Here is a 1,153,433-nt window from a genome sequence, read left to right as displayed (position 1 = left end):
CATTACATCCCACTGTACCTGTTAAATTGAGACATATGGCCGCTGTAGACATTTTTGGTCCGATTCCCAGAACTAATAGAGGTTTTTGCTACATCTTTGTCGCTGTTGAACTCACTTCAAAATTTGTTACCTTCACTCCGTTACGCAAAGCTACTGCTAAATCTGTTTCGAAAGCATTTATAAAACATTTTCTATTTCATGTAGGACATGTATTGGAAGTAATTTCCGACAATGGATCACAGTTTCGATCTGCTATATGGACACGTATGTTACGAACAAGAAACATTTATCCGATTTATATATCCAAGTATCACGCTTCTTCGAACCCTTGTGAACGACTAATGAAAGAAATTGGTAAACTGTGTAGAATATATTGCCATAAAAGGCATATTGATTGGGACACACACATACTGTCATTCCAGGATGTAATTAATTCCATACCAAATGAATCTACTATGCTATCTCCGACTGTTAAACTGAAAAATGTTGAACCACGTAACAAAATTAAAGAATTAGTAACCTTTCCTACATCTCGTCGACTACGACACCATGAAATAATTGACATTGCGCTGAACAACATCAAACGTGCCGCAGAGCGCCGAAGAAGACAGCAAAAACAGGTTTGTACACGCCGTGACTTTCACATTGGACAGAAGATATTAGTACGCTCACATTATTTATCTAACAGAGGAAAGAGTAGATGTAGTAAATTTGAGCTTCTATACGCAGGTCCACATCGAATTCGCAGCATTCCTCACCCCAATGTAGTACACGTCGAAACTCTGAGAACCAGAAAAAGCAAAGGCAATCACCATGTCTCCAATATTAAACCCTTTATTGAATGACCATACTTTATGATTTATCACACTGTAATGCCATTTCCTGATTTTTATATGACCAATGATGCAATTATATCTATGTGACTACTTACTGATGATTATCGTATTTTTTCTTGGCTAGTGCCCGGCAAGGTAAGGTTAGCAGGTCGCTTTTCTTGTCGTTACACATCAGACCGTACACATTTTCCATTTTTCATGTATGTATGATTGTTTTCCTGTTTGTTTGTATGCACTATGAAATGTTTAAGATATAACAAACACCAGTTGACTTTGAAATTTTGCCTTATGATATCTCAACAGCGTGACTATTTTACATTTTTTTTTGCTGCTACATTATGATATTCTGTGTACGTTTTTGCACCTGAACACTGTCTATGTTTTTGACATAATACGTTTTCTGTCATGCTATGCTGTATGCTTAATTATATCACTAGAATCCAGTTTTTATTTAATGGGTATATGATTTAAATGCAAGATATTAATCCTTATTCATCATTTTCAGAAAGCAATAACGTGTAAAAGAAATAAATTGAACAAACCACAGTGGATTACTATGAAATGGGAATTTCACCTTCGGAATGAACGAAAGAAGATGCAATACCTCGTCACGAAGAGTAAATGGATCAGAATTAACAAGCATTAACAAGAATACACTATACACATCGTATGATAGCAGTCTTAACTAATTATTTTCTTTCAGGATACGAGGCGATTGATGCAGGCTGTCAGACAGAACTACACATCTTAGTTTTAGTGATGAAACATGCTAGAAATAAGAAACTCTATACTATGAATAGTTGTATGAAGTAAATGGTAATATGAATAATGAAGAATGAAGTGTCTTTTTTGCAGATGATAATGAATGGTGATGAATAGTTGTATGAAGAATATGCTAATATGAATAATGAAGTTTTTCTTTGCAGGTGATGATAGTTATGAAGTTATGGTAATATGAATAATGAAGTTTTTCTTTGCAGATGAGAACAATGATGAAGTTTATATATTTACTGTTAGTTAAGAAATGCTATGTAGTTATTTAAGTATTTGTTGCAGTTCGTTTTGACGGTGTGTCTTATGTCGCATGGTATAACGACTGAATGGTTTGGAAAGGACAGCTAGAGTAAATACATATTGAGTACACATTTCATTAACTGTTAATTCGAAGTTCACTACTTTTCAGCATAATATGCGTTTCTTCTTTCAGCTTAATAATCCATTTTGTATTTTTTCTTGGAGAAGCTATTCATGAAATTAATGTGCTATAAGCAGTTAGTCATTAAACCTGTTCTAGTACTTGCACTTTCTTTTATGCATTTGTGTGTGTCATTCATGAATGTGATCACATATACTCTACTTGTTTCATAACCTTGTTACAGCTGACTCATGACGAATCACGTTACTAATCGTTATTTGCAGCAATAAGTCAAAAGCAAATATTTTCATGCCCCAGAAATTAATTATCGATTCCAACGCAATGCATTGAAGCACAAAAATAAAAAAAAATGTGTTACCTGTTCCAAATAATGCTACCAGTTTAAGAGAGTTCTGAGTAATACTGAATGATGTTTTCTAACCACAGACCTTGAGTAATAGTTATAGTGTGTTGCATTTTAAATATGTCCTGTCACTTGAATGATGAGTTCTGAGTAACACTGAATGATGTTTTGTAATAATGCATAAATACTATGCCAATAATTTCTGTAAATAATATTTTTGTTATACTCTATAAATGCTATGCTAATAATTAACTCTCATTTTGAATGATGACTTCTGATGGTTTGTAACTGGCCAATGAGTGCCAATATTCACTGTAATCAGATGATTTATGAACATTATTGTGTAATACTTCATACATAGTACAGAAATGTTTAGTAACTAGGCGACGAGTGCCACCAATTACTCAAATCGGTTGATAGACTAGTGTAATTCTCAATGATGACTAGCATAAGACTTAATGCCCTTCACCTTCTGACCTAATTACCAGAAATTACTGCAATATCCGTTTGTCCTGTCCATCCTTATGATCATGGAGCACCATATTTGGTTTTTGCACTAATTCTACGTTGATGAAAGAGTGTGGTGTTGACACATCATGCTGTCCACCACCTTGAACAATGGAGATGTTATTATGGTTATACTATTTGGTGTAACTAATGTACTACCAAAATGATAACATACAATATTAATACAACATTTCAGTGTCTTGGCTACACTGATAAATACTTCAGGAAGAGAACTTCAGATTGTCTCACTTGGTGTTGTGCTTCTGTAGAAAGATATGGACTTTCAGTGCAGCTACGTGCAACCTACTGTGCTACAACCATGATGCAATCCTTCCCATTCCTTTCCTAGTTCTTGTAAAATGGTAAAGACTTATACAGTGTGTTTAAATTCTTGTAAAATGGTAAAGACTTATACAGTGTGTTTAAATTCTTGTAAAATGATAAAGACTTCTACAGTGCGTGTGCACTTTATTTCACTCCATGATATGTTATGTAAAAATGCTAAAGACTTCTACAGTGCGTGTGCACTTTATTTCACTCCATGATATGTTATGTAAAAATGCTAAAGACTTCTACAGTGCGTGTGCGCTTTATTTCACTCCTTGATATGTTTATTAGTTGTAAAAATGCTAAAGAGTTTTGCAGCGCGTGTGCACTTTATGTCATTTGTTAATATATTTTGTATTTATTGCGTATACATTTTGTCATTGCTTGATATGTTCTGTACTCAGTGCATGTGCACTATATTTCATTTCATGTTCTGCACTTATATATATGTATATACTCTGTGACTGTCAACTTAGTTAATTAAGAAAAATTTGTTGCTCATGGCAAGTCCAATTGACTCACCATCACCGACAAATTTTTGTCCCCCCAGTGGAGGGTTATGTAAGAGGTATGCGCTGCCTGCGATATGTAAGCTATAAGAGAATCTGAGACCAAAGAGCAGTGTTGTATGCAGTAGGAACTGTGTAGCAGTAAGTTGTTGCTAGCGAGCAGTCTGGTGTATCGTGTTGGCTGGGCCGGTCGTGGTGCACCGATGGCGGAGCCTGAGCGTTATAGTATAAGGTAAAAGCAGCCTCGCGCATATCTAGTAATGTTATGTGAACTCCCATGTAAATCTTTTTAAAATGTCCTAATAATAATCTTTGTCATATAAAGTAATTTCTAACAAGCATTCATTTCAATTTAAAGAATTTACTAATTTTTCCAATCCATGATCATTCCGATTGTTGCAAAAGAAAAATCAGTTGCTTCCTTTCATAAATGACAAATTTATAGGCCAGCATTGCACAGAGCTGTGCCAGAAAAAGCTATTGTAAGAGCAGATAGTTGCCGACTTTATCGAGGTAAGAATTTTTCCTTTTTTATTCAGAATGATCTTACAGGGCCATGACGCAGCACTGCTGTCGTCCAAAATTTACCAGGTTACTGAATTTATTTTTTTTGTTTTTTTATTACGAGGGTTAGGAATTTTTCTGTTTCGAGCCTACAGTAAATGAGAAAAGAATTTTGTGGGTATGTTAAATGGGAAACAAATTTTGTGTAGAGGTTAAATGTGAATGAATTTCTGTAGAGAGGTTACACTAAATTAGAATCACATTCATTATTCACATTATTATTTAATAATTTTTGTGGGGAGGTTACTGAAGTGTCGGCAGAAGTGCCAACACCGTGTTGTTTGACGAAGCCGAAATGCACGCTATAAACTCACGCAGGCTGGCGTGAGGTCTGAAACAGGATACGTAATGAATGCTATAAAGGAAAGTACGTAGCTTCTGGAATACTTAACTTTAATCCATAATTGGTGAACATTGGTCTTGTTACTGTACAAGCTTCGTTAGATACATAGCAAAGGAGAAATGGCGCCTTGCTGGGTCGTAGCAATTGACTTAGCTGAAGGCTATGCTAACTATCGTCTCGGCAAATGAGAGCGTAATTCTCAGTGAACCTTTCCTAGCAACGTCGGCTGTACAACTGGGGCGAGTACTAGTAAGTCTCTCGAGACCTGCCGTGTGGTGGCGCTCGGTCTGCGATCACTGACAGTGGCGACACGCGGGTCCGACATGTACTAATGGACCGCGGCCGATTTAAAGCTACCACCTAGCAAGTGTGGTGTCTGGCGGTGACACCACAGTTACAAGGGAAAGTTCTGTTTACTGCAGTTATCTGAATGCATTTTTTCCACGTAACAGCGTTCTATTAACTCATACGTGAGGCGCTCTCATTTCACGACTACATTTCTCACTAGCAAGAAGGCGTCACGGCGATCGAATTTTTGTAATTTTTTGTGTTTATGGTACGTGAGGTTCACAACTGAAATATCAGTTTCAAAGCATTTTTATGCAACTCTCAAAAATTCTCGAGAAAACCGAATTTGTAGTTTTCCTAGTGGTGTGGGTTCGATTCCCTGCCGTAGCAAATTCTTAAACGAAAGCGAGCATTTCCGTCAGCTGTTAAATAAATAAAGATGAAAAAAACATTAATTTGTAATGTTGTTTTCTAATTCAAACAAGATCGTTGGTAAAGAATTTATATTTTCAATAGAAATAGAAATTTTATGCGCAATACATGATGTTTATAAATTATTTATGCAAAAGTAACCTTTAATTGTGAAAAGAGTCAATAATTTACAGAAATGATTGATACAACGCTGAATTAAGTATATCTTCAAGCTTCGTTGTCACCTGAAACTGTTAGTTCTCGATGTTCCCGCTAGGTGGCACGCACTAATGCGTTATTCCAACAGTCATCCTGGAGTCGTATAGCGGTGTAGCTTTTTATGGTTTCATGAATCCAAATCCGCTAGTATAGTTCAGAGACAACTAAGGACTAAATAGCACAAGCCACCACCTTAAAGACAAACTGTTATTAATTTTCACCAAAACGAATGATAACACAAGCGGTTGCCACCACACCTCAAGACCTGCCGCATAGTACTTGGCAGTAAGTTGATTAGAGAGAGGACATTCGTCGTATTACAAAAGGTAGCCACATTGAATATTTGTAAATGATACTTGAAGCCGTACTGCATACAGTGCTGTATGAAACATTCCTCTAAGTTACTTTTCACAATTAAAGGTTAATTTTGTATAACTAATTTATAAACACCCTGTATGGGATTAATAATTAAAGGACGTGAATTTTTCATAAAAATGACAGTTACGTATATTGATGGGCCAGGAGATTATGACCACCGGCCTATTAAACCCATCCAGGCAGTAAAAGCGTCATCCGTCGAGGAAAGGCTGCTAGTCAGACAAACACACGATGCGTGTAGAGTCAGTGAGCGTTTTTTCCGTATGTAGAATAGGGGAGGCGGGCGATCTGTCTGAGTCTGAGCAGACTGTAATGCCCCGGAGGCTCTGACTTGTCGGGTATTCAATGAGTGCTGTGGTCTGTGTCTTCAGCACGTAATGAAACCAAGGCGAAACCCCGTCCAGACATCGTGGGGTTGGACGGCCACCCCTCACTACATAAGTCGGACGTCGTAGTCTGGGCAGACAGAAAAACAATGCAGACAGTGAACTGTGGCGTAACTGGCATCAGACTTTAATTATGGGCACAGCATAAGTGTGTCAGAAAACGTAGCGCAACGAGCACTCCTAACGATGGGCATCCGCAGCGGACGACCCATGCATGTGCGAATGTTAACACCACGACATCGGCAACTACTATTGAAATGGGCAAGTGATCCTCGGCACTGGACTTTGACACAGTGCAGAGAGTGGCAACGTATGATTAATCCTGATACCTTGTTCATCATGCCGATGGGAGGGCATGAATCCGTCGTCTTCCAGGCGAACAGCTCCTTGACACCTGTACCGCAGGGCGGAAACAAGATGGCGGCGGTCCCGTTATACTCTGGGGAACATTCGCATGGGCATCCATGGCTCCAGAGCAGCTCGTGCAAGACACCATGACGGTCAAGGAGTATCGTATGCTGGCTGCAGACCACGTACACCCCTTAATGACGATCATATTTCCCAACGGCAGTGGCATTTTCAGCAATATAATGCACCATGTCACCAAGGCAAGAGTGTGATGGATTGGTTCGATGAACACAGCGCTGGCTCCACAAATTGCCAGATCTGAACCCGATCGAACACACCCAGGATATGCTGAAAGTGGCATCCTTCCATCGACCTACCAAGGCCTCATTGCTTCCATGCCACCACGCTTCGCCGTTGTTATCCATGCCAAAGGTGGACATACCGGCTATCAAGTCGCTGCTCAGACTGTTCTAGCTGATCAGTGTATTTGTGCATGGAATATGTTCGAAAATATAGAACTTCCGAAACGATTGAATAATTTAAAATAGCGCTGTACAGTCAATTCTGTCAATTCAGTCAGTCCTTCCTTCAGTTTAATTTTTACAATAATTTACTTCCTGTCGTGTATGGAATCGAAAGAGCAGTGATAGTTGAAAGGATGGAATTAGCACATAATAGCATAAAAATAATTAAAAACAAGGGCAGTAACATTAGGAGTGCAATGGAAATTCCACTGTCAAATCCAGAGGGGAGGGAGGACAGGTGGAAAGCATACACTGAAGGCCACTCTGAACGAGAGAACTTATCTGATGACGGGATAGAAGGAGAAATAGGAATCGATAGGGAAGAGATGGCGGATCGGGTAACGATATGGTGATTTAAGAGAGCTCTGAAAGACTTAAGATCAAATGAGCCAGAAGGGATGGATAAAACTCGATTGGAATTTCTAAAATCAAGGGGTGAATTGGCAACAAAACGACTATTGACTTTGGTGTGTGGAACGTTTGAGAATAGCGACATGCCATGAGACTTAGGGAAAAACATCTTCCACACAACTCCAAGATTCCAAGAGCCGAAAAGTGCAAAAATTATCAAACATTCAGCTTAATAACTCATGCATCCAAGTTGCTGGTAAGAAAAATATACAGAAGAATGGGAAAGGAAATTGAGAATCTGTCAGATGACGACAGTTTGGGTTTGGGGAAGGTAAAGGCACCAGAGAGGTAGTTCTGACGTTGTGGGTGATTACGGAAGCAACACTGAAGGAAACTCAAGACTCGTTCACAATCTCAAATGGTGCAAGATGTTTGAGGTTCTGAGAAAATTAAGAAAAAGCTCTAGAAAAAGACGGTTAATACACAATTTGTACAAGAACCAAGAGGGAACAACACGACTGGAAGACCAAGAAAGAAGTGCTCGGATTAAAAAGGGTATGAGACACGAGTGTAGCCTTTCGTCTTTGCTGTTCAGCTTGTACGTCGATGAGGCATTGACGCAAATAAAGGAAAACTTCAAGAGTGTGATTAAGATTCAAGATGAAAGACATCAATTATAAAAGTCGCTCGTGAAATTGCTATCCTAAGTGAATGAAGAGCTGTTCCAGAGGTTCGACAGGCAGTAGACCGCTCCATTCGCACCATCGACAGAACAGGCTCTGCTAACGGTGTACTACGCCTTCCACATAGCTGGCAACAGGTTCTACACAACGCTGGTGGCTACGCTGAAGGACAGTAACAGGTGCAAACATGTAACTCTTCTGTATCGGTTGTGAATAAATAGTTGCCACTATTTAAGTTCGAACCCTCGTTCACATTCATCACACAAGTTCAACGTTTCCATGTAATTGATGACTAAAGCCTCTGTTACGTGTACCTGTTGTGTTTACGAAACTTATGTAAAAACGCTACGGACTTATGCACCAACCCAGTAGGGCAGATTTTTCTATGGAATTAAGATCATGTGGTTTAGGGGTAGGGTAGGGTGACTTAGTGTTTGTCAAACAACGAAAGTATGCCTGCAGCCCTGTAACAAAGGCTATTGCAATCTTCGAAGACGACGCTTTCCGCAGCATACACATAATGATGATGTTGAAAAAAGGGCGACACAGTCACTGAGCACGTTGAATTTAACGTCCTGGTTCATATTCATAGTGACCTGAAAGAACGGCCACAAGTCGCGGTACGGGAAAAAATCCAGTAGGACCTCCGACGTGAACTACACTCTCCACCCATCGCTGGTTAACCGAGTCGTGGAGCCCTCGGGGACTCGACACCTTGCTTCTTTTGAAAGTAGGATGAATTGAAATTCGTCAGCGCACACTACACGATTTCAGTCCAGTTACTGGTTTGTTTACCCCAATGCAGATTTACTGTATGTGCCGCTGTGAGCAAGGGTATTTAGCGAAGTACTTATTAGACACCCATAGCATGCACTTCTCGACTGATGACCTTGCTGTTTGGTCCTTTCAACCCCAATCAACCATGCACTTCTCTTCAAAATCTTCGCTCGGAAAATTATTGAGATGGAACTGCATTCACTGACTGCAGCAGTCCATGTAGAGTTTGAGACCGATTGTCACTGAAAAAGCCTAACACTCTTGGCCCCTATGGATCAGAATCTTTGTTTCGACTACTATTCATATGTCACATTACATAGGTGTAAGCTGTACATTATACTTTGCAGGTACATCGTACAGCCCCCGTTGCTATATTAGCAAATCAGGGAACTTAGTTCTGGGTGTGGTCACGAGCAAGTCCAGGCACGATAGCTCCTTTCTGCATCTCTGTTACGTCTCCCCGTCTTACAGTGGAGATCCCTTAAAACCGACTGGCCGACACATATCTCTTCATGGTCAAGACTCATCCGTCAGTGGAGGGTCATATGGCAACAAGCTAGCAGTTCTGTACCGTCTACAGCACTTCAAACGACCTGTGTGACCCTTTATGGGAGTAACTTATTTTGTCTGGTGAACTTTTGGTAGGAAATGTGTTTCTATATTATGTACTCATGATCGGTGAGACGAGAGCAACGAGTCCGCAGCTCGTGGTCGTGCGGTAGCGTTCTCGCTTCCCGCGCCCGAGTTCTCGGTTTCGATTCCCGGCGGGGTCAGGGATTTTCTCTGCCTCGTGATGACTGGGTGTTGTGTGATGTCCTTAAGTTAGTTAGGTTTAAGTAGTTCTAAGTTCTAGGGGACTGATGACCATAGATGTTAAGTCCCATAGTGCTCAGAACCATTTGAACCATTTGAACGAGAGCAACGAAGTCAAAGACTGTTGAGACTTTTTGTGGTTACAGTGCACGAAGCCGTGTTTTTTATTCTTGGAATACACGCAAGCAATGTAGCTGCGAGATATATGGCAGCGTTGTACAAACTACGGCGAGAAGACATAAAATTACAGGTTCCAGAATCAAGGTCAAGTCAAGCCTAAACTCTGGAAGATAAATGAATGACAGAATGAGTGGATAGATTATACAAAAACTACAAGAATTCTTGGCATATTTCCTGATATTGGGGAAAGACTACAGTAGAAACACTTGAACCTAATTCAGAGTAAAGTATAGTTTATTAATGGTGTAAGTAGGCTGTTTAGGTTTTCATGTTGGTAACGCCACTTAGCGCTCTGTATGCAAATCACTGACTGTGCTGTGCAGTCTGTGGCTGGTTTGCATTGTTGGAATATATGCTATTGTAGTGTTGGGCAGTTGGATGTGAACAGCGCGTAGCGTTGCGCAGTTGGAGGTGAGCCGCAGGGAGTGGTGGATGTAGTTAGGTTTAAGTAGTTCTAAGTCTAGGGGACTGATGACCTCATATGTTAAGTCCCATAGTGCTCAGAGCCATTTGAACCATGGGCTAGCTGCTCAACGAAGTCACGTGCTCGCATCGTAGTACCGCAGAAGGCAGACTGCTGCATGACCCACCCAAGGTCGACTCACGGCCCATCCTCACAGCTTTACATCTGCCAGTACCTCACCTCCTATCTTGCAAACTTCACAGAAATTCTCCTACGGAACTTGCATCACTAGCAGCGAAACTTGCAGGACCAGCACTCTCGGGAGAAAAGATATTGCGGGGGCATAGTTAAGTCATAGCCTGTGGGATGTTTCCAGAACGAATTTGTCACTCTGTAACGGACCGTGAACTGATATGGAACTTCCTGGAAGATTAAAACTGTGAGCCTCGGACATTTTCCTTTGAAGGACAAGTTGTCTCCAAAAAAATGGTTCAAATGGCTCTGAGCACTATGGGACTTAACTTATGAGGTCATCAGTCTCCTAACTAACCCAAGGACATCACACACATTCATGCCCGAGGCAGGATTCGAACCTGCGACCGTAGCGGTCGCTCGGTTCCAGACTGTAGCGCCTAGAACCGCTCGGCCACCTCGGCCGGCCAAGTTATCTTCAACTGAGCTACCCAAGCACGACTTACAGCATGCTCTGGAGTCCTGAATTGTCTACTATCACTTACGTCCTTGCGCTGTTTCTCAATTTTAAGCAAATATTGCTGGACAGGAAACTGACCATTGAAACATCCCCTTAAAATTTTTTTTATAAATGACAGTGCTGGAAAGCCACTACGTTATTTGATTTTCAAACAGCTGAGCAAAACTGAATGTACTCAGACATTTCTCTCTTTACTTATTCTGATCATCACTAAACTGACACACAATATTTTTTTTAGCGCAACGTAATCTGACTTTCAATAATCCATACTAAAGAATGGCCCTGACTAACAGTAACCTATACCTTTCATGAATAATTTACCTCACAAAAATCGTTGTTACTCAAACTACTGCAAGACAGCGTGCGCCAATTCTGCCAGCTGAATAAAAGATTCTAACTACTGAAGGCACTAACTACTGATAGGCATAGTTAGCAAATGAAAGATTTTGATAGAGAACATATATTTACCTTAATAGTGTTCAAAAGTCATCATATGTATATCAGTTCATGATATCCAATATTACAAATTCACTCTTTCTGATGGACACACGTCCAGATCGTCCGCTCTCAAAATTCTGCCATCTCTCCTAGACATATCCATACCAGAGGCAGGATTCGAATCTGCGACCGTAGCAGCAGCGCGGTTCCGGACTGAAGCGCTTAGAACCGCTCGGCCACAGCAGCCGGCAGCTAGCTCATATTTGTATTAACCGCGCCCATAAACTCGTGCCGCTGTTCCTAACGATGCATCATGGAGTACAACCACTGCAAAGCGACATTGCGATTCACTTTTGTACTGTTTTCGTCTGTCCCAAGGGGCTCCATTCCTGCGCGACGAAGCGAAGGCACCCCCGAGCGACATCGTAGTGGTCGTGGTCAGCAATACTGTCTATGTGAAAATGGTTCATAACGCGGCATGTTACAAAATTATACCAGTGGCCAACCTTAGACTATGCTTCTGTCACTGTGATGACGAAGTAGAACCCGTCTCCACGGACAATGCTGATCCGCCCCCAGCGGGCGTTGTGACAGAGGCCCTTCGACTCTGCGGTATGGTTAACAAAGACGTTGCGGAAAAGTGGGCACAAATCCTGTCCTGAACGGTGTGTGGTAAGTTCGTACCGAACTTCGGAGCCATGTACCCTCTTACCTCCGGATCGGAGGTGGCTGGTCGGTAATATTGTGCGATGATCAACCAAGCACATGCTCTGGACGCGGGAAAGAGCGTCGTCTACAGTAAGAATTGTTCAACGACGTATTGCGCAGCTTCCTCTTACGGACGTGCCACCCCTAGCCGCCACGACAGCCCTGCCAGTGACGTATGCAATGGCACTCACCACTACTACGACATCCCAAAGTCTGTCCGATGGTCATCTCGATCAGCGACAAGAGTTTTCCCACCATCACTAGAGCGTTGTTGCAGCCACTAACAACAACAAGGCCACCTGAAGGCCATCATCACCAGTCCACAACGGAAGGAGAAAAAAATGTGTGTGAATTCCTAAGGGACCAAACTACTTAGGTCATTGGTCCCTAGACTTACACACTACTTAAGCTTACTTAAACAAACTTATGTTAAGAACAACATATGCACCCATTCCCGAGGGAGGACTCGAACATCCAGCGGGAGACAACGGAAGGAGACTTCACCCCATCTACACTACTGGCCATTAAAATAGATACACCACGAAGATGACGTGCTACAAACGCGAAATTTAACCGACTGGAAGAAGACGCTGTGAAATGCAAATGATTAGCTTTTCAGGGCATTCACACAAGTTTGGCGCCGGTAGCGACACCTAGAACGTGCTGACATGAGGAAAGTTTCCAACTGATTTCTCATACAGAAACAGCATTTGACCGGCGTTGCCTGGTGAAACGTTGTTGTGATGCCTCGTGTAAGGAGGAGAAATGCGTACCATCACGTTTCCGACTTTGATAAAGGTCGGATTGTAGCCTATCGCAATTGCGGTTTATTGTAACGCGACATTGCTGCTCGCGTTGGTCGAGATCCAATGACTGTTAGCAGAATATGGAATCGGTGGGTTCAGGAGGGTAATACGGAACGCCGTGCTGGATGCCAACGGCCTCGTATCTCTAGCAGTCGAGATGACAGGCATCTTATCCGCATGGTTGTAGCGGATCGTGCAGCCACGTCTCGATCCCTGAGTCAACAGATGGGGACGTTTGCAAGACAACAACCATCTGCACAGACAGTTCGACGACGTTTGCAGCAGCATGGACTATCTGCTCGGAGACCATGGCTGCGGTTAACCTTGACGCTGCATCACAGACAGGAGTGCCTTCGATGGTGTACTCAACGACGAACCTGGGTGCACGAATGGCAAAACGTCATTTTTTTGGATGAATCCAGGTTCTGTTTATAGCATCGTGATGGTCGCATCCATGTTTGGAGACATCGTGGTGAACGCACGTTGGAAGCGTGTATTCGTCATCGCCATACTGGCGTATCACCCGGCGTGATGGAATGGGTTGGCGTTGGTTACACGTCTCGGTCACCTCTTGTTCGCATTGATGGCACTTTGAACAGTGGACGTTACATTTCAGATATGTTACGACCCGTGGCTCTACCCTTCATTCGATCCCTGCGAAACCCTACATTTCAGCAGGATAATGCACGATCGCATGTTGCAGGTACTGTACAGACCTTTCTGGATACAGAAAATGTTTGACCGCTGCCCTGGCCAGCACATTCTCCAGATCTCTCACCCATTGAAAACGTCTGGTGAATGGTGGCCGAGCAACTGGCTCGTCACAATACGCCAGTCACTATTCTTGCTGAACTGTGGTATCGTGTTGAAGCTGCATGGGCAGCTGTACCTGTACACGCCATCCAAGCTCTGTTTGACCCAATGCCCAGGCGTTTAAAGGCCGTTATTACGGCCAGAGGTGCTTGTTCTGGGTACTGGTTTCTCAGGATCTATGCAGCCAAATTGCGTGAAAATGTAATCACATGTCAGTTCTAGTAAAATATATTTGTCCAATGAATACCCGTTTATCATCTGCATTTCTTCTTAGTGTAGCAATTTTAATGGCCAGTAGTGTGTTATACCCTACGGCGGCCTTCTTGTCGGAACGTCGTACCTCGTTGCCGTCGTTCGATGTGCACGAACACGTTCGTAAACAACGAGCACCACGCCGACCTGACGCAGACGTCGCTGTCGATCACTCACAGGGCCCGGCGTCCTCCCCCCCCCCCCCTCCCGCCCCATCCCTCCAGCTGCCTGCACCATGACCTTGATCCCTTCCAGCAGGAATACACACAACGAGGCCAGCCGACGGCGACAGCGACTGAAATCTTTGCTCGACGATTGCCATGGCGCCATCGGTTACTACGGATGTAACCCTGTCGGACTCGCGAGTTGAGACCACAGTCGTCACACAACTCTCCTTCCTTCAGGGAAGACCATATGGATGCCACATAGGGGCATGGAATGGCGACATCGAGGATGAATCGGTTGCCGCCACCATCCTGCACCGATGCCTAACAGAGCTTCCATCCACAGTGTGGAACACAGAGTACTGACGTCCGTAGACTTCCCCCTACCCCGCACCTCATCCGCAAACACATAGCTTCTGCTATGGTATACACGTTTCCAGCACAACAAGGCCACATATTTTATTATTTATTTATTTCTTTATTTATTTTAAGTCGTTAGTCCTGTCTGGTTAGATGAGACTCACCAAGGATTTCTCTCTCGTGCTATTCTGAGGTGATCTTTATCGCAGTATTTATAGCCTCAGGAAACTTCAAGCGTATCTCTTCATTCCTTAGAACTTCTGTATCCCACTTCATAGCACATTGATTCTTCCTGACTAGTCTCTTGAACTTCAGCCTATTTCCTCGTTACTAAATTGTGATCTGAGTTTATATCTGCTCCTGGGTACTCCTTACAATCGAGTAATTGGTTTCGGAACCTCAGTCTGACTATGACGTAACCTAATTGGAATCTTCCCTTATCTCCTGGCCTTTTCCAAATACATCTCCTCCTCTTGTGATTCTTGAACTGAGTATTCGCTATCACTAACTGAAATCTTTTGCAGAACTCATTTAGACTTTCTCCTCTCGTAGTACCAAGTGCATATTCTCCCATAGTCCTTTCTCCCGCTTCTTGTCCTACAACCGCACTCTAGCTCACCATGACTATTAGATTCCCATCTCCCTCTACGTACTGAATTACCCGTCCAACAACCTCATATACGTCTCTTGTCTTATCATCTTCAGCTTGGGACGTCGGAATGTATACCTGAACTATCGCTGTCGGTGTTGGTTTGCTGTCGATTCTTAGAAAAACAACCCTATCACTGAACTGTTCACAGTAACATACCTCTGCCCTACCTTCCTACTCATAACGAATCCTGTTCCCATTATACCATTTCTGCTGCTGTTGATATTAGCCTATACTCATCTCACCAGAAATCCTTGTTTCACTTCACTGATCCCCGTAATATCTAGATTGAGTCTTTGCATCTCCCCTTTAAGATTTTCTAGCTTCCTTACCGCGTTCAAACATCCTTCACGTCCCGACTCGTAGAACGTTACCCTTTCGTTTGTTATTCAATCTTTTTCTCATGGTCACCTCCCCCCTGGCAGTCCCGTCCTAGAGATCCAAATGGGGTACTACTCTGGAATCTTTTGCCAATGGAGAGATCATCGTGATATTTTTTTTCAATTACAGGCCACATGTCCTGTGGATACACATTATGTGTCGTTAATGCAGTGGTTTCCAGTGCCTTCTCATTCTCATACCGCTGATCATTACCGATTCTTCCACGCCTATAGGAGGAGTTTCCCACCCAAAAGGTAAAAAAGTGCCCTGAAGCTCTGCCCACTCCCCTGCCCACTTGGCCGGCCGAAGTGGCCGTGCGGTTAAAGGCGCTGCAGTCTGGAACCGCAGGACCGCTACGGTCGCAGGTTCGAATCCTGCCTCGGGCATGGATGTTTGTGATGTCCTTAGGTTAGTTAGGTTTAACTAGTTCTAAGTTCTAGGGGACTAATGACCTCAGCAGTTGAGTCCCATAGTGCTCAGAGCCATTTGAACCATTTTGAACCCTGCCCACTTGACGAGGCCATTGGTTGAATGAGAGTTATTCTTATGCTGGAAGTCATCAGCTGCCAAAGTAGATAATTTTTGTTCAAAATCTAAGCGGTGACGAGGTTCAAACGCGGAACTGACATCGTTTCGATTTCTAACCAAAGACACTGAGAGGCACCCACACGCCTTGCTCATACTGTGGCATCAAGCAGTCAGGCCTGCAAGATGAGTGGTCTGCCAAGCGAGTGGATTCATTCTTATTTATCGAGTAACATGAACTCTAGTACTCACAATTAAGTTACAAGTTATCCTCCTATATGATTAATACGCAACGGAAACACGCATCTGACTATCAGTAATTTACAGAACTCTTGACTGTTCACTACGCACTGGCAATACCACAGTTTCTTTTTGTCTTTTATTTAACGGCTTTTATCAACACGTGGCCATCGCACTGAATATGAGTGGCGCGCACATTATAAATTCTGGATATCATGACAACATACAATTCGAAGGTAAAGTCCACCAATCTTTTTCTTTTCACTATCTTATTTATTCCGATAAATGCTATAACCTAAACACACAAATTCTATAACCTACAACAATAACACATGAGAAATTCCGCCCAGTGGGCATGGCTTTACATTGGTGAATCTCTATCTTATGGTCTCGTAATTATTTAACGCTACAGTGCACTTTCTGGATAAGATGGTGGATCTTTTATTATATCTCACACTTCGACTCTCACAATCATCATCACGAAACTTTCCTCCAGATCGAGCGGTACAGAAGGAACAAGCATAACCCACTAATCTTTTGAAACTACCTTGCTACTCTCCCATGCAAACCACACATACCCAAATTACATGACATACACCACACTACAACATCGAATACAATACAATAACTAGTCACAACACTATCACTTTCAGCTTTCCCACTTCAATTAGTATTTATCCCAGTTTCACACGACACTGCCCCACTTTGTAATTCTACTTTCCTACTATGAACTCTGGAGATATATGCACGTCTTCCTGTGCAATGCAAGCCAAGTGGCGTTGCTGGATAGACGGCTGACTCACCTTGTTTCTCTCTCAGAGTGTTATAGTTTGATCAAGTGTCACACGGAAACATATCTCGCAAAGTAATATTAAGAACATATTCATCACACACACGAGTGCTCAACTGATACCATGGATGAGTACTTCTCTTTATCCTTTGTCTCATACACAGATTGAGACTCACACAGTACTCACCACGTGGAAGTACTCGCCTCTAATTTCAAATCCTGCACACGCTATTTCTTAAATATTTCAACTTATGGTACACACGCTATTTCTTAAATATTTCAACTTATTGTACACACGCTAGTAATTCAGCTTAACTTAAGCACACGGAAGTATTTCAACTTATTGTTACACGTGGTTTCATTGTGACCGTTGGTCACTTCCGAGATTACTACGATCCCATTAATATTACCTGCCTGACATTTAATTCTCCCCACAAAAGTTCCTGAAGTAGAGAAATTATTATTTCAAACTACTCTTAAATATTCCACATGCATACCATGTCTCCACTCTTTTGTCTTAACGGAGCACAACTAAGACAGGTCTTAACAGCACAAGATCCAGCGGCAGAGTGCTGAAACATGGCCGTTCTTCAGGTCCTCTCGCACCTCTGCTGAAGTGGGGGAGCCCCTTGCTACCGTATTGGTCAGCCACATTTCAGGCGCTCAAAGCTCAGGTAAATTTCATCTCTTTGGTCTCACCAAAGGTGGCCAAAGGATCGACTCAAAGATGATGATATATTCACATTCACTATCTGCGGTTAGCAAACGACCATACATTCATTCATTTCACAGATCTCACCAAACTGGATGTAGGGATTTATTTTGTGGGAGTGCACATGTGATCAATTAAATAAATAAATTGTCATTCTTTCCCACACTGGTATCCGGCTTCGCTGTATTGATTGAAATTGAGTTATTTTACAAAAAAATGTATTGTTCTGACAAGAATAATGAAGTATGTTGTACCTATTTTCGATGTCGGGCGGTACTGTACCCTTTCAACACTACCTGTAGACCACAAGTGCAACACTCAGTACCTATACGTTCAGCCGCATAGCGAAGCTGCAAATCCCCCATGACGTGCTCAGGCCGCAGAAGTCGACGCCGCGCTTTTAGAAGAGGTGTGTCTTGCTACCATTCCGACTCTTTAAGGATTCTAGTTTTTTCGTCAGTCAGCTACCAGACTACAGGATTTAGTGTGGCCCTATACGTCTGGGCATGTATTCCTCACACTGTTTGATACCCAAGTCATCAATATATATGCCCCACCAGACTTGACACAATGATGTCAACGAAATATGTTCCACGCAGAAGAGATAGCCCCATTACTTGTGGGTCGATATGACCGTTACGTCGTAGGAGGTGATCTCTACTTTGGCCCCCAACCGAAGGACCAGACTCCTGGCTACTCACCATGTCAGGCATAACGTATGTCGGTGGATAATTTTTATCTCGTTGACGCATGAGAGATCGTATACGTGGCACTCCTTGTTACACCTACCGCATAAGCCATACAGCAAGCAGACGCAATCGGATTTGTGTTTCTGCAACTCTTTGGGCGGGTTTGTCCTCAGCAGGAACGTGATCTCTAGCCTTTTCCTAACATTACGTGTTTAGCTGCGCTCCTTTCCTGCCCGCACAACCAGTCTGGCGCGGTCGAGGTCCCTGGAAGCTCAATACATCACTTCTTCATGACCCAGTTTTCGATAACGCATGACTACTATATGGACATCCAGCAAGCAACGTCTTCCTCGGTAGCCCTTCACGCTTTTGTGATGAATCTCTTGTGCACGCCGGCGATCAAGAGGGAGTTTATCCAATGCGGCAGAGATGCGGCTTGGCACCGGGTACTATGCACTGTCATTACACCGTCTTACACGAACATGATGTCCTCCTACCGTTGTCGGATGTCCATCGCGACCGCCAACGAATTAAAGTCAAATGTCTGGCGCTTCAACGTAATAAACTACGAGGCATAGTGCTGCAGTCATGCCGTCAAGATACCACCGACAATGAGCCTCCATCCATGCTTCCTGTCACATCCGACCTCCGTCGTCAACGAAGTTCCCTTGTCTCCAGCTTTACCAAGCAGAATGTCAGCCTTGTCAACACTCAAGCAGCGGTCGTTTCAGCCTTCGCTGATCAACGATTTTACAAAGACGAACCGGCGACGGCGGGGCTGGTTTCTGACTATGATCTCCTACTCCTCACCCACACGCTTACCAACATGGAGGTTGCGTCCTTAGCGATAGCGATATCAAAGGACGGGGTGGCGGACGCGATCACCGAAAGCAGGAAGAACAAATCTCCAGGCTCTGACGCCCTTCCAGTTGAATTTTATCGGGCTTTCAGCGCACAGATGCTTCCACGTTGGACCAACATGTCCCAACAGTTGCTCAATCCTTCCTTCCCCGAACCACCAGGTTTTGTCAACGGCAGTCTTATACTGGTGCCCAAACTGAGAAGGGCCATGCACATCACCAACTCTCTCCCCCCCCCCCCCCCCACATTACTCAACGCAGTTCGTGAACACTACTTGCGTGTCTTGGCGGTGCGCATGTGTGCGGTGCTACTCGCACTACTTTCTCCAGAATAAACATCGTGAGTGTTGGGACCTTATGGCGCTCTATGCATTCTGCTGCCTCTGTGTGGCACGGGTATCGACAGATTTCAGCAGCACCTTTGTCAGAATCCGCCACCATTTCCTTCTCTCGATGGTGGTATGCATGGGATTCCTCCACCAACCAGAAACGTCATTCGCCACTTACTTTGCAGCCCCAAGTCAATGGTCTGCGTGAATGGACAGTTGGCTGGACTGACTCCTGACCAGTGTTTGGTCAGGCAGGGATGCCCTCTGTCCACTATTCTGTTCGCCGTCACCCTCGTGCCTCTGATCAAAGGCCTCCTACCCCAATGTACGGGACTCACATTGTGTCGCCACACTTACCGCCGCCAGGCTCATGCAGACGATCTCCTGCTTCCTTTAACACTTGCCCGCAGAAATACACAATGTCATAGCATAGATCCAATATTACGAATATGTACAAATGTCAGGTATTCACTTCAGTGATCATGAACACTGGAAGCGGACTCCAAGACGAGGGACTACTACCATTGCCCACTGCAAAAACACTTCGTTACTAGGGTATTTGCTTTACCGTCTCCACTCAGCGTACCACAGCGAAAACATACCATCGACGACTGATGCAGACCATCTGTTACCACATTCGCCACAACCTCCTGTGCAGCGTATACCCAGTACAGAGAGTGACTTATGTCAACAGATACGTGGCACCTAAATTGGTCCATGACTCCCAAGTACTTCCTCTACCAACGTCCTGGGACATCAACAGGGCCTTGGGTACTTCGTTTCAGGTGACACCATCTACAAAGTCCGATACGGGACTCTCACCCTCCCTTTTACAAAAGGTGGCCACGGTCTTGTCCATGTTTGTGCCAGAGCCATCGCATTATGTACACACACACCATGCTGGGACGTTGGCAGGGATTTTCACCATCCCTTATGAACTGCAGCTTGAAAATCCTCAAACTAAACTCACCTCCCCCACCAATCAACACAGCTGAAATTGCTCCAATGCTGTCTCAAATTTCCACCCATTCCAGCGAACTTAGTTACATACATGGCGCTCTTCCAACAAAGTGGCCACCGCAGGTGAAGTACACTACTGGCCATTAAAATTGCTACACTAAGAAGAAATGCAGATGATAAACGGGTATTCATTGGACAAATATATTATACTAGAACTGACATGTGATTACATTTTCACGCAATTTGGGTGCATAGATCCTGAGAAACCTGTACCCAGAACTACCCACTGGCCGTAGTAACGGCCTTCAAACGCCTGGGCATTGAGTCAAACAGAGCTTGGATGGTGTGTACAGGTACAGCTGTCCATCCATTGTCAAAACGATACCACAGTTCTTCAAGAGTAGTGACTGGCGTATTGTGACGAACCAGTTGCTCGGCCACCATTGACCAGACGTGTTCACTTAGTGAGAGATCTGGAGAATGTGCTGGCCAGGGGGGCAGTAGAACATTTTCTGTATCCAGAAAGGCCCGAACAGGACCTGCAACATGCGGTATTGCATTATCCTGCTGAAATGTAGGGTTTCGCAGGGATCCATTGAAGGGTAGGGCTACGGGCCGTAACACATCTCAAATATAACGTCCACTGTACAAAGTGCCGTAAATGCGAACAAGAGGTAACCGAGACGTGTAACCAATGGCACCCCATACCATCACGCCGGGTGATACGCCAGTATGGTGATGACGAATACACGCTCCCAACGTGCGTTCATCGCTATATCGCCAAACACGGATGTGACCATCATGACGCTGTAAACAGAACCTGGATTCATCCGAAAAAATGAAATTTCGCCAGTCGTACACCCAGGTTCGTCGTTGAGCACACCATCGCAGGCGCTTCTGTCTGTGATGCAGCGTCAAGGGTAACCGCAGCCATGGTCTCCAAGCTGATAGTCTATGCTGATCCAAACGTCGTCGAACTGTTCGTGCAGATGGTTGTTGTCTTGCGAACGTCCCCATCTGTTGACTCAGGGATCGAGACGTGGCTGCACGATCCGTTGCAGCCATGTGGATAAAATGCCTGTCATCTCGACTGCTAGTGATACGCGGCCGTTGGGATTCAGCATGGCGTTCCGTATTACCCTCCTGAACCCACCGATTCCATATTCTGCTAACAGTCATTGGATCTCGACCAACGCGAGCAGCAATGTCGCGATACAATAAACCGTAATTGCGGTAGGCTACAATCCGACCTTTATCAAAGTCGGAAACGTGATGGTACGCATTTCTCCTCCTTACACGAGGCATCACAACAACGTTTCAACAGGCAACGCCGGTCAACTGCTGTTTCTGTATGAGAAATCAGTTGGAAACTTTCCTCATGTCAGCACGTTCTAGGTGTCGCCACCGGCGCCAACCTTGTGTGAATGCTCTGAAAAACTAATCATTTGCATATCATAGCATCATCTTCCTGTCAGTTAAATTTCACGTCTGTAGCACGTCATCTTCGAGGTGTAGCAATTTTAATGGCCAGCAATGTATTTTTATAAATTGTTGTTGACGCACACCCACCTGTAACGTGTTGGAAGCACAATGGCAGGACATCCAATGGTCGACGGCATGGAAGAGTGTCCATGCTTCTTTCCTTCCATCTGACATCACAGAGTTTTGGTACCACATTCTCAATGCAAGTTTCCAACAGCCAATGACTACAGCATGCCACTCGTTCTGCGTCCGCAGTGGCCGATCGGTTCTACGCGCTTCAGTGTGGAACCGCTTGACCCCTACGGAAGCAGGTTCGAATCCTTCCTCGGGCATGTATGTGTGTGATGTCCTTAGGTTAGCTAGGTTTAAGTAGTTCTAAGTTCTAGGGGACTGTTGACCTCAGGTGTTAAGTCCCATAGTGCTCAGAGCCACTTGAACCAGGCTGCGTCGCCATTTTGCACTATTTGCCTATGCGAGGACACCGACGAGCACCACCTTACATGGACTACGAAACGCGATGTCTGGTTCCTAATGCAATGTATTTACCACCGAACTCCACCAGCAGCGGTCCAACTCAACCTCCTGCTCCTGCCACACATTTATCATTTTGCCCCAGCTAAGCACCCTGCTGTCACGTGGTTCGAGGTCAGGCGATCGCCTGCCTTTCTCGTGATTCGCCACACTCTCCATCCACCTACGTTCTTGACAAGTGTATGATCTTTCTGGAATGGCGTGGCATATCATGTTGAGGCCAGTGACCTGAATGTGAGCAGGGAGAATGGCACAATCGAATGCAACCTTTTGAAATTTTTATCTGAATTTAAATTGTCTGCCCATCATGTTATGAGCGTCGCCCCATACAGATCCCCTGCCCCTCTACCGCCATAGGAATGGACTAATACGCTGAACCTCTCCCTTCTTGTAGATATATATCACAAAAATACAAAAAAATTAATGAAATAAAAATAAAAATTTAAAAAAAAAGCATTTTGATCAGTTACCTTGATCTAATCCCTTTCCCATCCCATGCATTGTAGCAAGGGAGTGAAGGGGGGGGGGGGGGGCGTCGCGGCTAGGCCACGGATTGCGACCCTGCTCGCTTCGTCCTCATGCTCTCCCTGTCACGATTCAGTTATGTGTGATCAGATGAAACAAAATGGTCGACAGAACAGTTGCTCACCAAATGTAAGGGTCCTGTTTTGAGTCTGAGTCCAGCACAAGTTTCATATCAGTGCCTGCTACGCTCCAGAGTTAGAAATTCCTTCTGTAAACGTGCGGTATTGGTTTGTTCACTTTTTCGGAAAAGTTTGGGAGTAAGTTGCTTCTAAAGAGTTGTATAAACTTCTAAGGGACCAACAACGATGTTCATCGGTGGGCACAGATTCAAATTATTACTTAAATAAAATAAATTTTAATATACACCGTTTTCAGGTCAGTTTAAAAAGTGTAATACCATTTCTCGTAGTCCTTTACATATTCTTAACCCCTCTGGATAGTTACGAAAATTTTTGATAGTGAACTTTTAATAGCTATCAAAATACTTGTAAGATTATAATGAAAAACGTGGGATGCATTCAATATGCAATAGTTGAGAGGTGAACTTGTCATGCATCTTTTATGTATTGCATACAGGCTAGGTTTTTATGTTATAAAAATGGTTCAAATGGCTCTGAGCACTATGGGACTCAACTTCTGAGGTCATCAGTCCCCTAGAACTTAGAACTACTTGATCCTAACTAACCTAAGGACATCACACACATCCATGCCCGAGGAAAGATTCGAACCCGCGACCGCAGCGGTCTCGCGGTTCCAGACTGTAGCGCCTAGAACCGCACGGCCACTCAGGCCGGCTTTTTGTTAAAGACCTACCAAGTGTTTTCATAGCTATTAAAAATTCACAATCACAGATTTTCAGAACTATCTATTTGGGGACAGAAATCAGTATGGGTCCAGGTGAAATTGTGTTATACGTTTTAGTTCGATTTAAAAACGCGTTATATTCAAAATTATTTTGATTTAAATAATTATTTTACATTTTTAGTCTGAGTTAAAAACGTGGGATTTTACAATTTATTTTTATGTAAATACTTTATTCTGCTTGTATATGAAATTTTTCATTGAACTTTAAACATATTAATGAGATTATGAGAGAAATGTGTTAAATTTCAGGTATATTTCGTTATCTTTTCATCTAGTACTATCTGACATAGAATAATGTCTTATCTACCTAGTAACAGTATTATTTTTCTAAAAACTAAAATAAAGATGCAAAATTAATTTTATAAATTTTATTTCATTTCTAGCTCTATGCTCGCGGCTTCGTCCTTGTATGTGTGTGTCACATATATTGCTCACATCACCTCCTGACCCCTCTCTGTCCATCTCCACCTCCCATGCTCTCAGTCCATCTCCTATGCCCTTTCTTTGTCCATCTTCTTTTCTCCCCTCTCTATGTCAATCACTTCTTCCCCCACCTCTGTGACCACCTTCCCCTCCATCTCTTTCTGTCCATCTCCACCACCACCTCTCTCTGTCCATCCCCTCCTCCTGCATCACTCTGGCTACCTGCTCCTGCCCTCTCTCTGTCCATCTGCTCCTCGTCCTTCTCTCTGCTCAGCCATGCCTGTTTGTACATACACCCCTGTAACGCATTCCGATACTACCCATGCAACATTCCAGGCATGCAGGGCAGTGCAGATGTCAGGCATTACTAAGCCTTTTCATCCCCTCCTCCACCCCTATCGAACAGAAGAAAAAGAAAACGAGATAATATTGCACTGCCAACCATTTCGGAGATATATATAAAATTTCAAGTCTCTAGCCCGTTGAGAAATTAGTTTAAAACAAATTGCAAAATTTGTACCGAAAGGGCAGACGGACAAGACGGCAACGTAATAAAAGTGGTAAAATAAATCTCCATGTCTTCCTTGCATGGCCTCTTTCCTGGTGCATATGTTACTTGACACAGTATTCAATTGTTACCAGTACTTGACTGGTAATTCTGTACCTTTCTACCTTACATAGTGCTGCACAGAATTCAGTAGACACTTTAGAACAGGAGTAACCCACGTACACTTATGAAGGCTCGAGCAGAGCTGACGCTAGCAACAGCCATAAGGCACCAAATAGATTAAATATAGTCTAGTCACTTAGATTAGCATTTATGACAAAGGCTTAGCAAGCTCTGAAGTCATTCTGTAGCAGGCATGAAACCATTAAGATTTAGTACATTAACAAAAGAGTCTTTCATAGCTAGAGTTCAGATTTTTAAAGTTGATGTTTGGATCATACCACTTTCATTTCCAGTCATTTCATTTTATTGTACTCTTTAGATTACGGTAAAAGTTTTGTTTCGTTATGCATAATTTTACGATTGGAGTTTGAGCAATAATGGACTGTAAGAGTGTGCCAGTTGCGTGGCAAATGGGTTTCAACAGAAATCCAAGAGAGTAAGAAAACAAGTTATGTTAATGGTTGACGTTCACCTCCTGAAAGACGTCTACTACTGCTGTACCTCAAGAGCGTGTTGTATGCCACTGGCTGCGCTATAAGAGACTACTGCAGACGCTGGAAAAATATTATAAAAATGATCGCAATTGCGTCTCGTATGAGATTTCCTGTAAAGATGCATTGCATTTCTCAAGAACTGTTGCAACAAATATGTACTTCCAAAAAAAAATGGTTCAAACGGCTCTGAGCACTATGGGACTTAACTGCTGAGGTAATCAGTCCCCTAGAACTTAGAACCACTTAAACCTAACTAACCTAAGCACATCACACACATCCATGTCCGAGGCAGGATTCGAACCTGCGACCGTAGCGGTCTCGTGGTTCCAGACTGTAGCGCCTAGAACCGCTCGGCCACAACGGCCGGCCTATGTACGTCCATTCGCCTCTCTTAACGCTGATTTTACGTGGTCGCCCCCTTTCATACCACTTGTTCGTATTACTGCTAAATTCTTTTACAATCTGACTTGCTTAAGATTTTGTAATCAGGTACTATTAGCTGCCTGTCAGCATTAGAAATAGTAAATAACACACAGAAACCTTGTACGTGAATTACTCTGTCTATTAATGAAAACCTTATTAAAATACCTGTGGTTTTTCCTGAGTTTACCTTTCATTTACAGACGTAAAAAGCAACAGGAAACTTTAACTGAGCAGTACTTCGACGTATAGATTGAACGGTAGGGGCGAAAGATTACATCCCTGTTCTACACTCTTTTTAATCCGAGCATTTCATTCTTTGTCTCTAACTGTTCCCTCTTGATTCTTGTACGTACTGTATATTACCCATCTTTCCCTGTAGCTTACCCCTATTTTTATCAAAATTTCCAACATTTTGCACCATTTTATACGTCAAACGCTTTTACCATGTTGACAAATCCCATGAACGTGTTTTGATTTTTCTTCAGACTTGCTTCCATTAGGAACCACGACGTCAGGAGTGCGTTTCTTGTGCCTTCACCTTTCCTAAAACCAAACTGTTCGTTACCACATCCTTAATTTTCATTTCCATTTTGTCAGTATATTATTCTTGTCAGCAACTTGGATGGATGAGCCGTTGTGCTGATTGTGCGATACTTTATTACGTTTCGGAAAAAACAATGGGGTGTAGCTCCAGAGTTGGAAGCAGCAGGGTCCACCTTGTCCTATAACACAGAGTCGCCTGTGATAAGTCCATCGTTCACAGACAATAAATCATTGTGTAAGATGGTGCGTTATTCGTTACAGAAAAACGCAGACAAGCTTTTAATGCAAGGTGCAGCAGGAAGCAGTGCCAGGAAAGAAGAATGGATGTTCACATAAATGTATTGCCATGTAGAGAGACATGTAAAAAATTCTGGTCATTCAACCCAATGAGATATATTCGACACAGAAGTGATTGGCACAATGGAATCTGAGGTGATGATATTGGATTATAAAGGAGAGAATTCTGCAATAAGCAGATGTCACTGCAAAGAATAAAGCGTGTAAAGTACTGGTGTTCTACAGTTACACCCAAATTTGAACTTCAGCTCCTTTCTATCAGTAGATTACATTGTAATACATGTAAGGAGACAGGCAGACGTCACTCTGGAAATTGCTGTGATCTTGACATATATCTACTGTTTATTATAGTAAATACTAACACGAGTCCCCAGTAATAACTCATAATCCGCAACTCCCGTGAATAACCTGAGCTTATAGTCATTTGTTGTCCAGAGTGCAGGACCACGGCTTCAAATGAATGTTTGATGTGCTTTTCAAGTTTTATAAATAATGAAAGATATAGTGTGAATAATCGTGATTTATTTTTGTTCTGTTTATCAACAGCATGATATCGATGCAGTGAACGACTTCTGGGTCAATGCTGCCGCCTTCACTCTAGGCAGCCGGCCGAAGTGGCCGAGCGGTTTTAGGCGCTACAGTCTGGAACCGCGCGACCGCTACGGTCGCAGGTTCGAATCTTGCCTCGGGCATGGATGTGTGTGATGTCCTTAGGTTAGTTAGGTTTAAGTATTTCTAAGTTCTAGGGGACTGACGACCTCAGCAGTTAAGTCCCATAGTGTTCAGAGCCATTTGAACCATTTTTCACTCTAGGCGAAAACAATGCAGCGCCTCCCTGTCCACAAACACAGCCCTGTCACTGACCACAACCACCTCTCACGCAAGCGCTGCTGCCAAAAACGAGTCCCCTTCAACTGAGGCTGCTGTTTATGTTCCAGGCGCTACTGACGTCATTCCCCCGGCGTTAGAAAAGTCTTACATCAGAATTACGAGTGTCTAATGATTTAAATTAAATATTGTTTAAATCTAAATTATGTGCTTGACTAATAATAGAGATGGTTCAGCGCATCCAAATGACACTGGGATTTCCTCACAAACTGCGGGTTCTCGGAGCACGCAAATTGGGTTTATGTTGTTTTGTTTGAACTGGGTTCAAATGGATGGAAAGGGCTACAAATGTACAGAACAAAATTCACTAAAAATGCCAAAATAAAAATATAACAATGTTATCGTGATACACATTAAACTATTCCATTAAATTAGAGGATTACAAAACTTTATTGGATTCCATCTAGATGAGATATGATGAATAAACATTAATACATGTCTATCGATGTTTCAATTAAGTATTACAAATCAGTAAATCATCTTTTATGTGAAACCAATTATCTGAAGGGAGGTATTTTGACCTCCTACTTCGATTGAAATACGTCTACTCTTTCAAAAGGCATTTCTAAAAAAGTACCAAAATTAAGATGAGCAGTGGTCTCGTATGAGGCTTTGGGAGATTACTTGTATGAGATCGTCACTCAGAAAATTTATTGTGACACTGCGAGTAAGAGGTGGTTCTAGCATCAGTTACATGTTAATAACGCTGCGGATAATTTCTAAAAGGAAACCAAATAAAGAAACTTTAACGAAACTAAGAATGCCGATAAAGTAAAAGTAAGTAAAAGGATCGATATGAAAAGGGACGGATAATTTCAATCAGTTTTGCGTAGAGGCCGAAGATAAGCAACAAGAACCGGTAGTTTGTGAGAAATTCCCAGTATGCGCTGAACTATCTGTGTTGTTAGTCATCAACGTAGTTTAAATTTATACAATGCTTAATTTGAATCATTAGACATGTCGTAGTTCTGACATAGGGCTTGTTTGACGCCATGGGAATGACGTCACTAGCGCCTAGAACATCAACATTCTTCATGTCGTTGAAGTTTCCTTATTTGATTTCTCTTTCAGAAATTATCCCCAGCTTTACTAACATGTAACTTAAGCCAGAACCACCTCTTACGTAGGAAAAAAATTTAAAAAATGAGAAAATGAAAAACGTTTTTCGTTTACGGTAGTCTAATATGCAAAGGAAAACATCGTTTAGTCGTAATCGATCTCGGAGTTACGAAAAGCGCCTCGAGTTAAATAGATTTGTCACAAACTTAAGTCGTCACTATTATTTGTTTCAGTCAATTAAAAACCAAACAGTCACTCCCGGTTATTAGTTCCTTTCTCAAAGTACTCAGCTCTCCATCCGTTTAAGTTTTTATTTATCTTTTGGGACATCATGTATACTCCGCAAACCATTGTGGAACGACACGAGCAAAATTCTCTTACTGCTATTTTGTAATACAGTGATTTGTTTTCAAAATATTTTTTCTGTTTTGGACGCCGTGAGAGATCTAGAAAAATCACAGTCTTTTTCTATATTAGAGAACGGTTAATCGTCCAGCTCATGCCACAATAGTAATTTCTTCCGTATACTTGCCCAAACTTCTTATACTCTCGCTACATTCGCTCCCCCCATTTCCCCCTTTTTTTATACAGACAATTCTGTATAGTCTGCTGATTCTTAACAATCAACGTCTTTTAACTGTCTTCTGTGTTACAAATTATTGTTCCTGTGGTCATCTTTCCAGTCACCGCGCCTTGCGCTGCGTCATTTACTATGCAGTCTCTCTTCATCAGATTAATCGTATCCAGTACTTGACATTTTCATGTATTCTTTCTTAATATAAACTCATTCCTTAATGTATCCATTTCACACCTTCCGCCCTTCCACAAATCCACATCTCAGAAGTCTAACCATTTCTTCTCTCTCAGTTGCACCGCACATACTTCATAATCGTACGGAGCGTCACTACATACAAAACATTTGACTAACATATTCGTTAACTGATTTTAATGAACCAAAGAAAGCACTCCTCTTTCTGTAAAACATTTTTTTTCAATAACTGTCCTTGTTTTTATTTCTAGTTTGCATGTCTTGTTAATAGTTATTTTCCATAAAGATGGCTTGAAGTTAGCAAATTGTTTCACTAACTTAATTATATCTATACCTGAAGCGCATGGCCGAGGTTTCTTCCCGTTCCATTCGCGTAAGGAGCACGGGAAGAACGATCGTTTGGACGTATTTGTGCGTGCTGTAATTGTTCTAATCTTATCCTCATGATACCGATGTGAGCTAAGTGCGTTGGGTTGTAGTATATCCCTAGAGTCATTATTTAAAGCCAGTTCCTGAAACTTAGTTAGTAAACTTTCTCGGGATAGTTTACGGCTGTCTTCATGAGTGTGCCAGTTCAGTTTCTTCAGCATCTCTGTTACACACTCCCACGGCTCAAACAAATCTGTGACTATTCGTGCTGCCCTTCTCTGTATTCGTTCAATATCCCTTGTTAGTTGTATTTGGTACGGATCCCAGTTACTTCAGCAGTATTGCAGAATGGGTCGTACGAGTGATCTTGTAAGCAATCTCCTTTGTAACCTGATTGCTCTTCAATAGTATTCTATCAGTAAACCAAAGTCAACGATCTGCTTTATCCACGACTGAGTCTTTGTGACCAATCCATTGCATATCCCCACAAAGTGCTACAACCAGGCATTTCTATCAGTTCGCCGCTTCCAGATGTGATTCGTTGATACTACACTTTTTCATTTTGTGGAGTGCGCAGTCTTACATTTCTGAACCTTAAATGCAGTTTACCAATCTCTGCACCACTCTGAAATCCTATGAAGATCTGACTGAATATTTATGTAGCTTCTTTCAGACAGCATTTCATTACTGATAACGGCATCATCTCCTGAAACTCTGAGGTTACTATTCAAAAAATGGCTCTGAGCACTATGCGACTTAACTTCTGAGGTCATCAGTCGCCTAGAACTGAGAACTAATTAAACCTAACTAACCTAAGGACATCACACACATCCATGTCCGAGGCAGGATTCGAACCTGCGACCGTAGCGGTCGCTCGGCTCCAGACTGTAGCGCCTAGAACCGCACGGCCACTCCGGCCGGCTGAGGTTACTATTAATGTTGTTCGCAAGATCATTAATATACAACCTGAACAGCAAGTATCCCAACACACTTCACTGGGGCACTCCCGAAGTCACTTCTACATGTGACGATGGCTCTCCATCCAAGATAACATGCTTCGTCCTCCCTATCGAAATCTCGTCAGTCCTGTCACAAATTTCGCTTGGTACTCCATATGATCATGCTTTTGACAACAAGCGCTCATGTTCTCAAATGCTTTTCGCAAATCAAAAATTACTGCTTCTACTTGACAGTGTTGATCCAGAGATTTCAGCATGTCGTGTTAGGAAAGTGAGAGTTTGCTTTCACATGATCGCTGTGTTCGGAATCCATGCTTAGTTGGATGAAGGAGGTCATTCTATTCGAGATACCTCGTTATGTTTGTGTTCAGAATAAGTTGTAAAATTCTGCAACACATCGATGTGAAGGATATTGGACAGTTCAAAAAAAAAAAAAAAAAAGTGTGTGAAATCTTACGGGACTTAACTGCTAAGGTCATCAGTCCCTAAGTTTACACGCTACTTAATCTAAATTATCCTAAGGACAAACACACACACCCATGCCCGAGGGAGGACTCGAACCTCCTCCGGGACCAGCCGCACAGTCCATGACTGCAGCGCCCAAGACCGCTCGGCTAATCCCGCGCGGCATTGGACAGTAGTTTTGTGGCTCGCTTCTCACAAATCTTCACTTTTATCTGCATTCTTTGCCTTATAAGAACCACTGCGTATGTCGTTTTCACATTGTGTCCACTCTATGTTCCTCACAGCTGGTATTCACTTTATTAAGATAATGTTAATTACCTTTTCTTTTTCACTTAGTAATGCCGTATCAGCAGCAAATCATATGCAATTGATTATCCTTCCTCCTATTGTCTTTCCACACTTTCGCTGGCATCGTGTTAAACTAAATCATCTACATAAGTACATGATATGCAACAGTCCTTTGTAACATCCTGCTATCCTGTCTCCTATCCTTTTTTTGCTTCTTGTATCGTATACGGATTATAATGAGTATAAATGCAGATGTTTCTGTTGGTGACTGATAACGGTGCACTGAACAACATTACATCAGTATTTATGTCATCTGCAGACTCATAAATATATCTATTGCATATCGTATGCTCTTATGTTGGGCAGTAACTCCCAGTACATGCGTAACAGCAAGCCATTAATGCTTATTTACCTAGGACAGCAGGTCAGATGTTGAAGTATGGATGCGTGGACGGAAAACACTTAGTCTATACTGACAAGGGTAGCTCACTTCGTGGTGCAGTTACGGCTGTGCAGAGAACATCAGGTCGTGAAGTTCGTGACGTATGTTTGGGAAGACCTTTGGATGCAGAGAAGAAACAACCTACACATTGCCAAAATATCTCGGGAACTAAAGTAGATGATAGAATGGCGTTGGTTGCATCGCATCACATTAGTTACATCCCGAGAAATGGCAAAGCGAAGTTGACGCTTGAAATAAACGAAGTGCCCCGGTATTGCACATCTCGAGATACAAGCATGAGCCCCACAATGCTCATAATTGCGATATGATTGACGTATATAATCTTACTTTCACTGCTGTCACGAGGGTCGAAAGAAATAATAGGGTTTCCTGCCACAAACACTGATATGTACGGATTACACTTGCATTTTGGGATGTGCGATAGTGGCGCGTTTCTTTTATTCCAAGCGTCAGCCTCGCTTTGCAGTTTATCGTGATGTAAATGAAATATTGCGATGCAGCCAACGTCATTGCTTTTCTGATTTTTCATGTTATTGATTGCGTAAGAAATAATACTGGGCGTCAGATTAAAAAAGACGTAAGTTTGGGTGGAAACTTATACTTGTTTCCGTTTTAGAACGACTCATAATGTTTATTTTCATGAGCACCTGTCGTACATTCATACCAATGAAAGTCGTTTTTCAGTATCAATTTTCATTCCAGAGATATTTGGGCCTCTATGTATATACACATTGTTTCAAAGTCTTTCCATCAAACGTCTAAGGGTTTTAGATATCGCGTCATAGGGATCATTTTTTGTTAGAAACAAAATTTTTGCTGACTCTTTCCTGTGATGCTAGGCGTTTTCTTATCGAATTAGCCGGCTCTGGGATTTCACCGAAATTCCAGGGTCTACTAACCACGTGTGCTACATGTGCATACCACCTACCCTAGTAAATTGGTAAGCTGATGGCATGATTTTCTATAATAAAACATTAGGAATGACTTCTCTAAGCAGAGAAGGACATTTTAAAAGCTCGTCTTAATACCCTTCACGGGAAGAAAATGACTGTGTTATAAGCAACACACACTGCACACGAATGCGCAGAGTGCCTGTGCTTTGCTACTTGTCAGTGGCACAGGAAAAAGAAGAGAAAAGTATCCAGTAAACGTGGGCTTTAAAACGCAAACCTTAAGAACTAGCAACAGTTGCTCATCTTCGATATTGTAAAACACATCTTTTCTACTGCACGCTCTTACCTCTAATGAATGTGAATGTCGTGTGGCTAGGGCCTCCCGTCGGGTTGACCGTTCGCCGGGTGCAAATCTTTCTATTGACGCCACTTCGGTGACTTTCGCGTCGATGGGGATGAAATGATGATGACTAGGACAACACAACACCCAATCCCTGAGCGGAGAAAATCTCCGACCCAGCCGGGAATCGAACCCGGGACCTTATAACTGACATGCTGTCGCTCTGACCACTCAGCTACCGGGGACGGACACCTCTGATCAACAACCTACAGAATCCAGTAACCAAATGAGGACACATTCCTGTATTATTGTTCATGGATACAGCACGCAGTAAACATCTGTTAGTGCTATTACTGTAAACCTTATTCACATTCTGTTTCAGCGAAGGGCATACATTAGCTCTAATGGAACCAGATTGTGTTGTGATAAGTTTGTGAAATGCTTTTACATTGTAATTTTATCTTTGCACTTACCAGCGCAATGGAAGGCTGTATTTCCGCACGAGGAATTGCAGACCCAGTCCTCCGTTACGATCTGGCAAATGGAATAACTGTCGATCCCGTGTCCTATATGCTCACAAAATATCCAGAATGCACAATTATTCAGCCGTATTTTGCAGTGACTATCAGGCTCTGTTAGCTGCATTCTGCATGCCGTTCGTAATAATAAATAATTTGCGGTAGAAGAGATGTGTTTCACAATACACATTTTAGAGTTTTAGTTTGTTGGAATTTTTCTCTTGTTTTGACCTTGTCCTGTATATACGAGGGTTAATCGGAAACTAATGGCCCTCTATGTCTCGAAAAATTTAGTACTAAACATACAGTATGTCCCATGAGGAGTGGTCAATATTCAGGGAAGTGACGGGAATGATCATTCGAAACAAAGAAGTTTAATGAACATGGTCTCTAAAATGCGTACCTTAAGGGCAGTGAGTACTTCTTCGTCTCCGATACTGTGAAATAAATCTATTTAACTTCAAGATCTTTGCTTTCCATATTTTGAGACGAAAACAAGAAAAAATGTCTATGTATACATAGACTCGAAAATGCATACCTTAAGAACCATGTTAATGATCACTTCGTGAAATACAGCTACTTGGCAAGAGCACGTAACTCTTGAGGTATGCATTACAGAACCAACATTTACCAGACATTTTATTTTTCTGGTTTTGGTCTATTCCACCTCCTCGCAAAAAACGGAAAGCAAAGAGCTGACAGAACAAGAAATTTGTTTCACACTATCGAAGATGAAGACGTACTCATTCCTCCTCAGGTATGCCTGTTAGAAGCTAAGATTACTTGTCTTTTTTGTTTCGAATGGAAGTTCCTGTCATAATCAGGCACATAATTCATTCCTCCTGGGACACCCTGAATAACAGCTAGATAGTGCAGATCATCGTCTGAACTGCCCTCTTCATAATATAACTGTTCAACATAGTCAGCGTGTATTTTACACATTTGCACCATCCTTAAACATATATCTCAAAAGCATTTTGGAAAAATTCAGTGTTTTGCTTCCCAACCCATAATTTTTAAGTTGTTATAGCCTCATCCAAGTCACGTACGGTAAAAGTCAGACGGGGCCGAATCGGGGATGTAGCGTGGATGAGGCACCACTGAAAAGTCCATTTTTGCAATCGCTTTAGTTGTGAAAAAATGACATATGCTAAAGCTTGCTTGTGAATCCCGTTAGCTGGAGATATCACTTCGGATATCACAAAATCTGGAGCAAAACCCTGAATTTTTCCAAACTGATACTGATGGCTGAATTTAACAATGGCGTAAATCCTTATAAATTAATGGTGACTGTGTTGAAATGTAGAGTTGTGTAGAGGGCAGTACAGGCTATGATCTATCGTAATTCCGCTCTTATATGTTCATTATTAAATTTTTATGACTCATAAGGAGTTACTTTTTTATCTGCCTTCGTACCTTATTTTCACTTTACTGATTTCAAGCTGGTCATTACTTTGCAACTTATATACATTGTCTTTAGTTGTGTCACTCTTCAGTTTTAGTAATAGCAATGTCCCACAATTTGCGACTTATAACTACTAGTTAATAGTGAACAACCTGTTAAAGAATCACAAGAGGATGAATTATGCTTGGAAAAGGCAGGGAGATATAGGAAGAATTCTGTTAGATTACATCATGGTCAGGCGGAGATTATGATATCAGATATTGGATTTTAAGGTGTACCCAGGAGCAGATACAGACTCGTATCACAATTTAATAACTATGAACTGTAGGCTGAAGTTTAAGAGACTAGTCAGGAATTAATGAGCAAAGAAGTGGGACACGGAAATACTAAGGAATGTAGGAACACGCTTCATGTTGTCTGAGGCAATAGATACTACGATAATGAATAGCCCAGTCGGCAGTGCAGTTGAAGAGCAATGGAAATCTCTAAAAAGGGCAATCGCAGAAGTTTGAAAGAAAAACTTAGGAACGAGGAAGGTAACTGGGAGTAAAACATGACTAACAGAAGAAATATTTCAGTTGATCGACGAAAGAAGAAAGAACAAAAACGTTCAGGGAAACCCAGGAATACAGAAATACAAGTCACTTAGGAATGAAATAAATAGGAGGTGCAGAGAAGCTAAGCAAAACGCCTGTAAGAAAAATGTGAAGAAGTCGAAAAAGAATTGATAGTCTGACGTTAAAAATAAAGGCGGTAACATTAGGACTGAAGAAGGAAATCCACTGTTAAATGCAGAGAACAGAGCATATAGCTGAAAAGAGTACATTGAAGGCCTCTATGAGACGGACGACTTTCTAAAATGATTATGGGAAGTGTAAACAAAACGACTACTCACAATGTTGTGTAGAATGTGTGACACTGGTGATATACCATCGAACTTTCGGAGAAAACATCATCCACACAATTCCGAATACTGCACTAGCCGACAAGTGCGAGAGTTAACGCACAGTCAGTTTAACAGTTCATGAATCCAAGTTACTGACATGAATAATATGAAGAAGAATGGACAAGAAAGTTGGGAATGTGTTAGATGACGATCAGTTTGGCTTTAGGGAAGGTGAAGGCACCAGTTAGGCAGTTCTGACGTTGTGACTGATAATGAAAGCAAGATTGATGAAAACTCAAGATAAGTTCATAGGATTTGTCGACCTAGAAAAAGTATTGGAAAATGTAAAAGGGTTCAACATGTTCGAAATTCTGACAAAAATGCGGGTGAGCTAAAGACGGGTAATATACAATATTTACAAGAATCAAGAGGCAACTATGGGAGCTCGCATTAAAAAGGGTGAAAGATAGGATTGTAGTCTGTCGCTCCTACTGTTTAATCTAGACATTGAAGAAGCAATGAGGGATATAAAGGAAAGGCTCTAGACTGGTATTAAAATTCAGGGTGAGAGGATATCAATGACAAGATTTGCTGACGAAACTGCTATTCTCAGTGAACGTGAAAAAGAATTACATGATCCCTTGACTGCAATGATCCGTCTAATGACTAAACAATATGGGTTGAGAGTAAATCAAAGAAAGACGAAAGTAATGAGAAGTAGCGAGAAACTTCAGCAACAAAAGAGGTGATCACGAAGTAGATGAAGTGAAGGAATTCTACTACCTAGGCAGCAAAATTACACATAATTAACGTAGCAAGAAGGACATGAGAAACAGGCTGACACTTGGCAACAGGGGCATTCCCTGCCAAGAGAAGTCTTCCTTAATTTGAGGAAGCAATTTCTAAGAGTTTGTGTTTGGATCACAACATAGTACGGCAGTGAAAAATGGAGAGTGGAAAAACCGGAACAGAAGAGAATCAAACCATTTGAGATGTGGTGCTACAGACGACTTTTGAAAATTAGGTGGACTGATGAGGTGAGGAATGAGGAAGTTCTGCACAAAATCGTAGAGGACAGGAATATACCAAAAACACTGACAAGAAGAAGGGACAGGATGATAGGACAACTGTTGAGACATCAGGGAATAATGTCCGTGGTACTGGAGGGAGTAGTAGAGGGTAAAAAATGTAGGCGAATACAGAGACTGGAATACATTCAGGAAATATACTGACAGAAAAAAATGGCAACACCAAAAAACGATTAATGTACAGTACTGGGATTTCGGGAATACATTCGTCTAGGTAAGATATCCACCTCACGGACCATGGACCTTCCCGTTGGTGGAGACTGATGCGTGCTTGAGCGATTCCAATAGCCGTCATTAAGTGCAACCACAACAGAGGGGTATCTGTTGAGATGCTAGACAAACGGGTGGTTACTGAAGAAGGGCAGCAGCCTTTTAAGTAGTTGCAGGGGCAACAGTCTGGATGGTTGACTGATCTGGTCTTTTAACACCAACCAACAGGGCCTTACCGTGCTGGTACTGCGGACAGCTGAAAGCAAGGGCAAACTACAGCCACAATTTTTCACGAGGGCATGCAACTCTACTGTTTGCTTAACTGATGGTGGCATTCTCTTGGGCAAAATATTCCGGCGGTGAAATAATCCCCCATTCGGAACTCCAGGCGGGAACTACTAAGGATGCTGTCGTCATCAGAAGAAACAAAACTAGCAGCCTACGGATCTGAGGGTGGAAATTTAGACCTCTTAATCGGGCAGGTAGGTTAGAAAATTTGAAAGGGAAATTGGATAGGTTAAAGTTTGATACAGTGGGAGTTATCGATGTTAGATGGCAGGAGGAACAGGGGACTAATGCAGGAGTAGCTTTATACTGAATAAGAAAATAGGAATGAACAGCATAGTGAACGCATTATTTTAGCCAAGATAGACTCGAAGCCTACACTCACCATAATAGTACAAGATTATATGCGAACTAGCTCCGCAGATGATGCAGAGATTGTGAAATGTATGATGAGATGAAATAAATTACTCAGGTAATCTTGGGAAGTGAAAATTTAATAGTGATTGGGGGACTGGAATTTGATAGTAGGAGAAGGAACAGAAGGAAAAACAGTAGGTGAATGTTTACTGGGGAAAGGAATGAAAGAGGAAGCCACCCGGTAGATTTGCACACAGAGAGTAATTTAATCATCACTAATACTTGGTTTAAGAATCCTGAAAGAAGGCTGTTCACGTGCAAGAGATCTGGAGACTGCGGATGGTGTCAGACTGATTAAGTAATGGTAAGGTAGAGATTTCGGAACCGGACTTTAAATAGTAAAACACTTCCAGGGGCAGATGTGGAGAACAATTTATTGGTTATGAACTGTAGTAGATTAAAGCTGAAGAAGCTGCATGAAGGTTGGATTTTAAAGAGAAGAGATCTGGATAATTTGAAGGTACCAGAAGTTGTTGAGAGTTTCAGAGGGAGCATTACGCAACGACTGACAAGGGCAGGACAGGGAATACAGTAGAACACGAATGGATAGCTTTGAGAAATGAAGTAGTGAAGGCAGCAGAGTATGAAGTAGGTAAAAAGACAAGGTCTAGTAGAAATCCTTGGATAGCACAGGAGATACTGAATTTAATTGTAGAAAGGAGAAAATACAAAAAATCACCAAATGAAACTTGTGGAAGACAATAAGAACGTCTAAAAAATGAGACTGAACTGCAAAACGGCTAAGCGGGAATGGCTAGCGGACAAATGCAAGGATTGAGAAGCAGATATCATGGGGTAATTAAAGACCTTTGGCGAATAGAGAAGCAGCTTTATGAATCTCAAGAGTTGAGATGGAAAATCGGTCCTACGCAAATCAGGGAAAGCTGAAAGGTGGAAGGAATATACTGAGGTTTTATGCGAGGGAGATGTACTTGTGGTGAGTATTACAGAAACGAAAGAGGAAGTAGATGAAGGTGAAATGAGAGATACGATACTGTGAGAAGAATTTGACAGAGCACTCAGAGACCAAGTCGAAACAGGGCCCTGTGAGTTGAGGACATTCCGCCAGATCTATGATAGCCTTGGTAGATATAACAATGACAAAACTCTTCCATCTGGTGTGCAAGACGTATGATACAGGCGAAACACCCTCAGACATCAAGATGAATATAATAATTACAATTCCAAAGAGAGCAGGTGCGCACAGGTGTGAATATTACCGAAGTATTAGTTTAATAATTCATTCTTGCAAATTACTAACACAAATTCCTTTCAGAAGAATTGAAAAATTGGTAGAAGTCGACCTCCGGGAAAATCAGTTTGGATTCTGGAGTAATGTAGGATCTATCTTCTAGAAGATATCGTAAAGAAACGGCAACCTACGTTTGTACCACTGTAGACTTAGAGAAAGCTTTTTAGAATGGTGACTGGAATACTCTCGTCGAAATTTTGAAGGTAGCAGCGCTAAAATACAGGAGCGAAAGGCTAGATACAACTTGTACAGAAACCAGATGGCAGTTATAAGTGTGGAGGGGCACGAAAGAGAAACATTGGTTGAGAAGGGAGTGTGACATGGTTGTAGCCTGTCCGCTATGTTATTCGATCTGTGCATTGAGGAAACAGTAAATGATACCTAAGAAAAATTTACATTAGGAATTAAAGTCCAGGGAGAAGAATCAAAAACTTTGAGGTTTTCGGATAACACTGTAATTTTCTCAGAGAAAACAAAAGACTTGGAATAGCAGTTAAACGGAATGGGCATATTCCTGAAAGGAGGATATAAAATGAACACCGACAAAACAAAAACAATGATAATGGAATGTCGTCGAATTAAATCAAGCGATGCTGAGGGAATTAGATTAAGAAATGAGACACTTACAGTGGTAGACGAGTTTTACTATTTGGGCAGAAAAATAACTGATGATGGCCGAAGTAGAGAGGATATAAACTGAAGAATGGTGACGGGCAGAAAAATTTTTCTGAAGAAGAGAAGTTTGTTGACATCAAGTTTACATTTGAGCGTCAAGAGTTCTTATCTGAAAGTATTTGTGTGGATTGTAGCCACGTATGTGTCTGAAACATGGACTATAAACAGTTTAGACAAGAAGAGAATAAAAGATTTTGAAATGTGGTGCTGCAGAGGAATGTTGAAGATTAGATGGGTAACTAATGAGGAGATACTGAATAGAATCGGGGAGAAGAGAAATTTGTGTCACAACGTGACTAGAAGAAGGGATCGATTGATTGGACTCATTCTGAGAAACCGTGGGAGAAGCAATTTAGTACTGGAGGAAAGTGTGGGGAGCAAAACACGTAGTGGGAGACCGAGAGATGAATACAGAACCAGATTCAGTAGAATCGGAGATGAAGATGCTGTCACAGGATGGAGTGGCGTGGAAACCTGCATCAAACCAGTTTACAGACTGAAGATCTCAGCAACAGGTAATGTATTTCAGTAATTAACATGGTACTATCACAGGTTAATGTAAGCTTGAGAAGCCATTGAAGATGTGGAAAGCTTGTACATTAATAACCGGTATCATCGCAAGAGTGGAATGAGAGCATACAAACATGCATACATTGTGTTGTGCAACTTCCGGATGTCAGTTGGTGGAATGGAGTTCCACGCCTGTTGCGCCTGGTCGATCAACAGGTGTTTATGAATGACGCTGGAGTTGTCGTCCAATGATGTCCCATATGTGCTCGATTGAAGATATATCTGGTAATCGAGCAGGCCAAGACAACATGTCGACTATGTGCAGAGCATGTTGGGTTACAAGGGCGGTAAGTGGGCGACCGTTAGCCTGTTGGAAAACACCCACTTGGAATGCTATTCAAGAATGGCAGCACAGTAGTTCGAATCACCAGATCGACGTAGGAATTTTCAGTCGGCACCTGCTGTCACACAAAAAATTGCACCCCAGACCGTAACTCCAGCTGTAGGTCTGGCGTGTCTAGCACGGAGACAGGTTGGCTGCAGCGACCCAACTGGCCGCCTTCTAACCAATACACTGCCATCAAGGTTTAACTAGCTTTCATCAAAAAACACAGCAGATCTTCTCCCTGCCCTCCAATTAGCTCGCGCTTGACACCACTGAAGTATGAAATGGCGGTGGTTTGGAGTCAGTGGAATGTACGCTACAGGGCGTCTGGCTTAAAGTCGTCCTTGAAGTAACCGATCTGTAACAGTTCGAAGTATCACTATGGACCCAGCTACTGCTCAAATTACTGCTGCAGATGCGCTACGATGCGCCAGAGAGCACGATGGTCGCCCTCTCTATAGTGCTGCGTGGCCATCTACAGCCAGGTCTTGCTGCCACAGTTCATCCTCGTGACCATCGTTGCCTACAATCATGTACAGTCGCTACATTCCTGCGAGGTCTTTCTGCAATATCGCAGAAGTGCATCCATTTTCTCGTAGCCGTATTATATGACCTCGTTAATACTTAGTGAGTTGTCGATAATAGAGTTTTTATTGCCTTAAAGGCACTCTTAACTGAAATCAACTGCCGGCCCGTGTGGCCGTGCGGTTCTAGGCGCGTCAGTCTGGAACCGCGTGACCGCTACGGTCGCAGGTTCGAATCCTGCCTCGGGCATGGATGTGTCTGATGTCCTTAGGTTAGTTAGGTTTAAGTAGTTCTAAGTTCTAGGGGTCTTATGACCACAGATGTTGAGTCCCATAGTGCTCAGAGCCATTTTCTGAACTGAAATCAACTCACCAATTCCAATCTCAAAGATAACTAGCGCTCATGAGCGTTACAGCGTGTATCTAAGGTGAACCTGATTTGCATCCTCATTGTGGCGTTACTAGTGCCACTCTTATGCTACTGGCGCCAAATCTGAATAGGCATCATGTTTCACGTGTAGAACACACCTGCCAACTTGGCGTTTATATCGCTCGGCTCCTTCTTGGTGTTGCGATTTTTTTCCGTTAATTTAGTACGTAGGGTGCAACCGCTATAATGAAATGAAAAAGATGGCACAAGTAAGGAATTTGTGGCGGGCCGGATCAGACCAGTGAGAAGACTGATGACCCAAATAAATAAATAAAATACTTAGTCCAAAGCCACAAATGCCAGCAAAACTCTGCCGTGTTATGTCATGTCTCATGTACACATCGCTTCCACTTCTTAAAAATTAAAAAGACTCTTTATCGCAACTTTTTATTTTTATTGGAGTGAGCGGTTTCGATTCTATTTAAGAACCATCTTCAGACTCCAGAACGGTGGGTGGACTCCGCTGAGCGCCGACTCTTGAGCAGTTATTCCAGCGTCGAGGGTCGGCGCAACTTGCTCAGCGGTGTCCACCCACCGTTCTGGAGTCTGAAGATGGTTCTTAAATAGAATCGAAACCGGTCACTCCAATAAAAATAAAAAGTTGCGATCAAAATTGTTTTTAAGTTTTAAAATTTCATTTTAAAGATCGCTGATAATGTTTTCAAAAATTCTAGTTTCACTTCTGGCCTTACAATGATTTCTTGCATTCTGTTAAGGTTTTAGTCTATTTCATCGTTCCACAGTGAAGGATTTTCTTTTAAATCTCTGATTTCTTGAACTCCTCTTTCTGGCATTTCACTACTGAATTATAGTCAGTTGTTACTTGACGATAGTCTCGTAACCATAAATCTGCTTAATAGGAGAAGTACTTTACTGTAGAACATTCGAGAGTAGATCCTATCCTTTAATAGACCAAATATTTAACTCTGGGGAATGACTGGTGTAAATGTTTGGTATACACAATTTGTGTTCTTGTATTTTATTGGCTGCCGTGTACCATACTGTCCCGGTGTACAGCGCGAGGCACGTGAGCTTCCTTCAGCCAGAGCAACCACGGGGCGGCCAAGTTCGTCGCTGTCAGTGCGGAGCAGATCGCTGCACTTCTGTGATTACATGGCCAGCTACTTCTCCCCCGCTCTTCCTTGAACGCAGCAACAGCAGCAGCGTCTTCCCCAGACCCCCACTCCCCTGCAGATGGCCATTTGTGAGTGCTCCTATGCATCCAGTTCGGCCTGCAGGAAGGATGCACTCAGCTTACTCGCGGGTAAAAATGGCGCGCGACGCGCCTGCGCTGCATTCAGTGTTTTAATTACTCAAAGTGCGGCACAATTTTAGATAATTACAGGGGAAGAGCGAGCTCTGAACGGAAGGGTTGGCACTTTTCTCCATTGGCGTCTCCCTCCTTTTCCCCTCCCCTCCCCGTTCCTTCTCCCCACCCACCCCCCTCCTCCCCGTCTCACGTAACACTTAGCCCCACCCCACCGTCGGCTCCTGGTTCTTTTCTTGGCGCTGAGCGGCGAGCGCTCGGTGGTATAAGGGTTCTCCCTGGCCGCTCTCCAGACAGGATAGCCCCTACAGCAGGTGAGCTCCAGGCCTATCCACCCGGACGGTAGTTTTACAACTTAATATGCGCTTCGGGCGCCTGCTTTCTGCGAGTTGGGAGCCGAGCAATGACGAGATTAAGGGGCGCGTAATTAACCTCGCAGCGGGAGAGGCGCCAAGATTTCTGAAATATTCCGCCACCCCCGCCGGGACGCACGATTAGCAGTGTACAAGAGGTGCCAGAGTGCCTCACAGAAGTTGGGTCATAACTTTCTGAGACCTGGCATTCAGTGCGTCAAAATTCACACCTGGCGGACATGTGGCAGATATTAGGTGCCGTGCGGAGATTGCATGGATTGGAGGGTAATTATTACGTGAAGTGCTACATTATTTTATTCGAATGGAATTAGTAAACAGGGTTGTCGTGGCGACAGTGTCCACCCAAAGGGAACGATGCACTCACTCACTTCATAAGCACTCCGTCTTCAGGCCACAAGTGGCCCATCGGGACCATCCGACCGCCGTGTCATCCTCAGGAGAGGATGCGGATAGGAGGGGCGTGTGGTCAGCACACCGCTCTCCCGGTCGTTATGATGGTTTTCTTTGACCGAAGCCGCTACTATTCGGTCGAGTAGCTCCTCAATTGGCATCACGAGGCTGAGTGCACCCCGAAAAATGGCAACAGCACATGGCGGCTGGATGGTCACCCATCCAAGTGCCAGTCACGCCCGACAGCGCTTAACTTCGGTGATCACACGGGAACCGGTGTATTCACTGCGGCAAGGCCGTTGCCCACTCACTTCATAGTGAGCTATAACTTGAAAGCGGTATAATAAACCGATTCGCGATCATAGTGCTCATCTTGCAAAAATACGACAAGGGTATGGACACAAGCAAACAGAAAATAATAGTTTATTATTATGTAAAAGGTGAAGATGAACGTTTTGGGCTGGCCACGAGATGGGTCAGATGTTAATGGTTTCTGTTGGTTGTCACATGATAACTTAACAGTTCTATTTGCTAACAAAAGAAGACACAATCTGTATTTCTTGGTGTCTCGTATTAGAATAACCGGTTTCGATCTTCAGTATTCCCTATCGTCGGCTCCATACATCTAATAAAGAAGAAAACTGATCGTAAGTCGAAAAACATACGTACACTATCTGATCAAAAGCATACGGCCATCTATAAGCGGGCATTAATCTGGTGTTTGTACATCCTCGGCGTTCATGACAGCTTGAAGTCTGCTGAGGGCACTTTCAATGGGGTGTGTGAATGTCTGTGGAGGAATGTCGGACCATTCTTCCTCAAGAGAACCAGAAAGCTAGTGATGTCCGATTCTGGGGTCTTCAGCGAAGTCGAAGTTCTGACCCATCTCAGAGGTGTTCCTCTAGGCAAGCCAGTCAGTTTCAAGCCTCACATATGCTGCTTTGTCACAGAGTGCATTGCCATGCTGATGCAAACAGTCATTGTGTCCGAATTGTTGCTATACTGTATGCAGTACACAATACTGTAAAATATGTTCACATATAGCGTATTTTTAAGCAAAATAAGGGAACCTCACCCTAACCATCAAAAACACCCCATACACTAATATCAACACCTTTTGTATTTTACTGTTGGCAACACCTTTAATGGCAGGTAACGTGCTCCGGGCAATCAGCAAATCCAAACACTTGCACCGGATTGCCACAGGTTACAACACGAATCAGCACTGCAATCACTACCTGTTCCTGACAAAAAGGGATATTCCAAGTCAGACAAAAAGACAGAAAGCCAGACGGCCATCAACGTGATCCTAAAGGATTTCAATTTTACTGACTGAGGTACAGACGTCAGAAAGGGAAACAATGTTGTAATAATGAGTAGTAGGGCACTGCGAGTTCTGGCGGAAACAGCTGACACATTATCTGTCAGCACTTATTTTTCTGGTGTCATATTACAGGTTGTAGACAATTGCGACTGTCTTGTTTTGCTGGTGTCAGCATCAGTACTTCCTTATTTCCAAGGTCATTCCAGGAACCCTCCAAGCACTTCTGCAAATTCTACATGAAGCACCTCCTGCCCCTAGCGCTAATTGCATTCGTGGAAGTGAGACTCGACTGCAGTTTACATGCATATCATATTTAACTGACATCAACACCCCCCACCTCCTTTGCAGCGCCCTGCACATCTGCCAATTTCGTGTGAAGCACCCCACCCCACTTCTACTTTCCTGTGTGCATGAATGCATGAGCTAGAGAACATATGGGGTCAGCAGGACAAAACCTCATATGTTAGGTATGCACCAATACATCTAAGCGAGTGTGCAGTAAGAGTCTGAGATATGGAATTTGTAAGAATATGTCTACCAATTCTACAGGACATTGTGGAGTGATCTACTGGAGTTAGCCCGCCAAACTCTCTGCTGATCAGAAGACACCATAGCTCAGCTCTTCGATGCATGCTGTTCATCGATGGAGGTGGAAGAGTATGATTCAACATTACCAGATGTGCTCACTGAACTATGATCTTAATTTAGTTTGTTTATATACCCAGCAATATTTGAGAGTTTATAAAAACAGCTGCACTTCAATGTAAACAAACTGTTATCACCCAGATTGCATGGATGAAACAATCTCACCACAAGGGTCTGGTAGTAAGCAACAGGTTCTACAATGATGAAGCTGTAAACCAGATCAAGGCGATAGATCACCACCAGCAGTCGCAAAGTATATATAATATCTCTAAAACTGCTTATGATGCAGCAACATGTCGTCGATGAAGTGTAAAGATACTTAGTCATGGAAGGCTGTTCGACAGAAGTTAAGATTGTTGGAGCTAGAACAGTTGCAAGGAGATCAGCATATCTGAGAAACGTTTAAGCCAGTAACCGGCAGTCTGAAAAGGCTGTCATTTACTATGGAAAGAGGCCGAAAAAAGCCGAAGAAGTAGTTGAAGAAGTAAAAGATGAGCGAGTAAATTCTATTACTGACTTCATTAATAATTACAGTAATGTTGAGATAGACAGAACATATGGGGTCAGCAGGACAAAAGCACAAATGTTAGGTGTGCACCAATACATTTAAGCGAGTGTGCAGTAAGAGTCTGAGATATGGAATTTGTAAGAATGCCTGTTTTATTAGACGTAATATTCTTAAAAACTTCGAACATCAAAAATTAGACACCAATAGATATGAAAGCATATGGTCAAAATTTGTGCATGAACAATGCGTGTGACAAATGAAAGCTTCAAAGAGTGATAAAACAATAATATATCTGAACAGCCAAAAAAACTGGTACACCTTCCTATCGTGTAGGGCCCTCAGGACCATGCGGAAGTACCGCAACACAACGTGGCATGGACTCGACTAATGTCTGAAGTATTGCTGGAGGGAAATGGCACCATGAATCCGGCAGGGCTGTCCATAAATGCGTAACAGTACGAGGGGGTGGCGATCTCTTCTGAACAGCAATTTGCAAGGCATTACAGATATTCTCAATAATGTTCATGTCTTGGGATTTTGTTGGGCAGTGGAAGTGTTTAAACTCGGAAGAGTCTTCCTGGAGTCACTCTGTAGCAATTATGGACATGTGGCGTGTCGCATTGACCTGCTGGAATTGCCCAAGTCTGTCGGAATGCACAATGGACATGAACGGATTCAGGTGATCAGACAGGATGTTTACGTACGTGTCACCTGTCAGAGTCATATCTACACTTATCAGGGGTCCCATATCACTCCAACAACACACGCCCCACACCATTACAGAGCCTCCACCACCTTGAACAGTCCCCTGCTGACATGCAGGATCCATGGATTCATGAGGTTGGCTCCATACTAGTACACGCCAATCTACTTGATACAATTTGAAACGAGACTCGTTCGACGAGGCAACATGTTTCCAGTCTTCAACAGTCCAATGTCGGAGTTAACAGGCCCAGGCGAGGCTTAAAGCTTCTTGTCGTGCATTCATGAAGGGTGCACGAGTGGGCCTTCGGCTCCAAGAGCCCTTAAACCAGCTACATCCAGCACGGGTAAAAAAGACTGAACAAACTGTCTCTATGGTATAAACATTACGATGGCTTGAATGAAAACATAGATCGATTATGACTACTTACAGCATCCGCTGCCTTAAGGAATACAGGTCATACAAACTAAATATTATCAGCCATGTCTGAGCTTTGAGAAAGATGCATCATCGAGTAATCACGGAGACAGTTGTTTTTGAACTTCACGCACGTGCACGTAGAAAGTTTCTGCGCAGACTTGTGATAAAGCAAGTATTGGAAATGAATCACGATTCATACCTGCCAATACAGGTGTTAAACTTCTGTAAAGACAATGGTTTGCTGTCTTTCCCTCCCCATATCTCTCACCGCCTCCAGCCCCTTGGCATATTTGTTTATGGACCATTCAAGAAATACTACTTTACAGCTGTGGACAACTGGCTCATTAGCAACACTGTAACAATTTATGACATTCATAATCTAGCAAATAGTGTCTCTGGAAATGCCATGACACCAAATAATATTGTGGCAGGATTCAAAGCTTCAGGGATCATGCCATATAACCCAGATATTTTTAAGGACGAAGATTTTTTGTCTAGTTTTGTAACTAATTGTCGGCTTTCTACAACACCAGAAGACCAACAACCTTCTATGTCAGTAGGAGACCAACAGCTTCTACATCTGCAGAAGTCCATCAGCCTTCTACATCCACGGAAGTCGCTCAGCCTTCTACAACAGGAGGCGTTCAACATCCTTCTACATCGATATTAGCCAACATCACTGAAAAGGAATCATCACTTGTTATTGCTGGCCTTGAAGCTATCTCTCCCATTGTTACGCCAGAAGAAATTCGCCCTCTACCAAGAGCAGGAGAACATAAAACAAGTGGTAAAGGCAAGCAACCTTTAAAGTCCTTTATTCTTAAAGATACTCCTAGAAAAAATAAAATAGAGCAAGACACAAAGGAGAGGGAAAGAAGGAAGTCCATTAAGACAGAGAAAGGCAAATTAAAACTACTGAAGTCATTTGGTTGCGAACAAAATAAGCAGCTCGACAAACCAAGGAAACAAGACGAAAAAACTGTGAAGCCTAAAAAAAAAAGAAACATGAATCAGTCTCTGACGACGACTCATTTTGTTTGGTGTGTCTTGAAACTTATTCTTCATCCAAACCGGGTCATGATTGGGCAGAGGACAGCCTTTTTTACACTTGTGTTAACTGCCAATCAGACCCATGTTTCTCTTCAGAATCGGAGTGACTTGCGTCAACTAAGGGCCTGTGAGGCTATCTATTTTTTTTATAATCTTATGTTTAAACGTTGTTTAACAAATGTTAATTTTTCTAAAACTAAGAAATTTATTAGAACAATGTAAAAATACATTATATTCATTTTTTAATTTAACTTAAACATATTATTTTTTCGTTTAAATATGTTTGTATACTTTGAAACAACAAAACACTTTCAAAATATATGTTTTGGTTACTATTATCCTGAATTCCCGCACCGTACCAGCTGCTCAAAGGCGTCTCAACTTGACCCATAACTGATCAGTTTTATCCAGACTGTGTTAAATTGATACATGTGGCAAAGTTTACAAAGTATTTTTCAGACACCATAAATTTATTTTTATAAAGCTTTGAAATGTACTAACTTAGAACCATATAGTTATATTACATTACTACGTTGCATTTCTTTCAGTACAATTATAGAGAAAACGTACAGAAACCAGAAAGTAAAAACCGTATCAACCAGACCTATCTGGTGATGAATCTCCTCATACAGTTCAGGAAGTAGTGTTTCGGTCCCTTGACCATGTGGTGCATTCTGCATTCAAGTCATGTCATGATGAAAAATGCTTCATCTGTGCAGATGGGATGGAAACCCTCCCATTCTCATACTATTCACTTGAGTGATTTGTGTGTGTGTGTGTGTGTGTGTGTTGGTGGTTGGGTGGGTGTATGTGTGTGCGTCTGTGAACTGTATATATTATTATGTGTACCATGTACTTGACTAAACACTGTGTGTGCTAGTAAAAAACTTGTATATACTTTGTGTGTGTTTGTGTGTGCATATGTGGTTCTTTACCTGCTGCTGCTAGTCCACATACAGTGTAAATATTGTAATTAATTTAAAAAGTCATCTTACTACAATTATCTATGCTAGATGATCAGTTGCTGCTAGTTAATAAAACCATTCTGCATTTATGCAATCTCTTTTTACAAAAACAAAAGCATCGTTGCTGCTATAATTTATCTCTCCTATTATCATAATTACTATATAATTGCTCAGTAGCTGTTGCGCAAAAACAAATCAGTCCTCATGTATGCAGTCTCTTTTTTGAAGAAAATGGTATTATTTCTGTTCATATACCGTATACTGGCGCACTATCGGGGAAAATAGGACGAATATTGAGGAAACGCCGAGTGGGAACTGTCTTTGGCCCACCAAATAAAACACAAGTATTATTGGGAAGTGTCAAAGACTATCTCGGTTTGCGGAAGGTCGGCATATACAAGATTCCGTGTCAATGTGAGAAGACTTATATTGGACAGACAGTGTGCACCATCAAAGATCGTTGCCGAGAACATCAGAGGCACACTCGTCTTGGGTACCCTAACAAATCGGTGGTCGCAGAGCACTGTTTGTCCGAAAATCACGAAATGGACTACCAACATACCAGGGTCTTGGCACAGACATCTGAATACTGGGACAGCGTCTTTAGAGAGGCTATCGAAATTCGTGCCAGGGACGGACTCAACAACCGAAATTGCGGCTACAACCTCAGCAGGGCATGGTAACCAGCATTGAGTCTAATTAAAAAGGCGCTCAGCAAAGGAAACGAACGGGCGACCAGGACCGATGAGGCAATTACATCGAGGCCACCACAGACGCAGACGTCAGCGTCTCAGGGACCGCTGACGCGCGGGCGCGGACCGCGGAGAGAACGCCTCGCGAGGGGAGGGGATTTAATACGACCATCCCCTCCCCCCCTCCCCGCCCCGTCAACGCACCTGCCGATGGCGACGTCTGATCGTCGAAATATTGTGCCCGTTGGACACTATGGACTGGCAGTACACCCGTGGACTGTTCGAGCATGAAATATGCCGGGGGCAACTGAATAATCATGTAAATAAATGTGTTTCATTATTCCATTACAGAACTGTCTGTTGATATTCTGAAGTTTGCCCAGGTACCCTGATTGTCTCCTGCTCCTAGCCTACGAATTACTGTTGTGACCATCCCAGATATAGGGTGACACAGGAAAACGGGAACATTTCCACACTCCAACAAAACTAGAAGTGATGAAGGAAAGAAATTGCATTCATACTAATTGAAACCTTACAACTTTGCCATTTATGAAACACTGATTTATCATTTTTTAAAAATTACGTCCTTTAGATGGCGTCCTCATGCCCGAACACATTCGTGAAATCTACTGTTGAGTTTCCTCATTGACCGCTGCAACATCTCAGCTGGGATACTCATCCAGGGTTCTCGGTCGAGTCGTGTAGACTTTGCTCTGAGGTAGCCCCACAAGAAAAAATCACAAATGGATAAATCTGGCGATCTAGGGGGCCAGGGAACGTTACCGAATCGTGAGATCACACGGTTGCCAAACAATTCTCGCACATATGCCGTTGATTGCCGTGTAGTGTGTGATGTCACTCTGTCCTGTTGAAATCCGGCCTCTTGAACGTTTGGAAACTTGTTCACTGCAGGTGTAACGAAAGTTCGTAAGACCTCCACGTAATAATCAGCGTAAGTACGTTCCGATAATCCCGTGTGATGAAACACCACACCATACTGTCACTTCACTAGCATTTAAAGGGCGCTCACGAACGTCATTAGGATTTGTTTTTGCCCAGTAATGGTAGTTCTGTTTATTCACATGGCCTGTGAGATGAAAATTTGTCTCATCTGACATTTACAACTTGTTTAGAAATTCATCGTCATTGTTTATCTTTGTTATCAATTGTTGACAGAATCCTAACCGTAACCGTTAATCGTTGTCCTTCAATTGTTGCACCACCTGTAGTTTGTATGGATGAAATTTTAAATCAAGATGAAGAATTCTGCGAACACTCTCACGGGACTTTCCAACCCTACTGCTTACTTACGAATTGAATGCCGTGGGCTACGTAAGATAGACTCGCGTACAACATCAATGTTCGCTGAAGAAGGCACACTTCTTGGTCGCCCTGTTTGTTTCTACTTGAAGGCAGATACAGTCCCTTCAAAGTTATTAATGCAATATTTTATCACGTGTTTCGACGGAGCGGCATCATGACGTCCTAAATTATAAAAACGTCGAAACTCCCTCTGTGCCGCTACCAAACTACAATTGTTTTTATAAAACATTTTTATGGCTAACGCACGCTGTTGTCCGTTCCACTGATCCATGGTTACTGAAATGGCGGACTGTTTACTCGCTGTCACAGAGCCGCAGTGCTGCCACCTGCCCATGGCTTCCACTACTCATTTCAAACATTCCCGTTATTCTGTGTCACCCTGTACGATAAATACCAGCCCACACATTTGTGGTAAATCTCCGTTGATAGTGGAATACAGGAGCTGCCTTAGAATTTTCCAGCTTCCAGACATGGCTATGATGGCTGCTGAGCTGTGAGCGTTGGACTAAGCCAAATCCAGCGTCAGACAAGGAACTATACCCTGGAAATGGTGCGCCTGTCATATTTGTGTCACATATTAAAAGTGTTTCTTTCACCACCCCAAATAAAGCCACAAATTTTTATACATGTTTCAAGCGTTCTCTCTCTCTTTCTCTCTCTAAAGCGTAAATTTTTTTCCTAAATGAATGTAGGAATTGTAGCTACAAAGCTAATTATACTTACTGTTGACTCATTTTTAACGTATTGCAGGTCGGTAACCGCGATTATCACCGCAACAATCAGCGTATGCTGTGCATTGTAAGACATTCAATAATGTGAGCAGCAGCATTTAGGAACGTACTCAGTGCCAGATTTGACAGATGTTCTGTTAGTCGTAGCCGTATCGAGTTGGAATACTGAATAAAAACTACAGTTACAACCGGTACCGTAGCACGCGAAAATGGCAAAGAGGAAACAGACAGCTCGAAATCTACAGTTAAAGCTTAAGATTCTAGATGAAGTGGACCGTGGTAGCAAGAAAACAGCAGTTGCAGAGCAGTTTGGAATACCTAAATCTACTTTATCTAAGATTATTAAGAATAGAGAAAAAATTATTAATGCTGCGGCATCAGGTTCTGGAAACAAATCTAAACGACTTCGTACCGCCAAGTATGAAGACATCGAGACGTTACTGCTAGATTGGTTCAATCATATGCGTGCATCTAGCATAGCTTTAACTGGTCCTGTGATTCAGTCAAAAGCAAATGATATTGCTAAAGATATGGGCATCGAAGACTTCCGTTGTTCTGCTGGTTGGTTGTATCGGTTCCATAAGAGACATTCAATTTCATCTGTACAAATTTGTGGTGAGGCAAATAAAGTTGATGAAGAAAGTGCGAACAGCTGGTTGCATGAATTCAACCGAGTGAGGGAAAAGTATTCCTCGTGTGATGTGTTTAACATGGATGAAACTGGATTTTTCTACAATATTTTTCCAAATCATACCCTGGGGATAAAAGGTGACAAGTGTCACGTTGGAGCACGAAGCAAGCAACGTATGACTGTTGTACTGTACTGTAATGCTGACGGCAGTGAGAAGTTTCGTCCCTGGGTTATAGGTAAATCCGAGAAACCACGTTGTTTTAAAAACATAAATATGGACACTTTACCTTGCATCTACTCACACCAGAAGAAAGCTTCAATCGATGGCACATCATTTCGCAAGTGGCTTCTTCGTTTCAACAGTCGAATGGTTGCTCAAAATAGACATGTTCTTCATACATTGGACAGATGTACTGCCCATAACGTTCATGATCTGAACCTATCCAACATAAAGGTTAAGTTTTTTCCACCCAACACCATAAGCCGCCTTCAGCCTTTGGCATGGCCAAGGCATAATCTCTCTCATAAAGAGAGCTTATCGTAAGCGACTTGTAAGAGCTACAAATCGTGCTGCTGAAAACAATAGTGCAACCCCAAATTGGATTCTGCTTGACGCAATAAAAGCCATCGCAGCAACCTGGAACTCATCATATAGGGAAGTGCTTTAACAGAGCTTGGAGACACAACAACACTGAAGATGTCCACGAGTTAGAAGATGCCACTTCACCTGATGAACGGACAGTTCTGCAGGACGTTGCGAACCCTGGGATTAGTTTCGAAGAATTCATTAGTGGAGACGACGATGTTCCCGTATGTGCTTTTGTGGAATCGGATGTGCCAGAAGCTGTGAACGAGGTGCAAGAAGGGCCATCAGAAGAAAGTGAAGAGGAAGAGAAAACAGATACCATGTCACCTACCCGTCATGAGATGTTTACAGCCTTGGACTGTTTAGAACGGTTCGCTTCAACATCCGACGTCACTGCTGGGTTTATGGACGCTATCGTTACAAATGGTTGTGAAATTACAAGATATTATCGTTCCCATGAACGTCAGCCAACCATGACCAAATTTTTTCCAAGAAAGTAACGTACATAATTTCTGAGTAGTTGGATTTTACAATCACTTTATAGTGTTATAAGTCTACAATAGCGTGATTGATAGTGTTGTGTATTACACATTAGTGTACTGCTGTACATGTATACTTATTAAGATCTGTGTTTTTCGCTTAACACGAATTTTTTTTAACACGAACTCCTGATTTTTCGGTCCCTTCTGATACGTGTTAACGAAGTTTTACTATATATATATATATATATATATATATATATATATATATATATGGTGGAATGATACTGTTTCGCTCGCATCTCGTGGTCGTGTGGTAGCGTTCTCGCTTCCCACGCCCGGGTTCCCGGGTTCGATTCCCGGCGGGGTCAGGGATTTTCTCTGCCTCGTGATGGCTGGGTGTTGTGTGATGTCTTTAGGTTAGTTAGGTTTAAGTAGTTCTAAGTTCTAGGGGACTGATGAACATAGATGTTAAGTCCCATAGTGCTCAGAGCCATTTGAACCATTTGATACTGTTTCCTTAGCTACCTCTACGAAATCGTCAATCATAGAGAACACGTATTATAGTTCGCATACTCTGTTAAAGCACTTCCCTATATGATGTGGCGATACTGAGTTCCAGGCTGCTGCGATGGCTTTTATTTCGCCAAGCAGATTCCAATTTGGGGTCGCACTATTGTTTTCAGCAGCACGATTTGTAGCTCTTACAAGTCGCTTACGATAAGCTCTCTTTATGAGAGAGATTATGCCTTGGATCCAAAGGCTGAAGGCGGCTTATGGTGTTGGGTGGAAAAAAAAAAAAAAATATATATATATATATATATATATATATATATATATATGTGTGTGTGTGTGTGTGTGTGTGTGTGTGTGTGTGTGCTCGTGACACAAATGGTGGAATGATACTGTTTCCTTAGCTACCTCTACGAAATCGTCAATCATGGAGAACACGTATTATAGTTGGCATACTTGCGGGGTAATTCGTGAAATACTTCGTACGGAGGTCCGAAATATCTACACCAGTAAATTATAACTGTCATCTCTATCCGAATATCTCGAAGTTAACAAATAACCTAACATCAAGCACTATTACCTCACGACAGTTTGTGCTGCCTTTTTAATCGTTGGGAGAGTAGTCTAAACTCATTCGTGTCGTTTGTTTTTTTAACAAAGCTTCACCATTTTCCATTAGTTTCCTTAAAAAAAACATTGCGAAGTTTTTGACCGCCAAGGAAATATTCTGATTATTTTCGTTTTGTTTTCCTTTTCTTGATCAAGGCTATAACCAGGTACGTAGTGGCTGCTACCGTATACCGATGCATGATGCACTGTTTTGATATGGCTTCACTGGAACTGACTAAGGTAAAAGCTACACACGAAGGTAACTTGTAGCATGCAACTTCAGATAACATATATTTCAAGGGGTGAGCAACTTTCTAGTGAGGTTTCACGTCACACACCAAAACTGGGCTACACTAGAGAGTATGTGGCATGGGACTTGTGAACGAAAGCAACATGTGTGTGATCAACTAGAAATACGCCCGAAACACCGTACCGCTGCTTGTGACTGCGCAGGCTGTTCTGTCTACTGCTTTCTACCGAACGAAACGAATTAATGGAATGAAATTCAGTAGAACAAAATGAAATATCTACGAGCACGCTCTGAAAAGTTATGCTTCCTAAGTTTTTTGTGAAAACTCTTAATATTTTATATAAAACTGAACTCCTCCAGAACCAGCCGTGAAGGCCCAACGGTACCGACCGGCCGCCGTGTCGTCCTCGGCCCATAAGCGTCACTGGATGCGGATATGGAGGCGCATGTGTTCTGCACACCGCTCTCCCGGCTGTATGTCAGTTTCCGAGACCGGACCCGCTACTTCTCAATCAAGCAGCAGCTCAGTTTATCTCACAAGGGCTGAATGCACCCCGCTTGCCAACAGCGCTCGGCAGACCGGATGTTAGACTTGGCCACTGTTTCTATGTTTCGATACAGTGTATCGATACGTGGAATTGTTTCAGTGTTTCGGAACGGCTGTGGTTCACTGTTTCGAAACAGTGGTGTTTCATTTCGCCCCTGTCTCAGACAACCGGACCAGATTCGATCTCGAGCCAGACACAGAAACTGTATCGTTGTTTCAAAATAAGGCTGTTTCAGTCCACCTGTGCTTGGAACGGACTAATTGTATCGAAACAGTGATGTTTCATTCCGCTCTGTGTCGGACGAGATTCGGGCTCGGCACAGGTACTGAAACACAACATAACACTTCATGGAACACTTTCAAGAGTGTCGAAATCTTTTTGACAAGCAATAGCATGAAGCTTAAGATATCCGAAAATAAAGCTTCGTTTCTAGCTGACTGTCCTATTACGAAATGGCGTAACATCTGCTTTATAAACACTAACCAAACAATAAAACAACGCATACTATTCACATTCAAAATAATAAATATGTGAAAATCATTCAGTTAAATTACACTTTTTTATAACATACGCTTCTCTTTTCATGTACAGTAATCACATTAAGAAACGCAAGTAAGCCTACAACATATTGAATAAAAAAAGGCGTAGGGTGACATATATTAGACATATACATAAATTTGATGTAGGTATAATTGCAAGCAATCTGTTTGACGTATCACTGATAGTGGAATGGTGAACGGGAAGGGCTGGGAAGCATGGTGAATTTATAGTAACGGTTCGAAACACCTTGAAAGACAAAATTTTTTTCTGTTATATTTTGTTATTTATTCGAATTATTTAGCGTTATTTGTGAGTCTATAGTCACTGTGCCTATTATCCACAATGATTCCCTTTTTGTGAATGGAAATTAGCAGGATGGGTATATTACCCATACTAACAGAATATGGGAATCCCAGTAGCATATCCGTTGTTTCTGCAGTTTGCTCCCACCTCCAGTTCCGTTCGTGGTGGTTCTTCTGTCTTCAGCTATGGCTGTCCTCATCCAATTGAAAAGTATGAAAGTCACACGACACGAAAGCAGCGCATTTGCTGCAGGAAATACGAAACTGCCAAGACTTTCTGCGATATGATTAGCGCTCTCGCACCTCATTTGTATTTATATGTACTTATAGAGTAGACATTCATGATGATAAAATGTGTAGGTTTATTAGATTACAAAACACAAACTGTTTCACTGTTTCGAAACAGCGTATCGAAACATTACATTGTGCTGTTTCATTTGTTACGAAACAGTTACGTGTTTCTGTTTGCCCATCTCTACCGGATGTACACCCATCCAAGTCCGGTTGGGCTAGCCCAACCGGACAGCGCTTAACTCATATGACAGGAACGGGAGTTTCCCCTGCGGCAGGGCCATTGGCTTATCAATAATACAAACGTAATTGACATATTACACTTTGCTCTTCATGTCGAAGACACCAGAACCAATGGTGCACATGAAAAGGCGACGCTGATTTTGATCCGATGGCGGCATATGCCATCTGCAAGAGAGTAGTTGTTCTGATAATAGTTTCAACTTCGTCCACCAACAGATAGCGTGGCGGTGTAGCTAAAACCCAGACCGCCAACTGTGTCTATCCTTTAATAGGGAATGTTCAAAGCCAAACATTTCAGTGCCATGCAAATGTGTGAAACAGGGGGACAGTCACGCTACCGAGACACACTCGTGCCTCCAACAGCCAACCGAGTGAATTTGTAAATGATCAAATGGTGGCCTTCCCAGTGGCAGGATGATCCTTTTGGGCAAATGCCACACAAGTTAGGTGCGCTGCGCCAGTTGCGAAACGATGCTGGTATCAGTGGTCAGTAAACGTTCTCGGGCCCGTAGGCGATGATCTGGACGTGCACGCAGCACAGACGCCAGCGTGGGTCGTAGTATTCCAGCGACAGCAGTGGCAGATCGTACAGCCACCACAGCACAGGTAAGAGGGCTTGTGAGCGCACGCCTGTCGGCACCCACTGTTGCCAACTGGTTATTAGCAATGTGACTACGAGCTGCACACCTCTAGCCCGTCTTCATCTCAGGCCACAGCATCGACGTGCACTGCTCGACTGGTTCCGCCAGAGGCTAACTTTCAAGATGGAATGGCGTGCTGTTGTCTTCAGCGATGAAAACAGATTCTGCCTGCACGGAAATCATGGTCGTTTGCGCGTACGATGTAGACTTGGCGAGCGCTGTCTCATAGAATGCATTCGTCGAAGACACACTGGCCCCGCCTCAACCTTACGGTCTACAGTTGAGATAAAACACGAGGCGTGTTTTTTAAGTAAGAACCGTTTTGAAATTTAAAAAAGACGTGCTAAGATATCTCAATAATTTTATTTTTACATGAAAGCCTGTACCTTAATCTACGCAGTGACGCCATTGCAGTCCGATTCTTCCTTGTTTACGTTGTGTACAGAGTGTTTAAGATGCCTCCGATAATCGTGAGTCTCGCTGACTGTGAAGTACGGGGTGTTATAAGATTTCTTAGTGCTAAAGGCCTAAAAGCGACCGATATTCGTTGTGAGATCTGTGCAGTTTACGTGGAAAACATTATGAGTGATGGAATGGTAAGAAAGTGGGTGAGAGCATTTAAAGATGGCCGCACAAATGTGCATGGTGAACAACGGAGTGGGCATCCTTCGGTCGTTAATGAAAGTTTGGTGCAGGAAGTGGACAATAAGGTGAGAGAAAACAGACGCTTTACGATTTCCTCCTTGCGGGATGACTTTCCTAATGTTTCTCGTAGTGTTTTTATGGCATTGTGACCGAGAATTACCGAAAATTGTGCGCACTTTGGGTACCGAAAATGTTGATGGATGTGCACAAAACCTAACGTTAGGCAGTGCATTGACTTTCCTTGAGCGGTACCACAACGATGGTGATGATTTCTTAAGCCAAACTGTTACTGGCGATGAAACATGGGTGGCCTACGTCACACCAGAATCAAAGCAATATTCCATGGAAGTTGAGCAAGGGCATCGTTTTGCTGCAAGATAATGTCCGTCCGCATGTGGCGAATCAGACCAAAGATCTCATCACATCCTTTCGATGGGAAACTCTAGATCATCCTCCGTACAGCCCCTATCTTGTGCCCAGTGACTACCATCTGTTCCTGCACTTTAAGGAACACCTGGGCGGTCAGCGTCTTCAAGACGATGACGAAGTCAAAACAGTGGTGATGCAATGGTTAACAAGTCAGGCGGCAGATTTCTATGAGGAGGGTATTCAAAAACTGGTACAACGTTATGCAAAGTGCCCCAGTATTGACGGAAATTATGTAGAAAAGTAGATTAAGGTACAGGCTTTCACGTAAAAATAAAACTATCGAGATATCTTACCAAGTCTTCTTTTTTTTAATTTCAAAACGGTACTTACTTAAAAAACACTCCTCGTATAACTCCTGTTCACATTTGCTGTTCTAGATGGGACGCTAACCTGCACTCGGTACGAGCAGAATGTTGTTAGACCCATTCATCTTGCGTTCTTGCAATAGGAAGGAGATGTGTTGTTCCAGCAGGATAATGCTTCCTCACGCACTGTCCGTGAAACTCTACGTGCTCTGCAAGATGTGCGACAACTTTCCTGTGCAGCAGAGCTTTCGGACTTGTAAGCAATCGAGTAAGTGTGGTCCATGACGAGATAAGAAGTAACTCGGCGACTCGTTCACCAACAGCACTTGCGGAACTACGAGGAAAGGTCGAGCAGGCATGACATATGTGAGAGTCCGCCCATGCATTGACGCCCGTGAAAGCTACAGTACGTACTAATGTGTTTCACCATGGATCGGTACGTGGCACCTTAGAATCGCTTGTGCCATTGACCTGTAAATGTGATCATTTCATGTACTCCGTATGCAGTGTTGCAACAAAAATCTTGAGTGAGCTGGAAACATCTAAAAGGGCGTACTAATTTTTTCCGGCAACGTACTTCTCACACAGTCACCCTGATGACGAACACATTTCTCCCAACGAAGACCAGTTGTAACAGTGTCACTAAAGAGTGTTTGTTATTTTTGAAGGAGCCACAATCTTACCTCTGCTTGTACCGCTTCATCATTACCAAACTGAAGTTCTCGAAGGCGATCTTTAAATTCTGGAGGCCGGCCGGGGTGGCCGAGCGGTTCTAGGCGCTACAGTCTGGAACCGCGCGACCGGTACGGTTCGAATCCTGCCTCGGGCATGGGTGTGTGTGATGTCCTTAGGTTAGTTAGGTTTAAGTAGTTCTAAGTTCTAGGGGACTGATGACCTTAGAAGTTAAGTCCCATAGTGCTCAGAGCCATTTGATCCATTTAACTTCTGGAAACAGATGAAAATAACGTGGAACGAAAGCAGGAATGTAACGAAGATTATCTATGACACTGAACCAGAGCGTCGGATTGTTGCATATGTCTCAGCGCTCATGTGTGGTCTGGTACTGCCAAGCTGAAGGAGTGCTCCATGAGTGGACGGACTTTTCTCATAGTTAACATTAAACACCGCCATATTCCACGCTACGCTTCGGAGTCCTTTAGCGCCAGAGGGTTGGAAATATGTAGAAATGAAGAATAAAGACGTAAAATGCTAATAACATTTGTTTTATTGAAAAATCTTCAAGAGTTTTCACATAAAGTATTCGTAGGCTTAAATTTTCAGCATGTCCTCGTATAATGACATGACCTATCATAACGGCCATAGTTTTTTAACTATTCTTTTGAATTAACGCTGTTCGTGAGAGTCCTTAGTTGAATTACTTCAGGACGGCAACGAAACCTAGTGCCCGATGAAAACTGTGTGCAGGATCGGGAGTCGAACTCTGTACCTTGGCTTTAGCAGAAAATGCTCTTACTAATGCGACATTCAGCCGTGACTCACCAGTCACCTTCACAACATTACTTCTGTCATTTCTTCTCACCTACTTCCCAAACATGATGAGTTCAGATACGCGTCCGCAGCCACACTTCCAGTAATTACAATACCTACTTCAAAATATTAACTCCTATTGCTGAAAGTTGGGCAAAATTAAACAAAGTGGTTCACTGTGGCAGAGCAGGCTTCTTTGTATTTTTCGATCATTATTGCACCATACTGCAGTAAACAGAATGGAGAGAGAAATGACATGATTCCTCGTTGGGTGCCAAAATTGTGATAAATAAGAATGAAATGACATGGCCCTATGTTGGACACTAAAAGCTAATACAATGGAAATGAGAAGACATGCGTTGGGTGTTAAAATTTCATAAAAATTCAAATTATTAAAGCAGGGAAAAATTTACATTTCTTACTATTATTAAGCAGAAATCATAAACGCGGAACTCTGAGGGCAGATTTGACTGGTGTAGGGTACAGACACAACTCGACAATCGGGCGTGTAGGGGAAATTACCCGTTGTATCTCACCACATGACATAATCAGTGGTGCATGAACGTGTGGTCGGCTTATATGATAGCAATGCAGTTGGTCGCTCTCCAGGTGAGACAGCGTTGTTTTGTGTGACCATTGATCGACAATCGACAGTTTTTACCTTCGCATCTCATTGTAACCGTGATTCTGAAAGATACACTCGCAGTGCAACTTAACGTACATCTTGTGCCTCACCTTCTTCTTTATAGCTCTCCACGTAAAAGCAGTACCCGGTGGCCGACACAGCTCCATTTGGCTGGTTGGTGTGGCCACTGACTTGTCCCCGATGCACATGTAGCATCCATCACCTGCAGTAATTGAACTGCAGAAGTGGAATCCAAATCATGTTCGGAACTGAAGGTCAGATGGTGGGACCACAGTCATCATCTGCAACCAGGACAGAGAATATAAGTTGGATAGCCTGTCTTAGGGTGCACGAAATTTTTTTGTTGGTTGTTTGGGGAAGGAGACCAGACAGCGTGGTCATCGGTCTCATCGGATTAGGATAGGATGGGGAAGGAAGCTGGCCGTGCCCTTTCAGAGGAACCATCCCGGCATTTGCCTGGAATGATTTAGGGAAATCACGGAAAACCTAAATCAGGATGGCCGGACGCGGGTTTGAACCGTCATCCTCCCGAATGCGAGTCCAGTGTCTAACCACTGCGCCACCTCGCTCGGTTACGAAATTTTTGAGAGCTAGTGGTAGTTTGCTCACCCTGCATTTCCAGTGGCGAAACCACGAACACCAGTTACTGCAATGACTCGAGAGTATTTAGCTAATGTAGGCATCGGCCTGATAAACAGTTCATATAATTTTACAAATCCAACATTCACGATTTTGTGCAGAAACTAACAGTCTCTCATCTTTCTAAGGTGTAAGAGTTACTAAGACTGAGTGCCAATTTTCTTCGCTTTCGTCTATTAATGGTTTTATACCTTTGGTTAATTTCGGATATTATACTTTTAGTGACAAAAAGGAACGCACAGACGAACAAAAAGAGCCATTTCGCTATACTTACATCAGTTGTTTCTAGAAGAGGTAAACTGTAAATATTATTTCACTGTACAACACAGTTTGTATGTGACATTTTCTACTAAAGTAATAACATTCCCGGAAGTACTTAGCATTAAATATGGTTGCCATAATACTACTTTCACCAGCAGTAATAACAATAATGATATGCCCCAAAGATATATGTTGTGATGTGAAGGTGAATAAAAAAATAGCTGTGAGATAAAGCAGTCTAAGTACACCACTATGCAACTTGTACATACAACAGATAAATTTGATCACAATACGACAGTGTTAAAAAAAATTATTACACCCTCAGACAGAAAATGATAGAGAACTGCCCACATGCAGTGCAACTATATTTACTTAATTACTATCCAGAAAAAAGTAGATTCTTCTCTGACAAGCACTTTATGAAACTTCTGTTAAAAATAAAAGGATGAAAGTCACCATTCACTAAATTTTGATTAGAACTGAAAAGAATTCCTATTGCGTACTTCTTTTGTTCCCTACAGGAATTTCCCAACTTCTTTCACAATGCTTTTTGCTTCTAACTTTCATGCATTACTTCGTACGTCTCTAGAAAAAGACTAAATGAACATGTATCTTATGCTATCCATCTTCGAAATAATAACTGTGTAATTCATTCTATGAATTTTACGAAAAACACACTGGCTTATATTAGCTTGCTGCATGTTATCAAAAGTGTAAAAAAAAAGAGTGAAAAACTGTTCAACATTATTATACTTCACTGATAGTGTTACATACGAAGTCAAAGTTTCCCTCACACGTATCGGTAGAAGCTTTATCTGAATACAGCTCATGCCAAAATAGGCAGCGTAGTTGATGAGAACTTCATCTTCCTAGCCCCCACATTAGATCACATTTGGCAGAACCGACCACGTGTCTTCGATTAAGTACTGGTTTTTTTTTCTTTTTTTTCTTTTACTTCTTTGTTTTACCTGTGGACCAAGATGTTTTGTTTGTACTGTGGTGTTATCGTCTGCCACTTCTGGTGCTCTTGGTGAAGTTTAGAAGTAGTTTTCTTATTAGTAGCTTGAGCTTTGCTGTTCGACCAGTATTCCTTCATTTTACTGCTGAAATCTATCTTGCATCCCTCTGATAATTTCCTGGTCTCATTGTGGTTAAGTTCTGTAAGGGATGTTAGGAAGGATCTGGTCCCGATAGCTAAATGTAATCGTCACAGTCAGCTATACATTTTTGTCTGAAATGAAGTTCTTTAAGGTGTTTCTCTACTAGTTTGTTCCACAAGGACCCAGTAACTTTACCCTTGATTCCTACGCAGAAAATCTTACACGATGGCCTCCAGGGGTCCATTCTGTACAGGTGCCTGTAGACAGCTGATTATGGCATGGATGAGTTTTCTTGGTACTGGTAGAGTTCACGATTAGGTCTATGCAATCGTTTGCGTTTATCACCTCATTTATGTTTAAGCTATATCGGAAATATAAGTACATTGTTACTGACGACGTAAAGTCTGCAGCCGGCCGCGGTGGTCTAGTGGTTCTAGGCGCGCAGTCCGGAACCGCGGGACTGCTACGGTCGCAGGTTCTAATCCTGCCTCGGGCATGGATGTGTGTGATGTCTTTAGGTTAGTTAGGTTTAAGTAGTTCTAAGTTCTAGGGGACTGATGACCACAGAAGTTAAGTCCCATAGTGCTCAGAGCCATTTGAACCATTTTTGAAAGTCTGCAGGACACACTGCATTGTTGTAAAACGAAAAAAAGTTATCTGTCTGAAGTAGGTGTTCTCTCAAGTATGAAGTTTTATGCGTAACGTAATATGTCTACCGACAGACTTTCTTGAACAATCATCACCGTATCTCATATAACCTCTGATCTCTTCAATGCAGTCCTCCAAGCGAGCACAGATACTGTTTTGCTACGCCCAAAAGAGATGCAGACAGCAAAGAAATTGTGCTTTCGTTGCAGAAAGACGCAAGAAGAAAACCGCGTAGAATGTAATTTATTTGATAAGTCATTAATTAAGAACCCCGCAGAAATACATATAATACGAGGGGCGTTCAGAAAGTAAGCTCCGATCGGTCGCGAAATGGAAACGACTATGAAAATCCGATAAAGCTTTGCACAGATGTGTTGGGTAGTGTCTCTAGTATAACCCCAGTTAGCATCACGTCGCTCTTCTCATTTCTGAGCTCGCAGTGAGTGCGTAAAGATGTCTAGAAAATAGTGTCTGCCGCCAAGTACGAGGGCCTGGTGAGAAATTTCGCCTGAAGCTATGCAGCTAACATTACATAACTGTCGTGCTGTTTCTTCTTCAAGACAATTCTCAGCCGCATTCTGCAGGGGCAATGAAGATGCTCCTGCATCGTTTTCAAATGGAAATGTGAGATTACCCACAATACAGTCCGCAATTGTCTCCCCCTGAGTTTCATCTCTGGTCACATGAACCGCTGTCTTTGAAGACAACATTTTGACACAGACAACGAGGTGTAGGCCAGCGTGGAGAATTGGCGGAAAGCACTGGCGGCTGCCTTCTATGATGAGGCTATTGAAAAGTTGGTACAACGCTATGACAAAAGTCTAAGTCAGAACGGCGACTACGTAGAGAAGTAGCTGAAAGGTGTAGCTAATTGTTACAAGTAAAACATTTCTGATGTTCACTGTGGTTTCAATTTGGCAATCAATCGGAGCTTACTTTCTGAACAGGCCTCGTATTTCAGTGTGTTCCCGAGTTAAACGAGAGCTGGGAGTTTTCTTATTGCGTTCTGTAAGTAGAGAAACGTTTTAGATAATTTTAAGTACCCTGTACCATTCCAGTATTAGGAAATATTAAATTCCTCTAAAATTGCCTGTGGTCAGATTCCTGTCCTTCTGAGGTGAAACTCTCCCTCCATCATGCATTGCACTATATGAAACTCAATTTCACACAAGGTTCTGACACAAAACAGATTATTCATGCAGGACAACTAACGACATTTCTGTATGTGAGCTAAGTTTTTATACTGCTGTCAGCTCTGTTATACTATTTTCTGGTCACAATTCTGAAATATTCAGATGTGAATTCGATCCCATCACCTTATTAACATTTATAATTTTCTTACAAACAAGCTGCATCGTTCTCGGAAATAGTTGCTACCTTTGTATTTGACATTTGAGGATGAGACTATTTGCTGCATTCTCTGGTTTGTTCCTCGTCCATTACGCAATTTATGTGTGTAAATAGCGTTGGCGTAGCGATATTTGTTTGACATGTGTTTATGCTCCACTGTCCCTTTGTGAATATGGTATTGCCCTGCAATGCACTTAATTTGATTGGTTTAATCTTTGTGCTCTAACATTGCTCCGTAAATTTGCTGATTCGTAACTTTGTTCTCACAGACACAATGAAAATGTCAAGCGTTATTTTCCCGTTGCAATATGCGTAATCTTTGAAATCAAAAGATGTTCTCAGTGTATGTGCATCGAGTCTAGATTTCATAAAATATCATTAGAATGACAAGTTTTTCAATGAAAGCAAGTGAGAGAGAGACAGAGACTTTGTAGTAAAGGTGATATGTAAGTTTCTCATTGTGTCAGAACATAGTTTAAAACTGAACGACTACACTTGCTTTGACCGCAATACTTTTTTAACCTGTTGGTTCGTATCCTTGGGGAACATTTATTTTATTTAGTTATTAATACATCTAAGGTTTCCATTCAAATAAATTTTTGATACATCAGGTTTGAAAGAACGATAGTCATCCCAAGGATTTCAAATTGTTTTTCGTTCATTCCGTTCCTCAGTCAAATAGAACAACCCAACGAAACTAGTATTTGTGGCCTCGTCATATGGCTGGTTTCCCCTTACTGTTCGGGTTTGAATTGCTTCACTGAACGTGAGGCAACCGAGTGACACAAATCTCTGGCAGTTATGACTATTATATAAAAGTTTTCATTTTGCCTCTGGTAGGAGTGGTTTCATTTACATACCAGTGTAGCCTTTACAGCTATACATGAAGTATGACAAGGTTTTTCAACTCATTTCAATAAAAATAATATTACTGAAAAAATTTACAAAACTGAAGAACTAATTTAATTAAATACGAACTTTTAGTATTCTGAGACTGAATATCAGTTTTTTGTTTGTTTTAAAAGTTCGACCTATTCAGTTATGAAAGATGAGTTTCCATTTCTTTATACAACTTTTCTTTTTTCAAATAGACAAGTGGATGTGTATTTGGTTTTTTGAGCTGTAGAAAGCTCCTGCTCCTGCTACAGGCCGTAAAATGTAATCTTCCAGTAGATACTGTGGTGTCAACGTTCGATACCACACTTGTTAGGGGTTGCAGTTATCGACCGCGGTCCGTACTAGTATATGCTGGACCTGCGAGTCGAGACTAGCGCCGCTCCGCGGCTTGCGACAAGTCTCTAGCGTGCGCTCGCCCACTCTTGCTCGGGACGTCAAGTAGGAAAGTAGCATAGCCTTCAGCTGATAAGAAGCAACCTCCAACAAGGCTCTTAGTTAAAGTATGGCCTCGGTGATGCCTCTATATCTCACTTTTTGTAATTATATTCCTCCTGACTATGAAGTTAAGTACAATATATTATTTTTTACCAACGACTTCTAATTATTTTAGTCGTTGTTGACCCAGACCACGCAGCCAGCTCCTTATTGATTTCACTGACAAACCTGCTGTATATGCAAAGAAGAGATTTGTATGTTTCTATTTAGCATTGGCCACCGGTCATTCACATTGGCCACGATTCGTTCGTCGTCATCATAACAGATATGCTCTTGGGTTTGTTTTCTAAATGGCTCAAATTTTCAATATCTTGGTAGACCAGTTGAGGGAGAAGCTTTTTCGAAAATTGTCTTACGTTTACAAATTCTAAAAAAAATCGTTGACTTTGAATTTATCTTTTTTTCGATCTTCACCTCTATATTATTGTACAGAATAGACATCGACAGGGCTCACATTCCATGATGTCTGTTCTTGAGGACATGTCCGAAAGAATAGACTCCACGCAGAATCTGCAACTGTGATACATATTATGTAAATTGAATGTGCTTGGGGGAGAAAGGAAAGAAAGGTATGGAATGCTGACATCAACTGCATCGAATGCGGAATGCGTGTCGACGAGTGAAGATGTGTACCAGACCGGGATTCGAGCCTGGGATCTCCTGTGAACTAAGGAATTGCGTTAACCACTGCTCCGCCGGCCGCGGTGGTCTCGCGGTTCTAGGCGCGCAGTCCGGAGCCGTGCGACTGCTGCGATCGCAGGTTCGAATCCTGCCTCGGGCATGGATGTGTGTGATGTCCTTAGGTTAGTTAGGTTTAAGTAGTTCTAAGTTCTAGGGGACTGATAACCACAGCAGTTGAGTCCCATAGTGCTCAGAGCCATTTGAACCATTTGAACCACTGCTCCATCCGGAGACAGCGTTTATCGTAATTGCAGAAACTATCTCGGCACACTTCTCAGCCGACCCACATCACCATTAAATGAAATCCGTCCGCAGTCCTCATCCATTTCCTCGCTATTCTGAGATTCCTGCAGGAGGTCGAACGTAATTGTGCATCTGCACTGAAGGTGATGGTTTCATTGTCCATCGAGGCGAACCAGATATGAGAATACGTGTTGTCTGTTCTTTCGGATAGTGTACATCCTACTGTGATTAGAAGAAATTTGAGATGTGAGCCTATTCAGCTCCCGTATACAACTCCCAGATGCCTCTGTGATCAAGACATGGCAAGAAATGCATTATCAGCATGAATGACTGTCACTGCATTTAAAGTTTGAGAAGAAAAACCGCACCTTGGATACTTACTACACAATCCTGCTGCTACAATATGTACGTTTCGTTACTGCTATGCCTTTGATTCATCAGCTCCAAATGTATAATGTTACTTACAGCATTAAATTTTCGGTATATGGGTATATACGTTTACCCAGTTGGATGAAGTCATATGTATAACAGAATCCTGAACAGTGAGACGGTATGCAGTCACATTTCTTGGGTATGGAGTTTTTGTTTGTATTTCATTTTTGGTATCAGTGGCAGCTGATTTCAGTCTTTCTGCATATTGACGTTAACAGTTAAAGGTATGGGACACTTCTGGAACCCTGTACGACGCGAGTTTCTCATTAGTCCTCTCTCCATAATATAACGGTTCAAAACTGCAGCACTTTTCATACGCTTGCACACTATTCTTTGTGTTAAAATAGTTTTCTTCACGGTACTTAGACGAAATCAGGTATAGCATCATCTCTGTTACGTTTATTGCATCGTGTATGCCGCAATCATCGAAAATCGAATTCCTCTTTGACTGGAAAGCTAAAATTGCGTATATTGCTGTCTCCAGCGCTGTATTTTATTTAACTTATGACGTCCACATATTAATTGCAGGTGAAACACACTCAATTAAATTCCAATGACAAAATATCAGGCTCAGACTTAGATCATTTTTAAGACGTTCTGTGATATTTGCTCTTTTTGTATTTCTGACAATTCCGAGTAAATTTTTTCGAACACAGTTTTTCTTTATCTCAGGCAACGCAATTAGTGTTTTGACTGCTGTGAATCAGATCTATTTCATGGCGAACGTTTAAAATAATCTTTCACTAGTCCTTCGCAAATCCAAGTACGATAATCAACGCAACGAAGAATCAGAAACGTTCACAGGTATCAACAAATTTCCCGTTACCCGCCCAGCATTCTACAATTATATTGTGTCACTTGTCATAAATTATGCATATCCTTTCAGTAGCTTTGCACTTTCCAGATTAAGCACATGATCAATAACTTCGTTATTCAAATGATACTGGATTTCTGAAAACTTTTCATTCTGCAGCACAATCGACATGGAATCATTGGGAGTGAAGTGTGTTTGACCGAATATTTCATATCTATGATATTCGAAGCGAATAACAGTTTCGTCAAGCAGAATTTGTTTTTCTGACATTCTATATGAATTTACCTCCTCCTTTCCTTTTTCACTTTCTAAACTGTCAAACAGACAATCATAACGTGTGATGTCAGTATTTATAGCACTAGTGGTGATTCGTCAACTGCGTGAATTTAACACATTTTTAACTTCCTGATTCTTCTTTGCTGTATTTGTCTTTTCTTCAGACATAGCATGCTATCTGTATACGACACCAGTTACATTTCCTTAATTTTAATGGAACAGTTATTTCTTCGCTGTCGAAATCAACGACATTTCTGTCTTCATTTCTAACTGATGCACTAAATTATGATATATATCTTACCGCAGTTGGCAAGTAGATAATCGAACCTGGTGATTCTACAATCTGATATCCAGGTGTTACAGCAGACCTGAACTGATATAACGCTTGTGTAGGATCCACAATGCGGAATTAACCTCCAAAAAATTTTACGATCAGCGCATAAGAGTTAGCATTCTGATTATGTAGTTTCTTTTTCAATTATGTTTCTTTCTAAAGCTAAAACTGACCCTATATTATTTCCAGCTCGAATACATATATTTTTCTACATTCTGCATAATTCGACAGACTGATCATAACTTATTGTGTTTTTCATTCTTTTCCTTTTTCTCCACATCATTTTTTAGTCATTCTTGATGTTGTATGTCTCTGTCTCTCTCAACAAGACGTAAATAATCTCATGGAGTTAGTGGAACGGTTTTAAAGTATTTCTATCCAGAATTTCCTGATCGCCTTTCTGATAAATGAAGTAAAAGTTAGTGTTTCTCGACGTAATATTCGATATGAAACTGTTGGTAAATAAGTTAAGTAACGTAATTTCGTACAAATGATGAGACACATTTAGCATGGGCTTATAGGTTAAACATTACATCATGTTCGACTACATCCATTGCGGTATTGTTAGAATGTGCTAAAAGACGTACGAATTTATCTAGAGTTCATAAAATTCACACAAAGGAGGCCACACCTCTGACTTTTAGGAGACTAAAATGTTTCCTAGTTTCATTTTTTATGTACGTTTTGAAATGCCTCGCTATTTTTGGACGAGGTGCCAAATTGCCAAGACTGTCGAAGTAATTTACAACGGTTACCCTTATTCTTGTAACATACATAATGTGAACCATGTTCATTTTCTGTGTTGAGGTTAAAAATCTCATTCTCATACGTCTTATGCGTTTTAGGTAAAGTATCCGTCATAAACACACCCTAAAAATTCAATACTTCGGTTTTTTAGCGTAATATCTTAATTGAACATTAGTACATTGGCCATGTTCAATGGAATAAAGCAAATGAAGTGGTAGAACAAGTAATTTTCTCGCTAGCCTCAAAATCAGCATGACAATGAAATGTTATCTGTTGACGAATAACTTTCAGGAGCAGTGACTGACGCTTGAAGTTTACAATTGCTGTCGAAAACCAAGTGAAAGACTCAGTTATGGAACAGGATTTTGTGTATGTAAACATTCTGCCAGTTGAAAGACAGCTACAAAAGTTAAGATTTGATAATGCGAAAGCTCTGGAAACAGTTCACAGAATTATTTTGTGGGATTTCACATATCAAATAGCACACTTTGGGTCTTGGTAACAGATGGCGACAGACTGTGTTCGATGTCAAAAGCAAACTGAACATACATGTAGAATTATAATGCTGGTATAACAAACTTATCATCATAGAACATGAGAGCTTAGCAGGCATTATCTAAAGTTAAGTGATACCTACCCAGTAGTTGTTGCTATGAAGCTAATTAATTTTTTACTAACCATTTCATGAATGTAGTTTGCTAAGCAACTCGGAGATGATGAGGCAAAAACCTCTGTCGTGCGTATTTGATTTTTCTCAGCGAAATATGACATGCTTGGGTACTGCATCTCCTGTTACTAGACTATGGAAGTCCTGAGTTGTGTAAGAACGCACACATGCATTTCAGTTGGCTCTTCGAATGCACATGTGTAGATGTCAACAACTTTCAACTAGCTGTCTATGAATTTTTGCTTGTTGTAACAAGCTCTGACTTGTTGGATCAAATCTTAACTTACTGACTCAGCAAGAAGACAGTTAATAAAAGGAAGGTACCCACTAAGAGCAGCATGTTATTGAGTTTGTGCTATCACAATCACTGTTCAGTGCATTCTTCAGACATAGGTACAAATACATACAACTCACCAGAATACAAGTTTGACATGCGTATGTAGTACTACCACTAATTAAATTTATATGTGGCTTTTCAGTTACCTGTTGAAATTAAAGAACACTTGGATTCTTCTACTTCCACGCTGCTGAACGTGAAGATTTTGGGTGAAGGTGGAAGCACAAAATGTACCAAAAGACTATCCGCTTAGGAAGAGGGAGTAAGACATCTAAACTTGATCGCAAGGCATACTGCCACGAAATGTGGAGCAGCATTGCTGGTTTATTTGAAGACGTGTAAAGTATATCTACAGAAAGGTTTTCAGCTAGCTGTACTGAGGAACTTGACTTGCTGAACAGTGGTAATGTGTGAATGATTGATCATGGTAAAATAAATCACATGGACTCAGTTAGTTTCGAGAATAGTTATGAGAACTAACGTTATCGATGTGCAATTTCTTTTTGCATATACATCTAGTAATAACTGTGAACATATTCTAAGGATGTAAAATGTTAATTCCTGTATCATGTAGTTTAACATAAATTAATGTTAGCTCACTAAAGTGTTTATTTTATAAGAGAGATTAGTTCTCACATACAAAATCATTGGTGTTGGCTAAGCCCTAAACACATTTTCAGAGCTGAATGTGGAACCAGTACAGCCACATCAGAAAGACTGCCGTACTGAATTTGAGCACCTTGTTGCCTTTGAAGTGTACCATAGATATGAATGTCTTGATTACACTGGAATATTTCTGATTCAGTACAACAAACAGTTAAATTAATAAAATATTATTCATTGTGTACAATGTTTGCCCACAAACATATTTCAGTGTCGGATTGATTTTATTAAGGTTCTCTATCATATGGCATTGAAAGTTAAGAAAGAGTGAAGTATTTGTTGATCAGCCTGTCAATGTCTAGACTCCATACATGGAACTGTAACTGTGTCATTCTAATTTTGTACCTTACAGTAAGCATTACAGAGAGACATGAAATTTACTATGAGGCAAATGTATTTTTCATGAAGTATGAAGCAGAGACAGATGAAATTTACTGATGACAAAATTTTTTTGGTGAAACAAAGAGAGAGACTATGTAGGCCAAATTGTTAATAAATATTATAGATATGGAAATATGTGAGTTTTTGAAGATTTCGTATATGTGACATGGAATTTACTGATGAGGCAGAATTCTAGATGAAATATTTGAGATACACTTTTTTGATAAATAATACAAAAATAGAACATTACACAAAGTGTGTGTGTGTGTGTGTGTGTGTGTGTGTGTGTGTGTGTGTGTGTGTGTGCACGTGCGTGCGTGTGTGTGTGCAAGAGGGCATGCCCTCCCGTGCACGCGCATGCATGCTTACATGCAAGATGAAATTTATGATGCAGAATTAAGATGTTAATGTGGAAATAGTGTAAGTTACAGCCATTACGTATTTTTTTTATGGTTTGTGTGCACATGTAAAACATATTGGTGTGGCAGTACAGTATTTGATACAAAAAATGATTTGATAAAGAGTAGAGGTACTTTGTTACCTTTTAACATGGCCTAGACTGTGGCTCTAAACTTGTTGGTCTCTTTCATTTTAATATTTGAACTGTAAATGTAAATCTAAATATTGCTGTGTTGTCTGAATCTAAATATCGCTGTGTTGTCTTAATGTAAATATGACTGTGTTGTCTTAAAAACTCTCTGGTTGTACCGTTCCCAAGAAATGGTATATTGCATTCTACATCACAGACAGGAGGCATGGCTTGTGAGGTCATGGTTATGATGTCGCAGAAAGGGATTGTGGATTTTGACATCGTAGGTGCAGACCTGTGCAAGTGACGTCGTGAGAGTCAAGGTCGATCAATTGTGCCACATTGGCCATAGCCGTATTACTGTGGTCTTACGCCAGTTGAAATAAATCTGCATATTAATTTTACTACATACATATGTTTCCACTTCATATTTTTGTGTTGTGTAACTGATGCAGAAATGGCTAACCAACCCAGTATTCGACTGTACAAGTGTGGGGGACTACCTAAAAATCATACTTACGTTGTCCATCAGAACTGACTCAAAACGACAGTGATAGAGAGTTGAATATTTGTGCGGGTCTACAAGTACCATCCAGACAGAACAGATTGTATAAACCATATTTGGATATTGCAGCCACAAGTATAGTTACACCAGTATTCAGACAAATACATACAGTAGTGGAAATCAGTATGAGTTGATGGATATTTCCTGGAAAATTAAGGTGGTCGGTTGGAATAAGTGTCGACAGTGAATGTTCAATAGTATGAGATCCAGTACACCGACAAATGCAGCCAAATGGTATCGCATTTGAGGTCATAGTACAGCATGTAACGAGAAATCAACGATTCAGGTCTTAGAGAGTGCAACTTGGTCTAAAGGCAGTTGGTTCTGTGCAGTGTTAACGTGTGCTTACGTGCTTTTACTGCAGGTAGGAAGGAAGTACCCTTAGTAACGGTGTGTGTTGTGTACATAAACGACGAATGTGATGAAGAAGCAAAAATTGATGAACACAAGGAAATGGGACTATCTAATCGTTAAGTCGCCAGGAATTTCAACCATACAAGTAGAGTGACTGATTATTTTATTAGATTGGGGCCACTATACGAGCAAAATATAAAGTTACCTGGGGGATCCAAACGGTTACGTTTGGGCATACCAAGGGTCAGAAAATGTTATTCTTCTCAGCTTGTTCCTGATTCACAGTTGCACAGTATATGCTAGATGGGTAGGACAAAGTTGTCGAATGACAAACATCTTACATTGAAGAAAGAAATGCAGGAACCCGCTCTAACACCCAGACATAGACAGGCTAGTCGGGAGTTGACTGAAAAACGTATCTCATGGGCTTCAGAATGGTACAAGGCGATTCTCAATGAAGAGGAAAAACTTTAAGTTAGGTGGTCCAGATTGATTTCATTATTATAGGCATGATCTGAGAACAGACCAGTAGACAAAAAGAGCTGAAATTTTGGTGGTGGTAGAGTTATGATTTGGGCAGCCTTCTGCGCTAACGGTAAATCAAGCACTGCTTGGCTGAACACTAGAATTAACTGTAACAAGCACACTGAAATGCTAGAGATCGAATTGATTAGAATATACGAGGATCCAGGGGACGAAAGTCTAACGTTTCAACAAGATAATGCATTAGTACTTTTTTCTCCTACATGCAAAAAGTACTTTGAAGATAAAGATATCGATGTCGTTCTCTGGCCTGCTTGTTTCACTGCAAGAACTACAAATCCTAACAAAATCAATGCCGAAGAAAATTTTTGAGGTAATTAGCAAGAATGGGGTTGGACAATCTGCTGTAATACAAATAACACAACAGGACCGTAAGTACCTCTATACCAATTTCCATCTGGAAAATGCAAATGCCTTGTTTTGTTACTCGTGCTATAAAAGAAACTACGTAATTTAATCATGATTGTTTACGTCTTATACGGGGTGGAAACAAATTGTGTCACGTAATTTTAACCTGGGATAGTTGATGTCAGTAGCCAAAATTACTAATGTTGTGTAGGTCGGCAACGCACCATTTGTAAAGGACAAAAACTTGGCACCACGCGCTCCGATTGGCCGTGGGATTGCCCCATTGTCGTTCGTCGGTTGACGAGTATCGATGCGGTTGTCGGTTCACACATTACAAATGTCCCTCGCCCCGTCACTGTCCAAACGTGATACGCACACGTGTCGAATATGTCTTGCTGTTTGTCTCCACCACACGTCAGAGGCAGTCAAACGTAAGCTTCTCTTCGAAGCGCACACATGTCATCCGCGATTTAATCATACAGTAGGCATGGAGGCACAGTATTTGTTTGAAAACCAACGAGATATGCTTTTTGTTTATGGGCTAGCCGATGGTAATACGCATGAAGCTCGACGGTTGTACGAGGAACGGTACCCAACACGATGCCACCCACACCCGCGAACGTTTACAGTAATTCATCGGCGACTTGACGAAACAGGCTCGTTAACTGGATATCATGGAGATGCTGGAAGACCTCGAGCACGGTGGGATGATGCATTTGAAGAGACTGTTCTCAAGCGCTTCGAGGAAGCACATATAACAAGTTCAAATAGTTCAAATAGTTCTGAGCACTATGGGACATAACATCTGAGGTCATCAGTCCCATAGAACTTAGAACTACTTAAACCTAACCTAAGGACATCACACACATCCATGCCCGAGGGAGGATTCGAGCCTGCGACCGTAGCAGTCGCGCGGTTCCGGACTGAAGCGCCTAGAACCGCTCGGCCACCGGGGCCGGCCATACAACAAGTACTCGAGCGGTTGGACACGACATAAGGATCACTCATCGATTAGTCTGGGAGGTTTTGAGGGATGACGACCAGCATGCATTTAGTTTTTACTCTGTCCAAGACATAAATCCTGTGGCGGACTTTTTCCTGTGGTTTCTGCGACGTGTTGCTCGAGATCTCGACTTCCCCGCCATTGTGTTGTTTACCGACGAGTGCACCTTCCATCGGGATGGCGTTTACAACACTCGAAACGATCATTACTGGGCAAGGGGAAGTCCTCGCGTCACGTACGTCCATGGACACCAGGAATCATCAACTGTTGGGCAGGCATTGTGGGTGACCATCTGACTGGGCGGTCCGTCGCTCTCCTTGACTTACCGGGGCAAATTAGCTTGACTTTTTGCAAGAAACTCTACCCGGCCTGCTGGAAGATGTTCTCCTGGACATACGGCTACATATGTGGTTGCAACATGATGGGGCGCCAGCACATAACAGTCGTGGTGTGCGCGGATATTTAAATGAACTCTTCGACGGCCGAATGACTGGCATAGGTGCCCGTAGAACACGGCCCCCGCGACCACCAGACCTCACGCCTCCGGAATTTTTCCTGTGGGGATTCTTCATGGTTCTAGTTCACCCAACCGGATGCAAAGCACATAGAAACTAAGAGGAATTAATGGGTCGCATCCAACATTCCACCAATTACGTCAGGGCAGTTCCAGGAATCTTTGAAAGAGTTCGGCAAAACACTGTTCCACGTTACAAGCTTGTGCCGCGTCAGAGGGTGCCAGTTCGTGCACCTGCTTTAAGTACACAATGTCCTAGGTACAAAAAAAGGCCCTTTTCAGGCTCCATACAATTTGTAAAAGATTTTCTGTACGCGAACTAACAGTTGTTGAGGGATTTGTTCTCGGTACGTCTTATCCTGAAACTACAATGGATGTGCCGGGATCACGGCGGATTCTCCCCCAGGCCCTCAGAGTGGAAATTTGGCGCGCTACCACCGAGCGTGCGGACCACCTTGTATAGATCGCGATCTCCTGCAGGCAAAGAATTCACGGTCGTGCGTTGTCCAGAGCATCCGGCAACAGGACAATCCCGCGGTCAGTCGGAGCGCGTGGCGCCAAGTTTCCGTAGTTTAAAAATTGTGCGTTGGAGCTACACAACACTTGTAATTTTGGATCCTATTGGCATCAGCTGTCCAGGGTTAAAATTTCGTGACACAGTTTTTCTCCCCCTTTATGTATCTATTACCTTCATAATAATTTCGATACAATATGCTTCAGAAACTGTGCTACAACTTTCGTAGGAACCCTGCCTTTATACTGATTTCCACTACTGAATAGGAGGCACATACATGTATGACATACCTTTCTGCAGACTAACACGGGGGAATGTAGTCAGCTAATTGAACTTAGGTCTGCCCCTGGCATTCAATTACCAAGAGCTTTAGATTGGCAGCGCAGGGGCCTGTGTCTTGATGTTGGTACTATTGAAGAAATCATACAGTAGTTTATGCGTACTGTATATTGGGATGGTAACAAGGGTTGGAGACTGCTTGGAAACTGATGACCAAGAGCCCGAAGAATACTTGCAACTACGTTTATGTGATACGTGTCCCGACGATATTGTAGAAATGTAAAGTTTAGAGCTTTTTCCTTCCCGAAAACACAGTGATGGATAACGCTTAGGCTGAGCCGGTAGAGGTGTTTGCTGAACTTCCAATGATCAAATTTCATCCGTCCGATAACTTTAGTGAAGCTCCTTGATGTTTGTCCCTTATAGTACTCTTGGAATCGTGGGATGAATTAATGCGTAGTGACTGCCTCAGATTTTAGATGACCGCTACCATTCCTCTTGCCAGTCCGAGGACAACTGCTTTCTGAGCGAGGCTGAGTGCACTACTTTGCCAGCGTCCTGAACAACACTAACAGGATAACAGTCACAGACACATCAGCTCCAATAAAATTCTAGAATTTGTTTGCTGGTATACACCGACGAATCCAGAAAACCTTGAGTAGACACAATGGCATACGGAATACTTTTCACAGTTTACAGATACGTGCTCGACAATATGCATTGCCAAAAGCTGTTTCCACATACACAGCAAAACGTGTACAAATAAGGGTAGCTTATTTGTTTAACCAACATCCGGCCGGGATAGCCGAGCGGTTCTAGTCGCTACAGTCTGGAACCGCGCGACCGCTACTGTCGCAGGTTCGAATCCTGCCTCGGGCATGAATGTGTGTGATGTCCTTAGGTTAGTTAGGTTTAAGTAGTTCTAAGTTCTAGGGGACTGATGACCTCAGAAGTTAAGTCCCATAGTGCTCAGACCCATTTGAACCATTTCTAACCAACAATTCAGCGTAACATATCAGTCATCACAAACGCCAGGAGCGTTCTGACATCATTTACAGTTTTTAATAATAATAATAAATTAATGAGCCGTATTCCACTTGATACTGTTCATGTCGTAATTTGACTGGAACTCAACAGACGTTCTAAATGGTTGTGCCGCGTTAGTATTGCAAATCAGTTAGAAACACTTCTAGAAAGAACTCATTAAATTCGACATTTACGAGCTAGATCAAACCACTCCATCGAAGCCTGCCGAATGCTACGACATTCTAAAGCCAGTGACTGTCTAAAGCCAGTGAGTATTGCAAGGCTGCAGTGTCGAAGGACGCCTCCTGAGTAGGTGATTCGTCTGCTATATACTCTCTGCAGTGTCTTATTGCCTGTGACAATACTGGACGAAAACATGTTTTGTGCACGAGAAGGTGCTGATTACTGAGAAATAATATATGATGGATTTTATAAGATGCATAGGTAGAAGCTGATGAATTGTGGACGCAGAAAGGAAACGCTGATAAACTAAGAGAAAATAAGAATCAAGTCGAGTTATTATTATAATTGTGTCTCTCACTGCTGAACAGCCTTACCTTACGTCATCAAATAATTCGAGACGTCCGCGAGCATCTTTGGACGGTCTTCCCCAGCTGATTCATTTCAGCTATTCAGTGGCACCATCAGTGGACACGTACTACATTGAGAAATCGAGTGCTATGGGGAGCCGGCCGCGGTGGCTGAGCGGTTCTAGGTGCTTCAGTCCGGAACCGTGCGACTGCTACGGTCGCAAGTTCGAATCCTGCCTCGGGCGTGGATGTGTATGATGTCTTTAGGTTCGTTAGGTTTAAGTACTAAGTTCTAGGGGACTGATGATCTCAGATGTTAAGTCCCATAGTGCTCAGAGCCATTTGTTATGGGGAGGAGGTGTGGGTATTCACTTAACAACCGAGAACAGCGGCGTTTCCGTAGAGTTGTCAGTGCCAATAGATAAACAGTACTGCGTGAAATAACCACATAAGTTAATGTGGGACGTACGACGAACGCATACGATAGGACAGTGCCTTGAAATTTGGCATTAATGGTCTATGACAGCAGGTGACCTCCAAATCGGGTGCCTTTACTAACAGCACGACATCGCTGCAGGGCCACTCCTTGCCTCGTGATCGTATCGGTTGGACCCTAGATTACTACACTACTGGCCATTAAAATTGCTACACCACGAAGATGACGTGCTACAGAAGCGAAATTTAACCGACAGGAAGACGATGCTGTGATATGCGAATGATTAGCTTTTCAGAGCATTCACACACGGTCGGCGCCGGTGGCGAAACCTACAACTTGCTGACATGAGGAAAGTTTCCAACCGATTTCTCATACACAAACAGCAGTTGACCGGCGTTGCCTGATGAAACGTTGTTGTAATGCCTCGTGTAAGGAGGAGAAATGCGTACCATCACGTTTCCGACTTTGATAAAGGTCGGATTGTAGCCTATCGCGATTACGGTTTATCGTATTGCGACATAGCTGCTCGCGTTGGTCGAGATCCAATGACTGTTAGCAGAATATGGAATCAGTGGGTTAAGAAAGGTAATACGGAACGCCGTGCTGGATTCCAACGGCCTCGTATCACTAGCAGTCGAGATGACAGGCATCTTATCCGCATGGCTGTAACGGATCGTGCAGACACGTGTCGATCCCTGAGTCAACAGATGGGGACATTTGCAAGACAAAAACCATCTGCGCGAACAGTTCGACGACGTTTGCAGCAGCATGGACTAGCAGCTTGGAGACCATGGCTGCGGTTACCCTTGACGCTGCATCAAAGACAGGAGCGCCAGCGATGGTGTACTCAACGACGAACCCGGGTGCACAAACGTCATTTTTTCGGATGAATCCAGGTTCTGTTAACAGAATCATGATGGTCGCATCCGTGTTTGGCGACATCGCGGTGAACGCACATTGGAAGCGTGTATTCGTCATCGCCATACTGGCGTATCACCCGGCGTGATGGTATGCGGTGCTATTGGTTACACGTCTCGGTCACCTCTTGTTCGTATTGACGGCACTTTGGACAGTGGACGTTACATTTCAGATGTGTTACGACCCGTGGCTCTACGCTTCATTCGATCCCTGTGAAACCCTACATTTCAGCAGGATAACGCACGACCTCATGTTGCAGGTCCTGTACGGGCCTTTCTGGATACACAAAATGTTCGACTGCTGCTCTGGCCAGCACATTCTCCAGATCTCTCACCAATTGAAAACGTCTGGTCAGTGGTGGCCGAGCAACTGGCTCGTCACAGTACGCCAGTCACTACTCTTGATGAACTATGGTATCGTGTTGAAGCTGCATGGGCAGCTGTACCTGTACACGCCATCCAAGCTCTGTTTGACTCAATGCCCAAGCGTATCAAGGCCGTTATTACGGCCGGAGGTGGTTGTTCTGGGTACTGATTTCTCAGTATCCATGCACCCAAATTGCGTGACAATTAATCACATGTCAGTTCTAGTATAATATATTTGTCCAATGAATACCCGTTTATCATCTGTATCTCTTCTTGGTGTAGCAATTTTAATGGCCAGTTGTGTATATACCCTACTATGTGTGTACGTGTGCGAAGTTACGTACATTGATGTCCGATCACGTCTTCTGGGTTATTCATTTCTTTTACTGTCGCGCTGCGTATATATGAAGTTTTAATGCCACTCCTTGCTTGTGTGGCGTCACAAGTGCTACCGATGGTGATCCTGATAGAGTGTATGGAAGAACAGTGAGTATTACGCCACCTCGAAAGGCTTCCAGCTCCCCACGAAAACACACTGTGTAGACTTTACGGCAGCATCCACAGGTTTGCAGCAGAGATAAGGTGGCTGGCAGGCGTGCTGCACTTGCCACATCAGTCTGGACGCCAGACAAAGCCTCTGGCTGCTCCGGGGAACGATTACGAGATCCGCGCGTTCTTTCCCGGTCGCAATCTGCGAAACAAACGAATTACGTCACTTCCACTACTTATCCGAAAATTGCCGCCGACCCCCGCGGCCAGCTCCCCCCTCCCCTCCACACCCGCGCCTTCCGGCCGCCGTGCTGGAAATATTATCCAATTTCCAGGAGCAACGCACGGTCCGAGGGCGTGGGCGGGGGGCAGGGGCGGAACGAGGATTGTTTTTTACGAGGGTGTAATTGTTTTCGCCGGCGACGGGAAATATATTATTTGGCTGCCACAGCCGCCGCCGCCGCCGCCGTCGCCGTCGGCGGTGCGTCCGCGAGGTCGCGCTCGGGGGCGCTGGGAAGTGTCCACCGGCAGGTGTGTGAGGCCCGGGCCATAATACGCGATTTATGCGATCACCCTCTGCGTCAGCTCTGTCCCGCCCCGTTTTACCTCCGCTCCTCGTAAACCTCATTAAGCGGATATTTAGGTGCGAGGTGAGGTCGCCCGTAATGACTCCGGCGCGGAAAGCGTTCTTTGCAGGCTCCTGATTGGTGCAACCTGCGCGCCAGTGCGACACTGCTTCGTCTCATTTACCCCTACTGCTGAGACGATGCTAATTTTGCGCCGTTGTTCTCTCTGTTTCTGCGGTAACCTCATTTGCTTTTTTTTTCCCGTTTTTTAACCTTTAGGCCAAATTGGTGACCCTGTGGCTACAAAATGATTTCAGATGAAGAGTGCAGGAGGAAAAGGAGGCGTTTCCAATTTTTTTTTTTCGAAGTCATTTTACACTCATTTTGCGTAGGTTAAGTTCTGTATGTTACTGTGCACACATGCTTTAGAGACAACAGAGGTTAGTCACGGAAACAATGACTGCTTTAAAACACAAATACACGGGATACTGAGGCACGTTGAGCGCCTACTGGCTAAAAAGTGTCGGATTGTGCCATACTAAAATTGAAGATTTATTTTGGTTTGGTTAAGAGGGACAGCGAGTCAACTTCTGTTGTAACGTTAAACCATAAACCATATTCTCAGTATCAATGTGTTTACTATTGCCGGCCGCGGTGGTCTAGCGGTTCTAGGCGCTCAGTCCGAAACCGCGCGACTGCTACGGTCGCAGGTTCGAATCCTGCCTCGGGCATGGATGTGTGTGATGTCCTTAGGTTAGTTAGGTTTAAGTAGCTTTAAGTTCTAGGGGACTGATGACCACAGCAGTTAAGTCCCATAGTGCTCAGAGCCATTTGAACCATTTTTTGTTTACTATTGTTTTGGAAGCAATGTACTTGTGTACATTGCATTTTTATTAGAGGATTTGGGTAGATTTTACTTTTGTTTTTGTCTCTTTTTTTTTTGCCTTGCCTGAAAGATATTGACCGACGTCAACATTGATATATCTACATTTACGAACGACATTAAAGAACATGAGTCACATGGAAGCTTAAAAGATGCAAACAAGAGCCTCACATGCGCAAAAGTATGCCCTGCACAGCAAATTGACGTGTTCTCACATTACTCGGACACCAGAAATGTTGAAGATAACTGAAAATTTTTAATATTTTTTGCCCTACAAACACCAAACGGCCAGTACTCCTTTCTCTAACACGTTATTTATATATTATTAATTTAAAACATAGACTGATGTTAATCAGTTTACATTTAAGCAATAAATTAATTCATTAAATGTTTTAAAGCCCCATAATGTTCAAAATGTGGTTTGTATACGTAATTTGGTATTATATTAGTTTCCACTGCACTTTTTTTAATCATTATGAAATCGTCGGATGACAACTAAAAGATGTGTTGTTAGTCCCATAGATATCGTCACCTATTATAAATTATATTCCCCACCACTTTTTTCGTTTCCAAATGGTTGCTACTCTCACGAACTTTTGTAGCTCTTTTGATACAGTGTTCTCTGATAGATAACCTGGTCCAGGATTAAGGTTTATGTATATAAGGCATAAATATTTTGCGCAATTCCGCTGAAATATGATGATTTAAAGTTTCCTGCCGTATTTTTTGTCTGTATGTGGGGGCAATCTATGGAACTGCTGCAGAGGTGTTGTAAGAAATGCAAAAACATTGAGTACAAAGGCAATGAATGAAAAGAAATTGTACAACTTAAACTCTTCTGGTTTATTGTAGAAAATATATATATATATATATATATAAATACAAAATTTTATATAAGTTTTGTATTTAGAATACTTTTGTTAGAGTTCTTTTTCTTCACACCCCATCTGTCATAACATTTTTGGGCTTCATGAAATAGAGGGAACGAGAGAGAGAGAAAGAAAGATGGAAGTTGACATAACATCAGTGGAGTTAACATGGATCACCTGACATGAGGAACACTCTGCCTCTCTCTCTCTCTCTCTCTCTCTCTCTCTCTCCCCAGCATTCCAACTTCAAAACGTAATAAGCATCTCAGGTGTGTGTGTGTGTGTGTGTGTGTGTGTTTACACGGTTGATGTGAAGATGCTTTCGTAATTTTTTTTGCAGCAATTAAAGTGACGCCTACGAATTTTTTAACACGGAAATGCTGTAGTATTGGCAATTATCTTTGACCTGATGCCATTTTACCCAATTCAGAGGCAAATATCTTTGAACACGAGAGTTTTTATGCAATTAAATTGAAGTTTATGTAATTTAACACCTACGTTTTAGCTGGTTATGAATCTTTGATGTGTGATCATGCCAATATGATTAGTATCACTATTTGTCGTCATCAATACGACCAGAAGAAGGTCACTGTAACCGTGACCGAAACGTTGGTTTCCCAGTCCAGTTTTTTACATTTTTACACGGTAAGATACTCAGAAAAGTTTTCTTTCAATTGACTTTGGCCGCAGAAGCCTATTCAATTAAAAAACTTTGGTTAATATTACTGGCAACAACACCCTGTTCAAAACATAAGACACGTATGCAACGTCCGTAAAAGTGGCCCTTATAAGTGAAGTTTGTAATTTCACTTTGTCATTCTATATTTAGTTTAATAATCAGTTATGAGTTTGAGTGATATGTATCTTAATGCCCGTAAGCGTAGTGCATATTTTCTTCAGATAATGGTATTATCGGTATGCACGCTACAACTTGAATACCTAATATGCTCCAAAACGCCGGTATATTTCGGTGCTCATACCTCCGGTTCTATTGATTATAAATAGGTAGCTCTAGGAACAGGGGCCATTTGTATACTAAACAGAAAGATCGTCTAAGTGACACTATCCTACAGTACAGATCAAATTTTAAAATGACCCACTTTCTCCTGCTTAAGCAAATGGAACAAATCGGTTGCTTCATTTTGCATTTACTGTGTCATACATTGGGCTAGCTGGGACTTACAGAGGCACCATTATTTCATGGTCAGTTCCTCGGAAAACTTCATAGAAGGTGGCGTTTTACTACATTTTCGCCGCAACCAACGCAACAAAACCCAGCCGGCGATTCGGAGAAGCCATGCACCGCTGTAATTTTTTTTAATGTATTCCTAAGATCCCGACCACGAACAGCTTTCATATCTTCATCAGTTTATGAGATACAGAGGTTCACGGTCCATCTACGTGTACCCGTAAACTATGCATGTATAATCTGGGATGAGGTGAGAACATAGCTTATAAAGTGACATAGCACTGAGATATATGCTGTAAAATGTCCCCGTTATCTTCTTAAAATTTCTTTTTCTAGTACTGGAACACATGCAAGTTTTTTTGCACATAAAATCTGGTTTGAAGTGTGAAAATAGTTTTGCGTTATTTCAGTTTCATATACGTAAACTATCTAAATTTTGCTGTCCAAGATATTTCTTTTCATATGAGTTAGAAGGGAACCAGTGGAAAATGCCCTTATTGTTTATTTAAAAGACTCTGAGAAGTGGGGTACCAGTTGCCTAATTCTACCTTCCCTAGCACCTTTCAAAAATTTCCCCAAAACTTTCCACGTGAAATGAATTCGCACTTTTTCATACTGAATGAGAAGAAGACAGTGGCAGTGGCAAAGAGACGGAAAAGTAAAAAATACTGGAAAACAGTAGACAGTGTGAAACGTCCCCTTTTGAAAAATTATATACAACTGTGCTTAACCTGACACACAATATTTTTAGCGCAACGCAATCTGACTTTCAAAAATCCCTACAAAAGAATGGCCCTGACTAACATTAACCTATACGTTTCACAAATCACTTACCTCACCAAAAATCTTCGTTACTCGAACTACTGCAAAACAGCGAGCGCCACTACTGCCAGCTAAATAAAAGATTCAAACTACGGAAGGCACTAACTACTGATAGGCATAGTTAGGAAATGAAAGATTTTAGTAGAGAACAAACAATGTATTTACCTTAATAGTCATCAAAAGTCATAATATATATATAAGAGTTCATAACATCCATTCTTACAAATATCAAAACTCCGCCATTTCTCTCCCCACATCCACCACTGCTGGCGGCTCACCTCCAACTGCGCAACGCTACGCGCTGTTCACATCCAGCTGCCGCTGCCCAACACTACAATGGCAGACAACAATGCAAACTAGCCACAGACTGCACACAGAACAGCCAGTGATTTTCATACAGAGCGCTATGTAACGTTGCCAATAAGAAAACATAAACAGCCTACTTACAAGTGGTTGTGTTCTAGAAAGAGCGAAGGAGACAATGGCGCTGAGAGAGAAAGATAAGGACAAGTGTCAGTGGAACATAATTTTCATTAACATACAGTGCTAGGACAAGAATGAAGAAGACAGAGGCTGGAAGGGGGGAGGGGGGGAGGAGAAGGAATAAAGAGAAAGAGAAAGTGCGAGTGGGTGAGAGCCAGTGATAATGAGAGACAAATTATATGAGAATGAGAAAGAGAGAGATAGTGACAGTAAGAAGATGTAGCAGCAATAGGAAGGAAGGAATGAGATATTTGCAGTTAGAGAGAGTAACAGGGTGACAATGACATTGAGTGGAGATTGTGGTAGTAGGACAGAACGAAGGGCACTGTGGCTGTGACACAGGAGATAGTGACAGAGAGACACAAATAGGTAATGACAATGAGTTGTGCTGAATGAGTGAGCCAGGAAGTTCAACTGGGAGTGGGTGGATATGGGCGCTTAAAACTATTGACTAGAGTTGTGAGAGATTTACAGTCAGTGGAGCTTGTGGGAGGTAGAGGTAAATCGCATGTTAAAAAAAAAAGCGAAAGTGAGTTCATGTGCCAAAATATTTGGGAAACATTTTAAAGGTGCTGAGGAAGGTAGAATGAGGCAGCTGGTACCCCACTTTTCAGTCAGAGCCTTCTGAAAAAACAGGAAGGTGTTCGCGTTTTTTGTTCTCTGATAGGACCATTTTTCCACTGGTAGTATCATATTCTGTCATACATTGTACGAGACTTAATGATCATCTCAAGCCGACGTTTGTTTGTTTTTGACTCATTTGTCTTCTGACTGGTTTGATGCGGCCCACCACGAATTCATCTCCTGTGCCAAACTGTTCATATCAGAATACCACTTGGAATCTACGTTCTCAATCATTTGTCGGATGTATTCCAATCTCTGTCTTTCTCTACTGTTTTTGCTCTCTGCAGCTCCGTCTCGTACCATGGAAGTTATTCTCTGGTGTGTTAAGAGATGCCCTATCATCCTGTCCCTTCTTTTTGTCAACGTTTCCCATGTTTTCATTTTCTCTCCGATTCTGTGCAGGATCTCCTCATTCTTTACCATTCAGTCATCCCAATTTTCGACATTCATCTGTAGCACCACATCTCCAATGCTTCTAATCTCTTCTGTTCTTATTTTCCATAGTCCATGTTTCAGTATTATACAATTCTGTGCTCCAAACGCACATTCTCATAAACTTCTTCCTAAAATTAGGGTCTATGTTTGATACCAATAGAATTCTCTAGGAAATGTCTTTTTTGCCAGTGCTGGTCTGCTTTTGATGTCCTCCTTGCGCCGACCGTCATGGGTTATTTTGCTATCGACGTAGCAGGTTCCTTAACTTCGTGACCACCAATAATAATGTTAAGTTTCTCGCTGTTTTCATTTCTGCTACTTCTCATTACTTTTGTCTCAACGTACGATTTTACAATAAATTGGAATGAGGAGATGTAAAATGTCGTTTGACCAAATGAGAGGCAGAACCTCACGTGCACGTACGATCTCGGTACTTACTCTATTTTCTTGACAGGTGAAAGATTAATGTACGAAAGTAGCATGCCAACTTATGGTAACTACTCTATCATCTTGATAATGTAACAAGTAGACTATTAAATAAAGTACTGACAAGATTTTCTCTACTGCAACATTTTTAGGTTTGAATACAATATCGCCGGCCACTGTGGCCGAGTGGTTCTAGGGGCTTCAGTCCGGAACCCCGCTGCTGCTACGGTCGCAGGTTCGAATCCTGCCTCGGGCATGGATGTGTGTGATGTCCTTATGTTAGCTAGGTTTAAGTGGTTCTAAATCTAGGGGACTGATGCCCTCAGATGTTAAAGTCCCATAGTGCTTAGAGCGATTTGAACCATTTGAATACAATATCTGTCCCTAGGTACATAACCATGATGTATCTTAGAACTGTTTCTCACACTTGGAAAAAACCTTACTTTTCTGGAGTGCTTTTTGCAGTTTCAGAAACGGACTACATTTGGCAGACAGTCATGCGCTTGTCCAGGTAGGTGGGCGTGGGGTGGTTTCGTTGTAAAGAGACTGGGGTCCGGGTCATCTAGCCTTTCTATCCGAAAGAGGAAGATCTCCACAAACCCCTCTCGCATCCCACGCTGCCACAAAGAGAGATTTATCAGTTCAGTGTCATTTTCGAGAAAGCCAGGACTTGAAATCGATACTGACTAGCAGCGAATCATTGTTGTGAAATCTTAAAACTGTTTCGCCATATCTCGCGGAAACTAATATGAGTTGATGAACGCTTTCATTTCAAAATGGAGCGATAAAGTATATTTAACTTGCGTTACAAGGCTGGCTGGAGGCAAATGTTTGCAAAGCGCTACAAGTAGAACACTCACCCATACTTATCACACGTGACCTTAGCAGATCGAAGGGCTAATTCAACATTATGTGGCCTCTGCTGACGCTTCTTTAGAACTGACAGCTACAGTTACAATATCTTACACACTTGGCGCCCTCAGAAGCTCTTAGATACACATACGCAAGAACTACACACAGGTGTACGCACCTTTCTGCAGGCCGTACTATCGTGGTTTGTCGAGCGGTGGCGCTGAGCTGCCATTAAAAATCAAGCAGCACTTCCTCTGGCCGCCCCCACCACTCTCCTCCCTCCACCCTCGGGATGTAACTACTCCCATCCCTCCTGCCTCCAGCACGAGGTACGTAGATACACACGTTTGTTGGTGAGACTCTCCTGGGGCAAACGTGTGCACACAAAACCGCTCCACGTACCATACACGTGGCGGCGCGCCGTGCTCGCGCGTTCGTTTATATTTTTCCTCCCTTTTTTTTTTTTTTTTTTTGTCGAGACGGTAATTTACACCTTGGCGGTTGTTTCGCATGTCCGCAGCGGTGCCACCCCCTCCAGGCGCCGTTGTGGCGCACCCCCGCGGGCTGACGAACAACACGCGACAGCACTAAAGGGAAGTTTTACTGCGCGCGGCGGCGGCAGCGGCCCCGGGAATACACACAGGTGTATACTGAGTAATGCATGACGGCTTGCTTGCATGTCTGTCTGTTGGCTGGCGGGCCGCAGCGTCACCCGCCGGGCCCCACTTCAGTTTTAAGGCCGCCGTTTTAAATTTAACGCTTATTAAAACTGCAACGAAGTTTTTGCGACCGGCCCGCGAGGAAGAGGCGCCGGGGAAAGTTTCCTTGCGTCAGTCAGCTCCCGCGAGGGACTGCGTGTCGACTTGAGGACTCTCTCTCTTTGGGACTTCTGTTTTAGTGCCATGTCATTTCGACACCCTGGCACCTGTTCATTCTTATGTGTTCCGGTGGAGCTCCGGGCTGCCAGCACCGTCTGAGTCACGAGCTAGGGCGGCGCTGTCTGTGAAAGTCACACGAAATCGGCTGCGTCTGTGACAGAAACTAAGGGAACAAGCACAAGAGACGATAAGTCATTGAAAATGAACTACTAACCGAAGTCTGGCGCTGTCAAACGTTCTAAGAACCAAATCTCACATTTATCAAGAGTATAAAGAAAAGCCGAACAGGTGCGAGTGGGACCCGCGTTATGTGAGTTTCCTTCAAACTTAATTACCAAATAGATAATAATAATTATTTCGCGTGGCTCAATTCCCTGGTTCAATTCTTTCTATTGGACACCACTTCGGTGACTTGCTTGCCCATAACCTACTCCAGTTACCTAACCAGGAAAAACAGGACCTACAGTTTCAAGTAGAATCCGAGTCACATGTACCTTCTGGCGATTCGTCACAATGTTGAGAGGTGAAGGTTAGGTTAGAACAAAGATTAAAAAATCTGTAGTTCGACAGAGATTCGAGCCCATGACCTTCCAGCTTGCAGGCACACGCTTTACTGCTGGACCACTAAGCCCAACATGTATATAAATAGTTCATCTACAGGTTTTAACGACAGAGTTTGCAGCAAAGTACGTGATATGAATATCCAGATCTTTTGAAAACATAGACCTAAGAGCTTAAATTTTTTACGCCGCAAAGGACTGTAAGCTTTAGTATATGACGTAAATTTCTGCTTGATACGTACACTTGTTACTGAGAATAATATGTCCTAACAGACGGACAAACATACGGTCGGACAAAAAATGTCAAAATAATTATGTGATATAATTACAAATTAACGATTTTCGGATTTTTTTCCTTTACTTGTACTATGAAACCTTGTTTCTTGGCAAGTACCCTGTAGGTTTTAGTGAGTGAGTTAGCGAGTATCCACATATGTGGCATAAATGGCCGTATCTACTGACTGGATTGTCTTAGAAGCTAAAGTTTTGTGCACCGCCAGGGGACCACAGAACTTAGCATCTGACATAAATATCAACCTTGTACCTGCAGTCGTTCCTGGGAAAAAGGAATCTTAACAGTAGAACAGACAGACAGACAACCAACAAAGTGACACTATAAGGGTTCCGTTTTTACCGACTGGGGTACGGAATCGCAGCAATGTGCCTCTTATTTTTCACAAAGTATTTGTATTCAAAAAACTGAGAAGTCTTATTGATATCATAAAACTATTTTGTCCACTTGAAGAATACAAAAAGTAATCAGAACAATTTAGAAATACATAATCAGTTAAAAACCTTCTAGTTATCATATTGCGGGACTGGCTCTTTCCACGTGCCAAAAAGAAGGGCTTACGTTTGAAGTGTCATGAATACCCAGACACTACGTTTTATTTGCGATAATATAGCTACTGAAGTACAGCATTAATGTTTTAACCAGTGGAGCTGTAGTCGACAAAATCCATTTCTCACATATATTTATTTATTTATTTATTTATTTTTACATGTTAGTAACAAAATTCAGTCCAAGGAAAACATCTTTCAATATTGACTTCTGCTTCTTATATATCCACATTCTTAGAATCAGATGTTGCAAACTGTAGGACTCTCTGTGCGTAGGAGAAAAAGTGGCTACTAATAGAATTTTTCTTACAATCACTGTTTTCTGTGTAGCTTTTAACAATATAAAATTTACTCTGTTCCATTCCAGTCGGCTCGTACAGCAACCGGTTTGAATTATTTTCGTTCTAAAGAAAATAAAAATAAAAAAAAGCTGAGTAAACTTGGCGGGCATGGTAGCGGGCTCCCTTCACAAAACAATGTTCAAGATTATGAAGGCTTCTAGCACCAAACGGACTCACTGAGCCATGCACCGCGTTTACACATTTGTCAGGTGTGGTGCTATGACGGTGTCTGTTGGGGTGCTTACGGTCCACATCTCATTCTTTATGACTCTACGACGGACGAGTTTCGTGTCCAGTTAATTCTGCACAGTCTGATAATGCCTCCAAACAGCAATTACTTTGCAATACAGGCCGTTTCTCAGTTTGATGTTTTTACTATTTTTGGAACCCAGATTATCTCCATCTATTACAAAGACGTTTCATTGATATAAACAAAAAATTACAAGCACTCTCTAAACACACAAACTATGCATTATATAAGTGGAGGAGACTTTGATGCATGGTACTTGGAACTCCAGAGGGAAGCGCTGCTTGGCACAAAGGCTATGCACCATCTATTAAAGATAAAGTAGTGTGACATGACTGGCAAGGAGACCAAGAGTGGCAGGTCCAGCCGCCTACCTGGAAAGGTTTCTCCTATCCTTCGCGTACACTGGCACCTTTCCTTCGCCAAGTGTGAGATTTGTGTGTTAACTGTACCGGATACATGTATACGATTTTAATGTGTGTGTGTGTGTGTGTGTGTGTGTGTGTGTGTGTGTGTGTGTGTGTGTGTGTGTGTGTGTAATGTGTTACCACGTTTTTCTTGTATGAAGATGAGAGGAGGGAAAGGGTGAAACCTGATGTCGCCACATGGACTACTCCTCTTGAGCAACACTAAGGTGACTGCCGTGCTTAACTTCTTCATCTGAATAACAGTTACCTTGGCGCGCAGCAACAGTGTCGCATGCCCTCACTTCTTGAGACACTGCGAAGAGGTTTCAAATTTAATTCAGGACTTTATGTGGTATCAAATGTTGACATCAACCTACCGGCGCCAAAGTAAGCAGCGGAATTGTAAGTCTCCGTCAGACGCCTACAGCAGTCGTGTGGGATCCAGCAGAGCCAATGGAACATACCCGCTGAGCCACGCCTCCAGTGGCTCGGTTCCATGAGTGCCCTCTGCCGCCGAAATATAGGACGGTCGGCGGCAGCCAGAAGGCGCACTCGGCATTGGAGTCTCTTCGCTACTCGTCGCTAAGCAGACGCCGCCTAATCACGGCTCCGACGCCGTCTTTCGTGTTATAGTTCGGAGGGCCTCATCCGTGTTCACATTGAGAGATGGACTAATTTCTTTTTCCATTATTTGTAAGGAGTCTCCGTAGACTTGGAGAAATATAAGTTAAGTAAATCTTCTGTTTGTTTTGTTAACTTACTCGCTAAGCATTTCTACTCCCATTCAGCTTTCCTAGGACGACTGCTGCCACACCACCCTGGACCTCACTTCTCCTTACCATTGTGTACAAAGATGTGCACAACACACTGGCGTGAAGTCTGGTGGTCTGGAACTTTACCCCACCACCCGTCCTGCCCTTTGCCGTAAAGACAAAGTAAAAATTGCCAGCAGCATGTGCGGTCAACCATCTAAATACTGGCCACACACGGCGTTGATTAAAGGTGGTGATCTAATGGGAACCGATGTATTCTACGAGGCAAGGCTGTTAGTCGACATCTACTAATGAATACTATAAACATTTTGGCCGGCCGGAGTGGCCGTGCGGTTCTAGGCGCTTCAGTCTGGAGCCGAGCGACCGCTACGGTCGCAGGTTCGAATCCTGGCTCGGGCATGGATGTGTGTGATGTCCTTAGGTTAGTTAGGTTTAATTAGTTCTAAGTTCTAGGCGACTGATGACCTCAGAAGTTAAGTCGCATAGTGCTCAGAGGCATTCGAACCATTTTTTTATAAACATTTCGTCTATGATTTGACACTTGGACTAGTCTAGGGAAATGTAAAGGAATACCTTGAACACAATAGCACTGCATACTCGTGTTGAGAAAAAAATTAGGACGTTTGACATTTCCACTGTTCTACTGTTTGCAGGAGCGTACCCAAGATCTAATTTGAAGAAAAAAAAAAGAAAACGGGGGGAGGGATGGGAATCGTTAACTCATATTAGTTTCCGCGGGATATGGTGATTTAGTTTTAAGATTTCACGACAATGATTCTGCGTATACTCGCTGCTAGTCAGTATCGATTTCATGTCTTGGCTTTCTCCAAAATGACACTGAACTGATACATCCCTCTCTATGGCAGCGTGGGATGCGAACTGGGTTTCTGGAGATCTTTCTCTTTCGTCCCAATTAACCCACCCCACGCCCACCTGCCCGGACAAGTCCATGACTGTCTGCTAAATGCTTAATGGCTTCCAAGTGGAATCACACAGTTGGGTTGTGTATTATTACATAGGATGTCCTACAGCTGTAGGGTCAAACATTATGCAAATATTAGGGGATTCTAAAATGAGTACAGCGTATTTGGGATAGATTCATCTGATTCCTTATGAAATGACATAACAATTATATTATAGATATTATCTGTATTACAGAAACATTCAGCACGAATCAAGATAGACACGTGGCGTACAATTTAACTTCTTCGTAGGACTTCAAATGCTGAGTGTGCCCTCCACCAGATGTAACACAAACAAACGACCATATGCCAGTCAGACTAGTCCCATAGTTTAGCGAGCATTTCTGGAGTTACTCCATCCACTACTGTTGCTATACGACATCCCACGTCGCACACAGTTGTTGGAAGGGGAGTCAAAAACCTCGTCCAGTCAGCAAAGGAAAAATATGAGAAATATCGTGTAGTCGCAAATTTTTGTACAGCGGTACGAGGAAGTATCACGAACAGTATACTAAAAATTCCCACCGGTAGGGTGTGAGCGTGGGTTGGAGTGGAGATGGAACGTTTAAAGGACATTTTCTTAGGTTTTTGTTGTATAACTCAAAAACCGGCATTCTAATGAAAAATTTTGCTCAGTACAAAATTAAAATTCACTACATTTTATGCAAAAAAGGTCCTATTCATTTTTCTGTACGACTAATACTTCCGACGTTGGAGGGGTGGAAAAATCACAGATTGTTAAAAACAGTGTGTTTACTGGTATAAAATTAACGTGTACTGTAAAATGAAGTGGGTGAAGAACAAATATTAAATGTGTGTACCACGTCTAAATGTAATAGAAAAGTATTAAAAGGGATCAATTGTGTTCTCGGGATTTAACAGCATGGAAATTAAAACTTCTTTAGTAAACTAAAAATAGCTGCACTATATGAACACGGGATCGTCTTCACTAGTAAGAGAAGTGCTCTGGAAATGCTGGGGAGATATAGGCGGTTTCCAAAATAAAAAGCGAGCAGCAGTCTAGATGGTGGAAGTCGCCTTTCCCGGAAAACTGCTACACCTGCCATACGGGATGACTAAGAATCAATTTCTACATCTTGCAGTGTAGAACAGTGCACAGAAGTTTGCGTAGATTCTGTTCATGTATATTTCTTGTGTTAGTATTATCAGTAACTCACATCTATATTCCGTCTAGTGTTAACTCACTTTGCGGTAAATAAACGCCCTCAGGCACGTCCATTCACTGCGTCGCTAGTAGTTCATAACATGTGCTGCCGACTATCCGTATAGCTTCGTAAAACACTCCGCAGTTTCTATTTGTGAAGTAACGGGGCACATAGAGCAGGTAATAACCTGCTCGCTCTTCAGTTTGCAGACCTATGAAGGCAACCCACGTTTGCTCGGGTTTCTGCCCTCGAACCCATGCCATTTCCATCCTATTTCATCCCGAGAACACAGTTTATCCGTTACTACGGCCCTACTGCGCTTAGAGTGGTACACACATTTCATATGTTTTCTAACCCACTTCATTTAACAATAAAAATTAATTTAAAACCATTAAAACACTTCTTTTAATAATCTGCGATATTTCTTTGCACTGCAACAAGGAAACCATCAGTCCTAGAGAAAAAATGAATATGGCTTTTAACAGAAAATTTAATGTAGTTCAATTGTCTACATGGAAATGTTTTCACTACAAAACCGTGGTTCTCAGTTTATTTAATAACACTTTCAATAGTCCCCTCTCCCCCCTCCCCACCTCCTCCGCCTAACAAGTTTACACCCCCCTGGTGGGGATTTTTAGTACGTTTTGCATGACAATCCCTCCTAGCACGCTACGGTCGCAGGTTCGAATCCTGCCTCGGGCATGGATGTGTGTGATGTCCTTAGGTTAGTAAAGTTTAAGTAGTTCTAAGTTCTAGGGGACTGATGACCTCAGATGGTTCAAAATGGCTCTGAGCACTATGGGACTTAACATCTATGGTCACCAGTCCCCTAGAACTTAGAACCACTTAAACCTAACTAACCTAAGGACATCACACACATCCATGCCCGAGGCAGGATTCGAACCTGCGACCGTAGCAGTCGCGCGGCTCCGGACTGAGCGCCTAGAACCGCTAGACCACCGCGGCCGGCTGACCTCAGATGTTAAGTCCCATAGCGCTCAGAGCCATTTGAACCATTTGAACCTCCTAGCACTAGACAAAAATTAGCGACTATACGATTTATTTCGCCTATTCGAACTTCTCTGGTTTTCGTTGACTGCCCTGAAAACTCACATAGTTTGGAGGGCAATGGTGCAGTGCGAGATGCGTACGCCCCTTTCGCTATTAGATGTGCAGTGTCCTACTGTTGACGAAATCTTGCTGCAGCCGTTAACAGAACTGTACTTGTAAAAATGGACATGGTAAAACGGCTTTTGTTGCTGCTTTGTCATCATGTCCACTCCACACACATTGGGTAATCATCGAAGCAACTATACCAGAGAGCCGTTACCGCCAACCTTGTGAACTGGCAACTTGAAACAGGCGCAAAGGTAAACATTCAATTTCGATGAATAACGTTTTATCCTAAGGTGGACTTTGGACAAGGTACATAAGTTGTGGAATTTGGCAAAAATTTTCCCCATATTTTCGAAAGGCAACAGAAGCGACCCAAAAAGTCGCAGAGGAATTAAGATGGTTAACACAGGCTACAAAATGTACAGCTCTATCTTAAATAACAAACTCCGTAATGTCTCTGGTACAGTTTTATTACAGAAACAAACTGGATTTAGGAAAAGACGACTCTGCACTGACAGTATTTTTAGTATAAAACAACTGGTAGTGAAAAGGAAATAATTTGAGTTAGAAACACGCATCACTTTTGCAGATTATGAAAAAGATTTTAACACAGTTACTAGACACCTACTGTGGCGGATTATGGAAAAAATATTCTTTCCGACACATCAAGTTAGCTCTGCAAACGCTCTTTGCAAATAGTCAAAAATTACAAGCGAGGACGGAGACAATTTATCTGGACAGTTAACAACAACACAGAGATTTCAACAATGATTTGGCTTCTTTCCAGTTTTATTCGACATCTGCATAGATGACCTAGTCAGATCTTCAAAGCAAAACATCACCTACAATATAAAGATCAACAGAGAGAAAGGTTTTAAATATTCTCCTGAACTTAAGGGATGCGACAATAATTCAAGGAAATGAAGATACTCTTCCAAGAGTCGCTTACACCTTAATTCGTTGGCTTTCAAATATAACATGAATTTCTTCTCTAATAAACAAAGGTTGTATGTATTTAACCGAAAATCACGTACAAGATCTAAAATTATGATAAATAATATAATACTTGGAAAGGTCGCCATCTTTCACTATAGCGAGACGAAAGGTCGACAGTGCAATTCGTAACATGATTGTAAAATTTAACGTAATCTATGTGACAAGCTACAGATAAAGTTTTTACAAAGCTATGGGAGTAGTACCAATTACGCTTCATGAATAGGGAACCTGTGTTCCAAAGCAAAAGGATATGAGCAAGATCCAGGCTGCGGCAGTGAGATTTCTCCGTAATGATAAATGGTGCACAACGAAAGATTGCTTCAGAAAAGAAGACATTGGAAATGAATTACAAGTTGGTTCGATGAAAGGAATTACATTCAAACAGAAACCGAAGGTGGGAACATGTAGGTATAATACTTGGAAGTAGACTTACTAAACAAATTCTGACTAAAACATAGAGTAACATGACACAGGGTAATACTAGGGAAGATACTTCTTACCTTGTTGACCAGAACAGGTGAAATCACCTAATCTATGAAGGAAGAAGAAGTTAAAAATTTACTCCAAGTGTTTGTCTTCATTAATAGTCTCTGCGAACTGGCGAATATTTTTGAAACATTTTGCACGTAGAGATGCTCAGAAGTGATTATTTAGTTTTATCATTAACTTAAACAGTTTACACATTACACAGCCCACTTAATCTCATAGCAACCGTTCGAAGTGACGACCACCAAGTTCGCCTGTGCTTGTTGATGACTCTCGCCCCCACACCATCTCCTCAAATTCTCCCGTGCAAACAATTCATAGCCGAGAACCTTTCCTGCCATTATGTTGCTTGAACGAGAGAGTTATTCGTAAGACGCTATCGAGATGGAGTTGTCTCCAGTTCCTATGTCTTGAAATTCAGTTTCTCTGAATTTACACAATATAGTTTCGTGAGTAATGATATCCATATCAGTTCCAAGAGCATGGGCTATTACAAGGTTGTTACGATCCTACATTCGTTCGATTCCTGTTGCCAAGCCTACTTGAGAAGGATCTGAAACGTTGGAATAGGAGCCTATAAATGGCCGCAATAGCGCCTTGCACGCGATTCCTTTTCCTAGACACCTTCCGGCAAATGTAAGGCTTCCATTAATCATTCCTGCCATTGGTTTCAATGCTTCTTAGAATTACCCGTAAATACTTAAACGTCATAACGTGTTCAAGATGTGCACTGCTAAATTTGTAATTAGATAACTTCGCGCTTGGTCTCTTTCTTGTATTTTTTTACCCTGATTTAAGGATTTGCACCAAATGCAAATTTATTTCAAGTCTTTCTGCAGTTACTTACGACTGTCTCACGATGATACTTCCCTGTAGGCAACAGAATCGGCTTCGAGCAACGTGACAGCGCGGCTGACACGGTCTCGTAAGCACATAAAGAATGAGCGTCATATTACGCATGCTTGGGGCACACTTGAGGTTACTTTTATCTGTGCTAAACATTCGCCTTCCAGTATAGGGTACTGGATTTTATTATTCAAAAGTTCGTCGAGCCATTCACATCCCAGCAAAAGTACTCCGTACGATTGTATCTTGGTCAGAACTCACCGTCAAGCGACATCGGAAATCTAGGATGACGAAGTCTGCCTCTCTACCTTCCACTGCTGTTCGCAACGTATCCCATAGCAAAAAAAGTGAAGCACCCAGAACGTGAGTGGGTGACGAAATGAAACTTCAAGGGTTGAGAGGATATGTGAAGTTATTGCAACGATTACAAAGTCGAGTCAAATTCATAGAGAACTTGACAGTATGAGCCCAGTTACCACTATGACGTTGCATCCTCTGTGGCCTGGATGCATCCACTGATTTTGGTGGGAAGGGCGTCATAGACCGTTGTATACTATACTGAGACAAGTACCCCCCACAACTGTGGTAACTGATTCTAGATGCCCTGGGTACTGGGGCTTGGGCGCAGTTCACGTCCCATCTCGCGTCAGGCATGTTCTGTCGTAAACAGACGTGGGGATACTGTTGGCTACGTGAGTACCTCAACGTCAAGAACGTAGATCATACAGACATGTGTCACTTCTGGATGGGCATTGTCCAGTACAAAATGCCACGTTGATACTGTCGCATGAGAGATAACACATGAGTACACAGGATGCACGTGACATAATGCTGCGGTTTCAGAGTTCCCTTAATGACTACCACCCGTGACCTGAGGTTATGTCCTAAGGCGCTATGGCATGACATGAAGCCAGAAGTAACGTCACTGAGTGTGTCTCCATAACATTGGAAGGATGGAACCTTGCCCAGGTCCCCACCACACAAGCCGAAGATGGTCATACGGGGTAGTGCAGAACTGCAATTAATCATTTAACACAATGTGATATCATTCATCGGCAGTCTGTGCTTCCCAGTCGTGGTATCACTTCTAAAAACAGCTGTTTGTATGCGTGTAGACTGAAGCGGTGAGTGAAAATTTGTACCAAGGACGGGAATCGAACCTGGTTCACATGCTTACTAGGCAGGTGCTTTAGCCACTAAGCCACCTTGGCATAGCTGTTCACACAACTGTATGAATTACCTTGGCATGCCTCCCTACTCGATCCATATTCTTATTTCCGCCCAAGTCCATGAAACCAGTAAAGTCTCTGAAATCGTGTCATTTCATTTATGTAAGAACCTGGATCCTCTGTTTACGTTCGATGCTGAGGTGCTATTCCAGAACATGGAGAACATTGGCAATTCTGTTGGTGTGTAAGGAGGAATTTAAAGTAGACTGGGGGGGGGGGGGCTGTGAGAATTTGGATCAAGGAGGGAGGTGTGGCAGGGTGATTTGTGCAGTTGTGTGAACTGATGTGCCAAGGTGGTGTAGTGGCTAATGGGCATACCAAGTAAGCAAGAGGCCCGGGTTCGATTCCTGTCCTCGGTACAAATTTTAACTCACCACTTCCGTTAATAAACATAAAATCATATCCGTAAGAGACTAACAAAGTCTCTGAAATTCTGTCACTTCATTTGTACAGCCGTTTTGTGTCGTGGTGTTACTGCCAGCCTACAAATGGGATGGTAATTCCCTAGTCTGGCTGATGCTAGTCTCTGACCAATGGCATGGGATGACAAAATGTTGAAGAAAGAACATTAGATGTTCTCAGATAGCAGTCACAGATGTGAAGAGCTCACAGAGTGATTGATGCGCATTATGTAATGGTCAGACGTGGTCTACTGGAACCATGATGGCGAGTATGCCTATTCTCCCATCCATACTAGCATCATATCGCTGTTGTTGTACCAAGGCTTAACGCCTGTGGTGCAAGCAAACAACATCACATCAGTGCACAGGGGGCAAGTTTGTGGAAGACACATGGTCATTCTCCGACCATCCAACGGGAGAAGACGCAAATGCCACTACAGGCGACAGGCTACACAGACAAGATTAATGATCGAAACTATTGCACATCCTGCATGACGGTCTTAGCACTAATCTCTTGAAACTCAAAGACACATGTCTAGAAACTTGTCTTCCCATGATCAGGTTATTCGAATAATGTATTTGGTCCTTAGTTACCCTACATGACTCGTCACAAGGTTTTGCAACTCGGCTAACATGCCATACTCTGACTAAATTATGGGAGCCTGCCTTACTTGACTTACAAAGTTCAGGCAAAGACACTGTACCTAGGTTCTGTCTCCAACAGCTTCCTTACTGCAATCAGTGTTTCCTCAGTGACTAGTGATACCAGTGCCGTGACCAGCAAGCAAGGTGCATCTCTTGTGGGAAATTTTGACAAAGATCTGAAGTGTGTCAACTGGCTTTGAAGGTCTCAGTGGACTGGACCCATATGGACCCTCAGACATTGGAGTAGTCAACATGAAAAACCTGTTTTCAGACACACTTTACATACAGTCAATGTTCCCACACTCTACAGAATGTCCCTCATTAACTGTCAAAATCAATAGTGTAGCCATTTCCTTGCAGGTAGAGACTGGGACAGCCTCAGTCCTTATCAACTGGGAATCTTATTGTAGCGGTGGGTCTCCTTCCCTAAAGCCCTTCGATACCCTAATGCGATATTACAGGAATCACGTTATAAAAATTAATCGACAATCCACAGCCCAAGTACAGTTTTGGGCACTCAACATCAGTGCTGGGTTTTTATTGGCGGATGTCCCAAGAGCAGTCAGTCTCTTAGGCATGGACCTTTTTAATGCACTTCGGTTAATGCAGCCCCCCCCCCCCCCCACACACACACAGAGTCAAATCCCTGGATTCAAAACTGTGCCACCAAGATGTTTATAAAATACAACTCCATATCTCCGCAACCCTTTTCGGGAGTTAGAGACTTTAAAACCCATATGGTCCTCTTCCTGTTGGCAATGCTGAAGTTTTTGAAGGCTAGAAATGTTCCTTTTGCACTCAGGAACAAGCTTCAGGAGAAATTACAACGCCTACAAGATGAGAGCATTCTCACCAGTCCCCAACAGCCAATAGGTCAAGCCTATTGGCATTGTTGAAACACCAAATGGTGCCTTATTCGTTTGTGGATATTTCCTGACTTTCATCAATGATTAATCACTTATTTCTGTGTACCTGATACCTAAGGCAGAGGACACCATAGCCCATCTAGCAGGTGGGAAAACTGTTTCCAACAATTAACATGAGAGATGCATACTTCCAACTGCCATTGTACAAAGAATTTCAACATATCCGAATCATCAATATTACTTTCCTGATGTTCCAATATCATACACTTCCCTTTTGGTATAGCCAGTACTCCAGTAGAATTTCCACATTATCTGGAGCATCTCACTTGCAATGCACAGGGAACAGCAAATTACTTAGACGATATTCTCATCACAGGCAAAGACACCTAGGACCTGGCTAACAATGGGATACTCTGTTCACAAACCTCCAAAAGTTCTATTGCGTTTTTCTTTGTTAATCAAACTGAATATCTTGGAGACATTTTCAGTGCTTCTGTCATCTGCCCTACTCCTCAGTACGTTAGATATTTGAACTGCTGTAATCCAAGTATGAGTTCAGTATCTTTCCACCATGCCACTTCATTCAGGGGAAGCTATAGGGCAATTATTCATAGTTATTAATTGGGCTATTCATAGTAATTAAGTGATAAAAAGATCAAAGATGGAAATAAGATTTAGCTCAAAGGGGAAATGTGACTTGGTTCACTGTGTGCTGTACCGAGGTTTCACGTCTGCGGTGTCAGCAGCCAACATCACATCAGTGCTTCGAAAGTGCCGAACACACAGGGGGAAAGTTTCTGGATAACAGATGGCCAAGCTCGAACTGCCCACAAGGAGGCGACCCAAGAACCGCTGGGGGCCGCAAGCCGCACAAACCCATATAGTATGGAAGACACAATCGGAAAGAAGCCCAGCTGTATAGCGCTGAGTATTTTTAGGGCATTGCTCGAGCTAGACCAGACCAGACCAGTTCACTCTTAGTGAGCTTACTGAGCCAGGCGCTGATTCCACAAGGATTCCATTACTTAGGATTCTCACTCGAGAGCCGATCCTGTGATGTTGCAGCCATTAATGACTGACTTCGTGACACTGGGAGCTGCCCATTGTGGACTTTGAGCGTTCTTTGTGGCCTCCCTGTCAAAGAAGACGGGGACTCTGTTCTGTCATCGTGGCAGACTTGTGGACTTGTAAATTTATTCCAGTTGACTTGCAAACAGCTATACAGCACACTACACAAGTTTGCTCGCTATGGGAGTTTAACTTTTATCAAGTGTGTGTTTTAACTGAACTTAGACTCATTGATAATCTAATCAGCCACCAGAACTATTATTGTTCTGTTTCAAAAAGTGACTCACTTTATGTTTTGTTTCAATCCATATCAGAGTATACAAACCATTAACCTTTGATAAATAAACTTGTTCAATCATTGCTACCTGCCCTCAGTGGACTTACGAACTGCCACGTCCCACTGCTCCACAAATTTGGATATTGCACGATTCTGTCAGCTGGCCAAATGAAGACACTAAGTGAGGGCCCTTTCAAACTCTGTCAGGCCCTGATAACGCTGTCTCAAACGAGTATGGAGCACCTCCATATTCTTCACAGTGTTCAATCAACATCGGACGCTGTTCACACTTCATTCTACCACCATGCTAGACCTGATACCAGTACTAAACATGAAGAGTTCTAACGTATTCTGTTGACCATTCCACATGTAGCAGGGAATTACTAATCTAAACATTTACTTTCATGCTAATCGTGTGCTCTTGTACAAAGTTAAATTGATATCCTACTATGTCTTCAAGTTTTTTTTCTTTTTTTGCAGTATACAGGAAGTGATGGGTACAAGTGCAGACTGTTGGTAGATGGGGATGGTGTACTGAATAACAATACATCATTTGTAGATTAATAGCTATAGCTGCTACAAGTTGTTTGTTTTTAGGTTGGTTAGTACCGCCAAGCGTGCGTGACAAGAGCAAGCCATTAATGTCTATTTTCCCCTGAACAGCAAATCAGGTGTTGAAGTGTGGACATGTGGACGCAAAGGGGGTTAGTCTGTGATGACAGGCGTAGTCCAGTTAATATCACAACTATGACCATGCAGGAAACATCAGGTTGTTATGTTTGTGATGTGTTTGTGAGAAGACTGTATAATGGAGAGAAAAATCAACCAACACACTGATGTATGTATATATTAAGCACCACATATAAAAATATCTGTACTTATACCAGTTTCATCCTGTACAGCATGCTGTGGTTTACATCAGTGACTTTTCCTGAATCCATACCGACTCTTTGGGAGAAGCTTATTTCCTCTATGAACATCACAGTATTTGAACTTAGCATCCTGCAACAGCCAATTGTCAGCCGTACTGGTCTGTAAGTACAAGTAGCCTATTTTGTTCCTTTTTTATAAACAGGAGTGACCTGTGCTCGTTTTCATTCATGCAGATTATTCACTGCATAAGTGATTGTCGATAAATACGAGGAAGTGAAAATACCTACATACTAAAGACGAGTAATGAGCATAGCCCTGCAGTAAGGAAATACGAACTACAAACAACAAGTCACTGCCTGAAAAAACGTCAGAACACAAACAAAACCAACATGGTAGCTTATTTCTAACTGGCTCTGAGCGTCTTCCAAGAACCTTCAGTACATCAGTCGAGGAGAATACATTGGGAGGGAGGGGGGTGACCAAGGAACGAAGTGGAATTACAGGGCCTGCACGCTTAATGCATAGAGCAGATGACCAGAGTAACGACAGATTCCAGATCTTCGTTAGCCTTCTCCAAAGCCACATTTCCTCCGCTTCTAATCGTTCTTTGTCAACTTTCACAGCCACATGATGAATATGTTGAGATAAGCATTTTCTCTTTTATCTGTTTATTCATTTTTTCACTTCCATACTAAACGATTTGTTCAACAATAGTTTTCTTCAGTGACAGAAAGAACGTTTAGCCATTACAGTTCTCTTTCTGATTTTCATACTGCATCTATTGTCTTCCAAATAACAATATTTATTCGCTTTTTCTGTTTCATTTCTTTCAGTTTAGAGGTCAGGATTCCTTCATATTTTTCACTTGTTCACAACAATAAATTTGTAATTTTAACTATCAGTTTTATGTTCAAACTTTATCAGTATTAACGAAAATTAGAAGAGTGTATTCTGAATATGTTTTTTACTGTCAGCTACTCGGGGAATCTCATCTGCAAATTTTATGCAGTGAATGGTGATTCTGTTCATTTTAGTTTAAAAATGGTTCAAATGGCTCTGAGCACTATGGGACTTAACAGCTATGGTCATCAGTCCCCTAGAACTTAGAACTACTTAAACCTAACTAACCTAAGGACATCACACAACACCCAGCCATCACGAGGCAGAGAAAATCCCTGACCCCGCCGGGAATCGAACCCGGGAACCCGGGCGTGGGAAGCGAGAACGCCACCGCACGACCACGAGATGCGGGCACATTTTAGTGCCACATATTTTTTTTCTTTTGAAGAGTCTCATAGCTGTTTCAGTGAAATTATTAAATCAATGAAGTAATATTAAGCATCCAGGTATTACCCTTTTGCTGTAATTAGCTTGCAAGCTTTACTTGCATCTTGCGTTTCGAATGTGTTCAAAAGCATTCTTACGTCTTTCCAGTCTAAATGTGTATCTGTCAAGATCTTGAAGAGCTTCTTCCAGCAAATACTTCAAATTCCTATTGTAGATCAAAAGAGGCTACATAATTGTGTCATATAATTTCAAATTCTCTAGCAACCTCTTGTCGGTTGTGGTGGCTTCTTTCGTACTTCTTTTCGGTTGAAAACTAAATTTATCCTCTTCAAGCTCTAGCTTAGGTTTGCATGTCATTTATTTTTTTTTTAATTATGCGTGAGAATGTTTTTGCAGTATATTACATTAGTCTTATCTTTCAGAAATGGAACAATCTGTTTTAGCCCCTCTTTTATGGTTGAGTATTGTTACACTTTCTACAAAATCATCTTAAAGAGATATGTAGCACAACAGTGATTTAGAATTTAGAAAAGTTCAGTTTTACTTTTGTCTATAAAATTGTGTCAGAGCTCAGCTGGTATTTCCTCTGGACCAGGAGCTTTCTCTGGTCTCATTTCTTTCAGTGATGCTTCTGATTCAATTTTTGTAGTTGGAGGTCCAGCCTCATCTGTTGGTACTCCTCTTCCTTCGATACATTTTTCCTCCATGGTGATCTCTTTTCCTTTGTTCACTTTTTCAAAATATTGCTTCCCTCTTTTTAGCTATTTCATCTGCATACACCAATATATTTGCTTGTTTATCTCCGACCACAGACGATCTTATCACTGTCTTGAACTGTAATTACTTAGTTTTTCTATATACTTTATCACTCACTCATTTTTTGTCTGCTTTTGTATACCTTAAAGCACAGTTCGTCTTGCATTCCCTACCCACTCTGTATATTTGTGTGAAAATGTTGCTTATGAGTGTACCTTTCCTGGCATTCTGTTCTGTTTCTTGTCCTTATTTACGCTTTCCTCATCTTGTTAATTCTATTATCTGTCTTTCATGGTTTTCTATATTCCATTGGTCTTTTCTCCCAATAGTTCTGTTTTTATTACAATTAACCCCTACTTAATAGCGCGCTGATCCAGCTACGGAAGCTAATAAAGCAGTATTCCGTGTTGCAAGGATTAGACAAGTCCTTCCTAAGTGTTCACAGGTATATTATCTGACCAAAAGTATCTGGACAGCTATTAATGAATGTTAACAGTGGGGCGTCCACTCTCCGCCTGGAGCTCTTCTGGGGACAGTTTCAACGTGACATGGAGAAATGGCAACCCATTCTCCCTCAAGCGCTGAAACCAGAGAAGGTAGTGATGTTGGGCGCTGGGGTCTGGAGAGAGATCGACTTATTTATTCATCCCAAAAGTGTTCCATTAGGTTCAGGTGAGGACTCTCGGTAGGCCAATGCGATTCAGGAATGCTGTTGTCCACAAACCATTACCTCACAGATGTTTCATGACAGGGTACATTGTCATACCGATACAGTCATCGTCTCTCAATTATTCTTCTAATGCACAAAGTACACAATGCTGTAAAATGTGTTAATATTCTTCTGCATTTATAGTTTAGCGCAGTGAGGCGACAATTCTCAAATTACAAAAAGTACTCCCATAACCTAACACCATCTTTCTATACTTCGCTGTTGACACTTCACATGATGGTAATGCCACAGGGTATATTGTGATTCACAGCTCCAATATCAGATTGCCACAGGATGTATCGTGATTGATAACTCAAAAACAATCGTTCCCAGTTACTCACTGTCCAGTGGCGCAGTTCTTTAAATCACCTCAAAAGTCGCTTAAGACTGAGTGCAGAGATGTGTGGCGTATGAGGAGCTGCACGACCGTTGTACCCTACACTTTTTAACCCTCTGCGAAAAGTCATTGTGGTAGCTCGAATGCTTGTAGCAACTAGCGAGTGGTTCCTTCCGTTGATTTTATGCCATTTTTTTACAAATATCCTCCGCAATGCTCGACGGTGTCTGTCCGTCAGTACACGTTGTCTGCCTGGTTTAGCTGTGGTTTAGCTTCGCGTTTCCATTTTACAATTACATCACTAGCAGTACTCTCGGGCAGCTTTAGAAGTGTTGAAATGTTCCTGATGGATTTGTTACTGAGGAGACAACCAATGACTAGTCCTCGTTCGAAGTCACTGAGCTCTTTTGACAGACCCATTCTGCTGTTACTCTTCTCTACCCACAGCACATGTACTCCCCGTATCATTTCACACTGATGGGTCAGGCTCACAGAGCATATAGTGGTCATTTTCACATTACATACTAGTTTCCACATACAGCTGATAAGATAGTGTTCTTTCCTTGCCGTGTCCCGTGCCCGTGATGCTACCAGGCGACATCCAGTTGCGATGTGCAACAATCGTAATATTGTGGTTCATTAAGTTTTATACTTAACGTCTATGTTTTCGTCTGTAATTTGCTAAATACGACTACTAAATGTATGTTTATTGCCTATATCAGCAATATATACAGCGTGTAGTATCAAATAAAGCCACCACCAAATTTTTGTAAGCGGTTCAGGGTAATGGGTGAAGATTTATGACAAAACACAAAGACGAGTATGTGTTAAGTGTTTATGCTTGTAACTCTAGTGTCTGCTTCACTGCAGGAGCTAATATGGCTTTTTTAAATTGAACACTGTAGTCTTTCGTTTGCATTTGAAAGTTCATTGAAAGACACTGCAGTGAATAGTCCGTAATATATATATATATATATATATATATATATATATATATATATATATATATATATATGTGTGTGTGTGTGTGTGTGTGTGTGCGGGCTAGAAATGTACTAACTACGAATGCATTATACAATATTCAGGTAATAATAGTCCTGAAACCGCGCTTTAATTGCGATCTTGGCCTTTGCAGTACGGTTCTGTACGAAAGATTGTTGATATTGAGCCTGTTTCATTACAAGATGTTGACTACGCATTGTGTACTTTAAGTTCATAAATTGTACTGACCCATCTTAACGTTTTGTGTCTGCTGCTACGCTAACAAGACCCACTTAGGAGTTACACTTTTTTCATTCTGCATACATAATTTCATATCTCTGAAAGTTATGCCCACATGTATACTATGGTTGTGACGGGCTCTTATTAGGGACACCATTACAAGTTTCCATAGCACTTTGTCGATCATAAGGTGCTGTAAGCATACAACATAATTTTTGGTGAGATGCAGCATGACAATGCCCGCGATGGAGAAATTACCTAATTGCCAGTGAAAAATGTAAAAAACCAAAGACTCACGTAAAACACTACCTTTTTTAAGAGTTTTTAGTCGCTATTGATCCTAGAATAAGGAAAACATAAAAAAAACTTTTCGCCGCTTTCGTATGTTATCATTTTTCGAAACCCACTGTGTCTTGAAACGCTTGTCAAATGTTAGGACAGAGGAGCTCTTCAGTGGTGACTGTCACAGTGAACAAGGGACAGTTTTTATATCAAATACGTGTGCTACGGGACACAGTCTGTTTTAATAATGTGGCAAATGTGGTAATGGGTTATAATGAAAGTGAATCTAGTTTTGGGTGGTCTAATTGGGACTGGGAAGCTGGTCAGATATTTTCTTCTACTTTTCTCTGTGCTAGGACCTTCCAGAGACACATTCCAATTTCTGTTTCCCATCTTTCGTTGTTCCTTTTCTTTCAGTATTCGTTTATTGTTTCATTGTGTTTACATTTTCTTTCATCAGACTACTGTGTGCCTGTTTCCGTTTCTTCGCCCTTTGAAACCCTCCATTTTTGAAACTTTCCTCCTAAACATTTGTTTCTCCATTACTTCCCGTTATTTTAATTTGTTTATTTCCAAGTCTTTCTTAATTTCTTCAATCTAGATGGCTGCTGATATCTTATCTCAAATAAATCTGCAGATCTCGGTTAGTCTACTGTCATCCACGCTACAAGTATGTCCAAACAATAGCATCTCCACTTCCTCATTGTTTTTACAGTTTTATATGTCCTGATAAATTTCATTCATATTTTTTAATTTCCAGATTTCTTGTTCTGTTTGAGATCCTAATATTTCCCTGATATTATTCTTTCTAATTTTTATGCTAATAATCACTTTCTGAGGCATCGCTGACATATAAAGATTCTGGGTTCAGTAGTGCATTGAAGTGTTATATGTTAAGCTTTTCAAATGAGCATTACTTGTTGCAGGTGGTTTTAGTTATATCATACACTCTTTTAATCTTGTAATATCCTTTTCTCTACGGCAGACTTTTCTCCAGTCCAGTTTCTTGGGTTTTTTCCTTCAAATACGTTAATTTCTTTAACTTTTATATTTCTATTTTTGATTTAATTTCTTTTTTTCTACATAGTTCTCCATTATTCTGGTCGCTTCATTTTGTTCTCCACTATTTGTTATCCTACACATTCTCTTCATCTTACCAAATGCATTCATTTTATGACTGTTTGCTCCAAATAATGTCAATCTTCGTCTGCCCTTCCGATTTTTCCATTGAGCAGCTCGTTCCAGTCCAAAGCTAATTCTTTCTATTTTTGTTATGTACTTTTCCTTTCCCTTCGTGAAGTAAAGGACTCTCACAGACTTCTTTTTTATGAGCATCGTTCTGCATTTTCTTTGAGTAGTTTTCCGGAAACAACCTTCCACGAAAACACAAGTAATATCTCTCCATCACCTGACAATTTCCTAATTTGGTCATTAACAGTTCACTGTTCTCCTTTAAAGATCTGTTTTTATTTGGTTAATCGATACTGTAAATTCTCCAAGATTTTCATTTAACGCAACAAAAGTAGCCCCTCAATCGTTTCATCCACAATGGTTACACCATTTTCGAGGTTTACCAGTGATAGCTTTCCCTCTTGCACGAATGTGTTTGATACATTTTCTTCATTGTTTCTAGGACACACTGGAAACACGCAAGTGGTCGTTCAGCTCTAACCTGGCTTACATTTTTTCAACATTAATTTGACCTAGTTTTCCTTATCTATTAGCAGACCTCTTTCAAGGCATTCTAAAGTATTCAATAATTTATATATTTTATCCCCTTTCTTAGAAATACTTCAAGCAGTTTTTCACGCCTTACACTGGCAAATGCGATGAAGTCCTGCTTCTTATTTATTTCCCATTCATTAGTCAGTGCAAACCAAAGTCCCTTCTCTGGTATTTTCCCTAGGGACGAACTCGTCTTCCTTTGAGTACCTTCCAAGTTTTCCTTCTCTATCGCTCTGTATACCGTTCTGGTCGGCGACTGACAAGCATGAGGTGTCAGAGTGATCGTTCACGGTCAGTCGTTTCTTCTTCGGTGGTGATATCGCTTTTCTGGAACGTCTGGCAGTATCACTAAGCGCGGTTGTTCATTTATTAACTTGTCTGATGCGACACTGGACTCGCCTTCCGGAGGACGCTGGTTGAAATCCCCATCTAGACATTCAGATTTAGGTTATCCGCGATTTTCTTACACCGCTCCAGGTAAATGCCAGAATGATTCGTTTGAAAAGAGCACATCGGATTTCCTTCTCTGTCCATTCGCAGTCCAAGTTTGTGCTCCGTCTCTAACGATCTAGCTGCCGACTGAACTTTAAACCTCAATCTTCCTTCTCAGCACATCTGATTCGATTTGGAAGTTACAGGATCACCCTGACGTACTTTTTCAGCGGTTTCTTTGAATTATTTCGAGGAATATTCCTTCCGTTTCTCTTCCCTCAAGCAAAATATCTTATCTTCACTTCGAATATCCACAACTTTTACTTTCGCAATCTTATCGTGTTACCTTCCTAAAACCGCTGTTAAATCTTCTTACAGTCTTCATTGTTTCGATGTCATGACTTCTTTTTCTTAGTACTTCTGATTTCTTTTTCGTTAGATTTACCGTTTAATTCGAAGAAACAACTGCCACTGGCTATCTGTTACATGATTTGCGTTAATGGTTTCCTCATTTCAAATGTTTACAACAAAGTGAAGCTGTAGTTGAAACATTCGATTATTATTATTAGGAAGGAACGGCATTCGATTCCCATTGTGGTCACTTTGAAGAAGACTTCCCATAGTTTCCCATAATACCATCAGGTGAATAGTAAAACTTCCCCTCCAACTAGATGACAGTCGCTGTCTTCTGTCATTCTTGTACAGTTGACATTATGCTCCATGTTTAGTAACCCTGTACCTATTAAATATTATTCACTATCAATCTTGCTATAAGCTGGTTATTTCTTCAGTTGTCTATGAATTTTAATGTGTCTCACACTGCTGCGTGTATTGTGAACTCTACTGTTGCAATTTCTTCTCTTCTATATTACTCCTTTTATGCTTAATTCTTTGTTCATCAGATCAGAGATTTTGAAATGAGTCTAATATTTTCCCATTTTGTCAGCGTACCACACTCTTCCTTTTTTGTCGTTTTGAATTTGAGTTTAAACTGGCGTCGTAGTCCTAATCCAGATGAAGTTACATTATTAGACCCTTAGCTGTCTAACAATGATATAGTGTGTTTCATATCTTACAATTTCTCTGGGTCGTTTCCAGATATGCCAATTTCTCTTCACTAATTTAAACAATATGTTCACTGAAACTGTACTCTTTTACAGTAGCTCATATTCTCGAATAACTTTCTAATCGTTTATCAAGCCTAGAATAGAAATTCACTGTTCCATTATTATCTTCTCACGTTCTTTGAATAATTCTGTTAATTGTGTCATCATCGCTAGCTTGTAATGTGAACATATGAGGTAGAAGGTGGGTGGTTAATGTTGCCTTTGTTATTGGACAGTGTGGTGCAGAAACATGAGGTGTGCAATGTAACAGGGCAAATGAAAAGGGAATGGAGTTGGAAAAGGATCCAGATTTATACAGAGCGCCACTTATTAACGTTTAAAACTCTCTAAGCGACGTAGATTACGCTAAGACAAGCAATTTAATGTAATTTGCATGGCCTAAACGCCAGAAAATACTCGAAAAGTGGATCACAAAGGAATATGCGACGTCACTAGATGACGTACTTCGCCTCAGATGCAGCTGCTGAGCTTATTGGTCTGTCGCACCTGATCATCTCAACCCAAGTCAAATCAAGCGATCACGTCGGAGTGGTTCTGGAGCTACGTGCGTGACTACATTGCCTGAGGGTCAGGGTTCGAATCTTGCGTGCGCAAGGAAATATTTTTTCATTCAATTCGACTGCTATGTTTACATTAGATAAAATTACTGTTGCAGGCCGTGTGGCCGAGCGGTTCTGGGCGCTTCAGTCTGGAACCGCGCTGCTGCTACGGTCGCAAGTTCGAATCCTGCCTCGGGCATGGATGTGCGTGATGTCCTTAGCTTAGTTAGGTTTAAGTAGTTCTAAGTCTAGGTGACTGACGACCTGAGATGTTAAGTCCCATAGCACCTAGAGCCATTAGAACCATTAAAATTACTATTTCATTTCCAGGTCTCGCGGACTCTGCTGGTTTGTTGAAAAGCACGTACAACAAAAAACTAGCGTATCGCGTCACAGGAATATGAGTATAAGCTTGCGACTGGCGTCGCTACCAGTAAACGATCTACGTTTTCTTTGCTACATGACGTCTGTAAACAAAAAAAGAAGGGACAGAAGAAAAGAAACAATAAATAAGTACAGCTTTCACTTGGTTACAGCGAGTACAATAATTTTGTAACTCCCACGTTTACAACAGATCACATTCACAAAAAGTATTGGAGAAAAGAGTAGCCTAGCGGAGCGATGTGCAGTAGTACCCACAAAGAGCGAGGGTAGGATCGACAAGCCCAACCACTGCACAGGCGGTGAGGTACGTCATCTGCTCACGTCACATTTTCAACATTTGTCATCCATTTTTCGAGTGTTTCCCAGTACTTATGGCCACGTGTGTCTTATATTAAATAACTTGTCTCAGTGTTACCTACATTCTTTCGGATTTTTTGTGCGTTATTAAAAACTACTTCACAGGACGATTTTGTTTTAGTCAGCCCGTTTAAATGACATTCTTTATGTTGCCTAGTACAAGAGGTCACAGAACACACCTCGGAGTGTCAATAGTTCACTGTGTCTGTTTCAACGGCCGAAAATAAACATTTGGCGCATGCATGAAGTAAAAAATCAGTAACTAACAGGTTTGGACTGATCTATCTTTCTCGGGGAGGTACGTATCCGAAAGGAAGCGCTCCTCGTTGTAACATTAAAAATGACGACCAAATTAACTCTATTAATTTCATCTATAGGAAAGACGAAAGACCACGATTTAATGTTTCGTCGATGACGAAATTATTAGAGACGGAGCACCCTGGGTCATATGGGGCAGAGGTGGTAATGAAATTTCCATGTCTTTTCCGGAATTATCATCCAGATATCTGCCTTACATGGTTCATGGAACTTAACTTTGGATAGTCGGACAGCAATCGAACCCAGTCTCCTGTGTTTTATCACAGTCCCACTTACCTCGTTCGGAGTTTCTTAAGATTCTCAAAGAAACCATCCTGCTCATGTAGGTGCAAAGAAGCACGTAATCATCAGTGATGAAAAATAGTTCGTGGGCTTAACCTTTCTCTCCAATACGTCGAGGCTGTTAAATAAGTGGAATAGGTCGCAAAAAGAAAAGGATCTTTAGATCATGAACATGGGTGTATTTCACCACAGAGGTGATGCTGTGATGTTTTGGGGGCTTCTCATATACAGACTTGGGCCCGCCATTCAAGTCCGCATCAATTTGAACCAGGATGTTCATTTCAATATTATCGGTGACCAAGCGTTACCTTTTCCTCTACAAATGAATGATGACATGTTTTGGACACTCCCGTCCTCCAAGACGGAAACAGTATTGTTTATAGGGCTACCCCATATTCCTATGTTCCTGCATTGACGAACTCTCACAGAGCGTATTGCACCTCGTCTGACCTGCTAAATCAATCTCTCTTAATCCTGCAAGTAGTACCTGGGACTATTCTGAGCGTCGCGTGAAACGCAGCAATCAATATCCATCCGATGTGGTAGCCCCATGGAATCTAAATGCACGTATCAAATTTCGATTTTACCTTGATATAGCATACCTCAAGAAACTTGTACATTTTTATCGTAGAATCAAAGACATTATTAGGTGCAGAATCGATGTTATACGATGATAGCGTGATATCTCCTGTTTGTCTGGTGTGCTCATTTCATCGCTGAAAGCACTGCACACGTCACTTTCGTTGTTTATCTTTAAAATGTTGTGCAAGTTTCCAAGGTTTCAAAAACTGCTTGGCATAAAAAATGAAGGGAAATTATTCAACTGTCCATCATAGTTGCAACAACTACAATATTTTTGGAAATTCCACTACACGTAATTAATTTACAAAGTTATACTCAATTAAAGGGCATATATTACAGTATAATGAAAGCGTTAATCTCGGGTTGTTGTGTTGTACAACGGCAAGGAAAATGATGGTAGTTTTCGTTATTATTGTAATCAGCAAAAAATGATGGTAGTTTTCGTTATTATTGTAATCAGCAAAAGATGGACACGAGATTTTAATGGGTTGGTCATGTACTACGGAAAGCTGAGTACTGTTTTCGCTAGCTGATGCACTCTCGCAAGCCGTGGGCCAGCGTAGTTCTTTTCTCCGAAGGCATATTATCTGTGTCTTCCGGCTTATTTGATCCCAAGTCTTCTCAGGCTCTATCAATAATGGGTCTCCTATGTCTTCCACATTGACACCCTTTACTTCTTCTGCCACGTCAGCAGACAGTTCCTTGCCGTAATAAAGGCCTTTAGTGTAGTCCTCCTAGCTGCCCACCATCTATTCTGAGTTTTACATTTGTCTTTCTCTTGCAATATGAATGTTGACCCTTTCCCTTTTAATTACACCAAAGATTGTCTTAATTTTTCTATGTACTGAATCTCTCTTTCCGACGACCATTTCTTTCTCGATTACTTTACATGTTTGCTGTTGCCATTTCGCTTAAGTACTCTTTCATTGTACATGCCTACATTTTAACGTTTAAAGAAACAAAAGTCTCTAGAAGTGAAACGAACTTTCCCTTACAATTTTTTCTGCATTTCTTACTTACCTATTTTATTTATCTAGAATTTAATAATCTGTCTTCAGAAGTATGCAAACTTGTAACAATACTTACCGATTTAGGCTGATTGCTGCATGTCGCGAAGAGGGTGTTGCGACTTGACAGGTTGGCGTACCCCGAGGCGTTTGTCCTCATACGGCCGTTGCCAAGCAGCGTTAATGGATGACATGCCTTCTCACCTTCAGTTGTTTTCTCCAGTTCCTCAATGTTTTCTACTGTTTTTTTATATTGCTTTAATATTTCCTTCTTGTTCACGTCAAAAAGTTTCATCGAATAAGTAATGCTGTGTTCTGTTATTTTGTTAACAGTGACACCGACAGTAATGAGATACTCTTGATATAATGTCACACAAATATTTCTCCTTTTAGACATAATGTTATAGGGCGTGCCTATAGTAACGGTTTTTAATGAAATAAGCATATTGAAATATCATTAAGATTTTCAGAAATAAAGGATATCATGAACTTGAATGCAGAACTGTCCTTGATTGTCATTTTGCATTGTACTTACTTGTAAAGTGTTAGTTTCGTTCCATTGACTCTTCTGTCTCTTAAACTCGGTACCGTATATACAGACATTGCCCAAATTCAGTTATAATTTTACCTAGACCTTGTAATGAAGTTGGTCAGTGGTACGATCTTCCTGATTAATAAAGAACACTGTACGCTCATTTAACTCACTTCACAATTCAGTAGAATTTCGTGCACAATTGTTTTTTTAACAACGCAACTGTTATTACTGGAACATTCATACATGAACTAACCGAAACCATGTAATAAGAAAGACTTCCATTCAGATAATGTAATTTTAAAATTGTCACACATATTTTGTGTTTTCATGTAACCAGAAATATTGACGATTCGCTATCACGATTATTACCAGTATTAATGTTGAGTATTGAAATATTAAAATTAAAATTAAATTGTAGGTGATATAGGTGCGAAGCTGCTTTTGTTTACGATGTTTTACAACATATAAAATCTTTGGACGTTCTGGCCTGTTGGTGGGAAGTATTTGGTTGAATCGGACACGTTCAGACAGGTTTTCGAAGTAGATGTGTACGCATTATAGAGACTTGTTGTATTGTACTGAATATAATTATTACTGAAAATTATTTTTTAAAAAAATGGAGAAAAGTGTAAAAGTCCTATACATTTCATTAAATAGTGTTTATAAATTTAAATTTAAATATGAACGCTAAGCTCTAATTTAAAAGCATAAATTCATCTCCACGCCTACTGTGGCAACGACAACAATGAAACTTAATAATGAATGGATTCGAACAGAAGATGAGAAAAAGAGAAATCATTTCGTTCAACATTGACTTAAAAATGTTTCTAATGTTATCTCTCCCCCTCTCAGAGCACTAAGGAGTAATAACGTAAACACATATCTGTGAGAGTTAGTGAGGTTCTCCAAGTGTTAACGTTCTACAGTTCGATTATTTCTGCAGTGCAGTAGTATTAAGAGAGAGGATAGAACGTCCATCATCAGCGATCTATCATGTACAATATAAAAGAGGCTAATTTGTTGTTTTCTTCTAACTAAATCACACACAAAAAGTATCAGTTCCAAAACGTATCCTTGGCCATCGACTTACCTCTGTATAAACATGTATTCCTCCTTTGTTTCTTTTCAGATACTAGCATCGCTGATAACAATAAGTGTTCTCATCTTGGCATGTTGTCGATATTGTTGAGTTCAGAATTCCGCATTGTTCCTTACCTTAAAGAACAGTATTGTTTATCGACACCTTATTAGGTATCAGCAGAGGTAAATATTTTCTTTAAGTTCAGCAGCTATTTTGAGGACGAGGATGTGCTGAAAGTGCTGCTAGTAATCTTGTAGAATAATCGTTTGAATACTTACATACACCGCAGATTTTGTATAATGTTGTGTATCTATATTTCATTTCATTTCTTCCAAAGAAACATTTTCGACATGAAACACATCAATTGTGGCAGTGTTGTTGCGCAAGCAGAAAGAATCTGCAAAGGAAGGACTTCTGTAACCTTTTTGAGCGCTATAGAGGAACACTGTTATGTAACTGAGGAACTAGTATTTATGTAAGGTTTTACAGTGTTCTTTCTTGATTATCTTCCACACTCACTCACTCATTCACACTCACACACACACAGACACGCGCGCGCGCGCCCTTTTGGAAGGGTCACAGTGATTCATATATTTTAACTCAGTCGTTAACACTGCTGAAGAAATTAATTTCTCTCTAACATCTTGCGGCAGTGATTACTGCACTGAGTCTACACTTCTAACATTTCAGATATGCACTGTATAAAATTAGGAAAAATTGTCAATGATACACAAAATATGATTTCGGAATATTGTAGGGACCGCTCATACTGTGTTCCATTTTAATCAGTAGTAATATTGTTCCCGTGCAAAAATGTAGTCTGGGATAAGTTTTTCTAGCCGTTTACGTGAACTAATACGTAGCAGTGTAAGAGGAGTAACGTCTAATAAAGTATTAATTAATGGTTCATGAAAATATAAACGTTTATTTACAACGAATTGTTCCAAAAAATCAATTGTAGACATACACTGGTTTGCTGCAACTCCCCACACTAATCTATTCTGTGCAAATCTCTTCGTCTTCGAGTAACTGCTGCAAGTTACCTCCATCTGAATCTGCTTACCTCTTCGTCTCCGTCCGCAACATTTACCCCACACAGTTCCCTCCAGTACCATATTGAAAATTCCTGACGTTTCAGAATATGTCATATCAACTGATCCCTTCTTTTAGTGAGGCTTTGTCAGAAATTTAGTGTCTCTCGAGTTCATTTCAGTACCTCTTCGTAAGTTAGGAGATCTGCGAACGTGATCTTCAGAATTCTTCTACAGCATCTCATTTCAAGAGCTTCTATTCTATTTTTGTCTGAACTTTTCATTTCCATATATGTCTTCAATCCATACAAATATCTTCACAAATTATTTCCTGTTGATGTTGTTGTTGTTGTGGTCTTCAGTCCTGAGACTGGTTTGATGCAGCTCTCCATGCTACTCTATCCAGTGCAAGCTTCTTCATCTCCCAGTACCTACTGCAACCTACATCCTTCTGAATCTGCTTAGTGTATTGATCTCTTGGTCTCCCTCTACGATTTTTCCCCTCCACACTGCCCTCCAATGCTAAATTTGTGATCCCTTGATGCCTCAAAACATGTCCTACCAACCGATCCCTTCTTCTAGTCAAGTTGTGCCACAAACTTCTCTTCTCCCCAATCCTATTCGATACCTCCTCATTAGTTACGCGATCTACCCACCTTATCTTCAGCATTCTTCTGTAGCACCACATTTCGAAAGCTTCTATTCTCTTCTTGTCCAAACTGGTTATCGTCCATGTTTCACTTCCATACATGGCTACACTCCATACAAATACTTTCAGAAACGACTTCCTGACACTTAAATCTATACTCGATGTTAACAAATTTCTCTTCTTCAGAAACGATTTCCTTGCCATTGCCAGTCTACATTTTATATCCTCTCTACTTCGACCATCATCAGTTATTTTACTCCCTAAATAGCAAAACTCCTTTACTACTTTAAGTGTCTCATTTCCTAATCTAATCCCCTCAGCATCACCTGTTTTAATTTGACTACATTCCATTATCCTCGTTTTGCTTTTGTTGATGTTCATCTTATATCCTCCTTTCAAGACACTGTCCATTCCGTTCAACTGCTCTTCCAAGTCCTTTGCTGTCTCTGACAGAATTACAATGTCATCGGCGAACCTCTAATTGTTGGACGTTTAGAATTACCTGTTTTCCGACTACGCATTCCTTGCTATAGCCGGTCGAACCGTCCTCAGTTAATTTAATGCTCAAATAGCAAAACTTATTTCCTACTTTTAGTGTGTCATTTCCTATTGTAAGCCCGCATCATCGCCTGATTTATTTCAACTAGATGCCATTACCCTCGTTTTGCTTTTATTGATGCACATCTTATAACCTCTTTTTCAAGACACTATCCATTCCTTTCAGCTCCTTCCCCTTGTCCTTTGTTGTCTCTGACAGAATTACTGTGTCATGACCGAACACCAAAGTTTTTAATTTTGTGTCATCCTGAACTTTAATTCGTTCACAAAATTTCCCGTTGCTTTTATTTACTGCTAGCTCAGGGTGCATATTCATTAAAATTCTGGATACGCTACAACACTGTATCACTCCATTCTCAAATACGGCTTCTCATTCATGCCCTTCGACATTTATGACTACAGTCTTGTTTCTGTACAAGCTGTACATAACCTTTCGCTCCCTCTATCTTATCCATGCAACCCTCTGTTCTTTATCTTATGAATTCGCTAAAATCGTGCAAGTAAAAAAAGTCATACCAAAACGTCTACCTCACTTGATATCCGTTCTAAGTGTAAGTTTGTAGCAAAGAATTGGCTAAAATTGTATAAGTAAAAAAAGAGTCATACCACAATGTCTGCCTAACTTAGTATCCGTTCTTAGTGTGCGTTTGCAGCAAATTTGAAATATGAGTGAATTATTACTGTATATTAAAGGTAATTCCATATCAACAGTCGGTAATATGATTATCTGTTTCATATATTTTATTAAAAAACAAGACGAGATGTCAGTTCAGTGCAGAAATTAATAACTCAAAGCGAAAATTGGTGTATTTTCTTCAGTAGATAAAATCCACTAATTATTATGCTGCAGCCACAAGTGGATATGCGAATAAGAAATAAAAAAAAAAGGCCTTTAAGAAGTTAGAATAGGAAAAAGGACACATTTGTGCAGGATATTGCTAGCTGGAAACACATGCAATATGAGAGACTTTAGCATGGTCGTGGAAGGGGGTTCATAACTTGTTCCTGTGGAAACTTTACACGGTAAGAGGCGTATTTTGATGTTGATCGATTACTAGTGCAATTTCACAGGGAAAGGTGAAACACTGAAATAAATGGGAGTTCTTGTCCTCTTATATATTTTGTGGGCGTTGATCCATTAATAGAGGTATTCTATCCGTAACAAATCGCAATTAAGCAGCTTAAGGATCCACTGCGATGAAATTCGTAGTACACAAACCGCTGTGAGGTGGGGAAACATTTCCGTCTTGCCACTTCAGAGCGAACTATCCCGGATGCGTCATGTAGCGTTTTGGGAGACAACAGAAAATGTAAATCAGGATGACAGAGGAATGGTTTGAACACCACTTCTTCTGAACAGGTGTCCAATCTATGGGCACCGACCCGCGTTGGATGTTTGTTCACTCATAATAACAGTCACAATCTGGATTATTGGGTTTCCACACTGTATGAATGGAGGAGTCTTCGGGCCCTCCAAGGTGATTCCGACTATGGTGCTCAGTGTAACCGAATGCATTTCGAATAGTAACGCTCGTTGTTGCGATGGTGGTGTCAGCAAAAGATCCTGTTAGAAGGTGAAGGCAAGTGTTAGCAAATAAATCGTTAGCGGCTGAATGCGATATCAGGTGTCAAAAGTGGTCGCTGAACATGCATATCATTGTACAACAGTGCAGTTACGCACAAGGTTAAATTACCAGTTTAATGCGGAACTGCAGTTCAGACATGTGTTCTTGTACTGTATAATACAACTTATAACACATCAGTAGGCGTTGGTACCTGGGCTAGTTTCGCACTCGCTACCCTTCCTATAATTCCTTACCATCGTGGACTCCGCTCTCAACAGCGTCAAGAAAAATTGCTGCACGATAATGGGTAATTGTTTGATAGTGAAAATATCTTGTACCCATGGGCTTTACTTTATTCATTGGTCAGGTGCCGTGGTACCATGCTGCTCAAAATTACTTTGTATGGAAATAGTAAATAGTTCACAGAATGCTGATTAGCAAAAGTAAAATATATAATGTTGTTGTTGTTGTTGTGGTCTTCAGTCCTGAGACTGGTTTGATGCAGCTCTCCATGCTACTCTATCCTGTGCAAGCTTCTTCATCTCCCAGTACCTACTGCAACCTACATCCTTCTGAATCTGCTTAGTGTATTGATCTCTTGGTCTCCCTCTACGATTTTTACCCTCCACGCTGCCCTCCAATGCTAAATTTGTGATCCCTTGATGCCTCAAAACATGTCCTACCAACCGATCCCTTCTTCTAGTCAAGTTATGCCACAAACTTCTCTTCTCCCCAATCCTATTCAATACCTCCTCATTAGTTACGTGATCTACCCACCTTATCTTCAGCATTCTTCTGTAGCACCACATTTCGAAAGCTTCTATTCTCTTCTTGTCCAAACTGGTTATCGTCCATGTTTCACTTCCATACATGGCTACACTCCATACAAATACTTTCAGAAACGACTTCCTGACACTTAAATCTATACTCGATGTTAACAAATTTCTCTTCTTCAGAAACGATTTCCTTGCCATTGCCAGTCTACATTTTATATCCTCTCTACTTCGACCATCATCAGTTATTTTACTCCCTAAATAGCAAAACTCCTTTACATTTCCTAATCTAATCCCCTCAGCATCACCCGATTTAATTTGACTACATTTCATTATCCTCGTTTTGCTTTTGTTGATGTTCATCTTATATCCTCCTTTCAAGACACTGTCCATTCCGTTCAACTGCTCTTCCAAGTCCTTTGCTGTCTCTGACAGAATTACAATGTCATCGGCGAACCTCAAAGTTTTTACTCCTTCTCCATGAATTTTAATACCTACTCCGTATTTTTCTTTTGTTTCCTTTACTGCTTGCTCAATATACAGATTGAATAACATCGGGGAGAGGCTACAACCCCGTCTCACTCCTTTCCCAACCACTGCTTCCCTTTCATGCCCCTCGACTCTTATAACTGCCATCTGGTTTCTGTACAAATTGTAAATAGCCTTTCGCTCCCTGTATTTTACCCCTGCCACCTTCAGAATTTGAAAGAGAGTATTCCAGTTAACGTTGTCAAAAGCTTTCTCTAAGTCTACAAATGCTAGAAACGTAGGTTTGCCTTTTCTTAATCTTTCTTCTAAGATATGTCGTAAGGTTAGTATTGCCTCACGTGTTCCAACATTTCTACGGAATCCAAACTGATCTTCCCCGAGGTCCGCTTCTACCAGTTTTTCCATTCGTCTGTAAAGAATTCGCGTTAGTATTTTGCAGCTGTGACTTATTAAACTGATAGTTCGGTAATTTTCACATCTGTCAACACCTGCTTTCTTTGGTATTGGAATTATTATATTCTTATTGAAGTCTGTGGGTATTTCGCCTGTCTCATACATCTTGCTCACCAGATGGTAGAGTTTTGTCATTACTGGCTCTCCCAAGGCCATCAGTAGTTCTAATGGAATGTTGTCTACTCCCGGGGCCTTGTTTCGACTCAGGTCTTTCAGTGCTCTGTCAAACTCTTCACGCAGTATAATATCTCCCATTTCATCTTCATCTACATCCTCTTCCATTTCCATAATATTGTCCTCAAGTACATCGCCCTTGTATAAACCCTCTATATACTCCTTCCACCTTTCTGCTTTCCCTTCTTTGCTTAGAACTGGGTTGCCATCTGAGCTCTTGATATTCATACAAGTGGTTCTCTTCTCTCCAAAGGTCTCTTTAATTTTCCTGTAGGCAGTATCTATCTTACCCCTAGTGAGACAAGCCTCTACATCCTTACATTTGTCCTCTAGCCATCCCTGCTTAGCCATTTTGCACTTTCTGTCGATCTCATTTTTGAGACGTTTGTATTCCCTTTTGCCTGCTTCATTTAATGCATTTTTATATTTTCTCCTTTCATCAATTAAATTCAATATTTCTTCTGTTACCCAAGGATTTCTATTAGCCCTCGTCTTTTTACCTACTTGATCCTCTGCTGCCTTCACTACTTCATCCCTCAGAGCTACCCATTCTTCTTCTACTGTATTTCTTTCCCCCATTCCTGTCAATTGTTCCCTTATGCTCTCCCTGAAACTCTCTACAACCTCTGGTTCTTTCAGTTTATCCAGGTCCCATCTCCTTAAATTCCCACCTTTTTGCAGTTTCTTCAGTTTCAATCTGCAGTTCATAACCAACAGATTGTGGTCAGAATCCACATCTGCCCCTGGAAATGTCTTACAATTTAAAACCTGGTTCCTAAATCTCTGTCTTACCATTATATAATCTATCTGATACCTATTAGTATCTCCAGGATTCTTCCAGGTATACAACCTTCTTTTATGATTCTTGAACCAAGTGTTAGCTATGATTAAGCTATGCTCTGTGCAAAATTCTACAAGGCGGCTTCCTCTTTCATTTCTTCCCCCCAATCCATATTCACCTACTATGTTTCCTTCTCTCCCTTTTCCTACCGACGAATTCCAGTCACCCATGACTATTAAATTTTCGTCTCCCTTCACTACCTGAATAATTTCTTTTATCTCGTCATACATTTCATCAATTTCTTCATCATCTGCAGAGCTAGTTGGCATATAAACTTGTACTACTGTAGTAGGCATGGGCTTTGTGTCTATCTTGGCCACAATAATGCGTTCACTATGCTGTTTGTAGTAGCTAACCCGCACTCCTATTTTTTTATTCATTATTAAACCTACTCCTGCATTACCCCTATTTGATTTTGTATTTATAACCCTGTAATCACCTGACCAAAAGTCTTGTTCCTCCTGCCACCGAACTTCACTAATTCCCACTATATCTAACTTTAACCTATCCATTTCCGTTTTTAAATTTTCTAACCTACCTGCCCGATTAAGGGATCTGACATTCCACGCTCCGATCCGTAGAATGCCAGTTTTCTTTCTCCTGATAACGACGTCCTCTTGAGTAGTCCCCGCCCGGAGATCCGATTGGGGGACTATTTTACCTCCGGAATATTTTACCCAAGAGGACGCCATCATCATTTAATCATACAGTAAAGCTGCATGTCCTCGGGAAAAATTACGGCTGTAGTTTCCCCTTGCTTTCAGCCGTTCGCAGTACCAGCACAGCAAGGCCGTTTTGGTTAATGTTACAAGGCCAGATCAGTCAATCATCCAGACTGTTGCCCCTGCAACTACTGAAAAGGCTGCTGCCCCTCTTCAGGAACCACATGTTTGTCTGGCCTCTCAACAGATACCCCTCCGTTGTGGTTGCACCTACGGTACGGCCATCTGTATCGCTGAGGCACGCAAGCCTCCCCACCAACGGCAAGGTCCATGGTTCATGGGGGAAGAAAATATATAATAAAACACAAAAAGAATTGTAAGAGTGTGTGAATAAATATCATACAATACAGAAAAGTTGTCAACTACTGCGACAAACTCCTGTACAGAACAGAAGGATGATGTACCGCAAGGTAGTCTTTGAGCTTGTATTTGAAGACTTCGTGTATACCTTTTTTTTTAGTTCTGGTGGAAGTCTATTGAAAATGAAAACTGTTGAATACCATTCTGTACAATTCTTACGGAAGTGTACTCAGTATTAAATACTTTTTCCCCTCTAGTGGTCACTGAATGAATGTTGCAGCTGAGTCATCACTGTCAGCATTAAAACATCCCATGATAGAGTATTTGTACAGGTATGGCAGAGCTACAATTCCAAAAGTCCTGAACACGCTTGTTGGGAAGCTAGAAATATATGTTGCTCAGTATTCAAGAACAAATGTAGAGAAGCAAGTATCGAACTGAACGAGACAGAAAAGTAAAGAAATTGGCAAACAGATCGAGAGATAATCGTAAAAAACAGTGACGTTTTGTTCAAGAAAAGTAAATAAATTTTCTAGGAAGTGAAAATGTGAGCGAATTAACATACCAGGAGCGGAAGGTAATGAACAAGTGCAAGAAGTTGGCAACAGAGTACCGAAGGCGTCTGGCACTGAGGAAATATTTGCCAAAACTTGATGTGATAGCTACATATAACGTTTTATGATCGGAATCTGACAGGCGGCGAAATGATTTGTGCCCAAAAAAATGAGCTGAAGAATAACTCAAATTATCGATAAATGTGTTGAATAACTGTATACTTTATCTGTTGCGCTGAAACTGTAAAAGACGAGAGATTCCGTCAGACTTCCAAATAAGATTCCACCAAAAAGGATGAACAGACTGACAAGAAACGATTGTGTACCCTCTGCAGAAAATCATAGAGCATCGGAGAAAGGAAATTTATGAAACTTTGCACTCAATAATGGAAAAAAAGGAAAGTTACATATATCTGTTTACCACCATAGGCGAAACTAGGGAAAATCTACCGCAGTGTCGAATACGAGGTTCGAAATCTAAGAAGAACTATGAGTGGTCGAGTGCGTGTATGTATAGAATTTGTGTGTGGCCCCTGTTGGATCACACTGTGCTCCCAGATCCGTTTTTCTGATCTTCAATATGGCTACCGTCTCTCTTGATGAACTATTTTTCATTCTTCAGTCCATTTGGTTCCTGGTTTTTCTGGAACCCGAATCTCTGGCTGTCCTACCGAGCTGTTCACTTGCTGACTGAATAGATTCCTGTCTACTAGCTCAACTACGTTTATTCGAACTTTGTTTACGTCATTTTTAACCAGTAGGATCTGTGGTATATTCTTCAGTCCTCCGACGTATCTCATAATTTTGTATGTGAGCATTATTGTGAATGTCTTTGAACACGCCGTCATTTTCTAATGTCTGCTATACCGGTCTCAAGCCGAGGTCTTATGAAACAAATGGTGAGGAAGGAGGAGAGAGAGTAGTAAAAATCTCGTAAAGATAACGTGGGTTCAGCTGGCCTGGCTGATAGTACCACTGGAAGGTCATGAAGGCGGAGAGAATGGATCGGTACGGCGGAATTAGCGGAGGAGACAACTCTGTCAACAAAATTAAATTTGTTTCCAACTTTCAGCAAGTGGAAGTGTGATCTGTATCAGTCTACGCAGAGTGTACGGCTGCAATCTTCATGCTCCATAAACTTACAATCACTGGTCCTAGATCCCCAGTGGATGCACTGGACAAAATTTTGATTACAAGCAATCGAATCTTGATTACATTCAATAGTAATTCGTTAGCGTGTGGGATTCTTTGTTTGTGACAGAGGGAGAGAGAGACAGAGAGAGAGAGAGAGAGACAGCAAGTATCAGGTCGGGTATCAATCGCGTCTTCCACAGTTTCCCCACGGAAAAAACCTCTGTCTGAATGGCTGAATGATGATCTGAACCGCCTTCCTATCGACTGAGTTCAATACCTTACTGCCTCGCAGCCTCACTCGGGGGAAAACATAGATGAATCATCGATGGTAATGAATGTACAAAACAGAATTACAGATGTGGACAAGTAAATAAAAGATGAAAACGATAAATTTTAGCACAAAAGTAGCTTGAGATTTGGTGCTCTGCGAACATGCAAACGTTGAACAAAAATACTGAAACACCGCGAGAAACTCAAGCTTCAACATAAATGCAGATGCTGCTGGTTGCTCTATTATATTTGACCAAGAACGGCACCTGAGCAATGTCCTCAATACGTTGCAAGTGTCAATCGTGGACAGAGCCGTGTTCCGTGTAGTTGTGAGTGCGTTATGTCGGAGCTAAGTGACGAATGGAAAAACTGGTAGAAGCCGACCTCGGGGAAGATCAGTTTGGATTCCGTAGAAATATGGGAACACGGGAAGCAATACTGACCCTATGACTTATTTTAGAAGCTAGATTAAGAAATGGCGAACCTACGTTTCTAGCATTTGTAGTCTTAGAGAAAGCTTTCGACACTGTTGACTGGAATACTCTCTTTCAAATTCTAAAGGTGGCAGGGGTAAAGTACAAGGCTATTTACAATTTGTACAGAAACCAGATGGCAGTTATAAGAGTCGAGGGGCATGAAAGGGAAGCAGTGGTAGGGAAGGGAGTGAGACAGGTTTGTAGGCTCTCCCCGATGTTATTCAATCTGTATATTGAGCAAGCAGTAAAGGAAACAAAAGAACAATTCAGAGTAGGTATTAAAATCCATGGAGAAGAAATAAAAACTTTGAGGTTCGCCGATGACATTCTAATTCTGTCAGAGACAGCAAAGGACTTGGCAGAGCAGTTGAACGGAATGAACAGTGTCTTGAAAGGAGGATATAAGATGAACATAAACAAAAGCAAAACGAGGATAAAGGAATGTAATCAAATTAAGTCGGGTGATGCTGACGGAATTAGATTAGGAAATGAGACACTTAAAGTAGTAAAGGAGTTTTGCTATTTGGGGAGCAAAATGACTGATGATGGTCGAAGTAGAGAGGATATAAAATGTAGACTGGCAATGGCAAGGAAAGCGTTTCTGAAGAAGAGAAATTAGTTAACATCGATATAGATTTAAGTGTCAGGAAGTCGTTTCTGAAAGTATATGTATGGAGTGTAGCCATGTATGGAAGTGAAACATGGACGATAAATGGTTTAGACAAGAAAAGAATAGAAGCTTTCGAAATGTGGTGCTGCAGAAGAATGCTGAAGATTAGATGGGTAGATAACATAACTAATGAGGTGGTATTGAATAGAATTGGGGAGAAGAGGAGTTTGTGGCACAATTTGTCAAGAAGAAGGGACCGGTTGGTAGGACATGTTCTGAGGCATCAAGGGATCACAAATTTAGCATTGGAGGGCAGCGTGGAGGGTAAAAATCGTAGAAGAGGGAGACCAAGAGATTAATACACTAAGCAGATTCCGAAGGATGTAGGTTGCAGTAAGTAGTGGGAGATGAAGAAGCTTGCACAGGATAGAGTAGCATGGAGAGCTGCATCAAACCAGTCTCAGGACTGAAGACCACAACAACAACAACAACAACAACAACAAGTGAATTCGAACGTGAGAAATCGTTGGTGGTCATATGGTGGATGCTTCCGTAAATAAGGTAGTCGAAGTGGCTCAAATGGTTCAAATGGCTCTGAGCACTATGCGACTTAACTCCTGAGGTCATCAGTCGCCTAGAACTTAGAACTAATTAAACCTAACTAACCTAAGGACATCACACACATCCATGCCCGAGGCAGGATTCGAACCTGCGACCGTAGCGGTCACGCGGTTCCAGACTAAAGCGCCTTTAACCGCACGGCCACACCGGCCGGCTGTAATCGAAGTATTTGGTGTTTTATGAGGTATCATATCGAAGATTTATACCACATACAGGGAGAGAGGGAAAACATCATCAGCTAAGTCACCAAATCGGACGAATGTTTGTGTAGAGTGATAGAGACAAATAGTTACTGAAGAGGATTGTGCGAAAAATGAGAGGGCGACAGCTGCAAAAGTCACTGCGAAACTGAATATCTCTGTTTCTAATACTGTCAACATCGAACCGACCAGAAGAGAGCTCCATAATATGGAAATTGCGGGGCGAGCTGGATTTCGAAACCCATTTGTCAATGATGCCAATGACCGTAATAGGAAAACATGGTGCTGAAGCCACAAAACCTGGACTACGGAGCAATGGATGAATCGTCTTGAACACTGTTTAAAACTTCTGGCCCAGTTTATGTCCCCAGAGTGACACACATGGCGGGCTCGGTGATGTTTTGGGTGGCCATTCCGTGGTATTCCATGTACTCCTTCGGTACTGTGCAAGGTAACATTACTGCCGAAGATTATGTGACCATTTTGTCTGATCAGATCCATCCCACGGTACAATACTTGTTCCTCATTGGTGATGCTGTGTTCCAAGACGACAGCGCTCCTCTTCACACAGCTCACGTCGTCCAGGACTGGTTTTGTGAGTACTAGGATGAATTGTTGAATCCTCCATGACCACCATAGTCACCAGATCGCATTGTTGTTGACCCGTTGTGATGTACTTTGGAGAGAACAGTGCGTGATCGCTATCTACCTCCATCACTGGCTCCTGAATCTGCCACTATTTTGCAATAAGAATAGAATAAGATGTCATTGAAAACCATGCAGGACCTGTAGTTACGCATCACGAGACAACAGGAGGCTGTTATGAACCTCATCGGTTTCCTACACGGCATTGGGGAAGGAGTTTTTCGCGTTTCCATATGTTTTTCCACACCCTATATAGGACCTACAATGAAAGTAGGCTACACACGACACAGGAGTAAATCTGGGGGGCAGAGGAAGAAGGAAGGCTGTAAGTGTCACTTTCGAAACCACAGTCCCCACCCCCCTGTCTCACAATAGCTCCCCATCTTAGCAGCAGTGCAGTTGATGTTCTGTCAACACGTCTACTGCCAGTAAACGGCAGTAAAGAACTCAATTAATTTTGAAACTGTGCAACTAATGTAGAGAAATTATATTTAATTAGTACAGGTGCTAATAGTTAATCATACAAGCATAATCTCACAGCATCTGCAATATATTTCTACAGAAAGACATTACGAGATAAGATGACAAGTAAGTTACGAATTAAAGAGGTACTACGTAGTATGAGCGCGGCAAAAGACATAATGTATGACAGAGACAGAGAGAGAGAGAGAGAGAGAGCACAAACTGAGATATGAATCTTGTCCTTTTCAAATAATGATCCCACTGTTTCAATGGATGACAAATTCAGAGATAGTTAATCTAGCATTCGACGTTGGATGTAGGAGGTAATAAAGTTGTAGAACTGAAGGATTCTCACGAGACTGGACAGGACAAACGATGGTAACACATCAATTTATAGAATTATGATTACAAAATTGTAGTGTGGGTGACCAGTGGTCTTTGTGAGGAAGCCGCACATTTGCATCGAAGTCAAGCATACTAAGTGGATGAATTTGCTCTTGTAATTGTGACTCGCCTGTAACGATAATCAGCTTACTGCAACAAACCAAATGTTTTACAGTTTATTTCAGCGAATTCATACAGCAGCTACATGATAATGCCACCCACATACTGTCACTGTTACGCAGTGTGTTCTGCAAGACACCTCTTAACTTACCCGGTCATAGCAGACACCGAAGTTGTGCTCACTGTACCCATGTGGGACAGTATTCGATACCTGGTTGGTCTCCAAGCCATGTGGCCACGTTGACTTCGTCATCAAGAGGATGCAGCGTGGATCAAGCTATCACATGCACAGTCACGTCGATATGTGAACGGAAGCTGAAACTGCAGCTAGAAGGACCAGCATTGTACTGGCAGGAGCTTTTGACATAGTGTATTGCCGCTGTACAAATGTGAAGAATTTTATACACATTATGATGTACGACGGACAGTAGCTAGACACCCCTCCTCCGCATTTTACAGAGTGTCTTCTGAAACAGTCTGTCTGCCTCTCACTCCGCTTACTTACCTATACTTTCTCACGATTCGTCGAGCTCAGATGACACTATCGCAGTTTTAAAAGTAGGCCTAAGTGAATTATTGCTTTTAATATTGTTCTGAATGTTTGCTATTAGCATCACCTGGTATTATTCTGTTTGTTCTTATTTCTGTTATCATCCACGTGGTTCTTTATATTGGATGGATGGATTTCATTTTGGGCTCTGTTGTCTAAATAACTGAATAATAAGGACATATGGAAATTGATGGGCTTCAGACAAAAAACTGCAAAAAATGTTTATCGTTGGTCCTGATTGCCAGAAAGCTCAAATTTGTTCACTTTAAATAACAAGGTTAAGTTTCTTTGGATGTAGCTGTTTTCGTACTTGTAACTGTGATGGTACTTGAATTTGTAACAGTACCCATTCGTCCAGTTTCTGGTGATGACTGCAGCTTCAGGGCGTAAATCCTGTTGTTCTGGGGAAAGACAATCTGGATTATAAATTGAAGAGGAAATCGAGGAATCGTAATAAGAAATAAAAACGTACACTATTTTGCGGGTTGCTTTTCCATTTTTATTTCGTGGAATGCACACAGGTCAAAAGTATTTATGTAATCTCACACAAGTTTGTAAACATGTTTGTTGAGCAAATACGTTCAGTGTGAAAAAGTGCGTAAGGAGATGTTTTAGTACTAATATTTAAATAGAATGTTTATTAAAGGTGGACGTGATATTGGCGCAATTACTTCTTTGCGAAACAAACACATCTTCGAATAATTTGTCTCGTTTTTTTTTTTTTTTATTTGGATAAAGTGTGCTGCTTGCCATGAAAAAATTGAGGTAAAGGCATTGTTTTAACATTAAGGGGTTTTCCAACAATCACATGAATTCTTCATATGTTTCGGTTTACTGGAGGAAAAGTTGGAAATACTATACTTAGGTGAAGCCTAGTAATAAAAATGAGCTGTATCATGTAGGAAATAATTATTGTTGCGACAGCAATCCTATCTTACAGGTTAACACTTGATGGCACCACAGTTGTGTAGAGATAAGATTCGTGTCACATTTTACGTCGACGAAGCAGTTAAAGTCCTCCATGGTACGGATATTATCTTTGAGTCAATCTGGGGTATTATTTTAGCGAGTGATGAGTTTCATACACGCCATTTACAGTATCGGTGCGTCTAGCAGAATATAATGCAGTGGCGACTGCTTGTCATTTCACCTCAGGCCCTGATGCTAAGTTTATGTTTTACTTTGAACGTTCGAGTGGTATGCTCGTAAAATGGATCTGAAAAACCTCGAAGACGTCTCTGAAAAACCTTGAGGATGTCAATGTTTACATACAAAATCGAAGTTCTGGTGACTTTGTGCCTGCTACGTGATCGCACGTTTTCGGTAAATCCAATAATGACGTCACGAACTGAGGATAAATAAAGCATTTTCTGCTGGTACAGCGTGACGTAAAACTGGGTCTACAGGCTTGAACTAAAAGTTTGGAAGTATCTAATCTGACGCGAACGGGCACTTTTCCTCCAGCGAAGACCGAGTAAAAAAAGACAGGTATATCAAGAACACAGAGTCATGCTTTTCACACAACAGTTAACAACTATAGAATTAAGGGTGAGGTTTTATCAATATACTTTTTTTTGTTGCTTTACTTTACGTATCTGTGATTCTTTCCAGAAATCAAGGGTAGTCACGGGACACATTTCGTATAGAAATTAGAAAGTGTTTCACGACTAAAAATATGAACAATTAACAACAATAGAAACGAGAAATATATAACTAAGTAACATTAATTACAATCAGACATGTAGAGTATCGTTGTCTTTCTGAACATGTTATGTGTATGTGAGTACTTGTTCTCTTTTTTTTTTATTTTTGTAAATACCAATCACACTTGTTGTCTGCAAGGGACTCGATTTCAGGCGCCTGGACGCTCGAGTGAACAGACACAACATCGTCAGCTCGTGTATGTGTGTGTGTGTGTGTGTGTGTGTGTGTGTGTGTGTGTGTGTGGACGCGCGAGGAGCGGCCAGTCCTGGATAGCGCACCAGACCCCGTCTACCCCGGCGAATCTCTTCGAACACGGATTACAATAATTATAATAATAATAATATTATAATAATAATAATAACTATATACATGTACGTAGGTTATTCACAGTGTCCGTAACCTGTTCCATTTCATTTCTTTTTTGCACCATATACAATTTGAAAAGTTCTGAAAAAGAGAAACAACACAATCGCTATGAGGCGGCAATAACTTGTTTGTCCGATAATCCACAGCTGTAGTTAACCGTTTACTTTAAATGAAAAGAAAAGAAATACACTCGTTTTTTTAGGAGAGGGGAATAATGTCGTGGGAGAAGGGAGAGGGGGTGCAGGTGGAGAAGAAGAGGAGGGGAAACACTTGTGATGAATCGTTTCTAGACGCAAGTAGCAGACTACGAGAGTTGCCGTACACTAATCTGCTCGTGGCACACCTGGCAATACCGAACACCACGGACGCTCACACAATGTCTGCAGATTCGCGGTTTCTCTTACGTTTCTTCTTACGCCGTTGCTTTTCGTGGCGTGTAGAAGGACGGGGGGGGGGAGGAGAGGGGAGGGGAGGGGGGGTGCTGAGGGAGGGGGAGACATAAATAGGGCCGCACGCGGCGGCCAGAGTCTGTGTGTCTGTGAGTGTGTGGCAGGGAGTGCCTTGCCGTTGGTCCCGCGGGCGCAGGAGTGCAGATTCGGCCTGTGAGGCGCTGGAACGATGTCGCGGCTGGCGGGACGCGGCTAGCGCTCGTCCATGGCGGCGGCGCTAACGGCCGCCGGGATGGAGCGCGATGCGCCGCGTCCGCGGGGGCGGCCCCTTCCCCGCCCCCGCCCCCGGGTCACGGGGCCCGGTCCGCCGCCGCCGTCCAGCTGGTGCCCCCCAGGCCAGTCTGCAACAATAAGCCGACGTCAGCCACCCGCCAGCCACCGGCAGTCGCTCAGCCGCGCCCTCTCTGTCAGCGGCTGCTTCGCTCACCCTGAAACCACACGCGACAAAATGAACACTGACGGACGTGGAAAGGCTTAAGGCGCTATCACAGCCGCGACCCGTCCGACTGACAAACAACCCCTTCAGTGCGATGTCGCAAAAGTCCTATAATGTTTACGGTATTCGACGCCCCACGTATTGTCTACCATGCAACCATAACAGTGTCTGCCAATGGCAACAGGGGGAGTGATCTGGAGGTATCCAATGGAGAGCCGGCCGCTGTGGCCGAGCGGTTCTAGGCGCTTCAGTCTGGAACCGCGCATCCGCCACGGTTGGGTTTAAGTAGTTCTAAGTTCTAGGGGACTGATGACCTCAGAAGTTAAGTCCCATAATGCTCAGAGCCATTTGGCCCATTTTTATCCAATGGAGCCCAGCATGAGGCTACAGTGCGTAGACGACGAGTAACTCACAACAGTGCTACAGTGATAGTGGTGTCTAGAATTGGAAAGGAGAATCAGCATTGGCCGTATTTTTTTTTTTTGTTTTATTATCCGCAAAATCCATTTTCGGTCAGTTAGTGACCATCCTCAGTACTGTAATATACAATTAAAATTGGTAGGCACTGGTATCAACAAGCTTAGGGCGATTACATAAAGACCTACAATGTTTACGGCATTCGACGCCCGACGTATTGTCTACCATGCAACCGATGGGAACAGGGGTAGTGAACTGGAGGTTTATGTAATCGCTCTAAACTTGTTGATACCAGTGCCTACCAATTTTAATTGTATATTACAGCACTGAGGATGGTTACTAAGTGACCGACAATCGATTTTGCGGATAATAAAACAAAAAAATACGGCCAATGCTGATTCTCCTTCCAGTTCTATCCACTATTTGGTCGTGGTGCACAGAACACTCCATGGAGTCGCCAATTGCTAGTGGTGTCGATACAAAGCAGAGCAATGACAACGGCAAACAAAGCAAACGCTACAACAGTTGCCGAAATTGACAAAAAAAAATGGTTCAAATGGCTCAAAGCGCTATGGGACTCAACATCTGAGGTCATCATTCCCCTCGACTTAGAACTACTTGAACCTGACTAACCTAAGGACATTACACACATCCATGCCCGAAGCAGGATTCGACCGTGCGACCGTAGCGGTCGCGCGGCTCCAGACTGTAGCGCCTAGAAGCGCTCGGCCACCCTGGCCGGCAGGAAGGATTCAGAATTCACACTCTTAGCAGTGGAAGTTGTAAAACATAACGAAATATTTTTTTTTACATGTGAAATTTCATCATTTTTTCACTTACTAATGACAGTGTTTGTTGCTATAGGTACACTATTCTTCGCAAGGAAGACAGATTTTTCGATGAATGTTGCACAGCATACAAACCATACTTAACGGTGTATAGAACTCTGGAATTTTCCAAATCTATTAAAAACTGTGGTTAAAGTTGAGGTAATTAACTACAAAATTTGTGTTTCTTCAAAACATGAAGTTTAAAATACAACAGCTCATTCGTTTTTTCATAAATTAAATAAATTCTAGAGTTTCATACACCTGTAAGTATGGCATGTATGCTGTGCAAAATTCATCGAAGAATCTCTCTAACTTAAGAAAAGTGTACCTATAGCAACAAATGCAGCCATTAGTAAGTGAAAAAATGATGAAATATCACAAGTAAAAAAAATTAGTTCGTTATGTTTTCGAACTTTCACTGCAATCAGTGGGAATCATGAATCCTTCCTGGTCATGCTGACAAAGTTTTATGAATTTATTTGTACAAGTATAGACACTGGAAATTAAAATGTCCTGTGATGCCCCTCTTGCTCCAAGTCGGCCCGTTTGACGTCCTACCCCCCTTAAGGCGCTCATTCACAGCCCGACCTGGCGGGAGGTCGCTCGCTATCACAGCCGCGACCCGTCCGACTGACAAAGAACCCCTTGAGTGCGACGTCGCAAAACGCCTACAATGTTTACAACATTCGACGCCCCACATATTGTCTACCATGCAACCATAACAGTGTCTGCTAATTGCAACAGGCGGAGTGAACTGGAGGTATCCATGGAGCCCAGCGTGAGGCTACAGTGCGTAGTCGACGAGTAACTCAAAAGAATGGTTCAAATGGCTCTGAGCACTATGGGACTTAACTTCTGAGGTCATCAGAACTACTTAAACCTAACTAACGTAAGGAGGTCACACACATCCATGAGCGAGGCAGGATTCGAACCTGCGACCGTAGCAGCAGCGCGGTTCCGGACTGAAGCGCCTAGAACCGCTCGGTCACAACGGTCGGCCGAAATTGACATTTTGTCAGAAAGGAAACCAAGGAATTTTGCAGAGTAGGAAAGAAGTTGTAGACGAAATATTAGCGTTTTTTCAAGACGAGCTAGTGGAATGTGTGATGTACACACTCGACTGTGCGGACAATCTAAATGGGGAAACAATGATGACGATACGTGCTTAACAGGTGAAACTGATACTGAAAACATGTCAAGCCATGTAGTTCATCATTCTTGTAGAGCAGGGAGTCACAAATACCGTCTCTAGTGAAACATAGTAAAGGACAATCCTTGCCCAAGGAGCGGAACGTACACGAAAGATCATCCGCAGCATGGTAAAAAAAAAAGAACAATTACGAACAGATTTCGAATAAATCCTCAGCAATATGACCGTGCAGTGCGTAAGGAAAACTGAAGATATTCATGGGAGGACAAGGCGCACTTGTTACGAAAACTGGTGTTTGCGCATTTCGAGGCTCTTCCGTATAATTTACAGGATGTGAATCACAATGACCTACTACGAGATGAACATCGAACTGCGCACAACGTAGACCACAGCGATTTCGAGGGAAGGAGTGGATGGTTACGTAGCTCCAAACAGTGCTACAGAACTGGAATACGTAAGATAATGAAATTCCGAAGAAGTGTCAACTTGAGGAAGCGCAGCAAACTGCGGAATCGGCCTGAAAATTTGTAGATGAAATACTCAAGCTGATCCCATCGTTCAGTAAGGAATTTGTTTTCGGTTCCGACCAGTCAGCAATTGAAGAGGAAGAGCGAATGAAAGAAACTCTGGGAATTGGAGGTACCAAGAGAGTTATATCAAGATCAACTGACATCAATGCCTTAATGCATTCTTATACAATTACGCTGACTGTTTATCTGGATGGTAAATTGGCACCACGAAAAGTTGTACATGGTCCGCCCTCTACGATTGTTTCTCGTGTGCATAATCTAGCAAGGGCAGTAGGGAATATTTACCTCACAGTAACCAAGAGTGGGGAAAATGGGCGTAAGAGAACTACAACAGTAGTATGAGCACTGCTTTTGGCCAATAACTGGTCAAAACAAGTTGCTTTTGCTTGACTCATGGTTTGCATAGATAAACCTTATTCCTTTAGAGGAAACTATCCCTTCTGAAAAGCAAGTGACGTTGCAGTTCATGTAACATAGAACCACTGAACAAATTCAACCTTTGGATGTTTCTTTTTCCGTGCCTATGAAACATATTGTCGCACTATCGGCAGCTACTCCTTAAAGGATGATAATCTCCACGAGAGATTGGTTTGCTTTCGGCTGCATGCCATCACATTCCATCAGTTTTCATCATCCCGTTACACCAATACGATTCTATACGCGTTCATTAAGAATGGAAACCCAGCTGAACGTCCTGTATGGCTTTTAACTCCCCAGGAGTTTGCCTTCGATGCTGATGGTGTCAACTTTTGCGATTAATGTGGCAGGCCATTTTTCATTCGATATACCTTGTGCATGTTAATGATTTCTTTTAAACATTTCTCGAATGCTGACGATGTCCATTTTGCGAAGTGTAATACATACATCCCATAGAATGTTGATCTCTGCGCCTCCAAGACACTCGCTTTCTGTCGCCCTCTTAATACCGTTGGTGATTCGTTACAGCTAATACTTTTTCTGCCGTAACTGTTAACACATCACTTTCGAATGTGTCCCACTAAAGATTGAACCTTTGACCCCACACTCTAGGGTTTCTTTGCGGGTGTGCATACTAACAGGTATAAGTTCGCCAGTGGAACCGACCCACAACAACCGCGGGCCCGGTACATTCATTGGTGGAACGCTACCTGTTTGCTCCGTTTTCTCTTTCAGCCCACACTCCATCAGTAGAGACAGGCAGTGTCCGGCAAGCGGCCACCAGTGTCCACCACACAGTGGGACGGGTCGCGGATGAGGCTGCCGATTGATCTGGGCTGTGTGTGGGCACCTTTACCCGAAGGATCACCAATCCGATACTTTTCAGAGTTTGTCGACACTGCAAGCTAGTGAGATGGCTACAGTTTCCAAGCTAACTGTAACGGTACCAGCAGCCAACCAAAACATCCAAAAATGGAAGGTATCGTTGCTTTCCGATTTACATTGTAAACTTAAGTTTTTGTGAATGGAATTTAAATGGTTTAAAACTTTTTAGGACACGAAGTTTATCGAAAAGCAGCTCATACGGATTTATATTCACACGAAAATACAGGGTGGCGCACGAAATGTGTTACCGATTGTTTCTTTCACTATTTACGACGCACATTAGATATCCCGCTGGGATCTCCACAGCAGTACCAGCAGAGCTTGGAAAAACAAATGAGTTACGAAATGACGTGTAATTCACGATACTGCCGCTAGGAGACTACTAAGCAGCAATGGCTGACAATAGAAGACTGACGACACAGCAACGATCGGCACTTGTGTTACTTTTTCATGAAACGAAAAGCCTTGTTGTGACTCAGAGGCGTCTTCGACAACAGTTTAACACACGATGGGTCCCTTGCAAGAAGAGCATCCACAGGTTGTACGATAAATTTGTACAGGAAGGAACAGTATTGGAAGCGAAGCTACCTCGGCCTAAGCCTGTTTGTTCGCCGGAGAATAATGAATCGGTACGAGTTGCTGTACAGAGATGTCCCGGGAAAGGCAGCAGTGCAACTGGGAATATCCAGACGCTCCGTTCAACGCATTCTTAAAAGTGACCTCCATATGTACCCATACAAGATGACCTGTGCACAGAAGCTCACTGAAGAACACAAGCAGCAGAGATTACTGTTTGCTCAGTGGGCGGAGGATAGGGAAGAAACTCTCAACAACGTTTGGTTTTCAGACGAGGCGCATTTTCATTTAGACGGTGTGGTTAACAAACAAAATGTACGCTTTTGGGCCACTGAAAACCCACAAGTGCTTTATGAACGACAACATTATGCTCCGAGGATTACAGCGTGAGCAGCAATTTCCAGTCACGGAATTATTGGAACCTTTTTCTTTGAAGAAACTGTGAGCAGCGAGCGTTATTTGAGCATGCTTCGCAATAGCTTCACTCCACAGCTTCCTCCTACTGCTTTGCCCTTCAACACGCAGTGGTTCATGCAAGATGGAGCAAGGCCACATACTGCTAACACTGTGTTGGAGTTTTTACACGAGCATTTCGACATGCGGATCATTTCACTCACGTTTCCAGGTCGCTTCAATGACGGACAAAATTGGCCCCCCAAAAGTCCAGACCTCAATCCATGTGACTTTTTTCTTTGTGGGTACCTAAAGAAAAAATTTTCCTGAAACGTCCACGTGATTTAATGGAGCTCAGAAGACTTATTCTTCAAGCTTGGAGTGAAATTACGGAAGACATGTGCCGTAGGGTAATCACTAACTTCAGTGTTCGTTTGAAGGAAGTTAGGGGACGAAATTGTGGACATATTGAGCATGTGCTCAGTTAGAACAAATCTCCATGGACGGCTCTTCATTGTAGTATATGTTCCTTTCAGACTGTATTGACAATAAAGTTTATATTCAAAAACAAAATGGTAACACGTTTCGTGCGCCACCCTGTAGACGGTATCACTCTTCCCAGGTGATGGGTGTCGTCACAACTTCGGTTCACAGAGCAGGCAACATTGCTGATGAAAATGTTCTGCAGGTTGAGCTTCTGCACTTAAACTCAGTTTTCGAAGCTAATGGGTATTCTACACAGCAAATACGCAAGGTGCTAGGAATAAAACCTAAGGTGGGCATAACGAATGCATAAGAAGATAGAAAGATTTCAGTCCATGGGTGTCTTAGCGTATGTAGGAAACCTACAGTGAAAAATGTGTCAGATCCTGACCAAGCACAAAATTAATGTTATTTTTTCTCTCTCCACCGAAGGCAGCAACACGTCTGGGTTCCGTCAAAGATGACTTAATTCTCTGCAACACAGTGTTTACTAGACCATCTGGGTGTACGGCCTTTCGTGTATCAGGCAGACGACTCGTAGAAACCAAGAGCACTGTAGGTACAACCGACCATTACAGCAAAATAAATCGGCTGTGGTACAGCGCTGCATGCATACCGGTCACACAACCCATTATCAGAATCTCTACATTTTAGCGTCGACTTCACCTTTTGTGAGTCGGTGACGCAACAAGCAGTTCACACTAGTTTGAAGAAGAATTTAATTAACAACCACAGCCATTTCAACCTAGACAAATCATGAAGTCTTGCGTTCTCTCTAATAATCTGGCAATGGCGTCGCTAAAGTACAGCTAATAACAACACATCAATATCCCATCAAGCATCAAAAGTGTAGTCACAGATGCAATTTATGCACATACTCTTTACCGCCGCTCAACGTCTCTGGCACTGGTGCTTGCTGTGATTTAACCGACAGAGCAAGTACTCTAACTTCAGACTGTGGGCTCCCTCTGAAGATGGCCGGGAGGTATACGGCCGAAATATTAGAAGAAGAAGAAATATAGTTTTTACGACTGTACTCCCTGAATTTAATGGAAATGTGTGTACCGGTATTTTTATCATAACGAGCAAACCAACAACGCATTGGAGTTTTCTCACTTTCGACACAGACTTTTCCAGACCATGACTCCCTATCTCAAACTGATAAACGTGCTCCAGTCTATCTCACCTATATTCTGTATCGTCATCACAGAAATCCAGAGAACCTACCTGCAAAATGCCGGTGATATGGACTTCAGATTGAGGAGGCTTCCTAGGTCTCATTTACAGCGCGGCAAAGAAAGAGAATACAGGCGTCAATGGCCAAAACGACAGATAAAGAGACCATCCAAGACAACGAAAGTAACAACGCAGTGGATGAAACGATGGGACTGGAGTAGCGATTCAGTGGAACTAGAGAAGCAGGATAGTAACGAAGCAGGGCAGCAACGGGAACAGGAGAGACATGGGAGCAGGGAAACTACGGAAGTAACGATAGCGGTACAACAGAGGTACTGATACAAGGAGAGTAGCGAATCAGTGAAGACGGCGAAGCAGCAGAGCCATTAGAGCACCAGCGCATAGACAAACTTGGGTAAAAGTGTCAAAGATGGGCTACCATGTTTTCTGCCAACCCCAAAGATGCGAAGTAGTGGGCCTTTTACCAGTTCTGCTACATCGACTTCTGTAGTCGATGTGACATCAGCACAACCAGTGCTGGATGCTACACCTTGCTAAGGATGTATAGTGTCTTTATTAATCAAATTTATAACTTTGCCCCTTCATATTCTACAGTCCCGGACGCTCTACATTCTTCATTTTTTAAGACTGTGCCTTTCTCTAGGTGGTGGTGCTGAAGACCAAGTCTCAGCGATCTCCGATTTTTCGTGGCTCTTCTCAGATGACAGCAGCATGCTCTGTACCACTACATAAAAACACCCTTTGCTGGTTTTCCTCCAACCCCAATCTCCATCCCCTGAAGGTAACACAGTACAACTACTGTGTTCCTATTGGCTGTGCTGCAGGAAATCGTACAATCCCCCTTACACAAAGTACGTAACCTGCAGGGTACACTGCTAGACACAGTTCTTAACAGTAGCACACACATTACCTGATCATATAATAAACATACATAACAAAATTTTAAGAAAACGGAAATTATGCATCAATTACACACAATATACACACACACACACATAATTAGTAATTGTTACAGTGTATTAGCCATTCCACTCACCACAAATCCCTCATCCCGTTGGTAGTAAATAAGCTTGATATTAATGGTTATTTGCTGCTTATCGAAATGCCGAGGCGCAGCCCGAAACTAGACAGTATGAAAAGTGGAGCAATAAAACCGGATCCATTGTAGTCACGTAATGGACTTCACTGGCCAATACTTAGAGTTGTTACATCTCATTAACCTAACTTAGTGGGAAATAACTTGTAAGTCTAATCACTCTGCGTGGATTCCGTTTTGTCTGCTGTTACTACTGAAATAAACATGGAATTCAAACATTGACAGCATCTTCATAGTGTTCTTTTCCTGTTAATAATGAATACAGAGTCACAAAATTCCTCACATGTTCACGTAAGAGAAACGAAATTTAATATCAAAAACTCCCCTGACTCATCAGGAATAATTCTAAATTACTGAAAATTTATAGAACTGGTGTAACATCAGGAAATTTTGTCCGACTGCCGATTAGTTCTCCATATCTAACTTAGTTTTCTGAGTTTCAAGGAATTAACAGTCACGAAAGTTAAAATGAAGACAAGCTTTTGGGATGTGGAATGAAAATGTTATAACGCTCACTGGCCTTCCATTTTCACATTTTACAAACTGACGTCTTGCAGAATTCGTTATAGTTAGGTTTTTTATTTACTGTTTTCAGTTTCCTCCTGATCCTTGAGTCTAGATAAAACCAGCAACAGACTAGTGTGTTATCGCACTGTCGCTAGTGGTGTGGTGGCGAGCGTTGCTGCCTCTGGATCAAGGGGTCCCCGGGTTCGATTCCCGGCCGGGTTGGGGATTTTCCCTGCCCGGGGAATGGGTGTTTGTGTTGTCCTCATCATTTCATCATCATCATTCGTGACAGTGGCTGGATTGGATTGGTTAAAAAAATTAGACTGAGTTGGACTGAGTGAAAAAAAAAAAAAAAAAAACTTGGGACTTTCTACGGGCGCTGATGTCCACGCAGTTGAGCGCCCCACAAACCAATCACCATCATAAACTGTTGCTACCTATTCTAGTTTTGGACATAGAAGGGAGGGATCTGTACACTACTTTTACTGCCACGTTTCAAACGAAGAGCATGTTCGTCTGTTTTAGCAGAGTACAGATTGCGGGAGTGTAAAATTATTTGAATGTTAAATCTCAGATGAAGAACCAATATCGGAGAGATTGAAGGAATAGCAAAAAAATTGAACGTATTTTCTAGTTAAGTGTTACTGCTTAGCAGAAATGCAGAGGGACCGAAAAAGAGAAATAAGCTAGTGAAGGAACCTCGGAGCAAATTGGATAGTTTCGGTGTCTATTCTGGAGACGCTTCGGTTGGCCGGTTAGAAGGCTACAGATCGACGTACAATTTACGCCAAACACATTAGAGACTGAACACACTTATAGACGGGACAAGAATGTGGAATAAAACTGGTCTTGTTTTGTTCAAGGGAACCACCCAGGAACTCATCTTAAGTTATTTAAGGGCAATAAACTTAACACGTAAATCAGTCATATGAACAAACGAGTAAAGTTCCTCGGAAAAAACTGTTGTATTTATTGGGTGAGATATCATATTTCGTTCCAGTGTACACAGCTTTGTAAGCCCGAACGGTGAATTGAAGGGCGTGTGAAGTATGTCGCATGTAGCAGAAACAAATTAAATTATAACCCATGAGGCATGGCATAATGTGCCGGCTGTGATAGCGGGAATTTTTTGATGTTTCATGGCAACCGTCTCACAGTAACACGAAAAAAACTCTCCTGTCAGCTAATTTCCTCTTACAATACATCACTGTCATCGAGGGATAGCAGCACGTGACGAAGAAACATCGATATAGTTACGTTTCGTGGCATTTTTGTTAAGTTATTTTGGTGGACGACAAAAATACATTATTGCAGAAATTACAGAATTCGTATACGTAGTTCACCCGATAGTTTATACCCATTTTATTTCTTCTTTTCATGGTAAGCAAATCTGCTAGACGCTTGATTTGAAGTCAGTGTCACCGTCCATTTCCTAAGAAACCGTTTGAAAGTTGTCAAACGCCGTTCCTTGAACTGTAATACAGATAGTGATATGTTAACCTAAAATTATGTATCACCTAAATTTCCAGAATGCAAATTGTTTTTCTATAACGTGGTTTCTTGTAGGCGATTTCTCACCTAGTCAGGCTCTCGACAAGTCTATACGTATTTTGGAACATTCCTTAATTCACACAATACGCGAAACCGCAAAATTTATGTGCAATGAAAAATCAAGCAAATAACAAATTAAAGAATAAATAAAACGTTGGCATAAAAAATCTTTAGCTGTTTCCCAAACTTTGGTAGCCTACAACAAATAACCAATTTATAGACACTTATTTTGTTAAGATACTTGATTATCTGTAGATATGGAGAGCTTTTGGCAATTCCATGACGCAGTGGCTTTAATTCCTCCAATAGTCGAGTTGGCCCATCAGGCACCCCGTACCAACAAGACCAGGTACGGATTAACCAGCTGTTCCAACGCAGGCAGCGCAGGGCGACGCAAATTAGTGCAAATATTTTTACTCTAGGATAGGAGGACGGCAGCTAAGACAACAGCGCCGCGCGGCGGAGACTGGCGCAGCTGGCACGTCTGTTATCGCAGACCAGAGATGTTGTTTGCGGTCGGCGCACGCCGCCGATCATTGTTTGCTGTTCTTAGCGGGCGGCGCTGTGACACAGCCTAATCCCGCTAATGGGTAATGACTGGCGACCGCCGTGCCGTCCCCTCAGCTCAATCAAACGCGGCCGGCCGAGCACGGCGCTTCTTAATGCTCCTGTCAGGACGCGCTGTTTCCATTAACGGATGCTCGCCCGTTAATTACTGCTGATGGCCACCCGGAGCAATTTCGCATGGAAGGTGCTGCACGCCCTGACTCTTGCTCCGGGCCCCCAGCTGAAACGCAGGGAGGTCGCTTGGTAGAGACCTGTCGGCAGTTCAAGCAAATGTCTCACCAGCACGGATTATAAATGTAAGTAGAACTTTTTTTTTTTCAGATGAGCGTTTTAAGTCCAGATCCGTTCACGGCCAACATCTATATCGACATGACTACTCTGCAATTCGCATCTCTGGCTTTGGGAGAGGGTTCATGTAACCACTTTCAGTCTGTATCTCTATCCCTTCTTGAATAATAGGAAGGAAAAATAAACACCTAAATCTTTCCTTAAGAGCAAAGATTTCTCTTATTTCGTAACGATGGCTGTTCCTCCCTATGAATGAAAGTAAATATTTTGGCATTCAGAGGATAAAGCGTGGGATTGTAATTTCGTGTAAATATCCTACCGAAACGAGAATCGTCTTCTTTTCAACTCGCGTATCATATCCGTAACACTTGGTTACTGCATTCTGTAGATAGTTCGCAACAGCAAAGAGCTTGCACTGTGAGATGTTTTTCACAATAGCGCAGATGAACAAGGACATAAATAGTAGAGCCCATATTCAATTGACGTTTTTTGTTGTTTTGGTCTAGAATATATATATATTGGACGACAAATGTTGAAAATGTGACGTACCTCACCGTATGTGCACCTATGTGCATTGCTGGGGTCTTTAGGTATGTCGAATTTCATCATCCCAATTAAAGCAAAGTATTCGCGTCGGTGTGGCTCCGGGCCTATGTGCGCTACTTTAGCGCGAGAGGCTCAGAGTTCGAGTCCTGTGTCTGGAAGGCAGTTTTTTTGCGTTGCATTAGACAATTGTGTGTTCACACTGAGGTAATATTGCATATTTTATTTACCGGGGTGGCCGAGCGGTTCTAGACGCTAGAGTCTGGAACCGCGCGACCGCTACGGTCGTAGGTTCGAATCCTGCCTCGGGCATTGATGTGTGTGATGTCCTTAGGTTAGTTAGGTTTAACTAGTTCTAAGTTAAAGTGGACTGATGACCTCAGAAGTTAAGCCCCATAGTGCTCAGAGCCATTTACCGGCCTCGCTGCCTAACCTGGATAACTGCAAAGTACAGTACAACAGCCGGCCGCGGTGGTCTAGCGGTTCCAGGCGCTCGGTCCGGAACCGCGCGACTGCTACGGTCGCAGCTTCGAATCCTGCCCCGGGCATGGATGTGTGTGATGTCCTTAGGTTAGTTAGGTTTAAGTAGTTCTAAGTTCTAGGGGACTGATGACCACAGATGTTAAGTCCCATAGTGCTCAGAGCCATTTGAACCATACAGTACAACAAAAACTTACCGTGTTGCTTCACAAGTAAATAAGTATAAGCCTCCGTATTGCATCGCTATCAGTAATTGGCCTACGTGCTCTTTGCCAAATAAAGTTTGTAAACAAGAACAGAAGGGATAAAAAGAAAGAAAAAAAGAGAACAGTTTTGGTTTTGTTACAGCCAGGACAATTATTCTCTAACTTCTACATTTACAACAGATCACATGTACGGAAGGTGTTCTAAAATAGAGTAGCCTAGTGGAACGATGTGTAGCAGTATCCTCCTACCGGCGAGGGTGGGCTAGACAACCCCAATCGCTACACGTGCGGTGAGGTACAGCATCTGATGATGTCAAATGTTCAACATTTGTCGTCCACTTTCAGGATATTTCCCAACATTTGCGGCCACATGTGTCTTGTATTACGTCACTTGTCTCTATGTCGCATCGAGGGTTTCTAAACGTTAATAAGAATAATGCTGCATAAGTCTCTTGCTTCATATTCGTTTGAACACTGAGCAAAACGTTTTTGTTAATAACTGGTTACCCGAAAAATCAGTTATCCAAACACCCCTGATACCAACTGTTTTTATAATCGATACTTGATGCTTTACTCTACGGGCGAGGCATGTATTTAAGAGCACATGAAGAATAGCTCTCGCATGGTCGTGAAGCCGTGGGAGAATTACCGAAGCCGGCAGTACGCCACGCCGTGGTAACAGCTGCGGGTGTACACAATGCGACCGGCCGGCCAGCACGTGGCGTTTATGGATCCACGCTACAGTACGGACCCTGCAGCCGGCACGTAATTCCAGAAGGGTTGGGGCCGCGGAAGGCGACGGCGCTATACCGACCGACAATGGGGCGCGTGCATCGGGCCGCTCTGTCAAAGTCAAACAACAATAAAAAGAAAGGGCAGGTGCGCGGCATTATTTGGTGGAGTGGCGAGGTGGCAGGCTGACCGCCGGGAGATGGATGGCGCAGCCGATAGCGATCTGGCCTCGGCGCAGCACGGGCCGCACCACCCGTGCTGGCTGCCTTCCACTACGATCAGCGGCGCGTCTCGCAACGCACAAGAGACCTCGAAGACAAAGCTGTGGCCGATACAGACAGCGATGATGTGCTGCAGCTGTGGTGTGGGAGTCGGCCGCACAGATTTGGACGAACATTGTAACATCGCTTATTGATTGGCTGTCTGCTGGCATTTCTCGGTATCTTTAATCTTACACCAGCACGTGTGGCTGGCGTTCTCGAAAAACATCCTCCATTACGCGAGAGATGCTAGTTTCACTCGAATATTACTGGGAAGTGACGTCAAAATGACGTCTACTTGGTCCAACACTTTTGTTGACTGCTGTGGAGTTCACCGAAGTTAATCGCTGTCTGGCTGGGCTTGCACTTGGATGGGTGACCATTTGGTCTGCCGAGCGCTGTTGGCAAGTGGGGTGCACTCAGCCCTTGTGAGGCAAACTGAGCAGCAGCTACTTGATCGAGAAGTAACGGCGCCGGTCTCGTAAACTACATACGGCTGGGAGAGCGGTGTGCTGACCACACGCCCCTCCATATCTGCATCCAGTGACGCCTGTAGACTAAGGATGACACGGCGACCGGTCGGTACGGTAGGCCTTCGTCACCGGTTTGAGGGGAGTTTCGTTTAATTACAAAATGGCAGTGCCTTTGTTATCAAGAAGTACGTTGTAATGATCCTTCGGACATCCATCCAAGTCTGAAGGAACAGTCACTGCAGCGACTACAGCCGTCGAGAAATAAAGGAAATGTATTCGCAAATGCGAATGTGAACCACCACAGGCCATATGTTGGAACGACACCAGTGAAAATCGGTGCCAAACCATGACTCGCTTTTTGCGAGCGGTCGCCTTACGCGCTTCGGCTATCTGTGCACGAATCAGTGCCAGATCCAAACTTCCGTATGTTATCGTCCATGTGTGACAACTTGCGCTCATACATTACGTATTTACTTGCGCTCATACATTAGGTATTTACTGAGAGTAAAGGGTTTAGTATTAGTGAGTAAATACAAAACAGTGGTGCCTGTGCTATTAAAAAGTACAGGGCAATGTTCCTTTTGACATGCACACATACGAGGGACGTTTGAAAAGTCCGTGCAAAGTCCGAGAGATGGCACCATTGGCGCGTATTGAGGTGATGTTTAGTTAGTAGCATCTTTGGAAAGAACGCACACCAACTTTCAGCCATACTGTGAATCAAGGAAGTCGAGTGATTGTCAAAAATGGACGAAAAAGAATTTCGTGTGGTAATTAAACATTACTTTATGAAAGGCAAAACGCCACAGGAGACTAAAGAGAAGCTTGATAAACATTACGGTGACTCTGCACCTTCGATTAGAACTGTTTATAAGTGGTTTCAAAATTTTCGGAGTGGCCATATGGGCACAAGTGATGCTGAACGTTCTGGACGCCCTGTGGACGTTACGACTCCAGAAATCATTGATGAAGTCCATGATATGGTGATGGATGACTGAAGAGTTAAGGTGCGTGAGATTGCTAGTGATGTGTGCATCTCGAATGAACGCGTACATAATATTTTGCACGAACATTTGGACATGAGAAAGCTACCCGGAAGATGGGTTCCGCTGCCAACCTAAGTCGTTTACCAATGTGTGATGGTGCAGTAGTCATTTATTAGTCAACAGTTTATTGTTTTTATTGTCAGTTTGGCTCAAATGGCTCTGAGCACTATGGGACTCAACTGCTGTGGTCATAAGTCCCCTAGAACTTAGAACTACTTAAACCTAACTAACCTAAGGACAGCACACAACACCCAGCCATCACGAGGCAGAGAAAATCCCTGACCCCGCCGGGAATCGAACCCGGGAACCCGGGCGTGGGAAGCGAGAACGCTACCGCACGACCACGAGATGCGGGCTATTGTCAGTTTCTTGGACGTCATGTTAAACAGGCTCGTGATACGAAGAAGCTTGCGTCGACGCTCAACCTTCTGTACCCGTCCCCTCCCCCACCCTTCCCCCCCTCCCACACGGTTCATTAAAAACTGAACAAGCTGTAGTGATAATCCCAGATATCTGAAAATGTCAAGCAGTACGCAGTGACAAAAAGTCTGGGAGCACCTGCAGTAGATTTTCCAATCTTTCGTGCATGACCATCAGCTAGAAATACTTTTTCTCAAACATTCTAATCTTGCTTCATGGTAGATTGTTTTATGGTGTATCCAGGTTACTCTTTTTTTTCTTTTTATTTTTGGTCAAATGTTTGGGCGGAGCGAAAAGAAGACTCCCCATAAATTACGCTTTGAATTTTGTCCGAATTTTCATAATCAAACTAAGGATGGGAAATGGACAGATGTGGGAACAGATTCATCACCGTGAGGTCTCGTCTTGCAAAAGAAGATGTAATTGCTTGAAAATAATCATGATGTTTGAGAAAAAATTAATTAGTTTTTTGAGGGTAGATGTAATATTTCATGAACAGCTGCTTCTAGCTCTGTCAATCAAGTGTCAAAAAATATAAAAAATAAGCATAAATAGAAACTTCCCTGCTTTCTCGCGATCTACACTATATCACTCTTACTAATAACAGAATACCGGTACATAAGTAAATATATGATAGATCGTGTTTTCTATACAAAACTTGAAAATAAAAATAAATTTAAAAGACCGTTTAAATTTTTAGAAAAATGATTTTCTAAAAGTAATAAATGAAACAGACTAGAGAAACATATGACGCGACTTTGAATGATGATCGAAATTATGTAGAGCAAATGAGGTGCCGATTGAGAATTTAAAATCTTTTATTTAACTCAGAATCTTAGAATTTTAAAGAGTTCTAGGCGATATCTGTGTGGTAAAATTTCAATCAGTGGTCTCCTTAAGACACTAAAGTATGAACATCTCAGCTGCTTTACACGATTTCGAGCATCAATCAAAAAACATTTCTCTAATTTACACTCCTGGAAATGGAAAAAAGAACACATTGACACCGGTGTGTCAGACCCACCATACTTGCTCCGGACACTGCGAGAGGGCTGTACAAGCAATGATCACACGCACGGCACAGCGGACACACCAGGAACCGCGGTGTTGGCCGTCGAATGGCGCTAGCTGCGCAGCATTTGTGCACCGCCGCCGTCAGTGTCAGCCAGTTTGCCGTGGCATACGGAGCTCCATCGCAGTCTTTAACACTGGTGGCATGCCGCGACAGCGTGGACGTGAACCGTATGTGCAGTTGACGGACTTTGAGCGAGGGCGTATAGTGGGCATGCGGGAGGCCGGGTGGACGTACCGCCGAATTGCTCAACACGTGGGGCGTGAGGTCTCCACAGTACATCGATGTTGTCGCCAGTGGTCGGCGGAAGGTGCACGTGCCCGTCGACCTGGGACCGGACCGCAGCGACGCACGGATGCACGCCAAGACCGTAGGATCCTACGCAGTGCCGTAGGGGACCGCACCGCCACTTCCCAGCAAATTAGGGACACTGTTGCTCCTGGGGTATCGGCGAGGACCATTCGCAACCGTCTCCATGAAGCTGGGCTACGGTCCCGCACACCGTTAGGCCGTCTTCCGCTCACGCCCCAACATCGTGCAGCCCGCCTCCAGTGGTGTCGCGACAGGCGTGAATGGAGGGACGAATGGAGATGTGTCGTCTTCAGCGATGAGAGTCGCTTCTGCCTTGGTGCCAATGATGGTCGTATGCGTGTTTGGCGCCGTGCAGGTGAGCGCCACAATCAGGACTGCATACGACCGAGGCACACAGGGCCAACATCCGGCATCATGGTGTGGGGAGCGATCTCCTACACTGGCCGTACACCACTGGTGATCGTCGAGGGGACACTGAATAGTGCACGGTACATCCAAACCGTCATCGAACCCATCGTTCTACCATTCCTAGACCGGCAAAAGAACTTGCTGTTCCAACAGGACAATGCACGTCCGCATGTATCCCGTGCCACCCAACGTGCTCTAGAAGGTGTAAGTCAACTACCCTGGCCAGCAAGATCTCCGGATCTGTCCCCCATTGAGCATGTTTGGGACTGGATGAAGCGTCGTCTCACGCGGTCTGCACGTCCAGCACGAACGCTGGTCCAACTGAGGCGCCAGGTGGAAATGGCATGGCAAGCCGTTCCACAGGACTACATCCAGCATCTCTACGATCGTCTCCATGGGAGAATAGCAGCCTGCATTGCTGCGAAAGGTGGATATACACTGTACTAGTGCCGACATTGTGCATGCTCTGTTGCCTGTGTCTATGTGCCTGTGGTTCTGTCAGTGTGATCATGTGATGTATCTGACCCCAGGAATGTGTCAATAAAGTTTCCCCTTCCTGGGACAATGAATTCACGGTGTTCTTATTTCAATTTCCAGGAGTGTATTTTATTTCTTACTTTTAGACAAATCATTTCTCGACAAACTCGCCCGACCTTTTTATTTAGGTTTATTTTATTACTAAATTCAAGGATGCAAGTGTATACGGTCCATCGATACAACTTCGCCTGTGCTTCATTTCACAACGCACGCGTAACCACGCCCTCGGAAAGCAGTGCTGTGACGTGGCAACAAAACGAACCAAAATGAGGCTAGTTGAGCGTATTTCCAGTCTGAATAAGTGCCAAAAAAAATTAGTCTTCCCTTAGCAGGAAGAGGCTGTAAGCTGTCAGCGTGGCTGGCGAGGGTGGTCGGTTGTGGGGGAAGAAGGGAAGGCGTCGCGACGTCACGGCGACGCGACCCCACCACCACCGCCACCCCCACTCGACGCCTGTCGCGCCATCCTTCACGGGACGCCGCTGCCAACATAATCATCGTCTTCGCAGGCCCTTTCCTCGCCCTCACCAAGCCCATAATTCGTCCCGCGCGAGCGCAGAAAAAAATATGCGGAATTCCGTTGCGTTAAAATCTGCGCGGCGAATTATTTCCCAGCGAGTACAGTGCGCGTTTTATAGCTACACTTCTTCTTCTAGCCGGGAGAACGCAGAGGCGTCATTATAAGGGCGGAGGCACCCCGCGGCGAAAGACGTTGGCGGTAGACCAACCCGCAGCGTTATGTGAGGCAGATACCAACCAGAGGGCGCCGAGCGTGGGACTGTTTAATAATCCGTGGCGGCCCGGCGAAAACGTACTGCTCTCTCGCGAGTTAAGTATTGCGGCGCGAGCGATGGCAACCCGTTAGGTCTTTGCACAGTTCCGGTTTCGGAGATCGGAAAGAAAAAGAAAAGATCTGCTAAGCTCCTCGCGTTTCGAGTAGGACTGTTGCAAATCGTACCTATTCCTTGATCAGTGTCAGCAGCTCATCTTAGAGTTGCTACTACGCCGAAAGTTCTCGATTATTTGCGGGATAAACACCGATAAGCCAAAACGTAATGACCACTGTCCACTGCGAGGTTGGATGCCGCCTTGTGGCACGTAACGCTGTAGCAAAAGTATGTAAGCGGAGCATACACGGATGGGGTATAACCCTAGCGAAGATATGGCTGCAAATGGTGAAATTCATTGAGATAAGCGACTTTGAGAAAGGTCAGATTATTATTACGCAGAGACTGTGAAGGAATATCTCGAAAACGGCGAAGCTGGCCGAATCATTACGTGCTACTGTCGTGAGCTTCTACGGAAAGGGGTGAAAGGCCAGTGAAACTATCACTAGGCGCTAAATGGTTGGACTCCACGACTCTTCACAGAACGTGGGGTTCGGAGGCTCTTTTGCTCTGTGAAGTGGGATAGATGGTGATACAAGGCACCTCTGCCGAAAGAGCACAATGCAGGTGCACGCACAAGTGTTTTCGTAGCACAGCGTTCATCGTAGATTGTTGAACATGGAGCTCCGCAGCAGACCACCCCTACGTTGCACGACTACAGTGGGCACGAGACCGTAGGGATTCGACCGTCGATCAGTGCAAACGTGTGGTCTCGTTGGATGAATGACACTTTTGCTACACTAGGTTGATGGGCGTATCCACAAACGCCGTCATCGAAGTAAACGGCGGTTCGAAACGTGCAACACGCCACGGGCGCAAGCTGGTGGAGCAGTATTATGATGTGGGAGACATTCTCCTGTGCTTGCATGGGACCTGTGGTAGTAATCGGAAGACACGCTGACAGCTGTAAATAGGGAGTTTATATTTATGTATCAATGAATATTTTCCGGTCATACAACTGTATTCCATTCAACACGTCTTGTAACTTTCATTGAGGGCAGCAGTGTTTCAGCAAATCGTTGCTCTCCTTCCACTCTTAATTTTAGTCCCACCCTTGAATGTTTCTTTTATATCCGTCATTGGTTCTTCGATGAACAGTTTCAACAGTATGGGAGGACTACTGCATCCCATCTTGATCCATACATATAAGGAAGAGGTACTGCATCGAACTAGGGAGTAAATATTTTTATGGCGCAACGTGGCAAGAGCCGAGAGCATATGTACTAAATGATAAACAGTCTATTTCAATAAGAAATTCATGAAGTATTCGGTATTTGGAGCATAGCATTGTTTACAAGTGAATCATGGACTGCGTAAGACCGTGAAAGAAGAGAAGCCAATCGTTTGAAATGTAGTGAAAATAAATAAGGAGTTTCTTCGCAATTTAGAAAGTACTAGAGGACGTGACAGGTTGATAGGACATATATTAAGACGTTGAGGTGTAACTTCCGTGGTACTGGAGCGAACGGTAGGCAGCAAAAACTGTTGTAAAAGAAATCTACGTCGGCTTTGTGGCGCAGACGACCAAGTTTATTGCGACACGATCGCAGTTACTTATTCATTTAATCGTATGGCTAGGGCCTCCCGCCGAGCAGGCCGTTCGCCGGGTGCCGGTCTTTCAATTTGACATCACTTCGGCGACCTGCAGTCGATGAGGATGATAGGATGATGATGAGGACAGCACAACACCTAGTCCCTGGGTGGAGAAAATTCCCCGACCCAGACGGGAATCGAACCCGGGCCCAGAGGATTGACAATCAGTCACGCTGTCCCCTTTTTTTTTTTTTTTTTTTTTTTTTTGCATTTTGTTCATTATTGTTCGTTGCATTTGATCGTAGCGGACGTCACACGAATTCCGTTAAAGTTCGTTATTGGTTTACTCAGTGTTTTTTAATTACAGAGACCAGTCAACTCTCTGACCGAACACGCTGAGCTACCGTGCCGGCACCATTCAGCTACCGGGGGCGGACACGATCGCAGTGTGAAGGTCTTAATGCAGCGGTGGCGCTGGGAAATATCGGAACACCCTCCGTACTCAGCAGAAACGACTCCTTGTAATTTACACCCGTTTCCAAAGTTGAACGAGCGCCTACGAGGTCGCCGACTTGCTGACGTAGCATCTGTACTCCAAGCAGTAGGGCGTTCCGTGGCTCCTCGTCAACAAAGAACGCCAGTCAGTCGTTCCCAACGGCTCCCGACATTTACCGAAAAGTAATACGCTTTCCTGGTGACTCCTCTGAAGTAACGTAATGCAAATAGTGCTTGTTATTTCATTAAATATTACGTGAAATCAATGTTGCCACTACTTTTTTTATAGCCGTCGTAGAGCTTCGTATGTGAAGAAGAGTCTCCTTCTGTTTATTTGTTTTTAATTTTTTTAAATCTACAGTTTAATTCCGATCGTGATCAAATTATGCGCACTTTACTTTCAAGACTAGACGAAGATTACTGTTTACATAAGATATCGTAATCTGACTTGAAACATACTTGTATGTAATATATAACGGATTTTACCAAAATATCTTAAAGTTCTTGGCCGATTCACTTCAGATTTCGACATGAATATCTCGGCGGACATAAGCTACACATTTTTACATACCTTCCCCACTGCATGTAAATGTCGCACATGATAGAATTATCACAGTTCATCACATTTACCAGTTCTCGAGTACACTAGGGGTGATGATTGTGAAGTAATACGTGTAAACGATCTTCATCAAACCCAAAAGTCTAAAACTGAAACAAATGAGCCTTCGGTCACAATTTTTTAGTCTCATTAACCAGGTTTCAACGCTGCTAAGAGAGCCCTCATCAGAATTTAGACATTTAAAGTGGTCTATAACATAATTACAAATTTATGGGAAAAATTTATGTAAAAATTGTAAGTACTGATTAACAATACAAGTCAGAGACAGTACTTATATGTCACATAAAATAAATAACAGGCCAGAAGGGCTTTAGTCACAAAATATTTAAAAGGAATGTGTGACGCCGAGCCTCTAAGGGCTCCTTATGTTATAGACCACTTTAAATGTCTAAATTATGATGAAGGCACGCTTAGAAGTGTTGAAACCTGGTTAATAAGGCTAAAAAGTTGTGAAAGAGGGCTCATTTGTTTCAATTTTAATTTATAAACGGTCACTGAACCTAGCAGCCATGTTTAAAACTTTGTCCGAAAAGTCTTCCTGAACGTGGTGAGTCACTAACGTCAAAACGATCCTCTTTAAAACGGGACAACAATTTTCTTGCCGTGATCTGTCCAGTGGCGTTATCCACACACATGACGCAAATGTTTCTGCGTGTCTCCGCTGCTATCACCCGTTTATTGACCACAAACAGAAGAATATGTTGGAAATGTTCTGATTTCTCCACTTGCCACTCCATTTCCTAGCGTCCACAGCTCCACTCACTAACTCAAAATAACAGTATGTAAACTCAAATTGTAACAGTGAACTACGGATTAAAAATTACAGTCGATAAATAAACCCATAGCAAGCGAAATACCGACATGCAAAGCATAAACGCTACGGAATTATGCATCAACCTAATTCAGTAAGCTGTGTTACAATTACTTGCCAGTAATTCCAGTTATGCAAAATGGAGTCATGCCGTTTGTAACACAATGTGTATTTTTTGTGTAGGCTAAGATGCCAGAAACAGGCGAAATCTGTCTTTAAAACTAAACTCCTCCCGAACAGGCCATGAAGGACGAGCGAAACCGGCCGGCAGCCGTGTCATCCTCATCCCACAGGATGAGGATATGGAGGGGCATGTGGTCAATACACCGCTATCTCTGCCGAAAGTCAGTTTACGAGACCGGAGCAGCTACATCTCAATTAAGTAGCTCCTTAGTTTGCCTCACAAGGGCTGAGTGCACCCCACTTGCCAACAGTGCTCGGCAGACCAAAAGGTCATCCATCTACGTGCTAGCCCATCCAGACAGCGCTTAACTGCGGTGATCTGACGGAAACCGGCATTAGCACTGCGGCAAGGCCGTTGTCTGAAATGCGTCGTGGTAAATAAATAATAATTACACTCGTCCAACCAAGGCTTCACGGTATATTGCAGGTTGCTGTACCATCCATGGAATGTGTTGGAAAAAGATATTGTACTTGTCATTTCATTAAATATTGCATGCTATCAATGCTGCCTCTACTTTATTTACAGCCCTCAAGGATTAGCAATAGAAATACCGCGTGATCAAAAAGTCAGTATAAATTTGAAAACTGAATAAATCACGGAATAATGTAGATAGAGAGGTACAAATTGAAACACATGCTTGGAATGGCATGGGGTTTTATTAGAACCAAAAAAATACAAACGTTCAAAAAATGCCCGACAGATGGCGCTTCATCTGATCAGAATAGCAATAATTAGCATAACAAAATAAGACAATGCAAAGATTATGTTCTTTACAGGAAATGCTCAATATGTCCACCATCATTCCTCAGCAATAGCTGTAGTCGAGGAATAATGTTGTGAATAGCACTGTAAAGCATGTCCGGTGTTATGGTGAGGCATTGGCGTCGGATGTGGTCTTTCACCATCCCTAGAGATGTCGGTTGATCACGATACACTTGCGACTCCAGGTAACCCCAAAGCCAATAATCGCACGGACTGAGGTCTGGGGACCTGGGAGGCCAAGAATGACGAAAGTGGCGGCTGAGCACACGGTCATCACCAAATGACGCGCGCAAGAGATCTTTCACGCGTCTAACAATACTTTGTTTCTTTGTTTTGGTTCTAATAAAACCCCATGTCATTCCAAGCATGTGTGTCAATTTTTACCTCTTTTTTAAGTATCAGGAAGTCGTTTCTGAAAGTATTTGTATGTAGTGTAGCCATGTATGGAAGTGAAACATGGACGATAAATAGTTTGGACAAGAAGAGAATAGAAGCTGTCGAAATGTGGTGCTTCAGAAGAATGCTGAAGATTAGATGGGTAGATCACATAACTAATGAGGAGGTATTGAATAGAATTAGGGAGAAGAGGAGTTTGTGGCACAACTTGACAAGAAGAAAGGACCTGTTGGTAGGACATGCTCTGAGGCATCAAGGGATCACAAATTTAGCATTGGAGGGCAGCGTGGTGTGTAAAAATCGTAGAGGGAGACCAAGAGATGAATACACTAAGCAGATTCAGAAGCATGTAGGTTGCTGGGGAGATGAAGAAGCTTTCACAGGATAGAGTAGCATGGAGAGCTGCATCAAACCAGTCTCAGGACTGAAGACAACAACAACATCAACATCTACATTATTCCGTGGTTTATTAAGTTTTAAAATTTATACTGACTTTTTGATCACCCGATGCATACGTTTTATACAAATACGTCCATTATTTCTTAGAAATGGATAGAGACTTTATGACCATCTTGTACAAGTTGGGCAAAATAAAAATATGCGAAAATGTGTTTCATGCGCCTTAGGATATGCAACGAAACTTACATTGTCTCTCTCGCTTGCAGATGATGTAAGCTTGGTTCCATACCTTAGGGTGCGTGAGATTTTTATTTTGCCCGGCTTGCACAGCGGCACACTCCAAAGACTTGTAAATAGAGCGGTACAGAATTAGAGGTGCTAAAAACGTATGGCGTTCGGTCGTTAGGTGTACCAGAGATCCTCGGGCGGGCGGAGCAGCTAACACCGTGCTGGCTGCGGTACAGATTTGGAGGGCTGCGCGTCAGCAGAAAGTGACACGTCGGGCGCTCCGCGCGTTGTAATCGACCTTTCGGCGGGGCGGGTGCGGGCCGGCTGTGTGTTGGCAGCCCTGGGGCAGGGTGCCGGCGCGCCGTGTTTATCAGTCATTAGCGCATATCGCGGCGGGCCCTCAAAGGAAGGGCAGGTCGGCCAGGTAACCCGCCGCGGGCAGCGCGGCCCGCTAACAAAACACGCGCGGGCCGGTTTCCTGCGTGTGCGTGTGCGTGGGCGCGTGCGTGCGCGCGCAGACAAAGCGGAGAAACTTGCACAGGCCCGCCACTGGCCGTCCAGCCGGCCGACCGCCCGCTCAAACAATTCCCTTAGAACGCGAATTAACTGGCCTGTGTAGTTTAGTGCACTCGACAATGCTGTGATGAATGATAATTAGCGGAAGGAGCGCCGGGCAGCGCCCTCTCGTGCCCGCAGGTCCTTCCATTGTTGCCCTCCTCGCTCTGCCCACCACCTCCTCCACCTCTCTCTCTCTCTCTCTCTCTCTCTTTCTTCTCCATCCCCCTCCCTGCGCCGGTTCAAGGGTCAGGAGCGGCGCGCGGCCGCGTCTGCTAGTTAGACCGCCAGGCAGAAAAGTAAGCGTCCTTCTGCCGCCGTCACAGCGTGCATTTCCGGCTCCCGTGTCTGCAAGCCCAAAGAGCTCGTTGTGAAAATTTTCATAAAGGTCATCTTTCATCGTAAATACAAAAAAGTCGGGGAAACAGTCGGTCGTGGCGAGTTTCAGTGGATGTTGGTAGAAACACGAGGGCATCTGCATACGACTTCACATAGAAATTTCTGTCCGTGCCCTCAGACTTCAAACCAACAGTCAACCGATCAACCATGTTACAAGAGCGTACTCACGATCTGAAGACCAAAGCTACGGAGAGGCACTCGAGCGGAGCGTGGCAGGTAGGGGTGGGGTTGGACATCTAAATAGTTTTGGGGAAAATGCGCAGGAAAGAGAGCATTAAGGTAGGAGGCCCAAATTTCGTCATTTTAGCACTTTAGGACCTGTATAAATCCTGAGATTTTACGGAAAATTCTATAAATTGTTATGTATTTCCCTGAATTCATGCTCAATGTGAAGGCAACTTGGTTCAAATGGCTCTGAGCACTATGCGACTTAACTTCTGAGGTCATCAGTCGCCTAGAACTTAGAACTAATTAAACCTAAGTAACCTAAGGACATCACACACATCCATGCGCGAGGCAGGATTCGAACCCGCGACCGTAGCGGTCGCTCGGTTCCAGACTGCAGCGCCTAGAACCGCACGGCCACTCCGGCCGGCGAAGGTAACTTAAGACTGAATTGTTGTAGTACACTGAAGTCAGTATTTGACATAAACATGAACACTGCAAAACCAGAAATACACAAATGTCTTCCTAATTTCGTCCCCACAAAAATTTTACGAAGTACAATCAATTTAAATATAACTTTCTTGTCTAACTGTGCCAAGCACTTTCACTACTATGAATCATTTGAATATCATGAACGAACTGTTTTCGTAGTTTTTTCTTACTTCTAAATATGTGTACCCTATGAACTTCTGTCTCCGTGAATAAACTGCACGTTTCGTCGCATCGAACTATGCATTTCGTGCAATGAATTCATTTCTCCCCCCTTGCGTTTTCCCATATCCAAAAATTAAAATAATTTGTATAAACAGCAAATAAAATCAGTATTTACTTACACTTTCAAATTTCGTCCCCTGGACGATGGGAAATGCACGGGGGACGAAATTACGAAAATCCCCAGATTTATTACATTGTCCGCTACAGCAACGTAGGTCAAACCCTTGACTGTAACGATTACACATGATAAACAACATACGACCGAAATACGGCCCAATATTTGAACACAAATATTGCTCACACTAGGAGCTGCAGGATGTTAATCTGTCAGCTACACTAACTCACTTCAGCATAAAAAAAATTAATTTCTTTAATATTACGTACAACGGATAGAATTCACGCATGCACGCGCAACTAAAGATTTGTTACCAACTGTGGAAACCGAAAATTCCTAGAGGGACGAAATTAGGAACACGACTCAAACCTATTGAAACATAAGGTATATAGGGCGTAGCGTTAATAAACCTTGCTCTTGAATCAGTGTATCTATTACTGAAAACCGTATCAAAATCCCTAGAACAGTTACTGAGATTAACTTTCACATACAGACAGAGAAAGAAGTTCAGGGGTACTGTATAATACGCCTTACACAGATGTGTGTCGAGGAAACGTCTGAGGTTCGTTCGACATCAAAGTCAGAAAACTGCTTCAAATGCAAACAGAGCTTTACTACAGACATAAAAGTATCCAAAGCCTCATAGACAAAGAAAAACAAAGCTAAAATTAGCGTAAGGAGATGCGTGACTCGTTCAACCATTACGGAAGTCCTCACAATCGACAGAAAATTTGTCTATCGTATTGGTCTTATTTTAGATCAGTAAGCAGATCGAAGCTATCTGCCCAGACGCTCCACTATAGTTTTGACATCTCAACGGAGGATGACAGGGAGAAAGCTGAAATACTAAACGTCTTTTCCTAAAACCTATTATACTGAGTAAGATCGTATTGTGGTTCCCCCTTTCGATCGTCACACGGAACGTCAAAATGAATGACCATGGGATAGGAAATCATATGAAATCGCGCAACAGAGGAATGGCCGCTGCACCTGATCCGATACCTGTACAGTACTGCTTAGAGTGTGCAAAAGAATTTACTCCTCTTTTGCGTCAATGCAGCGCCGACCGCTTGAAGAGTAAAGTGTTCCAACTGGTCGGGAAAAAGCTCCGATCATTGCCGTTCTCAAGAAAGGTCGTCGAACAGACGCACAATACCATAGGCCTATATCGTGTGTTGAATAATTTTGGAACACGTTTTATGCTCACGCATAATGACATTTATGGAGACATAAAATCTCCACAAACAACAGTCGCGTAAGAATTAGCTCGCTCTCTTCACCAAGAGACCCAAGGTTGATGCCGTATTCCTTGGTTGCCAAAAGGCGTTCCATACAACTCCACGCAGCCGCTTAGTGAACAATATAAAGCGAACGGAATGTCTGGGTTAAAGGATTCCGAGGACACAAAACTCAGCATGTCATTCTTAAAGAGGAGAAATTATCAGATGTAAAAATAACTTTTGGCGTATTCCAAGGAACTGTCACAGGACCACTACTTTTCACAATGTATATAAATGACCTAGCTGGAAGTTCCATAAAGCTTTTCGCGGATGATGATGTTGCATACAGAGCAACGTCTGAAAATTGCTACGAAGTGCTGGAAGAACGACGCTTGGCGGATTGGAGCAAGGAGTGATAGCTGACGTCAAAAAAAAAAAAAAAAAAAAAAAAATATATATATATATATATATATATATATATATATATATATATATATATATATATATTCGGATGTATTCACACGGATCTATTTATAATGGCACGACTACATAAAACAGATCGTAGACAAGGCTCATACCAGACTGAGAGTTATTGGAAGAAGTCTATGGAACGTGGTGCACCCAGAAAGGAAGTATCATAGAAAACCCTCGTTCAACCAATATTTCAACATTGGTCGTCAGCTTGGGCTCCCTACAGGAAAGACTCAAAGGAAAGCATCATATTTTGGTACAGTTTCATTCAGTTTAATAGTGCACTAGAAGCACTTCCTTTCCGTAACTTTTATCCCGTCTAACACGATGTCTGGTTTTTAAGGAAGTGACCTAAGGGAAGGAACCCGTGTGCGGGATCTGTATGTGAGAGGCGTGAACTTCGTTCTGCATGTCACCGTATTTTAACTGTTTGTGTATCGCATTGTATGAGTAATGACAACATCCTGAGCACGTCAATTTTGGCTCTGTCCCACAGATCTGGCGATGAATATTGAGCACATATCTGTACGTATTGTGCACATGTCAAGAAGACAAGCATGTAGCTTACCTGGGAGCAATAGAAACGGAGCATTGAGATGAGAAACAGGTAGTGGAGAGAAAACATTTATTTATTTGGAGTACTGTGGAAAAGTCCCGTATAACAATCAAGATGGTTGTTCCACCTGTTCTAAAGTACCACTGCGGGATTTTACGTATTACAGCAACGAATATGAGGGAGAATTCGTGATGCCCATGGGATTGATAAGTGTATGATAAACAGGTCGTTAGTGACCGTACTAAAATATGACAAAGGAGATTTGAGCATTTACAGATAAATACAAGAAGACATTCTGTCCACACTCAAGGACTGAATTCCTACTACCATGCACTTCACAGTCCCTTTAGTGGTGTATATGTAGATGGATCCTCTTGAGTGAACTGTTCTTAGTGGGTGTCCCCATAAGTTTGAAGACACCCAAAGTAGAATAACTTTGTTATGAGACTGAAAAATTTTATTCAACGCAATCTTATATGGAATTGTTTTAAGGGAGAACCAGGTAGCATCTTCAACATCATTAACAAACCTCCTGTCTACACTGCGAAATGTTCTATTGCTTGGTCCCAAATGGTTCGCTGAATGAACAAATATCATGAACAAAAAGGAGGACTTTTTTTAAAAAAAAATCTATCTGACGAGTCTGTTCGGTGGAAAAACGACACGTGGCAATTAATCCCTCGTCCGGTAGCACATTATAGCAGTAGAGGTGGGGATGGTGCCGCGGAAAAAAAAGAGGGCATGGCGACGGTGTAGAGGAGAGGGCGGTAGAGAGAGGTAGCGACAGAGTGCAAAAATTTTTGCGGGTTATCAAAAACTACAGATGACAGGGCGGGCACAATTAACAGGAAATCATTATATCGGCGGGCGCCAGGACGCGGCGTATCGCGAGACGCCCTGATTGGCGCAATTTGCACTCGTCCGCGCAGTGCGGCCGCCATTAGCGGCGGCCGGGGACTCCCCGCGCAGACACACAGAGGTTGGGGGTTCCCCCCGCGCCGTGCCGCGCAGTGCTGCCACTGTGCTAGTTAGGCCCGCGGGGCCAGGCCGGCCGCCTGGGCTGCGCTGCCCCCGACATCCGAGCAGGGACGTGCCGGGACTGGGGCCGTAATGGGCGGCTTGTTTTGCTAACAACAAAGCGGCATTCATCGGCGCGAGCGGTATTGCCTTACAGCTGTCTGCCGCGCCCCCCTTTACGGCCGTCACGAATTCCCCAAGAGCTCCAGCCAGCACTGCCAGGAGCTTGCAGCGCAATACCCAAAAGTTCCCGCACAGCTTTGTGCGGGTCACGTTTCCGTCGCAGCCCGCTAACAACAGACAGCTCTGTAGGCGTAATTTGGAAGCGTTTACATGACTTAATCAACCCCCTTATTAGCCAGATTTAACGATAGGAGAGTTGGTTGCGAAATGTTCTTACCGCTTCTAGCTACTTCATCTTCATTTTTCAGCGAGGCACAATTTTGTAGAAGTGCATTTGTAGTTGTTATCTTGTACGATGGTTAGTCGTACCTAGTTGACTTCCTCTGGACTGGCAAGGTAAATCATTAACAAAACTCCAACTTTTTATAGTTGAAAGTTGGTGACTAATGACACGATCCGTCTTAAGGGGAATGTATGTAAAATTGATCCAACATGTTGAATTATTTTTCGCCACCAGATAGTTCTGTAGCATGTTTGAAATACTAGTTAGAAATACTATCTTCAGTTTTCAGAGTTTAATTCTGCTGCATATCTTGTTTCAACCAATTCGTAGTACCACGTCACGTTTCCTACACGACTGTCTCTTTGTTTCCGATATTTTATTACTTGCTGCTGTCAGAGATGACATTTGTAGAGTACAGACGGCTATACGATTGACTGCGATTTATTACAGAAATGCAAACACGGTGAAACACATAACCCGAACAAAAGCATTAATAACCTCATTTAGAAGAGACTCCCGAAGACAACATTTGGCTCATTATTATTCTTAAAATTTCTTCTACTGATGCTTCTTTGGGCATGAATGACGATAACGCTGAAAGAATCGCGACTCTTATGAGATTATAAATTCGATGCAGGATGCTTCACTGAACACTAACTAAAGAAGATTTTGATAGTTCGGAAATTTAAGTGAAGGTTATTGCGAAAAGTGCACCTCAGAAGTGTCAGGCTATCAGAAGAGGACGAAACGAGGACCACAAAGACCAAATGTACGCTTATGGTCAACATTAAGGTACTTGTTTCTGGCGTTTCTGGAAGAAAACATATTACGGAGACATGGCTTAGCCACAGCTTCCTCTCTTCAAGGAGCGCCAGTCCCACAAGGTATGCTGAACTCCTGAGGATTTCGGAAGTCTGGAGAAGAGGTACGGGCGGAGGTAAGACTGTAAAGGCGGGTCGAGAGTCGTGCTTGGATAGCTCAGTCAGTAGAGCACCTGCCTGCGTAAGGCAAAGGTGCAGTGATCGAGTCCCGGTCCGACACACGGATTTATCTGCCAGGAAGTTTCGTATCACTGCACATTTCGCTGCTGAATGAAAGTCCATTCCGTAAACAAAAAAATTAATTATGTACCTGGAGTTTTGCGAGGTGATCATAAAAATTTTATAACTATTCTTTGTTTTCGCAGAGTTTTACTGTGCCTTTATTGTGTGGCTGTCGTAATTGAAAAGACAGTAATTGTATACCCCATAAGTTACTGCTTTGCACACAATTTCAGTCATAACACATCATCATCAAGCAAGAAAATATTTCATGGTGTAAATATTTTTGTGTTGTGCAACTGAAATGTCTAAAAAGCTTTGATGTATTTGCTACTAGAACGACTACAGTCGCGCCCTTCGAAAGAGTTGCATTCAGTTACATTAGACCAGTGCCATTAGAGAAGCGTATCGATATTGTCACACGGCAAGTGTCTCCAAAGCTGCCACACTAAAATCGTACTTTCAGTCTTGTGTGGAGTATGAAACAAACAACGCCACATACTGCTCCGAAGATATCCTAAGAAACGTTTATTGGCGGATCCGGACAAATTATTTCACTGCTACACAGTTAAAAGTAATCAAACTAAGTGTCGCCAGCTTAGCTTTGCCCGACGAAAGAGGGTTGAACGTGTCTCTACTCCAAAACCTGAATTTATTGATCCGTAGCTAACTGAAGCCAACAAGATTCCGATATCCGATCACTGGACTGTCAGACGTACACCAGTAACAGTCAGTACGCTGCTTCCGGCTTCTCCCTAGCTAGTTCCGACGAAAACCCTCACAAAAACAAAGCACGATTGTTCGAAGTAAACAGCTCCAAGGAGATACAAATATTTTCTTCTTCTGCTTCTTCTTTGTCTTTAAGTGTTCCGTCTTCACCGTTCGCTACTACCTCGTTCTAGGTCTCCCTACTACTTTTCTTCCTCTTCGCTGGTAAATCGTTGCCTGGTATGAAATCATTTCTACGCTCATTCTTTTTAGGTGATCTTCTCATAATGTTTTATTTTCTTCAATTTTTCATTAATAGTATTATAATTTTCTAACTAAGATCCACATTTCCTATAAATTTTTCCTCGCAAACACCTCTTCCTGAGAAGTGTCATTTCTGCTGCTTGAAGTTTAGTTGTATCACTTTCTTTAGGCATCTATGACTCACTTCCTTTTAGCAATAGGGAGATGCACGCATTGTTTTATAAAATTTTAATTTTCTTTCTTTCCGTATTTTATTTTGTAATGTTTTGTTTGTCATCCTACACAGCAACTGATATTTGTAAATTTTATGATCTCTATCCTTGTCCAGATCATAGCTAAAAAATTAAAGCTTGAGTCCTCCTCGAGTGGCATATTAATTATCATTATTTCTGATCGCGGGGAGTATTTTTCATGATGATCCACTATCTTAGTTTTCTTTATTCACACACGAAGGTTATATTCTCTTTCCTGTAACTGATGCGGTTCTCACACTGCTTGTTGTAGCTTATCTCCGTTTTCTTCCGAAATTGTTACATCACCTGCATACTTTGAGATATTAAAATATTTATTTGTATTACTTTGCCTTCCCAGACTTACTGTCACCAGTTTGTAATCAAATAAATCACACACAGATTAAATGAAGTTGGTGACAGAACGACAGAAAGCAATCGGTCGCCCTCTTCCACTAACACTGCCAAATACAGATTTACACGCCGACCCCGTGAAGGCAAAAGATAATGCTAGGAAGAAGAAAGGAGGAACAAGGCTGGTGCCTGGCTGCAGGCTAATTCAAGTCCCTTCAGTTTTAATATCGCCAACTTTTATTTTATTACTGTGTTGCGCTGTAAGCTTTTCATAGGTGCAGTAAGTTGTACAAGACATCAAACTTCAGTCATTATGTCCAATATTTTCTTTCAGTTTAAACTGTCAAAGGCTTTTTCGAAGTGAATAAAAACTATATACACTATGTGATCACCAGTATCGGGACACCCCCAAAAACATACGTTTCTCATATTAGGTGCATTGTGCTATCATATAATCCCAGGTACTCCATACCAGCCACCTCAGTAGTCATTAGACATCGTGAGAGATCAGAAAGTAGGCTCCGCGGAACGCACGGACTTCGAAGGTGGTCACGTGATTGGGTGTCACTTGTGTCATACGTCTCAACGCGAGATTTCCACACTTCTAAACATCCCTTGGTCCACTGTTTCCGATGTGATAGTGAAGTGCCGGCCGAAGTGGCCGTGCGGTTAAAGGCGCTGCAGTCTGGAACCGCGCGACCGCTACGGTCGCAGGTTCGAATCCTGCCTCGGGCATGGATGTTTGTGATGTCCTTAGGTTAGTTAGGTTTAACTAGTTCTAAGTTCTAGGGGACTAATGACCTCAGCAGTTGAGTCCCATAGTGCTCAGAGCCATTTGAACCATTTTTTGATAGTGAAGTGCAAACGTGAAGGGACACGTACGGCACAAAAGCGTATGGGTCGACTTCGTCTGTTGACTGACAGAGACCGCCGACAGTTGAAGAGTGTCGTAATGTGTAATAGGCAGACATCTATCCAGACCGTCACACACGAATTCCAAAGTGCATCAGGATCCACTGCAAGTACTATGACAGTTAGGCGGGAGGTGAGAAAATTTAGATTTCATGTTCGGGTGGCTGCTCATAAGACACACATCACGCCGGCAAATGGCAAACGACGTCTCGCTTGGCATAAGGAGCGTAAATATTGGACGGTTGAACAGTGGAAGAACGTTGTGTGGGTGACGAATGACGTTACACAATGTGGCAATCCGATGGCAGGGTGTGGGTATGGCGAATGCCCAGTGAACGTCATCTGCCAGCGTGTGCAGTGCTACCAATAAAATTCGGAGGCGGTGGTGTTATGGTGTGGGCGTGTTTTTCATGGAGGCGGCATGCACCCCTTGTTTTGCGTGGCACTATCACAGCACAGGCCTACATTGATGTTTTAAGCACCTTCTTGCTTCCCATTGTTGAAGAGCAATTCGGGGATGGCGATGGCATCTTTCAACACATCGAGCACCTGTTCATAATGCACGGCCTGTGGCGGAGTGGTTACACATCCCTGTATTCGACTGGCCTGCACAGAGTCCTGACCTGTTTCCTAAAGAACGCCATTGAGATGTTGTGGAACGCCGACTTCGTGCCAGGCATCACCGGACGACATCGATACCTCTCCTCAGTGCAGCACTCCGTGAAGAATGGGCTGTCATTTCCCAAGAAACCTTCCGGCACGTGCCTGCGAGAGTGGAAGGTGTCATCAAGGCTAAGGGTGGGCCAACACCATACTGAATTGCAGCATTACCGATGGAAGGCGCTACGAACATGTAAGTCATTTTCAAACAGGTGTGCGGATACTTTTGAACATATAGTGTACGTTTCTAAACTGACTTCTTGTCGTTTCTCTAGAAATTTTTTCTGGTGAAAGTATTATCACCGCGTGAACGGTCATTCCTGAGACCACTTTGTTCTTCTAATCGAAGAGCCTGTGCTACAGTTTTTTACGATTATTAATTTTTTTACGAATATTTCGTAGAGTGAGATTAGGGGGCAAACTCCTCTATAATTTTCATAGTTGTTTCTTTGACCTCTTTTCTTTAAAAAAAGAATTGGTATAATAGATACTGTATCTCTGCACAGTACATACATAAATAGTACGCTTAATTAAAATTTCATGACTATTCTTGATACACTCGAAGCCGAAGTGAGACCAGTCATCTCCACGTATCTATGGAGTGGTGGCACGCCAAGTAATTGCTCAAAAAATGTTCAAATGTGTGTGAAATCTCATGGGACTTAACTGCTAAAGTCATCAGTCCCTAAGTTTACACACTACTTAACCTAAATTATCCTAAGGACAAATACACACACCCATGCCCGAGGGAGGACTCGAACCTCCGCCGGCACCAGCCGCACAGTCCACGACTGCAGCGCCTTAGACCGCTCGGCTAATCCGTAATTGTTGAAACGACAAAAAAAGTGAGGATCTAACTGTGGTTTTCGGTACGTACTACAGTGCACGCAGACGGTGTGGCCTGTGACAGGTCCACCCCCGCAGGTATCTCGCTCCGCCACTGACCTTCTATCAGAGTAGCGCGGCTGCGCGCCGGCAGATAAGGCGTCCGCTCGCGACAATTAGCACTGTGCGCTATCGAGCGCGCGCTATTGCCGCCGCCATGATTTACGACGGCTATTAAAGGCCCGGCCGGCGGACCCATAGCCACAGCGCGGACTGCGCAATCAATACGCCGCGGCCGAGACGGCGCCGTGCGGGGGCACAGCTGGAAAACGCTCCTGCCGATAATTTATTCAGCCGAGCCGCGTGCGGCGACCAGTCGCGTCGCGGCGTGTCTTGCGGGGCGCGCTGACCACAGGGGCACACAGCGGCCGGCGCCACGCCACCGCCGCAAGCGTATCGATTGCCACGGCGACGGCGACAAAACCCCGCCGACGCCAAACCGGTAACCGCCAGCCCGTGCCGCCGCTTTACGTTTCGGCACCGCTCCGAAACCGGCCGACACCCCGCTGCTAGGTACCTCTTCTTTTTAGGATTCCCTACATCGAAGTGAAAGGACATGATCGTATGGCACTGATAGCCCGAAGTACCCACTTGGGGTAGCCGAGCGGTCTAAGGCACGGCTTTCCGGAGAGGGAAGGAGCGCCTGGTCCCTGGATGATTTTTAGGCGGTTTTCCATCTGCCTCTGCGAATGCTGGCTGGTTTCCCTTATTTCGCCTCAACTACACTATGTCGGCGATTGCTGCGCAAACAAGTTCTCCACGTACGCGTACACCACCGTTACTCTACCACGCAAACATAGGCCTTACACTCGTCTGGTGTGAGACGTTCCCTGGGGGGGGGGGGGGTGTCCACCGGGGGCCGAACCGCACAATAACCCTGGGTACTGTGTGGGGCGGCGGAGGGGTAAAGTGGACTGCGAAAGTCGTCGTGGGGTTGTCGACCACTGCGGCTGCGGCGGGGTTGGAGCCTCTCCGTCGTTTCTAGGACCCCGGTTAACATAGAACATACGTACACCAACACACTTGGGGAAGTTCGGCTGCCGGCTGGCCGGCCGCGGTGGTCTAGCGGTTCTAGGCGCGCAGTCCGGAACCGCGCGACTGCTACAGTCGCACGTTCGAATCCTGCCTCCTGCAGGGATGTGTGTGATGTCCTTAGGTTAGTTAGGTTTAAGTAGTTCTGCCGGCTGCAGAGTTGCAATTTTTTTCAGTCGACGCCTCAATGGACGACTTGTTTGTCAATAATGATGACATGATGATGTGGCCAACACAAGACCGATTTCCCGAGCGGAGAAAATCTCCGACCCGGCCCGGAATGGAACCAGGGGCAGTTGCATGGCAGCCACACGCGCTGACGACTCAGCTAAGGGGGTTTCGTAGATCAGTCGCTGAACACCTTTCCGTCTTGTCTGCCTGGCTGTCTGTCCATCCGACTGATAAAAATCCTTTTTCTCAGGAACGGGCAAAAGTACCAAGCAGAAATTTATGCCACATATTAACGTCTACGGTCGCTTGGTTACTTAATAGAGTGAAGCTTTTATGTGAATTCAATCGAAAGATTCCACCATTTATGTCACATTTTGACAGTCGCAAACTCACTCATCGAAGCCTATAGGGTACTTCCCCTTGACCTACACTCATGAAATTTGACAAGAAGCAAAGTTTCACACCAGAACGAAACGAAAAACGAAACCGTTAATTTGTAATTATATCGAACAAGAAAAATGTCATTTTTTATCTGAATGTGTCTGTCCGACGGTCTGTTAAGTCCTCTATTTATCAGGAACGAGTACAAGAACCAAGTTAAAATTTATATCACATACTATGTCCCTTTGGCGATATAACAAACATCATCTTCTAAGTCAATGCAGTCAAGAGATACGGCCATTTATGTCATATATTTTGATACTTACAAACTCACTCCTCAAAACCTACACTGGTATTTCCCTTTGGCGTAGAATTACAAAATTTGGCCAGGAGAAAAGTTTCACAGCACGAGTACATGGAAAAATCGGAAAATCGTTAATCTTTAGGTACATCACACGAAAAAAAGTTTTTTGTCATTAGTTATCAGACTGCCAGCCTGTCCGTCCGTTCGTCTGTTAACACCCATTTTTCTCAGGAATGGGTGGACGTACCAAGTTCAAATTTATGTCACGTAGTAAGGTCTATGGTCCCTTGGCAGCATAACAAGCGCCAGCTCCAAAGTCAATGTAGTCAAAAGGCAGGCTTATTTGCGTCACACAGAGCAGTTGCGGGAAGATCTCCAGAAGAACGACACTTGGTGGATTGGTGCAAGAAATGATAACTGACACCCAACATAAAAAGTATGTTGTAATGCTATGTCTATATAAAACAAATCGCAGATAAGGGGGACGCAAATTCACTCATCAGAATCTGTAGAGTACTTCCTGCTGGCCTATAATAATGAAATTTGGCAAGAAGCAAGGTTTCGTAGTACAAGTAACGGAAAAAATACGAAAATTGTTAATTTATAATTATATAACATGAAAAAAAATTGCCCTTTGTTATCTGACTGTCCGTTCTGTCCGTTTGTTAAGCCTCCTTATTTTCTCAGGAGCGGGTACACTAGTCAAGTTGACATTTACGTCACATACTGAGGTCTGCAGCCCTTTGAAGTTGTAAAAATATTAAACTTCCAACTCAATGTAATCACAAAGTACGGCCATTTATGTAACACGTTTTCATACTCACAAACTTACTCATTAAAACCTACCGGATACCTGCCCTTGAAGTAGAATCGTAGAATTTCGCAAGAAGGAATTTTCCACAGTACAAGTAAAAGAAAAAAATCGTAAAATTGCTAAGGTGTAATTATACCTTTTGTCGTTTGTTATCTGCCTTCAAACTTGAAATTAAAACAATCTCGAAACTCTTGGAATCGCCGGGATCTGTATCTTGCCGATATCAATGTTGAAAACAGACAAAAATCGTCAAGATCTTCGAATCCGGAAATGGATGAACTGTCTGTATTCGTAATTAAATTTGTGCTGAACCCTCAATGCGCGAGTCCTCAGCGCGTTTCGTATTATTTGGCTTGAGTTTATTGAACCACACTGCCAACAGCTTGGTGTATACGGGATCTTCATATATCTACTATAGACAGAATACAATATAGGAAAGAAAGTAACAGAAATTGGGAAGCATGCACCGAGTGTTTATGCAACCACAGATAGTAAACCAAATTTCGCATATACACGTTACTGCCTTGTATAAGGTCAGCAAAAAAAGACTACTACGGAAATTATTTCATCTGTTTTAAGCTAGTTAACCGAACTTACACGATCTGCCCTGGCTGCCTAGCTTCAGGTGTGTGGAATATTTTTCTTTTCCATGATGTGTATTTCGGGATCACAATACAACAGGAGCACTTGTTGAAATTGGCCTCTTCAGTTTCACAAGGTTTTGCAGTAAGAAACTGCCTCTTCCACCATATGCTTCACTTTTATTGTGTAGCGAAGTATTCAAGTATACAAAGCTCGTTTTTATTTTATGCGAAGTACTAACTTGTGTTTATGAAATCTAATGCACTATAATTGGTAACATTAACGTTTTTATCTATGGTCGCTAATCTCTGTAAGTTCTTTTCCATATCCTATTTCGCCCACAGCTGTAACAATTCAACAATGTTTGGCTATGTGTATTGTGGCAATATGAATGCTGTAAAATGATGTTAGATAATTGTTCAAACGCATTATATTGTGATTTCTCTCAATAGATATTTTTGTATTTGGACTAAGCTGTTAGCAGTATTATTCAATAAAACCTAAGCAAAATAAATAACGCATTCCACTGCCGCGTTATTATGGATATTGGAAACGTAACTTCACGGTACATAAAACTATGGCCAGACTAGCACTCGATGGCAATTGTTACATTCTAGAGCAACATCCTTATCTGCTGAGCTATCTGACCTTCCCTTCCATCTCCCCCGGGCCCAATTCAAATTTTCAACATGGCAAATGTGAATATAAGCCTGATATTAACTGGTGTCTGTCTTTGAAGCTCTAAAACTGTGACGTTATCGCAAAAGGTACTGTCTGCAGGCAGTTACACAGCAGTCTGCTCTCATCTCCACAGAAAATCGCTTTAAGGACTCTGTCTCCTCAAAAATCACGTAATAAGTATGAAGTTCAGGTACTCTATTAAATTCTGGAGTGCATCTAAGCATGTCCAAAATATGTTATTACTATTAATTAGGGACAGAGTTAATGTTTTTGAAATAGGTAAAACAGTTTCAAACTTGGCATGTCACGTCGTGCCATAGGCCTTTCTCGGCAGCTGATCATCTCCCTGAAATTCTTTTTTCTTAAACAAAAATACTGCACTGGGCAAACGATCCTTCCAATGTTGCCTTCCACAATTGATTTGATATGAAGAACTTTCTCGAAAGAAGTTTTTCTCCAGTTTAGTAAACATACGAATTATTTTGTGAATTTAAAACGTATTATGTTTAAAGCCTTCGTCTCCATCAAAGATCCTGTAAAGTCCCTAAATTCACTGTGGATCAGATATCTATAGTGTCTCCCCCATGGTCCTCTTTCGACTACTTTCATGACACACTGTAAGGCACATGGAACTAATTTTTAAGTGAGCATCCTACAACAACAACTCCCTGCTTTGCACAGTGGATGGGGCAATGCAATGAGAGAAGGCAATGGCCAGTAAAGCTGCCATTTCTGTATTGGTGGCGGGAGCAGCCAGCGCACACACTGTGAAATTACTTCCTGAATTTGTTGCGCAGTATAAGCAGGGCTATTAGTGGGAGGTTCAATAGGTCAGATAAGTTATGGCAGGCAGCAATGGAACCAGGGGAATGTCTTCAAAAAGACGCGAAACGAACATTTCCAAAATGGTATTCCTTTACTCCTGGAGGAGTGTCCACTGTGTTGATTTTTTCGTAACAAGTAACGGGCTAAAAGAGAGAGAGATTTGCACTCAACTTGAGACACGCCTTCCGAGATAAAGGTTTTCCTATGAGCCAGTTCCACAAGGCTCTGGGCTGATACGAAGCCAGCGGAACAGGAAATAACAACTGCCTGCTCCTGGAGAACATATGCAACCACATATTTCGGCGTCTCGATAGCGAAGCGGTCAGGTGCCCGTCGCGTACGGCCAATCTGCGAGCCAATAACGCGATGCGCACTGCCAATTGGTTCCGAATGGCGGACAGGGCGCCCAGCTATTAGCTGGCTCCACGGTGCCGGAAAACTGGCAACACCGCACCGGTTAAAGCAATTATGGCATTATTTAGGTTGGCAATGGGCTAGGTGTCAGCGCCGGCCGGGCAGTCCCCGCTCGCTACTAGCCGTTCAGAAAACGTGCTGGCGCCGGCAGCTTTTCCCCTCTATTTACCTTCTACTATTTCTCTCGTTCTACCTTGTGCTTTCCAACAGTTTGCGCGAATACGTGAACACGGCGAGACTTTCTCGAACTGAAACGCCAGCATACCGCTAGTCGAATAGCCTTTGATTGTGCGTAAACAGCGTAATTACCCCTGGCTGCAGCCTCTCTGTCGAAACGAAGCTAACGTGGGGGGGGCGTCTGGCGGACAAAAGCCGCCTATTGACCGTCAGATTAGCTTCAAAGGCGTGATGGTGGAATGTGAATGCAACTCAGAGACTTTCTCGATCAGCAGTGAACGGTCACTAAGAGGAACATTATTGAGCTTAGCGCACTTTAAGAACAAGGGACAGAGACCAGAGTTTACTATTCCACATACTACATTTCCGCAGTACCACTTTCTAATAAATACCGACTTTTATTTGGACTTACACTCATAAACTCCATGTCCATAAAACCTTACCTCTTGTTTATGTTTGCGAAATTCTCCACCCATCGATCGAGGTATTATAAAATCGCTAGAATGGAGTTTAAATATGTAGTTGCCATCACAACGATTGCAACGTAATCAGACACACAGGTGTGGCGGCTGATCAGGCATTACGGCATCATTTAGGTAGGCAATGGGCTAGGCCTGAGGATTACCTGTGGTCTCCAAAGGCTCGCCACCGTGTGTTAAAGTACTTTGATTTATTCGGTTTGCTACCCACAATTATCTTTGTTTCTGTGAAAACATTTTCACAACACTGAGAAAGGCTAATATATAGCATCACCAATATGTACAATACAGAACATAGAATATTGCAATCAGCCTCAGCCTTCAATACGGTTGCCGTCTTTGTGGAAACGGTTGGACGCAGCTTAACTATGTCGCTCTTCCCTTGCATTTAGTGTACCCATACACGAGGTGCATATTGGCCAACCTATCTATACAGCTGTGTATCATTGTTAACATATAAGAGGCAGTATAACGAAAGCGAGACAGATGGAAAAAAGTAAGTGTGGTGTCACCGCCAGACACCACACTTGCTAGGTGGTAGCCTTTAAATCGGCCGCGGTCCGTTAGTATACGTCGGACCCGAGTGTCGCCACTATCAGTGATTGCAGACCGAGCGCCGCCACACGGCAGGTCTAGAGAGACTTCCTAGCACTCGCCCCAGTTGTACAGCCGACTTTGCTAGCGATTGTTCACTGACAAAATGCGCTCTCATTTGCCGAGACGATAGTTAGCATATTCAGCTACGTCATTTGCTACGACCTAGCAAGGCGCCATGTTCAGTTACTATTGATATTGTAAATAATGTACAGACAAGAGCTACGTTCAACATTAATGGATTAAAGTTAAGTATTACACCAGTTACCTCCTTTTTTCTGAAGTCTAAATTCCTTGTCCTGTTCCAAACCTCACGCCAGCCTGCGTGAGCTTAAACGCGTGCCTTTCGGATTCCTCTAACATTCGTGGGTTGGCTCTCCTGCCAATCCACAACAGCAAGTAAACTGTTTACATGAAATGTAACCTCCATAACTGTTGAAACACTTATCCCTCTGTGAGACAAGACAGCGATCATGAAAAAATGTTTGTGACTGCCTATGGAAGACTCGTGTGTCAGTCACAAGAAGTTGTCTTATAATTCAGTGAATAGAGCACGTCCCAGAGAGCACCTAACAGCTTCGCACATTCACCATCCCATATCCCTTCCTAAGAAGCGCCGCAAGGACAGACGTCTCACCCTTCCTGGGGATGCTACAAGGGGAAAATAAATTAAACTATCCCTCATAGTTGCAACTGAAATGAAGTACCTCATTCCTAGTGACGTATTAGCTGCATTAACGCCTTACTAGACATGCAAAATACTCGAGGTTGCTGGATGAGATTTTCGGAAAAAATCAAACTACGAAGAAAACATTCCTTTCTAACCATAGACTGCAAATATTTGTAGTGTAACCTAACAGATAATTGGCAATAGATGCCAAACACGCACGGGACACAGAAGAAAAAAAGTGAGAAAAGAACTTGTATAGAGGAATTACGGAGTGGAAGGTGCGGTAACATTTAATTGGTCTAATCTAAGAGAAAGTAATCGTCAAGATACTACAAATGGCAATCACTAATTTACTTACAACACTTCTTCGAACTCTAAGGGTAAAATAATATTGGCTGATCAAACAAATAAGTCCTAAGTTTTCTCATCCTAACAAAAACATTACTGGGACATAGCTTTCGATAAAACAAAATTAAATATTTGTGATTTTCTTAAAAGGGAGAGCCACTTCAGAAACAAATTTACCCATGAAGGATAAATATTTATATGTGTGGGAGATAGTGGATAAAACGTAAGTTTTATAGTACAGTAAACAAACTTATTCGAATAATTTGCAGGCAGAACAGTAAGCGCAATAGACAGACTGTCCGTCATGTGACCATGTGTTGCAGACGAGACGCATCATAATATCACGTAGATCGTAAAAACTCTCAGTCATATGACTCTCAAGCGAAAATACAATGCTATTTGTAATTTTAGGAACATCAATTAGAAGTATTAATCTCGTTGTGTTCAGACGTCTTAAACAATGCAAAATTGTGACATATATGACTTTTTATAATGCATACAGTTGCAGAACTGACGAAATATATCGATTTGCTTGAATAAAGTTTAAAAAATATTAATTTCACTATCGATTATTAAAGTGTATGTCATCCTTCGCAATGACCGAAAAAGCAATTACTATAATGATAATGTAGCGCTACACAAAGTTAAAAACGATATTGTTTTCCTTTTCTTTTCTCCTCTTGTAGTCGTCCCTCGCAATGTCTCCGAGCTACGTCATCTGAGGGAAAAAGGTCTAACAGCGTAATTAGGATAACTTTATGTGTACGAATCCAATTAGAGCAAAATTACCGTGTAGTAACAAAAGCACTTTGCGGGGGTTACGGCGGGAATTCATTTCTGCGCCGGTACACGGCGGCGCGATTTACACCCGAAGTTATCATCAAACGTGTCGTTAATTAATCCAAGTTCTTATTAAATTCAGTGGCGCAGATAAGCAAACTCTTTCCTGGGCGTCGGCGCGCGGGCCAACTTGCTGCCAAAGTGCCTATCGCGGGAGCCATTAAATGGAAACGGCACCAGTCGCCTTAATAGCTCTCGGCGGATCCGTAGGCGCCCGTGTTAATGTCGCCAGCCGCGTCAGCTCCCCCAGTAGGACGGGCAGGACGGCCGGACTGGTGCGACTGGCCCCAGACAGTTTCCTGATCGAAGCAAGTCAACGGTATCGCCAATCACAGTATACTTCTGTCACTTAAAGAAATGGTCCCGTTACCCTTGAAAGAGCTGCATCATAACGCGGTGCTGTAGCGTGGGGTGTTCCTTGGGGTTCCACACTAGGACTCTCACGCACGTAGCGACTTTTCGACAGGACATTGTATTTCTGTCAGAGACTGCAGAGGACTCGGAATATCATTTGAACGGAGTACATAGTACTTTGAAAAGAAATTATGAGATGAACGTTAACAAGGATAGATTATTTGCATAGCAACTTTTCGATGTGTGTTGAAATTTCGATAAATTTATGTTCTAATTCTGTCAGACTCGGAATATCATTTGAACGGAGTACACAGTACCTTGAAAAAGAAATTATGAGATGAGCGTTAACAAAGGTGAAACGGTCGAACTAAATCAGGCGACGCTGAAGGAATTAGATCTGGAAAAGGGCCAAAAATAAGTGGATGAGTTTTTCTGTAGGTAACATCAGACACAAACCTATGAGTTAAGAAGTCATTTCTGAAAGAATTCTTGTATGAAATTAAACGATAAATGACATACAGTATGGACATGAAGAGAGTACAAGTTTTTTTCAAATGAGGTTCTACAGAAGAATGTTGTAGATTAATTGGGTAGATAAGTTAATTAATGGAAAGGTATTGAATCAAACTGGGGGAGAACGACGTTTAATTTGCGGATAAATTAAGTAATGGGAAGTTACTGCATGCATTACTAAAAGAAGGGATCAGTTGGTAGGACATATCCTGAGACGTCATATGGGTATGAGGGAAGAGAAGAAAACAGAAATTTCTAGAGGGTTGTTTACAGTAAACAGGTTGAACTAAATCAGGCGACGCTGAAGGAATTAGATCTGGAAAAGGGCCAAAAATAAGTGGATGAGTTTTTCTGTAGGTAACATCAGACACAAACTACTCTCATACCGGGCGCCTCCCCAGGTGGCGGATAGGGGAACGCTCATCAGATATGATGGGCACTGAGGAAATAAAATACTCAGGGCGGACCAAAAGTAGCAAAACAAGTCCAGGAGCGACAGTTCCCAGAATGGGCGACTTCCAGGACAGCCAAAATCCACCAAGCGACTGCCTTGGATCAAGCGGCTTGGCGGTCAGCGTCTGTTCACAGATTGTGCGGCTGAATCACCTTCCTCTACAAATCACATTTGTAGTTGTAATCTCGGAGACTTGTCTCCACACAGGAAAGATACATCCTTGAAAGTTCAAAACATGGAAAGTTCTTTTAGTCAAAATTCCCCGCCTGCCAAAATAAGACAGGAAAGATTGCCATCGGATCCGGGGGGCAATCAACCAAAGGAACTTACGGATGAATCGGAGCATCTGAATACACCGAAGCAAACACTGAGAACCAACACCTTTACAAACTTCGCCACGATAAACATAAACTCACTAGCTAAGGTTGGAAAACTCAAAACTCTACTGGACACTGCCATAGAGCAAAGGATAACAATACTCGCCATACAGGAGATGAGAAACACAATGCGGGAACCATACGAATCACAGGGATTCAGAATCTACCAAGGAATCCCTGGAAAGAGAGTAATGAAAAATGTACCACAATTCGGAACAGGTTTCATAGTGAAAAACACAATAATAAATTCTGTCAAGGAGTTCAAGGCCTACACGGATAGAATAGCAACTCTGACCATCAGGTCCGCAAACAAGACGTACACGTTAGTCAACGTGCACGCACCCACAAACGAGAAGAATAGAACTGACCCGAAACATGTAGAGGGATTCTGGAATCTGCTAGACCAAGTCCTCACTAATGTTCCATCAAACCACACTAAAATCGTAATGGGAGACTTCAATGCGCAGATAGGAAGAGAGAAAAGGTTCAGGAACATTGTTGGGGACTGGCCGGCACAAAAGAAAACTAGCACGAATGGCAGAAGATTGATAGAAATTTGCAGAGAACACAGAATGGTGATTAAATCGACCAGATTCAAAAGAAGACCACACAAGAAGAAAACGTGGAAACACACTGATTGGAAAAAGGGCGAATACCAACTTGACCATGTCTGTATGGACAAAGACCATCACAGAGAAATCTACAACGTTAAAGTTCTGAGGGGAAAGGACCTGGGCTCTGATCACTACCTGTCCAAAATAAAAATCAAGATAACACCGGCTGGAAAAAAGAAAAAAAGAACCAACCGGTTGAGACGAACCCACGACCAAGCAAAAATACAAAACAACACACAATACGCAATGAAAACAAACACAGTCCAATCAGACACGGAACTGGAAGAACTGACAGAGAAGTTGAAAACAATAGCCGCAGAAATAGCACAACCCGAAAAGAGAAAAAAACACCAGTGGTGGGACAGAGTGTGTGAGGAGGCAGTCGACAAGAGACATGAAGCGTGGAAGAAATTCCAAAATAACAAAACTGACGAAAATTTTGCAACGCTGACCCAACAGAGGAAAATAACTCAAAGAACGTTAAGAAATAGCAAAAGAAAGTATCATCACGGACTGCTGGACCAAATAGAAGATAGCTTTGCCAAAAACAACTCACGGCAATACTATAGAACATTTAGGGAAAAAACCAAAACCTTTACACCACCAACCCTCATGCTCAAAAACAAAGAAGGAGTAACGGCACACAACGATGAAGAAAATGCCAATATTATGGCGGAAAGCTTCCGAAATCTTCTGAACTGCGAAGACCCGATCAATATACTCGACATAAATACTAACACAGAAGTCAGGACACCGGAAGAGAACATACAAGCACCATCAATATCAGAAGTGGAAATAGCAATTAAACAATTAAAAAACAACAAAGCTAGCGGAGAAGACCAACTAACGGCAGAGCTATGGAAGTACGCCGGAGAAAACGCAGTGGCCAGCCTCCACAAGAACATTCAAAAGATCTGGAAAGAGGAGAAATTACCGACAAGATGGACAACAGCGATAATATGTCCCATCCACAAAAAAGGGAGTAAGACAGACCCAGGCAATTATAGAGGGATCTCCCTACTGGACTGTACGCACAAGATTCTCTCCAAAATAATTTATAACAGGGTCAGAGACCAACTAGAAAAAGAACTGGGAGAGTATCAGGCGGGATTTAGACCGGGAAGAAGCTGCCCAGAACAAATATTAAACCTAAAGCTAATCATCGACTACTACAAATCAAGAAACAAACAACTAGTGATCTCTTTCATCGATTTCCAAAAAGCCTACGACAGCATACATAGAGAATCTTTGAAGAAGATACTGAGAAATTTAGGCTTACACCCCAAACTGATCAAAATGATTGGGCTTACACTGGAGAACACAACCTCTAAAGTCAAATTCAGAGGAGCAACCTCAGACGCGTTCGAAATTAAAACAGGATTAAGACAGGGGGACGGGCTGTCCCCAATTCTGTTTAACTGTGCACTGGAATATCTGATGAGAGAATGGAGGAAGATTAATCCAGAACTAATAAAAGTAGGAACAAAAATCAAAGTAAACTGTTTAGGTTTTGCGGACGACTTAGCGCTATTAGCAAACAACATAAAAGAGGCAAGAACGCAAATTGAGACACTAGAAGAGATAGCTGGGAAAATTGGACTAAAAATCTCGTTCCAAAAGACCAAAATCATGGTCAGGGATCCTCTCTGCGTTGATCACATATCAATTTTCAACACTAAAGTAGAACTGGTGAAAAAATTCAAGTATCTAGGGGAAACAATAACACACAACAATAACGAGAAAATAAACTGGAAAGAAAGAACTGACAAACTGAAGAAGTCTCTATTCACAACTCAGAACATATACAATAAGAGATGCCTATCAACAAAAACCAAAATCAGACATTACCAGACGGTGATTCTCCCGGAAATACAATACGCATGCGAGACAATCTCCGGACCGTATAAAATAGGAGAGATAGAAGCAATAGAAAAAATAGAAAGAAGGATAGTAAGAAAGTGTATAAACAAGAAGAACCTAGTGGAAGGCCAATGGAGAATAATCCCAAACGAAACCGTCTACAAAACAATCACTCCACTAACAGAATTCTTCAGAAGGAAAAGGATATCATTCCTGGGACACATACTGAGAACGGAAGACACTAGACTAGCTAAACGACTGATCGACTTTTATTGGAATAAAAAAATCAAGTCAAACTGGGTGAGAGAAGTGCAGAAGGACATGGAAGAACTAGGAATCTCGAAGGAGGATCTTGTAACAAAATCACAGAAATACAGCGAATGGGTAAAAACAAACACAATAACACTCACGCACAAACCAAGGCAGAGACGAAATGTGGTGTATTCAGAGGAGGAAAGAAAACGAAGATCGGAACGGCTCAAAAAAATATGGGCTAAAAAGAAAGAAGAAACAGCCAAACAAATGAAACGGCTAAGGACGACTACAAGATTTGAACTAAAGTGATCCAATAGGGTCGTAAAAGCAATAAATAAATAAATAAACAGGTTGAAATGGATGTTTGTTGCAGTAGTTATGCAGAGATCGAGAGACTTGCCATCGGTTTAGTCAATATATAAGCAACAACCTTCGGAAACCTCCACCACGTGGTGCAGATGTCAGCAAGCAGCTGCTCCGGACACTTCGCAGTCTGCGTTGACAATACGAGATACGCAGAAGGAAAATTCCCCACACTCGCTCGATAGATGACACTTGTCAAGAAGCTAACACCATTTTTCGACTGTCACTCTAAACAAACACGCTTTATTTCAATTTTGCTTCACAGAGAGGAGGAATCTTCTTACAGAGATACCGGAAAGATTCGTCATATGTATACATACTATAAATTCAAGTCCCCTGCTGCATTTTTCTGTCTGTATGTGAAGGATAATACCAGGAATTTCAGAAACAGTTTCGTTCAACACAACTTACAGTGTAGATGCAGTTATGTGTTTTTTTATTTCGAATCCACGAAGTTCATAGGTACGTAAAAGAGGAGTCGTTGTGTCGTAGGTTGTGTTTCGAAAATGAACAGCATAGAGACAGGAGTGATGACACTTTCTGCAGAACCTGACCATCATTTTGCAGGACAATGCTCAAGCACGTACAGTGCAAGGTGTTACTGATTTGTTTGACTGATGGGCTTGCTAAGTGCTATACCACCTACTGCATTCCCCTGACTTAAGCACTCGTGAGTTCAGCTCTATTTCTAAACTGAAGGAAACACTTCGCGGCATTCGCTTCAGAACTGCTACAAATTCGTCTGACAATAGACCGCGCCACTCGAACTGTCAACAGAACTGGCGCTGCTTAGAGTGTCCTACGATTTCCACATCGCTGGCAACGGGTTATTCACAATGCTGGTAACTACTTTCAAGATCATTAAAACTTTGAAACACGTATCTATTTTGTACGAGCTGTAAATAAATAGTTTCCACTATTAACGTTCCAACCCTCGTATAAATGTTGCCTTTTCTCACCGAAGCGAAAGATGAAGATTTCGTAGCTCAAAGAAGTAAGTCATTAATAACACATTTACCTCATCTGATTAATTTTTTAGGGATTATAAATAAGTAACTCGTTGATTTCTTCCTAGGTGATAAACTGAAGCAATTGTAATCTCTAAAACGTCAATGTAGTGCAAGCGAGTACTGCTAATTCGATCTTCAATGAATAAGATTTCTCAATAAATCAGAAAAATTTTTCACTCTTTTGGAATTAGGTCGATAATCGAAAGAATACAATTCGTTTCAGCACATTCGCAACATCGAAGCGATATTCATGACGTTCGACCAACAAACAGATTTGCAACCGTCTCATACTTTCATTTGAACGTTTCGTCAATTGTTTCGTTGTTTCATCTGTTTGTCACACTCCTATATTTAATCAACAATGGATAACGTACTTCGGTATATAAAGGGTTATTGTGCGGTTCGGCCCCCAGTGGAACCCCCCATCCCCCCCCCCCCCCCCCTCGGGAACGTCCCACACCAGACAAGTGCAACCCCAATGTAGAAATGACTTCAGCGAAGCAAAATGTTTGACTTATCTTCCTGATTTCGGAGAAAATCTGACATTCGATGATTTTACGTTATGAAGATCATGTGTAATTCTGCTGTGCTCTGCCTGCCGTAGTAATTTAGGCCGTTCTGGGGGACAAAATATTATCCGATAAAAAAGCAAAAGAGGAAGAAGAGCCAATTTTATCTGCGACTGAGAAAGAAGAAAAATTTGTTGTCCATGCGCATTGTAAGAACAAAATTAATGAGGTATTTTTGACTTCCGCCACTACAGAAAATGCGATTGACCAAACTTGATGGAAGTCACTGAAGTAGAAAAAGATCTTCGATTTCTCTGCAAAATAAAATTGAAGTCTTGTTACATACATTTTTGAAAATTTTTATGTATATTCACAAGCTGCGATATCGTCGCGAAAAAACACAGTGACCCGTATATGTTATTTTAACATGTCAGACGAAATATACATAAAATAAGTTTCCTTTAATTTACGTCTATGGTCACAATCTTTTTTCTTTAACAGATTACCGGTTTCGGTCTTTAATGACCATCATCAGATCTGTTTCATAAAAACAAAGTCCTCATGTACTGCAGCCATAGTGGCATCGTGATTCCGCATTTAACATTTGACGATGCCACTATGGCTGCAGTACATTAGGACTTTGTTTTTATGAGACAGATCTGATTGTGGTCATTAAAGACCAAAACTGGTAATGTCTTAAACAAAAAAGATTGTGACCATAGACGTAAATTAAAGGAAACTTATTTTATGTGTATTTCTTCTGACATGTTAAAATAAATGATAATTAATGAAACATGTAAAAACAATGTTTTCTTTTAATTTCCGCTCTTGCTGATAGTTTATTCCTTCCCTTTGTAAATAAATTCGAATGTTACTCAACTTGCAGTGTTATGGTTCAACTTTCTGTTCGCAGAGGACGCCCTTATTTAGATTTATTTCTGATTCCACTTAATTAGTCAAACTGTTGTTAAATCGTGTTCTCTGTCATTCGAACTTTTTCTGAGATCTGTAGAATTCGAGCTGTCGAGAGTCGGCTGAATGCAGGGTGTAATAGGTATAACTACAGATATTTTTATTGGTGACTGAGGACAGTGTATTGTATGGAACTGGGGACCTAGAAACGACGGAGAGGCTTCGTCCCTGCCGTAGCCTGCAGTGGTACACAACCCCACAATAGGATACAGCAGTCCACTCACCCCACCGCCACCCCACACAGAACCCAGGGTTATTGTGCAGTTCGGCCCCCCAGTGCCCCCCCTCCTCCCCCCTCCTCGGGAACGTCTCATACCAGACGAGTGTAACCCCAATGTTATGGTAGAGTAATTATGGTGTACGCATACGTGGAGAAGTGTTTGCGCAGCAATCGCCGACGAAGTGTAACTGAGGTGGAATAAGGGGAACCAGCCCGCATTCGCCGAGACAGATGGAAAACCGCCTTAAAAACCATCCACAGACTGGTCGGCACACCGGACCTCAACACTAATCCCCCGGGGACCGGCACGCTTTGCCGCCCAGAAAGTACCGTGTTAGATCGCATGGTTAACCAGGCGGGCGAGGACATTGTACTGAACAACATTACGTCAATATTTACTTTATCTGCAGGCAAATATTTATAGTTATTAAGAGTAGTATGTTTTTAAGTTGGTTAGTAGCTCCAACTACATGTGGCAACAGCAAGCCATTAATTGTTATGTTACCCTGGGCAGCAGCTCGGCAGGTGTTGAAGTGTGGGCGCGACAACGCAACATGGATGGTCTATAGAGCAGGCGTAGTCAACTTACGGCTGCAGCTACGACCGTGCAGAAAACATTAGGTAGTAAATTATGCGATGTGACACGTAGAGAAAAAACAGCCAACACACTGATATGTGAACATTTTAAGGTGTCACATATAAAAATATCTGGACTTGTACCAGTTACAACCTACACTGTGACTGAAGACGGCATATTACCAACAAAAATATTCCTAAGTTCTTTGTAGAAAGCAGGTAGAGGTCGCCAACTGTGGAAACTCTGCCGCGAAGCTAAATAATGAATGCGTTTAGGACTGTTAAATAAGTTATTACAAGAGGCTGCGATGTATTTGGGATAATTATGGGGTGACGTGTGAAGCGTGTGAGTGGACTGGAGCAGCGCGGTGGACTAGCGGCTAGCGACTGGGGTGGCAGGGCCCGCCATCTGATGGCGAATATATGAACCCGTGTCGAGACATCTCTTATCCATTAGGTTCGTTAGCGGCGGGTGCGGGCGCGGGTGCGGGCGGCAGCAGAGCCGAGTGGAGTGGTGGGGCCATTAGCCGCCGCTAATGTAACTCATACCGCTCGTCAATACGGCAGCCATGGCCGCGCCAAGATGGCTACGGCGCGCCGCGGCGTCTGTGGCAAGGGTCCGCGTGCGCACAGCTGCTGGCGGCGCCGGCAGCCGGCCCAGTCGAGACCAGCTCCCCAGGTTGCAGTATTGTTATCGTACACCAGAACTCGGTTACCTGACACAATAACTTTCTTTGAAGTCTTACAATAACGAGCCAGAACGTTATGACCAATGAACACCGCAAGGTTGGGTGATGCCTCCTCGTGGTGCTGCGGACAACGATACGGGCTGCAAATGGGGAAATCCACTGACATTGGCGGCTCATCGCTACGAACAGGGGTCTAACAACAAACATCTCGGAAAGGTCGATTCTTCGCGTGCTACTGTCGTGAGCATCTATGGAAGTGGCTGAAGCACGGCGAACTCCCGAGTAGGAGCCAAAATCTTCAACGTCCACTCGTCATCGTACAAAGTGCAAGTCAAAGACTAGCCCGCTCTGTAAAGCAGGATAGGTGTCGATGTGTCACAGATCTAAGACAATCCTGTGCTGGAGCAAGCCACGAGTGTTTCGGAGCACACCGTTCATTATGCAATGTTCAACACAGGACTTCGCAGCAGACGGCCTCTATGAGTACAAATATTGGCCCAAAGAGACATTTACGATTGCTCTAGGGACGGGATCATCGACATCGGATAGTGGATCATTGATAACCTGTTGTCGCTTGGTCGGATGAATCGCGTTTCTTGTCACACCAGGTCGATGGTCTTATCTGGATACGCCGTCATCTAGGCGAACGGCTGCTCGAGACACATCGGGCCACGGACTAACGCTAATGTGAGCCCTATAACGGGAGGAAAACAACAACAACATACCACGGAGAAATTATCAGAATGGGACGGAATACGGTAGATGTGACGTACATGTACACAGAAACAAATTATTACATTTCAGAAAAAACTGGGTGATTTATTCCAGAGAAAGAGCTCCACAAACTGAGAAAATCAGCTATGCATTGGTCCACCTCTGACCTTTATAAGGCAATTCTTATCCTTGGCATTGATTGATAGAGTTTCTGGATGTCCTCCTTTGGGATATCGTGCCTAATACCGCCCAATTGGAGTGTTAGATCGTCAAAATCTTGAGCTAGTTGAAAGGTCCTCCCCGTAATGTTCCAAACACTCTCACTGGGGAGAGGTCCGGCGACCTACCTGGCCAAGGTAGAGTTTGGCAAGCACGAAGATAAGCAACAGAGAACCGTCGACGCAACGCAGTGCTCAAAGGGTGCCGCGGATGATTACCAAAGGGGTTGTGCTGTGAAAGGAAATGTCACCCCAGAGCAGCACTTCTGGTTCTCGGTCCTTATGGTGGGCGACAGTAAGGGTGATATCCCATTGTTGTCAGGGGCTTATCCAGGCATATCTTCGTAGGTCATCGAGGCTCAATTCCACTCGGGACTCATGACTGAAGACATTCTACTCCATATGTAAACTGAAGGTGGAGGGGGGGGGGGGAAGAAAGGAAAGGGAAGAGATTGCAGATGTCAGCTGCATCGGGACATTACGCGGTATCAGCGGCGACGAACGAAAATGTATGGCGGACCGGTGTTCGAACCCGAGACCGCCTGTTTACTAGACAGGTACGTCAACTACTGCGCCATCTGGTACACAGTGGTATGGCAAGTGCGCGGGCTGTTTCGGCATTCCTCGTGGCCGATCCACCTTCCCACCGGGTGCCACCTATCCGCAGACCCTACCCTTCTCCTCCGTGCTCGCAACTCTGAGATTGCCAAAGGATCTCGGGCGTACTTGTGCATCCACACGGAAGAACGTGGATTCATTGCCTATCTAGGCGAATCAGTTATGTGAATGCGTCGTGTCCGTTCTTTCGGACATATCAGAAAGAACAGGCACCACACATTCATAAAATTCTACTCCGTGAATGAGATTCCAGGAGAAACAAGTGTCTAGCGGCCCTTTGCTTGTCATCTGCGACATTTATTGCCCTGTATGGCAAGCCATCCCGGGCTTTCATTTCAGCAAGTAGTTTCTACTGCTTGTCTTGGTGCTTGGCAGTCGTGTCTTCGGCAGCAAGATCGCCGGATTTTTTCCCAATTGGGAACGTTTGGAGCATAATGGGCAGCACCCACCAAGCAGTTCGGTAATTTGACGATCTAACGCACTTACTTGACAGAATCTGGCACGCTATCTCACAGGACACAACATCACTTGCAGCGCCCCTCCTGGGCTATTAACCGTATCGGTTCGACCCTACATGACTGGAAAACTGTGGTCTGGTCAGATGCATCCTGATGTCAGTTGGTGAGAGCTGATAGTAGGGTTCGAGTGTGGTGCAGACCTCATGAAGCCGTAAGCCCTGGATGTCGAAAAGGCACAGTGCAAGCCGGTGGTGACTCCATAATGGTGTGGGCTGTGTTTACATTGATGGATTGGGTCCTCTAGTCCAACCGAAGCGATCATTGAATGGAAATGGTTATGTTCGGCTACTTCGAGACCATTTGCAGCCATTCGTGGACTCCATGTTCCCAAACGACGGTGGAATTTTTATGGATGACATTGCGCCATGCCATCGGGCCACACTCATTCGCGTTTGGTTTGAAGAACGTTCTGGAGAATTCGAGTGAATGACACCCCGAGATGAATTCCATAAAACATTTATGGGATATAATCGTGTGGTAAGTTCGCGCACTAACTCCTTAACCGGCAACACTTTCGCAGTTATGTACTTCTATAGAGGCACCATAGTTTATTATTCCTGCAGGGAGCTTCCAACGACTTGTTAAATCCATGCCACGTCTAGCTGCTGCAGTACGCTTGGCACAAGGAGGTTCGAAACGGTATTGGGAGGCATAAAATGGTTCAAATGGATATGAGCACTATGGGCCTTGCAGCAGCGCGGTTCCGGACTGAAGCGAATAGAACCGCTAGGCCACAGCGGGCGGCTAGGATGTATACCACGACTTTTCCCTTCTCATTGTAATTGTGTATGTGGCCTTTTATTGAATATACTAATGTATTAAACGGCAGTACACTTTCATTTATCGTCGTAGTTCCTGATTCCTGCGGATTGTACGTAGAGAGTTAGAAAATTTTATTTCAGTTTTGGAGAGCTGCGTTGTGTACTTGTAGAATGAAGATTTTAAGCAGCGCGTTCTCCATCGTTTTCTGCGTATCCGTACAAATAATTTTCAGACCCATGTGATCGGCAGAGGTTTTCAGACCCAGGTGATCGGCAGGGGTGTTTAAAAAATTTCACAGAATTTCAGCAAACAGCAATTAGAAACAAACCGGCAACAAAATTTCTGAATAGTAAAAGTAATAGTAACCCGCCGCCCCGCAACTCGACACGTGGTCAAAGGTCCTGGATGGGCTTGTCGTACCGCAGGGTGGGTCTACTGACGAGTGGCGCGGGGGAGGAGGGGGGGAGGGGAGGGGAAGGGCGGAGGAGACACCGGCTGGGACGGGCAGACGCTTCAGCCGCCGCCGTTCCCTCGACAAAGGCCGCACCGACCCTCATTTAGCCCTGCGAGCCCAAAAACTTGTGTAATTGCCGCGTTAATTTGCATGCGGCAAGACCCATTAAAGTAATTAGTCCCCGCCGGTCGATCATCGCGCCATTAGAGCGGCACAGAACTACTTTTAATGGCCGCTAATTCGATTTCAAATAAGACGGCTAAATATAAAACAATTTCTTATACGTAATTCTGGGAGCGACTAAGCGGCACGTTAATTTTCCGAGTCGTTGCGGCACTGTCGGAACGCGCGGACCGAACTCGCAGGCCGGCCGCGTTCTCTCAGATCTGGGAAGTGATAACGCCGCTGCTGCAAGTTGCGAAGGTAATCGCTGCGCAAGTTAATTACAGCTATTTGGGTCCGTACCGCTGAATCACGTCCGTGGATTTGTTCTCTTACTGCGCCTCCGTGTATTATTGCTAAGCGTTCACGAAATTACAAACATTTTTCCAAGTTCTTGGGAATCGTTGTACCGACAATACCTCTGCAGGGCGTATTTAAAAGAGGACATATATAAAAGGGTCCTTTGCAGGGTGTTTTGCAGGTGGTTTCCCATGTACACGTACATGACAAACGGGTTTCAGCTTTAAAGACAAGCAGTGTCATTAAATCCAGCTATTTACTTTTTGCTGTAATATTAGTACCATACATTGCATTCATCACTATACAGTATCCATTACGGATTAGCAGAGTAGGCTTCTAACGTCTTTTCGCTGTTGGTTCCATAAATGTATGAAAACAACCGTATTGTACCACACTGTACGTTCTACACCTAATAGCATCAGAAGCCTCAGAGATAGCCATATAGCATTTAAAAGGAAATTAAAAGCTGCGAGGACGGGGCGTGAGTTGTGCTTGGGTAGCTCTGTTGGTAGAGCACTTGCCCGCGAAAGGCAAAGGTCCCGAATTCGAGTCTCGATCCGGCACACAGTTTCAATGTGCCAGGAATTTTCGAAATTAAAGGAATTTCTGAATGTTAACTCCTTCTACTCATTAGATGAATTTTTTGATATAGTAAGTGGGTAATTTCCCCCACCCCACCCCACCCACAAAAAAAGTATTAATTGTCATGTAATATTTTGTGTAATGTAATGTCTTGTATAGACACCTTTTATTAACCTGACACGTCCCACATCATTACGAAGTGTCGTATTCATGATCAATGGAACAAGTACTAATCTGATCTAATCTAATCTACACGACGAATTCAGTTATACTTTCGTTACTTCAGCCAATGTATACGGAAAACTATTTGCCGTATGCGTTCCCAGATTTATAGGAATGATGCTCAGACTGTGCGCTGGAGTATTTGCGCTGTCAGTAATGTTGGTGCCATGACTTGCCGTTAGGCGCCGGTACTGGTCGGCAACATACGGTTGAAACGCAAGCATCAGCGCGCATTGCAGCTGCAGTCGGCAACAAGGTTCTGGACAAAGTGGGAAAGGCTTTACTCGTACGGCACTTTTATCAAAACAACAGCAGTGATGCTGCTGCTCTTCGCGGGTATCGACACCTTAAAGGAATAAGGAGGGGTCTTCTTTTTTGCATCCGGGTTGAAGAACTTGATAGTTCCGAATTAACTGGCGATTCAGGAATTGCTGTTTGGGAGTGGCCGACGGCCAGTTCCGCCACAAATTTGTATTTTACAAGGGACTGGCACGAGTCTGACCTGACCGATTTGATTCGTGTTGACAGGGTACGTAGGACGAAACTAGGACTTCAACAAATGGAAACAGGAAGTCCTAAATCTCAACAATATTCGAGAAAATTGAGTTTGAAAAGGAAGATTCCTTGCAGAGAATAAAGTCGGAAAGGATATGGCACAAAAATTGTCTTTTATTGAGTTGTGATTATAAGGTCAAAAGCAAAATGTATTAATATGCCTTAATGGTCAGCAGTGTTTCAAGACGTTCTGAACTGAGCTAGTAAGTGCTTCGTTTTTTAGGCACGAGATGTCTGGATCGAATTTCATTTCTACGTAATTCTAACAACAGATTTATTTTGTGGAAATTCCCAATACTTAGTTATTCATTTATTATTTTCATAAACTTTATCCTGAGTAAATGGGAAAAAATTTCGCTGGAACGAATAAAATGATAAAGGAGACCTCTTAATGAAATCAGTACAGTTATTTTATTTGTATTATTCTATCTGCGTATGTGACAAGTGTAAAGTGTACTGGTCGTAGAAATATGAAAAAGGTAACAATTGTGACATACAGCACATGTAATGGACGCCAAATTTTAGCATGTGCATAGCTTTTTCAGAGTGTCTTGCAAAAAAAAAAAATACCCTTGGTTTACTTTCATAAAGATTCCCGGCCATCACATAGTTTCGCGGCGAATATTGGTGCAGACAACTGATGCCGTACGATTGACTGAATTTTTATACAATCTTCTCGAGACGATATCTTTCTAATTTGTTCGTTTGTACGTGCAATATTGTAGTATTTTTGGTAGGTTCTTCATTTGCCCGTAAAAATAAACGTCGCAAGGCTGCACCAGCTGAGTTCATTTTGGAGGAATTACATTAATACTGCATGTTGGCAGAGTCTCTCCAGCCTGAAAAGTTCCGTCATACAAACTTGCGTTCGCTTGCCCTTCCCACGAGTCGTGGAGCAAAATAAACGATTCTTGTCTCACATATGGCTTGAAGCCGTCGGCTAGAAAACTCTTGTATAATGCTGTTATGAGTTCGCCGGACTTTGAAGACGTTATCATAACGTCTTTCTGTTAGCATGAGTATTCATCAACTGATGTTATCACCCTTTGTTCAGATGAGCCAGTGTTCTCTTGGAAGCCTTCTTTCAGGATAAGGATTACGTAAGCAATAAAATATCAATTATTTGCACAATAATAATAAATTTCTGTTAGAATTATGTGTGAATGAAAAGAAATAAAAGATCAAATCCAGACATCTCATGCTCACGAAACATAGTGACCATAAAAAGTATATCAGCACGGCTAAAATTTACAGACTCAATTTTCTTGGGAAGGTCGAAAGTTACATGTTCCTGTTTACCTACGATGAAGTCCTAGTCGTGCCCTATGCATTCTGTCAGTATGAAAGAACCTTACGTATGCCTTGCCTAGTGCATTTTTTAGTTAGTTTGGATCATATAGTGACGTTACTAGACCATAAACGATAGCATCGTCTGCAAACACTCTAAGAGGACTGCTCAGAATGTCTGCTAAAGAGTTGACATAGATTAGGAACAGTAGATAGCACTTAACACGTTCTTGGAGAACCTCAGATATCACTTCTGTGTCACTCTAACGACTACCCGTCAGTTACTACTAACCTCGATCTTTCTGACAGGGAATCACGAACCTAGCCGCCACAGGCACGCAGTTTTATTAGAAGCCGCTTGCGAGGAACGGAATCCTGTTCCCTACGGGTACAGCCAGCCTGAAAACCGCTGCAGCACCTTGCTGCGTGTTGCCAGGCATAACATTTTCGGCGCCGCGCCTGTCTGGCATGACCATCGGAACGAGTGCCACATGGCAGGTGCGGGCGACAGTTGGCGCCTGTTGGATAGGCAACCCTTCAGCTCGCGACGTATGACTTGGCGGCGAGCGCGGCAGGCGCAGACGCCTGTGTACATAATTGAGGCGAGGTTAGAGGTTAGCTATGCGGGCGGACACGGGACGGCACTAGGGCGGCCGCCACTTCATTGCAGCCTCCCTGCGACCGCAACACGCCGCCATTCGCGACGGCTGTCCCGTCGCCCCTGCAGTGACCACGGCCACCCTCGCTGCGACAGCCGGGATTGGCTGGCTGCTCCGATATTCCGGACTCAACTCCCCGGCCGCGGCCGTGGCGTGTTCGCTCTCCCTGCCCCAAAGACGCGGTGTCGACTCCCGCTGCGGTCGCAGGGTAGATTGTAAGTCATTAGCCCTGCGCTCCCACGCCATGTCGGAACCGCTACATCGGTTTGCGCGTCATCCGACGTACCTCTTGGAGCTTATAAATACAACCCAATTCATATACGTAGTGTTCCAGAGGAAAATTAATCATTTTAAGAGATGTAGTATAGACTCATTTGAATAAAAAAATCCGTATAAAATGTGTCGAAGTTTTATTTGTTACAGAGATACAGAGTCCTCGTTTGTCTGTTGGTGCTTGCGTTGCTATTGGTGTATATAATCACTGTCATTGTTTTAAAATTCAAGTTGTGAAGTCGTTCCTGAGTTTACGTAACAGAATTTTTTTATGGTGATCGTGGTCTGTTGGTCAATGTTATTGCAGTGTGTAAGCACGCACAACGTGTTTACAAATGCTGAGTACGTCGTTATGATACTTAGTACATGTTTCGTAATGGAAACGCTGCTGATGCTCGTAGAAAACTCGGCAGACCAATTTTTTTTTCAAACTCTTTGGTTTCACGACTTCCATGAACTAAACATAAACGTCCGCGGCTCCTTTTGCACTAGACATCCTATTCAACGTGTGGAGTAAATAAATTTAAGATTAGATGAAAATGAAAATGAAGAAAAGTAGTTATTTCTTTATTTACTACAGACAAAGCATTTTAATCAGCTTTTAATGTTATTACAACTTATTCTTGCAACGAAATCAATGGGAAGGATAAGCTCGCTCTTTCGTGATCATTTCTTCAAATCCCGCCACAAGATTTAAAACTGCGACTCTCATCTCTTTCTCCACATTCATTCGAGATTTGTATTACGTGTTGATGACTGCCGAAGCTGAATAACAACCTCATGTAAGTATAATGTTGCAAGAGGTATAAAAACTCGCAGCGTCTTGTTTTTTACTTTTGCATACTCCTGTTCCACCAAGCTAAAGAACTCAGGGATTGATGAGGAAATGAGCTACGATTTCAGTTTTGAGTTTCAAGAAATATCAATAAATGTTCCTTCTGTTCAGTGTAAGTGTTGATACAAGTACTGAACTGAAAGGATCTTTTACCCATTTGCTTCGGTCAATTTATTTTGAAAACTACTTCAATAAGTAATCTCTGAGTTCATTTCAGTGATTCACACGTAAAATCGAAATTCAAATAAGTGTCGTCATATTTTCTATATTTTCGTTTATTCTTATCTTCAGAACTGCATGATACATTTGAGCTATGGTCGCAGGTTCGAATCCTGCCTCTGGCATGGATATGTGTGATATTCTTAGTTTAGTTAGGTTTAAGTAGTTCTACGTTCTAGGGGACTGATGACCTCAGAAGTTAAGTCCCATAGTGCTCAGAGACATTTGAACCATTTGAAACATTTGAAATATCACGTTTTGTACTTGCATTTAAGGATGTGTCTATGCTAACAGAGAAATATAAGTTACAAAAATCCAAACAACAATTTTAAACGGTCACATTCCACAAACCTAACCTCGGTGAATAAAGAAAACCAAGTGAACCATGTAGTACGTTTAGACTGTTATCTGTCACGCTGCCAAGTACCAACACTTGCTTGCCGACGTGCTAGATGTAACTACTGGAACACACATTGTCCCTTTACTTGGAAAGCAAATAAATCAATTTTTTTATGAAACCACTGGGAGCCGCGACGCACAGTTTGAACATCTTTGACCAAGTACCAGATACAAGAGTGTGTACGCGTGTTTTTTCCGCAAATGTTTAGTGTGCCATGGTAGATAAACAGTTCATTGGGCGTATGGTGTTACCGTACATAGTTACAGGGCCACAGTACCTGGACTGTAAACAGGCCGCACCCATTACTGGAAGATGTTACTTCGGTTGCAAGGATGGGTGTGTTCTTCCGGCATGACGGGACCCCTGCACATTTAACTCGTCAGGTGTCACATAATCAAAACTTAGCATTCACGCGAGGATGACTCGGCTAAAATAGGCACGCCAAGGTACCTGGATCTTACCTCTTTAGATTTTATCCTGTCACGATGGTTAAAAGGCGAATCTACAAAGAAAGTAACACAAGAGTTGAATTGATCGTTTGGGTTATGAGCAGTGCTGCCACTATAAAAGAACGTAAAGACGGCCTTAGAAGAGCTAAACGTAGTGTTCATTGTGTCGTACGCTTTTTCAAGTAGAATGGATACGGTTTGTAAATCTCGTGTTTCTAATATGGTTTTTACGTTTTTCTTTGTAGTTTCTGAAGATCCTGTTATAGGCAAAAAAGTATGATTTTGTCAGACAGTAATAAAATAAATTATGATCACATCCGATAGTAAAAACTTTGGCATTACTGTTCTTGTTCCAGGATCTCCTGTCCCATTCACCATGTACACTACGTGATAGCCCTCGACTCTTCTGCCCGCCGGACAAGTTACGTAGTTCAGATCGTGGACATGTCCTGGAGCTTTTCTGGGCGCTAATTTCACTGGGCGCAGGGTATACAACACCTTTCCCTCAAATATGACAGCTTCTTTAAACCTCTGTCAAGACAGACAAAACTGTAGTGAACGTAAAGATTAAGTAAACAGTGATGTGTTGGTGGCAGAGTTTGTGACTGTGTGCCCGGACTGCAGACGGAACAGTCAGTGCTAGCTGACCGGCTGTACTGTAGAGGGCAGTGCAGCCACAGGGCTCTGCGCTCACCTCGCGGCGTCCACAGTGGCGTGTGCGCCGGCCACGTCTTGTTCACACTGGTTGCGGTGATTCCCCTAGCGCCGCGGCCGCAGCCAGCTACTGCTACTACTCAAGTCGCTCGGCTGGCCTTCCTGCGGCTGCGTTCATCAATGGAAAGGAGAAGAAGAAGAAAAACTTTTTTAGTATTTCTAGCGGGGGGCGGGGGACAGGGAAGCACTTCCGGAATGAGAGCGTCGTCGGCGCAGCGCACTCCCTCAGATTGGTCCGCGGCGGCGGCGGCGGAGGCGGCGGCGACGAGGAGGAGGCGGCGTACGGCCCGTGCGGGCGACGTCCGCCCCCAGCCGCCTCCGCCTCTGCCGCCGCCGACGCTGTCCTGACATGTTTAGCGCGGTCGGCCTCACGCCGCCCTAAATCGGAGGCCGCCTTATCGGAACATTTGCCTGAGCACTCTTCCCACGCTCCGCATTGTGAGCTACTACACTCTGATTAAGATTTTAAAACAAAAATAAGGAGGAGGAGGAGGAGATTAGTGTTTAACGTCCCGTCGACAACGAGGTCATTAGAGACGGAGCGCAAGCTCGGGGGAGGGAAGGATGGGGAAGGAAATCGGCCGTGCCCTTTCAAAGGAACCATCCCGGCATTTGCCTGAAGCGATTTAGGGAAATCACGGAAAACCTAAATCAGGATGGCCGGAGACGGGATTGAACCGTCGTCCTCCCGAATGCGAGTCCAGTGTGCTAACCACTGCGCCACCTCGCTCGGTAACAAAAATAATATTATTTTATTATTTTCGTCGTATAGAAAGCAAATGGGATAAAAACAACTATCCAGGAATCCACTTACACTAAATCTGCAACAAAATTCTCTCCAAGTTCCTACTGAATAGCTAATATCTACATACAGGGTGTCCCAGGAGAATTGCTCGGTGTCCAGCGATATGACAGGAAAGATCATTTGAAGCAAAAATTCTAGTAACGCTAACCTTGAGAGCTATAAGCACTCCGTCATCGATACTGTGAAAGATCTCCACTGCAAGCTCTTTGCTTTCCAAATTTTGAGAGATGATGATATGCACCAAAATAAGCAAAATATGTCGAGAAAATGCGCCTCTAAAGTGTATACATTAAAAGCTATGAGCACTCGTTGATCTTGGCTACTGTGAAACACGGCTGTCGTACTGAACAAGTGCTCATAGTTGCTAAGGTATGCTGCGAGGTCTAGGGCGTCTTGTCATGGTTCGCGCGGTTTCCCCCGTCGAAGGTTCGAGTCCTCCCTCTGGCACAGGTGTCTGTGTTGTCCTTAAAGTAATTTAGTTTTAGGTAGACTAAGTAGTGAGTAAGCCTCGGGGCTGATGACCTCAGCAGTTTGTTTCCGTAAGACCTTATCACAAATTTCCAAATTTTTCCATTTTAGAGCCCATGTTTACTCAACTTTGACTCGAATGATCGTTCCAGTCATATCCCTCAAAATTTATCGTTTCTCCTTGGAAGTCCTCTATACATTATACTCTGCGAGGTGCCTTATGGTTTGCGGTGGAGTTTACTTTCTGTACCATTACTACTTTACCCCTCTTCTGTTCCATTCACGAATGATGCATGGGAATTATATCTGTTGGTAAGCCTCCAAGTGAGTTTCAGTCTAATTGTAGCTGTCTTCATCTCCATTAATATTCCTTTTCCTCTTCCTATGTATGGTTAACGGTTTGTCTCCAGACAATGTCCGAGATAGATTGTTCTGAAATAACGCTGTTGTCTCTGATATCGCAAATGTCTTTCATGCCATACTATCTCTACACACGAATGCTTCTAAACGTCCAGAGCCTCTTGTAATATGGAAGTATACGATATATTCATTAGCGTATTTTAGTATCCTTCATGTTGTTCAGAATGCTTAACTGGACTTGTATATATCTTGACGAATCTGAACCGGTAATATGAACACTGTACTTTTTAAGCATTCCTAGACGTAATAAATTATTACATAGGTGTATGTGAAACGAAGCAATAGATTGCTTACTCTTCTAGGAACTTACGCACTCAGAATTTTAATAGTTAACCACATCGTGATACAGAATGCCACTGTTGTAGCGTCTGCCGCTCGATCTGCATGATTATTTCCGTGATGCTTTTGCGCTCACTAAACTAAGCTGTGATCAAACGCTCTGCTCCTCTTTTGGACCTTCCCTAATTCTGCTATCAGTCCGATCCGGTAATGCTTCCAGACTGGCGAGCAATACTCAGGAACCCGTCTCTTTGCGAAACTACCAACAACATACAAAATTCTTGTATGTTATAACAAAAAGTGTCTATTACAAAAGGAAAAACTACGTTATACTACAGTTATTTCAAAAGAAGCCATTTACCCTACTGAAACTACAATAATTGCTGACAGACCCAAGACAGTGAAAAATAAGAACTGAAACTTCTAAGGGCCGGCCGGGTGGCCGTGCGGTTCTAGGCGCCACAGTCTGGAGCCGAGCGACCGCTGCGGTCTCAGGTTCGAATCCTGCCTCGGGCCTGGATGTGTCTGATGTCCTTAGGTTAGTTAGGTTTAATTAGTTCTAAGTTCTAGGCGACTGAAAACCTCAGAAGTTAAGTCGCATAGTGCTCACAGCGATTTTTTTGTTTTTTGTTTTTGGAAACTTCTAACGCAAGTCCCATAGCCAAAATACGAAAATGGAATTTTGACAAAGACTTAATTAAAGGTAAGTTGTCGTGTTTAGGGAGAACATTGCAGACACTACCTCGATTTATAATATTAAAATTGTATGCTTACTTGCACATAATGTATAACAAAAGTCTCGCCGATAGACTTTTGATCGATGAAGAACGGAAACATTTGGCTAATTGAAATTAATGAAGACCTGAAGCGAAGTGGTACAGATGGAGCAGTCCTTCAAGATAGGATGAAACTTATGACCATACTTAAAAAGAACAAATTTCGAATCAAAATATAGCACTATAGTGGGAGGAAAAGAAATGTGCTCCTCAGTTCGGCCCAGAAACTCAGAAAGAAAAATGTTGGGTTGAAGTTTAACACCTTGCCTACGCGGTGATCATTAAAGATGGAGCAGTGATCCATAAGTATGGGGACATTAAGCGCCCACAGCGTGCTTACATGAAATCCCAGACATTGGTTTGCGTTCATTTACGGAACTCGAGGAAATATTTAACCAAGATTGCCACACGAGAGGTGTAAACCTGTTCCACCCAAAACACAAGCAACGTTGACGAACCTTTATGATAAGCGACACTCCACAGCTGTTTTACAAATGATAAGATATTGTATCACCTACAGCTGCTGAAGCAAAAAAATTTATTCAGTATTAGTCTCTACCTTCGTCAAAGTTTTCAGCCAGAAAACTTTGAAATTTATATCTGCGTGTCGTTAGTAAATCATTGTCATACGGTAGTTACAATTCATTTGCAAGCTTCAATATATCAGACACTAATGTCCTGACTGTATTACGTGGATGTATGCAGAACAATCAATGTACACAAAATCTAATTAATCCATTGTAGTCATCCTGTGACAATGATATACTGCTGACACTCACATAGGATTTTCAAAGTTTGTAACTAAAGACGGTAACGTAGACTGCAACCCATAGAGAAAACAGTTGCTTAATTCAGTTGCTGAATATGTTAGTCACAAAGTCATTCCTGCAAGTAACGTTGTGATGTTTGTGGTACATTGACAAACCGTGTGTCTCCCCCCTTTCAGTTGCTTCCAAAATAGTGTGTGCACGAAAGCGGTGGCCGGAGGACGGACAACAGAATAAAAAAATGAAGTACTGAGAAATTTTTTCCCACGGTTAATAACGTTGGCTCATGACTGTGTAATTACAGGAATCTCACTGCGAGATTCCTATTCCAAAGTACCGTATTATTTATATCGAAGGCGTTGAGATTATTTTGTAGGCGAGAATTAGCTGAGAGGTTTTAGAAGTGCCACAGAAACTTGTGAGCCGCTATAACGAGGTAAGGCGTGTGCGCAGTACAGTAACCTTCCCGTTTCGAGCACCCTGAGGAAGCGGTGTATAGAAAGACACCCCACAGACTTCGGCAGCGCACTCAGTTATCGGTAATAATGAGGTTTTTCTGATAGAACAGACCAAGGCTGTAGATAGTTTTGATGCGATGGATGTTGTTAATAGATCCATTACATTAGTTAAGTCTTACTTGAAAGACAGGGCAGCTAGTATGTGTCCAATCTCTACTCACTTTCAGTACCGCCTTTTACAAACGCTACTTGCAAGTATATGCAAGCAAGTATATGAATGAGTGGAGTCTGCTCTTTCGGATACGTCAGAAAGAACAGACACCACATGGAATCCGCAGCTGTGGTACATTATATGTAAATGAAGGTGGATGGGGGGCACAAATGAAAGAAAAGGGACGGGATTACTGATGTCAGTTGCATCGGGGCATTACAAGGGATCAACAGCGACGAGTCAAAATGTGTACCGGATTGAGATTCGAACCGCGATCTCCTTTTTCCTAGGCAGGTGGATTAACCACTGCGCCGTGCCGGACACAGTGTTACCGCAATTGCGCGGACTATCTCGGTACGTCTCACGGCCAGTGAGGATGGCGTGGTGGTTAATGGTTAATGCACCTGCTTGATAAGGAGGAGATCCCGGGTTAGAATCCTGGTCGTGTACACATTCTCATTCTTCGCCGCTGTTTCCGCGTAATGTCCCAATGCAGCTGACACCAGTAATCCTTTCCCTTTCCTTTCCTCCCCCCCCCCCCTCCCCACCCCATCTTCAGTTTATATTAAGTGCATCAAGGGCACCAATAGGAAAGCAGTAATGCAGGTGAGGCAACTGGCCCAAAGTGATGACTGCCCAGCGTTGGTTGAGCTATTGATTAATCGATCCTGCCAACAATGCGCCCACCGACCAATAAGTTGGTGTGACATCCGTCAACACTCGTGACGACAAGTAAGACAGGTTACCGGGCAGGGACATCACCTAGCGTCCAGCAGACTTAATGGCCGTCTTAGGAGCTCATCTCTTCCTTTCACTCATGAGGTGCGGGGTCCTTAACGCATCACGTTAGCCGATACGAACGTATAATTAAGCAGTTTACTATCGTCATTTAGGGGAGAGTGGTCAGTATATCTCACTCAGCTGTAGTCTCCTGCTCCCCCCCCCCTAACCCCCTTTGATATGTGGAAAAGTTATGAGAGCTGCGTCTGGAATATGACAGACAATCTGGAGCGCGATCTAGAACTTGGTCCATTAGGCATGGTTTGGCTACTCATATGCTATCAATTTGCCTATAGACGGCAGAGGTATCTGTGTGAATATATAACAAACGACTCCACTATATTGTTTTACGGCCTTTTTAATATTCTTACAAGTGCTACATGTTTTACGTGTCGTGCCCATTTGGAAGCACATTCATTTGAACAGGACAACGTATATAACGTGACAGTAAAAGCAGGCTCCAGTACTTTCAAAGATTCTCAAACAAAACATCGGTCATATGAAAACACCACCTGAAATACTAATTTCCGACCACTAGTACATCATCACCAAATTTCAGTTTATGACGCTCTACCGTCAGTATAATTTCGCTCCGGAATATTTGACGTATTGTTGCAGGTCTGATTGTATATCGCCAAAAACGCCATGTCACAGGCAATTGGCATTTGATTAATGACTGCCCTCGCCTTATTTGTTAAAGCTGAACACACAGACATTTTTGCATAAACGCTTGGTAGCACAAATGTCAATACTTCTGAGACTTCAAACATCGTAACTGGCTCATGCTGTTTTTCTCTAAAAATATGGTTAAAATGGCTCTAAGCACTATTGGACGTAACATTTGAGGTCACTAGTCCCCCAGACTTAGATCTACGTAAACCTAACTAACATAAGGACATCAAAAACATCCATGGCCGAGACAGGCAACTTGCAACCGTAGCAGCAGCGCGGTTCCGGACTGAAGCGCCCAGAACCGCTCGTCCACAGCGGCCGGCTGTCTCTCTCTCTCTTATCTCCAATCGGTTGCGAAACAGAAAGCATAGAAACTATCATAATTGTATTATTTGCAACGTTTAGCTAAAGTATCCACCCACAACTCAGCATAGTCGCCGCTGCGGCTTAGAAATTTGTCGTAGCGTGTACCAATTTTCTAGTAACCTCGTCACTGAAGGCAGCCTTCTGTGATATCCGACAATTCTCTACACTTGTCTGCAGCTCGTTGTCTGTGCCAGAATGCTGTCATAGCCAGCGATTCACGTAGGTGAAGAGATGAAAATCAGAGAGAGCCAAGGCCGGATGGTGGATGATGAAAAACGTCCCATCGAAAACGGTACCAAAGCGTCATCGTTTTCATCTGCAGTATGTGGCCAAGGATATTCATGAAGGAAACGCGTGGCAGTTACTTTCTGCGGGCTGCATGAAATCAGGCGAAACACTCAGAGGGGCTTCACACTTGGGGGAGACGCTATTTTCTACTGATCTTTACGCGCTCACTGTGCCCTCAGAACTGAAAATTGCGCCGTGATGCATTAGATTTGGCATACTAGAGACACTGCGCAACTCATCTGCTGAATGGTCCACCGAATTTTGACTGCGCCGGCCGGGGTGGCCGTGCGGTTCCAGGCGCTACAGTCTGGAACCGTGCGACCACTACGGTCGCAGGTTCGAATCCTGCCTCGGGCATGGATGTGTGTGATGTCGTTAGGTTAGTTAGGTTTAAGTAGTTCTAAGTTCTAGGGGACTGATGACCTCAGAAGTTAAGTCCCATAGTGCTCAGAGCCATTTGAACCTTTTATGAATTTTGACTGAGGTTTCAATTTCACGCCTGATCCGAGGTTGAAAAAAAAAATTGCACTCTTATAATACTTTTTCCCAGGCCACTTACGAGTGGGACACTTGTTACAAATGGAGTGATATCCAAAAGACTACAAAAATATCTACCGTATCGAAGGCATCATCCTAAGATTGAGCTTTTCTTCCTGCGAGACAAAGCTGTACAGGGCAGAGTGGTGCCGACTGGAAGTGGCCGGGATGTCGCAGGGCGCAGCCTCCTCGGCGTGCTGCCCGGATGTTTGCGCGACAGGTAGTAGCGGCCCCTCCCCACCCCTTCCCGCCGCTGCCCTCCTCTTCTCTTGGCGCCCGGCAGCGCCGCCGCAACCCGCCGGCTGCCTGTTTGCCCGGCTGATAGAGTAATGGCTCTTCCATTCCGCGCAATGCTAACAAGCAGCCGGAGCCGTGGTTCGCCGGCGCTGGCCTCAGTTCGCTCCTCGTCTCCGGGCAGGGTGTGCGGCGCGCCCTCATTCCCAAATTGGGCGGCGTTTACAAGAGCCGTCGGGTAATGTATCGGCGTAATCAGCCGCGGGCGCCGTCGCCGCATGTGCGCCTCTCGCCTGATTACTCGCGTTTCGTGGAACTGGCTCAAAAACCGCAGCGGAAGCGCCCAATCCCGCCGACATCACCAGCACCCCGTAACCTTCCTACCATTCCACTCACCACTCTGACCTACGGACGATCCCACACCGCCACCTCCAATCACTGGCCGATGAAAGGATCCCCCTGGTCATGGTCAGTCGGCGTCAGTGCTCATACCGGTGGTTCACAATGCTGCCCTTAACACAGCTGTAGACTCACTCCACTCCCCAGACCTTATTGTCTCTCTCCCCTCCCCCCCATGCCACGTGCTGTCTTCCACCTCGTAGATCTCCAATTTTGCTTGATACAGATTTGTTTGATTCTCACGACAATCCATGAAAATTGCTTTATATTACGTTTCTTGTAATATGAGTCCGCAGCTGATATGAATTGTTTGAAAGCCGCTATATTCCACCAGTGATGAACCTGCATCCAAACTAAATCCCACCTACTGGCGTTGCGCACTATCGACGCTGTCAGGAAGGTATACTGGTTGTTGTGTTGCCAGAAGAGCCAAAACCGTGTTACTAGTGGAGGCCGAAATGCACGCGTTTTAGCTCACGTAGGCTGGCGTGAGGAGGGAAGAACTATACTGACTTTAGGTCTGCAACATGACAAGGAATTACAATTCAGAAAGTGGACGTAATTAATTTGATACTTAACTTTAATCAATTAATGATGAACGTCGCTCTTGACGGTACATGATTCACAATATTATCTGTTCAGGATACATTCATAGTAACTGAATATGGCGGCGCTCGGTCTACAATCACTGATAGTGGCGACACGCGGATCCGACGTATACTAACGGACCGCGGCCGATTTAACGGCTACCACCTAGCAAGTGTGGTGTCTGTGTGTGACACCACACTGGTGTGAAAAACTGAAGGACGAAAAAGTAACACAGCACAATGAATGTCAAAATATTTAGTTGCTTCCTAGCCACCTAGGGAGAAAGACCATCGTAATAAAATTTTAATGTGAACTCAAGTACAATCATGCACAAGGAATTTTTTTTCCAAAGCCCGATCGGTCGCGAAATGAAAAGCACAGTGAGAATCAAAAATGTTTTATTTGCATCATTTAGCTACACCTTCCAGCTACTATATTCGACATAGTCACCGACCTGACTTACAACGCCGTAGCGTTGTACCAACTTCCCAATACCCTCGTCATAAAAGGTAGCCGCCTGTGCTTTTACTCATCTCTCTACGCTGGCCTGCTGCTCGTTTTCTGTGCCAAAATGCTGTCCTCAGAGCCAGTGGCTTCATTGCAGGAGCGTCTTTGGTGCCGCTGCAATTGGCGACCGAGCACTGTCATGCAGAAGGATAATGCGTGATGATAACGTTCCTCTTCGCTTGTTCTGATTTGCCCTTCATAAACGATTTTCTCGACTCATCTGATCCGCTCGCTAAACAGGACCATTAATGGGCACTTGTTTCCTTTCTTAACCACCAGCATCGTGAACGTAAGTACGTCCTGCTTCAAATTTCCTGCATCATTGCTGCTCTTTGCTGGCACGCATGACGGTCACGTTATGTGGGCTGCATACAAACAGGCGAAACTCCTCAGAATGAAGGAACCGAAGGACAGTTCTCACTTCACACTTGGCCAGAGACTCTTTTTACGTGTTCGTTGCCCGATGAGAACTAAAAAGTGCGAGGTGACGCGATCGATGCGCATACTAGACTCTCCATGCAACTCATTTACCCAAAGTTTCATCGGAGTTTCACTGTGGTTATGAATTCGCGGCCGACATTGAAATAATAATAATAATAATAATAATAATAATAATAGCCTTCTTAGACGTTGCTGCCGAAATATTTCCACTTGCATGCGCGTATTTTTAACTTGCGTTGTGATTTACACTGCCGCAAAAGGAAATTAGTACACCTGGAGAGACGACGTCTGTTACGATCCGCTGACGGCGTATGCCACTTGCGAGATAGTACGTGTACTGATAATAGTTTGATCGTCGTCCGCTGCAGATCGCATAATGGTATAGCTACCAGAGAGCCATCGAATGTTCGGTGTGGTGCAAACGCGTGAAGTAAGCAGGCAACCATGCCACCGAGACGCACTCGTGCTTCATACAGCCAGATGAACAAGTTTGAAATGGGGGAGACTGTGGCCTTCCGAGTGCCGCGATGGTCCTTTCGGGGAACCGTCACAAGTTGGACGTGTTGCTTCAGTTGTGCAAAGACGCTGGTATCAGTGATCATTGGAACATTCTTACACCTTTAGAAGAGGTTCTGGACGTCCAGGCGACCGCCAGGATCGTCGTACTGTAATGGCGGCAGTGGCAGATTATACAGATAGCACAGCACACATAAGAGTGATCGTGAGGCCAGACGTGTCAACAGGAACTCTTGCGAACTGGTTATTAGGAGTGGCAATACAGGTAAGAGTGCCTCAAGCCCATTTGGCACCCACGTCACAGCATCGACGTACACAAATCGACTGGTGCCGTCAATAATCACTTGGAAGATGGAATGACGCATCGTGGTCTTCAGCGATGAAAGCAGATTATGCCTGCATGCTAGTGATGGTCGCATGCGCGTACGACGTAGACTTGGTGAGCGCTGTCTCGGAGAGAGCATCCTTCCAGGACACCTCCTCCCCCCCCCCTGCCCAAGTCCTTATCGTCTAGGGTGTGACAAGCTACAATTCTCGTTCACCTTTGGTGTTTCTGGAGGGGACGCTAACCAGTGCTCAGTACTGTAGTATTTTGTTAGACCCGTTCTTCAGCCATCCATGATACAAGAAGGTTATGTGGTATTCCAACAGGATAATGCTCTACCACACACTCCTCGTGAAACTGAGCTTGACGTGCAGCAACTTCCCTGGCCAGAATCATCTCCAGACTTGTCCCCAATCGAGGAAGTGTGGGATACGATGGGTGAGAAGTGACTCATGAGACCCGTTAACCAACATCTCTTACAGAACTACGTGAACAGCTGGAGCAAGAGTGGCATAACGTATGCCACAAGAGTATTCATCATCTGTACGTCTAAGTGGATGCTAGAGTCAGCGTCTGCGTTGCCGCCCGTGCAGGCCACACCACGCACTAATATGGGTTTTCAGCATGGGTCGATACTTGGTACCTAAGAACTGCCTGTGCTATTGATCTGTAAATGTAATCATTTAATCTACTCCCACATGCATGTTGCAACAATAAATCCTGAGTGGACTGGTAACCTCATAAAGGGTGTACTTCAAATGGTTCAAATGGCTCTGAGCACTATGAGACTTAACATCTGTGGTCATCAGTCCCCTATAACTTAGAACTACTTGAACCTAACTAACCTAAGGACATCACACACATCCATGCTCGAGGCAGGATTCGAACCTGCGACCGTTGCGGTCACGCGGTTCAAGACTGAAGCGTCTAGAACCGCACGGCCACACCGGCCGGCTAAAGGGTGTACTATTTTTTTCCGGCAAGGTAGGGAGGGTTGGGTGATCACAGGGGAGTGGACCCAACAGCGAAGTGATCCGTCCCATCGGATTAGGGAAGGTTGGGGAAGTCAGTCGGCCATGCCCCTTCAAAGGGACTACCCGGATATTTGCCTGAAGCGATTTAGGGTAACCACGGAAAACCTAGATCCGTATAGCCGGACGTGGTTTCGAACCTTCATCCAGCAGAACAAGAGTCCAGTGTGCTAACCACGGCACCACCTCGCTCTGTTCCAGCAGTGTAGATACATATCATTTCACAGAATTTTAAAAACCATCGTTTATCTTGTCACTGAATCGCCGCATGTTCCTGTTTTGCTGTCTCCTCCAGCCTGCGTATGCACGTGTACACGCGTCGTGTGTGTGTGTGTGTGTGTGTGTGTGTGTGTGTGTGTGTGTGTGTGTCAGGGTGCGAGCAAGAGCAGGGGAGAGCTGAGGGCGCCGGGCTGCACTGGCGGTGCTTGCCGGGAAGAGGCGCTAATGAAGAGGCCGCGAGCAGCCGGTGCGTTTAAATGTTGCCCGTCTTCATTACGGGCGGCGCCTTGGCGCACCACGCGTGCTGCTCGCCTCACCGCTCGGCTCACCTCACAGCCTGGCTCACCTCACAGCTCACGGGACCCCTCCTCGCTCACAGCAAACGAGTGCCGTTTACAGCAAACGCCGGGCCGCGTCGCGCTACGCCGACGAGAATTAGTCCGCAACGGGGTTTGCGCGCGTCTACCGGCTCGCGGCAGAGCGTCTGCAACGTTCCGGATTCCGCGCCGAGTTGATCGGGAGGAAGCCAATCAGGATTTGTGGAAGCGTGCGAGACGTTTCACAGATAAACACGGGACTGCGACACGAATGCCGGAAATACAGAGGACTGACGGAAATATGGATACACCACAAACACAACTAGAGTTGCGCTCTACCAAAACTACGGCTCGGTTGTTTTGCTACAATACATAAATGACGCGGTAAATGGTAGGCCTGCAGATAGGAAAAAAAAATACAAATGAATATGTGAGACAGGAACTACGAGCCTACGATTTCTGTATGCTCTTGTTGGTTTGTTTGTTTTGCACGTAATTAGAACCACACATCGTTCAGTATTAGTGCGTTGTGTACGTATTGTATACCTCCACTAAATATAAATCCCATTGTATAAGTAATAAAAATTATACTCTCACATACTTCTGCGTTTCAATGTAACCAAAGCTATCAAAGCTATTACCACTGTGCAAGTACAGTTTGCATATGTTGTTGTTGTTGTTGTGGTCTTCAGTCCTGAGACTGGTTTGATGCAGCTCTCCATGCTATTCTATCCTGTGCAAGCTTCTTCATCTCTCAGTACGTACTGCAACCTACATCCTTCTGCTTCTGAATCTGCTTGGTGTATTCATCTCTTGGTCTCCCTCTACGATTTTTACCCTCAGTTTGTATATATGGCAACGGTCTTGCCACAGTGGATACGCCGGTTCCCGTGAGATCACCGAAGTTAAGCGCTGTCGGGCGTGGTCGGCACTTGGATGGGTTATCATCCAGGCCGCCATATGCTGTTGCCATTTTTCGGGTGCAATCAGCCTCGTGATGCCAATTGAGGAGCTACTCGACCAAATAATAGCGGCTTCGGCCAAGAATACCATCATAACGACCGGGAGAGCGGTGTGGTGACCCCACGTCCCTCCTACCCGCATCCTCCATGAGGATGACACGGCGGTCGGATGGTCCCGGTAGGCCACTCGTGGCCTGAAGACGGAGTGCTTTATAATTGTTATTGTTATTTTGTACTCAATAGAACGTTCTTCATCATGGTCAAAGGCAAAAATTTCCTTTTATTGCTGATAAGTTCGAAAGTTGTTCAGCAAAAACAGAAACTTGTTTGGTACATGCTCGACGAAGTATTGAAACGATATTTTTTTATTATTTATTGATAAAAATGCGTTTTTGGCGCTATACGATAAGCCGATATTTTTCTTAATTTTTGCTACGATATCCAACTGTTTTCGGTTAATGATAAACAATTTCCTAATAAAACCTGAATTGAACACCGAATATTTCAATTTCGCTAAAAATATTTTAAAATAAGAAACAAGAGGATAACTACGTAGAACAAAAATATTGCATAGGTTACATGGCTATTTATACACTGAAGAGCCAAAGAAACTGGTATACTTGCCTGATATCGTGAGGGCCCATGCGGTCACATCGAAGTGCCGCAACACGATGTGTCATGGACTCGACTAATGTCTGGAGTAGTGCTGGTGGGAACTGACACCATGAATCCTGTAGGGCTGTCCATAAATCCGTAAGAATACTAGCGGGTGGAGCGCTCTTCTGATAAGCACGTTGCAAGGCATGCTAGATAATCTCAATAATGTTCATGCCTGGAGAGTTTGGTAGCCAGCGAAAGTTTTTAAACTCAGAAGAGTCTTCCTGGAACCATTCTGTAGCAATTCTGGACGTGTGGGGTGTCGCATTCTCTTGCTGGAATTGCCCGAGTCCGTCGGAGTGCGCAATGGACATGATCAAACGGGACGCTTACAGTCGTATCTAGAAGTATTAGGGATCCCATATCACTCCAACGGCACACACCTCACTCCATTACACAACTCCACCAGATTGAACAGCCCCCTGCTGAAATGCAGGGTCCATGGATTCATGAGGTTGTCTCCATACCCGCACACGTCCATCCGATCGATACAATTTGAAACGAGACTCGACCGACCAAGCAACATATTTCCACTCATCAACACTCGAAGGTCGATGTTGACGGGCTCAGGCGAGGCGTAAACTTTGTATCGTGCAGTCATTAAGGGCAGACGAGTATGCCTTCTGCTCCGAAAGCTCATATCGGTGATGCTTCGTTCAGTGGTTCGGCGCTGCCACTTGTTGATGGCCCAACATTGAAATCCGCAGAAATTTACGGAAGGGTTGCACTTCTGTCATCTTGAACGTTTCTCTTGAGTCGTCGTTGGTATCGTTCTTGCAGAATCTGTTTCCGGCCGCAGCGATGTTGGAGATTTGATGTTTTACCGAATTCCTGATATTCAAGGTGCACTCGTGGAATACTCGTACGGGAAAATTCCCACTTCATTGCTACCTCGGAGACGCTGTGTCCCATCGCTCGTGAGCTGACTGTAACACCACGTTCAAACTCACTCAAATCTTGATAACCTTCCATTGTAGCAGCAGTAAGCCGTCGAAACACAACTGCGCCAGACACTTGTTGTTTTATAAAGGCATTGCCGACCGCAGCGCCGTATTCTGCGTAATTACATATCTCTGTATTTGAATACACATGCCTCTACCAGTTTCTTTGACGCTCCACTGTATATCCTCACTCAGTTTCTAGACAGTTCACAGCTCCCCGTTTCTGGGAGAATCTAGTAAAAAACAGATCGTACAGGGAAACAAAGGTACCGTAACGCGCGATAGTTAAAAAATGGTTCAAATGGCTCTGAGCACTATGGGACTCAACTGCTGTGGTCATAAGTCCCCTAGAACTTAGAACTACTTAAACCTAACTAACCTAAGGACAGCACACAACACCCAGCCATCACGAGGCAGAGAAAATCCCTGACCCCGCCGGGAATCGAACCCGGGAACCCGGGCGTGGGAAGCGAGAACGCTACCGCACGACCACGAGATGCGGGCGCGATAGTTATCAACACACCTAACATACAGTTGAGATCTTAACTGCCCAAAGCTACTAGGAGAACTACCGAAGTCTTCGCTTACGCCGGCCGAAGTGGCCGTGCGGTTAAAGGCGCTGCAGTCTGGAACCGCAAGACCGCTACGGTCGCAGGTTCGAATCCTGCCTCGGGCATGGATGTTTGTGACGTCCTTAGGTTAGTTAGGTTTAACTAGTTCTAAGTTCTAGGGGACTAATGACCTCAGCAGTTGAGTCCCATAGTGCTCAGAGCCATTTTTTTTCTTCGCTTACTTGCGATAGTTTGCGATAGCCTACTGTAGTTTTACGAATCTAAAACACAACGCACTACCAAGCTTAATACGGCTACGAAATTCTCTGGCATTCACAACAGCTTTTACTTGTCGCGAAATGCATAAACACACATCCTGTATGGCTTTCAGTGGAATCTTATACTTCTCACAAAACAGTGGCGACATCAGATAACGTTAATGAAGGTGGACAGCAATTACGCACCCTTCTCTCCAAATCATCAATAACATTGAGATCTAGTGAGTAGGGTAGCGGGGTAGGCTGCGACATTTCATCCACGTGCTCACAAAGCCAGTCCGGGACGATGCGAGTTGTATGAACAGGAACTCTCTCGTCCTGGAATAGAGCATCACCACCGGTGAACAAACAGTGTACAATGGGAAGGCGATCAGTAAGAATGGTCACGTTATCCTTGTGCGGCTCTGCGCAGTAACAGTAAGACCCACGCAATACCACGGTATGGCTGTCCAAATCTATACCGAACACCAGCTGTGTTTCATTCTTGGAACGTAAACACGGTTAAAAGTTAATAACCAGTGTGCAACAACACTCATCCGACCCATTCTTCTGTTGCTCCGTAGTCCTGGTTTTTATGGCTTTAGCCGCACGTTTCCCTGTCACGGGCATTTGCATCACTGTTGACTAGTTTTGGAATTCCAGTTCGCCTTGCAATTCATTACTTCTGAAGTGAAGCCCCCTTTTGTGTTGTTTTGCTGCTGACAGAATTCGCCACATTCAGTTCTGCAGTGCCTTTTGCGCCTATCGTCGTCCTGTTCTTCGTGAGACGATCGCTCGGTGCACACTTTCGTTCTCATTGTAACTTAGGGGACGATATTTTATCGACTTTCCCTGTATGTGACGTAAATCTTGGATAGCATGCCGCTTGAGACACCAAAAATACTTCGCCTACCTTTGTTACTGAAGCACTCATCATACGAGCACCAATAATTTACCCACCGAACCTGTTAGGAAATATCGGGTGATCAAAAAGTCAGTATAAATTTGAAAACTTAATAAACCACGGAATAACGTAGGTAGAGAGGCAAAAATTGACACACATGCTTGGAATGACATGGGATTTTATAAGAACAAAAAAAAAAAAAGTTCACAAAATGTCCGACAGATGGCGCTGGACAGCAAAACGTCAGTAACTGCTACCATGACGGGTAATCAGTACGCCGATGTGTTACAGAATCGCATCATCCCCAGCGTGGCTGATAAACACCTGCTGGAACGTACGATGTTTATGCAGGATGGCGCTCAACCCCATATTGCTGTGCTCAGCCGCCACTTTCGCCATGCTTGGCCTCCCAGGTCCCCAGACCTCAGTCCGTGCGATTATTGGCTTTGGGGTTACCTGAAGTCGCAAGTGTATCGTGATCGACCGACATCTCTAGGGATGCTGAAAGACAACATCCGACGCCAATGCCTCACCATAACTCCGGACTTGCTTTACAGTGCTGTTCGCAACATTATTCCTCGACTACAGCTATTGTTGAGGAATGATGGTGGACATATTGAACATTTCCTGTAAAGAACATCATCTTTGCTTTGTCTTACATTGTTATGCTAATTATTGCTATTCTGATCAGATGAAGCGCCATCTGTCGGACGTTTTTGAACTTTTATATTTTTTTGGTTCTAATAAAACCCCATGTCATTCCAAGCATGTGTGTCAATTTGTACCTCTCTATCTACATTATTCCGTGATTTATTCAGTTTTGAGATTTAAACTGACTTTTTGATCACCCGGTATATCACCTGCAATGGCAATAAACTTAATTTCAGTATTAATTACTGGACCCTTAACTCGGATGTAAGGCATTCACAAATACAGACAACACTCTTGTGGCCACAAAAGACACTTGTATCGTATTGGGACATTGTAGAGGCGCCGCTCGTGGTCAAATAAGCCGGCCGCTGTGGACGAGCGGTTCTACGCGCTTCAGTCCCGAACCACGCTGCTGCTACGGTCGCAGGTTCGAATCCTGCCTCGGGCATGGATGTGTGTGTTGTCCTTACTCATTAGTATGAAGATGACCACAGTAGTGGCCGAAACCGGTCGCCGAAATAAATAATTTGATAGTAAATATTTGTAATAACATTGATCACTGTATACTCCCACAGTGTATCGAAAAGTAATTAATTTATTGCCAAGTAAGGTACTGGGAGATTACAAGAAGTTTAGAGTGTTACGTGAGTAGTGATTTACCTCCACAGTGAGGTTCTTACTCATTGGTCTGAAGATGACCACAGTTGTGGTCGAAACCGGTCACTGGAATAAATAATTTGTGATCAAGACTGTTTTTATAGTCAATATTTACACCATATTTAATCTTTTCTTTGGTTAGCCAGTCCTTGCTTCTAAACATACCAAAGTGCTATGCTGCGTTAACGTCTTTGATATTTTTCTGATTTACTGGACAACGAGCTAATAACCATACATAGGCTAAAGAGAAGTGCGTGCTAGAGAAAAGACTTAGTTTCTTCGAGAAGTGCTAAATATCGAAGAGAAGAGCGTTAGCCTAAAGCGAAATAGTCGCACTGATGCCTACTGTGCTCGTACATATCGGAAAACTTGTTTAGATAGCTTGAAACGTTTATAAAATATTACGGGTGTCGTAGTTAACATGGGAGAGCCGTTCATAACGCCTGTTTAGGAGACTAGGGAGAACGAAATTTGAGTCGCTCGGCGTTGCCTACCCCATTATGCGGATCTAGTGACGCTGTTGAAATCAGGCCGTGTGCTGGGAGGCGGCGCGTTAATAGGAGTTGCGGGCACACCCGAAGGACGCGTGAAGTTTCCAATTACCATCCATCAGGCGGCGAGTGACGTCACACGACAGCCGTAACGCCCCTTCGGCCCCCTACCTCCACGACCCCCCGTACTCAGGCCCGCTCTAATATATTACGCGGAATTAATACATCTTCCGGGCGCTGCCGCAATAACTTAAGGTGATGCTTTTAGCCGAATTGAGTTGTCACGTTGAATAAGTTTCTTTTATGAAATCATAACACAGATTAATCTTAGCGATCGCGTCAGTACTCGTCGCAAACGGGAAAGCAGAAAGGCGGGTCTGGCGGGAGAAAAAGGAGGGAGGGAGGGATGAAGGGGAAAGCAAGTTAGAAAATGACGCGACCGTCGTTACTTTTCCGTATTAGACGCTGCATATTAGATGCAGGCAATTAGCTAAAGTAAGCAGCCAGACAAAAGACGACGAAATATATATGTAGGCGGCGGCAGAAGGGGGGGGGGACCAGGAATGCAAATGTTCAATTAGGTTAATTGAACATTAGGTGAAATGAACATTTTGGAACCTCCATTAGCGATGAGGTGAAAACGTGATTAATTAGAAGCGCTATGAGACTAGGCACACACACACACACACACACACACACACACACACACACACGTAAGCGTGGATACAGGACCGTATACACACACACACACACACACACACACAAGTATTCACGCAGACGGTGACACGCGTGTACAAAGAGTATTTTATAGTATTAAGTGCATTAAGCAGTATAAATTAAATGGAACTTCGAGGTTAAACTTCTACGGAGTTTTTCTGCCCCTCTAATGAAATTGGAAGTAAATCACTATGGTTGACACGAAGCAGGACAACCGGGATCGAGCAGCCGAAGGAGGGACGGTGTGCGTAAGAGAGGACGAGGAGAGGGGGTGGAGAAAGGGAGGTTGGTACTGGAGAGGTGGGGAGGGGATGTGACGAGGCGGACGAACTGGGGGAGGGTGTAGGCAGCAAGACAAGCAGCCAAGTCTTCGCCGGCTCCTCTGACCGCTACACCCAAATATCCACATGGTACGTTTCACGTAATACGTACACCACGTCTCGTGTCCCGCCAGTTTATGTAAATATGCCTGATGATGCAGGTATAATACTCCGAAAGGCGGTCTGGAAATATAATTACAAGCAACTGGTTACAGTTATCCGTCTATTTCCACAGGTATGCATTTTACAAATCGACGGCGTTACTTGCCCAAAACAAAAACAAAAAACATTCAGATCACAAAATAATGAAAATTTAGTTTTGGACAAGAGGCAGAATACAAGAGGGGTGGTATTTTACTAAGCAGTCAATGCTGCAACTGTTTTTACCGATAGAATTTCTGAATCAGATAACCACACTTCTAAACGCAGTACGGCATTCGTCGAAAACAGGAGTGATAGTAGCAACCGTTTTCGGAGAACAGTCGTGCTAAAGAGAGTGGTGTGGGACTGTTTCTCAAATCGAAGACGATTATCGTTGTCTCGGTCATATCTGGTTACAGGTAACGGGACCAAGAAAGCAAATACCCTGATCAAGTCGTATTAGCAAGGATTCCGTCTACGATCAGAGCTTTAGAGGCAGAGCACATACTCGGGTTTGCTGAAGATTATGAAGGAAATCGTTCGTGCACCTTTTAAAGAAAGCATCAAGCAATTCGCTTTGAGAACTTTGAAGAACCAATGAAAAACTCAAGATAGCTGGGCCAACAGAGAGTTGGATGTCACTGCTTTGAGTCTAGCACTTTAACCACTTTGTCGCCTCGTTACTTAGTACGTTCTACGCCTGTCTTCGCGGAACATTCGATTGTGAACCGCATCAGACTAACATGACTGTGGTCTTGTTTTCAAGGCCTCTTGAACGTCGTTAAAAAGATATAGGTGAAATGTGATGACAGATTTTGAAACAAGGGATAGTGAAGTAGGAAAGCAATCAGAGACCCTTAATAACGCGAAGATATCAGGTCCGGATGAGTAACCAATGTGATCATACAAAGATCATTCGAAACAACAGGCCCCTCTTCTACCGCTGTTTTTTGTAGACCGCCAGAGTAACGAAGGGTACGTAACTACTGGAGAAAAGTAGGGTCGCAACATAACTGCAAATAACTATAGGTCTTTATCGCTGACGGAAAGTAGTTTTAGGATGTGGAACGTATGCTCACGTATTATGACGTTTTTGGAGAGCGGAGCGGAAATCTCCTCTATAAAAAACACGTTACATTCCACAAACAGAGATTCATCGGAATTCGGCTCGCTCTGTTCCTCCAATAGATCCACAGCGGTGTACACATCGGCGCTCGGGCTGATGTGTTCCTTGAGTGTAGGAGGGCATTTTGATTCAGTTCCACACTGCCATTTAGTGAAAAAAATACGAGCTTACCGAGTATTTGACCAAATCTGCGTCTACCTGAATAACGATAGTTGAAATCAACAGCTGAATTGTAATACAACGTCGTTTATTCGAAATATACTACCGGTTTATACGCCAAAAAGCATCATCTTTAGGCCCCAAGCGCGATCTGACATCAACGTATGAACCACAAGTGACGAAGACCAACGGATTCTTCAAATGGAAGTAGTACAACTTACCAAGCAACCAACAAAGTCGAGTGCAGCGCGGCCAAAATCAACTGGATTCCGTTATTTTCGTAGGAATAACGAGACCACTGAGGGTCTTCCGTTATTTTCGTAGCAGTAACAAAACACCAATGGTCTAATAATTGGTGGTCTTATTACTGCTGCGAAAATAACGGAGTGCAATTGACTTTGGCCACGCTGCACTCGGCTTTTTTGGCTCCACATGCTGGCGAAACATGCGTAATAAGTTGTACTGTTTCCGTTTGAGGACTTCGTTGGCCTCTATCACTGAGGTACGTAAGTTGATGGCAGATCACGCTAGGGGCCTGAAGGTCACGCTTTTTGACATCTAATCTGGTAGCAAATTTCGAATAATCGGCGTTGGATTGCAAAACAGCTGTTGGTTTCAGTTATCATTATTCAAGTACATCATGTCCGGCTGCTGTCCCACTGATGGATTACCAGAGAAATTTGCGACTGGAGTCAGGACCTCCTTGCAAGCAGAAACGGGACACAATCGTGGCAAGTAAAGGTAATTTCACGAGTGCGATTGGGCGTTGCTGTTTACAGTTTACGCAGAAGATCTAGTAGACGATGTCGGAAACTCAAAGAGACTGCTGGTGGATGATGTTGTTGTCTATAAGAAAGCAGCAACGTGAGAAGATTGTAACAAACTGCAGGAAGGCCGGAAGAGCATCGATGATTCGTAGTAGAACCTGAACTTAAATAAATGTAACTTAGTGTGCGTAAATAGGCAAATAAATCCGCTACTGTACGATTAAACTACTGTCGACAACTGAATGGTTACAGAAATTACCACAGAATACCTAGGCATAACCATCCAGTGCGACCTAAACTGGGAAGATCAATCAAACAAAACTGTGCGAAAAGCAGATACCAGAATTTTAAGCAAATATAACTCATATACAAAGGAAGCGGCTTACAAAACACTTGTTCCATCGATTCCCGAGTACTGCTCGTCGGTCTGGGAGTCATACCAGGCTGGATTAATACGAACAGAAGAGAGAGAAGACATCCAACGAAGAGTGGAGCGTTTCGTAACGGGATCGTTCAGTCGGTGCGAGACCATTACTGAAACAAATTCCAGTAGCGGACGCTACGAAATTGGCGTTGTGCATCACCAAGAAGTTCCTAGAGAGCTAGTTCCGTGAAGAGGCGGACAACAAATTACTCCCTCCCACACAGGTCTTACGGAATGATCGCGATTAGGAAACCATAGAAATTAGATGCCACCCGGAGCTTTTACCGACAATCGTTCGTCCCACGCCCCATTCATGAGTGGAGCAGGGATGTGAGGAGATGGTAGCGGTGCAGAGACGCCCTGCGCTACACGCTATCAGGTAACTTGTGAAGTGTAGCTGTAGACGAATAGAAACATACCTGAAACAACTGTGATGAATTACGTAATACGTTCATGATAAAAATAAATAAATCTGCTACTTTCCTGGTATAGACAGGAAGTTTCTTTGCGTTGCAGTGTAACCTAGTACTGCACTTTTTCAGTTAGGTGGTAGGTATTAAATGTCTCCTTGGATGAGAAGAACAAGTAATTGAGATTCTTCATATACTGATAATATATCGCTTAGTCTTCGCTGGCCCTGCCTGTTCTTCTTCTTCTGTCACCAAAGAGGCGAGAGTCAAGTCTCTTCATGACGGTTCGCTAACTGGCAGATACGTCTTGTAAGGCTTTCCAATAGTTTGCAGTCGTCGGAACGGTAGGGTAAGATTTTTACAACATTTATGTAGTAATTTTCAACAGTTAGTTACTCTTTCGCCGCTTGTTTGACTTTTTAAAGAAGTTTATTATTAAAATAGTTATGTGATGGAAGTGAAAATTAGTTTTCAAATGTTTCGTGCCTCATAAACCAGAGTTGCGACGCCAATAAGTGCCCTTGCCGTTGTTGAATGAGTCAAAGAATTCATGTAGAACGAAACTGGGATAAAGATACGGTAGCGAATGTTATAAATTTACAGACTATACGGCTATTTACGACACTCTGTTTGAATACTGTCCGTAAACGATAAATGACATTAAAATAATAACTAGCGACATGGACATAGTAGTTCACTGCAGTGCAGTCGAAATACACACGGATACAAATCGGTATGAAAAGATTCGAATCGAGTAGCGCTGATAAGGATGTCAATGAGAAGTCCTGCCGGACGTTCACAGAATTACAAATTTTCTCTTAGAATCACCATTAGAAACTGCATTACGTAAACTTAACAGGACGTCATAACCAACCTACAAAGTAAATAATTTATGCTACATAGTCGCGTCCTGTCACCATGAAGACAAGTAAAGAGGGTGGAGATAGTCAAATGCAGAGAACATAACACGGGTCTTACCGGCGTATTTTACCTAAGTGAAGGCGCTAGAGAAATTCTGAATAATGCATGACTCAACAGCCTAAAATGTGAATGCCGTTGCCCTCGGTAAAGCAAACACTTTCAAGTTTGTATCTCATATAGCGGACTCGAAGTTTACGAACAAGCTATCGGAAATCTGTATGTTATTAGCTTCATGGAGGTATACAACAGCTCAGGACATTACATTTTACTTTCACTGCATTATCATACTAATCCTATGATAAGGCGTGAGATGCTCGTTGACAAGTTTATTCACATCTGTGCAACAATATTTCGTCAGTGATCATACATAATTCGCTGCTTCCTCTTTGCTCTGAGTTCCTCAGACAGCTTTTATAATCTTCAATGTCCGCCCGTACTGCATAACGAGAGGGACAAACATGCAGTTAATGCTAGTTTTCATTAAAAGAAAACCAGAAAAAGAGAGAACTGAAGAGTCTCCGATATGATGTTGCATAGGATGCAGGGAATTATGTGGATTGAGAAGACAAGACATGAACAGACTCATCCAGGATATTAAGTGAATAGAAATGTTCGGTCTTGTTTGGAACCACAAGATTTAATAAGTTACTCGTACGAATGATAGTCGGTAGGCTTGCGACAGCATGCTGCATCTAATATAGTGCACAACGCCGCGCACAGAACGAAATTCTTCCGGGGTCCACACGTCGGGCTTTATTTTTGGTAGAAGGTATTGTCGAGTATTTTGGATAGGCCTTGAGTTGGGGACCATTTGTATAACCAAGAGAAGGATAGTCTTAATGTCACTGTCCTACGGCAGAGAGTCAAAGTCTGAACATTACACACTTCCTTCTACTTAAGAAAATGGAGGAAATCGGTTGGATCTTTTGCATTTGTTGTAGTCTGTGATGGGCATTAAGGGGCTTATAGAGGCATCATTAATTCATGGCCGGTTCGTTAGAAAGCGCACCATCCCCCCCCCCCCCCCCCAAAATGTATTACCATTTTTTCCTACCAAAACCGAGTCGCACGTTCCAAGACGGCTATGCATAGACAATGGATATAATTTTTACAATATATTCCTAAGATCCCGATTGCTAATAACCCTGAAAATTTACTTGATATCTTTATCCATTTCCGAGATACAGACGTTCAAAATTACCCTACTTGTATTCGCAAAATATGTATGTAAAATAAGGTGTGAGGCGAAAACGGAGTTTATTACTAGACGTAGCGTGGAGGAGAAGGTTGTAAAGTGTCTCCGTTATCATCAGAAGGGTTCTGGGAACTCCAGGCTGTAGTACTAAAGCACATGCAAAACTTCCGTGCAGGCGAAGTCCGGTTCTAGGTGCAAAATTAGTTTTGCATTATTTCAATTTCACGTGAGTAAACTATCTGAATTTTACTTACCAATAAAGTTCTTTTCATTTGAATTATATACTGCGGAAAATAAGGGAACCAGCGGAAAAGTTTTTCTATCGATGCACAAGAAAAGCTAAGATGCTCCTGCTTTAAAAGACTCTGACTGAGAAGTGGGGTACCAGCTGCCTTGTTCAACACTCCTCAGCATATTTTAATTTTTGCAAGAATTCTAGCATGTGAACATACTCGCGCTTTTCTGTGCCGAGAGAGAAGACAGTGGCAGTGGGAAAAAGACGGAAAAGAAATAAATACTGGGCGGTAGTATACAATGGCTGTTGGTATAGAAAGAGCGTGGAAGACAACGGCAGTGTGTGTGAGAGAGAGAGAGGGACGCAGTGGCAGTGGAACATAGATGACAGTGACAGAACGGTGCTAGGAGAAGACGGAAGGAGACAGTGGCCGTGGGAGTGGAGTAAAAAAAAAAAAGACAAAGTGACAATAGGTGAGAGCCAGTGTGGATGAGAGACAGACTACTACAATGACAACGAGGAGACAGTGAGCGAAGACAGCACTAGTGCGAAATAGGAATGAGATATTAACAGTAATAGAGACCAAATAGGACACAGTGACAGAACGAAGGAAACTGTGGCTGTGAGACGGGGCAGCGGCAGTTAGAGAGATACAAAGAGGTAATGAACAATGAGTCGGACTGAATTACTGATTGAGTTTGGGAAAGTGTGAGTTAGTCTTTTTTGTGCGTCGATAGAAGTATTTTTACGATAGTCTTTCTAATTACGACTTTGGCTTTTTTTCCAGTAAATTTCTGCAGTGGTTGGACAGTCTTAACCCCCGTGCTTCATAACGGTAGCACGCTGCTGGCGGGCCCAAACGAAATGGCACATCCCGTCGATAAGGTGGAAGATCGTGCGGTAATTGAAGGGGAATATCACTTCACAGACGTCGCTAACCTGGAGGAAGTGAACAGTAACAATGCACCGTCGTAAAACACACCGTTTAGTTGGCGCAAACGCTTCCATGGTCGTCAGATAAGTCAGAATCACGAAGTGGCTCTCCACCTGTGCAGAAAAGGGAAACGGGAGAGAAGTGCTGGCTCTAAGGCTCTAAGAGCGGCGTATAACACTTGAAGCGACAGTGGAGAAGAGAAAATTAGTCACATATCAGTTTCGAAGATGTTGCAAGACACCTGACCGTGACAGAGGTCGCTGCCCGCTAGGTTCCGCGACTGCTCAATCAAACGGAAAAAGCTCGTCTAACAGAGGTAGTTGCGGAAACGTTGCAACCATGTCACGTCAGTTCAGATGACGTTTTTATCCGAGTAATCACTATTACCGAATCGTTATGACCCCGATAGGAAGGATCAAAGCAAGTGGTGCACATGTATGGATTCACCGCAGCCAAAAAAGACGGAAGGTGACGCTGTTTACTGAAACTTCCATAGTGCGACGCTCAGCAGTCTGCCATAGGAGCTTACCATAGATATCTGCTGACGAAGATAAGGGTAACTATCAAGACTAAACGTGGCGGGAAGCTGTGCAAGTGAGTGTTTTTCTCCAAACCAACTGTCGTTCTCATTATGATCAGGAAACCATCACGCAGGATTTTTTTTTTTTTTGGGGGGGGGGGGGCAGGGCATTCAGTTTTTGCCTCGTCTTCTATATTCTCCTGAAATGGCATCCAGTGACTTGTTACTCTTTCCTCGGATCCGGAAACAACCGCGTGAAATACATTTCCAGAATGACTACGAGGTGATTTGTGACGCGGAACGTTTCATGAACACAAAAAATGCAGACTTGTGCAATCCAGGCCTCTATCATATCATCCATAGTTTGGGAATATGTGTCTCATTGAAGAGTGACATCTAGGTAAGTGGTAACACTATCAAATTTCGTGGTCAATGCTAAATTTACACAGCCTGACAAAAAATGAAGCCCCAAAAGACACGATCGGTTGTCAATTTAACTTCAGTCTTTTAGACTGAAGTTGCCAAGGGTAGAACGGCTGCCAGAGTGTATTAGTGTTGTTAGTGTTTCGTGTTGTTTCCAGGCCCAGTGGGATACTATAAGGGTCGTGAATTGCATCAGATGACTGATCGATGTGAAGAACGTGGAGATGTCGCGGAAACGTGAGATAATAGCCTTATCAGGACCTGACAGAATTTGAAATGTGCCTTCTTGTGGGTCTCCATTTGGCCGACTGGTCGAATCGTGGAATGTCCACATTTAGGGGCATTCTGATGTGACAGGGGCCCGATGTTGGAGTGCGTGGGAACGTCAGGGAAGCAATATTCGTCATCAAAGATGTGTCAGTATATTGTGCAACAACCAAATCGTAATCCCTTTACATCTGCATCTGCCTACCAAGAACAAGTCTTGGAGTCCCTGCAACTTTTTGCGTCATCCCGCAAAATTGAACCGAGATCACCTACAGCCGAAATAGGGAGTCACCGTCCACTTGCCGTTAATACCGAAACATAAATGGCTGCGATCGGTGTGGAGCCATGAACGCGGAGAATGGACCGCTGATGAATAGTGTCCCACTGTGTTCACCGATGAGTAGTGGTTCTGCACTACCTCGCGATTATGGAAGCGATCTGGAGAGACGTCCCAACCTTCCAAAGTTTTGGAGCGGCACAGCAGTGTTACTTTGGACGTCATGGTGTGAGGGTCTATGGGGTACAGATTCAGATCATTGCTGGTAGTGGTTGAGGGAACTCTCACGACACAGTGGCACGTCATGGACATCCTGTGTCCTAATGTGTTGTCTCTCATGCGACAGTATCGTGGTGCCATTTTTCAATAGAACAATGCTCGTCCACACATGGTACTTGTCTCTATGAACTGTCTGCGTTATGATGAGATACTCCCGTAGCAAAGCAAGATCTCCAGTTCTGTTCCCTAGAGAACGTGTGTGGACCCAGCTCGGAGGTCAACGCCGTCCCAATGCACAGTATCCGGGATGTCAAGGACCATTTACAACAGTGGTGCGCCAGTGTACCTCAGGAGAGGATACATTTGGTTTATGACACCATTCCCAATCGAATCAGCGTTTGTAACAATGCCGGAGAGGGTGCAGTGTCATATTGGTATGTGGGCTCATACTGCCAAGTCCTGCCTAAATTTGACTCGATTTTGCAGTCACTGAAAAAACGACACATATACTCTCCCTCCTCGTAAAGTTTCATTCCGCTTCCTTCTCCCCTTCCAAATGCTTTACTTATTTGTCAGGTAGTCTATTTGAAGCCAACGACAAGTGGTAACACCGGTTACTGTCAGATCATCCAAGTTAAGCGCTATTGGGCTCCGCTAGCACTTGGATGGGTAACCATCTGGGTCTGCCGAGTGCTGTAGGCAAGCGGTGCGCACTCAGCCCCTGTGAGGCTAATTGAGGAGCTACTTGACCTATAAGTAGCGGCTCCTGTCAACTGGCAAAAGTCGGGAAAACAATGTGGTGAGGACACCATATTATGCCCTCCCATATCCGGATCAAAATGGTTCAAATGGCTCTGAGCACTATGAGACTTAACTTCTGAGGTCATCAGTCTCCTAGAACTTAGAACTACTTAAACCTAACTAACCTAAGGACACCACACACATCCATGCCCGAGGCAGGATTCGAACCTGCGACGCTAGTGGTCGCGCGGTGCCAGACTGTAGTGCCTAGAACCGTTCGCCACTCCGGCCGGCCATATCCGGATCCAGTGACTCCTGTCGGCTGAAGATGACACGGCTGTTTGTCGGTACGGTTGGGCCTTTCGAGGCCTGTTCGGACGGACTGTCTTTGGAGATGATAGTTTTACGAGTGTCAGTCGTAGGAAAGTACAAGCATAAACTGCAGTCTCGTAAAAACAGTAGAGAACGTTATGTAAGTTAACGTCGATTAGGTAGGTCTGAATAAATCGTCTACGTTAGGAGGATGGCGTCAGTTCAGTCCAAGGTCTGATGGTCATTACAGGAAAATTTGAGCAATAAAAGTAAGTGACAGACGCATTGGCCGAGCAGCTTATTCCGCCGCTCACCTTGTGGGGGCGAGCGGTACGTCTCGTCAAAGACGCTCCGGGCAAAGAAGGTTCCGGAGCGCCGCACAGAACAAAGGTGCGTGAACACGACCCTGCGGCTGCGTCGCAACAGCTTCAGCGGCAGTGGGCGAGTAAGGACGTGTCGGCGCGCCGATAAACACAATGATTAAAGGGATGCAAATACAGACGCCGCTGCGCTCCGCTCCGCTCCGGACGGCTATTCCAATCACAAACATCATTAGTGTATAAACGACGCAATTACTGCAGTCCTGTTTGTTCGAGTAATGCCTTGTAATGTCAATAATTCGGTCTATAATATAACAAGCAATTAAGCAGGGCTGACTCGTGTCTGTGCCCATGCAGCCGTCCCATCCCCACTCCTCCTCCTCCTCCCCCCCACCCCGCCCCTTCTCTCGCCAGCAACGCCCCCTCCCCCTTCCACCCCACACGCCGTCTCTTGCAGCGTGCCCCCCCAGGCGTCGCTGCGGGCTTTAGATAGTCATTACGCACTGTTAGCGCGCGACTCGCCAAGTCGATCTGCGAACGGCCATTTGCAATGGATGTGCGCTTTCTCCCGGTACCGGCAGTCTGTATCCAGAAACGAGATATAATCGACAGGCCTGTATGAAAACGTCATTAATATCACATAAGAGCTACCCCTGAACATTCAAACCATTAGATACACGTAATGTATGATACAACTTACTCCGCGGTTACTAGTTATTTTTCCTTATGATGGGAATCGAATAACCGAAAGTACGACGTGCATCTCAAAATTTGATACTGATTTTTTTGGATCAACCGAAGCATTCGATACCACATCCCCAATTCACATCCAAACTGTTGCCTTGCAACGTAACATAGACCTCGGGTTACGTCAGAGTGCAGCATGTCACCACATCTAACATTTCGCAGATAAATTCGTAGGGTTCGCGAACTCTCAACTGAAATGTCAGATTACAGTGTAACTTGGACCTCGGGCTACGCAACGGATTAGTCTGTCAGCACAGTTCCCAAAAGTAATACAAACGCAAAAGAAATCCTGTCAGTGCTGTATTATCATTACATTACGAGGCGAAGCCAACAATCTGTGTCACTAGTTTCTGTTCACCCATTTCTTTTTAATAACCGTGAATTTTATTCTTAGTTTCTCACTTCAAAGCTGTCCTATTCAAGGTCAGAGTGGCGACTTTATTTCATCGGAAGACCTGCCTGGGGTTTACTGATTTTTCCAGGTTGAAATTCCCAATTTCCCTCACCGTGTTTTTGCTGGAAGTGACAGTAACATCTAATGTATTAGTTTTAATGGTCGCAAATGAGATTTTCAATTGGTAACGTCTTTTATTGGGTATTATTCCAAATTCAAATAGTATTTATAGTTTTATCAACGATTGTATGAGTTTTTGGCCCTTGTCCCTTCTGGAAATTGGTTCGTTACCGTCCTCCGTCACCATTCTGTACCTCGCCATGGATGTGTGCGATACTTTCAACTACATATGAAATCCTCGCCGGAACTCGCTTCGAACTGTTGTAACTGGGACTGATGACCTCAGCAGTTAAGTCCCATAGTGCTCAGAGCCATTTTGTTGTAACTGGAATGTAATATCAATACTGATAGACTCCGACAGGAACAACGCATCGTGTTTCAAGTTGGAGCATGTTCACTCTGTAGGCATTGTTTTCTTGAAACGTGGCACTGCCCGCAAGCCAGCAAAATACTAATTAGCACGGGAAGTAGCTAGGAAAACAAGCTAAGACAGGATGTTCAATACAGATATACAAAACATGTGTGTTCAGTTTTCGATCCATATTTACATATTTATGAAATTAAGAAGAAGCGCCTGTGCTTTTCTGTTAATGACTAGTTCTCAGTTACGTGACAGATTTTCACGAGGAAGCTACACTCCGTCGCACTCTCTATCACACGAGGTAAAGTGACCTACGATCCGAGAACCCACACGCAATAACGAAGATCCCAGAGGTCTACTAGAGCGCCGAAGCCACGATCGAGCAACGAACATTGCAACAATTCAACGCGAGTCCTCATCTTTACTTACGCGACTCCACAATCGAATGGCTCCAAAGCAGAATCTCAGAGTGATTTGAAACAAATTGTTCGGTACGGATTCTTTCAGTCAACGAACAGCTCAGTTCAGAGTCCCTTAGGATTGCTTTAGTTTCTCAGGATTCCCTGAGAATTCCCTGACTTTTCCGATAAATTACACTGCCCTGAGAATTCCAGACTAGTCCACACTTTGAAAATAGTTGTTTTTGGCCGTTACACAGCGACTAAGAAGCTGTTCCCGCCTTCGCAGCAGTTGTGGAAGTATTCAGCTGGAATACCCTTCAGCCCATCATTTACGCTCCTCCGTTTATTATCCAGAGTACCAAAGTGACGTCCTTACAAGTGGTACGCGAGCCGAGGTAACGGAGTCACGAACATTCGACATATTTTAAGTCATAAAAGGCATTATATTGACTTATGACGTAGTAGTTATTAATGCAAATCGACATGAACCCCAGTATGGAAGTAATTTTTATTTCCAGAATGAGATTTTCACTCTGCAGCGGAGTGTGCACTGATATGAAACTTCCTGGCAGATTAAAACTGTGTGCCCGACCGAGACTCGAACTCGGGACCTTTGCCTTTCGCGGGCAAGTGCTCTACCACTGAGCTACCGAAGCACGACTCACGACCGGTACTCACAGCTTTACTTCTGCCAGTACCTCGTCTCCTACCTTCCAAACTTTACAGAAGCTCTCCTACAAACCTTGCAGAACTAGCACTCCTGAAAGAAAGGATATTGCGGAGACATGGCTTAGCCACAGCCTGGGGGATGTTTCCAGAATGAGATTTTCACTCTGCAGCGGAGTGTGCACTGATATGAAACTTCCTGGCAGATTAAAACTGTGTGCCCGACCGAGACTCGAACTCGGGACCTTCTGTAAAGTTTGGAAGGTAGGAGACGAGGTACTGGCAGAAGTAAAGCTGTGAGTACCGGTCGTGAGTCGTGCTTCGGTAGCTCAGTGGTAGAGCACTTGCCCGCGAAAGGCAAAGGTCCCGAGTTCGAGTCTCGGTCAGGCACACAGTTTTAATCTGCCAGGAAGTTTCATATCAGTGCACACTCCGCTGCAGAGTGAAAATCTCATTCTGGAAACATCCCCCAGGCTGTGGCTAAGCCATGTCTCCGCAATATCCTTTCTTTCAGGAGTGCTAGTTCTGCAAGGTTTGTAGGAGAGCTTCTGTAAAGTTTGGAAGGAAGGAGACGAGGTACTGGCAGAAGTAAAGCTGTGAGTACCGGTCGTGAGTCGTGCTTCGGTAGCTCAGTGGTAGAGCACTTGCCCGCGAAAGGCAAAGGTCCCGAGTTCGAGTCTCGGTCGGGCACACAGTTTTAATCTGCCAGGAAGTTTAATTTTTATTTGTTTTATTTTTATTTATTTACATTATTTGTCCGTGAGCGGTAGCATCTATCCTTTTTTTCTACGATTTTTAAACAGATCCGAGCAAACTAGTCATTCCAAGACGGAAATCATGGAGACTGGGGATGATTAGAAACGACAGGAATGCTATTTCGCTTCAAAAATTCATTGATGTAGATTACTATATGACAAGAAACACGCTCATGCTGCAGCGTCTAAGTGCGTGTAACGCTTGGTTACAAACACGCCGAAATTTTCTTGGGTCTTTTAAGGGGTAACAGATAAATATTTTCCTTGTAAATTTCTTGTAGAGGCGAGAAAAGGTTTTCAGTTTGCTCGTTTTCGATTCCTATGAACAAATTGTTTCCGTTGCACGACTCCCGAATTCGCGTTTTATTTGCGGACCGTATTTGAAAATTCGTGAGTCCTCAACTGTGACAGTACAGCTGAAGAGCCATGACTCGCTGTGAAATCAAGCCGGTAGGTCGAGACACGCCAACGTATCTTTCCGACTGTTGTTCTGCTCGCAAGGGGACCGCGCTTACACGTCATCACCGATTTCGCTAAATTTGTGGTGTATGCAGGGCTCAGCCAGATATGAAAGCGACAGAAGTCGGAATTTCAGGTGGCGAGGAGTTTAGAAAAAAAAAAAAAGAATTTTTGGCGCGGATCGGGTAGGACAACGTTGTTTTCAGGCTGTGGGTGGCGCAGCGGAAAGATTGCAGAACTGCTATCCGATGACCACAGGGTTGAGTCTCTAGGCAAATACTTTTTTATTTTCAAATTTTGCGTTACTTACGAAGCAAATAAACCTAAATAACGCTCACAGTGTTATATTCTTAATATTTTCATAAAAGGCACGAAGAGGAAACGCAAAGGAAAATCTGGGAAAGCAAATAAACTTCCAAGAAAGAACTTTAATTACAGAGTCCACTGGGACTCTGCAAATAACTTACCAAGAAGTGATTGTAATTAAAGCGTGTAGGACTTCGTCTTCCGTTAGTTCCATTTTGACCTTAGAGCAGCTTTACGCGTGAATTGCTGCCAATCTGTTATGAATGTAAGCCAAGTTTGCTTTTCTATAGAAACTTTAAAATAACCGTGTAATTGTAAAACTGCGGCGTTTATAACGTGTGCAAGATACCGAGAAAATTACTGCTCCCCTAGTTTCTTCGAAGAATGTAATCGCAGGACGCGTAAGTCATCAGCTGTAAAATAATAAAGTCATGTACTTTTATATACAATGTTCGTGTCTTCGCCTTACGATCTTTTCCTGGAAGTTTACTTAAAATAAATTTGTGGTAAGGTCTTATGGGACCAAATTGCTGAGGTCATCGGTCCCTAAGCTTACACACTGTCTAACATAACACAAACTAACTTACGCTAAAGACAAAACACACAGCGATGTCCGAGGGAGGACTCGAACCTCCGACGGGGGGAGCCGCGCGGACCGTGACAAGGTGACTCAAACAATTCGGCTACCCAGCGCTGCAGAAGTTTACTTGTAGAGCCCTTGTTGATGGGTTGGGGTTGTTTCGGGGAGGAGACCAGACAGCGAAGTCATCGGTCTCATCGGATTAGGGAAGGACAGGGAAGGAAGTCGGCCGTGCCCTTTCAAAGGAACCATCCCGGCATTTGCCTGGAGCGATTTAGGGAAATCACGGAAAACCTAAATCAGGATGGCCGGACGTTGGATTGAACCGTCGTCCTCCCGAATGCGAGTCCAGTGTGCTAGCCACTGCGCCACCTCGCTCGGTCCTTGTTGATGAAGTAAGTACAACTTTTCTTGGAAGTTTATTTGCTATTGCAAATTTACCTTTGGTTTTCCTTTTCAAGCCTTGTATGGAATTATTATTAAATAGTATATAAAGAGGAACGCCACTGGCAAACAAAATTAGAATTGGAGAACACGAAATAGAAATTGTTGAAAAGTTTAAATACTTTGGAGAAATAATAGCACGCAACCTGAACGAGAAATCATCAGGCAGATAAGAATAAACAAATTGATTGAAACACATCATGTTACCAACAACATACACTCCTGGAAATGGAAAAAAGAACACATTGACACCGGTGTGTCAGACCCACCATACTTGCTCCGGACACTGCGAGAGGGCTGTACAAGCAATGATCACACGCACGGCACAGCGGACACACCAGGAACTGCGGTGTTGGCCGTCGAATGGCGCTAGCTGCGCAGCATTTGTGCACCGCCGCCGTCAGTGTCAGCCAGTTTGCCGTGGCATACGGAGCTCCATCGCAGTCTTTAACACTGGTAGCATGCCGCGACAGCGTGGACGTGAACCGTATGTGCAGTTGACGGACTTTGAGCGAGGGCGTATAGTGGGCATGCGGGAGGCCGGGTGGACGTACCGCCGAATTGCTCAACACGTGGGGCGTGAGGTCTCCACAGTACATCGATGTTGTCGCCAGTGGTCGGCGGAAGGTGCACGTGCCCGTCGACCTGGGACCGGACCGCAGCGACGCACGGATGCACGCCAAGACCGTAGGATCCTACGCAGTGCCGTAGGGGACCGCACCGCCACTTCCCAGCAAATTAGGGACACTGTTGCTCCTGGGGTATCGGCGAGGACCATTCGCAACCGTCTCCATGAAGCTGGGCTACGGTCCCGCACACCGTTAGGCCGTCTTCCGCTCACGCCCCAACATCGTGCAGCCCGCCTCCAGTGGTGTCGCGACAGGCGTGAATGGAGGGACGAATGGAGACGTGTCGTCTTCAGCGATGAGAGTCGCTTCTGCCTTGATGCCAATGATGGTCGTATGCGTGTTTGGCGCCGTGCAGGTGAGCGCCACAATCAGGACTGCATACGACCGAGGCACACAGGGCCAACACCCGGCATCATGGTGTGGGGAGCGATCTCCTACACTGGCCGTACACCACTGGTGATCGTCGAGGGGACACTGAATAGTGCACGGTACATCCAAACCGTCATCGAACCCATCGTTCTACCATTCCTAGACCGGCAAGGGAACTTGCTGTTCCAACAGGACAATGCACGTCCGCATGTATCCCGTGCCACCCAACGTGCTCTAGAAGGTGTAAGTCAACTACCCTGGCCAGCAAGATCTCCGGATCTGTCCCCCATTGACCATGTTTGGGACTGGATGAAGCGTCGTCTCACGCGGTCTGCACATCCAGCACGAACGCTGGTCCAACTGAGGCGCCAGGTGGAAATGGCATGGCAAGCCGTTCCACAGGACTACATCCAGCATCTCTACGACCGTCTCCATGGGAGAATAGCAGCCTGAATTGCTGCGAAAGGTGGATATACACTGTACTAGTGCCGACATTGTGCATGCTCTGTTGCCTGTGTCTATGTGCCTGTGGTTCTGTCAGTGTGATCATGTGATGTATCTGACCCCAGGAATGTGTCAATAAAGTTTCCCCTTCCTGGGACAATGAATTCACGGTGTTCTTATTTCAATTTCCAGGAGTGTATATAACAAAAAATGCCTCTCAGTAGCCACAAAACTGAAACGCTACAAAATAGTCACACAGCCGCAAATAACGTATGCTATCGAAACTACTGTATATTTGAAACAACCAACACTGTAGCAATAGACAGATTGCTCAAAATAGAAAGAAGAATAATCGGAACATGTGTAAATAAAACACAGAAAATAGGTGGTGTTTGGAGAAAAGCTTCAAATGAAACAGTTTATAAAGTAATAGAACCAGTGACAACTCCAATGAAAAAGAAACTAATCTCTTTTCTAGGACATTTGATGAGGACAACAGAAAATAGAATTAGCCGGAAAATAATTCAGAAGCTATGGAATAGTAAGAGCGGCATTAGATGGATCTCAGTGCTCAAGGAGGACATGATGAAATTAAAGATTACGACGGAGGATTTGAAAGGCAAGACAGACGCGCTCAAGATACTTAAGGGCAAACATATCACACTACCAATAAAAATTAACAAACAGAGAATGGGTAGGGTAATTTCGCATGAGGAGAGAAAGGTAAGATCTGAAAGAATTTTTTATGAGATTTTTAACAATATTATGTGTTCAACGACTGCTTATAGATCTCGCCGTGCTCGTGGCATTAAATGGTACAGACAACACCTTCGTCTGAAACATTTTTGTTCTGTAGATGTTCCACTATTACGTTAAACATGCTGTAGTAATCTTTATAAAATGTTAAAATGTGTGTGAATTCCTAAGGGACCAAACTGCTGAGGTCATCGGTCCCTAGACTTACACACTACTTAAACTAACTTAACGCTAAGGACAACACTCACACCCATGCGCACGATTAGTGACATGGCGCCTCTAAACATTCGGCCACTCCGCGAAGATAATCATTGTAACGCAGTTAAAAAAGCACCAGTAAACCTTTCATTCTGATTCTTTAAATAATGTAACTACCATGTATAAAACTTCTTGAAACGTCTGATTAATTTATATATGAGTTAATTTCTCACATACTTGAGAAAAAGTTTAGAATAGGTTGAAATAATGTTGTAAGTTTGTTGTAAGTCGTTAGGTGCTCTTAGTACCAAACATTGCCTGAGTATGGTCTGGGTAATTTACCCTCTGTTTTAATAAAAAGAATTTTTTCACGTACCTCAATGTTTATGACGTCTTTTGTTGTCAACTAAGTTTTCAACAACGACATAATTTTGCAGGTGCTCTCAGTGCTGTATTTGGATACTGTCTGTAGAATGTATTGCGAATGGAGTTCATATTAAAAAAGAAATAAATTAAAACATTATCCCTCATGCAGAGGTTTTATTGTAGGAACAGCGATAACGCAGTAAGCAATAAACTTTTTTCATTTATTTGTTTTGTGGGGTACGTCAGCGAGGAAAGGTTTCGTGAAGATTTGAAGATATGTTTAAAGTTTGTTGTAAATCAGCAACTGCTCTCATTCTCAAACCCTGGATGAATGTATGAGGTGTTCTGAAATTCCCGTTACAAACTTCTAGGACTTGTAGAGGGCAGTGCGTAGATAATATTTTGAGTTAGAACCCATGACCGGAAACGTAACGTTTCGTGTTACAGTCGTTTCAAAACATGTCTGCTAGGTAGGTATGCAACAGGGTAGTCATTACGAGGAGTGATTACGTCGGATCGGTTGATGTCACTGAACGTCTATCCTACCTCTCTGACCTGGTTCGAGCATCATCACATGTCTCTGAGTGTTGGAGCAACATGGCTGGGTACACTTTTGCAAAATACACCGACATGAACCTTCTCTACGGTGGAGCTCATGGTAACGGAAGAGCTTCTCGTCGCCTTTTTCCAGATCGTTACTCACAACTTCAGACTCCATCGCATACCCTTCCCACCACAATTACGCAACGGCTTCGAGAAAGGGGCGCCTTCACCATTAGCAACGTGACTTTGGTGCCCCGAGGAGACGCCACATACTCGAACTGGAAGAGTTTCTGTGTTGCTTGTGAAAATTGATTAGTTTTTTTCGTTTCTTTGGTTATCGATGAGTGGAACCGTAAGACAAGTGATGCACTGGGGTCACGCCTAATAAATTACTCGTACAAGTGGTCGCGCTATCAACATGTTTTCAGATGGTTGTAACATGGAATTCGTGCATTTCCGGATATGAATTCCAATTCAAAATATTATGCACTCATTCCCCTCTACAACTTCTAGAGGACTGTAGTGGGAATTTCCGAACATCGTGTATTTTAGGTAATTTGGTAGTCGTAAGTTACGCTACCTCATTACACACGCAGTTTCTAACCGTAATACTTTACTTACTGTGTTAAACATCTAACGTAAGATTATACCCCTTAATGAGTAGATAATTAGTGTATTTAAAATTATAAAATCAATTTTTTGTTACCCCTGGAAGCCATTAGATAGGGAACATGCAGCTGTGATTGGTGCTTCATGAAGTGAGTTAGTCGTTTATTAGTATAGATTATCTGCCGTCTCTTGACGAGTATAACGGAGATTTCCGTTCAGCGGTAAACGTACCTTCAACTCGAAAGCTGTTTTGAACACTCAGTGCTTTACTAGGCATGTTCTTATTAGAGGCTGTACGCCGTTTCCTCCCTGCGATCTTTGAATTGCCTAACCCAACTAGTTATATGGGGACATACGCACATTTAGAAACATTTTTCACACATATAAGATTGAAATACGGTCATAAATGGATGCTTGCTGTCCCCGATCAACAAAAAGTCAGTTTTATGACAATTTGGAACAGCAATTAGTATCTCATCAGTAAAAAAAAATTCTTTTGTGACGTGTAAGATGTGTCGACTGTGGGTGATTTTATTCATGTGCTCGTTGCGACAATAAAGAACAAAAATGACATTAAACTTCGGAAATTTTTTCCTCATTTTTTTGTCCCCGCCCGAGAGAAATTGCTAGAGACGTGGCGGCGACATCTGACTGCCAGTGTCCATAAAACATTATTTTGCCTCCGGCGCGCGCGCACAGAAGGCGAAGTAGCGCGTAACTCGTTAATCCGTTTATCCTCGCGGCGATCGATGACAATTTGACAAGCCCGCAAACGACCGAAATTTGTTCGAGGACTTGCGTCCGAAATTGCTCGGCAAACAGACGTTGCCGCCGCCGTGGGCACACGAAACGAGTGTGCGGCACCGCCTGCTCCGCCGACCAACCAAATTACAGGCGCCGGCGAGACTAATTGCCGGCAAATAATTATGCATACAACCGAACGCGTAATTTACTTGTGTGGCGCTTATCTGCGCGCCGGCACCAGCACGTCACAGCGGATTCGCGCTCTCTTCCCGGCCCTGGCCATTCGTTTTCGTTTTTTAATTCTGCTTCATTAACATAGCGGCACAGGAAATCGGAGAATTCTCTAATGGGTCTATTAGACGGCTGCCACGCGAACCGATCCGACGGGCGCGCTGTTCAGTATGCATAGCTCATTACGACTGGCGCCCGCTCGCGCGCGTTTGATCGGCAGCCGTTCTGACGTCCGCGTCTTCTCATCGGCCGATCATTACAGACGGAGCTATTTTGTCCCGTTAATTAGGAGGCGGCAGACTCGCCGAATGAAAGGTACAACCGACGTTCGTCCCGAGAGGGTGTCAGCACTGTAAATCCCTACTAAGTACTTGTGTTACAAATTGGAGTAACATGACAGTTTTTTTTTGGACAAACTGAAGCGTTCGATACCGCATCGCCAACTCACAACCAAACTGCCACCGTTCAATCTAACGTAGACCTAGGGAAACGGTAGCACATCTAAGATTTCGTATTCACATTCACTGACTTCGACAAGTTACAAGTAAACTGTCATCTCCCATCCTTACCCAAACCTCGATCTATGGTACAATCCAGTCTCTCATCGCGACCTAGATTCCAAACACTAATGCAAACGCAAATGTAATCCTGTCGGTCTCCTGTTCTCTGGTTGTTTGAGCACGTATGACATAACCCGCTATATCTTCATTACGGTATGGGACTAAAAGGAAATCCACATTCTTACTGCCCATTTGAAGTAGCTACCATTTCTTTTCGAACAGCGCCAATCATTTCGTCTCAGATTAGTCATCTGTAAAATTTATTTTAGAACGACGTATTGCCTGACCACTTCCGTCATGTGGTCTTCGGATGACGTTTGTTACACGCCTTTTCTTATGTTTCGCCAGCATCCTTCATTGCTGATGGCCAACTGGAGTCGAGCCCCAGGCCGGTTATACGGCGGTTGTCCAGAAAGTAAATTCCGATCGGTCGCGAAATGGAAACCACAGCGAAAACCAGAAACCTTTTATTTACAACTGTTAGGTACACCTTTCACCTACTTCTCTACATAGTCCCCGCTCCGACTAATGTCCTAATGTTGTATCAACTTTCCAATATCCTCGTCATAGAAAGCAGCCGCCTGTGCTTTCGGCCAGTTATCTGCACGGGTCTGCAGCTCGTTGTCTGTGGAAAAATTTTCTCTTCATAGCCAGTGGTTCTTGTGAGCAGTGATGAGACTCAGTGTGAGTCAATTACGGACTGTATTGCGGGTGATCAAACACTTCTCATGGGAAACGCTGCAGCAGCGTCTCCATTGCCCCTGCGGTGTGAGGCCGAGAACTGGCATGGAAAAGGAACTGCTCGACAGTTGTGTTATGTGGGCTGCATGACACAGGCGAAATCTCTAACCAGGTCTTCATACTTGGTGGGAGACGCTATCCCATAGGCAATTTACGTGCTCACTGGTCACTCAAAACTGGAAAGAGCGACGCGACACGATTGACGGGCATACTAAAGACACTGCCCAACACGTACGTGCAAAGCTTTATCGGATTTTCCCAGTGGTTTCCATTTCGCGAGCGATCGGAACTTACCTTCTGGGCAACTCTCGTATGTAGCTGTCGCACCAACAACGGAGGGACCTTCCCTGGTCATTTTTACCTGTTGTTATCTGCAACGGCCGCTTGCGGCAGTACAGGAATCCAGGACCGGTTTACCAGGGAAAGGCACTCGGACGTCTGTGTGACACGTACAGTCGTTGGACAAAAATATGGAAAACCTGCGAGAAATGCATTCTTGAACATAAATTCATACGCCAGCCGAGCTTGAAGGTCCCGCTGTTGTATTTGGCCACGAATGACAGCAATGCAATGCCCTCACCTACGTTGTGTCAGTCACAGTCAGAACAGTGTTGTGTATAGACGTGAGCGTGTGATGTCGGAGCTCAGTACATTCGAACGTGGGCAAATTGTTCCTACTCGTATGACGGGTGATCCGTAACCGAGGAAGATTTGTACCGCGTACAGGGAAAGCAGAGAAACATCATCCGCTAAGCTATAACACGAACGAAAATATGTGTTGACTGATCGTGATGGACGGGCACTGAAAAAGATTGTGACGAAAAATAAGAGGATTAGAGATGCAAAAGTCACTGCACAACGACCGAGCGATTCTAGACGCTTCAGTCTGGAACTGCGCGACCGCTACGGTCGCAGGTTCAAATCCTGCCTCGGGCATGGATGTGTGTGATGTCCTTAGGTTAGTTAGGTTTTAGTTCTAAGTTCTAGGGGACTAATGACCTCAGATGTTCAGTCCATAGCGTTGGTTCAAAATGGTGCAAACGGCTTTGAGCACTATGGGACTTAACTGCTAAGGTCATCAGTCCCCTAGAACTTAGAACTACTTAAACCTAACTAACCTAAGGACATCACACACATCCATGCCCGAGGTAGGATTCGAACCTGCGACCGTAGTGGTCGCGCGGTTCCAGATTGTAGCGCCTAGAACTGCTCGGCCACTCAGGCCGGCCCTATAGTGTTCAGAGACATTTGAACCATTACTGCACAACTGAATGTCACACTTTCAAATCATGTCAGCAACAAAACAAGGTGAAGGCAGCTGTAAAAGCAGGGAATTTCAGGGCGAGCTCCAATTCCAAAACGAGTCATCAGTGATGCAAATGCCCGTAACAGGAAAGGTGGTGTCGAAGTCCTAGCACCTGGACTGGGGAGCATTTAACCAAGTTATCTGGTAAGATGAATTTTGTTTCACACTGTTTTCGCACTTCTGGTTCAGTTTACGTCCCATAAATGAAATATGACGGGGGTTCTGTGTTGATTTGAGTAGCCATATTGAGGTGTTTCAGGGTCGCCGTGCTTACTCTGCAAGGTTGCGTTACTGATAAGGATCAAATGATAATTAAATCAAAACCCTAAGCTGTCGACAGGCGTTGACATACATCAACGGGGACAGCTGAAAATGTGAGCCCCGACCGGGACTCGAACCCGGGATTTCCTGCTTACCTGGCAAATGCTGTATCCATCTGAGCCACCGAAGGCACAGAGGTTAGTGCGACTGCAGGGATTTATCCCTTTAATGCTGTCCGTGAGACCCACGTTCCCAACTTAATGTCCACACACTACATTCGTAGTGCCCCTGCCCACTACACACTATCTCCATATATGATAAGGATCGTGTCACCATTTTGGCCTATTAGGTCCATACAATGATACAGTATTTGTTCAGCGGTGGCGATGCTGTGTCCCCAGACGACAAGGCCTCTGTTTACACAGCTCGTATCGTACAGGACTGGTTTTGTGGGTACGAGGGTCACTACAGTGACTAAAGAGTCCCTTGAAAACCATACAGGACAGAGACGAATGGAAGCTGTTTTGAATGCCAACAGTTTTCATATACCGTATTAGACGTTGTAATGTCTTGTGGTTTTGGTGTTTCCATACTTTCTCATTTTCATTTACGTATTCCAGTCTCGATCCGCGTGCTCGTCTACCGCTGGCCACAAACAATTGGGAGGGCATTTTTCACAATGCCTGTCACTAGTGCTGACGAAATGTTAAAAAAATGTTAAGCAAACGTCAGTCGAAGATCCCACAGCGGAAGCCAACACACAGCACGTCAACAGGTGGCCATTAAAGCCTCAACAATTCTGCAGCATTTTAAGACGTTGTTTCCTGGAGATTTTCGCCCGTCTACTTCACCTTCAAAGATAGACTAAATGAAAAAGTTCCAGAATGCTGCTCTAAGACAATTATTCCATTAACTCCCGAATTCACCTGCCACATCTGAATACGAGGGATAAAATAAAGTCACGTAATTAGGTAAATGGCGGCCACTTGAGACAAAACTGGTGTAAATTTTTTATCATTGTTTTGAAATAAACTGTGTAAAACCTTTACTTGAACATTTGTTTTGGTGGAAATGGTGAAAAACAGATTTCCTCCAAAATGACAAACAGCAAGAAAAGATTTTTTAAGACATACAGTTCGAGATGTTTTTGTGGTCGACAAGCAAATTAATCTGTTTATGTATCAAAGGACAAGATAATGGAAAGACAGTTGGTTAAAAATATTTCAGTGAGTGGTCGATTGAACCTGTCAACGCATTACTCTTTTGGAGTGAGGGTTTCCTGTAAGACAGTTTTGTAGCTTCTTCATAAACTTTTGTTATAAATCATTGCCTTCCAATTTCTTTTCTCTGTTAAATCTGTGAAGCAGTTTTAAATTTTCTGCCAAATCGTAAGCCAGCTTTTGATACTCACCCCTAGCCCTAGCTAGTGGTGGTTTGAACACTCCCATTCGAAGTGTCTGGTCGCCTGCCGTTTGCCTACAATGATTTTAATACTGTTTCCAGTGTAGTTCTAGTATCGTGAAAACGATCGCCAGCAGCTCTTTCGGTCAAATCAAATGAAACCACACGATCCACTCATCGGCGCGCTTCTTGTTTTGCCCTGGCACCGTGCCATTAAAAAAAAAAGTTCTTATATGGCTTATAGCACACGCCTAACACTGCAAATTAAAGCGTGGGAGAAACAGAAACCGCCTTGAATCAGTGGTATTTTGTTATTACGATGCAATCGACAGTAGACTAGTTAAATGTTAATGCTAGTATGATACTTTCACTTTTTATCTTTCAAAGTATAAGGGGAAATCACAAATTTTCCGATCGAAGGCCACACTAATTCCATGCCTATATGTCGGTACTTATATACCTGCATCGGAATCGTTCTTGGTTGTATATACGCTGAAATAACTTTTTGATCGCCCCCCTTACTTAAAAAAATGCTAAAGATTACGTCGTTCACCAGCTTCGACACTCAAAAACAAATAAAATTTACTTGTGACGCAAATTCAACTGCAACATCACTCAAGTTCTAAGAAATGGCGAAATGATGTCTGAAATTTATTCGAAGTACTGCACGCGTCCGCTGTTTAGCGGCAAAACCGTGAAATACCAAGCGGCCCATACTGCCCACCGGCTCTTACAAACCGCCGCTCCTCAAATATTTTGGTTATTTACAGGTACATGTCTTCAGAGCTGGAACTCGTTGAAATCCCAGTGCCACAGTAAAGTATCACACCCCTAGAGGCGCAAAAAATTGAGTAACCTTTTGATAACGTGGAGTATTGTGTGGTAATTAGTTTTCTAGTTTCAAAGGATTCCAAACCGGCTCTTCCTGCATTGTTACAAGCAACGAAAGCGACAGTTACCCATCCGTTACCCAAACTGGAAGAAGAAGAAACTTTCATTAACGAAAAATTTAACCTCGCACCACAAAATAAAGTAGGTCCATGAATAAGAACAAATTGAGTAGTTTTACCTACTCCTCTTATTTCGTTCTTTTTACCCTTCGCAGAAGATGTCGAAGCACCAAGAGTGCCGTCCACATTGACAAGTGATTTGTAAATCAGCATTCGCCGGCGGTTTGAGCAACACGCCACTGGTATTACTTGATGGTGTGTTGCTGGAAAATTCACTTCCGGTGCGTTTGCGTAAGCTGATAAGAGTCCACATCCGCTGCGTGCGCCAGGACTGATGCTATAAATAGCACACTGTCCTGTCTAGCGCATTCACTCGGTTTGAGTGAATAGCCACTGAGGCACTGCTTACTACAATGATGCGTAACCGTTGTTTTCGTCGTCGCCGGCGAATGCTGATTTACAAATCACTTGTCAATGTGGACGGCACTCTTGGTGCTTCGACATCTTCTGCGAAGGGTAAAAAGAATGAAATAAGAGGAGTAGGTAAAACTACTCAATTTGTTCTTATTCATGGACCTACTTTATTTTGTGGTGCGAGGTTAAATTTTTCGTTAATGAAAGTTTCTTCTTCTTCCAGTTTGGGTAACGGATGGGTAACTGTAGCTTTCGTTGCTTGTAACCATGCAGGAAGAGCCGATTTGGAATCCTTTGAAACTCGGGAAATCTTAGCTTACCGTACTATACCTGTTTCTGAGGTTATTATTGCTAGTGAGGGTTCCTACCTTCTTCCGCACGGGAGTTTGTCTTTGTCATGTCGTAGACGTTGTAAGATAAATTCCGATTGTAGTATTCACTTATGGGTGAAGGCTAGTGGTCCTTCTTCTTTGGAAGATTGTCGCATTGTGGGTGATTGTACTTTATATAATCATTGAAAGCAGTTCTCAATAAACGGCCCTTTTAAGGGCCACAAATACCACACATTGATCTTGCCAAAAGCCGAGAGGCGATTCTTCTTGGTGTTTTAGCTCTCTGGGGCACTCTGGGATGCTCTCTGGGGCACTCTGGGATGCTCAATAGATGTCGAGCACAGTCTCTGATTGGTTGTTGTATTTTTGGAGCGCGATTCAACAGCCCTTGCTGACTTATTGGAACTGTATGGCAATAACGCACCACCATAGCAGAGTGTCGTTAGGACACGAAGTGGCTTCCACAGTGGTCACAAAAGTTTGAATGACGAGTAACAAAATTGCAGGCGGAGAACGGGGAATCGCAACAGGGGCCTTCCTCTTGCTCGAAGACCAGCGTATTGCAGCTGAGGCGGCAGTGGTTAAAACTCAGTCTTGGACCAGGATATAATATCTAAGACGACATTCTGAATGTGATAAACGTTGCTACCTGCTGGGTTCCGGAGTCAAGTCTTTTGCGACCGACAAGCGGACCATACGAATTTCCCCCAACTGATTTGATTCACGTTGTCAGTGTGTGTCGAGCACGATTAGCGCTTGAACATGAGTAAACAGGAACATCGAACCCTAAACAGTCTTCGAGAAAATCGTGTTTACATATTTTAGGCGTGCTTGTATACTTTGTATACTCGCTAGCGTTCAAGGAGTTTGCAGCCGAGCAAGTAAGCGTGTGGTTGCATAAACGCGAGGTCTGTGGCTCGAAACTCGCAGCCGCTGCTTCGTTTCTTTTTAAATTCCCACATAATTCCAACAATAGATTTACTATTTTCATAATCTTTAACCTGAAAAATGAGAAAAAACTTTTTGATACGAGGACTGAAAATAAAACGTCTGTTCAGAAGAACTTTCAATCAAATCAGTACAGTCATTTTACTTATACTGTTCTGTTTACATTTGCGACAACTGTAATGTTGATCCTACGGGGAACTATACGAATCAGGATGACATTGATCATAATAACAAGGAAAATAATACTTAATGCGACATACAGCACAAGTAATAAATGCCACATTTTTGCAAGTGCATGGTTCTTCCAGTGTGTCTATTGCCATAAACGGTTCATAGTCATCACACAATTTCGTGGCGTATTGCACTAATCTGTTCTTAGAATTACGTGGGTGTAAAGAAAATGCATTACCGACAGCGAGGTTCGATCTAGAGATCTCATGGTTAAGAAAGTATTTGGTTACTCGCTCGGTTGTGAACTCGTTGATTAGTAGCGACCATACAAATCATTCAAGCATGCTTACAATTTTCAAACTTGATTTTCTCGAAAGCGGTTGATAGTTGCGTCTTCATGTTTACTTCTATTGAAGTCCTAGACATACTCTGCGCACGCTGTCAATATGAATCAATTCGGTAAGGGGATGTTCGTATGGTCCTCTTGTGAGCTAAGCAGGCACGAGTCACGACCAGGTCACATAACTCAACTTCTGTCACTGCCTCGCCGCTACTTTCTAAATCTCATAGAAGATTTCCTGCATACCTTGCAGGACCAGTACTTCTTAACGGCTGTGGCAAAGCAGTTTCTTCATAATATTCTACGGTCTACAAGTGCTAATCCCGCAAGGTATGCAATGTCGGCGTGACAGTTCAGTCGGTAATAAAAGTCCTCACGAAAGGTAAGACTACAGGTTCGAGTTCTAGTCGGGCACACAACTTATAATCTGCCAATTACATAAAACTGCATTTTGAGGGAATATTGAATGTTATCTGTAAAATAACAGTGTTTAGACGCCTTTTCGTATTAGGAGCAGCATGTTAAGAGAGCATCAGAATAAACTGTTTTCATTAAAAATGTTCTTTCATGGTTAGCCTATATCGATATTGCTACATGCAGATTTCGGACGCACACTTGACACATGTTTTGGTTATAAATACAGTGTGAATCCTTGGGAATTTCTGGTCAACATCTAAACTGAAATGTTGCAGATTATCTTCAGCAAAAATTACGCAATAAACAGTTTTGTTCTCCGACAGGTAGAAGCGCGCCAGTAGTAGTCCGCGTAATGGTGGTCCCCTTAGAGCAGCTGCGAGGCCACCCGCACGACAGGCGCGCTGTGCGGGTCTGCGTGGCGGTGGTCCGCGGGCGCCTGCGGCGTCGTTGCCAGCGGCGGCAGCGGCGTCGGCACTGGCTGGTTATTTCTGAGCGGGCGCTGCTCGCTTGTTAGTGTCCGGCAGCGAGCGGCGAGCAGCCAGCGGTGCCTCTAATTAGCCGCAGCTCGCCATAAATTCCGCTCGCAGCCAATTTATACATCTCACGACTACCAAACAGACGCAGACGCGGACACAAAACGCTCCTCTTTTTACTTCCCTTCCACCCTCCCCAAAAAAACCTTGCCACCCTTTCTGATTTTCGCCTCTTAAATAAGGATTTCTCTCTCTCTCTCTCTCTCTCTCTCTCTCTCTCTCTCTCTCTGCTTCCACTCCTCTCCTCGGGGCGAGAATTAAATATAAAGGAGAAGGCTCTGAAAATCACTTTAATTAACGTTAACGAGATGAGACGGTTGATTGAATGGAAGGACAAGGACAAGTATGCGGTCCGAAATTAAAACAAAGTATTTAATTATGTGGAGTTGGGGAAGGAGGGCGACAATAATGGATGGGCGCCCCGTCAAAGCCGCGGGCCGCGCTCGCTACCTTTTGCAATGCGTCTTAGTTAAGCCCCCGCCTAATTCCTCGTGCTCCTCCTCCTACCGCCTCCTTCCTTCTGCTCGCCAAGTCCCTCTTGTCTTCCACTCAGCGCCAATTAAATATTCTCCTTGTGTTTTGCTCAAATTCTCCTCGTGACACTGCCTACTCAGACACCAACTTTTTAATAGCGGCGTCTTTCCGACATCCTTCCTGCAGGCAGCGAGACTCGCAACGGCCGCTACACAGCGTTGAATGTCAGCGCTCCGAATTAGAGGGTCACATTTTTTCTTCATCTAGTAACTAAAACTACGGGATGAAAGAAAGTGGTTTAAGATCCCATCTATACCGAAGCCATTAGAGTCGATCCAGTAGGCCAGTTGGACGCGGATAGGAATTCTTTTCGATCGTTACCGTCTTGAAAGAACCATCCTGAGATGTCAAGTGACCTTCGGAAAAAAGTAAAATGTATCTCAAAACATTCATTGGTGGACTATAACGGTCCAGCAGTATGAGAACATTGTGCTCCTCCAACTACATGCAGTGCGACCTAAGGATGGGAAAAACCAACCGGTGAAACCCGATACCGGCATTTTAGTTCCAAATAACCGGTAGTTTTCAGTGATTTTATGACCTCGTTTACAGTAGATTTTAACTAACAATGGGTTAAAAACCGTTTTATCAATTTGCCGTAGCAGTGGTGCAAAAATGTTTGGTTTTAAAGAAAACCTGTTTTAAAAACTAAAAGTGTTCGTTGGTAAAATTACCATATCTTTGAAACATTGGCTTATTATAGAAAATGGGAAACGATATCAGTGTTATCTTAGTAACCATGACGATATGTAGATAGTTAGAAACCGGCAACAAACACATAAGAATGGGTACAGCATTGCTCAGACAGTAACGTACCGCAGCCGCGGGGCGTGGACTATTAGACGGTGGTTGTAGCCCTTGGAAGACAGACAACACGAAAAACACGTTTTCTCCAACCTCAGTTTTCACCCTTTTGCACTGATTGTTCGTAATGCTCAAACAGTGCTACAATCCTCGGTTACAACGTTATTTCTGAGCAGAGTTTTAAGAAAACAATTTTTTGGGTTCCCTACTTCCATCGATAAAGGCGGGACCCTTTTACGATCACTATGTTGTTGTCTATTAAGACTCCTTTTTCTCAAGAATGGGTAGACGTATCAAGTCGAAATTTATGCAAATACTCATGTCTGCAGCACCTAGGCGGTATAAAAATTTAAGCTTCCAAGCCAATGCAATAAAAAATACGGCCATTTATGAAGTATGTACGTGTATACATAACCAAGTATGAACGGAACCCTCACAATGCGAGTTATATTCGCACTTGTCCGTTTTTTTGTAGTATTCAACCCCTCATTTCTTTTCGACAAATGCAGCGAACCGTTGGAGACAATGTTTTGATTTATTTACTTATTTTATCTGATAGTTTGATTTTTGAAACGTATAATGCATATGTGTGAGGGAGTCTTAAAATTTTTCAGTCTTTGTTCGCTTTCTACGTCTATTACTTAAAATAACAGCAGCAAAAGACCGAAAATTGATTATTTCAGAAACAGGTTATTTTGTGCGGTTTTAACAGTCAAATTAAACTGGAGATGAAAAAAACTGGTAAACACGAAAACCGGTTGTTTCAGAGATAAGCGCCATCCGTAGGGCGACGTCGAACTGCAGTGACAAATTTCACACGTTGTTCAGGGATATTTTCTAATTATTTGTGTACAAGGTACCTGTGGTCAATACTGGTGAGTATCGCTGTCAACGATTGGAGAACACTGCCGGAAAAGTAATGCCGATACATAAGCGAACAATACTGAACGCAGGCGCGAGTGCAACGACATTACTGAGACGCCAACGTAGAACACGCTCTCTTGTACCAAGATGCCTGAATAACATCAGAAATTTTGTCAATGGATTTCGTTGTCGCCCTGTACACACAAAAAACCACTGTATAGTCCACGGCAACGGCAGTTGTGTGCAAATGCCAGGGACTTTCGATCCCACTGCATACACGATTTTGTTTTACTGTGAGTACTTTCGACTTATCATCATCATCATCTGTGAACCACTTCAGTTTAAATTATACTAACCACGTGCCAATGACTGAAATGTATGTTAACTATACATATACACTGAAGAACCAAAGAAACTGGTACGCCTGCCTAATATCGTGTAGGGCCCCCGTGAGCACGCAGAATTGCCGCAACACGACGTGGCATGGACTCGGCTAATGTCTCAAGCAGTGCTGGAGGGCACTGACACCATGCATCCTGCAGGGCTGTCAATAAATCCGTATGAGTACCACGGGGTGGATATTTCTTCTGGACTGCACTTTGCAAGGCATCCTAGATGTGCTCAATAATGTTCATGTATGAAAAGTTTGGTGGCCAGCGGAAGTATTTGAACTCATAAGAATGTACCTGCAGCCACTCTGTAGTAATTCTGGACGTGTGGGATGTCGCATTGTCCTGTTGGAATTATCCAGAATGCATTGTGGACATGAATGGGCAGACAAGATGCTTACATACGTGTCACCTGTCAGAGTAGTGTCTAGAGGTATCAAGGATCCCATAGCACTTAAACTGCATACGCCCCACAATATTTCAGAGCTTCCATCAGCTTGAACAGATTCCTGCTGACATGCAAGGTCCATGGATTCATGAGGTTGTCTCCATACCCATAAGCGTCCATCTGATCGATAAAATTTGTAACGAGATCGTCCAGTGTCTGTGTTGATAGGCCCAGGCGAGGCGTAAAGTTTTGTGTCGTGCAGTCATCAAGGATAGACGAGTGGGCCTTCGGCTCCGAAAGCCCATATCCATGATGTTTCGTTGAATGGTTCGCACGCTGAAAATTGTTGACGGTCCAGAACTGAAATCTGCGGCAATTTGCCGAAGCGTTGCACTTCTGTCACTTTGAAAGATTCTCTTCTGTCGTTGTTTGACCCGTTCTTGCAGGACCTTTTTCCGATCGCAGATATGTAGGAGACGTAATGTTTTATCGGATTCCTGATGTTCACTGTTCACCCGTGAAATTATCGTACGGGAAAATCCCTACTTCGTCGCTACCTCGTGCTCCGACTATAACACCACGTTCGGACTCACTTAAATTTTGATAAGATGCCATTGTAGCAGCAGTAACCGATCTAACAACTGCAGCAGACACTTGTTCTCTTATATAGGCGTTGCCGGCCACAGCGCCGTATTCTGCCTGGTTACATATATCTGTGTATGAATACGCATACCTATACCAGTTTCTTTGACGCTTCAGTGTATAATTAATGTGACATACAACGAACTCACGGATACGTGGTTTGTACCACTTTGACCTGCAGCTGCTGTTATTGGAATATATAAAAATGTATTTTATTGAACACACGGCGCCAAACTTAAGCCCTTTAGCCTTGTCACATGACGGACCTACTAAAGCATTCCTCGAGAAGAGGTGAAACAAATTTTTCGCTATTCGTTTTGGTGTTACAAAATGTAACCTGACGAGTCAGTTTCAGTTCTTTTTTTTTAATATTTTCATTTTTTAAAGATTTTTTAAGGGAACTCTACAGAACCACTTTATGAAAATCCTCAGGTGCTAGGGTACCCGCGAGTCTGAGATGGTGTCGACCATACACCCTCTTCTCAGTTACTAGAAAAACCAGACTGTTTTTACGAACAATATATGAGCCGAATAGAAAAATTTCTTTTTATATACTAGAGATACTTAAAAGCAAGCTTACGAGTACTAAACACAATTTCAAATAAATCCAGCAAAACAGATGCATGTCAATTAGTCTTCAATGACAGTCATTTAGAAAATGTGTAAAAGAGAAACTTAAATTTTACAGTAAGATACTCTGAACACCTAAAGCACTAAACGTGAAAAGACATACGTCATATCTGTAATGGCAGACAGCTAATGACATCCTACTACAAATTAAAAAAGATCCACTATAAAAACTTCAAGTATCAACACCGACATCCGCCACTTTTCTCGCTTTCATGTATAATTTTTTAACGTTAAAATGTTGGCCTAAAATTTACGGTATATATTTCTCCCGTGTTGCACATGAAATACAGTATTAACCATACACATGAGGTTGATGTGGCTAGACAGCCACAGAAGTTGTATTACTCGTATGTAGTTTAAGGTACCGTAAGCCTCAACTAATTGTTGTTATTAAATTTTGTTCGAAACTTGTGGCTTCCAATAAAGTAGCGATTTCAAACCATGGATTTCAGGACATATACGTGCTATGACATTTCTCATCTTCAGAATGCCGCAAACTCCTTCTTTCGTGTACCGTAAAAGTGGGCGACTTTGTGACCGAGATCTTACTTTGCGAGAACAGCGCGCTGTAGCTTTTTATTCTTAAATATTGTAATTCGGTTCAGTATTTAGTATACAGTTCTGCTTCAGTGTGTACTTGCATAGTGCTGCTATTAGTGATGGAAACTGCAAAAAATATGCATTACACTTAAGCTGGCCACAAAAAAATGGCTCTGAGCACTATGGGACTTAACTTCTGTGGCCATCAGTCCCCTAGAACTTAGAACTACTTAAACCTAACCAACCTAAGGACATCACACACATCCATGCCCGAGGCAGGATTCGAAGCTGCGACCGTAGCGGTCACGCGGTTCCAGACTGAAGCGCCTAGAACCGTACGGCCACACCGGCCGGCAAGCTGGCCACAAAACCGTATTATTTGCAGGTGGAAGGGGCGTGTTTGTAGATTTCTTGGAAAGTTTCTGCTGCTGCCGATAAATTTGAAGAGCTGAATAAGTGAAGGTAAGTCTGTATAGACAAGTGCTATATTTTACAATAATTTTTTTCAGCGATTCGAAAGTGAAAAATGTTATTTCTGTATATTATACACGTAATTTTGTGGCAGCACACATACCTGCAGAAACGTATGACAGCTGAGATTGTAGAAAACAAGTCTCATTAATAATATTACGGACACTTGTAAATGGTTTAGTAAAAATGCAAAAGTTTCATTTTGCTTTATAACTTTGTTTCTAGATACGAGGTTTTGTTTTTGAGAATATTGTTTTAAAGTGACGCGAATGTTTTTTTTTTTTTTTTTGTCATACCAGTAAAATTGTAGCTAGGTGTCTAACAGCCTGATCTAATTACCTTGCTTAGAGGATACAGTGTTGTGACCTATGTTTTTCTGACACGGCTCCATTGAACAGATGTCTAAACAAGTGTGTAAAAATTTTATTTAATTAACTTTCTTAGTGTAGTTTGCATTTTTTTGCTTCAGTGGAGGTAGACCTATAATTATTTGGATCTTAAGAATATTACAAAAATAAATCTCACAAGTGGCAAAATTTTCGACAAATGTTCTTCTGGTGATCGATGAAATAAATCTAATAAAACTGTACAAATCTGTATCGAAGTTATAACTGTATGTCATAAAAAGTAGTAGGTATTCCCAGCTCCCCCTGCCTTAGACTTCATGTCAGAAAGTTGTCCTGACCCAAGGGGGTGAGGGAGTGTAATTTTGTTACAATTAATATTCTGAATGCGTCATTGCACATAAAAACATTATTGCCAGCGAAATCACAGGATAAATGTCATAAAATTCCATGGCTGGCTCTGAGCACTATGGGACTCAACATCTTAGGTCATAAGTCCCCTAGAACTTAGAACTACTTAAACCTAACTAACCTAAGGACATCACAAACATCCATGCCCGAGGCAGGATTCGAACCTGCGACCGTAGCAGTCCCGCGGTTCCGGACTGCAGCGCCAGAACCGCTAGACCACCGCGGCCGGCTAAAATTCCATATATGTGGAAATTATTACAGGGCATATTTATGTAAGCTATGTTACAAAAGCTTTAAAAGTGACGCAAAGTTGCCCACTTTTTCGGTACTAAAAGTAAAACCTTTTCGAAATCCATGTTTTGTGTATGTCCGACTCCGGAGCTGAATTGTGACCGCGACCAACTGTCATGTGAGCTGGGGGATACGGGTACTAGCAGGGAGTTCTCCATGGTAGGGTGATTGGAACGAGGGGCACCGAGCCGGCCGCTTTGGCCGAGCGGTTCTAGGCGCTTCAGTCAGGAACCGCGCTGCTGCTACGGTCATAGGTTCGAATCCTGCCTCGGGCATGGATGTTTGTGATGTCCTTATGTTAGTTAGGTTTAAGTAGTTCTAAGTTCTAGGGGACTGATGACCTCAGATGTTAAGTCCCATAGTGCTCAGAGCCATTTATTTTTGAGGCGCACCGAGCCTCGTGAGGCCAACTCAGGACCTACTCGACCGGACAGCAGCGATATCAAAGTCAAGAAACCCAACAACGACCGGGAGAGCTGTGTTGACGGTCGGTCAGAGCCGATTGGACAGTAAAAGGCCAGATCGTGGAACTTCATCTTTAACTTAAATATTTTCCGTGTCAGAACGTCGCCTGATTCGAAGGAAGAAAACAAACTGACTCGATTCCGCCGAGCGTCGTACGAGGTTCGGGCGTTTAGATCAGTTGCACCGTGACCACGACCGTACTGGAGTTCCACTTTGAAAACTTCAGCTGTCTTCAGCCGACGTCGGTTGTCGGCGGAGCGGCCCGCCGTCGGTGCCCCCGTGACCGCAGCCTTAAGACGGCAGCTCAGTACCTGGCCGCTACACAGTCCGCCGCCCACGCGCGAGGCCGCCCGCTGCAGGTCACCGCGAATCCTCGAGCTGCGCCATCGAACGCGCCGCAGGCTCTAAATGAATATTAAAACGGAACGGCACGGCGCCGGGATGCGGACGGATTAGCCGTTTCATCAGGCAGAGTGCCTGGCCAGCCGGTGCCCGTCTAATCCACCCGCCGCCACCCGCCTACATAGCGCTGCTCAAGGAACGCGACTTGACTCTACCCGCTCCGCTCCGATCCTCCCTCCCTAATCAGCGCCACAATACGTCGACTCCTACAACGCTGTTCTCGTAGACGGTCACACTATCGGGGGCTTCCGGCAGTAAGTCGATGGAAACAATGTGCGTGATGCTCGGAACTTACCCCACCGACATTCGGGTAATTATTAGGTATAGGACTGGGAGATACTGGGTAAAAACACGGAGCGAGGACAGAATAATGGAAATTACTACTCCACATATTACTGAGAACTAGCAACTCATCCACTGCCGGACGGATTGCTGCCAAAAGGAATGGGAAACAAGTGATATGGACAGCCACAATTTCACCTTTTTCGCGGCCATGAACACACCTCTGAAGATGCACTATATCAATACTAACCGGGATATGGTTTGCACTCAGGTGACAAAAGTCATGTGACACCTCTTAATATCACGTCGGACTTCCTTCCGCTCGTTGTAGTGCAGCATCTGAACGTAGTACGGACTCCAGAAGTGGTTGGAGGTCACCTGCAGGAATTTTAAGCCATGCTGCCTCTATAGCTACCCACAATCGTGAAATCTCTGGCTAAAGTTCTCGCGATGCAGTTGCGTAGGTAGCAGCTGTGACCTGTGAGAAAATACACTGAAGTGACAGAGGTCATGAGATAGCGATATGTACATACGCAAATGGCGGTAGTCTCACGTACAAAAGGTATGAAAGGGCAGTGCATTGGCGGAGCTGTCATTTGTACTCCGGCGATTCATGTGAAACGGTTTCCGACGTGATTATGGTCGCAAGACGGAAATTAACAGCTCTTGGACGCGGAATGGTAGTTGGAGCGAGACGCATGGTACGTTTCATTTCGGAATACTTTAGATAATTTATTATTCAGAGACTCACAGTGTCAAGAGCGTGCCGAGAACACCAAACATCGGATCTTACCTTTGACGACGAACGACACAATGGCCGACGGCATTCACTTAACGATCGACAGCAGCGGCGTTGGCGTCTAGTTATCAGTGATAACATACAAGCAACACTGCCTGAAGTAACCGCAGAAATCAACGTGGGACGTACGGTAAACGTACCCGTAAGGAGAGTGCGTCGAAATTTGGCGTTAATAGGCTTTGGCAGCAGACGACGTACGCGAGTGCATTTTATAATAGCACAACACGGCCTGCAGCACCTCTCCTGGGCTCGTCGGCACATCGGTTAAATCTTAGACGACTGGAAAACCGTGGCCTGGTCAGATGAGTCCCTACTTCAGTTGGTTAGAAATGATGATAGGGTTTGAGATGGTGCGGACTCCACGAAGCATGGACCCAAGTTGTCAACAAGCTACTGTGCAAGCTGGCTGTGGCCTCAAAATGGTGTGGACCATGTTTACATGGAAGCGACTTGGTTCTCTTGTCCAACTGAACAAATCAGTGACTGGAAATGGTCATGTTCGGCTACTTTGAGACCATTTGCAGTCGTTCATGGACTTTGTTTCCAAACAACGACGGAATTTTTGTGGATGACAATGCGACGTGTCACCGGACCACAGTTGGTCGCGATTGGTTTGATGAACATTCTGGTCAATTCGTACGAATGATTTTGCCATCCAGATCGACCGACATTAACCCCATAAACCCTGCTGCTTCTGAGCCAAATTCGGTTGAAATCGACTTACAGGTTTGGGAGGAGATCCCAAGCGTACACACATATACTCTGCTCTATATATACAGAGATATCAGATCGCTTATCTCCATCCTAACTACATCAAGAATGTACACTCTTTTAATCTGCTGTCCATCAGAAGATAGCCACTGGCTGCACAAAACCAGTAATTGTTGTTGTTGTGGTCTTCAGTCCTGAGACTGGTTTGATGCAGCTCTCCATGCTACTCTATCCTGTGCAAGCTTTTTCATCTCCCAGTACCTACTGCAACCTACATCCTTCTGAATCTGCTTAGTGTATTGACCTCTTGGTCTCCCTCTACGTTTTTTACCCTCCACGCTGCCCTCCAATGCTAAATTTGTGATCCCTTGATGCCTCAAAACATGTCCTACCAACCGATCCCTTCTTCTAGTCAAGTTTTGCCACAAACTTCTCTTCACCCCAATCCTATTCAATACCTCCTCATTAGTTACGTGATCTACCCACCTTATCTTCGGCATTCTTCTGTAGCACCACATTTCGAAAGCTTCTATTCTCTTCTTGTCCAAACTGGTTATCGTCCATGTTTCACTTCCATACATGGCTACACTCCATACAAATACTTTCAGAAACGACTTCCTGACACTTAAATCTATACTCGATGTTAACAAATTTCTCTTCTTCAGAAATGATTTCCTTGCCATTGCCAGTCTACATTTTATATCCTCTCTGCTTCGACCATCATCAGTTATTTTGCTCCCTAAATAGCAAAACTCCTTTGCTACTTTAAGTGTCTCATTTCCTAATCTAATCCCCTCGTTTTGCTTTTGTTGATGTTCATCTTATATCCTCCTTTCAAGACACTGTCCATTCCGTTCAACTGCTCTTCCAAGTCCTTTGCTGTCTCTGACAGAATTACAATGTCATCGGCGAACCTCAAAGTTTTTACTTCTTCTCCATGAGACCAGTAACGGCACTCTGAAATAATGATGTGATGGTGTCGTAACAAATATAAGAAAATGGAAGAACCTAATTTATGATTCTGCACCGGCCGCGGTGGTCGAGCGATTCTAGGCGCTTCAGTCCGGAATCGCGCGACCACAACGGTCGCAGATTCGAACCCTGCTTCGGTCATGGATGTGTGTGATGTCGAGGTTAGTTAGGTTACAATTACACACAATGTCTTGCATTGATACAAACCGTTTCAACTCCTCGGAACCATATAGGACTTTTCTTCATTTCAGCATTCAAAGCACGTATCGAAGTACAGACGGAATTCAGACTAAAGCAACTTAACAATTCGCCGTCCATGTGAACATCACTGCAAAATTCGCATTGATATTAATGTTCGAAAGTATAATTTCCAGCCCCCTGAACGGCAGAGCAAACTGCTTCAATGCCATACACTGAAAAGAAGCGGCCTGCTTTACTTTAAGTTACACATCAAGTTCTGAACAGCTAAATGCTCTGTGGCCAGAATCCCTGTGGTGTTTTTCGTAAAACGATTCCACCAGGAAAAAGTTTATCAAACTGGGTCTTGCCGGCCGCGGTGGTCTAGCGGTTCTAGGTGCTCAGTCCGGAACCGCGCGACTACTACGGTCGCAGGTTCGAATCCTGCCTCGGGCATGGATGTGTGTGATTTCCTTAGGTTAGTTAGGTTAAAGTAATTCTAAGTTCTAGCGAACTTTTTTATGATTCTGCTTATTACTAAATGGGCCTGCATGAACAGTGTAACGCTCAAAATGGCAGCCTGCAATACAGGAAGGTGATCCAGACCTCGATTGAATCGGCGTGGGTAATTTACGACCATGACTGGAGGAATGGCCAGCCTGAGAGTGCTTTTTAGGCCGTTTCCCACGTTTTCTTGGTCAAATGCTGGGCTGGTCCCAATTTTTCTCCTCAGAAAATACGCACACTCAGAGCAAAGTTTACTTGTTACACGGATAAGTGGTGCACGACTCCCGTCCCTTAGGTAACTGGGAAGTGCATCTTACTGAGAATTAAACTTAAATTTACGAAATCCTGGAGTAAAAGTTAGCCTGTACTAGGAGGAATCAACGTCAAGTAAATGAAGTACTAGTTCATTATCAAATGACAATGGCGGTAGAATAATGTTCGGATGAGTCAGGTACCTTATTACCTACAAGAGCTGTCTGACACTACGGTCTTTTATTTCCTGGTCACCTGTAATTATTACGCAAGCAAAACATTTTCATTTCTTCAGCTGGTCGTGAAATGGCATTCCAGCGAACGCGAGTGAGAGAATAGAAACGCGAGGCTGTTCTTTTGATTCAGCTGGAGGAAGCAGCAGCGGCCGTAATTAAATTAAACCGGTTAAGAGGGCCCGTGGCGCGGCTGTTCCTCTTGTTTAGCGCTGCCGCCGCCGCCGCCGCCAAGTTATTCGCCACAACAGCGGCCGTGGAGGTAATTATACCGGCGCAATGCGCGCGCGATGGCGTGCGGTGCGACGCGTTGCGATGACGGCGACTCCGCTGCTGCGACCCGGACCCGGCTGAGTCGGGCGACAATAATGATAAAAGTAATTGGAACGGCAGATTCATCACGCATTACGCGATTAGTTCTGAGCAGGCGTTTGCGCCGGCCAGGAAGGACATTATACGACTGCCCCCTCCATTAGACAGACAGTGGATTTAATTAATACAGGTGCCGGCATGCACATTCAATTATACGGCGCGCGGGGCTAAACTCTTAATGCCTGCCCGTGTGCGCGCCCGAGAGAGAGAGAGAGAGAGAGAGAGAGAGAGCGGACGGACGCTCGCGCATGCGCACTGCGGAGACGGCGGCGCCCCGGGGTGGTCGACGGTGTGTTAGGGGTAAGGGTGGAGGGGGGACACAAGGGGGGAGGGAGAGCGCAGACGAGGCGCCGTCTTTTGCGAGGCGGCGTGCACTAAACTTTAATACAACTATGCCGTAATAACAGAGGAAGCCTTTTCTGCCAAATTGACCCCGAGGCAATTAATTATACCTTTGCCCGCCCGGCCTTCCCAGAGAGAGAGAGAGAGAGAGAGAGAGAGAGACTACAAAAGGGCCCGGTCGGCTGCGCTCGCGGAGGTTTTGCCATTACTAGAGGGGAGGCGGGAGGGGGGAGGGGGGGAGGCTAACTTAATAAACAGGATTTGTTCAGCGGCCGGCGAGCGGCGCCTCTGTGCGCGTATGTGTCCATGTCAGCGAGTGTATCTGTACGTGTGGGCGTGCGTGTGAGGGCGCGCTTGAAGCCGGCGCGGTCCTAACACAACAAAAGATCAGCGCATTACACAGGGCACGATACGGGCCCGGGCCGGTCTGTAGCTGACAAAGTCTCGCCGCCGGGACTCAGCTGGCCGACTGGCTACGCCTTTGGCCCGGCCGCCGAGCCTCGGGGCAGCCAGTAGCGGGCAGTAGCTGGGAGCCAGTAGGCGGTTGCCCGAGGCCGGCGCACGCCGCTTCCCTTTGTCCCAGATGGCCGCCAGGCGCCACAGAGGCCAGTGTTAAAACGCGGCCCCACCGTGTCAGCCTCGCTTCTCAGTTATCTGACGCTTTATTTTTTTCCCCTCTTCCAAAAACGGTCGTCGACTTTACCATCACAACGATCAGCAACTAGAAGCAATGCGAAAGTGTTCTCCTCTAACTCAGAGATGCAGAAAAAGATCATCGCTCTCTAACGCCGCGAGTTCAGGCAACAGCACTCGACGTCGTAAAAAGGACAGGTAGTAATACCCTGGGGCAGCATTATGCCACAGTGTCCGCTGGGGGATGCCGTTCTGACTACCAGTAACCAGTGCTCGCTACTTACCAAAAGCGGGTACACTTCGGCCCGCGCCGTACGTGACATTTGTGTTACGGTGCCCGCTTATTTCCAAGTCCGTATCGATCCTAATGCTGAGTTTTCACTCAGACGGCGCTTTGGCGTTAGGCGGTTATTTCCGTGTGTGGTCGCTGGCCGGAGCTTAGCTGGACGCGTGTAAGGAGGTAAGAGGTGGCTGCCTTGGCGCGAAGACAGTTCGGCTCGGCTGGGGTTGTTTGCGTCTGGGCGCCGAGTGGGGCCCGATGGGAAGACCGGACCGTGATTTTACGGTTAATAGTGTGGACAGCGGAGTGTGCCGTTTAACTTGATTCGCAAGGGGAGCAAAATCTCGTCTGTTGTAGTTTGTCGAGCCTGAGTTGGAAATACCTTCTATGTGCGGCGGGATGTCATTTCGTCCTCCTGTCTCTCCGTCGCTGGGATTGCTATCCTCGTTTACCGTCCCATGCATGTACTCGTATATCGATATGCTACGCTGCTCTCCGTACTCTACTAGACGCTGGTGATGGAAGTGCGTCGTTCAGCGGCACTTTAGTCTGGGTGCTTTATGTTTGATATTCAAGTGCATAGTGATGACTGGGTGTTGTGTGATGTCCTTACGTTAGTTAGGTTTAAGTAGTTCTAAGTTCTAGGGGACTGATGACCATAGATGTTAAGTCCCATAGTCCTCAGAGCCATTTTTCAAGTGCATAGTCTTCGAGTGGCACTCCTTAGAGTCTACCTTGCGCAGTTAGATTGGAGTTTATTTTGTCTTGTGGTGGTTCCGCTTTCCGTCAACGAAGGTTATTGGTATTAAGTTGGCTGAGGTTTGGGATTTGGTCTGTTGTCCGGCCCGGGCTACGTCTCGTTATTTTGAAGGTCGGTCCTTGTTTTGGGTTAGTATGATTTTGGTTTACTCCCTGGTGGTTCTGGTAGCAGGCCGGGTCGCTGTGGTTGTGTTGCATTTTGATATGGGGCTGTGTGCTCGGAGCCGTGGAGTACCATTTGTGTGAACTGCTTCACTGGGGAGTACTGATCGGGTCATTCTTGGTCCTCTGCTGTATGAAATGATTTTATTATTATTTTAAAGTAACATTATCATTTAAATGATTTAATTCTTGTTGCGTTAATTGCAAATTGGGTACTGAGAAATTTAGTAGTGTAATTACGCAAGATTTAATAGTGGTACATGCCCCTTTGCCTGTTTCGTAATCTGTTAATCTGTTAATTACCGAAATACCATAAGCTCATACTCATATAATGTGATTTTTTTAAATTATTATATTTTTATGTCATGTTATTGTTTTTTTTTTAATTTGCTGATCACTGGTGTACTGTTCAAATGGTTCAAATGGCTCTGAGCACTATGGGACTCAACATCTTAGGTCATAAGTCCCCTAGAACTTAGAATTACTTAAACCTAACTAACCTAAGGACATCACATACAACCATGCCCGAGGCAGGATTCGAACCTGCGACCGTAGCAGCCCCGCGGTTCCGGACTGCAGCGCCAGAACCGCATGGTCACCGCGGCCGGCGGTGTACTGTTCCAAGTATTAAAATGTTTCAGGTAACTATTACTTGGGTGGAACGCGCGGAACCGCAACGGAGAGAGTAGTTGCGTGCCTTACGTGTCCGTTGTTGGCGTGGCCTGGTGTCCGTTGTTTGTTTTGGTGCACCTGAGTTAAGTATTGTGTTGCCTCCTCCCTTGCGGCCCCGTCGTGTTCTTCTCATAAACATTTCTTCAAGGTATTTTAGTTAATTTTATGCTAGTATTGTTTTAATTTCTTACATTGGTAAAATTGTGCGGCCTTCATTATGCACACTGTTTGTCATAGCGGAGTTGATGTGCCATTGTAATTTCTTAAACTCCATTGTGTGTCCCCTTCCTGATACATATTGTGTCTCATAGATTTGAGTATGACAATTATAATGTCTCACATAACATGATGTGTGTGTCTGTAATGGTGCAATAAATGGATGATTGTTATTTCTGTTTTGGCGCCCTTCATGCCTCCTTCCTTGTCCCTATTGGTACGCTATCCTTGTACTTGTGTTGGTAGCCCACATCATTTGCAGAAGCAACGAAACCGATTTGGTGCATAGAAATACTGTTCAATCGGCCAGGCAGGTCATCGAATCGGCAAGTCATTGAGTCACCGTGTGTCACTGGTCATCGTGACAGGATCGCCTTCCAGGGGGTCCAGTCATACCATTCATAGACTGGGTGTCGAACTGAGAGCCTCCTAGCCACCGAACAACCAAATGTTCCCCAGCTACAAACGCCGCCAAGCCGGGGTTAGGTTTCCAGATGTCTAAGCCCCATTCCACTGGCCGCCAATGTGGCCATGCGCTATTAATATGAAGTGTTGGAAAGTAATAAAGGGATTAAGCTGTGATCGAGCGCGTTTTGACACACCTTCATCCACCAAATTCCACCACGGCACATCCACATACTGTGTGCTTTAGGAGTTCACCGAAGAAGAATAACAGTCACACCGAGCAGGCATGTTAAAACGTTATTCCCCTTCTATCCTTCAAGATGACCTCAATTTGGTAAGGGAGAGAGTCCACAAATTTGTTCAGGTATGCCATATCTGGCTGTAACCGCTCATTAATGATTACATCTCATAGAGCAACAGATTGCAGGGATGTTGACTTATATGTTGCATCCACTGTTCCAAAGAGTCCCAAACATTTTTATGGCGTTAAGGCTGGGTGATCTAGCGGGGCAGTTGAGGGGCGATAGGTTGCGTAGGTGCTTTTCAGGCCAGAAGCGTATGCATACAGCCATTTGAATACAGCTGTTGACGTCTGCGGAAGACAGGACTGTAGAAAGCATGCTCATCATGAAGATGAATGAGAAGGGGGCAACAGTTGTCACCGAAAACGTTGAAATAAAGATTCTCGTTGGCATTCACCATAACCTCAATGAGTGGGACCAAGCCATTGTATGAAACTATGGAACACTCCCACCATCACACCAACAACATCAATAACAACAAAAAAATTTCACAGAATTACTCCAGCCTGACCTACGAGGTGTGGCTGGAAAAAAACCGGACTAGTACTGGTGAAACAATAAAACGAATGCAATAAGGCTGAAAGTCGCGTGGCCTGTCACGTGACTCTCGCTCCGCATACTGCTCGAGTTTCATCTGCCTCCTGCACTCAGTCTGCCCGTGGCGTCTGTTTTAAGTAGTTGACGTTTTGTCTGTGCGTCGGAAAATGTTGAGTGTACAGAAAGAACAGCGTGTTAACATCAAATTTTGTTTCAAACTAGGAAAATCTGCAAGTGAAACGTTTGTAATGTTACAACAAGTGTACGGCGATGATTGTTTATCGCGAACACAAGTGTTTGAGTGGTTTAAACGATTTAAAGATGGCTGCGAAGACACCAGTGATGACACTCGCACTGGCAGACCATTGTCAGCAAAAACTAATGCAAACATTGAAAAAATCGGTAAACTTGTTCGACAAGATCGCCGTTTAACAGTCAGAGCAGTGTCTGAGTTAACAGGAGTTGACAAGGAAAGTGTTAGGCAGATTCTTCATGAAAGTTTCAACATGAACAAAGTGTGTTCAAAAATGGTTCCAAAGTGTCTCACAATTGAACAGAAGGAACGCCGAAGAATGATTTGTTCTGACATCCTGGAAAACATTGAAAGTGATCCCACCTTCTTACAAAATGTTATTACTTGCGATGAATCGTGGTTTTTTACTTACGATCCCGAAACTAAACGCCAATCGATGCATTGGAAAACTCCTGGTTCTCCACGACAAAAAAAAGCACGAATGTCAAAATCGAAATTCAAGGCAATGATGATTGTTTTTTTTTGACATCAAAGGGATTGTGCACATTGATTGGGTACCAGAGGGACAAACAGTGAATCAGCATTACTACATTAGCGTCCTGGCTACCCTACGTGAGCGAGTACGGAGAAAACGGAACGATTTGTGGAGAAAAAAGTCATGGATCCTTCACCAAGCTCACAGTGCGTTGTCAGTGAAGACGTTTTTGGCAAAACACAACATTCCCATCTTAGATCATCCACCCTACTCACCTGATTTGGCCCCCTGTGACTTTTTTCTTTTCCCTAACGTCAAGTCAGCTTTGAAAGGAACTAGATTTGAGACTGTTGAAGCAGTAAAAGAAAAAGCGACGGAAGTAATGTATGGACTTACCGAAAATGATCTGCAGCATTGCTATGAACAGTGGAAAATTGGTATGGAGCGGTGTAGAGACCGAGGAGGAGAGTACATTGAAGGAGATAACATGAAATTGTAAATAATTGTAAATAAATGTTTTTTCCAGCATCAGTCCGGTTTTTTTCTAGCCGCACCTCGTATATACTGCAGCTTAAAGGTCTCATTTCTACTTAAGGTTCATGGCAACATCAATAAGTGGACCCAAGTCTCTGTCCAAAGCCCCCCCCCCCCACACACACACACCTGCCTTACTGAAATCTCACAGAACTGCCCCCAGCCTGATACAAAATCTCCACAACCTACAACTTAAACACCTCAGCTCTCCTACCTCGGTCCGTCACACAGTTTTAATCTGCCAGGAAGTTTCATCTAGTGGGTAGTTTCTGACTCCCGTTGTAGAAGTGTAGCCTTATATGATACTGTTAGCAACCACGTTTTGCAAGGCCCCCGAGTCAAAAATCTTAATTTCTTGGAATTTCCTTGGCAGAGTCCACTCGGGCAGTGGTTGGAATGGGTCTTCATTCACCAATAGCAGCCTTATCTGTTGGATTTGAAACTGTCAATGAGAAGGCATCATACTGTAATAAGTCCCTGTCAGTCAGCACCTTTTAAGATCTCTGCTCTTACATCGCGTTGCATGGCTGCGAGTGGTACACCGTTCCTTGTAGAGAAATTGGAGAGCACAGCACACCGACAAGTTCGACAATCTCACTCAAGGTATGTCAATTGGATGTTAAACTACAACAGCTGCTTTCTGCCATACTGTCCCGTTTCCACGTTGACCAATCCTATTGTGTTGATTGCATACCACTGTCACATCCTGGACGATTCAACTGCCCCTATCTGTGGGCTTTATGCAACCCGCAACACATCCAAAAATCGTGAGCGAGATTTTCGTATTCTCTCACTCGCTCTACAGGAAATGAACATGAACATTTTTGTTGGAAATTTAATAATTTTGCATTGGGATACGTTTTGGCTGGAGGCCACGGTTTTCGAGTTAGTCAAGAAAAACGCGTTTGAAGGTCACTTTTGGAGGTTTTTTCTTTAATAATTCGAAAAATATGGCCTAAAGTGAAAACGTATCCCAGCGTAAAATTTAATTACATTAAATTTCCCACATAAAGGTGCTGTTCATTTTTTCTGTACGACTAATAGTTTCCTCATAGTTAAGAGGAGAATATGAAAATCTCGCTCGTGGTATTTGAAGGTGTCGCGCTTTGCATAAAACCCATAGGTGGGGTCTGCTGACTCACTTTGTATACACCACCGCCTGGTACCAGTCCTGTAGCAACTACAGCGCTCTAAAGTGACCACTGCGCTCTTTTAATGGGATTGACTAATATTTTGTCGGGTAGGCGCAGAAATTGCGCCTAGTATCAGCTTTGGACAGTAGTGGGGCCTTGCCAAGGGTAGTGGCGATGTTCTGCGACCCTGCCTTGTGTAGCAGGCAGCCAGCGTGAGCAGCGAGCGACAGGGCTCCCTCCGGCGCCTGCGCCTGCTAGCAGAGCAGCTACTGGCTCTCAGAGGACGGCGGCTCTGCACGCCGCCGCCGGCGTGTTGGCGCTGCCTCTGCCTGCCCTTTGTGGACGCGGGACACGGCAGGTGCCTACTGTCTACCCTCCCCCCTCCCCCTCCCCCTCCCCCACCAACATGCAACGCTATTCCTCCCAGACGCTTGCTTTGCCTGTTCCTACCTGTCCAGCCCTCCCGTCTGCATCGTCGGGTTGCGTCTTCCACCGCTGGATGTTTCATGGTTACCATTGCAACTGCCAGCTTTCAGCCAATGTCCGCACATCGGACGCCATATTTGTCGGAAGAAAACTCTACAACCGCTGTTTGCAGCTACCACAGTGGCAATGCTGCGCGTCTAATCGGAAATTGCCAGCTATCTCCTACGGCTGCGCAAATCAAAATATCTCACTCATATGCACTGTTCCTATTTTTTGGTTCTTCATGTGCCATTTCGTGGCGGTGTGGGAGAGCATCTTTCTGGATAAATCTTGTACTTCTTCATTTACATCCAGACAACTCCTACTCACCACACCCTGTCCCCTCCCCCCGCCCCACCACAGTGGCACCGTCTGTGCACTTGTATTCGCAATCACCTGTGCATGCCATAAGTGTGTATGCGTCTGTGGAGAAAGGGGGGGGGGGGAGAGGGGCGTGCGTTACAAAGGCCATAACACCCCTGCCCCGAAAGAATACTTATTAAACAGTTACGCCAAGGTATGTGGCTGGCCTCCCTCATTCTGTTTGATGATCGAGTGGCTGGAGATGTGTCGCGACTGCAGGCCTCTTTTGTGCAGTAGATAACAGTGGGATGAGTTGAACTTCGTCGTTTCGCACCATCTTTACAATTCTGACAGTTTTGCAGTCTCCTAATATTCACCGTATGACTTCGTCCACTTGTGAAAACCGCAGTATCATCGTCGAAGTGCTTGAGGATAAGATTGTTCTTGGTCGGGTTATCTCTCACATATACAGGGTGAATCAGAAGGAAAGGTACATGCTTTGATAGGAGTAGGTGTTAATGACGCACCCAACATTCTGGAAAAAAATTTTGGTTCTTGAGGCGACTGTTTAACAATGGTCCGAAAACCTTAAGGAAGAGATAGATAAAGTAATATAATATATTAACTACTTGGTGGAAATGAGTGGAGGTGCGGCAGCATGTAGCCAGACTCGTGTGGAGCACATGGCATGAGGTCAGTGTGACTGTAGTACCAAACTGAGCTGGAACAACGAGAAGTGGGACTGCGCGCTCTTCGCGGAAAAGAGCAGATGTAGAGTAGTGAGTCAGGACGCACACTCATATGGCGAGAGCTGGAAACACGTAATAGACCTGGCACAATGTCGAACATGATCTTTTCGGTGGTCCAGGTGTTATGGTATAGAGAGTGTGACGCCCCTTCCCTCCGTCTTCACTCACCGGGAGGAGACGCGACTCGTAACGACGTTCGTCCCCGTCGGTGTGACGTGGAACAGCACCTGTAACTCTCGTAAGAACACAACTCCTCGCGTGGTTTAGAAATATTCTGTTATCTGTCAGCAACAGTCTTCTCGGCTTGTGCGAACTGGTAAACTGCAATCGTTTATTTTTATTTTTATGCCCTGTTAGTTCCGTGATGAAATAAAATATTGATTCTTGATTTCATCATTACGGTCATTTTCCACATCATACATAGCGAGGATGCAATTTTGCTGTCTACTATTCCGTTGCTATGCCGTTGCTACGTCCAATTATTAATCGTGTGAGACCCAACTCGCTTTATTTGTTCATGAGACCCAGAAAATATTAGATACAGGCTCCCAGGTAGATGCTATTTTTCTTGACTTCCGGAAGGCGTTCGATACAGTTCCGCACTGTCGCCTGATAAACAAAGTAAGAGCCTATCAGACCAGCTGTGTGGCTGGATTGAAGAGTTTTTAGCAAACAGAACACAGCATGTTGTTATCAATGGAGAGACGTCTACAGACGTTAAAGTAACCTCTGGCGTGCCACAGGGGAGTGTTATGGGACCATTGCTTTTCACAATATATATAAATGACCTAGTAGATAGTGTCGGAAGTTCCATGCGGCTTTTCGCGGATGATGCTGTAGTATACAGAGAAGTTGCAGCATTAGAAAATTGTAGCGAAATGCAGGAAGATCTGCAGCGGATAGGCACTTGGTGCAGGGAGTGGCAACTGTCCCTTAACATAGACAAATGTAATGTATTGCGAATACATAGAAAGAAGGACCCTTTATTGTATGATTATATGATAGCGGAACAAACACTGGTAGCAGTTACTTCTGTAAAATATCTGGGAGTATGCGTGCGGAACGATTTGAAGTGGAATGATCATATAAAATTAATTGTTGGTAAGGCGGGTACCAGGTTGAGATTTATTGGAAGAGTGCTTAGAAAATGTAGTCCATCAACAAAGGAGGTGGCTTACAAAACACTCGTTCGACCTATACTTGAGTATTGCTCATCAGTGTGGGATCCGCACCAGATCGGGTTGACGGAGGAGATAGAGAAGATCCAAAGAAGAGCGGCGCGTTTCGTCACAGGGTTATTTGGTAACCGTGATAGCGTTACGGAGATGTTTAATAAACTCAAGTGGCAGACTCTGCAAGAGAGGCGCTCTGCATCGCGGTGTAGCTTGCTCGCCAGGTTTCGAGAGGGTGTTTTTCTGGATGAGGTATCGAATATATTGCTTCCCCCTACTTATACCTCCCGAGGAGATCACGAATGTAAAATTAGAGAGATTCGAGCGCACACGGAGGCTTTCAGACAGTCGTTCTTCCCGCGAACCATACGCGACTGGAACAGGAAAGGGAGGTAATGACAGTGGCACGTAAAGTGCCCTCCGCCACACACCGTTGGGTGGCTTGCGGAGTATAAATGTAGATGTAGATGTAGATTAATAATGGTCCGACGTAACTCCAGAGATAACTTACGTTGGAGTAAGTGTTTTCTTAAGACGCCGTAATACTGGTTTAAACTAATCACTTTTCACTGTCCATTATTCATGTACTCACGTAGTCACTTAAAATGTTTAAGGAATCAGTCAACTTGCATTAATACACATTGTATTGTCCGTTTAATGAGTTAGGCGACATGTAAGATCTACCTTTTGATTCAGATTTTATTGTTCTTTCTGTAATTAATTGTTTGTCCCTACAACACACGCACACCGATATGTCATTCAAGATAACTTTTGTTCAGTTCAGTAATCGTGACGCTGACGACAACTTTTGACTAATCAGTGTACTTGTCTTTCTTCGTGTCTTCGTTTTATTGTGTCCTACTCAACAGTACGTATTGTTTTTCTCTCGTTGATCCATTGCTCTCAAGGTTTGTAACTGTTCATCAGTAAGAAGTTTAAGTCCGATAAACCAAAATCACTCAATTGAAGTCTAACACTCGTCTTACTATACCGTCGCATTCAGAACGGTAAAGATTAACTTTCTTCAGTCGAATGACTGAGCAATACTTCAATCTCCATCTCATGAATTATCATACTTCGAAAACTGAAACAATCTAATAGCGTTTGCATCCAGGCAACTATCGCAAAAGTACTCTAGAGCGACTCAAGAGCAACTAACTAACTGAACATTTCCATATCCGAGTTGCACTGTAGTCGCATTGAATTTCCATTTCCATGCGGCTACAACTCTGGTAAATGTTATCTTTCACTGAATTACTTTCTTGCATTTAACCTTCGTTCATATGATCTTGAATTTATTCTACAGATGTTTGATAAAGAATCTATGATAATCCTTTCCTTTTATCTCCCGTTTTTGTATGCTATTATCAATATTTGAAAGATATAGGTGTTAATCAAGATATTGCCAGTGTAGATTTTATCGTCAATAGTTGCCGTCACTGTCAATATGACTCACTTCCCTACTTTAATGTTCGTACATCCATAGTTGAAATGGAGGACAGTGGGACGTCAGCTGGTATAGATTTATATTAAAAATGACGAAATTCCTCCAGCTGTATTTAAGGCGTCGATTTTATTTTGGCCACTAGTTTCAAGGTTGTAACAACGTCATCTTCAGGCCCATACACTTGTTGACGTCTACTGCGTGTAGCTGATACTACAAGTCAGTGGTCACCCACTGACTTCAGTTTTATTCCGAGAATGTTCCGTGAGGAGCAGGGAACAATATTGTTCGGTCAGAGAAGACTTACAAGAAGACTGGATTCACTGCCGCATTTCTGAATGTTGGATCCGTGAGAACTTCAAAAATGGTTCAAATGGCTCTGAGCACTATGGGACTCAACTTCTGAGGTCATTAGTCCCCTAGAACTTAGAACTAGTTAAACCTAACTAACCTAAGGACATCACAAATATCCATGCCCGAGGCAGGATTCGAACCTGCGACTGTAGCGGTCTTGCGGTTCCAGACTGCAGCGCCTTTAACCGCACGGCCACTTCGGCCGGCGCCGTGAGAACTATATTCATGTAGCGCTGAAGCAGTAATCCCAGACCCCCAAAACGGATTCTTTAAATAATCGAAATCACCTCTACAAAACATCTTCAACTTTGAAAATGAGTTAATATATTAAATATTTGACGTTAAGCATGCAAAATATTTATGACTAAAGACGCAAAACCCTAATTATATTGATTTTATTTCTTTCAAATTACCCACACGTGGACTAAATGAAAAACTCAAAACCAAATCCATAAGAGAGAAGAATTCAGAAAAGGTATGAAATGGTTTTAAGCTTGTTGGAAGTGCTAAGAGCTCTCATAATCAAAGACTGGACGAGTGTAGTCTGGGTAATAAAGGCTAGTTTTTCATGGATTTCAGTGTTGATCAGCCGTATCTCATGAACTGTGTGTCGTACAATGATATAATTCTGCAAGTACCATCGTTAGCATATGTGGATACTGTCTGCAAAATGAGTTCCGAATAGGTGTTTGAAGTAAAGAAATAATAAATTGAAACGTCATACTTGTTGCTGAAATTTTACTGCATGAACAGCGGGAACCTATTAAGTGGTAAACTTCTTCCTCTTTATTATTTTGCGGGGAGTGTCAGCCAGGAAGAGTTTCGGAAAGGTTAGAAATGGTGTGTAAAGGTCATTGGATGTCACAAAGTATCCTCATCCTCAACTTCTGGACGAATATAATCTGGGTAATCTGAGCGCCATGGTTTACACTGCCTCGAGAGGTATGTACAGTTTCTAACTGTAATACAATTGAAAGAAAACAGCCCTCGGTCACTATTTTTAACGAATTAACCGGGTTTCAACACTGCTAGGAGTGTCTTCCTCAGAATTTAAATCATAGAATGGTCTATAACATGGTCACAGAATTATGACTAAAAACTTACGATACAGAGTATAAGCACAGAATCATCGTGAAAGACTGGCAGTAGTTATACGTCATTTACAAAATAATAAATATGCCAAAAGGGCATTAGTCACAAAGATATTTAAGATAAAGAATTGTGATGGCGAGCCACTAAGGGCTGCTCGTTACTTACGCGGTTGCAGGTTGCAAATGGAACGTTTGATGATTCTGTACTTACACTCTGTATCATAAGTTTTTACTCATAATTCTGTGACCATGTTATAGACCATTCTATGATTTAAATTCTGAGGAAGACACTCCTAGCAGTGTTGAAGCCCGATTAATTCGTTAAAAATAGTGACCGAGGGCTGTTTTCTTTCAACTGTAACTATTCACTGTCTCTGAACATGCAGCCATGAACAAAATTTTGCTAACTTTAATACTTGACTTATTGAGTTAATACCTCAAAGTAAGATTTTACCTCTTAACGAGCTGGATTATAACAGCATTTTAAAATTTTAAATTCGGTCAATATTCGTAAGAAATACTGAAAATCAAATTTTTGTGGCCCCTGTAAACCATTAAACAGATAGTGTGTAACTGCTGTGAGTGACTGTTTACCAATGTGGGTAGCCATCACTATAAGTGTGATAAGTGTTTTACTGAAAATGCAACATATTCTGCTTTAGGCTATTCTCTTCAATACTTTCAAGGTAATAGCTCTATCACGATTTTTTCCTCATTTTTGCCAACTTCCCCCCCCCTTCCCCCACCCTTCCGACGTAAGATGTGCGACTACTATTTAGTTTAGCCTAATAGTTATAACTATTTACGGCCCAATTACAACTTTTTGTAACAATACTTACTCATTTACGCATTACAATTTCAGTGTCGATACAACCGTCCAAAATCTATCAAAATGCAAAGTGTTAGAAATACCGGGTGATCAAAAAGTCAGCATAAATTTGAAAACTGAATAAATCACGGAATGTAGGTAGAGAGGTACAAATTGACACGCATGCTTGGAATGACATGGGGTTTTATTAGAACGAAAAAAATACAAAACTTCAGAAAATGTCTGATCAGAATAGCAACAATTAGCATAACAATGTAAGACAAAGCAAAGATAATGTTCTTTACAGGAAATACTCAACATGTCCACCATCATTCCTCAACAATAGCTGTAGTCGAGGAATAATGTTGTGAACAGCACTGTAAAGCATGTCCGGAGTTATGGTGAGGCATTGGCGTCGGATGTTGTCTTTCAGCATCCCTAGAGATGTCGGTCGATCACGATACACTTGCGACTTCAGGTAACCCCAAAGCCAATAATCGCACGGACTGAGGTCTGGGGACCTGGGAGGCCAAGCATGACGAAAGTGGCGGCTGAGCACACGATCATCCCCAAACGACGCGCGCAAGAGATCTTTTACGCGTCTAGCAATATGGGGTGGTTCTAATGAAACCCCATGTCATTCCAAGCATATGTCTCAATTTTTACCTCTCTATCTACGTTATTCCGCGGTTTATTAATTTTTCAAATTTATACTGACTTTCTGATCACCCGCTCTTATGAGTTTGAACTTTGTAATTGTATTAAGTAGCGGGTCATAGTGTAGTTTGGCGTGAAGAGCGTTCCAGTACCGCCTTCAGAAAATATTGTAATTCCGAAAAAGCTTATGTTTCCGATACTATCCATTTTCCTCCTTTGTACTGGCCAGGCCACAAGCGCTGAGCGGAGCCGAGAGAGAGAGAGAGAGAGAGACAGAGAAAGAGAGACAGAGAGGTGGGGGCGCAGTGGAGTGGAAGGGAGCGGCCAGTGTTGTGATAATTCGGTAACACGATATGAGCGGCCCCAGCATAATGCCGGCCACCTGTCAATAGCAGCGCGGAGCGTAGGGAAGCAGCAGCGAGGCTAGTGCAGCCACGGCCGGCCGTCTGGACAGAAGCGGCCAGCGTCCGAGGCCGCCCCCGCCGCCCGGGGAAAGAGACGCTGCGGTATACAACAACACAGTTAGGAAAACTCGAGTTGGTTAATTATCTCCCCGCATGTAACATCAAAGCGGTTTTAGCAGGAGCCGGTGGCTGCCGCCGCCGCTACAACACTAACTCGGCGTGTTAGGTTTACAATGGCCGCGTCGGCGGCGGCGGCGGCGGCGCCCAGCCCCAGCACCGGCGCCCGGCGGGCGTACACTCAGGTGCAGGCGCCGTGCCCCTACCCTCTCTGCAGGGCTCCTCTCTCTGTGTGCGTCTCGCCGGCAACGCATTTCCTCCCACTGTCCGCGGCGCGCGCTTTGAACACTTGCCGCGCCGCTGCCGGGCTGAGCGCGCCACGGCCCGGCCGCCCCTCCTGTTTTATTAGCGTTTCTCGCTCCGGCCGTTCCTTAAATGAGATACATTTCGCAGTCCAGTTGGATTACTGTCACGCGAGCAACATTTTTCTTTTCGCAGTCGGGTTGTTATACTTGCGAAATGCATGTAATCCGGAGACAAGACACAAGTCAGCTTCGATTACCGCCACTCCTCGTAGAATTACGACACCAGGAAAGGAGAGAAGAGGAACTGAAATCTTAGATGAGACGAATCGAATGTGAATTCATGCCACGACTTCGCAAATACACTAATGGCCATTAAAATTGCTACACCACGAAGTTGACGTGATACAGACGCGCAATTTAACCGACAGGAAGAAGATGCTGTGATATGCAAATGATTAGCGTTTCAGAGCATTCACACAAGGTTGGCGCCGGTGGCGACACCTACAACGTGCTGACTTGAAGAAAGTTTCCAACCGATTTCTCATACACAAACAGCAGTTGACCAGCGCTGCCTGGTGAAACGTTGTTGTGATGCCTCGTGTAAGGAGCAGAAATGCGTACCATCACGTTTCCGATTTTGATAAAGGTCGGATTGTACCCTATCGCGACTGCGGTTTATCGTGTCGCGACATTGCTGCTCGCGTTGGTCGAGATTTAATTACTGTTAGCAGAATATGGAGTCGGTGGGTTCAGGAGGGGAATACGGAACGCCGTGCTGGGTCCCAACGGCCTCGTATCACTAGGCATCTTATCCGCATGGGTGTAACGGATCGTGCAGCCACGTCTCGATCCCTGAGTCAACAGATGGGGACGTTTGTAAGACAACAACCATCTGCACGAACAGTTCGACGACGTTTGCAGCAGCATGGACTATCAGCTCGGAGACCATGGCTGTGGTTACCCTTGACGCTGCATCACAGACAGGAGCGCCTGCGATGGTATACTCAACGACGAACCTCGGGGCACGAATGGCAAAACGTCATTTTTTCGGATGAATCCAGGTTCTGTTTACAGCATCATGATGGTAGCATCCGTGTTTGGGGAAATCGCGGTGAACGCACATTGGAAGCGTGTATTCGTCATCGCCTACTGGCGTATCACCCGGCGTTATTGTATGGGGTGTCATTGGTAACACGTGTCGGTCACCTCTTGTTCGCATTGACGGCACTTTGAACAGTGGACGTTACATTCAGATCTGTTACGACCCGTGGCTCTACCCTCCATTCGATCCCTTCGAAACCCTACATTTCAGCAGGATAATGCGCGACCGCATGTTGCAGGTCCTGTACGAGCCTTTCTGGATACAGAAAATGTTAGACTGCTGTCCTGGCCAGCACATTCTCCAGATCTCTCTCCAATTGAAAACGTCTGGTCAATGGTGGCCGAACAATTGGCTCGTCACAATACGCCAGTCACTACTCTTGATGAACTGTGGTACCGTGTTGAAGCTGCATGGGCAGCTGTACTTGTACACGCCATCCAAGCTCTGTTTGACTCAATGCCCAGGCGTATCAACGCCGTTATTAAGGCCAGAGGTGGTTGTTCTGGGTACTGATTTCTCAAGACCTATGCACCCATATTGCGTGAAAATGTAATCATATGTCAGTTCTAGTATAATATATTTGTCCAATGAATATCCGTTTATCATCTGCATTTCTTCCTGGTGTAGCAATTTCAAGACCATTTCCATATTTTACCGTGAAGCTTTAAGGCTATCATCTAACGTACTTCCTGGAACTGAACATTTCCCACTCGCTCACCTGACAGTTGTAAGTAGGCTGTTTAGGTTTTTTATTGGTAACGCCACCTCTGTATGAAAATCACTGGCTGTGCTGTGTGCAGTCTATGGCTGCTTTGCATTGTTGTAATACTCGCCATTGTAGTGTTAGGCAGCTGGCTGTGAACAGCGCGTAGCGTTGCGCAGTTGGAGGTGAGCTGCCAGCAGTGGTGGATGTGGGGAGAGAGATGGCGGAGTTTTGAAATTTGTCATGAACTGCTATATATATTATGACCATTGAGGTAAATACATTGGTTGTTCTCTATCAAAATCTTTCATTTGCTAACTATCAGTAGTTAGTGCCTTCAGTACTTTGAATCTTTTATTTAGCTGGCAGTAGTGGCGCTCGCTGTATTGCAGTAGCTTGAGTAGCGAAGATTTTTGTGAGGTAAGTGATTTGTGAAAGGTATAGTTTAATGTTAGTCAGGGCCATTCTTTTGTAGGGATTTTTTGAAAGTCAGATTGCGTTGCGCTAAAAATACTGTGTGTCAGTTTAAGCACAGTCGTGTATAATTGTTATAAGGGGACGTTTAACAGTGCTTTCAAGAAGTCTGAGTATTTCTATCACCTCTTCCGTCTTATTTTCATTTCATCTATGTCCTAACTTCATCGCTATATTTTCTTGATACGTAAAAAAACTAAAAGTTCAAGTGTTTATGGTAACTTTTATGTCCGGTACAACTCGAAATTACTTGTTCGATAAGACCCGAACCTAGCGCTCTGGTAGTTTAACATTTCCATTGTTTTGGGAGACACTGCCACAACCCAGAGTAGAGATAGAACATAATTAGTATCTACAGGCAGAACAAAAATGTTATATTCCTTTTTTGTGAACAAGGCATAACACTCCAAAGTTAAGTTAGTTCATGAAAAAAACTCCCAAAAGGCAAGTAACTTTTTGCCACGCTAAAACGTACTGTTGTTTTGATTCAGAAATGCGTGATTGGTCCTGTTCCTCCATAGTTCAAACTGCAGTGGCTAGACAGATGCTGTCATTAGCGCTACAAGTTAGAAACATATCCTGTTGTCCGATACTGTGCGACCTTCCCTTACTTGCTACCAGTAACGCCATGGTCTATCGGTGAAGTTTATCGAGAAACATCATAAACCATTCTCAAAGAAGAAGCCTGCTACTACTAAGAGTTCGTACAGAAACAAATAAATTGCCACTGTCGAAAACTAAGATAGAAAAGAGGAAATAGATTTAAACGTGCCACAAGTGTGCCTTTCGTCTCTAACACTTTTTAATTACACAGACTGAATCAACTAAAACTTACATCCCTTTTATTTCGTCTTAAGCAACTCGCCCTATACAGGGTGAGTCACCTAACGTTACCGCTGGATATATTTCGTAAACCACATCAAATACTGACGAACCGATTCCACAGACCGAACGTGAGGAGAGGGGCTAGTGTAATTGGTTAATACAAACCATACAAAAATGCACGGAAGTATGTTTTTTAATACAAACCTACGTTTTTATAAATGGAACCACGTTAGTTTTGTTAGCACATCTGAACATATAAACAAATACGTAATCAGTGCAATTTGTTGCATTGTAAAATGTTAATTACATCCGGAGATATTGTAACCTAAAGTTGACGCTTGAAACCTCCTACGTTCAGTTGCGTGTTGTAACAAACACGGGCCACGGTCGGCGAGCAGCATCAGCAGGGACATGTTTACGATGATGACCGTGTTTACGAGTGTGGCTGTAGTGCACTGTTGTGGTTTGGTCTATCTGCCGCAGTGTCCGCATGTAGCGCTTGCTGCTATTGTTATTCTGCATTCGTCTCCGCACGCAGACCAACTGTAGTACACCGTGTTACCAGTCGTCTGTGATAGTGTAGCGTTGTAGGAACTGTGACCATGGTGTATTCGAACTCTGAAAAGGCGGAGATGATACTCATCTATGGCGAGTGTCGACGAAATGCAGCTGAAGCCTGCAGGGGGTATGCAGAACGGTACCCGGACAGAGAGCATCCAACGTGCCGCACATTGCAAAACATCATCCGCCAACTGTACGCAACAGGTATGGTCGTAGCACGCAATCGGGTCCGTAACAGGCCCGTCACAGGAGAAGCGGGTGCCGTTGGTGTGTTAGCTGCTGTTGCCATGAACACACACATGAGTACATGGGACGTTGCGAGAGCCGGTGGACTGAGTCAAAGTAGTGTCATGCGCATACTGCATCGTCACCGCTTTCACCCGTTTCATGTGTCGCTACATCAGCAATTACATGGTGATGACTTTAATCATCGAGTGCAATTCTGTCAATGGGCATTAACAGAGAATGCGTTGCAGTTCTACCTGTTTACCGATGAAGCGGGTTTCACAAACCACGGGGCAGTGAATCTACGGAACATGCATTACTGGTCCGTGGACAATCCTCGCTGGCTCAGACAGGTAGAGCAACAGCGACCGTGGACTGTAAATGTATGGTGCGTAATCATTGGCGACCACCTCATTGGTCCTCACTTCATTGCAGGGGCCCAAACAGCTGCAACATACGTCGCGTTTCTACAGAATGATCTGCCAACGTTGTTCGAAAATGTCCCACTGGAAAAGCGTCGACGTATGTGGTATCAGCATGATGGTGCACCTGCACATTCCGCAATTAACACTAGGCTGACCCTTGGCAGGATGTTCGACGGGCGTTTCATAGGACGTGGAGGACGCATAAATTGTCCAGCCCGTTCTCCTGATCTTACACCTCTGGACGTCTTTCTGTGGGGTACGTTAAAGGAGAATGTGTACCGTGATGTGCCTACAACCCCAGAGGATATGAAACAACGTATTGTGGCAGCCTGCGGCGACATTACACCAGATGTACTGCGGCGTGTACGACATTCATTACGCCAGAGATTGCAATTGTGTGCAGCAAATGATGGCCACCACATTGAACATCTATTGGCCTGACATGTCGGGACACACTCTATTCCACTCCGTAATTGAAAACGGAAACCAAATGTGTACGTGTACCTCACTCCTCATGGTAATGTACATGTGTGTCAGTGAAAAAGACCAATAAATAGGTGTTAGCATGTGGACGTAATGTGCTCTGTACCTAAGGTCCATCACCGTTCCCTTTGGATCCCTACGTAATTCGGTGCTCTCCGATACACACGATCGAACAGCGGAGGAGTGGTACTCAAGCGTCAACTTTAGGTTACATTTACAATGCAACAAACGGCACTGATTACGTATTTGTTTATATGTTCAGATGCGCTAACAAAACTAACGGGATTCCATTAAAAAAAAACGTAGGTTTGTGTTAAAAAACATACTTCCGTGCATTTTTTTATGGTTTGTATTAACCAATTAAACTAGCCCCTCTCCTCACGTTCTGTCTGTGGAATCGATTCGTCAGTATTTGTTGTGGTTTACGAAATATATCCAGCGGTAACGTTAAGTGACTCACCCTGTATACTGACGAATGATATTACACCGCTAGTGGACCACGGAAGGTTCTTCCATAGTTCACAACCTTTCTCGGCACAGTTCACTCCACTTCGCATTACCTCATAGTGTTAATCACTAAAAAATTATTACTATATTACATTTCTTCTCCTATTTAACTGGTAAATTCCGATTGAACTTATTGAGGAGAGTACTCGTCCACGTCACTTGGTCGTATTAAATTTTAAGTAGCTTCATTACCCTTAAATTACACCCCTCTGTATATTGAACGATTATTTACGTAGCAATTAGAGTAAAATTTCTCTTGGCACGCGTCTTGGGGCACATCTGACATCACAATTGTTTCTGTAAAAATCTACGAGGGGCGTTCAGAAAGTAAGCTCCGATCGGTCGCGAAATGGAAACGACTATGAAAATCCGATAAAGCTTTGCACAGATGTGTTGGGTAGTGTCTCTAGTATAACCCCAGTTAGCATCACGTCGCTCTTCTCATTTCTGAGCTCGCAGTGAGTGCGTAAAGATGTCTAGAAAATAGTGTCTGCCGCCAAGTACGAGGGCCTGGTGAGAAATTTCGCCTGAAGCTATGCAGCTAACATTACATAACTGTCGTGCTGTTTCTTCTTCAAGACAATTCTCAGCCGCATTCTGCAGGGGCAATGAAGATGCTCCTGCATCGTTTTCAAATGGAAATGTGAGATTACCCGCAATACAGTCCGCAATTGTCTCCCCCTGAGTTTCATCTCTGGTCACATGAACCGCTGTCTTTGAAGACAACATTTTGACACAGACAACGAGGTGTAGGCCAGCGTGGAGAATTGGCGGAAAGCACTGGCGGCTGCCTTCTATGATGAGGCTATTGAAAAGTTGGTACAACGCTATGACAAAAGTCTAAGTCAGAACGGCGACTACGTAGAGAAGTAGCTGAAAGGTGTAGCTAATTGTTACAAGTAAAACATTTCTGATGTTCACTGTGGTTTCAATTTGGCAATCAATCGGAGCTTACTTTCTGAACAGGCCTCGTATAACTGAGCCTGCCAGCTTCCAACACGCATATACGAGGAGTACCGAGCAGCAGTGGTACAAATGACAGTTATGGACTCGCGTTTGTGCTGTAACACGCCAACAGCGCCCCTCTGTGACGTCACAGAAACACCTCACGTGCGACAACGGTGGTCGCCGGCACGCGGACCGCACGTGCGCGAACTAGCGGTAAAAAGTCGTTAATTTAACAGTGTGGTAAACATATCTATCCGGCGGTATAAATTGCCACTCCATTGGCATGCGCATTTATTAGTAATGGTTCGCGAGATATACTACAGTAATTACCGAGCTCGATAAATTAGTGGGAGGGCGGGGTAGCCCAGGGAAATTACATCCCTCTGCATACAGCCCAAACAAATGGCTGCAATAGTTGTAACACACTGTGCGTCCGCCAAATATTTACTACAAGAGAACAAAATGTTTCCTCGCGTTTGTGTATTCAAGATTCCGAACGAAAATAGGCTGTAATATGTTATGAAATATTACCGGGGGTCGACGAAGTTCAAACAAAAGAAAATTAATGTTTTCTCATTCAGAGAACATTACCAGTACGTTCGCAACGAAATAACCACTGCGAGTGAAAAGGCTGCGCGTAATTACTATATGACAATTACACACAATGTCTTGCATTGATACAAACCGTTTGAACTCCTCGGAACCATATAGGATTTTTCTTCATTTCAACATTCAAAGCGTGCATCGAAGTACAGACGGAATTCAGACTAAAGCAACTTAACAACTCGCCGTCCATGTGAATATCACTGCAATATTCGCAGTGATATTAATGTTCTAAAATATAATTTCCAGCCCCCTGAACAGCAAAAAAAGCGTCTTCAATTCCATACACTGAAAAAGAAGCCGTCTGCTGTACTTTAAGTTTCACATCAAGTTCTGAACAGCTAAATGCTCTGTGACCAAACTCCTTGTGTTTTTCGTAAGACGATTCCACCAGGAGAAAATTTATTAACCTGGATCTTCACAACATATTGCTCTATACGATTGTCAGAAAACTGCGTTTGCTGTAACAGCTACATTACATTTTACTTATAAATCTCTGATTGGATGTACGTTATCTTTCGGATATTTAGCATGTTAGTCGATGTCCTGAACAAATTTCGAATTGAGGCATAAGACAGAAGATTCTTTAGGGACCCAAAGTAAGAAAATAAATGACACTACAGCAGTTACGTTCACAACAGAACACTGAAAACAGCATTTAGGAATCAAAGAATGCTGATGCGGATACTCACCAGCAAGAAAACACTATTATTAGTAACTTGCTGAATTCCGCAACTCAGCAGCACAACTTGGCTGTGATAGCTTTCCACGATGCCTAATATTGGTCTCCATGCGTTTTTTATGTGAAATAGTTATCACGAATTTTCGCAGAATACGTAGAATTTGCTCTAGAAGAAGTGTTAGACCAAACCAAATTACTTCCACGAATAATCTGTTGATGCTGCAGAGATGCTTTGAAGCGCCACTGGTTCAGTCAACACATTTCATTAATAAAAATAGAACTATTCGACCGAAGATGAACGAAGACTAATATTACTAATTGTAATCGATAAGAGAGTCTTCTTTTATCAACGTTAGCGGAATGCAGCTGGACTTATGCTGCCCACTGTTGACGAAAGCCGGTTATTATTCCTTTTGCTGCACTAATTTGTGTTAATTTTACGCATTATACATTGCGAAGCTACGTACTTTCATCTTTGAGCGCCTTGATGGGACGTATGGGTCACTCAAGATCTCCATACCTTCCCAATCTGCATGCACTAACTTTATTTGAAAGACGGTATACCTGTACAATATCTGGACAAAACACTGGCAGATTTTCTATAGTGAGCTTTTATTTTTCGTCAGTAAGTGTTGAGTTCGGTCAGCATTTGACTTAAGGAGAACGGGACGAAACCTTAGGATCAATATTCTCTCCTGTTGTTTTTATGGCACCGTTCACACTCATAATAGTCGGAATTTGGGTAGCATTCTAGAAGTGAATATTTTGACAGTAACTCTGATAGACGCTTGTGAATCCATCGCTGTTCGTGTGAACGACCTGCTAATCTTAGACCAGATCTTAGCAATGCTTAAGTCAACGGATATTTCGTTTGCGTTGTTGTTTTGCCTTATACGTCTTCGTATATCGTTTCAGATATAACTGGCATCTTCTGATCTTTAAACATGTCCATTGTGATGTAGACCCTCGTACCATATTCTCATTATGGAGTGTAAAATGTAGCACTTGATAGAAAGGTTTGTCAGAAATAAAATGTTTATAGTTACAAAGCACCTTGTGCACTTGGCGATGTCCGTATACGTAGCACTTAAAAATCACAGTATACAGTAATTAAGACTCATCTATGAGCAAGACTTATCCATACATGGCCATGTGGACACGGTGCTTTTCAACAGTAAAAGTTTAACTTCTGACAAACCTTTATGAAGTACTATATTTTATCCACCATAATCACAACATGGCATGAGGATCTAACTGACAATCAACACGTTTAGTAACAAAAACTGTGCGAAGACTAGAAGACGACAGTTATATCTGTCGAAACCGTCTGTGAAAAATAAAGATGAATTTATACGATTTTGGATACTGAAAGTTTTTTACCTAGTGAAACAGATCGGTCGTTTTAATTTCTCAAAAAATTTAGTAGAATGGTATCCCCCGCCGCACAGTTTTTGCAACAAACCACGCATAGCGGACCATCTCGCCAAATATTGGGGAGGATAGTCGGTGATTTACAATGTAACGTATTTTCAAGCAGTCGTCTCCAATGTGAAAATGAAACTAAGGAAATAAGAAGTCGCTTATGACTTAACTACCATTTTTTTAATGTTATCTGCAGAGTTTTCGCGGACAGTGTGAGTACAATCCTTTCTACGAAATTTCTTTGTAGTCGCAATTTTTCATTTGCCTTTCCTTTTCATGCCTTTCACGAAAATATTAATAAGTACCACATATTCAGCGTTATTTCGGCTCATTTGCAGTGTAAGTAACGTAAAAACTGAAAATAAAGAAAATAAAAAAAGGTTTCCATGTAAGAGCTCAACCACACGACCCTCGGATTACCGGTCTGTAATCTTCCCGCCGCGCCAGCAACTGCCTGGAAACTACGTTAACATAAATGACTCATGTCTCGTACGACTCACGCCAAAAATGCAATTCTCTTCGAAGCGCGTGGCAGTCTTGCACTCCTTCTCCTCTTATTTCCATTTCTGCGCAGACCTGCATGTACCACAAATTTGGACGAAATGTGTGATGAGGAGGCGTGGTTCCCTTGTATGTCACGACAAGCCTTGCACTTTTGCACGCTTCGGTAAGAGGAAATAAGTCTCTGAGTAGAAAGTTCCGGTAGCGCTACGTAGCCAGTTTACAAAGGCCATATTTTTTTTAACCTCCGATCGGTGGCGAACTGAAAACCACAGTGAAAATCCGGGAGGGTTGGTGCAGATACATTGCGCAGTGTCTCGAGTACGCCGGTCTATAGCGTCAAAAATAGTTTCCTGCGAAGTGTGAAGCCCTGCTGAGAGCTTTCCCCTGATTTCATGCACCCCACATAACGTAACTGCCATGCGTTTCCTTTTTCATGACTATTCTCGGCGGCATAGTGCAGGTGCAACGAAGAAGTTCCTGCAGTGTTTTGGAAGGGAAATGTTTGATCATCTACCAGACATCACGGACTTTGATCCCTCTGATTTTCATCTTTACGCTCACATGAAACTGTGTACAGCATTTTGGCACAGACGAAGAGCTGCAGACCAATGTATAGATTTGGCGGAAAGCACAGGCGGCTGCATTACATGACGAGGCTGTTTGAAACTTTGCACGATACTACGACGGATGTCTAACAAGGAGACCTTAAGAGTCTCGGAAATTCAAGTCGGGATGAGCCTTCATAGGTTAGTAGTATACCTCAAGGGTGTCCATCCACAAAATCTGTAAAGCCCACTAGCCAGAAGATACCCAGAAAGAGGGCTCTAAAGTTTTACGAGTACCTCATATACTGATCAATTTATACGTTATGGCAGCACAACGACATGGCAGCGTTTGTAGCGGAATCACTTGTAACGTGGGCGATCCACGATCGATCCTAAATTCCGTAACTTTCTATTTTGATTTTTAATTGTTTTCAACATTATGAAAACTCTTACGTAAATTTAATGACCGAAAGTATTATCAGTCAAATGATAAGGAATTTTGTGTTATTTGTGATGACAGAAAGAAGCGTGAACAAACGTGCCAATTCACCCTTGACTTTTGCGGGGCTGGAGCGTTCCGCACTGTGTAATATCATCGAACATTTTAGAATATTGTGAATTAAACACGTCTATTAATGATGACATGACGGAAGTATCAAGGACTTGCAGATGAAATCAATTAAGATTTGTTATGCACGTCGAGGGCGAATTAAAATACGCGATCGTTTATTACGAAAGCTTGCTTGTTGGAAACAATTTGATGGATTCAGGATCTTTAACGTCAATTTCTCGTGAAGCGGTGTTGCCGGGTGAAGGTATTTACGAGCGTAATATGGACATGCTGAGTGAAAATGTACTTAAGACTGATGATAAATTTGCTCATGAAAATGAAAGCTGTGACGAGGAACCATTTGAAAATGTCGAAGACCAGCCGCCATCAGACGAATATGAACCAGCAGAGGAAAAAAAAGAAGAGAAGTAGGCCATTTTCTCTGGATTACAAAATTAAAATTGTTGATACCGCATAGGATCACCTTACGTGGATGAGGTCAGAAATGCTATTTAAGAGTTGTTATAATTTTCAAAATAATTGCTCTAAAAAAATAAAAATATTCCCGAAGGTAGGGTGAATCTTGATCGTTCACGCGGCGATCGAGTCTGCTACAGGTGCAGCCATCTGGCTGTGCTGACTTAGTATATAAATTGACTGCTATATAGGCTGCACATAAAACTACAGAGCCCATTTTCTCGGTATATTCTGGCCAGTGCGCCTTACAACTTTTATTGACGGACACCTTTGAGGTAATTACAATGAAATGAACACCCTTAGCTGCTTACAGGCGTTGACATACGTAAACGGGGACAGATGAAAGTGTGTGCTCCGACCGGGACTCGAACCCGGGATCTCCTGCTTACATGGCAAACGCTCTATCCATCTGAGCCACCGAGGACACAGAGGATAGCGCGACTGCAGGGATTTATCTCTGGCACGCCTCCCGCGAAACCCACATTCTCAACGTATTGTCCCGCACTAAATTCGTACCTTTGAGGTAAACTACTAACCTGAACTGAATTTCCGAGACTGTAAGGTCCCCTTGTAAGTCGGAACGGCAGCTACGTAGAGACGTAGCTGGAGCATGTAGCTAAATGCTGAAAAGTAAACTTTTTTTTTTAATTGTTAAGGCTTTCGTGGCCACTTGTTGACAAACTGCCTATTGGCTTCTGTCTCGGGTTCTTCGGCCGACGTTCATCTAATGATTTTTCTGACGTTTCGCCAGCACGAGTGGCTGGCATTGTCAAAGCTTCACCCTCCATTGCCGGTGGTGAACTGGAGGCGAGCTCGCGGCCGCAGACTATATGTACCCGGCGCGCCAACGTCCGAGGGCTTCTCCGCGGTCATTTCCGGTGCGGTTCTCCTCTTGCTACCTGCGACGGTCCTTCGCTGCAGTACGGGAAGCCAGGATCCATTTACCTCAAGGCTTTTTTTTTAATTTTCACTATGGCTTCAATTTCGCAATCAGAGCCTCAAAAAGTATAGCCCTCGGTAACAGCCCTGGCGTAATAGTGGCGCCTTGATTTCTAATGTATGCAACCCTCAACACACAACTCGTGCTCGCTCCGTTACTGATCCCTAGAAAGCAGCTTTGAATTCGCCAGAAGTAACACCGACTGGTGTTCTAAAACGAAACGAGTTTTTGCTACTGTCGAGTAGGTCACGCCCAATCCCGCGACCCGTTTCAGTTAGTTTCTCGGAGTGACGGAATGGCGAAGAGCGATTCTGCTACAGGTGCAGACATTTTGCTGTGCTGCCTTAGTATATAAATTGACTGCTATATAGGCTGCACATAAAACTATAGAGCCCTTTTTCTCGGTATATTCTGACTAGTGCGCTTCACAACTTTTATGGACAGACACCTTTGAGGTAAACTGAACTGAATTTCCGAGACTGTAAGGTCCCCTTGTTAAGTCCGAACGGCAGCTATGTAGAGAAGTAGCTGGAGCATGGAACTAAATGCTGAAAATTAAACATTTTTCTTTTATTTTCACTGTGGCTTAAATTTCGCAAGCAGAGCCTCCAAAAATATAGCCCTCGCTAATAGCCCTGGCGTAATAGTGGCGCCTTGATTTCTAATGTATGCAACCCTCAACACAACTCGTTCTCGCTCCGTTACTGATCCCTAGAAGGCAACAGAGATAACACCGACAGCCGTTCTAAAACGAAATGAGTTTTTCCTATCGTCGAGTAGGGCACGCCCGTTCCCGCGACCCGTTTCAGTCGGTTTCTCGGAGTGAAGGAATGGCGAGTGGTGTGCCGGAAGGGCGTTGGCGGCAGCAGTGGCGGGCTTGCCTGGCGGCCGGCGGCGCCGCCTGGAGCCGTGCGGCCGTGCGGCCGTGCGGGTACCGACCTGCTCAGTCCCGGCTGCGCCTCGGCCTGCCGACCTTGCCCTTGCGCGCTGGCGCGCCTGCCGCTCCCGCACCTGCCGCCGCCGCCGCCGCCGCCGCCGCAGCCGCCGCCGCCGACGCCACCGCCGAGCCCTTGAGCAGCTTGTGCCAGTCCTGCTCGCACACCAGGCTGCCGGCCAGCAGGCAGTAGCGGTCCCCGGGCACCAGCTGCCCGCCGCACTTGGAGCACGCGAAGCACTTGAGGTGGAACACGTGGTGCTGCGGCCCGGCGCGCATCACGAACTCCGACGCGGGGATCGTCTGGCCGCACGCCGAGCACGCCCCGCTGCTGCCGAACAGCCTGCAACCACACAAACAGGGCCGCCGTCAGCACACCGCCGCTGCTACCTGCAATACACTCTACACACTACACGTAATTGCAACGCAGCAGCATGTGACCATTCGATAGAAGAAAGTTCCGTAAACTTTATTCCCCTCCCCAAAGTGGATCCGTTGGTTCAAATCGCTCTGAGCACTATGGGACTTAACAAAAATGGTTCAAATGGCTCTGAGCACTATGGGGCATAGCGACCTTCAAACGCGTTTTTCTTGAATTACTCGAAAACCGTGGCCTGCAGTGAAACCTATCCCATTGCAAAATTATTAAATTTCCAACAAAAATGTTCATGTCCATTTTCTTTAGGACTAATAGTTTGCGTGTAGCGAGTGAGAGAATACGAATATCTCGAGCATGATTTTTGGAGGTGTTGCGGGTTGCATAAAACCCACAGATAGGGGCCTCTTAAAATGGCTCTCAGCACTATGGGACTTAACTTCTAAGGTCATCAGTCCGCTAGAACTTAGAACTACTTACACCTAACTAACCTAAGGACATCACACACATCCATGCTCGAGGCAGGATTCGAACCTGCGACCGTAGCGGTCGCGCGGTTCCGGACTGAAGCACCTAGAAACGCTCGGCCACATCGGCTGGCGATCCGTTTTTCTCTTGGTTCAGCACTCTTCCGAACTTTTGTGGACCCAAGGGAAAATACTCTTCAGCGCCAAAGAAACTGGTATAGGCATGAGTATTCAAATACAGAGACATGTAAAGAGGCATGATATGGCGCTACGGTCGACATCGCCTATATAAGACAACAAGTGTCTGGCGGAGTTGTTGGATCCATCACTATTGCTACAGTGGACAGTTGTCAAGATTTAAGTGAGTTTGATCGTGGTGTTGCGGTCGGCGCACTAGCGATGGGTCACAACGTCTCTGCGACAGCGATGAAGCAGGGACTTTGCAGTACATCTTCATCTACATGATTACTCTGCAATTCACATTTAAGTACTTGCCAGAGGGTTCCTCGAACCACAATCATACTATCTCTCTACCATTCTACTCCCGAACAGCACGCGGGAAAAACGAACACCTAAACCTTTCTGTTCGAGCTCTGATTTCTCTTATTTTATTTTGATGATCATTCCGACCTATGTAGGTTGCGCTCAACAAAATATTTTCGCATCCGGAAGAGAAAGTTGGTGACTGAAATTTCGTAAATAGATCTCGCCGCGACGAAAAACGTCTTTGCTTTAATGACTTCCATCCCAACTCGCGTATCATATCTGCCACACTCTCTCCCCTATTACGTGATAATAAAAACGAGCTGCCCTTTTTTGCACCCTTTCGATGTCCTCCGTCAATCCCACCTGGTAAGGATCCCACACTGCGCAGCAACATTCTAAAGGAGGACGAACGAGTGTAGTGTAAGCTGTCTCTTTAGTGGACTTGTTGCATCATCTAAGTGACCTGCCAATGTAACGCAACCTTTGGCCCGCCTTCCCCACAATATTATCTATGTGGTCTTTCCAACTGAAGTTGTTCGTAATTTTAACACCCAGGTTCAAATGGTTCAAATGGCTCTGAGCACTATACGACTTAACTTCTGATGTCATCAATCGCCTAGAACTTAGAACTAATTAAACCTAACTAACCTAAGGACATCACACACATCCATGCCCGGGGCAGGATCGAACCTGCGACCGTAGCGGTCTCTCGGCTCCCGACTGCAGCGCCTAGAACCGATAGCCACTCCGGGCGGCAACACCCAGGTACTTAGTTGAATTGACAGCCTTGAGAATTGTACTATTTATCGAGTAATCGAATTCCAACGGATTTCTTTTGGAACTCATGTGGATCACCTCACACTTTTCGTTATTTAGCGTTAACTGCCACCTGCCACACCATACAGCAATCTTTTCTAAATCGCTTTGCAACTGATACTGGTCTTCGGATGACCTCACTAGACGGTAAATTACAGCATCATCTGCGAACAACCTAAGAGAACTGCTCAGATTGTCACCCAGGTCATTTATATAGATCAGGAACAGCAGAGGTCCCAGGACGCTTCCCTGGGGAACACCTGATATCGCTTCAGTTTTACCCGATGATTTGCCGTCTATTACTACGAACTGAGACCTTCCTGACAGTAAATCACGAATCCAGTAGCACAACTGAGACGATTCCCCATAGGCTCACAGCTTGATTAAAAGTCGCTTGTGAGGAACGGTGTCAAAAGCTTTCCGGAAATCTAGAAATACGGAATCAACTTGAGATCCCCTGTCGATAGCGGCCATTACTTCGTGCGAATAAAGAGCTACCTGCGTTGCACAAGAACGATGTTTTCTGAAACCATGCTGATTACGTATCAATAGATCGTTCCCTTTGAGGTGATTCATAGTGTTTGAATACAATATATGCTCCAAAACCCTACTGCAAACCGACGACCATTTCACGAGTGTACCGTGTGCTGTGGCCTTCTCCACCAGACATCACGGCGGCTAGAGTATCAGCAACCAAACTGACAGCCTGCAGCCGAGGGTTGCCCGCTTCGCAGGCACACCGAAGCACAACACAACCGACAGGCAATATTGATGAATGGCCACAACAACAAACAACAACAACAACACCCCAGCAAAGACACCAGCGGCCACCAGGGGCCACTACCGGCACACATAAACATAAGGAAGAGGTCGCTGCAGATCCCGAAACTATTTTCACACGTCAAACCACGTGATGGAAAATAGATCTGAGGTACTCATCCGCCGAGGCGCTATAAAGGCCGGCTCTCGGCCGCACATCGGCAGTTCATCGACCGCCAGCAGACGTGGTTAGCTGCCGACCCGGCAGCTCGGCTTGGATCTTGTCGCTGATCTCTAGATATATTCTGGTATATCGGAAAAGTCTCCGGCGGAGACTAGTAGGAAATTATTTCAGTTGTTTTCTGTATTATTCTGGTATGTAGTTGTGATTTGAAGACGGATCACTGCTTTGGGTTGGTGACATTCTTGGAGAATTTGTTTTGGTTAATTGAACAGTCCAATAAATTGTTTTCGGACTTTGATCGTTAGTTTCTTCTGCGTACGCAGACATATCACCATGGATATGAGGAATCCGGAAAAACATCAAATATCGCTGCAGCCAGAGAAAGATCCTGCAAGAACGGGACCAACAACTTTCTTTCTTTTGCTTGTGCCTTTTTCCTACAGTGACGCAGGGTCGGCATGGTTAATCGGATTTGGCAAGGTTAAGTTAAAGGGTGGCCGGATGCCCTTCCTGCCGCCACCCTGTACCCCCAGGACGGAAATAGTGTACCCCAACTGTCCGCGTCTAGTGTCATCCACAGAATAGTGTGAATGTGCTCAGATGTCTGCGAGCCGTGGAACTGAGGCAGGAAGTGGGGACCAGCCCAGTATTCACTTAGTGGGATGTGGAAAACCGCCTAAAAACCACATCCAGGCTAGCCGGCACTCCGGCGTTAATACGCCGGGCGGATTCGATCCAGGGCCAGCGCGCCTACCCAAGTTCAGGAAGCAGCGCATTAGCGCTCTCGGCTAACCCGTGAGGGTAAGAACGGGACCAACAACAACCGAAGAGAATCGTACAACGTGACAGCAGTGCAAACCTTCCGCAAATTGCTGCAGATTTCAGTGCTGGGCCATCAACAAGTGTCAGCGTGCGCACCACTCAACGAAACATCATCGATTTGGGCTTTCGGAGTCGAAGGCCTTCTCGCGGACCCTTGGTCACTTCACGACACAAAGCTTTACGCCTCGCCTGTGCCCGTCAACACCGACATTGGATTGTTGCTGACTGGAAACGTGCTGCTTGCTCGGATGAGTCTCGTTTCAGATTGTATTCCTACACGATATTAGGCGGGTGTAGCAATTTCTTTGGCTCTTCAGTGAAGTACAAGGTGTGTGAGGAAATAAATGACGCCGGCCGAAGTGGCCGTGCGGTTAAAGGCGCTGCAGTCTGGAACCGCGAGACCGCTACGGTCGCAGGTTCGAATCCTGCCTCGGGCATGGATGTTTGTGATGTTCTTAGGTTAGTTAGGTTTAACTAGTTCTAAGTTCTAGGGGACTAATGACCTCAGCAGTTGAGTCCCATAGTGCTCAGAGCCATTTGAACCATTTTTTGAAATAAATGACACTGACAAGACTGCGACCGATCTGACAACGCTGTTTTGTTCTACTTGTGTCGACCGGCGTGTTCATCCATTCCAGATGTTCAGTTCGAGTTTCATTTCTATACAGCCATTACGTGTTTTTTGAGAGTGCCGTGAGTGTAGTTGTGTTTCTGTTGTGTGTTACTAAAATGGAACAAAGGAATTTAGACCAATGTTACGAGTACAAGTTTTACATTAAATTAGGAAATTCCGCGATTTTTACCTTTGAAAATTTGAAACAGGCCTACGGGTAATATTCTTCGTTAAGGGTAGAAGTTTTCCGTGGATACAAATCTTTTTGGAAGGTCCAGAACACGTTGAATACAAACGTCTCTCAGGGAGACGTTCTAAAATCAACCAAAACGTCGAACGTGTGCGTGATCTTGTGACACCAGCCCGACGTTTAAGAAAGTGACTTATTCATCTCTCTCGCCGTACATCAAATTTTGACAGAAAATTTGCACATGTGAAAGGTTTGTGGCAAAATGATCCCCTAAAATCGCACAACTAAGCAGAAGGACAATCGAAGAAACGTGTGCGTTGAGCTTGTTGAGAGGACTGCCAGTGACTGGTTCAGTCGTGTGATCACAGGTGACAAATCCTGGATTTTTGAGTACGATGCGAAGAGAAAGCGGCGACGTGAGGAGTGTCACACTGAGACATCTCCTAGACTAAAAAAAAATAACGAATGAGCAAATGAAAGAGTAAAACAATGCTCATCCGCTGTTTTGACAGAAGGGGTATCGTGCATAAAGAATTTGTTCCTCCACAACAAACTGTCAGTCAAGTTTTTTGCAAAGACCTTCTTGAAAGGCTCAGGAAGAAGTAAATCTAGTGGACCTGACACTGCAGACAAACAGCAGCTGCGTGATGGCAGTGCCCCAGATCACTCAGCCAATTCCATCACAGAATTGTTGGCCCCAAAAGGCAATCCTGTTGTTGCACAACCCCTTATGAACCTGACCTGAAATCTTGTGACTTTTTTTTCTTTTCCATAAATTGAAAAATTCTAAAAGGACGTCATTTTGGGACTCTGGAGAACATTCAAAAGAATGTGAGAGACATGCTTAAAGGTCCTGCCATTTGAAGCCTTTCAGCGGTGCTACCAAGACTGGGAACAATGATTCCGCCGGTGTATGGCTACCGAAGGGAACTACTTTGAAGGGGACAATACTGTAGTTTGAAGAAAATAAAAACTTTGGTAGATAAAAAAAATCAATTTCATTATTTTTCTCACACACGTCGTACACTGCACAAAAGAATGAAAGCGTCACTGTCTTGAAACCACACCATTCCCTCCCCTCCCCCCCCCCCCCAGCACTATGACACGGAAGCCAGAAGTTTTATTCAGTGTAGCGCCACTCGTCTGTATTGTGTTGAAGCGGTCGCCTAGGCAGTCGTCAAGGCTAGTCTATGTACAAGTACATTTTTCTTACAATGAATTCAATTTTGTGAACAATTTTTCAAAATCACCAAGTGTCAGGTTTTACAGAACATCCTCTTGTAATAACTGTTACATTTTCCAAGGGTAAAATGAAAATGGCGCACAAATTATAAAGCAAATAATACATGCTTTTAATTATAAGCAAATGGGGCCAGTTTCGGGCGCTTTCCTCTGACATGTTTGGTTTCTTTATTATTTACCAGCTGTGGCTGAATGCGGTGCAAGGTTTCTTTCTAAGTAGATACAGATATGCAAAGCAATACATTTACATGTACAAAATAAAAGAAAGAACAACTTTTTGTTCATTAAATTAAATTTGAAAATTTTTAAGTGCTTTTGATATGCAGTATTTTTAGTCTTTCTGTCTCCTGTAAAAACAAATTTTTCGACTGTTACGTTCCTGAGAAAAATAACAGACAGATTGTGCTTCATACTTTTAAGTATGCCAAGTCGACTAATTACGGAAATGAAATACCAACAGGCCGTTTCCGGGCGTTTCTGAATGTCACATCTTCTCATTCTCAGCATTACGCGCAAAGACAGTGGGGGTATCTTACTTCCAAAGCATTCTTATGTAGGTAATGTGTCATGCATATACCACATTTGGTTTTAATTCGTTCCTGAGTTTCGTCATTATCTAACCCCCCTTCACCCGAAATACTCTGCCATAGGGGCATTATGGGTGTCTTATTGTCAGAGTAAATTTTTCCAGATACAAATGATATGACAGTCAATTTTGGTAGAAATGCCTGCAGGCAATACAGAAATATGCTGATATGTCACTTCTTTGAACCCCCCCCCCCCACTCCTCTTCTAACCTCCAGCTCTGGGAATGAAATATCACCGTGACTATCACCATCATGAAGTCTAGCGACAACGAAAACTAAGGATTTAATACCAATATAGGCGGTTATTAAATATTCTTACATGGGATGTCTGCTCATCCCCACCCCTATCTGTAAGGATGTTAAGGAATATTATCGCACAATATTTTTGTAGAAATAAATATAAAGCAATGTGTCATGTAGATACAAAACTAAATGAAACTGCTGCAGACATTACTCAGCTAAGCTTCTATTTACCCACTTTTTCACCCTTACCCCCGTTCATGGCGGGTGGTTCTTACCCCCACAGAAACATTCAATGATGCGCATGCAGCAACTCACCACTGTGAAGTGGTTTGCACTACAGGAATTATACCTGCTTGACGATGTCAAGCTAATTATTATGTTTTTACACGATTACACTTTTGCTTAACCGTATTATGATCATATAAGAGTTCTTCTGTGTCAGGTACGTATGTTTCGTCACATTTAAACTGCGTTTTAATGACTTTATAACGCCGGCCGATGTGGCCGAGCGGCTCTAGGCGCTTCAGTCTGCAGTCGCCTGACCGCTACGGTCGCAGGTTCGAATCCTGCCTCGGGCATGGATGTGTGTGATGTCCTTAGGTGAGTTAGGTTTAAGTAGTTCTAAGTTCTAGGGTACTGATGACCTCAGATGTTAAGTCCCATAGTGCTCAGAACCATTTGAACCATTTTGACTTTATAATTTATTGTTTATACGGTACAGACTGGACAACGGTTGTGATTGGTTCCCCTTTTGCTGACGGTCAGACATGTTCATTATGGACTGGAGTTGATAGACAATTTTTCCACGCTCATTCACTGGAATTGAAGACAAAAAATTTTTCATAATAGATACGCAAAATGTACACACAGATCAGGGTTTTACTTTCCGTCGACACAGAAGTTATTAGAAATGGAAGACAAGTTCGTACTGCGGAGCAATAGAGAAGAGAATCGCCTGTGCCCTTTCGATGTAACCGTTGTGATATTACCCTTAAGCGATTGTGGTGAAAGTACAGAAACCGCAAATCTGGGCGGCCACAGAGGTATTTGAATCGCCATCCTCCAGAATACGGATCCAGTGTCATTGCTTGGAAACGGTGTTGGCGGATGACCACTGCCGAGTTCCACCGTCTGCCAGGTGGAATGCTTTTGCCTCCTTCAATGTGGAAATGCGTTAACCGAATGTTTTTCTTGCTGTTGGGTGTGTGCCAACGCGCTTACATGATGTTCATACGCTGTCCTGCAGTTTAGAATCAAATGAACACTTCCGCAAGATAAGATAAGATAATTCTGCTGTAATCGCCGGCCAGACACAGAGGTAAAGGTGTGGAGAAACTAAAACAATAACGAAGGCTTACCTTCAGAGAAGGCGAATGTATGTGCATGTGTTTTAGGGTATGGAAACCAGGGGCTAACAGAACTGTTACAAAAGTTGTTCCTAAGTAATTAGATTCACGAGAAGAACCTTAACTCACTAGTCCGTTTCATACACATCCGCAGAAAACACTGGGAAATGTTAGGGAAGAATCTTCCTGCTGTAGAGACTTTGATCCAAGCCTTCATGAAAGACACTTTGCTATAGCTCAGAGGTCGCTCAGTATTTTGGTTCTGAGCAGTATGGTTATCAGTTAGAGCCATAGCCAGTAGAAGCCCGTCCTTGTCCGGCCCAGGGTCACATTCGAAACACACTAGCCACCTGCCGCCTTCACACTGCCACTCCTAGAGGCTGCCTTTCGCCAGTGCACATCGTGGACGTAACGCAGCACCCACGCTGTGACAGACCGATGAGCGCTAGGTAATGACATGCAATTATGCAGTCCCATCACAGTCCATCTGCCAATGTTCTATTTGTCTAGGGGTAACAATAACAAATCACGGAGAGCAATCATGACACCTTTTAATTAACATATTGGACATGTTATTGTCTTCTTAATGTAATCATACTGACAAAGATTTTATTTTATAGCATTGTGTTGTACACGATAGCTGAAATTCTGCAAATCAGTGGCGGTGCAAACATAGATTTTTGTGGAAAAATATGATTGCGTCGTACTCTATCTACATTCCTGCAGCTGGCACAACTAATTCCTTTATTTGTTATTAATTTGCATATTCTGTAAATAAGTGCAAGTGTGTCACAGTTGATGAACGTAATAAACTTTAATTGAACTGATTCACCAAGTATCTTTCTAACTAAATCACATCAGCGCAGAGCTGGCACCCAACATGCGGAGTTAACGCAATAAATTACATCATTACATTGTTGTTGATGTGAACACAGGAGTTCCTGAAATAGCAGTGTTATTAACATCGTGTTACATAATTTATTTATAAACACAACGTTCGAGTCAGATGGCAATAATGATATGCTAACAGAAGCCATGTCGACAGTACAGAAGAAATAAAATGTGGAGAAGTTGTTGACAGACCTGGGGAAGAACTAGAAATAACAGTATCAAGTTAGCAGAGTTAGTAGATTAAGATACAAAGAAAGTGAACTGTGTGGAGTTGAGCTAATCTGGAACAGTGCCATCGGTGTGACAGAAATATTGGTCCGTTGTTGGACAGTGGGATAGAGAGGGATGCAACGTAGATCATAATGGACAAATATGATTCTTGATCCTGATTCTGGTAGCATATGACTTGTTATGGACCTAATGACTTAGTTTATAGACTTTTTCTAGGTTATCTTCATTTTTGGCAGTTGAATGATGTTTCAGTTTAATTGTTTTATCGAAACTTATTACTTTCTCGTTTATGGAGACCTATTATTTACTTTTTAAGGGGGGGTGCTGGAAAATGGGGCTTCGACCTTGAAATATTAGCCACTGAATAAATAAATGCGTATTTCAGCTACTGGAGAGTGTAATTTTTTTTTTTCAGGTAAGAAGAATCGGATAAAGATTTAACTTCCTGTACAAGCAGCAAGTTTTGGATTACTGGGTACTTCGTTCCAGTGTCGTATGGTCGAAATGCAAAACAATATGGAGGGATGTTTAGTGCTGTGTACAGGCACAACCAGGATGCTGGAAGTATCAGACGTAATATTGCAGCTATGGTATGATGGTACATATTTGATACGCGAGGAAAGGCACTGAGGACATCAGTGAATAGGAAGCCAATAAAACGTGCGGGGCGTCCTAACTTAGCTTAGGGAGACTCAAGACGTGTGTTGAACACACGTTTCGGACATGAATTCAAGGCTGGAGTCATCTGGAGTTTCCACTGTTTGTGCACCACAAGAGTATAGATCCGCGCTTGACCGTAATTCATCATAGATCGCTTGAGATAAAGTCTTTCCCTGAGTGGAAAAGGGCAACTGTCACATCCATCTGAAAAGAATGTAGAGCTACCGTCCTAAATCACTCATACGTATTCGTAGCAGAATCCTAAATCATACTGTAAGATCGAACACAATAGCCTTCTCCCTAAAAGTAAACACTGGTTCCGAAAACACTCTGCGAAACACAGCTGGCGCTCTTCACAAATGGTTCAAATGGCTCTGAGCACTATGGGACTCAACATCTTAGGTCATAAGTCCCCTAGAACTTAGAACTACTTTAAACCTAACTAACCTAAGGACATCACACACACCCATGCCCGAGGCAGGATTCGAACCTGCGACCGTAGCAGTCCCGCGGTTCCGGACTGCAGCGCCAGAACCGCTAGACCACCGCGGCCGGCCGCTGTTCACACTCTATGACAACATTACTGTGGATGAAGGTCATGCGAAAATAAAATTCTGTGAAACAAGGCAAAAAAGTGCTTCGTTTAGTCCATGCAATAAATAGACAGTCTTGATGGAGATAGAGCCGGCTGGGTTGGCCTAGCGGTTCTAGGCGCTTCAATCTGGAACCGCACGACCGCAACGGTCGCAGGTTCGAATCCTGCCTCGGGCATGGATGTGTGTGATGTCCATAGGTTAGTTAGTTAAGTAGTTCTAAGTTCTATGGGACTGATGACCTCAGAAGTTAAGTCCCATAGTGCTCAGAGCCACTTGAACCATTTGATGGAGATAGATTTATACGGAAATGACAAGACAAAACTTTATTATAATTTGTAAAACGGTGTAATATGCAGCTTGTCATAGAAAAAAGAGGAAAACTCGTGTTTGAAGGCAGCGTTTAATTGAAGCAATACACGCCTAAAAGTAAACGTATTTTAATCTATATAGCAAGGAGAATGTAGAACTACGTCATGGAAGGGAAGCAGAGGGAATCATTTTTTAAGAGCACTGTCAATCTTTTAAAAGAAATATTTCGTATGCCGAGACAACGATAAAACCGCGGACTTGGGGGAAGCCGTGAATAGCTTTGCCAATTGGATTTATAAACGCCAAGAATGGAAGAAGTTTACATAAGCTTGCAAAGAGTGTGTGAGGAATAAAAAGATATGTTAAATTAGTGAAAAGCACTTTTCCTCGTTATCTAGAGCATTTTAGGTGCATGATGTATTCGATAAATGAGATAATACTTCAGTAATGGACAAAAAACAGTCATTTTTATTATTTTCATTTATGTAATCGAGGATGGAAATAAAACACAAGATGTCAGGAAATCGTTGGAAGCACGTTTTGTTACGCGAGAGCGAACGGCGTTAGCGTACCCAGCGAAGTAGCCAATATCGCAGAGTTGTCGCCGTTCTTTTGTCAAATTGACTATCCCGCTTTTATTAATATAATAATGGAGGTGGGCCATCTGTTCCGGTTTTAAACGGGGCGCTCCCGTAATCCATATGCAGCTCCATGTTCAAATTAGCAGCCAGCTCTCGTCTCTCTCCCCCCCCCCCCATACCGTCGCCATCACCCCGTGTCACTACCTACCACCACCCCCTCCCCCCCATTCAACGCCCTCCTCTCCTCCCCCTCCCCCACCTCACATCCACGTCCATCAGCCACACAACCCCGCAGACGAGATCCGCTCGACTCTCGTACGGCGAATACTTAATATTATACACGTCAATCATTCCAACCAATTTTAAAATTAAAAATTATCCCCACACCATCAAATATATTGAAAGCATCAAAGTGTAACGCGGTATAATTTAATTGGTAGTCGATTTAATTAGTACAGATAGGTCGGCTGCCGGCAACGCCACCGCAGCGGGAGCAAGCGCGCGCCAGCCATGGATGATGGAATCCAAATAATAAGTGATCTATACGGGTACAACAAAATGACGTAATAAATTTAGCTCGTGTAATATCTAGTCAAAAGGGCGACCGGCGCCGGGTTCGTCGTGTGCCGAGATTGTTGCGATACACAATGCAGCGGCAGCGCGCTCGCTCGCTCGCTCACACACACACACACACACACACACACACACACACACACACACACACACAAAGACTAGCGCACACGCCCGTACGGCAGGTCCCCCGCCTATCCTTTCCACCGGCGCGCCATCTTGATTTAACGACGATAAAATTAATTTTGTCGGTTGTTATAATAAACGTGGTATTAATATTGGAGCAAGTACGTACTGCTTGCAATATGTTTACTGCTCCGTTAATAAATTTTCGACGCGGCGGCTGAATTCCTTATGAGCTATAAATATGACGGCAGAATGCAATCGCATTGCCCCGCGACAGGTCGGAGCAGTATCACTAAAATTGTTGCCGCAGGCGTATTATGCTGAGGTAGGCCTGCAGTAGCTGAGCGGTACATGGTTCACAAACGGCATGATAGCTATACGATAGAACTCAAAGCTTTCACTGAGACTGCAGGCCGACAGACGGAGGGATTGTCTCTGTGGAAACTGGTCTGCTCAGTACTGTCAGTTTTCGAACGTTAGGAACGCCCCTTATGAGACTGTAAACTAGGACCATTTAACACGCTTCTGGTGTACGTCTGACTTATCTACATCAGAAGTTAGTATTTTTTGTAATTTTCACTTTGCGAAGGGTGTATCTCAACTTCGTATTTTGTACCCTTTCATTCTCATATTTGAGGTTTATGAGTTACCAGCTTTATACAGTTTCCGGCTCTGGCTCTGAGCACTATGGGACTCAACTGCTGAGGTCATTAGTCCCCTAGAACTTAGAACTAGTTAAACCTAACTAACCTAAGGACATCACACACATCCATGCCCGAGGCAGGATTCGAACCTGCGACCGGAGCGGTCTCGCGGTTCCAGACTGCAGCGCCAGAACCGCGCGGCCACTTCGGCCGGCTACAGTTTCCGTGAAAAACGTTTAATACTAAAGCGTTTTTTTTTTTACACTAAAAAGGTGTTAACACGAAACAATACTGCCATCCCGACAAAATTCTATCTAATAACATACTTTCTTTTAACACAAGAGAAATATCGTTTAATACGAACAGATTTCCTTTATCAGACGACAGTAGCAAAGTCACACAAATTTTTTTCCGCTCCACCAAATAAAGTGAGAAATAGATGCTACTGTTGCTGTGATACCCCTTGTCTTTGGGAACTTCCACTGTCGATGATACTGTACATTGTTTTATCTGTAATGGCAGAGACATCAGAAAATTTTCTATATTTTTAGAATGGCCTACAGTATCACCGGATGGATTTGTTACAACCGATGTTGTTTGTTTGTACAAAGCCGATTATGACCAAAAAAAGACATTTTGGAGATGATTCAGAGTACAAAAGATCGCATCGGTGTAGACGGCCAAGACGACGACAACGACTGTGAATTTGACAACGAAATCAACACTGAAGCAGCTGTCCCGATTACCACAGAAATTTCGAAACATAAAAAGTATGCGCAGCTATTCAAATGCGCATACGAACGGCGAAAAGAATAAATCGATGGACGCTGTCGAAAAAAGAGTCGACCTTCTGATGTTGAACAAGACAACATAAAAGTAAAAATAACTACAAGAGTATATCTTAAAAGTGAACGGAATTACTGCACTGTAATAAAATTCGACTAGTTCGAATATACAATTTTTTAGTATGCATCGTTCAACACGAAATTATTTTACCACGAAAAGAATATTTCAGTCCCCTCAGAACCGTGTTAAAAATTTGTCACTGTATATAACTGACTGAAAGTGCCAGGTGCCTCTCCTGGCCTATTCAGCTGTAAGTTTACGGGTTGCTAGTAACGCAAATGTATTGAGCAAGTGAACAGCGTTTGATCTTGTAATTTAATTTCCTAGAACTTTTTAGTAACCCTTCTTCTATCTTTCTAAACATATTATTTTACAATCACTTACTGAGGAGTGAGGAGTGGAAACAGCTTATTATGCCATTGCCTGACAGAGATGCATTGGGAGAATCCTCAGGGAGTACAGTCTAAGCACGAAGGAGTTTAGAAAACCAGCGTTTGACAGATACTTAAGTACTGCTCATCACTACGACACCCTTATACACAGGATTGGCAGAGGAAATAGGGACGATACCAAAGAAGAGCAGCGCATTTGGTCACAGTTCATTTACTAAGCGCGAAAGCAACGAGTAGACGCTGATCCAAGTCCAGTTTCAGACGCTAAAATAGAGGCGCTGTGCTTTACGGTATGGTGTTCTGCTAAAGTTTCGAGAGCATACGTTCCTAGAAGACTCCGCCAGTATATTGCTTCCTCTGACGTACATCTCGTGAAAAAGAGCACAAAGGAAAAAGAAACAGAAAGAGATTGTAGCTCACACGGAGGGCCAGAGGGTTACCAACAATCGTTCTTTGCGTCCACCATTCGCGACTGGAACAGGAAGTAAAATTACGATATTTCTGTGCCTGTGTTATTCCGAATTACGATGCAATGTTTCTTCGGACGTGCATGCAGGCCGACATCGGGCAAGCGACTTTCAAGAAAATATCTCCTCCTGTACGGGAATATACGTAATGGATGTACGAATATTGGTCGTAGACAAGTGGTTGACGACATATCGAAGTTTGCTCGGATAGCACAAAGTTTCGCTGTTGTCATTCCACTATACAGCTATTGTCCATATTCGCAACTACGAATATATTTCTTGGAAAGGAGAGAAGTGACTGGTACACGACGTATCCTCCACCACACACCAGAAGGTGGCTTGCAGAGGATAGATGTAAATGTTGCGTGACCCCAGGCTGAAAGATACAGTAAAATAATTATATTCATTTTTACTTAGCCCAAATTCTCTCAGTCTCCAACAATTTTAGAATGAAGCCCCGCTCGGAAGTACCGTTATTGTCGCTTTGTCGGTGCAGGCCGCAACTATCGTGGAAAGTTTGAAGACTTACTGGAAAATCAGTCCTTCATATCAAGTGAATGCTGGCGGTAAATGTTTCGAACACGATATTACGTGAATAACGAGGATAAAGAATCGCAAAACGGTTAGAGTGTAACTTCAGTGACACGTCACAGCATTTAGTGCCACGGATGAACGTTAGTCTGGTACAGTCATCGGTTCAGAAGCGACCACTATTCCCTATACTCACTTAGGTGAATGTTGGATCGATGTCTCCGTCTCGCAAATAAAAACATATTTGTTTAAACAAGTGAACACTGACCGTGGCACTCTCAAGCGATGTTGTAAGCTCATGAAGGATTTTCGATTACAGAAACAAGTTTTAAATTTACGTCCAGCATTGCCTCTTCAGTTCAAAGGAGACAACGAAGGAGAAAAGTTATATGAGATACTACACTCCATGAGAACCTGAATAATTTAGTAGACAAGCCCAAATTCATGTGAGGGAAATCACCCCGAAACTCTGGCTTATGGCTCGCGCCTATCGAGATGGAGGCTGAATAGTTTTCGACATGTGCTGGGCTTATCAGTTTCTAGCCTCTGTAGTGTCAACGGCGAGACAAGCATTACGAAGATAGTCTAAAAACAGAAAACAGGAATGAGATAGAGAATGGGCAAATGATCAACGGCTGAGCAGACGCAAACTTATACCATTCACTGCAGAACCTTGTTTCTCACAAGAATTTTCGCTTGTATCATCCCTCTACAAACGTGTGCGAGAATCATTCCACTCACTGCATTTCCACAGAAACAATGTAATCACATAAGATGGGAAAACCATGCTTTTGAATATTAATCTCCTTTCCGAAGATTTACGAGAAGTTCGAAGCCTCACTGAGGGGAAAAAAAGATACAATACTGCAGCAAATCCATTGCTTAATTCCTTGTTTCACTTGCTTTGGACTCCAGTGAAGAGACACTACATCATTTTGTGTACTGTACTTCATTACACGACCGTGATTAGGTAAAACCGACTACAGTGATAATAATGTTTTATAGGTTTTATACTACAATTGCGCAGAAGAAAAAGTTTGCAAGATAGATAGTGATGAAAAAGGTAAGATTGAGTGCCAAGAACACGATGAAACTTCCTACAATTTTAAACAGTGCGTTGGACTGCATCATAATGAATTTTTATCGGGTTATCAGGTGAACGTTCTTAAAGATTCACCTTTAACATCGATGAGCAACAGTATGAAACCAAAAATATATAATTTTTAACTTTTTCACGGCCTGTAGAATTGAGAAAAGAAAAGTTGCATCGTAATTCAGAGTCAACTGTACATCCTCCACCCTCTCACTCGCTCCCATAGCCAGCTGAGTGCTTTTTACAGGACAAAAAGTAAGCACATACTACGTCCCAAGCAGCGCCAATCATAGTACATTATTCCTATGCTGAAAACATTTCTCGCGTTGATAACTGATTTACTCGTCTTTTCTACTTTTCTTACATTTCAATAACCACGCTAAAAGCCTGTTCGATCTTCATTCTTGCTCTCTTTTTCAGAACCTACTAACGTTTCTTTTCCCACGTGATATGGATTTCATCATTTGCTTGAACAACTGTTCGTCAGTCTGTATTTTGATATATTGTTTCCGCTGCTGCGAACTTCCTTGAAGCCCCTCGTTTAAATAAGGTGGTTTCAATTTGGCCCTTATGTCATTTGCTTTTATTTTGTCTTTTAAGAGACAGCCTTAATTTTCTGCTAAGTATTTCATCTGTGGCTGATGAAATTCTCTGTCTGTCTGGTTTATACATGTCCATTATTCACTGTCGTCTATAACAGAATGGCCAGTATTATGTCGGCTTTTTTCTCTGGCTTCGTATTTTTCTTTTGAATTTTATGTATTGAATGCTCCACCTCATTAGATACTTCTGTGGTCTTATCGCTATTATCATGAAATAAACATAAGACAAATAATTAAAAATCGCGTTCGTACTACGTAACTGCTGCAATGACTATTGTATATCTTTTGAGTTTTTTGTAATATTAGACTGCATATTTCTCCCGATATATATATATATATATATATATATATATATATATATATATATATATATATATATATATATATATATATCGGGAGAAATATGCAGTATATATATATAGTCTGAATTATGTTGAAGTTTATCTGTTCCTTTTCTTTTTTTTCCAAGCAGAGTAAGGGTTACTTTTCCTTATTGCGAACGTTCACTTCAAATTTCTACACGGTATGCTGCACCATATCGAGATATTACCCAAGTACTTTGAAGAAATTTCTCTGATCGTTTGCTGGGACAGTATGATATCGCACGTTTTTAGGGTTCAACTCACAGTATTGAAACAGAACGAGATAAATAGAATTTGTAACTTTCTGTATGTAATGTATGTCTTGTGTATTTGTGTAGATAGTTGTGTGCCTTGTGCAGCATGTTCGGGAGGTAGCGGCGGCAAAGATCACATCCGTCAGACCAGAAACAACCACAGGGTGCTGGAGTCAGAGACCACCGTACACCGGCTGGCCGCTGGAATAAAGACTGATGGCTATATGTTGCTCATTGATAATTGTTAAGGAGTAATTGTGGCTCCGTACTTCTGTTAACTAAATGCTTGAGTTATGCTCTTCATGCTCGAGGAAAGGGCAGTTACTATCGAGGAGCAGTGAGAGACACTTAAGAGGAACTAAGTTTGCACGTAGAGGGTCGGAAGGACGGGATATTTAATTTCTGTTTGTTCGCTATCTTGAGATAATGCGGTTAGCTATCGATATTAATTAATCAGACTGTTGTATCGATTTACTGTGCAGCTGAAAGTTTTGGAAATTTTAGAAATATGGTTGAAAGTGTCTGTATTTCGGTAAAAGGTTGCAGCAACGGGTATAGGGCTGCATATCAGAAACTCGAAATAATTTAATTTTATTGCACTCCTCGATTTATTTTGAAGAATTATCGCTGTGACGCATTTTTCAATTAGCTGAGTGTGGATTCAAGTATTGTACTTGTAACGCGCTTACGAGTTCTCTGAGGATTGTGAATCATGAATCGAAGAAGTGGTGTTTGACTTCAGCGATTGAGTCGGGGCCCCGGTTATGGTGTATTTGTAGCACGCCTATAAAGTGGGTATTATGATTAATTATAAAAGTTGACGAAGGCGTTCTCTGAGGCACAGAGTAAAGGCTCTGATTGTATTGTATAGACTTGGTACTCTAGGTGTTATGCGAGTAGGATTTTGCGGATACTGAATTATTTTATTGCCGAACGGAGTTCTCGATTATTGTAGGGATTTGAAGACTGTTACCGGAATATCCAGACCTGTGCTTTCTTTTTTTTTAATTTGGAGAAAGTTTACCCCACTCAGAGTTGCGATAGTAACGTTTGGTGTTGATCCAGATCGTAGCTGAACCATATTGTAGCGGAATTGCGCTGCAACCATTATTGCTGCAGTTAATACTGACGAGCGACAATTTCATTGAAGTTTTGTTCGTGCGGTCGCGGATCGTTATACCTGAAGGGGCTGAGAATTTTGTAATTTGTGTTTTAAATTGAGTTAAAGGCGGTGGTGGCACCTAGGGTTTTTGCTTGATTTTTTCTGTTAATTCATTTCGCTTAGAGTGAGGATTTTGTTCTGTTTCTTACTCGATCACTCTTTGACGTCTGTCTCTGCAAGTAAATGGAAAATAAAAGGAAACAAATTGTCATTTCGTTTAAAAGTCGGAACCTAGTCCCCGTGTTCTAATTTCGCGCGAAGTCACTAAATAATTGGCATTTGAAAGAAATCGTTCATTATGATAGAAACAAGCGAGACTTTAAACTTCAGAATATTAAAAAGCAAAAAAGAGCTGTCAGAGTCAAGAGATTCTTGAGTGACAAACGCAAGATAAATAATCCAGTGTACTTACGAGCTACAGAATTTTCACTTCATCATTTAACTGATTAAATCATAACAAAATAATTAGGGCTGTAGTTGGTGTCTAAAAGTACTTAAGAGCGAGTTATCTATTTACAAATACAGAAAATACGAAGGTTGGTTTATTTTGGTTCAGAAGTTGAAAGCTTACGATCGTAGCTTCGTAGCGTAAAGACAGAGATATTACTTACTTTACTGACGAGCGTTGCCGTAGAAACAAAACAGATCGGTGACTGCTTCTGTCAAAATTCGTACATTTGAAATATACTTTGCATTTTTGGTGAAGGTAGTACGCGTAAGTAAGAAGGTAGCAAAATATATCAACTTTTACAGTGATTTTACTAAAAGCTCAACAGGAAAGCGAGTGCATTCAAGGTCTTACGTTAAACAGCGGTCTGACGTGTGTTTTGATAATAGTGATTCTTGGCCACTCTGAAAGATTATGAGTAAGAAAATTAAACTATTTCTGTTATGGGAAAAGCTATAGAGCTTACGTACATAATTAGACAGAATAAATGCAGATTAATTTCGACCAGTTTCTGGTATTTAATCTTTATTATTACTGGCCAAGATACGATGCGCAATTTCATTTTTCCGTTAAGGTGTTGCTGCCATTACAGGAGGAGCTACCTATTAAAAGTCACTGCTATTGACCTTAATGTAATAATAAATAACGGAAAGGTATTTAAAAACTGCACCGATAAAAATCTACGCAAACAGCTGCCGCTTAATTACATTTCCCCAGAACCTGAAATTCCGTGTAGTGAGTGTTTTGTCCCTGCGTTCCTTCACATTAAAAATCATAAATCATAAGACTATTTAAATTTTTTTCTCAACTTCTTCTCTTTCTTGGGCGGGGTTGTATCTGCTACTAACAGGGCTTGCTATGTGAAGTTACAAGCGGCAATTCCGGCACCTTTGCACTTACGCATGCGCAGCCGTCGTAGCACAACAGCCGCAGATGTATTTTAATACTTTTTGCTAGTACTGTAATTAGTGCGGCGTTCTGACTTTATTATATTTGTCGTGTCTATAATGTTTTTCATACTTTCTGTCTTCCTTAATGGAAAAAATATTGATTGTCATTTAGTACTTGAAGCAGCAAGAGTTTTCAGTATGAAAAGGTATATGACTATTGGTCTGAGGAAGTGGTCCAACCGGGCGGAGTTGGTAACGTCCGAAGTATATGGTAGCGGCACACGCCCGTGATTGCGTAACAGTCAGCGTGGATTGCCACTTGCTGTTGCCGGTCAGGGGATAGATTTCAGTTGTAATAGTTGACCATTCCTTCCAGTTATGAAAAATCTGAATAATATTTGAACCGCTAACATAAAAAACAAGCCGTGTTCACATAAAACTGAATTACTCAGTTCGACAAATAGTTCTTCTGTCCTGATCAGTTATTTTAAAATTAATAAATTGTGTAAAAGACATCATTAAAATCACTGTTAAAAATACTTCGTGCTGCATTGCACCGCGGAGCTGTGAAGATGGGAAGTGAACCATCAGTGTTGTAATAATCGCTGCTAATTTTTAAATAGATTGATTAAGACTATGATGTTTTGTAATTGCTATGTGAGAGTATGAATAATAATGAGTCACTGCGTAAATAGATTAGCTTTTTTTAAATAATGCTGCAGTTCTATTCCATAGAAACAGTGGTCTGAATCAAAGTAGTTTCCATAGCGTAGCACGAACATAAGGCTTTGGTACTTAAATGAAGTGTGTCGTATATCCTTGCCCATGAAACTATCTTCAGTTATTCTAGACATCTTGCTAGTACAGGGTGGTTACAATTAAGCTTTCGCTACTTCAGTCAGTGTAGACGTAAGGCTATTTACCATATCAGTGTCCAGCTTTATAGGAATGATGTACCGACTATGCGCTGTAGCATCTTCTTTATTAGCAGTGTTAACGTCATGGTTTGCTGTTAGACGCCGGTACTGGTACGGCGACGTAGGATTGAAACACGAACTTCAAGTGTGTGTTACAGTTGCAGATAGTCAACTTGGGTCTGGACAAGATGAGCAAGGCTTCAATCGGAAAGCTGTTTTATGAAAACAACAGCATTAGTACCGCTGCTCTTCGCGAATACCGACGCGTTAAAGGAATGCGGAGTGGTCTTCTTTCAGTACCGAGGTTGAAGAACATGATTCTGAAGTTCAAATTATCTGGCGATTCGGAAATTTTTCCTGGTAGAGGCCGACGGCTAATTGCACTAAAGATTGTTGAAGAAGTTACTGTTGTCATGGTTGGGCATGCTGGACACAATGTCACATCTTGAAATAGCGCACGAGCTGCGTCATGGCAGCTGAACATTCCACGGTCCACCGTTGTCTAGGGGAGCAGTAGAGCAATCTCTAGTGTGTTTCCAGACTGTCGTGGATGCAGATGCCGTCACAATGAGCAACGTTTGCAGACTGGAAAGCAAACATGGTACGCAATTAACAAATGTTACCCTCACACGTGGAAATTAAAATGTGTCTCTTTCAGTGGTTTGTTCGTTATTTCTGTCCCGCATGTCCTTACAAATGTTGCCACGAAGTTTCATGGTTTGATGTGTAAAGACACAAAATACTTTATAATGTGCGCCTACAACAAGACGCGGGTCCAGCGTTAAAGTTTTTCAAATAAACACTATGACCCGCTGGGCCCAGACATTTAAATCATTGCCACAGCGCTCGATAGCAATAAACTGTGAAAAATTGGAAGGAACAATCCAACATTTGTTAATAAATGTTCTAGACACTTCATTACCTACTTACGTTTGGTCGCCGACTTGTTAAGACGTGTTGTGTAGCACCGCTACAAGTTATATTTTATATAGTGTCAAAACTATGCATTCGCCAAACAAAACACTTCGGTAAACCGTGTGACTCTGAGAAGTACGTACGCGCACTCCAGAACATTTAATTTTTTTAAAATCTTGGACTGACAAAAGCAGTGATTGTTGGACTGCTCCATGTATGAGAGAAACATAAAAATGTAAGTTCTGTATTCATTATATATTTGTTAATGTCTATAAGTTAAAGCTCTTTTCTTTGAGAATATATTGATGCTTCACTTTACAGAAAATCTCTGCTTATTCTTTTCTTTAAACTCACAATGATTTTTCAATGTATGTAAGTTTTGTGACAGGTTCGCTCTTCATCGCAGTATCTCGATTATATTCGGGAGGACATTATGTGTTAAATTTCCAATCTGATAACTTTTTACAAAATTTCACTGTTTTGCATTCATTTCCATTTTTCTATTATTCAGATAGATGCCTTAGGTATTTTCATCGAAGATTCTGATTGCGTGCAGGCAATCCGGGTCAAAGCTCAGTCACGAAACCACCTTCGCGTAATCAAACCTTACGTCTCCTGAGCACAATCGAGAACCAACGCATCGGCGGTCATACATTAATTTTTCTCCCTTTCCAAGTCGTACCAAAACCGGCAAAGCACACCTGCCGTGAGTACGCAATCTAGTGTTATAGGTTGCAATCTTTATCTTGTCGCCATACATTGCCAGACATTATCAGCATAACTTTTATTTGATTAAATGTGTGTGAATAGCAAAAATATATTTGTGGTGCATTATGCTTACTACCTGAGCTCCCATCTTACTCTGTTACTCGCTCCTGTGAACGGGAACGCGTTATTCTGATCTTGCTGCCTCTCGCATCCATCTAGAAAATATAACCTGAAGATGCCTAAATAAGGCGAAACGCGTCGTTGAAAAATAAAAAACTAAAATTGCAACCGAGACTGTTTTTAACCAATACCAAAAATGTATTCTTCGGCAAAACAAGTAGTGAATACAATTTCCAATATGCCTATTTCAGCACTGTTTCGACTAATAATTTTACTGTTGTCTTTTTTAAGTTACATGGACTGTGCCTATGTCATAGTTCGCAAATAAATTTTAGAACTGCAAATTCGCTTACACATAGTCCGGAAACAGCTTTTCGTCGCAACCCCAACGGAACAGCAGCCACGTATTTCTCTATATTACGTGGGTAACATTTAATTAGTAACGTTTCTTTCACTCGACAACATTGCACTTTCATTTCGCGCATTTCGGGGGCAGCAGTGCGGTTGGTGTAAGAAATCCGACCACTTAGAGCAGTTCTTACTACGTAAATTTTGCAGTTTCGGGAAGTACACCAAGGCAGCGGCGAGGTCGCAAAATTATTATTCCCGTCAGACGGTCTCTAACTCGCGTACACCTAAACTAAACCCACATTTTATTTTGCTCGCTAACTCGATAATCTCATTCCTTTATTCGCGCCCGAATCGATTGGAAGGGGCTTCCCCTCGGAAAGGGCGGTATTCTGAGCACGTGCATCCCCAATCATAGCCCCATTCGTAATTTCAAAAAATCATATTTAGTCTTTAAATTCCTCCGCTCGACCGGAATACTGACGAAGTGCTGGCGCTCGGGAACGATTAACGAACGACCAGGTTTCGAGCTCTGACTGCCAGATTAGAAGAGCCTCAGAAAATCAGACTGCAGCCGTCGCTTCTTCCGGGAACTGAATCAGTTCCCCGTGTTCTTTTACGAACGATGGGGACGCACGGTCTTCTCCATGTTAAGAGTTATCCGAGCAGCTAATATCATCTGTCACTGTTTCGCTGTAAAAGAAACTCTCTGAAAGAGTGAGTGATTGGCTGTAAATTGCATGAAGTTATTCAATTAGAATTCAAAATCTCATTGTTATGGCTAAAATATTTCGTCTCGGCTCAACGTTTATAGGAAATGGCCCTTTGTGGATAATGTTAAAGAACTGATATTCAAATACAAATCGTCGGGATGTGGCCATAGCTTACGCACTAGTGAATGCTCGATTACCTACTGAGATGTCGGGCACTTTCTTGTTTGCGTATATTCCAATAAAGCTTCCTGGAATATGGAGATGTTCAACGTCAATCATTCATTATTTGGTCATTCAAAGACAGCAACTCACGCCATTCTTGAAAAATGGCAGTGCACTTTGGAACTGAATTTGAAGAGCAACGCATAGGACAAACTGTGACTAACAAAAGCGTTTTCCAGCTAAGAATCCATGAAAGAGAGAGAGAGATGCGTCTACGAGAAACAGTGGTACACAGGGTGTGTGACTGATAACTGTTTACAACGTATCACAGTGGTGCAGAGGAAGTCAAGACGAATAGTTTGATACAGGACACCTGCAGGCTTTGAAGTCGTGAAATAAACTCAAACTGGCCTCAAAAACCTATCTAAGTTACCACGCATGCGCGTCTCGCGATATTTTGAATATTTTTCCGCTCTCTTCACCAAAGTATTTGTCCGAGAGAAAAAATGAACATGACCTTTTTTGTAGAAAATGTAATGTAGGGTACTTTTTTACTGGTTGTTGGTTTTCGCTAGACTCCTGTTCTCGACTTTTTCGATAAAAATGTACAAAAGAGGCCTTCTAACGAACACCCACACCATCACATTCATGCCACCACCGGTCACGATCTTCAGTACGTTGTTCATTGCACTCCATCCTACCACTGTACAAACATTTGTGACTCCACGAAGTGTTTCCCGTATTCGACCTTTTATGGTCTCCCTCGACTTGGCTTTTAAGCCTCCAGCTTAGTCGGTTATTTCGTTCACACTGTTAATTCAAACCATCCCGCGAGGCTAGCGAAATTAAAAGGCCATTTGTAAACATAATGCAAAGACGAATTAAGTTTTTAATTCCATATCAATTTAATCCTTACAAACAAGTAGTTTCGTAGTAAGAAGGCCAGACGAACAAAAAACGATTTAACCCTCAACTTTGTGCTATTAAAATTCACAGAACTGTGTGGCACAAGATACACTACAGTCAATTTTACGTTTTGTAAGTGAGCGACAATTAAGATCCTGTGCCGGCCGGGGTGGCCGAGCGGCTCTAGGCGCTAATATCTGGAACCGCGCGACCGCTACGGTCGCTGGTTCGAGTCCTGCCTCGGGCGTGGATATGTGTGCCGTCCTTAGGTTAGTTAGGTTTAAGTAGTTCTAAGTTCTAGGGGACTGATGACCTCAGAAGTTAAGTCCCATAGTGCTCAGAGCCATTTGAAACATTTAAGATCCTGTGTATTTCTTTTTTTTTTTTTTTTCTTTTTTGACTAATAGTTTGCACGAAGCCTCGCACGAAGTGCATGCATTGGAGCTTAGATAGTTTTCGTAAACCAATTTGAGGCAGTTTTCCAAGTTGATGGACCACTAGTGTCCTTTGTAAAACTGTTAGTCTCGACTTTCTGTACACCAGCGTGATACATCGTAAACAAGGATCATTTACACCCCGTAAAGTGTATGGAAGTTCTTGACTGGACTGAAAACTTGACACTAGAATAGAGAACGTAATCCTAGTTGTAATTTAACCACAGATACTGAAGCCGTATGGCGTATACTTATTGTAATGGATTTCTGACAATGCAACAGTATTTCGTCTGCAGTGTCTCTGCGAGCATGTGTAAAATGTTTAGGCATGTTAGCACTTTTTATTGCATTTCTTGATACACGCTCCCTCTTAAGAAACCGCATGGAATACATCCAGAGACGAAGATGTGGTGACCCAATCCTTTAACCACTGTAATTGCGATCTAAACCCTCCCATGCCTTTGGTGGGTAATTCGACACTCTTAAACACCAGCATCTTCCATTAATAATGCTAATACATTCTCCTTAAGGTTTTTATATGTGTGTCAAATCAAAATCCCCTCAAAATGGTAAGTATTAACAAGCTTGCCTCCTGTTGCCCAAAAAAGGTGTTAAATAACAATGGATACTGATGTTAAAATCTTCTGCGTTATTAGGCCGCGTCATGTTTCTTCTAAAATGTTCGACGTTTCGACCCCTCTGCTGGGATCTTCCTCAGGATCTTTTGGTGTCCACTACTGCTAGAACAGTGTTCTAGTAGTAGTGGACAACAAAAGATCCTGAGGAAGATCCCAGCAGAGGGGTCGAAACGTCGAACATTTTAGAAGAAACATGACGCGGCCTAATAACCCAGAAGAATTTAACTTCCGTGACAACGGCCACGAAAGCCTGCAGACTTACATAATGGACACTGATGTAGAAGTGCTCGCAGCAGGTGATGTTCTTGCGTATAAGTTTCATTGCAAGTGACATTGGATGCTGTTCGTGAATATTGATTCACACAGGAACAAAAACGTATTTTATTCTCATTCGATTAAATGCCTGTTAACCAAATATGAGGCGATCATGAGTGTCATCGCAATCAAGTTCTTAACGCATATCGGTGATCTGGTTTTGCCCTGCAGTCTCGAAATATGTGGATGGCTCCTGAAGCGAGGGGTCACTTCCGATGTCCTTCCCTGTTCTCGTTCAGTTCGAGATTTTGATCTGTCTTCATTGATGTTGTCGTCTACGAGATACTTAACTGTAATCTTCCTTTCTTTGACGCTCGTACGAGACCTGCTTCAGAGAAAGCGTTATTGACGATGGATGTGCTGTGCGCGGATACATTACAGGCATTCAAGAAAAAAGAAGTCAAATCTGGACGCAGGTGGGTGGGTAGAAGTGTGTATTGGGAACCCGTAATGGGGTGGGAGGGGGTAAAGTATCGAAGGGTGGAGCGTGGACAGAGTAGGAGGCGGGATGGAGGGGGTGGGGAGCAGCGCTTTGTGGTGCGCACAAGCGGCCGATGCTGAAAGCAGTAATAACAAGGCCAGCCGGGCGGGCGCGGCCATTAGCCGCCGGTCGCACTCTCTTCATTAAGGACGTGACCCCTCGCGCGGCCAACATGGCGGCCGGTGACGTCACCGGCAGGCCAGCCCGGCCGGAGCGCGGGGCTCTCCGCCAGCTCTGGAGCGCAGAACAACATCGGCCTGTAAACACCGGGGCACCACACGGAGCACCGTGCTGACACTCAAGTTTAAATGGTTCAAATGGTTCTGAGCACTATGGGACTTAACATCTGTGGTCATCAGTCCCCTAGAACTTAGAACTACTTAAACCTAACGACATCACACACATCCATGCCCGAGGTAGGATTCGAACCTGCGACCGTAGCAGTCGCGCGGTTCCGGACTGCGCGCCTAGAACCGCTAGACCACCGCGGCCGGCTGACACTCGCGTGGTGTTCCGTAAGTATCCAATACACCGTTTCTGGAAAATAATTCGCTCTTTCCAAAACACTATCACGTAGTTTCTAGTTCCTTTGTGTACACACCGACAGGTCGATAAATTTCCAGTACGGAATTGCAGTGATAATCGATAAGTAACGTTTTATCCGGAGCTTACTAAGTATGCTCACGAAACTCTTAACGTGAGGCTTCTAAATTTTATAGAAATCTGTGCTGGAAGATAGCCATGTTCCGGATGGCTCAGTAGCCGCACCTACATTTAAGAAAGGTGACAAAATTTTTTCCGTAACTACAGAGGCGTAAGCCAACGAAACTGTGGGCATAAGATATACGCCAAGAAAGATTAAATGCTTTAACACAGACTTTAATCAAAGAAGAAGAAAATATTTTCGACAGGGAAGATCTTATAAACTCACTTTTTATTGCAGATGACCAGATAACGCTGGCGAATATGGATCACAGCCTGCAACGTGCTGTATAGTCCTTACGTATAATGACAAAACAATATAACTTAAACGTATCCAAAAAGATGACTAAAATTACGGCGTTTTATGGAATACCTTACAGCTAAAATTATATTCAAGACTAACATTCTGGAACAAGTCCATATAGTCAGCAGCTTGCACTGTGATGTCTCTTATGCTTACGATAATGAACCTGAAAATGAACTACAAAGGTTTGTTTACACTTGTTGGGTATGATTACGGGAAGCTTCCTGAATAAAACCAAGAAAGAGACAGTACTTAGTTTCTATAATACTTCGACTTAGCATTGCTGCTCTAACGATGCGAAGTATGGACTTCATTGACCAAACAATTACCCAGAATTGAAATGGCAGAAATGAGACTTCAGACGCTTTTGCGAGAATATAAATTAGAATATCATGGTATGGTATGGTGTGATGGTTCAAATGGCTCTGAGCACTATGGGACTTAACATCTGTGGTCATCAGTCCCCTAGAACTTAGAACTACTTAAACCTAACTAGCCTAAGGACATCACACACATCCATGCCCGAGGCAGGATTCGAACCTGCGACCGTAGCAGTCGCGCGGTTCCGGGCTGAGGGCCTACAACCGCTAGACCACAGCGGCCGGCGTTATGGTATGAGAAGAACTCCATGTTCTAGGAATATTCGAAAATATCCAACATTATAAAAAGCAATAGCATGATCATCTACAACGTATGGTTCAAAGCCGGATATCAAGGTCAACCCATGACTACAGCCTCAAAGGTGTGAGAAGGATAGAACGACTTCAATGAACACGGTGCGATCAGTTTTAAATTGCTTAAATTTGGGAACGGGCGAAGATGTCTATTCTGAAAATTAAAATGATAATAAATATTTTATCCAGTGATTTTCAATCTCTTAGCTGCTTAACTTTCCTTCTAGTTTCATTCTGACCATCATATCTTTCTCTCTTACACAATGTTGACACGTCCTGGGAAATTGAAACAGTGTACCGGACCGAGTCTAGAACGCAAACCCTTAGATTGTTTTTATCCCGGGCAGTTGCTCTACCCACTGAGCGTTTTAGCCGCGAATCACGCTTGCCTTCACACCTCTACTTTCTCCTGTACTTCTCTCGTGCCTTTCGAATTTTGGAAAACTATATAATTCATACATATTCAGTGTCTAGGCACCTCGCCGCTGTAATAGCCAAGCCGGCCGAAGTGGCCGTGCGGTTAAAGGCGCTGCAGTCTGGAACCGCAAGACCGCTACGGTCGCAGGTTCGAATCCTGCCTCGGGCATTGATGTTTGTGATGTCCTTAGGTTAGTTAGGTTTAACTAGTTCTAAGTTCTAGGGGACTAATGACCTCGGCAGTTGAGTCCCATAGTGCTCAGAGCCATTTTCAAGCTATAGCACATTAACTAATGACAAGCGTGATACGTCATATAACACTCGTGAACCTTCTGCGTGGCATAATTTAATGTCAATCTGCAACCACACGGTATCTATTTATGCTAATCTGTCTATAACCCCTTACCTGCTAGAAACTAATTGTAACCTATTTTTAATTTGGTTTTATCATGGCCGAACTAAGCAGCTGCCAAGGACGTGGAGTTATGGAGAACTCTAGATTTTGGGTGCAAATCCAAAATATTTCAAAAAATTGTGTTTGCTGTCCGTTTGCGTTGTTAGACGATTTGACCCAATGTCAGCTCTAAATAGCAAGTACTGCTTTTGTGGAGACACAAAAATCAACCACGTGCATCTCCACTCGCTTAAAACATAATAGAAACACCAGAAAACATTAAAAGTGTATTCATGTTACGAGCACATTTTATTGTTTCCCTTGTCTAAGGTTTAATGTGAAACTACGCCTCAAAAATCCGTTCCATCTATATGTTTAGTCGGTAGTTCCCACTGGTTTAATTGGTATAACGGGGCGGGTTAGTTAGTTACGTGTTCCAGAGATAATTTGAACGATTCTTGTATCAAAGTGATGGGGAACGAGTTAGTTTGTAGGATATGATCAGTGGTAGCATTAATGAACACATTATTTAGCCCGACTTATGCAGTTACACTTTTTTATGCTTTTTCTCTTTTTCTTTCAAAAAGTTTCTTTTCGAAGGCCGTATACCAATCATGCTGAATTGCACCTGAGCATCGAGACAGTCATCCCACCGACGTATCAGGTTGAAGATCCCCGTTTGGTAGAACAGTGTGTCCTGCTGGGTGAATGAATCCGTAACTGTCTGCCGCATATGGTCATCCGACAAGAATCGTCGACCCTTCAAAGCCATTTTTAAGGGATCTAAGGCGTGACAATCGCATGGGCCGAGATCACAACTATAGGGCGGGTGCTTGAGTACCTCCCACTTAAAAGTTGGCGCAACTTCTGCGTTACGACGTATGCGATGTGGGACGTGCGTTATCATGAAGGAGCCGCACCCCTTGGCGTACCATTTCACAACGGCAGTTTTTGACGGATATGCTGCCCCATACCCGTTCTCCATTCTGCCATCGATGTCTACCGGTGGTTGTCGTTCGGCAGCCAAGGAAAGAGTAAGAGCACGTTGCTCCCGTTAGGACGTGTTTCATAACAACGTCGTCACAGTTCACGATTCAGCATTTACCGCACGCACATTGGAAATCCACGAATGCCACGATGATGCTTTGGCTGTATGTCGGTGCTCATATACCCGCACAGGTCGCGCTAAGTTGCATTTATGCCGCAGCAACGCCCTCAGACGGAGAATTTTTGATCGCCCCCTTAATATTATATACTTTAGTGCAATCGTATTACTATCGCCGTTTCTGCTGGATGAGTGGTTAGTGAGTCATCTCGTAACTAAATCTGCGGTTTCAATTTTGACACTGCGGTGTGAGCTCATTTGCTACTTTCTAGCAGATTAAAACTGAGCGGTGGACCTTCACTCAAAAGGTCACAGGTACAAGTTAGCACGTTTGTTGTATGGACATCACATACGCACATACGGATCTCCCTCAACGGGAAAACACACACTTTCATACACAACACGAAATGTTTTGCAGTAACATACCAATTAAATTTTACCCCTGACACCTTCAGAATTTGAAAGAGAGGTAAAATAAAGGGAGCGAAAGGCTATTTACAATTTATACAGAAACTAGGTGGCAGTTATAAGAGTCGAGTGGCTTGAAATGGAAGTAGTGATTGGGAAAGGAGTGAGGCAGGGTTGTAGCCTATCCCCGATGTTATTCAATCTGTACATTGAGCAAGCAGAAAAGGAAACAAAAGAAAAGTTCGGAGTAGGAATTAAAATCCATGGAGAAGAAATAAAAACTTTGAGGTTCGCCGATGACATTGCAATTCTGTCAGAGACAGCAAAGGACCTGGAAGAGCAGCTGAACGGAATGGAGAGTGTCTTGAAAGGAGGATATAAGATGAACATCAACAAAAGCAAAACGAGGATAATGGAATGTAGTCGAATTAAATCGGGTGATGCTGCGGGAATTAGATTAGGAAGTAGTAAATGAATTTTGCTATTTGGGGAGCAAAATAACTGATGATGGTCGAAGTAGAGAGGATATAAAATGTAGACTGGCAATGGGAAGGAAAGCGTTTCTGAAGAAGAGAAATTTGTTAACATCGAGTATAGAGTTAAGTGTCACGACGTCGTTTCTGAAAGTATTTGTATGGAGTGTAGCCATGTTGGGATGTGAAACGAGGACGATAAATAGTTTAGACAAGAAGAAAATAGAAGCTTTGGAAATTTGGTGCTACAGAAGAATGCTGAAGATTAAATGGGTAGATCACATAACTAATGAGGGGATATTGAATAGAACTGGAGGGAAGAGAAATTTGTGGCACAACTTGTCTAGAAGAAGGGATCGGTTGGTAAGGCATATTCTGAGGCATCAAGGGATCACCAATTTAGTATTGGAGGGCAGCGTGGAGGGTAAAAATCGTAGAGGGAGACCAAGAGATGAATACACTGAACAGATTCAGAAGGATGTAGGTTGCAGTAGGTACTGGGAGATGATGAAGCTTGCACAGGATAGAGTAGGATGGAGAGCTGTATGAAATTAGTCTCTGGACTGAAGACCTCAACAACAACAACAACACCAAATGAATTACTTATAAGTGGATATTTGCATTCTTCTGGGGCAACTAAATCTTAAATGTAAATCAACGGGAGATCGAACCTGGCATCTACCTAATGCCAGCTAGCATCTCTAATCATTACACCACGACAAGCAACACTCAGACTGCTGATTACTATTTTTCCCATCTCTAACACTTTTATTTGCATCGTTACTTTGATTCCAGTTACCTGCACTATTGATACTTTTTGCTTTTTATTTAAAACTAGTTTGGAGATATACCATGAAAAGTTTCACTATCACGTATGATGGACACAGAAGTCTAAAATTAAACATAAAATAAAACAATATGAAATAAAAAATTAATACGGTTAGTAAGTTAAGTAAGGCAAGGGTCCAATTATCGGCAGTCTTTCCCAATCGGAACGAGTACTGTACAAGCATTTCTTATCAACGTAAAAAACCAAAACTACTTTCCCTCCGTCTCTGAATCTCTCTCATTTCCGTTGGTATCAGAAAGTGGCAATATCAGTGTTCTCAACGGTTCTTCAGTTTGTCCAATTTGGCCTCTTGTCATTTTAAGAGAGGCCGCGTGTTAAATCTAAGGAGCGGTGAAACGTCCAATTTAGCGAAAGAACGACTTGGATTGTAGAACGCGCTTCGTATTGGAGGAAAACTCTTACACAACCCCGCAGGTATTCTTGTCCAATATCTGTCGCCGTTCCACCATTCACCCTCGCCCTCTAAAGCAATGCTGTTTAAGAACGAGCGACATTTCTTTCTCAAAGTTAACCAATTTCCGACAACATGTCAAGTGCGGGGAGAGAGAGAGAGAGAGAGGGAGATCGTCTTTTTCTCTTCCGGTGCCCTTGTGCACCCTCCCCACCTCCTCACCCTCCCCTCCCCCCCCCCAGCCTCTCGGCAGCCGTCGTCTCCTGTTCCCTTATAACCGATATAATAACGCAAAGCAATAAAATTAAGATATGAGACATCAATTATTTTTAACGTAGCAGCACGAGATGAAAGGGGAACGGAAAGCGGACAAGGCAACAAGCCCGACAGGAAAGCGTGGGGGGCAGAGAGTAGGTGGGGAACTGGAGTGGTAGTGGGGAGAGGTGGAGAGAGGGGGGGGGTGTAGCCTTGCAGGCGAGCCATTGATTGTGCGGCCTAATGAGGCTTCGTTATATTGCGCGCACGTAAATTGTTTCTGCCTGCGGATTAAGATTATACAGGCGAGCGGGCGGACAGGGCCGTACGCCGTGGCCCTAATGGACGTTTCCTTTTCAGATGGCACCCGCCTACACAATCACGCTCACTAATTGCTCGCCCGTTTGTTTGTCCCGGGGCTGGCGAGGTCCCATTCAGCGACCAAGGAGCACGCCGTGCCGCTAGCACAGTGGCGACAAACGCTTCGAGGTGGTCGCCCGGGTGCACCACAACCACGTCACGCCACGCGTTACTGGAACGGCCGAACCCATCTTTGGACCATTACTGTACATACTATCCTCCTCCCCACATCCCGAAAGAAAAGAGAATCCGCAGGCGGAGACGCCACGAAAAAATATGAATTCCGGCGGCCAGATTAATAATTAATGCAATACTGTTTTCAAAGCGATCTGCGTTATCTTCAGGTGCATACCACCTACGCTGCAGTAGTAAAAATGTCATTTTCAGAGTTTACCGACAGAGGCTCGTAATTTGTTACACGATTCTCGACATATGTTCCAATCTCGTACTTTAGATGTTACGAGTCTCGTAATTAGCGGTTAACAGTTTAAAGCCTGTTATTCTCCCTCTGCTCTGTAAGTGTCCTTCGTTTGCTGTGCACGTTCCTTGGAGCTAATGCCCATATTCTGAGACCCACAATCTTATCTCTATTATACTCTGTCGCTGAATACTGCTGTTCAGCCTCGATCAAAAGTGCTTACCGTAATAACATAGGCGTGCAGCTCAAGCAGGTAGTGCGAATAATAACGGGTTATTTTCTAAGTACTAACATCAGATGTCTTCCTGCTCCCATCAGAAGCTTACTCACGTGCAGCTGTTAGAAGATCAGGACTTCTCCTGAAGGCCTGGCGACAACATTCAGAGAATACTCAGCTAGCCATTCATCGAGATATTGCACAAGCAGAACACTAACGCCTGAAATACAGGAAACTGTCGTGGCGCAGAGCAAACAACCTTGCTTCCAGTGTCAACCGTTCGTGACAGAAAAAAAGGAAAAAAAAGTTCAAATGTGTGTAAATCTTATGGGACTTAACTGGTAAGGTCATCAGTCCCTAAGCTTACACACTACTTAACAACCTACATTATCCTAAGAACAAACACACACACACATGCACCGAAGGAGGACTCGAACCTCCGCCGGGACCAGCCGTTCGTGGAAAATCCGTTAGGAACAATCATCAAAAGTCAACAAATATCTAGTTGAGGACCTTCCTATTCGAGTAGAACGGTTCGATATCAGCAGACGTTGATGAATGTTCATGAACCGGATTCGAGCAGGACAAGGCAGATACGTTCGAAGCAATTTTGGTCTTGCAGCCGGTCGTCGTCAACCTCACTCCACTGTATTTCGACTGGGCGACTGTCAGTCATAGCTGAGTCTTCGATGGCTCACCTGATTCTGACTGGCAGGTGCCCAGTCGAGATATAGTGGAGCGTAGTTGACGATGACCGGGTGCAAGCCCGAAATTCGTCAGAAAAATTTTAAAATTCACACAAGGCGGGGATGGTTGTCTACTGCACAAGCAGAAATAGGCTAGTCCTGATAATTATGAGTTTGGTGCACCATTACGGTAAATCCACTATATCGTTGCTGAACGTCCTGTTGGAGTGTACGAAACAACACGTATCGCATGAAGTGATCGAAGGGATGAGGAAACTACATCTCAAGATAGAATATTTTACGCGCTTCTGGTAGTGCACATTTGTCAATACATATTGTGTATTTGAATATTTTTCATCGTTCGAGAAATAAATAAACCATCTACACTGCTGGTCATTAAACTAGCAGCACCAGGAAGGATAGCAAATAAAGTAATATTACTCACTGTGCGTACACAGTAAAGCAGGAATAATAAGTGATTACAGTTAATTTGTATATGGTTTAGGGGCTTACAAAGTGCCACCTCTGGCTCTAACTCAACTGGGCATCCAGTCGAAGTGAGCTTTGATGACGCTCCACGTTGCATCAACTCTACGCTAAAGTTCTTCAGTCATAGTGGCTGTCGTGTGGTAGTGTGCCAGCCTCTCAGTAACCCATGACCAGATAATATCAGGGGGTGTGGTAAGTGGGTAACGTGCTCGAACACTTGTTAAAAGATAAGGTAACGGAAACCTCGAAGGAAAAGGCTACATGCACATCAGAAATATAACACATTCCGTCACAATTATTGGCTATGCTAACCAGAGATGACCGTGTTTACCCAGTGACACCCCTTTACCATCATGCTATATGCTGAGACCCTATGACAACGATGCATTCAATTTGGCAGCATTCAGTTTGCTCTCCACCTTCTAACACCGTTGAGTCGATCGTGATGCTGCACTCAGAAACGGGACTCGTCTCAAAAGCTGATATGGTGCTTCTCCTGTGTGTGTATTGGCGAAAGTGCTGCCACGAGAAGGGAAACTGCAACAGAGGTGGCGTTGCTGACGCTCCGTGGTGCAACGGTGTCGTCGCCTGCTCGAGTGGATATTTCTTTGCTGCGTAATTTCCCATTTCCTGATTCACAGCACGTGTGGTTGCTGTACGGTCCTGCGGTGGGGGAGCGGCCGTATGTCTGTCCTCTCGTGCGCTAGTTGCGTGAGTGGTTGAGTTTGCGCACGACGCTGAGTGTAACCGTCCTGAAGCCATCGTTGCATAATCACACTACAACTATAGTATCCCTGCGAACGCGAGAAGCAACATCGCGGAACGAGTAACTACAGTCGCACTAGGTCACGATCCTGCCACTGTCTATGTCCGACACGAGCTGGTAGATGTTTCTCCTAATTACACGAGGCATAACACCATCTTCTAACAAAGAAATGGCATTCACACGCGATTTTTAAACCCGCTACGTAACCGATCCTGGCATACAGAAGTAGACGGCGTTATTCCTACCTGCTTTGTGTGGTTGCACTGAAAAGCTTATCCTTGTGCATATCCAAACGTGTAGTAAACTTCCTGTCAATTTAATGTTTGTTGCATATTATATTCACAGTGTGGCAGGTTTATTGGCCACTATTGTATTTAGAGTTTGAAGAACCACACATTACTCATCATTCGGCCGAGTAGGACCCGACTGTCATGCATTTGAACATTTTGTATATGACGTGCAAAATAATACAAAAACATGTAAAAGTGTAATGACAAAAAATACTTAATATGATAGGAACAGTGGCTCCAGACCACATCTGCAATCGCTCTGGATTCTGTTTTCGCCCGAAAAAGTCGGCATCAAGTTTGCACAAGTTGATTAGTTTACATATTGTGTAATATAACATCTACTAAAAGTAATTTATCATGACAAGCAACATATACTTGCTTGCAAACAGTCGTTTCGTATACATCCCATAGGTCATAAGTTAGTGAAGACAGATTACTTGTGTTTATCATGATTAAAACTTATCTTCAAGGGAGGAAAATTATGATTTAACGTAACATCGACGATGTGGCCCTTCGGAGAAACGAGCTCTGCTATTATTTCCCAGAGGTCCTATCCCGCAACTGTCTAGACCGGTTTAGGGAAAGCACGGAAAATTGAATAAGGAAGGTCATTCTCCAGAATGTGAGTCCAGTGACCACTGCTTCAGCACGATTTGTCCTTATAGAGGATGTGATTAAAGGAAGTCCTTATTTCAGTGGTATAGCATAACAGTTTAAATAAAACTATTTAGAATGAATCATACATTGAAGGTAAACTAACCTACTTTTTCTAGCAATATTTGCTGTTTTAGCTATACGGTACAAACCTAACCAAAAATCCAACTTTTCCCACACTTGGGAGTAAAGAAAGCAATACCCTCTTCACTTTTGTGACTCAACTCTGGCAGATCATTAGGTAGTGGTGGAACGTAGACACGATCTTTTTATAGAGCCCCAAAGAAAATAATTGCATGGCGAGAAGTCTGGTGAACGTGGAGGCCAGCGAGAAACAAATGGTTCAAATGGCTCTGAGCGCTATGGGAGTTAACAGCTGAGGTCATCAGTCCCCTAGAACTTAGAACTACTTAAACCTAACTAACGTAAGGACATCACACACATCCATGCCCGAGGCAGAATCCGAACCTGCGACCGTAGAGGTTGCGCGGTTCCGGACTGAAGCGCCAAGAACCAGCGGGAAACAGCTCCGTCGTATTGACCATTACGACCAATCGAACAGTGAGACACTTCGACGTTCCACCACTCTCCTACAAAGAAATGCCATTAGGGAAGTGCCCATCTTGTGGCCAAATAAAGTTTTCAAGTTCATCTTCAAATTGGGGAAAGAGTCATTCTTGCAACATATCCGTATAAGCCACCCCTGTTATGGCAGTTTCAACGAAAAAATTGATCCGTACACTTGATATCGGTTCATAGTGCAGAAAATGTTCAATTTTGGGGAATCTCTCTGATACAGTACAAGTTCATCAGGATGTACCGACCCCAGGATACGAACATTATGAATAATTATCTTCCCAGTTAGATGAAAAGTTGCCTGACCATTGAACACTACATCATCAAGAAACTCATCTTCTCGTTGCAACACTTCATTTGGAGGCTTATAAGCACGGGGTAATCATCTGGCTTTAAAGCTTTTACCAACTTCAACTATTATGGAAGCTAGTGTAAACATTTTCCTAAAACATTTCACACAGTGGTCTTTAGCAAATGAAGTTAAAGATTTTCTTTCCGAACAGACTTCTTAGTAGGACGAAGGTACGGTATTCTGACATCCTCTTCAGATACGTTTGGTGGTACCGTGTTTTTGCTTCACACACTCATCCGGTCGTTTCGAATTGTCTATACCACCGGTGGACGTTTTGCCACATGGGGGTCACAAACAGTAAACGAAATGCACGTTGTGTTCAAATTACAGATTCACTCTTAGCAAATTGCAGAACACAAATTGTTTTGTGCTCGGGTATCGCCACTTTGCGTATGTGGCGCTGCAACTGAGAAACAACGAAGCAGTACTCGCACATGCGACTATCTAAAACTGTTTGAGCTACTCTTTAATGGTGACCTTGAACCGACTCTCTACAATGCTTAGTTGATACTATCAAAATTTGTAACTGGGACAATCTTTTATGGACACCCTGTATTTCATCCGAATGGCAAATCGTCCCCAAACATAACTTTTAGAAAAATACTGCCCCTATTAAGCAGAAAGTCTAAGATCTTCCCGTGTTACAACTTTCCTTTCCCTCTGACAACAGTAATCGAAATTCGTGAACACAACCTATCGGCCCCCTTGTTTATCTATCTCAGCATCTGTCTTTTGCAATAGTGCGACTAGAGCAGAGTACGTTACTGAAAGAGGTGACGCAGTGCTTAAGACATTGGTTTCACATTCAAGAGCATGGCAGTTCGGATCACCATCCGTCCAACCACATTCCGGTTTTCCCTGATTTCCTGAAACAGTTAAAGCAGGGATGGTTCCTTTCAAAAGAACGCGGCTGCCTCTCTTATCACTCTCCAATCCGCGGATGTGCTCTGTCTTTAACGAGTTCATCGTTGATGAGACGTTAAAGCTTAATCTTCCTTCTTTCCGCAGAGTGAGCATACAGACTTTAGCCTTACATAGCGGTAGGAATGTCGGAAACCTTAAGACAGTTTACTCCATCAAAAGTAAAGTTGCTAAGGCAAAAGGTTTCTTGGATATTTCTCTACCACCCTTTCTCCTTGACGGAATTGTGTACTGCCTGACAAAAAAGTGAAGCACCCACAAGATATGGTCGGATATATAAAACTTTGAACACTTACCCACCATTGGAAGGTATGCAAATGATAAGTGTTGCAGTTCTATGTGACAGGTAGTCCAGCCACCAGCATGCATTACTGTGGTTCTGCCTAGTGTTGATAACAGGCTTGGTAGGGTATAGAAGAAGCATAAACAGCGTCATATGTTCAGTGATCACTGTGAATGACACGGAAATGCCGCGAACTCGTGTGAGACAGCATTATTAGCACCTGACAGGGTTTGAACAGGGTCTCTTCGTGGTTCTCCTTCTGGCCGGCTGGTCGAATCGTCCAGTTTGCTGATTTATGGGGCATTCGGATGTGATAGCAGCTTAGCGTTGGTCTGCATGGGAATGTGAGGGTAGGCATATTTGTCGTGAAAGTCAAGGTTTTGTCTACCACCACAAGGTAACATCGCCATATTGTGTACCAAGCACTTTGTAAGCTCTTTGGTATGCACCTGCCATCCGAGAACACGCAAAGAATGCCCTTCAGAAATCTCTATCATCTCGCACCATTAGTCGAAAAAGTTGCAGCTGGAGTAGAGAATCACCGCCTCACGCGTAGATGGTCGGTAACACAAGAACACAAACGGCTACTGATGAATGGCATTGCCTCGCGTTAACACAAGAACACAAGCTGCTACTGATGAATGGCATTGCCTCGCGTTCGGCGATGAATTGGTGTTCTGCAATACCCCACATGACAATCGTCAGCGAGAGTGGTGGTGACGGGGGAGAGGTCCCACTCTTCCGATGTTTTGAACAGGCACAGCGGAGTTACTCCTGGGGTCAAGCTATAGGGAGCCATCGGGTATGATTTCAGATCACGGCTTACGGCTGGAAATGATTGAGGGAACTCCGACGTAACAAAGATACTTCACAGACATCGTGCCAACTCGTGTTATCTCCATTATCGTGGTGCCATTTTTCAACAAGACAATGTTCGTCCAAAATGCCACGTGTCTATATGATCTGTTTGCGTAATATTGAGGTACTCGCATGAGCAGGAAGATTCCCAGATCTGTTTCCGATAGAACACGTATGGGACTAGACGTCTTCTCCATCCCAGTTTCAGCATCTAATATAGCAAGGACCAGCGGGAAGGCATACCTCGGCCGAGGATACAACAGCTTTACATCACTCTTCAAAACCGAATCAGCGCACGCATCCCGTGCAGAGGTGGTGCAACATCATAATGATAAGTGGGCTCATACTGCCAAGTTCCTCGTAAATGTGACTCGATTTTGTAACCACTGAAGTAACATCACATACCCTTGCATCCCGTCAAGTTTCATTTCCTTCCATCCTCCCTTTCTGGGCGCTTAATTTTTCTGTTAGGTAGTGTAGTTGCAACTGTCGGTAATCTTCAGACTCTCGGATGCTTGAAAATCGAACGATATCCTTTCCAGGCGGGATACTTTGTGGTACGTAGAGACTTGCAGACGGCACTGAGACCAGCCCGCGTCGGCGGTCATCGGCGGCGCCGCAGCCTGTGATCAGACGGCGCCTGATTGGTCGGCGGCCGCGTGATCGCGCTCTAATTGGCCGGGATAAGCAGGGGTCGGCCGCAGGTGCCGCTGCCCTTATCTCGGCCGCGCGGGCAGCTCGCCTTACGACTTTCGCGTGCTCCGTCGGCGTATCAGCGGCCCGTGGGTACAGTGGGCCACGGCGCTCCCGATTATACACGCCAGCGGTATCGGCGGCGGTGGCGGTAGCCGTGTGTCCGCGCGGCCACGTTCCGCTCTCTCCCCACACCTCCGCCCCGTCAATTACTCGGTCAATCGCCAGGGATAGCTACGCATCAGTCAATGTACATAATCTCTGGATCAGCGATTTAATTAACTATCCATATCCGCAGTCGCGCAATTACGCCGCCAAAGGAGGGATCAATCCACGGGGGACTGGTGGTCGGAAACAGCCGGTAATGAGGTCTCGAAAGCGACAAGTAATGATAGAAAAACACGCACTCGTTTCTCAAACGAGTCAACACTCTCAGCAGTCAGTCTTCAAGGGAGAAACATGTTTTCTTGCGTAACCGTGGGAACTATTACTCCTTTTCATCAACATCTATGGGTTTACCAGCTGCCCCTAACTATAGGTTTTATGCAATCCGCAACGCCTTCAAAAATCAGTTGCGAAATTTTTATATTCTCTATGTCTCTACGCACAAACTATTAGTCCTACAGACAAATAAAGAGGACTTTTTTTATAGGGAGGTCACAGTTTTTGAGTTATTGAAGAGAAACACGTTTAAAGATCAATTTTGTACGTTTTTCTTGAATAATTCGATAACTATGGCCTCTAGGGAAAACATATCCCAGTACAAAATTTAACTACATTTAATGTCCTACAAAAATGTCCTGTACAGTTTTTTTCTGTAGGACTACTACACTGAAGAGCCAAAGAAACTGGTACATCTGCCTAATACCTTGTAGGGCCCCCTCGAGCACGCGGAAGTACCCCAATACGACATGGCATGGACTCTACTAATGTCTGAAGTAGTAACTGACACCATGAATCCGTAAGAGTATGAGGGTGTGGAGATCTCTTCGGAACAGCACTTTGCAAGACATAGCAGATACGATCAATTATGTCCACGTCTGTTCATGTCTGGGGAGTTTGGTGGCCAACGGGAGTGTTTAAACTCAGAAGAGTGTTCCTGGAGCCACTCTGTAGCAATTCTGGACATGTGGGGTGTCGCATTGTCCTGCTGGAATTGCTCAAGTCCGTCGGAATGCACAATGGACATGAATGGATGCAGGTGACCAGACAGAATGCTTACGTACGTCTCACCTGTCAAGAGTGCTATCTAGACGTATCAGTGGTTCCATATCACTCCAACTGCACACGTCACACACCATTACAGTGCCTCTACCAGCTTCGACAGTCCCCTGCTGACGTGCAGGGTCCATGCATTGATGAGGCTACCTCCCAAACCCGTACACGCCCATCCGCTCGATACAATTTGAAACGAGACTCGTCCGACCAGCCAACATGTTCCCAGTCGCCAACAGTCTAATGTCGGTGTTGACGGAACCAGGCGAGGCGTAGGGTACACGAGTGGCCCATACCGATGACGTTTCGTTGAATGGTTCGTACACTGTCCCTTGTTGAAGGCCCAGCACTGAAATCTGCAGCAATTTGAGGAAGGATTGCACTTCTGTCACGTTGAACAATTCTCTTCAATGTCCGTTGGCTCCGATCTTGCAGGATCTCTTTCGCCCGTAGCGATGTCGGAGATTTGATGTTTTACTGGATTCCTGATATTGGCAGTAGACTCGTGAAATGGTCGTACAGGAAAATCCCCACTTCATCGCTACCTCGGAGATGCTGTGTTCCATCGCTCGTGTATCGACTATAACACCACGTTCAAACGCACTTTAATCTTGATAATCTGCCATTGTAGCAGTAGTAACCGATCTAACAACTGCATCAGATATAGCGCCGTATTCTTCCTGTTTACACATCTCTGTATTTGAATACGCATGCTTAAATCAGTTTGTTTAGCGCTTCAGAATACTTCGCGCACAGTGACCGAGAGAATATGAAAATGTTGCAAGTGGTATTTGAAGGTGTTGCTGGTTGGATAAAACCCATAGGCAGGGGGGCAACCGAACCACCCTCTATATCCCGGAACCACTTTGCGATGTGTGGCAATGTGTAATACTAGTAGCACTATCAGTTTCCCCCTTTCTCGTTTCCTTCACAAAACGTGCGTGGGGAGAAAAACCATCGGAAAGTCTGCTTATGAGTTTTAATTTCTTTTTCGCCTAATGATCATTTAGCGAGATGTGCTCGGGAGAAAGTAATGTGTTTTTTGGCTGTTCTTCGACTGTCTGCTGTAATAATTTTAATAGTCCCAATTCCTCCGTTTTTGAGTTTAGTACAAGAACCACATTACTATGGTAGGACAAGTAATTTTTACTGAATGCGGCACTGCGCTTCAGAGTAACTTAGATAAACGATACTTATTTTTCAGCATAGTCACCAAGTCTCTGTAAAAAACGGTCAGAACGTTCTACCAGTCCTTCAGTTCCTAGTCGGATAGATATCCGCTCCTTGGTCACGAAGGCATTCGAAAAGCGCTTTTTGAAGATCCTGCTGTCTGAATACCTGCGACTGCTGCGAATCATTTCCTCTATTGCCTGGACATTGTCCTCTGCGATCGATATCGGTTACGTGCTTTCCGAATCAACATCAGCAACATCTATGGGCCCTTGCTCAGATTATTGGCACGATTTTACTGCGACTGGACGCGACATTACATTTGGTCCATGTACCGCCAGAAATTAGCGGTGAGCCTGTGTGCAATTTCGGATGTTTCGCCACAGATATCGTTCTTTTCCGCGTACGTCAACTTTAGAGTACGTTCCCGGTTGCTGCATCGTTTCACTCGCACACTGTGTTACAGCCGTTATCCTTACCACGACAGATCTGTGTCTGCAGGAAACTGGAAATACGTACTATTTTCTGACACTGCGCATTGGTCGTAGCCTGAAATGACTTGTGTAACTTATTACTTAAAATTCCCTCGTACATAATATTTACTATCAGGCAACCCTGTCATTCTTGCAGGATTTCAAATAGCTGAAACGAAGACCTTTCAACAGTGGAATGTGATGTACGAAGAACACAGCTAGGCAAAATCGAATTGCTCAGACAAACGGCGAAGCGACGCTCTCTCTGACCCGTCGCAACAAATGTTTCCAGACTTTCATTCACTGCAAAAGTCAATGAAGGGAAGAGGTTGAGATCAGCATGCTAAGGATGTCGAACACGTGGACAAGATCAAGCACAGAGCGCAATAGATCCCGAGTGTCTTATATTCTGCAGATTCAGTACGTTTCCTCTCAATATATTAAAATAATTCCATTCGTCCCGCTTAGGGCAAATCCTGCAAGCTCTACGTCTACTTTTATGATCCGGAAACCAAGCAGTAGCGGGATTAACATTGAAGGCGAAGGAATATCTACGATAATGTTAGCTGATGACATTCCTTTCGCAGTGGAATATAGAAAGAATTACAGGACATACTGAACGAAATGAACAGTCTTCTGAGCACAGAATATGGACTGGGAATGAACCGAAGAAAGATGAAAGTGATGAGGAGTAGCAGATATCAGATTACCAGTAAAATTAACGTCAAAGTTATGCCACAAATCAGAAGCAAATCCGCTACCTTGGAAGCAAAGAAACGTATGACGGGTGATGCGAGGAGCACATAAAAAGGAAACTGTCACAGGCAAAGAGAGCAATATCGACCAAAAGAACTCTACTACCATCAAACATTGACCTTAATTTGAGGAAGAAATTTCTGAGAATGTACGTCTGGAGTACGGGTATTCTGTAGAACTGAGTCATGGATTGTGGGGGAAAGCGAAGATGAAGGGAATACAAGTGTCTGAAGATGTTATGACATCGAAGGATGCTGCAAATTAGATGCACTGATAAGGTAACAAATAAGACGAGAATCGACGAAGACAGAAATATCTGGAAAACATGGACAAGAAAAATGGGCAGGATGATAGGACATGTGTTATGACATCGGGAAGTAATTGTTTGGTGTTAGAAGGAGGTGTAGGGAGTAAAAACCATAAGGACCGAGATTGGAATATATCGAGTAAGTAATTGAGGTTGGTGTGTGTAAGTGCTACTCTGAGATGAGAGGTAGTCACAGGAGAAGAATTAGTGGTGGGCCGCATCATACCAATCACATGACTGGTGGCCACCTCACGTGTATGGTGGAGGATATTTACGGCGACGCTACTATTTCCCTTTTTTCCATGTTGCATTTGTGAACGGTGCTTGGTAAGAACGAGTGTCGGTAACCCCCCACATGAGCTCCAATTTCTCTTATTTTCTCGTCTTGGTCATTTCGCGAAATTTATCTGAGAGGACGCAGTACGTTGCCCGCCTCGTCTTTCAACGTAGACTCTCGGAATTATAACAGCGAGACATTCCGTAATGCACACTGCATCTCTTCAAACGTTTGCACTGTAGTTAGGCTATTATCTCAACGACGCTCTAGCAGTTAAATAAACGAACCCATAACAAAACGTAGCGCTCTCTTTTGGAGCTTCTCTGTCTCTTCTACCGATCCTACTGGCTAAGGGCCGCAGATTGTCGAACAATACACAAAAATAGTTTCACGAGTGTGTTGAAAGTGACTACATTCGCGAATGAATACATTCCGATAGGATTGTTCCTGTGACGCTCAGACTGGCATTTTCTTTTCCTATTTCTTTTACGGGGCTGTTCTACGTTAGTTCGCTTCAGAGTTACTGCCAGGTATTTCACTGTTGTAACTGCTTCCAGCGATTAATTCTCAGTAATGTAATCGAAGAATAATGGTTCTCTTCACTATTTATCCTCAATAAGTCACATTTATTCGCATTTGGAGTCAACAACCAGACACTACACCAGCTGTCGATCCTCTGCAGCTCTTCCTGCATTTCGCTACACTCTTCTGGGATGATTTATTCCCAGCAACATTCATTAGGGTCGAACATCGCATTGTACCAACTAAGCTGGTACTTCCTTCCCAAGACTTCCCCCATCTTATCTATTGCTCAGTCCTATGAGCCTCGTCGTCTACATCACGTCAGACTGTAGTCTGTCATCCTTCTAGACAGGTAGTTTTCTGACTCGATACCACACAAGGTGATACTTGTTCCTGCTGGTGATTCTTTCTCGAATTAAATGCTGTATTCTGCTGACAATCTATTTCAGACTCGTCGCATATTTTAAGATTTTGCTTTCAAATATTATGTAACTTTCTGCATCTCTTTTCATTTATCTATTCCCGTGACATTACTTTTGTCCTTCTTTACCTTCATACCATATCGCTTACATAAAATATTTTTCACTGTTTGAGGGTTCATCCATAAATCATCATTCGTCTACTTTGTCCTTTAATTCCCACCTCAGTTGTACTGCGAACCTGTTGTTCAGCTTCCTGGATGCAAGCAATGAATATAAGAGCAGGATGAGCACAGTTTTTCCTCACATCCTTCCTAATTGTTACTTCTTCTGATTTACGATAACTTCTAGGCAGACATCCAATAAGTGATGCACCACTTTTTTTTAATGCAGGGAGATTTTATTAATGATTCCAATAACCACATTATTTCCCACTCTTTTGGCTAAAAAATCCTATTTTTCAACATAATTTCCGTTCATTGCGACGGCCTTAAACCACCTTACTGAGAGAGCCCGTGTGTCCACATGGTACCATTCTACCGCTCGACGTCCGACCCATCATCTAACTACTGCTGCCGAAAGGTGCAGGATCCGGCCTGTTGCGTGCATGAGGAGGAACAAATCCACTGACATTTTATGACATCCTCGGGTGCGCACATTTGTCTTGCGTTGTCATGGCGAAGTAGAAGTACGTTTGCATTTTTTTGGCAACGAACATATTGAAGTAGTTTCTCCAATATCCTGAGCATAGCAAAATACGCTTCGGAGCTGGCCGTGCACCGTGAGACAGGACATCAAAGAGAGTAGCCCCTTCCGAGTCCCGTAACATGGTAGCGGGTCAGCACGTTTTGTTCGAATCCTGCCTCGGGCATGGATGTGTGTGATGTCCTTAGGTTACTTAGGTTTTGGTAGTTCTAAGCTCTAGGGGACTGATGACCTCAGAAGTTAAGTCCCATAGTGCTCAGAACCATTTTTTGAGGACGTTTCCTCCGGGGGAGAGGGGGTCTAGTGCCATTCCATGGAGCTGTTCGATTTCCAGTTCGAAGTGATGAACCTATTTCTCATCGTTTGCGACGACGTTCGACAGTAAATTATCACGTTCACGCTTGTACCGCGCAAGCAGTTTCGCACAGGTGGTCCTTCCTTGCCCTTTCTGGTCGTCAGCTAGGCGGGGAGGAACTCAGCGGTCACACACACCTTTGAGTACCCCAACTGATTTGATTGTGATCCGTCAATCACATGGAATGAAAGTGTCGGCACGTACAGCACTGCAGGAGTCATACCTGTGTGCGGCCGGCCGACAAACGGGAGATCGGACTGATTTGCGCGACCTTGTTGCAATGATGACAGACGCCTCGCCTAACGACTCACTGTGCTTTTGTTAACTGCCAGGTGTCCGCAGATATTCTGCAAGCGCCGATCTGCGATGATCTGGACTGCCGCCAAAAAAACTCAATGAGTGCTCTCTGTTTGGAACACGTCTGCGCTACAGACGCCATTTTGAAGGCTACGTGTAGCAACACCATCAATTGGAAATTCATGAAACCATTGAGGCTGAAATGGGAACATTCTACGATGCCCCACAGCAAATTCCGCATTTTTTCCACCGAAACTGGCCGTGAAAAAAATATATTGCATTACTTACTGAACGTCCCTCGTATTAACTGGTCATTCGATAGCGATCTAATTTCTTGAGCAGGCAGATACAAATAACGTTGAAAAATCTAATTATAATGATGAGATAATTATGATAAGAGACTGAACTTCATGTGGCTGACACTGTGTGGCCTCCACCGACGCCAACGCACTACTCTGACCACCGGCCACCGCGACATTTCCAGTTGGTCACATCTGCGCCTCGACCGGCGCTAAACGTCGCCTCCGACGGGGGACGGAGCTCCGCGGGCCCGAGATGAAACTCGGAGTGACCATTCGGCGGCGGCAGCGGCCACCACGCCCGCCACGTCGAAATAATAAGGAGCAAATTTCATCAGGGCGCGGGCCCGGCCGGCCGGTCCACAAGTTATTACTGGGGGAGCCAAACAAAAGCGCTCGCACACCCTACGGACAGAAACGCAAATGGACGACGCTGATTGCATAATCCTACATTCCCGGCCTTTCTCTTCTCACCACCACCACCAACCCCATCTCTTTCTCTTTTTTTTCGCTTTTTTCCCCCCAGATTCTAGCTTCCCTGTCCTGAAAGGAGAGTAGAGTAAGACAGGAAAAGATGCCCAAAACAAATATTTAACAATGGCAGCGTGAAGGGGAGGGGGGAAAAAAGAGAGGGGTGCCGGGAGTGACGATATGAAAGGAGAAGTTATATATAACAGGCGTCGTTGGTGGTGGTGGTGGTGGTGGTAGTAGTGCTGGTGGTGGTAGAGTAGGGTGGTGAGTGAGTGGAATGCGGGAGTACGGCGGGTGGTGTGGTGAGCAGGGGTTGGGGGGTGGCGGGTAAATGAGTCTGGCTGGTCGGGAGCGACAATCAGCCGCGAAGAATGAAGGCGAGGCGCTGCAGATTGGACCCGGCCGCCACCGCCGCCGCCTCCGCCGCCGCCGACGACGCCTCCCCCAATCTGCTGCCGAATTAACGGACGCCGCCACCGCCGCCGCCGCTGCCGCTGCTACCCAAACTAAACAGTAATTCCATCGGCGCCGTCCTAATTAGCCCGTGTTAGTTCACAATGTTAACTAATTACAACTCTTCGGCGACTGCAGCGGCAGTGCCGGTCCACTGGTGGAGCCCCGTGTCGAGTCGAGACCGACGCACCCCCCCCCCCCCCCCCCCCCCCCCGGTCGTGCCCTACTTGCTGCCTCCGGCTGCAGCGCTGTTCGCTGAGGAAAATGGTGCCAGTTTTCTCGTGCGCTAAACACACGCGGCGCGGGTTGGATGAGTACAGCAAGCTTTGGATTTTTCCGGGTGCGCATTATTCGGCTTGTGGATTACCTGTGCCACGTTTGAAGCAAATTAAATACGAAACCTGAAGTTGTGCGTAATAACTAGAACGAATGTTTCCATTCACAATAAAAATAATTGTTTTTGAATAAGTCGAGGACGAAAATAACCACAAGTGTTTAAGTAATGATGGCTGTTGTTGTGTACATAGTTCCGCGTAGTCAGCGCGTACACAACTTTCCCACTAGAGCGCGCCCCACTAAGCACAACAGCGCAGGTGCAGCGCTCGTCCGTCTCCGCACTACGAGATGGCGCTGCCATAGAGACGGACCAAATTCTGCTTCCGCCGAGCCGCTTATTAATATGTAACGCAGCCAATGAGATTGCTGCCAACGTAGAACCTTTTCTCCTCGCGGATCACACTCGCGCAGTGATACATGAACGCACGAGGTATTATAACGAGTGTACAGACCTCCGATTAGTAAGTCTGCATCAGTCTGTACTAGTCTGCATTAGTCTGTACCAGTCTGCATTAGTCTGTACCAGTCTGTACGAGTTCTACATTTGTCTGTACCAGTCTGTAGTCAAAATTTCAGTCTGCGCCCAATAAGATTACCATATTCCAGTACATAGCCATGAAGATAAATGTATAGACACTTTTGTCAAGTATCAGAGATATATGTGAGAATAAGATTAACGTACCAATACCAAAGAAACTTCAGATTGTCAATTGTAAATAGCATCTAGAACCAAGTTAAGTAATTTTTATGCTTGTTATTATTTTAATAAATGTGTGTGAAAATTAATCAAGTTATGTTTAAAGTTGGTCACCGTCAATCTGCTACTCAAGTGGCATTTCTATCGTCTGACCTAACTGCAGAAGATAAACACGTCACGATAAGACCACGAGACATATTGCTGACACGCGCCTACTTCGTTAGAGCGACAAGTCAAATAATAATCTGATGGTGTGTGTCCTGAAGGTCTTACAGTACGAATACCACAGCTATGAAACGAGATTCAAGCAGTGACGTGAGGCGGATGTTGTGGAAAAGTATAGATTTGCTCATACTTACCCCTGGGGTAACGGAAGACAGCTGCGTGAAAATTACAAGATACAATGAAAACAGGCACATGTCAGGGGTAGAGAATCTCTCCAACATTTTAACTCACATTAAAGATGAACAATATGGACACCGTTTGTGGCACAGTAAAAGTCAACACAGATGATGTGCGCGTGCAATTCACTGAAGTCGCTACTGCTGCTCGGAAAGGCGCAACGATAACAGCCTCCTTTAGAAATCTGTTCACTGGATTGCCCGTCTGTAGGCGCGAACTAAGTCGATGCGCCTATACGGACCAGACACTGTGTCTACACACTCCGCCACACGAGTCACCTAGTGATGAACTCTGGAACTACGTCACGCCGCGCATTACTGGTATTAACTTGGAGAGACGCTTTTTCTACTGATATGTGTCGTCTTTCTGTACATCTTTTAATTTTGGCTCAGTCGTCTTCTGAAAATCCATAGGTACTTGTCAATAACCCTGTATTTTTAGTACAAGAAAAGAGCTATGACGGAGCTTCAAGGAAACCCTTTTCTTTTTCTCTCTCTCTCTCTCTCTCTCTCTCTCACACACACACACACACACACACTGCTTTGACCTATTATTAGAGTACATAGCACAAAATTCCTTTAGTTACAGAAATGTTCCCACTCTCCTGAAATGTGTACTGTCGTCAGAGAAAATACGAATGAAAAACAGAAAGGAAAAAAGTTGACGAATATTTTCTTAAAGTGAACTGAACGCAGATGACAGAAAATACAGTGCGTTTTAAGCGTAGTTTTGTAAGTAAGTGTTCAGTTTGCTGTATGTAACCCAGTGAGCTTTCACATGTGACATAATTAATGTATCGTTAAAATAGTGAATAGAGTTTTTCGGTAATAAAACTTCTGTATTTGGATTATTTGTGATTTTCGGTTATCTGTCCAATTTCGGGTCCGCATCAACCAAGAGAATTGGGAACTTACTGTACATCGAAAAAAGTATCAGAGCATTGAAGCTATGAGGAAAACAGTTGATATCGGATAAGAAAAATATGTAAAATTCTCGTGTCACAGTGTTAGTTGCCATACTCCTCCGAAACGGCTATATGGATTCTGATGAAATTTTACATGTATATTCGGTAGGTCTGAGAATCGGTCGTAATCTATTTTTCATAATCCTAAATGACAAGGGTGGTCCACCTCAATAATTTTTTTCTTATTTTTTTGGACAGAACTTTTTATTTTTTATGATGTGGCATTAAAAATTACACCCAACCCTAAACTTTCACCCTTCTACCACCAACTCCTATTTTTAATAGCGATTTCAGCAATTTAATAATTTTCAGCTTCGGTCGATAACTGATCAATTATCACTTGATCGTTAAACCCGCCAGGTGTCTACCGGTGATAGTCTTGAAGAAAACGTACCAAAAGCAACGACTCGAATATCCCTCTTTGAATCGACGTAACTAGACCTAGAAGCTTAACTAGGTAGCACGCGTCAATCGCCAAACCGACATTTAGGCCTAGCGCACACGCATCGATTTTTTATCCTACGGAAGTATATCGTACAATCAAATTCTTTTAGTGGAACAAAGAAGTTCCTATGATCTCCTTTGTTCCTCTAAAATAGTTCAATAGCACAATATTTTCGAATAGTGGTCGATACTGTCGGACTTGCCCCTAAACCTCTTCTCACTCCCCACACAGCTTTCGGCCATAATTATTGTTTGTGCAACGAGCTCCCGCCAACAAAGGCTATTGTGTTACACGTATACATTGTGTTACACGTATACATTATTCTTATAGACTAGAGGTAATTTATATGGCAAAACAACGTTTGCCGGGTCAGCTATAACATATAAAGATTTTCAGAGGCGGAACGAAGTTCGCCGGGTATAGCTAGCGTTATTTTATAAATGTACGATTAATCAACATGCTACTCCATATCTACATCCGTATTGGACAATCCAAATACCCCCCCCCCCTCCTTTTGCTGTTTTGCGTGTGGAGATTAGAACCTTACAATACTACTCATTGGTTTAGATCAACGACGACGTAACAATAGCAAACGTAACCAGCCCTCGTTACGCAACACGCGCAAAACAAATGCCATAGCATGAATTGTAACTATTCTCACGACATCACATTTGTTGGATTCGTCAAATGAACAATGAAGTAAAATAGACCTCGTGCCAGGCTACAGATTAATCTACTACCACGACTAAAAAATAATACAGAACCAAAGCAAATATTGTTTTCTGCTGCATGTATGTATGACGTCACATGTTCCAACATCATTACTTCATGGATCAAAGACAATGTCCACTATTGGAAGCATCAACCACCTTGAATGATGCACGGGAAGGACGGATGGCGGTAAGACTCCGTGATAGGTCGAATTTCTATAATTTTCATGACATTGTCCTTCCGCAAGATACAGGTGAGAGGCAATAGCACGATTCTTTGCTCTTCTAAGAAAGTAGTCTTCGCAGATTCAGATGTAAACTCCCCCGCCATGCACAATGTCTCTCTTGTATTGTCTGCCTCCGTGACAGCTGAGCGCTTACTTAACGAACCAGTGACGAAACGCGCCATTCTCTGTTTCCTTGTTACTCATCACTGGTAAGGTTCTAATACTGACAAATAATCAATAGTCCAGAATGTGTTGAACTAACGCTTCTGTTAGCCACATATTTGGTGGATGACGTACGTGCTTCGTATTCTTGGGAGTAAATCCAGCATCTGCTTCTCCTACACCTGGTCATGCGGTTTTTCCACTTAATGCCACTCCGCACGCAGACTCACGGATGTTATACTAAAGCTGCTATTTCCAGTAGGTGGTCGCCAAGCAAGTAATCAAACCACTTTATGAGCAGTACGTTATTAATTTATGTTGAATGCCTGCTGCTAATACTTGTACGAAGCAGCGAAAACCCTACAGGTGCTGCTACAATTTTCTGGTGTGGCGACTGTACATTACACAACAGCGGCATCCAGTTGCATCATTACGGAGGTTGACACGCTACCAGGAGATTGTTTAATGGCCCGAGATCGATGCAAAGTAGTATGGCAGTAGTGAAAACAGCAATGACCTCACTCTAGAACATCCATCAGAATACTCGACAAGAACAGCACCGCAATCATCATTAGTAAGGGTTGATTTGCAGCAAGTGTTTTTCAACACTGGGCAGCACTATTAACCGGTGTTACAGAAAGGCAGGCAAGCGTTAAACAGAGTTAACATGGTTTATTCTTAGAATAAACGTCACCAAAACCAACTGCCTATTTCTAATTTTATATGAGATAGCTATCTGATAATTTCAGAAATGCGGTGAATCAAATGATTATTATTTGTTGTTAGCACTGACAGTTTCCGTGACCTACTTATCATTGCTGGTGCTCATCTTCATGGTAGCCGCACTGTGTAGGGCAGCTTGTCACGGTCCGCGTGACTTCCCCCGCCTCCCGTCGGAGGTTCGAGTCCCCCCTCGGGCATGGGTGTGTGCGTTGTCCATAGCGTAAGTTAGTTTAAGTCAGATTAAGTAGTGTGTGGGCTGAGAGACCGATGACCTCAGTAGTTTGGTGCCATAAGACCTTACCACAAATTTCCAGTTCATGGCAGATGTCTCAAATTTCAGTTGTAATTCAGAGACTGTTGGGAACAGAGTATATATGTCCATGCTAATACTTCAGCGTGATCCATATCGTAATCTACCATCGCATGTGACAACGCCTCCTGAAAATTCTGTACGTGACATAGCGTGCCAAATCCTAATGTTTAATAATCAGTTCGAGAAACGAAACTAGGACATCTACGGTTGATAATACCCTATGTGACAGGTATTTAACAGTATCGTTTACTCTCATAACCTTTTTGCTTAGTTAAACTGTAAAAAAGCTGTAGAAAGTATAAATGAAACTAAGTTCTTTCCTTAGCACCATCTGAAAATCCTAAAAAAGGAAGGAAGATGAGGGTTTAACACCCCGCGGACATAGAGCACAGCCGGCCTTTGTGGCCGAGCGGTTCTAGGCGCTTCAGTCTGGAGCCGCTGACCGCTAAGGTCGCAGGTTCGAATCCAGCCTCGGGCATGGATGTGTGTGATGTTCTTAGGTTAGTTAGGTTTAAGTAGTTCTAAGTTCTTGGGGACTGATGACCTCAGATGTTAAATCCCAAATTGCTCAGAGCCATTTGAACCATTTGAACATAGAGCATAAGCTCGGAATGCTGCAGGGTTGGGGAATGAAATCGGCCTTGTCACTTCAAAGGGACCACCCCGGCACTTGCATGGAGTGATTTAAAGAAACAACGGAAAATCTAAATCGGGATGGCCTGACGCGGACTTGAGCCATCGTCCTCCCGAACAAGAGTCCAGTTTTGTAACCACTGCGCCACATCGCTTGGCATGAAAACTCTAAGAAAGTGAATCTCGGTATCACCTTAATGAACACAGACATTTTTTCCTTCCTTCATTAGACAGTTATGAGAGCAACTTTCACCATTTTCCCTTTGTAAGCATTTTCGTCCTCAAGAGTGATGTTGCGAGGTCGAAATAAGCACAGATATACAAGAAACAGTCACCTAGTAACCACAATTTACTGCAAATACATCTGAGGATGAGTGTTAGTATTCGAAACACTCTGTGCTTGTTAAAATGTGGAATAGAATAAACTGTAATTCACTCGAACGCACAGTTTCGTATCTCACAGTCTCCATACATAGAAGAGATAAATTCAGATTTAACTCAGCCATGAGAAACGTGGGAAAGGATACGAAGATCTGAATCCTGCTCCTCTTGATTAGCAGTCCAGTGCCTTTAACAAATCGCCACTTTTTTGGACACCTAATCTGAAGTACAATACTAATAGATTCATCGTCGGAATGTTGACAACAATAGTTTAATTTAAATTAACACATGCAATGCAAGCATGTTCTGATTCCTGAACAAAGTTCAGATACACTTTATTGTATGGGGAGATGTACATACGGAAACACGCCTCCAAAATAATATCTATCGTTTCAAAGTTGGTGTAATAGACGCTACCGTTTAAGAACACCACGATGGACTTGTAATTCTACAGGAGGTGGACAGAAATATGGAACCACCGCGGCAAATGCGTGCTTGAACGTAAATGCTAGCTAAGTATGCAGGTTGCAGTGTCGAATGTGACAACTAACGGCACGTCTAAAATGTCTACAGAACGTTGAAAGTGTTATTTGCGGTCAGAAGAGAATTTGGTCAAGCTCTGAGTTCGAAAGTGGCCGAACTTTGGCGCTTGTATGGTAGATGATCCTACAACCAAGGTAGCCCCTTATCGAAGTCTTTTACCGCATATAGGGGAAGAGGAAAAAAAATCATCACAACGCGGAAAAACGTGTGCGTTGAGTAATCGTTGACAGACGGTCTTGAAGAGGACTGTTACAAAAAATAAAAGGACGACAGCTGATAAAGTCACAGATGAAGTGAATCTCGCTCTTGCGAACCCTGTCAGTACCGAAACAACACGAAGGGAGCTCCGTTAGCTAGGAAGTGCAGGGCGAGCTGAACCCCATTAGCGATGCAAATGCTGTAACAGAAAAACGTGGTGCCGAAGCCGCAAAACCTGGACTATGGAGGAATGGAAAAAATTGATTTGGTCTGTTGAGTCTTGTTTCACGTTTTTTTCCACTTGCGGCCAAGCTTATGTCCCAAGAGTGAAACGTGGCGGTGGCTTGCTGATAACTTGGCGGCCATGGTATTCTATGGGTCCCACGGCTGCTCAGCAAGGTTGCTTTACAGACAAGGAGCGTGTGACCGTTCTGGCTGTACAGGTCTACGCCGCCGTACAGTTTTTATTGCTCAATGGCGATGCTGTGTTCCAAGACGTTCCACACAGGACTGCTTTTGGTGAGCACGAGGATATGTGCAGTCCCCACAGATTAAATCTCTCAACCAACAGAACCATTGTACGTCGAGGCCAAAGAAGTGTTCTACTCCGACTAACAGGGGCATTCAACACAACATCAAATGACGCACTATGTGTCGTCACGGGAATCTTCCCCATAGATATCACCATCAGGTACCGCGCAGCAATGTACTGGCTTAGGATGGGGAGAATAGACCAGGTTCGGCAGATCACTGGTATACCGATTGAGACAACACGCCAGCTCAGAGCATGGCGAGTGGATACCTGGCAGAGCGAGTGAGGCAACAGCGATAAGGGCCGCCGTGTATACAACTTCTTCCCTGACATCCGGGAAAGACTAAAACTAAAACATATCGATCCCAGCCGCGGTATGGTACATTTCATCACAGGACATGGCCCTTATCCCACGCACCTGTACCGCGTGAGTCCGCAGCAGACTAATAGATGCACATGCGGGGAAGAAGGTTCCCCTGAACATACTGTCTTCTTCTGTGGACAACGCACGAACGTAAGACACACTGTACACATAAATCGCCTGAACACACAGAACGAACTACATGCCATAATACGCGACCCGGAAAGGTGGACTGAACTCAACAAACTTACTGTCGAAATCTCGAAGATGCAACAAATAGAATACTTGCGCAACAGACCCTACCGAAGGCAAGTCGGTCCAAACAGACGTCACGATGCCCAGGGGGACACAGATATGATTAGCACCACGGGTGATGAAGAAGAAACAGATACAGACCAGGGCACCAACACAGATATTGAAGCGTCCAGCGCGGATGATCCATAGTGTCAACCAAGTCAACTTCAAAGAACAGAGTGGAACAACCGACAAGAGGCGCACAAGTCACACACAATCCTAAAAACACATTGCACCTTATATGTAAATAGTTAACAGCATTTCCATGTCTAATAAGAGCTTAAAGCTAGGTACCTCTTCAAGGGACCTACGCCTTGCGTTAAGAGGCAGCGCACAGTCTGGATGGAAGGATCTTAATTGTGGTCCCTCTCTTTTGAGCCCAACCCGACGGATACCTATGGTAGATCGGGGATAACCGCCGTTCAGGCTGTGTTGCTGGCGGGGCCGGAAGGTGCTAACTGCCACACCACGTATCATTTTGTAAGTCTCATTGGCTCAGCGTGAACTGTTTGTATAACCAACCTACGCAGCCTATACCTCAACCTCCACTACACTAATAACTTCTGATCTGAAGCTTAAAGTTAGGCACCTCTTCAAGGGACCTACGTCCCCTAGTAAGAGGTGGCGCACGGCCTGGATGGAAGGATCTTAATTGTGATTCCTCTTTTTTGAGCCCAACCCGACGGATACCTATGGTAGATCGAAGAAAACCACCGTTCAGGCTGTGTTGTAGGCGGGGCCGGGAGGTGCTTGCGCCTGATGTACTCTACTAGGAGCCCTGTAGGCTCAACACAAACCGTTAGCGTCATTACCTTATTACGTTTACCACAAGTACCCCTTCATTAGTAACTTTGAGCCAAGCACAAAATCAGTTACCTCTCTATTGTATATCGTAAATAGTTCAGGCTGGAAATGGAGGTCTTAGTCTTAGTTTCTAGCTTTAACGTACCCTACCTCTTCTAGTTAAGTTAGTTTTTAGGATGGTAGATGTTAAAGGCATGGTGAGCGACGGCCAGCGTCTTGAGGGTCATTCCAAGACCCGGGCCGCCGCCCACAACCAGGTGACGGGCAGTATTATTCCTATCTCCTCTCTATTCAATTCTCTTCCTTCCTTCTCCCTAAATATTTAATTTCGTTTTGTTTATTAATATCTCACTTGTTTTGTATTAGTTATAAGTTTTTCTAATGCTGCATTAAAAAAAGATATCAAATGGATCTGAACAAATAGAGCCCGACTCCACGTGGCGGGACACGGGCAACGGTGTGAGTGGGGACGGGAGCCGGTGTGGTGTTACTTACAGTCACTCCGGACCCCGGACCCAGTCACAGCGGCTAAGTGGCAACATACGACCCACCATAAGAAATTAGACGGTGGGTCATAAAATATAAGCAGCTAGTGAAAAAAAAAGTCCCATCTCCCTTCGCCACCACAGTCACCAGATTTCAATATTATTGAGCCTTTCAGACCTACTTATAGCAGAAGTGTTTGTGATTACTATCTACATCTACATCCTTACTCCACAAGGCACCTGACGGTGTGTGGCGGGGGGTACTTTGAGTACCTCTATCGGTTCTCCCTTCTATTCCAGTCTCGTATTGTTCGTGGAAAGAAAGATAGTCGGTATGCCTCTGTGTGGGCTTTAATCTCTCTGATTTTATCCTCATGGACTCTTTGCGAGATATACGTAGAAGGGAGCAATATACTGCTTGACTCCTCGGTGAAGGTATGTTCTCGAAACTTCAACAAAAGCTCGTACCGAGCTACTGAGCGTCTCTCCTTCAGAGTCTTCCACTGGAGTTTATCTATCATCTCCGTAACGCTTTCGCGATTACTAAGTGATCCTGTAACGAAGCGCGCTGCTCTCCGTTGAATCTTCTCTATCTCCTCTATCAACCGCACGTGGTACGAATCCCACACCGGTGAGCAGTATTCAAGCAGTGGGCGAACAAGCGTACTGTAACCTACTTCCTTTGTTTTCGGATTGCATTTCCTTAGGATGCTTCCAATGAATCTCAGTCTGGCATCTGCTTTACCGACGATCAACTTTACATGATCATTCCATTTTAAATCACTCCTAATGCGTACTCCTAGATAATTTGTGGAATTAACTGCTTCCAGTTGCTGACCTGCTGTATTGTAGCTAAATGATAAAGGATCTTTCTTTCTGTGTATTCGCAGCACATTGCACTTGTCTACACTGAGATTCAATTGCCATTCGCTGCACCATGCGTCAATTCGTTGCAGATCCTCCTGCATTTCAGTGCAATTTTCCATTGTTACAACCTCTCGATATAACACAGCATCATCCGCAAAAAGCCTCAGTGAACTTCCGATGTCATCCACAAGGTCATTTACATATATTGTGAATAGAAACGGTCCTACGACACTCCCCCGCGGCACATCTGATATCACTCTTATTTCGGAAGACTTCTCTCCATTGAGAATCACATGCTGCGTTCTGTTATCTAGGAACTCTTCAATGCAATCACACAATTGGTCTGATAGTCCATATGCTCTTACCTTGTTCATTAAGCGACTGTGGGGAACTGTATCGAACGCCTTCATCTTCGTTACCTGAATCTACCGCGGTTTTTGGAGCAAGAATGATATGAGATTCCCTTTAAAACCGAGCAGTACTTGTATTTATCCATTCCGAGACGACCGTTTTCCTATATCGTACCAGGAATCGCAAACTGTTTTTGGTTTTCAATATTTTTGCCTGTCCCCAGTATTTTTAATATGAGAACTTTTTTATTCGCCAATGAAGTACTGTCATTTCGCACTGTTTCGTGCCGTCGGATATCATTGTAATAAATCATAATTAGTCCTGGATGGGTTCTGTCACTTCCTGTGGCTACCATCCAAATGGGTGGATTCGCCGAAAATCGGAAAGGGAAATAACACACCAATACGCGGCTGCGTGCACAGACGCGTTTGCCCATGTGCATGTTCAAGAAACGCCCAAAGTAAGGGACGAAGTTTAGTCTCAAGTCTACAAAAATGGCCATTCCATTGAAATTGCTACACCACGAAGATGACGTGCTACAGACGCGAAATTTAACCGACAGGAAGAAGATACTGTGATATTCAAATGATTACCTTTTCAGAGCATTCACACAAGGTTGGTGCCGGTGGCGACACCTACATCGTGCTGACATGAGGAAAGTTTCCAACCGATTTCTCATACAAAAACAGCAGTTGACCGGCTTTGCCTGGTAAAACGTTGTTGTGATGCCTCGTATAAGGAAGAGAAATGCGTACCATCACGTTTTCGACTTTGATAAAGGTCGGATTGTAGCCTATCGCGATTGTGATCTACAGTATCGCGACACTGCTGCTCGCGTTGGTCGAGATCCAATGACTATTAGCAGAATATGGAGTCGGTGGGTTCAGGAGGGTAACACAGTACGCCGTGCTGGATCCCAACGGCCTCGTATCACTAGCAGTCGATATGACAGGCATCTTATCCGTATGGCTGTAACGGATCGTGCAGCCACGTCTCGATCCCTGAGTCAACAGATGGGGACGTTTGCAAGACAAGAACCATCTGAACGAACAGTTGGACGACGTTTGCAGCAGCATGGACTATCAGCTCGGAGACCATGGCTGCAGTTACCCTTGACGCTGCGTCACAGACAGGAGCGCTTGCGATGGTGTATTCAACGACACCTGGGTGCACGAATGGCAAACGTCATTTTTTCGCATGAATGCAGGTTCTGTTTATAGAATCATGATGGTCGCATCCGTGTTTGGTGACATCGCGGTGAATGCACATTGGAAGCGTGTATTCGTCATCGCCATACTGACGTATCACCCGGCGTGATGTTATGGAGTGCCATTGGTTACACGTCTCGGTCACCTGTTGTTCGCATTGGCGGCACTTTGAACAGTAGACGTTACATTTCAGATGTGTTACGACCCGTGGCTCTACCTTTCATTCGATCCCTGCAAAACCCTACATTTCAGCAGGATAACGCACGACCGCATGTTGCAGGTCCTGTACGGGCCTTTCTGGATACAAAAAATGTTCGACTGCTGCCCTGGCCAGCACATTCTCCAGATCTCTCACCAATTGAAAACGTCTGGTCAATGGTGGCCGAGCAACTGGCTCGTCACAACATGCCAGTCACTACTCTTGATGAACTGTGGCATCGTGTTGAAGCTGCATCCAGGCTCTGTTTTACTCAATGCCCAGGCGTATCAACGCCGTTATTACGGCCAGACGTGGTTGTTATGGGTACTGATTTGTCAGGATCTATGGACCCAAATTGAGTGAAAATGTAATCACATGTCATTTCTAGTATAATACATTTGTCCAATGAATACCCGTTTGTCATCTGCATTTCTTCTTGGTGTAGCAATTTTAATGGCCATTGGTGTATTTTCGTTCCTCGCGGAAGGTCGTTTTTGTTCCGTACAGCCGCTCCGGGGTCGTCTTGAGCAGTTGTGCGACAAGCCGTATCGCGTGCAGACAAGGCGCAGCTACGACCTTTGCACGCTCGTGACCCTCTAGTGCCGCCACCCTCTACCTCCCACCACCACCACCACCCCACACCCCCACCCCACCGTCCCCCGCTGCCACCCCCTGCTCTCGCCTCCACAAGGGCTTTCCCCTCGTCTGCTCAGGAATTCAAGTAATTAGTCTCCCGACCGCCAATTAACGCTGCAAGCTGACTCTCCAAGACTTGCCAACGTAGGCACAAATTACCTGCTGTTTAATCTTTCCCCTCCGACGCTGATTATATATACCTTAGACGCCATACGTATCCCGTGGATGTTATTTACAAAACGCGACGCCGGCGGCACCGGGCGACAACTCCGCGCGTTTCTCCCCGCCGCCGCTGGCGGCGCCACGGTCGCCCCGCCACGCTGCTAGCTGCCGCGCTTTCGTCCTCGCGGCGTGCGACGGTACAATTAATCAAATATGTGACAGCTGGTTAAATTGATGAACAGCCGTTCATGCCGAACAAAGAGGCCAGGGGGTTTGGGAGGAGGCAAGGGAGGGGAATGGACGAGGGGGATTACCGGCGCCTAGCACTCCACCCGCTTCCCGCCAATTTATTGATTATATAATTTCGTTAGCGAAAAACGAAAATTTCGCCTCGGCGGGATGTGCAAAGAGCTCCGCGTTGGAGCTTCGCGCCTTTCCCTGAAGTATAAGAGCAGATGACGTTGGTAAGTAATGCTTAGAATATAAATCTGCACTAAAAGAAGCTTCGTCTTCGTTATTATCACAAGTATTTGGATCGCTTTTTACTGTAATCGAATAAGCCATGCATAGACCTTGACATCTATAACTGTGTAAAATCTCTTACGATTTCAGTCTTGGAAGTGTGAAACAAATGTGCATTGAATAACATTGTGACTTAACCTCGTCAGGCGCTGTGGCCGAGCGGTTCTAGCCGCTACAGTCCGGGACCGCGCTGCTGCTACTGTCGGAGGTTCGAATCGTGCCTCGGGCATGGATGTGTGTGATGTCCCTAGGTTATTTAGGTTTAAGTAGTTCTAAGTCTAGGGGACTGATGACGTCAGATGTTAAGTCCCATAGTGCTTAGAACCACTTTAACAGTTGAACTTACCCCCAAAAAAGGGGTCTACTTTTACATTGTCACACCACACTTCATTGCGGTTCTGCTAAGGACAATAAATAACTTGTCAAAGATCACCCACCTCGGCGTTGCATTTTCACTTTCAGAGTCCCATAAATTCCCGGGCTGTGCATTATCTTTCCAGTCACAAAACAGCAGAAAATTAAATGGAATTTTATTTCATAAATTCTGGCCAGACCTACCAAAACATTAGATTTATCATCCGTATTGACAAATGTGGACGCAAGACACAGATTAAAATCCGGCAGCGGCGGCCCGTGCGGTTCTAGGCGCTTTAGTCCAGAACCGCGCGACTGCTACAATCGCAGGTTTGAATCTTGTCTCGGTCATGGATGTGTGTGATGTCCTTAGGTTAGTTATGTTTGAGCAGTTCTAAGTTCTAGGGGACTAATGACCTCAGATGTTAAGTCCCATAGTGCTCAGAGCCATTTGAACAATTTTGAACACAGGGTTAATAAAAGAACAGGGCGAAACAAAATTCGCACTTTCGAGCGCCACAGTTATATTCCACGCATACCAACAATTCCAAAAGTTCCTGCACTTGCGTGGTTCGACGCCGTCGCGTACTGACATCGATAAAAATGAACGCATCCTTGAAAAGACACACAGTGTCACAATAACGCTGACAGGAGGATGTACCGTGTTCAGACATGCAGGATTATGCATCCTCGACTTCTAACACCTGGTCCACCAAAACTATTATATTCTGCAACGTTCCTAGGTGCATTACGTGATCTCAAGTCTCGCAGTAAATGGATACCTCCATCATTGCAGAACATTTCAGGGGTGCAATCGGCCCTGAGTTCACTTTTTGTGGATGACAATGCGTGATCGCATCGAAAAGCGCAGGTAGAGGAGCTCTTGAAGAGAGAGGGTGAACGGACTGATCTGCCCGTTCCTCGGCTTAAATCCCTTTGAACATGAGTGGGATACGTTGGGAAGACGCACTGCGGCACGTCCACATGCGCCACCAATCATCCAACAGTTGTCAGCCGCGCTGGTGGATGAATGGAACGCTGTACCACTTTTAACTCCGCACCAATCTCTTACCAGCATTTTATTGCGATTCAGAGCATGCATTGTTATTCGTGGTTATCACACATCACACTAAGAAGCCTGTCGCACTTTTCGTAACGTCTAGGGAACCGTCATAACTACCGGTGCTTTCAGTGTAATTATTGTCTTTCAATAAAAGTGTTCGTCTCAGTCGACATTCCCTTCAGTTGTGTCCTTTAGTATACTGTAGTTCTCTATGCGTATGGTCCAAGTTTAATCGAGCATGTTACTTGGCAGCGAAGCAGCATGGGAAAGCTGCTTTCGTCGCTAAGTTTTGCACACCAGTGTAGACAAACACTTTACACTGTACCTTGTCTCTAACTTAACATCTGAAGGGGCCCGGAGGGACTCTCACAATGAAGACATGTCTGCACTCTGGTTGTTGAACTGAATTCTATTGCTATGAACGTCAGTACATGACTGTTATTTCACGGTATACTTGCGAGTGGTGGCGGAACTGGTCCCACGCTTTAAGAATCACCTCTTGTGTAACCTGACTTTATTTGCCAAGTCCTGAAGGAAAAAGTCTCTCACTCACTGCTGCCACATACAGTCCCACTACGCTTCGTCCTTTGCAGAGACATCCGCTTCGTTGAAATAGCTCAAAGCAAGAGATTATGTATTTCCTTGTTGGTGGTTTAGTGCCAAATCAGCGATGAAATGGTCTCTAAGATAAAATTGGACGTTAACTACTTCGGAAATCCAGATCATAGAAAGCCTCATGCTGCTTGATAGCAATCTTACTACGGTTGAACAAACGATACATGCACTATAACGGGCACGAAATTTCCCGCTGCGCTGCAGAACCTCGATACAGTCTCGAGCGCTGTTCGACCAATCATGGTGTTTGATTTCAAGTGAAACTATGAACTACCCACAAAAAGCAACCTATAGCTATGTTTGAAATTTGATAGTTTCTTGAAACAGGAAAAAAATGTTGAAATGTGTGCGAAATCTTATGGGACTTTACCGCTAAGGTGATCAGTCCCTAAGCTTACACACTACTTAACCTAAATTATCCTAAGCACAAACACACACACCCATGCCCGAGGGAGGACTCGAACCTCCGCTGGGACCAGCCGCACAGTCCATGATTGCAGCGCCCGAGACCGCTCCGCTAATCCCGCGCGGCCCGAAACACAGGATGCAACAGCATTAAACAATACCACCGAGAAAACTCCTGTCATATTTTAACATATGGCTCTGAGCACTATGGGACTTAACATCTATGGTCATCAGTCCCCTAGAACTTAGAACTATTTAAACCTAACTAACCTAAGGGCAGCACACAACACCCAGCCATCACGAGGCAGAGAAAATCCCTGACCCCGCCGGGAATCGAACCCGGGAACCCTGGCGTGGGAAGCGAGAACGCTACCGCACGACCATGAGATGCGGGCATATTTTAACATATTTAATGGCTGAGTTCTCATATAGTAAGTATGTATACAAAAACATTTGTGGTGATTTTTAAGTAAAGCTAAGAGCCGAAGCAGAAAATGTCGTTCAAAAAATACTGATCGGTTCTGATCCTAGCACAAGAAGAAATAATATTTAATTTGGTTATTAGAGAGTACAAGGATGTACCAAGTGGGCTACAAATGAGAATGTGGATTCTTGCTCTTGTTTTAGAGTAAAGCGTAAGGAGGTTGTCAGACATTCTCTTTAAAAGAAGGTGGCAACATTAAGACGAAATAAGAAAGAAGATTAATTATAAATTATATAAATTCTATGAGTGCTTTTTTTCTCAAGGTCCGATCGGCTGCGAAATGTAAACCGGAGTGAAAATCAAAAACATTTTATTTAAAATATTTAGTTACCGCATCCAGCTACTTCTCTACGTAGTCGTCGATTCGAGTGCGACATACGCCGTAGCATTGTACCAACATTCCAATACCGTCGTCATAGAAGGCGGCCGCTTGTGCTTCCTGCCAGTTCTTTGTGCTGATCTGCAGCTTGTTGCTTATGCCAGAATGTTGTGTTCATAGCCAGTGGTTCATGTGAGCGGAGTTGAAAATCAGAGGGAGCCAAGTCAGACTGTATGGTGGGTGATCAAACACTTCCCATCGATAAAGCTGCAGGAGTTCTGCAGCGTGCAGCCGAGGAAGTGAGTGACAGTTATGTTGTGCGGGCTGCATGAAATCAGGGGGAAACTCTCAGCGTAAGGAAATCGAATGACAGTACACATTAGGCGGGGGACTATTGTTCTAGGCATCTTTACACGCTCAGAATGCATTCAAAACTGAGAAGTGTGACGTGACTCAATTGACAGGCGTTCTAGACTCACTGCCCGAAACATCTTCGTCGGATTTTCACTGTGGTTTTAATAAGAAACTACAGTGGCGAGACCAGTCCTGGACGTAGTACGAACAGACGTCATTAGAGTGCAAGATGAACGAATTCTCGAGTTTTAAACTGAATCGTGGTTGTGACATTTTATTTACCTATTACTTGCTGTTTTTAAATAGGACTTCAGCAGTAGTAGAAATTATGGACCGGTTTCCCCATTTATTTAGCTTGATGAAATCGGTAATATATTAATAACGCTAGGACACATCGTGGAGATAGTACAAACATAAGTCGCTAGATGACACTAGCTTTCTGCAGCTGTGACGTGAACTGCTCGATCTGTTCGAGTCACGTTCGTCTTACAACTGACATGAACCGACAGTCTGCTGCCGCTGCCAGCCGTTGTGGCCGAGCGGTTCTAGGCGCTAGAGTCTGGAACCGCGCGAACGCTACGGTCGCAGGTTCGAATCCTGCCTCGGGCATGGATGTGTGTGACGTCCTTAGGTTAGTTAGGTTTAAGGGGCTCCGGAATGCCCTATACTTGCAATGTTAAAATAATGCTTATAAATTACATCTTTCCTCACAAAGTATTTGAGGTAGGAAGTTGAACTTTTTACAGATTATTTATTGGAATATGGGCTACAACTTAACACAGGGATTTTACAAAATTTTAGTTCAGTTATTAAAGATGATGTTTTTTCAATTGTAATGAAAATTCACAACATTTTTTTGCAATTTTTTATTTATATATTCAAAAATATACAGTTTTTTGGAAAAAGGCTGTGTTAAATTATGCAGAAGGTACTGTGTAACATTTACTGAAAGTTTGAAACAAATATGTTTGGAAGATCCTTAGAAAACATGTAACTAGTATGAGAAAATAAAAGTTTTGAGAATCGAGCGACAAAGATTGGATTAACTTTTTAGTGCATTCCAGGTCTACAGGATGGATTATCTTCATCCTCTGCAAACTCGTCCTCCAGCTTCCTCTTGTTCCTCCTCCTGTTTACTCTTGCTTGTATTTCTAGACTCTTTACAGCCCTGTCTGCAGCCCGAAGGCATTCCTTGTCTAAAGCAAGCATCGCTCGTACCATGTTAGAACCTATCTTCATTCCCATATTTCTAAATACCTTGCACCTTACAATGTTGCCATCATTGAGGATTTCTAATAACTTTACTTTTACTCATTATTATACTTCAACAAAACAGAGACTCAAGAAACAGAATTAATTACGAATATTTTCGAGATAACGACAGAGTAAATAAACATGAAACAATCGACAATCACACCAGTGAGATATATTGAACCATCACAGGTTAGCCACAACACATACTTTATCTCACATCACTAAAATGTACCTGATGAACACGGACGTTAATAATAACACCATTTGACAGCAGTTTAACAGCGCCACAGTGGGTCACGCCCATGTGGAACACATTTCAAAAAAATTTTAAAAATAGTTGTAGTCTTCGGAATTGAATAAATTATATATCTATTAAAAGGTAATAGTCTGCAGATTCAGAAAACGCAAAAAAGTAAAGATTGAACTTTTCATGATTTTGAGCCTTTCCGGAGCCCCTTAAGTAATTCTAAGTTCTAGGGGACTGATAACCTCAGAAGTTAGGTCCCATACTGCTCAGAGCCATTCTGTTGACGCGAATCTTCCTGCGTAGTTTACGCAACTATCAGCGCACCACCGGTGGTAATTGAGACTTTAGATCCTCACCTTTCCAACGGCGCGTCAATCATTCGTATCTACTTTATATTTCATGAAATATAAAGCTTTTTTTACCGGGTTCGTATTTCTGGATAACCCTGTATTGTTTGACGTCTTTTGTGAGTGCGTCCGCAGGGTCGGACCGTTGTTGCCTAAGAGGTAACAAGCGACGGAAGGGAAAAGAAAGTGAAGAAGGGTGCCGGGACGAATAATGCTAAGCCGGCTGGAAAGAAACCCGCGGTAAGAGCGTACATTAGGCGGGTTCCGCGTCAAACACGCGCCCTTACGAAGCAGGCGACTCGGCGGCCACCGTGTTAGTGGGGTGTCTGGTAAACAAAGCGCCGCTTGTGCTCTCGCAGCCATCGTTTACCTTTACGACCCTGCTTAAGTGTGTAAGAAAACTTTTTATGAAGTTTGGAGCTTTATTCCGGTGCTTACGCGCCTTCCCGGAATTACTTTTATCAAATACTCGACACACCTCTCATGAGGTGAGGTTTCCTCTCTTGAAAAGGCCCGCCGTTTTTTCCCAGCGGTCTTCTTGTTTTCCGTGCATTTCTCCGCCATGCGTTTCACGTCTCGGCGGCGCGCTTCGTGCACCGTGGATGATCTTTTCTGTGTAACCAGTGACGATCCCGCTCTCCCTCCACAAACCAGTGACAATCTAAGCGAGATTACTCTTTAAAGAGTACAATCTTGAATTTAGGATCGAACAACGTTGACTGGGTTAACATATTAACATGTTCAGTAACTCCTGTTCGATTTCTGCCATAGCAACGATCTTTAGACACTCTCCAATAGGCTGTATTGGTAGTATGGCAGATATTTAGATGCCCAAATGGTTCAAATGGGTCTGAGCACTATGGGACTTAACTTCTGAGGTCATCAGTCCCCTAGAACTTAGAACTACTTAAACCTAAGGACATCACACACGCCGACCGGGGTGGCCGAGCGGTTCTAGGTTCTACAGTCTGGAACCGCTCGACCGCTACGGTCGCAGGTTCGAATCCCGCCTCGGGCATGGATGTGTGTGATGTCCTTAGGTTAGTTAGGTTTAAGTACAGTACTTCTAAGTTCTAGGGGGCTGAAGACCTCAGATGTTAAGTCCCATAGTGCTCAGAGCCAGCTGTTCACATAGCCACTTCTATAGATCGCAAATCTCATATCGCTTATGTCAGATCTACACAGCATGCAATTAGTGAAATGAAATGCCGTGCGGCTAGGGCCTCCCGTCGGGTACACCGTTCGCCTGGTGCAAGTCTTTTGAGCTGACGCCACTTTGGCGACTTGCGTGTCGATGAGGGTGAGATGATGATGATGATGATGATGATGATGATGATTGCGGCAACAAAATACCCAGTCGCTGAGCGGAGAAAATCTCCAATCCAGCCGGGAATCGAACCCGGGCCCCTTGGCATAACTTTCCGTCGCGCTTACCACTCAGCTACCGGGGCGGAGATGGCAATTAGTGATATCATTATGCACTAGACGCCGCTGCAGTAAGCTTTAAGTGCTGTAGAAAGCTGAATACTATCTAGTGAATACTTCTTGAAATGATCTACATTTCATTCTAGCCTTATCACTTGCTACTATACTTAGTGGAGACCACATTACCGTCTTTTTCGTAGCAACAAATAAAGCAATAGGTTTTGTTAGTTAGTCTTTTCAATAGAATGTTTTTACTACCAAACAGTGCAGGTCGGCAATTCACGATTAATATCTTTTTCTTCCTAATGTTATTTCTACTTATTTAACCACTGAAATGATGTCTCTATGTCCGTTAAATTTCGGTTACACGATGAATCACACTCATCTAAAGGTTGTCAGTTCCACTTAATGCCTAGGGATTAGAGTTACGAAGAACATGGTTTGGAATAGATAATTGACACAGATCATTTTGTGGGGAAGGCGAACCAAAGACTACGTTTTATTTGCAGAACCGTTTACAAGATGCAATGAACAGACTGTCCACATTACGGTTCTCCGTCCTCTGCTACGGTATTGTTTGGCGTAATGGGGTCCTTAGCAGATAGGATTGACGGAGAACAGCAAGAAAGTTCAAGGAAGGCAAGTTCGTTTTGTACTATCGCGAAATCGGGGAGCGAGTGTCTCGTATATGATACGCGACTTGGGCTGACATTTATTAAAACAAACGCGTTCTTCGTTGAGGCGCGATCTGTTCACGAAATTTCAGCCGCAAACCTTCTTCTCGGAACGCAAAAATACTTTGTTGACGTTCGCGTAGGTAAGGACGAATGCTCGTTGTAATAAAGTTAGCGAGCTTGTGCGGAAATATTTGTATTCGTTTTTCCCGCGCATAGTTCGAGAGTGAAACGGTAGAGGAATAGTGTAAAAGTGGTTCGATGACTCCTAGGCCAGGCACTTCAATCTAAATTTTAGAGTAATCACGTAGGTGCAGATGCAGATGAGACATGTTAAGAAAAAGATTCGTTTAAATGACGAATATACACTCCTGGAAATTGAAATAAGAACACCGTGAATTCATTGTCCCAGGAAGCGGAAAATTTATTGACACATTCCTGGGGTCAGATACATCACATGATCACACTGACAGAACCACAGGCACATAGACACAGGCAACAGAGCATGCACAATGTCGGCACTAGTACAGTGTATATCCACCTTTCGCAGCAATGCAGGCTGCTATTCTCCCATGGAGACGATCGTAGAGATGCTGGATGTAGTCCTGTGGAACGGCTTGCCATGCCATTTCCACCTGGCGCCTCAGTTGGACGAGCGTTCGTGCTGGACGTGCAGACCGCGTGAGACGACGCTTCATCCAGTCCCAAACATGCTCAATGGGGGACAGATCCGGAGATCTTGCTGGCCAGGGTAGTTGACTTACACCTTCTAGAGCACGTTGGGTGGCACGAGATACAGGCGGACGTGCATTGTCCTGTTGGAACAGCAAGTTCCCTTGCCGGTCTAGGAATGGTAGAACGATGGGTTCGATGACGGTTTGCATGTACCGTGCACTATTCAGTGTCCCCTCGACGATCACCAGTGGTGTACGGCCAGTGTAGGAGATCGCTCCCCACACCATGATGCCGGGTGTTGGCCCTGTGTGCCTCGGTCGTATGCAGTCCTGATTGTGGCGCTCACCTGCACGGCGCCAAACACGCATACGACCATCATTGGCACCAAGGCAGAAGCGACTCTCATCGCTGAAGACGACACGTCTCCATTCGTCCCTCCATTCACGCCTGTCGCGACACCACTGGAGGCGGGCTGCACGATGTTGGGGCGTGAGCGGAAGACGGCCTAACGGTGTGCGGGACCGTAGCCCAGCTTCATGGAGACGGTTGCGAATGGTCCTCGTCGATACCCCAGGAGCAACAGTGTCCCTAATTTGCTGGGAAGTGGCGGTGCGGTCCCCTACGGCACTGCGTAGGATCCTACGGTCTTGGCGTGCATCCGTGCGTCGCTGCGGTCCGGTCCCAGGTCGACGGGCACGTGCACCATCCGCCGACCACTGGCGACTACATCGATGTACTGTGGAGACCTCACGCCCCACGTGTTGAGCAATTCGGCGGTACGTCCACCCGGCCTCCCGCATGCCCACTATACGCCCTCGCTCAAAGTCCGTCAACTGCACATACGGTTCACGTCCACGCTGTCGCGGCATGCTACCAGTGTTAAAGACTGCGATGGAGCTCCGTATGCCACGGCAAACTGGCTGACACTGACGGCGGCGGTGCACAAATGCTGCGCAGCTAGCGCCATTCGACGGCCAACACCGCGGTTCCTGGTGTGTCCGCTGTGCCGTGCGTGTGATCATTGCTTGTACAGCCCTCTCGCAGTGTCCGGAGCAAGTATGGCGGGTCTGACACACCGGTGTCAATGTGTTCTTTTTTCCATTTCCAGGAGTGTAATTGGGCAACGAGTAGCCCTTAATCGACATCGGAGGTCAATACAAAGTCTTTAATGCCGATGATATGATGTTTCAAGGCCTTATGTGTCGATATTGAAGCATCGATGTTTAACGTGCCAACATCGATAATTTGCAATTACGGATTGTCATCGAAAATACCTAAATGGAGTGGGTACTGTGGAAAGGGAAGGTTTCATAATGTGAGCTTTCGTCCTGTGCATATTTCCGGCAGTAAATGGACGTTAGAGACTGGCAATCTCGTGACACTGTAGTCATAAGTACGGTGACTACCCCTGTCAGCACATTTTGCAGTAGTGTTGTTCAGCTGGTGCAGTGGATAGCGTTATACACTCCTGGAAATTGAAATAAGAACACCGTGAATTCATTGTCCCAGGAAGGGGAAACTTTATTGACACATTCCTGGGGTCAGATACATCACATGATCACACTGACAGAACCACAGGCACATAGACACAGGCAACAGAGCATGCACAATGTCGGCACTAGTACAGTGTATATCCACCTTTCGCAGCAATGAAGGCTGCTATTCTCCCATGGAGACGATCGTAGAGATGCTGGATGTAGTCCTGTGGAACGGCTTGCCATGCCATTTCCACCTGGCGCCTCAGTTGGACCAGCGTTCGTGCTGGACGTGCAGACCGCGTGAGACGACGCTCCATCCAGTCCCAAACATGCTCAATGGGGGACAGATCCGGAGATCTTGCTGGCCAGGGTAATTGACTTACACCTTCTAGAGCACGTTGGGTGGCACGGGATACATGCGGACGTGCATTGTCCTGTTGGAACAGCACGTTCCCTTGCCGGTCTAGGAATGGTAGAACGATGGGTTCGATGACGGTTTGGATGTACCGTGCACTATTCAGTGTCCCCTCGACGATCACCAGTGGTGTACGGCCAGTGTAGGAGATCGCTCCCCACACCATGATGCCGGGTGTTGGCCCTGTGTGCCTCGGTCGTATGCAGCCCTGATTGTGGCGCTCACCTGCACGGCGCCAAACACGCATACGACCATCATTGGCACCAAGGCAGAAGCGACTCTCATCGCTGAAGACGACACGTCTCCATTCGTCCCTCCATTCACGCCTGTCGCGACACCACTGGAGGCGGGCTGCACGATGTTGGGGCGTGAGCGGAAGACGGCCTAACGGTGTGCGGGACCGTAGCCCAGCTTCATGGAGACGGTTGCGAATGGTCCTCGCCGATACCCCAGGAGCAACAGTGTCCCTAATTTGCTGGGAAGTGGCGGTGCGGTCCCCTACGGCACTGCGTAGGATCCTACGGTCTTGGCGTGCATCCGTGCGTCGCTGCGGTCCGGTCCCAGGTCGACGGGCACGTGCACCTTCCGCCGACCACTGGCGACAACATCGATGTTCCTGGTGTGTCCGCTGTGCCGTGCGTGTGATCATTGCTTGTACAGCCCTCTCGCAGTGTCCGGAGCAAGTATGGTGGGTCTGACACACCGGTGTCAATGTGTTCTTTTTTCCATTTCCAGGAGTGTAGATTAGCATGCAGGAGGTGAAGCTTTGATTCTGGTCGAGGCGTAAATGTTTTTATTTGCTAAATGTAATCTGCGTGGTGCGGTATCTGGTGTCTTCATCGTCACACAGCAGTTACAGTGGGTCTTCTACGAAATATTTGCACTTAGATACTACCACCACAGAAATGGAAGCACAGTCGTTTTCACTGGTCAGGTTTTAAAGAAGCCTTTTGCACCTTGTGAACGCGAATGGTTTCACACCACTGCTTCTACTAGGTTCCAAACCTACTTTCTGTGTACTGTCCACGGATGATCTCATCGATTAGTACCGGCTATTATTCTTGCCACATTCAGATCCATTCTTTCGTTATGGCCGTACGTCACCAGTTGGGCTAGCAACTGTACTTTGCAAATAATTGCCAAATATTTACTATGTAAATGTCGAATACATGAGGCTTAAGGGACGGTGTATACTAAAGTATTATATGGCGAAATGAAATTGGTAAATAAAAACAAATACGTCCCGATCGAGAATCGAACCCTCGACCTGCTCCATGCTAACCTGAAATGCTATCCATGTACCAACGGATCAATACTGCTGCCCTCTGCTGACAGACGTAGTCACGGAACATGTAATTATAGTACTGCCAGACTGCCAATCTTTAACGTCCGTTTACTGTCAGATATATGCGCAGGACGAAATTTTGTGAGAGACACTTTAAGGAAGAAAGGTACATGCTTTGAGATGCGATAGTATTAGTCATTCTGAACAATAAACTTCATGTGGAGATAAGTCCCATTGCGAATGGTTTCCGAGATAGAACACGTTTGATATCACTTTTGTAAGTTTTTCTTTAATAACTCGAAAACCGCACACTCCAACGAAAACGTGTCTCAGTACACAATTAAACTAAATTAAGTTTGCTACAAAAAGAGATCCTACTTATTTTTTGCTTAGGACTAACAGTTTGCTCGAAGCGCGTGCTCTGTAGCTTAGGTGCTTTTTGTAGGCCAGTTTGAGGTAGTTTTCCAACTTGATAGACCACAAGCGTTCTGTATCAAAATGTTCGTCTCAGCTTCCTCTGTATTACTCTGGTACGTTGTAAACAATGACAATGGAAATGAAATGAGCGTTTGGCATGATTGGTCGGAGGCCCTTGCTCGGCAAGTCCGGCCGCCTTGGTGCAGGTCTTATTACATTCGATGCCACATTGGGTGACCTGCGCGCCGGATGGGGATGAAATGATGATGAAGATAACACAACATCCAGTCCCTGAGCGGAGAAAATCCCCCACCCATCCGGGAATCGAACCAGGGCCCGTAGAACGGCACCCAGTCACGCTGGCCACTTTTTTTTTTTTTTAATCTCATTTTCTTCGTTTTAGTTCGTTACATCTGCTCGGAGCGAACGACGCAAGACACCCATTTCAGTTCGTGGTTGATCCATTAACTCAGTTCTTTTATCACAGAGGGTAGCTAGCCTCTGACCGAACACGCTGAGCTACCGTGTCGGCAAACCACTCAGCTGTCGGGGCGGACAACAATGACAATGAATAATACAGAAAATCAATAGAAATCTACGTTGAAAGTGTTCTATCTCTGAAACCATTCGGAGTAGGGCATATATCCACATCAAGTTTTTTGTTCAGAATCACTAATGCTATCACCTGTCAAAACACGTACCTTGCCTCCTGACTCACGCTGCAAATATGTGGATACGAAAGAAAGAATCGGTTAACTTGGTATCGAGTACTTTATACATATGGTGTCCCAAAAACCACCGACAAGCTTCAGCGACAGGCTCCTTGCACCGAAACAAGAAAAAAAGTCTTTGCTCATCTTCAATACGATGAAACACGTCTTTTCTACTTCAAGGTCTTTTAAGCGGAGAAAGTGTGGATGAAAACAAGGAAAATGTCTCTTAAACAAGGCTGTAAGTAGATAGTTGATGATGACTTTTCCGGCCTGTATGGCCGGGTCGGCGAAACTTTCCGGTTCCCGACGTTTCGTCCAGAACTGCATTAGACATCTTCGGAATTGAACCTGGAGACGTCTGTCATTCGTGATCTAAAATGCATACATCAAGAACTACGAGATTTTATTCAGTAGAATAAATGTGCTTCACACTAGCGAAGATGAACAAGTGCTTATAGCTCTCTAGATATGCGTTTGAGGGACCGTATTTACTGGACATTTTCTTCTTCGCATGGACCAAACTATCTCTTCCCAAAACATGGATAACAAAGTCCTTGCAGTGCAAAACATCTATTGCATAGTATCGAAGATGAAACGCCGGCCGGTGTGGCCGTGCGGTTCTAGGCGCTACAGTCTGGAGCCGAGCGTCCGCTACGGTCGCAGGTTCGAATCCTGCCTCGGGCAGGTTTAATTAGTTCTAAGTTCTAGGCGACTGATGACCTGAGAAGTTAAGTCGCATAGTGCTCAGAGCCATTTGAACCATCTGAAGATCAAACAGTGCTCATAGCTTTTTAGGTATGGATTTTCAGGGCAATGTTCACTAGACATTTTTCTTGTTTTAGTGTAAGGAGCCTGATTCTACAGCTTGTCGGTGTTATCACGGGGCATTGGTACATCATGTGCTATGAGTAGTTTGTTCAATCTCGTAGGAGGACGTTATCCATGAAGCATCAAGCACTACAGCAGTTCGGTTGCCACTGTTTTTTCTAAACGCTTGGCTATCTGGAGATCCCATTACCGTGCCTTTCATATCAGGCCACGTCCTGCATGTACCCTAAACTTGTAGTAAATGGTTGACGGCGAGCAGGCGCGGCCCCGCTGTGAACCACAAGCGCAGTTAGAAGAGCGCGGTGTCTCGTGTAGGCCGGCCGGGTTGGCCGAGCTGTTCTAGGCGCTACAGTCTGGAAACGCGCAACCGCTACGGTGGCGGGTTCGAATCCTGACGCGGGCATGGATGTGTGTGATGTCCTTAGGTTAATTAGGTTTAAGTAGTTCTAAGGGACTGATGACCTCAGCAGTTAAGTCCCGTAGTGCTCAGAGCCATTGAACCATTTTTGTCTTGTGTAGGACGCAGCGCGGCCGGCGAGACGTAGCCGCGCAGCCACAAGCGGAGCCGCGGCGCTGAAGGCGGCAGAGGCGCCGCTGTGTACCGACGGCTGCAGGGCCGACGGCAGAGGGCGCGCCAGATCGTAAACACGGCAGGGCGGCCCGGCGCCGGCGTTCCTGCGCCTACTCCTGTTCCTATTCCTGTTCCTGGTACTGCCTCGCCGACCCCCTTAGGCGCCTCTCCTCTCTTCTCACTCGTCCACCCTCTCCGTTTCTTACAACAGCGAACTACTGTCATGGTCGAACAACAACGTATTTCGCCGGAAACTTAAACGCTGGTGAGCTGAATATTGCTAAATACACTACTGGCCATTAAAATTGCTACACCAAGAAAAAATGCAGATGATAAGTGGGTATTCATTGGACAAATATATTATACTAGAACTGACATGTGATTACATTTTCACGCAATTTGGGTCCATAGATCCTGAGAAATCAGTACCCAGAACAACCACCTCTGGCCGTAATAACGGTCTTGATACGCCAGGGCATTGAGTCAAACAGAGCTCGGATGGCGTGTACAGGTACAGCTGCCCATGCAGATTCAACACAATACCACAGTTCATGAAGAGTAGTGACTGGCGTACTGTGACGAGCCAGTTGCTCGGCCACCATTGACCAGACGTTTTCAGTTAGTGAGAGATCAGGAGAATGTGCTGATCAGGAGAATGTGCTGGCCAGGGCAGCAGTGGAACATTTTTTGTATCCACAAAGGCCTGTACGGGACCTGCAACATGCGGTCGTGCATTATCCTGCTGAAATGTAGGGTTTCGCAGGGATCGAATGAAGGGTAGAGCCACGGGTCGTAACACATCTGAAATGTAACGTACACTGTTCAAAGTGCCGTCAGTGCGAACAAGAGGTGACCGAGACGTGTAACCAATGGCACCCCATACCATCACGCCGGGTGATATGCCAGTATGGCGATGACGAATACACGCTTCCAATGTGCGTTCACGGCGATGTCGCCCAAGACGGATGCGACCATCATGACGTAAACAGAACCTGGATTCATCCGAAAAATGACGTTTTGCCATTCGTGCACCCATGTTCGTCGTTGAGTACACCATCGCAGGCACTCCTGTCTGTGACGCAGAGTCAAGGGTAACAGCAGCCATGGTCTCCGATCTGAGAGTCCATGCTGCTGCAAACGTCGGAGAACTGTTCGTGCAGATGGTCGTTGTTCTGCAAACGTCCCCATCTGTTGACTCAGGGATCGAGACGTGGCTGCACGATCCGTTACAGCCATACGGATAAGATGCCTGTCATCTCGACTGCTAGTGATACGAGGCCGTTGGGATCCAGCACGGCGTTCCGTATTACCCTCCTGAACCCACCGACTCCATATTTTGCTAACAGTCATTGGATCTCGAACAACGCGAGCAGCAGTGTCACGATACTATAGATCACAATCGCGATAGGCTACAATCCGACCTTTATCAAAGTCGAAAACGTGATGGTACGCATTTTCCTCCTTACACGAGGCATCACAACGACGTTTCACCAGGCAACGCCGGTCAACTGCAGTTTGTGTATGAGAAATCGTTTGGAAACTTTCCTCATGTCAGCACGTTGTAGGTGTCGCCACCGGCGCCAACCTTGTGTGAATGCTCTGAAAAGCTAATCAGTTGCGTATCACAGCATCTTCTTCCTGTCCGTTAAATTTCGCGTCTGTATCACGTCATCTTCGTGGTGTAGCAATTTTAATGGCCAGTAGTGTAGGTAGCACGTAGCGAATCGAATCGTATCGAATGATCCTAGTAATTAATTATTACATTTTTACTACCGCCTGGTAGGTTCTTTTATTTTGCTTGTGGACAAAACGTTAGTTGCGGAGGTCAGGATAAACGGGGCAGTTTATAGTGTTCTTGAGGACGACAAAGATTATAACAGAGAATGTAGTACTAGTGCTGGTGGTGGTGCTGGTAGTAGTAGTAGTAGTAGTAGTAGTAGTAGTATTGGCTGTTGTTGTCATGTTGGTGGTGTCGGTTCTGGCGGTGATGTCGGCTATGGCGGTGGTCGTGGTGGCCGTGGTCGTGGTGCCGTGGTCCTGCTGGCCGTGGTCGTGGTAGCGGTCGCGGTCGCAGTGGTGGCGATGGTGGAGGTAGTGCTGGTCATTACGAGATGAACAGTGGGTAGCTAAATTTGTGGAATTCGTCGTTAGACAGCCAGACCCTTCCGGCAGCAGCCAGTGGCGTTCGCCGGCCGCAAGAGAGATATCGCGGCTAGCCGGAACTGGCAGTAGCAGAGCGCCATGTGCCGTGGCGTGCAGCACCGGCAGGGGTCAGGCCGCGGTCGCGGTCGTGGCCCCTTGTCGGCCGCCGGACAAGAACACGGCGGTCGTGCGCGCCGGCGACACACACGCTCTCTGACCGCCAGCCCGCAGCCTCCCCTCACGTCGTTTCCCAACAACCGGTACCGCTACCGTACAGCACAGTTGCAAAATAAACTTTGAATCACCAGGAGACATTTGTTTGCTGATGTTTCCAAAGCATCTGATCGAAGCACTCTGACAAGAGCTTAAATTTTACAGAAGAATTTTACACTGCTATTATTCTTGCTCAATAAAAGGACTGCCGAAAGGTATTGGTGACTAATTCAAACAATATTGAAAGAAGAAAAAAATTAGTACTAAAAAAAAAACAGAATTATGAATGGAGTCCCACAGGAGACAGGTTTTGGTCCAGTCCTTCTTCTTATACATGGTGATACAGCAGCCCCTACCACTGGGTTTTATGCAACCAACAAAACCTGCTACCCCACTACCCACAAACTACTAGCCTCTCCAAAAATATTAATAGAACCTTTTGTAGAAATTTAATGTAGTTAAATTTTGCACTCAGACACATTTTCGCTGGAAGCCACTGTTATCGAGTTATTCAAGAAAAACGCATTTGAAGATCACTTTTGGACATTTTTCTTTAATTATTCGAAAATTGTACACTCTATCGAAAATGTATCCCAGTAGAAAATTCAATTAGATTAATTTTTCTACAAAAACTCCAGTTCGTTTTTTCTGTAGTACTAACAGTTTGCGCATTGCGAGCGAGAGAATGTGAGAATTTTGCATGTGGTATTTGAAGGTACTGTGGGTTGCATAAAACCCAGCGGTAGGAGCAGCTGAGTCACCCTTTATATGCGAGTGTTTCAGTGAATGGTTTAAAACTTATTCTGTGCCTGTACCGGCTTCGAGTGTACAGTCATTATCAACAGTTTGCAAATATTTATTGGCTGGTGACTGCATCAAAACATGATGCAAGTCAACATTTTATTTTGGCTCCCAGTAGAAGACTGATGTTTTGACTACGACTATAAAGTGGAATTCGGTATAGCCACAAAATAATTCTGCAAGCGTTGATTGAAATAACGTTTTTACTGAAAAGTAATGTGCCTACTGGAGTTTTCAGATAATTACGTGGAAAATGAACAAACTAACCTTCACTTAATATATATCAACTAACATAATTCTTTTCTTTGAGAACGCAAGTATTACCTCTGTAATCATAATTTTCGTCTATTAAGTGCCCAAGTGTAATTATACATTGCGTTCTATATCTTACTTTTCGAACATTTCATGGGCACCGCGGATACAATTTGTACAGCAATTGATTTATTCACAGATCCGATATATTGCAGCATTTTGTAACGTTCATTTAGATACGGATGAGCACTATTTGAGGCATGTCCTTTAACTAAGGTCGCTGTATTTAGGGTTTCACACCTGAGTCTGTAATACGGGACCCTTATGGGATCACTTTTCTGTCTGTGTGTCTGTCGCCTGATAAAACTCCTTCTCAGGAACGGTTGGAGGTACCAAGATGAAAATTAAGTCAAATACTAAGGTCTATGGTCCCTTGGTGGAGTAAAAAATTTAAGCTTCTAATTCGCTGCAGTAAGAAGTTACGACGACTTCTGTCACATATTTTGATATTCTCAAACTCATTCACCAAAACCCATGGATGAACTATGTATATGAATAATTAAGTTTGTATGGAACCCTCAGAAAAACGGTCCTAGTCGTACAAGTCTTATGCATTAGTTATATGACGATCGTTTTTGAGGATATATGATTGGTTCTGTTTTTTGTTTGTGATAATTGTGGTTAATTATGTTTTTTCATTGGATGTAAATATTAACCATTTTTTATGAATCTGAGTGAGGTCCACGACCGTATCTATTGATATTAGAAACAACACAACTGCCGCTTAAATCACATTTAATAACAATATTCCCTTAAGAGCAATGCTTTATGTTTCTGTTGCGTATGTCAGTGAGGTTAAAAGCCAAAAGTCTGTTGAAAATTTAGCAGTGGATTGCGACTTCTTGTTTGACTGGAGTGGTAGCTAAAATTAGGTGACGCATAGCTACTGTGTCACATCACAATTTTTCAGAAATATCTTAAATCTGTAAATCTTCGCGTCTTTAAAGTAATGAAAAAACAAAGAACCGTAGTTTTCTTCCAAGCAGGCCAACCGTATCAATCACTATGATTGTGGTTTACTGAGCTACCACACAGGAAGAGTCTGTGACACTTGGTGCCAGAAGTACCGTGGAGGTAAGTCCGCAGCAAGAACATCGCTGCCCTCAAACCAGTCACGCTGCCAGCGAGAATCACACCCGCTGGAGCGGCAGCGCTATCGGGAGGAGGTCAAAAATGGTTCAAATGGTTCAAATGGCTCTGAGCGCTATGCGACTCACCTTCTGAGGTCATCAGTCGCCTAGAACTTAGAACTAATTAAACCTAACTAACCTAAGGACATCATACACATCCATGCCCGAGGCAGGATTCGAACCTGCGACCAGAGCGGTCGCTCGGCTCCAGACTATAGCGCCTAGAACCGCACGGCCAACGGAAGAGTGACGTGCGCGTAAGAAACCGTGTGGGAGCAGAAGTTTTCAGTTGGAAGTTAGTCCGAGTCTTACAACGTAGTTGCTGCAGAACGTTGGTGGTTTCGTCAAGTCTTCAAGTAGTCGAGTGAGTTACAAATAGTGGCCTATAGATAGACAGTGGTTAGTCTTCTGAAAAAACGGAACAACGAACAGAATTATATATATATATATATATACTCCTGGAAATTGAAATAAGAACACCGTGAATTCATTGTCCCAGGAAGGGGAAACTTTATTGACACATTCCTGGGGTCAGATACATCACATGATCACACTGACAGAACCACAGGCACATAGACACAGGCAACAGAGCATGCACAATGTCGGCACTAGTACAGTGTATATCCACCTTTCGCAGCAATGCAGGCTGCTATTCTCCCATGGAGACGATCGTAGAGATGCGGGATGTAGTCCTGTGGAACGGCTTGCCATGCCATTTCCACCTGGCGCCTCAGTTGGACCAGCGTTCGTGCTGGACGTGCAGACCGCGTGAGACGACGCTTCATCCAGTCCCAAACATGCTCAATGGGGGACAGATCCGGAGATCTTGCTGGCCAGGGTAGTTGACTTACACCTTCTAGAGCACGTTGGGTGGCACGGGATACATGCGGACGTGCATTGTCCTGTTGGAACAGCAAGTTCCCTTGCCGGTCTAGGAATGGTAGAACGATGGGTTCGATGACGGTTTGGATGTACCGTGCACTATTCAGTGTCCCCTCGACGATCACCAGTGGTGTACGGCCAGTGTAGGAGATCGCTCCCCACACCATGATGCCGGGTGTTGGCCCTGTGTGCCTCGGTCGTATGCAGTCCTGATTGTGGCGCTCACCTGCACGGCGCCAAACACGCATACGACCATCATTGGCACCAAGGCAGAAGCGACTCTCATCGCTGAAGACGACACGTCTCCATTCGTCCCTCCATTCACGCCTGTCGCGACACCACTGGAGGCGGGCTGCACGATGTTGGGGCGTGAGCGGAAGACGGCCTAACGGTGTGCGGGACCGTAGCCCAGCTTCATGGAGACGGTTGCGAATGGTCCTCGCCGATACCCCAGGAGCAACAGTGTCCCTAATTTGCTGGGAAGTGGCGGTGCGGTCCCCTACGGCACTGCGTAGGATCCTACGGTCTTGGCGTGCATCCGTGCGTCGCTGCGGTCCGGTCCCAGGTCGACGGGCACGTGCACCTTCCGCCGACCACTGGCGACAACATCGATGTACTGTGGAGACCTCACGCCCCACGTGTTGAGCAATTCGGCGGTACGTCCACCCGGCCTCCCGCATGCCCACTATACGCCCTAGCTCAAAGTCCGTCAACTGCACATACGGTTCACGTCCACGCTGTCGCGGCATGCTACCAGTGTTAAAGACTGCGATGGAGCTCCGTATGCCACGGCAAACTGGCTGACACTGACGGCGGCGGTGCACAAATGCTGCGCAGCTAGCGCCATTCGACGGCCAACACCGCGGTTCCTGGTGTGTCCGCTGTGCCGTGCGTGTGATCATTGCTTGTACAGCCCTCTCGCAGTGTCCGGAGCAAGTATGGTGGGTCTGACACACCGGTGTCAATGTGTTCTTTTTTCCATTTCCAGGAGTATATATATATATATATATATATATATATATATATATATATATATATATATATAAATCAACAAAAATAATATACTAGTAATAAAACCTAATTTTAAGACAGAACATGTAAAATCACCCAATGTACGACCTGCTATGTAGTAACGGGCAGCAGGTGTTTACTTGAGAAATAAATAAATTAATTAAAATGAGTACTGTTAGTTTGGACCTGTTCTTCAAATAGCATATCACGGCAGAAGATTATTTTTTTTTCCGACTTTAGTTCAGAGAATATTATTTAGTTTTGTGTTCATGAAACGGTAGTCAGTGCAGGACAGATGGCCTAAACCTGCATTCTACAATTGCTGGAACCGGCGTTATCACAGTTGAGTAAAATATTTTATTATTCACTGTTCTGTGGTACTTTCAATGCGTGCGTGCTGCCCTAGAACCAACGCATCCGTCTTGTCAGTACACGCTTATTAATCTTTTTCGGCGGCAGCGAGATTTTCATCGAAGTGGACGCCCCCAGACCAATACAATAATGGAGATACGACAATATATTTTTTTGATTTTATTTTTTTTTTAATTAATTCCAATCATAAAGAAAGCAGGCGTTGACAGATGTGGAAACTACCGACCTATCAGTTTAATAAGTCACGGCTGCAAAATACTAACGCGAATTCTTTACAGACGAATGGAAAAACTGGTAGAAGCCGACCTCGGGGAAGATCAGTTTGGATTCCGTAGAAATATGGGTACACGTGAAGCAATACTGACCCTACGACTTATTTTAGAAGCTAGATTAAGAAAAGGCAAACCTACGTTTCTAGCATTTGTAGTCTTAGAGAAAGCTTTCAACAATGTGGACTGGAATACTCTCTTTCAAATTCTGAAGGTGGCAGGGGTAAAATACAAGGAGCGGAAGGCTATTTACAATTTGTACAGAAACCAGATGGCAGTTATAAGAGTCGAGGGACATGAAAGGGAATCAGTGGTTGGTAAGGGAGTGAGACAGGGATGTAGCCTTTCCCCGATGTTATTCAATCTGTATATTGAGCAAGCAGTAAAGGAAACAAAAGAAAAGTTCGGAGTAGGTATTAAAATCCATGGAGAAGAAATAAAAACTTTAAGAGTCGTCGATGACAAGGTAATTCTGTGAGAGACAGCAAAGGACTTGGAAGAGCAGTTGAACGGAATGGACAATGTCTTGAAAGGAGGATATAAGATGAACATCAAAAAAAGCAAAACGAGGATAATGGAATGTAGTCGAGTTAACTCGGGTGATGCTGAGGGAATTAGATTAGGAAATGAGACACTTAAGGTAGTAAAGGAGTTTTGCTGTTTGGGGAGCAAAATAACTGATGATGGTCGAAGTAGAGAGGATATAAAATGTAGACTGGCAATGGCAAGGAAAGCGTTTCTGAAGAATAAACATTTGTTAACATCGAGTATAGATTTAAGTGTCAGGAAGTCGTTTGTGAAAGTATTTGTGTGGAGTGTAGCCATGTATGGAAGTGAAACATCGACGATAAATATTTTAGACAAGAAGAGAATAGAAGCTTTCGAAATGTGGTGTTACAGAAGAATGCTAAAGATTAGATGGGTAGATCACATAACTAATGAGGAGGTATTGAATAGAATTGGGGAGAAGAGGAGTTCGTGGCACAACTTGACTAGAAGAAGGGATCGGTTGGTAGGACATGTTCTGAGGCATCAAGGGATCACCAATTTAGTATTGGAGGGCAGCGTGGAGGGTAAAAATCGTAGAGGGGGACCAAGAGATGAATACACTAAGCAGATTCAGAAGGATGTAGGCTGCAGTACGTACTGGGAGATGAAGAAGCTTGCACAGGATAGAGTAGCATGGAGAGCTGCATCAAACCAGTCTCAGGTCTGAAGTCCACAACAACAATAACAACAATGTTTTGGAAGACCTTGCAGGTCTACACTGCTCAAGAGCGACAGATTTTGAAGACAACGATACATCAGCATTTCTAGTGACTGCGAAACTGAATACAAACAAGTTAGGGAAGAACAAGTTGTATGTATCATGTCCGACAGTTTTTGATAGGAACAGCACCCCAGGCGCTGAGCAGCCGCCTATCGGTCTCTCCGCTGCTCTCACTACATTATTCCAGCTCTCTCTCTCTCTCTCTCTCTCTCTCTCTCTCTTTACCTCTCTTTCTCTCTCTCTGTCTCTCTGTCTCTCTACCTCTCGCCACACAGAGAGCCGCCGCGTAGGCTCGGCCAGAATAGAGCGGCGGGGCGGGCCCTTTGGGGAGATCCGTGTCTGCCTCTCGCGCGAGATATTTTCCAGCTGAAAAGGTGGAAATTTACATTCGTATTTAACAATATTGTTTTAGAAAGGCAGCGGGCGGGCAGGCTGTCCGGCGCAGATGTCGGGTCCGGTGTGGGATACGAGCAGCCGAGCCCCAGCGCCGGCAAAAATACGCGCCGGCCGCCGCGCCGCTGGCTCAACCCTCGGCCCGCTTCAAACGCCCCTCACCCTCCCGTGCCTCCCTCCCTCCCTCCAGCAGTCGGACAAAACGCTGACAGCTCGCGCAGTGCGCCGGCCAAAACCACCGGTACCGACGTCCCTTTTGTTTCCACGTGCCGGCCCGTTGTAAGCGCCCAATAAAGAGATAATTTCTCGGCGCCGGTGGAAGGAACGGGCGGGACAAAAGAAATCAACCGCTGACCAGTATATTCCGGCTCTTTCAGGCACGCGGCCATTTCCAGCGGCGGCGATCGTCACCGCACCGGGGTTAACGCAATGCGACGTTTGTGCAGGGTCCGGACGGGAACCTGTTACGTCGCCGTGGTAACGCACTGGACAGTTCTTTACGCCTTGGGTTACAGAGACTCGCAGCAGGTGTTTTACAAAACTGGAACATATAATTTCCTGGCTGCGCCTCTGCGCTCTTCCTGCGGCTCTTGTGTGTGTCAGGGGTCTCCAGATTACTACAGTACAAGGGTCACATATCCAGTTTTGTATTTCAGTAAGGACACGTTAATACATTTTCTCAGAAATTATCCAACAAGAAAATCATAACGAAATTTCTTGTTGTGTAACACAAACACAGTATTCATTGAAAACCTTTTTACTCTTTCGTAGGGGAGTGTTGTACGTGAAGGATAGTGTACCCAGCAACTCATGATGTTCCCTGGTCAGTGTTTAAATATAGGGACCGATTCTACAATCACAAGAAGGACCGCTAACTAGAAACCGCCATAAGCAATTTCCGGCATTTTCTGCAGTATTTGTTCTTGTGAGACAAGAAGATGTGTATTTTGCAGCGTTTGTAAATATTCCGCGTAGTACATATTTCAAGTGTTGGATCATTCCGTGGTTACGGACATAACATTTGTACAATTTACGTTGATCAACAAAGATAAAAAGTCAATCGTCAGCTCCACAAGAAAGCCCACACACTGGAAGTATGAAGAAAAAAACGCCTGCAGTTACAACTTCTCGTGTTTTATTAAGTGCACGATGCGTTTCGGATCCTGTGGTTCCATCATCAGGTGTAATTTGTCTTAAATTGGAAATTTGTGGTAACGACTATGGGACCAAACAGCTGAGGTAATCGGTCCTTAGGCTTACACACTACTTAATCTAACTTAAACTAACTTACACTAAGGACAACAGACACCCATGACTGAGGGAGGACTCGAACCTCCGCCGGTGGCAGCAGCGCGAAACGTGACAATGCGCCCTAGACCGCACGGCTATCCCGCCCGGCCCTAATTTACCTTAACACATTCTTTGTTTTTTCTCTTGACTAAGGTGAAATGCATATTCCACATAATCCAGAAACAGCGTTTTTAACGTTTTGAGTGATGTGTACGAACAGGATGGAGAAGAAAAAGTACGATGGTGCTAAAACGTTAAAAATGCTTTTCTTGTGTTATGTGGAATATGCATTTCACCTCATTCAAAAGGAAAAATAAAGCATGTATTAAGACACATTACACCTGATGATGAACCCACAGCGTCCGAAATTCATTATGTACTTAATAAAACATGAAAACTTGTGATTGAAGGCGTTTTTCAATTCATACTTTCAGTGCATGGAATACAGTCACTTTTGGAGCTACAAGATATGGATGAAAAGAGAAAATCTCTATTTGATTCATTTTATCTGTTTCAACAGTTTAAATTGACATCTTCAGAAGTGGAATAGGCTCATTACAAAGATACGCCAACGTCAAAATAAAATCGGACGTTAGTGTCTCTTATTACAGAATCAATCAAATAAAGTAACATTACTAGCAATATATATTTGCGATGATTAGGAAACAATGACCTGTTAAATCGCAAATCGTACATAGTATACGCGACGAAAGTCAAGTGCTGAAGACGACTGACCTTCTACCTTTGTTGAAATATTACACAGCTGCTTAACTACAGGTGTGTACGAAATCAAAAATTCATATTGAAGTAATAATATGAAAATAAAACCAGATAGACTTGAATACGAAGAATATACACCAATGGTTTGATAATGCGAGCTGCATTGATTTGCCACTAACTAAAGGAACGAGAAGCGTTAGAGACGAACAAAATTTTCACTTTAAATGGAATGGTCCTGCTGTCTAACGTATTAAAGCTACTTCAGGATATTGTTAATTCTTCAGTTACAGAGGTTTATGCAAACTTTTGCAAAATTTTAAAACTATTTACTTTACATGCGAACGGTTAAACCCTACTTTGTCAGTGATGCGCCACCTTCTACCTTGGACCGGAAGGTCTTCTTCCGTCTTTTTACCGATATTTGAAAATGAACTCAGTTGCTTTAATGTTTCAACAGTTTTTCTCGTCTTTAATCTGGAAACTGGTGTTATCGTAGTTGCCAATACCTTCTATTTCAAACTGTTTTTACTTATAACTCGTTTTTGATAATTATACTTTTCAGTCTGATTTCACGTCATGATTATTGCTGTGCGGTAGAGTAATACTGTGATGCATAGAACATTAAATACAGTATTTATAAGATGTTCTCGCGAGCAACAATCTTAAATTTGAACAAAATACCCATTCCTAGATATATGTCTATGTTAGACCATTTTCTCATATATGGAAAAACCATACTTTTCAGGAGTAGATTTTGCAACTTCGGAAAAACGTTGTAGCGCACATGAAGTGAATGCTGTGATTTCAAAACTGAATAAGAAAAAATCGCTATTACAGTGCTGGTAACAAATAAAAGTCTGAAAAGTTTCCAAGGTACGACACTCTCTCCTGGGCTTAGTGAGAGGTATGAAATTTGTCTTGCGAATCCAAAATTTTATCAAACTGTGGCACTAACTTAGTTTCTTTTGTGAGCAAGATATCTCGTAAATATTCGTCACTCAAGTTACGTCTGAATTTACATTTAGTAAATTTCAGCGAAGAAAATGTTTGTTCACTTCTGTAGGTAATGTTAGATACTGGTAATGAACCTTGGCCAAAGGCTTTGATCTTGAGGTGGTTTACTTGTGGGCGAAATTTGTTAAAAAAGAACGACGCTTCCTTCTTTAAATTTGTCCTACATAGAGCCATCAACTTGTCAATACACGATTTTCATTTTCAGTTCCGACTGAACACCTTTCACTTCACGAGAAAAGGGGTTCTGGAAAATCTAGATATTCAGAAGAGTCTGGGAGGAACTGTTTTTTTCAGATAACCAAGAAATACTATTGTAAACAACAGGGAAAAATCTCGTTTCGAGCATGCTGGATGGCAATAGGCAGCAACTTCCTATGATTCAATCAAACTACAAAGCCGTCTAAGTTGCACAGAAGTCGGTTTTTATTTAAATAGCGAACGGTTTCGAACTTTAGTCCAGTATCAAACCACCCACGTAAGTTCTACCGTAACAGCACTGGGCTCTCGGCGCAAATAGTAACTTGCACTTAGCCACAAGCATTGTGGCCATCGTACTCACATTATGGTGGAGTGGTAGGACTTTGCTGGGTGGGTTGATAATGGACACAAGATCGAAACTGGTCGCCATTTAAATACAAATGAAGTTTTGAACAACTTCGACGATTTTGTAATTTTATTGAAGAGCGGAAAACTTCAACCATCTTCGTTGATCCATTATGGATTGTGGGACGACGGCTGGACTGAACTTCTTGATGCAATAATTTACCAACAGCTGTATGATTTGTAGAAGTTTATTTTATTTTATGAACTATGTGCTGCTACCAGTTTTGTCATTACAATGATGCCATCTTCAGGCCCCACTCGTCATAGTCGTAAAATCGCTATACACGGAAGGAGCCATGTAACTGTATCCATGAATCAATCTAAAATACGAAACACTGGGGTAAATAATAGAGAAAACGTCTTCTCGAAACTCTATTATTTATAGACAGATACGTGAATATAATAACAATATTTCATAACAGAAAACTCAGAGTTGACCTCTGGATGCCATATGATCGTCAACTCCAAACTCGACGTAAGTTGAAATGTGAACTGTAAGAATACGTTCTTGATCGTAAGTAGGATATAAATAACGAACGAGAGACGCGCAGCATTCAGTCGCAATCCCATTAGCTTTTATTATTCTTGCAAATTTAGATTTTGGCTACAAATAGCCACCTTCTGTGCATTTGCGTTATATTTCACCTACACACCTGTAAGAACGTATGATGACATGAAATGCCGCAAGCCTGTTGAAATATAAAGAAAATGCACTGATGATGGCTATTTGTAGCCGAAATCTAGGTTTCCAAGTATAATTAAGGCTAATTGGTTTGCGACTGGCTGCTGTGCGCCTCTGTTTCCTGGTGGAATCAAAGTTGGTTGGATGCAAATAAGATTTATCATTCACAACACCCACAGATACACTTGAAAATGGTAACGGAAGCCGAAACAGGCAACCCTGTTGCATAGAAATATCGATATACAAGCATGTAAATAGTACAATGCAGCTAGTGGAATTGATTTTCTTAAAAACGCCGTATTTCGACGTAGTTCATGCTGCACGCTCTAGTGATAAAAAAACTTTTAATTCTAAATTACGCGTGAAAACCTGATACACGGTGTTCGATTCCAAACTGGCATTAATTTGTGCTTCAGACGTTCAATTAGTTCTTTTCATGGATAGCAGCAAATTAGAGCAAGTGTCGGCACGTGATCAGCAGTTCGGGTAACACACAGCAGCTCCGCTGCTGCCACATTGCAGGCATATCGTACTGCTCCTCTGACGTCAGCGAACGCGTGGACGCCCTCGACTGACAGTTCACTGTTATAAAATTCCGCAGGGCTAATTTCAACCAGATAACCGATTGGAAAGTTTCATTAGTATAAGAGCCTAAATGTGTAGCTTTTATTTTTGCATTACCTGATGTATTTAGCGAACAAGCACCTGATTTATTGGCCACTTGACAGCGTTATCGAAGTGCTGTGTCGGTTTAAATATTAGCGGACTACCAAAATGGCGAAAAAATGCACAATGGATCACCATTCTTCCAGTCTGCCCTCCACAAAAATGTAAATACTGTGCGCGGCACAACGCATGCGGAAAACCTTTTAGTTCTTAAACGTAGCATTCCTCATATACACTGAACTTATAAGCTAAAATATTGCACCATACTCATCGATGTTTGTCACACGAGTTTGAAACGAAATTGCCAGCAAACTACATCTTATCCAAAACAACTATTGGTTCAAGGGAAGACTGAAGCTTTACCTATCATCAAAATGATTTAAATGTCTCTGAGCACTATGGGACTTAACATCTGAGGTCATCAGTCCCCTAGAACTTAGAACTACTTAAACTTAACTAACCCAAGGACATCACACACATCCATGCCCGAGGCAGGATTCGAACCTAGAACCACTCGGCCACAGCAGCCGGCTTACCTATCATCAGCAGTGTAGCCTACTTCCCGGAATATCTCGGTGGTATAGCTTTCCGAAGTTCAAACACCTTGCTTTCAAGTTAACTTTTATCGTGAGGGCATTCTCACTTTGCGATATAGCTGAGTATATATACTCAAAATAAAATGGAGTACATATGGAAATCCATACATATTTCATAACATAATTAAAATGTATTGACGAAAAAAGACCACCCACAGAGTACAAAGGTGGTCACACAAAGTAAAATATCGCTGCGCGTGATAAGGAACCCTTCCACTATGATCTTTTTACTCACTGATGATGCATAAACAACGGAATTGCAATTTTCAACGTACAACCACGCCACGGTTTTGTGTTAACTCTTTCAGTCCCTGTGATTTCGGCCGCAAACAACCATTTTATCCGTTTTGTTTCGAAGTACCAATGCCTTTCGCATGAAACCATCGATGGTAATGCAAGACAGAGACATCTGGTGACACACTGAGGTACTTCTACGAATGTAGTGCATTCTAGCAGTCACTCAGTCACTTACAGCACTCAAAGCAACTGTCGGAGCCGAGATTGTACTTCGTGATTTTAGGAGTTTGTGACATGTGGTTATTTTTATATAGATCATATTGAGGAGATCAATGATAGCGAAAGTAAGTACATCTAAACTTCCTATAACGTAAATATGAGTTTGTACTACTTATTTCGAAACGTAACCACAGTGGTAGTATGCATTCTGATACAAATTTATTACATTTTAGAGCCATTTTTGCTTGTTATTCAGAATATAATCTGATTTACGCATTACAGGTTCATGGAAGTTTAGAGATGTGGGATTGTGTCTAGGAAAAATGCAAAATTTGCTTTCAAATATAAAACATGAAATGATGGGTGATTGAGACCAACATCTCAGCGAATCCATAGCAAAACCACGTCCTTAAAACTATCGCTTGTTTGCTTTTTGCTAGTTTCTTCTTGTTTTAGTTGGTAACTACGACAACAAAAGTTAACATTATATTTTTTTCTTGCTGTTAGAACTTCAAGGGTCACGCTGAATGAATGAAATGGAAGAAGAGGAAATAAGACACAACTTATACCTCTTAATTCCATTTCTGGTTGAAAATTCCAACAGCTATTCGAGGAAACACTTGCCGCAGTGCCTCTATCATGTGCCTACTGAGGCAGCGACGAAACGATGAACTTGGAACTGGAAAGGGCCGCCAGATCAAGTCATCCCACGCCGTGTTTCCATGGTTTCCTCAAATGACTCCAACAAGGCCACGGGACCTGCTTGCCCCTCCAGCGCCCCCCTGCTCGTTAAAACCGGCTCTAATGACGTCGCTGTAGACGGTACGTTGGACCGTAATGAAGAAACACAAGAGAATACTACGTCTGGGAATGGCAGCTCAAGTTCTTAACAAACGACTCTCACGAATTACTTCTTCCGTCGTGGCAGCTTTTCTGCTCTCTGGTAAGTATCATGTCTCTTCAGTTGGCGTACCCGTAGACAGAACGATGCTGGAACCAAATTACCGATGAAGAACAAATACCAAATTGTAAAGTACAGTTACATAATTAAGCGGGATTTCAATGACAACGGCAGCGTGCTGAATCTCTAGCTCTCAGCATTGAAACACTCAGACAAGTTCTACACCTGTGTCTCAAGACACTGCCTACCAAAAAAGTGAAGCGTTCAGACGGGTAGGAAGAAACTAAATACATCTTCAATGGTTGAGAGGGTATGTGATGATATTGAAACTGCACCGGGTGTACGCTGTCCGCACGTTCATGGCTCTACTTGTTCAAATTCGGCGACTGTTTCTGCTGTTTCACTGCGATTGACATTTTTGAGCAGTGGTCTCCAAGAATTTGTGGTGAGAAAGTTGCCTGGTAGCATGCTTTCGTGTAATAATCTACCCGTTTTTCAGCTTTACAGATTTGCTTTCCTCGTTGCCAGGGATCAATCCGTCGTTCAGACCGAGTGACTTTGTGGTTTGTTCAACGATCAATATTGGTGTTTCATCAACTCATCTGTGAATATGGGTCACGACATACCTTACTCGGGATCAGAAATTGTATGGGGTTCCTTTTGATCTGATTTCGACGAATTGTGGTCACCGTATTTCCGTGGAGAACTTCTGTAATTTCATTTCTGAGCTGTCGTCTTGGTTTTCTTCAATAATAACCAACCATTATTCCGATTTCTCGTAAGTTGTTTCTCATTCTGAAACTAATATTGATTCATGTCGGTCAAATCCCATGTGCTCATTTATTTTTTGTTTATGCTTGCTCGTAATCGACTCGAGCAGACTTAACTGCATCAGTGGAATCGTTATTTATACAAGGCGCCATCGTCAGATTATGGTTATTTCTTTGCATTCACGTTAGAGCAAGAGTAATCCATGTCCGCGCTGCAGAGGACTTCGAGACACGTGATGATCCTGAATATGGCGACAATGACTGATGCGATTAATGTATCTTCTCAATAGGTGTTCGTTCAAAGTGGAGTTTGTCTCTCCACTGCACGCATGCTTCCAGTAAGGGAAGATGGTGTAACATTTTCGTATCTTGTTAGTAGTCTTTGAATACGTTCGTTGAACATATGTTCAAGATCCGATATTTTGCCGTTGCGTTATGAAAGCCTTTCCGACATCCCAATATCTCATAAAAAGAAGTCAGCTAGCGTTAATATTCGTTTGTGGGTCAAAATCAGATATACGAAGGGAATATTTTCGGGGAAATGATACTGAAATCACACCAGTTATGTACTCACAAGGAGACACATGGAAATCGGATTTTTTAAAAATATATTTGTGTTATGTGTAATTCAGAAACCAAATATCAATTCGTAAGGCACGCATGCTTCCTGTAAGAGAAGATGGTGTAACATTTTCATATCTTGTTAGTAGTCTTTGAATACGTTCGATAAAATTTTGCATTCGTTGAACATATATTCAAGATCCAATATTTTGCCGTTGCGTTATGAAAGCCTTTCCGACATCCGAATATATCATAAAAAGAAGTCAGATAGCGTTAATATTCGTTTGTGGGTCAAAATCAGATATACGAAGGGAATATTTTCGGGGAAATGATACTGAAATCACACCAGTTATGTACTCACAAAGAGACACATGGAAATCGGATTTTTAAAAAATATATTTGTGTTATGTGTAATTCAGAAACCAAATATCAATCCGTAAGGCACTTAGATGTAACTCTCAAAAAACTTTCGAGAAAATCGGCTTTGAATCTTTCAGAGCATCGTTAGTACCTTAAAGAATGGTCTTCATTTTTTTGTTTCCACAGGTAGTGTGGTACACGACTCGTTTGAACGTGGGCAGCGTGAGTTCGATTCCTGGCTGTGGTAAAATTAAAAAAAAAGAAAGGTGCCTGTTCTACGAGCATTTCAGTGAAAAGTTGAAAACAACTTAATTTTAATGTTTTAATTAAAATAATGTTTATTAACAAACGTGTATGAAAGATCGTCAATTAAGAATTTACCGGGTGATCAAAAAGTCAGTATAAATTTGAAAACTGAATAAATCACGGAATAAGGTACACAGAGAGGTACAAATTCACACACATGCTTGGAATGACATGGGGTTTTATTAGAACCAAAAAAATACAAACCTTCAAAACATGTCAGACAGACAGCGCTTCATCTGATCAGATAGCAATAATTAGCATAACAAAGTAAGACAAAGCAAAGATCATATTCTTTAGCAGGAAAAGCTCAATATGTCCACCATCAGTCCTCAACAATAGCTGTAGGTTGGTTGGTTTGGGGAAGGAGACCAGACAGCAAGGTCATCGGTCTCATCGGATTAGGGAAGGAAGTCGGCCGTGCCCTTTGAATGGAACCATCCCGGCATATGCCTGGAGCGATTTAGGGAAATCACGGAAAACCTAAATCAGGATGGCCGGACGCGGGATTGAACCGTCGTCCTCCCGAATGCGAGTCCAGTGTCTAACCACTGAGCCACCTCGCTCGTTAATAGCTGTAGTCGAGGAATAATGTTGTGAACAGCACTGTAAAGCATGTCCGGGGTTATGGTGAGGCATTGGCGTCGGATGTTGTCTTTCAGCATCCCTAGAGATGTCGGTCGATCACGATCACTTGCGACTTCAGGTAACCCCAAAGCCAATAATCGCACGGACTGAGGTCTGGGGACCTGGGAGGCCAAGCATGACGAAAGTGGCGGCTGAGCACACGATCATCACCAAACGACGCGCGCAAGAGATCTTTCACACGTCTAGCAATACTTTTTTTTGTTCTAATAAACCCCATGTCATTCCAAGCATGTGTGTCAATTTTTACCTCTCTATCTACATTATTCCGAGGTTTATTAAGTTTTCAAATTTATATTGACTTTTTGATCACCCGGTAGATTTGCAATGAAAACTGGGTTTTAGTGTAGAATATATAATTGGAAAGTGGAAGACATGCCTTTCTTGTAAAATCGCAGATAGACAATTTAATTAGCATATTTGACGAATATTATTTAAATAACGTAAAAACTAGAGATGATTGGAAAAAGGGAAAAAATAACTACCGAAACTAGGCTCAAATCAGTGATCACCAGTGCCTCCCTTTTTATGTATTTTATACTTCACCTGAACGACACAAACATCTGATTAAAAATCGCCAATTTTTTTATAGGAGAGAGTGCGCTTTGGGCGGGGAGTGGGGGGGGGGGAGGAAGGCAATGAGGTGTTGAGGTGTGGCAGAGTGGGGAGGGGTCATAACTCGAGGCCTGGTCACGGTGTCCCCCTCGCAGTCAAGGGAGGGACATGTGTGTTCTTTTTTAATATACCACACCTAGAATACATGCTACTAGCACCGTATAGTGCACTAAGTAAAGAAAGCAAATAATCCCGTGTCTATCTTACGCCGAGGCATTGTATATCGGAAAACGGAATATGTGCTACGTAGCACGATGCAGATAGTTGCACCGCTGTTCCCCTTACGCTTGATCATCCACGTATATTTTACACCGACGGCTGGTCAGCTCAAGTACTAGGTACCTTCTCGCAACTGTTGACGATCCAGATGCGTGAAAGTCGGCCGGAGTGGCCGAGCGGTTCTAGGCGCTACAGTCTGGAACCGCGCGATCGCTACGGTCGCAGGTTCGAATCCTGCCTCGGGCATGGATATGTGTGATGTCCTTAGGTTAGTTAGGTTTAAGTAGTTCTAAGTTCTAGGGGACTGATGACTTTAGAAATTAGGCCCCATAGTGCTCAGAGCCATTCGAGCCAGATGCGTGAAGGGCGGCGTTGGGCGCCTCCTAAGCAACGAGAAAAATATTCCCCGTACTTCGGGTTCCGTAGAATTTTACGATGACGTTCTTGTATGTAGCTCCGAAAGTCCAATACGTCTTTAGGTCCATCCAAACATAAACAGTTCATAGCGAACCCACAGTACCACGTGACTGCTATGGCTTTGGGGCGCGGGAAATACAGTTCGTCCGGAAAACGTACAAGCAGAGGTGCTTGTTCGAGGATTGAACACAGGCCATATACGGCAGGACAGTACTGTGTAACACAGTCATGCCATCTGTCCAAAAATTGGTCTTACTTTACGGTCTTAAAGGCTCTCGGAAGTCTATTTTCTTGAGATTTTTTTTTAAAGGAAAAAACGAAATTTCGATTGCCGTGTGGTTTTCATGTGAGATTAAATTTAAAAAGTAGTAGGAGGCTTACAAGAGGTCGCCAGATGGTATGTCGCTTGTGTGGAAAAGTGCCCTGGGAGCTGACCCGGCGACCTGTGCGCCTTGCGCCTGCTGGCGGTTACGTGCGCGAGGCGGCGGGGACGGCACGAGACGGAGCTGCCGAGTCGGGGGTGGGTGGGGGCGGCAGTGGCGGCGGTGGCGCGCGCCGGGGCAAGGGACAGCCGATTACGCCGCCCCCGGGGGCCATCCTTCCCATTCAACAAGCGGCGCGCGCGGATCCACAGGTTAGCCATTTAGCCTCCTCGCCTCGGCTCGCCTCGCTCCGCGCCTGCCCCCGACCCACCGTCTTGCCGCCGACGCCGCCGCCGACGCCGCCACCGACGCCACCTCACAGACCGCTATTGCCGCCGCTAATGTATTCTCTGTGTACGCGTCCGCCAGGCCCCAGATCCCACCTGCTAACTGCTCACTCCGTAGCCCCTCCTCTGACAGAAGACTACCCAAGCAGCGAACACGTTGCGCAGCACGATTTCAGAAAAATACTCTGGTCTTCATAAATTAGGATAAGACTGTAAAAAGTCAAAACCTGATAAACCTTGAAGAAAGTAACACTACTGACGGTATGTTGTTTGCTTAACTACTAGCAGAACAGAGGCAAAGATGTAAAATAAAGTAGAGCAGGTAACTGAGAAGAGCGCCTGCGGTGAAGCGTGGAACAGCCTTTCCGATGTCTTCCGCCCTGCGCCAGCCCATGAGCTGTGTTACTGGCCGTCCGACAAATATTGCCTTACCTGCAGATTAAATTGTCAGTCTTGTTCATTGTGTGTTATTGTTTGCCGGTGATGGTATAACAGTTCTCTCTCTCTCTCTATTTTCTTTTTCTTTTTTTTCTTTTTTTTTTTTAACAGGGGATAATTTGAATAAAACGTGAATGAAGACATCACGTTCGCGTTAAAAGCACCAAACAGACAAGAAAATCCTATCACTGATAAAATGAAACGTGAACGCTAACGAAACACACATTTTAGCAGCTGTATACACACTACCGTATTAACAAATCTTTGATATAGGCGTAACTAACACCGTGTACACAAATGGGGAATGTCAGCGACACTGTTTCGGAAGCTCCACTGCCCTGAGGACGTGAGACGATACAACATATTAAGGTAGGCCGAATGTAAAAGGAGACCTTCGCTGTAGCTACGATCTGCACATACGTCTATAGACATATTTCGCAAGCCACAATATTGTGCTTGGTGGAGGGTATCCTATACTACTAATATTCGTTTCCTTTCCCGTTCCACTCGCGGACAGATCGGGGAAAAAACGACTGTCTATATGTCACCGTATGGTCCTAGTTTCTCATATCTTATCTTCGCGGTCCTTACGCGAAATATATGGTGGCGGCAGTAAAACCATTCTACAGTCAGTTTCGAAAGCCGGTTCTCTAAATTTTTTCAGTTGTGTTCTTCGGAAAGTTGTGTTTCCGAAGCATGTCAGTGATATTTACGTGTTGTTCGAACCTACCAGTAACATATAACACCTTGTCTCTGAATTTTTTCGATGTCTTCCTTAAAACGACCTGCTGCGGATCCCAATCACTCGAGCAGTACTCAAGAGCAGGTCGCACCAACATCCTATATGCGGTCTCATTTACAAATGAACCACACGTTTCTAAAATTCTCGCAATAAACCGAAGTCGATCATTCGCCTTCCCTATCACAATTCTCACGTGCTCATTACATGTCACATCGCTTCGCAACACTGCTCCCAGTTATTTAAACCACGTGACTGTGTCAAGCAGGGCATTAATAATATCGGATCCGAGCGAAAGGGGTTTATTTTTTCCATTCATCTGCACTAACTTATATTTTTCTTGATTGAGAGTCAAGTGCCATTCGTCACACCAACTAGCAATTTTGTGTAAGCCAGTCTCGTATCATCGTACGGTCACACGCCTTCTAAAACACAGCATCGTCAGCAAATATCCGCAGATTGCTGCCCACCCTGTCCGCTAGATCGTTCGTGTGTACAGAAAATAATAGCGGTTCTGTTACACTTTCCTGGAGCAGTCATGGCGATACCCTTGTCTCTAATCAACACTCGCCATCGAGGACAACATACTGGGTTCTACTACTCAATAAGTCTTCGAGCCACCCACATACCTGGGATATGTGATCCCAGTGGCTGGATATCTTTACCGAGACATGGTGTGGTGGCATTCCCAGCTACACAAGCGGAATTGTTTCCGCAGTTCGTTGAACAATGTATTCCTCCCGACCAGCACAAAGAGTGGTTATCTAATTTCTTCGCACAGAGCGGCAGCATTCCATCGCAATATGAAAGAGGTGCACGGAGAGCAACGTCTCCCGCGATGCACAATATTCCGGTGGTGTCTGTGTTAGGAGGCGGGATGTATGGCCAGGGGACCCTGCGGCTGCTTCAGAAATTTCCGTGGGAGGTCGGAGAACATCCTCTTTGCTGCTCCGATACCTCCTTGCGTGACTCATATATCTTCGGCCCCTTACAACTATTTCTCAAATGTCATAGGTTCACCAAAGTAAGTGCTGGACACCGTGGACAACTGGATCCGTCAGCAGCCCATGAGTTTCTCCACTGAAGACGTCCTCTCCTTTCCTATATCAATGCCGATGGCAGTTATGTACACGTGTACTGATCCAAGGTCAGGTCAAAAGAGAACTGTTCCACGGTCACAGAACCAGAAACTTTTTTTTTTCCAATTCAAGCACTGTTTCAAAGTCTTCCCGACCAAACAACTTGTATTGGAGCCAAAATTTCGCTGATGCTTCCCTCCAAAGGTAGGCGTCCTTCGCTATTGGTTATGCCCCTGACAGGCGGTAGAGCGTAGACCATCTGCGACTTGTATTTCCCTTGTCCACAGTCTATATTCCAGTCATCTACACTGTGTGGTAGGGGATAGGCTCAGCAAATTTAAAATTCCTGTTTCGCTTATAAAATATCTTTCTCCGCTTAGAGACACTCATTGTTATGAGTTTCTTGTTTAAAACCACTCTATCAATTTAATGGGATAGGTGGTGTGCAGCACACCTGGTCAGTAGAACCTCTCGCTTCGGTGAAATGTCGTCCCTAGTACGGCCAGAACTAAAGAAAGCCTTGCGTACAGTACTAGAGGACGCCTAACGTCCCCGGGAAGTGTCAACGAACGTTTTCTCTCTGACAAAAGTTGCCCCAATAATGTAATCTATCACCCCTAGACGTAAACCTGTATAATTTTTATATTACTAGCCATGATAATTCGTGTTCGACTTCGCATTTTGTTTGTTTCAACCAGTTAGGTGAAGCTATACGGCATAGCGTTCCAGCGTTGTGTAGAGATATATTTTACGGATGCCATCACAGCTTCGAATGGATCGTAATACGAGGCGTGTTTTTTTAAGTAAGTGCTGTTTTGAAATTAAAAAAAGACGTGCTAAGATATCTCAATAATTTTATTTTTACATGAAAGCCTGTACCTTAATCTACTTTTCCACGTAATTTCCGTCAATATTGAGGCACTTGTCATAACGTTCTACCAGTTTTTGAATACCCTCCTCATAGAAGTCTGCTGCCTGACTTGTTAACCGCTCCATCACCACTGTTTTGACTTCGTCATCGTCTTGAAGACGCTGACCGCCCAGGTGTTTCTTCAAGTGCAGTGGTAGTCACTGGGCTCAAGATCGGGGCTGTACGGAGGATGATCTAGAGTTTGCCATTGAAAAGATGTGATGAGATCTTAGGTCTGATTCGCCACATGCGGACGAGCATTGCCTTGCAGCAAAACAATGCCCTTGCTCAACTTCCATGGACTTTTGCTTTGAGTCTGGTGTGACTTAAGCCACCCATGTTTCACTGCCCGTAACAATTTGACTTAAGAAATCATCACCGTCGTTTTGGTACCGCTCAAGGAAAGTCAATGCAGTGTCTAAACGTTTGGTTTTGTGCACATCCGTCAACATTTTCGGTACCCAACGTGCGCACAATTTTTCGTTAATTCAAGTGCTCGGTCACAATGCCGTACAAAACACTACAAGAAACATTAGTAAAGTCATCCCGCAAGGAGGAAATCGTAGAGCGTCTGTTTTCTCTCACCTTATTGTCCCCTTCCTGCACCAAACTTTCACTAACGACCGAAGGACGCCCAATCCATTGTTCATCAAAAAATGGTTCAAATGGCTCTGAGCACTATGGGACTAGACATCTATGGTCATCAGTCCCCTAGAACTTAGAACTACTTAAACCTAACTAACCTAAGGACATCACACAACAAAACTCAAATGGCTCTGAGCACTATGGGACTCAACTGCTGTGGTCATAAGTCCCCTAGAACTTAGAACTACTTAAACCTAACTAACCTAAGGACAGCACACAACACCCAGCCATCACGAGGCAGAGAAAATCCCTGACCCGCAGGGAATCGAACCCGGGAACCCGGGCGTGGGATGCGAGAACGCTACCGCACGACCACGAGATGCAGACCCGTTGTTCCTGATGCACATTTGTGCGGCCACCTTTAAATGCTCTCACCCACTATCTTACCATTCCATCACTCATAATGTTTTCTCCGTGAGCTGCACAGATCTCACGATGAATATCGATCGCTTTTAGGCCTATATCACTAAGAAATCTTATAACAGCCCGTACCCACAGTCGGCGGGACTCACGATTATCGGAGGCATCTTAAACACTCAGTACACATCGTAAACAAGGAAGAATCAGACTGCAATGGCGTCAGTGCGTAGATTACGGTACAGGCTTTCATGTAAAAATAAAATTATTGAGATATCTTAGCAAGTCTTCTTTTTTGTTTTAATTTCAAAATGGTACTTACTTAAAAACCACGCCTCGTAAATGAATATCACAAAATAAAACTGTTTGGAACTAATTTCGAAATAAAGAGAATAAATAATTATACTACGCAGCATTAGCGTTTCTAAGTCTGCGTACGCCTCAGACACTCCCAATGCCTCGTTCGTGCTTACTTTCTCTAGGGATTGTGCACATAGCTGACAGGGCAGTTCCTGTTTCGTATGGAGTATGAGTGGCAATAAATTCGTATTCATATTTCCGGAAACAAAAGCATTCGAACATGACAGTGAAGTGGGCGCTTTGGCGCCCTCGGGTAGCTACGCAAGAGACGAACCGGTACATATATATTTTTTCTGTTTTCCGCGGAAGTCTGCCTGACTGCTTGTTGATCACCAAACAGTCTTCAGCTAGTGCGGCGGAGGGAATACGGCGGACAGAAACAAAATAACAGCGGCTGCTATTCGGCAGGTATCCGAAATCGTGAACGCGTGTCGGTAAATTAAACACAAATAATGCTCGCGGCGGAGAGAAGACCAAGAAAACAAACAGCGCCGACAAAGGCCGGCCCGACCGGCCGCCTTGCAGTTATTTGTTGTGATTGCCGCGAGGGTAAACACGCGCCAAGTGGCGCCCGCGTTATATTGTGGCGCGAGGCTGACGGCCGTGTTTGCTGCTTCTGCGAACGCGGCTGCCGCTGCCGCCGTATGCGAGAGACGCAGCAGTCCATTTGCTCCCCACCAGGCACCCCGCGGCTGGCTCTGGCGGGCCCCACGAGAGATACGGGTCCCATAACGAACTTGTGACGCCGCGCTGGTCGCCTTGCCCGACATACTGTACATCGCGAACGCTCGGCTCTGTGCCAGGCCCACGGGAAATCATTATGTACACTACGAACGCGACATTTAACCGACAGGAAGAAGATGCTGTGATATGCAAATGATTAGCATTTTAGAGCATTCACACAAGGTTGGCGCCGGTGGCGACACCTACAACGTGCTGACATGAGGAAAGTTTCCAATCGATTTCTCATACACAAACAGCAGTTGACCGGCGTTGCCTGCTGAAACGTTGTTTTGATGCCTCGTGTAAGGAGGAGAAATGCGAACCATCTCGTTTCCGACTTTGATAAATGTCGGATTGTAGCCTATCGCGATTGCGGTTTATCGTATCGCGACATTGCTGCTCGCGTTGGGCGAAATCCAATGACTGTTAGCAGAATATGGAATCGGTGGGTTCAGGAGGATAAGACGGAACGCCGTGCTGGATCCCAACGGCCTCGTATCACTAGCAGTCGAGATGACAGGCATCTTATCCGCATGGCTGTAACGGATCGTGCAGCCACGTCTCGATCCCTGAGTCACCAGATGGGGACGTTTGCAGGACAACAACCATCTGCACGAACAGTTCGACGACGTTTGCAGCAGCATGGACTACCAGCTCGGAGATCATGGCTGCGATTACCCTTGACGCTGCATCACAGACAGGAGCGCCTGCGATGGTGTACTCAACGACGAACCTGAGTGCACGAATGGCAAAACTTCATTTTTTCGGATGAATCCAGGTTCTGTTTATAGCATCATGATGGTCGCATCCTTGTTTGCCGACTCGCGGTGAAGGCACATTGGAAGCGTGTATTCGTCATCGCCATACTGGTGTATCACCCGGCGTGATGCTATGGGGTGCCATTGGTTACACGTTTCGGTCACGTCTTGTTCGCACTGACAGCACTTTGAACAGTGGACGCTACATTTCAGATGTGTTACGACCCTTGGCTCTACCCTTCATTCGATCCCTGCGAAACCCTACATTTCAGCAGGATAACGCACGACCGCATGTTGCAGGTCCTGTACGGGCCTTTCTGGATACAAAAAATGTTCGACTGCTGCCCTGACCAGCACATTCTCGATATCTCTCACCAACTGGAAACGTCTGGTCAACGGTGGCTGAGCAGCTGGCTCGTCACAATACGCCAGTCACTACTCTTGATGAACTGTGGTATCGTGTTGAAGCTACATCGGGTGCTGTACCTGTACACGCCATCCAAGCTCTGTTTGACTCGTCAGATCTAGTATAATATATTTGTCCAATGAATACATGTTTATCATCTGCATTTCTTCTTGGTGTAGCAATTTTAATGGCCAGTAGTGTAACTGAAACGGTACCCACTAAAGGTCATCATTTTATCATGTGTGCCATCGAGAGCTAGCATCCATTTAAACGCGCAGTCAAGAATTATTAAACTCGTCCGTAGTAGTTACCAGCTCCCCGCTGGAGACGGCCGCTGGCATTTTTAAGTCCTGCAATGTCACTTGCTGAGTTGTACGCACCGCAGCCTGGCTTTCTCGTGGGCTTCAGCTTGGACGGTGTGACATAGGCTCCGCGTCGTAGGAACCTGGCGATGTTGCTTGAAAGGTTAAGGCACGGTTCTGACTGAGACGATACGACGTGCAATACTATATGCTGCAGTAAAAGTTGCACGACGCGGCAGTTCTCCGTGCGACACTCGTGTTCCCACAGGAGTGATACGACAAGCAACAGGACATGACAGACGGCAATACCCTCGCTTGCGGGCGCACCACTGCCATATTCATCGTGGGCAACTTCCATACACACTCTAAGATAAGAAAAATTGACCAAGTCAATAACGCATTGGTCCACCTCTGGCCCTTAAGCAAGCAGTTATTCGGTTTCGCATTGGCTAGCACAATTGTTGGACGTCTTCCTGAGGGATATTTTGCGAAATTCTGTCCAATTCGAGCGTCAGATCGACAAATTCCGTGCTGCCTCGGCCGGCCAGTGTGGCCGAGCTGTTCTAGGCGCTTCAGTCTGGAACCGCGCGACCGTTACGGTCGCAGGTTCGAATCCTGCCTCGCGCATGGATGTGTGTGTTGTCCTTATGTTCGTTAGGTTGAAGTAGTTCTAAGTTCTAGGGGACTGATGACCTCAGATGTTAAGTCCCGTAGTGCTCAGAGCCATTTGAACAATTTTTCGTGCTGTCACGGCAGAAGGATTGCCAGTATTTGTTGAAGAACATTGTTTGAGCGTTGATTCGGTTTTTCATGGTGGGGGATTCGTCAATTGACACAACTGGCGTTACTGGGCAGAAGCAAATGCAGGAACGACGATTGTAAAATCACGAAGTCGACCAATATTGACAGTTTGGTGCAGTATGACTGCGTATCGTCTCATCGGTCCATTGATATTGCGATAGACCGTGAAGAGGGACCGGTATCGCCAGACGCTGAATGAATATGTGTGGCCTCTGATTTCACAATGACACAATGTTGAGGGTATCCTTTTCAGCAGGACGTAGCACCACCTTAATTTGCCCGCATGATTTGTGACTGGCTGAATGAAGACTTTTCAGGACGTTGGCAGGGATGGCGAGAACTCGATGAATGGGCTACGGCATGTGGAACTGAAATGTATTACACTTGTTCTCATGGTCCTGAGAACTCACTACATTCATTAATAATAATTTTATCGACATACAAAACTAGGGAGCGCTCTCACCGACCCAGCACAAACTAATCTACAAGTGATTTTCATAATCATCAGTGTCAGTAGGATAGTACTAGTCATAGTTTGTCGTCGGTACAATTTACGGAAATAGCATTGGCTACTTTAGCCGATTAATGTGTAATTTGGCACTACATCTACATCTACGTGATTACTCTGCTATTCACGATAAAGTGCCTGGCAGAGGGTTCAGTGAACCACCTTCAAGCTGTCTCTCTACCATTCCACTCTCGAACGGCACGCGGGAAAAGCGAGCTGTTAAATTTTTCTGTGCGCGCCCTTATTTCTCTTATTTTATCGTGATGATCATTTCTCCCTATGTAGGTGGGTGCCAACAGAATATTTTCGCAATCGGAGAAGAAAACTGGTGATTGAAATTCCATGAGAAGAACCCGTCGCAACGAAAAACGCCTTTGTTGTAATGATTGCCACTCCAATTCACGTAGCATGTTTGTGACACTGTCTCCCCTATTTCGCGATGATACAAAACGAGATGCCCTTCTTTGTACTTTTGCGATGTCATCCGTAAGTCCCACCTGATGTGGATCCTACACCGCACAGCAATCCGCTACAATAGGGCGGACAAGCGTGGTGTAAGCTGTCTCTTTAGTAGACCTGTTGCACCTTCTAAGTGTTCTGCCAATGAATCGCAGTCTTTGGTTTGCTTTACCCGCAATATTATCTATGTGATCGTTCCAATTTAGGTTATTTGTAATTGTAATCCCTAAGTATTTAGCTGAATCTCCAGTCTTCAGATTTGTGTGACTTACCGCGTAATCGAAATTTAGCTGATTTCTTTTAGTACTCATGTGAATAACTTCACACTTTTCTTTATTCAGGGTCAATTTCCACTTTTCGCACGATGCAGATATATTATCTAAATCATTTTGTAAGTCGTTTTGATCATCTGATGACTTTACAAGACGGTTAATGACAGCATCATCTGCAAACAATCTAAGACAGCTACTCAGATAGTCTCCTATGTTGCCGGCAGGTGTGGCCATGCGGTTCTAGGCGCGTCAGTCTGGAACCGCGTGACCGCTACGGTCGCAGGTTCGAATCCTGCCTCGGGCATAGATGTATGTGGTGTCCTTAGGTTAGTTAGGTTTAAGTAGTTCTAAGTTCTAGGGGACGGATGACCACAGATGTTGAGTCCCATAGTGCTCAGAGCCAGTCTCCTATGTTGTTAATATAGATCAGGAACAATAAAGGGCCTATAACACTTCCTTTGGGAACGCCGGATATTACTTCTGTCTTACTCGATGACTTCCCATCTATTACTACGGACTATTACCTTTCTGATAGAAAATCACGAATCCAGTCGCACAACTGAGGCGATACTCCGTGGGCACGCAGTTTGGTTAGAAGGCGCTTGTGAGGAACGGTGTCGAAAGCGTTCTGGAAATCTAAAAATAGGAATCAATTTGACATCCCCTGTCGATAGCACATATTTCTTCATGAGTACAAAGAGCTAGTTGTGTTTCACAAGCCGGCCGAAGTGGCCGTGCGGTTCTGGGCGCTGCAGTCTGGAACCGCGAGACCGCTACGGTCGCAGGTTCGAATCCTGCCTAGGGCATGGATGTGTGTGATGTCCTTAGGTTAGTTAGGTTTAACTAGTTCTAAGTTCTAGGGGACTAATGACCGCAGAAGTTGAGTCCCATAGAGCTCAGAGCCATTTGAACCATTTGTGTTTCACAAGAACGATATTTTCTGAATCCGTGCTATGTGTCAAGAAATCGTTTTCTTCGAGGTACTTCATAATGTTCGAATACAGTATATGTTCGAAAACCCTACTGCAAATCGACGTTAGTGATATAGGCCTGTAATTTACCGGATTACTCCTACGTTTTTGGATATTGGTGTGACTTGAGCAATTTTCCAGTCTTTAGGTACGGATCTTTCTGTGAGCGAGTGGCTGTATATAATTGCTAAATATGGAGCTATTTTATCAGCATACTCTGAGAGGAACCTGACTGGTATACAATCTGGACCGGAGGCCTTGCCTTTATTAAGTGATTTAAGCTGTTTGTTACACCTAGGATATCTACTTATATGTTTCACATCTTGGCAGTTGTTGTTGATTAGCATTCAGGAATAATTCCCTGAAGGCTTCCCTTCATGATGGGGATGAATGAATGACTGAATAAGTGGATGGATAAGTAGACGCATGTCGACGGACGCGAAACAGTGACTGCTTTCAGTTCTTTCTGTGTTGGCAGTGATGAAGTGGGAGCCAGAGCAGCCGATAATACGGGACGTCTTTTGAATCGACCGACCAGCTGCGCGGAGAGAGCTGGCGGACTCGTACGGTACACCGGGCCGGCGGGACAGGCAGCTAATGCGGGCCCTCGTGTCCGAGATAAGCGAGCAAGGGGAGCGTGACGGGGAGGGGAAGGGGGGGGGCGCAGGAGAGGGGGGGGGGGGTGTCGCGTGCCGCTTATCAGCACGCGAGGAGCTGCCGGCCTGTCCCGCACTGCGCGCACATTACTCATTGATTAACAATTCAGCGCGCAGCTCCCCCCCCCTTACCCCTCCCTCCGCCATCCCACTGTACTATACTGTGCACTACCGCGCTCAGGCACGAAACACTACAACACTTCCTCCAAACACTTCTGCCCTTCCCTAACGACGACAGTAGCAGCAACAGAGCGACGACGAAAGACGAACACGATAATACTTTGAAAGGATAGAGTGCTGCTCACCTTACACTGGAAATGTTGAGTCGCAGACAGGCACAACAAGGACTGCTAAACAAATAAGATATCGGCCATAAAGCCTTGCTACTAAAGCATCTCGGTTTTTCTTAAGTCTTGATTCCTTTATGAAGCGCAACGTCTAATCTGCGTGTCTAATGCCCTTAATTTACTACAAACAAATGGATAGTCGCCGAGGAGATCTTGCGTTTCCGTCTCTCCTTTATTTATAAATATGAAGACGAAAACCTACGCTTGTGTTGTGTACATAGTTCCGCGTAGTCAGCGCGTACACAACTTTCCCACTAGAGCGCGCCCCGCTAAGCACAACAGCGCAGGCGCCGCGCTCGTCCGTCTCCGCACTACGAGATGGCGCTGCCATAGTTGTTGTTGTTGTGGTCTTCAGTCCTGAGACTGGTTTGATGCAGCTCTCCATGCTACTCTATCCTGTGCAAGCTTCTTCATCTCCCAGTACGTACTGCAGCCTACATCCTTCTGAATCTGCTTAGTGTATTCATCTCTTGGTCTCCCTCTTCGATTTTTACCCTCCACGTTGCCCTCCAATGCTAAATTGGTGATCCCTCGATGTCTCAGAACATGTCCTACCAACCGATCCCTTCTTCTATTCAAGTTGTGCCACAAGCTACTCTTCTCCCCAATTCGATTCAATACTTCCTCATTAGTTATGTGATCCACCCATCTAATCTTAAGCATTCTTCTGTAACACCACATTTCGGAAGCTTCTATTCTCTTCTTGTCTAAGCTATTTATCGTCCACGTTTCACTTCCATACATGGCTACACTCCATATAAATACTTTCAGAAATCACTTCCTCACATTTAAATCTATACTCGATGTTAACAAATGTTTATTCTTCAGAAACGCTTTCCTTGCCATTGCCAGTTAACATTTTATATCCTCTCTACTTCGACCATCGTCAGTTATTTTGCTCCCCAAATAGCAAAACTCCTTTACTACTTTAAGCGTCTCATTTCCTAATCTAATTCCTTCAGCATCACCCGACTTAATTCGACCACATTCCATTATCCTCGCTTTGCTTTTGTTGATATTCATCTTATATCCTACTTTCAAGACACTGTCCATTCTGCTTCCGTCGATCCGCGTATTAATATGTATGGTTCAAATGGCTCTGAGGACTATGAGACTAAACATCTGAGGTCATCAGTCCCCTAGAACTTAGAACTACTTAAACCTAACTAACCTAAGGACATCACACACATCCACGCCCGAGGCGGGATTCGATCCTGCGACCGTAGCAGTCGCGCGGTTCCGCACTGAAGCGCCTAGAACCGCTCGGCCACCGTGGCCTGCTATTAATATGTAACGCAGCCAATGAGATTGCTGCTAACGTAGAACCTTTTCTGCTCGCGGATCACACACGCGCAGTGATACATGAACGCGCGAGGTATTATAACGAGTGTACAGACCTCCGATTAGTCAGTCTGCATTAGTCTGTACCAGTCTGTACGAGTTCTACATTTGTCTGTACCAGTCTATAGTCAAGTTTCAGTCTGCGCCTAATAAGATTACCATATTCCTGTACATAGCCGTGAAGATAAATGTATGGACACTTTTGTCAAGTATCAGAGATATATGTGAGAATACGATTAACGTACCAATACCAAAGGAACTGCAGATTGTCAATTGTAAATAGCATCCAGAACCAAGTTAAGTAATTTTTATGCTTTTTATTATTTTAATAAATGTGTGTGAAAATTAATCAAGTTCTGTTTAAAGTTGGTCATCGTCAATCTGCTACTCTAAGTGTGCAAATGGCATTTCTATCGTCTGACCTAACTGCAGAAGATAAACACGCCACAATAAGACCACGAGACATATTGCTGACACTCGCCTACTTCGTTAGAGCGACAAGTCAAATAATCTGATGGTGTGTGTACCGAAGGTCTTACAGTACGCACACCACGGCTTGAATGCGTTTTTAGAGAAACAATGGGGCCTGGCGTACTGATGCGCTTTGAGACGTGTACAGAACGGCTGCGCTACTTTTTTCATACGAAAACCTCCCTCCGTCGAGCGGTGGTCAGATTCGGGGGAGGTCGCTTGCCTGCCCGAGAGAGCTCGGTATTCATCGCAACTTGTAACTCCTTCTTGACATCCAAACAAATTGTTGTTTTGCGAAGGAAACGGGGGAAATACGGCCTGAGGGAAATTCCAGCGCGTTATCAATCACGGCCGGCCCCTGGACGGCAAGCGCGCCATGGCTATCTGGCCGCCGCGGGTTAGCGGCCACCAGGAGCCAAGTCCGCAAGTCCGGCTGAGAAATGCCCCGACAGCCACACTGATAACACCTGTCCACAGCACCTGTGCGGCGCTCCCCCTACTTAACTTAGCCGGGTATTTGTTTACCAGTATAAACTTCGACATTTAATAATCTACTTTTATAGCATTTGTTGAGTTCCACAAAGCGTTACACAATGTTGACTGGAATACGCTCTTCGAAATCGTGAAGATTTTGAGACTGCAAACCTGAGACTTTTCCTCGATATTTCACAAAGATATGGAGAGAATTTAGCGACTGTTTCGTCCAGCGCTTGCAAGAGTACCGCATTACTCAGTTATATTACTCACTGTAAGATCCAACAACAGATTCGTGCAGGTTAGAAAATTGCAATGCCGCTGACAGCAATCACGAGTCGATAACGTACATATCTCATAAATCGAAAAACTTGAACCGTAAACTTCGACTATAATGTCAAAGTCTCTCGATTTTACGGATCCGCCGATGCGTTGATGAGTTAAAAGGACCATCCGATGGTCAAAATAATTTTAATACCTACCAAGCACATAGCTTAACTGTGTCCCAAGAAACAGTGAATTGTTGACGAAAACAGCCATTTAGTTGAAACTGGTTTCGCAGAAATGCTGCCTTAGAGAAAGACCTTTCTTCGTGCTGCTGTCCGAGTGATGTCACTTCAGAATGGTCAACCTATGAACCAGGGAGTCACCCCTACCCCACCGCATAAAAATCCGCAGCAGGCGTCTGCACAGCCTCCCCAATGAAGCTGGGAATTACTATTTTATCGCTCGTAAGAATTAGCGTGGAAATTGATACCGTCTTTATTTAGCATGTACTGCCCTCCATGTACCGAGGAGCGGTGAGTTCAAGTAGGTGTCGATTGCAGTAGTTATTCGGAGACGAGGAGGCTTGCGTAGGATAGATTAACGTGGAGAGCCGGATCCGACTAAGCTTTTGGCAAATACCACAACAACATCACAAGGCAAATATCGAATGTACATTTACCTAGGTTAAAAGACTTAAAACAATAAACAGTTTTTGATGCTGCTGAGCAATAGTCATACAATAATTTTTAAATGAACACAACAGCATTTGGCTGTACAGTTTTTCATTTAATTACGACCCGGGTTTCGGTCTTTTATGCCATTTTCAAGTGATTGAGTGAAAATGGGATAAAAGTCCGAAACCTGGGTCGTAATTAAATAAATAACAATACAGTCGAAAGGCGATGAATCTATCACCTTCTGCCACGTGTCACTGTTCTGAAATTTCCTGGCAGATTGTAACATTGTGCCTTGCCTAAACAGGACTCAAACACGGGCAAAAGTCTTTCCGACTAACCTATGCGGTCACGCTCATGTTGTCGTGATGGTCCAGCGGGTAGAGCACTAGCCTCCATCCGTGGAGACCCATGGTTCGATCATGAGTAAGGGTGCGGATTTTTTTCTCGTTCCAGTCCTTCCTGGACGGTCCAAGGTCTACTCAGTCTGTTAACAGATGAGTGTCGAGGACGAGAAAGGCGGACGAGACGATGGGCCTGCCACCCTAACCCTCCTAGTGCCGCGGCTAGAAGAGCTGTAGTTAACAGGCTGTCAGGCCAATAGCCCAGCCACGGGCTTGTGCTACAGGCTTTTCCTTTACCTCCATCACTCTTTTCTAGTTTCAACACAGTGCACGGAAACAATCCCCTAAACTGTTTCTAAGTCATTTGTCTGCGATATCCTTTCTGTCAGGATGCCAGTCCTTCAAGGTATATGGGTCAGCTTCTGTGAAGTTCGCAAAGTTGGAGAGAGGTGCAGGCAGTAAAGAAGTCGTGAAGAGGGGTTGTGAGTCGTCCTTCGATAGTTCAGTTAATAGAAAAACATACATTCGTCCGCCAAATCGCACGGAAATTTGGGGTATCTTTCTGGAAAGTATCAACAACAATAAAAAACTATAAGCAATAACGGTAAACGAACGGATGTCTTAGGCCCACACAAAACTCTGTCCCTACGCGGAAAGTAACGCTGTTATCTGGATTAATGGCACACAACTTATTACATTTTAACTGAAGGGAACAAAGGAAAACAAGATTTTTGGTTCTACGTCACAACGCGATACTACAAGCTGGAGACTAAAGAAACATTACGCGGTTAAGATACCCCAATTTCCTAAACAAAACAATTGCAAGAAGGGATCGGCTCCTGAATCAACAGAACCATAGAAGCTACTGAGTCCGACAAGCGAACGAGAACAAATTTACTTCTAGTTTTTTGTATTTATTTCTACACTCCGTACACGAACGTTTCGGGTTTTAGCCTCGGTCCAGTAATAGCTTAAGTCAGCCAGGAAATTACTCCATTTTAATTCTTTTATCTACCGCAATACTTAGGCAATTATCTTTTATTAAATAGAACACTGAACAGTTACTTAATAAATAACACGTTATTGATGACCGTGGCTGTGTGCTGAAGCAAGGAATTTGTGTAACTGCTACTAAATACCTTGTTTATGAATAATATTACTTGAGAAACCTGGCGTTGACTGGGTCAGAATATATGGCACGGGCGAAGGCATGACTACCAATCTAGATATGAGATGCATATAGGCATACATCTCATTAAGAATATTATAAATGCAGTTATCCCGTTAGGAAGGTAGTTTGGTGGCAGAGGCTTACGAACGTTATCGTGTATGTGAAATTTTTTTATTGTTTCGCTGACGATACAATGTAATGATGATAGAGTCATCAACGTGTTTCAGCCATACTGTGATGGGTGGAAGTTGATGACTGTGGTTGGCAGTTATCTCAATATAATGCGCGATGTGGAACACTTAGTTCTCGGAGAGAAAGCTATATTCTCTAAGTCTTTATGAACTTTACCGTATTAATGAAGAGATTCGTTTATACAATCCTCACCCAGTTCCATTCGTACTGGCACTGTCATTACCTTACGCAGCTAAATTTAACCGTGGACAATACCATGGGGACAATGCTAGTTAAGTAATATTGTCTTAATGTAAAAGTAGTTAAATAAAGCTGGAAAGGAATGGAAGTTACTTCATTTTACTAGGCATTAGGTTAATTCATTTCATTAGGCATTTACTTTTCACTGCGCATACGTATGTATAATATCTTGTTTTCACAATATTTGCTTATAGGTTATATTTGCAGTGATTGAAAAAAACGCCCTAAATTATGTAAAGGGTTAGGCCTACAGTCACGACGAAATCACTGCAGTGTTCCGTTCGATTATCCATCTGCTATTTACGAGTATTTGTGAGTCAATTTGTTTTCTTTGTGTGTCTGTTGATCGTCGGGAAAGTGTGATTGATGAAAACATGCTGAGAGATTAAAAACTCATCTATTTGATATTACACGTCGTTTTCTGAATGTTGAAAACGCTCAAGTATCGTATAATGTCGGACGAATGAAACAATAAACGCTTTAATCACGTATGGTGCAGTTCGCAAGTCACAGAGCATATAACTTTTCCTTATTATTCCTTATTTATTGCTCCATATTTCGCGGATGTTTGTTCGCCACATTCACCCACAGCCACGCACCGCAACCAAACTCGCTTACTAACAGCATGCGACGAAGAGCTATCTACCACCACAACCACGAGTGGATGGCAATGGGCGGTCCTGGAAAAATGTCTGTCAGTACCTTCACATACAATTCCTTTAAACAAACATAAAGACACAGATTAGTGAAGAACTTTGGACGTTAGGTGTCTCAGACAATTTCTTCTAAAAATCTCCTTTTATTTCAGATAGAGTCACGGAATATGGTGTCAGCCATTACTGTTTCGGTCAGAGAGTGGTCTTCTTCAGAATCCGTAGGTCATAGATGGTATTTGAAGAACAAAGCTTTACATGTGTTCTTGAGTATGATACGTTTTTGTAAACACGGTGTAAGTCTGGATGAGGTCTATGACATACGGATACTGAAGATCGCTTATGCATAATCGAAACGGTAACGGTTGTCTTCATATCCTGAGATTCTGTTTAACTAAACTAAAATGTATGACACGTCAATCATTCTTTTCCGTGAAAAAAAAGTCTTTTTTTTCTCAAAAGTTCCTTCTTTCTTTTAAATGACATGGTGCCACTGAAAGAGCCCCAGATTTTCTGAAGTTCTGTGTAATCAGTGCAACACGAAAACGTAATGTTGAATCACTTTTAATTGAATTTACCGCTTTTAGTAGCTTAATCACACAACATTTTAAATAAAACATTACGTTACACATAACAAATAAAATAAACATCATCGCGGCCTCATTAAGTATTTGAATATTTACATAATAGTTCGGAGTTACAGTGCGGTCGCAATAATTAAAGTTACCGCGGTGGCTGGGATGTTAGGTTTAGTAGAATACAATATGATTTTTATTTAAGGCCTGTATTCAAACGTAAATCTTTCCCTACTACGGCCTAATCCCTTTCGTTTGAAATTCAGTCTCCTGCAGTTTATATGTTTTGGGAAATGGCTGATCTATTAACGGCACAACTAACATTTTATATTTAATTATAATCGCATTGTGCAAGTACTATCTTTACTTGAATTCCTCTCGCATTCACGTTAATTCCAAAGGCTAATAGGTACTCGTTAGATGTATATAGCACGTCCCAAGTTTCTCAGTCAATATTAACAACCGTGTTTTGTTATTACGCACGATTATCATTTATTTAGCGTGCATACGCGCACGACAAACTCGTTTCTGACCTCTGCCAGGTTCCACCGTAAACAGAGGTAGCGAAAACAGAAATTAACATCAATAAACAACCAGTTAATTATTATTTCAGTTTATCGTAATGCGGTGGTATCTTTTTAACGAAGTTCCTGCATGGGTACATACCTGTCTCGCCGTAGAAATACATAAACCTTTACGGCACCGTATTCGTACGTTATGATGAGATATACCAGGTGTAGAAGTATGAAACCGAAACTTCTCTATAGATGGTTCTAACCGACAGTGCAGGGCCGGTGAAACCGCGTCTCCAGCGCCATCTGCTTCCTGTAACGGCTGACGACGAATGTCAATACACAGTAACCAGTGTTCCATACATCGGTATATGTTTCCAACCCGTAAACATGTCGAGTTTTGTGCCTACGAACTTCGATTTGCGGACAGCGCTAGTCCCCTGTTATCATTTGAAGAAAACTGCTGCAGAATAACATCGAATGCTCGTCGAAGCTTTCGGCGAACATGCTCTCGGGAAAAATACAAAACTGATTTTGACGTGAAAAACGACGAGAGCTGGAAACCCTCGAAAAAGTTCGAAGACAACGAATTGCAGCCCTTGTCGGATGAAGATGACACTCAAAACTCAAAAGGAACTCGCAGAACAACTGAATTGGTCGAAGACAGCGGTTTCTCTTCTGTTGAAAGCTATGGGAAAGGTGCAGAATGTGGGAAAAAAGAGTTCCGCATGAGCTGAACTACATACAGTAAGAAACTTCCTGGCAGATTAAAACTGTGTGCCCGACCGAGACTCGAACTCGGGACCTTTGCCTTTCGCGGGCAAGTGCTCTACCATCTTTTTTTTTTTTTTTTTACAAGACAGTGAAGCTATTCATTACGCTTTTTTTTCTTTTTTTTTCCTTTTAATCTCAGTTTGTTCGTTGTATCTACTCGGGGCGGACGTCGTAAGACATCCAATTAAGTTCGTTGATGGTCGATTAACTCAGTTTTTTTATTACAGAGGGTACGTAACCCTCTGACCGAACACGCTGAGCTACCGTGCCGGCAACCATCTGAGCTACCGAAGCACGACTCACGCCCGGTCCTCACAGCTTTAGTTCTGCCAGTATCTCGTCTCCTACCTTCCAAACTTTACAGAAGCTCTCCTGCGAACCTTGCAGAACTAGCACTCCTGAAAGAAAGGATATTGTGGAGACATGGCTTAGCCACAGCCTGGGGGATGTTTCCAGAATGAGATTTTCACTCTGCAGCGGAGTGTGCGCTGATATGAAACTTCCTGGCAGATTAAAACTGTGTGCCCGACCGAGACTCGAACTCGGGACCTTTGCCTTTCGCGGGCAAGTGCTCTACCATCTGAACTACCGAAGCACGACTCACGCCCGGTCCTCACAGCTTTACTTCTGCCAGTATCTCGTCTCCTACCGTGCGTGAGTCGTGCTTCGGTAGTTCAGATGGTAGAGCACTTGCCCGCGAAAGGCAAAGGTCCCGAGTTCGAGTCTCGGTCGGGCACACAGTTTTAATCTGCAGGAAGTTTCATATCAGCGCACACTCTGCTGCAGAGTGAAAAGCTCATTCTGGATACATACAGTAAGCAAATTGAAAGACCACTTGTGAAATGCTGCTCGCCAGATACAGAAGAAAGCCGTTTCTCCATCGAATAGTGACAGATGATGAAAAACGGATATATTTTGAGAATCATAAATGTCGTAAATCATGGGCGAATCCAGGCAAACCATCGACATCCACTGCAAGACTAAATCGCTTTGGAAAGAAGACAATGCTCTGTGTTTGGTGGGCTCAGAAGGGTGTCATCTACTATAAGCTGCTAAAACCTGGTGAAACTGTTAACACTGATCGCTACCAACGGCAAATGATAGATTTAAATCGAGCCTTACGTGAAAAACGACCGAAATATAGAGAAAGGCGACGAAAAGTTATATTGCTCCATGATAACGCCCCATCACACACAGCAAAACGGGTGAGGTCAACGATCGCGGCGATCAGTTGGAAAATGCTAGGGCATGCTACTTATCCTCCAACTTGGCACCATCCGATTATAATCTATTTGTATTACTGGGACATGCTCTCGCTGAACAACGCTTTAATTCGTATGAAAATGTACGGCCGGCCGCTGTGGCCGAGCGATTCTAGGCGCTTCAGTCCGGAATCGCGCGACCGCTACGGTCGCAGGCAGGTTCGAATCCTGCCTCGGGCATGGATGTGTGTGATGTCCTTAGGTTAGTTAGCTTTAATTAGTTCTAAGTTGTAGGGGACTTATGACCTCAGATGTTAAGTCCTATAGTGCTCAGAACCATTTGAAAATGTACGAAAATGGCTAGCTGACTGGTTCGCTTCAAAAGAAAGACTGTTTTTTGGCGTGGCATTCATAGCCTGCCGGAGAGATGGCTGAAATATATAAATAGCAATGGAGATTATTTTGAAGAAAATATTGTTTACCTGTCTCTTAACACCAGACGCGAAACTATTGCAACCGAATTCTGGTTTCATACTTCTACACCTGGTATACTCGTGTTTTTTCTTACCGCTATGGGAATAAATTGGCTTCGTATTATACTGCCCGACAAAAAAAAAGTGAAGCACCCACAAGCAGAGGAGGAGACTAAGGAAGACATCAGGGGTTGGTATTGTAAGTGATGTTATTTTAGTGATTACAAAATTGGGTTAAATTCACGAAGATCTTGGTAGTATGAGCCCACTTATCACTATGACGCTGCACCACCTCGGGCATAGATGCACACAGTGAATCGGTTCGGAATGATGTCGTAAAGCTGTGGTATTTACTCACGAGGTAAACTCGCCCTCAATGTTGTAACTGGTCTCTCAGAGTCTGGATACTGGCACAGGGAACAGAGTGTTGTCCGAACTGGTTCCACACGTTTTATCAGAGACAGATCTGAAATTCTTGCTGGCTACATGAGTACGTCAGTATCACATATACAGTTCATACGGAAACCTGCCGTGTGTGGACGAGCATTGTCCTCTTGAAAAATGGCACCGCGATAGTGTCGCAAGAGAGCTAGCTCATGAGGAAGCACAGTGTCCGAGACGTACGACTGTCCCATCAGAGTTCCATCAATAACTGTCAGTCGTAACCTGTAGTCAAACCCGATGGTCCCCAAAAACATGAGGCCAGTAGAACACCACTATGTCGCTCCTAAACGTTGGAAGAACGGGGCCTCTCTCCAAATCGCCGACATGCTCGCATACAGAGTCGTGCAGAACACAATGCGACGCCATTCGTCGGCAGAACATGATTCCCGGTCATGGGTCCACCTCAAACACAACCGTTTGGGTTGTTATATTAGAGGCAGTCTACGCCTTGGACGGTAATTCCGTAGTCACTGATAATGTTCGACCAGTGGTGTGGGATAGCAAAGTATATTCCAAGGAGTCCTTTTCCTGTTCTTGCATGGCAGGAGCAGATGTTAATGGGTTACGAGGTGCTTTCTGCATAGTTTGGCGCTCCTGCCTTGTGGTGGCCAGCTACTATGCGTGCAATCACGTTTCCATTTAGTCCAAAATCGGACCAATCTCAGATTCAAATGCCACGCAGATCTGGTTATTGCACAATTCGATCAGCCGTGTAACTGGAGACTGGATATGGAGGCCGTTTCCCACTATGTTAGATGTTGACAAGGCTGTCTCACACGAGTACGCAGCATCTCCGCGCCCTCTTTGGCTATCACGCAACATCTGACGCTGTTCATGCCTCTTATGTACTTCAACAAGCCTTGTAACAACACTAAACGAACAACACTAATGCATCCTACTGGCCGTTCCAGCTGCCACAGAGAACAGCAGCTCTGTTCATTTTCATACCCGTCGATAGCGTGTAAGTGTGCGCAGTTAGACTGGCCTCCGTTCATGTCTTCTGTCTGCTTCACATTCTTTGCCAGTTTGCGTACACTGAAAAGCCAAAACACGACGTCAACTGTGATGCTGGATGCCGCTGGTGGAGTTGCGGGCACGTGACGCGGTAACAAGAGTATGTAACCGGAGCAGACACGGACGGGGAATACCCTATCGAAGATATGGGTTGCAAATGGGGAAATCCATGGAGATAAGTGACTTTGACAAAGGGAAGATTATTATTACGCAGAGCCTGTGAACGAGTACCTCAAAAGCGGCGAAGCCGGTCGGATGTTCACATGCTACTGTCGTGGGGATATACGGGAAGAGGTAGAAGGACAGTTAAATTACCACAAGGCGCTGAATGGTTGGACGTCCACGACTCTTCACATAACTTGGGGTCCGGAGGCTTGTCTGCTCTGTCAAGTAGGATAGACAGTGATCTGTGGAATCTCTGCCTAATGAGCACAATGCTGGCGCGCGCACAAGTGTTTCGGAGCGCGCCGTTCACCGTACGTTGCTGCACAGTAGACCACACCTGAGTGTCCACTTACTGACCCAACGACATCGTCAATTGCGCGTACATTGTGTGCACGGGACCATTGAGAATCGACCGTCGATCAATGAAAACGTGTCGGGTCTTCGGGTGAATCAATTTTTTTATACACTAGGTCATGGTCGTCTCCACAGACGCCATCGTCGAGGCGAACGGTAGTTCGAAACCTGCAGCGCGCCACTTACGGAGGCCGGTTGGAGTAGTGTTATGCTATGGGAGACATTCTCATGCGCTTCCGGGACATGTGGTCGTAATCGGAGATAAGCTTTCAGCACTATAACTGTCCGAGTCTCGGAGCCAGTACCGTGCTACAGTGGTTAGAGAAGCGTCATAATGATCTCACGTTCATGTCTCATCGATCAAATCTGCCTAACGTAAATACTCTGAAACCCATTTGGGTCGCTATCGGGCGACATTACCAAGTACGCAAATCAGCGGCCCATTATTTACGCGAATTACATGACCTGTGAATTGACGTCTAATGCCACACACCCCCACAAAGCTACCATCAAAGTGTGGGGTCCCTGATACGCAAAATCAGTGGCGTATTTCGTTCCAAAGACAGACAGACAAGCAATTAAGCAGGTGCTTGTAATGTTGGGGGGGGGGGGGGGGGGTTGTGTGACGCTGTCTCAAGAGACTGCATGGTTCTGGAAAGGCCCTCGTACTCGCTTGCGGATCAGAATAACACATGTAGCCGACAGCGCGCAGCCAAACAGCTCCTGGGATTGCTGAATGCGGCGCGCAGAGCCCGCGGTCTACAGCTTGCCAAAGACCGCGCTGAGTTCCACCGCCAACCGCCGGCGCGCCTCTGGGTCCCGACCGCGCGACCAACGACAGCACAACCCACCACTGTCCGCCCTGGCAGATCTAATATCGCAATGCGACAGCGGGTCACTGGATCGCACACAGAAATTTAGATTTAATTGCGCCTTTGTATTGCACGCCGCGAGCTGTTACTTGAAGGCACTTCTGAGAACGATGCGTGGTCGCTGTCGGCGCGCACTCGCATCGAGTGAACGGAATCGTGGCGTATGCGGAGGAGCTAAAATTAGATGCGAACAGTGTAAATAAAAATTCGAGACTAATTGGAGGGATTCTGCTGTTAGTTCACCGACGACGTCATATCTGCGATACTTGCATGGTGGTCTCAACTCCGTGAATGTTGTTGCGGAAACTATGCGTTGCACAATCGTTCAGTTCAGACTAGTGATATTCCATGAACATTGATATTTGAAACACGGAGATACTGTGAGTTTAAACATCCATGTTTCAATACGATACCGAACTCTTTGAAACATTGGAAAATCGATGTAAAAGGCGAAATATCGATCTTCGATGACGGCAAAAAGTAAATAAAATTGTAAAACTGCTTGCTACGAATCTTACTTATTTTTTCCACCATTTAAACGAATCTTCTATTGCATAGACAAGTACGTTGCAAGAAGTAAAGTTATCGTAATAACTAATATGTTGAGTATCAAATTATCATAGGCTATGTCCAACCAATACAGGCTGTTGGAGACAATCCGATTAGAAACATTGTAAGTAGGCTGTTTAGGTTTTTGTGTTGGTAGTGCCATGTAGTGCTGTGTATGAAACTAGCTGACTGCGCTGTGTGCAGTCTGTGGCTGGTTGGACTCATTGTTGGAATATTCGCTTGTATAGTGTAGGGCAGTTGGATGTGGAGAGAGAGATGCCAGAGTTTTGAGAGGTTACTATAAGCGGACGATCTAGACGCGTGTCTACCAGAAAAAGGAAATTTTTAAAGATGGATGTCATGAATTGATTATATGAACATTATTAAGGTAAATACATTGTTTGTTCTCTATCAAAATAGTTCATCTGCTAACTATGCCTACAGTAGTTAGTGCCTTCAGTAGTTAGAATATTTTATTTAGCTGCCAGTATTGGCGCTCGCTGTATAGCAGTAGTTCGAGTAACGAAGGTTTTTGTGAGGTAAGTGATTCATGAAAAGTATAGGTTATTGTGAATCAGGGCCATTCTTTTGTACGGATTATTGAAAGTCAGATTGCGTTGCGCTCTAAAAAAGTGTGTGTCAGTTTAGTGATGATCAGAAGAAGTAAAGAGAAAACTGTCTGAGTACGTTGGGTTTTGCTCAGCTGTTTGAAAATCTAATAAGAGTTTTTCTAGCATTTTCATTCATAATTTTTCAAAGCGGACGTTTCAACATCATAGAATAGATTAAAAAGCGCTTACTGCCAACTGAACATGTTCATACTTTAGCCATATCAACTTTAATCAGTCCTAAACTCAATAACATGTAATTTCAACATGCTAAAGCGTGTTCGAAGATTTGCATGGAGCTGTCGAAACGACACTGAGTGAGAACGAGGAAGCACGTAGATACATTAAGGAAAACAGAGAAACCAAATTCCATTTAGGTAGTGAACATTAGAAACTAACACAAGAGAAGAATAATTAACGAACAGAAACAGACCTACCATTACAATTCAATTTTTATCGGAGAGATTGGGGTCGACATTTAAAAGAAAATACAATAAAAGTATGGGATCACATCATCAACACTACCTATTCAAAGCTACAATAGATAGGGCGCCATTATATGGGCTGTATAGCCACAATGTCAGCTTCTGACAGAACGTTCGCAAAAGGTAGATACCCCTCTGCCAATAACGCAACAAACTGAAGCAGAAATTTCTCTCAGTAATGTTATTTTCACAGTCTGTAGCCATAAAGTTGTGAGATACGCAGTATTATTTATTGCTGCATGTACTGATTAATAAATATATTAGTTCTACTTGTGTGTTGCTTTTCACGCTATTCTTTACGTTCTTCAATTAACGTTTACGTTTTACCGTCGACTATTATCGGCCATCGATGTCTGAACGTCGTTGAAATCTAAATCAGCATTGGATGTTGCAGCTCCTTCGAATTGTGTGGATATTGTCAAAAGCAAATCCCCTTATCGAATATATGTACAGGGCAACATAGTTAGAATTTTGACACGCCGGAGTAACGGCCTACACGATGTTCGCGAACTGATAGCGTAGATCAGTTTGACCGACCGGTTCTGGGTTAAGACTGTTCTTGGTGTGCAAACAGAGTTCTGCAAAATACAACTTGAAATAATAATAGAGTAAAAGTCAACAAGGGGAACAAACCTTCGTGTTTCAATGTAGGAGCCTAATTGACAAGCAGCTATTTACAGGGTGTTTCAAAAATGACCGGTATATTTGAAACGGCAATAAAAACTAAACGAGCAGCGATAGAAATACACCGTTTGTTGCAATATGCTTGGGACAACAGTACATTTTCAGGCGGACAAACTTTCGAAATTACAGTAGTTACAATTTTCAACAACAGATGGCGCTGCAAGTGATGTGAAAGATATAGAAGACAACGCAGTCTGTGGGTGCGCCATTCTGTACGTCGTCTTTCTGCTGTAAGCGTGTGCTGTTCACAACGTGCAAGTGTGCTGTGGACAACATGGTTTATTCCTTAGAACAGAGGATTTTTCTGGTGTTGGAATTCCACCGCCTAGAACACAGTGTTGTTGCAACAAGACGAAGTTTTCAACGGAGGTTTAATGTAACCAAAGGACCGAAAAGCGATACAATAAAGGATCTGTTTGAAAAATTTCAACGGACTGGGAACGTGACGGATGAACGTGCTGGAAAGGTAGGGCGACCGCGTACGGCAACTACAGAGGGCAACGCGCAGCTAGTGCAGCAGGTGATCCAACAGCGGCCTCGGGTTTCCGTTCGCCGTGTTGCAGCTGCGGTCCAAATGACGCCAACGTCCACGTATCGTCTCATGCGCCAGAGTTTACACCTCTATCCATACAAAATTCAAACGCGGCAACCCCTCAGCGCCGCTACCATTGATGCACGAGAGACATTCGCTAACGATATAGTGCACAGGATTGATGACGGCGATATGCATGTGGGCAGCATTTGGTTTACTGACGAAGCTTATTTTTACCTGGACGGCTTCGTCAATAAACAGAACTGGCGCATATGGGGAACCGAAAAGCCCCATGTTGCAGTCCCAACGTCCCTGCATCCTGAAAAAGTACTGGTCTGGGCCGCCATTTCTTCCAAAGGAATCATTGGCCCATTTTTCAGATCCGAAACGATTACTGCATCACGCTATCTGGACATTCTTCGTGAATTTGTGGCGGTACAAACTGCCTTAGACGACACTGCGAACACCTCGTGGTTTATGCAAGATGGTGCCCGGCCACTTCGCACGGCCGACGTCTTTAATTTCCTGAATGAATATTTCGATGATCGTGTGATTGCTTTGGGCTATCCGAAACATACAGGAGGCGGCGTGGATTGGCCTCCCTATTCGCCAGACATGAACCCCTGTGACTTCTTTCTGTGGGGACACTTGAAAGACCAGGTGTACCGCCAGAATCCAGAAACAATTGAACAGCTGAAGCAGTACATCTCATCTGCACGTGAAGCCATTCCGCCAGACACGTTGTCAAAGATTTCGGGTAATTTCACTCAGAGACTACGCCATATTATTGCTACGCATGGTGGGTATGTGGAAAATATCGTACTATAGAGTTTCCCAGACCGCAGCGCCATCTGTTGTTGACAATTGTAACTACTGTAATTTCGAAAGTTTGTCTGCCTGAAAATGTACTGTTGTCCCAAGCATATTGCAACAAACGGTGTATTTCTATCGCTGCTCGTTTAGTTTTTATTACCGTTTCAAATATACCGGTCATTTTTGAAACACCCTGTATGTAAAGAGGGGATAAATAGCAGCACTGAGATAAGCTGCAGAAGAAGACCAAGTGGCCATCTCTGCAACTTTGTTGCTTGTTTTTAGTTATGAAGGCGGTAGGCCACTCTGTAATGATAATAAATAAATAAATGTCAGAGTCTGTGGAGGTAATTCTTTGCATTTTCAGTCAGATGGACGCACACCCTGCTCTGTGTAGGGCATCAACTGGACGTGGCTCGGACTCGAGAAGTTGTCTTAAAAACCCTGCACACTCCCACTTCGATTTATGTGCTACAAGCAATACCCACCATTGAATTTTAAGCGTGCAACTATTGTCCGTATGATGGGTAATTTAGTATGCTACTGGGAGGCTGCTAGATATGGCCGAATATTATTTCCAGGTGCCTGTATGTTTACAACTAAGAACTTCTCGTATTTTGTAACACTTTTTTTTTCTTTGACTGCAATCCGCCCTCCCTCCCTCTCTCTCTCTCATACACTGAGGTGACAGAAGTCATGCGATGCCTCCTAATATCGTGTCACACTTCCCTCTGCTCTGTGTACCTCACCAACTCGACGTGGCTTGGACTTGAAAAGTCGTCTTAAAAACCCTGCAGAAATACTGAGCCATGCAATCTTTATAACCGCCCATAATTGCCAAAGAGTTATCAGTGCATGATTTTGTGCACAAACAGACCACGACAATGTCCCGTAGATGACCGATGGGATTCATGTCGTGCGATCTCGATGGCCAAATCATTCACTCGATTTGTCCAGAATGTTCTTCAAAGGCCGACCGGGGTGGCCGAGCGGTTCTAAGCGCTACAGTTTGGAACCGCGCGACCGCTACGGTCGAAGGTTCGAATCCTGCCTCGGTGTTGGATGTGTGTGACGTGCTTAGGTTAGTTAGGTTTAAGTAGTTCTAAGTTCTAGGGGACTGATGACCTTAGAAGTTAAGTCCCATAGTGCTCAGAGCCATTTCAACCATTTTTTTTTTTTTTTTTTTTGTTCTCCAAACCAATCGCGAATGACTCTGGCCCGATGATACGGCACATTGTCATCCACAATAATTCCATCTTCGTTTGGGTACTTGCAGTTCATAAATGGCTGTAAACTGTCTCCAGGTAGCCGAACATAACCATTTCCAGTCAATGATCGGTTCAGTTGGACCAGAGAACTCATTCCATTCCATATAAACACATCCCACACCATTATGGAGCCACCACCAGCTTGCAGAGTGCCCTGTTGACGGCTTGGGTCCATGTCTTCGTGGGGTCTGCGCCACACTCGAACCCTACCATCAGCTCTTACCAGCTGTAATCGGCACTCATCTGACCAGGCGTTGATTTTCCAGTCCTCTATAGTGCCACCTAAATGGTCACGAGCCCTGGAAAGGCGCTGCAGGCGATGTTGTGCTGTTAGCAAAGGCACTCGCCTCAGTCAACTGCCCCCACAGCGTATTAGCACCAAATTTCGCCGCACTGCCCTAAAGAATACTTTCGTCGTACGTCCCCCATTGATATCTGCCGTTATTGCACGCAGTGTTGCTTGTCTCTCACAAGGGAACCTCCCCACCGCACCCCCCTCAGATTTAGTTATAAGTTGGCACAGTGGATAGGCCTTGAAAACCTGAACACAGATCAATCGAGAAAACAGGAAGAAGTTGTGTGGAACTATGAAAAAAATTTGTAAAATATACAGAGTAGTCCATTCGAAGATAGGCAACATCAAGGTGAATGGGAGTCTAGGAGCGCCGTGGTCCCGTGGTTAGCGAGAGCAGCTACAGAATGAGAGGTCCTAGGTTCAAGTCTTCCCTCGAGTGAAAAGTTTAATTTTTTATTTTCAGTTTATGTGACAAACTCTTATGTTTTCATCACTTTTTTGGGAGTGATTATTACATCCACAAGAAAACCTAAATCGGGCAAGGTAGAAGAATCTTTTTACCCATTCGCTAAGTGTACAAGTTAGGTGGGCCGACAACATATTCCTGTCATGTGACGCACATGCCGTCACCAGTGTCGTGTAGAATATATCAGACGTGTTTTCCTGTGGAGGAATCGGTTGACCTATGACCTTGCGATCAAATTTTTCGGTTCCCATTGGAAAGGCACGTCCTTTCGTCTACTAATCGCACGGTTTTGCGGTGCGGTCGCAAAACACAGACACTTAACTTATTACAGTTAACAGAGACGTCAATGAACGAACGGACAGATCATGACTTTGGGAAAATAAAGCAAGTAAAATTTTCGGTCGAGGGAGGACTTGAACCAAGGACCTCACGTTCGGCAGCTACTCACGCTAACCACGGGACCACGACGCTTCTGGACTTACGTTCTCCTTGATGTTGCCTATGTTCGCATGGACTACTCAGTTTGTATATTTTATTAATTTTTTTCATAGTTCCACACAACTTCTTCCTGTTTTCTCGATTGATCTGTGTTCAGTTTTTCAGGGCCTATCCACTGTGCCAACTTATAACTAAATCTGAGGGGGGTGCGATAGGGAGGTTCCCTTGTCAGTACTGACAGCTCTACGAAAACGCCGCCACCTCGGTGGTTAGACCGAGCGATGTGGCGTAGTGGTTAGCACACTGGACTGGCATTCGGGAGGACGACGACGATTCAAACCCGCGTCCGGCCATCCTGATTCAGGTTTTCCGTGATTTCCCTAAATCGTTCCAGGCAAATGCCCGGATGGTTCCTTTGAAAAGGGCACGGCCGCCTTCCTTCCCTGTTCTTCCCTAATCCGATGAGATTGATAACGTCGCTGTCTGGTCTCCTCCCTCGGAGCAACCCAACCCTCTCCGTAGTTAAGTGATGGCCTTCGGCCACTGCGTTGCCCGTGGTATGTTTAATGCCTGAAATTTGGTATTGTCAGCACACTCTTGGCACTGTGGACTTCGGAATATTTCCGAAATGCAATGTCCCATGCGTCTAGCTCTAACTAGTATATATCACTCAGCAAACAGACACAGAGAAGTAGTCGGCAATGGTATCGTTGCGGCAGAGGTATAGGGCGATTAACTGCAAAAATGTCTATACAGCAACAGTTTTAAGACATACGGCAGTGACGTGCACAGGGAGAGAGAGCGAGGTTCAGCTGGTTTTTTGAGACCAGAGACTGTAGTAGCCCCGCTGCCATTTCCGAGCCTGCTGTGGGCAGCCTTGGGAAAGCCAACCCGCCGAGCGCGCTGTTGTTTCGCAAGCAATAATCACATCGACTAATCGACCGTTACACCTTCCGGAATGCGGTCAAACTGTCTCCTTAAAATCGACGGCGCCACAGACTGAACTGTTAAATGTTCCGCACAGCTCCACAGCAGCTGCGGAGAATGAACAAGCGCTCTAGACTAAAAACCCTTTTATACAGCAGTACCCTACCTTCGGCCACATGCGACACTGGCGTGACCACCCTTACTTGCTCATTAGCTCTGAGACGTGCTGTCAAAAAGCGTTCCTCACGCTCACGTACAAACGACAACGACAACAGCAACAGCAATAGCAGCAGCAAAAACAACGACGACGGCGATGATGACACTATCACTATCGTCAGTACCAACAAGTCGGAAATGAATTAATCTCAACCTCCTTGTTCAACAGTGACAAGCAGAACATCACGGCGAAGACCTCATTCTCCTCTGGAACCGCCCCGGTTCCAACCCTGGGTGGTAATTTTATGTTTTTTAATTTATATAACTAACGTATCTTTGTACTTCACACTCTTATCACTGTTATATTTCGAAAATTGCACTGATGTTAATTTGGTACAGCTGTTACTACTGATGGCGGTTTGGTGCTCGTGTTTTAGTATTTTTATTTTACTTTCAGTATTTATATTTGTACATCGAACTCTTTTTATTGTTATACTGGGAAAATTGCGATTATGTTAATGTAGAACACTTTTGTAACTTCTGTTGTCTGCTTGGTCTTTGCTGCCAAAGACAAAAACAAATAAATAATAAAAAGACCTATTTGCTCACAGCACCTGACTTTCAGTCGTGCAACCATACGACAGGTAGACTAATTGTGATTTTGTTGTGACGCCGTAGTGAAAAACAGACTAAGTATTTATCAGTGTTGACATAGGACTTAGAAACAAATCCCTGCAAAGCATTTTCTTATATTTTATTGCGTGAACTGTCTGAAAAAAGTTGCACAAATATTCAGACAGATCTTAGTAAGTTTTCAAAGTGGTGGAAAAATTGAAAAAATTGACAACTTGCCTGAAATATTCATAAATGTAAAAGTTTGCATTTCACAAAACGAAAAGAAAACATAATATTCTATGACATCAGTATCAAAGGGTCACAGCTGAAACGGCCAACTCATACAAATACTTGGGTGTAACAACATGTAGGAATATGAAGTGATTTGATCACATAGGCTCAGTGGTAGCGCCGGCCGCTGTTGTCGTTCAGTTCTAGGTGCTTCAGTATGGAACCAAGCGACCCCTACGGTCGCAGGTTCGAATCCTGCCTCGGGCATGGATGTGTATGATGTCCTTAGGTTAGTTAGGTTTAAGTAGATCTAAGTTCTAGGGGACTGATGACCTCAGAAGTTAAGTCCGATAATGCTCAGAGCCATTTGAACCATTCAGTCGTAGCCTAAGCAGGTGGTACACTGCGGTTCCCAATGGGAAAACATCAAGGCGATGCTGTAAGAACTCAACTGCAAAACACCTGAGGATATACGCAAACTATTCCTTGAATGTTCGTTTAGTAAGCTTCAGGAACTAAGTTTAGGTGACGGCTCTAGGAGTATATCACAGCCCTTTGCGTAATGCTCTCGTAGGGATGGAAAAGACCAGATTACACTAATTTCAGCGTGCACGCGAGCGTTTGAATCACAATTTATCCCGCGCTCCTTAGTGAATGGAAGAAGCCCTAATAACTGGTACAATTGGTAGTACTCTGTACTATGCAATTCACTGTGGTTTTCAAAGTATTGATGTGGATGCAAACGTAGATATAGATTCCCGAAAATTGCCAAAATATGCAGAGAAGATTTTTTGTGTATGCTGTTTACAGACTCAACAGATTGCAATGTTCGTAATATGTGGTATTCGCCCGGAGAGCACTTTGCCACACCGAAGTCGGTAAAGAGAATCTGTACCAAAGGCATTAACGAGGTGTCCGCAGCTCGTGGTCGTGCGGTAGCGTTCTCGCTTCCCACGCCCGGGTTCCCGGGTTCGATTCCCGGCGGGGTCAGGGATTTTCTCTGCCTCGTGATGACTGGGTGTTGTGTGATGTCCTTAGGTTAGTTAGGTTTAAGTAGTTCTAAGTTCTAAGGGACTGATGACCATAGCTGTTAAGTCCCATAGTGCTCAGAGCCATTTGAGCCATTTGAGCCATTAACGAGGTCACGTTGCAATCTACAACGACGTGTGGGAGGCGCTCCTGAATACCACACCTCCCCCCCCCCCCAGCACTGCAGCGCCCTCACACTGAGGTCAATATAGTGCCGAGAATGCAAGAGCTCACCCAGTGCGAGACCTCAGCTACAGCCGTCAATATCACAGTGTAGGCTCAACGTGCTGTGAAAGTTTCGGATGAACCTGTACTGTTGTAAATGTCAATACTTTACTTCAAGAACACTGTTTGTTACTTAGTGCATTAATAGACTTTTTCGTAGTCTTAGTGCATTAATAGACTTTCTCGTAGTAAATGACAGTTGCATATTTTCCAATACTCTTGTGGCAAAAAAGTGTGGCAAAGTTAAATGGCAATGGAAATGGCAGCAATGGCTCCTCTCCTGGGCTCGTAACCATATTGGTTGTACCCTAGACGACAGAAAAACCGTGGCCTGATCAGATGAGTCCGATTTCAGTTTCTAAGAGCTGATAATATGGTTCCAATGTGGTGGAGACTCCACGAAGACACGGAACAAAGTTGTCAACAAGGCACTGTGCAAGCTGGTTGTGACTCCGTAAGGGTGAGGGGATGTTTACTTGCAATGGACTGTCTTCTCAGTCCCAACTGAACTGATCAGTTATTATGTTCGGCAATCTGAAAACCATTTGCAGCAAATACGGACTGCATGTTCCGAAACAAAGATGGAAATTTTATGGATGACAATGCAACATGGCACAGGCCACAATGGTTCGCGACTGGTCTGAAGAACGTACTGGCCAATTCGAGCGGATGATTGGGCCTCAGATCGCCCGATATGAATCGCACTGAATATTTGTGGGGCATAATCGAGCGGTCACTGCGTACACAGAATGCTGTACCTGCAACATTTTTACAGTTATGGATAGCTATAGAGGCAGCATGGCTCAGTATTTCTGCAGGGGACTTCCATCGACTTGTTGAGTCCTCGTGCGTCCAGTTGCCGCACTACGCCGGGAAAAAGGAGGTCTACACGAAATTAATAGGTATCCCATTGGTTTTGTCACCTCAGTGTGTTCTGAAATGTTGTGAAAGTTGCATTGCATATATATATACAGGGTGGTCCATTGATAGTGACCGGGCCAAATATCTCACGAAATAAGCGTCAAACGGAAAAACTACAAAGAATGAAACTCGGCTAGCTTGAAGAGGGAAACCAGATGGCCCTATGGTTGGCCCGCTAGATGGCGGTGCCATAGGTCAAACTGCTATCAACTGCGTTTTTTTAAATATCAACCCCCATTTTTTATTACATATTCGTGTAGTACGTAAAGAAATATGAGTGTTCTAGTTGGACCACTTTTTTTTTGCTTTCTGATAGATGGCGTTGTAATAGTCACAAACATATGGCTCACAATTTTAGACGAACAGCTGGTAACAGGTAGGTTTTCTAAATTAAAATGCAGAACGTAGGTACGTTTGAACATTTTATTTCGGTTGTTCTAATGTGATACATGTACCTTCGTGAACTTATCATTTCTGAGAACGCATGCTGTTACAGCGTGATTACCTGTAAATACCACATTAATGCAATAAATGCTCAAAATGATGTCCGTCAACCTCAATGCATTTGGAAATACGTGTAACGACATTCCTCTCAACAGCAAGTAGTTCGCCTTCACTAATGTTTGCACATGCATTGACAATGCGCTGACGCATGTTCTCAGGCGTTGACGGTGGATCACAATAGCAAATATCCTTCAACTTTCCCCACAGAAAGAAATCCGAGGACGTCAGATCCGGTAAACGTGGGGGCCATGGTATGGTGCTTCGACGACCAATCCACCTGTCATGAAATATGCTATTCCATACCGCTTCAACCGCACGGGAGCTATGTGACGGACATGCATCATGTTGGAAGAACATCGCCATTCTGTCATGCAGTGAAACATCTTGTAGTAACATCGGTAGAACATTACATAGGAAATCAGCATACATTGCGCCATTCAGAATGCCATCGATAAAATGGGGGCCAATTATGCTTCGCCCCATAATGCCGCACGATACATTAACCCGCCAAGGTCGCTGATGTTCCACTTGTCGCTGCCATCGTGGATTTTCCGTTGCCCAATAGTGCATATTATGCCGGTTTACGTTACCGCTGTTGGTGAATGCCGTTTCGTCGCTAAATAGGACGCGTGCAAAAAATCTGTCATCATCCCGTAATTTCTCTTGTGCCCAGTGGCAGAACTGTACACGACGTTCAGATTCGTCACCATGCAATTCCTGGTGCACAGAAATATGGTACGGGTGCAATCGATGTTGATGTAGCATTCTCAACACCGACGTTTTTGAGATTCCCGATTCTCGCGCAATTTTTCTGCTACTGATGTGCGGATTAGCCGCGACAGCAGCTAAAACACCTACTTGGGCATCATCATTTGTTGCAGGTCGTGGTTGACGTTTCACATGTAGCTGAACACTTCCTGTTTCCTTAAATAACTTAACTATGCGGCGAACGGTCCGGACACTTGGATGATGTCGTCCAGGATACCGAGCAGCATACATAGCAGACGCCCGTTGTGCATTTTGATCACAATAGTCATACATCAACACGATATCGACCTTTTCCGCAATTGGTAAACGGTCTATTTTAACACGGGTAATGTATCACGAAGCAAATACCGTCCGCACTGGCGGAATGTTACGTGATACCACGTACTTATACGTTTGTGACTACCACAGCGCCATCCATTACAAAGCGAAAAAAGTGGTCCAACTAAAACATTCATATTCCTTTACGTACTACATGAATATGTAAAAAAAATTGGGGTTCCTAGTTATAAAAAAAAAACAAAAAACAAAAACGCAGTTGATATCCGTTTGACCTTTGGCAGCGCCATCTAGCGGGCCAACCATAGCGCCATCTGGTTTCCCCCTACAAGCTAGACGAGTTTCGTCCTTTGTAGATTTTTTCGTTTGACGCTTATTTCGTGAGATATTCGGCCCGGTCACGATCAATGAACCACCTTGTATATAACTGAATTTGTGTTAAAAGCGTTTAGCATGAATTAGTGATCATCGAGGAAGGTAGTAGTTGACATTCCAGACTCACGGGCTGTAGACTCTGACTGACGGAGAGTAACGTTCTCGAGACCCCTACGGGGCAAGTAGGGAGTCGCCGTTCGGGTGGAGCTGGGGTGACAGGTACCGAGCGCCTCGGCGCGTCTCTTCGGCTCGTGCCCCAGCGCCATCGCCGCCCTGTACAGTTACGTGCCGCGACCGCGCGCTCACACGCCCGCCGTGGCTGCGGCTGCGCCTTCGCTTCAGCTTGTGCCCCTAACGGTGCGCCGACCGGCCATGACGTCACGAACCGGTCGGTCAGGCGCGGCGCGGCCAATTAAGAAAACACTTCCGCGCGGCTCACGTTGCGAGAGTTGCGCCTCCTCACACGGCCGTGACCGTCGACCGCCTCCCACTCTGAACTGAAGTCCGAGTAGACTGCGGCGATGTTCTTCCCCAGTGGGACGCCTACAGCTATGTGAGGGGGTTTCTTCAAAATTTGGACCTCCCCATCCCTCACTGGTGAGAACTAGTGAAATTTCCGGTGGACCCCCTCTCCTTTACACGCGAGATTTACCCCGCAGTTCTGTAAAATACCTAAAAAAATTGATTAAAATATTTCAGTACAACCATATTACATTTACACTGTGAAGTATGTTAAACACTGTTTTCAACACGTGATTAAATACACCTAATTTTAAAAATGCCAAACATGAGTAGAACACTGAGGTGTCAAAACTCATGGGACACCTCCTAATACAAGGTCCTCCTTTTGTCCGGAGTTGTGTACCAACTCGATGCGACGTGGAATCAACAAGTCGTGGGAAAGCCCGAGCCACGCTGCGTCTATAGCCGTCCAGAATTGGGAATGTGTTGTCAGTGCAGGATTTTGCGCACGAACTTATCTCTCGATTATGTCCCATAAATGTTCGATGGGATTCGTGCCGGGCGATCTGTGTGGCCAGATCATTCGAACGAATTTTCCAGGATGAGCTTCAAACCACACGGGAACAATTGTGGCACGGTGACATCGCACGATGTCATCCACAAAAATTTCATCGTCGTTTGGTAAAATGAAGTCCACGAATGGCTACAAATGGTCTCCAAGTAGCCGAACAGACCATTTACAGTCCATGATCGCCTCAGTTGGACCAGAGGATCCAGTCCATTCCATGTAAACACAACCCGCACCATTATGAACCCACCACCAGTGTACACAATGCCTTGTTGACAACTTGGATCCACGGCTTCGTGGGGTCTGTACCATGTTCGGACCGTACCATCAGTTCTTAGCAACTGAAATCGGGACTTATCTGACCAGGCCACGGTTTTCCAGTCACCAAGGGTCCAACCGATATGCTCACGAGCCACACAGAGGTATTGAAGGCTCTTAGCAAATACACTCGCATCAGTCGCCTGCTGCGTAGCCCATTAACGCTAAAATTCGGTGCAGTGTTCTAACGCATACGTTTTTCGATAGTCCTACACTGATTTCTGCGGTTATTTCACGCAGTTTTGCTTGTCTGTTAGCACTGACAACTCTATGCAGAAGACGCTGCTGTCGGTCGTTAAGTGGAGGCCGCCCACCACTGCGTTGTCCGTGGTGTGAGGTACTCACTGAAATTTGGTATTCTCGGTAAATTATTGACACCGTGGTTCTCGGAATACGATTTCCGAAATGTAATCTCCCGCGTGTCTAGTTCTAAGTAGCATTCAGACTTCAAAGTATGTTAATTCGCGTCGTGCGGTCATAATCACTTGGGCAAGTTTTTCACGTGAATCACCTGAATATAGTTCGTCCCCGGAAGCTGAGTGGTCAGAATATCAACCCTATGGGCATGGATTCGATTCCCGGCTGGGTCGGAGATTTTCTCCGCTCAGGGACTGGGCGTTGTGTTATCCTAATCATCACCATTTCATCCCCATCGACGCGCAAGTTGCCGAAGTGGCGTCAAATCGAAAGACATGCACCAGGCGAACGGTCTACCCGACGCGAGGGGCTTGTCACACGACGATCTGAATACGAATGACAGCTCCGCTAATGCACTGCTCTTTTGTACGTTGTGCACGCGATTATACAGCTACCTGCATATGTGCATATCGCTATGCCGTGACTTTTGTCACCTGATTGTATGTGTACGGGCAGTGATAGAGAGACAGATGATCAAAAAGGCTTCATGGAAATAGTATTAACCATTTGGAAGGATTCCCTGAAAAGTTGATCTTTTAATGGTGTATTATATACACCAAATATCATTGAACCTTTACTTGCTTTGCAGAGGATAGACAACATTATTCGTATCTTCCTTTGAACCGTATGATTTCGTAGTCAGCTAAGAGAATTCTTGTTGGTGAACTTCAGAGCAACTTCATTCCATAAACGATAAACGTCTTACTTGCACATGTGTTCCGACGTGGCGACAAGCCAACTAGCATACGCATTGTTAAACTTCTGTCGCGATTTCATGTTGAGCAAAATAAAATCGGCTTTATATGCGTCGTAGATTATCACGACTGCCTCACTCGCTGACACTCAATGAATTCGACTGGCGTGGCAAACAACTCCCCGAATGAAATGTAACAGGAGTGTGGCGCTGTTTTCAAATCGGTGAATACGGGGCATGCTCACGCGTACGGCATTCATTTCGGTTTAGAGAAAAAAAAAAATGGTTCAAATGGCTCTAAGCACTATGGGACTTAACTTCTGAGGTCATCAGTCCCCTAGAACTTAGAACTACTTAAACCTAACTAACCTAAGGACATCACACACACCCATGCCGGAGGCAGGATTCGAACCTGCGACCGTGGCGGCCGCGCGGTTCCAGACTGTAGCGCCTAGAACCCCTCGGCCACTCCGGCCGGCGGGACTGATAACCTCAGAAGTTAAGTGTCATAGTGCTCAGAGCCATTAGAAGCCAGCCTCAAGATGCAGAACCTACTGCCTTCGTGCTGTTTTCTGCGCTGGGGATGTCAACTTGAAGACAGCAGGTTAGTGAACTATAACAGAACCTTCGTATCCCACACAGTGCAGTGGAAACAACTAGGCGCCTCACGTGTACTGCAGAGGAGGTAAAGTAGTATGATCGTTATTATCACCAACAGTCAATTCATTCTTCCTTTCTTGCCGTACGCTTCAGACAAGTGCCAGGATGGTTACTTTGAAAGGGCACGGCCGATTTCCTTCCCCGTCCTTCCCTAATCCGATGGGACCGGTGACCTCTCTGTTTCGTCCTCTCCCCCGATTCAGCCACCCAACCATACTCACAAGGGGAAGGCCTCAGACACGGCCAAACCGATGCGGCTCAAGTTTGGCAGGTCTCTTGTATGCAACCTAAAACGAAGGAATCTAAAATATTTTGAGTCAACACCCCCGCAATTTTGAGAAAATCACCCCAAAAGTTATGACCAGCAATCGACTCAAAATTGGAGAGATCGGTAGATAATTGTAAATAGAGCATTTTTCATCATGAGGTATGGGGTCCGCAAACGTAAACTTTTCCAGAAATCAAGAAAAGAAACTTTTACGACTGCCTCTTCTGTACCCGCATGGTAAACGCTTTTCGCCGACAGCACCGATAGCGCAACGGACGAGGTATGTGGCTGGGAATCGGAAAACCCGGGTTCGAATCTCGAAGAAACCTAGCGGATGTCATTCCTTTCGTTTGTGTTTTCCCATATCTCAATTGGTAGGGGTAGGAGGTTTAATAAGGTAAGTAAATCAATAAGGAATGATAATAATAAGGTAGGCAAACTAATTTCCCAAATGCCGTGAGTTAGTAAAGTATGAAACTTTCAAGCCTTGTCACATGAAAACAACTCCGAGTAAGAGTGTTGCGAATTCCTCACGAGGGACCACAGATAGCCAACCGCGCGACGCTTGTTTACAGCGAGGCACGTGAGAGAATGCACGCGGGGAGGGGAGAGTTATGTTGTCCCGGTTGCCTCTTCGTCATATTGTAGTTGTGAACCTGGAAGAGTGAAGGTGTCCGGCATGAGCCTTTTAGAAGTCAATCGGAAAGAGTTGTTTTCCGTCATCAGGCTGCCGCGAACCTCGCGGATACATGTAGTGATTTTTCCGTCGTTAAAGCGCCGAATGAAATACGTTTTGTGAATGAATAGTTTCTTCGAGATTCGAACCCGGGTTCGAACCCGGGTTCTCCTTGGCCGTTGGGCTATCGGTGCTGACGGCGAAAATCGTTTACCATGTGGGTACAGAAGGGACAGTTGTAAAAGTTTCTTACCTCGATTTCTGGAAAAGTATACGTTTTCGGGTCCCACACCTGATGGTGAAAAATGCTCTACTTACAATTATCTATCCATTCCGCCGATTTTGAGTCGATTCCTCGTCATTACCTTTATGGGTGATTTTTCTCAAAAACGCGGGGTTGTTGACCCAAAATATCTTAGATTACCTCGTTTTAGGTTGTACACAAGCGACCTGTCAAATTTGAGCCGAATCGGTTGGCCGTGTCTGAGGCCTTCCCCTTGTCAGTGGCAATCTGATGCAAGAGCCTGGATTAGGCGAACGTTACATGCCATCATGTGTACTGACAGCGGTGAAGCACGGAGGAGAAGGTGTGACTTGGGAGGTCGCCTGATTTCCGTGTTCTTCAAGCGACGGTTGCCATGTATACAGGCAGTCGGTCGGCACAGTGCGACACGTCGTCCGCCAGTTTCCTGAGGTGAGTTGAGTTGAGTTGAGTTGAGCAGTGTCTGCAGGCGGTGGCGGCGGCTGCGGGGTCGCCGTCCGCGCCGTGGCTGCGCTCTGCCCGCGGCGCGGCGCAGCGCCGCTCATTTGAATATTATAATGCGGCGAGGAGCGCGGCAGAGCGGGCCGGGCCGCGCGGGCTTCGTTAGCGCGCATCTGTCGGCGCCGCCTGAGAACCCGCAGCTGCGCCGCGATGACCGGGGCGGTGCTCGGCGCGCTACGTACACGCTACAGCCGGCCAGCCGGCCAGCTCAGCCTTTGTCCGTGGGCTGAGGGCGCCGCTACCATACGCGGTACACGCCTGCACCTAATACCACTCTATATACCCTATGCACACGCACGGGTGAACAGCACTTGACAAGGGCAGCATGTGAATAAACTACACTACTGGCCATTAAAATTTCTACACCTAGAAGAAATGCAAATGATAAACAGGTATTCATTGGACAAATATATTATACTACAACTGACACGTGGTTACATTTTCACTCAATTTGGGTCCATAGATCCTGAGAAATCACTACCCAGAACCACCACCTCTGGCCGTAATAACGGTCTTGGTACGCCAGGGCATTGACTCATACAGAACTTGGATGGCGTGCACAGATACAGCTGCCCATGCAGATTCAACACGATACCACAGTTGATCAAGAATAGTGACTGGCGTAATGTGACGAGCCAGTTGCTCGGCCACTATTGACCAGACGTTTTCAATTGGTGAGAGATCTGGAGAATGTGCTGGTCAGGGCAGCAGTCGAACACTTTCTGTATCCAGAAAGGCCCGTACAGCACCTGCAACAGGCGGTCGTGCGTTATCTTGATGCAATGTAGGGTTTCGCAGGGATCGAATGAACGGTAGAGCCACGGGTCGTAACACATCTGAAATGTAACGTCCACTGTTCAAAGTGCTGTCAGTGCGAACAAGACGTCACCGAGACGTGTAACCAATGGCATCCCATACCATCACGCCGGGTGATATGCCAGTATGGCGATGACGAATACACGCTTCCAATGTACGTTCACTGCGATGTCGCCAAACACGGATGCGATCATCATGATGCTGTAAACAGAACCTGGATTCACCCGAAAAAATGACGTTTTGCCATTCGTGCACCCAGGTTTGTCGTTCGGTACATCATCGGAGGTGTTCATGTCTGTGATGCAGCGTCAAGGGTAACCGCAGTCATGGTCACCGAGCTGATGCAAACGTCGTCGAACAGTTCGTCCAGATGGTTGTTCTCTTGCAAACGTCCCCATCTGTTGTCTCAGGGATCGAGACGTGGCTGCACGATCCGTTACAGCCATACGGATAAGATGCCTGTCATCTCGCCTGCTAGTGATACGAGTCCAGTGGGATACAGCACGGCGTTCCGTATTACCCTCCTGAACCCACCGATTCCATATTCTGCTAACAGTCATTGGATCTCGACCAACGCGAGCAGCAATGTTGCGATACGATAAACCGCAATCGTGATAGGCTACAATCCGACCTTTATCAAAGTCGCAAACTCGATGGTACCCGTTTCCCCTCCTTACACGACGCATCACAACAACGTTTCATCAGGCAACGCCGGTCAACTGATATTTTGGTATGAGAAATCGGTTGGAAACTTTCTTCATGTCAGGACGTTGTAGGTGTCGCCACCGGCGCCAACCTTGTGTGAATGCTCTGAAAAGCTAATCATTTGCATATCACAGCATCTTGTTCCTGTCGGTTAAATTTCGCGTCTGTAGCGCGTCATCTTCGTGGTGTAGCAATTTTAATGGCCAGTAGTGTACTTCATTCTTAGTGGATCCAAACTGCAATAGTCCAATATCAAAAAACACACGGGGCGCATTACCTACATCTTTGCCATGAGCCGTTCCACTAATGGGTTTTTTCTCCCTCCATTTTACATTTTCTTAGGAACTGTACATTAGCACTGCGGTGACGAACAGGGGAAAGTCGTTCGACGACGCAGCTACTACTTTGGGTAACATAAGTGCAGCCGGCCGCGGTGGCCATGCGGTTCTAGGCGCTTAGTCCGGAACCGCGCGATCGCTACGGTCCCAGGTTCGAATCCTGCCTCGGGCATGGATGTGTGTGATGTCCTTAGGTTAGTTAGGTTGATGTTAAGTCCCATAGTGCTCAGACCCATTTGAACCATTTAACATAAGTGCAAATACTGCATTTGGCATCAAACATCGAATACAAATGCTTTGTTTCTTCTCTGCAAGTTACAAAAAATAAGTGGAAAGAGTAACTGTTTAGAAAGTTAACGTAAGAAACCTAGCTCTTTCTGCGGTGTTTCTTTTCTCTGTGTCGAACACTCTTCCCACAAACAAATCACAAACTTTACGGCCTCATGATCACCATAACTGCACCACTAAGTGCTCTATGCTTGTCAGTATATACTTTCCGTTTCGTGTCCACGTGCCCACTGTTCACCTCCTGACCTGCTGTTAAGGGAAAATAATCATATTGCCACATGGAATTGAAGGTACTAAACAGTCTAAAAAGATACTACTTCTAATAGCATCATCTATTAGTCTGCAAATGAAGTAAATACTATCACTTTCGACTAGACAAATAGAAACGTTCAGTCTTAGGGCTCAATGAAACATGATGTACGAGGATTGGAACTTTAATAGTGGGAACTATTTATTTACAGCTCGTACTAATTAGACATGTGTTTCAAAGTTTTACTGACCTTCAGAGTAGTCACAAGCATTGTGTATAACCCGTTGTCAGCGATGTGGAAGTCGTAGCATACTCTTAGCAGCGGCAGTTGTTATGACAGTTCGAGCGGCGCGATCTATTGCCCGACGAATTTGCAGCAGTTGGGAAGCGAAAGCCGCGAAGTGTTTCCTTCAGTTTAGAAACCGAGTTCAACTTACTTAAACCTAACTAACCTAAGGACATCACACACATTCATGCCCGAGGCAGGATTCGAACCTGCGACCGTAGCGGTCGCACGGTTCCAGGCTGTAGCGGCTAGAACCGCTCGGCCACTCCAGCCGGCAAGTCAGTAAAAGCTTGCAATGTACGCGCTTGAGCATTGTCCTGCAAAATGATGGTCAGGTCCTGCAGAAACTGTCATCACTTCTGTCTCTAAGCTGGTAGTAGGTCGTGTTCCTTAGCGTAAGTTAAAGTTAGATTAAGTAGTGTGTAAGCTTAGGGAGCGATGACCTCAGCAGTTTGGTCCCATAAGATGTTACCACAAATTTTTTCTACGCTATTCATTGGAAGAGAAGGTAAATTTGATTGATATATCTATAATTTTATTTACGTGCTATAAAGTCGGAACAATAACTGACCCCTTAATTTCGTGGTTGCTTCAGCGGAAAAGATTGGTACCATCCAAAAGTGACGGTGCAGGGAAGTCATCAACTTGTGAGATTTCGCTCTCACTGTCACCGCGCCCGTCTCCACAATATTTGCTGGACACAAAGAGACCGATTTCTGCACCAGTCGCAAACCCACGTCGATGGTGCTCTATTTCTCCTCCATCTTCATCATAAAATTTTAATCTTTGTTTGAAATCTACGTTTATTACTGGACGAAAACCCGCCAGGGTAGCCGAACGCGCTGACGCGCTGCTTCCCGGACTCGGGTAGGCGCGCCGGCCCCGGATCGAATCCGCCCGGCGGATTAACGACCAGGGCCGGTGTGCCGGCCAGCCTGGTTGTGGCTTTTAGGCGGTTTTCCACATCCCGCTAGGTGAATACTGGGCTGGTCCCCACGTTCCGCCTCAGTTACACGCGTCGCACACATTTGAAACACGTCCGCACTATTTCACGATTTCTACTGCACGCAGACAGTTGGGATACACTGATTCCGTCCTGGGGGGTATGGGCAACAGCGACTCAAAGGAAGGCCTCGGCGCTTGTTGGTGACGTCACGTCAGCTAGGCATGGCGAACGCTAGGTCTAATGGCTCTGAGCACTATGCGACTTAACTTCTGAGGTCATCAGTCGCTTAGAACTCAGAACTAATTAAACCTAACTAACCTAAGGACATCACACACATCCATGCCCGAGGCAGGATTCGAACCTGCGACCGTAGCGGTCACGCGGTTCCAGACTGAAGCGCCTTTAACGGCACGGCCACACTGGCCGGCCAACGCTAGGTCTATTGCAGGCAGAAACACCTGGGCCTGCTTATCACTATAAATCTCTTATTTTTGAACAAAATGTTTGGTATTGTTTTGGATTCTGTTTTATTTAGATGAAAGATTTTCTTACTATCATAAAGCTACAAATGAAGATCATAGTTCTGTATTACTGAATCCTGTGGAAACAAACGTAGATCAATATGAGAAGATGCTTTGCCCCATTGCAAGCTTCGGAAATTTTACATTCAAGTAACTATATTTACTTGATCCATTTTGCCATCGAAACTTACCCCAACCCCCTTACAATGAACTCGTTTCTTTTATTTATTTATTTATTTGTTTTCGTTTGGCATCGTCACTGGAAATGTGAACTAATTTACATGTGTAAATGTCCAACTGTTGGCAGTCATTAAATTACAGTCGTTTTCAACGAAAGGATTTCTAAAGAGGAAACAAAATAGCTTGATACATCGAGAACACTGCTGAGCTTAAACTTTTTTAAACATGCACGTTAGAAAAGATAAATATTCCCCTCTTGCAAATGAAAGAAGAAACTTATGAGATAAAAAAAAATTTATTTGATAAAACAAGTATCTCTCTTTTGCCTCTTCTTCTGCCCCCCACCCCCTCCCCCAACGTGTGCAATCGCAAGATATGTCATTGACACTGAGTGCTCCTCACCCCATAGTCAACCAAGATACCTAAAGAAGAGCACCAATATGTTCACAGTTTCTTGTAAAAGCAATCCAGTACAAATGTAACTTCCTCAGATTTACAAATTAGGTAACTTAGCACGAATTCTGTTGCTGCTGGACCATGTAGTTGTTTTTGTATGTCAGTTCTTAAAAGAGGTGGAAATTTAAGTTCAGGAGTACACTATTTGTTAAGAACTGTAATGAATTGCACAATTAATTGATTGCAGAAATCTCTCAGAACAATTTGTGTTGGTCAACTACCGCCAATAGTTTCACATTTTCCTTTGTCAGAGAGGGAGACACCGCCATTATGAGTATGCCCGCAACAGACCTGGCGTTCGCCGTGCCTACCTGACGTGACGTCACGAACAAGCGCCGAAGCCTTCCTTTGAGTCGGTGTTGGTATGGGGTGGCGGCAGGAAGGGCATCAGGCCATCCCTAACACTAACACTGTCAAACCCGTTATAACCACGCCGACCCTGCGATCGCTGCGGGACCATGGCGTAAGCGAAAGAAAAAAAGAAAGAAAGAAAGTTTATTACTGGAAGAAACAGCGATAAAAAAAATCGAAAATCGTATATTTCAGAAACCAGTTATTCTGAGCGGTTTTATTAGCCAGGTTAAACTGTAGAGGAAAAGAACCAGTGTAACCACAAACCGGTTGTTCCGGCCATAATCGCCATCCCCACTCGCACGTGTACCGCAGAGTCACGCCACACGTGGCTGTGCGTTGTGAACGCCGGGTTGGAATCCGGCGCCTCATTAGACGGCGCGTACGACCTCAACAGGAGGCGGGAGGCTGCCGGATAGCGGGACTCGCAGCCTCCACCTGTGCAAGGCGGCGGCGAAAGTAGGCCCTTCGACCGGCGGCCGGCCAGCGTTAATCGGCCGCGGACAACAAAAGCCGTCGGAAGCGCCGGGCCGCGCTTTCGCCTACACGCGCCCGCCCGCTCGCTAGCTAGCTAGTGCGCTTGCGCAAGCCGCCGTGGCGGGGATCCGGGTTCGCAGCCTGTTAATGAGCAACCCGGGGCGAGCGCGGAATGACATTCCAATAAACAGGCGGCCGTGATTAATGGCCTGGCCATCTAATTGCCGGCTACGGCCTCGCCCGCTTCCTCCGCAGCAGCAGCAGACGGCCGCGCTGGCTTATTGGATCCCCGGGCCAGACAAGCTGCGGCCGCGCCAACGCGGAAATGGGCTCCGGGCAGACGTCTGCCGGCTGCGGCCCACACCGGGCCACGCAGCGCCGCCTTGCGAGCGGAAACGCAACTACCGGTGCACACGGCCCCAGCGGCCGCTGTCCCGCTGCGCTGTCCCCCTACAGGTGCAGAAGAGCAATACACTTTATGCAGTCAAATCATGTTGCATCCAGAGGTTAATATTTCTCGACGCCTGTCGATGCGCTCCTGGTCTTCTTACGAATTTCACCAACCGACATACACTGTACGCGGTGTTAGCTGCTTAAGTGCAGCTATTTCTACTGACGACAGGTCACAGTGCACTGAACAACATTACATCAATATTTACGAGGAGCGTGAGAAAAGTAATGAGACTAATTTTTTATCTACCAAAGTTTTCATTTCTTTCCTCTCGGCAGCCATACGCCGATGGAATCGTTCTTCCCAGTCTTGCTAGGAGCGCTGAAAGGCTTCAACTGTTAGGGCCTCTAACAGGTCGGTCACAATCCTTTGAATGTTCTCGAGAGTCCCAAAATGACGTCCTTTTAAGACATTTTTCAATTTAGGGAAAAGAAAAAATTTACACGGACTCAGATTAAGCCGTCGGCACACGGACCGTGCATCCGAACGTTGAGCGTGCCGAGTTTCTGACGTCATAGCGTGGAACAGCACGTTCGGCAGTCTTTCCGAACGTGCAGAGCAGTATCTGGCATGTCAGATATTCTGAGCGTGCGTTTGAGCGTTGACCAATGAGATGGCACAACGCCACCTATGTCACAAGCACGCCGTCTCCCTTCAGTACAGAGTTGTGAGGCGCCATATTGGCATTCATTTCAAGCCTATATGTATATATGCCGTTTCTGAGCACTAGCAAATTGAGAATCACTGGAAAACCCGTTGTTAGTTGTGTGATTCGTTCCAATAAAATAATGAGAAACATCATAGCCGTGGCAAAAGAATTATTGTAACGAGCGTATTATGAGAGTAGGCTATTTGAAGGCAGCGACACACTGAAGATCCACCAAAAACGCATTGTTCATCGTACAATTTGTTATAATTAAATTTCAATAAAAAAACGTAATTATCTACGATTAACGTTTTTAGCATGGCGTTAAACAATATTTTCACCTAATGGCAGCGTGTCGTTGGTTTAGCATGCCGGCACGGTAGCTCAGCGTGTTCGGTCAGAGGGTTAGCAGCCCTCTGTAATAAAAAAAAACTCAGTTAACCGATCAAAAACGAACTTAAAACGCATATCTTACGACGTCCGCCCCGAGCATATACAACGAACGAAAAGGAACAAAACGAAAAATTAAAAAAGAAAAAAAAAGCGTAATGGGTAGCGTTTCTGTCCGGTGAAGAGTTCATGCTGAGGCGGTGGTTCGCGTCCATACACTCCCAAATTATTTTTTCTAACATTCGCGTTTTTATTTAGTTCTGAAACTTTATTATTAGGGCAATATAAGTTCAAAAATGGTTCAAATGGCTCTGAGCACTATGGGACTTAACAGCTATGGTCATCAGTCCCGTAGAACTTAGAAGTACTTAAACCTAACTAACCTAAGGACAGCACACAACACCCAGCCGTCACGAGGCAGAGAAAATCCCTGACCCCGCCGGGAATCGAACCCGGGAACCCGGGCGTGGGAAGCGAGACCGCTACCGCACGACCACGAGATGCGGGCGGCAATATAAGTATATGCTTTAATATTTGAGGGTATGTAAATATAAGTTCACCTTTTTTTGAGGGGTGACTTTGTTCGGTTGGCTTAATTGCAGGACAGCTTGCGCTACTTGTATAAAGATATTTTGGTCGTTTATCTTTTACGCTTCGTAATTCACACGTTGCAAAGTTTCTGCTACTGGCAAGGAATAGAGATCAAGTAAGACTGACCTTGGGATTTTACTAAAGTGTGGGAATGATGAAATAATGTTTATCTTATGCGGAGAAGTATTCCAAATTTGTACCGCACTGTTTGTAATGGAACTTTTGTAAGCCTGTGTCCTTATTGATTGAACATGGTACTTTCCTTTTCGTGGACGATGGAGTAAATGAGCGTTTTAATAGACCTAACGTGGGAATTTTACGCGCGCGCATTGAGTAAACAGTGTGATTTACGAACTAGAAACATCCCTCAAACTGCCGCTGGAGTGCGTTGCGATCGCGTATACCACTTTGATGCCCACGTACCGTATGCACAAGTCGCATCGTTCCTGAGCGTTCAGCAGCACGTTGAACTTGGCACGCTCAACGTTAAAGTTCGACAGCACGGCCCGTGTGCAGACGGCTTTAGGTGAATAAGGCGACTATGAAACAACATGAAAGCGTCTTTTGAGTTCAAAAATTTTGCAGTGGAAGTGGCCTTGTGACATGGGCCTTTGTTATGATGTAACATCGACTTCCCTGCAGTTGTTGTTGTTGTGGTCTTCAGTCCTGAGACTGGTTTGATGCAGCTCTCCATGCTACTCTATCCTGTGCAAGCTTCTTCATCTCCCAGTACCTACTGCAACCTACATCCTTCTGAATCTGCTTAGTGTATTGATCTCTTGGTCTCCCTCTACGATTTTTACCCTCCACGCTGCCCTCCAATGCTAAATTTGTGATCCCTTGATGCCTCAAAACATGTCCTACCAACCGATCCCTTCTTCTAGTCAAGTTGTGCCACAAACTTCTCTTCTCCCCAATCCTATTCAATACCTCCTCATTAGTTACGTGATCTACCCACCTTATCTTCAGCATTCTTCTGTAGCACCACATTTCGAAAGCTTCTATTCTCTTCTTGTCCAAACTGGTTATCGTCCATGTTTCACTTCCATACATGGCTACACTCCATACAAATACTTTCAGAACCGACTTCCTGACACTTAAATCTATACTCGATGTTAACAAATTTCTCTTCTTCAGAAACGCTTTCCTTGCCATTGCCAGTCTACATTTTATATCCTCTCTACTTCGGCCATCATCAGTTATTCTACTCCCTAAATAGCAAAACTCCTTTACTACTTTAAGTGTCTCATTTCCTAATCTAATCCCCTCAGCATCACCCGATTTAATTTGACTACATTCCATTATCCTCGTTTTGCTTTTGTTGATGTTCATCTTATATCCTCCTTTCAAGACACTGTCCATTCCGTTCAACTGCTCTTCCAAGTCCTTTGCTGTCTCTGACAGAATTACAATGTCATCGGCAAACCTCAAAGTTTTTACTTCTTCTCCATGAATTTTAATACCTACTCCGAATTTTTCTTTTGTTTCCTTTACTGCTTGCTCAATATACAGATTGAATAACATCGGGGAGAGGCTACAACCCTGTCTCACTCCTTTCCCAACCACTGCTTCCCTTTCATGCCCCTCGACTCTTATTACTGCCATCTGGTTTCTGTACAAATTGTAAATAGCCTTTCGCTCTCTGTATTTTACCCCTGCCACCTTCAGAATTTGAAAGAGAGTATTCCAATTAACGTTGTCAAAAGCTTTCTCTAAGTCTACAAATGCTAGAAACGTAGGTTTGCCTTTTCTTAATCTTTCTTCTAAGATAAGTCGTAAGGTTAGTATTGCCTCACGTGTTCCAACATTTCTACGGAATCCAAACTGATCTTCCCCGAGGTCCGCTTCTACCAGTTTTTCCATTCGTCTGTAAAGAATTCGCGTTAGTATTTTGCAGCTGTGACTTATTAAACTGATAGCTCGGTAATTTTCACATCTGTCAACACCTGCTTTCTTTGGGATTGGAATTATTATATTCTTCTTGAAGTCTGTGGGTATTTCGCCTGTCTCATACATCTTGCTCACCAGATGGTAGAGTTTTGTCATGACTGGCTCTCCCAAGGCCATCAGTAATTCTAATGGAATGTTGTCTACTCCCGGGGCCTTGTTTCGACTCAGGTCTTTCAGTGCTCTGTCAAACTCTTCACGCAGTATCTTATCTCCCATTTCATCTTCATCTACATCCCCTTCCATTTCCATAATACTGTCCTCAAGTACATCGCCCTTGTATAAACCCTCTATATACTCCTTCCACCTTTCTACCTTCCCTTCTTTGCTTAGAACTGGGTTGCCATCTGAGCTCTTGATATTCATACAAGTGGTTCTCTTCTCTCCAAAGGTCTCTTTAATTTTCCTGTAGGCAGTATCTATCTTACCCCTAGTGAGACAAGCCTCTACATCCTTACATTTGTCCTCTAGCCATCCCTGCTTAGCCATTTTGCACTTCCTGTCGATCTCATTTTTGAGACGTTTGTATTCCCTTTTGCCTGCTTCATTTACTGCATTTTTATATTTTCTCCTTTCATCAATTAAATTCAATATTTCTTCTGTTACCCAAGGATTTCTATTAGCCCTCGTCTTTTTACCTACTTGATCCTCTGCTGCCTTCACTACTTCATCCCTCAGAGCTACCCATTCTTCTTCTACTGTATTTCTTTCCCCATTCCTGTCAATTGTTCCCTTATGCTCTCCCTGAAACTCTCTACAACCTCTGGTTCTTTCAGTTTATCCAGGTCCCATCTCCTTAAATTCCCACCTTTTTGCAGTTTCTTCAGTTTCAATCTGCAGCTCATAACCAATAGATTGTGGTCAGAATCCACATCTGCCCCTGGAAATGTCTTACAATTTAAAACCTGGTTCCTAAATCTCTGTCTTACCATTATATAATCTATCTGATACCTATTAGTATCTCCAGGATTCTTCCAGGTATACAACCTTCTTTTATGATTCTTGAACCAAGTGTTAGCTATGATTAAGTTATGCTCTGTGCAAAATTCTACAAGGCGGCTTCCTCTTTCATTTCTTCCCCCCAATCCATATTCACCTACTATGTTTCCTTCTCTCCCTTTTCCTACTGACGAATTCCAGTCACCCATGACTATTAAATTTTCGTCTCCCTTCACTACCTGAATAATTTTTTTTATCTCGTCATACATTTCATCAACTTCTTCATCATCTGCAGAGCTAGTTGGCATATAAACTTGTACTACTGTAGTAGGCATGGGCTTTGTGTCAATCTTGGCCACAATAATGCGTTCACTATGCTGTTTGTAGTAGCTAACCCGCACTCCTATTTGTTTATTCATTATTAAACCTACTCCTGCATTACCCCTATTTGATTTTGTATTTATAACCCTGTAATCACCTGACCAAAAGTCTTGTTCCTCCTGCCACCGAACTTCACTAATTCCCACTATATCTAACTTTAACCTATCCATTTCCCTTTTTAACTTTTCTAACCTACCTGCCCGATTAAGGGATCTGACATTCCACGCTCCGATCCGTAGAATGCCAGTTTTCTTTCTCCTGATAACGACGTCCTCTTGAGTAGTCCCCGCCCGGAGATCCGAATGGGGGACTATTTTACCTCCGGAATATTTTACCCATGAGGACGCCATCATCATTTAATCATACAGTAAAGCTGCATGTCCTCGGGAAAAATTACGGCTGTAGTTTCCCCTTGCTTTCAGCCGTTCGCAGTACCAGCACAGCAAGGCCGTTTTGGTTAATGTTACAAGGCCAGATCAGTCAATCATCCAGACTGTTGCCCCTGCAACTACTGAAAAGGCTGCTGCCCCTCTTCAGGAACCACATGTTTGTCTGGCCTCTCAACAGATACCCCTCCGTTGTGGTTGCACCTACGGTACGGCCATCTGTATTGCTGAGGCACGCAAGCCTCCCCACCAACGGCAAGGTCCATGGTTCATGCAGTAGCCGACCTAATTCGATTCGCGCTTTTCCTGAGTCTTTCAAGGAAATTTCCGTAAAATACTTGCTTGGCAGTTTCTTCTGGAGAAACTATTTCTTTATTTCGACACCTCTACGGTCAAAAAAGCAAATCAGCCTTATTTTGATCTTTGATTTGCCCAATCCTCGCTTCGCCGCTTTCTCTCACGATCGCACTAAGAAATTCGGGATCGTCACCTGTGATCATACGATCAAGAAGATCAACGTACAAGTTTCTTCGATTGTCCTTCTGATCAGTTGTGAGGCTCTTCCGCATTATTTTGGCACAAACTTTTTGCATGTACAAATCTTCGCTCAAAATTTGATGTACGGTGAAAGTGTTTAACAGGTCAGCCACATCCTTATTGTTGAAACGTCGGTCCGATCTCACAAGAGCACGCACACGTTCTACGTTTTCGTCAGTTTTTGAAGTTGAATGCCTGCCTGAACGTAGTCCGTCTTCAACGTTGTCTCGGCCTTCCAAATATGCCAGCGAAAATCCTGTACTCTTGATAAGCAATGTTCCCCATAGGCCTGTTTCAACTTTTCGAAGGTCACACTCGCTAATTTCCCAAGTTTAACACAAAACTTGATAGTATGACGTTGCTCTAAATTCCGCTGCTCTGTTATCGTAAAACACAACAAAACACACAACTTCACCGACTGCGCTCTCAGAAATTAGGTGATTGTTGTAAGGAACACCTGGAAAGGATGAACAAACCAGTCTCCACAAGTAGAACAACACAACGCTGCCAGATCTATCGCAGTGTTGTAAGTCTCATTACTTTTCTTACACTCCTTGTTCTTCATTAGCGCCGGCCCCTGTGGCCGAGAGGTTCTAGGCACTACAGTCTGAAACCGCGCGACCGCTACGGTCGCAGGTTCGAATCCTGCCTCGGGCATGGATGTGTGTGATGTCCTTAGGTTAGTTAGGTTTAAGTAGTTCTAAGTTTTAGGGGACTGATGACCTCAGAAGTTAAGTCCCATAGTGTTCAGAGGCATTTGAACCATTTTTCTTCATCTTCAGCCTAATAATTATAGCTATTGCAGGTGGTATGTTTTTTCGTTGATTAGTACTTCCAGGTATGCCCGACACATGCAAGTTATTGTCGTTTATTTTCCCCCGCGCAGCAGGTCAGGTATTGAAGTGTGCATGTGTGGACGCAAACCGTGGACTACTGACGCCGTAGTCCACTTCGCGGCGGAGTTACGACCGAGCAGAAAACATCAGCTAGTAGATTATGTGGCATGTTTGCGGGAACACTGTTACACAGAAAGAAAAAATAGCTAGGACACTGAAGCTGGTACATGTTAAGGTGCCAGTTATTACAATATCTGTACCTATCCCCCAAACACACTCTATGATCAGAAGTAACCGGACACACGAACATAATGCGGAACTGACCACTAGACGTCACGACATGCGTGTATAAAAGGCGATCTGGAGTACTGTGTTGTCAGCTCAGAAGCCGTATCACCGTAATGGGTGGGTCAGGACAGCTCAGTGACTTCGAACGTGAACTAGCCACTGGATGTCACCTGAGTAACAAATCCACCAGGAAAATTTCAGTCCTTCTAGAGCTGCCCAAATCGACTGAGTAGCGACCGCAGCTAAACGAAGACCAGGTAGCTACGTGTACAGACGTACAGGTACCGTCGAGCAATGCGGTGTGTGGATGTATAAAAACCGCATGGAATGAACGGAAGGAACCACTCGTGAGTTCCAAAGTGATACCAGCAGTCCAGCTGGCACGGAGAGTATGCGTATGGAGTTTAGCATGATGGGTGGTCGAGTAGCTCCCCATAAGCCATACGTTTCTGAAGCCAATGTTAAGCGACACTTGAGGTGGTATAAAGAACGGTTAAACAAGTCAGTGGATGATTGGAAACGAGTGATTTGGATTGATGACATAGTTCAGGTTGTACGACTATGACATCATAAACACAGGGATGCTTGAAAAACTGCAGCATTATGCATGACGTTTAAATTTTGTTATCATTAACCTGCTGAACCGATCTCGAAGTGGTTTAGTAAGGCGGCAGCTTGAACCATGAAGAAGAACATAGGCTACTCTGAAAAGTATGTAGTACAAGATACTTACTGCTTTGAAGAATATTTCGCGATTCAGGGAAAAAAATATTTACTCTTTGAAAATGCTGATTACACATTGACTTGTGATACACACTATACTTGTGAAAATGCTTTTCTTGAATGATGTGTGCTACGTGATACGATTGAGAAAAATGATTACAATGATTGTAGAATCTTCAATGTGTGTAATCCATACTGCTTCTCTCTCGCTTGCAAGCACCACGGAATGATGAAAGGAAAAAACGTTAGCGCTTACTACATTTTCTCTGTCCATGCAGTAAAACTGTCGCATCGGGCATGACGTTTTAATTTATTATTTCTTTACTACTAACTGCATTCAAGGCACATTTTGCAGACGGTGTTTACATATAACACTGAATATACATCCAAAATTGCATCATTGTACGTCACAGAGTTCAGGAGATATGATGTTACAAACATTGAGATGTGTGAAAACCTGCAGCATTCCTTCTTTAATACTAACGCTGTTCGCAACACATATAGCTGATAGTATGCACATATGTCGCTGAATGTACCTACAAAGTTACTGCACGGCCCAGCGAGGGGGGGGGGAGGCGACAGATGGACAGAGGAACGACAGAGGAGGAGATGGACCTACAGGGAGAGGAGGGAGGAGGAGGAGAAGGAGGGGGAGGGGGAAGACGAGGAAGGATGGACATAGAAAGAGGAGGAGATGTACAGAGAGAGAGGGGAGTAGCAGAGGGACAGATAATAGAGGTGGAGGAGGAAGACAGACAGGAGGGGGAGAAGAAGACGGACAAAAAGGGGGAAGAGGATTTGGATATAGAGAGGGGGAAGTAGCAGATGGACAGGGAACGAGGGGGCTGGAAAAGGCGGACAGAGAGAGGGGGAAGTTGCAGATGGACAGAGAATGTGGAGAGTGGAGAAGGTGAACAGAGAGAAGGGAGAGGAGAAGATGGACATACAGGGGGATAGAGGAGATGCACAGCGAGAGAAGGAAGGAGGAGACTTACTAACGGAATCGAAGCACCGAACACCGGGTAGTACCGGGTGCTCAGCTAGTACCTGAATATTGCTCGTCAGTTTGGTACGTGTTCCAGACAGTACTGGCAGAGGAAGTAGAGAAAATCGAAGTTGTCTTTTACAGGAATGCTTTCTTTTCTACTGGCACTTAGCGTGTTAGGTCCTCTCTACTTATGCCGAAACAGCCCTATTTTCAATGTCTCATTTCCCAATCTAAGTCCCTCAACATCGCCTCATTTGATTCGACCACATACCGTTACTCTTGTCTTACTTTTGCTGATCATCAACAAATCGAATGCAATGGCGTTATAACCAAAAATAATGGGTCCTTATTTGGAAGTGACTTTTTGTCCCTTTCCAGACAATCTGACAAGGAAAGCCTCGATGTATACGTTCCGCGTCCTCCCGGGAAAGGTGTTCGCAGGTGCTGAGGCGATTCTAGTAGTCATGCTGACACAGTAACTAAGCCATTTCTCCGTAGCAATTAGCGACAGGGGTCACGGCGGGTCGGAACGGTTAGGCGGCCCGCAAAAAGAGTGACAGCAGGAGACTCGCGGAGTGGAGTGCGTGTCGTCTGCACTCGGCCTCTCATTAGCGACTGCAGGCGGACTCATAACGATTTCGTTTCGGACGCGCACGTCACAGCCATTCACACGGCCTGCCCTTTTGACGACGCCGGAATGCTTTTCGCCGTCACTCAGACCGGCGCACCGACGCCCGGCCAAAGGCAGGTTCCCATTTTTGTCGCATTAGCGAGAGGTAAAATTACGTGACGCCCAAACAAGGGCCCAATTTAAGGAGATAACACGCCGCTCAATCTGCATATAAATTCGTCTCGACAATGGCGTCGTTATTACGTCGAGCGAGCGCGCTGCGGTGCCTCGGCAGATGTCGCGGGTTGGCTAGCTGCAGGGGCAAATGAAATGGGACCATTACGGGAGGGCCGTGTTAGGGCCAGGGAATGGGGGGAACCACGAGCCACGCGACCGTTCCTCCTCTCGCAGATGCGTTCCGCCGCCATCCGGTTACATCAGAATGCGCGTTAATAATCCACGATTCATTACGGAACGAGAGATTGCGTCCTCCAGACAAGTACGAGTTTCGAACACAGTCTCATCTTCAGGAACACGGACATTTATTCGAGGAGTCACCTGGCACATTTCCGTGATTGAATAACCTGCTTCCATTTGTTCAGGTGACAATTACGTCGTATTAACAATCATTTTCTGCGAGCCTTCCCCACGGACTCAATACGTTGTACATACAAGCATTTGATGCTGGATCTTCGATTCTGCTAGCTATACGACATCAAAAGAACCAACAAGAAACGAGCAACAAACTGCTTCAAATAATTTTTTCCCGATGAATAATATTTCTTAATGTAATAAAATGAAACTACATGGTTCCAGAGACAGCTTGAGGTCTCGAGCAGCTATGACGAGTATATGCAGACTGAAGCGACAAACGAAAATGTGCACCAAGGCCAGGATTCGAACCCGGGGCTCTTGCTCACAGGGTAGATGCGCTAACCATTACGCCATCATGGCACAGTGGCTTTGTACAGCTGCACTGGTTATCCTAACAAGCCTTCCCACTCGGTTCAAATTCCCATTCACGCCTCATCGTACTTGTTATTTCCCCTAAATTCGAACAGCATTGCAGAGGCTCTCTAACTGTATTGGAATAGCACCTCAGCATCGAAGGAAGTCCGATGTTTGAATCCTAGTCTTGCTACTAACCTTCATTCGTTGCTTCAGTCAGCATATATACATCATACGTGCATGAGACTTGAAAAGGTCTCTGGAACCATACAGTTTCACTTGGTTAAAGCACCTATGCCTGGCTTTCATGCAGGATCCCCCTTTTGGTTCGATGCAGAGGTGCTATTCCAATACAGCTGGAGAGCCTCTGAAAATGAGTTCGAGTTTGGGGGGAACGCTACGTGGGCTGAGACATGACTGGGAATATGAACTGAAAAGGGAGACTTGCTAGGGTAGTCCGTGCGGTTATGCAGAGACATTGCGCCAGGGTGGCGTAGTGGTTAGCGCACCTGGCTAGTGGGCAGGAGACCTAGTTTCGAGGCCTCGTCTTGGTACACGTTTTCATTCGTCGATTCAGTCTGTTAATGTAAGTTCGTAGGTGATAGAAGGATCGTAGCACCAACGTTCATTAAGACAGTGAAGCAGGTCCGAAATTTTTATCAGCCCCAGCAACGACTTCGAAGAGAGTTGCAAAAATTGATGAAGCTATTTTTAGGCTAGAGAAATACAACAGCGTGAACCTACTGTGTGACCCTGATCTCTCTGGAATAAGTTGTAGTGAACAAGCTAAAAGGATGCACAAGACAGGTGCGAAGACTTCATTTGTTGGGACACTATAACTAAGACGGAATAATGGGTAAACGTCCAAAAACAGAAACATTGTTAGCTACTGACGGTACTGTCAAGTTTCAAGAGAAGTTCTGTAAACCTGGATTTGAAGAGGAGGTAGATTAAACTCATGGAGGTACTGATGACTGACAATGGGGATTTTAAGAAACACCTACACACGGTGTGTAAAGAGAAAGGTATCCCTAAATGCAGATTGGGCGCTAAAGGATAAAATCATATCACATTATTTTAATATTGCAGTGCGAAGCGTTAGAGATCAAAAGGCATCGAACGTCATGGTCATGAATTCCTGGAGACATTGTCTTCAATGCAGCACTAGTTAAAAGGCTCCTACTACGCTTTAAAGGTACCGGCTGGCCTTACTAGAATTACAGGGAGAGAAACCGCACAATAAACTCAGTTTCGACGCGGGGAACACTGGGCTAAGACCACCCACTGTTGCTTTGTCTTCCTGCGTAAATCAGTCAGTCCATCAATTAAGCTCATAAGCTTCCATGGCATGAGTCAATTTGAATAAAATCATTCTGGGTATTAGGCCACTCATTATGAAACACTAAAACTACTAAAATGCCAACTTTTCGACCAACTCTGCAGCAGTCTCCTCATGGAGATTAAATGCTGGATCCTGGTGATGGTCTTTCCCTATACACCGTTTTACTTCAGTTCTCACGTGGTGACCGATGACCGCGTTCTGTGGTACCATTGGAGAATTCGAGGTCAAGACTGCTACAGGAAACCCGGAGACCAATCAGCACTCGCGTACCAGAGCACGAACGCTACTTAAGATTGGGCCGACACAACAAATCAGCTACAGCTGAACACCACGAGCATTGCGGCTGATCTGTTAGTTTTGCAGAAGCTCGTGTGCTTGCTCGGCAGCCGTGGATGCAGCAGTGTAAAATAAGAGAGGCAATCGAAATAATTAAACGACCTGACACCATGAACAGGGAAGATGGTTACAAGTTACCGACGGCCTTGCCAGCGATCCCAGACCATCGGTGTTCGGCAGCTAGCAGCTCCACTAGACAATGGTCCAACAAAATAAACAAGTGGTCATATGAGAACTGCAGCTCGGGTTCAACGACACCCTGGAGGAAAACGCTACTCCTGGGTACAAGCTGCTGCCTACCAATCACAAGCGAAAGTACCACAGACAACAGTCTACAGTACAGCCACCGCTCCATTGCTGTCCTTACTTCGAAATGTCCAGTTGCATCCCAGACTATTACGCTGTGGCCGAGCGTTTCTAGGCGCTTCAGTGCGGAACCGCGCGGCTGCTACGGTCGCAGGTTCGAATCCTGCCTCGGGCATGGATGTGTGTGATGTCCTTAGGTTATTTAGGTATAAGTAGTTCTAAGTGTAGGGGACTGATGACCTCAGATCTTAAGTCCCATAGTGCTTAGAGCCTTGTGGACCCACACTCTGGTGAATACAGGCACCTGACAACCAAAATAAGACAGTGTATGGGAGACTACCAGAAACCAGCTGTTACTCGCCCTGAAGAGGGCCTCTGTAAAGTCGATCATAACGTCAGAATTTTAATAGTTTCAGTGTTTCATAACAACGTGGCCCATTACGCAAAATAATTACATTCAAATATCTCTTGATGTTGTGTCGTTGTTCTATTCTTTCTCCGGAAATCTTGTTTGATGCAGCTTTCCATGCTAGTACATCCTATGCCAACATCTTTATGTCTGCGTAACCACAGTAACCTACCCCCACTTTCATCTGATTATTGTGGTCTCCCTCTATAATTTTTAACGCCCCACTCTTCCCTCCAGCATTAAACTGTCTTTCATGGTGACGCCGCAAGATTTGCCGAAAGAAGCTATCTCTTCCTTAAGTCAAGTTATACGATGAAACCCTTTTCTCCTTTAGCGCACAGTCCTTCCATTAGTTACTCGACCTACCCATGTAAATCATCAGTATACTTTGATAACACCACTTTTGAAAAGCTTCTATTCTATGCTTATGTACAATGTTCATGTTCCAACTATCACTTCAATGTATGGTACATTTCAGATAAATACTGACAGGAAAGACTTTCAAACATTTAAATGTATACTGGAAATTAACAAATTTCGCTTTCCCAGGAACGTTTTTCCTGCTATTAATAGTATGGATTTTATATCTTCTTCACTTCGACCATCATCTGTTCCTGGCCAAACAGCAAAAACCGTCTACTACTTTCAATGTCTCATTGCCTAATGTAATTTCCGAAGCATCAACTAATTTATTTGGGCTACACCCCATTACCTTCGCTTTATTTTTGTTGATTTTCATCTTATAACCTCTTTTTCAAGTGCTATCCGTTCCGAAAAAATGCTCTTCCATCATTTGTCGCCTCTGACAGAATTACAATGCGACCGTCCAACTTTAAAAATTTTATTTCTTCTTCCTGAGCTTTAATTTTCTGACAGAGTAAAAAGTAGTGACCGACAGGATTTGAATCTAGGTCCTTAACTTTCACGTGAAATGTCCTTACTGACCTACCTAGGCACGTCTGATCGCCACGTAATTCCAACGTATCGCAAAGTTTTACGATAGCAGGCTTTGCAGCTTGGCCGAGCGAGCCGCGATGATTTTTTCCTTTGTGAACGAGCCAGGTGTCTACGTTCCTCTGTCTGAGCTTATGTTCCGTCATCGACGGGACGACAACCCAAATCTTCCGTGATCCAGTAGGCACATACAGGGAGAGGTCTATCCGTGAAGAACAGAAAAAAAAAATAGCTGTACAAAATGAAGCAAGTATTTAGATACGTCATACACAAAGTAAAAAAAGAATATATGAAAACTCTTATACAGGACTAGGAATCAGAAATACTGACAATCTGTATATTATCCGTCCCAGATGGAAGTGAATAACCGGCCGGAGTGGCTGTGCGGTTCTAGGCGCTATAGTCTGGAGCCGAACGACCGCTACGGTCGCAGGTTCGAATCATGCCTCGGGCATGCATGTGTGTGATGTCCTTAGGTTAGTTAGGTTTAATTAGTTCCAAGTTCTAGGCGACTGATGACCTCAGAAGTAAAGTCGCATAGTGCTCAGAGCCATTTGAACCATTTGGAGCTGAATACTATTCGAGAGCTCGTGTCTGCTCGTGTATACACTGATCAACCAGAATATTATGACAACCGACCTTTTTCTTTTGGTCATCAGTCTACTGACTGGTTTGATGCGGCCCGCCACGAATTCCTTTCCTGTGCTAACCTCTTCATCTCAGAGTAGCACTTGCAACATACGTCCTCAATTATTTGCTTGACGTATTCCAATCTCTGTCTTCCTCTACAGTTTTTGCCCTCTACTGCTCCCTCTAGTACCATGGAAGTCATTCCCTCATGTCTTAGCAGATGTCCTATCATCCTGTCCCTTCTCCTTATCAGTGTTTTCCACATATTCCTTTCCTCTCCGATTCTGCGTGGAACCTCCTCATTCCTTACCTTATCAGTCCATCTAATTTTCAACATTCGTCTATAGCACCACATCTCAAATGCTTCGATTCTCTTCTGTTCCGGTTTTCCCGCAGTCCATGTTTCACTACCATACAATGCTGTACTCCAGACGTACATCCTCAGAAATTTCTTCCTCAAATTATGGCCGGTATTTGATATTAGTAGACTACTCTTGGCCAGAAATGCCTTTTTTGCCATAGCGAGTCTGCTTTTGATGTCCTCCTTGCTCCGTCCGTCATTGGTTATTTTACTGCCTAGGTAGCAGATTTCCTTAACTTCATTGACTTCGTGACCATCAATCCTGATGTTAAGTTTCTCGCTGTTCTCATTTCTACTACTTCTCATTACCTTCGTGTTTCTCCGATTTACTCTCAAACCATACTGCGTACTCATTAGACTGTTCATTCCGTTCAGCAGATCATTTAATTCTTCTTCACTTTCACTCAGGATAGCAATGTCATCAGCGAGTCGTATCATTGATATCCTTTCACCTTGTATTTCAATTCCACTCCTGCACCTTTCTTTTATTTCCATCATTGCTTCCTCGATGTACAGATTGAAGAGTAGGGGCGAAAAGCTACAGCCTTGTCTTACACCCTTCTTAATACGAGCACTTCGTTCTTGATCGTCCACTCTTATTATTCCCTCTTGGTTGTTGTACATATTGTATATGACCCGTCTCTCCCTATAACTTACCCCTACTTTTTTCAGAATCTGTAACAGCTTGCACCATTTTACACTCCTGGAAATGGAAAAAAGAACACATTGACACCGGTGTGTCAGACCCACCATACTTGCTCCGGACACTGCGAGAGGGCTGTACAAGCAATGATCACACGCACGGCACAGCGGACACACCAGGAACCGCGGTGTTGGCCGTCGAATGGCGCTAGCTGCGCAGCATTTGTGCACCGCCGCCGTCAGTGTCAGCCAGTTTGCCGTGGCATACGGAGCTCCATCGCAGTCTTTAACACTGGTAGCATGCCGCGACAGCGTGGACGTGAACCGTATGTGCAGTTGACGGACTTTGAGCGAGGGCGTATAGTGGGCATGCGGGAGGCCGGGTGGACGTACCGCCGAATTGCTAAACACGTGGGGCGTGAGGTCTCCACAGTGCATCGATGTTGTCGCCAGTGGTCGGCGGAAGGTGCACGTGCCCGTCGACCTGGGACCGGACCGCAGCGACGCACGGATGCACGCCAAGACCGTAGGATCCTACGCAGTGCCGTAGGGGACCGCACCGCCACTTCCCAGCAAATTAGGGATACTGTTGCTCCTGGGGTATCGGCGAGGACCATTCGCAACCGTCTCCATGAAGCTGGGCTACGGTCCCGCACACCGTTAGGCCGTCTTCCGCTCACGCCCCAACATCGTGCAGCCCGCCTCCAGTGGTGTCGCGACAGGCGTGAATGGAGGGAGGAATGGAGACGTGTCGTCTTCAGCGATGAGAGTCGCTTCTGCCTTGGTGCCAATGATGGTCGTATGCGTGTTTGGCGCCGTGCAGGTGAGCGCCACAATCAGGACTGCATACGACCGAGGCACACAGGGCCAACACCCGGCATCATTGTGTGGGGAGCGATCTCCTACACTGGCCGTACACCACTGGTGATCGTCGAGGGGACACTGAATAGTGCACGGTACATCCAAACCGTCATCGAACCCATCGTTCTACCATTCCTAGACCGGCAAGGGAACTTGCTGTTCCAACAGGACAATGCACGTCCGCATGTATCCCGTGCCACCCAACGTGCTCTAGAAGGTGTAAGTCAACTACCCTGGCCAGAAAGATCGGATCTGTCCCCCATTGAGCATGTTTGGGACTGGATGAAGCGTCGTCTCACGCGGTCTGCACGTCCAGCACGAACGCTGGTCCAACTGAGGCGCCAGGTGGAAATGGCATGGCAAGCCGTTCCACAGGACTACATCCAGCATCTCTACGATCGTCTCCATGGGAGAATAGCAGCCTACATTGCTGCGAAAGGTGGATATACACTGTACTAGTGCCGACATTGTGCATGCTCTGTTGCCTGTGTCTATGTGCCTGTGGTTCTGTCAGTGTGATCATGTGATGTATCTGACCCCAGGAATGTGTCAATAAAGTTTCCCCTTCCTGGGACAATGAATTCACGGTGTTCTTATTTCAATTTCCAGGAGTGTATATTGTCGAACGCTTTTTCCAGGTCGACAAATCCTATGAAAGTGTCTTGATTTTTCTTTAGCCTTGCCTCCATTATTAGCTGTAACGTCAGAATTGCCTCTCTCGTCCCTTTACTTTTCCTGAAGCCAAACTGATCGTCAGCTAGCGCATTCTCAATTTTCTTTTCCATTCTTCTGTATATTATTCTTGTAAGCAGCTTCGATGCATGAGCTGTTAAGCTGATTGTGCGATGATTCTCGCACTTGTCACAATACCTACTATCGATAAAACCCTTCTAGGCGGTAGCAGCCTCACCTGGTGAGGGATGACCGCGTCAGACACACGCACGGTGCGCCTAATATGAGCGAGTGTGCTGTCCGTTAGTAGATTGGGGAAGGTGCGCGATCTATCTGAATTTGACAGAGGGTAGATTGTGAAGGTGCGGAGGATCGGCAGGATCATTTTGAAAACTGCACGACTTGTCGGGTTTCGAGGAGTGCCGTGGGGAGTGTCTTCAACATGTGGCGAATCTTAGCTGAAATCACGTCCATAAGTCTTTGGGTTGGGCGACCATCCATCATTACTGATGTCGGACATCGGAGGCTGGGCAGACTAGTAAAACGGAACAAACGGCGAACTGTGGCGGAACTAACATTAGATTTTAATGCTGGGCAGAGTAAAAGAGTGTCTGAACACTCAGGGCGCCGAACACTCCCAACAATAGACGTCCACAGCCGTCAACCCATGCATAAGCCAATGTTAACACCAAGACATCGGCACCTACGACTGAAATCGGCACGTGACCATCGGCACTGGACGGTGGCGCATAGGCAGAGCGTTGCACGGTCTAGTGAATCCCGAGTCCTTCTTCATCATGTCAGTGGGAGATCGCGAATCCGTCATCTTCCAGCTCCTTGACACCTGTACTGCGGGAAGGGGACAAGCCGGCAGCAACTCCATTATGCTCTGAGGAACATTCTCCTGGGTGTCAATGGGCGCAGTGGAGCTCGTGCAAGGCACTATGACGGCCGAGGAGTATCGCACACTGGTTGCAGACCATGTACACCCCTTCGTGGCGATCGTGGCAGTGGCATTTTTTCATAAAGGTAATGCGCCATGTCACAAGGCCATGAGTGAGCTGGAGTGGTTCGAGGGACACTGTGGAAAGTTCCAGTTGATGTGGTGGGCCCCCAACTCGTAAAATCTGAACTCGATCGAACAAATCTGGGATTTGTCAGAGTTCATCGTCACCCTCCCCAGAATTAGGTGACTTGTCTGTGCAGATGTGGTGCCAACTCCCATCAGCGACCTAACAAAGCCTCATTCCTTCCGTGTCACGACGCGCTGCCGCTGTTATCCTCGCCAAAGGTGTACATACCGGCTATTAAGCGGGTGGTCGTAATATTCTGACTGATCGGTATGTGTGTGTGTGTGTGTGTGTGTGTGTGTGTGTGTATGTGTGTGTGTGTGTATGTGTGTTAATAACCTCAAATTTTCGGCCACTGACGCAAGATATCTTTTTTACATTAACCGCTTGTAAGTAGGCTGTTTAGGTTTCTATGTTGGTAACGTCACGTAGCGCTCTGTATGAAAATCACTGGCTGTGCTGTGTGCAGTCTGTGGCTGGTTGGCATTGTTGGAATACTCGCTATTGTAGTGTTGGGCAGTTGGATGTGAACAGCGCGTAGCGTTGAGCAGTGGGAGGTGAGCCGCCAGCATTGGTGGATGTGGGGGGAGAGATGGCGGAATTTTGAGAGCGGACGATCTCGACGTGTGTCTACCAGAAAGAGTAAATTTGTAATGGTTCAAATGGCTCTGAGCACTGTGGAACTCAACATCTGAGATCATCAGTCCCCTAGAACTTAGAACTACCTAAACCTAACTAACCTAAGGACATCACACACATCCATGCACGAGGCAGGATTCGAACCTGCGACCGTAGCAGTCACGTGGTTCCGGACTGAAGTGCCTAGAACCGCACGGCCACCGCGGCCCGCAGTAAATTTGTAACACTGTATATCATGAACTTATACATATATAAGATGACTTTTGAATATTATTAAGATAAATACATTGTTTGTTCTCTATCAAAATCTTTCATTTGCTAACTATGCCTATCAGTAGTTAGTGCCTCCAGTAGTTAGAATCTTTTATTTAGCTGGCAGTATTGGCGTTCGCTGTATTGCAGTAGTTCCAGTAACAAAGATTTTTGTGAGGTAAGTGATTCATGAAGGTATAGGTTACTGTTAGTCAGGGCCATTCTTTTGAAGGGATTATTGAAAGTCAGATTGCGTTGCGCTAAAAATATTGTGTGTCAGTTTAGTGTTGATCAGAATAAGTAAAGAGAGAAATGTCTGAGTACGTTCAGTTCTGCTCAGCTGTTTGAAAATCAAATAACGTAAGAGGTTTACCAGCACAGTCATTCATTAATTTTTCTAAGGGGATGTTTCACGCTGACCCATGACAGTCATCTGCGTGATTTGTATAATAAATCTAAATGGTTGTTCATTAGTTTCACTCGGTGTGTGGGAACCAACTTACATAGTAATATTCTGCTGGCAGTTTTAGATCTATTTTCGTTAGACGGTTATATAGTAAAAGGGTTCCTGGTAGCGGATGACAAGCTACAGAAAGCTGAGAACATCGACTTAACAACGACAATCACAAAACAAGTTTTTTTTTTTCATGGTAGTAACCTTTAACTATTTTCTTGAGTTACAGCTAAGATGACTTGTCAGCAATAAATTTAGAGCTAAGGATGCAGCGCCGACTGATCGAGCACGAGCAGAATGTTCGCACCGCCGTGCAGAGCAGCTCGCCGGTAGACGCGTGCCGGAGGCGGTGACGTCGGCAGTGCAGCGCGCTTCCTTGCCGGCAGCGGGCGCGGGCGCCGCCGGAGCCCCCTGGGGAGCGCTTTGTATAACTACGCACTATTACCTGGCCCCCGGCGGCAAACAATTGCCGCGCGCGGCGCCGTGCGTTTACTTACGCTAATTATTTTAACTGCCGGTGGCGCGTCGCGTCTCGGCAGACGCCGGGTGCGAGCGGCGCGGCGCGGCTGCAATTTGGCCAGCACTCTCATTACGGCGGCGCGCGCGTCAACACCGCCATTGTGGCCGCCCCCCATTGTCCTTTATCAAATATTCACACCTCCGCGACACCTACTCGCGACAAACTGCCTGCTGGCTCCCGCCTGAGTCACACACACGGCTGCCCCAAGAAGCAGCGCCTTTGCGCTAAATCTCGCGGAATGCTGGAGTTCTCTCCGCGGCCCGGACAGGAACCGCCATCACGTGTAATTGCAACTGCCAGGAATTCACCCACTGGTTTTCAGGCTGCCCTAAATTATTGGCCACGCGGACGAGACGTAACAGGTTAAAATATTACATTGAAAATGGTTCTTCGTGACACAAGTTGTGGTCTTAGGCATAATCTTCCGCCTGACGTTTGTTCTCGAGCAGCTATGTAAAGAGCGACTACACAAACAACGACTAAAGAGCACTTACTTGCTGCAGTTGGCATTTCGTTATCAGGTGATATTATACAGTACCCCTTTTCGCTGTTATTCGGAACATTTTGCGATTTCCGAGGTTGTGGTTAGGGTGTATCACCCCCCGAGCCGTCTGTTGATCTCAAACTCCAGAAGCAAATTTTATGTACAGGTCTTGCACTGGCTAGATATATGTGACCTTGTGTGCGGTCGCGAAGTAATGCCGGTGATCTCTGAAAACGAGACCTGAAAATTCTTACAAGATCTGATACTGGCTTTCGCTTTTAAGCAAAAATAGCGAACACAGTTTAATTAAACTTCCTGACAGATTAAAACTGTGTGCCAGACCGAGACTCGAACTCGGGACCTTTGCCATTCGCGGGCAAGTGCTCTACCATCTGAGCTACCCAAGCACGACTCTCGCCCCGTCCTCACAGCTTTACTTCTGCCAGTACCTCGTCTCCTAGTTTCCAGACTTCACAGAAGCTCTCCTTTCTTCCAGGAGTGCTCGTTCTGCAAGGTTCGCAGGAGAGCTTCTGTGAAGTTTGGAAAGTAGGAGACGAGGTACTGGCAGAAGTAAAGCTGTGAGGACGGGGCGTGAATCGTGCTTGGTTAGCTCAGATGATAGAGCACTTGCCCGCGAATGGGAAAGGTCCCGAGTTCGAGTCTCGGTCTGGCACACAGTTTTAATCGGCCAGGAAGTTTCATATCAGCGCACACTCCGCTGCAGAGTGAAAATCTCATTCTGGACAGCCTAATTAATCTCTCCGAACGTCAGCGTATCTAATGAGAGCATTATGCGCAAGTGCGCCGTTACAGACAAAAGACGTACTGCAAATAAACCATAGACACTGAGGAGGATGAGATGTTACAAGTGGCATGTGGGAGCTCAACTTATCAAAAAGGTTAACAATCATATTTATCGGAAACGTCTCGCCGTTTTTCCGTTATGTGTGGCGATTTCTGAAGTGGTGGTCAGAGTTGAATCTAATAGCTAAGTTCAAATTGCTGTGAGTGAATCGAAGTACCTGCTAACTTCATTTACGGACCATAGGATATTGTGAACTAGCGATGTGACTTACTATCCACAAACCATTCACGATTTGTCGTATTCATTTCCCATCATTCAACGCGCGATCTTTTACCAACAGTTAACCACATTCCAAACCCACCGCCTTGATAACTAAGGTGGGTTGTTAGCTTACTGATTTCAGTATGTCTGCAGCAAGTCATGTTTCTTAGCCGTTGCAGATACTCACAAATGGTTAGTTTGCGAGTAGCTGCACCGTTTCCGTCCCTAGCCACGAGGAGGCGGACCAGATCTATGCTATCACATGCTGCATGCGTGGTTTGCTGTTTCATTTACAAAGTATTATCATGTTAATGATATTTGATATAAAATATAAAACTGAATAAAATATAAAGAAAATATGAACATAGTGAGTTAAAAAGAAGCAATATTACTTTACACAAATAGAATAAAGGAAAATATTTACAATTATTGAGATTTGCTTATAGGAGTTGCTTTGATCTTGTAGCTTAGAAGCTTGATTAAAAAACAAGTACACATTTCTAATACAGACTGCATTGTCTACTTCAACAATGGGCAGAGGCACTACAGTATAACAATTGGTCTACATTGTTCTACATACACCCTTGTCTCATATGATACAGTTTTACAACATTTAAAGTAATACTTAATAATGTACTCATACTGGTATTAATCAAGGCCTATCACACTCTCTTACGACTGACGAAACTAATAACATATGAAAATAAAGATGTATAAATTTTAAGATTCGTTATTGCAGCTAGTTTCAAATAATTACTAATATTTACACAAATTTACTGGTAGTCATACAATTAATCTTCTAAAGGGTCCTGACCCCATCTAGTTAAAACTGCATTAAAAAGATATAAAACATTTTTATAGATATAATACATGAAAGGAGGGAATGTGGCTCAAGGTAGTGCAAGTATATGTAAAACATAAACATAAAGGCTCTAAGCAGTACAATTATATACAACACCCATGACAGCTGGCACAGGCCCTTCAAATGTAGCTACTTTGGAAATTATAGTTCCTGTTTTGGACATCACAGATTTAAACAAATTACTGATAGTTAAACAGTCAGCCGTCTGTAGGGTCCTGCCACCATCTAATTAAAATTGCATTTAAAAGATATAAAACATTAAAGATACAAAACATAAAAGGCTCTCAGCAGTACAATTGTGTTTAATGCACATCACAGCAGGCACAAGCCCTTCAAGTGTAGCTACTTTAGGATATAGTATAATTACTAAGGGTGTAGTGGGTAGTAACGACTTCAGACATTTCCAGATCTCTGTTTTGCGTCTGATTCCAGTCATTTCTAGTGTGGAGTTTTCATATAGTTACTACCAGGCTAGATACTTCAATTCAGTCTCATTCTAGGTCTACTTTTACCAACAGCAGCGAGCAACGGAATAGCATCAGACCCTGTATGTGCACTTTTATCAAACATATCTTTGAAATTATCCGATATTAATATTCTCGGCCGCCCACTGCAGATGCAATGAAGACGCTCCTCCACCGTTTTCCTTCTAACTTTCCTCTCCTCGCTCGCATGAACCCATAGTTATGAGGACAGCATTCTGGCACAGACAACGAGGTTCAGACTGGCGTAGGGAATTAGCGGAAAGTAAAGGCGGCTGCCTCCTATGATGAGGATATTGGAAAGTTGGTACCACGCTAGAAGAGATATCTAGGTCGGAGCGGCGACTGTGTAGAGACATAGCTGCAAGGTGTTGCTAAATATTGGAAATGAAACATTTCTTATTTTCACTGTGGTTTTCAGTGATCGGTGCTTGGAAAAACAAGTAGTGCTCGTGGTGCTGTCGCACGCAGTCGATTGTAAATGAAGTGTTTTGTTTGTGTGATACGCGGGCGCTGTTCAGTGTTGTCGAGCGAGGCTGCCGTAGAGCTGGTCGTGTTCTTTTCTACAATTTTTTTACGTCATGTGTGTCAGCAGAGCAGCGCATTTTGACAAAATCGATGAAGCCGAGGCCTCATTTTTTCAGGCTCTAGAGTGCAAGCATGCACCTCCCTAGCTGAACGGTCAGCTTGGCCGACTGCCGTGCTGAAGACCCGGGTTTAGTTCCTGATACTGCAGGGAGTTTTCGTTGGTGGTGGGACGGGAGCGGGGTGCGATCAGGCTCGCAATGCCAGCTGAGGAGCTACTTGAATGATAAGTAGGTTCTCCGACGTCTGCAGAAGCCTACGCCCTTCCCTGCCGTATCCGAATGACGACACTTGTAAGGACGACACGGCGGTCGGTCGGTCACGATTGGCCAGTCTGCGGCCAGAAGGGCGGAGCTCAGCTCTGTAGAGCGCACGCGGTATATGCACCATTTAACATGTCGTCACGCCAAAGAGCCAGGAGACTACTTGCGTTATACAGCCCACGCCGGCTCGGGGCGCATGAAGAGTGGCACGGCAGCCCGCACCATTAGTAGGCCGCTACGTCTGGGCTGCAGCTGCGGCAGCGCCTACCGCCGTCGTTAACATTTCCTAAATTCTCATTAAACGACCGCGACTGTACAGCGAGGACGAGTGCGGCCGCCGCGGGGAAGATAATCAAAGCTAAAAACGCCCCGCGCCGAGCGCTGCAGCCAGACCCAGGCCGGGGCTATCGGCGGATTCCATCTGGCCGCTCGCGCACAATTAAAGCCCGTAACGAGCGGCCGCACACAAGACGAGATCGATTAATCTCACGGCCGCGGCCATAACTACAGGCGCTGGCGGGCTTTGTCCGCGGCCGCCGCCTCATTACCGCGCGTTCACGCCCCCGCACCGCCGCCGCCGCCACCGCCACTGCCCGGGGGCGGCGCGCCGCCCCTCAAAGCAGATGCCGGCCTCTGGCTGCGACCTGCGCGCCGATACACTCGCGCATATTCCGATACCCCGCTGTCGCTCCTCTGCGGCTGCAATGTACACTGGCCCAAAAATTAGATCCCGCCACCAAATCGGGACTGAGTTACAGGGGTAAATTTTATTTATTTTATTACACTACTGGCCATTAAAATTGCTACACCAAGAAAATATGCTGATGATAAATGGGTATTCATTGGACATAAGTGTTATACTAAAACTGACATGTGATTAAATTTTCACGCAATTTGGGTGCATAGATCCTGAGAAATCAGTACCCATAACAACCACCTCTGGCCGAAATAACGGCCTTCATACGCCTGGGCATTGAGTCAAATAGAGCTTGGATGGCGTGTACAGGTACAGCTGCCCAAGCAGCTTCAACACGATACCACAGTTCGTAAGAGTAGTGAGTGGTGTATTGTGACGAGCCAGTTGCTCCGCCACCATTGACCAAACGTTTTCAATTGGTGAGAGATCTGGAGAATGTGCTGGCCAGGGCAACAGTTGAACACTTTCTGTATCCGGAAAGGCCCGTACAGGACCTGCAACACGCGCTCGTGCATTATCCTGCTGAAATGTAGGGTTTCGCAGGGATCGAATGAAGGGTAGAGCCACGGGTCGTAACACATTTGAAATGCAACGTCCACTGTTCAAAGTGCCGTCAATGCGAGCAAGAGGTGACTGAAACGTGTAACCAACGGCACCCCATACCATCACACCGGCTGATACGCCAGTATCGCGATGACGAATACACGCTTCCAATGTGCGTTCACCGCGATGTCGCCAAACACAGAGGCGACCATCATGATGCTGTAAACAGAACCTGGATTCATCCGATAAATGAAGTTTGCCATTCGTGCACCCAGGTTCGTCGTTGAGTACACCATCGCAGGCGCTCCTGTCTGTGATGCAGCGTCAAGTGTAACTGCAGCCATGGTCTCCGAGCTGATAGACCATGCTGCTGCAAACGTCGTCGAAATGTTCGTGCAGATGGTTGTTGTCTTGCAAACGTCCCCATCTGTTGACTCAGGGATCGAGACGTGGCTGCACGATCCGTTACAGCCATGCGGATACGATGCCTGTCATCTCGCCTGCTAGTGATACGAGTCCGGTGGGATACAGCACGGCGTACCGTATAACCCTCCTGAACCCACTGATTCCATATTCTGCTAACAGTCATTGTATCTCGACCAACGCGAGCAGCAATGTTGCGATACGATAAACCGCAATCGTGATAGGCTACAATCCGACCTTTATCAAAGTCGGAAACTCGATGGTACCCATTTCTCCTCCTTACACGAGGCATCACAACAACGTTTCATCAGGCAACGCCGGTCAACTGATATTTGGGTATGAGAAATCGGTTGGAAACTTTCTTCATGTCAGGATGTTGTAGGTGTCGCCACCGGCGCTAAACCGAGCGAGGTGGCGCAGTGGTTAGCACACTGGACTCGCATTCGGGAGGACGACGGTTCAATCCCGTCTCCGGCCATCCTGATGTAGGTTTTCCGTGATTTCCCTAAATCGTTTCAGGCAAATGCCGGGATGGTTCCTTTGAAAGGGCACGGCCGATTTCCTTCCCAATCCTTCCCTAACCCGAGCTTGCGCTCCGTCTCTAATGACCTCGTTGTCGACGGGACGTTAAACACTAACCACCACCACCACCACCGGCGCCAACCTTGTGTGAATGCTCTGAAAAGCTAATCATTTGCATATCACAGCATCTTCTTCCTGTCGGTTAAATTTCGCGTCTGTAGCACGTCATCTTTGTGGTGTAGCAATTTGAATGGCCAGTATTCAATTTCATCTCTCAAGACGATGGCCTTTAGGCTCTCTCTTACGTCAAACCAGACTTTTTCAGTGAATAAACATTACAGTTAGTGTAAACTGTCGGAAAGTGATGCAACACCCTCAAAGACTGCGCTCAATGACACCAATGACGGGAGAAAATTGGAACACCGTGAGGGAGTTGTGCGATATGAATGAAAGTTAGCATGCATGTTTCTATATCTGACAGAAGATGTCTATACCAATTCCAGCCCTGGCAAAGACTGAAATCCATGCGCCACGGAACCACAGCACGCCCCTGAGGGAGAAGAAAGAAAATCGCGTTACCCATTGATACAGTGGAGATAGGCCGTGCCGCTTTATTTTGTGTTCTGTAGCCTTTAGCTACGGTACAGTATCGAGAGCATTTACACTACTGACCTTTAAAATTGCTACTCCAAGAAGAATTGCAGATGATAAGCGGGTATTCATTGGACAGTTATATTATACTAGAACTGACACGTGATTACATTTTCACGCAATTTGGGTGCATAGATCCTGAGAAATCAGTACTCTGAACAACCACCTCTGGCCGTAATAACGGCGTTGATACTCCTGGGCATTGAAACAAACAGAGCTTGGGTGGCGTGTACAGGTGCCTCCTTACACGAGGCATCACAACAACGTTTCACCAGACAACGCCGGTCAACTGCTGTTTGTGTATGAGAAATCGGTTGGAAACTTTCCTCGTGTCAGCACGCTGTAGGGGTCGCCACCGGCGCCAATCTTGTGTGAATGCTCTGAAAAGCTAATCATTTGCATATCACAGCATCTTCTTCCTGTCAGTTAAATTTCGCGTCTGTAGCACGTAATCGTCGTGGTGTAGCAATTTTAATGGCCAGTAGTGTACATTTGTTTCAGGCAGACATGTACCTGCCAACAAAAAAATAACTACGTTACTTTATTTTTTCAGAGGGATAATAAAACATTTACGACTACATCTCGAATGCTCATAACTTGAACGTTGTTGTTTCTCCATATTGCTAACGCTTCTTAGAGTCATTGCCACATTTTATGAGTGAGACATGATCAGTATATCATTCTTTTTTACTATGGAACATAAAAAAACCATTTATTATCCTTTTATTGTTTTTTATGTCCAAACAACCGTATTTATCACTTTCTTGTAATTGCAGTCGATTTCAAAACCACGCAACTCCTCAGGCAAGATGATATCAATACAAAATCAGCTACAAGCATTTTACACATCAATTTGTCTTACATTCTTCCCATACGTCTAAAACTAAATATTTTATCGTCCAATATCGCAAAAGTGGGGTATTTAATATATGTTTATTAACAGCCAAACATAGATTTGCCGTTACTGGAATCATCTATGAAGGAAGGAGACTCTGGGAGGAAGGGCGCTATATATACATAACGCAAACATGCTTGATACACAAACTTCTAGTGATAACTTTAAATGTCGTTGTGGTAGAAATTGGCTGAAAGTATATCGTGTGTAGGCTTCCGTCTGCTTATCACATTTCGTAAAGAATCAATGACTTCACTTATTAACTATGAAAACATATCGTTACCGCTCATATTCACCATGTACACATTGCTTATCTGGGGTATATGTGTCAGATAAAGCAAGTGAACGAGGAACACGATACAGTGCTTTCGTGTGCTGTGATATACTTCGAGTTGAAGTGTATGACCGACTTTTACTAACATCTACTGTAACAAATACGTACGAGGAAGTACCAAACGAACGGTAATGCGTGGCAGACGGTACTTTGTACAAAAATTAATCATCCTGCCTTGTTCCAGTCACGTACGTTGGGAGGCAAAGATGCTTATCAGAATACATACGTGTATGTTCTGCTCTACCGAATGTTTTCACTTTCTACATAGAACAATTTCCTATACATGTACAACGTCGCTTTTTTCCTGAAAGGACAGATTACTGAACCCTGGAAAATAGCATTTGAATCCGACGAAGCTGATAAATTAACAGTGAATCTTGGCAACCGTGTAGTCACTTATTGTGTATTTCAAGATAAGGGAATAAATGCAGGAAATACCAAAGCTCTGCAAACAATTGTATAAAATACTATTTGTTGCTTGGCATTTTTCTAAACTTTGATACTTTTTGTACTTATTTCGTGGTTTATTTATATTATCGTGATAATCACGTCACAGACCAAAAATAGAAAAACGTTTTCTCTAGCGGTTTATCAAACGAAGTAAAAAAAAAAGTTCTTATGATGAGATAAACGAGGTAATTTTATGTTCTATTCTGTAATAACGTGACTAGCATAATGGTATAATAAATAACATGGCAACCGCAGTTTAACGGACGAGAGAATAACTGGTAAGACCTCGGGATATTTTCGGTACGCAGGCGCTCCGGCCATTTTCTGGTAGCACAGAAGCTGTCGCTCGGCAGTCGCAGACAGACAGACAGACAGACAGACAGCACTCCCGAAGATTGGTATCGATTCCTCCGAAATGAGCTTAAAGCGGTAATGGCGTAATAACGTTATGAAAACAGAATTGCAGCTCCTCCGAACTAGGGGATGCACACAGCGCTGGGTGTACCACACTATTAGATCCATATCAACGCGGACGTCGACGGCGTCCGGGGCAGGGTGTTTAGCATAATGCGTCGCCAAACAGGCGCACAATGGGCGCTAAGTAATGGAGGTACCACGTTCTCTATCGGCAACACTTTTTATGTGTACACACACACACACACACCCGCGCGCGCGCCACCTCCGCGGACATCCCAAATTGCTTTCTGCAAGATTCAATCTCTATAATTATTGTGAGTGGTGCGGCCAATTTAAGAGATTGTTTTCCGGCATTGTGCACTTTTACTTCTTTCTACATCCGGCATCATTTTATCTCTCCCTCTCTCTACTTTCCGCCCTTTTCCTACTCCTCCCCACTGCCCGCCCCCATCCCCCCCCCCTCGCCGTTTTTGAATCCGCGTTGATATAAAAAGTCGTCTCCATACGCGAACCAAAAAACAAGCCCGAGTGGCAGGGCGAGTAGGCGTTCGTGCGCATGCGCGCGCCGCCTCCGTTTCATTAGCTAATGCACCCCTTGCCTGCCGCCCCAACCGCCGGGCCAAGGCGGAGGGAGCTGTTAGGACGCTCTGTCCCGGGATTGCATCCGCCGGTGACCGGCACTGACGCAGCGGTGACACTGGTCACCAACTTGGGAGTTCTCTGCGTCCGGCGTGTCTCACTTCTCCAGGCGACTGTAGGTGGCACCGCTGAACCACGCCACGTAGCAACCCAGCTCAGCCCCGCCGCTAACACCGCCACGGAATGTAATGAAGTGCCTTAAGCCGTCGGCACACGGACCGTGCTGTCGAACGTTAACGTTCTGCGTGCCAAGTTCAACGTGCTGCTGAACCTGCGGCAAGACGCAGTCAATACCTTCGCTGCGCAGTGCCGACGGTACTGTTACCGACGACTGTGCCGCTAAAGCGGAGTTATTGAACACAGTTTTCCGAAATTCCTTCACCAGGGAAGACGAATGGAATATTCCAGAATTTGAAACACGAACAGCTGATAGCATGAGTTTCTTAGAAGTAGATACCTTAGGAGTTGCGAAGCAACTCAAATCGCTTGATACGGGCAAGTCTTCAGATCCAGATTGTATACCGATTAGGTTCCTTTCAGATTACGCTGATAAAATAGCTCCCTACTTAGCAATCATATACAACCGCTCGCTCACCGATAAATCTGTAACTACAGATTGGAAAATTGCGCAGGTCGGACCAGTGCAGTAGGAGTAATCCATCGAACTACAGACCTATATCATTGACATCGGTTTGCAGTAGGGTTTTGGAGCATATACTGTATGCAAACATTATGAATCACCTCAAAGGGAACGATCTATTGATACGTAATCAGCATGGTTTCAGAAAACATATTTCTTGTGCAACGCAGCTAGTTCTTTATTCGCACGAAGTAATGGCCGCTATCGACAGGGGATCTCAGGTTGATTCCGTATTTCTGGATTTCCGGAAAGCTTTTGACACCGTTCCTCACAAGCGACTTCTAATCAAGCTGCGGGCCTACGGGGTATCGTCTCACTTGTGTGACTGGATTCGTGATTTCCTGTCAGGAAGGTCGTAGTTCGTAGTAATAGACGGCAAATCATCAAGTAAAACTGAAGTGATATCAGGTATTCCCCAGGGAAGCGTTCTGGGACCTCTGATGTTCCTGATCTACATAAATGACCTGGGTGACAATCTGAGCAGTTCTCTTAGGTTGTTCGCAGAGGATGCTGTAATTTACCGTCTAGTAAGGTCATCCGAAGATCAGTATCAGTTGCAAAGTGATTTAGAAAATATTGCTGTATGGTGTGGCAGGTGGCAGTTGACGCTAAATAACGAAAAGTGTAAGGTGATCCACATGAGTTCCAAAAGAAATCCGTTGGAATTCGATTACTCGATAAATAGTACAATTCTCAAGGCTGTCAATTCAACTAAGTACCTGGGTGTTAAAATTACGAACAACTTCAGTTGGAAAGACCACATAGATAATACTGTGGGGAAGGCGAGCCAAAGGTTACGTTTCATTGGCAGGACACTTAGAAGATGCAACAAGTCCACTAAAGAGACAGCTTACACTACACTCGTTCGTCCTCTGTTAGAACATTGCTGCGCGGTATGGGATCCTTACCAGGTGGGATTGACGGAGGACATCGAAAGGGTTAAAAAAAGGGCAGCTCGTTTGGTATTATCACGTAATAGCGGAGAGAGTGTGGCAGATGTGATACACGAGTTGGGATGGAAGTCATTAAAGCAAAGACGTTTTTCGTCGCGGCGAGATCTATTTACGAAATTTCAGTCACCAACTTTCTCTTCCGAATGCGAAAATATTTTGTTGAGCCCAACCTACATAGGTAGGAATGATCATCAAAATAAAATAAGAGGAATCAGAGCTCGAACAGAAAGGTTTAGGTGTTCGTTTTTCCCGCGCGCTGTTCGGGAGTGGAATGGTAGAGAGATAGTATGATTGTGGTTCGATGAACCCTGCCAAGCACTTAAATGTGAATTGCAGAGTAGTCATGTAGATGTAGATGTAGATGAACGCTCAGGAACGATGCGACTTGTGCACGCGTTAGTGGGCCCCAACGTGGTATACGCGATCGCAACGCACTCCAGCGGCAGTTTGAGGGATGTTTCTAGTTCGTAAATCACACTGTTTATTCAACGGGCGCGCGTAAAATTCCCACGTTAGCTCTATTAAAAGGCACATTTCCTCCATTGTCCACGAAAAGGAAAGTACCATGTCGAATCAATAAGGACACAGGCTTATATAAATTCCATTACGAACAGTGCGGTACAAATTTGGAATACTTCTCCGCATAAGAATAATAAATAATGTTTATTATTTCATCATTACCACATTTTAGTAAAACCCGAAGGTCAGTCTTACTTTATCACTGTTACTACCCAGTAGCTGAAGCGTTGCAACATGTGAATTACGAAGCGTAAAAGAAAAAGGAGCCAGATATCTTTATACAGTTAGCGCAAGCTGTCTAGTAGATTAAGCCAATCGAACAAAGTTACCCCTCAAAAAACGGTTACATAACATCAAATATTATAGTATATATTTATATTAAACTAATAATAAAGTATCAGAACCTAATAAAAACGCGAATGTTGGGAAAAAATTTAGATGTGATAAGACGCGAACCACTGCCCCAAAAAACAACGCACTTCAAGACAAGGATTCTACTCATTACGCCTTTTTTTTTAAAAAAAATCTCATTTTGCTCGCTTTCGTTCGTTGTATCTGCTCGGGGCGGACGTCGTAAGACACCCGTTTTTGTTCGTTGTTGATCGGTAAACTCAGTTTTTTTATTACAGAGGGCAGCTAAGCCTCTGACCGAATACGCTTTTTTTTTTTTGTTTTTGCATTTTGTTCGTTATTGATCGTCGTGTTTGGTCGCTGCCGACGTCGCAAGACATCCTGTTCAAGTTCGGTGGTTGATCGTTCCACTCAGTTTTTTTTTACTAAAGAGGCCAACCGGCTCTCTGACCGAACACGCTGAGCTACCGTGCCGGCTACGCTAGGCCAACAACACAGCCACTCCATCTAATCATAGTATGTTACCCCTTGCTGAAAACCGTAATCGTAGACATGTTACTAATTGAAATTTGATTATAACAAATTGTACCAAGAACAAAGCGTTTTGGGTGGATCTTCAGTGTGTCACTGCCTTCTAATAGCCTACTCTCATAATACGCAAGTTACAATCATTCTTTTGCCACGAGTACGATGTTTCTCATTATTTTGTTGGAGCGAATCACACAGTTAACAATGGGTTTGCCAGTGATTCTCAATTTGTTGGTGCTCAGAAACGGCATATGTAGATATAGGCTTGAAATGAATGCCAATATGGCGCCTCACAACTCTGTACTGAAGAGAGACGGCGTGCGTGTGACGTAGGTAGCCTTGTCCCATCTCATTGGTCAACGCTCAAACGCTCGCTCAGAATATCTGACATGCCAGATACTCCTCTGCACGTTCGGAAAGACTCCCGAACGTGCTATTCCACGCTATGGCGTCAGAAACTCGGCACGCTCAACGCCCAACGTTCGGATGCACGGTCCGTGTGCCGACGGCTTTACTGTCAGCTGAACGCCACCGCTGGATGCGTCCCTTGACTTTGTCGATGTAATACACTGTCTGATCAACTGTGTCCGGACACCTACTGAGCCGGGGCGCTCGTTACTGGCGCGCCAGTCTCTTGGATGTCCATTATCGATCCCTCGATGTTTCTTATCTTTGCTTGCCTTGTTGTTTTCCGCATTCGCGGGGCGAGCAGCAGTTGACGTTTGCTCGGGCTACCTGCTGAGACGCCGCGAGGTACGAGGTGGGAAGCAACCACGTATACTCGTATGTGGAGTTGGTTGTACGCGGTCTGCCGGTTCAGGATGGAGGATATGTGTTGGCTGCCTGCCAGTCTGCTCTCCTGATTTTGCTCGCCGTGCCTTGCGACCGCCTAGCTTGGGTTGCTGCCTGGTGTATCCTACACGAGCCATACCGCAAGTCCAGCAAAAGTTACGCAGCCTTGTTTTTCTTTTAAAGAAAAGGAGCAAATGTATAAGACTTTTTGTAACCAATTTTGGTGGCCTCTTAAGTGTGGCCTTAGCATTTACACTGCCTTTGGCGAGAGCTAATTCCTTTAAATTTAAATAGGTGGGGTTCCCTGTCCTTTATAATCTTTTGGGGGTTTTATTTGAATTTTCTCTTTGCGGTTCCTTCCTTGTGCTTGGTTAAATGTTTACTTGTTTAGCGGGAAGTGACTCCTGGTTAAAACTCGGAGACAGTGTTTGATGTTACTGCCGCCTCCGGCATTCGTCTTTTCAATTAAGTGTTGTCATCCTTTCGAGCGACCTGGTGTCACTCCTCGTTAATTAATGCTGGTTTATATGTACTTAATTTTGAATTGGCCATTTGAATTAATATTTTGGAGAGCAGTATAGCACTAAGGCCCTCATTGTATACCACATTGTGCCCCGGTCTAGTACCTTAATTTTCAGTGGCACGTGTTAGCTCCACTACCGGTTTTACTGATGTGCTCTCTTCAAAATCTTGTCTTCTATAAGTTTGCCCCGTGTGTGTCTGGGAACACAGAGATGAGCTTTAGTGTGACTTCAGTGCTAGTCAGTTAATGGAATCTTCATTTTGGCATGGCTTCCACTGAAGAGTTTGAGTGGAGCGTAGTGTGTTTGATTTGTCATTCATTTAATTACTGTAAGTTTGTTTATTTAATCGGGAGCAAAACATTTAAAGACTGTTGGTATTAACTCCTGTAGTTGCTGGGTGTTGCTAATTCGTTCCAAATGGGCTACTACTTATTCAATGGCAAGGCTGTTGATTAGTTGGTTACTGTGAGTACAAATTCACGATATTTATTTGTTGCCAAAATTGTTAAAGTGTCTGTGTCGTGATTCAATCACTAGCTACGTGTTTGAGTTACATTGATATAAACCTTACATTGCCTCCTCAAAATTTGTTTCCAGCAGAAACCCTTAAGAGAACTAAGTTTTGTCACTGCTTATGTTAAGCTTTACTGGGAGTAATATTTCATGTAGTTAAATTTTGTTTTAAAAGATGTATTTCTCTGATGTAATAAACGAGTGATAAAAGAAAAAATGCAGAGGGGTCTGGTCCTTCCTATTGTGTCCGATTTGTAACACGTATCATCTACAGACGGTGTGTTTCTGCCCTTCGCCTTCATGACGGCCTGAACTCTGGTGAGGACACTTTCAATAAGTCTCTGTATGTCCATCTTTTTAGCGATGGTTGCAGGACTCGGCTGTTCGATAGAGGATGTCGAATTAAACACTTTACAGCCGTTAATTTTCAGCACTATTTTATTAGGAACTAGTTTCAGCGTTTTACTGCACCATCTTCAGTCCCCTGACAGACGTGTAGGAATAATTTACCTCGCTTGTGATCAAAACAGGGGTGACGGCCGGTGATAGTTGAAGTGGTCACTGTAACAAATATCCACTAATACCAGTACTGCTGGCCCATCTTTTAATTACAAGCGAGGTAGATTATCCTTATACGTCTGTCAGATGCCTGAAGATGGCGTAGTACAACGGTGAAACTGGTTGCCCGATAAAATAAGAATGAAAATTGATGGCTGAAAGGTGTTTAATTTGACATCCTCTTTCGGTAAGTATCTGAATGGAGGAATGGCATCCCATTCTTCTACAATAGCTGGGACCAGATGAGGTAGTTATATTGGACGCGGTGGGGTACAGAGCGAAGTCTACGTTCTAACCCATCCCAAAGGTGTTCCTTCGGGTTCAGGTGGCGACTCATGTCAGGTCAATCCATTTGAGGAGCGTTAATATCCACAAACTATGACCTTCCCCGATGATGGCGGAAGCGACAAACTGTATCTCCACAGACACTCTCTTCGTTGCAGGTATGAAATGATGAACCCTCGTCCCATTGCCCGTAATGTTGCGGCTTAGGGAAACATTGCCTTTTATGGAGTGAAGTACAAGGAAGTCTAGAAACAGCACAAACCTTTCACCTTTGTGTGCAGGTGACGGTGACTGCGAAATCCAGTGGGAGCACAATTTCCCTCTCTAAAGACGTGCTTGGACAATGAATGGAAGTACGTATGTGCATGTCATATGCTTGCAGATCCGTTGCAACGTCTTTGTTTTCGATGTCCACCCACCCACATTTTTTTTCGAAGTATTTCTCATGGAGAATTCCGTGATGATTCCCTTGAGATAGTTCATTAGCGAATATTTTGTAAATTTCAAGAGCCGTTTGGCCGCCCTTGTGTCGATACCAGCGAACACTTCAAAGAAGTGCTCTCTTTTCGCCCCATTTTAGAAGTCTCTACAATATGTGCAATACTTTCAATGAGAATCACATACATTAAACTTCTTTTCAGTATGTACACGATTTCCAGTAGTTCTGACGATTTCCACTTCATTGCAATTCTTGCGCGTAGGCCACACATTATTTGAAGTTGCCTTCAATTTGAATTATTTTTAAAATCTTTGGAGTGGTCTCGTCAGTCTTAATCGTTGGTAACTTTCGTCTTTTCCCATATAATTTTAAAATCTGCCAGTGAAACTGATGGTTGGATATTGTGCGTCTTCTCGAAAACTTTTTGCTAATGAGTAAACGTTTACATTCACTTTTGATGTTAATGATGCTGCTTTCGTCGTTCACACACTTTGTTATTGCAATGGCGCCTCCCACCACAATTCCACCAGTAGTACGTCACGGGTAATGGCCGATAGATCGGCGTATTCTACTTCCAGCAAAGGCTGTTCCGAAGTCCGCTACTTGAAGTACGAGGGTATGCTGAAAATTAATGGCTCTGAGCACTATGGGACTTAACATCTGTGGTCATCAGTCCCCTAGAACTTAGAACTACTTAAACCTAACTAACCTAAGGACATCACACACATCCATGCCCGAGGCAGGATTCGAACCTGCGACCGTAGCAGTCGCGCAGTTCCGGACTGCGCGCCTAGAACCGCTAGACCACCGCGGCCGGCTGAAAATTAATGTAACCGAATTTTTTTATCTTGTTCTAAATATTGGTTGATGGATCACATGTCACGCATATTAATGGGTCAGTTTTCCCGCATCGCTGACGGAAGTTGCAATACTCTGCCGCTAGGGATCTCCGAATTGTAATGTGTAACATGGCGGCGCATGAGAAACAGTGTGCTGTAATCGAGTTTCTAACAACAGAAAACGTGCCTGCGGTGGAATCCATAGGAGAATTAAAACTTTGTACTGTGTTGATTGTACGGACATCAATAACGTGCGATGTTCATTGTTTGTGCTTGTGATGAAGGAAACGCTGGTGCTGACCTCTACACGTGTGACAAAGCTCGCAGTGAAAGACCGCTTAAGGCAACAGACGAGACTCATTGGAATTGGGTTGATGAGTTCATCAGAGAAAATCGTCGGATAACTCGCCCACAGCTGTCAGGTAAATATGGCATATCACGAGAGCGTGTACAGGCCTTTATTGCAGAACAGCGATTTAGAAAACTGCGTGCAAGGTGGGAGCCTCGAATGGTCACTCCTGACATCAAACAGAGGATTTTGTTTCGTGTTTTGCGCGTGAGGGTGATGGATTGCTTAACAAAACTGTGGCAAGCGATGAAAGCTGGGTTCGCCATTTCGACCCCGAAAACAAGAGAGCATCAATGAATGTCCGCCATAAAGGATCACCAATGCCAAAAAGTTCAAGATCATGACATCAGCAGACAAAGCCATGCTGACAGTTGTCTGGTACATTCAAAAATTTGGTGCATCTGATATTCATACTCAAAGGCGCCCTCATCAACTCGGTAAGATACTGCGAGACCCTCTGAAAACAGAAAGCACGAATTCAATGAGTTCAAATTGTTCAAATGGCTCTGAGCACTATGGTACCTAACATCTGAGGTCATCAGTCCCCTAGAACTTAGAACTACTGAAACCTAACTAACCTAAGGACATCACACACATCCATGCCCGAGGCAGGATTCGAACCTGCGACCGCTCGGCCACATCAATGAGGTCGTCCACACATGGGGCACCCTGTCCTTCAACATGACAACGCCGACTGCACACGAGCGCTGCGAAATCTGCAGCAATCCAACACCTTGGGTTCGCTGCCGTCCACGATCAACCATACAGTACTTATTTGGCCCAAATACGATTTCCAAATGTCTGCAAAACCTGAAGAACATCTTGGAGGCATCTGTTTGATAGCAATTAAGCGGTAGAAACAGATGCGAGAACAGTGGCTCGCCGGCCGCTGTGGCCGAGCGGTTCTAGGCGCTTCAGTCTCGAATCGAGCTGCTGCTACTGTCGCAGGTTCGAATCCTGCCTCGAGCATGGATTTGTGTGATGTTCTTCGGTTGGTTAGGTTTAAGTAGTTCTAAGTCTAGGGGACTAGGATGTTAAGTCCCATAGTGCTTAGAGCCATTTGAACCATTTTTGAACAGTGGCTCCGTCAACAAAGTCAAACATTGTGCAGTAACCGTATCAACGAAATGGTCTCTCGGTAGGAAAGGCGTGTTTTTCACCGTGGTGACTGTGTTGAGAAATAAATACTTAGATATGAACAACCAATATGCTGGATGTTAACAGCGTTTGTTTTATTTAAAAATCTCTAAGGGTTGTCACATAAGAAATTACTTTTCAGCATGCCCTCTTGACTCTTGACTCTGGCTCCGCATAAATGTCACTCCACACAACTGTCACAGAGTGTGAACTAAGATATTCCATCTGAAATGATCGTTTTATCATCAGTCGAAAGCGGAGGAATCGACTGTGTTGAGCTGCTGTGGCGTCGACCGCTTAAATGGTGAGGACGGCACGCAGTACCGCGGAGTGAGGCGTGATGTTTCGCGGGTAACAGAAAGAACAGAACGAGCGCACTGTGCCCCGCGCCTGGCGCTTCTGCCCGCGTCGCCTGCGGAGAGCCGCCAATTCGCAACGCGACGAGACGTGCGCGCTCCCATCGGCAGCTGGAGGGCTCAGGGCTCCCCCTTTCCCACCCTCAATCAATAGGCGCCTGGAAACGGGCGTTTGGCCCGGAAGAGGGTGGCAGGAGGCGGGGGTGTGGAGGCGGCCGGGCTCTGGGTGCGCCGGGCCGGGCCGGGCCACGCGCCAATTACACGCCCACTTTCCCTCTAACGCCGTTTGCATACATTTGCAAAGTAGCAGCAGCCGTCGGCGGCAGCGGCGACGCACCCGCCGCACGCCGCCGACCAGAAGACAATATCGGGGCCGGGGGGCCGGCATAGCGGCGGCACAATCGCCGCAATAAAATACGGCCGCCACAGGGGTTCAGGGGGGTGGGGGAGGCGGGGGTGCCGTGGGGGAGGGGCACGCCGCCCGGCTCGGCGCAAGATTTACGCGAGTGCCCTGTCGCGCGTCTGCGAGCAGCGCAAAGCGCCGCTGCGCCGTCACCGGATACCTCCTGCGAGACGCCTATCTGGCTGTACAGTGGATGTCCTTTTATTTCTGCGTCAGATAGCAATCAACGAAGCTGACTAACAACTACCGCACATAGTGAACCATATACCTATAAAGGTGATACTTCTGCGCTATGTCTCGCCTAAGCGTGGAGAGTGAACCATATACCTATAAAGGTGATACTTCTGCGCGATGCCTCGCCTAAGCGTGGAGAGGCCTCAGTGGCTTTCGAGTGCAGTCCCTCCAAACGGGAAAATATTTGAAACTTCCTGGCAGATTAAAACTGTGTGCCGGACCGAGACTCGAACTCGGGACCTTTGCCTTTCGCGGGCAAGTGCTCTACCGACTGAGCTACCCAAGCACGACTCACGCCCCGTCCTCACAGCTTCGATTCCTCCGGTACCTCGTCTCCTACCTTCCAAACTTCACAGAAGCTCTCCTGCGAACCTTGACCTTGCCCCCTCCTGGAAGAAAGGAGAGCTTCTGTGATGTTTGGAAGGTAGGAGACGAGGTACTGGCGGAATCGAAGCTGTGAGGACGGGGCGTGAGTCGTGCTTGGGTAGCTCAGTCGGTAGAGCACTTGCCCGCGAAAGGCAAAGATCCCGAGTTCGAGTCTCGGTCCGGCACACAGTTTTAATCTGCCAGGAAGTTTCATATCAGCGCACACTCCACTGTAGACTGGAAATTTCATTCGGGAAAATATTTAATTAATTGACGATTAATATTTTCAATCACCGATGCGTACAAGAGGCAAAATTACAAATCCAATGACAGTAATCACAGGCCGATTAAGTGAGTAGGGAACAAGTCGGGCAACTTAATAGGCATATACACTAAATTCTCACTAATCCGGCCCTCACTAGGGAAATTCTTCTTCGTATTCCCCTCATATCTAGTGGTAAGCTGGCCCATTGGATAGCTCGTCTACAACGGAACACAGATGAAGCCTGATGACCTCAGATGTTAAGTCCGCCGGCCGGGTTGGCCGAGCGGTTCTAGGCGCTACAGTCTGGAACCGCGTGACCGCTACGGTCGCAGATTCGAATCCTGCCTTGGGCAAGGACGTGTGTCATGTCCTTAGGTTAGTTAGGTTTAAGTAGTTCTAAGTTCTAGGGGACTGATGACCTTAGAAGTTAAGTCCCATAGTGCTCAGAGCCATTAGAACCATTTTGTTAAGCCCCATAGTGCTTGGAGCCATTTGAATTTTTGAACAGATGAAGCAAGCCGGCCGGTGTGGCCGAGCGGTTCTAGGCGCTTCAGTCTGGCACCGCGCGACCGCTACGGTCGCAAGTTAGAATCCTGCCTCGGGCATGGGTGTGTGTGATGTCCTTAGGTTAGTTAGGTTTAAGTAGTTCTAAGTTCTAGGGGACTGATGACCTCAGATGTTAAGCCCCATAGTGCTCAGAGCCATTTGAACCTTTTTTGAAGCATGAAAGCAGGAAGAATTTTTATTGAACTGTGGAAAAAAGAATCAAAATATCAAGAAGAACCACCCGATTTAAAAAAAGTCATAACTATTATGTTCGTTAAGATAAGTGCGCGAACATCGTACTGTTGCAGAGAGAAAACTCTGTAGTTTTACATGGTTCCCGCTATGTAGCAGCATCTAGAAGTGCGAGAATTTTTAAATCAAAGGATTAATGAACGATGGATCGGTCGCACTGGACCAAATGACTCAGTCTTACATTACTGGCCTCCAAGGTCACCGGACATGACTGTGTGTGATTATTTCTTGTGGGGCTTGTAAAAGACCCTGTTTGTGTGCTTCCGTTACCAATAGCAATGAATGAACTGAGACATCGGATAACAGCAGCTGTGGAAGCTGTAACTCAACGCATGCTCGCTGCAGTGTGGGGACAATTTGGATACCGCACTGACATATACAGTGCATCTTAAGGGATTTTGGGAGGGGAGAGGGCATATTGAAAACCTATAAAAAGATATGTAAAAAAACTTTTGAGATTCCCGTTCATGAAAAAACAAAATTTCTTGTACATATTTATTAGGCGTGACAAATCGGACGATACACAAGGTTGTTGTGAGGCAAGGTTTCTTGGATGGTGGTACACTCCAGTAGGAATTTTTTTTGCAGCACTTTTATATTATTTTGCGTATCTCTTGCTCCTACGCGGAAGTCTGTACGCTGCAGTTTTTGCGACCAATAGAGTTACTATCTGCAGCAGTGCGACGAAGTGACGTCTTTACGTTATACGTCTTTAAAGTTCATCTTAGCCGTCGAGAAGTTCTCATGCACAAATGAATAATACTTGCTTTCGATGTTATCTCAAACTTAAAAACTCGATAAGAATAGAGATTCCTCTGCTGTCTTGGCCTTGTGTGAAAGAGGACGAACGAAAGCTTATACCATTGTCAATCTGAAATCCGTTACGGCTGGGGCTTTGTGGACGGTGCACACACAATCTGAAACCACGATTTCAGATTTTACGTGTTCAACACAAGTTCAAAAACGGAATCAGACAGCTACCTCATCTGAGCAAAATAACTGCTCCATTTGAATGAACCAAGTTTTGTTTCATGGAGAACTGTAGCCGATACAGTTCCTTTGCGCTCCAAGACAGTACATATGAATTCGTTTGAAAATTCAGCCATATTAGCAAAAAGGTCATAGAAAGGAAAAGTCCAACTAGGATTCCAAAAATGGGGCACGAATGCATAAATCACAAATGAAAGACTAGTAACTAACGTTATTTGATTCAGGACATCTGAACTGTTTCTAGACCATCCACGCGTAACGGGTGACAGCTGATCGCTTGATAAGTGACTGACATACCACTTGCGGCTGAGAATCGTATGTAAATCGCCCTATGAGGCCGCCGTCCTTCAGATTTATGTGTCCGACGTTACGTTCCCACGGGACCGAGTGTTAATCGCATCAGGAGTCTCTATAAAGCTGGGAAATTTAGCGGTCGTAAAATGGGTGGTGCTCGGCCGCTGCAAGCGCCTGGATTAAGCGGTCAGTTCCTAACCTGGCGGCCGAACCGGATCTCGTCCAAACTCCCTGGCGACGGGTCAGTCAACCAGCACGAGGACTTTAGGCGACTTCCCGGCCGCGTCGCCACCAGTCTGCGTCACTCATTCCCGGATCTCGGGAAGTCGTCACGAAAAGCGTGAATCCAGACAGCATAAAACCAAAAACCTTCCTGATAATTTCTGCTCACTTTACTTTTGTACAGTGTCGAGGAGAGAACTGAAGTCTTTTTGCACAGTATTGCATCTGCACTGTTTCATTTCTTTGTGACGAGACGCCTGCATCTGCCCCACACGTCTCATCGTTTACGTAAGACAATAAATCAGATGTTGATAGTGGAGCATGAAATAGTGCAAGTGTAATCAAATGTAAGCATGATACAATGTGACAAGTATTGACCTATGTGAAATAAAGTGAAGAGGAGAACCGCACCGGAAATGACCGAGGAGAAGCCCTCGGACGTCGGCGCGCCAGGTACATATAGTCTGCGGCCGCGAGCTCGGCTCCAGTTCACCACCGGCAATGGAGGGTGAAGCTTTGACAATGCCAGCCACTCGTGCTGGCGAAACGTCAGAAAATCATTAGATCAGGGCTTAACAACTGGCCGGTTTTGAGCACGAGTACTCGCGTCTGCTCAGGCTTGTGCTCGCGAGCAGCTGCAAGGTCGCGGAGTGGGGAGGGAGGGGAAATGCGCGCGCACGTCTGAATAGGGCCGCAGCGTGCCTATTGAATTCGCGCCGACTGTGTAACGTTTAAAGTACTGCGATCAGCTCTTAACAGTCACTTCGCTGGTTAAGAATCATGTGAAGTCGCCGTTGTGTAACCCCAACCATGCTTTCGCAGTTCAAACCCCATTGGGAGGAATTATATCTGTTTACTGAAAAAGATGGTTTGCAAAATGTTTAGTATGTCACAAAACGCTGAATTCTTTTACGAAATTTAATTTGCAGCGACATTATATGTCGTACCACGCGAAAGACTACGGACGCGGAAAATGTGATGGACCAGATCGTGCACAGGAAGTTATTAAACTTAAAAGGAAGCAATCCGAAGAAGATCTGGACGACGAAGAAAAATCAACTGAGGCAGCTCTCAGAGTGGGTTACAAAATTGCTTTGCTTTTAGCAAAATCCCTGCGCCCCTTAACTGATGGCGATTTAATAAAAGAATGTTTGGTGGCTGCAGCGCAACATTTGTGTGCATCTCAAGTTGAACAGTTTCTGATTGTGCCATTATCTAACATAACCATTATGCGTCGCATACAGGACATGGCAGACGACGTCCAGAGCCAGTTTGCAAATATCGGTAAAGATTTTATGGCGTATTCTCTAGCTCTGGACGAAAGTGTTGATATAACTGGAACAGCGCAGCTTGCCATATTTATTAGAGGTGTTAACAGAGATCTTCAGGTGAGGGAGGAGCTCCTCGATGTAGTAGCCATGAAGAACACTACAACCGGAGGTGATATTTTAAGTAGTGTTGAAGAAAGTGTTGAAAATATAGGATTGTCGTGGAATTCTTTAGTTTCAGTGTCTACAGATGGTAGAGGCATACACTAAGCTAATAAAATTATGAGGCACGTGTACATTCTCCTTTATTTGTTTCATTTGTCGCAGTAATAATTCGTGAGTGATATACCTGCAGGTGGCCGCGGATTTACATCGACTGGCGGCAGCTGTTGTGTACCCCACGTGACTCTCCCCACTCTCCGCTCTGGTCCTGTAATGGGGGTAGCGTGCTCGCGCTGCTCCGTGCTCGCGCCTTGCTGCTCACAGCTTGCTCCGCGAGCACGTATGTTGTGAAGCCCTGCATTAGATGAACGTCCGCCGAAGAACCCGATACAGAAGCCAATAGGCAGTTTGTCAACAAGTGGCCACGAAAGCCTTAACAATTTTGAAATAAAGTCGTCATAACTTCCAAACCGTTTGCGTTAGGACGTTCAAACTGCACGGATGGCCGCGGGGCGTGATGGGAATTAATATGCGCTGTTTCGTTTAGCGACGAGGCCCACTTTCAGTTGAATGGGTTCGTCAATAAGCAAAATTGGTCCGTCTGGGGGACTGAGAAACCGCATTTCGCCATCGAGAAATCTCTTCATCCTCAACGGGTGACTGTGTGTGTGTGTGTACCGTCCTGTCACGGAATAATTGGTGCGATATTCCTTGGTAGCACGGCGACTACCGAACGGTATGTGAAGGGTTTGGAAGATGATGTCATCCCCATTATCCAAGGTGACCCTGATTTCGGCAAGATGTGGTTCATGCAAGACGGAGCTCGACCCCATCCTTGAGGTTCTGGCTCGGAAGTACCTAGAGGCTACTGGCATGGGCCACGGTTGGCCGCCATATTCTCCAAATCTGAACAAATGGTTCAAATGTCTCTAAGCACTATGGGACTTAACACCTTAAGGGGCTCCGGAACGCCCTATAATTGCAATGTTAAAATAACGCTTATAAATTACATCTTTCCTCACAAAGTATTTGAGGTAGGAAGTTGAACTTTTTACAGATTATTTATTGGAATATGGGCTACAACTTAACACAGGGATTTTACAAAATTTTAGTTCAGTTATTAAAGATGATTTTTTTTCAATTGTAATGAAAATTCACAACATTTTTTTGCAATTTTTTATTTACATATTCAAAAATATACAGTTTTTTGGAAAAAGGCTGTGTTAAATTATGCAGAAGGTACTGTGTAACATTTACTGAAAGTTTGAAACAAATATGGAAGATCCTTAGAAAACATGTAATTAGTATGAGAAAATAAAAGTTTTGGGAATCGAGCGACAAAGATTGGATTAACTTTTTAGTGCATTCCAGGTCCATAGGATGGATTATCTTCATCCTCTGCAAACTCCTCCTCCAGCTTCGTCTTGTTCCTCCTCCTGTTTACTCTTGCTTGTATTTCTAGACTCTTTACAGCCCTGTCTGCAGCCCGAAGGCGTTCCTTGTCTAAAGCAAGCATCGCTCGTACCATGTTAGAACCTATCTTCATACCCATATTTCTAAATACCTTGCACCTTTGGCTTTCCAACATTTCTCCTTTTCTTAAAAGCCTTCAGAGGATTTCTAATAACTTTACTTTTACTCATTATTATACTTCAACAAAACAGAGACTCAAGAAACAGAATTAATTACGAATATTTTCGAGATAACGACAGAGTAAATAAACATGAAACAATCGACAATCACACCAGCGATATATATTGAACCATCACAGGTTAGCCACAACACATACTTTATCTCACATCACTAAAATGTACCTGATGAACACGGACGTTAATAATAACACCATTTGACAGCAGTTTAACAGCGCCACAGTGGGTCACACCCATGTAGAACACATTTCAAAAAAAATTTAAAAATAGTTGTAGTCTTCGGAATTGAATAAATTATATATCTATTAAAAGGTAATAGTCTGCAGATTCAGAAAACGCAAAAAAGTAAAAATTGAACTTTTCATGATTTTGAGCCTTTCCGGAGCCCCTTAAGTCATCAGTCCCCTAGACTTAGAACTACTTAAACCTAACTAACCTAAGGACATCACACATATCCATGCCCGAGGCAGGATTAGAACCTGCGACCGTAGCAGCCGCGTGGTTTCGGACTAGAACCGCTCGGCCACAGCGGCTGGCGAATATGAACCCATGCGACTCTTTTTTGTGGGGCTATATTACAAACAAGGTGTACAGCAATAACTCCCAAAACTATTGTTGAGCAGAAAACAGCCATTCCCGAGGTCATCCACAGCATCGATGTTCTGACACGTCAGTGGGTGATATAGAGTTTCGCTGTTCGTCTGCGCCATACCATCGTCAATGATGGCACGCATATAGAACATGTCATAACCTAAATCTGAATATATGTAGTGACATTTACATGTTAAATAAAGTGTGCACACGCTGTAGTTTGTAACTACTTTATGTTTTTCTCATTTAGTTCAATAATTTCCACCCTGTATATTTGTCATAATTCGTATAGGGGTTGTGCTTGTACATCTGACACACAAGAATGTATCTGCATTTATGGTTCCTTGCAGCATGACGCCTACATGTCAAACAGTGCATGACATACCACACAGGGTGTCCCAGGAAAATATTCAGGCACATGCCAGAAACTATCTTTCGAAACAAAAACGTCCAGTAAACAGGTGCTCTAAAATGCATACCTTTAAGAGTTATGAGCTCTCGTTCAGTAGAAGAGATGTATTTCAGTATAGTGAAGATGAAGAACTGATCAAAGCTTTTAAGGTATACACTTTAGAGCCCTAGTTTACTCGACATTTTTCCTTATTTTAGTCCATAATTCTATCCCACAGGAAATGGAAAGCAAAGAGGTTGGTGTAGAAGAGATGTGTTTCACGGTACCGAAGATGAAGAAGTGTTCACAGCTCTCAAGGTTTGCATGTTAGAGCCCATGTTTACCAGCCTTATTTGCATCGAATGATCATTTCTGTTAACTCCCTGAATACTGATCATTTCTTCTGGGACAACCGGTATACACTACAGAAAACTAAGTAATATTAAAACTTTTGTAACTGTGGCTGGTTGTTGAATGCATCTTCATGAGCAAGTAATGTTTTAATGTATTTTATAGTTTATAGACTTACGTGCATTTTTTTCGCCGTGAATAAAGTGTGATTGTCCTCGTTATCCCATTACCTTAAGCTTAGCACCTAGGAGTATGTTTGTCTATGCTACCAAAAGTTTTGTGTCAGAACGCCTTTGCGTGTCTTAAACGTAATCCTTGAAAACGACGTAAACACACTGAAGCGGATCCCCTCCTGCTTTCACCAGTACGATGTTGGTTACTGACATATGCTGTAAGAACCATTGTAGTTTCTTCAGTTTTTATCCCAACCGTCACATACCGGTAAATTTAATTAAGAGGGCTGTATTTATCTGTATGTTTTATTATGTCTTCTCATAACGTGGTAATGTATTTTATACTTTACACACACGGCGAATACGACAAAGGTTGACACGTGCTAAAGAGGCTCACATCATTTTCCTTCTTGGTATTAATGTTGCCTACTGCTGTGTTTTCCGAACGTCAATAATTTTTAGTTTATTCAGCGCTGTACTGTGAAACATGGATATATTTTTGTCACTGGTACGTCTAACATTCATGAATATATTGACTGCAGCTGTAACCACTCGCTACGGTCGCAGGTTCGAATCCTGCCTCGGGCATGGATGTTTGTGATGTCCTTAGGTTAGTTAGGTTTAACTAGTTCTAAGTTCTAGGGGACTAATGACCTCAGCGTTGAGTCCCATAGTGCTCAGAGCCATTTGAACCTGTAACCACTTGAAATGACCTAATGTCGCAATTGAAATATTGGATATTGTAATAAAGAGTACAGTCGATAGCGAATATGAAGTCATTTTAAAGAGTTGTTTAATCGCTGAGGACTCTGTTTATTCTTTGAGGAGGTTGGTCCTCGTGGCGCTTCTCTATCTTCAGTATTTCAAGCAGACACTTTCTGTTCAACTGTGCCCATAGTGGAGAATATCTACACCTAGAGTTTCTGGTATCCGTATCAGCCCTGCGTAAAGGGGGGGCCTGTTTTCTACTGTTTACTGCTTCAGTGGTATTATTTAAGTTTTGTGCTCACTGATTCACTTGTTTTTACTGTTCCGTACCTTAATCGGTAAAAATGGAACACTTATAGAATCTAAGGATCTGATATAATAAATTTGCCTTGAGACATTTGGCTGTCATCTTTATCTACGATAATGATAGAAGCTGAAGAAACAAGGAAGGTATGCTAGCTATTACACCACGCAGCATTAAATCTAACACCTGTGCATGGACTTCAACTCACATTTTCAGCACAAATTTTAATTTATATCTTCAGCTTCTATATTTATCGTAGATAAAGATGAGACTCAAATGCTCAAGGAAAGGTTAATTATATCAGATCTATAGATCACCTACGCCTGAGGTACAGGCAGGATTTCCCCATTACATATGATGCTGGGATGCTATTTCAACACCGGATAGCTTCGGCAATAGTGACGAGCTAAGAAGAGGAAAATAAACTGATGCTGTGTTACGCAAGGCACTGGACTAGAGATTGCTCCATGCAGTTGTGTTAGCTATAATGCTGTGGTGGTGTAATGGCTAGCACACCCGAGTAGGAACCAAGGTGGCCCTCAAGTGGCCACCATGATAAAGATTTTAATTCATTTCTGCAGCTTCTATCATTACCAACCATCTAGGATCACTTTGTTGTCCATCTGTTAAGACTCCTTTTTCTCAGGGGTGAGTAGAGGTATCAAGCTAAAATTTACTTCAAATACTGTGGTCTATAGTCTCTTTGCACTGTAACAAAACTTTACCTTCTAAGTCAATGTAGTCCAAAGATACGGTCAGTTATGCCACACATTTTGATACTCGCAAGCTCAGTCATCAAAACGTATAGATATACTATCTATCTACATAATTAATTTTGTACGGAACCCTCAGAGGCCGGGTCCTATGCGCACTTATACGGTTTTTTTTCTCTATGTAGTATGATGTACAGTCTTTGCAACTCTTCTTGTAGACACCGCTTCTGTTCAGTGGGGAGACAACGTCGCTTCGTATCGTCATTAGACGCGTATTTAACATGGGCATAATCCTCCTTTGTCAGTCCCTCACCAGAGCTGGCGATGCCTTTGTCGAAGAGACATTAAAGATCAGAAAATAAAAAGAAAAAATACTTAGCACGTAGATCCGAAACAGTTTTCTCAACGGAGGCTAACGTTTAGTCTTCAGAGGAGACGAAAAACGAATCTTAACGCACAAGACTGAAGGCGTATTGCTAAGCGCCCACGGGCGTAACGCAGGGCTCATTAAAAATGACAGGTAGCAAATGAGTAACAAGTACTTGCGCGGCATAAACACTCTCCTGTCGAGGAAGGCTTCGGAAATTACCTTCCATATATGCTGTATCTAATTACCTTTGTCTCCAGTGTGCAAGTATGCATTTACCGTTTTGACACTGGCTGTGACGCAAACAAGAGAGATGATGTGTGGCTTTGAAACTCTTATTGTTTCTCTATTCATAACCGTATGCTTAATTTACCGCCTTTCATAACCACACACTTAATACCACTAACAAAACCTAATTTATGTTTTCATATATGTTCTTACTGCCAAAGGTTAAGAAGAGCAAGCTTGATAAAAGAATCGTTTCATGACTAGTGACTGACTGATTAACGAGTGTCATACATTACTGTGTAACGTGATTATGATTATGATGATGATGATGATGATGATGATGATGATGATGATGACGATGATGACGATGATGACGATGATGACGATACGTAATATCAACGGGTACACTTGAAAACAATCCGGCGACGGAAACGTTCCACACAACAGTGCCGTAAGAGTGAAAAACCAATGAATGAAACGAAGTTTGAGGTGTTTCTGGTTGTTAACATTGATAATAATTTGAAACATACGTCACATATTATGTCTTTCCAAACATCAAATTCAGCAGCTTATCCTTCATTGTTCGTAGCAGACCGTATCAAATGAAAGCGTCAAACATTGTCTTATGTTGCTACCTTTGCCTCATTAACGTTCTATGAAGTTTTATGCTGGACCAGTCTTCATTTACTTTAATTCCATTAACAAGCGTGTTGTCGGGAGTCAAACATCGAATCAAGTAGCAGCACAAATTTCATAAATTTAGTGTCGGACCAAAAATTTATGAAATAATGTTTACAGCTTCAGTCACGTTTTACGAATATTTACAGGCACGACATGTTTTGGCAGCACGTTGTTATCATCAGCTACATCACATTTTCATGTACACTAACCTGAAGCGTGATGAATAATATTTACTTGGTGTGACAGTGAAATTATGCTTCGTAATTTATTGATCTGACACACAACGCACAGTAATGAATACATCATTTTCCCTTAACAGTTTCACACTGACAAAGGAACCTCCCCATCGCACCCCCCTCAGATTTAGTTATAAGTTGGCACAGTGGATAGGCCTTGAAAAACTGAACACAGACCAATCGAGAAAACAGGAAGAAGTTGTGTGGAACTATGAAAAAATAAGCAAAATATACAAACTGAGTAGTCCATGCGAAGATAGGCAACATCAGGGATAATCTCAGCTCACGAGCGCCGTGGTCCCGTGGTTAGCGTGAGCAACTGCGGAACGAGAGGTCCTTGGTTTAAGTCTCCCTTCGAGCGAGAAGTTTTTCTTTATTTGCGCAAAGTTATGATCTGTCCATTCGTTCATTGACGTCTCTGTTCACTGTAATAAGTTTAGTGTGTGTTTTGCGACCGCACCGCAAAACCGTGCAATTAGTAGACGAAAGGACGTGCCTCTCCAATGGGAACCGAAAACATTTGTGGCAAGGTCATAGGTCAACCGATTCCTCCACAGGAAAACACTTCTGATATATTCTATACGACACTGGTGATGGCATGTGCGTCACATGACAGTAATATGTTGTCGACCCACCAAACTTGTACACTTGGCGAATGGGTAAAAACATTGTTCTACGTTGCCCGATTTAGGTTTTCTTGTGGATGTGATAATTACTCCCAAAAAATGATGAAACATAAGAGTTTGTCACATAAACTGCAACAAATGAATCCAACAGTTTCACAGTCGCTCACTTTTCTCTGTGCTCTGACAAAACATATGTTTTTAACGTTTTCAAATTTTTCCGTGTGTAGACCGTAATCCTGCCTATGTCCAAGCAAATCTGAACATGTCCTGGAATTTTGGAGAGCGAAGTTGATTATGTGTGAGTGCCTGAACTTTGATAATTGTCTGAAAATAAAAAATTAAACTTTTCGCTCGAAGGGAGACTTGAACCTAGGACCTCTCGTTCCGCAGCTGCTCACGCTAACCACGGGACCACGGCGCTCCTGCGTTCAGTCTATTCTTGATGTTGCCTATCTTGCACATGGACTACTCAGTCTGTATATTTTGCTTATTTTTTCATAGTTCCACACAACTTCTTCCTGTTTTTCGATTGATCTGTGTTCAGTTTTTCAAGGCCTACCCACTGTGCCAACTTATAACTAAATCTGAGGGGGGTGCGATGGGGAGGTTCCCTTGTGAGATGCACATAATTAAGGAACGAAAAGTCTCTGGAAAGGCGTAAGCAACTAAATGTGAAATGTTAAGGGAAGGTGATATGTTATTACGGCGATCTGTGTGTTAGACAAATTCCCAGCAAAAATTGTTGTAATCGGGTACTTAATTTCACTGGTACATCCACCAAATATCCTCAATACACTTCACGTTAATGTAGATGTAACCATAATGCACGTGATTTGGCAGCATGCAACCGCAACTCGTTGTGCAAATGAATATTTGTAAAATGTGAGTGAAGCAGTTAAAATTATTTCACAAATTTAAAACACAGTCGCTGACCTTAAGCAGTTCCATAAACATGTATAAACTGAAGTATAGATCGAAAAATTTTCGGTTCTGTGCATTAGTCCGACTTACCGACACGTAGAAATGAGTTATATATTCAGCCGTAAGAAACCTTGAACATTTATCGAGTGTTCTAAAGGGCCTAATACATAATGAAAATAAACTGATGAAAAAGCACAGTTGATGTCTATTTGGCCCACTAATTATACTAAACTGAAGAATATAATAGGTACTGCAAATGACCTTGTTCTTTTCTAGAAATCAGAATGAATGAAGTTGGCCTATCGTAGTTCTACTTGCTGATCACTTAGCTTTGGCAGTTTCAATACTACACTACAAGATAGGCCATCCGCCATTTCCAAGAACGTATAAACCTCGAATTCATACTGTAAGAACTGAAAATTCAGTCCAAATACATCAAAGACAGATGTATATGTATTTCACGTGGACAGTAACACAACAAAGTAACAGTTCAAGGTAAATGTTTTTCAAGAGGTGGTATGAATCCCAAGCCATGTAACATTATAAAGAAATTATTTAACATTTCATGAGAGGTTGATGCATCATTTCTCTATACAGCAGCCCTTATCTCAGTATATCCGCTTACTGAATGCTGTCTGACAGTACACCTATGACTGTAGGTAACGTACTGAGGAAACTACATCACGTCAGTCATATACAAAGCCAACTAATCCATCAACTTCTAAAAGACCTTCCTCCAAATAAGCTACAGTCAAGAAATCCAATTGCAAAGCGGTGGAAAACATCTTTAACATCAAATAATAGCGAAGCCTAAGACACACACGTCCTGTTGATCACAAAGATATCACCCGTGTTTCAATTAAATCAGATGGCTTCGTTTTGAGAAGGAATGACTGAACTAGATTAAACCAATTGATAAGTCATGACATACACTATGAAACACACTCGTATTGTTCAAATTATTCCGCCAGCGGAAATATCATAGAATGCTGAACTGGTTGCAGTTTCTTAGTTTGTTTATCTGATCAAAGTTTCTTTTTTATTCGTTTGCTCTCTTAATAAAGATTTAATATGAGTCGGCTCATCTGCCACTCGAATGATGATCAATAATCATTGCAAACAGACTGAACTTCAGCTACGTAAGTGGAAATAATTCAGTCGTAAAAAATTAACTGTCTCAGAGAATAAAGAACAAACTAAACTAAACTTTACATTAAATCTGTCAAATGAACCGACCGATCTGTTCACGAATCTAGTTTCTCTCAACAACAAACTGAGACCTTGTCACTAAATCAATGCTTCGTATTCTGCGCTGACATACGCCATAGCGTGCTGCGCATCTAATGTCGCAGAGAGTTTAAACGCAACTTTTTTGCATTCTCAGACAGTCATTACAGGTTAGAAATAAATTCCCGTGGAAATGTGACACCGTTCAGAAAGGTCACCTAGCCATTAAGTTGCTACTGTGAGTTAAGTTGATGTTAATTGAACACTTGGTGAATTGTCATCAACATGATTTATGCTAGTAGTTGGAAAATATTCTGCTGCTGTAATTGATTTTCCTCAGCCGAAGGTCAGCAAGTAAGTATGCTTGGAGCTAAAGATCTAGCTGTAAATTACGAGTAGACTTGTCCTCGAACCGAAGGTCGTAGACATCTGGGTGCAAAACTTAGCCTTACACAACATTTTCATTTTTGTCTCTGTCTGACTGAACAAGCGTTCAGGAGAGACTGTATACCAGATTCTTAACGAACTCTGTGAGTTTCTTCGTTATGTTTTTCCTTAGGAACTTCACTTGTACGCATCTGTGGAACTCGGCTATAAAGACAGCCCACTGCACCTTTTATGTGTTCATCGTACCTCTAAGAAATGTCCAAGATGCAAGCAGATACGAGGCTTAGCCTGCAACCACTTAACTGCTTCTTGATTATCTAGCAGAGAGATAACTTTCACTCAGTCAATATGACTGCCGTAGAATTCTATCGCGATGGCATGTATATCCGATATAGACGAATAAAACAACCAAAAGCTATCATAGTGCCTCTAACAACAGCACAATAGAGTTACAGTCGGAGGGGGAAGTTCCTAACGCGGTTCCATTACAGCCATTTGCTTAATTGCATATAGCTTAATTCGCTGACTGTGTGTACACGCACGTGAGAGCTCCACGTCAACCATACTAATTATTCAGAGGCATATGTAACATGAAATCCTTGTTATGCAGTGTCTACAATGACGCACGGAAGCAGTTTTCCTTGTGTAAGCGTCTTAGTTAAACAACATTATGAATCATAAGCACAACTATTATAGAAGTAATAGTGAAGCAATTAATCATGATAATTCAACACGAAAAACGTAATTAATTTTCACCAGTTACATCGAATTTGTAGCACAGGATATTACTTAAAATTTCAGTATACAGACAGAAACGTCAGTGCCCAAGAATAGCACTATTATAAAAGGGAAACGAAGGTCGGAAATATTGAATTGATCACTGAAATGATGGTGAATACTGCCAGGAAAACGGCTGTGACGTTTATAGGTAACCATCGCAACATTCAGTTGGTATGTTGAAGGGAAGCGAGGCAGATTTGGATGCATATATGATTCCCTATCGCTCCAAATACGTTGAGCCAACTCACTCCACAGCGGCATGACAAGTATTGTTTGTGCGAGCCAGTACTCATCTAAGTGTGGGAAGGAGTTGATTAGGATGGACAAGTTACGTCGAACTTTGGTTAAATATGGAGCAAGCACTGTAGAGGAGGAAGAAAAGAAAACAGCTGGGTGATTCACTTAATAATAGCTCAACCAATTAGCAGCAAATATTTCTAAATTATACACACAAGCATTTCTCGTGAATCACTCTACTTATTGCTGAAAACCAGATCAAAATTCCTACAGTAGTTCCAGAGATTTTTGACAAATACGAAAGTAATGCAAGTTTCTAGTGGTAAAATAATATTTTTATGTGATATAATTACAGATTAACAATTTTAGGATTTTCTTTCTTTACTTGTGCTATGAAACTTTGCTTCTGGCCGAATTTAATGATTCTAGGGCAAGGGGAAGTACCCTATAAGTTTCGATGAGTGCGTCTGCAAGTATCAAAATATGGTCACATCTTTCTGATTGCACTGACTTACAACCTGAAATTTTTTACACCGTCAAGGGATCATAGGCCTCAGTATTTAAATTCCAACTTGATAACTCTACTCGTTCCTGAAGAAAATAGGTCTTAAGAGTCCGACAGAGAGATAGAAAACAACGTGATCTTATGAGGTTTCCGTTTCTACTGACTCATATACAGAATCCAGAAACTAACAAGCCCAGTGACAATGGTAATCACTCGATTAGCGCCAGGTAGGTGGCAGCTACTATGGTCAGTGGCACCCCTGTTCCAAACTAATTTACTAGCACAACATTAAAAAATGTAGGAGACTTTGTCTTTCATGTACTGTGTCAATTGTTACGTTTTGTTCAGCCATTTACCAACAGTAATTTTTCAAAATGTTTCACGGACTTGTAGTGCGAGTGACAAATGGGTGTTCATATTATTATGTTTCAAGTCTCTATAGAGCCAAATGGGATTTTTCTGAACCTATAATAATAGTAAAACAGTTTTTGACCTTTACAGCTACTCAAAAAAAAAAAAAAATTGAGCACATGTATCTGAACAAAATTAAATCGGCGGTAAAATTGGTCTCACTGCCAAACGTGGAACGATTGGAGAGACGGAGAGGCTGAGAGGAGGAGAGGCAGCACATGACCCCATTTGTTATGGAGAAATGTTACTGGTTGTGCGTCTAGAGTAGTACGCAAGCTAGGACATAGCAAGAAAAACACAGAAGGCTCTGTAATGAAGGCACTTCAAGTGAAGCAATCAGTTAAACCGCGGACATCAGTCAGTGTCTGTCTTGGCGAGATGAAATTGTCAACGTGTACCAGACAGCAGGCACTCCATTTTTTAACGGCTCCAAGATCGAGTGGCGAGTGAGTGCCGGTCAGTCTCGCTGCAAACGCCTGAAAAACAAAATTGATGCCGCCACACCTGCGCCGCCATGATTTACGCCGCTCGTTTGATGTACGGCTTTATGGCTGCAAATTTGCGCTCTCGCCGAGAGGCCGGCGCCGCCCACATCTGTAAATTACGACACGCACATCACCGATAAAACAAAACGGCCCGCTGCTGTCACTGTTATAGACTGCGCTTTAATAGCGAGCCGCCAGCGACCAGTTTACTACAAACAATATTTAATTTATGCTTCTTACTGCGCGCGAGCTCGCTGTGGGGAAAGCATGTGTTCCGTACGCGTATGCACAAATACCAACGCGAGGAAGTTTCTGTTACAACAACCTGCTCATTTTACAAATTCGTGTGCTTTTATTTCGTCAGACCTCTGTGCCCAAGACAGGCTATCGTACCGCTATCTCTTTCCTACAGTACACTATCTGATCAAAAAAATGGTTCAAATGGCTCTGAGCACTATGGGACTTAACATCTATGGTCATCAGTCCCCTAGAACTTAGAACTACTTAAGCCTAACTAACCTAAGGACATCACACAACACCCAGTCATCACGAGGTAGAGAAATATCTGATCAAAATTATTCATGATGTGCACTGGTCAAAACAATTAGGGGATCAATTGAGATATCTAGGTTCTGTAGTATTGTCATCGGCAGAATGAACTAAAATGGTTCGACGTCTTTCTGTCGGTTCAACGGAGTGGAGACAATAACATTACACTCACCGAGATAGTGGTAATAACGGAAAGTTGCTGCAGAGGGGGTCTGTGTTGACTTGTGTTTACTCTACCAAACGGATTACATAAGCAGTTGGGTACAGTTAGTGTAGTGAGCAGGTAGTGCAGTGCAACAACAACGTGACTTACCCGAAGCTATAGCATGGAGAGCCACAGGACGGTTGGAAGCACGACAGACACAGACGAAGGTGGCTACAGCTATTGGTGTGTGCGAAAGTGTACTTTCCAGGACATGGACGCGACTTCAGACAACAGGAACCGTTAAAAGAATGTCAAATGGTTCAAATGGCTCTGAGCACTATGGGACTTAACCTCTGTGGTCATCAGCGCCCTAGAACTTACAACTACTTAAACCTAACTAACCTAAGGACATCACACACATCCATCCCCTAGGCAGGATTCGAACCTGCGACCGTAGCGGTCGCGCGGTTCCAGACTGTAGCGCCTAGAACTGCTCGGCCACCCCGACCGGCAAAAGAAGGCCAAGGTCGTCCACCAGTAACATCAGCAAGAGGTCAGCGTTATCTCCGGTTAACAGCCCGTCGAGACAGGAGGCTGATTGCAACTCAGATCCAACGCACTCTCAAGGCAGCACTATGAAGCGCAATATCAATACGAACAGTCCGAAATCGCCTTCGCGAATGTGGCCTCTATGTACAGAGGCCTATGGTGTGCGTCCCATTAAAACCATGACACAGAAACTGGGCGGAGGAACATCAGGATTGGAGATGTAACGCATGGCGCCGGTTGCTGTTCACAGATAAGATTTTATGTTCAGCCGGACAATCGTCGTTTCCTCATCTGGATAGAACGTGGAGCTCGGAACAATCCTGCTTATGTGTAGGAAACATCACCATGTCATGGTGGCGGACGAATGGTGTGGGCAGGAGTCGGTAGTGGAGGACGTACGGATCTCTATGCCGTTCGGAATGGCGCTTTGACTGCTCAGAGTTATAGAGACGAGGTCCTTCGATCTTTTTGTGCCCTACGGGCATTGATGTGTGTGATGTCCTTAGGTTAGTTAGGTTTAAGTAGTTCTAAGTTCTAGGGGACTGATGACCTGACATGTTAAGTCCCATAGTGCTCAGAGCCATTTGAACCATTTGATATCTTCTGTTTCAAGGTACTCCTCCACGATGGCAGCTCGGTGGGGCCGTGCGTTATCATCCGTCAGGAGGAAGGTGCGATACACTGCACCCCTGAAAAGGCGGACATACTGGTGCAAAACGACGTCCCGATACACCTGACATGTTACAGTACCTCTGTCAAAGACATGCAGGGGTGTACGTGCACCAATCATAATCCCACCCCACACCCTCAAACCACAACCTCCATACAGGTCCCTTTCAAGGACATTAAAGGGTTGGTATCTGGTTCCTGGTTCAAGCCAGATGAAAACCCGGCGAGAATCACTGTTCAGACTACACCTGGACTCGTCTGTGAACATAACCTGGGACCACTGTTCCAATGACCATGTACTATGTTCTTGACACCAGGCTTTACGGGCTCTCCTGCGACCAGAGGTCAGTGGAATGCACCTTGCAGGTCACCGAGAGAATAAACTACGTCAGTTCAGTCGTCTGCAGACTGTGTGTCTGGAGCGAACTGTTCCAGTGGTTGCGGTAAGGTCCGCAGCAAGGCTACCTGCAGTACTCCATGGCCGTCTGTGGGCACTGATGGTGAGATATCGGTCCTCTTGTGGTGCTGTACACTGTGGACGTCCCGTACTATAGCGCCTGGTCACGCTTCCTGTCTGCTGAATCATTGCCATAATCTTGAGATCACACTTTATGGCACACGGAGGGCCCGTGCTACGACCTGCTGTGTTTGACCAGCCTCCAGTCGCCCTAGTATTCTACCCCTCATAACGTCATCAATACGTGTTCTTTGAGCCATTTTCAACAAACAGTCTGAAAACGTCTGCACACATACTCGCTGCACCGTACTCTGACATGCACCAACACATCTCTGCGTATGTGGACTGCTGCCAGCGCCACCGTGCGAGGATCGCAGGTCAAATGCACGGCACGGTCCTGCCCCGAGGTGGATTAAACACGAAAACCGCCCACCAGAGCGTTGTTTCACCATGTATCAACATTATCCCTACTTTATGAGCATGAGTGTACAAACAAGCCAATGTGATTAGGCTGTTGGCCAAACAAAAAAGGGAATGAGGAGACCGAATATTCGTCTGAAAATTTTCTGTACTTTCCGCATCGAAGTTTCTCTACCCACCGACGAGTAACTCACGTTAACCTGAAGGAAACGCGAGAATCTATCACAATAGGAGGCCGCGGAACAGCCACTCGCGCGCAAATCCCCACCGAGCTCTTTGGTGGCAAGAGATTTCCAGCAGCGCTCAGAGGCAGAGGTGCAAAAAGCGGCGGCAAGATGACACAAATTCCGACGACATCTTCCGTGTCGGCGGATGCCGCCTGGAGACGACGACTTGCAGCGCACGAGTTAATGAATTAAAGCTTTTAGTCTGATTGTAAGGCGCTAAAAGAGTTAGCGCAATTAGCATTTTATACGTCGGCGGCGTCGGCGGCAGCAACAGAAGGCGTGCTAATTGTCTCCTGCAGGGGACACCCCCGCAACGCCTTCCTCGCCCCCCTCTCCCCTCAACCCTACCCCACCCGCCACCTCACTCTGTCTCCAGTTCCACCTCCAGGCCGCTGGAGCTCTTTGCCTCAGCGGATGCTCCACCACGCCCCGCCGCTTCTCCAGCAATCAGTCGTGTCAGCGGGCGGTGGGAGTTGGTCGGATATTTGAAAAAGATTGTATGGGTACTCAGAACAGGAAATACACTCGCAGCAGAAAGCTGCAGTAGGGGAGTCTGTGGAACGACTCGTACAGGAGTCAACAAATATAACCCTATTTGTTTTCGATTAGGTTCCGCCTTGAGCAAACACTATTTTCTCTTCTTTTTATTACCTAAACGGCATCATCAGTCGGTTTTTTATTTCTTTTCTATGCAAAACAGCTTTCTACTGTCCCTACATATTGAATTTTAGCTTTTAAATAAAGTATTCACGACTTGAAACAGATTTTTTTATATCTTGTTAACACATACTGGGGCTTCTGAAGTTTTCTGTAATTTGCAGTATCTCCACCCATAGTGAACTTAATGCAGATAACTTATTTACATCGAAAATTACATCTGGAATGTTAAAATGTTGTGATTTGCCCTGTTTTAATCTACCTGAGAAACTGTGTGTGTGTGTGTGTGTGTTACGTTCCCCTGTCTCCTGTTTATAATGACAAGTATACATGTTGTGATAAACGATTGTAAATAATATGAAAGGTATACACATTATGAGAAACGACCCGCCAGGTTAGCCGAGACCGCTAACGCGCTGCTTCCTGGAATCGGGTAGGCACGCCGGCCCCAACGACGAGGGCCGGTGTGCCAGCCAGCCTGGATGTGGTTTTTAGGCGGTTTTCCACATCCCCTAGGTGAATACCAGGCTGGTCCCCACGTTCCGCCTCAGTTACACGGCTCGCAGACATATGAACACCTCCGCACTATTCCATGGATTCCCCTAGTCGCAGACAGCTGGGGTACACTAATTTCTTCCCAGGGGGGGGGGGGGGGGCGGAGGGGGTTCGGGGTGGCGGCAGGAAGGGCATCCCACCACCCCTTCAAATAACATTGCCACATCCGATTAACGATGCCAACCCTGCGAGCCCGCGGGAAAAACGGCACAAGCAAAAGAAAGAAAAGAAACAATGAACACATTATCAGAAACGGTTGTAAAAAATTGTAAATATCGTGAGAAATATCAATTTCTTAGGTATGTTTGCCATTTCAGCATTTTTGCATATCTGGACACATGAGTGATATATTCTTTGGTTACCAGAGGTTTTATGTAGAGTAGAGCTCAGGCGAGCGAAGAAAGAAGTTGGCAGTTGTTAGAAGTATGAACTCCTACAGGTATTTCCATTTCAGTTCTCGAAGCATCTCTGTATTACTTGCGTGTTGTTAGAACCTACCGGAAACAAATCTATCAGTCTGGCTCTGAATTGCTTCGATGTCTTCCTTTAATCTGACCTGGTACGAATCCCAAACACTCGAGCAGCACTCAAGAATAAGTCGAACAAGCGCCCTACATACGGTCTCCTTTACAGATGAACCAAACTTCCCTAAAATTCTCCCAATAAACAGCAGTCGATCATTCTCCTTCTCCCCACACAATCCCCACGTGCTCGTTACGTTTGATATTGGATTGCAACGTGACTCCCAGATATGAGAGGCGGTCGAAAAGTTTCTAGCCCGAGTAGTTACCGCAGTGTCTCGCACAAAAACCACCACCTAGTTTTATGGTGATAGTTTGCAAGTGAAATTTCGCGGCTCGAGCTTAGTTAGTTTTGCCGCTAGGATGCGTTGTATACCATAGCGTAAGGAAAATAACGAATATCGAGAGAATCAAGAACCGTGCTGTTATTGAATATCTTCATTTGAAGGAAATGACTCCCAAGGAAATTGCGGAGGACAAAGCGAATACACTTGTGGACAGTGCTCCGTCTTATGCAGCAGCGAATACCTGGGTGTCCGATTTCATACGTGGAAGATCGAGTGTGTAAGATGCGCCAAGGAGCGGAAGGCCTGTCACCGTTGCCACTGATGAAACAGTGACTGCAGTCCAAGATACGATTTTGCAGTATCGTCGAACAACGTTGCAGCACACTGAATCCACGTTTGGAATCTCCCATGAGCGTGTTCCTGACATTGTTGTGGATATTTTGAGAATGCGGAAAGTTTCATCTCGGTGGGTCCCAAAAGACTTGAATGCAGATGAGAGATCGGAGCGTGTGCAGTGTTGTGAAGAAATCGTCCGCCAATTTGAGGCGGATGAAACAAAACAAAAGTCACAACAATGGAAACATCCTTCATCCCCTGCCCCAAAAGAATTATGGGTGTAAAAATCAGGCGGAAAGGTGATGGCAACGGTCTTTTGGGATGCAGAAAGGTTAATTCCGGTGGATTACTTGCAAAATGTCGTAACTATTAATGCATCATACTATTGCAACCTCCTACGGCGTTTGAGGGAAGAGATAAAGAAAGAAAGGCGTGGAAAATTTGTCACGCGGAGTTCTTTTGCATCAGGACAACGCACCGGCGCATGAAGCCCTCGCAACACTGGAAACTCTGCGTGATTTGCGTTTTCGAATTGTTACGTCATCCGCCATATTCCCCAGATTTGGCTCCATCACACTTTTTTCTTTTCCCAAACCTAAAATAAAACAAGACCCCTAAAGAGGACGATTTGACGATGATGATACAGTGACTGATGCTGTGAGCGCTTGGTTGGATTCGAAATCGAAGACCTTTTAGTTGAATGGTTTGCAAGTTATCAAAGCCTACCCGCAAGCGTATTAGTGTACACGGGTATTATATTGAAAAACAAATTGCTATTATGAAATTTCTGTCGTTCTTTCTTTGTTAGGCTAGAAACCTTTCGACCCCCCCCCCCTACCCCCACCCACTGTTCCAAGCAGAACACTACTAATGCTGTATCCGAATATTAATGTTGTCTGAGTCATATTATATCCTCCCACAGTCACTCGACTTCGACACTTTCCCGCCCACCACAGGATCACCAGCGAACAACCTCAGATTGCTGCCCACGTCCGGCAGATCATTTATGTATACCGAAAATAAAAACTGTCGTGTCACACTTCCCTGAGGCACTTCTGACGACACGCTTGTCTCTGATGAATACTCGCCGTCGAGGTCAATATACTGGGTTAAATTACTTACGAAGTCTTCGAGCCACTCACGTACTGTATCTGGGAACCTATACCGTATGCTCGTACCTTTGTTACCCGTCTGCAATAGGACACCGTGTAAACCGCTTTCCGGAAATGTAGAAATATGTAATCTGGTTTCACCTGTAGGAAGGCAAAGGCTGAATCGTAACGCAGAGGTTTCATTGTTTTTTAATGATATCTGTGTATTGGTATCCAGAGAGAATTATTAGTTCGATTAATGGATACCACACAGTAGTAATCTGCGTAGATAAGTTCGTGTTTTTAATGTAGGATTTCAAAGGTGACTCTAGATTTGGATCAGTAATCAGAATTTTAGTACACTTCTAGTTACCGTGGTGTTTAGTTACACACACAGCATCCAGTTAAGAACTATAAGCATTAAACTTTCAAAAACGAAAGAAATAATAATTGACGAAAATTACGAAATACAGGAAGCCGCAGCGGAAGGAAAAGAAATAATAAAGATTACACAGTTCTCTGTAATGGAATTCTGCTCTTTGCCTTGATTCATCTCTCTGCCCACTGCTCGTCCACCAAACACCAAACACACACACACACACACACACACACACACACACACACACACACACACACACAAAGAGAGAGAGAGAGAGAGAGAGAGAGAGATCGCTCTCATAGCCTAAGGCCAAAACAAGATCCAGAACTATCGCCCACAACACATTCAACTGTTCTCCATCTTAATTTCGTATCTTGTAAAGAGTAACAGATATACTGCGAAGTAGAGAAAGCTTCAGACACTAAAGCATATGTTAAAAAAATGTTTCGAGTTTCGATTTGTGAATACTTTACTTAAAAACTGAAACTCTGTATGTAAAGACAGTAAAAAGCCATTTTTGTGTAATTTGATAGAAAGCAAATAAAAAAAACCCTGATGATGCCGCAACCTGAGCGAAACCTATCTGGTTAAAATAAGAAGGAAAAAATGTGTCCGCTCAGAGCGGATTCAATCAAAAAAAAAAATTTATTTGTAAACACACATGGACACAAGAATGAGTCTCCAGGCCAAGATAAATTTAATAAATACAACGTTGCACTCAGTTCTTAAAAATCATGGGTTGCGTAACTCTCGTTCAGCCGATACCTTTCCTCTTCAAATAGTCAGCTGAAAGTCGTAACACACAGTGAATGCGAAATTTCAGATGGTTCGGTAAGCCTGTATTTCACGTATCACACTTATTAGTACTCACGAAACTAGGTACTTATTTCTGTCAGGATCAGAAATAAATGTAGAGATTTCAGCCGTCAAGGATATGTCGCTTGCTGCCAGGTGGGAAATTTTTCATGGATTGGACTGTTTGGGAGAAGAGACCAAACAGCGAGGTCATCGGTCTCATCGGATTATGGAAGGACGGGGAAGGAAGTCGGCCATGCCCTTTCAAAGGAACCATCCCGGCATTTGACTGGAGTGATTTAGGGAAATCACGGAAAACCTAAATGAGGATGACTGGACGCGGGATTGAACCGTCGTCCTCCCGAATGCGAGTCCAGGGTCAGGTGGGAACCTTTCGATAAGTCACTACTTCGGTGGTATGGGTGCTATGCTCGCTTCTCGTTTGGATTATTTCCGAAACTGCATCTACTGCGTTTCAAATCTTGCCATCCCAGAAAAAATCTAAGTACCTACCAGGAATCGAGAGCATGACTTCCGAAATGGTGGCCAGTGTTGCTAAGCTGTAGGTCACGAAGGATAAAAATTAATCCTGCCAGCAAAAACTTGTACAAAGGCAGTGCCATCAATTAGCCTGAAGTTACTGACTTCAGGTTTTTACGCACACTGTGAGGACGTGTGCACATCTGGGCTTCAGTCTCCTCCCACGGACTAATTTGCGAGTCATATAACCAATCTTAAATATCATTTCAGTTATGTAAAGCATAGTGCTCTGCCGGAAGCTTGTTGTTTTAGCATTACTTCGTTATGCCTCGCTGAGTGAGACGCATGTCCCGGAAGAGTGGCTGTTTTTAATTAATACCTCCCAGATATAACATTGTCATGCAGTGATACCAATAATGGGTGCTCTGTAGTTGAAAGTATAATTAAAACAATTTTGTGTTGACGGTTGAGGGATTGAATGAATACCTGTGTACGCACCAGAGGTTGTAGTATGGACCTAAACAAAACAAAAAAAGAGAGTCCAGTAAACATGGGCTCTAAAACGTCCATCTTAAGAACTAGGAGAACTTGTTCATCTCCGCTACTGTGAAACACCTAAAGAAGTACTCATAGATCTTAAGGTATGCATTTGGGAGCTCATTTTTACTAGATTTTTTCCTTGTTTTGGTCCATACTACCACATCTGAAAATTTCTCGGTGGAGTGCTGGTTCATCCTGTATACATATTACCAGTTAAACTCCCGAACGGCGTTTTTCTGTATGTCTGTGACGACTGATCTCAGGAACTGCGGCAGGGATTTTATTACAAGAAACAAATCGCCATATTTACAATTGACTTATTATTATGCTTTCTGAGTAGGCTCCTTATTTTAAACATAACAATAAGAAATCGTTGTGGCAAAAATTATATGTAATAAGACAGAAGACTAGCGATACAAAACACTCCACGTCATAGGTACAGAATTTATATTTCAAACAACAAGAGACACCAATAAGCCGTGTAATTTCGAATATTATTCGGAAAAGATCGAAGTATGCCACCGCGAAAGACTCCGAGGATAGTGATAGAAATGTAAAAATATCGCATCCTCGGCAAATGAATCTGTGTTGGCAATCTGCTCATACATACAACCTAATTTCTTTTCACTCTATGAGCTGCAGCGTTTCTTTCCATCACATATTTAATGGGGAGAAGTAGGCCACCGTCAAGATCTTTTTCTTTCGTTTCTGAATGTTGCCTACATTCAGAAGAGAAATCCATTTATCTCGACTGATCTCGTATGGCAACTCTCCAACCCAGAGCGCGACGCCAAACTTTTCCATTCACATTTCATCAACTTACTTCTGTCAGCGTTCACTGTCACAGGACACATTACGAATAACAGTAACTACTAATAAAATACTAACTCCTGCGACCGCAAGGAATGAAAGCAAACGCAAACACAGCGCACAGCAAACAATCCCACATGGCGGCATGAAACCTCAAACTGAAGCCCAGTGTAAGTCGGAACCTAAGTGTATTATTTTGTGTATTACACGCAGAAGACAGAATGTTCTGGTGAACACTCCTTCCCGCATGTGTATGTAGCTGTCTGTCTCAGACTCTATTGTTTTAAATGCGTGGAATAAGGTATATGTGCAATTAAGAAACGTACCATACCGCGTCTGAGATATACACTCCTGGAAATGGAAAAAAGAACACATTGACACCGGTGTGTCAGATACACCATACTTGCTCCGGACATTGCGAGAGGGCTGTACAAGCAATGATCACACGCACGGCACAGCGGACACACCAGGAACCGCGGTGTTGGCCGTCGAATGGCGCTAGCTGCGCAGCATTTGTGCACCGCCGCCGTCAGTGTCAGCCAGTTTGCCGTGGCATACGGAGCTCCATCGCAGTCTTTAACACTGGTATCATGCCGCGACAGCGTGGACGTGAACCGTATGTGCAGTTGACGGACTTTGAGCGAGGGCGTATAGTGGGCATGCGGGAGGCCGGGTGGACGTACCGCCGAATTGCTCAACACGTGGGGCGTGAGGTCTCCACAGTACATCGATGTTGTCGCCAGTGGTAGGCGGAAGGTGCACGTGCCCGTCGACCTGGGACCGGACCGCAGCGACGCACGGATGCACGCCAAGACCGTAGGATCCTACGCAGTGCCGTAGGGGACCGCACCGCCACTTCCCAGCAAATTAGGGACACTGTTGCTCCTGGGGTATCGGCGAGGACCATTCGCAACCGTCTCCATGAAGCTGGGCTACGGTCCCGCACACCGTTAGGCCGTCTTCCGCTCACGCCCCAACATCGTGCAGCCCGCCTCCAGTGGTGTCGCGACAGGCGTGAATGGAGGGACGAATGGAGACGTGTCGTCTTCAGCGATGAGAGTCGCTTCTGCCTTGGTGCCAATGATGGTCGTATGCGTTTTTGGCGCCGTGCAGGTGAGCGCCACAATCAGGACTGCATACGACCGAGGCACACAGGGCCAACACCCGGCATCATGGTGTGGGGAGCGATCTCCTACACTGGCCGTACACCACTGGTGATCGTCGAGGGGACACTGAATAGTGCACGGTACATCCAAACCGTCATCGAACCCATCGTTCTACCATTCCTAGACCGGCAAGGGAACTTGCTGTTCCAACAGGACAATGCACGTCCGCATGTATCCCGTGCCACCCAACGTGCTCTAGAAGGTGTAAGTCAACTACCCTGGCCAGCAAGGTCTCCTGATCTGTCCCCCATTGAGCATGTTTGGGACTGGATGAAGCGTCGTCTCACGCGGTCTGCACGTCCAGCACGAACGCTGGTCCAACTGAGGCGCCAGGTGGAAATGACATGGCAAGCCCTTCCACAGGACTACATCCAGCATCTCTACGATCGTCTCCATGGGAGAATAGCAGCCTGCATTGCTGCGAAAGGTGGATATACACTGTACTAGTGCCGACATTGTGCATGCTCTGTTGCCTGTGTCTATGTGCCTGTGGTTCTGTCAGTGTGATCATGTGATGTATCTGACCCCAGGAATGTGTCAATAAAGTTTCCCCTTACTGGGACAATGAATTCACGGTGTTCTTATTTCAATTTCCAGGAGTGTATTTCTTTCTGAAGTGCCCCCTTGTGTCACGGAGGAAGTCGTGAAGTGTAAAAGTCCAAGCCCCTTGTCACTTTCATCCCACTCACCTTGCCGTGCGTCCAAACGCCAAATTGAGGTCGAAATGTCGTCCGTATCGGTACACCAGTTATTGTGTGTACCTTATCTAGACTACATAACATGCTCATCCAAAATAACATAATGTAGCCTACCCACCAAGAAACCCTCAACGCAGCCACAAATCTCGCTTGATACCGCATATGACAGGCAGGTGACGCCTGTATATAAGAAGGGTAGAAGGACGGATCCTCAAAATTACAGACCAATATCCTTAACATCGGTTTGTTGCAGGATGCTCCAACATACTCTCAGTTCGAATATAATGAATGTCTTTGAGACAGAGAAGTTGCTGTTCATGCATCAGCACGGCTTTAGAAAGCATCGCTCCTGCGAAACGCAACTTGCCCTTTTTTCACTTGATATCTTGCGAACCATGGCTGAAGTGTATCAGACGGATGCCATATTCCTTGACTACCGGAAATCGTTTGACTCGGTGCCCCACTGCAGACTCCTAACTAAGGTACGAGCATATGGGATTGGCTCCCAAGTATGTAAGAGGCTCGAAGACTTCTTAAGTAATAGAACCCAGTGTGCTGTCCTCGATGGCGAGTACTCATCGGAGGTGAGGGTATTATCTGGAGTGACCCAGGGAAGTGTGGTAGGTCCGCTGTTGTTTTCTATCTACATAAATGATCTTTTGGATAGGGTGGATAGCAATGTGCGGCTGTTTGCTGATGATGCTGTGGTGTACAGGAAGGTGTCATCGTTGAGTGACTGTAGGAGGATACAAGGTAACTTGGACAGGATTTGTGATTGGTGTAAAGAATGGCAGCTAACTCTAAATATAGATAAATGTAAATTAATGCAGGTGAATAGGAAAAAGAATCCCGTAATGTTTGAATACTCCATTAATAGTGTCGCGCTTGACACAGTCACGCCGATTAAATATTTGGACGTAACATTGCAGAGCGATATGAAGTGGGACAAGTATGTAATGGCAGTTGTGGGGAAGGCGGATAGTCGTCTTCGGTTCATTGGTAGAATTTGGGGAAGATGTGGTTCATATGTAAAGGAGACCCCTTATAAAACACTAATACGACCTATTGTTGAGTACTGCTCGAGTGTTTGGGATCCCTATCAGGTCGGATTGAGGGAGGACATAGAAGCAATTCAGAGGTGGGCTGCTTGATTTGTTACTGGTAGGTTTGATCATCAGGTGAGTGTTACGGAAATGCTTCAGGAATTCGGGTGGGAGGCTCTAGAGGAAAGGAGGCGTTCTTTTCATGAATCGCTACTGAGGAAATTTAGAGAACCAGCATTTGAGTCTGACTGCAGTACAATTTTACTGGCGACAACTTATATTTCGCGGAAAGACCACAAAGGTAAAGTAAGAGAGATTAGGGCTCGTACAGAGGCATATAGGCAGTCATTTTTCCCTCGTTCTGTTTGGGAGTGGAATAGGGAGAGAAGATGCTGGTTGTGGTACGAGATACCCTCCGCCACGCACCGTATGGTGGATTGCGGAGTATGTATGTAGATGTATATGTAGATGATCGGCCACGTACGACTGGCTCAATACGTGCCGTGTCTGCAGCGGGAGAGTCACCCTTCTCGTTCGTTCGCGCCTATCAATCCCTAGGTGATTTTGAACCGAGTATAGCAATGTATTAAAATATGTTCATGATCGGCCTCTACGTTTTCAGTCAGTGTAATGTAAATTACGAAGACCGTATTCAGCAGTAGAAAATTCATACCGGACGCAAATCTCCGTTATATCTCCGATGTACACAACGGGTAAAAGCGATTTGTGTTATCCGCGGTTGTGGATAAAAAACTTGCAGGAACAGATGCGGTCAGCATTTGTTTTATTCGTGCACACTTCTAGTCTTGTCCGCTTTTTCGACGACCGACACGTGTGAAGAGCGTGTGAGGCTCCTCGGCGCCCCACGTGTGGGAGGATCGGCAGGTGCCGCGCTCCCCTGGCCCACCCCGTACCCCCTCCGCCGGGACCCCTCCTACCCCCACCCCTTCCCCTTGCCATCCCCCTTACTACGGATGCATAATTCATCGGCCGCCGGCCGTGCTGCCTCTCCCGGCGCATTAATTAACCAATTTGTGAACGTCCCGGCCTCTCTCGCTCTTTCATTCCGCGGTGATTCGTACCGGCCGAGCACCGAGCCAAATATTTTCCGCGTCCAAAGTAAAAGACACGCGCGCCCGCTGCTACTTCTGCGGTTAAGTTATGCCGACTCACTGCGCGCAGTTGACGTTCGATAAGCGATTGCGCCAGAATGTTTCATCGGACGTGACACAGTTGGAATCGGTCACGAACGATGGAGTACCAGACAGAGCCCACGTCGGCTCGTATGAAGCGGAATTGGCATGGAAGTTTATAAGTGGCACAAGCGAAATACAAAGAACAGTCACAGTTAGTACATGGCATATCTTATCAGTTTACGGAAATCACGGTGAGGTGGGATGGGCTGTTCTGAACGTAATATCCTATATCTACATCTACATTTATACTACGCAAGCCACTCAACGGTGTGCGGCGGAGGGCACTTTACCTGTCACTGTCATTACCTCCCTTTGCTGTTCCAGTCGCGTATGGTTCGCGGGAAGAACGACTGCCGGAAAGCCTCCGTGCGCGCTCTAATCTCTCTAATTTTACATTTGTGATCTCCTCGGGAGATATAAGTAGGGTGAAGCAATACATTCGATACCTCATCCAGAAACGCACCCTCTCGAAACCTGGACAGCCAGCTACACCGAGATGCAGAGCGCCTCTCTTGCAGAGTCTGCTACTTGAGTTTGCTAAACATCTCTGTAACGCTATCACGCTTACCAAATAACCCTGTGACGAAATGCGCCACTCTTCTTTGGATCCTCCTCCTCCGTCAACCCGTCCTCGTACGGATCCCACACTGATGAGCAATACTCAAGTATAGGTCGAACGAGTGTTTTGCAAGCCACCTCCTTTGTTGGTGGACTACATTTTCTAAGGACTCTCCCAATGAATCTCAACCTGGCACCCGCCTTACCAACAATTAATTTGATATGATCATTCCACTTCAAATCGTTCCGCACGCATACTCCCAGATATTTTACAGAAGTAACTGCTACCATTGTTCCGCTATCATATAATCATACAATAAAGGATCCTTCTTTCTATGTATTCGCAATACATTAAATTTGTCTATGTTAAGGGTCAGTAGCCACTCCCTGCACCAAGGGCCTATCCGCTGCAGATCTTCATGCATTTCGCTGCAATTTTCTAATGCTGCAACTTCTCTGTGTACTACAGCATCATCCGCGAAAAGTCGCATGGAACTTCCGACACTATCTAATAGGTCATTTATGTATATTGTGAAAAGCAACGGTCCCACAACACTCCTCTGTGGCACGCCAGAGGTTACTTTAACGTCTGTAGACGTCTCCCCCATTGAGAACAACATGCTGTGTTCTGTTTGCTAAAAACTCTTCAATCCAGCCACACAGCTAGTCGGATATTCCGTAGGCTCTTACTTTGTTTATCAGGCGACAGTGCGGAACTGTATCGAACGCCTTCCGGAAGTGAAGGGAAATGGCATCTACCTGGGAGCCCGTATCTAATATTTTCTGGGTCTCATGAACAAATAAAGCGAGTTGGGTCTCACACGATCGCTGTTTCCGGAATCCATGTTGATTCCTACAGAGTAGATTCTTGGTTTCCAGAAATGACATGATACGCGAGCAAAAAACATGTTCTAAAATTCTACAACAGATCGATGTATAGGTCTATAGTTCTGTGCATCTGCTCGACGACCCTTCTTGAAGACTGGGACTACCTGTGCTCTTTTCCAATCATTTGGAACCTTCCGTTCCTCTAGAGACTTGCAGTACACAGCTGTTAGAAGGGGGGGGGGGGGGGGGCAAGTTGTTTTGCGTACTCTGTGTAGAACCGAATTGGTATCCCGTCAGGTCCAGTGGACTTTCCTCCGTTGAGTGATTTCAGTTGCTTCCTATTGGACGCGAAATCGAAAACACTGTTAAAATCAAAACTAATGTGAATGCAGCAGTTAGCTACAGCTTCCAGCTACTTCTCTCCATAGTCGCCTCTCCCACTGAGACATTTATCGTAGCGTTGTACCAACTTTCCAATACTCTTGTCGTAGAAGGCAGCCGCCTGTGCTTTCTCCTATTTCTCTATGCTGATCTAAAGATTGTTGTGTGTTCCAAAATGTTGTTTTCATAGCCAGCGGTTCGCGTGAGTAGAGATGAAAATCAGAGGGAGCCAAGTCCGGACTGTATGGTAGGTGATCAAACAATTCCCATACAAGACGCTGGCGGGATGTCCCCATTGCCCCTGCAGTGTGCGGCCGAGAATTTTAATGAAGAAGGGAATGTATGGTAGGTATGTCGTGTAAGCTACATGAAACAAGGCGAAATCTCTCACAGGCACTTACACTCGGCGGGAGACACTATTGTCTAGGCAACTTCACGTGCTCACTGTGCGCTCAGAGCTGAAAAGAGCGACGTGACGCGGTCGATAGGCATACATGACACACTGTTCAACATATCTATTCAAAGCTTCATCGGATTTTCACTGTGGCTTCCATTTCGGGACCGAATTGACCTCACTTTCCGAATAACGTTCGTATCTTTCTCCGAAAAACTCACATACAAGATTGTAAATAATATGAAGAAGATACTGCAGTCTAAAATTTGAAGAACAGAAACATAGTTTGACAGAGGGGAAAGGGGGAAATTCTCTTTCGTATTTTAAAACTAAGCTAACATGTGTCATGTGTTTATTGATTTGAAGTATTTCGAGAAGAATCCTCTTTCTGTTATTCTTAACAGTACGTAGTTCGTGACATTTTACATGCAGTTAAGTAAAGTAGAAAGATAACACTACTGGATATGCTTTTCGTAGTTGAACATATCATAAAAAACGCCAGCATAGTTTTAAGTTTCGTTTTTCCCCCTCTGCTAAATTAAGACACAAAAGGCTACCGTAGTTTTAAATGACCAAAAACATTTTAATTTTTCCCGCTGTGTTACATTAAGATTGATTTATGTTAATGATACCACCTTAAAGTAGTAAACTCAACTTTACTTTTCATCTTTTGTTAAATGCAGGAACTTCCACTTCAGGTAAGTGTACTTACTTCATCATTTTTATTTACTGTAAAGATCATATTGTAACATAAAAGTAATATTTTCGTTTGTTAAACATTCTGAATTTCATCATTTTATGTGGCAACCATATCAATAACATCTGTGAAGGCTGCATTCATTGTTCCTGTGGTTGTGACATTCAGTTACGATTTGATGACGGCCTAAGATGACGAAAGTCACTTGTGATCAAATAAATAATATTTTGCCTAACATAAAGAAACACTTTCCTATTTTATATTATTGCCATGGTCTGTTAAGGACTTAACAGAGAAATTAATTAGGATGAAAATATTAATTTCCTCTTCAGATGCAAGACTTAGTAAATTCTATGGTGAAAACAAGCTACACTGTGGATCAAATATCTCCTCTACAGAGTTAACCGATTCTTCATAGGCAATAAGCCATATGTATACTATAATTGATTTAAATATCTATATATGTTCCAGAGTTCTCCTTACCATACCACCAACTCCATCTCTTGGGGTGCTGCATGGCTCCTAGACCTATGGTGCTCTAGTGTGGCTGAATAATTTGTTCCTTTGTTCGAAGGGGTGGGAAATACACACACACACACACACACACACACACACACACACACACACCTGAATTTTGTCCGATGTTTAGTAGTGTCCGAGTGACTTACATGCGAGTCATATAATGTTAATGTTGTCACAGCTGCTATGGTTCTGATAAGGTTCTCTTTTGTAACACTTACTAGGTGCATAGCTGGCAATCTATTTTGTAGATGCCCGATACGTTTTCCGTGTTACAATGAAATGAGTGCTTCACTGAGTCGATAAGTCTGTCTTCAATGTAATAAAAGTAACCAAGTGCCCTTTTGTTTGATCCAGAATTACTCCCAGAATGCACTTCTGTACCTTAACATCACTTTTGGCATGTTTTGTGGCTGTGGAAATTACCGACTTGCTCAGTGTTTCTGGTTCTACTACAAAAGCTTAAGCAGCGTGGTCACCCTCAAACACTCTCAGGACCATGGTAGATATAAGGGGCCCACGCTGTTATTCACGTCATGAGACCTCTAAATAATTGCCCGCAAGTCTGTTATTAGGGTAAGTGGCGGCTAAATAGACGGCAGGTGTACAACAGAGCTACGAATCAGTGGTAGTTAAAAGAATTTATGCATGAAATAATTTGCATGCAGTCTCTGGGGGACAGACAGGTGGTTTTTTCCTCTACCTAGCTCGCAGGCTCTTTAAATTCTGAAACACTTCTGACGGCTGATTGCTGTAGCGTTCTCGTATGACGTGTCATTAACTGCAGCTGACTCCTATCGAGGCGTCTCCCGGAGACAATTATAAAGGGATGGGGAAGAATTATCCTGTGTTTAAGCTGATCCTCTGCCAGGTGCTAGAATACAGTCAGGCACACCCTCAGTAAGAACTGCACTGTTTCGCAGTCGTACACCAGATTAATTTCTTTTTCACCTTCCTCTATTAATCGGTTTCGAATCTAGTTCAAGAAAGAAGAGAAATATGAACCTGACATCTAAAAATGCAGGGCCAAGGTCTGAAAACTGCGAACATATACAAGATGATTCAAAAACAACACTACACAAGTTAAATAAAGCTTTGTCTGAAACTGCTTTATTTCCGAGTAATGATGCATTTGTGGTAGTGATTACATCATGGGCCAGTGCAGGCTTTTGGTGTGTCGTCATCGCCTGCTTTGTCGACAGTATCCCTGTACATTTCATTCGGGAGGCAAGAGAGTGTCTCAAAGCTGTTTATCCCGACGAGTGAACAGATCGTGTAGGGCCAGTTGCTTGGCCCGCCAGATCTCCGGATATTAAACCCAGGACTTCAACCTTTAGGGCCGTCTCAACGAGCTAGTGGGTGGTGTTGCAATTGAGAATGTAGCGTAACCATAGCAGCGAAATGAAAATAGCTGTGCAACTGTGCAGAATGTCCGCCCCCGGTAGCTGAGTGGTCAGCGCGACAGACTGTCTATCGAAGGGCCCGGATTCGATTCCCGGCTGGGTGGGAGATTTTCTCCGCTCAGGGACTGGGTGTTGTGTTGTCCTAATCATCATCATTTCATCTCCATCGACGCGCAAGTCGCCAAAGTGGCGTCAAATCGAAAGACTTGCACCCGACGGGAGGCCCTAGTCACAAGACATTTTTTATTTTACTGTGCAGAATGAGATGAACAGAGTCTACAACATTCCGAGAGTGGTAAGACGTCGAGCATGTCACTGTCTTCGTCTACATGGATATCATTTTGAACATCTTCTGAGGTAAAAGTGTAGTACATAGTTGTGTTAAATTTCGGGACCCTTCGTTTTCTAAGAACAATTAACTTTGCACGTGTGACCTGCACTCTATTGCATAACTCTGAAGTAAAGCAACTTCAGATAAAACTTTATTTAACGTTTTCCACTTATGATGCGTTCATTACACCCACCAAGCGTTTGCAGTTACTTTTGAATCTCCATGTATAACCTTTGTTACGCGACTCAGCCTGTGTATTTCGTATTTTGCGTTCCGGTGCAACCGTGGAAGTAGTGTCCAGTTTCTGTGGTGTTCATGCAGCGTGGCATAAGCTAGTTTATTTGTCTTCCCCAAACAGCGTTAACTACAATCTTTATAAGTGATATTATTGTATGTGCAACATTAGTTCACTGTTGCTGGTGTGAGCTTCAGCACGAAAGGCTAATTTAATACACTTCGGTATCCCGTGAAAGCCTCTTCATCTCTGCATAACTAGTGCAACCTACGTTTTCTTTAACAGTAGTCAAGAATTGATCTCCCTCTGTAATTCTTACTCCATCTCCCCCAATCTACTTATTTAATCGTCAGCTATCTTCCGTAACACCACATTTCAAAACCTTCTATCTCTTCTTGTCCGTATTGTTTATTGCTCACGTTTCACTTACGTCTTTTAGCTTGATATCCTAAAAACAAAACTTTTCCACAACGTTTAGAGTCTCTTATCCAAGTCGAATTCCCTCAATAACACCTTAATTAATATTACTATGCTACTTTTATTGCTGTTGATCTCCTAATCTCTTCTGAAGACACTACACATTCCATTGAACTGGTCTCTCACATAACTATAATGTCATCAGTACACCTTAAAAGTTTTTACTTCTTCTGTGTGAGCTTTAATACCCTTTCGAATCTCACCCCCTCCCTCCCTCTCTGACCCTTTCTTTTTAATTCTTGCGCGAGGTACGGATCGAATATCATCGATATACGCCACACGCTTATCTCTCTCCACTCTCGAATGCTGCTTCCGTTTCATGTCTTACAACTCTTTTAACTGCGAATGTGGGTTCGGTACAAATGACAGCAGACATTTCACTCCCTATATTATATACCCACTTTCTTCGAAATTTCAAAAACTGTACTCTAGTAAACATTTTTCATAGCGATTTGTTTACGCATATCTTTTAGCGTAAAATGTACTAGAAATCGGATTGAAGTACTTGAAATACTGCTAATATCAACGTAAAGACTTTGTAAAATACAGACTATTTTCTATCACACCCTCTCACCAATAGAACGTTTTACTGTATTTCCCCATGTAGCCATAATTAAATCAATTTGTATAGAAATGTACATTTAATTTTATATCTATTTTTATGCTGCACAACATGTCCGACAATGTCACCGGGTGCATTACGTGTCCCTATTTCTCGCCATGCGGATGTACGTCCAGCATTGTCGAACACGACTGTTTTGGTGGTCCAGGTGTTATGGTGTGCAGAGGTATAATGTTGCCTGAGCGTACTGGCCTCCAAATCTTTGAACACGGTACACTCAGCTTTACTGTGACACTGTACTTTGATATGTGTAATTCGTGGTGACTTCCGTGTAATTACTGTGTTTGAATAAATGTGTCATTGCTGTTCGTCTCGTTACGTACTTCTTTCAGTTATCTTCTACAGTGGAGCAGTTCTCTCGAGGTATGGTCCAAGTTTCATTGAGCTCCGCGAAAGTTACATTGGTTCGTAAGTTCTGCACACTAGTGTATACCACCCCCCTGCTCCAAACTAAACCTCAACCCTCCCACACATCAATCCTCTATTCTTGTGCTGTGGCGGGAACAACGGCCATCGTTAAACATCTGTATGAGCATTTTAAATGCAATGCCCGTCAAAGATGTCCGATAACTGTTACAGCTGTGCCAAGCCGTTCAGTAAGGATAAATGATTAGCGGTTAACGCAATTCCGGTGAAAGCAACAACTCGACGCTTCCGCATGCCAGACGGGAACGATAGCCGGAGCAGAACCGTTTCGACAGGCAGGAACTGATAGCTCTAGAAAAAGGCATTAACGCGCGTTACCATCGGCATATTGGCCGACCCGATGCTAAATCGCCTCTGCCGATATGAATTAAACATGGAGCCGGGGCCCGTTAAGGACTGTGTCTGCGCGTGGGCAGGCAGTGCGCTGCTAATAGCTGTCGCTTCCGCGGCGATGACGAATGGCCGCGGCGGACGCGCTTGGAGGGCCCCGGCTAGGCGACGGTCCCTCTACCGCAGTACGGCGTCTAAAATAAACAGCGGACGGCAGAAGGCGATAGATCCTGGCGCGCCGATAAGATTACGCGGACGGCTTCTGCCGCTACAATTAACACGCGGAGAGACAGTCGCGGCACAGAAAACACCAACCGGGCACAGTTTATGGAGCGGAGGCGAAGAAAAAGCCGGGCGCGGAATAAGAGATTCGTAAATTCAATGAGCAACAATTTTGACTGGGACGGCTGGCGAGCTTTTTTTTTGCGTTTTAATTTGTCCGCGACGTGAGGTATAGGAAGCTAAATGTAGGAACTAAATGGTTCTTTTATCTTTTTCTCTCCCTATCTCGCTGTCTCTTTTCTGCCCGTCCCTTTTTTTCGGCGCCCAGCTTCTCTCTCTCTCTCTCTACTTCCGGTTCTCCCTCCCCCCTCCTCCACCTCTTCTTCGCTCTTTTTCTCTCTCCCCGTTTTTTTTTATTATTTGCGCCCGCACGGGGCTGGCCACAGTCCCACAGCGGCGCGCCTCATTGCAATTGCTAAACGCCGGCCAGCTGGACAAGGTTTCACATTCGCGGCTGCTTTTGTGTCTGGGAGGCGGAGGGAGAGTGGGGGCGGCTGCGGGGGCGGCTGTCCGCGGCGGTGACCAAGTGCAAATTGAATTAAAAATGGTGGCGGCGGCGGCGGCGGCGGTGGTGACGGCGGCTCGCGTCGCAGGCGGCGTCGGCGGCGTCGGTAGCGGCTGGCTCAACCCCCAGCCGCTCCCAATTTGGACATTTCGACGGCGCGGTCTCTCCGCTGGCCCCCCTCCGTCCCACTACCCCCCCCCCCCCCCCCCGCGTCCGCTCACTCTGTGTGTGTGTGTGTGTGTGTGTGTGTGTGTGTGTGTGTGTGTGCGAGTCCGTGTTAATTCGCGCCCGTCCTGATTGGGGACGGAATCTGCAGCCGAATGGACGGGCCCGCTGGACGGACAGGTTTTTCATGCTACCTTTTTTTCCACCGCTGCCGCTGCCGCGGCCGTCGCCACCACCACCGCCGCTTTTTTGAAGGAGCCCGTTGGAGGCGGCTGGGAGTGGCAGCGGCGCGGCAGGAGGGGCGAGCGGTAGGATGAGGAGGTGTTGCCGGCCGCCTGTCGTACGCGTGTATGCCGCTGCGCGGACGCGGACGAGCAACTGCCAGTGGCAGCTTTAGAAACCTAAATTGATGACATTACCAGCCGAAGGGAGGTGGAGGAGTAGTAAAAAAAAAATAAAGGGAAGGAAATAAACGCGCGGCGCGAAACGAATTGGTCGGCCGCGGCGTTTTTCCGCGGTGTTTGTGAACGGAAATCAGAGTCGCGATGCGGCCGCGGTGCCCGCACTAATTCACGTGGCCCTACCTCTGCCGCTGTTCAGGTTGTCGGTCCCCACTGACTGTAATCACTGGCTTGTTTTGATAAAGCAACCGAAAGACAGATTTGGCAAACTTTCTCTGAAAGCTGCTTTGCTGAAATGTTGTCTTTATTGTGCTGTCCTCTGACAGAATACGTAAAATTTGAGACGGTGAAGACCCAAGACAGAACACTCTTCAAGCCAAACAAGTGTATTCTGATGGCAACATCGATGGCGAATTCCAGGAAAGGATTACTTGCGGCGCAACGTGAAATGGTGAAGGGGAACAGCCTCAGACTCTAACAAGGCAGTAAAGAAGTAGCAACGACCATAAGTGCAGTAGAGAAAAGTACTAGTAATTGCGTAGCTACGGAGACTGATGGAAATGTCAGTAATCGCCAAGTAGTGACGAAGTGTGGGGTATCTATAGTAACGATGCCACATGGTTTCAAAGGTTGGCACTACTACGAGAGACACCGACGACAGCGCAATGGTGAAGGGGAACAGCGTCTGGCTCTAACAAGGCAGTAAAGAAGCAGCAACGACCATAAGTGCAGTAGAGAAAAGTACTAGTAATTGCGTAGCTACGGAGACTGATGGAAATGTCAGTAATCGCCAAGTAGAGACGAAGTGTGGGGTATCGATAGTAACGATGCCACATGGTTTCAAAGGTTGGCACTACTACGAGAGACACCGACGACAGCGTAATGGTGAAGGGGAACAGCGTCTGGCTCTAACAAGGCAGTAAAGAAGCAGCAACGACCATAAGTGCAGTAGAGAAAAGTACTAGTAATTGCGTAGCTACGGAGACTGATGGAAATGTCAGCAATCGCCAAGTAGTGACGAAGTGTGTGGTATCGATAGTAACGATGCCACATGGTTTCAAAGGTTGGCACTACTACGAGAGACACCGACGACAGCGTAATGGTGAAGGGGAACAGCGTCTGGCTCTAACAAGGCAGTAAAGAAGCAGCAACGACCATAAGTGCAGTAGAGAAAAGTACTAGTAATTGCGTAGCTACGGAGACTGATGGAAATGTCAGTCATCGCCAAGTGGAGACGAAGAGTACGGTATCGATAGTAACGATGCCACACGGTTTCAAAGGTTGGCACTACTACGAGAGACACCGACGACAGCGCAATGGTGAAGGGGAACAGCGTCTGGCTCTAACAAGGCAGTAAAGAAGCAGGAACGACCATAAGTGCAGTAGAGAAAAGTACTAGTAATTGCGTAGCTACGGAGACTGATGGAAATGTCAGTAATCGCCAAGTGGAGACGAAGAGTGTGGTATCGATAGTAACGATGCCACACGGTTTCAAAGGTTGGAACTACTACGAGAGACACCGACGACAGCGCAATGGTGAAGGGGAACAGCGTCTGGCTCTAACAAGGCAGTAAAGAAGCAGCAACGACCATAAGTGCAGTAGAGAAAAGTACTAGTAATTGCGTAGCTACGGAGACTGATGGAAATGTCAGCAATCGCCAAGTAGTGACGAAGTGTGTGGTATCGATAGTAACGATGCCACATGGTTTCAAAGGTTGGCACTACTACGAGAGACACCGACGACAGCGTAATGGTGAAGGGGAACAGCGTCTGGCTCTAACAAGGCAGTAAAGAAGCAGCAACGACCATAAGTGCAGTAGAGAAAAGTACTAGTAATTGCGTAGCTACGGAGACTGATGGAAATGTCAGTCATCGCCAAGTGGAGACGAAGAGTACGGTATCGATAGTAACGATGCCACACGGTTTCAAAGGTTGGCACTACTACGAGAGACACCGACGACAGCGCAATGGTGAAGGGGAACAGCGTCTGGCTCTAACAAGGCAGTAAAGAAGCAGGAACGACCATAAGTGCAGTAGAGAAAAGTACTAGTAATTGCGTAGCTACGGAGACTGATGGAAATGTCAGTAATCGCCAAGTAGAGACGAAGTGTGGGGTATCGATAGTAACGATGCCACATGGTTTCAAAGGTTGGCACTACTACGAGAGACACCGACGACAGCGTAATGGTGAAGGGGAACAGCGTCTGGCTCTAACAAGGCAGTAAAGAAGCAGCAACGACCATAAGTGCAGTAGAGAAAAGTACTAGTAATTGCGTAGCTACGGAGACTGATGGAAATGTCAGCAATCGCCAAGTAGTGACGAAGTGTGTGGTATCGATAGTAACGATGCCACATGGTTTCAAAGGTTGGCACTACTACGAGAGACACCGACGACAGCGTAATGGTGAAGGGGAACAGCGTCTGGCTCTAACAAGGCAGTAAAGAAGCAGCAACGACCATAAGTGCAGTAGAGAAAAGTACTAGTAATTGCGTAGCTACGGAGACTGATGGAAATGTCAGTCATCGCCAAGTGGAGACGAAGAGTACGGTATCGATAGTAACGATGCCACACGGTTTCAAAGGTTGGCACTACTACGAGAGACACCGACGACAGCGCAATGGTGAAGGGGAACAGCGTCTGGCTCTAACAAGGCAGTAAAGAAGCAGGAACGACCATAAGTGCAGTAGAGAAAAGTACTAGTAATTGCGTAGCTACGGAGACTGATGGAAATGTCAGTAATCGCCAAGTGGAGACGAAGAGTGTGGTATCGATAGTAACGATGCCACACGGTTTCAAAGGTTGGAACTACTACGAGAGACACCGACGACAGCGCAATGGTGAAGGGGAACAGCGTCTGGCTCTAACAAGGCAGTAAAGAAGCAGCAACGACCATAAGTGCAGTAGAGAAAAGTACTAGTAATTGCGTAGCTACGGAGACTGATGGAAATGTCAGCAATCGCCAAGTAGTGACGAAGTGTGTGGTATCGATAGTAACGATGCCACATGGTTTCAAAGGTTGGCACTACTACGAGAGACACCGACGACAGCGTAATGGTGAAGGGGAACAGCGTCTGGCTCTAACAAGGCAGTAAAGAAGCAGCAACGACCATAAGTGCAGTAGAGAAAAGTACTAGTAATTGCGTAGCTACGGAGACTGATGGAAATGTCAGTCATCGCCAAGTGGAGACGAAGAGTACGGTATCGATAGTAACGATGCCACACGGTTTCAAAGGTTGGCACTACTACGAGAGACACCGACGACAGCGCAATGGTGAAGGGGAACAGCGTCTGGCTCTAACAAGGCAGTAAAGAAGCAGGAACGACCATAAGTGCAGTAGAGAAAAGTACTAGTAATTGCGTAGCTACGGAGACTGATGGAAATGTCAGTAATCGCCAAGTGGAGACGAAGAGTGTGGTATCGATAGTAACGATGCCACACGGTTTCAAAGGTTGGAACTACTACGAGAGACACCGACGACAGCGCAATGGTGAAGGGGAACAGCGTCTGGCTCTAACAAGGCAGTAAAGAAGCAGGAACGACCATAAGTGCAGTAGAGAAAAGTACTAGTAATTGCGTAGCTACGGAGACTGATGGAAATGTCAGTAATCGCCAAGTAGAGACGAAGTGTGTGGTATCGATAGTAACGATGCCACATCGTTTCAGAGGTTGCCACTACTACGAGAGACTCCGACGACAGCGCAATGGTGAAGGGGAACAGCGTCTGGCTCTAACAAGGCAGTAAAGAAGCAGCAACGACCATAAGTGCAGTAGAGAAAAGTACTAGTAATTGCGTAGCTACGGAGACTGATGGAAATGTCAGTAATCGCCAAGTAGAGACGAAGTGTGTGGTATCGATAGTAACGATGCCACATCGTTTCAGAGGTTGCCACTACTACGAGAGACTCCGACGACAGCGCAATGGTGAAGGGGAACAGCGTCAGGCTCTAACAAGGCAGTAAAGAAGCAGGAACGACCATAAGTGCAGTAGAGAAAAGTACTAGTAATTGCGTAGCTACGGAGACTGATGGAAATGTCAGTAATCGCCAAGTAGAGACGAAGTGTGTGGTATCGATAGTAACGATGCCACATCGTTTCAGAGGTTGCCACTACTACGAGAGACTCCGACGACAGCGCAATGGTGAAGGGGAACAGCGTCAGGCTCTAACAAGGCAGTAAAGAAGCAGGAACGACCATAAGTGCAGTAGAGAAAAGTACTAGTAATTGCGTAGCTACGGAGACTGATGGAAATGTCAGTAATCGCCAAGTAGAGACGAAGTGTGTGGTATCGATAGTAACGATGCCACATCGTTTCAGAGGTTGCCACTACTACGAGAGACTCCGACGACAGCGCAATGGTGAAGGGGAACAGCGTCAGGCTCTAACAAGGCAGTAAAGAAGCAGGAACGACCATAAGTGCAGTAGAGAAAAGTACTAGTAATTGCGTAGCTACGGAGACTGATGGAAATGTCAGTAATCGCCAAGTAGAGACGAAGTGTGTGGTATCGATAGTAACGATGCCACATCGTTTCAGAGGTTGCCACTACTACGAGAGACTCCGACGACAGCGCAATGGTGAAGGGGAACAGCGTCAGGCTCTAACAAGGCAGTAAAGAAGCAGGAACGACCATAAGTGCAGTAGAGAAAAGTACTAGTAATTGCGTAGCTACGGAGACTGATGGAAATGTCAGTAATCGCCAAGTAGAGACGAAGTGTGTGGTATCGATAGTAACGATGCCACATCGTTTCAGAGGTTGCCACTACTACGAGAGACTCCGACGACAGCGCAATGGTGAAGGGGAACAGCGTCTGGCTCTAACAAGGCAGTAAAGAAGCAGCAACGACCATAAGTGCAGTAGAGAAAAGTACTAGTAATTGCGTAGCTACGGAGACTGATGGAAATGTCAGTAATCGCCAAGTAGAGACGAAGTGTGTGGTATCGATAGTAACGATGCCACATCGTTTCAGAGGTTGCCACTACTACGAGAGACTCCGACGACAGCGCAATGGTGAAGGGGAACAGCGTCTGGCTCTAACAAGGCAGTAAAGAAGCAGCAACGACCATAAGTGCAGTAGAGAAAAGTACTAGTAATTGCGTAGCTACGGAGACTGATGGAAATGTCAGTAATCGCCAAGTGGAGACGAAGAGTGTGGTATCGATAGTAACGATGCCACACGGTTTCAAAGGTTGGAACTACTACGAGAGACACCGACGACAGCGCAATGGTGAAGGGGAACAGCGTCTGGCTCTAACAAGGCAGTAAAGAAGCAGGAACGACCATAAGTGCAGTAGAGAAAAGTACTAGTAATTGCGTAGCTACGGAGACTGATGGAAATGTCAGTAATCGCCAAGTAGAGACGAAGTGTGTGGTATCGATAGTAACGATGCCACATCGTTTCAGAGGTTGCCACTACTACGAGAGACTCCGACGACAGCGCAATGGTGAAGGGGAACAGCGTCTGGCTCTAACAAGGCAGTAAAGAAGCAGCAACGACCATAAGTGCAGTAGAGAAAAGTACTAGTAATTGCGTAGCTACGGAGACTGATGGAAATGTCAGTAATCGCCAAGTAGAGACGAAGTGTGTGGTATCGATAGTAACGATGCCACATCGTTTCAGAGGTTGCCACTACTACGAGAGACTCCGACGACAGCGCAATGGTGAAGGGGAACAGCGTCAGGCTCTAACAAGGCAGTAAAGAAGCAGGAACGACCATAAGTGCAGTAGAGAAAAGTACTAGTAATTGCGTAGCTACGGAGACTGATGGAAATGTCAGTAATCGCCAAGTAGAGACGAAGTGTGTGGTATCGATAGTAACGATGCCACATCGTTTCAGAGGTTGCCACTACTACGAGAGACTCCGACGACAGCGCAATGGTGAAGGGGAACAGCGTCAGGCTCTAACAAGGCAGTAAAGAAGCAGGAACGACCATAAGTGCAGTAGAGAAAAGTACTAGTAATTGCGTAGCTACGGAGACTGATGGAAATGTCAGTAATCGCCAAGTAGAGACGAAGTGTGTGGTATCGATAGTAACGATGCCACATCGTTTCAGAGGTTGCCACTACTACGAGAGACTCCGACGACAGCGCAATGGTGAAGGGGAACAGCGTCAGGCTCTAACAAGGCAGTAAAGAAGCAGGAACGACCATAAGTGCAGTAGAGAAAAGTACTAGTAATTGCGTAGCTACGGAGACTGATGGAAATGTCAGTAATCGCCAAGTAGAGACGAAGTGTGTGGTATCGATAGTAACGATGCCACATCGTTTCAGAGGTTGCCACTACTACGAGAGACTCCGACGACAGCGCAATGGTGAAGGGGAACAGCGTCAGGCTCTAACAAGGCAGTAAAGAAGCAGGAACGACCATAAGTGCAGTAGAGAAAAGTACTAGTAATTGCGTAGCTACGGAGACTGATGGAAATGTCAGTAATCGCCAAGTAGAGACGAAGTGTGTGGTATCGATAGTAACGATGCCACATCGTTTCAGAGGTTGCCACTACTACGAGAGACTCCGACGACAGCGCAATGGTGAAGGGGAACAGCGTCTGGCTCTAACAAGGCAGTAAAGAAGCAGCAACGACCATAAGTGCAGTAGAGAAAAGTACTAGTAATTGCGTAGCTACGGAGACTGATGGAAATGTCAGTAATCGCCAAGTAGAGACGAAGTGTGTGGTATCGATAGTAACGATGCCACATCGTTTCAGAGGTTGCCACTACTACGAGAGACTCCGACGACAGCGCAATGGTGAAGGGGAACAGCGTCTGGCTCTAACAAGGCAGTAAAGAAGCAGCAACGACCATAAGTGCAGTAGAGAAAAGTACTAGTAATTGCGTAGCTACGGAGACTGATGGAAATGTCAGTAATCGCCAAGTAGAGACGAAGTGTGTGGTATCGATAGTAACGATGCCACATCGTTTCAGAGGTTGCCACTACTACGAGAGACTCCGACGACAGCGCAATGGTGAAGGGGAACAGCGTCTGGCTCTAACAAGGCAGTAAAGAAGCAGCAACGACCATAAGTGCAGTAGAGAAAAGTACTAGTAATTGCGTAGCTACGGAGACTGATGGAAATGTCAGTAATCGCCAAGTAGAGACGAAGTGTGTGGTATCGATAGTAACGATGCCACATCGTTTCAAAGGTTGGCACTACTACGAGAGACTCCGACGACAGCGCAATGGTGAAGGGGAACAGCGTCTGCCTCTAACAAGGCAGTAAAGAAGCAGCAACGACCATAAGTGCAGTAGAGAAAAGTACTAGTAATTGCGTAGCTACGGAGACTGATGGAAATGTCAGTAATCGCCAAGTAGAGACGAAGTGTGTGGTATCGATAGTAACGATGCCACATCGTTTCAAAGGTTGGCACTACTACGAGAGACTCCGACGACAGCGCAATGGTGAAGGGGAACAGCGTCTGGCTCTAACAAGGCAGTAAAGAAGCAGCAACGACCATAAGTGCAGTAGAGAAAAGTACTAGTAATTGCGTAGCTACGGAGACTGATGGAAATGTCAGTAATCGCCAAGTAGAGACGAAGTGTGTGGTATCGATAGTAACGATGCCACATCGTTTCAAAGGTTGGCACTACTACGAGAGACTCCGACGACAGCGCAATGGTGAAGGGGAACAGCGTCAGGCTCTAACAAGGCAGTAAAGAAGCAGGAACGACCATAAGTGCAGTAGAGAAAAGTACTAGTAATTGCGTAGCTACGGAGACTGATGGAAATGTCAGTAATCGCCAAGTAGAGACGAAGTGTGGGGTATCGATAGTAACGATGCCACATGGTTTCAAAGGTTGGCACTACTACGAGAGACACCGACGACAGCGTAATGGTGAAGGGGAACAGCGTCTGGCTCTAACAAGGCAGTAAAGAAGCAGCAACGACCATAAGTGCAGTAGAGAAAAGTACTAGTAATTGCGTAGCTACGGAGACTGATGGAAATGTCAGTAATCGCCAAGTAGAGACGAAGTGTGTGGTATCGATAGTAACGATGCCACATCGTTTCAGAGGTTGCCACTACTACGAGAGACACCGACGACAGCGCAATGGTGAAGGGGAACAGCGTCTGGCTCTAACAAGGCAGTAAAGAAGCAGCAACGACCATAAGTGCAGTAGAGAAAAGTACTAGTAATTGCGTAGCTACGGAGACTGATGGAAATGTCAGTAATCGCCAAGTAGAGACGAAGTGTGTGGTATCGATAGTAACGATGCCACATCGTTTCAAAGGTTGGCACTACTACGAGAGACTCCGACGACAGCGCAATGGTGAAGGGGAACAGCGTCTGGCTCTAACAAGGCAGTAAAGAAGCAGCAACGACCATAAGTGCAGTAGAGAAAAGTACTAGTAATTGCGTAGCTACGGAGACTGATGGAAATGTCAGTAATCGCCAAGTAGAGACGAAGTGTGTGGTATCGATAGTAACGATGCCACATCGTTTCAGAGGTTGCCACTACTACGAGAGACTCCGACGACAGCGCAATGGTGAAGGGGAACAGCGTCTGGCTCTAACAAGGCAGTAAAGAAGCAGCAACGACCATAAGTGCAGTAGAGAAAAGTACTAGTAATTGCGTAGCTACGGAGACTGATGGAAATGTCAGTAATCGCCAAGTAGAGACGAAGAGTGCGGTATCGATAGTAACGATGCCACATGGTTTCAAAGGTTGGCACTACTACGAGAGACACCGACGACAGCGTAATGGTGAAGGGGAACAGCGTCTGGCTCTAACAAGGCAGTAAAGAAGCAGCAACGACCATAAGTGCAGTAGAGAAAAGTACTAGTAATTGCGTAGCTACGGAGACTGATGGAAATGTCAGTAATCGCCAAGTAGAGACGAAGTGTGTGGTATCGATAGTAACGATGCCACATCGTTTCAGAGGTTGCCACTACTACGAGAGACTCCGACGACAGCGCAATGGTGAAGGGGAACAGCGTCAGGCTCTAACAAGGCAGTAAAGAAGCAGGAACGACCATAAGTGCAGTAGAGAAAAGTACTAGTAATTGCGTAGCTACGGAGACTGATGGAAATGTCAGTAATCGCCAAGTAGAGACGAAGTGTGTGGTATCGATAGTAACGATGCCACATCGTTTCAGAGGTTGCCACTACTACGAGAGACTCCGACGACAGCGCAATGGTGAAGGGGAACAGCGTCTGGCTCTAACAAGGCAGTAAAGAAGCAGCAACGACCATAAGTGCAGTAGAGAAAAGTACTAGTAATTGCGTAGCTACGGAGACTGATGGAAATGTCAGTAATCGCCAAGTAGAGACGAAGTGTGTGGTATCGATAGTAACGATGCCACATCGTTTCAGAGGTTGCCACTACTACGAGAGACTCCGACGACAGCGCAATGGTGAAGGGGAACAGCGTCTGGCTCTAACAAGGCAGTAAAGAAGCAGCAACGACCATAAGTGCAGTAGAGAAAAGTACTAGTAATTGCGTAGCTACGGAGACTGATGGAAATGTCAGTAATCGCCAAGTAGAGACGAAGTGTGTGGTATCGATAGTAGCGATGCCACATCGTTTCAGAGGTTGCCACTACTACGAGAGACTCCGACGACAGCGCAATGGTGAAGGGGAACAGCGTCTGGCTCTAACAAGGCAGTAAAGAAGCAGCAACGACCATAAGTGCAGTAGAGAAAAGTACTAGTAATTGTGTAGCTACGGAGACTGATGGAAATGTCAGTAATCGCCAAGTGGAGACGAAGAGTGCGGTGTCGATAGTAACGATGCCACACGGTTTCAAAGGTTGGCACTACTACGAGCGACACCGACGACAGCGCAATGGTGAAGGGGAACAGCGTCTGGCTCTAACAAGGCAGTAAAGAAGCAGGAACGACCATAAGCGCAGTAGAGAAAAGTACTAGTAATTGCGTAGCTACGGAGACTGATGGAAATGTCAGTAATCGCCAAGTGGAGACGAAGAGTGCGGTATCGATAGTAACGATGCCACATCGTTTCAAAGGTTGGCACTACTACGAGAGACACCGACGACAGCGCAATGGTGAAGGGGAACAGCGTCTGGCTCTAACAAGGCAGTAAAGAAGCAGGAACGACCATAAGTGCAGTAGAGAAAAGTACTAGTAATTGCGTAGCTACGGAGACTGATGGAAATGTCAGTAATCGCCAAGTGGAGACGAAGTGTGTGGTATCGATAGTAACGATGCCACATGGTTTCAAAGGTTGGCACTACTACGAGAGACACCGACGACAGCGCAATGGTGAAGGGGAACAGCGTCAGGCTCTAACAAGGCAGTAAAGAAGCAGCAACGACCATAAATGCAGTAGAGGAAAGTACTAGTAATTGCGTAGCTACGGAGACTGATGGAAATGTCAGTAATCGCCAAGTGGAGACGAAGAGTGCGGTATCGATAGTAACGATGCCACACGGTTTCAAAGGTTGGCACTAGTACGAGAGACACCGACGACAGCGCAATGGTGAAGGGGAACAGCGTCTGGCTCTAACAAGGCAGTAAAGAAGCAGGAACGACCATAAGTGCAGTAGAGAAAAGTACTAGTAATTGCGTAGCTACGGAGACCGATGGAAATGTCAGTAATCGCCAAGTGGAGACGAAGAGTGCGGTATCGATAGTAACGATGCCACACGGTTTCAAAGGTTGGCACTACTACGAGAGACACCGACGACAGCGCAATGGTGAAGGGGAACAGCGTCTGCCTCTAACAAGGCAGTAAAGAAGCAGGAACGACCATAAGTGCAGTAGAGAAAAGTACTAGTAATTGCGTAGCTACGGAGACTGATGGAAATGTCAGTAATCGCCAAGTGGAGACGAAGAGTGCGGTATCGATAGTAACGATGCCACATGGTTTCAAAGGTTGGCACTACTACGAGAGACACCGACGACGGCGCAGTGGTGAAGGGGAACAGCGTCTGGCTCTAACAAGGCAGTAAAGAAGCAGCAACGACCATAAGTGCAGTAGAGAAAAGTACTAGTAATTGTGTAGCTACGGAGACTGATGGAAATGTCAGTAATCGCCAAGTAGAGACGAAGAGTGTGGTATCGATAGTAACGATGCCACATTGTTTCAAAGGTTGGCACTACTACGAGAGACTCCGACGACAGCGCCCTCTAGCCGGTGCTGTCGAGGTCTGCAAGATCCGCGACTGCTTCAGCCCATTTCATCAGGTGCAACCAGCCAGCACACTTCGCTTCAGCTTCGCACCTCATTCCAAGTTACGTATTCTTATTGCTGGAGTAAAGGGGATTTAAATTCATACAGCAGTACCGACGTGTTTTACCTTTCCTGATCCCAACCCACGCGCCGCCTTCCAGGTGGGATACAAAAAAGACAGAAGTACAGCCAAGAGGAGGAGCGGACAGGAACTTTAGTGTACGTGTGTAGTGGTGCTAGTTGAAGAGAGAAAGAGTTTGCAGTCAAGCAATAGAAAAGTTAGTTCGGAGATAATAGCGGTGGCACCGCAGGACAGAAAATGTTAATGATAGTGTCTAGGGGAATAGTGAAATGAGAAAGCGATAGTGCTCAAGCAAGCAGAATCGGAAGCAGCAACAATCGTAGTGAGTGAGAAAGATGTACCAAAGATTCTGTAGTAAGTTAAAGACAAAATAAATATTTGTATTTGCTGTGAGATCAAAGTCTCATAAATTTTTTAATGACCTCATATTCGCAATCGAGCGTATTATTTATCACAATTTCCACTATTGCTATTTCGACATTAGGTCACTTTCAACCGGTTGAAGGACCTGAAAACATGGCCGTTATCGTCCTTTTTATTCATTTCATGAAAGTCAACCACTTTTTGTATTTTCATCAGTTTTAACCAGGAGAAAATCACCAAAGTTCAAAACTGTAAAATGATAATACTGATACGTGAACTTCGAAAACTGAAGCACCTGTTTTAATGTTAATCATACAAGGAGTCCAATGCAACCGTCTAATTCGGAAGATACTTTGCCCCAGATGTGTACAGAAAGCCGGCCGTGTGGCCGAACGGTTCTAGGCGCTTCAGTTTGGAACCGCGCGACCGCTACTGTCGCAAGTTCGAATCCTGCCTCGGGCATGGATGTGTGTGATGTCCTTAGGTTAGTTAGGTTTAAGTAGTTCTAGGGGACTGATGACCTCAGATGTTAAGTCGTGCCGGCCGAAGTGGCCGCGCGGTTCTGGCGCTGCAGTCTGGAACCGCGAGACCGCTACGGTCGCAGGTTCGGCGCGCGCGCGCGCGTGTGTGTGTGTGTGTGTGTGTGTGTGTGTGTGTGTGTGTGTGTGTGTACTAGCCGTTAACATAGGTAAAATCAAGTAGGCATACAAACATGAGAAAAGTATTTTCCGTCTCTCACACCGTGTTCTACGGTAAAAACGGCACACAAAAGTAACGACGTTTCGTGGAATCGCATTCTAGGGATGATCATGTTTAATTCTGGCAGATGTCTTATTTGCAGTAACACATAGCCACACAGGAGAGCTACAATACCACAACTGCTAGGTCGTTGATACTGTCGCCAGTGGAAATCAGAACAGTGTAGTACCGAAGCCTTCAAGGCCCACACAGACTGTACCCGTCGCTGTTTATTGGGGTCACTTTTTTCCTTTACTTGTGTCAGGGAGTAAGCGGGACTAACTTTCTGTTCGTTTGCTACCGTTACCACAAAGTTTGAATTAAGTCCCTAAGTTTCAGTTTCTCCATTCTGAATAGCTACTACTTCCCTTAGAAGGCTATACCCAGAAGTATAACAATAATAGACCGAACTGAAAGGCGAAGAGCTAGAGATAGACAATATTTTTGCGTAGACAGACTAATAGGAACAATGTGGACGTCGATAACGATAATTCTATTGTTATTCTGAAAGTACATTTAAATGTGCTCTGAACGTATTTCGAAATAATTTTGACAGTTATAGCTGCTGTTTGATGAGTTCATAGTGCAGGTTTCGTAACGCAAAACGCTTCTCAGGTTATTTACGTGATACAACGGCATCGCCACTATGATGTCATATGGAAAAAGGTAATTTGCAGCCGCTAACACAAAAAACATTCAACGCACTGCATCAAGGTTGCACTTCCAATGTTCGAAAAGTTAAAGAGAAATCGAAGAATTATTTCAATAGTTCTCATAGCTACAACTCAGCGTTTGCTATGGTCCGTTCTAAGACTAAAATTTTAGACACAGAATTACGTGAAGTGTGTCACTTTAAGATACATGTTATGGTTTGGCATAGATCTGGTCCACGTACAGTCGTAACTATTAGGTTGGTGCATCCGTTTTTAGCGTTTTTGCTTTGCATGTTAGTATTTCGGTTATTTTTGTTATCTTTTCTCATTTCTGATTTGTAGTTCACTGCTGCTATTTGAATTCAGATACTGTAATTTTGTCATTTGGAGATAGTGAGTAGAGCTGTGGATGCTAAAAAATGGAGTGCCCGGTGGATAAATCAAAGCGTTGCCAACATATACTTGTGTTTAAGTTCAGTAGAGGGGTGGCAGCATGGAGGCAGCCAGAAACATTTGCGTCGCGTATGGGGATCCGGTCACTGGACAGACTACGGCAAGAGAATCGTTTTTTAGTTTAAAGAGTATTGTTTTGACATTACTGACTCCCCACGTTCCGAACGAAAGACCTTCGGGGGCGATGACGATCGTTTAAACGCATTTATTCACAATGATCCTCGTAAGTGCACTCGAGAACCGGCAGCCGTGATGAGCTGTCATCATTCCACCATCGTGCGGCATTTGCATACAGTGGGACAGGTTCAAAAATTGGGTATGCGAGAACTACATACTCAAAGCCAAAATCACAAAAATCAGCACGTGGCCGTAAGTACATCTTTGCTTGCTCATCAATTGACTCGTGAAGATTACCGACTGTTCCAATCCTGTATCGTTACTGAAGACGGGAAATGTTAACATAAGTAACAGAAAGTACTGGTTGAGTCCAAACGAAGCATCGACACCCTATACAAGGACCTGTGCTCATCCATAAAAGATAATGTTCGGCATCTGGTGTACCAGCGACAGTGTGGTATACTACGAGTTGCTTCCCCGAGGTGTAACCATCACTGCTGACGTATATTGTCAACAACTGAGACGTCTTGCAGACGCAGTCCAAGAACAGCGACCAGGAAGAGTGTGTGAAATGATGCTACTACACGATAACACCCACCCGCATTCTGCTGAACTGACAAAAAACACTATATAGGGGTTAGGTTGGGAAGTCATTCCTCACCCACCCAATTCATCTCATATTGCACACTCGGATATTCAACTTTTCCGTTCTCTATCGAACAACCTTCAAGGAAATTTCTTTCCAGATGAAAACGCGCTCTGAACATGACTGGGCGAGTTCCTCCCCTCAAAATAACGTAATTTTTACAGTCGTGGAATCGACGAGCTATTCCCGTCATCGGGAGACTGTTGTAAACAGTGAAGGACAATATACAGGGTGATTCAAAAAGAATACAACTTTAAAAATGTGTATTTAATGAAAGAAACATAATATAACCTTCTGTTATACATCATTACAAAGAGTATTTAAAAAGGTTTTTTTTTCACTCAAAAACAAGTTCAGAGATGTTCGATATGGCCCCCTCCAGACACACGAGCAATATCAACCCGATACTCCAACTCGTTCCACACTCTCTGTAGCATATCAGGCGTAACAGTTTGGATAGCTGCTGTTATTTCTCGTTTCAAATCATCAATGGTGGCTGGGAGAGGTGGCCGAAACACCATATCCTTAACATACCCCCATAAGAAAAAATCGCAGGGGGTAAGATCAGGGCTTCTTGGAGGCCAGTGATGAAGTGCTCTGTCACGGGCTGCCTGGCGGCCGATCCATCGCCTCGGGTAGTTCACGTTCAGGTAGTTACGGACAGATAAGTGCCTATGTGGTGGCGCTCCATCCTGCTGAAATATGAATTGTTGTGCTTCTTGTTCGAGCTGAGGGAACAGCCAATTCTCTAACATCTCCAGATACTGTAGTCCAGTTACAGTAGCACCTTCGAAGAAAAAGGGACCAAAAACTTTATTGGCTGAAATGGCACAGAAAACGTTCACCTTAGGCGAGTCACGTTCATACTGAGTTGTTTCCCGCGGATTCTCAGTGCCCCATATACAGACATTGTGACGGTTGACTTTCCCGTTAGTGTGGAAAGTTGCTTCATCACTAAACACAATCTTTGAAACGAAAGATTCATCTGTTTCCATTTGAGAAAGGATAAAATCACAGAAATCGATTCAGCTGCAGACAGTGCTTGAACCAATTTCAGACGATAAGGTTTAATAACTAACCTTTTTCGTAGGACTCTCCATACAGTTGATTGTGGAATTTGCAGCTCTCTGCTAACTCTGCGAGTCGATTTTCCTGGGCTGCGAACAAATGCTTGCTGGATGCGTGCTACATTTTCATCACTCGTTCTCGACCGTCCAGAACTTTTCCCTTTGCACAAACACCCATTCTCTGTAAACTGTTTATACCAACGTTTAATACACCACCTATCAGGAGGTTTAACACCATACTTCGTTCGAAATGCACGCTGAACAACTGTCGTCGATTCACTTCTGCCGTACTCAATAACACAAAAAGCTTTCTGTTGAGCGGTCGCCATCTTAGCATCAACTGAGGCTGACGCCTAGTCAACAGCGCCTCAAGCGAACAAATGTACAACTAAATGAAACTTTATAGCTCCCTTAATTCGCCGACAGATAGTGCTTAGCTCTGCCTTTTGTCGTTGCAGAGTTTTAAATTCCTAAAGTTGTGGTATTCTTTTTGAATCACCCTGTGTTATTGATGACTGCAGTCTCTTGTAATGTGTACCTGTTGTGCTTACAAAACTTCTGGAAAAACCCCTACCCACATACTAATCAATTCAAGAATTATCTCAAAAAGCTGATTTTGCTACTTCATAAACACAGTTGGTCGAATTTCGAGCACAGATGATGCTAAATGTAATAAATACACGTAGTACAATCGATTACCAACACGACACTATTTTAAAAATTATGTATTATTTGTTTATTTACCGCTGCAAATAAAAGAAAGATAGTAGGGATGATAGTATATGATGTGTTTAGATGTCAGAGAGCATCTGCTGTCAAAGCCGAGAGGAGCTCTGGTGTGTGCCGCCCGCTGATCGATGGCCACGGACCGAGATTCATCTGGCGGCCGGGCCGAACGGCATAAAGACAAGCGCTCCCGATTAATGCACGAAGAGCGAATTGTTTGATTAAACCGGGCTGCTGGGATGAAGGGGGGTCGGCTACAACAGACCTGATTCCCGCCCTCCGTCTGCCACCAATCTCGCCCCAGTGTCAGATTCCCCACGGGTGACAACGCCTGCTGGCACCTTGTCAGTCTGAACTAGCCATTCAGCAGAGCTAAGTTCGACTGTCGGTGGGGAATAAGAGCTCCCGCAAAGATAGCAGCCTTGCAAGCGAGAAACGGTGGAAATCCGACTTATTCTCCTACTAGCCGCCATGAATTTATCGATACGTAAAGTAAGCTGTCATTCATCGCAACAAATAGATATTTTCTCCCATAGCAGAGTTAGCGAAAGAAGATCGCTGACAGGTGGCAGCGCTGCTGCCAGCTTTCAGCTGCGAAGTATTAACGGATGCAGGCGAAAACAATAGCCATTTAGAGAGATGCACTGCCTTCATGGTATTTTCCGCTGGTTGTTGTATATGACATTCTTCTTTTCTTCCTTCCCCTTTCAAACTCTATTAGATGTTCAAAAAATTCCTCTATCAATTTAATTAACGTGGTGGAGCGGGTGCTTTGCCAACTTTTTGAAAACATTGCAGTCTGGTCAGTTACTTTATGTTGAATAAAACTTTGTTTTTAATGAATTCTTCTATCCGATTCCACAAATGTTTTAAATTTTTATCTAAACTAAACCCAGAAACTTATGTCTTAGTGGTAGATGCCAGTTTCCCAAGTGAATGTCATATTCAGTATTTTCAGGCTCAGGACCTTATTTACATATCATTCTCTCTTTGGAAAGTATTTTGTGAGTAGAAGCCAACAAGAATTCTCGAATTTTGCATTTTTAGTTCTAAGTTTTAGCATAAGTACGCTCCTATCGGTTGTACACCATATTGAAAATGAGCTGATATTGTGGAGAGTGTGCTAAGAGAGATTTTCAAGTTATGGATCCTACTTACACATCAGTATCTGTTTAAAAATTATGTTGTTAATGTAAGACAACTACAATCAACGAATTTTCCTTTTTTATATATTTTCACGGTGGCATGAAGTGCCCTCCCCCTTTGGTAAAGCGCCTTATGGGAAATGTGTTGGTATCACTAGGGTTAAAAATAAACTCATAAACACAAGCTCAGACTTGCTGCTTTGCAACTGACAGAGACCTGACAATAAGGTAAATAGACAGAAAGCAAATGCCACAAGACTATTGTTACTTACGCATATGTTAATAACACAAATATTGAAAATGGCATTATTAAAGTCAAAAAAGAATTCGCTCTATAAAAAATATCTGGACAAAGCGAGTTTTGATGTATCAGTTTCGAGGCAGAATACGAGTTTCGGAATAACGGAAGATATTGGTAACTTCTAACCATGGAAGTAATTAGATTTTGAAAAAGAAGAACTGTTTTCTGAATAAGAAAGGCGGCTATTTCAAATAGTATACGCTGTAAAAAAACTCATTTCGGCCATATTTACAGAAAGCGAGTTTTCAATAAGACGTCCTCTTATCTTATTTGTACTGGACATAGAGAAGACCTACATAAGAGTCCCATGCCATTACAGCCTTAAAGTCGAAAATTTGGACATTTTTTGTGAGTATCTAAAAGAATGTACGCAATAGGAAAAAGAACAGCTGTCCTTGCTAACTGGCTGCGTGGAATGTCGTATGAGGAGGCGCTGAACGATTTCGCCCATAAATTTCACAAACCAACACCTGCTAGACATGCCATTAAAAACATGTCCAACAAATTAATGTGAACTGCTTGTGTTACTGACGGAGAACGGGCTGGAAGACCGGCAATAGCAGATGAAACTGTGGAGAAAAGTCAGGAAGAGAGTTACCGGCAGCCCCTCAGCACCAGAGAGAACACTAAGCACGGGACTTCGTATCGACACATCACTGTGCTGAAAAGACTGCGATTGAAACTGAACAAACGTGCTTGCCACGTTCCAATTCTCCATGAACGGGAAAAAGAGGACTATTCCGCAACATTTGCTTAAGCGACGAGGCCACATTTCACACGTGTGGATGTGTGAGCATGACCGTACGATTTGGACAGAGAAGTGACCAAATGCGTACAAGAATGAGAAAGAGACACACCAGAAGTAAATGAGGTGGTGGGACTTACAAGATCAAAAATATGTGAATCGTTGATTTTCGTGGAGAAAACAGCAACCGGTAACACCTATATTGACCTACTGGAACGGTTTTTGCATCCAGAGCAGCTGATTCAGATATGACATAACATATTGGACCCTATCGTCTACCAACAAGATGGAGTCCCACCACATTCTTTCGTAACTGTCCGGGACTACATGAATGCCACTTTTCCTGGGAGACGGATTGGCCCTGAGTCACCAAGACTTTGGGCTCCCCAATCGCCCAGTTCTGGGCAATCAACAAGTGTTAGAGTGCGAATCGTTTAACGAAACATCATCGTGTACTTGATGACTGCACACACAAAGCTTTACGCCTCTCCTGTCAGAACCGACACTGGGCTGTTGATGACTGGAAACATGTTGCCTGGACGGACGAGCCTCGTTTCAAATTGTATCGAGCGGATGGATGTGTACGGGTATGGAGACAACCTCATGAATCAATGGACGCTGCATGTCAGCAGGGGACTGTTCAAGTTGGTGAAGGCTCGATAATGGTGGGGGCCATGTGCAGTTGGAGTGATATGGGACCCATGATACGTTTAGATACGACTCTGACTGGTGAAATGTTTGTAAGCATCCTGTCTGATCACCAGCATCCGTTCATGCCCCTTGTGCATTCTGACGGACTTGGGCAATAGCAGCAGGACAATCCGACACCCCAAACGTCTAGAATTGTTACAGGGTCGCTCCAGGAACACTCTTCTGAGTTTAAACACTTCCACTGACTCCCCAGACATGAACATTATTGAGCATACCTGGGATGCCTTGCAACCTACTGTTCAGAAGAGATCTCCACCTCATCTTACTCTTACGGATTTATAGACAGCTCTGCAGGATTAATGGTGTCAGTTCCCTCCTTCAGACATTAGTTGAGTCCATGCCACGTCGTGTTGGGCCACTTCCGGGTGCTCACTAGAGATGGGCAAAACTGTTCTTTTCAGAGATCGGATCAGAAATGTTCACTCCCTGAAATGAACTAGCTCTTTTTCATGACTCACCACTCATTCACAATAGGAAATAAATGGAAGGCACATTGCCCTTTAAACTTGGTCTATTCCAGTACTATACCTGTATTTTGATCTTATTTGATCCTATTTTGAAGTAACACATATAATGAGTAAGAATTTTGTATTGTTTATTGAAATTTCCACGATATGACGAAGTTTTTGATTATTGATTTATTTTGCACTATCGTGGTTTTTTGGGTGATCGAAAAATGTTGTAACTTGAGATTTAAATTAACAATATATTTGGCTATAATGTATTAAAATTTCATTAACCTCGTACAAATACATCGCAAGCCATATATTTTTAAAGTGAACGTTTCCTTCTGAAGACGCCTAAAATTGCAAAATCCGTACCAGAATAAGAAAAATATATATATAAATTTGACTGTAAGACTAAAGTGCTGCATATAGTCTTATGCAGAATAAAACAAGGAATATATTGGTGTATCACATTTTGCGATACGTTTATCGGTTCGCTCGTAATTAAAGCGTAAATTCGACTGTCCGTAATAAAAATCCTATAGTAAGAGGAGTCGTCAGGAACCTAATCTGATCAGTTTAAACAAATAAAAATAAAATAAAAACAAATGATGTATACAAAACATAATAATGTAATATACATAGCGGTATTACTATGAAGAACAATATCCAGTAGAGACGAACTCCGATGCAGAGGCGCTGAGTCAAGCTGGTCGAGCCGGGAGCTGTATTACTGCGTGAGCTAAGACCGCAGAGACCAGAGTGACACCTGAGTTGCTTTGCTCAACGCTCTGGCTAGAGTCGAGAACGGTGGGGTGAGCGTTGAGCGGGCGAGTTCCGAGGGTGGGGGGAGCGGTGAACGGCCACCAGTCACCCGCTCCGAGACAAATCGTCCGTTCTCTTGCGAGCAGGTAGTTGCAAGTAGTTCTTATGTTCTCCGCTAGGAGGCTCTCTGTATTGTTGCTCGCATCAGCCGCCCAGAGGGCAGGACGTGCGACTGAAACGATCGCCGACGGAGTGCGATGCTAAGTTAAGCTGCTCCAGACACTGCACGCAGCAGAGGAAGCACAGAGACAGCACGGCATATGCGAAACACAAAATCCAATGGGGCACTGCACAATGCAGGCAGCCAAGGCAGAAGCAGGGCAGAGGCCTGCGCTGGCTGTGTTGTGTGGCTTGCAGTGTGCTCTGACCAGCAGAGGCCCCGCTGATATGCTCCGTCTCTCTCTCTCTCTGCTGTGGGAAATGTTTGGAGCTACCGTTCTTTTTTTTCTGAATCACTGATTGTTCACTCCTTTGAAAGATTCAACTCTATGAATCAGTTCAGGAGTGGATCCCCCATCTCTAGTGCTCACGGAGGACCTACACTGAGAACGGGCGGCTGCTGGCTGCTGCATATTGAGGATGAATAGCACTTCCTGACAAGCACTTTACGACTTGCAGAGCGCCGATGCAGGTGTACGGGAGGGACAAACGAAAACACGCGCGATCGCAGTTGCTGGCCGTAAGTAAGCAAGCAGACAGACGGACACAGGCAGAGCAGCCGCCGTGTGGACGCGGCGGGCCCCTTGCAGTCGGCTCGGCGCCTCTCGTCTCCCTTGGCGGCAGCAGCAAAAGGCGAGCCGTGGCGCCGGTAAACACACGCCGACGTAATGGCAATTCATTAAGCGCCTCCTCACGGCGGGCTCCTACCACCCCCGCCCCACCCCGCCTCACGCTCCTTGTTCCACTCTACTCTCCCCTCCGCTCCCCTCTCCTCCCTTCCCCACACCGTCCTTCCCCTCCAGCACGTGCTTGCCCGGTCTCCCCTTTTCCTTTTCCTCTTTCGTCTCCGGGATACCTCTGATTGTCGGCAGCCGAAAAAAAACCGACTGTCAAACGCTGCGCCAGAGCAGGCGTCTGCGTATTCGCTTTTGATGCCCGTGCCTTCTCCCTCTGCGCAGGGGTTGCGTGTAGTATTAGTATGCATTTGTATCGACTTACTCTTCCTGCTATTACCGTCTTCTCTCATAACACTGCTACGCAATAGCTTTTCGCAGCCTTTCTTACGTTCAGGCACTTGTCAGTCTGAGGCTCTGGATTCGTCCTCTCCTCCCAAACTTCATTTTAGTTTTCTGCGGAGAGGCTGTATCATTCTTAATAGCGGAAGCTGACACGGAGCGAAAACATACGATTACAGGAGCAAAAATGTTCCAGTAGACAAGACTCAGTTAACGAGCCATTTGCGAGATAATTGGGGTTATGTGGTTGACAACAGCCTCCGATTTCAGTACACGATTTTTTTCAGTCATCAGTTACGTGACTGCTTTGCTGTGGTCCTCCACGACTTCCTCTTCCGTGTCGACCTCTTTATCTCAGAGTAACATTTACACCTAATGCCCTCAATTACACTAGTCAACAAATTTAAACTTTTTTTCTGTATCTGTTTTATAAGTGGATGGATGTACCTAATTTTGTTGTGCTTACATTCAATGGTAAAAACAGCTTTTCTCTTTCACATCTCATTTCCTAGACACGCAGCTGAACCAGAAACAGTAATGGCGAACATCAACAAAATTGAAAGAAGCGAGGAATACTTATTCAGAACTTCAGAACTCAATTCTATGGAACATGTAATCTATATATGGCTACGACTCAAATAGAAGGCCCAAATTAGTTCACAACGTATTTCAACTTTCATCTGCTTTGGTATTCGAGAAATGTAACAACGATGATTTCCTTTTGTTTGCTGTTTCCTTATCACACCACCCATCTAGTGACGATTTGTACATCATCTAGCACCCCTGTGAAAAAAAAAGCAACAGTAACGGTCTAAACCATCGTGTCCCAAACCTTTCCCACGACAGAGCGCTTTGAGAATCCAGGTACTTTGATGGAACGCCTTGTTTATTTTCAAGAGTAATAACATTTTTTAAATATGACACGTAATTGTTTCATTCTGCGATAACTTCAGTTTTAAATATTAACCAATAAAACATAAATCATAATACAGCATAAAAAATTATTATCATCAAAATGTCGAAAAAACGCAATGTTCGGGAAACTCTGAAGTAAACAAAAGAACAGTAAACATAGAAATGCAGAAAATAATACACAACAGCCCCTAAAAACTCAAAAATCTTACCTGCTAGAATATTTTGAATGGTAGATTGGGATTCTATGTACCAAACCACGTACTAACTGGTACATTACATCCGAGATGTAAAATGGCTTTTGATTAGTGTTATTTGTTTGGTATATTCCAATCTCGGTCTTCTCCTGGAGTTTTTACTCTTACATCTCGCTTCATAATCATAGTAACACTGGTGTCTTAACATATGTCCTACCATTCCGCCCTTCCCTCTAAAAGTTTTCCATGTATTTCTCATATTCGACTATTCTGCAGACAACCGCCTCATTGCACCCAATTTTCAACAGGCTTCTATAGCACCACATCTTAAACGCCTCAATTTCTTCTTCTCACCTTCCCCCCCCCCCCCCCACTAGTCCATGCTTCACTTCCATACAATGCTGTGCTTTAGACGCACATTCTCAAAAATTTCTTCCTCAAAGTAATGGCAGTTTTGTTGGTTGGAAATGCGCTCTTTGTCTGTGCTACTTCGGTTTTTTACCCTCTTCGCTTCGTCCGTCACGTGTTATTTTGCTTTCAAGGTGGCAGAATTCATTCACTTCCTCTACTTCATGGCTCTCAATTTTGATGTTAAATTTATCACTAATCTCACTTCTGTTACTTCTCACCATTTTTGTCTTCCGTCAGCCCGCATCTCGTGGTCGTGCGGTAGCGTTCTCGCTTCCCACGCCCGGGTTCCCGGGTTCGATTCCCGGCGGGGTCAGGGATTTTCTCTGCCTCGTGATGGCTGGGTGTTGTGTGATGTCCTTAGGTTGGTTAGGTTTAAGTAGTTCTAAGTTCTAGGGGACTGATGACCATAGCTGTTAAGTCCCATAGTGCTCAGAGCCATTTGAACCATTTGTCTTCCGTCAGTTTATTCTCCGTCCTCATTCTGTGCTCAGCAGGCTTGTCATTTCCTTCGCGTTTCTCGTGAGAACAGCAGTTTCATCAGCAAGTCTTATCGTTGGTATTCATTCCCCCTTAATTTTAATTCCATTCCTGAACCTATCTTTTATTTCCGTCATTGCTTGTTCGATGTACAGATTGAATAGTAGATGGGAAAGTCTGCATCCTTCTCGTAAATCCTGTTTAACCCGCGCACTTCGTTATAATCTTCTTCTCTTGTGTTCATTCTTGGTACTAATACATATTGTTTACCACTCGTCTTTCCCTACAGCTTATACCTATTTTTCTGAGAATTTCGAACATCTCACACCATTTCACACTGTCGAACGCTTTTTCCACGTCACAAATCCGGTGAATGTGTCTTGATTTTCCTTAACAAGAGAAACCAAACTGATTCAACACGTTACTAAATACTTGTAACCGTTGAAGAATATGTTACACGTGTCGTCCTTGGATTAGGTTGCAATACTTTCTGCAATGAGTTACGAATTGTCACATACACGCCAGGACCATCACGTAAATATTGATAAGGATGTATAACTCACTGGCTACGTCCTTCAACTGTATCAGCCAGAATACTATATCCTAGGCTTACGAGAACCTCCAAGATAGAAAAATCCATGAGATTGTGGTCAACTGATCCTACAGGTCATGCCCCACCTGTCTGTCTATATATTATGTTATCTCGTCTTAGATCAGCAGCAAAATGTTCAGGTGGTCCGTCATGCAGCCATCACATTCCCCAACCATGCGCAGTGGCTAAAATTTTGCCCCATTTATGTGGGGACATAATCGAAAAGTTAACATTTCAAATACATATGTGCTAACTACAACAATAATTCATTTCATTGGCGAAACGTGACCACACATTCGCGTGTGTCTTGAAAGCGGCTCATTTGCGGACTCCTATTTACTGGAATGGCTTGAGTTTTATATTCATATACTTCCACATTATACAGGTATTATGTTACACTCAGTAAATATTGTAGTGTACAATGGCCAACACTGTATTATTTTTCTGTATTACCTCGATATTTATATCAAATTCATATATTTACCGGGACACTAACTTCTTACACTTAGTAACGCTTTCGTTATGCTTTTTCTGTTTCCAAATATGAGAGTCTCCTGTATCTCCTTTCACCATTTCGCCTTCCATCGACAGTAAGATTGCAATATCAGGTTATTTGAAAAGTTCCGAGGTTCCGAGACAAGTCCCTTCGATCTTGTGAGGATTTTCGATACAACTTATAACTGAGTGGTATTCTTAATTGAAATAGCTGGTTCTCTCAAGACTTCCAGCAAATAATTTAGAGTTCGGCAGCTTAAGTATAGTGTTTCTTGAGGTAACCCGTATGTTCTTCGGTTATTTCTCACGTAATACGAGGAGCAGCTGGCAGCGATTTTTAAAAGAAATTTTTAGTTGATACGCTGCTGTTAGTCTATAGGACATTGTAAGCTATATAATTTGCGCTCTGTTACAATGACCAGATAGGATTTATACGAGTAGGAACGTCTTCATGAAAGATATCTCCCCAATTAAGATTTTAACAGAATTTTTAACTGCATTCCGAGGTAAATAAAATAATACAATGGTTGACAGTTTTTCTTTGGACAGGCACCAAAAAATATTTGACTGACAACATTTTATTTCATCGGCTGCGGATATTTATTTTGTTTACAGTGTTTCACAGTTCAGGCCGTGAGGCAGTTCTCAAACACATGCATACGTAGCACCCACTAGAACGGCCATACTTTGGTTCAGAGTTCAAGAACTCTGCAGTTCAGCCATGTGTAATCATACCAGGATGACCACATTATCAGACTTCAGAAACCGAAACCCGACATCAAGTGCAGCTGGGGCTGAGTTCTGGATCACTACGCTGGACTTTAGCTGTGAAGTCTGGTATGTGACCATCATCCAACGATTACATCATTACTTGTGTGAATTGGTGAGCTATTGGACTCTGACCAAGTACGACAATTCTGATTGGTCGTACATACGCATTCATTTGAACAGGCCTCCACAGCCTAAGCTGTACAGTAGTGGTAAAGATGTAAAGGTGAATTTTACTTCTTCCAGTGACATTAAACGTGGTTAAATGCTATCATTGAAACGAACTTCATATTTTAACCGCAGTAACTTTAAATTTTTGAGGAAAAACTAACTTTCTTTAGATTTCGTATCTGTCTTCTTTCTGAATCGGTAATGTCGGTAGTTTTACTGCTTTACCGCTCTTCATATAAATATGTGGCCACGTGTAACACACTGTGGCCAAAAGTAATTTCATATGCCTACTCCTCTGTCTCTCTACATCTCTGTCGACTGAGCTGTATGAAATATTGAAAATCAAATTTTTGTTGCAGCTGGAATCCGTTAGACACGATTAACTCCAGCGTGCAAATTACCCACACTATATGCATCCAGTATTTGATAATGAGGACACTTAGTGACTTCGAACAAGCTATCATCATCCATACATTTCCGGAACTATTTGTCGCTGACACTCCCAACAAAATGATAAAACGAAAAAGGTTTAGTGCATTTAGTACACTTTCACTATTCGTTCAATGAAACCTCAGCCCCAGGCATATCGTTTTAATTTATTTCTTCTTTAGTACTGAATCTACTCGCAACAGTATCCACATATACCACTGAACGTATCTCCAAAATCACATCACTGTACGACACACAGGTCTGGAGATAAGAACGTCATAAACGTTGAGACGCACGAAATTCTAGCGTTTCTTAATAGGGATATGTAATGTGTAGAACAGACAGAAAGAGCCAATGTTTTCTGCACTGTCATAACTGCACCTGTAAAAAATGGCTCTGAGCACTATGGGACGTAACATCTGAGGTCATCAGTCCCTAGAACTTAGAACTACTTAAACGTAACTAACCTAAGAACATCACACACATCCATGCCCGAGACAGGATTCGAACCTGCGGCCGCAGCGGTCGCGCGGTTCCAGACTGAAGCGCCTAGAACGGCTCGGCCACACCGGCCAGCTCAAGAAACGCTATGTCAATGCAGTTTGTAGGAAGGACAGCCTTCACTGTATCCCTATTCTACACAACAGTATTTAAAAGGACTAAACTACAGTACTAAATGTACACGTATATAAGAAAACAGTATTGCAATTACTGTTCTGCTAACTTATATTCCCCATAGAAGAGCACCATTTATACGTTCTCTTCATTGGTGTACATTCTACTCATAGAACTCTTCAACAGACGATGGTCGACAGAATGAAGGGTGTGCATTCTACTTATGTTTACATTTGTCCTTTGTCAACGTCAGCACGTGGATATGTTCCAATACCTCGAGATCCTGCACGAAGTGTTGGGAGCGTCAACGTCTGTGCTGTGTTAAGTAATTAATAACGTTGTGTTTCAGTGAATGGTACACTGTGATACATTTTTCAATAGATCTTTAGGAAAGGAAATGAATTACGGAATAAAAAATACAGGGTACTATTAAAAAAAGTCGTACCGCTGTTCTTATCTTTGTAAAAAAACAAAGCTACAACGAATAATGCTGATTGATGCCAACTGACGGCGAAAGAACATTTGATTGGAAAATTTTGTCATTTGCATTTTGACAAACAGTTATTTAGGGTGGTCAAGATAAATGGGACACCCTGTATATACACTACTGGCCATTAAAATTGCTACAACACGAAGATGACGTGCTACAGATGCGAAATTTAACCGACAGGAAGAAGATGCTGTGATATGCAAATGATTAGCTTTTCAGAGCATTCACACAAGGTTGGCGCCGGTGGCGATACCTACAACGTGCTGACATGAGGAAAGTTTCCAACCGATTTCTCATACAAAAACAGCAGTTGACCGGCGTTGCCTGCTGAAACGTTGTTTTGATGCCTCGTGTAAGGAGGAGAATTGCGTACCACAACGTTTCCGACTTTGATAAAGGTCGGATTGCAGCCTATCGCGATTGCGGTTTATCGTGTCGCGACATTGCTGCTCGCGTTGGTCGAGATCCAATGACTGTTAGCAGAATATGGAATCGGTGGGTTCAGGAGGGTAATACGGAACACCGTGCTAGATCCCAATCGTCGCGTATCACTAGCAGTCGAGACGACAAGCATCTTATCCGCATGGCTGTAACGGATCGTGCAGCCACGTCTCGATCCCTGAGTCAACAGATGGGGACGTTTGCAAGACAACAACCATCTGCACGAACAGTCGACGATGTTTGCAGCAGCATGGACTATCACGTCGAAGACAACGGCAGCGGTTACCCTTGACGCTGCATCACAGACAGGAGCGTCTGCGATGATGTACTCAACGACGAACTTAGGTGCACTAATGGCAAAACGTCATTTTTCGGATGAATCCAGTTTCTGTTTACAGCATCATGATGGTCGCATCCGTTTTTGGCGACATCGCCGTGAACGCACATTGGAAGCGTGTATTCGTCATCGCCATACTGGCAAATCACCCGGCGTGATGGTATGGGGTGCCATTGCTTGAATGCTGCTCAGCGGTGTGGGATCTGTACCAGATAGGGTTGATAGAAGAGATAGAGAAGATCCAACGGAGAGCAGCGCGCTTCGTTACAGGATCATTTAGTAATCGCGAAAGCGTTATGGAATTGATAGATAAACTCCAGTGGAAGACTCTGCAGGAGAGAGGTAAGACTCTGCAGGAGAGAGGTTCAGTAGCTCGGTACGGGCTTTGTTGAAGTTTCGAGAACATACCTTCACCGAGGATTCAAGCAGTATATTGCTTCTTCCTACGTATATCTCGCGAAGAGACCATGAGGATAAAAACAGAGAGATTAGAGCCCACACAGAGGCATACCGACAATCCTTCTTTCCACGAACAATACGAGACTGGAATAGAAGGGAGAACCGAGGTACTCAAGGTACCCTCCGCCATACACCGTCAGGTGGCTTGCGGAGTATGGACGTAGATGTAGATTGCCATAACCCGTATAACAATATCTACACTGTAGTGTAAGGAAGAAGAAGAAGATGATGATAATCTTTTATTGATTGAATTCTGTCACCCAAAGAGAAAATGTAATCATACGGTGATTTAGAGCATAGTGGAAAGACACTAGTTAGCATCATCAGAAATAAAATGACATGAGCAAAGAAAAAGACCTACGTAAATCAGACTGAGTATTATGTACAGGGCGTAAGTATTGTCTGTATGCGCGCTCGGTGATTTGTGAGGACTGTTTCGTACTCGAATTCTACCAAGACACACCCCACGTTACCTGCGGCGCTGATGAAGTAGTGTGTCCGGTGTCTGGTCGAGACAGAGGCAGCGACGCCAGTCCGAACCGCAGCCTGGGCGTCGGCCGCGCATACAGTAATTGGCGGCCGTAATTGGCGGGTGGGCCCTCAGGCGGCGGCGGCGGCGGTGGCGGTCGGCGCGGGGGCGGAGGCGGGGGCGGCAGCGTCAGAAACTCGATTTGTCTGGCCGGCGCGGCTCGGCCGCCGCACGTGAGAACAGCCCAAGAGTGAAGCGCGACGGCGGGCGCAATCAGGCGGCCAATCAGCGCGCCAGGTTGCGCCCCGGTGCCAATCAGGCGCGGAGCTGCTGGATGAGGTGGGGAGGGGGGAGAGGAGCAGGGGATTTCCCTGCACCGCGCCGGCCGCCGATTTCGGGCTTGTCGCCCGGCGAGTAATCAAAAGGAAGTAATGCGCAGCTCGCGCGACGAACCGAAGAGCGCGTTCACTCACACACACACACACACACACACACAGCCGCTCTCAAACGCCCTCTCTCTCAAGCAGGCATAAATTCCGATGCGAGGCAGCGCGGCTTAATGGAGAGCTGTACAGGGCGAAGAATACGAGTAATGGAAGTCTTGGCCAGAGTTCCACGTCCGCACTAACTACCACCGCCTCTAAACTTTCCATGGCACTGCTGGTGCAGTGCGTTTTCTCCTCCTTTTTTTCCTGGCGCAGATCTATAAAAGAGAAGACCTCAATCTGTCTGCTACAAAGTACTCATTCGAGCTTGCAAATTTGATATGCAGGAGGTCAGAAAAAATCTGAGAAGCTTATAAGGGTATTGCTGGGGAAGCTGTGCTAAGAAATGATTGTTAAGGAAAAGATTCTATACGTTGCGCCGTTTACGACTTACGAAGCATTGAATTTAGCCAAATGTAAGCAACCTGCCATAGGCGGCGTCGCCAAACAGTTTCTTCGTTTTGTTCTCTAAAACGGCGCAAATGTAGCTGTCGTTCACCTAGCTTGCATCTTTAACTTCCGAAAAAGGGACTTAGTAATCGGTAATGAGCATTTCAGCAGGTGCTCATTCGCGGACCCAGCGATGTCAGACCATCGCCGCACCGTAACAAATATTGCTCGGTAGAACAGTACAAAGGGTTTTCTTATTGTTTCTGACTACCCTGTATAGAAATTCGACGTTACCCTTGAACCATCAATAAGGGCGGTTCACAAACAACTCAAGTACACATGTTATTCCAGAACGTTATCGTGAAGTAGGGGCCAGGAGGTGCTGGTGAATTAACAGAGACTGCTTAAGATACCTTTTTTATTTTAAAATACTTTCTCAATAATAAATTTTTAAGTCTGGCATTTTTTAAAAAGCAATTTCCAGTAGCTGACAAAATTTTCTTTATGAAAAGGAGATTGCAAGGTATGACGTTAACAACTTCCCAATGATAATATTTTAAATTTGATATATATATCAAAGACAACAATTTGAAAAAACGCTTTTAAATAGCTGGAAAATTTTCTCCATGTAAAAGATATTGCAAGGTATGACGTTAACAACGTCGCAATAATAAGATTTTATATATATATATATATATATATATATATATATATATATATATGAGAACAATTCCTAAAAAAACCTTTAAGTAGCTAGTTTGTACCAAAGTTAAAATAGTTGTCTCTTGGCAATTAAATAACTTATATTACACGTGTCATTTGTTGCAAGATAAATGTGAATAAGCCAACACACAAACCTTCACATTAAAGACAGTTCCCAAAAAAAATTTCCTTAGCTCGGTGAGTGAGTGACACGTCTAAAGGGACCCAGATCACAATTGTAGGTATAGTTATTGGTGGTCTACAGGGCCACAGCAGATCAGCCCCAAAACTTTCATTTCAAGCCACCATCTCCCCGAGTTACCCAAAACCAGAAGATGTAGCAAGGGCGGTGCCTGTACAGACTCTGAACTACAGAGACACACGACACCGACCTTAAATCACCCAATCAAGGTGTGAATGAATCGGCCCGACCAAGAAGCAATTACCACATCCCCGCGGACTGGCAAACGAAAACTGTTGTGGGAAGACCCCAACAAACCACTGGTGAAGAAAGTCATACACTTCAGTAGAACTTGAATCTTGAATAACCCCATATATATATATATATATATATATATATATATATATATATATATATATATATATATGTGTGTGTGTGTGTGTGTGTGTGTGTGTAAGGGTTCAAATGGCTCAGCACTATGCGACTTAACTTCTGAGGTCATCAGTTCCCTAGAACTTAGAACTACTTAAACCTAACTAACCTAAGGACATCACACACATCCATGCCCGAGGCAGGATTCGAACCTGCGACCGTAGCGGTCGCTCGGTTCGAGACTGTAGCGCCTAGAACCGCACGGCCACTACGGCCGGCACAGTACTCAACTTCTCCCAATCCACCACAGCGCCGGGAACACGTTGCACTTCCTTATGCTCATCAGAGCCCACCGCTGCCGATAAGAAGACATACGGTCCCACGCGCTGGTCTCCTGCACCACGGCTTCTAAATTTTATAAACCACGTACATGCGGGTAAGGCAGACTTAGCCCCTGACAGCCAAGAGGTCGGCCAAAGCACGTGGCGAGCAGTTGACGACCCCCAACAACAGGGCCCCGCTCTCGCCACCACCTCTCTCGACCACCGCCCAGTACGTACTCCTCAATCGTCACGCGACCGTACTCTTCCCCCACCTCCCACCAGAGGGCGGTAGCGATCCAAACAGCGCGCCAAACCGAAAGCGCCACCGCAAACACCAGGCGCGAAGCGAGAGCACTCCGCCTGGCGCGCTTTTCGAAGAGCCGGACACAACTACGGCTCAGCCCAACTGGATCCCGTAGAGCGAAAACGGAAATTTTTGTTTTTAGGAGCTAATCTAAACTGATATCCCAGACACCACGATCCTTACGTATCGGTTTCGCACCGCTGCAGATGCACCCTCCGATAGTAAATACCGCATTTTTTCAACCGAAATTGGCCGAGGAAAAAAATGTAGCACCACTTTTTGAACGCCCTGAAAGGGGAAGTGCTTTGGGGCCGTACCTGACATAGTGTGGTGTCAGCTGTTCTGCGGGCAGCGGACAGAAGTGCGCAGCGTGCAGTGCCGCGATGTCCTCATTAGGCCGTGGTGCGGGACCTGACGTGTGACCGGGCGCCGCGCAGCAGCAGCAGACAGATGCGTATCGCCGGCCGGCCTTATCACGGTGCCGCTAATGACTGCGCGGCCCGCACGCCAGTGGACACTATCTGTCACCGCGGTGTCTTTTTTACTGGCCACGCACTCGCGCTAAGTGCGCCGCCACTCCACGATGGCCCGCGCTGATTCGCCGACATGAGTGGATACTGCTGCCAAAGAGAGTGACTGCCACCAAAGGCACGCGAGGTGCCCGCTTGTGGAAGGCTGCACACTCCCGAATTGTGATACAACTTCACAGGCCCTACACAACTCTCGTTACTGTTCTCTCAACATGGCCATGTTATCTTCCTGCCCCGTTTCTCCCTCCTGCCCCCCACTTTCTCCCTCCTGCCCCCCCCCCCTTTCTTTCCTACCTCCGTCTCCCAGTCGCGAAAGTATTTTTTAACACTGTCATTTTCTGAGTATATTATAAAAAGTTCGCGTGATTATTACTTAAACGTCCTAATAGTACTGTCTTTTGGACTGCCCAAAACTGCCTTAAATTTGAAAAGACTGACGCTTTAAGTATAATGAAGATCTTAACTATATTTATTTCACAATGGCGATTTAATATAGTCGATTACAGGTTTCAGCCGTTAATGGACATCTTCAAATACATAAAAACGGTGCAAAAAGACAAATATACACTACTGGCCATTAAAATTGCTGCACCAAGAAGAAATGCAGATGATAAACGGGTATTCATTGGACAGACATATTATACTAGAACTGACATGTTATTACATTTTCACGCAATTTGGGTGCATAGATCCTGAAAAATCAATATCGAGAACAACAACCTCTGGCCGTAATAACGGCCGTGATACGCCTGGGCATTAAGTCAAATAGAGCTTGGATGGCGTGTACAGGTACAGCTGCCCATGCAGCTTCAACACCACAGTTCATCAAAAGTAGCGACTGGCGTATTGTGACGAGCCAATTGCTCGGCCACCATTGACCAGACGTTTTCAATTGGTGAGAGATCTGGAGAATGTGCTGGCCAGGGGAACAGTCGAACATTTTCTGTATGCTGAAAGGCCCGTACAGTACCTGCAAATTGCGGTCGTGCAGTATCCTGCTGAAATGGAGGGTTTCGCAGGGATCGAATGAAGGGTAGAGCCACGGGTCGTAACACATCTGAAATGTAACGTCCATTGTTCAAAGTGCCGTCAATGCGAACAAGAGGTGACCGAGACGTGTAACCAATGGCACCCCATACCATCACGCCGGGTGATATGCCAGTGTGGTGATGACGAATACACGCTTCCAATGTGCGTTCACGGCGATGTCGCCAAAGACGGATGCGACCATCATGATGCTGTAAACAGAAACTGGCGAACAAGCGTACTGTAACCTACTTCCTTTGTTTTCAGATTGCATTTCCTTAGGTTTCTTCCAATTAATCGCAGTCTGGCATCTGCTTTACTGACGATCAACTTTATACGGTCATTCCATTTTAAATCACTCCTAATGCGTACTCCCAGATAATTTATGGACTTAACTGTTTCCAGTTGCTGACCTGCTATATTGTAGCTAAATGATAAGGGATCTTTCTTTCTGTGTATTGGCAGCACATTACACTTGTCTACACTGAGATTCAATTGCCATTCCCTGCACCATGCGTCAATTCGCTGCAGATCCTCCTGCATTCCAGTACAATTTTCCATTGTTACAACCTCTCGATATACCACAGCATCATCCGCAAAAAGCCTCAGTGAACGTCCGATGTCATCCACAAGGTCATTTATGTATAATGTAAATAGGAACGGTCCTATGACAGTCCCCTGCGCCACACCTGAAATCATTCTTACTTCGGAAGACTTCTCTCCATTGAGAATGACATGCTGCGTCTTGTTATCTAGTAACTCTTCAATCCAATCACACAATTGGTCTGATAGTCCATATGCTCTTACTTGACTTGACTGTGAACGACTGTGGGGAACTATATCGAACGCCTTGTGGAAGTCAAGAAACACGGCATCTACCTGGGAACCCGTGTCTATGGCCCTCTGAGTCTCGTGGACGAATAGCGCCAGCTGGGTTTCACACGATCGTCTTTTTCGAAACCCACGCTAATTCCTACAGAGTAGATTTCTAGTCTCCAGAGAAGTCATTATACTCGAACACAATACGTGTTCCAAAATTCTACAACTGATAGACGTTAGAGATCTAGGTCTATAGTTCTGCACATCTGTTCGACGTCCCTTCTTGAAAACGGAGATGACCTGCCCCCTTTTCCAATCCTTTGGGACGCTACGCTCTTCTAGAGACCTACGGGGGCCAAGTTCCTTCGCTTACTCTGTGTAAAATCGAACTGGTATCCCATCAGGTCCAGCGGCCTTTCCTCTTTTGAGCGACTTTAATTGTTTCTCTATCCCTCTGTCGTCTATTTCGATATCTACCATTTTGTCATCTGTGCGACAATGTCGAGAGGGAACTACAGTGCAGTCTTCCTCTGTGAAACAGCTTTGGAAAAAGACATTTAGTACTTCGGCCTTCAGTTTGTCATCCTCTGTTTCAGTACGATTTTGGTCACGGAGTGTCTGGACATTTTGTTTGATCCACCTACCGCTTTGACTTTGTAGCGGAGGAGGGGTGGGGGGTGGGGGGGTGCGCTGTGTACCCCATCCAGCTGCGTCCAGAGTAAATGACATGTTTGAGTGTGAGAATGTGTTCAAAATATTACCGAAGCGTGTATTTGAGGCGGGACGTGGTTAGCAACCATTTCATCTACGATATTACGACATTGCAGTGGCAGTGTTGTTCAATCAGGAGTACGATTCAATGTTATTTAGGACATGCAAGCACGGTACTGCGGTGTACACAGTCGTTACGAAATACAAAACCTATTCATAGTTACGAATATGGGGAACCGTCAGCTGTATAATGGAATGACGATGACGAAAACTTGTGCCAGGCTAGAGCTGGATGGAGAGACGTCTACAGACATTAAAGTTACCTCTGGCGTGCCACAGGGGAGTGTTATGGGACCATTGCTTTTCACAATATATATAAATGACCTAGTACACAGTGTCGGAAGTTCCGTGCGGCCTTTCGCGGATGATGCTGTAGTATACAGAGAAGTTGCAGCATTAGAAAATTGCAGCGAAATGCATGAAGATCTGCAGCGGATAGGCACTTGGTGCAGGGAGTGGCAACTGACACTTAACATAGACGAATGTAGTGTATTGCGAATACATAGAAAGAAGGATCCTTTATTGTATGATTATATGATAGCAGAACAAACACTGGTAGCAGTTACTTCTGTAAAATATCTGGGAATATGCGTATGGAACGATTTGAAGTGGAATGATCATATAAAATTAATTGTTGGTAAGGCGGGTGCCAAGTTGAGATTCATTGGGAGAGTCCTTAGAAAATGTAGTCCATCAACAAAGGAGGTGTCTTACAAAACACTCGTTCGACTTATACTTGAGTATTGCTCATCAGTGTGGGATTCGTACCAGGTCGGGTTGATAGAAAAGATCCAAAGAAGAGCGGCGCGTTTCGCCACAGGGTCATTTGGTAAGAGTGATAGCGTTACGGATATGTTTAGCAAACTCAAGTTCAAACGGTTTAAATGCCTCTGAGCACTATGGGACTTAACTGCTGAGGTCATCAGTCTCCTAGAACTTAGAACTACTTAAATCTAACTAACCTAAGGACATCACACACACCCATGTTCGAGGCAGGATTCGATCCTGCGACCGTAGCGGTCGCGAGGTTCCAGACTGTAGCGCCTAGAACCGCTCGGCCAGCAAACTCAAGTGGCAGACTCTGCAAGAGGGGCGCTCTGCATCGCGGTGTAGCTTGCTGTCCAGGTTTCGAGAGGGTGTGTTTCTGGATGAGGTATCGAAGACATTGCTTCCCTCTACTTATACCTCCAGAGGAGATCACGAATGTAAAATTAGAGAGAGATTCGAGCGCGCATGGAGGCTTTCTGGCAGTCGTTCTTCCCGTGAACCATACGCGACTCGAACAGGAAAGGGTGGTAATGACAGTGGCACGTAAAGTTCCCTCCGCCACACACCGTTGGGTGGCTTGCGGAGTATAAATGTAGGTATAGATGTAGACCGGATTTTCCACTTATTGCGAGCAGTCGCCTTACTATTAGACTATCTGAGCACGTTTCGCTGCCAGATATGTTTGACGACATACAGAAATCTAGGTCTCGCTGTGAAGTGTGCTCGGATAATCTAATGTTAAGGCGAAAGCTCCCGATAAACGGGAAATCCAGTCTCGGGACCCGGTTCGGCACAAATTTTCGTCGTCGTCATTCCATTATACAGTCTATGGTAGTCCATATTCGCAACTGCGAATACATTTCGGTATTTACCTAGCTAATTTGGAAAACCTCCTAGAAACCACGTCCAGGCTGGCTGTATCATCAGCCCACGTCGCTAATCCGCGAGGCGGATTCGATCCGGAACAGGCTCGCTCCCCGAAACGCGGAAGAGGTGCGTTAACGGGCTCGGTGTGTTGGGAAGCCAATTAAAATAAAGGCGTTTTTCGTTGTAGCGGGATCTTTTCACGAAATTACAATCACTACGTTTTCCTCAAACTGTGAGATACTTTATTGGCTGCCAACTACAGGAATAGGCTAAGAAAAACTGGTCTAGAGAATACAGTTTGCACTTTAAGACAGTCAACCCAACTTACATCATCTGCCACAAGAGCAGGGGATGTAATTTTGGCTGCTTACCTTAAGGTGCAAGAAATATTCTCGACGCCAGTTTTATTAGGGCCGATTAGAAAGTTACCGTTCGGAGGCCGTACAGTTAAGTTGGCGCAACTTCTGCGTCGCGTCATTTGCGATAAGGGGACGCGCGTTATCACGAAGCAGTACGGAACTCAGCGCTCCAGTCCACAACGGTGATTTTCGACAGACACGATGCCCCATACACATTCTCCGTTCTCCGATTGAAGCCTACCGGCATTTGTCTTTCGGCAGCCAAGAAAAGAATAACAGTACTGTGGTCCTGTTAGGATGTATTTGGTAACAACGTCGCCATATTCACGCTTCCATGTTTGCCGCACACACACATCGGAAGGAACACCTTGCCTACAGGTCGGTGCTTATACAACTGTACGAGAGTAGCACTACTTTGCATATTAGCTGCAGCGACACCATCAAAAGGAAACTTTTTGATCGCCCCTTATTTTGTGACGACCTGGTGCATACCAATCAAAGACCAATGTGATAAAATAAGAGAAACCAGAAATAATTCGCTGTTCACTTTTCCCACGTGGTATTCGAGAGTGAAACCGTAGAGAAACCCTCCGCGAGACACTCAACCACGAATTGCAGACTAATTATGCAGAAGCAGAGGTAGACTGTTATTCCGTTTCATTATAAAGTTAACAGTTCCGTCAGAATGTCGTTTCTCGTTAAAAAGGAACTCTTGCTTTGGCTCACGTGGAACTTGTGCTTCGGTACACGATAAAGGAGGTTTCATCCAATACGTAGTGTTTGGCAGCCAACGTAAAGCTGCGAAAATGAACGCAAATTGACTGTAAAAAGTAGCACCTCTCTAGACAGTCGACTGTTTTCTTCGGGGACCGAGGTTTTAAACACTACACGAAGCTTGCAGCCGGGGTCATTTTGCTGGTTTCATCTTCTAGAAGCAAGACGAGTCTTCCGCGGTTAGTACAGTGAGCCTCTAGGGCACACATACCTACAGCTTTGGTGCTGTTTTGCGATAGTTTACCTGAGTGCTTAAAACATAAGAATTTCAGGAGAAAGTGCTAGTTTTGTGGCTAAAAACCTTTAGCAACATTATTGCTCACTATTGACCAAAATTAGATACAACAGTTCCAATACCAACTCGCTCATACGACCGCAACCGAATTACAGATGCCTCTGTACCTTCGCTAAGGGACTCTTCTACGTCCTAATGCCGTGTACCATCACTAGACACAAATCTCTCACTCGTTCTCAGTTTTGCATGTTTGATTTCTGTGGTCTCATATGTCGCGTGATTTCTTGTGTGTGTGTGTGGGGGGGGGGGGGGGGGAGGATTTTTTTTTTCCTTGACTGAACGCGGTCTGCCGGTCTATTAATCACGCATTCTCTACAGTAGCAACTCTTATGCAGTTTATTTCAGTGCTTTCTAGTATATTAAATGTATTCTTGTAAGTGTATTTATGGACATCTAAGAAATGGTGTGTCTGTTTGAATCTGTAGATGAATCTGATTTAGGTATTATTGCGCTTTTCCCTCCTGGCCATAATATTAATCATGTTTGGTCACCATAAATGGACAAAATAAAACTGGCCTGGAAAATTTTTCTTGCACCTTGAGATAAACAACCCAACGTAAATCATCTGCAGGTGTAAGTTGGGTTGCCTATCGTAAGGTGCGCGAAGTATTCGTTGCACCACTCCTAATTTATCCACCCCGAATCTCTTAGCACCGTCCGAGCGAGAAGGTGCATTTGCCTAGCACACTGGACTCTCATTCCAGATGACGGCAGTTAAATCTTCGTCTTCCAGTCCAGATGAAGGTTTCCTGGGTATCTCTAAATAGAGTAACACTGTTGCTGGCATGACCGTCTGGAAAGAATGCTGCATATCTCCTCCCCCAATCTGTGCTTGGGTTCCGTCACTAATGACTGCGTCATTGACGGGACTGTAAACCCTTGCCTTACTTTCCTTAGCGCCTAAATGGTATTGATGTCGACGAGGCGCTATAAACATTAATTCTTTCGGCATGTGATTCCTACTTATTGCTGTGTCGGTCAAACGTCTATAGCTCGAACAAGGCAACGTTGTAATTGAGAGTTTTCGATGGTGATTGTGAGGGTGGCAGTCAGCCACGCTTAACAAGACTCTGCATGCAGATGCAAAACAGGCAACAAAGCACTTGGAGCTCGAGAAGGAGCTGTGATTAGCTGACTACTTGCCCCTACCATTTGACTCTCTAAGCCGGCATTGGTAAATGAGAGAACCAAGTTGCAACCCAACATCTTGTTGCATAGAAGCATGGGTGTTTGAGCATGGCCCTGCGACCCCGAAATTAGTTGCAAAAATATTAGATAAATAAAAATATTATAAAGAATAAAGTGTGCATGTGGAATTTGTATACTGACTGAAAAAATTCGCAACACCAAAAAATAGTGAATGTAGAGTAATGAAATTTCGGGAATACATTTGTCCAGGTAACATATTTAATTGAGTAACATGGCAATATCACAGGTTAATGTAAGCGTGAGACAAAGCCATTGCAAATGCCAAATGCTGGTAAATAAATAACTGGTGTAACCGCCAGAATGTTGATTGCGAGCATGCAGACGTGCATGTATTGCGTTGTAGAGGTGCCGGATGTCAGTTTGGGATGGAGTTCCATGCCTGTTGTACTTGATCGGTCAATACAAAATAAATGGTTCAAATGGCTCTGAGTACTATGGGACGTAACTTCTGAGTCTCCTAGAACTTAGAACTACTTAAACCTAACTAACCTAAGGACATCACAAACATCCATGCCCGAGACAGGAGTCGAGCCTGCGACCGTAGCGGTCACACGGTTCCAAACTGTAGCGCCTAGAACCGCTCGGCCACCCCGGCCGGCTCGGTCAATACAGACACGGATAATGCTTTTAGTGGATGACGCTGGAATTGTCGTCCGATGATGTCTCATATGTGCTCGGTTGGAGACAGATCTGGTGATAGAGCAGGCCAAAGGAACATGTCAAATCTCCTACGAGTATGTTGGGTTACAACAGCACTATGTGGGCGGGCGCTAGCCTGTTGGAAAACACCTAGCATGCTGTTCGTGGATGATAACACACCAAGTCGAATCAACAGACTAACGTTCTAATGTACAGTTTGGGTCTGTGGGATAACCACGAGCTTCCTTCTGATGTCAAATGAAATCGTAACCCAGACCATGATTCCAGGCGAAGATCCAGAGTGTCTAGGACGCAGACAGGTTGTTACAGGCGCTCAGCTGACCTCCTCCTAACCAATACACGGCCGTCACTGGCACCGAGGCAGAACCAGCTTCCATCAGAAAACAACAGATCTCCATCCCGCCCTCCAATGAGTTCCACCTTGATACTGCTGAAGTCGCAAATAACGATGGTTTGGGGTCAATGGAATGCGCGCTGGAGGGGGTCTGGCTCTGAGCTGTCATTGAAGTAACCAATTTGTAACAGTTCGTTGTGTCACTGTGGTATCACCTGAGGTTCAGATTGCTGCTGCAGATGCAGTCTGTGATGCGCCAGAGCCTTACGCCAAACACGATGGTCTTCCTTCTCTGCAGTGCCATGTGACCGTCCGTACTCTGTCTTCTTGCGACCGTATATTCTCGAGACTATCGCTGCCACCAGTCACGTACAGTGGCTACATTCCTCAGAAGACTTTCTGCAGTATGGCAGAAGGAACATTCAGCTTCTCGTATCCCTATTACACTATCTCGTTCAAACTCAGTGAGGTGCTGATAATGGTGTTTCTGTCGTCTTCGCCGGCCGCGGTGGTATAGCGGTTCTAGGCGCTCAGTCCGGAACCGCGCGACTGCTACGGTCGCAGGTTCGAATCCTGCCTCGGGCATGGATGTGTGTGATGTCCTTAGGTTAGTTAGGTTTAAGTAGTTCTAAGTTCTAGGGGACTGATGACCTCAGAAGTTAAGTCCCATAGTACTCAGAGCCAGCCATTTGTCGCCTTAAGGGGGGTAGGACGTCAAACGGGCCGAGGGCCGACTTGGAGCAGGAGAGGCACCACAGGACATTTTAATTTCCACTATCTATACTTTTGCAAGCAAATTCATAAAACTTTGTCAGCATGACCAGGAAGGATTCAGGATTCACACTCGTAGCAGCGGAAGTTCAAAAACATAACAAAATAATTTTTTTTACATGTGAAATTTCATAATTTTTTTCACTTACTATTGGCTGCATTTGTTGCTATAGGTACACTTTTGTTCATAAGTAAGAGAGACTGTTCGATGAATTTTGCACAGCATACAAACCATACTTACAGGTGTCTGAAACTGTAGCATCTATTTAATTTATGAAAAAAATGAATGAGTTGTTAAGTTTTAAACTTTATGTTTAGAAAAAAATCAAATTTTGTTATTAATTATCTCAATTTTTACCACAGTTTTTAATAGATTTGGAAAATTCTAGAGTTTCATACACCTGTAAGTAAGGTTTGTATGCTATGTAAAATTCATCAATGAATCTCTCTTATTTGTGAAGAAAAATGTACCTATAGCAACATGTGCAGCCAATAGTAAGTGAAAAAATTATGAAATTTCACATGTAAAAAAAAATTATTTTGTTATGTTTTTGAACTTCCGCTGCTACGAGTGTGAATCCTGAATCCTTCCTGGTCATGCTGACAAAGTTTTATGAAGTTATTTGTAAAATTATAGACAGTAGAAAATAAAATGTCCTGTGATGCCTCTCCTGCTCCAAGTCGGCCCGTTTGACGTCCTACCCCCCCTTAAAGGCATTCTTGACTGATGTCAATTCACCACGTCCAGTGCGAATGGTAACCAACGCTCGCGACCCTTACAGCGTATATGCAAAGCAGACCTCACTGCATCCTCTCAATGGCGCTACTAGCGCTACTCTTATGCGACTGATGCGAAATCGAAATAGACATCATCTTCGAGATGTAGAAACACGCATACCAACTTTCGTTTATGTCACAACTCCTTGTAGGTGTTGCGATTTTTTTCCCGCCAGTGTATTTCCAAAAAAATACTTAATCAGCTACAAACCCGAAACCAGAATCCTCTATCGAAAAAAGTCCTGAGAAAAATTTTGATTATTACTTAGTGGTGGACTAGGCTCGCAATCTGGATAGCACACTCCACAACGATAGGAATAGGTGGATTACGTGTGATACATCGCACGACACCAGGATATCGCAAGGATAGAGCGCACCATCATTTCACAACTATGAACCACGCGATGCAGGTTCCAGTCTAATTGCCCTTTGCGACTCTTTCTGCAATTGAATAACGAAGGATATTTCGCTCGGTAACTACTGGTCAGAATGGACAAATCTGTTGCAAGTCAACCTGTGTGTGTGTGTGTGTATGTGTGTGTGTGTGTGTGTGTGTGTATAGAGAAGGCAACAAAGGATTGCCAACCGGTCTAAGCCTCCGGCCGAGTCAGGCGCAAGAAACTGGCGTGAAGAACGGCTAAGAAACCAGCCTACGTGACCCGCCGAGGGAAGGCTGAGCTACGTCCGTGTGGAATTTCGCGGAGCAACAGCATCAATCTACAACTCGCTAATGAGCCGCTATTACCAGTCTGCAGATCTCCAGTCGTTGGGGCGCTTCCCCGGGGCACTCATATTCATATCCACAATTCTTCTCTCCGAACTATACGCGCCTCTCAACCGGTGTGATGTCCTGTAGTGTTGTGCCGTGTGTGTGTGTGTGTGAGAGAGAGAGAGAGAGAGAGAGAGAGAGAGAGAGAGAGAAAATCCAGACAGTGCGAAGGTCATAGACGACAGCCAGACGTGGCTAATTTTACGTCCAACTCGACCTCTGGAACGATTCGCTCACGCAGCCGGTTTCGCAAAGGAGAGCTTCGTAGGGGAGACTTTTACAAGGAACCTGTTCCTCCTTTTGCAATATATATAGGCGTACCACTCCACTACGAAGGCGTTATACTACCGACGCACTTGTCGTAAAAATTTCGCAGTAAATTCGTTTTTACAGTCGCCAACTGTGAAAAAACACCTCGCACTTGCATTCCAGCTGCAGACAATCTGAGACAAAGGTAATTTTCTCTGCCCGACCACCGTATGCGGATGCCTGACAACGTTATGTTATCGCAACTATCATCTTCCTCTTTCGAAAGGCTAATTTTTACGATAGTTTTTTACTCTCGCTATTTCTACTGGAAATCTGCACCATCTATGCAGTACTCGTTTGCGCCGGTATCTTGCTTGAAGCTTTTAACGTTTTATGACTGAAAACTTGTTACTGTACTTCGCTTCACTGTGGTAATAATTGTTCATGTTGTAACACAAGGTGGTCGTCTTAGATAAAAACGGAACGCAAGTTATTACACTGCATATACGTCGCGATGTACAAAGATAAACATTGTCTTTAAGAAGTAAATACAGTGTTCTCCGGTATGGTTACAAATACACTTACATCAGATAATGTCTATATCTTTAAATTAATTTGTGAATGATAAACGTTTTTGTGGCTTTTAATTACGCTTTTTTTCTCCCGCTAACATCAGGGAACCTCTAAATATCAACCATTATTTTTACATACAGTTATACACCCTGTATGAAACGTTTGAGTAGCCGTCTTTATTTTTGTGCAGAACCAAAATTTTCCTGATTTAGACCATTTTTAATCGTAACATTTTAAACGCTGTTAATGAAGCCAATCGCACACATAAGTAAAGAAATTTATAGAGCGGGAAAAGTTTTAATTAAAAAATATGTACTGGGTTCGTTTTGATTAATGGCTGGCCGTGGACATTTCTGTGGAAGAAGCCAATTCTATTTCAATATCACGTCCGTGGTCAAAGTAATGTACAGTGGAATGCTATTTCATAGCTTTGGATTAACATGTTCGCATTTAAAATTGTATCCCAGAATTTTCTGGGGCTCATATCAAGACAGTGTCATGACAGAACTCTCAGATTTTTCTCTCGTTTTCTTGGCTTTGCTATAAGTTTCAGCAATAAAATAAATACGGATCACATGTTGGTGCAATATACTTGATTACAATCCACTTCGGCTTTTTATTCATTCAAGTAGATTTTAGCTTGGCCTTGTAGATTACATTCCAGACTGTCTGATCTGCTGCTGACAGACAATCGAACTTGTGAGCTCCCCAACTTTTCGCAGCAATACTAGCCACTTAGTCATGCAGGTGGATGTTTGCATCGGCACAGTAGGGTGGTGTTACGTATTAGTACTATACGAAGTTCAAATCAAATGGCTCTGAGCACTATGGGACTCAACTGCTGAGGTCATTAGTCCCCTAGAACTTAGAACTAGTTAAACGTAACTAACCTAAGGACATCACAAACATCCATGCCCGAGGCAGGATTCGAACCTGCGACCGTAGCGGTCTCGCGGTTCCAGACTGCAGCGCCTTTAACCGCACGGCCACTTCGGCCGGCTACTACACGAAGTTAACAGAGGCAGTGTTATGAGTTAGAGATAGGACTTGGTCATCAGTGGGAACTAGTTCACTGCCGACAAGTTCTGTTTTTGGAATCGGTTTATTTTACAAGTTCACTGTCACTTTTTTTATCTAATCATATAATGCTGTACGTCTGTATCAAATTTTAATTTATTTTCATACCACCACCAGCCAAAAACTGTTGTTAAAATGTTGTCATTCAGCATCTGTTAATTAATATTACCAGTTGTTTATACATACAGAGTTTAAATAATAGTAAAAAAGTTTTAAAAATGCCCTTCAAACGCTTCAGAAGATTACAGGCTGTGCCTCAGATGCTGAAACGTGAAAATGGTGCAGAAAACTGTTTGGATACATTCACCTAATTTTATTTTTGTTACAACTCATAGAAGAAATATGTACAAAAGTTAATTGCTGTTAACGACATTTGTAAATCTAAATTACTTTTTTTTATCCACGGTCTCGGATAACGAAACAACCAGTTCTAGCGAAAAGGGATTCTTATGTTAGTTTTGATATACAGCGTGAGCACAAAGTCTTGCCCTGATTATAAAAATTTATAACAGAATAACCATTTGACATAAGTTACATTTGATGCCGTTAAAGAGGCCAGTGTTACTAGGTTTTTTTTTTTTTTTTTGTAAGATCACTTACGTTAGTAAACCTGAACGTGTGCTCCCTTGGCAGCTCGGAAAATGTCGAGGCGGTGTTCCAGTTCCCACCAGGTGTTTCGTAACATGTGCTCTGTCATAGTACCCACAGCAGCTTGTATCCTAGCCTTCAGTTCTTCGACGTCAGCAACTGATGTGACGAAGACTCTGTCCTTGATACAGAGGGACACAGCCCCAGAAAAAAAAGTGAAGGGGCGTAATTTCTGGAGAGCTCGATGGCCAAGGTGTTGGATCGTTCCTTCCAATCCAACGATCATAACATTACTCCCCCCCCCCCCCTCGTGAATTAGACACAGGACAGGGAAAAAGCGGTTTGTTGCTTTAATTTTGGACACCAATGTAGGTTACGATTCAAATGCTTTGATGAAGTATTTCAGTGATAGATCATTTTTCGAATCGACGTTTCTTAATTACAGTCAAGAGGAACCGACCTCATTGCAGAACATTTGGCAATAATCCGCATGTGTCCACACCGTACCCTTTTTGTGGAATTTGATAGTGATGACCTATTGTCTGATGTTCAATTACATAAGGAATCCATGTCCATTTTTCATCGCGCAGATATATATAAGTATGTATTACTGTGACGAAGTTCTTTACTTGCTTGCACTCATAGAGCGTTTACAATATGAATATTGGGTCATAAACAGTCATATGAGAAAGCGTAGCTTCATAGGTCAGGACTTGGTCTAACTACTCTCAATTATACACTGAAGCGCTAAAGAAACTGTTACAGGCATGCATTTTCAAATGCAGAGATATTTAAACAGGTAGAATACGGCGCTGCGATCGGCAACGAATATATAAGACAACAAGTGTCTGGCGCAGTTGGTAGATCGGTTAGTGCTGCTACAATGGCAGGTTATCAAGATTTAAGCAAGTTTGGACGTGGTGTTATGGTCGGCGCACGAGTGATGGGACACAGCATTTCCCAGGAAGCGATGAAGTGGGGATTTTCCCGTACGACCATTTCACGAGTGTACCGCGAATATCAGGGATCAGGTAAAACATCACATCTCCGACATCACTGAGGCCGGGAAAAGATCCTGATAGAACGGGACCAACGGCGACTGAAGAGAATCGTTCAACGTGACTGAAGTGCAACCCTTCCGAAAATTGATGCAGATTTCTATGCTGGATCATTAGTAAGTGTCATCGTGCGAAACATAATCGATATGGGCTTTCGGAGCCGATGGCCCACTCGTTTACCCTTGATGACTGTACGACACAAACCTTTAAGCCTCGCCTGGGCCCGTCAACACCGACATTGGACTGTTGATGACTGGAAACATGTTGCTAGCTCGGATGAGTATCGTTTCAAATTGTATCGAGCGGATGGACGTGTACGGGTATGGAGAATCCATGGACTCTTCATGTCAGCGTGGGACTGTTGAAGCTGGTTCAAAAATGGCTCTGAGCACTATGGGACTCAACTGCTGAGGTCATTAGTCCCCTAGAACTTAGAACTAGTTAAACCTAACTAACCTAAGGACATCACAAACATCCATGCCCGAGGCAGGATTCGAACCTGCGACCGTAGCGGTCTTGCGGTTCCAGACTGCAGCGCCTTTAACCGCACGGCCACTTCGGCCGGCATTGAAGCTGGTGGATGCTATGTAATGGTGTGGGGCGTGTGCAGTTCAAATGTTTCAAATGGCTCTGAGCACTATGGGACTTAACATCTATGGTCATCAGTCCCCTAGAACTTAGAACTACTTAAACCTAACTAACCTAAGGACATCACACAACACCCAGTCATCACGAGGCAGAGAAAATCCCTGACCCCGCCGGGAATCGAACGCGTGTGCAGCTGAAGTGATGTGGCACCCCTGATACGTCTAGATACGACTCTGACAGGTGACACGTACGGAAGGATTCTGTCTGATCACCTGCATTTATTCATATCCATTGTGCTTTCCGATGGACTTTGGCAATTTCTGCAGGACAATGCGACACCCCACACGTCCAGAATTGCTGCACAGTGACTCTAGGAACACTCTTCTGAGTTTAAACGCTTCCGCTGACCACCATACTCCCCAGACATTAACTTTATTGATCATATCTGGGATGTCTTGCAACGTGCTTTTCAGAAGAGATCTCCACCCCCTCGTAATCCTACGGATTTATGGACACCCCTGCAGGATTCGTGGTGTCAATTCCCGCCAACAGTAGTTCAGACATTAGTCGAGTCCGTGACATGTCGTGTTGCGGCACTTCTGCGTGCTCGCGGGGGCCCTAAACGATACTAGGCAGGTGTACCAGTTTCCTTGGCTCTTCGCTGTAAATCACTTACCACTGTCATACATTTTACATCGGAAAATGTAAGAAATGAATTAAATGTAAATTAATGGTTAAGGGGCTCCGGAAAGGCTCAAAATCATGAATAGTTCAATTTTTACTTTTTTGCGTTTTCTGAATCTGCAGACTATTACCTTTTAATAGATATATAATTTATTCAATTCGGAAATGTGTTCTACATGGGCGGCGTGACCCACTGTGGCGCTGTTAAACTGCTGTCAAATGGTGTTATTATTAACGTCCGTGTTCATCAGGTACATTTTAGTGATGTGAGATAAAGTATGTGTTGTGGCTAACCTGTGATGGTTCAATATATATCGCTGGTGTGATTGTCGATTGTTTCATGTTTATTTACTCTGTCGTTATCTCCAAAATATTCGTAATTAATTCTGTTTCTTGAGTCTCTGTTTTGTTGAAGTATAATAATGAGTAAAAGTAAAGTTATTAGAAATCCTCTGAAGGCTTTTAAGAAAAGGAGAAATGTTGGAAAGCCAAAGGTATTTAGAAATATGGGCATGAAGATAGGTTCTAACATGGTACGAGCGATGCTTGCTTTAGACAAGGAACGCCTTCGGGCTGCAGACAGGGCTGTAAAGAGTCTGGAAATACAAGCAAGAGTAAACAGGAGGAGGAACAAGAGGAAGCTGGAGGAGGAGTTTGCAGAGGATGAAGATAATCCATCCTATGGACCTGGAATGCACTAAAAAGTTAATCCAATCTTTGACGCTCGATTCCCAAAACTCTTATTTTCTCATACTAATTACATGTTTTCTAAGGATCTTCCAAACATATTTGTTTCAAACTTTCAGTAAATGTTACACAGTACCATCTGCATAATTTAACACAGCCTTTTTCCAAAAAACTGTATATTTTTGAATATATAAATAAAAAATTGCAAAAAAATGTTGTGAATTTTCATTACAATTGAAAAAAAATCATCTTTAATAACTGAACTAAAATTTTGTAAAATCCCTGTGTTAAGTTGTAGCCCATATTCCAATAAATAATCTGTAAAAAGTTCAACTTCCTACCTCAAATACTTTGTGAGGAAAGATGTAATTTATAAGCGTTATTTTAACATTGCAAGTATAGGGCGTTCTGGAGTCCCTTAAAGCAAGCGTTAGTGGAAAACAGTAAATTCGGGTTCGAGTCCCGGCGTGGCACGAATTTTCAGTCGTCACGACGTTGTCAGGAGGCGTCTTTATTTGTTCGTCTGGAAAGTGAACACCGTCCTGGTCTCTATGCAGAGAGTTCACACTGGGCGTTTCTCCTTAAAGCGGCGCTTTTCACGATGACGACCGCCGAGATGCAGGGGACGGCGCGGAAAGGAGGTCGTGTCGGCTCGGCTGGAGATTTGCATGCGCTCAGACGTAACTCTTGTGGCGCTGTGTGGTAGGGCTGTGAGGGGGTGTGGGAGGGGGAGGGCGCCTGATGGGGGGGGGGGGGGGGAGCAGCAGAGCCGGTGGACGGCTGCCAAGGCGTCGCCAGGCGCGGCTATTAAGCGGCGCCTCTGGTCTGCTCTGCTGCTGCTCTCGCCTCGCGCTCAGAGATTCCAGCTCCAGAGGCGGAGGGGTTCGCGCCTGCGCACGCCGCAGCCGGGCGAGACTCAAGTGCCGCCTGATGGGTCAACACGGATTCCGCTGGCGGAACGTTTTAAGTGTTCCGCTCATGTTCAGAAAATTTCTTCTTTTACGTATTCTCGACATATTGTCGGCTGGAAGAGCGACTAATACACTTAAGAAATAAGATACGTTTCACTATACAGTTGTAATATTTTATTTTTACCTATTGGATACCGGTTTCGGTACACAGTGTCATCCTTAGCCCATCCCATAATCAAAAAATACCAGTATACAGTTAGAGCAACAATTGCAAGAGAAATTTATGGAATATTTTTTTCTCTGTGACAGACAAAGTATGATAGACACGGTGGTCCATTCATCGTGAGCGGGCTAAATATCTCACGAAGTAAGTGTCAAACGAAAAAACTCCATAGAACGAAACTCGTCTAGCTTGAAAGGGGAAACCAGATGGCCCTATGGTTGGCCCGCTATATGGCGCTGCCATAGGTCAAACGGATATTACCTGCGTTTTTTTTTAAAATAGGATCCCCTATTTTTTATTACATATTCGTGTAGTAAGTAAAGCGATATGAATCTTTTAGTTGGACCACTTTTTTCGCTTTCTGATACATGGCGCTGTAATAGTCACAAACATATGTCCGACAATTTTAGACGAACACCTGGTAACAGGCAGGTTTTTTAAATTAAAATACAGAACGTAGGTACGTTTGAACATTTTATTTCGGTTGTTCCAATGTGAACTTATCATTTCAAAGAACGCATGCTGTTACAGCGTGATTACCTGTAAATACCACATTAATGCAATAAATGCTCAAAATGATGTCCGTCAACCTCAATGCATTTGGCAATACGTTCGACGACATTCTTCTTAACAGCAAGTAGTTCGCCTTCACTAATGTTCGCACATGCATTGACAATGCGATGACGCATGTTGTCAGGCGTCGTCGGTGGATCACGACAGCAAATATCCTTCAACTTTCCCCACAGAGAGAAATCCGCGGACGTCAGATCCGGTGAACGTTACGTGCTTGGACGACCAATCCACCTGTCATGAAATGTACCATTCAATACCGCTTCAACCGCACGCGAGCTATGTGCCGGACATCCATCATTTTGGAAGTACATCGCCATTCTGTCATGCACTCAAACATCTTGTAGTAACATCGGTAGAACATTACGTAGGAAATCAGCATACATTACACCATTTAAATTGCCTTCGATAAAATGGGGGCGAATTATCCTTCCTCCCATAATGTCGCACCATACATTAACCCGCCAAGATCGCTGATGTTCCACCTGTGGCAGCCATCGTGGATTTTCCGTTGCACAATAGTGTATATTATGCCGGTTTACGTTACCGCTATTGGTGAATGACGCTTCGTCGCTAAATAGAACACGTGCAAAATATCCGTCATCGTCCCGTAATTTCTCTTGTGCCCAGTGGCAGAACTGTAGACGAAGTTCAAAGTCGTCGCCATGCAATTCCTCGTGCATAAAAATGATACGGGTGCAATCGATGTTGATGTAGCATTCTCAACACCGACGTTTTTCAGATTCCCGATTCTTGCGCAATTTATCTGCTACTGATGTGCGGATTAGCTGCGACAGCAGCTAAAACACCTACTTAGGCATCATCATTTGTTGCAGGTCGTGGTTGACGTTTCACATGTGGCTGAACACTTCCTGTTTCCTTAAATAACGTAACTATCCGGCGAACGGTCCGGACACTTGGATGATGTCGTTCAGGATCCCGAGCAGCATACATAGCACACGCCCGTTGGGCATTTTGATCACAATAGCTATACATCAACAGGATATCGACCTTTTCCGCGATTGGTAAACGGTCCATTTTAACACGGGTAATGTATCACGAAGCAAATACCGTCCGCACTGGCGGAATGTACGTGACACCACGTAGTTATACGTTTGTGACTATTACAGCGCCATCTATCACAAAGCGAAAAAAGTGGTCCAACTAAAACATTCATATTTCTTTAGGTACTACACGAATATGTGATATAAAATGGGGGTTCCTACTTAAAAAAACGAAGTTTATATCCGTATGACCTATGGCAGCGCCATCTAGCGGGCCAATCATAGCGCCATCTGGTTTCCCCCTTCGAGCTAGACGTGTTTCGTTCTTTGTAATTTTTTAGTTTCATGCTTATTTCGTGAGATATTTCACCCGGTCACGGTCAATGGACCACCCTGTATAGTGCAACCTTAAAAGGTACTCCCCTACTCCCGTCACGCAGTGACAACCAGAGCACTCCTATTCGTGGGCTGTTGTAGGCGTAGGAACAGAGGAGTAGGGGGAATCACGACTGCCGAAAGTGTTTTGAAAACTTGTTCAAGAACGCTTTATCTGACGCGTAAACAGTATGTAATATGTCAGCTTCGTGCACACACAGACATACGAACAAACAGACACACAAGATCGGCACAACTCCTCTAGATGCACTTCACTTCAACAGCGTCAGTCTTAGAATCCAAAGAAAATAGCGCGCAACAGCGATATTAATAATTAAATAGCACTACGCTAATCTTTTAGCAGCCGGCCGAAGTGGCCGTGCGGTTCTACGCGCTGCAGCCTGGAACCGCGAGACCGCTACGGTCGCAGGTTCGAATCCTGCCTCGGGCATGGATGTGTGTGATGTCCTTAGGTTAGTTCGGTTTAACTAGTTCTAAGTTCTAGGGGACTAATGACCTCAGAAGTTGAGTCGCATAGTGCTCAGAGCCATTTGAACCAATTCTTTAGCAACACATCTACACCGGATATGTGAATAGCATTATGAAAATGTTCAAATCAAAGGGATCTCTGGCACCATCTACAGGTTACAAACAGCGCACTTCGCCACAATGAACGAATCAACGTACAGTACTTCGCGCTCGGACAAAAAGAGACTGTTGTGGGGTTGAGCGAGTGAGAAATAACTGGTGTGTGTGCTTATGGTTGAAGGCTGTACTTCCAGGTGGTCATAACTGCATACTATCGGAATAACAGTTCTAATTTTTGTGCGGGATCGATTCCTAGGGCGTGTACAGGGTGAGACATTTATAGTGTCGTGGCCATTTTGCTCCGAAACGAAAGGGGAAAATCGAAAATTTTTTCATAAATTTGCAGTATTCATACGAGAACATAAGAGAGTGGCTGTAACTCGTCCTTCATATGATACTCTCAATGTTTTTTCAGTGCTTAATTACTTTTTAAAAAAAGGGATGGTGTATTTTCTTCCAACGAAATGGAGAGGTCATTCAGTTTTGAGTATAAAAGTTGTAATACATTTATCCGCTAGGGGTGATAGGTGATGTGATATTGGACAAATAAGAGAGCAAAAGGTTTTCACACATTTTGACTTCACTGGCATCCATTTACGTACAAAACAAACTGTAGATGTACACTGTATAACTACAATTCCTATTCACATTAGAACGAATTTCAGTTTAGTAAATGCTCAAAGTGACGACCATGAACTTCAATGAATTTTTGAAAACGCGCTTCAAAAGACTAATGAACAGCGCTCAACATTTCTTTGCTGTCCGCCCCCGGTAGGTAACGGGCCGGGTTCGATTTCCGACTAGTTCGGAGATTTTCCCCGCTCAGGGACTGGGTGTTGTGTTGTCCTTATCATCATCATTTCATCCCCGTCGACACGCAAGTCGCCGAAGTGGCGTCAACTCGAAAGACTTGCACCAGGCGAACGGTCTACCCGACTGGAAGCCACACGGCATTTCCATTTCTTTGCTGATTTATCACAGCCATTTCTAACATTTTGAGGTAGATTTTCGGATGTGGTTGGTATTTCTTAATAAACTACGTCCTCCTTGGATAACCGTAAGAAGTCTTGGGGGGGGGGGGGGGGGGGGCGCTTGGACCCGGGGAACGAGCAGTCCAATGGATAGGCCATCTACATCATATCCATCGGTCAGGATAATCTCTGTTTAGTATTTGTCGAACTATAGCTGAGTAATGAGATGGGTAACCATCGTGTTGATACCAAATGGCAGCCAGTTTCATAAGGGCCATGTCTTCAAGCAACGCTGAAAGTTCTTGATTCAAAAACTTTCCGTATTTCCTGCTATTCAGTTCACCTTTAATGAAGTACGGTCCAGTGTCACGTAATTCCAGAATTCCACACCAAATATTCATGCTCCACTGCCTTTGATGCTCAACTTCCTGTAACCATCTTGGATTTTCCACTGATGAATAATGTGTATTACGTCGGTCCACTTGAGCGCCATTGGTAAATATCAACTAAACAGAAAATAAAATGTCGGAAAATGTATCGTTTTTAATTTGTACTAGAGCCCATAGACAAAATTCAATACGCTTCTGGAAATCATCCCCACGAAGGGCTTCATGTAAACTAACGTGATATGGATGGAATTTATTACGCTTAAGTATTCGAAGAACACTCCTTCGCGAAATTTTCGAATCAAGTTCCAATCGACGGGAACTTATGTGAGGAATAGCGGGAACTGCAGTTAATACAGCGACTTCCGAATTTTCCTCAATAGCATCTCTTCTTCAATTATGTTTTCTTGGTGCGTCAACTCCCGATTCTGAGAATAAGTTCGCAAGTCGTTGAAAATTTCTTGCTGGTGGCTGCCCTCTTTCAGGGTACCATTCTCCGCTTAAGTTGCAAGCTGCTCTTGCGTTCCTATTAGCTTCAAAATAAATGTATGTCATACCGATTCTCTCATTAATCGTGTATCGAACATCCATGATTACAAAACGAAGTGGAGTTTACGGAGAATAGTAGGTAATGTTCTTACGAGGATTAAATTGGCTCTAGATAAATTCGTACCGATGTCAACAAACCTGTAAACAAAGTATCGTAATGAGAATACAACTAAAACATCAACAAACCATCTTACGTAGACAAATGGGTACTCTTCTTTGAATAACGAAAACAAAATAAATATATATAGAGAGAAGTCATAGTGTGTGGAAAGCATTTGCTGTCATATTTGTCCAATATGACATCACCTATCATCCCATTTCCGTAGAAGAAAGTACACCATCCCATTTACAAAAAGTAATTTGACCCTGAAAGAACATGGAGAATGCCATGTTAAAGACAAGCTGATGGCAGTGTCTTTATGTGCGCTTATGAATACTGCAAATTTTGTATGGAAAGATTTTCGATTTTCCCTTTCGTTCCGAGCAAAATGGCCATGACGCTATAACCGCCTCACCTTCCGTATCTTTCACATACCTTGAAAGTGTGTTATTTCCTCCTTAAAATATGGGGTCAAGTTGTTGATGTTCGCTTGTCAGTGTTAGCATGCATTAGAGAAATACAGGTAATTTTTTTGGTTTTCAGTAATTTTGGACTAGAATGTGTTCAGAATCTGCTGTGACACTCTAATACCCCCTACAAAATCGAATAAATACACTCCTGGAAATGGAAAAAAGAACACATTGACACCGGTGTGTCAGACCCACCATACTTGCTCCGGACACTGCGAGAGGGCTGTACAAGCAATGATCACACGCACGGCACAGCGGACACACCAGGAACCGCGGTGTTGGCCGTCGAATGGCGCTAGCTGCGCAGCATTTGTGCACCGCCGCCGTCAGTGTCAGCCAGTTTGCCGTGGCATACGGAGCTCCATAGCAGTCTTTAACACTGGTAGCATGCCGCGACAGCGTGGACGTGAACCGTATGTGCAGTTGACGGACTTTGAGCGAGGGCGTATAGTGGGCATGCGGGAGGCCGGGTGGACGTACCGCCGAATTGCTGAACACGTGGGGCGTGAGGTCTCCACAGTACATCGATGTTGTCGCCAGTGGTCGGCGGAAGGTGCACGTGCCCGTCGACCTGGGACCGGACCGCAGCGACGCACGGATGCACGCCAAGACCGTAGGATCCTACGCAGTGCCGTAGGGGACCGCACCGCCACTTCCCAGCAAATTAGGGACACTGTTGCTCCTGGGGTATCGGCGAGGACCATTCGCAACCGTCTCCATGAAGCTGGGCTACGGTCCCGCACACCGTTAGGCCGTCTTCCGCTCACGCCCCAACATCGTGCAGCCCGCCTCCAGTGGTGTCGCGACAGGCGTGAATGGAGGGACGAATGGAGACGTGTCGTCTTCAGCGATGAGAGTCGCTTCTGCCTTGGTGCCAATGATGGTCGTATGCGTGTTTGGCGCCGTGCAGGTGAGCGCCACGATCAGGACTGCATACGACCGAGGCACACAGGGCCAACACCTGGCATCATGGTGTGGGGAGCGATCTCCTACACTGGCCGTACACCAGTGGTGATCGTCGAGGGGACACTGAATAGTGCACGGTACATCCAAACCGTCATCGAACCCATCGTTCTACCATTCCTAGACCGGCAAGGGAACTTGCTGTTCCAACAGGACAATGCACGTCCGCATGTATCCCGTGCCACCCAACGTGCTCTAGAAGGTGTAAGTCAACTACCCTGGCCAGCAAGATCTCCGGATCTGTCCCCCATTGAGCATGTTTGGGACTGGATGAAGCGTCGTCTCACGCGGTCTGCACGTCCAGCACGAACGCTGGTCCAATTGAGGCGCCAGGTGGAAATGGCATGGCAAGCCGTTCCACAGGACTACATCCAGCATCTCTACGATCGTCTCCATGGGAGAATAGCAGCCTGCATTGCTGCGAAAGGTGGATATACACTGTACTAGTGCCGACATTGTGCATGCTCTGTTGCCTGTGTCTATGTGCCTGTGGTTCTGTCAGTGTGATCATGTGATGTATCTGACCCCAGGAATGTGTCAATAAAGTTTCCCCTTCCTGGGACAATGAATTCACGGTGTTCTTATTTCAATTTCCAGGAGTGTAACTTTATTTAATCACAACAATACAGCGATACATTTTTTTGGACGTAGCACCGAGTCTACATTCGGCAACGATCTATAGATGTCTGTCATTGAATGTTATGAGTATTTAACGTATTGCAATTATTTTCTAACATAAATAAGATTCCCGTGGAACATTTTGCGAAATTTGGTGAGTCACGAATTTTTTAAACCTTTGTTTTAAGCTTAATTTGCTCTGAACAATGCACTGTTCCAATATAAACTTTTCGTTCAAAAAATCCAAGTTCAGGACTGAGGAGGCTACGAGAAAGCATCACAAGAGTATCACGCATCAAAAATGTGTTTCAGAACATGCAGCAGTGAGTTAATAGTTTGGCAAGAAACTAATTTCGGTCGAGTAGCAAGTTGAAAAATTTACGATTTTGCACTGGGTCAAAACATACAGGCAAGGGAATGGTCTCGGCTTTTGTGCCAGCCTGTACCATTTGTCTGTGGCGTTAACAAGCATCAATACACCGCGTCGGGCAGCACACGAGAGAGAGAGAGAGGGAGAGAGAGGGAGGGAAGGGGGTGGGGGTGTTGAGGCAGCAGTCAGCCAGCCAGTTAGTTATACGTCGGCCACTGGACAGTTGTTAATCTATCGCGCCAGCCAGCAATATGGAGTGGTAACCGCGCATTAAGCGTCTCTATCGGTTTCTGGATAATTGTTTTTGTGTGATCAATCGGTTAAGCTGAGTGGAATGAGGATGAAGTGAGGCAATTACGTAAACTGCGTGCAAATCATCCGCGCGCCGCCAGCACTACTTGTCGCTCTGACGTCACTAATGAGCGGCAGACAGCGCTACCTTCCGGCGGAAACGCTCGCCGACACACATTTCCCGCGGCCACACCGTCGGTGTATTTTCGGTGTCAGAATGAGGCACAATTTTGCGGGATCCAAGAGCTAATCAAATTTGTAACCTCGGGTAGCTTTCCGCAGCTAATAGTAACACGTCTAAAGAAGAAGTTGCCTTGTCAGACGCAAAGATATATGCAACAAACAAAATGTAGGTAAAGAAAGAAGCAGACGCAGTTCGGATGTAACCAAACAAATAGCTGCAGCGAGGTCCTGTAAATACGAATTCAAAGCAGTCAAAAAGTCAAAGAGTAACGTTAGGAAAAAAGCAAGAGAATTTTACTGAAGGCTAAATAGAATGAAGCCGAATCCAAAAATAGCCTGAGAAACAGGACGAAAGTGAGGAATTTTTAAAGAGCTTCAATTCTACAAGTATCTCCCCATGCTTTCCAAACTTCGCAAAAGTTTTCTGCTTAAACTGTGAGACAAACACTTCTGGAACAAAGGCTTTCGCGGAGAAAAGGCTTACCGCAGCCTAGGTGATTGTTTACACTACAAAAAAAGGCAAGTTTACTGTTTAACGCCCGTCGATAGAGCATTAGAGACGGAGAACATAAGGTAAGGATGCGTAAGGAATCAGTCCAGTCACTTCAAAGGAACCATCTCCGAACTTGACACATGTGATTTACGGAAACAACGGAAAACCTAAAATTGTATTGTCAGAAGAGGATATGAGTCGTCGTCCTCTCGAACGAGAGTCTAGTGGGCTAACCACTACGCCACCTCGCTCTGTGCTTCCGCTTTGAATCTTTCATTCTTCCCGTGGTGTTGAGTAAACCACTTGTCAGCGATATTGCTTTCTCCGTAAGCGCCAGTCTAGAAAGGTGTGAAGAGGAGTCTTTCCGAATTTGTGTGACTTACGGCGTTACCGAAATTTAGCGGATTTCTTTTCGTTCTCATGTGACTAACTGCACACTTCTCTTTATTCAAGGTCAATTGCCACTTTTCACACCATACAGACATCTTATCTGGATCATTTGTTTTGGTCAGCTGATGACTTTACAAGACGGTAAATGAAAGCATCATCTGAAACAGCCGGCCGAAGTGGCCGTGCGGTTAAAGGCACTGCAGTCTGGAACCGCAAGACCGCTACGGTCGCAGGTTCGAATCCTGCCTCGGGCATGGATGTTTGTGATGTCCTTAGGTTAGTTAGGTTTAACTAGTTCTAAGTTCTAGGGGACTAATGACCTCAGCAGTTGAGTCCCATAGTGCTCAGAGCCATTTGAACCATCTGAAACAATCTAAGAGGGCTACTCAGATTGTCCCCTATGTCATTAATATAGATCAGGAAGAATAGAGGGCCTATAACACTTCCTTGGGGAACTCCGGATATTACTTCTGTTTTACTCGATGACTTTCCGTCTGTTACTACGAACTGTGACCTTTCTGATCGGAGATGGTTCAAATGGCTCTGAGCACTATGGGACTCAACTGCTGAGGTCATTAGTCCCCTAGAACTTAGAACTAGTTAAACCTAACTAACCTAAGGACATCACAAACATCCATGCCCGAGGCAGGAGTCGAACCTGCGACCGTAGCGGTCTTGCGGTTCCAGACTGCAGCGCCTTTAACCGCACGGCCACTTCGGCCGGCCTGATCGGAGATCACGAATCCAGTCGCACAACTGAGGCGATACTCCGTAGGCACGCAGCTTGGTTAGAAGTCGCTTCTGAGGAACGGTGTCGAAAGACTTCTGGAATACTAAAATTATGGACTGAATTTGACATTACATGTCGATAGCAGTCACTACTTCATAAGTGTAAAGAGCTAGTTGTGTTTCACAAGAACGATATTTTCTGAAACCGTGCTGACTATGTCTCAATAAATCGTTTTCTTCGAAGTACTTCATAATGTTCGAATACAGTATATGTTCCAAAACCCTACTGCAAAATGACGTTAGTGATATAGGCCTGTAATTCAGCGGATTACTCCTACCTCCCTTTTTGGGTATTGGTGTGACTTCAGTAATTTTCCAGTCTTTAGGTACGGATCTTTCTGTGAGTGAGTGGTTGTATATAATTGCTAAATATGGAGCTATTTTATCAGCATACTCTTTGAGGAACCTGACTGGTATACAATCTGGACCGGAGGCCATTCTTTATTAAGTGATTTAAGCTGCTTCGTTACTCCGAGGATATCTACTTCTATGCCGGCCAATGTGGCCGAGCGGTTCTAGTCGCTTCAGTCTGGAGCCGAGCGACCGCTACGGTCGCAGGTTCGAATCCTGTCTCGGGCATGGGTGTATGTGATGTCCTTAGGTTAGTTAGGTTTAAGTAGTTCTAAGTTCTAGGCGACTGATGCCTCAGATGTTAAGTCCAATAGTGCTCAGAGCCATCTGAGCCATTTATCTACTTCTATGTTTCTCATTGTGGTGTGCGTACTGTAAGACCTTCGGTACACACACACCATCAGATTATTTGACTTGTCGCTCTAACGAAGTAGGCCAGTGTCAGCAATACGTCTCGTGGTGTTATCGTGGCGTGTTTATCTTCTGCCGTTAGTTCAGACGATAGAAATGCCACTTGCACGCTTAGAGTAGCAGATTGACGGTGACCAACTTTAAACAGAACTTGATTAATTTTCACACACATTTATTAAAATAATAAAAAGGCATAGATATTACGTAACTTGATTCTGGATGCTGTTTACAACTGACAATCTGAAGTTCCTTGGGTCTTGGTACGTTAATCTTATTCTCACATAGCTCTGATACTTGACAAAGTGTCTGTACATTTCTCTTTATGGCTATGTACAGGAATATGATAATCCTATTGGGCGCAGACTGAAACTTGACTATAGACTGGTACAGACTAATGCAGACTGACGCATCGGAGGTCTGTACACTCGTTATAATACCTCGCGCGTTCAGGTATCACTGCGCGATTGTGATCCGCGAGGAGAGAAAGTTCTACGTTAGCAGCAATCTCATTGGCTGCGTTACATATTAATACGCGGATCGGCGGAAGCAGAATTTGGTCCGTCTCTAAGACAGCGCCATCTCTTAGTGCGGAGACGGACGAGCGCTGCGCCGGCGCTGTTGTGCTTAGCGGGGCGCGCTCGATTGGGAAAGTTGTGTACGCGCTGACTACGCGGAACTGTGTACACAACACTCATCTTGGCAATTGTCTTGATTGGAATTCAGGGATTATTACTTCGTCTTCATTGGTGAAGGAGTTTCGGAAAATCGTGTTTAATAACTCCGCTTTAGTGGCACTGTCATCAGTGACTTCACCGTTGGTATCGCGTAGTGAAGGTACTGATTGCGTCTTGCCATTGGTGTGCTCTATGTATGACCAGAATCTCTTTGGGTTTTCTGCTAGAAAGAAGGCCAACGTGCACGGCGTAAGACCGCCATTTCGCCCGGGCAGGTGAACCAAACTCGTGGGTTACCTCAACCAGCAATAGCACACGACATTTAAATTTTAAAGACAAGGATTTTCCTCCGGTAACAGCCTGACAGCACCAGCGCGACCAAGAACACAGTCCGGAGGTGGGGCGGTTTTTTGCCCCAGGATGCGGCCGTTAATTGGTTCGTGAGGCTCCTGACTGCGTGACGTATCCGCGGTCCGCCGCGCCGAACTCTGTTTGGAGTGGCCAAGCCAGCGCTGGCCGTGCGCGCCGAATCGCGGCCACCAGGCCGCCGCCGTCGCATAATATTGGTGCTGGCCCCGGCGCGGGCGGACCTCCCTTCTTCCCGGCACCCGGACAGTTTAATTAAATGCTTCGGCTCCGCATTAAGAGATCGATTTATTGTGTGGAATCTCCGAGTACGAGCCGCCTCGCCCGGCGCACAATGAGCTCTCCGTTTAATTCTCGCCTCGTCAGCGGTGGGCCTGGGCGGTGCAGGGACGGGGGTAGCGGGTAGCGGGTACGGAAGGGGGTGCTCCGCGGTGGAGGTATTAGCGTCGTCGAGACGCCACTCGGCTGATGCCAATTACGCCTGATTCGACGCTCTCCTCGTCCGCTTCCACCCCCATCCCCCACCCCCTCTCCTGCGCCTCTTACCAACTACGCTGGTGGCAAGCAAGGTACAAGGTACTCGTGTCACTGGAGAATTCTATAGCTGCGCCTGGCGACGCAAAGGTACCGGCACTTTTACGACTGTCAACGTGACTGCCAACTCAGAGTCTAGCATCTGGCAAAGCATTTCTACAGATCAAATTGTAAATGCCGTGTGGCTGGGCCTCCCGTCGGGTAGACCGTTCGCTGGTGCAAGTCTTTTGAGTTGACGCCACTTCGGAGACTTGCGTGTCGATGGGGAAGAAGTGATGATGGTAAGGACACTTTCTTTTTTCACTAGCTGCTTATTTTTTATGACCCACCGTCTAATTTCTTATGGTGGGTCGTATGTTGGCACTTAGTCGCTGTGACTGGGTCCGGGATCCGGTGAAAGGTCTCTGTTGGATTCCTTTCATGTTAATTTCTTAAATCTGTTGTCATTTACGGCATAAATCCCTCTTCTAAATTTTCTGTGGTGTTTCTGACCATCTGGGAGGAGACTGAGCAGTGGAACGTGTTACTTTTACACATAAATAAGAACGATCTGTCACACTACTACACTTTAAAACACAGTTTATATGTAATTCATGTCACACAGTCTCATACGGAACCTACATCCGCTTTCTTTTATATACTGTATATGATAAGATACTGTCATCCCCCTTCCCGTGTGTGTGAGAAGATGAATGAGCAAATGTATTTCTAGTTGCAAGCTTGATGGTATCAGACAAGCCTGTCTGCTAGAGAACAGTAGGACCAGCGTCGGAACAGGTAGCTACGCTTTCTAAAAGCAGAGAGGTTTCTATTCTCACAAGGGAACCTCCCCATCGCACCCCCCTCAGATTTAGTTATAAGTTGGCACAGTGGATAGGCCTTGAAAAACTGAACACATATCAATTGAGGAAACAGGAAGAAGTTGTGTGGAACTATGAAAAAAATAAGCAAAATATACAAACTGAGTAGTTCGTGGGAAGATAGGCAACAACAAGGACACTAGAAACGCCGGAGCGCTGTGTTCTCGTGGTAACGTGAGCAGCTGCGGAACGAAAGATCCTTGGTTCAAATCTTCCATCGAGTGAGAAGTTTAATTTTTTATCTTCAATTTATGTGACAAACTCTTATGTTTTCATCACTTTTTTGGGAGTGATTATTACATCCACAAGAAAACCTAAATCGGGCAGGGTAGAAGAATCTTTTTACCCATTCGCCAAGTGTACAAGTTAGGTGGGTCGACAACATATTCCTGTCATGTGACGCACATGCCGTCACCAGTGTCGTATATAATATATCAGATGTGTTTTCCTGTGGAGGAATCGGTTGACCTATGACCTTGCGATCAAATGTTTTCGGTTCCTATTGGAGAGGCACGTCCTTTCGTCTTACTAATCGCACGGTTTTGCGATGCGGTCGCAAAACACAGACACTAAACTTATTACAGTGAACAGAGACGTCAATGAACGAACGGACAGATAATAACTATGCAAAAATAAAGAAAGTAAAATTTTCACTCGAGGGAAGATTTGAACCAAGGACCTCTCGTTCTGCAGCTGCTCACGCTACCTTGGGACCACGGCGCTCCTGAAATCACATTCTCCATGATGTTGCCTATGTGGGCCATGGACTACTCAGTTTGTATATTTTGCTTATTTTTTCACAGTTCCACACAACTTCTTCCTGTTTTCTCAATTGATCTGTGTTCAGTTTTTCAAGGCCTATCCACTGTGGCAACTTGTAACTAAATCTGACGGGGGTGCGATGGGGAGGTTCCCTTGTCAGTATGGTCCTGTCCGTCCCTTGTCATGTTGGTATAGGAAGCTGCCTCTATGGTCACTTCCGTTTACATCTGTTAAGCACCCTCGGTAGGGGCCCAGGCAGTCGGTCCGCGACGAGCGTCTGAATTGGTAAGATCTCCGCCTAAGCGAGTCTCTGCTAAGTCCGTAGGACAATAGATTTCTTAAGTTCAGCCTAACTGAAAATTTAATCACCTTTATTTCAGGTTTAGATCTAAAATATCTTATGTTATCTTAAATTGCAAAGCAGTGTAATTCGAGTGTGAAGTTCAGAATATCTTCCAGTAGTTGCTTTATCACTACTTTGTGAGTAAAGTGGAACCACGTGTTGATGATACGTAACTCTAACTAAGACCATCAATCATAAATGCGAATGTTCGTGAGATTATAACGCCTCCTCTCGACAATATTTTTCAATATAGCAACTTTTCTTTATGGCTGGCTCTGAGCACTATGGGACTTAACTTCTGAGGTCATCAGTCTCCTAGAACTTAGAACTACTTAAACGTAACTAACCTAAGGAGATCACACACATCCATGCCCGAGGCAGAATTCGAACCTGCGTCCATAGCGGTCGCTCGGCTCCAGACTGTAGCGCCTAGAACCGCTCGTCCACCCCGGCCGGCTTTTCTTTATGTTCAACCCACGTGGGGTGTACTTTGTGAGACCAGTACCACGTGCTTATACAATTGTTTGACCCATCAGGTTAATAGTAAGACGATAGTAACCAGTTCGAGGTTTTTCTTTTGTAAATTGCGTTTCGATGTAATTTAGTTTAATAATCAAAATTACTGTGGAGTTACTCTCTTTGTGTAAACCAAATTGACCACGTGGAGGCGGGCTCTATTTGTTTACAACCATTTGATATCTTTTTTCTGCAGCATTAGAAAAACTTATAACTAATACAAAATCAAGTGAGATATTAATAAACAAAACGAAATTATATATTTATTTGGAAAGAAGAAAGGAAGAGAATTGAATAGAGAAGAGATAGGTATAGTATTGCCCATCACCTGGTTGTGGCCGGCGGCTCGGGTCTTGGAGTGACCCTCAAGACGCTGGCCATTGCTCACCATGCCTTTAACGTCTACCATTCTAAAAACTAACGTAACTAGGAGAGATTAGGGTACGTTAAAGCTAGAACTAAGACTAAGACCTCCATGTCCAGTCTGCTAAACTATTTACGATATACATTAGAGAGGTAACTGATTTTGTGCTTGGCTCAAAGTTGCTAATGGAAGGGTATTTGTGGTAAAAGTAATAAAGGTAATGACGCTAACGGTTTGTGTTGAGCCTACAAGGCTCCTAGTAGAGTACATCAGGTGCAAGCACCTCTCAGCCCCGCCGACAACACGAACTGAACGGTGGTTTTCCCCGATCTACCAAAGGTATCCGTCGGGTTGGGCTCAAAAGAGAGGGACCACAATTAAGATCCTTCCATCCAGACTGTGCGCTGCCTCTTAACATGGAGGTACTGTTATCTATTAACATATTTACATATAAGGTGCAATTTGTTTTTAGGATTGTGTGTCTTGTGCACCTCTTGTCGGTTGTTCCACTCTGTTCTTTGAAGTTGTCTTGGTTGACACTATGGATCATCCGCGCTGGACGCTTCAATATCTGTGTTGGTGCCCTGGTTTGTATCTGTTTCTTCTTCATCACTCGTAGCGCTAATCATGTCTGTGTCCCCCTGGGCACCATGATGTCTGTTTGGACCGAAATGGACAGAAATGATGATTATGATGATAAGGACAACACCACTTCCAGTCCCTGAGCGGAGAATATCTCTGACCCAGCAGGGAATCGAACCCGGCCCGTTAGGTATGACATTCGGTCGCGCTGACCACTCAGCTACCAGGGGCGGACTTCTACACATTGAAAAATCAATACATTGAGAACGATGGAATGTTACGAGACGATATAGAGCTGTCTCGACTGGTTTTGAAATGATGCAGAAATCGTGTGTTGTGAAGCCTCAGGGTATGTGAGTGAAAGTTATCGAACAGATCCACAGAAGGAATGCAAAATGGAAATCAAAAACAGCAGCGAACTTGAATTTCATTATCTTTTTACCATCTCCCGTGTATATTTGCGACAAACAAGGAGAGCTCCTGTGGAGTGGGATTTTCTTTCTGAAACCACCTGTTCTATGAAGTAGGCTGGGGACCTCTGTATAACACCCTGCAGCCACTCACAGTGATGGTCCTCGTTCGAGAATAATCGATGAAAAATAATTTTACGTAACCCTGATCCTTACCAGACAGCGCTTATCATATAACTAGAAGCTGGTGCAAACAGAATCCATGAACAATTGAATGAATTTGGATTTTATCGTCTTCTCTAGCAAGTTCATGTTTATTCCGAAACAGTTCAGGTGTGTTCTGAAGCATCTTTTAAATATTTTTTACTGGCGATAAAAATGAGCGTCACCTGGCTGTCACTATAGAGCACATTTCGGTAGAATAGCTTTCGTTGTGCATGCAGCTCTTCCAGAACTATTCACAAATATTGTGTCGCATAAAGTATCGTCAGAACTCACAAACATTTCAATAAAGATTTAAAAAGTACCTCCCAGTGGGATTCGAATCTATACCCTTCAGCACGGAATTCACACAACTTGGCCGCCACGCTATTGCAGCGTTTAGAAAAATCAGCTGTTTTTTTAAGTTATATGAATCTCGACAAATTCTTCTACCTAGATTACTTGCAAACGAGGACCTCGACAGGCTGACTGGCTGTAGGGTGTGATACATGGAACCCTAACCTACACCAATGTATAGGTATTTTCCAAAGGTCTATCTGGCCCTTCATATTGCCACGTGGCTCACTTGTTCTACTTGAAAATCATCATCAGTAGCGGCTCAGTCCTGCGTCTTACTCACATCTTTGCTACGGTGGAGCGTATTTTGTATCATACACAGTCCGGTATGTCCTGATAAAACTTGTTAACTGTGAAGGGCAAATTTGTAGCGTGCATGCAAATATTTATAATTTGTAGTACGATGAAAAATATGTCCCGCCGTGCAACTGATGTCAAGAATAATCCTCACTGATTATGCTTCGAAATAAAAGAATCGTGCGTATCACACTAAAGAAATGCCATTTAGTTGCAAAATTGTATCTGATACACTAAGGAGGAAATTCGTCTATTAACAAGTGAATCATAACGGTCATCTCAGTTTTTTGTCGTCTGCAGCGTGGAAGATACGGAACAATCGGTTCGATATTTGATGTTAGAAATCTGGGCAACGAAGGCACGACGTATTTCATTTCGTGGTATCGGCCGCTTTTTTTCTGGATTAACGCTTCGGTTGGTTCTAAGGTTAGCTCCTCAGTTTTTTTAAAATTTCAACCGTTTTTATTCACACATTGCAAATTAGTATCAGTTGTCCCAGTGTACTATGCAACAGGAAAAACGGTGTTTTGTGTAAGAGTTTGAGTTTTCACTGAATGTTTTCCATTTTTAAACGCTCTCCACATTTCTTTTAAACTGAATTTTAACGTGTTTCCTTTCCGGAAAATCATAGTCGCAATTTCAACATTTTCTGTTAGCAAAGAACAGAGTAATTTTCTTTATTACGTAGTTTAAAATGACAAGCACAGTAACACAATATATAAAAACGCCACGCATGCCGAAGTCGAGACTTGAAGCCGCCATATGTGCTTACGAGACAGTCACGCTACTTTTATACTGGTCACTCCTGGTTACTATGACAAAAAATATGCTAAATATAACATTATGAAGATTTTCCAGAGACCCTAAGGCGATAATGTAATGAGTTATTCTCACCACACCTAAGCATGTTGTTATTTTTATAGAAGAGCTGTTTCCATATCGAGTAGCTAGTCGCTTTCGTTTGGCCCTACTTACGAGACCCACTTTGCCCAGAAATTTCTTGTTGAGGTTTTTCCTTAAATGTGTATTTCCATTGCCCTCTAGCGTTAAATCCGCAAATAAAACAGTTTTCGAGCCAATAGTTCGCTACTTGATTTGCGGATGGCTTCTTCTGAAAGCTGCAGCTCACTCGCTCTGTATTAAATGCTATCGGGTGCTATTGAATCAACGGCTGAAGAAAGTAAATGGAACGTCCGAATGTGGAAGCGTTATGTAACTGTGTTATGTTTATTTCTGTACTCCGTGAGCCAGCAGAAACGGTTACATTTCGTTACACAACCGCAATGTGCCAAATGAACCGCAGATTAATGTAATGTAGTGTGCTGCGAACGTTGTTCTGGCACGTATTAGTAAAAAGTGACTGAAGCAGTGGAAACTGTTTCCAAAAAATGAAGAAAAGAAGTTGTCAAAGTCGCTAAAAATTCGACAATTCCTGCAGAATTCTATGTTTTAGTAGTAGTTGCTAATGAGCGACGCGGGACTGTTATGCCTTACAAGTAGTTTGAACTTAAATTCTGAGGTCACACACCTTGCAAAACAAAAGCAAATACAAAATCACAATTTTAACTTAAATCCGTCCGAACAGGCCTTGGAAGGCCCAATGGCACCGACCGACCGCCGAGTCATCCGCAGCCCACAGGCGTCACTGAATGCAGATATGGAGGAGCATGTGTTCAGCACACCGCTCTCCCGGCCGAGACCGGAGCCGCTACTGTCAATCAAGTAGCTCCCCAGTTTGCCTCACAAGGTCTGAGTGCATCCCGCTTGCCAACATGCGCTCGGCAGACCGGATGGTCACCCATCCAAGTGCTAGCCCAGCCCGATAGCGCTTAACTTTGGAGATCTGACGAGAACCGGTGTTACCGCTACGGCAAAAATCACAGACGTTTACGAGTACTTCATTCGTCGTTCACAAATGACACATTTACAGCCTCGAGACTGTTGATTGTTGATAGATCATGTATCAGAAAAGCCTGCTGACCTGTAGGAAGTTTCCTGCAGAGGGAACGTTGTCATAGCGAGCATCAGATGGTAATGAAAAATAACACTGCTCCATGTTTGGACATTAGGTAATTCGCTATGGAATTTAGCACCTTCAATCAATGGTCAAAAACATCGCTTGTAGGTGTCAAACAAGAGATCCATCGAAATACTGAGAATTTATAAAAGCACCGTGCGATGTAGCGGCCAGAGCCTTCGACAGTATTTATCACATCTGGCAAACTTTGATCCGGAAAGAGGATCTTATTGCATTAATAATTGCGTGGCACGCTTTGGCGCGTTAAGTTTACACTACAGCAGAGGTAGGTGATGGAACTTACCGGGGACCGCTTTGTAGAAGTTGAGGTTATCGGAGAGCCGCAGCTCTTAAAATGATTGCATTTCAGAAAAGATAAAAATGGTTGAATAAAAATATGACAGTCTTAGAGGGCCGCATAAAAACCACTAGCGGGGCTTATGTGGCCCGCTATTTGCCCACCCCTGCCCCAGAGAGTAGAGAGACGTGAGTAGACTGACCTGATGTAGTCTGTCTTGCAGAGGATCATGTTGGCCTTGGTGAAGCAGGAGCCGCCGATGTCTGCGAGCATGGCGCCGCAGCAGGAGCACTTGAGGCAGCCGTTGTGCCAGTAGCGGTCGAGCGCGTGCAGCAGGAAGCGCTCCACGATCTTGCCGCCGCAGCCGGCGCACACCTTCACCGTGCCGCCCGTGCAGTTGTTGTTGTTGTTGTTGTTGGCGGGCCCGCCGTTGTTGTTGGGGTTGGGCCCCGCGCTGCTGGCGGGACCGCCACCGGGCCCGCCGCCGCCCACCGTCGTCGCCGCGGGGTTGTTGTTGTTGGCGTTGCCGCTGTTGTTATTGTTGTTGTTGGCGTTGTTGAGGTGGTGCTGGTGGTGCGGGTGCATCTGCTGCGGGCCGCCGCCGGGCCCGCCGGGTCCGCCCCCGCCGCCACCGCCGCCGCCGCCACCGCTGCCCGGGCCGGGTCCGAAGCCGTGGTGGTCCCCCGGTCCCGGGCCGCCCGCGCCCAGCACGTGGCCGTTGCTGACGGGGCCTCCCGGGCCACCGCCCCCGCCGCCGCCTCCGGGAGGCCCACCCCCGGGCCCAGCCGCAGGGTGCGGCGGGTGCGTGTGGTGGTGGTGATGGTGGTGGTGGTGGTGCGGGTGGTAGGAGCTATTGTCCGGAGGCGGCGAGTGCGGACTCGCCAGCTCCGTGTAAGCGTGGTAATGCGGGTTCATGGCTGCCGTGGCCAGCTTGCCGGTGTGCGGGGCTGCTGCCGCGCACAGTTCTGCAACACACAAACAACAACATTTATTTACCGAGGATTATAGCTACTTATGTTTTTAGCTTAAAATAGGTTATTATATTATACCATGTATATATAATAATATGTAAATTAATATTAAATATTATTATAATTGGATATAATAAATAAAATTAATAAATTTAAATATAAAATATTATATTAATATAAATAATTTTTCCAGTCTCTCGGGACTTTACGTTGGGCAAGAGATTCGCGATAAATGCAAGCTAAGTAAGGAGCCAATGCAGTAGACTACAACACGCGGTCGCTGTAATACAATACTCCTCTTAAAATTAGGATTTTAGAAATCTTTCACGCAGGAGTATCGTACAAACATACCGCCGTTTGAGCCTCGTACAGATTCCAGTATGGAGGACATGGTGATAGACATCCCTGGGATTGTGAAGCAGCTGAATGGGTTGAAAATAAATAAATCGCCAGATCCTGATGGGATTCCAATTCGGTTTTACAGAGAGTACTGTATATAAGATGGGTAGAAGGACGGATCCTCAAAATTACAGACCAATATCCTTAACATCGGTTTGTTGCAGGATTCTCGAACATATTCTCAGTTCGAATATAATGAATTTCCTTGAGACAGAGAAGTTGCTGTCCATGCATCAGCACGGCCTTAGAAAGTATGGCTCCTGCGAAAAGCAACTCGCCCCTTTTTCCAATTGGTATCTTGCGAACCATGCATGAAGGCTATCAGACGGATGCCATATTCCTTGACTTCCGGAAAGCGTTTGACTCGGTGCCCCACTGCAGACTCCTAACTGCCGAGCGGGATTAGCCGAGCGGTCTTTGGCGCTGCAGTCACGGACTGTGCGGCTGATCCCGCCGGAGGTTCGAGTCCCCCCTCGGGCATGGGTGAGTGTGTTTGTCCTTAGGATAATTTAGGTTAAGTAGTTGGTAGGGTTAGGGACTGATGACCTTAACCGTTAAGTCCCGTAAGATTTCACACACATTTGAACATTTTGAACTCGTAACTAAGGTACGGGCATATGGGATTGGTTCCCAAATATGTGAGTGGCTCGAAGACTTCTTAAGTAATAGAACCCAGTATGCTGCCCTCGCTGGTGAGTGTTCATCGGAGGTGATGGTATCGTCTGGAGTGCCCCAGGGAAGTGTGGTAGGTCCACTGTTGTTTTCTATCTACATAAATGATCTTTTGGATAGGGTGGATAGCAATGTGCGGCTGTTTGCTGATGATGCTGTGGTGTACGGGAAGGTGTCGTCGTTGAGTGACTGTAGGAGGATACAAGATGACTTGGACAGGATTTGTGATTGGTGTAAAGAATGGCAGCTAACTCTAAATATAGATAAATGTAAATTAATGCAGGTGGATAGGAAAAAGAATCCCGTAATGTTTGAATACTCCATTAGTAGTGTCGCGCTTGACACAGTCACGCCGATTAAATATTTGGACGTAACATTGCACAGCGATATGAAGTGGGACAAGTATGTAATGGCAGTTGTAGGGGAAGGCGGATAGTCGTCTTCGGTTCATTGGTAGAATTTGGGGAAGATGTGGTTCATATGTAAAGGAGACCCCCTTATAAAACACTAATACGACCTATTCTTGAGTACTGCTCGAGCGTTTGGGATCCCTATCACATCACAGGGAGGACATAGAAGCAATTCAGAGTCGGGCTGCTAGATTTGTTACTGATAGGTTTGATCATCACGCGAGTGTTACGGAAATGTTTCAGGAAATCGGGTGGGAGTCTCTGGAGGAAAGGAGGCCTTCTTTTTGTGAATCGCTACTGAGGAAATTTAGAGAACCAGCATTTGAGGCTGACTGCAGTACAATTTGACTGCCGCCAACTTATATTTCGCGGAAAGACCACAAAGATAAGAGAGATTAGGGCTCGTACAGAGGCATATAGTAATTTTTTCCCTCGTTCTGTTTGGGAGTGGAACAGGGAGAGAAGATGCTAGTTGTGGTACGAGTTACCCTCCGCCAGGCGCCGTATGGTGGATTGCGGAGTCTGTATGTAGATGTAGATGTAGAAAGATCGTCGGGGTTGTTGGTTTGGTGGATGTCACGAACGAGATGTGTGTGTAGCATGTATAAACAGTGGAAAAAGACACAAAACAGTTTAACCCTCTGACTAACAACCGGACGTATGTGTTCCACCATAGATTATCAGAACCAGTTGGAATTTGTTGCATGTTATCGCTATGCATCAGTGTCCCACTGCTAAACGGAAGCCAACTACTGGTCAGCAGAATTCTTATAGATTGCACATGTAGCTGGTGCCTTCTTTGATTTTCATTGTTAACCCTCGTCACCGTATTGTCACACGTGATTGCTTCGCACCTGCATACAGGCAACCATATTATCATATTCGTAAAGCCGGCTGACTTTACGCTTTTCCAAATACATCGCGTCAACGACTTGCACTCACGAACTGGTGCCAGCCACATCACAAACAAAGCCCACATATTGAGCACCTGTAGTATGAGATACAAAATTGGAGAGATTCTCTTTCTACTGATGTGTGTGTCCTATCAAAATATCTAATAGGTTTTGGGCAGTCGTCTTCTGAAACCCAGGAGATCCTTATGAGTAATCCTTTGTATCATACTCCCCCGACCCACCGTGCTTGGTAAACGAAATGACCGGAAATATTTTTACCATATTCTTACTTTTGACTAACACATTCACTAAAATAACCATACACCAACGTTCTTGAAATAAAACTGATGGTCAAAGGTTAAGACCATACTTTCTCAACGTATTAGTTCCAGCCAGCGTGAATTCCACAATTAATGTTCGACATATACCCTAGAAAGGTTTTCATTTCAAATATTTTAACAGAGTATAGCTACATTCAGGTAACAACTCCAGAAAAGAAAAGGAGCAAAGTGTAAGAAGTATACGTGAACCAGATGGAAGGTAAGGATAGTAACATAAATGAAAAAGAAATACCCAAAATTTGATCAGCTGTCAGTTTAGAAAACTTCGACGATCATGAGCTACTATTGTAAGGTGAAATCTACCTGGTACTCCGCCGTTACAGGAAAACAGGTACCGACTGAAAGCTGCACAGTATACATTTTGATTATTCACCAATATGTTCCCTAACTAATAATTTAACAGGTACTGAAGAAGACAGGTTTGTACACAAACATCTGGACGTAATATGGCACTACAACAGACAAAAAAATCACCTTCGTCAGTAGAACGTGCCCTAATCGCTGTTAATCTAATACCTTTCCTACAGTCAGACGAGATACCATTCCCAAACGCAAAATGAATGAAACCAACAGGATTAAAGATCACACGACTACCTCTTTTTTAAAAAAAGAGAAAATTAAAGAACATTACAGAATATACTTCGATACAAAAGATCATATGTTGGATAAGACCAGAAAAAACAAAGGAAAGTGCACAAATTTCCTGAAAATAAGACTCAGGTCAAAAGTTCAAAGATCAGAAGGACACTGCTGTGAAGGAAGCAGTTACTGTTTTACAGTTTATAGTTTTATTTATCTTTTTAATATTTCTATCTACTGCATATAATTTCTGTCAATAATAACACACTTCTCGATTATCTATGTTTTAAATTTTTATACGCTGTAAACTGAGTACCTTCCCCTAATGGAACAGAAGAACATCTTTTTTTTTCTAGGAATAAAACTAATACTATTTCCTTTTATTATAAAAATGTCAATCCAGAAAGAAGAAGGATTTTAGTTTTAAAATGACAGCGTTAAATTTTCTCAGTAAGAAGTGTTTGCTCATTAATAATGTTTAAAAACACGTGGACTTTAGAAATGAGCTAAAATAATAAGCACTAAAAGAACTTATCAGTTAAAACAATTATAGTGGAGGCATTAATGAAGACTGTAAGGACGGACCAAAACGGGAGGTTAGGAGGTCACGTAAAAAAATGAAGGGAAAGTAATAACCAGCGGTAAAGTGCATGCCAGGAAGCCGAAAGGACGCTGGATCGAGTCACGGTGAGACGAAATTTTTCATTCTGTCTTTACCCTAGCTTTCATATCTCGATGATGGGAAGATGAGGCAGGGACGTCACATGATTCGGATTTTACGTTAAACTATATGTCCCCCTTCTCCCGTTGGATTGCTACGTAGATTAGAATCACGAACGTCGCCAAAATGGCATCCACCTTCCAAGACTTGCACCAGGCGCATAAACATCCCTCTTGAGAGACTCTCAGCCAGCCATTCCGTACGATATTTATTTTTTTTCAGAAAGTAACTTCTATATTTCTCGTAAAATAACTTATTTCTGTGAATAGTTCCGCTGCTACATGTATTTGCCATTTCATTACTCTCTCCAGCCCGCATCTCGTGGTCGTGTGGTAGGGTTCTCGATTCCCGGCGGGGTCAGGGATTTTCTCTGCCTCGTGATGGCTGGGTGTTGTGTGATGTCCTTAGGTTAGTTGGGTTTAAGTAGTTCTAAGTTCTAGGGGACTGATGACCATAGATGTTAAGTCCCATAGTGCTCAGAGCCATTACTCTCTCCAAAGGATAAAATTGGACGAGCTTCTTCTTATGTGTCTTTACGTACACTTCCGTACACAAGATGAGTCGTACAAGGTGTACCACCACATTTATTTCGTCAACGATTCAAGATTCAGCGCTGAACCTCGCGTTTGCAGGGTGGTCTAGAGGCAAGCGTATCCCCCTATGCAAACTCCCTGTAGCGTCGTTGGATGACGGTTTCAGTCAAGTTTTCCTGACCTCAATTTGTTCCTCAAGAAACTCTCTTCAATCCCTCGAAATCATTATTTTACTCTCTGTACGTGGTGTATTTACAGTTTGCAGTGGAGAACTGCTTGTTCTCGCACGTTACGTTCAATGATATCCTACAGAGGGCGAGTGACGCTGCAGTATATGTGCCGGTACGCTATTAGATGGCGAATACAGAAAGACGGCTCAGTTGCATAACGTCGACGTATTTTCCATTATAGAATATACACGTGTCACGCTCGAAAGGTCAAGGCAATCCGCTACGGAGCAGAGAAACGAATGCTAGAACTGTATCCCACGGATCTTTGTTGACCGCATCGCCGTCTCTCCTTTTCTGAGCATCTTCCCCGATGAAATCAAGACTACTTCTCTCCGCGTTGCAAACAGCAGAGAGGACTGATTTATGTCTGATGCTCCAGTGAACGCTGCGCTACAGATTATCTAAGGTCTCGTTTCAGTTATCCACTCGCTATCTTTTTTCCACGTTTCCGAGAACGTGATTCTTCTTTCGTTACAGACTAAAGAGAGGAATAAGAGCTGATCAGTGCTAGGTCAGCAGTAATTTAGGGAGTATTGCTCTCGCTGATATACAGGGTAAGTCACGAAGATATGCAAATATTTTAATATGTTATTCTACAAGTAAAACTAAAGAAAAAATTTCATATAAACATAGGTCTGCAAATGTTTGGTTGCGTAGTTAGGGCTAGTAAAAGATTTTTCCTAAAATTTAGCAACTTCGCTAATATGAAGCCATCGGAAAACTGTACGAGGTTAAAGTAAAGCTTGATTTTCATTTATTTTGTTGTTATTGGTCTGGTGAATCTAATAAAACATGTCGCAGACATGTATCTGCAGTAGTTTTCCAGAACATCCAGGGAAGCAAAGATTACTATACAAATAAATTTTGTTACTTTCCATTAATAATGTAATGCAGACATGTATCTGCAGTAGTTTTCCAGAACATCCAGGGAAGCAAAGATTACTATACAAATAAATTTTGTTACTTTCCATTAATAATGTAAAAACGTTTATGTCACTGTTGGCAACCGTTACTGAGTTGTTTCAGTCGTTTCCTAGCCTTGAAACGAGTTATTTTCTCTATTGCTCAGTGAAAGAACATAATAACAGTGTATTTAAGTGAAACCACATAGAAACTGTTGTAGTTTGTAGATTATTTATGAAACAGGGATGCCTTTCAAATTTACGACAGAGGAATACGCCGATATGGTGTTTAATTATGGTAAATGTGATAGTAATGCTACGGCTGAAGTTAGCGAATATCGCGTACTTTATCCTAGTCGGAGGATTCTTCGAACGTTACGGGAGAGATGTTCTCTACCTAGCGTTCATAATCAGTACGAGCGCTCGATACGTGAAGACGATGATGAGGATATTATGGATGCTGTTCAACGTAGCCCGGATACCAGTTCACAACGTATCTCTCAACGATTAGGCATCTCACAATCAAAGGTATGGCGTACACTGACGTACTATAATCTGTATCCTTACCATAAACAAAAAGTGCATCTTTTACATCTGGTAAATCCTGCCCTTTGCTTGGAGTTGTGCAACTGGTTAAATACTAATTGGCAGTTACACAAATACATTTTATTTACTGAAGAGGCACAGTTTACTCGAGACTTACAACTTACGTAAATTCTCTGGATCTTATGGAAAACTACTGCAGATACAAGTCTGGGACATGTTTTATTAGATTCACGAGATCAATAACAACAAAATCAATGGAAATTAAATGGAAATCGTGCTTTGCTTTAACCTCGCACAATTTTGTGATGGCTTCACATTAGCGAGTTTGCTAAATTTCAGGTAAAATCTTTTATTAGCCCTAACTCCGTAACTGAACATTTGCGGACCTATGTTTATACGAACTTTTTTCATTAGTTTTACTTGTAGAATAACATATTAAAATATTTGCATATCTTCGTGAATCACCCTACATAATGCGGTACAGTATAATGCATCTGACAATGTCGAGGGCGATATGGCCTGATCTCAGAAATTTTTACTTGAATGTAATATAATTCACCTATGGACATTATTTTTACCAATTCAATAACCACAGATGTAGAAGTCGGTTGTCTTATATAGTAACAATGAAAGTGCACAGCAAACATTCTGCTTCTGTGCTCTTTTTACACTATGAAAAGTATGCAGACGAACCCCTACTACATTTTCCAGTTCTAACAACGTCATAGTTTTAGCTGATCCGTCGGTCTCACCAGCGTAATGAGGCTGAATAATTACTCTTTCGATAACCCATGGCTATCAGCTTGCAAAAGATATTATACACATTCATACTGAAAGTTATATGAATGGTAATTCTCAAACGTTTATTGCATTTATTACACTCACTCTATTCCATTACCAGTTTTACACTCAACGGCTCGCTCTAGTACCACAGAAGAAGTCCAGTGATGTTTTAACAAGTCCTATCATCCTGCCATTTCTTCTAGTTAATACTAGGTGACGAACCCGGCACTGACAGTATTCTATTACAAACGAAAACAAATAGATGAACTCTGCTTGTAGTGTAATATCGAAATAATTTCATTTCCACGTATTGATAAAAACACTTCTGAAATTAGTAAACAGTCGTACAAAGAAATATGTATAATGCACAAATGTATAAGTACAGCTGCTTTAAGTATCTACAAAGCGATATTGTAGAAGTCTCTACGGCAACGCCTCTTCATATTTATATAGACGGCTTCGCAGTTGAAAGCTGTCAAAAGCGCTGCCAAGTGTCAAGGATTTATTTAAGTTTACTCAGCTGTAGGAGTGACTTAGTTGTAAAGTATAAATGTATTAAAACTTCATGCATGATGCGGCAGTTTTTCACGCATTCGAGTAGTTATGACGTCGTATCGTAGAATGACAGATATATTTGTGTAGGTACATTTAGCGGCATATGTGGATAGTGTATGCGAAATACGTTGCGAATAGAGTTAGAAGGAAAGAAGCAATAAATTTAAACGTCGTACATAATGCGGAAGTTTTTCACGGATCGTATTGTTTATGGCGTATATCTCTACATCTACATCTATACTCCGCAAACTACCCACCGGTGTGTGGCGGAGGGCACTTTACGTGCCACTGTCATTACCTCCCTTTCCTGTTCCCGAACTACGATACGTGATTAGTTCTTACTCCTGCAGCAAATGTCGCCTGACAGTACGTGACATGTGGATCAAGTGTAGTTGAAGTACGTCCGTTGGTTTAGGAGGAGTTGTGAAACACACGCACGTACTTATGCACATATATAGACCCATTTTTATAACATGGATGTGCTTCCTGCCTCGCCGTTTCTGCTGTGAACCCATCCGATTAGTTACGCTTACTTAACTTACTCACACGCTTTTTTGCGTAATTTAAAGTGATAAAAGCGTAATTAGAAAAACTGACAGAATTTTTTTTTACAGCTATTGAGTTTCCGTAGTTGTGTCACATCGAACGATGAATACACTATCTGACCAAAATTATCCAGACACCTTTACGTAACGCTGAATTGACCACCAAAATTAGTTAGTTAGTTACGTGTCCCATTGATCAGTAGGACGGAAAACCGTTATGATGTGGAACGTGTCAAATGCACAAGAAATCAGTCTTTTTTTTTTCTTTTTTTTTGTTTTCATTATAGTGTTACCCTGCATATTTCTATTATCTTTCCCATTCCCTTAAATGGCACAAAATGCATATATTATTTATTTACTCATATTCAAGAATTCATCTATGATATAGAAGGAGTTGTCAATGAGGTATGATTTCAATTTGTTTTTGGAACTATTACTGCTGTCTGTCAGACATTTTATTTCATCTGGTAATTTATCAAAAAGTTTTACAGCAGCATATTTTACCCCTTTCTGTGCCAAAGACAGGTTAAGTAAAGGAAAGTGTAGGTCTTTCTTTTTTCTGGTATTGTAATCATGAATGTCGCTGTTGATTTTAAACTGGTCCATGTTGTTGAGAAAAAATTTCATTACTGAGTAAAAGTACTGTGAAGCAGTTGTAAGAATTCCTAACCCTTTAAACAGATGCCTACAAGATGTGTGACTATGAACCCTACACATTATTCTAACTACTTTCTTTTGAGCAGTGAATACATTTTGCGTAAGTGTTGACTTGCCCCAGAATAGTATTCCGCATGGCATCAGAGAGTGGAAGTATGCAAATATCACTGGAGGCGGACCCGCCAGTGTAAAAGGTGAGGAGGGAGTATTGTGTTTTCAGTAGAGAAACAGCAACAGCAGGAAGGGTTGGTCATGAGAGTTCAGCGGCTTCGAACACGGACTAGCCTTTGATCTCTTGAGTAACAAATCCGTCATCGACATTTCTAAACTTCTAACGCTGCCCAACTCCACTGTTCATCATATGACTGCGAAGTAGAAAAGCGAAGGAACAACTACAGCTAAATCAACCTCAGCCAGCGGAATCGTATACTGGTCGACAACGAACAGCGAATAATTGCAGAGCAGGTACGGAAAAAAATCGCACGAAATTAGTGGAAGGAATCGCTCTTGAATTCCAAAGCGCAACTAGGACAATGACTGTGCGAAGGAAGTTAAAAATATTGGTGTACAACAGTCGAGCAGCTTCTAAAAAGCCACACATTTCTGGAGCCAAGCCATTGGCCTGTGAATGAGTGCAAACGAGTGATTTGGGGTGATGGATCACGCTATACACAGTGGCATCCGACACATCGGTTTAGGTTTGGCAAACGTGTAGAGAACATTACCTGGCACCACGTATAGTGCTACCAGTGAAATATGGACGAGGTGGTGTTGATATAACGGGGCGTTTTTCGCGGTTAAAGTGTGGGCCTCTTGTTGCGCTTAAGGAAACGTTATATACAGAAGGTTATGAACAAATTTTACACAATTGTGTACTGCGCATTGTAGAGCAGCAGTACGGAGACGATGGTTTTTGTGTCAGTCTGGCAAGGCACCCTGTAATAAAGCAGCGTCTGTGAGGCAATGGTTTGAAGAGAGCAGCATTGCTGAAGTGGACTGTCCCGTCCAGTGTCCAGGCATTAACCTAATGGAACACTTTTGGAATGGGTTAGAACGTCGCCGCGCTCCAGACCCGAGCGTCCAAAGTCATTACCTTCCCTCTTTTCGGTTCTTGAGGCAGAGTAGGTTACTATTTACCCACAGACATTTAGATCCCTGTTCGCAGCGGAGCTCAAGACGTAATAATAACGAAGGTTTGACCCGTGTAAGGTGTCAGGCAAATCCAACACCTTCCATGAAAGCCCTAACAAATCCGGCAATATGTCACATAGCTCCAAATAAATCCTGACATGAAATTAACCAAGTAATACGACCAACGAGTGAGCAAATGGAATACCACAGACTAACAGAAGAACGTCTAAATGCATGTCATACTTTCCCACCATGAAACAGACGCAGCTCCGAGGAGGGAAACGAGAACAGAAGCCGACAGCAGAGCTGTGTAGGCTAGAAGGCCCTACGATAAGAGCGGGACAGTGGGACACCCGCATCGCCGGCCAACCGCCAAGAGGTCCATCCTCCAGTCCATGTTAAAAGATAGAGCCCTCCAGAAGAACAGTATAGATCTTACGTTAACACTAAAAGGGCCACACCAGCTGCAAGTTATAGCGTGAGACTATACGTGTCTCTGTTACGTAGCAAACATTAACAACATTGTCCCACCACGAAAAGTATAACGTTTCTCATTGGATAGACCGAATTTTTGTAGGTGGAGCTTAAGGTTAACATTGAGACGCTGATTGGTCAGTTGAAAACACAGCCAGATACCTTTTTCCTAAACCAAATTCGGTAAACAGTAGTAAGGATAAGTTCGAGAGAGTTGCTACCGAGACGGCGGAGGTGTGTGGAGCTGCGCCTCCAGCCGCCCCTGACGTTGCCTAACCACCGACAAGGTAATGAACGCACGCGATGCTGCATAAGAGCGCATAAAGCTTCACCCCAAACTGCAGAAGTCTCATCTGTTACATCCCCTTTTTGCGTAATACTAGTGTCGAGTGTCAATTAAACTTCGTGATATTCACATTTGCTACTTGAAGTTAAAATCTGAAACGCGATGATTTTTCTGTTATATAATTGAGAAGCCACATCAGCAACTGTAATTTACGACAAGTTAAATAAGTAATTAAAGATACTTGAGGGTCACTGGACACCATTTTTGATAGTTTTCTCTTTTATGAAACTTAATTTAAACCTAGATCATGGATGTGATATGGAATAGGTCATCCTTCGATCCATTATAGAACTTGGAAACCCATTCAGGGAATATTCGTTCACATTTTTGTTGAACGCAGTTGGTTTTTATCATCCTGTATGAAAATATTTCCTTTTATCAATAGTACAATTTATAAACAATGTATTGTGAGTAGAATAAAAATTGCAATGGTAAACTTAACTGCTTTTTCGACGTTATTTTACCAGATATATAGGAAAGCCTTGCACCCCTTCCACTAAATTTAGTTAGTATTAAGATTCTTTTATAGGGAGTGCAGGGGAGCTGACGCTGAAATCATTAAGTATTTGATTATATCATCGCTAGTCTCACTGAACTCTACATGTATTGTGTGGTCTGGCGTCTCCTTACCAGCAACAGGTCCCAGGTTCAAACTAGTCAATTCCCTAAAAAACACGCTCAGAGCGTAGTTGCGCGAAAGTGGTAGGGAGACACGACTTAGAACAGACAGACACCACGGAGAATGTTAGACCCGCCCCATTTTGATGTTTACTGATAGACGTCCGGATACTTTTGATCAGATAGTGTGCAAGCCACGGCACACCCTGTGGAGGTCCTGCATGGGTCAAGCGCAACGCCAGCTCCGGAGGTAGTGTTTCCGCGGCGCACGCCGGTCACAGCGCGCGGCCCGTGCGTCAGTGGGTAGGCTGCCGGCGATTCCTTATTAAGTCAAGGTCGCGCGACGAGGCTAACGTGTAATTCCGGGGCGCGGCGGCGCGTCGGCGCTCGCCGCTCGCCACCCGCCACCCGCTCTTAGCCGCCCGCTGCCAGCCCGGCAGGCGAGGTATTGTGCGGGCGCGACTGCCGACAGCGGTCATTACCGGCAGTGTTTTAATCAGCAGGTGCGCCGCGCCATTAGTGTTGCTCGGCGGCCCGCTCCTGGGCTCGACAATCTCGCAAACAAACGGAAAAACAACGACGGCAACAAAAGGAGGGGGAAAATACTCGCGGAAAAAACTCGGCCGCTTCAAGAGCGTTTCATTAACCGCCACTGCAGCCGCAGCCGCTGCCGCTGTAGCTGCTTGCCGGCGCCGCTCGGCCCCTGACTCGCTGTGCAGTGCCGTGCGTTTAGCACCCTCCCAACATCTCTCCGGTCGGTAACCAATTCGCTGCAATTAAACGAGTCCCAAAGCTGTCCTCACACGGGACGAGGAAGCACACGTCACGGCGTGGAATTCCACGTTCCGCAGCATTCCGTAACGTGAAAGTCTGTTTGTTGGAGAGGAACTTGGCTAATGTGAAGGCAAATCGCTTTCTACGTCACAAGCAGGTCTCGAGAGATGCCGTATTTGATTTCGTCGTTTTCAGTTGAATCCCATATTTAGTGGCCTTTATATTATAGTTTTGTAAGCTAGTGAAACACAGACTGCGGGAAAGCCTAAAAAAAGAGAATTGGATCATTTGAGGTGTGATGCTATAGAAGAATATTGAGAATTAGGCAAGGAAAGACGAGGTTCTGTAGAGAATCGGCTATTAAAGGAATATATGGAAAACACTGACAAGAAGAAGGAACGGGACGATAGGAAATATGTTGAGACATCGCGGAATAAATTCCACGGTACTAGGAGGAGCTTTAGAGGGGAAAAACTGTAGAGGAAGACATAGTTTGGAATATATCCAGCAAATAATTGAGGACGTATGTGTAAGTGCTGCTCGAGATAAAGAGCCTGGCCAAAGATAGGTCAGAAGACTGAAGACACAAAAAAATAAATAAATAATAAATAAATGAATTTTAAACCTACTTCCTATGCATGATTCCTATTTCAAATCACGAGCACACTGATGATGTTTCGAAAACAGATCATTATTCGTACGATTTATTGTAATAAAATTACGGGAAACGTTGTGCTGGTGGATAAAGAATTTTTGTACTTGATTGTTTTCGTAATGTATCTTGCGTGTTACGAAAGAAAACAATTTCAAGAGAACGGTACGTTGAAGATATATTTAAAAAAAGAAGCGTTGTTCTTGATACAGTTTGTTACAATTAAATGTCGATTTAGCAACGCAGAAGCATTTAAAGCCTTCACGAGATCGTAACATAAAAGACATTATGTGTTGTTACGAAATTCATTGTAATATAGAGAACAGAGGCGTAGAATTGCGGAAATCAGTGCACGTGGTTTGCGTCCTGCTGTATCAAAATACTTTTTTTATTCACTTTCTCGTTATATTAAACCTGTATGGCACTTGTATGGAACTTTTGTAAGATGGCGTCCTTAGTGACTGCACATAGAATTTCTTTTTGCCTTATTACTTGTTCATGGATACTGAAAATTTTATTTATTTGTATTGCAAACATAACAACGTAACTAGTGTATGGGGAAGGGAGGAAACATTCATTTTAATAGAGTTAAACCAGGAAATTTACAAGCGTCAGTTTTCGTATACAAACTATGTGATTAGCGAGCCAGATACAGCCGACAAGTGCAGCTATAGATCGCTGTAATCGCAAATCGTAATGACGACCTCGTCACGTGTAATGCACTAGCTCTTTTATCCATTTTCTCCAGCCGCAACGTAAGCCATGTGTGTCAAGCTTAACGATGAGAAACACGTCCGAGTGTGGCTGACTTTTGCCTGTTCCCCCGCTTTTCGACCAAATGCGTTTTTAATCGTCAATATATATACCAGGCCGACTCTAAACGTTATGAGGAACTGAGGCGTATATCTGACGCTGCGAAAACATTCATCATGCTGCCGTATCCACTACGATAGGTTGAGCGGACAAAATATTAAAATTAATATTAAACGACAGACCTAGGTTGCAGAATGCTGTTTATTGGTTCAAAAACGACGCGTTTCACTCGGGAGTGGCATCTTCACGGTATCTCGTGCCATGTGGATCATCAGTCATAGCAGCGCCGAGTTAGACCACGCTCGTAAACCGTAAACATAGCCCCGGAACGAAGTGCCACGCTCAAACAATGTAGACACAGTATTTTCGGAAATTACAGTATTATGTCTGTTTTTCTTGTAAATATTTATTGTGTACTTTGGTTTTACACCTCCAATTATGAATCTGATATATAGTACATTTAATCTAATTAGCGTGTTGCCTCAAGGGCGGAAAGATGCTAATTTTTTTCTTGTATGTGCTTATAGGCTTGGCCTATAGCTCATATGTACCAATAAATATAAAAATAAAGTACTACTTTACGCTGAATACGGATTCCCGTCATATCTCAGAAATTATCAAGCGATGTATGACGTGAACACCTGTAGCGCATTTCAAGATGAATTCAATTTTCTCGATCATCAGCTAGCTGAGAGTACTACTGTGTTTGCAGTGAGTGCAAAAAGTCGTCAGAGAAGGTCACTGAACGTAACTCCCATTTGCTGTATCGACTGTCTGTTTAACAGAAAAAAAGACAATAAGAACTACAGCAATGATGAGTTCTAAAAATGTTCAAATTTTTGGGAAATCTTATGGGACTTAACTGCTAAGGTCATCAGTCCCTAAGCTTACACACTACTTAACCTAAATTATCCGAAAGACAAACACACACACCCATGCCCGAGGGAGGACTCGAACCTCCGCCGGGACCAGCCGCACAGTTCATGACTGCAGCGCCAAAGACCGCTCGGCTAATCCCGCACTGCTGATGAGTTCTATTCATATGTCTATACTCCGAGAGTAATCTTACGATGTGTGGCTGAGGATAGTTTGTTTACCACTGTCATTCCCCCCGATAATTGTTCAAGACGCAATAGCGCGCGATAACATCAACTGTTGGTAGGCCGTGTGAGCCCGAATCTCAAGAATGCTACCTTCATTATCTTTTCACGAGATATATGTACGAGAAAGTAATACATTGTGGACTCTTCCAGGAGCGAACGCTCTCGGTGTTTAATAGCGAACTACATCGTGATGCACGACGCCTCTCTTGTAGCGTCTGCCACTAGAATTTCACTTAGCGTTAAAAAAAAAAAAAAAAAAAAAAAAAAAAAAAAAAAAAAAAAACGCAATGCCCTGTCCTTTTTTTTATTTTCTTTATTTCATCTTCAGAGTGTTGACGTCATCCTTCTTTTCTTTTCCAGGAAATAATTTTAAGCGCGTTGGTTGCTGGACCCGAGGAATCGTTAGAGACAGTAACCTACGTGTTGTGAAATTAAAATAATGAAAGACAAGCAGTTACGTCTGTCTTCCTTTCGACGTATTTATTTGTTTACAGACCTTCTTGTGACCCATGTACAGTGTCAATGGGTATGCGACTGAACGCGTAAGAGATATTGATTTTCAGATTGTGCACCAATAGTTTTCACGTAATATTCAAAGTGTACAAAATTCCATGAAGGAATCGAAGGTTCTACCGTCAGGTGGACAGAAAAACCATCAACAGTTAAAAGTGCGTCGTATTATAGTAGTTGGGTGTGCTGCTGAAATCATGTACTAAAAACACACGACGATCATGTTACATTTTTAACGACACAATTTTTGGGGGGAATAAACAAACTTACATAGGATTTTCCTTCCCGGGTGGCTTAATCATTATCTGACTGAATGACTACTTTAAGCAGATTCCCTGTTTTTATGTTGCAAATCTACAATGAGGTGGCAGAAATTATGGGATAGCGATATGCACATATACTGATGGCTGTAGTATCGTGTACACTGTGGTGTCACCGCCAGACACCGCACTTGCTAGGTGGTAGCCTTTAAATCGGCCGCGGTCCGTTAGTATACGTCGGACCCGCGTGTCGCCACTGTCAGTGATTGCAGACCGAGCGCCGCCACACGGCAGGTCTAGAGAGACGTCCTAGCACTCGCCCCAGTTGTACAGCCGACTTTGCTAGGAAGGGTTCACTGACAAATACGCTCTCATTTGCCGAGACGATAGTTAGCATAGCCTTCAGCTACGTCATTTGCTACGACCTAGCAAGGCGCCATTACCAGTTTATATTGAGATTATAATTCATGTATCAACAAGAGCGATGTTCTCCAATTATGGATTAAAGTTAAGTATTCCAGAAGCTATGTACTATTTTTGGCTACTATAATTACTTACCTTGTTCCAGACCTCACGCCAATCTGCGTGAGTTTAAACGCGTGCCTTTCGGCTTCACCTCGTAGTGGCCAAGTCACGACATACACAACGTACAAAAGGGGCAGTGCATTGGCGAAGCTGTTATTTACATCAAGCTGATCCACGCGAAAAGGTTTCCGTCGCGATTGTGTCCGCACGACGGGAATTAACATGTTTTGAACGCGGAATAGTAATTTGGAGCTGCACGCGTGGTACATTCGATTTCGGAAATCGTTAAGGAATTCAATACTCCGCGATCCACGGAGTCAAGAGTGCGTCGAGAGTACCACATTTCAGGCTTTACCTCTCACCACAGCCAACGTAGTGGCCGAAGGCCTTCACTTAACGATCGAGAGCAGCGGCGTTTGCGTAGAGTTGCCATTGGTAACAGACAAGCAACACGACGCAAAATAACCGCAGAAATCAACGTGGGACGTATCCGTTAGGACAGCGCAGCGAAATGTGGCGTTAATGGGCTATGGCAGCGGACAACCGGTACGAGTGCCTTTGCTAACAGCACGACATCGCCTGCAGCGCCTCTCCTGCGCTCCTCACAATATCGGTTGCACCATAGACAACAGAAAAACCGTGGCCTGGTCAGATGAGTCCCGATTTCAGTCGGTAAAAACCGATGATAGGTTTCTAGTATGATGGAGATCCCACGAAGCCATGGACCCAAGTTGTCAAGAAGGCACTTTGCAAGCTCATGATGGTTCTATAACGGAGTGGTTTTTTTTTGTGATTTTAGGGCGCACAACTTCAACGGTCATTAGCGCCCAGACTACGTTAGGAATGCACCGCGAATCACAAGTTTAAAACAGCAACGAAACGGAAAACACGATAAAAGACAGACTGACAGGCATAGGATTAAAAAAAGGAAACAGCATAATCAAATGTCCTTAGAGAGGGTTGTCAAATTGATAAAATGAAGAACGCGAGCAGCTGCTCGTGGGTCATCTGCTAAAATGGCTTCTAGAGTACATGGCAGGCCAAGATCAAGACGCAGTGTGTTAAAATCCGGACAGGACGTTAAAATGTGGCGGACCGTCAGCAATTGCCCACATGGGCAGAACGGCGCCGGCGCAGCCGTCAGCAGATGGCGATGGCTGAACCGGCAGTGTCCAATTCGTAACCGGGCCAAAACTACCTCCTCCCGCCGAGAAGGGCGTGAGGACGTCGTCCAAGCCACGGGAAGAGGTTTCAAGGCCCGAAGCTTGTTGTCTGTAAGTGCAGCCCAATCGGCATGCCACAGCGATAAAATGCGCCGACAAATGACCCTGTTACAATCTGACGAAGGGACACAACAAGAAGCTGTCCGAGGCTGGAGGACCGCAGCCTTGGCCGCGGCATCTGCAGCTTCGTTCCCAGGGATACCGACATGGCCAGGAACCCACATAAAGCTAACCGGAGAACCGACGTCCACCAGCTGCTGAAGAGAGCGTTGGATCCGGTGCACGAAAGGGTGAACCGGGTACGGATCACTGAGGCTCTGGATAGCGCTCAGGGAATCGGTGTTTACATGGAATGAACTGGGTCCGCTAGAAGTTCGGCTACTCGGAGAGCATTTACAGCCATTGATGGACGTCATGTTCCCAAACAACGATGTAATTTTTATGGATAACAATGTTCCATGTCACGGGGCCACGATGGTTCGAGATTGGTCTGAAGAACCTTCTGGATAACTAAAGCGAATGATCTGAACACCTAGACAGCCCGGCGTGAATCCCATCGAGCTTTTATGGAATATAAACGAGGGGTCAGTTCGTGCACAAACTCCTGCACCGGCAACACTTTCGCAATTATGAGCGGCTATAGAGACAGCATGGCCCAATATTTCTTCAGGGAACTTCCCACGACTTGCTGAGACCATGCCACCTCGATTTGCTGCATTAAGCCGGCCAAAAGGCGGTCCGTCACGATATTCGAAGGTATGCCATGAGGTTTATCACGTCATTGTGTACTTGTGTATTTCGTTGCTTGAGCTGTTATTTTTCTTACATACTTGTAGTAATATACACCCATAACAGAGCTTCATGTTCTTCCTTTGAAACGTGTAATTCTTTTCTTCCAATAGTAATTTTCTGCGACTGTATCTTCTTCAAGCACCGCATCTTACACTTAAATTATTCTACTGTCGTTGCTATTTGCACCATGTTGCACTCAACTGCAACAATGGGACAGGCGATCGCTCCGCCGTGGTTACGCCACGACAACCAATGAAACGGCATTTGAGTGCGGCTTTAGTGCGACACTATGGATCGCTTGTTCGCCGCGAGCAGCGTTCTCGCACAAGCACTCCACCACAACTGCACACTATAAAAGGAGCGTCAGTGCGGTTAAAGTGACCATCAGACCGACTGTAAATCCCCTTTTAAAAAATCCCTCTGATAGGTTTTTGACAGCTTTGTTGCAGTTTACTGCATATGTTCCACGTCGCTAGGCGTTGTGTGTACAGGTGTCTCGTTATGCAGCTACACAGAAAATAAAACGCAGAGGTACATTCACAGTTTATTGTTTCAGTGGAGGCTGTCTACAAAGTAAACAACACAGAAATGTTGCAACGATTTCTAAACGCTTAACTTGCAGAGCTTTTGAACAGTAGAAAAGAAACTACTTGTATCATGCTTCTAATATATCTGCCTCAACCAAATGTGTTACGCGAAATAGTTAAGAGCGCAGGTTCCCACTTTAGAGTAGGAACGTGTGTATGGTTTAACATGCCGTCGGTGACTAGATCATTAGAGCCCGTAGTAATTTGGATAGAGGAACGCCAATCATCGTCCAAACATTGTGGTTCACGTTTTCCGCGCTCCCCGTAAATCACTTGAGGCAAATGCAGTATAAGTACAATTTAGTGCCGTATCTTTGTCTATTCAAAGCTGTTGCGGCGACTCTAAAGATTTCAACGGGACTTTACAATATCCTAAAGGTACCTTAGACAGTAAATCTTCCTTTTTTCGGAGTATTTTACTACGTAGCAATCACATCATACACGTCACAGGCGAACATGTCACTGGCGAACAATTAAGACGAAATTTAAGCAGCAGAGATGGGATTCTAGAAATAGTTCATCGTAGGTAGATAGCTTTGCTAGAGAAACCCTCTCGGCACTCGCCATATACACACATCACAAAAAGTTTTGCATCACCCCCGTTCCTAGAGTTTCGGAACCTGTACAGAAAACTGGAACGGAAAGCATCATAAACATCATTTCCGCCCTTTATATCGCTCATCAAAACCACACATTGCATTCTGTACCATCATACAGCGAAACCTTCAGAAATGGTGGTCCAAATTGCTGTACACACAGGTACCTCTAACACGCAGTAGCACGTCCTCTTATATTGAAGCATGTCTGTATTCGTCGTGGCATACCATCCACAAGTTCACCAAGGCTCTGTTGGTCCAGACTGTCCCACTCCTCAACGGCGATTCGGCGTAGATTCCTCATAGTGGTTGATGGGTCACGTCGTCCATAAACAGCCATTATCAATCTATCGCAGGCATGGTCGATAGGGTTCATGTCTGGAGAACATGCTGTTCACTCTACTCGAGCGATGCCGTTATCGTGAAGGAACTCATTCACAAGGTGTGCACGATGGGAGCGCGAATTATCGTCCATGAAGACGAATGCCTAGTCAATATGCTGGCGATATGGTTGCACTATCTTTCGGAGGATGGCATTTACGTATCGTACAGCCGTTCCGATGACCACCAGCGACGTACATCGGCCACACGTGATGCGACCGCAAAACAGCAGGGAACCTGAACCTTGCTGCACTCGCTGGACAGTGTGTCTAAAGCGTTCAGCCTGACCGGGTTGTCTCCAAACACGTCTCCGATGACTGTCTGGTTGAAGGCATGCGTGACACTCAACGGCGAAGAGAACGTGATGCCAATCCTGAGCTGTCCGTTCGGCGCGATGTTGGGACCATCTGTACCGCGCTGCATGGTGTTGTAATTGGAAAGATGGACCTCGCCATGGAGGTTGGGAGTGAAGTTGCGCATCATACAGCCTGTTGCGCACAGTATGAGTCATAACACGGCGCCCTGTGGCTGCACTATAAGCATTATTCAACATGGTGCCGTTGCTGTCAGGGTTCCTCCGAGCCATAATACGTAGGTAGCGGTCATCCACTGCAGTAGTAGCCCTTGGGCGGCCTGAGCGAGGCATGTCATCGACAGTTCCTGTCTCTCTGCATCTACTCCATGTCCGAGAAACATCGCTTTGGTTCACTCCGAGACGCCTGGACACTTCCCTTGTTGAGAGCTACTCCTGGCACAAAGTAACAATGCGGATGCGATCTAAGTGCGGTATTGACCGTCTAGGTATGGTTGAACTAAAGACAACACGAGCTGTGTACCTCATTACTGGTGGAATTACTGGATCTGATCGGCTCTCGAACCTTCTCCGTCTAACAGGCGCTTCTCATGCATGGTTGTTTACATCTTTGGGCGGGTTTAGTGACATCTCTGAACAGTCAAAGCTACTGTGTCTGTGATACAATATCCACAGTCAACCTCTATCGTCAGGAGTTCTGGGAACCGAGGTGATGCGAATCTTTTTTTATGTGTGTGTGATTTCGGATATTACCAAAGCCTGAAGTTTAGATGATCGAACAGGTATTCTCATCGGCCGGTTTTGATCGCATTGCGATATTTCTCAATGAAACTACAACTGATTGCGCTATCTGGATGTCCTAGAAACATGAAGATTTCAGAAAAATTTGGGAACTGTTTGAAATAGCTCTATAAGAATGATACCGAAATTAACAATGTGTGTATCTAATTCGAAGACACAGAAAAGTAAGTAAGAGAGATTTGTAATTACTTCCTTGCAAAATGGGTCCACAGCTTCTTGAAATTTTTGAAATGATGTAATTTTGCTTCTAGCTCTTAAAATTTTATTTTACGTTTGCAATTTCGGCATTAAGCCATTTTCATGCATGTACAAATTGAAATTAATAGCGCCTTCAAAGAACAGCCACAATGCATACTCCGTGAACAAACAGACTCCGAAATAAAATAAATTCTCGATCGTTTTAGACATTTACTGAACGTATTTTTAAATACACGCTTTTAGATGCGTGATACATAAAATCCACTCAATACTGCAATATGCAAAATGAAATACTAGCTAGTATTGCTGACTAATTGTTCTTTGAAGGGAATATTGCGTTGTTATCTCGTTGTTGTTGTTGTGGTCTTCAGTCCTGAGACTGGTTTGATGCAGCTCTCCATGCTACTCTATCCTGTGCAAGCTTCTTCATCTCCCAGTACCTACTGCAACCTACATCCTTCTGAATCTGCTTAGTGTATTCATCTCTTGGTCTCCCACTACGATTTTTACCCTCCACGCTGCCCTCCAATGCTAAATTTGTGATTCCTTCATGCCTCAGAACATGTCCTACCAACCGGTACCTTCTTCTCGTCAAGTTGTGCCACAAACTCCTCCCCAATTCTATTCAATACCTCCTCATTAGTTATGTGATCTACCCACCTAATCTTCAACATTCTTCTGTAGCACCACATTTCGAAAGCTTCTATTCTCTTCTTGTCCAAACTGTTTATCGTCCATGTTTCACTTCCATACATGACTACACTCCATACAAATACTTTCAGAAACGACTTCCTGACACTTAAATCTATGCTCGATGTTAACAAATTTCTCTTCTTCAGAAACGCTTTCCTTGCCATTGCCAGTCTGCATTTTATATCTTCTCTACTGCGACCATCATCAGTTATTTTGCTCCCCAAATAGCAAAACTCCTTTACTACTTTAAGCGTCTCATTTCCTAAACTAATTCCCTCAGCATCACCCGACTTAATTCATCTACATTCCATTATCCTTGTTTTGCTTTTGTTGATTTTCATCTTATATCCTACTTTCAAGACACTGTCCATTCCGTTCAGCTGCTCTTCCAAGTCCTTTGCTGTCTCTGACAGAATTACAATATCATCGGCGAACCTCTAAGTTTTTATTTCAATACCTACTCCGAATTTTTCTTTTGTTTCCTTTACTGCTTGCTCAATATACAGACTGAATAGCATCGGGGAGAGCCTACAACCCTGTCTCACTCCCTTCCCAACCACTGTTTCCCTTTCATGTCCCTCGACTCTTATAACTGCCATTTGGTTTCTGTACAAATTGTAAATAGCATTTCGCTCCCTGTATTTTATCCCTGCCACCTTTAGAATTTGAAAGAGAGTATTCCAGTCAACATTGTCAAAAGCTTTCTCTAAGTCTATAAATGCTCGAAACGTAGATTTCCCTTTCCTTAATCTTTCTTCTAAGATAAGTCGTAAGGTCAGTATTGCCTCACGTGTTCCAATGTTTCTACGGAATCCAAACTGATCTTCCCCAAGGTCGGCTTCTACCAGTTTTTCCATTTGTCTTTAAAGAATTCGCGTTAGTATTTAGCAGCTGTGAGTTATTAAACTGATAATTCGGTAATTTTCGCATCTGTCAACACCTGCTTTCTTTGGGATTGGAATTATTATATTCTTCTTGAAGTCTGAGGGTACTTCGCCTGTCTCATACATCTTGCTCACCAGATGGTAGAGTTTTGTCAGGACTGGCTCTCCCAAGGCCGTCAGTAGTTCTAATGGAATGTTGTCTACTCCCGGGGCCTTATTTCGGCTCAGGTCTTTCAGTGCTCTGTCAAACTCTTCACGCAGTATCGTATCTCCCATTTCATCTTCATCTACATTCTCTTCCATTTCTATAATATTGTCCTCAAGTACATCGCCCTTGTATAGACCCTCTATATACTCCTTCCACCTTTCTGCTTTCCCTTCCTTGGTTAGGACTGGGTTTCCATCTGAGCTCTTGATATTCATCCAAGTGGTTCTGTTTTCTCCAAAGGTCTCTTTAATTTTCCTGTAGGCAGTATCTATTCTACCCCTAGTGAGATAAGCCACAATAATGCGTTCACTATGCTGTTTGTAGTAGCTTATCCGCACTCCTATTTTTTTATTCATTATTAAGCCTACTCCGGCATTACCCCTATTTGATTTTGTATTTATAACCCTGTATTCACATGACCAAAAGTCTTGTTCCTCTTGCCACCGAACTTCACTAATTCCCACTATAACTTTAACCTACCATTTCCCTTTTTAAATCTTCTAACCAACCTGCCCGATTAAGGGATCTGACATTCCACGCTCCGATCCGTAGAACGCCAGTTTTCTTTCTCCTGATAACGACTACCTCTTGAGTAGTCCCCGCCCGGAGATCCGAATGGGGGACTATTTTACCTCCGGAATATTTTACCCAAGAGGACGCCATCATCATTTAACCATACAGTAAAGCTGCATGCCCTCGGGAAAAATTACGGCTGTAGTTTCCCCTTGCTTTCAGCCGTTCGCAGTACCAGTACAGCAACGCCGTTTTGGTTATTGTTACAAGGCCAGATCAGTCAATCATCCAGACTGTTGCCCCTGCAACTACTGAAAAGGCTGCTGCCCCTCTTCAGGAACCACACGTTTGTCTGGCCTCTCAACAGATACCCCTCCGTTGTGGTTGCACCTACGGTACGGCCATCTGTATCGCTGAAGCACGCAAGCCTCCCCACCAGCGACAAGGTCCATGGTTCATGGGGGGAAGTTTGTTATTTCTACCTAACGTAATACTATAAGTCAAAATCTTGTAAGTATATAAATGTCAACAATCTATGAAATTGGTTGTATCTACTGTTAATTCCATGTTACATTGTTATCATTACGTTGCATGATGTTGTACAGATGCTTCAAAATTGCTTAATGTCGAAATTGCAGTCGTAAAATAAAATTCTAACAGCTTAAAAATTCACGTAATTTTCAAAAATATAAATGTTTGCTACGAGTGATTTAGTCTCGATTACCAAAAAGTAGGTCGGAGTCGACGAAAGAAAACTCGTGATTGACATTTCGCGAAAAGATCTCGCTGCGACGAAAAACGCCTATTCTTAGGCCATTACATTCGATAGCGACTGTATTATATGTTAAATTTTCCAATAGTTAAGAGTGCTGCATTTGTCTCTTTCATAAGATGTTCTTGTAACGAGATGGTTTATTTCATACTTTCTACACATGGTGTGTGTGAGACGCATAGTGACATTAGCAACAGGGGCTCACATTCTATTTATTAACTTTATTACTGTTGACTTCTGCAGTGTTTTCAGGACCTGAGTCCTTAACCCAGGTTTGTGAAAGACGTACTTTTATCCGTTTTTACCTCTGGTATAGATAACCTTGATATATGTGTTGTCTGCACCTGGAACCACCTGATAATGACCTAATATCGAAATTGCAACGTGCAGAACTGTAATAAACAGTACAGTGGACGCAAACATATAATCATTTATAAAATTCTACGAGAGTGTATTCCCACAGCGAATAAAATTGTGTAAAAACGGATTTATTTTAATGATTGCCATCCCAGCTCCCGTGTCATATCCGTGACACTTTCTCCCCTATTTTGCGACAGCACAAGAAGAGCTACCCTTTTTGGAACTTTTCATTGGCCGGCCGAGGTGGCCGATCGGTTCTAGGCGCTACAGTCTGGAACCGCGCGACCGCTACGGTCGCAGGTTCGAATGCTGCCTCGGGCATGGATGTGTGTGATGTCCTTAGATTAGTTAGGTTTAAGTAGTTCTAAGTGACTGATGTCCTCAGAAGTTAAGTCCCACAGTGCTGAGAGCCATTTTTGAACTTTTCATTGTCTTCAGTGAATCGTAAATGGTAAGGATACCACAACGCGCAGAAGAGAAAGGATAAAAGTAGTGTTGGCAGTCTCTTTAGGAGATATGTTGTATCCTCTAAGTGTTCTGGTAATAAAACGCAGTCTTCGATTCGCTTTCCCAGGAGGGGAGGAGAAGACGGTGACTCTCGCCGCCGCCCCTCCCCCTCCCCCCCCCCCCCCCCCCCGGAAAACCAAAACCTGAATCCGCTCCTTGGTACAGTAACGTGCACAAGTGAGAAAAAAGATTGGGTTCCCACCTTCACCCCTCTGCCCAGATGGACGATTTCATGCCATGTGCACAAGACATACATGTGATTCAGGCCGATAGTTTACTTTTTAAACGAGAATTAAACGAAACGTACTACATGCACCTTAGCTTTACTGGAGTCCAATTCGGCAGGCTGATGGGCTCAATACGAGAAGGCCGTACGAGAGATATGCTTCGAGGTTGTGCCTTGAGAGATGGCCATTACTGCGAAATTGAAGCAGAACCAGGGGGGAACCACCAGCAACCAAATGAACGGAAGAGAACGATACCGCGGACGTCACATCGGCATGGCGGCGTCCTGCAGTCGTCGTAAATTGCGACGGCAACGGAAACGCGATATTAAAAAAATAAAAACGGTGACTCTTGTACGCCTTCCGCTAACCGGCCACAATAAGGCCACTTTTTTTGCTCGGCGGTCCCCGCTCCGCACAAGCGGCTTTTAATCCCGGGGATAGCGGCGGCGGCCGGTCTCCGCTCACTTGCGGGCAGCGTCCTCCGCAGACCGCAGCCCAGCACACAGATCGCGTTAAGATAGCCATCGCGGCCGGCCAAACAGCGCGTTCACACGCGCGCCCAACACGCACGCACGCACGCACACGCACACACAGCAGCGAGCTCATGGTAAAGGAGGTCCGACCTCCCGCCAGCCAATTGTTTATTTCCTCTGGGCAATACGATCCGCGGAATACGTTTCACATTTCATTAGCCGCAAATGTTTCAATTCCCGGCGAGCGGCCGGCGCCGGCCACTTGGCGGGATATCATCTGTTCATTTCCGTGTATCTGCGCGCTCCCATCTCCGCTGGCCATACTCCCTCCCCCCCCCCTCCTCCTCTTCCCACACCAACCCCTCCTATCCCGATGGCCACCGCGGACCAATCTGCCGGCGCCAACAGTCCGGTTACACAGCCGCGTCCGCGCCTCCATCCACACTCACTATCTGCCCAACGCTGGGACAGTCTTTTAATTTCTTCGATACCAAATGGGACTGCGTAGCTTTTCTTCGGACGCAGCCGCTACCTAAGCGGAGGCTGTCGCACCGCAGAAAATATGGAACGTCGGTTAAACAGTTATTGTGACGCTCCGAGTATATTCGCCGCCCATGCGCTTTTGTTTCGTTTCTCCGGCAAAGGATGTGATGGTCCGACAATACCAGTCTTCTATGAGCCTTTTTTTAATTTACTCCAATTACGTAACAGGTCTATTCGCTGTGCAAAAATGTTGCTCAGTGACAGAAATAAGGTACTTTCTATTAAATACACCACTTGCCATTAAAATTGCTACACCAAGAAGAAATAAAGATGATAAACGGGTATTCATTGGACAAATATATTATACTAGAACTGACATAATATTACATTTTCACGCAATTTGGGTGCATAGTTCCTGAGAAATCAGTACCCAGAACAACCACCTGTGACCGTAATAACGGCCTTGATACGCCTGGGCATTGAGTCAAACAGAGTTTGGATGGCGTGTACAGGTACAGCTGACCATGCAGCTTCAACATGATGCCACAGTACATGTAGAGTAGTGACTGGCGTATTGTGTCGAGCCAGTTGCTCGGCCACCGTTGACCAGACGTTTTCAATTGGTGAGAGATCTGGAGAATGTGCTGGCCAGGGCAGCAGTCGAACATTTTCTGCATCCAGAAAGGCCCGTACAGGACCTGCAACATGCGGTCGTGCGTTATCCTGCTGAAATGTAGGGTTTCGCAGGGATCGAATGAAGGGTAGAGCCACGGTTCGTAACACATCTGAAATGTAACGTCCACTGTTCAAAGTGCCGTCAAAGCGAACAAGAGGTGACCGAGACGTGTAACCAATGGCACCCCATACCCTCACGCCGGGTGATAGGCCAGTACGGCGGTGACGAATACACGCTTCCAATGTGCGTTCACGGCGATGTTGCAAACACGGATGCGGCCATCATGATGCTGTAAACAGAACCTGAATTCATCCGAAAAAATGACGATTTGCCATTCGTGCACCCAGGTTCGTCGTTGAGTACTTCATCACAGGCGATCCTGTCTGTGATGCAGCGTCAAGGGTAACCGCAGCCATGGTCTCCCAGCTGATAGTCCACACTGCTGCTAACGTCGTCGAACTGTTCGTGCAGATGGTTGTTGTCTTGCAAACGTCCCCATCTGTTGACTCAGGGATCGAGACGTGGATGCACGATCCGTTATAGCCATGCAGATAAGATGCCTGTCATCTCGACAGCTAGTGATACGAGGCCGTTGAGATCAGCACGGCTTTCCGTATTACCCTCCTAATCCCACCGATTCCATATTCTGCTAACTGTCATTGGATCTCGACCAACGCGAGCAGCAATGTCGCGATACGATAAACCGCAATCGCTATAGGCTACATTCGACCTTTATCAAAGTCGGAAACGTGATGGTACGCATTTCTCCTCCTTACACGAGGCATCACAACAACGTTTCACCAGGCAACGCCGGTCAACTGCTGTTTGTGTATGAGAAATCGGTTGGAAACTTTCCTCATGCCAGCACGTTGTAGGTGTCGCCACCGGCGCCAACTTTGTGTGAATGCTCTGAAAAGCTAATCATTTGCATATCACAGCATCTTCTCCCTGTCGGTTAAATTTCGCGTCTGTAGCATGTCATCTATATGGTGTATCAATTTTAACGCGATACGCAAAGAATTATTAAGCAGGGCGGCTAAAACGTGAAATTTCAGTTGTAGCAGATTGCAGAAGTCTGCTTTTACCACACGATGTCAGTCAACAGATCATGCCGAGCACGCATCGTGCGACTGTTCAGTTGGTCTGCCGTATGCCGTCTCATTCCTCCAGCAATGCGGTTTGCAGCTTCCTGAGTGCCATAGGAGCAGCAAGGCACCACACAGCGTCTCCAGCAAGTCATTATATTAGGGGAACGTTTGCCGTTTCCATTGTTCAGAGCAGCGTGCATGGATCTGTTGGGACGGATGTTTCCTATTAAAAGTAACGGCTTGATACGGCCCGCCCCGACTTACTCTTACGTCCAGAGCGCATGATTAAATATCAAGTAATACCACAACACTTTTCCGGACTACGTTATTTCATTATCAGGTTCTATAAAACAGGAACAGTAATTAATACACGGCAGTACTATTCGTACTAACAACTACCGGGTGATCAAAAAGTCAGTATAAATTTGAAAAATTAATAAGGCACGCAATAATGTAGATGTAGAGGTAAAAATTGACACACATGCTTGGAATGACATGGGGTTTTATTAGAACCAAAACAAAAAACAAAGTATTGTTAGACGCGTTAAAGATCTCTTGTGCGCTTCGTTTGGTGATGATCGTGTGCTCAGCCGCCACTTTCGTCATGCTTGGCCTCCCAGGTCCCCAGACCTCAGTCCGTGCCATTAATGGCTTTGGCGTTACCTGAAGTCGCAAGTGTATCGTGATCGACCGACATCTCTGGGGATGCTGAAAGACAACATCCGACGCCATTTCCTCACCATAACTCCGGACTTGTTTTACAGTGCTGTTCACAACATTATTCCTCGACTACAGCTATTGTTGAGGAATGATGGTGGACATATTGAGCATTTCCTGTAAAGAACATCATCTCTGCTTTGTCTTACTTTGTTATGCTAATTACTGCTATTCTGATCAGATAAAGCGCCATCTGTCGGACATTTTTGAACCTTTTTTTTTGTTCTAATAAAACCACATGTCATTCCAAGCATGTGTGTCAATTTGTACCTCTCTGTCTACATTATCCGTGATTTATTCAGTCTTCAAATATGTTGTTGTTGTTGTGGTCTTCAGTCCTGAGACTGGTTTGATGCAGCTCTCCATGCTACTCTATCCTGTGCAAGCTTCTTCATCTCCCAGTACCGACTGCAACCTACATCCTTCTGAATCTGCTTAGTGTATTCATCTCTTGGTCTGTCTCTACGATTTTTACCCTCCACGCTGCCCTCCAGTACTAAATTGGTGATCCCTTGATGCTCTCAGAACATGTCCTACCAACCGATCCCTTCCTCTAGTCAAGTTGTGCCACAACTTCTCTTCTCCCCAGTCCTATTCAATACCTCCTCATTAGTTATGTGATCTACCCGTCTAATCTTCAGCATTCTTCTGTAGCACCACATTTCGAAAGCTTCTATTCTCTTCTTGTCCAAACTATTTATCGTCCACGTTTCACTTCAATACATGGCTACACTCCATACAAATACTTTCAGAAACGCCTTCCTGACAAATCTATACTCGATGTTAACAAATTTCTCTTCTTCAGAAACGATTTCCTTGCCATTGCTGGTCTACATTTCATATCCTCTCTCCTTCGACCATCGTCAGTTATTTTGCTCCCCAAATAGCTAAACTCCCTTACGACTTTAACTTTCTCATTTCCGAATGTATTTCCCTCAGCATCACCCGACTTAATTCCACTACATTGCATTATCCTCGATTTGCTTTTGTTGATGTTCATTTTATATCCTCGTTTCAAGATACTGCCCATTTCGTTCAACTGCTCTTCCAAGTCCTTTGCTGTCTCTGACATAATTACAACGTCATCGGCGAACCCTTAAGTTTTTATTTCTTCTCCATGGGTTTTAATACCTACTCCGAATTTTTCTTTTGTTTCCTTCACTGCTTGCTGAATATACAGATTGAATAACATCGCGGAGAGGCTACAACGCTGTCTCACTCCCTTCCCAACCACTGCTTCCCTTTCATGTCCCTCGACTCTTGCCGGCCGCGGTGGTCTAGCGGTTCTAGGCGCTCAGTCCGGAACCGCGCGACTGCTACGGTCGCTGGTTCGAATCCTGCCTCGGGCATGGATGTGTGTGATGTCCTTAGGTTAGTTAGGTTTAAGTAGTTCTACGTTCTAGGGGACTGATGACCACAGATGTTAAGTCCCATAGTGCTCAGAGCCATTTGAACCATTTGAACCTCGACTCTTATAACTGCCATCTGGTTTCTGTACAAATTGTAAATAGCCTTTCGCTCCCTGTATTTTACCCCTGTCGCCTTCAGAATTTGAAAGAGAGTATTCCGGTCAACATTGTCAAAAGCTTTCTCTAAGTCTACAAGTGCTAGAAACGTAGGTTTGCCTTTCCTTAATCTAGCTTCTAAGATAAGTCGTAGGGTCAGTATTGCCTCACGTGTTCCGATATTTCTGCGGAATCCAAAGTGATCTTCCCCAAGGTCGGTTTCTACTAGTTTTTTCATTCATCTGTAAAGAATTCGCTTTAGTATTTTTTAGCCGTGACTTATTAAACTGGTAGTTCGGCAATTTTCACATCTGCCAACACCTGCTTTCTTTGGGATTGGAATTATTATATTGTTCTTGAAGTCTAGGGTATTTCGCCTGTCTCGTACATCTTGCAGACGAGATGGTAGAGTTTTCTCAGGACTGGCTCTCCCAAGGCTGTCAGTAGTTCTAATGGAATGTTGTCTACTCCCGGGGCCTTGTTTCGGCTCAGGTCTTTCAGTGCATTTCAAATTTATACTGACTTTTTGATCACCCGGTATATAGTCGTGGTATACAATATTCTGATGTCCTCGGATTCAGGGTGTGGACAGCATACTCCGTACCCATGCACAGCTTACCGTCTGACGGTGGCGCAGTGCGAGTCTGCCAGGTTTTTGGTGGACGACTCCATCGCAGTAAGGGCCCTGAGGGGAGCTCTGCAGAAAAGCGAAATGCGTCGGTAACAAAGGTTTGCAGGTAAACTGGGCTGCGTGGGAAGAGAACGGGAGGAACATAGAGAAAGAGAGAGAGAGAGGATGGCAGAGCGAGAGCCATTTACTGTTTTTACCTGCGCCGGTCGGCTGAGGTTATCGGAACTACAAATTACACAAGAATGCGTGGCGCTCCGAGAAGATGAGCGCCGGGATGGGCGGGAGGTGGGAGGTTGTAGGGCGGATAGAGGGTGGGGGGAAGGGGGGGGGGGGAATAACCAGTATGGAGGCAAGGCGAGTCGGCTCAAGGCCATGGCTCCGGTCAAGACGCGATCCGCTGAGCGCCGGGCTGAGCCAAGCTGCCGACCGTTCCGTGCGGCCAGTCCCCCGCTGCGCCCGACCCCACAGAGCCTCTTTTAATTTAGCTCCTCATTAGCGAAGAATGTTATCATAAACTCTCACCCGCACCGCAGCCTCTATGTGAGATTCGTTTAATTAAAGATAATATCACTTGCCTTCCTCGTGGCTGATAACAACTCCCGGATACCACACTGTTGTAGCAGACGAGACTCCACTCTACGCTGTCTGCTGCCGCTGACCTTTCGAGTTAACATCGTGACCGGTGGTCAACTGCCCGATGTGGATGAAAACTATGGTTGGAACACAGTAACTCTAAGGTCGGCGTGAACACCACAATGCCCTACTGGAGGTAGTATACAAGGTGTTACAAAAACGTACGGCCAAACTTTCAGGATACATTCCTCACACACAAAGAAAGAAAATATGTTATGTGGACATGTGTCCGGAAACGCTCACTTTCCATGTTAGAGCTCATTTTATTACTTCTCTTCAAATCACATTAATCATGGAATGCAAACACACAGCTACAGAACGTACCAGCGTGACATCAAACACTTTGTTACAGGAAATGTTCGAAATGTCCTCCGTTAGCGAGGATACATGCATCCACCCTCCGTCGCATGGAATCCCTGATGCGCTGACGCAGCCCTGGAGAATGGCGTATTGTATCACAGCCGTCCACAATACGACCACGAAGAGTCTCCACATTTGGTACCGGGGTTGCGTAGACAAGAGCTTTCAAATGCCCCCATAAATGAAAGTCATGAGGGTTGAGGTCAGGAGAGCGTGGAGGCCATGGAATTGGTCCGCCTCTACCAATCCATCGGTCACCGATTCTGTTGTTGAGAAGCGTACGAACACTTCGACTAAAATGTGCAGGAGCTCCATCGTGCATGAACCACATGATGTGTCGTACTTGTAAAGGCACATGTTCTAGCAGCACAGGTAGAGTGTCCCGTATGAAATCATGATAACGTGCTCCATTGAGCATAGGTGGAAGAACATGGGGCCCAATCAGGACATCATCAACAATGCCTGCCCAAACGTTCACAGAAAATCAGTGTTGATGACGTGATTGCACAATTGCGTGCGGATTCTCGTCAGCCCACACATGTTGATTGTGAAAATTTACAATTTGATCACGTTGGAATGAAGCCTCATCCGTAAAGAGAACATGTGCACTGAAATGAGGATTGACACATTGTTGGATGAACCATTCGCAGAATGTACCCGTGGAGGCCAATCAGCTGCTGATAGTGCCTGCACACGCTGTACATGGTACGGAAACAACTGGTTCTCCCGTAGCACTCTCCATACAGTGACGTGGTAACGTTACCTTGTACAGCAGCAACTTCTCTGACGCTGACATTAGGGTTATCGTCAACTGCACGAAGAATTGCCTCGTCCATTGCAGGTGTCCTCGTCGTTCTAGGTCTTCCCCGGTCGCGAGTCATTGGCTGGAATGTTCCGTGCTCCCTAAGACGCCGATCAATTGCTTCGAACGTCTTCCTGTCGGGACACCTTCGTTCTGGAAATCTGTCTCGATACAAACGTACCGCGCCACGGCTATTGCCCCGTGCTAATCCATACATCAAATGGGCATCTGCCAACTCCGCATTTGTAAACATTGCACTGACTGTAAAACGACGTTCGTTATGAACACTAACCTGTTGATGCTATGTACTGATGTGCTTGATGCTAGTACTGTAGAGCAATGAGTCGCATGTCAAGCACCGAAGTCAACATTACCTTCCTTCAATAGGGCCAACTGGCGGTGAATCAAGGAAGTACAGGACATACTGACGAAACTAAAATGAGCTCTAACATGGAAATTAAGCGTTTCCGGACACGTGTCCACATAATATCTTTTCTTTGTTTGTGTGTGAGGAATGTTTCCTGAAAGTTTGCCGGTACCTTTTTGTAACACCCTGTATACCTCGTTGCCTTCGTCCGACCTTTTAACTGACTTAGCACCGTTTCACATTCAACTGAAAGGAGCGCCAAAACACTCCACAGTGCTTTCCTAATGACGTTGTTCACAGAGGTCATCAGCGGTAATGAATGAAAAGGAACAGGACGTAACGGATGTCAACGTCAGGGTGTCTCGGGATGAATGTCATAGACGTTGACGTCGATGAGCAGAGAGAGGGCAGGGGAGGGGGTGGTATCGTCTCCCACCAACAGAAGGCAAGCAGTAACCATATTCTCGCTGCACTAACTCTACTTTATACAGATCATGTCTGTGGTCCGAGCACGGGAATCACAACCCGAACCACATGCCACTGTTAAGCACTAATGAAGAACTGGGCCCCTTACTTCGATTGCACATAATGCATTGAGGTCAATCCACCACATTTATTTCAAATAACATAAATGAAGTTACATTTGAATCTGTCTGACATTAAACAGGAATAAAAAAAATTTTCAATATCAGCTGATTTAGTGCGTGAAGCGCGAGTTAAGCCAATAACCAGATAAACTAAACATTTCTCCGTAAATCAAAAGAAAGAGAAAATCAATACACCCCACTGACAAATATCCAAAAAACCTTACAATACTACTCAAAAGAATACACTGAAGTAGGGAGCAGTCATTCACCTGACAGAACACTTCAAAATGAGTTCAATAACACAGCTGCGTGCCCCAGAAAACTGCAAGACATTAAATACACTTCATTTGACGAATAACAAATACTCATTAACATTACGCCACTCCTGTTTGCACTGCAGTGTCCCAAAGAAACAGGCTCTTATTCTGAAAGAACTATTTTTTTTATATATGTTTAAATTACAGCATTAAGGAATTGGAAAAGATGTCCAGTCGAACCGCCCCCTTTCAGTTGAGGCACAAATCTTTCCCCTTTCTAGGCGGAGGCTGAGCCAGAAACACAGAATGCACAAAAACACAGTTTTGCTGTGAAATCTTACAGGACACCCGGAAGCAGTAACAGACAAGGGGTCGGCACCCACAAATAACACAGGCTAAGAGTCAGGCTGGGAGCACATCCTACGAGAAATTGTTCACACTATGCTCATCACCAACTGTAGACATTCCGGCCGAACATCCGCTTGCGGTGTGCCGGCCGAAGTGGCCGAGCGGTTCTAGGCTCTTCAGTCCGGAACCGCGCGACCGCTACGGTCGCAGGTTCGAATCCTGCCTCGGGCATGGATGTGTGTGATGTCCTTAGGTTAGTTAGGTTTAAGCAGTTCTAAGTTCTAGGGGACTGATGATCTCAGATGTTAAGTCCCATAGTGCTCAGAGCAATTTGAACCATTTTGAACCACTTGCGGTGGCTGCCAGAAGGACGAAGCAACCAACAGGCCCACGCCGTGCTTCTCACACAGGTACCTCAATTTGTACAAACATCTCGGCCAACACCAACTCCGAATTCCCCTCTCACTACGAGGCTTGGCACAGTTTATATGAAATGCCTTCCAGGCAACCAGTAACCGCCGCAGGAGTTTCACGATTAGCAGACAGCCCCAGCGTAACAGACATCACACATGTGCTTTACGCCCGAGCCACAACTCCGCCAGTCTCCCCGGGCGCCCCAAACCGACTGTCACTCGCCGTACTGCGCGCCCCAGCCGAAAACGCAAAGATACTCATGACCGGGCACGCGCCAAAGATAACAAGCCGATCGCTGATGATCGACCAGCGATCTGGCTCAGTCTGCTAAAGTTTCCATGTGAAGTTTTCTCGGACATTTCGGCAAATATCTGCAATCTCCTGTTTGCAGTTTGTAGCAGGAGCGAGTCAAAACAAACACCACTCATCGCGTCTTTCATGCGAAGCCCACTGTCGATGTAAAGAGTTTTGTTATTTTCAATTACAAACAAAATTATTTTTAAAGCGGAGTTTTACCTGACCATTCGATGGAGTGATCCGATGCTAGTCTAGTACGATATTCGATTTCATCGATATGTATTAACAGGGACAGTGCAACGCGAAGAATAACCAGTACTGCAGCAGTGACTGAGCAGCGCTAATGCATGGCGGGAGCGGGCCAGAGGGGTGCTGTCGCTCATAGAGTATTGGCAGTTCATTGTTCTCTGCTGACCCAGTTAACACGTTTCGAAGAGACAAATATCGCGCGAGACTAATTTGGTACTGCTTTATCGAATGGGAATGTAAAATTCCGCTCTAAAATCATTTCGTTTGTAACGGGAAACAAACCGACGCCTTCCGTCGACATCGGGCGTCGCATGAAAGATATGATTAGTGGTGTTTGTTTGGGCTACCTCCAGCTACACAGTGCAAACACTAAATTGCATATATCTGCCCAAACACCGGAGAAAATGCTTCTGCCGACTCTTAGGAGAGACACTGTGAATAATGGACAGTCAAAAGAAACCGAGACAGATGGAAAAAGTAAGTCAACTGCTTATTATTTGAAAAATAATCACTATAAATGTTGATATATTTCACCACTGCGTGTGATAAGATGGTCAGTACCTTCATGGGAAATGTCTGCGGTTGCCTACAGAACTATCATTGTACACAGACGTGCAAGTCTTCTTTTGGAGCAAATCAACGGTCGAAAATGTCAGTGCATTCCAGTCGAGACAACCTTGGTAACATGTTGGAGCGCATTATCCTTCCACAGAAAGATGTTGTTCGTCAATCCGCTGTTCACTGACTTGCTGGAAAAAGACACCACAATTAACGCACAGTGGTACGTGGATACTTTGCAAAAATTGAAGAGTTCCATGAAGTCCAAACGCCCAGGAATGTTGCCGGACGGCTTCATTCTGTTGCAGGACAATGCCCGCCCACACACTGCCAACGTAGTTTCGACTACGCTGCAGAGTTTCCGCTGTGAACCCCTTATACGTCCTCCATACAGTCCTGATCTCTCCACATGAGAGTCTTATATTTTTGGAGCCCTGAAAAAAGACACTTGTGGCCATTGATTTGCTTCGGACGAAGACCTGCACGCCTGTAAACAAAAAATGGCTCTGAGCACTATGGGACTCAACTTCTGAGGTCATCAGTCCCCTAGAACTTAGAACTACTTAAACCTAACTAACCTAAGGACATCACACACATCCATGCCCGAGGCAGGATTCGAACCTACGACCGTAGCGGTCGCGCAGCTCCAGACTGAAGCGCCTATAACCGCTCGACCACCGCGGCCGGCGTGAGGAAGCACCACTTAACAAATGGCCATGGCTAAAATGATAGTGCCCGATGCGCAACTAGCTAAAAAGATCTCTTCAAGGCGAGAGGGTGTTGCCAAAGGGACACAACCTGCCTGTAAACAGCCATGGCTCTGTAGAGAACAGGAAACATTTGTCGATGAAGGCACTGACCGTATTATCTCACAGTGGGACAAGTGTATTAGCATTTATGGCGATCACTTTTTAAATAATAAACATTTTCTCAATTTCTTCCTCGTTTTCATTTGACTGGTCCTTATAGTAGTGGATTTAGTGCTTTTGTCTCTTAGAAGTGTTTAAATTACGATTTTCAGCTGAAAGTTAGCCCTTCCAGCTGATATAACTCTGTTCAAGCTCAAAATTATGCCAGCTGTCACTAGGGGAATTCGACTAACATGGAACTGTAGAACGTAAAAGCCAGACTCCTAAAGAGAGCTCTGTCATCCTCAAAATACACGATTAATAGCTACACCAACATAACAGCTCAGGTGTATTTCTTCATAGAAGAAATTAGACAGTGCTTCTACCTTCCAGAGGCAAGCATACTAAACTGTCACCGAGGAGAGACCGAACAAAACTAGGAAGGTACCAAAGGAAATCATGGAAACAGAACCGATGAATTCAGATACCTGGAAAGGTTCGAACCTCCAACTCCGCCACCTGTACACGCGCTTGGTGTCCATGGTTTCCACAAAAGATGTGCCAGAAGGGATAATATCACGACGCAACGGTGGGCTGCATTTTTAAACTGCGCAACAAATCAAGCTCCAAGTATCATTTAGTGGAGTGTGAAAGCAGAACTCAAGCAGTAAGGATATTAAAAAAACTGGTTTGATGTGTTTTAGGACCACATTGCAATAGTTCCATGAGGAATTACACTTTTCCTACAAGCGTTGCTCCGCAAAAAAGGCCATATGTCTGAAGTGACTAATGATTTAGATTTTGCATTACCAGGATGAAGATAAAGCCTACACTGTGCATAAGTAAGAACATAAAGAAATAAAGCAAGGGAAAATTAACGGTGTGAGGAAATTTAGACATGTATGTTAGGAATACAACAGAATGGCTTAGAACTGGAAGCGATTAATCTTAGGACCTGCCAATTGGGGGGGGGGGGGGGGGCATTCAACTCACCGATAACTTCTGTATCAAGAAGTAGCTGAGTATTGGAGGCAAGTTAAGAGACTATGCTACGGTTGTCAATAAAGAATGTTATTAAGGTTCGGAGACTTTGAGAACGAACAGACGGGGACAATTGTCGATACATTAGTCAAAAGAGACAGTAGCATATTAAAGATGATTTTAGCCAACAGATGGATTAATGGGTACATGTATTTGACATCAGATGATTAACTCTACAGAAAGAACCAGCAACATTACTGATTGTTCTATAGGCACTTCTTCAGAATGTCCAGTGATCGTCTAACAAATAAAATCTGGAATTTCATAAGGCCAAAGGCAAAAAGATTTGGGTGGTTCGAAGAACCTGATAAAGGTCTTAAAGTAGTCGGTATCCCAGAAGACTTTTCATGGACAGGAATGAATTTAGACAAATAGTGATAAACTATTTTGGACTTTAAGCTGGGAGAATGATTCAAATGGCTCTGAGCACTATGGGACTTAACATCTAAGGTCATCAGTCCCCTAGATCTTAGAACTACTTAAACCTAACTAACCTAAGGACACCACACACATCCATGCCCGAGGCAGGATTCGAACCTGCGACCGTAGCAGTCACGCGGTTCCAAACTGAAGCGCCTACAACCATTCGGCCACTCCGGCCGGCTAAGCTGGGAGAAGAACTAAAAACACGAAGCGGATTCAGACAGAAGACTGGAAGAAGCCACTGAGTGATGAGATTGAGAGAAACCGGCGAAACATAAAAGTTGGCAGAGCTAAATATGGAAAATGGTACGACTTGTCAAATCGTAGTCCATAGTGACTCAATTGGAATGTAAGAAAAGAACACAAATGGAGAAACAACTGTCATTCAATAACGTTTTAACATTACAAATATTAACTCAACTGAAGGAGGAAAATACTGTCGTTTTTGACTTTGTTTGGTATTAGGGTTCCTTCTTTCCTTCTTTCAAATCGGGGCAAGAGTGTTTCGCGGGTAACGCTATCGTTTCACTTCAGCTGCAAGAGCAGAAGTTGTGGAGCGTCTCTAAGATTCAGCTCCCCGCTTCTCCTTCCACCGTTTCCATGTGCCGCAGAGGGTCTCGTGATGAAACCGCAGAATTGGCACCTCTGCCAGAACGGGTTCGGCAGGCCGAATGACTTAACAACAGCCTCGGGGTTGTTTCTGGAATGAATCGCTGTCTTTTTCTGGGTGGTAACTTATTTCATCACAGTGATCTCCTAATAGTGGAGTTACGTAGCTGGCGCTGCCGTTAACTTCGTCTCGAAGGTGTTAATAGCAATGCTACAGCAATGGTACCACTGATGGATGATAAAAAAAAAGACAAAAAGGGAACCGTTTCAAAGAGAAAAACTTGACTAGTCAAACTGGAAGGAAGGCTGGAATTTGCGTCGATGTAGCACTGGCTCATTTGGACAAGAACGGAGAAGAGAAATCGACCGTTACCTTTCCAGACGAACCGTGCAGCTAAAACTAATACTGATTAATTGAAGTCACAGAAAAACTAGTACTTAACAGTCGATGGGGGAGTAGAACGTCACGTTGTGTCAACAAGAGTCGGCTAACTTAGCGCTTCGCACTTTCTGAACTGTGATAAGTTTCAAATCGAAGGATTTGGAAAGCTTATAGAAAACGCAGACAGTATTCAATTGCTATTTTTGTGATGAATCTTAGGATGTTTTTCTCTTTTTATTTTCGCATGACTCCTACGTGTTATGTTGGTGGCGCACTTGTTATAGAGGTCTGAATCTTTTCAGCCACATCACAGGAGATGGGAGTGGGGAAGGAAGGGAGTATGTTCGTAGTTTAATATCAAGGTGATTAACCACTTTGACACAAGGCACAATTCCAGAATTGTTCAGTGCTCACGGAACGTTTGTGATGAATGATCGAATAAAATATTGTTGTCTGTCTCAAAAACCGGTTAGTTTCGTGAGGATAAAATGGGACGTGGTCATGTTAAAAAGCACGGCTCAAGGAATAAAAAAGAAAGAAACGAAGGGGCAAAGCAACGCAAATCTGATAACACTCCAAAGGAGGCGGAGGCGGGAGTATTTTTAACCGCCCACAAATTTCTGTCAAACGGTTGCCCGAAGCTTTGATTTAAAGGCAGAAGGGCCTTTGGGCAACTGAGCGTCGCGTAAATATTGCATCTGGCACGGCGAGGAACAAATATATCTGCTTCCGCGCCGACGCGCACGCCTAATTACGATCGATAGTTAAAACGATACGCGAGGTACGACTGGCAAATGCGGCGCGGATCCTGCCTCCTTTCCTTGGTCGAGTAAACAGCCAAACGGCGGCCGTTTGCAGCCCATCAGCTCTGATTACGCTTCCAATTAGAGCACCGTTATGCCGAGGCGTGTATGTATTTGCACTTGTATGCGCCGGACGACTGCGAATTCGTTAGCGATCCATGATTTCTCCCCCCCCCCTCTCCCCCCACTCTACCACCTCTTCCCCTCCCCTCTTCCTCTCGCACGCCGACGCCCACTGTTGCACTGAAAACAAAAAGAAACGGGTTTTAAAATGCCAAACGGATGGCAGTGATAATTATCGGAGCAATGGCAGCAACAACTATCCATCACGCAAATAGGAATATTAATAACAAAAAAGAGCACAGCGTTGTGGGAGGTGAGTATAGGAGGGGGAAGGGGTGGTAGGGACTGAGTGGGGGTGGGAGAGGGGGTGAGGAGGGGGGAGGTTAGTTGCAGGCAGATACATTGCACTCTAATTTGACAGCTTGATTGTAATTGCTTTTCCTTTTTGTTAGCAAACCGCGCGCATCGAGTTTGGTGGCCGCGCCGATTGATATTGAAAAGCAATTTGTAAATTGAATACGCGATGGGCGCGCGAGGCAAGGACGCGGTAACCGTGTTAGTGGGCGGCGGCTGCTGCTGCTGCTGCTACGTCTGCTCGCCGCCCCACGGCCCGGGCGGGCCGGCATCTGGCCGATATTGTGTTTTGATTGACAGTTCCATATAGCGAATTGTCAGCGTCCCGAGCCGAGCCGAGCGTGCTTTGCCGTCAGCGTGACGTCAGACTGACGGCCGAGGAGGTGGTTGTTGTGCAGGGTGTGGAGCGAGTGGGGGGGAGGGGGGGTAGAGTGGTGGAGTTTGGGAGGGGGGTGGAGGGGTTGGGAGAGTGCTCTGCGCGCCGGCTGAGTGCCGCCTCGCCATTAGCAACAGCGGAGCTGCCGCCCAAACAGCCGCCCGTGGGCGGCGGTGGCCGGCGCTTGCAGCAATAAAGTGCCTCGCGCGGCGATTGCTCCACGTCCGTGTATTACAAGAGCGAGGCCCGTCCGCTACTCTGCGACGAGTCCGTGTTTTCTTTACAGGCATTTCCTTACCCACAGATCGAAATATCCGATATTACTGTTTGTTTCAATACGTATACGTGTGACGTATTCCGTAATTTCATAGTGAAACGTTATCATTTTCTGGTCGTGACTGTACGCTCATGCTGCCTCAATTTTCTATACTGTATCGCCATTTTGCTGTAGCTGGAAGTAGGAAGTTTCGTTCAACCTGCAACTGACGGGTTACTCTTCTGCTAATCCTTCTACAGCAATGGTCGTCACATTTTTTAGCTCATGTGACAGTACAGATGCAAACGGCCTTGCCGCAGTGGTAATACCGGTTCCCGTCAGATCACCGAATTTAAGCGCTTTCGGGCTGGGCTAGCACTTGGATGGGTGACCATCCGGTCTGCTCAGCGCTGTTGGCAAGCGGGGTGCACTCAGCCCTTGTGAGGCAAACTGAGGAGCTACTTGACAGAAGTAGCGGCTCCGGTCACGAAAATTGACAACAGCCGGGGAGCGGTGTGCTGACCACATGCCCCTCCAGATCCGCATCTAGTGATGCCTGTGGGATGAGGATGACACGGCGGCCAGTCGGTCCAGTTTGGGCCTTCAAGGCCTGTTTGGACGGAGTTTAGACAATACAGGTATGGTGCGGAGGCACCTGAGTCCGCATATGTATTCATATTATTAACTCCTAATTCGCATAAATTAGTATGTTATGTGCCCAAATAGATTAGCTTACTAACGGCACGAAGAGTTATCTATCCCCTGGCCCCCATCTCTTGAAAGCCGGTACCATTTGCAACACCTACTGTCGTCTATTCTCTGTTTCACATTGCTCCCGTCCTCCCAATCACAAAACTATGACAATGTAATTGCGTAACGAAGTTTTGTTGTGTTGTGTGTGTGTGTGTGGGGGGGGGGGGCGGATGAGTAATTGATTAATAGCAGTTCCAAATGGTTCAAATGGCTCTGAGCACTATGGGACTTAACATCTGAGGTCATCAGTCCCCTAGAACTTAGAACCACTTAAACCTAACTAACGTAAGGACATCACACACATCCATGCCCGAGGCAGGATTCGAACGTGCGACCGTAGCGGTCGCGCGGTTCCAGACTGTAGCGCCTAGAACCGCTCGGCCACCCCGTCCGGCGATTAATAGCAGTAATTAGATTTGTATTTCAATGCATTTTTTCTTCTACTCATTACGCTGCATTACAACAGTCTTAATTTAATACAACATCCCCCCTCTCACATCCTCTATCGCGCTACTTACCCCTCAGTCCCCGAAGTAAGCAGCCGTATTTACTTAGCTCACGGCCGAGTTTGCCAACATCAATTAAAACTGCGAACCTCTTAAATACGAGGCCTATTCGGAAAGCAACTGGTCGCAAAATGGAAACCACTGGGAAAATCAGAAATGTTTTATTTGCAACAGTGAGCTACACCTTCCAGCTGCTTCTCTACATAGTCTGGTTTAGACACTTGTAGTAGCGTTGTACCAACTTTCCAACACCCTCGGCATAGAAGCAAGCCGTCTGTGGTTCCTGCCAATTCTCTGCACTGGTCTACAGCTCGTTGTCTGTGCCAGAATGTTGTATTCATAGCTAGCGGTTCGTGTGAGCAGAAGTGAAACTTAGAGTCCATTACGGGCTCTATTGTGGGTGATCAAACACTTCCCATCGAAACGAAGCAGAAGAAATGAAATCAAATAAAATCACAGAGTTCAACAAACGATCTCGCAGGATAGCAAGCTGCCTGAAACTGAAGCCTAGTGCAAGAGGGACTGGGTTTCCCAAATCCGAACATGGTATCGCCATTGAGGTTACTATCACCACACTGGGTATGTACAGGGTCTTTCACAGCGTCATGGGAACTTATATAGCCGATAGTTTGCCAAATAGTGTCAGGGTTGAAGTGGTATTATCAACTGTAGCGGGGGCTTGTGAGGATCCAATGTTCTCACATGTCGACATATTAGTCATTATGTGGAACACTCAGTCGTAAATTTATCAATCTGCTACGTCGCGCCGGCCTGTGTGGCCGTGCGGTTCTAGGCGCTTCAGTCTGGAACCGCGTGACCGCCACGGTCGCAGGTTCGAATCCTGCCTCGGGCATTGATGTGTGTGATGTCCTTACGTTACTTAGCTTTAAGTAGCTCTAAGTTCTAGGGGACTGATGACCTCAGATGTTAAGTCCCATAGTGCTCAGAGCCATTTCAACCATTTTTTGCTTCGTCGCAGAGAGCGTGTTGAAGCTATCTTTACTTCAGCCAAGGAAGAATTCCGCTGGATATGCTTCGAATAATGTATCCTTGTTGTTGTTGGTGCGAACGCTTAGTGCGTCAATCTAGTGGAGGGTGACAGGCCGAGCCTTAAAACAGCAAATCCGCAGTTGAGTCGAGTGGAATCCAGACTATGTGCTTGTGGGCACTGTTCGGATGAAATTACTACTTCCCTTTAGTTACAATCTATACAGTCTTATCAAATTTTTGGGATGATTAAAGATCGCGATAATATAGCGTACTATTGGTGATCACCCAACATTCACTATTCTTACTCGAAACGTTCGTTATCCGCTTTCTTCAAATGGTTCAAATGGCTCTGAGCACTATGGGACTTAACATTTGAGGTCATCAGTCCCCTATAACTTAGAACGACTTAAAACTTGCTAACCTAAGGACATCAAACACATCCACGCCCGAGGCAGGATTCGAACCTGCGACCGCAGCAGTCGCGCGGTTCCGGACTGAAGCCGGCCCGCTTTCTTAAACTATCAGTAACTGAAAAATATATATCTTTAATTTGTTGGAGCAGTGAGATACATCTTCGTCACAACGTGGCATATCCAGCAATTGTGCTATAGGCTGAACGAACAGGAGTGCCTAGGAGCGAGTAAGAAGCCAACATTTCTGAAGGCTACAACGCTAACAGAAGAAATACTTCAACTTCCTGTGCCTGTTAATTTGCAGCAATCAAAAATGGCAGCAACAGTAAAGTTTCTCACCACGGCAGCTGTTGGCGGTACAATATGATTTTCTACAAGCGTCTTCACGTTGTGAACCACGGCACACTGAGTATACTGGCTGATTATTCGCGAATCCGTCCTCATAGATCTTCACCATCTACATATTGTGACACGTCCAGAGGATGGGCTGGTATGTCTCGAAATAGAAGAGCGACCATGCGAGACCCCACTCTGTCTACCCAGTTACGTTACAAAGACGTTTCGGAAGTACATACGGATCCTTCCAGGGCGTGAATTTTAAATCACTGGTGGCGTAGTCCACAGACACGGCTGGGGAATGTTTATTTCTCACTAAATGAATTAACACTCCTATAAGTACAGAAATTAGTTACTAATAGCATTACACTGCCGGAAAATAATTTATTAGACCATTCACTCAAGATTTATTGTGGCAACAGTGCATATGGAGTATGTGAAATTATTACATTAACAGATCTCTACCACAAACGGTTCAGAGGTACCAGGCATCGATCGCTGCTGAACCATCCTTGTTAGTGTGTGGTGTAGCCTTCATGGACGGCAATGCAAGCAGTGACTGCGGCATCCATTCCATCGTACAGTTGGTGAATACTGTCCTCGGGTACGTTATGCCACGTCTTCTCGACCTGTTCATCTTCTGTAAGAGTTATTGGTTGATGAGCTGCACGAGTCACTTCTCGTTCCATAGTATGCCACACGTGCTCGATTGTAGGTAAGTCCGGAGACCGTGATGTCCAGGGAAGCTGCTGCGCATCTTGCAGAGCACGTTGAGTTTCACGTGTATTGTATGGGCGAGCATTATCCTGTTGGAACCTGTCGAGCAGTGCATGTCGATGCTGTGGCTCGAGGCGTGCTTGCTCGTAGCCCCGCTGGTAATAACAGGTCCACAACAGTTCGTGTTGATACGTCTGTGCTGACAAGTCCTCTTGTCTGTGCTGTGCTACCCGTAATATCTGCCACTGATGCCCCTTACAGTACGACTATCCTGGAGGGTGTCTGTGCCGCGTGAACGTCCAGAACATCGTCTGCGGGTTTGAGAATATTCACGTGACCACTCATACCAGTATCGTTGCACAACTGACGTAGCACGTCCAGCTTGCGTGGCAGTTCTCCGAAAGGACCAACTCGACACTCGGAAGGCCACGATTTGAACCCTATCAAACTCACTCAGTTGGCTCAGGAAGCACGAATACGCCTCCGTCTTAAGATTGCCAGCTTGCTTCAGACGTCTGCACCACACTAAGCTTTCTGGCTGTTAGCAATTCCTGTTAAAGGGTAGACATAAATGGCGCCCTAGTATCTATGACACTACGCTGTGTGTTGGCGGACGACACTGAAACCATTATTAGTAAAAAATGGTTCAAATGTTTCTAAACACTATGGGACTTAACATATGAGGTCATCAGTTCCCTAGAAATTAGAACTACTTAAACCTAACTAACCTAAGGATATCACACACATCCATTCCCGAGGCAGGATTCGAACCTGCGACCACAGCGGTCTCGCGGTTCCAGACTGTAGCGTCAGAACCGCTCGGCCACCATTATTAGTAAATCTACTATCTCCCAGGGGGCATATCGCACCATCGGACCAAAATCGACGTCGTCTTTGTGGTGTCACTGCCAGACACCACACTTGCTAGGTGGTAGCCTTTAAATCGGCCGCGGTCCATTAGTATACGTCGGACCCGCGTGTCGCCACTGTCAGTGATTGCAGACCGAGCGCCACCACACGGCAGGTCTAGAGAGCCTTCCTAGCACTCGCCCCAGTTGTACAGCCGACGTTCATAGCAGTGGTTCACTGACAAATTACGCTCTCATTTGCCGAGACGATAGTTAGCATAGCCTTCAGCTACGTCATTTGCTACGACCTAGCAAGGCGCCGTATTCAGTTGATATTTATTATGTGAAGCATGTACCGTCAAGAGCGATGTACACCAATTATGGATTAAAGTTAAGTATTACAAGATTTTCGTAGTTTATAGCAATTCTCAAGAAACTGTCCTGTTCCAGACCTCACGCCAGTCTGCGTGTATTTAAACGCGAGCATTTCGGCTTCCTCTAGCAACACGGTGTTGGCTCTTCTGCCAACACAACAGTCTTCCAGGTCTATACGAACACAAATTACATAAATCGCTGCACTGCTATACAGGAAACTGGTCAGCGGTTGTCCCGCATGGCAGTTGTACAGTCCTTACGGGAAAGTGCCTCCATCATAAGTGTTGCCATCACTGAGACGCGTCTACGACAGTCCCTGTGTAGGGAACGATCACGGCTTCTTGTTATTTCGAAACGGAAACTCCGTTCAGAGGCCCTGGCGGGCCCCTCGCTACCGACCGACCGCCGTGTCATCCTCCACTACTGCGTCCCTGGATGTGACATGGAGGAGCTTGGGGTCAGCACACCGCTCTCCCACCCGTTGCCAGTTTTCGTGGCTTGGAGCCGCAACTACTCCGTCAAGTAGCTCCTCAGTTGCCATCACGAGGCTGTGCGCAGCCCGTTCCAGTCCTTCCACCAAGGAAAAATCCCTAGCAACACCGGGAATCGAACTCTGATCCTCCAAATGCCTATCAGCCGCACTGGGCAAGCAGCAAAGTGTTACTTAGAACGCCCCCGTCGTTTTTCCGCTTGTCTTCACCAAATTAATGTGAGGGAGTGTTTTCAGTATGCATCAATGATTGATAAATCAGGATCAGCAGCGCTGTGAGGCTGGTCGCTTTAATGCTGTTGTTTACAGAAAAAATTGTTGTTTTACGTTCGTAAGGATTAACAGAAGGTCTTGCACAAAATTTATATTTGGTGTAATGAATGGTAGATCTTTTTAATCGTGGATAAATGTAAGGTAACGCCTGTAACAAACAGAAAAAACTCGACAGTCCGTGATTACAAGATTATTAGTGAATATCTTCAGCATGTCACACTGTGTAAGCATTTAGTGTTAATACCATGAAGCAGTATGAAATGAAACGGTCACTCAAAATCACTGTTATCGAAGGCAAATGGAAAACTAGTATTTCTTGGAAAAATTCTGGGAAAATGCAGTGCATCTGTAAAGAAAACTGCATACAGAATACTCCTGCGACGATTTCTGTCGTGTGAAGCAGACATTACAAGAGACGCCGGACGCATTCAGATAAGCATTTCAAGGATCTCAACAGATCGATGCATCCCATACCAAAGTGTAAGTGATCGCTCAGGTAACGTAAATGCGAATCCTTGGAAGAAACGCTGTGGTCGAGTGGTTCTAGGCACTTCAGTACGGAACTACGCTGCTGCTAAGGTCGCAGGTTCGAATCCTGCCTCGGACATGGATGTGTGCGGTGTCCTTAGGTTAGTTAGATTTAAGTAGTTGTAACACTAGGGGACTGATGATCTCAAAAGTTAGGTCTCATAGTGCTTAGAGCCATTTGAACCACTTTTTCTCTTAGTAGATTCCTGTAAAAACCGAAAGCGGCGAACCGCCTAGGAAATCAAAAGGACCGAGTAGGCTACGGAAATTTTTTCTACATATTTATCCTCCTGTCTGTCTCCTGACAGTACAAATCATTTATAGCAAAATCCAAATGTCAATGTTTAATTCAATTTTTATTCAGAAATAGTTTATTTGTAAAATGAAACAGAGATGTAACAAAAATAAAGAATTTTATCATATAGCACTAGAAAACGCAATTGGCTCAACAGAAAGGTGAAATAAAACAAAACGCGAAACAACAATATGTCAAAAATCGGTTCTGTATCACATCGAATTTCTATAAAACATATTTCTGTTATTCATAAACATTTTTCGAATTTATCAACAGGAGAAAATTCTTACCTTAGTTTGTGATTAAGAACGTTCTATTGAGTGGAAAATAACAAGAATAGTTATATACATTGGTTAATGTTCACACATGTTACGTAAAAGCGCAGAAGTGTCACGATTAGCTAAATTTTACTACGTACAAAATGCAGTTTATTTTCTGTAAGGCTATAAAATACACGACAGACTAACACTGAATGATGTGCGTTTTCAATTATGTGGGAAAAAACCGAAGAGATGACGTCATCGGTTCCCAGTTTCTCTCTTACACATTCATTTATGTTTCTTTCCCTATCAACGCTACCAGCGCTACCGGGAATAGTATCACTTACTATGTCATTTACGTAGCGCGCCGAACCGTAGTTTTGGTAGAGCCCAACTCTAGTGGCAAACACTGCTTGAAAAAGCCTTTCAGACCTATACGAGACATTAAGAGTCTTTGCTGCTGCGAGCTGCTCTGCTGGCGGTAACTTCAAGCAGCTAGTAATGTTAATGAGGGAGCCAGTACACATGTCAATTCATGTAGGAAGTTCGAAACAACGTACTACTTACGTGAGCTGTGAAAAAAGTCTGTGTTGATAATTGCTGTAGCTCCTAGAGTAGGAGCTCATCTCTCTGTGACAGGAAGTGAAAAACGCAACACTCGGGCTGTTTGGCCCGGCAGAGCACGCAGCTACGGCGGCGCCGGTTTAGAAGCGGGCAGGTACCGGCTGCGACAGATTTTTAAGGCCTCCGCTGTGTGCGGGAGTTTGTCGCAGCCGCGGCCGGCTGCTGTATAGCGACAGGAGTCGCTTTGCGTGGCCACCTAAGTGCCTTTCGTTGTCACATATTTTTTTTGCTGGCGGTGGCGAAATTCGCGGCGACGTCGACACAGGCGCTAATGGAACGATGGTAATATGACGAACGGCGAGTCGGACAAACGACGAGAGCGCTCGTCGCGTTTGGTCCCGCCGCGCGGCAAATTTCTCTCCGTGCTGGCTTCGCGGGCCAATCTGCGTGTCTCCACTGGTCACAGGCTTGAGCCGCAACTACTGAGAGTTCTCCCCTCTGGTGGGGAGGCCATTATTCTACAAGTGTGGCAGCTCTGTTCGGAGTCAATCAGCTAAGTACTCCACGTCGGAAAGCGTCCTAGTGAAGACGTAAAAGTCTGAAAAGTTGTATTGATAGATAATGCAACATGGAACTGGTGGAGTGGCTAGACAGAAAATGAAACGACGTAGCAGCATGCGTAACCAGGGAAAGATAGATTTCGCCTGTAGGAAAATCAAAGAGGACACAGGTGACAAGAGAAGCAGCTGTATGAATATCAGGATCTCATATAGCATGCCGGTACTACCCAAGGAAGAGAAAGCTTTGTCTTGATTTAGGGCGCTAAATGAACTACGATCATACGAGCCCTTGTCAGAACTGTAGAAGACGAAGACAAAGAGTGGAGTTAAAAACGACTACACGTTAACCGCAAAGGACGGAAGATAAGACAGCTAAAAACAGGGATGTGGAGAAAAGTCTATAAAATACGCCATGGAGAAACGGAGGTCCTGAACTAAAAATTTAATGGCCTTCGCCATATTGCTATGACGGATAAAAAGTAAAACGCGGTCGACAGCCCGCGCGTTGTTCGCTAAGACGGCCGATAACTCAGACAGCAAAGACAAACGAGAAAGTTAGAGGTTAAAAAAAAGGGTATTTCGTCACGAAATGGCAGACCGTCAAAGGTTGAGCGCAGTGAGTACAAAGTGGTTGGGAAGCAAAAAAGGTTCACATGGCTCTGAGTACTATGGGACTAAACATCTGAGGTCATCAGTCCCCTAGAACTTAGAACTATTTAAACCTAACTAACCTAAGGACATCACACACATCCATGCCCGAGGCAGTATTCGAAGCTGCGACCGTAGCAGTCACGCGGTTCCGGACTGAAGCATCTAGAACCGCTCGACCACCGCGGCCGGCGTGGGGAAGCATCACTTAACAAATGGCCATGGCTAAAATGATAGTGCCCGATGGGCAACCTAGCTAAAATGATCTCCTCAAGGCGAGAGCGTGTTGCCAAAGGGACACAACCTGCTGACAGAGGGCAATACAGAGATGATCGGAAGGAAAGTAAGAACTAGCGGGTTGAGGTACGAGGTCTGCAGCCTTAGCAGCAGCGTCAGCGGCCTCGTTTCTTGTCAGACGGACGTGACCAGGAACCCACATTAACAGCACAGTGGCTCCATCGAGAGTGAGCAAGTGACAGTTTTCCTGGACCCGTTGCACTAAGGGATGAACGGTGTACAGCACACAGAGGCTTTGAAGGGCACTGAGAGAGTCCGAGCAGATGACGCAATTGAAAAGCTTGTGTCACCGGATGTACTGCGAGGCCTGCTACACGGCGAAAAGATCTGCTGTAAATATTGAGCATTGTTCCGGAATCCGATAAAGAAGAACGTCGGTGCCAATGACGAAGACACGCCCGACATTACGGTCAGTCCGAGAGCCAACAGTGTACGCAAAGGTACTATCGCGAACTTCCGTGTGAAGGTCGTGAAACTGAAGGCGATAGCTGAAAGGAGGAAGGAATGTACAGGGTGTAACGGGTAAAAGTATAGATATTTTTATATGTGGTACTTTAATGTTTTCACACATCATTGTGTTGATTATTTTTTTCTCTGCATGGAACAATCTTCCCACAAACACGTCACAAATTTTACAACCTGACCTTTTCTGCACGGTCTTTCTGCATCCTAAGTGGACCACGCCTAGCAGAGTAGACTTACCGTTTTCCACCCACGCTTCCACCCTTCCATACCTGGGCTGCTGCCCAGGCGATAGTAAACATTAATGGGTTGCTCTTGCCACATGTAGTTGTAGGCGCTAACCAACCTATAACATACAACCTGTAACAGATGTAACTGTTAGTCTGAAAATGACGTAAATACTCAGGTAATGTTCTTCAGTACACCGTCCTCAGTCACCAACAGAAATATCTGCACTTCTAAGCGTTACATATTACGTAGAAGGGCTCTACGTGAGAAATGAACTTGGAAGCAGTCTTATAGAATGAGAAGAGGAATAAATAAAGATGAGATGGGGATAAATCCAGAAGAAATTGACAGAGCACTGAAAGGCCTAATTCGAAACAAGACATCTGCAGTAGATGATATTCCCGCAGAACTATTGACAAAAATATACCACCTTGTGTGCAACATGTATCAGACAGGGAAAGTACTCTCAGATTTCAAGATGCAAGTAATAATCGCAGTTCCAAAGAAAGCAGGTGCTGACATATTTCAACACTACTGAACAGTTAGCATAATAAGTCGTGTTTGTTTATTAATGACACAAATTGTTTACAGAAGAATGGAATAACTGGTGGCCGCCAATCTTGCAGAAGATCCCTCTAGGTTCCGGTGAAATGTCGGAAAACGCGAAGCAATACTAGCTCCACGAATTATCTTAGAAGATAGATAAGGAAAGGGAAACCTACTTTTATAGCATTCGTAGATTCAGACAAAGGTTTCGACAACGTCAACTGGAATATACACTTTGAAATTCTAAAGGTATCCGAGGTAAGATACAGGGAGCGGAAGTTTATTTACAATGTGTGCTGGAACAAACCAGACTGCACTTATAAGAGTGAAGGACATGAAAGGGAAGCGTGTTTTTGAGAGGGGACTCAGACGGGTTTGTAGCCTTTCTTTATGTTATTCAATCTGTACATAGACCAAGCAGCAAAGAAAGAAGAAAAATTCCAGCAGGGATTTAATGTTCAAGGAAGAGAAATAAAAATTTTGTGGCTTGCCGATGACAACGTAATTCTGGCAGAGACAGGAAAGGACTTGAAAGAACAGTTGAATGTAAGGAGTAGTAGATGATTTTTGCAATTTGGGCAGCAAAATAAATTGTGACGGTTGAAGTGAAGAGGATATAAGCAGCAGGCTGGTCACTGCACGAAAGCATTTCTCAGGAAGTGGAATTTTTTAACATCTAACATATATTTAAGTGTTCGGAAGTCTTTTCTGAAAGTATTTGTCTGGTGTTTATGTATGTACGAAAGTGAAACATTTACTATAACCAGATCATACAAGAAGTGAGTAAAATCTTTTCAACTGTGATGCTAGAGAAGAATGCTGAAGATCACATGCGTAGATCGAGTAACAAATTAAGACTTTCTTAATCGAATTGGGGAAAAAATATGTTTATGGCGCAACTTCACTACAAGAAGAGATCAGCTTATAAGACACATCCTAAGGCGTCAAGCAACAGTAAATTTGGTAAAAGAGGGAAGAGAGAGAGAGAGTGTGTGTGTGTGTGTCTGTGTGTGTGACAGAGAGAGAGAGAGAGAGAGAGAGAGAGAGAGAGAGAGAGAGAGAGAAAGAGAGGGGGGAGGGGGTAGCGGGGAGGGGGCATGTAGAGAAAAATTAAGAGCTGAATACAGTAAGCAGGTTCAAATGCTGGGCGTGCTCTCATATGACGAGGGGCGGGCACCAGTAATGTACCCAGGAACATTGTAGAACAGGATTGTTCTGTTGATCCAGATGCTATGGTATGGGGAGTAATAATGTTGCATGGGGGTATTAACCTCCGAATCTTTGAGTGCGGTATACTCATCCGACAAAATTATTGTGACATAGTAGTCCTTCCTCATGTGCTGCTTTGGGGTTGATTCGGCCCTGACTTCATTATTACGACAATGCGCGACCGCAGTTGCAGCAGCTCTTGGGAGAAGATATTCGGTGAATCGACTGGTCTGTCAGTTCCTCCCGACTTAAATGCCATGGAGCACGTGTGAGGTGCGTTGAGGTGATTTGCCGCAGCAGCACGTCCACATGCTCTAATGATCATTCAGCATTTGTTAACAGCCCTGGTGGGGGAATCGCCCGACCCCAAGAACTCCTTACCAATCTTGTGGTCATAATGCGAGTACGTTTCAGAGGACGCATATTACTAGCAATAAGCATTAGATACTCCTCTCCTTTGATCCTGTCATCCAATCGACATAGTGTATCCCATAATGTGCAGACAATTTCAGCTGGAGCGGTAGTGATGTATGTGTAAAGCACGAACGCCGGATCACAAAGTGATTAAGACGGGCCGCAATTGTAGCCGAAACGTCGGTAGCTTTCGTCTTATCGCGACGCCGTCACACACCCAGGAGAAGAGTACCGAAAATGTGCTGGCTCGAGGCGTTGGAAATGTACCACACGTCTGCCGATGTGGCATCGTCTCATGTATTTAAACTTATCTGATAAATTACTGATCTTGCAGTTCAAGAACACATTAACATTTAGTTGTAAAAAAACCAGCACAATCTGCTAAAAGTTTTGGTTACTCTGGAACTGTTTTCAACCTTGAGGTCCTCACCTGGCAGATCTGTTGTAATTTTTCATTGTGAATACCGACAGTCTACAATTTTGAAATGTAATCCATGATTCATTGTGCACATACGTGACTCTATGTTCCGAACTTTTCGATGTCGTATCATAAGCCACGATCGCGTGCTAGTATATGCACAATGAGTCATGGATTATATTTTAAAATCGTGGATACCTGATAGTCACCACGACAAATTCCAAAAGCTGTGGCAGATAATGACCAAAAGGTCGACACTCAATGCAGAATAATAATTTTTTTAGAAACATGTACTACTTTTTTTTTTACAGGAAGATAATTTTATGAAAGCTGTGCAACACTATCTGAAGAAGATTTTATGGACATACTAACAATTTTCTGTCCCCATAGCTGAAGCCATATGGTATATATATTCAGAACTTCTTTTGCAGAGTATAAGGTGTTCTCAAACAGTTATGATTTCAGTTGATGTTTGAAGTTAATTTTGTCGTCTCTATCAGATTCTTCACAGCACTGAACAAGTGGTCAAAGATGCCTATGACTGATTACGTCACACATTTCTGTGCCACAAGAAGGCTAAACAGCGCATCGTGTGACACTTTTCCCTCCTACTATCCTGTTAGTGAATGTCACATTTGTTTCCAAATTATGGCTGATCATTGCCAAGTACTGGGGGCTATTTTCACTACGTAAGACGAGAATTTTCCTAAGTTGCTTGTTACTGCTGTTTGTTTGGGTAACAGTATCAGCATGTAACATTTAACGAAGCAGTAGTATTTCCACTGGTGGCGCCTTATTTCTGTTTAGTTGGCGAATGAGTAGCTGCGGGGGAAAAAAACAGCAGTGTACAATCGGGCACTGATAAATGCCGCAACAAAGTGGATGCTGTGTTAGCCCTGTGTTGCAGCGTTTTTATTGTACTGGCATTGGCCTAGAACAGCTTGCATCGTACGCGACATTGCATCAGTAATGAAGCCAATTTACACAAATCTAGCGTAAGTCATGGGAAAGCTCCTAATATCGCGTCAGACATCTTTTTGCTGAACACAGAGCAGGAATTCGACATGGCAAGGGCTCAACAAGTAGTTCGAAGTCATCTGCTGAAAAATTGGGTCGTTGTGCCTCTATAACCGCCCATAATTACGATAGTGTTGCCGGTGGAGGATTTTGTGCACCAGCCGTCCTCTCGGTTATGTCCCATAAATATTCGACGAGATTCCAGTGTCTGCCTGGGTGACCAAATCATTCGCTCTAACTGTCCAGAATGTTCCTCAAACCAATCGCAAACAATTTTGACCCAGTGACATGTTTGGGAACATGAAATAGATGAAAGGCTGCAAATGGTCTCCAAGGAGCCGAACATAACTATTTGACATGTAAACACAGCCCAAACCATTATGGCGCCACCACCAGCTTGCACAGTGCCTTTGTTGACAACTTGGGCCCATGACTTGGTGAGGTCTGCGCCACACTCGAACCCTACCATCTGCTCTTACCAATTGAAATCGGGACTCATGTGACAAAGCTACGGTTTTACAGTGGTCTAGGGTCCAACCGATATGGTCACGAGCCCAGGAGAAGCACTGCAGATGGTGTCCTGTTAACAAAGGCACTCCCGTCAGTCGTTTGTTGCCATAGCCCGTTAACGACGTATTTCGCCGCACTGTCCAACCGGATACGTACATCGTACATCCCGCGTTGATAACTGCGGTTATTTCACGCAGTTTCACTTGTCTGCTAGCACTGACAACTCTGTGCAAGTGTTGTTGCTCTCGGCCGTTAAGTGGAGGCCGTCGGGCACTGCGTTGTCAGGTGTGAGATGTAATGCCGGAAATGTGGTATTCTCGCCGCACTCTTGGCAACGTGGATCTTGATTTCAAAAATGGAAAGTCCCTGTGTCTCGCACCAACTACCATTCCGCATTCCAAGTCTGTTAATTCCCGTCGTGCGACCATAATCACGTCTGAAACCTTCCCAGATGAATCACTTGAGTGCAGATGACAGCTCCTACAATGCACTCAACTTTTATAGCTTGTGTATGCGTTACTACCAGCATTTGTATATGTGCATATCTTTATCCCACGGCTTTTGTCATATCGGTATATTTTGTTTGTTATACGAGCACATCGTCGGCGGTTGAAAACTCCAGTGGCCGTATACAAATACAGCATGTCCCAAAAAGAATTACCCAAATCTAAATAGAATTATTCATCAGTAAGAAGGGATTAATACCAACAAATTGCATACTAAATTACTCAGAAAAGACAGACGTTTATAAAAATCCATCTTAAATGTTCAATATGTCCTCCATTGGCTGCATGGACGAATTCATGCCAAACTGAGCGTAAGGCGTCTTCTGTCACTGACGCTACAGCAGCCGATATTCTGGTTTTTAGTTCTTCAATGTCACGAGGTAAGGGAGGAACGTAAACACATTGTTCAACGTACCCCCACAGGGAGAAATCACATGGTGTTAAGTCAGGGGACCTAGGAGGCCAAGAGTGTAAAGTCTTAGTCTCGCACCGGCCGGTGTGGCCGAGCGGTTCTAGGCGCTTCAGCCTGGAACCGCGCGACCGCTACGGTCGCAGGTTCGAATTCTGTCTCGGGCATGGATGTGTGTGAGGTCCTTCCGTTAGTTAGGTTTAAGTAGTTCTAAGTTCTAGGGGACTGACGACCCCAGATGTTATGTCCCACAGTGTTCAGAGCCATTTGAACCGGGTCTCGCGGTCCTGTACGCTCTATCCAACGTTGATGCACGTTGGCATTGAGAAAACTGCGCACGTTGTTATGCAAGTGCGGTGGTGTTCCATCTTGCTAATACATGAAATTGTCAGAGTCAAGTTGTGGGAATAACCAGTTCCATAGCATTGCAAGATATGATCGTCCTGTTACGGTTTCTTCCTCAAAAAAGTAGGATCCATAAACCTTGCTTTGCGAAACAGCAAAAAAAAAAAAAAAAATATATACATTTGGTGAATCACAATCGTGTTCAATTGTTTCATGAGGATTTTCGAACTCCGAATTATGCACATTATGACGGTGAACCTTACCGCAAATATGGAAAGTTGCCTCATCGCTGAATATCAACCGTGACATAAAAGTGCCATCTTCAACGTCCTCTACATCTACTACATATCTACATACATACTACGCAATCCACCATACGGTGCGTGGCGGAGGGTACCTCGTACCACAACTAGCATCTTCTCTCCCTGTTCCACTCCCAAACAGAACGAGGGAAAAATGACTGCCTATATGCCTCTGTACGAGCCCTAATCTCTCTTAACTTATCTTTGTGGTCTTTCCGCGAAATATAAGTTGGCGGCAGTAAAATTGTACTGCAGTCAGCATCAAATGCTGGTTCTCTAAATTTCCTCAGTAGCGATTCACGAAAAGAACGCCTCCTTTCCTCTAGAGACTCCCACAGGAGTTCCTGAAGCATTTCCGTAACACTCGCGTGATGATCAAACCTACCAGTAACAAATCTAGCCCGCCTCTGAATTGCTTCTACGTCCTCCCTCAATCCGACCTGATAGGGATCCCAAACGCTCGAGCAGTACTCAAGAATAGGTCGTATTAGTGTTCTATAAGCGGTCTCCTTTACAGATTAACCACATCTTCCCAAAATTCTACCAATGAACCGAAGACGACTATCCGCCTTCCCCACAACAGCCGTTACATGCTTGTCCCACTTCATATCGCTCTGCAGTGTTACGCCCAAATATTTAATCGACGTGACTCTGTCAAGCGCTATACTACTAATGGAGTTTTCAAACATTACAGGATTCTTTTTCCTATTCATCTGCATTATTTTACATTTATCTATATTTAGAGTTAGCTGCCATTCTTCACACCAATCACAAATCCTGTCCAAGTCATTTTGTATCCTCCTACAGTCACTCAACGACGACACCTTCCCGTACACCACAGCATCATCAGCAAACATCCGCACATTGCTATCCACCCTATCGAAAAGATCATTTATGTAGATAGAATACAAGGACGGACCTACCACACTTCCCTGGGGCACTCCAGATGATACCCTCACCTCCGATAAACACTCGCCATCGAGGACAACGTACTGGGTTCTGTTACTCTACTCTAGAATAGCATTGCTATAGTCCACTCGCCTCACTTTGTTAGTATCTCGAAGAGCTTGTACCAGATGTAATCTAGACCATGCCGAATACATCTAGCGCTGTTTCAGCTACCTAGTGAGATTTGTCTCAATATTATTATAAGTTAAAATCGGGTCATTCGTTTTTGGACACCCTGTGTAACAACATTCCAACGGTGATTAGCAGTAGGGAAGGGAACAGTTTCTCATGCAGGTATCCCACGAAGAAAGGAGACGGCGGTGACGCATAGGGCGCCGAAAGGGGGCCACGGGGCGACGGCGGCGGCGGCGGCTGCGACGGCGGTGGTCACGAATACCACGTGTCGTCCGCGGAAATCAATACGACTGGCTGGCGGGCCGGCTGGCTGGCTGGCGGGCTAGCTGGCGGCGGCGGCGTCGGAGGCGGCGTCGGCGGCGGCCACGCTGCGGCGGGTACCGCGCTGGCCGAATATTCGGCGGCTCCTTACCGCGCGGCCGAGGAGGCGCCACGTAATTGAAAAACTTTCAACAGCGCCGCAACGCGCAGCGCCGGCCTGCGTACGCCAAGTTGCTGCCGTCTGCCCGTCCGGAGGCTGCCGTCTGGGCGTCTGGCGGCTGGCGGCGTCTTCCGAACCCTTCCTCTGCTATCCACGCAGCCAAAATAATGGCCAGGGTGGCGGCCGAATATGGACCGCTTGTGATTGTCAGTCGCTCTCATCCCAGTACTGGTAACGCTACACCTTACCCTGAAAGCCACAGTACTGTACGTGGCGGAGGGCACATAGTCTACTGATAACGGTTCGATCGAACAAACCATGTGGCACTGGACTCGCATTCAGATCCTCGTTCACCCAGCCAAATTTAGGTTTTAGATACGCTACTGGTCATTAAAATTGCTACACCAAGAAGAAATGCACATGATAAACGGGTATTATACTAGAACTGACATGTGATTTCATATTCACGCAATTTGGGTGCATAGATCCTAAGAAATCAGTACCCAGAACAACCACCTCTGGCCGTAATAACGGCCTTGATACGCCTGGGTATTAAGTCAAACAGGGCTCGGATGGCGTGTACAGGTACAGCTGCCCATGCAGCTTCAACACGATACGACAGTTCATCAAGAGTAGTGACTGGCGTATTGTAACGAGCCAGTTGCTCTGCCACCATTGACCAGACATTTTCAGTTGGTGAGAGATAAGGAGAATGTGCTGGCCAGGGCAGCAGTCGAACATTTTCTGTATCCAGAAAGACTCGTACAGGGCCTGCAGCATGAGGTCGTGCATTATCCTGCTGAAATGTAGGGTGTCGCAGGAATCGAATGAAGGATAGACCCACGGGTCCTAACACATCTGAAATGTAACGTCCACTGTTCAAAGTGCAACAATGAGAACAAGAGGTGACCGAGACGTGTAACTAATGGCACCTCATACCATCACGCCGGATGATACGCCAGTATGGCGATGACGCATACACGCTTCTAATGTGTGTTCACCGCGATGTCGCCAAACACGGATGCGACCATCATGATTCTGTAAACAGAACCTGGATTCATCTGAAAAAAATGACGTTTTGCCATTCGTGCACCCAGTTTCGTCGTTGAGTACACCATCGCAGGCGCTCCTGTCTGTGATGCATCGTCAAGGGTAACCGCAGCCATGGTCTCCGAACTGATAATCCATGCTGCTGCAAACGTGGTCGAACTGTTCGTGCAGATGCTTGTCGTCCTAGAAACGTCCCCATCTGCTGACTCAGGGATCCTTTACAACCGTGCGGATAAGATGCCGGTCATCTCGACTGCTAGTGATACTAGGCCGTTGGGATCCAGCACGGCGTTTCGTATTACCCTCCTGAACCCACCGATTCCATATTTTGCTAACAGTCATTGGATCTAGACCAACGCGAGCAGCAATGTCGCGATACGATAAACCGCAATCGCGATAGGCTACAATCCGACCTTTATCATAGTCGGAAACGTGATGGTACGCATTTCACCTCCTTACACGACGCATCACAACAACGTTTCACCAGGCCACGCCGGTCAACTGCTATTTGTGTATGAGAAATCGGTTGGAAACGTTCCTCACGTCAGCACGTTGTAGGTGTCGCCACCGGCGACAACCTTGTGCGAATGCTCTGAAAAGCTAATCATTTGCGTATCATAGCATCTTCTTCCTGTCGGTTAAATTTCGCGTCTGTAGTACGTCATCTTCGTGGTGTAGCGATTTCAGTGGCCAGTAGTGTAGCTTTGCCCCATGCTGTGTTATCCAAGATGCATCAAAAATCACCAGTGTGCTGGCAAGGAGCCCAAACAAATGTGAACAACCTGCTGTTTTTAAACAATCTCTTTCCAATACTATTAATATAACATAAATAGAACTACATACTCTAGAAACAACTGTGAGTCATGTGGCGGAAGGTACCCAGTCGAGAGTGTATATAGGATCCGATCTGGATAGAGAGGTGATGGTCATGGGAATTGGGAGTCGAGGAGAAGAATGTGAGTAAGGAGGGTAGGAAGGTGTGGGGGGCAAGTTCTCTGGGAGGGGGAAGAGGGCAAGCCCCGGGAGGAATATATATATATATATATATATATATATATATATATATATATATATATATATATATATTTCAAGTTGGTAGAGGCAGATAACCGCTTTGCCTCCATTCGTTGGATACCTTAAGCTCTATAGTGATAGCATAAGAAAATATTTTATGAGGAATTAGCAAAGTAACTTGCTATTCATGAAACTATTACCGACCTCCAAATAGAGACTAGAATAGTGGTTAACGTTTCATTGCATTAATTTAGTTTAGTAACCAAAAGTCACTATGCACTCACTGCATGGAATATTCAACTGTTGCTTCATTCACGTGATTATTATGAGCATGTGGCACTGTTGGCTGGGAGGCCCCATCCGGGGAAGTTCGGCCGCCGAATGCAAGTCTTATTTCAGTCGACGCTACACTGGGTGACTTGGGTGCAGGTGATGAGGACGAAATGGTGATGAGGACAACACAATACACAGTCCACGAGCGGAGAAAATCTCGAACCCGGGCCGGCTGCATTGGAGGCAAGCACGTTACCACTAAGCTAAGCAGGCGGACATTTATGTTGTTATTGTTGTACGAAGACTGGTTTGATGAAGTTATCCTTGCTAGTCTATTCTGTGTAAGTCTCTTTATCTCTGAATAATTACTGCAACCTGCACCCATCTGAAGTCCCTTACTATATTAATGCCTACCTCTTCCTCTTCAATTTCTACCTCTCGCACTTCCCTTTATTACCAAACTGACTATTCCTTGATGACTCAGTATGAGTCCTGTGAACCGACCCCTTCTTTAAACAAGTTGTGCCATAAATTTCTGTTCTCCCCAATTCGATTCAGATGATTACTACACGGACGGTGTAACATAAATGGGCGTTTTAAAAATTTTCTTCCTGAACAGATTCGCGAAACTAGGAATGGTGTGGCTTAACGTCCAGTGGACGACAAAGTCATTCGCAAGGATAGGAAAGGAATATAGCCGGGTTATTTTCAAAGGAAGTACGCCGGCTACGCAGGGTTCGTCTGGAAAACCTAAAGCCGAATGACTCGACTGGGAATTGAATCCCGATCTTCCAGAAGACATCCATTTTTCTTAATCGTTGAGAGAGCAGGTTTTTTGTACCGTGGACAAGTAACGTCTTTACGACAAAGGATGGTCTGAAAATACTCAAATAACGTTCAAACAAATTTCTCGTTGTCGACAGTTGTCTATCTGTATTGCAGAGGACACTTTTTCATGTTGTTATTCCGACGTTACACATGTTTTTTTTCATATTATTTTCATATTTTTTTTTCCAGCGTTTGAACAAATTTTAGAACAGCTTGTCGCTTGAGGCATTTCGTGACACTTTCTGACTGCTGAAGAAATGCTTAACTGCCGTACAGCAGCGCAGTAATTTATCGACCAGCACGACGTTGTTCTTGGCGCGAAACCCGGAGCGCTCAGAGAACGGCGGTGTTCCCGGCAGTGGGGCGCGTCTCGGAGCTCGGAGGGGAGATCAGCTGGGCTGCAGCGGCGTCCATTAGCGCCCCCTCCCCTCCACCCCCCCCCTCTTCCACAAGGGAACATCCTCCTGGACAGCAGCAACCACTTCTCCCTCTCGCCGCAGACGACTAGCGCACCTCGCGCTACTTCTGTCTCCGTCGCCGTACAATCCAACAGTGAATTCTCGTTTTGTGCGCCGTCAGTCTCTACAGCGACGCTTCAGATTCATTCGGGTCAATAACACAAGGTGGCTACAAACGATTCTTCGAAGTCTGACGCCTTGCAGCTTCAAATATAAGAAGTGATTCAGCTGCCCGTACCTATGGGTTTTTTGCAACCCGCAACACATCCAAAAACCGCGCGCGAAATTTTCATATTCTCTCGCTCGCTAAGCGCTGACTATTAGTCCCATGAAGAATGACCAAGACCTTTTTGTAAGAAATTTGGTGTCGTTAAAATACAGGGAGTGAAAGGCTCTTTACAATCTGTACGAAAACCAAATGACAGTTTTAAGAGTCGAGGGGCTCTAAAGGGAAGCAGTGATTGAGAAGTGAGTGAGACAGGGTTGTAGCCTCTCCCCGATGTTATTCAACCTGTATATTGAGCAAGCAGTAAAGGAAACAAAAGAAATATTCGGAGTAGGAATTAAAATCTATGGAGAGGAAATAAAAAACTTTGAGGTTTGCCAATGACATTGTAATTCTGTCAGAGACAGCAAAGGATGTGGAAGAGTAGTTGAAAGAAATGGACAGTGTCTTGAAAGGAAGGTTTAAGATGAACATCAACAAAACCAAAAGGAGGATAATGGAACGTAGTCGAATTAAATCAGGTGATGCTGAGGGAATTAGATTAGGTTCAAATGGTTCAAATGGCTCTGAGCACTATGGGACTTAACTTCTGAGGTCATCAGTCCCCTAGAACTTAGAACTACTTAAAGCTAACTAACGTAAGGACAACACACACATCCATGCCCGAGGCAGGATTCGAACCTGCGACCGTAGCGGTCGCGCGGCTCCAGACTGTAGCGCCTAGAACCGCTCGGCCACTCCGGCCGGTAATTAGATTAGGAAATGAGACACTTAAAGTAGTAGACGAGTATTGCTACTTGGGAAGCAAAATAACTGATGATGGTCGAAGTAGAGAGGATATAAAATGTAGTCTGGCAATGGCAAGAAAAAGTATGGGAAGAAGAGATATTTGCTGACATCGAGTATAGATTAAAGTGGCAGCAAGTCGTTTCTGAAAGTGTTTGTATGGAGTATAGCCATGTATGGAAGTGAAACATGGACGATAAATAGTTTAGACATGAAGAGAACAGAAGCTTTTGACACGTGATGCTACAGAAGAATGCTGAAGATTAGATGGGTAGCTCTCGTAACTAATGAGAAGGTACTGAACAGAACTGGGGAGGAGAGAAATTTGTGGCACACATTGACCAGAAGAAGGGATCGGTTGGTAGGGCATGTTCTGAGGCATCAAGGGATCACCAATTTAGTACTGGAGGGCAGCGTGGAGGGTAAGAATCGTAGAGAGAGACCTAGAGATGAATACACTAAGCAGATTCAGAAGGATGTAGGCTGCAATAGTTAATCAGAGATGAAGAGGCTTGCACTGGATAGAGTGGCATGGGGTACTGGAATATGTTTTCGCTGGAGACCGCGGTTTTCGAGTTATTCAAGAAAAATGAGTTTGAAAGTCACTTCTGTACGTTTTTCTGGAATAATTCGAAAATTATGGACTCTAGCGAAAACTCGTGCTTGTACATAATTTAACTACATTAAATATCCTACAAAAAAAATCCTGTTCATTTTTTTCCGTAGGACTAACAGCGTGCATGTAGCGAGCGAGAGAATATGCTAATCTTACATGTGGTATTTGAAAGCGTTGCAGTTTACATGAAAGCCATAGGTAGCGGCAGCTGAATCATCCCATTTGTACTAACAACCAATGAAAAGAGCACAATGTAAAGTTTTGGTTTTGTGATAGCAAGTTTCATTGTAATTCACCAGGTGGTAGGTTGATAACTGTTCCCAAAATGATGACTGAGCAATAGAAAGCATTTTGTGTGTTGCTGTATGAGAAAACCGCTACTACCGTGCAGTGTGTGTTGTGAAGATAATACAACATTCAGTGGTGGTATCGACAGCAGGTCAGGGATGCAGGTTTCTTCTGTAAAGGAAAAAGTTCCAGATGGCCAGGTGTTGGAATTGAAACAATGGAGACGTCAGGGAGGTATTCCTTCATAGTTGGAAGAAATCCACACGTCCTGCAAGTCGCGAATTAGGCATTCCTCAGTCATCTATGTGGAAGATTCGGTGTAAGGGTTTACATCAGAAAGCACTGGAACGCGTTACGTCTGGTTTGGGTTATTACGCCATTACTTGCCTGATTAAATGCAGTTGTATCGTCCGATACACATTCGCTTCAACAAAAGGCATTTCGTGTCACATCTACAGTCGATGTTGGTTTATTTGAAGCGTGCTGCGTTTAGATACCTTGCAAATGGATGAAAACACTCACTGGATCTGCTGCTAGAGGTGTGGAGCCAGAAAGACAGTTGGTCCCTTTAGACTATACATATACTATTGTCCAGTCGAGCTAAAGATTCCGTTGTATGTAACAGTACTTCAATAATTGACGTTATTGTCTTCAAGAAGACGCCGGCAATGGTGTGTTGTTCGTCTGACTGCAGTCAGACAGACAGAACATATACTGTTTCTCTTAGTAATTAAGAGGAGGAAAATGAAAGCTGCATCTGGATGACTCTAGAGTAACACTGTAACAAGCAGTTTAGTAGCAATGCTACATGTGTTAAATTAGGTTTTATATTCTACATTATGAAAACTATTGATGCTACGCAATTGCTCAAATGATAGAAAAAGCGGAGAAGCCCAGTGAGGAAAGGGAATTGCTTTACTTTCCATATCGTTTGAAGGTCACGAAAAATGCAATAGCACTATTATGAGATGGAGAAAAACTCCTTGAGACGTCATAACAACTCAGCCACAAAGACCATATAATTTGCGTCTGACGAACGAGAGTATATGTCGGCTGAACGGAATGCGACCTTCAGGGAAAATTGAAGTAAGGTTAAGTAGAGCAATAATAAAATCTTTTAAGGTCGACATCACTAATTATTTCAATTCACTACATCCTTTAAGGGAAGGTGAGAATCATTTGGTTATAGATACGGCGGACAAGATCGATGCTATCAAACAATGAAAGATCCGCTTCAAGTTCATGACATGGAACATTGCCCGCAACTCAAAGCAGGCGTTTGTGGACCAGACATGACTGACTACGATTCAGTAATTGAGAAATTTCATAAAGAGTTCTAAAAGAGGCATCAGGGCTTTGCACAACTAATGACTGAATATTTCGGTTTATTTGTAGCTTTTGGCTGTTGATACACATCATTACTTTCAACTTCAGCTGACAGACGTACATTATAGCACACGCTTCAATGACCTGTTTGTCCAACCAATATCTCCTATGCATCTATAAAGTGTTATCCCCTGAGCAACATCCCCGACTGCACAGAAAAGCCGCTAATGTTAATTTAGTGTTTCGTTCCACATATATGTAGGACTTTTTTTTCCATTGCCAGAGTGAAAAACCACAGCCAAAATTCGAGTTTAACAGATGTTAATCTACTTAAAAACACGAGTTTGACTGTATTATTAATGGTAGTCCGAGATATATTACATATTCTGAAATCGAAATGTGTATAAATTTATGAACTTCGCAACTGAATGTTAGATGGTTATATGGAAAGCTTGTTGTTGTTCTGCTCACAGCCTTAGCGCTATCAAGTGTACTTATTTAAAGAAGTTATTGCTTTAGCAGAAAACTAAAAAGCTGAAAATAAACGCTAGTGATAAGATCCTACTTTGTCTTGAGTGTCAAGCTCTTCTTTCTGTGCTTGCTTATGGATTTTTTTTATTTTATTTTATTTTTTTTTTTCGTGGAGCTGGGGGGAGGGGGTCCGCACTGAGCAAAAAGTTTTATTTTCACTTCTATTTCTGAGACATGTTTCGCTGAACTACGAAAAAATATTGTAAGCAGTGACCGTGGAAGTTACATAGTTCAGTTTTTCACAGTGAAGATAATGGGAAAACCAGAAAAAATGTTAAAAAAACGGCAATAATAAAAAACATAAAAATCCAGGAAAACCACAGAATGTGGTAACGTGAAGAAAATAAAAACCCACTGATGTTGCTGTAAGTTCAGCGAAACATGTCTGAGAAATATAAGAAAAGATAAAGTTTTGTTTTGCTGAAGGTGGACCCCGTCCGAAAACAAAATCCTACTTATTACACATGGGTTGGATAAAAAGTAGTGGCAACGTGGTCGTTATTCATACCACACGTTACTGACAGACGTTCACCGTATTACATGTCGTCAATGCAATCGCCCAGCATCTCGATCACCTTTCCCCACACGTTACTGACAGACGTTCACCGTATTACATGTCGTCAATGCAATCGCCCAGCATCTCGATCACCTTTCCCCACAGAGTCTGAATGCGTCATACACTATGAGCGAATCCATCACTGCCGATGTCCAGCAAGAACCGCCCGATGGCACGGATGATGTCTTCTCTAGTGATGTAGCGCGTGCCAGTTCGTAGTCGCACGGACTCGTATCGGCTGAATACGATGGATGTTCCAGTATTTCCCACCCCTACGTACGCAGGAGCTCTTGCACGGGGTTCGCCATGTGGCATCGTGCATTCTCATGAAGGATGATGTGATACAGTGCCAGAAGAGAACACTGTTGTGCCCTGCGTCCACATGCCACTTCAGTCTCCATCCATATACGTCGTTCATGTTGCCTAAACGTACAGTTAGGGTCCTCGAACTGGCGTTCCGCACTTTCAGACAATGTACACACCAACTGACTCAAACACAGTTGTCACCGCTCACTGCACTACTTCACTTGACCTTCTGCTATCAGCTACAGACAGAGGGCGTGCCGTGTGACGCAGATCATATTTTGCCACCACTTTTCTCCAACCCATGTAGTATTCTGCAATACTCGCGTCTTAGAAGTGCTCGTGCTGTGTTTCAACACGTCTTGCGCGTGTGTATCCTTCAGCGTATAGCCGTTTCACTTCCACAACTGCTCGGCATGGAGAACTGGTGGGACAAGTCGGAGCGTTGAGGAAACCTTGGCCAGAACTGGACTACAGAATAGTGATAGGTATTTTGTTCAAACCGAACAAAAGGAGTAGTTTCAAACATAGATAGAATACAGGCAGAACCGAACAAAATATTCGGTGACTTATCACTAAAGGTTCGCATCTCGTGTTCTCGCGGGTTCGATTCCCGGCGGGGTCAAGGATTTTCACCTGCGTCGAGATGAATGGGTGTTGTTGTGTCGTCTTCATCATCATCATTCATCCCCATTACGGTCGGAGGAAGGCAATGGCAAACCACCTCCTCTAGGACCTTGCCTAGTATAGCGGTGCGGGTCTCCCGCATCGTCCCCTACGCTCTGTCAAGGCGTATGGGACTTTATCATCATCATATCCCAAAGAAAGCAGGTGTTGACACATGTGAAAATTACCGAACTATCAATTTAATAAGCCACAGCTGCAAAATACTAACACGAATTCTTTACAGACAAATGGAAAAAACTGGTAGAAGCCGACCTCGGGGAAGATCAGTTTGGATTCCTTAGAAATGTTGGAACATGTGAGGCAGTTGTGACCCTACGACTTATCTCAGAAAATAGATTAAGGAAAGGCAAACCTACGTATCTAGCATTTGTAGATTTAGAGAAAGCTTTTGACAATGTTGACTTGAATACTCTCTTTCAAATTCTAAAGGTGGCAGGGGTAAAATGCAGGGAGCGAAAGGATATTTACAATTTGTACAGTTGTAAGAGTCGAGGGACATGAAAGGGAAGCGGTGGTTCGGAAGGGAGTGGGACAGGGTTGTGGTCTATCCCCGATGTTATTCAGTCTGTATATTGAGCAAGCAGTAAAGCAAACAAAACAAAAATTCGGAGTAGGAATTAAAATCCATGGAGAAGAAATAAAAACTTTGAGTTTCGCCGATGACATTGTAATTCTGTCAGAGGCAGCAAAGGACTTAGAAGAGCAGCTGAACGGAATGGACAGTGTCTTGAAAGGAGCATATAAGATGAACATCAACAAAAGCAAAACGAGGATAATGGAATGTAATCGAATTAAACCGGGTGATGCTGCGGGAATTAGATGAGGAAATGAGAGGTTTAAAGTAGTAAATGAGTTTTGCTATTTGGTGAGCAAAATAAGTGATGATGGTCGAAGTAGAGAGGATATAAAATGTAGACTGGCAATGGCAAGGAAAGCGTTTCTGAAGATGAGAAATTTGTTAACATCGAGTATAGATTTAAGTGTCAGGAAGTCGTTTCTGAAAGTATTTGTATGGAGTGTAGTCATGTTTGGAAGTGAAACATGGGCGATGAACAGTTTGGACAAGAAGAGAATAGAAGCATTCGAAATGTGGTGCTACAGAAGAATGCTGAAGATTAGATGGGTAGATCACATAACTAACGAGAAGGTATTGAGTAGAATTGGAGAGAAGAGAAATTTGTGGCACAACTTGACTAGAAGAAGGGATAGGTTGGTAGGGCATATTCTGAGGCAACAAGGGATCACCAGTTTAGTATTGGAGGGCAGCGTGGAGGGTAAAAATCGTAGAGGGAGGCCAACAGATGAATGCACTAAACAGATTCAGAAGACTGTAGGTTGCAGTAGGTACTGGGAGATGAAGAAGCTTGCACAGGATAGAGTGGCATGGAGAGCTTCATCAAACCAGCCTCTGGACTGAATACAACAACAACAACAACAACAACTACATCAATAAAGAGTATGTTGTAGAGACGCCATAACAGAAAACAATTGTTATAAATTGTACAACTATTGGCATGATCAGGACAGTACTTGCAAAATCCTGTACGTGAACTCAGTCACTAACGTAGTGTGCCCTGTCCTCCTCCGTCCTTACCCTAGCGAGGCTTACGCAGGTGCAGTAAAGTAAATTGGTGGTGAGGTCCGCCTGCGCGCAGAGTTGAGACCTGCGAAAAAAATCTGGAAACAACGTGCCCCGATAAGTCAAGCGCGAGTAAGCAGCCCTTGTGCGGCCGCCTCGTGAGAGGCACCAGTGCGAGCATACATATTCATCGGTGGGCGTACGCCGCCACTCGCGTGCGCCGCTGTCCACCTCTGAGGACGACGAGTGGCGTGTCGCGCACGCCTCACCGCCCTCACCCCGCACACCCTCCCCCGTGTTCCACCGTATGACCCGTGTGTTCCAACCAGGCAACTACCACTTACTCCGGAAACTTTAAAAACACGCACATTTACTGTCCTCCTATCGACAACTCGCCTATGTCGAGAGCCGGACTAACCACAGAGAAAGAAATTTAAAATGAAAAGAAAAAAAAATCAGGGAATCTAAACATGAGTGTACAATCTGCTTCCGTACCAAAACCTGACAAGGAAACCAAAGAAAAACAACCATTTACCCAGAAAAAATTATACAATTGCAAAATGGCAGAATGGACACGTAGCTGTTATTTAAATGTGTTTCGTACAAAGCTTAAATCTTATGGTTTGCCCAAAAATAAAAATTTATTATAAATGACTGAAGCGATTACATAAATTTCCTATAGCTTCACTACTGGCCATTAAAATTTCTACACCACGAAGATGATGTGCTGCAGACGCGAAATTTAGCAGACAGGACGAAGATGCTGTGATATGCAAATGATTAGCTTTTCAGAGAATTCACACAAGGTTGGCGCCGGTGGCGACACCTGCAACGTGCTGACATGAGAAAAAAAATGGTTCAAACGGCTCTGAGCACTGTGGGACTTAACATCTGTGGTCATCATTCCCCTAGATCTTAGAACTACTCAAACCTAACTAACCTAAGGACATCACACACATCCATGCCCGAGGCAGGATTCGAACCTGCGACCGTAGCGGTCACGCGGTTCCAGACTGAAGTGCCTAGAACCTCACGGCCACACCGGCCGGCTGACATGAGGAAAGTTTCCAACCGATTTCTCATACACAAACAGCAGTTGACCGGCATAGCCTGCTGGAACGTTCTTGTGATGCCTCGTGTGAGGAGGAGAAATGTGTACCATCACGTTTCCGACTTTGATAAAGGTCGGATTGTAGCCTACCGCGATTTTGGTTTATCTGATCGCGACATTGCTGTATATCCTTTACCTTTAATCCAAATATATACAGATTCGTTAACATTAATCTTACGTCTACTTCTAGTATACAAGGATAGTGAGGAAGGAGAGGTATATACAGATTTTCCAAAGTCTTTATTAGCAATTTCTCCAATGTGGTAGGTGCGGAAGGCGATGACATCACGATCGACGAAACTCTCCAGACCACCAACTGCGGGAACACCAGATCCACCTCTGACGATAGCTACTGTTAGCCATCCATTGCCATGGGTAAATGTATCATTCACGTCAATACTAAAGTTTAGTCTGCAACCACGAAACATACAGGGTCCTTCCAGAAGTTCACTGGCAGAAATGTTCTTCAACTTGTTACTCTTCTTGTCAGCAGCAGATGTTGTCATTTCAATGTTCTCGATGGTTTTGTATTGACGTGAATGATACATTTACCCATGGCAATGGATGGCTAACAGTAGCTATCGTCAGAGGTGGATCTGGTGTTCCCGCAGTTGGTGGTCTGGAGAGTTTCGTCGATCGTGATGTCATCGCCTTCCGCACCTACCACATTGGAGAAATTGCTAATAAAGACTTTGGAAAATCTGTATATACCTCTCCTTCCTCACTATCCTTGTATACTAGAAGTAGACGTAAGATTAATGTTAACGAATCTGTATATATTTGGATTAAAGGTAAAGGATGTTGTGAATATGTAAAGTTTGTGGGAGACTGTATTGTATATTTTTATAAATAAAGTGATTGCTAGCGTAGCCCTGTATTCTGTAGCGTAGCTTAGAACCTGTAGGCGTACATCTAGAACCTGTCGGCCATAGAGTATGTAACAGCTGCTCGCGTTGGTCGAGATCCAATGACTGTTAGCAGAATATAGAATCGGTGGGTTCAGGAGGGTAATACGAAACGCCGTGCTGGATCCCAACGACCTCGCATCACTAGCGGTCGAGATGAGAGGCATCTTATCTGCATGGCTGTAGCGGATCGTGCAGCCACGTCTCGATCCCTGAGTCAACTGATGGGGACGTTTGCAAGAGAACAACCATCTGGACGAACAGTACGACGACATTTGCAGCAGCATGGACTATCAGCTCTGAGACCATGGCTGCGGTTAGCCTTGACGCTGCATCACAGACAGGAGCGCCAGAGATGGTGTACTCATCGACGAACCTGGGTACACGAATGGTAAAACGTCATTTTTCGGATGAATCCAGGTTCTGTTTACAGCATCATGATGGTCGCATCCGTGTTTGGCGACATCGCGGTGAACGCACATTGGAAGCGTGTATTCGTCATCGCCATATTGGCTTATCACCCGACGTGATGGTATGGGGTGCCATTGGCTTCACGCCTCTGTCACCTCTAGTTCGCACTGTCGGCACATTAAACAGTGGACGTTACATTTCAGATGTGTTACGATCCGTGGCTCTACCCTCCATTCGATCCCTGTGAACTACATTCCCGCAGGATAATGCAAGACCGCGTGTTGCAGGTCCTGTACGGGCCTATCTGGATACAGAAAATGTTCGACTGCTGCCCTGGCCAGCACATTCTCCAGATCTCTCAGCAATTGGAAACGTCTGGTCAATGGTGGCCGAGCAACTGGCCCGTCCCAATACGCACTGTCGGCACATTAAACAGTGGACGTTACATTTCAGATGTGTTACGATCCGTGGCTCTACCCTCCATTCGATCCCTGTGAACTACATTCCCGCAGGATAATGCAAGACCGCGTGTTGCAGGTCCTGTACGGGCCTATCTGGATACAGAAAATGTTCGACTGCTGCCCTGGCCAGCACATTCTCCAGATCTCTCAGCAATTGGAAACGTCTGGTCAATGGTGGCCGAGCAACTGGCCCGTCCCAATACGCCAGTCAGTACTCTTGATGAACTGTGGTATCGTGTTGAAGCTTCATGGGCAGCTGCACCTGTACACGCCATCCAAGCTCTGTGTGACTCAATGCCCAGGCGTATCAAGGGCGATACTACGGCCAGATTGTTGTTGTGGGTACTGATTCTCAGGTTCTATGCACCCAAATTGCGTGAAAATGTAATCACATGTCAGGTCTAGTATAATATATTTGTCCAATGAGTACCCGTTTATCATCTGCATTTCTTCTTGGTGTGGCAATTTTAATGGCCAGTAGTGTATATTTTTTGACATACTGCCTCTGGGCTTTGCACACACATAGAAAAACTCAAAAAGTTTTTTTGACAGATTACGAAGGCTATTCGAAAAGTAACGTCCGGTAGGTCGCGAAATGGAAGAAGACAGCGAAAATTCGATGAGCCTTGACACAGATGTATTGCGCAATATCTCTAGTATGTCTCTCGATAGCGTCAAGTCGCTGTTTTTAGTTCTGAGCACATAGTGGTCAAGTGAAGCTGCGTAGAGCAATAGTGCCTCGCACCAAATATGAGTGCCCGCTGCGAGGTTTCACCTGGTTTCACACAACCCCACATAACGTATCTGTCACGCGTTTCCTTCTTCATGACAATTATCGGCCGCACATTACAGGGGCAATGAGAACGTCCCTCCAGTGTTTTCGGTGGGAAGTGTCTGATCACGCACCATACAGTCCAGACAAGGCTCGCTCTGCTGTTCGTCTCTGCTCGCACCGCTGGCTGTGAAGACAACATTGTGGCACAGTTAACGGACTGTAGACCAGCACAGAGAAGTGAAGGAAACACAGGAAGACGCTCTATGACGACTCTGCTGGAAAGCCGGTACAACGCTACAATAAATATTCACATCGGAGCGACGATTATGTGGATAAGTCTCTGGAAGGTGTAGGAAATAACACGTATTTGATCTTCACAGACGTTTCCGTTTCTCAACCGGTCGGACCTCACTTTCCGATAGCTCTTGTACAAATGCTTCGTATGCGCCCCCATTGATTCTGCTGATATCAGGCCGAAAATCAGGTTCTTACCGCGTTCTGCCCAGTACGTCCCTAGCAATCTGTTCAAAAGCACTGTTCATACGAGCTCGCAGTTCCCGTAGGTTTGTTGGTGGAGGGACGTGAACACTGAATCTTTCACACAAGCCCACACGAAAGAAATCACATGGAATTAAGTCGGAAGGGCGTGGAGGCCATGACATGAATTGGTGATCATCAATCCATCACGACCGATCCAGCGGCTTCTCAGTTTCCTGTTTAAGAATTGACGAACATCATGATGGGAGCGGGGTGGAGCACCATCTTGTTGGCAGATTAAGTCCACATTTCGGTCTCCAGTTGCCTGAGCCAATGTTCCAGCATGTCCAGATACGCGTGTCCTGTAACGGTCTTTTCTTAGAAGAAAAAGGGACCATCAACTTCAATCCGTGACACTGAACAGAACACATTAACTTATGGTGTCCCTCAGATGTGATGCACAACAGCGTGGGGATTCTCTGTTTGCCAGATTCACGCATTGTGTCTGCTCACTGTGACATTCGCAAACAATGTTTCCTCATCACTTAAGATGAGTCTCTCACAAGTTCTGTTATGACAGACTAATGTGAATGCATTTCTCTCACAACATACGCTTTCTCGGCAGCTGTCGCCACCTTGGCTAACAGTTCATGTTGCGCTCTCGTGGCAGACATTTTTAGTGCTACTGCACCGAGCGAGGTGGCGCAGTGGTTAGACACTGGACTCGCATTCGGGAGGACGACGGTTCAATCCCGCGTCCGGCCATCCTGATTTAGGTTTTCCGTGATTTCCCTAAATCGCTCCAGGCAAATGCCGGGATGGTTCCTTTCAAAGGGCACGGCCGACTTCCTTCCCCGTCCTTCCCTAATCCGATGGGACCGATGCCCTCGCTGTCTGGTCTCCTTCCCCGAAACAACCAACCAACCAAGTGCTACTGCAGAGCAGCACAAAACCACTTAGTTTTTCGATGTGTGTGTTTTGAGTTTTGTGACAATACGTCAATTAAAGTGGCTAAGTGAATTTATGGAATCGTTTCCATCATTTGTAATCATCTTGTAAAATCTGAACGAAAGTACTTTAAAGTGAAGCCGGTATCAAACAATCTTTTTCCTTTAAGCTTTCTCAACTTCCTTCTCTGCGTTATGGTACTGAGATAACAGTTTCTCGGTTATAAAATTTTGAAATGAAAATTTAGTAGTATTCTCTAGCTTAACATCGCTACATTACTAGAATATGGCTTACTGATGTGTTGCAGGAAGCAGTCTAGAAGCAAAATGGTTCAAATGGCTCTGAGCACTATGGGCCTTAACTTATTAGGTCATCAGTCCCCTAGAACTTAGAACTACTTAAACCTAACTACCCTAAGGACATCACACACATCCATGCCCGAGGCAGGATTCGAACCTGCGACCGTAGCAGTCGCGCGGTTCCAAACTGAAGCGCCTAGAACCGCTCGGCCACCCCGGCCGGCAGTCTAGAAGCAAGCTGAAGTCTGCTGCCAGTTGCAGGATTCGGGGACTGGCAATAAGCTCAGTTTTCGGCAATTTGCCGAGTTTAGGTACTGGGTAGGTGAGAACTGCTGAGTACGTTCTAGGCGAGTCCGACACCCATATGGCGAAAGTGCCTTGAATAGTTCACAACATAATCTGTGTTATTGGATAATTGTAAGTCTTTTGTACTACGAGGGTTATTCTGAAAATAAGGACCGATTGGCCGCGAAATGAAACGAGTGTGAAAATCAAAAATGTTTTATTTGCAACAGCTAGCTACACCTTCCAGCAACTTCCCTACACAGCACCTTCTCCGCCTTAAGACATTTGTCGTAGCCTTGTACCAACTTTCCAAAACACTCGTCATAGAAAGCACCCACCAGTGCTTTCCCCCAATTCTCTACTCTGGCCTACAGCTCGTTGTCTGTCCAAAATGTCCTCATAGCTAGCGGTTCATGTGAGCAGAAATGATATTCAGGGAGAGCCAATGACGGGTTTTACGGTGGATTATCTAACACTTCCCATCGAAAACACTGCAGGAGTGTCTTCATTGTCCGGCCGAAGTGGCCGTGCGGTTAAAGGCGCTGCAGTCTGGAACCGCGAGACCGCTACGGTCGCAGGTTCGAATCCTGCCTCGGGCATGGATGTTTGTGATGTCCTTAGGTTAGTTAGGTTTAACTAGTTCTAAGTTCTAGGGGACTAATGACCTCAGCAGTTGAGTCCCATAGTGCTCAGAGCCATTTGAACCATTTGAAGTGTCTTCATTGGCCTTGTGTATGCGGCCGAGAATTGTCATGAAGAAGGAAACGGACGACAGGCATGTTATGTGGGCAGCATTACATCAGGTGAAATCTCTCTCCAGGTTCTCACATTTGGCAGCAGACATTATATTCTATGCACCTTTACGTGCTCGCAGAACTGAAAGAAGCTAGGTGACGCGATCGGCGGACGTATTAGAAACACTGGCCAACACACCTGTGCATATCTTCATCGGATTTTCACTGTGGTTTCCATTTCGCTCCCGATCGGGTCCTATTTTCCGAACAGCCTTCGAATGAATCATGCGAGTAAAAACCTGCAGGACACACTTTGAAATAAATCAGTTGTGATTTGATTTTATGGTCTGGACGTTAGAAGTAGCATCAGATAGTCGGCGAACGTCGATCGTCCCGTGGCGCCCCCATCGGCCGTGCAGAGGCGCGCGACGCATCCGAACTCTGCTGTTTGCGGACGCATTACTGTGACGAATCCTGATGTCACCGGCCGGCCGCGGCGTCGATGCCTACTTAGTGGCGCGCCGGCAAACGTAATGCCATTAATATGTCCATTAGTAGATGAGTTTCTGTTTCATTACGCTGTCACAACTCGCCAACCACAACTACGCACTTCTCATTCTGATTAACTAAATGCAATTTGTACAATGGATGTTGGCGTAACAGTAGAAACCATCTACATAATGGAAAGTGGGACTGTTTTGTTGATATTAGATACAAACAAATTTCCTCGTCCATGTGAGTGTGCCGTATTTCTTTCCATCAAGTTCAATTTTCGAATGCGGGACTGCAATTACTCTACCTCTTCGTCCTAAATGAGTTTGCCGTTTTCCTACTACGCGAGTTGTGTCGCAGGCATAGAATTCATAGCATCTAAACATTAATTATCCATTTAGTTTTCGTCCTCAGGTCGTAAAAAAATACAAGTTAGCTAATAATATGCAGACCTTCTAATGCATTTATGATGTTTAATCGATCTTTATCCCGCTGATTCGCGTAAAGCGCTAAGGAAAATTGACGGATCCTAATGAGGAGACGCATGTTTACTGTTCAAAATACTTGGAGTAAGACAAACGAAGTGAGATTAGAATTGAATTTCCCGTCCACAGGGAGGCCGTTGGAGACGGAGTGAGAAGAATATCGACTGAGACCTTTTCAAAGGAACCAACTTGGCATTCGCCTTAATACACATAGGAAAAATACTGAAAACAAATGTTTTGTCGACCTCACGGGGATTTGGATTAAGTTTCATTCGTACGTGAATCTAGATCTTTAACATGTATCAGAATGAATACAGGGTGTTTGATTATTACGGGCACAAACTAAAGGGGCCAATAGAGGACAATGAAACAGGCCAACAATATTATTAAATATAAACCCCGGAAACCAATGGTTTCGACGATGCGACGTATTACGACTGAGTACGTGAACCCTTTGTAACACAGTCCCGATGATTCAAATAGCAGACATGCACCTGAGGGCAACGTTGTACAACAAAACGTCCCACACGTCCGCCGTTAATGTGAAGCGGCTACAGCACGTCTTCCCATCGATGCCCGTTGGAACGTCCCTCTCTCAAAATTACGTGAAAAACAGCCCCTGCAGTTTTGTATCAAAATATAAAGAAATCCTGTACTCGCCATTTAGTTAGTTTTTAATACAGTGCTCATCGTTTTGGTAGGAGATAATCTCGGATCTCGGGTGTTTTACAGACAAATTGAAGACACTTTTTCAATACATCACAGCATGTGTCTTATTTCACATTTTATCTTGACACAACAGCAGCATTATACCATTCAGCTTTTTAGCGCTAAAGAGAGCTTTTTACTCACGTCTTTATCAGGCAAAAGACTTGCTGTAGGCACGCTGAAACAAAGACTAATGAACATAATGGCTGTCAGCTATTGACCGATCGTTTGGTGAATATTCACTTCTAAATATTAAAATATGAACTTCTAGAATGTTCTATAAGCTGTATTGTTCAATTGCTAACAATTGCCAACAATTTCTTGTAAACTTATTTTTTTTCACTGTCGCAAAAATCAAAGGAATAAAATAATGCTAAAATTTATTGTAAGAAGTTGCAAAATAGAAATTTTGTTATTCCAAAGTACACCACGCATAAAGGGCGCTGTATATTAACGTTTACTAAATATTGAATGATTTATGAAAAAGTTAAGCGCATTTTTAGAGCATAATAGTAGTTTTCTGTTTGGTGAACTACTTATTTTCATGAAATATTATGTAATTTAGAACTGGAAAAATAACTGAAAAATGTAAAGTGAAACCTTTAGGATAACTAATTTTCATGGAGAAAAACTTTTACGTTGAAAGATACAAAGGATGTTTCAAGGTATTGCCGAAATAATTTGGAAAAGGTAAACAAATTTCGTAAATACCTTAGTACAACGCATCAGTCCAACAGACAGGAATCCTGCACTTTTTAACGGCAGTTAGCTTGAACATTGCGAAAAGAAGAGATAGGATCACAGTTTTCGTAAACTGAGGATGGTATCGCAAACTATATTTCACATGGAAAACCAATAACTTTTGTTTGTTGTGCCATACAAGACCAAAAACCCCATGCATGCTCCGGATGTATTACCAAACATCAGAAGTGAGTTCTCGGAGTCCATCGACGCTATAAAAAAATACCCCTACAGAACAAAATCCAACTTTATCTAGTCGGGGGACCTGGGAGAACACAGTACTGGCGAGCCACGACAGATACTCTTGTTGTCGAAGATTCTTGCTACGATTTCCCGAAGAGCCACATGAAAGTTCGCCGGTGCATGTACCACGTACGCAATTCACCTTAAGGATCATCATCCAAACTGTCGATTAAGAGCGTTGTAACATTGTCATGACTGTACTTGTGCATACGCCAAATCGTGGAAACCAATGTTCACTAGGATTGTTTGTTTGTTTCACTGTCCCCTCCCCACACCTTTAATTCGTACCTACAGCAGAAAAACACATCTGTACAACGCACGGTTAGATGCACGACGAGGTGTGATGGCCCTAATCGCGCTAGGATAAATAAAACAATAACTACTCGGAAACTATTGAGATCCTTCACAAAAAGAATATAATGTTATGTATAATAAAGGAAACATCGGAGAATGATGAAAAATAAGCGATTGGACGTGAAGATGCGTAGGTAGATCTAGCATATGACGGAGTTATTAGAAGAAAAACTTGTACAACTGCTTATCGAGATATATGAAACAGCTTAAAAATTAAAATGAAAGAAAAAGGAAAGGTAAGGCAAGAAAAGGAAAGGTTAGGAAAATATGGAATAGGAGAGAGAGGAGGATAGGAAACGGAAAGAAAACATCAGACGACAGTAAAGAAGAAAATAAACCAAGACTCATACGAAATCGTATATGGTCCCGAACAGCAACCTTTCAGTGCAACGTGGAGAACATTTCAAATCAATATTGTTATAGAGGTGGCGCTATAGTTAATTCGCTGTACTCGCATGTGAGACGACAGGAGTTCAAATTCCCATTCTAAAAACCAGTTTTAGATTTTACGTGGTCGCGCTAAAATCGCCTAAGACGGATTCCGCAATGGAACCTTTACTTCCTCACTCCTCTCCAGTCCGTGTTCGTACTCGTCTTAATAACCTCTTCCTTCCTAGAAATGCTGTTTTCCTCCTACCTTACGTCCATTTTCAAGCGAAATAATATGAGTAAGTGCTTACTACTGTATAGGCTCCAATATCATCGAAAGAAGTGGTGCAGTATTTCAGACTAGGAACTCGTATCTCGCCCATATTCAATAATTTAATGCTAGTCTCGCTTCCCCGTCTTTTTGTTTCAAGCTCTGTATTCGGCAAACGTACTATATCTGGAGTATTCTGAGAGCTATAGGTACGAAGTATGATGTTGTTATGGCAGAGGAACGAGTTCAGGTAATAAACAAGCGAGAAACTGCGGCATGGTAATGCGCATTGTAATATTTTCATCGTGAAGACATATCAGGTGAGTAAGGACATTGTCTTTACGAGTTCAACGTCAAGTGCACAAAATTCACGAAAAGTCTATACATTTTTCCCTGACATCTCAGAGCACTTCGTCGGACACGATGGACTTCTTACCTGATCGCAGGCCTCGTCCATCTCACTTAAACCGTATTAATTTTTGAGTTAGACATAAAATTACGCATATGGGGACTTAGGAATGCCAGAACATGCAATCCTACTTTGCGGGAACTAGATAAACATTAGAGTTACGGCACAGGTAAACAACATAACCACTGACGCCAAATATACAAAGGCATTAGCAACGTTAATCAATGGAAGCACCCAAATAAATTAACAGATGAAATTTCTAAAACTCACGAAGAATACCTAAACACCAGGCCATACAGACGGGAATTCATTATGCACGAAAATGATAGAACTAATAGGGCGGAAGAAGAAGGCACTTAGATATTAACTGACTATGAACTCCAGGCACTTTGACACCATGTACATTGCGCGCGCGCCCACACACACACACACACACACACACACACACACACACACAGCCGGCCGAAGTGGCCGTGCGGTTAAAGGCGATGCAGTCTGGAACCGCAAGACCGCTACGGTCGCAGGTTCGAATCCTGCCTCGGGCATGGATGTTTGTGATGTCCTTAGGTTAGTTAGGTTTAACTAGTTCTAAGTTCTAGGGGACTAATGACCTCAGCAGTTGAGTCCCATAGTGCTCAGAGCCATTTGAACCATTTGAACCACACACACACACACACCGAAGGGTCACTTTAAAAGTGTACACAGCATTTTTAACAGTGCAGGTGTACTAAACATGTGCATGACCTCAGTTCTATAAATATTATACACAGACAGTTAGCACTAGCTTAATCAAGTTGCCCTATCACTAACACACAATCAGGTATGATGTCTGGGGGTCAACCGACCTATTCAACCGCAGACATGAAGGTGGTGGTTCTAATATGTATCACCTATTCTATCTTCTTTGTTTCTTTTTTCCTTATGAGCCACCAAAAAAATTCTTTGCATTTCATTTACGGAAATGTTACTTTATTTTAAATGAGAAAAAAGGCGCTTTAAAAAAGAGGAGAGAGAGTAAAGAGAAATGGACAGGCTCCGTTTGGTGGACCCGGCCAACGGTAGGTGCGTATTCTATGGTTGGTGGTGGCCACCTTGGGTTTCTCCAAGCTCGACGGAGAGACGAAGAAGCTAAGAGGCCAACAAGTAGGCGGTGGGTCTTATACGGATTAGAAAGTGGAAAAAAATGTACATTCATGGGCGGTGTTTGAAAAACTGATGATGAATTGAAACAGTGTGCCTGCCACTTGCCCATACCTGCCACCTTGTGTTCCGCAGAGCAATATCCCTATCGACAATGCTCTAAAGAAACGCATTTGGACTCTATCTCACAGATTGAAGGCCGTCAGTACCTCTATGTATACTTGACTCGATTAGGGGTCGTGGGGCGAATACTTTACCGCAAGTAAATGACAGAGCCACAATAGAGGATTTGTCTTTCGAACGAATTTTCCATAATGCATGATGTGTTACTGTTATCTGTGGTGGTAAAGAAATTAACGTCAACTGATGACTTCAGTAGTTTAGTGGACAGAACAGGCTAGCAATGTTTGCAGCCTTTAGTTCTTTCGTAACGCATATCTCGCGTTATGTAGCGCCCATCTACCCTCTCAAATATTATACCGCGTTGTAATAAAAGGACAAATGAACATAGGAGGCTACTTAAAAACTAAAACAGTTAAGAATTTCGTTTCCAATAGAAATGTAAACTGGGATCTTGCTGCTCAGATAATGGTGTATTAATGTCGTATCACTGCAATCATGCAGGATTATAGTGTGGTCCGACGTGTTACTCGAAAAGATTTGTACATCACACTAGCCTCGTGTTGTTTCAAATTACGAACGTACTGGATTCCACGGCAGTAGATGACAAAACGTCCTCATGCACAGACTCAACAAACGATCTTCAGCACGGCAATCACGTCGGCCTACGTCACGCCTGACGGACGTATTCCGCAAATTGCCGTTGCGAGAGTTATTGACCGGCAATTGATTGTGACGCGCAGAATTCCGCAAATCTGCAGCAGGTAATGCGCATTCTCAAAGCATTCTTCCATTCTGTGGTCCGTCTGAGCTCTTTCGTGGGATTTCCTTTTTCGATTGGGTTCTTGCATACCCACAAAGAGACGCAATGACGATAACGCATACAAAGCAAGCGGACTTTCCTTGGACTTTGCAGCAACAAAGTTCTTTGGTTCAGTTTTGCGTGTCGTCCTTTGGATCGCACGCGAATCTACTGTAACTTTTGAAATGTCTTCCCAACCTGGTCTACAATTCTACGGAAAGACATTTCCTACTTTACATTATCTAATCGCTACAAAATGCAGGGTAAAGGTAATTTCTGACTTATTTATTGCAGTTTTAATCTCGTTTTATTCAAGATGGAAAGTGGAATTACAACAGCTTATATGGAACACTGTACATGCTGTTATTAATCTTATTTTAAACAATTCCTTCATAAATAATACATAGGTAGTTGAAGAATATTTGCAAATAAAGCTCTGAAAATTTATTCTCAGAGTTTCCTCCTTCGTAAAAAAACTGCACTTCGCCAACATCCTACCAATAATTGAAACTTGTCATTTTTTTATCTATGCTTTACGACATCTCGACTGCCAAAGTCGTCGTTGTCTGTTTGTGTGATTCAGTTTTATTTTCGTGATGCCACAAGTCTGAGAAAAATAGTCGCTCGTGACTAAGAAGTTCGTGCGGCTTCAAGTGTGTGACGAAAAGAGGAACAGAGACCGTCTTTCATTCGTTAAATAACGGTGTAACTAAGTTGGTAGGGACAATACTAAACCGCAAGCCTTTTTGCTGGCGGCTGCTATGAAGGAGGGTTGCTCAATGGCATGGCCCTAAACCAGCATAAGTGGGAAGTTTTGGGGTAGACAGCGTTCTGTTTTCGGACATTCCCAATTTCAGATCTCAAACAATATTGTGTGTGCCTTTTCGGAGCCATGGTTTTACTAACTGATATGTAATTTGCAACAACATGTTCAGTTAATGAAAATACCAATAAGATGCTTTCAAGTTGTGTTACATGTGACGTCGTTTCATACATTATCGGTATAAAACACTGCTGAAGGAATATTCCGAAATACAAAGTTTCAACATAGTTAAGTATTAAGCCTGAGCGAAAAAAATGTCAGCTGCATGAACACACACACACACACACAAACAAACAAACAAAATGAGCTGATGCTCTCACACCTATTTAACCCACCACTAAATTTCACATAATAAGTTTCCCTCCACCACATAACAGCCAATGACAACTGAACCTTTACATAATAGGAGAACTGCCTCATGTATATGTCAGGGATATCTACTGAAATGGAGATACCGTCTTCCACAAGAAACAACAAACAATAACAGTTGAAACTAGTGATTTTAAATGATCAAAGTGGGTGCTTGATGATGACTTGACATCTTACTTTCGTAACAAAGAACCTGATTTTTTTATTTCTGATGATGAAACTGGTTAACTATAACAGAACATGTTGAAAAAAGTATTACATATTTTGGGAGGTGGTATGTGGACCAAAACAAGACGAAATGTCCAATAAACATGGGCTCTAAAATGCATACCGCAAGAACTATGATCACATTTTCAACTTGGCTACTGTGAAAAATAGCTCTTCCACTGCAAGCTCTTTGCTATTACGAATGACATACGGAACGCAGCAAACAAGTGAGTAATCAAATGAGAACACATTACTCCGTTACTGCGGAACGGCAGAGTTTTTAATGTAACCTGGCTGCTATTACGTCCGACCTGCACGTATGAGCCATTGCTAAAGGACGTGCGCAATATGGTGCTCATTTCCTGTGAGGAAATTAGACTCCCATTATGCTGGCAAGTTCAAAAACGAGAACTACAACGGGAAAGCACTCCACAAACTTATCAAAAAACCAAATTGGTTCCATTATCACTAATGTTGCTGCACTTACCCAGAAATGTGAATATGGTTTACAGCATCAACACTAACTGACGTTTACTACGTCCTCTATCCGTGGACAACAACAGAGGAATGGGTCCTCATCTGCTTACTGCTTTCTGTCACAAGAGCAAAGAGGTTGCCGTAAAAGAGACGTGGTTCACAGCACCGAAATGAACAAGTGTTCATAGCTCTGAAGGTATGTATTTGAGAGCCCATATGAACTGGGCGTTTTTGTTTCTTCTTGCTCCATACTCCCACCTCTCAAAATATGGGATACTTTTTTTAACAGTCTGTATATCTACCAAATGGTATCAAGGCAACTGTAAAACAGAAAAACCCATGGACGACGAATGGTACTAATTAATAAAGCAAACTCTCATTATAGCGGCAATATGTGTCAAAGTCATTATGAAATCACGGACGCTGTTGGTAGCCATTACAACTATAATAATTGCGTAAAAATGTATAAAAATGTTCCTAATTAGAAAACCCATTTATCCTATTAACCCTGGAACACTAAAGGGAGGAATTGTTACTAAAGTATCGTTAATTTTACCAGTACATATTATTTAAAGGAAGTCATAATCTATAGTTCATCCACTGGTTAATAAAAAAAATGTCGTGTGACTAGGGCCTCCCGTCGGGTAGACCGTTCGCCGGGTGTAAGTCTTTCGATTTGACGCCACTTCGGCGACGAGGATGAAATGATGATGTTTAGGACAACACAACACCCAGTCCCTGAGCGGAGGAAATCTCCGACCCAGCCGGGAATCGAACCCGGGCCCTTAAGATTGACATTCTGTCGCGCTGACCACTTTTTCTTTTCTTCTTTTTTAAATCTCATTTTGTTCGCTTTTGTTCGTTACATCTGGTCAGGGCGGACGTTCTAAGACATCCTTTTAAGTTCGTTGTTGATCGATTAACTCAGTTTTTTTTTTATTACAGAGGGCAGCTAACCCTCTGACCGAATACGCTGAGCTACCGTGTCGGCGACTACTCAGCTACCGGGGGCGGACACTGGTTAATTACAAGGTGTTCAGTAGTATGTCAAATACAAAATAAGTACAAAATATTCTACTTTACACCGTATACTGACAGGGGCGTTTCTAGAAGTCGATCAAGGTGGGGGGGGGGGGGGGGAGGAGGGGGTTTGGCGGAATGGAAGATCGCTTAACAGAAGGAGAGTTGGGGTCCTCCACTGACAAACTGGTAAAATTTGGTGTTGCTTAAAGTAGTTGTTGGTATCTGTTTTGGAGTTCAGGGTGAAAACGTGTCTACAGTGTATGTGTGCCCGGGAAAATAATACGATTTGACGCAGATGTCCGGCGATATCGAAGTTTTTGTCTGGGGTCAGCAATTTAAGTTCAAATGGTTCAAATGGCTCTGAGCACTATGGGACTCAACTGCTGAGGTCATTAGTCCCCTAGAACTTAGAACTAGTTAAACCTAACTAACCTAAGGACATCACAAACATCCATGCCCGAGGCAGGATTCGAACCTGCGACCGTAGCGGTCTAGCAATTTAAGTGTTAGTAGGCATACCGAGCGTATTTAACTTTTATGATTATTGTAAATTGGTACTCGTACATTAATATACATCCAATGTATATCAATAAATAATAAGACACCAATTTCAAGTTAAATGATATTTATTGGTCTGGATAGTAAGCTATTTGCCGCTCTTTTTTTGTTAAAATGTGTTTGAAATACATTGCAACCTATATTGCTACATGATTATATAAAAAATGATTGAATCTGTTGAAGTAATATATTCGCTGATCTCAAAAGTCATTTTATCCAGTGTAATATGGTACTCCAATTGGAGGGGGGGGGGGCTATAGCCCCCATAGCCCCCCCCCCCCTCCCTTGCCACCACCGCTGTATACTGACAATACCAGACTGGCGAGAACCGCTAATTGGTACCAACTGCAATCGTAAATTTCACGAAGAGGTAGCAATCTAGATACCTAACATTGTTTGGTCAAAAATCTCTAGATAATACATTCGCACATCCTCAGAACCAAAATATGAATAATTACCACGAGACATCCACAACGCAGAAATGCATGTTTATCGCCGCTCAGAATAAATGCATCGAACTGAAAAGATACGAGGCCTGTTCAGAAAGTAAGCTCCGATTGATTGCCAAATTGAAACCACAGTGAACATCAGAAATGTTTTACTTGTAACAATTAGTTACACCTTTCAGCTACTTCTCTACGTAGTCGCCGTTATGACTTAGACTTTTGTCATAGCGTTGTACCAACTTTTCAATAGCCTCATCATAGAAGGCAGCCGCCAGTGCTTTCCGCCAATTCTCCACGCTGGCCTACACCTCGTTGTCTGTGTCAAAATGTTGTCTTCAAAGACAGCGGTTCATGTGACCAGAGATGAAACTCAGGGGGAGACAATTGCGGACTGTATTGTGGGTAATCTCACATTTCCATTTGAAAACGATGCAGGAGCATCTTCATTGCCCCTGCAGAATGCGGCTGAGAATTGTCTTGAAGAAGAAACAGCACGACAGTTCTGTAATGTTAGCTGCATAGCTTCAGGCGAAATTTCTCACCAGGCCCTCGTACTTGGCGGCAGACACTATTTTCTAGACATCTTTACGCACTCACTGCGAGCTCAGAAATGAGAAGAGCGACGTGATGCTAACTGGGGTTATACTAGAGACACTACCCAACACATCTGTGCAAAGCTTTATCGGATTTTCATAGTCGTTTCCATTTCGCGACCGATCGGAGCTTACTTTCTGAACGCCCCTCGTATTTTACAAATTTAATCAAATGAGGCGAAGAATGCTACCAGAAATTTTCCGCCGTGAGTCTTGATATGCAACATAGCATGTTTCAGGCAGAAGGCGTCACAATAATTACGGGTGGTCGAAGTGAGGTTTCTCGTTGGTGACATTCGTGACTAACGGCACTGAAACTAAAGGGCCACGTTTCTGCCACGCCATTAATAATCCGCTACCGAATAGAATTAACGCTTTTTTTTCATTACGAGGAATGGTGGCCAACATCTCCTTTGAGATCGCTGCTGCCTCTGTCTGCAGTTTTCCCGCGCCGTGAAGTGAGTCGGTAATTCTGCCGACGATTTCCCCGTGTCGCGATGGGTTATATAATATACCGCGGCTGCCCTGAAAACGGCGAGGTCTTCATTGTGCGGTAGCACCACCACCACAACCATACGGTGGTCTCTCCCGTTCGGCCGACGGTTGAACTCCAGTGCCACTATTGTTCGCTCGCTCCAAAACGAAACCGCTGAGAGAAAGAGGTCTTTTGGAGAGGGGGAGGAGGGCCAAGGACAGACGTTGAAAAACCGATCGCCGCCCACTGGACGATATATCCAGAGAAGTTTTGCGGCTGGCACCCTTGCAACCTGTCCGCACGCCGCGCACAGTGTTGTGTTCTGCAGGCCGCCTGTCGTTGCGCGACGTTTTTATTACGAGACCAGGACCGCCCACCCCTCTTCACCCTCACCCTCCCCCATCCCCCCTTCCCCTGATCCCAGCAGCCTTCATTATCCCTGCCGCCCACGTACAATATTCGTCAACTTTAAACACAAAAAAAGCGCCAGAGGCCATTGCCCCGCACTACTCTCCCTGCTCCTTCCCTCACACACACACACACACACACACACACACACACACACGATCGCGTAAATGTCTCTGAAACTCCCACACGTGAACTAGTAGTCGGGCGCACATGTGGAAACGAACACCTACCTACGCGCACACACTTGCGTGAGCCTGGCGTATGTCGGGTTAATTACAGCATCGCAAACAGCGGCACCACACATACACACACGCACACGCACGCACACACACACCTACACATCGGCGAGAACGTGTGTGTGCAAGCAACCGACTCGTGGCGCCGCCGCTGTGCCGCGCTGCTTTGCAACAATCGAGGCCTAGCTAGCACGCATGCGCAAGCTACTACCTCCACAGATTGCCATAATGAAAGAGTTATACGCGGAAACAATAGGTCCGCTTTCTATGGCCTTCTATTGAGGGACGGCGGTGGCCGCTCCACGGCCGGGAGTCGGTGCGGGGCGCCAGAATGTATACCCTATGGCTAATTAATTGTGCCCCGACCTCTATTCTACCTCGAGCGTTCCCTTCCCACCTCTCCCTCCCCCTTCTCGTCCCTTGCACCCCCCCTACCAACCCCTCGCCGCCCCTAGCTAGGTTCACCCACCCTTCTCCCCTCTCCCTCCCCCTCCCGCCCGTTTTAAATTATGGCCCACCCTAACAAACGCCCCCTGGTCCCGCGCAATGAAATTCAATGTATAGTCCTCGACCACCTACCCTCGCCCTTTCTCCCTTTATGTATGTCTTCCACCCCCGGCCGCCGCGCCGCTCTTTCAGACTCGCCCCTATGTCAAGGCTATCTTACATTCAAGTGGTAATTAGGGAACGCACTTTACAGAACCCGGAGTGTCAATACGGCAGAGACCGCCGGTATGAATACACTGCGACAGAAGATACGGCGGTGGCGAGCGCGCAGATTCTTGCCAGACTCGGGTCACTCTTGTCACGGCTTAGCTGGTCTCCTGAGTTACATCACTGACCGTCGCCGCTGAAGGAACGCCGCTGCCGATATTGCAGACCCGGCCCGTGGAGTAGCTTTTGTCACCGTCCCATCCGGGCAGCGACGAAAAAACAGTCCACTGTTTTCTGGGAAAAAAAAAAAAAAAAAAGATTCCATCCAGGCTTCAGACAACACACACACAGAGTCTGACACTTGTCAGCAGAACAATTGAAGAGAGATGTTCGCTCAATGAAGTGGCTGATTATCGCAGCACGACTATTCAACATCTCAGGGATGCCGAAGTACAGTGGTTAGAAACGCCAGAACACATTACCACGCGTAATACGCTTTAGGAAAGCCGTTGGTATTCAGAAAAGCCTCCAGTCATCTCGGTATTTATAAATATACGTCCTGTACGGTTTCAAAGAAGCTGCTATCATTCTTCCTGAAGAACAGTGGCGAGTTCAGATAACAATTATGAAGATAGATAGCGATCATGCACCGTTATCTCAAAGTGCACCATAAACGCACAATATTACTGAGATCTTGTGGTTGTGGTCACCAGGGGAGATGCAACAGTTCATCCTCGTGCTCACAAAGCTAGAAATGGATGATGTAATCTGTGTGGACAGGTACCGTGTTTTCTTGGAACACATCATCACCACTGGGGAACAACCACTGTACAGCGCGATGCGACTGGTCAGCCAAAATGGTCACATAATGCTTGGCAGTAATCTTACCTTGCACAGTACTCATGGTCCACGATACGGCTGTATGGAAGGATCTTAATTGTGGTCCCTCTCTTTTGAGCCCAACCCGACGGATACCTATGGTAGATCGGGGAAAACCACCGTTCAGGTCGTGTTGTCGGCGGGGCCGGAAGGTGCTTGCGCCTGATGTACTCTACTAGGAGCCTTGCAGGCTCAACACAAACCGTTAGCGTCATTACCTTATTACTTTTACCACGAGTACCCTTTCATTAGCAACTTTGAGCCGAGCACAAAATCAGTTACCTCTCTATTGTATATCGTAAATAGTTTAGCAGGCTGAACATGGAGGTCTTAGTCTTAGTTTTTAGCTTTAACGTACCCTAATCTCTTCTAGTTAAGGTAGTTTTTATGATGGTAGATGTTAAAAGCATGGTGAGCAACGGCCAACGTCTTGAGGGTCATTCCAAGACCCGGGCCGCCGCCCACAACTAGGTGACGGGCCATATTATACCTATAACTTCTCTTTTCAGTTCTCTTCCTTCCTTCTTTCTAAATATTTAATTTCGTTTTGTTTATTAATATCTTACTTGATTTTGTATTAGTTATAAGTTTTTTTAATGCTGCACAAAAAAAAATATATCAAATGAATCTAAACAGAGCCCGCCTCCACGTGGCGGGACACGGGCAACGGTGTGAGTGGGGACGGGAGCCGGTGTGGTGTTACAGTCACTCCGGACCCCGGACCCAGTCACAGCGGCTAAGTGGCAATATACGACCCACCATAAGAAATTAGACGGTGGGTCATAAAATATAAGCAGCAAGTGAAAAAAAAAAGTGTCCAAATAATCAACCGCCATATTTCACTCTCGGGAAAAACTCAGGCAGAAGTTGGAAACAGAGTACAACCAGTCTAATTCGACCAAATAACTGTCCTCTATTGCTCCATACTCCTAGTGTTATGACTTCGGAACTAGGTTTTCTTGTTACGGGAATTTGCGTCATTGATGAGTAGTTTTGGAATTCCACCTCGTCCTGCAATTTCCTGCTCTGGGAGCCCCCTTCGTGTTCTTTTGGCACTGACAGGGCTGACGAGTACAGCATTCAGTTCTGTAGTAATATTTGCAGTTATCGTCTTCTTATTTTTCGCCACAGTCCTCCTCGATGACCATCTGTCACGATGACTCAACACACACTTACGTTCGCGTTCTGACTTAGCGGACGATGTTTTCCCGCTTTCCCCGCATGCGATTTAAATCTTCGAAACACTGCCTCGTGAAACAGAAAACACTTCGGCTACCTTGGTTACGATAGCATCCACCATATGAGCACCAACAATCAGCGCACGTAGTACGTCAGTTGGCTTCGACATAATGCATTCACAACTACACAGATCACTGTTATGACTACGGCTGACACAAAGTACAGGGTGATTGAAAAAGAATACCACAACTTTAGGAATTTAAAACTCTGCAACGAAAAAAGGCAGAGCTAAGCACTATCTGTCGGCGAATTAAGGGAGCTATAAAGTTTCATTTAGTTGTACATTTGTTCGCTTGAGGCGCTGTTGACTAGGCGTCAGCGTCAGTTGATGCTAAGATGGCGACCGCTCAACAGAAAGCTTTTTGTGTTATTGAGTACGGCAGAAGTGAATCGACGACAGTTGTTCAGCGTGCATTTCGAACGAAGTATGGTGTTAAACCTCCTGATAGGTGGTGTATTAAACGTTGGTATAAACAGTTTACAGAGAATGGGTGTTTGTGCAAAGGGAAAAGTTCTGGACGGCCGAGAACGAGTGATGAAAATGTAGCACGCATCCAGCAAGCATTTGTTCGCAGCCCAGGAAAATCGACTCGCAGAGCTAGCAGAGAGCTGCAAATTCCACAATCAACTGTATGGAGAGTCCTACGAAAAAGGTTAGTTATGAAACCTTATCGTCTGAAATTGGTTCTAGCACTGTCTGCAGCTGATAAGATTAAAAGAATCGATTTCTGTGATTTTATCCTTGCTCAAATGGAAACAGACGAATCTTTCGTTTCAAAGATTGTGTTTAGTGATGAAGCAACCTTCCACACTAACGGGAAAGTCAACCGTCACAATGTCTGTATATGGGGCACTGAGAATCCGCGGGAAACAACTCAGTATGAACGTGACTCGCCTAAGGTGAACGTTTTCTGTGCCATTTCAGCCAATAAAGTTTTTGGTCCCTTTTTCTTCGAAGGTGCTACTGTAACTGGACTACAGTATCTGGAGATGTTAGAGAATTGGCTGTTCCCTCAGCTCGAACAAGAAGCACAACAATTCATATTTCAGCAGGATGGAGCGCCACCACATTGGCACTTATCTGTCCGTAACTACCTGAACGTCAACTACCCGAGGCGATGGATTGGCCGCCAGGCAGCCCGTGACAGAGCACTTCATCACTGGCCTCCAAGAAGCCCTGATCTTACCCCCTGCGATTTTTTCTTATGGGGTATGTTAAGGATATAGTGTTTCGGCCACCTCTCCCAGCCACCATTGATGATTTGAAACGAGAAATAACAGCAGCTATCCAAACTGTTACGCCCGATATGCTACAGAGAGTGTGGAACGAGTTGGAGTATCGGGTTGATATTGCTCGAGTGTCTGGAGGGGGTCATATTGAACATCTCTGAACTTGTTTTTGAGTGGAAAAAAACCTTTTTAAATACTCTTTGTAATGATGTATAACAGAAGGTTATATTATGTTTCTTTCATTAAATACACATTTTTAAAGTTTTGGTATTCTTTTTGAATCACCCTGTATTGGCGACACTGCGCAGCTGCCCCTTCGTGGATAAATACAACAGCGCGAGCTGAAGGCTTGACTAGCATCCGCATTTACGTTGAATCATGCATTTCTCATATTTTTGTCTGTACGTGAGCCACCGTAAAAAACTGAACAGCTCTACGGTGAGTAAGGACGGTACTTCAGGGCGCTTGAATTTGCCCTCTTGATTAGTCTTGCCATCTATGAATGCAGTTCCTACGCTCTGATTTTCTTTTCTAGATCCATCATGTAGATCTGTCTTGAGGATCATGCTGCTTAACTGTCAGCTAAGATTCTCTGATTCAGTGTGCCTTGAATGAATAGGTGCTGCTTGCCAATGTTCAGTTTCAATAATGGCGGAGGCCGTGTTGAAGTAGTACATCTTTGGAGAAGTTGAGGGGTACGCACACAAAAGTACAGCACTGAAGTAAAACCCTCTAAGGGCTGTAGTTCCTTGTTAAAGCAGTACCTGCCTGCATACCGCCTACTAGTGAGTTGGCAAATGGCTCAGAGCACTATGGGCTGAGGTCATCAGTCCCCTAGAACTTAGAACTACTTAAACCTAATTAACCTAAGTACATCACACACACATCCATGCCCGAGGCAGGATTCGAAACTGCGACCGTAGCGGTCGCGCGGTTCCAGACTGAAGCGCCTAGAACCGGTCGGCCACACGATCCGCCCTACTAGTGATTTTCCTAATATTTGTTAACAAACTGTCAAGTAAGAAGTGGATACCTTTCAATAGGAATTTGTGGGTGATATATTTCCATTGTAGTCCTTGCGGCATTATATTTGTTTGCAGCGTCAAAAAGCTAATTGTAATAGATTTGACTTCTCCAACACAGACTCTGACAATCATCTAATCTCTCTAACCTGTTTTCTGTTGCTGAACCGCAGCAGATACATTTTAGAGAGGCTTACATACTCGTACAGATTAGAAATTTAAGAAGAAACAATCAATATTTTATCTGATTCACGACTCAACATTGATGTTCTTAAAATGCTATCGTCTGCCGGCCGAGGTGGCCGAGCGTTTCTAGGCGCTACAGTCTGGAACCGCGCGACCGCTACGGTCGCAGGTTCGAATCCTGCCTCGGGCATGGCTGTGTGTGATGTCCTTAGGTTAGTTAGGTTTAAGTAGTTCTAAGTTCTAGGGGATTGATGACCTCAGAAGTTAAGTCCCACAGTGCTCAGAGCCATTTGAACCATTTTGCTATCATCTCAACGAGACCGAAAATTATCTAGTACACCATATCATAGAACAGCACAGGAGCTTCTCCGCCTAAATAAAACTGCCATCATGTTTTGGGCGAAGCCGCACAGCGCCATAAAAGAAAATGATGAAGCAGATACTCTGAGCAAGGTAGCCGTAAACACTGGTGCAGTGATATACAATATGGTGCCACCTGACCACCTCCTACATACCGCTAGGGTTAGCATCACGGCCCGATGGAACGGGAAGCTCCCTCGATCTTACGAAATAAACGGGAGACACTCTGCCGCAATGGTAACTATTGTCCAATCACGTTCTTCGTACCAAAATTGCAGGTATATCTGCAACTTCATAGCGCTAATATCACGACATCTCTACTGCCTCTATATGATCACAGAGTCTTCAAGTGAGAATGGCAGTGAGGAAGATGTTGATCACATTTTCTTCGGCTGCGACAGAAGATATGAGGAAACTGACACCAGCGCAGCGTTAGATTTTCTGGCAATGCATTATCATTCATCATCATCTTCTTTGGGCCGCGTCAACACAGGGTCGGCCTTGTTACTATGGATGTGGCGGTGTTAGTGCTAAGGGGTGGCCAGATGCCCTTCCTGTCGCCACCCCGAACTCCTCCCCCCCCCCCCTCTCCGGGACGGAAGTCGTGTACCCCAGCTGTCTGCGTCTAGTGTAAGCCATGAAATACTGCGACCGTTTGCAAATGTCTGCGAGTCTTGTAACTGAGGCGGAACGTGGGGACCAGTCCAGTCTTCACCTAGCGGGATGTGGAAAACCTTCTAAAAACCACGTTCAGGCGGGCTGGCATACCGGGCCTCGTGGTTAATTCGATCTGGGGCCGGCGCACCTACCCGAGTCCAGGAAGCAGCGGTTTCGGCTACCCTGGCGGGTTTTTCTGGCAATGGCTCTGAGCACTATGGGACTCAACTGCTGTGGTTATCAGTCCCCTAGAACTTAGAACTACTTAAACCTAACTAACCTAAGGACATCACACACATCCATGCCCGAGGCAGGATTCGAACCTGCGACCGTAGCAGTCCCACGGTTCCGGACTGCGCGCCTAGAACCGCGAGACCACCGCGGCCGGCCTTCTGGCAATGCATCATCGACGAATATTCACTCTTTTAGCAACAGAAGACGTATTAGTGTATAAGCTTCTATACGAGTTTATAGCAAAAAGATAAATAAGATTATAGGAAAAGTGATTATTTTTTATTATTTTGTTGCAATATGGTAAATGAATATGTAAGAAATGTGTCATCAATCCTTGTCTCGTATCACTGAATGTCTATTAATTTTCTTAAATCATTGACTTAAATTCAGACAAATGAAATGTAATAATTGTTGTTTTTAATGGTTTCAAGTTGTTACATATTTAAACGCTAAAAAATCATTCTCAGATTGGCTGTATTTGTGATGTCCAAAAGCCATTAATAGGTTGTTTAAAAAACTGAACAGTTATCGCCCGGGGTCTGCGCAGATAGTGGTAATTATATCCGCATCCACAAGTCCCTTACCCACATCGACATCCGCAATACTTTTATCCGTATCCACGGTTACCTATATTTTATAAACCCCTTGTTTATGGCGGAACTCTTAAGTTACGCTTGCAATTCGTCTGAATTTTCATCTGTTGTAGTCAGACCTCGTAATTAAGATTCCATATTCCAGGAACGCGCGGGCCGGTCATGACATTCTAATACAACAGAGTCTGTCAATTCTTGGTATGTTTCATAAATTACAACTTTTTGTGGAATTTACTGAAACAGATTTTGTGATAAGGCGAGCAAAATTAATCTGGCCCGGAAAATATTTCATGCACCTTACAATAGGCAATCCAGCTTACACCAGCCGCAACCGGGAAATATGATGTAATTTGGGTTGCCTGTCTTCAGGTGCGTGAAAAATGTTCCGTTCCAGTTTCATTTTGCTCACCTTATATTTTCTGCGGAGTGTTTTCACTATATTGTCAAATGAATCTGTGTCACAAGTTGACGTCTTGCCTTGCATACTGTTAAATGTTAATCAAATGGTTCGATTATCAAATGTACGCTAACTCGTGTTATTGTGCAACACTTCCCTTTGTATTAAGTGTTACACTGTGTATTTGTAAATACATATTTAACAGGAACATTTATTCCTCGTTGATCTTATGCTGTCGAGGTATTCAATCCCCCCACACTTCCCTGCGTTACAAATTGACAGTTGACAATTGATGACTTAAGAAGCATCCCATCAACGCTCTCTTCTTTCAGTCAAGTTGTACGATAACTTTCCTTTTCCCCCAAATTCGACTCAGTATCGCTTCATTAGTTGCTCGACTCACCTGTCTAATCTTCAGCATTCTTCTGTAGCACCACATTTCAAAAGGTCCCGTTTCCTTCTTGTGTCAACTGCTTATCGTCCACATTTTACTTGTTTACAAGGCTATACTCTAGACAAATACATTCAGAAAAGACTTCCTAACACACTGATTTATAAAAAAAGTTAGTCTGTAGTACTCAAACCGTGAAAAGTCATCTGGTCTGATGGTGAGTGCACCCATTCGCTTGCCGCGGCTCTAGAAGGGGGAAGTGGAGACCCCATCCCCCTAGCAGCCTTTTACACCGGGAAATACCCCCAGTATTCATTTTGATAGCAGGATGAGTGGATTTAGGTCAGTGCTGGAAGAAGAAAAATATCTCCGCTCCTACCCGCTAGTCAACGCGAGACCATTAGGGCCAGAGTCTAGCGCTCTATTTGCTAGACCACCACGGTCGTCTAAATTTATCCTAGACGTTATCAACTCCTCTTCATCGGAAATGCTTTCCTTGTTATGGCCAGTCAGTATTTTATTTCCTCTCTACTTCACCAATTATAAGTTATTTTAGTGCCAAAATAGCAGAACTCATCTAGTAATACCCTAATCTAATTCCCTCAGCATCTCCTGACTTAATTCGGCTACATTCCATTACGCTATGTTGACGTTCCCCTTCAGTGATTTTGTACTGAGCATTATTTATATCGCGTGTGCTACACGAACAGGAGTCAGACCGTAAAGTGAAGATTCCAAACGCTGGTGTGTCCGGAATTGCCTTTATGTCACTTGGGTCGCTGATCGCTATTCGCTGTTACTGCAAAAGATACAGGAATGCCTCAGACACAAGCAGCTGCATGTTCTAAGGAAACAAAATGCACGTTTATAAACAGTACTGAGAATAACTAAGAAGAAGGGCATGTCGCTGTCTTAATCCTTGAATATAAAAACACAAGTACCCTATCGAGGATACTGCGCATTTAAGCCAATACAAAGGCACGCAATACTAATAAATTAAAACGATAATTATTATTATGATAAACTGCGTGCAATGCAAATATAGGAAAATCGTTATACTGATAATGTCCTTTAGATTTCAACCACAAAGTAATTATTATTGTTGTTTTCCGCTGCAGCGCAAGTTTTTATCTACAAAATAATTATTACTGTGGAATACCGCTGGTATATTAGCATCCGCACAAGCCTCTAGTTCTGTCGAACTGACATTGCGAGCTGGACTTGGCTGTAACTGAAACGTGTTTTCGGCTGCTAAAGTGACATCACGTAACTGTGTGTGCCAAAAATGTGTAGTGGCAGACTTAACATTTCAGCATGTGGCTTTCCATATTTTTTGGGAATCCACAAAGGCTGTTCGAGCGTGTAGGGCATGAGGAATATCTTTGCCTACTTATTATTCAATCACGATAGACTCGAGTTAGAGCAACTTCAACAGTGTTAGTAAATAATTATCAACATTCATGGTTCTCCAAACGATTATCCTCATTCCACCAAGTACGTCCTATAGAAGGATCTATAGCATTTACTTGACATTTTCACATATCTTTGGGGGAATGTACTCGGTACCAAAATTCGTACAAATATTTCGGGATGACGGAAACAGACGGTACTCCAGTGAAGCGTCCGTCGGCTGGACAGTTAGTGTTAATGAACAGGTATATGAAAATACGCCCAATGAAATTTGTGCCTGTACAAAAATCTGTGAAATTCGCGCCCACTATTCCTGGCAACACCCTGCTCACTGACCCACAGCCTACCTGCAACCCCAGAGTCCTCTCCAATCGGAAATGCTCCGTATGCCCGCATTGAGGTGCTCTGCAGCGGTATCCGAGCCGCGTCGATGCTGCCGTACAAATGACCAACAAGCTACCGGAAGCAGAGAGCTACCTAGGTCGACATAGCATTCTACGATACATCTTACATACGCACATTGCACACATTATAGTTGTTTTAAATTGTAAATCCTGCTTTTCCTTTTTTGTCTTTACTACTCTGTCCTAATACGAAAAATCGTTACGCCCTAGTTAATATACCATCTTATTAAGGTAACATATCTCACACGTACCAATAATGACGATGGTATGCGGAATTTTAAGGGTAACGAAAATTATTTTCATACTTTCGATTCACATATAGAGGACGCGCGGGTGCAATGCTAGGAAGGAAGGAAGGAAGAAAGGGAGATAAAGAGTTTAGCGTCGCGTCGACTTGAGGCTATTGTAGACTGAGCACAAACTCAGCTTTGTGAAGGATGGGGAAAGGAAACTGGATTGCCCTTTTCAAAGGAACCATCCCGGCATTTGGCTTCAATGATTTCGGGAAACGACGGAAAACCTAAATCTAGATGGTCGTCCTTCCAAATGCGAATCCATTGTGCTAACCACTGCGTGTTGCCCTGCGAGTGCAAGGAGAAGCCATGCACAGCTTATCTCACCTATATACTTGTGAACTCAGTATGACAACGCATCCTATGTACAGTGCATGTAAACTACGTGCTGATCCACCGGCATGGACCATGTTTTATTTGATGTTTATTTAGAGGTATGGTTTGTGGAATAGAAGAGCTACGATTTTTAAATTGCGTGTTTGTAATACCGCTTAGGTTTTCCTTTGTAGTTCTAAAGATCTGATCAGAAGTAAAAAAATTTTTGATTGCGTCAGACTGAAAAAAAAATTACAGCCACTTCCGATTGTAGGAGTTTTGTCATTTATAGTCTTCTATGTATGTACAAAGAACAGTCACGTGAAAACGAGACAGATGGGAAGAAGTAAGTAAACTGCTCATTCTTTGAAAAGCAAGTGCCGTTGCCGTTGCTGTTAATGCATTAATCACATTGTGAGACCAACCGGTCAACGCTGTGATGGAAAAATGTTTGTGGTCGCCCACGGAACCATGATTGTACGCAGGCGTGCGCCTCTTCGTCCGAATCAGATCGACAGTCACGAATGCCATTCTTCAGGGGTCAAAAAACAGTGAGCTTCACAGAAGCTCTCCTGCGAAGTTTGGAAAGTAGGAGACGAGGTACTAACGGAATTAAAGCTGTGAGCACGGGGCGTGAGTCGTGCTCGGGTAGCTCAGATGCTAGAGCACTTGCCCGCGAAAGGCAAAGGTCTCGAGTTCGAGACTCGGTTCGCCACACTGTTTTAATCTGTCAGGAAGTTTCATATTAGCACACACTCCGCTGCAGAGCGAAAATCTCATTCTCAACGACATTCCTTTATGTTCTCAATTGTTGAAATGTGTGTGAAATCTTATGGGACTTAACTGCTAAGGTCATAAGTCCCTAAGCTTACCCACTACTTAACCTAAATTATCCTAAGAACAAACACACACACCCGTGCCCGAGGGAGGACTCGAACCTCCGTCGGGACCAGCCGCACAGTCCACGACTGCAGCGCCTCAGACAGCTCGGCTAATCCCGCGCGGCTGTAAGTTCTAATCTCCCCGATATTCTCGTCGTCATTCTGAGCTCTCTTCGTCAGGATTTCTTAGGGCCAGTCACGCAGTCGGGGTAGGCAGGCCCTCTGCTGAATCAGCATCAGTTAAAGCCACGATGGACTGCGGCCTTGAGGTGGTGACCGGAGCGACGCCTCGTGGGCGCGACCGCAGCGGTTCCTGCAGCGGGCCGGCGCCTGCATAAATACGACAACAGCCCCTGGGAAGAGGTGGGCGGAGGTAAGTGGCCGCTCCTCATCCCCTCCTCCGGCCTGCCACCCATGAATATGAACGCCGTGTAATTGTGCGCCAGTAAATTGGCGACGCCCGGCGCCAGGGTCCGGTGGGGTCCCGCGCGGCCGCCGCGAAATTTCATTAGCCCAGGTAGTAAATACGGGCCCTCCCGCCCCTCCGACGACTTACCCCGTGGCCCGCAGAAAAAAAGGAGAGGGAAAAAAAGAACCCACACGCATCGTCCGGGCCGGCGCAGTGCTCGTATAAATAAATGCCCGCTGCGAATTAACGCCCTAATGCGGTCGGCTGCAGTTTCCTCTGTTTCCCCTCGCGGCGGTGGCGCTCGCCAGCGTCCACCTGTCCGTGACAGCTTTTTTTTGTCGCCAGAAGGGGGCGGGGCAGGATAAATAATGCCATTTAGCGCGGGAATTTTGGATTTCTTTGGCCTAATAAGCAGCAGAATTTGAAACTTACGAGCCACGTTACCCCGGATACCTGGATGCTGATTCCGATGCTAAAGCCGTCTTCACAACAGACGAGTTAGCTAACGAGTTTTTGTGACGTCACTTCTTGTTACTCCACTCTGAAGAACCATTGCCTAGCTTGAAACGCAAAATACATCGCTCAATAAGTAAGCAGGTTCGTTTTATTTAGTTGTCCAATACACGTATTATTCCCAACTCTCTTCGCTAAGAAACCCTATTTTTCAACATATTCTCCTTTCAATGCGGCGATCTTATACCATTTTACTGGTAGGGCCTGTATGCCTGAATGGTACCGCTCTACTGGTCTACATCGGAACCATCGTCTTGCTGCATGAGTGACTTCCACATCAACCACATACTTCTTCCCGCGGACTGCAACCTTCGTTGGACCACACAGATGGGGGTCGCAAGGTGTGAGATCCTTGCTGCAGGATGAATGAGGAAGACCAGTCCAATGAAGTTTTTTGAGCTTCTCTCGTGTTTGAAGACTTGTGTGAGGCCTTGCGTTATCATGGAGAAGTTTGTTTGCATTTTTGTGGCGACGAATACGTGAAAATCACCTCAAAACTACGGGAGTCATAGCTGTGTGTGGCCGCCCGGCGCGCGGGAGATCGTACTGGTTTGCGCGGCCTTGTTTTGATGACGAGAGACGCCTTGCTCAACAACTCACCTTGCTTTTGTCCACTGGCAAGTCTCCATAGACATTCTGCAAGCGCCTATGAGTATCAGAGATGCTCTGGTTTCCCGTCAAAAGGAACTCAACGACAGCTCCCTGTATGGAACGGACTTCTTTCACAGGACCGAGCGAGGTGGCACAGTGGCTAGCACACTGGACTCGCATTCGGGAGGACGACGGTTCAATCCAGCGTCTGGCCATACTGATTTAGGTTTTCCGTGATTTCCCTAAATCGCTCCAGGCAAATGGCGCGAAGGTTCCTTTGATAGGGCACGGCCGAATTCCTTCCCCGTCCTTCCCTAATGCGATGAGACCGAAGACCTTGCTGTCTGGTCTCCTTTCCCAACTTCCTTCACAACGCCATTTTGAGTTCTACGTATAGCGCTGCCACATATCAGAACTGCATGAAATTATAGGGCCTGAAGCGGGAATATTTCCCAACGCCGCGTAAACAAATTCTGCATTTTCCAACCGAAGTTGACTGAGATAAAAATGTGTTGCATTACTTAATGAACGCCCCTGTGATATTTCGTCAACGTGCTACGAAGGACTGGACCAATTAGAGCACCACCAGGTGGCAGTCGTAATTGGAAAGAACGCTTTCTACGTCACAAGCAGCACTTGCAATGTGCCACATAGTATTTCTCTTTTTCATCTGAAGCCCATATTTCGTCGATTTTATGCAAAAACTTACAACGTGCGAATGTATGCTGTTTTTTAGCACTACCCCATTAAGGATCTAGGGAAAATGCGTCGTTACTGGTGTGTTTTGTTTTAGTAAAACGACGGGAAAATTTATATAGGTGGTTAACGAACTTTCGTATTTAGCTATCTATATGTATGTTATAAACGGCCTTGCCGCAGTGGATACACCGGTTTCCCTGAGATCATCAAAGTTAAGCGCTGTCGGGCGTGGTCGGCACTTGGATGGGTGACCATCCAGGCCGCCATGCGCTGTTGCCATTTTTCGGGGTGCACTCAGCTTCGTGATGCCAATTGAGGAGCTACTCGACCGAATAGAAGCGGCTTCGGTCAAGAATGTCATCGTAACGACCGGGAGAACGGTGTGCTGACCCCACGCCCCTCCTATTCGCATCCTCCACTGAGGATAACACGGCGGTCGTATGGTCCCGGTAGGCCACGAGTGCTTTATAAGTATGTTATAAATCACGTGTTATTAAAGGCAACGGCAGACTGAGGATTCATCAAAAACATGCCGTTCTTGATAGGATCTTGTAACGGAACACCCTCCTCTAGCATTACTTATTTTCAAAAGTAGTTGTCGATACCAACATTTTTTTTTTCGATTTTTTGACAGGTCAGTATTGTCTCACTTGCTTTCCTGAAAACTTTCATATACTTATATACACAGTATGCCATATTTCAAGCCAAAATTGATGAAAAGGAATTACTTTATAAAATATTTTGATTGCGATGTTACAATCGATAAGTACTAGTTCTGCATGTATGAAGTGTACCGAGAAGTAATCAATGTGTGTAGAGATATTTAGACTGTCCTTTTCATCTAATAGAGAAATTGAAATATAATATTCGATAGAAATGTTGGCTCGCAACTTTCGTGGTAGTTTGCAAATATTAAACGCAGTGACTTAACAACTCTGCATCAGTGCCTTCAAATACGGGTGTTATGCACTACCAACCTGTACCTATTTATTTTAGTTGTTATCTTTATACAGGCACTTGCAAAAGTGGTGTTTATTTCTTGATCCTAGGTCGGTTCTTTGAGAGATGAGGCATTTTATTGTGTAGAGGGCGAAAATGTATTGTTTCATGTTACAGTGAAACGAATTTTTATTAATAGTGTTATTTGTTGCTCGCTGAGTTGTGGTCAAAACTCTTTGAAGGTTACGTTACTCGCGCATGTTTCCTCACAGTGACCAAATGGTTCAAATGGCTCTGAGCACTATGGGACTTAACTTCTGAGGTCATCAGTCCCCTAGAACTTAGAACTACTTAAACCTAACTAACCTAAGGACAGCACACACATCCATGCCCGAGGCAGGATTCGAACCTGCGACCGTAGCGGTCGCGCGGTTCGAGACCACGGTGACCATTCAGATATAAAAGTACCTTCATTATTATTCGTCCTAGCTATATAAGAAATGGGGTTAAGTGTTATTTCGTTTGTGTATGAATGTTCAGGATAACGAAGTATAAATACGTGACAATAAATATTCCTCTCCACTTTGCCAGTGGCGAAAACATCTCAGAAATAGAAAAATTTTGAAACAAACTGCTTTAGTATAGTTTTCGACTGGGGGAAGAAAGGCAGTTGTATACAGTTGTTTTTATGTTTAGAACAACTTTCACTAACATATACTGACAATACACGACTCAGTGCCAACTCCTGGTTCCCAGTTGTCTTTGCGGCAGTTTATGTTAATCTTTTTCTTGACATGCGGAAACCGTTTTCGCAATCGTCAGTGCAGTTCTCAGCTGAGCAGCCATCCATATTTACGACGAATTCTCCAATGCATTTACTCAGAAGTATCCGCTCGCATCGTGACTCATGTGCAAATACGTATGAATATTCTATACTTTGGAGAGATCTTGGCGGATGATTCAGCTCAGGTTACAGAAGTCTTACTTCCTGCTGCGACGTTCTCAGCTCAAGCAGCCAGGTGAGTACTTGGACTAAGGACATTATCAAAGCCAGAGAGGTGTTGCATGGTGTCAGCTTGATATCTCCTTCTTCTTCTTCTGTAGTGGTCAATCCAAGGATTGGTTTGCAACAGCTACAATGGCCGCTTGTCTCCATTCTGTGCGTCTTTCAGCTTTTCTCTTCATTTCTTTATAGGTGTTACATCCCACATCTTTCACGATTTGATCCATGTACCTCAGTCGTGGTCTTCCTCTTGGTCTTTTTCCCTCGACATATCCCTCTATGATTGTGTTCAGGAGTCCTTTATGTCTTAATAGATGGCCAGTAAATTGCACTCTTCTTTTAACAAGGAAACTCCAGAAGCTTCTCTTCTCACCTGCTCTTTCCAGAACCACTTAGTTTGTGACCTTGTCGATACATTTTATTTTGAGCATGCGTCTATAGCACCACATTTCAAAAGAATTTAGCTTCTGGTCTTCCTCTGTCCCGAGAGTCCATGTTTCACACCCATAGCATGCCACACTCCACACATATGATTTCAAAAATCTTTTCCTAATTTCAAGGCTGATGCTCTTAGATGTTAAAATGTTTTTCTTCTTGTTACAAGCAGCCTTTGCTTGAGCAATTCTACTTCTCACTTCTGCCTTGCTCCTTCCACCCCTGGTATCTCCATCACCATTGATATCTCCTTATGGTTTCTAAATTTTTGTCCAGCATGGTGAACATACAACCTTATGAAACCGTCCAATAACCTTGCTACAACTCTCGTCATACTGCAGACTGAATGGCTAATCTCCCGGTTGTGCCTCCACTGAGTGCAGTTACACACCGGGAGATCAGTTCTCCGGCAGGTCTGCTCAATGCAGCCGGTACAGCATATTTACGAGTCGGTAACAGAACGGGCGGACGGCGTGTGGCATTGCAGTCACAAACGGGTGGATGGTCCCCAGGACGGTCACTGTAGCGGACACACACACACACACACACACACACACACACACACACACACACACAGAGGGTGGGGCGACACGCATTTCTGCCGTTAGCGCGTCCGCGACATGCACGCCGGCGCCGAACGAGACAATTGCCATTGTGCGGTGCGCGCGGCACGGCACGGTGGGGCCCTCTCCTATCTCTTGCAGTAACCGCCGCACTGAGGAGCGCACCTGGCGCCTACAATGCGTTTTCCGCCGGCCAATGCCACTCGTGGCCCGCCGCGCCGGAATTAATCTGCTTTCTGCGCAGTTATTGCGTAATTCGCAGAATCAATCGGGCGCCGCGAGGCGGACGCGACGCGATTGCCATCCGAGGGATTGGGAAGGGGGGGGGAGGGGGAGGGGGAGGCGAAGAGGACAGAGAGCTGCTGCCGTGCTGTGCCGAGCAGATAGCCCGGTGCCGCCGCCGATGCTCGAAGCAAAGACCGCTGGCTGACCGCGTCCTGTCTGTGGTTCTGGCAGCGAGGCTGTCCACAACGAGATCCTCGGAGAATTAGACCAGCAATTACCGGACGGGTACACACGGAAGACAATCTGCGCTGCGTCCGTAACTCTCGTCCCTTCCCACACGGCAGCCTATCTAGCAACTGCATACTGGGCAACGGATACAATACTCAGAGATCAGCGCTAAGCTCAGCAAGGTGGTACAATGTAAAAGCTTTATCTTCGCGGGAAAAAAGAAGGGGAAAGGATCGGATCAGCTTAACAACGAAAGTCTTCATAGTCAACTGGATTTAACAAGTATAAATATGCAAAAAAAGGATAGTAATTCTCTGTCACGGCGCGAAAACGCTTCTAATCTTGCCGGGTGGCTATAATTAATGTACAGCCACTCACGACGTCCAGTTGGGACTGTTACAATATAACATGAAGGCGAAACTTGACAGATATGTTAAAGCGTTAATGCGGAAACAATTCACGATGGAAAAAAAAACAACATTAGTTCCAGTTTTGACGATGTACATTACTTACGCACTGAAGAGTCAAAGAAACTGGTATATCTGCCTAATATCGTGTAGGGCCCAAGTGAGCACGTACAAGTATCGCACCACGACGTGGCATGGATTCGACTAATGTCTGAAGTAGTGCTGGAGGGCACTTACACCATGACTCCTGCAAGGCTGTCCATAAATCCGTGAGAGTACGAGGGTGTGGAGATCTCTTCTGAACAGCACGTTGCAAGGCTCCCAGATATGCTCCATAATGTTCAGGTCTGGGGATGTTGGAGGCCAGCGGAAGTGTTTAGACTCACAAAAGTGTTCCTGGAGCCACTCTGTAGCAATTCTGGACGTGTGGGGTATCGCATTGTCCTGCTGGAACTGTCCAAGTCCGTTTGAATGCACAACGGACATGAATAAAGGCAGGTGATCAGACAGGATGCTTAAGTACGTGCCACGTGTCAGAGTCGCATCTGGACGTATTAGGGGGCCCATATCACTCCAACTGCACACGCCCAGAGCCTCTACTAGCTTGAAACACTCCTCCGCTGACATGGAGAGTCCAAGGATTCATGAGCTTATCTCCTTACCCGTACACGTCCATCCGTTCGAAACAATTTGAAACGAGACTCGTCCGACCAGACGACATGTTTCCATTCATCAACAGTCCAATGTGGATGTTGACAGGCCGAGGATGGGCGTAAAACTTTGTGACATGCAGACATCAAAGGTACTCGAGCGGGGCTTCGGCTTCGAAAGTCCATATCGACATTTCGTTGAATGGTTCGCAAGATGATAGTTGTTGATGACCCAGCATTGAAATCTACAGCAATTTGCGGAAAAGCAGCATTTCTGTCACAGTGAACGATTCTCTTCAGTCCTTTCTGGATCTTTTTCCAGCCGCAGCGATGTCGGAGATTTGATGTGTTACCGGACTCCTGATATTCGCGATACAATCGCACAGGAAAATCCCAACTTCATCGCTACCTCGGAGATGCTGTGTCTCGTCGCTCGTGCGCCGACTTTAACAGCACGTTCCAACTCACTTAAATCTTGATGACCTGCCATTTTACAGCAGTAACCGATCTAACAACTGCGCCAGACAACTGCGCCGTTCTCTATTCCCCCTGTATCAAACCGAGATACCTTCTACACTAAGTCTAATCCAGTATAATTGTCATTTTTATTTAGACAACCTTCAGCTGTTTATCTTAAATAATTAGACTTACATTTCATGTATTTCCTGGTGTCACAGATATCTCTACAATCAAAAAGCAAACACACAAAGTGGGCTTTCACGGTCGGTATTTACTTCAGTTAAAGTTTCCGGGATGAGTGTACGTGGTCGACATACAGAAATGTATATAGTCTCTCAAAGAGGGCACAACCATTCGTCACGTGACTCCGATTGCGTGATTAAGCTCTCGCTGGCGCCATATTTCTGTATTAAAAGTAATCGACTGCCATTCTGCAGACACAGAGTCTACATCCGTATTTTGTCTATCTTAACAGCTTCTTCTTTTCTGTTAAAATTATTGTGATGTTTGTGCATCTGTATGGTCTCTCTACACACGTGTGGATGATAATGTGTTGTCTTTGCTAAATCCTTGACTCACTGAATTTTATTTTGTGGTTTCCGTCTTGGAAGACATGTCCTGTTACGGCCGATTTGTCATTATGTCTCAGCAGCAGTTCCTTTAGCGGGTAGTCGAGTGTTAATAATTCTTTTTTTGATGCGAATATATACTCACCCACAATGCCGAACATCTTTTGCTGCTCTTAAGCATTCTTTTATCTTACTGGTGGGTCTCAATACCGTTTCAACACCGTTCTTGGCCATCACTTTAGAGTTCCGGTACCTAACCTTAATTTAAAACAAAATAAAAAAAATTGGACGGAAACCTTCTCTGTTGGTGGTCAGCACTAGTGAGGAATCAAAATTCAGTAATAGGATGTCGACAACAAAACCCTAAATGGGGAAGACCGGTAGTAATCGAAGGAATGTCAGTGGTATAACAGAATAAGCGAAGCGTGCACTCGATATTCTCACTGTAGATTAGCTGGCTGTCTGCGATTTTGCTGCGACATTGTGGACTGCAGAGTCCTATCAAAGAGTACCTGCAAGTAGTATCTGACAAGGGCGTCCAGTTCAAAGCAGATGGGAGAAACGAGTTGTCGTGTGAGGTACATGTCCTCAAAACGAATAAAACTGCGCTCTCTTCTGAGAAAACTGCGCATCTACAACAAACAGATTGTAACGTAATATGCCTGATTCATGGCCATTATGTTCAAACTCCTTATGTAACGTAATTAGCATCGTACACATTTTTAAAATTAAAAAAGCACATCATGACTATCAGTGACTATAAAATTATTTATTCATAAAATTCAGTATTGCTGTTTCGGAGCTGTGGCCGTTATCAAGTGGAATGGTAGGTGATTGTACTTCAGCACGTCACAAATTCAGAGAACATTACAGTTTTTTTCGTTTGCTCAAGTGCAAGTCTAAAGATTGGCATAATTTAAAAAAACAGATACTTTTATGAGTGAGTACAGTAACTTTGAAGCTCTATTTTTTTTTGACAGGTTTAGTAAAAACATAATTATTTAAGAAACACGTGAAATTTCTCGAATTTTATGTAAGCTAGAGGATCCTTCAAAAATCCAAGTAAGAAAATTTATGTAGTTCCATTCTGCGGTAGCAAGTAACGCAATCGTCATTCCACTATCAACCAATTTTACACCTTCAAAATATGCGCCATACTTTAAGACAGTTTAATCTTTGTTACAGAAACTAATGCCTCGTGCCAAAATTGACAAAAAATGGTTCAAATGGCTCTGAGCACTATGGGACTCAACTGCTGAGGTCATTAGTCCCCTAGAACTTAGAACTAGTTAAACCTAACTAGCCTAAGGACATCGCAAACATCCATGCCCGAGGCAGGATTCGAACCTGCGACCGTAGCGGTCTTGCGGTTCCAGACTGTAGCGCCTTTAACGGCACGGCCACTTCGGCCGGCCCAAAATTGACACTATGGAATGAGCAGCTACAATGAGGAGAACTATCTGCGTTGCAGTTTAACAGAAAGACTGCATCTATGAACTGTCCTAGACTACCAGCAGTAACGAGCACGTTAACTTGTAGCACCACGTCACCGAGGACTACTCATAATAGTTCATGCTTGTTGTAAACTGTGGCACGTGGTCAGAAGTATGCTACTGACTAACGTTTTTTGCTTGATTATGATACATATTCCAGCTAAAAAGACTTTATCCACGTTGAATATTTGTGTAGTATTCCCGATTTAAAATTATGTAGTGTGGCTCTGATTTCACCAAGTCTTCAAAGGTAAAAAATTTCAATATTATTATTGTTATTAGTGTACAACACTGTATCTTGTATTCTACAAGGTGATGCCGAAATACTTACATTACATGTCAATACACTACATTCTTCAGTGGTTAGTTCAGTTCGTTCCTGATAAGGGTCACTCAACGTTAAAGAAGATGCTTCAGGTGAACAACCACGACTCGTAAATATGAATGGTCTAATTTTATGATGACTACAATTGCTTGTTATTAGTAAGCCGAGAGGAGGAAAGAAACAGAAAAAAAAGAGACAGATTTTCTCGACTGTCTGAGAATAGCGTATTTTATTAGATAATGTATATTTCGAATCACAAACTTTTCAGTGATTCTATTGAGTGTTTTGAGACCTTATTGTTATTTAAAAGCTACGGAAACTGCTATCTCTTAGATTAAAAGTATGAAATCATGGTGTGAGAAAGAGTAAAGGGAATATTTTAACTTATCTTATACCTGTGAATGGCGTATTGATGTCTCCTTGCATATGACACCGCATACGACGCGTTGCTATAGTAACCTCTTAAATCGTAGAAGTTGTTTGGCTGTCTACTTTCTTGCGATAGGGAATTTCCGTGTTCAAGAATTAATTTTCTTGCAATATTTAATTGTAACGAAAACTGCATTTATCGCTTGGAATAATTAAGTGTCGGCATTTGTGAGCTTTCTACGAGAAATAGAATAAACGTCGACATACAGCGCAATATTCTTTGAAATTTTACGATCTTCGTAAATTGTGCACACATGTGGCGAACGGGTAGTGGTGTAAAAGTAAAACAAGACGAGGACATGACTGCATTGTAATACCATATGCGAGGAAACAACACAAGTTACTCTTTCAGCGTTCTCTGTTTACATTCGCTCCGTTTTACCACAGATAAGCGTTCCCACAGCATTATAGTGCCAGTTCAAGTATTTCAACAATGACTTGAAGCCTTGCTCTCCAAAATATACACTGGCGAATGGGTGCGTTACTGTATATTAGTCTACGGAATTTTTTATTTAATTACCCAAAACTTATCTAGCATCAAGACGACCTATTGCGCATATACTGGGACTGCATTCGACGATGAACATAATAGCAGAGGTCACCGAGTTGTGCTGCGAATTCAGCAGCGTCAGACAGCGCGACCCGTGAGACAGGAATTCGCGCTAGGACCTTGGCAGGGGCGGAGAAGGTTGGGGAAGGGGGTGGGGGAGGGGTAGGGGTGCTTCGCCCTCCTTCACAATGGGGCCTCTTATTATTACCGCAAGCGACACATACTAGAGCGCTAATTACCACGGCCAACAAATTGTTTCTCAACTACTAATTTGGTGGAGAGGCGGCCGGCGCGCGCCATGGCTGTGTGTGTGTGTGTGTGTGTGTGTGTGTGAGAGAGAGAGCCCACCCACACCCGGCGGCCCACAACCTCGCGCCTGCGCGGAAGCTCATTATAATCCCGGACGTACGCCGGGGACCGCTGCAGGGGCGCCACCGTCTACCTCTGCAGTTGGTACCACTGCTCTGTAACTTGTGCACTGACCGTCTACGCCTTCCATACGAAACTACAGACACCTATACTGTTCCACGAAAAGTAATCTACCAAGCAATTTTATAATATCATGTTAATGATTACGTATGTGGGCGCGCTACAAATCAAAAGCGGTTTAAATCGTCATGTGTGACTAGCCTCATTCTATTACGAAGCATTTTCGCTGTGCTTGAAATATACGTACATTTTCACTTGCTTCACTTTTCATCTGCCGTTACTTTACTTGATAACTAGCTGCAGTGCTCGGCGTTGCACGGGATATTTAATATCTGACACACAAAGTGAGATTGCACATCTCAACCATGTGATATTAGGGCGTTCACGCTATAACAGATGCAGCCGCAAGTTTCCTAAGGCCTTGATCAGAGCAGCAATTCCCCAACTTACAAATGGCTCTAAGCATTATGGGACTTAACATCTGAGGTCATCAGTCCCCTAGACTTAGAACTACGTAAACCTAACTAAACTAAGGACATCACACACATCCATGTCCGAGGCAGGATTCGAACCTGCGACCGTAACGGTCGCGCAGTTCCGGACTGAAGCGCCTAGAACCGCTCGGCCACACCCGCCGGTAGGCCGGATTCGAACCTGCGACCGTAGCAACAGCGCGGTTCCGGACTGAACATCTACATCTACACCTACATCTACATTTATACTGCGCAAGCGACCCAACGGTGTGTAGCGGAGGGCACTTTACGTGCCACTGTCATTACCTCCCTTTCCTGTTCCAGTCGCGTATGGTTCGCGGGAAGAACGATTGCCGGAAAGCCTCCGTGGGCGCTCGAATCTCTCTAATTTTACATTCGTGATCTCCTCTGGACGTATAAGTAGGGGGAAGCAATATATTCGATACCTCATCCAGAAACGCACTCTCTCGAAACGCACCCTCTCGAAACGCACCCGTTCGCCACATGTGTGCACAATTTACGAAGATCGTAAAATTTCAAAGAATATTGCGCTGTATGTCGACGTTTATTCTATTTCTCGTAGAAAGCTCACAAATGCCGACACTGAACAGAAAGCTACACCGCGACGCAGAGCGCCTCTCTTGCAGAGTCTGCCACTTGAGTTTGCTAAACATATCGGTAACGCTATCACGCTTACCAAATAACCTTGTGGCGAAGCGCGCCAATCTTCTTTGGATCTTCTCTATCTCCTCTGTCAACCCAACCTAGTACGGATCCCACACTGATGAGCAATACTGAAGTATAGGTCGAGCGAGTGTTTTGTAAGCCACCTCCTTTGTTGACGGACTACATTTCTAAGGACTCTCCCAATGAATCTCAACCTGGCACCCGCCTTACCAACAGCGCCTAGAACCGCTCGGCCACAGCGGCCGGCCCCAACTTACATCTGTCACGGACCTCCTTCGACAGCTGCCCGAAAGGACTATGTCAGTATTGCCCTATTTCTGCAAGAATCGGATATCTAATTCTAAGCCAGACACAAAGACTCCAGCGTGAGCAGCTATGATGTAAGTTCAGTGTTAAGTGTGTGAATGTACGTAGTGTAACATGAACTTTACCTACAATTAATGTAATTTATAATGCCTATGCAGAATATACGATACTGTATACCAGATTTGTAGCGACTCACTTCTCTGGCTAAATAGTTAATGCCAAGGCAAATTAAAAATTATAATAAAAAAAGAAGTTTGACAAGATTCTCGACTGAATCTGATGCGACGACTTGCAAACGTTGTTATACATTATGTCATTCATCACGCCAACTACCCTCTACGTCCACGACTCGATTCTTTACATGAATAATCTTCTATAACTACGCCCTAAAAACCAACAGGGAAAAGAAATTTGTCACCGAGCAAGAAGAGAGAATGACTGTTAGCTTGGGAATCACGACTGGCCTAGTAAACTTACCCATTTTCAGGCCGAAATAGAAAAGTTCTTTCAATCTGGGCTGAGACGCAAATAGTGGCTCACCTGCAGTAGAGGAACCCCACGCTCCTTGGAAGTCTGTCAAGCAGTCCAGCCGCGCCTGAGGAAACTGAAGCATGGCTCCACTAATCAGCCGGCTAGGAATAAACGCACGCCTCGTTAAAGCCGAAAACAGCCAAAGGGACGCGAATAATGAACTAGGACGCGCTCCAGAGGGATTACCGAAATAAGCGCGTCGCTCAGTCGGCGATCTCGGGGTGCCCAGGTCATTCGGGGGAGAGACAATGGTTGCCCCGATGCTGATTAACGACTGGCCTCGACTGAAATCGGGAATAATTCCGAGTAGCCCAACGACCACATTCCTGGCTCTAATTTGAAGTCGCCGCACATAGAGAGAAGAATTTCGTCATTAGTAAGGTGGACCGCAGAGTCACGCCTTAAATTAGATTCGTTGGAACGTAGTGGAGCGCAAATATTTCGGGCACTTGTTTACTCTGCGTCAGGTCCATTCTAAAATCGGACCTCCCCCCCCCCCCCCCCCCCGAAAACCCAGAAGTTGGAGACAACGCTTTCTCGGAGAAGCTCACAGACACCGAATTTCTATAGGTTTTTCTTACTGTCGTGCGAACGCTGCAGTCTCAGGTCAGGCTCAAAGTTATCCAAAAACTCTTAAGTTAGACTCACACCCTGCAGAAAGTTTATTTCTAATCAGTACACCGCTATATTTTCTCATGGAACTGGAATGTAAAGACATGATGTTTAGTAACAGCATAGAATAACAAACTCACAGGGTCAGTCCACTCGTAACTTGTCGCGTTTCTGATAGGATCCTACATTTTCTTGGTCATGCGAAGTTCTTATTTAAAGATTCAAATGTTTCAAATGGCTCTCAGTACTATGGGACTTAACATCTGAGGTCATCAGTCCCCTAGACTTAGAACTACTTAAACCTAACTAACCTAAGGACGTCACTCACATCCATGCCCGAAGCAGGATTCGAACCTGCGACTGTAGCAGCAGCGCGGTTCCGGACTGAAGCGCCTAGAACCGCTTGGTGAGAACGGCCGGCTCAAAGGTATTAACGGCCTCCAAATTATTAGCGTGATTTCATGGACATGATCCCTAGAACATGTGTATATTTATTTTATTTATTTATTGCCAAATTATAGACCTGTTACCTGGTGTTTAAAACAGGTCGTACATCTTACAATTTTCGTTTTTCATCTTTTTACAGTTTTCTTTCCTTTTGTTTTATCTACAAAATTTACAAAGAATGACACTTTTCAAAATAACAATAATTTAAGGTTGAAATATAAATAAAATTTTGTTGTTTTTTAAGAAGAATATAGAAAGAAGATAGGGTAGATGAGAGATTTGTTAGTACCATCACCGATGTGACTGACGGTGAATACCTCGGAATGGTTTCTTCGAGCCGTTGACCGCCAGTCACACACGCACACACACACACACACACACACACACACACACACACACACACAAATGGTTATTAATAGAGAAATAATGTTGCTTATCCTATTTGTTACTAATCCTATGTATTAACTACTTTAGGTGCGCATCCATGTACAGCATTTGGTGTTTTCTTGGCTAGATTGCTAGCAATTTGCTTATTTAATGTCACATCTCAGCTTCCTCCTCCTGTTCCTCCTTATTGTCACTATTTTCACTGTCACTGTGGGTATCGCTGTCCATCCTCTGGAGATTTCTGTTACGCTGCACATAGGCATGTCTGTGATGTCGTGTCCGCATATACTCTTCATGTGTTGTTTTTGAAATACTGTTTGTCAGTGCGTTTAATTGTGCCCATTGTTCTTCGTCTCTTATTGCTGTGTATATATATCTATGTCTGTATCTGTGTAATCTAAGTGTAGTGTATGTCTATTGTTCGCGTATTGCCCGCAGAAAAAGACAGTGTGTTCTGGGGAACCTTCTTCCCCGCATGTGCATGTAGGTGTCTGCCTCAGACTCACGCGGTTTAAGTGCGTGGGATAAGGTCCGTGCCCGGTTAAGAAATGTACCATACCGCGGCTGGGATCGATATGTCTCATTCTCAACCGCTCCCTTATGTCAGGGAGGAAGTCGTGCAGAACATGTGTATAGCCTGGGAATTTAGAAGGTTAGTCATACAGCGAGCAGCAAGAAGAAGGATATTTATGTTTTCTAATTTATTGGCTTTCGTGACGTGCCCATGCAGGCGTCTCTGTAGTGTATTACGATACGAACGTGAGGACAACACAGCACCAAGTAACCGAGCGAAGAAAATCTCCCATTCGGCCGGAAATCGAACCCAGACCGCTTCAGTCGAAATCAGCCGCGCTGACAGCGCAGCTACCTAGGCGGACGGGTATTTATTTGCGAAGACACCCCACGAACAGTATCAGTTCCTGGAGATCAGATCCAAACAAAAGTTACAAGGTGCCCTGAAACAAAAACATTTTGTCAATAAGCCAATAGGAGCCATCATACACTTTGAGGCGTATCCATATTAAATGACCGGTAAGGAACGTTAAAAACTGCAAATGACTATATAAACAGTAAAATTTATATTTATAATTCACTGTGCTTCTCAGAAACCTAACTCAGATGACGATCTTCGACTTCAGTTCTTCAGCAGACGTCCCAAACCAAGTTTCTGAAACGCGTCGGCTCTAACAAATATAAATTTTGGTCACTAGTTACCAATTGACAAAGTGAACCCGCCATAGCTGGAGGTAATGTGACAAGGTACAAACATGTTTCAGTTCTAAGTAACGCTCATTTTTGACTAGCGGTAAATGTAAATGCCGAGCGACTAGGGCCTCCCGACGGGTACACCGTACGCCGGGTGCAAGTCTTTCGATTTGACGCCACTTCGGCGACTTGTGCGACGATGGGGATGAAATGGTGACGATCAGGACAACTCAACACCCGGTCCCTGAGCGGAGAAAATCTCCGACTCAGCCGGGAATTGAATACGGGCCCTTAGGATTAACATTCTGTCGCGCTGACCACTCAGCTACCGGGGGCGGACTGTTGACTAGCAGTGCAAATAAGGAAAGTGGTCGCGGAAACAGCCTTCGCGGACAGCCGCGACGGCTTCCTGTTGACGTCGTTAAATTTATTGGCGATCAGGAAGAAATGAGTCGCAGTACTGACGAGAAATATGTTACGGAGCGTGCAGGAAAAATGTTGAAAGCGAAAAGTACGTGGTGTGCAAATTACATCAGGAGGAACACAATAATGAGCGGAGAAGGATTTAAGTATTTGGCTAAAGAAGGAAAAAAAAGGAGAAGAAAAAAAAGGAGAAGGACAAGAAGAAGAAAAAGAAGAAACGAAGTGCACACAGTAAATATTCCACTAAGTATTCGTATAAATGCGTTCTTAGAATTCATTTTCTGTTGTATTATGAACAATACAATGATATACAGATGTCGGATAAATGTATGAAAACACCGCGAGAAATGAGTGGTTAAACATAGAAGCAGATAACAGCCAAGCCTGCAGGTGGCGCTATTGTATTTGACCACGAACGACACCTGTGCAATGTTCTCAATACGTTGCGATGCGACGATCATTACAGGTCAGACCAGTGGCCTGTGTTATTGTGGGTCATTACGTCGGATCCCTGTGGCTTCGTACGTGGGAAAACTGTTGGTGTTTGTACGGTGGGTACTTCCATAATCTATGTAGCCGGAGTTTATGCATTTCAAGAGGCATCGTATTACAGATTTATACCACACATCACATACAGGCACAACGTGGTCGAAAGCGTATGCTGAGTCACCGTTACAGACAGGCACTGGAGAGGACTGTAAGGACGACAGCCGAAAAAGTCACTACAGAACTGAATGTCACAGTCGCGAACCCTTTCTGCATCAATAACAACACGAAGAGAGTTCCGTAAGCTGGAAATTGCAGGGACAACTGCAATACCAAAACCTCTCATCTTTCATGCAAATGCCAGTGACATGAAAACGTATCGTCGAAGCCATGAAACCTGGACTATGCAGTAATGAAAAGACGTCATTTGGTCAGATGAGCCTTGTTTCACAATGTTTCCAGTTTCTGGCTGAGTTCACGTCCCCCAAATCCTCGTGTACACAGTCCATCCATCTTCATCTTTGTCTTCCTATTCCTCTGTCACCTTCCACTACCATTTCCATCTCTCTCTTGCCTATATAGGTGCCGTCCATACTCACGGCGTGTTCAAGCCATTAACGTCTTCTCTCTTGAATCTTCTTTGATCTGTCCGTCATTTTAACGCTGCCTCTCAGTCTCTCGTCACTGATCCTATCGACTCTTGTGACGCCATAAATTCTTCTTAACATTCTCATTTCAATCACATACATTGTCTTACAAGTGTGCATCGGTTGTGGTGGCTATGTCGCTGCCCCAAAATGCTCTGCAGATCTCACTACTGGCTTATACATCTTTTAGTCATTAGATTTATTCTTCTTCCACACATCAGGTTTTTACAGAAAATGTCGGTCGCCTCCGTAGACGAATGGTTAGTCTCGCTGACTTCGTTGGGGAAAGACCCGGGGTTCGATTGCTAGCTCCTGTTCAGATTATTTGGCAAGTCGGAACAGGCCTGAGGCATAATCCGTGAGTGGTCTACAGGTTTAGGTTCTACTAAGCTCAGTCTGAAGTAAAAAATAGCTTTCTCATATCAGATGTGGTTCCATACATACAGGGATATTCAAAAGGAGCAAACAGATTTCAAACATTTATTGCTTCCAAACAACGAAACATAGAAAGACTATTTCAACGTTCCCGGAAAGAGAAAAGTTCAAATTTTTATGCGTTCAATGTGGGCACCAAGTGTGAGACGACAAATATTAAACGGTGGCTCATTTCCTGCCACACACGGAACAGCTGGTCTCTCGTTATCTAATTCACAGCTCCAACAATGCGACGTCGCAGAGTTTCTAGAGTGTCAGGTATAGAGGGGATAAAATCGCCGTCTTTTACGTAACCCAACACAAAGTCACAAGGTCTGAGGTCTGGAGAGCTGGGAGGTCATAGACGATGAAGTCCATCTTCTGGTCCTCCTCTTCCAATCTGACGTCTTGGAATCGTGTTATTCAGGTAAAGTCGGACGTGCTTAGAGAAATTCTCGCCCGTAACTTCCCATTTTTCGAGACCTCACAGCTTGTGCCTTTTATCTGTGGCGTTACGTAAAGGACAGTGTCCTACCCCCCCCCCCCCCCCCTCCCACCCTCATTCCTGAAACTCTTGAAAGTGTGCGACGTCGCATTGTTGAAGTTGTGAATTCGATAACGAGAGACCAGATGCTTTGTGTGTGGCGTGAAATGAGCGAATTTTTCGATATCTGTCGTGTAACACATGGTGCTCACACTGAATGCATAAAAACTTGAACTTTTCTCTTTCCAGGAGAGCTGGAATTGTATTTCTACCTTATGTAGTTTGGAAGCAATAAATGTTTGAAATCTGTCCCTTCTTTTTGAATAGCCTCGTATTACACAGCGAATAAATGTCGTCAAAATGTGAAAGGAATTTTGTGTAATAAATACGCTGGTCAACATTTTAGTTGCTGTGCTATGGAGGGCATGGAGATGTAGCCGTGTACAGCGAGACATGGCTCCACTTTTAAGAACACTGGAGTGTATTCTGTTACTACTTCCCATCCCTTTACCGCAAGTGAAAATCGATGGTCCTGCCATCCACGCCATCTCATCAGCTGCCTTAATCGGGTAGTACTCTGTTGTTGTTGACAATGATGATGATGATCATGATGCCTATATTGTTTTAACAGCTGAACTTCCTAAATATAATTATCAGTACAGAAGAACAGTGGAATGGTGCAATACGAATTTTTTTTTTTTTTTAACTGAGATTCCGCCGTCCCTGATGTCAGCGCCAAGGAAACAAAGGCACGCGGATGCGAGACGGACAGGTGTAGTTTAGGGCCCCGGCATTCAACATGTTAGCAACGTTACAACCGAGTTACGCCCGGTATATTCAGCTGCAAATGCAATATACGCCCCCCAGAGCTAAATATATTCTTGCAAACTTATGTTAGCCGCAGTTTAGTTCCAGATTAGAGCGATATATCTTGTTTTAACGACACCGTAAACTTGTCGGCCGCGGAGGGATTCACGCGCCTCGGTCACGCGATGGCCCGCCAGCGCCGCCCACCGCCGCCCACGCGACCCCGAGGGTACCGGCGGAGGCAGGCGCGGGAGCTCTTCTCCACAGAAAACGGGAAAAATAAAAAAAAATTAAGAGATCGTGAGTTGCCCATCTAGCGTAGGCCTCACATTTTACGGTCCAAAACAGGACAAAGTTTCCTTACGCACTGACACTGTTTCGTACCTGATTTCTCTATAGAACAGCTAGTTCACAGTAACAAGAATTTATCTTATTGTGCTTTTGTACCGTAGGGAGTGTTGGTCACTCGTTGCCCATGTGCAGTGCTCATTCTGTTCAAAGTCTAACATTACAGCATATCTCTTACAATATAGCTGGTTAATCACTAAAAATAAAAAAAATCACGTACTGTTTACATTAGATCGGTGCAGAAGCTCATAGCGTTTTTCCATAAGTTTAACAAACACGACAGATCGGTGGGGCGTTTGAAAAGTCCGTGCGAAGTCTGAGAGATGACACCACCGGCGCGCATCGACGTTATGTTTAGTTAGTAGCATCTTTGGAAAGAACGCACACCAAGTTTTAACCATATTCGACTATTTCTTTGTGTTTAGCATTCGTGTGAATCAAGGAAGTCTAGTGATGTCAAAAAAAATGGACGAAAAAGAAAATAGTTTTTGAATTATACATTACTTTACAGCCAGACGGGGTGGCCGAGCGGTTCTAGGCGCTACAGTCTGGAACCGCGTGACCGCTATGATCGCAGGTTCGAATCCTGCTTCGGGCATGGATGTGTGTGATGTCCTTTGGTTAGTTAGGTTTAAGTAGTTCCAAGTTCTAGGGGACTGATGACATCAGAAGTTTAGTCCCATAGTGCTCACAGCCATTACTTTATGAAAGGCAAAACGCCTCAGGAGACTAAAGAGAAGCTTGATAAACATTACAGTGACTCTGCACATTCGATTAGAATAGTTTACAAGTGGTTTCAAAATTTTCGGAGTGCCTGCTGAACGTTCTGGACGCCATGTGGAGGTTACTACTCCAGAAATCATTGATAAAATCCATGATATGATGATGGATGACAGAAGAGTTACGGTGCGTGAGATTGCTACTGCTATGAGCATCTAGAATGAATGGGTACATAATATTTTCAATAAACATTTGGACATGAGAAAGCTATCCGCAAGATGGGTTCCGCGATTGCTTACGTTTGACCAAAAACGGAATCGTGTGAAGTGTTGCAAGGATGGTTTGCAGCAGCTAAGAAAGAATCCGTACGACTTTAAGCGTCTTTTCGTCACTGAGGATGAAACATGGATACATTACTATACTCCTGGGACCAAACAACAGTCTAAATCATGGGTTACCAAAGGAGAAACTGCACCTAAAAAGACGAAGACCACTCCTTCGTCCGGAAAGGTTATGGCGAATGTCTTTTGGGATTCGCAAGGGATAATCCTCATCGACTATCTGGAAAAGGGCGAAACTATCACATGTGAATATTATTCATCGCTATTTTGAATATTATTCATCGTTATTGGACCGTTTGAAAACCGAGATGCAAGAAAAACGCCAGCGATCGGACCGCAAAAAATTCATTTTCCATCACGACAATGCACCAGCACACACCTCAGCAGTTGTGGTCACCAAATTAATGGAAACAGGATTCCAACTCGTTTCACATCCTCCCTATTCTCCAGACCTGACTCCCTCGGAACTACTACTTATTCCCTAATTTGAAGAATTGGCTGGCAGGACAAAGATTTTATTCAAATGAGGAGGTGATTGCAGGAACTATTACCTATTTTGCAGACTTGGACAATTCCTGAATATTCGGAAGGGATCAAGAAACTAGAACAGCGTTTGTTAAATGATTATAAAATTATGTGCATTTTATAATCATTTAACAAAAATGTTCACATTGCAGAATAAATAAAAATGAAAACTCACTGATGATGGCACAGTGGTGCCGAAACATGTTTGGGTACTGAGAAAAACGGTGTTTTGCATAACTGGCGGACCACACATCCAACAATTTTAACTGCAAACACGGCCAATACAAGGAGCTGCAAATCAAAATGATGGAAATGAAATATTTGTCAGGGCTGTTAATTGAAAAAAATCTTTGTCCTTCAAATAAAAAACAACATTCTCGAACAGTGTTTCACTTTGAGTTCTTACGAGGAAACAGTACGTTGTCAGAATTATCAGCTGTTGTGCTAAGCAAGCAGATTAATTTACAGTGAACAGTGTAGATAATATCAATTCCTTCTACCTAGCAAAGTATTTTATTTTTATTGTACATTTTGTGTCAGAAATTGCACTTCATGTCACGTAACTTTCATAAAGTACTTCAGTATTGTTTTTCACCTAAATAGTTTTTATTGAGTACACAGTTTTGGTACTTAATTAGATTACATCTCATTACTTCAAATTCAGTATTTCACTAAGTTTCAACTTTTTATTACAATACTTGATATGCGCAGCACAGTCTAATCAACAGTCAGTATTACTCAGAGTTTAAAAGGATATCTAAACCATACATTTCACGAAGAGAAGGTTTATTTACGAAGAGATATTCAATATTTTCATTTATAGATAATATTTTATAGAAAGATTAAACATGAACAACCGTCTGAATGTGAATTTGTTGGTTCGAACCCGGTAACGGTGCTCTTTGTGTAAATAAACAGCATTGTCAACGGTGGATGGTTGTCGTTTCCATCTTTCCAAGAGTCAACTTGTTTTTTGTACGCAGCCTCGGTCTCAGAATGTCACTTTTCGACAAAACAGCCAACATAATTGTTGTTGTTGTTGTTATGGTCTTCAGTCCTGTGACTGGTTTGATGCAGCTCTCCATGCTACCCTATCCTGTGCAAGCTTCTTCATCTCCCAGTACTAACTGCAACCTACATCCTTCTGAATCTGCTCAGCGTATTCACCTCTTGGTCTCCCTCTATGATTTTTACCCTCCATGCTGCCCTCCAATGCTAAATTTGTGATCCCTTGATGCCTCAGAACGTGTCCTACCAACCGATCCCTTCTTCTTGTCAAATTGTGCCACAAACTCCTCTTCTCCCCAATTCTATTCATTACCTCCTCATTAGTTATGTGATCCACCCATCTGATTCAAATGGTTCTGAGCACTATGGGACTTAACATCTATGGTCATCAGTCCCCTAGAACTTAGAACTACTTAAACCTAAATAACCTAAGGACATCACACAACACCCAGTCATCTCGAGGCAGAGAGAATCCCTGACCCCGCCGGGAATCGAACCTGGGACCCCGGGCGCGGGAAGCGAGAACGCTACCGCACGACCACGAGCTGCGGACTACCCATCTAATCTTCAGCATTCTTCTGTAGCACCACATTTCGAAAGCTTCTATTCTCTTCTTGTGCAAACTATTTATCGTCCACGTTTCATTCCATACATGGCAACACTCCATTCAAATACTTTTAGAAACGGCTTCCTGACACTTAAATCTAGACTCGATGTTAACAAATTTCTCTTCTTCAGAAACGCTTTCCTTGCCATTGCCATTCTACATTTTATATCCTCTCTACTTCGACCATCATCAGTTATTTTGCTCCCCCAAATAGCAAAACTCGTTTACTACTTTAAGTGTCTCATTTCCTAATCTAATTCCCTCGGCATCACCCGACTTAATTCGACTACATTCCATTACCCTCGTTTTGCTTTTGTTGATGTTCATCTTATACCCTCCTTTCAAGACACTGCCCATTCCGTTCAACTGCTCTTCCAAGTCCTTTGTTGTGTCTGAGTGAATTACAATCTCATCGGCGAACCTCAAAGCTTTTATGTCTTCTCCATGGATTTTAATACCTACTCTGAATTTTTCTTTTGTTTCCTTTTCTGCTTGCTCAATATACAGATTGAATAACATCTGGGAGAGGCTACAACCCTGTCTCACTCCCTTCCCAACCACTGCTTCTCTTTCATGGCCCTCGAATCTTATTATAATTATATGATTATAATTATGATATATTATATAATATATGATATATAATATGATTATAATTATAATGAAATGGCGAAAATGCTGCTACTTGAAACCTTTTGGGCAAGTGAGGTGCCCAGTACGCAAAACTTCGTTTTTAAAGCGTTCCGTCACGTACAGTGTGCCGTGGCCGAGATTCGGCAGCTCGCGTCAGCGGCAGAGGCGACCGCGGCAACACCCCCTCCGCATGCTCGCTCCGGACCGACCACCTGGCGCAGCTGTTTTGCGCCAAGGAACACCGGCGCCAGCGAGCGAGCGTACGCGCAGACCCGCCGCGCCCGATCATCCGTAAACAGGACCGCCGCAAGTTGAATCAATATATTTAAATATTGACATCTGCGCCGCAGCACGGAATTAGGAAATTATACTTGGTAAACAGAGTGCACGAATATCTGTTAAGTCAGCCGCGAAACAAACAACTCGATCAGTTTGTACTCGGCCATGAATTCAGCCAGAATCATCGCGGCTGTTTGTTCGAGTCCCTTTGAGTATAGATTAAAACGGTGTATTAAGCAAATCTTTACAATTCAGTGGAGCACGCAGAGCGCCCCATTTGCCTGAATGGGTAACATCTGCGACGGGACCAGCGCCGTGCCGAATTATTCAGCGGGCGCTAGCCCGGGGCGCGTATTGGCGTCACAGAAAAAAAAAAGGGAAACAAAATAGCTGGTCTCCAGTGACACAGAGAGCCGAGGGCTGAAATACGTCATCTTCCCACACAATAGAAACTAGACGTGCCCCGCCAAGAGCGATATGACATATACATGTATTCTTCCTTCGCTGTAACTGCGCACGCCTAAACCAGTAGTCACAGTAGTGAGGATGTAATATGCATACTGCCAACAGTAAAAACGTCATTTCTGAAAAAGATAAACTAGTTTGTATCAAATACTACTTTAAGTATTTGGATACTTTTTCTGACGATAACATAAACAGGAAGTGCATCCCTCACTGGGCTAAACGGATGGAAGTCGGAAGTTGCGAGATCCGGACTGTAGGGTAAACGAGGAAGAACAGTCCAAAGAAGTTTTGTGACATCCTCTCGGGTGCGCCAACTTGTGTAGGCCTTGCGTCGTCGTAGAGACAGAGAACTTCGTTAGCATTTTTGAGGCGGCGAACACGCTGATGTAGTGCCTTCAGTTCCCTGAGAGTAGCACAGTACATTTCCGAGATGATAGTTGCACCATGAGGGACTACGTCAAACAGAAGCCCTTCTGGGTCGCAGGAGGCTGTCGCCACGACTTTACCGGTTTAGGGTGCAGCTTTGAACTATTTCTTCGGAGGAGAATGTTACAGGAGTCACCGCTGATTGCGACGTGAAGCCGGCCGCCACCTTGTTGCGATGATGACAGACGATTCGCCTAACGACTCACCCTGCTTTTGTTCACTGACAGGTCTCCGTAGACATTTGTGAAGCGCCTATGGATATCCGCGACGCTTTGGTTTCCCGCCAAAATAAACTCAATGACCGCTCTCTGCTTGCAGTGCATCTGAGTTCATAATACCATTTTGAAGGCAGCTTATACCGCCGCCACTTATCGGAAATTCATAAAACTATAGGACTTGAAGTGGCAATATTCCACGATGACCCACTAAAAGTTCTGCAGTTTCTCAAACGAAACTGTCCGAGAAAAAAGTGTTTCTTTAATTATTGAACGTTACTCATATGTACACTACTGGCCATTAAAATTGCTACATCACGAAGATGACGTGCTACACACGCGAAATTTAACCGGCAGGAAGAAATTGCTGTGATATGCAACTGATTAGCTTTTCAGAGCATTCACACAAGGTTGGCGCCGGTGGCGACACCTACAATGTGCTGACATGAGGAAAGTTTCCAACCATTTCTCATACACAAACAGCAGTTGGCCGGCGTTGCCTGGTGAAACGTTGTTGTGATGCCTCGTGTAAGGAGGAGAAATGCGTACCATCACGTTTCCGACTTTGATAAAGGTCGGATTGTAGCCTATCGAGATTGTGGTTTATCGTATCGCGACATTGCTGCTCAAGTTCGTCGAGATCCTATGACTGTTAGCAGAATATGGAATCGGTGGGTTCAGGAGAGTAATACGGAAAGCCGTGCTTGATCCCAACGGCCTCGTATCACTAGCAGTCGAGATGACAGGCATCTTATACGCATGGCTGTAACGGATTGCGCAGCCACGTCTCGATCCCTGAGTCAACACATGGGGACGTTTGCAAGACAACAACCATCTGCACGAACAGTTGGACGACGTTTGCAGCATCATGGACTATCAGCTCGGAGACCGTGGCTGCGGTTACCCTTGACAGAAGCGCCTGCGATGGTGTACTCAACGACGAACCTGGGTGCACGAATGGCAAAACGTCATTTTTTCGGATGAATCCAGGTTCTGTTTACAGCATCATGATGATCGCGTCCGTGTTTGGCGACATCGCGGTGAATGCACACTGGAAGCGTGTATTCGTCATCGCCATACTGGCGTATCACCCGGCGTGTTGTATGGGGTGCAATTGGTTACACGTATCGGTCACCTCGTGTTCGCCTTGATGGCACTTTGAACAGTGGGCGTTACATTTTAGATCCCTGCGAAACCCTATATTTCAGCAGGATAATGCACGATAGCATGTTGCAGGTCCTATACGGGCCTTTCTCTATACAGAAAATGTTCGACTGCTGCCCTGGCCAGCACATTCTCCAGATCTCTCACCAATTGGAAACGTCTGGTCAATGGTGGCCAAGCACCTGGTTCGTCACAAGACGTCAGTCACTACCCTTGATGAACTGTGGTATCGTGTTGAAGCTGCATGGGCAGCTGTACCTGCACACGCCATCCAAGCTCTGTTCCACTTAATGGCCAGGCGTATCAAGGCCGTTATTACGGCCAGAGGTGGATGTTCTGGGTACCGATTTCTCAGGATCTACGGACCCAAACTGCGTGAAAATGTAATCACATGTCAGATCTAGTATAATATATTTGTCCAATGAATACCCATTTATCATCTGCATTTCTTCTTGGTGTAGTAATTTTAATGGCCAGTAGTGTATGTGGATCGTGAACGGTACACAGTATAGACAAGAAGATAAAGGTTTCTTACGGGGTATTACAAGAGATCACTAAGATTAATTAGGACGCTAGAATAACTTATGATGAAGTACTCAAAGTAAATGGAGGGAAAGAAATTTGCCCGACAACTTGACTAAAGTAAGGGATCGTTTGGTATGACACATCCTAAATGATCGAGGAATCGTAGACGTAGATGTATCAAATTGACGCCAATATTCCGCAGACCACCTCACTGTGTGTGGCGGAGAATACTTGGTGTACCACTATCATTTCCCCCTTCTCTTGTTCCAGAACGATTGCTGGCAATCCTCTGTGACGAATCGCGCTACTCTTCGTTGTATCTTCTCTACTTCCTCTAGCCGGCCGCTGTGGCCGAGCGGTTCTAGGCGCTTCAGTCTGGAACCACCCGGCTGCTATGGTCGCAGTTTCGAATCCTGCCTGGATTAGGTTAGTTAGGTTTAAGTAGTTCCAAGTCTACGGGACTGATGACCTCAGATGTTAAGTCCCACAGTGCTTAGAGCCATTTGAACCATCTCTACTTCCTTCATAAATCCCATAGTGACGAGTAATATTCACGTATTGGTTTATCGAGAATTTTATAAACTACCTTCTTTGTGGGTCAGCTAGACTTCCTGAGGATCCTTCCAATGAAACTCAGCAAGTCATCTGCCATACTTGTGATTAGGTTTACTTTAAAATGCTCTCTATGCGTATACCTGGGTATTTTATTGATGTGACGTCTTCCAGTGATTGTTCTTCAATCATGTAATCCTACAGTAGAGGGTCTTTCCGACTACTGATGTACAATATGTTACATTTATTTAAGATTTGGGTCAGTTGCCATTCCTTGTGTTAAGCGTCTATGTTCTACAGATCCTCCCGCATTTCGCGGTAATTTTCTAGCGTTGCGACATGTCTCTACAAAACATCATCATTCGCAAAAAGTCTCATAAAATTTGTAATGTTATGCAGTAGACCATTTCATATATTGTGAAAATTAATGGTCCTGTAACATTGTAATGGGAGGAGGAGGAAGAGATTAGTGCATAACGTCTCGTCGACAAGGAGGACATTGGGACGGAGCACAAGCCCAGATTAGGGAAGGCTGGGAAAAGAAAGTAGCCGTGACCTTCAGAAGGAACCATCCTGGCGTCTGCCTTAAGCAATTTAGGGAAATCAGAGAAAACGTTAACCAGAATGACCGGACGGGAGTTTGAACCGTTGCCCTTCCCAATGCGAGTCCAGTGTGCTGACCACTGCGCTGGCCCGCTCGGTACGGTAATGGCGGGAGACGTGTTTTGATGAGAAGGGGAATACATTCTGTATAGGGAGAACAAACCTTGACTACAGTAAGCAGGTTCAGATGCGCTGTATGGGAACACTTGTTCCAATAACACGACACACAAGTCCAGCGGGTTGCAGAAGTGCCAGCCTGCAGGCGAGGTGTCTTTGGGAACTACGTAGAAACATCGCCGGATACCAGTGTGCGATTTGCAGGGGGGGATTTCCCCCCCTCAGCATCAGACCATCCCCTCCTCTGGTTTTAGTTTATGCATCCCAACCTGGGATGTATATTTCCCATGCACTGGAGTAAAACTTTACGTATAATTTAAATTTGTGGAGCCGAACACTGAAAGTTTATTATTAATGTGGTTCAAATGGCTCTAAGCACTGTGGGACTTAACATCTATGGTCATCAGTCCCCTAGAACTTAGAACTACTTAAACCTAACTAACCTAAGGACAGCACACAACACCCAGTCATCACGAGGCAGAGAAAATCCCTGACCCCGCCGGGAATCGAACCCGGGAACCCGGGCGTGGGAAGCGATAACGCTACCGCACGACCACGAGCTATGGACTACTATTAATACTATTAATATGTTTGCTTATTAAGTTTGAAAAAGTGTTACGTAGTAGTTAAGTATTTCAAAACATTTAGAACTAAATGACAAGACGACGCACGCCACATTTATGTAGCATGCCACAATGTTGCAAGACGTCGCCCCAGCGTAAACGAGGCTTCAGAGCCATGTCTTTATTGTATGCTGTATGTGATGTGTTGCGTACGAAACTAAAACCTGCAATCAGATCCAAACGTCGTGGAAGACTGTGAAGAGGTGTCATCCTGCAGCAAGATAACGCTCGCCCACATTCTGCCAAACCGACAGAGGACGAAATAAAGGAGTTGAGATTCGAGGTGCTGGAACATCCACAGTCCAGACCTGGCTCCAAGCAATTTTCACATGTTTGGACCCTTAACGGAAGCACTACAGGGAAGAAGATTTTAAAGTGATGAAGACGTCATTGCTGCGGTGCAAAATTGGTTACAGATGCAACCGATAAACGTATTTTCTGATGAAATAAAAAAAACTCGTAAAACGTCGAGAAAACTGCATTGAAGTCCAGTGAGGTTATGTAGAAAAATAACGCAAGTTTCAGTTTTCTATCATCAGAATAAGTACAGCTGCCGGCCGCGGTGGTCTAGCGGTTCTAGGCGCTCAGTCAGGAACCGCGCGACTGCTACGGTCGCAGGTTCAAATCCTGCCTCGGGCATGGATGTGTGTGATGTCCTTAGGTTAGTTACGTTTAAGTACTTCTAAGTTCTAGGGGACTGATGACCACAGATGTTAAGTCCAATAGTACTCAGAGCCATATGAACCATTTTTTTAAGTACAGCTTTTCACAAATGTGCCTTTACTTTTTGAATTCCCCTCGTATACCCTGATGTAGATGATTTTGTAAATAAGCTTTACCTATAATGTACTTTTAAAGATAAAAACAAGGGATGGCTTTTCTGATAGTGCATACGCGTGAATAGTGAGTTCGGCATTAACATATATTTATAAATAACTGTTTAACCATGGGTAACGCCACGGTCCAAGCTAGTAACATATATAATTACACTAACCCCCTATGACATCCCCCCCCCCCACTAGTAAAAGCACAAATCGCACACTGCCGGATACAACACCACGGTGGGCAATTCCGCCACCAGCAGCTTCGAAAAGCGGCGCTCAGTGCGCGTTCAGGAGGCACCAGTGCAGCCCGTAGGAGCTGCGGCGAACATAGCATCAGTTGCTTCGGCTGTGGCACGTGTCAGCAAGTCGGCTAATCCACATCCTTCCGCCCGAGAGTACTCACGCAGCCGCGCTGCCTCGGCAAGCCAGTTCCAGCCGCCACACCATCCTGAACATAGTCTACCTTCCATTTAAGGGGGCTATTTGTCCTGTCTATTTTCATTCCTCAGTGAGTATAAGATATTTTCTCCAATCGGGAACGGGCCTTTGTTCTGGATCCCATTCGTCCGCAGGTGATCGGAAGAGAGCAGGTTGCCAGGTTTTCGGGAGCGCGGGAGTTTTGGTCTAAGTCGGTGTTGTCGAGCAGGCAGGCGGCGCTGGCGAAACCAGCGGAGCGTAGTTCCAGCTGTCGCCGCCAGATGGGTGCCTTCCCGGGGAATGCAATATAATTAGGCCCAGGCCGCTCGCCTGGCCCGCTCGCTCCCCGCCGCCGGAAAGCTGATGCGTGATGTAGTGTATGGTCGATAATTTTAATTAGAAGAAGCCGCCCCGGCGGGCCCGCCACCCCAGCAGAGGGGGGGGGGGGAGGGGGGGTGCGCGAGGGGCGGTTTCCGCCAGACGCGCGAGCCACTGTAAAAACAATAACGCCCTTTTCTCATCAGCGCCGCCGTGCTCGCGGTGCTGGACGGCCGCGAAGGAACGCGGAGAGGGGGGCGGGGGGGGGGGGGGGTGGCGGCGGGGGCGGCAGGGGCCCCGCGCTCTCCCCGCCGTCCATTAAATAACACAATTACTGGGGGGGCGGCTGCGGTGGGGGATCGCATCGGCCGATAATAGAGGCGAGCCCGGCGAAAAAATCACCGACCGAGTCTGTCTGGTCAACGTGGCGGCCGCTCGCCACTTTCATAACACACAGTGGAGCCAAAATCTGCCGGCGAAAATAGGCTCGTTCAGGCACACGGCCCCGTATTTTGCTCTACGGAACCCCCGTTCACTGTCCTCCTCCTCCACAACTTATGCACGTATTTGTAAAAAATGTTTTTCTGTTCTTCTTCTGAAACAGATTTTTGGTGTTCCGTACCTCAATAGGTAAAAACGGAACCCCTGTGGGATCACTTTATTGTCCGTCAGTCCATCCGTCTCTTAAGAACACTTTTTTCAGGTGTGGGTAGAGGTATCAAGTTGAAATTTATGTCAAATACCAAGGTCCTCGATGGTGAGTGTTCATCGGAGGTGAGGGTATCATCTGGAGTGCCCCAGGGAAGTGTGGTAGGTCCGCTGTTGTTTTCTGTCTACATAAATGATCTTTTCGATAGGGTGGATAGCAATGTGCGGCTGTTAGCTGATGATGCTGTGGTGTACAGGAAAGTGCCGTCGTTGAGTGACTGTAGGAGGATACAAGATGACTTGGACAGGATTTGTGGTTGGTGTAAAAATGGCAGCTAACTCTAAATATAGATAAATGTAAATTAATGCAGATGAATAGGAAAAAGAATCCCTTAATGTTTGAATACTCCATTAGTAGTGTAGCGCTTGACACAGTCACGTCGATTATATATTTGGGCTTAACATTGCAGAGCGATATGAAGTGGGACAAGCATGTAATAGCAGTTGTGGGGAAGGCGGATAGTCGTCTTCGGTTCATTGGTAGAAGTTTGGGAAGATGTGGTTCGTCTGTAAAGGAGACCGCTTATAAAACACTAATACGACCTATTCTTGAGTTCTGCTCGAGCGTTTGGAATCCCTATCAGGTCGGATTGAGGGAGGACATAGAAGCAATTCAGAGGCGGGCTGCTAGATTTGTTACTGGTAGGTTTCCTCATCACGCGAGTGTTACGGAAATGCGTCAGGAACTCGGGTGGGAGTCTCTGGAGGAAAGGAGGCGTTCTTCTCGTGAATCGCTACTGAGGCAATTTAGAGAACCAGCATTTGAGGCTGACTGCAGTACAATTTTACTGCCGCCAACTTATATTTCGCGGAAAGACCACAAAGATAACATAAGAGAGATTAGGGCTCGTACAGAGGCATATAGGTAGTCATTTTTCCCTCGTTCTGTTTGGGAGTGGAACAGGGAGAGAAGATGCTAGTTGTGGTGCGAGGTACCCTCCGCCACGCACCGTAAGGTGGATTGCAGAGTATGTATGTAGATGTAGATGTCTACAGTCCCTTCTCAGAGTAAAAAAATTAAACGTCTGACTCAACCCAAACAAAGGATACGCCCATTTGTCTCACATATTTTGACATTAGCGAACACATTCATCAGAAGCTACAGATCAGCTATCTATATACTTGATTAAGTCTGTACGAAACCCCCAGGGCGCGAATGCTACTCCCACCTGTCTTGATAGTATACTAAGAATATCGCTCAATAAATACAGAGTGTAACGAAAACGACTTTATAACTTCGAAAATTCGTAGAAACTTCCTCATACGACTTACATATTTGATGTCATTTTGTAGGAAAATACATCAAGTTTTCACTGTTTGGTTAGACATCTGGAATTCACTAAATGTTCGGTTTCCACGTAAGTGAATAGGCCGAGATGCGCCAATTGCAAGGCCATCACGTTCACTGGAGCTAACACTTCTTACCTTTTTCTTTTGGGGGATCATCAAGAGTACCTTACTTGTTCCGCCCTTACCGGCTTCTGTATCAGAGATCAGAGCTGGAATCTACCTTGCAAATGAATACGTCACGTCTGACATGCTGCAGCGAGTTCGGCGAGAAGTCGATTTCAATGGGATGTCTGCCTCATAACCAATGCAAGTCACTTTCAACCTATCTAGGTATATGGTAAAAAACTTAATATATTTTGCTAATAAAATGAGAACAAACTCATGTCTGTAGGTTAAATGAATAGGACTGGTCAAGTTTGTAAAATCACTTTTGATACACTCTATAAATCACCACAGATTTTTTCTACTAATGCATTTACTCTCAAGCGTTACGACTTGTTAAAAATATCGATCAGCATTTCTTTTTTTATGCATTATTTTTCTACATAGTCTCCATTCTACGGCCCTACGCCAGCGTTGCGTAGGAGCACGTATTTCCTATTAGTAGCAGCTCTTTTCTTGTCCTCATAGCCATGATTTCACTGCATGAATTACGCTCTCGTCATCCTCAAGTGTTCCCCACGTAAAATGAAATGAAATGATCGTATGGCATTGTTAGCCGGGAGGCCCCAGGCGGGCGCCGTATTGCAAGTCCTTTTTAGTTTACGCCACTTCGGCGACTTGCGAGTCAATGATGATGAAATTATGGTGAAGGACAAACAACACCCAGTCATCTCGAGGTAGTTTCTGACCCCGCCCGGAATCGAACTCGGGACCCCGTGCGCAGGAAACGAGAACGCTACCGCAAGAACACGACCTGCGGACTTCCCCACGTAGAGAATCCTTCAGTGACCCAAACAGTTCTACGTCAGAGGACGCCAGGTCCGGGCTATAGTGTGGATAGGTAGTGATGTCCAGTCTAATTTGACGATGAGTTCCCGGCTTCTGAGACTTCCGTGCGGACAATATTTCTTTTGTGTTAATGTCAGATCAAACACGTCGTCAACCGTTCTTTAGTTTGTTCAGGCTCCCCACGTTTGCCACTGAATTGGTGTTTGGACCGTTCGGTAACACATCCACAAGAATGAAGCCATCACTACCTCAAAACACTGTCATCATGAATTTGACAACAGCGTAAACTTCCTTGTTGTAACGACTGCAGATAGTGTCACTCCAGTGACTGCCTTTTAGTTTCCGGCTCAAAGTGATGCGGCCAGGTTTCGTCGCCTGCAACGAACCGTGACAGGAAGACCTCTCCGTCAGCTTCAAACTGCTCCAACAGTTTAGATGCAACAGGTTTTCATTTCATCTTACTGTATGTTGTGAACATTCGTGGAGCCCATCTTGAGCAAACGCTTTTATATCCAAGATCCTCAGTCATTGCACACGCAATTCCGGTGATCGCTGAGCTGTGAAACCAATTCCCGAGTTGTGATGCTCGTGTCCGTACAATAATGGTATCCCCGCACAATTCACAACATCGTGAGCAGTGGTAGTGAAAGCACGTTGCGAACATGGCCGATTACAGACCTCAGTTTCTGCGCTTCCTGACGCCACAGCCCAGTATTACTCCCATTACAGCACCACTGTCCACACTTGTAGATATTCACCACGATTTCTTTTTTGCAACCAAGAACTGAATTGGAACACGTTGTTTAAACGAATATCTTGCGTAGACGCCATTTTTATGGTTTACTAAGTCTCTGCCACCTACAACAATTGTTCAGATCTTCGCACACGCCCAAAATAAAAATCAGACCCGAAGCTTCTAAACTAACGTTTCCCCAAACTCTTCTACAGCATTTATTTTGTTACATGAAATGTCTGGAGGGAATAACTGAACCGTATACTTCGACACTACAGATAACCTATCATCTTATTCACCTGACCTGATTCCCCTTGGCGTCTTTCTCCGTGGGCTGTTGAAAAGCTTCTTTTCTGGGATCAGACAGACCCCAGTTTATATTATAGATGCTCAGAGAAACTTCTCCAAGGGAGTAAGTCACTCCGAAAATAGGACGAACTGTATTACTGGAGGCAGACGCATCCAACACGACCCACTAGCGTGAATTATAGTAATACCTGTAAGTTTTGTCAACCAGAGCATGTGAGTCATATTCTTCGTACTTTTCATTACATATAATAGTTGATTTCTTCCAATCTTCGCAGTGAATTACGGATCTCGACAGTTTCTAGTGTACATGCCTATTTCATTTTCCTTGGATTTATATTTTACCTATTTTTCTCTGGAGAAAACTATTTCCGTCGAGAGGTTGTCTTGTGTTCGCTGTCTTCATCTAGCGTGTATTTCCAGACAATACCTAGAATGGGATTGACTTTTGTGCATTATACAACATTTTCCTGTCTGTTCCAGATGTATTTTAGTATTGTGAGGATACAACAAAATGCAAAATCCAAGAAGACAGAAGTGCGGAATGTGATTAGTGAAAATGGTGTTAAGTGGCGCGTAGTGCTTTCATAATATTACTATTACATCCTACGGAGAGAAATCGGTTAACAGTTACGTCCAACTTGCATTCCACGTGTACTTTTCATAACAAACACCCTCACCAATTATTATCCTATAGTAGATAAAATTTTAAGAATTTTCTTGATAATGTAGTTTTTGAACTTACGAGCCTGCACTTTCTGATGTAATAAGTAAGTTCCAGGGGGAGGACAAAAATATGGAAAATGAAACACATCACCATGCCCAGTATGGTGTAGGAGACCCGCTGGCAGGCGAAACAGCTTCCAATCATCTCTGTATGGATAAACACAAGACCTTTACTGGTTTAAAACTACACTACTGGCCATTAAAATTGCTACACCACGAAGATGTACTACAGACGCGAAATTTAACCGACAGGAACAAGATGCTGTGATATGCAAATGATTAGCTTTTCAGAGCATTCATACAAGGTTGGCGCCGCTGGCGACACCTACAACGTGCTGACATGAGGAAAGTTTCCAACCGATTTCTCATACACAAACAGCAGTTGACCGGCGTTGCCTGGTGAAACGTCGTTGTGATGCCTCGTGTAAGGAGGAGAAATGGGTACCATCACGTTTCCAAATTTGATAAAGGTCGGATTGTAGACTATCACGATTGCGGTTTATCGTATCGCGACATTGCTGCTCGCGTTGGTCGAGATCCAATGACTGTTAGCAGAATATGGAATCGGTGGGTTCAGGAGGGTAATACGGAACGCCGTGCTGGATCCCAACGACCTCGTATCACTAGCAGTCGAGATGACAGGCATCTTATCCGCATGGCTGTAACGGATCGTGCAGCCACGTCTCGATCCCTGAGTCAACAATGGGGACGTTTGCAAGACAACAACCATCTGCGCCAACAGTTCGACGACGTTTGCAGCAGCATGGACTATCAGCACGGACACCATGGCTGTGGTTACCCTTGACGCTGCACCACAGACAGAAGCGCCTGCGGTGGTGTCCTCAACGACGAACCTGGGTGCGCGAATGGCAAAACGTCATTTTTCCAGATGAATCCAGATTCTGTTTATAGCGCCATGATGGTAGCATCCGTGTTTGGCGACATCGCGGTGAACGCACATTGGAAGCGTGTATTTGTCATCGTCATACTGGCGTATCACCCGCCGTGGTGGTACGGGGTGCAATTGGTTACACGTCCCAGTCACCTCTTGTTCGCATTGACGGCACTTTGAACAGTGGACGTTACATTTCAGACGTGTTACGACCCGTGGCTCTACCCTTCATTCGATCCCTGCGAAACCCTACACTTCAGCAGGATAATGCACGACCGCATGTTGCAGGTCCTGTATGGGCCTTCCTGGATACAGAAAATGATCGACTGCTGCCCTGGCCAGCACGTTTTCCAGATCTCTCACCAACTGATAACGTCTGGTCAATGGTGACCGAGCAACTGGTTCGTCACAATACACCAGTCACTACTCTTCATGAACTGTGGTATCGTGTTGAAGCTGCATGGGCAGCTGTACCTGTACAAGCCATCCAGGCTCTGTTTGACTCAATGCCCAGGCGTATCAAGGCCGTTATTACGGCCAGAGGTGGTTATTCTGGGTACTGATTACTCAAGATTTATGCACCCAAATTGCGTGAAAATGTAATCACATGTCAGTTCTAGTATAATATATTTGTCCAATGAATACCCGTATATCATCTGCATTTCATTTTGGTGTAGCAATTTTAATGGCAAGTAGTGTATCTTATATCATTGTTCCTCCAGAATAGTGGTAAGTTCAGGTAACGACGATGGAGGTAGATGGCGATCACGTCCCCTTTTCTCCAAAGCAGACCACAAACTCGCAATAATATTGTGATCTGCTGACTCTGGCGAGGGGACATGCGACAGTTCATGTTCGTTCTCCCAAAACCACTCCAGGGTGACACCAGGGGTGTGAACAGGGGTCCTGTCGTCTCGGAACTCACCACCACTGAGAAACAAATAGTGCACCATGGGACTGTCGTGATCGGCCAAAATGGTCACATGATCCTTGGCAGTAATGCGAAATTGCAGAGTAACTGTTCGGTTCATGGTATATGATATGACTGCCCAGATCATCACTGAACTCCTGCCTTGTAACTCTCTTGGGACGTAAACTCGGCTAGAATTTGGAAACAATGTGAAACAAGACTCATCCGATCAAACGACATTCTTCCATTGCTCCGTAGCCAAGGTTTTTGTGGCTTCGGCAGCACATTTTCCTATTACTGGCATTTGCATCAGTGACGTGTGGTTTTGGAATTGCAGCCCGCCATGAAATTCCCTGCTTATGGAGCTCCCGCCATTTTCTTTTTTTTTTTTTTTTGTGCTGACAGGGTTCGCGAGTGTGACATTCATCTCTGCAGTGACTTTATACTTCGGTTACACTGCTAACGGGAGTACCTAGCAACACCAGCGCCAAGATCTTGCGCACGTTCAAATTCACTTAGTACCGACATTGTATTGTATGTATTGTATGTTAACCGGCGACCTAGAAACGACGGAGCGGTTCCGTCCCCGCCGCAGCTGCAGTGTTCCACAATCCCACGACGACTACCGCAGTCCACCCCTCCGTCGCCCCACACCGAACCCAGGGTTATTGTGCGGTTCGGCCCCCGGTGGAGCCCCCCCCCCCTCCCCCCGCCCGGGAACCTCCCACACCAGACGAGTGTAGCTCCTATGTTGTTTGGGTGGTAAAATAATGGTGATGTACGCGTACGTGGAGAACTTGTTTGCTCAGCAATCGCCGACATAGTGTAACTGAGTCGGAATAAGGGGAACCAGCGCGCATTCGCCGAGGCAGATGGAAAACCACCTAAAAACCATGCACAGACTGGCCGGTTCACCGGACCTCGACACAAATTCGCCGGGCGGATTCGTGCCGGGGATCATGCGCTCCTTCCCGCCCGGAAAGCCGTGCGTTAGACCGCACGGCCAACCGCGCGGGCGCTAGTACCGACATAATGCAATAACAACTACACAGAACACTTTTCTGATCACGACTAATACTTGCACCGTACTGAGGGCATACCGCATCCGCCGTTCGTGGTCAATTACAACAGTGCAACCTGCAGGTTCGCTAGCACTGCATTTATGTTCGAGCATGATCGCTCGCGGTGTTTCTGTACTTTTGTCCAAACCCTGTAATTACATCTGGATACATAGTTAAGTGGGCAGTGTCTGCATGGTAAACGAATAAAACGCTTGACCGTTAAGAGACTATATGATCAGCAGAGCAATCAAATGAGACCACTCCTTCTGCCGCCCATCACGAGATACGACACACTTCACCCTAATTGGCGGACAGTTTTTATCCGTATGTGACAGCAGCACTCCAGAAAGGAAGAACGGAAGCTTCCTTCTTAATGAGGGTGACAGCCTTGTTAAGATTAGGTGAGCACGGTGCCTCCTTGCGACGATGTCTCGTGCCCTGTCTGCGCGGCCCCCATGCTTGGCGCTAGCGCCCCACACTCCTCCCGTTATCTTGAGGGGGGCGTTCTCCTGCTGGGGCAACACATGAGATCACCCTGTTAAATCACGGGTAGCCAGGACAGGCCGACAAAAACAGAGCTCATCAAGGCAACAACATTCCTTCGACGTCGATCATGTTGTAATTCAAAGGTTTCTGGATTAATTATCAAAAAACCTTCAAGTGGATTATCATGCTCAGAGGTCCCACGTTAGTTCGATACTATAACAGTTCATAAAGGGGCTAGGATATCGACACATTGTTTTCAGCAACTGGTAACAAGCAAAGCGGAAAGTATATCCTCGCACGATTGATATATGTTCTCTGCCTTCTATTTTAACTAGAAGTATGAAATATCCTATCAGATTGAAACTGTGTGCCGGACCGGGATTCGAATCCGCAGATCTCTAACGACTGAGCTCCCCCCAAAACGACTCACGACCCGTCCTCACAGCCGGCCGGAGTGGTCGAGCGGTTCTAGGCACTTCAGTCTGGAAACACGCAACCGCTACGGGCGCAGGTTCGAATCCTGCCTCGGGCATGGATGTGTGTGATGTCCTTAGGTTATTTAGGTTTAAGTAGTTCTAAGTTCTAGGGGACTGATGACTTCAGAACTTAACTGCCATAGTGCTCAGAGCCATTTGAACCGTCCTCACAGCTTTACATCGCTCAGTACCTCATCTCCTACCTTCCAAACTTCTCAGAAGTTCTCTCGCCTAACTTGCCGGTCTAGCATTCCTGGAAGAAATGATACTGCAGGCATGGTGGATTGTTTACAGTACGAACTTTCACCCTGCAGCGTAGTGTGCGCTGACATGAACCTTTATGGCATATAAAAACAATGTCCGTTGGTATTGCACTTGCCCACGAAAGGCAACGGCCCCGATTTCGAGTCCCAGTGCAGTACACAATTTTAATCTGCTCGGAGTTTCATATCAGTGCACACTTCGCTGCAGAGTGAAAATTCACTTTACAACGAAGTACAACGTTTGTTCGGATAGTTAGTATACTGTGACCATAAAAATCTGTTATTTTTATTTATTTTTTATTTTATTTTTTTACGATTGTCAACAGTGAGCGGCGGAAAGGGATCCCCTGACCAGAGCGAGCGTAACAGGAACACGGTAGTACGTAAAAAAACAAAACAAAACAAAAAAAACGTTATAATGTCCAGTTTCGTGAAATATGTCGGCAAGAAAACCCGCCAAGTGCGAGCTATGTGCTTCGATGCGATTCCTACTCACGGAAGGAATAACGCCTATCGAAAATTTTTCGTGAATCAAAACGGTTTACGACGAAGGTATTATGAACAGAACGATTGCGTTTAAGTGACGTAGGGAGTTTAGTGGAGGCAGAGGAAATTATCACGACGAACAGTGTAGTGGAAGACCTTCCATTCTGACTGTAAGTCCGAAATATTGAGCAATGTGTTCGTGAAGACCGTCGATCGACACTGGATGAAATTTTTTCGATGTTTCCACAACTCTCCAGAACTCTACTATACGAGATACCCATAGATTTGCTAGGGTACTGGAAACTCTGTGCAAGATGGGTCCCGAAACAGCTGACGGAGCAGCAGAAGAAATAACGGGTCAATAGCACACACGAGTTTCTTGAGCGACTTGAAATGGAAAGTGACGATTTTCTGAGTTCTATTGGGACTGGATATGAAATATGGTGACTCATTATACGCCTGAGAGAAGAAGACAATCGTCAAAGCGGCGCCACAGCAATTCCCCTGCTTTCAAAGATTCAAAACAACAATTTCGTGCAAAAAAATCAAGGTCTCATTGTTTTGGGACCGAAGAAGCATCAATTAGTCGAATTTCAGCCCCAGTGGGAGGCAATCAATGCACAACGGTAGTTCGAGACTAAAAAAAACTCAAAAGGAGTATTCTGAACAAAAGGAGGGGAATGCTGCCGATGGGAGTGTGCTTGTTGCAGGACAACTCCCGTCCTCACACAGCCTTGGCCGCCGAGGCGCTCTTGGACTTATTTGGTTGGGATGTTCTGAACCACCCCACGTATTCCCCTGAGTTGGTGGCTTCAGATTAGCATCTTTTCACCTCCCTGAAGGCACACATAGGTGGAATTAAAATTTGAAGCGACGTGCAGGTTCAGAAAGGGGTTCTGATGTGGAGAAATGGGATGGCGAGAGAGTTATTCGAGGAGGGCATAAAGAAGCTTGTGCTACGGCTCACCACATACATCGAAAGGGCGTATGAGGGAGAACAGTCCACAAGTGCATCAACAATATCTTGTAATTTTTTTTCAAATACACCTTTTTCTTTAAAAAATGTAAAAATCTGGTACACCTACTTTCTGAACATGCCTCGTAATTTTCCCAACCATAAGATCATTAAATCTGAGCGGATCTGACGACAAGACGAGCAGGGAAGTCGAGAGAGAAAGTCCGCGAGCGTCAGTTATATCATGACGGATTCTACGCACTCTTCGGCTATACACATACTAAGAGATGCTACCGCTACCTGTTTTCTGTCAGATAGTAGAGTTGTTTCCTACGACACATACCCTGTTGCTTTGTCCAGGCCTATTCTGCAGTAATAGTTGAGGGTGTCCAGAGGTATGCGGACAACGTGATTTGCGGACACCAACCAGAGATTTGCGGATACAATCTCCCCTTTCCCGCCAATGATGAGCAACCCCAGACAGTGGTGGGATGCCATTCTAATAACTGCGCCCGCCATATGGCACGTCCAGGAGTGATGGTCGGGGGTGCCACTTCCTTTCATAGTAGGACACCTTTGCTTTTCATCCCCGGCTCCCCTACAAAAGAGAAGTACGTCGACGACATTCTTCGCTCCATTTCGTTGCCTTTCAAGACACGTCATCGTAGGCTTACATTTCAGCAAGATAATGTCCGCCCGCACACGACGAGAGCTTCAGTTACTGGTCTTCATGATTGTCAAACCCTGCTGTGGCCAGCAAGGTCACCTGATCTCACCTCAAATGAGGCAGGGCCATCCAACCGTCTCGAGATTTTGACAATCTAAAGCGCTAATTCGACAGAATTTGGCACGATATCCCTTAGGAGGACATCCAACAAATCTGTCAATCAGTTCCAAGACGTATAACTGCTTGCGTAAGGGTCAGACGTGGACGAACGCTTTACCTACTTGCTTAATTTGTGAAGCTGTTTCTTTTGGATGAATCATCCAATTTTTGTGAAATATTCCTCATTTATTTGTCTGCACGTGTACATTATATCAATCGATTTCCATCCCATTCGGATACCTCCTTCGTGGTGCGTCGGATTTTTGGCTTTAGAGAGTATAGCACTACTGGCCATTAAAATTGCTACACCAAGAAGAAATGCAGATGATGAACGGGTATTCATCGGACAAATATATTATACTAAACTGACATGTGATTACATTTTCACGCAATTGGGGTGCATAGATACTAAGAAATCAGTACCCAGAACAACCACCTCTGGCCGTAATAACGGCCTTACTCACTGAGTCAAACAGAGCTTGGATGGCGTGTACAGGTACAGCTACCCATGCAGCTTCAACACGATACCACAGTTTATCAAGAGTAATGACTGGCGCATTGTGACGAGCCAGTTGCTCGACCACCACTGATCAGACGTTTTCCGTTGGTGAGAGATCTGGAGAATGTGCTGGACAGGGCAGCAGTCGACATTTTCTTTATCCAGAAAGGTCCGCACAGGACCTTCCACATGCGATCGTGCATTATCCTGCTGAAATGTAAGGTTTCGCAGGAATCGAATGAAGGGTAGAGCCACGGGTCGTAACACATCTGAAATGTAACGTCGACTGTTCAAAGAGACGTCAATGCGAACAAGTGGTGACCGAGACGTGTACCAATCACGTCGGGTGATACGGCAGTATGGCGATGACGAATACACGCATCCAATGTGCGTTCACCGCGATGTCGCCAAAGATGGATGCGACCATCATGATGCTGTAAACAGAACCTGGATTCATCCGAAAAAATGACGTTTTGCCATTCGTGCACCCAGGTTCTTTCGTTGAGTATGCCATCGCAGGCGCTTCTGTCTGGGGTGCAGCGTCAAGGGTAACCGCAGCCATGTCTCCGAGCTGAGAGTCCATTTTGCTGCAAACGTCGTCGAACTGTTCGTGCAGATGGTGGTTGTCTTGCAAACGTCCCCATCTGCTGAGTCACGGATCGAGACGTGGCTGCACGATCCGTTACAGCCACGCGGATAAGATGCCTGTCATCTCGTCTACTAGTGATACGAGGCCGTTGGGATCCAGCACGGCGTTTCGTATTACCCTCCTGAACTCACCGATTCCATATTCTGCTAACAGTCATTGGCTCTCGACGAACGAGAGCAGCAATGTCGCGATACGATAAACCGCAATCGCGATAGGCTACAATCCGATCTTTATCAAAGTCGGAAACTGGATGGTACGCATTTCTCCTCCTTACACGAGGCATCACAACGACGTTTCACCAGGCAACGCCGGTCAACTACTGTTTGTGTATGATAGATCGGTTGGAAACTTTCCTCATGTCAGCACGTTGTAGGTGGCGCCAGCGGCGCCAACCTTGCGTGAATGCTCTGAAAAGCTAATCATTAGCATATCGCAGCATCTTGTTCCTGTCGGTTAAATTTCGCGACTGTAGCACGTGATCTTCGTGGTGTAGCAATTTTAATCGCCAGTAGTGTACTTCCTCGCATTAGCGTCTCGTGGAACTGTGGCCAGGAGAAAACTGAGAAACTGGAGCTCATACGAAGGTTAGCCTACAGCCGAGCTAGTCAGAGTACTGAGGCCGTATTTGCTGAAGACCCTGTCCCGCAACCGCCACTGAGGGAGTGATTCTATCGCTGCGTACCCCCAGCGTCAACGCTGAGCGAGTACAGCTGTTTGCGGACCCGGTGACAGTGGCGCGACAGTCGGCCAGCGCGACAGTGGTCAGTGTCGCGGCCGGGGCGGCGGCGCGCGCGGCAGAGCTGCCGCCCCCGGGGGCAGTGGGCGCCGGGCGCTGGGTGGCGGGCGACACGCATTCCTGGGATTGCCAGCGCTGTTATTTAATGGCGAGCCCCGCAGCGGCCGCCACCCTGCGACGTTGCCGCGCGCCCAGCCGCACGCGCCACGGCGGCAGCGGCAACGCAGCCCGGGCTCTCTTGTCCGAGTTTTTAAGGAGAGCCGGTCCGCCGGCCGCCGCTGAATGCCCGGCCCTGGCGGGAGGGGGCGCCGCCGCTGTTGAAATTGTGGGAGGGGGGCGGGGGGCAGGGGGGCCGGGCAGGTGCGGGCAGAGAAATCGAGGGAACCGGTTCCCCGCCGCGCCGCGGAGAGGGTCCGCACTGCGCGCCGCGCCGCAGCCAGCCAGCCGGGCAGCTGGCCGCACCGAACAGCCAGGCCGCAGCTCGCGCAGATTCGCCGCGCGCTCCTCTGCTCCTCTGATGCCCTACCCCACCCACAGTACACAAGCAGACTCGGGCCGCACAACGGCGAGCCCCATCTAACGCAGAACATGTGACGACCGTCCAATAAGTAATGCAACATTTTTTCTGAAATCAATTTAGCTTTATTCAGGATTCCAAACCACTATAATACACTGTAATATAATTCTAACGGCGGCAGAGGTAAAATACAGTGAGCGAAAGGCTATTTACAATTTGTACAGAAACCAGATTGCACTTTTGAGAGTCGAGGGGCATTAAAGGGAAGCAGTGGTTGGGAAGGGAGTGAGACAGGGTTGCAGCCTCTCCCCGATCCTATTCAATCTGTATATTGAGCAAGCAGTAAAGGAAGCAAAAGAAAAATTCGGAGTAGGTATTAAAATCCATGGAGAAGAAATAAAAAATTTGAGGTTCGCCGATGACATTGTAATTCTGTCAGAGACAGCAAAGGACTTGGAAGAGCAGTTGAACGGAATGGACAGTGTCTTGAAACGAGGATATAAGATGAAAATCAACAAAAGCAAAACGAGGATAATGGAATGTAGTCGAATTAAGTCGGGTGATCCTGAGGGAATTAGATTACGAAATGAGACACTTAAAGAAGTAAATGAGTTTTGCTATTTGGGGAGCAAAATAACTGATGATGGTCGAAGTAGAGAGGAAATAAAATGTAGACTGGCAATGGCAAGGAAAGCGTTTCTGAAGAAGAGAAATTTGTTAACATCGAGTATAGATTTAAGTGTCAGGAGGTCGTTTCTGAAAGTATTTGTACGGAGTGTAGCCATGTATGGAATTGAAACATGGACGATAAATAGTTTGGACAAGAAGAGAATAGAAGCTTTCGAAATTTGGTGCTACAGAAGAATGCTGAATATTAGATGGGTAGATCACATAACTAATGAGGAAGTATTGAATAGAATTGGGGAGAAGAGGATTTTGTGGCACAACTTGACAAAAAGAGGGGGTCGGTTAGTAGGACACGTTCTGAGGCATCACAGGATCACAAATTTAGCATTGGACGGCAGCGTGAAGGGTAAAAATCGTAGAGGGAGACCAAGAGGTGAATACGCTAAGCAGATTCAGAAGGATGTAGGTTTCAGTAGCTACTGGGAGATGAAGAAGCTTGCACACAATAGGGTAGCATGGAGTGCTGCATCAAACCAGTCTCAGGACTGAAGACCACAACAACAACATAATATTCCCTACTCTTTCGCCTACAAAACTTGATTTTTTCAACTTAACCTCCGTTCAATGCAATGGCCTCACTCCATCATTCTCAGCAGGCCTGTATTCCTGCACGTACCACTCTACCGGTCGACGTCGGAGCCAACGCCTTGCTGCTCCAATAATCTCCTCATCATTCACACACTTCTTCCCGCGAAGTGCATCCTTCATTGGGCCAAACAGATGGAAGTCGGAAATTGAGAGATCAGTGCTGTAGGTTCGATCAATGTCGTGTGACGAGGGCCTCCTGTCGGGTAGACCGTTCGCCGGGTGCAAGTCTTTCGATCTGACGACACTTCTGCGACGTGCCCATCGATGGGGATGAAATGATGATGGTTAGGACCCAATCCCTGTGCGGAGACAAACTCCGACCCAGCCGGGAATCGAACCCGGGCCTTTAGTGTCGCGTTGACCACTGAGCTACCAGGGGCGGACAGGGCTGTGGTGTAAACGAGGAAGAACAATCCAGTGAAGTTTTGTGGTGACGAACACTCTGAAGTCGTATCTTCATTTTCCTGAGGGGTAGCACTGCAAAATTGGTCGTTGCACCATGAGGGATTACGTCCCTAAGCTTACACACTACTTAACCTAAATTAACATAAGGACAAACACACACCCCCATGCCCGAGGGAGGACTCGAACCTCCGCCGGGACCAGCCGTACAGTCCATGACTGCAGCGCTTTCCTATGGAGGAGAGGTGGTGTGGCGCCACTTCACGGATTGCCATTTTGTTTCCGGTTAGAAGTGACGAACCATGTTTCGTCACCTGTGACAATGTGCGCCGAAGTTGTCAGCATCAGTCTCGTCACGTGAATACAACTCCACACAGACGGTCCCTCGTTGCCCTTTGTGGTCTGCTGTACCTCTGAGTACACCACATGGTGGTCGAGTGTATCAGCAGTACCAACAGAGACGTCCAGCTGAGCAGTGAGGTGTTTTACTGTGATCCAACGATCACCTCCAGTGAGAGTGTCCGCACGTTCCAACATTGCAGGAGTCGCAGCTGTGTGCAGCTGGTCGGCACGGAGGAGATCAGACAGGTTTGCGTAATCTTGCTGCCTTGATGACAGATGCCTCGGCCAACGACTCACCGTGCTTTTGTTTACTGCCGGATCTACTCTACAAGCCCTATGAATATCTGCGACGCTCTGGTCTTCGCCAAAAGAAATTCAGTACAGCTCTCTGCTTGCTACGCACCTCCGATGCAGACGCCATATCGAATGCTTGGTGTAGTGTCACTACCAATTCGAACACCACGAAACTATAGGGGCTGAAGTGGGAATACTCCACGATGTCCCACAACGAACTGTGCATTTTTTTATACCTGATCCAGGCGACAAAAAAAGTGCTGCATACCTACTGAACGCCTCCTGCAATATCCTATTCTTAACGGAATGAAATCCTCATCTGTTAACGTGACTTCTGGTGTACCCCAAAGGACTGTTATGGGACCACTACTTTTTAACACTATAGAGGGTGATTCAAAATGCATGTCGCATAGGACAAAGTGTACATTGGCGATTCAATAGTCTTTGCATTTAGGACAAAGTCGTAATTAGTGAAGACAGCGAAAATACACATGCTACAGATGTGCTGTAATTGTAAAAGCAAAATGTTGCATCATTGGCCAATGACTACCCGAAACTTAACAGTGTAATGCAGCTTTCATCCGGGGTACGTTGATCGCACGTATCTCAAACGCAGAATGTGTTCAAACTGACTACCACCCTGTAGATGACACATGTGAACACGGCGACAGACATCGAACGTAACGTCGCTGCTGGTACTTCTGTACAGGCTGTGGTGGTATTTTCCTGCATGTCAGTTTATGTTCTTGTTGTGTTTATGTACACCGCAGACCTAAGGAGCCCCAAAAGGAAAACGCCAGCAGCGTCAGGCCAGGCACCCTAGGTGGTCAGTTCACTATACTCCGTCCAGCAACCCAAATCCCATGAAGAACCCCATCTAGAAGTCAGCAGGCATTTCGTGCGAAATGTAGAAGTGTCCATCCTTCTGGAAGAAGAAACCTACCTCTCCATTCGAGAGACAGATCATCCAAATACGACAGTAATAGGGTAGTAATGGTTGGTTGGTTCTGCGCACTATGGAATTTAACATCTGAGGTCATCAGTCCCCCACAACTTAGAACTACTTAAACCTAACTAACCTAAGGACATCACACACATCCATGCCCGCGGCAGGATTCGAACCTGCGACCGTAGCGGTCGCGCGGTTCCAGACTGAAGCGCTTAGAAACGCTCGGCCACATCGGCCGGCCTTGGACAAGGTAGTAATGTTTCCTCAAGATAATGTCTGTAGGGTGCAGCAGTTAAAAATGTGGTACCAATAGAGACATCTCCGCGTATGCGACACCACACGTTTAAACTAGGGTTAGTCTGAGGGCATGCCTCGACGGCGAAATGCGGAACATTGTTTGCCCGACAGATGTCGCCATGTCTCTTCAACTTCTCGTTCAAATGGAAACGAGTTTTATTGCTGAAAAAAATGTCACCTTCCTTTCAGTGTCATCGCCGTGGAGATTTTGCTGAAAGTGGATTCGATAGGGATGGAAACGATTTGAGGGCAGTATCTCAACACAGGGGCCTGGGTAATGCCGCATTCAGCGCCACCTTTATTGTTGACTCGCCTGAACTCAATAATGTCTCTTTTGTTCGTACAGCTTCTGATTGTGTATCCGCTGTTGCTGTGCGTGGTCGTCCGGAACGTCTTTTGTCTTGAACACTGGCTGTAGACTTAATCGATTCCATTAAATGGCCATTCTGTGGTTAGGCTTACATTGGTTTGTATACTGCCTATGATTCTCTCCTGATGTATGTACATTGCTGTACGAGACACTGCACTGCAGACCAGCACCAAACTACACAGCCTTCTAATACCCCTGCGTCGGACTACGTTAATCAATTGCCTCACAGACAACTGTCCATGAGGTAGGCTACTACGCACTGCACGTGACTCATGATTTCGGCGGTATGGTGATGCTGCGTCGTTCGACTCGTTGTTGCTTTCGCTATATCCATTAATACCGGCTTTGTCCTGTGGACATTACTTTTTTGATCACCCTGTAAAGACCTACAGTATGTTTCAAAGCATTTGTATCATATGTCTAGGGTGATAGATCACTTCATAGAAGGCTACTCTTGTTAAACAGAAAATGTCCGCTGATACTTCCTGCAGACGCTAGGTGTCATTTGGTATTCGTCAGCCCTGAACGACGGTATTTCACCGAAGTAGGTGTGCTGCGTACTACCCACACCAGTAAACTGATAAGAGTGATTTTCAACAAGAAAACCTTGGGAATGAGTGTCTCTCAGCCGGGAAAGATATGTTAGAAGCGAAAGAGGAACTTTTATTTTTGCTGGGATGACCCTCTTTCATGCAGAGCAGATGACACGATTATAGGCAACACAAATTGCATATGGATGTTGCAGGGCGCTTACACGGTGTCGCCGCTCAGGCGCATAACTAATACAACAGGATAGCTTGTATCACTGTGAAGTGTCAGCGGACATATTTTAGCTAACAGGAGTTGGCCCCAATCATGTGATCTGCGAGCCCTAGACGTTTGATATCAAGACTTTGAAACAACCTATACAGTATACATGGTGTTACAAAAAGGTACGGCCAAACTTTCAGAAAACATTCCTCACACACAAATAAAGAAAAGATGTTATGTGGACATGTGTCCGGAAACGCTTACTTTCCGTGTTAGAGCTCATTTTAGTTTCGTCCACCTACGCTCAATGGAGCACGTTATCATGATTTCATACGGGAATCTCTACCTGTGCTGCTAGAACATGTGCCTTTACAAGTACGACAAAACATGTGGTTCATGCGCGATGGAGCTCCTGCACATTTCAGTCGAAGTGTTCGTACGCTTCTCAACAACAGATTCGGTGACCGATGGATTGGTAGAGGCGGACCAATTCCATGGCCTCCACGCTCTCCTGACCTCACTTGACTTTCATTTATGGGGGCATTTGAAAACTCTTGTCTACGCAACCCCGGTACCAAATGTAGAGACTCTTCGTGCTCGTATTGTGGACGGCTGTGATACAATACGCCATTCTCCAGGGCTGCATCAGCGCATCAGGGATTCCATGCGACGGAGGGTGGATGCATGTATCCTCGCTAACGGAGGACATTTTGAACATTTCCTGTAATAAAGTGTTTGAAGTCACGCTGGTACGTTCTGTTGCTGTGTGTTTCCATTCCATGATTAATGTGATTTGAAGAGAAGTAATAAAATGAGCTCTAACATGGAAAGTAAGCGTTTCCGGACACATGTCCACATAACATTTTTTCTTTCTTTGTGTGTGAGGAATGTTTCCTGAAAGTTTGGCCGTACCTTTTCGTAACACCCTGTATACACTGACTCACGCCAGACAGTGGCAAGCCACATTTAACACACAATACAGTATGACATTCTTAAGGGAGAGAAATTTTCGTATCTAAAAGTGACTTCGGGTATACCCCAAGGCAGTGTTGTAATGCTTTTACTTTTGACAATATACAAGGTGTTTGACCGTTACACGCACAAACAGAAGAGGCTAGTAGAGGAAAATAAAACACTTAAATAATTCTAATAAACTAAAGGTTTCTCTGATACGACGTATACACAAGTTCAGAAATGTCAATATTACAACACTGGTAAATCCTAGGGCTTCGTTTATTTCGAAACACGGTACGCGTAGTGTAAATTTCAAGGTGATAAATTGCTCTCGTTTGATTTTATCATCATTCCGGACACCTAAGTACTGGCAAATAGCGTTTCTGGAACGAATGTATTTGTTCCGGTGTAACATTAAGCGACCTGCTGGACGATACAGCAGAGACGGCTGCGAGACGACGTCAGCCATTAGAACGATGACTAAGACGACACCACGACAGGAGCGGTACCTACACGAAGAGAATGTAAGCAGTGCTCCAGCTAGCCTCGGCCGCACTAGAAGAGCCGCACTAGAAGGCGAGCTGTGATCCGAACGCTTCCGCCGTGGCTTGTAAACTACTATTATTAGCTTGCATGTAAATTGTATACATCGAAGAACATTTACTATTTGCATGTCGCCATTTGCTTGCGACCCATCATTGTAAGAAGGCAAAGTTAAGTATTGTCTGTTTAATTTACTGTAATAGCTCCATTAATAAGGTTTGCTTGAATGTTGTCTACCTATGCGAGAATACAACTTCCTAGGCACACTATGTTAGACGAGTGGGCAGAATTCCACAGTATCGGCCGTGGCTTGCCCTGCAGATAATGCCGATGAACTCCGGAAACGTTTTGTGGAAGGTTGTTAATCCATTCAGTCCATTTTTGAACGTGTGTGGACATCGATGAGTAGATGTGTGGAAGCCTGATTTCCTCAGTAGAGTGGCCATGTAGAGCACTTCTGTGACGTGTTTGTCTTTTCCGTATATGTAGTGTGGATCATCGGGGACTCAGTTCTAAGGTGTTCATGAACTCAGTCATAATACCCCATATCGGAGAAATCATTCGGTTTCCAAATCCTCGTTTATTATAATTATTTCCTTGTTTCATTATATCCAAATCTTCGTTCTAGTAGATGGCTTGGCTGTGTGCTATTTCTTTGTACTGGACCGCGAATCATAGTTACAGCTACCAATCCCAGTCAACCGTGCACCGTCCATAAAATTATATGACTGTAACCCAAAAGATGTGTGTTAACGGATAGAACATTTTGCTTGAAAATGGTTACATAGTCCATATGTTGTCCTACATAAATAAAAAGAAAATGGATGTAAAAAAAGCCGATGCGGGAAACTAATTTCTTTGAAGAAGTCTAATTACGTTTCTGCTGCTGATGCAACTAGTCTTCTTCTTCTTCCTCACATTCTTTTGTGGACGGTAATTGATGATTGATAGATGTTGTGTTTTCCAAAGAGCACCAAAGAACAAGGTGCACTCTGCAATTCTAAATAAAAAACAGGTAATCGCTACCCAGCTCTTTCGAATATAATTCGATCGGTGGTAGAGGGAACGGTTTCCTGCTTTTCACTTCACAAAAATTTGCCAGGCTGATACAAAAGGATTTATATTGGCGTTTATTCCTATTTTCTTCAAGGCAACTCATGCTTAACAAAAGAAGAACGATGTCTCCTGCGAATGGGAGGTTGATCACGGAGAATTGGTAAGCGAGACACGCTGTGTGCCGACACGTGTCCCACGGCATGGCACCTGGCGGAAGCAGTGATGAATGGCGATGGAAACAACCGAATGGAAACAATGGAGTCAGCTGATTGGTGGAAAGCGATCGACTCATTCGGTTGTAGCTTAACGTGTCAAGTTAAATTATTCATTCATTCATCTGACTGAAACCAGTCTATGGGAACAATCGATTGGAAACAATCGATTCAGTATGCTGTAGTTTCACGTTTCAGTAGGATTATTATTCGTTCATTCCTTTCCGACTAAACCCGTCTGTGGGAGCAACCAAATGTAAACAATTGATACAGCCCGTTATACACTCCTGGAAATGGAAAAAAGAACACATTGACACCGGTGTGTCAGACCCACCATACTTGCTCCGGACACTGCGAGAGGGCTGTACAAGCAATGATCACACGCACGGCACAGCGGACACACCAGGAACCGCGGTGTTGGCCGTCGAATGGCGCTAGCTGCGCAGCATTTGTGCACCGCCGCCGTCAGTGTCAGCCAGTTTGCCGTGGCATACGGAGCTCCATCGCAGTCTTTAACACTGGTAGCATGCCGCGACAGCGTGGACGTGAACCGTATGTGCAGTTGACGGACTTTGAGCGAGGGCGTATAGTGGGCATGCGGGAGGCCGGGTGGACGTACCGCCGAATTGCTCAACACGTGGGGCGTGAGGTCTCCACAGTACATCGATGTTGTCACCAGTGGTCGGCGGAAGGTGCACGTGCCCGTCGACCTGGGACCGGACCGCAGCGACGCACGGATGCACGCCAAGACCGTAGGATCCTACGCAGTGCCGTAGGGGACCGCACCGCCACTTCCCAGCAAATTAGGGACACTGTTGCTCCTGGGGTATCGGCGAGGACCATTCGCAACCGTCTCCATGAAGCTGGGCTACGGTCCCGCACACCGTTAGGCCGTCTTCCGCTCACGCCCCAACATCGTGCAGCCCGCCTCCAGTGGTGTCGCGACAGGCGTGAATGGAGGGACGAATGGAGACGTGTCGTCTTCAGCGATGAGAGTCGCTTCTGCCTTGGTGCCAATGATGGTCGTATGCGTGTTTGGCGCCGTGCAGGTGAGCGCCACAATCAGGACTGCATACGACCGAAGCACACAGGGCCAACACCCGGCATCGTGGTGTGGGGAGCGATCTCCTACACTGGCCGTACACCACTGGTGATCGTCGAGGGGACACTGAATAGTGCACGGTACATCCAAACCGTCATCGAACCCATCGTTCTACCATTCCTAGACCGGCAAGGGAACTTGCTGTTCCAACAGGACAATGCACGTCCGCATGTATCCCGTGCCACCCAACGTGCTCTAGAAGGTGTAAGTCAACTACCCTGGCCAGCAAGATCTCCGGATCTGTCCCCCATTGAGCATGTTTGGGACTGGATGAAGCGTCGTCTCACGCGGTCTGCACGTCCAGCACGAACGCTGGTCCAACTGAGGCGCCAGGTGGAAATGGCATGGCAAGCCGTTCCACAGGACTACATCCAGCGTCTCTACGATCGTCTCCATGTGAGAATAGCAGCCTGCATTGCTGCGAGAGGTGGATATACACTGTACTAGTGCCGACATTGTGCATGCTCTGTTGCCTGTGTCTATGTGCCTGTGGTTCTGTCAGTGTGATCATGTGATGTATCTGACCCCAGGAATGTGTCAATAAAGTTTCCCCTTCCTGGGACAATGAATTCACGGTGTTCTTATTTCAATTTCCAGGAGTGTAGTTTTGCACACTGACTGAAATATTCATTCTGTCCTTCAACTGAAACGGGGCTGTATTCTTCAATCTGTGATGCTGCCCAGTGTGAGCGTGGTTTTTAAGTGGTTTAGGTGGATAGTGATAACAGTATATTTCGAGACAAGATACTTCCGGTTAGGGATCGCAAATTCTTAAAAAACAAATAATACGTCACCAGCAAGTTTAGAAAAACTTTGATTAGTATACGCCTCATGTTCACATCACCTGAGCATTGATCAAAAGACAAATCGGTTATGGCTGCAAACTGGCGGGGAGAGAGGGAGGCAGTGCCTCGATTAACATAAATTAAGAGAGTAATCGTTACTTTATTTAAACATTAATTTACACTCATTACACTTTGTTAGAAATTCGAAAAATTCGTACTTAAGTAAATAAATATACAAACTTAGAAAATACTTCGTTTTTTAAAATATACTTTCATTTACATCTCCTCGAAAAGTGATTCTGTGCTTATTTCCAAAATGTTTTAATAAATAAGTTGGCAACTGCTGTCGTGGCTGGTGCATATTCGAAAAATCTGAACAAGTACGTAACTTAAAACACCCGTACCCTGCGACTAAGTGGAAATTTTCATATAATAATGAACATGAGTGTGATGAACATGATTCATATAGCTGACATCGGCGCAGAGACTGATTTCATTCCCTTGTTTCACTCGACTGAAAAAACCAAATGAACGAAAATCTTCAGCGCGAGCAGTTAGGGACTGCGCCACAGATTTTTTGTGAAAGGTCGGGCTAGAATCGTAAGAAGTGTTTCGTATTAATGTGATATTTAATTGTCAATATCCTTAGTACAGAGATTACAGAGAGCAGTATAACGCCTTACAAAACAGTTAAATCAGAAGTCTGGGCTGGTGCTGGTCGCTGTACGCTTGAGGCGTAACCGCTTTGCGCCCTCTTCAGGGATTCGTAACTCAGTCGGTAAAAGCGGAACCTTTATAGTACCACTTCCTTGTCTTCAGTCCGTCTGTTAAGGCCCTTCAAGTTGAAATTTATGTCAGATATTAGACTTTACGTTCCCTTAGCGGTGTAAACATCGTAAGCTTCTAGGCCAATGGTATCAAAAGGTACGGCCATTTACGTCACTTCTTTTGATATTCGCAGACCCACTCATCAAGACCTATAGATGAGCTACATACATACGTAATTAAGTTTGTGCGGAACCCTTAGGGCGTAAGCCTCACTTACACCAGCCATAGTAAAAAAAAAAAAAAAAAAAAGAGAAGGTACCTGGATTCGGTTAAGAACGCTTTTGAAGTAATAGGCTTAACATCAGAAGAGGCACCAATGTTACCACTGAATAGGGGATCATGGAAGAATTTTATAAGGGGGACTATGCTCCAGACTGAACGCTGAAAGGCATAATCAGTCTTAAATGATGATGATTTTTTTTCCTAGTAACTCTCCCATTCGCTCGCCTTGAACTTCTTAGGCCTTTCGGATTCCTTTCGACGCGAGCTTCCCCCTGACTTGCATTTTCTATAATTCCGAGCATATTTAGGAGTCGTGTGAGGTAACATCTTTCATTGTTTTGTAACTTCCAGTTTTAATAACGATCTTCTACTAAATTTTGGCGAATATTTCACTTTGGGTCCCATTACCGATTTGCGGCCTCTTCAAAATGACACCGGAATCAAAGTTCTAGCTAAAAGCGCTTATGATTCTTCCGAAGTAAGAGTGATTTCAGGTGTGCCGTAGGGGAGTGTCGCTATTCACAATAAACATGTGGATGACATCGAAAGTTCACTGAGGCTTTTTGCGGATGATACTGTGGTATATCGAGAGGTTGTAACAATGGAAAATTGTACTGAAATGCAGGAGGATCTGCAGCGAATTGGCGCATGGTGCAGGGAATGGCAATTGAATCTCAATGTAGACAAGTGTAATGTGCTGCGAATACATAGAAAGATTGATCCATTATCATTTAGCTACAATATAGCTGGTCAGCAACTGGAAGCAGTTAATCCCATAAATTATCTGGGAGTACGCATTAGGAGTGATTTAAAATGGAATGATCATATAAAGTTGATCGTCGGTAAAGCAGATGCCAGACTGAGATTCATCGGAAGAATCCTAAGGATATGCAATCCGGAAACAAAGGAAGTAGGTTACAGTACGCTTGTTCGGCCACTGCTTGAATACCGCTCAGCAGTGTGGGACCCGTACCGGATAGGGTTGATAGAAAAGATAGAGAAGATCCAACGGAGAGCAGAGGGCTTCGTTACAGGATCATTTAGTAATCGCGAAAGCGTTACGGAGATGATAGATAAACTCCAGTGGAAGACTCTGCAGGAGAGACGCTCAGTAGCTCGGTACGGGGTTTTGTTGAAGTTTCGAGAACATACCTTCACTGAGGAGTCAAGCAGTATATTGCTCCCTCCTACGCACATATCTTGCGAAGAGACCATGAGGATTAAATCAGAGAGATTAGAGCCCACACAAAGGCATACCGACAGTCCTTCTTTCCACGAACAATACGAAACTGGAATAGAAGGGAGAACCGACAGAGGTACTCAAGGTACCCTCCGCCACACACCGTCAGGTGGCTTGCGGAGTATGGATGTAGATGTGGATGTAGAAGCTGATACGTAACAATCACGCGCATGCGTCTTCACCGGCACGATGACGTCACTGACGAAACAAATATGCGCCACAAACACGTACAGACAGCGGCTCAATCATTGTATACGCCTCATTTGTCTAGTAGTGTCTATGGATTCAAATGTGATGGTATTTTTTTACGCAAGAAGGTTCGACCAACGAGCGAGTACACGTTTACACGTCAAAACCAGTTGACTAGCCAATGAGTTGTCCCACGACTGGGGACGAAGATCAGCGCAGCCGCATCGCTCTCGGGAGGCACCAGGGACAGAGACGTACGCAGGGTCACGTACGGCGTGCCCGCGCCTCGATTCCCGGTGGGCGGGGGCGCAAAACCGCACGGGGCAACCGGTCGCCGGCCGCAGGCGTTGAACTCAATTTCTCAGCGGCCCGCGCGCCGCGCCGCTCCGACGTGATCGCCGCTCCGTGGGGCTCGTTTAACTGCCCTACCCTGCCCGTCTCACCCCGGCCCGCCACAGCCGAGAATCGATCCAATCCTTCTCCTACTCCGCCTCGCAAGAAACGCTGCTGCCGTCCGCGGTGCTGCCCCGTTAATAGCACTTCCGCGCTGATCTAAGAGACTTGCAGTCCGGCTTAAGACCGCTGTCCGGCGTAGTGGGACAGATCGAAGGACGAGAATTGTCGACTGCGGAAGCAGATTTATTCGGTACGGCCGGCCGGAGTGGCCGAGCGGTTAAAGGCGCTACAGTCTGGAACCGCACGACCGCTACGGTCGCAGGTTCGAATCCTGCCTCGGCCATGGATGTGTGTGATGTCCTTAGGTTAGTTAGGTTTAAGTAGTTCTAAGTTCTAGGGGACTTATGACCACAGCAGTTGAGTCCCATAGTGCTCAGAGCCATTTGAACCATTTATTCGGTACATTTTTTTTTTCAACGGTCCTTTCTCAGAATCTCTACCGTGTAAATTTACTTGAAATACGAACTTAGGTTTTATGGTAGCCTTACAAACAACTGCTTCCAGTCGTACTTAACAGTCAGAATGTAAAAGTTCCGCTGAATAATTCAGACAATTTTGGAAGAGAAGAATATTTTAGCGATAGGGGAGAAATCAGGAAAGGTGTCCCACAGGGTTCAGTTTTCGATCCACTCCTATCCCTTGCATATCTGAACGACATTACGCTTAAAAGCTATGAAGCAGAGTTGGTACTTATTTGTAGAAAATACTAGCGCTATAATAAACATCATTAGAGAGAGAGAGAGTGGAAGAAATAATTAATGACTTTCATCAACGAATTATTACCTTTTTTCTTAAAATTGATTCTCTCTCAATTTTCGGAAAAGAAACTATACTCTGTTCTGTACAACAAATGCAGCCACGCCAACAATGAAAGTACCATGTGAAAAGGAGCCAGTACACACCAGAGAATGCGCAAAATTTCTGACTCTACATATTGACAACAACTTGAACTTGAAGAAATGTATTAGAAACATATTACTCAACGGGTGAAAAAACTATGAATTTTAGCAACTTTTGCTCTTCGCTTAATTGCTAGTCTTGGAAAAGACGAATCAAATTCCCAACATTATTTTGCATGTTTCTGTGGTATCGATAGCTTCCATGCCACAACGTACTTCCGCTCTGTTACGCTGGCACTAGGAGAGACACCGACGACAGCGCCCTCAAGCCGGTGCTTCGAGGTCTACGAGCTCCACGACTGCTTCAGCCCATTCCATTACGTGCAGCCAGCCAGGACACTTCGCTTCAACTTCGCACCACCTTGCAAGTTATGTAATATGTTTGCATATGCTTTTCCACTACTAAAGATGCTTTTATTGTATTTGCAGTACCGAGCGATTAGTGCCTTTTCCTGCTCCTGTTCCTTACCCACGCGCCGCTTCCCAGGCTGGATAGAAAAGTTACCACTCAAAAATCTCATGGAATAATTTTTAATTACACCTTCACAATATAAATACTCGCTAATAAAGCTAGTCAGAAATAATCTTCCACAGTCTGAGAGTAATAACAGTATCCACACCTGCAACGCCAGAAGAAATTTTGATCATTTGCCCAATAACATAAAATATCTACCAGATAACAAGACAAGTTTAGAATCTAATCCAAAACAATATTTTCTGGACGAATTTTATTTCAAAAACTCGTAGGATGTAAAAAATAGAGAAAATACTGATTTTAAGAATAGTTGCAAGAGTTTGCCAAAAAAAAAGTTCATTAATATTAAATATAGGCCACTACGTCACTTGCGATCTGTAAGTAGCCAGCAAGTAGCCATGCACCGAAACTAATCATGTACACATATTCTGTAAACTGGCAAGTTTCACATCATTTCGATAAACAAAAGTCGTTCAAACGCTCTATAGAACACGTAAATAAGTAAGTAACATAGCTTCGCTGTTCCACAGTGCTGCTCCCTGCTTCAAGGTAGCTGTAGCGATGCTTGTCACTAATGTAGTCGCTTCGAATCCTGCCAGGAAAAGAATTATCACAAGTATTTGCCCAACGAGGGGGGCAAAAATGGCTCTGAGCACTATGGGACTTAACTGCTAAGGTCATCAGTCCCCTAGAACTTATAACTACTTAAACCTAACTAACCTAAGGACATCACACACATCCATGCCCGAGGCAGGATTCGAACCTGCGACCGTAGCGGTCTCGCGGTTCCAGACTGTAGCGCCTAGAACCGCACGGCTACCCCGGCCGGTCGAGGGGGCAAAGAAATTTCCGATAACCACACTCGAGCAAATATTTTCTGTGTTAAGTCTCACACCTCCCCATAGTGTCTCAAAGAGTGTGGACAGTTCAGACTATGATTTGTCAGTAGTATGGAAACATTTTAAGTTCCGCCTCGATAATGTTTGAGAGGAGTAGACTATGTGACCGTCCATTTCACTCTTTCCCTTGTCTGTCATCGCCATCGATAGTAGAAAAGGAAACGGTACACGCGACACTCACTAGTGCCAGGGAGCTGGGCTAACAGTTACAGTTCAGAAACAAAACATTTCTTCTACTTCAATCATTATCGTACCGGTACAAAACATTTCGCAGAGGAAATAAATTATTTGCAGTCAGGCACATAAAAGTCTCTCTTTGGAGTTTCTAAGAATATTATGCCGTAGGTTTTCCCTGTTACTAGACGCTCCCGACAGTTCGGAACATAAAGAAATGTTATTGCACCAATTTTTGATTATGGCCCCAGGCTGAAAGAGTATCTGAAAGTGAGGCTACGACGCCGAATTTCTGTCTAGCAAAACTTCGTACTAAATGTAAAATTTCACTATGAAGAGCTGTAAGTTATCTAGTTACATTTCGTCATTAATCATTTGCAACATTATTTTATGATCCAGATAATTTGTTCTCTCCCACAGCAAACTTGTGATTTCTTGATAAAACCACAGGGTTTGGCACGTCAAGCCTAAGTATGACAGCTGTTATTGTTAATTAAATCCAAAAGTAACTGTAACCACTTACGTTTATTCATTTATACTACACGTGGTTCGGAAGATTAGACTTCCTTCATAAGGTGGATTTATTTCGAATAACAAAACACAGACAACACAGCACAAATCCACCTGCAACGCGAAAGGGGTAGATCAACAGACACGACTGCTTGGTCATTAACGTATAAACACCACAGAGGCTTCAAAACACATTTCGTACAATACATAATAAATAAGTATCGTCTGAGTTACTTATCACAATTCGAAACGTCACTTCAGCTATATTCATAGCTCAAACAACTGAAAAATAAAAGAATTACGGATATGCTTTGGTCTAATGAGATTCACAATACTGCTGCTTATCATTATCACGGCGTCTCATATACTTTGTTTTTTTTTTTTACACCCCCGTGTATGCAGAAGTAGCACACTAGTTTAATAAAAGTAATGACAAAATGTCGTCGAAACACATTAAGTGTTTTCGGAAGTTTGTCGTCTTAGGAACAAGTAGAATTAAAGCAAGATGTTCCATGCAGAATTCGATGAAAAAAGGAAAATCGCCCCCAGAAAAACAGATTATATCTGAAATACTTGACGAAATATTCGATTTAAATCGCAAGATGGAAATGAGAAATAACACAGATGTAATCCATAAAATAATGATGGACAGAAACCGCAAGTCCTAAACGGCGCAGCACGACGTTGAAATAAACGGTAAATCGCAATTCACTGGACGAAATGACACGCCCGCAACAGATATCACGCAAGCAGGAAACCTGGAGATCGTTAGAAACGAGCGGTTCCCATTTTAGGCTGTGGCCGCTAACACAGAGTCACGTATGCGAACGGCAATTGGACACTGATGGGCTCCTAAACCGCACAGCCAGCTCTGGTGAGGATAACCGTTTCCCCGTCCTTATTCAACGTCTAAGTGGCGCACGTCCCCCAATAGTTCTGACAGTTGTTCTTATTCCCATCTACGCAGTCATTGGTTACCCTCTCTGAAAATCCCCCTCCCCGTGTCACCCCTTCGCACGCACGCACGCGCGCGCGCCCACACACACACACACACACACACACACACACACACACAAGGGTGAGTCAAATGAAAACCTTAAATTTGTAATAACAAATCGAAATTTCACGCCGTTATCCTGTAAGTTGGTAAGCGTGCTACAAACAGTGTGCAGAATGGCCTGTAGGTGGCAGCATAGTGCAGATGCACACATACCGTCGCAGTGTCAGTATAAAGATGACCGCCCCATTTGCGACTTACAGCAGGGAAGAACAGAGTTCCGTTATTCGCTTTTTGCGTAGTGAAGGTGTGAAACGTATTGAAATTCATCGACGAATGAAGATTCAGTACGGTGCTGCATGTTTGTCACAGCAGCAAGTCTACGAATGGAGTAGGAAGTTCGCAAATGGTGTGGCTTCAGTGGAAGATGCTCATCGTCCAGGTGAGACACAACGAGTTGTGACTTCACAGAACATTGCAGCAGTTGAAGCCATAGTGAAGAAAAACCGACGAGTGACACTGAATGACATTGCTGCATGTTTACAAATTATTCATGGGTCAGCATACCACATTGTGCATGATGTGCTCCAGTTTCACAAAGTGTCTGCAAGATGGGTGCCACGGCAGCTGACTCCTGAAATGAGAGAACGACATATTGATGCTTGTGAAGAACTTCTTCGGCGCTTTGAACGAGAAGGTGATGGCTTCCTTGCAAGAATCGTTACTGGGGACGAAACCTGGGTTCACTTCCACCAACCGGAAACGAAGAGAGCGAGCAAGGAATGGCGCCATTACTCATCACCAAAACCAAAGAAGTTTCGAACAGAACCATCAGCAGGGAAGGTTATCCTGAGCCTCTTTTGGGAAGAAAAAGGCGTCATATTGCAGCATTACATGCCTAGAGGGACCACTGTCACGTGCATCATACACAGATCTCTAAAAGATCATGTGAGGCCTGCAATCAAACCAAAGCGACGTGGATTGCTGTCAGCAGGTGTCCTTTTGCAACATAACAATGCAAGGCCCCACACCGCCCGTACAACAGTTGCAACAATCACAGACCTGCATTTTGAGTGTCTTTCTTATCCACTATACGCACCAGACCTTGCCCCAAGTGATTTCCATATTTTTGGACCACTCAGAGACGCAATGAGGGGAAAGAAGTTCCGTTCTGATGAAGAGGTACGCCACGCGATGCATGAGTGGTTGCGCGGACTAACAAAAGAATTTTTTTCTAAAGGAATTTATGCACTTTGTAAATGCTGGAGGACCTGCATTGATCGTGGGGGAGATTATGTTGAAAATTGATACAGCTTTGTACCACTTCTGCACAATAAATAATATTTAAAAAATATTTAAGGTTTTCATTTGGCTCACCGTTATATATATATATATATATATATATATATATATATATATATATATATATATATATATATATATATATACTCCTGGAAATTGAAATAAGAACACCGTGAATTCATTGTCCCAGGAAGGGGAAACTTTATTGACACATTCCTGGGGTCAGATACATCACATGATCACACTGACAGAACCACAGGCACATAGACACAGGCAACAGAGCATGCATAATGTCGGCACTAGTACAGTGTATTTCCACCTTTCGCAGCAATGCAGGCTGCTATTCTCCCATGGAGACGATCGTAGAGACGCTGGATGTAGTCCTGTGGAACGGCTTGCCATACCATTTCTACCTGGCGCCTCAGTTGGACCAGCGTTCGTGCTGGACGTGCAGACCGCGTGAGACGACGCTTCATCCAGTCCCAAACATGCTCAATGGGGGACAGATCGGGAGATCTTGCTGGCCAGGGTAGTTGACTTACACCTTCTAGAGCACGTTGGGTGGCACGGGATACATGCGGACGTGCATTGTCCTGTTGGAACAGCAAGTTCCCTTGCCGGTCTAGGAATGGTAGAACGATGGGTTCGATGACGGTTTGGATGTACCGTGCACTATTCAGTGTCCCCTCGACGATCACCAGTGGTGTACGGCCAGTGTAGGAGATCGCTCCCCACACCATGATGCCGGGTGTTGGCCCTGTGTGCCTCGGTCGTATGCAGTCCTGATTGTGGCGCTCACCTGCACGGCGCCAAACACGCATACGACCATCATTGGCACCAAGGCAGAAGCGACTCTCATCGCTGAAGACGACACGTCTCCATTCGTCCCTCCATTCACGCCTGTCGCGACACCACTGGAGGCGGGCTGCACGATGTTGGGGCGTGAGCGGAAGACGGCATAACGGTGTGCGGGACCGTAGCCCAGCTTCATGGAGACGGTTGCGAATGGTCCTCGCCGATACCCCAGGAGCAACAGTGTCCCTAATTTGCTGGGAAGTGGCGGTGCGGTCCCCTACGGCACTGCGTAGGATCCTACGGTCTTGGCGTGCATCCGTGCGTCGCTGCGGTCCGGTCCCAGGTCGACGGGCACGTGCACCTTCCTCCGACCACTGGCGACAACATCGATGTACTGTGGAGACCTCACGCCCCACGTGTTGAGCAATTCGGCGGTACGTCCACCCGGCCTCCCGCATGCCCACTATACGCCCTCGCTCAAAGTCCGTCAGCTGCACATACGGTTCACGTCCACGCTGTCGCGGCATGCTACCAGTGTTAAAGACTGCGATGGAGCTCCGTATGCCACGGCAAATTGGCTGACACTGACGGCGGCGGTGCACAAATGCTGCGCAGCTAGCGCCATTCGACGGCCAACAGCGCGGTTCCTGGTGTGTCCGCTGTGCCGTGCGTGTGATCATTGCTTGTACAGCCCTCTCGCAGTGTCCGGAGCAAGTATGGTGGGCCTGACACACCGGTGTCAATGTGTTCTTTTTTCCATATATATATATATATATATATATATATATATATATATATATATATATATATATATACTGAAGTGACAGACAAACGTAATTGAATAGCCCCTAATATCGTGTCGGACTTAGTTTTTCCCGGTGTAGTGCAGCACGTCGAAGTGGCGTGGACACAAAAAGTCTTTGGAACAGCGCTGCAGAAATGTTGAGCTAAGCCTCTAATGACGTCCATAAGTGAGAAAGTGTTGCCGGATCAGGATTTTGTTCACGAACTGACCTCTCGGTTATGTCCCATAAAAGTTTGAAATGATTCATGTCGCGCTATCTGGGTAGCCAAATGATTGACTGGAATTGTCCAGAATGTTCGTTCAACCAGTCGCGAACAACTGTGGTCCGGTGACACGACGCATTGTCATCCAGAAAAATTCAAAAAAGACCGCAGCACAGGAAACTGAACGTTATCATTTATCTATTTATTTATTTACAGCCGGCCGGTGTGGCCGAGCGGTTCTAGGCGCTTCAGTCTGGAACCGCGCGACCGCTACGGTCGCAGGTTCGAATCCTGCCGCGGGCATGGATGTCATATTTTACCAACTGAAATTGGGACTCATCTGACCAGGCCACTCTGTTCCAGTCTTCTAGAGTCAGACCGACATGGTCGGTGATCTGTTGCCATAGCCCATTAACGCCTAATTTCGCCTCGCTGTCGTAATGGATACATTCATCGTATGTCACACATCTATTTCTACGGTTATTTCACGCTGTGTTGCTTGGCGGTGAGCACTCTACGCAAACGCCGCTGCTTTTGGTGGTTAAATGGAGACCTTCGGTCACTGAGTTGTCCGTGATGAGAGGTAATGGCTCAAGTATGGTATTCGCGGCACATTCATGACACTGTGGATCTCGGAATATTTGAAATCCCTAAGGATTCCCAAAATTGAGTATCCCATGCGTCTGGTTCCAACCACCACTTCGCATTCCAAGTCTGTGAAGTCCCTTCGTGCGGCCATAATCACGTCGGAAACCTTTCCACGTGAGTACAAATGGCAGCTTCACCAATGCAATGCCCTTTTATACCTTGTGTATGCGAAACTATCGCCATCTGTTGAAATGGTTCAAATGGCTCTGAGCACTATGGGACTTAACTTCTGAGGTCATCAGTCCCCTAGAACTTAGAACTACTTAAACCTAACTAACCTAAGGACATCACACACATCCATGCCCGAGTCAGGATTCGAACCTCCGACCGTAGCAGTCGCGCGGTTCCGGACTGCGCGCCTAGAACCGCTAGACCACCGCGGCCGGCTATCGCCATCTGTGTACGTACATATCGCTACCAGTAACTGTTTCGGGAGCAAAATAACTGATGATGGTCGAAGTAGAGAGGATATAAAATGTAGACTGGCAATGGCAAGGAAAGCGTTTGTGAAGAAGAAAAATTTGTTAACATCGAGTATAGATTTAATGTCAGGAAGTCATTTCTGAAAGTGTTCGTATGGAGTGTATGGAAGTGAAACATGGACGATAAATAGTTTGGACAAGAAGAGAATAAAAGCTTTCGAAATGTGGTGCTACAGAAGAATGCTGAAGATTAGATGGGTAGATCACGTAAGTAATGAGGAGCTATTGAATAGGATTGGGGAGAAGAGAAGTTTGTGACACAACTTGACTAGAAGGAGGGATCGGTTGGTAGGACATGTTCTGATGCATCAATTGATCACCAATTTAGTATTGGAGGGCAGAGTGGAGGGTAAAAATCGTAGAGAGAGACCAAGAGATCAATACACTAAGTAGATTCAAAAGGATGTAGGTTACAGCAGGTACTGGGAGATGATGAAGCTTGCACAGGATAGAGTAGCATGGAGAGCTGCATCAAACCAGTCTCAGGACGGAAGACCGCAAAAACAACAACTTTTATCACCTCGGTGTGTAACAATTGCTTGGAGTACACCTAAAATTACATTTCTATTTGCCGATTACGTTCCAATTGATTAGGGTTTATGAAATGACACCACAGCAGTACGAGAGATTGTCAGTTGCTCCTGGTAATTCTGACGGCGTAGGTCGTCGAAACCTTATTCAAATCCTCCGCGTCAAGAAAGCCGGGAATGTACTACAAAAAGACTGCACCTATACTGACGCTGGCTGGTTGGTGGTGGGGACTCCACCGGTGCAGCGAGCGGCGGGCAGTAGGCCGCTGCGGATGAAGTGATTCCCAAGGCGGCAGAGCGGCCGCGGCACATTAGCCCGCCGGCTGCAAGGATTTGCGAGTAATGGTCCGGCGCTGGCTAAGCCCGGCTTCCCACCGCACTGAATGCGTGAGCCGGCGGTCAGCTTTTTGTTGTTGTCAATAATCCGGCGGGCGGCGTGTTTTTGTGCATTCGCAGCAGGTAGGCCGCCCAGTCCCGCCCCCGCCGGTGCCCCGCCCCCCTCTCTCACACACGCATCACGGACGCCGTCTCCTCCGAGGACGACCAACAGGTGGTGGGGTAGCGGCTCTCCTCGCAGACACGCATTGCCGCCTGTCGCAAGATTGTTAAGTCTCTTCAAGAAAATCTTTCGAGCGCTTGTAAAGTAGCCCATGGGCTCGGCCACATGCAATTGGTCACACCGGGACGCAGTTACGCACGCAGAAGTACTGTACGGAATCTGACATTCGCCCGGGAGAGTTACTTGCATTTATTCGTGTAGGGCGAAATATTTTGCATTTGATATACTACATTCGACACTACAATCATCTGTTTTATTTATGCTGTTCGATTCACGCAACAGATAACGAAATTTTACAGAATTATTACGTGATGGTGGCACAGATTTTCAGATATGATGGAGAAGGGCAAAGCTATTAATATGATGTAAGGGACCCTCGACGGGAAAGAGATAGAGTCGAGAAGAGATAAGCGATACGCGTGAACGTCTCCTACTATACAGGGTGTCCATTGATAGTGACCGGGCCAAATATCTCACGAAATAAGCATCAAACGAAAAAAACTACAAAGAACGAAACTCGTCTAGCTTGAAGGGGGAAACCAGATGGCGCTATGGTTGACCCGCTAGATGGCACTGCCATAGGTCAAACGGATATCAACTGCCTCTCTTTAAACAGAACCCCCCCCCCATTTTTTATTACATATTCGTATAGTACGTAAAGAAATATGCGGCTTTTTTCGCTTTGTGACAGATGGCGCTGTAATAGTCTCAAACGAATAAGTACGTGGTATCACGTAACATTCCGCCAGTGTGGACGGTATTTGCTTCGTCATACATTACCCGTGTTAAAATGGACCGTTTACCAATTGCGGAAAAGGTCGATATTGTGTTGATGTATGGCTATTGTGATCAAAATACCCAACGGTCGTGCGGTATGTATGCTGCTCGGTATCCTGGACGACATTATCCAAGTGTCCGGACCGTTCGCCGGATAGTTACGTTATTTAAGGAAACATGACGTGTTCAGCCACATGTGAAACGTCAACCACGACCTGCAACAAATGATTATGCCCAAATAGGTGTTTTAGCTGCTGTCGCGGCTAATCCGCACATCAGTAGGAGACAAAATGCCCGAGAATCGGGAATCTCAAAAACGTTGGTGTTGAGAATGCCACATCAACATCGATTGCACCCGTACCGTATTTCTATGCACCAGGAATTGCATGGCAACGACTTTGAACGTCATGTACAGTTCTGCCACTGGGCATAAGAGAAATTACGGGACGGTGACAGATTTTTTGCACGCGTTCTATTTAGCGACGATGCGTCATTCATCAACAGCGGTAACGTAAACCGGCATAATATGCACTATTGGGCAACGGAAAATCCACGATGGCTGCCACAAGTGGAACATCAGCGACCTTGGCGGGTTAATGTATCGTGCGGCATTATGGGGCGAAGCATAATTGGCCCCCATTTTATCGATGGCAGTTTAAATGGTGCAATGTATGCTGATTTCCTACGTAATACTCTACCGATGTTACTACAATATGTTTCACTGTATGACAGAATGGCGATGTACTCCCAACATGATGGATGTCCGGCACATAGCTCGCATGCGGTTGAAGCGATATTGAAGAGCATATTTCATGACAGGTGGATTGGTCGTCGAAGCACCATACCATGGCCCGCTCGTTCACCGGATCTGACGTCTCCGGATTTATTCCTGTGGGGAACGTTGAAGGATATTTGCTATCGTGGCCCACCGACAACGCCTGACAACATGCGTCAGCGCATTGTCAATGCATGTGCGAACATTACGGAAGGCCAGCTACTCGCTGCTGGGAGAAATGTCGTTACACGACTTGACACATTCGATAAGTGACTCCATGATATTGAAGTCAAATGATATTACTGGGACACCATTGAGAATAAAAGGAGATAATTTTTGCGGGGTTCAGACATATTAATTTTTTATTGGATACTAAAACACTTGTCACTCCTTCGCATTTAGTTTAATCTCTAGGCTTTGTGTCCATATGACAATTGAACACAGGAGGTCATTCATCTACACGACGTCAGTATTGACATCTTCAACAAGCATTCATCAAACGTGTTGTGGGGACACGTTGGCAACCCGAAACGTTCGGACCTCTTCAACATGTCACTGAATTTGCATCCAGAAGAAAAGAAAAATGAGAGAAAACGTCATCGATGATGAAGCCACCAACGAGAGTGTCGAATACTACTGTGTTTTTTTTCATTTAATTACGTTAATAACCAATAGAAAAATCAAAATAACTAAGGGAGCTGGGGATCCTAGCGAATGGAGTCTAATTTATAGCAGTCCAATAATATTTATCCATAGTTCTTAGCAGGAAACAAGCTAAGGCAGTTGCATCAAGCAGCAACGAAATAATACAGGCTATATGGTATGAGAAATGTGCGAACGCTAGAGGCGACATACTGAAGGTCGTTAGACAACTTCCTGCAGATAATTAATTGCTACTTACTCGACACAAGGGCGATTAGCGCACCAAGGACAAGATGAAAAAGTGAACACCTTAACCTGAAAGCTAAGGTCGGAAGAAAGCCGAAGAAGGCAAGTGTTTAAATGAAAATAAGTGCAAAAATTTAGCAAGTCCAGTGCATCGTCAAATATTAGACCCACAGCGTCCCTACAGGTTTCGGTCGGTTGTGCTGAGCACTGTTCACTAAAGAATGGCAAGGGACTCATATCAGCGTACTACTAGCATATCCAAAGGTATGTCTGAATGGACGGAACACAGAGAACGAAAGATGTTTGCTCGTTTTCATGTTACACAGCCTCAACAATGCCGTATCGATGACAGGCAATGTTCTGAAATAGTCTCCTTTACCTGCCGAGTAAGCACCAACACAGCAAAAGGCAGTGTCCCTGACGTATTGCGAAATTCTGGTATCTTGACAAAGTTCGTCGGTCTAGGGCACGTGAAGTTTGTTTTGGTGTTCGAAATAGAGTTCTTTTCAAGTTGCCTTAGCCGAAAAGTTTCATGGACTGTCTCGTTATTACGTCGCTATCTAACTTTCTTATAAAAATCTTTTCCATGTCGTTTTATTTTATTTAAAGACCTGTAACATTATCCGTGACTACTTCATCGAATTTCTCATTATGTTTCTTACCTAACAACGTTATCATGGGACCCCTTGAGTATCCACTAGCGACTCAACTCCGTCATAGTTATATGTCATTTTGGTGTTTTATCAACAGGTCGCTGCACACAAAGATTCAACCATCATCCCGCCATCGACCCCATTTAGGGGTCGATGGCTTCACATTCTCCTTTTGATGCTTACCTTTGCTTTATTTGTCCTGTCGTGAGCTGTACTTGGTTACTATTGGCCTGCTAAATGTGTTGTTCTTATTGTTTTGATGTAGGCAGCGGTAAAATTTCGTGACGTTTTGGTTTGTAAAACTTCCATTTACTTGTACTCATTGATGAATTCTGGATATTGCTGTGTTGCTGTTGCTTCTACGCACTTATCGCTGAACATTCGCGCTCCGTACACGGTGTTGACAGTCATCTGTCCCACTAACGAAAAACAGCACCGAATAGGTGTTTATTTTTCTGGTAACCGTTTTCGATCTTAGAAGTACCATCTACAGAGCAGTATCCAACTCTGAAATTAGCAAAATGCGCCAAAAATAATACAACTATTCAACTTATAAAGTATTATGTAAGCATATACAGTTATCAAATAAAATGTGTGTGTACCAATTTTGTGAAGCATACTGCACGTTCAGAATCTCCGCATACCGGCTCCACACGCCACCAACGGCTATATACATATTTCATTTTGTAACTACGCATGTTGCTTGCATAACACTTTATACTGCGAATAACTGGAACATTTTGGACTGACTTCACAGTTACGTATTGGTCTGAAGACTGTCATTCTATGACTGAAACCCGTTACCAGAAAAACAAACACCTGTTGTTATCCCGACTGGTTGTTCCTTTCGGATTACGAAAGAAGATCATTGTTATTCCAATCATGACTTCATAAATGGTTATTTTCGTTTCACTGTTTTGTTTCCGATTGAGAACACGAAATTTGAAATTGTCCACATATGTTTTTCAATTCGTGATGTTGTTGTCTTCAGTCCTGAGACTGGTTTGATGCAGTTCTCCATGCTACTCTATCCTGTGCAACCTTCTTCATCTCCCAGTACTTACTGCAACCTACATCCTTCTGAATCTGCTTAGTGTATTCATCTCTTGGTCTCCCACTACGATTTTTACCCTCCACGCTGCCCTCCAATGCTAAATTTGTGATCCCTTGATGCCTCAGAACATGTCCTACCAACCGATCCCTTCTTCTAGTCAAGTTGTGCCACAAACTCCTCCCCAATTCTGTTCAATACCTCCTCATTAGTTATGTGATCTAATCTTCAGCATTCTTCTGTAGCACCACATTTCGAATGCTTCTATTCTCTTCTTGTCCAAACTGTTTATTGTCCATGTTTCACTTCCATACATGACTACACTCCATACAAATACTTTCAGAAACGACTTCCTGACACTTAAATCTATACTCGAAGTTAACAAATTTCTCTTCTTCAGATACGCTTCCCTTGCCATTGCTAGTCTACATTTTATATCCTCTCTACGTCGACCATCAACAGTTATTTTGCTCCCCAAATAGCAAAACTCTTTTACTACTGTAAGTGTCTCATCTCCTAATCTAATTCCCTCAGCATCACCCGACAAAATTCGACTACATTCCATTATCCTCGTTTTGTTTTTGTTGATGTTATTCTTATATCCTCCTTTCAAGACACTGTCCATTCCGTTCAACTGCTTTGCTGTCTCTAACAGAATTACAATGTCATCGGAGGACCTCAAAGTTTTTATTTCTTCTCCATGGATTTTAATACCTACTCCGAATTTTTCTTTTGTTTTCTTTACTGCTTGCTCAATATACAGATTGAATAACATCGGGGAGAGGCTACAACCCTGTCTCACTCCCTTCCCAACCACTGTTTCCCTTTCATGTCCCTCGACTCTTATAACTGCCATCTGGTTTCTGTAAAAATTGTAAATGGTCTTTCGCTCCCCGTATTTTACCCCTGCCACCTTTAGAATTTGAAAGAGAGTATTCAAGTCAACGTTGTCAAAAGCTTTCTCTAAGTCTACAAATGCTAGAAACGTAGGTTTGCCTTTCCTTAATCTTTCTTCTAAGATAAGTCGTAAAGTCAGTATTGCCTCACGTGTTCCAATATTTCTACGGAATCCAAACTGATCTTTTGTCCATTCGTCTATAAAGAATTCGCGTTAGTATTTTGCAGCTGTGACTTATTAAACTGATAGTTCGGTAATTTTTACATCTGTCAACACCTGCTTTTTTGGGATTGGAATTATTATATTCTTCTTGAAGTCTGTGGGTATTTCGCCTGTCTCATACATCTTGCTGACCAGATGGTAGAGTTTTGTCAGGACTGGCTCTCCCAAAGCCATCAGTAGTTCTAACGGGATGTTGTCTACTCTGGGGGCCTTGTTTCGACTCAGGTCTTTCAGTGCTCTATCAAACTCTTCACCCAGAATCGTATCTCCCATTTCATCTTCACCTACATCCTCGTCCATTTCCATAATATTGTCCTCAAGTACATCGCCATTGTATAGACCATCTATATACTCCGTCCACCTTTCTGATTTCCCTTCTTTGCTTAGAACTGGGTTTCCATTTGAGCTCTTGATATTCATGCAAGTGGTTCTCTTTTCTCCAAATGTCTCTTTAATTTTCCTGTAGGCTGTATCTATCTTACCCCTAGTGTGATAAGCCTCTACAACCTTGCATTTGTCCTCTAGCCACCCCTGCTTAACCATTTTGCACTTCCTGTCGATCTCATTTTTGAGATGTTTGTATTTCTTTTTGCCTGCTTCATTTACTGCATTTTTATATTTTCTCCTTTCATCAATTAAATTCAATATTTCTTCTGTTACCCAAGGATTTCTACTAGCCCACTGCTTTTTACCTACTTGATCCTCTTCTTCCTTCACTACTTCATCCCTCAGAGCTACCCATTCTTCTTCTACTGTATTTCTTTCCCCCATTCGTGACAATTGTTCCCTCTGTACAACCTCTGGTTTCGTCAGTTTATCCAGGTCCCATCTCCTTAAATTCCCACCTTTTTACAGTTTATTCAGTTTTAATCTACAGTTCATAACCAATAGATTGTGGTCAGAGTCCACATCTGTCCCTGGAAATGTCTTACAATTTAAAACCTGGTTCCTAAATCTCTGTCTTGCCAGTATATAATCTATCTGATACCTTTTAGTATCTCCAGGATTCTTCCATGTATACAATCTTGTTTTATGATTCTTGAACCAAGTGTTAGCTATGATTAAGTTATGCTCTGTGCAAAATTCTACCAGACGGCTTCCTCTTTTCAATTCGTCTTCGGTAAACTATTGCTGGTAGTGAAGTGCAATTTCGAGTGAATTGAGGACTTGGAAAGTAAGTGAAACATTTTAGTTTCTCTTTTCTGGGGAGGATGATCTCTTTGAGGAATAGCAGAAGCGGAAACATGTAACACTCTTTCCAAACATAGTGCCAACAACATATCAACGATTAAACCCATGGGTTTTCGTAGCAAGGGTAAGCATGAATGGTAGTATGGTGCGATAGTGATTCTGAGGGAAATGGGGACAAAAGAGTGGGGTGCGGGGGGGGGGGGGGGGACACAGGGAGTGACTGAGGACAGACGTACAGAAATACATGAGCCTTCCGAGAAGTGACGCTAGAGGAAATGCGTAGGGCGCTATTGAGAACCGATAACCTGATCTCCACTGTAAACCACTACAGTGTGCAGAGTGCATCGTCAAGCGTGTTCGCAGAGCGAATATCTTTTTTTGTCGCAGAGATGAAAGGAAACGCCGAGTGCACGACTCCGGTATGGTGGAAAAGGATGCAGTCGAATTCGTGGTTCGTGGTCGCTAATTCCGCAAAAGGCACTGCGAGCGCGAAATGCAAAGGAGAAAAAAAAAATAATAAAGAGGAGGAAAGAAAGGAAGGGAAACGAATATAAAAAAAACGAACAGCAGCCTGTCTTGCTTCCTCTCCTGTGGATCCTCAGCTGCATGGGAATGCGTTACTTTCAATTTAACCCTCATCCAGCAATGCATGCATTAAAATGCCAACAAAGGGGGAATCGCATCCCCTGCGCCGCTTTTGAAATCTTGGCGCCGTGCAAGGTCTGGCAGCTGGCTGGCTGACGGAGGGGGGGAGGTATGGGGGGGAGGGTAGTAGAAGCGAAGAACGGCGGGGGGGGGGGGGGATACGCCAAGTCAATGCGCGAGCAACCGGCAGCCGCCTAATGGCTTATTGACGCGAGCCGGAGGAGTACCCAGGGCCGAAGTGGAGGAGGAACACGTCGACTTTTTAATCCGTCGCCATGGCAACCTTTGACGCATAAACGCCGCCCCACGCATCCCGCCTTGCTCTTTCTCCTCCTCCTCCTCCTCCTCCTCCCTCGAGCCTAATACCACCGTCCCATCCATCCCCTGCTCTTTCTATCATAACGCGTTATCCTCAAAATGAAATAACGGCGCAAAGTAATGGGCAATTCCGCGCCTAGCAATATCGCCAAGCTTGGCAGTAATGAACGGCGGGGTCCCGTGCACCGCCAGAGCACCTACGCCCATCCGAGCACTTGCGCGACGACCACTCGGCCCGAAATTAGATGCAAGGTCGCGCGCCCTCGTGAGCCCTTATGGTCGTCTGGAATTGCTCCGCAGTTTCATTGCTGGACCTGACAAGGCGGTGCGCGATTCGGCTGGAGAAAATTTAACGGGCCTGCAGCGACCACTGTCGTCTTCGCGTCTAGTAACTGATGGTCATGCGTAAGTTACATAAATTACGGTCTAGTGTATAATTCAGGAGGAGTATTTGTAGTAAGCCAGAGAAATGGATCTTTATTCAGCGCAAGCGTGCTTTGAATGTTCTGTACTGATATTTGTGAGAGTATAGCACATCCTTGGCCAGCACTACATTCCTTCAGTGAAGCAGTTCGAAGCATGGTTTCTGGTGAGATCCCTTGATATACAAAGTTGTGTTCGCATATTTCACCTTATAACCAAAACTACTCGCTGCAGAGCAATGGCATTTATGCACAGAAGAAGCCGTAAGTCTCGCATTGTCCACTGTGGTGTTTTGGTCGCGGTGGATGGAAATGGGTGGGGTGTGGCTGCCGAAAATTGTAATGCTAATGTAATTATGACTCGGCGCTGCCAACACAAATTGCGTGGTGTAATCTCTGCCTAGCGCGTCTCACTTTTATTTGTAACATTCGCAGGAAAAAAAAATAACAACTATCATGTACACACGAATGTCCGGAACCATCATCGTGCCCGTATATTTAACTTTGTAGCCAAAATTATTCACTGCAGACCAATGCCATTTATGCATGGGAGTAGCTGTAAATCGCGCATTAGAAAATAGGTACATAAAAACATGCATGTCTTCGAATGCAACGTTGTGTCAGAATTTCAAAGCAATCTGTGAAGAACCTTGCTGCCAAAACTACTCGCTGCAGACCAATGGCATTTATGCACAGAAGAAGCCTTTAGTCTCGCATTGTGCTGTGTTGTATTTTGGTTGCGGTGGATGGAAGTGGGTGGGGTGTGGCTGCCAAAAATTGTAATGCTAACGTAATTATGATTCGGCGCTTTTGAACAAACGGACATTTACGTTTTTCTTTATATAGATGTTGTAAACATATAAATAAATATGTAATATAATTATAAGGAAATAACATTATTATCAAAACTCACAAATATTTCTTGGCCAATTTACTTTACTTTTTTACACAATATTCTGATGAAAATTCGGTTGGACATAGGATACATATTTGTCATATAATGTATATACTGAAATGATGTTAGCGAACAGGAAAGTTGTATTTATGGCTTAGTGGCTCATTATGAGACTACTGCAAAATCTGAATAGGTAATAACAATAACCAAGGCTGAAGGTCAGAGAAAGGGGGAAGAGGAGAGATGTGGGAGGGAATGGAGATAGAAAGTGGAATGAAGGAGATTGACATAGAAAGGTAGAGGAGGTGATGGACAAATAGAGGAGGAGAGAGAGGGAGCAGGGAAAATGAAGAAAGAGGAGGGAGCAGATGGAGGAAGAGGAGGGATTAGAAGATGGACAGACACTTGGGGGCCGGGGGGGGGGGGGGATGGAGGGATTAGAAGATGGACAGACACTTGGGGGCGGGGGGGGGGGATGAGGTGATGGACAGAGAGAAGGGGAATGAGAGATGCAGGAGGAGATGGAGAGATATGCTGGAGGAGAGGATCGGCTGAGGCTGGCGGGGGTTGGTTATGGACAGAGAGTGGGAGGAAAAAGAGGGGATGGACAGGGGCAGGGGAGAGAACGAGATTAGGGCGTATATCCAATTTCCATACATATTACAAACGTGTGATTTCTTTTTTTCTTTCTTTTCCGTTTAATCAGACTGAGCCACAGGAGCGTGTGCCCGGGAACAGCTAGTATTCACATAAAATGAAAAGTAGTTAAACTGTGTCGGGTCATAACATGAAAGATGAGTATATCTCTGATATGTATTGTTTTATATTAGGAATAATATGTACTGTGCGTTGTTGTTTACTTCTGTAATATGGGTTCGAGGACGCTGGAGCAACGGCGGTGTACTTGCTGCAACAAGGCCGTGCAGAGTTGAAAGTCGTCGTCGTGGGGATAGCGGCCTTTGATTATTATTAAAAAAAAAGATATTGTATTGTACTGCAGAAAAGAATAAAGGCGACAAACTTTGTACGATCTTAACTCGTGCATCATTTGTCGTCTGGTCGTCTTCACAGCCTTACGTCACACTCATACGTGTGAGCAACCAGAGTTTCTGCTATTACATTGACGACACAAATGTATCTTAAAGAAAAAAAAAATAATGACTGAACAGGAGATGTTATTAATGGAAATTTAAAACATGTATTTACAGGTTATCTGTTGCAAAAGTGTTTATGCTAGATGCTCACGGTACTAAATCTTATGAAGGTCATGGTATTGAACAGAAGCCCAATCATTAATCGAGTGGCGCAGAGAAAAAGGGAAGTGGACTATCTTCAAGACTGATGATTTTTCGTTGAAATTATTTTGGTTGTTGGAGGCAGCACTAACATGTGCGATCAATTCTGCGAGGCTTTTACATGCTCTTTAAGCGATATACAGTTTTCAGAAGAGAAAAGCTGCCATAATTTTTTATGCTGATGTAGCGTTAGCTGAGAAATATGAGTTACACAGTCGGCGCTCGTAACTGATTCGTTGTTTGTGCATGCGAAAATTTTGTCTCAAACAAAAGTTGTCACTCATGATGTGATCTATCACCATTTCTCGTAAAAACTTTGAAACAACTGTGTGTATGTGTGTGTGTGTGTGTGTGTGTGTGTGTGTGTGCGCGCTTTTTTTCTGTGGTTATGGTAACAGTGTGGGTAAAGGATTGTTGATGGGTTATTGTGTGATACGACTCTGCTCCACAACTCAGTTTTCGAAATTAATTACCTGAACGCAAAGTGAGATATACAGTGGTCATATTTGCATTTACGTGATTCAGTTATATGTTTATCTGCATCACAAGTGCTTTACCAACTTCCTGACGGCGTCTTCCGGACGATATGAAGACGCCGATACAATGGATCTCGTATTGTGCCACTCAATGTGATGTTGTCCTGAAGATGGTCAATGAACCAAAGATGTCACGAAATTAATAAATATTTGAGATTCAGATAAAATGTAATTAGTACATAATTAATAAATTAATAACTAAATAACTATTTATTTTCGAGTCGTATTTGAAAAGTAAGGTCAGATTAGGCGTGAAATAGAAACCACTGTGAAAATCCGATGGAACTTTGCAGAGATTTGTTGGGCAGTGTCTTCAGTGTTCCTGCCGATCGTTTCTCGTCGCTCTTATCAGTTCAGAGCGCGAATTGATTACGTAGGAATGCCTAAAACAACAGTGTCGTCCGCCAAGTATATGGATCTGGTGAGAGATTTCGCCTCAACTACGCAGCCCACAGCCGGCCGCGGTGGCCGAGCGGTTCTATGTGCTACAGTCTGGAACCGCGCGACCGCTACTGTCGCAGCTTCGAATCCTGCCTCGGGCATGGATGTGTGTGATGTCCTTACGTTAGTTAGATGTAAGCAGTTCTAAGTTCTAGGGACTGATGACCTGAGATGTTAAGTCCCATAGTGCTCAGAGCCATTTTTTTACGCAGCCCACATAACATAAATGTTATGCGTTTCTTTCTTCAAGACTGTTTTCAGCCGCATACTGCAGGGGCAATGAAGACGCTCCTGCAGCGTTTTCGATGGGAAGTATCAGCCACAATACAGCCCTTAACTGGTTCCCTCCGTAGTTCATCTCTGCTCAGATAAACCGCTGACTACAAAGACAACATTTTAGCACAAACAACGAAAGACAGACGAGCTTAGAGAATTGGCGGAAAGCACAGGCGGCTGCTTTCTGTGACGAGCGTACTGGACAGTCTGTACATTTCATTTCGCAACCGATCGGACCTTACTTTCGGGACAGCCCTCGTATTAATGAATAAATACATTGTATACCTTCGTTTATTACTGTTTCGAGGGCTGCCATCATCAACGAATTATTACTTACATATATTTGTCCAAGCTGTACTTTATTACATGTCAGGGCTTTGGCATGGGAAAGACGTTTTGCAGCGGTAGCAGCTATACAGATTAATTCACACAGATATACCAATATTTAATATGTTATTCTACAAATAAAGCTAAAGAAAAAAGTTCATAGTAAACGTAGGTCCGCAAATGTCTAGTTACGGAGTTACGGCTAATAAAATATTTTGCCTGAAATTTAGCAACTTCGCTGATATGAAGCCATCGCAAAACTGTACGAGGTTAAAGTAAAGCGCGATTTCCCTTTATTTTGTTATTGATCTGGTGAATCTAATAAAACATGTCCCAGGCGTGTATCTGTAGTAGTGGTGGGTTTCGGGGAAGGAGACCAGACAGCGAGGTCATCGGTCGCATCGGATTAGCGAAGGATTGGGAAGGAAGTCGGCCGTGCCCTTTCAGAGGAGCCATCCCGGCATTTGCCTGGAGTGATTTAGGGAAATCACGGAAAACCTAAATCAGGATGGCCGGACACGGGATTGAACCGTCGTCCTCCCAAATGCGAGTCCAGTGTCTAACCACTGCGCCACCTCGCTCGGTTATCTGTAGTAGCATTCCAGAACACACAAAGCAGCAAAGACGTAAATTTGTAAAATTTTTAATTTATTTACTACTTGGCCCAATTTGCTTTTAAAATTTCAGGTAATTCCTCCGTCGTAAATTTGAAAGGCATCCCTAGTTCATAAATAATTTACAAATTACAACAGTTACTATGTGCTTTTACTTAAATACACTGTTGTTATTATGTCCTTTCACTGAACAGAACAGAAAACTAACTCATTTCAAGGTCAGGAAGTGACTGAAACAACTTGCTAACGGTTGCCAACAATAACATAAACGTTTCTACGATCTTAATGGAAAGTAAACAAATTTGCTTGTATAATGATCTTCGCTTCTCTGGAGGTTCTAGCCGGTTGCTGTGGCCGAGCGGTTCTAGGCGCTTCGGTCCGGAACCGCGCGACTGCTACCATCGCAGGTTTGAATCCTGCCTCGGGCATGGATGTGTGTGATGTCCTTAGGTTAGTTAGGTTTAAGTCATTCTAAGTTCTAAGGGACTAATAACCTCAGATGTTAAGTCCCATAGTGCTCAGAGCCATTTTCTGGAGGTTCTGGAAAACTGCTGCAGATACACGCCTGAGACATGTTTTATTAGATTCACCAGATCAATAACAACAAAATATATGCAAATCGTGGTTTATTTTAACCTCGTACAGTTTTGCGATGGCTTCATATTAGCGAAGTTGCTAAATTTCGACGGCCGGAGTGGCCGAGCGGTTCTAGGCGCTTCAGTCTGGAACCGCGCGGCCGCTACGGTCGCAGGTTCGAATCCTGCCTCGGGCATGGATGTGTGTGATGTCCTTAGGTTAGTTAGCTTTAAGTAGTTCAAGTTCTATGGGACTGATGACCACAGATGTTAAGTCCCATAGTCCTCAGAGCCATTTGAACCATTCTTTGCTAAATTGCAGGTAAAATGTTTTATTAGCCGTAACTACGTAACTAAACATTTGCGGATCTACTTTTATATGAACTTTTTTCTTTACCTTTTCTTGTACAATAACATATTAAAATATTTGCAAGTCTTCGTCAATCACCCTGTATATTACGGATATTCTGTTGCATAACTTCAATCTCTTATCTAATGTTTGATGGCTCATAGCCATGTCCTCCAGTGGTCAGAGGTCAAGAGGGTATTTTGTATTTCCTGCCAATTATGTGTTCTTTGCAGCGCGTTTTGAAAATTCTACTGCCTCCCGCGCAGGTGCACCGATGAAACTATTTGAGTCGACAACATTAAGTGCTCTCCCACACAATAACGCAGTATAACATTCCCCTTCCTTCGCCGGTCCTAACACATGTCACCGAGACGCGAGTGACGCATGGCACGTGCTCATTTACGCCCACACGTGACACGGAGCGCTAGACAGCAACGCCTGTTCTGTAAGCGGCCGTCGCGGCAGCTCGCGGTTTAATATTCATGCGCCCTCTGCGGCGAGATTATGATGCCAGCGGTCAGCAGACGCCCCCGGCGCTGTACGGGCCGAGAAAAACGCCGCCTCCACTCCCGCCCCCCACATCCGCCCCCGGGCCCTGCGCGGTGGGTCGAGCCGCCGCCGGCGATGGATTTGCATCCCTCCTAGGAAGCCCCAACAGGGCGCGCAGCAAGTTTACTGAAACAGCATAAATTATGAAACGCCGGCGTCCCGACAGAAAGAAATTGGCCGCGGTAATATTCGCAGAGGGAGGAGTGAGTGAGGGTAGGGGAGGGGTGAGAGTGGGGGGGGGGGGGGTTGTAGTTAGGTGGAGCTCCTGGGGGCGGCGAGGCTCGCCGGCAATTAAACTAAAAGTTCGGAACCGCCGGTCTGCTACTGGCGGCAGTATCCGCAGCGTCCAGGCCGCGGAGCGCCGTTTAGCGTTTAGCGTCCGACGCCGACGCCGGCGCCACGCGGGCCCTCGCCACCGCTGAATAATTCCGCGGACCTTAAATAACTTGCGCTAAGTGCGCTAATGTTATTACGGACCCGGAATTACCGCGTCTGCCAGTCCGCCGGCCAACATTTAAACGATGCGCAGCGTTTGTGGGGAGTTGCCTCGACCGCGGGCGCAGCGTGGCGCGGTACCGCACCGCGCCGAACCGCACCGCACGGCACCTGCTCCAAAGGAAACTTGCCAAAGACGCCACCGGGCGATTACCCACAACTCTGACGAACTTCATCGGTGAGCTGTAGCAAATTCAGTAAGGGCCTGCAAGAATTCTGGTGATCAGAAACTGTTAATACACTAGTAGCCATTAAAATTGCTACAGCAAGAAGAAATGCAGATGATAAACGGATATTCATTGGACTAGAACTGACATGTGATTACAATTTCATACAATTTGGGTGCATAGATCCTGAGAAATCAGTACCCAGAACAACCACCTCTGGCCGTAATAACGGCCTTGATACGCCTGGCCATTGAGTCAAACAGAGCTTGGATGGCGTGTACAGGTACAGTTGCCCATGCAGCTTCAACACGATACCACAATTCATCAAGAGTAGTGACTGGCATATGGTGACGAGCCAGTTGCTCGGCTACCATTGACCAGACGTTTTCAATTGGTGAGAGATCTGGAGAATGTGCTGGCTACGGCAGCAGTCGAACATCATCTGTATCCAGAAAGGCCCGTATAGGACCTCAAACATGCGGTCGTGCATTATCCTGCTGAAATGTAGGGTTTCGCAGGGATCGAATGAAGTGTAGAGCCACGGGTCGTAACACATCTGAAATGTAACGTCCACTGTTCAAAGTGCAGTCCATGCGAACAACCGGTGACCGAGACGTGTAACCAATGGCACCCCATACCATCACGCCGGGTGAAACGACAGTATGGCGATGACGAATACACGCTTGCAATGTGCGTTCACCGCGAAGTCGCCTAACACGGATGCGACCATCATGACGCTGTAAACAGAACCTGGATTCATCCGAAAAAAAGACGTTTTGCCATTCGTGCATTCATGTTCGTCGTTGAGTACACCATCGCTGGCACTCCTGTCTGTGATGCAGCGTCAAGAGTAACCGCAGCCATGGTCTCCGAGCTGATAGTCCACGCTGCTGCAAACGTCGTCGAACTGTTCGTGCAGATGGTTGTTGTCTTGCAAACGTCCCCATCTGTTGACTCAGGGATCGAGACGTGGTTGCACGATCCGTTACAGCCATGCGGATAAGATGCCTGTCATCTCGACTGCTAGTGATACGAGGCCGTTGGGATCCAGCAAGGCGTTGCGTGTTACCCTCCTGAACCAACCGATTCCATATTCTGCTGAAAGTCATTGGATCTCGACCAACGCGAGCAGCAATGTCGCGATACGATAAACCGCAATCGTGATAGGCTACAATCAGACCTTTATCAAAGTCGGAAGCGTGATGGTACGCATTTCTCCTCCTTACAGGAGACATCACAACAACGTTTCACCAGGCAACGCCGGTCAACTGCTGTTTGTGAGCCGGCCGAAGTGGCCGTGCGGTTAAAGGCGCTGCAGTCTGGAACCGCAAGACCGCTACGGTCGCAGGTTCGAATCCTGCCTCAGGCATGGATGTTTGTGATGTCCTTAGGTTAGTTAGGTTTAACTAGTTCTATGTTCTAGGGGACTAATGACCTCAGCAGTTGAGTCCCATAGTGCTCAGGGCCATTTGAACCATTTTTTGCTGTTTGTGTATGAGAAATCGGTTGGAAACTTTCCTCATGTCAGCACGTTGTAGGTGTCACCACCGGCGCCAACCTTGTGTGAATGCTCTGAAAACCTAATCATTTGCATATCACAGCACCGTTTTCCTACCGGTTAAATTTCGCGCCTGTAGCACGTCATCTTCTTGATGTAGCAATTTTAATGGCCAGTAGTGTACTACTACAGAATGAACACTATTTGACCAAAAGTATCCGAGGATTGATTACTGAACATTACACAGAATTATTCTTATGGAGGTTTTAAAAACACCGAATCGGTGTAGATGATGCTGAGAAGAGCAGGAGGGTTGCCCAGAAAGTGATGCACCGCATTTTTTTCTTCAACAATTCTTTATCGAACATAATGCAAATTACATACACAAAAGAATGGTGTTTTATCTACACACCCTGTTTTTCCACGTGATCTCCATCCCATTTTATGGCCTTCCTGCAGCGCGAAACAAGGGCGTGTATGCCCTATCGGATCCAGTCCTTATCCTGGTGACGGAGCCAGTGCTTCACCGAGTGAATCAACTTCCCACCGTCCTCAAAATGTCTTCCACGAATGGCATCCTTTAATGGTCCAAACGAGTGGAAGCTCGCTGCAATAAGTCAGGTGTGCAGTCGTGGATGGTCATCCCGCTGCAAAAAAATGGTTCAAAAGGCTCTAAGCACTATGGGACTTAACATCTGAGGTCATCAGTCCCCGAGACTTAGAACTACCTAAACCTAACTAACCTAAGGAAATCACACACATCCATGCCCGAGGCAGGACTCGAACCTGCGACCGTAGCAGCAGAGCGGTTTCGGACTGAAGCGCCTAGAACTGCTTGGCCACAGCGGCTGGCTACCGCTGCAAATCGTAGAGCTCCGCCCAACCGCCGTCTGATGACCTCGTCCTCCGTGCCCAGCGACTAACTGTACTGCTGTCGACAGCAGATGTTCCATAGACTTTTCACAAGGCTTCGTGAATATTCCCCACAGTTTCTTTCTCTGGAGTGAGAAATTGAATGACGGCACGTTACTTGCAACGTACATCACCAACAGACCCATTCTGAAACTGTCCTACAGCTACGCTATCTGTCGGAAGTGACGCAAACTTGGCCTGCACACTCAGAAGGAACGTTTCACATTCGAATCATTGTTTTCGGCTGAAAAAAAAAAGAAAAAAAAGTTGTGCATTACGTTCTGGGTAGCTCTCGTAATTTAACAAACACACATGAGCTGTAAATGTCGGGAAACACCCCAAAAGTTGATGACAAATCCCAAATATGTGACGTCGCCAATTGACGCACCTCGTCGCACGTGCAGCGATTGGGCTTGCTGACCCTACCCGCGCCGGTATGGGGTAGTGCTATGCCTCACTCCACCAGGATACCCTGTTTTCGAACACCTTTTGTAAATGTGATCTGCTGTCAACGTAAAAGTTACAGAGTTATTGTCCTCGTTGCAACCAACCAAGAGTTGTTCTAATTTTGTGTTTCTTCCTATCTGTCCTTTGTTTTTATGTTTTCAGATTTTATTTAATAAAGAACACGTAGGTCGTTTACTGCTAGCGATGCAGTTCGTAAGCTTGTACTTATTTACTTGTGAAATAAAAATTGAACTCCTCCCGAACAGGTCATGAAGGCCCAACGGTACCGACCGGCCGCCGTAGCATCCTCAGCCCAAAGGCGTCACTGGATGCGGATATGGAGGGGCATGTAGTCAGCACACTGCTCTCCCGGCCGTATGTCAGTTTCCGAGATCGGAACCGCTACTTCTCAGTCAAGTAGCTCCTCAGTTTGCCTCACAAGCGCTGAGTGCACCCCGCTTGCCAACGGCGCTCGGCAGACCGGATGGTCATCCATCCTTGTGAGAGCCCAGCCCGACAGCGCTTAACTTCGGTGAGCCGACTGGAACCGGTGTTACCTCTGCAGCAAGGCCGTTGACATTTACAGTTGTACTAGTCGTTCTGATTATAGTCTACAATCTATATTGCTATCGCGATCACTTCAACCATGATCTCGCTCGGCAGGTGATGGCTGAAGTGATCGCAATAGCAAATATTTACTAGTACCAGTATTGTTGGCCCCTGTATTGATGACAACCGAGGTAGACTCTTCTTACATGTCGGTCAGGGGCCTGAGGATGGTGCAGTAAAACGCTGAAACTCATTGAAAAATAAAATAAGGTTGGAAACTAGACGGTTGAAAGGTGTTTAATTTGACATCCTCTATCGAACAGCCGAGTCCCGCAAACATCTCTAAAAAGATGGACGTACAGAGATAAATGTATTAGGTCAACTGAGGAAGGGTGGAAGACCGAAACAAAGCTTGGCACAGATTAAAAAGGCTCCACTGATCCGACTTCACAGGAGCCAGTGGCGTCATTTGATGCGATATGGAAGGGCTTGCGATGAAGACAGTACTCCATAGGCAGTCGTTGGCTTTGCAAACCTTGGACCCGTTACTTCTCATCTAAGGAGCTCTTCAATTGACATGACGAGTCCTCCTACCAAGGAAAAATCCCTGACAGTACCGAGAATTGAACTCGAGACCTCTGCATGGCAGACAGCCACGCTGACCACTTTTTTTTTTTAATTTCTTATTTTTCGTTACTGTTCGTTGCATTTGTTGGGGACAGACTTCCTAAGACACCCGTTCAAGTTCATCGTTGATCCATTCACTCTTTTTTTTTATTGTTGATGGCAGCTAACCCTCTGACCGAATACACAGAACTACAGTGTGGGCGTCTGCTCGGCCACAGAAGCCGACATTGGCATAAATAGAGCTACACAAAAAACAGGCTGGTTGCTGTGTTTCGTCAGGTGATTCACTGTACAATCACGGAGCTGTCGGTGTTTTCCGCAATCCGTTTTCCGAGAGACGGAAAGGAAATGTCGACTCACTGTGAAATGATAACTCCGAGAAGGAAAGCTCAAGGATTTCCTACTTCCAGGAACTGAGTGTTTTTTCTTTTTGTTTCCTTTCGAAGTTTTCCCCAGCGAACTGGCCGTCCGCTGGCGGCAGCGCTCCGTGCCCGCGTGCTGTGGTCGTGTTGCCCGCAGTCGCCGGTCGCGGCTGCACTCGCCGGGGTCCGTGCGGCGACGCGGGGGACACGCCAGCCCGTTATCGACTCGCTATGAGTGGCAATTAGGGCGGAAATGGCGCGTCCGTATGGCGACAAAACACGCAGCCTTTGAGGATTTCACTTTAATCAACGATCGCAAGATTGTCGGGCGGCGCGGAATGAGCTTTAGTCACCCACACGTCCAACCCGTCCGTCTGTGTGCTGCCGAGGATCACGGAGAGCGGCCGATATCACGACTAGCCACACGCACACGAATCATTCTTCGGCCCTCACAAAGGCAGATGGAAAGCGATTGTCATAAGAAACATACTCAGCGACGGAGATTAAAGAACATGATTTCCAACAGAAATTGTTTCTCCAGCCCCTCTTTTTCATTCTCTCTATTTTTTTTTAATTTTTTTAAATTTTTTTTTTTTTTTTGTTTCCGAGAACACTTGGCTATATAAGGGACAGCATCGAATGTAGTCTTTTCGTCACGCTGAAAGCCGAAAAAGACAATGTGTTTCAGGCGATACAAATTGCGTTAAAGCAGGCAGATAGAGCAGCTATGATCAAAGGGTGCTTCCCGACTGCAGGAAATGAGTACTGATGCAGCGCTCCTGCTAAATGGGTATTTTTTGCAATCGTCTCCCGGAAGAACTAGTCATCAGGTTCAAGAATGACTGATGTGTAACACCTTCTTACCCGTGAAAAGTAAAGAGACTTTCGAGAAACAGACGCACCGTTAGCAAATAGCTCCTTAGAGACTCGGAACACTATGTCGTACATAGCTTATTGTGGTGTGCGTACTGTAAGACCTTCGGTACACACACCATCAGATTATTTGACCTGTCGCTCTAACGAAGTAGGCGAGTGTCAGCAATATGTCTCGTGGTCTTATCGTGGCGTGTTTATCTTCTGCCGTTAGGTCAGACGATAGAAATGCCACTTGCACGCTTAGAGTAGCAGATTGACGGTGACCAACTTTAAACAGAACTTGATTAACACACATTTATTAAAATAATAAAAATCATGGACATTACGTAACTTGATTCTGGATGCTGTTTACAACTGACAATCTGAAGTTCCTTTGGTCTTGGTACGTTAATCTTATTCTCACATATCTCTGATACTTGACAAGGTGTCTATACATTTCTCTTCATGGCTATGTACAGGAATATGATAATCTTACTAGGCGCAGACTGAAACTTGACTACAGACTGATGCAGACTGACTAAGCGGACGTCTGTACACTCGTTATAATACCTCGCGCGTTCATGTATCACTGCGCGAGTGTGATCCGCGAGGAGAAAAGGTTCTGCGTTAGCAGCAATCTCATTAGCTGCGTTACATATTAATACGCGGATCGGCTGAAGCAGAATTTGGTCCGTATCTAAGACAGGGCCATCTCGTAGTGCGGAGACGGACGAGCGCTGCGCCTGCGCTGTTGTGCTTAGCGGGGCGCGCTCTAGTGGGAAAGTTGTGTACGCGCTGACTACGCGGAACTATGTACGCAACACTTATGCTGTAGCTTATGGTCGTAGGGTGGTAGATAGCATCACACTTGTGGTACCCGTTAACATTTTCCTTAAAGTAAACCCCAGAAATCCGATAGCAGTAGCTGTTATGCGAAGGCTAGGGTTCAGGACAGCGGATTTCTATCAGGAAATATTAAGCTTTCTAATGTACCGCTTCTGTGTGTCCAGCGTAATTCTGCGTAACTGTGAAAGCAGAACAAATTTTGCAACACAACAAGAACAACTGAAAAAAAAAATTATCTTCGCCCTTTCAGGTAGATCGAGCAGATCATACTTGCCGAATTCCTCTGTACTGCAAAGAGCAGGTGTACTAGAGTACAGATTTTGATCGGCAATCGATTACTCCGATGGCAGGACCATGACATACGGAACATGCAGAAAACTCAGCTGGAATATCTCATCTTCGAAACAGAGGGGTACGAAGCATTTTGTGTCCTCCTTAGTTACAGGGAACATGTTCTGACGGTAAATTTGTGTGACCGCTGACAATGGGAAACTGAATTCTGGAAGTAGATGACAAACGAAACAACGAACTCAGTATAGAGAGAGCCACAGGGAAGTAGGAAGGGGGGGGGGAGAGAGAGAGAGGGGGGGGGAGGGGGGGCTGGCTTCGATACCAGATACAGTAATGAGCAAAGGACTGACCACTCTAGAATTATTTATCTCACAAGTAACTCATGGAAATGTAAATAATAAACAGATCGGCTATAGTACTATCCTCTGTAAAGGAAATGGTTCAAATGGCTCTAAGGACTATGGGACTTAACATCTGAGGTCATCAGTCCCCTACACATAGAACTACTTAAACCTAACTAACCTAAGGACATCACACACATCCATGGCTGAGGCAGGATTCGAACCTGCGACCGTAGCAACAGCGCGGTTCCGGACTGAAGCGCCTACAACCGCTCAGTCACAGAGGTCGGCGATGAATAAAGAAGCCAAATGATACGGTATAGGAATAGTACTGTTTTAACCAATTATTTCGAATGAATTTACTGTTAATAAGCTTTATGGCGCACTTACGCAAAATCAGAATCCCCCAACTACGGAAGAAATCCAAAATTTCATTAAAGATTTGAAGAATTATAAGGCTACTGGGGGATTTCAGTAACTGCTGAAATGTGGAAAACTGCAGATGTTGCAACACTGAAGGACCTACATGAAGTCTTTAAAAAGTCTGAGAGACAGAAGCAGTACCGGACTATTGGAAAATAGCATTAATTCACCCAGTCCACAAAACAAAAGAGAGAAAACTGATTCCAAAAACTATAGAGGAATTTCAGCCTTCCACTGAATTACAATATTATTTCAAAAGCATTGGAAAGACAAGTAGATTTTCAGTTAGTAGAGTATCAAGGAGAGTTTAGGCAAGGAAGATCCTGTGTGGAACAAGGTTTAAATATGAAAATTATAATCGGGTATAAAAGAATGAGAACCAAAAGCATTTACATAGCATTTATAGATTTTAAAAAATCACGTCATTTGATTGTCAGGGAAACATTATTCAACACCGGAAAAGAGTTTTGAGTTGACAATAAACCAGTGTGACGCTGTGACGTGTAAAAAAACACCTTAACAAATGCAAAATGCAAAATTGAATTTTTAGATGAAATATGCAAGGCTTTTGAGATCAAAACTGATATCAAACAAGGTGGTGCACTCATCAGTTCTGTACTAGAAAAAGTAATCGGCGAATGGAGGAAAGGTACAGAAGTAGAAACAATTAAAAAAATCACAACTGGGAGAAAAGCGTACCATCTGAGTATTGGTTGTTTGGCTTTTTCAGCTGACGTTGCTATCTAAGCTGAAGCTATAGAAGATGAAACAACGCGGGTAAATCTCCTACAAGAGACAGTTTCAAAAGCAGGACCACGTACACGACAGAGTATATAATAGATGCAATGGAGGCAACGAAATGTGTGAAATCTGATTACTGAAGAAAAAAAAAGGTAACAAAATTTAAATATCTAGATGAAATAATACAACCAAATTCTTACAACAAAGAAACTAACTTAATAAAGGCACGGTTATCAGTTAGCAAATAGCCAGTGTAACAAGAAATCCATGTCCATAAATGCGAAACTTCAGCAGTACAGCGCTGTCACTGGATCAGAATATCTGTATCCTTCAGAATGCCTTTCGTTACATACAGCCAAACAATTGGGTGAAATAGAAAAGAAGTAAAGCAAAATAATCAGGAAATTCTTGGGACCAAAACATGCGAATTGGAAATGAAAATTAAGAAGTGATAAAGAAGTTTACGAAAAAACTGAAAGGATATTAGACCCAACGAGGAAGAGAAGAGTTGTATTATATGGACATCTAAAAAGGCTAGGTGAAAACAGAATAATAAAAAGAATTTTTAACTTTTTTGACAGAAACCAGGAAACATGAACGACGTAGATCAAAGGAGTTATAGCAGACCTAGACAAATTGAAATAACGGAGAAAGGACTGGGAAGAAGAGAAAAGTTCAGAACAAAAGAAAAAAAGTTTGGCTTGGCTCTGAGCACTATGCGACTCAACTTCTGAGGTCATCGGTCGCCTACAACTTAGAACTAATTAAACCTAACTAACCTAAGGAAATCACACACATCCATGCCCGAGGCAAGATTCGAACCTGCTACCGTAGCGGTCGCTCGGCTCCAGACTGTAGCGCCTAGAACCGCACGGCCACTCCGGCCGGCAGTAAAAAGTTTCAATGGCTTCCAGGTGCAAACAATGAAAAAGACAGGCGCGCTATGGGCAGAAGAAAAAAGAGGAAAACATAGGTGAAGAATGAAAACCATTGGAAAGAGAGAAAAGGGAAAAGAAAGAACACGTAAGTTATTTCATGTGCTCCTTAATAGTCCAAAATAATTCGAAAAAAAGAAAAAATGCATTGTTGTGGGATTGTCTCTGTAGTCGATATCGCAACGGCATTCTAGTGCGTTGGTTCACGGCCTGGTGGTAACCGGTTTGAGCACTGGTCGGTGCGTCTGAACGTGGAGAACAGGGGTTCGAATCCCAAGGATCTCTGAGTGGTGGGGGGTCAGGCACGATTACGTAAGGAGAGAATCTAAAGCATCGCTTGCGTCTTTTCTCGTCTGGCCAGCGAGCCTTGGAAAGTCGCCTGCACAGTGCTGGCAAGGACATCCTAGCTCCGCGCGAACTGTTCTGTCGACAGCATTCCTCGAGAGTGCGGCCATGTTTATTCTAGACAGGAGCGCCGCATTCAGCGAGTGGAACGGGAAAAACAATATTCTGAAAACATGGTTTCGCGAGTGGCAGCAGCGAATCTCTTGTAACATCTGTATTTACAGCGTATCTATTATGTCAGAGAGAAACGAGCTGCATGAATCAGAGGAGTATAATGTATAGTAAACATAATCGCAGCCAGATAATCTTTGCTTTCGTGATACGAAGTGATCATACCAGAATGAATATCAATACGAATACTATTTGGACAAAATTCTTCTAGCACAGAAGCAGCTCCTCTGTGAGAAGTAGCGCGTCTCCTTTCCTAATTTATTTATGGCGCCCAGTTGAGTGTTGTTGCCTGCCTATGTCATGGGGACGTCTGTTTCTAATGAAAAGGAATTACGATAATTTAATAGTAGGTTTATGAAAGAATTATTAGTGATATACACAGGAAAACTACCGAGTTTACATCGGTAATGCTATTACGTAACAAAAATGAACACACAATATAGTCTCTAATAAGCCGAAACGTCATGACTACCCGCTTAACTGTGTGTTGGTCTACCTTTGGAACTTAAGCCGGCCGCGGTGGTCTAGCGGTTCTAGGCGCGCAGTCCGGAACAGCGCGACTGCTACGGTCGCAGGTTCGAATCCTGCCTCGGGCATGGATGTGTGTGATGTCCTTAGGTTAGTTAGGTTTAAGTAGTTCTAAGGGGACTGATGACCACAGATGTTAAGTCCCATAGTGCTCAGAACCATTTGAACCATTTTCTGAACTTAATCCAGCATCGTTTCTGCTTGTCATACATTTGACAAATCCTTGGTAGATTTTCGGAGGTATGTGGTACCAGATTTATTCGCACATGGCAGGCAATTCCCTTAAATACATGCCGGCAGTTAGGGGGCGTGTAGCCGGTGCACGATAGCGTTCCAGACGTGTTCCATCGCGTTAAAATTTAGCAGATTTAGTGGCCAATGTATAATCCTGAGTTAACGATCATGCTCCTCAAAGCACTGTAGCACGATTATGGCCTTATAACGTAGGAAATTAACCTGCTGGAAGATGACATCGGCGTCGGGGAAGGCACCAAACATGAAGAGATACAGGTGGTGCGCACTTGCGTTCACGTAGTTTACGGCATCCTCAGTTACTACTATAGGTACCAAGGATGCCTAGGTCAGTGTCTCCCGTAGCATAATACAGCCTCTCCCGGCCAGCGTCCGTGGCAGCCTATCCGGATACGACCACCGATCTAGTGGAAAAAGACACGTGATTCTACCAAGTGACTCATTTCCGTTCATCCACAGTTCAATCTCGATGATGACGTGCCCATTAGAATCGTAATTGACGAAGAAATTGGATGGAAGGAAGAAAGGACGATTGTGATTTAACGTCCCGTCGACGTCGAGGTCATTAGAGACGTAACAGAATCTCGGATTGTTTCAAGGATGGGGAAAGAAATCGGCCGTGCTCTCTAAGGGAACTATCCCCGCATTGGCTTGGATTGATTATTATTTAAGGAAATCACGAAAAACCTAAATCAGGATGGCTGGACGTGGATTTCAACCCTTGTCCCTCCGAACGCGAGTCAAATGTGCTAACCACTGCGCCACCTCGCTAGGTACGAAGTCAATAGGTCAACATGGGCGTATGTAGAGATAGTCTACTGTGTAACCCCATGTTCAAAAATGTACGATGAACGGTGAGCTCCGAAACACTATACAATGTCGTCAAATCTACCAATGACAGCAGCCAATCAGGTTTCACAGAGCGGGCAAGTCTGCGACTTCCACGTTCTGTGCTGAGCTGTGGATGCCCAGCTCCGTGCAGCCTAAAGTCTTATCAATATCAGTCAAACCCGACAAAAACTACTGCTGTCAGTGAATGCAAGCCTATATCGAACGGCTCGGAGCGAACATTTCCAAACGAACTACTTGCGTAGAACGTCTGGAGTGCGGTACCTCGGAGAAGCTGATTGCTCACAACAGCACATAAGGCTGCACGTCTTCAATGGGCTAAACAAAACACAATCTAGGCAGTAGCAGACCTGAGGCGTACAGAGTGGTCGGACCGGTAGCGGGTTTGCCTCTTGTATACGACATACAGCGTCGGCTGCCAAGTGGGACATTTAAACTGCAGTATTTCGAGAGTGCAGTTCAGAACAGAGGTCCTTCTGTGATGTTTGGAGTGTGTTTTCCATACCATGTGTTGTGACCAGTCCTACTGGTTACCGTAAAGGCGCATAAACAACAGGCCAACGAAGGCCAACGAACGACAGAGACTGTATTCGGCCGAACGTTCCTCGCCAATTCACTAGCGACCGGCTTCTCAACCACACCAAACGAAGGGTTTGGCGGCAAGGAATTCGGCCATCGGGAATGGAAGTCGGCCTTGATAACTTGACGACGTTGTTCCCGTTTTGTTACTGTTGTAAAGTAGTACTCGGATTACAATTCCATCGGCCGATATTTTGAGGGAAGTGGAGCGTTTAGTAGTGCACCATTTATTTTGCTGCAACAAGCTGATCATCAGAAAAAAAGATGAAATAGCGCTGGTTGACAACCTCTCTTTTAAAAAGCAGTGAGCAGTGTGATTGGACAAAATTAATGCCTACTTTAAAATTAATTTGGAATATGGGCTATTTCATAATTTTATCCCTAATGAAAGATACAGATGCCGAATGGTTATTTAATTGTGTAACCCTAAGATTTCCAAAGATAACTCTTTTAAGAGAGCTGTACACACAGCAGAAAGTTAATAGTCACTCCTAGTTTTGTTTCTTTCTATTTGTTGTTCACACCGAAAAGCTATCAATAAAGACACGATTTTCTGTTTCACAGCATGCGTGTAAGTTTGTAATACCTGAGTTATTTTCCTGGAAGCATCTAGTCTTTTCAGTTTGTTTTTATAATCGCAGTTCGCAGGAGCCCATAAACATTAATGCTATCTCCCTATTCCACTTCACACTCAGTTTTAAACACAATAAATATGCACCCTTAGTGAGAGCAGGCATCGCCTACAGGGAAAACAGCGAGCAGGCCGGGGTGGCCGAGCGGTTCTAGGCGCTTCAGTATGGAACCGCGCGACCGCTACGATCGCAGGTTCGAATCTTGCCTCGGGCATGGATGTGGGTGCTGTCCTTAGGTTAGTTAGGTTTAAGTAGTTCTAAGTTCTAGGGGACTGATGACCTCAGATGTTAAGTCCTATAGTGCTCAGAGCCATTAGAACCATTTTGAAAACAGCGACTGCTGAAATTAAATTTTTAGGTTTTTATTATTGACTGTTTACACTCTTCAATTTAATAGTCACCTACTGTACTTTAAACTGTAAATTCCACAGTTTCTGATGATGCTCTTGTTAAACTGAAAAATTTAAATATTCGTTCTAGAGACACAACAAATCGCTTCTGAACCAACGTACATTCGACCCGGCGTCCACACTAGGAGAAAGGTTCCAACGCCAACCAACGGCCAACGCTTTGATGTTACTACCTATAGACCGATCCGCAACGGAGACCAAGCACTTCGTTGACTCCGATTTGCCGCCAGTACACAATGAGCAAATCGCGGCCAACGAAGCTTTTGGATGTAGTTCGTTGGTCAAGTGCGTACGCGCCTGAACACGAAACAGGTGCCGGCCAGGGTGGCCGAGCGGTTCTAGGCGCTTCAGTATGGAACCGCGCGACCGCTACGGTCGCAGGTTCGAATCCTGCCTCGGGCAAGGATGTGTGTGATGTCCTTAAGTTAGTTAGGTTTCACTAGTTCTAAGTTCTAGGGGACTGATGACCTCAGATGTTGAGTCCCATAGTGCTCAGAATCATTTTTGAACGAAACAGGTATGTTTGTTTCAACATTCTCAGTGATTATATCTTCTCGGCGAGTATTTTGTGAACACTCCCATCTTCCAAGAATACAACGGCCGTTTTCATACGCTCGCAAGAATGCGCTCCTAGTTTGACGAATCGGGCTTCTTATAGTACCTCGACTGACCAAATCTTAATCCCACGTGAGATGTCTAGGCGAATCTGGAAGAGCAGGCGTAAAGTATCAATCAGCATTCCCGTAGTTTCTAGCTCTACGGTATTTAACCATACCGGAAGAAACGCTGTTACTGTAGAGGCCGATATGAACGCTAGAAGGCGGTGCTGGCTGCCTGGAAGTGCCCCTGGCGACGTGAGTAGCCCGCCGGGCACAGACAATGGGACTGGAGGTTCCACTCAGCTCTTCGCCTCTCCTGCAGATGAAGTTATTAACATGCATTAGACACGAGGGCCGCGCTCGCTCGCACAAGGACTTTCACACACGGCGACGAGACGTCCGCCACGAACAAATCCGTGCATGATTAATCCCGGGAAGAGCGCCTAATTACCATGGCAATTACTGCGCCTGCGCCGTCAAAATACATCACTGGCCAACGCGACGCCTCTGACGTCCGCTGCTATTTCCGAGCGCTCTGCGTCGCCCTCGGAAACGGTTCGCCTTTGTTGTTCCGCGTTTCACCGAGACTGTAGGCGGTGCTGATACATTTATGAAATAATTTTCACTGCTTTAGTTTCTTTTTCCTGGCATTTATTAGCACATCGTGTTTCGGCATCACGCTACCATTTCAGGTGTGGTGTAGTTACTTGTGAAGTGTGATGAGAGGCTTATTTGTTGGGTGTGCGGAAACCTGGGTATTTACTGAAACTCAATCCTGCACAGAAACGTTCACTACACTAGATGAATCTTTCCGCACAGAGTCAAACGTCAGTACGTAACCTCACTGTAACACCGAGCAAGTAACCCATATCATACTTCAGATTAATGCGTATGTAACTGTACTGCACCTGATGATGCCAGCATGATGCCGAAACACACCGTGCTAACAAATATTCATAAAAACTGAGTAAAGTAGTAAATATTATTAAATAAATCTGTAATACAGTCACAGCCCTCAATCAGTTCCGTACACATGCATAAATTTAAAACTTATACGGTATTCAAAAATGGTTCAAATGGCTCTAAGCACTATGCGACTTAACATCTGAGGTCATCAGTCCCCTAGACTTAGAACTACTTACACCTATCTAACCTAAGGACATCACACACATCCATGCCCGAGGCAGGATTAGAAACTGCGACCGTAGCAGCAGCGCGGTCCCGGACCGAAGCGCCTAGAACCGCTCGGCCACAGCGGCCGCCGATCCGATATTTCTCGGCTGATAAAAAAACTAAAGATCGTACGAGCAATCGTAGCAGTTCACTCCCTCCTTTACATAAGGGAAAAGAGTCACAATAGCCGCACTAACTCGGAAGGCCTACGAGGGGCGTGTAAACTGAATATGTAGTTACATAAACAGTTACGGTGCACTTGTCACGTTAATTCAATATAAAACTCCGAACTTTTGAAAGTAGCCAACATTCTTATTGTCAGGAAGCAACTTTCTGTGCAAAAGGTAACGAAATTACACAGACGTACTAGACGCAGCAGTGGCCTCTGCGAATTGCTGCTGTTTATAACATTCCACGCTGAAAGTAACATTAAATCTGTTGAACCTGTTTGCTTTCGTTACTTCCTCGGCAGCCAGTGGCATTCCTGGCCATGACAGTGCTAGCTATTGTCGAAACCTCCGAATTTCGTACTACGAGTAAATTAACATGCAAGTGAACCTAGAAAAGTTTACTCAACAAATCCGTCACGGAAGACTTCCCACATATGAGAACATATTGTTCACGGAGAGGCACTGCAAAAAATTACCACATGGTGATCGTAAACACGGAATTACATGAAAAATAACGAAGAGCGGCTGCTCGGACAATTCGTTTCAAAACACTACTGGCGTAAGCCAAAATGTCACCGCAATCGTAATATACTTGTTAACTCACGGGGGCGAAAGTTTTACTTATCTTCTTCATTCTACAGTATGTGTGTATTGTCAACCGAAAAATGTAAGAAACAGAGTATTAAAAAAAATTTTTCCATATTTTGAGAGGCGCTAGTATTGACCAAAATACGACACAAAAGTTTAGTAGCCTAGGACTGCAAAATGCATACCTTAAGACCTAGGCACACTTGTTCAGCTTCGCTACTGTGAAACACATCTCTTCTACTACAAGCTTGGCAAAAGATTTTTAAAACTAGAACTGTGAGTGTTTCAAAGAGAACGAAAACCGTGCGTGTTTCCAAGCGGAGAAAGAAAGTTTAGAAGTGAATCAGGAACTTCAGCTTGGCCCAGCTAGGTCTTTTTAACGCAGAGCACATGACTTCATTATAGACAACACGCACTGCATACACACACGGCAGAGTGGCTAGTCCCCTTCGGCCTTTCAGGACCACAAACTACACAAAAAGATACCTAGCGTCGCCATGAAGCATCAGCGAACATTTTGTCTTTAACAGAAGCTGGTGATCTATAACCCCTAGGAGCTTAATGCAAAGTCCTTGAAACATCCTGTACATAAAACACGCAGGTTTTTTTTTTTTTACGTCAATCAGACGTAAACCCTCTTGGGATTACGTTAAGGATAAAGATCCTGATGTTCAGACTCTTACGGCACAAATACGAGAACTACATCTACATGGCTACTCTGCCAATCACACAAGTGCCTGGCGGAGGGTTCATCGAACCACCTTCACAATAATTCTCCGTTATTCCACTCTCGAACAGCGCTCGGAAAAAAACGAATACATATATCATTCCGTGCGAGCTCCGTTTTCCCTTATGTTATTATGATGATCGTTTATCCCTACGTAGGTCGGCGTCAACAAAATGTTTTCGCATTCAGAGGAGAAAGTTGGTGATGAAAATTTCGTGGGTAGGTACTGCCGTAACCAGAAACTCTTTCCTTTTAATGATGCCCATCCCTAATCCTGTATCATGTCCTTGACAACCTCTCCCCTATTTCTCGATAGTAAAAAACGTGCTGCCCTTCTTTGAATTTCTCGATGTACTTCGTTAGTCCTATATGGTAAGGTTCCCACCCCTAACAGCAGTACTCCAAAAAGAGCGTGGGCAAGCGTTGTGTCGGCAGTCTCTTAGTAGATCTGTTGCATCTTCTGGGTGTTCTGCCAATAAACCTCCGTTTTGTTTAGTCTTCCCCACTACATTTTCTACTCGTTCTTTCCAATTTAAGTTCTTCGCAATTGTAATTTCTAGGTATTTAGTGGAATTTATGGCCGTTGCATTTGATTGATTTACAGTGTAACCGAAGTTTGACCGATTCCTTTTAGTAATCGTATGGGTGACCTCACACATTTCATTATTTAGCGTTAATTGCCAATTTTCACATCATAGAGATACCTTATCTAAATCGTTTTGTAAATGGTTCTGATCTTCTGATGACTGAACTAGACGATAAACGACAGCATAATCTGCAAACAACCTAAGACGGCTGCTCACTTTGTTTCCTAAGTCGTTTCTGTAGATAAGGAACAGCAGAAGGCTTATAACACTACATTTGGGAACGTCAGAAATCACTTCTGTTTTATGCGATGATTTTCCGTCAATTACTACAAACTGCCATACCTCTGACAGGAACTCACTAATCCAGTCGCATAACTGAGATGATATTCCGTAAGCACGCAATTTGATTACAAGCCGCTTGTGAAGTACAGTGGCAAAAGCTTTCTGGAAACCTAGAAATACGGAATCAATCTGAAATTCGTTGTCGAAAGCACTCAACACTTCATATGAGTAAAGAGCTAGTTGTGTTTCACAAGAACGATGTTTTCTAAATCCGTGTTGATTATATATTAATACACGGCTTTCTTACAGGTAATCCTTAATTTTTGAACACAAAGTACGTTTCAAAATGCTGCTGCATATGGAAATTAATGGCGTGGGACCTGTAATTTAGTGGATTACTCCTACTGCCTTTCTTGAATGTTGGTGTGACCTGTACAACATTCCAGTCTTAGGCCACAGATCTTTCATCGAGCGAGCGGTCGCATCAGCATACCCTGAAAGGAACCTGATTGGTATACAATCCGGACTGGAAGACTTGCTTTTATTAAGTGAATGAAGTTGTTTCACTACTCCGAGCGTATCTACTTCTAAGTTACCTCTGTTGTCATCTGTTCTTGATTCGATGTCTGGAACATTTACTTCGTCTTTTTCGGTTAAGGAATTTCGGAAGGCTATGTTTAGTTAACTCAGCTTTAGCAGCACTGTCATGGATAGTATTTCCATTGTTATTACGCAGAGAAGGCATTGATTGTGTCTTGCCGCTAGAAAACTTTACACACGACCAGACTCTCTCTGGATTTTCTGCCAGGTTTCGAGACAAAGTTACTTTGTGAAAACTACTAGAAGCGTCTTGCGTTGAAGTTCCCGCTAAATTTCGAGCTTGTGTAGGAGATCGGATTTAAACATGGATTTTCGCCAATATATCGAGGGTAAATTTAAGTCACTACCTACTATAATTATGTGAGTCGGTTACGTGTTTGAAATTAGACTCAAGTTTTCTTTGAATCTTTCAGCAATTGCATCATCTCAGACGAGTGATCGGTAAAAGTATTCAAATACTATTTTATTCCGGTTGCCAAAAATGATGTTTACCCATCCTAACTCACAGGAAATACCTACCTACTTCACTAGAAGATAAACTGCTTCTAACAGTAACAAACACGCAACCGCCAACTGTATTTAGCCTATCCTTTCTGAACATTGTTAGGGCCTTCGCAAAAATTGCGGCTGAACTTGTGACCGGCTTTAGCTAACTTTCAGTGTCTATAACGATTTGAGCATCAGAGATATATAAAGAGCGCTTCGAACTCTGGTACTTTCCCAACACAGCTACGACAATTTACAACTGTTATACCGATGATTCCTAGATCTACGTTTTCCTGCGTTCGACCTGCACCCTTTGAGACTGAAGCCCCTTCTGTGTTTCCTGGAGCCCCAATAACCTAAAAAAACCGCCCAGTCCACGGGACACAGCCCCAGATATTCGGGTATCCACCTCCTGAGTGTAATGGACTCCTGACCTATTTAGCGGAACCCCAAAACCCACCACCCTCTATGATGCCCAACTCGAGGAATCTGAACCCTACAAGGTCGCAGAACCATTTGAGTGATTCAGAGATGCCGTGGAGGCGATGACGAAAGTGATGTCCGCAAAGACATGGAGAAAAAGTGAGTACTTACTAAACATTTTATGGGAAACAAGCGTGGCACATCTAGAAGTGCATCCATAGAAAACTTTAGAGTTAAATATCCATCTGGAACAAGCAGCACAACTGTATCTAGCATAGCTGGTTCAAATGGCTCTGAGCACTATTGGACTTAACATCTATGGTCATCAGTTCCCTAGAACTTAGAACTACTTTTACCTAACTAACCTAAGGACAGCACACAACACCCAGTCATCACGAGGCAGAGAAAATCCCTGACCCCGCCGGGAATCGAACCCGGGAACCCGGGCGCGGGAAGCGAGAACGCTACCGCACGACCACGAGCTGCGGACATCTAGCATAGCTCCTTAGAAATAAAATTTTGTAATCAGCGAAAGGCTGTGCTCACTCTGCCTGCTTGATTGTTCTTTAGGCCAGTATAAGCACGTACTATGAAACGTTTCGTTTTAGAAGCTACATTTCAGTAGGGTAGCGTCCAAAGTATACTTTTTGGGGACAGTGCTGCATAACTAAAACAATCATCAAACCGAACCTTAAAGTTCTTTATAATGATTGGTCCTGTCAGAGCTGGTATGCCTTTTCCTTCTTCTGACGACTGAACTTAATTACCCAACCAGCTACAGAACGACCTAAAGCTCAACAACAGTTCCAAATCACTTTGCACCTAGGAATTTTTCATATTAACAAACGAATTCGACTGGTGAAAGAAGGGATAAGAGACAGAAAAAGAACTACAACTGACTGAAGATTAAGTCTTGGAACGTTGGATCTACAGTGCATTGCCACCAAGCCACTACTACAATATTCGAACACGTCATATACAGAGGACAGTTTAGATAAATTTGTTTACATGACAGTGACACGAAACACCACATGGGCGCCCGTATGAAAAGAGCAGAAAAGAAACATGTATGAGGTCCTAGATTCAGTTTCCAGACAATGACTCAAGATTTTATAGAATGGGTATGACTTGTCTCCAAATTCGTAGTGCTAAGATTATTTAACAGTAATAGCTAGTAAGTATGTAACCATGTCGTCTGTCGGAGGCGATTACCGCAGGGCAGTTGAATGCTATCTTAGATGCGCGACCAGGTGTTTGATAAACGTCTGGAACTTTTCATACTAAAAGCTACCAAAACCGAAATTATTTTCTCTATAGAGATGTTACCAGAAATTATTGTCAATATGATATCGTCTAAATGTATGATGTAAAATCACTCTTTGCACAGTTAGATGTGTCGCATCTGGTGAAAAGCACGTAGCTGCATACCAAGAGCTCGCGCGATTGAGTCACGGTCTGACCACAAATTTTTAGTCTGTCTGTAACCTAGCCTTCACCTCTCAATGACGCGAAGATATGACAGAACGTGGTTCGCATTCCACGTTAAACTGTACATCCACTGTTCCTGCTTGGATAACTGGGGTAGAAGTAGCGCCCACTTGAAACAGTTGCACTCGGCCACTGTGTTACACGAGATTTTTGTTACCGTCACAAGTTTCTCGCAGACATTTACGTCCCTAGAACTTTCGTAATCTACTTAAGTCTCCTCGCGTCTGCTTGCCACGATGGATGTTTCATACTCCACAGAATGAGATTGCCGCCGAATTTCTTAACATCTGTCCGGCGAGTATTTGTAAATATTCCTGGGGGCCCTGCTTCATCCCAGCGAAACCTTTCTGTTGCTAATGGACACACGAAACGGCCGCCGCGTTAAACACGAATGACGTGAGCTCGCGCTGCTCTGCCCTCCTGAAAAGCCACTCCACAAGGACGTCATTCGCTTGTCCATCCGAGGGCCCCATGTTTTATGCATGTCTCCATCAGAGTATTAAAGCAACGTATGATTGTAAAGCCGTTCACAACAACGTTTACCAAAGCCATCCATATTTCATTCTACACGTTCGTACGATAACCGAAGAAGAAAACAAATAAAAGGGAGCGAGCCCTCGTTCATAATGCAAGCGCATTAAAACACACCTGCAGTCTCTCAGTAATACTTCGCCTCTTGCTGCTGATTTCACTTCCAGCTGTGGATTTTGTATTAAAACAAAGTTACTGAATTATGAACTTACTCCGCAAATGATGTGCAGAAGGACAAACTGTGAAGCATCCTCCACATGGAAACCAACATGTGAAAGTGCAACAGAGAGCGTGAACGCTCTCTGGTGTAAAGGCTAGGCGCGCGCGTACGAACACGGCATTCGGTCGTGTTTGCACGCCTTCCGCTGGTTGTTGGAATTTTAGTGAACCATCAAAGGAAGTTCGCATCCTCTGCGCTTCAGCGCTAGGGTAAAGAGAGATTTCGTCTCCTGTCTTGTCTACTTTCGTTGTTGACATGAGTTGCGTGAACGATAAAGTGGTCCGAAAAGAATGTAATGTTGCTGATAGAGGAATATCGATATCACACATGCTTCTGGGACCCAATAAATCGACAACACAAAAGCTGAAGCAAAATGACTGGTAGAAAATTGCCGAATCACTCAAAGGTCCTACTGCGGACGTGAGAAAGACGATAAATTCTTGTAATGCTTTCATCAAGAGGGAACGAAGTGAATAAGCATACGCTCTGTGATTTTTTTTTACAACGGAAAAACACAATAAATTGCCTTACAATAAACAAGTGTCAATAAGTATCTACTATACGCCGAACCGCGTAGCTGTTCCTAACTTAGTTCCTCAGAAATAAATTTTTGTAATCAGGGATAGGTTTTATGTTCACACTGTATAAGTGGAACATACTGCGCCAGTGTTTCATACGTAAATCACAATTTTATTGTTTCATAATATAATTTGTTTCATCCTGCAGTAGTTACCGACGCTATAGGTTACACAGACTGATTCTGCTGCTTCTACCTAAGGGTTTTATGAACCCACAACGCCTTCAAAAAGCAAGTGCGAGATTTTCATATTCTATCAGAAACTACGCGCCAACTATTAGTCCTACAGAATAAATTAACAGGTCGTTGCTGTAGGAAATTTAATGTAGCTGAATTCTGTACTGGGATACGTTTTCGGTGGTGGCCATGGTTTTCGAGTTGCTCATAAAAACGCGTTTGACGACTACTTCTGTACGTTTTTCTTGTATAATTCGAAAACTATAACCTCTAGCAAAAATGTGTTTTTTACAAAAAGGTCCTGTTCATTTTTTCTGCAGAACTAATAGTTTGTGTATATCGAGCGAGAGAATATGAAAATCTTGCATGTGATATTTGAAGGCGTTGCGGGTTGCATAGGACCCATGGACAGCTGAATCACCTTAGCAATAAAATAAAAGTAAAATGATTCTACGTTTTTCTACTACTTTCAGCTACTTAACAACTTTATGTAGTAGCATGGAGTAACTGACCATGACGGATTCATAATTTCCTGCAAATTAATTTTTACTACTGGAATTAAGCTGATATACAGCCGGTGTAAAGTATCCCTGAGAGCAATGTCTTAGTGGTAACAACGCTCGCCCAAGTTTTAAGCTCTTCTTTTTGTAGCGGATAACATTAGATTATACATGATTTTAGGAGTATTTTGACTGCTTGCCTACATACATACTTGTCTTGTTACGAGTCAGTATGAGACCTTTTGGTCAAAGATAGTTTCCACAGTTGCATTTAGCTGGCAAAGGGAGGCAAGAGCCGTTGATTCCGTAACCACACGAGCTTATGCAAGCGACAGCGTACATGTTGAGATCCCTGCACAGTATGATTTCATCACTAAAATCAGTAAAAACATAATACTGGATTCCTCATAGATTCGAAAAACTCACCGACACTACATATTTACTCGTCCGACCGACAGTGGGATATTCGAACACTTATTGTGAACCGTACAACAGTTGCAATGTGGCGTGTGTGATAATGCTTGGAGACGACTGTGCTAAAAATACATATTTTTCTATTGATACACATGTTTGTACGTCGGAAACCATTTGGATTAAAAAATGGATTAAATGGCTCTGAGCACTATGGGACTTAACATCTATGGTCATCAGTCCCCTAGAACTTAGAACTACTTAAACCTAACTAACCTAAGGACAGCACACAACACCCAGCCATCACGAGGCAGAGAAAATCCCTGACCCCGCCGGGAATCGAACCCGGGAACCCTGGCGTGGGAAGCGAGAACGCTACCGCACGACCACGAGATGCGGGCAAACCATTTGGAGTAAGACATATGTCCACATGAAGTTTTTTGCTTCAGATGATCGTTTCTGTCATAGCTGTCATATCCCTAAGTACAAATTCCTCCTGGAAGAACATATACTACCGAAGACTGATATTATTAAAAGTATACCATAGCAAAAGCAAAAATGTCGCCGAAAACATGGGTTTGAAAACGAACCGTTTGCAATATATTCATGATTTCCAACGTGAGATTACGAAGCACCGCTGACTTGACGATGAAATATTTTTCTGGTTAGCACAAACGTACGTGAAAAGTAAACTTTTAGATTGTGTCCCCGTCTAATTTGATTTAAATCTCACTCATGGCCCATCGTGGGAACGGCGGTACACGCATGATGGAGGACTTGGACATTTTGGTGCTGATGTAAGATGGCGTCGAACACGCCAATATAGGTCAATCAGGTCCTGTACCTTGGTCACCAAGATCATCTGACCTCCGTCCCCTGCACTCTTTCCACCTGGAATCATCCGAAGAGAGAAGTGTAGAGCACTCACGTTGGTCCAGTTGAAGAACTGGAGCAGCGAATTGCCCAGTTTAGTCAACATTTACAAGATGATCCGAGAGTTTTCGACAGAACTCGTAATTCACTGCACGATCGAGAGCAATATTGGTTTGAAATGCGAGGATGACGTGCGGAACATCTTTGAGGAAGCGTCTTATTTCTTTTTAATGTAAACCATGAGCGAAATTTGAAACCAATTACTTGAGAACATAGCCTAACAGTTGCGCTAACTAGGACAATATTTCATGCTGTAATCAACAGCGGCTCGTAAACTGACATTAGGAATTACAGGGAATTTCATAAACGTAGGCGTCTGTTTCAGGAATATTTTCCTCCTATATAGGCAGTAAAAAAGTGTGGTCTCACCGCCAGACACCACACTTGCTAGGTGGTAGCTTTAAATCGGCCGCGGTCCATTAGTACATGTCGGACCCGCGTGTCGCCACTGTCAGTGATCGCAGACCGAGCGCCACCACACGGCAGGTCTCGAGAGACGGACTAGCACTCACCCAGTTGTACGGACGACTTAGCTAGCGATGCACACTGACGAAGCCTCGCTCATTTGCAGAGCCGATAGTTAGAATAGCCTTCAGCTAAGTCAATGGCTACGACCTAGCAAGGCGCCATTAGCCTTACATAGCTTGTATCTAAAGAGTATCACTTGTATCGTCAAGAGCGATGTACCACAAGGATGGATTAAAGTTAAGTATTCCAGGAGCTACGTACTTTTCTTTATAGCATTCATTACGTATCCTGTTTCAGACCTATCTACTAGCCTGCGTGAGTTAACGCGTGCCTTTCGGCTACTTCCAAGTGGCGTGGTTGTCTTACTACGCCACAACAAAAAGTTCATTAAAAAAGTGTCAGAAATTCTCAGTTCCTGCGTTGTGTTCTTCAAAGCAGTGATATTGACTAACTTTTCATCCCACAGGTAGTTGCCCTGAATGAAGATATTAATGGGTCAGTTAATGCCGTGATGGGGAGTGCAAGGAGTGATGTGTCTGGCGTTCGAACTGTGCTCACATGCGGGGCTGGAAGAATTGCACTTCTCGTACGGTAAAGTGAGTGGCGATGCTGTGATGGCTCGTCGCCTGTACCAGATGTACCCACAACGGAGATATCCAGATCGGAAGACATTTAAGCGTCTCCAACGCAGTCTGTAACCTCGTGGGAAGTTTTCCATCTCCTAGTTAGGACAGGCGATGACTGAGACTTAAAACTCTAGATTTAGAGGAGGAAATTTTGGATTATGTGCAAATGACTCTTCGTGTTTTTGAAGACACCTTACTAATCTATCATCAACAAGTCCAATTCTTGCATGGTGGTGCTGATGCGCATTTCAGTCGTACGTCTCGGAGATACTTGGATCGAATATTTCCGGACAGATGGATAGATGGATATGGTCCATCACTTGGCCTCCTCGATCACTTGATTTGAATCCAATCGGTTTCTACTTGTGGTAGTCTTCGCCTGCGGTGCCTGACAAGGAACATCTTTGGAAAAGAATTTGTGGTAGATTGTGTGGAAACACGCAGTAGTCCTGGAATTTTGGATCGTGTTTATAGGGCCCTGAGGCATCATTGTGGGGTCTATATTCAAGCAGAAGATGCACGTCGTTCGATGTCTGCTGTAAAGGGAATTAACTGCGGGAAGGAAAACATCCCAGTGAATGAAACTACCTGGCAGATTAAAACTGTGTGCCGGGCGGGTATTCGAACCTGGCACCTTTGCCTTTCACGTGCTCTATCGACTGAGATGTCCAAGCAAACTAACCATAATCATTCGCAGTTTTAGCCCCACTATCACATCTCCTACCTCCCAGACTTCACAGAAATTCTCCTGCCGAACTAGAAGAAAGGCGCTTTGATAGCTCAGTAGGTACCCGGCGCGGTAGCTCAGCCTGTTTGTTCAGAGCTGCCCTCCGCAATAAAAAGAAAAAAAATGAGTGAATGTATCAACGATGAACTTAAACAGGTATCACGGGACGTCCGCCCCGAACGAATGCAACGAACAATGACGAACAAAATGGAATCAATAAAAAAGTAGGTCTCCATGCAACATAGTCCAGAAAGTTCGGCTATGCGTACGACTCAGAAACAGCTACCCAACAGAAAACTTTTGAAACAACTGAAGAAATCCTAACTTCTGATCTAGACGTCGTAAGTCACTATTTGCGTAAATGGAGGTTACAACCAAACTCGAATAAAACAGAAGTTTCATGTTTTCGTCTGTCCAATAGATTGGCACACAGAGCCCTGTTTTGAAGGAGACGAACTTCATCATAGTATGCATCCAAAATACCTTGGGATCACGTTAGATAGGACACTTTCTTGTAAGGAGCATTAGACACGAACATTTTCGAAACTCAAAACCAGAAACAACATTCTCCATAAACTCTGCGGCACTCTTTGGGTATCGTCAGCTGTCCGGGTATCAGCCTTCGGTTTGTTATAATTCAGCAGCAGAGTACTGTGCCCTGTCTGGCTTAATAGTCCACGCCTAAAAAAGATAGACGTACAACTTAAGGAGGCCAAGTGCATTGTCAGTGTGTCAATACGATCTAGTCCCACAAACTGGCTACCTATCTTGAGCCGCATTCCACCTCCTGATATCAGACAGAAGAGCGCGTTACTGCTTGAATATCAGAAGATTGCTAATAACACCGAATTTCCAATAATGGACGACGTATTCCCTGCGGAGCGAAAAATGCTAAGATCAAGACATCCCGCTCCCATTACAGCCAGGACTGTCATGGAAACTGAATTCAATACCATCGATGAGTAGAAATGCAGCTGGCAGCAAAACTGTTCCCTACAATGCCTGAAGCTGCCTTGCATCCAGACGAAACCAGTCTCGGGCAATTTGGATTATCTTGAACCGCACGCGAACGGGCCATGGGCGACGTGCAGACACACCCTACAAAGGGGGCAAATCTTGAGCACCATCGTGCGGCTGAAGTGAGGAACAAGAGACAGTTGCTCATATTGAATGGACATGTCCCGCACGTGCCTACTTCTGTAAACCCTCGTCGCCAGTTTTGTAAAGGCCTCGTCGCTACTGCTGTGGAGTTGCCACTGTTTTAACGGTAGGCCGAGTCTGTGAATTCGTGAAACGGCTTTGGTGCAGTATACCGCTGAGACAACTTCTCCCTGCCACTACTACACAGCTATGCCGCCGGGTCAGGTAACAGGATAGGAGAACAAAGATTCTAGAACACTCCAACAAACTAGTAACAAAGTCACACGAATGAGTTAAAAAAGTTTATTTATCTTTGTGACTTGTTGAACAATGAATACTGAAACACTGCTTGTAGTCTAACACAAAGAGGCCCTCAATGGCTAAGTGCAAATAATCGTAGGTAAACTTCACAGTACATAGCAAATGCAATTGCCAACAACTGTCTGTTCACTTCTAAGAGTTCATTAAACGACGTTCCGTGTCTGAGTCAGCCCTGGACGATGATATATAACCAAGTGGGCGAGAGCTGCTCTTCTCTCTTCCTAGTAGGCTTCTGTTCGGTCAATGGCAGATTGTACTAGGCCGGCAATTGGCGGAGGCGATGTCGATAAGTTCATCCTTAGCGCCGCCCCTGGCGCTGATGGAATGCCCGCAAGTGGCGAGTCTCTATGGCACGGGCACCAACTCGCATCTTTACACCTGTGGTGTTTTTGCCCTGGCTGTATCTTGTTCCGACGAAACCGCATCTACAAGGACCATTTCGAAGATTTCCTCACAGCGACGGGTGATGTTATAAAGTACATAAAAGACCTTGATATTCATACCCAATTGTTGCCATTTGAGTTATTTTGTGCTAGAGAGCTGTGCTGGAGCGCTGACGTGTAGTAGTTTTGTAACATTTGTATATATATTGCCATACCATAAGTATATTAATAAATATATGGATTAGTAGGGGCTCCAAGTTGATGGCGCTGTAATAGTCACAAACATATGGCTCACAATTTTAGACGAACAGTTGGTGGCAGGTGGGTTTTTTAAATTAAAATACACAACGTAGGTACGTTTGAACATTTTATTTCGGTTGTTCCAGTGTGATACATGTACCTTTGTGAACTTACCATTTCTGAGAACGCATGCTGTTACAGCGTGATTGCCTGTAAATACCACATTAATGGAATAAATGCTCAAAAAGTAATGTATTGCGAATACATAGAAAGAAGGATCCTTTATTGTATGATTATATGATAGCGGAACAAACACTGGTAGCAGTTACTTCTGTAAAATACCTGGGAGTATGCGTACGGAACGATTTGAAGTGGAATGATCATATAAAATTAATTGTTGGTAAGGCAGGCACCAGGTTGAGATTCATTGGGAGAGTCCTTAGAAAATAAGGTCCATCAACAGAGGAGGTGGCTTACAAAACACTCGTTCGACCTATACTTGAGTATTGCTCATCATCAGTGTGGGATCCGTACCAGGTCGGGTTGACAGAGGGGATAGAGAACATCCAAAGAAGAGCGGCGCGTTTCGTCACAGGGTTATTTGGTAAGCGTGATAGCGTTACGGAGATGTTTAGCAAACTCAAGTGGCAGACTCTGCAAGAGAGGCGCTCTGCATCGCGGTGCAGCTTGCTCTCCAGGTTTCGAGAGGGTGCGTTTCTGGACGAGGTATTAAATATAATGTAAAATTAGAGAGATTCGAGTGCGTACGGAGGCTTTCCGGCAGTCGTTCTTCCCGCGAACCATACGCGACTGGAACTGGAAAGGGAGGTAAGGACATTGACACGTAAAGTACCCTCCGCCACACACCGTTGGGTGGCTTGCGGAGTATAAATGTAGATGTAGGTCACGAAAACCGACAAAGGCCGGTAGAGCGCTGTGCTGTCCACACATTCCTCCGTATCGTATCCAGTAACGCCACTGGCATAGGATGACACGGCGGTCGGTCGGTCGGTCGCGACGCGCCCGCAAGGGCCCGTGGAGTTTACCTTTACTGCACATTCATTACATGGTTGCCACATTTATGCTTTTTAGAATCTAAGAAACAGGGATGGCTCTACGGCCCAGGGTGGTAGAGGTGTATATGGTCAAGTGCGCGGGAGGAGTACTGCCCTAAGCGTTCCCAAAGTGCCAAAGGCTCGCGCCCACCCATCAACCCCCTTCCCCCCCCCCCCTACCCCCGCTCCCTTCTCCTCACACACACAGGAGCATCTCCTTTCGGCCGACCATCCCGGATTAGCAGTCTGCAGATCCGTTTGCTCGGAGGTGGTCTGAATTTCGGCGCAGCTCAAAGAAACGAACACGGCAGATCCCCCTCCCTCCGGCGCACTTAATGAATTTGATAACGCGCCGGCCGCTCCTCTCCGGGCCGCTCCTCAGCTCCTGGGTAAATAATGCGCAAGTATAATTCTGCAAACATGGCCGCTAATCCAACAGCCGGCCAATTAGAGCGACGCGCTCCGTTTGATGTCCGAGAGAAGAAGTGGGATCCTTCTTTATGCATGAGGAGGCCGCCGGCCGGTAATAGCCGCAAATATAATCAAGTAACCTGCAACTTCCTCCGCTGCGCCGAAAGCCCCGGCCATTGACGCTGCGCAAACACAAGTCGCTGGTTAAACGAATCCGCAATGGGCGCGCCTCGTATTTAAGGCGTCTGGCCGGCGCGGATAAACACGGCGCTTTGTGCGGAGATATCGCCACTACGGCCGCGTCCAGCCGCCTTTTCCTTATCCTCCTCCTCTTATTCCTTACCTGCCTTTGCCACAGCGTTTGCCGTTTCGATTGTTGGAGACGTTACGCTCGATTTCAACAGAGATTACTTTACCTCGGCCGCTATTCATTACTCCCATCTAGATCCTTCAATTTTCATGCACTCCCCTGGAGATGGTAGCTGAATCGTAACTATGCTTTTAGGTTACTGCGAAAGTTCGTAGCGTTTTTCCGTTAGTTCATAATCGATACACATAACAAAGACTTCAATCGTCAGTAATACACTCCTGGAAATTGAAATAAGAACACCGTGAATTCATTGTCCCAGGAAGGGGAAACTTTATTGACACATTCCTGGGGTCAGATACATCACATGATCACACTGACAGAACCACAGGCACATAGACACAGGCAACAGAGCATGCACAATGTCGGCACTAGTACAGTGTATATCCACCTTTCGCAGCAATGCAGGCTGCTATTCTCCCATGGAGACGATCGTAGAGATGCTGGATGTAGTCCTGTGGAACGGCTTGCCATGCCATTTCCACCTGGCGCCTCAGTTGGACCAGCGTTCGTGCTGGACGTGCAGACCGCGTGAGACGACACTTCATCGAGTCCCAAACATGCTCAATGGGGGACAGATCCGGAGATCTTGCTGGCCAGGGTAGTTGACTTACACCTTCTAGAGCACGTTGGGTGGCACGGGATACATGCGGACGTGCATTGTCCTGTTGGAACAGCAAGTTCCCTTGCCGGTCTAGGAATGGTAGAACGATGGGTTCGATGACGGTTTGGATGTACCGTGCACTATTCAGTGTCCCCTCGACGATCACCAGTGGTGTACGGCCAGTGTAGGAGATCGCTCCCCACACCATGATGCCGGGTGTTGGCTCTGTGTGCCTCGGTCGTATGCAGTCCTGATTGTGGCGCTCACCTGCACGGCGCCAAACACGCATACGACCATCATTGGCACCAAGGCAGAAGCGACTCTCATCGCTGAAGACGACACGTCCCCATTCGCCCCTCCATTCACGCCTGTCGCTACACCACTGGAGGCGGGCTGCACGATGTTGGGGCGTGAGCGGAAGACGGCCTAATGGTGTGCGGGACCATAGCCCAGCTTCATGGAGACGGTTGCGAATGGTCCTCGCCGATACCCCAGGAGCAACAGTGTCCCTAATTTGCTGGGAAGTGGCGGTGCGGTCCCCTACGGCACTGCGTAGGATCCTACGGTCTTGGCGTGCATCCGTGCGTCGTTGCGGTCCGGTCCCAGGTCGACGGGCACGTGCACCTTCCGCCGACCACTGGCGACAACATCGATGTACTGTGGAGACCTCACGCCCCACGTGTTGAGCAATTCGGCGGTACGTCCACCCGGCCTCCCGCATGCCCACTATACGCCCTCGCTCAAAGTCCGTCAACTGCACATACGGTTCACGTCCACGTTGTCGCGGCATGCTACCAGTGTTAAAGACTGCGATGGAGCTCCGTATGCCACGGCAAACTGGCTGACACTGACGGCGGCGGTGCACAAATGCTGCGCAGCTAGCGCCATTCGACGGCCAACACCGCGGTTCCTGGTGTGTCCGCTGTGCCGTGCGTGTGATCATTGCTTGTACAGCCCTCTCGCAGTGTCCGGAGCAAGTTGGTGGGTCTGACACACCGGTGTCAATGTGTTCTTTTTTCCATTTCCAGGAGTGTATATTCTCCTTGACTATTTACAACAGTCTGCCAACGCTGGGATAAATTACGATTGACTGTAGAATTCACGTGGTTTTTAGACGAAGAACACATTGAGCCATGGTTGGAGCCCATTTTCATCCGAAAAGGAAGATCCTTGAGGGCTGTTCTATACAGAACTAAAAAACTGAAAATCTGAGGGCGCAAGATTAGGTGAATAACGTTGGTGCGGAGTGATTTACCAATTTACCAACGCAATTCCTGTATAGTGTTTTTTTTTTTTTCATCACGGCAAAATGCGGAGGGGAGGGGGTGGAGGGCGTTATCTTGGAGTAGCATCACTTTACGCAGTTTTCCTGGTCGTTGTTCTTGGACTGTGTGTGGAAGACGCCTCGCTTACTGACAAAAAATGTCAGCAGCGACCGTTACACCTCGGTGAAGCAATTCGTAGTGCAGCACACGTGATGCATAACACTATCTTTTCTAAGGCGCTGCAGTCATGAACTGTGCGGCTGGCGCTCTAAGTTCTAGGGGTCTGATGACCTCAGAAGTTAAGTCCCATAGTGCTCAGAGCCATTTTGTGCGGCTGGTCTCGGCGGAGGTTCGAGTCCTCCCTCGGGCATGTGTGTGTGTGTTTGTCCTTACGATAATTTAGGTTAAGTAGTGTGTAAGCTTAGGGACTGATGACCTTAGCAGTTAAGTCCCATAAGATTTCACACACATTTGAACAACATTATCTTTTGTGGATGCGCGCAGGGCTGTATACGGGGACTTGCTGTTTCGTTTGGGCTCAAACATGACTTTCTTTTACTTACGTTAGCGTAAAGACCCCATTTCTTGTCACCAGTAATTATGAAGGACAGGAACTGTCGGTGTTGTTCACGAACCATTTAATGACGACGAAGCAGAGTTGCATATGTGACCTCCTGCTAATTTTTGTAATTTTGACTTAATGCGTCCAGTACCCATACAGCCGAGTTTTGAACCTTCCCCATTGCACGCAAATTTCTCTCGATGCTGGAATGATCCCATTTCATCACACCTGTAAAAATGTTCAAATGTGTGCGAAATCTTATGGGACTTAACTGCGAAGGTCATCAGTCCCTAAGCTTACACACTACTTAACCTGAATTATCCTAAGGACTAACACACACATCCATGCCCGAGGGAGGACTCAAACCTCCGCCGGGACCATCACACATTGAAGTTCTCGAGTACACTGACGTGGCTCATTGTGGATTAATGCATTTAATCGATCTTCATCAAACACCGAAAGTCTTCTTGAACGTAATGTAACATACTAAGTCGACGAAGGAATTTTATAATATTTTTACGTGCAAGTCATCTGCCCTCATGTGTGTGCCTATTACAAGCGGATACGCCCCCATTCCACAATCAAATGCAGCATCTATATGACACCGTCTTTGTGATTCTTGAAGTGTCTCAGAAAGTCTAACATACACCTGGCGCTCAGCGGCTAAACTGCAACTAGCTTGTGGGGAAGTTTCTATTAAACACTCTCAAGATTGTATAAGCACTGCATTCATTACATTGAATCGTATTGTTTAGGACATATTAAACAATAAAAGCATTTTCACTAATACAGTAAAAAAGTCAAAGAGTAAATACGAGTAGCTTTTTCTAAGAGTAATTCTTGCTCCACATTTCGCGTTATATTCTTCAAAGCAATAAATACCTTGCACTAGACCCTTTTAAATGTAGTCTACGTGTTAATTCAGGATATAAGCTGATTCCAGTCGAAATTTCTTCGAAATAAGTCCAGTCGTTTCGGCGTGGAAAAGTAACAAACATACACGCAAACCTTCGCATTTATAATGTACATGTGATTGTTACAGCTATCAGCGGCTGAGAAAGGAATTCAAAACACAGCAACAAAAATTTTTGATCATTTGCCCATAAAATATCTGACAGGTAGCGAAGAACGTATTAAATCTATTTTAAAATCACTTCTCTTGGACAACTCTTATTCTATTGACAAATTTCTACTTAAAACCTCCTATGCATTAAAAAACATAAAAGAAAATAAACAAAATCTTGTTTTTTAAGTATAGCTGCATGAATAAGACTAAAAATAATAATGCTAACGCTAATCATGTATACATATCCGGTAAACTGACTTGTTCCACACCATTTCGGTAAGGGAATCGTTCAAATGATCTCAGATGATCTATAGAAGACGTAGCTAACTAACTCAGACTACGGTTCCTGAGATTTATTTTGTAACTTAACCCTCCTTTCAGTGATTTTTTTACGTGTGAAAAATGCCAAGTTGCGTCCAGGGTCGCCGATCGCCGTATGTCCCGCAATGAACGGCTAGGAAATTCAGTTCGAAAGGCCATGGAGGATAAGTGCATCTTACTTCGAATAGCATCAGGCCAGAAAAGCACTTTAGTATTCAAACCAACATTCTTGTTGGACAGCTTTAGTGTGTTAGTAAGTCTAATGGGTAGCCACGATAAAACTGCTCTATCACATGGACAGGCCCACCTCTTGCATACATAAAGACATTCGGCGCGGCTGCGATAACAGAGGGAACCGTTCGTATGCGGGACAACAATCAAGCTAACTAGGTTAAAGCCCCCGCTTATTTCTCTCGTTTTCTTTTTTTTTTGGTATTATTTAAATCTTGACGGGGTGCGCTTTACGGCGCTGTGGCGGAGCCATTGCCGCACCCGGAAAGGATTCGTCCCGGCTGGACGTGGATGCTGGATGCGAGGGGAGCCACCGTAATGCGACATGACGCACAAAGAGCCGACACATGGCGGGCTCGCAATAAACTTTAATTAGCGTCGAGATAACGCGGCCACTCCTGCCGCATATCGAGCAGAGCAGGCGCGGTTGAGCGGGGGAAAGGGGGGGGGGGTGAGCGCCTTCCGAGGCAGCTCGGCCGCTATCTCCGGGCCAGATAGCGCGCCCTGTCGGGAAGGAAACACTGTTTATCCGACCCGTGAAATTAACAACCGCGTAACGAGTCAGAGGGCAGGCCCTCGCTTAAATAACATATGCGCCGATAAGAAATACGTCTGTGTCCTTTATGTAAGCGGCGCTCGCGTTACGAGTCGGTTATTACGGGCCCTGTTCGATTACAAACTGCCCCACCGAACTTATGTAACGTGTCGCCGCTTTATAACAGCCTCCAACAACATAAGAAGACTCCTCCTGTAACATGCCTGGAAAGATTTTCTTAGCGACCGACTTTAAGAGTCTATACCCCGCCCCGACTTCCAACCCGTGACTGTGCCTACACACACACACACACACACACACACACACACACACACAGGCGCGCGCGCGCGCGCGTACACGAAACTGATTCAGCTGTCCCTACCGTCGTCGTTTTATGCAACCCTCGAAGTTAAATCTACCCTCACAACCCACGAGCAAAATCTGCGTAATCTATCTTTCGCTACGTACAAACTATTGGTCCTACAGGAAAAATGAACACAACCTTCCTGTAGGAAGTTGAATCTGGTTATCTTGTACTGGGGTTAGTTTTCGCCTGGGGCTGAAGTTTTAGAGTTATCCAAGAAAACGTGCAAAAGTGACCTGACCTTTCTCCCCCCTCCCCCCAAACCCCCCATGCATCAGGTGCAAATGGTTCAAATGGCTCTGAGCACTATGGGACTTAACATTTGAGGTCATCAGTCCCCTAGAGCTTAGAACTACTTAAACCTACAGTAACTAACCTAAGAACATCACACACAACCATGCCCGAGGCAGGATTCGAACCTGCGACCGTAGCGGTCGCGCGGTTTCAGACTGAAGCGCCTAGAACCGCCCGGCCACAACCATCGGCCCCATCCGTCACGATTTCTAGTATGTTGTTCGTGGCACTCCCTTCTATCACATGAATTATTTCCCACAATTGTCCGTTTTTTGGTCCCGGCGGAGGTTCGAGTCCTCCCTCGGACATGGGTGTGTGTGTTTGTCCTTAGGATAATTTAGGTTAAGTAGTGTGTAAGCTTAGGGACTGATGACCTTAGCAGTTAAGTCCCATAAGATTTCACACACATTTGAATATTTTTTGTCCGTTTTTGGTCTTCATTGACTCGTCTTATTACGTCGCCTGCTTATTCGAGCAATAACAAATTGTAAATTTGATGTTTTTGTAAATTTTACCTAACAAATTTGTAAACTTTAACAACATGAAACAAACAAATACATCGTTGTATTCGTCAAGCTTTCTCACAACGTAACTACCGTGCTTTTAATGGTCAAATTTAGGTCGAATTTAAAATTGGACGTATACAGTGACACCCATAATAAACGTTTTTTCTACATAAAGTTATCGATTTCGGTTTGTTTTAGACCATCTTCAGACCCACACCATTATGGTAGATGGTGGCTGTGAACGGAGCTTGGGCTGCACTTTCACGCAAGATAACTGCTAAATAAAACGCTGTACTCCAGAGACACATACTATCAAAAATTATTGGATCGAATTGTCAACGTAATTAGTTTCAGCGTAAAAGTTCATTAAAGTAGTTTTTCTTTCATTGCCCTCAAGAGTACGTTTAAGTCAATAACCGACTATGCTGTTGGCGTAGTAGCCCAGTCAGTAGAGACCAAGAAATTTCAAATATCGGGAATAGTTTGTGTGGTCGGATTTCTTTGTTCAGTGGCAGGAGGGAGTGCCACGAACAGTATACTAGAAATCCTGACAGGTGAGGTATGACTTTTTGTCATTAGAGATGCGTTTCAGGGTCACTTTTGTACATTTTTCTTGGATAACTGGAAACCGTCGCCACCAGCGAAAACGTATCCCTGTACAAAATCTGAACGCACTGAATTTGCTACAAAAATGTCCTGGACCACGTCACCGCTTTAGGCGCCGGTGTCTCATTATGCGTGCACCCATATCTCCAACCGTGTCTCATCGGTGAAATTTGAGCCCAACTAAACTGGGACTTTATGGAAAGATTTTCGTTTCAAACACGTTTTCACCAACTACGTCAATGTTTAATATTGAATTAGTGACAGGTAGCAGCCACAAATTCGGAATTATCTCACAAGTTGTTCGTCTACGGAGCTATGTTTATTGGAACGTATTTGCTTCTGTCATCGTAACCTTCCAGCCGTAGCAATTTTCCCTACTAATATACAAAGCGAGGACAAGAACATGAAAGCACTAAAAACAGATCACATTACCATGCCTAATTTAGTGTAGGAAACTCGTTGGCATTCAAAACAGCTTCCACTCGTCTCGGAATAGATAAATGTAGGGTTTCCATGATTTTCAACGAATCTTATACCATTATTCGTGTAGGTGGTACACAAAGTACACTCCGCCACACACCGAAGTTGGCTTAGTGTAGATATAGATGAAACCTGACTAGTCACCTTCTTATATCCTTCTTTCTTCACCTATCTCGCGCCGCTTCGATCCCAGGGAGGCAGAATTTATTTCAATTGTTCGCAATTTTGGTGTTTAATGGCACTTCTGTTACTTCTTGTTATTTTAATATTTCTTTGTTTTACCTTTACCCTATATTTTGTGTACATTAGATTGCTAATCCATTTCAACACGTCATGTAATACCTTCTCATTTTAACTGAGAAGACCAACTTTATTTGCGAATATCATCACCGATATCCCATCGCGCTGAATTTTAATCTCTCACTACTGTACGTGGTTTTACTTCCGTTATTGTTCCTTCGATGCCCAGGTAGAACAGAAGGAGAGAAAGACTGGGGATGCCTATCTTAAGCACTTTCTAATCAGAGCTTTTATCTCTCGACATTAAATTACCCTTTGCAGCAGTCCTGTGAGTTCCTTTCAAAACGATAAATTGGGACACCGTGCTGTCATAAAATTCTGTGCTTCCAGTGGCCATTCACCAGCGGAAAATTATCAAAGATGCCAGAGATTTATGAGAAGTGTAGTCTGCAAACAGCTAGGGAACACGAGGCTAAATTTATCGTGGTTGTAATCTCTGGCTGGGCTTGTAGGATATCACAAAATTGCAATCATTAATGAAAATACGTGATCGCATATTAAATATACGCCTATTATTGCTTCCTAATATAATTTTATGTTACGTTAACAAATCTACACATCTCTTACGTAAGAATAAAGAGGCGAGTATAGCAATCGCTTGCGTGGTGTTTAATTTTAAATGGCTCAAAGGCTGACCTTAATACCGCAACCGGGAAAGGATAGCTAGATTAATACGCTGTTACGCAAAACTAGCAATTATCGGACGCGGGTAATAAGGAATGAATTCAAAGGCCACACATGAAATGATAGGTAAGCACGATTGTACGTAATGCTATAATGATTCATTAGTCATTCGGCGACGTTTGACAGACTCGAGGGAGATAGATTTAATCACTTATCACTAGCAGTAAACAGCAATTTCCCTGGTAATGTGTATTTCTCAATTTTCCTTTAACATAGCCGCTTGTGAGCGATTTCAGTAACGACCTCGCATGCAATTTTTTTTAATTATTGAACATGGGAACAATTAGCTATACAGATACACTCTACATCTACATCCATACTCCGCAAGCCACCTGACGGTAGGTGGCGGAGGGTACCTTGAGTACCTCTATCTGTTCTCCCTTCTATTCCAGTCTCGTATTGTTCGTGGAAAGAAGGACTGTCGGTATGCTTTGTGGGCTCTAATCTCTCTAATTTTATCCTCATGGTCTCTTCGCGAGATATACGTAGGAGGGAGCAATATACTGCTTGACTCTTCGGTGAAGGCACGTTCTCGAAACGTTAACAAAAACCCGTACAGAGCTATTGAGCGTCTCTCCTGCAGACTCTTCCACTGGAGTTTATCTATCATCTCCGTAACGCTTTCGCGATTACTAAATGATCCTGTAACGAAGCGCGCTGCTCTCCGTTGGATCTTCTCTATCTCTTCTATCAACCCTATTTGGTACGGATCCCACACTGCTGAGCAGTATTCAAGCAGTGGGCGAACAAGCGTACTGTAACCTACTTCCTTTGTTTTCGGATTGCATTTCCTTAGGATTCTTCCAATGAATCTCAGTCTGGCATCTGCTTTACCGACGATCAACTTTATATGACCATTCCATTTTAAATCACTCCTAATGCGTACTTCCAGATAATTTATGGAATTAACTGCTTCCAGTTGCTGACCTGCTATTTTGTAGCTAAATGATAAGGGTTCTATCTTTCTATGTATTCGCAGCACATTACACTTGTCTACATTGAGATTCAATTGCCATTCCCTGCACCATGCGTCAATTCGCTGCAGATCCTCCTGCATTTCAGTACAATTTTCCATTGTTACAACTTCTCGATACACCACAGCATCATCTGCAAAAAGCCTCAGTGAACTTCCGATGTCATCCACAAGGTCATTTATGTATATTGTGAATAGCAACGGTCCTATGACACTCCCCTGCGGCACACCTGAAATCACTGTTACTTCGGAAGACTTCTCTCCATTGAGAATGACATGCTGCGTTCTGTTATCTAGGAACTCTTCAATCCAATCACATAATTGGTCTGATAGTCCATATGCTCTTACTTTGTTCATTAAACGACTGTGGGGAACTGTATCGAACGCCTTGCGGAAGTCAAGAAACTCGGCGTCTACCTGTGAACCCGTGTCTATGGCCCTCTGAGTCTCGTGGACGAATAGCGCGAGCTGAGTTTCACACGACCGTCTTTTTCTAAACCGATGCTGATTCCTACAGAGTAGATTTCTAGTCTCCAGAAAAGTCATTATACTCGAACATAATACGTGTTCCAAAATTCTACAACTGATCGACGTTAGACTGTAGTTAGTTGTGAAGAAATTTTTCAGTGATTATTCGAAACTTACATCTATACTTACGTCTGGTGAGGAACTTACTTCTTATAGTTACTACTATTATTTCCCTCTTCTCCTGTCCACGGAGGCACACGAAAAGAAAGGCTGTGGTAAACCACAGTAAGTGTTCGAATTTATCTGATTTTATGGTCATTTCACGTGATGTGTATGGGAGGAAGTGACATGTTGCCTGCTTGTCTTCCAACGTACGTTCTCGGAATTTTTACATCACCACTCCGGCACTTTTCACAGGAAGTCCACTAGCTGCTTCAGACTTGTATTTCTCCGCCGCTGTAGCAAAAAAACAATTGGTTATGAAATCTTAATGTTCACTTCACACATCGTTACTGTTAAGCAAACTGTTTCACGGATACAGGGGAATTAAAGTAATACGAATTTTATCTGATAATAGAGATGGTCAAGGCACTCATATTCGTAAGGCGCCACTTAGAAGATCACGTAGTTTAGTTCTTCCGTGGTTTCACAGAACTTCGTGTCTGAATGATCCCATCAACAAGACGAGATCAAGCCTCTCGTGTATTTTTGTCCATCTGGTCTATTAGTCAATCTCTAACAGGGGCAATCTACCAAAAATCAAAAACAGGTCAACAGATTTCTTAGTCTCTTTAGTATTTTGAAGTTTACTAATCATTAAATTTGAGCGGGAGTTTTGAATCATTTCGGTAATTCATGAACAACAGTTACTAATACGCTACTCTGTTACGTGTGCACGTTATGTCTAAACATTGCGGTCAAATTACACTGTTCTAGGCAAAGCGCAGAATTTACGAATGGCACTGACAGCTTCACTAATTGTTCACCTCCCGCAAAAGACGGAATTCCGTGTCTAGCAGCTGTAGTATTTGCCACGGAATTGTCCCACGCTCCTTGCGACCGCAGGATCAACGAAGCGTGAAGCCACAAAAGGTATTTGTGACGGCGAGGAGAGAAGTTCTGCTCAGGAGGGGGTCCCTATTGCACTCCCCTTGTTGTTCTGTTTATCGGTTTATCCGCGCTCGATATTGAAGTTAACGGTTCGCAGATACAACTGCACAGAAATATAGCAAACCTCGGTCTTTAACTTGGGAAGCATTCAGCGCAGACAGCATCCAGAGCAGTGACCTTACTAGCCAGGTGGCTGGAACAATCCGTATTACGATTGAATTTGTACTGCTGTTGTATTCATAATCTCCCGTTATAACGAAAAATAGTGTTACAAGCCATGGAATGCATGAGGCGCCAGTTGATAAGTCATACGAGGCTCAAGAAAGGAAAACTAACATCAGTCACGGAGAAGATGCACTGGCTTAAGATTAAAGAGAACAGCCACAGCATAATACTACAATATTGATTTGTTTTGACATTGTCCCTAAACTACAATGTAGTTTGTCGTCATTAGACACTTTTCATTTTATTTTAAGATTGGTCTCTAGTATTTTCTAAAATTAATTCACAGGTCTGAAGATGGTTATACAAATATAACCATAACTGGTCACCTATGTTATTGAGACATAAATGTTGTGATCAAGACTGAACTTTAGTTAAAATATAATATTGATGTTACCAAAAATGTTTACCAAAATTGTACAATGTAGGAGGATTCAAAGTTAGATGTCTCCAGCGCTATTGACCCCCATTATCGTTACCTGAACTTCCCCTTTTCCTGTTCCAGTCGCGAATTGTTGACACGATGAATGGTTCTTGGTAAACCTTTGTATGACCTCAATGTCTCTAATTTTACCTCTATGGTCTTTTCTCGAGATATACGTAGGCGGGAGCAGTATATTGGTTGACTCTTGTAGGATCACAAGCTCTCTGATCTTTTAGCAGTAAATTGCATCGTGATGCAGAATACCTCTCTTGCACCCTCTGGAGAGGCTGAGAAACTCCGTGACGCTTATGCATCTACTAAATGACCCTGTTCCGAAACGCGCTACTCTTCTTTGGATTTTCTCTGTTTCCCCTACCAACTCTATCTGGTACGGATCCCAAACGTTTCCTAAGGATTCTTCTGATGACTCTCAGTCCGGCATCTGCCTTAACTGCGATTAGTTTTAAGTTTCATTTCAAGTTATTTCGTATGCATACTCCTGGGTATGGTACGGATGTGCCCGCTTCCAGTGATTGTTCTACGATTGCAAAATCATAAATTCTGCCTCTTAATGTGCACTACGTTGTAATTTTTGTGGTAGTGCATTTGGTTACAGTTTTCTAGCTTTACGACTCCTCTATATTCAACAGCATCGTCAGCGAAAAGTTACATGGAACTTCCGACATTGTCTACAATGACGTCTATACATATAGTGAAAAGTAATGGTCTCTTATTATTCCCGTGGCATACGCCCGAGTTTACTTTTATGTCTGAAGATTTCTCTCAATTGAGAATGACATGCTGTGTAGTGTTTGGTAGAAACGTTTCAATCCAGCACTTGGTTAGTTATTCCGTATGCTCATATTTTGTTCATCACAAGGCAGTGCGGAACTGCGTCGAATGCATTCCGGAAGTCAAGAGACACGTCATCAGTCTAGGCGCCGGTGTCTACTGGTTTCTGTGTCTTGTGGATGAACAGACAGAGCTGGGTTTCACACGGTCGTTGTTCGCGGAACCATGCTGACTCCTATAGACCGATGACAGAGACATAGGCTTACACTTTTGTGCGTCTGTTTGTCAGCCGTTATGGAAACAGGAGTGCGCTCTTTTCCATTTATTAAGAACGCTCCTCTCTTTCAGCGACCAACAGCACACTGATGCTGTGAACTCCATGTAGAATCATATAGGTATCTCGTCATGTTCAGTGGGCTATCCTCTGTTGAGCGATTTCAGTCGGTTTTCTCGCGAAAAGATGTCTATTGTAGTGTCAAGCACAGTCCTTACCAAAAGATGAGAGTCTAGGTTTAGAGCACAATATTGTATGGCAGCGGATCACAGACCGTGGGGAAAACTGGGGAAGAGGAGAATCGAAGAGTTCGAGATGTCTACATCTACATCTACGTGATTACTCTGCTATTCACAATAAAGTTCCTGGTAGAGGGTTCAATGAACCACCTTCATTCTGTCTCTCTACCGTTCCACTCTCGAACGGCACGCGGGAAAAACGAGCACTTAAATTTTTCCGTGCGAGCCCTGATTTCTCTTATTTTATCGTGATGATCATTTCTCCTTATGTAGGTGGGTGCCAACAATGTTTTCGCAATCGGAGGAGAAGACTGGTGATTGAAATTTTATGAGAAGATCCCGTCGCAACGAAAAACGCCTTTGTTTTAATGATTGCCACTCCAATGCACGTATCATGTCTGTGACACTATCTCCCCTATTCTGCGATAATACAAAACGAGCTGCCTTTCTTTGTACTTTTTCGATGTCATCCGTCAGTCCCACCTGATGCGGATCCCACATGGCATAGCAGTACTCCAGAATAGGGCGGACAAGCGTAGTGTAAGCACTCTCTTTGGTAGACCTGTTGCACCTTCTAAGTGTTCTGCCAATGAATCGCAGCCTTTGGTTTTCTCTACCCACAATATTATCGATGTGATTGTTCCAGTTTAGGTTATTTGTAATTGTAATCCCTAAGCATTAAGTTGAATTTACAGCCCTCAGATTTGTGTGACTTATCGCATAATCGAAATTAAACTGATTGCCGTTAGTACTCATGTGAATAACTTCACACTTTTCTTTATTCACGGTCAGTTGCCACTTTTAGCACCATACAGATATCTTATCTAAATCATTTTGCAAGTCGTTTTGATCATCTGATGACTGTACAAGACGGTAAATGAAAGCATCATCTGCAAACAATCTAAGACGGCTACTCAGATTGTCTCCTATGTCGTTAATACAGATCAGGAACAATAGAGGGCCTATAACACTTCCTTGGGGAACGCCAGATATTACTTCTGTTGTACTCGATGACTTTCCGTCTATTACTACGAACTGTGACCTTTGTGACAGGAAATCACGAATCCAGTCGTACAACTGAGGCGATACTCCGTAGGCACGCAGTTTGATTAGAAGACGCTTGTGAGGAACGGTGTCGAAAGCCTTCTCGAAATCTAAAAACATGGAATCAATTTGACATCCCCTGTCGATAGCACTTATTACTACATGAGTATAAAGAGCAAGTTGTGCTTCACAAGAACGATATTTTCTGAATCCGTGCTGACTATATGTCAATGTAGTGCTATAAATGATGCTATAAAGGAAACTGGCCTCATGTGAAATGAGAATTTGCGCGGAATCGGTGAAGTAAGGAATTAGACGACAGTAAAAACTAAAAGGAGGATAAGGATGAGAGAAAATGTGTTAAGTCATCGAAGAATAACCTCTATGGTACTACAGAGAAACGCAAAATGTAAAAACTGAAGGGAAAGGCGGAGATTGGATTAAATCCAACAAATAACTGAGAACTTTGGCTGTACATGCAACTGTGAGATTAAGAGGACGTTGGCATAGGAAAGAAAGACGTGGCAGTCCGAAAGAAACCGATCAGAAGACTGATGCCATTCTCCATCCCCCCCACCCAAACAAGGCATTCACCCATGCTGTGTACATAGTTCCGCGTAGTCAGCGCGCACACAACTTTCCCACTAGAGCGCGCCCCGCTAAGCACAACAGCGCAGGCGCAGCGTTCGTCCGTCTCCGCACTACGAGATGGCGCTGCCATAGAGACGGACCAAATTGGGCTTCCGCCGATCCGCGTATTAATATGTAACGCAGCCAATGAGATTGCTGCTAATTTAAAACTTTTTCTCCTCGCGGATCACACTAGCGCAGTGATACCTGAACGCGCGAGGTATTACAACGAATGTACAGACCTACGATTAGTCATTCTGCCTTAGTCTGCATTTGTCTGTACCAGTATATAGTCAAGTTTCAGTCTGCGCCTAATAAGATTATCATATTCCTGTACATAGCCATGAAGAGAAATGTATAGACACCTTGTCAAGTATCAGAGATATGTGAGAATCAGATTAACGTACCAAGACCAAAGGAACTTCAGATTGTCAGTTGTAAACAGCATCCAGAATCAAGTTACGTAATGTCTATAATTTTTATTATTTTAATAAATGTGTGTGAAAATTAATCAAGTTCTGTTTAAAGTTGGTCACCGTCAATCTGCTACTCTAAGCGTGCAAGTGGCATTTCTATCGTCTGAAGATAAACACGCCACGATAAGACCACGAGACATATTGCTGACACTCGCCTACTTCGTTAGAGCGACAAGTCAAATAATCTGATGGTGTGTGTACCGACGGTCTTACACTACGCACACCACAACCCTCCCCCACCAAATAAAGCTATTGCGTAAATAATGTTGGAAAATTTATGTACGTTATTCGCCATGATGTACAGACGTAATAAAAACAAAATCAGCATTATCTCTGTATCAGACAGAAAAACTTTCCCCTCATCCTAATATTTCCCTGTTTCTACTGTCTAGGTTCCAACAGCATCCGTCAGACTGATAGCGGACTGACCAGTTGAAAACCAGATACCGAAATCGACAGAAATGAAAGAGGCAGAACACAAACCAGGGGATATGGAAAAAGCACACACATATCGGCATTTTAATCACATCGTCTTGCCGGCCGCGCTAACCGCGTTACCCCTGAATAGGTGAGCGGGTTGCAGAGTTAAACTGGCGGCGCCCCTCCAGCAGCGGCGCTCGGGCCGGCTCGGGCACGAATGCCGTTATTTGATTTCTCGTTACCTAATCGCCGTTTCATGCAATCAAGTTTGCAAATACGTCCCACTTCAAAACGGCGATGTTTGGGCAATAAATGTGTGAAACGGAGTTAACTTTTGGAATGCAAATAACAAACGTATCAAGCGTAAACAGGCTGGCCATTTTAAATGAAATTTTCACAGACGTTTTCGGCGGCCCAAGCGATTAGCGGATCGTTTAATACGTTAGGAGTATTTAGACGGTTAATTGACGGTAGCGACCTTCGTTTTTTTTTCAGCCATCAGGCCGCCATCAAATGGCTGACAAAGATTGCGTCCAGCGAGGCTCGGAAAGTACCGATGTTTTGGAAGCTCTGCGGTGCGCTAGGTAGATAATAGTTCCACGTAAATCAACTTATTCCACTCTTGTGTGTTTGGTGTGTAAAGAAACGACAGTAATTTGCTGCTACTTTTGTAATTACTACATTTGTTGCCCAGAAACTAACATGGTAACAGTGCCCAGGGCTAAAATATACCTACATAATTCTCGGGTTTCATTTTGTAGTACGTAACTCTACCTCCACTAATGAACTACTACAGCATTAGTTGAGATAGCACAGTGTTGCCACATTAATTACTTAGTTGCAAATTATAAGGGACAGTGAAATGAAAAACGTTTCCTGTAGCCGCCCACGTGCTGCCAGGGTTGTTTTGAATACACTGCAGAAGTTTCGCTGGAATTTCCAGTTTCTGGAGCCCTGAAGAAAGGCATCGGTGGCTGTCGATTTGCTTCGGACGGTGAGATGCACGCCTCGGTACAATCATGATTCCGTAAGCAAACGCAAACATTGTTCCGTGAAGGAGTTGACTTTCTTGTCTCACTGGGATAAATCCAGTAGAGACAACTGCAGTGGGAGGTATTGTTTTGCATGTTTTCTATGCATCTAGTAGCTGAGGACATCATATGAGGAATTTACAAATACACCATGTTTCTGGGTGTGTAGCTAATTTCGCAATGCGGAATTGACCAGAATATTTTTGAAAACATTCGCAGGTGCCTGATACAGAAACAACTGAAAAAGACTAGATTACTCGCAATGCTGCGCCAGATAAAGTAGTGACAGTGCATCAGTGTAGTATACCAGAAAGTATATCTACTGCCAATTTCGCGAGGTAATAGGCAAAAAAAAAAACTGTATGTTAATTGCTCCGTTCTTGAGAAACACACAGTGAATTAAGTTGTTGGATTGTTTTTGGTGGAGGAGACTAGACAGCGAGATAATCGGTCTCATTGGATTAGGTAAGGAAGAGGAAGGAAGTCGGCCGTGCCCTTTCAAAGGAACCATCCCGGTATTTGTCTGGAGCGATTTTAGGTAAATCACGGAAAACCTAAATCAGGATGGCCGGACGTGGGATTGAACCGTCGTCCTCCCGAATGCGATCAGGTGTGCTAGCCACTGCGCCACCTCGCTCGGTCGTCAATTAAGTTCTTTTTTCGTATTCGTACTGCGTTTCGTAATGTACCTTCAAGTCAAAAAAGAAATTGAAGTAATTTGTGAATAAAAAGGCTCGAGTCAGCAGATATTTGGAAGTCTACGTCCGCTTCGTACGAAACAGGGATGCTTCTATCCGAATACAGTCCCAAATTTGGAAATAAGTTGGCAGTTGTTTCTTTACGAGCAGGAGAAGGTAGTTGTACAGCAAACGTGACCGAATCGTGTCGACACACAGCTCATCGAACTGAATGTAGTGTAGACGCACTGTTGTGTTGTTACTAGCTCATAGTCAAGCAGAGGCCGTCAGGTAGTCGTTCTTCTTTTGTACACAGACCTGCCAATGTTTGCTGATTGCATATTCGACACGCAGAAGGTTCAGTCACGAATCCGTAGCGATGAATGTTAAATACTGTCATTCACTGAACGTTATACTGAAAGTACAAACATGATTATGAGACTCTGTAAGAGATGTTATTGTTTTGATTTAGTGGTGCTGAATGTATATCCTCACCAGAGAACCAAAGAAACTTCGCCACGATAACTAACTGGGACCCACAACAACAGAGCTCTTACGACAAATATTATCACATAAAACAATATAAAAGTAGGAGCTGGCAATTGAATGTCAGTATCTTGCCGAAAGACACAGTGCCAAACTAAAAATTGTCGTTGAAACGTGACGTAGAAAGGGTTGTTTACAAAAAAAAAAGGGTCGAACACGTATGGCCGATCGCTAGTTCAGGAGCGACCTTTCCTAGTGGTCTTGACATGCAGGTCCAAGAATGACAGTTTTCTTCCTGCCTGATTTCCGGTCTAGTTTTCAAAGCGACAGGAGACATAATTCGATTGTCACAAATCGCCGGAATACGTCGTCACCGATAAAAACGGCGAAACAAGTGATCTTGGACAACAATTTCCCTATATCTTTGAGGACACGTAGACTTCCATGTGTGTGCGCGACAGACAGTGTCTACTCAAATCAACAGAGATAAAGTTATTTTTCCCTTGAACAAATGTTATGTGTCATCATTAGATCATAGATGATGTAGACTACGCATAACGTCTTTACATTTAAATCGACGTCATCACCACCTAAGCATATAGTGGTGGCAGCTGTTCGCAAGCGACTTCTGCAAAACTGTTCACTTTATCTTAATTGCAGAAGGTTTCTTTATTACAACGGTGAAATCTTGTGCAACGTTTGGTTGCACCGAAAGATATACGAAAGGAAGTATTATTTCTTTCCACAGGCAAAGTTGTTTTAAAGATACAAAGATTACCGCGGACAGGTTTTTCAATATTAAGTCAGAAAACCTACAAACTGAAGCTAAGAAGTGACGTCATCACCAAACAGATGCGAATGGTCTTCTGTTTGAGAGTATTTATTTGTGTCCGGTTACAACGAATTGTATGTTAAGGGGTCGTCAGTCGAAAAAGTGTCGGGTACGATTAATAAAAACAAAAAATAGAGAAACGCTAGAATGGTGACTATAATGAATGAGGTGATCTACGTGACCCCCCTCCTCCCCCCCACTCTCCCCCCCATCTCCCCTCCCCCCCCCCCCGCCCCATCTCCTCCACTACCACCATCACTTGAGTAGAACAACGCACATTACGCTCACACAATAATGTGAAATGTTGTTAAACACACGCATCACATTCGCTTAAATGTCAGTTGGCATTTTATGTGAATTTTGTGTATTTTATCTTTTTGTAGCAGGTTGTTCGTAGAGAAACAAAGTTTTGTCATCCGCCGTGATTTTTTCCAGAAAAGAACTGCCTGCCTCTTGCACTTCAACCGGGTCACCTCAGGCGTTCACGAGTCGTCGTTTTTGTTGCGCGAGCCAAGGTGTGCGGGGTGAACATTGCACGCACTTTTCTCTACTTCAAAACATACTGGGGAATGTGTTAAACACTTTTTTAGAGTTATTGCTCCAGTGCAAGATGTGAGACAACAATATTAACACGGTACGGCCGCACGTCTACTGCGTAGCACTGTCTGCTCACAACTGGCTGGCCAAATGCACAACTCTTATTTAGATAGGTTGGTTCAAGCTTGCACCGTACTTACTGCGCTGACGTCGCTTATGAACCATACATCTGTAACAAAATTAGTCTCGGAACTTTTTCAACTGTCGATACATATCTCGTGAAATTTCGTTGGCCCTCCGATCTAAAATTCGATGAATGATGAAACTTTTGAGACGAAAGAAAAAATTGCTATCTAACTACCAACAATTAAATATGTCTTGAATATTATGCCTCAGATCTCGATACTGTCGTAGAATCTGTAGGTCTACTGCATTAAGAAAAAGTGTTAAAATATAAACTCATATACAGCGAAAAAACTGGACATTATGAATAGGAACGTATGTCATTTCTCATAAAAGCACAATGAAACATTTCACACGCATTGTGGAGGTGTCGTCACATAGTGAATGTATCCTGGCAAGCTGATATTTGGTCTTCTAATCCTGTGAAAGCGTGATGAACTAAAAGAGTCAGGGGAAAAAAGACATTCGCTGAAGAAATATAATTTTTTCATCTGTAAAAGAAAGAAAACTGTCAGTACAGTGTCTGGTCACGGGTAAAAGATAACTGTCGCATTAATATAGGGAATTTTAGAGAAATTAAGTTTTCTGGAATGTGTGACACTAATACAAGTCATTCAGGTGTTTAAATCAATGCTTGATTTCAGCTAAAAATGAGAAAAATTCTAACCGTCGGCTCCACTTCCCATAGTGCGTAATGAAAAAGTCGGCTTTTTGCTCTCTGTCACTTGAATTGGACGTAGGTTTCTAGGCTTAACAAGGCGGAGGCATGGGGCGTGCGCGGTATATCTGTATTTGTTTTCTAAGGCACACTTTATCACTTGTGGCAACAGTATTATACTACAAATTCTTTGCACTAATTACCTCCTGTAATCCGTGCTGCGAAAGGAGACACCTGACTGCTGAACTGGGACTTGGCGGGACGTCTTCGCGCACCTACGACGACCAATGACTTTCTGCGGTTTCGTTTACGTTTCCGTGGAAACGCTTCACTGTTACCGGCGACTGTTCCCTGCACTCTGGCCTTCTCGCGATTGAAAAGTACAAATAGTGCTACCAGCTGCCAAAGCTCGTGTTTTAACTAAACGCGATATAGAAAAGTAGCCCGTTACTCCCGAACGACTCAATTATGGAAGGAAATAATCCACGTATATACACTGGTGTCACGCAATACGCGTTTCAAACCCACGTCCGCCTTACTCAATTAGGTTTGCCCTGTTTTTCTAAACTGTGTATCTGAGATGACAGACTGGTTCCCTTAAAAATGTTCCTAACCGCCCTTCTTTAGTCAGAACATGTACAACACCTCTCATGACCTCCGCTGTACCTTAATCTTCTTTCTCTTGATGAATTAAAATAATTTTTTTGTCTTCTTATCCAGGGTCACAGATTGTTTATAAAACCGTGCAACCGTGTCATCTATGTCAGTGTAAATAAATTTACCAGAAATTGAAGATATTATTCTCCGTAAAACGTAACGGGAATATGAACAAAAGTGACTAGTTAAATTTGTTTGCATATTTGTATCCCGTTCAATATCTCGTGCGGTATCTGAATGCTTCTATCTTCATCATAAGAATTATCTCTGCTGTCTCATACACTGAAAAGCGAAGGCTTTTTTACTTCAATTACTTTCAATGTATTTTGTTTAGTGCAATATTTTGGGGCACTTCTAAGCACTCACCAAGAACTTTCTTAGTTCAGAAAAGGCCGGCAAGATCGATTTGCGATGTCAGTTCGTCGAGGCTGTTGCTCAGGTGTCAAAGAATTCTAATTCTAAGATCCATCACGGGATTTGTTGTTGACAATACTGACGGTTCCAGACGAAACTGCAACATTCATTCCGCAAACTAGAGGGGAAAACGATGTCCACTTTCATGAAACTTCCTTAAACATTGCATAGAAAAGTGTGCACTATTCATAAGATTTCAATTTCAGCAGGCGTCCAGCAGAAACGGGAATAATTGAGTGATAAAGCCCAAGTATCCAAACTGAAAGGTTTCCTCGTGACAAACTCATATTCTGTACAAAAATTCTTCGTGGTAGTTGAGAACTTTTCTCTACTGCAAGTTATTAACTCGTATTCACAATTTTTCGTGTTATACTAATTATTTTATTAATAAAGTTTCTAATCAGCATTCTGTAAACTACGTACTTATTCGTTCCACGACCAGGTAGTGGTGGCTCACATGGTCCCACGGAACTCGACAGACAAATAAGTAAATCAATACAAACTGAAAATTACAATCTTCGGCTTCATTTTACTGTCTGTAGGTTTTGACTAATCTCAGGAACTACTGCAGGAATTTTGATACGGTCCCCTCTAATAGATAGACTGATTCACGGGGAAGGTTTGCATGTATCGCTACATATTATGAACAAGGAGGATACAAAATGAACATTAATTAAAGCAAAACAATGTTAATGGTAAGCAGTCGAATTAAATCAGGTGATGCAGAGGGAATAAAAATAGGAAATAAAATTCTAATAGTAGTAGCTGAGTTTCGTTATTTGAGCAGTAAAATAAGTGATGATGGTCAAAGAAGAGACTATATAAAATGTAGACTGGCACTGGCAAGAGAACTGTTTCTGAGGAAGAGAAATTTGTTAACATGGAATATAAATTTAAATGTTAGGAAGTCTTTTCTGAAGTGTAACCTTCTACAAAAGTGAAACGTGGAGGGAAATCAGTTTAGACAACAACAACTCTAGAACTCTAGTGCTGAAGAATAACGCTGAATATCAGACTGGTAGGTCGCGTAACTAATGAGGAGGCCCAGAACAGAAATGTCGAAAGAAGAAATTTGTGGCATAACTTGACTAAAAGAAGGGGTCGATTGACAGAACATGTTCTGAGACGTCAAGGAGTCGACAATTTATTTCTGGTGGAATGCATGGGGAGTAAAAATTGCAGGGGGCGACGAAGAGATGAGTACAATAAACAGGTTCAGATAGAAATGCCACGTGACTAGGGCCTCCCGTCGGGTAGACCGTTCGCCTGGTGCAAATCTTTCGAGTTGACGCCACTTCGGCGACTTGTGTGTCGAGGGGTATGAAATGACGATGATAAGAACAACACAACACCCAGTCCCTGGGCGGAGAAAATCTCCGACCCAGCCGGGAATCGAACCCGGACCGTTAGGTATGACATTCCGTCGCGCTGAGCACTCGGCTGTCAGGAGCGGACAGCAAATTCAGTTGAATGTGGGTTGCAGCACTTACTCGTAGATGAAGAGGCTTGTGTAGGTTGGTGTAGCCTGGAGAGCGGCGTAAGACCAGTCTTCGGGGTGAACAACACAACAAGAACATTGTAAGCAAGGCGTTCGGCTGTAGATAATTAGCGTACCCGTGAGAAGCCGGAGCGCTTCGCTAGCAGTAAATAAATTTAACTGAACGTAGTGCTATTGATTTAATTACACGTAATGCATGATTGGAACGCTGATGACCTAGAGCAAAAAACAATAGCTAAAAGACGGAAAGATACTGCTGCTTATAATCAGAGCACTCCAAAACTTACACCAAATTGTAAAATATTCATAAAATTTTATTCATACCGTGCCATGTATCCAACGTATTAGCTCAGTTTCTTCACATTTGACACTCTGTCTTTTCGAGGCAACCTCATCATGTTTGCGATTTTTTTTTACTGTGATTTGTGGAAATCAACGTATATGAATCAGATCCTTACAATGTTGAAACCCTCAACAGGATAGCCAGAGCCGGGCGATACTTACAAGGGAACCTCGGCATCGCACCCCCCTCAGATTTAGTTATAAGTTGGCACAGTGGATAGGCCATGAAAAACTGAACACAGATCAACCGAGAAAACAGGAAGAAGTGGTGTGGAACTATGAACAAAATAAGCGAAATATACAAACTGAGTAGTCCATGTGCAAGATAGGCAACATCAAGGATTGTGCGAGCTCAGGAGCGCCGTGGTCCTGTGGTTAGCGTGCGCAGCTGCGGAACGAGAGGTCCTCGGTTAAGTCTTCACTCGAGTGAAGAGTTTAATTTTTTATACAATCAACTTCGCTCTCCACAATTCCAGGACATGTTCAGATTTTCTTGGACATATGGAGGATTTGACGGTCTACACACCGAAAAATTTGAAAACGTTAAAAACATATGTTTTGACAGAGCACAGGGAAAACTGTGGGAGTGTGAAACTGTTGCATTCATTTGTTGCAGTTTATGTGACAAACTCTTATGTTTTCATCACTTTTTTGGGAGTGATTATCACATTCACAAGAAAACCTAATTCGGGCAAGGTAGAAGAATCTTTTTATCCATTCGCCAAGTCTACAAGTTAGGTGGGACGACAACATATTCATGTCGTGTGACGCACATGCCGTCACCAGTGTCGTATAGAATATATCAGACGTGTTTTCCTGTGGAGGTTCAAATGGTTCAAACGGCTCTGAGCACTATGGGACTCAACATCTTAGGTCATAAGTCCCCTAGAACTTAGAACTACTTAAACCTAACTAACCTAAGGACATCACACACACCCATGCCCGAGGCAGGATTCGAACCTGCGACCGTAGCAGTCCCGCGGTTCCTGACTGCAGCGCCAGAACCGCTAGACCACCGCGGCCGGCTCCTGTGGAGGAATCGGTTGACCTATGACCTTGCGATCAAATGTTTTCGGTTCCCATTGGAGAGGCACGTACTTTCGTCTACTAATCGCACGGTTTTGCGGTGCGGTCGCAAAACACAGACACTAAACTTACTACAGTGAACAGAGACGTCAATGAACGAACGGACAGATCATAACTTTGCGAAAATAAAGAAAGTAAACTTTTCACTCGAGGGAATACTTGAACCAAGGATCTCTCGTTCCGCAACTGCTCACGCTAACCAAGGGACCACGGCGCTCCTGAGCTCGCACAATCCTTGATGTTGCCTATCTTGCGCATGGACTACTCAGTTTGTATAATTTGCTTATTTTTTTCATAGTTCCACACAACTTCTTCCCGTTTTCTCGATTGATCTGTTTTCAGTTTTTCAAGCCTACCCACTGTGCCAACTTATAACTAAATCTGAGGGGGGTGCGATGGGGCGGTTCCCTTGTTAGCCGAGACGCAGTCGGTACCCCACGAGAAATACGGACCTCGCAACGAACTTGTGACGTCACACTAGTCGTCTTGTCCGCTACATTTCGCGTACGCTCGGCTCCCTGCAGGGCACATCGGAAATCAATATGTCAACTAACAGTGTTAATTTTATCGTGTGCCATCGAGAGCTTACATGCAATTAAATGCGCAGTCAGGAATAATTAAACTCGTCAGAAATAGCTGCTCGCTCCCCGCCGGAGACGGCTGCAGGTACTCGTAAGAGCTGCAGTGTGACGTGCTGTGACGCACGCGCCACGGCCTGTCTTTCTCGTGGGCCTGGGACGCAGTGAGGCTACGCGGCGTGGCGTAGTTAAACACGGCAGAGGCCGGCTGTGCCACCACGAGCGCTGTCCAGCCCGGCACGAGGCGGCCCGGGCGTCGTTCGCCTTCGTCGCAAATTAGTGGCCGCGGCCGGTAGGCCAGCGCCGGGCAGTAATTGGAGGGCGGCGTGGTTACGTCCCTCTTGCCAACACAGGGCTCTGGGGCGGCGCAAAGCGTCCCACCTGCGAGGCCTTCGTTACGTGCACTTGCAGTGTCCCCGCCCCACAGTAGACACCACACTTGCACCGTCCGGCGTCCTTCAGTGTTATTACTGTCACATCTACACACACAGAAACGCGTGTACAGGCTGAGGCAGCTATCACAGGAAATCTATAATAAGTCCAGTACGACTAAATGCAGAAACATTCAGCTGAACTGTTCACCTCGAATATTTCCGGAACTGTTTAAGAAATCGTAAGTCTGTTTTCATCCAAACTAACGATGAAAAAATTTTCATCAACGGACGTATGCTCTGTTTTCACAGTGACAGTAATGACAGACGTGTCGGTATGGTCTTTTTCAACTGGAATTATAGTAATTTCTGCCACTAGAATCGTAGTTGTAAAAGAGACGAATTCAACGGCGTTTCAACCTTTAAAATTCGATTAGTAGTTTCGAAAAATTACAATATTTAGAACTCAGGATTTATCTGTTTTGGATTTGAAACCAACTCCTCTCTTATTCGGAAAATCGTGTTGTTGTACAGCTACCTAAATCACCCTTGACAATGAGTTACAGTTTCCGTTAAACTACGCTGGACAATGAGGATTTTCAGACGTGCGCAAATAATTACCTATACGTATACCAGCTGCCCCCCCCCCCCCCCAAGAGTCCTCAGGCGCTTCAAAAATGGTTCAAATGGCTCTGAGCACTATGGGACATAACATCTGAGGTCAGCAGTCCACTACACTTGCAGAACTACTTAAACCTAACTAACCGAAGGACATCACACACATCCATGCCCAAGGCACGATTCGAACCTGCGACCATAGCAGCAACGCGGTTCCGGACAGAAGCGCCTAGAGCCGCTCGGCCACAGCGGCCGGCTCAGGCGCTTTTTTTCTGCTCTTTCGGCATATATATCCAATATCAGATTATCAATGTGAAGCTGGAGTCAGCGGAAACAGATACTGTATTTCATGCTGACTCCAGTTACACATTGCGAAATCGAAACAGCAGATATCTGCCGAAATGTCACAAAAAATATGCCTGATGACTGAGGACAGAGTACTGAACAACACTAGATCAGTATTACTTCATTTTCAGACCAATAATTGCAGCTATTACACATGTATATTTTTGGGTAGGTAGTACCTCCAGGTATGCATCGCAGAAGTACTGTTAATTTATCCCCAGGCACCATGTCAGATACTGAAGTGTGGGTGTGTGAACGCAAAACAGACAGTCTATATTGACAGGCGCAGTCCACTTCGACGCGCATTAACGACCATGCAGTAAACACTAAGTAGTATATTATGTATTGTGTTTGTGGGAGGACCGTTAGACACAGTGAAACAACAACTGGCACACTGAAGTAGATGCATATTAAGGAGCCAATGATCACAATATCTGTGACCCCAATATCTGCACCTCTACACCTATATATATAAATATTGGGTAGGTGCATAAGTTCGTAAAATTTTTCTATAGTTTAATAAACACAACACATACTCATAACAGAGACTTGAGTCATCAATAATACAATCTCCTTCACTATTTACGAAAGTCTGCCAACGTTGGGATAATTTTTCGATTCCGCGATTGTAGAAATCACTTGGTTTCAAAAAAATGGTTCAAATGGCTCTGAGCACTATGGGACTCAACTGCTGAGGTCATTAGTCCCCTAGAACTTAGAACTAGTTAAACCTAACTAACCTAAGGACATCACAAACATCCACGCCCGAGGCAGGATTCGAACCTGCGACCGTAGCGGTCTTGCGGTTCCAGACTGCAGCGCCTTTAACCGCACGGCCACTTCGGCCGGCTCACTTGGTTTTAAGGTGAAGAACTTGTCGAGCCTTGTTCGGAACGCATTTCCATTCGGGAAGCAAGTTCGTTGAAGATTAACCATAGAGGGCGGAAAAGGTGGCTAGGTGAGGACGCAAGATTAGTTGAATAAGGTGGGTGCAGAATGACATACCAACTTAACTTCTGTACAGTGTTTTTTGTCAGCGTAGCAAAATTTGGGAGGCCGTTATTGTGAATAAGCATCACTTCATGCAGTCTTTCTGGTTGTTGTTCTTGGACTGCGTCTGCATGTGGTGGTTACACCTCGGGGGAAGAAATTCGTCGCTGTTCCACCAGACGCACAAGATTAAATTTTGTGGATGCACGCAGGTGTTTGTACGGGGAGTCGGCGCTTCGTTTGGACTCAACCATTTCTTCCTTTTCCCCCGTGTTAGCATAAAGACACAATTCCTCGGCCAGTAACGATAGAACACAGGAATGATGAGAGTCGATCACGAGCCAACAGATGACGAGCAAGCACAGTGCACGTACGGCCACTCGCTGATTTTTGTGATTTTGGCTTACACCATGTGGTACCCAAACACTCTGTTTTTTAATCTTTCCCGTTGCACGCAAATATCGCACGATGATGAAATAATCACACTTCATCACATTTGCCTAATATCGAGTACACTAACGTGGATATTTGTGGATTAATGCGTTTAAATGATCTTCATTAAACCATGAAGGTCTTCCTGAACGTGGAGAGTCAGTAATGTCAAAACAATCATCCTTAAAACGAGGAAACAGTTTTCTTGCCGTGATTTGTAGAGTGGCATTATCCCGCAAATGTTTCTAGGTGTCTTTGTTGCTGTCACCCGTCTATTGAACTCAAACACATGAATATGTCGGATGTGTTCCGATTTTTCCACTTGGCACTCCATTTTATGATGTCCACAGATCCAGTCACTAGCCCCAAATGACAAAATGACAATATTTAAATTCAGATAGCACTAGTGAATTACAAATAACAAAAAGGCAATCGATAAATAAACACACACCAACCGGAAAACCAACACGCTAAACAAAAATACTATGAACTTGTTGGTTGGTTGGTTGGTTTTGGGGAAGGAGACCAGACAGCGTGGTCATCGGTCTCATCGGATTAGGGAAGGATGGGAAAGGAAGTCGGCCGTGCCCTTTTAGAGGAACCATCCCGGCATTTGCCTGGAGTGATTTAGGGAAATCACGGAAAACCGAAATCAGGATGGCCGGACGCGGGATTGAACCGTCGTCCTCCCGAATGCGAGTCCAGTGTCTAACCACTGCGCCACCTCGCTCGGTCATATGAACTTGTTCAAAAAAAATGGTTCAAATGGCTCTGAGCACTATGGGACTTAACATCTATGGTCATCAGTCCCCTAGAACTTAGAACTACTTAAACCTAACTAACCTAAGGACATCACACAACACCCAGCCATCACGAGGCAGAGAAAATCCCTGACCCCGCCGGGAATCGAACCCGGGAACCCGGGCGTGGGAAGCGAGAACGCTACCGCACGACCACGAGATGCGGGCTATGAACTTGTGCACCAACCTAATCTATACATACATTGCGCGTATGAAAAGTTCGGTCAGTAGCCTCAGAAAATAAAGACACAAGTGTTAAGAAACAGAATACCTTTACTGCCCATCAAAGAAATCACTGTCAGCTACAACACACTTCAAACAGCGCTTCTAAAACTGTTGGAAACTGTCAACAAAAGCTTACTGGGGGAATCGCTTGAAGACCAAATGGTTCAAATGGATCTGAGCGCTATGGGACTTAACTGCAGTCCCCTAGAACTTAGAACTACTTAAACCTAACTAACCTAAGGACATCACACACATCCATGCCCGAGGCAGGATTCGAACCTGCGACCGTGGGGGTCGCGCGGTTGCTTGAAGACCGTTAGGCATTATTGGATATCCGCATCATTACGGGAGATAAGACCTTAGTGCTACCAATACCAACCGGGGATCTTGCGACAGTGAATGGCATAGTGTTCATCGTCTTTTTCCAGCTCCCAAAAAAATTCGTCCGACCAAGTCCAAGATTGAGACTACGTTGATCGCGTTTTTCGACGGAAAAGTTTTGATCCATAATGAATTGCTACCCCATGGAGCTGGGAAAGACGATGAACACTGTTGTGGCGTAACAAGCTAGTCACGCCACACTGAGGAGGAAGCCGAAAGGCACGCGTACACACACGCCGACTGGCGTCAATTGTGGAACAGGATACGTATTGAATACTATAAAGAAAATACGTATCTTTGGAATATACTTAACTTTTAATCAATCCTTGTGATACATCTCTCTTGACTATACAAATGAGACTCGTAAGATACATGCACTGTGACAATTGGCGCCTTGCTAAGTCGTAGCCATTAACTTAGCTGAAGGCTATTCTAACTGTCTCTCGGCAAATGAGAGCAAAGGCTTCGTCCGTATAGTCGCTAGCAACGTCGTCGTACAACTGGGGCGAGTTCTCGTACGTCTCTCGAGACCTGCCGTGTGGTGGCGCTCGGTCTGCGATCACACAGTGGCGACACGCGGGTCCGACATGTACTAATGGACCGCGGCCGATTTAAGCTACCACCTAGCAAGTGTGGTGTCTGGCAGTGACACCACAAACACCACGCCATTAACGGTTGTTTGGTCTCTGAATCGTACTGGTATTACAAGGTCTCATTTCCTGTGATGATGCAGATGTCCAACACCACGTGACATCGGTGATTCAAGCCATTCCACAAGAAGCGTTCGCTGAGTGCTTCCAATAGCTGTACAATGGATGTCAGTAGTATGTTGTATCTAAAGGAGCAAACTCTGAAGGACAGTAAAGAAATTTTGTTCGTAACTCTTGTTTCCTTTATTTTCCGAGAGCATTCACCGAACTTTTCAGGCACGCCCAGTACAAAATGTGCGTACAGCATGAGACAGCTGTCGCAAGATATGCCGAGTGTGTCCAGAACGAATATATACATAGTGATTCAGCTAAGTCCTTTGTATCGAGATATTGGGGAGATACCTGCAGTTTCGTTCTTCCAGTGGGCAACTGGAGTCAACCCATACAAATACTGGTCATCACGTCTTTCATGCGATGTCCAGCGTCGACTAAAATCGTCGCTTTGTTTGCAGTTACAAACAAAATTATTTTCAAAGCTGAATTTTACGTGTCCGTTGGACAAAGCAAGCTCAAATTATTCTAGTGCGATATTCGCTTTAGCGATACGAATTAACAGGGAGATTATTATAGCAAGACTAACCAGTACTCCAGCGGCGAATGAGCAGCGCTAATGCATAGCCGTAACAGTCGGCGCGGGCCAAAGCGCCATAAGAGTCTCTGATTAATCTTGTTGTTATAGTGTCCCAGTTACTACATATCGTTAAAAGCAATATCGCATTAGACTTATTTCGCAACTCTCCATCAAATGGACAATAGAAATTCCCATTTATAAGACATTTTGTTTCTAACGGAAAACAAACTGACGCTTTTCACCGACGCTGGGCGTCGCATTAAAGACGTGATGAGCGGTGTTAGTCTGTGCTGTCTCCAGCCACACACTGCAGAGAAGAAATTCCAAATACCTGCCGAAACACCAGAGAGAATGCGCCTAACGACTATTAGGAGTAACGCCCTGTAGATGACACCCTAATATTCCTAGAGACGGGGATGAATATGAAAGAGGAAAGCATGGTCAGATGTAGACATAGCTCTGTAATGCCTACCGAAATTTCAACCAATGTAGTACAACGGGCAAGTCTACCATACGTACTCGGTTAACGAGCAAAAGTAATTTACAGTAACTTTGGTAATTATTACGTTCGTAACCAAGTAACATGTTCGCTCTCGGTCCGTCTGCAGATCATCTGAATTTAAACTGGGACATATTCTGTAATGAGCTAAAGTGTAAAAGTCCTCGGTCGGGCTGGAAATACTTTATGTTTACCAATGAAAATAAGATATTTGTATAGGTATCCGCGTGAATGACACTGTAATACTTACGAAAAATTTCAGTTTAGCTGGAAATTTATTAGTAACAGTCGAACACTTAAAATGTTTCAGCCAACAGCCATCTGCAGAATCAAATAAATGACTACCAGCTATACTGCGAGACTAGCACACACCAGTAACATTACAAAGGAATTAGTAAATTACACACTTCTGTAAGCTCTTGCTAGCAACAATGGCATCTATTAGCCTCATGAGATACTTTGTATCCCCTCATTTCTTTCGGTCATGAAGATGGTTCAAATGGCTCTAAGCACTAAGGGACTTTACATCTAAGGTCATCAGTCCCCTAGATTTAGAACTACTGAAACCTAACTAACCTGAGGACATCACACGCATCCATGCCCGAGGCAGGATTCGAACCTCCGACCGTAGCAGCAGCGCGGTTATGGACTGAAGCGCCTAGAACCGCTCGGTCACAGCGGCCGGCCATGAAGAAGGCTGTTGTGCCAAATGAGTAGCGTATGTTGATAATAACAATACGGAATGATATTGTTGTGGATTGGCAGGAGAGCCAACCCAGGAATTCTAGAGGAAGCCAAAAGGCACGCGTTTTAGCTCACGCAGGCTGGCGTGAGGTCTGGAACAGGACAAGGAATTTAGACTTTAGAAAAAACGGACGTAGCTGGTGGAATACTTAACTTTAATCCATTAATGTTGAACGAAGCTCTTGTCTGTACATTATTTACAATATCAATAGTAATTGAACATGGCGCCTTGCTAGGTCGTAGCAAATGACGTAGCTGAAGGCTGTGCTAACTATCGTCTCGGCAAATGAGAGCGTATTTTGTCAGTGAATCATCGCTAGCAAAGTCGGTTGTACAACTGGGCAAGTGCTAGGAAGTCTCTCGAGACCTGCCGTGTAGCGGCCCTCGGTCTGCAATCTCTGATAGTGGCGACACGCGGGTCCGACGTATACTAACGGACCGCGGCCGATTTAAAGGCTGCCACCTAGCAAGTGTGGTGTCTGGCGGTGACACCACAGATATGTAGTGTGAATACTTCGTCTTTAGACGGATTATAAGGTCGGCGAGGAATTCATATGTCCTGCGTTCGGTATGTGACTAGTCACTCTATAGTTGCCAGATACTCAAATCGGTATTTTTCCTCTCAGCGTTTCTTTTCAGTTCTTCCACAGACCCTGCTCTTAACCCGGTAGCTTCCAGCTTGTTTTCTAAGTGTGAAATCCACTGGCTATGTTCCGCAGATGATTTGCAAAGTGTCTATGGCAGCTGCGTTAACTTACCATATAAGTTCCTGTTATGTTCCTTTAGGCACTGCTAACAGCCAACGGCGCTCGAATAAATTTAAATCTTTGCGGCCAGATGACAGGCCTTTATTAAACCATCCAGCTCAGAAGCCGAGTGTGCTTTAATTCTGTTAATAGGGAATGGCAGGGCTGGAGGAGAGGGGGTGAAGGTACATATTTCTCTCTCCGCTATACTAATCAATTTGTCCCTAACATTTGCTCTCCTCATCTCACCGCACTCAGCGAAAGGATACCCATTTCATCTCCGAGCAATGACATTATTAAAGCGAGAACGTAGGCAGATAACAACAACGACGTGACTGCATGCTACAGAGTTGCAGGCAAACTGGTGGTCAACAACTTTGTGATCACAGCGCCTGCGGCCGGGCTCAGTAAAGACAGTTCCAGCGACGCAGTGTTTGCCAGGCCGGCAACAGTGCACGGCACGGCACACAACGCCACAGTAAACAAGCGACTGTCAGTTACGGAAAGGCCACTTGAGAGCGTCGCGATGATCGAGCTCTTAATGACACCGGGTCATCAGAGTTCATCACGTTGTCACAACTGGCTAGAAAGGTCCAAGGGAACCCAATTCCACTGGACGATAGCAATGGCTGCTGGACTCGCTGCACAGCACATTCTTTTTTGAATCAAACAAATTGTTTACAAACGTAACAGCCTCGTAAAAAAGGGGAAGGGAGATTGGTCACTGTAACATTACATACTCTGCACAAGCTCGGATCAGGGAAGGGTGACGAGGGAAACTGCTTACGACCTTTCAAAAAAACCATCCCGTCATCTGCCGTAAGCAATTTAATATCACGGAATAACTATATCTGGCTGGCCTAACGGGGGTCTGAACGCCCGTCATCCCGAATACACCGCTCAGTTTCACCGTCTTGATTCCTTCAAGACAGGGAGATGAGATGGAGCTACTCCAAACACTGTTGCGGAGTTAATGGATATTGGTCTGATAAATAAACGAGTCGAAGTGTGGTATTACGACAACATATGTTTAGGGAATTTTCGCACCCTCGCCTCACAGCCAAGACTCAGAAAACAAGTAAACATTAAACTCAATATTGTAGTTCCGACGAGAGAAGATGCCGGAGTACATTAGCAGCACATACTTGCGATGGTGTATGACATCGACTACAGACCAAGTGACTGAAGTTGGAGACATAGGTTCTTCGAAATCGCTAAGGAAAAAAAAACAAAAAAAAAACAAAAAAAAAACAGATGAATGATGACGAAACAGTATGAGAGTCGTCTCAGTGCTACAATAAAACAGAGAACAGAATCTACTAAACTAAACTAAACTAAACTTCGTCAGAACAGGCCTCGGAAGGCCCAACGGTACCGATCGGCCGCCGTGTCATCCTCTCAGCCCATGAGCGTCACTGGATGCGGATACGGAGGGGCATGTGATCAGCACACCGCTCTCCCAACCGTTGTGAGTTTTCGTGACCGGAGCCGCTATTTCTCAATCAAGTAGCTCCTCAGTTTGCCTCACAAGGGCTGAGTGCACCCCGCTTGCCAATAGAGCTCGGCAGACCGGACGGTCACCCGTCCAAGTACTAGCCCAGCCCGACAGCGCTTAACTTCGGTGATCTGACGGGAACCGGTGTTACCACTGCTTGGCACAGAGTCTACTAGATTCGCCAAAAGATTCGCCAAAAGATTCACATAAAGCTGTACGCCTGACTAGAGCCCCGAGACGTCACCTTACCTTTGGCAGTCAGTGTACTCTGTCAGTTGTGGGCTGTTTCAGAAATTGGACAGAACTAAGGGAAGCAACTGATAGCGCAATGTCGCACTGGGATTCGCGATCGATTCCGGAACCGGAACACAATTTTCGCTGGTGACAGATGTTTCTCTTAGCTAGGAAACCACTAAAAATTAGGAAAATGTCGTTTCCAGTATGCTTTTCAAAATGAATATTTCACTGGATCTCCATGATGACCGCAGCTAGACATTAACTTCCGCTAACAGTACTGGAGTTAGCTATTCCTGCACTTAACCTTGAACACAGATGGAATAAAATTCCTGATTTGCTGGTTGGGTGTATCGTCAGCCGATGTCTTACTACCATGTTAACCCAGATACTGGCAGTTAGCTGTTATGAGTGAAAGGCCTTCAATCATCTCTATATTCGTTGCATTTGATAGACGAAGAACATGGTTAGTGATTTGAAAGTAACACAAGCAAGAAAAGAGTTCATTTATCAGGCTACTTAAGTATGACAGTCTTATTTAATGGCCTGCCGTTGTGGCCGAGTGGTTCTAGGCGCTTCAGTCCGGAACCGCGCTGCTGCTACGGTCGCAGGTTCGAATCCTGCCTCAGGCATGGATGTGTGTGATGTCCTTAGGTTGGTTAGGTTTAAGTAGCCCTCAGTCTAGGGGACTGATGACCTCAGATGTTAAGTCCCATAGTGCTTAGAGCCATTTGAATCTCATTTAATGTGTTTTTCCTGTTTCTTTCCTTCTCATACCAGAATGCGATGCCGGCATGCTCACTTATGTTTTATGTACTTCACAATTTTTATTTGACAGCCTGTTCTGTGTTTGCACCGTCACATGTTTTCTTTGGTTCACACTCTTCAGCGCTGCGTTCTTTATGTCTCAAGTTTATTAAGTTCTATTTTTCAGGTCTGCTCAATCAGCTTAGATTCTACCATTTAGTGTCATTCAACGTCCGATACATGTCGTTCATTTTTATTGTAGATTGTGTGGAACGTAATTTTGATTTCTAAGTTTAGTTTGTATCTATTCACTTTTTTAAATTCTGATCATGTCTCGGTGTGGCTTGATTCATCCAGAGAGAGAGAGAGAGTGAAAGGTGGCTACACTGAGCCACAGCGCCAGAGATCGCGCTAGAGAGTATTGTTCCGCCGCCTCCACTGGCAGTGATTATTGAGAACTCGTAGTGGGCAGTGCTTTGGGAGAACTCGTAGTAGTCAGTGCTTGTTAAGAACTCGTAGCAGAGAGTGTTTAGTAGGGAGTGCTTGCTGAGATGTGATACTGAAAAGTTCTTGTTGAGATGTGGTAATAGCGAGTCGGTGTGGAGATATATTGTAATGATTAGAGTGATTTTGGTCAATATATGAAGGTAACGAAACTTGATTTATTTTTCATTATTTCCATGTTTTAAATAATGCGTCATTACAGGTTCAGTCAACAAAGCATCTGGCTTGTGTTCTTGTATTAGAGTGTAATTCTGGTTTTTTTGAGTAATTATGGTATTTTTATTTTCGTTAATTAATTCAGTATAAATGATATTTAAAATTTCTTGTGTTTTTGAAGAAGAACCGTGCCAGATGCGTACGTTGAGTCATACTTCCACACACAGAACAGTTACACTTGAGTTTTGGTTTCGTAGGTTTTATAGTTGCTGGGGACTTAATTAATTAATTGTGTTAATGAAAATTTCCATTTCATTCTTTGTTGTTGTTCTATGCAGTCAGATTGCGTAGTAATACTAGTCAGGGCCAACCGTTTACGAGACTTCGTAATCGAACAGACAGCTACTAAATCAAAAAATTAAAATTATTTGCATTTTTATTATTTTAATTAAGCCCCCATGCACGTGGCGACCGCTGCTTCGGATCGTCCCTTGGAATTGTTCTGATTGCAAAAATAGTAGACAGTAGTATTGTTGTAGTAATTTGTAATTTAGTAATTGTAGTCTATATTGCATGTGTAGATTTGGTAATGGCATTCTTCTGATGGATTTTTCAAAATTTAATTTTTATTGTCTTGTCTACGGGTTTGATAATTTAGTGCAATTATTTCAATTGTTCGTCAATCGTGTTTGAGGGAAACATTTCGTGTGAATGGTATTGTTGGAGATAAAGTGTCATTGTGTGTAATTTTCATATAGTGACGAGTTTTGTATATTTTGTAAATGATTACACGATCGATGAAAAAGGTAAAAATGATGAATAGTCAGGGCCAACCGTTTACGAGACTTCGTAATCGAACAGACAGCTACTAAAGCAAAAAATTAAAAAAGTATTTGCATTTTATTTTAATTAAGCCCCCATGCAAGAGAGAGAGAGAGAGAGAGAGAGAGAGAGAGAGAGAGAGCCTGCACGAGACTGATGAAGCAAACTTCTTGCCTTATTCGAACCGAAATTTAGACCAAACATAAATGAAATTTGTGATGTTTAGATTAGCGACGATATGAAAGATGTCAGTTTTCGAGAACAAAGATGGCAATACGATACTCGCTTCACGAAACACGGTTATCGGGACTCAAAACTGATGTAAGAGACAAGTTGCTCCGACAAAAGAATTCCGAAAATATGATTTTGTTTTTACTAAATCGAATTTACACTGCACCCATGAAGAGCTTCGATTATCATCCACATCCATACCTACTAGTACACTGCTTAATTCAATCATCGGCTTGAATACTACTCCATTTCCAGTAACGGCCCTGCTTAAAAATTTTCCGCCCATATCACAGCCTCACTCCTACACTCTCCTACGACTGCTGAGCACCGAGAAAAAGCCCACTAGCTGGGGCAGGTAGTCTGCCCTCCTGACCAAGTGATGTACCGACGTCAGGCGCGTCCGATTTCATCAATGTCACTTTCCGTCAGGCAGGACTGGCCGTCAAGAGGCAGGCCCTTAACGGCCGCCCATGAAACTTTCAGGCGCTGCGCTGCGCTCCGCGGAAGGACAGCTAGCTACCTCACCTCTGCCCTCTCCCCCGCGCGAGTGATCGCCTGGCTGGCCGCTGGCCAGTCGCGTGGGAATAAAGCCATAACAGCTGCCCGCACCAGCGCTTGCTCGACTTGCCCATAACGGGAGCGGCCGACGACGCCAGAATGTAAACCAAACAACCTGTCTCTCCCTCCGTCTCGAGTACTGGGCCAGCAGACGAGACCTCATACTTCACTACTAGCACCGAAGACAATAACGGAAAAATTGGAAGCAAGGTCAGGGTTGCACGCCCCGTCGACGACGAGGTCATTAGGGACCTCCATATTTGGTCAGGTTACGAGACTTCGTCCAATTTAATAACAACATCTCGGTAAGAATCAAGCTAGCGACCACGAAACTAGCGGATTTTGTTACACTGACGAGCCAAAGAAATTTATACACCTGCCTAATATCGCGTAGAGCCCCCGCAAGTACGCAGAAGTGCCACAACACGACGTGGCATGGACTGTACCAATGTCTGAAGTAGTGCTGGAGGGAAGTGACACCATGAATCCTGCAGGGCTATCCATAAATCCGTAAGAGTATGAGGGGGTGAAGATCTCTTCTGAACAGCACGTTGCAAGGCATCCTAGATATGCTCAATAATGTTTATGTCTGAGGAGTATGGTGGTCAGCGGTAGTGTTTAAACTCAAAAGAGTGTTCCTGGATCCACTATGTGGCAATTGTGGGCGTGTTGGGTTTCGTACTGTCCTGCTGGAGTTGCCCAAGTCCGTCGGAATGAACAGCGTACATTAATGGATGCAGATGAGCCGACAGGATGTTTACCTACGTGTCACCTATCAGAGTTGTATCTAGACGTATCAGGGATCCCATATCACTCCAACAGCACACGTCCGACACCATTACAGAGCTCTACCAGCTTACACAGTCCCCTATTGGCATGCAGGGTCCATGGATTCATGAGCTTGTCTCCATACCCGTACACGTCCATCCGCTCGATACTGTTTGGAACCAGACTCGTTCAACCAGGCAACATGTTTCCAATTATCAACAGTCCATTGTCGGTGTTGACGGGCTCCGAGCGAGACGTAAAGCTTTGTATCGTGCAGTCATCAAGGGTTCACGAGTGGGCCTTTGGCTCCGAAAAACCGTATTGATGATGTTTCGTTGAATGGCTCGCACTCTGATACTTATCGTCGGCCCAGCATTGAAATCTGCCGCAAATTGCGGAAAGGTTGCGCTTCTGTCACGTTGAACGATACTCTTCAATCGTCGTTGTTCCCTTTCTTGCAGGATCTTTTTCCGGCCGTAGCGATATCGGAGATTCGATGTTTTACCGGATTCCTGATATTCACGGTACACTCATAAGATGGTCGTACGGAAAAATCCCCACTTCATCGCTACCTCGGAGATACTGTGTCCTATCGCTCGTGCGCCGACTATAACACAACGTTCGAACTCACTTAAATCTTGATAACCTGCCATTGGAGCAGCAGTAACCAATCTAACAACTGAGCCAGACACTTGTTGTCTTTTATAGGCGTTGCCGACCACAGCGCCGTATTCTGGCTGTTTGCATGTCGCTGTAACTGAATACGAATGCCTATACCAGTTTCTTTGGCGCTTCGGTGCAGTTCTTCATTGCACACTCACGACTAGTACGTCACCAACTATCGACACGGCAACCGTTGCTGCGGCTTCCTTAACATGGCAGCCGAGAGGTGCACCAACAACGATGAGCAAAGCATCACTGCAAATGTGTGTGGCGCCAGGTCTCTTTCAGACGAGTTACGGCTCTGCATACAGCCTCACGAAGGATGTATCTGTGTGTGGAGGCTCCAGGCACTTCATTCGCTATCCTCATACTGGTCCAGCACATTGGATGATGATACGGGGTGTCACTGGGTACACAACATTATCACTTCTGGGCCGCACAACCGGTAATTTGGACAGCAGACATTAAATTTAGGACGTGTTAAGGCCGGTGGCCGTGCCCTAGTTCGAAGTCTCCGTGGTGTACATTTCAACAAGATAGCGCTGGATCTCATGTCGTCCAGGCTTTGTGACCTTTCTCGACACAGAGAGTAAGTAGATGGTGGCGCATGGATATTGTAGATTGTGAAAAGCGAAGCATTCTCTGTCTGTCACCGTTTCCTCTATCATCAGATTAAAATGATCTCATGGTTTTGCTATGATCATGTCCCCCCTCCCGCGTTCCATTTCACAATTTCTATACAGTACCATATTTTTAAGCAACATTATTCACCTGCATTCCTAGCTTTTACTATGTATATTTAAAAGCTTTTCTGACGTTACAAAATACATTTTCATAACCTTTTCCGGTTTTCGTGACATTCGAATCAACTTTTGTATTTGTACGATATTGCAGTGCCTGTGTTCTTCAGATGTACGATGCATGTCCAAAGAAACACTTCGTTGTACTTTTGAATAACACAGGCACTACAATATCGCATTTATCTGCCGACCCTGGGTAATCGTCTTTCAAAAATGTCTTTCCTGTACCGAAATGTGCGTAATGCATGTACGAGTGCAAGTTGTAGACACATGGCTGACGACATATGGAAGATTGGGTCCGGCCGTGAGTCGGGCTCGGATAGCCTAATAGTAAGGGGACCGCTCGTGATAAGCGGTACATCCCGCCTCGAGTACCGGTCCAGTACAAATTTCCACCTTCGTCACTGCATTTTACAGCTGACGATGTTCCATAATCGCAGCTCCGAATGCATTTCATGTCTGTGTATGTTTAACACTTCGGCAAGCCAGTGCACCTTCGATGCCGTTTAATCCCTCGTACTACACTACTGGCCATTAAAATTGCAACACCAAGAAGAAATGCACATGATAAACGGGTATTCATTGGACAAAGATAATATACTAGAACTGACATGTGATTACGTTTTCACGCAATTTGGGTCCATAGATACTGAGAAATCAGTACCCAAAACAACCACCTCTGGCCGTAATAACGGCCTTGATACGCCTGGGCATTGAGTCAAACAGAGCTTGGATGGCGTGTACAGGTACAGCTGCCCATGCAATTTCAACACGATACCACAGTTCATCAAGAGTAGTGACTGACGTCTTGTGACGAACCAGGTGCTCGGCCACCATTGACCAGACGTTTCCAGTTGGTGAGAGATCTGGAGAATGTGCTGGCCAGGGCAGCAGTCGAACATTTTCTGTATCCAGAAAGGCCCACTTGCAACTTGCGGTCGTGCATTATCCTGCTGAAATGTAGGGTTTCGCTTGTATCGAATGAAGGGTAGAGCCACAGGTCGTAACACATCTGAAATGTAACGTTCGGTATTCACAGTGCCATCAATGCGAACAAGAGGTGACCGAGAGGTGTAACCAATGGCACCCCATACCATCACGCCGGGTGATACACCAGTATGGCGATGACGAATACACGCTTCCTATGTGCGTTCACCGCGATGTCGCCAAACACGGATGCGGCCATCATGATGCTGTAAACAGAACCGGGATTCATGCGAAAAAATGACGTTTTGCCATTCGCGCACCCAGGTTCGTCATTGAGTACACCATCGCAGGCGCTCCTGTCTGTGATGCGGCGTCAACGGTAACCGCAGCCATGGTCTCCGAGCTGATAGTCCATGCTGCTGCAAACGTTGTCGAACTGTTCGTGCAGATGGTTGTTGTCTTGCAAACGTCCCCATCTGTTGACTCAGGGGTCGAGACGTGGCTGCACAATCCGTTACAGCCATGCGGATAAGATGCCTATCAGCTCAACTGCTAGTGATATGACGCCGTTGGGATCCAGTACAGCGTTCCGTATTACCCTCCTGAACCCACCGATTCCATATTCTGCTAACAGTCATTGGATCTCGACCAACGCGAGCAGCATTGTCGCGATACAATAAACCGCAACCGCGATAGGCTACAATCCGACCTTTATCAAAGTCGGAAACGTGACGGTAGGCATGTCTCCCCCTTACACGAGGCATTACAACAACGTTTCACCAGGCAACGCCTGTTTGTGTATGAGAAATCGGTTGGAAACTTTTCTCATGTCAGCACGTTGTAGGTGTCGCCACCGGCGCCAACGTTGTGTGAATGCTCTGAAAAGCCAATCATTTGCATATCACAGCATCTTCTTCCTGTCGGTTAAATTTCGCGTCTGTAGCACGTTATCTTCGTGGTGTAGCAATTTTAATAGCCAGTGGTGCAGTCCAGTAATCTCTTGGAATGTGTAACATGCATATGTCTCCATACTGATCACACGCAATGCCATGTTTTTCCTATGGGCTCTGATTTTGCATTTCTACTTATATGTATTTGCTTGTATATTAACCAACTCCAATGTGCTACTCCTGTGCTCCCAGTTCCTTTCCATATTTTCTGATGATGACTGTAACTGAAACGCTTTGATAAATCAGTCGGCTTATAGCCAATGAATATCTTATAAAATCTATAATATGGGCACATACCTCTTGCTTGAGTGAATGTCACATGTAGTAGCAATAGCTGTCACCCAATTTCAGTTCGACTCTATGCCCCTAGAAGTTAGAGCCAATATCGCTGCCAGAGAAGTCAGTTCTGTGCATTTAGTTCCGCACCTTGCATACCCGCATGTCATCTACACTCCTGGAAATGGAAAAAAGAACACATTGACACCGGTGTGTCAGACTCACCATACTTGCTCCGGACACTGCGAGAGGGCTGTACAAGCAATGATCACACGCACGGCACAGCAGACACACCAGGAACCGCGGTGTTGGCCGTCGAATGGCGCTAGCTGCGCAGCATTTGTGCACCGCCGCCGTCAGTGTCAGCCAGTTTGCCGTGGCATACGGAGCTCCATCGCAGTCTTTAACACTGGTAGCATGCCGCGACAGCGTGGACGTGAACCGTATGTGCAGTTGACGGACTTTGAGCGAGGGCGTATAGTGGGCATGCGGGAGGCCGGGTGGACGTACCGCCCAATTGCTCAACACGTGGGGCGTGAGGTCTCCACAGTACATCGATGTTGTCGCCAGTGGTCGGCGGAAGTTGCACGTGCCCGTCGACCTGGGACCGGACCGCAGCGACGCACGGATGCACGCCAAGACCGTAGGATCCTACGCAGTGCCGTAGGGGACCGCACCGCCACTTCCCAGCAAATTAGCGACACTGTTGCTCCTGGGGTATCGGCGAGGACCATTCGCAACCGTCTCCATGAAGCTGGGCTACGGTCCCGCACACCGTTAGGCCGTCTTCCGCTCACGCCCCAACATCGTGCAGCCCGCCTCCTGTGGTGTCGCGACAGGCGTGAATGGAGGGACGAATGGAGACGTGTCGTCTTCAGCGATGAGAGTCGCTTCTGCCTTGGTGCCAATGATGGTCGTATGCGTGTTTGGCGCCGTGCAGGTGAGCGCCACAATCAGGACTGCATACGACCGAGGCACACAGGGCCAACACCCGGCATCATGGTGTGGGGAGCGATCTCCTACACTGGCCGTACACCACTGGTGATCGTCGAGGGGACACTGAATAGTGCACGGTACATCCAAACCGTCATCGAACCCATCGTTCTACCATTCCTAGACCGGCAAGGGAACTTGCTGTTCCAACAGGACAATGCACGTCCGCATGTATCCCGTGCCACCCAACGTGCTCTACAAGGTGTAAGTCAACTACCCTGGCCAGCAAGATCTCCTGATCTGTCCCCCATTGAGCATGTTTGGAACTGGATGAAGCGTCGTCTCACGCGGTCTGCACGTCCAGCACGAACGCTGGTCCAACTGAGGCGCCAGGTGGAAATGACATGGCAAGCCCTTCCACAGGACTACATCCAGCATCTCTACGATCGTCTCCATGGGAGAATAGCAGCCTGCATTGCTGCGAAAGGTGGATATACACTGTACTAGTGCCGACATTGTGCATGCTCTGTTGCCTGTGTCTATGTGCCTGTGGTTCTGTCAGTGTGATCATGTGATGTATCTGACCCCAGGAATGTGTCAGTAAAGTTTCCCCTTCCTGGGACAATGAATTCACGGTGTTCTTATTTCAATTTCCAGGAGTGTATAAAGGCAATCACGTGTCCTTTCTACTACACTCTATACGCACAGTAATAAATATTTCATCATTTGCGATCCTCTCTGATTTCGCGAATTTAATGTCCGGTTGCAGTTCGAATGCAACAGAGTGCAGAAATTCATTATCGAGCGCTGAGCTGCGTTCTTCGCTAGCAGGACGCCCAGCACAGTGTCAGGTCTTTGAGGAGCACCTGCAGTCGTGGGCGTTGCAGACAATGGTCGCCCCGGACTCAAAACTCGGTTGGCTCCTCTCGCCTCCCTGGACACCGGGGGCCGCGAATAGCTGCCGGCTGCCACTGCCCGGCCCGGCCAGGCATTAGTTCCGGAGCAGAAAGAATCCTCATTTCGCAGGAGTTGGCGCGCGTGAACAATGGCCGGCGGATCGCACGTGGACGGGCGTCCAGCGCGACCCCACATATTGCCGCCGCGACAGCTATTCAACCGCCGTCCCCCACAGCCCCCCTCCCTTCCCCAGTCATACTTATATTGCCAGCGCCACGCCTCATATTAGAGTCATGGCGGACGGCAGCGCCTCCTACCTACACAGACAAACGACAAAAACGTCGTACTCGGCCGCTGCGAACTCATATTGCTGCCTTCTGTACTCCTCAGTTCCGAGGCAACCCTTTCAGAGAGCCACGCCACTTGCGATAGCGTCCTGATTCTGGAGATTTCGGCCAGTTCGGCTACCAGGCACAAATTCTGAATCTTTCTACACTCTCAGACAAGGAAACGACGCACCACCAAGAAGTTGCGAAAATTGCTCACAAACTGACGTTGGTACAGGTATCGATGGAAAATGCAAACTATGGGCTACGGCAGCCGATAGATGAATGTGTGACGCTGCAGCGCAACTTCAGCATGCAGCTGTCAAGGATAGTAAACAGGGGCATGTCGATACAAGGACACGAAGTCTTTGCGGATTTCACTTCTTGTACTCAGCTGGACGGTAACAATGCCTCGCAGACAGGCTGTAAGTAGGCCGTTTAGGTTTTTATGTTGGTAACGCCACGTAGCGCTCTGTATGAAAATCACTGACTGTGCTCTGTGCAGTCTGTGGCTGGTTGGCATTGTTGGAATAATTCACTATTGTAGTGTTGGGCAGTTGGATGTGAACAGCGCGTAGCGCTGCACAGTTGGAGGTGAGCCACCAGCAGTGGTGGATGTGGGGAGAGAGATGGCAGAGTTTTGAGAAAGGACAATCTGGACGTGTGTCCGTCAGAAAAAGGAAATTTGTAGGACTGGATGTCATGAACTGATATACATATTTTGAACACTATTAAGGTAAATACATTGTTTGCTCTCTATCAAAACCTTTCATTTGCTAACTATGCCTATCAGTAGTTAGTGCCTTCAGTAGTTAGAATCTTTCATTTCGCTGGCAGTATCGGCGCTCGCTGAATTGCAGTAGCTCGAGTAACGAAGATTTTTGTGAGGTAAGTGTTTCATGAAAGGTATAGGTTATTGTTAGTCAGGACCATTCTTTTGTAGGGATTATTGAAAGTCTGACTGCATTGCGCTAAAAATATTGTGTGTCAGTTTAGTGTTGATCAGAATAAGAAAAGAGAGAAAGGTCTCAGTACGTTCAGTTTTGCTCAGCTGTTTGAAAATCAAATAATGTAGGAGTTTACTTGCACAGACATTCATAATTTTCCTAAAGCCCGTCTCACACGGAGCAAGGTTCGCTGCAAGTTTGCGAGATGGCGTGCATGCCTGCCGGCTTGCAGGGAAAGGAGCCGGCTATCTTCCATGCCGAAGCTCTCTCACGGTGCAAGATCGGCAGCTAGTTGTGTTGTGATCGGCTGCATGTTGTATCGAACGAAGATGGCTGGTTCAGGTACAGATGTTCAGAGCAAACTGGCGTTATTAGCTGTTTTGATGCTAAACGATGCAGAAATGCACGTTAATGGGAGAAGAAGAAAGAAAGAATGGATGAAAAACTGGATTAAGAGGAGAAACGCTGGAAAAGGTGCGCTCTTCATGCTTCATAAAGAGTTGAGGTTAGTTCGCATAACACCTACTGTAGTTTGAAAAGTATCACCATTTCATTACTGTTTGATTTTATAAATATACCAATAATGACTGTTATATACGACTTTATTTTATAGTATAGAAGATCGTACATCCTTTGCAAATTTTATACGAATGGATGTATTGGTATTTTGCTTCAATCGCTTCCTTGGACCACTGCAGTGCCATTATTTAATAATTATAAGAACTTCGTAGCGCACCTCACAGCAGCAGAAAAGCTGCTATCAACAAAGGCTTCCCGCCCAAGCTTTCCGCGTCTGACGTCACAAACGAAACGCCTCATGATTGGCCAACGCAGGTAGCACGCAAGGAACCTTGCAAGAAAAATAGCACCGGACCTATCCTGGAAATCTTGCAAGGTTCCCAGCAAGGCAGCCCGCTAGCAGACGACGGAGCCCGCAAGGCAGCAGCCGCGCGAGCCAGCGAGGAAACTTACAGCGTATCTTGCTCCGTGTGAGACGGGCTTAAGTGGATGTTTCAAGGCGCGTGAACAACGCTCGCAGATGGCAGCGTTTGAGACAGGACGTGTAGGTGGGCTCAAAGAAAATAGCTGGGGTAATCGGCGAATCACTCGTCATTTGAGTAGGAGCGATGCTACTATTCGACTATGTTGGTAGGAATGGCCGAATCACGGACGAATACACCGGTAAGAAAAGAACGGTCGTCCTAGAAGAGGACGGAACGTGGGGAACGAGCATTCATCAGAGACCTATTCAGAGCCCCGAATTCACTATTATCATCGATCCGACGTGCAACTAGTGCTTTAGTGACCACAAGGATGAATAATAGGTGGCTCGTAGAAAGTTCCCTTGCTCGACTACCATTGACTTCTGTACATAAACAAGCCCGTTCGCAGTGGAGTCGTACAAATTCGGTATGTAATCCCACCGACTGCAGTAGAAATGTTTTCAGAGTTGAGTCCCGCGTCTAACGGAGCCCCAATGGCCAGCAAAGACAGGTGATGCTTGACAGTCGCCCGTCGTACCACCCGACAGCCATTGTTGATGGTCATTTCGTTTCACAGCAGGATTCCTTCGGTTGCCATCCGTAACACTCTTGCAGTACAACGGTACGTCGACGATATTCTACGCCTAATTTTCTAGCCCTTCATAGCAAGCCAGCCTGGACTTATATTTGAACAATATGAACAAAATAATGCCCACCGCACGCGGAGAGAATTCCTACTCCTTGTCTTTGTGCTTCCCAGACCCCACCTCGGCCTCCAAACTCACCCGATCTCTCCCCAACTGAGAACGTTTAGATCATTGTGGGTAGGGCCCCCCAACCAGCTTTGGATTTTGATGATCTAATGCCCTATTTGTATTGAATTTGGCACGATATCCCTTAAGAGTAGATCCAACAACTCTGTCAATCAACGACAGGCCGAATAACTACTTGAATAAGGACCAGAGGTGGACCAACGCGTTATTGACTTGATCAACTTGTGAAGCTCTTTATCTTGAGTAAATTATCCGATTTTTCTGAAACTGCAAGCATTTGTTTGTCTGTACAAGTATGTCAAAGTCACATCTATCGAATTTCGTCCCATTCGGGCAATTCCTTCGTCGCGCGCCTATTTTTGCCCTCTTAGAGTATATTTATTTAGCACACACCCACGTTGAACAATGAAAACGCACATCAGTGTGTTGGTAGAATCATGTTTGTAATTTATACAAAATAGCACGGGCGTTCGGACTGGATGGTTTGCAGAACAGGTCAAGATATCGAAGGATCCAAGTTACTTTATCTCTACTGTCAACAGAACTTCAAGAGTACTGCAACATGTGTTTTACAATAGAGAACTTCGTGATAGCAATGCTGAAGTATGGAGCAATGTACCTAATAACCAAGATGGTCAACCTGGAGGAGGTTTGGAGTGTATGCGTGCTACCAGCAGCAGCAGAACAACCACGAGAAGGAGTTCAACATGGGGACGACGATAAGGAAAGCTTATCTGACATTCAAACTTCGGACAGAGAGGATTATTATGATGATCATGAAGACGATGATGAGTCGGGCTTATTATTGAACTGAACATGACGACGATAGTGGAAGATTACATTCATATATATTCACACTGCGTATCAGCTCTGGTTTTTTTCATATTTTCATCATTAAAACCAGACCTGCTATAGAATAATTTCGGCTAAACAAACTTTTATGTTTAACAAATCTGCTCTACAAATTTTCGCCACAATTTATGATGATTCTTTGTGATTTAGAACAGACCTCGCAGGTCTTATTACTCAGAGGAGGACCTTGTATAAATATAGAAAAATAATTTTAAATAACGAAAGCAGATGTATGGATCCACTAACCAGTAGAAAAGACATATCAAACTCTTTTATTATTCTTACTTTCTATGTCCAAACTACCACCAGAAATTCTTGTTATCTTTACCAACATATCTGCTATTGCACTATTACGCTGAAATTAAGTGAAAATTAAGAGTAATATGACAGTAACCACAAAAAAAGTTCAACTACTTATGAAGTTCAATTTCGGGGTAACCTAAATGAATTGTCAGCTGCCATTTCCGATTGTTCCACTATAGAATTTGTTAGTAGAACAGATTCAAAATCCAAGCGGTACTGGTTGGACATTCAAGACTCATTACCTCGAAATATCTGGAATCCTTACCATCTTTACTCCTACATGGGACAAATATCCTCTCCTACAGGAAGAAGTTTAGGAGTAACAGTAGATGAAAATCTAAATTGGGCTGAACACATAACTGCAATGTGCAAGAAGCCATCAGCATCTCTCATGCCCTACAAAAGTATAAAAAGCTCATCTCTCTTGACTTGAAAAAGAAACTTGTTCAATCACTTCTAATTCCAGTTATTGATGACGGCGATGTTATCCTGGAAGTCCTTTGACAGGGAAGCTCACGGGCCCTGGAACGGGTTATCAGTGTCTGTGATCGGCATATTTGTGATGTTAGACTATTTAACCATATTTCGCCATCGCATGCACAGCTATGCTGGCTGAGTGCAAACAAGCGCAGAGATTTCCATACCCTCTGTCTTTTCTAATATCTTATCAACAATCACTGTCCCTCATATCTCTCATCGACCTTAACTCTCTTGTCTGAACAACACCTGTTTCCTTCAGAGAAAAATCCTTTTCATTTCAGTCCACGGTTGAGCCACTTTCTAGAACAACTTCTCAGCAGCAGGAACTCGTCTCTGGAATAGCCTTCCGCATTTTATTAGAGAACTAAATAGCATCTCCAACTTCATAAGACAGTTAATGACACATCTGCTAAAGCAACAGTTAATATTACCGTTGTCCCTGTACGATTTCGTTACCCCCTTTCCAACCTAATCTTCCCCACTTCCCAGCGTTCTTAGCCGAGGCAGTCTTCTTAAATTTTCATCTATTTGGTACAGCAATAAATTCTTCCTATATGTGCCATTATAGTTATTGTTATTATTGTCATTATTATCGTCATTATTTTTACTATTATCACCGATAATGGCAGCATTTGCAACAGTACAAGTACTGCCAGTATTAACTTCATTCGTTCGTAACCAGTCAGTATAATTTACTCATACTTCCACAGTGGTTTGCTGGAAGACGAGAACAGCTGTTTGATTCGGGACATTTATGGCCCATCAGGACGGGAAACAACCGAAAATGGCCTACATTAGCCACCTCAGGTACAGCACATGAGCTCAACACCAGATTTTGGAATACCCTCTTCCACCATCGACTTAGTCGCGCACTTCAAAATTGTAAAACTGACATTTGTGTAAATTATACAATTTTCTAGACGGTAACAGCGTAAAATAAACGATTAAATCGTTATGATCTCTGGCCATCTTATTACGAGACTACCGAGCTCGCAAGGGTTGAGATATAATTGGAAACGTAGTTTTTGCATCATGTGTTCAAAAATCGTTTTCTTTGATTATCCTCGCAGGGAAGGTGAACTTGCTAATGTTAACTAAAGTACATGGCCTAAGAGGGAGAGAACATTTCGTACAGCTCGCATGTGCCGTAGCTTAGGTGACCTGTGCAGGTCAAGTTGAGGCTGATGGACCACAAGTGTCCTATGCCTAATCTGTTGTCTCAACTTCCGCTATCCCACTATGGTACGCTGTCAACAGTTATCGTTTACACTCTGGATATCTAATATATAAAAACCAATGTCTTTTTGTTCTTATTTTATGCGCTGCCATACCGTTCGTGCTACTGCAATAAAACTTCGTCTACTTATTGCTCGCAATTGCGTGAAGGTTACAGGCATCGCGCAATTAACTTACGCCTCCTATCAAAGAGGCGGGGGGGGGGGGGGCGAATTCCCACACTTTAGCTTTCCAGTATTAAAGAATAAGAGTACTTAGTAAGCCGCAACAAACTTTAAACATAAATTTCGAATCTTTAAAAAACTTTTTGTCGTTGTTCACAACTCCCACAAAACTGTGCAAGGAAAAAGTTTATCGCTAACTACATTTTCTCTGGTCACGCGGTGAAACTGTCACATCAGAAATGACGTTTTAATTATTTCTTCGACCCTACTAAATTTATTCACCATACATTTTGCATACGGTGTTCAAAAACACCACTGAACTTACGTGGAAAATCATGTTGTACGACGAATACTTCATGAGATATAACGTCATAGACCCTAAGATGCGTGGAAAGTAAACGTTGCGATTTATTACGTCTTTGCTACCAACTCTATTCGCAAAAACAGTTTACTGACAGTATCAAAATCTACTAGCGAATGCTCCTGCAAAGTTAAGTCATTCAACAATGTGTTCGTCAGGAGATATGACGTCATTAACATTGATCTGCGTGAAAACGACGTTGCAGAGCGAAATTCGCTACACACACGGGTGGAAATATATGTACATTTATGAGCGATGCGTGTTATATACGTGGGAACTGTATGTGACGTGAGCGTTCTGTGGCAAAGTCGTTGGAAAAAAGTACCTCCTATTAAACCCATGGAACAATTTCAACCAAACTTGGTACATATAGTACTTACTCTTTGGAAAGAATTACTGTGGGAATAAGGACCACCTGCCTGCTATGTGGTGCGGGTCATAACTTGGTGACGGTGAGAGAAAGTGAGGAGGGGGAGATGGAGAGAGATATGGGGGGGGGGGGAGGGCGAGATGGACATAGGGACAGAGGAAGAGGAGGAGTTAGACAGAGACAGGGGGAAGAGGAGAGACTTAGGGAGTGAAGAGTTGAACTTAGAGTAGAAGACGAACGTAGAGTGGTAAAAGGGGACGGACTTAGAGGCAGGAAGGAAACGATGGACAGGAATAGGGGGAGGAGCAGATAATCAGAGAGGGGGGAAGGGGTGGAACCATATGGACAAAGAGATGGGGAAGAGCATATGAACAAGGAGATGAACAAGAGGAGGAGGACAGAGAGTGGGGAGAGGAGGAGATGGTAGAGAGAGGAAGTGGAAATGGACCGGCAGAAGATAGGAATAAATATGTACCCGGTCAATGCTGGGAACTCAGATAGTTATAAATAATTAGAACTTAAATTGTTTGATGATATATGTCTACAATAGCCTCAGATTTATCATACACACATAAAAAAAGTTTTGCATCACCCCAGTTCCCAGAACTCCTGAAGATAGACGTTCACTGTGAATACTGTATCACAGACACAATCCCTTTGACTGTTCAGAGATGTCTCTAAACCCGCCCAAAGATGTAAACAACCATGGATGAGCAGCAGCTATTAGACGGAGGGGTCCGACAGCCAATCGGTTCCAGTCATTCAACCAGGAAGAAGGTACACGGCTCGTGTTGTCTGTAGTTCAACCATACCTAGAGGGTCAATACTGAGATTCGATCGCGTTCGCACTGTTACTTTGTGCCAGGAAGGGCTCTCAACAAGGGAAGTGTCCAGGCGTCTCGGAGTGAACCAAAGCGATGTTTTTCGGACATAGAGGAGATACAGAGAGACAAAATCTGTCGATGACATGCCTCGCTCAGACCGCCCAAGGGCTACTACAGCAGTGGATGACCGCTACCTACGGATAATGGCTCGGAGGACCCCTGACAGCAACGCCACATTGTTGAATAATGCTTTTCGTGCAGCCACAGGAAGTCGTGTTACGGCTCAAACCGTGTGCAATGTTGCGCAACTTCACTCCCGACGTCCATGGCGAGGCCCATCTTTGCAGCCACGACAGCATGCAGCGTGGAACAGAAGGGCCCAACAACATGCCGAATGGACCGCTCAGGATTGGCATCACGTTCTCTGACCGATTAGTGTCGCATATGCGTTCAACCAGGCAATCGGCGGAGACGTGTTTGGAGGCAACCCCGTCAGGCTTAATGCCTTAGACGCACTGTCCATCGAGTGCAGCAAGGTGAAGGTTCGCTGATATTTTGGGGTGGCATTATGTGGGGCCGACATACGCCGCTTGTGGTCATTCAAGGCGGCGTAACGGCAGTACGATACGTGAATGCCATCGTCCGACCGATAGCGCAACCATATCGGCAGCATACTGGCGAGTCATTCGTCTTCTTCGACGACAATTCGAATCCCCATCGTGCACATATTGTGAAGGACTGCCTTCAGGATAACGACATCGCTCGAACAGAGTGGCCAGCATGTTCTCCAGACATGAACCCTATCGAACATGCCTGGGAAAGTTTGAAAAGGGCAGTTTATGGACGAACGTGACCCACCAACCACGCGGAGAGATCTACGCCTAATCGCCGTTGAGGAGTGGGACAACCTGGACCAACAGTTCCGTGATGAACTTGTGGACAGTATGCAACGACGAATACAAGCATGTATCAATGCAAGAGGACAATCTACTGGGTCTTAGACGTACCGGTGTGTACGGCAATCTGGACCAGCAGATCTGAAAGTCTCGCTGTATGGTGATACAACATGCAGTGTGTGGTTTTCATGAGCAATAAAAAGGGTGAAAATGGTGTTTATGTTGATCTACACTCCTGGAAATGGAAAAAAGAACACATTGACACCGGTGTGTCAGACCCACCATACTTGCTCCGGACACTGCGAGAGGGCTGTACAAGCAATGATCACACGCACGGCACAGCGGACACACCAGGAACCGCGGTGTTGGCCGTCGAATGGCGCTAGTTGCGCAGCATTAGTGCACCGCCGCCGTCAGTGTCAGCCAGTTTGCCGTGGCATACGGAGCTCCATCGCAGTCTTTAACACTGGTTGCATGCCGCGACAGCGTGGACGTGAACCGTATGTGCAGTTGACGGACTTTGAGCGAGGGCGTATAGTGGGCATGCGGGAGGCCGGGTGGACGTACCGCCGAATTGCTCAACACGTGGGGCGTGAGGTCTCCACAGTACATCGATGTTGTCGCCAGTGGTCGGCGGAAGGTGCACGTGCCCGTCGACCTGGGACCGGACCGCAGCGACGCACGGGTGCACGCCAAGACCGTAGGATCCTACGCAGTGCCGTAGGGGACCGCACCGCCACTTCCCAGCAAATTAGGGACACTGTTGCTCCTGGGGTATCGGCGAGGACCATTCGCAACCGTCTCCATGAAGCTGGGCTACGGTCCCGCACACCGTTAGGCCGTCTTCCGCTCACGCACGATGTTCGTGCAGCCCGCCTCCAGTGGTGTCGCGACAGGCGTGAATGGAGGGACGAATGGAGACGTGTCGTCTTCAGCGATGAGAGTCGCTTCTGCCTTGGTGCCAATGATGGTCGTATGCGTGTTTGGCGCCGTGCAGGTGAGCGCCACAATCAGGACTGCATACGACCGAGGCACACAGGGCCAACACCCGGCATCATGGTGTGGGGAGCGACCTCCTACACTGGCCGTACACCACTGGTGATCGTCGAGGGGACACTGAATAGTGCACGGTACATCCAAACCGTCATCGAACCCATCGTTCTACCATTCCTAGACCGGCAAGGGAACTTGCTGTTCCAACAGGACAATGCACGTCCGCATGTATCCCGTGCCACCCAACGTGCTCTAGAAGGTGTAACTCAACTACCCTGGCCAGCAAGATCTCCGGATCTGTCCCCCATTGAGCATGTTTGGGACTGGATGAAGCGTCGTCTCACGCGGTCTGCACGTCCAGCACGAACGCTGGTCCAACTGAGGCGCCAGGTGGAAATGGCATGGCAAGCCGTTCCACAGGACTACATCCAGCATCTCTACGATCGTCTCCATGGGAGAATAGCAGCCTGCATTGCTGCGAAAGGTGGATATACACTGTACTAGTGCCGACATTGTGCATGCTCTGTTGCCTGTGTCTATGTGCCTGTGGTTCTGTCAGTGTGATCATGTGATGTATCTGACCCCAGGAATGTGTCAATAAAGTTTCCCCTTCCTGGGACAATGAATTCACGGTGTTCTTATTTCAATTTCCAGGAGTGTATATTCCAATTTTCTGAGCAGGTCCCGGTACTCTTTTTGATGTGTGTATGTACATTTAGATCTTTGTGACGAGTTTGTAATATTAAAGGAAAATGTGTTTAATTTTTTATTTATTGTTCATCCATGAGTACTGTCCATTTAGGATCTGCAGTCCTGTAACAAATCGGTTGCTGCTTCTGCGTGGAAGAGAGCGACACGAAAATGCGGAAGAGATTAAACGAAGTATAAACAGTTGGTGGGCGGATCGCAGAGCAAAGCTCGTGTAAAGAAAATGTCAGAGCCGAACAAAGGCTGAAAGGCGTCTGGCGGCAAACAACACGCCCCGCTAGCTGCTAGCTATTCACGCGGAAGAGAGTAGCCTAGTTGAGTCCGACTCCTCGGCTACAGTACCTGCCCATATACGGGCGAACGCATTCCATTGTCGGCGCCGCACCGCGCCTCGCCGCCTAGTGTTTCGTAACGCTGGAATCGCCGACGCACAAAGAACGGGTGCGCCCGTTTCGAAACGCCTGGCGCTGCTCTCGCACCTACGCGGTGCGTAGTACGCAATCGCACGCACTCCCCAGCGCTCGCCAGCAGCGCGGCCCAGGAGAGCTGCTTCGTTGCTATCTAATGTGCTGCAGATGTATTTCACAGTCATCTGTCTAACAATATACGGCTACGTCCCCTCTCACTCACCAGTGCTTTTAGCTTTTCGAATGCCAATGAAACGAAATGTAAGGCGTTATTGACTTGGAGACGCTGTCAAGGGTTGTTCGGCCGCCTGGTAAAACGTTTTCTATTTGACGCCAATTCGGCGACTTGCGCATCGCTGAAGATAAGATAAAATGTCTCGGGGATAAGACGAACACCCAGTCCCCGAGCGAGGAAAATCTCCGACCCGGCTGGAAATCCAATCTGGGACCTCACGATTTAGAGGCAGCGTTGCTAATAGCTAGACCACGACGGTGTGAAGGCCACGAAGACTAGTCAGCTCTCTTTATTTGCTTTTCATAAGTTCGGAAATGAAATGAAATGATCGTATGCCGTTGTTGGCCTGGACGCTTCGTCCAGGGAAGTTCGGCCGCCGGATTGCAAGACTTATTACATGTGACGCCACATTGAGCGACTTGCGCCTCGATGAGGATGAGATTATGATAAGGAAAATACAACACCCAGTCCACAGGGGGAGAAAATCTCCAACCCGGCCGGGAATCGAACCCGGGCCTGTTCCATGGGAGGCAAGCACGTTACCACTCAGCTAAGCAGACGAACATGAGTTCAGAATATGGCGAGTATCGTTTCTATAGACGTTTGTAAAGGAATACCCGAGCAGTTGTGAACTCGCAACAGACGATTGATTTTTTTTTCCAGATATCTTCCGCTACGTTTTTAATAAAGTTTACTGTCATTCTCAAGTTTTTCATATTCCTCCAGTTGTTCTGAATCTATCGACAGGGGCTAGAAATCTTCCTGCAATCGTCTCCTTCTTTCAGTATAGTGATTTCTTCCAGAAGAAGTAGTTAACGGAGCAAATAAACCTACTGTGAAGATAACCCTACCAGTGCAATTTCGGAATTTCATCCGCTGGCTTGCTAAACTGCGAGTCCAGTTTTGCTATTAGTAACTAATAGTCAGTCGGTTGATCCGATGCCGCTTCGCATTGCCAATCTTTATACCTCTACACGCTGGCTAGACCCAATCTTATCCATAATCTTCTCGTATTTTCAGTATTTTATACCACACAGTTCTTCCTTGTTTATTGGTCATTATGGTGCAAAGTTCTCCTGTACGATTTAGTTCACTGTCCCACAAATGTCTCCCTACTTATGATAAGGATTTACCACGTAATTTTTCCTTGTGTCTTTGTGAGTGCCCTACTTTACTTGTCCGTTTCGGAAATACCATTTTCCAGGTACTCCTTTCCCAATTTTCCCACAATCAGTGTTTAACACAACTTGCTGCCCAAACGTAATATCATAAACTGCACCTCAGATCGAGTACCGGTCCTCTCTATTATTACGCGATTATACCCGCACCCGGCACAAGTTGCAGGTTGTCTGTATAGCAACTTTCAAGGCCAACAAAAACAAATTTAACTGTAAATATTTCACGTAAATATCAACCGAATCAGAAATATAAAATGCTACTTTTAAGACAAGTGTTACAGGTAGTAACAGTGTTTTTATCTTGAGGCAGCGTATCTCGTGGCGCGCTAATACCATGATTTTACTCACCCACTCATCCAGTATTTGCGAATTAGCGCCCTTAGCGACTTCCGACAAAGGTTATACATAATTTCAAACATATACGAACTTTTTACTCTCCGACACTCTCACAAAATGGTAACAGAAAAGAAGATTATCGCTTACTACATTTTCACTGTTCACGCAGTAAAACTTCAGCATAGACATGACATTTTAGTTCATTACTTCTTTGCTACTAACCCTATTCGCAACACATTTTTCAGACAGTAGCTGCAAGATTGTACAACATATAGTTTAGGAGATACGACAACGTAAACAATAAGATGTGTGAAATCTAGCTTTTGCTTAAAATTACACAGAATATATCCAACCAGTGTTTCATAATGAGAGAACTTAGCGACTTCCAACAAACTTAACGCATAATTTCAAACCGGTACTAATTTTTTCATCGTTCGAATGCTTTATTTCCAATATTTAACACATTAGCTTGGTTTTAAAGTTAGCAGACACAGGAGGCTGTTTTATACATGAGGGTCTGATTCTTTAAACAATAAGAGGTTTGCTGGTTTGATACTAGCAGAGCATTTTATTCTTCACCAATAAATGTTTTTTCTGCTTCCCCAGCATGCATCTCATTATCTTAATATCGAGTATAATATGTCAGTTTGCTGCACCTCAAGAACATATCTAGGTAAAAATCGAATTTCCGGATCTGGGAGTCGCATTTTAGTCGGACTTTGTGTAAGTTTGAAAATATCTGGAACCAACTGACGGGCTACTCTTGTACTCCGAAGACAGTTCGATGGAATCGAAACCGATCATAACACTAAACACGTACGCACTGTAAAGGGACAAGAAAAACTGATGCGAAATGTAAAACTGTTCAGCACGACTTAAGGGAGATAGGTGGACAAACAGGCTGACTTGGAGCAGGATAGGCACCACAGGACATTTGAATTTCCACTGTCTATGCTTTGACAAATAATTCATGAAAATTTGTCAGTGTGACCAGGAATGATTCAGGATTCACACTCATAGCAGTGAAAGTTCAAAAACTTAACAAAACAATTTTTTTCTACATTTGAAATTTCATCATTATTGCACTTACTATTGGCTGCATTTGTTGCTATAGGCACACTTTTGTGTATGAGTAACAGAGATTCTTCGATGAATCTTGCACAGCATACAAACCATACTTACAGGTGTATGAAACTTCTAGAGTTTTCCAAGTCTATTAAAACCTGTGGTAAAAATTGAGATAATTAATTGTAAAATTTGAGTTTCTCTAAACATGAAGTTTAAAATGTAACAGCTGGTTAATTTTTTTCACAAGTTAAATAAATTCTAGAGTTTCATACACCTGTAAGTATGGTTTGTATGTTGTGCAAGATTCATCGAAGAATCTCTCTTTCTTATGAAAAAAAAAGTGTACCTATAGTAACAAATGCAGCTAATAGTAAGGGAAAAAAATGATAAAATTTCACATGTAGAAAAAATTTATTTTGTTATGTTTTTGAACTATTTGGTTGTGTTTTTGAACTTCCAGTGCTATGAGTGTGAATCCTGAATCGTTCCTGGTCATGCTGATAAAGTTTTATGAATTTATTTGTAAAAGTATAGACAGTGGAAATTAAAATGTCCGGTAGTGCCTCTCCTGCTACAAGTCGGACCGTTTGACGTCCTACCCCCCTTAACTCTCGTAATAAGAGTATGACTAACGTCCATGAAAATGATTCCACGTTATTGTCATCCGAGAGGCGACTGTGGTGGAGATGATATGGCGAGGGGCGAAACACACCTGCTATAGCAGAGCAAAAGTTTTTTTTAAGTAAGAGGTGGAGCCCCTCCATGCCCACACTGGCGTGATGGCCAACACAAAAGGTCTACTGCCATCTCTGTATAAAGGTTAGTGTTCACTAAACGTGAGGTGTCGCAGGATGTGGGTACTGCGATGTTTGCGTACGTCTGGCTAACGTTGGCCATTTATACGCGCTCATCTGGAGCTAGATTAGGTCGAAAGTCGAACGAAGGGTAGCGGTTTTTAAAAAGAAGGCGCACTTCTTGCTTTATGGGCGTCTTGGAAGAAAATATATCGTTGGACTCCACTGTGAGTAATAACAGCATCATGAGGAACAACAACTAATGTCATGAAGCGGTTGTTCTGGTGCTCACTGGTTATCGACATGCTTGTTAGGTCCTCGATGCACGAAGCGTACGAGGCCTTGCGTTTCGTCCTGTAAATGCGATGAATTCTTAAGCGACGGAAGCAGCCGAGCGCGGCCGAGCGGAGCCGAGGGAGGCCAAGTGTCGCCGTGGCGGGCCGTACCAGGCGCTAATGAATCGCGAGCCACGAAAACGCGCCTCGGCCGCCATAAACAGCGCCGCGTGGGCAATTAAGCAAGTCATTATCATTACGCTGCGTTAATTGTTGCGCCGGGCCAAGCTGTACGAGTGCTGCCGCCGCCGCCGCTGAGGCTGCCATATTTCTTCTGCCGACCTCCTGCTCACCTCTCCCCCCCCTTCCCCCGCTTTACCGCCCCTCCCACGCCATCTCCTACCTTTCCGCCTCCAGAGCCCCTCTCAGCGAGAAGCGCAAATTGAATTAAATGCGCAGTTATTTTAATGCCGATTGTTGCGCAGATAGTGGCAGTGCAGCGGAAAGGAAGAAGTGGGTGGAAAAAAAGATGACATGCGGTGCGTGTAAGAACGTGTTCCTCACAGAAACGGCAACACAAACAGCAGTAACTGATTAAGGTGTCAGATGGTATTAATTAACGTGAGACCCTCAAGGTAGCCAAACTGATATGTCGCCAAGTATCGAGTATTGATTTTCAGTGAAATCTGCTGACCAGTGCTTACACCAAAGAAGCAAATTTTCTAGTAACTAATACGACAATGTGACGAGTAAGCGCTGTATTTTACTATACAGCTTTTATGTATATCCGTTCTTATTCATTAGAACCGTCAGAACATTGCGTACAAAAACAGAAAAGTTACGAAATTAAACAAGAGATTAATATTAAAATGTAGTTGTAGTAGTAATAACAATATTCCCTAGAATACCATTAGGGGCAATACATATGTTAGCAGATTCTCTTCTTGTTTGTCAAGAGGCATTATTACCTACATCATCGTCATCGTCATCATCATCACCATCATCATCATCATCATCTTCACCTCTACTTCTTCATCCAAAGAGCTGTATGCCACTACCTGAGAAACAACTTCATGGTTTTAATCCGAAGCAGCACTTACATCTTACAGGAAATCGTCATCGTCACCCAGCCATTAACAGTTGAATCAAAATTTGGGCTTGAAAAACGTACGCTGTTATCTTTCCTGTTCCTTTTTTAGGTGAGGATTCCGATATTCTACTTGAAAAAGAATAAAATGAGGAAATAACCTTAGTACTCTCTTTTTCCTATGGACTGCTGCTCACGAAGCTGCTTCGTGATAGAAATTACATTTTCGTTTCCTCCAAATGAGTATCGATATCAAACACAACACTACGACATTTACCACAGGGTCCATCGAACGCAGGTTATGTGAATGTGTGATATAAATAAGAAAATATAAGTGACACTAAAAACTAACGACACAAACTGCTAATAGTTCATTTAATGTGCTATTGAATATTGGAAGAGAGCTTACCTGATGAACAGGGGGTCAGTTTTAAGTCTTTCATGCATGAATTAAAAGTTAAAACTCTCGCCGGGTCCAGTTGGAGCCACGATATGCATAATAGAGTTAATAACGAGACAGCAGCTTGCGTTATCCAGTTTCATATCGGAAACAGACAAAGTTGCAAAATTCAGTCATCGTCTTTGATGACTGGTTTCGGGTTACCTGAACCCTGTTTCAAATCATTCCAACAGACAAAAGTAGTATTCCGTTATGGCTTCTATATAAGTGTCTGTACAATCTTAACATGGATTGCATGCTATTACAAAATGCACCATTTTGTCTGTTTGGATGATTTAAAAATCTGTTCAGGTAACTCGAGACCAGTCATCAAACAAATACACTGAGTTCTGCAACTATGGCTGTTTTCTACATCAGGTAATATTTTTGACCTTATGACGTACTCGGACCTTCAGATTTGAGAGTGTCGGGTACAAGAGTAAGCTATCATTTAGTCTACAACTTACTAACCGTAATGTCTATAACCAATTGACGGCCTACTGTAGCAGACGACGTACTGAGATCTGAAGACGATTCGATAAATTGAAACCCGTAATAATATTAATTTACCAATCTAAAACGGCAATAAAATTTGTTGCGGCACACGGAACTGTATTCTGCACCTATTAACTCTCATAATAGCAACAATAGTTCCTACATTCCATTAATTTTAGTGAATTATTATACCAACAATTATTGTGAGATCTCCTTTATGTGTTTCTGCAAAACGCAAGTGGTTTGCCAAGAGAAACACACTCTCGGGTTAGAAAATATACAACTTCACAATGACTACCTTCCATTCATGAGTACGTACGCTGCTCATTTGTCGAAGTTTATTCAAGGTTTCCTAGTATTCTCATTACCATGCCCGTATTGAAATCACGTGACAATCTAACACGCAGGATGATCTCGCTGTGACGTGTTTTTCTTTCAGCACCTCACTTCGCGTTTATGTAAGTATTTACGGCGTTTATAAGAGTTAATGATGTTTAATATTAATACTATTAAATTTTATAATTTAGTAATATGTAGTTGGTGGGGATCAGGACTTTTTATAGTTGTCTTTGAATGTTTCCACTTTCAGGGTTTTATAATTTCTGTTATACAGTGGTACAGATTTCTGGGGTTTATCTTGTCTTTGATCGATGTGTCCGTTGACGACCATGCCATATGTTAATGGGTATAACATGTGACTTTTGATATACTCAAACCAAGGGGATGTATCCACTTTCATGTGTGCGACTGAAAATGAACTGACGGTCTAAACTGGCAAATGGTTGAAATGGCTCTGATGGGATTTAAGTTCTGAGGTCATCGGTCCCGGAGAACTTAGAACTACTTAAACCTAACTAACCTAAGGACATCACACACATCCATGCCCGATGCAGGATTCGAACCTGCGACCGTAGCGGTCGCGTGGTTCCAGACTGTAGCGCCTAGAACCGCTCGGCCACCAAGGCCGGCTCAAAACTGGCTATAAACGCTAAATAAAGTACTGATTTTAACTAAACAGCTTCTGGAAGTTACCTTGTTGCTTCCGTTAGCTGTGAAATATTTTGCTATAAAAACAACTGCAGTTCAGTAACTAATTTTTCCTCTCAATTTTATTCATTGTTTTAACTCATTGGCAGTCGATTTCGGAGGAACTTTGGCTTCGTCTTCAGCAACCTTAGCATCCTGTTAACGTCCTCCTCTCAAGTGTGGCAACCACGAGGTGCGTTCAATAATTAATGTTACATTGTTTTCCCTCGGGCAATTTCGGTTGAAAAAAATGGGGAATTTGTTGTGAGACGTCGTGGAATATTCCCGCTTCGGCTCCTGTAGTTTCATGAAGTTCCAATAGGTGGCAGCGCTATGAGTAGCCTTCAAAATGGCCTCTGTAACGGAGATGTGTTCCAGAACGTCTACGAAGACCCAGCAGGAAAAACAAAAAATATGTTGGGCGAGGCGCGGGGTACGTGGTCGATGTGGAGGTTATTGATGCGGCAAGACGTTGGTTCCGATGTCGGCCAGTAGAGTAGTATCATGCGGACATACAGACCCTCCCAGTAAGATGACGTAAGGCTGTCGCACTGAACGGAGATTCTGTCGAAAACCAAGGTTTTGTAACCATAAGAGTGGAGAATAATGTGGTGTACTGGATTCCTGAATAAAACCAAACTGCTTTCAGAAAAGAAAATATGTTGCATTACTTACCGAACGCCACTCGTAAAAGACGGCCAAGTTCATTTAGAATTATGTCTTTGAGTGGTCTGACAAGTGGAAATAAACATGTCACTGTATAAATGGCTCTGAGCACTATGGGACTTAACATCTGTGGTCATCAGTCCCCTAGAACTTAGAACTACTTAGACCTAACCAACCTAAGAACATCACACACATCCATGCCCGAGGCAGGATTCGAACCTGCGACCGTAGCAGTCGCGCGGTTCCGGACTGAGCGCCTAGAACCGCTAGACCACAGCGGCCGGCTGTCACTGTATAAAACTCGCTCAATAATAAAGATTAATGAAACCTTAATTTCGGATATGATATTAAGAGCCAACCCTCCTATTCGGTGGTGGACAAATTCTTAGCATTTTTCTACAAATTTAATAAACACAACAGATATACGTAACAGATATTTTAGTCACAAATAATATGTTCTCCTTCACTACTAAACAGTCTGACAACGCCGGGGTAACTTTTCCATACCGCGAGTGTAGAAATCACGTGGTTTTGAGGCGAAGAACTCGTCCAGCCATATCCGGAGCGCATTTGCATACGCAAACGAAATTCTTTGAAGATTGTTCGATAGAGAGCGGAAAGGTGAATTTGAGGGTGGAAGATCAGTTGAATAAGGTGGGTGCGGAATGACTCACCAACCCAACTCCTGAGTAATGTTGTCAGTCTAGCAGAATGCGGGCTGCCATTATAGCGGAGTAGCACAACTTACACAGTCTTCCTAATAGCTGTTCTTGGATTGCGTCTGCAAGACATCTCAGTTGTTGATAATACATGTCATCAGTGGCAGTTACACCTCGGAGAAGCAATTCGCAGCACACCTAACCGTCGCTGTTCCACCAGATGCATAACACTAACTTTCGTGGATGAGCGCAGGTCTTTGTACGGAGTGTTGCTGCTTTGTTTGGTCTCAACCATTTTTTCCTTTCATTATTTTAGCACAAAGAGATCGTGTCTCGTCACCACTAACGGTACGGCATAGAAATGGTCCATGTTGCTTATGAGCCAATTGATATGACGAACAAGCAGAGATGTTCAAAAATGGCTCTGAGCACTATGGGACTTAACATCTATGGTCATCAGTCCCCTAGAACTTAGAACTACTTAAACCTAACTAACCTAAGGACAGCACACAACACCCAGCCATCACGAGGCAGAAAAAATCCCTGACCCCGCCGGGAATCGAACCCGGGAACCCGGGCGTGGGAAGCGAGAACGCTACCGCACGACCACGAGACAAGCAGAGATGTACATGTGGCCACTCGCTGATTGTTACGATTTTGGCTTACAGCATGCGGTATCCATGCACCCGATTTTTGAACCCTTCCCACTGCGTGCAGATGTCGTACGATCGTAGAATGATCACAGTTCACCACATTTGCCCGTTCTCGAGTACAATGACGTGCTTCATTGTTAATTAGTGCGTTTAACTAAACAGGACGAAAACTAGCAGTGAATGTCACTAAATTTTCAATACTTAAAAAGCTACATCGTCGCTCATTTTACCCTTTGACATACAGACCTTAGTGATAAGCCTTCAGCCACCACATTTTTTATAGCGATGCTGTCATACGCGAATGTATTTTAGAAGTTATCAGTTGGCGCCAAGAGTGGTCACGAGCAGATGTGGGTTGCCGGCTTTACTGCTGGATATAAGCCGCCAAATGAAACAGTGGCGAGAAGGCGGGCTTTAAACACGTTGCGGGGGGTCGCGTGCAGCAGAGCTGTTTGCGATCTGTATCTGTGTGGCCGCGGCCCGCCTAATGAAAGAGCGCCGCACTTCGTCCACACCGTAGCCGTCACCCGCTGGCCACGTACGCGACGGTCGGACTTACAGGGCGGGAGCTGGTGGCGGAACTCGGGTATGACAGCCGGGACGCCTGACCCGGTCGCCGTGCACGTGGGGGCACAGTTCTGTGACAAGCGAAAGAAAATGAGAAAGGGCAAAAGAAAAGGGATGAGGAAACACGAACGAAAAAAAGGATGATGATGATGAGGAGGAGGAGGAGGATGATGATGATGAGGAGGAGGAGGAGGAGGATAATGAGGCTGATGATGATGATGATGATGAGGATAATGAGGATGATGATGATGATGAGGATGATGATGATGAGGAGGAGGAGGATGATGATGAGGAGAAGGAGGATGAGGATGATGATGATGAGGATGATGATGATGAGGAGGAGGAGGAGGAGGAGGAGGATGCCGATGAGGATGAGGATGACGATGATGATGAGGATGATGAGGAGGAGGATGATGATGATGAGGATGATGAGGGTGATGATGCGGATGATGAGGGTGATGATGAGGAGGATGATGAGGAGGATGATGAGGATGAGGATGAGGATAACGAGGATGAGGATGAGGATAAGGAGGATGAGAAGAAGAAGAAGAAGAAGAAGATGATGATAATGATGATTATGTAGGGTAGAGGATGGAGAGCACTAAAATGAGAAGGAGGTGGAGATATATGGAAGAAACTAATGAGGAGATTCAGATTGAACTATGCTGAGCAACAGTTTCATAAAAGCTGTCTTTCCCAGGAACGAAAACTCTCTGCTTCTTGATTTCGACTATTAAATTGCGAATCTCACGTTACAGTAGAGCCAACACATCGAAATTTTGAAGAGCACAGCTTGTGTTTGTTGATTGTTTCAAATGGCTTTGCACTGATCTACAGTGAAACAGTATGTTGCAACCAATGCGATTATGGACTGCTGTCGTTCCATTTTTTGGAACTGTGTCATCCGTAAAAGACTTATTCAAATGTCTGGCAAGGGAACTCCTCGAAGTCGAAGTTTGCCCTGGCCGCCAGTTACCGCACCGCACAAACTGTATGCTCTAGCCACTCATTGGACACACACACACACACACACACACACAGAGAGAGAGAGAGAGAGAGAGAGAGAGAGGGGGGGGGGACCAAATCATATTGTCGTCACTGCCATTTTACCAATTGCAAACACTGTTGTCCAAAATACCGGTTCTCATTTGCACTTATAACTGTCTAATAAGAAATAAGCATACTCTCATCCTGACCTTCTGCGATGCTATGCATACCAGTATGCAGTTATTCAAGTGACTTCCTCCAGGAATAAGCAATATCGTGTTATCCAAAACATTTTAACAAATACAATGGTACTTTTTAATGACTCTGTACCGCCTACTTCTATCAGTATTTGTTTTATTTTGTGTACCATCCTACAGTTTCGATCTTATTCCGTGTCTCGTTTACCTAGACACATTTCTTGACTGTAGGTTCACGAGAAACTCGGGATGGCAAATATTGTCTTACTGATCTCCTGCAATCACACATTTTTGGTGATGACACAGACAACAAATTAATTGCTTGGAAATGGTCTAAGTCTAGAACTGCGCGATAGTACAGTAAGTAAACAAAAACTGAAAGTTGCAAGTAGTGTAACATTAGTTTACAAAATGTTATGCCACACTCTTAAACGACTACATTGGCCTCTTCGCATCGCGCTCGATGATAATGAACTGGAACCGGCCTGTTTTGTGCCACACATCGCTGACGTGAATCATGGAAGTGAACTGGAGTGTGTGTGTGTGTGTGTGTGTGTGTGTGTGTGTGGTGGCGGACGGGAGAGGGGAGGGTGGGATTCAGAGAATAGAGGATGTAAGGAGTGACAGAAGAAGAGCAAAGTTTTTGGTTGTTTTGGTTGTGCCGAAGCTGCAGAGTGTTAATATTACATATATTACGTTCTGTCCATAAAAACACGACAGGAGGAATCCTATGTCAATCACGGTATTTTTAACATGTTTTTATTTGATCTCTTTCTTGTTTGTCTGTCCGGAACAAATTTTGCACTTGATTTTTAACTAACTTCCCGGCGAGATACAGACTCGAAATGGAAAACACGGCTCAGAACTCTATGACTCTCCAGTATTAATTCGCTTTCCTGTCCGTCTCTTCGGTAGGGATGGGGATGGGGGGGGGGGGGGGGGAAGGATTAAAAAGTTTGGTAACGCCAGACATCTCAGCTGACCCTCAGGACTAGCATGTTGTGCAGATAGTGTTACAATGCGTTCCAGCTGGTATGTGGATGAATGGGCATGGCTGAGCAGAGAGGCGGCAAGACGAGATGGACAAATAGAGCAGGAGAGATGGATGCGTGAAATATACGTAAAGTATGGGTACATGGTTGAAGCGGCAGGTAAAAAGCTAGTGTATATTTAATTAATTATTTAAATAAAAAATATAATCATCAATATGTTTAAAATCCACAGAAATTTCACACACAAAAGACTAAAAGGCAGAAAAAAATTATTTAAATGAAAATAAATTTTTAATGCAATGTTTTTAAAATGAACTAAAAATTATTAGATTCCTAACACCATGCAGACAGTCCTAAAAAATGGCGTTGTGAATTTTTTATGACTGTAATAGTACTTGTAAGATTTGTACCAAAAACCAGGGAGCACAAGAAGCAGATAATAGTTTGAACGTAAACTCTTCACGCATCAGTTATGCACTGCACCTGCCCCATGTTTTTTCACTGTAAATCTCACATGCACTGTCATAGCTATTAAAAATTCACAAGCACAAATTTTCAGGACTATGTGTATGAGGTAGGAATCTGTATGGGGCTAGAAAAAAATATTTTACTCTTTTAGTCCAGTTTAACAACGTGTTATCTCAAGAATTTATTTTTCTTTAAATAATTCTTATTTAATTACTTCATTTTCACAATTGCATTTTTGCCCATTCTTTCAAAGACCTCCACCCGAATAATGCACTAATAATGTACGGCCCAGCGGCCTGGTGCGAGCCTTTCAATTGGACGCCACTTCGACGACTTTCGTGTCCTTGAGTCAAAGGCACACGGTGTTCCTAGGCGGTCACCCTTCCCAGTACTAACCGGGCCCGATGTTGCTTCACTTTGGTTTTGATTCTCCCTAATAGATAGTGCTGCAGTAATAACGCAAAACACAAATGCGATATTAATACACCAAAACCCTCCTGATGATGACGGTTCAAACCATCGAAACGCGTTGTGGAAATAAATGAAAAGTGACTGGTTATGGTAAACTTGCTGTTTCGTATGATATGAAACATTCTTAGCAACTGCGGGCCCAGATTCAAACATGACGCTTTGACACGTTCACCTCGGCGCTGCCGAAGTGGCACTACCTGTCTTGGTGATGGAGGGGGCTACGACCCTGTGTCGTGGGGCCGTGAAACATACGGAATAGGACGCTCACCCCGGACTGGTGTGAGGCGACGCGGTCCGCTATCTGCTTACCGCTGCCTTCCATTAGCGGCGAGGCGTTTTTACAGCGGGCGCCGGCGCCGGCGCGCATGCCGACGTTCGCCGTTCACCTGCTGCATCCGGCGATCGGTTTCTCACGGACGCGCTTTGCTCTGTGCTGCTCCAGCGGTCTGCTCGTGGGACGCATCCTCTGTGACGGTCGCCGGAGGCTGCCAGCTGGTAGTGGTCGGTTCCCTGCGTCTCTCCACAGCTCGGCTGAGCCCTTATTGGAGCCTATCGACCTTCCAAGCCGTATGGCGTGTCTTGTGGCATGTAGTACGGACTGAATAGTACACAGACCACGTGGTTTAGTTACACTCGTGTTACAGACTGACGAGGAGAACACGGCAAATGCCATCGCCCGGTTTCCCAGGAACTTCGCTCAGTGGAAGAGGCGTCACAATAAGAGAACAAGTGTATCGGCTTACCCGCAGGCACTCGACCATTTCTGAAAGAACAATGGTCAAGCCCGCCCGGTTGGCCGTGCGGTCTAACGCACGGCTTTCCGGGCGGGAAGGAGCGCCTGATCCCAGGCACGAATCCGCCCGGCGGATTTGTGTCGAGGTCCGGTGAACCGGCGACTCTGTGGATGGTTTTTAGGCGGTTTTCCATCTGCCTCGGCGAATGCGGGCTGGTTGCCCTTATTCCGCCTCAGGTACACTATGTCGGCGATTGCTGAGCAAACAAGTTCTCCACGTACGCGTACACCACCATTACTCTACCACGCAAACATAGGGGTTGCACTCGTCTGGTGTGAGACGTTCCCTAGGGGGTCCACCGAGGGCCGAACCGCACAATAACCCTGGGTTCGGTGTGGGGCGGCGGAGGGGTGAAGTGGACTGCGGTAGTCGTCGTAGGGTTGTGGACCACTGCGGCTGCGGCGGGGACGGAGCCTCTCCGTCGTTTCTAGGTCCCCGGTTAACATACAATATACTACAATACAATGGTCAAATTTTTGGAGGTAGGTCGTGCGGTAGCGTTCTCGCTTCCCACGCCCGGGTTCCCGGGTTCGATTCCCGGCGGGATCAGGGATTTTCTCTGCCTCGTGATGGCTGGGTGTTGTGTGCTGTCCTTAGGTTAGTTAGGTTTAAGTAGTTCTAAGTTCTAGGGGAAGCAGTTGAGTCCCATAGTGCTCAGAGCCATTTGAACCATTTTTTTGGAGGTATTTTCGAAGTATCTAACGTGCCTTTTACCGCACGATATTCTCAGAAGGCCGGCCGGAGTGGCCGTGCGGTTCTAGGCGCTACAGTCTGGAGCCGAGCGACCGCTACGGTCGCAGGTTCGAATCCTGCCTCGGGCATGAATGTGTGTGATGTCCTTAGGTTAGTTAGGTTTAATTAATTCTAAGTTCTAGGCGACTGATGACCTCAGAAGTTAAGTCGCATAGTGCTGAGAGCCATTTGAACCATTTTATCAAATGGTTCAAATGCCTCTGAGCACTATGGGACTCAACTGCATCGGTCATTAGTCCCCTAGAACTTAGAACTAGTTAAACCGAACTAACCTAAGGACATCACAAACATCCATGCCCGAGGCAGGATTCGAACCTGCGACCGTAGCGGTCTTGCGGTTCCAGACTGCAGCGCCTTTAACCGCACGGCCACTTCAGCCGGCGAACCATTTTATCCTCAGAAGAAATGGGGGGTTCAGTGTTCAGAGTTGCGTTTGTCAATTTTTCGATCTGTATTGTAACCCGATTACTCTTTTTCTTTTATTTTAATTTCATTCATTTTTTCTGTTGGTAGTGCTGACACAGTAGTCCACCAGTTGGGGTACTCAACGACGCGAGCCCTCTAGGTTCCTCACCGCCTAACAAAAGACCGTAAAGAGCAACGAAGGACCGCCTGTGCAGAATTGCTTGCGCATTATGAGGTTGATCGCCACAATTTTTTGTCGAACTTCGTCACAGGCGCTGAAACTTGGGTTCATCATTTTGAACCGGAAACAAAAACAGCAGTTAATGGGGTGGCGGCGCACCACTTCTCCTCCGAAGAAGAAGTTGAAAGCTGCACCCTCGGCCCGCAAAGTCACGGTGAAGGTCTCCTAGGATTCTTGAGGGGCAATTCTGTTTTACGTCCTCCCTCATGGTAGCGTATTGCGCTACCTTCTGAAAATTGAAGAAATGACTTCAGCGTGTTATTTGCCACAAAAATGCAAATGAATTTCTCCTTCTCCACGACAACGCAAGTCTGCGCACCCAAGAGGAGCTCACAAATTTAAGCCGACTATTCTCCCTCATCTGCCCTACAGCCTGGATGTAGCATATTCCGACTTCCATCTGTTTGGCCCAATGAGGGATGCACTCTGCAGGAAACAGTACGTGCACGATGGGAGGTTCTTCACCCAACGAGACGCTGACAGTGACGGCGACCTGTAGAGTGCTACCATATGAGCATACAGGCCCTCCCAATAAGGTGGTGTCAGGCCTTCGCATTTAACTAAGATCGCGTTTGAATAACATGATTTTGTAGCCAAAACAGTGGAGAATAATATTGTGTATTGGAAATATGAAACGACCAACCTACTTTCAGAAAAAAAGTGTTGCATTACTTATCGAACGCCCCTAGTTTGTCTCGTTATTAACGACAGCCTAGAACAGTAAAAAATGGTAGGTAATTTGTGAAAAATTGGTGCAGTTTCTGCAAGGGGAACAACAAGCTCTTGGGTCTTCGTATGTAGAAGGGTTCCCTTCCTCCAAAACATATCCTCCCCCTCTCTCCCTCCACACACACATGCATAACACCCCCCCCCCCTTACACACACACACACAGAGAGAGAGAGAGAGAGAGAAAGGAGAGAAAGGAGGGAGCGAGGAACAGGCAGAGAGAGAGAGAGAGATTCAGAGGTGTCAGGTCTGTTGAAAGGTGCATTCAGCCTTGTGACGCCAATTGAGGACTACTTGATTGCCAAGCAGCGGCTGCAAAGTCAAGTAAGCCCACAACGATCGGGAGAACGGTATACTGACCCCATGCCTCTCCATATTGCATCCAAACGACGCTATTGGCAGAGGATGACACGATTAGCGATCGGTCCCGATTGGGTCGTCTGTGGGCAGAGTGGCAGAGCTTTGCTTTACTACCACAAACATCGAATCAGACGTCATCAAGTTGGAACAATAATTCTATGTCAACACGACATCAGCAACAACTGTCTCTACAGTTAAAGCAACAACAGGCGAAGAAATAATGTAATAGGAGCTTTAATAGGAACAATTCATTAATGACATCCGACCGAGCGGTTCTAGGTGCTTAAGACCGGAACCGCGCGACTGCTACGGTCGCAGGTTCGAATCCTGCCTCGGGAATGGGTGTGTGTGATGTTAGGTTTAAGTAGTTCTAAGTTCTAGGGGACTGATGGCCTCAAATGTTAGGTGCCGCAGTGCTCAGAGCCATTTGAACCATTTTTGAATGACATACGAAGGAAGAAAAGGGGGAGAGTAGACTTACCTGTGTTGTCGACACGGAAGTCATCCTCTGGTGCTGACCTATGCTCTCCTATAAACGCTCAGCAGTCTGTGCCATAGCATCTGATCTCGATATCAGGTTCGATTTTTTGGACTAACAGATTCCTATTAAATAGTGGCCATATTCTTGTGCAGACTACTATTTCGGCCAAAGTTGCGAGTGCCCTTCAGTAGTTTGGTGTATCATAGCCGAAGCTCGCAAAAATTGCGCATAGAGTTTAGCGTAACTCCAGTCTACATTTGCAGAACTAGCGACATGATGCTACGTTTAAGGCACAGGACTGGGATAAAGAAGAGCAGGGATTAATCATCCACGCTCTCTCTTACCGTTGGTTACCAAAATCATTTCAGTCGAAAGCTGTACCGATTCTTCAACAAAGCCGTAGCACATTTGCTCACTCGTCCTTGTTCACCTCGATCATTCTCTGTCTAATGAGTTCGGTCTCGAGGGCGCGTTACACTCCATCCTTCCTTCTTTCTCCCAGAAATTCGTATTCGAGCCGCTGTAAGTACCAGCCACTGGTTTACCACGAGAAACGCTTCCTCAGACGATCCAACAATCGCCGGGTGGGCTTCTGTCAGCGGTCCAGCTGTTTGCTGCAAGACATAAAAACATATGGCGCGTTGCTGTTTCCGCCTCGCGATGGTGGAGAGCATGTGGGGGGAAACAATCTTTTCCTTGTACTAATTGACTGCAGATGTCTCGGTTAGTCAGGGGCAGATGTCTCCTTTCCCTTTTTTCTGTTTCTTAAAAAAAAAACCTTTTTGTGTCTTCTATCGTATGCTTTGCCATCCACAGCCGGATACGCTCGCGCCGCTTCGGACATTCGGACAGGCGTGCCAGGCCCGAATCGGACCCGCCCGGCGGATTAACGACGACGGTCTGGATGCTGGCCAACCTGAATGTGATTTTTAGGTGGTTTTCCACATCCAACAAGATGAACTCCTGGCTGGTACCCATATCCCGCCTCAGTTTCGGAAACATTTAGGAAACGTCCGCACACTTTCAACAAGGATAACACTATACTCAGACGGTTGGGGTACACAAATTCTCTCCTCGGGAGTCACTGGGTGGCGACAGCAATGGCATCTGGCCACCGACTTACATTAAAAATGCCAAACCCGATAACAAAAACGCCGATCCCGTGCAGGTAAGGGATATATTCAAAAGAAAAAGAATCGAAATTTTTGGCATCGTTATGGATGAGTGCGTCCTAGTAAGTTAAAAACATTAAAAATCGTCATAGACCACCGCTGAGACCTGATAAATACTTTTTTACTACGATCGGCTTTAGCCCTCGGAGCCTCGTTTGCAACAGCTTGCATTGCGATGTAAAACCTATGGAGTCGATTAGCAAAAAGTCCATCGTAAGTCACTGTTGTCACGTAGTAAACGGTGACTTACGAGGGATTTTTCCAGTTTTCTGATTGCTTTGATGTTGCCGGCCACGATTTCCTCTCAGAGTAGCAACGTCCTTAATTATTTGTTGGACACATTGCAATCTCTCTCTTCTTCCCCTTACAGCTCCCTCTACTACGACAGAATTTATACCCTATGGCCTCAGTACATGTGGTATCATCATATCCCTTCTTATTCTCAATACGTTTGCACATTATTTTCCTCCTTGGTGCTGTGGAGAAACTCCTCATTTCATATCTTACGGTTCACTCTGTTTTCAACATCCTTCTACAACACACCACATCTCAAACATTGCAATTCTCTTCTTTTCCAGTTACCGGTTTTTACTTCTATACAATGTCTGGCTCTACAAACACGAAGTCTATTCGGAAAGAAAGGACGGATTGGACGCGAAATGGAAACCACAGTGAAAATCCGATGTAGCTTTGAGCAGATATGTTGGATAGAATTTAAAGTGTGCACATCGATCGCGCCACGTATCTCTTTTCAGTTCTGAGCGCACAGTGAGCACTTAAAAATGTCTAGAAAATTTTGTCTCCCGCCAAGTGTGAGAACCTGATGTCATTCAGCCCACAGAACTGTCAAGCATGTTCCTCATCATGACAATTCTCGGCCGCACTCTGCAGGGTCAATGAAGATGCTCTCGCACTATTTTCGATGGGAAGTGTTTGATCACCTACAATACAGCCCCTAACTGGCTACCCCAGAATTTCATCTCTGCTCATATGTATCGCTGGCCATGAAGTCAACATTTTGACACGGACAACGACCTGCAGACAAGCGCAGAGCATTGGCGGGAAGCACTGGTGGCTGCCTTCTATGACAAGGGTATTGGAAAGTTGGTACAACGCTATGACAAATGTCTAACAAGGAGAGGACGCCTACTCCTCATCGCCGAATTCATCCAAATTTATGGTACATGTAGGGCGTGGTGAGACAAGAAAGAGCCCCAAGTGGCAACTCCAGATGGCAAAGCCTTTAGGAAATAAAAAAATATAAGAAATTGATACGGATCTATCACCATGTGCACCGTATCTATAGTCACTGAATGTGTGTTTAGGAAGCGATGTTTGGCTCAGCGGTATGGATCGACTTAATGTACAAAGGGTCGTAGGTTCGACTCAGCTCGGTGGCAAATACTTTCGTGCTCCTTGGCAATGCGTACACTACTGACATCACAATTAACCGCAACAATATATACGCTATGTTATTAATTTATCTAAGCACAAAAAGTATAGGCATAGGATGAAATGCGGGACTGCAAACATTTGAAAAGGGATTGTAGTTAACGCGTACGCGGGAACGTCATGTATGTAAATCAATACTTCCATTCTTCTGCAATCGACCAATTACATGTATCGGGGTGATATTCATCAAAGAAGAAGCAATAATTCTGACCGCATCTTGCGCACGTTATAAACACCACCTTTTTGCAGAAACATGTTTTTTTAATGTCTCCACAGAAAAACAAACATGGCTGACATTCTGAAAACAGATTCTTACATCGCACAGTCCAGCAACGAACCACGCGTAACGCAGCATGTCACTGAATACGTGCGAGGATAGCTGACGATGTATAATGGAATGTAGTTTGATGCAAGCTTCTCGAGAAGTGATTTCTTCTTCTTTCTCGATGAGGTAAGTGCAATTTTGACTTTTTTTATTAGACTTTTTAACTGACGATAAAAATAATAATCGCAGGGTTGCACTAGTTGCGTACATTTGGGGGGGGGGGGGGGGAATTACTTTGATACCGCACGTTGGCAATCCGTCTTCACCTTGGAACAGTTCGTCGTATATTTGCCACGGAGCGCAAAAATATTTGCCGCTGGGCAGAGTCGAACCCGCGACCCTTTCAGTACGAATCCGTTCTCCTACCGCTTTTTTTTTTCATTTTGTTCGTTGTGATTATTCGTAGCGGACGTCACATGACATCTGTTGAAGTTCGTTGTAGATCCCATCACTCAGTTTTTTATTACAGAGAGCAGTCAGCGCTCTGACCGAACACGCTGAGCTACCGTGCCGGCAGCGCTGAGCCAAAGACCGCTTTTTAAGCACGTTGTTACAGGGACAACTGATAAGGTGCATATGGTGATACATCCGTATCAAAATTCCTTTTAATTCCTAAAGGCTTGGCCATTTGAAGTTCCCACTTGGGGCACTTCCATGTCTCCCCATGCCCTACACTTACCATGAATTTGGACGATTTAGACGATGACGAGTAGGCGTCCTCCCCTTGCAACCGGAGCGGCGACTATGCAGAAAAGTAGCTGGAAAGTGTATCAAACCGTTGAAAATAAAATATTTTTGATTTTCGAAGTGATTTCCATTTCGCGACCAATCGTAACCTTACCTAACAAATAGCCCTTCTACATTCTCAGAAATCTGTTCTACAAGCTAAGACGAATGTTTGATACCATCGGAATTCTTTTGGTGAGGAATGCTCTGTTTATTTGTGTTATTCCATTTCTTAATCTTCCTTGTTTCGTCCGCGATGTGTAATTTCGGTCTTTGTGTGCTTCATGGTCTCCGTATCTTTTCGTGCTGCGTTTATCATTAATGTCATTTCTGATATTCCTCATTACTCTGGTACTTCTTTGATTTACTCTCGATCCGTAGCGTGTGTTCATTAAACTGTTCATTCCGTTCATAGCTGCAGTAGTTCTTCCTCACATTTACTCAAAACTGCAGTATATAGGGTGTCCTGGAAATGTTGCGCCGAACTTCGAGAGATTGTAGAGGGTATCTTGAGAAACAAATCGAGGATATGTACCTGTGTTCGAGAAGGTCATCCGACGACGCTAGAGAGTGTCGAAGTTAAAGGTACCAGCGTCTGCCATTAGGCCATCCCTTGGGCAGCGGGTTTCCACCCGCAGTTTATTTTTCTCCTGGAACTCTCTAAAATCTGGAAATTAAGCTGTTCAACATATAAGAAACTGTTGTAAATGAATACGAGAAAGAGTCTTGTGCAACAATCTTAGTGTATTATTGGAGGTATGTATCGTCTATGCAACCAATTGAAGGCAGTTTGTTTGTTGCCATACGCGTTTCGCTTCAGTTATTTGGGAAGCATCATCAGTATCCTGTTACACACATTTCCTTTTTTTTTTTCAAACAATAAACGTATTATGCGGTAGATATAATATGCTGCTATGTTACATTTTGTCTTGTCTTTCTCTTGTTTTTTTTTTTTTTTTTAGGTTAAAATCACCTTTTGTAGCACAAAGTTCGTGATGTGAACTTATTATTCGGTGTTACTATTAACTCGTATCTTCGTGTATTGTTGCGTAAAAATCCACAACGTATTCTGAACACGACTCTGCAACATGGAGAACATGCGTCGGTTTGTCAGCTCGTTACAATTAGTATTGCGTGAGCTATTTTTGTTTCAACATGGAACCCTGACGGTATTGGGGGGGATCCTGGCATTTGCTCTGGGCTTGCCGCGCTGCTCGGGTAACACTCATTTCACAAGTCTTTCTGGAAACACGCATTATCAACAACCACAGGAACTTCTATCGACTTTGTGACTAGGAAGAATATAAATGTTATTGCTTCTCGTTAAACTCGCAGAAATTTTAGCTGTCCTCTTAGCTTCCCGTTTAAGCACACACTCAGGAATAGCCAAATATTTATTTCATCCTTAGTTCTCTAATCAGATGGAATTGTAAATACCGCCGAATGTTGCAGAACATAGTTGTATTACATTCATAAAAGGGTCCGAGAATGTGTTAACAAAGCTAAGATGAAAAGGAAAAGCATTTAGCGGGATGCAAACACACATGCTTCGATTCCATAAACCACGATGTTATCCGTTAGGCTAGCGGCTAAAATGTAAAATTAGTCTCCTGTCTTGATTTTATAACTTTGTCTAGAAGGTTTACATTGTTGATGCATTATTAACTGACTTTTAATGATAATGGTGATATGTTTGCGATAAATTTTCAGTGTGCCGTTCCTTGAAACGGCGCACGGAAGTTGTAATACAAGTGTATTTCATGTTTAATTTGTAAGTAATTGACGGTAAAAACTCACTCCTGACAGAGCACACCTACACCGAAGCTTTAACAGTCGATAAATCATTATATGTCGTTTAATTATAACAATAATTGTAATAAATCGTGCCAAGAACGGCGTGTTTTTATACAGCTCAGACACGCATGCGTGAAGTCTTGTGAGGTATTCGTAAGGAAAGTCGATGGCAGTTCCTGCAGTTGTCGATATTGCGCATGAGGTCACATTTGCAGAAAGTCTTAACGGGTGTTCCTGGCGCTACTCCAATCTGACGATACATGGAGTGTGCAGGAACGCTCACAAAGGTTCTTCAGCTCGTGGAGTTATTACGATCGCTGCCCTACTTGGAAGCTTGGTACGCTAGTTAGATGCAAAATTAAATGACGAAACCATAAATAGATGCACTTTTCCAAATAGTTAATCGCTACATAAGAGGGCTCTTCTTTTTCCTTCAAGGTCTGATCGGTCGCGAAATGGAAACCAGAGTGAAAATCAAAAAAGGTTTCAGAATGAAATTTTCAGTCTGCAGCGGATTGTGCGCTGATACGGAACTACCTGGCAGATTAAAACTGTAAAACTGTATGCCGGACCGAGACTCGAACTCGGGACCCTTTCATTTCGCTGGCTGAGCTACCCAAGCGAAAGACAAAGGTCCCGAGTTCGGCAAACAGTTCTAATCTGCCAGAAAGTTTCATATCAGCGCATACTCCGATGCAGAGTGAAAATATCGTTCTCGAAACATCCGCTAGGCTGCGGCTAAGCCGTGTCTCCGCAATATCCTTTCTTCCAGGAGTGCTACTTCTGCACGGTTCACAGGAGAGCTTCTGTGAAGTTTGGAAGGTAGGAGACGAGGTAATGGCGGATTAAAGCTCTGGGGACGAGTCTGGAGTCGTGCTTGAGAAGGTAGAGTATTCGCCCGCGAAAGGCAAATTTCCGAAGTTCGAGTCTCGGTCCGGCACAGAGTTTAAATCTGATAAGATGTTTCAAAAATGTTTTATTTGCAACATTTAGCTACACCTTCAAGCTTCTTCTCTACATAGTCTTCGCTTCAACTTAGACATTTATCGTAGCGTTATACCAACTTTTCCGTACCCTCGTCGTAGAAAGTGCTTTCCGTCAGTTCTCTAAGCTGGTCTGCAACTCGTTGGCTGTGCCAAAATGCTGTCCTGTTCTGAACTGCCCTTCGTAGACTGTTTTCTCGAAAAGTCTGATCTACACGCCGAACAGGATCGTCGGATGACACTCGCTCCCTTCCCTGACCGCCAGCATCGTTAACCTCTCTACGCCCTGCTTCAAAGTTCCTTCACCATCGCCGCACTTTGCTATCACGCATGACAGTTGCGTTATGTGGGCTGCAGCGGTGCATGAAATCAGGCGGCAGCCATCAGCACGAAGCACGAAACAGAAGAACAATTCGATACCATTAAGGCACTAAAGACCACTACGAAATATCTTGATTATATGGGGTCTGTCGCCCCGAGAGATGGCATTGCATCAGAGCTCCCCGCGCCATATCGAGACACCCCAGAGAGGTAACAACGTAACATATCTTTATAAACAAAACGCAGAAAAAGTAAGGTAACGTAGTGTGACAGAAATGTAAAGTAAACTGGAACAGTATTTAACAATAAAAGAAATGTAATGAAATAACCTAGGGGCGATATCAAATTAAACACCTTTCAGCTGTCTAATTTCCAAACTTGTTTTATTTGGTTACCAGTTGCAGCGCTTTTCTACGCCATCTTCAGGCCCCTTGTAAGTAGGCTGTTTAGGTTTTTATGTTGGTAACGCCACGTAGCGCTCTGTATGAAAATCACTGACTGTGCTGTGTGCAGTCTGTGGCTGGTTGGCATTGTTGGAATATACGCTATTGTAGTGTTGGGCAGTTGGATGTGAACAGCGCGTAGGGTTGTGCAGTTGGAGGTGAGCCGCCAGCAGTGGTGGATGTAGAGAGAGAGAAGCCAGAGTTTTGAGAGGTTGCTGTAAGCGGACGACCTGGTCGTGTGTCCGCCAGAAAAATGGAAATTTGTAAAGGTGGATGTCTTGAATTGATTTGACTTTTGAATATTATTAAGGTAAATACATTGTTTGTTTTCCGTCAAAATCTTTCATTTGCTAACTATGCCTATCAGTACCTAGTGCCTTCAGTAGTCAGAATCTTTTATTTAGCTGGCAGTATTGGTGCTCGCTGTATTGCAGTAGTTTGAGTAACGAATATTTTTGTGAGGTAAGTGATTCATGAAAGGTATAGCTTATTGTCAGTCAGGGCCATTCTTTTGTAGGAATTATTGAAAGTCAGATTGCGTTGCGCTAAAAATATTATGTCAGTTTAGTGATGATTAGAATAAGTAAAGCGAGAAATGTCTTAGTACGTTCAGTTTTGCTCATCTGTTTGAAAATCAAATAACGTAAGAGGTTTACCAGCACAGTCATTCATAATTTTTCTAAGGGGACGTTTCACCCTTACCGACGTATAGGAATGTTCTGCCTTCGTTCTGATCAAAACAGGAGCTAGCACTACTAGTATTAGTAGATTTTTGCTACAGCAATCATTTCAACCATCATCTGCCGACAGGCGCCGAACAGTCGGCAGATGATGGTTGAAGTGGTCGCTGTAGCAAAAATCTGCTAATACCAGTATTGCTGGCCCCCTTTTGATCAGAACCGAGGTAGAATCTCACATACGTTGGTCAGGGGCTTGAAAGTAACGTAGTGAAACGCTGAAACTGGTAGCCAAATAAAACCGGTATGGCAGCTAGACGGTTGAAATTGTTTAATTTGGCATCCTGTATCGAGGTGCCGACTCCCGCAACCATCTCTAAAACGATGGACATGCATACACCTCATAAGAATCACAGGAGCTGGTGCCGAATACCTGTTTCGCGCGTAAACAAATAGAAAATTATCCCTTGACCCTTTACACCAAGGAAATCCAGACAGGAGATGAAAGTACTTCTGTAATACCGCACTTCATACCTCTCTGGAGATTCTGCTATTCCAGGCGTCTTTATTTGTTCATTGCGTGCCCGGTACTGAAAAGTGTGACGTGACGCGACCCACCGACGTACAGGAGACATTGGGCAACGCATATGCGGAAAGCTCCATCGGTTTAGTTGTTGTTGTTGTGGTCTTCAGTACTGAGACTGGTTTGATGCAGCTCTCCATGCTGATCAATCCTGTGCAAGCTTCTTGATTTCCGAGTACTTACTGCAACCTACATCCTTCTGAATCTGCTTAGTGTATTCATCTCTTGGTCTCCCTCTACGATTTTTACCCTCCACGCTGCCCTCCAATCATAAATTTGTGATCCCTTGATGCCTCAGAACATGTCCTACCAACCGGTCCCTTCTTCTTGTCAAGCTGAGCCACAAACTCCTGTTCTCCCCAACTCTATTCAATGCCTCCTCATTAGTTATGTGATGTACTCATCTAATCTTCAGCATTCTTCTGTAGCACCACATTTCGAAAGCTTCTATTCTATTCTTGTCCTAACTATTTTTCGTCCATGTTTCACTACCATACATGGCTACACTCCAAACAAATACTTTGAGAAACGACGTCCTGACACTTAAATCTATACTCGATGTTAACAAATTTCTCTTCTTCAGAAATGCTTTCCTTGCCATTGCCAGTCTACATTTTATATCCTCTACTTCGACCATCATCAGTTATTTTGCTCCCCAAATAGCAAAACTACTTTACTACTTTAAGTTTCTCATTTCCTAATCTAATTCCCTCAGCATCACCCGACAAAATTCGACTACATTCCATTATCCTCGTTTTTGCTTTTATGTTCATCTTAAATCCTCCTTTCAAGGCACTGTCCATTCCGTTCAACTGTTCTTCCCAGTCCTTTGCTGTCTCTGACAGAATTACAATGTCATCGGCGAACCTCAAAATTTTTATTTCTTTTCCATGGATTTTAATACCTACTCCGAATTTTTCTTTTGTTTCCTTTACTGCTTGCTCAATATACAGATTGAATAACATCGGGGAGAGTCTACAACCCTGTCTCACTTCCTTCCCAATCACTGCTTCCCTTTCATGTCCCTCGACTCTTATAACTGCCATCTGGTTTCTGTACAAATTGTAAATAGCTTTTCGCTCCGTGTATTTTACCCCAGCCACCTTTAGAATTTGAAAAAGAGTATTCCAGTCATCATTGTCAAAAGCTTTCTCTAAGTCTACAAATGCTAGAAACGTAGGTTTGGCTTTCCTTAATCTTTCTTAGTTCGAGAAAACCCACGTCGGGCGGGCAGACGGGGGATTACGCACCACTGTACCGGAGTGATACGCAACACCACACCTCCCAGCGTAAATGAGTGAGGAGAGCGGCGGGTGAATCACCAGTGCCGGCGACTGCGTGTCTGGCGGCAGAGACGGCCGTCCCGGACCAGGCCGGGGCGGCGGCGGCGGCGGCTGCTGGAATGTGATTTCTGTGGGCCTGGGCGCCGTGAATGGGCCCCAAACTAACCTCCAAGGCCGCAAACAGCGACAAAAAAGGGGGCCGGGGGACGCCGCGTGGCGCGGGGCTGCAGCTGCCGCGATGCACCGCAGCCGCCTGCCCGCCAGTCAGCGCTGAGGACGCCGTGTTTCCCGCCCCGACGCCGTACTTACAGCTGATCCAGCTGCCCCGCTACAACAAAACGCACACCGAGTCTAGGGCACGCAGCAATCTCAGAGAGACGTAAGACAAAAAAATACACTGAAGCGCCAAAGAAACTGGTACAGACATGCGTATTCAAGTACTGAGATATCCAAACAGACAGAATACGGCACTGCGGTCAACGACGCCTATATAGGTGTGCGGACATTTGCCACGCCGGACATTTGCCACGATTTTACCTGATCCCCTTTCCGCTGGTTTTCTTAACATAGGACCAGAATCTCTATGGATTTTTCGCCACATTTCGAAAGAGAGTTTCATTGTGGAAACTATTAAATGCATCAGGCATTAAAATCCGCACCAAATTTCGAGCCAAAGTAAAACTTTGCCAATCTTGGAGGTTTTGTGTTCATCTAAATTATACGTGTATTTTTCAGTGCTCCTGCAGCAGCTTTCTGTCGTGTTTTCAGCACCATGGGCGATCAGTTCCGTCTGATGTTAATTTATTTGGCATGAATCTCTCGAGTGCTTTTGACACTATTTCTTTGAACTTAAGCCACATATGGCCTTCACTTACATAGTTTTAAAGGATTGGAGACTGTCTCTTAGAAAGACGTCAACCGAATTTTTAGCTGCTTTTATAAATATATATATTTCGCGTTTAGTTTTCGTGAATTTCTTTGTTACGGAATTGAGCCTCGCTATGACTGTGTGTTCACTAATTCCTGTACGTGTCGTGATGCTCAGGATTATTTGTCGCTAAGAGTTCAAGTGTGTTTTCGTAACCATTTACAATTTTAATGGCCTCGTCAACTAAATGTTCAAAATAATTTTATAAAAAGCATTTAGAACAATTATGGAAGTTATTTTCTATGTACAGTAGGGTCTGAAAATGTATTTTTGTCAACATACGGAAGGTAGATTGAAGTCACTGCCAACTATAATTGTATGAGTAGGGTACCTATTTGTGATGAGACTCGAGTTTTCTTTGAAATGTTCAGCAACTGTTTCATCTGAAACCGGGGGTTGGTAAAAAGAGCCAGTTATTAATTTATTCCGGTTGTTGACTATAACCTCTGTCCATACTAAGTCACAGGAATTACCTTCTTCAATGTCGCTTGTGAGCTGGAACACACCTTACATTATTTTTCCTTAAGTCGTGCTTCTTGTTTCTGTTGTAGTGGAGATCATTACAATTACGGCTTTTCCCTCCAAAACCTAGGATGTTTTCTCTGTGACTCTGTAAGTACCAGAACTAAACAATGTAGAACAACAACATACGATACAAGCATAGCATTCTGTATTACTTCATTTCCTTATTTCTAACATTTTAAAATTGTACGTCGGATTTAGATGACATGTCAATCATAGATATTCTTACCTCTGTTTATGAACGTACTTTCACACATGTTTTGAACATCGTCCCGCTACACTTTATTAACTAACGTTTCGCCGCAAGGGATGTCGGATTAAAGAGAGTAAATTAATATGGAGTATGTCGTTCTTCTTTTCAAACATTCACATACCCATTTCTTCTTTCCTTATTGTCTTTTGGGCATGCAGTTATAGTAATTAAAGTAGGCACAAATGCAGCGATCAAAAAGAAATGATTAGCGTACATTCGCATTCTGTTTACAGCGTTCCTTTCTTGTTGCTCCCATAGCGATGGACTGCTTCTATCGCAATCAGTAAGCGTGAGAGGAAGCTTTCCCAAAAGATATAAATATTTCTATTTCGAAAAAGAAGCTCTCTATTTCGCCAAGATGTCGAAGAAGAAGGTCCCATATGTACTGGTTGTATCGAGTAAGATGTGGAGACGGCGGTTTGAAAGCGGACAGAAGAAGTACGAGGAAGGGCGTCCCTTACCTGAGGGATCGCTACGAGGCGAAGGCTGGCTCAAATGGCTCTGAGCACTATGGGACTTAACATCTATGGTCATCAGTCCCCTAGAACTTAGAACTACTTAAACGTAACTAACCTGAGGACAGCACACAACACCCAGTCATCACGAGGCAGAGAACCTGGCGAAGGGCAAGTGTGGCAAATGTCCGGCGTGGCAAATGTCCGGCATTCGTACTTACAGCTGATCCAGCTGCCCCGCTAAAACAAACCCCACACAGAGTCTAGGGCACGCAGCAGTCTTCGAGAGACGTAAGACAAAAAATACATTGAAGCGCGAAAGAAACTGATATAGACATGCGTATTCAAATACAGAGATATCTAAACAGGCAGAACACGGCGCTGCGGTCAGCAACACCTATACAGGGTGGTCCCGAATTCATGGTACAAACTTTAATGGTAGGCACAGGACATTGTAACAAGGATTTATTGTATAGGAATGTATAGTCGCAGGTGACGCGGTGAGGCGTAAACAGGGGAAAGAGAAATGGAGTGATCGGTTGGTGTCACTGCCGGTAGAGGGCAGTAGATGAACATGATGTATCGCAGTAGGGACAAGCGCCATTCACAATTGTGCTGCCGTAGACGATGGGTGACTTTACGTATGCAGAAAAAGCAGACATGCATTACATGTACGGCCGTGCAAATGGTAACGCCAGAGCTGCGTTACGAATGTATCGCGCGGAGTATCCTAATCGACGAATGCCGGATCATAGAATTTTTCAACGGTTACATCGTCAACTTTGTGAAACAGGTACGTTCGACGTCAACAGACATGACGCTGGTCGATTAAGAGCTGTACGCACTCCAAGACTGGAAGAACGCATCTTGAACATAGTGGCTGATAGACCCGAGTCAAGCACAAGAACTGTTGCGCGTGACGTACATGTGAGTCATCAGACTGTATGCAGAGTGTTAAATGAAAATCGCTTACACCCCTTCCATTTTCAAAAAGTACAAGCATTGAATCCGGCAGATTATCCTCTTCGCGTGAACTTCTGCCAGTGGTTGTTGCAGCAATGTGCGTTGCAGCCGGATTTCGTAGGTCATGTGCTATTTACAGATGAAGCGACATTTTCACGCGAGGGTGTCTTTAATGCGCACAATTCCCATGTGTGGGCAACAGATAATCCACATGCAACGCGTCCACATGCGTATCAACAACGTTTCGGTATTAATGTGTGGGCTGGTATTGTGAACGACTTTTTGATTGGGCCATACTTACTACCCACGCGACTCTGTGGCGAAAGCTATCTTATTTTTCTGCAAGAAGTGTTACCAGAACTGCTGCAAGATGTTCCGATCGCCATTCGTAACCGCATGTGGTTTCAGCACGATGGAGCGCCAGCACACTTCAGCACTGCTGTACGGAATTACCTGAATGCCACGTTTGGTGCTAGATGGATTGGGCGTGGTGGACCAGTCCCTTGGCCACCCCGATCTCCTGATTTCTCTTGCCTCGATTACTTTTTATGGGGACATCTTAAGAGCCTTGTTTATGAGACTCCAGTTGACTCAGATGAGGATCTCGTTGCTCGCATATCTGTAGCTGCTGCAGGTGTGCGTGAAATACCAGGCATCTTTGAACGTGTACGCCAATCGCTGCACCGACGCTGTCAAGCATGTATCGCTCATGGTGGACGCAATTTTGAACACTTACTGTAAACATGACACTTGTCAACAACGATTTCAATAAAATCTTTCGTTTTCCTTTCGGCCGTTATTTCCCCTGTTTACGCCTCACCGCGTCACCTGGGACTATACATTCCTATACAATATATCCTTGTTACAATGTCCTGCACCTACCATTAAAGTTTGTACCATGAATTCGGGACCACCCTGTATAAGACAACAAGTGTCTGGCGCAGTTGTTAGGTCGGTTACTGCTGCTACAATGGCAGTTTATCAAGATTTAAGTGAGTTTCAACGTGGTGTTACAGTCGGCGCACGAGCGATGGGATACAGCATCTCCGACGTAGCGATGAAGCGGGGATTTTCCCGTACAATCATTTCACGAATGTACCGCGAATAGCACGAATCTGGTAAACTATCAAACCTTCGACATCACTGTGGCCGGAAAATTCCTGCAAGAACGGGACCAACGACGACTGAAGAAATTCGTTCAACTTGAGAGAAGCGCAACCCTTCCGCAAATTGCTGCAGAGTTCAAGGCTGTGCCATCAAGCGTGCGAAGCATCAACAAAACATCATAAATATGGGATTTCGGAGCCGAAGGCCTACTCGTGGACCCTTGATGACTGCACGACACAAGGCACATCTCCTCTGGGCCCGTCAACACCGACATTGAACTGCTGATGACTGGAAACATGTTGCCTGGTTAGACGAGTTTCGTTTCAAATTCTATCGAGCGGATGGAGGCAACCCCATGAATCCATGGACCGTGCATGTCAGCAGGGGACTGTTCAAGCTGTTGGATGCTTTGTAATGGCGTGGGCTGTGTGCAGTGATATCGGACCCCTGATACGTATAGATACGATTCTGACAGGTGACACGTACGTAAGCATCCTGTCTGATCACCTGCATCCATTCATGTCCATTTTCCATTCCGACGAACTTTGCAATTCCAGCAGGACAATGTGACACGCCAGACGTCCATATTTGCCAGAGAGGGGATCGAGAAACACTCTTCTGAGTTTAAACACTTCTGCTAGCCACGTAACTTCCCAGTCATGAACATTATTGGGCATATCTGGGACGCCTTACAACATGCTCTTCAGAAGATATATCCATCCCCTCGTACTCTTACGGATTTATGTACAGCCCTGCTGGATTTATGGTTTCAGTTCCCTTCAGCACTAGTTCAGACATTAGTCTCGTCCATGCCACGTCGTCTTGCGGCACTTCTGCGTGCTCGCGGGGGCCCTACATATTAGGCAGGTGTACCAATTTCTTTAGTTCTTCAGCGTATTTTACTACATATCTAGACTCCTGGAAATGGAAAAAAGAACACATTGACACCGGTGTGTCAGACCCACCATACTTGCTTCGGACACTGCGAGAGGGCTGTACAAGCAATGATCACACGCACGGCACAGCGGACACACCAGGAACCGCGGTGTTGGCCGTCGAATGGCGCTAGCTGCGCAGCATTTGTGCACCGCCGCCGTCAGTGTCAGCCAGTTTGCCGTGGCATACGGAGCTCCATCGCAGTCTTTAACACTGGTAGCATGCCGCGACAGCGTGGACGTGAACCGTATGTGCAGTTGACGGACTTTGAGCGAGGGCGTATAGTGGGCATGCGGGAGGCCGGGTGGACGTACCGCCGAATTGCTCAACACGTGGGGCGTGACGTCTCCACAGTACATCGATGTTGTCGCCAGTGGTCGGCGGAAGGTGCACGTGCCCGTCGACCTGGGACCGGACCGCAGCGACGCACGGATGCACGCCAAGACCGTAGGATCCTACGCAGTGCCGTAGGGGACCGCACCGCCACTTCCCAGCAAATTAGGGACACTGTTGCTCCTGGGGTATCGGCGAGGACCATTCGCAACCGTCTCCATGAAGCTGGGCTACGGTCCCGCACACCGTTAGGCCGTCTTCCGCTCACGCCCCAACATCGTGCAGCCCGCCTCCAGTGGTGTCGCGACAGGCGTGAATGGAGGGACGAATGGAGACGTGTCGTCTTCAGCGATGAGAGTCGCTTCTGCCTTGGTGCCAATGATGGTCGTATGCGTGTTTGGCGCCGTGCAGGTGAGCGCCACAATCAGGACTGCATACGACCGAGGCACACGGGGCCAACACCCGGCATCATGGTGTGGGGAGCGATCTCCTACACTGGCCGTACACCACTGGTGATTGTCGAGGGGACACTGAATAGTGCACGGTACATCCAAACCGTTATCGAACCCATCGTTCTACCATTCCTAGACCGACAAGGGAACTTGCTGTTCCAACAGGACAATGCACGTCCGCATGTATCCCGTGCCACCCAACGTGCTCTAGAAGGTGTAAGTCAACTACCCTGGCCAGCAAGATCTCCGGATCTGTCCCCCATTGAGCATGTTTGGGACTGGATGAAGCGTCGTCTCACGCGGTCTGCACGTCCAGCACGAACGCTGGTCCAACTGAGGCGCCAGGTGGAAATGGCATGGCAAGCCGTTCCACAGGACTACATCCAGCATCTCTACGATCGTCTCCATGGGAGAATAGCAGCCTGCATTGCTGCGAAAGGTGGATATACACTGTACTAGTGCCGACATTGTGCATGCTCTGTTGCCTGTGTCTATGTGCCTGTGGTTCTGTCAGTGTGATCATGTGATGTATCTGACCCCAGGAATGTGTCAATAAAGTTTCCCCTTCCTGGGACAATGAATTCACGGTGTTCTTATTTCAATTTCCAGGAGTGTACTTTACTTGCCGCATAATCGCCGCTCACATCTATACACTTTCTGTAGCGCAGCACCAGCTTCTTTACCCCCACTGCACAGAAGTCTGAGAATCGAACAAGTTGGTAATGCCAGTCTTGGGTTCAAAACCGTCACGAAATCGTTGTCCAACCAGCAACTTTTCGAAATGTCAGGAGGGGAAATAGTCGCTTGATACAAGGTCGGGGCAGTACAGTACTAATTCTGTTATACCAGAGGGAGATGTAAAGGGGATAACAGTAGAGGAAAACAGAGACTGTAGTGTATCCAACAAATAATTAAGGATAATGCTACTCTGAGAGGAAGTCGTGGTGGGCCACATCAGAGTAGTTAGAAGACTGAAAAAATCCCTCATAAGTCAGCACTTCACTACATGACAAAAGCTAAGCCGAAGATTCAGGTTCGAATCCCGGCCATGGCACAAATTTTCAACATTCATCACCGAATTATTTCGATAGCCGGTTGCGGCTGGCGTCGGTCTTTCCTTCGAAATTTGATTTTGCCGGCCGCTGTATCAATCGACAGTGTCGTGTGTGTTCTGTCGGGAGGGGTCGGCTGGCGGTGGGGAGTGGCGTGGGGGGGGGGGGGGGGAGGGGAGACGATAGTTAGCGAGAATAAATATCGTGAAGGTTTAATAGGGTAGTGAGTGGTAATAAGTTTCGTAAAGGTATGAAAGTATGCAGAACGTTTGTTGGAAGGCGCTAAGTCCTCTCCTTCACAAATACTGGATGAATATAGTCTGTGTGATTTACACGCTTTGAGTAACGCTACCGTAAGACATATACACAGTTTCTAACTGTAATACTTGAGCTGTTGCGTTCAACCTTTAACATAATGAGCAGATTATGACAGCATTTTAAATACTGTCAATAAGTTTATGAAATAGTGAAAATGTAATTTTTGTTGCTCATCGTAACTGTTAGGTAGGTAACATGCAGACGGGGACATTTAATAATATAGATAATAGGAGTAAAAATTACTATAATTCCATAACAAAAAGCGAAATTGATACAGATTCCTCCCTGCTTTTAATGTAGTTATGAAAAACGAGACAATACGTCATTTATTGAGGACTTTCTCACAATTCATCTCGGTGAAAACCTAATTACGAAATCATAAACGAAGTCCGGGTTTAATTGAGTCGAACAGTTAGCCGAATCTCCCTGGATATTTAAGAGGCAGATAACTATTGTCAAGAGATGTTATATGGTGGATGTGCATATTTCTATTATCCGTTAATTTTAAGGATTTCGTTGTAGTTGACAGGTACAATGATACTTTTTTTGAGCTGCTTTAGTGTCGAAGATACTGTAACATGTTATACTGTCGAATAGTCTACGCCGTGAGTAGACATGCAGAGTATTTGATTTTCTTTAATACGGATATTTCTCCAAATGCTAAACCTCTTCATGCTCTGTTTCAGGCTCCACTCTTTACTTGTGGAATTATTGCGTTCTGAGTGGCATAACAGCCCAGAATATCTGAGTAAATTCCTTTCTGGCCGCGAAAGTTTGGATTTGAGAAGATATTCTGAACCTCACTCAGCTAATTTACAGTGGTTGCACCGACTGCAGATATGTTCAAGACTCATGCTTGTGTGTTGGGGGATAAAGAAACGTCACGCCTGCTTCACGAACAAACGTTGTGAGGTATACCGGATAGTTGTCGCCTTGCTGGCTTTGCAGTGAGTGACATAACACGGATAGTGCTGAAGAACTCGGGAACAGCGCCGCATTGTGAGAAGCTGCACGACCCTCGGAGGGGTTGGGGGCAGTAAGAGGACCCTTCTCCCGAGCACTTGGGGCGATTGGTTCGCTAATCCAGAGCCGGTAACTTTCTTCGCCGGACAGGAGTAATCAGCATAGCTTCGCACTTGTAATGGAGTCGATTGTGATCAAGATTCAGCACCGCGTTTCATTTAAATCTCCCGACCTCGTAGGCGGACAAACACGCTTTTGGCTTAATTAAAACTTTATTTTGTTTTACCTCCCCCCTTCTTTTTTTTCACGCTGTGGATCATTCTCAAGATACTCGTCAAATTAGTTTTCTAATTTAATACGCGCCCAAATTGTCTTTCTTTTTCTTTTGTACGTCGGGAACAAGAACGTTTAATTTTGAGACCTACGAGCTTTTTCGTTAATTAACACGCGACTTTTAAAATAGGTAATTAATAACACCTCCGAGGCCGTCGTAACCGGGGGACAAATGTTCGCCGGATCCATCACGCCGAGTTAATGAATGTCTTGTCGCTTCTGCCCTCGGTGATGTCCACTCGGCACGACAGCTACAGCAATATGTTCGGAATATCTAATAAAAGAAAATAAACGAGACATCACGTATCGGAGGAACTACTGTGCTTTGACGTGATTAATTCTTGCGGACGAACTCTCACATACAGCGTATTTCACGTAACTCGAATTTGATTTTAAGTAGCGAATCATGAACCTTGTTTGGACGTACGGTACGAGGTCTTACACAGTGTTATGCGCTGAATCTCATACTTCTTAATTACATAGTGCCTGGGATTTGTTTAGGGAAACTGTTACTAGAATCTTGTATTCACTGCCATGACAACAGACTCATTTCCACAGGTTCGCGATCGCACTACCTTTGAAGACTGTTGAGGCTTAAATATACCTAAAACAAGAAGCATAATCAATGGAACACACTAATACAGTAGCTATTGGTCTGGCACGGCACAGTATCTTTCAATTATGCGCTACACTTCGTATCCAAAAATACTAGGCAGCTCCACCGACAAAGAGACACACACAATACATTAAAATATATTACAGTAATATTAAAACACCTAAAATGACAGATCTCCATGAGGCATGAACCACAATGTAATATAGACACGCAATTATATCTGATTTAATTCTTGTCAATTACATACGCGTGCAGAGGTACCGCCGGCCGGTGTGGTGAGCGGTTCTAGGCGCTTCAGTCTGGAACCGCGCGACCGCTACGGTCGCAGGTTCTAATCCTGCCTCGGGCATGGATGAGTATAATGTCCTTAGGTTAGTTAGGTTTAAGAAGTTCTAGGGGACTGATGACCTTAGCAGGTGTATCCGTGTCACTTCATGGTGTAGTAAAGCATTCAATAAAAGTTATATGGCATAACATAATAGCGTGTAACTTACGTTTTGAAGTCTCCTCGTAAATTTTATTGCTGTATCCTTGCTGTCATATGTGCAACCAAAGAAGTACCAACATTTTTAATTGTAAGCTACAATTCGTAGCACCAACAAGAGGCTTTCATGAAATTTTAGTTAATAAATCATGAGAAACTAGAACGAAGAGAATAAATTCTCGTATAGGCATTTAGTAGCATAGACACAGTAATGTATGTGCTGTTATTATTGATCTATCCTGCAGTTAACGAGACACCTTCCGAATCCCACTGATAGACCAAGCAGGGTAATAGATTCCAGCCTCTCTAAAGCCATATTGGTCAGATCACGAATTTCTTGTGCTTCCTAGCAGTCGTTTGGAAAATTCATGCTGTCTCACAAAATTAAAGTCAACAAGATGGTATCTTAATTTGAGACATCAGATTGGTAACTTATTCAGCTGAATATAGGTGATTCTAATGTTTACACTATCGATTTGATCAACATTTCTCGAAGTTTTAAAAGTTTTGGATTTTTGCGCCAAGGGATACGTCATAAAAGAGGCCAATGAATGTTTTATTTTCTAATCGGGGATCTTTCGTATATGCAGTTTTAGTTTCTTCTGGCACAATTTATGCAGAAAATTTTGGAACCAAAGATGGGAGACTGTTAGTGGGGAAGATTGTCCAGTAACACGAAACATAACATACGATCGAAGAAGGCCTCAGAAACCTATCTGAATAAGTCCCCACATCGCATTTAAGAGTACACGAAGAGAGATTTCGTAGTGCAACAAAGTATATTTATCTTTGAGCTATGAGCGACTCTATTCCTAGTTCCCAGTTTCAACGCTCTTCAAACGTCACATGCATAAAGCGACCGTAACAACTACACAGCAGAATCCTATTAATCCCTGGTTTATTTATTAAGCATTTCTGGAATTCCTTAGAGCGCAATCTTCGCATTATATCAAAATGGCTGCAGCGAATGCCGCGATTAATTTTAGTAATAGCGAGAAGTAAAACAAAAGCTCTCAAAAGACTTTGTACGTCTTTCCTCGCAATAAATCCCACCTCCTTTATTGGCCGTTTTAATAAAAATGTGAAATTACATTCCCGTTTACATTGCAATACCAACCGAATTATTTAACCCCTTATAAGCCGTTTGAAATGTTAACAGCATCATCATTAGTGTTAAAGAAATATTGCCACCATCATAGTCTGATATCCGAACGCTACGAGTAAATCAGAGAGACGCTTTGAGAGAGGTGAGTGAGCTGTACAAAATTTTGAAAACTCAGAGGTAGTTTGAAAAAGAAAAAAAAATTTAGTTCAAAATGACTGCCCACATGCTTGGCTATGTTATTTGAAGACCCTCGACTCCATCTGCTCCAAATGTCAATCCTGCGAAGCCAATGCGTGTGACTAACGTGGTGTTTTCCTTACTCATACTACCTAGGTTCATAACATTTCTCAGCGAAATAAGAGTGTGCCACTTTGTGTTTTGTTCGACATGTTCTCAAACTGAATGTATGGACCACTAAAAACGTCTGTCAGTTCCTTAAACAACAAGAAGGCAACAATATGTAGTAAGTGTACTTTGGGTTCAGTAGCGCCAGTTAGACATGTTACAGAACTTAGCTCATTTTGGAGGTACTCATGCAGGTTATAAACGACTGACAAAAGTTGAGAGGCCTGTAGTATTGTTACTATTATTACTGGTAAGCAAGTTCATTTGAAAGTTTACAGATACCGTAAGCTTTTGAAACAGTAAAAATATATCACGCCTCGCATGCGGTCTTTTCAACCTAGGGGTTAAATTCTCATTTCTCACATATTCTTAATGAAAAAATGACTTAACTACTGTACGATTGTCTCGTTATATGAAAGAATTTAAAAGTGAAGTAAGGGTTTCTTCAGCAGACGTACTTGAAGAGTACATTAATTACTATGGAGTTGCTAACCAGGCGGAATGAAGAAAGTCAAAGAATTAGAGTAACAATAGTCCGTGCATAAACCAATACTTCCACATCTCCATGATACAACAGTGAATGAAATGGGAAAAAAGTGGTAATACTATTGCGCTGATGTTTTCGTTTTCATAGCTTAGCTTTCTAAAAAATATTTTATTTCTCTTTTCGATACCGAGAGATATTTGCTATTGTTAGCAGAAGTTTCATATATAAAGAGGAAGCAAAATAGTTGTTTGCTTCTTTTTGTTTTGGAGAAACTTTCGTAAGAGTAGCGCTAGTGGAACTCCGATATTTACATTTTCTTGACATATTTTACGTCCTTGGCACATAGCTGCCTAAAAATCTAAGTAATACAAACATTTTGTTGCACGACGCGAAGTTATAAAAAAGTCACTTTTCATATGCAGACATAGATTAAAACAAGATATTAAACATCTATCAAGATATTTATCACGGTGACGCAAACTTGCTTAAGCTACCTAACTTTTATTTTCATATTCCGAAGGTTTCAGGTACTCGGATTTTCGAAAAATGTTATAGAAAATGTGTTAATCCATCTAGTTTCCTCATCTCACCCTTTGTAACTGCAATAGTTCAAAAACATTATAAAATTTCTGTTGTAGCCAGGCTTAAATTGCTTTCCATCGAAGTATTTCAGCAGTATCTGTGTTGAGACGCTTAACTTTACTGTGTAGTTTAGATCTGTTGCGCTACAGTTGTTTATCATCATATTTCATTGGACGGTATTTGTACCAGAAAATAGACTGATAATCCCAAAACGATGCTGTGCGAAAATATAAGTGTTTGTTGGAAATGCGACAGTGAAATGTATGTCAGTGTAAATATTGCAAATTTCTGGCAAAGTATCCGCAGTTACGCCGGCTGAAAGTACCTTAATATGTTCGTGAGTATACAATAACCTCCGTTACGAATTGTACAGGCCATAGATGCATACGCAAGTAATAAATGGGCGTTGATTGAAACCAGCGTTGAGAGACAGGAACAGATGTAAATTCTTTGCAGGTAAATGTACAAATTATTTGATATTAAGTAACACTTAAAATATCATAACAAGACAACGTTCACACGATTTACAGATAGATGGAGCACATGCCTTTCCTACCCTATAGTTAACTGTCGACTATAGCCAAACTAAGGGCTGCCGGCCATAGTATTAAATAAAAGTAAATCCTGAAAACAGCTGATCCGGTAGAACGTGCAAAACATTAGGAAAGAGAGAATCAACGCGGAGTCAAGTAACACCGTCCCTTTGCAGCACAACTGGCTTTTTTTTTTCTTTTATTTTCGTGAACCGTTCGGCAGCTTGCGGTGTCATGGACTGATTTCGAAAATATTACCGTACGGATTTCTCGGATATGCGATGGGCTCGTTTTGTTGACGGGTTCCAATACGTTAAAGTGGACGCCGAGAGAAACAAGAAGTATCATCGTTTCACCAAAGAAGCCTAATAGGAAAGCTAACGTTCTCAAGATACGCAAAAAATAACGGTACGACGTCTCCGCCACACTCAGTTTGTTTCCCGACGAAGCTGTTGTCTGCACTCAGGTACCGTTCCTCAATGGCTGGTAGAAAACACAGAACGACTTAGACACCATTGTCAGTTCGTGGGCCCAACGACCGCTCTCGGTAATATGGGGGATATATACATATAACACTCATAAACAAGGGAAGATACGCAGTAGGACCTGACATATCGTTTAATTACCTAGTGTTAACACTAAAAAAGGGTTATAAATCCAAAGGAATATCTGACGTCAGTATATGTAACGAAACTGAAAGATACACAGTTTATAGGCAGAATTATGAGAAAATGTAGAATATGTGATGAGGACACTCTACACATGGGTTTTTTAACAGCGGGATCTGACCTAAGGAGGAAACGAAATTCCCAGTCACGCTGCTACTATCGTTAACAGGACGATATATCCAACAAAAAAAGTGTAACAACGATAATCAGTGTACATAACTGGGATATTTTCTTCGTGGAAATTATATATATATATATATATATATATATATATATATATATATATATATATATATATACGTTCCGCGAAGCCACATTGATAAATAAAAGTTCCAGTCACGGTAGCTATTGGAAATATCTTTTCATATACTATTAAATGAAAATAGTGGAAGAGGGGTGGCTGTTGTGTAGTTTGTACCAATCTTTGATTGAATGGATTTTTTACTTGATTTCTTGTTTAAATGAGTTATGACGATCTTCGATCTTATCTGTGAAAGGAAAGAAGAATGTGCATAAATATTAGTGGGTATAGTATAGCTGTAAGAACATACTAGTGAGACCATCTACGAAAGACACGAAAAAATGCGACACAGGAAGCAACTGATCATCACCGTAGGGCAACATACGTGTTTTATGACAATGAATTAAAAAAAAAAAACGTTAAAATTGTAGCCAAGAATGGCAGCGTGAAGAAATGTAGCGTTTACTCATATTGTACTACTTCTATATACATACGTCAGCTGTAAACATTAATAAGGGACATTCGTTGAGAAACAGAGTTATTGCATGTAAAATACGGCACACGATGTACTTTATTCATGTTAGCTAGTAATTCACGATTACTGAATTCCTTCCTATACATATTCAACCCTTAACATTGCTTTCTGAACAACACAACAGAAATACTCGTTCTCAACAAGGTAATGTCCTCCCTGTAACACTACACAACACTGCCATATTCTCTACATCATTTTCTGTATCAGTAACCCAACTTTGGGACTATCTTCCTCAAAATATTAGAATGATTAAAATACTTTCAAAGTTCAAAAGACAGCTAATGGTCCACCTTCTATCACAATAGCTATCTCTTCTTACGGCTCACTCTGGTCAGCTCTCTGCCCCCATCCCCCACCACTTTCCCCTAGCCATTGTCACTTCAGTTTTAATCCTCTTCTCTTTCATTTTCCTTCTCATTTCTTGTAATACCAAACGAGCCTTTAAAAGTGCAAAATTAATCAATATGATTCTTAATGTCCCCATTATATTATTATTATTATTAGAGTTATATTATTATTATTACTGCAAATTTTCACCTTATTAATATTGCAGACTATTATCACTGAGTTTGTTGTGTGATAACTAATTAATATCATTGTTAATTCCTCCATTATTCTACCGTCATTGCTCTTGTTAATATTATTATTATTACCAATTACTTTTATTAAAAGAGCAAACTATTATTATTGTGATTGTTATGCAAAATTTTTTGTGTGCTTAGAGGTCAGGTTAAATAAGCAATAACTAAATAAACAGTCATACGGCTGCTCTCTACCCAATTTCATATTCTCACTGATGGAAACGTTTTCAGAATACGTGCATGTAAATAGTGTTAAGTACCAAAACCCCGACTGCGAGTGGTAGTAAAGTGTGCTTTTCTAGGATGATTTCTAGAAATCGGAGGATGATGTGGATAACTACAGGCATGACTCAGATAACGATCCTGTACATGTTATTGAATACAAATACTCTTCAAAAGCTGTTCCTAATCAGGTAAATCTGAGTAATTATTTAAGCAAGCAAACAATGTTAAGTTGTGCCTCTTGCACAGTTTAAGTCAATTTACGTAACAGTGTGATGGCAGAAATGTTAAGGGCCATTCTTATCATTATTTATATGCCGTAGTACGGTGAAAATAAAATTAATTTCGTATTGTGCCAAACCGTAGATTATTTTTTGAGGAACAGTGATAGTTACCCTTTATTACTGTAAAAGTTGGTAATCAAGATCTTAGCATCATGAACTGAAACAACATGGACCTTTTAAATTTTGTATTTTTCATGACGTTTTACAGTGACGTTCCGTTAATTCACCTTACAGAGGTAAGTTGACGCTAACCCATGTCAGTTGGAATCACTTGGCAAGTTAAGAATGTTAAGTACTTTTAACACTCGCAATGCCGGGGGGGGGGGGGGTACTTTCTGTCCACACAGTATTTTGAAAATATTGCAATTAAGTTACTTATTTCACATTTTAAAATTCTGAACGACATATTTATGGTTATTAATGAATTTTTCTTACAGCTTCCATAAACATATTAAATTTTTCAGTTAAACTTAACTCAAAAATGTAAATCATTGTAGTACTGTCACTTTCCACAATGAATGTCAATCCACCATTTTCAGGTTCAGGGCCTTACTTTAAATAACATGTTTTTCGTAGAAGTCAGCAACAGCTAAAATAATTTGAATTTTTTAAATTCTTTGTGATGATCAGAAAGTATCCTCAGCTGGGTAGTTCACGTTACTAGAAAAGTGTAGATATGGCTACGAGTTTTATAAGAAGTATTTTCAGGTTCTCGACAATTAACTACTTTTCTTTTTTAACTCTTTTTTGGGCGGTCATAAAAAACCCCAGTCCCTCTTGGTAATGCTTATTATGGATAATTCGTTGTTATTGCTAGCGTTAGGCATAAAATTTTTGATAGAATTTACGATTTTAAGAATATGTCGTTACTCTAGAAATGTTTAGAAATAATAACTTACCTGAATTAAAAAACCGCATTGTATGTGTTACAGATATTTTATTTATGAGATTTTATTGAAGCTTTACTGCGCAGTTTCTCGAGACGACCAGCTTAGAGCAGAGGTCATGGTATATGCATACTATTCTTATCTTTCCTAGACAGATCTGAAGATGATCATAAGTCATCGAAAGTAGTAATCAAATAATAACATCCTTGCTATTAAAGATTGATGTAAATTTCAAAAATTGAAACGCTGAAACGCATTCTCCTTCTTTGTGACCGTTTCGTAGTTCATAGAGGTGACATTGTTGTCATAACCAATTGTGTGAATTTAGAAAACGTTATAGGAGACAGGTGTTGCAATTATTCTACTGAGCCCACCGCATGTGTCGAACAGAAACTGCTAGAATAAGGTAAGAGATGTTAGAACGCGCACGATGGCATATCGACAGGTTTTCCCCGTTCCAAACGAGAGTAAACAAGGGAAAGTTGTGGTTAATTGTGATACGACGGGCTCCATGTTGCGCCCTACAGCTTGCTAAGTATGATGGTAGTCACGTTTCAGTTATCGCCTTCAAAAAATAAAGTTTAGTAATTACTTTTTTGTTTGTTTGCAGGAATACTTCTACACTTCTGGTACACTTCGAAATTCCCGCACGACAATACCACAGTACGTAGCTAGAGGAGAATAAACATTGTCGTTAAATCACATCAATATCGCGGAGTCTCGTGAGATATTTTTTTTCCCCCAACAGCAGCAGAAATCTTGGCTGTGTCATGCCAATGCAGATGACTTCCTTAGCCGTCTGGATTGGCCTGACACAGTTGCAAAATTTCCGCTTTTGCCGAACACGAATTACCGCAGAATATTGCACTTAGTCAATGAGCTGCGTCATTTTGCTTTGGAACCTATAACGGCTTGCTGCGTTGTCAGCATACATGGACTATAGAAAACAAGTCCAGTAAACAAGAGCTCTAAAGGGCATACCTCAAGAGCTATGGGCACTTGTTCTTCTTATTTATTTATTTAAGCTGGTCAGATTTCGGCCATCAGGCTCTCTCTTACATCGGACCAGGGATTCACAAGTACAGTACCTTTCTCAGTTTCGTATTTTCCTAAGTAACAGCAATTTTAATAGTGTTAAAGCGATCTGAGTGTCTAGAGTGCTAATATGGGTAAATAATACGGACTACGAACTAATAAATTTATTGCTGGCAGTACTTGTGCTACTGCAGCTGATGCCGCTCATTGTGATAGTGATAACAATCTACATCTAAATCATACTCCGCAAGCCACCTAACGGTGTCTGGCGGAGGGTACCTTCGCAACCTTCGCAACCCCCCGCCCCCCCCCCCCCCCCCAACCCTGTTCCACTCGCGAATACTGCGTGGGAAGAATGATTGTCGGTAAGCCTCTGCACTGGTTCCAATTTTTCGAATTTTCTCCTCATGGTCAATACGCGAGACGTTTGTTGGGGGGGGGGGGGAAGTAATATGCTGCCCGACTTCTCCTTAAAAGTGCTGTCCCGAAATTTCAATAATAATAATAATAATAATAATAATAATAATAATAATAATATGAATAAAAATACCACTAATGATACTGGCACATATATAAAAAGAATTTATGGGTGTACAAAATACATGTTTCCTGATATAACGAGTTTTGAGGAAGGGAACTGCATTAGCTAAGATTACTGGGAAAAAGAGGAAGATCTGGTTGGCAAAAAAGATACCCGAGGATAAAGAGTGCGTACAGGGGCAATGGAAATCCTTATCGTTGCTTTAGTTGGTATGTCATTAGCTGTCTTCTGAAGCAGGGTATGTGTTTAGTTCTCTAATATCATGCGGTAGGTTATTCTAGAGTCCCGTTCCTTCTGCAAACAAAGACTTCAAGAAGTGGTTGCAGTGCGACAGAAAGGATTTTGCTCAGATGGGAGCGGGTGTTGTTCAGACAAGAGAGCTGAGGTCGAAGAGAGATACGAAGGACACCATTCACTGATAAGACATTAGAGAAGACAGAGGGTATCGAAATCCCTGCGCTTGCTTGCACGCAGCCAGGACTGCTGTGCATGTGACGGTGAAATATGATCAAAACGTCGAAAATCATAAACGTAACGAACACAGGCATTCATAATCAGTTCAGGGGACCATGAACTTCCCTGAGAAAGGACTTGCAGGGTAACATTGCTGACATCAATAATTTGAAATATCGGTGTTTGTGCAAGTTTCTTTTTCAGTTGTAGATTGAAGAGCTTTTTATATTTGTGTAGGGCAAGGAGAGATGATGATGCCTTCTTACACGCCGCAGTTACATGCTCAGTCAGATTTAGCATTTCAACTGTTATTACTTATAGACACTCTACTGAAGGCTAGAAGTTGATATTCGTCGCACGAAAATGGCACGGATGCCCGATATTTCGTGCTTATGTGCCTAGAATTACCGGCCAGTACCGTTTGAGTTTTGTATGATCTAAGCTTCAACTCTATATACTGCGTCCATTTCAATAGTACACACAGGTCGTTATTGAGACTCTCAACAGCTGTCTTCAGGATTATTGGTTTTGCACTTAGATACCACTGGAGTTCATCAGGGTATATGTGGTATTTGCAGAACAAAGCTGATGACATATATGTATGTACAACGAAAAGAGTATAGGACCTAATACCAAACCCTGAGGGACCCCTGATGCAACCTGCCTCCATTGTGAATTTATGTTCCCGTACATCATGCATACCTGGAGAGACGTCAGGTATGATAGAAGCCATTGCACTGCCCTTAGGGAGAAGTTTAGGTTGCTAAGTTTGTCAAGAAAATGTCAAAGGCTTTGTTGAAGTCTTTAAAGCATTTTCGATACTGTGAAACAAATCTCTTCTACTAGAAGCTCTTTGCTTTCCATAATTTTGTGGGAGATAGTATGGAGAAAAGCAAGAAAAAAAAACGTGTCGTAAACTTGGCCTCTAAAAAGCATACGTTAAGACATAAGGGTACTTGGCCCGTGGAAGAGTACACAGTAACAAAGATGAACAAGTACTCATAGCTCCCGAGTTATACATTTTAGAGCTCATGTTTACTGGACTTTTTTTCCTTTGTTTCGATTGTTACTACCAACACAATAGTTGACACTTTTTTTTAAAACACCTTGCATATCCGCAAATAAACAAAAAAATTACGTAACTTTATTACCATCTGTTGCTTATACACCGGTGTGGGCAATATATGTTTCAGGTGTTGCCGCACTCTTATTGACGATAACGGGTTCGAAAGGGACGTAAGCACAGCGCTGTGAGGTGAGTTCCCTCCTCACGTATTCATGCGCCAGGAAGCGCCTTATAAGGCGGATGCTGTCTCTCTGCTGCGCCACGTGGGCCATGCACGTGCAAGCGGACCCGCTGACCGCGAACCGATCTTCTGCTAAAGCGAACAGGATTTTCACACAGGGACGAAGAAAATTTCTTGTATTACTCGCCCCAATACACAAGAGCGCCTTAAACACACCAAGTTTATGTTCTGTGAAGGCAAGTAGCTGCTTTCAGAGCTGCAGGATTTACCCAGTCATCTCTTGTCTTCTACAAGGATCATGTTAACTTTAGCATAGCAAGTACATACACCGTTTCGGGCGTGTTACCCGCTGCAATTATCCATCAACTGAGGACGACTGTTCAACACTCGAAATCGGTCATCAGAATTGTGTCTTGCAATTAAGACAGACTTATTTTTATTTCACCCACTACAAATGCCTGATGGAAGCCAGCGACCGTAAAATAACATCTGCTGGTGGTAGTCATGATTTTCCTGTATTTATTTTCTGCGTGACAGTTCTGGGAAACAGCTCCCATTATCATGAGCGTTTTGTGTACTAGGACAATTTTAGGTGTGATATTTACCTGTGTGAGTTGCTTCATTGTTATTGTGCCGTTACTCTAATTTTGTAATTACTGACGAGTCTTTCTCTATAGATAATGACGAATGTGGAAATAATATTTGCTTACCCATACCGTGTTGTCTCCTGATGTAGAATCTCACACATATTACGTATCAGCATACAGTACACGTCCAAAACAGAAACATACAGTAACAAGTCACAAAGACTGAACATGCAGACTGCCCGCTCCATAACTTGGCCATGTTAAGCCTTATTAAATTTTACCTAGTTTAAACATATTCAAAAGACAGAAAGAACACTTCGCAATTCTTCTTCTCCTTTCAATTTCGTTGTTAACCTGCACTAGCCATTTTATAGGTATTCATGTTGGTAAGGTCATTCAAATTTAAGGAAATTCGGACAATAGTAAACTCTAAGACACTGTATACGACTGCAGTACGGAGAAGCAACGAACGCAGATCTCTCGTATATAATGCAATGAGTGATGAATATCACTGTAACGATCAAAAATCTACACGTGGTTGTCCATCAAGAAATACGTCAAAATGAATACGTGGACCTAATCGCAAAAGTAGTGACACGTAATAGACAACTCTCAACCATCGTCCGTTCGCCAGCTATCTCTAGCACAGATACATCGCAAAATCTGCAAATTTCTCATCCGACGCGATATGAGGGGCAAACTTATATTACTCTCCTAGTGACCTCAGCACCTTTGGATGTTCATCTTCTGTTTAAAACACCAGCTTCACTTGCGGTCACCTTCCTCTCACCGCAAGAGGCATCAGTTTACGAAACGAACATGGAAATTTATATATAAGTAATGCCAAATTTAAATTCAGTCGCGCTGCATAAAACTGATCGATGTCTGGGATTGTATTACGAAGTTTATAAAATAACACTTTCTCAACTTCAATCCAGTTTATTTTCCAAAATTTATTGGCGCAACGCATTTCGGTAGCATGCTGCATTAATCACATGGGTGTTACTTGTACATAAACTGTTAAATTATAGATTCCTGTGAAGCTGGGTGTACAAGCGAGGTTATGTTTCGATTTTCAGAGTATAATCTCAATGGTACAGGCAGGAAAAAAATTTTCGCACTTCACAGGTGTCAATAATTAACAGTGAATTTACAAGTAAGAGTTACGCACTTGATGGCGGCTGGCAGCATGCTGCCGAATTGTTTCTGCTAATAACTACTGGAAAATGAACGTGACTGAAGCCGAAAAGGTGTTATTTTATGAATACGTGATCTCATATAAGCAAGAGTTACGTATGAATACAGTTATGAAACAATTTTTACTGATTCAGCCGCTTTTTACTAACTTATTTTATCACAACGCGTTTCGGGAGCACGCTGCCATCATCAAAAGCATTACAGTTACATGTACATTAACGTGAAGTGTGACGATTATTTTCTGGATGTGCCAGTGAGATTATGTTATATGCATTTAAGAATCTCTAGAATGTATACATTTGAATATGGAAGTAGTAAGTTACGTTGTTGTATTCTTCACTGGTCTCTTTGTGCCACGCATATTTCGAGCAAAAATCGTTAGGTTTCCATACATAAACTTACTGGCAAACACAGAAAATAACCGTTCTAGCACTTCAGATTCACGTAATATACATGTAACTGTAACGCACCTGATAGCGCTTCCGAAACGACTCGTGCTAATAAATTTAATAAAAAGTGACTGGAGTAGAAGAAATTACTTTATAAATTTATAATACAGTCACTGACCACAAGCAATGCCTTAAACAATTTAAGTATTAAATTTAAGTATTAACAGATGATAATACCGTATTTACGAGTATATTTTGCTTATTTTCATGCTTTACGGAAGCTGTGTGATCCTAACGAGACCTCTGAAGCATTCTCATATAAAGTACAAAATTCATAATGATATTTCTCAGTTACCTATGTGTAAGCTGTTTGTTTACTTCACAGATCACACCTACAGCTATTTACTGTTGTTTATTATGATACAATAATCTAAGGAAAAAAATTGTGCAGTGGATTCCCAGACATTTATTTTTAATTCGTCAGATACGTTAGCGCGATAGTAATGTCAGTTCAAAAGCCATCTGTGAACTATGTAAGAAGGTACCGGCTACATGATGAATGTAAATCTTAAGTTACTAAAGGAAAAAAAATCATCAGGCGAGAGGATGTTGTGCATTTGTGATGATAGTTGTTCTGTACCATTTGTAGAAGCGAGAATGTGGCTTTACACGAGTTCATGGTAGCAAAACAGGGACGAATAATACGGACTGTCAATGTTAAACTGGATCGTAAGGCAGCATGATTATTAGTGGTAATACACCACTGAATAAAATGTCACAATAAATTATCTGAGAAACGAGATAAAAAAACTGTCTGCAAAACTCATATAAGGAAATGACTAATACATAAATACTGGTAAGCTTAAATATGGAAGATGTACTGAACAACGACCATTAAAGTGGCAAGTGATTCATGCTGGACTGGAAAAGTGTGTTCATCCCTGGGTATAAGGGGTATTCCGGATGCTTTGAACAGATGTGTTGGCATGCGGGCATCAATGTGCCATCCTGAATCTGGTACGTGACTCGGAAACCAAATGCTTGAGAAAGCAATTTTTTTAAGCAAACGTTACCCTTTTCCATTTTATCAACTAATTCATTCTAATTAATTTTGTATCACTGAGATGGTGCTTTACACACATTATAACAATAATATGAAAATTACTCCAAATACTCTATAGTAACCATATTGGCTTAATGGATGCCTCCAACGAAAGAAAACGTTTGAGATTAATTTAAAATTATATTTCATAGCTATAACGTTTATTTTAGAAAACGAGATCGGGTTTATATGTGAAATGATTCTAAGTGTATATTTATTTTTTCACGAGAATCACTATTTCCTTACACAATTTATTTTAAATAACTTTTAGAAACTTCACGCTAAAAAGGCCTTTGCGCAAGTCACCTGCCCGGAACCAAACATCGGAATCTCGTCTTCTGCTTCCAGTGACGGAGATATATGAGCAGTATTATCTAATGTTTACATTCCATTTTAATCCACAACACATTTTAAGAGTTGCGCCTGCATCGTGATCTGAAACATGTTTTCTATTTGACGGTGACGGACTGACCAGTGAAACGCTTAGTGAATAAATAAGAAAAAAGTATATTCAAACATTAACTGAAACACCAGTTTCTACTCACTATTTCTGCTTCAAATGTTTACGAAGCAAACGCTCCGAGTTAGGATGAACAGATCAACCTCTAAAGTGTATATCCACCCAATTACCAATTAACATGATTGTTGCAAACAACTGAATACCTTCCATCTATGACTAAAAGCAGCTCGCTTGCTATTATGCAACGGCTAAACACATTCTCTGTCGCTATAATGTATTTCGAGTTTCATCGAACCCAACTTTGTTTACAAATTTACTGCCTAGTAGTGTCGCATTATTGTTCGAGCTTACGTCATGAACACCGCTAATTATTGTATGAGTTAATTGTAACTCCTCTCGGCAAAATAATACGAGATTATTCCGCAATAAAGTGGGTGGCAGACGATTCCATGGTATACTGTTACTCTTAAGTATAATTGTCACTATTTCGTCACGCTGACATTATTAACATAAAAATTACCTGCTAAAGACGCGGAAATTAATTCCAGTCCAAAAAGAATGGAAGAGCTGGAGTTAATAATTTCGATATCTGTACGTAATTTCGTTCAGCAAATAGTTCAAGGGAAGGGGAAGAATGAGGATGAATAGTAGCGCAGGAGAAAGAAGTCGGAGGTACGTAGCTCGTTTTATAAGATGAGCGAAGTGCCAAACGCGAAAAATGTTTCCCAACACAAGCGCACATATTCACAACGTATATTCTGTATTATTATATCCCGGTGGAGTATTGCTCTTGTGTTAATATACTTTAAATTGTTTTCGGGGTAAGTCGAACTTATCAAGCCATCAGTAGAACATTCCTCGGTGAGAGGGTCAACAGCAGCAAGCAACCCGTACCTGTATTTTTCCATACACTTGATACTAACATCAAAGGAGAGCAAATAGCTTGTTTGTGCAGTCTGTATCCAAGATACAATACACACTGTAAATAGTTTCCCACAATCGAGCATCGTATACCCTCCGCGAAGACACGAGTGCGATGAGTTTCATTGTATCGTGATCAAAAGTTCTAAAATATGTAGTATCAGTTCGTGCAAAGCAGCAAATGTTTTTATTTTATGTGTTATCGATTCTAAATTTAGGGGATCGTAGAAGTCTTTGATAAGAAACTTTGACAGCAACAAGCGTGATATGAAAGCGAACTAACGAGAACATATACTCGTATATATTGATTGTCTCTTCCGTTTCCTGTGACTCACAAGTCACACCGAAAAGAAGAACGAATAATTTGTGAAGAAACCGGTACCAAAAATATTAAGGCTCTTATTTCAATCTACATTTTTAACTTATCAAACTTCAGGCGATGACTAAGGGAACTTCAAGATCACGGGAAGTAACGTAAATTTCAAAATCTAAATTAACTGCTGAAAAACCTTTTATGTGTCATTGAGACAGTCATGCCATTCTCTTCGCTTCTTAAGCCGTTACACATTTTGCAGCTTGATGCAAAAACCTCTTTTTTTTTTTTCGCTGTATTTCTGAATCTCCCAAACTACCACTTTCGATCATAAGGCACCGTAAAATTATTTGCATCAACCTGTATGGCTATTTTCTTACTGTGGCGTTAAAAAATAAAATAAACTACTATCCATTACATTTAACTGCCGCCAGTAGCGAAACGTGTCAATACAATGAACGGTAGTTTCTATATCTTTTGGTAGTATTTTTTATTTGATTTTTTGTCGTCGTAGTGAGAACATTGCCATACACACTATGTACATAAATGATTTTATGTTACTTGATGATCAAAACTGATAATTAATACAAGTTTATTTCATCATCAGTTCTTGGTGGTTTTTAATTTGGCCCATTACGTTTTTACAAATGATAATGAGGTGTTGGGCTCCATCTGAGCTAAATGTCTTCCGCTCGTATATTATCATCCTGCAGTTCGTGAACCAGTATCATTGCTAGCAGTGTGTGGATTAATTCTATACAACCGAGATTTTGCACATTTAGTTAGCATTATACGATTTTTCTCTCCGTTGTCACTGGCTGAGCATTTCCCACGTGAATGATATTACTTCAATTACTTCAGTCGATCATGACCTAGCGGCGGATTACCGTAAACAAACAAGAACTTTGTGTCTTTCTAGCAACCAAATAGCAATCATCTGTTTCAAAATTTTTGTTCTACATCTACATATAGATGGATACTCTGTAAATCGCATCTGAGTACCTGGCAGAGGGTTCATCGAACCACCTGCACAATTCTCTATTATTCGACTCTCGTACAGCACGCGGGAAAAACGAATACCTATATCTTTCCGTCCGACCTGTGATTTCGTTTATTTTACTATGGTAATCGTTTCTTCCTATGTAGGTCGGCGTCAACATAATATTTTCGCATTCAGCGGAGAAAGCTGGTATTGAAATTTCGCGAGAAGATAACGTCTTTGTTTTAATGATGTCCAACCCAAATTCTGTATGATTTCAGTCACACTCTCTCCCGTATTTCGCGATAACACAAAACGCGCTGCCCTTCTGTGAACTTTGTCCATGTACTCCGCCAATCTTATCTGGTAAGGAACGCACACCTTGCAGCAGTATTTGAAAAGAGGACGGACAAGCGTATTGTAGGCAGTCGCTTTAGTACATCTGTCTAAGTGTCCTGCCAATAAAACGCAGTCTTTGGTTAGCCTTTCACACAACATTTTCTATGCGTTCAATCCAATCTAAGTTGTTCGTAACTGTAATTCCTAGGTTTTTAGGTGAATTTACTGCTTTTAGATTTGACTAATTTATCGTGTAACCGAAGTTTAACGGATTTCTTTTAGCACTCGAGTGGATGACCTTACACTTTTCATTATCTTTTCTAAATCGTTTTGAAATTTGTTTTGATCTTTCCCCCTGTAGGGTGAAATTAATTTCGTAAATAATCTTCGGCTTACTCTGGTCAGCCAACTGTCGTTTAAAATATTTTGTAAAAAGCTGTTCTGTCAAGAGTCGCAGCTACCAAGGGACTACTGTACCAGCACAAACGTAGGATCTTACGTAAAATTCTCGTAATACTGACGGTCGAAGAAGCAATGCGCAGTTTTTCCGAGACTGCTCCAGCCTGCGAGCGAATAATTGATGCAGTAATGCTGACAAACAAACCTGACCTGTTCTTTTCCGCCTTGTCGGCTGACCAGCCGAGGTTACGACAGGCGGTTTCGCAACCCGTGGCTATGCACGAACAACATTTCTTAGGCGGGCAGTGGGAAAATTACCGGTGGTCTACTGTAGCAGCCAAGGGGGAATCGACAACCCTCGCGCGCCTTCTATCGCACCGCTGCTCAAGGGCAAGTATCGATAGCGGCTGTCGGACAGCGATAAGCGAACAGAAACAATGGTTTCAGCTTCGTCGACGCCGATACCAGCGCGAATGTGGTCTTTGTTTTAAAACGGAATTCCGGAAAAAAAAGACACACACAGCCTATCGAAGTAAAGGGGTCGAAGAATTAATATACGACGGAGCTGAGATTCATTTATAATTTCGTCGAGTACGGAAAACACGTGACGTCACTGTTAAGTTTTGCATGCGCGCAACTTGGAAAGCGGACATTCTAGGAGTAAGTCTATTGTGTGTGTGTGTGTGTGTGTGTGTGTATGTAAACACAAATTGTATACCGCATCCAGTCACAGTTTACTAGAATAATTTTGCACAAAGCTTTTCGGTATTTAATACTATATCGCCAGCTACTTTTGACGAAAACAGAAAAATGTCCGTTTCGTGTTGTTAGTGTTCGCTGTAAATACACAGGCAAACACCAAACAAACAATAAACCAAACGATGTACAGGAGATGGATCCGAACACGAGATGTAAACCTTCAACACGCGTTGTAAAATATTAATGCGACACTTTGTGGCTTATTACGACGTTGTTTTTATGCAATTTCTTTGCAACTTTAGACAGAAGCGATGCACATGCAGCCTAACGCAAAACAAGCACTTATCTTTCGGCTACGTACTCTCGCTTGACGACAGTGACAACCGGTAAAAGAGGAATAACGCCGATACTACGAGAATTAACGGATGATCCCAGAAGTTTGTAGTTTTCCCGACGAATGACCGACGCATCGTTTCGTCACCAGACAGCAGTGCTGACGATAGCCTCGAGTCAGAATGATATTAATAACGGGTTCTCTTCAGGGTTTGTTATTATCCAGAAATCCTTTACTTTCGTGTCATAGGGGACGAAAACTAGCGAAGAAACAGCCATATTGCGCTATTAGCGTACGATAATAAAACGTGGGCGCAGCCAGACTCCTACAGTCTGACGCGTTAGGTGTTGGCAAAAAGAAAAGAGTGGTGATTACTATAGATGGACTTTCTTTTTCTGACGCAGAGCAACAAAGAATAGGACGAAACTTGTGAACAGTGTAATATGTTCGTATTATAGGTTGTAAGCAGGAGAAACCATAGCTACCGTTCGACCACGCTACAAATATAGCAATATATGACAATATAAGAAAACAAGAGACGAAATACATACTCCCAAGAAGACGTAAACACATACGGTGAAAGGTTGATTTCTTAATTGGTGGTACTGTGAGAGTAGAGCACAAGGTGGACAGTTTCGGTGATTCGTGCTCGGGTAAATATGTGATATAACAACGCATTTCTGTGGGTGTTGTGCGAAGAATAATTATGATTAACCACTATCGCAAAATTTTTGCGAATTGTCTCGTTACTCTGTGCCCTCGACACAGGCACACTTACACGTCATTCGCGACTAAAATAATTTGCATATAGCATTTCGAACAAGAACTGAGTTCTAAACATCTTATTATCAACCTACCTCCAGAAGGGTAGATGCTCGTTTCTTCTCGTTTCACAGCCTAAGCGCAGTTACTCCCATTTCGGGGCAGCCGCGCTCATTCCTCATTGAGTAACTTTCACACTAGGGATTCATGCGTCGACACGAAGAGTGTGAGCGAGGAGCGGGGACGCGTGCACTTTTCAGCAGCCGCCCATGTCGACGACGTTTCGGAGCGTTGTCGTTGACACCTCCTCATGACAGCAGTGTAGAATTGCGATAGAATACAGGCGAGGACGCACAGTCACACAGCACACGCAGAGGCGATAGCAGCGCTCGGCGGAGGAACGTGTACCGCGCACGTGCATCAAACATGCGACGCTCAGTTGTCGGCCGGGGCACGCGCGGCGCTGACGCGGTTACGCTGCTGCGTCTCGCACGGCGGTCGCGCACACACTAATACAGCTAATGGCGTATTTCTGAACGCCGACGCTCCAAAAAGCTTCTCCCCCTCCCCCGTGGCAGAGCGCGCAGAGTGGCGAGGTAGAGGGGGCCCCGGCGAGGCGGCAGGGAGGAGGGGAGCAACTCTGGCACGGCTGGAGAGAGAGAGAGAGAGAGAGGGAGCGAGAGGGGGAGAGGGAGAGAGAGGGACGCAAGAGAAGAGATGAAAGTGCGGGGTCGACCAGGAGAGGCCCGGGGGTAAAGGCAAGTGACGGCCGGAGGAGGGGCTTGCCGCGGTATTTACAAAACCCTGAATTACCGGGACATGCCCGGGCGCAGCGACAATACCAGACAAATGACAAATGAAATACGCAAATGAAGAATTGTCGGCGGGCGCGTGAATGGGACCGAATAATAATCTGGACGCGGTGGTGATTGTAGCAATTCTTCGGTAACGAGATATTGTTCATCATCTCTTCTGCTCGCTCTCCGCGGCCATGTGTGTGTGTGTGTGTGTGTGTGTGTGTGTGTTGTGTGTGTGTGTGAGAGAGAGTTGCTGCCTTCTCTGAACGGCTACTGTTCAGCGCCAACAAGTGAAGTAATCCCGCACCTTTCGGCTCGAACCAGGCGCCTTTCGTTCTCCCGTAGCTGCAGTTTTCTGAACTCAGACAACTCCAAACACACACACACACACACACACACACACACAGTGCAGAGACGACGCGCTTCAGGTTCACCATACACGACTCTGTATCAAAATGAGGCATTGAACAGAAATCAGCAAATACACAAGCTGTCGCCACGTGTGTCAATATCAGCACGATCCTTCTGGGTGAAATTCCGTGTCATCTTACAAAATATTTCAAATGTCAAAATAATAAAATATTGGACCTTTTGACCGTGTTGCAAATATTTTAGTATATGACGACGTGGCACTGTACCCAGCAGGATTTTAGTGAAATTATTTTTCACACTGTGCAACCATTTTTCTATAGTTTGGATGACAGATTCTCACGATAAACACTGTATTACAAGGAATCCATCACGATTTGCCGTGAAAGCGTCTATGAATGATATGCCCGCTTCTAGATTACGTAACTACCATAAAGCGAGTAAAAGTGATGCGGGGTACCTCAGGTTACGACTAGAAAGGTACGCGTGTTGTGCGGAAACGAAGTAAGGCTATATTTAAACGTTCCGTCGAACCGGTGCTCATTAGAGACAACGGACAACGATGGAGGAGAAACTTTTAGGGTGGAGGTGCTCGCTTTCCTTTCATCAGTGAATAGATGATCGTACAAAGTTTAATCGGTTTCACCTCCCCACGAATCGATAATGTAAGGAAGAATTACAGAACGCAAAAATTCTTCACACACCAGTTTCGTGAACTTCCCAGGTTTCGTGCAGGACACGACTACATTTCTGTATTGCCCAGTTAATTCGTCCACTCGTTTTTGAACGTTAGGACCAAATTTTCCGGACGGATCTTGCATATGGGAGCAGGATTCGAACACGGTACCTCTAGCGCGGTAGCCGTGAACCTTTACCGCTGCGCTACGCTGACTTGCTTGGAACCTATGTAATGTTTGGGTATACCAAGCATGCAATGAACTTCAAAATTGATTTTCTCAAAAACCAAGGCCCGTCGTTAAAAAACTGGATAGCCAAATACTCAGGGTAAGTGCCTCTACAACGTATTTGAAGCGCATCAAAATTCGTGATTTACAGTATGGAAGGTCCCCTTGTTAAACAGTTTTTGTTAAACGTTAGCTTCGGTTAAAAGACGACAGAGAATATGCATCCAAATCAACACTACGTGCATGAAGTGATTCATCCAGACCGACATAAAAACGAGTTTCTGATACGGTACCTTGCCCTGCGATCCGCTGAAACGGAACCTGAATCTAGAACTCAAGAGTTTTACTTAAAGACAAAGAACTGAAACATAAAATATGAGGTAAGTGTGTAACTATAGTGAAACTATAAGCAAGTACAAACACTCATTCCTCCATGATCCATTTCCAGGCATTTTCCGCTGTTCACGATCCTAAATACCCTACGTCGATGTACGTTTCTCAGTCTTCTACAACGCTGCCATGAGCTTTGTGACGTCCTGTGTAAAGGTTGTAGTAGTAGTATAGTAGTAGTAGTAGTCTTTCTTACCCGTAGATTCCTTTCACAAGAATATTGGACATTTCGTGATGTTACAGTCTAAGAACAACAAAAATAAATAATTCACATGTACAGGCATTTACACATTTACATGTGTAGTGTGAAAAGCATGGGATGTGGGTTTAAAGTAGGAACCATCCCGGCATCTGCCTGAAGTAATTTTGGTAACTGCGTGGACTAATTTAGGGAAACTACATAAACTCTAAATCAGGATGGCCTCGTAAAGACTGAAGCCTCTACCCTCCTGATTACAACACTAGTCTTCTTAAAACAGTGCTACCTCTTTCGGTTTATCCCTACTGTACAATACTGTTTCGCAAATACGTTATTTGGCAGTGCAACCGTTACTGCTACGTTGTCATTGATTCTCACTCCAGTCAGTGCATATGCTACACACACCACACACACTATAAGCTGATGTCAGGACCATTTGGTAAGTTGCAACTTCCTAGCTGGTAGCATGAAAAACTGAGTCATCGTCTCTGTATAATGCGTAAGATTTTGAGCTCACAAACAGTGTAAAGTGTTAGTACTATACATTGCATAGCTTTGGGAGTAAGGTGGCCACATCATTCGATCGAATTGTTCAGAATGTTCTTCAAACCTGTAACAATTTTGGCCCAGTGACAAGGCCCATTGTCCATTGTCTTCCGCATAAGTTCCATAATTATTTTGGAACATGAAGGCTATGAATGGCTGTAAATGGTCTCCATGCAGCCGAACGTAAGACTCAGTTCATTCCATTTCAACACAGCCTACACCATTAAGGAGCCACCTCAAGCTTGCAGAGTGTCTTGTTGATAACTTAGGACCATGGCTTCGTGGGCTCTGTGCCACGATGGAACCCTACCATCAGCTCTTAATAACTGAAATGGGGACTCATCTGACTAGGCCACGGTTTTTCTGTTGTCTAACCGATATGGTCACGAGTCCAGGGAAGGTGCTGCAGGCGATGTCGTGCTGTTAGCAAAGACACTCGCGTCGGTCGTCTGCTGCCATATCCCATTAACACCAAATTTCGCCGCACTGTCCTATTGGATACGTTCGTCGTACGTCTCACATTGATTGCTGAGGTTAGCTGACGCAGAGTTGCTTGTCTGTCAGCACCGACGACTCTACGCAAACGCCGCTGCTCTCGGTCGTTAAGTGAAGGTCGTCGGCCACTGCTTTGTCCGTGGTGAGGGGTAATGCCTGAATAGAGATGTTCTCGGCACACTCATTGCGCTATTGATTTCAGAATACTGAATTCCCTACCGATATCCGAAATGGAATGTCTCATGCGTCCAACTAGGAACGTGGTGAGGAATAGCGGAAATCAGATTAGGTATAAAATGAATTTCAGAATTGGGGTGCACGAAACAAAGAGAAGGTATTCTGCTACCTTGGCAGCAAAGCAACACATAACAGACAAAGAAAAGAGGGCATAAGAAGCAACTTACCACAGGTGAAGAGGGCAGTCCTCGCTAAAAGAACTCTACTAATATTAAAGTATCAGCCGTAGAGCTTAAATCGAAGAAGAAATTTTTGAGAATGTAAGTTTTGAGCACGGAATTGTATGGAAGTGAACACGCAGTATGAGAAAACCGGAATACAATGGAATCGAAGTGTACAGAAGAATTTTGAAAATTAGATGGTTCAAATGGCTCTGAGCACTATGGGACTCAACTGCTGTGGTCATTAGTCCCCTAGAACTTAGAACTACTTAAACCTAACTAACCTAAGGACATCACACACATCCATGCCCGAGGCAGGATTCGAACCTGCGACCGTAGCAGTCGCACGGTTCCGGACTGCGCGCCTAGAACCGCGAGACCACCGCGGCCGGCTTGAAAATTAGAGTTGGAAATGAGATGGTTCTCCAAAGAATCGGTGATGAAAGGGATATGCAGAAACCGCTGATAACAAGAACGGACAGAATAAAAGGACATGTTTTGAGATATCAGAGGATAAGTTCCACGGAATTATGGGGAAACGTAGAGGGGAAAAAACTGTAATGGACAAAAGAGAATGGAATATAGTGTTTAAGGGGAGGAAGTCGTAGTGGATCGCATGAAGCCAGTGGAAAGTCAAATTCTTCACACCTTGATTCAGTTTAATCAATCTCGAAAGCCTTCCACAACGTCCAGTAACCAAGATGGCGATAACAGCTGATCAGGTAATATGATGGTAGGCTACACTGTTTTCGATATTGTACAGCTTTGTTAAGCGAGGGTTTGGAATGTGGGCTCTACTGTTCTCAGCTGGTTCATTGAGACGTCCTCTGGTGTATCTTAAAGTGGTTCTGGTGAAATTTTAAAAGTATAGTTCGCTAACCTCTCCTCGGAAGCAAAGTGCGAGGACAAGTGTAAACAGCTATGCATGATATTCCTCGTTATCTACAACTTACCTGGCAGGTGTGAATCATTTCAGCTGGTTTTTTGAGTGGGGCATGTTCTCTCCAACAAGCTACGTCCAGTCATCCAAGTTCTTAAAGAAAGGTGGCTAACCAAGGTTTCCTGGATATTTCCCTTAGCTATAAGTTAAAGGACACTCCCAAACGTTACCAATTATGAGCTACCAGACCCCACTTCAAGTCTTGTGGAATTTGGAGGGAAGGCCACAGAGTTCTACAGAAAGCAAATGCAACGTATTATATGGGTAAATGACACTGAAATTTTTGCGTGTATTATCTGAGAAGTATCAGTCTTATTAATAACCACTTCACCCTGTTAGTAAATTACGTTACATTCAAGATACTGCAGATTTGTTTTCATTTTCTCCAATGTCATCCTGTCGATGTCAAATTTTGAGGCACCTGAATCGTGTCTCAAAAAAGTCATTGCTTTACTCTTAATGGTTGAAAGGTTTTAATTAGAACTGTACTTGGTGTGTTGCACTTACAGTTTAACAGGAGTTTGAATTGCTAAGACTTAAGTTACCGAGTCCCTGATGAAGATCCAGTTCCATTAAACACGTCATCAACGGGACAACATTGGAGCACTCACTATACTTTTACTGTCTGGAGTATGTTGTAACTCACTACCAAGACAATACTTAATTAATAACTGAGAACAGCTACAAGAAATAATATACAGGGAGATTTGGTGATGATGTTTCAAACTTTCAGGGATGATGGAGAAGGGTAGATGTATCAATTCTATGTAATGGAGGTGTGTACGGAAACGACCGAGTCGATAGTTTTAAGTGAAAATCGTTCTAATAAGGCTGATAGTGAAATATATGTACCGGTGCTGTTGTTGCTAAGATTGTAGGGTAGAGTGCGTACCGTAAGAGCTATGAGCAATTGTCCACCTTCGACACTGTGCCCATAGCTCTTAAGGTATGCGTTTTAGAACCCATGTTTAGAAGGCATTTTTTCTTTGTTTTGGTCCCATACTATCACCTCTGAAAGTTGCCAACCCCACAATCTTAACAACAACAGTACTGTTACTTGTATTCCACTGTCAGAAGTGTCAGAATAATTTTCGTTTTTAACTTTTACCCAGTTGTTTCTGGATCAAGGTCCCTTACCTTAAACTGATACATTTATCCTCTCCATCATGTCTGAAAGTTTGTAACATCATCAGATAATTATCCTGAAATAAAACGCCAAGCAGGATAGACGACAAGCAAATAAAAATAAACGACATGAAATACTTCATGTGGTATAATGCTGCAGCAGAGTGAACAGAATTAGAAATTACTAGGTAGGGATAGGATTAGGTTTGCTACCAACAATTAAAATTAATGCAAATCAACATTATATGGAAAGGATATGCTCTTCGAATTCTGTAAACTAAAATTCAAAAAAAATCTCAATTTCCAACCTTTCTGTAAGATGAGAATGAGAACATTGGTGTAAAAGAAAGTAACTGGATCAACTTGGCATCAGAAGAAGAAGAAGAAGAAGGCTAGTAGGACGGGGTTCACTATTTAAACGAGGTCCTCGGCTGTGGTTAAAATGATGCCTGTGTTGCTACGAGGCCTCGCAAAGTGATGTGGCAAGGACATCATCCGCATAAACATTAGTCCCTTGTTGGCTAAATGAAAGGCAGAAGTAAAAACTGTAGAAATAAGAGAGACCGGAAAGCGAGTCCTTGCGGTAAGTCGTAAAATCAGTGCGAAACAGCGGGGCCCAGTAAAACGCTAACGATGTAGTAAAGAGTATGTGGAGCGGCCTCGTAACGAAGCAAGGCCCCCAGCGTGCGCAGACAACGAGCTGAGGGTCAGGGCACAGGGGGGATCTCCCAGGGCAGAAAAACATCGCGTCGTTACCGTAAGCACACCAGTCGCTCAGCCGCTGCACTTACCTGCAACAAAAGAAAACACGCACAATTAGGAAACGCAGTGCTCTAGCGCCTCCTGCTTCTTTGCTTATTCCTAACAAGTGAAATAATAAACGCCTGCAGTACCGAGCTCAATCTCTAATGATCTCTACCTCGAAATGATACTAAATTGCAGCTTACTTCATATTTCTGTGCCATTTTGTTTCACTAGTAAGAATTAAAATTGAGATCATAGTAACATAATACAGGGCGTTACAGGGTCTTTTCCTGATTGCAAGAATTTATTACTTGGTATAACTATGCAGTTTGTTGAAAATGGTAGCTTAACTCAATAAGTTTACGTGGATGCACTTCTACATATGCTCCGACGGCACGATTAAAAGTAATTTCAACCCTAGGTAGTGCTTCAGCAAGATGGTGCAGCGCCACACTGGGGGTTACATGTTCGCCAGTTCATGGATGAACCCTATCGAGACAGCTGGACCCGTATAGACGGCCGAAAATCATGGCCTCCACGTCCGTCACAAATAACCTCTCTCGGCCTTTTTTGTGGGGAAAGATTAATGATAAAGTGTTCCGTTCATCGATGCGAGGCACTGCAAAGGCGGTGATGGAAGAAGTATTGACAAAGACATGGAGAGAAATTGAGTATAACCAAGACGTTCTACGGGCAGCAAATCTGGAAGTGTATCTATAGAGAATCTTATGAGTTAAGCCACTATTTGCAACAAATCCACTAGCTGTATCTAGCATATAAATGCTTCAAATGGCTCTGAGCTCTATGGGACTTAACATCTGAGGTCATCAGTCCCCTAGAACTTAGAACTACTTAAACCTAACTAACCTAAGGACATCACACACATCCATACCCGAAGCAGGATTCGAACCTGAGATCGTAGCAGTCGGCGGTTCAGGACTGAAGCGCTTAGAACCGCTCGGCCGCCGCGACCGGCTTATCTAGCATAGTTCCTTAGAAATAAATTTGTGTAGTAAGGAAAAGATTTTATGCTCACTCAGTATATTAATACACTAATATGCTAAATTAAAGCATGACGTTGAAATATCTTAAATACTCTTCAAGCCGGCTCCTTGGCGGCGATTATCACCATACATCAGTGTAATAGTCCTTTGTCTGGCCCATGAGAGAGCATTACAGATACCCTGCAAAACCTGAGCTGAATGACGGTTGAAAATAAACGCCAGCCGTTCCACGAAAGCCTATTTACGTTTCAAGAACAGAATTAACCGAGGACTCTAGGAATATACTACAGCTCCTTACGTACATTTCCCACATGGGCCGCAAATATAAGACTGGACTAATAACAGCAAGCACAGAAGTATTAAATCATTTATTCTACCACGCTCAATACGTGAATGAAATGATAGGAATTCCTACAAGTGGTAAAATTGGAAGTATCCTTTGCCAAGCACTTCACAGTGGTTTGTAGAGTATATATGTAATGTAAATGTAGCTGCAATGAAGTCGGACCAATTCTGGTCGAGAAAGTTATTTTAATCACCAGTATTAAATGTCAACTAGGCAGCACGAGGCAAGAATGGATTCATTGTCTGTGCCTTCCGGACATCCAGACTGCTGAAGCAATTGGAATAAGGAAGCTTAGAGTTTTACGTAGCATCGAGAAATAAGTCGCTGCAGAAGGTATGTTATTATCTGACACTGGTTTAAACACCTCGCTGCTGGAAATCACAGTCCTCTTAAAAATCCCTAGGTAAAAAATTCTCCGACTTCATGTGAAGTGAAAACATGACAGATAAGTCGCAGCCCAAAAGAGAAGAAACTCGCTAACTTTAGAGTGTGCTCAGTGCCGAGACATCCGCATCTTCCTTCTTTCCTACCAACCAGTCCATTTGGCGCTCTACTCACTAAACTTGGTTTTGTTAGTGGAAAGATACGAGCCGTATATAATATTTTCAACGTAATGAACAGTTCAAGACGGTGACCATAACTTTTATTACGTACAGCAACATGACAGTGTGTAGATTTTGAGATCCACTTCATTTAACTTTTCCGTTTTCGCTCACATTCTGGAATGCGCTTATTTCTGTATCATAACACTGCAAACGCAAGTAGAAAACATGATACTGTTTGCTGTCACTAGCCCGCAGTCTCTTCATTATTCCTATTGGTTTGGGTGAGAGGCTTTGAGAAAGTGATAGTAAACAACACCGAGGCTGTTTATCTGCGTTAGACAGTCTGTCCGCAGCTCGTGGTCTAGTCACGTCGGCATGATAGTTCAGCGTGTTCGGTGAGAGAAGTGGTTGGCCTGTGTAATAAAAAACTGAATGGAAGGATCAACAAACGAACTTGACCGGATGTCATCTGACGTCCGCAACGACCAAACACAACGATCAACAACGAACAAAATACAAAAGAAGTGGCTACCGTCGTTCCTTCATAACTTTGATTCCCGAGTTCGAGACCATATTGGTTTTTTGGCACGGTAGCTCAGCGTAATCGGTCAGCGGGCTGCTCGTCTTCTGTAATAAAAAACTGAGTAATGGAATCAACGATCAACTTCAACGGATGTCTTGTGACGTCCACCCAGACCAAACGCAAAGAACAATACGGAACAAAATGAAAAGAAAAAGTGGCTAGCGTTGCTGCCTCTGGATCATGGTGCCCCGGGTTCGATTCTCGGTTGGGTTGGGAATTTTCTCTGCCCGAGGACTAGGTGCTTGTGTTGTCCTCATCATTTGATCATCGTGATTTGTGACAGTGACTAGATTGGAGTGCACAAAAGTTAGACTGTGTACAAATTGGGATCTTGTACGGGCGCCTGATGACCGCGCAGTTGAGACCCCCGCAAACCGAACATCATCATCTCCGTTAGACAGCCTAACACACACACACACACACACACACACACACACACACACACACACACACACACACAAAACTGCTCGCCTCTTGACAAGTAAACGCGTTGATGCATGAGAAGGAAAAGAGGCTGAAGACTCGTTGCCGTAAATCTCGGCACTAGTAACATCACATTCAGATGCACTTTGACGAACGATATATACCGAACGGTGACATGCCAAAAGTGACGTTTTCCTTGGGAATGAGTGAGAAGGGGATTTAACTCTCTAACAACTCTTACCCCTAGGTCAGTAATTAAGACGGCTCCAGCAACAAAACGAGATAAATGTCAATATTGCGGCAACACATGTTAGTAAATTCCACCTTTAGAGGGAAGGGGCTGCGATATACAGAAGGTCAGAAAATGCTTGTCATGACAAGTTCAGTTTAGTCATGTTGTGTGGTCAATGGAGACTATTTACTTCATAAACACGAACCTTTTTCAAACTTTATTACATGGGGTACAAATAATAACAAAATTACATGCTGTGTACAAGTTGATACGGTTGCATTGTCAGCGTTTCTATCAGTGGTTCAATAATAAAAAAATTTCTACTGCTGCTTTATCCACTCATTTTTCGCTGCTTAACAATGAGAAATACGGCAGAGCCGCTTTGTCCCCAGAGACTTTTAAAAACTGTGTTTTGTTTACTCTTTCAGCACGGGGAATGACTATGCAGCTGCTAGTCCGGAAAATGCCGCCTCAGCGTAACAGATTACGTTCACTGCTGCGTTTTTGTCGCGAGATTTTCTTGCAAGTCGGAAACTCTTTCCCTGCAAAAAGGAGGCTTCCATTAGACTGCACACGTTGAGTTGGTGTGAAACGATAAAGCAGTTAAAAAGAAACCACTCTGATACACTTATGTGTTTCTTAAGTTAGTAAATATTAACAAATAAGGGCGTGAGACAGCTAAACTGTCTGTACGTGCTGCAGAATTCATTGCATGAGATGCATTAGAAAATATATTGGTGCATGTGGCATGGAAGTACATGTAGGGACGTGACACGTAACATAAAATTCACTAACTTATAGCAGATTTGTGTGTAACCGCCAGTCTAAGATAGTCTTCTGTACATATTGCCTACTGCCTTCTCTGTCGGGTTCCTCGGGTGACGTTTCTCCGACGATTTTTCTGACATTTCGCCACGACGAGTGGCTGGCATTGTCAAAGCTTCAAATGGTTCAAATGTCTCTCAGCACTATGGGACTTAACATCTGAGGTCATCATTTCCCTAGAACTTAGAACTACTGAAACCTAACTAACCTAAGGACATCACAAGCATCCATGCCCTAGGTAGGATTCGAACCTGCGACCGTAGTGGCCGCAAGGTTCCAGACTGAAGCGCCTAGAACCTCTCGGCCACCAGCCGCCGGCGTCAAAGCTTCACCCTCCACTTCTGGTGGGCGAAGAACCCGAAACAGAAGTTAACAGGCAAGGCGTCAGCAAGTCACCACGAAAGTCTCAGTAATGGGCAATGTTGTGTGTATACACTAGTATATAGAACAATTAATTAACTGCATTAGTATCCAGTTTTGTTACGAGTAACGGCTGGGGCTACGTAGACGATGTTGATGAAAGCGAGCGAAACAGAAGATGTGAGCAGCAAATGTTTTTACGGCTGATTCGAAGTTTTCGGTACAAATAGCAGACTGCTAATGAGTTGAAATTCTGGTCGACAGGCAACAAGAAGAACGACAAACAACATCAAACTCATGCAGTTTCGTCGGAAATTGACATTGTGAGACTGTGGCTGTGTAAATAATAAAGGTTAGTTCTTATAAAAAGGAAGAAAGCAACCAGCCACTACTAAGAACAAACAGCGCCATTAACGGTTTTGAACCGACAGTTTCACCGCCAGATGGCTGTTCACGTTTGACGTCACGTTTAGCTTACGCTGTACATGCAATGTTGGTTGTTTTTTCGCTGTGGCTAATGTCTCTTGAGAGTGGTGGTGCAATCGAAAACCCTGGCTTAGCTGTTGACAAATATTAAAGAAGTTCTTATTTTGCGCAATTTTAAGCAAGGTACAACACCTTTCTGTTCTTAGAAGATACGGACCGCGTACAGCATCACGCACACACACACACACACACACACACACACACACACGCACACACACACACACACACCTAAACATTTCGGCCACATGACTCTTTGTATGAAACAATGCAATGCAATTAGCGAACGCTGTTCGTTGTTGGAGATAACGGACACGCCATCGCCGGCGTGAAATGGTAATATTTAACTCTGGAGAACCTCTCTGCCCCCTGCCCCCCGCCCCGGCCAAGTGCCGGTCTCACTTCTGCCGTGAGAGCCGCGCCGAGAACGGATTAAGAGGCGCAGAGTTTCATCTAGCAGAACGCGACCTGGCAGCTGTGTAAACGTGTGTAAAATCGGTACAAACTACCCCGTCTGTTACAGACACACACACACACACACACACACAAGTTTGAGCATCTGTTCGACAGCTTGCGTTTGAGGACAAGGAGCTAATGAACAGGAATACAGCAGTAGGGACTCAGTGAAGACAACGGAGGTGTTGAACTAAAGATTAGATGTCCTTCGCCACATTGCAACGACGGATGTAATGGGAAAACTAGTACTATTTCGAATGAGGCTAAGGCCCCTGACAATTAAGGATTCGGTAGTAATAACGGTCGTTATCGAATACTTTTACTTGTCATAGCTTCCTACTATCAGTTATACATTGCTATAGAGACTGAAACATATCTGCTTTTTAGTGGCGTGCTTTCAGGTCTGGTTGGAATTCCAACAGCGACTACCTGGAAAGCGGCGCGTGGGACTGCTCCTGTAAACGAAGGGTAGGCCGAATGTAGGAAGTGAGTAGGAGCACGAAAAAGCGAAAATATCTCGGTACTGCTCTTAGAAATGGTTTTAATATATCACAATATTAACTGAATACATAACTTTGCACTGAGGTGCGAAGCCTTAGACCAGTCTTAAGTAGTTCATAGTCTTAATAGCAAACTGCGGCTGAAGCGATATTTCCAGACCGTCTCCTCTTGATGAAATGGGCAGAATCTGGAGGGGAGCCAGTAGAGCTCTCCCGCTCTGGCTAGAGGGCGCTGTCGTCGGTGTCTGTCGTAGTGCCAACCCAGAGAGCACACCTACGTTGTGGCATCGTAGCTATCGATACCACACAACATATTTAATAACGTGTCTACATTTCCCTCCTTTTATTTTCTATTTCCACAGTGAACCTGGATCTGATCATCGCGTTGCAGAAATGCCACGAAAACATTAGCAGCTGGCCATTTGTAGTGTAGGCGTGAGTCAAATGCTCTGAAAATGTTGGCTGCGCACAGACAAAGGCAGACTTGCAGAGGAAAGCGGTAAGTAGACGGCGCTTTCTCTGCAGCACTTGTCCAGGGAACATAAAAACCGGTTAGCTGACGCCGGCACTTGGCCGGGGCGGGGGGCAGGGGGCAGAGAGGTTCTCCAGAGTTAAATATTACCATTTCATGCCGGCGATGGCGTGTCCGTTATCTCCAACAACGAACAGCGTTCGCTAATTGCATGCGGCCCGAATGTTCCGTCGAGCTATCGGTTATTTATGGCTATGGCGTGTCAGCCGGACTTTTTCAGTGCTTTCAAAGCCTCTCCTAGGTATAATGTTCCAGCCACTCGGCCCACTTCTGCCGTGAGAGCCGCGCCGAGAACGGATTAAGAGGCGCAGAGTTTCATCTAGCAGAACGCGACCTGGCAGCTGTGTAAACGTGTGTAAAATCGGTACGAACTACACCGTCTGTTACAGACACACACACACACACAATGGATTAAAGCTACCATAGAAATTAAGGGAATAGCGGAGCAAGTTTGAGCATCTGTTCGACAGCTTGCGTTTGAGGACAAGGAGCTAATGAACAGGAATACAGCAGTAGGGACTCAGCATTCGAAAGGTGATGGTTGGCTACGGCTGATCGTCCATGCTTTGTTTTGTGTTAGGACGCTAAAACAACTGAGGTCGTATGCGCCCATGTCAGAACCTTAGAACACTAAGACGAAAACGGAGTTAAAAGCGACTACAACTTAAGCCTGATCGACGGAAGGTTCAAATGGTTCTGAGCACTGTGGGACTTCACTTCTGAGGTCATCAGTCCCCTAGAACTTAGAACTAATTAAACCTAACTAACCTAAGGACATCACACACATCCATGCCCGAGGCAGGATTCGAACCTGCGACCGTAGCGGTCGCGCGGTTCCACACTGTAGCGCCTACAAACGCTCGGCCACTCCGGCCGGCTTCGACGGAAGGAAAGACAGCTAAAAACAAGGCCTTCCTCTTGAAGAAAGCTCCACAAAATACGCCGTGAAGACAACGGAGGTGTTGAACTAAAGATTAGATGTCCTTCGCCACATTGCAACGACGGATACGCGGTCAACAGCCCGCGCGTCGTTCGCTAAAATGGCCGATAACTCAGACGGCAAACATACATTAAAACGTAAGTGGTTAAAAAAGGGCATTCGGTCAGGAAACGGCAAGCCGTCAAAGGTTGAAGACAATGAGCGCAAAGTGATGGGGTATCACCGCTTAACAAATGGCGATGGCTAAAAGACAGTGCCCCATACGCAACCTAGCTAAAATGATCTGGCGGCGAAAGGGCCGAGGAGGAGGTCGGTCAAGCAGCTGGGAGAGGTTTAATTCCCTGGAGCTTGTTCCCGTGAAGGGAAGACCAGTGGTGTTGCCAAAGTGACACGACCTGCTGACAGAAGGCAACACGGAGATCATCGGAAGGAATGGGAAAACTAGTACTATTTCGAATGAGGCTAAGGCCCCTGACAATTAAGGATTCGGTAGTAATAACGGTCGTTATCGAATACTTTTACTTGTCATAGCTTCCTACTATCAGTTATACAAGCAAGAACTCACGTATATACAAATTTTGGTTGAAGTTGACCAGACTTCACTGAGTTACGCTACTATGTTATCCGTTTACCACCCTCACCCCTATCCCTACCCCTAATGGAAGTAGGTGGTTCGTACCCTTTCATAAACCTTTGTGGGCGTCTGCACAACTCCATCAAAGTTCCATCGCAATTGCATGAATGACATAAGAACACATAGTAGACGAATAATAATACGTAATTTCGACTGTGCAGCCACTCTCAAGCATAGGCTATAACCCGTTAAACATACATAATTGGGTTACAGTCGGTGCAGTTGTCTGCTTCACACAATTGTAAAAGCAGTGCGTCGTTGGGAGGAGGAGGAATAGACATAACACTACGTGTTACACAGCATGGTCACTTAAAAAACAGAACACTGCTTTGCAAGATCCACCACCAACTCATCTGAAATCACGTAGATAACCTTGCGTCGATTCAGGAGCTAGCGCTTCTTTCAACGTGACGTCCAAGTGGGGATAACATTAGAACGAACATCCATCCAGTATTGCTCATCTTTACACCTTGGACAAGTCGGCTTTGCGTCCGTCTGCTTACTCCGACTAAAGAGTGGATGAGCATAAAATAGAACACAACGTTAAGGAGTGCCCACTTCGAATATTTGACGGTGATCGAAGAAATCTATACTAAGTCACTCCGAGTGCACTGGACTGGTTGTCACATTTCTATCTGACTGTAGACACTTTTGTCTAGCTGTAAAACCACACGATAAATAAATAAGTAAACTCCATGTATGTGCGTTAATGGGTTATGCTTCACACTTGAGAACAGTTAACACAGCCAGTAGTAGTGGCCGCGCGGTCTTAGGCGCGTTGTTGCGGTCCGTGCGGGTCCCCCGTCGGAGGTTTGAGTCCTCCCTCGGGTATTGGTGTGTGTTGTCCACAGTGTAAGTTATATTAAGTAGAGTGTAGGATTGGGGCCCGATGACCTCTGCAGTTTGGTCACACAAGACCACCTTACCACAAACTTCCAATTTTCCAGTAGTAGTGATAAAAAAAAAAAGAAATAAAAGGATAGTTTAATCACAATAATAACATTGAGAGTGGTAAATCGATATCACTAAAAAAATCTATAATGGCTGTGCAACTCAAGTCTTATCATAATCAGTTTTCATATAACAATACTATTTTCCTTACTTTAGTGACTTGGTTCGCCAGAATTTCAGCTGCAACGCAAATTATAACATCTGGCCTTTTTTCTTTGTTAGTCACTGATAATTTTGTTTCTTTTCAGTGGTTCTGTATGTGTAGCACGCACGTCTTTGTCACTGTAAATCTAAGGTTTCAATCTACAAAGTGTAAATGTTCTTTTTTACAAAATCTTATATCATCTACAGTTATTTACCAATTACTTTGAAATTTCGACATAGTTGTTGTTGTTGTTGCGGTCTTCAGTCCTGAGACTGGTTTGATGCAGCTCTCCATGCTACTCTATCCTGTGCAAGCTTCTTCATCTCCCAGTACCTACTGCAACCTACATCCTTCTGAATCTGCTTAGTGTAATCATCTCTTGGTCTCCCACTACGATTTTTACCCTCCACGCTGCCCTCCAATGCTAAATTTGTGATCCCTTGATGCCTCAAAACATGTCCTACCAACCGATCCCTTCTTCTAGTCAAGTTGTGCCACAAACTTCTCTTCTCCCCAATCCTATTCAATACCTCCTCATTAGTTACGTGATCTACCCACCTTATCTTCAGCATTCTTCTGTAGCACCACATTTCGAAAGCTTCTATTCTCTTCTTGTCCAAACTAGTTATCGTCCATGTTTCACTTCCATACATGGCTACACTCCATACAAATACTTTCAGAAACGACTTCCTGACACTTAAATCTATACTCGACGTTAACAAATTTCTCTTCTTCAGAAACGATTTCCTTGCCATTGCCAGTCTTCATTTTATATCCTCTCTACTTCGACCATCATCAGTTATTTTACTCCCTAAATAGCAAAACTCCTTTACTACTTTAAGTGTCTCATTTCCTAATTTAATTCCCTCAGCATTACCCGATTTAATTTGACTACATTCCATGATCCTCGTTTTGCTTTTGTTGATGTTCATCTTATATCCTCCTTTCAAGACACTGTCCATTCCGTTCAACTGCTCTTCCAAGTCCTTTGCTGTCTCTGACAGAATTACAATGTCATCGGCGAACCTCAAAGTTTTTACTTCTTCTCCATGAATTTTAATACCTACTCCAAATTTTTCTTTTGTTTCCTTTACTGCTTGCTCAATATACAGATTGAATAACATCGGGGAGAGTCTACAACCCTGTCTCACTCCTTTCCCAACCACTGCTTCCCTTTCATGCGCCTCGACTCTTATAACTGCCACCTGGTTTCTGTACAAATTGTAAATAGCCTTTCGCTCCCTGTATTTTACCCCTGCCACCTTCACAATCTGAAAGAGAGTGTTCCAGTTAACATTGTCAAAAGCTTTCTCTAAGTCTACAAATGCTAGAAACGTAGGTTTGCCTTTTCTTAATCTTTCTTCTAAGATAAGTCGTAAGGTTAGTATTGCCTCACGTGTTCCAACATTTCTACGGAATCCAAACTGATCTTTCCCGAGGTCCGCTTCTACCAGTTTTTCCATTCGTCTGTAAAGAATTCGCGTTAGTATTTTGCAGCCATGACTTATGAAACTGATAGTTCGGTAATTTTCACATCTGTCAACACCTGCTTTCTTTGGGATTGGAATTATTATATTCTTCTTGAAGTCTGAGGGTATTTCGCCTGTCTCATACATCTTGCTCACCAGATGGTAGAGTTTTGTCAGGACTGGCTCTCCCAAGGCCGTCAGTAGTTCTAATGGAATGTTGTCTACTCCCGGGGCCTTGTTTCGACTCAGGTCTTTCAGTGCTCTGTCAAACTCTTCACGCAGTATCTTATCTCCCATTTCGTCTTCATCTACATCCTCTTCCATTTCCATAATATTGTCTTCAAGTACATCGCCCTTGTATAAACCCTCTATATACTCCTTCCACCTTTCTGCCTTCCCTTCTTTGCTTAGAACTGGGTTGCCATCTGAGCTCTTGATATTCATACAAGTGGTTCTCTTCTCTCCAAACGTCTCTTCAATGTTCCTGTAGGCAGTATCTATCTTACCCCTAGTGAGACAAGCCTCTACATCCTTACATTTGTCCTCTTGCCATCCCTGCTTAGCCATTTTGCACTTCCTGTTAAACTCATTTTTGAGACGTTTGTATTCCTTGTTTTCGACATAGTAACGAATGCTAAACTCGAACCAAACACATGCAGTAGTGAATTACGTTATTGTAAACTGTAATGTAAAGACTTTTGGTTGAAACGACTGCGAGAAAGAAAATGCGCTACTGCAAAAACGTGTGCGCTTTTGTTTCCTTTGTCGCAGCCAGTTTTAACTACGACAGTTGGGCATTTAAACAATTAGACAAATTGCTTCTCCCATACACATTCTTTCTCACAACCTGTATTTTTAAACATAAATTGTTTATATAACACTGCTGTTTTATTTTCTTCCTCGCAGACAGTTTTCACAGAAAACAGGAAAGTTGTTTTTCTGGTTTAGTAGATTACGATTAGAATACTACTACAGAATTTGAATTCGCAACAACAATAAACAAGGCTAAAGGTCAGAGACCTCAATGTCAATACAAATGTTGCCATACGTTCATTATAAATGTTAAAGAACACTCCTGTATGTTAGTTAAAAAGAGGCTTTGATAAAGATAACAGATGCAAGCATTAGAGAATCGTCCTATAACAGGAGCGATAAGCAACAACGACATCGAAATACTAGTGAAGTATTTCTGTTGATAGAATTGATTACAATCGCTAACATCTTTCTTGCAATACGAAAACAAAAGAATTGCTAAAAGACATCATCAATCATGCCATGGATAAGTATGTGCCAAGGTATTACTGACTACAAAATAATACCACGGTTCAATGAGTCCATCGGAGAATGTTGCGGAAACTGAGATTGCTACTTCCTTCCTACAAGAGAGAATATACGAAAACTAACATAAAAAAATTAGTGACAACTAATGCATCCTTAAAAAGTACCATACCTGTAGCCTCCAATAATTTTCACGGTCAGATCTCGGCGAAAAGATCCTTAGAAAATCCTAATAAGTTGCGTTTATATTAAGACATTTATCTGGGTGCAAAGTTTTCATCGAATCTGGCGTAGATCAGTCTAGTGTAGAAAATGAAGACGACAGATGAAAAGTCGGAATGTTTAGAATATCTTGTTTCGAACTATTAGAAAACTACGGTACCAAAGCGCATCTTGATGACATCGCGGCATAATTGGTTCAGTTGGCTCTAAGCACTATGGGACTTAATATCTGAGGTCATCAGCCCCTAGACTTAGAATAACTTAAACCTAGCTCACCTAAGGACATCACACACATCCATGCCCGAGGCAGGATTCGACCGTAGCAGCAGCGCGGTTCCGGGCTGAAGCGCATAGAAACGCTCGGCCACAGCGGCCGCCGTGGCGTAAAATGGTTCAAATGGCTCTGAGCACTTTGGGACTCAACTGCTGAGGTCATTAGTCCCCTAGAACTTAGAACTAGTTAAACGTAACTAACCTAAGGACATCACAAACATCCATGCCCGAGGCAGGATTCGAACCTGTGACCGTAGCGGTCTTGCGGTTCCAGACTGCAGCGCCTTTAACCGCACGGTCACTTCGGCCGGCGTGGCGTAATTATTGGTCCATTAAATTTCGGGAATGTAGCGGCACACTCACTATTTCTTCTTCTTCTTCTTCTTCTAATATTTCGGTGGTATATCTTCCGGTCATCTTCAGTATGAGTCGATAGGCTGAATCTACAATACGTATCAGCACTTGTTCCGTAGGTTTAAACCATTGGAACACAAGCGCTAGAGACAGTGATCGGCGGCAAAGAATATGTGCATAGCTTTAATCTGTGACTATGCGGTCGATCCACTCTGGGATATCGATGTGTCATTACCCAACCTAAGTTGGAACGATCACGCAGATAATTCTGTAGTGAAGGCAAACCGAAGAATATGCTTTACTGGCAGAACACTTAGAAGATGCAACAGGTCTTCTGAAGACTGCCTATTCTTAGCTTGTCCGTCCACTGCTAGAGTGTTGCTGTACTGTATGGGATCCTTACCAGATAGGATCGACAGAGGACATCGAAAAAATTTAAAGAAGGGCAGCTCGTTTTGTATTATCGTGAAATAGGGGAGAGAGTGTCACGGGTATGATCCGAGATGGGATGGTAGTCATTACAATAAAGGCGAATTTCGTTGCTTAGAGATATTGTCACGAAATTTCGATCTCTAACTTTCTTCTCTGAATCTGAAAATATTTTATTATCGCCAAACTACAGAGGGAGAAATTTTCATCATAATAAGAGGAGCCATAGCTTGTACACAAAAACTTTTTACCAACCTCGGTTAGAGATGGTTCGAAGAAGCCTCTGCCAGGCTCTTAAGTCTGAACTGCAGAGTAGTCACTTCGATGTAGATACAAATTAATGGAACTGTAGTGACGCCTTGGAGTTTACTAAAGAAAGCACCGGATTCCGTGATTTGTCGAAATTTCAGCGTAGACTTCATCTTTTTGGGACTCAGTGTTAAAAGGAACTGTTGAAATTCGTTTGGCGAAGAACGTAATTAACAAAGACAGAGGTTTTAACCTGGAAAAATCATGAAATCCGGTCCTTTCTTTAATAAACTCGCAAAGACGTCGCTACAGTACAGTTAATAGTACACATGGATAAGATGAAGGCCCACGAACACTACAAAAGGGAACATCGATTACAACGTATTTTTTGTCAAGGGACACCGTAAAAGTGAGGAGAATAATCACGTTAATTAGAAACTGAAAATTTAAACTTATCAATGTGCTAACCCGTAGGAGGGCTGGTTCATAGTCTTTCAAGAGATACTATACTTGGGTTATTCAACGTAATTTTCATTAGATTCCAAGACTTAGCAGAAACGTTAAAATGAAAAACAGGTGGAGATTAGCGTGGTCTAACGTTTCAGAATAGTTTATGTTGTACTTCTAGTAATAGTGAAATATAACGTCTGGGGTGCAGATTGTTATATCCTAGCCAGTAATGCCAACCGAGCCCGCTGCCAAAAGGTTGGCAGCATCAAAGTCCGGACGCCGTCCGCATAAGCAGCGCCAGCGATACAGGAAATCGCCGCAAGTCTGCGCGCGCCACCGCTGGCTTCTGGCTTCTTAAGCGCTGGAGTCGCGAGCGCTAGGACAGTTCTGGATTCGCCGCTCAGTTGTAGACTCGCCACCGAATTGTGTACTTGCTAGTCAGTTGTGTGTTCATTGCAGCAGAGTTGTTGTTTGTCGTCAGCCGACGCTGACCAAGCCGCTCCGACTCGAACTAGACAGATTTCTGTAGACCATGTTCACCACTGTGTTCTGTATCGTCGTTAATAAAGATAAGTACCGACTTTCATTTAATCCGAGTGTTTGGGTTTTCATCTTTCTGTTCACTTTTCCAGCGGACCGGTCGGCCCGCTATTAAAAGTGTGGCGGTGACTTCGTAGGCCGTTTCTACAGCGAAGTGTTGTCGCTACGAAGGCCGTCACAAAACAGATGAGTAACGATTTGTAGGGATATGAAATGGGTCTATTGCAAAGCCTCCGTCGTAGGTGGGGTAGTTAATGCACTTCGCTTCATTGGTAAGATACTGAAAAAATGCAGTCCATCTACTAAGGGGACTGCTTACAAAACACTCGGGCAACCCTTGATGCAATATTACTCAAATGTGTGGGACCCATACCAAGCAGGACTGATACGAGATATTGAGCGTGTACAAAGAAGAGCAGCACGAATGGTCACAGGTTTGTTTGATCTACCGCAGGGTGTTACTGAAGTTGTACTGGCAGAGTCTTGAAGATACACGCAAACTATGCCATGAAACCCTACGTACAAATTAAAAAAAAAAAAGTATGGAATGGTGGTATGTAGCAAGCAAGAGAATAGCACGAGAGTTCGCCGTGACACGAGCACAAGCACTCGTCTCTTAGTCCCATGCAGCAACCTCTACTTGGTGCTCACAAACTCAGACCTCTTTCTGCTTCCGCATCACTTTCTTCAGGGAGTAGTATGCGCCTGCCAATACAAAGGACAGCCGGCATAGGGTGCGCTGTCAACCGCCGATTTCATTGCTTCCTCCTTGTACTGGCGGACATGGAATTCCTTCCGCCAACAGGCACCAAAACACGATGCGCAGCAGACACTTATACGGTTCTGAACCAGCAGTTAGTTCAGCGCAGTGCTTGCAGCCAGCATCGTACAGTATTCTGAAAACTACCTTCCGGCATTACAATCGCTATTTACAGAGAACTAGAACCGTTAACAGAGTATCTGGACAAATTGCTCCCAGTTATAATGATATCATTGTCAAGAAAGGGAAAAGTTATTTATCTTTGATTGTATTAGGGTAGGACATCAAGTGCCATGCATATGACTGCACCGAAGTTAGGTACCCTATGTAACCTACTGTTGCGGCCACATGTAGTAAGCGTTGCTTCACGCAGTGGAGAATGGCAAAACAGAGGCACACCGGCGATCGAGGCGTTGCGAAGTAGGCAAGCACAGAAAGCTTTGCTGACAGCAGCAGTCTACCAGCAGGCTGACGCAGGGACGCACACAGACCGAGCGCCGAGCGAAGCCTGGAGAATGCTGAGTAAGGGGATGTGAGGCCAGCACACTAAGTTACGCTGCCATATACTGTGGAAGTAATAACAAAAAGCTACCACCGAGGGTAAAAAACGTTCTCCTGCCGGATATACACTCCTGGAAATGGAAAAAAGAACACATTGACACCGGTGTGTCAGACCCACCATACTTGCTCCGGACACTGCGAGAGGGCTGTACAAGCAATGATCACACGCCCGGCACAGCGGACACAACAGGAACCGCGGTGTTGGCCGTCGAATGGCGCTAGCTGCGCAGCATTTGTGCACCGCCGCCGTCAGTGTCAGCCAGTTTGCCGTGGCATACGGAGCTCCATCGCAGTCTTTAACACTGGTAGCATGCCGCGACAGCGTGGACGTGAACCGTATGTGCAGTTGACGGACTTTGAGCGAGGGCGTATAGTGGGCATGCGGGAGGCCGGGTGGACGTACCACCGAATTGCTCAACACGTGGGGCGTGAGGTCTCCACAGTACATCGATGTTGTCGCCAGTGGTCGGCGGAAGGTGCACGTGCCCGTCGACCTGGGACCGGACCGCAGCGACGCACGGATGCACGCCAAGACCGTAGGATCCTACGCAGTGCCGCAGGGGACCGCACCGCCACTTCCCAGCAAATTCGGGACACTGTTGCTCCTGGGGTATCGGCGAGGACCATTCGCAACCGTCTCCATGAAGCTGGGCTACGGTCCCGCACATCGTTAGGCCGTCTTCCGCTCACGCCCCAACATCGTGCAGCCCGCCTCCAGTGGTGTCGCGACAGGCGTGAATGGAGGGACGAATGGAGACGTGTCGTCTTCAGCGATGAGAGTCGTTTCTGCCTTGGTGCCAATGATGGTCGTATGCGTGTTTGGCGCCGTGCAGGTGAGCGCCACAATCAGGACTGCATACGACCGAGGCACACAGGGCCAACACCCGGCATCATGGTGTGGGGAGCGATCTCCTACACTGGCCGTACACCACTGGTGATCGTCGAGGGGACACTGAATAGTGCACGGTACATCCAAACCGTCATCGAACCCATCGTTCTACCATTCCTAGGCCGGCAAGGGAACTTGCTGTTCCAACAGGACAATGCACGTCCGCATGTATCCCGTGCCACCCAACGTGCTCTAGAAGGTGTAAGTCAACTACCCTGGCCAGCAAGATCTCCGGATCTGTCCCCCATTGAGCATGTTTGGGACTGGATGAAGCGTCGTCTCACGCGGTCTGCACGTCCAGCACGAACGCTGGTCCAACTGAGGCGCCAGGTGGAAATGGCATGGCAAGCCGTTCCACAGGACTACATCCAGCATCTCTACGATCGTCTCCATGGGAGAATAGCAGCCTGCATTGCTGCGAAAGGTGGATATACACTGTACTAGTGCCGACATTGTGCATGCTCTGTTGCCTGTGTCTATGTGCCTGTGGTTCTGTCAGTGTGATCATGTGATGTATCTGACCCCAGGAATGTGTCAATAAAGTTTCCCCTTCCTGGGACAATGAATTCACGGTGTTCTTATTTCAATTTCCAGGAGTGTAAGTAGTGGAGCGCAGGCAGTAACAGACAGAAGCCGTTAGGAAGCAGTTCGGATCTGAGGACGGACGTGGTCCGTGTCCGAATGTTCTATCTTCGTAGGTGACGATTCTGGAAGTCTGTTCCAGCTCGCAGGAGTCATCCGTTCGCCGCCAGATGTAAACTTCAGCTCGGGAGGTCGGACCGAGTTCGGTCGGCACCATAGCTAACTAACTACAGCGAGAAGTTCCAGCAGGACCGGCCGCAGTGCGGTCTTGGTCACAGGCGCCGGCGGGGACTGACGCCCGGACTTCACGGCAACCCAGCCCCACGGCGCGTGGTCCGTCCATGACGGGACCTCGCGGACATCGCGACTGACGGCTTCCCAGCCGCCGGTGCAGCAGGTGTCGGCAGCTGACCTCACGGCGACGAGTTCATCTCAACCCCAGGGCATCCTGGCTTCAGCGGAGCACTGGTGGCCTGAGGTTCCCGAGTGCGATCGGCGGCGCGCGTTGGGCGCATTGTCGGAGAATCTACACAGCAGCAGCCAGGCGGAGGGATCCACAGGGCTGGGCAGAAACGACGAGGGAGAAATTGTAAAGAAAGTTCAATAAATAATTGTAAAACTCCACGCCGACTCAGTCTTTGGCGCAGCCACTGCGTCTGCTGCCAACAAGTGGTGCAGAATCGTAACACTACTCTTCTTAAATTTTATTAGTAATTCATTATTATGTTGCCACGTATCTGGGTGCAATGGAAATCATACAGCCAAACAAATGAATGTCAGATGTTTAGTGAAACCTTTACCTAGTTTTCGACGGATATAAACCAGTGTTAGGTTAGGTTAGTGTTGTTTAACGTCCCGTCGACAACGAGGTCATTAGAGACGGAGCGCAAGCTCGGGTTAGGGAAGGATGGGGAAGGAAATCGGCCGTGCCCTTTCAAAGGAACCATCCTGGCATTTGCCTGAAACGATTTAGGAAAATCACGGAAAACCTAAATCAGGATGGCTGGAGACGGGATTGAACCGTCGTCCTCCCGAATGCGAGTCCAGTGTGCTAACCACTGCGCCACCTCGCTCGGTAAACCAGTGTTCCTCAGAAGAAGTAATAACACATAAAAACAGAATGTATCACAACCAGTATATGGAAGTCGTATGTGCAGCAAAAAGTAACATCAAAAATTGCATACAGTGGAAGAATTAAATTTACGTGTTACATATTGTGTGGAAAGAGAAACGAAGTCGAAAGGCCCAGTCAACAGCAAAATAATCCGCATAAATGCTATGGTACAGCTGTAAGGCTTACTCGACAGTAGAAATGATTCACGTAAATCGTGTGCGTCATACACACAAACAGACAGACAGCTAAGAGGACAGAAGGGACAAGCCAGCAGGACACTTACGCCCAGGTGGCGCTCACAAAAGAAGCGGCGGCTGCCACAAAAGCCACATTGCATGTTAATAAAATTGCATTAAAATAACATGGAACATATCAGAAATCATAAAAAAACATAAACATATGCAAATGATGAAAAAACTACGACGCTCATTAAAGTAGGATAACGACGACATCCACATATCTGTTATAGTGCCGCCCTGTCGATCAAAGGTTTGATTAGCAAATGTGCAATCAACCATCTTTAAGGAACTACAGCAGGGAAACACTTTTATGCTGCGATGGACGTTTGGACTTATTCAGTAGTATAATATATAATAGTAGCATTCAGCAAAGGAAGTTGGATTACAAGTAGATGGTGAATAAATACGAGGTGTGGCTAGAAAAAAACCGGACTAGTACTGGTGAAACAATAAAACGAATGCAATAAGGCTGAAAGTCGCGTGGCCTGTCACGTGACTCTCGCTCCGCCTACTGCTCGAGTTTCATCTGCCTCCTGCACTCAGTCTACCCGTGGCGTCTGTTTTAAGTAGTTGACGTTTTGTCTGTGCGTCGGAAAATGTTGAGTGTACAGAAAGAACAGCGTGTTAACATCAAATTTTGTTTCAAACTAGGAAAATCTGCAAGTGAAACGTTTGTAATGTTACAACAAGTGTACGGCGATGATTGTTTATCGCGAACACAAGTGTTTGAGTGGTTTAAACGATTTAAAGATGGCCGCGAAGACACCAGTGATGACACTCGCACTGGCAGACCATTGTCAGCAAAAACTAATGCAAACATTGAAAAAATCGGTAAACTTGTTCGACACTTTCCTTGTCAACTCCTGTTAACTCAGACACTGCTCTGATTGTTAAACGGCGATCTTGTCGAACAATCATCGCCGTACACTTGTTGCAACATTACAAACGTTTCACTTGCAGATTTTCCTAGTTTGAAATAAAATTTGATGTTAACACGCTGTTCTTTCTGTACACTCAACATTTTCCGACGCACAGACAAAACGTCAACTACTTAAAACAGACGCCACGAGCAGACTGAGTGCAGGAGGCAGATGAAACTCGAGCAGTAGGCGGAGCGAGAGTCACGTGACAGGCCACGCGACTTTCAGCCTTATTGCATTCGTTTTATTGTTTCACCAGTACTAGTCCGGTTTTTTTCTAGCCACACCTCGTAATCATGAGGGTAGAAAGAAATTACAGGACAAAAAGACGGGAAACTCTGCAGACCGATAACCACGTGTCTGAAGAAGTAGATAAATATTTGGGGATAGTAGTAAACAACAAAAACGATGTGTTGTTGTGGTCTTCAGTCCTGAGACTGGTTTGATGCAGCTCTCCATGCCACTCTATCCTGTGCAAGTTTCTTCATCTCCCAGTACTTCCTGCAACCTACATCCTTCTGAATCTGCTTAGTGTATTCATCTCTTGGTCTCCCACTACGATTTTTGCCCTCCAATGCTAAATTTGTGACCCCTTGATGCCTCAGAACATGTCCTAGCAACCGGTCCCTTTTTCTTGTCAAGCTGCGCCAAAACTCCTCCCCAATTCTGTTCAATACCTCCTGATTAGTTATGTGATCTACCCATCTAATCTTCAGCATTCTTCTGTAGCACTACATTTCGAACGCTTCTATTCTCTTCTTGTCTAAACTATTTATCTTCCATGTTTCACTTCCATACATGGCTACAATACATACAAATACTTTCAGAAACGACTTCCCAACACTTAAATCTATATTCGATGTTAACAAATTTCTCTTCTTCAGAAACGCTTTCCTTCCCATTGCCAGTCTACATTTTATATCTCTCTACTTCGACCATCATCAGTTATTTTCCTCCCCAAATAGCAAAACTCCTTTACTACTTTAAGTGTCTCATTTCCTAATCTAATTCCCTCAGTATCACCCAATTTAATTCGACTACATTCCATGATCCTCGTTTTGCTTTTGTTGATGTTCATCTTATATCCTCCTTTCAAGACACTGACCATTCCGTTCAACTGCTCTTCCAAGTCCTTTGCTGTCTCTGACAGAATTACAAAGTCATCGGCGGACCTCAAAGTTTTTATTTCTTCTCCATAGGTTTTAATACCTACTCCGAATTTTTCTTTTGTTTGCTTCACTGCTTGCTCCATATACAGATTAAATGACATCGGGGAGAGGCTACAATACTGTCTCACTCCCTTCCCAATCACTGCTTCCCTTTCATGTCCCTCGACTCTTATAACTGCCATCTGGTTTCTGTACAAATTGTAAATAGCCTTTCGCTCCCTGCATTTTACCCCTGCCACCTTTAGAATTTGAAAGAAAGTATTCCAGTCAACATTGTCAAAAGCTTTCTCTAAGTTTACAACTGCTAGAAACGTAGGTTCCCCCTTCCTTAATCATTCTTCTAGGATAAGTCGTAAGGTCAGAATTGTCTCACGAAACAAGAAATAGAGGCGAGGATCAAAGCTGCATCCAGAGCATTATACTGACTCAACAAATTACTGTCATTCAAAATTTTTTTAAGAGGAACCAAAGTAAGAATATATAAAACCGTAATGAGACCAGTATTACTGCATGGGGAAGAAATATTGAGAACAGGTAAATACACGGAGAGAAAAGTAAAAGTTTCTGAACATGAAATCCTGCCAAAGATATTTGGACCAATATATGAGGGAGGAGAATGGTGTAGAAGAAAGAACAAGGAGCTCAGGGAGCTATACAATTAGCCAGATGTTGTTGCGGAAGACAAGTCAAGAAGACTAAGATTGGCCGGCCACGTCTACAGAAGAGTGCAGGGGTCTCTACTGAGAGAAGTCACAGAGAGTAAACCGGAACGACTAAGACCTCAAGGCAGACAGAAAATGAGACGGAGAGACCAGGTTGGCAAGGATCCCCAGGTACTGGGAGCAAGGAAAGAAGATGCCAAAGACAGAATACTGTGGAAGGGGCTTCTTGACGACGCCAGAAGCCGATTGTGGATTATGGGGCCAGGGTATTAAGAGTAAATAATTAAGTATTCTATTACTACATTCACAACAAGTGGGAAACGTAGAAACACACAGCGATCCCTGGGTGTCATACCCGTAGCAACCACCGAAGACGGCGTTAGACTCATTTCAGCGCGCAGACTGGCGTGTAAGGGACCATTCTTGCCGCTCTGCGTACGTAAACGGAACGAAACGAAACCGTAACAGCTGCTACAATGGATAATACCCTCTGCCATGCACTTCACAGTGCATTAGAGAAAACAGATGTAGATGTAAAAGAGGGCGACTGTCATCCCAGTAGTCGGAAACATGTATCCGCGTGGAGACACGCCATGTCTTACGTCGCTGGTCACCAGCTGGCAGTATTCCGGGTCCTCTGGAAGGAACCAGCGTCCAGTGGCTGCGCCCGCGCCGAGCCCTTCCGCTGCCCGCCAGGGTAGGCGGGGCGCGTGACAGGCAGCCAGCCAACGCTACGCCACAGCTCGCGACCGCCGCCCGTTATTAATCGCCCGTCAAACCATTATCGCGGTAATTGACTCCTCTCTCCGACACGAACAACAAAAGCCCGCACGCCAATTTGTCGCGTTTTTTCCCCCTCACACATCGCACCCGTTCGTGTGAGCGGACATACCCGGCGAGTCAGTCGCTTCACTCATCCGCATAAACCGAGCCACGAGACGACGGTGTGTTTATGGTTCTGGACTACCCAGATTCCTCAGCCTCTGCACAGCTGTAAAGGAGTGCGCCAAGGCTTCCCAGCATCGCCTACACGCATCATATTTATATCTGAAAGAACAAACAAATGTCAAAAGGTTGTTCATTAAAAACAAAAGTGTCGCATAATCCTACAGGAAGTAGTATTGGTCAAAACTAGAGAGAAAAGGCCTGTCCCCCTACCCACTTCTCCAGTTGCTCCAACACACTACGACGTGGCACGAACTGCGTCGCGGTCGAGCTGTGAATAGGGAGCAGCACAGCGCATGTACGCATCGTGCTATTGAAGTAGCTATACATTACTCAAAGCGTACGTTAGGCAACATACACTACTGGCCATTAAAATTGCTGCACCAAGAAGAAATGCAGATGATAAACCGGTACCCTTTGGACAAATATATTATACTAGAACTGACATGTGATTACATTTTCACGCAATTTGCGTGCATAGATCCTGAGAAATCAGTACCCAGAACAACCACCTCTGGCCGTAATAACGGCCTTGATGCGCATGGGAATTGAGTCAAACAGAGCTTGGATGGCGTGTACAGGCACAGCAGCCCATGCAGCTTCAACACGATACCACAGTTCATCAACAGTAGTGACTGGCGTGTTGTAACGAGCCAGTTGCTCGGCCACCATTGACCAGACGTTTCCAATTGGTTACAGATCTGGAGAATGTGCTGTCCAGGACAGCAGTGAACATTTTCTGTATCCAGAAAGGCCCGTACAGGACCTGCAACATGAGGTCGTGCATTATCCTGCTGAAATGTAGGGTTTCACAGCGATAGAATGATGGGTAGAGCCACGAGTTGTAGCACATCTGAAATGTAACGTCCACTGTTCAAAGTCAGTGCGAACAAGAGGTGACCCCTTACCATCACGCCGGGTGATATGCCAGTATGGCGATGACAAATACACTCTTCCAATGTGCGTTCACCGCGATGTCGCCAAACACGGATGCGACCATCATGATGCTGTAAATAGAACCTGGATTCATCCGAATAAATGACGTTGTGCCACTCATGTAGCCAGGTTCGTTGTTGAGTACAGCATCGCAGGCGCTCCTGTCTGTGATGCCGTGTCAAGGGTACCGCAGCCATGGTCTCCGAGCTGATAGTCCATGCTGCTGCAAACATCGTCGAACTGTTTGTGCACATGGTTGTCGTCTTGCAAACGTCCCCATCTGTTGACTCAGGCATCGAGACGTGGCTGCACGATCCGTTACAGCCATGCGGATAAGATGACTGTCATCTCGACTCTTATAGGATCCAGCACGGCGTTCCGTATTACCCTCATGAACCGACCGATTCCATATTCTGCTAACAGTCATTGGATCTCAACCAACGCGAGCAGCAATTTCGCGATACGGTAAACCGCAATCGCGATAGGTTACAATCCAACCTTTATCAAAGTCGTAAACGTGATGGTACGTTCAAAATGGTTCAAATGGCTCTGAGCACTATGGGACTCAACTGCTGAGGTCATTAGTCCCCTAGAACTTAGAACTAGTTAAACCTAACTAACCTAAGGACATCACAAACATCCATGCCCGAGGCAGGATTCGAACCTGCGACCGTAGCGGTCTTGCGGTTCCAGACTGCAGCGCCTTTAACCGCACGGCCACTTCGGCCGGCGTGATGGTACGCATTTCTCCTCCTTACACGAGGCATCACCACAACAACGTTCCACCAGGCAACGCCGGTCAACTGCTGTTTGTGTATGAGAAATCGGCTGGAAACTTTCCTCATGTCAGCACGTTGGAGGTGTCGCTACCGGCGCCAACCTTCTGTGAATGTTCTGAAAAGCTAATCATTTGCGTATCACAGCATCTTCTTCCCGTCGGTTAAATTTCGCGTCTGTAGCACGTCATCTTCGTGGTGTAGCAATATTAATGGCCAGTAGTGTATTTAGTGAGATTTTAAGATATGTTCGTTAATATAAAAAAGTGGTTTTTGAAGGAATGCAGCGCCATTTGCCTGTATATTCTTGTATATTTCCCGTGTACAATCTAGATTTCGGCTTTCACGTTATCATCGAGTACAGTGATCTGAGACCATTAACGTATTAAGCTGTGTACTGTGCAGGATGTCATATTATTTCACTATCGAATAATAGATCTCATATTTTATGACGAAGGACGCATACAGTGTGAGCGCTTATTATCACTCGTTACGATTAAATGTAGTCTGTGCCACTTCGTTGAAAAATGCTTTACGCCTATTTCGATAGCTACATCTTTTTCAAGTAAGGAAACGTCGCATGTTAGGGCACCCTAATAAATGTGTTCACTTTTGTTTTGAAACATGTTTTACAACGGGTAAACCCATCTCTACCGCGCGACAACTACGGTCGCAGGTTCGAATCCTGCCGAATGCTGACTCGAGCATGGATGTGTGTGATGTCCTTAGGTTAGTTAGGTTTAAGTAGTTCTAAGTTCTAGGGGACTGATGACCTCAGATATTCAGACCAATAGTGCTCATAGCCATTTAGAAAAAAAAAAAAGGCTCTGAGCACTATGGGACTTAACATCTATGGTCATCAGTCCCCTAGAACTTAGAACTACTTGAGCCTAACTAAGGACATCACACAACACCCAGTCATCACGAGGCAGAGAACATCCCTAACCCCGCCGATCCATTTAGATGCTGTGTCCTATCGCTCGTGCGCCGACTATAACACCACGTTCAAAGTCAAATCTAATAATCTCCCATTGTAGCAGCAGTAACCGATCTAATAACTGTGCCAGACACTTGTCTTATATAGGCGTTGACGACTTCCGCTTGTTTACATATCTATTTGAATACGCATGTCTATACCAGTTTCTTTGTCGCTTCATTGTGAATAGATTTTAAAAAAATAATTCCGGTTTTTTTCAACATCCCCTCGTACGAGTTTTCACCTTTCTCATCAGCCATTGACAAATAGCGACTACCAATCGGGGTGCATCTGATGGTCAGCCTCACTGTACGTGGGAGGTGCCATTGACAGGGAGAATTCGGACGTAAATGCGTGGACTATAATCCACGTGGTGCTGCAGGGCAGCCACGAAGATTTCGTTAAGTGAGAACAGCTGAGAATGAGTTGCCAATCGCGCGAGAGTTGTACAGCTCAGCGGCCGGCGGCTGGCGGGGTGGACCCGGCCGGCCGGTGAGCCGGTGGGAACGGCCGAGCGGCCCACGACCGCGGCGGCCCGCTCCGGCCGGCGTCTGCGTGCTTTATTTTATTTCTACCTGGTCAGCGCCGCGGCCAGCTCAGCTAAGCACGGCGCTGTTGCCACGTTCGCGGTAATTCCACGACTGCGCGCGTCGGTGGGCGCGCATAGCGGGGTGGCGGTGGCTGTGGACGGACCTGCAGGGGGAGGGACCGCTGCCCCAGCTCCAGACTGGGCCACGCGCTGAGCGCGTCGTGGCCTCGCTGTCGTTGTAGTCCTGGAAATCCACACGGTCAACTCCTCCAACTCAGTTAACATGCCGTATGCTTCAAATAAATATTGGGGCTCTTGAGCAGTCATTATAGTCAACGCAGTAGCAACTCAGACTGTTTTTGTTTCAAGTGTTCAATGTGAGCACGATTCGACACACAGCTCACATCCAGTCGATAAGCGAATTAATCCCAAACATTGATCAGTGTGAAATTGCAATGAAATGAATACCCCTAGCTGTATACAGGCGTTGATATACGCCAACGGGGACAGTTGAAAATGTGTGCCTCGACGAGGACTCGAACCCGTGATCTCCTGCTTACACGGCAGACGCTCTACCCATCGGAGCCACCGAGGACACAGAGGATAGTGCGACTGCAGGGACTTATCTCTGGCACGCCTCCAGTGAGACCCACATTCCCAATTTATTGTCTCGCACTATATTCATAGTGCACCTGCCTATTATACTTATTAATCGCGGCTTTTTGCCGATTCCCTTAAGAGTTCTGGCACTGTTTGTGCATCCGCACAGAAGAAGATGCTCAAATGGCCGGTGAGCCTTAACTATGTATATATGTCCGAAGGAACAAATACCATTTTCATATATATATATATATATATATATATATATATATATATATATATATATATATATCAGTCTGCCTCGAGTAATTGTTGCAACAACTGCTGCAATCCTGTTTCTTCATTCGGGTAGATCAGCTAGAAGCGGAGGCTCATACACACGATCCCTTAGTAACCCCCAGAGGGAAAAATCTCTTGGCTTCATATCGGCATGGAGGCCGTGCGAAACAACCTCTGTCATCCGGACCCTTGTGGCCAATCCAGCAGTGGGGTACAATGTCGCTCAACCAATTGCATACTGAGTTAGGTCACTGAGGCGACGCATCACCTTACTGCCAAACTAAGTTCTGTGGTTTACCTTTTTCCAGTTGTGGAAAGAGTCTCAGTCCTAGCTCGACAAGATGAGAAACACTAGTTACAGTTGCTTCACCGAAATAAAAATGTCCATAAACTTTCTTCCGGTTGTTGTTGTTGTTGTGGTCTTCAGTCCTGAGACTGGTTTGATGCAGCTCTCCATGCTACTCTATCCTGTGCAAGCTTCTTCATCTCCCAGTACCTACTGCAACCTACATCCTTCTGAATCTGCTTAGTGTCTTCATCTCTTGGTCTCCCCCTACGATTTTTGCCCTCCACGCTGCCCTCCAATAATAAATTGGTGATCCCTTGATGCCTCAGAACATGTCCTACCAACCGATCCCTTCTTCTGGTCAAGTTGTGCCACAAACTCCTCTTCTCCCCAATCCTATTCAGTACCTCCTCATTAGTTATGTGATCTACCCATCTAATCTTGAGCATTCTTCTGTAGCACCACATTTCGAAAGCTTCTATTCTCTTCTTGTCCAAACTATTTACCGTCCATGTTTCACTTCCATACATGGCTACACTCCATACTAATACTTTCAGAAATGACTTCCTGGCACTTAAATCTATACTCGATGTTAACAAATTTCTCTTCTTCAGAAACGCTTTCCTTGCCATTGCCAGTCTACATTTTATATCCTCTCTACTTCGATCATCATCAGTTATTTTGCTCCCCAAATAGCAAAACTCCTTTACTACTTTAAGTGTCTCATTTTTTCCGGTATATAACACAAATGAGCATTGAATTTAGGTGAGTCTCGTGGCAGCTGTACAATCTCGTTGGGATCTGCTGACCCCTAGACCCGCTCATTATGTGTGTTTACGTTTCCACTTATAAGGTGAAATGTCGATTCATCACTGAAGACGACACAGTACAGAAGATCTTCAGTCATCATGCAGCAACGTTTCGTTCTCAATGATGGCACGTAGGTGGTGGTCTCTAGGCTTTTAAAACTTTAACAGCTGCAAACGATAAGGACGTAGCTGTAAGCGTCGAAGTTTTAACACAGACGTCACTGGAGCTGCTAGTTCACCATTAGAGTTCTGAACTGGTTTCTTCGGGTTACAGATGAAAGACACTCTCACACTTGCAACACATTTTTCAGTCACTCTTCCCTTTGCAAAGACAGCCAATGCCATCAAACTGATGGTACCATCAACGAATTTTGTTTTCACTTGGAGGATTACAATGAAACTTAATACGGAACCCCACGATGCTCTGTAACAACAGATCCAATCCACTAACCTAGCTTTCCATTCACTAGTCGCCATCTTTACTACTTTACCACTAAAGAGACAGCTTACACTACACTCGTTCGTCCTCTGTTGGAATATTGCTGCGCGGTGTGGGATCCTTACCAGGTGGCATTGACGGAGGACATCGAAAGGGTGCAAAAAAGTGCAGCTCGTTTTGTATTATCACGTAATAGGGGAGATAGTGTGGCAGATATGATAGGCGAGTTGGGATGGAAGTCATTAAAGCATAGACGTTTTTCGTCGCGGCGAGATCTATTTACAAAATTTCAGTCACCAACTTTCTCTTCCCAGTGCGAAAATATTTTGTTGAGCCCAACCTACATAGGTACGAATGATCATCAAAATAAAATAAGAGAAATCAGAGCTCGAACAGAAAGGTTTAGGTGTTCGTTTTTCCCGCGCGCTGTTCGGGAGTGGAATGGTAGAGAGATAGTATGATTGTGGTTCGATGAACCCTCTGCCAAGCACTTAAATGTGGATTGCAGAGTAATCATGTAGATGTAGCGTTTTCTAACGGGAGACACCGGAAACAGTACATGCGGGTGCGCACAGATACATAAACAAAATTGTTAAACTTGTAAATGATAGAATTCATCTATCAGTCATCCTTTTTAAATTTTATTGGCGGGCCTAGATTTCAGCTAGAAACTAGCCATTCTCAATGCACTACCATTTTTTATGAATGCATGTAATGCCTGTTGGGCGGGCTTCATCCACAGTTCATAGTATTCAATGAACTGTGGATGAAGCCCGCCCAACAGGCATTACATGCATTGATCAAAAATGGTAGTGCATTCAGAATGTCTAGTTTCTAGCTGAAATCTAGGTCTGCCAATAAAATTTAAAAAGGACGACTGATAGCTGAAATCTATTATTTATAAGTCAATATACGATTAACAGTCGCTACGTGCAACAATCTTCTGAATGGAAAGTAACCTGATGAAAATTGTTAAAGTTGCCTTTCATTTGATGTATTATTTATAATTTAACTTCAATGCAATAAATGCTACAGAGCTTTAGAGCTCTGATATTCATTTTGAAACACTCGGTGTATACATACGGACAATGAGAGAAGAGAAGACGCGCAAGTAGCCGTAGTGGCACCGAATAAAAAGAAGATCGACACGTTGTGTTTTGTGTCCTGGGAACGATTCAGTCGAATCACGCAGATGGCTGATACTCCTCATGCTCCTATTTTTGTTCAGTAGGCGGTAGTGAGGTAGTGCATGGAAGGCGCTCCAGAAGTCAACGAAAACGACGCCAACCTGGGAGCCAGGATCTACAAACAACGTACCACAGTGGTGTAGGTGAAGTCCAGAGGTACAGTTTCGTACGGGACACTTGCGGTCTGTCTACCTCAAATTATTGGCCCATGTGACCGCTCAATGTCATTCAATACGATCACGACGACACCCCTCGGTCGACGTTAGCACTCGTTGTGTCACTCGCCTTCATACATGGCAGTGGATGTTTGAAAATCCGTGACGCTAGCTCAATGGTCGTCAATTGATTTAAATGTTATTCCCGGCTGACTCTTAATTCAATTACTGCCACGGGGGTGAGGAGAAAGAACACATCCTGGTCATACCAGCATTATACGTATTTAGATGTTCTATTAATCTGAATGGTTTGCAGTGTTCCAGTGATTCTATTCGAACTCTATGCTGATGTACCGACAAGGACCATTTTCGCAGATAAACATGCAAGTACGTAATGGATGTTCAGTTTCTCAATATACACTCCTGGAAATGGAAAAAAGAACACATTGACACCGGTGTGTCAGACCCACCATACTTGCTCCGGACACTGCGAGAGGGCTGTACAAGCAATGATCACACGCACGGCACAGCGGACACACCAGGAACCGCGGTGTTGGCCGTCGAATGGCGCTAGCTGCGCAGCATTTGTGCACCGCCGCCGTCAGTGTCAGCCAGTTTGCCGTGGCATACGGAGCTCCATCGCAGTCTTTCACACTGGTAGCATGCCGCGACAGCGTGGACGTGAACCGTATGTGCAGTTGACGGACTTTGAGCGAGGGCGTATAGTGGGCATGCGGGAGGCCGGGTGGACGTACCGCCGAATTGCTCAACACGTGGGGCGTGAGGTCTCCACAGTACATCGATGTTGTCGCCAGTGGTCGGCGGAAGGTGCACGTGCCCGTCGACCTGGGACCGGACAGCAGCGACGCACGGATGCACGCCAAGACCGTAGGATCTTACGCATTGCCGTAGGGGACCGCACCGCCACTTCCCAGCAAATTAGGGACACTGTTGCTCCTGGGGTATCGGCGAGGACCATTCGCAACCGTCTCCATGAAGCTGGGCTACGGTCCCGCATACCGTTAGGCCGTCTTCCGCTCACGCCCCAACATCGTGCAGCCCGCCTCCAGTGGTGTCGCGACAGGCGTGAATGGAGGGACGAATGGAGACGTGTCGTCTTCAGCGATGAGAGTCGCTTCTGCCTTGGTGCCAATGATGGTCGTATGCGTGTTTGACGCCGTGCAGGTGAGCGCCACAATCAGGACTGCATACGACCGAGGCACACAGGGCCAACACCCGGCATCATGGTGTGGGGAGCGATCTCCTACACTGGCCGTACACCACTGGTGATCGTCGAGGGGACACTGAATAGTGCACGGTACATCCAAACCGTCATCGAACCCATCGTTCTACCATTCCTAGACCGGCAAGGGAACTTGCTGTTCCAACAGGACAATGCACGTCCGCATGTATCCCGTGCCACCCAACGTGCTCTAGAAGGTGTAAGTCAACTACCCTGGCCAGCAAGATCTCCGGATCTGTCCCCCATTGAGCATGTTTGGGACTGGATGAAGCGTCGTCTCACGCGGTCTGCACGTCCAGCACGAACGCTGGTCCAACTGAGGCGCCAGGTGGAAATGGCATGGCAAACCGTTCCACAGGACTACATCCAGAATCTCTACGATCGTCTCCGTGGGAGAATAGCAGCCTGCATTGCTGCGAAAGGTGGATATACACTGTACTAGTGCCGACATTGTGCATGCTCTGTTGCCTGTGTCTATGTGCCTGTGGTTCTGTCAGTGTGATCATGTGATGTATCTGACCCCAGGAATGTGTCTATAAAGTTTCCCCTTCCTGGGACAATGAATTCACGGTGTTCTTATTTCAATTTCCAGGAGTGTAATTTCTCAAGAGTATTTTTCCCAGCTTACACAAAGTTCGAATTATGTTATCGGAATCATTTTCACTTCACCCGACAATAAACGTCTCAGATCACTTCGTCACACCTAATGTATTTTAAACGTGCTTGAAGAGTCTTTTAATAATCTCCTTAACGACATTCGCAGTCGCGTACCCCTTTTTCATCGACTAGCCCGATCGCGATAACTGAAGGTAGAGAGCTCAATAATGTGTTACATGTTCTTTTATATGTATTAAAAATCAAACGCGCCCCTAAATCTTTCTGTCCCGCTTGGTCTTTGCTACTTTGCTTTTTATTACTTTTCAGTATATTGCTTCTTAGTAATACTGTGCAGTTATTAAAGTTTCGTATTACTTTCCCCTTTTTAATTCTTCCAAAATAAAGTCTATTTATCCCCGATTTTAATTAATATAATGCTAATTGACACGCCTGCCCGCAAAGTACCGTTATACCCACAGAAGCCATGTAAGCCAGAGCGCATGGGAGCCGCGCTAGGAATTGAATACCTTCTCGCCCCCTTACGCTACCGTTTAGTTGGTCAGATTTTTGAATATTTTTCTATCGTTAACAATAGTAATTTAAACTTTCCCTCGAGGGCAATAAAAGAAGAAAGAATTTTTTAAGAGTTCTACAAATACTGATTACGTTTGCAATCGTACCTTCGCATAAACCTTACAAGCACAATAGTCTCGTAATAAGAAAGCCAAAGAAACAAAACAATTTAATTGTTAATTTTACGCTGTCAAAATGCACAAAATTTTATGGTTAAAATTTACATTTTGTAAGTGCAAGGACCAAGTATGTTTAATTCACAAGGTCGATTTTAACGAGAAGGAGAAATGAGCTTCAAACAGTTAAGATCGACCACGCCGATGGCGTAAGAGGGCAAGAGGCGGGGCCCACGAGATATACGGTCTCTGCAGCGAACTTGTGACGTCACACTAGTCGGCTTGTCCGCCACACTTCGCGAATGCTCGACTCAGTGCACGCCCAACGGGAAATGAAAACGTAATTGAAAGAGTACCCACTGAAGGATGTGTGCTATCGAGAGCTTAGATGCATTTAAAAACGCAGTCAAGAATTATAAAACTCGTCTGAAATAATTACTCTACCCCCGCCGGAGAATGCTGCTGGCACTCTGAAGACGTGCAGTGTCACTGCCTGTGACGTACGCTCCACGGCCTGCCTTCCTCGGGAGTCTCGGCGAGAGAATATTTCAAAATCTCGTGCAGAGCGCATGCGCTGCAGCTTAACTGTGAATCCACAGTAGTACGTTGTAAACAGGGTGTTTTACAACTCCTAAAGGCCTTGCAGAGGGAACTTAGTAGATAAGGTTTTGATAAGGAAAGCATGTCCGAAAACGTATCGTTTGGATATAAAATAGGTTTGTCACTTTTAAATCATCCGCTTTACGGTATGCGCACAGCGCAGACAATGAGCTCTAACTCTTATGTGTTTTCCAGGAGCGCATGGCGTGGGCAATGTTTCGAGTACTCGCTATCGGGTTCTCTTCTGCGTGACGAAGGACGTATGTGGTCTTCAAAGTTCAAAATTGTTAAGGCTTTCGTGGCCACTTGTTGACAAACTGCCTATTGGCTTCTGTCTCGGGTTCTTCGGCCGACGTTCATCTAATGATTTTTCTGACGTTTCGCCAGCACGAGTGGCTGGCATTGTCAAAGCTTCACCCTCCATTGCCGGTGGTGAACTGGAGGCGAGCTCGCGGCCGCAGACTATATGTACCTGGCGCGCCAACGTCCGAGGGCTTCTCCGCGGTCATTTCCGGTGCGGTTCTCCTCTTGCTACCTGCGACGGTCGTTCGCTGCAGTACGGGAAGTCAGGATCCGTTTACCTTAAGGCTTTCCTCTTTCTTGTTGAAACTGTTCGCGTGTTTTTGGATTTCTACAGCTTCTCTGAACAAGCGCGTGTGATAGTGCTTCTCTACAGCCAGAACTTCCGTGTCGGCGAATTTTATTACGTGCTCGGTCTCATTCAGTGCGTGCTCTGCCACGGCCGATTTCTCCACCTGCCCCAACCTGCAATGTCGCTTATGCTCTTTGATCCTGGTGTTAATGGATCGTCCAGTCATTCCGACATAAACTTTTCCGCATGTGCAAGGTATACGGTATATTCCCGACATTGCAAGTGGGTCTCTTTTCTCCTTCGCCGATCTAAGACACTCTTTGATCTTCCTTGTCGGTTTGAAAATCGTCTTTACGCCGTGTTTGCGCAATATACGGCCGATTCTGTCCGTCACTCTGGGAATGTATGGCAGAAAGGCCGTACCCGACATTTCTTTTTCTGGTTCCTTACTTCACCGAGTGTTTGGCTCTGTTACACTTCTAATGTAATTTGTGGAGTACCCATTGCTCCTCAGAACAGTTTCCAGGTGTTGCATTTCTCGTTTGAGGTGTTGAGGCTCACATATTCGTCCTGCTCTCGTTACGAGCGTACTAATCATGCCTCTTTTCTGACAGTTTGTGCAGGTATCGGTCCGTGTGTGTCGGTTTTCGATACACGCTGTGTCCCAGGTTTTCGCCGTCCCTTGTGACCAGCACATCTAGAAATGACAATTTCTTGTCCTTTTCTACTTCCATGGTAAATGTTATGTTGGCGTGGAGGCTGTTCAAGTGTCTCAGGAATTCACCGAGCTGTTCTTCACCATGGCTCCACACCACGAAAGTATCATCGACGTACCTGTACCACACCTTAGGTTTGCAAGTCGCCGAGTCCAGTGCCTGTGCTTCGAATTGTTCCATGAAGAAGTTGGCCACCACTGGACTGAGAGGACCACCCATGGCGACGCCTTCCAGCTGTTCGTAGAAATCGCCATTCCACGTGAAATAGCTCGTGGTGAGACATGCATGGAAGAGCTTTTTGATGTCTTGCGGGAACATGGAACCGATGTGCTCCAGAGCGTCGCTGAGTGGCACTTTCGTAAATAACGAAACAACATCAAAACTGACCAGGATGTCGTTTGGCGCAAATTTCAGTTTCTTCAGCTTCTCAATGAAATGTCCTGAGTCCTTAATGTATGTGTCGGTCTCTCCCACGTGTGGCTGGAGCAGAGAGGCCAAGTGTTTCGCCAGTTTACACGTTGGTGAGCCAGGAGCGCTAACGATCGGTCTCAGTGGAACGTTGTTCTTATGGATCTTGGGTAATCCATACAGCCGAGGTGGTAGGGCTTCTGTGTTGCGCAGGTTTCTCTGTATGTCTGCCGGCAGAGAAGACGCCTTGATTAATCGATTCGTATTCCGAGTGATACGCTGCGTCGGATCTGCGCTTAGTTTTCGGTACGTCGTCGGATCTAATAGGTCTCGGATCTTTTGCTCATAATCTTCGGTCTTCATTACGACGGTCGCATTCCCCTTATCGGCAGGCAGTACCAATATACTCTTGTCGGCGTTGAGATTCTTAATGGCTTGTACCTCTTCTTTCTTCAGGTTGCAAGCTGGTGGTTTTGCTCGGCGCAGTATCCTGGCTGTTTCAGTGCGTATTTCCTCTGCCCTTTCACAAGGAAGGGTCCGAATGGCTGCTTCGGTGTTGGCAAGGATGTCCTCCATAGGTATAGTTCTCGGGATGATAGCAAAATTCCCTCCTTTTTGAAGAACAGACACTTCCTCTTCGGTCAATTGTCGTTCAGTGAGGTTGACCACTGCGTGTTACATGTCGGGAATCGCCTTGTCGGTCTGCTTCCGGCATCTTTCAAACTATTTCTTTTGCCGCTCGGTGCAGCGCTCGAGTTCGTTCTGCATGCTCCTGTGAGTGATGCTGTCGATCTTGTCCCAGTCGTCTCGATGCATTCTGCTACTTAGTTGATAGAAAATGTCCAGAAGTTCCTGATCCGTTCTTGCCAAGTCTCTCCGTGTTGTATGTACTCGCTCGCGAAGAAAAGCTCGTTCAATTCTGTCGTAGATACGATGTGCTTGGGCGGTGGTGAATAGGCGCTTGCATCTCAAGAACTTCGGTGTAGCACATTCATCTCGGCACCGTGACAGAAAGGCGAGAGAGGACATCAGTCGCGCTTTCTTCTTCCGTCGTTGGTCAAGGCGTCGGTACAATCTGCAAATCTCCTCCCCGTAGAGGCGTAATACAAAATTGTTAAGGCTTTCGTGGCCACTTGTTGACAAACTGCCTATTGGCTTCTGTCTCGGGTTCTTCGGCCGACGTTCATCTAATGATTTTTCTGACGTTTCGCCAGCACGAGTGGCTGGCATTGCCAAAGCTTCACCCTGCATTGCCGGTGGTGAACTGGAGGCGAGCTCGCGGCCGCAGACTATATGTATCTGGCGCGCCAACGTCCGAGGGCTTCTCCGCGGTCATTTCCGGTGCGGTTCTCCTCTTGGTACCTGCGACGGTCGTTCGCTGCAGTACGGGAAGCCAGGATCCGTTTACCTTAAGGCTTTCCTCTTTCTTGTTGCAACTGTTCGCGTGTTTTTGGATTTCTACAGCTTCTCTGAACAAGCGCGTGTGATAGTGCTTCTCTACAGCCAGAACTTCCGTGTCGGCGAATTTTATTACGTGCTCGGTCTCATTCAGTGCGTGCTCTGCCACGGCCGATTTCTCCACCTGCCCCAACCTGCAATGTCGCTTATGCTCTTTGATCCTGGTGTTAATGGATCGTCCAGTCATTCCGACATAAACTTTTCCGCATGTGCAAGGTATACGGTATATTCCCGACATTGCAAGTGGGTCTCTTTTCTCCTTCGCCGATCTAAGACACTCTTTGATCTTCCTTGTCGGTTTGAAAATCGTCTTTACGCCGTGTTTGCTTGGCCGGCCGCGGTGGTCGTGCGATTCTAGGCGCTGCAGTCCGGAACCGCGGGACTGCTACGGTCGCAGGTTCGAATCCTGCTTCGGGCATAGATGTTTGTGATGTCTTTAGGTTAGTTAGGTTTAAGTAGTTCTAAGTTCTAGGGGACTGATGACCTAAGATGTTAAGTCCCATAGTGTTCAGCGCCATTTTTTTCTTCATGCTTGATGTCTTCCCCGCCGGCGATGTCCTCCTTCACCAGTGTAATCGTCCGGGTCTCGGTGGGAGACCTGCGCTGCAGTGTTTTGGGGAATATTATAGTGAACTCACGTTGGTGTCTCGGCGACCAAGTTCGCCTGATGTAAATTCAATGGAACCCATCTGGGTGGCTATCTGGTGCCATCATCGCCTACGTATATCAGCGGCCCGATATTTACCCTAATTGCATGATTTGTGCTTAGGCATCTCACGCCACACACCTTCACAAAACTACGAACAAACTGTTGGATTCCTGATACGCAGAATCAGTGATGTATTTCGTTCAAAAAAAAAAAAAAATGGCTTTGAGCATTATGTCCGCAGCTCGTGGTCGTGCGGTAGCGTTCTCGCTTCCCACGACCGGGTTCCCGGGTTCGATTCCCGGCGGGGTCAGGGATTTTCTCTGCCATGTGATGACTGGGTGTTGTGTGCTGTCCTTAGGTTAGTTAGGTTTAAGTAGTTCTAAGTTCTAGGGGACTGATGACCATAGATGTTAAGTCCCGTAGTGCTCAGAGCCATTTGAACCATTTTTGAGCATTATGGAACTTAACATCTGAGGTCATCAGTCTCCTAGACTTAGTACTACTTAAACCTTCAACGTAAGGACAGCACAAAAATCCATTCCCGAGGCAGGATTCGAACCTGCGACCGTAGCAGCAGCGCGACTCCGGACTGAAGCGCCTAGAGCGCTCGGCCACAACGGCCAGCTATTTCGTTCCAAAGATGAAAAAACAAGCGATTAACCAGATGGCCATAATGGTTTGGAATATCAGAGCATTGTTTCACGCTATCTATATGTTACAAAAAGACTACGAAGATAAAATTAGAGACATTAGAGCTCGCAAGGAAGTTTACCTCTTCTGGGGACAAATAGACAATTCAAAAAAATTTTGCATCACCCCGGTACCCAGAACTCCCGAAGAAAAACATTGACTGAGGATATTGTATCACAGACACAGTCTCTTTGACTGTTCAGAGATATCACTAAACCCGCCCGAAAATGTAAACAACAATGCATGAGCAGCGCCTATTAGACGGAGGGGGTCCGAAAGCCGATCATCCAGTCATTCCACCTCGAAGGAGGAACACGGCTCGTGTTGTCTGTAATTCAACCGTACCTAGACCGTTAATGGATTGAAAAGGGCTGTTTATGGACGACGTGACCCACCAACCACTCGGAGGGATCCACGCCGAATCGCCGTTGAGGAGTGGGGCAATCTGGACCAACAGTGCCTTGATGAACTTGAGGATAGTATGCCACGACGAATACAGGCATGCATCAAAGCAAGAGGACGTGCTAGAGGTACAGGTGTGTACAGCAATCTGGACCACCACCTCTGAAGGTCTCGCTGTATGGTGGTACAACATGCAATGTGTGGTTTTCGTGAGCAATAAAAAGGGCAGAAATGATGTTTATGTTGATCTCTATTCCAATTTTCTGTACAGGTTCTGGAACTCTCGTAACCGAAGTGATGCAAAACTTTTTGTGATGTGTGTATTGAAGCAATGATCCCGTTCGACCTATGTGACACACAACTGTTAAATCTGTAGACTTTTAAGCAAAGAAACAGAAGATTAAAGATTTACGTTTAAATAATATTAAGTAACAACACATTTTAACGCTTTTATTAAAAGTGATTTCTCACCGAAACCACTTTTTTCTTTTTTTTTTTTCAGTACAAGTGCCCTTAGCATGAAACCACCAATGCTGTTGAAATACAGAGATACCTCGTGGCATACTGAAGTACTACGAATGTAGTGCCTTGTGGTAGCAATAAAAAAAACCGTCAACACGGAGACTGTGCTACGTGATTGGAGGAGACTCTGTCATGTGGCTTTTTTATGGTGGCCATATTGAAGAGATCGTTGACAGAGAAATTAAGTATACCTAAATATATTGTAAAGTAAATATGAGTTTGTACTACTGCTTTTATGACTAGCTTTGAAGTGAAACCAATGGGGCAGCATGTAGTTTTCATACAAAATTTACTAAATTTTTTACTCGCTTTTTCTTGTTTTTTTAGGGATGTAGTTTGTTTCAGGCATTATGGGTACAGCGAAGTTTGTGTAGGAAAAAGGCAAATTTTCTTCCAAATATACCACATGAAATGATGGATGGTTGGAAACTTTATGTCCTAATGGTTACAAAATGAAACAGCCTCCTTAAAAAAATTGATCGCTTACTTTTTGCCAATTTATCTTTGTATTTGTTTCTTACTATGGTAATAAAGCTTAATTTTTTTAATATTTTAGGGACTCAAAGAGTTAACTCGAGCGCGTGATGAAAAATAGTGCTTCTGAATTTTTTTGTGAAAACACTTAGCTTTTTAAATAAAACAAACGCTGTTCACGTTCTACATCGTCATTCTTCATGTCTGCATATTTATTTCTCTGCACAGTCACCTTGGCGACAAGGACATTGCTGGCCGGAGTGGCCGTGCGGTTCTACGCACTACGGTCGCAGCTTCGGATCCTGCCTCGGGCATGGATGTGTGTGATGTCCTTAGGTTAGTTAGGTTTAATTAGTTCTAAGTTCTAGGCGACTAATGACCTCAGAAGTTAAGTCGCATAGTGCCCAGAGCCATTTGAACCATCTGACAAGCACATTTCTCCCGAAGAGAGACCAATTTGTTGATACTGTCACTGTGCAATGTTTGACTTTGTAGACGGATCCACAAACTCACCTTTTCTTGTACCACTATATCAGTACCGAACTGAAGTCCTCTATGGTTTTTTTCTTTAAGTTTTGGAAACAGGTGAAAATCGAATGGGGCCAAGTCGCCACTGTATGGGGGATGATCGACGACAGTGAATCCAAGGCGTCGGTCTGTTACCGATTTCGCAGGACTGTGGTCTGCAGTGGACGACCTCTACGAATCTTAAACTCGTTTAGAGCACTCTGTTTCTCAAGCATCGACAATGTTACGTTGCACACGGCCATGTCAACAATTCGGAGCCCTCTAGGAGAAGAGGACTGCAAACACGTATACACAAAGAATATATACGTAGAATGTTAATAATGTTTGTTTCATTTAAAAACCTTAAATTGTTTTCATATAAAAAATTCGGAGGCATTACCTCAAAAAGTATTTCAAGAAACAAAATAGCGTGATGAGAAGACTGCTGGGAGAATGAAAAATGTGTCTAGCTCCAGCGGTGCCGCAGTTGCCGTCATCGAAATATAGGTGATCTCACCGTGGGTCACGCACGAGAGCCTAGAGCGCACTGGCCGCGAATACGCAGCGGGTGTTAACAGATCGCAGGCATAATTAAGGGCCACGTCCTGTTTCCTGCTTCCTGCGCACACGCAGCCCAGCTGCCGCGAGCCGACACATCACGGGGAGTGCTCTCTCCGCATGCGCTCTTCCAGCGATTTTTAGTCCGTGCTGCGGTCTACAGCTTGTAAGTAGGATGTTTAGGTTTTTATGCTTGGAACGCCACGTAGCGCTCTGTATGAAACTCACTGGCTGTGCCGTGTGCAGTCTGTGGTCGGTTGGCATTGTTGGAATATTCGCAGTTGGATGTGAACAGCGCGTAGCGTTGCGAAGTTGGAGGTGAGCCGCCAGCAGTGGTGGGTGTGGGGAGAGAGAGAATGCGGAGTTTTGAGAGCGGATGATCTGGACGTGTGTCCATCAGAGACAGTAAATTTGTAAGACTGGATGTCATGAACTGATATACAGGGTGTTACAAAAAGGTACGGCCAAACTTTTAGGAAACATACCTCACACACAAATAAAGAAAAGATGTTATGTGGACATGTGTCCGGAAACGCTTAATTTCCATGTTAGAGCTCATTTTAGTTTCGTCAGTATGTACTCTACTTCCTCGATTCACCGCCAGTTGGCCCAATTGAAGGAAGGTAATATTGACTTCGGTGCTTGTGTTGACATGCGACTCATTGCTCTACAGTACTAGCATCAAGCACATCAGTACGTAGCATCAACAGGTTCATCACGAACGTGGTTTTGCAGTCAGCGCAATGTTTACAAATGCGGAGTTGGCACATGCCCATTTGTTGTATGGATTAGCACGGGGCGCGGTACGTTTGTATCGAGACAGATTTCCAGAACGAAGGTGTCCCGACAGGAAGACGTTCGAAGCAATTGATCGGCGTCTTAGGGAGCACGGAACATTCCAGCCTATGACTCGCGACTCGGGAAGACCTAGAACGACGAGGACACCTGCAATGGACGAGGCAATTCTTCGTGCAGTTGACGATAACCCTAATGTCAGCGTCAGAGAAGTTGCTGCTGTACAAGGTAACGTTGACCACGTCACTGTATGGAGAGTGCTACGGAAGAACCAGTTGTTTCCGTACCATGTGCAGAGTGTGCAGGCACTATCAGCAGCTGATTGGCCTCCACGGGTACACTTCTGCGAATGGTTCATCCAACAATGTGTCAATCCTCATTTCAGTGAAAATGTCCTCTTTACGGATGAGGCTTAATTCAACGTGATCAAATTGTAAATTTTCACAATCAACATGTGTGGGCTGACGAGAATCCGCACGTAATTGTGCAATCACGTCATCAACACAGATTTTCTGTGAACGTTTGGGCAGGCGTTGTTGGTGATGTCTTGATTGGGCCCCATGTTCTTCCACCTACGCTCAATGGAGTACGTTATCGTAATTTCATACGGGATACTCTACCAGTGCTGCTAGAACATGTGTCTTTACAAGTACGACACAACATGTGGTTCATGCGCGATGGAGCTCCTGCACATTTCAGTCGAAGTGTTCGTACGCTTCTCAACAACAGATTCGGTGACCAATGGATTGGTAGAGGCTGACCAATTCCATGACCTCCACGCTCTCCTGACCTCACTTGACTTTCATTTATGGAGGCATTTGAAAGCTCTTGTCTACGCAACCCCGGTACCAAATGTAGAGACTCTTCGTGCTCGTATTGTGGACGGCTGTGATACAATACGCCATTCTCCAGACCTGCATCAGCGCATCAGGGATTCCATGCGACGGAGGGTGGATGAATGTATCATCGCTAACGGAGGACATTTTGAACATTTCCTGTAACAAAGTGTTTGATGTCACGCTGGTACGTTCTGTTGCTGTGTGTTTCCATTCCATGATTAATGTGATTTGAAGAGAAGTAATAAAATGAGCTCTAACATGGAAAGTAAGCGTTTCCGGTCACATGCCCACGTAACATCTTTTCTTTCTTTGTGTGTGAGGAATGTTTCCTGAAAGTTTGGCCGTACCCTGTATATATTATGACTTTTGAACGCTATTAAGGTAAATACATTATTTGTTCTCTACCAAAATCTTTCATTTACTAACTATGCCTATCAGTAGTTAGTGCCTTCAGTAGTTAGAATCTTTTATTTAGCTGGCAGTATTGGCGCTCGCTGTAGTGCAGTAGTTCGAGTTACGAAGATTTTTGTGAGGTAAGTGATTTGTGAAAGGTATAGGTTAATGTTAGTCAGGGCCATTCTTTTGTAGGGATTATTAAATGTCAGATTGCGTTGCGCTAAAAATATTGTGTGTCAGTTTAGTGTAAGTATAGAATAAGTAAAGAGAACAATGTCTGAGTACGTTCAGTTCTGCTCAGCTGTTTGAAAATCAGATAATGTAAGAGGTTTATCAGCACAGTAATTCATAAATTTTTCTAAGAGGACGTTTCAAGCTCTGGTCACAGTGGAGCTAGTAGACTATAGACTGCGAAAATGAGAATTTGTGTGTAGCGAAGGAAGTTTTTAGCAACGAGCAGTGTTGACCGAAACTTTGTTCTGGACCACTAACGCCCCATCACTTCACTCTCTTACTCGCAAACAGGAAAATCTGGCACACAGAAATATGAAAGAGGTTGGAGGAAGCGTCAGATATTGAAGAAATGAAGCACCGTCGAAGCTCCAGTTACTGGGATTACCTTGAAATTAAACACACGAAGCTGAAGAGGTATTTCTTGATACGAATGCGATTCATTTGGAGAGGATGTAAAAATCAGTTTGTTACTAAAGCAAGTGCATCATTATAGACTAACGAGGAGAATGCAACATGAGCCACTATCCGATTTCCCAGAAACTTCGCTCAGTGAAAGAGGGCGCAAAATAAGTGAACACGTGTCTCGGCTTATTCGTAGATACTCGACCATTTCTGAGAAAATGACAGTCATCGAAATTTTCGAAGTGCTTTATGCACCTTTTATCTACTAAACAGTACATCTGAATCGGTGGCTAAGTAGCTAGCCGTAGCAGATTCTCACCTTTGGACCCCGTGTCCGAAATACGATTATAATTATTTAATTTTTGTTTTACATTTCTATATTCACGTTCGTACAAGATTAGTACACGAATATTTTCCAATTCAAATTGAAATAACGTGGTTCTTATTCATCTTCAATTGTATATCTGGCGAATGAATTTCAGAAAATAATAATAAATCATAAAATTATTTCAAATTGTTTTCGGTGAAATTCCTTGGTTCATAATCATCTGCAAGCGCGTATTTTACGTAAATTCACCCGCTAAGCATTTTCTGCCGCGAAATTATTGCCAACGTGTGAAATCTTCAGCAATGCTAACGACGTTTCTTTCCCGAGTGAGATTCACACGAAGAAATGTCACTGTGCAACCCTGCCCACGTCCGGTGCTCGTCGTGTTCGAACTTACTATATTTCGAATATTTCTTCGATCAGTATCATCCAGAGGCATGAACTAAATATTCCTGTAAAACAGACAATATAAGAATTGATACAAGAACTGAAAAGGATTGTAACCCATGAAAGTAAAATACAGACATATTTCGTATAGTAAATGTGTGACACTTATTGAGAATCCTAATTGTAATTTTACAAAAAAAATTTAATGTCTTTCTATCTCCTAACTTGACAAGAAACATGCATATAGTAATCTTCTACGGATACGGTTAGATAAACGAAAATAATGAAGAACTAAAGACAATCGGGTTTCGAAGACGGGGCGCAAAATTGAGAGACTGCAACGTTTACCACTGTGCCCCCATTTCGAATAAGACTATCACGCGCTATGAAATCATCTAAACTACATCGAAAAGTTTGATCGTCGTTTTCTCAGAAACGGTCGAGTACCAACGGATAATCCGAGCCACGTGTTTGCTTACTTTGACTCTTCTTCCACTAAGCGAAGTCTGCGGGAAATCGGCTTATGGCACTTACCGTGTTGCTCTTGTAAGCAAAAACACATAGAAAACAGAAAATACAAAATACATCGCTTTTTTCACTCACATAAAGAAGAATGAATAAGCAAGCATGGGCTACTATCAAGAAAAACAGAGGCCAATTAAGTGTAACTGAAAAATGGTTTAGATGGTTCCGTGCACTATGGGACTTAGCTTCTGAGGTCATCAGTCCCCTAGAACTTAGAACTACTTAAACCTAACTAACCTAAGGACACCACACACATCCGTGCCCGAGGCAGGATTCGAACCTGCGACCGTAGTGGTCACGCGCTTCCAGACTGTAGCGCCTAGAACCGGTCGGCCACCACGGCCGGCAAGTGTAACTGAAGAAAAACTCAAAGGTATTGCTGGCAGTAAAACTTTCGGGGTATAAAGTCGTGGTCCACGAAACTCTTCTGTTCCTAACGTTTAGTGCAGAACTGTGCTGGACATCTTCAGAGGCGTTGCACCTGCGTAGGGGTTGGCCGATCAACTCGGTAAGACTCAACAGCATCGCCTCTGAAGATGTCCAGCACCGTTCTGGACTAAACGTTAGGAACTGAAGAGTTTCGTGGACCACGACTTTATACCCCCTAAGGTTTACCACAGCAGTGTCATCCGATCGTGAGAGCCTTCATTCTATTAACTCTGTGGATTTTCCTCATTCGCCATAAATTTAGAATACTACACGATACAAAAACCTTCGCTACGGATATGAAATCGTTGGTTTTTCACCTTCGTACACAATAACACGAAACAAGAGACGGTCGCACAGAAGCAGTTCAGATTATACAATTAACTTGTTGATGTCTTGCAAAGTAGGTTTGTGATCTGTTTGAGCCAAGAAGTAAGATATTACAAAAGAGACCACATGTAATATAATGAATCAAATGGTTCAAATGGCTCTAAGCACTATGGGACTGAACATCTGAGGTCATCAGTACCGTAGACTTAGAACTACTTAAACCTAACTAACCTGAGGACATCACACACATCCATTCCCGAGGCAGGATTAGAGCCTACGACTGTAGCAGCCACGTGGTTCCGCACTGAAGCGCGTAGAACCGCTCGACCACTATAATGTATCAAATTCGGTATTTCCTCTAATATAACACAAAGAAGACTACACGTTACAAACCATCCATCTATAACTTTTTAATTGTCAATGTGACCCACTGCGGAAAATTGTAGTAACTGAGCGGTTGGTATTAGCTTCATCACAATTAGCGGTAGGCTACTATTTTCAAAACGAGTGTAACATTTCAAAGACTGCTAACAATTCCTTTCAGTTTTAAATAGAACACAATCTTTCCATGAACCCCAAATGAGACAGAACAAAGAGTCACACATTAAAACATCAGGAAGAGAAGTTCGAAATTAACACACAGTACGCAACGGGATTAGGAGTCATCATCGTATACAAGAGATGTTCAGACAAAAAGTTACAGACTATGACATCAGAATTTAAAAGGAGTTATTTCCAATACGCCAGTCTAAGTAAAACTGAAAAACCTAAAATTTATTTTATGCTCTCTCTCTCTCTCTCTCTCTCTCTCTCTCACACACACACACACACACTTTTACGTACAACGCATCTGAGTATTGATACACTATATTATATACTTTGTTTTGGTCAATTCTATCTTTTCTATAAATTTCTGACGTCCATCATTTTTTCTATCTTCTTTTCCGAAAGACGAAGAAAAAAGGTCGTGTACATTTATCTTCAACTCACGCAACAGTTGTAAACAGGCTAGCTAAGATCATTTATAAATCCATTTTGTTTACATGTGAACGAAATACTGTTTCGTATGTGGTGCTATATTTACCAATTCGACTCAGACAAAAAGAAAAATGATGGAACATCTCTGCAAGTAAATTCACAAAGGCTCAGAGGCAGCTGCGGCAACGCGAGCAAACCCGGATTAGACCGAAAATACTAAAATTATTTGAAGGCCGAACACAAGGACTGAATCCCTCAAGCCCATCCCCATCAAGAGAAGCATAATCCTATCCTACAACGCGACAGCAATGTCGCTGGTATGCTCTTTGATCAAAATTTTACCATTATTTCCACGTCTTTGGAAGCCGTGGTAATTACAGCATTTCCATATGTTTAACGAGCATTTGCCCATCTGACGACGATACGTACGGTTCTGGGTGAGGTGGCCAGTTTACGAAGCACAGTGCACATTCGGGTTTACCAGGTCCATCCGAATAATAGGGCATTTGAATTCATCACACGCTCGTATGGTGAGCCGTTTTCAATACTTTCTGGGTAAATATTTCTCTTGTAGTGAGTTATTGTACCCGATGTTCCATGCGCTGATGATGTGTGTCTCAAGGTGACCATAATTATGCTTTAAATGCTATTATATTTTCTTAATGGAAGTCTCTAAGGTTTATTCGCGATCCCTACTTTAAAACTGTAATACCTGTACACTGAGAATGCACTTCGCTAGCGGCGTCGAGATTTCATACGTAATGTTGTAGGGGTCCTGCCCTCAGCAGACATACCAATCTTTCCGAAACAATATTGTAACAGCACACACATTTCTCAATGCTGCAATCAGCAGCACCCTTCGAATATTTCTTCACATGATTTTTCAGGCCAGAAGGTAGGTCAGTAGAACAGGTGCAGAGAGAGAGAGAGAGAGAGAGAGAGAGAGAGAGAGAGAGAGAGCGGTTTATCATTTTATATACGACGTGATTGCTTTGTGTCTTTAAATTTCACATTGTTATACAGGCACAATCAGGTTCATAAATCGAGCCGAGCATGCCCGCTGGACGGATTTTAGCTATAAGCTGGGTTATGTGCACATCACTGAAGCAAGGCCATGAGTTTATTAGAAATTAGTACGATCATAGAGAGTTCAATGAATTTTTCGTATGATGCCCCTTACTGTTATGCTGTGCGAAATGAACTACTCCTATCTCCCTTTTGTTCTTTTCCTTATAATACTTCTGGTTAGATGGCGTTCAAAATATAATTTTTTTGGGCCGTAACACTCAAGAGAGCATTATTTCCGGTTACATACATGCAAGTAACCTGAATTTCAGAAAAAGGCTGGCGGCTTGCAATCTACCGGTAAAAGCTTCAGATACAGACAATTCTAATTATTATTGCTAAAATTGTTTGTTTACTTATTTACCTCCCGAAAATTAGTGCACGTTTGTTAACTTTTTTCCCCTCTAAGATATCATTCAGCATTCACATTAAGCAACTTAGGACAACTTCAAAAACCCCAAGTCAGGGTGGTTACAATGGAATGTAGACCCTGCCCAGCTGTTAGAACAGTGCTTTGCTCCACCTCGGCCGGTTGGTTGCCCACAGAGCACATCGCAACGTACGTCTAGTTTGTGTGTGTGTGTGTGTGTGTGTGTGTGTGACAACCGCCGACCCATCGCACCTCTTGCCAAGGCGAGCAGCTTCATTACGTAACAGCTGACTGCAACCGTTTTACATACGTGACCGGCAGTCTTTTCAAAGGTATGGGGTACGTTGTTTCTGCCCTCTAATTCAGTACAGCATTTGTCCGCTAGTTGCCGCAGTGTTCCACTTCATTACTCTTCTCTTGTTTTTCGGCAGAGGTTTCAGAATCAGTTGTAATGTGATATTTCAGCACTACTTAAGCATTATTTTTGTATTTGTTGGGCATTACAAACCAAGTTCATACACTACTTTTGTTACTGGTTTTAGTAGCATTATGTAATTTCATTAGTTTACCAGACATACCACACAGAATATTCTCCGTATCTTAGCTCAAAAGTTTTGGACAGGGTTTGATATTGTCCTGAATCTTTCATGTCTTTGGAAATTGAAGTGTTCCAGGGAATCTTTGTAGTTCAAAATTCGATCTAATGACTGATTTTTATGAATTTTTTAATTTTGCTTGGTATCTTTTTTACATACAAACACGAAGCAATTTTTTCGTGTTTTCAACAAGGGAATAATCTGGTTTATCCACCAAGCTTATTCGGAAAAAAATATTTCTTATGAAATCCGCGCTTAAACTGTAATCCTTAAATAGTTGTAAAAAATTTCCTGGAGCATTGTTTTGCAGAAGAGCATATCTGTCGCCGGAACTCTGGTTTATATGTATCTATACAGCTTTGCTTGATGTCCACTGTGCTAATCTCTATCCTGACCACTTTCCTTTGAGATTTTATTTTAAGTCAGATTCTAAGCCTGGCGTCAGAATTTGATTAACACGCTCTGTCCGCCCCGATAGTTGAGTGGTCAGGGTGTCGGATTGCCGTCCTACGGGCCCTGGTTCGATTCCCCGCTGGGTCGGGGATTTTCTCCGCTCAGGACGGGGTGTTGTGCTGTCTGCATCATCATTTCATCCCCATCCGGCGCACAGGTGGCCCAATGTGGCGTCGAATGTAATAAGACCTGCACCAAGACGGCCGGACCTGCCTGCAGGGGGCCTCCCGGCCAATGACGCCAAACGCTCATTTCATTTCCATTAACACAATCTACATTTAAGCTGAGCTTTCTCATTACCTTGAGTGATCCTTATGCGTGTGCATGTTCTTGCCGGTAACTTTCACTCTCTTTGGAACAATCGACATATTCCACACGTGAATGTAGTTATGACTACGCTTAAAGTGGTTCTCAGCACGGATAAGGTTAATCGAGTGTCCGAGATCATCACGGTTTATCTTCTGACATATCTTCTGCATACACACCATGTTACGAATCCTCCCAAGAACGCCACGTGCCGTGAAGAGTGCGTGGGCGGCCGCTCAAGGCCGGAAAAAAGGATGGGTCGCGAAATAATTAATGAATATGAAAGCAGGTGTCAGATTCGGGACCTTTTGCTGGGGAAAAATCCACTGCTCTAACTACAATTTGCGTATCAATTTTATTTCGACTGACATAAAGGCGAATTTGAGCATCAAAACAATTATACAGGGTGATTCAAAAAGAATACCACAACTTTAGGAATTTAAAACTCTGCAACGACAAAAGGCAGAGCTAAGCACTATCTGTCGGCGAATTAAGGGAGCTATAAAGTTTCATTTAGTTGTACATTTGTTCGCTTGAGGCGCTGTTGGCTAGGCGTCAGCGTCAGTTGATGCTAGGATGGCGACCGCTCAACAGAAAGCTTTTTGTATTATTGAGTACGGCAGAAGTGAATCGACGACAGTTGTTCAGCGTGCATTTCGAACGAAGTATGGTGTTAAACCTCCTGATAGGTCGTGTATTAAACGTTGGTATAAACAGTTTACAGAGAATGGGTGTTTGTGCAAAGGGAAAAGTTCTGGACGGCCGAGAACGAGTGATGAAAATGTAGGACGCATCCAGCAAGCGTTTGTTCGCAGCCCAGGAAAATCGACTCGCAGAGCTAGCAGAGAGCTGCAAATTCCACAATCAACTGTATGGAGAGTCCTACGAAAAACTACCCGAGGCGATGGATCGGCCGCCAGGCAGCCCGTGACAGAGCACTTCATCACTGGCCTCCAAGAAGCCCTGATCTTACCCCCTGCGATTTTTTCTTATGGGGGTATGTTAAGGATATGGTGTTTCGGCCACCTCTCCCAGCCACCATTGATGATTTGAAACGAGAAATAACAGCAGCTATCCAAGCTGTTACGCCTGATATGCTACAGAGAGTGTGGAACGAGTTGGAGTATCAGGTTGATATTGCTCGTGTGTCTGGAGGGGGCCATATTGAACATCTCTGAACTTGTTTTTGAGTGAAAAAAAAACCTTTTTAAATACTCTTTGTAATGATGTATAACAGAAGGTTATATTATGTTTCTTTCATTAAATACACATTTTTAAAGTTGTGGTATTCTTTTTGAATCACCCTGTAGAATGGAAAGAAACATAGTAATCATTCTCTAGATACAAAGGAACCGAAACCTGTAAGCAGATTTCGGCCGCTGTCATTTTGAGAGGAATTAATAATTTGTTCAACATGGCGGCAACCATTAAAAAGATACAGGTTCAAACGGATCATTTTCTTGGTCTTGAGACGCGCACAAATACAGAAAAGCCCACCGTTCCATGGCTGTCCAACGTTAAGAGTAACTTTCTATATACTGTTTTTAGTATATATCTCTCTGTTTATTTTCTAAATACTTTATTTATCAGTGTTAGGATTACTACCACCTTTCATTAGTGTCCATTCAAATGCGTGGCTCCGTGCAAGTAAGTTCGTAGTCCATGCCTTCCCCAAGATCTGATACTGGGTATAATATTAATATGAGATCACGACCGCTTTTCAGTATTTATCTTGCCCGCTAGCTCTTTTCATTTAGGACGCCCGGGATACAATAAGTGTGGCAGTCACTCTGGGTGCGGTGGCGAGCTTTGTTACCATCAATATCAAAAGTAAAGCTCCTGGTTGTGGTCCGGATGGGCTAATCGGGACCGGCGGACCACCAAGACACCCTCCGCCAATGCAGTCATTCAGATGAGGTATAGAGCGATACCACTTTCCCGGTCATTGTCAGTTTTCTAAACCTTGGACTCGCTACTTCTTGCGCTTGCGTAACATACAGAGGACCCGTGTTCGATTCCTGGTACTACAAGAAGTTTTTCCTTGGTGCGAGGACTGAAACGGGGCTGCACTCTATCTCTTCATGCCAACTGAGGAGCCACTTGAGGCAGAGGCTCCTATGTCTGCAAAGACGACAAAGGTCGAAAGAGAGGTGTGTTGACCACACGCCCCTCCATACGAAATCCAAATGACACCATTTGCGGAGGATGACACAGTGGTCGGTCGGTCCCGGCTGGACCGTCAGTGGAGCGTTGGTTTTTGATTTACCCTTTCAAAGGAATTATCCCGGAATTAGCCTTTACGTGATTTATGGTAATTACGGGTAAACTTAATCTGGATGACAATAAGGCCCTCCTGAATGCAAGTTCTGTGTGTAACTCTTACTCTCATATCCCACCCAAGCATAATTTTGCTCTACGTCTTCAATCAGCATTTGAAGCCGTTCATTCAACCTCACATATCCACAGAAAAAGTAGGTTTTGCTGAAGGAAAATGAACTCGTTAACTGATCCTCAAGACTTGATAAATAACTGAGGACTCGTGACAGGTTTGTGTTCCTCTTTTCATTTGTTTCCTTAATTGCAGGAAAACATTTGACCACGTTGTCTGAGAAACGTTTTGGCAGGTGCTTGCAGAGTTCGGAGTTCCACCACACTTGACAGTACTGATCGGAAGTCTGTACAATAATCGCCTCGCGGCTGTGAAGACAAGTAATGTACGCCTGAATCCTTCACTGTATTAAAAGGAGCCAGACAGGGCTGTGTTCTGTCCCCCACAACTGTACTACATCTATGTCGAACATGTCATTAGGAAGCCCTGGATGGTTGGACTAAAGCCATCTCAACTGTAGGGAGAAAAACTGACAACTTCTAATTTGCTGATGACACCGCGCTTTTACTGTTGACTAATTTGACTGTTATGTGTGTATGTTGTGTTTGCTAAACCTATGGCTACGAACTTATGCACCAACGCAATAGTTGGCAATGGTCCAAGATTTGACACTGGAAATAGTCTCGTGACGTAAGTCTTCAATTCAGTTGCCTCGTGACTGAATGGCGTCCAACAGTCTGTCGGATGTTCTACTTTGCTGCAGTGGACAAGGTTCATCGGTCGGTGCCGGCACGGTAGCTCAGCGTGTTCGGTCAGAGGGTTAGCTGCACTCTGCAATAAAAAAAAACTGAGTTAATCGATCAACGACGAACTTAAACGGGTGTCTTACGACGTCCGTCCCGAGCAGATGCAACGAACGAAAACGAAAAAAAAATGAGATCAAAAAAAGGAAGTGGTGGCGTGCTTGTCTCCCACGCAGCGGGTGCGGGTTCGAATCCCGGCTGGGTTGGAGACTTTCTCCCCTCGTGGCCTGGGTATTTTGTTGTCCTCATCATCATTTTATCCTCATTACCGGCAGGCAAGTCACCCAATGTGGCATCGAATGCAGTTCCTTCTCTAAATCCTCGCACGAACGAAAAAATGGCTGACATCGAAATAAGTGTACAAGGAATAGAAAAGCAACTGAAATCATTCAACAGAGGAAAGTCCGCTGGACCTGACGGGATATCAGTTCGATTGTACACGGAGTAAGGGAAAGAACTTGGCCCCTTCTAACAGCCGTCTACCGCAAGTCTCTGGAGGAACGGAGGGTTCCAAATGACTGGAAAAGAGTACAGGTAGTCCCAGTCTTCTAGAAGGGTCGTCGAGCAGATGCGCAAAACTATAGACCTGTATCTCTGACACCGATCTGTTGCAGAATTTTAGAACAACTTTTTTGCTCGCGCATCATGTCATTCCTCTAAACCCAGAATCTACTCTGTAGGAATCAATATGGATTCCGGAAACAGCGATCATGTGAGACACAGAAATTAGGTGCAGAAAATATTAGATACAGGCTCCCAGGTATATGCCATTTTCCTTGACTTCCGGAAGGCGTTCGATACAGTTCCGCACTGTCGCCTGATAAACAAAGTAAGAGCCTACGGAATATCAGACCAGCTGCATGGCTGGATTGAAGAGTTTTTAGCAAACAGAACACAGCATGTTATTCTCAATGGAGTAACCTCTGGCGTGCCACAGGGGAGTGTTGTGGGACTATTGCTTTTCACAATGAATATAAATGACCTAATAGATACTGTCGGAAGTTCCATGCGGCTATTCGCGGATGATGCTGTAGTATACAGACAAGTTGCAGCATTAGAAAATTGCAGCGAAATGCAGTAAGATCTACAGCGGATAGGCACTTGGTGCAGGGAGTGGCAACTGTCCCTTAACATAGACAAATGTAATGTATTGCGAATACATAGGAAGAAGGACCCTTTATTGTATGATTATATGATAGCGGAACAAACACTGGTAGCAGTTGCTTCTGTAAAATATCTGGGAGTGTGCGTACGGAACGATTTGAAGTGGAATGATCATATAAAATTAATTGTTGGTAAGGCGGGTGCCAGATTGAGATTCATTGGGAGATTCCTTAGAAAATAAGGTCCATCAACAGAGGAGGTGGCTTACAAAACACTCGTTCAGCCTATACTTGAGTATTGCTCATCAGTGTGGGACCCGTACAAGGTCGGGTTGACAGAGAAGACCCAAAGAAGAGCGGCGCGTTTCGTCACAGGGTTGTTTGGTAGGCGTGATAGCGTTACGGAGATGTTCAGCAAACTCAAGTGGCAGACTCTGCAAAGAGAGGTGCTCCGCATCGGGGTGTAGCTTGCTGTCCAGGTTTCGAGAGGGTGCGTTTCTGGTTGAGGTATCGAATAAATTGCTTCCCCCTACTTATACCTCCAGAGGAGATCACGAATGTAAAATTAGAGAGATTCGAGCGCGCACGGAGGCTTTCCGGCAGTCGCTCTTCCCGCGAACCATACGCGACTGGAATAGGAAAGGGAGGTAATAACAAATGGTTCAAATGGCTAAACGGCTCTAAGCACTATGGGACTTAACATCTGAGGTCATCAGCCCCTAGACTTAGAACTACCTAATCCTAACTAACCTAAGGACATCCTGCCTGAGGCAGGATTCGAACCTGCGACCGTAGCAGTCGCGCGGTTCCAGACTGAAGCGCCTAGAACCGCTCGGCCACCGCGGCCGGCAGGTAATGACAGTGGCACGTAAAGTGCCCTCCGCCACACACCGTTGGGTGGCTTGCGGAGTATAAATGTAGATGTAGAAGATCTTCACTCGGCGGCCGAACTTCCCCGGGTGGGGCCTCGTGGCCGTCAATGCCATACGATCATTATTTTTTTTTTTAACTGTCGGACAACCTGTTGGTCGAACCAATACGGCCCCAGTGGACGTCCAGGCTGGAAGAAGCTGGTAACCGTCCGGGATGGAGACGCTTGGTTCGTGGGGTCACGACGCTCAGCAATGAGCTAGCTCAACGACTTGTGATGATGACGTGTAGCCGCTGCACCATCTCCGCCGGTCGCAGTGTCGGATGACGTCACAAGTAGCGCTGTGGCGTGCCCCAGTGCGCCTACCGCACCTAGGCGCTCCACCTGCAGCACGGGCGCCTGTGTGGGCGTGCGGCAGTCTTTAGCGGGGCCGCCTCCCCAGCGCAACTCGATAGGTGAGGCGAGGTAGCGGGCGGCGGGCGGCGAGCCACGGGGGCTCGCTCGAGCCGTGCATTAGCCCCGTCCTGATCCGCTAACACATGCAACTCGACACGCGGTGCCGCGCCGCGCCGCGCCGCCCACACCTGCGCGCCCGATACAGATACAGGGTAGGCTGGCGGCCGTTTTTTGTGCGAGCCGCTCCCCGCGCGAGGAAGGCGAGCGGATGGAGGCGGAATTAGCATTTCCGCTTTTCCAGGGGGAAAAAAAAGGGTAGGGGGATTGCGTGCTGCGAGGAGGGGGACAGCCATATGGTGACAGTGTGGAAGAGCCGCGCGTCGGCGTCTTCCCTGCAGTGAAACGGATATTTTATAGCCTTATGCGAGGGCTGAAATCAGGTGTCATAGAGCCAAGGGGTGCCTTTCCAGAGTAGTAGTCTCAGATTTGCTTCTATTTGCACTTCGTCCCGGAGAAGTCTGCGAATTCGGCAACTGGCTCCGGACCATAGAAACTCCTTCCGATTCAGTTCACAAAGAAACAAGGAAGAGACACAATTTACAATATAAAAAAAGCGTTTTCATGTTCGAATTGCACCTTACGATGAATTTTCCGTATGATTTGATAGTGTAGTTTGCGGCAGATGTTTACAATGCAACAAGAGGCAATACATAGTTTAGAGAGGAGTTTCTCACGAATCTGAGTGAAGGAAGAATTATGAAATCTTCAGCGATTCCAGAAATGTAGGGTGTTCGGATATTCCCGTTACCGACTTCCAGGACTTGTAAAGGGGAGTGAGTATGCAACATTCTGAATGGGATCCCATATCCGGAAACATACATTTCCTGCGCTACAGACGTTTGAAAAAAGTTTGCTAGGTAGACATGCCACAGGATAGTCATGGTGGAGGGGTTGGGGTGGTTACGTCGGATAGGCTGATGTCATTTCACGTCCACCGTATGTCGTGAGTGCTAGAGCACCATGGTTGTGTACACATTTGCTGAATACACCAGCACGATCCTTTTGTATGGCGAAGCTCACGGTAATGTAGGAGCTGTTCGTCACCTTTATCAAGATCGTTGTCCGCAACGTCTGACTCTATTGCATATCATTTTCGCCACAATTACAAAAATGTTCAAATGGGCGAGAGATCTTATGGGACTTAACTGCTAAGGTCATCTGTCCCTAAGCTTACACACTACTTAACCTAAATTAGCCTAAGGACAAACACACACACACCCATACCCGAGGGAGGACTCAAACCACCGCCGGGACCAGGCGCACAGTCCAGGACTGCAGCACCCTAGACCTCTCGGCTAATCCCGCGTGGCTACAACTTAACTACGCGATACATTTCGTGCATTGCAAACACAACATTACCATTAACTTGTACGTGATCTTTTCAAATACAATTTTTCAAAATGCCTTCGTCATTCTATTATGTCACTTTGAAATACAAAGTAATAACTGAGGAAATAATTTTAAAGATAATATATGTTTAAACACTACACTACTCTATTATGTAATCTGTTGAAGTAATAAGAAACGACATGTAAACTCACCAAATCATGAAATTTTATTTAAGTTGTTTAGGGCCAAAATTTATTATTCATTGTTTAAGCATTTATTCGCTGATTTTGGGAACGAAGTTGGCATTGCGGAAAACGTTTTGCATAAAAAAACTGAGGAACACGAATATGTAAACAAAGATGCATAGGCTTCACATTTTAGAATAATCGGAAGAAAAATTGAAATCAATTAAAAATACATCGATACTACTCTTTTGTCATATTTAAACTGTAGCTCCACTATATAAGTAAACTATAAATTTCTTTGTCTATAAAAGTGACTGAAATCGGTGAAGTATCTCGTTCTACGAAAGTCATGCGCGAAAACGGAGTCTTTATAAAGGCCGCAGACGTGACAATTACAGGTAATTTGTTCCGTAGCTTTAATACGGGTAAAAGGTAAATCATTTGTCTCATAGCTGTAAGGTACATGAAGTGTACGTCTTTCGCTTGGGCTCTTCCGTTATGTAGTTTCATTAAGTATTTTGTCTTTTGCTGTGTATGTCTAAAAGAAATATTCTGTGAATTGTGTTTTCTAGAAAAGGTGAAATGATGAGTAATAAATAATGGAACTGAACCACGAACTCGAAACACTGAAGATAAGTTGTTACAATTAAATTTCGTTATAATTCTTACTGTCCACTAAATTCCATTATGTGCTAAAATAGTTGTAAATATTGTTGCAACACCACAGAGATGTAAGTCTAAGATATGAGTACTGACTGCTTATTAAGCTAAATGAAACTTTTTCGAGATTATAGAAGATAAAAATCATAATAAATGTAGCTTTCTTGGAAAGTTGAGGTGTTATAAGTGCCACCCAGTTACTTTGTCAAATTGCCTTTTATTTGAACAGATGATGGTGATGATCAAGGGACTGAACAGCGTGGTAAATGTTCCCATTATTCTCATAATAAAGAAGCCAACAAGAGTCCTGGAGTAATGTGGCTAAGGTCGGGTCAACAGCTGTTACAGGAAATGAACTCAGAATATATAAACAAGTGAGGGGATAAAGCTTGGGGGGAAGGGAAGGTGGGGGGGGGGGGGGGGGGGCGGTGAGTGCGCCGGTAAAGGTCTCTTCTGAACAACAGTTGCGGTGAGGGGATGTATCCAGCAATTCCCTATTCGACGTCTGCACTGGCACCAGGACAAGACGCCATAAAAAGGAAAAAGTCATTCAGTGTATTAAGGATGTTAATGGCAAATAATACGTATAGTAACGTAAAGATTTTGGTTGGTTGGTTGGTTTTTTGGGGAAGGAGACCAGACAGCGTGGTCATCGGTCTCATCGGATTAGGGAAGGAAGTCGGCCGTGCCCTTTCAGAGGAACCATCCCAGCATTTGCCTGGAATGATTTAGGGAAATCACGGAAAACCTGAATCAGGATGGCCGGACGCGGGATTGAACCGTCGTCCTCCCGAATGCGAGTCCAGTGTCTAACCACTGCGCCACCTCGCTCGGTGCAAAGATTTTGAGTTTAGTTAAACTGTATGTGGCGAAGTAAGGTGGCTGCAATGCCTGTAATTATTTTGGTTTCTGTTTTTATGCAAGTAATTCATCAGTGTAGCACGGCTTGTGAAAGCAATGTAGTGTACAGAACTGTTCAATGTCTGTAACATTTCAGTTTTATCGACTGCCATTTACAGCAGCACGATGACTATCTTACTTGCTCTTACTTTAGTCTAAAAACTGTATTTTTAATAAAATTTATACACAGCATGGTGCTGCTAGCTGTTTTTATGTACATTACACTACTGGCTCTTACAGTTGTCATACGCATTCGACACTCGGATAATACACGTTTTATGACGGTAATATTACTGTAGTGCCTCATCAGTAACGGTGTGATGAGAATATAATTGAATCAGACTTTTTTTTTTTTGACTACGCCGTTTCATTAGAGTTTCGCTGTATTATCAAAAATGGCTCTGAGCACTATGGGACTCAACTGCTGAGGTTATTAGTCCCCTAGAACTTAGAACTAGTTAAACCTAACTAACCTAAGGACATCACAAACATCCATGCCCGAGGCAGGATTCGAACCTGCGACCGTAGCGGTCTTGCGGTTCCAGACTGCAGCGCCTTTAACCGCACGGCCACTTCGGCCGGCGCGCTGTATTATCGAATATAACTGAAGGCAGTATGTATTTGTAGCGATGTGGTACATAATTATATCTTGTATTGTGTGTCTCAAATAGCTATATAATTTTGCCGCCATCGAGTAATTATGTACTCATTTAACAAGACTTGATGTAAGGAAGATATACAGCCCGTTCCGAAAACGTAAAGGTATTTTAAAGGCCTGCTTGGAAGAACAAAAAGACGTAACAGTCTTCGTCTGGAAACGTCACTTATTGACACTACAGAGCATCGAGAATCAGGAACTTCATAATAGTGAAAATTTAACACAGTGCCCCACTGGTTATTGGAACGTCTACAGTGAAAATGTGAAATAGGAAAAGATTGTTAAGCGACAATTCTGCTACTCCTGAGTTTCACGATGTACTGAAATAGACTAAAGGCGTTCTGTAGAGACATTTCGACGCTTAACGTACCTGGACCTCAGGAGAAATAGTGGCTGAACCAGCCACGATACTGAAAATGGAATGAGAGGTTCAAAATAGTCGAGGCCATGGGTTGCCCATACTTTTGTGCATTATGTGATTCGCGGGCAGTAGAGTGATAATGTTACCTATAAATTTACGATGTAATATAATTAAATTTTCCTTGGGACATTTTCTTGACCTTCTAACATTTAAATTTACCGACTGAGAAACATGTTAGAAGGTACAACCATCTTTTTCACAATATGGCCATGCGTGTTATTCCGAGGACTGTTTGGTAGCCATATGGCTTCGTATTTTGGACGTTCTATAGTGTTTTATCATCAGTTCTTTCCTTTAGAATAGCTCGCAGCTTTTCCCTATCATTTTGAAAAATTTTATGTTGTACCACATAACGTGGATACCCCAAATATCGTATATACGATCTAATATATGGAAAGAAGTGTTTTTACTAGTGACCGCACTCTAATAGGGAAGTAGTTTGTAGTATGGTTGGCATTCGAAACCACTTTATTTACCTTATTACTGTAGCCACTATGGATATTTTTAAAGAATCGTTGTAGGTACTTCCTCCGTCAATTGTGATTTCTTCACAGGCGGAGAGAAACGATGTAGTGCTAGCTCTTTTTTTTTTCTTTTTTTTCAGTTTAGAGCTTCACATAATTTGATATCAAAAGAAGGATCAACGAAGGACAGCTTTCGCCGCAATATCTACTGTTTACTTGGAAATGGGCTCAGAACTGTACCTTGCTGCAGCCTTTGCATTCACTTTCAGCTGATTGCAATTATATTTGTGCTCCATGTTGCATTGGAAAAGTTTAACCAATGCCGTTAAAAAGTACGCCGTTACACTTGAATAACTATACTTGCTTCAGTACCTACGTGGATTGTGAAGTGTCGGATATTAACCATACATAAACATATTCATCTGTGACAATACAATCACTTGCTGGAGACATTATTTCGATACTTTCAACCATTAATAAAATATTAAAGCTATTCAAATTACGAGGGAGAGCGCATATAAAACTTTTGTTATATGTAAAATACTGCTGTATGTTACTTAACAAACATGGTCCTGTTGTGACCAATCCGTGTACTCTGTCTTGCTTCCTGCAGATCGCACGGCAAAGAATCGAAGTTCATAGCGTATCTTTCACTGTGAATCATTAATTGATCACGGGTACTCCTATGTGTATTGATATCCTGCTAAATTTTGACATGTTCAGATGTTCAATAGCCATAGAATAATCACAAAAATATTTTAGTTTGACGTGGGATGTAAATTCTTATTTCGGTGCTGACTGCAGCTTCAGCGCATCCACAGATCTAGTGGGATGATGTGAATTTCAAAAGAAGGTAGCATTTTTCCACTTCTGTTGTCAACTTCTGTTGTATTTATTTCATTAGTGCAGGGTTAGTTGTTGCAATTTTTGCCACTGCTAAATAATTTTCTGCAGCATAAAAAAGGGATATATGCATTAAAATCACAGCATCTAAAATTTACATGTTCCGTTTGATTACTTTTACAGATCCTGTCCTGTTAGTTGGACAGCTTGGAGTATGTATGCAGACGTAGATGTAGAAGAAATTAGCGCACTAAAACTACGCAACTTTTTCCACCAATGTGCTGGGTAAGCAACAGGGCCAAAATAATGAGTTACAAAATAATGTTCGATCACATGTGAAATAATATAAATGCGAGGATAAAATGTTCAGTTTTTTTCCCATTTATGTGTCAACAGTTTTCCCGACCGCATCACGTATCTTTCGCTGAGGACCACTGATCCTTCTCGTTCTACCCAGGTACTCGTGTACAACCCTTCTTCACTGTTCCTTTACTAGACCGGGCGACCGTCGAGCTATGTGGTTTATTTCTCACCCCTTCGGCTCATCGGCTGTACTTTCTACCTCTTTGCTGTGGTGTTAGACTATAGCTGCACCTAACTTTTCCTTAGACAGCATCGGATAAAAATATAGAACAACAGCATCCTGTTTATTCTAATTATGTGCTAAGCAATCTTATCTCACCACCTGCCTAGGTGGCCATCCTATGTGTCCAACTAGGGAGCATTACCATACACGTGACATGGTGTGCCATTTACTCAGTCACAGCAGGTCGTTTTCGAAGACTGAAAACTGTTAAGGGGCTCCGGAACGCCCTATACTTGCAATGTTAAAATAACGCTTATAAATTACATCTTTCCTCACAAAGTATTTGAGGTAGGAAGTTGAACCTTTTACAGATTATGTATTGGAATATGGGCTACAACTTAACACAGGGATTTTACAAAATTTTAGTTCAGTTACTAAAGATGATTTTTTTTTCAATTGTAATGAAAATTCACAACATTTTTTTTGCAATTTTTTATTTATATATTCAAAAATATACAGTTTTTTTGGAAAAAGGCTGTGTTAAATTACGCAGAAGGTACTGTGTAACATTTACTGAAAGTTTGAAACACATATGTTTGGAAGATCCTTAGAAAACATGTAATTAGTATGAGAAAATAAAAGTTTTGTGAATCGAGCAACAAAGATTGGATTAACTTTTTAGTGCATTCCAGGTCCATAGGATGGATTATCTTCATCCTCTGCAAACTCCTCCTCCAGCTTCCTCTTGTTCCTCCTCCTGTCTACTCTTGCTTGTATTTCTAGACTCTTTACAGCCCTGTCTGCAGCCCGAAGGCGTTCCTTGTCTAAAGCAAGCATCGCTCGTTGTTGTGTTCGTAGATTTTGCTACCATTTTCTTCAGTTGCAGTTACTGCAACACTGTTCCAAAAGGTGGTCAGGTATGAACACTTATCACATTTCAGTTGTATTTCACTAGCAAGTCCTACGTGCTTTATTATGGAGAGTTCCAGACCAACTTCACTACAATGAATACATCTTACACAGTTTGAAAAAATTCCTTTGAGAACCGACATATAAAATATTTCATTCACATCCGATTCGCCCATAAAACATTCATAGTTTTCACTCATTGAACCAAGCTTCTTCTGTGAAGTATTTTCTTTCCCGCTTTGACTGCTATGGGCAGGTGTACTTGAGAGGTTAGGTTCACTCACTTGGTTATCGTCTTTATTGTTTACAGTAATAACACATACCTTTGGCTTTCCAACATTTCTCCTTTTCTTAAAAGCCTTCAGAGGATTTCTAATAACTTTACTTTTACTCATTATTATGCTTCAACAAAACAGAGACTCAAGAAACAGAATTAATTACGAATATTTTCGAGATAACGACAGAGTAAATAAACATGAAACAATCGACAATCACACCAGCGATATATATTGAACCATCACAGGTTAGCCACAACACATACTTTATCTCACATCACTAAAATGTACCTGATGAACACGGACGTTAATAATAACACCATTTGACAGCAGTTTAACAGCGCCACAGTGGGTCACACCCATGTAGAACACATTTCAAAAAAAATTTAAAAATAGTTGTAGTCTTCGGAATTGAATAAATTATATATCTATTAAAAGGTAATAGTCTGCAGATTCAAAAAAGGCAAATAAGTAAAAAATGAACTTTTCATGATTTTGAGCCTTTCCGGAGCCCCTTAAGTGGTTGAAGATATACGTACGACTTATGATTTTGCGTGTTATTGTGATAAATATTGGGATTGGTCGTAAGGTCATGCCGCTTTTACAGTGCTTCGATTTTATTCTATTAGTATAAAGTATACTACAGGATATTACAATACAATCCTCAATAACGAGGCTGCTACACTATTCAGGGATGTAACCACCATCCTTGTCAATAACCTCCCGGAAGCGCTCAGGTTGGAGTTCTATCCTACTCGTGTAGAACTGTTGCGGTTTGGTGCCGAAGAAATCTGTTATCAAGATGCTACGAAGAGCTTCATCATAAAAAACTTGCTCCTGAATACTGTTAAAGAGAGACCGGAGGAGACGATAATCAGAAGGAGCTAACAAGGGAACCTCCCCATCGCACCCCCCTCAGATTTAGTTATAAGTTGGGACAGTGGATAGGCCTTGATAAACTGAACACAGATCAATTGAGAAAATAGGAAGAAGTTGTGTGGAACTGTGAAAAAATAAGCAAAATATACAAACTGAGTAGTCCATGGGTCGCATAGGCAACATCATGGACAAAAAAAACTCAGGAGCGTCGTGGTCCCGTGGTAGCGTGAGCAGCTGCTGAACGAGAGGTCCTTGGTTCAAGTCTTCCCTCGAGTGAAAATTTTATTTTCTTTATTTTTGCATAGTTATTATCTGCCCATTCGTTCATTGACGTCTCTGTTCACTGTAACAAGTTTAGTGTCTGTGTTTTGCGACCGCATCGCAAAACCGTGCGATTAGTAGACGAAAGGACGTGCCTCTCCAATGGGAACCGAAAACATTTGATCGCAAGGTCATACGTCAACCGACTCCTCCACAGGAAAACACATCTGATATATTCTATACGACACTGGTGACGGCATGTGCGTCACATGACAGGAATATGTTGTCGACCCACCTAACTTGTAGACTTGGCGAAGGGGTAAAAAGATTCTTCTACCTTGCTCGATTTAGGTTTTCTTGTGGATGCGATAATCACTCCCAAAAAAGTGATGAAAACATAAGAGTTTGTCACATAAACTGAAAATAAAAAATTAAAGTTTTCACTCGACGGTAGACTTGAACCTAGGACCTTTCGTTCCGCAGCTGCTCGCGTTACCACGAGACCACGGCGCTCCTGCGTTCTCAGTCTCCTTGACATTGCATATCTTCCCATGAACTACTCAGTTTGTATATTTCGCTTATTTTTTCACAGTTCCACACAACTTCTTCCTGTTTTCTCCATTGACCTGTTTTCAGTTTTTCAAGGTCTATCCACTGTGCCAACTTGTAACTAAATCTGAGGGGGGTGCGATGGGGAGGTTCCCTTGTAAGTGTGGGGTATACGGATGGTGAGGAAGTGGTTCCCAACCAAGTTCAGCAATCGCCTCTGTGGTGATCCTGGCAGTATCCTGGCAGTATGCCGGCGTGCCTTATAGAGCAACGACACTGTTAGTGTTATCGTTTCGTTCTTTGGTAGCAGGTTCATGATGAGCAACGCCAGTTTGGACCCACCAAACGTACAACATAATTTTTTCACCGCATGGACAATCCTTTACTTGAGTGTTGCTTTTTACGATGCGGTGAGCCATTCTATCCTTTTCTTTAAAATTACCAACTTATTTAGGCGGTTTTTTCGTCAAAAAGAGGAGGGCTTCCAGAAAGAGTTTCATCACAGAAGTCTAATTCCACTTCTCGGGAAGAAGAAAACAATTTCCGTGCCGTCAACTCATCAAATGCTTCCCTCTGGTGCACGCCACAAATTCTTTTAATGGATTCTGAGACTCCATATTCTCGATATTTCTCTACTTGACACTGTATACCTATTAGCCTTGAAAATTGCCGAAACGAGCTGTTATTAACGTAGAAGCTCGTGTTCACAACATTCAGATACCCAACTGAAGAAAAACAATTGAATAATGAATAATGAAGGCTACACAATGCGGTGGTGTCAAGCCAATGAAGAACAACACCGACTCTTGCACCCGACCCAACACATGCAATCCAAGCGACTAGCATTACAAGGTCAAGTCTCACCAACGGAATGTGACTGGTTAGGAATCTACACACACACACACACACACACACACACACACACACACACACACACACACAAAAAAAAAAGATGAGTTAGCCTTCCCCTACAATTCGTCTACACGGGGAAACAGTTGTACAGGTAAACGGTTGGACAAAAATACGAAAACACCTGGAGAAATGCAAGCTTGAATAAATGTGCACATTCCCTTAGCAAATCGACATGCAATAATAAAAAAGCGATTTCAGGTTTATAATACCACTGCTGGAGCCGGCCGGAGTGGCCGAGCGGTTCTAGGCGCTACAGTCTGGAACCGCGCGACCGCTACGGTCGCAGGTTCGAATCCTGCCTCGGGCATGGATGTGTGTGATGTCCTTAGGTTAGTTAGGTTTAAGTAGTTCTAAGTTCTAGGGGACTGATGACCTCAGCAGTTAAGTCCCATAGTGCTCAGAACCATTTGAACCAACGCTGGAGTTTCTCTTGTTTGCAATGAATGCCAAGCCCGCTTGTTGCACTGTTGTGTTTGAATACGAACAGCACCTAGGCAGTGTCGTCAGTACTTTGCAAATGTCAGTCGTCGTCAGAACAGTGTTGCGTGTATCGGGTTGATTCCACAGGGAAACAGCTGTGCCCGGAGACAGTATTCATGTCAAGTAGTAAAGGGTGCAGAAATCAGTCGCAAGTGATATTTACTGCATACCTACATTTCGGACACTGTGCGTTATCTTCACTGCAGTAAATGTAATTAAAATATTGAAAACAATCGTATGGGCACATAGTCCCAACTGGATTATGGGCTTGTACAAGTGTTTTTAATGTTTCAACTTATATTACTTTACTGAAGATGACAGCACAGTGACAGAAATCTAATCTATATACGTAATAAACATAATTTGCGGCTGATTGCTGTACCCTTTACTACATGAAGTGTTGCGTGTAATTGTGAGCGTATCGTGTAGCAGCTGAGCGAATACGAAAATGGGCAAGTTATTGGTGTTCGTATGGCGTGTTTCCTTAAACACGGTAGTCTATGTGTTTGATGGTACTACAGGCAACGTACTGAAGATTTATACCGCTTACTCGCACATGGAAAGAGGAAAAACATCATCCGCTAAGTCACAACCCGGACGAAACTGTGTGTTGAGTGATCGCGATTGACGGTCATTGAAGAGAACTGTGACGAAAAATATGAAAACAGCTGGAAAAGTCACTGCAGTATTGGATGTCGCACTCACGATCCCTGTCAGCGACAAAACAACACAATGGGAATTCCATAAGCAGGGGATTGCAGGGCGAGCTCGAATTCCAAGGCCGCGCAGGGTAGCCGCGTGGTCTGAGGCGCATTCTCACGGACCGTGCGGCTTCCCCCATCGGAGGTTCGAGTCCTCCTTCGGGCATGGAGGTGTGTGTTGTCCACAGCGTAAGTTAAAGTTACATTAAGTAGTGTGTAGGCTTAGGGGCCGATGACTTAAGTAGTTTGATGCCATAAGACCTTACCACAAATTTCCAAATTTGGAATTCCAAAAACCACTCATCAGTAATGCAAATGTCCATAACAGGGAAACGTGATGCTAAAGCAATGAACCCTGGACCGTGCAGCAATAGAACGTCATTTGGTCGGATGAATCTGGTTTCAAACTCTTTTCAACTTCTGGCACAGTTTGCGACCCACTTCTATCCGAAGACCAGTATCAGTTGCAAAGCGATTCAGAAAAGATTGCTATATGGTGTGGCAGGTGGCAGTTGACGCTAAATAACGAAAAGTGTGAGGTGATCCACATGAGTTCCGAAAGAAATCCGTTGGAATTCGAGTACTCGATAAATAGTTCAATTCTCAAGGCTGTCAATTCAACTAAGTACGTGGGTGCTAAAATTACGAACAAATTCAGTTGGAAAGACCACATAGACAATATTGTGGGGAAGGCGAGCCAAAGGTTGCGTTTCATTGGCAGGACACTTAGAAGATGCAACAAGTCCACTAAAGAGACAGCTTCCACTACACTCGTTCGTCCTCTGTTAGAATATTGCTGCGCGGTGTGGGATCCTTACCAGGTGGGATTGACGGAGGACATCGAAAGGGTGCAAAAAAGGGCAGCTCGTTCTGTATTATCACGTAATAGGGGAGAGACTGTGGCAGATGTGATAGGCGAGTTGGGATGGAAGTCATTAAAGCAAAGACGTTTTTCGTCGCGGCGAGATCTATTTACGAAATTTCAGTCACCAACTTTCTCTTCCGAATGCGAAAATATTTTGTTGAGCCCAACTTACATAGGTAGGAATGATCATCAAAATGAAATAAGAGAAATCAGAGCTCGAACAGAAAGGTTCAGGTGTTCGTTTTTCCCGCGCGCTGTTCGGGAGTGGAATGGTAGAGAGATAGTATGATTGTGGTTCGATGAACCCTCTGCCAAGCACTTAAATGTGAATTGCAGAGTAATCATGTAGATGCAGATGTCGGAGATTCGATGACGATTTGGGCAGCCATATCGTGGTATTCCACGGGCCCCATAGCTATCCAGTAAGGTCACATTACTGCTAGGGATTATGTGACCATTTCGGCTGATCAGGTCCATTCCATGGTACAACGTTTGTTCCCCATTGGTGATGCTGTGTTCCAAGGCGCCAGGCTTCCTGTTTATACAACTCGCACCATACAGGATTGGTTTTGTGAGTATGACGATGAATGTCTGAACCGTCGCATCACCCCTGGCACCACAGACAGCCTATCTCAGTATTATGGAGCCATTGTGGTCAACTTTTGACAGAAGGTTGAGTGAGCGCTACGCACCTTCATCATGGTCATCTGAACTTGGCACTATCTCGCAGGAAGAGTGGTATAAGATTCCCTTGAAAACCACACAGGACCTGTAATTAAACATTCCGAGGTGACTGCGAGCTACTTTGAATGCTAACGGAGGAGGAGGAGGAGATTAGTGTTTAACGTACCGTCGACAACGAGGTCATTAGACACGGAGCAGAAACTCGCATTAGGGAATGATGGGGAAGCATTTGCCTGAAGCGATCTGGGGAAATCAGGACGGCCGGAAGCGGGTTTGAACCATCGTCCTCCAGAATGCGAGTCCGATGTGCTAACCACGTCACCCTCGCTCTGTCTGAGAACTAGCAGTTTTCGTATCCATTATTAGGCAAAGTGTTGGTGTTGTGTTGATGGTCTTTCTATATTGTGTCCCAGAACTGTACGTGTACGTAAGAAAAGTGCCCTGAGCCAAACAGCGGAACAGTTATGAGGCGCCGAGTTGCGCTGAGTCCGCGCCGGCGTCGCCTGCCCCGGCTGGTTCGTTAGCAGCGGGGAAAGCGGATTCCGGCCGTGATCTTTGACCAGCTAAAGAGCAGCAGTTCACGCGAAAGGCGACAACCTTCAGTTGGAGTCGAGCTGTCGCCGCCGCTTGATGAAATTCCTGAAGGGTCTGCCCGTGACAGTTAGCGGCTTATCACTCTGACCTGAACTTTGAAGCAGATGGTGTTGTTGTTGTTGTTGTTGTTGTGGTCTTCAGTCCTGAGACTGGTTTGATGCAGCTCTCCATGCTACTCTATCCTGTGCAAGCTTCTTCATCTCCCAGTACCTACTGCAGCCTACATCCTTCTGAATCTGCTTAGTATATTCATCTCTTGGTCTACCTCTACGATATTTACCCTCCACGCTGCCCTCCAATACTAACTTGGTGATCCCTCGATGTCGCAGAACATGTCCTACCAACCGATCCCTTCTTCTAGTCAAGTTGTGCCACGAACTCCTCTTCTCCCCAATTCTATTCAGTACCTCCTCATTAGTTATGTGATCTACCCATCTAATCTTGAGCATTCTTCTGTAGCACCACATTTCGAAAGCTTCTATTCTCTTCTTGTCTAAACTATTTATCGTCCATGTTTTACTTCCATACATGGCTACACTCCATACAAATACTTTCAGAAACGACTTCCTGACACTTAAATCTATACTTGATGTTAACAAATTTCTCTTCTTCAGAAACGCTTTGCTTGCCATTGCCAGTCTGCATTTTATATCCTCTCTTCTTCGACCATCATCAGTTATTTTACTCCCCAAATAGCAAAACTCCTTTACTACTTTAAGTGTCTCATTTCCTAATCTAATACCATCAACATCACCCGACTTAATTCGACTACATTCCATTATCCTCGTTTTGCTTTTGTTAATGTTCATCTTATATCCTCCTTTCAAGACACTATCCATTCCGTTCAACTGCTCTTCCAAATCCTTTGCTGTCTCTGAGAGAATTACAATGTCATTGGCGAACCTCAATTTTTTTATTTCTTCTCCATGGATTTTAATACCTACTCCGAATTTTTCTTTTCTTTCCTTTACTGCTTGCTCAATATACAGATTGAATAACATCTGGGAGAGGCTACAACCCTGTCTCACTCCCTTCCCGCCCACTGCTTCCCTTTCATGCCCCTCGACTCTTATAACTGTCATTTGTTTTCTATACAAATTGTAAATAGCCTTTCGCTCCCTATATTTTACCCCTGCCACCTTCAGAATTTGAAGGAGAGTATTCCAGTCAACATTGTCAAAAGCTTTCTCTAAGTCTACAAATGCTAGAAACATAGGTCTGCCTTTCCTTAATCTAGCTTCTAAGATAAGTCGTAGGGTCAGTATTGCCTTACGTGTTCCAACATTTCTACGGAATCTAAACTGATTTTCCCCGAGGTCGGCTTATACCAGTTTTTCCATTCGTCTGTAAAGAATTCGCGTTAGTATTTTGCAGCCGTGACTTATTAAACTGATAGTTCGGTAATTTTCACATCTGTCAGCATCTGCTTTCTTTGGGATTGGAATTATTATATTCTTCTTGAAGTCTAATTGTATTTCGCCTGTCTCATACATCTTGCTCACCGGATGGTAGAGTTTTGTCAGGACTGGCTCTCCCAAGGCCGGTAGCCAATCGATTTCAGACCTGAAACATTGCATTACAACTGGTTTAGTCGTAACGAATAGCGAGTAGGAAACCAGGACTCTGTAGCCTTTCAATAGAATCTTCTTTATCGGTGTGTTTTGTTTACACATTGAGGTGACAAAAGTCGTGGGACAGCGATATGCACACATACAGTTGGTTGTACTATCGCTTACACAAAGTATAAAAGGGCAGTGCATTGGCGGAGCTGTCATTTTCACTCAGGTGATTCATGCGAAAAGGTTTCCAGAGCGATTATGGGCGCACGACGGGAATCGAAAGACTCTGATCGCGGAATGGTAGTTGCAGCTAGACGCGTGGGACACTGCATTTCGGAAATCGTTGGGGTATTCAATGTTCCGAGATCCACTGTGTCAAGAGCGTGCCGAGAACACTAAATATCAGGCATTACCTCTCGCCAAGGACAACGGAATGGGCTGTGGCCTTCACTTGACGACCGAGAGCAGCGGCGTTTGCGAAGGCTGTCAGTCGTAACACGTAAGCACCAATCCGTGAAATAAACGCAGAAATCAATGTGAGACGTACGACGAACGTATCGGTTAGGAATTACGGTGGCTTGAACGGGCTGTGGCAGCAGAAGACTGACGTGAGTGCCTTTGCTAACGGCACGACATCATCTGCAAACCCTTTGCTGGGCTCGTGAACTCTACACGATTAGAACTCTAGAGGACTGAAAAACCGTGGCCTGTTCGCGTGAGTCCTGATTTTTATTTAAAGAGGCGATGGTAGGTTTAGAGTGTGGCACAGATCCCACAAGGCCATGGACTCAAGTTGTCAACAAGATACTGTGCGATTTGGTGGTGGCTATATAATGCTGTGGGTCATGATTACATGGAATTGACTGGGTCCTCTGGCCCAGCTGGACAAATCATTGACTGGAAATAGCTATGTTCGGATGCTTGGAGACCATTTTCAGCCATTCATGGAATTCATGTTCCCTAACAACGATGTCATGTCACCGTTTGTTCGCGATTGGTTTGAAGGACATTCTGGGCAATTTAAGCGAATGATTCGGCCAACCAGGTCACCTGACACGAATTCCAACGAACATTTATGGGACACAATCAGGAGGTGAGTTCGTGCACAATATCCTGCACCGGCAACGGTTCCGCAATTATATGCGGCTACAGAGGCAGCATGGCTCGACATTTCTGCAGGCGACTTCCAACGACTTGCCGAGTCAATGATAAGTCGAGCTGCCGCACTACGACGGGAAATAGGAGGTCCGACACGATATTAGGAGGTACCTCACCTCAGTGTATTTTGCAGTAGTTATTCTGCGGTAAAGATGTTTGCACAGGATAGACCAGCGTAGTCAGCTGCATCAAACCTGTCTGTGGACTGCAGCCCACAACCTCAACTATGTCTTTACATTTTTAGGTAAACGAAGTGCACGCAGTAGCTACCGATAATGGGCTTTACGTGTCGCAACTATATATAAGTGGAATGGGGAGCTTTAAGAGGGAAGAAGTGTATCATCATCTCAGTTTTTTGCTAAGATAATTGAACTCGTATTCGAGAGGAGTAATATTCGTTGAGATAGTCTCTGTGATGTAGCTTTCGGTGATGCCTGGGTATCCATTAACGAGGTGCCATTGTTGTTGTTCGGCCGATGCAGTAACACAGCTTCAGTGATGCAGATGCCGGCGAATGCTACACTGTGATTCGCCTGCCCTCAACGTCTGCCCCGTTCTCTGCGTCCAACCTCACGAAGGCTGGTGTTGTGTTCTACACACATCAAAAAAAAAGTTTTGCATCATGTCGGTTCCGAGAGTTCCGAAACCAGTACAGAAAATTGGAATAGAGATCAACATAAACATCGTTTCCGCCCTTTTTATTGCTCATCAAAACCACACATTTCATGTTGTACCGCCATACAGCGAGACCGTCAGAGTTGGTGGTCCAGATTGCTGTACACTCCAGTTCCTCCAATGCCCAGTAGCACGCCCTATGGCACTGATGGATGCCTGTATTCGTCGTGGCATACTATCCACAAGTACACAAGCACTGTTGGTCCAGACTGCCCACTCCTCAACGGCGATTCATCGTAGATCCCTCCGAGTGGTTGGTGGGTCACGTCGTCCATAAACAGCCCTTAATAAGTCTATCCCAGGCATGTTCGATAGGATTCATGTCTGGAGAACATGCTGCCCACTCTAGTCGAGCGATGACGTTGTCCTGAAGGAAGTCATTCACAAAATGTGCACGATGGGTGCGCGAACTGTCGTCCATGAAGACGAATACCTCGCCTATATGCTGCCGACATGGTTTCACTACCGGTCGGAGGATGGCATTCACGTATCGTACAGCCGTTACGGCGCCTTCCATGGCTACCAGGGTTGTACTCGGCCGCACATAATGCCGCCCCAAACCAGCAGGGAATCTCCACATCGCTGCACTCGCTAAACAGTCTGTGTAAGGCTTTCAGCCTGACCGGGTTGCCTCCAAACACGTCTCCGACGATTGTCTGGCTGAAGGCAAAAGCGACACTCATCGGTGAAGAGAACGATATGCCAGTGCTGAGCGGTCCGTTCGTCATGGTGTCTGGCCCATCTGCACCGTGCTGCATGGTGTCGTGGTTGCAAAGATGGACCTCGCCATGGACGTCTGGAGTGAAGTTGCGCATCATGCAGCCTATTGCGCACAGTTTGAGTCGTAACACGACATCCTGTGACTGCATGAAAACCATTATTGAACATGGCGTTGCTGTCAGGGTTCCTCCGAGCCATAGCGGTCATCTCCTGCAGTAGTAGCCCTTGGGAGGCCTGAACGAGGCATATCACCGACGGTTCCTGTCTCCCTGTATCTTCTCCATGTCCGAACAACATCGCTTTGGCTGACTCCGAAACGCCTTGACACTTCCCTTGTTGAGAGCCCTTCGTGGCACAAACTAACACTGCGGTCGCGATCGCACCGCGGTATTGACCGTCTAGGCATGGTCGAACTACAGACAATACGAGCCGTGTACCTCCTTCCCGGTGAAATGACTGGAACTGATCGGCTTTCGGACCTCTTCTGCCTAACAGAAGCTACTTATGCATGGGTGTTTACACCTTTGGGCGGGTTTACTGACATCTCTGAACAGTCAAAGGGACTACGTCTGTGATACAATATCCACAGTTAACGTCTGTCTTCAGGAGTTCGGGGAACCGCAGTGATGCAAAACTTTTTTAGATGTGTGTATTTGAGATAGTCTGGCTTCAACTTTACACTGGTAAGGTGTCACTACTTAGCTCATATCCTAGTGTGTGTGCTTTTACTGAGTGCTGCCACATTCAAACGTACTCATCTACAGGCATACTCCGCAACCCACCTCCGAGAGCGCGACGAACGACCAAAAGGCATGAAAAGGCACTTTGACAGTAGTTATTCGTCGGCTGTTGAACCCTACGCGCTGCATTTGTCTCCGTACAGACCCTGTAAATATGGGATCCTGACGCCTCACATTCAAATCCGTGGTGATCTGACTGGCAAGCGCCCTGTATACGGACGCGATGTGGCGTCCCTTAATCAGACACTTGTGGTCCCCATGTGCTGCGCTTTAAGTGTGTGGAAACATTCTCTATGCTATACTGAGCATCCACTCTAGATATTAAGCAAAATCGCATTGTAACGATATTCCACAAGAGCTGTTTTCCATGGTTCCGTACCTCGGTCTGTAAAAACAAAACCCTTGTAGGATCATTTTACTGTTCGCCTGTCTTTCTGTCTTTCTGACTGTCCAGACGCTTTTGTCTCAGAAACGGGCAGACGTATGAAGACGAAATTTATCTCACGTACTGAAGCCTATAGTCCCTGTCGTTGTAAGAAATAGAATCTTCCAAGTCAATTCAATCAACAGATACCGCCATTTATATCACATATTTTGCTACTCCCATACTCACTCATCAAGATCTGTAGAGTATTTCCCGTTGACCTGGAGTCATGAAATTTAGATGAAGCAAAAATTCACAATACCAGTAAAGAATAAACTTAAAAAGTTGTTAATCTGTAATTACATCACACGAAACAATTTTCTTTTACCAACTGTTTTCCGACTAAAAACTTAAAATGAAAACACTCTCGAAACTCTTGGAATTCTCGTGACCGACATCTTGCCAGTATCAATGTCGGTAACAAAAAAAAATCGTCGCTATTCTCGATTCCAGGAACGTGTGGACTGTCTATATACACACTAAATTTGTACGGAAACCCAACTTGCACCTGGCCAATTTTTAATTTTGCTGGTCGAATGTCATTACAATGCATTTTATATAATGTGTAGCTGCAGAACAGTGTACACCAGATATGTTCAACCCCAGACATTGCTGACTTCGGAAACGAAATCAGTTGTGTAATCTCCGACGTGCTATTACCCGTGTGTCATCCTTTGGATACCATCCCACATTAAAAGCCAAGGAACTCGCGGCGTGCCGCCACGGTCGCTGCATACCTCTTTGTAACTGACTGCTCCCGTTTTTCTCCGTAGGAAACGTCTAGCCGCAACTTTAGAGCGTCATAAACGATACACCTTTAAAAGGGACTGTCTTACCCGTAACTTTTGGACACTTTATACCTCTGTCTGCAGTCTGCATATATAGGTGAGGAAGGCACATATCGTGTTAGTACCGTTTATCCCTACATATTCTACTAGCTGGCAAACTCAGCACTGGCCGGGTATTCATTTTGCCAATTTTCCATTATAAACGTAAACAAAAAATCTCATTTCTATGTATTTGTTAAAACATCTTTGAAACTATGAAACAGTCGTACAAATATGCATAATATACAAATGTATAAATACACTATGTGATCAAAAGTATCCGGACACCTGGCTGAAAATGACTTATAAGTTCGTGGCGTCCTCTGTCGGTAATGCTGGAATTCAATATGGTGTTGGCCCACCCTTAGTCTTGATGACAGCTTCCACTCTCGCAGGCATACGTTCAATCAGGTGATCGAAGGTTTATTGGGGAATGGCAGCTCATTCTACAAGGAGTGTTGCACTGAGGACAGGTATCGACGTCGGTCGTCAGGCCTGGCACGAAGTCGGCGTTCCAAAACATCCCAAAGGTGTTCTATAGGATTCGGGTCAGGATTCTGTGCAGGGCAGTCCATTTCAGGGATGTTATTGTCGTGTAACCACTCCACCACAGGCCGTGCATTATGAACAGGTGCTCGATCGTGTTGAAAGATGCAATCACCATCCCCAAATTGCTCTTCGACAGTGGGAAGCAAGAAGGTGCTTAAAAAATCGGTGTAGGTCTGTGCTGTGATAGAGCCCTCCACGCAAAACAAGGGGTGCAGGGCTCCCTCCACGAAAAACCGCGACATCACCAAAACACCACTGCCTTCGAATTTTACTTGTGGCACTACACACGCTGGCAGATGAGGTTCACCGGGCATTCGCCATACCCACATCGGATTGTCACACTGAGTACCGTGATTGGCCACTCCACACACTGTTTCTCCACTGTCCAATCGTCCAATGTTTACGCTCCTTACACCAAGCTAGGCATACTTTGGCATTTACCGGCGTGATGTGCGTCTTATGAGCAGACGCTCGACCAAGAAATCCAAGTTTTTTCACCTGCCACCTAACTGTCATAGTAGTTGCAGAGAATCCCGATGCGGTTTTGAATTCCTGTGTGATGGTCTGGATAGATGTCTGCCTATTACACATTACGACCGTCTTCAACTGTCTGCGATCTGTCAGTCAACAGACGAGGTCGCCCTGTACGATTGTGTGCTGTACGTGTCGCTTCACGTTTCCACTTCACTATCACATAGGAAACAATGGACCTAGGGATATTTAGGAGTGTGGAAATGACAAGTGACATCCAGTCACCTGACCACGTTCGAAGTCTGTGAGTTCCGCAGACCGCGGAACAGGTAGGTTCCTGGTTGCTCCTCCATGACGACGCTCGAGCCCAGAAAGCATAGATTGTGCATGGGTTTTTGGCCAACGAATGCATCACAGTACTGCGTCATCCTTGGTATTCGTCGGATTTGGCCACAGCCGACTTCTGGTTGTCCCCAAAACTGAAGTTGAGAAGGAAAAGACACCGTTACGAGGCAGTTGTAACATTGGAAAATTGTACTGAAATGCAGGAGGATCTGCAGCGAATTGACGCATGGTGCAGGGAATGGCAATTGAATCTCAATGTAGACAAGTGTAATGTTCTGCGAATACACAGAAAGATACAGGGTGTTTCAAAAATGACCGGTATATTTGAAACGGCAATACAAACTAAACGAGCAGCGATAGAAATACACCGTTTGTTGCAATATGCTTGGGACAACAGTACATTTTCAGGCAGACAAACTTTCGAAATTACAGTAGTTACAATTGTCAACAACAGATGGCGCTGCGGTCTGGGAAACTCTATAGTACGATATTTTCCACATATCCACCATGCGTAGCAATAATATGGCGTAGTCTCTGAATCAAATTACCCGAAACCTTTGACAACGTGTCTGGCGGAATGGCTTCACATGCAGATGAGATGTACTGCTTCAGCTGTTCAATTGTTTCTGGAGTCTGGCGGTACACCTGGTCTTTCAAGTGTCCCCACAGAAAGAAGTCACAGGGGTTCATGTCTGGCGAATAGGGAGGCCAATCCACGCCGCCTCCTGTATGTTTCGGATAGCCCAAAGCAATCACACGATCATCGAAATATTCATTCAGGAAATTAAAGACGTCGGCCGTGCGATGTGGCCGGGCACCATCTTGCATAAACCACGAGGTGTTCGCAGTGTCGTCTACAGCAGTTTGTACCGCCACAAATTCACGAAGAATGTCCAGATAGCCTGATGCAGTAATCGTTTCGGATCTGAAAAATGGGCCAATGATTCCTTTGGAAGAAATGGCGGCCCAGACCAGTACTTTTTGAGGATGCAGGGACGATGGGACTGCAACATGGGGCTTTTCGGTTCCCCATATGCGCCAGTTCTGTTTATTGACGAAGCCGTCCAGGTAAAAATAAGCTTCGTCAGTAAACCAAATGCTGCCCACATGCATATCGCCGTCATCAATTCTGTGCACTATATCGTTAGCGAATGTCTCTCGTGCAGCAATAGTAGCGGCGCTGAGGGGTTGCCGCGTTTGAATTTTGTATGGATAGAGGTGTAAACTCTGGCGCATGAGACGATACGTGGACGTTGGCGTCATATGGACCGCAGCTGCAACACGGCGAACGGAAACCCGAGGCCGCTGTTGGATCACCTGCTGCACTAGCTGCGCGTTGCCCTCTGTGGTTGCCGTACGCGGACCTTTCCAGCACGTTCATCCGTCACGTTCCCAGTCCGTTGAAATTTTTCAAACAGATCCTTTATTGTATCGCTTTTCGGTCCTTTGGTTACATTAAACCTCCGTTGAAAACTTCGTCTTGTTGCAACAACACTGTGTTCTAGGCGGTGGAATTCCAACACCAGCAAAATCCTCTGTTCTAAGGAATAAACCATGTTGTCCACAGCACACTTGCACGTTGTGAACAGCACACGCTTACAGCAGAAAGACGACGTACAGAATGGCGCACCCACAGACTGCGTTGTCTTCTATATCTTTCACATCACTTGCAGCGCCATCTGTTGTTGAAAATTGTAACTACTGTAATTTTGAAAGTTTGTCCGCCTGAAAATGTACTGTTGTCCCAAGCATATTGCAACAAACGGTGTATTTCTATCGCTGCTCGTTTAGTTTTTATTGCCGTTTCAAATATACCGGTCATTTTTGAAACACCCTGTAGATCCCTTACCATTCAGCTACAATATAGCAGGTCAGCAACTGGAAGCAGTTAATTCCATAAATTATCTGGGAGTACGCATTAGCAGTGATTTGAAATGGAATGATCATATAAAGTTGATCGTCGGTAAAGCAGATGCCAGACTGAGATTCAATGGAATAATGCTAAGAAAATGCAATCCGAAAACAAAGGAAGTAGGTTACAGTACGCTTGTACGCCCACTGCTTGAATACTGCTCAGCAATGTGAGATCCGTACCAAATAGGGTTGATAGAAGAGATAGAGAAGATCCAACGGAGAGCAGCGCGCTTCGTTACAGGATCATTTAGTAATCGCGAAAGCGTTACGGAGATGATAAATAAACTCCAGTGGAAGACTCTGCAGGAGAGACGCTCAGTAGCTCGGTACGAGATTTTGTTGAAGTTTCGAGAACATACCTTCACCGAAGAGTCAAGCAGGATATTGCTCCCTCCTACGTATATCTCGCGAAGAGACCATGAGGATAAAATCAGAGAGATTAGAGCCCACACAGAGGCATACCGACAATCCTTCTTTCCACGAACAATACGAGACTGGAATAGAGGGGAGAACCGATAGAGGTACTCAAGGTACCCTCCGCCACACACCGTCAGGTGGCTTGCGGAATATGGATGTAGATGTAGATCCAAGACAATTGTACTGCAATAGTAAATGCAACTCCAAAAAATGTCTACAGTGAATGTTTCCAAACACTTTGAAAACGTTTTGAGCTGTGTTTTATTCAGGGGAGACTATTTTCAATAAATACAGATATTCTGCGAACGTAGCCCATGTCTGATTTTTCGTAGCCACAATCCTGACGGAACTGGGACACACTATGTAGTGATATATGAGAGTTTGTATTCATTCCATGTACAATTCATTTGGAATTCTTACGAACTTAAGTTTCACTCCTTTGATTTTTATTCGGTTCCTTAGTTGTGTTCAAGTAGAATTGCGTTCTCAAATGAACTATAGGTTCTCAAATGAACTACGTCATGCATTTCGAACAGAGAGAGAGTAGACTGCCTTCGGCAGTAATGACAATATTTTCTTAGTTAAAAATGAAATTTTCAAAAAACCAGGTAAGTTCATGTTGCACTGGAACTGCAAGGCACATGGTTGCGGTGACAAGGAGTTAGGAAAAAATTCCGAACACATTAACTCAGATTTTTTTCAATTTCGTAGGTATTATAGGACAGAGTGCGAACACATACACGTTCCACAAATTGCACCTACAACATGTAGTTGTCATACACACACAGTGAGCAGTTGCATGAGAACTATTGTATGGATTGTAGTTTCTGTTTCGTTTTAGTTTAGTATATGTTAATCCCCTTTTAATTATTCCATTGCACTATGAGAAACATCGGCGTCACTGCGGAATCCAAAATAGTGTTATTCACATTGCGTTTGTTTACTTATAGGTCATATTTCATGCAAAGGGGTAAGATTTCAGATAATGGAAAATGTGGGTCACAGTCTTTTGTGAACTTACAGATTAATGTTTAACGTTTTTACAGCTCTCAACGTTTAGAAAAACTCGTTCCTATACAACAGATGGTCACTTAACTATCCGCAAAGATACTATGGACATTTTCAGTTGTTTAGACGTACACAGTCATATTTCACGAAGCTTCCCTTCATGTTGTTTGACAAATTATAACAAAATAGAATTTGCTTCACAACCTTGAATTCGTGGTAACCACTGGGACATACAGAATGTGCTCACGATCTACCTGTCGTCTTCGGTGGCCTAAGCACATTGGGCCAGTTTGTTTGAAAACATCGAAGTACATCGAAGGCTCGAGCAGACTGTTAAGGAACAGCACCCATGGAATACTCTAGTTAAAAGTTGTAACAGTGTTAAAAATTTTTACAAGTGCGTCGCAGCGATCGAACCTTAGTCCAGCGGAGTCTGCTGATAAGGTAGTCACCTCCACACAGAATTCCTTACTGCGACAGACAAAGCGAGTGCATGTACAAAGACGTGGTGGAATCATTTATATGCTGATTCGCCGTGGCCCTCCATTCTCGACTGCCACTTGCGTTTCCCAGTGAGTTATGCCGTCCCCTTATCGCTGCCAGACCAGCGCCCTCAAAGCGATAACGCGAAATGAGCTTAACTCCTTGTTATTTATTAAAACATGATAGCGTACGCTGGCCTCAATTTCCTCGCATAATCACCCGATCGCGTGCGTGAACGAGCGTCGCTACAGAGATAGCGCCCTGCGACTCGCCATCGGCACAACGCAACACTGTAAGGGAAATTATCGCGCCATCTTCCCAGTTCCGGGATATGATTGGCTCTAAGGCAGATACATATCGTATTACATCAATCTGTCCTGAGTTATCGAGAAGCGAGGAAAAAAATAGTTACGGAATACAGAAATAAAACATTTTTGTATGTTTTCCATAATAAGTAAATAAAAATGCAGTAAAACGATTACATCTACAGAGAGATTCTACAAGCCACTATACACTGCCTGGAGAGTGTTTTCAGATGTTGTTGGTTGGTTGGTTGGTTGGTTTGGGGAAGGAGACCAGACAGCGTGGTCATCGGTCTCATCGGATTAGGGAAGGATTGGGAAGGAAGTCGGCCGTGCCCTTTCAGGCATTTGCCTGGAGTGATTTAGGGAAATCACGGAAAACCTAAATCAGGATGGCCGGACGCGGGATTGAACCGTCGTCCTCCCGAATGCGAGTCCAGTGCCTAACCACTGCGCCACCTCGCTCGGTGGAGAGTGTTTTCTATAACAATTTTAGCGATTTTCTATCCCTCTACATTCCCACATTCAGCGACGGAAAAATTAGTGTCTGTATGCCTCTGTACACGCTAGATTACCAGAAGGCTTTTGACACCGTACCACGCAAGCGGCTTGTGAAATTGCGTGCTTATGGAATATCGTCTCAGCTGTGCGTCTGGATTCATGATTTCCTGTGAGACAGGTCACAGTAACTGACGAAAAGTCATCGAGTAAAACAGAAGTGATCTCTGGAGTTCCCCAAGGTAGTGTTATGGGCCCTTTGCTATTCCTTATCTATACGAACAATTTAGGAAACAATCTGAGCAGCAGTCTTAGTTTTTTGCAGAGGACGCTGTCTTTTATCGACCAGTAAAGGCATCAGAAGGTCAAAACAAATTACAAAACGATTTAGAAAAGATATCTGTATGGTACGAAAATTGGCAATTGACCCTGAATAACGAAAAGTGTGAGGTCACCCACATGAGTGGTAAAAGGATTCGTTTCAACTTCGGTTAGGCGACAAATCAGTCTAATCTAAGGGCCCTAAATTCAACTAAATATCTAGGAACTACAATTACGAACAACTTAAACTGGAAGGAACACACAGGAAACATGAATAAGGGCAGCTTATTTTGTATTGTCACGAAATAGGGGGGAGCGTGTCACTGAAATGATACAGGATTTGGGGTGGACATAATTAAAACTGAAAGGGTACAGTACCGCCCGACATTGAAAATAGGTACAACATACTTCATTATTCTTGTCAGAACAACACATTTTTTGGGTGAAATTACTCAATTTCAATTAATACAGTGAAGCCGGATACCAGTGTGGGAAAGAATGACAATTTATTTATTTAATTGATCACATGTGCACTCCCACAAAGTAAATCCCTACATCCAGTTTGGTGAGATCTGTGAAATGAATGAATGTATGGTCGTCTGATAACCGCAGATAGTGAATGTGAATATATGATCATCTTTGAGACGATCCTTTGGCCACCTTTGGTGGGACCAAAGAGATGAAATTTACCTGAGCTTTGAGCGCCTGAAATGTGGCTGACCAATACGGTAGCAAGGTGCTCCCCCACTTCAGCAGAGGTGCGAGAGGACCTGAAGAACGGCCATGTTTCGGCACTCTGCCGCTGAATCTTGTGCTATTAAGACCTGTCTTAGCTGTGCTCCGTAATGACAAAATAGTGGAGACATGGTATGCATGTGGAATATTTAAGAGTAGTTTGAAATAATAATTTCTCTATTTCAGGAACTTTTGTGGGGAGAATTAAATGTCAGGCAGATAATATTAATGGGATCGTAGTAATCTTCGGAAGTGACCAACGGTCACAATGAAACCACGTGTAGCAATAAGTTGAAATACTTCCGTGTGCTTAAGTTAAGCTGAATTACTAGCGTGTGTACAATAAGTTGAAATATTTAAGAAATAGCGTGTGTACCATAAGTTGAAATATTTAAGAAATGGCGTGTGCAGGACTTGAAATTAGAGACGAGTACTTCCACGTGGTGAGTACTGTGTGAGTCTCAATCTGTGTATGAGACAAAGGATAAAGAGAAGTACTCGTCCATGGTATCAGTTGAGGACTCGCGTGTGTGATGAATATGTTCTTAATATTACTTTGCTTGATATGATTCCGTGTGACGCTAGATTCAAACTCTGAGAGAGAAGCAAGGTGAGTCGGCCGTCTATCCAGCAACGCCACTTGGCTTGCATTGCACAGGAAGACGTGCATATATCTCCAGAGTTCATAGTAGGAAATTAGAATTACAAAGTGGGGCAGTGTCGTGTGAAACTGGGATAAATACTAATTGAAGTGGGAAAGCTGAAAGTGATAGTGTTGTGACTATTTATTGTATTGTATTCCATGTTGTAGTGTGGTGTATGTCATGTAATTTGGGTATGTGTGGTTTGCATGGGAGAGTAGCAAGGTAGTTTCAAAAGATTAGTGGGTTATGCTTGTTCCTTCTGTACCGCTCGATCTGGAGGAAAGTTTCGTGATGATGATTGTGAGAGTCGAAGTGTGAGATATAATAAAAGATCCACCATCCTATCCAGAAAGTGAACTGTAGCGTTAAATAATTACGAGAGCATAAGGTAGAGAATCACCATTGTATAGCCATGCCCACTGGGCGGAATTTCTCATGTGTGATTGTTGTAGGTTATAGAATTTGTGTGTTTAGGTTATAGAATTTATCGGAATAAATAAGATAGTGAAAAGAAAAAGATTGGTGGACTTTTCCTTCGAATTGTATGTTGTCATGATGTCCCGAATTTATAATGTGTGTGCCATTCATATTCAGTGCGGTGGCCACGTGTTGATAAAAGCCGTTAAATAAAAGACAAAAAGAAAATGTGGTATTGCCAGTGCGTAGTGAACAGTCAGAGTTCTGTAAATTACTGACAGTCAGATGTGCGTTTCCGTTGCGTATTATTCATACAATAGGATAATTTGTAACTTAATTGAGAGTACGAGAGTTCATATTACTCGATAAATAAGAATGAATCCACTCGCTTGGCAGACCACTCATCTTGCAGGCCTGACTGCTTGATGCCACAGTATGAGCAAGGCATGTGGGTGCCTCTCAAAACAAAGGCGTTTTTCGTTGTGGCGGAGTCTTGTCACGAAATTTCAATCACAAACTTTCTCCTCCAAATACGAAAATATTTTGTTGACGCTGACCTAAATAGGGAGAAACGATCACCATAATAAAATAAGGGAAATCAGAGCTCGGACGGAAAGATATACGTATTCGTTTTCTCGCGCGCTGTACGCGATTGGAATAATAGAGAATTATCGTAAAGGTGCTTCGATGAACCCTCTGCCGGGCACTTAAATGTGATTTGCAGAGTATCCATGTGGATGCAGATGATATCTCTTATCTTTTTTCATGATCTCTACGTGAAATGGGTCATAGTTTCTGCAGTGCTGTGCACAGTTCTTCTAGAACATCAGTATAACTTTACTCACAGGGTTTCTCGAGACTAACTTCCCATTTCTACCAAATATGTAAATTTCAGTTTCTCGAGCATTAGCGTTACACTTTCGTATTGGCTATATGGTGCTGTGGCGATCCTTTCAACCCATCACTGAGTTGGTTCGATGTCTGTTGTCACGCCTACTTTACAAACCAATAAGTGGCCAGTTATCCCAGAAGTGTTCACACTACCATTGTCTGCAAGATGCGTCTGAAAATTTTGATGAATGGTCTCACAAAATAAAGAAAACAGGAGTAACAAACAAAATACCTTTACTGCTCTTCAAAGGAATCGCCATTAGCTACAACACACTTCGACACCGATTGTAAGGGTCTTGGAAACTGTGAGTAAATGTTTCTTGTAAAATCTCTCTAAGTACGTGGTCGCGCGTTGTTGGATATCCGCAACGTCGTACTGTCTTGCTATATGTAGACTCAGTCAGTGTCACCCGTTCACAGGAATCTACTGCATAACGATCGTATTTGCGATTCCAGTTTTACGGCACCAGTCGATAAGATATTTAGTACGATAATAGCATATGGGACCTGAAGATGGCAATATTGAGATGCCGAAACTGGTAGCATTTCAGATATAAAATAAAATAAACCAAAACGTAGGGCTGTTGGTAAAGTTTTTTGAACCAAGAAATACGTACCAGCTGATGTCCCCCAGGCCATAATGGACCGACAGCATTCTGTCGAGCATTTTCCACCAGGTATAATGTACTGCATTCCATCAGTTAAACTTTTTTTCGAAACAATCACGTATCTGTGAAAAATCTTCGTACGATCGTAGTCTTGGTTACGAGTCGACAATTTGTTGCAATGTAGAATGTCTGTCAGAAATCTGGGAAGATGGAATGGGCCTCTTTACCTGCATCAATTGCTTATAAATTACCAGGGATAAGCAACGCATGCTCTGTTTCACGTGAGTGTCTTCCTGAATCCGCGGTGATGCTGAAAAAGAAGATTTCCTTCAAGAAATCATAATGTCGAGCTCAAATAAGCTGTATGAAGTGGACCATACTGGTTTGTAATTCTCAGCGTCCGTACTTTTACACTTTTGTAAATTGGTGTGACCCGCGCACTTTTACTGTCAGGTATTCACTGCTTAGGAGACTCAAATATGAGCTCTAAACTCACACTCTTATCGAAAACTTGCAGATTCATGGCTCGTTGCAGAGTGTTTTTCCGTTTGTCATTCTAATTATCCCTCCGATTATACAACACTGATAATGCCAGTGCAGTTACGTGTAACAGGAAATGTGTGTCACCAATGTCAACAGTATGAAATGACCTCGAGCCTCTGCCCACCCAGGCCTAAACACTGATACCACCAAGGGACACCATGGGACACCATCATGTGTATAGGAAGTCTTCTGAGAGCAACCGAGAACAACAGTCGGCATCACGCTGCCCGCGAAAGGAATGATTCGAAGTTCGAATTCTGGTGCGACTTACAGTTTTAGTTTGTCAGATATAATCAGTACATGCGAGATATGTATGCACTTAGAGTTGTAATTTCACAAGAAGGATGCAGTAAGGGTGAAGTTTCAGCAAGCATATTTTTTGGCCAAACAAGCTAAAAATAAAATCTGTTATTTGTTACTGTCAGAAAAGTATCTTAAGAAAGAATTTCTGCCGGCCGCGGTGGTCTAGCGTTTCTAGGCGCTCAGTCCGGAATCGCGCGACTGCTACGGTCGCAGGTTCGAATCCTGCCTCGGGCATGGTTCTGTGTGATGTCCTTAGGTTGGTTAGGTTTAAGTAGTTCTAAGTTCTAGGGGACTGATGACCACAGATGTTAAGTCCCATAGTGCTCAGAGCCATTTCAACCAAAGAATTTCTGGCACAATTACTCAAAGTTTATTATGTTCCAGAGGAGAAACATTGACTATGATTGAGTGATATCGAAAAGATTAGCAGCCGTAGAAAAATGATTCTATAAGTAAACATTGTTGAATATTGAAACAAAAAAAAAAAAAGAAAAAGAAATACAAATGACAGAATGAATAGAGAAACACATGCCTAAAGAAATAAAGGAGCTATCGCTGAAATGGGATACCATCACGAGAAAAATGGGTGAAATTGGTTATCCAAGAATAGCATGGGAGCGGAACCCAAAAATGGTTCAAATGGCTCTAAGCACTATGGGACTTAACATCTGAGGTAATCAGTGCCCTAGACTTAGAACTACGTAAACCTAACTAACCTAAGGACATCACACACATCCATGTCCGAGGCAGGATTTGAATTTGCGACCGTAGCAGCAACGCGGTTCAGGACTGAAGCGCCTAGAACCGCACAGCCACATGGGCCGGCTACCGAAACCGACTAGGTAAAAGAATAAGAATGAAGAAGAAGACCAAGAGAGGATTTGATTAAGAAAATTTAGTAAAGGAAGGGAGATATATTGAAGGATACCTTTGCCAAGGTAGCAAAACTTCGAGAAAGTGGATAACAGGACGATAAAAAACGCTAAGAATAAGAGCACACAATCAAAGAATTCAGTGTCGGCGACTGAGAAGAGGCTGTGACTTTGGTTTGAAGAACGTTAACATCGACAATATCAGTGTGTTAGCCTCATTATTCCTGGGCCTGACCGAAGGCTAACTCGTTGATAAAAACCATAAGTGGTATAATCATTACACTCCACTGAGTCACTCTCAAACTCGCGTTTTTCCCTGTTTGTGACTCTCTGTTCAGGATGTGAAAAATGAAACTAGTCAGGAAAACACTTCATACACCTTATAAGAAAGGCAACTTACATCAACCTCCACAACAAGGTTGATGTAGATTGGGTTATCTACATTAAGATGCTTGGAATATTTTCTGGGTCACTTTTATTTTGCTGACGCTAAACATATCCACCAGTCCTCGACCAATAACATATCTGAGGCTGTACTACAAATGAAGAATGTCGTTCAGCGTTACGCTGCAGCACTGAACTGAAGGCTTTGTGAAACTCAGTAAATACTGAATGCGTCACGCTATCACGAGCATACATAGTTTAACAATACCATGAGCGTTCTGGTGTCCACGTACCTGACATAAATAGCGCACCTGTTATCACTTGAACTTTAACATCATTCCTCTTCAGAACGGATATCATACTCCAATGTGGAGCGGGCGTGTTTCGAAATTTTCTCGTAGATGAAAATTGTGTGCTGGGCTGGTGCTCTAACTCAGAACATTACTTTGCGTGGGCTAAACTCCTGCCGATAGATCTATCCAGGTACGAATCATGAGTCCATTTGAAACTTTCCGGCAGATTACGAGGGCAGTTCAATAAGTAATGCAACACATTTTTTTTCTCGGCCAATTTTGGTTGAAAAAACCGGAAATTTCTTGTGGAATATTTTCAAACATTCCCGCTTCGTCTCGTATAGTTTCATTGACTTCCGACAGGTGGCAGCGCTGTACGGAGCTGTTAAAATTGCGTCTGTAACGGATGTGCGTTGCAAACAACGGGCAGTGATCGAGTTTCTTTTGGCGGAAAACCAGGGAATCTCAGATATTCATAGGCGCTTGCAGAATGTCTACGGTGATCTGGCAGTGGACAAAAGCACGGTGAGTCGTTGGGCAAAGCGTGTGTCATCATCGCCGCAAGGTCAAGCAAGACTGTCTGATCTCCCGCGTGCGGGCCGGCCGTGCACAGCTGTGACTCCTGCAATGGCGGAGCGTGCGAACACACTCGTTCGAGATGATCGACGGATCACCATCAAACAACTCAGTGCTCAACTTGACATCTCTGTTGGTAGTGCTGTCACAATTGTTCACCAGTTGGGATATTCAAACGTTTGTTCCCGCTGGGTCCCTCGTTGTCTAACCGAACACCATAAAGAGCAAAGCAGAACCACCTGTGCGGAACTGCTTGCTCGTCATGTGGCTGAGGGTGACAATTTCTTGTCAAAGATTGTTACAGGCGATGAAACATGGGTTCATCACTTCGAACCTGAAACAAAACGGCAATCAATGGAGTGGCACCGCACCCACTCCCCTACCAAGAAAAAGTTTAAAGCCATACCCTCAGCCGGTAAAGTCATGGTTACAGTCTTCTGGGACGCTGAAGGGGTTATTCTGTTTGATGTCCTTCCCATGGTCAAATGATCAACTCTGAAGTGTATTGTGCTACTCTTCAGAAATTGAAGAAACGACTTCAGCGTGTTCGTAGGCACAAAAATCTGAACGAACTTCTCCTTCTTCATGACAACGCAAGACCTCACACAAGTCTTCGCACACGAGAGGAGCTCACAAAACTTCAGTGGACTGTTCTTCCTCATGCACCCTACAGCCCCGATCTCGCACCGTCGGATTTCCATATGTTTGGCCCAATGAAGGACGCAATCCGTGGGAGGCACTACGCGGATGATGAAGAAGTTATTGATGCAGTACGACGTTGGCTCCGACATCGACCAGTAGAATGGTACCGTGCAGGCATACAGGCCCTCATTTCAAGGTGGCGTAAGGCCGTAGCATTGAATGGAGATTACGTTGAAAAATAGTGTTGTGTAGCTAAAAGATTGGGGAATAACCTGGTGTATTTCAATGCTGAATAAAGCAACCCCTGTTTCAGAAAAAAAATGTGTTGCGTTACTTATTGAACTGCCCTCGTAAAACTGTGTGCCGGACCGAGACTCGAACTCGGGACCTTTGGCTTTCGCGGGAAAGTGCTCTACCAACTGAGCTACCCAAGCACTACTCACGACCCGTCCTCACTGTTTCAATTCTGCCAGTACCTCGTCTCCTGCTTTGGTAGAGCACTTGCCCGCGAAAGGCAAGGGTCCCGAGTTCGAGTCTCAGTCCGGCACACAGTTTTAATCTGCCATGGAGTTTTATATCAGCGCACACTCCGCTGCAGAGTGAAAACCTCAGTCTCGTGATTCCTTTTGTCTGCGATATCGTTTCTTCCAGAAGCTCTAGACCAGCCGAGTATGCAGGAGTGTTTCCGTCAAATATGAAAAGAAAAAGAAGGGGAGACGTTCTAGCTGACCTTAATTTATGAAGGCGGGTCGTGAGCCGTTCCTTCCAGTTCAATAAGTTTTATATAATCTGTTCTCCTCACTCAGCATCTCGACTTCGAGAAGAACAATAAGCAAGCACAGAGCAAGAGCCGTAAAGGGATGAAGGAGATATTCCGTTGAAGGAGATGTATGATGCAGACGGAAAGCAATAAGATATCAAGGTAAAGGTTGGAGCAGTGAAGACAATCGGGAGATACGATAACGAACGCACATGTCGCAGTGACAACTGAAGTACGGTATCGCCTAAGTCTGCGCCATACCGCAACTCGGAATCGATAACAGAGAAATCGACAAATATCTGAAAGGTAGTTCTTTGGAGGCATTATTATTTAAGCGACGAAGGCCTTTCCTTGTGGTCACGCAACTTTTCGTGACCGGCGTTCGGGTCTCACAAACAAGTGAACGTTGGAATGACTCTGGGAGCCATGCCGCTTCCGAAGTTACTGGACTGTATGCCTGCAGTCGGGCGACACCGAACTTAAGCACGCGGCTTTTTTTTTTTTTTCCCCCTCAGGGTCATACTACAGGGACAAAGACTCAGTATTGGCATGGTATCACATCACTTCCTACTGCTTCAATAGGACCTTGTAAGAACGCCACTCTCTCGTACTAAACCTTCAAATGTGTCTCATATGTCTCAGTTTATCCTGTGAGTCCGTAGATGGTGGTTCACGGAGCGTACAGTATAACTGGCCACTTTCCCGCCAGAGTTTTACGAAAATTAAGCCAGTCCGTCTTTTAGCTGACTTAGTAAGCCGCTTCGTACGAATTCTTCCTACCTGCTATGTGGAGATGCTGTCGTAGTTTTGTGTCCCCTTGTAGGACCATAGCAGCGCCGTCGGATCCTGAAAGTGCAATACTGCTGTCCGTGTTTTACGTGATGGAGCGGAATGAGAATTTTTTGTGCAAATAATTTTTACTCGGGATGCCATTATGGTGTGTTATTTAAGAAACGCCGTAAAATTAAATTCCTCACACCGATTGTGAGCTAACTATTAACAGCACGAGAATATGGTCCACCGCGTGACTAGATCGAAATGCATCCAATCGACGACTGCCGAATGTGGCGCACAGTCTGTAAGCTTGAGCGTACAATCGGTATTGTTCGTATAAGATCGTACTTCTTCGGTTATGCCAAAGTTATTCATTTATTTATTAATGTCAACGTTTCCTGGCACTGTAAAATTACTGAAAGGTAGTATTTATTACATGCTGAATCCTCCTAAAGTCTGAGTGGCAAAGGGCAACCTCTGTTAGGAAATATTTATTAATAACAGGTATTTGATTCACACCAGAATACATGTACTTTCACTAACTACCTCTTTGCTGACGTCACCAGCGATTTCTGCATTGGCGCTTCATCCAACTGGCTCTGAAATCGCCAGATGGCCAACCGCCTCTGCTAGCCAGCGTGAGAACCTTCTTACTCCATACGTACCGCAGCGCTGATACATTCACTTCAGGTATGTGAAACAGCAAAACTGCAAATAAAGTACAACTCGCTCTTACATACAAATAAGGGGTACATTACAATCTGTCAAATGCAGTTTCTCGAAATTTTAACAGAGGACCACAACTGTCATGATGACTTTACATCCCTTCTATAACTAGAGCTACATTTCTGATACATTTAAAAATTATCGTACAGTATTAAAGCCACGTGGTACATGATTGCCATGAAACCGACGATAAATTGTTTTATATTTTCCTCAGCACTAATTGAATGTGTGTAACACATAGTCTCGTTGATACGTTAACTCACAGGTTCGCCTATAGACTCGCATCTGATATCTGGTCTTGTAGCCTAAATGAACGTGCAATGATAGATCCCACAACCCCAGACTGCATTATCATAAAGAAAATCATAAAACTGCAGAAGATGTAATACCCACGACCCAAAAACAACGCAGTAGTTTGAATGATCGGACACACGGCTATTTAGAAAATTCACAATCTGTCTGCCGTTTTCAACGACTACCACTCATGCGTACTATCAGAACATCAAACAGTAACATTCCACAAGAATTATGCAGAATTATTGGACAACTTGCTACACAGCTAAACAAAATAACCATATCACCAAGATTAAAAGGACAAAGAAGAACAACGGGAAAAATGGAAGTAAAATAAGAGAAAAAAAGAGCCTCGAACAATAATTTGTTAAGAGTTAAGGTTTCGTTCAAACAACGAAACATACGCAACAACGCAAAAATTGTATTATACTCGTATGTCTGAATGATAATTTTGTTGTAACTCACTAAGCAACATAGTTTGTAAAGATACTGTTAATTACTAACGAATTTCATTAAAACATAGTACAAAAAGTCTCACAGACACATTTAACGTTCTCTCCAGATTCCTATGGTGTGAAACAGCGGAGAATCAGACAGTTAACAGTGATACTCCTTTCTTCTAGAAACGGCAATCACTTACTGGCAAAATTACAAGTTTCGTCAGGACTCATACTAGTCTTCAGGGTGAAATTCGCTAGGACATCGGATGAAATATGTGTTTGAATATGCGTGAAGTACGTTAAACGTAAAATTTTGAACTCAACATTCACAAACTTCATGTTGTACAATCTTGGCAAAAATATGAACAGAAAAAAATCACTTTTCATTGTGTGTGTGTGTGTGTGTGTGTGTGTGTGTGTGTGTGTGTGTGTGTGTTGAGTGAGAGAGAGAGAGAGAAATGTTTCTGGTATATGCGTACGTGCACTGAGCCAAGGGCCCAAAAGTTTCAAGTGTGCGAATTAAATCCGGAAAATCCATGCTACTCACATGGTCCGTTATATGTTGCATAAGTATGATCGGACAGCCGCAAAATTTACTTGTTTTTGCAAGAGACGGAAACACTAAACATTATCTGTACCCTAAAGAAATTTGACTCCTTCGAATTAAAAAAAAAAATACTAGGACGACTGTGATTATCATCAGTATCCCAGTCACGTAAGCTGTACTATATGTTTGCATCTCAAGCTGACATTGGCCAGTTGTGTGAGTGTCAAATATGTGAGATCGTTCAGCGTGCGAGGTCTAAACCGATCGGTATAGCTCTCCTATCTCCAAAATTTTACAATTTTACAATGTATGTGTTATGTATAATGCGAGATTAACGCAGCGGCACTATTTTTGAGAGTGGTGAAATTTTGAACTTACAATTACAATCTTCATGTTGTACAATCTTGGCAAAAATATGAACAGAAAAGAAATCGCTTTTCATTGAAAGTTTGCATCGAAGGCACAATGTCAATACTGAAGTGTGCTGTTGAAACACAATAATAATAATTAAAAATAATAATCTGCCATATAAAACTAACGTCTAGGAAACACGTTTACTGCCAGACAAGTTGCGTTCGCTCACGTTGCGAACTTGGTGGAACGTCAGAACTAAACGATACTTAATCGTTTTCTTGGTTACAATAATGCAAGAGGTACAGCAAAACGTCGACAATTATGTTAAAGTGTCGTAAAGCTATTGCCTCATGAAGTAAATTATTCTGAAGTTTATGTAGTACAATGAAAAGAATCAAAGCCAGTGTTGCGTCGATAAGAAACTTTTATACACTACCCAAGGAAGCCTCTACAATCCATTATCGCGACTGGAGTTTCACAGAAAAACAAGTATGAAGGATCCAAAGCAGCAGGAACGTTAGATTTTGGCTACAGGAGAAGTGAATGTTTGCGACTCGTATTAGGTGTAAAGGTTATGCTGGAGCAAATTAAAGTATACCAGACAAAATGGCTACATCACATAAAAAAACTGGGATGTATCACATATCAAATAAAATTGAATAATAAAAATAGCCATTCGGAAAGTAGAAGAAGAAGACAAAGGGGACCATGGATAGCCCTTTTCTGCGGACCTTGAAGATAGAACAGCCTGATGTACGTTACACTTTTCCATACTTCCATCAGGAACTTATCGTTAAGGTATGGTTCTGTTGAAATTTTCCCCGGCCGCTGTGGCCGAGCGGTTCTAGGCGCTTCAGTCTCGAACCACGCTGCTGCTACGCTAGCAGGTTGGAATCCTGCCTCGGACATGGATGTGTGTGACGTCCTCAGGTTAGTTAGGTTTAAGTAGTTCTAAGTCTAGGGAACTGATGACCTCAGATGTTAAGTCCCATAGTGCTTAGAGCCATTTGAACTATTTGTTGAAATTTTCGTTCTTGTTATCACGCTAAGTTCGACTGCAAGCACTCGCTTCGCTCCAGATCTTTGCTTCAGACTTAAAGGTCTTCGTACTTCAGAATAATTACTTGAAATTAACCATCTCTTCTCATTTTCCTAACACTTAGTCTATCAGCTCTCATCTTTCGCATTTAGTTTTCTTCTGGAAATCATTGTATCATGTACTAAAAGTCGTAAACGCCTCTTACTGGCAGTGACATACTAAGTCCTAGCTTCGAAGGAAGGAAAGGAAGGAAGATTGGGCTTAACGTCCCGTTGACATCGAGGTCATTGGAGACGTGGTACAGGCTCGGATGGTGTCAAGAATGGGGAAGGAAATAGGCCGAGCCCTTTTCAAAGGAATCACGGCATTTGCCTGGGGCGATTTGGGAAATCACAGAAAACCTGTATCTGGATAGCCAGACGCGGGTTTGAACCGTCGTCCTCCAGTGTGCTAACCGCTGCGCCACCCCAGCTCAACTCATTTCTGACACCCTCTTAGAATAAAGGCTCTAGAAGCGACTAAGTTACCTCAGTCAAAGCATAAGATCAAAATACCTCGATTTAGATAAATATCTGCATCTAAAAATATTATATTGTTTAATTAAAACATTAATGACTTTTTAAATACAATGCTGTGCATAGTTTAAGGATGGAAGTAAGTTCCGCATGAGGCATCACTGCCAAGTAACATAGCTCTATGAAACTTGGACCTCACATATAGAGAACTGCTACATTATAGTACATGAAAAAAATGAAATGATCGTATGGCATTGTTGGCCGGGAGGCCCCATGCGGGGAAGTTCGGCCGCCGTATTGCAAGTCCTTTTTAGTTGCCGCCACTTCGGTGACTTGCGAGTCAATGATGATGAAATTATGATGAACACACAACACCCAGTCATCACGAGGCAGAGAAAAATCCCTGACCCCGCCGGGAATCGAACCCGGGAACCCGTGCGCGGAAAGCTAAAACGCTACCGCAAAACCACGAACTATGGATGAAGCCCGACCAACAGGAATTACATGCATTGAGCGAAAATAATAGTGCATTGAGAATGGCTAGCTTCTAGCCAAAATCTACAGCTGCACAATTTAAAAAAATTAAAGAAAGGACGACTGATCGCTGCAATCTGTAATTTACAAGTCAATATAACAGTCGCTGAGTGCAACTGCTTCCTGAATGGAAGGTAACCTGATGGAGATAATAAACAACTACGCAATTAGACGAACACAAATCGGTGTTCGACACTGCAAAACATCCCTCCATGTAACGACTGGTGGTAATATGTAATGCGAGCTCCAGGAAAATTGTCGAACATGATGGTTCTGTCGGTCCACGGGTTACGGTGTGGGCGGCATAGTGCTGCATGAGTTTACTGATGTCCGAATCTTCGAATGCGGCACAGTCTCCCGTCAACATTATTGTGACACTGTATTCGCGCGTCTTTATAGGTATGCATTTACGCCTGACATCATTTTTATGGATGACAGTGCGCGACCGCTTAGAACAGCAGACGTCGACGAGCCCTTGGAGCGAGTGAATATACGACGAATGGACAGTCCTGCCGGTTCCCTCGACTTAAATTGCATCGAGGCACATGTGAACATACGATGGGGAGGCGCAATGCAGCTTGTCCACATGCGCCAACCACCATTCAACGGTTTTCAACAGCGCTTGTGGAGAAATGGAAGAACATACTACAGCAACTCCCTACCATGCTGTCGGTTAGCATGGGGGCACGTTACAGCGCATGCATTATCGTTCGTGCTGACTGCAGACCACATTAACAACCATCTTCCGGCTTTTTTAGTGTCCAGGGGACCATCATAAATCACGGCTGCTGAGGTATGATTATTATCTTCGAATACAAGTGACATTTATGTTCGTCTAATTGTGTAGTTCTGTCAGTTGCCTTATGTACTATGCTGTACCAGTTATTATCTATTTAGTGTCCAAGTTTCATCGAGCTATGTTACTTGGCAATGACACATCACGCGAAAGTTACTTTCGTCCTTAAGTCATGCACAACAATGTACTTAGACTTGACAGCTTCCGAATGCAGCTATATACCCCAAATCAAACGAAGTTGTTCTAAACAAAAAGCAGCAACATTCTGTTAGGTTTTACTTTGGTATATTTCTTGCAATTTTTGCTTTTTAGTATGTTTCAACGAATCAAGCCGTCCATGAAATGTATTCCCATCTGCGAATATGGACTACCATCAGCTGTATAGTCGAATGATGGCAATGAAAATTTGTGCTGAACCGAGCCTCGCACCCGCATTTCACGCTTATTGCAAGAGGTCGCCTTACTATTTGGTTATCCGAGCACGACTCACGGCCAGACCAAACTTCCGTATGTCGTCAACCTTGTGACTACAACCTGTACTCGTACATCCATTATGTATATCCCTGTCCAGGACGGACATTTTACCTGAAAGTCACTTGCCCGATGTCGCCAGATAAATACGATATTGCAGCGCATGTGTTATTGCGAATTATGATGCGAAGTTCCCTCGGAAATGCATGCATGTCCGGGACTCGAATCCGGACATGCATTCATGTACGAGGGAACTTTGCATCGTAGTTCGGAACAACACAGGCTCTTCTATTTCGTAATCTGGTCTTACATTAACTCGGGTCAATCAACAAATTATGCTTGCAAACAGAGCCGGCAATCTGTGAAAGCGTCCGGTTTTTATTTTGATGTACTGCTTTTTGTACAAAATTAGCCTTCAGCGTAATTTGAAGTATTAGTAAATGTAAGTTGAATGGCAAGACATATACTAATGACTTGCTTTGACTGGCTTGGTTGAAGTAATAATGATGTCACAAGTCACCATAGCAAAACAAGACGGCCGCGGTGGCCGTGCGGTTCTAGGCGCTGCAGTCCGGAACCGCGGGATTGCTACGGTCGCAGGTTCGAATCCTGCCTCGGGCATGGATGTGCGTGATGTCCTTAGGATAGTTAGGTTTAAGTAGTTCTAAGTTCTAGGGGACTGATGACCTAAGATGTTAAGTCCCATAGTCCTCAGAGCCTTTACAAAAGAAACTGCATCAGCTGACGCTTGACGATGACTGGCAGCCGTCGACTGACAACAACAGGAGAGGTTCACCGTATCGAATAATGGAACTGTATTTACGTTTTAAATAACTGATCGTGGTAACTCTGACGGCAGCCATATTTGGGTGATTTAAGCGCTTTTTCTGACTGGAAGATAACATAATAAAGAGACATTTTGCTAATTGTATTACTCGAATCATCTCAGACATCAGATGAAGCCAGTGAGCTGTTTTAGTTCTGGACAAAGCTACATTAAAGAAGATAAGTTTATCGACAGGAGTTGTGGATTTGGGTATCTACTAACATCAGTTAGATTAAATTCCAGAAAATCAGAAAATAAACGTAGCTAAATCTCGTCATACAAATACTCGGTTTAGACAATTTTATTTCGATACCGATAGATCGCTTATTGGAAACTAATATCTTTGTTGCAAACATTGCTTTCACCCAAGAACCTGACACTCGCAACATTCACTTTTTGTATGAACAGCGCTGGCGAAAGTGCGAGTCCGGCAGTCCCTCCTGTTTTGTGATTGTTTCATTACCAGCTTGAAATAAGCGGTGAGCTTTCATTTATAATTGCACCGTCCCGAGTATTTATTGCAACCTATTAACATTTGAATTATTATTGCTAAAATAGCGTCGTTTCCATGTCGAGAACAGCCAGCGTGATTACTCCTACATTGCAAAAAAAGTAACTCTGTAAGTGTATTGGGAGCAATTATTTGCCGAACTGAAGAGTAAATTACAACGATCACAACAAGGTTGTTTGATTATACAATGCAAACTTTCAGGAACGGTTTTTATATTCGTGATGGCATTCATTGCAGCTGCATTACACCGTAATCTAAGGCATGATCCTGTACCTAATATTTCGTCTGCTACTGCGGAAACATCCTCAGAGGTCAAGTGTAATAGGATCTACTGAAAGAAGCGTCAACATCAAGCTTAAAAAACGTAAGAGAAACTGTCGCCTACGCAGCAGGGATAAACCGGCAGTACCGGATCATGTATTGTGACCAGTGATCCATCAAATTCACTTCTGCGATAACCAAGATTTATCAAGATAAATCATTACTGTGCTAGAATGCTCAGAGAAGCACAGAAATTGCCTTTGACCACGCCCTAACGCCCACAAAACCAGTACCACCAACGACGTAACGTCGTTGATCATGTTGATGATGATGGTGGTGGTGGTGGTGGTAGTGGTGGTGGTGGTGGTGGTGGTGTCGTCGTCGCCATCGTTTATAGTTTTGCAATAAAATATTATTTATCATTTCCTTCCCCAAGTTATCAATGCGCCCTCGTATTAACTACAGTTATGAAGTTTCATGTAGCATCCATTAAGGATCAACTTAAGTATTTTTTTTCTACCCTAAAAACGAAGTAAAAGGGGAAAAATCAGAATAGAAGAAAAATAAAATCTGATCTGCATCTACATGATTACTCTGCTCTTTACAATGAAGTGCCTGTCAGGATTCAATGAACCACCTTCAAGCTGTCTTCCTAGAACGGCGCGCGGGCACTTAAATTTTTCGGCTGGTCCCGGCGGAGGTTCGAGTCCCCCCTCGGGCATGGATGCGTGTGTTTGTCCTTAGGATAATTTAGGTTAAGTAGTGTGTAAGCTTAGGGACTGATGACCTTAGCAGTTAAGTCCCATAAGATTTCACACACATCATCTGAACTTAAATTTTTGTGTGCGAGCCCTGATTTCTCTTATTTTATCGTGATAACCATTTATCCCTATGTAGATGGATGCCAACAGAATGTTGTCGAAATTGGAGGTGAAAACTGGTTATTGAAATTTCATGAGACGATCCCATCGCAACGAAAAACTTCCTTGTTTTAATGACTATCACTCCAATTAACGTATCATGTGTGTAGTACTATCGCCCCTGTTTCACGATAATACAGAACTAGCTGCCCTTGTTTGAACTTTTTCGATGTCATCCGTCAGTCTCACCTGATGCGGATCCCACACCGCACAGCAATTCTCCAGAATAGGGCGGACAAGCGTCTCTTTAGTAGACCTGTTGCACCTTATAAGTGTTCTAACAATGAATCGCAGTCTTAGGTTTGCTCTACCCACATTATCTGTGTGATCGTTCCAATTTAGGTTATTTCTAATTGCAATCCCTAAATTTGTAGTCGAAATTACAGCCTTCAGATTTTTGTGGCTTATCACGTAATTGAAATTTAGCGTATTCCTTTTACTTCTCATGTCAATAACGGCACACTTCTCTTTACTCAGGGTCAATTGCCACTTTTCACACCATACAGACATCTTATCTAAGTCATTCGTTTCGGTCATCTGATTACTTTACAAGACGTCTGAAACAATCTAAGAGGGTTACTCAGGTTGTTTCTTATGTCATTAATATAGACCAGGAACAATAGAGGGCCTATAACACTTCCTTAAGGAACATCGGATATTACTCTCGTTTTACTCGACTTACCGTCTATTACTACGAACTGTGACCTTTCCGACAGGAAATCACGAATCAAGTCGCACAACTGAGGCGATATTCTATAGGTAAGCAGGTTGGTTAGAAGGCGTTTGTGAGGAACCATGTCGAAAGCCTGCTGGAAATCTAAAAATATGGAATGAATTTGACATCACATGTCGAAAGCACTCAATACTTCATGAGTATAAAGAGCTAGTTGTGTTTCACAAGAACGATATTTTCAGAATCCGTGCAATGTGTCAATAAATTGTTTTTTTTTCTAGGTAATTCATGATGTTCGAACATAGTATGTGTTACAAAACCCTACTGCAAATCGACGTTAGCGATATGGCACTGTATTTCAGCGGATTACTTCTATTTCCCTTTTTGGGTATTGGTTTGACATGAGCAATTTTCCTGTCTTTAGGTACGGATCTTGCTATGAGCGAGCGGTTGTATATAATTGCTAAATATGGAGCGATTATATCAGCATACTCTGAAAGGAACCTATCTGGTATATAATCTGGACCGGAGGCCTTGCCTTTATTAAGTGATTTAATCTGCTTTGCTTCTTCCATGTTTCTCATCTTGGCAGTTGTTCTTGATTGGAATTCAGGATTATTACACTTCGTCTTGTTTGGTGAAGAAGTTTCGGAAAACCGTATTTAATGACTCTGCTTTTGTGGCACTGTCGTAAGTGACTTCACCGTTGTTATCGTGCAGTGAAGGTATTGATTGCGTCTTGCCACTGCTGTGCTGTATGTATGACCAGAATCTCAATGGGTTTTCTGCCAGACTCCGACACAGAGTTTCGTGGTGGAAATTATTAAAAGCATATCGCATTGAAGTAGGCACTATATTTCGAACATCAGTGCTGGAAATAGAAAGGGTGTAAGACGGAGATGTAGTCTACTCTTTCGCCTATACTGTTCAATCTATGAAGAATAGCAGATGCTGATATATCAGCGATGAATATCAAAATTGGAGACTACGAAGTATTCAAAGTGACAGAGTTCTGCTGCCTTCGAAGCAAAATAACTCATGACGGAAAAAGCAAGGAGGATAAGAGAAGCAGACTAGTACAGGCAAATAGGGCATTGCTGGGCTCTACTAGTAGCATACATCGGGCTTAATTAGAGGAAGAACTGTCTCAGAATGTACGTTTGAAGCACAGAATTGTAGGCCTAAGGAGGTGAATCATTGCCTGTGCGCAAATAAAAAAGAAAATAGTATCTAAGCTTTTGGGATGCGATGCTATATAAATAATTATGTTGAAAATTAGGTGGATTGATAAGATGAGGAATGAGGAGGTTCCCGTGAGTATCAGCGAGAAGAGGAGCACGTGGAAAATATTGACAAGAAAAAGTGATTTGATGATAGGACACATGTTAAGATATCAACGAATAATATCCATGGTGCTTGAGGGAACTGTTGCTTCTACGAAGCACTCAAAACGCTTCGCCAACGATTATCGATACGGCCAGTTTTCCTGTTGTAAAAAAAGTGAAGAAAATGCTTTCATTTGTGGCCAAAAACGGTTCTTTTTCTTTACTTACCGATCAGCCATGTCACTGTCTTTTCCTCTATCTTCATTACTTGTGTTTTATCACATTGTTCATTGTCTTACCTCTTCCGCCCTTCCTGTCACGTGACACTCATGGTTTAAATCTGGCTTTCTTTATTTTTTGTTGTATTTTCTCACGAGTGAATGCAAGTATTGTGTTTATTTTCAGCTATATAATAATTTTTATGTTGTATTCTATAGTGGATGTAACGTACAGAGTAATTAACATAGTATACATAATATAAAATATGTACAATCCTTTGTTAGATTTAAGAGAGGGCTTGATAACCCTAATCTTGTCAAATTAAATAAATCAGTACATGTATAATAAATAAATAAATGCAGAAAAACTGGTGGGTATTGCAATTTCCACACTCGAGGTCAACAAATAATTAAATTTTGAGACACTATTCCATTACCCCAAAAGCCATTTTATGGATATTGCTAACAATCAACGATGAATTAAACTGGCTGCAGTCCATTCCAGAGCTTACTCCTTGGTTTCAATAATACTGTGCACTGTGTTGTATGTACCAAAATAATGAATAAAAACTTGTCACCACTGAACTATATTTATTTTTTATACACTCCACAATAGTATAAATTCAAAGTAACAGCCGGCCGAAGTGGCCGTGCGGTTAAAGGCGCTGCAGTCTGGAACCGCAGGACCGCTACGGTCGCAGGTTCGAGTCCTGCCTCGGGCATGGATGTTTGTGATGTCCTTAGGTTAGTTAGGTTTAACTAGTTCTAAGTTCTAGGGGACTAATGACATCAGCAGTTGAGTCCCATAGTGCTCAGAGCCATTTGAAACATTTTTTTCAAAGTAACAACAGCCTCCGGTCATGGTTTTCCACTGCTGACAATTTTATACTCGTAGGGGTTCACAAAAATGAAGTGTTGGGAATCTACGACTTAGTTCAACATTATCTCACTCCGAATTGCTTTTTGGCGCCCCTCGAAGGTCTTTAAATGAGCGCACTTTTCCCTCCACTTTAAGGGACGTGGAGTCGCAAAAACTAAGTATAAATATGCAAAATGAAGTTGCTTGAAGGATAGCACCATTTTAATTTACATTAGTTATAACACAAACGATAAAGTATAAAGACCGAACTAGGTGGCGCAGTGGGTTGAACATTGGACTCGCACTCGGGAGGCCGACGGTTCAAACCCGAGTCTGGCCATCCTCATTTAGTTTTTTTATGATTTCCCTAAATCGCTTCTGGCAAATGTCGGGATGGTTCCTTTGAAAGGACACGGCCGCCTACCTTCCCAAATCAGATGGGACCGAAGACCTCGCTGTTACGTCCTCTCTCCCCAAATCAACCAACCAATCAACTAATTATGTATAAAATGTTGCACCAGACACAATTATTTCGGTCAACTATTCCCTCCATGACTCATTCTTCATCTTAGCAAAGATAAGAAAATGTAATTCATCCGAAATTTGAAACGACTGTGAAATGACATGTAAAATGTCTCTTGCTGAAGGAATTTTTGTGGTGATTCCAAAACTGGGCATAAAATTTGCGAGTCCACAATATTTCCCAAGTTATGAAGACTTTAATATTGTGATTAATATTTTATCAACGTTTTGGGGCCCACCCCTATATGTAAAACAAAATGTCTTCTTCTATTGCATCAGCTGAATGAGTGTTAGCTTTCAAAACAGTCGTTTAATTCAATATCAGTATTCCATAATAAGTGTTTCATTAAAACGGAACACAGTTTTGGAATTAGCCACGTGAATAGGTCACCCATGATCCTATTATCATAATTTCATCTCCAGTTGTTGTAGATCCTCAATTGTTGTTGTTGTGGTCTTCAGTCCTGAGACTGGTTTGATGCAGCTCTCCATGCTACTCTATCCTGTGCAAGCTTCTTCATCTCCCAGTACCTACTGCAGCCTACATCCTTCTGAATCTGCTTAGTTTATTCATCGCTTGGTCTCCCTCTACGATTTTTACCCTCCACGCTGTCCTCCAATACTAAATTGGTGATCCCTTGATGCCTCAGAACATGTCCTACCAACCGATCCCTTCTTCTAGTCAAGTTGTGCCACAAACTCCTCTCTAATTCTATTCAATAGCTCCTCATTAGTTGTGTGATCTATCCACTTAATCTTCAGCATTCTTCTGTAGCACCACATTTCTAACGCTTCTGTTCTCTTCTTGTCTAAACTATTTATCGTCCATGTTTCACTTCCATACATGGGCACACTCCATACAAATACTTTCAGAAATGACTTCCTGACACTTAAACCTATACTCTATCTTAACAAATTTCTCTTCTTCAGAAACGATTTCCTTGCCATTGCCAGTCTACATTTTATATCCTCTCTACTTCGACCATCATCAGTTATTTTGCTCCCCAAATAGCAAAACTCTTTTACTACTTTGTCTCATTTACTAATGTAATTCCCTCAGCATCACCCGACAAAATTCGACTACATTCCATTATCCTCGTTTTGCTTTTGTTGATGTTCATCTTATACCCTCCTTCCAAGAAACTGTCCATTCCGTTCAACTGCTCTTCCAAGTCCTTTGCTGCCTCTGACAGAATTACAATGTCATCGGCGAACCTCAAAGATTTTATTTCTTCATGGATTTTAATACCTAATTCGAAAGTTTCTTTTGTTTCCTTTACTGCTTGCTCAATATACAGATCGAATAACATCGGGAATAGGCTACAACCCTGTCTCACTTCCTTCCCAACCACTGCTTCCCTTTCATGTCCCTCGACTCTTATAACTGCCATCTGGTTTCCGTACAAATTGTAAATAGCCTTTCGCTCCCTGTATTTTACTCCTTCCACGTTCACAATTTGAAAGGGAGTATTCCAGTCAACATTGGTAGCAAAATGAGGGTTGAAGAATTTAATTGGTTTCAACGCTTGAAACATGGGTTTGTTATAGGAATCCTAAAATGCTATTCCAGAAAGACTGCGTGGTGTCTATGGAATCAGCAAGCAATCAGTAATGTTGTATAGTCGTTTAAGAACGTGTCTTATGTACAGGAAATATAATTTACGTGATTTCAGTTTATGTTAGGGTCAAAGAGTATGTTACAGCGTGTCATGATCGACTTTGCTTCAGCAATCGATAATGTGTCATGAAATTATGTCACATTCACATGGCAAAGACAGAGATCGTAACGCGTCCAACAAATAACTGATGACGTCGGGTGCGAGTGCTACTCTGAGATCAAGAGATGTACACATGAGAGGAATTCGTCACTCGCCGTATCAGACCATGGTAAGTTTCTGGGATTCTATGTGGGACGAGAGCAGCGGAAGAGTCGTCTGGCATCTGTGAGCCGGCGGAGTGTGGCGGTGGGTGTTGGCCGTGATGGGGGGAGGGGGGTGGGGGTGATGGAGGCAGGCTATCCGCGACCCGCAGCGGCAGAACAGCCCGCTGTGCGCAGAGATTTATCGCGGATGCTAATGCTTCACCGTAATGGTACTGCTTTCGTATCGCCTCGTTTTAAATAATGAACGATTTATATTCTCATAAAATACAGCTGTATCTGAAACTCATTTTAATAACATCCTTCTCGTCCGTTTATATTGTGATTTACAGTCTTACTTTTAATGCCGGGGCAACCACTTTTACATTTTTTTATTGCCTGTATAATTATCATAATTATGAATTATCACCCCGAGTCCGAGCTCGCAGCGTTTTCGTCGGAGTCTTGTTTAATAGCCGTGCAGCACCGGTCTTTTAAATACGGAATAAGTATTACCGGACCTCTCCGTTACGTAATAAAGCGAACCGCCAACTGGCGCCGTTTTATAAAGTTCTTTTTAATTACGTTGGCCCCGCCGTGTTGATAATAATTATGTTGCCTAATTTACGTGATGGCCTGGCAGGCTCTGGAGGCGAATGTGCGCAATCTGGACGCTGCGAGAGGCGTTTTCAGAAAACCATTCTCCGCCGTTTTAGAGAAATTGCACCAAGCACAACCTTTTAACTGACAATTACGCTATTTTCTGTTGCACAAATGTTCCACATCGTAGTAGTCTCGTTCTCATACATTTCTGTGTATCTAAAACGTGATAGTACGGACCGTTCTAAAGGGAAAATACCGGACAAACATCTTTTCTACTCTCAATGATTCTCTGGGTGGAGTTTTTTTGATACTGTTGCGAACGGGAACGATGGAAGTGAGAGACAATTAACAAATCATCAGCTGTACTGTTCCAGTGTCAATCTGTCTTTATCACTCATCAACAGAGAATGGATGAAATGTTTAAAGGCTCAAAATAAGTTAAACATAACTGAAAAATGGAAAGAAATTTGAGATATAATAATAAAATCAGCTGTAAAGGCTATAGGAAAGAGGAAGCAATATATGAATAATTGAAGGCTTCGTCTCTGGAATGGTATTGACAAAGATGATGGGAGGAAAGAAAAACGTTTGCTTAAAATATCTCAATACAAAAAGCGTCGAAGATCGCACTGAATATAAAGGGCAAAGAGAATTAGTTGAATTACAAACGGCAAGAGTGAAAAAGGCAGAGCTGGGAGGTTTTCCTTGAAAATTTAGAACACAATATCTACGGAAAACAAATAAGCGTTTACGAAATAATGATAGCTCTCGAGAAGAGATAGGTACCTCACAGTGGAATAATAGCTTTGATGAAGCAAAGAAGAAGTTGTTGTAACAGCTCGATGAGATGTGATTGTAGACCCAATCTCCTTGAAAGGGCTGGAAGATGAAGTGGGGTCCATGAGAAATAGAAAGTGTCCAGGAAAAGACAAAATAAATTAGAGGCTTATTTCGTACGCTCATGAAAACAGTAACATTAGTCTTTTAAATTTTACATATATCTATCCTGGAAGAATGGACATGTTCCAGAAGGTTGATAAAGTTCAGTAGTCTTACCTAAATTAAAGAGAAAAAAAGAGAGACCGGAACGACTGCAATAACTAGAGAGCTATAAGCCTACTATTCATAAGATTTATGCCAAGATAATTTTCATAGCATAAAATGTTTTAACAGGAATTTTCTAATGCATCAACAAAAATGGATTCATACAGGAGGATAATGCGAGGGTGGCGTATCGTCTACAAACTAGATAATTGAAAAGCACAGAGAATTTAATTTGTCAACGTGTATAGCTTTCGGGATATTTAAAAGATTATGTCATCTAAGTTATGGTATTCCTCATCACGTAAAAAATTCAACTGAGAGTTTGCACGCTAATAACAACATCAAGAAACGCGTCAGCTCAACCACTGGTATAGGAATGAGAAGAATCACACAAGGATTCAGAAAAGTGTGTCCTTTACCGGTCACGCTATTTAACATATACACAAGTGTCATTTTTAATAAATGGCAAAAGAAAAACTAAGTTTGTTAGCCTCCGAGATGTACAGCATTTAACTGACTCCTTTTTCCAGATAACTAGGTTATATTGGCGGATACGGGAGACAATTTACAACGAATAGTATGGTCCATACACATAATGGCAGAACAATACAATTTAACAATATCCCCAAATAAAACCAAAGCTATGACATTTCATGGAAACGAACATATACACAGCTAAAATCATAATCAAGAATAACATACTGGATCCAAATATTCAACTACCTGGGCTGTGATATATCTTACACTTATGATAATGATCCTGAAAAGAAACTACAAAGGTACTTACGCATATTAAGTGCGAATGCTTCTGAACAAAATTAGGAAAGACACATTACTTAAATCCTGTAATACTGTGACTGTACCTTTGCTCCTCTAAGGATCAGAAGTATGGACATTAACGATTAAACTATTACAAGAATTGAAGCGGCAGCAATTACTTTTACGACCTTTGGCAGAATATAAATTAGAAGATCATAAACGGAAGAGTTAGATACTCGAGGAGCTCCATGTTCTAAGACTAGTAGAAACAAACCAACAGCATAGAAAGCAGTGGCCTCACCGTATACGACGTATATATTAAAGCAGGATACTGAAGAAAATCTTTGACTGTAGATCCAGTGGTGGAAGTATAGGACGAACACGAAAAGGAAAGCTTTAAACTGATTGGTGTCCAAACATCCTAAGATGTCTAACTTGCAAACGTACAACGTGACAATTATTTAACTACACTCCTGGAAATGGAGAAAAGAACACATTGACACCGGTGTGTCAGACCCACCATACTTGCTCCGGACACTGCGAGAGGGCTGTACAAGCAATGATCACACGCACGGCACAGCGGACACACTAGGAACCGCGGTGTTGGCCGTCGAATGGCGCTAGCTGCGCAGCATTTGTGCACCGCCGCCGTCCGTGTCAGCCAGTTTGCCGTGGCATACGGAGCTCCATCGCAGTCTTTAACACTGGTAGCATGCCGCGACAGCGTGGACGTGAACCGTATGTGCAGTTGACGGACTTTGAGCGAGGGCGTATAGTGGGCATGCGGGAGGCCGGGTGGACGTACCGCCGAATTGCTCAACACGTGGGGCGTGAGGTCTCCACAGTACATCGATGTTGTCGCCAGTGGTCGGCGGAAGGTGCACGTGCCCGTCGACCTGGGACCGGACCGCAGCGACGCACGGATGCACGCCAAGACCGTAGGATCCTACGCAGTGCCGTAGGGGACCGCACCGCCACTTCCCAGCAAATTAGGGACACTGTTGCTCCTGGGGTATCGGCGAGGACCATTCGCAACCGTCTCCATGAAGCTGGGCTACGGTCCCGCACACCGTTAGGCCGTCTTCCGCTCACGCCCCAACATCGTGCAGCCCGCCTCCAGTGGTGTCGCGACAGGCGTGAATGGAGGGACGAATGGAGACGTGTCGTCTTCAGCGATGAGAGTCGCTTCTGCCTTGGTGCCAATGATGGTCGTATGCGTGTTTGGCGCCGTGCAGGTGAGCGCCACAATCAGGACTGCATACGACCGAGGCACACAGCGCCAACACCCGGCATCATGGTGTGGGGAGCGATCTCCTACACTGGCCGTACACCACTGGCGATCGTCGAGGGGACACTGAATAGTGCACGGTACATCCAAACCGTCATCGAACCCATCGTTCTACCATTCCTAGACCGGCAAGGGAACTTGCTGTTCCAACAGGACAATGCACGTCCGCATGTATCCCGTGCCACCCAACATGCTCTAGAAGGTGTAAGTCAACTACCCTGGCCAGTAAGATCTCCGGATCTGTCCCCCATTGTGCATGTTTGGGACTGGATGAAGCGTCGTCTCACGCGGTCTGCACGTCCAGCACGAACGCTGGTCCAACTGAGGCGCCAGGTGGAAATGGCATGGCAAGCCGTTCCACAGGACTACATCCAGCATCTCTACGATCGTCTCCATGGGAGAATAGCAGCATGCATTGCTGCGAAAGGTGGATATACACTGCACTAGTGCCGACATTGTGCATGCTCTGTTGCCTGTGTCTATGTGCCTGTGGTTCTGTCAGTGTGATCATGTGATGTATCTGACCCCAGGAATGTGTCAATAAAGTTTCCCCTTCCTGGGACAATGAATTCACGGTGTTCTTATTTCAATTTCCAGGAGTGTATATGAAAAAAAACGTAAATTAGTTACAAACTATGGCGTGCACACATTTTATTCAAAGTGTTACTGTTGTTGTTGTTGTTGTTGTGGTAACTACAGTAATTCGGATTTAGGTTATGACATGTTGAAATGTCTGCCATAATTGGCGATGATGTGGCGCTGATGAATAGCGAAATTCTGCACGACCCGCTGAAGTGTCGGAACATCGATGCCGTCAATGACCTCCTGAATGGCTGTTCTCAGCTCAGCAATGGTCTTGAAATTGTTGCTGTATACCTTGTATTTTACATGGCCGCTCAGAAAGGAGTCGCATGTGTTCGGATGTGGAGATCACGGCGGCCAATCGAGGCCCATGCCAGTGGATTCTGAGTGCCCCAGAGCCTGAATGCCGTCCCCAAAGTGCTCCTCCTCGACATCAAACACTCTCCTGCTTCGATGGGGTCGAGCTCCGTCATGCATGAACCATGTCTTGTCGAAATCAAGCTCACTTTGGATAGGGTTGAAATCATCTTCCAAAACCTTCATGTATCGTTCGGTAGTCACCGTGACATCAAGGAATATCGCATCGATTATTCCGTGACTGGATATTGCACACCACAGTCCCCCGTTGGGGGTGAAGGGACTACTCGATTGCGAAATGCGGATTCTCAGTTCCCCAAATGTGCCTATTTTGCTTAATATCGTACCCATCAAAATGTAAGTGGGCATGTGCGCACTAATTCCCATCGTGCCCCGCGGCCAACCATGCAGTTTGAACGTCCTAATGCAAACCGTTCAGAAGTTATCAGTTCAATAATTGTTACTCTGTATACGAAGTAGAAGTCATCAACAAAAACCACTACGTTATTGAGCCACTGATCTCCCTTTCATCAGATTATTGTACGGTACTTTGTTATCACCCTACACCACAGATCAAAAATGCAAACAGGAGAAAAAAATGAAACTTCCTGGCAGACAAAAACTATACGGCATACAAGGAATCGAACGCGGAACCTTAGACTTCGCTAGGAAAGATCTGATCTATTCAGGAACGACAGAAAACCAGCCTCCATAGCTCCAGTTCTGCCAGAATCTCATCCTGACGTGTCAAACTGTACACCAGCTCTCCTATATGCGTTGGTGGAAGACAGCGAGTCACAGAGAAATGCCTTAGGCACACGGTAGGAGTTATTTATAGAATGAATATTTGACTCTGCAAAGGAGTGTTGTCATGTTTTCACACGTCCTGGAAGGTTCTGACATGCGGGCCGGGACGCAGGCGCAGAGCCCCGAGTTTCACGCAGAATGCTCTCTTCGACTGAGCTAAACTAGTCATGATGACTCTGAGACAGCACCTGGAGACCTCATCAACACACTGTAAAACTACCACACAAATATAGTTTAGCAATGTACTCATCTGATAGCTTCATCGATGTTAGAACATGCAGGCAGCTATTCGTCGTAAGGTGCTTAAAAGTATGAGAACAATATCTCTTGCGTGAGATATTACTCTTCTGTAACACAGTTGTAATGTTACATAATTTGAGTAGTACTTTCTCGGTCCTTCTCCTCCGGATGGAAACAGTTATGGGCGAAATCGCTGTGAACCATTTACTTAGAGTATAAGTTGTTTGTCTCATTTGCAGCTTTTACTAGTAGATTGTTTCCTGCACTATAACGCAGGTTTACAGTACCTAGTTGTCGACTGTTAGTTTGCCATCGGTACAGTCTGTAAGATATTTAGGAAGAATTCTGAGTTGCGACTCCGCGGGCCAAACAGGTCTCAGCGCGCATTGTGAGGAATGACGGGTGTCGTGTTTGAAGAGACTCAACAATTTCCACTGTTCTCACGGAGTCTTGTCTTGGCAGCCTGATGGCGCGTTTTTGTGTTTGTGGCACGATGGTGTGGTAAGGAGCATTGTGTGCTGGATGGGCACATTTTCAGCGTGAGTTTGTTAATCATTCACACAAATAGTGCAATTTACGCGTATTTATTTTCTTTTTGGCAAGGCGAGATTTGAAGTAGAGAATTTCACCGAAGCTTTCATTACTGTAAAGCGTCTCTTCTGTGCGAGGATACCATCTTCGTGACTTCGTAAAGAACGTAGGTCTCGATCCACGGTACAAAATTGGACTGCTATTAATCGATCCGAATAGTAGACCATTTGAACTCCTCACACTCTCTGCCAATGAGTAGTATTTTTCTACGACCAATCTAAAATCTTGAATCCATCATAGTGAGTATACTATGTCGTTTTCTACATATGATTTACAGGGAAAAAACTAGCTGATATCCTGAAGCATTTGACAGACTCGCAGTCCTTAGTCTTATACAAAGTAGGGTTATTTGATGTCTTGTATTGTGTCATGACAGGAATGTGGAGAAACAAGCCCATTGCACACCATGGGTCTATGAGGAACGTTCCTGAAACGATGTTCCATGCAAAGCCATATGACCGTTATCACCAATCAGGCTCACGTAAATCAATTTATTTTTGGCGTGCCCTGTCTAGATCACAATCTATTCGACGGGGCATTTTCATTTCACGGCAGACAGTCGTGAGAACTACTTTTCAATACGTTTTCAGAAAACTGCCGTGAACAATTAGCTAGACAGCCCACACACAACGGAAATATTTTTCACTTCGTAGCTACAAACAGGCCTGACCTTATTGCCAGTGTCAGTGTGAGGACAGGGATCAACGATCACCATGTTATCATAGTGACGATGGTTTCTGAAGTTAATAAACCCATCAGAAGTTTAGGGAAGTATTAACGCTGGAGCAAGCATATAAGTAGTTGTTAGTGTAACACACATACAATGAAAGGATATCATTTAATTCCAATATAAGGAAGGAAGAAACGACGAACATAATCTACAACTCTCGAGAATAACCAGAGGCCCACCGAATTCAAGCTCTTATTGAACTTACGTTTCGTACCAGATGTATCGGGTGGTCTTATACCATTATACAGGGTGGTCCATTGATCGTGACCGCGCCAAATATCTCACGAAATAAGCACCCAACGAAAAAATTACAAAGAACGAAAGTCGTCTAGCTTGAAGGGGGAAACCAGATGGCATTATGGTTGGGCCGCTAGATGGCGCTGCCATAGGTCAAAAGGATATCAACTGCGTTTTTTTAATAGGAACCCCCATTTCTTATTACACATTCGTGTAGTACGTAAATAAATATGAATGTTTTAGTGGGACCACTTTTTTCGCTTTGTAATAGAGGCCGCTGTAATAGTCACAAGCGTATAAGTACATGGTATCACGTAACACTCCGCCAGTGCGGACGGTATTTGCTTCGTGATACATTACCCGCGTTAAAATGGACCGTTTACCAATTGCAGAAAAGGTCGATACCGTGTTGATGTGTGGCTATTGTGATCAATATGCCCAACGGGCGTGTGCTATGTATGCTGCTCGGTATCCTGGACGACATCATCCAAGTGTCCGGACCGTTCACCGGATAGTTACGTTGTTTAAGGAAACAGGACGTGTTCAGCCACATGCGAAACGTCAACCACGACCTGCAACAAATGATGATGCTGAAGTAGGTGTTTTAGCTGTTGTCGCGGCTAATCCGCATGTCAGTAGCAGACAAATTGCGCGAGAATAGGGAATCTCAAAAACGTCGTTGTTGAGAATGCTACATCAACATCGATTGCACCCGTACCATATTTCTGTGCACCAGGAATTGCATGGCGACGACTTTGAACGTCATGTACAGTTCTGCCACTGGGCACAAGAGAAATTACGGGACGATGACAGATTTTTTGCACGCGTTCTATTTTGCGACGAAGCGTGATTCACCAACAGCGGTAACGTAAACCGGCACAATATGCACTATTGGGCAACGGAAAATCCAAGATGGCTGCAACAAGTGGAACATCAGCGACCTTGGCGGGTTAATGTATGGTGCGGAATTATTGGAGGGAGAATAATTGGCCCCCATTTTATCGATGGCAATCTAAATGGTGCATGTATGCTGATTTCCTACGTAATGTTCTACCGATGTTACTACAAGATGTTTCACTGCATGACAGAATGGCGATGTACTTCCAACATGATGGATGTCCGGCACATAGCTCGCGTGCGGTTGAAGCGGTATTGAATAGCATATTTCATGACAGGTGGATTGATCGTCGAAGCACCATACCATGGCCCGCATGTTCACCGTATCTGACGTCCCCGGATTTCTTTCTGTGGGGAAAGTTGAAGGATATTTGCTATCGTGATCCACCTACAACGTCTGACAACATGCGTCAGAACATTGTCAATGCATGTGCGAACATTACGGAAGGCAAACCACTCGCTGTTGACAGGAATGTCGTTACACGTATAGCCAAATTCACTGAGGTTGATGGACATCATTTTGAGCATCTATTGCATTAATGTGGTATTTACAGATAATAACGCTGTAACGGCATGCGTTCTCAGAAATGATAAGTTCACAACGGTACATGAATCACATTGGAACAACTCAAATAAAATGTTCAAACGTACCTACGTTCTGTATTTTAATTTAAAAAACCTACCTGTTCCCAACTGTTCGTCTAAAATTGAAAGCCAATTTTTTGTGACTATTACAGCGCCATCTATCACAAAGCGAAAAAAGTGGTCCAACTAAAACATTCATATTTCTTTACATACTACACGAATATGTAATAAGAGATTGGGGTTCCTATTTTTAAAAAAACGCAGTTGATAGCCGTTTGACCTATGGCAGTGACATCTAGCGGGCCAACCATAACGCCATCTGGTCTCCTCTTTCAAGCTATAGAAGTTTCGTTCTTTGTAGCTTTTTCGTTTGATGCTTATTTCGTGAGATATTTGGCCCGGTCACGATCAATGGACCACCCTGTATAGTGTGGAGAGGTTTATGAAAGGAAAAATGGACAGACGTTACTCATGAAGGAAAGAAGCCATTTTGTGTTGGTTGTTCAAAATTGTTCAAATGGCTCCGAGCACTATGCGACTTAACTTCTAAGGTCATCAGTCGCCTAGAACTTAGAACTAATTAAACCTAACTAACCTAAGGACATCGCACACATCCATGCCCGAGGCAGGATTCGAACCTGCGACCGTAGCGGTCGCTCGGTTTCAGACTGTAGCGCCTAGAACCGCAGGGCCTATCCGGCCGGCTGTGTTGGTTTCACAGCTTTGATAAACATTATAACTGAAATCGTGTGACACCGTAAGCTGCCGTTAAGTACATTCTTTAGCATTCGACGGGCTGTGGTCAAAGACTGTTTTCAGCGCATCTTGAGTTAACGGCAAGTGACACATTGAAATAAGGTGTCGCTAAAAAATGAAACTGTATAGGAAGTAAACACGCTTATTACATTTTCCAGTCAACTTTTTGCATTGTGCTCCTTCTTTCACATCGTTGTATTCCATTGTAACTCTTGCTGACAACCCAAGTTATGCTGGAAAATGGTCTTTGACTGTTGACTGTAAATATGCACGTCGACTTTTAACGTTGTGCACCTTTCTCGACGTTACTGTAGTCAAATGTAGCTGTTGCTGTTTACCTATCATGTGCTGATAAATGGCCTAAGACCAAAGCCGGTCGCTTATTAAAGAATATTTTTAACAGTAGTGTACGCTATCATGCACTGACATTCCTAAAGGAAAGAAAGCTTAAACATCTCATCGATATCGAGGTAGTTGGAGAAGAATCATGTGTTTACACTGGATAAGGATAGTGTATGGAACCTATAGTGTCGTTTTCAAAGAAACCATCGCATTATTCGCAATAAGCGTTCTAGATAAATCACAGAAAAAGCGATGTATTTACGGCCAAATGGGAGTTTCAAGTCCGAACCTTCTGAATACGATTCCAGTACCTAAACCATTTCGTGACCTCTCCCTGTGAGATTGTTTTGGGATTTAATGCATAACATTGGCAATGAGTCTCTTGATAAGGGCATATCCTCTCCTTGCCATGTACTGCCTGGTGATATTTCTTCTACAACTTGGGTTTGAATCAGCTGTGATAGTGGAACACTAGCGTGCTTACGCTACATAGAATGCGGAGACACGTAGGTGAAACGGATAGTCTCTCACAGTTGCCTTCTAATCTACTCACTGCTTTTTATTTGCAACATAATCTCCAGCAACCAGTGACACTACACAAAAGAACTTCTATTACTTGCTTGATTTTCTCATATTGCAATGAATAGAGTATGGACTTAGAAAGCTACGCCAGCAGACACATCCGGCAAATTCTTTAGCAGCCACGTGGGAAGCAGGATGGTCTTTCGTAATCGCAGCTGGCGTGTTAATTGCGCCTATCTGATCGACAGACAGGTACAAGGTTGCGAAAGCTGTTACTCTGTGCGCCTTGTGAAAGGTGCCTTGTTCCTTATATGGCCCCTCTTCCATAGTGTGAATGTCTACTCAACAATATGGCGGCAAAGTGACTGGCTCGACGCAACGTAGTGTACCAGTATGCAACATCCTTAACTTAATCCAGTATTTATGACCGTACACGTGTATGTTGTATTTTGAAGGTTTTTGTTACACAGTGGCCAAAATATTCAAGGGATCGGTCACGTAGTCCTAACCATTTCTGAGGAGAATATTGACCCAGCCGCGGTGGCCGAGCGGTTGTAGGCGCTTTAGTCCGGAACCGCGCGACTACTACCGTCACAGGTTCGAATCCTGCCTCTGGCATGGATGTGCGTAATGTCCTTAGTTTGGTTAGGTTTCAGTAGTTCTAAGTTCTAGGGGACTGATGACCTCAGATGTTAAGTCCCATAGTTCTCGGGGCCATTTGATTTGAGAATATTGTTTCTGGGACCGATTGAAGTTCAGCTGCTTAATACTGGAACAGGCAGTGAAACACAGGCTGCTTGCTTTTCGGTGCTAATGCCCACTTCAACACAAGTAAACCTGATGCCGTGTCACGGCACCGTGAGTCATCGAAAACAGAGGCATAGTATCTTATGGCTCGGCTAGAATTTGGTCAGTCATACTGTGGGATAATAATTTCGCTATAGTGAAACCATTGAGAGGTACTCCTACGTGATAACGGCAAGGTCCTCTACGACCAACCTAAGCCACAGACGACCATTACCTCTTGGGGACCATCCGCCACAACTTGTGACAGGAAAAGCTCGTCTGACAACTAACGCAGAATGTTATTTTCAACTGACGACAGTAGTTTCAATGAATTAGTTTTATGCAAGTAGGGCCCATGGAGCGCATCCAATTAATAGCACTCCACCATACTGTCATATCATGGTTCAAATGGCTCTAAGCACTATGGGACTTAACATCTGAGGTCATCAGTCCCCTAGACTTAGAACTACTTAAACATAACGTAAGGACATCACACACATCCATGCCCGAGGCAGGATTCGAACCTGCGACTGTAGCAGCACTGCGGTTCCGGACTGAAGCGCCTAGAACCGCTCGGTCACAAAGAACGGCGCTGTCATATGAGAATGGGCAGAGGAACATCGCGTAGAAAGCCAATGACGTTTTGCTCTGTGCCGAATTACGATTAGTAGTCGACTCCGACAACCAAAATATTTCATTCTGGGCCGATCATGCATTGGAAAAAGCTTGAGTTTATCAGTGAAATTTCCAGATACTGTGACAGATGATGGAGTCTTAAATGCACGACCCAGCCCCGGCAGCCATGCCATTCAAAACGGTTATTCAACAGTTCGAAGGGATGGACAAAAGCTTTCGAACGCTTTATGCTGCAATGTGCTGGTACCATTGGCACCTTTTTCCGTTTTTATGGACAGTAATTCTCGGCCCAACTGAATTCATTTAAGAAAAGGCGTATCACCAGATAAGGGAATGAAACGGAGCGGTCAATGTTGAAATAACATAACTGAACGAAATGTTTTCTGGATCACAAATGTTTTGGTAACAGTGTCACTCTAAAGTTTGTAGCTGGAGTACTGGACGTAGCTGATATTCGACTGGAAGATGCTGGCAGTCAAAAGTGCACCTCTCACATATTTTCCAGAGTTGGAGACAGTTTTCCCTGCGAAGTGGCAGCAACAATCTCACACAATTCAAGTACACAAGGTATGAAGTGTTTGTTGTTGTTGTGGTCTTCAGTCCTGAACTGATATGATGCAGCTATCCATGCTACTCTATCCTGTTCAAGCTTCTTCATCTCCCAGTACCTACTGCATCCTACATCCTTCTGAATCTGCTTAGTGGTTTAATCTCTTGATCTCCTTCTACAATTTTTACCCTCCACGCTTTCCTCCACTACCAAATTGGTGATCACTTGATACCTCAGAATGTATCCCACCAACCGATCGCTTCTTCTAGTAAAGTGAGAAAAACGTTAAATAGCTGCTGCTGCTTCTTCTTTATCAAAGGTTAATAATGGAACTGTCTTTGCCCATTAATGACAAGAATGAAAACTGCTCCTATTGTGGCACAAAAAGTCGAATATGGTCTGGGAAGAGTTAGGGACGTAAAAGAAGGGAGCTAATTTTAGACTTATCTAGCAGCTTCAAAGACATTTAAATCAAAACCTGTTAACATATTCGCGCTTATTTACTCGTTAGTATTAGTACCCATGTCATTGAACATAACGCATCATGGTAAGTAACATGATACATGACATGTCGTATAACATGACACTTGCCATTATGCCAATCAACATGGCATTTGTTATGTTGTGTAATACAACATAACCTGTCATTAAAGTTTCGGATGCGTACACCCCTCTCTGGAATACTTCCTATTATAGATGCATCCCCACTCTCGCGTACTCTCTACAACCAGCCAAACGTGTGTCGATTTGTTCTTACGACCCTCACCATAGGGGTGGATCAAAGGGAGCTCACTGCCTTGGGGAAGTAGGGGTAACTCGTTGAAAAGCGAGATTATGTCAACATGTTTTGATTTAAATGTCTTTCAAGCTACCACGTAAGTCTAAAAGCTTCTTTTACAACCCAAAATCGACCCAGGACATTTCCACCTTTTTTTGTTCTACGATACGTGCATTTTTCACCCAAATTTTACTTAACCATAATATTGACATTACCCCGCCACAGCTCGGTAACAGAAGTAGATTTTTGTTGACTCAGACGACGACTGACCCGGCATACGTTTTTTATTGTCTTTCGAAGCATGTTGTTTATATGGTGGCAGCGGTTAAACTTTTCGCAAGAGAACAGGGCGACCATTAAATACATGTATTTGACTAGCTTCTTACAAAATTTGAACTGATTTCCACTAGACTGAAACATCACTTTAAACCGTTTCCACTCATTCAGTCCACGTAAGCACGAGTATTACGTGCTGCATTTAACTCTACTTTAGATCATCGTATCTCGACAACGGACCAAATTATTGGACAAAAATTTTAATTTTGACTTTATCCATTTATCTACCTTCGTGGAAAAATAGAACCAATTCCCGAAGGTATAAGTACAGAAAAGGCGCGTTTCAAAAACCTCGAAAAGACAGTCTTTTTTTTAACCTAAAATACAAACGAAACAAGATTTTTTCGAGCGATTAAAACTTATCGTAGACTAAATTTGAGCCATCAATCTCGCTCCGGTCCGGAGTTATTTAAAAGTGATCGTTTTAGCATGTAAAATCCGAACGGTGTACATACAGATGGTGCCATAAGCTGAGCTTTAATTTCAGCCCAGTTAACATCTTTCGCAAAAGGAATTAATCGATTTGCACAATCTGATCGGGCACCTGCTCCAGTTTGTCATTCAAACCTTGCTTAATATACTGTAACAACAGTAAGACAGATATTCGTATGGCTATACAAGTAGCCGTTGGTAGGGACTAAACCAAAAACTTTTCATCCCATGATCCTAGTTCAAATACGGACCGAACACCAAGACCCTCCCCCCCTCAAACCGGGATTCTACGCGTGGCCTTTTCAGGCATGCGACTGTAGCGAATAAGTCAGGATTCTGTGACTCGTGCTTATTGATAGAAATTACTTGAAATTCTGACTGAAGCTCTCGCTGGTGTTGTGTAGACTATCTGTTTAATCTCAAGCTGTCTGAGGATGATCCAGAAAGACCACAGCTGTTCGCAACGAACCATAAAATAAATATTATTGTGTCATTTTGAATACGTATACGTTATTCCAAGCACCAAACGAATATTCCACATATTTGTAACATTTGTTAACTGGCTCTGAGCACTATGGGACTCAACTGCTGTGGTCATAAGTCCCCTAAAACTTAGAACTACTTAAACCTAACTAACCTAAGGACCGCACACAACACCCAGCCATGACGAGGCAGAGAAAAATCCCTGACCCCGCCGGGAATCGAACCCGGGAACCCGGGCGTGGGAAGCGAGAACGCTACCGCACGACCACGAGATGCGGGCATTTGTTAACTGACAGTGTCTGTTTCCCACTCTTTAGCTGCACAAAAAAAGTAAATGCGAATGTTTACACGTCAGATGCAACGGCTAGGTTTGAAGTAAATTCGGACTAAACGGCTTCTTGGTTCTTATCATCTCTCTAAATGGAAAGCCGTCAAATGGGGGTTCGGCCAAAAGGATTCTGTCTAAGAAGAATTAGCATTGTCATCATGTATACATCACGTAGAGATGTCAGTTTTTGTGTTCACTTAAGCAATGTACCGTGGCAGTCCAGCTTTTTTCTCTGAAGTTCATCGCCAAGAGTTGCTTGTCACTAGACATGCATAATCGTTTCCTTAAATTGGTTACATTTATCATAGCGCGTGACGGTCGCAATGTGTAGTGTTACGTCATATCCTCTCAGAAATGAGGTGGTGGACGAAAGTCATTTTCGCACGTGCTGCATCTCTGCGCCTTAAGATGAATTGAAAGCGGAAACACGGTTCTTTTCTGCATGGAGCATGTAGTCTCGCTATGACTGCATGGCGGCAGAACTAAAGCTTGCACTTCTGTTGTGTGGGACGTTGCCAAAATGCCAATAACAGCCTGTACCATGCGTTTCTACCTACACGTAGTTAACTTATTGCCAACAACAGCGCATCCATTGCAAATGCGTAATTCTTTTGAAAGAAGACACTGCCTCAAGCACTTTCTTAGGTTTCAGTAGAAGAATAGGAAGTTTACATTCACAGAGGGTGTAGCACGACGGGTTACGCTGAAAAAAATTCCAAAAGATTTCTAAAAAATAGACGGGTTCATAAAAACTGTGGAGCTAAAACAGAAGCTTCATGGTAACATTCCCTCGTCTCTTCACATTACACGTCGGATTTAAATCTGTTCCCTGTTCTTTGACCCTGGAGAAAACTTCCTTCGTATTTCCTAGATATTCAACGAAGCTTCGATAAGCTTTATTCGTAGTTCTACAATGCCCTAATTTCTGCCACGAGAAACAACTTGTCTTTTACAGTTTTATCAACACTAATGCTTCAACAAAACAGATTAACTTGCTTTTTTTCTTGATGCTCCTTTACTGGCTCCGAAGTACAAATGGTTCAAATGGCTGTAAGCACGATGGGACTTATCATCGGAGGTCATAAGTCACCTACGTTTAGAACTACGTAAACCTGCCGGCCGGAGTGGCCGAGCGGTTCTAGGCGCTTTAGTTTGGAACCGCGCGACCGCTACGGTCGCAGGTTCGAATCCTGCCACGGGCATGGATGTGTGTGATGTCCTTAGGTTAGTTAGGTTTAAGTAGTTCTAAGTTCTAGGGGACTAATGACCTCCGATGTTAAGTCTCATAGCCATTTGAACCATTTTACGTAAACCTAAACAACCTAAGGACATCACACACATCCAAGCAGCACCGCGGTTCCGGACTGAATTGCTTAGAACCGCTCGGCCACAGCGGCCGGCTCCGAAGTAAGGGTCTGTCAACACATTGCACTTACTGAGAAGCGGTACTACGAGGGTCGTTCAGTAAGTAATGGTCCGTATTGTTTAAAAAGCCATTAAAACATATAGACAAACGTCCTTGCTGATGCTTCACATTTGATGTTTGTTCTGTGCGCCGGTGAAGTTTCGAACCGTTCTGGCAGATGGTAGAGCAGTAGAACAGAGTCAATATGGCGTCTACATACGGCTCATGTTAGAAGCAACGTGCTGTTATTGAACTGTTGTGTGCAGAAAAAGAAACCATGGTGAACATCCATAAATGTTTGCGTGCAATTTACGGCAATACAAGGTTCGCAGGAGAGCTCCTGTAAGGTTTGGAAGGTAGGAGACGAGATACTGGCAGAAGTAAAGCTGTGAGGACTGGGCGTGAGTCGTGCTTCGGTAGCTCAGATGGTAGAGTACTTGCCCGCGAAAGGCAAAGGTCCCGAGTTCGAGTCTCGGTCGGGCACACAGTTTTAATCTGACAGGAAGTTTCAATGCTGCAGTTGTTAGGAGTACAGTTGGGTGACGGTTACAGAAAGTTACAGCCTCAGGAAATGCAGAAACAGAGCTCCATGATCGGCCACGCTTGGGACGTCCTGTCACTGCCACTGCTCCAGACATGCTGAATCTTACACCGTTGGACTTCCATCTCTTTGGGCCGCTTAAAGATTCTCTACGGGGAACGCACTTTCCAGATGACGTGAGTGTCACTCATGCATAGAAAACATGGCTACGTCTACAGGACAAGAGCTTTTATCAGCGGGGAATACATGCTCTTCCACAACGTTACAGTACGGCTATAGAACGTGATGGAGACTACATAGAAATATTGGACATAAACAAGATGTATTGATGTATATTGTCACCAAACTCTGACTTAACAATAAAAATGTTCTATGAAACAAAATGTGGGGCATTACTTAGTCAACGGCACTAGTTCTTCCTTACATGTTGCTTTATCATAAACATTTGAAAATTGGCCAGTAATTTTTAACATTACCTTCCCCAAATTTGGTGAAGTTGTTTTACTGAAGATTATTGTAATTTCACTGACACCCTGCAAGCGTAAACAAGTACATCACTTATGCGTGGCGTAGCGATATTCACAAGTCTATTTTATGTTTTATTACAACCATGCCAGTGTGTAGTCTTGACTTATTGTTTCATTCAGTTTCCCCCTTGATTGCATGTTGTTGGTGCAAATCACCCAACTGCCTCGGATCGTAAACCTATTAATTTTTTTTGCCCAAGTAAGTCGGTATAAATTGGCAACAATTGGCAGGAATACGTTAAAAATTTAACTGAAATAGAGGACGAAATGAAGAAGTTCTAGAGACAACCGGCGTTCTGTAAATTACTTTCCAGAGGAAGTACCCAGTTGGTAAGGTATACAGTTCAGCATCCAGATACAACAGTCTACTTAGCACTGAAAAGAAAAGGAGACAGTTAGGTAGAAAGTAAATACAACAACGGATGAAAGCTCCATTACAGTCTAAAGTGTACTTAAATTACCGGTATGGTAAATGATAACTAATAACTGACATGACCTTTTATGAACAAATATTATCGCATTCACCAAAAATAATTTCTGAAATTCTCGCAAATGAGAATTAGATATTGATCTTCGGAATTTTGAGTCGCGATATGCAGGAAAAATAGCATTCTTTACTCATCCATTATGATAGTATTAGTATTTTCAAACCAAACGAAAGATGTCTGAACTTGTATCAGTGACATAGAACTTCACGAGGCATAGAATTCGTACTAGTACAGGGGACATTCTCTTCTTCCTCTGTCGTTATAATGACTCGCCCAACAAGTTGCAGAGGACTTCGAACCACAGTGCACCTTAGTATTTTTCATACCAAAAAATCATTTTGAGTGGCAAGAAAAACTGATAACTAACATTAAAAAATCCTAGTACTGATTCAGGACTGGATCTCGTACCCTTGAATATGTAACCTGACATTAACACCGTTAGCCACGAAAACGCAGGTCTTTTTGATCATAAAATATATTCAAGACAATTGTACTTTCTGATTAGAAAAAAAATTATATTTTCTTGAAAATGTGCCTGAAAAATTGAGGGGGACACGTTCACGGCTGCTTCCTTGGACTTATGTCTCGAGTTTCTTCCAGAAGACCTCTGAGATTTCGAGAGAGCGCTTGTGCCGGAAATGGTAGATCTTCAGAGATGGATGGCACGCATGTGTTCCACTGTTGGGAAGGGGAAGAAGGGGGGCCCACGCCTGATTGTTTTTGTACACGGGAGGCTCGGGTTACAATGCATTAGCAGCTGAACGCTTTCTAGATTGTGTCAGAAAAAAAACAGTTCGCCGCTACGACAGGGCAGCACGCAGTGTCAAAATGTGTAGGTAGCGATAAATCGTCTCCAACTACGTACAGAGGTGGGGCAGACCGCACATCAGTCCGTATCAGACACAACTGGAAATACTGCTGTCAGCAGCATGTTACTTGTGGTACCGCACTCGTCGCCGGAGATGTGTCTCACTCTGTCTTGATTGCGTTAATGAAATGCTGCTGCAAACGAACTGGTATTTGCAAGCAGCCTTATTGCGAATTAGTGCCTTAACAGTTGTGTTCACAGACAGACGAACATTAGTTTGGTTCCATTAGATGGAAATTGTCGCCTAAGGTGCTTCTGCAGCTAGCCCGCAAGGGGAAACCAGTTCATCCAACACGATATGAAAAACGTGATGCCAAAAATGTAGTAAACGGATATATATGAAGATGGTATATGTTCTTTCGGACATGTACCATCTTCATATATAAAAGGCTCACCGACCATTTGACCATCTTCTTCTGTGCAGATGTACAAACAGTGCCTGAACTCTTGCGGGAATCGGCAGTAAAGCCGCGAGTAATGAGTATAATGGATAGGGGCACTGTGAATATAGTGCGGGACAATAAGTTGTGAATGTGGGTCTCACGGGAGGCGTGCCGGAGGTAAGTCCCTGCAGCCGCACTATCCTCACAAGGGAACCTCCCCATCGCACCCCCCTCAGATTTAGTTATAACTTGGCACAGTGGATAGGCCTTGATAAACTGAACACAGATCAATTGAGAAAACAGGAAGAAGTTGTGTGGAACTGTGAAAAAATAAGCAAAATATACAAGCTGAGTAGTCCATGGGACACATAGGCAACATCAAGGAGGATGTGACCTCAGCAGTGCCGTGGTCTCGTGGTAGCGTGAGCAGCTGCAGAAAGAGAGGTCCTTGGTTCAAGTCTTCCCACGAGTGAAAATTTTACTTTCTTTATTTTTGCATAGTTATTATCTGTCCGTTCGTTCATTGACGTCTCTGTTCACTGTAATAAGTTTAGTGTCTGTGTTTTGCGACCGCATCGCAAAACCGTGCGATTATTAGACGAAAGGACGTGCCTCTCCAATCTGAACCGAAAACATTTGATCGCAAGGTCATAGGTCAACCGATTCCTCCACAGGAAAACACATCTGATATATTCTATACGACACTGGTGACGGCATGTGCGTCACATGACAGGAATATGTTGTCGACCCACCTAACTTGTACACTTGGCGAATGGGTAAAAAGATTCTTCTACCTTGCCCGATTTAGGTTTTCTTGTGGATGTGATAATCACTCCCAAAAAAGTGATGAAAACATAAGAGTTTGTCACATAAACTGAAAATAAAAAAATAAAGTTTTCACTCGATGTAAGATTTAAACCAAGGACCTTTCGCTCCGCAACTGCTCACGTTACCACGAGACCACGGCGCTCCTGTGGTCTCTGAGTCCTTGATATTGCATATCTTCCCATGAACTACTCAGTTTGTATATTTTGCTTATTTTTTCACAGTTCCACACAACTTCTTCCTGTTTTCTCAATTGATCTGTGTTCGGTTTTTCAAGGCCTATCCACTGTGCCAACTTATAACAAAATCTGAGGGGGGTGCGATGGGGAGGTTCCCTTGTCAGTGTCCTCGGTGGCTGAGATGGATAGAGCGTCTGCCACGTAAGCAGGAGATCCCTGGTTCGAGTCCCGGTCGGGGCACACATTTTCAACTGTCCCCGTTAACTTATATCAACGCCTGTGTGCAGCTAAGGGTATTCACTTCACCGTAATGTAGTAAACGCTCATGTCGGGACTCAACTAGAAGACAGTAGTTACACTGGCTGGGGCTAATGATTAGCTCCACACTAGATGTAACAGCTTGTATGAATATTTAAAACCTAATTATAATCTTGTACAAGGTTGTCTCAAACCTTTCAGGTCAACTTGAAACAGGTGACAGGGGCCACAACCGATTATTTTGTAATAGGGAAGCAACGGTCAGAAATGCATATTTATTGTGTTACGGAGGTAGACAGTGTACGCTGCATAACAGTGTAGTTCATAGTAACTGTTCGAAGCAACGACCGCCAGTCTCAATGCACGCGTGGAAACGGCACATGAAGTTCCGCCGCATTCTCTTAAAGATCCCTGTTGTCTCTTGTACTAGGAGAGTGCCAGCTTGGGCCCTAGCAAGCAGCTCTCCATCCATTTCTACGGGAGTTTAATACACAAACGCCTTGACGTAACCTAAAAGGAAAAAGTCCAGACGGGTTAGATCTGGCGATCGCGCTGGCCATGAGACAGAACCTCCCCTTCCAAGTTAACGACGAGGGTAAGTGTTGTTCAGGTGCTTGCATACATTAACATCGAAAGGGGCTGGTGCACCGTCGTGTTGAAACCATATCATCGCTTTGAACAACTAGTATGAGCTGCGTTGTTGTTGTGTGGTGAACGTTGTGTCTGTCTTTAAATATGTATTTCCGACCACTGGATCCCTATCAAAATATAGTCGGTTGTGAGCTCACTATCGTGTCTTTCAGTTTCACCCAAAAGTTTCTGACGCCCTTTACAATCATGCTGTCACGACACACATTAAAATTCACTCTCATTGCCTCAGGCAAATTCAAATCGTGCCGGAGACAGAGGCCGTGGTAGCAATCGAGCCATTTTGTCGCAAGGTACTCAGGTCGACGACACTGTCCGTCAAGTACGGAATAAGCATTCAGCAGAAAAGAGGATGGAAAATCAAACGAAGCGAGACAACCATATTCGTTAGCTCGTAAGACACGTAGCAAGAAACCGTATTTATTTCATAAGAGCGCATAGCGAGGGACTGGCACAGCACTTAACAACCTATTAAGTGAATGTAGCAGAATAAGGAGGCCACAGTTGGTCATTACGAACCGAGCTTTACTTCACAACTTCACGTTAGCTCCCTTTAAATACGAGGTGCGGTTAGAAAAAAACCGGACTGATGCTGGAAAAAACATTTATTTACAATTATTTACAATTTCATGTTATCTCCTTCAATGTACTCTCTTCCTCGGTCTCTACACCGCTCCATACGAATTTTCCACTGTTCATAGCAATGCTGCAGATCATTTTCGGTAAGTCCATACATTACTTCCGTCGCTTTTCCTTTTACTGCTTCAACAGTCTCAAATCTAGTACCTTTCAAAGCTGACTTGACTTTAAGGAAAAGAAAAAAGTCACAGGGGGCCAAATCAGGTGAGTAGGGTGGATGATCTAAGATGGGAATGTTGTGTTTTGCCAAAAACGTCTTCACTGACAACGCACTGTGAGCTGGGGCATTGTCTTGGTGAAGGATCCATGACTTTTTTCTCCACAAATCGTTCCGTTTTCTCCGTACTCGCTCACGTAGGGTAGCCAGGACGCTAATGTAGTAATGCTGATTCAGTGTTTGTCCCTCTGGTACCCAATCAATGTGCACAATCCCTTTGATGTAAAAAAAAAAAAAAAAACAATCATCATTGCCTTGAATTTCGATTTAGACATTCGTGCTTTTTTTTTGTCGTGGAGAACCAGGAGTTTTCCAATGCATCGATTGGCGTTTAGTTTCGGGATCGTAAGTAAAAAACCACGATTCATCGCAAGTAATAACATTTTGTAAGAAGGTGGGATCACTTTCAATGTTTTCCAGGATGTCAGAACAAATCATTCTTCGGCGTTCCTTCTGTTCAATTTTGAGACACTTTGGAACCATTTTTGAACACACTTTGTTCATGTTGAAACTTTCATGAAGAATCTGCCTAACACTTTCCTTGTCAACTCCTGTTAACTCAGACACTGCTCTGATTGTTAAACGGCGATCTTGTCGAACAACTTTACCGATTTTTTCAATGTTTGCATCAGTTTTTGCTGACAATGGTCTGCCAGTGCGAGTGTCATCACTGGTGTCTTCGCGGCCATCTTTAAATCGTTTAAACCACTCAAACACTTGTGTTCGCGATAAACAATCATCGCCGTACACTTGTTGTAACATTACAAACGTTTCACTTGTAGATTTTCCTAGTTTGAAACAAAATTTGATGTTAACACGCTGTTCTTTCTGTACACTCAACATTTTCCGACGCACAGACAAAACGTCAACTACTTAAAACAGACGCCACGGGCAGACTGAGTGCAGGAGGCAGATGAAACTCGAGCAGTAGGCGGAGCGAGAGTCACGTGACAGGCCACGCGACTTTCAGCCTTATTGCATTCGTTTTATTGTTTCACCAGTACTAGTCCGGTTTTTTTCTAGCCACACCTCGTACTTCAGCTCTCAAGCTCTCGTCATTACTTGATCACTGGGGTCGAATGTATTTGCAGTAAGAGCACTCGATTCCATGTTTATGACACAATAGCAACTCTATGTCCTAGATGCTACAGCACAGTCTATGGACTAGTCGAAGATGTACACAAAATTATGGCCTTCACCGGATGAACTTCATTCTGATCGCCGCCTACCACCTACTGACGGAGAAACTGACTGTCTTCCGACAACATCACATCGTAGAGTGCTGCTAATACCAGACTTCAACGGGGAAGACAGCAAGAGGGCCTTTTCAGGTCCACATTGCTGTTCAACACTCAGGCGCCTTCGGGTGCTGAAACGTACCAGGGATAAGAAGGAAATCAACCGACAACACGACTACCGACACGGGGTACATCGTGTGTGGGTGATCGAGAGTCATCGTAAAATTAGGGTGTGACCGAGTACACTTCATAGCCGGCGCGAGAACCCCTTCACGGGGTGTTGCCCACATGAGCACGACAGGGCCCATCATCCCTCGGTAAAAACAAAGTGTCTTACCAATGTGGTCCACTGATCTTCATGTGTCCATGTTATAAAACTGTGAAATTTGAAATACATGAAAACACTATCGACGTCAACCTTCGTCGTTCAGCTGTGCACAATGTGCAGTGTCACTAGTCTCAGTCAAACCTAACGGTCGTATCGGACACTAATGTCACTTTAGAAAATATGGAACTGTTAGTCAGATCGAGATCATTTTCAGAAGTAATTAACATTTTACAGCTGACAGACATATCGTTTAATGGAAACGTTTATGGTGTATAAATAACGTTACAGTGAGGTGACAAAAGTCATGGCATACTCCTAACACGCTGTCAGGCCTCCTTTTGCCCGGCTTAGTGTAGAAACTTGACGTCGTATGGACTCAATAACTCGTTGTAAGTCCCGTAGAGAAGTATTGAGCCGTGATGCCTTCATGGACGTTCATAATTGGAAAAAAGTGTTGCCGGTGCACGATTTTGTGCACGAACTGACTTCTCCATTATGTCACATCAATGTTCGATGGGATTCACGTTGGCCGGCCGCTGTGGCCGAGCGGTTCCAGGCGCTTCAGTCCCGAACAGCGCTGCTGCTACGGTCGCAGGTTCGAATCCTGCCTCGGGCATGGACGTGTGGGATGCCCTCAGTTTAGTTAGGTTTAAGTAGTTCTAAGTTCTAGGCGACTGATGACCTCAGAAGTTAAGTCGCATAGTGCTCTGAACCATTTGAACCATAAGTTTCCAGTCAATGACGAGGTCAGCTGGACCCGAGGGTACGGTACATTCCATGTAAACACAGACCCTATCATTATAGATACACCACCAACTTGCTGGGTGCCGCATTGACATCCTAGGTCTATGGATTCCTGGGGTCTACGCCAGACTCGAATCCTATTATCAGCTCTTACCACCTGAAATAGGGACTCATCTGACCAAGTGATGGTTTTCCAGTCGTCTAGCATCCAATCGAAATTGTCGAGAGCCCAGGAGAGGCGCTGTAGGCGGTATCCTATTGTTAGCAAAGGCACTCGCGTCGGTCGTCTGCTGCTATAGCCCGTTAACGCCAGATTTCGCCCCATTGTCCTAACGGATACGTTCGTCGTCTGTTACGACTGACAGCTCCACACAAAAGCCGATGCTCTCAGTCGTTAAGCGACGGCCCTTGGCTACTTCGTTGCCCGCGGTATGAGGTAAAGACTGAAATGTGACACTGTGGACAGCGAAACACTGAACTCCCCAACGATTTCCGAAATGGGACCTTCCATGCGTCTAGCTCCAAATACCGTTCCGAATTCGAAGTCTGTTTATTCACGACGTGCGGCAACAATCACGTCAAAAAACTTTCCACGTGACTAACTTGAGTACAAATGACAGCTCCGTCAATGCACTGCCCTTTTACATCTCGTGTACGCCATACTATAGTTATCTGTATACGTGCATATTGCTTGTAAGTAGGCTGTTTGGGTTTTTATGTTGGTAACGCCACGATGCGCTCTGTATGAAAATCACAGACTGTGCTGTAAGCAGTCTGTGGCTGATTGGACTCATTGTTGGAATATTCACTTGTGTGGTGTTGGGCAGTTGGATGCGAACAGCGCGTAGCGTTGCTCAGTTGGAGGTGATCCGCCAGCAGTGGTGGATGTGGAGAGAGAGATGCCAGAGGTTTGAGAGGTAGCTATAAGCGAACGACCTGGACGTGTGTCCGCCAGAAAAAGGAAATTTGTAAAGATGAGTGTCATGAATTGATAGATATATACAGGGTGAGTCGCGTAAGACGTAAGACCCTCTTTATTCCGGGGGCGATTGCACGTATCGGCATGCGGTTTTCGGCGAATCATAGTGGACTATGGGGCACATACGTTGGTACATGCACAATAATCACAACGTTTATAATGACCGAGATAATAAGTACTTTTTTTTAAATGGGACGCTATACTTTTTTACCATCATTCGAACGCTCTGGAAAATAGGCGTATAGTGATGCAACGCAATAGCTATTGTGATTCAAACTTCGCTTAAAAGACGCCGGGGAATATTGTACGGATGAAGGTCGAGGCGGCCGGAAGCGGCTGCAGACTGTAAACACGCCTCGCGCGACGCGCGACGCGCGACCCGCGGGCCGAGTTGCAGTTTTGCCGCCGGCAGTGCTGCGAGGCGGTCACGCGCCAGAGCGCTGCGGGCGAGGCGCGCACGGTGTGTTTGTGTTTACTTCAGCCGCTGTAAGTGCCGTTTTCTCTTCTAGACCACCATGGCGCACAACTATCGGAAGAAGACACTACGTTTCAACTTTTGTTCCGACTTCGCCCGCCCCAAGGCCCTGGAGGTAGAACGATTTATACGCGATGAAGTTAAGATACCTCCAACGGATCTAATTGGTATCCACTTGTCCATAGTTAGCAGTACCGTCTACGTCAAAATGATCAACGATGCGGCGTGCGACAAGGTGCTTCAAGAGGCCAAACGTGGACTACGCTTCTGTCATTCCGACGGCAACGTCGGACCCGTTACCGTCGATCACGCAGGTCTCGGCATACGGACGATACGGATCTTCGAACTGCCGTTCGAACTACCTGCAGACGTCGTCATCGAGGCGCTCCGTCCCTATGGCAACGTTCTGGACCATGTTGCCGAACGATGGGTACAATTTCAAACCTATCCCGTTTTAAACGGTGTTAGACAGGTCCGCATCGAGTTGCAGAAACACGTGCCTTCCTATCTACGTATCGGAGGCTGCCGTGCCATTATAATGTACGACGGCCAACCTCGGACCTGTTCCGGTTGCGGGAAAGAAGGTCACCTACGGTCTGAATGCATTCAACGACGTGTCGCGCAGCTCCCGTTGTCGGAAGCGTCCGTCACACCCACGATGACCGCCCTGCCGGTCACTTACGCAGCGGCTCTTGCCACGTCTACAGTTTCATCCCGTCCGTCGCCCGGTCCTTCCGATCGGCACGTCCCACCGTCCCAGTCACCTATGGACGGTGCGGACGTCCCACCTGACAACCTTGCCGCCGAACAGGCTCCCGCACCGGACGCTGAGGAGAACAGTACTTCTTCACAACACCTGTTTGACAATCTCGTTGTACCCACCGACGCCTTCGAACCAGGTCGACGTTCCTCCTTGCCGTCGTCCGACACTGAGGAACACGTTCGCAAACAACGCTCGCCACGTAGGCGCAAACGCCGTCGCCGTTCACCCACGGGCTCTCAAAGCATCGCCACCCGCGACGACGAAGACGACACCCAGCCAGCCGACATTTCGACGCAGAGGTCGGCGGACAACTTTCAAGACGAACAAGACGTTTCGCAGGACGAGACCACCATGGAGGTCGCCCCGCACAATGTAACGATCGGTGCGCAGGTTGAGACGCCTGTCTCCCCGCCGACAACTCCAGATCTCTCTAACCACGACGCCATTCCCATGGACATTGAACAGACCCACGGCACAGGAACATGGGCCGACGACGTTGAGGAAGATACGCCCCCTCCTCCGGATGAGTTGCCTCCGCCGGACAAGGCTGCCTGTTAACATCAAAAGCGTGGCATTGCAGCTGATGGGACGGGACTTCCTGTCGGTGCCCTCCCCTTGGTGATGGTAGATGCGCGTCCACCACCACTGAAACAAACGTACCGGTTTGCCACACTGAACATCAACATGATCGGCACTGCACCCAAGTTGCAACTCCTATGTGACATGCTTCGGGCCTCTGACGTCGACGTCGCCCTTCTTCAGGAAGTACGCGTTGCCACACTACCACCAGTCTACGGCTACGACTCATACACTTCCACATGTGATCAATCAGGGCGTGGAGTGGCTTTCTACATACGCGAAGGAATCCCACTCACGGACACGACAATCCTTCCCTGTGGAAGAGGCATGGCTGTTACCATCTTCGACACGCGCGTCATCAATATCTACGCTCCGTCTGGCTCCACGAACCGTCGGCAGCGGTCCACTTTCTTCGGACATGACGTGGCGCCCCTGTTTTCTGGCCGCTATGATCGCCTTATCATGGGAGGCGATTTCAACTGTGTCCTCCATCCGCAGGACCAAGTGCCTGGTTATTCGCCATGCCCGGCGCTGCTCACCTTAATCGAAGATTTTCATCTGGTGGACGTTTGGGAGAAAATTCATGGCCATACCCCCGGTTTTACCCATTATACAGCACATTCTGCGAGCAGACTGGACCGGTTTTATGTCTCTGCCCAACTTCGCAATGAAGTCGCCCAAGCTGAACGATGGCCCCTTGCATTTTCGGACCACTGCGCCGTCATTTGCTCCCTGGCTCTGCCACCTCAGTCAGTGTGGCGCGGCAGGGGTTACTGGAAGCTTAATACCTCCCTCCTTAACGATCCACACTGCCGACAACGTATTGCCACTACATGGGCGTCTTGCGAAAGACGCCTTCCGCAGTACACATCCACGTTCCATTGGTGGCTCAAATGTGCCAAACCGGCGATCAGAAAGGCCTTCATACAATGTGGCAAGGACGCAGCAGCATGGCATCGAGACACCACAAATTTTCACTACGCCGTCCTCCGTGAGCTCGATGCGCTCCCTCCATCACCTGACACCCATAGGGAACGACAGCGTACTAAAGCTCGTCTCCTCGCTCTTCAACGTGCACGACTGCATGGTGTCGTGGTGCGTTCCCGACGACAAGACCTCCTCCACGACGAAGCCCCATCCACAATCCATGCCGCATCCGACCATAGTCATCGACGTCGACTTTTTGTCCCCAACATCACGACCTCCGATGGTGTTCACCACACAACACAGGCGGCGGTGGTGTCTGCCTTTGCCGAACATTATCGCCAATTTTATGATGATGAACCGATGGCGACGCCCATTCCTGATGATCTCCGTCCTTCCCCTGATCGGACGCTCACCGTAGCGGAGTCAACGTCCATGATGTCTGCAATCACCGCAGAAGAGGTGGTAGATGCGATCAACAAAGGGGCCAAGAACAAATCACCGGGACCAGATGGTCTCCCAGTGGAGTTTTACCGGGCGTTCACCACGTTAATGCTTCCTCGCTGGACGGAAATGATTCAGGAACTCTTTACTCCGTCCTTCCCAATTCCACCTGAATTCGTCACTGGCATTCTTCTACCTGTGCCTAAACCGAAAGGAGGGTCTCATGTCTCTGCATATCGCCCCCTTACACTACTGAATGCAGACTATAAAATCTATGCACGCCTCTTAGCAGCGCGCATACGCACCGTCTTACCTACGGTCCTTTCACCTGAGCAGACTGCACGTGGTTGTGGGGCCACCTTACAAACAGCCCTAGGAGAATGCCGTGACCTCATTGCACTGGCGTCGGTTTGTCGCCTTCGTGCAGCACTGGTATCCGTCGATTTCACGAGTGCCTTTGATCGCGTTCGACACCCATTCCTCCTCATGGTGGCGACACGTATGGGGTTCCCATTGCTTTTTGTGGATGCCATTCGCCGGTTACTACTTCCCGCGATCTCGATGGTACAAGTCAATGGGAGGCTTGTAGGACCGATCCCTATACGCCGCTCTGTGCGTCAGGGATGCCCTATGTCTACTTTACTATATGCCATTGCACTTGAGCCCCTCATCACTGGACTTACCTCTAGACTGCAGGGCCTCACTTTGCGCGACTACACCTTTCACTGTAGGGCTTATGCGGACGATCTCCTCTTTCTCACCTGCTCCCCCACGGAACTCAATGACGCCATCCAATGGATCCACCAGTATGGACGTCATTCTGGTAGCATTCTTAATGTCCGTAAATCGACTATGATGCACATTGGGCGCGGCCTCCCGGCTATGGTGCCGACCCCACTCCCAGTCAGTGCCACCCTTCGTTACTTGGGTATCGAATTTACGAGCTCCACACACCGCACAGCGGCCCTGGCTTACCGGCGGCTTTTGCAGTCGATTCGGCACCATGTCCGCGGTCAAGTGCACCGTAACTTAAACCAACTCCAACGTGTGTCCTATGTCAACATGTATGTCGCCCCTAAACTGGTACACGTCGCCCAGATACTCCCAATGCCGTTACTCCTTGGCCGCCGCATCCAATCAGCCTTTGGATATTTCGTGTCAGCAGGGGCACTTTTCAAAGTCCGCTACAACACTCTAACACTGCCTCCTGCAAAAGGTGGCCTCGGACTCGTCAACGTGCGGGCACGATCTTCCGCACTCTTTGTCCACACTCTGTTGCGGCACTGGCAGGGGCCGGTCCCGTCCTTAACACGTAGTCTCTTAGATATCCTCCGACCAGCTTCTCTCGATCCACCGATCAATGTGGCACCTATTTCTCCATTATTGTACTACGTCGCCAATTGTTTCCTCGAACTCAGCTACGTTCGGGCCGATCTTCCAGTCACCCGTCCTCACCGTACAAAAGATTATTATCGTTTGTTTATGCTGTCCAACCCTTGCGACCCCATGGTGCTACAGCATCCTGATATTAACTGGCGCACGGTTTGGGGGTGTGTGCATGCACCCTTTTTACCGTCGTCTGTGTCTGCACTCTGGTATGTTTTAGTCTATGGAAAATTCCCGACTAATAGTCGACTTTATCGCATAGGACTGGCCACCTCCCCACTCTGCCCTGACTGTCAGCTCGAAGACACCGACGAGCACCGTCTTACGTGCCCCCTGAAACAACACGTATGGCTCCTCATCCAACGAATCGTGGGCTTTTACCTCCGTGCCCCGCCGACGACGGTAACCCCGGATTTCCTTTTGTTGCCCCAAACATTTCACTACCCTCTTGCTAAGCACCATACCCTAATCTGGTTTCGAGGACTGGCTTTAGAATACCTCTTTCAGAGTGGTCCGCATACTGCCCTGGACTTCTGGTACAAAGTTGTGACCGCGCATAGCACCCTCAGCCGAAAACCATCTTACCGACAAACTTTTGCCGGTTTTCTCCGCAGCGTCTTCCTTGACCCCCCTCAAAGTTGGGGTGTACCATGCCTACCTGTCACATGATGCAACACCCTTATCCACGTTCTCATGCATCGACCAAGAACACAAACAAACTTACAAAAAAAAAAAAAAAAAAAAAAAAAAGGAAGAAGACAGAACATGTTATATTTTGTTGTATTTAATGTTTTCCTTTTTAATATTTTTTTGTTTAACTAACAGTCATTTGTATGTGTTTCAATGGTACCTTGAAGAACTCTTGCATAGTTAGTCTATATGTACTTTTAGTTGGTTCAATAATTAGAAAAAGAAAACAAAAAGGAGAAACAGGATGTGTTACATTTTGTTGTATTTAATGTTATTCTAATAATTTGTTTACCTAACACTCATTTGTATATGTTTAACTGGTACCTTGAAGAACTTTGCTTTGTGTATATATATATGTACTCTCCGTTTATTCAATTAAAAAAAAAAAAAAAAAAAAAAAAAAAGATGGATAGAGCGTCTGCCATGTAAGCAGGAGATCCCGGGTTCGAGTCCCGGTCGGGGCACACATTTTCAACATGTCCCCAATGAAGTACACCAACGTCTGTTTGCAGCTACGGTGTCCATTTAATTATCATTTCATTTACAGCAAAGCTGCATGGTCATCCAGGGTAACTGTTCTTTCGGGAACAGATACTACCGTCATATATATATATATATATATATATATATATATATATATATATATATATATATATATATATATATATGTCTCTGATATCTTTTGTTCAATTAACACAGTTCAAACCACAACGTTTATCTTGAATATGACATACGAAACATGAAGCTAACTTTGAACAGTATACACTATGCTTCACAGTTAAAGATACATTTTATGATCATATCTTAAAAAAAAAAAAAAAAAAAAAAAAAAAAAAAAAGTTGCCGTGCTCTATGCAGCATGCACGGCCTACGCTACGTAGCTAAATCCTCATCCGCCCTCTTTTAAGCAAAGCTTGAATCACAATAGCAACATGCGTTACATTACTATACGCGTCTTTTTCCAGAGCGTTCGAATGATGGTAAAAAAGTATACCGTCCCTTTTAAAAAACGTGTACTTGCCTCATTATCTCGGTCAATATAAACGTTGTGATTATTGTGCATGTACCAACGTATGTGCCCCATAGTCCGCTATGATTCGCTGAAAACCGCATGCCGATACGTGCAATCGCACCCGGAATAACGAGGGTGTTACATTTTACGCGACTCACCCTGTATATATGATGACATTTGAACATTAAGGTAAATACATAGTTTGTTCTCTATCAAAATCTTTCATTTGGTAACTATGCCTATCAGTAGTTAGTGCCTTCAGTAGTTAGAATCTTTCATTTAGCTGGCACTATTGGCGCTCGTTGTATTGCAGTAGCTCGAGTAACGAAGATTTTTGTGAGGTAAGTGATTCGTGAAAGGTACAGGTTATTGTTAGCCAGGGCCATTCTTTTGTAGGGATTATTAAAATTCAGATTGCGTTGCGCTAAAAATATTGTGTATCAGTTTAGTGATGATCAGAATAAGTAAAGAGAGAAATGTCTGAGTACGTTCAGTTTTGCTCAGCTGTTTGAAAATCAAATAACGTAAGAGGTTTACCAGCACAGTCATTCACAATTTTTTTTTTAGGGGATGTTACACGCTATCCCGTAATTTTTGTCACGTCAGTGTATGTTTCGGCCGTAGTGTATGCGATGCCGGCCGAAGTGGCTGCGCGGTTCTGGCGCTGCAGTCTGGAACCGCGAGACCGCTACGGTCGCAGGTTCGAATCCTGCTTCGGGCATGGATGTGTGTGATGTCCTTAGGTTAGTTAGGTTTAACTAGTTCTAAGTTCTAGGGGACTAATGACCTCAGCAGTTGAGTCCCATTGTGCTCAGAGCCATTTGAACCATTTGTATGCGATGTATTCTTGTGTTACTGACAAAGGTAGGAATACAAGTGTTCATTTATCCTCTGTCTCAGAGGCCACAGATGATTTTTTTATACACTACTCGCCACTAAAATTACTACAGCAAGAAGAAATGCAGATGATAAACGGGTATTCATTGGACAAATATATTATACTAGAACTGACATGTAATTACATTTTCACGCAATTTGGGAGCATAGATCCTGAGAAATCAGTATCCAGAACAACCACCTCTGGCCGTAATAACGGCCTTGAAACGCCTGGGCATTGAGTCAAACAGAGCTTGGATGGCGTGTACAGGTACAGCTGCCCATGCACCTTCAACACGATACCACAGTTCATCAAGAGTAGTGACTGGCGCATTGTGAGGAGCCAGTTGCTCGACCACCATTGACCAGACGTTTTCAATTGGTCAGAGATCTGGAGAACGTACTGGCCAGGGCAGCAGTCGAACATTTTCTGTATCCAGGAAGGCCCGTACAGGACCTGCAACATTATCCTGCTGAAATGTAGGGTTTCGCAGGGGTCGAATGAAGGGTAGAGCCACGGGTCGTAACACATCTGAAATGTAACGTCCCCTGTTCAAAGTGCCGTCAATGCGAACAAAAGCTGACCGAGACGTGTAACCAATGGCACCCCATACCATCACACCGGGTGACACGCCTGTATGACGATGACGAATACACGCTTCCAATGTGCGTTCACCGCGATGTCGCCAAACACGGATGCGACCATCGTGATGCTGTAAACAGAACCTGAATTCATCCAAAAGAATGACGTTTTGCCATTCGTGCACCCAGGTTCGTCGTTGGGTACACCATCGCAGGCGCTCCTGTCTGTGATGCACCATCAAGGGTAACCGCAGCCATGGTTTCCGAGCTGGTAGTCCATGCTGCTGCAAACGTCGTCGAACTGTTCGTGCAGATGGTTGTTGTCTTGCAAACGTCCCCATCTGTTGACTCAGGGATCGAGACGTGACTACACGATCCGTTACAGCCATGCGGGTAAGATGCCTGTCATCTCGACTGCTAGTGATAGTAGGTCTTTGGGCCAGCAAGGCGTTCCGCATTACCTTCCTGAAGCCACCCATTCCATATTCTGCTAACAGTCATTGGATCTCGATGAACGTGCGCAGCAATGTCGCGATACGATAAACCGCAATCGCGATAGGCTACAATCTGATCTTCATCAAAGTCGTAAACGTGATGGTACGCAAGAGCGTACCCAGGATCGGAACTGGGGGGGGGGGGGGGGGGCAAGTCATACTAGTCTCAGGAAACAAGGACTCGAGACAACATACAGCACTTCCTATTAAATAAAACAGTAAACCAGTGAAAAACTGCTTTTAATAAACATTTTAAATACAAGAATGCACTAGTACAATCCGAGAAAACATGCAGCATTTCTTATTAAATGAAACAGTAAACTAGTGAAAAACTGCGAATATCTTCTAGGGATGGGGGGGGGGGGGGGGGGGTTGCAGCTGCCTCCCTCTGCCCCTCGCTGTGCCCATGATGGTAGGCATTTCTCCTCCTTACACGAGACATCACAACAACGTTTCGCCAGGCAACGCCGGTGAACTGCTGTTTGTGTATAAGACATCGGTTGGAAACTTTCCTCATGTCAGCACGTTGTAGGTGTCGCCACCGGCGCCAAACTTGCGTGAATACTCTGAAAAGCTAATCATTTGCATATCACAGCATCTTCTTGCTGTCGGTTAAATTTCGCGTCTGTAGCACATGATCTTCGTGGTGTAGCAATTATAATGGCCAGTAGTGTAAAAATAAATACTGGTCTGGCAAATAAATACTTTTGTACTGCAGCTCCTCGGTCTACAACAAGACCACAGTTAAGTTCAGTAGTGTAAAAATAAATACTGGTCTGGCAAATAAATACTTTTGTACTGCAGCTCCTCGGTCTACAACAAGACCACAGTTAAGTTCATTTTAAGACAGTTGATGATCTTTCAGTGATGAGGTAAGTGCCTATCTCTACGAACTTGGAGAGAGAATTTTGTGCTTAGGCAGCCCACGGAAGCCTGTTGGCTTTGTTCTGTACAAAAACTCGTCAGCAGGTTGGGAGAGAGAGAGCCGGAGCTAGGGACGCTTCGGCCACGCTGACCCCAGCGTTTGCTGACGGGCCGCCAGTATAATTCCCCGGGACACGTTTCGCTCACAGCGGCGCACAAAAAGGCCGGCATTATAGGGAATTTACGACGCGGGCGTCTAGGTGTGGAAGCCGGTGACGCGGTTACCGTCTATCACCAAACCGGGCGGGCCAGGGCGGAGACCGCTGGCGCAAAAAGCGCTTGTCGCTCATTACGGGGCGGGCCATTATTCAATAGGGCAGTGAGCACACAGCGCCAGTTATCTGGCGCGCCAGCCGCCAGCCATTATGCCGGCGCACGCCCGCCGCGTCTGAGTGACCGCCGGCCGACACACGTCACAGCGCAGCTCCGTGCCACGCTTACCGCTCGCTGACCCACGCCTGTCAGCCTTCCTTACATTGCGGATGCTGGATTCAAACTCCCGTGGGTTTTGTTGTCGTACTTGCTTGTAAGGACAAAATTTGCTCGTTAAGTCCGAATTAAAGATTACACTTACAAAAATCGGTAAACAAACTGATAAACGCTGCCTTCAGGATGTGATAATACACATACAAGCAATGGCGATATTGTGTTTATATATGAGACAGGCGAAATACACTCAGACTTCAAGAAGAATATAACAATTCCAATCCCAAAGAAAGCAGGTGTTGACAGATGTAAAAATTACGGAACTATCAGTTTAATAATTCACAGCTGCAAAATACTCACGCGAATTCTTTACAGACGAATGGAAAAACTGGTAGAAGCCAACCTCGGGGAAGATCGGTTTGGATTCCGTAGAAATGTTGGACACGTGAGGCAATACTGACCCTACGACTTACCTTAGAACAAAGATTAAGGAAAGGCAAACCTACGTTTCTATCATTTGTAGACTTGGAGAAAGCTTTTGACAATGTTGACTGGAATACTCTCTTTCAAATTCTGAAGGTGGCAGGGGTTGTAGCCTCTCCCCGATGTTATTCAATCTGTACATTGAGCAAGCAGTAAAGGAAACAAAAGAAAAATTCGGAGTAGGTATTAAAATACACGGAGAAGAAATAAAAACTTTGAGGTTCGCCGATGACATTGTAATTCTGTCAGAGACAGCAAAGGACTTGGAAGAGCAGTTGAACGGAATGGACAGTTTCTTGAAAGGAGGGTATAAGATGAACATCAACAAAAGCAAAACGAGGATAATGGAATGTAGTCGAATTAAGTCGGGTGATGCTGAGGGAATTAGATTAGTAAATGAGACAAAGTAGTAAAGGAGTTTTGCTATTTGGGGAGCAAAATAACTGATGATGGTCGAAGTAGAGAGGATATAAAATGTAGACTGGCAATGGCAAAGAAAGTGTTTCTGAAGAAGAGAAATTTGTTAAGATCGAGTATAGGTTTAAGTGTCAGGAAGTCATTTCTGAAAGTATTTGTATGGAGTGTGCCCATGTATGGAAGTGAAACATGGACGATAAATAGTTAAATAGTTTAGACAAGAAGAGAACAGAAGCTTTAGAAATGTGGTGCTACAGAAGAATGCTGAAGATTAGATGGGTAGATCACATAACTAATGAGGAGGTATTGAATTGAATTGGGGAGAAGAGGAGTTTGTGGCACAACTTGACAAGAAGAAGGGACCGGTTGGTAGGACATGTTCTGAGGCATCAAGGGATCACCAATTTAGTTTTGGATGACAGCGTGGAGGGTAAAAATAGTAGAGGGAGACCAAGCGATGAATATACTTAGCAGATTCAGAAGGATGTAGGCTGCAGTAGGTACTGGGAGATGAAGAAGCTTGTACAGGATAGAGTAGCATGGAGAGCTGCATCAAACCAGTCTCAGGACTGAAGACCACAACAACAACAACAGGTTGAAAAGTATTTAAACCGCCAAACTCTGGGAGGTTGTAGGAGACATCAAAACAAATATTTTTCCCTAATGTTAATTTTTCCTATGAGTATTTAAACCGTTAGAGGAAGATTTCTCTGGCGACAAATTAATTAAACCAACAAAAAAGTCCAGAGGGAACATATCTGGGGATCGAGCAGGCCATGGTACAGGACCACTTCTGGCAATCCACATTTCTGGGAACCGTCGGTTCAGGAATCGACGCACACGACGACTGAAATGTGCCGGCGCCCCGTCATGTTGGAACCACATGCGTTGTCTTTTAGGGAGCGTGACGTCTTCCAGCAATTCTGGCAATGCTCTGGCGAGAAAATTGTAATAGTTCCTGCCATTTAATGGCCTAGATAGCAGATACGGCCCAATTAAACAGTCCCCAACAACACCGACCCACACATTAACGAAGAACCGCACTTGATGAGCGCTAGTAACTGTGGCATGTGGGTTATCCTTACTCCAAACATGCGAATTGTGCATGTTGAAGACTCCATCACGCCCGAACGTTGCTTCATCGGTAAACAACACAGAGGATGGAAATGTAGGGTGCATTTCACACTGTCCTAAATGCCACTGCGAAAACTGTGCTCTGGGTGGATAATCAACTGGTTCCAGGTTGTGGACACGCTGTAAGTGAAATGGACGTAACATTTTCTCTTGAAGGACTGTTCTTACATTCGTCTGATTGGTCCCCATGTTGCGTGCAATTGCACGACTGCTGATTGAAGGATCCCGCTCCACACGCTGTAAGACAGCTTCCTCAACTTGCAGCGTTCTTACCGTGCGACGGCGTCCCTGTCCAGGTAATCTGCTAAATGAACTGGTCTCACGCAGAGGTTGGTACACAGCAGCAAAGGTCGTATGATACGGGATACGGCGATTAGGATGTTGTTGTTGATAAACCCGCTGTGGAGCTCGTCCGTTGTGGTGCGCTACGTAGTACGCACCAACCATATCAGTGTACTCACTCCAGGTCTATCGCTCCATTATTAAACAGAGACAATGCACTATTACACTGGTGGACAGCACTTGCCTACAACTGAAGAGCGTAGCACGCCCTCTAACAACTGAAGATCGTAATACTGCCTCCAGCAACTGAAGAGCGTAATACGGCCTCCACCGGTTTAAATACTCCTCATAAGAAAAAATGACATTAGGGAAAAAAATTTGTTTTGATGTCCCCTACAACCTCCCAGAGTATGTCAGTTTAAATACTTTTCACCCTGTACAGGGCGTTTCAGCAGGAATAGTAAGTGTTTTAGGAGGCAGTAGTATAAACTATTTAGAATAAGAGTCCATTAAACAGCTGTCCACATTTTTTGTGTTACAGAAACACAGCTGTGAAAGCCTTTGTCTCTTAAATCGCTTATTTTTATGCGAGTTATTAATCGCTGAAGTTGTGAAAAGACATTCTATATGCAGGTTCTCGACCACATGTCCGAAGGAACATTGCATCGTACTTTCAGAACAACACAGTCACCGCACTATCTTATTTATCTGCCGACGCTGGGCAAGTGACTTTAATTAAAATGTCTCCCTGCACAAGAGTATATAGACACATCACAAAAAGTTTTGCATCACCCCGCTTCCCAGAACTCCTGAAGATAGACGAGTTTTGTGGATATTATATCACAGACACAGTCCCTTTGACTGTTCAAAGATGTCACTTAACCTGCCCAAAGATGTAAACAACAATGCATGAGCAGCGCCTATTAGACAGAGGGGGTCCGACAGCCGATCACTTCCAGTCATTCCACCAGGAAGGATGTACATGGCTCCTGTTATCTGTAGTTCAGCCACGCCTAGACGGTCAAGACCGCGGTTCGATCGCGTCCGCATTGTTACTTTGTGCCAGGAAGGGCTCTCAACAAGGGAAGATTCCAGGCGTCTCGGAGTGAACCAAAGCGATGTTGCTCGGACGTGGAGGAGATACAGAAAGACAGGAACTGTCGATAACATGCCTCGCTCAGGCCGCCCAAGGGCTACTACTGCAATGGATGACCGCTACCTACGGATTATGGCTCGGGGCAACACTGACAGTAACGCCACGATGTTCAATAATGCTTTTCGTGCAGCCACAGGACGTCGTGTTACGACTCAAACTGTGTGCAATAGGCTGCATGATGAGCAACTTCATTCCCGTCGTCCATGGCGAGGTGTGCAGCAAAGCGAAAGTTCCCTGATGTTCTGGGGTGGCGTACGCCGCTGGTGGCCGTGGAAGGCGCCGTAACGGCTGTAAGATACGTGAATGCCATCCTCCAACTGATAGTGCAACAATATCGGCAGCATACTGACGAGGGATTCAAGGACGACAATTCTTGCCCCCATCGCGCACATCTTATGAATGACTTCCTTCAGAAACTTCCTGGCAGATTAAAACTGTGTGCCCGACCGAGACTCGAACTCGGGACCTTTGCCTTTCGCGGGCAAGTGCTCTACCAGCTGAGCTACCGAAGCACGACTCACGCCCGGCCCTCACAGCTTTACTTCTGCCAGTATCTCGTCTCCTACCTTCCAAACTTTACAGAAGCTCTCCTGCGAACCTTGCATTGCCGTAAATTCTGGAAACATCCCCCAGGCTGTGGCTAAGCCGTGTATCCGCAATATCCTTTCTTTCAGGAGTGCTAGTTCTGCAAGGTTCGCAGGAGAGCTTCTGTAAGGTTTGGAAGGTAGGAGACGAGATACTGGCAGAAGTAAAGCTGTGAGTACCGGGCGTGAGTCGTGCTTCGGTAGCTCAGATGGTAGAGCACTTGCCCGCGAAAGGCAAAGGTCCCGAGTTCGAGTCTCGGTCGGGCACACAGTTTTAATCTGCCAGGAAGTTTCATATCAGCGCACACTCCGCTGCAGAGTGAAAATCTCATTCTGGACTTCCTTCATGATAATGACATCGCTCGACTAGAGTAGCAAGCATGTTCTCCAGACATGAACCCTATCGAACATGCGTGGGATTGATTGAAAAGGGCTGTTTATGGACGACGTGACGCACGACCCACTCTGAGGGATTTACGCCGAATCGCCGTTGAGGAGTGGGACAGTCTGGACTAACAGTGCCTTGATGAACTTGTGGATAGTATGCCATGACGAATACAGCCAAGCATCTATGCAAGAGGACGTGCTATTGGGTATTAAAGGTACCGGTGTGTGCAGCAATTTGGACCACCATCTCTGGAGGTCTCGCTCTATGGTGGTACAATATGCAATATGTGGTTTCCATGAGCAATAAAAAGGGCGGAAAAGATGTTTCTGTTAATCTCTATTCCAATTTTCTGTACAAGTTCCGGAACTCTCGGAAGCGAGGTGATGCAAAACCTTCTTTGATGTGTGTAGATTCAGCTTGTTCACCACAGTATCAAGGGATGTTAGGGGCACCCACACATGCTAGAATCTCAAAATCGATCACAGCGCTCTTTAGGCCCTCACGGTTCTCAACACTTCTAATACAGGGTGGTCAGAAACAGTCTGAAAAGCTTAAGTGAGTTGCATGGGAGATGCATGATAGTCTATTGTTTACTGTGCCGTGCGCACAGAGAGAATCTGAACCACGAAAGCCGAAGAGTTTCCTGTGCCGCAACATAGTTACACAGACGGCCAGACGGGACGCCAGGGCATCATTTCAACTCCATGCTGTTTTATTTAGAAAGTGGACAGGGATTTGAACTCTTGTCGGGCAGGGCGGGATTAAAAGGAACAACACAGTTATGTATCATTTGGAAATGGTATAAAAGGCCGATATGGCGATCGTGATGAATAAATACATTTAATAACAATCCAGATCGAAAATCTTCTGCTTTCTAACTGATTGGACTCATTACAGAATACACAAACGGGGAAAAACTTCGATGTGTGCTACAATCAGGGGTGTCCAAAGTATCAGTGTGGCCAAGAAGTGATTATCTGTCATGCTACTGGTAAAATAATCCATAAAATTCCGTTTATGTAAATAAAGTTATGATAAATTGAATACTTTCAATCTTAAACTCCTGCCACACGATGCTATTCTCACTGATCGACGCTCGCCTTTTTTTTTTTTTTTTCTTTTTAGTTAGCAGTGCTCAGTTTGGTCCCCTCTGTGCTGTAGGCTAAGTGCCTTCTGCCTTGCACTTCACGGTGGATTGTATTTACCTAGATGTAGATCTCACTGACTGCTTCTTCCATGTAGGAAACAATTTCATATTCAATTTCTGTATTGCCTCATGCTGTAACAGCACCTCCGAAAGTCACGCACATGCCCGTTGCGGGGGTCAAACACACGTCCTCCCTTTCTGGAGGCAGTGAAGCTATCTCTTAACCCGAGGCAAGCATCCTGCTGGCAGATGACCAGCACACACGTAAACTGCACACTTGACATGTATATTCTGCGAACAATGTAGTCTGGCGGTAAGAAATTCTCGGAACCCGGCCACGGAAACCACACACATTTTTCGAGCGCGAAACCGCGCCGGCCGCCGGCTAGCTGTAAATCACGGCCGTATAATCCGGGTTGTATTTTCAGGCACCCACTGTACGCGGCGCTCACATTTTGCACGGAATGAAGCCAGGATCCGGCGTTATCAGCAAGCTTTTCATTTAAGTACGCCTGATACGTATTGTCCTCCATTGTTTCCGTATTAATTAGAATTCGCTTGATTAAATTAATAATAAACCTATAATACGCGACTTCAATGAACGCGGCTGCCACATGCCGCAGCATTCATGGAAATGCCAATATTTCATATTCGCAGATGCAAATATGCCAGCGCCGCGCGGGGTAAACAGAGCGCTAGTGGAGGTGTGGCGTGGCGTGGCGTGGCGTGGCAGGGTGCGAGCGCAGAAAGCGGGTGGTCACCGTATGTACGGGCCTGCGCAGTAGGTCGCGCACGGGTCGCTGATTAGGGTACACTGCGAGCGACAGCGCCGTAAAAATGGACTCTGGAGTACGCTTTCCAAAGAGAAACATTCAGAAATGCTGCGTTTCCGCCTGCCGGCCGTGCCCTTAAGATCCTATTACACGTTCGACGTTTGTTGCCTCAACGATTACGCGTGGCAAATATACACTGAGGTGGCCTAAGTCATGCGATACCTCCCAACATCGCACCGGACCTCCTCCTGCCCGGCTTAGTGCAGAATCTCACCGTGGCTTCGACTCAAGAAGTTGTTGGAAGTCCCCTGCAGGAATACTGACCCTTGCTGCCTCCATGTTGTTGTTGTTGTTGTGGTCTTCAGTCCTGAGAGTGGTTTGATGCAGCTGTCCATGATACTCTATCCTGTGCAAGCTTCTTCATCTCCCAGTACCTACTACAACCTACATCATTCTGAATCTGTTTAGTGTATTCATCTCTTTGTCTCCCTCTACGATTTTTACCTTCCGCGCTGCCCTCCAATACTAAATTGGTGATCCCTTGATGCCTCAGAATATGTCCTACGAACCGATCCCTTCTTCTAGTCGAGTTCTGCCACAAATTTCTCCCCAATTCTATTCCTCCTCATTAGTTATGTGATCTACCCATTGTAAGAGGTCTATGATTAAGGAATTTGTTGCTAGCGCACTCGAGCAGAAGTAATTTCGATGGATTGCTCATGCGCTGCCTGCGATATGTAAGCTGTAAGAGAATCTCAGACCAGAGAGCAGTATTGTCAACAGTAGGAACTGTGTAGCTGTAGGAGTAAGTAGTTCTGCCTGGAACCGCGTGACCGCCACGGTCGCAGGTTCGAATCCTGCCTCGGGCATGGATGTGTGTGATGTCGTTAGGTTAGTTAGGTTTAAGTAGTTCTAAGTTCTAGGGGACTGATGTCCACAGATGTTAAGTCCTATAGTGCTCAGAGCCATTTGAACCAACCATTTAGGAGTAAGTAGTAGCTAGCGAGCTGTCTGGTGTATCGTGTTGGCTGGGCCGGTCGTGGTGCAGCGATGCCGGAGCCTGAGCATTATTGTATAAGGTAAAAGCAGCCTCGCGCATATCTAGTAATGTTATGTGAACTCCCATGTAAATATTTTTAAAATGTCCTAATAATAATCTTTGTCATATAAAGTAATTTCTAACAAGCATTCATTTCAATTTAAAGAATTTACTAATTTCTGCAATCCTTGGTCATCCCGATTATTGAAAAGAAAAATCAGTTGTTTCTTTTTATACATGACAAATCTATCGGCCAACGTTGCACTCGGCTGTGCCAGAAAAATTTCTTATAGGAGCAGATATATATGCGTTATCCGGCGGCCTTATTGAGGTAAGAATTTTCAATTTATTCAGAATGATCTTTCAGGGCCATGACGCAGCACTGCTGACGTCCAAAATTTACCAGTTTAAATTCACAGTCAATTATTGGAAGGTTATAAGTGAGTCACAATTTTTTATTGAGAGATTAGTAACATTTTATTATTGGTAGGTTACGGAATTTTACTATTGGGAGGTTACACTGAATGTGAATGATATAAATAATTATGTTTTTTCTACTGTTGGGAGGATATTAACATATCTGTTGGAAGGTTACTCCATCAAATCTTCAGCATTCTTCTGTAGCACCACATTTGGAAAGCTTCTATTCTCTTTTTGTCTAAACTATTTATCGTCGACGTTTCACTTCCATACATGGCTACACTCTACATCTACATCCATACTCCGCAAGCCACCTCACAGTGTGTGGCTCCTTTCAAATACTTTCAGAAAAGACTTCCTGACAGATCTATACTCGATGTCAACAAATTTCTGTTCTTCGGAAACGCTCTCCTTGCCATTGTCAATCTACATTTTATATTATCTCATCAGTTATTTTTCTCCCCAAATACCAAAACTTATTTACTACTTTAAGCCTCCATAGTTACGAAAGTGTTGCCGGTGCAGGATGTTGTGACCTCTCGACTATGTCCCATAAATGTTCAGTGGGATTCATGTCGGGCGATTGGATGGCCAAATCATTCACTCGAACTGTCCAGAATATTCTTCAAACCAATCGCCAATAGTGGTGGCCCGGTGACTTTGCACAAAGTAATCCATAAAAATTTCATCATTGTTCGAGGACATGAAGTCGATGAATGCCTGAAGATGGTCTCCAGGTACCCGAACATAACCATATCCAGTCAGTGATCGGTTTTGTTCAACAGGGGATTCAGTCAATTCCATGTAAACACAGTCCACATCATTATGGAGCCACCACCAGCTTGCAAAATACCTTGTTGACAACTTGTGTCCACGGCTTCGTGCGGTCTCAGCCATACTCGAATCCTTCTATCTGCTCTTACCAGTTGAAATCGGGACTCATCTGACCAGGTCACCGTTTTCCAGTCGTCTAGGGTCCAACTCAAAGTTCGGTTAACGATGAATCAGTCTAATCTAAAAGCCGTAAATTCAAGTCAATACCTAGGTATTACAATTATGAACAAGTTAAACTGTAAGGAACACATAGAAAATGTTGAGGGGAAGGCTAACCAGAGACTGCGTTTTACTGGCAGGACACTTGGAAAATGTAACAGACCTACTAAGGAGACTGCCTATACTACGCTTGTCCGTCCTCTTTTAGAATACTGCTGCGCGGTGTGGGATCCTTACCAGGTATAACTTACGGAGTACTTCGAAAAAGTTCAAAGAAAAGCAGCACGTTTTGTATTATCGCGAAATATGAGAGAGAGTGTCACAAAATGATACAGGCTTTGGGCTGGAAATGATTAAAAGAAAGGCGTTTTTCGTTGCGACGGAATCTTCTCACGAAATTCCAATCACCAATATTTTGTTGACACCGACCTACATAGGGAGGAACGTTCACCACAATAAAATAAGGGAAATCAAAGCCCGTAAGGAAAAATATAGGTGTTCATTCTTTCCGCGCGCTTTACGAGATTGGAATAATAGAGAATTGTGAAGGTGGTTCGATGAACAATCTGCCAGGCACTTGAGTTGATTTGCAGAGTATCCAGGTAGATGTAGATGTAGAATACCGTTACGAGGCAAGGAGAGGCGCTGCAGTTGATGTCGTGCCGTTGGAAAAAGGTACTCGCGTAGGTCGTCTGCTGCCATAACGCTTTAACGCCAAATTTCGCCGCATTGTCCGAACGGATACGTTCGTGTACGTCTCATATTGATTTCTGCGGTTATTTCACGCAGAGTTGCTTGTGTGTTAGCGCTGAAAATTCTACGCAAAAAGCCGCTGCTCTCGGTCGTTAAGTGAAGCCCGTCGGACACTTCGTTACCCATAGTGATAAGTTATGCCTGAAATTTGATATTATCGAAACACTATTGACACTGCGGATGTCGCAATATTGAATTCCCTGACGTTTTCTGAAATGGAATGTCTCATGCGTCTAGCTCCAACTAGAAGTTTTTGCTCAAAAGTTTGTTAATGTGCGGTCATAATCACGTCGGAAACCTTTTCCATGAATCATATGAGTACTAATCACAGCTCCGGTAATGCGGTGCACTTTTATACACCACTGGCCATTAAAATTGCTACACCGCGAAGAAATGCAAAAGATAAACGGGTATTCATTGGACAAATATATTATACTAGAACTGACATGTGATTACATTTTCACGCAATTTGGGTGCATACATCCTGAGAAATCAGTATCCATAACAACTACGTCTGGCCGAAATAACGGCCTTGATACGCCTGGGCATTGAGTCAAACAGAGCTTGGATGGCGTGTACAGGTACAGCTGCCCATGCACATTCAACACGATACCACAGTTCATCAACAGTTGTGACTGGCGTATTGTGACGAGCCAGTTGCTCGGCCACCATTGACCAGACGTTTTCAATTGTTGGGAGATATCTGGAGAATGTGCTGGCCAGGGCTTACAACATGCGGTCGTGCATTATCCTGCTGAAATGTAGGGTTTCGAAAGCATCGAATGAAGAGTAGAGCCACGGGTCGTAACACATCTGAAATTTAACGTCCACTGCTCAAAGTTCCGTCAGTGCGAACAAGAGGTGACCGAGACGTGTAACCAATGGCACCCCATACCATCACGCCGGGTAATACGCCTGTATGGCGATGACGAATACACGCTTCCAATGTGCGTTCACCGCGATGTCGCCAAACACGGATGCGACCATCACGATGCTGTAAACAGAACCTGGATTCATCCGAACAAATGACGTTTTGCCATTCGTGCACGCAGTTTCGTCGGTGAGTCCACCATCGCAGGCGCTCCTGCCTGTGATGCAGCGTCAAGGGTAACCGCAGCGATGGTCTCCGAGCTGATAGTCCATGCTGCTGCAAACGTCGTCGAACTGTTCGTGCAGATGGTTGTTGTCTTACCAACGTCCCCATCTGGCGACTCAGGGTTAAATTTCGCGTCTGTAGCACGCCATCTTCGTGGTGTAGCAATTTTAATGGCCAGTAGTGTACTTGTGTACGCTATGCTACCGTCTTTTGTATATGTACATGTCGCTCTCCCATGACTTTTGTCCCGTCAGTGTAGTATCGTAGCTTGTCGATACTGACGGAGACGGGGTGCCTCGAAGATACCTGCGGGCGCCTCTAGCGGCGCTCTGAACATTGCCACCAATGAACGACCTCCTGGGCGTCTACCAATGAAGACCACCATGACGATGTTACAAGCTGCGGACGCCTAGGCACAAGTCTTCTAGTACAGATTACTTCTGTGTCGCTAGCTGGTGCCGAATGTTCGCTAGCTGGTGCCGACTGTTGCATCGAACTGTTGATTGTTGGCTCTACCGGCAAACATTCAGTCTACATGGACACATCACATGTCGGGCTTCGGCTTACAGCTAGCCGGGTCTGTCACAAGCTGTCAATCGTGTAGCACACAGACAACGATGGTAAACACCGAAACCGCCTCAGATAACGGTCCTTCGAATGGTCGACGCAGGCGAACTTCATTTTCACTCCCGCGCATGACTAGGATTGTCATTTACCTTATTCATGCTAAAAAAAACAGTGGTCGCGTTGTTGGACCATAAAGCGGAGGAACCGCGTTTTAAACTATAAAAAAAGTGGTCAATGCGACAAAATGTCAATCCTCAGGGCTCGGGTTCGATTCCCGGCTGGGTCAGAGATTTTCTCCGCTCAGGGACTGGGTGTTGTGTTGTCTTAATCACCATCATTTCATCCCCATCGACGCACAAGTCGCCGAAGTGGCGTCAAATTGAAAGTCTTGCACCAGGCGAACGGTCTACCCGACGGGAGGCCCTACTCACACGACATTTGCATTTTAGCAATTGAGTCAACAGCAGGGTCCCTGGTGTTTCGTTTCTCCAGTGAGTTTCGCCTGTTCACGAGCGGTCGTTTTCGTTCACAGATCAGCGCCAAAACTGCGTGTGTGTCGTGAGAGTTGTCATCTGTGAACTTTGGCAGTCGAGCCACTAAACTGAGTTTATCAGGGACTTTACTTTTTACGGAAAAATTCCAAATACAGAATCGGTAACAGAATGTACGAACAATCATAATCGAGTTCATTAATGACCAAACGAAAATTCACTGTATAAGTTCTTGACAGCTTTGTGCACACGCCTGAGTACTTGTTATATTAATTGTTGTGGTATTTTATGTTGTGTTGGAACACCGTTTGAGCGAGATTTTGGTTTGTACTTTTGGCTTTGAAGTGACGTACTTTTAACTAAAATCGTCATTAACGTAATATGTTGAGTGACCAAATCTTGATAAAGCGTTTTCAACGCTATTTCAAATGGTTCAAATGGCTCTGAGCACTATGGGACTCAACATCTGAGGTCATCACTCCCCTAGAACCTAGAACTACTTAAACCTAACTAACCTAAGGAAATCACACACATCCATGTCCGAGGCAGGATTCGAACCTGCGACCGTAGCGGTCGCGCGGTTCCGGACTGAAGCGCCTAGAACCGCACGGCCACACAGGCCGGCAGCGCTATTTAACTGCGAGTTTTTGAGTCTGTCAAGAATCGCCGTGTGACTGTAGGTTCGTTCGCTACGTCGCCAGAGTCTCTCCAGATGCAGGTCAACGTAGATATCTGCAACTCTCTAGATATTTATGAGAATGTAATTGCACAAGAACAATTAAGTTCGACTCTCTCCTATTAATCAGTTGAGATGAGCTGCTTCATTTCTTGTGATACAATACAATGTATCGAAAGAGCTGTGGTATTTTCAAATGAATCTTAATGAGAACAATATATATACACTCCTGGAAATTGAAATAAGAACACCGTGAATTCATTGTCCCAGGAAGGGGAAACTTTATTGACACATTCCTGGGGTCAGATACATCACATGATCACACTGACAGAACCACAGGCACATAGACACAGGCAACAGAGCATGCACAATGTCGGCACTAGTACAGTGTATATCCACCTTTCGCAGCAATGCAGGCTGCTATTCTCCCATGGAGACGATCGTAGAGATGCTGGATGTAGTCCTGTGGAACGGCTTGCCATGCCATTTCCACCTGGTGCCTCAGTTGGACCAGCGTTCGTGCTGGACGTGCAGACCGCGTGAGACGACGCTTCATCCAGTCCCAAACATGCTCAATGGGGGACAGATCCGGAGATCTTGCTGGCCAGGGTAGTTAACTTACACCTTCTAGAGCACGTTGGGTGGCACGGGATACATGCGGACGTGCATTGTCCTGTTGGAACAGCAAGTTCCCTTGCCGGTCTAGGAATGGTAGAACGATGGGTTCGATGACGGTTTGGATGTACCCGTGCACTATTCAGTGTCCCCTCGACGATCACCAGTGGTGTACGGCCAGTGTAGGAGATCGCTCCCCACACCATGATGCCGGGTGTTGGCCCTGTGTGCCTCTGTCGTATGCAGTCCTGATTGTGGCGCTCACCTGCACGGCGCCAAACACGCATACGACCATCATTGGCACCAAGGCAGAAGCGACTCTCATCGCTGAAGACGACACGTCTCCATTCGTCCCTCCATTCACGCCTGTCGCGACACCACTGGAGACGGGCTGCACGATGTTGGGGCGTGAGCGGAAGACGGCCTAACGGTGTGCGGGACCGTAGCCCAGCTTCATGGAGACGGTTGCGAATGGTCCTCGCCGATACCCCAGGAGCAACAGTGTCCCTAATTTGCTGGGAAGTGGCGGTGCGGTCCCCTACGGCACTGCGTAGGATCCTACGGTCTTGGCGTGCATCCGTGCGTCGCTGCGGTCCGGTCCCAGGTCGACGGGCACGTGCACCTTCCGCCGACCACTGGCGACAACATCGATGTACTGTGGAGACCTCACGCCCCACGTGTTGAGCAATTCGGCGGTACGTCCACCCGGCCTCCCGCATGCCCACTATACGCCCTCGCTCAAAGTCCGTCAACTGCACATACGGTTCACGTCCACGCTGTCGCGGCATGCTACCAGTGTTAAAGACTGCGATGGAGCTCCGTATGCCACGGCAAACTGGCTGACACTGACGGCGGCGGTGCACAAATGCTGCGCAGCTAGCGCCATTCGACGGCCAACACCGCGGTTCCTGGTGTGTCCGCTGTGCCGTGCGTGTGATCATTGCTTGTACAGCCCTCTCGCAGTGTCCGGAGCAAGTATGGTGGGTCTAACACACCGGTGTCAATGTGTTCTTTTTTCCATTTCCAGGAGTGTATAAATCGGAATCTTTGTCCTATCTCTCTGCAAGATTATAGCGTCGATGATTCCAACATCGCACAGTGTCAAACAGTCATTCCACTAAAAAAATTGTTTATATTGAATTGTAACATGACATACTGAAAGAGTAGAAATGTATCACCCAAACATTTCAAAATACCTACATTTGTCTGCTCCACAAAATACACGGAGTGATTGTTTTAACTTGGAACAACTAAATACTTCGAAAAATACGCGTCGTACGAGAAACTGTTCTAGATGCAAAGTTAATATTTTCGAGAGGGAGATCTGTCTTTGCTATAACTGGCCACCACCTATCTCGCCCCCATCCCACGTGCACCATGGGTAGGGGTTGACTGTTGATTTTCAAATGGAAACCTCCCATTTTTATTGGAGATTCGGGTTCCGTGCCAAAAAACATCTAGACTTTTACATACTATTTTTCAATTAGCGATAGACGGCACTATAAACCACGAAATTCAATTTCCAATTCGTCAAGTTTTTGCAATTACGATACGACTCATTTGATTGTACTTTACTTTTCCGATAAAAATTAAATTGTTTTCTAACAAACAGTTAATATTATTGTAAAAAAATTTACGTAAAAGTTTTACTGTACAATCCGATTTGCAAAGCTAAATTAGATATTTATTAGTCTGCTAAATAAGCACCATCAGGAAACCCACTTCGGGGTGTTCTTTGTCCAACGACAGTAACTATCGCACCACGTGCAGTGCCACCTACCACGAATCGAAAAAAATGTTTCAGATAAATCCTGGGTATTTTTTGACGTAAAATCCATACGTACAAAACAAAAACTGGGTTCCCAGTTGAAACTAGAGTTGACACCGCCACGGGAGAGTTGGGGGGGGGGGGGGGCGGGGGAAGTTACAGGAGCGGTCTGTTTTAGCACAGACTGATGCCCCCTTTGAAAATACTAAGTTTTTATTTGGAACTTTTTACCATGCGCATTTTTTCGAGATATTTTGTTGTTCCTAGTTCAAACAAATACTCTGTGTACTTACAAACACGACGAATAATTTTCATTGACAGACATTTATTTGTTTGTGCACTTATTTCATACACAGTGTAGGCTTCTTTTATCCAGGTATCGCAAAATGTAAATACCTTTTTGTTTTCAGATATTTCATCCGCCTTATGGAACACTAACAGAAAAAAAAAAAAAACCAAACCACTCAGCGGCTTTGCAACGTATCGCGAAACAAAGCAAACAACAAAATAGAGATTGAGGAGACACGGAAGCATGAAAATCCATTACTGTAGTAGTAATGAGCTCCACGAGTACAGTTAACTTGCCGATGTTAGCAGACGACGTAATAGACCACAGTTTCTGTGCATGCGCTCTCTGTGGCATATTCAAAAATTCCCAACTCCACACTCGGTACAGTCAACTGATCACTGGCGTCGTAGTTCCACTCGCGACAACGTGGCTGACGGCAGACTTACAGATTTATATGCAAGCACGTGGCGCATACCTACAACGTGCAATGTTGACCAGAAATTCGGGTCTTTCGAGTCATCCATAAGTAACAGACAATGCCTCACAGTTACATATTCTCCCGATATCCAGCCCATCTTTAGCTACGTCTTTTTTGTGAGGATCCTATATACAAAACATGTGTACAGTCCTTAAACTAGAGAAAATGGAGTAATGAATAATAATTAAAATAGTAATCTTTCTCTGTCAAGCCCCGTTTGAACAGTTAGAGATTCTAGTTGCACCACGAGAGTAAATCTACCAATCTGCTCTGCACATCAAGAACAATAGCGACAGTTATCTCACGAACAGCAGTATTCGTGACGACGGAAATACAGCCAGACTGAACATACATTTCTTCGAAGGAATGAAAGTGTACAGTAAACTGCCCATATAACAAAACATCTCTTTCATTGTAGAAACCAACCCACACAGTTCGTTTACGAAAATAGACGTGTTAGCTTTCCTAGCTATCGTCGTAGATGAACAGAAAGCTTTATTATTTATTTTTTCAGTCGAATATTCCAGGTCGCACTTTCATTAAATGATTAAGAAAACCTCAGAATATTTTAGAAAACGTGGAAATGAAACATTTGCGAAAGCTAAAATGTGAACCATCAACCACTGAATCCATGTCTCTATCGAGGACGCTACAAGTTGGAAGATGTCATTTGAATCCATGCCTTTGATCTTATAATGTCCTAAAAGCTTTAACTGCCAATATGTTGTTATCTTATATGTGCTTCTGCCTTGAAATGGCATCCGTCGTAGCACACAAATTAAATTCGAGAAGCACCAAATACGAAAAGCCTGCAAGTTGCGTCTTGTATCATTAACGACAATAACTATTGTCGTCTGCAGTCGTCGAACAGTTGTTAAAATTGAATACTGTGGAAATTACACAATGTTATCCGGCAGCGAGCCCGAAAAATTTATTTGCAACAGATCCGCAAGGAAAGCCTGCGACGTCGCATGAAGGACATTCGTTGGTGCTCCGTCTAAAAATGACGTTTAGCAGGCGATGACTTGCTACATCCCAACCCTGTCCTTCCCTGACAATTCTCCCGGTTTGGTGAGATAAGTTGTGGTAATATGAACGAAAATTACTCTCCCACCCCCCCACCCCACCTGAGAATTCCTATTAATAAGCGCGACTCACAAAGTATTTTCCAACACAGTGGAACAAATCACTATCCATCATAAACTAAGGAATCGCTTGTTGAATAGGCATCAACAGATGGGTATCAGCTCCTTAAACGGAATGCTCATTTATAAAACGCAAAACGGAAACTATTATTGAGTATAACGAACATTTTACTCTTTTATGCAACAATTCGACAATAAACAAGTGAGGGTCTACTTCTGAGCAAAGTACAGCCTTGCAAAGGGTAACATTTGTTCTTCGCGTACGCGGCGAGCGTTTCTGATTTCCTATCCGAGAACCCGACCCTAACAAAGTACTTCATCGTTGGTGAATACGGAACGGGAGCGAAACAGGCGCTGCGCCCTTAACCAGTAACGTATGATGTTTTTCCGTAATATGTTCCCACAGTGAGTTAACCACTTGACCGCCGCTTCCTCATGGACTCAACCCACTGGACAGTCTGTATAGATTTGTGTATGGTCTCGACGGATAGAAGAGCTTAGTTTTGAGGTAAACTTTCCCTGTTCCGACCATCCACTTGCAGGCCATTTAAATACAATTGAATCGCGGCATCAGGGAACAGCCACTTTACAGCTACGCGCTTCGCTGAAGGCCCTAGAGGGCACCGACCAGAACGCGATGTATTATATTACACAGTGTATACGTCGTGCATTCAATTTCCTCAAGAACTGGTTTTCTGTATGCGTTCCTACAACGATCCATCCGTTGTGAAAAGCGCTGCACGAAATGTTATTCCGATGTAGTTACACGTCAATCGACATCTGACGATAGGAATGTTGAACCACTGTGTCTGCACAGCAGTTGTTGTTGTTCTGAGTCGTATATCATCACCGTTTCGGAGCGTCAGCTACCAGTGCATACATTTGTGGATGTATTTAAAGCCACGCGGGGAAGCCGCACGGTCTTGGGCCTCTTGCCACGATTCGCGTGGCTTCTTCCGTCGGAGATTCGAAACCTCCTTCGGGAATGTGTGTGTGTGTGTGTGTGTGTGTGTGTGTGTGTGTGTATTGTCCTTAGCGTTAATTAGTTTAACCCTTTGTGCGTCACATTTAGAAAAAAATTGGGGAAAAATTTTTTGTGATGAATATTCACTGCTCGTATGTTGCACATACACCATATCCATTGCAAAAGTTCTTTTGAAGCTATTGGTTAATAAATAAAATAATAATTCCAAAAGGCATTATTAGAAATTACATCACAATTACTCAAAAATGCATACATAACTGTATTGTAAACTTACCGTATTTCTTTCCCTTGCCCTTGAGGAACTACGTAAAGTTGGTTCGATAACCAAGAATTTCAGTATACACAGAATAAAACTAAACACAACAGTTATTGTTCACTCACAAATGCAGTAGCACAACTCACGACACTTCTCTGTTCTGCACTTCAAACAAACGGCGAGTCATGAAAGCAAACGCCACTGAGATCTTTTGGCCAAACTTGGAACTACGTGAAGCGATGCCAAACGGTATCATTGAAGCATTGGGAAGCTCAAAAAAGCCAGAAATACTTAATGATATCATTTGGAATCGCAGACGCAGGAGAAAAATAAACTGCAGATGGAAATCAGTTTCCGAAAACGTCATCCATCAAGGCAACAGAGCTTCGCATTCATAGGCGACAGGTCGCGTCTATACTGCAGCTAGCTACACCTTCTCCACTGGCGATTACGACACTCAGTCTCGATCTCTGAATAACGAACAACGTTGAGGGACGCTTCACCTGCAGTCCGTGAGCGTACAAAGTCACGTTTCCTGCTGAAGGGGTGGCCTCTTGGCAGGCGCCGGCCCCTATAACTTCGACGCTCTGTAGCGCCGTAGGATGACGTTTCCGGGTGGGACTAATATCCTCGAATTGTTCCTCAAGACACCGCCTACAAACCCTCAAAGCTTGTCACAACATTTGTGGAATGCGCTTTGGATTTACAAGAACCAACAGGGTCCCATAAGAACAGAAGAACAAAAATGGAGTGCACGTATTAGAAGGAGTATAAAAACAGGAACGCACCCTTTCTACCCTTCTGTTCTGTCGTACAAAAAATGACTGAGATACACAAAGGTTCACGAGCGGGATAAAAATTCAGGGTGAAATGATATTAGCGACAAGAGTCGATGAAGACATTTGTATTCTTATACAGGGTGTGGCAACGTAACTTCTTGATTTCAAAACGCAGTAAAATTCATTTAATGGATCAGAATTTTTCATTTTTTAAAATAATGTATTTACGTATTTAAAGTTTTGTTTCACACGGTTTTGAAAATCCTGTCAGTTTGATGGCGCCCCCCATTACCCCGGTGCAGTAGCGAAACTTCCTCGTTTGACATGCGTGCCATTCAGGCTGTAGCGGTCGTAGAGGGGCGTGAGTGGTCTCATTCGACAGACGAGGTTCTGATGTGTTCTCTTCTAGGTCAGTCGTCAGAATGCGTTGAAACACTGAGGAGCGTGCGTTTGCCGTCGAGGCGTCCTTTTCGAACGGATGCTCTGTTATCGTAACCCAGCGCGCCTTCCAAATGCATTTCAAAGTTGCTGCTTTGGACAGTGTTCCGGACCGTAAATTATTTGTTAGATAGGTCACTGGGTTCAGACAAACCGAGGGTACGACAAGAAGAAGAACTGCAGTCCTTCGACCCATCAGATGACGTGAGAACATTGAGGCAGTGAGAGCTTGAATCTTTCAATCCGCACGGCGTTCTGCGCGGAGAAATGCGTCTGCCCTTGGGCTTTCCGGTCGTTCAGTGCGGCGATTTCTTCACGATGACCTTCATTACCATCCGTATTTGGCGACTGTGCAGGAAACTTTCCGAACGCGACTTTACTTCTCGGAGGAACGGATGTGAGGCACTTCTCGGAAACATTCCTGAGGACGCAATAGTTTTTCAGCGATGAAGTCCATTTTTCACTTGTCTAGATACGTCAACAAACAGAACACGCGCTACTGGGCCGACACCAATCCCCGAGAATTGCATCAAAGGCCTCTGCCATCATCTGAAGTCGCATTGTGTTGTACAATTTTCTCGGCTGGGATTGTTGGTACCTGACATTTTTTAAGGATATGGCGTCACAGTGACACTGAATTCAGACCAGTATCCAAAAATAGTGGAGGAATTTTTTTCCAGCGACTTGATGAATTGCACTTTGGGGACGTCTGGTTGAAACAGTACGTAGCAACGAATTGCACTTAGGGGACGTCTGGTTGAAACAGGACGGAGCAACGGCTCACACTTTAAGGCCATCAGTCGCTGTTTTGAGGGATTTCTTCCCGGAACATCTCAAAAATGGGCGATGTGGACGAGCCAGCCGGCTTCCCCGATTTGACCCCTTGCGATTTTTTTTGGGCTTTTTTGAAATACCGCGTTTCTGTCTGCCTTCCAAGGACCATACAAGGTTAGGTTAGGTTAGTAGTGTTTAACGTCCCGTCGACAACGAGGTCATTAGAGACGGAGCGCAAGCTCTGTTTAGGGAAGGATGGGGAAGGAAATCGGCCGTGCCCTTTCAAAGGAACCATCCCGGAATTTGCCTGAAACGATTTAGGGAAATCACGGAAAACCTAAATCAGGATGGCCGGAGACGGGATTGAACCGTCGTCCTCCCGAATGCGAGTCCAGTGTGCTAACCACTGCGCCACCTCGCTCGGTGACCATACAAGACCTGAAGGCCAACATCCTAGCATATTCGGTGCTATGCTAATAAGTGTTGTAAGGTGCCAGAACATGGGCACTCACACGTTAGCTTACCAACATTAGTATTAATAATAAAGGGACTGGCAAGGGCATCAGATCATGACTCTACTGAATTATGATAAATATGAGGCACTGTCGAGCAGTACTCCCTGCATGCCTGCATGATTGAGCCACTAACTTAAAGCGTTGGTGAAAAGCGACGGAAGTTGAGAATTGTGGAACGTCAAGTCTGCAGATGGCCGTAGCTCGCTGGGCTGCCGTGGGCGGCAGGTGGCGGTCACCGGATACGCGGGACAGTACAGCGCTTCTGGGGGTAGCCCGGCATCCAGAGCCACCTGTGCCGGGCAGCGCGTGGTGAAGACGGGAACGTCGTTTGCCTAGGGACGTTATGACCTACTCGATCATTGGGTAGATCTCAAAAATGCCGTTGGAGGGATTTCGGCGATGATAGAGCGTTCGACATTGGCCGAAACAGAGTATTCTTCCGCCGCGTTTTCGTACGCGTGGGAGACGGGAGAATTGTGGAGAGACTGGACTTCGCCTCCAGCCATCGAGCGGTACGGACTTGGAGACGGCGTCTTGACCATCGTCTTCGAAGGGAGATATACCGTCTGTATCGCAGCACTGACCAACGCGTGTTCCGTGCAAGAGTTCTGCGGTTAGAGCTCTTTGTGTGCTCAGAAGTGAGATTTTCACCAACGCTTAACCACTTCCAACAACTTACCTAATATTCTTGATCTGGTAGTTATCCTTGCGAGGTGCCGAATATTTATCAACGTAGCTGCCGGTAATGGGGGCACGCAATTGAAAATTGCTAATGTCCCATTCTCAGAAGTGTGTGGGTGGACAAAGAAATTAACAGTTTTTTTTGTTAATTTTGTCAGTTGTGGGGAATATCAAATTAAAATGACAATATTACAGTCGAATTATCGACTTCATTGTAGCTAGCATTTACCCTGTTCCAGTAAGCTTTACATGTACTCTAGTCACTGCACAGCTTGCCCAGACGGGAAGGAAAGAAGATTTGCAGTCTTCTATGTCAGCGACGGATAAATAAGCTTACAGTGTCATAGGAAAAGCCAGAAATCGGTTTACTCAGCTTATCGGTAGTGGTTGGGCGTCACCTACCTGATATGATTTTCAAAACTGTCTAAAACAAAACTTTAGATATGTACCTACATTATTTAAAAAATTAAAAAAAATGTGACTCATAAAATGGGTTTTATTTCGTTTCGAAATCTGGGAGTTAAGTTGCCACACCCGTTATAAGGACTATCCAACGAAACCAGATTTCTGCCCAGTGAAATAAGGTAATGCACATGGAGAGAGAGAGAGAGAGAGAGAGAGAGAGAACGATGACCCTACTAGGGAGGTTCAAAGGGGTGCTCGCTACAGTTGTTACGCCGAGGTGAAGAGCACTGTAAAGGACAGAGCAGCACATTAATGCTATCTTCGGGTTGCAGGCCGGAATGGCCGAGCTGCTACGGTTCTAGGGGACTGATGACCTCAGATGTTAAGTCCCATAGTGCTCAGAGCCATTTGAACCATTTTTGTCTTCGGGTTGAAGACCACACCACCACCACCACCAACAACAACAACAGCAACAACAACAACAACAGCAACGTATGAACACTGGTAGTAGTTTCAGACGTTTCCACGTCGGTTTTTTACTTGCGAAGATCACCGGCGCGGGCGACTGTGTGCGTGATACATAGAAACGCGAGTAGACGGCAGCGGCAGCTGCTCGGTGCTGGGACGTGGCTGCACCTGCCGCCTAATGAGGCAGCCATCTTCCTGCCCTGAATTGCTGATACCTGACAATCAGCAGCGGTCCGCCCCGCCTCATCAATCACGACTGCCGGAAAGCGCGGAGCCCGGGGACACGCGTCGCCGCCCACGCACCTCACCACACCACCTGCTGCTGCTGCTCTCACACCCGCCCCCGCTCCGGCTCCATTCTGCATACCCACCACAACATCTTAGGCTACTTCCCAACTACTTTTTTATATTGGCAAAGTTCTTTCATGCATGCCTCGAAAATCCTTGTGTCGATGCATACGCAAGTGGTGGGACATGGCACTATTTACATGTGGTTACCCACGCTAAACCAGGTAGTTTGTGCAATCAAGGCGGATTTTTCATAATTATGCCTTCAATTACATTTTAGTCGTGGCTACTGTTTTCGGTTTTGGCACTTCATGTTATTCCTCTCCTTTGTTCGATAAATCCCCGCGGTGTATGTAACATAAAAGATGTGCTTGAACACTTCTTATGTAATAGAACCCAGTATGTTGTCCTCGATGGTGAGTGTTCATCGGAGGTGAGGGTGTCAGCTGGAGTGCCGCAGGGAAGTGTGGTAGGACCGCTGTTGTTTTCTATCTACATAAATGATCTTTTGGATAGGGTGGAGAGCAATGTGCAGCTGTCTGCTGATGATGCTGTGGTGTACGGGAAGGTGTCGTCGTTGAGTGACTGTAGGAGGATACAAGAAGACTTGGACAGGATTTGTGATAGGTGTAAAGAATGGCAGCTAACTCTAAATATAGATAAATGTAAATTAATGCAGGTGAATAGGAAAAAGAATCCCGTAATGTTTGAATACTCCATTAGTAGTGTAGCGCTTGACACAGTCACGTCTATTAAATATTTGTGCGTAACATTTCAGAGCGATATGAAGTGGGACAAACATGTAATGGCAGTTGTGGGGAAGGCGGATAGTCGTCTTCGGTTCGTTGGTAGAATTTTGGGAAGATGTGGTTCATCTGTACAGGAGACCGCTTATAAAACACTAATACGACCTATTCTTGAGTACTGCTCGAGCGTTTGGGATCCCTATCAAGTCGGATTGAGGGAGGACATAGAAGCAATTCAGAGGCGGGCTGCTAGATTTGTTACTGGTAGGTTTGTTCATCACACGAGTGTTACGGAAATGCTTCAGGAACTCGGGTGGGAGTCTCTAGAGGAAAGGAGGCGTCCTTTTCGTGAATCGCTACTGAGGAAATTTAGAGAACCAGCATTTGAGGCTGACTGCAGTACAATTTTACTGCCGCCAACTTACATTTCGCGGAAATACCACAAAGATAAGATAAGATAAGAGAGATTAGGGCTCGTACAGAGGCATATAGGCAGTCATTTTTCCCTCGTTCTGTTTGGGAGTGGAACAGGGAGAGAAGATGCTAGTTGTGGTACGAGTTACCCTCCGCCACCCACCGTATGGTAGATTGCGGAGTATGTACGTAGATGTAGATGTATGTATGATTGTCTAATGTCGTCTCCTCAATGGAATTCTCACTCCTGCAAATGGTTAAAATGATCCTGTCATTGACAACCTTTACCTAGGGACATCCACGAAACGAAGTATCGTGTTGTGGTTTTACTTCACTTCGGTTTAGCACATCAGACCAATTATTGCTATCGGGACACTGCTGGAATGAATCACAACTTGGAACCGTAAACTTTTCATCCTAAAAATATGTAGAATGCAAATAATTGCATAAATACGAAGTAATCAATGTCGGATTCTACCCCACATGTAATACTGACATTGGCAGAATATGTATTTCACTTTACTTACTAATCACCTCCCCCCCATCCCCCACCTCCCGTTATTAGACGGACACAGAATTGGGTGATACTGATTGGAGGTGAGAAATGAAAGACCTACACCCTGACTGCCACTTTCTGAAAAAACTCAGTGGACAAATAAACGGAACTCAACACATTTACTATGAGAGTTTCCCTATCCGCTGAACCGGAGCGTGCATATCACTTATTGAAGTACGGCAGCAGTTTTACTGCACCAGTGATCTGATAGTTTCGACGTTGGAAGCCGTGCAGAAGATGTATGTTGCGTGCCTGAAAAACCCCGGCCTACACAGCGGATGCAATATGCTGTCCAAAAACTCCTAGGGCCGAAATTAGCCTTATGCCAGCCTGGACACAAGTCAAGATTTTTGTTTGCTCACTATCCACAAACATAAAGAAGTATTCCAATGTCTGTCAGACTCCACAGAGAGGCAAAGAACCATCACTCGAATAAGCAGAATAACAACTCTGTCGAAAACAACACTTCTCCAAAATTTCTGCCGTGAGCTTCGCCAGTGAAGTCCCTATGTCGATTCTCAGAGGGAAGTGTCTTCGATCAACCCCACAGGAAAGGGCCCCTCCACGACATACCCTGCACTCTCCTGGACATGCAGCATCTACGTTTCCGCTCAGACGACGAATCCTAGCAGCCGCTACTAAAACATTATTAGCTCCCGCTGCATGGGTTATGAATGTGGAATCGAATCACCTGAAGCTCATAATCCTTTCAGAAGATTGTTCTGGGCGTTTCTATTTCCCTTCCTAAATCCTTAGCACTCCACCAATCAAATACGCAACTCTGCTTTTCGACGGGAAGCGTAGCCCCGTAAGAAGATTCCTTTGAGGTCAGCTCGCGACCATCGTTTATGACCCCACTCATTCCTTCACACTGAAGGGATATCTTTTCGCCTTGTTCCGCCTTCAACGCTCTTTTTCTATGTACGCTAGTCTGAATTTTTTTTTCTGTTCTACCAGAAAGCAAACTCCAGCCCGCACTGCAAACACTACGGGGTTCCTGCGGCCTCGAGCCTTGTAAACCGCCGCACCCTGCTCTGCCCTCTCTCAGGGCAGTAAATGTCTGCCTCTGCAGAGCACTGTAGGTCTCTTCCCAGCTCTCTTTAGCTGATAGCAGCGTCTGAGGACGGGGTGGTTTACGTCGTCCTTTCTGCCATTGCTCAGCTGTAATTAACTTCCAGACATGCAGTACTGCTAAACTTATTAGTAAGTGGTGGTAGCTAGTATCATCCAATGAAATGATTAATATTCAGCTGTGCATCGTAAACAATGACCTGATATAATTTACAGAATATTAAACGTATGGAGCAAAATCTTTCCATCTTGCAGCTCCTCGGTTCTACAGATATTTGTCTGATAAGTACAGAAAACTGATGAGTTGCTGTTTCGATACACGATGATCAACTCAACAAATCTTAATTCACAAATGTGGATGTTTTACAACTGTTTGGAAATCACATTCTAATTTGTTGTATTCCTTCTATGTATGGAAACGAGGACAACTGAAAACGACACGATCGGTGGAACATTCTTCTCCATATTCCTAACTGGTCTTGAAAGGCACCTACCTGTTCTTACAAGGGAACCTCCCCATCGCACCCCCCTCAGATGTAGTTATAAGTTGGCACAGTGGATAGGCCTTGAAAAACTGAACACAGATCAATCGAGAAAACAGGAAGAAGTTGTGTGGAACTATGAAAGAAATAACAAAATATACAAACTGAGTAGTCCATGCGCAAGATAGGCTACATCAAGGATAGTATGGTCTGAGGAGTGCCGTGGTCCCGTGGTTAGTGTGAGCAGCTGCGAAACGAGAGGTCCGTGGTTCAAGTCTTCCCTCGAGTGAAAAGTTTAATTTTTTATTTTCAGACAATTATGTGACGCACATGCCGTCACCAGTGTCGTATAGAATATATCAGACGTGTTTTCCTGTGGAGTAATCGGTTGACCTATGACCTTGCGATCAAATATTATCGGTTCCCATTGGAGAGGCACGTCCTTTCGTCTACTAATCGCACGGTTTTGCGGTGCGGTCGCAAAACACAGACACTAAACTTATTACAGTGAAAGAGACGTCAATGAACGAACAGACAGATCATAACTTTGCGAAAATAAAGACAGTAAAATTTTCACTCGAGGGAAGACTTGAACCAGGGACCTCTCGTTCCGCAGCTGCTCACAATGTCCATGGGACCACGACGCTCCTGACCTCATATTGTCCTTGATGTTGCCAATCATGCCCATGGACTACTCAGTTTCTATATTTTGCTTATTTTTTTCATAGTTCCACACAACTTCTTCCTGTTTTCTCGATTGTTCTGTGTTCAGTTTTTCAAGGCCTATCCACTGTGCCAACTTATAACTAAATCTGAGGGGGGTACGATGGGGAGGTTCCCTTGTTAGATACCTTTCATGCAGCTTGTTCACAAACACATCGATAGGTGAATCTCAAAGATTCTGTAGTCAGCTCCCTGTCTTTGGGCGGAAATTCTGAGTTTGTCTCAGCAAGTAGTCGGAGCTTTGACGCGAGTCACCCCACAGAAAAACTTGTGGCAGAATTAGTTCTCGAAGCCGTGTGGTCGGCAGCAAAACCAGCACCCTTCTCTGGACACTCTCTCTTCTTCCTCGTTATAAGTGAGAATGTACTGATATGTTTAGTATAGACGCTTTACCTTGTGATAATGCAATGAACTCAACAATGCGATATTGTTCTGAATAATGGTGACATGGTTGCTCGCCTGCATACTGGAGCTACACTTATCCGACTGTAGGTTAGGTGGTTTTCCAGATTATGGGACCTTAGAGTACTTTCCGCGGTACTTTGCAGTTATGTTTAACTTGAGAAAATTCCGGTCTCTCATCAAAGAAGGCGCAGACGAAAGGGCACCACGTGGACATCAGGAATATACAAAGAAACATCCTGGTTCAGGTTCACGGTAACCCGAATGAGTGTCCCCAAATCGCTCGAAAAACAATCCCAACACATCACAAATGTGTTTGTTATGATTTCATCAGCATTCCGCCGCACATTCTTTTCAGCCACAGACTGCTTCCTTGTCTGCTTTACAAAGCACACAAGTGCGCAAAGTGAACGTTCTGAAATGAGACACCGAGTGAGGTGGCACACTGTAAAAACATTATAATCGCCCAGGACGGAAGTTGACGTGTACGTCCGACCACCAAGATGTAGGTTTTCCTAAATCGCTTAAGGCAAATATCGAGAAGTTTGGCAAGGATACAGATGATTTCCTTCCCAAATTCGACTGTACGCTGTTTCTGGTAACCTCGTCGGCTATCGAATGTTAAACCCAAATGTTCCTTCTTTAGATGAGACATATACGTCCAACTCCTTGTGGAAATTTGGCGGTTTCGTTGCCATTCGTTATTCTCTTTCCCAGCTGACAAAAAATTAAATGTGCCTTTTATCAAACTTCCTTCAATAAATAGGGGTCGGTCTTCCCTGCATCAGCAGTTAACTGAATGGCTTCTCTGCAACCCCGTCATCTCTTGTATATCATTCGCACCTGGTCCCTTTCCTTCCAGGTGACCTAGGCGAACGAACAGGAGCAGGAGAGCGCTGTTTAAACTGTCCAAGAAGACCAGAGTAATCGTCCTACCTACACCTCTCTGAACGAAGTGGGTATCGCATTTCCCTGCACAAAGCTTTTCTACAATGTATTCAACATTGACCCTGCTAAGTCATTTCGCTATGGTACTACATAAAGTGATAGAGGAAAGACAGTTGTTTCTTTCGTCCAAACGCTTTTACGCCAAGCACCTGGGCATAAAACCAAACATACATACGCTATTACCGCCCCTCAAGCATTAAGGTAAAAGAATATACGGGCATGCCATACACGGAGTGGAACAAAAAGCTAACGAAGAGGACGAGAGCTTTCTACAGCATGAAGCTTTTACGAGACGCCGTGCGTAACTGGCGCTGCAAGTCGTTAGTTTTTGTGGAGGGCGATAAACACGCAAATTTTACGACTGCAAGCAATACAATATATAACTTTACAGTTTTTGCTGCAATAATTCTGAGTGACGCGAACCCGGCGCCTTGAGGTTTCCTGCACGTGAAGGAGGTGTAATCTGTCGGTCGGTCACATTATCGGAATCTAATAACTAAGGGCGATTCACTGTGAAACTAATGGACAGCACCGTAGTCGTTGTGTTATCAGTGGCACAAAAAGGAGCGATGTTCATCGTCGTATATCGCATTCAAATGAGACTTTTAACAGAGAATATTACGAAAGGAGACAAATAGTGTCATTTTTTTGTGCGAAGGGAAGTGAACAAATCGTGATTATGAAATATCTGAAATCTAAATTATTTGAAAGTAATTCTGTGAATTTAGTTTCAGAAAGGCATTCGACAGTCACTGAGAAGCAGGAAAAAAAACGATGTATTCGTTCTTGATACCTCAGATGGTATATTTCACATAAATAAAATTAGTCACAAGCTTCTAGGAACGAATAACATATTCAACATCGCCCAGACCACCTTTAGTTTTGCAGTCTCATATCTGTGGTAAGACATTGACGAATATTCCTCTCGAATATTAATACGAATTAGGCTGTAATATACCTCGGTTGAAGTAACGCCAAGTAAGCCCACCTGGCTAGCCGCGCGGTCTAACGCGCTGCTTCCCGAACGGGAAGGCGTGACGGTCCCCGGCACGAATCCGCCTGCCGGATTAGTGTCGAGGTCCGGTGTGCCGGCCAGCCTGTGGATGGTTTTTAAGGCGGTTTTCCTTCTACCTCGGCGAATGCGGGCTGTTTCCTCTAATTCCGCCTCAGTTACACTATATCGGCGATTGCTGCGCAAACACTGTCGCCACGTACGCGTACACCGTAATTAATCTCTACCACGCAAACATTTGGAGTTACACTCGTCCGGTATGTGACTTTCCGGGGGGGTCTCCACTCGGCGCCGAACCGCACACTAACCCTGGGTTCGGACTGCTGTGTCCTGTTGTGGGGTTGTGAACCACTGAGGGCTATGGCGGGGCGAAGCCTCTCTGTAGTTTCTAGGTCCCCAGTTTAATACAATACAATACAACGCCAAATAAAAATGAGAACTCCATAAGAGATTAGAAATGCGTGCCTTATCGGGTTTCGAACAGTCGTGGACAATGCTCTTACTAGCTGAGTTATCTAGCCATGACTCACAACGTATCACGTGTGTTCAACCTACCTGCACCTCTTCTCTACTTTCCAGTGCGAGCACTTCCCACGAACGGCAAACATCCAGTCCGCAAAGGGGTGTTGAAGGGCGTTGCTGCAGCGCATATGCAACCCAGTGCGACTCCGATGCGGTATATAAGCACCGACATGTAGGCAAAGGGTGAGAGCGGCCTTGGAACCGAAACCTTTTGATCGCCTCTTATAATTTGGGAACAGGTCTCACAACGGTTCACTCTGCAGTAAAATGAACGATTTAAGCAGTATGAATGGTGGTCTAATTAATAGGAGGCGTTACAATTGGCTAAAATGTTCATAAGTTCAGACATTACACAATGGACGACCGAAGTCTAACAGCACGACATCGCCTCCAGCGGCTTTCCTGGGCTCGTGACGTTATCGGTTGGACCCTAGACCGTGGGCTGGTGAGGTAAGTCCCGATTTCAGTTTTTAAGAGCTGATGGTTGGGTTCGAGTGTGGCGCAGACCCAACGAAACCATGGGCCCAAGTTGCCAAAAAGGCACTGTGCAACTTGGCGGTAGCTCCCTAGTGGAGTGGGTCCACTGGTCTTACTAAATTGGTAATGGTTACATTAGGTTACTCGGAGGTATTGATTTCCTGTTCCCAAACAACGATAAAAACTGTATGGATGACAATTGAAACGTGTATGTACTCGGTAGCAGCGATGGCGAGGCATGATAAAATCTTTGACCAGAGAGCCTAGTCTGCGCTTGACTGCGCGAGAGTGCAGTTCAGCAGTCTGTCGCGAGTTAGTAGTTCGAGAGTAGTAGCGCATGCGAGATGACGTAGTCTGCGGTAGTAGCGCGCGAGAGATAGTCGTAGTTCTGTGTGAGGAGTCGGCGGGCGTCGACATTGCACTCTGGTCAAGATTGGGGACAAGGTATATATTTTAAATAAGGTAATGAAGCAGCATTGCGCACATTTGATAATGTAATGTAAATTAACTGTAACTAATTTGTTCAAGAATCGCCCCAATAATAATTTGTTTTCAAACCAAGCATTTTAACAAAAGAAACATTTTATTGAAAGAATATTTACCTTCCATTTCCTTTAAAGAAAAATTTACTTAAGTTCAAACAATTTTGCAATGCATTTCCTTCGAGTTATGACGAAAAATAAGAGCAGATGCAGTTTTACTGAGGTAAGAGTTTGAGTTTAATTATTGAACAGGGCCTAAAGATCGACATTTCGGTCTATTTGCATTTTTATTGTGACTGAGATTTCATTATTATTGAATTGACTTTCATTTTTGTGGGAAACTTATACTTGGGTCAGATTGCTAATTTTCATTAAATTGTCATTGTCATTCAACATTTCTCTGGGGAGCTTACACTTGGCTCCATTTCTATTAAATATTGTCTTTGAAATTTTTGTGGGGAGGTTACACAATACGCCACGTCATCGGACCACACTTGTTCGCGATTGGTTTCAACAACGTTCTGGACAATTAGAGCTAATGAATTCGCCATCCAGATCACCCCACATGAATCCTATGGAATAAAATGGTTCAAATGGCTCTGAGCACTATGGGACTCAACTGCTGTGGTCATCAGTCCCCTAGAACTTAGAACTACTTAAACCTAACTAACCTAAGGACATCACACACAGCCATGCCCGAGGCAGGATTCGAACCTGCGACCGTAGCAGTCGCACGGTTCCGGACTGCGCGCCTAGAACCGCGAGACCACCGCGGCCGGCCTCCTATGGAATATTTATGGGACATAATCGAGAGGTCAGTTCGTGCACAAAATCCTACAGCGGCAACATTTTCGTAATTATTGACAGCTATATAGAACCACTTGTATGAACATCAAGAGCTCAGATGGAAATCCAGTTCTAAGCAAAGAAGGGAAAGCAGAAAGGTACAAGGAGTATATACAGGTTCCATACAAGGGCGATGTACTTGAGGGCAATGTTATAGAAATGGAGGAGAATGTAAATGCAGATGAAATGGGAGATATGATAGTGCGTGAAGAGTTTGACAGAGCACTGAAAGACTTAAATCGAAACAAGGCCCCGGGAGTAGACAACATTCCATTAGAACTACTGACAGCCTTGGGAGAGCTAGTCCTGACAAAACTCTACCATCTGGTGAGAAAAATGTATGAGACAGGCGAAATGCCCTCAGACTTCAAGAAGAATACGAAAGAAAGCAGGCGTTGACAGATGTGAAAATTACCGAACTATCAGTTTAATACTAACGCGAATTCTTTACAGACGAATGGAAAAACTGGTAGAAGCCGACCTCGGGGAAGATCAGTTTGAATTCCGGAGAAATATGGGAACACGTGAGGCAATACTGACCCTAAGACTTATGTTAGAAGCTAGATTAAGAAAAGGCAAACCTACGTTTCTAGCATTTGTAGACTTAGAGAAAGCTTTTAACAATGATGACTGGAATACAATCTTTCAAATTCTGAAGGTGGCAGGGGTAAAATACAGAGAGCGAACGGCTATTTACAATTTGTACAGAAACCAGATGGCAGTTATAAGAGTCGAGGGACATGAAAGGGAAGCAGTAGTTGGGAAGGGAGTGAGACAGGGTTGTAGCCTCTCCCCGATGTTATTCAATCTGTACATTGAGCAAGCAGTAAAGGAAACAAAAGAAAAATTCGGAGTAGGTATTAAAACACATGGAGAAGAAATAAAAACTTTGAGGTTCGCCGATGACATTGTAATTCTCTCAGAGACAGCAAAGGACTTGGAAGAGCAGTTGAACGGAATGGACAGTTTCTTGAAAGGAGGGTATAAGATGAACATCAACAAAAGCAAAACGACGATAATGGAATGTAGTCGAATTAAGTCGGGTGATGCTGAGGGAATTAGATTAGCAAATGAGACACTTAAAGTAGTAAAGGAGTTTTGCTATTTGGGGAGCAAAATAACTGATGATGGTCGAAGTAGAGAGGATATAAAATGTAGACTGGCAATGGCAAGGAAATCGTTTCTGAAGAAGAGAAATTTGTTAACATCGAGTATAGATTTAAGATTCAGGATGTCGTTTCTGAAAGTATTTGTATGGTGTGTAGCCATGTATGGGAGTGAAACATGGACAATAAATAGTTTGGACAAGAAGAGAGTAGAAGCTTACGAAATGTGGTGCTACAGAAGAATGCTGAAGATTAGATGGGTAGATCATATAACTAATGAGGAGGCACTGAATAGGATAGGGGAGAAGAGGAGTTTGTGGCACAACTTGACTAGAAGAAGGGACTGGTTGGTAGGACACGTTCTGAGGCATCAAGGGATCACCAATTTGGTACTGGAGGGCAGCGTGGAGGGTAAAAATCGTAGAGGGAGACCAAGAGATGAATACACTAAGCAGATTCAGTAGGATGTAGGCTGCAGTAGGTACTGGGAGATGAAGAAGCTTGCACAGGATAGAGTAGCATGGAGAGCTGCATCAAACCAGTCCCGGGACTGAAGACCACAACAACAACAACATGGAGGCACCCTGTTTCAATACTTCTGAAGGAGACTTCCAACGATTTATTGACTGTATGCCACGTCCAGTTGCTGCACTGCTTCGGAGAAAAGGAGTTCTGACACGATATTGGGAAATATCTCATGACTTTTGTCACCTTAGTTTAAGTGAGAATTAGTCATGTAGATGGATTACCGCTACGAAAGGAAAAAAATGACGAGAGGAAATCGCGAAGACTGCACAGACATTTATCGGTTCGTACGAAACTACACAGCTGCCTGTCTTATGACCCAAAGAACGTTAGCCGATCATCAGACCCGATACCTGAGTGCCGCGAGCACGGCGGGCCGCTACGGGCGCAGGAAGTGCGGCGGGTCTGGTGTGCGCCGAAGAGCGGTGTCCGCCGCTGCCCGCCGCTCGCTGCAGCCAGCCGGCTGGTTGGTCCCGTCCGCCGGCCGCCGGCCTTGGCAGGGCAACACGCTCCGTTAATTTTTCCCTGTCAGCTTTGGCCGCACACGGGCATTACTCTTCACCCCGGCCGGCCGAGGTCAACTTGTTTCTATTACCAACACGTAGGTGCCGTAAATTAAGCTGTCCGTTCATCAAGTGGAATTAAGACGGTGGGAACTCTTGGCTGGGTGGGCGTGCGTGGGTTTGTTGTCCGCCGGCTGCAGAGACAAAAGCGGACACGGCGCGGTGCGGACACACACACACACACACACACACACACACAGGCGGCTCTAGGTGCACAGTGCAGCGTGGCGCGGTACGGCGGCGTAAGATGTCCTGCGGATAAATATTATCCTGTAAATATTGGAGGTTTGCCCCGCGTCAACAGGACGTTCCCGCGGCAGGAGTGGCCATGGAGCACCCTCCAGGCTGTCAGTCAGAGCCGCAAACAGCGCCGACTCGGTTGCGGACGCGTTCTCAGCCTCCCAGATAACCGACTGCTCCCTCCACCGGTAGCGGCTGCTTCCAATCGGTCAGTGTCGCCCCTGCACATCTCCGCCGTCACATGTCACACAAAACAAGGCTCAATTAATCACAATCAAAGCTCCACGATGTCTAATGTGGTCTTCTGATAATGTTACAAAATTTCAGAGTTGACGGAGGAAGGTAAATATATCAATCAGAGGTAAAGGACCCTGATTCTGAAACAACCGAGTCGAAAGTTATTAGGTTGGTGCAGAAGATCGCAACTTTTTTATTTTGGATATCGGTATTCCGGTTGCTATGGGTTTATGTATCGATTGTCATTTTCTATTAATAGTTCACTGTTACTATTTGAGTTTACATATTGACATGTTGTCATTTGGAGATAGTAAATGGCGCTGTGGACACCAGAAATGGAGCTCCAGGTGGAGGAAAACCAGCTGACAGCAGCGGGTGCAGCAAGCACCATTTCGCCGGATCTCCTGCTTACATGGCAGACGCTCTGTCCATCTGAACCACCAAAGGCACAGCGGATAGTGCGACTGCACGGATTTATCCCTTGCACGCTCCCCGTGAAACCCACATTCCCAACTTAATATCCGCACACTACATTCGTTGTGCCCCTGGCCATTACACTCATTACTCGCGGCAGACAATCTTACTGAGTCCCGTAAGAGATTGGGCAATGCGTGTGCATCCAGCACAGAATAAGGTCAATGGCCAGTTAGCCTTAACTATATGAAGATGGTTCAAATGGCTCTGAGCACTATGGGACTCAACTGCTGAGGTCATTAGTCCCCTAGAACTTAGAACTAGTTAAACCTAACTAACCTAAGGACATCACACACATCCATGCCCGAGGCAGGATTCGAACCTGCGACCGTAGCGGTCTCGCGGTTCCAGACTGCAGCGCCAGAACCGCGCGGCCACTTCGGCCGGCTTATATGAAGATGGTATCTGTTCTTTCGGACATGTTCGAAAGAACAGATACCATCTTCATATCCGTTATTGAGTCTATTAAGTCATACATTTATTCTGGAAACCACATGCTGGTTATGTTGTTTCCGTGTACTCTGAACTGTACTGGACTGCAAGGAAGTCAGTCAGCGACGTAGAATGCAGCCTTGCAATTCATTTTTCCGTCATCGATAATAAATAATATCGAATATTATAGATCATCCTTCCATTAATTAATGATAAATCTCGAGAAACTTTAAAAAAAAGTAAGGTGAAAAAATATACCCTCATATAACCAGACACGCACCTGCAAGCATTCCGTTCGTAATTTACGACACTAACAATTACGCTATAGTTTAGGCGTAGCACGAATGTCTACATTATAATATCTACAGAGTGGTAGAAAACAGTTTGAAAAGCTTGTAAGGATGTTGCAGGGACGTAGTTCCGAGAAATAACTGTTAAGGGAAAAAAATCGACACGTTGCGCCGTTTTATGATTGTTTACTATTGGGATTAACCAATTGGGTAGCTGCGCGCGCAAATTCAAGCACTTGCACGCGCTAAAGTGCCGTAACATTCAGACATCTGTGGGTCCGTGAGTTACCACTTGTCCAAATGCTACTTTCCAGTAAAAATATGCCTTTTTCAGATGTGATAAATTTAAACTAGGTCAGAAAAGACTACGTTTGTTAAGTCTGAGGAAACCAGACGAGGAACAAGTTTGGTTACACTTTATGTGGTACGTTGTTTGAATGTTGCCTGCGCGACGACCTGATTGCCTACCTTCAATGGAAAATAACTCTGTACGGCGCAACGGATAGAGTTTCTTTCTTAACAATTATTTGTCAGCTCAACATACCCTGCCACACCATTGGAAAATTTCCAGACTGTTTCTGACCACCCTGCACATACCTCTAAGAGATGTAGTCACAGATGTCATTATTTAACTGTAATAAACTGTACCAGCAACGACGAACTTTTGATAAAGCATCAGTGCCGTAACATCGTAACGGCGTACTTTCACAGCACGCAACTTACAATGTGGAAAGCATCAAATATGGGAAGCCTTTAACTACTGATATGTAGTTTCTTGCCATTTTATTAAAACAAATCGTACCTCAAACGACGGGTTTTCGAGAGATCCTAAAGCCTTCCGGTGCTTTGAAGCAACATATATTCTTAGCATGTACGCTATAATACAAAAATCACCAAATATAGAGTTCAATCTCATATTACTTAACTCAATATGGACCTCGTAAGTGATGCTTTTGCCGTAAAACTGATGATGCACCTCTTTGGCCACACACCTCTCCACGAGTCAGAAATCTGACTCGGAAGATTCTTCCTTTCAAGCTTCGCTGTTTTGTGGAACGTGAAATTCCACGCCGAGGCGTCACAATGCTCTACCAGGTACTCGTCCACGAACGCTTACGCTTTCACATACCGTGAGAAGACGTCTTTAGGCAGCTCAACAGCCGGCTGCCGCGGGGAAGCCGGCAACGTGTACACTCACTGTCATACAAAACCGGGACAACGGTCTACTCTGAGAGGCCCACTTCATGATGCAATTATCCTCCATACTGATGACTTTGGCATGTTATAGGAACGAGACCGCTTGGACGGTATCGAACTCATTATCAAAACCTTGCCTGAACAGTCGCTGCTGCCAGCATTGCTCGTCAGGAGTCCTAATACCCGTCTGGAGTGCGACAGACGCGTTTTTCCCACGGCTTGCAGTATTTTCTACAGCAAGTAGCCTTCTCGCAGAGGCGGCAGCGGCATTAGAACTTTTTGTAATGGTAACCTCTCAAATTGAATTTTTAGAAAAATCATGATTTGGCATAATAGCTGTCTGAGAAAAGAGTTTTTTTTTAATTTTAACAGTTCTCGGGTATCTGACCGGGTAGCGCCGTAATTTCTCCGCAATATTTCGGCAGACGTACACGCTGCCATCTTCAGGTGGTTCCTGGCGAATGCTGTGCTGTTCCTCTCGGCGCCCTATATATACTAGCCGTTACCCTATCCATCGTTCCTATCCTGAGTCTGAGCTGGGGTCTGCAGTCTCCCTGCTGCCGCCGGGAGCGGTCCTCGATAGTTTTTTGCTGCGAAATTCTTCATCAATTTTTGACGGGCCCTATTTGTGTCTAATCTCAAGCATTTCAAAGAGCACGCGTTAAATTCAGCAGCAATAATGCCTCTAGCTTTCTTTCGTTATGCTGACGATACCTTCACGATCTGGTCATAATAGGATAGGAACTTTTCATCTAATCATTCATCATATAATAGTAAGCACTGAGATGGAGAAAGGAGCAAACTGACATTTTTTGACGTTTTGCATGAACGAAAATTAGATTACCGCAATTTAACAGTATCGACCCCAATTATAGTCCGTAAAACTTTCAGTGTCCAACCCAAAAGAGAGCTGCTTCAAAGATGCTGATAAACACTAAAGAAATTAAGTAAAATAAGAAAAATTTAAAAAACATAATGACGCACCGTGAAGCAGTTGTACAAATTGGTTCAAAAATCGCTCTGAGCACTATGGGACTTCACATTTGAGGTCATCAGTCCTCTAGAACTTAGAACCATTTAAACCTAACAAACCTAAGGACATCACACACATCCATGCCCGAGGAAGGATTCGAACCTGCGACCGTAGCAGCACCGCGGTTCCAGACTGAAGCACCTAGAACCGCTCGGTCACATGGGCAGGCTACAAACTGGCCACAAACAGACAAATAGATATTGATCTAGGTATCGACGCAGCTGGGAAGGATAGTAAGCGGTGGACATGTCGAAAGGTTTTGAAGTCCTTGCGAATTTCATTCCGTGTACTCAGATGGACTGCAGCTATTTCTAGCAGACATGCGCGTGAGAATATAGGACGATTTGATGGAGGGCGTGTAGTCGGACTCAAAGAAGCCGGTTGGAGTCATCGGCGAATCGCTCGAATTTTGAATAGGAGTGAAGTCACTATTTAGCGATGTTGGCAGCAATGGATGAGCCATGGTCGAATACAGTGTCAAGAAGGAAGCGCTCAACCTATAGAGCGCACAAAACCTGAGGACCAAGCAATCATCAGAGAGGCTCTCACGGACCCGAGTTTATCATTGCCATTGACCCGACGTGCAACTGGTGCTTCAGTGATCACTGGAACCATCAATAGGCGCCTCACAGAAAGCATCCTGAACTCACTGCACCCCTCTGCCGTCTAAAATTGAGATCTGTACACCAACAAGGCAGTTTGCAGTGGTATCGGAGGAATTCGACCTGAAATACCATTGAATGGCGTAGAACGGTCTTCAGTGATACGTCCTACTTCGAACTGTGCGCAGATAGCCAGCGGTGACGTGTCTGGAGACTTCCCGAACAGCGTTGGGATACCCATTTGAGTGTCGCCCGCCGCATGGCCCGACAACCACGAATGAGCGGCAAATTAAGTGCTTATGCTTTTCTGCGTTGGAGTACAGACCCTACATCTCGTTGCGTATCAAAACGCCGCCCATCATTAGTCTTAAGAACATTAATCATAGTCCTCTGAAAGTGGCGCCATTCCCCTACCGTGTGGTACAGAGACAGATGTTCCAGCGCTAACCCATCGTGTGTGCGTGCCCTGACCGTAGCTGCCCTGACCGTAGCTCTTTCAATGTGGCATCGAGAGGGGGATGTATGCTGCGCCTTGCAACTATTCACACCGCCTGGCGCCCCGGAGAATATTGCATCATTATATTCCCGGGAATGGTGAAGTAGAAACCCTGGGTTCCTCGGTGCCACGCCACGACCTCCCTTCCAAACCCAATCAAGGCCTTGTGGAGGGCAGGGTTTGCGACAAGGATCCAACACGACTGGACAGACTAACGTGCATGACGGCGTCGACGACAAGCTGTCCAAGTGGTCTTACGAGCTGCCAGCATTTGGATCGCATTTGGTTCCGATGGTACTGATTCGGCCATCCAAACACACTTCCTGTCCAACTCGAACTCCTAACTTGTTGCATACCATACTACTTCTCTACGCATATAATAGTAATGTCTACATGAACTGTGCGGCTGGTCCCGGAGGAGGTTCGAGTCCTCCCTCGGGCATGGGTGTGTGTGTTTATCCTTAGGATAATTTAGGTTAAGTAGTGTGTTAAGTCCCATAGGATTTCACACACATTTGAACACTAATGTCTACACTTTGGCGGCATTCTAAGAGATATTCAGTGTGGATAGACCCTAGGTCCGACCTCTCACAGAGTAATGAAAGATTCTACGAGCAGTCAGTAAAATGGATAGAGGGGCTCTATGGAAGCAGTATGTGACATTTGGGAATTTGGGTTAGACGGGAAACGTGCTCGGCTATTCGAAGCGATTAAATGTTCAATTGTGTGTGAATTCCTATAGGACCAAACTGCTGAGGTCATCGGTCCTAGACTCACACACGACTTAAACTAACTTATGCTAAGAACTACACACATACACGCCTATGCGCGAGAGAAGACTCGAACCTCCGGCGGGAGGTGCCGCGCAGCCCGATCATGGCGCCTCAAACCGCGCGGCCTCTCCGCGCGGCGAATCGGTTAAGGCGACCAGTCGCGTAAAGCAGGAAATCCAGGATTGAGTCCTGGTCCAGCACAATTTTTCACTTGTCGCCATCGAGGTATTTAAATGCACTGATGCGGCTGACGTCAGTATTTCTCTTTCATCACGTGTATATACGGCCGTGGAATCATGACTTTTGTGGTGTCTGTTCTTTCTGACATGCGTGGAAGAATAGACTCCACATTATAATAATAACAACGTGTGTCTGACACAAAGGAATCTTCCTTAAACTTGATGCAGCATTCATGCGAGATTTGGAGATGGTCACTTGATCTAGATTAGTTGTCTGGAAATACGCTACTGGCCATTAAAATTGCTACACCACGAAGATGACGTGCTACAGACGCGAAATTTAACCCACAGGAAGAAGATGCTGTGATATGCAAATAATTAGCTTTTCAGAGCATTCACACAAGGTTGGCGCCGGTCGCGACACCTACAACGTGCTGACATGAGGGAAGTTTCCAACCGATTTCTCATACACAAACAGCAGTTGACCGGCATTGCCTGGTGAAACGTTGTTGTGATGCCTCGTGTAAGGAGAAGAAATGCATGCCGTCATGTTTCCAACTTTGATAATGGTCGGATTGTAGACTATCGAGATCGCGGTTTATCGTATCGCTGCTCGCGTTGGTCGAGATCCAGTGACTGTTAGCAGAAAATGGAATCGATGGGTTCAGGATCGTAATACGGAACGCCGTGCTGGATCCCAACGGCCTCGTAACCCTAGCAGTCGAGATGACATGCATCTTATCCGCATGGCTGTAACGGATTGTGCAGCCACGACTCGATCCCTGAGTCAACAGATGGGGACGTTTGCAAGACAACAATGATCTGCACGAACAGTCCGACGACATTTGCAGCAATATGGACTGTCAGCTCGGAGACCATAGCTGCGGTTACCCTTGACGCTCCATTACAGACAGGAGCGCCTGCTATGGTGTACTCAACGACGCACCTGGGTGCACGAATAGCAAAAAGTCATTTTTTCGGATGAATCCAGGTTCTGTTTACAGCATCATGGCGGTCGCATCCGTGTTTGGCGACATCGCGGTGAACGCACATTGGAAGCGTGTATTCGTCGTCGCCATAGTGGTGTATCACCCGGCGTGATGGTATGGGGTGCCATTGGTTACACGTCTCGGTCACCTCTTGTTCGCATTGACGACACTTTGAACAGTGGACGTAACATTTCAGATGTGTTACGACCCGTGGCTCTACCCTTCATTCCATCCCTGCGAAACCCTACATTTCAGCAGGATAATGCACGACAGCATGTTGCAGGTCCTGTACGGGTCTTTCTGGATACAGAAGAAGTTCGACTGCTGGCCTGGCTAGTACATTCTCCAGATCTCTCACCAGTTCAAAACGTCTGGCCAATGGTAGCCGAGCAACTGGCCCGTCACAATACGCCAGTCACTGCACTTGACGAACTGCGGTATCGTGTTGAAGCTGCATGGGCAGCTGTTCCTGTACACACCATCCAAGCTCTGTCTGACTCAATGCGCAGGCGTATCAAGGCGGTTATTACGGCCAGAGGTGGTTGTTCTGGGTACTGATTTCTCAGGATCTATGCACCCAAATTGCGTGAAAATGTAATCATATGTCAGTTCTAGTATAATATATTTGTCCAATGAATACCCGTTTACCATCTGCATTTCTTCTTGGTGTAGCAATTTTAATGGCCAGTAGTGTAAATATTCATTACAACAGCTTTTAGTGGTTCCATGATACCGTCCTCCACTGAACTCGTATCTACGCAAAGATCTGTGATCTAGAAACAAACTTTAAATACAGTCATCTGCGCTCGTATAACCTTGGAATGAGGTTAGAATTTTAAAACAGCGCGTACCGTTATGCGCCGACGAAGGCCGCCTGCTCTTCCGTCTATGATGTACGTACATGAAGTGCCGCAGAGCGCCGATAGCTCAGATATGGTTCGACTTCCATCAGCGCCCAATCCAATCGGAGCCGGTCGTAGCAGGCGGATGCGCTAAAAATAAACTTCCGAAAATTTGAGTGGAGATGTGTTATGAAGGAAAGCTCCATTAGGACGCTCGCGGAGCCCCGGCGCGTCGTCGCGGGGAAGGCGTCAGTTCGTCATCGCGTAACGCCTCCTCCGAATTGGTCCATAGCCATTGTGGGCTGTTCCAATTCAATTTGCTAGAGTGCCGTCGGCAGTTACAAGTGCTGCATTACGCAACTAGCCCGCGCCGAGCCGCGCAGAGCTGGATGGCCTGCACGGGGTAATCGCCTACAACCTCTCTTCCTCTGTCTCTCACACTTATGAGGCTGTGCCGCAGTGTGCGTGGCTGTGGGGCGGAAGGGGTTGACAGGGAGTAGGCGAACAGAAGTACCTGCATATTTTTATGAAGGTGGATCGGAAGGGAAGATAAATATAGAAAACACAAAGCAATATAGTTTTCCTTAAGTATTTATAAATTTTATGGCACGAAATTATTGCTGCAAACAGTAAAATGTAACAAGCAAAAATAAAGAAATGTAACACTAGTTTCCCGGTAGTGAGATGCTTTCCAGGCAGTTACTAGCACCATCCCATACCATTATTTTTCTATTGTTCCAAGTCCTAACGACCGAGGGAGATGGCATAGCTGTTACTACTGCCACATTCGGTTGGGAACTGGGTTCTAATCCCCGTCGGGACACCGATATATACAAGAGGTAGCCATAAAGTTTCTGTTTTTACCTCGAAAAGTTATGTGATTAATGTTTTGTTTGTTTGCAGTACATGTGTGCAGCCCTAATTTTGAAACGTCCATGCCACGCTACCGTAGGGTGTCCCTAAAGGGGCCAAAACAAAATTGCGCAACCCACTAAAAAGAAGCATATCTTGTGGTAATTCGTTTTCGCCAAGAGTGGAAATGTTGCAGCTATGTCAAGCCAATCCAGGCGGCTAAAGATGTCGTCTGGATCGCACAGATACCGCTGCAACATTTCCACTGGTGTCGAAAGCGAATTACCGCACGATAATCCACTGTTCAAATGAGTTACATCATGTTCATTTGACTTCTCTTCCGGCGTGATACGGTACTGTGGTGTGGAAATTCGAATGTGTGCCAAGAGTTTAATTTAAACTTTATGAGTATCGCTCGTCGTTTCTTAGAACTGACAGCAGTAATCATCCTTTTCCGTTCACGTACTGAAGCTTAGGTAAAAATTTGTACTCAGGGTTGCTTGTTTCTTATTCCATTTTATTACTGCACTTGTCAGCGGTTTGTTTGATAATTCACAGTTAATTATCGCTTTTGTTTCTCTCTTTCAGCCCTGATAACCTCACTGTTGAACGCTCTACACATAGCAACACCACCACCTCCCCCCTCCCCCCTCTCTATCTCTCTCTCTCTCTCTCTCTCTTTCTCTCTCTACAAAATTCTCTGTTTGTTGAACACGTGTAAAACTCAACTCGAGCTTTCGAAAATTGGCAGCATGTCCATAGTAGGAATGGCGGGGTGGCGGCAGAAAGGGCATCTGGCCACCCTCTGCAATTAACACTGCCCCATCCGTCATAACAAAGCCGATCCCGCGTTGGAGCGGAACAAAGGACCGAGAAAGAAAGAAACATGGAGCGTGTACTCAGTTCTGACAATTCACCCCTCATTTTGCGCAATGTTGGGACGACACTTCTTACTTACTTTCTGAAGTTCTTTCGTACTATATTGGAGCCTTCAGTTTTTATTGGAACTGAAGAATATCCTCCTGGCTATCAATATTTATTTCACTATTGTATGCGACTACGGAAAAAATATTATCAAGATACATTTTACATGCATGTACTGCCGTATAATGGGTTCTTGGCCAGAAACTAGTCTCAGAAAAAATACGTAGGTAATATTAGAATTACGCTGAAGCGCCACAGAAACTTGTATAGGCATGCATATTCAAATACAGAAATATGTAAACAGACAGAATACGGCACTGCGGTCGTCAACGCCTATATAGGACAACAAGTGTCTGGCGCAGTTGTTACATCGGTCACTGCTGCTACATAGGCAGGTTATCAAGATTTATTGAGTCTGAACGTGGTGTTATAGTCGACGCACGAGCGACCGAGGTAACGATGAAGTGGGGTTTACCCACACGGCCATTTCACGAGTGTGTCGTAAAACATCGAATTTCCGACATCGCTGCGGCCGGAAAAAGACCCTGCAAGAACGGGACCAATGACGACTCAAGAGAATCGTTCACCGTCACAAAAGCGCAACCGTTCCGCAAATTGCTGCAGATTTCTGTGATGGGCCATCAACAAGTGTCAGCGTGCAAACCATTCAATGAAACATCATCGATATGGGTTTTCGGAGCCGAAGGCCTACTCGTGCACCCTTTATGACTGCACGACGCAAAGCTTTACGCCTCACTTGAGCCAGTCAACACCGACATCGGAATGTTGATGACTGGAAACATGTTGGCTGGTCGGACGAATCTCGTTTCAAATTGTATCGAGCAGATGCACGTGCATGGGTATGGAGACGACCTCATGAATCCATGGACCCTGCTTGTCAGTAGGGGACTGTTGAAGCTGGCGGAGGCGCTCTAATTGTGTCGGGCGTGTGCTGTTGGAGTGGTATGGGACCCCTGATACGTCTAGAACGTCTATGTTCAAATGTGTGTGAAAACTTATGGGACTTAACTGCTAAGGTCATCAGTCCCTAAGCTTACACACTACTTAACCTAAATTATCCTAAGGACACACACCCATGCCCGAGGGAGGACTCGAACCTCCGCCGGGACCAGCCGCACAGTCCATGACTGCAGCACCTTATACCGCTAGAACGTCTAGATATGACTGACAGGCGACATGAACGTGAACATCCTGTCTGATCACCTGCATCCATTCAAGACCATTTTGCATTCCGACGGACTTGGGCCATTCCAGCAGGACAATGCGACACCCCACACGTCCAGAATTGCTACAGAGTGGTTCGAGGAACACTCGCCTGAGGTTAAACACTTCCGCTGGCCACCAAACTCCCCAAACATGAACATTATTGATGATATCCGGGATGCCTTGCAACGAGCTGTTCAGAAGAGGTCTCCACCCCCTCGTACTCTTACGGATTTATGGACAACGCTGAAGGATTCCCTCCAGCACCAAATATTATTCGAGTCTATGCCACGACGTATTGCGGTAGCCCCACACGATATGAGGCTGGTGTACCAGTTTGTTTGGCTCTTCAGTATAGAACAGCAGCTTTAGTGTTGATGATTTCGTACTTGCAACTGACTATAAAGGAGTAACTATTTATACTTTACGATGCCTTTAGGCGGACTCGAGTCCTGGCGAGTTATTCTGTTTGGTTGTGTTGGTGGGGCAGGAAGCGGGCGGCGGCCCCGCCCTGCGCCGCAGAGAGGAGAAAGTGGAGGCCCTGGGGTCACCGCGGACACTGGCCGCCCTCCAGCTCCGTGCACTCGTCCGGCTGGCGTGTGGCGGGCGCTCTTACAGCCGGTATGATCGCTATAAAATTGTTGTGGCTTTCGTGGCCACTTGTTGACAAATTGTCTATTGGCTTCTGTCTCGGGTTCTTCGGCTGACGTTCATCTAATGATTTTACTGACGTTTCGCCAGCACGAGTGGGTGGCATTGTCAAAGCTTCACCCTCCATCGCCGGTGGTGAACTGGAGCCGAGCTCGCAGCCGCAGACTATATGTAGCTGGCGCAGAGAAGTCCTCGGATGTTGGCGCGCCAGGTACATATAGTCTGCGTCCGCGAGCTCGGCTCCAGTTCACCACCGGCAATGGAGGGTGAAGCTTTGACAATGCCAGCCACTCGTGCTGGCGAAACGTCAGTAAAATCATTAGATGAACGTCCGCCGAAGAAACCGAGACAGAAGCCAAGAGGCAGTTTTTCATGATTGCTACAGTTGTGCTCTAGCTGCGTGATGCGCTTCATTTCAACAATATACTCCTTCCTCCCACGCGTACGCTATTTGCCCTTCCTCTGCCTTTGATCGACAGTCCGGACCTGTTGGATTCTACCTTGATCGTCAAGCTAGTGAAGCATACCTGGCACTAGAATATTCGTAGTCAGTACGAAAGTGTTTTTCCGTAGATATGTTTCCAAGAGTATTCTAAGAACAGAGCAACTACATCTACAGGATGCCCCGGAAGTTGGAACCGGGGTAAATGTCGCGAAATTGCAAGATACAGGGACAGGGCGGATATGGATATAAGCAAAGTGGGTGAGGGTAAACTTTTTGGGTGACCTGCGAGAGCCTCCACCATCTTGGTATCCGCAGAATCGGATTCAAGTCTCATTTATTCAATGTTGTTGTGTGTGAAATCTTATGGGACTTAACTACTAAGGTCATCAGTCCCTAAGCTTACACACTACTTAACCTAAATTATCCTAAGGACAAAAACACACACCACGCCCAAGGGAGGACTCGAACCTCCGCCGGGACCAGCCACACAGTCCATGACTGCAGCGCCTGAGACCGCTCGGCTAATCCCGCGCGGCCCATCACTTTCCTCTTTCCACTATTCTATTCAGAACGACACAGTCTACACCAGGGTTTCCCAAACTGTGTTCCGGGGAGTGAGTAATTGTTCTCTGGAAAACATGGCGTCTCTGTAGATACTTTGAAGATACTAATTATTTTTTAAAAAAATACTATCATTGCTGTATTATTAGTTTTTATTTATAATTAAAACGATCGCAGGATGAAACATGTATTTTTTAGTTTTTAAAATTTCATTAACTTTCAAAACAAATAAGGTCTTAGATCAAGGTACCAGGATTATCAAAGTGTTCCATCAGAGAAAAGGTTTGGGAATCCTCGATCTGCCCGCCCGGTTGGCCGTGCGGTCTAACGCTGGTCCCCGGCACGAATCCGCCCGGCGGATTTGTGTCGAGGTCCTGTGAACGGGCCAGTCTGTGGATGGTTTTTAGGCGGTTTTTCATCTGCCTCGGCGAATGCGGGCTGGTTCCCCTTATTCCGCCTCAGTTACACTATGTCGGCGGTTGCTGCGCAAAGAAGTTCTCCACGTACGCGTACACCACCATTACCCTACCTCGCAAACCTAGGGGTTACACTCGTCTGGTGTGAGACGTTCCCTGGGTTGTCCACAGGAGGCCGAACCGCACAATAACCCTGGGTTCGGTGTGGGGAGGCGGAGGGGTGAAGTGGACTGCGGCAGTCGTCGTGGGGTTGAGGACCACTGCGGCTGCGGCGGGGAAGGAGCCTCTCCGTCGTTTCTGGGTCCCCGGTTAACATACAATACAATACAATCCTTGATCTACACAAAAATGTTTTAAAATGTTTGATATATCCATCGTACGAACGTATTCTATTTACCGGCTGAAGTAAGCGCAAGGAACAGTATAATATCGAAGCGTTGGTCGGGTATTGCGTTTCCATAGGTATTAATGCCATTACGAGCTCACACTAGCGTGAGGGACACAATGGCGGAGCTGAGGAAACTTCCGCAGCAGCTGTTCGTTGCACCTGAACACGACCCGCGGACAAAGAATGAAAGCGGCACAGGGAAAAATAGTGAAGGGAAGAGGGGTGGGGTGTGGGGGCACACACGTACCTTCTGTTCTGTCCGTCCGTTCTCGCCTTTCAGGTGGCCGAGTGTCTTAATTTGAATATATACGACCAGAGCGGGCTGTTTAGCATCAACGCGCTCGCGACGGGACAAGTGAGCGGTGGCGACCACTGCTCGCCTCGATTGCTGTTTGAGTAATGGCAGCGCGCCCGGGGGACCGGGCCGGGGAGAAAGCCAGTGGGAGCGAGCGAGCGAGCGCGGAGTAGCCCCGTCTGCATTGTCCCGGCCGGAGGGCCGTCACTGGCGCTCTAAATCAGAGGCGAGCGGCGGAAGTGGGCCCCGAATTAGTCTTAACTCCTCCGGTATTTATTACGGCCCAGGTCCGGGACGGCGCTTTACAATAGCGAAGAACTGTCGCGAGGAATTACAACGATGGCCCTGTCCACGAAGTTTTGGGGGAGTCCCCGCGGGCCGGAGCGCGCGAGGCGGGCCTTCCAGCACTTTGCCGCCGCTGTCAAGCCCGGCTCAGCGAAAGCCTTCCGCCTTGATGCACAGGGGGGCGGGGAGAGTTTAATTATTGTGGCGAGGGTGTACCTGGTAGAGTAGGGACGGGAAAGAAAAAAAAACGGAGAGGGGGGCGGGGGAGAGAGAGAGAAACACGCGCACACCCAACTGGCCATCAAAGAATTGATTAATTAATTTTGTATCCACACACAACGGTGATGCGTTTTTAATTAACTTTTCCCGTAGAGACGGACGAGTTTCATTACCACGTATTAATCGATAAGTCGGCCGACCACGACCGCGTAGAGAAGGCTAAAGCGTGCAAACAACTTGCTGTGGGCTCGAAACACTTCATGGTGCTAATCTCCGAAGCAAGCGCACATACACTTCGCACTCAGCACACCCGGAACTTAGAACAACCTCGTTGGTCCTAAGATGGGATCAGTCAGTACCAAACAATAAGGTTGCTTTGTGGGGAGGCCATTATTCCAGCCAAATAACGCGGTGTATGTAATTGTAATGTTGTGAGATACGGGATAAACTCAGTTTGGCGACATCAATCGCGTCGTGATCAAGTGCTGGGTCCGTGGTCGATCACGTGAAGCAACAGAGGAGTACGTTTTCTTATCTTCGATTGGCTATTCAGAGAGTGTCTTTACAAGGAGGCAGAGCCGTTTCTGGCATCTGATTGGCTACTTTTGAGAGCAAAGATTCCAGAACGGCCTGACAAGAAGAGGACTCATATGTCTGACGGAGGTAGCATGTGGCGGAAGACGAGCATAGCACAGGAATGTTGGGAAAAAAATCCATTTGTGGAGACGGTGACTAACTTATTGTCAGAAATTATCTTTTATTTTTGACTCAATCACGTTTTATTACAGAATCAGAACCGGGTTCAGCCTTTAAAGTCGATCTTCAGATGCTATCGGCAGCATTTGATGAACATGTTCGACTTTGTCAAATAACGCGTTGTCAACAACGAATAAACACTTGTTCATCAAATACCACACGTAGCATCTGGAGGTGATAGGTGTATCATAAAAAGAAATTGAGTTAAAAATATAAACTACCACATTCCGCAGGAGTGTGTTATAGTTTACTTAAACTATCTGTCATTGTTTTAAAGATTGTGATATTGTCTGGTACACGTTCCACAGGGATAATTCTTATGATGAAGGGAAGTTCCACGGTATCACCTAACATACACTGAAGCGCCAGAAGACTCGTAAGGGCATGCGTATTAAAATACAGACATATGTAGACAGGCAAATTACTGTGCTGCGGTCAGGAACTCCTATACGACACAAATGGTGTCTGGTGCAGTTGTTAGATCGATTACCTCTGCTACAATGGCAGGTTATCAAGATTGAAGTGAGTTTGAACGTGGTGTTGCAGTTAGCACACCAGTGGTGGGATACAGTATCCCCGAGGCTGCGTTGAAGTGGGGATTTTCCCGTACGACCATTTCCCGAATGTACCGTGAATACCAGGAAACCGGTAGGACATCAACTCTCCGACATCGCTGCAGCCGGAAAATGATCCTGCAAGAACGGGACCAACGACGACTGAAGAGAATCGTTCAACGTGAGAGAAGTGCAAAGCTTTCGCAGATTGCTGCATATTTCAATGCTGGGCCAACAAGTGTCAGCGTGCGAACAATTCAACGAAACATCATCGACATGGGTTTTCGGAGCCGAAGACCCACTCTCGTAACCTTCCTGACTGCACGGCACAAAGCTTTACACCTCGCCTGGCCCCGTCAACACCGACATTGGACTGTTGATGACTGGAAACATGTTGCCTGGTCGGACAAGTCTCATTTCAAATTGTATCGAGCGGATGGACGTGTACGGGTATGGAGACAACGTTATGACTCCATGCACCCTGCATGTTAGCACGGGACTGTGCAAGCTGGTGGAGGCTCTGTAATGGCGTGGGCTGTGTGGAGTAGGAGTAATATGGGACCCCTGACACCTCTAGACATGACTATGACAGGTGACACGTACGTAAGCATCCTGTCTGATCACCTACATCCATTCATTCCATTGTGCATTCCGACTGACTTGGCCAATTCCAGCAGGACAATGCAACACCCCACACGTCCAGTATTGCAACAGAGTGGTTCCAGGAATATTCGCCTGAGTTTAAACTGGCCACCAAACTCCCGAGACATAAACATTATTGATCACATCTGTGATGCCTTGCAACGTGCTCTTCAGAAGAGATCTCCACCCCCTCATACTCTAACGGGTATATGGACATACTTGCAGGATTCATGATGTCAGTTCCCTCCAGCACTACTTCAGACATTAGTCGAGTCTATGCCACATCGTGTTGCAGCACTTTTGCATGCTCGCGGGGGTCCTACACGATATTAGACAGGTGTTCCAGTTTCTTTTGCTCTTCAGTGTATTATTTCAATACACATTGTCAATAGCCAAGCAACCTATGTGTATTGATCCTCGCCGGCCAGAGTGGCCAAGCGGTTGTAAGCGCTACAGTCTGGAACCGCGCGACCGCTACGGTCGCAGGTTCGAATCCTGCCACGGGCATAGATGTGTGTGATGTCCTTAGGTTAATTAGGTTTAAGTAGTTCTAAGTTCTAGGAGACTAATGACCACGGAAGTTAAGTCCCATAGTGCTCAGAGCCATGTATTGATCCTCGTTAGAATAAGGATAGTGCTAGCAGCAGATCAAAGACTGTGTGTTATCTTCTGCGCAAGGGAAAAATCTACAGAATACTCAAGGCGACATTTGCTTGAAGTGTACATGCCCATGTAATACTGGGAGAAATTTCTGGTTGCTACAATCAGTCCACATCATCATGTTTGGCACCACTTTTTAGTCAGTATGATGCAGCGTGACTGGCAGAAGTCCTACGGTGGAAAATTGTTAGATTCCTCTGCACGTTGCATGGGGGCTTAATTATTTAAAATGCAAATAATTTTAATTTTTTTAGTCGCTGTATGTCCGATTACGAGGTCTCGTAAACGGTTGGCCCTGGCCAGTATTAGTACGCAATCTGACTGCATAGAATAACAACAAAGAATGAAAGAAAATTTCCGTTAACACAATTAATTAATTAAGTCCCCAGCAACTATAAAACGTACGAAACCAAAGCACAAGTGTAACTGTTCTGTGTGTGGAAGTGTGATTCAACGTACACATCTGGCACGGTTCTTGTTCAATAAGACAAGAAATTTTAAATACCATTTATACTGAAGTAATTAAAAAAAATAGAAATACTATAATTGCGCAAGGAAACCAGAATTACACTCTAATACAAGAACACAAGCCAGATGCTTTGTTGACTGAACCTGTAATGACGCATTACTTAAGACATTGAAATAATGAAAAAAAAAGGAATTTTTTTACCTTCATATATATTGACGAAAAGCACTCTGATCATTACAATATCTCCATTCGAACAACATCTGCTGTCTAGCCCATCAAACAACTGCATAAAACATGGAACAAGCACTCCCTACTACAACATCTCAACACCGACTCACTACTACCACATCTCGATAAGCACTGACTACTGCCACATCTCGACAAGCACTCTTCACCACGACTTCTCAACAAGAACTGCCCACCACGACTTCTCGATAAGCACTGCCAGTGGAGGCGGCGGAATAATACTCTCTGGCGCGATCTCTGGCGCTGTGGCTCAGTGTAGCCACCTTTCAACGTACTGATCGCCCTCTTGATGGTGATCCATTCGGCTGTCTCCGTCCAGCGAACGAACACGGTTACAAGCTCTCACTGGATAGCCACTGTTGAGAGTTCTGAGATTTAACATACGGGACTTAGACACTGGCAATCAAGAACTCTATGACATCATCGCATCTTCGCTCGCTAGCCAAGTACCGGTACATGTGATGAAAGTTGCCGTATGTTCAGAGAGGAAACGTGAACACTGGTACAGTCGTATTCAGGAGCAGAGACGTCGCAGCAGCGCCTTGAGAAGGAACTAATGAAGTGTGCTGTTTCTTTTGACCTTCCGACGTATCATAACATAACGTCCTTGAGTGTCTCGCCCAGAAACTTTTCTCGATTTTATCGCCATGGCGGCTGACGTTCTCGTTCTCTTGTTTCCTCACTTAACGGCATAATAAAGTGCAATTAACAACTTGTCTGAAAAATTTTCTTTTAGAGCCTGTTTTCCGTTCGTGCGGCCGATAATTCGCCGTGCAGCGCAGCGCCGCGCGCAGACCCAGAGGAACCGGTCGAGGTGCTCGTTTGCGCGCCTGCGCTGCACGGCGCGACGGCACACACTTTGTTTATCGCCTCCACTCATCACAACCAAAAGCTTGTAGATCGCCTGCATTTTTTCCGGTCATCAACACGAATGCCTCGTGGCTCCGCCCTCAGCGCTATGACTGGGAGAGTCAGTGCAGATGTTACAGTGTTTGCAGATACCTGCCACAACTTGTGTGGCGCGTATAGTATTTGCAACATTCTCCATGGTGTACTGAATGCCGTATCGAGGTTGCATACCGTAAGATTGGCTCTAACTGGTTTTCTACTTAAATGCGAAGTAATTGTGCCTGAGTTAGAGGTAATGACGTGACCGTCACGAATTATTTGCAGTAAGTAGGTGCATAGCGCTGAATAGATCTGCTGTTCTTTGTCGTCTCTGGCACATTAAGAGTAACATACGTTTAGGCGACAATAGTCGTGGCATAGTGGCATGCACATGTACAGATGGCAGTAGGACCGTGTACACAAGTAATGGAAGGGCAGTGCATTGGCGGAGCTGCTATTTCTACTCAGGTGATTTATGTGATTATTGCCGCACGACGGAAACCAACAGACTTTGAACGCGGAATGTTGGTTGAGCTAGACGAATCGGAAATATCATTTTGGGAATAGTTAGTGGATTCAATATTCCGAGATCCACAGTGTCAATGGTGTGCCGAGAATACTAAATTTCAGACAATACCTCTCACGACAGTCAACGCAGTGGCCGGCGGCCTTCACTTAACGACCGAGAGCACCGGTGTTCGAGTGGAGTTGTCAGTTATAACAGACTAGCAAATGGCTCTGAGCACTATGGGACTCAACTGCTGAGGTCATTAGTCCCCTAGAACTTAGAACTAGTTAAACCTAACCAACCTAAGGACATCACAAACATCCATGCCCGAGGCAGGATTCGAACCTGCGACCCTAGCGGTCTTGCGGTTCCAGACTGCAGCGCCTTTAACCGCACGGCCACTTCGGCCGGCACAGACTAGCAACACAGCGATAAATAATGCCTGAAATCAATGTGGGACATACGACGACCTCATCAGTTAATACAGAGCGACGACATGTGGTGTAAATAGGCTATGGCAGCAGATGACCGATGCGAGCGCCTTTGCTGACAGCACGACGTTGCCTGCAGCACCTCTCCTGTGTTCGTGACCATGTCTGTAATATCCTAAGCCACTGTAAAACCGTGGCCTGGTCATATGAGTCCGGATTCGAGTGTGGTGCAGACTACACGAACCAATGGACGCAGATTGTCAACATGACACTGTGCGATCTGGTGGTGGCTCTATAATGGTTTGGCTTGTGTTTTCGTGGATAGAATGGGTGCTCGTGTCCAGCTGAACCGATCATTGAGTGTAAACGGTTATGTTCGACCACTTGGAGACCATTTGTACCCATTCATGGACTCCATGTTCCCAAACAACGGTGGAATCTTTACGGATGACAAAGCGGCATGTCACCGGGCCATAACATTGTTCGCAATTGATCTGAAGAACATTGTGCATAATTGGAGGGAATTATTTGCCCCAGACCGACCGACATGAATCCCATCGAACATTTTACAGACATAATCGAGAGGTTTCTTCGTGCACAAAATCCTGCGCCGCCGACACTTTGGCAATGATGGACGACTATAGAGACAGCATGCTTCAGTATTTCTGCAGAGGTTCCCAACGAGTTGTTGAGCCCACGCCACGGCGAGTTGCTGCGCTGCCTTACGACGGGAAAAAGGAGATTCGACACGATATTCAGACGTGTCCCATTGTAAGTAGGCTGTTTAGGTTCTTATATTGGTAACGAAACGGCCACCTAGCGCTCTGTATGAAAATTACTGGCTGTGCTGTGTGCAGTCTGTGGCTGGGTGGCATTGTTGGAATAATCGCCATTGTAATGGGCAGTTGGCTGTTAACAGCGCGTAGCGTTCAGTGTTGCCAATTTAGCGACTTTGTTGCTAGAAATGGCGACTTTTGCCTTCGTCTTAGCGACAAAAAAAAAACTTTTTAGCGACAAAAATTATTTAGCGACTTATCTGGCGACTTTTCTAGTACTGACGACTTTTGAAGTACAAATCAAAACTATATTGGGCCAGTATTTTCATTAACAAAACTATGATTTTAACTATAGAATGGATACTACACTGACTTTGTTCTACATTTACTAAGTTAAGTTCTTAGCAGATCATGTAGCATTGTTCAGCATTTAGTAAACCTGAATGTGGGAATTGCCTACAGAGTAAGAAAACCTTGACTATAGAACAATTACCCACTAGCCTGTAATCGTCGACAGCGTGTCGATCTATAATTCTTCAACTTTTGAACTCCCTGTATTTTTCGAATTGACAAAGAACATGCGTAATACTAAGTATAATAAAATACATTTCTGTCCAGCAACCTCTAATTTTTCGAAATGTTAACTCGCAGTCAAATTATTACCACCTGCACAGTAGTAACGGAAGAACAATTCGGTGGGGGTATCTCAGACATTACTACGTTTTAAACAATGAACAATAGCACTGACATCGAGTTACCGTGTGAGTAGATTGTTTCATGACCTCTAGTACGCCTGAGTTTTAATGTATTTTCAGTGACTATAAATTTGTGACATTTATCGTGTGGTGGCTTACATAATGGATTTACCGCAGAAGAAGCAGTACGCTCAAAAATATCGGGATGCGTGGGAAGCAGAACCTGAATTCAATGGGTGGCTGTAACCAGTCGTTGGAGACTTATCCAAGGCAAGGTGTCAAGTATGTGCAACAGAGTTTTATGCTAAATTGTGTGATATTGGAAATTATTCGAAAACTATTAAGCATAAACAAAAAACTGATTTAAAAAAAAACACCAACCACCGTACCTGTGAAAATTGTTCCGAAAACTACAGTTGTAATAGCAAGCAGAGCGGAAGGCGCCATTTCTTTATTTATTGCTGAACATTATTCTATTTTAGCTGTAGATCATTAAGGAATACTGTGCAAGAAGGTGTTTTCCGGTGATGAGGGCGCTAAAAACATGCAATTACATCGTACAAAGTGCACTAACATTATAACTGAAGTTTTGGCTCTATATTTTACACAATCATTGGTTGAAGACCAAAAATACAGTGTACTAATAGATGAATCCACAGATGTATCAATATCTAAAATGCTAGGCATTGTTATACGGTACTATAGTGTAAATAACCAAGCCATTAGATCAGCATTTCTCAAACTCGCTGTAGTAGAAACTGCAGATGCAAGAAATCTGGCTGCTGTTCTTGTGAATTCTTTGAAAGATCTCAAACTTCCAATCTCTAATATGGTAGGAATTGGTACAGATAATGCTTCTGCAATGGTTGGAATAAACAATGGGCTTTTCGAACAACTCAAGAGAGAATATGGTTTGAAGCATCTGATATTGATCCGTTGCATATGTCACTCTCTTCAGCTTGCAGTTTCGCACGCCTCAGTGGTTGGTTGGTTGTTTCGCGGAAGGAGACCAGACAGCGAGGTCATCGGTCTCATCGGATTAGGGAAGGACGGGGAAGGAAGTCGGCCGTGCCCTTTGAAAGGAACCATCCCGGTATTTGCCTAGAGCGATTTAGGGAAATCACGGAAAACCTAAATCAGGATGGCCGGACGCGGGATTGAACCGTCGTCCTCCCGAATGCGAGTCCAGTGTCTAACCACTGCGCCACCTCGCTCGGTCACGCCTCAGTGAATACCATACCTAGAAACATAGAGCTTCTTGTATGGGAAACGTACAATTGGTTCTCCATTTCACCCAAAAGACAAGAGGAATATAAAAAGGTTTATGAGACAATAAATGGTGGAAAACAGCCACTAAAAATTTTGAAGGTCCGTGCAACACGTTGGCTTTCAATTGAACGAGCAATACGGAGAATTCTGGAGCAGTGGGAAGAACTAAAGCTACATTTTTCACTTGCCATGGTTCAGGGCAATTGTTACACTGCCTATCTTTTGTACAAGATGTATTGTGACGACTCAAATCATCTTTACATGTTTTATCTTAAACATGCTTTAAAAGACGTACAAATAGCAATAAAAGCTTCTGTAGGAGACGACAATGACCCCACTAAATTACTAGATACACTTGTATTTCTCATGCAGTCACTCGGACAAAACATAGTTTTTCCAACTGTTGATTTGTTGACAACACCAGTTCCAAGCGAATATATGTACGCAAATCCGAACCTTGGCTTTATGTTTGAACAGAAATTGTCTGAATCAAGTTTGTCTGAAGAAAATAAAGTTTATTTGAAGAAGAGATGCATTCAGTTTAGTCTGAAACTCATAAAAGAAATTCAACAAAGATTGCCAAGTAACGTTACGATCCTGAAAAAAATGTCAATGCTGAATGTTGAAGAAACACTAAAAGTGAATAAAAATAATGCTGTAACGGATGTAGCCTAAGAATTGGGTTTTAGTGGCGATTTAATACACAGTATGCTGCAAGAAAGGCATAATATCAACTTCATTGGGTGGAATAACACCACTAACACTGTTCGATTTTGGAGTGAGGTTTTGCAGTATAAAAATGCCGCAGGGGAGAATCCTTTTTCTTTGATTTCACAGCTAGCAATGACTGTTCTATGCCTACCGCATTCAAATGCAGAAGTGGAAAAAATATTCAGTTCTATAAACATTATAAAAACTAAACAACGTAACAGATTATCGTTAAAGACAATTAATGCTTTGATCATACTGAGAGACCAGCTGAAGAAACAAAATAAAGATTGTGCATCTTTTGACATACCGTCAGACGTATTGGAGCATATTGGAACGAACAGAATTTACTCTTTTGCGACAAAACCAGTCGAGCTGCAACATCATCTTTTGAACGACGCTGAACCCTCTACATCAACTACAGTTCTGTCAGAGCATGAAACAGAAGAGTTATTCGATCTTCTGAGTGACGACGATGAATACCTCACATACCGGTATATATATATTTTGTAACCTAATTTGAGTTCTTGCTTTCTTTTGTTACAAATATAGTTGTATATTTCTAGTATATTTGACTACTGTGATTGAAACAACAATTTATATGTTGCGTCAGTTATGAGAACATGTTTAATTAAACGTTAGCGTATTTTATATGTATGTTGTTGGAAGCGATGCGTCATTTAATTAAGACAATATAGCAATTACGTTTGAGACAATTTTTATTAATATTTTATTACCCCCCACCCCTCACCCCCCTTTGGTTCATTGCACCATTCGCAGCACGAAATTTTCAGTACACCCCTAGTAAAATCAGTTTTAGCGACTTCCTAGCGACTTTTGATATTGAATCTAGCGACTCGGGTTTTTTAGAGTTCGCAACACTGGTAGCGTTGCGCAGTTGGAGGTGAGCCGCCAGCAGTGGTGCATGTGGGGAAGTGAGATGGCGGAGTTTTGAGAACGGATGATCTGGACGTGTGTCCATCAGAAACAGTACATTTGTAAGAATGGATGTCATGAACTGCTATATATATTATGACTTTTGAACACTATTAAGGTAAATACATTGTTTGTTCTCTATCAAAATCTTTCATTTGCTAACTATGCCTATCAGTAGTTAGTGCCTTCAGTACTTTGAATCTTTTATTTAACTGGCAGTAGTGGCGCTCGCTGTATTGCAGTAGTTCGAGTAACGAAGATTTTTGTGAGGTAAGTGATTTCTGAAAGGTACAAGTTAATGTTAGTCAGGGCCATTCTTTTGTAGGGATTATTTAAAGTCAGATTGCGTTGCGCTAAAAAAATATTGTGTGTCAGTTTAAGCACAGTCATGTATAATTTTTCTAAGGGGACGTTTCATACCATGACTTTTGTGATCTCAGCGTATGCCATCCAGGAACGAAATGGTGCCAGACTGTCTTTCCGTTTTAATCTAAAAGGATTAGAAAACATGCAGTACCACTGGCGTGCAGACCGAAAAGAATTTCGCGTTTCGCTACCATTGCGCACACTGATCTGTATTTGCACGCAGACAGCTGCCACCACCCTTCACAGAGGAATGGGGTACTTAAAACTCTAGTGCATAGGGCGCGCACTATCTCTGACGCAGAGAGTCTACCCCAGGAATTGGAACATCTGAGAACTGTATTTCGATAAAATGGGTACTCAGAGTGGCAGATTCAACGTGCTCTCCGCCCAACCACTACAGCACAACCTGTGGATATGGATGAAATCACGAGGGAGGAGGTAGGCACTGCGTTTATCCCATATACAGGCGCACTCTCGGGAAAGATCGCCCGCATCTTGAAGAAACACCGGGTCGGAACGATGTTTTGTCCTCCGAATAAAACTCGTGCACTGGTGGGGAGCGCCAAAGATGACCTCGGTTTGAGGAAGGCCGGCGTGTTCCAGATTCCGTGTCAATGTGGCAAGTCGTATATTGGTCAGACGATGCGTACCGTCGAGGATCGATGCCGTGAACACCAGAGGCACACTCGACTGATGTATCCGAGCAAGTCGGCGGTCGCTGAACATTGTTTGTCGGAAAATCACGCTATGGAGTATGAACGCACGAGGATTCTGGTACAGACGTCGAGATACTGGGACAGCGTTGTTAGAGAGGCCATCGAAATTCGCACCAATGACGACCTCATAAATCGTGACTGTGGCTATAATCTTAGCAAGGCTTGGGAACCAGCGATTGGGTTAATCAAGAGTAAATCGAGCAAATGTATAGTTGTGACGACCACGGCGGACGGAGCCATCACACCGACGTCATCTCAGACGCCGTCGCAATCTGTTCCACCGCGCGACCGTGGCGCGGGGCGCGGACGGCGGAGTGAGCGCGCCGCGGGCGGAGGGTATTTAAATCCGCCGCCGCCGCGACCGAACCCAGTTCCACCTGAGCAGCCATAGTGTACGGATCTCCGTGCTGGCACGTTTACAGGAGCTCAGTCAGTTCACCTGATGATGGCGACATGTATGATCGCCGAAATATTGTGCCCGTTGGACACTGTAGACCGGCAGTACACCCGTGGATATTTTGATTATCTCTCGCAGTGGTTTATGTTATTCTATGATAGCGGCTGATTACCATTATCGCCAGTAGAGAAGATGGTGCTAGCTGCTGCGTAGAAAGGCTTTGTCTTACTGGCAGAAGTGGAGCTGTGAGGACAGGGCGTGAGTCGTGCTTGGGTAGCTCAGATGGTAGAGCACTTGCCGGCGAAAGGCAAAGGTCTCGAGTTCGCGTCTCGGTCCAGCACACAGTTTTAATGTGCCAGGATGTTTCAAGGCTTTGTCTTCTTCGAACGTGATGCTCTGTTGCCTCAGTGGATGACGGTTCCGCACACAGGTTTCCATCTGCAGTTTATTTTTCTTCCCGTTCACAGAAAAATATTTCGGTGGGTCTCAGGAGAAAAATAAACAGCAGGTGGAAACTCGTTTCCGAAACTGTCATCCATCGAAGTAACAGAGCATCACATTCATAGGAGACGAGGCCTTTCTATGCAGCAGCTAGCTGCATCTTTTCCTCTGTCGATAGAGGCAATCAGTCGCAATCACTGAACAACAAAGAACATTGCGAGAGTTTCTTCCTACAGTCTCAGCATAAGAAGTCACGTTCGCTGCCAAGGGCGTGACCTAGTGGCAGGGCCCGACGCCTATAACTTCAACGCTTTGTAACGTCGATGGATGACGTTTCGGGACACGTGTTACTATCGTCTGTTCCTCAACACACCTACTACAGCCCGTCGAAGTTTGTTGCAATATTTCTTGGACACGCTGTATAAAGTTTTACTAGCATTGTAGCAATTCACTGTCGCAATATACATTTTTTAAACACATGTAAAGGAATTTTTCACTTGCCTTGCATCAGAGGCAGAGAAAACACGAGGGGAATTCTGCTAGTAATGCAACACATTTTTTCGCCCAATTTCGGGTAGAAAAATTCGTAATTTGTTGTGGAACAACGTGGAATGTTCCTGCCTCTGACCTTATAGTTTCTTGATGTTCCGATACGTGGCGACACTGCAAATAGCCTACAAAATAGCAAACTGTAACGAGGGGCATTCCAAGCTGAGAGATGCCACTGAATTTCTTTGGGCAGCAAGTAAGAGCATCGCAGATATTCATAGGTGCTTGCAAAATATCTATGGAGATCTGGCAGTGAAACAAAGCACAGTGAGATGTTGGGGAGGTGTCTGTCATCATTGCAACAAGGACGGGCAGACCTGGGCGATCTTCCACGTGCCGGCCGGCTGAACACAGCTGACTCCAGCAATGTTTCGACGTGCGGACATTCTCATTCCAGGTAATCGACAGGTCACAATCAAACATTTCGCGTTTCGACAGGACGTCTCCCTCGGTAGAGCTGGCACACTCGTCAAACAATCGGGGTACTGAAGAATGTGTGCCGGCCGAAGTGGCCGTGCGGTTAAAGGCGCTGCAGTCTGGAACCGCAAGACCGCTACGGTCGCAGGTTCGAATCCTGCCTCGGGCATGGATGTTTGTGATGTCCTTAGGTTAGTTAGGTTTAACTAGTTCTAAGTTCTAGGGGGCTAATGACCTCAGCAGTTGAGTCCCATAGTGCTCAGAGCCATTTGAACCATTTTTTTGAAGAATGTGTTCCCGCTCGGTTCCTCGCTGGGCCTAAGAGAAGACCGTTGTTGTTGTTGTTGTCTTCAGTCCAGAGACTGGTTTCATGCAGCTCTTCATGCTACTCTATCCTGTGCAACCTCCTTCAACTCCGAGCACCTACTGCATCCTACATCCTTCTGAATCTGCTTAGTGTATTCATCTATTGGTCTCCCTCTACGATTTTTACCCTCCACAATTGGTGATTCCTTGATGCCTCAGAACATGTCCTACCAACCGATCCCTTCTTCTAGTCAAGTTGTGCCACAAATTTCTCTTATCCCCAGTCCTATTCAGTATGTAATCTACCCATCTAATCTTCAGTATTCTGCTGCGGCACAACATTTCGAATGCTTCTATTCTCTTCTTGTCTAAACTGTTTATCACACAAATTTCACTCCATACAAATACTTTCAGAAACGACTTCCTGACACTTAAATCTATACTCGATGGTAACAAATTTCTCGTTTCCAGAAATGCTTTCCTTGCCATTGCCAGTCTACATTTTATATCCTCTCTACTTCGACCATCATCAGTTATTTTGCTCCCCAAATAGCAAAACCCATCTACTACTGTAAGTGTCTCACTTCCTAATCTAATTCCCTCAGCATCAGTCGATTTAATTCGACAACATTCCGTTATCCTCGTTTTGCTTTTATTGATGTTCATCTTATACCCTCCTTTCAAGACACTGTCCATTCCGTTCAACTGCTCTTCCAAGTCCTTTGCTGTCTCTGACAGAATTACAGTGTAATCGGCGAACCTCAAAGTTTTTATTTCTTCTACATGGATTTTAATTCCTGCTCCGAATTTTTCTTTTGTTTCCTTTACTGCTTGCTCAATACACAGATTGAATAACATCAGAGATAGGCTAGAACCCTGTCTCACTCCGTTCCCAACCACTGCTTCCCTTTGATGCCCCTCGACTCTTATTACAGCCATCTGGTTTCTGTACAAATTGTAAATAGCCTTTCGCTCCCTGGATTTGACCCCTGCCAGCTTCGGAATTAGAAAGAGAGTAGACCTTTAAGAGGAACGAACTGCGGTATCGCTTGCGAGGTACGAGGCCGACCGTGGCAATTTTTTGTCAAACATCGTCGCAGGCTATGAGACATGGGTTCATCGCTTCGAATCGGAAACAAAACGTTTATTATTGAACTGGGGCCCACTACCCCTTCTCCGAAGAAGAAGCTGAAAACCATACCCTCAAGCGGTATAGTTATGACGACTGCCTTCTGGGGCTCTGAAGGGGTTGTTGTGTTTGATGTCCTCCGTCATGGTGGAACGATCACCTCTGAAGGGTCTTGTGCTATCCTCAGGAAGTTGAAAAAAAACTTCAGCGTGTTCGTCGCCACATAAATGCAAACGAACTTCTCCTTCTCCGTGGCAATGCAAGGCCACACCCAAGTCTGCGCACCCGAGAGGAGTTGACAGAAATTCATAGGCCAGATCTTCCTTTGCCACCCTACAACCCGGATCTCGCACCTTCCGACTTCCATTTGTTTTTTTTTTTTTTTTTTTTTTTTTTCAATGAAGGATGCACTTAGCGAGAAGCAGTAAGTGGATAATGGGGAACTTATTGATGCCGCAAGACGTTGGCTTCGACGCCGAACAGTGGAGTGGCACTATGTGGGCACACAGGCCCTGGTAGTAAGGTGGCGAAAGCCGCCGCATTGAACGGAGATTATATTGAAAAATAGGTTTCTCTAGTCAAAGGCATGGGTAATACACTACTGGCCATTAAAACTGCTACACCACGAATATAATGTGCTACAGACGCGAAATTTAACCGACAGGAAGAAGCTGCTGTGATATGCAAATGATTAGCTTTTCAGACCATTCACGCAAAGTTGGCGCCGGTGGCGACACCTACAACGTGCTGACATGAGGAAAGTTTCCAACCGATTTCTCATGGTTAGCAGACTGGACTCGCATTCGGGAGGACGACGGTTCAATCCCATCTCCGGCCATCCTGATTTAGGTTTTCCGTGATTTCCCTAAATCGTTTCAGGCAAATGCCGGGATGGTTCCTTTGAAAGGGCACGGCCGATTTCCTTCCCAATCCATCCCTAACCCGAGCTTGCGCTCCGTCTCTAATGACCTCGTTGTCGACGGGACGTTAAACACTAACCACCACCACCACCGATTTCTCATACACAAACAGCAGTTGACTGGCGTTGCCTGGTGAAACGTCGTTGTGATGCCTCGTGTAAGGAGGAGAAATGCGTACCATCACGTTTCCGACTTTGATAAAGGTCGGATTGTAGCCTATCGCGATTCCGGTTCATCGTATCACGACATTGCTGCTCGCTTTGGTCGAGATCCAATGACTGTTAGCAGAATATGGAATCGGTGGGTTCAGGAGGATAATGCGGAACGCCGTGCTGGATTCCAACGGCCTCGTATCACTAGTAGTCGAGATGACAGGCACCTTATCCGCATGGCTGTAACGGATCGTGCAGCCACGTCTCGATCCCTAAGTCAACAATGGGGACGTTTGCAAGACAACAACCATCTGCACGAACAGTTCGACGACGTTTGCAGCAGCATGGCTCAAATGGCTCTGAGCACTATGGGACTTAACATCTATGGTCATCAGTCCCCTAGAACTTAGAACTACTTAAACCTAACTAACCTAAGGACATCACACAACACCCAGTCATCACGAGGCAGAGAAAATCCCTGACCCCGCCGGGAATCGAACCCGGGAACCCGGGCGCGGGAAGCGAGAACGCTACCGCACGACCACGAGCAGCAGCATGGACATTCAGCTCGGAGACCATGGCTGCGGTTACCCTTGACGCTGCATCACACACAGGAGCGCCTGCAATGGTATACTCAACGACGAACCTGGGTGCACGAATGGCAAAACCTCAATTTTTTCGTATGAATCCAGGTTCTGTTTACAGCATCATGATGGTCGCATCCGTGTTTGGCGAAATCGCGGTGAACGCACATTGGAAGCGTTTATTCGTCATCGCCATTTTGGCGTATCACCCGGCGTGATTGTACGGGGTGCCATTGGTTACACGTCTCGGTCACCTGTTGTTCGCATTGACAGCACTTTGAACAGTGGACGTTACATTTCAGGTGTCTTACGATCCGTGGCTCTACCCTTCATTCGATCCCTGCGAAACCCCACATTTCAGCAGGATAACGTACGACCGCATGTTGCAGGTCCTGTACGAGCCTTTCTGGATACAGAAAATGTTCGACTGCTGCCCTGGTCAGCACATTCTCCAGATCTCTCACCAATTGAAAACGTCTGGTGGTTGAGCAACTTGATCGTCACAATACACCAGTCACTACTCTTGATGAGCTGTGGTGTCGTGTTGAAGCTGCATGGGCAGCTGTACCTGTACACGCCATCCAAGCTCTGACTCAATGCCCAGGCGTATCAAGGCCGTTATTACGGCCAGATTTGGTTGTTCTGGGCACTAATTTCTCTGGATCTATGCACCCAAATTGCGTGAAAATGTAATCACATGTCAGTTCTAGTATAGTATATTTGTCCAATGAATACCGGTTTATCATCTGCATTTCTTCTTGGTGTAGCAATTTTAGTGGCCAGTACTGTAATATGGTGTTTCGGAATCCTGAGCAAAACCTACCTGATTTCAGAGAAAATTTGTTGCATTACTTACTGAACGCACCTGGTATTTCATTGCAGATGAATGCGCGCAACTATCGCCACAAAACTCGCTAACGAAACCACAGTTTATTCGAATAGTTTTTAGATGTTCATCACTAGGCTGCAGCAATCTCCGGGGGAATAAAATAAGTGGCCACTATGGCCAGCCTTACACTACTTGTCTATTTGGTAACGCTGTAACAGTTTGGGAAAAAGCACTAGTGTTGCTGAGTGAGCGCCGAGCAGTTGGGCTTTCGACAGGGCGGAGTGGACAGTCGGGCACGTACTGAGAGCGTGACGGAGGCGTCACTAGTGTATCGTCGCGGGGCACAATGAAGACATTAGAGCAGAAGAGAGGAGAGAGAGGAGAGAGGAGAGGCGCGGGCGGCTGCGGGCAGAGGCAGAGGCAAGGGCGGCGCTCGCTGAGCCAGCCGCCCGGCGCGGCCCACGCACACGTTCACCTTGGTGGCCGGCGGGCCGCCACGCCGCTCCGCGCCGCGCCATGCCGACACTTATTGTATTCAAATGCGAAAAACTGGCCGCGCAGGCCGGTCTGGTCTCTGCATTTACGAAAACTCGCCTGCTGCCGGCTGCCGGCGAAGGCGCCTCGCGCGGCCGCAGCCACGGCCACAGAGCAGTCAGCGCCCCACGGCCAGCGGGCTGCGTCGCGCTCCCCCCCCCCCCCCCCAGTCAGTAACCACTCCTAGCCGCGTATACGGGACCCTGCCAGAGACTCGAAACTATGACGTGTATGAATAAAGTAATGAGACTAATTTTTCTTTTGCCTACCAAAGCTCTTATTTTTTCGAACAACAATACTGCCCCCCTACGAAGTAGTTCCCCTTGCCACCTACGCTTCAGTGGAGTCATCGTTCCCAGTCTTGGTAGTAGCGCTGAAAGGCTTAAACTGGTAGGGTCTCTAACATGTCGGTCCGTTTCTTTTGAATGTTTTACAAGACTAGTTATGCTGCGTTATTTTAGGAGGAGTAGGCGTTCGCGTCTTACAGTTGTTAAAGCAATAGACAACATTTCTATTACTACCAAGGATTTCGTAGGCGCCCAAGTCATCTTGCATGGTCCATCGGTGTTTTGCGGTGCAGTTTTGAACTTCACTCTCGCTAACAAGGATACGAATGAACACGGTAACAGCTGTGTCACCGTTGCTCTTGTGCGTGGACCAAAATTCGATAACATTGAGACATTTCTCATTTTCGTGAAAGGAACAAAGTCACGAAGTCTCAGATCAGATTAATAGCTGGTCTGTGAAACAACAGCGCTGGAAGTGGCCATGTGGCATGGGGAACTATCATGATGCGGCATCCACTTGTCTGCAATGTCTAGTCTCATTCCATTCACCCTTTTCTGGGCCTTTCAAAGGACATCTTTGTGAAACACTTGGTTGACAGTTTGTCCTGGAGGAACAAATTCTTTTTACACGAGACCCCGCCGGCTGTTGTGACCGAGCGGTTCTAGGCGCTTCAGTCCGAAACCGCGGTACTGCTGCTGCGGTCGCAGGTTCGAATCCTGCCTCGGGCATAGATGTGTCTGATATCATTGGGTTAGTTAGGTTTAATTATTTCTAAGTCTAGGGGACTGATGACCTCAGATATTAAGTCCCAGCCGCGGGAGATTAGCCGAGCGGTCTAGGGTGCTGCAGTCATGGACAGTGCGGTTGGTCCCGGCGGAGGTTCGAGTGTTCCCTCGGGCATGGGTGTGTGTGTTTGTCCTTAGGATAATTTAGGTTAAGTAGTGTGTAAGCTTAGGGACTGATGGCCTTAGCAGTTAAGTCCCGTAACATTTCACACACATCTGAACATTTTTTTGTTAAGTCCCATAGTGCTTAGAGCCGTTTGAACACGATACCCCGACTTTCATTAAAGCAAATCAGCATTGTTTTGATCTTCGATCAGCTCATTCCAGCGTTTTTCGGTAGAGAAGATTTCTCAGTGTGCCACATTTTCTCGGCATCGTACTCTGAAATCAATGATTCATCATCTGTGACCACACGATTGACACATTCGCTACGATTGGCAATCTTCTGAAGGAGATCAACGCACACGTTTCTTCTATTGTCCTTCTACTCAGTTTTGAGGTTTTACAGCATCATTTTGGCACAAACCTTTCGCATATGCAAAACTTCCGTCGAAGTTTGATGTCCAATGAAAGTGTTCAACAGGCCAGCCATCATCCATATTGTTAAACGTCAGCTTGATATCACAAAAGCAAGCACGCATTCGACGTTTTCGTCGGTTTTTGAAGTTGAGGGTCTCCCTGAGCGAGGTTCATCTTCAACGTGTTCTCGGCCTTGCAAAAATGATGTTTGTCAGCGAAAGACTTGGATCCTGGTAGCGAAATTTCCCCATAGGCCTGTTTCAACGTATGGGTGGTCACATTGGCAGATTCTCAAAGCTTAACGCAAAACTTGATGGCATAGCTTTGCTCTAAATTTCACTGTTCCATTTTCGTAACGAACATCACAAACACAACTTCACTGATGGCGCTCTCAAAAGTCACGTGATGGCTGCACGGCGCTGAAACAGATAAACATAACGGTCTACGCAAGTAGATCAACACAGCGTTGCCAGATTGCTCCCACTGTTGTCTGTCTCATTACTTTTCTCACACATCTCGTAGAGTAATGCTGCCGTCGTGTTTTCACTCTGAAGACTGGACAGAGACGCTTATGGATCTGGATGGCTGTGTTGTCGTCTTGCCCCAGGGAAAGTGGACTATGCCGTCTGCCTCTTCCTTCACGTTTTATTCTCTTCCAGAACAGACAGACTCTCTGCCTCTGGTTTCTCTATTCTTAGTCCCTCACTCTACAAAAATCTCTGTTTCCTTCCAATGTCTTGAACTTTTACAGTAGTTGACTGTCTGCATTTTATAGTTCCAATGCAATGTTTCATCAGACAAGCAAGCATGTCCGAAAGAATACAGACTGCTGAAGACTGACAGCCGTATTAAATTCATGAAATGCATTCGCAATTCGCGACTACGATTGTACAACAGCTATACGATTTACAATTGACATGTGGAAATTTGTACCGGAAGCAGTTGCCTTAACGGCTTCTGCCATTCCCCTCCCCCCCCCCCCCGCACTTTTTTTTTTGAGCACGCCTCCAGGACTGCAGGATTGGCGCAGACTTCCAAATGTTGTAGTCTCTATGTCTCTACGTCCCACAGTACTCGCTTACAAACAGCATGATTCTCGCAGAAGGAGAGACATTGTTTTGCTCGTCAGATTGCCTTGCTTTGGCATAAAATACTCCGGAATTTTGCCTTTCGCAGGCAAGTGCTCTGCCAATTGAGCTACCCAAGCACGACTCACGCCCCGTCCTCACAGCTTCACTTCTGCCAGTACCTCGTCTCCTACCTTTCAAACTGTACAGAAGCTCCCCTGCAAACCCTGCAGAAGTAGCACTCCTGAAAGAAAGGATATTGCGGATACATGGCTAAGCCACAGCCTGGGGGATGTTTCCAAAATGATATTTTCACTCTGCAGTGGAGTGTGCGCTAATATGAAACTTCCTTGCAGATCAAAACTGTGTGCCGGACCGATATTCGAATTCGGGACCTTTGCCTTTCGCGGACAAGTGCTCTACCAACTGAGCTACCCAAGCACGATTCACGCCCCGTCCTCACAGCTTAACTTCTGCCAGTAACTCGCGGGCGAGCAGTTGCCTGCGAAAGGCAAAGGTCCCGAGTTTGAATCTCAGTCCGGCACACAGTTTTAATCTGCCAGGAAGTTTCATATTAGCGCACACTCCACTGCAGAGTGAAAATCTCATTCTGGGAACACGGTGATATGTCCAGCAACCATGTACGGTTCAGAAACCTGGAGTATGACTAAACGACAAAAGGAAAAACTTGTAATACTTGAAAGAGTAATGAGGAAGGTATAGGACCAATCTTAGATAAAAGGGAATGGAGGAGGAGGTAGAATGAAGGACTCAACGATTTTATGCAACTACCAACAAGCCTACAGAAGCTGAACTAAGAAGCAAACGAATTCAGTGGGTGCGCCATGTAGCCCGTATACAAAAAAAAAGACAGGTGAAGGAAGCACTTTGGGGGAAACCAAAAACCAGACGCCCCCCCCTATAGGAAGACCAACGCAGCGCAGAATGGGTGACCTGGCGAAGTATCTGGCAGCTTTGGAGACGGAAGACGCCTGGAGGAACCGAGCACAAAACAGGAGGCAATGGAGGCAGTTTGTAGAAGTAGCGCGAGGTCTGCAGGGCTTGTGGTCGCTGGGTATGTTACATATGAATGTTCCACCATCCAGATGTGGGTGTGAAGGGACTCCGCTCCTTTCAAAAAGAAAAAAAAAACACCTAGAGAAAGGGTGTTGCTGTTCAGAACACTCGTATGAAAAGCACTTCACTCCAGTGACTTTGATTTAGGAAATTACAGGCAACCAAAATGACTTCAGCTGAATACAGGGAAGTTTATTACGACAAGGCCCCGGACGATTCTTTCCAGAGGTAATGATTAGTCTCTAATGACCTCGACGTCGACTAGACGTTACCAGCCTACTTGCAGGGTGCTGGCCACACTTAAGAGTACTGTTCCACTCACAAGCCGCCCTCGCCCGCAAACGGCAGGTGGGCTCCGGAGTGGGCGGTTGTTAGCATTCCAGGAGAGTCCACCTCGGAGCAAGGCAGCGCCGACGCCGCAGCCTCCTCCCCCCCCCCCCTTCCACCGCTGCTCTCCTTCCCCTCCACCCTGTCTCCCGCCCCTCCCCAGTCAAACACTCCCACCGCCCCCTCCCCCCCACACCTCCTGCAGCTCCCTGTCAATGGACATAAAATATTTACTGCTGTCGCGGGAGTAATTGGCCGATGAAGTTTTCCATTGTTCTTCCCAGAAACAAGCTGCCTAGAAGTTTCCTAATTGCTTCTCTCGGTGAACAATACCGTTCCCCGGCTATATTACGTTATTAATGACTAAATGATGTCCCTCGTATATAATGCTGTAATCACTCTGCAGTTTAATATCTTCTTGAAGAGGAAGTTGGCTTATTCGTCTGTTTGATACCGCGTCCCTGTAGGTAATTAAATTAGTTTGCAGGGAAACTGTGGATGTAATATCTCCCGTTTTACTTTGCTTCACATTCTGGGCCGTTGACGTGAAAGAGTGTACAGTCCCCGTCAGCGACGTAATGAATTTATAGCGATGGCAGGGACTGTGAGAGCATCACGCAGGTTCTCTGCTCGCCATCTCCATTTTCACTCAACGTAATGTCCGTTACGCTTGCGACGAGGCATCATACTTCCCACTGCACTATCATCCGTGGGGAAAAAAAAAACTTCAAACGATTGCCGTAAATGCGTATCTGAATTCGATTTATACATGTGTGGTTATGCCATATCTTTAGCTAAAGTCGTTTTCATATGAAATAAAAATATTCAAAAATACTGTGATGTGGTTATCGTTGCTGCGCTAACAGCTACAGCATGTTTCGTGAACCATACATGTGGTGCGTAACTGCCACCTGGTCATCAGAAAACAAACCCACACTGCTGCGTACGACTGTGAATGTAGAACTAACGCTGTCGGAAAAACTCGAGACAGAACCAAATAGTATTGAATGGAACCTTGGAGGCGAAAAATGAAGCGAGAATTACTGTTGCCAACTGTAAGTTACCGCAGGAGCGACGAAATTTCAGTTCTTTACAACAATAATGAAACTTTAGGAATACCTTGTAAGTGACAACAGAAAAAAACGCGTAAATTTCATGTAAGTGCAAACAAATGAACACCGCGTACTAAAGCGTCGGAAAACTCCTACTTGTGCTTGTTGGTTTGTTGACGTTAGTACATGACAAGATGGAAAGGTGTCAAATGGCATTCGTTAGACGACAAAATGTAGAAGCACTTGAAAACGTCTCTAAACCAAACATTGCATTAGTGGACTTAATATACAAACTCACTCTCAAATGACGAAAACGTTGTCATGTATAGAAATAAAGGTTGGCTTTAACAGAATTTTTCATATATGAACATGAACTTGTTACATACGAAAAAATTATTACTTTGTAAGGCAGCGAACCACTGAGCGCCTAGTCCTTAACTGAATTAAAGTACGTCAAAATAATGGTTAACTGCTTCATATCTTGGCACAGATGCCACTGGCGGAAATGTTTGTTATACGTAACTGGGGAACGGATGAATCTCATTGCTCACTGTGCCTTCTGACATTTGACTGAAGACTGGAAATGGAAAAACATTCTAACCGAAGTGCCAAATCTGACATTCGTCACGAGAATGAACAAGCAAATTATCTTTCATACTCATAATGGCTTTGTACAATAAATTGACAAGCTATTCAGATACTACAGAATTGCGCTGCTCACCACAAAAAATAATGAAACAAAAAAATAAATACTTTATTAAGAACATTCCAATCGCCCACACCGGTAAACTGACGGGTTCTCGATGCCAATAAGTTGATTCTTGCAAAAAAGAAGACATTAACCAGGCATAGTTAATAATGTTACTTATTTTAACGAACGGCGCCTTTATAGGTTTCTAACCGACGGGTTCAGCTTCAGATAGCTGTTAACGTTAATATCGCATTTGTTGTTTACGATAGTTGTTGGTCGGATTTTGTTTTTTAACTCATGTAAACAAGAACAAATGTATAAGTAGGCTGTTTATGTTTTCTTATTGGCAACGTTACGTAGCGCTCTGTATGAAAATCACTGGCTGTGCCGTGTGCAGTCTGTGGCTAGTTTGCATTGTTGTCTGCCATTGTAGTGTTGGGCAGTGGCAGCTGGATGTTAACAGCGCGTAGCGTTGCGCAGTTGGAGGTGAGCCGCCAGCAGTGGTGGATGTGAGGAGAGAGATGGCGGAGTTTTGAAATTTGTAATACTGGATATCATGAACTGCTATATACATTATGGCTTTTGAACACTATTGAGATAAATACATTGTTTGTTCTCTATTAAAATCTTTCATTTGCTAACTATGCCTATCAGTAGTTAGTGCCTTCCGTAGTTTGAATCTTTTATTTAGCTGGCAGTAGTGGCGCTCGCTGTATTGCAGTAGTTCGAGTAACGAAGATTTTTGGTGAGGTAAGTGATTTGTGAAACGTATAGGTTAATGTTAGTCAGGGCCATTCTTTTGTAGGGATTTTTGAAAGTCAGATTGCGTTGCGCTAAAAATATTGTGTGTCAGTTTAAGCATAGTCTTGTATAATTTTTCTAAGGGGACGTTTCAATTGTACAGGTAATATAAACGTGAGCAGCCATCTGAACATCAACCCTTCAGTCCGAAACTGGAAATGGTGCTATTTGGGTAAATACAGAACGTTATCAACATCGAGTGGTTGCTGTTTTCTTCTTTGCAAGAATCAGCTTGTATGTTACACACAGTCACTGCCGCAAAAATGTCAGTTTTCTACCACATAGCACGACGGAAGTTTTTGTTCTAGGTTCCTTTAACACGGAGGCACTATGTTTTATTTGTGGTAATATACTAATGTGTAAATCTAGAGGAGGAAAGTAACACACTGCACTCGCATTCGGTAGGACGATGTTTCAATCCCGAGTCTGGCAATCCTGATTTAGGTTGAAATTACAATGAAATGAACACCCTTAGCTGCTTACAGGCGTTGACATACGTCAACGGGGACAGATGAAAATGTGTGCCCCGACCGGGACTCGAACCCGGGATCTCCTGCTTACATGCAGACGCTCTATCCATCTGAGCCACCGAGGACACAGAGGATAGCGCGACTGCAGGGATTTATCTCTGGCACGCCTCCCACGAAACCCACATTCTCAACGTATTGTCCCGCACTACATCCTCTGTGTCCTCGGTGGCTCAGATGGATAGAGCGTCTGCCACGTAAGCAGGATATCCCGGATTCGAGTCCCCGTCGGGGCACACATTTTCGTCTGTCCCCGTTGACGTATGCCAACGCCTGTAAGCAGTTAAGGGTGTTCATTTCATTGTAATTTCATTCTAACGAGCTGCTTGGTCACCGATGGTATCTGTTCTTTCGGACATGTCCGAAAGAACAGACACCATCTTAGTAAATATACTGATTTAGGTTTCCCGTTATTTCCCTAAATCGCTTGCACGAAAGTAACTTTCGCATGCTGTATCACTATCGAACAGAAATGACACTTTTATTCAAAGACAATAATTACACTCAAAGCATCTCGATACAGTATGGTCCAGTGGGCATTACAAAAATCGGAATGTGGTTATTAATAGGGTGTGAGATCACCAAAGACGGCAGTGCGTGCTCTGATAACTGGTCCCATGTTGGCCGGGAGTTGTCGTAGGGCGTTCCATTGCTCCACCAGCACAGTCGGGAACTACTGGCAGGTCGTAGGTGCATGTGGTCGTGAAGCAGTACGTTTCCCCACGGAATCCGACACCTGATCGATGGAATGTACGACGGGGGAACGGGCAGGGTAATCCATTCGCGAATATCCTTTGTTCCAAGAGATCCCCCACTTGGCCCGTTTGATACAGTCACGCACTGTCAGCCATAAAAATGTTGTCAGGACTGAACGGGGAAGGAATACAGTGTCACAAAAACGCTGACCAGTGAGTGAATCGTGTTCAAAGATTTTGAGATCACTACGCTCATACAACATCATGCCTACCCACACCATAACATCTGGACCACCGAAACGATCATGTTCGACAGTGTTCCTGGCTGCATTATGTAGTCTGAAATGGTGATAAATGGGAGCAATTACATTCATTAAAACACTTCTAGCTCTGCGATGTGATGTAAAGGCTCTGGCTACATGCTACATAAAGGCTTACGGGTAACGCTCGCCTAGAAATGCGGAACACTTTCTAAGCAGAAATCCTTAACGGCTCACAGAAACACATTTTCGATTCTTGTAGACTTTTCGTACTGCTTAAAATAACTTGGTTAGTCACTCAGGATCACCACTTGCTTACTTCAGAAGCACAGTTTAGAACACTGCTTCCGCCTCAGAGGACAGTCGACACCACCTAAACCCGCGAGGTCTCTGTACCGACTCACCGATACAGCGAGCCCCAAACAGGTCCTCCAAGTTGTTATGTGGGGTCTGTATTATGAGATCGTGGGTCTGCCTTGATGCATAACACTTTTTTATTTATTCATTTATCCTCCCTTAAATAAATAAACAAACAAATAGCAAAAGTGTTTTGCATCAAGGCAGACCCACAATCCCATATTGTTTTTGTCGGTTCGTTGGTTGATTGGGGGGAGGGGACCAAACAGTGACGTCATCGGTCCCATCGGATTGGGGAAGGATGGCGAAGGGATTCGGTCGTGCCATTCCACAGGAACAAGCGCGCAATTTACCTGAACCGATTTAGGGAAATCACAGAAAACCTATATCAGGATGGCCGGACGCGGATTAGGACCGTCGTCCTCGGGAATGCGAGTCCAGGGCGGTAACCACTGCGCCACCTCGCTCGGTGTTGTTTTTGTATACAAACACAGACGAATGGAAGAGTTTTAAGATAAACTTATTGGGTTCTATATTGTTTTCAACCTCCGATTGGTCGCTAAATTAAAACCACACTGATAATTCTGTGAAGCTTTGTGCATATGAGTGCTGCATAGTGTCTGTGGTATGCCCATCTATCGCGTCATGTTGCTCTTTCAGGTGTAAGCGCACAGTGAGCGCAGAAAGTTGTGTACAATACAGGTATATTGTCTCCCACCAAGTGCGACACGCCGCTGAGAGGTTTCGCCAGATTTCATGCAATCCACATAACGTATCTGCCATGCGTTCCCTTCTTCATGAGAGGGCTTTCTCGCATACAGCAGATGCAATGAAGGTGCTCCTGCAGCGTTGTCGACTAGAAGTTTTTGATCACCCACCATACAGCCCCGATTTGGCCCCCGCTGATTTTCATGTCTTCACTCAAATGAACTGCGGGCTAAGATGACAACATTTTGGCACAGACAACGAGCTGCAGCCCAGGATAAGCAAGTGGCAGAAATTACAGGCGCCTGCCTCCTACGACGCGGCTTTTGGAAAGTTGGTACCACCTTAAGACAAATGTTTAAGTCAGAATGGCGTTATGTCCAGAAGTAGCTGGAAGATGTAACAAAATGTTGCAAATAAACTTTTTTGGTTTTCACTGTGGTTTCCATTTCGAGACCGACCGGATGTTGAATTTGTCTCGGCAACAGAATTCTAAATTTCCATTGGGTGTTTTCTGCAAACGGTAATTGTACTTGCTGCAAGGTGGTGTCAGCACCCACTTGTCAGGATTTTAGCAACTTTATTCTGGAACAAATGTTGTAAAACATCGACCGTCATCAGAAAGTAGCTCGCTTTTGAAGTCCAGCCTCATCGGATCCGCCCGCTAGGGCAAGGACTGGTTCGTCATCATGTAGGCTAACAGAAACTCCTTTCCCCCGCAACCTGCAAATGGGTCCTGGCGATCAAAATAGAGAACTGGACTAATACACAGGTGCTTCCAGTAAACTAAATGTCACATCGCTCTACCTGAAATTGCTCCAACTGAATACTCGAAGACACATTTTCGTCACTGATATTTTTCTGGAATACGTGAGAAATGTGCCAAGTGCAATTCGCGCCCGTACAAAGATCTGTGAAATTCAAATCAAAATGTTCAAATTTGTGTGAAATCTTATGGGACTTAACTGCTAAGGTAATCAGTCACTACGCTTACACACTACTTAACCTAAATTATCCTAAGGAGAAATACATACACCCATGCCCGAGGGAGGACTCGAACCTCCGCCGGGACCATCTCTGAAATTTACATAAAACGTTCCAGGAAACTACCTGCACCCCGAGAGTCCTCGGCTGTCGCACGCCCTCCGTGCAAGCAGTAAGGTCCTGTATCATACACTATGAGCCCTGCCAACGCCGCCATACAAATGGCCAGCAATGTAAATATCATGCTGCGGGAAGAAAAGTGCCACCAGTATTCGACATTAAGTTTTACGAAACGAGCTCCTACACACGCATACTGCACTGGCTCTACATGTTTTGACCTTGAAATCCTGCTTTTCCTTCTTTCGCGACGCATCCTCTGTCTGACACGAGAAGTCGTGTTTTGTTATTACTTACGATTTATGATGCCTCTTGTGTCCTTTTAAAGAATATCTTACTCGCCATACAATATTACAATGCTCTTCCACTTGGCAATCTACATCTACATCTACATCCATACTCCGCAAGCCACCTGACGGTGTGTGGCGGAGGGTACCTTGAGTACCTTTAACGGTTCTCCCTTCTATTCCACTCTCGTATTGTTCGTGGAAAGAAAGATTGTCGGTATGCCTCTGTGTGGGCTCTAATCTCTCTGATTTTATCCTCATGGTCTCTTCGCGAGATATACGTTAGGAGGGAGTAATATACTGCTTGACTCCTCGGTGAAGGTATGTTCTCGAAACTTCAACAAAAGCCCGTACCGAGATACTGAGCGTCTCTCCTGCAGAGTCTTCCACTGGAGTTTATCTATCATCTCCGTAGCGCTTTCGCGATTACTAAATGATCCTGTAACGAAGCGCGCTGCTCTCCGTTGGATCTTCTCTATCTCTTCTATCAACCCTATTTGGTACGGATCCCACACTGGTGAGCAGTATTCATGCAGTGGGCGAACAAGCGTACTGTAACCTACTTCCTTTGTTTTCGGATTGCATTTCCTTAGGATTCTTCCAGTGAATCTCAATCTGGCATCTGCTTTACCGACGATCAACTTTATATGATCATTCCATTTTAAATCACTCCTAATGCCTACTCCCAGATAATTTATGGAATTAACTGCTTCCAGTTGCTGACCGGCTATATTGTAGCTAAATGATAAGGGATCTTTCTTTCTATGTATTCGCAGCACATTACACTTGTCTACACTGAGATTCAATTGCCATTCCCTGCACCATGCGTGAATTCGCTGCAGATCCTCCTGCATTTCAGTACAATTTTCCATTGTTACAACCTCTCGATATACCACAGCATCATCCGCAAAAAGCCTCAGTGAACTTCCTATGTCATCCACAAGGTCATTTATGTATGTTGTGAATAGCTACGACACTCCCCTGCGGCACACCTGAAATCACTCTTACTTCGGAAGATTTTTCTCCATTGAGAATGACATGCTGCGTTCTGTTATCTAGGAACTCTTCAATCCAATCACACAATTGGTCTGATAGTCCATATGCTCTTACTTTGTTCATTAAACGGCTGTGGGGAACTGTATCGAACGCCCTCCGTAAGTCAAGAAACACGGCATCTACCTGGGAACCCGTGTCTATAATGACAATTGTACTCAGAACTATAATTATAAGTAATATTTTTTACACATTTGAGATGACATGTGGAGGATGCTTTTGTGCAGCGCTAGGAATGGGAGGAGAAGCTGTGTATAACTTGTAGACACTAATTAAAAGGGCAGATTTATGCACGGATATAGGTGGCACATTAGACGTATCGGATGCTGGCCCGCCCGGTTAGCCGTGCGGTCCAACGCACTGCTTTCCGGGCAGGAAGGCGTGCCGGTCCCCGGCACGAATCCTGCCCGACGGATTAGTGTCGAGGTCCGGTGTGCCGGCGAATCTGTGGATGGTTCTTAAGGCGGTTTTCCATCCACCTCAGCGAATGCGGACTAGTTACCGTTATTCCGCCTCAGTTACACTATGTCGGCGATTGCTGCGCGAATACTTTCTTTACGTACGCATACACCATAATTCCTGTATCACACAAACATTGGGGTTACACTCGTCTGGTGTGAGACGTTCCTGGGGAGGGGGGGGGGGGGGGGCGAACCGCACAATAACCCTGGGTTTGGGTTCGTTGTGGGGGGTGGTGGGGTGAGTGGACTATGTAGCCTACTGTGGAGCTGTGTACCACTGAGGCTACGGCGGGGACGAAGTCCCTCCGTTGTTTCTAGGTCTTCAGTTCAATACAGTACAATCGTATGCTGACGACGGGTGCAAACCATATTTTATTTTACACATATCTTAAAGTATGCTTTGTCAAGTAGGAGAGAAACGGTTGTTTAATTCATTGTTTGTAATTTGATTTATATGTTTTCCACTGTAGTATCTGAAGATCCTACCACAAGTAAAAATTTTATGCTTGCATTATATATTTGTTCGACATCCGCACCCTCTCCGTCATTACGTCACGTGGGAGCCGCCGGTTGTCTATCGACTGGTCAGGTTGAGGAGTTCGGACAATGGTGTTATTGGATGTTGGCTCGAACATTTCTGGGAGCAAATTTCAATGGGTGCAGTTTACAGGACACCATCGTTTCATGCCAGCAATTTTGCCCTCTTTGCCCATAAAGCAGACGACCATCTCTTTTTGGAGATAGACTTAATTGCTCGCTTTACCCACGACGGCGATGAGCGAAGTGCATCGGCACAGCCTGCCGATCCCCGGTTGAAAGTCACGTGACACGGGCCTATTGGGTTTCGCAGCGGTCCCTCCCAGCCCCGGGCCGGGTGTGTTCCGCGTTATTGGCACAAGGTCGCGCAGACGTCCCGGAGAATGGAGTGGCGGCGGCGAGCGCCGCGGGAAGAGGCAGCCGCGAGGTGGCAACCCTGCAGCGGTGGCGGCAGCGGCAGCGGCAGCAGGCTCGGGTCACGGGTCGCGGGCCACCAATTTGGCGGCGGGCGCGCCTTTCCACGGCCAGCCGCGTCTGACGCACTTTGCGCGCGGCGTGCGTCTCGTCTGGCTGGGACCACTTACATATTATTTAACACAAAAAAGCGCCGGTCGGAACAGGGGCGTAACTCGGCTGGGGCAGCAGGGTCTCCGAGAATGAGGGTCCCTGACGCCCGAAAATAGAAAAAAAAAGCGAAGAATTAAAATGGACAAAATTACAAAAAAAATCGAAAGTTCACGAAAAGTCTTTCCCTTATATTGCAGTAATCAAAACTGGTTTTGGAAATTGTTGCGACATACAGATATGCGAATCTACTTCTACATCTACGCCTATAAATAGCAAACCAGCGTACGGTATGTGGCGGAGGGTACTTTATGTACCAGTTTCCCTTCCCCCTTTCCAGTTTTCAGGAAGAATGATTGCTGCCTGTCTAATTAAGCCTTACGATCTCTTCGCGAAATATGCTTATGAGGAAGCAATAAACGTTGTCCACAAATATTTATACTGGTTTCAAGATTAAATATTAATAATATTTATGCTGGTAACGTTACTTTTTTTACCAAATAAGCAGCAACTAGTCACAAAATCATGTTTTCTTTATTTACTTTTGCAAATCGATTTCAACTGATTAACAGCCATCATCGGTGCTTTCAACGTATATGTTCCCTGAGTAATACACTGTCTTAAGCAGAGGTCAAACATAAAGCGACTTTATGTTCGACCTCTGCTTAAGACAGTGTTACTACTCAGGGAACATATTCGTTGAAAGCACCGATGATGGCTGTCAATCAGTTGAAATCGATTTGCAAAAGTAAATAAAGAAAACATGATTTTGCGACTGGTTGCTACTTATTTGGTAATTTTATGGTTTACGGTCGACAACTTGGGAACCATATGGAGCCCACCATTCAGAAGTTATTTTTTTGGTTACAGGTATACTAGGGAGCCCATTAACTTTCTGTACAGCTCTGTCTCATTCAACACTTTCGTTACGACGAGCGCTGTGAGAGTTATATGGTAAAAATGGCTTTCCGCCAGAAGGAAGCTCATTGTGTTGTGTGGCTGGCAGAAACCAAATTACCGATTACTGTGCAGCGAAATTTTGTATCCCATTGTGGAAAGAAACCATTAGATGCCAGGTTAATGAGAACGTTGAACCGGGACATGGATGGAAACCTTTTTAGCAATGGGATGGTTCAGAAACGAACAAGGAACGGCAGACCGTCTCTTTCGGAGGACATTGTGCAGGCAGTTCAAATCACGTTCACGAGATCGCCACAGAAATCGATTAGACAAGCTTCGAGTCAGCTTCGAGGAGTTTTTTATGGTTTTAGGCCGCAAAACTGCTACTGTCATTAGCGTCCGGTCTGTGGCTTAGGTAAAAAAATAAAAAAATGAAAGTCAGCAGCAATGCGAGCGAAACTCAAAAACTGGGGAAACTAAAAAACAGAATTAAAGCTTAGAAAACCACTATAGAAGCGGGGGGGGGGGGGCGGTAGTTATCCCCAAAAAGAGCTTCAAATGACCGACGTCATCTCAATGACCGTGCATAAAGTGTTTCGCAAGCATGTTAAACTGTATGTGTGTTAGGTCCAAATTGTTCGGCCATTACTACCTGATGATCGCCCACAATTTGAACCATTTGCAATGAATATGTTGCACCGTTCGGATGAGGACTATGATTTCTTAGAGCGTGTGTGTTTTTCCGATGAGCCTGTATTTCATGTTTGTGGCTCAATTAACCGCCATAATGTTCGGATCTGGGGATTAGAAAATCCTCATATCGCACCAGAATACATTCAAGACAGTCCAAATCTTAATGTGTGGTATATGTTAATGTGTGATCAAGTGACTGGTACATTTTTCTTCCTTGAAAGAAATGTAAGCAGATATGTTTACCCAGACATGTTGGTGAATTATGTCGTTCCCCAGCTAACGGATTTGCAAGATACTATCGCCTTTCACAAAGGTGCCGCTCCGCCTAATTGGGCTCTGCAAGTCAGAGATTTTCTTAATGACACCTTCCCCAACAGCTGGACTGCCAGAGGCAGTCCAGTTCCATTGCCCCCGAGGTCACCTGTCATTACGCCCGAAGATTTCTTTCTTTGGGGGTATGCGAAAGATACTGTGTATAAAAGAGCTGTTCCTGATATTGTGTCATTACACCAACGTATCCGGGATGCCATTGGCACAATCACACCAGGCATGTTGCAGAATGTGTTGGGAGACTTGAATACCGGCTTGATACTATGATTGTTAACAGGGGTGCACAAGTTGAAATGATTTAAATGTTGAAGTGTATTACTTGCATTAAATGTTTATGTAAGGTTCAAAACTTAATGGGTTGAGGCCTATGTGTTATAACTCATCTTTTATTTACTTATCAGGTTAAACATTTATGGACACCCTGTATATTGCTATTCTCTCGGAAATTTAACAGTAAATCATACCGTAATGCACAACGCCTCTCTTGCAACGTCTGCCACTAGATTTGGCCGAGTATTTCCGTGATGCATACCAACTTACTAAATGAACCCGTAACGAAACGTGCTGCTCTTCTTTGGATCTTCTATGTTCCCTCTACCAATCCTATCTGATATGGATACCAGACTTACGAGCAATATGCAAGTACTAGTCGAAGAAGGGATTACATTCCTGAGGTTTATTCCACTGAATCTCTGTCTGGAATCTGCCCCACCTGCAGTTAGTTATAGGTTGTTGTATTATGACCTCACGAAATTACAATCGTCTCGTCATAACTGTGGTTCTTTAATTGTCGTGGGACATGGTTGATCAGAATTAGAACAAATGAAATTTTAGTTCACTTTATGACAAGAATGATAAAAAGCATTACTTAATTTTATACAGTCCATTGCCACTGGAATCTGCTTTGAATATAAAGTATCACTTGGTACCCTCATTTGCAAAACTCTTCTCCTGACGTAGAAAATTCGCAAGGTTCATAATGACAGTACATGATACGACACGAGTCACGCTTGTTGTCCTAACTAGTCGGTGTCGCCTGCTTGACTGGAAGTGACGAACCGGGCAGAGCCGTCCTCTGTTCGGCTGTACTCGTATATCGGCCTCTGCGCGGTGGCGCTGCGGTGCTGCGGTGCTGGGAGCAAGGGTGTGGCTCCCCCAGCTCCTCCCATTCGTCGGTGCGGAATGCAGCGAGACATCGCTAATTCCTGTCCTATCGATAACAGTTGCCGACTTTGGTATGGCAGTGTGATCTTTCAACGTTACCAAACGTTCTGCGTTACATTGCCCTACATGCACACTCCTAAATATTTTTATGGATGTGGCTGCTTCTGGTGAGTGTTCTGTAGTCATCTAATCATTCAATAATGGGTCTTTCTGCATATTTACATGCAGTACATTACATTTGTTTAGGATGAGCGACAACTGACACTCCTTGCGTCAGGCATCGATTCTCTGAAGGTCTTCCTTCATTTCAGTACAATTTCTCTGTCCAGAGCATCATCATCCGCGAAAAGACTCATGGAAATTCCCACGCTATCCACTAAGTCAATTATATACGTCGTGAAAAGTGCACTAACAGTCCCATGGGGTTCACTCGAAGTTACTCTTAAGTCTACATCTACATGATTAGTCTGCAATTCCCAACAAAGTCCCTGGTAGACAGTTCATGGAACCATCTTCGAGCTTTTTCTCTACCGTCCCACTCTCGAACGGCGTTTAGGGGAAAAAAAAGTAATTCTTCCTTTGTGAGCACTGATTTATTTTATTATGACAATCATTTCTCCCTATGTAGGTGGGTGCCAACAAAATATCTTCACACTCTGAGGAGAAAGTTGGTAATTGAAATTTCACAAGAATATCCTGTCGCGACGAGAAACTCTTTTGTTTTAATGATTGCACCGGAATTTACATATTATTTCCCTGGCACCCTCTCCCCATTTCAGTATAATACAAAATGACCTGGACTTCTTTGACTTCTTTTGATGTCCTCTGTCAGTTTCATCTGATGCAAATCCTACACCATGCAGCAATACTCCAGAAGAGGTCAAACGGGCGTGGTGAAAGAAATCTCTTTAGTAGACCTTATGTACTTTCTAAGTGTTCTGCCAATAAATCGCAGTCTTTAGTTTGCTTTCCCCATAACCTTTTTTATGTCATCGTTCCAATTTAATTTATTCGCAATTGTAATCCCTAAGTTTTTGTTGAATTCACGGCCTTTAGATTTGTGTGACTTACCTTTCAACAGAAATTTAGCAGTGCCCTTGTAGATGACTTCACACATTTCATTATTTATAGTCGATTGTCACTTTTCGCACCAGACACATATTTTAATTAAATCATTTTGCAATTGTTTTCGATCATGTGGTGACTTTAAAAGACGGTAAACGACAGCATCGTCTGAAAGGGCTGCCTAGATTGTCTATGTCGCTTATGTACAGCAGGAAAAGGAGAGAGTCTTTAATATTTCCTTAGGGAATGTGAGATATTACTTCTGTTTTACTCGATGACTATCGTCAATTACCACGAGCTGTGACGTCTCAGGCAGGAAATCACGACTCCAGTCGCACAACTCAGTCGATACTCCACCGGCGGGCAATATGATTAGAAGCCACTTGTGAGTAGCGGTGTCAAAAGCCTTCTAAAACCTAAAAATATGGATTCAGTTTGACATCCCCTGTCGACAGCATCCTTTACTTTGTGAAAATAATGAGCTAGTTGTGTTCCAGGAGAAGGATATTTTCCGAATCTGTTCTGATTATTTGTGAGTAAATCATTTTCTTCGAGACAATTTGTAATGTTCAAGCACAGTATGTGTTCCAAAATCTTGCGGCAAATCGACGTTAGTGGTAACGGTCTGTAATTCATCGGATGACTCCTGTTTGCTTTCTTCGTTATTCGTGTGACGTGTGCAGTTTTCCAGTCCTTAGGTACGGATCTTTCGATGAGTGAACGGTCGTATATGACTGCTAAGCATGGAGTTATTATATTATCATACTATGAAAGGAACCTGACTGGTACACATTCTTTACCGGAGGACTTGCCTTTCTGAAGTGATATAAGCTACTTCGCTATACCGAGCATATCTACCTCTGAGATACTCAAGTTGGCGGTTGTTCTAGATTCGAATTCTGGAATATTTACTCCGTCTTCTTTGCTGAAGGTGTTTCGGAAAACCGTAGTTAGTAACTCTGCTGTAGTAGCTCTGTCATCAGAGACATGAACATTGTTATCGCGTAGTGAAGGTATTGATTGCACCTTGCCGCTGATGAACTTCACATATAACCACAATATATTAGGATGGTTCCTTTGAAAGAGCATGGCCGACTTCCTTCCCCATCCTTCCCTGAGCCGATGGGACCGAAGAACTTGCTGTTAGGTCCCCTCCCCGAGATCAACCAACCAGGATCTCTCTCTATTTTATGACATATTCCGAGACAGAGTTTCGTTGTAGAAACTATTACGTGTGAAGATTCTCTGAGTTGAGAATCGCATGCTGTGATATGTTTGCCTGAAACTCTTCAGTCCGATCACAAAGCTGGTCCGATATTCCGTACGCTCGTATTTCGTTTATTAGGCGGCAGCGCAGAAATACATCAAACGCCTTACGCAAATCTAGTAGCGTGGCATCTACCTAGACGCCGGAATCTATTGCTGTCAGGTTGCCTGGAGGAACAGAGTGAGGTGGGTTTTAGCCGATCATCATTTTGCGAACCCATGTTGATTCCAACAGTGGAGATTTTTCGATCTTCACTGATGTCACGATGCGTGAGCTTAAAAAACGTTACGTCAGAGATGTACGACTATAGTTTTGTGCGTCTGTTCGGCGACCTCCTTTTGCAAACGAGAATGACCTGCACTTCTTTTCAAACGTAAGAGCGCTTCGCTCATCCAGCAACCTATGGTACACTGCTGCTACAACAGGGACAAGTTCTTTCGCATACTCTACGGAGGACAGTATCCCGTCAAGTCCATTCAATCTGCTTTATCTAACAGACAATACCGTGCTCAGTGCGTCTACGGTGTGTACTCGTAAACGAAAACAGACGTAAAACACAGAGCTGAAGATCACGGAAATGTTGTACGTACCTGAATTTGCAATGGTTTGTCGACATGTTCAATGCAGATCCTCTCTGCACACAAATTTCAAAGTAATACTGGCAGCGAGCGCACACAAGTGAATATCAGTCTGAAGTAACGCCGTCTTCCGACTTCTATCGAAACAGCTGCTTCCGTCAGCCACTGCTCCGAGAGTCTTCGCACAGTGAACGAATAATACCTGTTGTCAAATCGGGCGGTGCACAGTTGTGTAAGGGGTCACATACAAATGATAAACCACGAAGAAACAGCATTAAATAATGACAAGTATAGTGTCAGGCCGACTGTGCCGAGTATTGTAATTGGTGCCAAAAGTTGGCAGAGAGAAGAAACAACATATCAGCATCTCGTATAGCAGCGACCTCTACCCATTCACTGCTAGGGAGACGAGAAGCCAAGGAAAGTGGGCATTTTGTATTGGAATTGAGGATACGAACTGCACTGGTACAAAGACGAAAACTGCCCTACCTTATTTTATTATAAGCAATCAGAAACAACATTTCAAATCGCGTTCCATATATACATCATTTAAAAGGCATACTAGTTTTTTTGACAATATGAAATATTCAGATTTTCCTGTAATTACAAGATGTATGAAATACATGCTCTTCCAGTCTACACTGCCTCAGACAGACCTTCGTAAGCCTTGTATGACTGATATGATTTTCGAAACTTTCCCAGAGTCAACATTATTCCATGAAGTTTCGGGATTGCAGCCCGATTACGCTGACGTCTTGCCACGATGTTTCGGCTGACAACCATTCAGCCATCTTCAAATTTTGAACTGGAGATTGCCAATTCATGTAGCTAGCTTTATACTACAAAGTTCACATGGAGACGCATGCGGAAAGGCAGTCGATACATGAGCGATCTCTATCGAGCATCGCGCCCTCTTCGAATATTGCTACGTGTGTGGCTCGCTGGCGCACGCGTAATGGTGATACTACACGCGCGCTCTCTATCGGAATGCGCGCCCGCGGAATTAAAATTCAGACGTCAAAATTAATTAATTTAACCGTCGCTGTATGAGCCATTAGTCATAAAATGTTTTTCTCTCAAGAAATTAAAACAGTCACCGTGTTCCGCGCCTTATCCAGTTCGTCACGATAAATAAGATCTTCCGCCAAACGTATTTCCTCCCGGTCAAGTCGAGGAAATTCCTCCCGCATTTCGGCAATATTTCGTCGAAATTAGGTAGAATCTTAAGAAAACATTGTATCAAAGTAATCTTCCGTCCTCTTCTCGGTTCGCAAGGGACGATTAGGCTTTGCGGAAAGCTGGAACCTACAGAATAACCTGCCAGGGTTGCAAAGCCCACACTGGCCAGACAATGTATACCGTGCATGAAAGATGCATTGAAAATGGTCGCCAAAGTCACCTTTCGCAGTCCAGTAAGTCAGCCACAGCCGAGCATTGTATCTCCACAGGTCATCCCATTGATTATTCTGCCACGGAAATCTTGTCCTCGACGAGATCATTCTGGAATTCAGTTAATAAGAAATCCGTGGAAACACGTTTGGCGGAGGATCTTATTAAACGCGATGACAGCTTTCAATTTGATACGGAGAGAGACCCGGTGATTTCTCTAATTTCTTCAGAAAGAAGACAAATTGTCTAATTTTGATATCTGAATGTTAAATCTGCGAGCGCGCATGCCGACAGAGTGCGCGCATAACACCATTACGCATGCGTGTGCGCGTCATAGATGGAGCAATATTCGAAGAGGGCACGAAAGTCGACAGAGATCGCTCATGTAGCCGCTGAATTTGCGCATGCCTCTCCGTGCCAATTTTTGCTATAAGGTTAGCGATGTGAACTAGGAATCCCCTGTGTAAAACACTCACTTGAAGGTGGCCGAATAGTTGTCAGCCAAAGTACCGTGGCACGGAGTCAACGTAATCCGGCCGCAATCTCGAAACTTCATGGAATACGCGTCTGGCTAGTTTGCAAAATCAAATAGCCTTGAATACAAATGTATTGTCGAAGATTTCAGCATTCATTAAAAACACACGTCTGTGATAATTTATGTTACATGTCCACAGAAAGGCAATTGATTTGACGCCAGAGCGTTTGGGTGACAAGAATTTTAGGGTACTCGTACGTTTGTTGCTGGCTTACCTTTTGACGACTATCGTTGCTCTGTGTTCTCCACTGTTTTCTTAAGCTTTTGCTGCCTGGAGATGGATGCATTCATGTTGCGGGCCATTCGCCTCGTCTCATACTGTTGCTAAGCAATGGCGTGGGCCGTTGCAGAGACCCTGTATTGTTGAGAGCTGCGTCACGTCACGTTATGTTGTTTTACTGTTAGAGGGTATGCAGAACTAAGGAAACTATCCAAAGACACGAGCAGGAACGCAGAGTGCCCACGAGGATAACATACCTCGGGATTTAAAAAAAGAAGTAGGAAAAGATGAGGAAAAATTAAAACGAGAAGGAAAAGCGGAAAATTTAGTAAAATCGATAAGTCAAGAGAAGTCTTCTGCTAAGTCAAAATAATGAAAGGCTGTTTTGGAAATACTTATATGGATGTCCGAAAGAACAGACACCATTAATGACCTGTAGCCGTCTAGAACGAAATTAGAATTACATATTAATACCTTCGGCTGCTGACGCGTGTTGATATAAATCAACGGAGACAGGTGAAAATGTGTGCCACGACCGGGACTCGAACCCGGGATCTCCTGCTTAAATGGCAGACGCTCTATCCATCTTTTTTTTTTCTTTTTTTCCCTCATTTCGTTCGATATAGTTCGTTGCGTTTGGTCTGGGCGGGTGTCACAAGACATCCGTTCAAGTTGGTCGTTGATTCCTTGACTCAGCTTTTTTTTTTTATGATAGAGAGCACGCAGCTCTCTGACCGAACACGCTGAGCTATCGTGCCGGCGTCCATCTGAGCCACCGAGAGCACGGAGGATAGTGCGACTGCAGGGAATATCTCGCGCACGCCTCCCGCGAGACCCACATTCTTCCCTTATATGTCCATACACTACATTGGTACTGTCTCTACCCAACACACTCATTACTCGGGGAAGACATTCTTACCAAGTCCCGTAAGAGTTCGGGTAATATGTGTGCATCCGCACAGAGGAAGGAGGTCATGGCCGGTATTGCCATATCCATCTAAGTATATAGCACTGGCAATACCGGCCATGACCATCTACTTCTTTGCGGATGCACACATATCCGTCTAAGCATATAGTTCTGGAAATAACGGCCATGACCTACTTCTTTGCGGATGCACACATATTACCCGAACGCTTACGGGACTTGGTAAGAATGTCTTCCAAGAGTAATGAGTGTATTGGGTAGGGACACTACGAACGTAGTGTGTGGACATACACTCCTGGAAATTGAAATAAGAACACCGTGAATTCATTGTCCCAGGAAGGGGAAACTTTATTGACACATTCCTGGGGTCAGATACATCACATGATCACACTGACAGAACCACAGGCACATAGACACAGGCAACAGAGCATGCACAATGTCGGCACTAGTACAGTGTATATCCACCTTTCGCAGCAATGCAGGCTGCTATTCTCCCATGGAGACGATCGTAGAGATGCTGGATGTAGTCCTGTGGAACGGCTTGCCATGCCATTTCCACCTGGCGCCTCAGTTGGACCAGCGTTCGTGCTGGACGTGCAGACTGCGTGAGACGACGCTTCATCCAGTCCCAAACATGCTAAATGGGGGACAGATCCGGAGATCTTGCTGGCCAGGGTAGTTGACTTACACCTTCTAGAGCACGTTGGGTGGCACGGGATACATGCGGACGTGCATTGTCCTGTTGGAACAGCAAGTTCCCTTGCCGGTCTAGGAATGGTAGAACGATGGGTTCGATGACGGTTTGGATGTACCGTGCACTATTCAGTGTCCCCTCGACGATCACCAGTGGTGTACGGCCAGTGTAGGAGATCGCTCCCCACACCATGATGCCGGGTGTTGGCCCTGTGTGCCTCGGTCGTATGCAGTCCTGATTGTGGCGCTCACCTGCACGGCGCCAAACACGCATACGACCATCATTGGCACCAAGGCAGAAGCGACTCTCATCGCTGAAGACGACACGTCTCCATTCGTCCCTCCATTCACGCCTGTCGCGACACCACTGGAGGCGGGCTGCACGATGTTGGGGCGTGAGCGGAAGACGGCCTAACGGTGTGCGGGACCGTAGCCCAGCTTCATGGAGACGGTTGCGAATGGTCCTCGCCGATACCCCAGGAGCAACAGTGTCCCTAATTTGCTGGGAAGTGGCGGTGCGGTCCCCTACGGCACTGCGTAGGATCCTACGGTCTTGGCGTGCATCCGTGCGTCGCTGCGGTCCGGTCCCAGGTCGACGGGCACGTGCACCATCCGCCGACCACTGGCGACAACATCGATGTACTGTGGAGACCTCACGCCCCACGTGTTGAGCAATTCGGCGGTACGTCCACCAGGCCTCCCGCATGCCCACTATACGCCCTCGCTCAAAGTCCGTCAACTGCACATACGGTTCACGTCCACGCTGTCGCGGCATGCTACCAGTGTTAAAGACTGCGATGGAGCTCCGTATGCCACGGCAAACTGGCTGACACTGACGGCGGCGGTGCACAAATGCTGCGCAGCTAGCGCCATTCGACGGCCAACACCGCGGTTCCTGGTGTGTCCGCTGTGCCGTGCGTGTGATCATTGCTTGTACAGCCCTCTCGCAGTGTCCGGAGCAAGTATGGTGGGTCTGACACACCGGTGTCAATGTGTTCTTTTTTCCATTTCCAGGAGTGTATAAGGTGAGAATGTGGGTCTCGTGCGAGGCGTGCGCGAGATAGTCCCTGCAGTCGCACTACTCTCTGTGCCCTCGGCGGCTTAGATGGATAGAGCGTCTGCATGTAAGCAGGAGATCTCGGGTTCGAGTCCCGGTCGGGGCACATATTTTCACCCGTCCCCGTTGATATATATCAACGCCCGTCAGCAGCTGAGGGTATTAATATATAATTCTAATTTTGTTTTGGAACCTAATGTAAACTCCGCCTACTGCCCCTGGTGAGCTCATCAGCACCGACCGACTTCCGTGTCATCATCCGCCAGTGGCTTCATTGGATGCGCTATAGAGGAGCGTGGGTCGGCGAATTGCTTTCCCGGCCGTTGTCACTTTTTCTGAACAGTAGCCGCTACTGCTCGATCATGTAGCTCCTCAATGGGCATCACGAGGCTGAGTGCACCAAGGAAAACGTCGTGGCAGCACCTATCATCCAACTGGGGTTCCCCGCATGGCAGTCAGGCGTACTGAGCACTCAGCTGCTGAGGTGGAAATTCTGATGTGAAGATATTCGAAATATTTAACTCTTTCACCCAGGTCAAGGACCAGTCTGCACTAGGATACGGATGTTGAATTGTCCCATCAGTGTCGCGACTAACTTTCGAGGGGTTTTAGAGGGTGTTTACAGGGAAACGTAGGAGATTTTAGAGGGTTCCAGGAGTAAAATAAACTGCTGATGGAAACCTGTAAATAAAACCATCATCCACCAAGGCAACAGAGCATCACATCAAGACAAGACCTCTCCACGGAGCACCCAGCCCCATCTTCTCCACTGGCAATCGTGGGAATCGGTGGTGATAACCGAATAACAAACGATATTGCGAAGCGTTTCACCTACTGTCCGTCAGAGTACAAAGCCACGTTTGCTGCCGAAGGGATGGCCATCACTTGGACTCTGTTGCATCGTTGGACGACGTTTCCGGACACTGGTTCCTATCTTCGATTTGTTCCTCAAGGCACCCTCTATAACCCCTCGAAGTTTGTCGCAACATTCCTGGGACTCCCTATATAGAACGAAAGGGCTACATGTAGGCCTAAGCAAGTGTTTCGGCCAGGCCTATGTCCGAACATTCGCATCAGTGCCATATAAAACACTGCGAAAGAAAGAATCAAGTTAAAGTTGAATTTAATCCTTAAGGGTGCTGTAGAGGCAAAGAGAGAATTCGTGAAACATCCCTATATTTTGAAACAGTTGAGAAAGTCTATTAATTTTTCGGCCACCTACAGTGATAAGGTTTAAAAACTTGTTCTACGAATACTTCCAAGGTAACCCTAAAGATACCAAAAATTCGAGTAGGGCTGGCAGATAAGAGACCATCTCTACACTTAAAGAGAGATTCTTTGCCGTTCTTACGGCTTTGTAAGAGTTGGAAATGTAATCAACAAAATTGAGCAATAGGTCTTAAAAACGTTATCTCACCTTTTTCAGATGCAGTATAAAACCACAAGAAAGAATTAGCACATCACCTAAGGTTTTGTAGTCTGAGAGTGTGGATATTGCCGCTGCATATGAAATCTTTCAAGTGGCGCAGTCAAAAACAAACATGGAAGACTACAGTTCAACGTCAAAGCACCTGACACCGCTTGTAGCATGAGCATTTAGTCTGAAGAAGACTTATTGGCTAATCGATGTCGATTACGGAAGTATGAAATGATCAAGTGATTGTGTCAAAAAATGCATAAAAAACAAGGTAAGTGAATCATTTTATCTCTAAGATGTGTCATTTTTTACAGCCTCTTCACACTTATAAATGTCTAACAGCGATACGTGACACACCTACAGTGACCTAATGTGAGGTCTGAAACCCAAAAACGAAGCAAAGAAGAGAAAGCAGCTTTCAGAGGGTGTGATTTTGCTTGAGGATAATGCCCGACCTCGTACAGCTGTAAAAACAATGCAGCGTATTCAAAATCGTGATTTTGAGCTTCTGGAGCACTCAGGTTCTCGGCAGTACACTATCTCCAAGTGATTTTCACCGTTTTCGACCGATAAAGGACCATCTACGAGAATCCAAGTGTTTGTCGGGGGACAAGGTTGCAGGGGGAGGGGAGGGGGAAACATGAATACGCACGAAACGTCTTCCAGAACGGAATTAGGAACCTTGTCAAAGAATGGACGAAGTGCACGGAGGCTGAGAGTGATTTTATGGGGAAATGATGTTATTTGCAATAAGGTCCTCCCAACACAATACTTGTTTTCAGAAATATACCTTTGTTTTTTGGCTTTCAATCGTAGATCCGGAAATGAGGTGTAATGTTCTTGAAAAGACTGTCATTCACGCTGCGGTTAGACGGATGTTTTCGGAATAGTTGGTGTGTACGCAATTATGCGCACGGCTGTAGCCCACCAGCTAGCGGGGACACCTAGATATGTTGTGTGATAGGTGGAAAGCTGTTTGGTGGCAAAATATAACCTTCAAGTACGAACGTTCAATAATAACCTGGTTCCGAGTGAAGCACAGACAGTGGCAAAAGAAAGGAGGGGAGGGGGGGGGGGGCGAAATCGTCGTCAGTAACTGGGATAAAGAAGAGTAACGCAGTTAGTGGTTTTTGTGCTCTCCGTGATTAAGGGGGAAGTGAAGTTCGAATGAATCTTTTTTCCAATTTGACACGTCGTACTAATGAGTACATTCATCACAATTTAACTCTCGAAGTTTCTTAACAAAGATTGGGACACATGACGCCGTTTTAATAGGTTAGAATACTCGTATATGCAGCAATTAAAGCAGTAACTCCACTGCAGAGACCTAATCAAATGGCACGGTGCGCAAAGCAGCAGCTTTCTTATGTGGACACGCTTTACGTTTGTGACGTCAGACAGCGAAAGGACTGGCCAGCGCATATAGTATACGAAGAATCTCACAAGATAATATACGACCGGAGCTATCATCTCATAAGAGGAAAGGGTCGATGCCGGCAATCAAACTGTACTATTGGGGAGGCGTTAACTGAGCCATCAAATAAACTTACAAATTTTATTAGAGTTAGCAAGGACTTGAGTCCCCAGCATATCTAGTGTTTGCTTCGATCTATTGGGTCGAACTCTTGGGATGACCGAGCGGCGAGCTCGAAACCATTTTAATGGTGGTCGCTAACTGTTACCTTTCAAAGAGAAAGAGAATAAAGCACTTCTCAAACGACAGGATATTTGAGACTATCCCCAATTGATCGAGCCGTAGGTAACTGCAGAGCATCAGAAGGGTACCACAAGTGGTTGGAGCCTTCGTCGTTCAGCGTGCGTCAGGAATGTAACGCAATTAAGTTCACAGAATGTTATACACTACTGGCCATTAAAATTGCTACACCACGAAGATGACGTGCTACAGACGCGAAATTTAACCGACAGGAAGAAGATGCTGGGATATGCAAATGATTAGCTTCTCAGAGCATTCACACAAGGTTGGCGCCGGTGACGACACTTACAACATCTTGATATGAGGTAAGTTTCCAAGCGATTTCTCATACACAAACAGCAGTTGACCGGCGTTGCCTGGTGAAACGTTGTTGTGATGCCTCGTGTAAGGACGAGAAATGCGTACCATCACGTTTCCGACTTTGATAAAGGTCGGATTGTACCCTATCGCGATTGCGGTTTATCGTATCGCGACACTGCTGCTCGCGTTGGTCGATATCCAATGACTGTTAGCAGAATATGGAATCGGTAGGTTCAGGGGCGTAATACGGAACGCCGTGCTGGACCGCAACGGCCTCGTATCACTAGCAGTCGAGATGACAGGCATCTAATCCGCATGGCTGTAACGGATCGTGCAGCCACGTCTCGATCCCTGAGTCAACAGATGAGGCCGTTTGCAATACAACAACCATCTGCACGAACAGTTCGACGACGTTTGCAGCAGCATGGACTATCAGCTCGGAGACCATGGCTGCGGTTCCCCTTGACGCTGCATCACAGACAGGAGCGCCTGCGATGGTGTACTCAACGACAAACCTGGGTGCACGAATGCCAAAACGTCATTTTTTCGGATGAATCGAGGTTCTGTTTACAGCATCATGATGGTCGCATCCGTGTTTGGCGTCATCGCGGTGAACGCACATTGGAAGCGTGCATTCGTCATCGCCATACTGGCGTATCACCCGGCGTGATGGTATGGGGTGCCATTGGTTACACGCCTCGGTCACCTCTTGTTCGTACTGGCGGCACTTTGAACAGTGGACGCTACATTTCATATGTGTTACGACCCGTGGCTCCACCTTTCATTCCATCCCTGCGAAACCCTATGTTTCAGCAGGATAATGCACGACCGCATGTTGCAGGTCCTGTACAGGCCTTTCTGGATACAGAAAATGTTTGACTGCTGCCCTGGGCAGCACATTCTCCAGATCTTTCACCAATTGAAAAGGTCTGGTCAATGGTGGTCGAGCAACTGGCCTGTCACAATACGACAGTGACTACTCCTGATGAGCTGTGGTGTCGTGTTGAAGCTGCATGGGCAGCTGTACGTGTACACGCCATCCAAGCTCTGTTTGACTCAATGCCCAGGCGTATCAAGACCGTTATTACGGCCAGAGGTGCTTGTTCTGCATACTGATTTCTCAGGATCTATGCACCCAAATTGTGTGAAAATTTAATAACATGTCAGACCTAGTATAATATATTTGTCCAATGAATACCCGCTTATCATATGCATTTCTTCTTGATGTAGCAATTTTAATGGCCAGTATTCTACTTGAACCTTCATCTCCATGCGGGTAAGATAATGGTAGTTTAGGAAATGCGACAAAGCGACTTCGACCGACTATACAAAATAGCAGAAAGGACGTTGGATTTGTTGACAGACATGATTATTTGTCATGTGTGACGGGATCTACACTACTGGCCATTAAAATTGCTACACCAAAAAGAAATGCAGTTGATAAACGGGTATTCATTGGACAAATATATTATACTAGAACTGATATGTGGTTACATTTTCACGTAATTTGGGTGCATAGATCCTGAGAAATCAGTACCCAGAACAACAACCTCTGGCCGTAATAACGGCCTTGAAACGCCTGGGCATTGAGTCAAACAGAGCTTGGATGGCGTGTACAGGTACAGCTGCCCATGGAGCTTCAACACGATACCACAGTTCATCAAGAGTAGTGATGACGAGATCATCCAGGAAGTGCCACGGAAACATCCCCCAGACCTGGATGCCCAGACTTGTCACACTGTGACAGTTTTTAATAGGGCAGCTTGAACGGCGAAGATTGTTTAAAGCCGTCCGCGGTGGTCTAGCGGTTCTAGGCGCTCTGTCCGGAACCGCGCGGCTGCTACGGTCGCAGGTTCGAATCCTGCCTCGGGCATGGATGAGTGTGATGTCCTTAGGTTAGTTAGGTTTAAGTAGTTCTAAGTTCTAGGGGACTGATGACCACAGATGTTAAGTCCCATAGTGCTCAGAGCCATTTGAACCATTTGATTGCTTAAACAAACCCGATATTCTGTAAGACATTTCCGATAATACACCGATATAGATCCAGCGTGTTCCACGTCCAATACTCCTGATGAATATTGTGTTCGAACTTATGTGGCGTCATTTTGTTTTCATTTTTCGAGGAAGTTTTATAGACTAGTGGCACGTGCAAAACGGGAAACAAATTTCAATACAAAGTTATGTTGCCCAGTCAGACTTAAATGTTATGCAGAGTTATGCGCAACAGCACATATGTGTTGTTATTAAAACTTCTTCCGGCTGACGATTAGCAAAAATCGAAACCGAATGCAATCGTAACAAGGGAAACTCCACATCACCCCACTCTCAGATTTAGCGGTGAGATGGGCCAGTAGATAGCGCGTCAGAAACTGTGTTGGGCTCCCAAACGGGAGATCCGTGCTACATTTTTTTCCCAAAATTGTGAACTATCCGTTCGGTCACTGATGTGTCTGTTCGCTGTATTCAAGTTTGTGTCGTGGTGTAACGTCCGTTTCCAACAGCGAAGTGTAAGGAAGGGACCTATAATGAAAGTTGATTGCGAGATCTTGTGTGTTTCGACCAGTACTCGACACTGGGATCCCGTGATTAAAAGGCGAAGAGCCGAAAGATTTACGTACCTCCCATTTAGTCTATACAAGTGCTAGCTGTTACGAATCTTGCATTCCGTTTTGGAAGTTTTGATTATTGAATGCCTTTGTCGTAATATAGTTGAGATCCCTTTATTTGTTATTTTCATTTCTTTGAAAGATCTACGCAGCACCTCGCCTACTCTCACTATTCATCACACTTACTTGCGACGGTAATATATTTTTACGACATGACTCATATTATATAATCAATGTATATTATGGCACTTGCCAAGAATACAGGAAGAAAAGAGAGACTTTAGTGTCCGGCCGGACAGTAAGTTTACGAAAGAATTGGGGAAAACCGAGATCTGAACACAGATCTCCGCTTGTGTAGTCCAACACCGTGACCACATAACCATGACGCCGTGGCTCGGCCAGTTTGCTCGATGTTGCATATCTTGCGCTTGGACCGTTCATTGTTTCTATTTTGCTATTTTGCTCCGGAACACTTTCTTCTTTTTTTCAAGCTTGATCTGTCTTCAGTTTCTGACGAGCTATCCACAGGGCGATGTTACCATTAAATCTGAGAGCGGTGTGATGGGGAGTTTCCCTTGTAAGAGTAGTCGTAGTAGTTGACGGTGATACAACATGATTTTCGACAATTGTCTGCAAGTTGAAAATACTTTCTTATCTACTCCACTGCGCAATTTTTCCAGTTTTGATACAATCTTGGACACGTTTCATTGCTTCTTCAACGTACTAATTCAACAATAGTCAGTTCTAGGCAAGATATGGATTCTAGAATGAAAGTTTCACTCTACAGCGGAGTGTGCGCTGATATGAAACTTCCTGGCAGATTAAAACTGTGTGCCGGACCGAGACTCGAACTCGGGACCTATGCCTTTCGCGGGCAAGTGCTCTACCTACTGAGCTGCCCAAGCACGACTCACGCCCCGTCCTCACAGCTTTAATTCCGCCAGTACCTCGCCTCCTACCTTCCTGCGAGCTTCTGTGAAGTTTGGAAGGTAGGAGACGAGGTACTGGTGGAATTAAAGCCATGAGGAGGGGGCGTGAGTCGTGCATGGGTAGCTCTGTTAGTAGAGCACTTTCCCGCGAAAGGCAAAGGTCCCGAGTTCGAGTCTCGGTCCGGCACAAAGTTTTAATCTGCCAGGAAGTTTCAAGATATGGATTAGTATCGTAGAGAAACCTGGTCATTCGGCTCATGTAGAAAGGGAGTTGTTAAGCTGGTCTGACAACATTCTAGAATTTGTTGAGTGTATACACGGATTTGATTTCAGAGATTCATTGCTACCAGTTTATTTTCAGTCATTAGTTATTCCTGGCTTAAATCTATAACCATAACATTGAGTCTTTGAGATAGGAATTTGGAAATGATCATGTGTATATTGAGCTCTTCAGAAAATGAATTCTGTTGGCCTTTTTAGGCATCTGTAGACGTGTAGCTGAGGTGACAAGACAAATACTGCAGCCTCGTTTCAGGAATATTAAGCAGCACACTGTGTAATGCTAATTTCAAGGCTCCGACAATTTTCAAATGGAAGCTTAATACGTTATCGAAGGCATTTACATTTTCCAAGTTGAAAGCTGTTTTCCCGAGAAAAAATATGTGTGTATAACAAGATTATGTAAAGTCTAATGGTATAGTGTGAAGTTAAGTGCTCGTCTGTGCTACGTTGCAATAAATCGGTCAGCGGGATGGAGGGGAAGAGAGACCGGGAGGAATCGATCTTTACACATTAGTGCGGGACGTCTTAAGAGCTCCTAAGAGGACTGTCTCGGCGCATACCTGGAGAGGCTGCTCGCATTTACAGCGACTTTTAAAGCCAGGAGAGCCAGTCGTCTCATCTCCCTCCCACTCTCACTCAGCTACAAACAAGATTAATTCCGGTAATACCGAAAACGTGTTCGTGATTCCAAAATACACTTGGAAGCAAATAAAAATTCCGGGCAGATAAGATTAAAAGGCATCAGGTGGAACAGGCCGCTGCGCCGCCGGTCGGATGAGCGAGGATGGAGAGAGAGAGAGAGAGAGTGGGGGGGGGGGGGGAGGAGGATCAGGGAGTGAGGTAGTGGGGAGGGGCGGACAGTGTCGCGGCTAACGGGAGCGGGCCACTTTCCTAATTGGATATGCTAATGGAGCGACAGCGGAGCGGCGCCTGGCCGGTTTAAAGAAGCCTGCAAACAGCCAGCCCAGGCGGCGGCGAGCTCCGCCGATACCGGCCCGAGAGGTGGCGGGCCGTCTTCCAGACGCGACACAGACTGCCCGAGGCCCTGGAGCTGCGCATCTGCACAGCGGATGGTAGGAATGCCGGACATTTGCCACACCGGACATTTGCCACGCCGGACATTTGCCACACTTGCCCCTTCGAAAGGTAGCTTGAGTAGCGATCCCTCAGGTAAGGGACGCCCTTCCCCGCACTACCTCTGTCCGCTTTCAAACCGCCGTCTCCACATCTTACTCAATACAACCAATACGTAAGGGACCTTCGTCTTCGACATCTTGGCCAAATACAGAGCTTCTTTTCCGAAATCGAAATATTTATAACTTTTGGGAAACGAAAGCAATACCGACGATTATGCCAGTATGTAATTAGTTCTGCCAAGTATAAATATAGATACGCTATTTTGTCGAAAGACGACATGTTGAGAAACGTGGCTGTTGTACTTAAGGTTTATAATTTATATAAAAACAGCTACCAGCCACATGTATGGTTTAAAAAGTTTTATTATCTTCAGACCATGACCGGTTTCGGATTTTCCTTTACAAATCCATCTTCAGATGGCAGATTACACGCATTCTTAGTTGGACCTAGTTTTGTTTGTGTTATTCGTTTGCTGCACTGGGAAAGAAAAGAAATATTTTGTTGTCATATCGGTAATGGTATTTTTACGAAAGATTTACTTCTTTTACAAGATCTAATTGCTCATGAGATGGTTTTTATAAACATTAGTAAACTTGCAGGTTAGTGTACTTACGAGCTGTGTAGTTCTGCCTGACGAAATATTCGTGCGTTTATGTTTTCGAACGCAAGCTTCATACACTTTTCAATATGCACTATGTGAGTGCTATTCCAGTCAATGGGCGTCACTTTTAACCTCATCATTTTAAGTACACACGCAGCACACACGAATAACGTTTACAAAACGTGGCCCAGCTTCACATTACAACCAAGAAACAACGTTTGCAAAGAGCTTACAGTCATAACAATGTTAACTTACAGATGCTGTATGGTCGATATGGGTACAGTAAAATATCTCTTTGCTATTGTATGAAATTAATCTAAAATGGAATAAATAAAATTATATAGAAATAAGATTACAAACATTATATGTATTACAGAATTACTGTGTGTTACTAATTAGTTGTTACAATAGTAGGAGATAAATTCAATATATGACATAATATGCAATGCACATGTTTTCATTATGCAATTTTTTCAATGACATATAAGCAGTTTTTGGGTCTGTATACTGAATGTTTTTGATGGAATATTAGGCTTAAGTTATTTTAAAAAAAGTGAAAGCATCTTCAAAGTTATTTAGGAAGGGGGTGTTAACTGACTCTGTCTGTTCATTCAAAATGAGATCAGGGAACCTGTTTTTATGTGTATGAATCTCAATCTCCTCTAGGAGATTCAATGTGAAACCTTTGTCTTTGAGGTGTAATATCTGCAGATTGTTTTCTATATTCTCAACTGTATGATTGTTTTCTGCAAGATGGGTGGCAAATGCAGATTTGCTTAGGTTTTTCAGACGTAGGGCATCAATCATCAATCATACAGTTGAGAATATAGAAAACAATCTGCAGATATTACACCTCAAAGACAAAGGTTTCACATTGAATCTCCTAGAGGAGATTGAGATTCATACACATAAAAACAGGTTCCCTGATCTCATTTTGAATGAACAGACAGAGTCAGTTAACACCCCCTTCCTAAATAACTTTGAAGATGCTTTCACTTTTTTTAAAATAACTTAAGCCTAATATTCCATCAAAAACATTCAGTATACAGACCCAAAAACTGCTTATATGTCATTGAAAAAATTGCATAATGAAAACATGTGCATTGCATATTATGTCATATATTGAATTTATCTCCTACTATTGTAACAACTAATTAGTAACACACAGTAATTCTGTAATACATATAATGTTTGTAATCTTATTTCTATATAATTTTATTTATTCCATTTTAGATTAATTTCATACAATAGCAAAGAGATATTTTACTGTACCCATATCGACCATACAGCATCTGTAAGTTAACATTGTTATGACTGTAAGCTCTTTGCAAACGTTGTTTCTTGGTTGTAATGTGAAGCTGGGCCACGTTTTGTAAACGTTATTCGTGTGTGCTGCGTGTGTAATTAAAATGATGAGGTTAAAAGTGACGCCCATTGACTGGAATAGCACTCACATAGTGCATATTGAAAAGTGTATGAAGCTTGCGTTCGAAAACATAAACGCACGAATATTTCGTCAGGCAGAACTACACAGCTCGTAAGTACACTAACCTGCAAGTTTACTAATGTTTATAAAAACCATCTCATGAGCAATTAGATCTTGTAAAAGAAGTAAATCTTTCGTAAAAATACCATTACCGATATGACAACAAAATATTTCTTTTCTTTCCCAGTGCAGCAAACGAATAACACAAACAAAACTAGGTCCAACTAAGAATGCGTGTAATCTGCCATCTGAAGATGGATTTGTAAAGGAAAATCCGAAACCGGTCATGGTCTGAAGATAATAAAACTTTTTAAACCATACATGTGGCTGGTAGCTGTTTTTATATAAATTATAAACCATAAATATAGATTCCTCTGTCTGTACGGTAGCTTCCTTTCACGCTTACTGATTACGATAGAAACAGTCCAACGGCATGGGAGCAACAAGAAAGGAACGATGAAACGAGAATGCAAATGTACGCTAATCATTTCTATTTGATCACTGCATTTGTGCCTACTTTAATTACTACAACTGCATACCCAAAACACAATAGGGAAAGAATAAGTGGGTTTGTGAATGTTTGAAAAGAAGAACGACATACTCCATATTAATTCACTCTCTAAAAACGTTAGTTAATAAAGTGTAGCGGGACAATGTTCAAAACAACTGAAAACACATTCACTAAATAGAGATAACAATATCTATTATTGACATGTCATCTAAAGTCGACTTACAATTTTACAATGTTAGAAATAAGGAAATGAAGTAATACAGAATGCTACGCTTGTAACGTACGTTGTTGCTCTACATTGTTTAGCTCTGGTATTTACATTGTCACAAAGAAAGCATCTTAGGTTCTGGAGGGAAAAGCCGTAATTGTAATTATCTGCGCTACAACAGAAACAAGAACGACAACTTAAGGAAAAATAATGTAAGCTCACAATCGATTTTGAAGCAGATAGTTCCTGTGACTTAGTATGGGCAGAGGTTATACTCGACAACCGGAATGAATTAATAACTGGCTCCTTTTACCGAGCCCCTGTCTCAGATGAAACAGTTGCTGAACAGTTCAAAGAAAAGAAAACTTGAGTCTCATCACAAATAGGTACCCTACTCATACAATTATAGCTGGCAGTTACTTCAATCTACCTTCCGCATGTTGACAAAAATACATTTTCATACCCTATTGTAAATAGAAAACAACTTCCGTAATTGTTCTAAATGTTTATTTAAAAATTATTTTTAACAATTAGTTGACGAGGTCATTCAAATTGCAAATGGTTACGGAAACAAACTTGACCTCTTAGCCACAAATAATCCTGAGCATCACGACGGATACAGGGATAAGTGAACACGCAGTCGTAGAGAGGCTCACTTCCGTAACAAAGAAATTCACCAAAACTAAACGCGAAATATATCTATTTACAAAAGCAGCTAAAAATTCAAGTGACGTCTTTCTAAGAGATAGTCTCCAATCCCTCCAAACTATGTAAATGGAGACCATATGTGGCTTAAGTTCAAAGAAATAGTATCAACAGCACTCGAGATATTCATATCAAATAAATTAATAAGAGACGGAACTGATTCCCCATGGTACACAAAACACGACAGAAAGCTGTTGCAGGAACACCACAAAAGGCACGAACAATTTAGACGAACGCAAATCTCCAAGATTGGTGAAGTTTTATTGAGGCTCGAAGTTTGGTGCGAATTTCAATGCGAGATGCATTTCATAGTTTCCACAACGAAACTCGCTCTAGAAATGTGGCGGAAAATCCAAAGAGATACTGGTCCCATGTTAAGTAAACCAGCGGAAAGCCTCAGTAAGTACCTTTACTGCGCGACAGCGACGGTAATGTTACTGATGAAAGTAAATGCATTTTCCTAAATTCCTCCCCCAAAGAAGACGAAGTAAATATTCCAGAATTCGAAATGAGAACAGCTGCAAACATAATTTAGAAGTAGATATCCCTTAATCGGGCAGGTAGGTTAGCAAATTTAAAAAGGGAAATGGATAGGTTAAAGTTAGATATAGCGGGAATTAGTGACGTTCGGTGGCAGGAGGAACAGGACTTTTGGTCAGGTGAATACAGGGTTATAAATACAAAATCAAACAGGGGTAATGCAGGAGTACGTTTAATAATGAATAAAAAAATAGGAGTACGGGTAAGCTACTACAAACAGCGTAGTGAACACATTATTGCGGCCAAGATAGACACGAAGCCCACGCCTACTACAGTAGTACAAGTTTATATGCCAACTAGCTCTGCAGATGACGAAGAAATAGATGAAATGTATGATGATATAAAAGAAATTATTCAGTTAGTGAAGGGAGACGAAAATTTAATAGTCATGGGTGACTGGAATTCAAGCGTAGGAAAAGGGAGAGAAGGAAACATAGTAGGTGAATATGGATTGGGGCTAAGAAATGAAAGAGGAAGCCGCCTGGTAAAATTTTGCGCAGAGCATAACTTAATCATAGCTAACACTTGGTTTAAGAATCATGAAAGAAGGTTGTATGCATGGAAGAACACTGGAGATACTAAAAGGTATCAGATAGATTATATAATGGTAAGACAGAGATTTAGGAACCAGGTTTTAAATTGTAAGACATTTCCAGGGGCAGATGTGGACTCTGACCACAATCTATTGGTTATGAATTGTAGATTAAAATTGAAGAAACTGCAAAAAGGTGGGAATTTAAGGAGATGGGACCTGGATAAACTGACTAAACCAGAGGTTGTACAGAGTTTCAGGGAGAGCATAAGGGAACAATTGACAAGAATGGGGCAACGAAATTCAGTAGAAGAAGAATGGGTAACTTTGAGGGATGAAATAGTCAAGGCAGCAGAGGATCAAATAGGTAAAAAGATGATGGCTAGTAGAAACCCTTGGGTAACAGAAGAAATATTGCATTTAATTGATGAAAGGAGAAAATATAAAATTGCAGAAAATGAAGCAGGCTAAAAGGAATACAAACGTCTCAAAAATGATATCGACAGGAAGTGCAAAATGGCTAAGCAGGGATGGCTAGAGGACAAATGTAAGGATGTAGAGGCTTATCTCACTAGGGGTAAGATAGATACTGCGTACAGGAAAATGAAAGAGAGCTTTGGAGAAAGGAGAACCACTTGCATGAATATCAAGAGCTCAGACGGAAACCCAGTTCTAAGCAAAGAAGGGAAAGCAGAAAGGTGGAAGGAGTATATAGAGGGTCTATACAAGGGCGATGTACTTGAGGACAATATTATGGAAATGGAAGAGGATGTAGATGAAGATGAAATGGGAGATATGATACTGCGTGAAGAGTTTGACAGAGCACTGAAAGACCTGAGTCGAAACAAGGCCCCCGGAGTAGACAATATTCCATTAGAACTATGGACAGCCTTGGGAGAGCCAAGCCTGACAAAACTCTACCATCTGGTGAGCAAGATGTATGAGACAAAAATACCCTCAGACTTCAAGAAGAATATAATAATTCCAATCCCAAAGAAAGCAGGTGTTGACATATGTGAAAATTACCGAACTATCAGTTTAATAAGTCACGGCTGCAAAATACTAACGCGAATTCTTTACAGGCGAATGGAAAAACTGATAGAAGCCGACCTCGGGGAAGATCAGTTTGGATTCCGTAGAAATGTTGGAACACTTGAGGCAATACCGACCCTACGACTTATCTTAGAAGAAAGATTAAGGAAAGGCAAACCTACGTTTCTAGCATTTGTAGACTTAGAGAAAGCTTTTGACAATGTTGATTGGAATACTCTCTTTCAAATTCTAAAGATGGCAGGGGTAAAATACAGGGAGCGTAGGGCTATTTACAATTTGTACAGAAACCAGATGGCAGTTATAAGAGTCGAGGGGTATGAAAGGGAAGCAGTGGCTGGGAAGGGAGTAAGATAGTGTTGTAGCCCATCCTCGATGTTATTCAATCTGTATATTGAGCAAACAGTAAAGGAAAAAAACGAAAAGTTCGGAGTAGGTATTAAAATCCATGGAGAAGAAATAAAAAGTTTGAGCTTCGCCGATTACACTGTAATTCTGTCAGAGACAGCAAAGGACTTGGAAGAGCAGTTGAATGGAATGGATAGTGTCTTGAAAGGAGGATATAAGATGAACATCAACAAAAGCAAAACGAGGATAATGGAATGTAGTCGAATTAAGTCGGGTGATGCCGAGGGAATTAGATTAGGAAATGAGACACTTAAAGTAGTAAAGGAGTTTTGCTATTTGAGGAGCAAAATAACTGATGATGGTCGATGTAGAGACGATATAAAATGTAGACTGGCAATGGCAAGGAAAGCGTTTCTGAAGAAGAGAAATTTGTTAACATCGAGTATTGACGTAAGTGTTAGGAAGTCGTTTCTGATAGTATTTTTATGGAGTGTAGCCATGTATGGCAGTGAAACGTGGACGGTGAATTATTTAGACAAGAAGAGAACAGAAGCTTTCGAAATGTGGTGCTACAGAATAATGCTGAAGATTAGATGGGTAGATCACATAACTAATGAGGAGGTATTGAATAGAATTTGGGAGAAGAGGAGTTTGTGGCACAACTTGCCAAGAAGAAGGGACCGGTTGGTAGGACATGTTCTGAGGCATCAGGGGATCACCAATTTAGTATAGGAGGGCAGCGTGGAGGGTAAAAATCGTAGAGGTAGACCAAGAGATGAATACACTAAGCAGATTCAGAAGGATGTAGGCTGCAGTAGGTACTGGGAGATGAAGAAGCTTGCACAGGATAGAGTAGCATGGAGAGCTGCAACAAACCAGTCTCAGGACTAAAGACATCCCTGGTGTTGCAAAGCAACTGAAATTACACTGTCAGTGACAGAGGAAATGATCAAATATCTTTTCAAAAAGTCTCTAATGTATAAGAAAAGTAGGTCTAATACATTTGTTTCTGATGTTCTTTAGTAACAATTAATTTTCAGTAGTAACTCCTTGCTTTTACTGACCTGTTTAAAGATAATTAACAATTTAGTAAGAAATTTTAATTTTTAAAGGATTATATCTAAATGTACTTAAGTAGATTCACATCTACTATAAATGTTTGCAGCTAAACTTAAGTAAAAAATATTTGAGGTGCCAAAATTGTATACCTTAGCATCAGATCAGTTTTGGGATATCAATTTTAGGTGCAATTCAAAGGATCAGTTCCCAATTTCTTTTATGAAAGCATGTAGTATCAGTTTAACAAACCATGATATTTTAGGTGATAATTGCGATTCTGAAGCTTCAGAAAATTATTTTAGAACTCACAATTATTTAATAGTATGGCCATAATATTGGAAGGCAGAAAAAAGTTATCTTAACTTGACAACAATAGGGATACTTTTGTGAGGCTTGGAACACTTTTTAATTTTTATATTAAAGGCTGATTCGCATCACACTTTGCACAGGCTTTGGACCGTGAAAATGATAAATGACCATCTACCATTCTGGCGTGTGTAAAATCAGCCTAAACACGCTGAACTAATGTACACTCTATTTACAATTACAACTTAATATTAGCTCCGATAATGTTGCTTCAATGTTTTAATAATTTTATGTCAGTAACATGCGAGGACTCGGTGGTCTTCATAGTTTTTAATACATTATTTTTATCGAATTTTAGTCCAGTTTCTGAATATGGGCAATGGCTTTCAAGCAAGGCCTAATGTTGCCAGTCTCTTCATAATTATTTATGATTCTCTCCATCCTGTCGTCCAGCTTCAAGTACTTCTTCTTCCTCTTCTTACCTTCAAGATTCATTTCCAATTTCATGTACATGCAGTTTGTGAGCTCTGCTTCCTTTTTCAAGCACTCCACCAAATAGCTGATTTTAGGGTGAGGGTTTCCAATAATACTATTTATTTTGTTGTGCCACCCTTCAACAGCATTCGTCGTTCGGTGCGTTTTTCCGTAACAGTCCCACATTTCTATGGCGATATCCTCATTCTCTAGCCAGTTGTCCACAAAGTAGTCAAAAAATTGAGAGAACCTTCCGTTATCAGGAGCTTCTGCATGAATCTCAATCCATCCATTGCTTACGGCCTCCGGTTTTATAACTGCCAGCGCTGCACACATGCTGACGTGAAGTCTTAAATCCTCGTTCTAGCGGTACTCCTCAGTTAGACCGAGAACTCGAGTTCTTCTCCATAAACTCTTCTTCATATGGAAATAGAATCCATTTATTTCAGTTGTGGGAAAAACTTGACGAATGGCCGATATCGCAGCTGCCCCAATGTCCATCTTTACTTGTTTAGGACAACACTCAGAGATTGCCTGTTTTATCAGACGAAATAGACAACATATGTGTCTTTCTTCTTGTTAGGGAGCAGTGCAAATACAGTAGGAAGAATGTTTCTGTAATCGGGCCTCCTAGGTCTACGTGTATGGTGTAGATCTGTGCAAACTGCTTGCTGCATCTCTTAAGTGTTACATCCATAAAAAAATGGGAACATGTTTTTAAACTTTCTTTTCCTTTGCTTGCACTAAAAATCATTATTCTCACCTCTAATCTATCGTCTTCCAGAAGAAAACTACTGCCATCTCCCATTTTTAATAGATCTTCATGAAGATCAATTTCGTAAGAGTTCTTAGGCTCTTGTTGGTTCCCCCACTCTTGACTCCATCGACGACGCATGGTTCTCTTCATAGATTCTGAATTAGGCATCACTGTAACAAAGTCATAAACTTTATTATGTAGATTTCCCATTTCATCTGCGTATATCTCCGATAACTGTGTAGTATCTTCTCGAGACCTTCTCTCCGCCCTTTCCACTTGCTTTCTCACTTTCAGAGCTGCATCGTCAGGTGGTCCACAGAGATGTTCTAATACGCTCAACACTTCTCCGTTCCTCGAAAGCAGCTTTCCATTGCAATGATCCGCTTTTCGGCGTAAGCACATCCATGTAACAACACCTTCTTTAGATTCCCTCTGTTTAAGATACGCGTAACCTTTCTAATGAGCAGGAGGCTTACCCTTGTTCGTTGTAATAACTTCCATACTGATGGTCACGTTAGGAACTTCGAAAGCAAACTGGGCTGGCGGGCGAGCAGGAGTAGGAGGAGGGAGGAGGAGGGGAGACAAGGGACCGAACCCTTCGGAGCAGGTAAAACCGTGGCAAATGTCCGGCTTGGCAAATGTCCGGTGTGGCAAATGTCCGGACACCGGATGGCAGCCCGTGACCCACACGCAGGGGCTGGACAAAAATATGGAAAACCAACGGCACATCACTTTTTCTGCTTCAGCAGTCTCCTAACTGGAATGTTGTGCTGCGCCATGAATTTCTCTCCCGCTACAACCTCTTCATCTCGGTGTAGCACTTGCACCCTATGTCAACATATTTATGTACTGTTTTTGTGCTCACTCAAAGTTTTTTAAGGACTTTTGTAAAGCTGTTTAATATATTAAGATAAAGAATTACGGGAAGTTCACTTGAACTCTATCTTCCCCTAAAGTTTTTGCCCTTACAGCTCCATCTAGAACCACGAAGTTTGTTCCCTGATGTCTTAGCAAAAGTCGTATCACCCTGTCCCTTCTTCTTGTCATTGTTTTCCGTATGTTACACTACTGGCAATTAAAATTGCTACACCAAGAAGAAATGCACATGATAAACCGGTATTCATTGGACAAATATACTATACTAGAACCGACATGTGAATACATATTTGGTTGCATAGATCGTGAGAAATCAGTACCCAGAACAACCACCTCAGGCCGTAATAACGGCCTTGAAACGCCTGGCCATTGAGTCAAACAGAGCTTGGATGGCGTGTACAGGTACAGCTGCCCATGCAGCTTCAACACGATACCACAGTTCATCAGGAGTAGTGACTGGCGTATTGTGACGAGCCAGTTGCTCGGCCACGATTGACCAGATGTTTTCAGTTGGTGAGAGATCTGGTGAATGTGCTGGCCAGGGCAGCAGTCGAACATTTTCTGTATCCAGAAAGGCCAGTACAGGACCTGCAACATGCGGTCGTGCATTATCCTGTTGAAATGTAGGGTTTCGCAGGGATCGAATGAAGGGTAGAGCCACGGGTCGTAACACATCTGAAATGTAACGTCCACTGTTCAAAGTGCCGTCAGTGCGAACAAGAGGTGACCGAGACGTGTAACCAATGGCACCCCATACCATCACGCCGTGTGATACGCCAGTATGGTGATGACGAATACACGCTTCCAATGCGCGTTCACCGCGATGTCGCCAAACACGGATGTGACCATCATGATGCTGTAAACAGAACCTGGATTCATCCGAAAAAATTACGTTTCCCATTCGTGCATCCAGGTTCGTCGTCGAGTACACCATCGCAGGCGCTCCTGTCTGTGTTGCAGCGTCAAGGGTAACCGCAGCCACGGTCTCCGAGCTGATAGTCCATGCTGCTGTAAACGTCGTCGAACTGTTCGTGCAGATGGTTGTTGTATTGCAAACGTCCCATCTACTGACTCAGGGATCGAGACGTGGCTGCACGATCCGTTACAGCCATGCGGATAAGATTCCTGTCATCTCGACTGCTAGTGATACGAGGCCGTTGCGATCCAACACGGCGTTCCATGTTACCCTCCTGAACCCACCGATTCCATATTCTGCTAACAGTCATTGGATATCGACCAACGCGAGCAGCAATGTCGCGATACGATAAACCGCAATCGCGATAGGCTATCATCCGACCTTTATCAAAGTCGGAAACGTGATGGTACGCATTTCTCCTCCTTACACGGGGCATCACGACAACGTTTCACCAAGCAACGCCGGTCAACTGCTGTTTGTGTATGAGAAATCGGTTGGAAACTTTCCTCATGTCAGTTGTAGGTATCGCCACCGGCGCCAACCTTGTGTGAATACTCTGAAAAGCTAATCATTTGCATATCCCAGCATCTTCTTCCTGTCGGTCAAATTTCGCATCTGTAGCACATCTTCGTGGTGTGGCAATTTTAATGGCCAGTAGGGTACTTTCTTCGCCGATTCTGCGGAGAATTCCTCATGAACTGTCTGTGTCTGACGCAAAGTTTGAATCAGTTTGCCACAAGAGAGAAAGCTGTTTGGCTTCTTGTTGTTGTCGTCTTCAGTCCTTAGATTGGCTTGATGCAGCTCTCCATGCTACTCTATACTGTACCAGCCTCTTCATCTCCGAGTAACTACTGCAACTTACGTCCTTCGGAATCTGCTTACTGTATTCATCTCTTGATCTTATGCTACGATTTTTACTTCGCATGCTTCCCTCCAGTACTAAATTGGTGATCCTTTGATGCCTCAGAATGTGTCCTACCAACCGATCCCTTCTTCTAGTCAGATTGTACCACAACTTTCTCTTCTCCCCAATTCTCTTCAGTACCTCCCCATCACTAACGTTATCAACCCATCTAATCTTCAGCATTCATCTGTAGCACTACATTTCAAAAGTCTCTACTCTCTTCTTGCCCAATTGTCTCTTCTTGTCTAAACTCTCTCACAGATCATGAATTAGACGCTGGTCTATACGTACTGTTCCATTTTATTATAAAAACTTCAATTAACTGTTTTAAATCTATAACCACCATCGGCAAACGATAACCTGTATTTGCAAACGAAAGAAACCTGTCCTGTTTCAGGACACTTACTGAAGGTTTCTTGTAACTAAGGAGAAATGCGTCTGAGTGTTCAAGTTAAATAAAAGAACTTGAGGTGCAACATGCAAAAGGTGTTTTTCCTTTGGAACTACTGCAGCTTAGGCATTAAGTTACATATATGTGTCAATGGTAACACCTGTTGGCCCCATAGCTGTCAAGTGGGACGCAACCTTGCAAGGGCAGGCCTACTGTTACTTGTAACTTATGTCTGTGCCGTGACATGGGAGCAATTATTTATGCTAGGTAGTGGCGTAACGATGTAATTGCAGTGGAATAGTAAACTTTTTACAGTCATATGTGGAATGATCATTACAACAATCATTTATGCATTGACCTGTTCGTAATTTGAGGTATGAGTATCATGTAAGTCACATTTCACTGCTCAGGATGAACAAACGTTGCATGAAGCTCAGTCATGACGTTGTTTTTCCATGTGTTGAAGAAAGATCTCTCGCAATATACCCTTGAGCTGTAACATTTATGACAGAGAATCATAATGATGTACTTAATTGAAAAGTCTTGACTCTTTCCTGCGAGATACTGAAGACTTATTGCGCGGTAATATGAATACCATGAGTTGAATTTATATTTATTTGAATTTATATTTATTCTTAATTTACTGTTATATTTGTGTATTTTTTTTGTACTTTCTGTCAGTTTTTTAAGGACTTCTGTAAAACTGTTTAATATATTAAGCTTAAGAATTACGGGAAATTGACTTGAACTCTATCTGACTTGATCTCTATCCCTGACTCATTTCTTCTTCAGATTTAATCTGTCCTGACACTACCTTTGTTCACCATCAGAATACTGTAGCTATTAATATCCTATATTGTCTGTAGAACAGAACCTATTTCTTTTTATTATTTAGTGTCCTTCATTCTTTTCTATTAGGTACTAAGGGATGATTTACGTAATCATTGCTACCTAACAAGGTTTTAAATTCATATTACGTATAGGGTAACAATGACTCGCCTTAGTCGTAAGACGGTAGTTCGTAACGTGAAATGCAGTTACAGACAATGAAAATATATCATGTACACATTTGTTCAACCAGATGGGCTATTCTTTGCTTGCGGGTATTTCTGTGATAGTTCAGGTAATTCATTACCGTCCCTACTGTAAAAGGTCGCATATATTTAATCTCTCTTCTTGGCAACGTGAGAGAGTGGAGGGACTCAAATATTAAACGAAAAATTACACTGACTGTCCTAAAGTATCAAATTTTATTTATCGCTGCTATCGTGAGGGTCTTAGCTCACTATCTAGGATACTTAACTGCCTTGTAAATGGAACGTGGAATTGGACCTGTGTGAAATTAAGAATAATTTAAATATAGGAATGTGTCAAAATGGGATCATTTAACATTCCATCTAAATTGTGTACTGAAATATTTACTTAACAGATGAAACGTCGTTTCATATGAAGCAACCGACTGTTTCGGATTAGCTAAGAAGTTTCCCATGGAAGATATCTGGTAATGAGCACTGTGAAAGTGTGTTAATAGAAAGTGAGATTATTTAAAGGAACCCGATAAATTTTCAGTATAACATGAAACAAATTTACCACGATGCTACAAACCTATTTTCCAAGCTCATTTGCATCCATCATTTTCTTTTAAATATCTAATTTTGCGAGCTATCATTGCAGTGACATCTTCCACGGTCAAGATAGTTTCGGTTGAAATGTCTGTCACTGCAAAAGACGAGAAAATAAATGGGTAACTGCAATAAAAGTGTAGTACGGACGTAATCAGGTATGTTAAGAAATTTCAAAGAGTAAACTGGTGAAACTAATTTTTGTCACTCAAGAAACGCACTACTCCACGATAAAAACGTTGCACAGTGGGATGCTAACGAATAATGTTACTTTTATAAAAGATTGGTTTCTTGGTGGCTCACTTACGAGATAAACCCGTAGGTTTCAAAACATTTCATCCACCCTTCTGAGTTCATTGTCTCCACCATGAATAAGTAACCACTTGTTAATCAGTCATGTGACCACTGAATGAATTCCAAATGTTTACATATAGTCACGGAGGCTAAGATGTAAACGCGTTGGTGCTCAGAGTCCATTTTTTACCATATAAGCGATATGTGTGGAAATGAAGCAGGCGACATAGCTCGTCAGAAGAAAAATTTAGATTGATGGGACTTGTACTACGGTATTGGCGACTGATCTGGAAGGGTCTGGTATTGGTTTAAGAGAAAGTGTGTGTGTGTGTGTGAGAGAGAGAGAGAGAGAGAGAGAGAGAGAGAGAGAGAGAGAGAGAGAGACGACGATGACGACGACGACGACGACGACGAAACTACGAGGATCGAATGAAAAGTATTGCCTCTACCTTCGTTGATTGGGTTTGGATGGGAATATTTTAATAAATCAAACGCAAAAGTAATCCTTAGAATGTGGTCTTTAATTGCCAATATTCACTTTTCTACATAATCACCAGCCAATCGGATACTTTTGTGCCAACGATGAACTCTCAACGCCTTCATCAGAAGCATGACGATGTCCCCGCAGATGGAGAAAGGCGTCACCTTCATTCTCGTAACGCGAGAGGCGTTCCTGGCAAATTTGAAGTCTGTGCGCTTTCATTTCAGGAGTCAGGCAAAGCTATAATGTGACCCGATAGCCAGGCAAAGCTATAATGTGACCCACACGTTCTTGTGAAATGCCGACTGAGCTTGCAGTTTCTCTCCGAGTTATATGACGATCGTCCTGAACCAATCTGTCAACGTTTTGCTTGTGAAACTCGGTGGTTGCTGTCACAGGACGTCCAACTCTTTGTTTGTCACGCGGGTCAGATGTTTCCGCCTCAACATCTTTAAACATCCTCGCCCATCCACCAGTACTCAAATCAGCACAATCACCATAAACTGCTTTCATTCTCTGATGAATCTACTTGGGGTGACACCTTCTGCTGTCAAGAATTCAATGACTGCGCGTTGCTTAAATCGCATTGACCGACCGTATGCGCAGGGTTCCACACTTCACGCTGTAACAACACAACAGTTCAGTGCTAAAGCTTCCCGCCAATTGGAGCTGTAGAGAAAAGGCTACGGAGCAAGCCAGTACCTGCCGCATGCCAATGCTGCCAACTGGTGAAAAGTTACGAAAGTGGAGATAAACTATTTCGCGAGTTGTAGCAATATAGCTGCCAAATTAATTTCGATTTTCTGATACGGCTTGAATGAAGCAGATCAGTCATAGTAGCAGCCAAGTACTTTCCATCTTCATCAAGAATCTGGTCAACGATCGCTACAGTCAGACATTTCCTTAAATATGACGTACAGCGTGTCTAATAGCAGCGCACGTGGAACCACGCAGTGGCGGAATTAATTATACGTTGCTCCCTAATGACACCGGATAACATCAAGTCTTACAACACTGCCTCCATTGGCAGCGTGCACAGAAGCAACGCAGTGCAGCGAGTCATATTGCTCACCTTCTGCAGTTTCGTTTACGTGCTATTCTAGTATACAACTGTTTATGGAAATTTATTTTACTTTTGTCTGGGTCAGACATCTTTACCAAATAATTTCACATTATTTCCCTGACAGGACTGCAACATTAACGATAGAGTTTTATATTTTTCCTATAAAGAATTTAAAAGATTCCAACACACACACACATCACAGCGCTGTTCCTTGCGTACAAGATAACAGAAATATTTGTAAAGTATACGACAACGTGGTTTTTCGCGGCGGCGATCTTGAATAAAAACTTCACGGAGTTCTTCGCCACATCGCAGTCGTAATTTACTCCCAAGACTTCGACGACTTCCTCAGCTGTCATCGTCATGGTACTTCAGTAGGCCACATGGTCCTTTAGATGATCGAATTATGTCATGAAGACGTTACGACGTCATGGAACCCCCACAAGTTACCTGCTGCCATTCCATCAGCAGAAAAGCCGTTGAAGTCAGAACGTGTAACAACAGCTTTAACCAGAACAGTGGCTATACCCTTAGTGGTACATGGAAATGGATGATTGACGCTGAAAGGCAACAGGCATCAAAGGTGAGTCGTCTGCCACCTAACGATATTAGCATCGGTACCAATGTTCCGCCGGTCGCTGTGGCCGAGCGGTTCTAGGTGCTTCAGTCCAGTCCCGCGCTGCTGCTACAGTCGCAAGTTCGAATCCTGCCTTGGGCATGGGTGTGTGTGATGTCCCTAGGTTAGTTAGATTTCAGTAGTTCTAAGTCTAGGGGTCTGATGACCTCAGATGTTAAGTCCCGTAGTGCTTGGATCCATTTGAACCAATGTTCCTTAGTCATAAATATCAACATATCTTCTGATAACATACCGAACTAAGCAAAGCACCTAACGGCTGGCGCTAATGGCATCGCCAATTAGCATCCTGAACCACCAAGCACACCACCCATGACATCACCTAGCTCAAGTCTCCCTCCGCCACTCACCATTAAGTGACTTGTGAAGAGATGATGTACAGGTAGGTAGGGAAGCAAGTCGCCGAAAGCTTGATAATGTCTAACGTGTACGCGTCGTTTTCTTATTCTCAGCAGAAAATAGACATCATTTTGGTAACACTTAACCATTGTAAAAGTATCTGAATTCGTGCGTACTGCATAATCTGCGTTAGAATGAAGCTGATGAAGTGCGACGCAATGAGCTCAAACACCGGTTTTTTTGCCGCCTGTGATGCTTACTTAGACTATGACTATAGGGAACCTAACTCGCAGAAGTATGCCATGCGGTCTAAGGCGCATTGCCAAGGTTCGCGTTTCTATCCCTGTCGTAGGTTCGAATCCTCCCACGGGCATGGGTGTGTGTGTCGTCCTTTGCCTAAGTTAGTTTAAGTTAGATTAAGTAGTGTGTAAGCCTAGGGACCGATGACCTTAGCAGTTTGGTCCCATAGGAACTTACCACAAACTTCCAAATTTGCAGAAGAATGAATTAATTTGTGGATAATAACAAAAGTAGTGCAGACCGCGTAAGACATGGACTTTGGTGGAAGACAATACTGCTAGTGGTCTAGAAAATGAGTATTAGTTTAGTGCATGGTAATAATCCCGAAGGGCAAAGGGTATTTAAAATGGAATAACAGTAACTACTGTATTGTTATTTCCCTAAACTCTTCTTTCAGTTTTGCTCCACAAATTTCATAGAAGACCTTTTACACGTTTGAGTCAGGAGGAAAGGTACATGCATCCAGGTGTGATAGTATAAGTGACTCTGAACAAAAAACTTCAACTGGAGATATGCCTTATTAAGAGTAGTTTTCGAGATAGAAAACATTTAATGTATATTGTTACTTATTTTCTGCATTATTCAAACACTATTACGAGGTGCGGCTAGAAAAAAAACCGGACTGATGCTGGGAAAAACATTTATTTACAATTATTTACAATTTCATGTTATCTCCTTCAATGTACTCTCCTCCTCGGTCTCTACACCGCTCCATACGAATTTTCCACTGTTCATAGCAATGCTGCAGATCATTTTCGGTAAGTCCATACATTACTTCCGTCGCTTTTTCTTTTACTGCTTCAACAGTCTCAAATCTAGTTCCTTTCAAAGCTGTCTTGACTTTAGGGAAAAGAAAAAAGTCACAGGGGGCCAAATCAAATGAGTAGGGTGGATGATCTAAGATGGAAATGTTGTGTTTTGCCAAAATCGTCTTCACTGACAACGCTCTGTGAGCTGGGGCATTGTCTTGGTGAAGGATCCATGACTTTTTTCTCCACAAATCGTTCCGTTTTCTCCGTACTCGCTCACGTAGGGTAGCCAGGACGCTAATGTAGTAATGCTGATTCACTGTTTGTCCCTCTGGTACCCAATCAATGTGCACAATCCCTTTGATGTCAAAAAAAAAAAAAAACAATCATCATTGCCTTGAATTTCGATTTTGACATTCGTTCTTTTTTTGTCGTGGAGAACCAGGAGTTTTCCAATGCATGGATTGGCGTTTAGTTTCGGGATCGTAAGTAAAAAACCACGATTCATCGCAAGTAATAACATTTTGTAAGAAGGTGGGATCACTTTCAATGTTTTCCAGGATGTCAGAACAAATCATTCTTCGGCGTTCCTTCTGTTCAACTGTGAGACACTTTGGAACCATTTTTGAACACACTTTGTTCATGTTGAAACTTTCATGAAGAATCTGCCTAACACTTTCCTTGTCAACTCCTGTTAACTCAGACACTGCTCTGATTGTTAAACGGCGATCTTGTCGAACAACTTTACCGATTTTTTCAATGTTTGCATCAGTTTTTGCTGACAATGGTCTTCCAGTGCGAGTGTCATCACTGGTGTCTTCGCGGCCATCTTTAAATCGTTTAAGCCACTCAAACACTTGTGTTCGCGATAAACAATCATCGCCGTACACTTGTTGTAACATTACAAACGTTTCACTTATAGATTTTCCTAGTTTGAAACAAAATTTGATGTTAACACGCTGTTCTTTCTGTACACTCAACATTTTCCGACGCACAGACAAAACGTCAACTACTTAAAACAGACGCCACGGGCAGACTGAGTGCAGGAGGCAGATGAAACTCGAGCAGTAGGCGGAGCGAGAGTCACGTGACAGGCCACGGGACTTTCAGCCTTATTGCATTCGTTTTATTGTTTCACCAGTACTAGTCCGGTTTTTTTCTAGCCACACCTCGTATTGTTTGCAATGTACCACAGTAGAGTAGAGAAAGTTGTAGAGGAAGTTGAGACGAGCAAGTTGATACCGGACACTTGTCGTATATCAAATCGGGAAACTACCTTAAACTGGCCTACAAAAACTACTTAAGCTACGGGGCATGCGCGTCGCGCGAAATTTTCAATATTCTCACGCTCTCTTCACGCAGACTATCAGTCACAGAGAAAATATATGAGTAGGATATTTTTTGTAGGGAACATAACGTAGTTTATTTTTGTACAGCGACATGTTTTTGCTGGAGGAAACAGTTTTTGAGTTACTCAAGAAAATACTAACAACAGTGATATTAAATGTGTTACACCATTCGGAAACCCCTCGGAATAGGGCATACGCCCACATGAAGTTTTTTTTTTTTTTCAGAGTCACTAACACTATCACCCCTGAATGTATGTACCTTTCCTCTTGATTGGCTGTGTACGTTTCACTAAGAAGCTAATGTAAAACTTGATTTTGCTGCACTAAGTTTAGACAAGTGGTAGTCAGCGTGTTCCCTACCGCCCATTAGCGCGCGTTCCAGCTTTTATGGTGGGCGGTAAACGGTAAGATTTTTAAAAATATTTTCATTAGGTTTTCATAGAACTTTGACAAAGTATTTAGTAAATAATAATTATTATTATATGCTTTAATTTGCTGTAACACTGTCTTATAAATATTCTGAAGTAACGCTACTTCCTTATCTTATTAATCGTCATTACTTAGGAACCGGTGGGCGGTTTTACTACTAACAGAGATACAAAAGTAGGCAGCAGGTGAAAAAGGTTGGCTACCTCTGGTTTGGATTATTTCGTCATCAATGAGACACCCGGTCTTAAGACTTAAGAAGACTGTAACATGTGTTTTCCTGAACATTTCTGTGCGTCTTCTATTGGCCACTGTCTACGACAGGGTCGGTTCTGGACGAATGAGACTTCCTTCAGCCTGGAGCTGATGGGCCAGTCTTTGCCTAATCCTCCTAAATAGGTTGTGTCAGGAAGTTAAATGGCTGGCCAGTTTTGCCAACATCCGTTGCAGAAAAAGTCCTGCCAAGAGGCATCACCTTACAGAACTACCGTAAGCAGGACAGGAACTGACCAAAGAGAAGGCCGGCATTCTGCCTCTAATTCGGATTGGCTGGAATGTCTAACGGGTAAGCGATTTCGTGAAGCCGTCTCGAGTTAGCGAATTCGAAGAGTCGGCTGGCATCCCTCGTGCATTCCAGGTGGCCAGTCTTGCGGCCTTTTTTCCGAAGGCTAGAGTTAGTGATCTTTTGTGATCAACGAGGCTTTTTTCCGATACGGAAAGAATACGAAGCATTCGGAAGTACTGTAATGTTGTTGCTTTAATTTGCTATGAAAGCGGTGCTAATAGACAATAAAAGCGGGTTAAAAGCTGTGAGCTGTCTGGGGAAGTTAACCTTGCATTACTGCGCAACTGTTTCACCAGGTATCCAGTCTAGCTTACCAAATTCCCAACCAGACTAACACGATACTAGGAGGTATCCCACAGCTTTTGTCAGATCTGAGTATACCTTTTGATCGGATTTGAAAATGTGATAGTCCGCAGCTCGTGGTCGTGCGGTAGCGTTCTCGCTTCCCGCGCCCGGGTTCCCGGGTTCGATTCCCGGCGGGGTCAGGGATTTTCTCTGCCTCGTGATGACTGGGTGTTGTGTGATGTCCTTAGGTTAGTTAGGTTTAAGTATTTCTATGTTCTAGGGGACTGATGACCATATATGTTAAGTCCCATAGTGCTCACAAGGGAACCTCCCCATCGCACCCCCCTCAGATTTAGTTATAAGTTGCAACAGTGGATAGGCCTTGAAAAACTGAACACAGATCAATCGAGAAAACAGGAAGAAGTTGTGTGGAACTATGAAAAAATAAGCAAAATATACAAACTGAGTAGTCCATGCGCAAGATAGGCAACATCAAGGATACAGTGGACCCAGGAGCGCCGTGGTCCCGTGGTTAGCGTGAGCAGCTGCGGAACGAGAGGTCCTTGGTTTAAATCTTCCTTCGAGCGAAAAGTTTAATTTTTTATTTTCAGACAATTATCAAAGTTCAGGCACTCACACATAATCAACTTCGCTCTCCAAAATTCCAGGACATGTTCAGATTTGCTTGCACATATGCAGGATTTGACGGTCTACACACGGAAAAATTTGAAAACGTTAAAAACATGTTTTGACTGAGCGCAGGGAAAAGTGCGCGACTGTGAAACTGTTGGATTCATTTGTTGCAGTTTATGTGACAAACTCTTATGTTTTCATCATTTTTTGGGAGTAATTATCACATCCACAAGAAAACCTGAATCGGGCAACGTAGAAGAATTTTTTTTACCCATTCGCCAAGTGTACAAGTTAGGTGGGTAGACAACATATTCCTGTCATGTGGCGAACATGCCGTCACCAGTGTCGTATAGAATATATCAGACGTGTTTTCCTGTGGAGGAATCGGTTGACCTATGACCTTGCGATCAAATGTTTTCGGTTCCCATTGGAGAGGCACGTCCTTTCGTCTACTAATCGCACGGTTTTGCGGTGCAGTCAAAAAAAAATGGTTCAAATGGCTCTGAGCACTATGGGACTTAACATCTATGGTCATCAGTCCCCTAGAACTTAGAACTACTTAAACCTAACTAACCTAAGGACAGCACACAACACCCAGCCATCACGAGGCAGAGAAAATCCCTGACCCCGCCGGGAATCGAACCCGGGAACCCGGGCGTGGGAAGCGAGAACGCTACCGCACGACCACGAGATGCGGGCGCGGTGCAGTCGCAAAACACAGACACTAAACTTATTACAGTGAACAGAGACGTCAATGAACGAATGGACAGATCATAACTTCGCGAAAATAAAGAAAAACTTTTCGCTCGAGGGGAGACTTTTTTATATATTTTTTTTAAGCGATAAAAACGTTACAGTCAGCAAGACTGGAAGCACAAACCGTAACAGACGCTTTCTCTCAGGTTAGCACTTGCCACAGAGCTTTTATTTATTTTTTTTTAAAGAAAAAGTAAAATAAAAATAAAAACGCGGTTTCTTCGCGTTATGGTCCAACAACGCGACCACTTTTTTTTTTTTTTTTTTTTTTTTGTAACAGGAAGGCAGGGTAAACAAACAATCTTTATTTGTACAATTGTGCTGTCCTAGGGGAAAGTATAGAAACAGGAAAAACAATTTGGAAAGCATAAAATATAAAATCAACGTAAAGGCCGCCCCGTTTTTTTTCTTTTTTTGTGACATGAATAAAGTAAATGACAATCCTAGTCACGGACGGGAGTGAAAATGAAGTTATCATCTGCATCACAATCCCTGCAGCACGCGGTGTCGCATCATAAATCTGGCAGCAAGCCATATAATCTTGACCATTTCTGCCAGTGCGGGCGGTATGTATTTCTCCTGCGTCGACCATTCGAAGGACCAGTATCTGAGGCGGTTTCGGTGTTTACCATTTTTTTTTCACGTAAACATAATCCAGTCATAACTGGTGCCAACAGGTAGGGGCCAGTTTTCTTCTCAGTGTGCCATGTGCCAATTTAATTGAACCGCACAGTACTGTCTCTAGTCGTTCTGCTGCAGGAGTCTTCTCAGTTCTGGGACACCCCAGCTGTCGGGCGGATTGTGAAAAACAATGCCTAAAAATTGGAAAAATAAGTCCTGTATTTCGTATGACTCCGTATGAGCTCGTGTTGTTCTTGTAAATATATCCAATAATCCACCACGGACTTAATATCGTACGAATACAAATATTTCGTCGCATGTCCAGCGATCCAATTGACCGCATACGTCTTTTGTTTGGGAAAAAAGGTCTTGTCCGGTAGAAAGAGTACATCCGATGAGATTTCTGTGAAGGTAGTACGCCGTAGGAAGGCCAGTATTCGACGCGTCAGCATCCAGACATCCCTCGCTGCGCCACACACTAAACCATGTTCTTCCGTTGCTAACAGTCCACAGTCTGTGCAAAGAGGAGAATCGACCATATGAATTGTATGTAATCGACTCCTGGTCACAAGTTTACGGTTTATAAGAATATACCTCATCGATCTCGCTGCTGTTGACAGTAATAGAGTATGCACTGCGCACCAAATGTGGTTCCACGTTCTCGACGGATATTTGAATTCCATTATGTAGCGGCCATGTTGATCCATCAAGCACCTATAGATCTCCCGAGTCGTGGGTATTCTCGTCGAAGGTACTTTCAGACGAACATAACTGTAATCAGCAAGAAATGAGGAAATGTGTGCAAGAGAAGGCGAAATATTGCCCACCGCAATAGGGGGTTCGTACGAAGGCGGAACAAGTACTTCTATCAGAGCTGACGTTGTGGTATGCTTACGTTGTCACCAATTTCGTATCATCGCTCGCATGTAAAGCGCCAGAGCTTTGTTTCGCATGTTTGTGAGGTTGAGTCCACCGTTCCGGAACAGTAGCGTTAACGTGTCATATTTGATCTTAAATATCATCCCAGTACTAACATAGTAACCAAAGGCAGCCATGAGGCGGTCTCCAATACCCTTCGGTATTGGTAGGATCTGCGCTAAATGGGGCAGTCGTGACGCTATGTGCACGTTAGTGTATGCCACACGTTGGATCATGTCAAAGGCTCTCAGTGAGTTGTTGCGTATCGTCAGACGAACATTCTGCAGAAGCCGCCGATAACTCGCCGCCGCTGACCGCCGTAGTGAACGGGTAAATGTGATCCCCTGACATCTCAGAGATTCCACCGTCTGAAACGGTCCCGGTGTGTCTTCCAGACCCCGTCCAATGTGCATAATTTTGGATTTCGTCATGTTAACGACACTGCCTGCCGCCGTCCCGTAAGAGTCTAGATGTTCAACAGCCTGCGCACTTCATGTCCTGATCTGACGAGAAGGATCAGGTCGTCCGCATATGAGCGACAAGCGAAAGAGTTCTCATTAAGCGCTATCCCAGTAAGTGAGCGCCTCATAACACACATCAGCGGCTCAAGCGCTATCGCAAACAGCATCATGGAGAGTGGGCACCCTTGTCGGACTGAGCTGTTAATAGGAATCGAGCCCGCTTCCCGACCATTTACAATCACCTTCGATGTAGCCCCCCGTATGAGCCTCATAACGATGGAGATGAAGACAGGTGGAATCGCCATTCGGCTCATGACTAACGACAAGAAGTCATGGTTTATCCTGTCGAACGCACGATCGAAGTCCACGGATATCATCGCTGCTCGCATTTTACACGTTTCCGAAAGGGCGATAACGTCACGGTATTCACTTAACGCCGAGGAGATGTTGCTTCGCACCCCTAGGCAAGCCTGATCAGGGGATATTGTCCTGGATATCGCCAGCTTGAGACAAGACGCTAGTAGTCGTGCAAAGATTTTATAGTCGGTGTTTAGCATAGTGAAAGGCCGATATTGATTAACACTGCGACTCCCCGCCATCTTCGGGATGGGAAGAAGAAAGCCCGTCCCAAAATCCGACGGTAGGCGCATGTCCGGACGCATCGCCTCATTGTACATCGACACCAACTGTGGCATCATCATGTCCACGAATTCTCGATAAAACTCTAGCGTAATCCCATCTGGCCCTGGTGATTTATGGGCCGCTCCTTTTGTGAGTGCCGCCTTTATATCGTCTTCTGTGAGTGGCTCCATAAGCGCTGCCTTATCCATCTCTGTCAGTGTCGTTTGCAGATGTTGAAGTATCTCTTCCCCCACCCGACGGTCTGTCGGTGTACCGGCATAGAGATGGCGGAAATGCTCCAAAAATTCTTTTGCAATGTCCTGTTGTGTTGTCAGTTGACGGCCATCTAAACCGTGGAGCACTGTTACCAATGCCCGGCGGTATCGTTTGTGTTCCCACGACACATGGTGCATCGATGTACGTTTCCCAGTGATGGTGTCGAAAGATCTTGCCCGTATTGGGATGCCACCCAGTCGTCGTCGCGTGACCGATAGGATTTGTGCCTTGACACGATGAACTTCCGCATGATGTTCTGCAGACGGCACCTGGAATGACAGCTCACGAAGTATGGTGTAATAGTAATCAAGTGTGTCTCTTTGCCATCTCGTCTTATCCCGACCATACTGTATTAGAGCTCATCTTATTGCCGGCTTAGTACACTATCCACCATTGAAGCACGGAGGTATATGTTGGTAGACGGCGTTGACATGTGGTCCATACCGCCTCGACTCTCTGACGACATTCGTGGTCCACCAAAAGTGACGAATTGAGCTTCCATGTCCCGTGGCTTCTCCACACACTTTGCCTAGGAATTGATATGGTACAAATGTAAGCCAGATGATCAGTAAATGCCGCAGGCCATCGTTCCGCGTCGACCACCTTATCCTGTAGGCCAACCGAAACATATATTCGATCGAGTCTGCTCGTCGAGTGACTGGTAAAAAAAGTTCCTATGCATCAAGTCCCAGGTGTCGCTTAACTCCAGATCCCGGCATAGCACATGCAATTCACGAACAGGTATTGTAATGTGGAGTCTGGTCTTTTTGGGCTAAAACACAATTGAAGTCACCACCTATAATGAAATGATCGAATCTGCCGGTAACTAAGGGCACAATCTCTTCCGAATAATATCTCGTACGCGTCCGTCTGTTGTCTGTGCTGGAAGGGGCATAAACATTGAGAATGCGAATTCCATTAACAGTTATCGCCAGTCCTCGTGCCGAAGGTAGATAAGCCAGGTCGCGAACCGGAATCCCGTCCCGGACCAATATCGCCGTTCTACTGTCGTTGTTCGAGTGCGGCGAGGTGTAGGAGATGTATCCATGTACTTCCTGGAACTCACGAATGTAAATTTCCTGCACCATCGGTATATCCACACCCGACGCGTATATCATGTCCCTAAACAACTGCTGTTTCACAGGCGATCTAATGGTATTTACATTCACTGTCCCTATTCTGTATGCCTGGGGTCGAGTAGCTGTCATCTCCACATGATGTTAAAATGGCATAGTTTCACCGTATCGATAGTCCCTTTGCACATCCGCAGAGGGTCGCCCGACGGACGTGTCCCTGCGGCATTAGGTGTCTTGAGAGGCGGACGGATGCAAGTCCCCAACAATAGAATGGTCCGCATCGGTGATTTCGTCGTCCTGCTCATACCAGCTGATATTATTGGGATGCTCCAAATTTTCCAGTGCGGCATTGATGTGTGACATCTGTTGTTCCTTCGCAGCATTAGACTCCGCCGCAGAAGGGGTATCAGGCTCCTGAGCGGATGCGTCGTCTGAACGACATGACCTCTTTTCACCGTCCGAAGTCATATGGTCTGCGACATCCGAAGCTTGTGGTTCCAAGTCAGACAGGTCCATACAGTTAGACACATCTGGACTCCCAAGAAGAGAAGGGAGCGTCTCCGCAGAGTTTTGTCGGCGCTTCTTGCGGCGTTTTGGCGAGCGTTGTTTGCGGGCCCTAATCTCGGCCTCTGGTGTTGGCGAATCTTGTATCTCCTGCTGTCTCGCCACCGCCACAGCGCCCTGGGGCCGTTCCACTTCAGCTTCCATGGCTACTGGGATGCTGTCATCCTCTTTCTGCACCGCCTGTAGTGTCTGAGATTGGAGGTTGGTTGGAGCCATTCCTTCTTCAGTGGGGTCTGAAGGCTCCTCAGTCAACTGCGGCGTCGGTTCGATAGGGTGTTCCGACCTCGGCGTCACCTCCCCGCGAAGCGCCGTCACGTAAGTCATCGGCAGTGACGTCGGTGTAGTCGGATTCTGGAAGTCTCCGCTGGGGATTTGCACGAGTCTCCTCTGCATACACGCAGATCGCAGATGTCCTTCACCACCACACCCGGAGCATGTCCGGGGCTGTCCATCATAGATGACAATAGCTCTACAGCCGCCGATGTTTATGTACGATGGCACATGTTTCGTAAGGGCAATTCGCACCTGTCGGACACCATTGAGCACTGGATACGTGCTAAAACTTGCCCAACGTTCGGCCGTATGACTAATAACTCTGCCATATGGCTGGAGTGATCCAGTGACCAATGATTCGGGTACCTCGAAAGGCAGCTCGAAGACTCGAATCGTACGCACTCCCAGGCCCGAATGAGCGACTAAAACTTCGCCAATATGACCATCGGAGTGTCGGAACTGGAATCCTCGTTTGGCGGCTTCAATGATCCTATCGCATGCTGCGTCGTCAATCATCTTTACGTAAAGAGTGCTGCTCACGATTGATAAATGAATTCCAATAATCTCCGCGTAATTAAGATGCACTGCGTCCCTCAAGAAACGTTCGATTTCGAAAGCCTTCGGTCTTGCATACTCGTTACAGAACGTGAACTGTATCGTGGTTTTTCGGAAATTGTGTGCCATTGCGTTCGATTCAAACAGTAACACACGCGAGTAACGACGGTGTAAACACCGCTTCTCCCGCGAACGTTCGCAGCCGGGACGTAAACAAGTCCGAGCTGCTCCGCGGCTAAAGGCGGACTGTTCATCACTTTTTTGGGAGTAATTATCACATCCACAAGAAAACCTGAATCGGGCGGCGTAGAAGAATCTTTTTACCCATTCGCCAAGTGTACAAGTTATGTGGGTCGACAACATATTTCTGTCATGTGCCGCACATGCCGTCACCAGTGTCGTATACAATATATCAGACGTGTTTTCCTGTGGAGGAATCGGTTGACCTATGACCTTGCGATCAAATGTTTTCAGTTCCCATTCGAGAGGCACGTCCTTTCGTCTACTAATCGCACGGTTTTGCGGTGCGGTCGCAAAACACAGACACTAAACTTATTACAGTGAACAGAGACGTCAATGAACGAATGGACAGATCATAACTTAGCGAAAATAAAGAAAAACTTTTCGCTCGAGGGGAGACTTGAACCAGGGACCTCTCGTTCTGCAGCTGCTCACGCTAACCACGGGACCACGCCGCTCCTGGCCTCAGACTGTCCTTGATGTAGTTTATCTTCGCATGGACTACACAGTTTGTATATTTTGCTTATTTTTTCATACTTCCACACAATTTCTTCCTGTTTTCTCGATTGATCTGTGTTCAGTTTTTCAAGGCCTATTTACTGTGCCAACTTACAATTAAATCTGAGGGGGGTGCGATGGGGAGGTTCCCTTGTCAGATCCATTTGAACCATTTGAAAATGTGATATAATAATTTTTTTGTTTGTTTGAATAATCATTTCTGATCAAGCGACAGGACAGAACGGTGTCGAATGCTTTCCGGATGTCAGGGAGCACAGGCTGCTGCACGGGGCGCTATGGTGCACACGGACGGAGACAGCGAGCTGACTCGCACAAGACGTGCGCTGGGTCTGCTGCGGCCCAGCGGTGTGGCAGTACAGGCGGAGACAGAGGTGGGCAGGTAGGCGCACCACTACACTCAGCGCCTATCGCGCCGCTTCCTGGCCGGACGTGCTCCATCTAGATCTGCGTGCCAGGAAGCTGGCATCCGCCACCGCCAAAAAAACAACCCGCGCTACCACGTGGTGCCGCGTATGCAAACCAACCGGAACCTGCCCCACTGTCGACATGTGCCCTTACAATTTTTTAAAGACCCAGGTGAAGACAGTACCCCAAACAGCGAACAAGTGACTAAAGTTCTGCACTACCAGAAGGCAAAAGTTTCCATTCTTTTCTTTTCTGGTCCACCCAAAGTGTGCGATTCACCTCCATACCAGGCAGCGCCACTAACGTCAATTTTCCGAAAGAATTTTCTCAAGTTAAGATCTTTGTCTGCTGCCAGGTGTGATACCAGTACTCACTTGGACCCTTTGGGCTTCACATGCAGCTGCCAAAGTTGCATCTCTGAAGATGCCCCCGCAGACGGGTGCGAAACGTTTTATGCATTCACCACAGACTCTAAGCCCGGACTTTTAACAAATTAGATCGACAACCTTGCTTCCGCCATTTTGCAGTAGATGACAGTAGCACCACGTTGTGGTGCAGGTGGTAGAACGTAAGTGTCATCCAATAAATTTAGGCATTTTTAAACGAAACGCCATCAAAATATTAATCGATTTATGATTGCGTCATAAATTTATTCTGGCTTGATGTCAACTTACAAGCCCACATCTTGTCACTTGCGAGAAATTATAATTATCTGCTTTAACATGAAGACATCTGCGGCTGACAGTCATAAAATATTGGGCAAGACTTATGGTGAGTCACCTATTAACGAAAGAACGTGCGAATATGACATGGCGGAGGAAGAGAGAAGGTTTTGGAAGCCATTGAAACCAACGGAAAAATCACAGCAGCTCGAGATCGAAAGCAATTGATGCGCTGGAGCCGAGCACTGAAAGACAAATGGCCACAATGCAGCGACAGACATACAAGGGTGATTTCGCAGCATGCCAATGCTCGATCCCATGTCGCACAACACGTCGAAACTTAGTTATAAACGTTGAACTGGGAAGTCTCATCCCGACTTCCGTATTGTCCAGACAATGCTACATCTGACTACCACCTTTCTCGATCACTGGCGCACGGTCTGCGCGACCAGCACTTCCGGTCTTATGAAAAAGTGCAAAATTAGATCGATTCATGGATCTCCTCAAAAGACACCCTGTTATCACGCCGCGGGATTCGTGTGCTTCCCGAAAGATTGGAGAAAGTAGTGGCCAGCGATGGCCAATACTTTAAATGGTAAATTGTTTTGTAAGTTTTTCACAATAAAGCCTGCACCTCCGAGAAAAAATGGTGGAAGCAAAGTTGTAGACCTAATAAACAGAAAAATTAAAATATATTCATCTAAGTTCGCTTCAAATGCAGGGTGTTCCGAAATTCCCATTACAAACTTCTAGGATTTTTGAACTGGAACGAATCTCCGTAAACGTACCGTTCCTATGCTACAGCCGTATGAAAAAATGTTTGCTAGATGGCTACGGTGTGGGTTCCTTACGTCTGATCAGCTGACCTCATTTGACATCTAATCTATTCCTCGTGTACTCGCTGACAGGTTCTCTTCAATGTGATTCAGTAGAACAGCATCCATTTCGTGCGTGCGGCGTCTACTTGGAGCACGACAGCCACGCCTACTGACAGTGAAGGTACCATTTCTAGAAGGGGTTGCATAATTGTCGCGAAAATGGGTGACTATCCTGGCCGCCATGCACTGTTGCCACTTTTCGGGAGCCGGCCGCGGTGGTCTCGCGGTTCTAGGCGCTCAGTCCGGAACTGCGCGACTGCTACGGTCGCAGGTTCGAATCCTGCCTCGGGCATGGATGTGTGTGATGTCCTTAGGTTAGTTAGGTTTAAGTAGTTCTAAGTTCTAGGGACTGATGACCACAGATGTTAAGTCCCTTAGTGCTCAGAGCCATTTGAACCATTTGAACCACTTTTCGGGGTGCACTCACGTGATGCCAATTGAGGAGCTACTCGACCGAATAGTAGCGACTCCGGTCAAAGAAAACCATCATAACAACCGGGAGAGCGTTGTGCCGACAACATGCCCCTCCTATCTGCGTCCTCATGAGGATGACACGGCGGTCGGATGGTCCCGATGGGCCACTTGTGGCCTGAAGACGGAGTGCTTGTCAGCTTTCCCGTTCGACTGCCGAAATATGTTGTTGAGTCGCACTTACATAGTGAGAAATAACTGTCGGAATATAATAAGACAAATCAGACGTCGGACGCACAGATTCAAGCGCTCATTTTTCCCACGTGCTATTCGTCAGAGGAGAGGTTGAGAAAGAGCCTGAAATTGGTTGTGTGAACTCTCTGCCAAGCATTTGAGAGTACATTCCAGAGTAGCCATGTAGATGTAGATGTTGATCTTTGAGTTTTTTGTTTTGTTTATATAAATAGTTGTTGATCGTTTCTTTGTTCGTAATCGTTAATATACTACTCGCGAGCTATGACTTGGCATATGTCGAGCAGGAGGCTGGAGGGGAGGGGGGGGGGGGGGCAGAGGTAGGACGATGACGGCAACAAACTCTGCCTCCATGTACCGTAAGCACGCAGTGTAAGCGAGAGAAAACTATTTGAGCTCACACGGGCTCCTGCTAAGCGGCTTCTTTTTAAGAATTGGAGTAGAAGGTAATGGGCCAGCGACTGCCGCACCACTCATATTCGAAAGAGGCGCAGTGACAACAGGACAACAAGACACAGACAGCGGCAGCACACCACAACAACAAAGCAGACGACAATGCAGTCAGTACCGGCTTATTTTACGCTGCACGTTTGGCAACGAATATATGCAAATCGCTACGGTTCCGCGACTGCTGCCAAGTGCTACCGATCAGAACTGAGGAGTTCGTGTAGCAAGTTATGGCTCCCAAATAGTACCTGTGATTCTCTAAGAGCAACAAACGGTAAATAAGTAAATTGCGGCAATGTTATCTCTGAATCAGGTACAGAAATTCTCTCTTCGCTCTCCACATTGGCCAGCCGCTGTGGCCGAACGGTTCTAAGCGCTTCTGTCCGGAACCGCGCTGCTGCTACGGTCGCAGGCTCGAATCCTGCCTCGGGCATGACTGTGTGTGATGTCCTTAGGTTAGTTAGGCTTAAGTGGTTCTAAGTCTAGGGGACTGTGACCTCAGATGTTAAGTCCCATAGTGCTTAGAGCCATTTGAACCATCTCTACATTGACATATATACTGCTCAGGCGACGTCTTCTACTGGTGTTAACAGAAGATCTCCGAAACATCACCCCGCCTACTGAATGATCCCGTGACGAATCACGCCGATCTTCGTTGGATCTCTTCTGTTATTCCAGCTTGGTAAGGATCCTAGATTGATGAAGAATACTCAAGACTCTGTGGAACAAGGGTCGACGTGTCGATCAGCCTGGATGTGGTTTCACCACTAGGCGAATATCCGGCTAGTACCCAGACCTCACCTCAGTTACACGATTTGCAAACACTGAGAAAATTCTCGTTCACTTTGACATTAGTAACACTAGACGCAGGCAGTTGGGATAGACATACTCCTTCCCGGGGGTGATGGGGTGGTGAGAGGAAGCGCATCGGGTCACCCCTTACATCACGCCAATTCTATTCATAAGCATGCCGACCCTGCTCCGATTCGGAGCAAAGGCGAAAGAAACAAAATGAACTTAATATAAATTGTAAATTGTAGGGTGCATACAACATTGCTTAGAGGTACTCCCGAAACTACCTTTGAATTTATCGATTGTGGTCCGTTAAAAGTGAAGTGTTCGCTTTTGTCTGTAATGACGTTCTGTATGGAGTCACGAATCGGGTCCCATACTCGGTCAACTCACACACGGTGGGTAAAACAAAAATGCCTCGGAAAATACTTCACGCACCTTGAAATAGGCAACTCAGCTTACTTCATCCGCTCTGGGATCGTGTGATGTAAGTAGGGTTGCCTATCGCAAGGTATGTTTAGCAAACTGGCGGAAAAAATATCGCAACACGAAGGAGGAGTTGTTCGACACAGACGGAAGTGGGTAGGCGTGTTCCAACACCTGAAAGTCGCATTAGAGTGGCGTTAGTAGCGCCAGTATGAGGCTGAAAATCAGGTTTGCTTTAATTATACGCTGTAACGGTCGTCATCGTTAGTTACCTTTGAGAGTGTACGTGGTGGGTTGATGTAAGTAAAGAATGCCTTTAAAGCGGCAAAGACGCCAATATGACAAACTCACTGCGTTTGAACGAGGTCGTGTAATAGGGGTACGAGAAGCTGGATGTTCCTACATGCTGCAGCAAGACTTGGCACGATTAGCCGTTGTAGATGATTGATGGCAACGGTAGTCACGAGAAAGTACAGTCATAAGAAGACTGGGCTCCGGACGGGTACTCGGGACTACCGAGAGGGAAGACCATCGTGTTCGGCATACGGCTCTGGCGCATTCTACTACACCTGCATCAGCAATCTGAGCAGCAGTTGGCAAGACAGTGGCACAACGAACTGTTAAAGATCGGTTGCTTCAACGACAGCACCGAACAAGACGCCCTGTAGCGTGCTTTCCACTATCCCCAAACAACCGCCTTTTGGGACTTCACTGGTGTCAAGCGAGAGCTCATTGGAGGGCAGGGTGGAGGTCTGTTGTGTTTTCTGATGAAAGTTAGTTCTGCCTCGGTGCCAGTGATCTACATCTACATCCATACTCCGCGAGCCACCTGACGGTGTGTGGCGGAGGGTACCTTGAGTACCTCTATCGGTTCTCCCTTCCATTCCAGTCTCGTATTGTTCGTGGAAAGAAAGATTGTCGGTATACCTCTGTGTGGGCTCTAATCTCTCTGATTTTATCCTCATGGTCTCCTCGCGAGATATACGTAGGAGGGAGCAATGTACTGCTTGATTCCTCTGTGAAGGTATGTTCTCGAAACTTCAACAAAAGCCCGTACCGAGCTACTGAACCTCTCTCCTGCAGAGTCTTCCACTGGAGTTTATCTATCATCTCCATAACGCTTTCGCGATTACTAAATGATCCTGTAACGAAGCGCGCTGCTCTCCGTTGGATCTTCTCTATCTCTTCTATCAACCCTATCTGGTACGGATCCCACACTGCTGAGTAGTATTCAAGCAGTGGGCGGACAAGTGTACTGTCACCTACTTCCTTTGTTTTCGGACTGCATTTCCTTGGGATTCTTCCAATGAATCTCAGTCTGGCATCTGCTTTAGCGACGACTAATTTTATATGGTCATTCCATTTTAAATCACTCCTAATGCCTACTCCCAAATAATTTATGGAATTAACTGCTTCCAGTTGCTGACTTGCTATATCTTAGCTAATTTTCTTTCTATGCATTCGAAGCACATTACACTTGTTTACATTGAGATTCAATTGCCATTCCCTGCAGCATAAGCCAATTGGTTGCAGATCCTCCTGGATTTCAGTACAATTTTCCATTGTTACAACCTCTCGATATACCACAGCATCATCCGCAAAAATCCTCAGTGGACTTCAGATGTCATCCACAAGGTCATTTGTATATATTGTGAATAGCAACGGTCCTACGACGCGCCCTTGCGGCACACCTGAAATCACTCTTACTTCGGAAGAATGACATGCTGCGTTATGTTATCTAGAAATTCTTCAATCCAACCACACAATTGGCCGGATAGTCCATATGCTCTTCCTTTGGTCACTAAACGACTGTCGGGAACTCTATCAAACGCCTTGCGGAAGTCAAGAAACACGGCATCTACCTGGGAACCCGTGTCTATCGCTCTCTGAATCTCGTGGACGAATGGCGCGAACTGGGTTTCACACGATCGTCTTTTTCGAAACGCATGCTGATTCCTACAGAGTAGATTTCTAGTCTCCAGGACATAATACGTTTTCCAAAATTCTACAACTGATCGACGTTACAGATATACGTCTATAGTTCTGCACATCTGCATCGCCGTGTGGTGGTTAGGAGGAGGCCAGTTGAGTGCCTACAACCAAACAGACCTTGTGCTAGACACACTGAACCTACACCTGGATTGGTTGGTTGTTTTGGGGAAGAAGACCAGACAGCGAGGTCATCGGTCTCATCGGATTAGGGAAGGACGGGGAAGGAAGTCGGCCGTGCCCTTTGAAAGGAACCATCCCGGCATTTGTCTGGAGCGATTTAGGGAAATCACGGGAAACCTAAATCAGGGTGGCCGGACGCTGGATTAAACCGTCGTCCTCCCGAATGCGAGTCCAGTGTCTGACCACTGCGCCACATCGCTCGGTTCCTACACCTGGAGCTATGGTCGAGGGTGCGATTTCGTATGACAACAGGGGCACTCTCGTTTTTACCCCAACCACCATAACTGCAAATCTTTACCTCAATCTGGTGATTCTATCCACTGTGCTGCCAATCACGAACAGCGTTCCAGATAGTGTTTTCCAACAGGATAACATTGGCCCACATACCGCTGTTTAGCCCAGCAAGCTATAAAGTGCGTCGACATGTTTGCCTGGCCTGCTCGATCACCAAGGATGTTTCCAATCGAGCACAATATGGGCTATCATCGGACGACAACTGCAGCTTCATCCACGAACAGCATTACCAGTCACTATATTGACTGGCCATATGCAACAGGCATGGAACTCCATCCAACAAACTGACATCCGGCGCCTGTACAACACAATGAATGCACGTTTGCATGCTTGCTTTCAACATTCTAGCGGTTACAGCGGTTATTAATTTACCAGAATTTCACACTTGCAATATGTTATCTCGAGCTTACAGTAACCTGTGATCTTGCAATGTTAATCGCTTTAATACGAGGGTCACTCCAAAAGAAATGCACACTATTTTTTTTAAATACATCTTTTATTCTACATGCTTGAAAGTTTTACAGTGTGTAGATACATCCTTTAGGAACAATATTTTCATTTCTCCACATAATTTCCATCCATCTCCACTGCCTTACGCCATCTTGGAACCAGCGCCTGTATACCCGCAGGGTAAAATTCTGGACCAACCTGTTGGAGCCACTGTTTGGCAGCGTGCAAAAGGGAGTCATCATCTTCAAACCTCGTTCCACGAAGAGAGTCTTTCAGTTTCCCAAAGATATGATAGTCACATGGAGCCAGGTCAGGACTGTAAGGCGGGTGTTTCAGTGTTGTCCATCTGAGTTTCGTGATCGCTTCCATGGTTTTTTGACTGACATGTGGCCGTGCATTGTCGTGCAACAGCAAAACATCGTGCTTCTGACGATGTGGTCGAACACAACTCAGTCGAGCTTGAAGTTTCTTCAGTGTCGTCACATATACATCAGAATTTATGGTGGTTCCGCTGGCCATGATGCCCACAAGCAAGAATCCTCCGGAATCGAAAAACACCATAGCCATAACTTTTCCAGTAGAAGGTGTGGTTTTGAATTTTTTTTCTTGGGTGAATTTGCATGATGCCACTCCATTGAGTGCCTCTTCGTCGCTGGTGAAAAATGATGGAGCCACGTTTTATCACCTGTCACAATTCTTCCAAGAAATTCATCTCCACCATTCTCGTACTGTTCCAAAAGTTCGCTGCATACTATTTTTCTTGTTTCTCTGTGGGTCACTGTCAACATCCTGGGAACCCACCTGGCACAAACCTTTTTTAACGCCGACACTTTCAGTATTCTGCAAACACTTACTTCCCCTATCCCAACGTAGCGTGACAATTCGTTCACTGTGATGCGTCTGTCAGCAGTCACCAATTCGTTAACTCTCTGCACATTGTCTGGAGTGTGTGCAGTACGAGGCCTGCCGCTGCGAGGACAATCCTGAATATTGCCGTGCCCGCTTTCATCACGTAACCTGCTCGCCCACCGACTAACTGTACTGCGAGCGACAGCAGCATCTCCATACACCTTTTTCAACCTCTTGTGGTCGTTTCCCACTGTCTCGTTTTCACAGCACAGGAATTCTATGACAGCACGTTGCTTCTGACGAACGCCAAGTGTAGCAGCCATCTTGAAGACATGTTGTGACGGCGCCACTCACGGGAACAGGTTGAACTAAGTTTGAAAACAAGCGGGAAGGATGTATCTGGACACCGTAAAACTTTCACGCATGCGGAATGAAAACGGTATTTTTGCAAAAATAATGTGCATTTCTTTTGAAATGACCCTCGTATGTTGCCTAGACAAATGTATTCCCGAAGTTACATTATTTTAAATTAATTATTTTTTCGTGCTACTTTTTTTTCTGTCAGTGTATTTCATGCACCTTAAGGTAGGCAACCCAGCTGACACATCGGCTTTGGGGGTCGTGTTATGTAAGCAAGGCTGCCTATTTTACGGTGCGTGAAATATTTTCCGGGCCACTTTTACTTTGCCCACTCTGTATTTTGTTCAGTAAACGACAGTGCAGATGTCTACAGCAGGCTCGAAGGGGTACAATTTCCTGCTGTGTTTCGGACGAGACACGCTGGCGAGCTTGTGGACCTTCCGAGCGGCGCACGTGGCGTAGTATTGGCGGCCTCTGACGGCGGATGCCGCGCGTCAGTGCAATAGCCGGGGTCCGAATCCCGGACGGCGCGGTGGTGGAGCCGCGGCTCACAATGCGGCCGTGGAATGCGGCCCGGGCGGCGGTATGCACGCCGCCTGTGCCCGCCGCGTCCGCCATTCATTAGCCGCGGACCGCGCCCTCAAAGGCGTAATAGCTTTCAGCGCTGCGCCGCGCCGCGCCGCGCCGCGCACAATCTCCGCGAGTAGTTTCTTCATTAAAGAGCGCCCGCCGCTCTGTTTTCCGCGCAACGCTCACCCGCGCGGAATTTCCGCTCTACTAGCGCGTCCCAGCTACAGGTTCGCTCTTCTTCGCGTCCCGACACCTGCCCCGTGTGGGCGGCAACTGAAAACCCGTTGCGCTCCCCACAGTCGCAACAGTTAGCCGCCGAGGCACCAGAAGAGGAACAACGGCTCATTTAACAGAAATTGACTCCGCATCAACAGTAATACTGCATGTCACTTCGCACTAGAGATGGGCAAACTGAAACACGTAACTGTTTCGAAACAAATGACACCGTACAATGTGATGTTTCGATACGCTGTTTCGAAACAGTGAAACAGTTTGTATTTGGAATCTAATAAACCTACACATTTTATCGTCTCGAATGTCTACTGTATAAGTATGTCCAAATAAACACAAATGAGGTGCGAGAGCGCTAATCATATCGCAGAAAGTATGAAACTATCTCTTAGGCGTCTTGGCAATTTCGTATTTCCTGCAGCAAATGCGCTGCTTTCGTGCCATGTGACTTTCATACTTTTCAATTGGCTGAGGACAGCCATAGCTGAAGACAGAAGAACCACCACGAACGGAACTGGAGATGGGAGCAAACTGCAGAAACAACGGATATTCCACTGTGATTCCCACATTCCGTTAGTATGGGTAATATACCCATCCTGCTAATTTCCATGCACACAAAGGGAATCATTGTGGATAATAGGCACAGTGACTATAGACTCACAAATAACGCGAATAATTCGAATATATAACAAAATATAACAGAAAAAAATTTAGTCTTGCAAGGTGTTTCGAACCGTTACTATAAATTCACCATGCGTCCCAGTCCTTCCCGTTCACCATTACACTATCAGTGATGTGTCAAACAGATTGCTTGCAATTATACCTACATCAAATTTATGTATATTTCTAATAACTGTCGTTCTACGCCTTTTTTTATTCAAAATGTTGTAGGCTTACTTGCGTTTCTTAATATGATTACTGTACATTAACAGAGAAGCGTATGCTATAAAAAAATGTAATTTAACTGAATGATTTTCACATATTTATTATTTTGAATGTGAATAATAGCGTTGTTTTATTGTTTGGTTAGTGTTTATAAAGCAGATGTTACGCCATTTCGGAATAGGACAGTCAGTTAGAAACGAAGCTTTATTTTCGGATATCTTAAGCTTCATGCTATTGCTTGTCAAAAAGATTTCTACACTCT

The 1,153,433-nt window shown here is 44.4% G+C and overlaps 2 protein-coding genes and 1 pseudogene across 2 annotated transcripts; 1 reads left to right on the top strand and 2 right to left on the bottom strand.

Moving 5' to 3' along the window:
• Positions 1–44,282: 44,282 nt before the first annotated feature.
• Positions 44,283–44,399, bottom strand: LOC126263918 (5S ribosomal RNA; annotated as a pseudogene).
• A 234,891-nt stretch (positions 44,400–279,290) lies between these two features.
• LOC126263470 (LIM/homeobox protein Lhx9) lies at positions 279,291–877,681 on the bottom strand. The gene is made up of 4 exons (XM_049960563.1): positions 877,275–877,681; positions 565,061–565,353; positions 564,591–565,021; positions 279,291–279,624 (listed from the first exon to the last, which is right to left on the bottom strand). The coding sequence occupies exons 2-4, from the start codon at positions 565,301–565,303 to the stop codon at positions 279,291–279,293; spliced, it is 1,008 nt and encodes a 335-aa protein (XP_049816520.1). The 5' UTR covers positions 565,304–565,353; positions 877,275–877,681.
• On the top strand, positions 666,637–705,596 carry LOC126263469 (uncharacterized). The gene is made up of 2 exons (XM_049960562.1): positions 666,637–666,700; positions 705,013–705,596. Exons 1-2 carry the CDS (start codon positions 666,637–666,639, stop codon positions 705,594–705,596), a joined length of 648 nt encoding a protein of 215 aa, XP_049816519.1.
• Positions 877,682–1,153,433: the final 275,752 nt, after the last annotated feature.

This window comes from Schistocerca nitens, chromosome 6 (assembly GCF_023898315.1).
Source record: "Schistocerca nitens isolate TAMUIC-IGC-003100 chromosome 6, iqSchNite1.1, whole genome shotgun sequence".
In the NCBI taxonomy this organism is placed as follows: Eukaryota; Metazoa; Arthropoda; class Insecta; order Orthoptera; family Acrididae; genus Schistocerca; species Schistocerca nitens.
This window is presented reverse-complemented; position numbering and strand designations above follow the sequence as displayed.

Bases quoted from the DNA above. Each gene is read 5' to 3' on its own strand.
- LOC126263470 (XM_049960563.1), bottom strand. From the start codon at position 565,303: ATGAACCCGCATTACCACGCTTACACGGAGCTGGCGAGTCCGCACTCG. The intron at 565,022-565,060 runs GGCTTCGGACCC...GGCGGCGGCGGC, and splicing joins CGGGACCGGGGGACCACCAC to GGTGGCGGCGGGGGCGGACC. The intron at 279,625-564,590 runs GTCAGTCTACTC...GTGTGGTTGCAG, and splicing joins TGCAAGACAGACTACATCAG to GCTGTTCGGCAGCAGCGGGG.
- LOC126263469 (XM_049960562.1), top strand. From the start codon at position 666,637: ATGATTCAGCTCAGGTTACAGAAGTCTTACTTCCTGCTGCGACGTTCT. The intron at 666,701-705,012 runs GTGAGTACTTGG...ACCCGGTGACAG, and splicing joins TTCTCAGCTCAAGCAGCCAG to TGGCGCGACAGTCGGCCAGC.